This window comes from Ochotona princeps, chromosome 2 (assembly GCF_030435755.1).
Source record: "Ochotona princeps isolate mOchPri1 chromosome 2, mOchPri1.hap1, whole genome shotgun sequence".
Taxonomy (NCBI): Eukaryota; Metazoa; Chordata; class Mammalia; order Lagomorpha; family Ochotonidae; genus Ochotona; species Ochotona princeps.
Window position 1 is genome coordinate 82,548,265 of NC_080833.1, and position 1,153,433 is coordinate 83,701,697.

Consider the following 1,153,433-nt stretch of genomic DNA (forward strand, 5'->3'; position numbering starts at 1 on the left):
TGTTGACCTGAGAACTCACAGCATATTCAGAGGGAAAGCTGTATTTGATTTTAGCTCAAAAATGAGTAAACTTTTCCAATAATGCCCTATGTGGTAATTAGTTTAGGAATTTTTATATTATCTCTGTTATAGCTAAATTATGCAACTTTATTATGCACGAAAGCAGCTATGGACTACATGATTGGTAAGTGGATGTGACTGTATGCAAAACCAGAGACTGCAGTGCAATCACTGCCATTTTCTAACTCCTCGTGCCAGAGCTGACAGTTTCTAAGATTTGGACTTTTCAAAAGAAATCACTATTTTCCATCAATGTCTCCGTGTTTTCTTTTTTCTGTTATGTTTTAAACATACATTTACTTTTTTAAAAAATCATAGGTACAGTGAGAGAGAGAGAGAGAGAGAGAGAGAGAGAGAGAGAGAACTTCCCATTCACTTCTTCACTCCCCAGATGGCTGAGATGGCAAGCACTGGGCCAGGCTGAAGCCAGCAACCAGGAGCTTCATCCAGGTCTACCACATGGGTGGCAGGGGCCCAAACCATCCCCACTGCTTTCCCAGGCCATTAGTAGGGAACCAGAAGAGAAGTAGAGCAGCCTTGACATGAACGGATGTCATGGGGTGCCAGTGCATACAATTGCCAGGGCTGGGCAAGTGTTAAAGCCAATAGTTATGAACACAACCCAGATCCCCCAAGACATAGCAGAAACCCAAAAACTTGAAACATTACTGCTACTTTCAAGGGCTGTGTTGGGAGGAGTCTGGAATATGAGTTTAAGGCCCACACAGAACTCAGGCGATTAGATGTGGGGTAGTATCTTTACTGGTTGCAATCCCTGGGCCAAGCACCTGCCCCAATATTATTTTTTTACAGTCAATTTTAAGGTAATAACAGATGATTGAAACTGTATTATAATACTTTTAATGATTGTGTGACAAAAGTATAAAACAAAGATTTACAAAATTGTATTTGCAACGATAGGGGCACACAGATACCTCTCTTCTTAAAATTTTTGTTTGTTTTTAAATTTTAGCTCCCACATATTAGTGAGAACATGTGGTATTTGTAGTCTGATTCTGGATTATTTCGCTTGCTATGGTATCCTCCAGTTAGGCTAATTTTACTGCAGTTGATAGAATATCATTAATTTCAAAGCTGAATAATATTTCATTGTGTGTATATCACATTTTCTTTACCCATTCATCTGACAATGTATACATTGGTTTATTCCAAATTTTAGCTGTTGTAAGCAGTACTCATAAATATGGTGGTGGTACAATTTATTTGGCTTTTAGAGGTCTTACTCAAGAAGTCAGCCCCTACATCAACGTCTTGGAGTGTTTCCCTTACATTTTCTTCCAGCAATTTTATACTGTCTGTACTAAAATTTAGGATGTTGATCCATCTTGAGTAGATTTTATATACTAGAGATATGGATCTAATTTCATTCTTCTATATATATATATTCACTCAGTTTTACAGCATCAAGAGATTGTTTATAGCATAAATTGTTACATTATACACAGTCAAGTTCCATTTGTTATAGACTCAACTTCTACTTCTGACCATTTATTTATGTGTTCTGCAAATGCTTCTCTTGGTCCCAATGGAGAACAGACAAGTATAGAAATAGACGTATAAATATCAACTAGAGTGGAAGAAGAGAGCAAGACAATCTAAGGCAAGCTACTCTACGATAATGGATTTATAAAGTATCACCTTTAAAAAAAAGATTTACTTATTTTTTATCAGAAATTCAGATATACAGAGAAGAGGAGAGACAGAGAGGGAGATCTTCCGTCCGATGATTCACTCCCCAAGTGGCCACAACGGGCGGAGCTGAGCGGATCAGAAACCAGGAGTCAAGAGCTTCTTCTGGGTCTTCATGCCAGTGCAGGGTCCCAAGGCCTTGGGCCATTCTCCACTTTTGCTCCAGGCCACTAGCAGGGAGCTGGATGGGGAGCTGGGCTGTCAGGACATGAACCAGTGGCCATACGGGATAAGGGTGTGTGCAAGCTGAGGACTTTAGCCAATAAGCTACTGAGCCAGGCCGTCCCTCTTCCCACCCCCCCTTTTTTTTTAACATTGCCTACGGAAACAAATATTACAATCTTCCTTAACTGTCCAGGTTCAGTAGCTTGATGTTTGTTAGTGAAAATGTCAGGAACTTGAACAAAATCCCTTGTCAGTGCCCATGCCTTTCTTTCTTCCATAGCTGGGACTGAAAAATGTGCTACATAGAAATCTAGAGTTGGGGAAAGTCCCCATAACGTCCTCGTGTGCAGTGTATCTGTTTTTGTGTTGAAATTGCCATCACTGGGTGTACATAGAATGAAGGTATATGAGTAGATGAGTGTCTATGCAAGACCTTTCCATTCAACCACACCATCTCTGTTTTTTCCCTCATTCTTCAGGATCCCACATAGTTTATATATCTATATAAACTATATAGATATATCTATAGATAATATAGATATATAAACTATCTATGTATCAATAGATAGAAAGATGGATAGCAGTTATGTATATGTATATGGATATGGATATATAAAATTATTTGTAGGCAGCTTCTTTGTACCCTGAGTTTCCTCCAAAGTCACATTCATGGCAATAGATATTATCTTCAATATTATATTTGGAAAATAAATTAATCAGTGTCACACTATATTACTATAAGAGGGAGTCTTCTGAGGCCTGGGCTGAGATTCACATACCCCAGGATATGCTGACCCCAGGCTACCTGGAACCCAGGATTCTGAGCAGCCCACCTGCACTCCAGTTATTAGCATAGACCCCAAAACAGAAGCACACGCTTTCTGAAGGAAAATCAGGAGTTTCTTTCATTCACCTTAACACTTTGCACAAGGTGTCCTTGGGGCATCAGAGGTTGTTTAAAGGTGCTTTCACAAAAAGAACAGGACAAGGAAGATGTAAGCTGCAGAGGACTCTGTTGGTATTTCTGGCCTGGCCCTCCTAGCTGTATAATCATTCCAGCACATTCCTCTACAGAATGGAGTTTTTCTTCTTTTTTGACCCAAGTAGAACTGATACACCAAGAAGGGATTTGAGAACTAGCGTGGCTAGCTGGCTATGAACAGATAATGTTAATGATGAGGTGTTAACTGCAGCAGAATCCCAACTTTCAGGTGATGGAGGACAAGCGTCCCCAGGAGCCACAGACCAGGTCAAGGCAGATAGGAACTGACCCTTGGAAATGACTGAAATGTCTTTCGCTGGTGTGGGAAACTATAGAAGAGGTGTGCTGTCCAGAGAGAGCTGGCATAGGTGACTTGCAGGTGAGAAATAATTCGCTGAAACTTACCTCACGATGTTAGTATAATTACAATGGTTCACACAGTGTGACAAAGTCTTTGCGGTTCAAATGAGGTTAAAAATTCATACTGATGACAGTAGCTGCCCATCTCTATTTTTCTGAACAGATGTTGCTTAAATTCATTTCTTCTTGCAGTACTTCTCTTTAAGGAAGCTTTATAATTTTTGGATGAGTTTCACCAAGAATCTATTGTATTAGGGAGCCCCCAATCCATAATTTCCTGCTAATGAGGCCTGATAATTGGATGACAGCATTATCAAATATAAACACCACCCTCCTCTAGTCTGTAAGGGGCTTCCTAATGAGGTGCATGTTGGGGGGCAGAGTGTTGCCAGACATATTAAAGGAGTTAGTGCCCCCGATGCAGGAAGGACTTATTAATGATTTCACTCCCATAGGAAGAGAACAAAGAAAATCTTCAGAGAGCAAGAAGTGGTGATGGTGACATCCAAGCAACGCAGATGGCCTATAAACAAGCTAATTATGTGGAAGACCCAGAAACAACTCTGAAGTTTCTTCCCAGCTGCCCATGAAGTCTGCCAGGTAACCAGATGCTGTTAGCGCAGAGTCGCCATCCACAGGTCAGCAGCAAGGGGGGCGCCCCACAGAAGCAAACAATAGTTCCCCAGTCCCTTTCTTTATGGATCGAAAGAATATTTCATGTCATTAGGGTAGAACACTAGAGAATTTAGAAGCTTCCATATTATGTAATGCGTAAGAATTATAGTTATAAAGCATTGTTTTTTGTTACTGTAAAGGCATAATTACAAAACAAACCTCTATTAATAATATCAGATCAAGGAAAGGAAATGATCCCAGTACATATTGTTAATGAGTTGTACTATAGAGATACATGGCAAAATTTCAGGAACAGTGTCATTTCATGTCAATATTCATCTTGGAACTATGAAGGTCAATGTCCAGCTCAGACACTGAAACAAGATGCTATGATGGAAAACTGCTCATCTCTGTCCTCACCACAGCCTGGGAGCTCACAGTATAGGACCTCAGAGAATAATGGCAAAGGATCCAGGCACTTGGATTCACAATGCAGAGCAGGACAAAAGGGAGTGGGGAGTAAATTTGGTAATTTTCTATTTAAAACATCTATGCCCATTTAGCCATAGCTGGGAGGATGTCATTAAAGATGTTAGAAGGTATTCTGCAAAGGGGTATTCCTCAGTTCTTAATGGTTATCATGCTTATAATTTTCTTTTTTTTCAAAATGGAAGAGACTCCCTCCTTATGTCTTTTTATTGATGATTACAGTGGCTGGTGACTGCATATGAGGTAGTAAGACTAGAGCGCTCTAGAAACTCAGATGCTATGCAGGGTCACTTTATCTATACCTCAAAGGATGAGTAAATTATTACTTTTGGTAACCCTTACACTGAATGCAGAACTTAGTAGAGAATTCTAGAAGATGTTTACAGCTGCCTCACACAGTCCTCTGGGCTCAAATATTGTTATGTTTTTTGCTTTATTATGTTCCTGCATTCTGGTCTCCAGCATGGTATTTTTTTTTAAAGATTTATTTATTTTTATTGCAAAGTCAGATATACAGAGAGGAGGAGAGACAGAGAGGAAGATCTTCCGTCTGATGATTCACTCCCCAAGTGAGCCTCAACGGCCGGTGCTGCCGATCCGAAGCCAGGAACCAGGAACCTCGTCCAAGTCTCCCACACGGGTGCAGGAACCCAAAGCACTGGACCGTCCTCGACTGCTTTCCCAGGCCACGAGCAGGGAGCTGGATGGGAAGTGGAGCTGCCGGGATTAGAACCGGCATCCTTATGGGATCCCAGGGCGTTCAAGGCGCGGACTTTAGCCACTAGGCCACGCCGCCGGCCCCCAGCATGGTATTTTGAACTCCCTTAAAATAGGCACCAGGTATTAAGCAGTTTCGGTGACAATTTTATTGTAAGGGAGACTAGCCTTTTCAACAGTGGTGCCAATACAACTGAAAGTCCACACGCAGAAAAATAAAACTGAACATTCCCTCACTTCACCATTAACAAAAAAAAAAAAAAAAAATCCGAAAATGGATCAAAATCTAAATGTAGAAGCATAAAATGTAGATCTTTTGGAAGAAAGCATGGGTGCAAATTTTGTGACAATACTTACTTGATAAATTACTTCAGAATTAATACACGAAAAGGAAAAATGTCATTGTCAATATTGAAAATTTCATGTTTCAAAAGATACTATCAAGAAAGTAAAAACAACAGCAACAACACAGAATTAGAAATATTTTTGCAAATCATGTATTTGTTAAGGGACTTGTAGCTAAAATATGTCCTACTTAAAAATAAGTAAAGGTGGACCCAGCGGTGTGGCTTAGCCGCTAAAGTCCTTGCCTTGAATGCCCTGGGATCCCATATGGACACCAGTTCTAATCCCGGCAGCTCCACTTCCCATCCAGCTCCCTGCTTATGGCCTGGGAAAGCAGTCGAGGACGGCCCAAAGCCTTGGGACCCTGCACCCACATGGGAAACCTGGAAGAAGTTCCTGGCTCCTGGCTTCGGATCGGTGCAGCACCGGCCATTGTGGCCACTTGGGGAGTAAATCATTGGATGGAAGATCTTCCTCTCTGTCTCTCCTCCTCTCTGTATATCTGACTTTGCAATAAAAATAAATAAATCTTTAAAAAAATAAGTAAAGCTGTTCATTTGGTCTAGAAGTCAGGACTTTGCTTAGAATGCTTATTGCAGCATGTCAGGGTTCCAGTCCTGGCTCCATTCCCTAATCTAACCCTCCTGCTAGCTCGCCTTGTAAGGCTCTCAATAATGTCTACAATGACCAGGTCTGCCATCCACCATGGAGACTAAGTGTGAGATTAAATGCTGGCTGAGCCCTGTGGTTGTAGAAAATTTTGTGAGGGAATCAACAGGTGGGAGCTATATGTTTGCTTAAGTCTGTGTATCTCTCCCATCTGTGATTCGAATTAAAAACAATTATTAAAAATACGAATAGGTTGCAAGTAAATTTTTGACCAGAGAAGATGCTAACAGCAGCCAACACACATATGAAAAGCTGCGTAACGTCATCAGGATGTGCCAATCAAAATTGCACTTGGAGATACCACTTTGCATGTCCAGGATGGCTGGAAATCAAGAGAACAGAATGTGGCAGTGTTGGTGTAGATGTGGAAGGATTTGAGCCTTCATCCACATTTGGTGGCATTGTAAAATTGAGTGCCTGCCTTGGAAAGCAGGCTGGTATTTCTTTAAGAGCTTAAATGTTGAGTTGCCAGATTGTTTCACAATTCTTCCCTAATAAAAATTGAAAATGTACGTCCGCAGTTAAACTTGTATATAAATATTCATAGAAGCTTTATCCATAATAGCCAAAACTTGAAAATAAATCGAATGTCCATCAACTGAAGAGTGTATAAATAAAACATGTTGTATCCATACCATGGACTATGGGGCAACCATAAAAGGAAATTCAATATTGGCACATGCTACTACATGGAGAATCTTGGTAAACATATACTAAGGAAAGCAGTCAAGCCAAAGGACCACACAGTATCATACTTTGGATTGCAAAATATCCAAAATTTTCAAATCCATTTAGAAGTGTATCAATGGCTGCCTTGTTTAAGGGCACAGAAAAGAATGGGGCATAATTAATTGGAATGGATTTCATTTTTGGTGTGATAAAATTATGATGATAATCATATAACTGTGAATATATTAAAAATATACCTTAAGTGATTGTTATGCAAATTATGTCTCAATAAAGCTGTTATAAAAAATGAAGTGTTGTGTACCTAGCCTCAGAGATGCGAATGCCTGCACCTGGCTGCGGGCATGCAAAGATGAATATGATAATTGCTTGCAGCCTGGTGTACTAATAGGCAGGTGCAGGAGGAACAGTGATATTACCAGGAGGGACTGATTAATTCTTACAGTAGGGGATTTCCTCAGAAAGTATGCTTTAGCTGCCTGAGGTATTTTCTGAAGAAAGAGAAAGAAATTGCTCCAAGCTTGAGCTGAAGTGTATCACAGAGGTAGGAAACAGCACATACAGGCATTTAGCTCTTAAGATTTGGTATACTGTCTTCAATGTTTAAAGCGTGTTGGTGGGCTACTGCTCTAATTGCTGTTGAGAAGTAGCAGGGATATAAGTTTATGTCATAAATGTGGAGTGCAGTGGAAAATAGACTACAAGTAGATCCTGGGTCTGTGCCTTTCTTCATCTGCCCATTTCAGGTGAATTCTTTCCTTTTTTTTTTTTTTTTTTTTTTTTTTTTTTTTTTCATTTTAGGTTGGGCCATTTGCTTACAGATTCTGAGTTCTCAGTTGTGACTTTTATCTTGATGATGTTCTTCCAGTTTTGTGTTCTCTGTGAAACATGAAACAGCCTGTTGCTGGTCTGTGAAAAATAATCATTTACTGAATGAATCTATTCTGTCAGCTGTGAGCTCTAATATTTATTAATATTGATTTTTATATTATATTAGTATTTGTGAAGCTAATACTTTTTTAAATAAGATTTTTTATTCATTTTTATTGGAAAGGTGGATATACAGAGAGGAGGAGAGACAGAGAGGAAGAGCTTTTGCCCTATGGTTCACTCCCCAAGTGAGCGCAACGGCTGGAGCTGAGCCGATCCGAAGCCAGGAGCCAGGAGCCAGGAGCTCTTCCAGGTTTCCCACGTGGGTGCAGGGTCCCAAGGCTTTGGGCTATCCTCGACTGCTTTCCTAGGCCACAAGCAGGGAGCTGGATTGAAAGTGGGGCTGCCAGGATTAGAACCGGTGCCCATATGGGATCCCGGCGCGTTCAAGGCGAGGACTTTTACCACTACGCTATTGTGCTGGGCCCGAAGCTAATACATTTTAAACATTTTTCACAGGCAGAAACCCAGGCAAAGAACTTTATCTCCTTTGGAATTCACAGCAATAATAAGCAGTTGAGCTTTTGAGCTAGAGAAAGAGGTGCTGCAGTTGATTGTGGAGGAGGAATCACAAGGATTCATATGTAGGCTCTGCGATTGAACAAAATTGTTTACACGGCACATTTTAAATTTTATCTTGATACCTACGTTTCCTCCATCATTAGGTTGGTGTTAACATAGCACCTCCTGCATGAGATTGTTGTGATGGCTGCAAGGATCATTGGATACACAGCACTGTGTCTGACCCGTGGTGGCCCATCATTCCCTTTTTACTATGCTTACAACAGAAACCTGAGCTTTTTGATTATTAAGCACTTCCCACAGTAAGACACAGCTAAGAACCAGGCTGAGCCAGGCTTCTAAGATGGGGAGCCTGAACCAGAAGTTGTATACTGCTCAACTCCTTCGCTACTCTACGAGGCTGAAGCCCTATGGCATATATTCTCTGTGAAGCAACCGCTGTCCTTCCCAGATGGATATAAGGATGCCCGAGTTTTTATGATAATTTGTTCCAAGTTTTATGGACGAATATAACAATATATATTCCTAATATTTTCCCACCAAGTTATATGATGGATAATGTTACAATACAAGCATATATTGTTCTCATTGCTATTGCTAAAAATGTTTTCATTCCGTTCTTCCTAACTCCACAACTGCTGCCTTTTTTAGTCTAAGCACTGAAAATCTCTTGCCTGAGCAAATGTAGTAGCACTCTTAATTAGACTTTGGGCTGCCATACCCTCCCCTGGATAACGTCATAAGAAAATCTTAATCAGCCTCTGTTCTGTGTAATCAAATGAATCTACAGTTTCCCAGCTGAGAAAATTGATTCCAGGAGAAGTGTATATACATGTAGCCCAACTAATCTGATAATAGTTTAGACATCCTTGTCACCTGAAAGTCTGTAATAATTATTATTTGACAAATGTGAGTTATCTTTGCTATTTGAAGTGTGGTGATGAAGGGTGTTGCTTTATAAATACTTTTTGGATGAGTGTAAAAAGAACAGACTTCATAGTAACATGCAAACTGTGGCTTTCTTTTCTCTTGTTGAACTAAACAAGTAATCTGAAGTTTTCAATTGCATGACAAGTTCCATGCAGATCTATGTATGATTATGAGTACCTTTTTCAAAGTGCCTCATTGTAGTTAATTTATAAACAACATGAATTTGCTGATTCTGGAGACTGTGCTGTCAGTAGCATCAGTATGTGGGTAGGGTTTATTGACTGGTTCACAGATGCTGCCTCCACACTGTGTCCTCAAAGAGTGAAAGAAACTAACAAATGATCCAAGGCCTTTGTGAAAGCAATGGCACGGGTCCAGTGCCGTGGCGCAGAATGTAAAGTGGCATCCCATAAGCATGTCAGCTCTTTCACTTCCTGTCCAGGTTCCTGCTGATGTGCCTGGGAAAGCAACCTGAAAATATCTCAAGTGTATGGGTCCCTGAATCCATGTGGGAGACCGAGAAGAAGCTTCTCACTCCTGGATTCAGACTGACCCAACTCTGGCTGTTGTAGCTACTTGAAGAGTGAATCTGTGGGTGAAAGATCTATCATGTATCTATCTACCCACCTATCTATCATCTACCAATTCTCTCTCTCTGTAACTCTGCCTTTATAGAGATGTGATATGAAATATATTTTTATTTTATTTATATATAAATGTATCTATTTCTAAGAATGACACTATGGACAGATGCAGTGAAAAGGTTAAGCCACTGCTTTCAGTACTGAGATGCCATTTTCAAGTGCCAGCTTGAATCCCAACCATTCCACTTCTGATCAAGATCCCTACTAATGAGCCGGAGAAAACAGTGGAGGTACCTGATTACCTGGGCCTCTGTCCAGCATGGTCTGGTTCTACCATTGTTGTTGGGGAAGTGAACCAGTGGGTAGATCTTGCATCCTTGTTGTTGCCCCTCTCTGTGTTACCTGGCCTTGCAAATTAGTGAGTCTTTAAAAAACAAAGTGAAAATAATGACACTATTCCCATTCAGGAGTGCTCTGTATGTCCCGTGATCTAACTTTTCCCAAAGGCCTTACTTCTTACTATGGTCACATTTGTGGCTCTAAGATTTTGGCATTAGGTGTTTTAAGGAATGTGAGCATTCAGACCACACCAGAAGGTATCTGCTAAACTCTCCAACACTGATAGTTATTCATTGAATAAAACATCACTTGATGCAGAATTAATAAATTTATTTCCCTAAATAAATACATCCTTTACAATGCATAAAGAATAAGAGTACTTCATTTCTCATTTGCCTCAGCATGAAACTTGTATGCTAACTTTCGTTAACTGCTCAGTTAACACAATTTGGTTAGGGGACAGGCAGTTTCCAAATGTCCCACCTGCTTTAATCCTTTCATAGTTTTTTTATTGTATCTACAGGGGTTGCAACCTACTGAAGACACACATTATGTGATCATTGTGTTTTAGTAGTTAACCTTGATGACCAATGGAATGAATCAGCTTTTTGTACATTTGCTGATCACTTGAATGCCTTCTTTTGTTTAGTGCTTACTCATGTCATTTGCTTATTTGTTCTATTGGTGTTTTTTGTTTTTAATTGATTGGCAAGAGTTATTTTTATATTCTGGACATGAGTTGCCTTGTTGGTTATATATGACTATTTAGCAGCTGCAGACATTTGGTGCCAGTTCATGTCCTGGCTGCTCTGCTTCCCATGCAGCTCCCTGCATGTGGCCGGAGAAAGCAATCAAGGACGGCCCAAAGCCTAGGAGCCTGCACCCGTGTATTGGAGACCCAGAGGAAGCTCCTGGATTATGGCTTTAAATAAATCAGCTCAGCTCCTGCTCTTGTGGCCAAAGTCTTTGATCGTTAAGTTCTTTCCACAATAAGACACAGCTAAGAGCCAGGATGAGCCAGCCTTCTAAGATGGGTTATGGTTTCAGACCAGCTTTAGATTATTTCAGAAATGAACTAGCAGATGGTAGATCATTCCCTCTGTCTCTCCTTCTCTCTGTAAATCTGCCTTTCTTTAGAAATAAATAATTTCTTTAAAGGGGTGTAGGATAGAGTTACTAAGTTACAGAAGATTTTGGATCCATATGTGATATATGGACTTCCTCCTGCTGCTGTCATTAATGACCACAAACAAAGCTTCTAGTAGCAACACAAAAATATATATACATTTATGTTATAAATGTATACAAAATTTTACAGATCTGGAAATCAGAGAGAGAGAGAGAGAAAGAGAATGAGAATGAGAATGAGAATGAGAATGAGAATGAGAGAAAAACCCCACTGATTCACTCTGCAAATATCTGTATCCATTTGACTGAGGCCAAAACCAGGCATTAGGAACACAGGCCAAGTTTCCCATCTACCTGAACATCACATCTACCTCCCGGGGTATGAATTTTAGTAAGGAAGTTTTACTATAGAAGAGATGGGACCCAAACTCAAGTACTCTGATGTGGGACATGGGAGTCTCAAGTGGTGTCTCAAATGCTAGGCCAAATGCCTTCCTTTCTCCTTACCTTTACTTGTTTAGGATCTTTAAAAATTTTACTAACATGAATCACACATATTTTATGCATAGGTACAGTTCCAAGAAGACAACCATACTTCCCTCTCTCCTTGTCCTGTCCTCTTTACACTCCTGCCCCAATAACACAACTCCGTTAATTCAATTTAGGTTCTCCTTTGCCATATAATATAATACATTCACAGGTTTCTGGGATTAGATTTTGGTAATTTTAAGAGAGAAATGGTTACCTTATCAGCCATACAGAAAAAATTGTGATGAATGTGGAACTCTAAGAGGTCTATGTGACATCTGAAAGTAAAGCAATATATTCTAAAATAGAGATGAAGGGAAACTGAGTTCAGGTGATGACACACCTTGAAACTCAAAGTACAAGAAAAGTTTAATAATCTCTGGTCTAGGGCTATTTCATCATGCTAGGCAATAAAATAATTTTATCTTTCTAAACCAGTTTGAGTTGTGTGTTCTGTGTCTTGAAATCAGCATCCTTACTGATATAGGGCAGAAAACTAAGAGCGACGAAAAGAATCAGTGCAACTCCAGTGATCAGCCCTGAGTGAGTAGAAGGATGAAATTATTTTATAATTATTTTTTTCTGTATGATATGTGTGAAAAGGAGTGGGGGTATGCACTACAGAGGAAGCGGAGTTAACTTTAGGCAAAATTTTATATGAACTGTATTTGAATATTCACTATTATGCGTTCTGATCTTTAGGTTTGATATTTGCAGAATGAGGGATGGTAGAATAGATTTTGAATGTGTAACATTGTAACATTTTTGTATTTAATAAAGATGCTTAATCTGTGACGTTTTTTGGCTGCTAGGTGTTTAGCTTAGTATCTAGCAGAAGAGACCACAATAATACCACACTCCCTTTTAGGAAGCTTATTCTAGTTTACATTTTGGTGAATCTTTGGAGTTTAACATAAATTACTCTTGCCTAAAGAATCAAACTGTTGTTCCTATTTCTCAGAGTTTAAGGCATTGTTTGTGACAGCCACATCATTTCTCAGAGTGCTTGGATCGGAGTTATAGCTTTGCTCTTCAGTCTAACTTCTTGGTACTGTGCAGCCTAGGAAGGAGTGATGATAACCCAGTTGTGGGGTCCTTTCCCAGATGGGTGTCCTGGATGGCCTGGCTTAGCACTGGCTGTTGTGAGTATTTGGGGGTAGAAAACACAAGGAAGATCTCTGTTTTACTGTCTTTCTGTCTTTCAATGAAGCAAAAAATACATCAGAAAAAAAAGGTAAGAATGGGAGCAAGATGAAATCTCATGAATGTTGTAAAAACAGAACTGCAGGTTAAAAAATATTCATGATTAGCTTCCTTTAGTTCTGCCCCTATCCAAAACCCCTCACCCCATTTTAAAACAGGGGGAATAAGCATCTGAGATTTTCTTTTTAAAGTCATATACAGAATTAAATAATTTTATCTTCTGCTCAGATTCTTGCACTTCCAATAGTAATCTACAGACTTATTTTTTTTCTAATCTGAAACTTTCATAGCCATATGTATCTTTACACCCTCATATATGCATTTGTATGTACATGGGTACTAAATAAAGCTCATGGAAAATTGGATTGTAAAATAAGCTGATTTACATGCCAAAATACTTTGAAATTCATACATATTAGCAGTCTTCTGAAAATGCATATTACCAAAAAATGATATACAACTTTAATTTCTCATGTCAAAAATAGACTTATCTTTTAATTCCAATTTTCATGAACCTTTTGAAGCCCCTTGTGTATTTACCACTTTATCTTTGACTAAATACCTCATTTTTAAAGAGACAGATACCATAGATGGTCAGGAACGATAAATAAGCCGACACTATTAATAGGCATGTAGACTTCATATTTTGGAATAATTCATTATTACTTATCTGTTGGTGTTCAAAAGCAGAGACAAAGAACAGACAGATAGAAGAATATCCTCCATTCACTGGTTCAGTTTTTAAATTTTGACAATATCCAGTTAGGGTCAGGGCATAGCCAGTGGTTCAGAACTGAATTCAGGTCTCCCAAACAAAGAGATACAAATGTAATTGCTTGAGTCATTATCTGTTGCCTTCCTGGGTTCCTATTAGCAGGAACTAGAGTCAGAAGCAAAGCTGGGACCTGAAATCAAGGATCTCTGTACCAGAATGCCCTGCTCCTGTTTTCAATTCAAAGACATAAGCGGAAAATGCCTTGACTTGTATGTTGATTAACACAAAATCTTTGAAAACTGCCAACATCATATAAACAAATGTGAAATCATCACTGGGAAACAGAACAAAGAAGTCAGGCCATGGAAAGACAGTACAGAGAAGACTTTTGAAGCTTGCAGAACATAACATATGGAAAAGCACTGCATAAATTCTGTAAATAGATAACTGCAGTTACATAAATCTGTGTGACTCACTAGTACAGACTAGTTACCAGTGGCAAAATGATTTCAGTTGTTTTATGAGACAGTAGTTTATAGTGCATGTTAGAAGAATTATAAACATGGATAGAAGAAAGACAATTTCGGGGTTTTTAAATGCTCTAGCTAAGTTAATGAAAGGCTAACACACTAAATGGAATAGCCAGCTATATGTGTTCCCAACAGTAATAGGAGTATCCTATTTAAAGGGTGTCATCTGTAATTTAAAATATATTCTGTACTATTTCAGAAAAGAGGTACCATATTAAATAATGATGCCATAATAATTAATAAAGTAGAGAGCTACAGGCTACATAAAACTTCCAAAGTCGTTAAGGAGCTAGTCCAAAATTCCATTCAGCAGGCAATTTGCTGAGTTGTATGCATCTGTGGATAAGAGGAAACTGCTACAACTCTGAGAAGATAATAGTTTGCCTAATGGCTTTCCTGTTAATTGCATTAACTTCATAGGATAGGAGTACAGCAGATCCTGCTGGGTAATAGGCTCATTTCTAGGGGCAGCACTTTTCAGCCAATATTATTACATGATTTTGCCAGGCCATTTACTAGTAACCCAAGTCCATGCAAGAGTGAATAATGCATCTCCAAAGATCTATATTATAGCAAAATATATGCTACTCAGCAAAATGCTCTTGCAGAGAGTACTGTGTGAACATCAAGGTGACTGAAGTTCATTTCCAAGTACAGATCCAATTTAACATGCCAGTTTATGGAAGTCATTTTTCTGTTTCATCTTTTGACTTTCTTTTTTTTTTAGTAAAGAAATGAGTAAACAGTTTATAGAACTGAGAAGATAAAAATGAGATAATTTTATATTTGTTTAGATTATATATCCATAAATAAACTTGTATTTTGTATAATAAATGCATATAAGTAAATATATATTTTATTTCACTTTCTCAGTTTCATATTTGTTATGAAATTATTACTAGACTTGTTGTTTTGACAAAATAGTAGTTATTGTTTTCTTAAATTTTTTTCGGCTTTTTTACTGAATGGCGTATTTTTAGTTCAAGTTGCTATGATAGTTTGCTTAGGAACATCATCATATCATAATTTACTACTATAATCATCTGACTTGAGGCATGTCAGATGTACAATTTAGTTAGTAGCCTTATATCTTTTTTAACTGAACTTTAAATGCTCACCAATAACAGTGGCAGTAAATAGACTGATATACAACAAATATTGAACTACTATTTGCTCATGAATAAAAATATAGAGGAAAGTTTGTAGAGAAAACTGAGGCCTAGTTGTCCTGTTAATGCATTCAAGTTCACACACTTGGCAAATGTTAGATCCAGATAATATCCTGCGTATAAGTAGGATCCTGCATATTAGTAGGATGGACTAGTGGTTCAAATTATTTGTACACCCATGTTTAGTGTAGCACAATTTACAATAACTAAGATATGAAATAAACTCAGATGTCCATCACAGATGACTAAGTAAGAAAAATGTGGTATAAATACACCATGGGCTACTAACCAGCTATTAAAAAATTGTTTACAATAAAAGAGATGCAACTGGAAACCACTCTGTTTAGTGAAATAAACTATTTTGAAAAAGAAAAATATCATGCTTTCCTTCATCTGTGGTAATACACAGAGTAAAAAAATTGTATTCTATACGAGTGATACTGACATTTTGAGATTTGATGATTGTTTATGGCCTTTTTAATTTTTTTATTTTTGCTTTGTCTGTAAGATTTATTTTTTACTTATTTTTTTATTTTTATTTTTTCCCATTAATTACAATGTATTACGCGACACAATTTCATAGGTACTGGGATTCTCCCCCCTTCACCCCAAACCACCCCCCCCCGGTGGATTCCTCCATCCTGATGCATAACCACAGCTCAAGTTCCGCTGGGATTCCCTCATTGCAAGCATATACCATACATAGAGTCCAGCATCCCATTGACCAAATCCAACGTCCTCTTAGGGAGGCCCTCTCAGGTCCGAAGGCAGAGCCAGCAGAGTGTCATCCCGATCAACTAGAAGCTCCAACATATCATCAGCAACAATCCAGGTATGATGAGGCTGGTGCAGAGTCCACTGACTGATATAGACCATCATAGCGTCTCCCCTTGTCCAGTATTTCACTGCCAACATATAACTGAGGTGATTGATTGATCTATTCCATCTTCCGTCTTTTCTTGGTTAATGTTCTGATTCCTCCATTATGATTAAGGCAGTTCCCAAAGAAACTTTGAGGTGTTCCCAGACCAGGTTCCTACACGTACTAGTAAGCACAGTGCCTGCCACAATCCATCACCCCGATCAGCTGGTGGTTGCAACTGCTGGGTTGGTTCTATTCTCAGCACCGACCTCCACTGGAACCAATGAGTACTGCAGCCTATCCTGGTTCTGGCCATCACACACTCATCCTTCACTTAAACCAGTGGGAGGTATGCTGGTTGGGTGCTGCATTCCTAACCGGCACAGGCAGCCTTGCCTTGGCATTTTGTATTGTATACTTTTTTTTTATCGCAACCGAACCTGGCCAGACCCCCGCACAGCTCCAGCGCACAGACTTGCCAGTGGATAACGCGAGTTAACTCAGCCTGGTCCGCCCCCAGCCTGAGCCAATGTATGCAAGTGGGTTACTTTCCAACGCCTCTTCTGGGTTGTTTACCTCCTTGTTTCCGCGTTTATTTGTAGGGTCAGTGTCCTGTCAGAGGAACTGTTCAGGTTCCTCCCTCAGACCCCTTCCTGGTGTCAGGCTTCACGCATACCAGCAGTTCCTTGGTCCAGCTCCGCTCTTCAACCCATTCTGGTTCCTGCTGTTGGAAGTTTCAGCCCAGCCACGGCTCATTCATACCCACATATAGCTCTTATATGGCTCAGTTGGGGTTGAAACCTAGTCGAGTCCATCCCACGTCTACCCTGGTCCTCCAGAGCACCAAACTGTGCTGCGGTCTAACCTGGCACGGTGCGTCAAGTCCCAATCCATATTTATGCCAAGGGACTACAACTGTGACCCGACCAGAACTCAGCCCCCTTCCAGTTCCTGTGTTCCTTAGTGGTAGCCTCCACCCAGCCAAGACCTCCCCCAAGCTCTCCAACCAGGCCTGTTCCCAGCCAGTGTTAAGTATGCCAATGGTTGCTCTGCATCAGCTCAGCGCGCCCCGTAGACTGTCGTACCTCCTGCATTGTCTCCACCGGCACTCGTAAACCATCCAGTGGGGTCAGAATTTCCACAGAGATTGGTCCACACAGCCTGACACATTCTAACCCAGGGTATGGTTCTCGAATGCCAGTCAATGTCATGGTCTTGCCTACTGTGACCCCTCTGCTAATTCATCATCTTAATAGTCAATGGGGACATCCTGCTGGACAAGCCCGTAATTTTGCCTTTAAATGAACTGGTGATTGGCAATCTGCACTATAAAGTGAGTACAGGATCGTCAGAGGAAGATTTACTGCCATTGAGAATCTATAGGATTGATACACGTCCCCAGAGCACTGTGGGTTCAGCCTGGAGCCATTCATGCAGTACATCAAAGAACCCAAATTCCAGAACTCCCTGGCCGGGCGGCCAGCAGGCACATCCTGGCGCCAAATGGCGCACTGGCCGCCCGGGAGTCGCTCAGCCCATGTACCTGGGTGTGCCGTGCTGGAGATGGGGTGACCCGAGCACCCTAGCAGCATGGCTGCCCAGGGATTGAGGCGCTCGGATCTCAGCCCCACCCCCGCGGCTCCTCCTCCAGCTGCTGCCGCGTGGCTCGCTGGGGACATTTATGGCCTTTTTTAAAGTCTTGATTAATAAGGGAGTTTTTTTTTCCCACTTTGTACATGTTGAAACCTTTACCTAATGGAGTGTTAGGTTTATGGCTGTTCAATGAAAGTAAAAGTATGTCATTGTAAATTTTTAAAAATTGGAAAAAGACAGAAGTTAGGAGGAGAGTAGGTGGACAACATGGGCAGGAGGGAGCATAGGGTGGGAAGTATCATATGTTCCTGAACATGTGTTGTAAAATACATGGATTTTTCAGTTTACATAAGTAAGCCATAAAGATCCAAAAGCTTGATAGTTGTCAGCAAGTTTAACAATGAGGTTTTTCTTTCCTCATGTTTTTCAACCTAAGTATGATTTGGGGAAATTAAAAAAAAATGAAGTTGGGAATATGTACTGTGGAAAATGTGGTACATAAGTGGAATGTTGTGACAGAAAACTGATTTTTTTTCTCTGCAACAGATAACATAAGGCTAATTACATAATTTAAGCTTTCCTCTTCTTTTTTTTTTTCTCTATAAAATGGGGCTAATAATCCTGATCTGACACTATTCATGTGTGGTTACATGAGAAGTTTCACTTACAATTCAATTTGCCATTTTTTGAATCAACAAAGTTTTAAAACTTTATAGTATTTCACTACAAGATATTTTAAAGTAGGAAAATAAGTTAAATAACTACTCAATATGCACTACTTAGATTAACCTGTATGATCTTGTTTTATCCTCACAAAAATCTTAATAGGTACAAACTGGTAACTACCAATTTCACAGATTACAAAGTTGAGATTTGCTTGTTTCAGATCACAATAATTAAGCTATGGAAGGGCATCAAAGTTCAGCTTCTGTAGTTCTTTAGGGTATGTAAGGTCACATACAATGGGAAAGCTTAATTTAAGCCTTATAGGAGGATCTTAAATTGTGTTTTGATTGTTAACTGCAAAGAAGAATCTTGAGCGTTTATGACAGAAAATCTGATGGGATATTCATGTTGGCAAGTAATCTGTGATAGTTATTGAATGAGTGGGGGTGAGATGGATAATGGAGGAATGAGCTAAAGCTGTTTGTCATTCACACTTGGGTCATTACCAACTAGGAAGTGCTTGGCATAAGGAGGCATAATATATCTATTTTTTATATGCTTCAGTATCTGTTCAATGTTCAAATTCCCAAATGTCTCACAAATGTCAGTTTTAAAGCAGTTGCATTTTTAATCAGGAACCAAAAAATACTTGCCCATACATTGTGACTGATAGATTTTTTTTAAGCTTTGTTTAATCTGTAGATTTTCTGATTCTTTTATGGCTTTAATTGTATTTCACTGTAGAGCAACCACGTTGTTTATCCTGTAGTGTTTTCAACTTTTACAATTTTGCTGATCATATCCCTGGGGCCCTGTCTTTGCTGCATATTGGAAGTTGGTTCTGGAAGCTTGAAATGATTCTGTTCAGGAATCTGAATTCCATTCAGGTTTCTTTTCTTAAAAAGGACACTTCAGAAAGATACACTATGTTTTCTTCAGAAGGTATATAAAATCCAGTTGCTTTTCTTACTGCATGTTAACAAAAGTATTATTCATTGTTTAGACTTGTTCAATCAAAGAGATTGTAAAGACGGGATTCTGATTCTCTCACTCCTTTATTTATTAGTTGGAACACCTCTATGAAGAGAAATGTGTCCTCATTTGGTAGTTTGTTTAGAAAAGTCAGGATGGGGCCCCGGTGCCGTGGCCTAGCCGCTAAAGTCCTCGCCTTGAATGCGCTGAGATCTCATATGGGCGCCAGTTCTAATCCCAGCAGCTCCACTTCCCATCCAGCTCCCTGCTTGTGGCCTGATGGCCCAACGCCTTGGGACCCTGCACCTGCGTGGGAGACCTGGAGGAGGTTCCTGGGTCCTGGCTTCGGATCAGCGCAGCATCAGTTGTTGCGGTCACTTGGGGAGTGAATCATTGGACAGAAGATCTTCCTGTCTTTCTCTCCTCTCTGTATATCTGCCTTTCCAATAAAGATAAAATAAATCTTAAAAGAAAAGTCAGGATATTACTTGATGACTAATTCTATTGCTTCTTAAATGGCCTAGGTAAGATCCTTTTCCCACTCACTTATTCACATCAGTTATGTCTTGTTTTTCTCCAGAAATCCTTTTTTTAAAATTAGCCATATAAATGATTCCCTTTTGATTCCAGTTCTCTAAGACACTTGCCAAAGTGTGTGCACAATTTTGAGACAAATCAAAGATTACATAAAAAGGAATTGTTGTGACCTTTCTGAATATCTGTAAAACTCAGAAGAAACTAAAACTCAGGGTTAGAGAGAGGACCAGCTATCATGTGAGAACAGAGAAGACAGTATCCGAATTGATCGATCTGTTTTGTGGTCACCATTACATTGAACAGAAAATTGTAATTATAATAAGAAACTAATACTTTCACTTAGATACCAAGAAAAATTGGTATGTGTAAGAATATACACAATTCATTCTTAGCAAAAAAATTTGAAGGCATTCTTGTTTGAGCTGACTTTCTGATTTCTAATTGGGCTTTAGAAACAGCTGTAGATGGGGCCATTTTTTTGTTGTTGTTGCACTTTTTTCAACACTGCTCTTGTACCACACACTGACCAACTTGAACACTTGAGACCATTGTATAGAATATCGATTTTCTTTGTATCTATGACTAAGCAGTAGTGTCTGTGAATTTGAAATTTATGGACAGATTTTTTTAGGATTATAAATAGTTGTTTTAAATGTTTTGAAAAAGTTTCTAATGTTAACTTTTTAATTAGCTTTTAAGATTCAATATAATTAATAAATATAAGAATATGATATCCTTTCATTCATTCACCCTCTCCTTTCCTCATCATCCTTCATCCTTCTTCCCCTATTTTTTTAGTTTTTGATATATATTTTCAATTTAAATTATAATTTAAAAACTCCTTCAATGAAAAGTTAGCAAGTAAAAATTAAGAAGATTCTAGATTAATGGGAATGCAGACAATGTCTATAAACAAAATTTGAATGGAAAAACGACCATTTCACTTATATATAATAAATTTTAAAGCAATCATAGATCACTCAAACTACAGTAATATAACGTTCAATCATTGGTTTCACAATGGCATAAAACAAAGTTTTACAAAACTACAGTTGTAACAATGCTGATAATGAACAAAATGTTGACCTTGATTCATTAAGGCATTCTAATATGATCTAAACTGACCTCTTTGTTTTACTACTTTGCCTCTCATTACATCTCTTTGTCCTAGAAAATTCCAAGTTCTTGCAGTTTTCTGAACATTTCAGATGCTTCATATTTCTTCTCCTCTTTGTTTCCTTCTGCATTACATATCTTTCTCTCATTATGGAGTTAGGAAATTTTTTTGTGAGTTCAATATATGTGTTACCTGGCCAAGAGAGTATGGTTTCATTTCCTTTTCTCTTGAGGTTTTTTTTTGCCTAGTAGTCAACTCATGTTAAGTGAAAAGCTACTACATATTTGTGGATTATAAGCATTTTGAAATTAAACAGCAAGGCTTAAAAGTTTACGATTCCTTAAAATGTACATGTTGAAATTATGATGAGAAAAGATACTATAGACTAGTAGATTATAAGCACCTTGAAATTACGGAACAGCAAGGTCTAAAAGTTTGTCGTTCCTTAAAATGTACATGATGAAATTATGAGCCTTAAGTTGACGGTATCAGAAGCTAGGGAGTGGGATGGGGATGCTTGCCAGATGATTTGGTCCATGAGAGTGAAATTTATATTAATAGGGCGAAGGAACTTGTTCATCTTCCACCACAATGTGAGGATCCAGCAGGGCTTCGTCTCTCAACCAGAAAGTGGACCTCACCAGACACTGGCTCCGGTGGTAACTTGACCTATAGTGTCTCATCTAGATCACAAGATCGTCCAATTATTATGGTGTTTAATTTTCTAGCAGCTGTGACTAAGACATAAAGCATCCAGTATTTGAATCCCTATTCTGAACCTTTACTTAGTCTAGTGTTTGGTACATGGTAGTAATTCAACAAATATTTATTGGATGACTGAACAGATAGGTGAACAAAAAAGTAGAATGCCAGATAATACAATAGGCAAGTACCGCAAAAAGTAGACAGGTACTTACAAACATATCTAATTTGCTATGTGACTTAGAAGATGTTACTGAGACTCTTTAGGAACATGATTTGATTTCTTAAGTGAAAAAAAGTCAATGAAAACTCATTTGATTAGTTCACTATTCAAATGAGATAAGGTACATTGTTTTAGCAGAATTGCTCCACAGAAACAAAACTGGTGGGAGTCATTTGTTTAGTTTACTATCTTAAGGTCTGATTCACGTGACTGTGGATTTTTGTAAGTCTGAACTTGTGATAGGACTGACCAACAGGCTAGAAATTCAGGGCAGGTTTAGAGTTAAAATGCAGACTGCTATAAATCCAGAAGAACCAGTTCCATTAGGGAAACCCGAAAGCCGTATGTTTGGAGGTACCTCTTGCTTGAAGGCAGCTAGTCTTGTTGTAATAAGATCTTCCACTGTCTGAATGAGTCCCATTACATTATGGAGGGCAATTTCTTTACTCAGTGTCCACCGCATTGAATGTACAGCCTGCCTCAAAATACTGTAATAGAATCATCAAAAATAAAGCTTGACCAAGTGGTTAGATCTTACAGCCCAGCTGTGATGATGAATAAAATGTATTATACTATTTGTATAATGTTTATAGAGTTTCTTCTAGATAATAACGTGGAAACAACACACTTTCCTGCTCCCCTGATACCCGAGATAAGGTGTGCTAGGTCAATGTTTGTGATTTTCGTTTATCCTCCAGTCTGAGTTTCTATATAAGCTCCATACATAGAACTGACTTGTGCTTTCTCAGAGTGCTCTAGAGAAGTGGCATGACAGAATAAAACTTAGATGTGAGAGGCATTATTTTGGCCTAGGAGCTGAGATAACAGCCTGGGTGTCCATGTTCTACAATGGAGCATCACCTGGGTCCAATTCATGGATCTGATTGCTGATGCCAGCTTCCTGACAATAAAGACCCTGGAAGGCAGCAGTAATGGCTCAAGTAATTGGGTTCCTGCCACTTTATATGGGAGATTTGGGTTGTATTTTCAGCTTCTGGCTTTGACCCCAACACAGCCCCAGTCTGTGGCATTTTAAGAGAGTGAACATGCTGATGGGAAACTGTATCTGTCCCACATTGTTTCTTCCTTATTCTCTCAAATAAGTAAATGTGGAAACTTAAAAAATAGAAGTGTGTGTATGTGTATGTGTGTGTGTGTGTGTGTGTGTGTGTAACAAACTAGTGTAAAATCATGGATTGCCATGGACTATTCTAGGCCTTGGCCAATCATAGTTCCCCAAAGTATTTCAAGGAAAGAACTAAAGCATTGTGTCATCTTCCAGAACAGGGAATTTCCTCCTAGTAGTTCAGTGTCTTAAAGATGATGCAAACATATATGTATGAGATATCACTTATAATATTCCCAGAGGGCTGGTGAAATCCCAGCATAGAAAATTCTCATCAGAAGGAGATAGGAAGTTGCACACTATATTGGCATTCATGTTAGCCCCAGCAAATGTCTTTTCTATACAACTGCAGCTTTTTCCTAAATATTGCAAACTCCAAAACTTAAAATACAACATTATGAGTAGAGTGCAAAGGGAAGCATGTTATATGAGCTATTAATGTTGTGCAACTATAAACAGTTATATAAGCATTATGTATGCTTCTGTGGAGAGCACGATTCTTCCAAAGCGTGCAAGATGCCATCCCCATTTGTCTCTGCCCATGGGACACTGTAGAAAACTGCCTCTTCCTGGAGAAAGGTGTGCTTTGGCAGAATAAAGTCAAATTTGGTACATAAACCTGGGTAAGAAGGACAGGAAGTGAAACAGCTGAGTAACTACAATGTCATCAGACTCATTAGATTTGAACCAGCATTATATTTACATATTGATGGAACTCATGATAGAACTAAACAAAAACTGCCATACCTAAAAATCCAAATGGATGACATGGGATTACATTTGTGAATGAGGCGGCAGAAGATCATATTTACAACACTCAGTAAAACTTTATTTGATATGATTCAATTATACACATTTTGTGGTAAATATGCATTTTTCAAAAGTGCATAATTAAACATTTTATCTGTTTTAGATTTTGCATTTGTCATAGAAATACATGACAGTTGTTAGTATCTGATTTACTTTAATGAGAAGAAGACAAAAACTTTATGAAGAAAGAATTAAAGGGAAAAATCTTGTTTTGCTGCAAAACTTTTTTTGAAATCCATGCATTTCTTCATAAGACACATCCCCATGGATTTTTGAAGCTCTTTCATAGATTCATATTACAATATACCATTTACCAATTATGAAAAAGTAAGATAGAAAAACATTATTTAGTTATAATAGCAAATATATAGTTTTTATTTCAATATTTTAAAGATTAAACATAAACTATGAAATAGAAAACAAATTAATTTATACTTAACACATATTACTAGTACTAAGTTTTTCATTGTTAATAAAGAAGTACATGACTCTTTTATAATTATATATATATATAATTTTGGCTTTTTTCCAACATTAATCACTATAATCACAAAGGTGATTATTCAAAGCAGAATGTGCAGCATAAGAGTGGTTTTTAGCCAGAAATACATTCTATCATCTCATTTGGTTGGAAAATCATTGAAATATTTAAAGAATGTCAGGGTGGCCCACTGGTGGGAAGTCTGACAACTGTCACTGCCAATGAGTTGTGAGTATTTAGTTGGGAAATATTTTCACTTTCAAGGTCCAGCATCAAAAGAGGATGTTTCAGCAAAGGCACTTCAATAAAATCCTATAGATTGTCTTTGAGGCTTTATTTTCCTGTCAGAGTAAATGATTATTGGACTTTATTCAGTTTATGGAATTGATTACACCTTCTAGAAACAGCCTTAAAATAAAAGGTAAAGTTTAGTTACATTTCCATGTGGGGTGTTTTTTTTTTTTTTTGCATGCTAAAGTACACTTTGTTTCAAAATACTTAATTTCATTTACAATTAGAAATAAAAAAACGTAGCACAGCAAAGGACAATTTGGAAATGGTCTCACTAATTGCCACGGAGAGTTAATTTTTCACAATAGATGACTGATGGTGAACATCCAATTATCTGCTAACCCATTATTTAACAGCTAACCTCAGAAAAGAATGATTCTATTCTGTTACCATTAATCGAGTGGTCACTAGTATGAAACTTTTTTTGCAATTAAAAATTTGGTGAAAATCATATATTTATTTAAGAGATAAACACATCAATCATGATTTGATGAGCATAGAGTTCACAGCAACTGTTTCACAAATCACCTTAACACGCTGGACTTAAGGCTAAGGGTAAGCCTCTCTTTGGCTCATAAGGTGTTGTCCTGGAAACCATTTTGATGCAGTCGATAATAGGACAGACACTGAGACACAGCGTACAGCCTGTACAGTTGTCAGTGACGGTGGGCAGGTGGGTTTCTGGATCAAACTGTATAGCCTGCAAGGAGAAACAAAGGTTATTGAAGTCGCTTTCACACAGGTCTAGAATGTTCCCATTTTAGCATCAACGTGGTGCTCCAATGAAGTGGAGCTGCACTGTGAGGCAACTGCCTCCAGAATGTGAAGCAACTATAGGGAGAGTTGAGCCGACACAGGGGAAACAAAGAGAGAAGAAATCCTTTCAAATAGAACCATGCTGCTTAAAATTCTACCATTGTATTTTATTCATTATGTGCAGATTATTTCATAATGTAACATCCCTGCACCTTTCTTTGTTCTGATCAGTGCTCAGATCTTTCCAGTTGGATTAGGATGGGGAGTCTTCCACAGAGGGTGTCATGTGCTTCCTCACAGCCTCCTTTCCCTTGTCAACACTCCTTGTTCTTGATAGTGGAAAAGCATTACTGTCAGAGTGAGCACACCACCTACCCATCTGCATTTCAAATAATGCATGTAGTATTTAGAAGCAAGCAGTGGAAAAGAATTAGTGCAAATCCAACTTTGAGTTGAGTATTTTAAAAGTGTTTCTGGTCTGTGTCCCTGAGGGAAGGGAACAAAACTGAGTGTAGTGTCCAGGTCAGGACTTCCGGTGTCCAGACCTAAGAGTTCTAGGGCAAGGCCTCCAACTCTGAAACTGCTCAAAATGCTTGGAAAGTCAGTTGTGTGTGTGTGTGTGTGTGTGTGTGTGTGTGTGTGTGTGCTAACATATAGAGATCCTGATAACCAATAAAAACACTCCACACAAACTCTAAGGTTCAGAATTTCAGTAAAATTATAATGATGATTTGCGTGTTTGAGAGTAAAATCTCAACAGTGGAAAGAAAAGCCACAGAAATTCTCAGTGGACGCTACACGATTTTGGGGGCAGCTAGGAACAGGGCACGCAGGAGATTTTGGCTCCTGCTCTGTCAGTGTCACTTTCAGAAAGAACCACAGAGTGCTTACTCGGCCAACACCAGTGACTAGGTAGGAGCTGAGCTAAGGCAAATTTCAGAGAAATGCCTCATAGCTCCACCATTGTCACGTTGATATCTGAGCTGTAATTCAACTCAGTATTGGACTGAATTTTTTTATGGTTTGTTGTTTAAAATAAGGGTTTTCACCAATGAAGAACATGCAACTATAATTTTTTCCTTTTTTATATGCATAACTTTCTATCATCTTATATAGTAAAGTTTGGAATATATATTATCTATGTAATCTGATTTTTAAGGAAACAATCATATTGCATTTGAGAAAATATAGAGGTCTAACAAAGTTTCAACAATATATTGCCATGTCTTTTATAACAACAGCATTTGACATTTGTCCAGATGAGGAAAAAAATATTTCTCCTTTTTATTGTCGTTTTAAATAACCAGAAACCAAATGAAGTAATAGATACAAAGTAACACAATGCTTACATTTAGAATTACATGTTCAAAATTTGCAAACACACATTGCATGCAACAGATTTTAATTTTTTTAAATTTTTTGAGTCTGAGTCAAAGGAGTTTCTAAATATTTTTAAATGCACAACTAATTTTTTTCTCATGAATCTGATCCTTTTAAAAGTTGCACTAAGAATTCCAAAATGGGAGACACACTTTGTAACATTTCTCGGATTAGAATCCTGATGCTAGGATTGTCATAGCACTCCTACAAAACCAAAATGAATGTTGAATGTGACGTGATCTAAATCTAAGCAACGGCTAGAAGCAGTTCTCAGCTAAAAATAGTGTTAGACTTAATAAAAACTTGTTATAAAACCTGGGTCATATTAAGGAAGAAGGACTTTTAAAATGTTATTTATTTGAAAACAAAGCAGCACAGAGAGAAAAGGATCTCCTATCTGCTGGCTGATGACGGGCATGCGCACAGCTGCAAAGGCTGGATCAGGATGAAGTCAGGGTCCTGGAACTCCATCGGGGTTTTCAATGCGTCAGGAACCCACACACTTCAGTCATCACAGGCAGATTCCCAGGACGCTCAATAGCAAGAAGTTGTATCAGAAGTGGAGGGGGAATTGGACACAGGCACCCTAACATGGTATGCGGGCATCCCAAGTGGCTACAACGGCTGGAGCTGAGCTGATCTGAAGCCAGGAGCCGGGAGCTTCCAGGATCTCTCAAGGCTTTGGGTTGTCCTTGACTGCTTTCCCAGGCCACAAGCAGGGAGCAGGAGAAGTGGAGCAGCCAGGATAAGAATTGACACCCATATGGGATGCCGGTATGTGCAAGATGAGGATTTAGCCATTGAGCCATTATACTGTGCCCCTAACTGGCACCTTAATTCTCTGTCCACATAGCTTGCCACAAGGAGGAAGAGATTTTCAAAAGTTAAAATATGAGGCTGACATTTGGCATAGGGATCAAGATGCCTCCTGGGACATGGCCATTGTAGTTTTTAGCAATTTTACATTGCTTAACAGCTTGTGACAAATTTTACAATTTACTTTCTCTAAACTCCACATCCTAAATATAATTTTCAGTTTGTTTCACAAGAAATTAGACCTTTAGGAATAACTTAGGTGGCATTGTGGTCTAGCTGGTGGTTGTCACAACAGCAGATGGCCTGCTCCAGTTCTGATCCCTCAACCTGCTAACGTTCTGGGAAAGCTGAGGAAGATGGCTCAAATGTTGGGGCTTTTACACCTGTGTGGGAGATGAAGCTCCTGGCCTTGCCTTGCCCAGCTTTAGCTGCTGCAACCAACTGGGGAGTGAATCAGGAGATGGAAGAGCTCTGTTTCTCTGTAACTCTTAAATAAATAAAGCACTAAAAATAGAAATGAAAAACTTTTGTTTAATGATATTGCCATGAGCATTTTTTCACTCATATTTGAGAATCAACTGTCATTTATTTCTAATTCTTATAAAAGCAGTAGATTATAAATGAATACATAGGGATAAATAAAGAAGCAAATTATAAAACAGAAATTTGTAGGATACCTTTTCAAAAGCACAGTCCACTTTGAGGTATTCAAATTCTCAATTTTGTGCTTTGTTCATGACTAACCTTTTGTGAGGAGTGAAGAAGGAATATTTTCACTGGCTTTTCTTTTCCATATACAAACTACTTTCTGAGTCCCACTTGCTGATGAGAAAATGCCTTTTCTTTCTTATTGGAGTAGAAGGTCGATGAATACAGAATGAAAGGGGTTCTCTTTTGGCCAAAGGATTCAGGCATTTTTAGGGTAATAACATTAAATGGTAGTTCTTTTTCCTTTCCTCTGTATTAAAGCATAATGCTCTCCTAATATCCATAATTTTGTGTGTTTCCCTTTTCAGTTTGATTTCTCTCTTCAATTTTATGGGTGATGAAATGATATTAAAATGACACTGTGCACTGAATAATGGTATAGTTGGTATAGGTCAGGACTTTTCTTCAAGTAAAAAAAAAAAATAGCCTGTGTTACAAGGGTGAGAGGACAGAATGGCCACCGTGGCTCAACAACATCTGGTATGTAGGGCTGGATCTACCTACTTAGCAAAAGAAAATGTCACCCTCATAATTGCCAGAAGAAATGTGCCTCCCAGCTTCCCAGTTCCTGCCAAGTTCTTACCTGGTAGCCGGAGTCATTACAGGTCATGTAGCATTTACCACAATTGATACACATCTCTTCATCGATCAGAGCCACAACTTGTTCCATGTTGCTCAATTCACCGTATGTTCCGAGGTACTGCAGTGCTTTTCCAATGACATCCTAGAAGACAGGCAGTGACCTATTTATAGTGCTCATTTTAAAACATTTTCAAGAAATAACCACTATCAGCTCAATTATCTCTACGTGTCTTACATGTCATGTTAATTTAGGAGACTTGGGCATTATAGTTTTCACTGTTAAGATTGCCTTGTTAATTACGGCTTAAATATTTTTGCCTTCTGAAAGATGGACATTATGCACACCTACCATAGAAATATGAGACCTAGTTAACTGTATCCAATAAGTTTTCTATTGGGCAATCTAAAATAGTATTTTGTGGACAGAAAGAAAAAAATTAAACCTTCAAGTTGCTGCATTTTCCTTTTTCAATTTTGTCCCTGGAAGGATCTAAAGGTAAAGTAACTTGACAAAGGGTAATGCAGCTAAACTAGAAACCTTTACATCATCATGAATGAGAAAAATAAAGTTTTGAATGAAGAGAGTGTATTTGGATTCTAGCTTTTCATGCACAAAAGCACATCTGATAGCACCTTTATCTGTCATGTGTTGAAGAATGTGTCTTACTATTCTAAAAATACAATTCACATTAATTAATTAGGCTGATGCAATAGTTAAATTAGATGTGCTTTTCCTTTTCAGAATTGGAATTTCCCCCATTCACCACTGAAGACCTTTCATGCGGTTACACTCTGCTTTGTTCTTCACATTAATTGGAAGTGTGCCTCATATGTGAAGCCCAGGAGAGCTTCATCAACAATAAAAAACACTTCGTTTCATAAAACAAAATGGAAGAACGTACCAATGTTTGTCAAATTAGCATGCTTTCAGGATTCACTCCTTTTGTTTCTAATTTTTAAAATGAGGATCTTTTGTCTGAATTCAAGGTTCATGTTCAAGGAAGTTCCTTACATAAAGCCATCTTTCCATATTCTCTTTGGTATTTTATTTTCGGCTGTTCCTTTTCTGACCCTGGTTACCTTTCCTTACCTTCCTTTTTCTGCATGAGCTCTAAATGACAATACGCTCATTACCATGAGCTTTCAAACTGAGACAAGTTTACATTATTTATACAGTTCATTTGTGTGTCTCTCCAGCAGTAAGATGATAGAAAACTTCAAATACTGTCTTTCCTGTTTTCACTGTGTTGAAGTTAGAATTTCAAGTATAGTGCAGTTTGTTTGTAGGTAGATCCTTGAAGTCCAAATCAATATCTTCATTCTGAGTTCCTCTGACAAACCCAGGATATACATGTATCAGCAGCAGGATGTGTCTTCTCACTAGAAACCGGTGTTGCAAATTCGCAACTCAGGAAACTTGTCAGCAGCACAAAGCTGGATCTTCCTTCAAATTTCCTTAGTTTTCTGGGCAGCACTGGGGTCCCAGTCATGCAGGCTTTGCACGGCAGTATCAAATTTCATCCTGATTTTTTTTTCCTTCTCCTTATTTCATCTACTGCCACATGCTTGAGTCCTGGATCTGCATTCTCTCTTCGCACGGGTGCTATCATCTTTAGTCATTATAAATCAATTCCTCATTGTATAACGTGCAGGAATCAGGTTCTCCTCGATAAGTTGCAGTCTAGCACTCTCTCTTTTCCCTTCTGCCTCTTGCATTGTTGCCATGTTAATCCAGATGGTAAGGCACAACTAGAAATCCCATTACCTCAGCTAAAACTTGGTTGAATTAAGTACAGGCTTGGCTTGCATTTAAAGTGTTGTTTTGTTTTGTGTTTTTGTTTGTTTGTTGCCATTTCCTATCTTATTTCTCTGCACTTCAGATAGGTTGGGTGCCCTTTTGTATTTGTGCGTGTGTGTGTATGCGTGTCTTTCTGTGTTAGTTTATATAAGGAGATTAGTTTATATAAAGAGAATAGTTTATTTAAAAAGATTGGATTTCATGCATTTCATATATACAATTTTAAGAACAAAATACTATTGGGACTAGTTCAATAGCCCAGTGGCTAAATCCTTGCCTTGTGTGTGCTGTGATCCCAAATGGACATCAGTTTGTGTCCCAGCTGCTCCACTTCCCATCTAGTTCCCTGCTCATGGCTTGGAAACTAGTAGAGGACAGCCCAAAGCCTTGGGACCTGGAACCCATGTGGGAAACCCAGGAGAAGCGCCTGGCTCCTAGCTTTGGATTGGATTGGCTCCATCTGTTGTAGCCACTTGGGGAGTGAATCAGTTGATGGAAGAATTTTTTCCTCTGTCGCTCCTTTTCTCTGTATATCTGCCTTTCATATATATATATATATGCACACATATATATATATGTATATATATATGAAAAAATATTTATTTTAAAAGAACAAAACAGCGTTTTCCACTCTCCTTCCCTTGTCCCCACAGTTCCTTTTCCTTCCTTTCTTATTTTTCTTTTAATATTAGTGATGGTATACTTTTGGTTTACTTTATAATTACAAGCTTTGCATTCCACTAAGTAAAGACTTCAACTAGGAGCAAGTAGAAAACAAATGCTCCTCAGGAGTCCAGAGAAGGGCTATAAACAACAATCAAATGTCCAACTGTCACTTTCCCTCACATACATTACATTTTATCATGTTTTTACTATGCTATATATTAGCTCCACCACAACTCAGAGGAAAACACGGTATTTGTCTTTATGGGGACTACTAAGCACACTGGTCTCCAATTGCATCTATTATGTTGGGGGACAGAGTGTTTCACTGTTTTTATTTTTGTTATTGAAGATTTATTATTAACTGAGAGGCAGATTTTACACAAAGAGAAAGAAAAATATAGAGAGAAGGTCTTCCATCTATCGGTTCTTTCCCCAAATGGACACAACTACCAGAACTGGGCTGATCTGGAGCTGGAATGGCTCCAAGGATTACGGCGATCCTCTTTTACTTTCTCAGGCTATCAATGCAGGGCTGGATTGAAAGTGGAGTAGTAAGGAAAAGAACTGGCACCCATATGGGATACTGGTACCACAAGTGGAAGATTAGTCAGTTGTGCTGTCGTGAGGGCTCCATTTTTTTTTTTTTTTTTGTAATGCGCTCAGTATTATTCTATCCTGTATATAACCCAATCAATCCATCTAGGCCTAACTTTACATTGGTTTGTGTTTGATATACAGTTTTTTCTTCTCTTCACTTTGAAAAAACTTATGCATAATTCAAACTCATTTCAAGAACCACTACTTCAGGAGGATTTTCAGTCCTTCCTTCTTTCTTAACCCGCGTGCTAATATAAACTCTCTCTTCTTTATCTCCCTTCATCATTTCCTTTTTCTTCTCTTTTTCAACATACCTATGCATCCTCTTTTTTCTTTGTTTATTGTCCTTGATAGTTTAATTTATTTAGTCTATTTCTGCTGCTATCAGGTAATACATGAGTCCCAACTATATTTCCATACAGTGCCGTAACTCATCAATATTTTCTCACTTAAGTTTCATGCATTTAATAGACTATGAGGCAGCTGAGATATAAGTGTAAAGTTAAATAAATGATGAAGCAGATTTAGTGATGTGCTGTGACTTCCAATCCTATGATTGTAAACATTCTGCTATGTTGACTCATTTTTTATTCTGTAAACAGGTCCAATTCATGTTATAGATATTTTCTACAGTTAGGGTCCTTTTTGTAAGAAAGAGATTATTTATTCATTCGAAAGGCAGACCTACAGAGAGGGAGGAAGAAATGGAGAGAAAGTGAGAGAGATCCTCCTTTGACTGGTTCACTCCCCGTATGACCACAACAGTCAGATCTGGACCAGGCGTACATCAGGAGCCAGGAGTTCCTTGAGTGTCTGTGACAAGATTTAGGTACCCAAGCACTTAGGCCATCCTCTATCGCTGTATTGGAAGTGGAGTAGTCAGAACTCAAAGTAGTACCCACACGGAGTGCTAGCATCTCAGGCAGTGGCCTTTAACCATTACGTCACAACACTGCCATCTACATTTAAGTTTCTGTATGTAGTTTCTCAGTAAACTGTATTCATATTTATGTCTCGTGGTGTATTTTATTGCAGATCATGAATGAACACTCAAATTTCTGTTGAAATAAGTGTAGCTTCTGTATTTCTACATATTGAAACATAACAGTGGAAACATAGATGAGATAAATATTATTAAATAATAAATATTTCTTTAGTATGAATATTTAAATACAAAACAATCCCATGCAAATTATATGGGAATGTTTAATCATGCTTTAAGACACTAAATGCATGAGGTCACTACCTGGCTGGAAAGGGCTATTTATATATAACACAAAACAGTGTTTTCTGTGTACTACATAAGTCAAACAGTTGCTTCATTGAGTCAGATAATAATGGCTAAAATCACCAATAAATATTCAAAAGTTGAATAAAGGGGAAATGTACCTAGAGAGTCATCAAGCTTACACACTTCTTCAAAAGTGACGAAGTGTATGCTTAAGAGTTTTTTTTTTTGCAAGGAAGAAGCCTATATTTTGTGTACATTAAATATATTTTTTTGTTTTTTTTAGTAGAGATTTACTCTTGTCATTAAAAATGATTGTTTAATATGTAGTCAAATAAAGCATGGTTATCTGAGCTTCTACAACTTATTAACACATGGTGGTAAAAATTCACCCCTTATTCATCACAGCTCTTTAAGAAAACTGCATTTCCCACACCCTGCTACTCCACGCCTGCAGACTCTGATCTCTACAGGATAGTGCTTGGAGACCCCTCAGCACACTGGTGCCTAGGTCTCTCAAAAAAGAAACACTAACACAATGCGAAGAAATACCAGAAAAGGTAATGATCCAGATGAGAGTGCCAACACCCTACCAATAAAGGATCAAAAGCCAATGTCTATTTCGGAGATGCGAGATGAAGACATAGAAGATCTACTAGACAAGGAATTAAAAAAAATAATGTTAAAATATGTCAGAGACAATGAGAAGAATTGGGAGGACTTCAAGGAATTCAAGAACCACATAGCCTCAGAAATACAGCAAATGAAAAGTAAAATCCTTGACTTAGAGCACAAAATTGAGAGCCTAACCAACAGAACAAATACAGCAGAAGAGAGGATCTCTGAAATGGAAGACACACAAAACGAACATACCCAGTTCATTAAACAGCTGGAGACAAGTCTGAACAAAGCCAATAAGACCATACAAGAAATGAAAGACAACCTCAGAAAATCAAATATTAGGATTATTGGCCTTCCTGAAGGAGCGGAAAAAGAGTCAGGAATGCAAATGGTGCCCGACGAAATTATACAGGAAAACTTTCAAAACACTTGGAACATGAACCCAGCCCAAATCCAGGACGGTCAGAGGACTCCCAGCAGATATGACCCAAAGCGATCTTCACCCAGACATATGGTGCTCAAGTTCCACTCCAACGAAGACAAAGAAAGAATCCTAAGACAAGTACGAAGCAGAGAAAAGATCACATACCGGGGAAAACCAATCAGGATCACTGCTGACTTCTCTGAAGAGACTTTACAAGCAAGAAGAGAATGGACAAAGATCTTCCAAATCCTGAATCAGAACAACTGTCAACCAAGAATATTGTACCCAGCAAAGATCTCATTCGTATTTGAGAACGAAATCAAATACTTTCACAGCAAAGAGAAATTAGAAGAATATGCCAGCACAAAACCAGCTCTACAAAATCTCCATAGAAATGCACTAAATCCAGAAAAAAGGGAGGTGAATCATAAGCAAAGATGGCCAACAGGAAGATCTCCCCACTAAAGTCCACACAAGGAAGGGCAATTACACAGATATCAACACCCACAAAAACAAGTATGGCAGGGCAAAATCACAACCTCTCAATTTTAACTCTTAACACAAATGGCCTGAACTCACCAATCAAAAGGCATAGATTAACAGAATGGATTATCAAACAGCACCCAACTATCTGTTGCCTACAAGAGACACATCTAACCAGAAGAGATTCGAAGAAGCTGAAAGTGAAAGGTTGGAAACAGATATTTCATGCCAATGGACGAGAAAAAAAGGCTGGGGTAGCTGTCTTAATTTCAGATGATGTGGACTTCAATCTGACACACATCAAAAAGGACAGGGAAGGACATTATATATTGGTGAAGGGACTGATCCATCAGGAAGTAATTACCATTGTGAACATATATGCACCAAATTCAAACGCACCTAGCTACGTGAAGCAATTACTCACGGACTTAAGGGGAGACATAGATATGCACACAATAATAGTGGGTGATCTTAACACCCCACTAACAACTATAGACAGATCAACAAAACAAAAACTCAACAAAGAAACAACAGAGCTCATACAAACAATAGAACAACTGGACTTGGTTGACATTTATAGAATTTTTTACCCTAAGGCCACAGATTATACATTTTTTTCAGCAGTGCATGGCACCTTCTCCAGGATCGACCACATGATAGGACACAAAGCAAACCTAAATAACTTCAAAAAGATAGGAATCATACCATGTACCCTCTCAGACCACCATGGAATGAAGCTGGAAATCAGCAATTCAAAATGCCCCAGGAAATACAGAAACTCTTGGAGGCTGAACAATATGCTATTAAACGAACAATGGATCAGAGAAGAAATTAAAGATGAGATAAAAAAATTTATGGAAACCAATGAAAACTCTGACACAACATTCCAAAATTTGTGGGACACTGCCAAAGCAGTGCTACGGGGTAAACTCATCGCAATTGGAGCTCATGTCAAGGCCCAAGAGAGGCGCCAAACACAGGAACTAAACACACACCTCCAGGAATTGGAAAAACAACAGCAGAAGAGCCCCACACACAATAGAAAACAAGAAATCATCAAAACAAGGGAGGAAATCAACCAGATAGAAATAAAAAAAAAAAACACAAAATCAATGAATCAAAAAGCTGGTTTTTTGAGAAGATAAACAAGATAGACACCCCACTGGCCCGACTGACAAAGAAAAAACAAGAGAAGGCAAGAATTAACAGCATCAAAGATGAAAAAGGCAACATAACAACAGACACCGCATCCATTAAGGCCATAATTAGAAATTACTACAAAGCACTGTACTCCAACAAATCAGAAGATCACCAAGAAATGGAGAAGTTCTTAGACTTCTACCACCTGCCAAAACTTAGCCCAGAGGCAACAAACGACCTGAACAAACCCATAACTGAAGTAGAGATTGAATCAGTGATTAAAGACCTCCCAACAGAGAAAAGCCCAGGCCCAGACGGCTTCACTACAGAATTCTACAAAACATTCAGAACAGAACTGACCCCAATCCTCTACAAACTCTTCAAAACAATAGAAAAAGAGGCAACCCTTCCAAACTCATTCTATGAAGCCAACATTACCTTAATCCCAAAACCAGGCAGAGAACTAACAGAGAAGGAAAACTACAGACCTATCTCTTTGATGAACATTGATGCTAAGATTCTCAACAAAATCCTAGCCAACAGAATTCAAAAACACATCAGACAGATCGTTCATCCAGATCAAGTAGGATTCATCCCTGGAATGCAGGGATGGTTCAACATTCGCAAATCCATAAATGTGATACACCACATCCAAAAACTGAAAAACAAGAATCACATGATAGTATCAATAGATGCAGAAAAAGCTTTCGACAAAATCCAACACCACTTCCTGCTAAAATCCCTAACCAAGGTAGGCATAGATCGAAAAACCCACAACATAATTAAAGCCATATATGAAAAACCCAACGCCAGCATCATACTGAATGGAGAAAAGCTAGAACCCTTCCCACTGAGATCTGGAACAAGACAGGGATGTCCACTTTCTCCACTACTATTCAACATAGTCCTAGAGGTACTCGCTGAGGCCATAAGACAAGAAAAAGAAATCAGAGGAATCCAAATGGGAAACGAAGAAGTCAAACTCTCACTATATGCAGATGATATGATTCTTTATGTAGAAGAGCCAAGAGACTCAATACAGAGACTGCTAGAACTTGTACGAGAGTTTGGTAGAGTGGCAGGGTACAAAATTAATGAACAAAAATCAACAGCCATAGTGTATGCGAGCTGCCCCAAGATGGAAAAAGACTTAACCAGCAAGATACCATTCAAAATAACAGAGAAAAGTATGAAATATCTGGGAATAAATCTAACCAAAAATGTAGGAGACTTATTTGAAGAAAACTACAAACTACTTAAAAAAGAAATTGAACAAGACCTCAAAAGATGGAGTAACATCCCATGCTCCTGGATAGGTAAAATCAATATCATTAAAATGTCTATACTGCCAAAAGCAATATCTACATTCAACGCAATCCCAATCAAATTGCCCAAAACATTCTTCATGCAACTGGAAACAATGATCCAAAGGTTCATCTGGAAGCACAAAAAACCACGGATAGCTAGAACCATCCTGAAGAACAGGAAGTTAGCAGGGGGAATGACAGTTCCAGACCTCTGGACATACTATAGGGCAGTGGTTATCAAAACAGCATGGTACTGGCACAAAGATAGAGAGGAAGATCAATGGAGCAGAATAGAAACACCAGAAGGAAACCCACACAGATACAGCCAAATAATCTTTGACAAAAAGACAAACGACAATCCAGGCAAATGGGAAGATCTGTTCAATAAATGCTGTTGGGACAACTGGTTAATAGCCTGCAGAAACAAAAAAATAGATCCACATCTCTCACCATACACTAAGATCAGATCTAAATGGATAACAGATCTAAACCTACATCCAGAAACCTTCAAACTGTTGGAAGAAAATGTTGGAAACACACTGCAACACTTAGGGGTAGGCCCTCACTTCCTAAAAAAGACTCCAAATGCAGTAGAAATCAAGACCAAAATAAACAATTGGGACCTCATCAAACTAAGAAGCTTCTGTACAGCTAGAGAAACAATCAACAAAGTAAAAAGGCAACCCACAGAATGGGAGATCTTCGCACACGACATAGGTGATAGAGGGCTGATCTCCAGAATATACAAAGAGCTACAAAACAACCAAAATGTCAAAACAAACAAGCCACTCAAGAAATGGGCACGGGAAATGGGCAAACACTTCACAAAGGAACAAACCCAAATGGCAAATAAACATATGAAAAAATGCTCAAGTTCCCTGGCAATAAGGGAAATCCAAATTAAGACATCAATGAGGTACCACCTAACGCCAGTAAGACTGGCCCACATGAATAAAAGCACCAACAACACTTGTTGGCGAGGTTGCGGGGAAAAGGGATCCCTACTCCACTGCTGGTGGGGCTGCAGGCTGGTACAGCCTCTATGGAAATCAGTATGGAGAATATTCAAACAACTCAAATTCAACATACCGTATGATCCAGCAATAGCACTCCTAGGAATATATCCAGAACAATTGTTTTATGAGAAACCAACATGCACTCCTATGCTCATAGCAGCACAATCAGTAATTGCAAAAACATGGAAGCAACCAAAATGCCCATCAACAGAGGATTGGATAAGAAAGCTATGGTTCATCTACTCCATGGAATACTACTCAGCTATTAAAAAAAACAAAATGCAGTTCTTTGTGGCCAAATGGGCCAAACTGGAAACCATAATGCTAAGGGAAATGAGCCAATCCCAAAAGGTTAAATACCACATGTTAGCCTTAATTTAAGATGATATGATCTTATGTATAACATGTTATGTTTTGAATGTTATATGTTGTGTATAAACTAAAATTGAAATGTCAATGAGGTGGTCACAGAAGGTGGCTGGGAACTCGCATTTACTTTTAACATATTGGTTACTCATTACTATGTCAATTAATTCCATAATGATGTAAATTTTTGCTGATGGTATGTTGGAGCTTTCAATTGACTGGGATGATACTCTGCTGGCTCTGTCTTCAGGCCAGAGAGGATATACCTAAGAAGCTGTTGAACTTGACTGGACAATAAGATGCTGGACTCTATGTTTGGTATACGCTTGCAATGGGGGAATCTCAACTGAACTTGAGCTGTGGTTATGCAACAAGGTGGAGGAATCCACCATGGTGGGAGGGTATGGGGAGGGGGGGAGGACCCAAGTATCTATGTAACTGTGTCACATAATACAATGTAATTAATGAAGTTAAATAATAAATAATTAAAAAAAAAGAAAAGAAAACTGTATTTGTTTTTCATTTGGAAGAGAATAAAGAGTGACAACTATTTTTAATTGTTTCGTGAAAGAATATCAACTAAAATAAAATATCATTCTATGTGGCTGGAAATATGAACCTTTATTTAAAACTCAAAGCCTGAAGGGAGTTATGCTAGCTTATGAAGACCCTAGAGTATATAGCCTGGAATTTGGTGTTTCCTGAAAGATGTGTATAATCATTAATGCACCTATGGCTAGTCTAGTCCCTCTTAGACACACGTTTGGAGCTTAAGGAGCCTTCTTCATTCATTATTCCACACAGGGTGTGGCTATTCCAAGGTCAGACAATCTGTAGGAGCTATCCTTGGTTAGTCGAAATCTTTATGTGTGGGTGCGTGTGTGTGTGTGTGTGTGTAGAAAATGCAAAACTTTTTAAAGTATAAACGATACATTTGAGTTTGACATGGGTGTTCACAAAAATGTTATCAAGTACCACAGAATTCTAGAAGGGCAGCTTTGTACATAATTTACTTGGGATACTCAAAATATTTTGCACAAAATTCAGTCAATATTCCTGTCTGACATAAATTAAGGCCAGACTGTGAGGGTCTTGATCCCATTCATAATGTTTCTTTTTTTTATATAATGTTTCATACTGTTTGTTCAGATTAATATGAATTTGTTAGCTTGGGCCTATCTTATATTTTGTGATGGTAATTGTTATCAGGCAGGTTAAATGCTATTTCTAACTTCTTCACATTTAATTAGCAAATATTCAGCAATTCCTGTAAGGAAGTGTCCTTCTTAGACCAAGATCAAGGGCAGCATGTTATGGGCCATCACAGAGACTTCTAAATTAAAGGGATCCAACATTTCAATTATCTGGCCATAGTTGTTTAATCACTTAAATATTTGTTAATATGTACCATTATTGATGCCCCAAGCTCTTATCCTTTTGCATCATGATTTTTTCTTGTTTACTAAAATAGGAAATGAAATAATGTACTTTGTTTTCATTAAATTTATGCCAATTTCTAGCAACTTCTTCTTTACAAATGTTACCAAGTCAAAAACTGAATAATTGTTGCACAATTCCACTGCAGCAAGGTCTCAATTTTCCTAGTTTATTTCTAAGTTTTCCTCAATACCTTTACTATTCTTCTTTTATAAAGAATCAATGTCCCGGGCCCGGCATGGTGTCCTAGCCACTAAAGTCCTCACCTTGAAAACACCGGGATCCCATACAGGCGCTGGTTCTTATCCCAGCAGCCTCACTTCCCATTTAGCTTCCTGTCTGTGGCCTGGAAAAGCAGTTGAGGACAGCCCAAAGCCGTGGGACCCTGTGCCCTTGTGGGACACCCGGAAGAGGGCTCTGGGCTGTTGGCTACAGATTGGCGCAGCTCTGGTAGTTGTGGTCACTTGGGGAGTGAATAATCAGATGGAAGATATTCCTCCCTGTCATATATATATATATATATATATATATATATCTGACTGTGCAATAAAAATAAATCTTTAAAATGAATCAATGTCCCATAAACCATTTATGATTAAGTTGTATGGTTCAGTGATCTCATACAATTATACTTTCAAAAATATACAATGCAATGAAAATTTTTGATAGGTCCTTCGAGCTGAAAGACAGATGGGAAGCAAATTAATTTTAAAGGATTTCCTGAGTTTAAGTTTGGTAGAGCTCTGGTAACTGAGGAATAAACCGGTATATCCTGAGATGAGAATGCACAAACTATGATACAGAAAATGTAGTAGTTGATTGGCTACTGAGGAATAGAAAAACAAGTATGCCAAGAGATAGAATAGGAAGAAGTAAAAATCTGGGATGAACCAAGGTGAGAGAGTTTGGGTGAGACTGACAGCTGTGTGAGGACTGGCTGGGACCAAGGTTGGCTCAGAGAAGAGCTGTATTTCTGATCACTGCATTTTTTTTGTAGGTAGACATGAAAAGAATAAGTTTTTGTAAAAACACTTTGGATTCAAAATCATTTAATGGAACTAAGTGCATTTTTACGATATCGTTACCTATCGTAGACTTTCACTCTCAAGTATATTTTCCTTCCCCTTTTAATTCTACAGGTATTTTCTATGGGGATGCTGGACAGGTAACAAGTGCAAAGATTTGTCTTTAATTGTCATTTAACAGTGTGCCATCTGCTTGAAGCAGTGGGTGTGTTTTTCTGTTTTTTATTTTTAACAGGCAAGAAAACATTCCATTTTTCTAATATTTTCTCTACTATTTTGACCCATTCTTTTTTTTTTTATTCATTAATTACATTGTATTATGTGACACAGTTTCATACGTACTGGGATTCTCCCCACCCCTCCCCACTTGACCCATTCTTAAATGTGACACTATCCTTTTCTGGTTATCCTTGGTAATGAAGTATCTTCTCTTCTACGACCTCTGAATTACCAAGGTGTTTTAATGCACCCCTTTTTTTTCCTACCCCTTGGGAATCTTAGTGATTTTGACATCATAGTTTTATGGGACAGTTTCTCATTTGGTTTGGTCCATCTTCTGGTTAGACTGCTGACTACAGAATCACAGACACTGCTATATCTGATCCTGAAATTAAATTTTCCAAAGGTGGTAATCTGATATGTCTAAGTTCCCCTGGCCTAATGGATTATCAGTTACTATGGAAAGGTTATTTTTTTTTTAAGGTTCCTTCCATTGCCATTTTTCCCAAAAGAGATTTTTGTTGAGTCGGAAATAGGCCAGTGCAATGAGCCATCTCAATCCTCTGTCTTTTTTTGTGTGAGATTAAATTTCCAACATGCAATTCAATAATTTTTCAGATGTTTTGTTTTTAGCGGAGTGGGATTTTCACCAGAAGTCTGTGAAGGCTTACATCGTGACTCTGTCTTGTCTGTCCATATTAACCATCTGGTTACGGGGTCTCTGATGTAGTCCCAGGATAATGCACCTGGTTTTCTTTCATTTCACTCTCTCGCAGCTGCTTCCTCCATGCTTCACCTTCAGGTGTGTGGCTTGCCATGCATGTGCATATCTTTTTGACATACACTGCTCCTTCCCAGCCCTTCCATTTATTCCACATAAAATACACCTTCCCATTACCATATTTTGGTAAAGAATCACTTCTCAACAAGTCTTTTCAAGACTTCAGATTATTATTTTTTTTCAAATTCCGTTCAGTTTGAAAGTTTAGTTAGAGAATTATTCCTCCACCATTTGGTGACATATGGACAATTGAGACTATTCATGTTGTTGCCACACCATTTCTCTAGGATTCTGAAAATTGCTGGCCATGTCCTCTACTATTTTTCTTTTATGTGCCATCCTCTTTAAGCTCTGTGGTACCTAATATGTTCTTACAGTTTTATCTGGGTACTTTTCTCCTTCCCTTCACAATTCAATTGAAATAATAAACCACTCGATCAGGCTGACTGGTCTACTGCCAGCTCTGTCGTGCCAGTCTTATGAGATGCAGTCCATCTCCTAGGAGAGGCAGCAGGAAGAAGAGATGAAAACATCACTAGTGCCCCTAAACCATTCATTTTCCTACGCAGAAATTTAATGATGTTGGAGACACATTCATGCCTTCATAAAGAGAATAATAATTCACTCTTGCATGGATCAACAGAATTGGGGAGCTACTGGGGGTTTTTATAAAGTCTTGGCAGCTTCCCAAGTCTGTGTTGTATACTTTCCAGGAATAAAGCATGTTTCACATTTAGCTGGGCCAAATATGCACATTGTCACTTTAGTTGTCCTCAAGAAGATGAACAACCTTCTCCAGAAAGCCTTGCCCAGTTTCTTCCCTAGGGCACAGGTGGCTCAGTCAGTAGCACCTTCACCAGCTACTAGCAAAAGGACAGCCTTGTACCCTGTGCTGGCAACCAGGTCTGTTTCTTCTCCCCCTCCTTATTCTTCTTGCACTGTTTTGATTACCCTCTTCTCTCACAAACTCTACCTTTCTGTACCATTCACAGAAGCTGGAGCTCCAAAGTATGACATCCTGTGTGGTGAGTGGTGTTATTTTTATGAAAAGGAAATCAACAAGTGGTCATGAAAATGAGGAGACTGATTGGGAGCCAGGCTGTTTCCAGGACTCCTGTATTGGACAGAGAACCTGGGAGGCCATTCTTCACTGCCTGAGGGGCCAGCAGAAGCAGGAAAGCTGGTTGGCCACTGAGGACTCATCCCAGTGGAGCTCTGACATCCCAGCTGCCATCTCCTGGAGTTCATTGGTCTTCTGGATCATATGCTTAAGATGGACCAAGTATACAAAGTTATTTACCTCATGATTAACTGCTTTTCAGTTCTATCCTAACTATGAGTTATTATGGAACAACACAAAGCATTTACCACTTGGACATCACTGCCTGCTTGATCTAGGGATTGTGTACTGGATGTGTCATGGGTTATTGTAAGTATGTCTATACCTTATGTTCTGCAGACATACACTTTCCCTTTCTAGGGGACTGAAGAGTCATAACAGATAGCAAAGGACAGTGCTTTGGGGACCAGAGCCTAAGAGCCAGACTTCGGAATTGATGCTTTGCTTTGCATCCTGCTAGTTGTATGACCTTGGGAGAGTCATTTAACCTCTCAGTTTATCAATTACTTAATTACTAAAATAGGAATAACACAGGTACTTCATGGGGCTATTGTGAGGATTAAATGAGCTAATTCGTGAGCACATGGCAGTGTTTGAAACCTCATAAGTATTCAATAAATATTAGCTTTTATTATTAATTCTCTGCTTAATTAACACTCATTTATTAAACTCTATTTTAAATAATACCATCTCTGTGAAGCTTTCCACAATTACCCGAGGCAGAACTAATCCCTTTCACTCCTCTGTTTTCCCAGAGCATTTTGTACATATTTGATTGAACTGTAAATAATTTTTAACATGTGTCTTTCTCCCTTGCTAGATGATGAGCTCCATAAGGATAGATTTCTTTCTTTTTAAAATTCATGTAGTATTCCTGGTTTCCAGCACAATTCCTGGATCACAGTGAGTGCATAATAACTACATGTTAGTGCTACATTTCCACTGAGATGGCAAAAATCTCTCCGCCTTGGAGTGTGCCTTGTACGTCTTTGGAATATCCACAGTTCTTAGCACACTGCTGGCCACATAGCACACTCTCAATAAACACTTGCTGATTGACTTGATATTGAAACTGCCTACCTCTGAAGCAAGAGACCATTAAATCATATCTGAGATGTTCGTGAGGAAAAAAGAACAAAAGATGAGATCTATTGAGCATGGCTTGCTTAGAAATAATATTGTCAAATTCATAACTAAGGAAGATGGGCTAGATTAGAAACTTGGATGCATGACTGAAAAGCTTGTTCAGACAAGAGGGCTTAGTTAACTTTGTGAGGCTCTGGGGCTCTTTCTGCGGCAGATGGGGAATAATACACTGTGGTAGCTGAGAAGATCAACAAGGCAGTGTAGTGGAGTTTAAACTATTGAGCAGAGGAATCTATAAAGAGGCCAGCGGAGAGGAGGGAATAAACAAGATAAAATAAACAGATGGGTGGACAGAGAAAATATTAAGCATGAAAACAGATAACCCAGGCCTTCCAGGAAAAAGGAATGAAGAAAAAATGATATGCCAAGTACAGAAGCAGCTCTGTGGGGAAAGCACAACTGTAATAATGTGGCAGCAGAGGTAAATACTTGGTGTGCCTGGATGTGTGTGTGTGTGCTAGAAAAAGCAATGACTGGACGAGATGCAATGTGTGAAGCAAAAGCAGAGAGAAAATGATTCTTAAAGAGAGGGTGCCTGTTGATTTCCATGTGGAGTGAACTACTTCACAATATATCATCCATATAGGATAGGAAATAATGGGGAGGGGCAGGGGATTTATAGGATAATGGAAATATAATCATGGTTTCTTGCATTTGAATTCAATTGTGATGTATATAACACTCCACACATGTACCATCTTTTAAAACAATGGAATAGAAGTTTTCAGGCATTACCTAGCACTTAATTTCCCTCCAGCAAGTCTCTCTGAATTGTTACAATAGCTTTCCAACTGGTTTCCAACCTTGCCCAGCTAAGATCTTCTATGACCGCTACAGCTAGAAGAGCCTTGCTGGCTCTGTTTTCAGACCAGAGAGGGTATACCTAAGAAGCCATTGAACTTGACTGGACAATAAGATGCTGGACTCTATGTTTGGTATATGCTTGCAATGGGGGAATCTCAACTGAACTTGAGCTGTGGTTATGCAACAAGGTGGAGGAATCCACCATGGTGGGAGGGTTTGGGGAGGGGTGGGGAGAATCCAAGCACCTATGAAACTGTGTCACATAATACAATGTAATTAATGAATTAAAATAAATAAATAAATAAATAATTTTTTAAAAAGCCTCAAAAGTTTTTTACTAAAGTTTTCCACTTTTAGGATATTAATGTTTTCTGTTCTATCTGCATAAAGTGCTCTTACATTATTTGTTTCTTCACTTTTTCAGTTATTTATTTAAATGCCAAATAACCCTCAAGGTGCTTCCTAAGCAAACATATTAAAAAATATCTTCACTCAATCTGCTTGATTTCTCTATAATACTTACATGTTATGCATTCATGTATATTATGTTTGTTTGCTGTTGTCTGCTTTTCCCCACTAAAATGTAAGCTCCAGGACAGGTTGGAGTGCCGCTGACTGTACCCGTGCTGCAATGCTCTGGTCACAATGGATGTTCAGCGTTCCTACGGGGGAGTATGCTGACTGAGGCCAGGCAGAGGTTGGAATCTCGCTGAATGTTCGAAACAAATGGCAACAATGCAGAGTATTTGCCGGCAAAGCAATCTGTGCTTCCTGTGCATCATTTCTACTTCTTCAGACTTCTTCCTTTCTTCAGGCTTCCCCACACCATCATTTCCTTCTGGAGATTCTCCTTTTCTTTGATCACTTCATTCAATACTCCCTCACAGAGTATTATTTCAAGGAAGAAATAAGATGATGTATTCAGGCTTTGATTTTGTGCTTAGAACAGTGGACGCAGCTGAAATATTAGTTCTTTCTCCCTTATGTCCTCGAGCACGAGACCACATAACCCTCTCTCTTATCCATTTCTATATACTTAATCTCAATTTTTACGCCATAGCAAAATATATTCATTAATCTAAAGACACTAAAAAGATTGATCTTTTAATCTCATCTCGGTTGAATCATCAAAATCTGGTCATCTTAATCCTCTTATTCTAAACTCCTTACACCTCATACATACCTCAGTATAATGCGATTTGCTAAATCTTGGGGGAAGAATTAGCAAGATATGCCATCTTGGTCTCCAACAGCATGCCACGTAACAAATCCAGGACCAAAGCACGGAGTGTCATCTGGTGTATTCCTCATCTCCTCACCCTTCCAATACACAGCTAGTTTGTGAGCTCACCTCCTTGGAGAGGTCTTCCCTAATCTGTCAATTTATATTCAGTATTGCTATGAAAATATTTTCTAGATTATCTTCTCACCATAGCTCATACCATAATTATGACTTTGTATAATTAGTGTGATTGTAAAAAATGCCTGTCCTCTTTTCTGTCCTCCATGCTTTGTGAGAACAGAAGCTGTGTCTGTAGTGCTTATCATCCTAAAGAGGCGCAGTTCCTAGTATAGTGCTTGTCTCATAGTAGGTATGTAATGGATTACCGTCTTTAAAACTCCTAACTTGATTGGGCTCCAACCAAGCTTTTTGCATTCCTACTTTTCATTCTTCCTTTCCCTAATGTTTTGGACAAATGATAATAGACAGTCAGCTTAACATATTATCATATTCAACTTTTCCATTCCTGATGATACAATGGAAGTGACATTTATTTATGATATATTTGGTATAGGTATCAAACTAAAAGCACTTCACAATACTCTTTAACCCTAGGAAGCAAATAGTTAAAAAAATTTAACCTCCATTAGCTAAAGAATTCAACAATTAGAAAGTAAATAAATAAATAAACAAAAACAAACAAAAAGCACTGTTTCCTAAGAGTAGAAAGGCTCCAAACAATAATCAATTCTAAAAATGTCAGTATCTTTCATATAGATCATGTTTTCTGAATTCTGTATTAATTATCACAGATCAGAGAAAACATATAGTGTCTGCCTTTTGGGGAGTGGATTATTTTACTAAACATAATAGTTTCAAATGGCCAGTTCATGATTCATTACCTGTTGCTCCTTAAACTCTATATTAACAAACAAAAACAAACAAACAAGAAATAGAAACAAAGGTGTAATTGGGAGTGGAAGCAAGATTTAAACCCAGGCATTACAAAATAGGGTAAGCTCATCCCAAGAGGTCTTTACACCACTGTGGCAAATGGCTGCCCCTGAAGTAGACACTATTTTTCCATCTCCACTTCACATATTAAGTACATGAAGAAACTTCACAGAGCTATTAAATGGCAGAACCAATTTTTGGACTCAGGCAATGTGGCAGGAGTCATCTCACATTTAGTTCTGAAAACTCGTACAACAAATGTAATCTTGTTAAATCTTGTAAACTTTGTTGTGTATTTTGATGAAAGGAATAACTTCTTAAGGTACTTATATGGGCATATCATTTAAACATGGCTATAAACAAGAGCACTATTGAAGCTGAAATTCCATTTCAAGAGGTGTCCCTCCTTGAGATGGTTTGAATTTGTCCTGCGGAAGTCATGTGTTGGAAACTTAATTCCCAAATTCTTATGTTTACAGTGTTGAGAATTAGAGGTTTTGGGAAATCATTAGGGTTAGATGAACTCCTTTGGGTGGGGCTGGTAATGAAAAGGAAGAGTGATCTGAGGAACATCTGTCCTATCCCCCAACTGATACCCTCTGCCATGGTACTGTGCAGCAAGAAGGCCCTCCCCCGATGCTGAGCAGTTCTGACAGTTGCCGTGTATTTGAACTTCCCAGTAAGCATGAGCTAATAAGCTTCTACTCTTTATAAATGACCAGTTTCATACAATTGGTTATGGCAACTGAAAATGGAGGGAGAAACACCTTGTAATCCAAGATAACCTGCAGTAGTTTTTGCATCTCATCTCTTCTCCATCTGCTAAGGATGTGGCTGCCTTAGTCATGCCACTTCTGTAAGCTTCTTTTTTTGGATACAAACACACTAAAGCCTAGATAATTGTAGTTTATATAATTTTTTCATAAATATTTATTTTATGAGAGAGAGTCTTCCTTCATCTGCTTCATTATCCAAATGGACACAAAGGCCAGAGTTGAGCCAGTTTGAAGTTGGAAACCAGGACTTCGTTCTTGATTCTGCATTGGGTACAGGGGCCTAAATGCCTTGGGCCATTCTCTACTGCCTTCCCAAGCCATTAGCAGGGAGGTGGATCGGAAGTGGAGCAGTCAGGACTCAAATAGGTGCCCATACGGGATACCAGCACTGCAAGAGGAGAATTAGCTCACTATGCCAACACACTGGCTCTAGGATGATTGTAGTTTAAATAAACCAGCTTTTCCTCTCTTTTCCATTTCTTTGTCTTACCACCCTCCTCTGATCTTTCTAACTATTTTGCACTGAAGAACTGAACAACGATTTTACACACTTTGTTTTTACTTTCTCAGTCTTTGTTCATTCCTCAGTTTACTGCCTCCTGGGTTCTAGTTTTCAACACTCTACTGAAACTATTTATTCAATGAGGTAAGCTAAAGCAACACACATCTGAAAGCCATGGAGTTTATTGTAGGACCATGGCTGTAATGGGAAAATCTTAAGTAAGGAGTAAAACCATCAGGCCCCATTTTGAAAACAGCTGTACTTCAAGGATGGATGACAATGAAATTGGGAGGTCAAATAAGGAAATGAATTAGATTTCCAGGAGCGGATGTGTGAAGAACTGCAGTATGTTCTTGAGAGTATGAACAACAAAGGAGGGTGATATGTGAGCTCAGAAAAGGAGATATGGGCAACTGTTTGATGAATGCAATGAGTAATGGAATGGAATCAGAATTCCTGGCTTCAGTAAGAAAAGGAATAGCAGACTCAGGAGGACCTAGAGGCTTGGTAGGAGTGAGATTTACAGAGTTCGAAGTAAGATGCCTTTGGGGATTCTTGTTAGACAATCCAGATGGACGTCTCCAGAAGATCAGGCAGACACTGTGTGAAGCAGTGGAAAGAGGTTTGAGAGACAGAATGATTAAGTCATTGCACAGGAGAATTGTGTAAGAATCCTAAAGGAAGATAGTATGTAGAAAAGGAAGGAGAGACAGATAAACACACACACTGCCATCATGTTCTCCCTCCAACCCTTTCTACTTTTCCAGATCTGCAAGTCAGCTTCTGCTGGGCAGCCTACAGTTCACTCCCTGAGCAATATTCTCCTCCAGGTCTACCTTTCTCCCAAAATTGTTAGACAAACTGCAACCTTTGGAATTTATATTTGAAACACACTTGCCAAAGTGCAATTATATCCAACATAAAAATCAGCACAAAAATCTATTTGGCAAGAATAAATATTCCAAAAGAAAATAGTTTGAAGGCAATGAACAGTAAATTCACAAAAGAAAGCATATCAGAATTATATAAAATGCTAATCTCTTTAATAGTTAGACATTCAAATTCAAGGGGAAACACTTGTTGGGGGGCTGCATGCTGGCATGCAAGCTAATCCTCCACCTGTAGCACAAGCATCCCACATGGGTGCTGGTTCTATATCAGCTGCTTCACTTCATGATTTGATTAGCTGCTAATGGCCTTGGAAAACAATGGAGGATGGCTCAAGGACTTGGGCCCATGACCCCATGTGGGAAACCTGAACGACATTCCTGGCACCCAGCTTCAGATTGGCTCAGCCCTGGCTAGTGCTGCAATCTGGGGAGTCAACTAGTGGATGGAAGATCTATTTTTATCTTTTCTTTTCTATAAATCTGCCTTTCAAATAAAAATAAATATATTAAAAAGGAAAAATGCCTTTTTTAAGATTTAAAGAATCAATTGTTAATACATTTCTTAGAAAATGAAATATCCCTTATATTTTTGCAGGAATATGAATTCTGTACATTATTTCTGGAGTATGAGTTATCAGAATGCATTAAAAGCCCTAAAATTCCACTTTGTAAAACTTATTTATTTTTTGACAGGGAAAGTTATTTATTTATTTTACTTCTTTTTATTATTATCATTTTATGATACAGTTCCATAGGCCTTTGTAAAATTTATATTGAGAAGACAATAAGAGATCTGAGACTGTACAAGTTTTCTGCACAAGTATGCAGATATCACTATTTGCTTGAAATTGTCAAAATAAATTAAGTGTTCAACAACAGGTTAATTTAAAAAACTAAATTATTTATATATTGTAAAATACTATCAAGTCATTAAAACAATGAAAAATAAAACCATTTAAGATGAGAATTTCATATACAAAGTTTAGTATGGAGAAATACATTTTCTATGCCTGTATTACTCTAATTGAAGGGGAGACAGGCATTTGGTATAGCAGCTGATCACGGCTTGGGATGCCTCCACCCTGTAACAGAATGTTTGGTTTAAGTTCACATTATTCAGTTTCTAATCAAGCTTTCTGCTAAGGGTTACCTGGGAGGACACAGGTTGTGGCCCAGGTATTTGAGTCCTTGTATCCATGTGGGAGATCCAGAAATTTGGCAAAGTATAGAAAATGACTATAATTTAAATAATCTAAATTTTAATGATCATCTAGTTTAGGCTATTGGGTTATGGGTAAATTTTACATTAATCTTTAAAATTCAAACAAAAACTAAAAACATATGAAAAGAAGCTACAGAAAGTCAGGAAAGAGAGGAAGGAAATGGGAGAAGAAAAGTAATTTCCTTGTTAGCTTCATTTCACGGGTCTTTTATGAGATATTATCCCTAAATCAAATAATTATTGCTCCTAATTTCTTTATTAACAATCTGGTCATTGTACTATGTCAACGTCTTTATTGTCTATGTGATGTTTCATGACCTATTCCATACATTCTCTAGAAGTAATGTAACTCCATGAATGATTTTCTAGCATGTCACTCTGAATTCAATAAACCAGGAGTCTTAATCTCACCTCCATCCCCTACTTTCCATTTTATTGTGTGAAGGTTAAAATAATTATTCTTAAAATTTATTTATTTATCTTAAAAAATTATAGTTTTTTTTTTAATTTAAAAGATATACAGACAGGAGGAGAGACATAGAGGAAGATCTTCCATTTGTTGATTCATTCTCCAAGTGGCCACAATGGCTGGTGCAGCTCCGATCCAAGGCCAGGAGCCCGGAGCCTCTTCCAGGCCACCCATGGGTGCATGGTCCCCAGGGTTTGGGTCATCATCAATTGCTTTCCTAGGCCACAAGCAGGGATCTGGACGGGAAGTGAAGCTGCCAGGATAGAACTGGCTCTCATATGGGATCCCAGCATGTTCAAGGTGAGGACTTTAGCTGCTAGGCTACTGCACCAGGTCTAGATGTATTTATTTTTATTGCAAAGCTGATTCACTGAGAGGAGAGACAGTGAGAATGGCTGCAACGGCCAGGGCTGAGCCATTGTGAAACCAGGAGCCAGGATATTTTTCTGGATCTCTCATGCAAGTACACGGTCCCAAGGCTTTGGACTATATTCCACAGCTTTCCCAGGCTGTAATCAGGGAACTTTATGAGAAGTGGAGCAGCTGGGACATGAACCAGTGCCATTTGGGTTGCCAGCACTTGCATGTAGAGGATTAGCCTGTTGAACCATTGCACAGATATCTAAAATTAGTTACTCTTTCTTTGTTCCACAATTTTCCCATTTTTAAAATGAAGAATATGGTTATTCCAGGTACATGAGGATTAAATATATTATCTAGGGTGTTTAAAACTATTAGTTACCAAATGCTTCCAAGGGTGTTTGTATGAGATAAAATTTTTCTCTGGAAAAGCATATTGAAATACATATGAAAGTATATCTTGTTAGGGAAGGATTAATTAAGGAATGCAATCATGGGGACTGGTATTTTGTTGTACTGTGTTAATCCATAGCTGTGATACCATCTCCCATTTTAGAGGGTTGCTTTCGGCTCCAGCTACTCCACTTTGCTTCAGCTTCCTGATAATATACTTGGGAAGGGTGAAGCTTGTGGTACAAATTCTTGGGCTACTGATACCCATGTGTGAGGCCTGGATGGAGTTCTTAGCTCCTGGTTGTGGTCTAGCCCAGTACTGGTTGTTGTTGCCATTTGGGAATTAAGCCAGCTATTGCAAGATTTTCTTACAGTTCTTTCTTTAGCTCTGCCCTTCAAATAGATGGATAGAAGGAGAGATAGGTAAAATAGATTTTTTTCAAATACAACTCAGTCGTGTATCTCACTATTGATAGCAGCATCACGGCTTAGAGATGAGGGGCCGTGTGAAGTTACCCTGGATCCATGGACATTCTGGAGAGAAGAATACACTTGACCTTCCTTCTTCCTCTAAAAATACATGCTATTCCTACTCCACAGAAAGTGGTATAGAAAGCAAGATGCAGTAAACAGTTTAACCAATTTGATTGCTCACAATTTTTTTTAAGATGTATTTATTTTTATTGCAAAGTCAGATACACAGAGAGGAGCAGAGACAGAGAGGAAGATAATTCAAATACATCCAGTTTTTGCTTATTCTGTTTTTGCTACATTTCTGAGTTAGTAATGTATTCTTAGAAGTATTAGAATGCTAAAAGTGTTCAAAATATTATTGTACTTTTATAATAAACTTGCTCTTTTATTTCAAATATAAATAATATTTTTTGAAATGTCTACACACAAGAAAAAAATATTCCTACATATAAAGATTTTTACAGTTAATTCAAATTGGTTAAGAAACGAGATAGCAGCTAAAGTCCTCACCTTGAACATGCTGGGATCCCATACGGGCACCGGCTCTAACCCCAGTGGCCCTGTTCCCTATCCAGATCCCTGCTTGTGTCCTGGGAAAGCAATTGAGGATGGTCCAAACCCTGGGGACCCTGCACCCATATGGGAGACCTGGGAGAAACTCTGGGCTCCTGGCTTTGGATTGGCTCAGCTCTGGCTCTCTCTGTCTCTCCTCTTCTCTGTATATATCTGATTTCCAATAAAAATAAATAAATCTCTTAAAAAAGGAAGAAGCGATATAGAGACTGCAGAATTTCCACTCACCTTCATGATAATAATCATAGCCAACCGTAAGGGAGAAAAAAGCTTATGAAGGATCTTGCCTGCCTCTCCCATTAGTGTACCACACAGCAAGCTGATAAGAATAGTTCAGTAGAGTTTTTGAGGCTGTGTTGCTGTTCATCTTATTTGGAATTATGGCAGGGAAGCAGTAATGGTCAGCCATTTGTAGATTTCCTTTCAGAACTCAGCATTGCTTAAATGTGGTAACATCAAGTCTAAATTCCATTGTTTTCAGTATGTGGTCCATTTTATTCTGTTTATAGTTATAGGGAATTTTAAATGGTTTCGGTTCCCAACTAACTACCAAATTCAATTTTAGCAAGGTGTACTTCAGAGAACCTAAGAGCAAGATTTTAGTTGATGTTTCAAACTGAAAACAGTGGCAGGAGGAGACTTGCACTAGATAGAGGAGTATCAATTTCAGTAACTGCAAACCACATTTCCGTGATGGTGATTTCAGAGAAAATACTATCCAATTACACTCATTTTCCCCCTCACTGGGGATGCTTTAAAGCAATTCTGCCTCATGGGGATGTAGGGCAGGACAAAATGGGTGTGGCTATCAGCAAGCAACCTGAGGTACCCTGTTCTGTATCTTAAGCAGAATGGTGTGTGAATACACACACTGATGTATATGTAAAAGTTGCACACAATTCAACACAAACACACACAAACACTGACAGACATGAAAAAACAGGGTTACAGTTGATAAATAATATCTTTTGAAATTTGTATGTATAAGGAAATAATGATCATATAATCACCACAGCCAAACAATATTTTGGTTGTTGTAGTGTATTATACCACATTATACCAGCAGGGAGAGAGGAGTACAGGAGACTTCCGTTTAATTTCTTACAATGGCATGTCAGGCTATATTTTTCTTAAACTACAAAGGTTAAAGAAAAAAAGCAAGAAAGGTAACATACAAACAGAACTCTACCTTAAGGTAACTTTTTCTATTATCCAGAAAATAATCCATTTAGTTTTTCCAGAGGCCAAGCCAGCGAAAGCTTTCCCAAAATGTAAAATCTCATATTGATATATACATGATGTATACTGATATTTTACATTGCATGACTAATACAAGATTTCTTGGAGTTAACTATGGGTTAAAATAATTTAATTTTTTTTTTTTTTTTGCAAAGTCAGATATATAGAGAGGAGGAGAGACAGAGAGGAAGATCTTCAGTCTGATCATTCACTCCCTAAATGACCACAATGGCCTGTGCTGTGCTGATCCAAAGCCAGGAGCCAGGAACTTCCTCCAGGTCTCCCACATGGGTTTAGCATCCCAAGATTTTGAGCCACTCTTGACTGCTTTCCCAGGCCACAAGCAGGGAGGTGGATGGGAAGTGGAGCTGCCAGGATTAGAACCGGCACCCATATTGGATCCTGGCGCATTTAAGGCAAGAACTTTAGCTGCTAGGCTACTGTGCCAGACCCAAAATAATTTTAAAAGACTACAAGCTCTCAATAGTCTGATACATTGGCAACACAAGATTTTCTATAAAATTCAGGCTTGGTAGCACTCTAAAAATTATAAAATACATGATTAAAAGCATAAACACAAAATGGAAGAAAACATTTTATAATTTCAGAGAATTTTACCATAAAAGTGTTTTTTAATTTTGTTTTTTATGCTGTTTACATGGTTGATTAGGGTAGGACGGGTGGAGGATTAGGGAAAATGAATGAGACAAGTGTTTGCAAATTTTCTTTTCTTTTTCTCCTTCCTTTATCCAGGGGAAGGGTGGAGATAAGGGATGCAGCCACGGCAGCCTCCCAATAGCCTCAGTATTCAGGGCTGGGGAATGGCCACCCTTCGTCATCCAGCAACCCCGGTGTGGAGCATGCTCTAAGGGTTCTGCTCATCTGATTGCAATAGTTCTGAAATGCTGTTGATCCTGCCGATCCAAGCATGAGGAAATGCTTCCAAGGTCCATTGGTTGACATAGTTTACCTTCACTCAGATATTTGCTGCCAATACTTGGCTGGGGTAGTTGACCAACTTGTTCTGTCCTCTTTCTTCTGCTATGTTCTCTGTAGGCCCCAATGGATTGCCATACTTCCATGTACACCTGGGTATGCTGCCCACTGCTCCGTCTTAGCCACTGAGGAGCCACAGCTCTGACACACGCACTCCACGATCAGACCACAGATGCTGTGATTCTCCCCATGGTTACAGTTCTGAGTTCAGCAGTTCAGTTAGGGGGCTCCCCCAAAGAAACCTTTTCTGATTCCAGACCTGGCTCTTGTGGGTGCTTGCCAGTGAGGACTCCAGATCTGTCCATCCCCTACATCTGCCTACACACACACTAGTAGTTGCAATTGCTGGGTCAGGTCTGTCTTCAGCCTGGTCTCTTATGTAAACCAAGGGATACCATGGAGCAGCCCAACCCTGACCACCACAGATTCAGCCCTCATGTTCATCAGTGGGAACTGCAGCCTAGTCAGAGTGACCCATAATAACCCTTACTAGGTCATCCCCCGGTCCTGGTTCTCACGCCTAATAGTATGTGCAGCAGACTGCTCCAATCTGTCCCATATCCCATTCAGCTCTCATACACGTCAATGGGCGCTGAAGCCCAGCTTAATCCAACAGATCCCACCATCCAGCCCATACTCATGCTGGAGGGTGACACCACCTGTCTAGTCAGGCCCACTTCCAGTGCTCACAGTTACAACCCATCAGAGAGGTGCCCACAGTTTCACCACTGGATCCTGTACTCTTCAGATGTTTCTGAAGTCTTGCCCCAGTTCCAGCACTTGCCAGTTGATATTGCAGCAAAGCCCAACCAGCCTGCACTTACTCTGGCTCATGCATGCACCAGTGAATACAATTGGTTAGACCAACCTGGCTCTCCCTCTAACCCAGTTCACATACAGGCCAACAGTTATTGTATTGGTGTCTGGACTAGCCTGCCCCTGATTCCAGTACTCAAGCTCACCAGTGGCCCAACGGGAGAGTTCCCAGTAGCCTACCTACCTGGGCTTGCACCTCTCATTCCCCTGGTCTCACCTGTGCTAGTGGGTGCTGTGACCCAGTGTGGCATGGCCCGCCTCATTTAGGCATTTGTTGGCAGGCACTGTAGCCTGGCATGACCTGGTCCACCCCCATTTCCAGCTCATGCTGATGGAAGTTATAGCTTAGTCAGGTTCAGCCACCCTCCAGGTCTGGCCCTAATGTGAACTGGCTGGTGTTGCTGCCCGACCTGGTCGGTCCTGTGCTCTGTCCTGGTTCTCACATCTGCCAGTGGGTGTTATGAACTAGCCCACTGTGGCCCACCCCTGAACTGACCCATGCGTATGCCAGCAGGTACCATAACCTGACCTGGTTTGGGCTGCTCCGAGCCTGGGGTCTTGTGCTCACCTGCAGTGACTACACCCTGACAGAGAAGTTACCTAAGCTCCTCTATCAGGTTTCCTCCCAATGGCAGATATGGTGCACACTAAAGGATCCTTGGCCCAGCCTGACTTAGTCCACCTCTTGTCCTGGCAGAAACAGTGGCCTTCTTTGGCCCACATCCATTATGGTTCTTATGGTTTGGTGCTATCGCCCAGCCACCCTGGTCCCTGTGCAGACACAACTCACTTGTGGTTCAGTCGGTACTAAGACCTAGCCCTGCCCATCCTACACCCTCTCTGGCAGTTGTTAGAGTCTAGTCCATTATGGCACCCCCTAGACCCAGTCCACACCCATGCCGAGGGAGACTGCAGCCATGTCCAGACCAGATTGCCACCCTGCATTCCAGTTCTCACACTCACCAGTGGGAACCATAACCCAGCTGGGGTTCCCCTCAGTTCCCCCACCAAGCTTGTTTCCAGCCACAGATCTTGAGCGTGCCAGTACTGACCCAGCTCAGCATAGTCCATCAACCATTTTGGCCTTTGCCATCAGATCCCAGCCTACCATGACCCGTTCCCTGTTCCAACACTCACTTTGCCATAGAAACTTGTAAGCAGCAAGTACTCATTTATGCTATTTTCTATATTAAAAGGTAAAACAGTTATATTTATAAATTTGGCTTAATTTTTACCTTGATGGTTGGAACAGGCTTTTGGGGGATGAAATAGTTTTTCTCGAGTGGTGACAAATCTGCTTTTTGTTCTTTCAGTCTAATCTTGTTCTCAGCAATGATTTTCTTGCGCTGTTCAAGATAAGGTCCAAAACTTGGCAGTTTCTAAAAGGAAATAACACAAAGAGAAAAGCATATTAATTCATAGGAGTGACAAATGGGAGGATATAACCTCATAAATATCACCAACAAATGTGTTTTTGAGGATTTTTTTCATGTATACCACAGGAAGCTCATTATTTACCCTCAGACCCCACACCTCTAGGTTTTAGATTTTATTCCTTTTTAAAAATAAAGCAACAGCACAAGACCTTTACCAAACATGTTTTAAATATACAGACGTTAATTAAAATACATTCTAAATGGAATAATGCTCACAATGGTAAACCAAATCCACCCACTTAAAACAACAGCTATTAGTTAAACCATTTGTTTAGCTTGTATAGACAGAAGGTGAAACCTATTGATGCTTTTTCTTACCCTTCATCAGGTTTCTAGCAGCATATAGACACAGCATAGTCCCTGACAAATGTTTCTGTCAATAGCAGAGGTATTTTGCCAAAGTTCTAATCTGTATCTCTATTTTATTGTGTTCAAATTCTTACTACATCTCTTTAAAGACTGTAACTAACGTTGATTGAATAGCTGAAAAACAAAATGGCAAAAATACTGATTTCGCTGTGCAGAAAATAAATTTTATTTTGTATGAAAGAGGCAAAAACAGGAATAGAAAGCAGAAGACACATCACAAGGTGTAGGCAAACTCTATCAGCATTCTAACTCACATCATGGCTTGAAATCTCATGGTTATTCAATTGTAGCTTACAAAGTTCATTTGGAAAGATAACTGGGCGTCATGGAAAACTGCTAAGCAGTTTCAAGTTAACATAAAAATGCTCATAAAAATACCATTCATTATCCCACAATTATTTCCTCTTCAATTTGTTCTTACCCTCTTCTGGAACCTTTGAGCTTCTCTTTTACTGACATATTTTGCTGATGATAGACACCACTGAATTCCAAATGTTTTGTGTCTGCCTGGAACCTGGAACTGCTAGGTCTCTTTTAAAAGGCAGCAAAAACACACTCTGTTTCTGGCAGAAAAAAGCCCATTTATCTAGCTGATAGAGGTTTGGAAAACTGCAGCACTCCAAGGCCATCCTGATCTGTGACCTAACAAGTACTTTGGTGAAAAATCACACTTGTTTCAAAACACTGACCTCTACTTGCCAGGTTGTGTAATGAGTTCTTTAGTCCTCTAGAGATCTCAGTAGGGTAGACACACTGAATTAAAACTATGTTCCACTCAATTCACACTGCAACTGTAAATTTATATTAGTGATGAACATATTTATGCGGCAATACCTAAGACTGTTAGCGCCATTATCAATTCACTGTAATTATGTCAACAAGTCAAGTAAATGGAAACAATGTCATGAATGCCAAATTAACTTATATACAATTAGACTAGAACTGTGTACATCATCTGTATATTTTAATGCTTTACTAAATTATAATATTCAATGGTTGCCATAAAATGAGATGATACGGTAGGAGACAATATTTTGCATCTCTTACTATAAACAAGAGGTTATGATTTGTTAGAAGCCAAATAAATAAGGATACGAAACAAATGCTCAATACTTATCACACATGTCAGCCTCCATAGCATAGAAAAGATAATGCTTGTTTAAAATGTGCTCTCATAAATGATTTTTTTTTCTGGGGCAGATGAGGTATGAGGGATTACACTCAGTGCCAAAGATATGCCCTTGAGATTCAGATAACACCTCGCATGTGGTGAGTGCATGTCCACAGGATAGAAATCTTGTCAGAATGTCACCTTTCTTACACATCAAGGGCACCTAAATCCTAATCTTCTACTCTAAAAGCCTAAAAGATTATCAAGAATGGTTAAGTGTTGAAACACGTGACCTGTGGTTCTAACAGACCCTTCATGTTAGCAAGTCTGAGAACCATCTGAACCAAATCTGTTCCCTGGTTTGGTCTCATGTAACTCAATATCATTTAATTCCACTTAAGAGTTTTATAAATGCTGTATGAAAAAAAAGTCTCTGGAAATTTATAAGCTTTTTTTAGAAAAATAGGTCAAAATAGAAATTTCTTCCATATAGCTTATTTTTTTATCCTAGTAGAAGGAAAGAATGTGATAAATGTTAAGACCATTGTGATTTTAAATTGTTTCAGTTACTGTAATAATGACAATGATAATGATGATACAAATACTAACAATGGTAAATATTTGAAAGTCCCTCAATGCTGAATCGGATACAGCCTGAGTCACTATCTATAAGCTCTACATTTCCTATAGTTTTTTTGTACTAGATGATCACATTGGCCATATATAAATATGTAGTAAACACTCTATGGCCAAAAATGCTGTGATTGCAATGTGTTAATTTCTTGCAATTCATCCTAAGGCAACACTATCAACACAACATAAAGATTCTTATTGGATTTTCCTTGTGTATTGGTTGAAAGAATCAATGTTAGAAAATTTGCCAGATTTTTCTTTAAAGTGAAGGTCCACGGACACAAAATACCAGGGATTCTTCCCTCAACCTACCAGTCAGCATTGCGAAATAAATTCGTGCTCATTACTGTGTAATTCATCAGTGCCATGTGGTGATTCCAGAAGTTCAGATAGAGTACGAACATCAGGAGTATGTAGGCATTTTGTTTCTTCATTAATATAAGCAAAATTGCATCCTTTCTTAAATTGGAAACTGCATTGTTTGATTTTAAGCAGCTCTAGGATTCTGGGTACTAAACATTTTAAAGGTTATATTTTCTTAAGATGCAAAAAAAAAAAAAAAAAAAAAAAACCAACCCAAAGTTCTCTCATGAAGGAGAGGATTACTGTTACAACCACTATATTGAGGCATATATTAGTGTCTGATCTTGCCCTAACAAAACAAACTCAATACAATTGAAAGGAAAACAAAGGCAAGAAAAGGTGAAGATGAATGCATAATTAGCCACCAGGTATGTGCACAATAAGTGATGATTAATAAATCATTTTGCTCAAATCTCTGCCTGAACATATAGTTAATTGATTTCCTATTGTAGGAGGAGAAATAGCAGGGCCAGACACAGGCAACAGCAGGAGCTTTTCCTCTTCATTCATTATTTTCTTACAGAAAAAGTTGTAGTCTGCGGTAACTCAAAGAGAAGCATTTTGAACGTCATGCAATGTTTCTTAAAGAAAAAAAAGTTCTTTAGGACTTTCAAAAGCTGCTTTGTAACTGATGAACTGAACAAAGCTCAAAAATGGTGGTGTTGTTGTTGCAATAGTTTCTCTAGGGATTCATCATTGATGAATGTGTTCTCAATAGAAAAGCTAAATCCTACTCATTTAAAGATAACAGTATCTCACACTAAAACTGTCTCTATCCAGATATAAAAAGCATTACATTGCCGATAGAAAAGTGACAACAGAATGAATCAACAATGATACCTTAAGCCGGCAAAGCTTTAAGGTAAAGAAGTCTATTTGGATCATAATTTATTCATGGATCAATCTCAAGGTAATTGAGCATATTATGAAGTAGAAAGCGGTTCTTGTTTCTAATAGAAGCAGGCACTGGTGTCTTCCAGTTAAAACTGCATAATTTTTCTAAGAATAGAACTAAGCAGGCTAACAGTGCTAGTCTATAGTTCTAAAATCAATCAAGTTTGTTTCTTAATCATCATCTTTTACCTGATTGGAAACAATAACATAAGGAAAGTAATTACTTTACTATCTAAATGGTAGTAACATAAAAGATAAAAGGAGTTCATGTTTCTACTGAGTACTATTATATGCATGCAAACACACATATGTGAATGAGTATAATTATAAAATGACTTGCTTTTTGTACATATACATATACATAAAATATTCTTATATTTATATAACATAGTTTACATGTGAATGTGTGTGTACACATTGACATATTGAAGGATAAATAATACAGAGAATATGCACTTCACAACCATGTAAAAGGTGACTTCTAAAAAAAGGTATTGGGGCTGGTGTGATGGAGTAACAGATGAATCTTCCACCTGTGGTGCTGTCATCCCATATGGGTGCTGATTCATGTCCCACCTGCTCCACTTCCAGTACAGTTCACTGCTTAAGGCCTGGGAAAGCAGCAGAGGGTGGCTCACCCTGCTCCCACATGGGGTGACCCAAAAAGAAGCTGCAGGCTGCTAGCTTTGGATAGACTCAGCAATGGCCATAGTGGCCATTTGGGAATTAAACTGGTGGACAAAAGATCTCTCTCTCTCTCTTTTCTTCTTCCTCTCTTTCTCTGACTCTGTCCTCTCTCTTTAAATCTGTCTTTCAAATAAAAATGTGTAAATCTTTTAAAACTAGGTATTCGTTTATGACACTGTTAGTCTTTTGACATCTCTTCAAATATTAGAATTCCAAATATCTTCTCTGGGCCAGGATTTGTTCTGTGCTGCAGTAGAAGCTAAATAATATCCATGCATCATACATGCAGTTATCATTTTTAATCAATATAAATATATTTTATTTGTCTTCAGGACAGGTGTCAGATTGAATTCTCACTGTGGCTTGATTCTGATTTGTTTCTCTGAACTCTTACAGGAGTTTAAACCTCAAAATTTAATATAATATTCAAGGCAAAAAGTTAACTTGACTGACTTTTTAAAGAGAAGGACCTTTGGAAATTAAACATAACAGATTAAATCATCAGGGCATGCCGCCTACGATTGAATCATCATGGCTTTAGAAGGAAAGGAAAAAGCAACCCACCCAGTTGTAAGCAGGTCTATTTTGTCCCTGTCTGTTGCAATGCAATACTCTGCCCTGTCCTGGGAATCTGTAGCAAGAAGATCATCACCAGATGAGGTCCCTGGCTTCAACAGAACTGGAAGCCAAGATAAGCCCCAAACATTAGCTGCCTCAAGTACTTTATGATGGTAATGAAAAGCTGAGGAGTACCATGAAATATCAAGTTTTGCAGTATTCTCAAAGTACGATATACCAAACTTTCTGGAAAACCAAACTGAAATTGAATGGTCAGGAACTCGAGAGAAAACTGAAGAGAATTAATTTGTTAAGAGTACATTACTAAAACATTCAAGAGGAAAATCGGACTCCTTTTGTACATATGTTTTGAAAAGTGAGCGATGTGGTTGGATGGGCAGGAGCATCATTCCCTTGAGTATGTCCCATCATCTGTAAAATGGCCGTTGTGAGATGTAAATTAAATAATGCATTTTGCAGTTCCTAATGCCCCAATTCCAATCACTGTGCACTCATGGTGGCAGAGATGACAAGTCTCTTCTGCTCTCAAGTTTTGAATTTCATCATTTTTCCTCCCCTCCAAGAAATTAGAAGAAGTAACCAGCTGCATTAAACTCACATTTTTGCATCAATATGTTTATACACAGTTTAGATTAACTCAGGTTTTACCTACATTTCACTGGCATGTAATTCTTAACCACTAATAAAACAGTAATTGATCATGATGTTATAAAAGTTGAACAGTGGAAAATAATAGAGCAGTGTAAGAAAAGTGCATTGTCTCTAAATAATATGCTTTCATGGCGTCATGTGAAGCCCAGTTATACAAATTGGGACTCTGGAGTTGGACTTGCAAAACATAAAAAATATGACCATTGGTTTATCCTGATAATGTAAACATGCAACTATTGATAAAAAATCTGATGTCTAAATCAGTTAAAGCTGTGGTCTGTGTTTCATAGTGAAAGCAGAGAGTCAACATCTACTTAGTAGTGAGGGCAGTGATTTAGGAGTTATATTCGCATGAAAACTCACAGTTTTGCATTTATTAGCTATATGACTCTGAGTCAATTGTTGAATTATTCTGCTACTCGTTTTTCTTATTAATGATATAAAGATGATAATATCTAATTCATGATGTTACAATAAGCATGAAATAGGTTGTTGTTTGTAAAACACATGCCTGCCAACTTAGTCCCATAAGCCTAACTACTTATATTACACTGTGTACTGTGCTCCGTATTTCTTGCTTCCTTCTGCTAGAAATGCTCCATCCTGGTCTTTGTTACCTGGCAAACACCATGCTGGGTTTTCATTTTTAGCTCAGTCTTCATAGCACCTCTTTTGATCCTACTCCCTGTCCAGTGTTAGAGACCTCTCCCAGTTCTGCATGGTGCTCTGGGCATGTTAAACCTTTGCTTTCATTCTCTCAACTTGAGGTTTTGGCGAGGCAGTTTTTGTACCAGTACACAGAAAGTCTTCAATATATTTTTTAAAAACTTAATAAATGAATATTTTAACATATTCAAAAAGATTGCTGATTGCTCGAAAGATCAGATTATCCTCAAAATTACATTCAGAAACAAATTAAATAATGTGACTCTTGATATTAAAAATCATGCAAAATAAAAAAACAATTGTACCTATAAATAATTGTGATTCACGAATTTGAAAAATATTTCAAAGTTGAAGAGTACTTGAATTCTATGCATTCAGTCTGTGACCTTCAACAGCCTATAATTAAACTGCAATACCCTCTGTCAAGGGCTGGGGAAAGGTAACATAGGCTGTTATATAGGAAATGACAAGGTGTACCTAAGCCAGGTCGAAAGGTCAGAGATTTTCTAGGGGACGTGACATTTGAGTTAAGCTATGATGGATAAGGTGAAGGTAGGATGGCAAACAGTACAGATAGAGACGTGAGGGTCAGGCAAGTGGAAGGGGATCCTCCAGGTGAAAGAAAGCACCAAAGAGAGCAGGGTGACACTGCTGGAAGAGATGCTGGGTAACAATCTTCCTTGTGTTTAGTAAGGTGAAGGAGGGCAAGGTGCTTCCTCTGTGACAAGCTAGCAGAGCACATTTTATTGTGAAGTGACAAAGTAGGAAGGTGTATTGGGAAGAATGCCAATCAACAGAAGAAAACGCGACATCAATAGAATGTCAGTGCAATGCAACAGTGGTAAGACTTACTTTTTGCCACGCATTGTGCAAGTGCTGGGTCCTGGGACTATGGAGTGGAATAAGGAGAGAAGCAGTAGTTAGCCTTGGGAAGAAGACTGACTCACAGTCAAAACAAAAGGGTGAAAAAATTATCTTGTTGATTTTGAAATGGTGTGTAAATGATTCAGATTTATTTAAAGAAATAAATTGTCACTAACTTGAAGTGATAACTTTTAAAACAACATCTTTTTATTGGGTTCGGTAGCCCTGAGAGCATGATTTTTGAACCAAAAGAAAGGAGATGGTCCAACCCCTAAACACGGAGCCAAAGATAAGCAATTCTGAAGTAAGTAAAGGAAAGAGCAGAGCCTGATAATTGACGGCCCAGGAAATGAGAGTCAATGTTCAGGTTTAAGCTATTTGCATTTCTTTGACATAAACTCTGCTCTGTGACCTTTGTGCATTAAAGTCCGCTAAAAACTTCCATGTCTCCCTGAGCAATTTGCAAGAATGCCACGGAAGTAGTGTTGGCTTTCGTCATTAGGTTGACATCACTCCTCTATAGGCCAGGGTGAACTAGTGAACAAAATCTCCAAGAATTTTGCAGCAATCCCTAGATGGATGACACTGGGGGCCTTCAGCTGATTTATGGGTTTTACAGGAGAAGTGGGATAAGTAGCAGGAGAGATGCACAAATGATATGAAGTAACATGGGTCCAATGAGCAGCTGATTCCATCACAGAGATGGAGAGGCTCTGTGGTGAAGGGGAGATCTACACTACAATGAAAAATATCAAAGCAGGGCTGAATAATAGTATTAGGATAAAAAACAAAATGAAATGAAGAAACCAGACGAACTCACTCTTAATACAGGTAAAATACAGAAAGTGACTGTGACTAGTGGGGGATAATCTTGACAATGTTGGAGGGCTCTGGATTCTGGCCAAAGCAGTTAGGCTCTAGCAGGGCACCAGATACTGGAAAATACGTGACCAGATCTTTTGGAAGTAGACAGAAGAGTCAATTTTGGGATAGTGGCTATTACATAAAGAATAAAATGCCTCAGTGTTAGAGATGGGATTCTGGTGATAGCAGGAAAAGAACTAGATGTCCAGTAGTATTAGATTTTATGATAGGAAATAAAAAGACATTTTATGACATGATGGCAAATTTTGTAAGTCAATATAACTGAGTTAAGTGATACTCAGATAGTTGGAAACTATTATTTCTAGGTGTGTCTGTGAGGATGTTTCTAGAAGAAACCAGCATTTGAAACAGTAGACTTAGTCAAGACTGCTTTCAATGTGGATTCACATCTTGTAATCTATTGAGGGCTGGGATAGAACAAGATGTTAGAGGAAGGGCAAGTTAATTCTCTTGGAGAATGGGCTGGGGCCCTAATCCTTTGCTCCGCTGTTGTCCTTGGTCACTAAAGCTCAAGTTTATTGGGCTTGAACTCTAAACTTTGCCCTCATTTCTCAATCCTGCAGCTTTAGGTACTAAGTTACACCTTTGTTCCCCCTGGTTCTCAGCCCTTTATGCTCAGATTGGATTATACCATTAGTTCTGCTATATATGTTATTCAGAAGAAAGGGGAAAGAATCTTACTTGAGTATTATCATGTCAAGGGTCCAACATTGATCTTCACTTCCACACTATTTGCCACTGCTACATCCTTGCTCTCACAGTAACTCTTGCCCTGAAACCACTCCAAACTGAGACGTTTAGTTCTGCCCCTTTGCTGGTCATCATTCTGCAAAAGACCTCTCTATATTCATTATTCCCTGCTTATTCATAACTTCAACCATCCTTCAAAATTAGGAACCGGGTTAATTGCAATGCATAGGCTATTAGCTTTGAAAGAGTAACTTATCAGTCCAAATGAACATAAAACAATGTTAACGGGGTTTGTAGGATGGTGAAATAGAATTCATTTTTCTTTGCTTGCACTCTGGTGGGCCCTTGCTTGCATTTTGCAGTGATTATGAGGAATGGAGAGATGTTAAGGGAAATAAGCACTGTAGTGAGAGACAAGTGTAAGTTCTATGAAAGAAGGAACTGCACTATCACTGTCACCATCATTTTCTTCTTCATCTCCATCAACATTGCTACATTTATTGTGCATTGCTACATACCAGATGTTTTGCAAAACAGATGAGTATATAATTTCTTTAAATTATAATGCTATATGGTAGCATTGTTATGTCCATTTAAGGAAGACAAAACTAAAACTCAGAAAGGCTATGTACCTTGTTCCTAGTTTCACTAATAAATGATAGATCCAGAATTCAAATCTCAGGCTGACAAATACCAGATCATATGCTATGCTGTCACTCATATTTCTTTGTAGTTTTAACAAAGCTTTGTGTTGGTAAGGGGGCATAACTAATAGGTACCCATTGCTTGAAATTTATGCTTCCTCAAAGTTTAGGGAAAAATATTCCACACAGTAGAAAGCATTCAAAAACAAACAAACAAAAAAAAGTGCTGAACATATACCAAGCAAAATATTTGAATTAGTTCAGTCCTGTTTATTACTGGTCTCAAGTTTAATGAGCTCAAGTTAATACAGGTGAAAGGCCAGAGTGTTACATGCAGCAGTTAATGAAATACCATGGAGCGGCTGAGAAAATGATTAGCAGCCAAATGTGAATTTAATATACTTCATCTTCAAGAAGCAATGCCCCATGGGAGGCACACTGCTGGAAGAGGCAATGTGGTATACTGGAAATAGTATTCACGTGAGAGTTACAAGATGGGACTCTGAGCTCAGCTTTGCTAACAGCTAGTTCTGTGACCCATGGTAGAGCTGGACTCCCTCTGAATCTCAGTTTTCTCATCTTTAAAATGAGGGGTTGGAGATAATCTATATATTTTGTTTTCAAAGTCATACATAGAAATCCCTATGGTTTATGTCTAGGCAGAATCACATTGTGTATGGATAAAACATTGGATTGAGTCATAAATTTATAAGTCCCCCACCCACTTAACTACATAATATTGAGTCCATTTCAACTGTAAAGTACAGGGACCTTGGATAACATTTATCAAACTTACATGGTTGAGTGAGTTCATAAACTGCTCCAGGCCTCATAGTTGAAAGGTACAACCAAATATATCATAGCTATTGTGGCTCATTATTTAATAGCTCTCTCTCTCTCTCTCTCTCTCTTTCTCTCTCTCTCTCTATATATATATATACATATATATATATAATTAATAGAATAAAATATTTGAAATGAGCTACTATAATTTTCATGAACTATATAATTCACAGATTACAGCTAACATTACATTGTAATTAGCTTTATAAATTCAGATGTGTTATTCCAAACTCGCTTAGACACATTCCATAGAATAGCAACTGTGGTAACAAAAGACACTACCAAGCAACTAAGAATAAAATACACATATATTTGTGTTTGCTCTGGGTGTATTTTGTAATTTCAGGATGCTGGGAAAAAACAGAACCTTGCATGAGAGCAGCGTCAATACATAGGATGATCACTAATCTTTGGAAGCAGAAAAGAACGAAATGATGGAAGGAAAATCATATGCTGTTTGTGAATCTCAGTTTTCATTTCTTTAAGCAGAAATAACAACAATACTTTGCCCACTGGTTCCTCACAACAAATGTTTCAAGTAGGAAAAGCACTAATAGATTATGAGAATGCAGCTAATACTATTTTGAAAACTGTAAAGCAGTATAGCAATGAAGTATTACACTATTAAATTGAGCATAAAGTTGACTTATGCTCAATATAATAATATAACATAAAAATGAAGTGAGTACTATGAATTACAAAAATGTCACAAAATATTAACTGCATAAAAAAAGACTTCTTGAGCTATAGTTCTCTCAGTGCCCTAGGAAGACTTGGATGAAATAATTTGCTTTTGAGATCTATTTTCAAAATTTTCCTCCTTTCATGGCTAAATGCTGCACAGAACGTCAAGAGCAAAAACCACAGAGAGAAAATGGAATAAAAATTACTTCAGACCTTGGGATGGAAGCGAAGGAAAACAACAACACAAAAATGTTGTGATGAAGAAAATGGGTCTGCTATAAGTGCACACATACACAAAACCAAGACTTATGCTATCTTTGAAATAGGAATATATTAATACATTTTTTCCATATTTATTCATTTTGACGCCTGGTCTTTCCTTCACAAAACCACTGCTATGATGGCTTTGAGCATTCTTACCTGAAAGTATGCCATATGACATAAAACATTATATTTTCATTTATTCCAAAACCATATTTTGAACTATAGTTTGGGACATATTGGAATAAAATAATCATTAATTTGAAAGTCAATGTTTTAAGCCTTTATATACTAAGCAAGAGATTTATATTGTTAGAAGACAGGGAAGAATGTTCTAATTATCATATTGCAAGAAATATGTAACATGGAAAACCATCTTTTATGTGTGTGATGGAGTGCTCCATAAATAGTAGCTTATACACATAGAAGCAGAAACATTAATAAATGTCCAAAGAAGACAATTCATGTTCAATCTATACCTGTCAACTTCGAGACCAGTGGTTTTTCCTCTGCACTAACTGATTACATCCTTCTTGAGCTTTTTGATTCTGATTTTACCCAACAATATGGCAAGTGTTTTGATATTTTAGGGGGAAAATGAAGGCACATTTAATAAATAAGGTCCTTGAAAAGGCCTATTCAGAAATAATTACCGAATAGCCAATGTTTGTCTGGCACATTGAGTGTGTGAGACATTGAAAACAGAGGGCAAAACAGATATGATCCCTGTCCTTGGGAGTCTGTAGTAATTTCATTGCAAAAGGATTATAAACATAAGCAAATAATCAGATAGATACAGAAAATGCACAACAACATTTGCAGTGAAAGATACTTATCTGGCAGTATTTGCTTAAGGTCTAATCCTGTAAGGGAAAAATCTCATCCCTCTTTTTGTTATACACATAAGTAAAATCTTAGTTTTTGTCAAGGCCAGTATTTCTCGATATATATGTTAGAAATTGAATGTGGCTGGTGAATACTATCGATCCCCGTCCAAAACCACAATAATCACAAAGGGACTCTCAGCACTGCCCAATAAGCCAACATATGTTCCCAGTGTTAATTTTCTTCATTCAACTTTCCCCACCATGGAATTTTTGTATTGTCTTCTCTCTCCCAAATCTAAAGGTTATTTCTTCCAATTCTGAGTTTATGACTTTGCCTCATATTATAAGTTAGAAATACTGAAATCATTATTCCATTTTTAATATTACCAGTCCCCTTACCCACACCTCACCCTCCATCATCTCTTCTGTATGGCAGGAACTATGCTGGATCTTTTTATGTGAACTCTTGTCTCCTGCCCCCTTTGGGGCAGATCTGAAGAATCTGTGTGATTTCTCTCATTAACTATCCAAGAATTCACCCTCACTTTTTCTTGATTACTTTCATTTGTACACATCTTAAGAACACCTACAAACACTTCCAGGCATCATTTACCTATTTCCCTTCAAACTTCTTTCAAGCATTGTTAACAGCATGTCCTCAAATCCTCATCTTCCATTCTCAGTACATTGTTATCAGGGCTTTGTCCTCCATTCTAAGCCCCTCAAATGTGTCCTTAATAGAACCAACTCTTTATTTTGCAAATCCAATAGCCATTTTTCTGTGGGGGGCTAACTTTACATCCCAGCAACGTTCAACCTAAGTAATCTATCCTACTTTAAAATATGCAAGCTGGGAATTTGTAAAAGTTAGGACAACACTTGGGAAGCCTGAATCAGGATGCCTGGGTTCACATCCTAGCCCTGCTCTTGCTTGCAATTTCCTGCTGATGTGCACACTGAAGGGCAGCAAATGATGCCTCAGGTAAATAGGTCCCAGCCACTCTCTCAGAAGACATGGATTGAATTCCTGACTCTTGGCTTCTGCCTGGTGTTGGAAGGATTTGGAGAGCAAATCAGTGAATGGGAGATCATCTCTGTCTCTCTTTAAAATAAATAATACAAATAAGAATGCTTCTTTAAAAGATAAAATAAATTCAAGCATATTAAAAAAAAGGACTAGTCAAAACTGAATCCAGGATTTAGTTTTATATGTCTCAACTAACACACTGTTTCTAGGGATTTATTATCACCAATGGCTTCAATAGCATTCCCCACATGGCCAAACAATTACCGGACATAGGTTGGTGTGAAGTCAGGAGCTCTTTGCAGCTATCCCTGGAAGTGTAGGGGTCCAAGCACTTGTGCCATCCTCTATTGGTTTCCAAAGCAGGTTAGCAGGGAACTGGACTGAAAGTGGAAGTCAGTCTTGAATTTGGTCCCATATTGGATGCTAGCACTATAGGCAGTAGCTTTACCTGCTACAATACAGTGCTGGCCTCAGCATTTATGTTTACAGCTATCAAATTTCTGTTCTGCCTCTTACACTAAATTTCAGATTCACCTGTTTAATTTAAACAGGTGATTTTAGGCTAAGACTAACAAGTGTTACCATGACTGTATCTGTCGGGACAGGCATTGTAGTGTAACCAGTTAAGCCATTGCCTGTGATACCAGAATACCATATGGGCACCAGTTTGTGTCCTGGCTATTCTACTTCTAATTCAGTTCCCTGCTAATGCACTGGGAAAGCAATAGAGAGCTACTCACATGGGAAGCTGTGAGTAGCTACAAACTGTGAAGAAGCTCCTTACTTCTGGCTTCCGCTGGGCCCATCTTAGTTGTTGTGGCTATCTGGGAAATGATCCAGTGGATGGAAGATCTCTGTCTCTCCCTCCCTCTGTAACTACATTTCAAATAATGAAGTATATATAATTCAAATGTCACCTCTCAAACAAGCCTTCTCTGATTTCTCAATATAAAGAAGGACCTCTACATCAGAGTCTCCATATCTTCATTTAAAAATATTAACATTGTTTATTCATTTATATTGTATGTTCATCTCTAGAAAGAACAGGATACTGATAATTCTCCTTACCTTTGGGCAATGCCTGGTCTATTGAGGAACAATGCTCAAATCTGAACCCATTACCTTGCTACTCCATGAACATCTGGCAATCTGTCACTTTACAGGCAACATCTTCTCTAAACAGAACAGACTTGAATTCATCAGGGATTCCTATGGCACAGTATATGCTAAACTTAAGTACCTGCTTTTCAATGATTTCCATAGATTATCATATTCATGACATTGTGGAGTGAAAGCATTTTTTTCTCACTCCCTTACCAGAACATGAAAAAGAAATTAAAACATTGGCAGGCACTTTGTCTCCAGTTTGTTGGACAAGTAAGAAAAGGACTTTCCACCTGGCAATGTAAATCAAATTCTGTCAACTGAGAGCATTTAAACAAAGATGACAGCAGCCTGTCTATTAATAAATACCTGACAGGATAACAATTACAATTACAGTTGACTGCTTTTCTTTAAATAAATGTGGATCAGTGGATATTTTTAAAAGAATCCATTTAAAATAAAGCTACAAATCCCAGGAACATAAACCCCATTTCTTTTTTGTGCAAAAAGAAGCTGCCTGCACTTCTTGCCTTTTTTTATTTAAAAAAATATTATTGTGAAGAGGACAGATTATGTGTATTCCACAGGTACAATGCCAAGGTGACTATACTTATTTTCATTTCCTGACTCGCTCTCAATATTCTTCCCTCCCTTGCTTCATCAGTTTTTGAAAAGACATATTTTTAGTTGACTCAGTTTTTACAGGCTGACGTTAACATTAACCATACTATTCAACAAGTAAAAAGTAGGGAGACCACAATTCCTTGGGAGTGTAAACATGGGCTAAAATTGACCAATGTATTCCAAAGTGACCATTTCATTCACATAGATTTTAATAGTCTGTATAAGTTGCTGTACCTAAGCATAATGTTTCGAATTGCATCCATTTTGTTGCAAAAGACAGGATTTCCTTCCTTTTTATGGCTGAGTAATATTTCACAGTGTGCATATATCACATTTATTTTACCTAACCATCAGTCGCTGGAAATCTGAATGATCCTGTATCTGAACCATTGTGAAACCAGAAGCAATAAACATAAGGACACAAATAACCCTCACGTGCTGATATCTTTCCATTTGGGTAAAGTCCCAGAAGTGGAGTGGCTGAGTCATATGGTAGGTATATTTGCAGACCTTTGAGGATGTTCCACGCTTTTCTCTGTGATGGTTATGCTAGTTGCATTCTGCCAACAGTGCATTAGGGTGCGTTTGTCTGCACGTAAATGCCAACATTAATTCTTACTTTTTGGTTAGTTTTGGTTTTGGTTTTGGATGATGGTGATTCTAACTGGGGTGAAGTAAAGCATCATTATGTTGCTTAATTTGCACTTCACTGATGACTAGTGTTCCTGAGCAGTTTCTCATGTGTCTGTTAGTCATTTACATTTCATCCTTTGAAAATTGCCTGTTCATTTCATTTTCGCATTTCTTTACTTGATTGTTTCGTTGTTGAGTTTTCCAAAGCTTATTTAGAACTATTTTAGAATATCACAGCAAAAGCTCTTTAAATACACACAAACATATAATTAAATATGTGTGTGCTTTTTGTATGTACGCACATCTGAACTCCTACAATGCACAGTTATCAGACTCTAATTCCATATTTTCTATTATATAGAAATATTTAAAGTAGGATATGCTCTTTGTTATCTGGGGATGGTTATTTAGTTAAGGGATTATCTGGATATTTGTGTTACTGGTTCTATCTGACTTGGGATTTTTTTCACTTTTGACTAGCAGAAAGGAAAGATAAAGATATGTCACAAAATGAGCTATCTGGATACTTGTAAGCTTTGGGAATACCTTAGTAGAGAAGGAAGAGGTATGTTTAATAAACAGATTGAGTTTAGGGAGATTATCTGTGGAATTCGCTAGTTCCCCAAGACTAGGGCCCCATTACTTATAGGAAGTGAGTTTTAAAATAAAATTACGATGAAATTCCTGAATTTATATTTATAGAACATCTTTCCAAGTGAATGTGCTCTCTCTGCCCAGGAGGTTTTGGCAGAGGATATTTGCAGAAGTATTTGGTTGTCAATTATTCCAAAACCATGAATAATTTTACCTGAAGGCAGAACACTATATGTCATCACATTTAAGATGCAACCAAATGTTGTCTTTATTCTTGCAGTGAGGAAAGCATAAGCAAAATAAATGACTGGAAAATGACTAAAAACCTTTCTACATTCAGAATCCGATTACTTGGAAGTATTATTACTTGTAATACAGCCTGACTCAGACATATTATAGCATGGAAAAACGTGTGCCTTAGCCTGATGGTTGTTCATCATGTTGTTCAATTACTTCCTGTCTCAGTTCTAAGCTTTCTCCCTGCTGTCGGTAGTCTTCCTAATGGCACCTCACTGCCCCCAGTGCTGCTTTATGTGCATATTCCATCAGCATTCCTTAAATCCTACTTATAACTCAAAGTTCACATTTCATGAGTATAAAACTTCAAAAAATTTAATATCAAAGAAATCTGGAACAATATTACCCTATGTTTTTATTTAATTTCAAGAAACCAATGTATAAATATCTCAAAGAGCAGATGAGAAGGGCCATTACCAGATATTACTGATTTGCGTTAAACTGAAACGTGAAAAGGACCTGGCTTACTCTTAACTCCATTTTCCCTTTCAACCTTTTTTTTTTTTTTTTTTAAATATTCATTTATTCATTAATTACATTGCATTACATGACACAATTTCATAGGTACTGGGATTCCCCCCCCTTCACCCCAAACCCTTCCCCCATCATGAATTCCTTCACCTTGATGCATAACCACAGCTCAAGTTCCGTTGAGATTCCCTAATTAAAAGTTTACACTATACAGAATCCAGCATCCCACTTGTCCAGTTCAAGTTCAACCGCCTCTTAGGGAGGCCCTCTCAGGTTTGTAGGCAGAGCCAGCAGAGCGTCACCTCGATCAATTAGAAGCACCAACATATCATCAGCAACAGTCCAGGTATGATGAGGCTGGTGCAGAGTCCACTGATAGTCCGTCTTAGGGTTTCCCCTTGTCCAGTTTTCCGCTGCAAGCATAAAGCTGAGGTGGTTGATTCATCTACTCCATTTTCCATCTTTTGTTGATTAATGCTTTGATTCCTCCATTTTGTTCAGGGGAATCCCCCTAAAAAAAACTTTGAGGCATTCCCAGTCCAGGCTCCTACATGTACTACTAGTAAGCACAGTGCCCGCCACAGTCCATCACTCCGATCAGCTGATGGTTTTAACCCCTAGGTTGGTTCTCTTCTGAGCCCCGACCTCTATTGGAACCAATGAGTATTGCATCTCTCCCCGGCTCTGCCCATCACACTCTTGTCCCTCACCTAAACCAGTGGGAGGAGTGCTGGTCGGGTGTTGCATTCCCTGCTAGCACAGGCCATTTCACCTTGGCATTTTGTGTTTTGTACTGTTTTTTTGTTTTTGTTTTTGTTTGTTTTTCGCAACCAAACACGGCCAGGCCCCCACACAGTTTCAGCACTTGGGCTTGCCAGTGGATGACGTGAACTGACTCAGCCTGGTCTGCCCCAACCCGCCAACCTTTTTTTAATATTAAAGAATAAGTATTATATGTACTTGCATCATGCTTGCATCTCTATTCGCCAATGTAGTCAAGGAGAAAAAAGATATCATAAGCAACATTTGTTCCTTCAGAAAAAACCGTGATTTTTAGAGGCAGATGCTGTTGTTTTACCCCAAATGCTGACTAAGGACAGGGCAATGGTAAAATCAGAAAGAAGGTGCTCAACCCAGTATCCCCATGTGGGTGGCTGGGATCAAATTACTTGATTCTTTACTGCTGTCCCTCTGGATTCACATAAGCAGGAAGCTGTAATCAGGAACCAGCTGTGGGAATCAAGTTCAAGGAGTCTGATGTGAAATGTGGGTATTTTAACTGGGGTGTTAACTGCTAGGCCAATCACCCTTTCCATATGGTTTTCCTAGGGACATGATTTCTTTCTGTCTTCTGAATGAATGCTTTTGCATAAGCAATATGTGAACAACTGACAGATTTATTTATCTTTTGGAGAAATTTCTGTTAATTATTGTGCAGGGGCTAATACTAGCACTGATTCTTAGAGACACTTGCTCTAATGCAGAAGAAGCCACAGCAAGTTACATAGGGCAACATCAAAAAGATAGAGCATCATTACATCATTTAATGAGTGATGTACATTATGTGAACCAACAGTTCTAGGAAAGTATGTTTTCCCTGAATTAGAATAACTCAACATGATGTTCTCATATTTGATTAGCATCAATGAAATCATAGGCAATCACATCCATTAATGGAACTGTGTGTCTGTGTATATGCGTATACCACTGGATTCCAAAAATGCGTATTATTCCTAAATTCCTAAGTGAATCATCTCTCACTTCAGGAACATGGTAATCCAACTCATGTCAAAGGATATGTTGGACTTGTCCCTCTGATTTTACTGCTTCTCTGGCTTTACTGCTATTTCTTATTCATTTCTCACATTCCATAATCCTTTTGCCTCTCCTATTCAAGTTTATAATGTACACACAATGTAGTCACTACTGAAAAATAATAACAACAAAGGATTCTAGAACACACAAGATGCCTTAAAGTGAAAGTCAAAGGAGAAGCACTGATAATTCTGAGGTTCTATTACACATGACACAGTGGGCAGCCTCACCACTTGTCTTCCTCACGTGTCTTATCAACACAAAGAAACAGGGGTGGTAGCTGAATTTGGATGCCTTGCCTACTCTGATTCCCTCACTGCATTCTGGCACCATCTCAAGTTTGAAGAAAATTGTCTGAGGGGCAGAATTGACCTCCATAAGTTCATTAGTTGTCATGAGAATGGATTGTGATTTTATCACTATTTTCTTAGTTCCAAAACACAAGATTAGCTCACTTTAATTCATTCTTCAAAGTCCTAAGTGTTCAGTAAAAAAGATGATGGTGCTTTAGAGGATCATAAGAAATACATAAAATGCCTCTGTCCTATATTTTTGAGTGAAAGGAAAAGCAGAATTTGAGTCTTATAAGTTATACAATCCTAACCTATTTTAAGAAATGATTATTTATATATAAAACACACATCAGTAAATGGTATCTCTAAGGAGTAAGATTACAGACTTTTTATATTAATATATTTTTCTAATTTTCTACAGTGAGCACATATTGCATAATCAGAAAAAAGTCTTTAAAACAAATGTCTTAAAAGACACAATAATAGGAAATATTATTTTAAAAGCCCATGCAGAAATAAAATTATAATTCATGTTACGGCCAGAATCATTGTTCTATTTTGTTTTAAATATGAGGCTCAGAAATTACAATTTAGGATGGAGCTAACAAATTTATGCCATGGGAGAATTCATGTGTAATAACCAAACAGAAAGGCCCCACGCTGTAGCCTACTTGCTAAAATCCTTGCGTTGCATGTGCTGGAATCCAATATGGGCGGTGGTTTCTATCCTGAAGGTCCTGCTTCCCATCCAGTTTCCTGCTTGTGTCCTGGGAAAGCAGTCAAGAACAACCCAAATCCTTGGGCCCTTGCACCCGTGAGGGAAATGTGGAGGAGGCTCCTGGCTCCTGGCTTTGGATTGGCTCAGCTGGCTGTTGCAGCCACTTGGGGAGTGAATCAGCGAACAGAAGATCTTCATCTCCATCTTTCCTCCTCTTTGTATAACTGACTCTCCAATATAAATAAATTAATTTAAAAAACAAACAGAAATATAATAAGGAAATCATAGACCTGTTTCCAAAATACAGTTAAATACATATTTGCTAAGGAATCTTCGTTTAATTTAGGAAAGCACCAACTACAGGTGATAAAATAGATTTTTTTTGTTTTCGAGAATATAAAATTCTTAAATACTTGAATACCTCTATATTCAATACAATATACTTCTGGCAAATTAATATCCTCCAAAAAATCAGATATTATTTCAAACTTTCTACCAAAAATTCAAAATAATGTTTCCTTTCACTAAAGTAAGTCCTTTTCCATTTGCATTGCTTAAGGAAAATATTCATTGAGAAACAGATCCATATAAAATCTTTAAGCTGAAAAATAAAGAATAAAACTGTCTCTTTCCAGTCAAATTATCCTTTGCTGAATAGCCCTATGTCTAAAAATCTCCCATTGCTTGAAGAATCTTAAGTGCCAAGCATCACCTTCACTTCTTGATAGAACAGAGTAGAGAAATTCTGGGATTGAACAAATGTTAACTGATAGTCATATAGTGTTCTGTTTTGTTTATCTGCGGGCTGAAAAAGCAAAACCCTTTGATTGACTGGTCATATCTTCTGTAGGCCAGGCTTTATAATGCAAAATTGAGTGACTATAGGAGAAACTTCACTAGAAAAATGAAATTAATATATAAGAAGTTGAGGAGGACTTGTGTGCATTAGACGTAGCAGGAGTAGGCCTGTTGGCATTGAAAAATAAAGCATCAGTAAAGCTGGAGGATCTGTGACCAAGAGCTGGTGGGAGACAGTTAAGGTTGGGACTTCAGCATCCTTGAACACCCATAAAAGTAATGCCTCATCACACATTCAATGTGGGTATTCATATTATGTAAGGTTTACTTTATGTTAATATAATATATACATATTTAATATACAATACATATCACAAATGTAAACACACACAAGCACATAGGTAGAGAAGCCAATTGCCTCAAAAATTCTACCATTCTGTAGAAGTAAAAAACAAATGCATAAAAGTTAAACTATGAATCGGCACAAGATATAAAAAGGGAGTACAAGAAAATGTTATTCAGTTAATAAAATACTGATTTTTTGAACTATAAGATATTGAAGTGCAAGAAATCTCACTATAGAACTAGATGCTAAGTTAGCTGAAGAGATTTCAGGGCCTGAAAAGCTTTTCTGAATGACGCTGTTACGTTAAACTAGGGTTTACTGAGCACCTACGTATTTTCAGGCATTGTTACTGCCCTATTCTGTGTGAACATTCAAGCTGACTGTACTATGGGACTGTTCTAAAATGGCAATGGTGCCCTTCTTAGACGCAAAACTCAAGGTAGGTGCTGGTGTTTGGTGTGGTGTTTCAGATGCCATTTGTGATTCGGGTATACCATTTTGGAGGAACTGTTTCAGGAACCAATTCTGCTCCGAATTTTAGCTCGCTAATGTATACCCTGGAAGACAGCAGGTGATTATTCAAGCATCAGGGTCATGGGTCCTCACATGGGATATTTATACTGAATTTGCACAAAGCTGCTAAATTCAACCTGGCAAAGCACTGGCTGTGGTGGGCATTTGGGAAGTAGGCATTGGGAACTCTCTTTGCCTTTTAAATTAAAAATAAAATGCATCGAAAACTGAGTTTATATATATGTGGGTTTTCAAAAATTCACCGAATAACATATCACGAAAAAATACACATGGTTTTAAATTTTACCAAAACAACTTTTTTATTCCACTTCCCATGAACTTTTGAAGTTCTCATGTATACAACTGGTCTGAAATAACAAATCATGATTCTGCTATAGCAATGAAAGACTTGGGAATGGTATGATTACTCAATTAGCCAATGATCCTCTTGCAAGCGCCACCTCCCATATGGGTGCCAGGTCGTGTCCCTGCTGCTCTGCTTTCCATCCAGCTCTTTGCTTCTGGCCTGGGAAATCAACAAAGGATGGGAACCTGCTGGACCCAGAACCCCAGAAGAAGCTCATAGTTCCTGGATTTGGATAGGCTCAGATCTGGTTATTGTGGCCATCTGAGGAGTGAACTAGAAGATAGAAGATCTTTCTCTTTATTTCTCCTTCTCTCTATAAACCTGGCCTTTCCAGTAAAAATAAGTAAATCTTTTTAAAAATAAATAAGTGACATTTTCTCACACAACTTTTTATATGCACACTCTATTTCCTTCCATGTTGTATAGTGCAGACCAAGTACAAATTTTCATTAAGGATCTGATACCTACTCCAGAAGGTATCTGAACAAGCAAACCCAATCCTCTGGGGATAGAAAACATTGGGCAGGTTGAATGTAGATGAAAAATCTTATCCTTTTGCTCTCAAATAAACATGAACAATGAATAAAAAAAACTAAGAAAATTAGGGTGGGTTTTATTTGATAAGAAATTACTCCTTCTAGATTCTATTGTATAGGAATTATATCTAAAACTTTATTATTCCCCAATTCCCTCCTCCATCTGAGGTTACAGTTTAATTTTCATTCCTAACAAAATACAATTACATTTTCTTCTTTTGGGGGGTTTTATGATAATTACATGATTTATCAGACTTCTCATTTTTCTAATATCACATTTAATTTCATTCTACATCCTTAGTCTGATTACTTCCCACACGGCACTTTGCTGATGCTCCAGAGATGGGTACAGCCCCTTTAGACACAGTGTATCACTTGCCAGTCCAGATTGGCTTTGCCTCCTTGGTAATACCTGATTTTAGGTAAGTAATCTTCAGGTTCCATTGTGGAGTCTTCCACCTTCTCTTTCTCCCTGTCCCTAACAATCTGCCTGGATGCTATTTCCCTTTATTTTCCTCTTCAGCATTTTTTAAAGCCAGAAACACTGACTTCCGAATATGTAAAATCAGTTAGATATTTGTACACACATGTGAAACGTGATAGAAGAATGTAAAATAAATTCCATAATTCCTGGCTTCAGTAGGAATTGTTAGTACATCAAAAATGAGCTCTGGGTCTAGTGCTTTGGCTCGGTGGCTAAATCCTCATGTTGAGCACTTCAAGACCCCAAATTGGTGCTGGTTTGTGTCCTGGCTGATCTACTTTACATCCAGCTCCTTAATTGTGGCCTGGAAAAGCAGTAGTGGAAAGCCTTGCGACTGTGCACCTGTATGGGTGACCTGAAGACACTCGTGGCTCCTAGCTTCGGATCAGCTCAGCTCTGGCTCTTGTAGTCACTTTATGAGTGAACCAGCAGGCAGAAGATCTTTCTCTCTGTAAATCTGCCTTTCCAATAAATAGATCTTTTCTAAAATTGAGTTCTGAGGTATGCATTTGGCCCACAGGTATTTTAGATGTCCCCCTCTCACATTAGATTACCCAGGTTCAACAACCAGCTCACACTCCTGACTCTAGTTCTTACTGATTTAGGTCCTTTGAGGCAGGGGTTTTGGCTCAAGTATTTGGGTTCAACTATTTGGGAAAGAAAACATGGACTGAGCTCCTGGCTCCAAACTTTCACACTTACCCAACCTGAATTCTTTAATGACACATGTGGAGTGAACCAGGAGATGGGAGGTCCCTCTATTCATCTCTTTCTCCCCTTTTACATTCTCTCCCTTCCTCCCTGCCCCCATTCCTTTCTCCTTGTCTCTTACAGTAAAAAAACAATTAAGTCTAACAATATGAGCTGCATCACTGGATGCTTCAGCACCTGGCAAAGGCAGCATCGTTTGAATAGTACTGAGCCTGGAATCAAGAGATGAGGAGACTTACCTTCTAGGGCCTTATTTAAACATTGTTTTGCTACACTAAAAAGTCAGAGCTCTCATCTAAAGAATTGTTCACCAAATTTCTGTTCTATTATCTACTTAAAAGATTAGGGAATTATGTAGATACAAAATTGCAAAATTAATCTAAATCTTACAATCACAGATGTCTGTTTCCAAGATTTTAAAACTATGTTTTTAATAATTCCCATTTGGATGGTTTTGACCAAGTCATACAAGAATTAAAGTGAGAAATTCATTTTGCCATCTGCAAATGGAGTGGAAGTTTGGAAGTTTTATATTCCATGTTCAAAATGTTTACCTGAGCAAGGGATATAGCTCCCCTGGTGGAGGCCTTTAGTATATGAGGAAGAAGTCTCTTTATCTATAAAAATTCTCTTTAATGAAAGAGGAGAGATAATGTAACATCATTGTTTATTGCAGGCTTTGGAGATGAAAGGTTCTTGCCTTTCAGTATTAGCAACTTTGAACAAAAAGCATTCATTATATAGCATGCTAGGTTTATTGTGATTTCTAGTGGCATAATAAAGCCTAAACAGAATGGTTCTGGCAAAGAAAGCCCTATACTAGTGCATTCAGAATTTAAATTTATGAACATCAAGAAGTGGATTCTTATGCCACACACAACGTACCACAACACATCAGTGTGTCCCCAGAAGTCAGCAACAGTTCTTAGCCCTGGAAGACCAACCGTTCAAGACAATGATAGAGAAATTAACCCACTGAGCATCCTGCTTTGCTCAGTGACTTGATTTCCATGATTTGACACGAAGAGGATATCAAACGCTGCAGAATGGTGTTAAGGGATAGCTCAAATGCTGGGGTGTGTGTGTGTGTGTGTGTGTGTGTGGTGGAGCAGGTGAGCGGTTAGGATTGTGTGTCATCAGTTGACAGGAAGGGAGTGTCAGGCTACTCCGTGAGTGAACATGAGCCCTATCATAGAAAATGTGCTTTTTTGTTCAGACTCTCGGTATCTAGAGGGAGGGGTAGCCTTTCTGGCATGAATGCGTGGCTGCTGTGAGGATCCAGGAAAAGGTCTTCTCGGGGTTTGTTTAAAAAGGTCAGCTCAGGAACTACTGACCCCCATGACTTCATCCTGACAGTTTCAGCCCTTTCACAAAATCACTCTTGTCACTTCCATCCTCCTGTGCTTTTCTGAAAGCAAAACCCTCCACCACCTGCCGTCCATTATTCCATCAGTGAGCACCATGCGCTCTCTTCGGCTGATATTTCAATTTATTTGTGGTTAGATGTGCAGTAATCCTCTGACTGAAGCCGAGAGAGCAGTTTAAAGATTTAACACAAAACAAAGCCAGTGCTTCAAACATCTCTTCATGCAAAGCTTACCAGACGCAGAAATGTGGCTAATTCTCATCTGCACAAAAGCAAAATGAAGACACGCAGATGGTCAGTGCCTGCCCTCTGCAGAGGGAGAGGCAGGGTTGCCTCCAAGTAACAAATAATTATCCAGGCCCTTTGTAAATCAAGTTGTACCACTTCTCCTGTGAGCATCCACAAAGGCGGCTGCATATATTTGCTATTAGCTCTTCTTTGTCTGGGGATTTTGTTAATGCCCTTTCTTCATATAAGTTTATGTCGCCTTGTTCTCACATTTGACACTGACTGCAATAGCCTTGCGGAAGGAACCTTTGTCTCTATTTTCTTCAAAATGTGTATTCCTCAATGAGGTTTCATCTTAATCTCTTCTTTTCAAAAGGATATGAATTGAACATGCAGAGAATCAGCCTAACAGGACCGATTATCAATTTCCATTTCCTTTCAGTGCCTCTGCCACCCGTGGGCCACCTAGACAGCTTTCCTCAAAGACAAAGGGTGTCTGAAGCGGACAACTTTATTTTATACATGGGTCTCTTGGTGGACAACAGAGACTCATCGCCCGCAGTAAATCCTTCCTCTGACCCTTTCATATAATGCACAGCTGAGCTAAAAAGGAAATCAATGTTGCAATTTTAATTTAGCACTTTCATTGTGTTAATTTATCTGAAAAAAATCCTACCTCGCGATTTCCCTTGTCAAAACAGCCAATTCCTGTCAATGTGAAAATGCTTTGAATTTCTCTCCACTCCACCACCCCCTTCCCTTTTTTCTTTTTTTCATTCTATTTTGATGGTTGTAAAAACCACGGGTCACATACAAGGCCCTCCATGTTTTTCTTGCAAGTGCAAAGCTTCTTTTGAAAGCAATGTGAGCTCAGCAAGTTGGAGAAAGATACTAGCATCTCTAGGGAGAAAAGAATCCAGGGCCGGTAGCGTTTGTTAGCTGTGCTAAAGATGTTTGAGATAAGCAACTAACATGGAATACCAAGTGTCTGGAGTATATGTTTCATGGTGAAGCTTAATTGTATTGGTAAACCAGGGCTATTTCTTTACAATTGCGGTGTTGTGGTGGTGGGGGAGTTTGAAATAATGAAAATAAGTGTGCTGTTGGGGCAGTATAAAATAACATTAATGTCCCTCTTTTCCTGCTGTACATCCAAATCTGTGAGTAAGCCACAGACAGAGGCTTACTGAACTCTGAGCACAAGGCTGAAATAGAAACTCAACTGGACACCACACTGTGGTGGGGGCCATAGTAGAACCGAGCACAGGTATGGCAGCATTGAACCTTCACATTTACCCCAAATGGAAGACCTGAGTAGAGGTTACCACAGGCTGACTCACATAACACTGTGGTTGCAAAGACCTCTTGTTCTATTTCTTGGAAATAAAACCTTCATGATCTCTGTAAGATCTGAACCCAGTCCAAAAGTATCTCAACTTCAAAATCAGGCCAAGGAGTTAGCCCCAGTGTGTGCTTGTAAATAAAGTCAGATTTTTCTCTTTTGTGTGGCTGAGGTAAGTCTAGCTGGTTTTGGGTGGAAACAAGGCTTCAGCTATTGGACTAGCAGACTTTATGAAAGTCACTCAGTGTGGAAAATTATAGCCCATTCATTAAGCATTACAGAGGATCTAGAGAAATTAGCATGCTATGTTTTAAGTCCACAGGAAGATAACAGAGTGTACCTTCATGGGGAATCAGGGAGGACTTCTCCAAGAGTTGTGCTGAATTTCAAGGGATGGTGATAATTTCAGTTGCAGAGATGAGGCGGATAGCATTCAAAGAAATAGAAATGGAGTTCAGAGAAGCAATAGTTCATTTCAGTAACACCAATTAGCTTTGTGTGATCTATTAACCTTGCAGATGTTTGATGCAGAGAGGCTGAAAGGTGGGTGAATCTTTGGATTCAAAGTTGGGTTTTATATCTTGAGTAGTTGTATTGAGGAATAACCTATAGCTTTTAAGGAGATGATAGACTTCATTTAAAGGTCTTGTTTTATATTAGCACAAGATGTCACATTTTATTTTATTTTGGTGGTGGAGTTGGGAGAAAGGGTAAATATAATTAGCAAAGTAAATAAATTAGAAGTACTATACTATAAAGCCTAAAAGCTATGGAATCTATCTGATTTTTAATTTTTAGGCAATAAATGTTAATAATATATAGCAGTCAGGAATTTAGTTTTCAAAAACCTTCCAACAGAGATTTTGTTAATGTTATCATTCTTTATAATATTCTTAATTAGATGCTTAAGATGTTCTATTTTTGTCTTTCAACTTTTGTTTCAGAATATTTCAAGTACTACAGAAAGTAGAAGGAAGAATTAAATAAGCACATATAAATGTAGCGGTTTGTAACATCCTACCATATTCCTTTCATATGTAAATATTATATACATAAATGGATGCATAGTGTTTTTCTATTGAAAGGAGGCAGTCAATATGCTAATATTACAGAATGTGAGATTCATGACAAGATCATAATGTCAGGGACTACGGGCCTATGAGGAACTGGGGGATATTATTACATAAGAGGCATAATACAATTAAGACAATATTTACAGATTTCTACAAATCAAATAATACAGCATCTACCTGTTTACTATTATATATGTAACATGTATGTAATAGATATATATCATATATACACATACAAGAGAAAATATGTGCTGTTTGTCTCTGTGCGTTGGCTTATTTTATTTAACACAGTTAAATGAAGTAAGTTTCACACATTTTTTGCTGCAAATACCTGGATTTCATTGTTTTTATGCCTCGGTAGTATTTCACTATATTTAATTATATGTACATTATATCATATATAAACAAACCACACTTCATATTTTCTTTATCCAGTCATCTACTGATGCTCATCTAGGTTGATTTCATATCTTAGCTATTGTGAACAGTGCTAAGGTATCTTTTATATCTATATAGATATAGATAGATAATTTCCTTTGGATATATTCGCAGCAGTTTGACAACTGTGTCATAAGAAAGTATTAATTTCAACATTTTGAGAAATCTCCCCAGTCTTTTTCCATATGGCTGTACTTGTTTGGTTTCTCACCAATACTGTATTATGATTCCTTTTTCTCCACATTATCACCCACATTCGTGTTTTTTTGTCTTTCGGCTAATAGCCATGCTCAATAGAGTAAGATAATATGGCTAGTGACATTGGGCATTTATTTCAAGTGCTTGTTGGAAATTTTTTCTTTTGAAAAAGTCTGTTCAGATCCTTTCTCCATTTCTTCTTTGGCTTGCTTGTCTTGTTTTCCTAAATTCTTGAGTTCCTTATACTATTTTGTATGCTGAAACTTTATGAAATGCATAGTTTGCAATGTTTTTCTCCCCATTTCATGTTTTCTTGTCACTATGTCATTTATGTAATTTCAAATCAACCCTCTTATCTTAATTCAGTCAATCTTCTTATTCTTTCCTGTGTTTGTACACAGAATTCTCAAGTGACAGTACTAGAAATGGACTCTGATACATGCAAGAGTGACGGCTGAAATAATCTATTCTTAAAAATAAAAAAGCAAGGGCAGCACTGTATATATTTGGGTGAGACACCACTTGTATGCCTCACCCCACAGTAGAGTGCTGATTCAAGACCACTCTTCTGTTTGTGATTCAGCTTTCTGCTAAAGCACCTGGAAAGGGAATGGATGATGATGCCGTTCCCTGGGCTCTTTGTACCCATGTGGGAGGCCTAGCTGCAGTTCTTGACTCCAGGACTTATGGTTGGCACAGACCTGGCTGCTACAATATTTTTGGACATGACCTGGCAGGTAGAAAATCTATCTTTCTCTCTCCCACCCTGTTTTCCAAATAATAAATGTCTTTTAAAAATGATGTTTCAATATTTTCTTATATCCCTTAGCTTTATCTTTTATCATTTTAGTTTAAAAGACAACCTTTTCAATCTATCTATTTCTCTTAATATTTACAGTGAAACTATCTTTGAACCTAAGAAGCATAGGACTATTGTACAGACTAGTGGATGATCATTAAATGACTCTTTAATGCCCTTATTTTGCTTTAGTCTTCAGGTGCACTTCTCTGATTGGACAAATTGACAATAAAGTTGCCTACATCCTCAGATATTTTTCTTTTCTTTTTTTTTTAAAGATTTATTTTATTTTTTATTACAAAGTCAGATATACTGAGAGGAGGAGAGACAGAGAGGAAGTGGAGCTGCTGGGATTAGAATCAGCAGCCATATGGGATCAAGGCGAGGACCTTAGCCACTAGGCCACACTGCTGAGCCCCTCAGATATTTTTCTTCTCTACTTGAATCAGGTTAGGCTATATCATCCTCTATTATCTTCAATGTTAAGGTTAATGACCAAGTGGCTAGGCAATGACACATTTATTTAACTTTTAAAGACAAAACTCAAATTTTCAGTTGATGAAACATAGACCAAGAATTTTAATGTTAACCAAAACAGTGTAGATTCCCATTCCAGCAATGAAAAGTAGATATTTTTACCCAAAAGATGGTTATTTGCTCTGCTTGTCATTCAATATTAAGATATACATACAAAAAGTTTATCATGCTTCCCTTGACAAAATTTATTTTTTCTAATAAATTCTGCCTCTAATATTAAGGCTAGTTTCACCCGTTATAGATATTTGGTCATTTATTGTCCTTTGAAACTGGTACTATCAAATAAATTTAACAAAAACAGAAAAACTTTAGAACAGTGGATCTGATATATAGTATCTTCAATAGCCCAGAGGATTCTGTTACTTTCAATCTGATAAAGCAAATATATGAAAAAATATATGTGCCTTTTGAAATATATGAGGAAAATATATATACTTTTTGCTATCACATTTATATACCAGCTTCTTTCCTTTTCTTCTTTAACCAGCTTATTTCTGAAATTTCTCTTTGTTAGTGCTTTTATATAACAAAATCTGCAACCCAGATGCTTTAAAAACGGGTGAGGACATTTATTAACCAAGAAAATGTGCACAAATACCTGAACATATATTAACACAGACCTTTGCTTTTAATTTTCTCTTTTCTAATTTTTCTATTTTATATTATAGCTAATCTTTAGCAGGCTTATTTATGTATTTATTTTTGTGAGTCCCATTATAACACTCTGAGCATCCTATTTCCTATGTGGTTGCTGCTGTGTTTAGGCAGACACCTTTATTGAGTTATCAGAGGACTGAGCAGGTTCTGAGCCCTGCAGCATACAGAAGCAGCCTGGGTGAATCAGGTCAATGTGCAATAATGAATCTGGGGCTCTGCCAAATACGGTTTGCCATTGTGATGTTCTATGCTTGCATTGTAAATTGTGATGGAGGTGTTTGCATTTCATTTTCCTTGTATTTTGCTTTGCTAAACACCTTTGGCAGAAGTATTTTTGCACTCTCAATTTTTGTGTGAAACTCACAGACTAACTGATGGTTTTATGGTTTGCAATAAACAAAGCCTGATGTGTAGGAATGAAAAGAAAATTTCATGAAGAACTGTTTTGTTGTTACTTTACTAAAGTAAACCACCTTCTGTTCCAAAAAGTGTGGATTTTTAGAAGTATTACTGTTTTTAGTTTGAACACATTTTAATCCTTAAGAAAGTACTTTTCTTGATCTTTATGTTACTTATGTCTTCATAGTTTATCAGGAGAAAAGACAAATCGTCATGTTCACCGTATTGCAATGCGTGAACAAGATAACTTTAGTAACTTTTCTAGTGAAGGGGAATCAGAAATGTGTTCTTCCATCTGTTGGTTCACTTCCCCAAAAGTCACAGTAGTCAACATTTGGCTGGGCTGAAGCCAGGAGTCAGAGACTCCATGAAGGTTTCCCACACAGGTGACAAAGGCCCAAACACTTGGAAAACCTTCTGCTGCATTTCATTTGATTTAAAAGATCAAGTAGGTTTCAGTAAGATGTCAGACCATCTAAGTGCAGGCCCCGGTCTCCCAAGGATTAACTCCACAGCTTAGCTTGTTTCTCAGAGGGTAACAGGATGAGCAATTTTGGCCTGATACATCTAGCCACTGGCTTAACCGCAAGTTCCTGCTTCCTATTTGTCAAGTTATCTGCCAAGGGATTGGATAAAACTCAAGGGATTTAGGGTGGCCACTAGAGGATTGGATAAACACTGGGAGGAACTCAAGAGATTTAGGGTGGCCACTACTGGGAGGAACTCGAAGGATTTAGGGTGGCCACTTGAGGACTGGATAAACACTGGGAGGAGCAAGGCAGAGAATAAAAAGAAAGCCTGGAGTTTCAATCAATCAATCGATCATCGATCGGCATTCTGTGTACTGCGTGTTGTCTTGTCTCTGCATATTGTTTTCTTGTAACCCTAGTCCCTCCGCTCGGCTAGGGGTACGCGGCGACAAGGGCGTTGCCAACATCTAAGAAAATGGCAAAGACAATTTTCAGTTTTATTATTTTCTAATATTTTCCATGATTAAAATTATGAGGTAAAGTTGTACAGACCTAGGTTACAAAAGACTCAATTTACCAAGCAGGCAAGAATAAATCAAGAGAAGCAATTGCTAGGGTCTCCACGTCTAAGTACTCTCATGTAAAAATGATGTGGCTAGAGCAGGATGGTCATGAAAGTAGTGCTTCATGGATGGGTTTAAAGTTCTTTCAAAAGATACCCCCAAAAGTGTCTTCCCTCCTTCGGGAATTACAGTATTTTGCTATAGTAACCTATAGACAGAAATAAATAAATTTATGTACACATACACACACAGAATGTAGAGATATAAATGAATGAATTAAAAGGAAATACAAGAAGGAATATACTTCTTCACCTGAAAATATTCAGGGAACCATATGTGGTATTTAAGATAATACAAAAGCACACATATATTTCAGGTCTCATTTTGTTTTGCCTGGTACACAAGCTTTAAATAAAGTGTAACACTGTTGCTTCTTCTTTTTTTAAAGTCTGACTCAAAGGCTTCATATGTTTGAACTAAACAAGAGTTCTAGCTTTTTATGATTTGCACAAACAGAAGCTGAATGTGCTTAGAGTTACCCATGCCTAATATTTTAATTCCATTGTTCAATATTTCCCATTCCTTTGCATTATTTTTGCTTTATTATACTCTTATAGCATTCTCAAATATGTCTATAAAACTTTACAATCCTTTTCCAATGGCATATGGTGTGTGTTCTGAAGAGAAACATGTTTATGAGCTGAAAGATGGGAAGAAAATGTAAAGTGCCCTTGCGGGAGTTGGGGAGGGATTGCTGACTGCATATGTGGCAGGAACACTGCAGTATATCAGATGCACACAATCGAAATTGCAGTCTCTCTATTTAACAATGAATAGAATTCTGGGAATATACTATGGTCACACTGATGGTTTTGTTTGCTTATTTCTTTTCTTTTTTTTTTTCTTGAAGATTAAAGTCAGTATTTCATGAAGCCATATTTTATTCTGCATGTTATAGAGCGGTGTCAATTGGGAGTGAGGAAAGGAGAGGAATTTAGAACATAAACTGAAGAATGACAAAATGTACCGGCCATCCTTCTTTCTTACCAGAGCCCACTCAGACCACAGATAGTATCCCTGGCTATTTCATAATCATTTGCAGGAGCACACAAATACCAGTTCTCAAAGATTCTGCTATGGCCTTAAAATATCCGCTTCTTGGGTTCTAGATTCATATTTTTAGCTGCCTCAATACTTTTTCTTTTTTTCCTTGTTAAAGGACTGGCTAATCAGATACAACACAGAGTAGTGACCTTTCTATGAACTTGACTTCTTTCTCATTTGACCCCTGGCTGATCACCAAGAAATCATTTCTCCATTTCCTTTTCTTTCCTTCCCACTCTTCACCTCTACCCTTCTTTGGAAACTTGGAATTATTTCAGAAGACCAACTTCTGCAACTTGTTAGCCAAGCTCTTCTGAGTCTAGTCTTTCCCACCCAGTTTACTTTATAACACTACACTGCCAGGATCCCTGTTTCTCCTAGAAAGCCTTATACAGTGTTTTAAATAAGCAACAACCAGCAAGTCCCTGGTGATATGCTAAACAACAACATCTCACAGTCTTGATTTAATCTTTGCAACTTTTCCTGCATGGCACTGCTCCATAAAGGCCAATAGCCCTGGATGCACTTATAGTCCTCTGTATACTCAGTCTCACTTTAATACTTCCTGAACATCTCATTCTCTAAAATGTGGCCCCTCTCTCTCCTTGTATGCATTTATGAATTTCAACTATAAACAAGCCTTCCTCTTTGCTCTCTGTCTCCACGGTTATATTATCTGATTATAGCATTTTCACTGTTTTTGAATTGTAATTTTAAATTTTGTTGAAGTTAGCCACTGCAAGTTGTATTCTTTTGTCCTTTTAATCATGCACATGGCAACTTTATAGTGCTTCAATCAGATCAAGAATTGTCATTGCACAAAATGTAGACTTTATGCATGAGCATTTTCCTGGTGGTATTTCCCCACTTCGAAATGACCTATCCTTTCCAGTAGATACTTCATTTAAGAATAAAACACAAAGACATGGATCTGTCATTGGTCACCAAGATAGGAAATTTCTGATGCAGGTTGGAGAGGGCACTCTCATGCTGCCTGTCTTCCAATGCTGCTCAATCACAGATTAGAAATTAAAATATTTAAGAAGAGTTGGAAGGACCTAGTATTTTGATCTCTAAATGTAGCATCATAAAATATTTGAATAAGAACAGGATTTACTAATGAACAAATATCATAGGGATTTCTTCATGTGGAGTACAGAGGGCAGCAGTTTACACACTGAAGTATTCCAGCATTTCCAATCCAAGGAATTTTAAAGCAAGGAAAATCCCCAGAAAAATTAGTGGCTATAGATCACATACAATTAGTCACTTGAAAGAACTTTTCTTTAATGGCAAAGTTGAACACAATACTACAATACCCTTCATCATTTTTGGAAGGATTCAGCATAAATTTAGATACACAGGCAACACATGAGTTATGTTTCCCTGTGATAATCTTCACAAAAAGAATTGAAAGTGCACGTTACTTTTCATGCTTATAATAATTCTCAGGTACCACTGTATCAATAAACCATGCTAGACAACAGTGACCAAAAAAAGGCAATGTCTTTCTTAGTCTTCACTTGAGAAAGCAGAGTGCCGTGGGTTATGCATGTAAAGAAGGTCAAGGGGCATGGTTTTCTCATCCCTTCCTAGCTGAAATATCCTGAGAAGGTCAAGAGTAGTGGAGGTTTGCAAGACAACTTGTGTGTGTGTGCACGAATGCTCATAGGATCAGAAGAAATCTTACTACGAATGCCAGTTCTACATGGTGTGTGTGTGTGAATGCTCATAGAATCAGAAGAAACCCTACTATGAATGTCAGTCTTCATGGTTTCTGTATGTGTGGCTGTGAGTGTAGCTGTGAGTGTAGCTATGGGTGTGGTTGTGAATGCTCATAGGATCAGAAGAAACCTGACTTCTAATGTCAGTCTTCATGACCTGATCACACAGAACTCAATGCAGAGGTGATTTCAAGCTGTGCCCCTAGGCAGTTCAAAGTAGAGTATCCTAAAGAATCAGGCTGCAACAAGGCAAGAGATTCAGGTCCTAACAAGGAAAAAAAATATGAACAAACCTTGTTGTAGCAGGAATGAGAGGAAGTCAATTACAACTCAGTAACTGCAGTTTCTGGGTTTACTTTCTTATTTTTTTTTTTCATAAAAACTTGTTATCACTTATCTTACATGATTTTTAAATGGAGATATATGGTTGCTAAGTTGCCTATTATTTAAAGTATGCTTGAAAAGATTCCTCTGACATTCACAATGACTGAGTCATTAAAAATGAACACAACTAAATCACAAGGAAAGAAGATGAAGAAAAACTTTGGGTTTAAAAAAGAACAAAAACAAAGCAATGGTAAAATTTCAAAGACACATTAAAATATGATTCCTTTATTATCTTCATCAGACTTTTGGACACCTCAGCTTTCTTTGGGTCAATCAGTCAAATCACTGCTAAATGGTTCCTCAAAAAGAACCTCACGCCAGGTTAGCACTGTCGTGTAAGCAGCTAATAACAATAAAAAATACACGATACTAAGAAGACACTCTGTAAGTGATCTACAAATGCTCTGCCAGATAAAAAAATACACTGTATCTTTTGACTAATATCTTCGATTCCACATTCATTACTGGAAGAGAACAAGTTAGAAGAAATGACCATAGTCTTGTATTCTAATATGAAATAATAAATAAGCACAAGTAATTTTATCTTTTTGAATTACAAAGGTATGGTAACTATAGAAACTGACAAATGGGAAAATTAAACAACAGCTACTACACAAATGAAGCATCCTCAAATGCCCATCACCCTTTGGGTCCTTTCCATTGTTTCTGCATGCAAGTCATTGAGATGTGCAATGACTCCTTGCAGTATGGTTGTTCATTTTACATTTTTCATAGGGCGTGTGCTAAATCATTGCTTAAATATTAAAAACTACATTCAATGGGTACACTACAAGTTTTTCTATATAGTCTCCAATTTTTTGAACAGAGATACATTTATGTATTCAAAGGCAGAGTCCCTGAGAGGGAGAGTCTCTCTCTCTCTCAAACACACACACACACCGAGAGAGAGAGGGAGAGAGAGAAAAAGAGAGAGAGAGAGAGAGAGAGAGAGAGAGAGAGAGAGAGATACTAGATAGACAGAGATAGCTTTCACCTACTGGTCACTCTCCAGAAGATTGGGTCTCCCACGCAGGTGGCAGGGGACCTTGTATATGGACCATTCTTTGCTGATTTCCCAGGTGCATGAACAGAGAGTTAGGTGAGAGGTGGCAAAGTTAGGACTCCAATAGGTATCAGCATGAGCTGTTACTATCACAGGCTATGGCCCAACCTGCTGTACTGTGACACCAACTGCTGTCCTTGAGTTTTACTGTGACTATTATTTTAAGTACTGCTGAAATAACTTCTGTAGGTCTATTTCAGAATATTTATTAGGAATCATTCACTTAGAATTAAAACCAGGAACTTAAGCTATATTATTTCTTAAGACTTAAATTCATTTTCAAAGTCATCACTACTTATAGACTCACCATTTGAAATCGATACTTGATATTAATTTAAATAAATGCAATGTGATTTTTTTCCCTTTCTTTTTAAATAGTTTGATTTGAAAACAAAACCTAGTTTTCCTTTAGGTTTTTTTTCAAATACTAGTGAACATAAACATTTTTTGAAAAGACATAATAATAGAGAGGGGGAGAAACAGACACCCAGAGGAATCTTCAATTTGTTTGTTCAATTCCCAAACCAAACAGCACAGCAGTCAGAGCTGGACAAGGCCAAAGTCAGGAGCCAGCAGCTTTATTTCATCGTCCCCTTGGGCACAGAGGCCCCAACACTTACGACACCTCTTGCTAATTTCCCAGGTGCCTTAGCAGTGAGTTGGATTGGAAGCAGAGCATCTTGGATATGGACTGGCATCTGTCTTGGCTGCCAGCATTGCAAACGGCTGCAGCACCATGGGCTCCGAACTTGATCTTTTCTGTTTCTAAAATAGCACTTCTTTCCTTTGAATTATCTAAGTGTTAACCTTTTTACCCTAAATTTTAACTTACTCTTATAAAACAAAGATATTAGCTCTGATACACTTATGATACTTCCTTTGAAGCTAGTCTTTGGTTTTGCAAATTAAGCAGAACAAATTTCATTATTAATCTTAATTTTTGATGGTAATAACATACATGACATGCTGATTTTATCTTCTGCTACTTGTGTGGATCCGTTTTGGATACTTTGTAGATAAATTTATTGTTGGTGCCATCCTTTTTTGTTTGTATGCTTTTTTTTTTGTAAGGCTTAAAACAGTGGGGAGAGGAGAAACAGAATCAAAGTAATTATCCGTCTAAGGGTGTACTCCCCTAGTGATTGCAATAGCTGGGGCAGGAACCCAGAACTCTGTGTGGTTTCTCACAGTGGTGATAGGGGCCCATGCTCTGCTGCCTTCCCAGGTAAACTAACAGGGAGCTGGATCTGAAGCAGAACTACTTGGTCTTAATCTGGCATCCAGGCAGTAATTTAACCTTCATCACAAAGTCAGCCAATTTCTTGCTGCTTTTAAAAATCAATTATCTAGAGAGCTTTAATAAGTATTGTTTTATTTTCTTCTACATGCACTTTGGAATTTTTTAAAAATATCTTAAACTCTTTTGGAACTTGTTTTGGTATGGTATATAAACACCTTCTTATGTTTTCCCTCTGCATGATTATATATTGTCATACAAAATGTTTTTTGCTAAAACTCCTTTTCCTAGTGTAGGACAGTTTTTGTTAGATATTGAATTACCATAACAGGAAGTTCTATTTTCATTTAAATTACATTTTAATTATAACAGGCAGCGACTGTTTGCTATATGCCAAGTATGGGCAATAACATTACATTAATCACATTTTATTTTTCTCTTGAGTACTAACTTATTGCCATATTGGGACTTTTATACTTTTTCAAAAAATGGGAAGAATATCGCTTTCAACACTTAAATTGAGTTATTACTCAACTTCCAAAATGACAGCAGCACTTGCTATTAAATTTGAGTATAAATTTTTGCTTTTCTTGATATTTATTCAGCTTAAGAAGAGATTGACTTTCTTGTCATAGTACTTGTGGGCATAAATCTGAAGCCAGACTGCCTTGCTGGAAGTTTGGGAAGATTACTGAAGCTTTTTGTGTGCAACTTGTTTCAAAGGCAATAGAACAATGATCATAGCTATCATCTCGCGAGGCTGCTTTAGGATGCAATGAATGCAATTAATATTTACACTCTTTTATCTGGCTTGAGAGAAAGTGATGATGGTATGTAGACTAGACTTCTCTAAGAGGGTGACCATTAGGCTAAATCATGGAGTACAACAGATGATCACTCTTTCAGTTCCCCATTTAAGTGTGAGATTCTGAATTGGGATGTGTCTTGTTTCACAGAGAAGCTTTTTACATTTGTTCAAAGACCCAGCCCAACTATGCTGGGATATTGCTTCTTTCACCAGTTGTCCTAGGCCCAAGGATGAGGCAAGTCAGTAATTACCTTGGATGTTGACTTCCTCTCAGTGGAACCTAAGTGTAGGAAAAAAGTGTAGAACTATCCCAGAATTAAGACTTAATAGAAAAAATGCAAAACAAAGTGATTTATATAAATATGAATGATATCTAATAAAGTATTCATACCTGGAATGATTATATATAAAATATTTTAAACACTAGTGGAATCAACATGATGGGTAATTTAAATCATCATGTTTCTTTTTATGTTTTTATTAGATTTTATTAAATTTTTATTAAATTTGTAAGCTCTGGGATTTCTCTTTCCCTCTCCCCCAATCCCACTCTCAAACACTGATTTCCCCTTTTTCATTATAATAGCATAGTCCTTCATAAACAGCCATATGTCCATCATTCTGCTGTTTAAGTGTGTCCTAAAATTGTAGATATTGATAATGGTAAGCAGTCCAGCCTCCTATCATTAGGAGTCCATCTTTGATTTGGGAGTAGAGATACATACTGCATTGTATCCTCACAAGTGGATATGATAGTCTCTATTACATGATTACTAAACATCTCCTTAAATAAAAATAATAAAATAAAATCAACAACAGAAAGAAAAAATAGAAAATTAACAACAATCTGAAGTTAAAAACATGCTTCTAAATGACCAATGTGTCACTGAAGAAATGAAAAATCAGAAACCTTGAAGCAAATGATGCTACTTTGTGACCTATTAGTCAGTGAAGAAATTCAGACAAAAATGTTTTTGAAGGAATGAAAATTTTAAAAAATCAAACCCCTAAGATTTAGCTGAAGGTTGCTTTACATCAGAGGGAACATGTGATGTTTGTCCTTTTGAGATTGACTTGTTTCACTGAGCACAATGATTTCTAGTTCAGACCATCCTGCTGCAAATGGCAGAATTTCATTCTTTTTAATGGCTGAGTAATATTCTATGGGACAGATGTACCAGTTTCTTTTTCCATTCCTCTTGACAGGCATCTGGGTTGTTTCCATGTCTTTACTATTGTAGATTGTGCTGCTACAAATATAGGATTACATATGTCTTTCTTGTATGCAGATTTCATTTCCTTTGGATATATTCCCAGAAGTAGAAGAGCTGGGTCAAACATCAGATCAATTTTCAGTTCCCTTAGCACTCTCCATACTGACTTCCACAATGTTTATACTAGTCTACAGTCCCACAAACAGAGAAGGAGGGCATCTTTCTCCTCACATCCATGCCAGTAGGCGTGGTTAGTAGGGTTCTGAGTATAAACCAGTCTTATTGGAATGAGGTAGAACCTCAATTTTGTTTTCATTTCTGTTTTCTCTCTTAATTTTATTGAACATTTTAAGGACTTCCTAAATGATTCCTGAATATATATTAAATACTGTTCTAAATTTGTAACAATTTAAACCATATAAGTACACAAATGAAATATACTGTTGCCCATTTGACCTTTTGTAAGTATTTTATAAATATATTTAAAAAATAACAAAGTTTTATTTCTAAGTACATTTCAAGGTCTTTCATTAGAATGGGATTTCTTGTTTTATATTTTCTATATCTATCACATATATACGGTTCTACATAGCTAATTCAATTGATAACTTTTAAAAAAAGAATGCATGTACAGTGGATACTTAATGATGGAGTTCTTTAAATAATGATGAATTAACATTGAAAATATTTAGTTGAGAAATTGTTTTTGTTATTTTCAAATGATTTCAAAAGGGACCACAGCAGGATCAACTCAAGAAGGGACTTTGATGAAGGCCATCTTCCTCATTTCAAATTTTTTATTAGGAAGAAAAGATCAGAATCTAGGCCTCCTCATTAGGTAGCTATTTCATGCAAACCTATTCATTTTCTGCTTCTAAAAAAACTGGAATGACTTGTGTAACTTCCAAGATTTAGCTTGACCCAGAATCAGAATCTCCATTCAAAAAAGTTTAAGCTCAACAGGCTAGTCCTCTAGATGCGGCATCCCACACAGGCACCAGTTTGAGTCTCAGCTGCCCCACTGATCCAGATGTTTGTGGCCTGGGCAAACAGCGGAGGACGGCCCAGTGTCTTGGGATCCTTCATCCATGTAGGAGACCCTGGTTACTGGTTTAGGATTGGTTCCACTCCAGTCACTGCAGCCATCTGGGGTGTGAACCAGCAGATGGAATATCTTTCACTCTATCTCTTCTTCTCTATGTAAACATACCTCTTCGATTTCAAATAAATGCTCTAGGAACCATGACACCACCAACAAACTTATGAACACTTTTTTTCCCCATTACTTATGCTACACGGTTTCAAGTTTCTTTTTCACATATTCTTCAGAGTAATCATTTGAGGTAGGTAAAATTTTCATTTCTATTTTAAAAATCAGAAAAACAGAAAGGCAGGCCCTATCTTGCCACCAGCATTCAGCAGAGCTCACACACAATGTGCACTGTCTCCTAAATCTGTTAGTGTGCTCACATTTAAATAGTTTTCTTTTTGAACTATAATGGTATGCCTGTCATGGAATTCTTGATTCATATCCAAATACACTTTTTTTCTGAAACTTCCTGCCAGCAAAGCAGAAATACATATTCAGTGCTTTAGGACAGGAAAGTCACAAATGGTTGTGGAATCCAATAAAGCATGAAGTCTTTGGATAAATCATGAAGAAGAATGTGAACTCTTCAAGAAGACTGTGTTTGAAAATAGGATACATTGAATATGCACTGAAGAATGCAGGGAGGAAAACTGATGGCAGGAGAGCAAATCTAAGCAATAAGCAGCTGACATTTGCTTTTCCTGTCATCCTTTGCACTAGGGAAGGGCATTATGCTAGGAATTCTTGAACTAGAATGGTTAGCTTAACTGGATAACCACCACTGTTGGACTAAAAACGAACGTAAATCAGAGAAACTCTCTGCCAATGATTGTCTTCATGGTATTAGTGCAATATTTGAGAAAGGTGATCACCTATTGGCCTTTCTTTTAGAGTCTAGGGGGTATATGTAAACACCACGGAACTAGTTCAGTTTGAGCCAGTGTATTCCTCAGCTGCTCATGCTGTGCTACTCTGTTGTGCTTATGAGTTTTTGTAGATGTTGAGTGTGCAATCTTCTGGGAATGCTAGGAATTCGTTCTTAGTCTCTTCCTAGAGCTGGTTACATCAGTCTTGGTGATGCATATATCAACTAACACCATCCCACACAATCTCACAATCCCCCAGCATATTCAGTTATCTGCCTTGGAGAGACTAGAAATATTACTATTGATTTGTCTTGATGTTTAATGCGGTTGTTAAATTTTCGATCACTGTACAATGACCAATACTTTGGATAGTAATGTAATTCTTTCAGGTTTATCATCTCTCTTGAAACCTGACTATTCAGTATATTGTGTAGCGTTACATTCCAGACAGGGGAATAGATTTTAATAACACAAACACTTAATAAAATCACTTCTCCGTAAGTTTTGTCATAATGGTATTAACAGAATAGAACAAGCTTTCTCACTGTGCTTCTCCACAGACACACTGCCAGTTCTGTATCTCCATTAGTTTTCTTGGAACATTGTTGGCTTGAGAGCACTTTTTATCCTTGTCACCAAAAGGTGATATTTTGAGCACTGAAGATGCACTGCAAGTAAGGATGAACTGATGTATATTGAGACTTCAGTGGGCAAGTGCATTGGATCATTTACCTCTATGGAATGAGCCCTTTGGTAACAATTTCCTCTTGGCATCTCTGTTATTTTATACAATTTTATAAAGGGAATGATAATTAATATACCTGGCCTCACCTTTTAATATTTACTGCTTATAAGCAGAGGTGGATGTGAGACAGGGAAACAGGCAACAGCTGTACCACCTATAAACAACAATTTCCTATTATTATGAGACCTACAGGAAATGATTTTGGTTCTTCTTGCTCTGAGGATAAACAGACCTTGGCCTGGAACAGGCTGATACCAGGTTAGGTTTGGCGCAATGTAGACCTAGATTGAACTACAGCTCATCAAATGCTGAACGTAATACCTCAGTATGCTACATAATATATCTGCTAGCCACTATGACATGATCACATCAGTGACCACAAAGGGTGGTAGCTAGATCTGAGGAAGTCTTCACCTATTTCCAGAAGAAAACACGAATATTCCTTTCTGGTTTTATAGTGTACCACTTTCTTAGAAGGTACCTTCCCATTTAGTTAGACAATCCATATAACCTTAGACATGTTTCTGATTCAGGGCCAATCTCCTCCTAGCAAGACTTCATTCTGTGGAATGGATATGTTTGCTTTTTCAATAAAATACTGAATATACAAATTTCTCTAATACTCAATTACTGAAAAATTCCTTGCTGAAGTGAAGTCAAGGATTTGGGTACCAGCCAGCCCTTGCTGTCTGGCACTAGATGTACAGCCTACACCTAACAGAAAAAGGTGATCCTTACAGCTTTCCTTGCTATGTCATACACAGGGTGATAGCTCCATGATTCACGATATTTGTGGACACATCTGTTGTCAGCAGCAGATGTTTCAAAGAATTTGTTTCTCAGTATCCACTGACCAGTCTACACAAAAGATGTTAGCTCAGTATGTGGTTAAGCACAAACGCAATATGGATATTTAAGCTGACCTAACTGGTAGGTGCTGGATGTACATTAAACCTGGCCTTACTGAAACCTGTTCCTATGTGAGCGTGGGTGTGGAAACTGGGACAGATGGTGGGGTCAATATTAAGGAACTTGTTTGTTGTTGCTGATTGGAGGCCGTTTCTCCTGCCAGCATGATTCTACAGATTTATCCTGGCATTGGTGACCAGAGGGGAGACAAACAATGTTGTTCAACAAGTATTCTGAAAGATAGCATATGGCCAGACAGCAATCTCTGGAGAATACCAGGATGTGTTGTGTTGTGTTACACTGTGGTAGTATTGCTCCTAAGCAGTAGGGGGCATGGTGAGTTCATCTGGTTAGAAGCATAAATAGAAGTAACTGAAAACAGCAGGAAGTATAATATGTTAAGTTTGTGGGCTGCTGAACAATTGCATTAAATTCTGCTTCTAAGATTATTCATTAGATTATTAATAAAATGCATTAGTTTCATTCTTGCCGTTTACTCTCAGAAAATATTCAAATAGATTGGATTCTAGGGTGACAATATGTTGTGGATTTTTGTTGATTTAAAGAAATATGTGTATATGAACTAATGAGAAGAACATATTAATGATGTTAGTCTAATTAGGAGTCTCTGGAGGAGTCACTCAAGTTGGTGTCTGCTAATTAAGGCAACGTATTTTCCAGGGATTTTGAGAACCAAGAGCTCCTCTGGCTGCATGGCCACTTGTGGGTTTCTGTGCAGCAGCAGCGACAGCTTTTCTTGATGTAGTCACGGAGCTGGCTTCGTTAGATGCATTCCACTCTCATAACAAAGCCTTGTGGGTAGTGCATATTAATCACCAAGGTAATTTCCAATTTTGACATTCAGTTTAGTCCTCTTGAAAAATAGGAAAGCTGCAAGCATGGCATATTCTCTTAAGTTTTCTGACTTATATATAGTATTCAAAATGCACATTAATTTCCTACATTAACTCTACATTAGCAATCTCAGAATTCTGTTGATCATGTTGTAAAGCATATAAGATTAATTCTAAGAATGATATTTTGAGAAAATCCCAAAGTACTTGCCATTCTTCTGAGAAGTAAGACATAAAACTAAAAGCAAAAGTATGTTAGTCAAGTGGTTTCACAGATGAGTCATATAAGGAAAAATCAAAACATGTAAGGATGATCAAGATTCTAGATAAAATAATAACCACAATTTCTAGGAAAAGAATAAAATAGTATCAAAGCCAAAGATTTGGTTTTATTCATGGATTTAAAAAATCTTGGACTTACACTATTTTAAATTTCTCTCACCATAACATGGGTTTAACCAATAAAAATACCACCATGTTCTTAGTCTTAATGATATCACCACACTACCACTATTCCCAGCCAGAAAACATTTTTATATTTACAAACAACAGACTGAAAACAAACCTAACAGCATTATTCCAGTAGAATGTCATAGTATTTCTCTTAGTCTCAAACAAGGCCCAAAAGCTGGAAGATAGGTTGGTAAATCTCTTTGTTTGTAAAAAGTAGTGAGCAAGGGTAAACTGCAATTCAATCTTGTTCCATGGATATGTGTTTCACCACCTGCATCTAGCCTTTCTCAGAGAAGAGCCAGAGAGGAGACCAGAGAGATCATTTTGTCAGCCTAGAAAATGGGCTTTCTCTTACAGAAACTTGTTTCCCCCACTTCAATCCCAGTCACAAGTTCACTGTAACCAGAAGTAGGACAGTTGCCCGAAGAAGTGATTAATGTTTGTTTGTGTATTTTTGCTCCATGCTATATGTTGGCTTCTTGAAAAAAATAAATAATGCTTTTATGGGATAGTTGCTGACTGAAGAAAAAGCAATCTGCTTAGCATCAAAGATATGAAATGCCCCCGTAATGTTTGTGCAGGCAGCAACAGAGAGTGAAAGGAAGCAGGATAGTGTTTGGTCATTGCTTAGAAGGGGCTACTTGTTTAAAGGTTGACTATTTGGGTTCCCTAATAATTTGGATCATGGGGACATTGCAGAAACCTACTGTGGTAGAACAGCCTTCAAGATCCTTCCATGGAGATGTGCATGTGATCCCAATGCAAACAGAATTTTGCTCTGATGTCACCTTCTTCGTGAAGTGTACACTCACTGACGTCAGCTGTTAAACTGCAACCTGTACCATCACGCCCAGACTCTTGAATTCCTTGCTTGTTCCACTTTTCCTTTGCACATACACTTTACCATACTATCTTTTACCTTCACTGTTTTTCCTTCTCTCTTGTTAAATATATAAGCTGTCTCCCCTGTCTCCCCAGATACAGGGGGAAAATGGTACTAGTGTGGAAACAATGGTCTTACCCACTTTCCAGTAGCCCTTGACCCTTTGTACCCTAATCAACTATGTAAATAGTCAAAATTAAATATATATGTATATATATATATATATATATATATATATATATAAGCTGTATAAGAAAGTATTCTTTTAAAAATTACGAATGCATTTCAAAGGTCTAAAGCAGTGTCAGATTCAGGTAGGGATTTGATAGGTATCTCCAGTTAGTGAATAAATGAGGATAGATGACTGGAAGCTGCTATACCATGTTAACTGAATTCCATATGAGGCATCAGACAACACAATAGTGGGAGGTGAAGTTATTGATTCCTTTGACAACCAGCTGTTGTGCATATCCACAACTTCATACAAAGCCAAGATTCTGGGATTTCTACAGCTATCCTCAAGAGTTGAGCAGGGCTTCTCAAGCCAAGTCTCAGGTAGGAGGCCTGCTCTAGATTCCACTTGGGCTGGTTGCAGTAGGGTGTACTGATTTGGAGGCACTCAAGGTTCATACTTTAATCTCACACCCATGTATTGTAGGAAGGGTAGCAGTGTAGATACTAAAGAACACTCAAATGAATTTAAGCAGGATCAATTTAGATCTTCAAATCAACTTGCACTTAAAGAGCACTGGGCCACATTAGGCACAAATATTCATGAAGATGATGTTGCATGGTGACAATACAAAAATTTATCTTCAGGTGGAATGCACAAAATGACAGCTCTGATAAGTATTATTTTGAAGAAAAACTTCATGCAGCATTATGGAAGCCAAAGACACTAGCTTTCTCCATTAACCTTTTCCTAAGTGAGAAATACAGACACCTGAAGACCTCTCTTTCTACATACAAAGAAATATGGAACAAAAGACAAACACAAAAAAACAAGCACTTCAGGAGAATTTTCATTCTCTTCCAAACAGTTCATTCTCAGAAAATTATATCTTGACCACGTTTAACTTTTTCATTTGTTTTCCATTTCCCATATCAGTAGCAGAGAGAAAACTGCTCTATAAAATAGGCTTTTACTGGATATGAGCCATTTTTTAATCAATTTTTTGGATAACCTTATTTAATTTATTCTACAAAGCAAATAATGCCACTTATTTATACCCTTCCTAAATTTGCATTTTGATGTGAGTAGTCCAGATTGTTTCAAATTTGTTTTCCATGAAGTTATTTTAATGGAAGATTTGATCAGTGGTACTTTGGAGATGCTATGTCATTTTTCTTTTCCTTTTTTTTTAAAGATTTATTTATTTTTTATGGGAAAGGCGGATATACAGAGAGGATGAGAGATCTTCCATCTGTTGATTCACTCCCCAAGTGACTGCAACGGCCAGAGCTGATCCGATCTGAAGCCAGGATTCTGGAGCCTCTCCGAGATCTCCCATGTGGGTACAAGGGCACAAAGCCCTGGCCTTACTAGACTGCTTCTCCAGGCCACATTCAGGGAGCTGGATGGCAAGCGAGGCTGCTGGGGTTAGAACCCGCGTGTGCATATGGAATCCCTGCGTGTGCAAGGAAAGGACTTTGGCCACTAGGCTACCATGCTGGTAGCCTTCATGCCACGTTTCTAAAACTGCCTGCTGCCTTTACTTTAAGAGTATTCGCTACAGAAATGCATGAGAAAACTGAAGAAATGTAGAAAAGAGAATCATCCAAAATTTTTGCCTTCAGAAATGTCTGTTATTATACTGATATCACCACAGCTCCTTTTTCCTTTCCATGTAAACATGTTTTTGAGTAACCTAAAATTAGGTGCAGTTTGGCTCCTCTAAAATAATTTTACCTATTAAAAAATATTTCTCATGGGCCCAATGCAGCAGCCTAGTAGCTACATTCCTTGCTTTCATGTGCTGGGATCTCATATGTTTGTGTCCTGGCAACCTCGCTTCTCTTTTCGCTCCCTGCTTGTGGCCTGAGAAAGTAGTTGAGGACAGCCTAAGGCCTTGGAAACCTGCACCCACGTGGAATACCCGGAAGAAGCTCTTAGCTCCTGGCTTCATACCAGCTCAGCTCTAGCTGTTGCAGCCACTTAGGGAGAGAACCAGCGAACAGAAGATCTCTCTCTTCCTCTGTGTATATCTGACTTTCCAATAAAAATACATAAATCTTAAACAAACAAACAAACAAAAAACATTTCCTGGGGCTGGCATTGTGACCTAGCAAGCTAATCCTCCATCAATGGAGCTGGCATCCCATATAAGTCCTGGCTACTCTACTTCTGATCCAGCTCCCTGCTAATGGCCTGGAAAACAGAGGATGGCTCAAGTGCACTCACAGGTGAGAACCAGATGCAGCTTCTTGCTCCCAGCTTTGGAGCATGTCAGCTCTGGCCATAGCGGCCATTCAGGGAGTTGGCCAGCAGATGGAATAACTCTCAGTGTCACTCACCCATCTCTAATTCTGGCTTTCACATAAAAATAAATTTCCAAGGATCAGTGTACATAATTTAAAAAGATTAACATTTCTTTAAAAGAAGTTACTTTTATTGTACCAGGGATGCCTGGAATGAGATATCTGTGCTATCCTCTTGGTAGAGTAGCCATATGAGAAGTGTGATATCTCAGCACTTGCTGTAGGTACATGGAGATATCTAACAGCTGGGTATCTGGGAATGACAATGTTCAACTATTTAAAATTAGATATTAAAAGTGCAAAGTGAGCACTTGATCGTTACTACTACTAATCAGCATGTCTGAGTCACTTGTCAGTGGAAAGGAAGCATTTTTATTATCCTATGTCTACTTAGGTGTTCACTGGTACCTAGAGACTCAGTGCTAATGTCTATAAAACTAAATATAATGCTTCTTTCTCACAAGAAGCTTCTTAGAATTTAAATTTGTTCTTAGAATTTCAGATATACAGGGGACATCATACTGGTGTAGTGGGTTAACCCACTGATTGCAATGCCATCATTCAACATGGGTTCATGTTTAAGCTGCTCCACCTCATATGCGGCATCCTGCTAATTTGTTTGGAAAGCAGAGATACATAACTTAAGTATTAAGGCCTCTGTCACCCACATGGGAGACCCAAAAGAAGCTCCTGGCTCTTGGCTTCAATCTGGCCCAGTGCTGGCTCTTGCTCCCAACTGAGGAATTAGTCCTCAAATGAAAGCTTCTTTCTATCTCTCACTCTATCCTTCCCTTTCTCTCTTCCCTCTACCTCTCTAATTCTGTCTTTCAAATAAATCTTAAAGAATTTAAGATACCATACTCTACACACATACTTTTTAATCAGAAGATATGTTGAACACACCATGTTGCATAGCACTTACCTATTCACTACCTTGCGCTTTTAGGTTTTGAGTGAGCAAAGTTTGAAAGCAGAAAATATGTCAAATATTAATGTTATAGCCCATCTTTGTTACTTTGTTTCCAGTGTCATCTTGCAAACTTCATTATTCTCAATAAATGTGCAGGGATGCTTTTCTGTCATCAAGAGTTGCTCACCATCTAGAGCTCACTGATTCTTCGAGTCTGCTTTATCCTCGCTCCCAGTGACAGATCTTACTAACAGGATCATTATTATTCCTACCACAGTCCTCTGGTCATTTGTGTCCAGTGTGCACCACCACGAAACTAATGTCTCAAGAAGGATAAGTCTCAGGGCAACCCCAGAGCCACATATGGACTCTCAGATACTGAAAAAAAAAAATATTGTCTAGGTTTAAGCCTTTTGATAATTCAAATTAGTTAGTTTTTTTTTTTTTTTTTTGAGAAAGGACAACAAATGGGTACCCTTCCTTCAGGCAGACAAATAGACAAATGCATTTCTGTTAGTTCATGCAAAAATAGAAGTATCTCTCCCATTCTGGGCAACCAGCTGGAACTCTATTAACTGGTATATGAAGTAAGCTAAACTTCAAGTTCCAGATATAAGAGGGAGCAAACATATTCAATTATGAAAGATAAAATCATAGCCCCAAAAGGAAAAGGACAAGAAGCTATTCAGTGATTTTAGATGAACAGTTCACTTTGACATTTCTGTTGTATTAACAATCTGTTCCTGCTTTGGTGGCCTTGGTAAAATGAATAGCAATATTCATAATCTCTTATATAGGCTTTGTTAACATTTCACCCCTATGACTATTGTGTCTTTATTATCTCTGCAACTTTTGCTTTGTGAACTGCCTCCTTTTCCACAACAAAGAGATTAAAATTAACAGAGAAAAGTTCCCCAAAGAGACAGGACTGTTGGGGGTTTCCTTGGGATTGTTAACAGCACTTTATACTCAGGCCATTTGAGTCACAGTGAAATATCTACTATTCAGAGTGACTCATTGCATTTTGTGCTTTCAGTAGATCAGAAATGCAGAGAATTTGGACCCATGACTCTAATATGATGCAGCAAGGGGGAGATGACAACGAAGATTATCCTTAGGTGAGTTATCATTATCATTTCTTTCTTGCAAATCGCCTTCTTATCCATTTTACGAAAGTACTAACGTAGCATTAGTTCTCTCCCGATATTCAGCAAATAAAAAGATATACCTTTCAGTGTGGTGGTTAAGATTAGGTAATGTTGTGAGAAGAACGATGCATGGAAGGATGTTAGTAGGGCACAGGGTACTGTTGGTGGTGGAGGGCAAGTGTGCACCGTAATAGGAGAAGATGTCAAAAAAAATGAAGCATAATAATAGTGCAATTTATCCTTGCTAAACGTACTGCAGTGTGCTATAATTAAATATGAAAACCTAAATTTATCTCTATGTTCGGTTGTCATTAATTTAACAGGGAGTGCACATGTTCTAATCTAATGGCTGATTTTTTTCTCCATGTGCAGCATATTAAAATGTATATTAGCCTCAAGGTGCATAAACACAAAATAATAGACCAAAGGTTTTGGCCTGTGGAGAAAAAAATCCATGCTCAAAGGCCGTCAAGTAGCTGTGATGCAGGGGAGACACTCACTTAGCCTCATTAAGCCAAAGCTCTCTTTTGCTTGTCTTTTGTTCTGCATGACAGCAGCCTCTTTGTTGTATAATAATTCATTCCAAGTTCGTTCCAAGCTACCGAAACTGGTGAACTGTGGCCATTTTAATGAGAAGTATTGGTGGTATGCATAATCTGGAAGCCACGTGGGCTAGACAATCACAGAGCACCGCAGCCAGCAAAATGAGATATTGTCGAAATCACAAATTTGTCAAGTTGTTTTTGGACAGGGTATTATAATAAGCACTAAAATATGCATCCTGTTACTCTGCATCTGCCAGTCAAAGATCACTGTAATGAATGCGTGCTGCAGGGTATAACCAGGCCGTTTTCCTAACTAAAACAAACCAGAGTGCAGAAGAGAATTACGCGAGTTTCTCTCTCTGTCTTGCTCTGTCTCCTTGGCATTGTTTGACTCTTTATTTAAATCCTTGTGCACCAGGAGTCAGGTTCTCCTGGCATGGTGTCTACTACGAGCAGTGACTACACAGAGCCTGCTGGTGCCAGGGAGTTAACGTGAACACATTGTTTTTTTTAATAGGTGTGCTTACCAACTGAGAATACAAAACTCAAACTCGAGGCTTAAATTGAGTCTAATGAAGAATTCCAGGGAGAGAAAAGAAAACAAGAAAGGAAGAAAATCTCTCTCCCAATGATCCTGAGTCTTATGTTTCATCCTTTCTTTCTTCAAATGGTTTACCTTTGGGACGTGTTTTGCTGCTTGTTCTTCCTGTTTGTTTCTCTTTGCTTTTTGACTGTCTCTTGGTTTGCTTTTCAGATTAAACTGAAACTTGGGAAGAAGTGGGTGGAATAGAAATCCAACCCCCTTCCTTGCCAACTCTTTAGGAAAACAAATACAATGTAAATGTTTAAGATGAATTTGTAAATAGTCACTAGGGATAAAGACCAGGCAACAACTCCCTTGAGCATGAAAGGGGATTAACCAATAATTATAAGCATGAAAGTCAGTACTGTCACAGGTAATTGGCCTACTGATTATTCCAAATAGACTCTTCACATAAAAAAGTATTTCTTTTATTTGTGCAATGTTTATATGTGTGATGAGAGAGAGAGAGAGAGAGATGCCTTTACTAGTTTACTCTTCAAATGCCAAAAATAGGTAAGGCCAGTTCAAAGTCAGGAACCTAGACTCAATCCTGGTCTGTCATTTGTGTGGCAGAACCCAAGTATTTCAGACATTATGTTGACTCCAAGAGTCCGCCTTAGTAGGATGCTAGAATTGTTAACTGGTGGTAGGACTGAAACACAAGCATTCTGACATGGGAATGTGTGTCTTCCTTACTAGGCCGAATTCCTGCCACCAACCATAGGTTTTTAAATTGGCAAATGTGAAGGATGCTCCCTATAATCAAAGCCAGTTCAGTACATTCGGTTGCCTGTAGTAAACAGAGTGTTTTTCCTTCAGCCAATAATCCTTTTGTCAATGTCTGGCTAGAAGTGTGATTTGATTGTGAATCATAATTTCAGAATAGGGAAAAGAATTCATGTGTCTACTCTTTTATAGCCCCTCATTAAAATGTCACTAAACCTCTATTTTATGATCACTAGGAACACTGTGGGTCAGGGATATATAAAAATATGGTGCTCATGGTATTTATAATTGGGGTGGGGGTGGAAAGATGGATAACAGAGTGCTGAGATGCCTCAAAGAGGTAGGGACACAGTACATGTTACATACATATAAAGTAGATGGACCCTTAGTTCAGAGTAGACAAATACTATGTTTGGTGAGTAAAAAGCAATAGTGCTTCCCTGAGGATGGAATAATGAAACTGAAAAGAATTAAAATTTTCATAGGCAAGGAGAGTAAAAAATCAGAGGAATTCTTTGCCATGAGTAAAGACCTGAAGGCTGTTATAGGACAGGTCAGGATATGTGTGGGTACTGCTTGACTCAGAACTAGCTTATCTGAATGGAATAATCCAAGATTGATAAAATAGGATACAATGAGGCTGCAAAATGTCTGAAATGCCAGATGAAAGAATTCCTTACATTTGTTATCCAAGAAATGTCACCATAAAGGGTCTTCCCAGGAAAAACTGTTTTGGAAAGTATAAACTAGAAGTTATACATAAGAACTAGCATGGAAATGCTGGGTAGATAAAGCCTAAGGTTACGGCGCAATAGACAGATCCTAAAAGCCCAAACTATCATACAGATACTTGTGAAAGATAAAGAGCTACCTAAAGTATTCCTATCCCCCCCGAAATCTTACACACTTTTCAAGATGAATCTAATATTCTCAATGACTTCCACATCCTTGGCTGACCAAGTCTTCATATTTTCATGTCCAACATTTTGCTCTTTCTCTCAGGCTCTGTGATTAGAAAAGTGACTGCTTTTCCCAGCTTGACTGTGTGAAATGGTCAGGACCTAGGAGGTGAGGGCAAGAGTGGTTTACATATCTTGGTGTGGCCTAAGCAAACTGGATTTTTAAAATATTAATATTTAAAGTCTAAGAATGCTAAGGACACCGTGACTTTATTCCACAGGTGCATATTTCAAAAGGGAGATAAGTGGAAGGTAAGACAGAACTACAGATTTTTCTCAGGAGACATGGGATATGCTTTGCTCATGAATGAAGCCAAATCGTTCAATTGCCCTGGGATGTAAGGTCTGGGGTTGTAAAGCTATGATGTATAGCAACAAGCCTCATCTATGCCAATGGTTTCTGTCTCTGGGGCTGCGCTGCATCCATTCGCTGCCCAAGAACCTCCTCTTTGTGCACGTGCCTCTGTGTGTGTGTGTGTGTTTCCTTTGGGACAATGCTTTGTCTTATCATCAATCTAGGCTTTTCCTTGATGACAGTACAATAATCTAGAGACAGCACTTGCATTTGCCTAGAGTTTGTGTACATTTTCTGCCTTGCAACAATCAGGGCATTTTAATTTATCTTGCATCCCATTATATTTCCACATACTGGTCAGAAGTTTGGTTTGGTTTTTCAACTCTGATAATGTACACTCAGTTATCTAAGATACAGAAATATTTAATTTTGCAGGATAATTGAAAAGTTATTTTGAGATTTTTTCTCTAAAGATTTTGCTATTATTTATCTTCAAAATCAGATTGTCAAATATACCATGTTAATCTTAAGGCTTACTACATATTGAGAAAAGTCTACTATGGTAGACTTCAATATCTGATTTTAATTAAAATGAAATGTCATAATAATGTCATCTCATTTTCTTATGTCCTGATGAAAAAATATTTGGACTATTAGCAGAAACACTTGCGCAAACATCCAACGGTTTTCTGAAGTACTGGAATTTGATGTAGTGCGTTGTTTGCCACTCCTCTGTAAGTACATCGTTCCAGGCATGTCAGTCATAACTCTCTGCTAAGTGAAAGCCATTAACAGAAAACTCCAGCATCACTCTATTTTCACAGAACAGAGCCCTTGGTGTCCTTTGGGCTTGATAAATATTGGTGGAATTGGAAATTTAAATGTAGATGATTTGCATCCTTTGGAATTCATTTCTATTGTAAATACATAACATGTAGATGCACTAATAGAATATGAAAAAATCATCAATTTTTGAAAAGTAATTTTAATTATGGTTTAGATGTGGATGTATCACGCTACTGTTGTTTAAAAAATAAAATAAAATCTCCTACATAGACCAATCTGAAAGCTCATATAGGGGCAATCTGTTACTACATTCAAACTGCACTTCATTTGCAAACTAAGAATCACTTTTGTCCATCCCCAGTGTTAGAATCCTGGCCTTAAGAAATAACATCTTGCAACTGGCTTTGTATAATATAATTAGCAGTCCTGATTAAAATTTGAGGACTCAAGTGAAATATAAAATGTAAATCAACTTCCTTTATGTATCTGAGGTAAAGGGGGATATTGAGGGAGAAGCCCCACCCACCCCAGGTCCCGAATGTCGGGCATGCTCTGAGATAATTGCTCAAATGGTTTCAATAGTTCACCAGTTATGAATTGTGGCCAATCTCGCCACTCCAAGCACGATGAGGTCGTTGGATAATCCACTGATAGACATAGTCCATCACAGAGTCTCCATTTGCCCAGTATTTTGCTGCCAACATATAGTTGAGGTGGTTGATTGACTTGTTCTGTCTTCTGTCTTTTCTTGGTTAGGGTTCTGAGTCCGGCAGTTCGATTGGGGAGATCCCCAAAGAAACTTTGTCTGAGGTGTTCCCAGACCAGATTCTTGTATGTACTAGCAAGTACAGGGCCCAGCACAGTCCATCGCCACGATAGGCGGCTGGTGGTTGCAGTTGCTGGGTTGGTTCTGTTTTCAGCCCCGACTTCCACTTGAACCAGCAGGTGTTGCAGTCCAGCCTGGTTCTGCCCAGTACATACTCGGCCCTCGCATAAACCAGTGGGAGCTGCAGCCTAGTTGGAGCGACCCACAATAACTCCCACCAGGCCTGCTTCCTATCCTGCTTGCCAGTATGTGTAGCAGACTAGTCAAGTCTGTCCTACATCCCATTTGGCTCTTGTACATGTCGATGGGTATTGAAGCTTAGTTTCATCTAACCAGCTCAACTATCCAGCCCTCATGGATGTTGTTGGCTGCCTCTCTGTCTAGCCACCCCAGCCCCTGCCCTAGTTTTTTCGTGCCCTCCCATGGGAGTGGTAACCCAAGAGGGAGGAGCCCACTATTTCCCTCCCAGGTCTCTCTCACTCCCGGATTATGCACTCTCCAGGTGGTTCTGTGGTTTGACTTGACAGAATTAGCCCCCAGTGCCAGCTTCTGCCAGCTGATGCTGCGGCTAAGGCCAAACAACCCTCACCCACTCTAATTTTGCTTGCACCAGTAGGAATAATCTGCCCAGCCTGGCTTTTCCCTGATCTAATCCACATGAGGCGCACAGGTGTTGTAGCCCTGCTTAGTCAGGTCTGTCCCCATCCCAGCCCACACTCTCCAGCGGGAGTAGCTGTCCAGCAAGGGAAGCACCCCTTATTCCCCCTGCCGGCTCTGCCCCTCCCTTCCTGATTCTCACGCGTGCTGGTTGGGCACTGCAGTCACATCCGGGTACAGGTAAACTCACCCTGGCATTCCGTATTGTGGAACGGTTTTTGTGGCGACCGAACCTGGCCCGACCTATACTCTTTTCTGGTGCTTGGATTTGCCAGTGGATGACGTGAACTGATTCAGCCTGGTCTGCCCCCGACCCATGTCAAATGTATGCCAGTGGGAATCTTTCCATGGCCTGTTCTGATCTGTTTCCTATCATGCTTCTTATGCTTACCTGCAGGGTCTGTGTCCTGCCAGAGGAGTTGTCCAGGCTCCTCCATCAGAACCCCTTCCAATGCCAGATTTAGCGCATACCAAGGGGTCCATGAGCCAGCCTTACTCAGTTCAGTTCACCTCCTGTCCTAGCAGGAACAGTGGCTTTTCCTGACTGGCCTTCAACCCAAGGTGGTTCTTGCTGTTGGATGTTTCAGCCCAGACATGGCTCGTCCATACCCCTTTACCTCAGATACATGAAGGAAACAATATGGAAATAATAGTCTTACCCACTTTCCTATAGCCCTTGAACCTTTTTACCCTAATTAACTATGTAAAGATTTTAAAAAATATAATAAAAGATGAAAAAAGTAAATCAATTTATTTAAAAATTAACCATTTAAAGATGGAGTAAGGAAAATATTAATCAAGAGTAAGATTTTCTGTGAGTGAAATTTAGACAGTGATGTAATTCACATGTTATCAAGCTGACCCCGATAAAAACAACCTTATAATGAAACTGTTTATTTTATTTGGGCCAATATTTAAAATATTTTCACATTAGAGCATGATGGTATATCTAAAATAAAATTTGGATAATGTAATTGCCTCTGTGTAAAATCATTTGACAGATTTCCTTAGCACATTTAATAAAACCCCAATTCTTTACTGTCATAAGCAGCTCTCCTAAGTGATCACTGCCAACCTTTATAATCTCAATGCACTTTCAGTTTCAACCTTTTTCTATAATTTAGCCATCACCACTTCTTCAATGTATTTGATACTTTTATAGATTCTGTTCCCTCCAAGTGCAATGCTGTTCCCTGGCTCCTTCTCAAATTGCATATGCTTTTTCAAATATTCCTCTATCAGAGCACCCAATGTGGTACTTAAATAATGCAATCACATTCCCCATCATTCTGCTCATAAGTATGCTGTTCTCCTTTAAAAGAATAGCTGTTATCTTAAAAAAAAAATTGTCACTCTCCACCATTAGAATGCAATCTTCAGGTTCTGTCTCACCAAAATGCAATGAAGCTTGGCACAATTCCTAGCTGATGGTGGGTGCTAACTGAACACTGTTAGATTACAGGATAACCTAGTGAACAGAAAAACTACTCACATGCTTAATACATTTACAATTTTTTCCTATGTAGTGGAGATATAATTAGCTTGGTGAACAAAAAAATGTAACAAGTTCATCTAGATATTTCCTTGTGAGTACTAGAATTTCTTCCAGACTCACAAAGAAGCTTCTTTTCTCAGGATAATCCAGATTTATTAATATTTAGTTCTATTACACAATAGGATCTCTGAGTTGAAGCTTCTGTCTTCATGATTTTTGGGAGGATTGATGTGCATTTTTCTAGGTTCTTCTCCTTTCCTTTTTCTAGTGTTTATAAAATGAGCTGCTAATTATTCTAACGAATTATCTTGCCTTTCTTTATCTTTGCATAGAAATAAGACTTTTTAAGAAAGTACACACAAATAGAATATATTGCATCCTCCTGGAATTCTAAAATATTATGATGACAAATGTCTGTTAATTCAATATTCACTGTATTATATTGAACAGTTTTTATAGTTGTTCAGGAAATACTAGAATAGAATGACCACCTTTGATAAAATAATAAAATCAAGGGAATAAAATTATGGTAGGATTATATCTTGTTTTTAGATAAGCAGCAAAGTAAATATACATGATAACTTAATAGTGATATTAAATCTAACCATGTATTCAAAGTGAGAAACAATTGTAATATCAAAACATTCTTTATAAAATATATTCCTTTTGTAATATTACTACTATAGAAAACATTAAAATATTTTTTCGTTAATTTTTAAAACTTGTTTTCCATGATAAGATTTCGTAGGTATGGGAATTCCTGTCTTCACTTCCCCTTACTCCTTCCACATTCTCCACCCCCTCCATTGTTTCCTGCCACATTATTACATTAGTATAGCCCTTCAGCAACAGTCACAAGTCCAACATTTTGCTATTTAAATATATATGGCATTGCAGGTATAGACAATGGCAGAATTTAGTATAATGTTAGGATATATTTAACAGTTTTATTAGATATTCTCTCTCTATTTTGGAGTGGAGATGCATCCTGCAATCTATCTTCATTCCTGGCATGCTAGTCTCTAATACACACTCCACTACACAGTTCGTTTATGAGAATATCTGTACATACATGTTTACCTACATAATTGTTTTGTACTGAGACTCTGAAAGAATATCTGGTATTGTGCAATGATCTAGCAGCATTTAGTAGAACCCAGATCCTCACATCCCTATTCTTTATGTTTCTCTTCACATGTTTAAAAATACAGCACATAGAAATTACATTTTAGATTAAACACATACTAATAAGCATGCTGTATTTTTAAAGCTTTATTTATATGAAAAGTAGACTTATAGAGGTGAAGAAACACATGCACACCCCACATAGAGAGATACAGAGAGAGGGAGGGAAGGAGAAAAAGGGGGGATAGAGAGAGAGAGAGAGAAAGAAACATCTTCCATTTCCATTATACAGTTCATTTATGAGAATACCTGTGCATACATATTTACCAATATATTATTTTTATAATTTACATGAATATTGCCTTATATCAGAGAAAACGCATGAACAGAATGTAAGAAAATCTGCACACTACACAACAGATAGGGAACTAATATGTAGTGTTTAGAAAGATCTTGAGAAGCCCAATCATAGCAAAACAAACGACCCTCTTAAGAAATTGATGAAGGAAAGGAGTAGGCATTTTTCAAAGGAACAAATAAATCTTTATTTCCAGGAAATACCTTCTGCTAACTTTGTAAATCATTCACTTCACAGAAAGCAATCTAAACAATTGTGATGGGAAAATACACTATGGGATCTTAGTCAAAGTTTCATGGGATATGGCTGTTTTACTTCCTGGTTAGGCAATCTCTATATTTATTTATTATTTAAGAATTAGGAGTAAATGAATGGATGAGTTACAGAAACATGAGATGTGCAATGTTACTGTCAGCATTAATGCTAAGCAAAGAGCAAAAAGGTAGAAGAATAGAACAGTGAGATTGGGTGGGTGATAAATTCATACAAGGTACTGAGAAAAGTTTGTGTTAAGTGCTGGAGTACTGCCAACAATGAATTAAGCAGCACTTTTACTCCCAGCATCTTTTATTGGAGCACTGGTCAGAGTCCTGACTGATCCACTTCTGATCCATCCTCCTGCTAATGCATTTGGGAAGGCAGTGGGTGTCACAAGTGAGTGGGTCTCTGCCTCCTACTGGGAGATTCTGATGGGTTTCCTGGCTTCAGTCTGGCCTACCTCTGGCTGTGGGGACAACTTTGGGAATGAACCAATGGATGGTCTCCTCTCTCTGTCTCTCTGTCTCTCTGTCTCTTTTCTGTTTCTTTTTCTCTCCCTCTGTGTGTGTGTGTGTGTCTCTACCTTCAAAATAAATCAATACTAAAAAGCTGAAAAATGGGATTAAAAGGTAAATCTATTTTGCCGTAAAGCCCTTTTTTGTTTTTTCTGTATTTTGCATTTACATGAACTCCGAAATTCTCTTACATACTTAGTATCAAGTAATGTTACATACATTCACATTTAGTAAATACTAATAATGATAATACACATATTAAATATATTGCTAAAGGATAGCACACGTGCATACACTGACAAACATACTCACATGACAAATATATATGCTGTGTAGTATCATATATTTATATCATGCTAGTTGATAAGAATGGCATCAGTGCTTCATCTAGCTCTTACTCTCTCAGGTATAGCATTTCTGAGAAATACATACTTTTTCAAGTTGATGTTTAGATGGGTTTTTTGGTAATGTTTTCCTACTGATAAAGTAGAATTTTACATATAACTTGTCTTATGTTCATCTGATCTCAATTTGTGTGCATTCTAGTTCATTAAATTTAGACATCATTTTCCATTGCTCCTCTGTCCTTTTGGTTAATGATCTGTGAAACACTAAAAAACACTAGAGGAGTTCATTTTTTAAAAGGAGTCCTATGGAGAAGTTTTCTGAAATGTGAGAAAGTCTCCTATAATGAGTCATTTATTTATTTGTATTTTAAATACTAATTTTCATAGAGCAGAAGTATACTTTTAGTAGGACCAGCCTGCAGTATGTTCTCTAGCATAAGCTGAAGATAACCTAATTTTCTTTTTTTCCAACACTATTGCAGCAAGACTCATCTTGTGTTGAATAAACTGCCTTGCTTTCCAGAGGAGCCATGTTTAGCTCTAGGTGGGGGCAAAGAGAATTATAGTTACAGCTACATTGTCTTCCTTCACTATCAAGTTCCTGAGAAACCTGATGCCACATGAGAGATTTATTAGCTGGCCCCAGAAGAACATGGTAAAGTCAGTATTAAAATCATATGTTTAGTTAATTTACATAGCTAGTATTTTTTTAATCATATCATTACAAAATTGAACCAAAGTACAGTTATATTGACCGTGCTTGTCTCAATATCTGGTAGCGGGGTTAGGAGTCAGAAACATCTAATTTTTCCTGTCAAGGAATATTTCCGTGGCCTGAATATGTGAACACATAGGCATAGTTACTTCTAAATATATGAGGTGTCTATAATTACAAGATTTTCTTTAATGTTTTATTTAATTGATGCAGTTCAAATTGCATGATTCCTAAAATTAAAGTCTTTTTTTTTATTTCCTATTTCCATGTGTTGTCATGAATCTGACCTTGACTGATCATTTAAACCATTATAGTTCTGTTCATCTATGAAACTTCATAACTTGTCGCTCTCCGATCTTGTATGAAGGCTAAACATTTTGGCTTTTGTGTCCAAATATTCCTTCTTATTATTCACCTGAGATATTTAAAAAAGCTCCATTATCTGCCTATTTGTGGGGGCCACAAATTACATTCATTGGTTTTATTATTCTGACACACTAGCAGTCTTATTTTACTATAATTGGTCTTTCCTTTCATCTCAGCTCCAGGTCTTCTAATAATATCACTTATTAAACTGTGTCTATTAATTGTCTTATTAGTTTTATTGTTTTATAGATTCATATCCTACATTCTAGGTTTCATTTCTTCTTCCTTGTTTGCAGTCTCTTCAGATTGCTCTGTGAAAGTCATCATTCTCTGAGAATTAAAACTACCTCCTCCATTACAGCCAAGTGTCAAATCCCTTGGTATTCTTTCAACCTCATTTTTATTTCTATGAGATTTTATTTTACTGTACTGTATATTCCAGTGCCTCTCAAACTTTAACATACAAGTCAGCCACTTGGATAGCCAGGAGGAATGTGGTTGTGAGTCAGTAGGTCTGAACTTGGGCCTGAAAGTCTACATTTCCAGCATACTTTGAAAGATTCAGTTATTGGTTTGGACATAGAATTTTGAATAGAATTTCAGCTCATTTACCAACATAATTATGTGTTATTTCAAATAAAGTATATAGAAAACGGATGCAATTTTTATGTGTGGAAGCATTTTTTTGAAATCATGGCTGTTTGATGTAAAATTATTTGGTCTTGGATGAAAGAAAGCATCCCAGTTTAACATGAGGTAAGGGAAGATTAGAATGTGGATTTACCCTTTTCAGATTCAGGGCTACTATTCTTAAGCAGGAAAGCATTAACTGCAATCTTTCTAAAGTCCTCCTTGGTGGCAAGCAATGTTACACAGTATTTGCCCACATTCAAACACCTGTTACTTTTTCTTCCCATTCACATAATTTCAAACACTTGTATTTTTTTTCTTCTCATTCACATAATTTCATATATCCCTTTAAATGAATTATCACTATCTTGACATTTTATTATTGGAAAGACTTACCTTCATATGTGGGATTTTATTTCTCAATTAACATTTTTGGTTTTTTGATAATTTTTTTTTGCCTCCTGAAGACCATATATGCTTACTTATCTGGTTTTAGTAATTTATTATTAAATCATTTCTCCATACAGCACAACAAAGTTCTTCCCATTTCCAAGGAGACTGAATGAAAAAGCAATGAAGACAAAGCATTGGGAAGCACATATGAGAAAGAAAAAAGAAAGCTGGAAATTTCTTCAAGCTCAGGGAATATGTATTCTGTGGCACAGATTGCAGTATTGTTCTGGAATATTTCACTTTCTGTGGAAACTGCCCACACCACTTGATGGATATATTTTCAAGTTGTACAGGCATTCCCATACCTATAATATGTGTATAAGCTCTCTTTTACTTTTGACACTTTTATTTACCCTTAATGGTTCATGGAGCTACAGTGAAATATTTTCTAGACATGGCTTGATTTCAAGTGATGTATATCTCCAACTAAAGGATAATATTCTTTACAATGAGCAATGCTGAATAGGTGCTTCTGTAATAATCAGACATTACATATTTGACTTGACTGCTCAGGGTTCCCATATATATTCTTATTGAAGTCCCAGGTGCTTAAAAATGTTTTACTTCATTCCTCAGTTAACAAAAATGACCCTGAAAAGTACACTGATAGCAGGCAGTATTGCACCAATTATACCCTTCACTGCATTTGATTGTAGGGTTTTCTCTTTATTAGCTTAAAAGTGAGCAATACCAAGTCCAATTCCCCAGGGCCTTCTGTGCTTCTACAAATCATGTCAAGTTGCTCACAACCAGTGAATTCATTACTCTGATTTGGAGATGGTAGTGCACAGGATGAGAATTTAAAAACAACAACAGCAAAAAGCGTTTAGGCCTACAAATTGTACAAGTTTCCAATTTAAAAAGTTTTATCTGTAGGTGAGGACTCTTTATGTTTGTTATTTGTGACAGATGACATTTGGAGATCACCCCATCTAGTAATGGCATACTAATTCCTCTCAGGCTTTTACTGATGTGGATAACCTGTCACAAAGCATACACACCATTCTAAGGTCCTGAAGAATATACCACAAGAAGGCAGAAACAGGAGAGGAGTTGACACTTGTAAGAAGGAATGGTATCATTCTTTCTTTCTGAGGACCAGCCTGGGGGTACTAAGGAAGTCAGTGAAAACTGAGAGAAAAATTCCCACTATTTGTGATTGACAATCAGAGTTTAAGGTCATCTTATTATCTAAAAATTGGGAAAAGAGAAAGCTAACAGAAAGAGGGAATCTGGTTTGCACATGTGCTCTGCCAAAACCTTTGAATGCCTTCTGAACTACACATGTGCTTAGCAGAGGCCAAGGAGCCCTGTAAGACGAAGAGACCTAAGCAGACATTTCAGTTGCCTACAGAGTATGGAGGGCGTAGTCTGGAAGTTGTATTCAGAAAAGCTAATCATCTTCTAAAACAAAACAAAACAAAATGAGCATTCTTAGGTTTACCACATCCAGAGTTTCTCTATAGTGTATCACTCACACAGTCCACATACAATACAGGATTATTCGAAATATGAAAAAATTAGGAAGTTGTAATCATTAACAAAATAAAAGGTAATTGATGGAAGGTGGTCATAAGAACATCCAGATGTTAGAATGAGAGATCAAAGGTTTACGTCAGTTGCTATAAATAAACCTTGAATGTAAAGAAAAAATGTAATTAACAATAAGATGAGGATTGTTGCCAAGCAAAAAAAGAAATGACTTACATCAAACAAAAATAAAAACATGACATGCACAAGAAAAAGTTCATTAAGGCAGGTTTAACAGCATTTAACAGAGATGGTACAAGAAAAAATTTACAGCAAATATTAAGAGATCAGTAGAAACAATGCAATCTTAGGTGGGACATTTGGCATAGCAGATAAGATGTCACTTTGGGGGTATGACACAATGGCATACTGCCTAAATCCTTGCCTTGCAAGCACCAGAATCCCATATGGGGCTGGTTCATGTCCTGGTTGCCCCAGTTCCCGTTCAGCTCCCTGCCTGTGGCTGAGAAAGCAGTAGAGAGTGGCCCAAAGCCTTGGGAATGTGCACTCATGTAGGAGGCCTGAAAGAAGCTCCTGGCTCCTAGCTCCTGGCTTTGGGTTGACTCAGCTCTGGTCATTGAGGCCATTTGGGGAATAAACCAGCAGATGGAATCTCTCTCTCTCTCTCTCTCTCTCTCTCTTTTTCCCTTCTGTTTGTAAATCTATTTTTCTAATAAAATAAATAAATCTTAAAAAAAAAAAAACTCACTTGGGATTCACACATCCTATGCAACAGTGTCTAGATGTGAATCCCAGACCCAGTTCTTCCAGCTTTTTAGCACTGGGCATCCTGGAAGGTATCAAGTGAGGCTCAGGTAGCTGAGTCCCTGCCACCCAACTGGGAGTCCTGGAGTGAGCTCCTGACTCCTAACTTCAGTCTGGGTCAGCCCTGATAATTGTGTACATTTCAGAATTGACCCAGAGAGTGAAGATTTTCTCTCACTGCCCTTCAAGTAATTCTTAAAAACAGAAGAAATTGTCCAATTTGGAAACTGAGAAACTAAACTACCATGAAAAGAAACAACATAATTCAGAACCTCAGGAAAAGTGTGGAATAAGATCAAAAAACATAATTCATTTTTAAATACTGCCTCTGAAAATAAGAAAGCATGATACAGGAAAAAGAAAACAATTTAAAGAAATAATGAAGGAATATTTCCCAAACTTGACAAATCACCTGTATTCACAGATACAAGCAAAGATAAACTTAATCTAGGCACGTACAGACAATATTTTCAGGGTCCGGATATTTTAATCATCAATAAAGGGCAACTTAGGGAAAATGATATGAGGTATGAGGATGCTAAATCTGTAGAATGGTGAAAACTGTAGCAAAAGGGGTACTGGAAAAAGAGAAAATAATGAAAATACATTGTATTTCTTTATAATGCACTATTAGAATGTGAAATATGAGTATTCCAATACTAATTAGTTATGTGAGCTCAGTTGTGATGCTGCTAAAGCATTTCCTAAGGTTTTTGCATTTTCCTCTACCCTTTCTTTTCTGGTCTTCCTTTCATTCCACCCAGCTTCTCTTCCTGGTGGCAACATACTGAGGAGGAAATGCCATCTTACGATTTCTGTGTCAAGATATCATTATAATAATAATGAACAAAATTATAATGAATAAAATTATACTAAAATGTTCCTCTCAACAGTTTTTATTCTATGGGATGCTGAGTTTTCAAAGATAATATTAGAATGGTTTCTATTTAACAGGCATGACATTAAAGCAAAAAGTTATTTTCCACATAGGAAATAATCAAGGAAATTACAAAGGCAGCATTTCTGTTTTGCATTTATCTTTTATCCTTTAGGAATATTAGAAGACTGGAAAGTCATACTTGAAATGCAAGATGTAATGTTTTCCCTAGGTTCCTCATAATTGAATGTTAGTTATACATTCTCCACTGAACTAACATTATATATTTCCTATGAAGCTGATAAGAGAGTTGAAAAGGGATGACTCTTTAATATACCACCTGACAAATGGGAGATTACAGAGTCCAGCATAATTCTGAAGCGCAAGTGATGGGATGTCTGATTCTGAGAGATAAGCTAACTCTTTAAATAAAAGAAAGATTTCAAGAGATTTATATTCTTTTATCAGGACCCCTCTAGTTCTCAGAGTTTAAAATCAATTAAAATTTCCTAGCACTTGAATTCTCTCTTCGTAGTCACATATTTGTACTTTGAATATTTGAATTTCAAAGAGAACATAAGAGCCTTGTACAATCGAAGATACAATAAAAAGTTTGTGGGAAAATGAAATTAAAGGTATTTATTTTAGCTCAAAACAATTTTGAAATTAATGGATTTTTTCATAATGTATTTTCCACAAACAATTTGAAGACCCCTGAAGGTATGAATTTCAGATTTTGGGGCCCTAAAATTCATTTAAAAATGCTTTCCATGAATTTTTGTAATACAGAATCTATGAAAACACTGTGAAACCAAAAGACATCATGGATAATGCTATCACTTAGATTCATTAGTTATCACTGTGATATTTGAATAAAAATCTTACTTTAATCAGTACTCCCACTTTTTTCAAAGTCCAAATCCTAGTAAATTTTGAAAGCAGAAGTTCAGTGCTGGTCATCACTCTGCTAATGCTAATTCTTCAAATAGTTTCAGGATCACAATAGTTAATGAAGCAGAATGTCCTCAAAAGTGCACTAGAACATTTAAAACTTGACTATTCTGGTGAATGACATTATGGCAAAGCATGATAAACCAGTGTTTTGGATGTCTGCATTCCAAACTGAACTGCTGAGTGAGGCTTGACTGTTCTGTTCCAATCCACTTTGTTGTGACTATGCCTGAAAAGCCAGCAGATAAGGATCCATACTTCAGTTCCTGCAATCTACATGAAGTTCCTGGCTTCAGCCTAGCCTGGATTTGACTGTTGGGACCATTTGAGGAATAAGCCAGTGGATGGCAAATTCTCTCTCTTTCTCTTTCTCTTCCTCCTCCCTCACCCCATCCTTGTTCTCTCTGTCCCTCAAATAAATATATATTTTAAAAAAGGAAAATTGGCTTTTCTTTTCTTCACCCTAACCTCAAGCAATGTCTGTTTAATTTTAAGCAGGTGTCTTAGCACACAGCAAGATAAATCGCATCCTGTGTTCATTCATAACCTGAATTAGCTCATTTGGAAGCAGGCTGACTTTTTCTGCATCTCATTCAATTTAGAAACAACAGCAGATTAGTGGTTAAACTGACAGAACAGCTTCTGGCTCATACCAATTAATTTCTTCAAGGACGTTTCCTTAAATAAGGCATCTTTTCTACCCAACTGCTGGAAATGTCCTAAACAGCTCCACTATACACACCATCTTTAAATATGTTCATTAATTTTTTAAAAGATTTATTGAATGATCAAATGCAATTGTAATAAGCTAAGAAGTTATATAATAAATGTGAGGCTTTGCACAAGTGGGAAGACATTCACTTTCCTCTTCTAGTTTCTTTAATGACTGATGGTTAATCTTCATTGTCCTCTCAATTTTTGGCACCTAACCAGCCCAGCTCCCTATTCCTCAGACTCCCCTTTCTGTGAATTCAGAGGTATAAGAACTTTTATGAGCCAGAAATTATGTTTGTACTATGAATTCTCAGTCATAAGTGAGAATCATCAGATTTACCAGGCAGAATAATACTTATGCTTCAAATAAAAAAAACAGAATTTTATGAATATAAAGTATTACCTAATGCCATAATACTTGAGTGTGTTGGAAATTTTCCATATTTTATTAACACAAACGTTTTAATCACTTCAGTGGGGTTATAGCTGCAATTAGAAAATAAGCAATGGTTTTGATATCAAAAATTTAGATTTACAAAAATTGATGATTACAATTTAGATGAAGTTTTCTGTGAATAGGTTTATATCTGAAGTTTTTCTGGTGGAAAAATATCCAGAAGATGTATGATGGAAAATTTATACTTTTTCAAAAATTTTAGTACACAAAATATTTTTAAAAACACATTCAAACCATAGGAGGAGTATCATATACACTTCAGCAGAATATTTACAAAGGATTTATTTAACATGTTGGTAGTAGATTTAAAAATGAAGGCATATATCACTCCATTTCCTGTTAGTTAGCACTTCTTGACATTGCACAGTTCTTGGATATAATTACTTTGAGTCTCCAGGGTAAGATCAGTAAGCAACTAATGAAGGATACCTGGTAGAAGTAGATAGTATGAGACAATGACTATATAACAGAGATCAAGTTTTATCCATAGGGAATGTGGTGTGCTCTGTATCCTTTAGAAGTCCATAGCAAAAGCACACTAATCCCGGTGAATTATGTGATTCCAGCAAAATGTGTGAGGAATTCTTTGGAGTTGATGAAAAATCTGAATTACAGGTTATTGAAAAAAATAGACTTACAGGAACATTCATGGGAAGGATTTTCCAACAAACTCTCCTCTGGAACACCACACTCACTGTTGCTTTCCATGTGAATTTTGATAGCATACTTAAAAGCTATTAATTATCTTAAGTAGGTTAAACAGTTTTTGGAAGGTGTTTATATCAATAATTTGTGTAGCAAAGGAAGTCTTTTCATATTGTGGCACAAATGTACATTATGGCCTGAGATGACTAAGCTTACTGTATCTTTAATTTGTTATGTCTAAAATACATACCTTTCTTCATTGCTGGTTTCTAAGAAAACTCTAATCCTTTCTTTCCAAAGGTCACTATTTTCATTTAATATTTATAAATAGATCTCTTTAATACAATTGCATATATTTATAGAGTAGTGTTTTCAAGTGTGTATGTCAGCTTTATTTAGTAGATAACAAAGCTAAAGCTTCTTTTTTTTTTTCAGCTGTATATCCACAGATGTTAATTGTAACACTCCAAGGGACTCTATGAACATCACATGATTCTTCAGGTATCGATTCTCCAAGCAACATAGGCATGGTCTCTGACTTTCTGTGGTGCATATTCAAATCTCAACTCCCTACTTGGGTGTCTTGCCTGTATTTCTCTCCTGAAAAGCAGGTATATAAGGAAGAATCACTGGACAAGTACACTGAGGCGAAAATGAGCTAATCAAAAGTTTAGCCAAGGTTTTAGGCTCAGTAATGGCTTTGTGAGAGTTGGCAGTTTTATCTACTACTTACAAAACCAAAACTGAAAATATATTCATTTGGCATGTTATATTTTCACTCACCTGCTCTCACCAATGTACACAGTCTGAGACAAAACCGGTTTCCAAAGGGACACTTCCTACTCTTGGTTTCTATAGCTATAACTAATGAGTTTTGATATTTTCTAGATGACAAGATTCAACTAAACATCCCAAACTTTTTAGAATACACATGTAGTTTCTCTGGAAAACAAAATGCAACTGCAATTTTGGCTTTTCTGCCGTGTGTGATGACCCCATAGAAGTAATTAGCAGCTTTGCTTTGATCACATATTCAAGCCTTTCCGCTTTTGCTGGAATGCAATTTGCCTGAACCTGGAAACTTCAATTTAAAGGCACTAACCACTACCTGACTATACTTGCACAAAGATTTGGCTTCAATTCCCACTTAGTGGTTTTGTTCTGCTCTTTGCAAATTGAGATAATTTTTCTTGGTGGAGAAAATGGGAGAAAAGTATAAGTTGAGTAGTGCTACCAACTATGTCGTCACTTGTAAGCATTTTACAATTTTATGCTTGTATTTCTAAGGGAATGGTCTAATCACCACCATTTTCATCATGTAGTTCTAAAAAAATCAATATTTACTGATGAGATCAATGTCATTAATAATTTATTCTTTTCTTTCCAACTCAGATGCCTACCTTTCAGCATACTCCTCACATTCTCTCTCAGAAAAAAACATTCCTCTCCTCCCAAGTCAAAATACCTGGGAGAAAATGCTTTTAGCATGTTGGTGAATTTACAGATGGCTACAATAATTGTGTGTGTGTGTGTGTTTAATGAATCAGATTAATTTTAAAACACTGCCACACTTTCCTCTTCAAATACATCCTTACCAATTCAAAGCTTTTAGTCACTACTGAATTATAAATATTCTTAATTCCATATATATTTAGTAGCATATGAGAACACTTTGAAAAGAAGAAGCTCTCTGTTGGTGACCTGAGAGTGAATTTTGTTGTATGCACACTTTTCCTTCGATTTTAGTTGTTGCTTGACTTTGTATATTCAGTGCACTGAAATTCCTCAAAGGCAACCCAGACGACTACCTCACCTCACCTCACCACCCCTTTTCCAGCAGAAGGTTTGAATCCATCACAATGTTTAATTAACGACTTTATGAGTTTAAATCCCACCCGCAGTTGTAAGGAAGACCTTCCAGGAATCTTGGCAGATGTATATTGCTGTTTTCCTATTACTTGTTATAAACCAACCATTGCCTGGTAACCTAGGACAGCTATGGGTACTAGAAGTCCTTCGGAGTTTGTTTACCAAAGGGGAGTCTGATGTTCTTTCAACTCAGTTGTTGCATAGATGAGTGATTTTATAGGAAATTTAGATGACTTAAGAGAAAACAGGCAATATTCCTTTCAACAGTTTGGATGCGCATCCAGTCAGGCATCTATACACATCATACAGGCACTTGCTGATGTACAGACCCCAGGCCAAGAACAAGGCAGTTCAAGTGAAGCCTATGAAAACTTCAGGACCAACCCTCTCCCAGCTGTCTGAAGACTTTTTCCTTCTTTACTCTCTGGCTCTCATTATGTCAACAATTTTTTTTATTAATTACATTGTATTATGTGACACAGCTTTATAGGCACTGGGATTCCCCCCATCCCTCCCCAAACCCTCCCTCCCATGGTGGTTTCCTCCACCTTGTTGCATTACCATAGTTCAAATTCAGTTCACATAAATAGGAAAACCAGAAGAACTGGTTGACTGGGCAATTGGCAGGAGAAATAAATGAAGTCAGAACCCATATTGTGGAAGAGTGAAAATTTAAGTTGTCCAACACAAAGAGGAAGAAGAGAAGGCAGAAAAGACAGGTTTGTGCTTTTGCAGGCAGAGATAAAGACCCCAATAAAGATCAACCCGGTTGGCAGGATTGCAGAGCAACTGCATGCCAGTAAAGGGCCTAAGGAAGGACAGGGACATGCCCAACTAAGCAATGATTTACCCTGAGACCACCGAACACAAATGACTATCATATTTTCCATACAAAAACACTGTTGTGGATGCCAGTTTGAGACATTCAAAGTGCACTAATCTTGAGCGTGATTAATAGAACTTTCATCAGCTCTCTTCACCAGGAATCAATGCCAAGCATCACAAGCAATGGTTCTCTCTGTACAGGATTAGCTATCTCAGTAAAGTAAAGTAGGCATTGGGTAAGTTTTGTGAGCACAAAACCCAAAGCTGGAGTGCAGTGTCTGCTCTTCTTTCCAATTACTGGCATGGGATCTTGGATATTTTTCTAATCCCTCTCAGACTAAGCACTTTCAACAAGAGAAAGAGAATAGAGATTCGTAACTTGAATGGATTGTTGTCAGGATTAAACTAGAGAACATAAGAAGTCCTGACAATAAGTTAAATAATAGCCCCTTGAAGACTGCTCATTATCACCACTATGATTGCTTTGGGCAAATAATCTTGTACTCACAGCCTGATTGTGGTAGTATTACGCATTTTGTAATTTGAATCAATAATCCAGTGAATAATATAGCAGAACTAACCTGGCTGTACGCTCTGTGGATAAAGTTTAGAGGCACCCTTGTCTCTTAACAAGAAGATGATGAAACTCTGTAAGATCAAGCTCCCTAGGACAAAGAACCCTGAAGTGGGGGATGTCAGTATCTAAATGACAACAAATAACAGGGGTCACTGAGTTTACAAACGTGTTATAAGAATTAAGAAACAGCCATGTATGTGGATTTTATCTATCAGAATTTGAAGCAACTTCAGATCAGAATTGTTTGCAGATTTTTTTCATCTTTATTCATAGTCTTAATGGTCTGTGGTCAGGGTAAGAGAAGATTTAGATTTTAAAATCCCAGAAAAAAATATATTTGCTTAGATAGATACATAGATAGATAGACAGATAGATAAATTTAACACTTTCTTAGGCTGGTTATCTTTGCAGCAATAAACTACTAAAAACCCACTATATTACATTTGGATGAGCCATGAAATGCTGATAGGAGAGAAAAAGACATGAGTTCTAACAAAACATAGGAATGATTACTGCATTACAAATTTGATTTTGAAAGCCCACCATAGAACTTTTGTTAATGCTAAGAAGAAAGTCATAGCTAATAATCTAAATTCACTTAAATATCTCAGCCCTACATATTTTGATAGCAAATTAAATTTATCACTTCATTATCCTTTCCTGGCATTTTTAAGTTGTAGGTTTTCATGGAAGGTGTCAAGGTTGCTGACAGAATCTTCTCGTCACAGATGAAGGAAATGTAAGACAAAGTTCACAAAGATTTGATGGAATCTCTGCCAAAAGATCATGACACCCAAAGGTATAAACCAAGAGTGAAGCCTACATCAGGGTATGCAATTAATTATTTCACAGATGTGTAACTCTTTCTCCACCATAAATAAAAATGGAGCATTTTTCACAAGTGATCATTTAGTCACCACCACAGCTTACGGAATGGAATTGAAGCTTATACAATGCTTATTTCTCCAAACTTAGTTCATTTGTCCTTACCTAAATGCTCTTAATGTCCAAAGCTGAGTTAGACACTGTTCTTCCTCCTTCTTTAATGCTAATAGCACAGTGATAGTTAAGAGTGAGAGAGAGTTTAGGTAAGTGATCCAGGACACATTTTTTTGTAAAATAAAACAGAACAGGATTTGCATTTTGCTAAAACTGCTGATCAATTAAACCTTTTTCACCGCAGGGTTTTTTTCTCTAAAAATGAGGAGACAAATGTACAAGTCTACAAATTTAATCTGTATACTATAAGCAAGAGTACTTTCAGAAGGTTATGGAGAATTGAATTAAAAGATGAGCTTATGTTGGTTTCCCAGAGTTGAAATCCATGCACAGTATCTTCCTAAAATATATCTTCCATGAATTTTAAAAGGTCTCTAAAATAACTGATTACAAAGTTTTTTCACCAAAATGATTATATCTTTTAATTCCATTTGCATTAATTTTATGCATCCTGTGTATATGTATATTTATCTATTTATGCACACAATCATGTAAAGCATTTAAAGAGTTCAGCACTGTTTTGTTTTAAGATATCTTTATTTTTATTTGAAAGGAAGACTTTAACACAGACAGAAGGGGAGACAGAGAGAGGCCCTCCACCTGTTGTTTTCATTTCCTAAATGGCTGACAGAGCTCAGCTGATCTGAAACTGGAAGCCAGGAGCTTGTTCTGGGTCTCCCATTGGGTGCAGAATCCCAATGACTAGGGCTTTCCTCCGCTGCTTTCCAAGGCCATTAGCAGAGAGCTGGATTGGTAATGGAGTAGTTGGGACTTGGACTGGCACCCTTATGGGATGCCACACACAGGGTGTGCCACTGCGCTGGCCCCAAGCTGTTCTTGTTTTAAACATCTACCACAGTGCCTTGACATCTAACAATATTTGTTGCATGAACAGATGTATATTTAAATGATTCAAATCCAAACTCAAAGTTCCTTAGCTAGGCAGAGACATGTAAAATAAATTCTAATTAGTACAAAAAAAATCAAACTTATCACAAAAATTGTGAGAGATCAGAAATGTTTTGTGATATTCACTTTCTGCATTAATTTTCTAGGAGAAGCAGTCTAGATAACAAAGTACAAAGGCAGGAACTTGAATACAATAACAGAATAAAACTACAGTTTTTGACTCTTTGCCAATTTTTTAATACTAATGTCGCATAAAACGTACCTGCAGTGAATGGAAATTCAACCCTAAGTATTTTATGTTCAGTTCTATAAATGTCATAATTTTATCATCCATAAAAAATAATACTACTAGAAGACAGGACACAAATGTATACATTAATGTATCAGAAACATATTTGGTTTAAAATTGACTTGGTATATTTCCCACTGGGTTTGTTTATGTGAGGGAAGGCAGGGCGATAGTGTGAAAGAGTCCAGCCCTGCATGTAACACTCTATCAGCAATAAATTTAAGGTTCTGTTCTGGAAGCTTTGGCCTCAGGTAAGGCCAGCTTTTGTTAATAGAGGCTGCAGGCACTGGCTGATCCTACAAAGCAAAGCTAGTTGAAGGCTACCCAAGGACCTAATCAAATTTTTCATCTTTAAGAAGCAGCTTCTCATCTGTAGTGTGTGGCCACATCCAGCATCCCCCCCCACTCCTCTTGGAACCAGATGTGCCCTTTCCCCAGTGTCTAAGCTCCAGCCAAGCCTTCCTAATGGGAAAGGCCCAAGGTATTCCAATCCCACATCCAGCTGCGGGCAAGTTGGCAGAGGGGATCACATTTGTTTATGCCCCCAGCCATCCATTTTCTTTAAGCCGGTTTCCAGCCAAGATTTTTATCTAAGTTACCAGCTATTCTTTTCCAATGGTTAACTTCATAAGGTTTTCAGTTCCCAAAAGCTGATTAAAAGCAATTTGGACATACAAAAATGGTTTTAGTATGTCTTATATAATATATCTTATTTTGTCACTAGAACTCTTATCAAATGTTTACCTTCTAATTTTTTAAATAACGACCTGTTTGCTTTTGTTTTTGAGAAAATACTTATATCTGCTTACACAGAGTAAAATGCACAGATTATAGATAATACAGTTAGAGAAATTTAGACAAATATATACGCAGTGAAACTATTATTCTAATTAAGGCAGAGGATTAAAAACAGTTCAGAAATCATCTCCTTCACAGGTTCTACCTACTGCTTTTATGACTTATAATAACATAAATTTGTTTCTCCTATTTTTATTTTTTTTAAAGATTTTATTATTATTGGAAAGCCGGATATACACAGAGGAGGAGAGACAGAGAGGAAGATCTTCCATCCGATGTTTCACTTCCCAAGTAAGCCGCAACGGGCCGGTGCGCGCCGATCCGATGCTGGGAACCAGGAACCTCTTCCAGGTCTCCCACGCGGGTGCAGGTTCCCAATGCATTGGGCCATCCTCTCCTGCTTTCCCAGGTCACAAGCAGGGAGCTGGATGGGAAGTGGAGCTGCCGGGATTAGAACCGGCGCCCATATGGGATCCAGGGGCTTTCAAGGCGAGGACTTTTAGCCGCTAGACCACGCCGCCAGGCCCTTCTCCTATTTTTAATTGAAATTGTTTAATAAGCACTCTTTTTGTATATAATATTATTCATTCAGTATGTTTTTTGACATTTTATTGCTTCTCAGCCTTTGGGTAATATTAAGTGCAATTTGTCTATCTTAAAACCGCATACAGGAGTTGGCACAGTGTGTATCAGGTTAATCCTTCGCCTTGCTTGTGACTCTGGCATCCCATATGGGTGCTGGTTTCTGTCCCAGCTATTCACTTCCAACTCAGCTCCATGCTAGTGGCCTGGGAACGCGGCAGATTGGCCCAAGGCTTTGTGCCCATGCAGCCATAAGGGAGACATCAAAGCTCCTGGCTTCCAATTTTGGACCAGCCCATCACTAGCTGTGGTGACCATTTGGGGAGTGAACCAGTGGATGGAACATCTCTCCCTGTCTTTCAAGTCAAGTGAAATAAGATCACACACACACACACACACACACACACACACACACACACACCTGAATGGATATCTTTTTTTTTTTAATTTCTCTTGACTAAGTACATAGGAGTAGAATTTGTTGGTTTTCTAAGAAACTAACGAAATTTCCAAAGCAGTGGTGCTGTTTATACAATCATCAGCAAAGTCTAAGATTGCTTCATGTTCTTTTAACACTGGAGAATCTTCAGACTTTCATTATTATTATTATCATTATTATTTCAGTTTCTTTTTTAAGTAAAAACTGAAGTACTATCTCATTGTGGTGTTCTTTCTGATATCATCTGAACATTTTACTTCCCTCTTGCTTTCCAAGGTACTAAGTTCTTAACTAAAGCTACCCTTCCTGAGGGCAATACTATTCCTATCATGGACCAGGCTATCTGAAAAATGGTGATATGTGAAGACATGTGAGGTGGAATGTTAGCTGAGAAAGACAAAATATACATCTACTAAAGTGTATCCTAGATCTCCTCCCACTAAACTTCCTGTGGATTTGTTAGCGGTTTGGGGGGGGGCAGGGAGCAGAATGAATGTAACACAGCATCATAATTCACTAGAATCTTAGTGAATTAGCTCTACAGAAATATGTCCCATTTTGGAGCCAAAGGAGTAAAGGAACAATAGAGTCAGAGAGTAGCTCTGTGGAATGTCTGTCCTTCAACTCTGCCTCCTTTCTCTTATCTATGTGTAACATTCTCTAGGCTACACCAGGCAATATTTTCCTCTTTGCTGGACAATCATTCTTTAAGCTTATTAGAATCAAGAAGATTGCATTAACTGATTCAAAAGTGAAAATAACAGAACCATTTCATACAACTTAGGTTAAATAAAATTTTTTAAACACAATGCCTGTCTTTTCATGTTGCCTCTTTCAACAGCTGAATGTTCTATATGGCATTTCGCAGAAATGTGATTTGATTTGAGAACATCTGCAGCAGTCTGGAACACATTTTCCCCTGTACTTGACTTTTAGCTCATTATAGCTCTCAGATGTTCTCTCAGCAATCCTGTGACATATTGGAGTGTTACTGAACAAACATCAGCAGAGCCTATGTCTTGAGTAGTGTCAATCTCAGTTGAAAATGTTTCAGCTTTCTTAGCATCAACACTAGAAGAATTTAATTAACCCACCGAAACTTTCAAAATGATAGTTAATGCATGGAAGAAACGAGGAATCAGAAAAGAGGGGGTGGCGTGGATAAGTGCTTAACCTCCCACAAGCTAATCCTGCCATGCTCAGCCTGTGCAGAGGCAGATCTGGAGGAACTGTGTTACTCTGTACAACCTCCCACATTCTGCAGGGGAAACCTCTGGCTCACTCAGTTGCCCCCATGGAGATGGAGAAGGTGGAGGTGGCAACAACTGCTGTCACACTGCCCTGGCCCCCACACAAGGTCAGCTTCCAGCCTCTAATCAGTTCTCATCCAGCTGCTCTCATGTTTTTTAGTAGGTGGGGCTGGGAGACCAAGGTCAGAAAAGAGCTGTCGGCAGTGACATGGTTTTTTGCCCACTGCTGCTATTACATTAAGGAAGCAGCTGGTGAGATAATGTATGCCAAAGAGCTTTGTAAATTATAAAGTGGTTATATAATTGTCAGGGATAATCACTACTGTTGTTTTTATTCTTAGGTTCCAAAAAGAGCACTGAACTGGGCTATTAGGTGGCAAAGTCCATCAGAAAGCTGAATATGTGGGTGTGTCGGGTCCAGAGAGAGGTCCTTGGCGAGAGGATAGTTTGGCAAGATAACAAGGAGAATAAATTTGTCCTCACAGATTGAATGAACACATGTGGTCACAGAGCGCCACAGACAGGACAGGGGGATACCAATATTTACAGGACAAAATGTGTGTGTGTGTGCGTTTTGAGGTGTCCTAAAAGACTATTTTCAGAAAGAAGATAGCCTTAACATAGAAAAACATTATTTCCAAACCTTTGAAACACTTTCTGCTTTACTATATAGTATTTTTCCATTTCTACTAGACTTCATGTTTCAGACATTTATAGGGAATATTTTGAAGTCTCTGTCATCACTACTATCCTGTGCATATCTTTATATTATCATAATAATCACCGTTTGTGGTAAATAACTCTTTGTCTGCTTTGCTCACTGGTCTGTGATCCTTTGAAGGGTAGGGTTATTAACATTATTCATATTTACATTTATAGCACCTGGAACATATTAGGTGCTAGAAATTGCTTGTTTGGGAAAAAAGAAACAAAGAAACCAAAGAGTGATTAAAAATTAAGAATAAATTATGAATATGAATGAGTAGTTAGTAGTTGAGTATGACATAGTCCTAGTAAAATAACAATAGGGAGATTCTTCTTGGATTGGGTGATGATCGAATCATTGATAACTTCAGAGAACAGTTTTAGTGGTTTTGGCAGGGTTGTAGTAGGTAGAAATCTAATTTGATTGAAAAAAGAAAAGCAAGTTAAGAATGGGAGACAGTGAGTAGAGATGACGTCTTCTATAATCCAAGCTATGAAGGGAAGGAGAAATGCAGACCCTGTTCTTTATTCCACTCCACAATCCTATAAAATCAATTATTATATTAAGTTTCTGGATAAGGAAGTAGAGGCTAAAGAAAGTATGTAAGTTTCCCAAGTTTTACTGCTAAGAAAGAAACCATGAATAAGGCTTGAATTTTTTGGTTGGATTAGGCCATTTTGGGGATATTTTTCTAGTAGATTAATTAAACCAGGCTGCTTTAGTCTATTTGGGTTTCCAATCCAAAATACCACAAGCTGGATAGCTTACTATCAACAAGCACTTCTTTCTCACTATTCTGGGAAATGTGAATTTCAAGATCAAAGAGGCAGTAGATTTGGTATCCAGTGAGGGTCAGCTTTCTTCCAGATCTCCCCTTCTCATGGTATCTTCGCATCATAAAAGGGCAAGAGGTCTCTCTGGCATCTCTTTGATAAGAGCACTAACCCCCTACCACTAATCACTTCTCTCCCTGCCCTCCTGGCCAGACTGTCTCGCAAAGGTCCCTCTTACTAATAGAATCACTTTGAGAGTTAGGACTTTAAGCAATGGATATTTCACAGGACACAGACATTCAGACTGTATCACAGGCACAATGGGGCAATAAGGATTTTTGCTCTGTGGTGTGGCAATAAAGGTGATCTGACAGCTTTGGGCACTTTGCCAAGAGATCAGCCTTGGGATTTGTGATCTAGTGGGAAACTGCATTGTGACAGCAACTGCAAGCAGGTGGGAAGGGTGAAGAAAGAAAACTAGACATTAAAGATGAGTTCTTCTTTTTTAATAGTAATAATGGGGCTAAACAGCCATCAACCTCTTGGGCAGTAGCTACTCATTCTTTGGATTTCTACATATTAATGTAGTTTGGTTTTTACTGTGCTAATAACAAACCCTGAAATCTCAGTGGCTTAAGAAAATAAAACTTCACCTGCCACTCACAAAATGCCTGATGTTTCTCTTATTTAGGTATGTTTCAGTGATCCAGGTCATGCTTTTGTTTTGCCACCACTTGAACAGGAGACTTCAGTGTTCAACTTGACAAAGGAAGACGGTATGTAGAATTCACCTGTGCTTCTGCCCAAAGAGTCTGTGCACATTCCTTTGAATCTTCTGGAACACCCATGGAGCAGGGAGATTTTCTTACCCAAAGGACTAGGAAGGATCAAAGAAATGGAATTATCTGGCTTGAGCAGAGTCTGATGGCTAAGTTCACCCTATCTGTTAATGAAGCAAGTATACAGTGATATGGGACTGTTTCGCTTTATAGTACTCAATTATAACAAATGCCATATATTTCCCTTGGGAACTTACAGCAAATGGAAAAATGTTTGGAAACATCTACTGATCATATTAATAACACTGAAATGATAGGTTGCATTCTATAGCTCAGTTTTGTTAGATAAATCAAGAGAATAACCAGTAGCAGAGGACATAGCGAGGATTCTGTCATTGGAGATGAAATGGGAGAGAATTGGCAATCAAGAATTTACGCAAAATGACTTAAACACACATGGAAAAACATGTTGTGACCTTGATATGGTTTGCTAGCAAAAATCCACAGCAGAGCAGCCAGCTAGGTGGCTGCAAATCGAAAGAGACTTTCTGCTCTACCAGTCACAAGCTTGGCACAGGTTGTAGTTATTATCTTCTTAGACACATTTCTAGGTGTCACCTGCTACTGTGAAGTATAGAACTGCATAGGGTATAGATTCAGAACCTTAGTAAGATCAATTTGTTTAAAGAAGATTTATCTGGTTGGAAAGGAAGATTTACAGAGAGAAAGAGCTTCCATCCTCTTGTTTACTCCCCAAATGTCCACAAAGGGTGGAGCTGAGCCAATCCAAAGCCAGGAGCCAGAAGCTTCTTTTGGGTCTTCCATGTGAGTGCAGGATTCCAGGGCTTTGGGGCATCCTCCACTGCTTTCCCAGGCCATAAGCAGGGAGATGTATGGGAAATGGAGCGTCCAGAAAACGAACTGGCACCCATGTGTGATCCCATCACTAATAAGGTGAGGATTTAATGTGAGCCATCATGCAGGGCCAAGTGAGATCAGTTTTCAAGATCATATTTCATAAAAGAGTGATTATTTGAGAATGACGTGGTTAACTAGATTAACACAGGCAACAAAAGTAATCAGGTTTTTCCTAAAATAAACAGACAAACAACAAAAAGTAGAGCTTTGAATCTGACAGGAAAGAGCTGGCGTGGATTGGCTCATGCCTCGCTAGGTGGGACACAAAGATTAGTCACTCCTCACCATGGTGTTGGGGATATTTCTGCACACACATCCCCCAAAAAAATGTTCTGCACCTTAATTGTCTACAAATGTCTTGTTAGAGTTACAATCCAGTCTAGATTATCCTAAAATCTGCCAAGAACAGCAAAATTGTGCTTCAACACAACAAATGGCTAAATACTAAAATGAAATAGACACGAGACAGCTGAATGGTACCTTATAGCCATTTTAAGGTATATAGCAGCCGGTCCTGTATATAAACTAAAATTGAAATGTCAATGAGCTAATCAGAGGTTGTGGTTAAGAACTTGCTTTTTTTTTTTTTTAACATACTGGTTACTCAAAACCATGTCAATTCCATAATGTTGCAAATTGCTGTTGATGTTATATTGGGACTCTTAATTGACTGGGATGATATTCTACCAGCTCTAACTTCAGACCAGAAATGGTCTCCCCAAGAAACTGTTCAACCCATCTGGACAATAAGTAGCTGGATTCTATGCTTGGTATACGTTTGCAAGGAAAGAATCTTGATTGAATTTGAACTGTAATACTGCATCAAGGTGGAGGAATCCACCAGGGGGGAGGGGCGTGGGGTGGGGTGGGGGGATTCCCAGAGCCTATGAAACTGTCACATAATGAGAAATAATTAATAAAAAAATTAATAAATATACTATTTATATATAAAAAAAGAATAGGTAAGAATGAACAAGCCTGTAATTACATTATGCACAGATAGATCTATCATTTGAAATTTGAATTAAAAGGCCTGAGTAAAGGATTAGCTTTTCTGTTCAGGATCTGCTTAACTGTGCACACGCTACATTACTTTGCTTTCTAACTTGTAAAATTCAAATGGCAGCATTATCCAGGTAAATTACCTAGACTGCCTGCAGAAGGGAGACAAGAGATCAGGTGGGTAACTGGAGCCTAGAAGATAAGAAAGCACACGACTTGGATCATTGTCTGCCATGGCAACTGCAACCCTGCTTTTATCTTATAATGGGCATCTAAAAATGGTTTTAGTTTTCCTTAAAAATTATTGTTTTAAAAAAATTAAAAGGATGTTTCTGGGGGCCTTACGTGATGACTTTTTGGCTAAATACTGGCCTTGTAAGAGCCAGCAACCCGTATGGGCGCGGGTTCGTGTCCCGGCAGCTCTACTTCCCACCCAGCTCCCTGTTTGTGGCCTGGGAAAGCAGCAGAGAATAGTCCAAAGCCTTGGGAAGAGCCGGAGGAAGCTCCTGGCTCCTGGCTTAGAATCAGCTTAGCTCCATCTGTAGCCATTTGGGGAGTGAACCAGCAAATGGAAGATCTTGCTCTCTCTTTCTCTCTCCTTCTCTCTGTAAATATGATCTGCCTTTCTAAAAAAAACAAATAAATCTTTTTTTAAAAAAAAGTAATCAGGTTTTTAAAGACAAGAAAGAGGATGGATATTTCCTGTGGACACATAAGTTGATTGGGCTAACTGTGCAGGGGTCAGTTAATACTGAAATTGAAGGCATCTTAGATTGAATATTTTGAGGATTTTGGCATATTGTTCAATAGCAGTTATCATTTATATTACATTGATGTTAAAAATTTTTGTATCTGAGTTTTGGAATTCTTTTAGTAAGATGAATTGTACATTTCTTATTTCAGATAGCAGACATTTGAATCTTAATCTCACATTTCGGATTAAGGCAAATTATCAAAAAAATCAGTATAATTCAAATTTCTATTCATTCTTTACATTATTGAAATGATTCCTTTGACTCCTACAGTTACTAGAAAACTGTATTTCCAACTTAGTATTCCCTTTATTCAAGCGACTAGATGGGTTCAGCCAGAGTCATAACAAATACATGTTTTTGTTTTTCCTGAAAGTTTCAGGGGTGTAGCTCAGAATTATATAGAGACAATTCATTTTATTTGGTGAAATGATGGGAAATGATGAGTAGGAAAAAAGGTAACTATTCTGCTACAAATGTCCGCTGACACTGAAAAGTTTTGCAAGAAAGGGCAGGGGATAAGTTCAACTCTGGAATTTTAGCTATTGTAAAAATGGTTTACTTGAAAGCCCTCCACTTTTACCCAGGACAGTAAAAATACTGTTTTTAATGATTTAAAAGAGATATCAGAATTCATGTATACAAGTTGAATTGAAGATGAAAAATGTTATTTACACAAGTTCCAGGTATAAAATTAACATTAATAAAGTAAATTCTGATTAAAGTAGTTAAATTTGATGAAGTTTGAGAAATTGCACTTAACTACTTACTTTCATAAAGTACAAAAATTAATTACATTTATGCTTGGAAGTTGGTTATCAGTTACATGTGCTCATGAGAAATGAGGAATCATGATTTTTTTAAGCGTGTTATAGGAAGGAAAGGAATCAGTGGTAGACTAGCAAAGCCATGAAAATGCAATATGGTTCACATTTCATTTTAGTCATGCAACGGTGGATTGCAAAAAGATAACTGCAGTGAATATAAATTCTAAATGACATTGCTACTGAAATCTCTGGACCAGATGACCTGTCCATGCTCCATATGCAGACATGGAAATGGAAAGCCAACTTCTTCCTGTACCATCTTATCCTGTGTTCACATCCTGGCAGGAACTGACAATTGCTCACACACCTCTGATGGGCCTGCTTTGCCAAGGGCTTTTGGCAGGCACCACCAACTGATGAGACCTTTCCTGTGAAATGAACCAAACTGCCACCAGGATGGGAGAAATGAGCTGGGAATCCTTACAAGGATTTCAACCTCTTCTGGTTACACGTATTGCAAGACACTTTGTTTCTGCCTATATGAGGAGCAATGATAGACCACCGTGTATTTGATGATCAGCTCTTAATTGTAATTAAGAGCATAATTTATCAACTTCGGCTCTGTGTGGTTAGTAGTTTTTGTAGCCTGCCCGATAATTTTTTTCCTTGTGTCAAGTTTACGATGACATTTACTTCTGGTTTCTTATAAAAATGTGTATTCTTGAAGCTAGCAGAGATATGCTTTGTGTTCAGTTTTGCTGTGAACTTAGAAATTAAGAAACTAAGAAATTAGTCTTAGGTCACATTTTACTTTTCAATAGATGATATATTTGAAATTACTTTTGTGTCCTGTTCATGGTAAATCTGAGGTTTGTTTTAAAAATATGGATATCCATTCATTTCAGCAACATTTATTGAATGGACTCTCCAGTTCCCATTGGATTTCTGCTGCATCTTTCTCAAAACTCTATTGGATGTAACATGTGGGTCTATTTTGGACTTTCTGTTTCACTGATCTGTTTTTCTATGTGGACAGCAAAATATATTTGCTTGATTACTTAAGATTTATAGAAAATCTTAAAGGCAAATAGTAGACATTGCCTGTCTTCATTTTTCAAGAATGTTAATGTTTCTTTTTGAAATTTTAATCGAATCTTTTGAATAACAAACATCTTTTCTGTTCCGCATCGCAAATGCCTGCAACAGTTAGAATGGCGCCAGGCTGAGGCCAGGAACCTAGATGTCACTCCAGGTCTTCCATGTGAATGACAGGCACCCAAATATTGAACCACTCCCCTGCAGCTTCTTAGGATGCAGCCCAAGTCTTATCTGCTGTGCCAAATTTTCACCCCCACTGTAAGGCTTAGACTCAGTTTGTCAACTTTTACAAAAATGCATGCTGGGACTTTGCCTAGGGTAATGATGTACATATGATTCAATTTAGGGAGAACTGACATTTTAATATATCTCACCACTGATCTGAAATTTCTTCTTTTCTTCCCTGCAGTCCTTTGTAGTTTGCAATATGCAGGTATTACATAAGTGTATTTTTGCCTGTAAGTATTTTATAGATTTTCAGATGGTACTGTCCATGACGCTTAAGATTTTAATTTCTAGTTACTATTGCTTGCAAATTTCCATTTGTTTTCACATCCTAAATTTTTGCCAAATTCACTTAATATTTTAATAGAATGTTTACAGGCTTTATGGAATTTACTATCTAGATCATCTTATCTACTAAATGAGATTAAATCCTTCCGATTTTTATGACTTTCTTGCAATGATTAGAATCTCCTGTAGTACAACATGCAAAAAAAAAAAAAAAAATCAACCAAGTAGGCATTTTTTCCAGGGCTTGATTTTAGGAGAACATAATTTACCTTTTCTTTTCTTTGTTTAAATATTTATTTATTTTTATTGCAAAGTCAGATAAACTGAGGAGAGACAGAGAGGAAGGTCTTCCATCTGATCATTTACTCCCCAAGTGACCGCAGCGGCCGGTGCTGCGCCGATCTGAAGCCAGAAGCCAGGAACTTCCTCCAGGTCTCCCACGCAGAAGCTAAGTACAATTGCTAGGGATAGAAGTTTTGTAGATCTTTTAATTGAGAAAGTTTTCCTTTGTTAAAGGTTTGATATGAGTTATTTTACAAGTGGAGTTAGATCTTTCTCAAGCATGATTTTTTCTGAAGATTTATACTCAGGATGCATTAAAAACTTCTAAAGTTCAATTGTAAAAAAAACAATAGTTGGGTCCAGTGCCGTGGCCTAGCAACTAAAGTCCTTGCCTTGAACGCACCGGGATCCCATATCGGCGCCAAGTCTAATTCTGGCAGCCACACATCCCATCCAGCTTCCTGCTTTTGACCTGGGAAAGCAGTTGAGGATGGCCCAAAGCCTTGGGACCCTGCAGAATTACCATAACCATATGACAATAGTTTTATGAAACTGTATTAATTTTCACTTAAACTAGCAGAGTGATGCATCTGGTCATATGGATAGTTTCCTCTTCTATCATCAAAACCAAACCTTGCTTTCAGAGTTGCTGCATAAGCAGTTTGACAGATTTTCTGATTTTTTTTTTACTTTCTGATTTTGTGCTAATGAAATGCTTTTAATGAGCACAGGTAATCAACTTATTAATATCACTGGTACATATTATTTCATTTTATTTTAATACCTAACTGACAGTCATTTGGTATGTTTAGTATTTTCTTCTAAAGTGATTACTATTGTTAAAATGGCCTAGATGGAATCTTACCTCTAATTTAGCATTCATTCCTTTTTCCCTAAATAAGACACCATAGATCATGTGTATAGTGTACTTCTATAAATATACAGCATTGGATTAGATACATAAAAACTCAAAAGTGTATGAACATGGTGTCTGCTTTCAAAGCACTCATCACAAGCTGCAGCAATGGCCAAGAAGACATATAACTTAGAAGATAACATAATACTTGCAATACTAGTCATACAAGAGGACCTCAAAAATGTGGAAAAACTGAACTAAAAGCTAATTTTACTTTTGTATAAAAGCAAAATTAATAGAAATCACAGGTGGGCAGGTAGCCTACTGGGTAAGACATCAGTTGGGATACCACTTTCCCATACTGGAGTACCTACAGTTGATTCGTGGCTCTGGTTTCTGATCCCAGCTCCCTGCTGATACTGAGCACAGGAGACTTCAGGGGATGGTTCAGGCAGCTGAGTCACTGTCACCTTGTGGGATTCAGAGACTTAATTCCGAGCTTCTGGCCTCAGTGTTGTGGGCATTTGGGAAATAAAGCAGTAAACAGGAGCTCTTCCCAGTGTCTATTTCTTTGGCTATGAAATTTGAAAAAAAAATAAATGTATCCATAGAATTTTTCTCATATGCATCTCCCATGAATTTTCTGAAGTCCACGGCATGAATATAGGCTTCTAGAGAACTGGGAAAGGGATGGATCTACCTTCCTGGAGAAAAGAAAGAGAATCCTAGATGGTTGCACAGAGGAACTGGCATTTAAGATGGATATTGAAATAAACTAATGTTGATCAGTGTTTATTCAGCAACTTAGCTATTGTTCATTGTTCCTATGTGACACATATTGTGCTAAATGGTGGCTTACAGAACATGATTCGTACTCTCAAAAATTAATCAAGACAACTCAAGAAAGCATAAGTTGGCTCACCTGCTTGTCTATTTTGTTATGCATATTTGTATCTCATTTTGTTAAACTAGACACAAACATAAAAAAATTAATTTCAGAGGTTCATTCTTTCCTTCATGCCACTTTCATTTCTGACATCATGGAAAATATCACGAATGACTACTAATTCTTAATTTTACCCCTAATTTATTTTCTAACAATATTCCTCATTTCAACCATTAATTCACCATCTGTTAATCTGTTATTTGATGCCAGTGAATATCCACGGAAATGGGATAGAAACATGGATAAGACAGGTGATATTAGTATCTCACTGACGAAACAAATGTACAGTGATTCAAACTCTGTAATGCCTGTTACAGCCAAGGTTAAACAGGACAAGAAAAATTTAATTGTGGGTCAAGAGATAACTCTAAAGAAAGTTATGCAGAGGTTTTTCTTCAGAAAACTGTGAAGTGCTTTTAGACCTAAGGACACCATGTGAGAACACATGGAGAAGACACAGCATCAGGTTGTCTTCTTCCCTCTTCCTTTGATGCTTGTCAGGATTCCTGCTCTCATCCTAGGCACTGAAGGGCAAAGATATTTCCTTCTATGTTATTTTGATTTCAAAATCCATTGCTCAGATATTGGAGTATCCAATTTCTTTTACATATCTCGTGCAAATAATTCTCAATAGTTTTGCATTAACATTATAAAAATACATAATTTGCCTCCAAATCTGAAGAAGAGCTGACAGACAACACTACATATCCCGAAATTTAAAAAAAAATTAAACTAAGCTGCCTGTGCTTAGACAGCCTTATTTTCAATTTTTAAAAGACATTTTTATTTTTTATTAGAAAGTCAGACACACAGAGAAAAGGCCATGCAGACAGAAAGATCCTCTGTCTACTGATTCACTCCCCAAGCAGCCGCAACAGCCAGAGCTGAATCAATCCATAGCCAAGAGCCAGGATCCTCTTCCAGGTCTCCCATGCAAGTGCAGGGTCCCAAGGCCTTAGCTGTCCTCTACTGCTTTCCCGACCACAAGCAGAGAGCTGGATGCGGACTGTAGCAACCAGGATTAGAACTGGTGCCCATATGGGATACCAGGGCATTGAAAACAAGGACTCCAGCCTTCGGGTTACCGCACCAGACCTAGAAATATTTTTGTTTAGGCATTTTTAACACTTGGAGCTACAGAGCGGGCTTTGTGACACATCATGTTAAGCAATCCTTTGAGATGGCCACACAGTTTATTGGAATGTCTAGGATTGAGCCCCACCTTCACTTGAGATTCAGCTTCCTCCTAATGCATATTTTAGGAAGTCTGTCTAACGGGGGAGAGCTAACTGGAATGCTGGGCCCTTGACTTTGGCCAGCTACTGTGGGCATATGAGAAATGAAGCAGCAAACGGCATCTCTTTCCCGCTCTAATAAGTTGCATATCTAGAAAGCCATGAAACATGACATAAACCCAACAATCTTGCCGTGCTCCTACTCACTGTCCCACCTGCAGGTCCCTCATTGGCATATTCTCTCTTTGGCCATTCAGAACCTATCTTGTCACTTACCTAGATTTTCTTTATGGCCTTTTTCTATTTAATTTCTCCATCAGCTCAAAACAATTTGCTGCTGTCTTTGTCTATCTAGGGAAGCCTGCACTCGGATAACTTTTCAATCTCTGTCTTTTCTATTGCTATTCTCATTTCATTCTTTTTGCAATACAGATCCTTGGGAGCCACACAGCATTACAATGAAGATTCCTAGATGTGCCCCTGCTGCACTGAATCTCAAGAGCATTCCACATGGTCTTTAGCCACCACTACTTTGGCTCGGACATGGTATGGCGTAGTGGATAATCGCTATTCCCAGGGATTTACTGTCTCTTGTGAGCACAAATTTATGCAACTTACACCATTAAAATAAACCACCACCTTTCTGCCCTTAAAGGCCTCTTGAATAAACATTGCTTTGGGTAAGCTTAAGAGGATCATATAAGTATTTAACATAAAGGACTTGAGAGATAACCTAACTTGGCCAAATCCTTGTTTCCATGGCCAAAGTGTCACTTCCTCTCCATCACCAAGATTCTTAATTGATTTTGTACATCTGTCTATATATATATACACACATATACACACATGTATGTATATATACACATATATTTCATGTATATATGTCATGCAAATGTATATATCATGTGTATATACATATATATGCATACACACATATATGCATATACACATATATACATATATATTTCTACAAACACACTAATTTATTCTGTTTTATTCTACAAGTAAAACACTAAGCAGAGTAACAATGATATCAAATACAAAAATCTTGTCTAAAGAACTGAGCCATTTTATAGAGGGTCTTCTATTTTTTTAAAGATTTATTTATTTTTTATTGGAAAATCAGATATACAGAGAGGAGAGACAAAGAAGATCTGTCCACTGATTCACTCCCCAAGTGACCGCAATGGCCAAAGCTGAACCAATCTGAAACCAGGAGCCCCGAGCCTCTTCTGGATCTCCCACACGGGTGCAGGGTCCCAAGGCTTTGGAACGTCATTGACTGCTTTCCCAGGCCACAAGCAGGGAGCTGGATGGGAAGCAGGGCAGCCGGGATTAGACCTGGTGCCCATATGTGATCTCGGTTTGTGCAAGATGAGTATGTCAGCTGCTAGGCTACCACATCGGGCCCTAGAGGGCCTTTCTAAAGAGTCTGTCTCTTCTCTTCTTTTCTCTATGGCATGAGAACACTATAAGGAACACCAGACTATTCTTTTGGCTAACAAAAGCGTAACATAAACTGTTTTCAAAGACACACACACACAGCACTTAGAAAGGACAATTAGGAAGACACCTGTTCCCCAGCATTCAGCGCACTGGGACTCACTGCTATGGATTAACCTAAAGGGTATATCCACCTATTGTTTGAGTCATGTCAGTCTCCACCGGAGAATCCAGGAGCACAAATCTATTACCCGACCATCTGCTTGTTGCTCAACTTACAGCCATGAATCACTAATAAATCACATAGAGAAAATCCTTCTTCTTTTAGCACATGATAATGCTGAAAATTATACTTAAGATTTTGATGAAGGCTAGGCTCACCAAAATAAAGCTGCATCTAGATTCAAACCATTATAAAATCAACTTCCATTTATGTCATTGACAGCAGTGTCCCCATCATTACCCATCTTTTATTTGAATATGTAGTTTTGAAATGAATGTGAAAATCCTTGAAAGACAGAATGTTACAATGCAAGGCAGTTACTTCCATTTCGGCTCGCATGGCAACCACCCAAATTTGAGACAATGCTATTATAGATGATCACAAATTATCATGTCAGAAACAATCTCCCTGAGATATTTACACTGAATAAGTCTAAAGTCATTTGTGAATTTTTTAAAGTTGTACACAACTTTAAAATAGTGGTAGTCATCGATAAAGGCAAAGAACTCTGTCTAAAGAGGCAAACTCAGTTTATGATAATATGATTACTTACACTAATAATGCTGCTTAGGTACTGTCTTGCTAATTACAATATTATAAATATTAATATCACAGCCTTTCTTTTGATTGCCATTCATAGAGTCGTTCATCACAATTTCTTCCTGGAAACCGCATTGAAAGATTTTATTTCTTTCTCCTTCTTTTTCATTACTGGCCTTGTAGTTACTCACGTTTTGTCCTCAAAGAGGTTTTATTTTTAATTGTTGAGAGAAGGGACAGCATTACACTACTAAGTCAATTATGCAATGTTACTTCTATGATTTCTATGTCCCTTACTCACTCATCCTAGACAGTCTCGAGGGTTTTTGTTTTTCATTCTTTTTCATGTGACTTGTTTCAAGTTAAGATTCATTTGAATTATTAAATGCTTCCTTAAAGAATCTTTTTATACTGCTTCTCTTTTTAAAAAAAGTTAATTATTGATGTAGTGACAAGCTCAAAAGACTAAGAATTGCAATTTTTTCCTTCTCTCATTCAGGAATCAAGAAATGTCTTCTTACAATGGTGGTCTATTTAGAATAGCACAAAGGAAATACAAAGGCGAAAATCTGAATGTTGTCTTAGGAAGGGGTTGCTAAAATCACTGTATTATACAAAACGTAAATGTAGTGTATATTTCTCAGAAAATAACAGTTAGTGAGAAGGTTGGGGCATAACCTTTTGAGCCCAGATTCAACCACATGGAAGAAATAACTATAAAAGATACTGATTAGATTTTAATTTTAAAAATTTCATTATATTATTCAGGGACTCTGGTGATTTGATTGCCTTTAAAATAGAAAGGTAATATGATACTTTTCAGAGATTGATAGAGAATAAACAAATCATCAGGCTCCCGAGGGACAGAACTCTGGGCCTCAGAACATGAAGCAAGAGTTTGGAGGCGTTTCATACCACAAGCTTCAATCTTTACCTGTCATATGAGTTTGTGTTACACTGGTTTTATGAAAAGGTAATTCAAAGACCTATCCTAGAGTTATAAGCAAGCCTTCTTCAGCATGGTCCTACTGAAGTAATCACATTTAATAGGTGTTTCCTCTGTTAATGGGAAGGAAAACAAGTCCTGCAACACAATCTGAGTGAGGCAGAGTTCTCTACAGGCAAAAGAGAGGTGAACGCATACCTTGCCCATGAGTTCAGGAATGCGCAGAACTGGCTTCCCTTTTTGGTGCCTCACGGTGGCTGGACTCTGTCCATCCCAGTCTTGTAGTTCTTCAATGCTTTTCAGATAAAGCAGGGCTTTGAGGCCAGTACAGTAGTCTTCGATCACAGTGAAATCCTGATTCTGAACAGCACTGCACACCTAGAAATGATAGAGCAACCAACCAAAGTGAAAATCAACAGCCAGTTCTCCAGATACATTCAATTTTCATTAATTTAGTACATATTTATTTTACACACTTGATACTGTCCCAAGGAAGACCAATCAATCATCCCAGGGGAAATGGGGGTCTTGGGAAAGTAAGAACTTCAAAGAGTCCTGGGAATATTCAGACTCGATGGATATTGTTACACACTTGATGTGGTATTGGTATCCCAGATGTATATGCATTTCAAGGGATTGGACTTTAAAAATAAAGAATTTATTCAATGTCAATATAGTTGTTAAATTCAGTCAAATTGGGCCCGGCAGCGTGGCCTAGAGGCTAAAGTCCTCGCCTTGAATGCCCCGGGATCCCATATGGGCACCGGTTCTAATCCGGCAGCTCCACTTCCCATCCAGCTCCCTGCTTGTGGCCTGGGAAAGCAGTCAATGACGTTCCAAAGCCTTGGGACCCTGCCCCAGCGTGGGAGACCTGGAAGAGGTTCCTGGTTCCCAGCTTCGGATCGGCGCAGCACTGGCCTTTGCGGCTCACTTGGGGAGTGAATCATCGGATGGAAGATCTTCCTCTCTGTCTCTCCTCCTCTCTGTATATCCGGCTTTCCAATAATAATAAATTGTTAAAAAAAATTTCAATCAAATGGGTGGAAATTTTAAGGAGTCAAATTTAACAGAATACATGAAAGGACATTTTTACTCTCAGTTTCCCTTTATTGAGATGTGTGCCTAGAGCTGGTTCTCACGTGTGGAGATAATAAAAAGGAGGCTGGAGTGATGCTCGTTTAACTAAAGTCATCATTCACCCAATCTAAGCCTATATCCTCATCTGCCATTGTTCTCCATCAACCTTTCTCACCTAGCCTTTCCTCTCTTCTCAGATTTCTCAGTCTCTCTTTGGCAAGGGCAATTCTGTAAGATCTCACTGGCTTTCCTTCCCACACATGGTTAACCATTTACCACCTGCTCCTCATTCCCATGTTAAATGTCATTCACTCTCCAGTTAACCATACTTATTTTGGTCACAATGTTATTATCAGTGAGTAGCATATGGTTTGTCACTGATTCTTTACTCAATAAATAATGAATGATAAGAAGAGGTTTTTGAATTTCAGTGAGTGTATGCACAAAAATGAAATCTAAAAAGTATGGAATTGTGGCTGAACCACAGAAGTTAAGATCCTTTCAAGAAAAATATACTTGTGATTTGGCAAATGATGTTAGGGTATGAATTAGAGCTTCAAAAATATGGTCTTTCACAGGTACTCCTAGAAAATGTTTTCCAGAGATAAGGTCCAATTTTCATGCAACGTATAGACTCCAGAATATCATCTACAAGTATGTGCAGGACTTTTTCCCTTACAGGGCCCATTATAATCTCAAAGACAAAATTTACAAGAAAGAATTCAATATCCTCCTTGATCTATGTTTTAAATTTAACCAAATATTCAAACAAAACTAAGCAAAGTAAAATTCATTTTTAGGGGCCAGCACTGAGTATCGCTGATGGTTAGGGCACTGTCATCCCATGGGGCACTATTTTGAGTCTTAGCTCCGCTTCTGATCTAGCTCTATGCTGAGTGCCTAGGAAACCCAGCGGAACATTACTCAAGTGATTTGGCCCCTGTAAATCACATAAGAGACTGGGAGAAAAGGTCCTGGCTTCTGGCTTCAGCCTGGGGCAACCCTGGCCGTTGCGGCCATCTGTAGAGTTCTGCAACACATTGAAACTTCTCTCTCTTTTTCTTGTTTCCCTCTCCCTTTCCCTGTAACTTGTTCAAATTAATTAATTATTTAAAAACATCCTTTAAAATTTTTATCTTGTTTCCAAGATATTAAGAGCCCTGATTAAGTATTTCTCAGTATCTCTGAGGGATCAGTTCAAGTATACATACAGACATCCCTTAACGCTTTGGAGGTATCAAAATTTCCAACTGTCCATGTTCTTTATATAAAAAGGTGTGACGTTTTAATTTAATCTGTGTAAATGTTCATGTGCACTTTAATCATCTCTAGGTATCTTATAATATCAAATATACATTCTCTTTATGGACACAGATATGTACATTATTGTATCTAAATAGTGAGAAAAAATGTTTAGCATAGATATTTATATCTGCTGAATATTTCTGCCCTCTACCTGGTTGAATCCAGTGATGAAGAACTAACTCAAGAATATGCAAAGCTAACCAAATATTATCAATATGTTTGGCAAGGATAGCCAAAAAAGAAACATTACATGATAGTTGAACAACAATGAAGAAAATGTTAGGTAGAGAGATAAAACATACATACACACACACACACACACACACATGCACACACACACACACACACACACACGTCCAAAACAACAAAGTGTTGATGTCCAGAGCACAATGTTTGAAATTCTAAGAATGTCAGCATTTCAAAGGAAGCACAGGGAAGACTAGGAAAGACAACATGTAGAAGAGGTGAAACAGAGGTAATTGAAGGTTCCAGAAAGGTCAGTAATATCAGACCTAAAAAGTGATTATGAAGTTAGCAAACTGAAAGGCATTGACCAAAATTTAAATGTATAGAAGAGGAGCCCATATTCAGACATAACCTGGTTTCCTTTTTACTCTCCCTTACTTCCATTCCCTTCCCCTCTGTTTCTTTCTCCTCAGCCCCTTTCTTGGCCGGCCTTTTCTCTTTGCTCAGTTCCCTCCTTCCCCTGCACTGTCTTTTTTTCTAATCTTAATCTTCCCCTCCCTCCCACTTTTCCTCCTTCCTTCTCTCCTTCCTTCCTTCTTTTCTCTTGTTCTTTCACTCTCTGTAATCTCTAACTGCATCTGTATCTTACGTTTTCCCTTTTTCCTTTCTTCCTTTATGCTGGGATAAGGGATGAAGAATTGAAGCTATGGTAACAGACTGCCCTTGAAAAAAGTGTGGCCCCCTCTAAGCGAAGGAGAACACTGAGGGTTTAGGATACAGGATCTATTACTTCTATTATGACACCTGGCAAGTCACATAAGCAGACCACTCCTCAAAAAGGAAGATTGTGCGCTACCCTAAAGGAAAAGTGTTGTTTTTATGCGGATTAGACAGGCATAGTTACTGAAACATTAGCAGCCAGAAAACACTGCCGAAAGGAAGTCAAACACTGCCTGGATACTAATGGAGTCTCAGAAGAACTGTATTAATTCTTCTGAGGGTGCATCCTGGGTAGCCTAAAAGCTTTCTTTTAGGTCATGCCTCTTAAAAATGAGAATCAAGGCTGCAAAATATCAACCCTTTGGGTACAAACCACATCCAAACCATAGAACAGGGTTTTGTATCCTATTTTCAAGGGATGAAAATAGTTATTATTTAGAGTGTCATAGTGATTTGCCATTTCTGAATAAGAAAGGTTGACTTCTCTTTGTCAAATACTAATTAAAATTGGCTGAATGATGGCGTGAAATATAAAAACAACATAATATCTAACATGATGTTAGCTTTTATTAAGGGCCAGGTAGTCTATCGGAAATTTGCATTTATAAAAGCTATCTATTAATTTGAAGGCAGTTAAACACACACGTGTGTGTAACTGTGTGTGTATATGAGAGTTATAAAAGCTAACTATTAATTTGAAGGCAGTTAAACACACACGTGTGTGTAACTATGTGTGTGTATATATGAGAGAGAGAGAGAGTGGAGCAGCTGGCACTTGGAGCTTGGATAGGTGCTCATGTGGGATACTGGCATTGCAGGTCATGTATGAACTCCTCTGCTGCAACACTGCTCCCTGCTGAATGCTCTTTAATATGTTACATCATTTAGTCCTCAAAGTAACCCTGAACATCAACCTTAATGTTTACCCTCATTCTGCAAATGAGGAAGCTGAATGTTTGAGGTGTTAAATCTTCTAGGCCTAACACAGTAAAGAATTGGTAGAGCTAGAGTTGACAGTTACATAATCCTAATGTGACCCAGATATAGACATTGACAAAGGCAAACCTGTTCTAAAGATACTGCAATTATCTTTCCTTTAACTAATCTATACACCAAAACACATAGGCTTGCAAAAATTTGATAAAATTATCTTCAAGTCCAAATACAGCTATTACTTTGGAAATTTACACTACTTGATGTAAATTAGGAAGGTTTTTTTTATTTGCAATCTTCCTTACACAGTACGAGTGAGAGTACTAATGAATCAAACTAAAAACCAGAAACACATAACCCTTTACTTTCCATTGTTAAGTGTCTTACATTACTAAAATATCCAAAAGAGCATGAAATAAATTACTAAATGTGAACAAGAACATTTCCTATGAAGCCCATTTAGGACATTTAAAAAATTGTGTTTCTCTGGGGGAACAATCTGAGTATTAGATCTGTTACACTTTTCGTAGAGTTGAATTTTATATCAATTATAAAGAATATCACTATAACTTTCTCCACAGGATTTCATTTTTTTTTAATATGAAAGCTGAGGCTTTATTTTAACCCTTTAAGTTCAGTTGGAGATCCTAATTGTGGTAGTAAGTGCTTACAAGCATTTTTAAACATAATGTAAAAATAGTTCATGAATCTAGGGAATCAGAATTTGCAAATCACACTGTATCATGTCCTTTATGCAATGTTTATGATTGCTGATGTTTAAAATCAGCCGATGCTATGGAAGAATACTGTGTTTCCTATGGTGAGTAACACTCCCTCTCTCCTACAGCTCCTCTGCTCCTGATCCTGCAGTGTCAGTGTTGTGCAGAAAGGGTGCTTAAGCTGAATATGTAAAGGAACGCGCCATCTTAGGAATTTAGGAGAGATCACAAGAGAAAACTGGGTAAGGCTGAGATGGTGTGCAATCCTGGAAACTCAAAAGCTCACCAAGATACATAGGAACGTCATAGCCTTAATCATTCAGGAAAGTCTATACTAATACCTTCCTGAATTAAGTAATTTGCTTTCTAATTTTTTAATAAGATTGGATATATTTTGATAGAATTTCTGAGTGTAGGAACTTTGAACAATAATATTTCATTAAAAAATTATTAGGTATAATATAGTTTGGGATTATAGTGAAACATAGATTTTGGTTCTGCTGGTGTGACCTAGGAGTGGTTTCCTCACTTTGTGGCAAAGTTCCAGATGGCACAGATGTCTACAGACCCAACTTACATTAGTGAAAATTTAAGTACTGGTAAGATTGAACCCAATCTTACTGGGTAATCCTGTCTGAAAAGTCAAACTTCTCTAAATAATAATCCATTCTTAACTTCTATAATTAGATTATATCAATATTTTCATAGCCCTTTAAAAGAGGTGTTGTTTAATAAGTCTTGTGTGAAGAAATGAATACTTTCCTGATTATGTAGCAATACAACTAAACAAACAAACAACAACAAAACAGGCTGCAAGTATGCCAGTGGGAACACAGCTTTATCCAAGAGATCAGATTTCGGAAAAACGGAAAGGCTCAGAAAGGAGCCTTGTTGTTGCCTAACATTTACACTCTGTTGGGGCATTAATCTCCATCTCAAAGGTAAACGGTTCCTTTTTAAACTCTGAACATGTAGCTGCAATGCCTAAATTGGTGTATTTTATATGACATCTCCTAATTGTTTGTTTAACAGCTCTGATTAGGACTCTTAATAGCTGTTAACATATTTGCTTAGTATAATTTGTAAGTTCTTTATGGTGAAAGCTAGTTTATCTTTCCTCACAGCAGGTCGTCAGGTGCCATTAGAAGGATCGGATCATTGCCACCATTAATTATATCTAAGTGTGAACATCCCTAGAGTGAGCTGTCTGAAATGGGGACCCCAGACTCTCAGCAGGATCTGCCCTCTGTAGGTGATAAGCATGGGGTAGCCCCATGTGCAGAGAGTGATTTAAAGTGCCCTAAAGCTCCTTTTGTACACAGTTGTGTCCTCCAGAGGTCTGACACAGTGACTCGAAATTCCACGAAGGGTGCAGGCATTTGTCCTTGAGGCCTGTCTATGCAGGCAACTACAGAGGCCTGGGAGTAAGAAACCGCTGGGAGGCTGAGGGGGTGGGAGACAGGGTGCTTACCAGACAGGGTGGGAGTGAAGTACTATTATTTTCTCATGGTTTCTCTGTAAGTGAGATTAATCACATTAATAGTAAACTGCCCATTTACTGAGATTTATATTTTACAACTCTTCCTGACAAAAATTTCTTGTCATACTCAAGATAAATTTGATTTATGCACGAAACAGAGCAATATTTTTGTTCTAAAAGTGAAAGGAGTTCAAAGTTGAACTACTAGTTTTTTCTAAAATCAAAGTCAAATCTAGTGACTTCCAGGTCACATCAAAGCTGGGCAGAATCTGGTTCCAAGTTGTGTGACCACGAACAACCTTCTTCACTCAAAAACTGAAATTAAGTACTTAGCACATGGGAAATTAAAAGGAAACATGCTTGAGGGTTCAAAATAGTAGCAAGCACCCAAAATAAATTCCACAATATGAAATCATTTCAGCATAAATTAGGTGGCATATTAATTTTTAAAAAATCAAATAATTTTTAATCTAATGCTACAGAAGAATGTCAAGGCATTTTTATTTTTATTCGTAGTAAGCAATGATTAAAAAAAAGAATACCTTGCTCTTATCTGAAGCCTTATGCCTTTGATTTAGCTCTGCCCTTGAGGAGCTATGTATACTGGGGCTGAGCTACAGTCTCTTGTTCCCCAAGTCAACACAGACATATCTTACTGCGTGTATATTAAATTACACTACGAAGGGATTGTAAAGCTGTGACAAAATGGTATTAAACTTCAAATGGATTGTCAGTTAATTTAGAATTGAAAGTGCCTAGCAGAGGTCAACATGGAAAGTTTTGTTATTAAAAAACTTAGCTTCTTCTGAATTATAGAAGGCAATTGACTAGGAAATTGTCAAATAAAAGCCAATTATATTAAAGAGAGTAATTTCAGGTAAATAATTTGGCAAAAAGAGTTATACAAAAGCAGAACACCCTGACACCAGCATGAGCTTTTGTGTTCTAAAGTAGCACATTTTACAATTGCTATTTTAAATGTGACACAGTTTTAAAATAGGGAACTTGATCTATCAGACACAAATCAGATGAACCAATGACCACTATTGTTCCTTTTCATTTTTTTATTACTCAGGTAGAAAAAAAATACTCTGCATTTCCTGGAAGTATATGCCAGTAAATATATGTTTGAAACAATTAAAATTAGTCTCAGAGTTTTTTCTTTGTAAATTCATTTAAAAGCAATATTGGAGAGCAACTCTGCACAAGAAGAAAGTTTCTCCGCCATCGTTGTCATATTTCAACAGCTAATATATTCTCATATTGTGGGAAGAAGTTTAAACATAATTCCTTGACCATACCATACAGGAAACAATGTGTAAGGAATTTTATCCCACCAATTCCTAAAAATTCTCCAGTGGAAAAAATTGCCTCACCACACTAATCTATTTTGATAAACACTAATCTATTTTGATAAAAAAAAGTTAAGCTGTTTTTTGTAAAATGTGTTTAAACAGTGCTTTATAGTTTTGAAAGCAAGCCACGAAAAAGTCAGAAATATTTATGCAGTGGTGTGCAGTTTTAATAACATGCTGAGGAGTGCGATCAACGGGATCCTAGATATTTTCAGATGTTATCTGTTCACGGTGACACAGTGTAAAATGATTTCAACTATGACAGTGTCCTCTTATTTGACCTGTGGCTCAGTTCTGAGAGGAAGACAGAGAAAGTGCTATGAGTTAGTTCATGAGGAAATCAGAACTGAATCCTGAATGCCAAGTCCATGTTCAAAAGATCACGAAATGGCAAAGCCAACAGACATAGAACTTCTAAGTGCTGAAGAGTTTCTCATCTTTTCTTCTTCTTATCCTTTTTTCATAAACTTGAGAGTCTTAATAGTGATGATGAAAGGCTTCCATAAATAAATACAGACAAGTTTTCATGAGAAAAAGCATCTTGTTATGGAATGAATTCAACTTAATTAGTTAATGGGTAATGACACAAATCTAACAATTTCTGAATTTTCACATGTTGATATTTGGGTGATGCATCTGAAGGTTTCCTGCAATAAGCAATTAGCATTATCTGTGCTACCCTTGCGCAGAAAAACTGCAATTCTAAGTGTCCACAAAAAACTTACGAAAAACATTGGATTTTTTTCCCCAGAACTTCTCAGTGAATTTCCTCAGTTGTAATCAGCACTGACAAATCTGAAAAATGGCTGTATAAAATTACATTGTACTTATAAAATTGATATACAATGTATAGTGTGAAGGCAGTAATTCAGGATAACAGTATCTCCCTGTGAGCTTCTTGTACCACATAAACATAGCATTGTTTGCTAGAATTCATGAATAAAACACCAAAATTATAATTTTATAAAAATACAGGTGAAAAGGCATCCCTGGAATATATATAGTACACAAGAAACTAGATGGAGATATTTATGTATATTCACATAAAACCACAAATCTTAGTTGTTCAATCATATTAGTTTCCATTTGTTGGAGCTGTACGACATCAAAGTCATGGTGTCCCTATATATTGCATTTAACAGTAATGTAACAGACTATGTGAAGAAATCAAAGTGAGAGTTTCTAAGTACTTTCCTGGCAATTGAGACAGCAGGCTCTTTCATCTGCTGTGTAACTGTGGCAGTGCATTGATTTAAACTCCTTCTGAGATCTCAAATGCTTTTATATTCTTAGGTCTCTCTGGCGGTTTTTTTCCCCCCAAAGTGATAAAATTCCAGCATTCAGCAGAACAGCACCTTGTTTCCCTCAAAAAGAGAGGGTTTATTTCAGCTTTGGTGCTAAACTGTACAGGATCACTAAGTAAAATGGCTGTCCAGATGTCATTCTATTTAGAAATCTGATTTTGAGTTCAGTTTTATATGTTCTGGCCACAGCAAGTTTGAATGGAGTGAAGAGCAACAAATAAGCCCACAGATGTTTTCCAAAGGCTCAACTCAAAACAAATCCCAGTGGACATGTAACTGTACTTATTAAATATAATATAAGTTATCTTTTAATTTCTTTTCATTGATAAATCCTAAAGGTTGTTGGCACAATTGCCTTTTGTGCATATCATATGCTTCTTTATTAATCATGTATTTATCTGCTCATATAGCCTCTTGAATATTAGATTCTCTGATAAATCCTACATATAAGAATTTCTCCGTTTCCCTCTAATCAAGAAGTAATTTAACAAACTCACAGATCTATTTTTACATGTGATCTGTGGTCAATCTCTAATTAATTTCAGAACTTCACCTAAACACAGACTGAGGAAGATGAAGTTTTCTTCAAGGTATTTTGTACTGAAATCCAAACCACATTTTGCCAAGCAGAATATAATGATCAATTCTCCAAGTATTTCCTGAAACGCAGCCTTGGTGGTGGAGCACTCACTTAACTCCTATTCAGAAGAGCATTTATAGGATTGATCTTCTCTATTGCACTCCGTCTATGACACAACTTGAGGGAAGATGGCTGGGATGATCAGTCAAAGGCTTGTGCCCTGCAGGTGAGACTATCCCTGCCCTTGCATCTATCTTTACACTGGAAGCTCAAACTGCCTTCACATCTCAATAATGACCTGGACCAAGAAATAACAATTTAAAAGAACCATACAGAGACACAGTACCTCTATCTGCCTTTTATGTAAGGCTACAAATAAAACGGATGAGCCAGGCATAATGTGCAAGGTTCATGGAATGGTGAGTGCTCTCCTGCCTCTTCAAAGATATTGCTGTTGATGGTTCGGCCTCCCCACAGACACAAATACAAGGCTAAAAAGACAGAGGTAATAGTGGAGTCCTCTACACACCAGGCTCCTACACAGCCCATTCTTTGGTTAGGGGCTGGGCTGCAGCTTGAGGGTGGTTGGCCTTACTGCTTCAGAGACAGTGGAACTTTGTACTAAAGTCATTTCTCATCCCAGCCTATTGCTTGGTACAGCATCAACTTTAACAGTAGTTCTCAATCCTCAGTCGGGACACAGGTGGCACTGCAAGGGTTTGCATATAGCATTGTGCATATTCAGCACCTCTCACTACAAAAGTGGGGCAAGAAAAGAAAACAAAACACACAAACAATAGCTGTCAGATGACTAAAATCCATAATTTCAGGCAATCTTCCTTTTTCAACACAGTCAACACAGCTGGGAAAACTTGATTTATCCTATCATTTACGAAAATGCCACATAAGAGTTTGGATCACAGAAGGAAAATAAGTCATAATGTCTGAAGAGGAAAACTCTGTAGTGTAAATTAACTCTTGGAGCTTTTTTTGGACCCTGAAGATGAAAAACTGCATGTGGTCACTTGACACCATAAGCAGACATTCAGCGTTCCAAGGAAGCAATTTTCTACAATGAGAAAAAATTAACATAAAAATAAAATCTTCTTTTTTAACACTGGCTGCTTCTTAAAGTAGTCACAATTCAGAAGTTGGTTTGGTGGTTAATGTATTATTGATAAAGAGATGAGTTTGTGGGCATATTGTACTGTACCAGTAAGCCAAAGACCGTAACTTACTGTGTTGTCCTGTTCTACAACACAAAAGTTACCATTTAACTAATTAGGAATGAATACAGAGTTAAGAGATAAATGTTATATGAAAAAATAAAACAACCAATATTCAAGTTATTTATTGCATTCGCAATACAAAGCTAAGGAGACCCACAGAAACAAATAATCTATTTATCAAGAGCAGTTTAAAAAATATTAAAGACTCAATCTCGCTCACTAAGGGGCTTCAAAAAATTTACTAAGCGGTAAGTTTAAATTTATACAAAAACAGATTTGAAATTCATGCATAGATTTTTTTCCTGATAAACATCTTCCACAAAAGCTTTGAAAACACCTTGTAGATGGAAAACATGAAGCTCACAAAGGTTGTAATTTTCTGAAACAACAACAACAACAAAACCCAGGGAAATAAATTTGTGCTTTTGCTAATTTTAATGATTAAGAACCTAAAAATACAATGACCGATTTAGTGGAACATGGTTACGAATGCACAGAGTAACGACCAAAGAAACAGTTTCATTTGTTTCTGTGATATATTGGGTAAATCAGGAAACTACTAATGACAATACCAGGACAATTAGCATATATCAGGACCATGCCAGACAAAATGATGATCCATGATTCCCTGAATTACACAGTTTTTACCATCTTGCAGTTGGAAGCAGACTTTCACTAATCTTCATGAAATGTATTCGGAATGTTCTATAATTTGTTGTTCGGTACAACATTCTGATCTTTCAAGTACTTACGCAGGTCTCGGGAGAGTTAAGCTGGATCACATCCATAGCTTTACAACTTTGAAGGGGGCAGTTCTGTAGCCTTACAGATCAGGCTGGATAAAGACAACCTTAATTTTAAAAGGCCATTTAGGCTTCAAATATTTAACAACAGTCCTTGTTTTCAGCGCAGTTTTATGTTTGCAGAATAGTTGAGCAGATAGTACATATATCTACTCTGCATTCAGTTTCTTCACTAATAATATCTTGCATAAACTTGATGTATTTGTTATAGTGAACCAATCAATATTGGCATACCCTTGTCAACTAATGTTCAAAGTTTACTCCATCACATTATATTTATCCACTCATCCTATAAAAGGATCATCATAGTTTATTTATAATTTCAGTACTTGTATTTTAAGAAATAAAGTCATTTCACATAATAAAACTATTTTCACAGTTAGTAAATATACACATTATAATTTTCCTAATTGCTTAAAGATATTTTTACAGTTAGTTTTTTCAAACTCAGACCCAATCCAGGAATGCACATTTAGTCTCTGCCCTTTTTCCTCTGCATGTCTTATATCTAGTACTGCCCTTTGTAAACTTCAGAAGCCTCTGGCTGCTGAAATTCTCCTGCTTGGGACCACTTGTTTTGTCATAATATCTTTTATCTTTTCTTCTATCCCAAATCTCCTTGAATCCTGTTAAGACTTTATAATAAGAGCATTCACCAGGAATCTAGGCTGATAGGGCATCATAAATACTTTATAGGAGTGTGTGGCAGGGAATGATGATTATCAAAGCCATGGCACTTCTCTGGTCATGTGCATGTTTCATGTCCTACAGGACTTTAGTTTCCCAATTTATTACAAAGCACATACATTTCTAGAACAGACCAATGGAAGACTCTGCAGGATATTGTCAAAGGGAGGGGAACAGAGTGTCACGCTTTTATCACATGTCCGCTGCTCTGAAGTCATTCAGCCTAAGGAAGAATCAAAGGGGCTAGGAAGAGTGAGGACTGTCCAAATTACTAATCTTGTCTTATAAATACAACAAATCTTGAAAGGCAAAAAGTGTGATATACTTCACATACTTTACATTTTGTTTGAGTTTGTAACTGGCATTTTTTTTACATTTCATTCTTTGACACTTAAGGCACTTTTAAATTTCTTTAATGGTAATTACAGTCCAACACTTAAATTATACTCATATAAAAAGAATCAAACCTCATTCTAACTCCATGTGTAAGTGTTATTGTCATTGGTTAATGGCCCAGTAAATGGGATGAGACAGCTAAAAATTTTTTTTGGAATAGGGCAAGGACACATTTAAACAGATGGAGAAATATTAGCCAGGGTGAAACAGAGAAGGCACATTTCAGAAAATAGGAGAGGGCAGACTGATGGCAGAGAGGTACCTGGAGACTGAAGACACAGGAAAGCAGTGGAAATCCCTGGGTGGTGTTGCAGTGAACAGACATTCCAGCAGCATTCTGCCAGCAGCAATCTAAACTGCACTGGCAGCCGGAACTCCATCAGCAACCAGGTGGGAAGTGTGTTCATCAGGAACTCAGGAGGTGATCACAGACAAAAAACTGCCCATCCTGCTGGTGGTTTGACTTTACCAAGACCAGAAACAGAGCATTTGATCCCAAACAGGCAGTGTGAGAACAGGGTGGATTTCAAACCAGAAACCCTCAGTACAGCCAAATCGGGAACCATCTTGTGTAGAGGCAAAGGCTCTGGGATAGAACCGAACATGCACTTAGCTGGGAGCAAAATAATTTTGAGCTCAGCGAATTGCAATAATGTGGCATCTTACACGTTCCACCCAAAATAGATCCCATTGCCCTCAGACCTAACAGTCATCATATCAAGAACTCCAGCAGTGTCACAGGTGCCATTTTGTACAGTGTGGCAAAGGTTGAGACTGCAGGTACAACAGTAAGCTGACACATGCACTGAGCTGGGAGCAAATATTCTGAGCTCAGTGTATTTCACTGGTTCCAAATGGAAAACAATATGGAACAATATGGAACAGTGGCATCTTACAACTCAAAATAGGTCTGTGTGGCCCTCAGACTTAATGGCCAGCAGATTCCAGCAAGATCAGTACCACCAATGACTAGCTATTTAGGATACTTAGTGCCTCCCTAATCCTGGGAACTGCACTAATTGGAAGTGGGAGAAACACTGTACAGACAATGGTGTAACAACAGCTTGGGATCACAGGAGATATAGTGCTGGGCCAGGAGCTGGAGCCACTGAGACCATGGTTAAAGTCTAGTACCTGCTAGACAACCACTCCCACTGGAGAGCATGAGTTGGGATGGGGGCAGACCAAACCAGGCAGGGCTACAACACTTGTGGGCCTCATGTGAGCTAGACTGGGGAAGTGCCAGACTGGGCTGACTGTTCCAACTGGTGCAAGCAAATATTAGAGTGGGTGAGGGTTGGTTGAGCTTTGCCACATCATCAGAGGGCAGAGGCTGGTACTGGGGGCCAATTCTGTTAAGTTAAATGACAGAACCACTGGAAAGCACGAAGACCAGGATGGGGACAGGGGTGGCTAGACATGGGGGTACTGGCCGGTGTGTGTGTGGGGGCTGGATAGTAGGTTGGTTGGGTTGGGCTTGGCTTCAATGCCCATTGACAAGTATGAGAGCTGAATGGGATGTGGGAAGGACTGAGCAAGCCTGCGGTACATACTGGCATGCATGGATCCGGGGTGGGGAAGAGGCCTGTGGGGGTTATGGGGAGTCGCCCCAACTAGGCTGCAGCTCCCACTGGTTTGCGTGGGACCGAGTATGACATGGGTAGGAATGAGCTGGACTGCAATACCCATTGGTTCGTGTGGATGACAGAGCTGAAGGCAGAACCGACCAAGCGATTGCAGCAACCAGCATGTGCATAAGCTGATTGGGGCAACAGACTGTGCCAGACCCTGTACTGGCAAACTCACACAAGAATCAGGTTTGGGATCATCTCAGATGAAGTTTCTTTGGAGCTCCCTCCAAATGAACTGCTGATCTCAGAGCCCCAGCCACGGAGAGACTATGTCAGCCAGTGGATTCTGAATAGGTTCCATCGTGATTGGAACGACGAGACTGGCAGCAATTCAGACCTGTTGAACTATCAGGACTGCTTGGGCAGGACCCTTGGAGCGTGTCTCGTGTCCAGGACCTGGGATGGGTGGGAGGCTGGGTGTGGCTCTTCCCTTTGATTCTCACCTGACCCAGATACAGGGAGGGAGATAATATTAGTGTGGAAGCATTGGTGTTGCCCACCTTCCTGTAGTCCTTGTCCCTGATCAACTAAGTAAGAACATTTAAAAAAATAAATTAATTAAAAAAATCAGCTTAAATGGGGAAAAAAAAATCAAACATGTAAGTGATCTCCAACAAAGTCATAGAAAATGTATCATGAAAAAACTGCATGAATTACAGATGTTTTGCATGAAAATAAACTTATGTTTTAATTCTAAAAAAGAAAAAAAGAAAGTCTAGTATAAGAGCCCAGAGCTGAAACTTGAAGGATGGAGAGGCACATGTGACTGCAGACAAAGAGACATGTGTCCACCAAAAAGAGTAAAATTGAATTGTAGACCTGTGGGTGACACAGATTAAAACCTGCATTAAGGAGAAGAATCTGATAACCAGAAGTACAATGACCAAGAGCAAAAGAAGAGACAGAAGCATAGTGAATATTACTGAAGACTCCCCTGCAAAGGAGCAAAAGCCTTTGTGAACCTCAGAGTTCACTGAGGAATACATTGGGAAAATGGGGAAGCACATGTAGGAATTTAAGGAATATGTCACAGAACATGGCAGCACTGAAACAAAATAAAACTGAACTATTAGAAATGAAGGTTGCAACAGAGCAAATTAAAAATTCAGTGGAGAGTATCAATAATAGACTGAAGGAGGCAGAAACAAGAATCTCGGAATTGGAAGATTTTCTGTCACCAGAGGGAAGCAAACAAAAAGCTGAAAACAGAGCTGGGTCAAGCTAAAGAAAAAAGTATCGAATAATTGAAAGACACTATTAAACGGCCCAATTTAAGAGTTATGTGAGTCCCAGAAGGTGCAGAAAGAGAAGTTGGGTTTAAAAATGTATTTAATGAAATAATAAAAGGAAACTTGCCTAATCTGGAGAAAGAATTGGGAAACAACTTCCAGGAGGGACACAGAGCTCACAACAGGCCTAATCAAGGCGATTTTTACCAAGACACAAGCTCTCTTCAACTGAACACAAGGAAAAGATCCTTAAATGTGCACTTGAAAAAAATCAGTTGATATATAAAAGAATGCTAATTAAATTCACAGGAGACCTCTCACAGGAAACTCTACTGTCCAGAAGAGAATGGAGCAACATATTCCAGATTATAAAAGCAAAAAAAAAAAAAAATTGTCGGCCCAGGATAACATACTCAGCAAAGCTTCCTTTTGTCTTTGAAAATGAAATAAAATTCTGCCACAGTAAAGATAAGTTAAAAGAATATCTCTCTTCCAAACCAGCCCTACAAGCATACTTAAAGATATTCTCTTAACTGAGAAGAGGAATAGCACCCACTAAAACCAAAGACAAATGTGAAGAACATCCAAGCAAAATAACCACAGAAAACTAAATCAATGAGCAAAACCCACTGCTAAATGACATGACCAAATTACCACGCATCCGTATTAACCCTGAATGTAAATAGTTAAACTCATCAATAAATCTCATAGATTATTAGACCGTATTTAAACACAGAACCCATCTACTTTTGTTGCCTACATAGGAGACATATCACACCAACAAAGATCAGCAGAAGTTATATCTCATAGATTTTGATGTTTTGTTTTATTTTCATTTCTTCAAGACACTTTTTTTCTCATTAAATTCTTCACTACTAGATCATACAGAAACATCATTGTCTTCAAGAAGGGTCTTGATTTTCCTTTTCATTTCGTTAGTGACACATTAATCATTCAGTAGCATGTTATTTAACTTTGTGGTGCTTTTAATTTCTCTCTTTTTTTACTGTTGTTTTGTTGCTTTTCACCTAAGGGGATGTATAGCAATTGTGTAATGGAGACTATCATATCTAGTGGCATGTTATTTAACCCATGGCATTGCAAATTTCTGTTTTTCTACCTGTTGTTTTTGTTTTGGCCTTTCATTTGGGGAGATTTATGGTGACTGTGTAGTGGAAACTGACATGTCCAGATGTGAGGATATGGTGCAGTGTGCATCTTTACTTCTGGGTCGAGGATGGACTCCCAGTGAAACTGTTGGATGTGTGTGGATAATGAGACGCTGAACTCTCTTCCATTGTCCATGCCCGCAATGATGGACTTATGACTGTTTATGAAGGACTATGCTGTCGTAATGATATGGGAGAACTCAGTGTGCGTGTGTGGGGGGAGGGGTGGATTTGGCTATGGAACTGTGCCATCTGTATCATCAAATGATAATAATAATAAAAATAAGTAATAAAATGCATGCATTAATGCAATCTTCAAAAGATCACAGAAAGCACACATGATGAAAAAACAAAGCTGATTGGTTTTGGAGGTTTTTGCTACAAAATTAATTTATTTTTTAATTCCATTTTCTGATAACATTTTCAAGTTCCATTATGTGAATATTGCTTATAAACTTGTGCTCTTTAGAATGAGGTTAAATCTTCATTAGTTGAAAGTATACCAAGTAAAAAAATGCAGTTAATCAACCTGACCGCAGACTGATGGCTCAGCAACACAGCATACGGTGGGCTGTTGGCAGCTCTCTACAATTAACATTGCTGACTGGGACCTTCGGCTTGCTGCCTCCCTCCAGAATCATGAGATAGTTTCATGCTGCGTATCTAGCCCTGAAAGTTTATAATTCGAAGTTTGAAGTGGTGTGCACTGATTTTCACACAGGCACAAATAATAGGTGTATGTTGGAGACAATGTGTGCATTATATAACTATATGTGAATGTAAATATGTTGCAGGATTCTTATAAGGATCAGATCAATTAAAATATCGTAGCATCTATTTTGGTCCCTATAATAGACGCATAGTACTAGCTGGGTTTTCATTCACTAGCATTCAAGGACTATATTGATTTTGTTCATCAGTGTGTACTCAGGGCTTAGCACATAATGATCTGTGCATGGTGTATGATCTGTTTACTAAGTGATCAAATGATGCAAAATAAAAATCACGCAGTAGTATCATTCAATAACAAGCAAAATTCTCTACCATGGTGTGTCAAGAGCATTTTTCTCACCCTATAATAATACAAATTCTATAAATGCATTGTAATATAAAATTCAGATCAATCTACGATTTAGTATACTTTCCTTTCAACTTATGCTGAATTAAGAGTCTGTTTCACTAATTACACCATTTAAACAGTAAATTCCATGCAGTATCACTTAGCTATTTTTTCAGTATATCAATGTCTTTCTAGCATGCAAAGAAACAGCCCTTCTTCTTTAGCATTCTTTTTGATATTGAAAGCACTATTTGTCACAGTCAGACTCATGTATGGATTTTTGCTTATCTTGTGTTTCCTGTCTGCATACCTGAATCTTTACAGCAGTTGTCATTTAATTTTTTTTTCTCCTGGTAGTCATCTTTAATAATAGTGGGAGAATGTATAATTCAGAATTGTACAAGGATATAATTTAACAATGACTGAACTCAATATCAAGACCAATGTATGCGGTGTTCAAAAAAATGTGGTTTTCAAAAAAAAATGAAAAAAATTCACATATAGACACATATAAGGTCAAGTATTCTCATATCACAATTTTGATTCCAGCTGCAATAAACATGAAAGATCTTTTATTATTATTATTATTATTATTATTATTATTATTATTTCGTTTTATGACACAATTCCATAGGCTCTGGGATTCACCAAACCCCTTCCCAAACCCTCCCCCCATATTGATTTCCTCCATATTATTACAGCAGTATAGCTCATAACCAGTCATGATTCCTTCATTGCGGGCATGAATCATGCAGAGAGTCCAGCATCTTATTGTCCAGATAAATTCAACAGTTACATTGGGAAACCATCCTTGATCTGAAAGTAGAGCTGGCAGAATATCATCCCCTCCAATGAAAAGCCACAACACAAATTTAACAGGAAGAAACATGGACATTTGCAGCATCATGAAGTTAATTGGCATGCTACTGAGTGACCAGTGTGTGAGAAAATGCAAGTTCTTAACCACATCCTGTAACTACTTCCTTGACATCTCAATTTTAGTTTATACATAACTGAGTGCTATAAATCTGTTATAAATCTTAAAATGGTTATAAGGTACTATTCAGCTGTCTTGTGTCTTTTTTTCTTCATATTTATATTTAGCAGCTTATAGTATTCAAGCATGATTTTACTGAACTTTGTGAATTTTAGGATTGTCCAAACAGGCTTATAACTAACAAGCCATATGTTAACTACTGAGGAGCAGAACAGTTTTAGGAGGGGTGTGTTGAGGTATCTTCAATACTTTAGTGAGGAGTAACTGATCTTTGTGTCCTACCTAGTGAGGTAAATGAGAGTCCAAGCTGACCTTTTCTTGTCTGTTCTAAGCTTTCCTTATTTGTCTCTGTCTGTCTATCTGACCTAATTTGGGGGGCTCTGGAACAACCATAATGAGGATGGGGAGCCAAAGGTGGAACTAAGTAAGGAATAGAGAAAGTTCCTCTCTTAAGTCCAGAAGGAAGTTTACTATTCTTCTGTCTCTAAGGACCAAGCAGGGCTCCTGGCTGTTTTTACAATGTCATTAGACCCTGTGATAAGGGTTCTGGGCTTCTTCCATCCGTGTGGGAGCTCTGATAGGGAATGGTTGACCTCAGAGTTCTCGGCCTACGAGGGCACTCCAATTCACTGTGATCCCCTGGGCAGTTGGGATATAGTCCTTGGTGCCCTTACTGATAGCCCTTGATGAGGTATCTATTGCTAAACACGACAGATCTTAAAAACAGTCAGGAGAAGCTAAAGAAAATGTTCCCACCTTATTCTGTGCCTGATCTCTCTCCTTTAAGCTTTTGGGACATGCATCAACTAATAGCAAGGTCAATCCAATTTTCTACTGGGATTAGGACCAATATTTTTATTTTAAGAAATTATTTCTTTAATTATTCCTTTGATTATCAGCTATGACTCCATACTCCATCATGCAATAGAATACTTAAAAAAAAAAAAAAACTCTGCTAGGGTGCAGTAACCTAACAGCTAAAGTCCATGACTTGCTTGCACCTGGATTCCAGTCCTAATTCTGGTGGCCACACTTCCCATCCAGGTCCTTGCTTGTGGCTTGGGAAAGCAGTTGAGGATGGTTCAAAACCTTGGAATCCTGCATCTGCATGGGAGACCCAGAAGAGGCTCGGGGCTCCTGGCTTCGGATTGGTGCAAATCTGGCCCTTGGGGAGTGAATCAGTGGACAGAAGTTCTTCCTTTTTGTCTTTCCTCCTCTCTGTATAACTGGCTTTCCAATTTAAAAAAAAATCTAAAAACAATAAAATTTTGTGCCTAAATCACTGCTGTTTTGCTTCTTAAAGAAGTCGTGCCCAATAAACATGCAGCGCTTTCTCAATTCAGTTGTGCAAGACAAGGTGAGCTCAGTGTGTTGTATGTACGACTATAGTGACTTCACCACTGGCTAAACTGACTTCTGTTGCATCAAGTTTTTCAGGTCCAATGATGAATCAGGAAAATTTCACTTGCCCTCATACACTACATTATTGCTTTTGGTGTCATAGGTGGAATTAATATCCATGATGTAGACACTGATTTAGGAAGATGATAATGAGATTATGGCTCATGCTTTTAAAGCATGACAACTGAAATACTATCATTTTCAACATGAGGAAATATGCTAATTGCTATAATATGACATGTCTATGACCATGGGATTAGGTCAATTATAGGAAACAGGTTTGATATTTTAATCCTTATACATTAACTTCCTTGGTCATAGAGAGCAATTTAGTTGAGGATAATGAAAGCTTCTGTTTACATGTTTACATTTTAATTCCTGAAAGTTTTAGGTCCTCCTGCTTCAGATCCATCACCTTAAACAACAAACATCAGCTGCAAACATCATTCTTCTTTTCTCTATGTCAGGCAGGAACAGGAAATACAATAAAGGAGGTGATAAATAAGAAATATTCATGTTACAAGCCAGGAGAATCTGGTTCCAGAGTATTCAAAATACCCTGGATTCATAAAAATATGAAATGTGTGAAAAACATTTATACTTAAATATAGTAAAGAATATCTCCTAAATATTTGGAGAAGATGAACTATTGTTATGGAAGAATGCATTTTGATGGTTCTCCAACAACCTCCCAACCCCTCACTGGAATAAAGTGTTTTCTAGGCTTATCCTGTTTGTGAATTACAGCCAGATCTTGGGGAGCTCTTCATGTTGGCTTAATCACCACTTCCTGTGATTACCTGGATACGGTTAGACAGTTTTCACAGTAGCCAGGCACTAGAATTCCAAGTACTCTAAGAATCAGGTACTATGACAATTACAATAGGACTTCTAAATGGCCAGATTTACAGACAACTTCAGTAATATATTAACTTAGATTAATTTAAACACTGATTCGATTTACTTATTGAAATGGATCTATCTCTACAGAAAAAATAAACACTTCTTTTTCAACTATCAGTTATGGAACCATAACCACATTCTTTTCCCTTTTATTCACTCCATCTGTTTCCTTGTCTTCTTTATTTTTTGTTCAGCTGTGTATATGATTAGTGGGTCAGTGATGCTTGTCTTCAATGAATCAACACATAAAAAGAAAAAGAACAGTATTATTCCTTCTCAAGTCATTAACATGCCTACTTGTCACATACTCCCAGAAAAAAAAAATCTATATTTTCTTCAAATATCTTTCAAATGAATAACGTTAGAAGCTGCTTTTCATGCATGATAGCTAGATTTTAACATACATAACTAACTGACTTTCAGAGTATTTCCCATGTATTTCCATATATAAGTAATGTCCACTTCTTTATGCTTAGATCACTGCTGTCCTAATTTGTTTTTAAAGATTTATTTATTTTAATTGGAAAGTCGGATATACAGAGAGGAGGAGAGACAGAGAGGAAGATCTTCCGTCCGATGATTCACTCCCCAAACGGCCGCTATGACTGGAGCTGCACCAATCCGAAGCCAGCAGCCAGGAGCTCTTCTGGGTCTCCCACAAAGGTGCAAGGTCCCAAGGCTTTGAGCCATCCTCTACTGCTGTCCCATGCCACAAGCAGGGAGCTGGATGGGAAACGGGACTACTGGATTAGAACCGGTGCCCATATGGGATCTCGGCGTGTTCAAGGCGAAGATTTTAACCACTACACTATCGTGCCAGACCCCGTAATTTCTTGATTCTAGTGATTTTTGGTCTTCCCAAATGAATTCCCTAACATCAAGACAAATTTTACTTGAGATCATCCTGATTCTAGCCACTTGCAGCTCAGTCTGGGAGTAAAATGATATAGAATACGATATGGTAAAAAAATTGCTAAAAATGCATACCACTTGCATTGACATACGTTATCACTCACAGTCATGTGGATATAATGTTCAACTATTTGCAACTGATCCAGGATTAATTTTAATCTTTTTTAATGTAAGTAATAACTTAGTTGTTACTATTAATATTCAACTGAGAGCTTGTTAGCCAAGAGTGTAGGAAAGGTTAGCATACTTAAGAAAGTGCCACCTTGGGCCATGGCACAGGAAATAAGACCCTGAAGGATGAAGGTGTTAGCTACACAGAATGATGAACCAATGGGCAAGAGAAGGCAGAAATCAAGGGCAGATAATTTTTCTCTCCATTTTCTTTGTGATGAATTGTCCTGAGCCCCTGCTTTGTATCTACTCAACGTAGAGAGTCCCATATGGAACTCTGGCTGTCTATTTTTTCCTTCCTTCCTTTCTTCCTTCCTTCCTTCCTTCCTTCCTCCCTCCCTCCCTCCCTCCCTCCCTCCTTCTCTCTTTCTTTCTTTCTTTTGCAGCTCATGAAGCACTGCCTAACTCAGTAATGCATCACCTTGTATTCAAGCCTCATTTCTCTCTGTCTCATTTTCAGGCAATACTATTCTTGCAACTATAGGTTTTATCTCTCCATAAAGAATTGATACGTGTTACTTTCCTTAGTGGTCTTCTTTCTATCCACTTGAATCAAGACACATGTTGATCAAAAGCTAAATAAGAGGGCTCTATACTTAGAAATTTCATGTTGATGCGTACCTTACCTAAAAGTTCTAAAGTGGCAGATGATGATAATATAATGTTGATGGCGATGACGGTAGTAGCGGTAATGGTGGTTTATATCTAATATCTATGGCACACTTGCTTTGCATCAGTCACTGACATGCTTTATATGTATGTTATAACAATTCTCACAAGCATCCCATGTAGTACATATTCTTACCATTTCTGTTTTACAAATAACAAGACAAGTGTAGAAAGTCTACACATCTAACATGGTCATTATAATCTAAGCTGATGAGCAACAGAGCTAGGATAACAACCCCAGCAATCGTATGCCTTTTCCTTTGTGTCAGGGCAATCGTGGGGGTATTATCCTTGAAGGCTTCCTGTTCCTACTATGCAGTTCTGAACTGACATCACTGTCTGTGCAGCAGACTCCGGTAATGCCAGATGAGGCCTTGTACACATTGAGCAGAGTACATAGTTCATGGAGCTGAATGGCACTTTATTTCAAGATTTTAGATGTGCTGAGACACTCAGTCTATTTGTATTTTCATAAGGAAGAACTTATTAACATATACTCAGTGGTTTTAGAATCTACCTCTGTTTCCTTATAGGGGAGATTTCTGAAAGGTCTGCTTGAGTTCATATTTGGTTCAGGGCATCTTAGAATCATTTCTGCCTACCATCACACAGTGTGAATAACATCCACCTTGTAGACAAACAGATATGCCTGTGCTCATGTTCATTACACTCTAATATGGAACTCTTTGGGACTACAATACTGAAGTCCTCATTTATGTGGCATAAGCACTTATAAGTCAAAATGACTTATAATGTCATTTTGCCTTTCTGCTCCTCTACTTAAAATAATGACTACAGACTCTCTTTCATCAAAAGGTCACTTGTGTCAATGGACAGAACAGTGGATCAGATCACCTGCAATAATTGCAAATTAATGTTCTTCTAGTAATGCATTAACTACACACTATTGATCTACAATTGAATCATGCAGGCTGCTGAGAAGTAATCTTTACCTTACTGTGTATGTATGTTAGCGAGTATACTTTCATTGCTTTTGCATAAAGCAGTTTTGTTTCAACTGGAATTTTTTTTTAAATTGGCTCTATTTTTAATTTCCCAAGGTGAGACAATTTCTAACTCGTAATTAAAATCTCTAAAAAAATTGTGAAATTGTGTCTCTGTCTGAAAAGCCTTTTAAAAATCTGCTAAACTAACTTTGATAATACAAATGTTACATATGAAACACAGAAACATATTTTGAGAGGGTGAGCTTTCGAATGAATTGTTTTACTAAGATAAAACAGAAATTCATTTCATTCTCCATCCATATCTGTTGTGCAATCTACAATAAAACTTCGAAGAGTTTCTTATAAGCATTTTACCTGGAGAATATTCGTCATGTGATTTTTTTGTGTGTTTACCAGATAAAACCTTTTATATATAAGTAAGCAGTTTCTTTAAAGATATTTATTTTCAATCTCTGTGAGAAGAAAAGATACAAAAATCCAGCATCGTGAACAGTTACACATTTCTTTATGGAATACTTCACACAGCATCCATATTTCTCCAATTTGTCTCAAAGCTGATAATAATTCCATTTGGTCGAACTGATCATTAGATTTCATTTTAATGCCATGCTTGCTCCTGCTCCTGCTCTAGAAATGATCTACACCAAGCCTGGTTTCTCTTTGAATTGTGAATCAGAAATAACAAGAAATGTAGAACTATACAGAGAGCGATTCCTTGACCAATTTTAATGAACTTTAAACATATAACTGATGGGCTAGGATGCCTGCATCCTAAATTGGACTGTTTGGGTCCAACAGCCAGTTCTTCCCCAGATCGCAGGTTCCTGCCAATGCTGACTCTGGAAGGCAGTAAGGATGATTCAAACAAACAAACAAACAACAGCAACAACAACAAATAGGGCTTCTACCACCACTAGAGGAGTCCTGGATTGAATCTGTGAGCATTTGGAAGCACAAAGCAAAAAAATGAGAACTCTGTTTCTCTATTAAAACAAACAAAAATCAAAAACAAAGAAAAACACATGCTTTAGCAATGCTAAAGAAGCATAGACAGAACTATTCTGGCTTGATTTTATATTAACAATAGGTGACAGAATGCAGTTCTCAGAACTTAGCTATGTTACTGGGAATCCGTAGTCCAATACTCAGTACTTTCCTCCCTTTCCCCCTTTCCACTATCTCAAGTCTTCAGATACACTCTGAATAAAATTCACACGATGAACAAATAAATTCTCAGACTTTCTATTTCTAGAAGGTGATCAGAAAGTAAAGTGACAAAATCTATTAAACAATCACTTGAAACAAAATAGGGAATATGTAAATGGAACAAAAGTGCAAAGGGGAATAAAATCCTGATGCAACACATCTGCTCTGATGACAGATCTTCCCAGAAGGTCTAGCTTGTTGTGAACACACAGTAGGGCTGGTGCCCAACAACACGCTAACCATAACCATGTCTGTACAAACACAGGTGTTGGTGGTAGGAGGACAATGAGGTATGAAGTTTAGTTTGCTATTAATATTAAGATAAATCTGTCCAGAATGCAAATATGTATAAAAATCAAATGAACTACTCTAAATATCGCCTCAAAAAATCTAAATCTGTTTTGGATCCATTAGAACAAAGAAAATAATCATAAGTCAGGGAGAGAAGCAAAAAAAAAGTTAGGAAACAATAATTTATAACTTTGATCAAACATAAAGACTCTCTGATATATAAGTCAAGATATTAATAAACCGCATCTCTACATAAAATTGGGGCAAAAAAGAAACCAACCATAAAGGATTTGAATAATGAAGAAATTTGTCCCAGAATCTATTTTCTAAAAAACCAGAAATTTCCTGATTTATATCTTTAAAAACGTTGACAACTCATGGTTATTTCTAACATAATGTAGTCATCTTATTATGGCATTATTTTTTTCTGTAGTAAACTTTCAAAAATTAGACTTGCTTTCAATTAATTTCCTTTGAATCTAAATGCAGTCATTCCATCAAGTGGAGAGTATGTCATCATCTGAGGTCTAACAGGCTTCCATTTAATTTCTTTCCTTTGCTTGTAACAACATTTGTTGCACTAGAATCAAGATGCTTTTTAAAAATTAAAACCTCTTGAAAATAACCTTCCATTAATGCAATGTAAAATAATGTAATAATTAGCACAGTAATTAGAGGTTCATTGAACAGATACTAAGAGCATATTTACAATATATATTATGGTAAAAACATTGAGTTTATATTTTTTAAATGCCCACTTACATACTGTTCTTAAAAATTCACATTAAACACTCATTTAAGCTAGGAAACAAAAAGGTGCATAATGGAAAGAATAATAATGTCTATTTCAACTAGTTATGCACAAAGGTTCTGAAGTTGTTTCAACGTCAACTGCAAATATTCTAATTTTAAATATGTTATCTGTAATTTTAAAGGAATGGTAATAATAGCAGAAAAAAGAAATTATTGAATAATCCTTTTCTACTTAAACCTCCTCAAATACAGAATATGGTACATAAATTATTTATCCCCTAAAAACATCCCTCAATAAAGCTGAATCATGGAAGTATCCATGTACCTTATATGACCAAATGAGAATTTTTGTAATGCATGTGCATTTGTGTGGAAATAGTGTCATCAGGCTAACTACACTACTTCTTTTCCTCATTTTAATAAGGTAATCTACTCCCTGATCACATTAAAAATCTCACTGATCATGAACGGGCTCCATCAGATCAGCTTCATTGATTTAAATTGATTTGGGATTTGAGGCCGGTGAACGACCACCTTGTGAACACTACTCTTCACAGCAAATGTTCATTACATTTCTTCTATCTGTTGTGCTTCATCATTAATGTCAGTAACAAAACTTGACAAACCAGATGGATTTTTATTTTTAAACATCCATACAATTTCAGTAGAGGCATAGGTCATGTTACAAATTAATAAACCAGCGATTTTCTAAAATTTTTGTTTTTTTTTTTTACTTGTTTTTTTTTTAATTTTATTTTAAGTTCATTAATTACATTGTATTATGTGACACAGTTTCATAGGTACTGGGATTCTCCCCACCCCTCCCCAAACCCTCCCACCATGGTGGATTCCTCCACCTTGTTGCATAACCACAGTTCAAGTTCAGTTGAGATTCCCCCCTTGCAAGCATATACCAAACATAGAGTCCAGCATCTTATTGTCTAGTCAAGTTCAACGGCTTCTTAGGTATACCCTCTCTGGTCTGAAGACAGAGCCAGCAGAGTATCATCCCAATCAATTAAAAGCTCCAACATACCATCAGCAAAAATTTACATCATTATGGAATTAATTGACATAGTAATGAGTAACCAATATGGTAAAAGTAAATGCGATTTCTTATCCACCTTCTGTGACCACCTCATTGACATTTCAATTTTGGTTTATACTCAACATATAACATTCATAACATAACTTGTTATACATAACATCATATCAAATTAAGGCAAACATGTGGTATTTAACCTTTTGGGATTGGCTCATTTCCCTTAGCATTATGGTTTCCAGTTTGGCCCATTTGGCCACAAAGAACTGCATTTTGTTTTTTTTAATAGCTGAGTAGTATTCCATGGAGTAGATGAACCATAGCTTTCTTATCCAATCCTCTGTTGATGGGCATTTTGGCTGCTTCCATGTTTTTGCAATTACTGATTGTGCTGCTATGAACATAGGAGTGCATGTTGGTTTCTCATAAAACAAGTGTTCTGGATATATTCCTAGGAGTGCTATTGCTGGGTCATACGGTATGTTGTATTTGAGTTGTTTGAATGTTCTCCATACTGATTTCCATAGAGGCTGTACCAGCCTGCAGCCCCACCAGCAGTGGAGTAGGGTTCCCTTTTCCCCGCAACCTCGCCAACAAGTGTTGTTGGTGCTTTTATTCATGTGGGCCAGTCTTACTGGTGTTAGGTGGTACCTCATTGATGTTTTAATTTGGATTTCCCTTATTGCTAGGGAACTTGAGCATTTTTTCATATGTTTATTTGCCATTTGGGTTTGTTCCTTTGTGAAGTGTTTGCCCATTTCCCGTGCCCATTTCTTGAGTGGCTTGTTTGTTTTGACATTTTGGTTGTTTTGTAGCTCTTTGTATATTCTGGAGATCAGCCCTCTATCACCTAAGTCGTGTGCGAAGATCTTCTCCCATTCTGTGGGTTGCCTTTTTACTTTGTTGATTGTTTCTCTAGCTGTACAGAAGCTTCTTAGTTTGATGAGGTCCCACTTGTTTATTTTGGTCTTGATTTCTACTGCATTTGGAGTCTTTTTTAGGAAGTGAGGGCCTACCCCTAAGTGTTCCAGTGTGTTTCCAACATTTTCTTCCAAAAGTTTGAAGGTTTCTGGATGTAGGTTTAAATCTTTTATCCATTTGGATTTGATCTTAGTATATGGTGAGAGATGTGGGTCTATCTTTTTGTTTCTGCAGGCTATCAACCAGTTGTCCCAACAGCATTTATTGAACAGACCTTCCCATTTGCCTGGGTTGTCGTTTGTCTTTTTGTCAAAGATTATTTGGCTGTATTTGTGTGGGTTCCCATCTGGTGTTTCTATTCTGCTCCATTGATCTTCTTCTCTATTTTTTTGCCAGTACCATGCTGTTTTGATAACCACTGCCCTATAGTGATTCCCCCTGCTAACTTCCTGTTCTTGAGAATGGTTCTAGCTATTCGTGGTTTTTTGTGTTTCCAGATGAACCTTTGAATCATTGTTTCCAGATCTGTGAAGAATGTTTTGGGCAATTTGATTGGGATTGCGTTCCAAGCAAGGAGAGAATGGGGTAAAACCTATCAAATCCTGAAACAAAACAACTGCCAACCAAGAATAATGTACCCAGCAAAGCTCTCATTTATATTTGAGAATGAAATCAAATACTTCAACAGTAAAGAGAAACTCGAAGAATACATCAACACGAAACCAGCTCTGGAAAATCTCCTCAGGAAGGTGCTAAACCCAGAAAGAAAAAATACAAACCAAAATCAAAGATGGCAAATGGGAAGACCTCCCCACTAAAATCCATACAAGAAAAGTCAACCAATCAAAAACTCTAATAGTCGCAAATACACACTTGCACACTTACACTCATGGCAGCCCAAAACCAATTCCTCTCAATATTATCTCTAAACACAAATGGCTTAAACTCACCAATCAAAAGGCATAGATTAACGGAATGGATCATCAAACAGCACCCAACTATATGTTGCCTACAAGAGACACATCTAACCAGAAAAGCCTGTAAGAAATTTAAAGTGAAAGGATGGAAAAAGACATTTCATGCCAATGGACGAGAAAAAAAGGCTGGTGTAGCTGTTCTAATCTCAGATGACCTAGACTTCAAGCTGACAGACATCAAAAAGGACAGAGAAGGACATTATATATTGGTGAAGGGACTGATCCATCAAGAAGTAATTACAATCGTGAACATATATGCACCTAATTCCAATGCGCCTAGCTTCGTGAAGCAACTACTTACAGACTTAAGGGGAGACATAGATACACACACAATAATAGTGGGCAATCTTAACACCCCGCTAACAACTATAGACAGATCAACAAAACAAAAACTCAACAAAGAAACAACAGAGCTCGTACAAACATTAGAACAACTGGACTTGGTAGACATTTATAGAATTTTTTATCCTAAGACCACAGATTATACATTTTTTTCAGCAGTACATGGCACCTTCTCCAGGATCGACCACATGATAGGACACAAAGCAAATCTAAATAACTTCAAAAAGATAGGAATCATACCATGTACCCTCTCAGACCACCACGGAATGAAACTGGAAATCAGCAATTCAAAATGCCCAAGGAAATATAGAAACTCTTGGAGGCTGAACAATATGCTATTGAACGAACAATGGGTCAGGGAAGAAATTAAAGATGAGATCAAAAAATTTATGGAAACCAATGAAAACTCTGATACAACATTCCAAAACTTGTGGGACACTGCCAAAGCAGTGCTACGGGGTAAACTCATCGCAATTGGAGCTCATGTCAAGGCCCAAGAGAGGCGCCAAATACAGGAACTAACCACACACCTCCAGGAATTGGAAAAGCAGCAGCAGATGAGCCCCACACACAACAGGAAACAAGAAATCATCAAAACAAGAGAGGAAATCAACCAGATAGAAATAAAAAAAACCATACACAAAATCAACAAATCAAAAAGCTGGTTTTTTGAAAAGATTTTCTAAAATTTTTGAAGAGGGATCCTGGGACATATGATAGCTCTATTTTTCATTTTTGCTGACCCTTCATATTGTTGTTCCATTTTGTCTACATAAATTTAAACTTCTACCAATACTATGTATGGATTACACTTTCCTGTATCCTTGCCAACACTTACCAGTTTGATAACAGCCACACCAATAAGAATGATCTAAGGTCTTAACAGGCTGTCATTTGCATTTTGCTGATGATTGACAAAGTTGGACATTCATATACACATTTTCATAAGTCTGTTGTACATTTATATGCAGTGTTTTTTAAAGAAAGAGCTTCCCATAACCTATCAAGAACATAACAAGTAACTTACAGATAACAGACTCGAATCAGCATTAGACAATAGTAAAACCACAAAGACATAGGGGTATCAAGAGCGATCCTGACAATCTCTTAACAGGAGGTCATATGCACAGAGCAGGGGGGATCCCAGAGTGGAGCAGGTAGACAGGAGGAGGCTTATATCCCAACCCTGGAGACTCCCGGATCCTCACCAAAGACTATCAGTATGGGCACCAAGGACTACATCCCAACTGCCAAGGAGACCAAGGGGAATTGGAGTGCCTTCGGAGGTTAACTACTCTGAGGTCATCCACTCCCATTTGAATCTCCCACATGGGATGGAAGAAGTCCAAATCCCTCCTCGCAGAGCCCAATGTCACCGAAACAACAGCCAGGAGCCCTGAGCGGTCTACAGAAACAGAAGAACAATAAACTCCCTGAGTAGAGAGCAGAACTTTCTCTGGTCCTTACTTAGTTCCAACACTGGATCCCCACCCTCTCTTGCAATGACCATCAGGGTCGCCCCGGAGCACCCCCCCCAAAACAAAACAAACAACAACAAAAAATTAGGATAGACAGAGAACAACAATGAACACTTAGAACTAGACAGGAAACGATCAGTGGAGTCTCACACATACCTAACTAGGTAGGACACGAAAATAAATTACTCCTAATTAGGGTATGGAGGATTTCTCTTCACACCCCTCCCAACGGTGTTCTATGCCTCAACTGGTGTCATATGCCTGTTAAAGCTATAAGCCAGTTTAGACAATCCTAAAATCTGCCAAGTTCAGTAAAAAATATGATCCAACACAATAAACTGCTAAATACTAAAATGAAAATAGACAAGAAACAGCTGAATAGTATCCTATAGCCATTTCAAGGTTGATAGAAGCCAGTTGTATACAAACTATAATTGAAATGCTAATGAAGTAGTCACAGGATGTGGTTAAGAATCTGCATTTTCTAACATATCAGTCACTCAATACAATGCTAATTAACCTCATAATGTTGGAAACTGTTGTTGATGTTAAGTTATGGCTTTTAATTGGTCGGAATGATATTCTGCCAGCTATGCCATCAGACCAGAGTTGGTCTCCCCAAGAAACTGTTGAATTTATCTGGACAATAAGATGCTGGACTCTATGCATGGCACATGCTTACAATGAAAGAAACAAGACTGGATTTGAACTGTAATACTGCAATAAGGTGGAGCAATCCACCATGAGGGTAGGACACGGGGAGAGGATGGGGGAACCTCAGAGCCTATGAAATGATGTTATAAAATGAAATGCAATAAAAATATATATATTAAAAAAAGAACAAAAAAAGAAAAAATAATGAAATAGCTTCTTGGCCCATTTGCAAATTGGATTACTTGTTCAGTTTCTTTTTCTTTTTCCTGTGCTGCTTAATTGTGTGACCTTCACATATATTTGAACATTAATAATCCCTTAAGGTCCTGGGATGATAATGTAGTGGTTAAAAGTCCTCGCCTTGCATGAGCCAGGATCCCATAGCGGCACCGGTTCTAATTCCTGGCAGCCCTGCTTCCCATCCAGCTCCCTGCTTGTGGCATGGGACAGCAGTCGAGGCCCAAATCCTTGGGACCTTGCACCCGCGTGGGAGACCCAGAAGAGCTCCTGACTCCTGGCTTCAGATTGGCTCTGCTCCAGCCGTTGCGCTCACTTGGGGAGTGAACCATCAGATGGAAGATCTTCCTCTCTGTCTCTGCTCCTCTCTGTTTATCTGGCTTTCAAATGAAAGAAATAATAATAAAAAATAATCCCTTAAGAAATAAATATTTTGCAAATATATTTTTTACTCAAAAGCTACATTTCTCGTTATGTTTAGTTTTTTTTCTTTGTTGAGCAGGTTTTATTTTATTTTTTTTTTTTTTGAGGAAGTCCCATTTGATTATGTTTGCTTTTCCTGCTTATGGTTTTAAAGTGCTATCAAATAGTCATTGCCAAGTTCACGGTCTGGGATATTTTTCTATGTACTTTCATCTAGAAGTTTTATGGTTTCAGGTGATTGATTTTGGCCTGACTGTTGCATATTTTGTAAGGTAAGGATCCAAGTCCTTTCTTTTTCAGATTAATGTACAGTTTTTCTAACATTATTTATTTGAAAGATTATCCTTTCATTATTATTGCTTAGTGGAGCGAATGTAGAGAATTTGCTGATATATATGCTTTGTGTTCATTTTTGGGCTCTTTCTTTTGTTCATTGCTTTCCATTTTTATGCTAGCACCATATGGTTTTGACTAACATATCTTTGAAATGTTATTTAAAACAGGAAGTATGACATTTTCATCTTCCCCCCTACAAAAAATTTTATCAAATTTCCAAAGTCTTTTGTGGTTACAAGTGATGTTTAGAAATTTGCTTTTTCTGTTTCTCTAAAGAAAGGATTTATCTCAAGGAACTCAAAACAAAAAAGAACTAAGAAGTTGCATGGTGGTATTTTAAGGCAACAATAAAGTTTCAAGCAGAAATACAATGAAAAGAAATTAAAATATCAGTAGGGTACATCAGTGAACTGCTTCTTAGCCTTTTGGCTAAGATCAAGTGTGTCCATGAAAATAAGAATTGGGTTGAGAAAAGACAAGCAATATTGAGAAATATTTAACAAAGGTGATTAGAAAGAAAAACAAATTTAAAAAGCAGTAATGAAAAATCAGACTTACAATTTACTTCAGAAATACAAGCAGCATAAAAGACTACTATGAGAAATTAGGTAGCAAAGTAAGGTAACCTAAATGAAACACATTAATTTCTAGAAAAAAATCTAATCTATCAAGACTGAGTCCTAAAGAAATACAAGCTATGAACAAACAAATAAAAAGTGGCAAGATAGGCTTAATAATAAGAAGAAATTCTTCTGCCAAAGGAAAGCCCAGGACCTGACATAATCACTGAGGAATTCTACCTAATATTTACAGTGAACTAATATCACTTCAAACTTCTCCAAATACTTGAAGAGGAAATACCATGAAACTTTTTTTTTTAACAAATTAAACACTTCCTTGATACAATAAGAATTGAGGCAAAAAGATTAAAATGAAAGAAAATTAAAGGACTATATGCATTAAAAAGAGATACGGGGGAGAGTTCAGATGATGGAATAGGGTAAAGACACAATTACACAGATGGAGAAACATTAGCCAGGATAAAGTAGAGAGAGCACATTCCAGGAAGCAGGAGAGGACAGAAAGACAGCAGAGGGGCACCAGGAGATTGACAGACACAGGAAAGCAGTGGGCACAAAGTTGTGGCTAAATGCTGAACAAAGATCTGAACTACACTGGCAGCCCAAACTCCACCAGCAACAAAGTGGAAAGTGGTGTTCACTGGGAGTTCAGGAGGTGAACTCAAAGACCTACCGTTCATGCTGGTCTTTGATTTGATCAGGAATAGAGACATAACAGAAGGTCCCAAATGGGCGGTGCGGGAACAGGGTGGATTTCAAAATCTAGTCCACACCCTAGAATCGAATCGGGCAACATTTTGTGCAGGGAGACAAAGGCTATGATGGTAGAGGACTGCACATGCACTGAGCTGGGAGTGAATTCATTTCTGGCTCAGTGAACTACAACAATGTGGCATCCTATAGGTTCCACCCAAGATATATCTGGGTAGTCCTCAGACTTGAAGGCCAGGAGATCAAGAGCTCTAGTAGTGGCACATCAGGTGTCATTTTATAAAGTGTGGCAAAGGCTTTCAGACAGCAGGGAAAACAGTGAACTGCGCATGTGCTGAGCTGGAAGAGAACTCACTGAGTTCAATGCATTGCACTGGTCCCATCAGGAAAATAATACTGACTTTGGCATAGTAAGTAGGTCCATGCCACCCTCAAACCTAACAGCCAACAGGTTCCAGCAAGATCAGCACCACCAGCAACCTAGCTATATAGGACATCTGCCGTCTCCCAAATCTTGGAACTGCTCAAAGAGAAAGTGGAAAAAAGTTTGTATAGATAACGGTGCAGCCTCAGTACGGTATCACAGGAGGTGGAGAGTGGTAAGGCAGGAGACGGGGCTGTGGAGACCATGGTGGAAATCTAACTTAAGAACCCAGACCTGGAACTTGCAGGAGGGAATGGCGCAAGTGACTGCAATCACAGAGCCATGTACCAACTGCAATAAGTAAAATCGAACTGTAGACCTGTGGGTGATAGAGCTTAGAAACCTGACCCAAGGAGAAGAATCTGATAACCAGAAGTACAATGACCAAGAGCAAAAGAAGACAGAGGTACAATGAATATTCTGAAGACTCCCATGCAAGGAATCAAAAGCCTTTGCTAATCTCAGAGTTCACTGAGGAATACATCAAGAAAATGGGGGACATAATTCAAATCACTTGTTATAAAACTTCTTATCAACAACAAGAAGCACCTAAAGCAGACATTCAAGGAATTCAAAGAATATGTAACACTGCAAATGAATCAAACAAAATCTGATATATCAGAAATGATGAATACACTGGAGCAAATTAGAAGCACAGTGGAGAGTCTCCAAAATAAAATGAACCAAGCAGAAGAAAGAATCTCAGAATTGGCAGATATTTCCTGTCACCAGGGGGAAACAAACTAAAACTGGAAGCAGAGCTGGATCATGCCAAAAAAAAAAAGTATTCAAGAAGTGAAAGACACTATTAAAAGGCCCAATTTAAGAGTTATGTGAGTCCCAGAAGGTGCAGAAAGAGAAGTTGGGTTTTAAAATGTATTTAATGAAATAATAAAAGGAAACTTCCCTAATCTAGAGAAAGAATTGGGAAACAACTTCCAGGAGGGACACAGAACTCACAACAGGCCTGATCAAAAGCGATTTTTACCAAGACACATGGTAATCAAGCTCTCTTCAACTGAACATGAGGAAAAAGATCCTTAAATGTGCACTTGAAAAATATCAGTTGACATATAAAAGAATGCCATTTAAATTCACAGGAGACCTCTCACAGGAAACTCTACTGTCCAGAAGAGAATGGAGCAACATATTCCAGATTATAAAAGCAAAAATTGTCAGTCCAGGATAACATACTCAGCAAAGCTTTCCTTTGTCTTTGAAAATGAAATAAAATTCTGCCACAGTAAAGAAAAGTTCAAAGAATATGCCTCTTCCAAACCTGCCCTACAAATGCTACTTAAAGATGTTCTCTTGACAGAGAAAAGGAATAGCACCCACTAAAACCAAAGGCAAATGTGAAGAATATCCCAGTAAAATGACAGAAGACTACATCAATTAACAGCTCATTGCTAAAATGGATTAAACTCAACAATCAAGAGGAAGCTATAACTCATGGATTTTTATTTTATTTTTAGCTTCATCTCTTCAAACCACTTTCTTTCTCATTAAATTCTGCAGTGGCCCTATTGGTCATACAGCACATCATTTTTTTCAAGAAGATTCTTGATTTTCTTTTTCATTTCTTTAGTGACAAATGAGTCATTCAATAGCATGTTATTCAACTTCATGCTGTTTTTAATTTCTTTTTCTTCCTGTTGTTGATTTTTTTGTGGCTTATCACTTAAGGGAATGTATAGTAACTGTGTAATGGTGACTATTCTATCCATAAGCTTGCTATTTAACTCAATAGCATTATAAATTTCTATTTTTCTTCCTGTAGTTGATTTTGTATTATGATTTTTCATTAAGCTGTGTCATATAGACTATCATATCCAGATGTGAGGATACAGTACAGTAAGCATCTCTACTTCCAGATCAAAGATGGACTCCCAGTGAAACTATGAACTACATTTTGACAATAGGATGTTGGACTCTCTGCCATTGTCCATGCCTACAATGATGGACATATGACTTTTTATGAAGAAATATACTATATTAATGAAATAGGTGAACTCTCTGATGTGGGGGAGAGAACTTGGGGAGTGGGTAAGGGAAATCCCAGGGCTTATGAGACTGTATAATAAAATGATAATAATAATTATAAAGCAAAATATTTAAAAATCAGATACAAAAGGACCTGGGCATTGTAGTGTAGCAAGCTAACCATCAGCCCGTGGCTCTGCATAGCATTTGGGTGCTGGTTCATGTCCCTGCTAATTTACTCCTATTCCAGCCCCCTGCTAATCGCCTGAGAAACAAATGGAAGAATGTGTAAGGCCTTGGCCCCTGCCCCTACATGGGTGTCCTAGAATAAGCTCCTGCCTCCTAGCTTCAGACTAGTATGGGTCCGGCTCTTGTGGCTAGTTGGATAGTGATCAAGTGGATGAGATCTCTCTCTCTCCTAACTCTTTGAGATTGAAATAAAAAAATAAATATTTTAAAACATAGATATAAACACCCTCAACACATTAATGGTAAACTGAGATCAACATCACATCAAACAGATCATTCATTTTGAATAAGCAAACTTTATACCTTGAATGCAAGGACAGCTCACTCTTTGAAACCGACAATGCGATATCTCACATCAATTGCATGAAGGCCAAAACCCATAGGGCCATTGATCATATTAACAGATACAGAAAAAGCATGTGAAAAATTTCAGTCTACTTCATGATTAAAAACTCTCACTAAATTAAATGCAGAAGGAATGTGCCTTAATAGAATAAGGGTGGCATATCATCACACACAGCTGACATTGAACTTCATGGAGAAAATTTCTAACCTTTTCCTTAAGATAATGTACAAGACAAAGGTATCCATTCTTTTCACTTCTGCTAAACATAGGACTAGAAGTCCACTCTAGAGTAATTTGATTAAAAGAGAGAGAGAGAGAGAGAGAGAGAGACAGAAAGTACCAGAAGGAAGAAATTCCATGGTCTCCTTTTGTAAACTACAGAATCTTGCCTAGAGTCAATCCCAAAAATTCTGTCAAAACACAACCATAACTGATAAACATGTAGTTAACAAATACAAAATCAGCATACAGAAAATAACCAAGGAACCAATGCCATTTAACAGCAGAACTTAAAAAAAAATTTACTTATGAATATATTTGGGACTGGTAAAGTGGCCATCTGCAAAACTGGCGTTACATATTGGCACTAGGCTATGTCCCAGCTGAGCCTTTTCTAATCACAGAATTATTATAAATTACTACGACAGTGTCATGCACACAATAGTCTCAATAATATTTCCTGAATAATGAATGAATGAATGAGTGAATATGTTTCTGGGATGCTCAGTAAGTAATAATGAAAGCATACTCCAACATAATTATTCAATTATTAAAAGCCCATTGTTACTAATTTTTAAAATATTAGTGATGCATTTTGAAATTACTATTTTCAGTATAAATCTTTATTTCACTAAGGAGCTCACCTATCTACATAGGCTATGTATGTGACATGACATGTATGTTTGAAAAGCTGGTATCGAAATATTTACATTCTTTTACAAAATGTGTAAGTTTTCTTTGTTTTTGAAATTCAGAGGGCAGAAAAAGAGATACTGAGATGAAGTGAGAAGTTCTGTCCTCTGATTCATTCTCCAAATCTAGGAACCTGGCTCTGAGTCAAAGTCTTCCACGTCAGTGTCAGGGACCCAAGTACTTGAATCATGACCTGCTGCCTCCTTGGATAGCGGAGTAACCTGCACTCCAACCAGACACCTGAATATGGGATGCCAACACTTCAAATAGTGACCTATCCACTGTTCCAAATGTCTGCACCATACATTACAAATATCCAGTATGTCTATTTCTATTTTTGTGTATCAGCACCATAATTCAGATATGTAAATAAACTTCATTTGTTTGATTAACTGTTTCTTAAAATATTCAAGCATTTTTTTTCTGTTAGCATATACTTAGTTATTGAGTAGAATTTATAAGAAAAGTAGATTTCATAAAACTAGAACCAGATAAGGGTACTGAATTAGGCAACAAAAAGTCACTGAATTGAAGGCCTCAGAGAAATGGGAGGATGACAATAGGAAAGTTAAGTATTTTGAGATGTATGAAAAAAGATTTGCATTGACTGCTAGAGAAAATTTGATTGGAAGTTTGTTTAAATTTAAAAAAAGTGAATAAAAAAGATGTTGACTAGTTCCCAGGGCCGAGCTGACATTAAGCATTGTGAAATTGGAGGAAACCCAATTGGCAGAGTTACCTGAATTTTTCTAATAATATTCAGCAACCCAGAAGTACAGAAAATGAAAGGTTAGAATAACCTGGAATTACAGCATGAAACAGGGTGAAATTCCATTACAATAGAAAAGATTTAGAAATATTTCACATTCTCCACCCAACTGAAATGCTGAGCCAAAATTATAAATTTAAGTATTTTTCGGCTCATGATTACTCTAAGTTATCTTGACACTTATTTTAGCTCAAATACTTTAGCTAAGATTGGTTAATAATATTTTCTGGTTGAGTAAAAATCTGACTTAAGCTAATGGTAGACTTAATAAGCAATCTGTAATTTTGTACTAGTGAAAGTCTATGTGTAGAACTTTATATTTAAAAAAATCTATATATTTATTGTTATTTGTTTGAGAGGCAGAGTTAAAGAGGGAAAGGGAGGGAAACATCAGAGACAAAGATCTTTAAATGTCTGTAAGGCTGGACCTGAACAAGGCCAAAGCCAAGCGGCAGTCTTCATTGCTTTCCAAGACTCAACAGCAGAGAGCTGGTTAAGAAGTGGAGCTTCTGGGTCTTCAGCTGGCATTCAGGTGTGATGCAGATTGCAGTTTAACATCCTGTGCCACAGTGTGAGCCCCAGAACCTTGTCTTTTAAATAAATTCATTGTGGTGGCAGTATATTGCATAGCTAGAAAGCTATGGGCTGTTTCTAGCAAGATCTGAAGTGGCAAGGCTTTCTATACCATTTTTAATGTTCTTCACAATTCTAGTGAAAAAGTGCAGTTAATGCATATTCAATGAGCAGATTAATTCAATGAATATTTAGTATAATTCTACTACATAGCAAATGGTCAATACAAAGAGCAAACAATGGCTGAAGGTGGGGACCTGGGGCATCTGGACCAGCAGATACTAATTTAGTGACACACGTCACGTAGTGATTGACAGCTAGAAGATCACTATGTGGGGTGGGCCCCAGGGTCATGATTAGCCATGTGCTAGCAAGAAATTCAGAAGAACAAAACCAAGAAGCCACAGAAAAGAAACAGGAGACAAAACAGAGTACACAAAAAGAGAGACTTCAAAAGATTCTTCCTGAAACTACCCCTTCTGGGTTTTGAGTTTGTTCCAGTGTCCACTGATGTGCAGGATACAACAGTCTTTGATTTTTCAAATACAGTTTGGAATCATCTGAGGAGCTTGAGACTTTGAATAAGTAATTTTCTTATCTCATATTAGGAAGAGATTACACAGAAATTTGGAAGTTTGTAGGAAAAATAAAAAATATATATTTTGGTGCAAATATTTCTTGACATTCATTCTAGTGTTTTCTGTAACATGTGTTTCCCATACACATGCTGAAGGCTCGTGGTATTTGCATGGAGGGTTCACACACTGAGCATGCAGCTATACTCCAGTCACTTCTGCAGGCTTATTTATCTATATGTTCATGTGTCTTCTTTGAAACCTAACTGCAAGAAGTACATTGTAGCCTGAACATGTGAACTTTGAGTAGATCTGAAATACCTGTTGTATTGATATTCTCACCTACTATCTTGGAGGAGGTAGAGACAAACATGTCCAGGGACAGCAGTACCAGGTTTAGTGGCTAAGAACCTAAAGGCTGTACCCAGAACTGGTCATATGACTGTACCTACACCTTCATCCTTCATACCTCAGTTGATATCAGTCAAGAAAGTATGAAATGATTTCACTCTTTGGTAGGCTGTGGGGATACTCTAGCAGCTACTGCCAGCGTTGCCAGCACTGAGTAGAGTAGACTTCCACATGTGTCTTTCCCATGATCACATGTCTGGCTTCAACTGTAGTGCATTGGGAACCCACTCATGATCTCATTGTGTCTGCACATGCACACCGCTGCATGTATCCACAAATATAAATGTTAGTGATACTAATGTCTTGAATATTGTGATTTCCTCTCCATTTCTGAAGGAACAGGATACTAAGGTGACAGACCTTCTCTTTCAGCAATGGAAAATACTATCACAAGTCCTTAAGACTCCTGATGCAAAAAAATCACATCATTAGGATTATTTTTGCACTATAATTAAGATTTCATTGCTCTCTAGCTGTTTTCAATTTACTGGTCTTAGTTTTCAGAAGTTTGACTATAATGTGTTTGGGCATGAATTTTTTGAGTCTATCTTAGTTGCGGTTCCTTTAGCTTCTTTATATAGTATATCTCCTGCAAAACTTGAAAAATATCTGTTACCAGTTCATTTTCATAACCATCTCTTCTCCTCTGGGACTCTCAGAAATGCTAGATATTTGTTGCAGAAATACACTTCCCTGAGGCTTTGTTTATTCTTTTTCTGAATCTTTCTTTCCTCTCTTATACTGAGATTGGTAAATTTCTACTCTCTACCTACTTATTGATTGGTACCTTTTTCTGTTCTCTTGATTCTACTGTTGGGAACACTGAGTTTTGAATTTCCATTACTGCATTTTTCAACCTTATAATTTCCATCTTATTTTATCTTCTATTTTTATGTTGAGACTGTTTGGTTTTGAATATGTTTCTAATGGCTTGCTTATGCCATTTTGCAAAGGCAATTTAAAAATATTTCCTAATAATTCTAATTTCTTTGTCATCTTGGTGTTGGCAGTTATTGATTTTTTTTAAACATTACGTTTGCATCTTGTGACTATTGATATGACACATGGTTTTCAATTAAAAGCTTGACATTTTACATATTATAGAAAGAGACTGTTGGTTTTGTTTGAACCATCTTTGAGTGGCCTTTCCTTGACACTGGCCTGAAAGCAGGAGGGAAGGACAGGACACTATCTCCTCACTCCCAAATAGAAGTACAGTTTCCTTACTTGACTTTGACACACACAAAGGGCATGGATCAAAGTTACTGTTGGGAAAGAGTAGAGAATGTTGGCTCTCCACTAAGCCTCTGTTGATGATTCAAACAATGAGAGACACAAGAATGCTTTGGGAGTGTTCTGTACTTGACCTTCACTGACATCACAGGGAAGAGTCTGGAAGCAGACTTTTCAGCTACAGGTTTGTGACAAAAGGTCTAAGTCTCCAGCAGACCTCCTCTAACACAACCTAGGTGGGAGATGGAGGCAGTAGGAGTGGCAGTCCAATGAGAGGGCCTCATCATTGCTCAGTGGGGATAGGAGGTAACCTGGTAAGGTTTTATGTCTAAGACTTCACGTGTCTTTCCTGTACAGATGTGTGTGGGGATACTGTTTTCATCTGAGGTTTTTGGTTGCAGCAGAGCGTTTATTAGCTAAGAGTTTTGTTTTGCTAGGCTGTTCCTTTTCTGGTTCTTTGGCCAGAGAGAGCAGACTGTTTTAGTCTAAACCTACGGCTGCTTCTGGACTATTGGGCTTCTTTGCTTGAAGTGTGGGAAATAGGAAGCAAAAACAAAACAAAAATTGAGGTAACAAAACACTAGGATGTTCTCTTTGAGTTTTGAGATTCCCCTCTACCTTTCATACAATACTAGTTTGCTATGAGTATCTAGGCAGTTTTAGTGTATTTAGTGGGAAGCACTAAGAAAACTAGGGAAATTGCATCTACTCCATCCTCTAAGAAGTAGAAGTCTAACTCCATTAGCATTTTGAAACATAAGATTTCTACCTAAACATATTACATGAATTATGATAGGCAAGTTAGCATATGTGCATTCCTTGTTTTCAGCCACAGAAAATAAAACAGGATAATCTTTCTGATTTTCAGTTATCATTATGGGTTGGTAGTAAAAGTCACACTAATAGAGTAATAGCTGAGATTTCTTGGTGTAGTGATCCCATACAACATTTTATCTGGTTTGCAGGCCACCGCACCCATTGTGCATTCGCTATGGGTTCCTGAGCCAGGCCTGAGTCTCCAGGTTGCTGCCCTGTGGCATACATGCTAGATCGGGGAGACTAGCATACATCTAGATCAGGGATGCTAGTAGAAGGTCTGCTGATGGCCTTCGGCGTCAGTGAGCAGCCCTTGCCATGTTGTGGTGGCCCGAGACACATCAGGATATCCAATCTCAGGATCAGAGCCTGTGGGTGAGTGTGTGTGTCCTAGCCTTAGAGCTCACTTTGCTTGCTAGGTCACCTGCTAGGCTGACTCCTGTGCAAGAGAGAGGATCATACCCAGGTGCACACAAAAGATAAGGCAACCTACTCCTGGGGACCAACTGAAAACCTTAAACACCTTTTCAAAAGGCAAGAAAGATCGATAAATCCTTAAAAGTCTGCTGCATTTTCAGGCAAACATGTTCCTCACCTCCACCCCACCCATCTTCTCTTGATCCTTTCTGGAAGCTGCTATTGGCAGAACTCCTTAGGGAGCTTTATTTTTAATTTAATGTTGTGTAGTGTAGGTCACATGTACCTAATTTTAAAAATCTGACTATTGCTTCAAGTATTTTGGCCTACACCTGAGGCCAGTTTCTCCAGGAAGTACTGAAGTCTGTGCACACTATCTAAAGCAGTTATTGATAGCTTACAGGCCTTAGAATATACATATAAAACCTGTGGACTCTTCTCAAACAATACTACTTACACAGTAGTATCTTCACTGAAAGGGACATTGAAAGTCTTTATGCTCAAGCTGCGTGGTTTTTTTTTGTTGTTGTTGTTTTTAAGATTTATTCATTTTATTACAGCCAGATATACACAGAGGAGGAGAGATAGAGAGGAAGATCTTCCGTCCGATGATTCACTTCCCAAGTGAGCCGCAACGGGCCGGTACGCGCCAATCCGATGCCGGGAACTTGGAACCTCTTCCAGGCCTCCCATGCGGGTGCAGTGTCCCAATGCACTGGGCCGTCCTCAACTGCTTTCCCAGGCCACAAGCAGGAAGCTGGATGGAAAGTGGAGCTGCCGGGATTAGAACCGGCACCCATATGGGATCCCGGGGCTTTCAAGGCGAGGACTTTAGCCACTAGGCCACGCTGCCGGGCCCTGAGTGGTTTTAAAGTCTGCACACAGATAAGCTATTATCACCCAGTACCTGGGAAATAATGTAAGATGTCCTCCTTAAAGAGCACTCTATCTACAATTTGTCTCTTTCCAATTTTGCTCATGCTAATTGATAAACATGTTTGTTTCAGAAGTCAAAAACGTCCCAGAGTTAACAATGGCAATGCTGCGGACAGAGCCATTGGCATTGACTGCAAATTCCTGGTTGGTGAGATGGATCCACTAGATGAGAAGAGAAGAGATTTTCAAACCTGGGATATGCAAATCCTAGCAACTAATCAGCAAAATGCAGGCACAGAAAATGTGATGAAATCCATCCTCCAGCCATCCTTTAAGATTAAGGGTCATACAGGAGGAGGCTTGTATCCCAACCCTGAAGACTCCCAAAGCCTCACCAAGGACTATCAGTACTACCACCGAGGACTACATCCCTACTGCCAAGGAGACCACAGGGGAAAAGGAGTGCCTTCAGAGGCCAAGAACTCTGAGGTCACCCAACCCCATTTGGACCTACAATGTGGGATGGAAGAAGCCCAATTCCCGCCTTACAGGATCCAGGGTCATCAGAATGACAATAGGATCCCTGAGCAGTCCGCAGAAACAGAAGAACAGTAAACTTCCTTCGGAACTAGGGTGAGGAGCTTTCTCTGGCCCTTGCCTGCTTCCAACTTTGGGTCCCCACCCTCTTTTGTAAGGACCATCAGGATTGCTCCAGAAACCCCTCATAACAAACAAACATATGAACAAACAAACTAGAATAGACAGACAGAGAACAACTAGGAATGCTTGGAAACAGACAGGAAGCGGCCAGCCGGGATGCACTTATAACTCACTGGGTGGGACACAAAGATTTGTTACTCCTCTCTGGGGTGTTGAAGATTTCTCTGCACACCCCTCCCAAAAACGTTCACCTAAACTGTTGACATTGGTCCTGTTAAAGTTATAGAGTTAGACTACCCGAAAAACAACCAGGTTCAGCAAAATCATGCTTCAATGCTATAAAATACTAAATACTAACATTGAAATAGACAAGAGACAGCTGAATAGCAATCTATAGCCATTTTAAGGTATATAGAACATGGCTGAATATAAACCAAAATTGAAATGTCTATGGTGGTGGTCACAGGTAGTGGTTGAGAACATGCATTTCCCTAGTAACATATTGGTTAATCAATACCATGTTAATTAATGCCATAATATTGTAAATGGTTGTAAATATTATGTTGGGTTTTTTACTTGATTGGGATGATACTCTGCTGGTTTTACTTTCAGACCAGAGATGGTCTCACCAAGAAGACATTGAACTTACCAGGACAATAAGATGCTGGACTTTATGACTGGTCAAAACCTCCAATGAAAGAATCTCAACTGAATTTGAACTATGGAAATGCAACAAGGTGGAGCAATCCGCCGTGGGGAGGGGCGGGGGGAATTCCAGTGCATAAAAAAAATGTGTCACATAATGCAATGAAATTAATTAAAAAAAAAAAAAAGATTAAGGGTCATAAATCTCAGGGATGAATGAAGTAAGACAGGTAGACAACTGGCTTATAGCAAGAGTTGGAAACCACATCTCCTCTACTATATGGGGCACTGTCCATGTATCTTCCAAAAAAAAACCTGTTCCTCAGGATGTACTTCCCCTTGCCAGGGACCTGGGGTAGTATCATACAACCTCTCCCCTTGCCAGGCTTATATGAAGCTTGGCAATGGGGAGAGGCGCTCTCTCCCTTCACATGGGTACCCATGGTAGGTAGAAACATTTCCTCTGCCTGTCCTTCCTTCTTGGCCCACTTTATCCTTGAACATGGATTATGATTGCCTGTGATTTCCTCACCTTTTAAAATAATCTTTAAAAAAGGGATCCAGGACCAAGAAAAATTATCCATGAGCCAGGTGAGACACAAAAGCCGCATATCCAATTATGCTTACAAAGGATGAACATTTTAGGAGCATCCTATGCAGCCGTGTATAAAGATACACAAATAATTATCAAATTACCTTTCTTTAATCTATAGGAGTGCTATTAAATACAATTTGGTACCTCTCAAAGCTTCTCCTAAGACAATGAAAGAATTTCTTTTAGCATTGCACCATATGAGGATGTGGTAAAAATAATAGAATATATAAATTCTATATTTTTTCCAGTAAGTTCAGAATCAAATTTGATAATCCCTGGGCGTCTTATGGCACAGATAGTGTGTACTACCTTACCTTTGATTTAGCTACATTTTCTTTTTTCAGATTTTTCTTTTTTACCCAGATTTCCTCACACATTTGCTTTTTTATCCAATAGTATGGTTCCTGGTACTTCATGACACTTCTCTTGGAAACACATAAGTGACTAAATGCAAAAGAAAAGGGTGTCGGGTTTGTAAATATTCCTTAGGACATTTGCCTTGCTCTTAACACACAAGAGAAATTGTTTAGCTTCCCACATTGTCTTTTTTCAGGAGAACTGTAATAAATATATTTGCTGTGTTATAATTTACCTTGTTTTTATGAGAGAACTTTCTAAAGAGACAAATACAAGTAATACCTGGAGGACTGAAGCACCACTGTGGAGAAACTGAAGACCACTTTCAGCCGAGTCAATTCCACCAGTAGCCAAAATGGGGAATCCAGGCAAAGCACGAGCAATGGCAGACACTGCTCTCAAAGCAATAGGTCTGATTGCTGTTCCTGCAGAAAATGAGAACGATTCACTGTTAGAATACAGACAACTAGAGAACACTAGCTCCCATTCACTACCATGTAATGACAGTGCTGGGCACATTTCAGATTTCTTTATTTAAAATGTATAACATATAAAATGTAAAAATGTTGTCTTTTAAAGTATGAAAATTTGTCAAAGGATATGTATTTATTTTAAGGGCTCTGATGACATGATTGAATGAAGACTGATTAAATAAATGGGCTCCACAACTCTACGAGTATCATAAAATGCATGCATTTTACAATCTGATATATAGTGACATTCTGATATACAGTATACATTCAGGCTTCTGTTTTAAAAAGAACAAGGAAGAGCAGATTTTGAAAAGGAAAAACAATCACATACAGTACATAAATAGACATACAGCTCTCTTATGTTTCTGCAAAGTATAAAGCAGCTGGTGTGACTATAGATACTACAAAAACAAGCAAGGTGATGATGAACTTACACATTCCATATTGCTTCTTACATTTATTTCCCACCATCTGAAGAAACAGAGTAAGTCTAATCTAACTTTCACATATTAGAAAGCTCTAAACACGTCAAAGAAAATTTATGAGGACACAGTAATTAGAACATACGTGATTTGTTTTTCATATTTTAACTAGCTATACATTATTAGTACATAAACCCTAAAAGTCGTGAAAACTACTTGGATTGACAGAACACTTTGTGTCAATTTAAAAATGAAAACTACTTTGCAGCCTCAAGTGAAAAACATCCCTGAATAAATTAATGCTTCTTAAAAAGTCATGTAATTGTTATATTTCCAGTGTTCACTCACAAATCTTTTAAAATGATTTAAAAAGAAAAACTAAGGTTAGATAATTTTGTACAAGGATTTTCCATTGCTTTAAGCCAGAGCCCCACAAACCACACAAATAAGGATCTAGTTCAGCCTCAAGCAGTAAGTAGTTAACCATAACCTGCACCATCACCATGCATTCAAGGACGAGCTGACTTGCAGGAAGGAATCTGAGCTTTCCCTAAAATATAGTCATTTCAATCTGAAAAGGCCATAAACATGTGATTCCAACTATTAAGTCCCCTAACTGAAGACAGTTTGACTTAATGGCTTTTTACTTTACAATGATGTAAGACTGATACACATTTAGTAGAAATCATATCTAAAATCATAGCTAAAGTTTTGAATTTTGATCTTTGCCCAGATAGCAGTGTGTAGTGCCATCCTCCCTGCCCATGCTGGGTTATGGAACAGGTCATGCAAGCACACAACCAAGATGGGAGTGTACTGTGCTGCTAGGCTACCGATGGTCAGGGAGTTGAGTATTAAGCACATTTTTAATGTAAGACATTTTGAACATATTACAAAAAGTTTATCATATCACAGCTCCTTGGTAAGACATGGAGCATCTGCGCATGACTTTAGTAAAAAGACAAACTATGGAGACTATAAAAAGAGAGAAGGATGAGTAGGCAGATGATATGATAATGCATATTGCTATATTTTTATTCATACCAACAGAATCTGTAACACCAACAGTGAACTCCAATATAAAGTATTGAGTTTGTGCTGTCACAGTCATCTGTCAAAACATGCCACTTCAGTGGAACACAACAGAAAGCTATGTGTTTTGTGCAGAGTAATATAAGGGACATCCCTATATTTTCTTCATAAATTTTTTATGTGAGCTTCAAAACTGTCTTAAAAAGAAGTCTTTCAAAAGTCACTGGCATCCTCTTTGAATGTTCTTATTCATTTTGGATAAATTAAACTAATGTGTAACTAATGGTTTTGCATTCAACACCAAGAAGTTTGTGGAAATGTCTACTTGCTCCCATACCTATAAAGATCTAAAAGTTAGTATTTCATAGTCAGATATGTTCAGTGTTAACATTTCTGAGTTTCATAACAGCTATTAGAACACAAGATGATAAATTAGGGTAAATGACAACCTGCCTGTTAAGATTTTATTACTATAGCAAAATCTTTATCAATATTTCCCACATAGTTTTTATGTTTCAGCCTTGCAAAAATTAACAAAGCAGACAGGAGAATTTATACTTAATATATTCATATACATATATTTAGCTGTGTTGAAAATAAGATTTAAGTAAAAATAAAAGTAAAAGGAAGGAATTTTAAGGATATATGCAACTTCAACATTTAGGTGGACATACAGATCTTTCTGCATAAATGACTTGCTCAATACATGCTAAGCTAATGGCATTTTACATACATGTTACTTTGAAGTGATAAAGAAATGTTTGGATTCTTTCCCCTTATTTAGTTGACCCCAGAGACGAAAGGAAATTTGAGCTCAGCAGATAAATAATTTATTTCTAACTGCACTGTTAGAAGACTATCATTAACACTAAGGGGTAAAATTTCAAAGTGGTATACAGGGATTTGGCCGCACATTTCAATTGATATTAATGGACATCAAATGGCAAAAATCCCAGGACATAGCTTTGAAAATTTAACCAGTTACTCTTAAAGGGCAAGATTATTACACAGGTGTTAAAAAACATCAGCAAATCCTCACTGGCATTTGAAGATGTTCAATTAGGTCAATACGACATTTTCTATCTCACGTTTTTCTTCCTTTCCTAAAACGTCTCTAATCTTCCTAATGACCATGAACCTTCAAACTAACAAACTGTCTTTTTCTCAAAATTAAGTGTAATTATTTTCTCTGAGGAAACATGACCCAAAAATGGAGATATGAACCCTGTTTTTTTCTGGCTAAGAATACATTACATGTCTTTTTTTCACTATACATATTTTTCACTATAAATAATTAATTTTTTAAATTAAAATGTTTAAAAATAAAATATAATCTATGTTTTCTCAGCATTTATATAGAACAGGTTTTAGAAATGGCTTTCATCACCAAGAAAAATTCCTAGAAGGAAACTGGAGGTATATTTTAAAAGCTCTTTCATTACATAAAAAATTGCTTTTGGTTGTAAAATAGTAGAAAAATAAAAATACTACATCTAAAGTAAAAATAAAACTTTGACTAGAACGCAATACGTACATCAATACCATATGCCAATTAAAACACATAAAGATTTCTAGGATCAGAATTATATCAATAAAGATTTTAGAAATTCTATTACTGTTGAAGTGATTGATGGTTTTAAATCAAGACTAAGGAGGCTCAAAGAATGTGAGTGTAGACTGTATCCCTAAGAAAACAACAATTTAGTTCCTGTATTTGGCGACTCTCTTGGGCCTTGACATGAGCTCCAATTGCGATGAGTTTACCCCGTAGCACTGCTTTGGCAGTGTCCCACAAGTTTTGGAATGTTGTGTCAGAGTTTTCATTGGTTTCCATAAATTTTTTGATCTCATCTTTAATTTCTTCCCTGACCCATTGTTCGTTTAATAGCATATTGTTCAGCCTCCAAGAGTTTCTATATTTCCTGGGACATTTTGAATTGCTGATTTCCAGTTTCATTCCGTGGTGGTCTGAGAGGGTACATGGTATGACTCCTATCTTTTTGAAGTTATTTAGATTTGCTTTGTGTCCTATCATGTGGTCGATCCTGGAGAAGGTGCCATGCACTGCTGAAAAAAATGTATAATCTGTGGTCTTAGGATAAAAAATTCTATAAATGTCTACCAAGTCTAGTTGTTCTAATGTTTGTACGAGCTCTGTTGTTTCTTTGTTGAGTTTTTGTTTTGTTGATCTGTCTGTAGTTGTTAGTGGGGTGTTAAGATCACCCACTATTATTGTGTGTGTATCTATGTCTCCCCTTAAGTCTGTAAGTAGTTGCTTCACGAAGCACGACTTAGGTGATAGAGGGCTGATCTCCAGAATATACAAAGAGCTACAAAACAACCAAAATGTCAAAACAAACAAGCCACTCAAGAAATGGGCACGGGAAATGGGCAAACACTTCACAAAGGAACAAACCCAAATGGCAAATAAACATATGAAAAAATGCTCAAGTTCCCTGGCAATAAGGGAAATCCAAATTAAAACATCAATGAGGTACCACCTAACGCCAGTAAGACTGGCCCATATGAATAAAAGCACCAACAACACTTGTTGGCGAGGTTGCGGGGAAAAGGGAACCCTACTCCACTGCTGGTGGGGCTGCAGGCTGGTACAGCCTCTATGGAAATCAGTATGGAGAACATTCAAACAACTCAAATACAACATACCGTATGACCCGGCAATAGCACTCCTAGGAATATATCCAGAACACTTGTTTTATGAGAAACCAACATGCACTCCTATGCTCATAGCAGCACAATCAGTAATTGCAAAGACATGGAAGCAACCAAAATGCCCATCAACAGAGGATTGGATAAGAAAGCTATGGTTCATCTACTCCATGGAATACTACTCAGCTATTAAACAAAACAAAATGCAGTTCTTTGTGGCCAAATGGGCCAAACTGGAAACCATAATGCTAAGGGAAATGAGCCAATCCCAAAAGGTTAAATACCACATGTTTGCCTTAATTTAAGATGACACGATGTTATGTATAACAAGTTATGTTATGAATGTTATATGTTGTGTATAAACCTAAATTGAAATGTCAATGAGGTGGTCACAGAAGGTGGATAAGAAATCGCATTTACTTTTACCATATTGGTTACTCGTTACTATGTCAATTAATTCCATGGTGATGTAAATTTTTGCTGATGGTATGTTGGAGCTTTTAATTGATCGGGATGATAGTCTGCTGGTTCTGTCTTCAGACCAGAGAGTGTATACCTAAGAAGCCGTTGAACTTATCTGGACAATAAGATGCTGGACTCTATGTTTGGTATATGCTTGCAATGGGGGAATCTCGACTGAACTTGAACTGTGGTTATGCAACAAGGTGGAGGAATCCACCATGGTGGGAGGGTTTGGGGAGGGGTGGGGAGAATCCCAGTACCTATGAAACTGTGTCACATAATACAATGTAATTAATGAATTTAAAATAAAATTAAAAAAAAAAAAAAAAAAAAAAGAAAACAACAATTTAAATCTAACAACTGACATCCTATAAGCATAAACAAATTAACAAGTAACATGCAATTTAAATTTAAGCCCTCATCTACATGAGGTGACCGGAAGGAGGTGATGGGAAATTCAGTAACATCAAACTGTTCTGCATCAAACTGCATGAATTCCTCCAATAAAAAATCATCCTAACTCCTCTCATTTGAAACAAGCTGCAGTTCCAAACAAATGAATGATGAACTCTGCGTTGTGACACTGTTTTGCCAAGAATTCTAATTTGCACTAAAGTGAACCTCACGGAATTGCTGGTCGAGTAAGTGAACTAATAAGTTTTGGTGCAAAATCATTCTAAGCTTTCCATGGCACAATATGCAGCTCCATGTGCTGCATTTGCAATTCTGTTTCCGATAAACTGCATAGAACAGTTCGGCTGATTCATGTTTTAAAAACCATTTTATTAGGCCAGAGATTTTAAATTAAGGTAATCAACCTGATTCTGATGAAACCATTTTTCTTGAGAAAATGAATGGTCATTTATCAGATATTTTGAATACTGTTTCAAAACTGCTACTAGTAGGTATAGTATTATATGCTAATCTGTATGTCTGAATGGATTATGAGTTATTCAGGTTTCTCTCTCTCCACTCACCTACCCATCTGCCAAACCACAAAACATATTCATTTTTTTCCTGAATAAACAGTCTGTGGCCTAGCCATATATTGAGGACAGAAAGCTGAAGCACCAGCCTTCATGATGGCAAGATGTTGTTTCAATGTAAATTGTAACAGCCCAATTATTTGTTCAACAATCATGTGCCATTAGGAGGAAAAACACACATTTGTTTTAATAGAACATACAGTTTCTCAGGAAATTTTAGCTGGAATTTGTCTCAGAAATGTAGTATTCAGGATTCCAACTGGTACTCCAATATGTTACACAAGTGTCTTAAATGGTGGCTTAACCGGAAGAACCACAATGCATACTCCTTGAAACTGTTTTTCATATGTGAGACAAAAGTGTAATTCCTGTGATGACAGACTTACATTCATTGATACCTTCAGAAAAATGTTATAAGCTCCTTCTTTTTCTTCTTTCCTAACAGCCCTCATTTAGTAGTGACATAATTTTGATGTTTTTGATCCTGAAGGCAGAAATCTCAGGTTTATGTCAATACACTGAAGAATTTTCTTTGGCAATAAAAGTCCACACACTAAACCGCTATAAGAGGATTGATAAAGACAACATCAGAATTCAAGCTTATTTGTGAGACGGAGGCAAAGATTTACTTTGCATGACTAAATCCTTGGAGAGAAAAGGAATTTTTAATGGGCAAGATAGTGTGGAACATATGCTAATTTTGGACAACTGAAATTTTGAATAATTGAGCTTAATTCTATTTGTTTTTTCATATTCATCTGACTCCTAGGACAGCTACAGTTATATAATTAATTGTTAGAACTAAGTCCACAATAAACTCCCTGATAATAGCACTAGCTGGCAATAAAACAGAAATTGGGTTATAATACTCACTTGTGCTCACTGTGTATACAAAAAGAAAATGTAGTTTTAATTTGCTTACATTAATTAAAATATAATGAATTAAATGGATAACAAATTCATTAGAAATTGAACTTTGACTGTCTAATTGTTAATAGCTTCCATGTCATCCAGAAGAAAGAAAATATTAGCAAATTAAGAATTTCAAGAATTTGAGAGTTAAAAATTCATATTTATAAAATACTCGTAATACTTAAATCAAGCACCAACATAAATATGCTTTATTAAAATCGATTTATAGTATTAATGAAGCTAATATACTGATAAATCTAAGAAGCACAGCTATTTAAAAACAAATCTTTACACATGAATTCAGTTTCTCTGAGAATATCAGCATAAAACAACCAGAAAGTGTAGTATTAAAAGAACCTAGGGAATATACAGAGATGCAAAATCTATAGGGAAATAACAAGCTAAAAAGAATTATTTTATTTTGTTACCTTAGGCTTTTTTAAAAATCTGAAAAAAATTGTTATCAAAATGTGTTAACTTTAGTTGAACTTCCCATGATTTTTCCAGAAATCTCCATTTACATATGCTTATCTGCTTTATCATGATTTCAGTGTGTTCATAGTCCATTCATAGTCAGTGACTTAGTACCAAGAATGAACGAGGCATTTTATTTTAAAGCAAGACAATTAATAATGTACCAAGGAGGGGCCTTTTTCTTTTCTGAAAGTGTCAGCTCTCAATGAAAAAAGTGATTAACACACAGCAGACTAGGCCAGGGTTCACATCCTGTGTGTGCTTTAACCCTTTCTACTGGCTAAAGGTAGATGCTGTCACCATTACTTTGTGTATAAAGAAACGGTGTTCAAGCTGTGTGTGTCCAATGCCACATATAGTAGTTAAAAGGCTTGGACTACACTTAAAAAAATAAGTCTCTGTGATTTGAAAGTCTCTATATTTTAGTTTTTACTGAGAAGTGGCAGCTCATCACTTACAAAGAAGATCCTGCTTGTATTGTCTCTGCCTAAGAGAACCTGTATCAGTTAGGCCTATATTAACAGCCCAGATGCCAAAGTCCAACCAATTGGGCTTAAGCCTCGGCTCAGTCATTCTGTAGTATTGTAACTTTGAATTAACATCTAACTTCCTAAGCATTAATACGATAGACATGTGAACAGAATTATAATGTACATTTCATAGAAAGCATTCAGCATTGAACCTGGTTCATAATATATAATAGTTAAAATACTGGCAAAGCCCAGGATTTGACCATGGATATTCAGCTATTAACATGTGCAATAACCACTCTGTACTTCACGGTGTTAATACCTAGACACGAGTTAAGATGAAATTTTATCATTAAATTTATTAAACATAAGGACCTCAAATGTTTTCCAGTTGTCAGTTGGTCTTTTTTGAATTTTTGCATATATGGTCCTGGTGGTATGACAATAAAACAGGTATTTTAATTAAATTTTTATAAATGTATAAACCGAGACTCATCAGGAATAAAAGTAACATCTCCTAGACCAGGCGATTAAGAACTCTGTGTTCAGAATTTGGAAGAAACAAGGCTATGTTTCTTACTCTTAAAAGACTTTTTTGTTTATAAATTAATTTTCAGGAAGAAGAGTTAATAATTTTAAAACTATCAAAATATTTATCAAGCTATGATAAAACAAATAGCATTAAAATTATGGAAACTAACACTATATTAATTATTTCATAGTGCTCATGAAATTGCCATAACCAGTGTGACCATATGGTTCACTTTGCCCAGGAAAATCCCAGTTTGTTGTATCCGTACTTATTTGCGATTACATGAAGTGATTATAAAAGAAATCATCCTCTTTCTCTGAAAGTACCCTAGGTTTGATAATAAAATAAAAAAAAACATAGTACCTACAACTAATGATAACTGTATTCAGGAATGACAGCACAAAGGGAACTATAGTCGCAAAGTGGAATCTTATCAGAAAAAAATTAATCCATGGATAACTCAGAAACTCACCACATTATCTGACACTCAACAATGGAATGGAGAGTTTAATGTCCTTAAATTGGTTGCCTTCACTCAGCACCACCTATATGTTCTTTTCTATTTTCAACCTGTAGGTGGCCACCATAAGCTACACTTATTAAACAACTCATTAGTAGCATTTTCAATACTGTCATCTTCAGATAATTAGCAATTTATTTAAATAGCCAATTTCTGTAGAAATAATTGCCATGAAATGCCCTGAACCTACTTTTTATAAACTATAATAAAAGTGTTAAGATAATCCCTGACATTTGCAAATGCCATTAGTTCACCTTTCCTTTTGATAGTGTTGTGGCATTATGTTTAAACAATTACCCGATAACATAGCAGTTTAATGAAACAGTACAGTAAGCATATTCTTCAATATGGCTAGAAAGGACATTCAGTTTAGAAAGGAATCCAGTGTGCAGACATGTTTACACAGAGGGAAGACTCAGCTACAATAAAAAAGGTTTATTCAAATACATGCATTCTTACCATTTGCAAGTTGCCTTAGTTGCCATGGTAGATCAAACAATAGACATACACACATTTTCTTTGAAAATTAAAGAATATAAGCTTTTATAAATGAATTCATAATTTGTTAGTGCAAACCACAATCATATGCACTTAGGAATTACGTATAACGTATTTGATCTCAAACTTTCATACAAAAGAAAACACACACTTTTTTGTAATTAACAATGTTAACTTTTTAGTACATTGTTTATAAATTATGCACATTTTCAAAGTACAGTTCTGTGTAACGTATTTGATCTTAAACTTCTGTATAAAACATACAGAATTTTTTCTAATTAACAATGTTAGTTTTGAGTACATTGTATTTAAATTATGTGCATTTTCAAAGTAAAGTTAGAAAATTATAAGTAGCACTAAAAACAGTTGGGGGCGGCGGTTCCGGTGGGGCTTGGGTTGCATGGCTGGGTCCTTTGTCCTGCCTGGGCAGGGGGAGCTGGGCGTAGGATCCTTGAGGGCAGGAGTCTCTGGTGGGCTAGGCTGGCAAAGCCCAAGGACTGTGCAGTATCATGCTTCTAGGGGCTTGGAGGTATGTGCTGGCAGGCTGTCTGCGGGATGGCACAGGTGGGGATATGTGGGAACCTGAGAGCTCCAGTCCACTATTAGTGGACTGACTGTACAGTGCACATGTCAGATCTGGGCCTCCTTAGTGGATAAGATGCAGCAGTGGATGGCATGCCCAGATGCACACGGAGGATATGATAGCCCACTGGGGACTGCCGAGGACATCTGGTACCATAGCAGAGGAAGGAGGGCAGAACAAGTTGGACAACTACCCCACCCAAGCATTGCCAACAAATATCTGTGTGAATGGAGACTCTAAGGTGGACTATGTCAGCCAATGCACCTTGGGAGGATTTCCTCATTCTCAGATCAGAGAGATTGACACCATTTCAGAAATATTAAAACCACTTAAGCAGAGCCCTCAGGGCATGCTCCACACTGGGGACCCTGATTGATACTGGGTGGCCATTCTCCATCCCTGGGTGCTGGGGTAGTCGGGAGGCTTGATGTGGCTTCTCCGCTTGTCTTTCCCCTTCCCCCAGATACAGGAGGAAGAAACAGAAAAGTTGGAACAATGATCTCAACCACTTTCCCCTAACTCTCACTCCTTCCCACCCTGATCAACTATGTAAAAATAATAATAATAATAATAAAACTACATTACGAAAATGCAACTCATTTTATAGCTCATTCCTAACTCATTCTTTTTGTTTTCAGTTCCTTAGAACAATACGATTCAATGATGAGCAATCTTAAATACTGTTTCTGAAATGTGAGTGCTAAACCTTTTGGGACTTTGGTGATGTTTATGCAGTTGGACTTCATGGAATAAAACAAACTTAGAATTCAATGTCACCAGCAAAATATCACTTAGACAGCTAAACAAATAATCTTCAGAGCCTGTTAAATCCCAGTTGGGTAGTTGATCTGCTAAATCATTAACATATTACTTATTTCTTCACAGCATTAATACAAGTCACAAGTGTATTATCTTATTTCACAGATGAGGAAACTACGTGCATTTAAGAAAGGCAAATTTGGGGTTGGCATTTGGGATCGGGGTGAAGCCAATGCTTTGGATGCTCACACTGGAATGTCTGGGTTCAAATCCTTGCTCTGAAGCTGATAGTGGATCCCACGTAATGTGCATTCTGGGAGACAGAGATGATGGATCCAATCACCCACGTGTAACTGAGTTACTGGCTCCTGCCTTCAGTCAGTTCTAGCCTTGGCTCTTGCTTGCATTTGGGGAGTGCACCGATGGATGGGGGATTTCTGTGTGTGTGTGTGTGTGTGTGTGTGTGTGTGTGTGTGCTTTAAAAATAATCATAAAAAATTCAGTTCTTACATACAAAAAAGCAACAGTCTTTTTTTTAAAAAAAGGCTGGGTGATATTGTTAAATAATGCATTATAAAGATAAAATAATTAGAGTACAATGTCACTGTAAACTTCATTGCAGGCTTTGAGTAGGAGGGTGCTTTTAGAATTTGCAGTCTCTCCCCAATAAATATGTCTGGCTGTGTCTTTTGTCTATAAATACAAATAGTTACCTGTACACATAAATGGAAAAACTATTTTTAAAAAAGGACTATTTTCTCAGCCAAGAAGCAATGTGAACCCTACCAGAACAACAGATTTAATGGATAGACATTTCTCATATGATGTTGCTTACACATGTTCAGAGAAAATGTTATCCTACTGCACAAAAATCTTACAATTCTGTGTGTATTCAAAACTGGCTATTTAAAAGAGAGAAAGAAGAAAAGCAGGATGACAATAATAATAATAAGAGCTGAAGTGCATTATAACCTTGGGAGAACCAAGTGTAGCTCAAAGTGAGTAGTTTTCTCTTGACATACAGGGAAATGACTAAAAGAGCTTCCACATCCACTGAGACCACATTACTTCTTTCTTTGGAAATTTGTGATTTATTTTTTCTATGACATTCTGTGTCCTGTTTCCTATGAGTGGTGCCATAGCCAGGGTGTCCATGGCAGCACTTGTAGAAGCCCAGAGCCTTCCCTTTGCCTCTCAGTAAGGCATTCTCTTTTTACTTGACAAAGAATTACACATGTAAATCCCTGCACCCTGTGATAAGCCTGCGCTCTTCAGAGTCTGTGAAACTTAAGCTATCCAGCAGGCAACAATGTTTTGTTCTCTTCTTCTGGCTGGAAGCCCTTCAAATATGTTGTGTTGACAGGGACATCTCCACGTGGGCCCTTATCTAAACCTTCTAAGAACCAATGCTCTCTATAAAATTGATAGGTCACTTTGGATCACAGGGGCTTTCCTGATTCGATGCGCTCTTGGTTCGCTGACAACATAACCCGTCCTAAATTTCAACAGTGTATAAAATGAGAAGTCATTGTCATTCAGAATTATTCTTGTACCCGGCACTGTGAGAGCCGGTCAAAAGCAGCACAGCAGGTGCCTCCTCTCACCAGCTTAGGAAGCCAGTGGCTGAGAGCAGAGCACAGGTGATGTGTGTTCACATGTCCGATTCTGTGAGGCAGACAACAGGCAGCGGTGGGATCCAAAGCAGAGGAGGAGCCACCGACGGCGGCATCCAGAAAGCGTCTCAGAGCGGTGCAGAGTCTCAGCCTCACTCACAGAAGACAGGGAGGCAGGCTGGGGTGTGAAACCAGAACATAAAGGGATTTCAAAAAAATTCATCAAAAAGGGAAGTGAAAGATGTTTATTTCTGTACCCAAAATTTTGAAATATGTGTATACAAAGCCTTCCCAAAGTTCATGAAAATGCATATTAAAAAAAAAAAAACTCTGTGAATGGCTTTAGTTTTTGTTCAAAACTTAACTCATATTTACTTTTTTCTCTGAGCCTTTAAAGTACCCGTGTATTTGGGCCTCTGCTAGGGATCAGGGACTAAACAAGGAAGGATGCAGACACAGCGATGAACTAAAGTTAACACTAAAACTAGAGAAGCCTCTCAGGCTGAGAAACAGCACACAACGCACTTGAGCGGCAAGAGCTGCAGAGTGTACTTGTCACTGACCAGTGGCCAATCACCCTGTCCCCAAGTAGCAACATAAATTTCTATGTGACATTTTATTTTACAAAATCCTTACAGAAATATTTATCTGGAAGAAGCATAAGTAAGTTTTCAATTTAACTGTTTCTAAATAAAAGATAAAATAATTTTAAAATGTATTAACAGAAAATATATTTAAACAGCCATTAGTGAATATTAATAATTTAATGAATATTGCCATAATAATAATTTTAAAATTTTAGGGAAATTAATGAGGCATTTCCTTGGCTCTTGTCTTTCTAAATTGTAAGGATCTTTCCAATTGATGAAAAAAATAGTTATTAGACAAAAGAGATAAGAGTTAGAAATAGAATAACATGACATGTATATTCTTCAGAATGCAGAAAACTTAAATAAAGGCAATAAACATCTCATGTGATTTAACTATTCAATAATTACTGCCAGTCATTTGAACTTGTAATAAGTAAAAAAAAAACCTGCAGAAATCCATTAGCATGTACAAGACAGAAATTAAAAATAAAGCAATTAGGAAATAGAAAAGAATGTAACACTGTATTACCTCGGATCAGATCTCCTAAAGCATTCCTGAAGGAGCAATCCTACTACCTTGGATCAGGAAGATGCACAGTAGCCTGGCAGCCTCAACATCCCCCAACTGGGGCTCCACCAAGCTGTGCATATGAATGTGTTTCTAGGGTCCCTGATGTTTCAGTCTGGGGGCGTATGCTGATGGTTCTCCTTAGCTACACTAGTGGCTACAAACCAGCAAACATTTGTAATATTGCTGTAGGTAAGAATCTGTAACATACCTAAATCCAGAACCAGATACAATCAAACAAAATAACCATACCAAAGATGTAGCACAGTGATTACTTAATACATTATTATAGATTCTAGAAGCATTAAAAGGATAATGGGGAGGAGTGCATGTTGTGGGGCATTTGGTTAAGCCCATACTCACAATATCAACATCCCATATCAGAGTTCAGGTTCAAGTCCCAGACACTCTACTTCTGACCCAGAAACTTGCGATCGAGCCTGGGAAGGCAGTGGAATGTTTGGGCACCTGCCACCCACGTAAGAAATGAAGCTGGAGTTTCTGGTTCCTGGCTCTGGCCTGACCTATTGCTGGGTTTTGTGGTCATTTGGAGAATGAACGAGTAGATGGACTGTATCTTTTTCGGCCCCCTCCCCTTTCATTCCTCTTGACATTATCCTTTCAGTCTCTGTCTCTCTTGTTTTCCTCTCCCTTTCTCTATCACTCCTTTTTCAAATAAATATTAATTCTAGAAATTATATGTTTATATGAAGAATCTAGAGTAGACCAAGTAGTTAGTTATTCAAAAGAAAACAACTCAAGGATAACAGTTCATTTTAGGAATGCTCTAAATCACCAGCAATCAAGGAAACAGCATTGGAATATACAACACATAAAACAGAACAGTGCCATGATATACCACTCACGTGTAAGGCGAACTGAATCAGCCCAGTGGCAAAAAGAAGTTAGTCTAACATGTGACAGAATAATGGAATATTTCAAAGAAGAAAAAACAAACCAAAAACCGCTTACTTCATCTTACTTCATAAAGAAAAAAAAAAAAAAAGAGTGTAAAACTTGAAATCTAGAAGCCCCAGGAAAGCGTGGGGATGTGGGGTGTGGGGCAGGGAGAATATTTTTGTAAAATTGATTGGGCAAATATTTCTTAGAAATTATTCAAAAGGCACTATTTTGTTTTAAGTTATCATGAGACATCATTAAAAAAGAATGAATCGGGCCTGGTGGCGTGGCCTAGTGGCTAAAGGCCTCGCCTTGAAAGCCCCGGGATCCCATATGGGCGCCGGTTCTAATCCAGGCAGCTCCACTTCCCATCCAGCTTCCTGCTTGTGGCCTGGGAAAGCAGTCGAGGACAGCCCAATGCATTGGGACCCTGCACCCACGTGGGAGGCCTGGAAGGGGTTCCAGGTTCCTGGCTTCGGATTGGCGCACACCGGCCCGTTGCGGCTCACTTGGGGAGTAGAATCATCGGACGGAAGATCTTCCTCTCTGTCTCTCCTCCTCTCTATATATCTGACTTTGTAATAAAATGAATAAGTCTTTAAAAAAAAAAAAGAATGAATCAAGGGCACAGAGTGATAGCCTGGTAGGTAAATCCGTGCCTTGGACCCACAGGGATGACTGCTCCATTACCCACGGAGCTCAGTGCTTGTGGTCTGGGAAGGCAGTAGAGGATGGCCCAAGCTCTGGCTGCAGTGGCCACTTGGGGAATGAGCCAATGGATGGAAGATATTTTCTCTCTTTCTCTCTCCTTCTCTCTGTGGGTCTGCCTTTGCAATAAAAATAAAGTATTTAGAAAATGAAAGTAATAGTCAAGAAAAATAAATGTACATATATGTTTTTGAAAGAATGGTATGTAAAATATATAATGAATATTTTAAGATATTTATTTATTTAGTTATAAATATTTACTTTTATTGAAAAGTCAGACATACAGAGAGGTGGATCTTTTATCTGCAATGGCTGGAGCTGTGTCGATCCAAAGACAGAAGTCAGGAGCTTCCTCTAGGTCTCCCATGTGGGTGCAGGGTCCCAAGGCTTTGGGCCATCGTCGACTGCTTTCCCAGGCCATAGGCAGGGAGCTGGGTGGGAAGCAGGGCTGCCGGGCTTAGAACCGGTGCCCATATGGGATCCCGGGGAGTGAGAGTTGAGGGCTTTAACCGCTATGCTATCGCACCAGGCCCCCTATAATAAACTTTTATAAAGCAATAATTGAATGATGCTTAATTCAACTAATATGGGCGAAAGACTCAGATGTTTCAAAGAAAGATATTAAAATAGACAATAAGTACATGAAAAAGTGCTCTATAACTGGAAAATATTGATTAAAACTAGTATAAAACAATATTTAGCATACATAAGAGTGGATCAAATCCACAGACTGTTAATACTGTCAAAATTTTCAAATGAATAGAACTATCATAATATTGCTGCTAGGAATAAAAATGATAGGGTCATTTTGAATAATTGACAATTTCTTAAAAATTTTACACTTATATTAATTCTATGACCCAGTAATTTCATTTCTAATTATCAAAAGTATGAAAGCATGTCTATGGAATTCTATGTTCAAGAATGTTTATAATAGCCTTATTCACAGTGGCTTAAACTGCAAAGAAGCAAAAAAATCCCTCAGCAGAGAATGGTTAGACAAAATGTAGTGAATTAACACAGTGAATATTAACAACAAGGAAAAAAATGCCTACTGACAAGACAACACAGAAACATTTTTAAAAATCATCCTAAATGAATGAGACCAGATTACCTATCACCCCAACACACACATTAGCCCATGTGTGTGCATGTGTGCACACACACACATACACACACGTACAAACGAAGCTGATATTTAGGAAGAATGAGAATTCACAGAAATGTTATACCTCATTTACGATTGGGGGAATTGACTGCCCAGCAGCAAAGGGAACTTCCTGTTGTGCGGTAAATATTCTCTACTTTGTCTCTGATTATAGTTATTATAGTGTACAATTTTAATATCCAGCTACTATAGCTGGATATTGATATCTATTTTATATGTCTATGGTATATGTGTATGTGTACATACATACATATATATTTATTGCTGTTACACTTGTTTCAGAAAAATAAAACTAAAATAAATGTGTAAGTAAGACATAGCAAAATGTTCTACCCAGGAGCAGACATCTGTTATAATTTGAATCTACTTCTGGATTCTTTAAATGGCCAGAATGTTTCAAAGATTTCACCTCAATTAGTGAGCATCTTTCTGTTTACAAACAGAAAATGAATCGGCGGAGCTTCTATTGTAAGGGTGAACAGGACGAAGAATCATCATCTGAATTTCATCATGGAAAGTAAACCTATGTCAACTTGATGACCCATCAAGAGCTATTTTTACGATGCTATTGGCTTCTGTAATGTCTGTAATCTCCATGAAATTTTCTTCAAAGTAATGCTTTTAAAGAAACTGCATATATCACATGTGTGCATGTATAAATGGACATCTACTGTCAGTAATAAGTCACTACTTTCGACACACTGGATACAAAATGAGTCAAATAAAAAAGAAAATGTTATAGTTGGGATGAACTTCTAAGTAACAATTGCTAAATTAGCAGCTCATGCTAAATCCTACTCTGTTTATACAAAGACACAGCTTCAGCAAGCTATTAAAGCAGTATGGCCCGTTGCAGACCGTTGTGCTAAACAGGACCTAGAGCCAAGTCTCCAAATGACATCAGTGGATTACAAATATTGTTAAAGTATAATATGAGTTTATGTTTCTGTAGTTTTAGCCCAAATTTATATTTAAGTATGTCTCTACATCTCCAAAACAAGAAAGCAAGCCCTCCAGGGTGCTATGTCTATTAAAACCCTGTCATCATAAACTTATTGTCCCAGCTGAAGCTTTAAGAATATTTGGCTGTCAAGCCTATGATGAGCTGTAATAAACTATCCTTTCTCTTTTATTTTCCCAGAATTTTATGTTTTGTGATGAAATTTCAGAATTGTCAAATTGAGGTCATTACTTTGTAGATAGGCATGGATATTTAGGGAAATTGGCAAGTGTGCGGTCCTAGATGACTCAACTCATCGCCAAATGGCAGACAGCTAACTTCCGCTTGCATGGAAAAGAGACAGCCTATTCTTAGGTCCAACTTGGTGGCAGAGGTTATGCAGTCAGCATGCTGTGAGCATACTCACAGCATGTGATACATATGTTTTTCCTCATTCAAAAAAGCCCTCCAGTTAACACTGTTGCCAGAAATGTTTCATCATTCAAATGAGTAAATTTGTTTCACGATTCCAAACAACATTAGAACATTCAGATTTGCAGGCAGGGCATCACAGATGTGCTAAACTCAGTCACAAAGACCTGGCTAAAGCATAGCTTCCACGCCTCAAAGGGAGAGGCATTTTTGTAATCTTTGCCAAAACTGCTGTAGCTTTCTCAACAAAATTCAGAATCTTTCTAATTCTAACTAGCAGAAATTATACTGGACAATAACATTTTCAATTTTTTTCCCAAAGATGTGCAACCCTGAGTTAATAGGTGAAAGGTTACATGTGTATATTTTGTGGAACACTAATGTTTATTTCACTCTAGCGAAAGGAAATGAAATTGTGGGAAATGCCATGTTCACAGTCAATCACAGGCATGAGAAGGATCTCCTGTTTGTATTGTAGAAGATCATGTATTTATAAACCTCAGAATAGGAATCGTAACTCAGAATTTTCAGTTACCAAAATCTTTTAGTTAACTGAACTTGAAAATGCTGAAATGTTCAGAACTTTTATGGGGGAAATAGTGTTCACATACGCAGCACAAACTGAACTGAAGACATGTATTTGTGATTGTCAAAAAGGGGCTAAGGCTCTAAACATTGGAGGCAAACAAAATTCTAGCAAATTTAATTATTCACAATGGCACATTTACGAAGAGTATAATGTCAGAATCAATGATTACAAGCCCACACAAACAGCACTGCAATCATTAAACAAGGCATGTTCAGAAGTGAAATAATTTCAAATTTGAAATCAATAGCCTTTATAGACATTGGAAAATGTCAAATGGAAAACGAATGCCAGTATTTGTATTCTTTCTGGATCATTTTCATTTCTTGGATTTTAATTATTTCTTAAAAGATTTCAAACAAAACAAACGTTAGCCTTTTCATGTATTAATTAACTCCCTCAATACATTTAGATTTGTTAGGGAGCTGTTTCACACATGCAAAAATGAAGAGTGTTTGGTAAAACTGAAGTTTTTCTAATCTTATTGCCTTTCATGCTTCTTCTATTTGCTTTTCTCCCTTAGTATTTACCTTGTATCGTCTTCTCCCTTCGTCTTTGCTTGTATCACGATGTTTTTGTTTCATTCATTTTCTACTATTCTTTGTAAATCTTTCAAATTAAGATTTTTTTTAAAGATTTTATTATTATTGGAAAGCCAGATATACAGAGAGGAGGAGAGACAGAGAGGAAGATCTTCCATCCGATGTTTCACTCCCCAAGTGAGCCACAACGGGCCGGTGTGCGCCAATCCGAAGCCGGGAACCTGGAACCTCTTCCGGGTCTCCCACACGGGTGCAGTGTCCCAATGCACTGGGCCGTCCTCAACTGCTTTCCCAGGCCACAAGCAGGGAGCTGGATGGGAAGTGGAGCTGCCTGGATTAGAACCGGCGCCCATATGGGATCCCGGGGCTTTCAAGGCGAGGACTTTAGCCGCTAGGCCATGCTGCCGGGCCCTCAAATTAAGATTTTGAGACAAATATTTTCCATTACCGTGTATTACCTAGATAAATTCCTAATGCAAAATAATCCTTATAATTAAAAATAAGGGTGACTGGGAGAGATACATATTACTCTGCACTATATTTTGTCTTCTGTGTAATTCCAAAATCATTCTAAAGCAAAAGATTTGTTTTCAAAAATTTTTCTCTTATATTGCATTTGGATTCTTCCTGCTCTTATAAAAATACCAGTTTGTCTTTCATAAACGCTTGTAGACACAAGTTTGTGAATACTAGAAATAATTATTTGAAAATAAATTATATGGAATTATCACCTTGTAAGAAACAACAATAATAATAGTTTTCCTCTAGTAATGGCTTAATCTTACTACATTTAACTCTCATGAAACCATGGATTTATCATTTTTTTGTTAAAACTGGTTAAATATCTTCCTCTCCTGACAGTATACGGAAGACCTCACATCCCAATAAAAAATCAACTGACTTCCAAGTCAGTGCTCTTCTGATTCTTCCCTCCTGCACTGCCTTCAAAAACATAATATATTTTTATGTATTTACCTGCTCCAAGCTCTGTATGCTGCACCATATATATACATATATATTATATGTATATCTGTATGAGTGCTCAAAAACAAAATTCAAAATAGGTAGTTATTAATCTTAAAAGCAAAAAGAAGAGTTCTGACATTTGCTATTAAAAGCTGTCTCAGTCATGAAAGCATTCAACTGTCAACTACAATCTTCACTGACAATTTTTTAGGCTTTTAAAAAAAAGATATATTTAACCAATTGTCCATTAATGGAGCAATGTCCAATTGCCTTGTGTATCACCAAATTATCTATCAACTAGAAAAGAGAAGAAGAAAATTTAATTTCAGGTTACTCTAGAAACTATGGCAACCAGGCTGTTTGGCAGGCAAAGGGTGTAAAATCCAGATTAGATAGATGGATATATTTACATATTCACTTTTACATTAAACAGAGTGGATGACACATCCTTGTATAAAACCTATTATTTAAACACTTCAAGTGAAAAGTGTTAAAATAAATGGCTCATGACTTATGAAGTGTTAAAATAAACGTTTATTTCAACACCATACATGTCATAAGCCATTTATTTCAACACTTTCTACTTCAGAAGATGCACCCAGACAAGAAGAACAGACTTCATTTGCTAAGATTATGTCAAGAGGCCAAAACACCGAAGATTAAATACGAATTTTAATGTTAATACTCTGGTTTGGGGAGGCTTGGGTCAGAGGTGGGCTGGGGTGTTGGATGCTTAACACCTGGTAAAAGTTCTGTGAACTGTTCATTACCACTATTGAGAGTGGGCTACGTGTAGATATCACATTTATCTTCACTGATTTTTGAGATTTCAGGGCACACCTGAGCATCAAACTATGAATGAAATGTGTTTTTAAGTGTGAGGTACTTCTGCACAGGAAGCATATACTTCACTCATGTCTCTGCTTATTAGAGCAGCCTGATGGAATGCAAAGTTTTCAGAGAACAAAGCCTTCAAGATTAAAGCAGGGTTTCAGAAGCATAATAAGTACAAATGCTTCTATAGCAATTTCTAAATTCCTAGCTTGATTCTAAGTGCTATACAGTTAAGTAACGTAATCCTCACAATAATCTAAGAATCCAGCGCTTTCATTTCTCCTTTTTTTTTTTCAGATGGGAAAAATGAGGTCCAGTGTGGCTGAGTAGCCAATGGGAAGTTTATTTCCCAAACAGTGGACTGAAGAGTCCACCTGTCTCATGCCATGTCAGGCTGCTGCTCTCAACCATGTAATGCCAGGATTCTCTGTCTCGTGTGACGGAAGTTATGCAGGCTAACGAAGTTTAGCTTTTCTTTTCATGGTCAGGCAGAGCCAGCCCAAAGGGTGAAAATCTCTCTCCTTGAAAATCAGACTTCCAGATAAGAGCAATGAATGTTATGCCCACAGGAATAATCATACTGATGACAGATGGTAACTAATTATGAGTTCACTCAGTTTCCTCTAATTTCAAACTTTATTTTCCCATAAAAGCTTGAACGTTTGTGGTTGAAATGGAAATGGCTGATGAACTATTCCCTTCCATAATATCCTCTATCCTTCCCTGGTGAAAATCCTGGTAAAAATGTTTTCATTTTTAAGCAGACTCAATAATACAGAGATTCTGTAGCATCTCTGTAGCAATTTTACAGGTATCAGTGATGGAATTTCTCCCCTACTCTTTTGTTTCATCACTCTTGTTTCTCCTCCTGCCTCATTATTCCTTTCATCTCTTTATTTTTCAAGATTATTTATCAATTTGAAAGACAAGTTTACAGAATGATAAGAATAGGTGACATCTTTTTGGATGTATAGGATTGAATTTGGTTGCTAGAATCATGACGGAATTACCAGGAAAGTCCACATAGAAAGCAGATGAAGATGTCAAATTATTTTCATGAGATATGTGAGGCCATATTTTTATAAAAGAAGGCCTGAGAGTGACAGTTTATCAATGAGTACATACTTCGGGTCGCCTTTATTTGATGGGGAGATTCAAGGTGAGTGTTAAAAGATAAGCAGCATGGACCGGAACCTTGCTGGCCTGGGGACGGCTGGCTGCCCCCCAGGGCTAGGGGCAGCCCTGGGGGAGCGGCCCAGCCAGGCCGGACCCGAGAACGAGGACCCAGCATGCCAAGACTACCGCCGCAAGGCAGTGAGGGGTCCCTGGCTATTTCCCAGGCTCAAGTGCTACCGCCTCCCTCCGGAATTCATCACGTGCTCATGAAGCAGATGATGGCATCATTTTTCCCAAAAGACTTCTGTGTTTCCTTTTAATTAAGCATGTGTTGGTTACTCAGAGGCGCATTATTTTATCAGGGTGCTATACTCTGTTGTTGTTGTTGTTGTTGTAATTGATGTGGCTGTTATGAACTGATGTCAATCCAGAAAACAGTAATATTATTTCAACCCCAAACAGCCTGTATCTCATGCAATGAGACATTGTGAAGTAACCAATGAACCAACAATCGATATGAGTCAGATTGCTTATGATCTACATTAAGAAATGTAAAACCTAACAAACTTGTAAGGCCCTATGATACTTGGAAATGGGGAGGGAGAGCAGAGAAATCTTACACCACCCCAGTAGGTGTGAGGAAGACGGGAGAAGGATAACCCATCAGGATCATAACTGGTAACTCATAGACAGCAGACTCGAGTCAGCATTAGACAATAGCAAAACTACAAAGACATGTGGGTGGAATCAGAGCAATCCTAACAACCTCTTAACAGGAGGTCATACGCATAGAGCAGTGGGGGACCCCAGAGTGGAGCAGGGGGACAGGAGGAGGCTTTAAGATTAAGGGTCATACAGGAGGAGGCTTGTATCCCAACCCTGTAGACTCCCAAAGCCTCACCAAGGACTTTCAGTACTACCACCGAGGACTACATCCCTACTGCCAAGGAGACCATTGGGGAGAAGGAGTGCCTTCAGAGGCCAAGGACTCTGAGGTCACCCATCCCCATTTGGATCTACAATGTGGGATGGAAGAAGCCCAATTCCTGCGTTGCAGGATCCAGGGTCATCAGAATGACAACCAAGATCCCTGAGCAGTCCGCAGAAACAGAAGAACAGTAAACTTCCTTCGGAACTAGGGTGAGGAGCTTTCTCTGGCCCTTGCCTGCTTCCAACTTTGGGTCCCCACCCTCTTTTGTAAGGACCATCAGGATTGCTCCAGAAACCCCTCATAACAAACAAACATGTGAACAAACAAACTAGAATAGATAGACAGAGATCAATTAGGAAAGCTTAGAAACAGACAGGAAGCGGCCAGCCGGGATGCACTTATAACTCACTGGGTGGGACACAAAGATCAGTTACTCCTCTCTGGGGTGTTGAAGATTTCTCTGCACACCCCTCCCAAAAACGTTCACCTAAACTGTTGACATTGGTCCTGTTAAAGTTATAGAGTTAGACTACCCGAAAAACAACCAGGTTCAGCAAAATCATGCTTCAATGCTATAAAATGCTAAATACTAACATTGAAATAGACAAGAGACAGCTGAATAGCAATCTATAGCCATTTTAAGGTATATAGAACATGGCTGAATATAAACCAAAATTGAAATGTCTATGGTGGTGGTCACAGGTGGTGGTCGAGAACCTGCATCTCCCTAGTAACATATTGGTTAATCAATACCACGCCAATTAATGCCATGATGTTGTAAATGGTTGTAAATATTATGTTGGGTTTTTTACTTGATTGGGATGATACTCTGCTGGTTCTACCTTCAGACCAGAGATGGTCTCACCATGAAGCCATTGAACTTACCAGGACAATAAGATGCTGGACTTTATGATTGGTCAAAACCGCCAATGAAAGAATCTCAACTGAATTTGAACTATGGAAATGCAACAAGGTGGAGCAATCCGCCATGGGGGGAGGAGGGTTTGGGGAGGGGCGGGGGGAATTCCAGCGCATAAAAAAAAATGTGTCACATAATGCAATGAAATTAATAAATAAATAAATTTCAAAAAAATAATAAAAAAAAGATAAGCAGCATTTTAAAGGGTGGAGGAAGGTACAGAATGAATCACAGAGAAAGACTACTGTATGAGCAAAAGGATGAAGATGGGGAATAATTGGATCAGATCAAGAGTGCAAGTTGGATAAAGATGGCAAGGAGGGAGGCAGAGTTGCATGTAGAGTGTAACGGTATCACTTGGAAATTTCACAGCTCTCCACCCACATTCACATTTTGAATGATGCTGCTATGGTCAATTTCCTCTCAGCTCTTGTTGACTCCAAAAAAGCAGAATCCTACCTTCCGCTCTGCTAAATTCATTGTACTCTCATTGTCAGGGCCTTTGCTGACACAGCAAGAGCCTTCCAGGCTGAACATTTTAGCCACAGATATGCAGGGGTATTCATCTTTCCGGAGACAGTCTTCAAACACTAGTTGATGGACTAGTGGATAAACGCTTCAGCAGCCATCCTTCAAGGGAACAATTCTACAAAGCCTCTGTACATTCTTTTCCAGAGCTCACAATTATGATCTGAAAACAACACACTTTTAAATTGACTTTTGTTCCTTCTTTTCTCATGACCACACTTCCCTGGTGCTTATTTCCCAAGATCAGCTCACCAATAAAACACCTGCATTCAGGTCTTACTTCAGTCCTGGCTTTTGCAAGAAATCACACAAAAGAAGCGAGAGATACAGTGGGGCCTGTTTATGAAGTGTCCTGTACTCAACCTTCAGCATGTTTGACTGTTTTTTTTTTTTTTTTACAAGAGTGAGAAGGCTTCCAACAACTATCAGCAGAGCCCTTACCTGATCAGATAGGTTCTTGGATGCTATAAATGATGATGGTATTGCATAAGGATAAGAAAAAGAAGAGAGTGAAAATGAATAAGCTAGGTGAAGATCATTTAAGAATTTAATGGTAGGGGCTCGGCAGCATGGCCTGGTGGCTAAGGTCCTTGCCTTGATCCCATGTGGCTGCCGGTTCTAATCCCGGCAGCTCCACTTCCTCTCTGTCTCTCCTCCTCTCAGTATATCTGACTTTGTAATAAAAATAAAATAAATCTTTAAAAAAAAAGAAAAAAAAAAGAATTTAATGGTAAGCACAAGGACTCATGCTACGTTACGGCTGTAGGAATAGAAAACGAGGCAAACAAAATATTCATTCAGATTGAGATGGACTATTGGGAACCTTAAAACTAATCAGGTATGCAATGCAAGAGGGCAGATGGCATCAAGAGGACACAAAGGCTACAACCATTCACAATGGTCATTTTAACCATTTGTAGAAAACAATGAATCTGGATGGGATGAAATGGCCATTCAAGGTAGGAAAATGTAGCCCTGAGTAAAGAGAGGGTGATGGGAGAAAAGTAAGTGATATGTGGGGATCTGGAGGAGGAAAACAGCTGGTACATGAGCAGAGTTTGTAGGAGGCCACTGGGGAGCAGGTAGAGCTGTGTGTATGCAGAAAACCTGCTGAAAACTCCTTAGGTTGCAGCCTGCAGCCAAAAAGGGTGAGAAAAATTGAGCTACAGGAAGGCAGCCCAACCGGTGGACAGAAGTTCTGTGGATTTGGAGCTGACACAAGGAAGATTGAGCAGGCAAACTCTCACAGAAGTCCCAGAGAGAGGGAATGTGTGGCTAGAAATCACAGAAGCAAAGCACTGTCCCCAATGTCCATGAGAGCAGGCAAAACTTAAATTACCACAGGCTGCTGACACACCCAGATAAGTGCAGTCTCACCAATGGGAAGTCAGCCATCGGGCAGCATAACCAGTTGAGGGAGGAATCCCGGAGACTAAAGCAAGATTAATTCCACACTCAGAAAGTCCACATCCTAAACTCTTGAGAGATACCAAGGCTACCCAAGAGGAGGACATGGGGAAGTCTCAGGGCTGAGACTGGATCTGGATCAGCTATATGGATCATGGAGAGTAAGCCAGAACTAGAAGCCAAATATAATCACGTAGGCATACATTAGAATCCTTTTGTGCAGATTCAAGCACCTAGAATGAACACAAAGGGGGAGTGGGGAGTGAAAGCTGCCTAAGCAAAGATGAACAGTTCACAGTCCAGGCATGCAGAGCATCTAACATGAGTTGAGCAGTTGGGACCAAGGAGTAGGATGTGCCAAGCAGTTGAAGTGTGGAGCCCCATGGGAGGCAGTCAGAGAGCAGTGAGCATATTGATAAAAGGTTCAGCAGGAGAGCCTGGAAGGAGCAAAGCCACTGACCTGTACATAGTTTAGCAGTACCATGGGCCACAAGACAGAGTGAAACACATACAAGCAGGTGCGCAGATTTGTGACTCCACACCACACTGGCATCTGCCTCAATGCCTGTCCCAATGTCAGCAGCATCAAGAGGCCAGCAGCCCCACTGTGTGCCCAGCACCTTAGTGGAGGTCCCAGTCACATGGCAGGGGTTCTCTGTCATTGGATAGTAATAAAGAAAGAGAAATAAGCTTTGAAGTCCAGGAATTCCCTCCTTGTCTTTCTGACCCCTCCAGTCCCTCCCCACTCTGGCTAAAAAAAAAACAAAAGAAGCAGACTTGCCCTTAACAACTGTTTTCAAAGTCTCACTACTCATCTGAAGAAGATTAGAGGCAAAGTAGTCATGACTCATTTGTCTCTAAGAGCAACAATTACCCAATCACCATGTAGGGCAGAGTAAGAAAAAAGCAAAGACTGGTGCAGTGACCACTCAAATCATGAGTGAGATAGAGGCTGAGCAGACAAAACCATGGGTACAATCCAGCAGCACCCAGGGGAAAAGCAGGCAGCCAGGATGGTACCAGCTGGGAAGGCCAAGGTGGAAATAAAGTACAGGAGCAGTCCAAGCTCCGTGGAGCAGTCATCAAAAACAGCCAAACATCATTTCAGAATGAGAATGAATAGGATGCTGCAGACAGAGCAGGAAGAGTAAAAAGTGCCTACAAACATGGGTGACACAAGGTACAGACAGTACCTAGTTGAAGAGAAATGTGTAGATTTGAAAGGCAGTGGCTAAGGTACAGAACAGCTGCAAGCAATACAGATGAGAAAACCAGTGTTTCCCTCAAAAATGAGCAAAACACCATCTCAGTACAAGTTACAGGATGAAGACATTGAGGATCTCCTAGAGAAGGAATTAAAAAACATCATGACACAACTCTTTAGAGGCAATAAGAAACAAAAGTAAGTATGTAATGAATATATCACAAAGGAAATACAAGCTGTAAAACAGAATCCAATTGAAACACTTGAAATGAATATACAATAGAGCAAATTAAAAATACAATGGAAAACCACAACAATAGAATGAATAAAGAGAAAGATTTCAGAACTAGAAGATACCTCATTTGAGAACACACAACTAGAAATATGGAAGAGGAATTGAGTAAAGCTAACAAAACTTGCCAAGGGTTAAATGACACCATCAAAATATCAAATGTGAGTGTGATGGGACTCCTGAAGGCATGGAAAGAGAAGCAGCACGGTAAGACGTATTCAATGAAATAATCAAAGAGAACTTCCTCCACACTGGGAAACAAAAGGCATGCCAAATAAAAGGGAGATCATAGAACCCCAAACAGACCCAATGAGAAATGACCGTTGCCTCAACACATCATCATCAAGCTCCCTTCAGTTGAGCATAAAGGAAATACTCTGAAAGAGCCATGAAAGCAGAACTAATAGGGGAACACCAACCAGATTCGCTGTTGACTTTTCTGAGCAGGCCCTTCAGGCAAGAAGAGAGTAGGATGACATATTACAGATCATAACAGGAAAAACATTGTCAGCCTAGAACAATAGATCCAGCAAAGCTTACATTTGTTTTGAAAATGAAATAAGATACTTCCACAATAAGTAGAAGCCAAAAAACTTCACTGCTATCAGACCAGCTCAACAACTATTACTCAAAAATGTGCTGAAGACAAAAGGTGAAGCCAGGTATACCTAAGGATGACAACATTACAGGGTTGGTGAACTTATCAAAAAAAAGTGTAAAAGAAACCCAAATCAAAAAATGAGAAATCTAATGTGAAAATGATAGGACCAAATCACTATTAGTTGACTAACCCTGAATGCAAATGGCATAAATTTTTCAATCAAAATAATTAGTGGGCTGGATCAAAAAATAGGACCCATCTATCCACTGCCTACAAGATACACATTCCACCAAAAAAGATACATGGAAACTGAAAGTGAAAGAATAGAATGGGATCTTTCATGAGAATGAAGGAAAAATGAGCTGCTGTAGCCATTATAATATCAGATGATATAGACTCCAACGTGCAAAGCATTAAAAGAGACGAAGGACATCACATAATATAAAGGAATCCCTTCAGCAATAGGAAATAATAATAATAAATGTATACATGCCAAATAACAGGGGATCTACCTATATGAAATAATTATTGATGGATGTAAAGGGAAATAGGCACACCAATGAAATAATATTTATATTTTAACATCCTACTACCTACAATAGACAAACTGATGAAACAGAAACTCTGTAAGGAAACAAGAGAACTCATACAGACAACAGAGAAGATCGACCTAACTGATATTTACAGAACCTTTCATCCTATAGACACAGAACATATTTTTTTTTCTCATCACTACATGGAATCTTCTCTAGGATTGATCAAATTTTAGACCACAAAACAAGCCTCAGGACATTTTTTAAAAATTGAAATCATTCCAAGCATTTTCTCAGATTATCATGGAGTAAAACTGAAACCCAGAAAGTCACAATACCCCAGAAAATATCCACATACTTGGAAACTGAAAAAAATGTGCTGCTGCATTAACAATGTATTAGAGAAAAAAATCAAAGAAGAAATAAAAAAAAATCCTTGGAATGAATGAAGACAATAACACAACATATCAAATCCTGTGGGATGCAGCAAAGCATTCCATTTCAAGAAACTAGAAAGGTTCCAGATAAATGTGCATCAGGAGTTTAAAAAGCGACAGGAAAATAATCACAAAATTAACAGAATAAGAGATAATCAAAATAAGGGAGTCAAAAAACTAGAGGCCAAAATAATAATACATAAAATCAATGAATCAAAAAATTTGTTCTTTGAGAAATTAAACAAAATAGATATTCTACTAGCCTAAAAGAGGGAGAAGATATGAGTTAACAGAATCAGAGATGACAAAGGAAACATAACCATGGATACCTTGGATTTACATAGAATATTCAGAAATTACTACAAGCAACTATTTGCCAACAAATCAGATGACCTACAAGAAACGGACAGATTCCTAGATACATATTATTTACCAAAACTGAAACAACAAGTAATATAAAATTTAAATAAACTGATAACTAGGACAGAGATTAAATTAGTAGTTAAATCCTTTCAAACAAAGAAAAATCGAGGACCAGATGGCTTCGCTGCTGAATTGTACCAAACATTCCAGGAAAAATTGACTCCAGTTCTCCGTAATCCATTTTAAACAATAGAAACAGAGGCAATGCTTCCAAATTCCTTCCATGCAGCAAATATCACTTTAACATCAATTACTATCGATTTCTTTTCAAGGAGGTAAGTGTACAGAAACTTATACTAGAATATTTATATCATATTTATGTCAAATGATACATTAAAATTTATTCATCATACCTGTGTTTCATGTTTATTCTTTATAGCTATATTTAATACATTGAGTAAATCACATTGGTTGTGTTAGTCACAATCAAAAATTTAGACTGCTAAATAATGAAAATTCTAATTTTCTTGACATAAAAAGCCATATAGAGTCACAATAGAGAAACAGAACTGCAGACTGATATTTCTGATGGACAGAGATGCAAAAATCCCTAACAAAATTCTAGTCAACATAATCCAACGATACATCAGATAATTCATTTACCTGTATCAGGTGGGATTTATCTCTGGTAATCAGCAATGGTTGAATATAAACAAACTAGTAAATGTGATAAACCACAAAAACAGAATGAGGAAAAAAAAATCATATGATCATCTCAATAGATGCAGAGAAGGCGTTTGATAAAAACATTCTATAATACAATCAAAGCAATTTGTGAAAAACTCAATGTCAGCATCATATTTAACCAGGGGAAAGACTGGAAACTTTTCCAGAGATCTGAAATTGGACTAGAATTTCTGCTATCACCACTGCTGTTTCAACACAGTGCTGAAAGTCCTCACTGGAGCTGTTAGGCAAGAGAAAGAAATTAAAGGAACTTAAATTGGAAAAGAGGAAGTCAGGTAATCTCTGTCTACAAATGACATGGTTTTATACACAGGAGAACCAACAGCCTCAATAAAGAGGCTATTAGAACATGTAAAAGAATTTGGCAAACGAGCAGGGCAAAATAATCAGTGATCATAATCAATGGCCCTAGTATATACACACAGCTCCAGGTCTGAGAAAAAGCTAGTAAGAGTGGTCCCTTTAAAAATAGCTGAGAAGGGGCCCCGGCGGCGTGGCCTAGCAGCTAAAGTCCTCACCTTGAAAGCCCCGGGATCCCATATGGGCGCCAGTTCTAATCCCAGCAGCTCCACTTCCCATCCAGCTCCCTGCTTGTGGCCTGGGAAAGCAGTCGAGGACGGCCCAATGCATTGGGACCCTGCACCCGCATGGGAGACCTGGAAGAGGTTCCTGGTTCCCGGCTTCGGATCGGCGTGCACTGGCCCGTTGTGGCTCACTTGGGGAGTGAATCATCAGATGGAAGATCTTCCTCTCTGTCTCTCCTCCTCTCTGTATATCTGGCTGTAATAAAATGAATAAATCTTTAAAAAAAATAGCTGAGAGGGGCTGGTAGGATGAATCAATTGGGTAATCCTCAGCTTATAAGGAGTTGGTATCCCATAAAGGTGCTGGTTCATGTCCTGGATGCTCCACTTACCATTCAGCTCCCTGCTTATGATCTGGAGAAGCAGTGCAGGGTGGTCAAAAGCCTTGGGACTCGGTACCCACATGGGGGACCTGGAAGAAGTTCCTGGCTCCTGGCTTCAAATCAGCACAGCTCTGGCTGTTGCAGCCATTTAGGGAGTGAACCAGTGAATGGAAAATCTTTCTCTCTGTCTCTCCTATCTGTGAATCTGCCTTTCCAAAAATAATACATAAATCTTTAAAAGAAACAGTGGAGAATAATGTTAAATATCTTGCAATAAAACAAAGCAAAGAAATTGACGATCCCTAAAAGGAAAACTATAAAACCGTTAAAAAAAGATGGAGAAATTTACACTATTCCTCATTGGCAGAATCAACATCTTCAACATTTCCATTTTATCAAATGTAGTGTAAAGATTCAAATACCCCCAATGAAAATGTTAACAGTGTTCTCCTCAGAAATACAAACAATGATAAAAAAATCATCTGAAAACGAAAGAGGCCACTAATAGCCAACACTACCTTGAAGAATAAAAATAAAGCTGATGGTAATCAAAACAGTCCAGTACTAAAGGAGAGAAGATCAATGGGACAAAACAGAAACCCCACAAGCGAACCTACACATGCACAGCAAACTAAATTCAACAAGAGAACTGATAATAACACAGGCACATGTCAATTAATTCCATAATGATGTAAATTTTTGCTGATGGTATGTTGGAGCTTTTAATTGATCGGGATGATACTCGCTGGCTCTGTCTTCAGACCAGAGAGGGTATACCTAAGAAGCCGTTGAACTTGACTGGACAATAAGATGCTGGACTCTATGTTTGGTATATGCTTGCAATGGGGGAATCTCAACTGAACTTGAACTGTGGTTATGCAACAAGGTGGAGGAATCCACCAAGGTGGGAGGGTTTGGGGAAGGGTGGGGAGAATCCAAGTACCTATGAAACTGTGTCACATAATACAATGTAATTAATGAAGTTAAATAATAAATAAATTAATTAAAAAAATAACACAGGCACAAAGGTTGGTCTCTTCAACAAATGGTGTTGAGATAATTGGATATCCACATGTACAAGAAAGAAGCAATACACACTCTGTCACCCAATACAAAATCAAATCTACATGGATCAAGGACCTAATCTATAGCTAGGAACAATCAAATTATTAGAAGAAATCATCGGAAGTGCTCTACAAGATATATTCGTTAGCAAAGACTTGCTAGAAAAGTCAGCAAAAGCACAGACATTCAAAGCCAAAGCAAACAAATAGGATCACATAAAACTAAGAAGCTTCCCTACAGCAAAGAAACTGTTAACAAAGCATACAGTAACCAACAGAGAGAAAATCTTTGCACACTGAACAACAGATAGAAGCCAAAAACATCAAAACAAAGAAACTAGTTAAGAAATGGGCAAAAAAATGAACAGATATTTTTCCAAAGAACTAATTAAAATGGTTTACAGACATATGAAAAAATGCTGAGGCTTCATAGCATTATGGGAAATACAAATAAAAACCACATTGAGGTTTCCACTTACTTCTAGTGGGTATGGCCTACATTCAAAAATCTAACAGCACCAGCTGGCTATTAGATGTGTGGAAAAAAGTACCCTACTACACTGCTGATGTTTTTATCAAATGCCTTCTCTGCATCTATTGAGATGATCATATGATTTTTTTTCCTCATTCTGTTTTTGTGGTATATCACATTTACTAGTTTGTTTATATCCAACCATTGCTGATTACCAGAGATAAATCCCACCTGATACAGGTAAATGAATTATCTGATGTATCGTTGGATTATGTTGACTAGAATTTTGTTAGGGATTTTTGCATCTCTGTCCATCAGAAATTTCAGTCTGCAGTTCTGTTTCTCTATTGTGACTCTATATGGCTTCATGCAACAAAGTGGTCCCAACTAGAGACCACTCAGTGAAATAAGCCATCTCAAAAGGACAAATACAATAGGTTCTCTCTAATACAAGGCAACCTCCATGCAAAATACAAAACAAAAAGATATATAGGCAAACAACTATATGCATATACAATCTCATGAGCAAATGAAGTCATGGAGCCTAGAATACCAAGAAGCAAAGAAGCACTACAATATGTATCTCTATACTGAATACAACAAAGATCCTCCAATGAAACTGTCAAATACACCTTGACAACAAAATACTAGATTCTTTACCACTGCCTAGGGCTGCAATGTCATGACACATGTAAATAACAGAATGTCGGAACTGTGACTTCAACTGAAGAGGTATACTACTGTAAAATACAGGGGAAATGGCAGGGTGGTGAAGAGGAGGGAGGAAATGGAAGGAGATGGGTGAAGCCTTACACCTACAAAACTATAATGGAAAAACAAAACAAAACAAAAAATGTTTCCAAAAAAATTTTAAAAAGAAAACCATGAATTTGGATATGGGAATGCAATTGAGAATATTTAGTTGGAAAACAGCTCAGCTACTTATAAACAATAGCGCATTATTTATATTTTGATTGCTATTTGTAGTGTCTCCAGTGTTGCATAATCGGAATTCTGTAAATGTCTTATTCGTGAATAGTAGCTTAGAGCTAAAAGAGTTTATTATGATGTTGACTACTCAAAAGAATTTCTTAAAAAGTTGCTCAATTGAACAACTATATAAGGGCTTTAGTATTATAAGGCCTGGTATAAATTCTGTAATATTTTCCTACCAGTAATGTGAAGTAGGTTTAAATCACTTTATAAATGAGGCTAGCAAATACCCATATTTTAAGGTTGTTTTATGAACTGGATGAGATTTTGTAAAGACTTGAAACAGGAAATAGGTTAACTAATATTAGCTGCCACATCCTTTTAAGTATTCTATCATTTGGAAAATTATTGGATATATATACCAACATGGATTTTGAAGTTTCAAGTAAGGATGATGGTGATGATAAAAGCTAAATTTACCAGTCTATGTTCTATTAAGACTCTAGCATATTTTTGCTTATTTTTGTTTTTAATATAAACGTCACCTTTTTAAAGGAGTGCTGTTGAGTACTTATACATTTACAATCTCTAAATGACAGTGAAAGACATTAAGGCCAGTGACAGACTCATTCAAGATGAGTGTGTTTAATACAAGAATTTCAAAGAATTATGACTGATGGTTTACAGCAATCTGTAAAAAGCAGTGAAATAATAGAGCAATTATAGGAATATCATTACTTCCTGTTCACATTAAAATTCAGCAGGAGTTTTAATTTTCATTTTTAACTCCCATCTGTCCTTTATGCCTGTGCAAGTCAGGTTGGTCAGATTGAAATTAGAATATGCTATGAACAATGATTAATACAGAGAAATGAGTACATATATACAGTTACGTATATAACGGTATAGATGCAGTTAACCTTTCACCACTGTCTTCATGGCAGATGAAACACTACAATTATTTTACAGTTGAGTGACATATAATGCAATGAGAGGTGTTCATAGGAAAAAATATGCTTTCACCCTTTCACTTTATTTAGCAGAAATATAAAGTATCATCGCTTCTCAAAAGGTGCTGTAGGTTGTGAGATCGCTTCTGAATTTGGCAACATGTAATAAATGTGTTTTATTCCTAAGCATCAATCAGTTTCAAGAATGGCAGTTGCTTGTGGAATGATAAGAATAGTCAGCTAATAAGTACTATAGGCTTAAATTGGATGACAGATGTGAAGACTTCTTGTTATGAAAGAACACTCACTTCCATAATTATGGTTTTATAACTAGTTACTTCAGTTTCTAAATATTTAATTGTTAAGATTTATGTGGAGTTCTAATAACGAAACTTACATGACAGTATTCTTTGCTAACATTATAAATGAGATACAGGAACATATCCACAAACTACAATGAGAATATGCTGGATAGATAGTATGATTCTAGGCCTACTAATTTGAATAATTTAAATACCCCATTTAGATTACTCCACTTTAAATAATTACTAAGTATAATTTAGGGATCATTAAGAATATTTTAATTTAGTGCGAAAGTGCAGACTTCACGTAAGAATGTTTTTGATGTCTTAAAATTACCTGAAATTAGACTATTTAAGTATTTTTTAGACTCACTACTTAGGTATACTTTATCAAATATGCAGTTTGGTTAATAAAATAGCAGGTTTTATTTTTCTGTGGAGAACATCTAGGGAAATTAGGTTCCTTCCAAATGAAATACGTTTTGCTGGAAGAAGGGTCTGCAGGCTGAACAGAGCTATACAAGGTCATACAGAAACGCCAAAGCAGCAGAGCAGCTTGCTCAAAATGCATGCAGGGTTCAGATGAGTTCCAGGAGAAACCTAGAGAAGGGGATTATCAAAGGTTGAGATTCTTAGGAACTACCCAAAGCATGCAAAAGGCTAGAAATAATTTGTGAAGAGACACGGAAGAACAGGCACAATTTGGTGTAGATAATAGCTTGCGAGATTCAAGTCCAGAATATCCAACAAGTCGGACAAAAACAGAGGCCACTGGCAAAATGCCTTGACTTCTCTTCCTGTATAGCCGACTGAAGCAGATTATGAAGGGGATCATACTAGCAAGGAGAAAAGAAATCAAGAGAAGAGGAAATAATGTGTCTCTAGACACTGGGCATTGGGATGGCACCTTTGGCTTCAGGATATCTATTTTTACAATAATATATCTTTACATACAACTATTTAGAATCATGCTTTTTTATGATTATTCTAGAAATCAAATTACAAGGTTCTAAAGAAACTTAATCATCAAATGCCACTTGCTGATGGGAATGAACGTATGACTGTCATCTTTAAAAAAGAGATAGAAGAAAAATATGTATATAGTGTGAGGTGGGGATGCCTTTGTGGGTTAGCACATTAAGTTGCCACTTACGATGTTTGCATCCCATATGGGCATTGGTTAGGGACTTTGTTGTTCTACTTTTTAATCCAGCTCCTTGCTAATGTGACTGGAAAGCAGCAGCCAACAGCCCAAATTTTGGGGCCCATGAATCCATGTGGGAGAGAAGCTCCAAGACTTTTAGCTTTAGTCTGACACAGCCCTGGCCACTGTGGAGATTTCACTAACAGATAGAAGATCTCTCTCTCTCCTCTCCCCCTCTCACTCTTGCTCACTCTCTCTTTCTCTCTTCTTCCCTCTAAATTTGCCTTTCAGGATAGATAAAAATAAATCTTTGGAAGAAAAGTGAGCGAATTTGTGTCTCCGGCTAACATGACCAGGACAAAATTGAGGAGGTAACTTGTGCCAAAGAGCTGTTCTTTTTAAAGAAAGTAGATTGATAAGGTAATTCTAAAATGACTTCTGAAGATAGGGTATGGATTTACTTGGGAAGATAAAACATATACTGTCAACTGCGAACTAGGGCTGGTCAGGCATTTGTGCACCTTATCTAACAGCTCCCTCACAATGACTCTTAGAAATCTCACTTCTTGTGCTATCTACAAGTCCCAGGGAAAGCACTGAGGATATCAGCCAGTAAGTGTGCTTCTGACATTTAAATTCAGTTAAGCTTGTTTGCATCATTCACGCAGTCTCCACCTAATGAATCTTAAATATTGACCTCTATGGAGTTTCTTTACAACATCACATGGTCACAACTCTACGTCATTTATCTTGCTAGTCCAACTGCCTGGATCCTGTTCTCATGAAAAGGCCAATCTGAAATGTTATTTCATTTGGAAAACACCTTTAATCACCATGTTCCACCCTTTTTGTCATCCTGAGCACAAGCAGGAGAACCAACCTGAACGGTAGCAATATCCACTTGTCTTGTATTGAAAAATAAAGAAAAGATGGGTGATCTCTGTAAGTGAAGGAAAACTGGCTATCATCTGACTGAAGGATATCTATCTAAAAAAGTAAGGGTTACTTTAGGAAACTCTGGGCATGGCCAGGAAAGTTCCATAAGCTCCTTGATACTTAGTTTCCTTTTATTTGATTTGAGGTCAATGAAATTACCTATCATAGCAGGTTAAGTTTCTGCCTGCAGTCCTGGAATTCATGGGTAATATGTCCCAGCTACACCAATTTGGATCCGACTGAGGAAAGCAGTGGAAAATGAGCCAAGTGCTTGGACCGCTGTACCTGCTTATGAGACCTGGAAGAAATTCTTGACACTTGGCTCATAGCAGCCAAACCCTGGAATTCCTGAACTTCTGGGCAGTATATTGGCGGATGGAAGAGCTCTCCTTTTCTCCCTGTAACTGTGCTTTTTAAGAAAAATATTTTTTTTAAAGAAATAGGTTAATACAGGTTAATAAAGTCCATAGGAAGTCTGGCACAGAGAGCTCCCAAAAAGTAATAGGTTTCATCCACTTCTCCATCATCATTGCTACTAATTTTAAAAATTCATTTTGTAACATGTTGATCAGAAAGATCATATGTGGGTCTGGTGCAGTAGCCTAGTGGCGGATGTCCTCACATTTGCACATGCAGGGATCCCATACGGGCACCGGCTCTAATCCTGGTGGCCCCGCTTCCCATCCAGCTCCCTGCCTGTGGCCTGGGAAAGCAGGCGAGGACAGCCCAAAGCCTTGGGACCCTGCACCAGCATGGGAGACCTGGAAGAAGCTCTGGGCTCCTGGCTTTGGATCGGCTCAGCTCTGTCCATTGCGAATGCTTAGGGAGTGAATCAGTGGACAGATCTTCTTCTCTGTCTCTCCTCCTCTCTGCATATCTGACTTTGCAATAAGAATAAAATAAATCTTAAAAAAGATCATGTGTTCTTAAATTTTGAAGACAGTTTATTTTTATGAATTCTATTATAATTGAAAGATTGCCACTTGAGATTTAAGAGTTGTAGAGAAAAAACAGCATTTCTTTTGTGATTTATACTTTAATTTTTTTTGATTGAAGCATCGAAAGCATTAGCAATGTGTAACACATTTGCTTTTACTGGCAGATATATAAAGCACAACATTAATCTCCTTATTTCTCTTTCCCGTCTAGGAGGTAGAAATTATAAGACATTCCTGATATAGAAGATAATATCAGACTTAGGTATATAGCCAATTTCATTGTGGATTCATGCTGGGAGAGAAAACAATGAATGTTACACTTCATTTATAATTTCCACTGTGAACATGATAAGGGCTAGTATATTCCCAAATCAAATTAATCCACAGTTGCAGCATTTAAAATACAGTGAAAATCCCCAATTCAAGTGTACAGTATCACCTATAAAGCCAAAAGAAGTGGGGTAAGATAAGAGTTCTTAGTCTTAGGTTACAGTGTCAATGCAATACTCGAGCTGTGTTAATTCAACAAGCTTGATCTTGATTGCCAAAGCATGATTGTCAATATTTAGCTACCAGGGGGCATGTCAGGGGCCTTCAGAGAAACTAGCTTAAATACAAAATACTATAGCAGGATGTGTGATCTTTTTCCTAATACTCAGATTAAACTGCTGGTTTTTTTTTTTTAGCTTTTTAAAATCACAAACTTGTTTTCCATACTCCTATGGTAACAGGAGAAGAAACTGCATAGGAGAATTGTAAATGCCATTATTAGAGTTTCTTGATGCCAAGATAAAATTCTGTCACATGGAATCACTATAAGGCTTTTATCTAGGTTTGAAATACCATTTCCTTACCATAATTAAAATATAGAAAAAGCTTTGAAAAGAGGTTAATCTGTGTTCAAACGCAAATGTAATACAGGTGAGATCATGTGTAATAATTCCCATAAGCTTAAAAACAAACAGTTTGCATTTATAATAACCCTACACATGTAATCTTCTGCTATAATGGTGCTGTGAGGAATCTAGATTCTGTAGTCATTATTCTTTATTGTTTAAACTGTTAAACCATTAATGTGATTACCTTTAAGAAATTACAGTGGGGATAATTTTTATAATGATGAAGAACAATGCCTTCTGGTGATTAAGAATAAAACATAACATAAAAATTGCATTCTCCCTAAATTAATAACTTTGTATGTCTTCTCTGACTTTGTAGCATTAAAACATATGAATTAGGGACCTACAATATCTTGTTTTTATTAACTTATGCAAACATTCCATGAAATTGTATATGTTGCAATAATGAACAAAAACCAACAACGCCACCATATTAGGCATATCTTTGATATGAAAAAAATTAGCCACTTCATTTCATGATCACATTTACATATCTGTAAAGTAAAATGATCTTGATATTTTTTATCAGAATAATGAGTAAAAACATGAATCAGACCAATGCATCAATGACAAGAATCAGGTTAAACTAATCAGAACAGCCAGATTATAACATGACCAGTTTTGTCTAAGTATAGATGGACAAAATGAACACCTAATTTTTAATGCTCTAATAGAAATTTCGTCTTCTCAATTCATGAAGTTCTGAATTGCAAACTTCAATACATTGCTGCAATAAGATCAGTCTCAAACCATCAGATTTGTTTTACTAAACTAAGGCAAATGTTGAAGATTCATCCTTAAATTTTATTTGAACTTTTATGTAGAGGTAAATTTCTTATTACTGCTGCTCATTTAAGCTTCCCACAAGTTAGTTTAACTTAGTTTAAAGTTATTATGTATTATAGGCAAGAAACTAAGCTCAAATGAGCACAATACTACCCCACAGAGCTCATTTCTGTTTAGAGCAGCACTTAGACCTTGGACTGCTGATCAGATCTTTGGGACATTAAAAATACAGGGCAAAGTTTAAACAATGTGACTTGTGGTGCAAAGATGCTTCTCACTTTCAAAGTATGTGTCAACGACCTAGAGAAGAAAAAGATAATCCAGTTGTACTTGGCCTTTTCCTAGAAAACTCCTCCTCGTTTGCCAGAATAACGATACTAGAACCAGGCTTTCATCACTGCCCTTGTTACGTGTGGACACTGTTTTTATCAGACACTAGGGACTCCAATGACACATCACACACATCCGCCTCTTCTAACTGCTGTTTTTAGGAGGTCTTCAGCATGACTTTTCCCCTCCCTTCGTTGTCCTAAGTGTACATTTTATTGCATCATTGTTAAATCTATTTGCATAAATTTTATGCAAAAAGTAATCTTTCAGATCCCTTCCTGTGCTGAAATCTAAAGTCCTATCCTTCCTGCCTTTATCCCAATCTCCCAATCATGCCTCCTGGTTTTGCTCCTAATCATTACTGTTTACTGCACCACCACTATCCACTGCGTCTCTCCTCAGTGTAAAGCAGCACCTGACTTATTTTAAACATAAATAACTGAATCAAAATCTCTTCAATATCTACATTTAATATACTCTACAAAAAAGTGTTTTAGTAATAAGTTTTGATACTAGCAGCCCCTCGGCTGGGAATCTGAATGTAATCAAGTTTCACAGAATGGTGTAAAAACAGTCTTGTCACCTCTTTTCCATGATGTACTATATGGTTTTTACATAGATGCCAATTATGGAATAAATGCAATTTGAATTTGTCATTAAAATGTTAAAAACAGCTTTTCTTTCATTCTAGGCCTGTTACCTAATGTTCAACTTCAAATATACAACCTATCAACTCAGATGTCAGAACATATTTGTCTTTTCCATTTAAATGATTAATGTTGAGAAAAAAATACTCATTGCTCTATTGTAGACAAAGTCTAATTCTTCTACTCAGACTTGTATTAAATAAGTATTGTATGCAACATTTTCACTGAAAAAAAAGTTACATATTGGACTTAGGTAAAAGTTATGTTGGCATATGAACTTAGACAAATACATATTATTGGATAAAGTTATAGTAAACTATCAGACTTTTTTCAGACTAAAAACATGGAGAGATCCACAAACTAAAAAAAAAAAAATAAGCAAAATTTCACAAGAACTAGCTCACTATATTTTCAACCAAATACAAATTTCAGGCAAATCCTATGATAAACAGTCTCTGATTTCTCCCTTTTAGGCATGTAAAGGGAAACAGTAGCTGGAGAATGAAAAATAGCACTGCTGTACTTAGAATGTTCAATTGTTAGGTGGAGACAACTCTGCACCATGGACAGAATACATAGAAAGCATCAAGAGAATCTAGAACAAGCCAGATGGTTGGAAAGAGATTAGTATTGAAATTAGTATTAGTATTGAAATTAGTATTGAAATTCTCTTCTATTGAACCTCATTCAATTCACATCTTGGACAATCATCTTGGTCAGGTGATTATCAGGATTCCTCCAAAGATTAAAGGAAAGAAGAAAAATAAAAGCATGCTTTTTGGTACTTAACTGTTGAGAGGGGTTCTGGCAATTTTGGTCCCTTGAGGCTGTGGGAAAAGTTAAACAGATCTTCCAGCCATTAATTCGGTACCTACACCTTTTCAGACCCTGCTGTGAACTCAACCTGATTCTGCATTGCTCCTATACTCCCAGTTCGTTAGCTTTCATCTTGTTAAATTCCAGTTCCTTTTCTTGTCTGTGCAAAGCCTGTCTTTGTGCACATTAGGCTTCTTTGTTCCTGTTAGTTAACCCTAAAATCAGACTGTCTACTGTCTCTAACAATAGTTTTAAAAGCTGGAACCTATAGGCAGGTGTTTACATCATGAGGGCATTGGACTAATTCCATTCTCTTGGGAGTTTATTATCTTGGGAATGGGTTTGCCATTTCTACCTTTCTTTCTCTATTCTTACCCTCTCCTACATGATATCATCTGTTACGTATTAACTCAGCGAGAAGACCCTTGCCAGAAGACAACATCTTGATATCAAACTTTTCAGCTTCCAGAACTCTAAGCCAACTGAGTCCTGCTCAGTATAAATTATCTAGTCTGTGATAGCTGCAGAAAAACCAAACAAAATAGCGCCTCAAGAATATACTTGTTTGGGACTGCTGTTGCAGCATTTCAGGAAAGGCCACAGCCTGAGACAACAGGTGCTGAAACGGGCACCAGTTTGACTTCTGACTACTCCATTTTTGATCCAGCTCTGCACTAATGTGCCTGGGAAAGCAGCAGAAAGTAGCTTAAGTGCTGTGGCACATGTACTCATGTGAAAGAACCAGAAGCAGTTCTGTCTCCTGGCCTCTCTCTGGCCCAAACACTGCAGTCATTTGGGGAGTAAACCAGCAGATAGAGGGTGTAACTCTGACTTTCAAAAAGAAAAAAATAAATACATCTTTACTGAAGAAAAAGAATCAACTTGAAGAAAGTTTAATAGCAAAATACTCAGAATATAACTTGAGTGAAAACAAATGAGAATAAATTTGAATATAGATTGTTTTTAGTGATGATGACATATGTGTTGCCAAGGTATGTGAACATCTACATATATAGTCTATGCAGCACACTTCAGATGATTATTTACAAGTGATTTTTATATTCTTTCTTACACATTTGTCTGTTATCAGATTACAACCCTGTGGGTTGGACTCACTGATTCTGAGACTATCTCGATGTGGAACATCTCAGCGAGAGGGCTACGTGCTGTGTTGCTGCTGTTCCTTCCCTTTCCCAAACTCAGGTGCTAGTGATGCACGGATACGATCTCTGCCACCCAAGAATTCTGTGTCGGGAAAGACGGGGCACTTCTAAGCCTTGACATGTGTCCGCAAAAGTAGTTTTCTGGTAGAGCCTCTATAACGTGCATGTGCACTTACCCATTGTGCTAATCTGCTGCAGTTGCCGTAACCAAATTCAAAAGTCGAGTGGCTGAAATAATAGAAATATATTCCTCACAATCTGGAGGATTAGAAATCAAGGAGCAAGGTGCCAGGTGATTACTTTCTGGTGAGAATTGCCTTCTAGCTTGTAATTTATATAATGCTGCCCTTATGATGTGTCCTCACATGAGAGGAATGGCAGGGGAGGGGATGGCAGGGACGAGTGAGTGAGAGAGAGAGAGAGAGAGCGAGAGAGAGAGAGCGCGCATTTACTCTCCAGTTCTATTCAGCTCTCTCATCCATCCACTGTTACCTGCTCCATGGCCCTGTCTCCAATGAGAGTTACAGTCGGGGTTTAGAGAATCAATATTATTGATCTGTATGGGTTTTAATAAAAGTTTTCATAAAATGAACCTTAGAAATATTATTTCTAAATTAACATTCATTAGTTTACACACAGTGCAATTTTATGTCTACATGAGAAAGTACAGTACATATTAATAGGTATTTGAAAATTTTATTCACATACATAAAAGTTGGCTAAAAAATGTTTTTAATCTTGTCACAAGAGAAGGTGGGGCTAACTTATATGCAGAGGCACATTATATTTGTACTTTACCTGCCATCATCCGTCAGATTATCCACAAAAATTGTACCTAATAGGTGACCCACATACAAAACGGACTGCAAACGCTAGCAATGTTTCATTATGTGAAATGGTGTGGATAGATGCTCATCCAACTGATAGTTTTCTTCATTCCAATTAGCGTAATTAAAAACGATCTATTTCCATATTTTGGAGTTACTACTTTGCCAGATGGCAAGCATCATAAAAGCCTGTGTCACTTACACTTCCTTTACTACTTCACTTCAGTAGACTGTTTAATATAGAGAAGGCATTGAGTGCTCATTGAGGGAAGGAGGGGAAGGGGGAAGGGAGAGGTGAGGTAGCAAGCAAGGGAAGGAAGATGCAAAGTCAATAAAACCACCACACAAAATCTCTCTCAATGAGATTTAGAATAGGTTTAGTGTTCAGGAAGGAAGCATTCGTGGCTGTGATGGTGTTGAAAGGTTTCCTGGTCACACAGCGGAATATCTGTAGACTGGGTGGCCCTTAATCCTCCCTCCCTCCCAATCCTGCCTCACTGCATATCTTACCCAGGTGCTGACAAGACTTGTGTCAGCTCCTCCTCTGGGTTAAATCACATGTCTCTAGAAGAATCTAATTAAACTATACATAAATTATCTGTGGAAGTTCATTAGCTAAACCATTAGGATCACTGCTCATTAACATGGACCTAAACTAAGACAGTGATAAAGGGATGAAAATAGAACCTGCTGTGAGTTGAGGTCAGAGAATATCGGCATATAAGCAACGGTTATGAAATGGTGGGTGTGGGAGACAAATGTTCACTCAAATGAAAAAAAAGACAAAACAGACAATGGAAATTTGTCCCTGATACGAGAAATTAAAAATGAGAAATGGATATACTTTGATATGCTTTGCTGCTGCGTAGCTATGTTTTTCAAGAGCCATTCTTATCTGGATATTTTAATGGAAGTAGTTACACAATTCATCTTATAAGATCAGTATTTTCAGAAACTTTAGTTAGGATTATTTTTATTCTTCATGTTTATCTCTTATGCTTACTCTCAAAGAATTTACTGAGTACTTACTACCTATATATGAGGGCTTTTGCTAATGGAAGATTTTTTTAAAAAGACCAAGACAGCAGCAGTTCTCTGCTAAAAGAGCTTTCAGACTAAGATGTAAACAAATATCAACGACAAATAAGTCCTATAACAAATAAGTTCTTTGATGGACCCATATCAAAATATATAAAAACCCATCAAAAGGAACACGTAATGTAGCCAGAGATTTTACATAGATTGGTTTGCAAATTGAAGAAGACTAGGGTTTCTCCAGCAAAAAAGATGCAGTATAAAGGAGGCAAGTGAAGAGTAAAGAGTGGTGTCCTCTGGCCGGAGCACAGGTAAGTTAGAAGTTTGGCACAGAAAATGAAGGCAACGGAAATACTTAAGATTGATTAAGTGCATATCAATAAGAAAGGATTTGCAAGTGATTAAAAAAAAGAGATGCAGAAAATGGGCAGTGAGTAGGTCTAAAATGCAGGAAGCAAAAGCATGTGGGAGTTGATTTCAGTGTTCAAGATCAGAGGCATTCTTGTGACATAGGAGGAGGAAATGCTGCAGAAGACATTGGACAATCTGTTCAGCCTTTGCAAACCAACTAGATATGGCAGTAGCCATCATAGCCACCCCTTGTCATTTCACATGAGATAATGAGTATTGCACGTAATATTGTAATAAAAAGCAAAGAAATTGCTCTTATAAACTCTGTTTTAAGAAATCTGCATTCTCTGCAGTATGCTAGATATCACGCTTGTAACGCATTGTAAAAACATCAGTTCTATAATACAGATTAAAATAAGGCAGGGAACAAATCACCAGGGCATTAACATTTACACCGTTTTCTATGTATCCCCACTCACCACTGCTTTCTGTTTTACCACATCCAAAAATAGTAATTATCCCCTTTCTCCCTCTTGGTAAACCATTCAATCATAACATTAGAATGGAAAGACTTCAATGTGTTGAATAATGGATCTCAAGCATATTCCCTTATGATTTGACATTCACTGTGTTGTTTTTCCTGAAGTATATTTATATCAATAACCTCAGCTTTGATTGCCCTTATATCAGAGTTCTGTTTTAAGAGCAAAGAATACTCTGAGATAATTGTGAGACTTATCTTGAAAGGCTTTTCCTTTCCTCCTATAATTTGAATTTAGGGCAACAGAGTTTGTCAAAAGCAAACAACCACATCTTTCTCTCACAAAAGCCCAAGTTTTCAACACCTGTGAATGTCTCAATTGCTTTGACACTTAGGAAAGTGACAGGGAAACATATCTCACAGACTTGTTTATTTTTCTCTACTATTTCTCTAAATTCCCCTACATTTTTAAACTATTTTGCGACCCACTGAAGAAAATAAAAGCATGACAGAAGCCATATGCATGGGAACTCATTTTTAAAAGAGGCAACATGTAGATAAAATAATATTCTATTGCTTCCAGTTTGAATTTTTATTTGCACAATAATTAATCAGCTATAATCTGTCTTTTAACTTAGTAAATGACCAACAAACTCTCCTAAATATGTTAACGTGTTCATTTCCATCTGAATTCTCCTGACAAATACTAAAATAGATAACCCTAATAAGGCACTAATGAGATTATTATAACTAGTTTGTCTCTATTCAAAGTATAAATTTAAGATCTTCATTAAGGATTAACTGCTGAAAATCTTTGCCCACCCTCTTGAGTTACATTTAAATCTTTATATACTATAATTACATTTATTCATTCATAAAACTTTCCATGACATTGAACATAATTAAACTTTTAGCAAGAACAAGTAAGTTACAAGTCTCGGTTGTTTAAAAAGGTTAATCTTTAAATAAATTAATGATGCAATGATCTTCAACATTTGAAGCTTCACTTGACTGAAGAAAAGCTGCATCACTACAAGCTATTTCATATTTTTGACCAGATTGACATGGACAATTTCTTCAAAATATTTAGCAATGTATGACTATAAAACACCTCTGAGAACAAGTAGGATATAGCCTAGGACTGTGTTTTATGTTCAGCTGTGCCAAGTAAGCACAGTGCACTCTTATCAGTTGTAAAGAACAGTAGAAATTAGTTGCAAAATTATATTTGATCTGAAATAAATGTGTACAATTTACTACCTTAAAGTTGGTTGGGAAAATAGGAAAATAGGACATTTTACACGTGCTACCACAAAATCAAAGAGGAGACAGAAATGCGATATGTTTCATTTAATAAACTAATTATTACAAAAATTGACTAGCAGATGACTATTTTTATGTCATGATGTACAATTCTCAGACTTAAATTCAGTTTCAAGCTAAATTTGTTTCCAGCCAATAAATGAATTTTAGAAATGTAATTGCCAACCTACACAAGCCTTTAAAATATAGTTTCCTGTGATTCCCATCAAGGCTATTTCTAAAACCCAGCATTCAAAAACAAAAAATAAAAACAAAAACAAAAAACAAATAGCATTTTCTGACCTTGAGATCTTCACAGAAACTGATTATAAAAAATCAACATGGAACTGTAAAACCATGTTAAGGGTACAACATAGACATTTTCTATACCCTAACTTAATCCTTTGTAAGACATATAGCTTACTTCTTTTCAAAGATTTATTTATTTATTTTGAAAGAGTTACAAAAATAGAGAAGAGAAATCGAGATTTTTCTAGCTACTGGTTCATTCCGAAGATGGTTGCAGTCTAAACTATTTATAAACTGGAAGGTATTTTGCATTGTCTTAGGAGTATAGATATTGCCAATATGTACTCAAATTACTGCAACAATTTTCCTCGACAATTTGCATGCCGATATTTTTATAAGATATCCACCTCTCTCAATACCATTCTCTTTCATGCATGAATTCAAATGTATTAAAATACAAGTATCTTTCTGATCTGATATATATATCATTTGTATCTTTCGAAAACTTGCAGATAGAAAGCCTCCAGGTGTCTATACAATTCAGATACAAGATTATTCCGTAATACTATTTCAAGGATAAAGAATCATTTAATGAAATATATACACAACAAGAAGTTCACATGACATCTTAACTTTCCTGTTTAATTTTTAGAAGTAAAATGCATGGGAAGAAAACTTGCACTGTTAGGAAGCACAGCCTCTCAAAAACTATCATCAGACTGAATTATTCTTTAATATTCACTGTGCTTGCAGATTTTCGATATAATGAAGTGATGACCGATCTGTACTTTAGAAGTGTATATCCTAAAGCATAAAATACAGATAGAAAGATATGTGTGTATGAATATAAAATATATGATGAATTTGGTTCAACATAAACCAAAATACATGTTCTCATTTGCGCTGAAAAGAATCAAAACAGAAAATCCATGTAGTACTTACTATGTATTGCTACAATGGATAACTGGGAGCTCCTTTATGGAGGCAGGGTATGATCAGTGCTGGTGACCATGGTATCTTGGTAGGTGGGCTAAATGCTATTTAAATAATAAGCAGGTTCCCGCGGTCATGAAGTTTACTCTCTAAAGAGCAAGAACTTGGAGAGATGTACTGGATGCACGGACTACTTCTAAAGCCATTTAGAGAGTACAAGGAAAGTACTCGACCATGGCTTGTGAAATACAGAGAATGTATGTGTAGATGGAAATGAGCAGCTTGTTGGGAGGTGCAGCACAAGGGGGAGGTTGGCATTAGACAGAAGTGGGAGTACTTCCATATGATGGACTGTGGCCTAGAATACTTTCAGGAAATTAGAACAAATAAAGCTGAAGATATAAATTAGGGGAAATAATCATGAAAACCTTTATCTTGGAATCCTAATCAAGTTCTGGTTAAACTGGTATCTCTCCCACAAACCTTTCCTCAAGCTTTATAGTTGAAAGTGAGTTTTTTCTCATTAGAGCACTTATATAACTTTTTTGAATAACTCTGTTGGCACTCCACACATTTGCTATTGCAATAGGTGGTAGAGTAAAAAGAGTAAGAAATAGATTCAGGAAAAGGAGTCTAGCCCAGATTTTGCCACTTAGCAGTCATTAATTTTCCTTTGGGCATTATGTTAGCTTTCTTTTCCTTATCAATAAGCCTTGGATAATAATAGTAACAAAACATTTGCCTTATAGGATTATTTTAAGCATAGAGAAGTTGCTTAGAGTTTAAGTGTTAATTGAATTTCTTGAGTATATAGCATTCCTATCAAAGTGCTAAAAGGGGCAAAATTTAGACTCTAGGAGGGTTGTGTGGTATTATTCAATTCTGTATAAGCTTAAAATCTTGAAGACATATTTATGTCAATCATTTCTTCTAGGACACCTTCCTTTCATTCTTCTCCCTGGTCAGAAAGTTCCTTATCTTCTCTACATAGCATCTTGTGTACCACATCATGGCTTCAAAGCTTTCTCCTCTGTTTCCTTTGCTGATTTTTCCTGTTCTTCCTGATCATAAAATGATGCAGTTGTTCTTGAATCTCTTCACCTCTCTATCCGCATACATTTCCAAGGATCATTTCAATACTGTGCACTGTTTATTACATTAGTGCTCAATTAATGTATTTATCATTCCTTTCCCCTAAGTTTCATAATTAAATATCTAACTGGTGATCATATATATTTGCTTAGACATCTAGAAGACATCTTAACTGCAATACATTCAGAAATGAACTGTTGAGGATTTGTGATCTAGCACAGTGGTTAAGCCAATGCCTGTGATGCTGAAACCCCATGAGTGTCAGTTAGAGACCAGTTATCCACTTCTTATAACATACCTGGGGAACAGGAGAAGATAGCCTGAGTTCTTGCATCCCTGACACCCACACTGGAGACCCAAATGTAATTACTGGTTCCTGGCTATTGGCCTGGTCCAAACCTGATCACTATGGTGCCATTTGTAGACTTACCCAGCAGATGGCAGGTGGATTCTCTCTGTCTCTCTCCACTCCGCCCCCCCCACCCCTCTCCCTTCTAACTGTTCCTTTCAAATAAATATTAAAGAAAAAAAATATTTGCATTCTTCTCAATACATTCCTGCCATAAAGTCATTCCTCTCCAGGGTTTACATTAAATGGCATCATTGGTTATTCAGATGCTTGACCTAATCAACCCAAGGCATGCACAGCTTCCTCTCTACTAGAAACCCAAAGCTATTCCAACCATCTCACGGACTTTCCTATTAACCGGTATCTGGACACCACTTTCTTGGTTCCTCTCAACCTCCTTTACTACCACATTGGTTGAATCCACTATTATCTCTTGTTTGGAGTCCTGCATTTACCTTTACTCCACTTTCACCTTTTCCATTTTCACATGTTATGTACTATATGCCATACAATAGCATTGTGACTTTTCTTTAAAAATAGAGATCATATTATCAAACTATCTTAAATTAGAATCAGACGGGAAAACATACAAGGCCTGGCATATTTTCAGTAGCCCACCAAATCTCACTGCCAACTGTCCTTTTTCCTTTTCATCCTACTTCACGTTACACATCTTCATTGCTCTGAGACTTGTGTGATCTTAAATAACTGCTGATTTATGTATTTAGTTTGTGATTGCCTTGTTCACTTTCTATGACTAACTCTAATGTGTCACATGAATATTTACTATAATTTGTCTCATGACTCAGTGTGCTCCAGAAATTGTGAAGACAAAAACAAAACAAAATAGCACCTCTTTGTGGCTCATCATTTTCCTTATTTAGAGATGTTATTGTCCTGTATAAATAACATCTATCCATAATGCTCAAGAAATTTGCATACACAGATGCATCTTGCTAGATAAGAAAGTATCACAAAAACCAACATAATGTGTTAGTTTATCAGAAAGCAATGTATTTTGAGTCTGCACTTTTTAAGGTCTATTACTGAGCCTTTATCACATGATAGCTCAGGACAGGATAATCTAAAACTCTGGAAGGTTCATGTGCAAGTAAACAGGGATACCTTTTCTGATGGTACCATGGTAAATTTCTTGACTACACTGTAGAATCGGAAGTTCCTCAGTGTTCATAACTCAATGCCTCTCAGTCACTGTTCTGATTATCGTGAATTATCTGGTGATATCATTAATACCCCAACCAGTCTTCCTACTGTCGTTTTCCTTTAAAAGTTTTAAAACTGTGCAGAAGAAAAATGATGGTGACTTAATGAGGCTAATTTGATGAACATGTGGAGAAAAAAACTGCAAATTTTAAAGAACAAAACACAGGTTTATACTCTGTACTAGGGCTAGGGTAATATAAAATTTAACTTCTGGTAATATAGAGAATAATGAGTTTTTGTACACAGCAAAAATTTAAATCAATTTTAATTTTGTGTAAATGTAAACACACACTAAAACACACACATAAAAACTTGAAGAGGCTTCAAAAAGTTTGTGGGAAATATGAATTAGTTTTCATGCCTTTATGAAATTTCAGAAGGCCCTCATGTATTATATCACTAAGATAACAGTCTGTGATACCAGTAGTTTCTCCATTGCTCTTTGTGGACATTAAACTTGAGCTTAAAATGGTAGAAGCATATTTTAACATATACATTGAATCTCATGTAGTTTGAAAATTAAATTTTTCAGGAAATTGTTTCTCATTATATTAAACATAACACGTGCTGGTGAAGCACAGTAGATTCACCATTCACCACACACACCTCTTCTTAAACAACAGTAAGTGAACAATAAAAATTAGCAAGTATATTTGTATATATGTAACAAAAAAGCAGTCAATGGGATCATTTTAATCAATAACTGATAGAAGAAACTGGAATTCCTGATTAATTTTAAATCATGTAGTTATAAAATGATTAGCATAGTAGAATTATATAACTAAACTTAATAAGAAGATAAAAAATTCTTGGAATGCTTGATATATATTAAGGAGTTCTCCCTGCTCCAGGAAAAAGAAATATCACTAAGAATATGAGTAGATGGGACCCAGAAATAGAGTCTAATACAAACAACGATCTAAGGCATATCGATAAATGACATCAATTAAGCATATTGGAAATAATGTTGATCCCCCGCAGCTTATAAGAAGCTGCAAGTGGAGTATCAAATTTCGTACCTCACCACAGTTTTGAATTAAAAATTGCACTTAAAATAGCGTAACAATTTAGTACTCAAAAATTGTTCCATATTGCTACATTTTGATTCTCTGAAACTTGACTTTGAACAAGTTTTGCTTATAGTTATTGACCACTTTCTGTTCATGCTCAAAGAACTTAAAAAAATCTATCTCTAATTTAGCTTGGGCAGCATAGAGTTGTAATCGATTTACATCTTTATATTATTCTATAAAACTGCATCAAATGATGTTATAAGAAAGCAAACCCATTGTGTTAATGGGCTGACCATAAAAGTAGTATTCAGTCTTACATGGTACTCAATAATGAGGGGATGCGAACCTTAATTTTGAACAAATTGCATTATTGTATCTTATAATCACTGTTTTATTTTCACTTTCAATTCTTCATTTTTACACAGTAGTTTTAAAGAATAATATGTAGTTAGAGATATTCAAAATCCTTACTGATCTTTAATTAGTATGTTTTTTCTTTTAAAAATGTAGTATTCATATTTTCATGCTATTTTAATTATTAAATATACCTTAAGTGTACTGTATGCTTTGGATTCAATTCTAGTTTTTAATTTTTTATTTGAAATACAGAAAGACACAGGCACATATACCCTGAAGGAGAGAGAGAGAAGAGAAAAATACTTTTCCCAAATGATTTGAGTCTTGTTTTCTAATATGTTAGATTCTTGGGAATATAGAGCCTATTTCATATTTCTGTGGGTTTTTTTGGGGGGGGCGTTTCTGCTAGTTCTTGTGTCAATATACTTTGTTTATAATTTTGAAATGAGTTTAAATCTGTTATATATACTCTTTTTCATTTTTCCTCTAACTGAAAAAATCACCATTTTTATTCATGCTTATTCTTGCACATAAGCATTAAAATAATTTTATGTCTTCCCAAAAGTTCATTTCTATTTTGTGATTGCATTCTACCTATAATCTAATTTGAAATAAATGTCATATTTACTGAAATGAGAGTTTTCTTGTAATAACACATTGTTTTTAAAAATGTATTAAAATTTGCTTTGTATGAGGTTAATATACTTTCAGTTTATTTAAATCTCATGCATTGTTGGTTAAAATTAGTGCTTGATGCTTTTTATTTTGCTAGTGTAAATGCTGGTATAAAGAAAGTAAGTGTGTGCTGTACAGTGGAGCAACAGAATGTAAAAGTACAAATCTTGGAATTAGTGAAACTCGTGTCCAAATAACAAAACCTGGTACTACTGACCTCAGTTTCAAACTTTTTTTGTGGAGATTGCTTAGCTGAGTGCCTCATATTTAAGAACTGCATAATAAAAAGTAGCTGTGATAACCCTTAATATCAGCATTGTCATCTCACTGTCCTATAGCCTCAATAAGTCTGAAACTTAAAATATAATTTTCTGGATATATGTGTATATATATACATATATATGTAATATATTACTAATAATTTTATTTTCTAACACTATGCAGTTGTTTTTCATGTTACATGCATTTAATATATCCTCCAAATAAATATTAAATAATAGTGTTCATAGTATACATCCTTGGCTCATCCTTTGTTTTCATTTTTTATGGGAACATTTTACATAATGAAACATTACATAAGATTTGAGTTGTCAGTTTATGATATTCTCAGTCAAATTTACATTTATCATAAAGTAGGTTTTTCAGACTTCACCACATAATTGACACTGAAAATTGAAAAAGTCTATCAGATCACCTAATGGATATTTAATAATTTATATTGGATATGTAAGCTATGGAGTTTATTATGTTATCACTATTCATAATATTAAGCCATCTTTGCATTCTTGGAATATCCTTTTCATCAAAATGGTCGACTCTTTGAAGTTCCTAACAATTAACACATATTTAAGCTCACAATTAAAATCAACTTAAAGCTTTTATTTTATCCTTTTAAAGCCAATTTTAATATGTTAATTTCACAATGACTTTTTCACTATAGAAGTTACTTGAAAGTCTTCCACACATCAATGAAAAAGAGAAAGCATTACATAAAAATAATTATATATTAAATGTAACCTTTAGCATAATTTTCACAGAAATTCTATGGAGGAAGCACTGCTTTTATTCTTATTATGCAAATAAGGAAACTCAGACCTACACTAAGTTTCTGCAGATTTAAAATGATTCATTTCATAGTCTATGGAATTTGACTACTATTTATCAGAATCTTCATAGTTACTATTTTCAAACTTAAAAGCCACAATTCATTATATCTACCTCAACTTCTGGGTTTCATTCAACATTTCTTGAGCATCTACTTTATGCCAGTGAAGGTTCCAGGAACAGATGATCCATTTCAAAGATAATTAGCTGTCATAAATAAGTAAATTATGCTCCCATACATAGTCCTCTTTGAAATGCCACTTCAGATAGTAGCCATCCTTAAATTTTTGCAAGATCCTACTTCAATCTGTACTTTAACAATCATATTTTATTTAAAAAAATCTCATACTTATTACAAAGCATTTTGTAAACTGAATCTCCACCCTGGGTTTGTATTTCTCATTAACACTTCTTTAGTAAGATACCCTAAGGATCTTCAACTAAGTTACTACTTAAAAAATTATGTTAATATTTTGAATTTGTCTTTCAGGATTAATTTTAACACTGCAATTCCATGTAAAACTCAATTTGCAGTGATTACACAGACATCCATGTACAACTGAGTTTTACAACAGATTAATATTTGTACAATGAAATAATTCATGAATTCATTAATTCAGTGCACACAGGCTTTGTATGCACTGAAAGCCTGAGGAACTCGAAAAAACACACGGCTGGGGAAGATGGAAGAGAAAGGAAGGGAAGGGAAGGGAAGACGGAAGGGAAGGGAAGGGAAGGGGAGGGAAGGGAAGGGAAGGGAAGGGAAGGGAAGGGAAGGGAAGGGAAGGGAAGACAAGACAGAAGGGAAGGGAAGGGAAGGGGAGGGAAGGGAAGGGAAGGGGAGGGGAGGGAAGGGAAGGGAAGACGGAAGGGAAGGGAAGGGAAGGGAAGGGAGGGAAGGGAGGGGAGACGGAAGGGAAGACAAGACAGAAGGGAAGGGAAGGGAAGGGAAGGGAAGGGAAGGGAAGGGAAGGGAAGGGAAGGGAAGGGAAGGGAAGGGAAGGGAAGGGAAGACGGAAGGGAAAAATACAATAAAAAAGAAATTTAAAATAAAATAGATTAGATTAAAAAATAAACAAAACACACACACACACACACACACACACACACACACACACACAGCTGGGCCTCATACCCAATTCTAATTCAGCAGTTCTGGTGTAGGGCCTGAAAATCTGTGCTTCTAGTAAGTTCCCAGATGAGGCTGGATGATGATCCAAAAAGCATAATTTTAATTATCACAGTTACAATTTATCATTCAGTTGCTTTGCATTGTATCTTCAATAACACTTTTAGACAACAGTTATGTTATGCTTTCTGAGCTATTGTGTACCTTAGAATTTTCCTCCTAAATTAATACATGAATATCAATTTGAATTTGATTATCTTTTCTTCTGGATATATGTAACAATCCATTTTCTTCTAACATTTAATACTATGAGATTGTGGCTGGCCTAATCATGTTTAATTTTATAAAAATATTTATTTTAGTTTTATTGGAAAGTCAGATGTACAGAAAGGAGGAGATAGCAATATCTTCTGTCCCATGATTCACTCCCCAGGTAGCCGCAATGGCTGGAGCTGAGCCAATCCAAAGCCAGGATCCAGGAACTTCTTCCAGGTTTCCAACGTGGGTGCAGGGTCTCAAGGCTCTGGGCTGTCCTCAACTGCCTTGCCAGGGCACAGTCAAGGAGCTGGATGGGAAACAGTGCCACCGGGACATGAACTAGTGCCCATATGGGATTCTGGCGGCTGCAAGGAGAGGACTTCAAAAACTAGGCTACCATGCCAGGCCCGATCGTGTTTATTCTTACAAGCCTAAATATTTTTCAGAATGTGATCAAGCAGAAACCTCTTTATCAGCCCCAGTGTCATATCCTAGTGGCTAAAGTTCTTGCCTTGAATGCATAGGGTTCCCATATTGGTGCCAGCTCTAATCCTGACAGCCCCTCTTTCCATTCAGCTCCATGCTTGTGGTCTGGGAAAGCAGCTGAGGATGGTCCAGAGCCTTGGGACCCTGTACCCACGTGGGAGACCCGGAAGAATTTCCTAGCTCCTGGGTTCAGATTGGCTCAGAACCAGCTGTTGCAGCTGCTTGGGGAGTGAACCATCGGACAGAAGACATTCCTTTCTGTCTCTCCTCCTCTCTGTATACCTGCCTTTCCAATAAAAATAAATAAATCTTTAGAAAAATAAATAAATTTCTTTATTGATTTTTTTCCAGTGATTTATTTTTATTTACATGTTTCTAAAAGGTATTAATATTCAGGAAAGTTAAAAAGTGAGATACACACTTTTTTAATGATGAGTTAATATAAGGAAAGTGCTTATTATTTAAGTCAAAATTACAAAAGTGAACTTAGGACAGCAACTGGTACATGGCTAGTGCTCTGTAAATAGTTTGCTACTTACATCAAACAACCAACCAAAAACTGTCCTGGTTATCCAAACCGTTCTTGCTTCTTTCATTAATAACTCATTTTGTAATCACCTATCTGTCACCTTTTCTTCCTTGATTTTCATTTTACTGTGTTTTATTTTTTAGAAATTTTTAAGACTATCCTTCATAACACATTCAAATTCTTACTGTCTTTACTTTTTTCTATCATGAATAGGAATTGTATTTTATATATGCTACTTATGTTTGCTCCATTTTTTAAAAGATTCATTTTTTATTTGAAAGGCAGAATTAGAGAAAGAAAGAGGGACAAAGAGAAACTTTCATGAACTGTTTCACTACCCAAATGGCAAAATCAGCTGGAGCTCGGTTGCTTTGAAGCCAGAAGCTAGGAGCATCATTTGGGGCTCCCAAATGGGTGCAGGTACCTAAGGAACTTGGACATCTTCTCCTGATTTCCAGACTTTGGCAGGGAGTTGGATAGGAAATGGAGCAGCCAAGACTCCTACTCTCTCTCTCTCTAACTTCTGGCTTTAAATAAATAAACAAACAAATCTTTTTTTAAAAGAAGAGGAAGCTGAAGAACAATTTTGGAAATGATTTAATAATGTACAAGGGGCAAACACCTTGATGCATGTGTGCACACAGGCTTTCTATTTCTATAAGCATGTATTATTATACTCTTATCTTGCATAAACCTGTACTGAAACTACTGGAAGTATTATTACTGGCCCAATTCCTATTATATTTACCTTTTTTAACTGCATAACGTAGAAAGTTATGCTTCCATTTTAATGCTGCACTAAATTAAATAAAAGAATGCTTAGAACTAATGAATACAAATCTATAGAAATAATACTGTAGAAATCACTTGATTCATTAAAATTTTGGCCTCTTCTTTGAAAAACACATATGTTACTTTGTGTTATATCTCAGTATATTAATAATGAGAAATGCACAAAGCACAGAGGTTAACAGGAAAATGGAGCGGTTTATGAGCCCACTAACATTGTAATTGTGAGCTGTTATTACTGGGAAATTTCCTTTAAAATAGTGATAAATCTTAGTGTTATATCTTTAAATTATTTCGAGTGAATTTTATTATTGAAGAACTACAAAGGCAGCTTTGCATAAATTTTCATCCTATAATGTGTTTGAACATTACAAATGTGTTATATCAGAAATTAATATAATAACCAGGGAAAGAAAAGTACTTGTAGCACTGGGGTAAGGTCACAGGTTCAATAATCAGAAGATTCTAAAATATTTTTATCTCTGCCATCTAGCATTGCAGAATTTTTGGTCTCTGTGTCTCAGCTGGTTTTTCAATAAAACAATTCACTAATTGTGTCTATCAGATAAGACTGTTTTACTGATGAAATGACATGACATATAAAATGCTCACAATATTTGCTACACACTAAGATGACCTTTATTCTATTAGATTTTCTTACTAGGTTTTGAAAGTTCACCAGCAAAATCAAGGAGTCTGGCAAAGATTAACAAGCAGTCTAACGGCCAGCAGTATGGCATAGTGAATTAAGCCACTTGCTTAAAATGCTGACAACCTATATGGGCTTGGTTTGTGTCCCTGGTGTTTCACATCTGATCCAGCTCTCTGTGAATGGCTTAGGAAAGCAATACAAGATGGTCTAAGTGTCTAGAATAATGACACCTACACAGGAGAACCAAAAGAAGCTTTGGTTTGTGGCTTCTGTCTGGCCCAGCACTTGCTATTGTGGCCATTTAGGCAGTGATTTAGTAGACAGAAGTCCTGTCTTCCAGTCTATAACTCTGTCTTTCAAACAAATAAATCTCAGAAAAAGAGAATCAAGATGATGAAAGAGGGTAAGGAGACGTTTAAACAGATGGGGATATATTAGCCAGTGTGAAGCAGAGAGGGCACATTCCAGGAGATAGAAGAGGACAGAACAACAGCAGAGGGCTACCTGGAGACTGACACAGGAAAGCAGTGAAAACAACGGTGTGGTGTTGCAGTGACCAATACCCCAGCGGCATTCAGCAAGTGGCAATCCGAATTGCACCAGCAGCCAGAACTGCACCAGCAACCAAGTGAGAAGCAACTTTCACCAAGGGAGCAGCAGGTGAACCCAGACAAAAAACTAACCATCTTGCTAATCTGTTTGATTTGACCAGGAGCAGAGACAGAGTAGAAGGTCCCAGACAGGCAGTGCAGGAACAGGGTAGATTTCACAGCACAGTCAACCCCCAAGAACCAAACTGGGCACCATTTTGTTTAACAAGGCAAGGGCCATGGCCAGTACTATGCATGCACTGAGCTGGGAGTGAACTCATTTCAGCTCATTGAACTACAACTACATGGGATTCTACCCAAGATAGGTATGGATAGCCCTCAGACCTGACAGCCAGATCAAGAACTAGTAGTGGCACATCAGGCACCATTTTGAACAGTGTGGAAAAACTTTAAGACTGCAGGGACAAGAGTGAGTTACACATTTGCAAAGCTCAGCAAGAACTTGCTAAGTTCGTGCATTGCACTGGTCCCATGGGAAAATAATACCGACTATGGCATTGTACGGGTCAAAATAGGTCCGTGTGGCCCTCAGGCCTAATGGCCAACAGGTTCCAGCAAGAATACCACCACCAACAACCTAGCTATATAGGACATGTGGTGTCTCCATGACCCTGGGATCTGCTTCTAACCGGAAGTGGGAGAAAAGTTGTACAGACAACGGTACAGCCTCAGCATGGTATCACAGGAGGTGGAGGCTGGTGAGCCAGGAGTTGGGGTTATGGAGACCACAGTGGAAATCTAACATAAGAACCCAGACCTGGAACTTGCTGGAGCAAATGGCAGTGGATCAGGCCAAATGGCAGTGGATCAGACACTATTGAAAGACCCAATTTAATCGTTATGTGAGACCCAGAATGCACAGAGTAGCTGTGTTTACGAATGTGTTTAACGAAATAATAAGGGGAAATTTCCCTCATCTAGAGAAAGAATTGGGAAACAACATCGGGGGGGGGGGGGGGGGGGCCCAGAACTCACAATAGGGTTGACCAAAAGCAATCTTTACCAAGACACATGATAATCAAGCTCTCGTCAATTGAACATAAGGAAAAGATCCTCAAATGTGCACATGAAAAAAATCAGTTGACATATAAAGGAATGCCAATTAAATTCACAGGAGACTCTGACAGAAACTCTACAGGCAAGAATTGAATGGAGCAACATAGTCCAGATTCCAAAAGTAAAAATTTGTCGGCCTAGGATAATATACTTAGCAAAACTTTCCTTTGTCTTTGAAAATGAAATGAAATTCTTCCACAGTAAAGAAAAGTTCAAAAAATATGTCTCTTCCAAACCTGCCCTACCAATGATAAAGATGTTCTCTTGACAGAGAAAAGGAATAGCAGCCACCAAAACCAAAAGCAAATGTGAAGAACATCCCGGTAAAATAAGAACAGAAGACTAAAGCAATGAACAATCCATTCCTAAAATGACAAGACCAAATTACCACCCATTCATATTAACCCTGAATGTAAATGGCTTAAACTCATCAATTAAACATCATAGATAGTAGACAGGATTAAAAAATAAAACCCAACTATTTTTGTTGCCTACAGAAGATACATCACACCAACAAAGATCAGCAGACATTATATCTTATGGATTTTGATTTTTTCTACTTTCCTTTCTTCAAAACACTTTCTCCTCATTAAATTCTTCAATGATTCATAGATCATACAGTAGCATCATTTTCTTCAAGAAGGTTCTTGATTTTGTTTGTCTCTTCTGTGACACATTAGTCATTCAGTGGTATGTTATTCAGCTTCATGTTGTTGTCAATATTTGTTTTTGTTCCTGTTGTTGATTATGTTTTGTGGCTTTTGATTTAAAGGGATGTATAGTAATTGTAAAGGAGACTATCATATCTAGTGGCATGTTATTTAACTTCATGGCATTGTAAATTTCTATTTTTCTTCCTGTTCATTTTGCATTGTGACTTTTCATTTAAGGGGATGTATAGTAACTGTGTTATGGAGACTATCAAAACCAGATGTGAGGATACAACGCAGTAAGCATCTCTACTTCCAGATCAAAAAATGGACTTCCAATGAAACTGTTAACTATATCTCAACAATAGGATGCTGGACTCTCTGCCATTGTCCATGCCCGAAGAGATGACTGTATATGAAGAAGTATACTATAGTAATGATATAGGGGAACTCAGTGAGGGGGCAGGGAATTGGGGAGGGGATAAGTAAAATCCCAGGGCCTGTGGAATTGTATCATAAAATGATAACAGTAAAAAAAAAAAACAAAATTAAAAAAAAAAAAGAAAAAGAGGCAGTCTAATATCCAAACCTTCAGAAATATTTACTGATAAGTACTCAGAATTAAATGAGGTTTGTGGAGAGAACATTTAGCAAACCAGTTTATTTGCTGCCAAGGGGCCTGCATTCCAAAATCTTTGCATGAGTTTAAAGCCTGCCTCTCTTCTTGAATCCTGCTTCTTAGTACTGTGTATCACAGAAGGCAACAGTAATAGCTTAAGCCAGTACTTGGCTCCCAGCAATCTGCATGAGAAGCCTGGATTGAGTTTCTGGCTGCTGGTTTCTGCCCGGCCCTGCTTTGGCCTTTGTCATTAGGTGATGGCAGCTTTGTCTCTCAGCCTCTCAACCAAAAGAATGTATAATTTTAAAAGTAGAATTGAATTTTTTTCTTTTTGCATGTCAGTGTGTGCTTATAATGGTCCCAGGCTTTGGAGAAACTCTTAAGGAACTTATAATCCAAACAGGGAAATCATCAAAAACATGTACTAAATGAATCAAGAGCCATTTCAGAACATTCTGTGAACCTTGGCTTCCAATTCACACAATTCTTTTCAAATTAATTTCTAGTAAAATTTGTCATATCCTATCATGCCGGGTATGTGCAAACAGAGCTTATCCTTCTGTACTCATTTTAATGAATTTAATTTGCATTTTATTTTGTTTTATTTAAAAGCATTGGAATTGAAAGGTGGCTTGGATTGTTCACTTCTGAAAGAGAATAGCTTTTTTATTTTAATTTCTTTTTTATTTAAATTTTATTTTTATTGGAAAGTCAAATTCACAAAGAGACAGAGAGAAAGAGAAAAATCTTACATACGCTGGTTCACTCCCTAACTGGCTGCAAAAGCCGGAGCTAAGCTAATCTGAAGCCAGGAGCTTCCTCCGGGTCTCCCATGCAGGTGCAGGGGCCCAAGGCTTTCTCGGGCCACAAGCAGGGTGCTAGAAAGGAAGTGGAGCAGCCAGGACACAAACCGGCACCCATATGGGATCCTGGCACAAGTACGGTGAGGACTTTAACCACTAGGCTACCATGCTGGGCCCTTGGTTTTAATTTCTACAACACATCACCACCCTCTAAATTCTCTTTGCTTTCTTTCCATCTAATGAAAAAGTTAGGTGGCTGAAAGATTCACTGGTGCTTTGTTTGCCAGCTCAGTTGAAACTTACAAAGGAGATGACAGTACTGCTGAGGTAAAAGTTGGATCTATCCAAAGCGTAGACAAGGCAGTTGTAGGAATTCACATATTTGTAACTGACTAAGGATTGCAAAGAAGAGATTAAGACGGACACCCAAAGTTTGATTTCAGCAACACAGCTGGACCTAGAACTCACAGTCCTAACTCAGTAAGAAATGAGGTCATTTACTGCTGCATTGATGGCAGCTTAATTTCAGCAAAATCTGCATGCTTACATTTCAAGAAAAATATCTCAATGCTGCCTTTCACTGTTGCTTTTAGTAACAAATACAAGCAATTCCATTAATATGCATGTGTGTATAAATATAGTTTATCTGGATAAATTTATCACTATAAAAATTGAATGATACAAGTAGTAGGGAACCATCATTTTTAAAAGCATCATGAAAGAATACACTCAGATACTGTTAAACCAAGACAAAATAATAGTTTAGTAAATGACATTTGCAGCTTGTTAGCTGTTGGATTAAGTGTCTACGCTATATTGAGAAAGAGAATTATAGTAGCAGACATTGGATAAAGATACTGATTTTTAAAAAATGTGCAAGTTCATCTTTAGAGACAAATCTGAGGCTGAAGCCTGGCTAGGACAAGTCTTAGTCACATCAACTCTGCCAAGGTGGTTCATCATTAGGAGTTTGGGTTTCTATTTCTCTAAAATGGGGCCAGTGGGATCCACCGTACATGCTTACTGAAACAATAATGTGTACAACATGTCCAATAAACTTCTAGACATATAACTTTCCCATTGTTTTAAGGTCTCAGTATTTCCACGCAGCTGCTACCCACTGCAGAGATAACCAATTCTGCCGAATGCAGAAATCCAACCACTTCTACCAGTAATATGAAACTACACACAGCATATATTAACATACTGAGATCTACCAAGTTATGAATGCAAATTTTCATAAACTGCATTGTTACAGAGTTCAATCATTTTTTTTAAAGATTTATTCATTTTATTATAGCCAGATATACACAGAGGAGGAGAGGCAGAGAGGAAGATCTTCCATCTGATGATTCACTCCCCAAGTGAGCCACAACGGGCCGATGGGTGCCGATCCGAAGCCGGGAACCTGGAACCTCTTCCGGGTCTCCAACGTGGGTGCAGTGTCCCAATGCATTGGGCCGTCCTCAACTGCTTTCCCAGGCCACAAGCAGGGAGCTGGATGGGAAGTGGAGCTGCTGGGATTAGAACCGGCACCCATATGGGATCCCGGGGCTTTCAAGGCGAGGACTTTAGCCACTAGGCCATGCCGCCGGGCCTGAGTTCAATCATTTTTTTAAGATGTATTCATTATTTGAAAGGCAGAGACACCATGGTAGGAGAGGAGACACAGCAGAAGGGAATCTTCTACCTGCTTGTTCACTCCCCAAATGAATGCAATGCCCAGGGCTGGGCCAGAATGAAGCCACGAGCTTGAAGCTTTGCCAGGTCTTCCAGATTATTTCAGAAGTCCAAGAACTTGGGCCAGTTTGAACTGCCTTCCCAGGTGCATTATCAAGGAGCTGGATCAGAAGTGGAACAGTTGGCATTCAAACTGTCTAACTGTGGTCCCAGCATCACCAAGAGGCTTAAGTTTCTGTGCAACAACAGACTACCCGCACAGTTCAGTTTAAATATAAAGGAAAATCACATTGTGGTTTAGCTGTCACAAACGGTATTAAGACTAAATGAAGTAAGTAGATAGTCTTGTCATTGAAGTATTTCTACCTAGCATTACCTCTCACATGGAGGAAAGCATCAAATACCCTGATACTAAGGAACTCATTTCCAAGATACCCTATTTTCAAAACCATAATTTGCTTGGGAAAGTGGTATTGGAATGTCACACTAGTTTTCTTGTCTTTTTTAAAGATTTATTTATTTTTATTGGAAAGTCAGGTATACAGAGAAAGAGCGGAAGTTCTTCCATCTCCTGATTCACTCCCCAGGTGGCCATAATGGCCGGAGCTGAACCAATTTGAAGCCAAGAACCAGGAGTCCCTTCCGGGTATCCAATGTGGTTGCAGTGTTCCAAGGCCTTGGACTGTCCTCAACTGCTTTCCCAGTCCACAAGCAGGCAGCTGGATGGAAAGCGGGGTTGTGGGGCTTGAATCAGCATCCATATGGGATCCTGGTACATGCAAGGTGAGGACCTTAACTGGTAGACAATCATGCCCAACCCTGGTTTTCTTGTTTTTAATTCCTTTGTCTGCATAGTCTTTCCCTTATCTTCCAAGGCAGGGAATAGTGGGGAGTGGTGGAGAGTGGGAAGAGGAATAAACTTACATTTGATGATAACCTCAAATGCTGCAATGAAATACTGATAGGTATCAAACAAAATGAGAATTCAAAATGTTGGTTTTGGTTTTAAAAACACAATTAATCTAAAGCTTGTATGAGAGATATTTCAAAAAGCAGACAACTTTCAAACTATTACTTCTTAAAAATTCAAAGAAATATTTACCATGTGGCCTAATATTCTTTCAAGAATACTAGTTTTGGCTTATAATATGGAAGGAGTTCAAAGATTTTATTGAAAGGACTACAGTGAAATTCTATCTGATTTGCTTATTTAGATAACCAAAGATTTTCAGTGTTCATATCTAAAAATCAAAGTATATTAAAGCGATGTAAAATTTTACCTTTTAGGACTAATATGTTTAAAGGCACATGATCAAACTGTTTTTGCAAAATGCATTTTTTTCTACTAAGAAATTTATTTTTATTAAATTTGCCTTCAGATTGGTTAGTTATTAATGTTAATGATGGTTTGTTAGATATGGAAAGTATAGATTATTACAATACAAAAGAATATTTTAACACTGAAAAAAACAGGAATTTAAAAATAATAGATATGTTTTTAGGTATACATTTTGTCAAATAATAATTCCATAGTATGATTACAAATGATGTTCAACATAAAAACCTATGAACACATGACGATGTGTAGGGGAGCAACTGACTGGAAATGTGAATTCAAGGAGAAAAAAAGTGAGGTGGAAACTTTATACAGTTATTTAGAGCTTATGAATGTACCTTTACAGTGACAACGAAGTGAGTATGTGCTTTTAAATGGTTAATGATTACAAGCGCTATTAATAATCAAATTTATCTGAAACAATGATGAAGCAATTTCCTTGTAAGTATCCATGTTTTTAGAAGATGGGAGAATATGTTTCATTTTGCATCTTCTGATCTCATGACTAAATTTTTAAGGTTAATTTAAAATGAATGATTGTTTACAACTAACCAAATTTTATTTTTTGAAGATTTATTTATCTTTATTGGAAAGGCAGATCTAGAGAGAGAAAGTGAGACACAGAGAGAGAACTTCTATCCTGTGATTCACTTGCCAAATAGCCTCAAAGACCAGAGAGGAACCTATCTGAAGCCAGGATCAGAAGCCAGAAGTCAGGAGCCCCTTGTGGTCTCCCATACAAGTGAGGCATCCCAGGGCTTTGTGTCATCCCTCCACTACTTTTCCAGGCCACAGGAAGGGTGCTGGATCAAGTGGAGCAGCCAGGACAGGAAACAGCATCCATATAGAATGCCAGTGCTTGCAGGAGGATTAGCCAGCTGAACTATCCTACCTGCCCCAGTGATTTTTAAATTGTGCAGTAACCATGAGCATTCAAATTTTAAGATCACTGAAATAAGGTATATAAAGTTTCTGTACACCTTCTGACAATGTTTGTTCATTCAATTGAGTCAAGGTCCTGAACTTTTGAAAAAGTTAGAAATTACAGTCAAACTGGGCTCACCAGACCCCACCATATCTTCAATTGTGATTTTTATTAGTATAACATCTTGGCAGTCTCCACATTCAAACATAGGATATTGCTCTATAATTTTGGACCTCTTGAAATGAAATGCTTGGTTTCATCTAGGAATTCACATGACACTAAATTGTTGGGGTCGCACCCTGGAACTCTCTCTAATAAGAAGTAGGCTGCAGGCAGCTTCCATAGATGGTAACAGTATCATGAACAATCTAAATATGACTTTCGTAGATTCTTCGTACACTGTATAACCTTAGAAACAGAGTAACTCTGTGGGTTAAAATAATGTTTTTGTCTTAACACTGGTTATCGCCTCTCTCCTATTGGTACAAGTGACAGTATTGCATGGGAATACTAGAAACTGCATAAATTAATTGAGAAGAGCAGTAGAGTAGCAGTATTGCTGTTCCCTACATTTTAAGTGTTGGAAAAATTAACTTGGCGAATTTACACATAAGCAGCTGTCCTTGAAAAAAACTATCTCATATTTTGGCATCTGCACCAAGTCAAAAAGAAAAATAATGTTTCATAATTTTAATTTTACTCTTGCCTGCTCCTTCCATCTGTTTCCTTTTCAAAGGACTATTGTTTTTTGTAGATTATATTTGAGGTGTTCAGAACGGATGCTCTTGATACAAACAATGTTTAGCAGGTTAATAATAAATTCAGTGGCACTTTCCTCTTCTGACACTAAATATTTAGTTCTCTAACTTTTCATAGAAATGAACTCTAACCCTGTCGAGTAAATTTGTATCAGATCCTGGATTTAGGAAGAATCTTTCAGACCCATGTATTGGTACAATTGAGGAAATAACCCAGAAACCTGTGTTTTATCGAGTCTCCCAGGTCTGAAACATGCTCATCTGAAAAATATGGATCCAGTAGAATTTCTTGTCACCATCAGGATTCCATAACCAAAACTGGATCTAGTTTAGAGTTTAAACAATGATAATACCCTTTACCAACACAGAAGAATCTCAGTACATTAACTACTCATAAATATAAATCTCAAGTAAAAATAAATTAAGGATTAAACTATTTTTTTTTCTTATGTACTTAACTGTATGCTTCCAGGCTTAAAGATCTTCCAGTACTGAGAGGCAATAACATTTTGATAGTCCTCTAGATGTGAAGAATAAATGTGTTGGCATTACAGTCAGAGTAATGCTGGTGAGTTTGGTCTGATGCTTGGGGATTTAACACGGTGAACAGATCAAGATGGGGAGAAATCTCATTCTAGTCATGCCCTCCTTTCCTAATTTCCCTTTGCAGTGTTTGGTCTTCCTCCCCTTTTCCTTAGGGAGCAGAGTGATTGATAGCCTAATCCAATGACTGTATTACAGCTGCCTCAACTAGAACTCTTTTCCTTATCATTAGCAGTTAGCCTATGGTTAAATTCACAGCTCACTGCCTGGTACAGCCCCTGAGATTTAAGGTTCTGGCCTTTGGAAAATATTTAACATAAAACTGAAATCTTGACATACTGAGAACTCAGTTCTCTGCAAGGTTTCTTTAATTAATCCAGTGTACTGTACCATTGTTCTGTATGAGCCTGTGCCTCGGTGAACTGTTCCTGAAGCTCACAGAGATGTGTAGTTCTAAATTAAACAGGCACTGACGTGGACCTACACTGATTTTTTTTTTAGTACAGTAGATATGCATGAATCTGTGAATATTTAAATTCAAGCTCAAATAGTGACACAATACTCTCTAGTCTTACTTTCATAATAGAACATTTTTGATTAATTTCAAGCTTGAAATCATTCTTTATGAAAAAAAATCACACACAGTGAGGAAAGAAATTTAATAATTCATTACCACTGCTGCAAAGGTAACTTTTCTTAATATGCTTGTCAGAGTCCTTTAGTTTACAAAGTCTATCAAATATTTTCTTTGGAAATGGCACAGACAGTAATTTATTTTCCTAATTTTGAAAAAAAGAAGAATATAGATAATTTCCAGGTACTCATAAATGTGTTTGTTCTTCAATACACTTTGCTTGTGTCATGTATCTGCAGGACAATGTTTATTTCAAAAGACCTAAGCAAAGGATGTAGACCTTGATCCATGCTTTAAACCTTTGCCCTTGTGCCTGCCCGTCGATGAGCTGCAAGCGTCGATGAATATGGCAGCTGAGTCCCAGATGAAAAATTATGCATCTCATAAACTGCTATTCTGTTGAAATGTCAAGCCAAGGCAAGGCTGTACCTCAAACTCAGCACTTGGCATTTTCCTTCTGTCTGCTTTGTTGCCATGAAGCAAACATGAACAGTGAGGATTTGTGTAGGATAGGTACCAGGCAAGCTCACTGTCAAAAATCTATTATTAGGGCTCTGATCTTCCGTACAAACCAACGGTGGCTAAGCAGTGAAAACCTCAGGCTCCAGGACAGGCAATATAATGGGAAAAGGGCTATTTTTCAGTCTGTAATAAAATATACACAAATAAGAATTCTTTAAATTAGACTGTTTCTCATGGTGAGCTTCTCTCAACCAAAATGATTATTTATAATGAAAATCACAATTTAGCATCTTTATCTGCAGTACCTAGTTTCTGCTGTTTTGCAACTATTATACACATATATTACTAATAATTTGTTCTGTTAAACTTTTGCTAGTTAAAATTATTTTCATAACACATGAGAATTTTTGTGTTACTTTGATACATAAACTAAAAGGAAATTAGCAAATATTAAATGGGAGGCTTTTTTTTTTAATCGTTCTTTCTGGTATGATTTATTTCCATATTTTTGTTCATTTAAATTATATGCTTATTTATCAGAATATTTTAGGGATTTCAGAATTAAGGCCTGTTTTTTTTAATTGATAAAGATGGTTACAACAGATAGCTTAAATTTTATGACAGATAGTAGACATGTTTTCCTAAATGGATTTTATGCACCAATAAAAAATCCAGCTCATTAAAAATTACATCCTAATAAAAATGACCAATTCTGTATTTTGTGATATAATTGTATTGTGTTGTATAAGAACTTAAAGCAATACTTGCAAAGTTTTCTGTTCCTTGCATTTGTAAAAGTAGTTATTCAAAGCAAGAGGTAACTAAAATGTATATAAGCTTCTAAGCTATTAGATGGCTTGTTACACAAACATCACTCATAAATAAATACATTAAAACAAGTTTGTTCTTAGAGTGAGTTACACTAGACTTGTACTTATGTAATGTCTAGTAGCTTAGTACTTGCTGCTTTGTTAGTTAATGCTCTCAACAAGTCACACATAACTATGTTAAACTGAAAAAAATAAATTTTAAAGGTATTGTCAACAATTCTTTTTTGCTACCGTATCAAATCACATATGGGTAAGTTTGATAAAGATACAGCTTATATTCACTTTCTGTCCTACAGCAGCAATTTAGAAATTACTTGCAATATTTCTAATTCATACCTTTTTTTAAAAAAATTGGTCATTCCTATGTTGTTTTTATAGGAGGCTTATAAATATAAAGGCTCAGCACAACTCATTACTATAGACTGTGAGAGCATATATTGAGTGAATAATTGTAATTTTAAACAGAAGGATACATCAAAATTTCATTAAAAATGGGATTAAAAGACAAGTCTATATTGGTGAAAAATAGTAGGAATTCTGCACATACTTTTTTAGAAAATTCCACACTTTCCATGAATGTTTTAAGGGCACTCATCTACAATCTCAGATCTTCCACAATATCTTGTGCAATTATTAGGAATTTGGGACTGGAAAAGAATCATCCTTGATAAATTATTTAGAAGTTAATACTAAAGCAGTGTCAATATTAAATGAAATACTACATTGTTTTAGCTAAGTTTATACATAAACAATCATTTTAAAATAAGAATCTAGGATAATTTAAAATCACGTGCTAGTTTTTCCAGCTTGTAGAAAGTAAATTATACTGAACCTAAGATACCTATCGCAACTTAACGTGCATTCTGAGCCAGGCATTGTTGGCAGGTGACTCAGGCATGGCTTGGATACCCATAGCACTGAGTTTCGCCTCTGCTTCTGACCCAGATTTCTGCCAGTGAACCTGGAAAGCAGCAGATAATGGTCCAAGTACTTGCATTCCTGTCACTGACAAGAAAGTTCAGATTAAGTTTCTAGTTCTTGACTTCAACCTCACTCAACTTGGTTGTTGGGAGAGTAAATCTAAGATATCTCCCATCCTTACCACCCCTGATTTGTGTGTGTTCCTCTCTTTCTAGGTCTATCTTTCCCTCTCTGCTACATAGCTTTTCAAACTAACCAATTTTTTAATGTACCTTTTCCCTGAAGTATGTGCATGTATATATGTGTTAACATGTGCAACAAACAAAATATGTCCAGGACTAGGAAATGACATAACACTCCTAGTAAACAGGAGATCTTCCATTAATAAAAGCACAATAACCACAAAGAACAACAAAAATTCCTTTCAATGAATATGCCCCATTGAAAGATGTTTTATAACTTTCTCTTAATTCTGTTATCAATAAGTAAAGATTATCTTTGTGCACCCAGTTGCAAGGGAGATATGTCTTTAGTTTCTGTCTTGCAGCACTAATTCTTAACCTTCTTTGATGGGATCTAAACCACAGGGGGGAGTTCATGTGGAAATGTCACACCACAGCTGGATAACACCATTTAGACAGGTGGGTGAAAATAATCACAAAGTTGGGGGGTTTATTGAGATGTCCTGATTATTTGGGAACATGTTCAGATAAAAGGTCAAAATATGAAACTAAAATAAGAAAAAAGAAACTAAGCAAAAAGCAGGAAAAACAATGAATAATTGACTCAAGGATGGAGTGTATAGTTGTTACTTGTAACACTAGGGTTTCACTCAATCAATAAATAAGGTCAATAAATTTTTTTCTTCTTACATCATCAAAATGTGATAATCTATTCAACTGCATGTGATTCATGGACTAATTGCTGTTTGATATAACAGAACTTGTTTCTGCTGATTCTAGGGAATAGAAAGTTAGACAAAAACAACTGATCGGTGCTAATTCCATACTTTTAAAAGAAAGAAAGAGAATGACTGTTTTCTCCCAAGGGGCATTTGAATATTTATAGCATTGTTTATTAGACATGCAAAATTATTAACTTAAAAATTAGCCTGGGCCCAGGCGGCGTGGCCTAGTGGCTAAAGTCCTCGCCTTGAAAGCCCCGGGATCCCATATGGGCGCCGGTTCTAATCCCGGCAGCTCTACTTCCCATCCAGCTCCCTGCTTGTGGCCTGGGAAAGCAGTTGAGGATGGCCCAATGCATTGGGACCCTGCACCCGCGTGGGAGACCTGGAAGAGGTTCCAGGTTCCCGGCTTCAGATCGGCGCGTACCGGCCCGTTGAGGCTCACTTGGGGAGTGAATCATTGGACGGAAGATCTTCCTCTCTGTCTCTCCTCCTCTGTGTATATCTGGCTGTAATAAAATCAATAAATCTTTAAAAAAAAAATTAGCCTGCTATAGACTTACTGAATTTCATCTGCTGCTTGTGGTTACCTTGGACAGTCAGAAAAAAAACAAGTTAAGACTAAAACAGCCTAAAGGCTACACATTGCCCACTTCTATATGCCAGAAAACTTCATCAGCCCATCCAGTTTTCATAAAAGTATCAGTAATGACTACCAGACAACATTTTGCAATCACAACATTTTGCAAGATCACAATCTTTAACAGATTCATGGTATGAACATAATGTTACCAGGTATTTTTACTGGAACTCAAATTAATAAACCATTTTCTTATGAGCTTGGGTCATGTTTCAGGTATGACAGATTCTAACCACCTCCAGGTGATTCAGAAAAGTGCAGTGTCTGAAATAATGAAGTTGAGTATACGAACTTAGGATATGATCCCTCTCGTAACAGGCTTATAGACTGTAACACGTGGAAGTTATTTTTCTTTAAGCTTTTTGACTTCTGTCATTTCACTTCTGTCATTTGTCTTCTTAAAACAGTAGCTTTTAGACTTTTGTGAAGTCAACCAAAGTTTAAAACAAATCATTTTACACATGGCAAAGAAATGTGCATACCATGTGTGTAAGTGAAAAAGATTGACAAAACAATGCTCATCTCAATTTTGGGCGAAGCAATCTGACATTTTCTCCTTCTATTTCATTTTTTAAAGGCTGATTATAGTTCTTCAAACTTGCTTCCATTCTATATTCATTTGTTGTAATCAAACCTTGAAAAACATTGCTCTTGAATCCAGACTAATGATATCTGGAAACATTCAACTAACACTGAACTCAGGTGAAACTGAGACTCTATCTTCCAGTGCAGTCCATTGCCTTTTTCTGCCTAGCTCATATGGAGAGAAAAACTAAACTGATAGATGATCGTTTTCCTAAAGTATGCTGCCCCAAGTACCTCCATTTTTCCTATTTAAACAAATAAAACCTTTATATTTAAAATAGCTGTAGCTCTCTTGGAAGAAACAATAACAAAGATTCAGTAGAGACAGGATGTAATGATAGTGGACAATATCCTTCTCTGGCAATGGAATGTATGTGTTGTAATTCAGAAGGCTATCCAAAACTGAGAACTATTTAGATTTCATTTAAAATAAATTCCATGAATTGAGTCTCTCTTCGGAATACAAACATTCTAATAATCTTAGAAAACTCTTGGGAATATATGAACATTATGCTGTGGTATAGTTTTTTCAAAACTTATTTTTTCAAAAAACCTAGTAGGTCCAGTGGGATAGCTTAATGGCCAAAGCCTTGCCTTGCAGCCACTAGGATCCAAAATGGGTGCAGGTTTGTACCCCGGCTGCTCTGCTTTCCTTCCAGCTCCCTTTTTGTGGCCTGGGAAAGAAGCAGAGGATGGTATAAGGCCTCTACTTTTGGGACCCTGCATCCACGTGAGAGACCCCGAAGAAGATCCTGGGTTTTGGCTTCGGATCAGATCGGCCATTGCGGAAATTTTGGGGAGTGAACCAGCACATAGAAGACCTTTCTCTCTGTCTCTCCTCCTTGTATATCTGTCTATACAATAAAAAAGTCTTAAGAAAAAATATTGTTTTTATTGTTGCTATTTGTTTATTTATTTTTAATCATTTGCTATGTTTAAGCAGTATCTGATGTCCTGACAGATATATTTAATAAAACTGGCAACAGTGTTTAGCCATTTTTATACTCTCCTCACTCTAGAAATTTGAGACTGTTGTTTTGCAAGGCTAGATTTAACTAGGTTTAACTAGATAGGTTTAACTAAAAATCATTTTGAAAGTATAGAACTTACCTTTGTCCCCCAGTATGTTACCACTGCCTATTTAAACACTTTTGCATATACTAATACCTTTATACCCTAGTAAGCAACTCTTAAAAGGAGGAAAACAGTATTGATATCAATGGAGAGGGGAGTTATTTTCAAAACAGATGTTTTAATGAAAGGAACATAAAATAGAACCTATTAGAAATGAGGTACAATCCCTTAAAATGTTAGAGACTTCTGTTGTTTAAAATGAAGTTGCACCTAGGTTTAGCTAAGCTTATAAGCCAAGTGAATATTTATAGGTGAATTTGTAAACCTTAGAAATAGAGTTTTATGAAAATCCTAACAGGTTCTGAGGTACAGCTGAACTTGTTTTCAGGTAAGGCTATAATTTCCAACATGTATATGCTTAAAGGCTGCAAACACAAAAGATTTTTTTCTAATGCTATAATTTTGTAGTTTTATTATACTGAGTTATAGTATGGAGGAATATTCACAAACTGCAGCTCACATGACAAAATGTGAATGGTGTTACTCATATAAAATACTACTGCAATAGTTCTTTTATTAATTTTTAATGTTCAGTACCTTCTGTGACCTCCTTTATTCTCTCGCTGTCAACATGGCACGTTGGAAAAATTGAAATGGGCTGACAGAAAACATAGTGCATGTTACAGCCCAATTCTGGAGTCTCTTGACTCTTTCTGTGGGTCATGCCAATATGGTCCATGCTATTCTGCATTATGACAATATTTAAGGCCTTGCTTGATAGCTCCTGATAGCTATGTTTGGGTGCTAAGCGGGAGCTCTGGGTCAGCATTCTTCTTTCTGTCACTGTGGGATTGTCGTTCCACTAGAAGCAGAATACAGCTTTGTGATAGTTGTTGCTTTAACGCTCATCGACAGACATCAGACTCTCAAACGAAGCGAAACAAAAGAAAACAAAAGCCTCAGGACGGATACAGTTTTATTTGTGTCATACCAGCCTCTTCCAAATGCACATTTTCGTCTTATTCATGAATTTCCTGAACAGTGGGATACTGTTATGTTATGTATATTTACCACTTTTTTCTATCTCCAAGGAGACTAATCCCCATACCAGTCTAGTCAAGAACCTCATAGCATTGTCTGTTCAAGACCAAGTTCATGTCGTCACAGCAACAGAGTGCAAGCAAAGATACTAAAGAGGACCTTGGGATTAGAGTTTGTTTCCCAGTGAAAGGGGGTGTTCAAAAGTATGAGGCTGACATATGTCTGGTCAGCTGAAGCTTAAATATTGTTTTAATGAGTTGTTTGTGATATCTATGAAAGGAAGGTTTTTGAAGGAGGTAGACATCGAAATTCTAGGAGGGGCAGAAACTAATTCAGACTATGAACAAAAATATTCAGGGTGCTTACAATTAGCCTGTGCTAATGCATGGCAAGGACATCCTGATAATAAAAAACAGAAAAAGCAGAGATTATGAAAGAATAGAATTTGTAAAAGACCCTGTTTTGGTATTCTCTCGCAGTCATTTGTGCCTGCATATCCAACCTACTCCATCTGTCAGGACTATTAGGAATATTGACCAATAATGAGTTGTAAGAATATAAGATCAAAATGACACAACACTCTGCCTACAACATGACCTCTGGAGTTTTCAAAACTCTTCAAAGTACAATGAAAAGAGAGGGCAACACATACCTGATACTCCTCCATAAGTGGTCCGTTTTCCAGTACCCACCGCTGGCCAGGGTGTGCCATCAGCTTTTAGTCCCATCAGGCCCGAGACTGTGTTGGTGGCCGTGACACCATCTGCACCACCTGTGAGAACCACAGCAGCATTTGCCTGCAGTGCTTACAGAAACAATGGTTCAGATTCATTCAATTAAATAGACCCTTTCTGAAACCAAAAGCGTTCACAATGACAGGATCCAGGAAAATGCAGCCGGCATACTCCATTTTCCATTGAGAATATCCTCCCTTCAACTGTTTTCACTACTTTAATTCTCACAATTATATTTAAACTGGTAAGGTTTTGTGTGTTTGTTTTTGGTTTTGAGGTTTACACATTTCTTTGAAAGTCAAAGTTACAGGGATAGGGGAAACTGAAAAAGAGAGAGAGAGAGAGAGAGAGAGAGAGAGAGAGAGAAAGAGAGAGAGCTCATATGATAGTTCCCTGCCCAGATGACTGTTATTGCTTGGGATAGCCCAGGCTGAAAGCAGGAACCAGAGCCTCGTCTGGGTCTCTCTTTTGTGTGGCAGGGACCCAATTTCTTGGGTCATATTTCTCTGTTTTTCCCAGACCATCTACATGGAGCTGGATCAGCAGTGCATCAATTGGGACATGAATAGGCACCCGGATGTGATGTTGGTGCCACAGGCTCTAGTAGCTTTACCAGCTGCTTCATCATACTGGCCCTAGGTAGTTTCAAAAATGACTTTAATTAAGAATACATCATTTTTCCAATTACTTTACAGATTTTTTTCATGCCAAATGTTTGTGTTTGGTGTTATTTTCCAAGTAATTTATGATGTCTTTGTAAATCAGAAATCAATTTCCATGGGATGAAACACAAGCATATATGATTTCTGAGGCATGCACTGACCGTATGATTTAGGTACTCCACAGCTATTTACTGGCATGTGTATAAGGAAGTACACAAGACTCTATTAAACAATTAAAAAAATAAAAACCTCAGAGAAAAATATACCATTTGAAACTGATCTTTCTCTCTTTTTCCATTAATGATTCACATGTTATTGTTGAATTGTTGTATTACAAGGTCATTAAATGTGGAATAATTTGCCGTGACTAAAGTTTTGCTGCACAACTGTGTGTGAAACAAGTATTTATTCGGAAAAGTTCTGCTGTCATATTTCCTGGCCAAGTCTTGATGCCCCTTGAGTAACTTGAGCCCAGAAACGAAAGTAGCACATGTGATATAAAGTACTCAATTTATTTATTTTAAAGGTTTATTTAATTGTATTTAAAACGCATAGCTACAGAGAGAAGGAGAGACACAGAGAAAAAAAAAAAGATAACCCTTCCCTGATGGTTCTCTACCCAAATGTCTGCAATAGCTGGGGTGTGCTATTCCAAAGTCAGGAGCTTCTACCTGGTCTCCGACATGGGTGGGGATCCAAGAAATCGCACCATCATTCTCTGCTTTCCCAGGCTTTTACCAGGGAGCTGGACTGGAGTGGAGCGGGTAGATATGAACCTGCGCCCACAGGAGATGTTAGCGCCGCCTGTGGAGACTCAATCCTCTATGCTACAGTGCCTGCCCTAGCACTCAAATTAATCATTATTCTTAAAAGTCTAGTCCTTACCTTCCTTTGCAGCTCTTGCGATGCTTACAATATCAGTGACATTTGGGGTCAACTTGGCAAAAAAAGGAATCTGAACAGCTTGCCTCACCCAGCGACAGATGTTCCGCACCAGCTCTGGATCCTGTTCAAATGGGCCAGATAGATATAGAAAATAAATAATTAAAGAATTTTGATTAAAACATGTACTGGAACCACAGCAGAGCTGGAGATGTGCAAGACAAATTCAACTTGACAATGATCTACATGATACATTTCTCAATTTTTTCCTCAGTATCACACTTCAATTCATTAGGGAACTAAGGTTAACAAATTTCAGGTGAATTGAAAATTCATCACACAAAGTTTAAATTCCTCAGGAGAGCCTTATAGAAAAAAAAAACTACAAAGATAAAAAAATGAAAGGTAGCATTTTTCACTTTCAGTTAAATATTAGGAAAACAACAAACTTCTGGTGGTGGTAACCTCAAAAAACATGACAGGATTTCTAGTGACCTCACTGGTTTAAGCCTAATAAAACATAATTGAACTCTGACTCCTGGGTGACTGATAATAAATCTGAAGCCATTGTTTTCATTATTTGCAGACCTATCTTAAGCAATCAAAAAGAAAAAAATCTATCTGCAGCTTAATCATCAGTCTAAGTCTGGGCACACTGTATGCTAATATGGAATAATTTAGCCTTGGATTAGATATGAGCTGTTCAGTAACTAGATTACTTTTGTAAATGTTATCAAGATCTGTGCAGGGTTTTTCAACATTCATCTACTTGAAAGAATTGATCAAAATGACAAAAGTGAAATAAAATATCAAATACTTATTCTTTAAAGCAAGAAATAGACATTTTCCTGAGCCTATTTCCTGTGATTTTCAGGCTTTTACTTTCTCATGGGATAAGTATCATTTAGAGGGCAAACACCCATCCTTTCCATTGAAATAACAGCGTAGTGATGTCCTTTGATTTCTATGCATACAATAGTTCTTTTTTTTCCATTACTTTGAGTGCAAAATTTATTCTGACAGGTACTGATATTGTGCTTTGATAAATTACATTAAAATACGCACCACAAATTCATTATTGAACTTGGTAATATTATCTTAGCAAGGGAAAATGTTTTTTCAATAAAAAGAAAAATCCAGAATTATAGGCGGATATTTCAACTCTGAAGCTGCAGGCAAGTGCATCATTTGTAATTAATATTTTTATATGCAATAAATTGCTCTTTGCTTTTTAACCTTTCAAATTATTTCCAGATAAGATTTCTAATGTTAGCCTTTAGAAACAACCTTTTCACTTTGGTTTAATATATCTTGGTCCATCCCCTATCACTCTAAAAGTTATGTGTTTATGTGCTAAGACACCGCAATGAGGTAATTGCACCTGATGGTTATCAACTATATTCAGTAAAGTTAATAGTTTTAACAAAGAAGTACTGGTTTTGCTTGTTCCCCTCTCAATGTAGTAATTTCTTAATTAAAACTAAATAGTAAAAGGCACTATGAAGGGCTCTACGGGCACACTGTGCATTATGAATAGTAAAATCTGGAGACGTAGCTGTACAAATTCTAACTCATGAAAATGGAGATCTGCCCATGCAACGTTCATGAAATATTTATGACCACTGCATTGGCATTATGTAGGCAGTTGCATCTTTGTGACTTTCATTTCTAAGTTATGAATTTCCATGGGACTTAGCCTAGAAATGACAGTAACACTAGATGATATGAATTGCTTGTCCTTTGTGAAAGTGTTCTTTATGGTAGAATTTGACAATAATTCAAAGATCACTTGAATTGCATAATGCGTAAAAGGTAGTCTGATAAGAATTACTGAAACAAATTGAAAATATTACTTGGTTCCAAGAGAATCAACACTAATAATCTGATAAAAGTCCCTTAAATGGATTTCTTTTTTTTTAAGATTTATTTATTATTATTGGAAAGTCAGATATACAGAGAGAAGGAGAGACAGAGAGGAAGATCTTCCATCCGATGATTCACTCCCCAAGTGAGCCGCAACGGGCCTGTGCACGCCTATCCGATGCTAGGAACCAGGAGCCTCTTCCAGGTCTCCCACGCGGGTGCAGGGTCCCAAAGCTTTGGGCCGTCCTCAACTGCTTTCCCAGGCCACATGCAGGGAGCTGGATGGGAAGCGGAGCTGCCGGGATTAGAACCGGAGCCCATATGGGATCCCGGGGCTTTCAAGGCGAGGACTTTAGCCACTAGGCCATGCCGCCGGGCCCTCTTAAATGGATTTCAACGCTAGTGACCATCATGTCTTTATCATTTACTCTGAATATAGGTTAAACTTTTCCTATCAATTTACATTATTGTTGAAAAGTATCTCTTATCCCTTTCTTTTAATGATTTGGAACTTGTTCAAAGTTATTTAGCTCCTTAAAAAATTACAGTTCCTTGTTTACCTCTATTTACTTAAATCATCTCTCTATTTTTTGGATGTCATAATTTTATTCTTCTTTGGGTCTAAGAATAAAATTGATGGTGTTCAGATGTGTTTTCTTCATTTTCAGTGTTAGTTAAATCAACTAGTGATTAATTATTATCCTGATTAACTGATTAACTGGTATATGTTGTTGAGTTTATCAGAACAAATATACAGGCATATATAGGGAGTTTGCATCTGCTGTATAATTCCTAGATGCCCTCAATGTCTATAGAGCTGAGCCACACCAGTGCTGGCAACCAATATTTAATGAGGGTTTCCTCTTGGGGGCAGAGATCCATTCACCCAAACCCTCACCCTGCTCATGTTAATATGAAACTTAAATCAGGAGCGAGCCAGGACTGAAATTTATACCCTCTGATATGGCACACAGATATCCCCAAAGTATCTGACCCGCCAGGGCAACCACGTAGCCCACATTACTTGCAAATTTTAAGAAAAACTGCTCATCAACATTGTTCTGAATATAAACAAGTATTCTGCAAATTGAAAATATTTGAACAGGTGTAATAAAGTGTATTCTCATGCAATTACATTGATGGGATTGCTAGTTTTGTTTGTAACTGTATATTTTGGAGAATTAAGATGGTGCACAACTATTCACAATTTCCTGTTTGCTGCAGACTTTTTTCTTCAAAAAAAGACATGTGTTTTTATTTAAAGGCAGATTTATAGAGGAGAGACAGGGTGAGAGAGAGATATTCATTCTGCTGGCTTACTCCCCAAATGACCACAATGGCTGGAGCTCATCCAATCAGAATCCAGGAGCCAGTAATCCTTCCCAGGTCTCTCACATGGGTACAGGGTCTGAGCGACCTGAGCCATCCAACTGCTTTCCCAGGCCATAAGCAGGGAGTTGTGTGGGAAATGCAGCAACCAAGATATGAACAGGAGCCCATACAGGATGCCTGCACTGCACGACAAGCGTCAGCCTGCTGAGCCCCCTTGCTGGTCCTGTTTTGATATGAATGTTCAAGATCTAAAAGAAATTCATATGGTTTCTTCATTTGCTAGTGAAAGTATAAGATAATTTGGCTTTTCTTAAGAAGTCAGGATGTAGAATCTTTCCGAATTTGATCAATTTTTGACAATTTTAATTCCCCAAATCTTCAGGATAGGAAATACATAGTCATGATTATCTCTTAGAAAAATGTAGGCAGTATTATCATCAATACTAACAAAAATCAAGTAAAATCGTTCTATTCTTTAAAGGAATGAATGAAAATGCAACAATTTTCAATTTGCCTCTTGTGTAGCTATCAGAGTACATTTTGTCTAGATTTATGAAAAAACATTTATTATGATCGATGTCTAAAAGCAAGAAATCTAAGATTACAAATTTGGGATAATTCTGAAGAAAATTGTGAACATCTGAGAAATAATAGATTAATAACATACAGAAAGTGCCTAGAGCAGAAGAAACTTACTGTTTGTCTAGGAATGGGGGATTCTGATTCTGACCACAAATTGCAATCTCTCCATGACAGATGGTCCTTGGCATGTGTGCACACACATGCTCATGTACACAAGCACACAGTTCAGACACTGTTGACCCTCCCACTATCCATGCAAACACCACGTTAAGCTCATTGGCAATACAAGTGACAGAAGTGTGTGGCCTGAAACCCTTAAGTGAATGAATAATAAGCCTGGGGAAGAAAGGTGGCCCATGGTACTATTCGAGATGAAAGTACTGAAACACACCTCACCACTGTTGGAGAGAGAATAAAAGTTGCCTACAGGCATATTTGGTCCATTTGAAATTTTCAGTGAGGAGCAACCTTTTAAAACCCCTATCGGCAATTAGTATGCAGTGCTAGAGATTCCCATGAAGACCAAACAACAATGGCAATATCAAAATTAGAATGATGAGTAAATTACTTGCTTCGTATTTATCAGCTTGCAAAACTGGCTGTTGTTAAGTCGATTTTTAAATCTGGATCATAACATAATGGTTCATTCCGGAAACACATTTCTAGTAACTTATTAATTATGCTTCATAAATTACCCACCTTAATGCTTTTGAGGCCTGTAACACAATCCCTCCAACATATAGCAAGCTTTTCCACCAATTACTAAGGGCATCAAATGTCATATGCTTTATGCCCTCTCTGGAAGGGAACAAACACTACAGAATGAGAACTGTGAGAATTTCTTGATAAGCTAAATCACAAGTAAAATTTTCAACTTGAAGAAACATTTCTTTTCAATTTACCTAGTAATTTTCACTCTGTACAATTCTTTTCAAAATGGATTTCTTAGAAGCCAGCATTTCAATGAACCCCTGCAAGATTTCGCAATTTATAAAATGTTTTCCACTGAGGAATTCCTAAGTCTTAATTCACATGACATGACAAGAAGTGGCTAGTATTATTATGTACACTTTTCTGATGAGAGAACTAGGACCCAGCCCAACCTGAGTACCAATTTTATCTTCTTAATTTTCTGTCCCATTATCATGTCTTAAACCATCCTCTTCTTTAGCAAAATTGCTCCCTAAAGTGAAATTCAGCCATCAGTTGTAAACTAGAAGTATAAAAGGCTTCTACTTCATTTGTTCCTGTAAGACCAGATGTGGCGACAAAATAACAGGCAAATGTGAGCTCTTTATCTTCCTATGTCAGCGTAATATGACAATGTTAACTAATCCAGATAGTCAACCGCTGGCCTACAATTCTTAATGAATGCAAAGATTGTGCAAAGGGATGGAGATGCTTTAAATAAACATCGATTCATACATTTTTTTTTTCAATTCTCACACAGGTACAACCACTATGGAAAGCAGTTTGGCACTTTCCCACAAAGGCCATGAATTGATCTTGAAATTCCCTTAACTATATACCTAATGGAGATTAAATATTTTTTTCATAGCAGAACTTGCTAATAATGTTCATAGCAACTTTTCCAAAATAGCCCCATACTAATGAATCTTGCGAAAACCTGGACTTAATCTTTTCTTAAGGTTTATTTATTTTTATTGGAAAGTCAGATTTATAGAGAGGAGGAGAGACAGAACGATCTTTCATCCAGTGATTCACCCTCTAAGTGGCCAAAATGACTGGAGCTGAGCCAGTCGAATGCCAGAAACCAGGAGCCTGCTCCAGGTAGCCCACACAGGTGCAGGGTTCCAAGGCCTTGAGCCGTTCTCTACTGCTTTCCCAGGCCACATGCAGAGAGCTTTATAGCAAGCGGGGTTGACAGGACACTAACCAGCACCTATACGGGATCCTGGTGCGTGCAAAGAGAGGACTTTAGCCATTAGGCTATAATGCTGGGCCCACGGAATTAATCTTTAAAAATGTTGCATGAACGAGCTGGAACGGGGCTGCGTTCTGGTCAGGATACAGTTGTAGTCCCACTTGGCACGAGTGTGGACTGGGACAAGACACACCAGGCCGGGCCAGACTGCAACACCTCTGGTGTTCCGGAGGACCAGGGTAGATGTGGGATGGACTAGGCTAGGTCTCAACCCCAACAGAGCCATATATGAGCTATATGTGGGTATGGATGAGCCGTGGCTGGGCTGAAACATCAACAGCAAGAGCCAGATTGGGTTGAAGGCTAGTAAGGAAAAGCCACTGTTCCTGCTAAGACAGGAGGTGAACTGAGTAGGGCTGGCTCATGGACCCCCTGGTATGCACAAAATCTGGCACTCGGAGGGGTTCTGATGGAGGAGCCTGGGCAACTCCTCTGGCAGGACACAGTCCCTGCAGCTAAGCACAACAAGCATGAAAGGAAACAGCCCAGAACAGGCCATGGAAAGTATCCCGATGGCATACATTTGGCATGGGTCGGGGGCAGACCAGGCTGAATCAGTTCACATCATCCACTGGCAAATCCGAACACCTGAACAGAGTGTGGGTCGAGCCAGGTTTGGTCGTGACAAAAGCAGTACACAACACGGAATGCCAAGCTAAGGTTGCCTGTGCCAGATGTGACTGCAGTACCCAACCAGCACACATGAGAACCAGGAAGGGAGGGGGCAGAGCCAGCAGGGGAATAAGGGGTGCTTCCCTTGCTGGACAGCCACTCCCACTGGAGAACGTGAGCTGGGTTGGGGTAGACCAGACTAGGCAGGGCTACAACACCTGTGGGCCTCATGTGGACTAGATCAGGGAAAAACCAGGATGGGCGGATTATTCCTACTGGTGCAATCTACAGTTGCAGTGGGTGAGGGTTTTTGGGGCTTAACTGCAGCATCAGCTGGCAGAAGCTGGCACTGGGGGCTAGTTCTGTCAAGTTAAACCACAGAACCACCTGGAGAGTGCATAATCCGAAAGAGTGGGAGTGGCCTGGGAGGGAAATAGTGGGCTCCTCCCTCTTAGGTTACCACCCCCCAGAGAATAGCACCAAAACTAGGACAGGGGCTGGGGTGGCTAGACAGAGAGACACCCAACAATATCCATGAAAGCTGGATAGTTGAACTGGTTAGATGGAACAAGGTTTTAATAACCATTGACATGTATGAGAACAGAAGGGGTTGTGGGACAGACTGGACTAGTCTGCCACACATACTGGTAAACCAGGGTAGGGGGAGGGCCTGGTGGGGGATATTGTGCGTTGCTCTGACTAGGCTGCAGCTCCCACTGGTTTATGTGAGGGCCGAGTGTGTCCTGGGCAGAACCAGGCTAGACTGCATAGACTGCAAACATCCATTGTTTCCACTGGAAGACAGGGATGGAAACAGAACCAACCCAGCAACTGCAACCACCACCTGATGGAGGCGATGGACTGTGCCGGGCACTGCGCTTGCTAGTACATACAAGAATCTGGTCTGGGAACATCTCAGACAAAGTTTCTTTGAGGATCCCCCAAATCGAGCTTCCAGACTTAGAATCCCAACCATGAAAAGACAGAGGACAGAACAAGTCAATCAACCACCTCAGCTATATGTTGGCAGTGAAATACTGGGCAAACGGAGACTCTATGATGGACTATGTCAATCAGTGGATTATCCAACGACCTCATCGTGGTTGGAGTGGTGAGAGTGGCAGCAATTCAGAACTGCTGAACTATCAAAACCACTTGAGCAAGACCCTCGGAGCATGCCCCATATCTGGGACCTGGAGTGGGTGGGAAACTGGGTGGGGCTTCTCCCTTAAAATCCCCTTTTACATCAGATATATTAAGGAAACAATAAGGAACTAATTGTCTTGCCCATCTTCCTGTAGTGCTTAAACCTTTTTACCCTAATTATGTCAAGATTGTTAAAAAATAAATAAATAAATATTTAAAAAATGTTGCATGAGGAGTGGGAATTTAGCACAGTGACTTAAATTAATATCGGGAATACTTGCATCTAAAAGCACAGTGCCTAGTGAGAGTCCAAATATTCTGTTTTGTGGCTTCCTGCTAATGCACATCCTAAGAAACAGCAGACGATGGTTGAGATGCTTGACTCCCTGACACCTTTGTGAGATCTGGGGGGACTTCTCACCTCCCGGATTAAATTGACTCAATACTGGATGTTGTAGACATATGGTGAGTCAACTAAAGCTGGGAGATCACTCTGTCTTGCTTTCTTTCTCATTCTCTCTTTATCTCTGCATCCCAAACAAAGAATAACATTTTAAATAGTTAAAATAAGTTAAAAAATTATACAAGATTGCAATATAAAAGTGCATTTCAGTGAAACAGCACTATAATGATGGAAAGCACAAGAGTGGTGCTCGGACTGAGGACTGGAGATGGGGGAAGACTCAAGCGGATAGAGATACAAAGACAATTTTAGAGAGTAAAGGAATGTTCAATACCTTGTCCATACTCTACACAGGTGTGGATATGTGTTCATTATGTTATAAATATACTGACACAAATTTTAAAAATACTAAGATCATTCAGATATAAAAGGAAAAATCAAAGTCAATGGAACCCTAGGCAATGCTGGTTCTACCTTTTCTGCAAATATTTATTGACAATAAGGAAGTGAAATTTATCTGTGTTGGATGCTTCAATGAATGAAACAAGGAAATTAGTATATACAAACACAAGCCAGACACAAAATAAGTTACGTGTTGGGTGTTTAATGTTAAAAAACAGATCTTTGTATAGTTCTATCTTTTATATTTTAACAGTGCCATTTTCTTTTTTCCCAATTCTTACTGTATCTTTATTTTGAATTTTTAAATTTTTTGGTACAGTTTTGTATAGACTGGGATTGCCCTCAAACTCGCACCCCCTGACAGATTTTTCCCCATGTTGCTACAATAGTATAGTCCTTCAGAAGGAGTCATAATTCCACCAGTCTCTTATTTAAGTGTGCCCTGACATTGCTGGTACAGACAATATCATTTCAGAGCATGTAATGCATGACTTGACACATAGGAAGCAGTCAACCCGTATTGTTGAATTGATAAAGTGTAAACTGCACAAATTGGCAATGATCTACTTTACTTAGGAGAAAAATCATTATGAAATTATTGTTTCGGGCCTGGCACAGTAGCCTAGTGGCTAAAATCATCACTTTCCAAATGCTGGTATTCCACAGGGGCACCACTTCTTATCCCAGCTGCTCCATTTCCTTTCTATCTCCCTTTGTGGCCTGATTGTGCAGTAAAGGATGGCCCAAAGCCTTGAGACCCTGCACCCACGTTGGAGACCAAGAAGAAGCTCCTGGCTCCTGGTTTGGATTGGCTCAGCTCTGGCCATTATAGCCACCTGGAGAGTGAACCAACGAATGGAAGATCTTTCTCTGTCTCCACTTCTCTCTAAAAATCTGGGTTTCCAATAAAAATAAATAAATCTAAAAAATTATTGATTCTCTGATAAGCTACTAAACAACTGTTTTAGACATTAAGCATTATGAAAGCTAATGCACATTTAAGGATGTATGATAGGCCATCAATTTTCCTAAAAACCAAAATTCCAAATACTTGATAATCCAGAAATGGAAAATGCACATGAAATGTAGTTGGATTTCAAAATGTTATAGTATATAAACAAGGAACTACTGATTTTGAGAATTAATATATATGCTAAAATTCTCAAAAAAATACTAACAAACAGAATGCATCAAAAACATCATTCATTATGATCAAGTAGGATATATTCCTTCTCTCACAGATGAAAGGATGTTTTAGCATATGAAAAATCAATAAACATTGTAAATACTATCAACAATGAAGAATAAAAAGTGAATGCTGGGCCCGGCGCGATAGTGTAGTGGTTAAAGTCCTCATCTCTCACGCACTGGGATCTCATATGGGCGCCGATTCGTATCCCGGCAGCCCTGCTTCCCATCCAGCTCCCTGCTTGTGACCTGGGAAAGCAGTAGAGGATGATCCAAAGCTTTGGGACCCTGCACCCGCATGGGAGACCTGGAAGAGGCTCCTGGCTCCTGGCTTTGGATTGGCTCAGCTCCAGCCATTGCGGCCGCTTGGGGAGTGAATCATCGGACGGAAGATCTTGCTCTCTGTCTCTCCTCCTCTGTGTATATCCACCTTTGCAATAAAAATAAATCATAAAAAAACTGAATGCTTATCTCAATAGATACAGAAAAGCATTTGATAAGACAAACATCCCTAAAGGATAAAAACTATCAACCAATTATGTATTCAAGGGAAGTATCTCAAAAATTAAACATGCTATATATGACAAGGCAAAGGCACTATCACAGTGAATGTGGAAAGCCTCACAGTATTTCCCCTCAGCTCTGCACCAAGATAATGATGCCCATTTTATCAACTTGTAATCAACAGATTTATAATCAACATCTTTGGGAAGAGAAAGCATAAAGGGGATTGATCCCAAAGACTTGGGCCGAACTTGACTGCATTGCCAGGCCACAGGCAGGGTGCTGGACGGGAAGTGGGGCTGCTGGGATATAAACCGGCACCCATATAGGATCACGGCGCACTCAAGGCAAGGACTTTAACTACTACGGTATTGCGCTGGGCCCCAGGAACCCCATTTTGAGTCAAAGGAATGAGCTAGGCTCAACTTATAAAAGTCAGGAGAACTTTTGAAAGGTTAACTTTTTCAAGTATTGAGAAATCATCAGAACTGACTGGTAGATGTTCTAAAATAGCTTAACTAGGATCTCAAAGGTCATGGAGAATACAGGTAGAATCAGGAAACTGTAGCAGATAACGATCCATAGTTTAGACTTTTCCTTGAAAGACTCTATGTCTAAACACAAGTGTGATGATCTGACAACCCCAACTGCTCCTTCCTTCAGGGCCGCCCCAAATTTTTGGTGAAGTCATGCTTCTCTTTAGGTGGTTTTAGTCAACGACAGCAAAAATGTAGGAAATGAACTAAACATTTCAGTCCAATGTTTGACTTCTTCATTAGACACCCTTGGCCTTGAAGCTTCCTAGTGAGCTGGCAAAGATTTTTATTTTTTGGCATATCTATATTAGGGTTTGAAGGACTCCCTTATCCCACTTCATTTCTTCCCTTTTCCTTTCACAGGCATTACTCCCCAATGGAACTTGTTCCCTCCTAACTCCATATTGATGTCCTGATTTCTCAAAAATTCGGCTCCTGGTGTTGTCTGCAGCTTGCTCTTTAATGAGGCTATGCAGCATAACATGGGGAATCTTAATATATGAAAAACTACGCTAGGCACAGACTTTCCTTATACCACCAGTAGCTGTTCCAAACTATGGACCAGCTGAGCCAAACTGAACCCCAGCAGGCTTCCTAATCACCGCTTAGAACACACTAAAACACTTCAGTGGGTAATGAAGTGCAGGCAGTTGCTTGCATTACTATGTATAGATTTATTCTAGATAAGGGTTTGTATTTAAGTGTATAACAAGAAGCTTTTATTCTTTGCAGACATTAGGCAGCTTAGGATTTGTTTACTTAATGCAAAGCATTAGTGTAAACAGTGTAACAATTGATATTGTATACATCTGTTAGTCTATTCACTTAGGTTATGCTTTCCAGTGCTGGAGTTAGCAAACAAGCACTGAGTTAGCAAACAAGCACAAAGCCTCAGTATCCTTTAATCCCATATTGGGGTGAATGATTAACCAACACAGTGGGAGCGGGGCTCTGCCCTGGAGCACCCACCATGCTGATAGATACATTTAGGATGAAGACAGCCTAGGGAAGTCATGCTTCTGTCCTGGGAATTTTATGAATTCCAAGATAGAAAAAAATTTGACTGCTCAGGCACTTTTAAATAACTTAGTGCAGAAAACCTCAATCCCTTGGCAATGAATGGTTCCAGCTAAGGAGAACTCATCCATAACCAGTTGGTACAATTCCTGAAGGAATTTCTTCCTACTGATGCTGAATAGAGCTGGAGAGAACTATGTAGCCTTGTTTGTTTGCCAACTCTGTAGCGTGATTTTTGTCTTTGAGCTGAAAAGTATTTGGATATACTAAAAAATAGGACAAGGTATTTACAAATTCCTGACATAAAGGTCACACAGGCTGGATTTTACTCCAGAGTTTTGATTCATTCTGATTTTCACAATCCTTATCATTTTCTTTATTTACACTCATGCGGTAGTTTATAGATGTCCATCTTAAGACGTCTGTGTCTGTGAAGTCTATTTGAAAGTAGTGTAGGCATCAAGGGGAGGAAATGTGCCAGGGGCACTCTTTAATACTGGTATACACTAATAAGCATAAACATTCTTGTTAAAGGTGGAACCAAAGCTCTGGCTATTTTCTAGGATACAAAACAAGCAGGGCTTCTTTTCCCTAATTCTTTTAGGAGTGTGTATCTATTCCTTGAAGAATTACAATCTTGAGTGCTAATAAATTTCATTTCTAGGCATATCATTTTCTATTTTAATTCAGTTCACTTTATTCTTTTTATCCATGTTGCCTCAGGTTCTCCAATTCAATTTTCTAGTACTATAGAATCTATACACCAAGAGGGGGCTGTTTCCCTTCCCCGGGTACTGACACGATTAGGCTGCTGGGAGTGGCCCTCCACATTTCTCTCCTTCCTACCTCAAGATACAGAAACAACAAAAAAATCGGAAGCAGTTGTCTCATCCACCATCTCCCATACCTCAGCCCTCCCCACCCCAATCAGTGATCCACAGGACTATACATCCTTCTCAACAATGTAAACATGAAAAACTTAATTTATAAAGGGATTTATACATTTCAAAATCAAAGTACATAATCCAGAGACACTTCAATCTTCCTATCTGAAAAGTGTCTATAATTTCTTTCTGATGCCAGGTGGTACAAGTCCCCTGAAAGAATTCAGTCTAGGAGGCAGTGATGGACATTGTCTTTGGTAGAGGGTGCATACTGCTAGGCATTTTTTATGTCCCTTCCTTGTGTTCCTTTTGTTTTGGCCCATTTTCTAGGCCTGCTGTTGTCCTCTTGATAAACCATTTTGCTTCTGACAGTCATAGTCTGATTTGTTGCCTGCAACTAAGAGTTTTAATTGACACAGGGAGTCAGCCACTATCCAGGACAGAGTGACCTTATTTCCTGAGTTAAAGCAGCAGTTTCAAAATCTGCTGCTGACCTCCTTATTTTACTTAGTTTACAAGTGGCTGCCTTTTGCTTAGAATACGATTAATTATGCTTAAAGCAGCCAGGACACAGGTTTAAGTGATTGCTTGTTTGTCAAATTCCACATATGACCACCGTATTTTAGAAAGAATCGATTGGGCCTAGCAGGCTCTTAGATTCCTGGACTACACAGAAAATTTCTTATTTGACATCCAATAATTAACTTGAAAACTTATTGAAAATTTGGGAATTTAAAAAGAATAAGGCTTCAACTTTGTCTTCAAAGAACTTAAAATCAAGTTATAATCACTTAGGGCACTAAAAAGTCATCCCAGTCAGTAGAATACATAAATTGCATTTGGGGTTACTTTATGTCTCTGTTCTTCTCTATAAATCATTCAGCATTTGAATATAGCTCAAGAGGTCCACACAGAAAGAAGTGATATATATTAGCTGTATCCTGGAAGCCTTATTTTAAGTGTATTAAGAGTAGCTATCATTTCCTAAAAGATGGATACAGATATAGAGTGGTAATATGGCCTATAAGAAAAAATATCTTGAGGCACTGAAATTAAATTAAACTATGATCTCCCTTTCACTCTGAATACCTGCATGACCACCAGTTTGACATGGGTCTTTTATGTATCCCAACTCAACTTCACAGAAGTGCCTGAAGCCAATATTGTCGATAAAACAGTTGATGAATCTTACATGGGAGAAAAATCCACAAGAAGCTTATATACAAAGTATTGTTAGTACTAAAAACTGGTGGCTATTTATTTTACTAGTTAAGAAAAATACAGTTCTAAGAGACCGCTAATGTTGGCTTGTTTAAAACTTTGATCTTTTTCTCTTTACTTAACATGAGCAAGTGTTGGTGAATTTAGCTGGCAATATAATTAGCATTTTGATGTAGCAGCATCTAATTGGATTATTACATAAACAGGAAGGCAGCAATGAGCAAATGGAGAAGACTCTATCTTTTACTTCCTCAGTTGGTAGTTTTCCTAGACCTTAACATGTTACTGCTGAAATGATAAATGTCTTCACATATTCATATTGCCTTTCCTTTCAGTAGTAAGTGAGTAATATAGAGGGCTTCCAATACCTACTGAATCTAATGTCCTTAATTGGACACTTGCCACCACCTTGTAGCTAACCATAAAAATCTCACAAGTGTCATTTTGTATATGAAACAGACATAAAAACTATCCAGAACAAACTTCTCTACTTGAAGTATGTAGAGAGTGAAGGTGAATTTAGTAGTCAAGTGATCACTTTCATTTACTTCTACAGTATATGTGTATTAAAGGGAGGGACGATTGTGAAGGTGATTGCAGTCTGGAACCTTCACAGAATCACAGAGTGGCACTGGCTAGACAGAGGCTTGTGAAATAACACTGCAGACAGAACAGAGAGGAAAGGCTCACCATGAAAAACCAAAGAGAATTCTTGCAGTTGATTAGAGTCAGGAAGCATGACTGCATGTCTCAGGTTGAGTCAGTTCCTGTGGGGTTTTTCTGACTTGTCCTTTAGGTCACAAGAAAGCATGGGAAGTCAGGTTTTAAGATACATGTTTTAGGTCCCAGCACAAAGGTCAGTGAATAAATTTTGCCTTGCAAGCACCGGAATCCCATATGGGCATTGGTTCTTATACCAGATGTTCCACTTCCCATCCAGCTACCTGCTTGTGGCCTGGGATAAACAGTAGAAGATGGCCCAAGGCCTGGGGACCATGCAACCATGAGAGAGATCCAGGGGTGGCACATGGAGATTTAGAAATGTCAGGGAAACTACAGAACATCCCACTGAAAGAATTTGGTTGAGATTTGATAGGAACAGGAATATCAGCAAAGGAATTTTGGAAACATGACTTCAAAGTTATCACCATAAAAAGGTGACTGCATGGGCCCGGCGGCATGGCCTAGTGGCTAAAGTCCTCGCCTTGAAAGCCCCGGGATCCCATATGGGCGCTGGTTCTAGTCCCGGCAGCTCCACTTCCCATCTAGCTCCCTGCTTGTGGCCTGGGAAAGCAGTTGAGGACGGCCCAATGCATTGGGACTCTCCTCCTCTGTGTATATCTGACTGTAATAAAATGAATAGATCTTAAAAAAAAAAAGGTGATTGCATTATTATGAATAAATGAAAAGGAAATCAGAGTTAAGCCTCACGATCACTAATAGTACGTTGTAGAAATCTAGCTGTGGTCAGAAAGAAAAGTAAACAACGGGAAAAACACACAAGCAAGAAGAGCAACCTCAATAAAGCATATGTGGATGAAGGTCCTGACACAAAACATTCCAGAGATATCAGATAGGAGGAGGGCTAAAATGCGGGCAATAGATTTTACCATTTAGAGTTCCAAGAAATTTATGAGTATATGGCTAGAGTGACATAATTAGGATGCAAAGTAGATTGAAACATGGCAAGAAGTTAATATTTACAGATGCATACAGTTAGAGAACAGTCAACAATAAAATTAATTAGAACTATCAGACTCTAGGACATGGTTTGGTTGTAAAAGATGCTTACAACAAGATTTTGTAGTTGTCATAATTCGAAAGAGATCAGCTACATGTATATAAAGATAAAGGGATTATAAAGCTGAGATTCACACTAGAAGAGTCCAGGGCTGTGTTTTTATTTGGGAAACTGATACAGCAACAGATGTGGAGGTTCCAGATGTAAAAACACCTATTTCAATGAAACAATCAACCTTAACATCCCCTCTCTCCCAGAGTAGTGCAGCACCTAACATTCCTATACCACACTTACACAAAGACCTCTCTTCAAATAGCATAGATATAAACTTAATTCTCACTGATACAGTATATCATTGAAGCCCAGGTTATTCATAATAGGAGTTTTCTGAACTTCACACATCAAAGAAATCCTTTTTTAAAGAATAAGTGTAGTTACACTTATCCATAATTGTGTTTGAATAATTAAAAAACCAGAACAGCCTATGTTACTCATATTAACTCTAATATGAAGTCAAATCTAACCACTAAAATGTGTCATTTTTAACATCACTATTTACATTTAATTGATTACACCAGAATGATTGTTTCTCTGTGCATAATACACTTTCCAATTTTCAAATCACATTAAACTTAATCCAGTTCTGCAGAAATTTAATTTTTCATTTACTTTGCCTGAGAATTTTTTAAAAGAAGGCTTACTTACTTACTTTAGATTGAGGGTAGGAGAGACAAAGACAGAGACAGATGGAGACAGAAACAAAAAACTTTACTCTTTTGATTCAAAATGATCTCGGAGCGTGCCCTACATCTGGGACCTGGGGTGGGTGGGAGACTGGGTGGGGCTTCTCCCTCAATATTCCCTTTACCTCGGATATATGAAGGAAATAACAGGGAAATGGTGGTCTTACCCACTTTCCCATAGCCCTTGTACCGTTTTACCTTAATTAACAAAGTAAAGATTGCCAAAATATAATAAAAAATTAAAAAAAAACAAAACAAAAACAAAATGACAATAATCGCCTCAGGTTTTCTAGGCCATAGTTGGGAGGTTGGGAACCCAATTAGGTGTTCCAGGTAAGTGACAGGTACTCAGAGAGTTGAATCACTGCTAAAGGTCTGGCCCTCCTTAGAGTTAGATAAGTATATATGTATATATAATATAGACCCATATTGTATGTCTATTGTGATTATTAAATAGACATTTATTAAAAAGACCAATACATAGATATCACTTGTTTTAGAACTGGATAGAATAACAAAATATTTGAAAACTTTAAGTAGGGCTATATATTTTCCAAGACTCAGTCAAAAGGTAACACAACCATTTGCTATTAATAACTCAGAAATGCATGCTCAACTACATAACTGTTACCTTTATTTACTTATTTTAAGTTTTACTTGTAGTTATTTTTAATTTGAAAGGCAGAGGTACAGAGAAATTTTTTTCATGTATAGTTTACTTCCCAATCTCATGCAGTAGCTTGGGCTGGGCCAGGCTGAAATCAGGAGCTTGGCATTCAGTGTAGGTCACCCAAATGAGTGGCAGGAAACCATACACATCAGCCATCAAGTTTGCTTCCCAGATTTTGCCACAGGAGGAACTGCATCACAAATGCAGGAACAAAAGCTAAAGCCAGGCAAACCAACATGGGATGCTGGCATCTCAACTGGGAACTTAATTATTGTGCCAAATGCCCATTGCAGGTTTGCTTTTATAAATCATCCTTAAGTAAATCGCTGCTAATCATCTGAGAGCTGTGTACTTACCAACATATAATTAAATTTACTAAAAATCTACAGTGATTATGTTGCAATCAATCATGCGAGAAAAGAATCATCTATGAATTTCAATGTAAATGTTATGGTATCATTTCTTCATACTAAGGGATTTACTATTTATACCTTTGTTTTATGTCACATTGGATTAGAGCTAATTCTCTGTTTAAAATGTGGTAAAATAAATAAATATTTCCCAAAGTGAGTGAAAGACACTCCTATACTGCTTGGGCAATTTGTACCATGAAATTTTGCCAAAAAAAGGCAGCTATGAAAGAAGGGGAAAGATGATGCATAATGATAATTCTGAATTTTAAGATATCATGAATAGAAATGAGAATTACAAAAACATATTTTAGGATATGGAACTGCTAACAATTTTAATCCTCATAAATTCATTTTATGATGGTGCCATTAGTTTTGAATTATCCATATTACAGTGGAAAGAACCACTTATATTACATTCACATTCAAAATCAAATACATTTTCTTTTAGGGAATGTAATCAGGGCTACAAGTGTACACTCTCATCCTTTCTATACCTCTATTGAATTCTTTCTTAAAAATTATTCCTTTGAAAGTAAGAGAGAAGGAGATAGGGTTAGAGACATAGACAGCAGGAGTGACAGAATCATCCTTCCTGCTTTTGATTTCATAAATAATAGCACCTGCTAGGTATGGGTTAGGCTAAAGTCATGAGCTAGGAAGTATATCTGGGTTTTCCACGTGGTGACACACTCCAAGCACATGGACCATCATCTGCTGCTCCCATGCACGTTATTAAGGAGTTGGTTTGAAATTGGAACAGCTGGGACTGGAGGCTGCATGCCAGGATGGAATACTGTTGTCTCAAGCAGCTGCTAAACTATTGCAGAACAACATTAGTTCCTTTCAACCTTCTTAATTTCCTGCATTTAATAATGGATTAAGAAGATGCCTGATGAGCACTCTGCTGGTTACTAACAGGTTACAGTAAAAAAATAATTTCAAGTACTATACATGAATGGCACAGCAAATGAATGCCTCACCCAACATTGAAACAAAAATACACACACAAAAGAATAAGATAATTTTTACCATATTTTACAAATTGTGGTAAATGTTAAAATATTGAGAGATGATAAGATTTTGATATTTTATTTCTATGAATTTTCAATCACTTCAACATCTCCAGAATTTAAAATGTATTTCATTAACAGTCAACAATATATTTACATTTTCTGCCAATTTCAATTCTTTTTTTTTTTTTAAAGATTTATTCATTTTATTACAGCCAGATATACACAGAGGAGGAGAGACAGAGAGGAAGATCTTCCGTCCGATGATTCACTCCCCAAGTGAGCCTCAACGGGCCGATGCGCGCCGATCCGAAGCTGGGAACCTGGAACCTCTTCCGGGTCTCCCACGCGGGTGCAGGGTCCCAGTGCATTGGGCCGTCCTCGACTGCTTTCCCAGGCCACAAGCAGGGACCTAGATGGGAAGTGGAGCTGCCGGGACTAGAACCGGCGCCCATATGGGATCCCGGGGCTTTCAAGGCGAGGACTTTAGCCACTAGGCCATGCCGCCGGGCCCCAATTTCAATTCTTAACTTGAATAAAACGTTATTACGATGGAGGAACATAAGAGTATACAAAGAACATTTTGCTTATATTTCTTAGGTCTTAGGAAATAGCTAGATGTTGAAACATTAATTTTCCATGTAAATAAATTCTGGTTTTCCAGGATAAAAGAAGTCAAAGCATGATTCTTACTAATCAATGACAGCCCTAAAGAAATTATGAAGATGGTTGGTCTTTTCTCTACAGTTCTTTTGTTTAAAATTTTTTATTCTGGTTCAGTATATATTTGTTATTTATTGAAGACCTGAACTTGTATAAGAAGCTACCTATGTGCCTGGTAAACAATATTACATTAATCATAGCTATCTTACTTGAATACTACTAGACTGCATGTTGTTCAACTAGTCAGTCATAACCCTGACTTGATGTTTGTGAACAACTGCTAGTCTATTGGTGCTTCACAGTAAATAACAACAAAGTTACTATTCTCATAGACTTCTCATTCTAGTGGAAAGTACAAAAAGGCGCAAGACAATTTCAAGTAAAATTTGTAAGAGGAAATTGGTAGAATGTAGAATGAATAGAGGAACCTCTTGGGTCCCAGCTACAAATCAGCCCAGAACCGGCATACAGATCTTTCTCTCTCTCTCTCTCTCTTTCTCTCTCTCTCTCTCTCTCTCTCTCTTTTCAACCCTTCTCCTCTACTCTATAAGTAAGTAAACACATCTTGAAAAAGAAATTGAATGAACTCTTTTGAAGTATTATAACATTTGGGTTTTGCTACAACTTGAAGAATAGTGATTGTTCAGAGTCAGGATATTAAACTGAATGTTCACATTTTTAAGGAGATAACTGATACAAGTTTTACTGGGAGGCTATCTACATAATGCTAAGGTTAGGGCAGAAACTGAAAGAAGTAAAATTCCAAGGTACTAATCGATCTTATTTCTTTCCTATCTGTTATCTAGGAACTTTTTCATGTGATAAAGAATGGCTGATCATTTTCTTTTTAAAAGATTTTTTTTCCCCAGCTCTGGTTACTCCACACAGATGCTGCTATGTTGATCATTGTTGAATAACTTCTAACTGTATGCCCAGAAAAATGGCACATTTACTTGGCATTTCTCAGCAGCAATCTACTGTCCCAAGCCCCTCAGCTCCTTTGCCCAGGTCTGCTCTTTCAGCCATGATGTCTGAGCTGCTTCTTTAAAACAACAGAGCGTATTGCCTATGTGCGAAGTCTCTCAGCTATTTCTGCTTCCCCTTCTCAACTGACCCACTAAAAGGGGATAGAATGGTCTGCAAAAGTTCAAAATGACAAAATAAAAAATTTGCTGCATGTGCACAGCTCTTTACAATATAGATCCATACACTGATTTTTGAAATTGAAGACACAATGCATATAGGTGTATGAGGTTGTCGATATGTACATACGTACACACATATGCAGCTGTACATGTGTATAAGTGTACATAAACACACATACTGTAGTTGATATAGTAAGGCTGGTAGTAACACCAAAGTCGGAGAAATAGGACCACTATATGCATTATTTTTTGAGCTAGCAACTCTGCCTCTGTGTAGTGAGGTGTCAGCTAGTCCAATGTCATGAGCTTGGAAGTCCCTCCCCCACCGTCTAGGTGTTCCCTCCTGCTTACCTGCAACTCTCACCTATCATCTGAGAGGAGACGGTATTGCACTGTTGTGTAACCACTCCCCTCACAAGCCCCTATAAAGGCTCATGATAAGGAGGGGCTCACTCTCTTGGTCATGTGCTTCCATTGCTCTGGCACTCTGATTCTTTGCCATCCCAGGACAGGTATCCCTTGAGCATGGCCCTTGTGTGTCTGTACTCCTTATGCTCTGCTTACTGCTTGGGTGGGACAATGGAGATAGCAATGATAAGATGCTTTGTATTTCTAATGCATGAACTTCAGGGTAAAGACCATTTGTTCCTCTTCGGGTTATGATCGATTGGATTGTCATATGGACTTTTGACTTGGTATTTCTAGTAAGCCCTTTTATTACCAAGCTTGGTTAATAAAGACTCCTTAATAAATCTTAGACATGAAGAGAAATGAACCAATTCCAAAAGGTTAAATACCACATGTTTGCCTTAATCTGAGATGAAAAGATGACAACTTGGAAGATAGTACCTGTATATTGTAATATTAGTGCAATCTCTAACAACCTGTATCCAATGCAATAAGATAACGCGATATAATCTATAAACCAACAATTAATGTCAGAATACTCAAGATCTACATCGAAAAACTGTAAAACCTACTATACCCTCAATACGCTATGTTAACCTGTAATGGGGAGGGAGTGCAGGGAAATCTTTCAGGACCATAAGAAGAGTGAGGAAAAAGTACAATATAGCCTATCAAGACCAAACCTGGTAATTCATAGACAACAGACTCAAAGTGGCACTAAACAACAATAAAACTACTATACCAATGCATGAGGGGGGAATCGGGTGCGATCCTGACAACCTCTTAACAGGAGGTCATGTGCGTGGAGCAGGGGGGCACTCCAGAGTGGAGCAGGTGGTAAGGAGGAAGCTTGGATCCCAACCATGAAGACTCCCAGACCTTCACCACAAACTATTAATACGAGCAACAAGGACTATATCCCAACTGCCAAGGAGGCCACAGGGAATTGGATGCCCTCGGAGGCCGAGTACTCTGAGGTCACCCACCCCCAACCGGAGCTTCTGCAGGGGATGGAAGAAGTCCAAACACTACCGCGCAGAAACCAACGTCATCGGAAAGACAACCAGAAGCCCTGAGCGGTCTGCAGACACAGAAGAACAATAAATGTCCTTCAGGACCAGGGAGGAGAGCTTTCTCTGGTCCGAGAGCCTGGCTCCACCTCTGGACCCCCGCCCTCCCTCGCAATGACCATCGGGATCGCTTCGAAAACCCCTCACAGCAAACAAACAATCATACAAACTAAAAAAAAAAACCTAAAATAAATAGACAAACAACAGAAATTAGAGCTTGAAATCTGACAGGAAAGAGCTGGCGTGGATTGGCTCATGCCTCGCTGGGTGGGACACAAAGATTAGTTACTCCTCACCATGGTGTTGAGGATTTTCCTGCACACCCCCCCCCCCAAAATGTTCTGCACCTTAAATGTCGACAAATGTCTTGTTAGAGTTACAAGCCAGTCTAGATTATCCTAAAATCTACCAAGATCAGCAAAATTATACTTCAACACAACAAATGGCTAAATACTAAAATGAAATAGACACGAGACAGCTGAATGGTGCCTTATAGCTATTTTAAGGTATATAGCAGCCGGTCCTGTATATAAACTAAAATTGAAATGTCAATGAGCTAATCAGAGGTTGTGGTTAAGAACTTGCTTTTTTTTTTTTTTTAACATACTGGTTACTCAAAACCATGTCAATTCCATAATATTGCAAATTGCTATTGATGTTATATTGGGACTCTTAATTGACTGGGATGATATTCTACCAGCTCTAACTTCAGACCAGAAATGGTCTCCCCAAGAAACTGTTCAACCCATCTGGACAATAAGTAGCTGGACTCTATGCTTGGTATATGTTTGCAAGGAGAGAATCTTGATTGAATTCGAACTGTAATACTGCATCAAGGTGGAGGAATCTACCAGGGGGGAGGGGGGGGAGGGGGATTCCCAGAGCCTATGAAACTGTCACATAATGCAAAACAATTAATAAAAAAAATAAATTTTAGACATGTCTGGCGTGATCTTGCTTGCATCCTGCAACATCTGAAGGTCTGATTGTGTTAGGAGTCAGATGGGATAGTAGGCAGCTATGGTTTTTTGGTCCCCTATTTATTTTTTTTTTCAGAATTAATTTATTTTTATTGGAAAGTCAGAAATACAGGGAGGAGGAGATACAGAGAGGAAGATCTTCTGTCCATTGATTTACTCCCCAAACAGACCCAATGGTTAGAGCTGTGCCAATCTGGGACTCCCACTTAGGTACAGGGTCCCATGGTTTTGGGCCATCCTTGATTGCCTTCCCAGGCCCCACTTAGGGAGCTATATGGGAAGCGGGGCCACCGGGACTAGAACCGGTGCCCATATGGGATCCTGGTACGTACAAGGCGAGGACTTTAGCCACTAGACTACCATGTCAGGCCCCCCTAATTATTTTTTTTAATATAAAATTGTATTTTCTCCCCATGTCTCAATTTCATCAAGCACATTTTTCCCAAGACACAGGGGCAGAATTAACATACCAACTCACCAATTAAAGTGGCCCACTTAAGCCCTCCTTCTGGCCAGCATCAAGTACATGTTGCCCGAATGACCAGTTGATCATTAGAAAAGGACTGAGGAAGTTAACTGCACCCACCTTTCTGAGGTCTTTTGTCTCAGAGATGTTATAAGGAACAGATTCTTTCCTTTGTCTTTGGAGAAATTGCTTTGAAATGGAATTTAAACGACACCATATCCATCATTAATGGGGATTTTCTTCTTTCGTTCTTCTGTCACTATGGCAGGAGATCTGGGGTTTTTCTTCAGGACAAATGGAACCTCCTCCTGTCACCATGGCTGGAGCCCTTCCCCCTTCCTCTTTTCCCTTTTAATCCTGCTTTTCAAGCTGCAATTGTCTGTATGAAAGTACTTCCTTCATGTGAGACAAGAAACAAGGTTGCTGCTATGTTCTTCGTGGAAACTTCCTACAATATGATCACTTTCTGAGCTCTTTTCAAAAAGCTATCTTCATCAGCTCCATGCTTTTATTTTTGCTGGAGAGTGAATACAATTTAAGGCAGTGCTCAAAAATAACCTGTGACAGAGACTATTCTCCATTTTTTCCCCTGACATAATAGCATCACTAACAATAGCAACAACAACAAAACCCACAGATTCTGAGAAAAACAGTGGTAACTATAGTCAAACGAATTTGTGAATATTACTCATAGATCGCTGAAAAATACAAAAGAAGCAACAGGTAAGGAAAACTACCCTAGGTTTTTGGGACTCTTGGAAGTTTATAGGAAACATGTACAATCCCAACTACTTGCGAATGATTTCGTAGAACATGTACTAATCAGTCACTCTGAGAAATCTGAATCATGTGGAGCAGCTAGTGTGACGGAGACGGAGATGCCTGGCTAACAGGGAGCCCAATGCTCAAGAGCTTTCCAGCCTAGGAGCTTTACTGAGGTGTAATCTTGATACACCAGAATAAAATAATTTTTGATAAATATCTATTAAGGAATACTATCTTCAAAGAAAGCTTATTGCCAATTTGCATCATGGAAATTAATATATATATATTATATGTATGTATGTATGTATGTATGTATCTTATATGTATATATAAAAACATGTTTTTAAAAGTTAATGGACATTACAGAGAACAGAATTTTTGAAAAAATCTGGTGATGACTCAGAACAAAAATGAGTACACCATATGCTCTATATGTGAAGAAGAAAAAGTGATGTTTAAAAATGTTTCAGGCAGTGCTCAATTCAGAATTTATGCTAATAGCATTATAAATGACTTCAGTTCTCTTTCTATAGAATCATTAGGGGTCTACAGGGATCATTTAAATATTTCAGTCATACTTTGCTACATTTTATGAGGAAAATTATATATTATAGTGATGTGTGGGGATTTGAGCAGGTCGTGGGACATATCCCTCATGAGTATATGAGGGATATATGAGTCTCCAATGCTAGATTTTTTTTAAAATTTTTCAGTAATTGTAAAAATTCTGGCTTATTTAGCTTATTATAAAACTGTACTTTTTGAGGCTTTAGAATCTTCTTTTGTAAATTAGACTGCAGAATGTTTAGAAACTCAGGACTTAAATTGCCTAACTGCCATGTCTCTAGATATCCAAGTGCTGACTTTTTGGTTTTAAAATGTTACCTACTGCTACTGCTAATTCAACACATTGTTCTCTATACAGAGAGTAGGATTTGTAACATGTATATTACAGGTCTGTGGCCCTAAGCAGCAGACACAGTGGGAGGGAAGAACAGTCCAACTAGTCATGGTTCAAGGTGGTATGGAGTAGCAGAGGCAGTTGCATAGCATTAAAAAAATATATATGGATTGAGGATCAGTTAAACTTCTGTGTTCTTGGCTCTGTTACTTAATAGCTATATGATGGGAACCTAGAACATACAAAGAGCATAACAAATTATAAGCATCCCAAACCACCACAGAGCTTAGAGAAGTCTCATTGGTCAGCACTGGTCAGAAGACACATTTGAATCTATCCTTGCGGGAATCAAAAGGTTTGATTGGTCAAAATCTGTTTTGTTTTTAAGCATGAGTCAAATTATCCTAAAGAACAATGAAATAGGGTTCATGCCCAGAGAAATGCAGTGTCTAACTGCAGTACCAGAGAAGTTCTGTGCAGCAGGGAACGGGGGCTCAGATTCCAGGTGTTGAATTTTACAGAAAAACATTATGCCTACCCGTGTTGCTTACTTGTAGAAGTACTATTTCCTTTGTTTTCCATCATGCTTTCCTTTGCAATGTGCATGAGAACTCTGCTGTCAGTTTCTGTAGAGACTGCTTCTAAATTTCATTAGAAGATATTTCTTAACACAGAAGCAGAACCTCCCCTCTATGTCCCATGATTGCAGTTTATCTATTCAAACTCAATTTATCAAATTACCAGCTTTACTGGGTTAATCCCAACACAGGCTGTGCATCAGTCACTTGGGGTGTTAAATATAATACAACACATACACACACACACACACACACACGCACACACAACATGGGGATTAAAATTCCTAAAGAATCCCAGAGAAGATAAAGTTCTTGCATCTTTTCAAAAGATTTTCGTAGGAAATCCTAATGGTTAGAAATGATTTGGGAGAACTTTCAGTTCAAGAAGTATCTTCTTTCCTAATAAATCTTCAACCACGGACTGAAGATAACACCCACTGTGCTCTGTATCATGTTTCCTCTTGGGATCACTACTCTTTGTTGCATAAAACAAATGAAGGTATAGCTATGCATCACTGATTGTATAAGTGTCCATTCAAGCAACCTGATGCACATACCCCACTTTCTGACTCAGTCGGATGCTCATTCTTTCATTCGCCTGATTATGTGATGGAACCAAGGACAACTTCAAGTCTCTTATGTTTTAAAGTAACATACTAGGAAATAAATAGTACAGTTGCTGCATTACCTTAAGCTGACATTACCCTTTGAAAGTAGAGGCACAAGATTCAGTTTACTCTTTTTGATTTCCTTTTTCTTTCTATTCCCAGGTTCCTGCAGCTATGCAGTTTCTTCTTCCTGAAACTCTTTTGTCTGTCATGGGCTGTTCTGTTTTCTTAGTCCCCGGTGTCATGTTCTTCATATAATTTTTGCTTCCCTTTTCAAGGTAACGGGAGTCATATATTTAAGTAGTAAACTGATACACAATTTAATGTTTTCATTATAAATAATGTCCTTATTTTAGAGAACCTCAGATTTGGCATTGTAGAGCAGCCTGTTAAGCTGTCACATGCTAAGCCATCATCTCACATTGCAGCATCAATGTTCTGCCTATTCTTCCATCCAGTTCTTTTCTAATGTTCCTGGTTTCTTGTTTTGATCTGACATTGGATATGGCTATTTTGGACATGTGAGGAGTGAACCAGCAGATGGAAGCATTTCTCTCTCTCCTCTCTCTCTCTCTCACTCTCCTCTTCTCTCTCCCTCCCTCTCTTCCTCTTTGTCTCCCTCCCTCCGCCTCATCATCCTCTGCCATTTTACCTTTGAAATAAATAAGGAAGTTTTACAAATAGAGAATCCCTCCTATAACAATGCAGTAGTGTCTCCACCTCATAGAATGGCAGTACATTGGTGGATAATTCAGGTACTACGGCACAGTACATGAAAAGCTATATTAAGGATATGCTCATAGTTGAACAGTGAGGCCTTTATGTACTTGTAGGCTATTCAAGGTTGGACACTGAACAGGAAGATGTAGTGACAATGAGCCCAAGTCAAGCTTGAATGTTTTATATATGTGTTTGAAAAACACTTACAAAAATTACTTCAAAATTAGGTATAGTAGAATCAGGATCTTTAAATTTGAGGATGTATTTAGCTAGTAGGAATGCAATGAGTGCTTACAGAATCAAGATTATGCCAACACACTTAAATAATAACAAGCAAGGGAACTAAACCAGGAGCCAGGAAAGCTGAAGTTTCAGACTCAGGATCAAAATGAAAATAGGTCAGACTAGGGTAGAAACTGAAGTGATAATAAAGATGGCAATGAATGAGAAAAATAAAACTTTAAAGAGATGGGAAATATTTTCAAGGAGACCTGGTTAATAATTTCAAATCCTGGACATGATTGAGAAGACAAGAGATTGTGAAAATATTATCAGTGATATTTCTCATAGTGTTTGAACAGAGTAAAAGAAAGGTTTGAAGATCGAGTTTTGAAAGTGAGAGCAAAAGTGTTTTTTGAGACGACTGGTGTGGCAGCAGAACAAGGTTCATTTTTATATTTTTATACTGCACACAGGAGAATGGAAAAGAACCACAAGGAGGGAAAATGAAAAAGAAGACAGAGAGGGAGAGACAAAGAGAGAGATAGAAAGAGAATTTAAACGTGAAGGAGGCTGCAGCGAAGCACAGGAGCAGTGAGATTTGCCTGGAAGGATTTTTTCTATTGATCCTGAGGTTGAAGTAGATAGCTGACAAGATATTAAGATTGCCAGGAGCCTGAGAAAATGGAGGAAGCATAATGCCTCAGGATTCTGTCAGATACTTTTCATTGTACTTCTTGTCCAAACAGGAGTTAAATGCTTTCAGGTAAGTCAACACCTACATAAACCAACTGGTGTTTCTGAAGATTTGGGATTTCCCAGAGAACAAAGTAAGCATGATGCTCCATTCTCCAGGAAGAGGGCATAAAAACAGAATTCCCAGCAGGTCTGAGGTCAGTGCAACAGTTTCCACAGCCATTAAGGAGAGTCCAGCCACACTTGCCAGTGGAAGGAAGTACCATGCAAAGAAGTGCACACCACTAGGGTTTCATGCGGTCCTTTTGGACACAGCCTCTTCCTGCTGGATACATGGTCCAGAGAGGTCTCACAGTTGGTGAAGAGGGAGAATAAATTATTACAAGTATTTCTGTTTTGGAATGAATTAACATTGCTCACTTGCACATACAGAGTTGCAGAAATCTGATCTCATATTCTTACGAATGAAGGGCTCAAGCATGCCAGTACATATTGACTAGGCCACTGGACAAAACCACCACAGCATCTACAACTTTCCTGGTTACCATCACTTAGCAGAACCTCACTTCCCAGCTGCTATTTTTTAACAAAACTGTTAAGACAGGAAAGTCAAGGGAAAAAGCTACCTATTTCATGGACTCTGTAACTTGTGGGAGGGAGGTCAAACTGAATAGGTACCTAAAATTATGGAAGAGCTAATGAATAGGAGAAGAGAATGTTAATTTAAATGTAATGAGTATTCTCAGATGCAATTAGAAAATAAAAATAATAATTACTTGAACTAACAATAATGATTTTCAGAGTTCCAAAATCAAATAATGGTAGCCACTTGCTGAGAATAGAATTAGTTTTCTGAATAATCAAATCAAAGAGAAAAAGAAGGAAATTAGCGACCAAAATGGGAGAATTAGAGAAAAGACCAGGTGAAACAATATGTGAAAGAAAGGAATTCCAGACTGGGAAAAAGTGAGTATGGAATAAAGATCATGGAAATAATAAACATTCTCTGAATTGAAGAAAAAAAGTGTGCCTTTGGACACAGTGAACTAAAACTCAACAAGGATTAAATTTACTAAAAGTCACACACTTATATATAATTGGGAGATCTGACTTCTAATTTTAACTAAAAAGTTTTTTTTTTCTCCTCAGGAAAAAAAAACATAGTTTTCTCACAAAAGGATGATTGTCTGTGGTAATATAAGTAGAAGACCGTAACTTTCTATCAGCTAAAAGAATACTCAAATATGAAGGAAAAAGTACAACTATTTTCAACATTCAAAAATTCAGAAACATGCCACCAGGTTCAGAAATCTTATCTGAAGAAAATATCCAAGGAATCATGTCTAAATCTCATCAAAATCTCATCAGAAACAAATCTCTTCTTTCAGGAAGAGGAAAGTGCACTCCTACATACAGTGATAAACACATTAATTTATATGATGATAGTTGTGCAGCTCTGAGTTAGACGTTATGAGGAAGTTCTTGAAATTGATACACACATAGAATGTGCATGTATGTTTGTGCTTTTACTACAAAAAATTAAAATAAAAAATCAGAAATGACAAATCACCATTTGAAAGGAAACTAAGCCAAAAGCACCACTGCAAACAGAGAAAGCTATTATAAAATGACAGCAGGTATGATTTCAAATTATGTATAATTATATGTCAAGCACAATAATATATAACTATAACTCCAAGGTTTAAGAGTTAGCAGAAAGAAAAAATTTGAAAAACAATATAAAGCAGAACATTAACAGGTGGTTCCAACACACCCTTTTCAGATTTATTTAGTTAGTTCTTATAAGTGTTTATCTAAATAGGACTAAAATATAGGTTTTCATAATACATGCTTTTCATGATACTTCAACACCCGCTTCTACTCTAAGTCCTATAGTTTGACTCTGTGACTGAACATTTTCCTGCATTCAGTTTAGGCTAGTGTGTCTTCTTTCTATACTTTCATTCAAAAATGACTTTATTAATGCAGAATCTCCTTTTCTCTTCTTGTCTTTCCATCTTTTCTTCTTCCTGCCCCTCTCACTTCATCTTTCCCTCAATTATTTCCATTTTTATTTCTCCCTTTCTCTCTCTCTTTTTTTTCCCTCTCCCTTTCCATATACAGGTATATTTGTACAATGTATACATACAAATTTCACCAATTATATAATAATGAATTGCAAAAACCCTAAGTTATTTCAATTTAGGTCAGGTTTATATTATCACACCCAGGACTTAACAAACTATATTTTCCTCATGACCTCTTCTACTCTGTCTTTTTATTTTTAAATAATTCATTTAAGAGGGCCTGGCGGCATGGCCTAGCAGCTAAAGTCCTCGCCTTGAATGCTCCGGGATCCCATATGGGCGCCGGTTCTAATCCCGGCAGCTCCACTTCCCATCCAGCTCACTGCTTGTGGCCTGGGAAGGCAGTTGAGGACGGCCCAAAGCTTTGGGACACTGCACCCGCGTGGGAGACCAGGAAGAGGTTCCTGGTTCCCGGCATCGGATCGGCGCGCACCGGCTGTTGCGGCTCACTTGGGGAGTGAATCATCGGACGGAAGATCTTCCTCTCTGTCTCTCCTCCTCTCTATGTACATCTGACTTTGTAATAAAAATAAATCTTAAAAAAATAATTCATTTACTTTTAAGTGAACAATAATTGATAAATTTTCAGAAAGAGAGAGGAACAGAGAGCATAAGAGAGAATCTTCAACCCCCTAGTTCCTTGCCTAAATGATAATAGCCAGAGCTGGGTCAGTGCAAAGCTAGGAGCCAGGAGCTCCACTAGGTCTCCCATGGGTCTGCTGCTTTTCCCGGCCATAAGCATGGATCTGTGTCAGAAGTGGAATGGCCACGACTGGAACCAGAAATCCACTGATATGTGAGTAGTTTGGGTAGAGGCTTAACCTATTATACAAAGGCACTGTCCCCCATACTCTTTCTTCAAATAGTACAATTTAAGAACTTTTGAATATAGGAACATGCCAATAGGAAACGATGGAATTCTTACAACTCAAATTATTTCTTAAGAAACAGACGAATATTAAACATGAATATTTGATTTCTCTAATTTAGCATTTAAAAATGGTAAAAACTTACCGTAAGGGCTTTTTAAGTTTTCCTACACAAAATCAGAAAATGATGTTCTGATAAGGTCCATCATGTCATCACTGCTTATCTCCTTAAGAAAGATTGGTACATCCTTTTCTAATTTTGGTATTCTTGCACTGCTAATGAAACTAGGAAACTAAATCTTTCATAAATTACACCCAATTTCCACTGCTGAACAGGAGCAGATTAGTGTTTACAGAAATCAGCTTAGTTGTTGGAAACTAGCTATGTTATTCCCATGTAAACCACAAAAACAAACAAACAAACAGAAACAGAAAATGCTAGACATTAGTGATCTGTTCTTGGTTGCACTACTTTACAGCATAGGACTTGTTTTTGACTCAGGTAATTGATTTGACAAAGGTTAGAATTTCACACTCTAGTGAGGAGAAATTACCTAGAAAAAGACCCATTACAAATTGATTATGCTCCTGAGTCAATGTTTTTTCTTCTTTTCAGAAAAGTAGAACGTTTTAAACTAATAATTTAGAAAATGTTAAGTGTGAAAAATCAGTACCAAATTATGAGTGCAGAAAAATACTTCTATAGCTTAAGGCAAGTTAAAAACATGAATGTATCTACTTTCCTCATTTTAATCTCCTACACTCTTATAGTATTGAAACTTTCTAGCTTCTACTTACAAGAACAACTAATGCAATTTTCAAAGGATGGCCAAAATGGCATTTTAGTGAATAAGAATATTCCATGTTAAGCCTTCATAAAATTTGGAGCCTTGTTACTGTTTTAGCGGAAAAAAAATTTCCAAGGCTTCTCTTTTCTGATGAGGCACTGAAACATTTTTATTATTTCATGTAACTTCACAAGACTAAGCAAAATCAACTATTGTTTTTAGTGGAATTAATCAATGTCTAACTAGTTATGACCCATCCGGGGTTAACTGAAAAACATGCATATCAAAGACATATAGAAGATCTTGATCTGAAATTCCTTAATTTTCATCTCAAAATGTCAAAAAGAGAGAAAGCAAAAAAGAAAGCAAGAAGGAAGGAAGTAAGGGAGGAAGGGGAAAAGGAAGGGAGGAAGTAAGGGAGGAAGGGAGAAAGTAAGGGAGGAAGGGAGGAAGGAAGGAAGGGAGGAAGTAAGGGAGGAAGGGAGGAAGGAAGGAAGGAAGGGAGGAAGGAAGGAAGGAAGGAAGGGAGGAAGTAAGGGAGGAAGGAAGGAAGGAAGGAAGGAAGGAAGGAAGGAAGGAAGGAAGGAAAGAAGGAAGGAAGGAAGGAAGCAGACATCCACCGATGAATGTGCAGAAGTCTGCAAAATGGATTTGTGCTAGGAATAAAAGTCATGATAAGAGAGCTGTGGGTAGCATGCAGTGCTCTAGCTTTAGGGATTTGAGCTGTTTTTCTTTAGTGGCCTTTGCAATTATTGGCCTTGTCTGCTCCTGAAGGAGCTTATCATCAGCTCCCACCCACACATTCCCCACCTACTATCACCACTACTCTGGGAAGGACAATTCAATTTATTTTTATGACAGAGCTCGGGTGTTGAAGCCTGAGAAGTCTGCAGTCTCTTTTGTGTTTAACTTACAGTTTCAGCTATTTTAAGAATCATTGTTAAAACAAACAATTTAGAAACAAATAAACCCTCTCACCTCACCCCCTCAAAAAATTTTGATGAAAACAATACTGAGTCCCTACATACCCTTGATGTTATAAAAGTCTTTTGAGATTTCTGTGTGTGTGTGTGTGTGTGTGTGTGTGTGTGTGTGTGTTTAATTGTCTCAGCTATCTTCTATGAACTGAGAAAAGCCTTCTTTTGTTTGAATGTGACAGATCAGTTAGAACTGTGGCAACTACCATTTACAGCTATTGATTTCAATGTGACATTAAAGGCCCCAAATTCAACCATTATTCTCTTCAATTGTCACAAACAAAGGTTAATAATAGTTGAGTTTGGACTGAAGGAATCAAGTAAAAATTGCCAACTGAAATTAGCAGTTGTTTCTCTCTGAGGCACAAGTCAGTAGAAGAGTCTCTGCTTTCCAGTTTCCCTGCTTATTATTATCATTTGTAAAACTGTGCCCTTTTCCAAATTTAATATTTAAAATACAGACCATGGAAATTCAAGCCATTTAAAATAATAAATAATTTAAAAATGTATTTCTCCTCCCATAGAGCATTTTGTTTTGTTGCTTCTCTCGCAGTAAAACAATGTTTCTCATAACAGTAAAAAGTGGTATATAGCATGATTAAGCAATATTTCAACCCTTTAGTTCATGCAGAGGTTACCAGCTGGAGGGGAGAAAGATTTGATTAGGTTCATGTCTTCCATGAGGAATTTTAAAGGAAAGCATACAACTCCTTTAAAATATGAGTGCTAAAGGTACAAATGTCTTTTTTCCTTGGTTAGATATGGAAAACCAAAGTCCCCTTACTATAATAGGTAGCTAGAAAATGGCTGGTGAGGTATTACGAATTTTCTTAAAAGGAATGACAAGTGTAAATGGTCTGTTGGTCTTTAAAGCTTCAACTGTTCATATTTGTATTGTAATTTTTTACCTATTTACTGCAATGGAAAATGGTAATTCAACTTTCATGTGCTTTGTTCACTAAAACATTTTTTTAAGCAAGCATCTTATTTTTAGAATTACTCCAATAATTTTAATTACTACTGAATCACATTTAACATTAAATCATCTAATATTTAAAGATGATTATAAAAAATGCTTCTCATGAGATGGAATAGCCCTAAGTGGATTATATCATTGAAAAATGACCTCTAGATTAACTAAATGAATTTAGGATAATTTAGTGTTGGTCATGACTCCTAAAACAAAATGAAAGATACTCTTTCAAGAGATTATCTGTACTTAGGAGGAAACATTCTAAAATGTTTTGTAAGTGCGCAACATGATTCCAAATAAACATGGTTTAATCTTTGAATAGGCAGTAATATTTACTAAGATTTCATGACTTTTAACATAATTATTATAATACACATAAATGTAGTCTTAGAATTTCACTTATTTGTAATAGTTGTAATTTAAGACACACAAGAATTATGAATTGTTGAAATAGACTATTGTATAGAGAAATTTCCTATTTTTAATTCCAGAATCTTCAAGCACTCATGATGAAATCTATTCTTTTCCTTTTTTACCCTATAATTATAAAAGTACATCTGTATATACTTGTATCAATTAGTTTCTTACAAAAAATCTATCAGATTTTCATTCTATATGTCAAACTCGACATATGTGAAAAAGATTGACATATGTGACTATGCTATACATGAAACTTATTTTCCCTTTTCTTGATTAAGACACAGAAGTACCTCACTCTTATGAATAGTGGTAGAACATATCAAATGGATGTACCATAATTAAATCAATCATTTCTTAATAACCTTAACTACTTCCAACAATTCCTACAAAGCTTGGTACTTCTTAGGATTGTGGTTTTGGTACACAGTTATAAAAAGTTGAACGAAGCCATAAAACTCATAGAAATACCTACATATAAATGGAAACTTCATTTATACTGCAGCTGTATTGCACGACAATGGAAAATGCTGCTAAAGTCATCATTATCTTTACAAATAATTACTAGCAAGTAGGGTATGTATGCAATATTGGGAAACACCTTATTGGCATTATAATCTTTAAAAATGTCTTCAATAGGCAGAAAATGCACAAATCAAAAAGGAAAAATCTAATTAATTTATCAATCAAAAGTATCATAAGGAGAACAAAATAAGAAGTATAATTTGGAATAAATTAGGAGCAGGTATTTGACCTAACAGGTAAGACTTTGGTTAGGATAGCCACATGCCACATAGGGTAGCTAAGTTTCTGTTCTCACTCTGGCTTCAAACTCCAGATTCCTGACTATGTATATTGTGACAGGAAAGTAATAGCCCGAGTGACTGGGTTCCTGGAACCCACAAGGAAGTCCTGGATGGGATACAAAACGTTTTCTTCATCTCAATCTTCCTTGCAAAGAAAAATTTTAAAAAGGAAACATCAAAACTATACTATGTATTTACTGAAACCCACTTTAAGAAATTTTGAAATATTTGAGGAAAATGGTCTTGAAGGAATTAAAAAAAAATTCTCATCAAGACAGAGATTCCAGAAGTAGACTACTGGATTCAGACTCTATACACATTATGTATTATCATAGCAAGTCACAGGAGGCAGGCTCTCAGATGACAGCTCTTACAAGCAAATGGGTAGAAATCGAGTTTGTGCACAGTCTCTCTTTTTGATTCTCTGTTTTCTTCAGTAATCTTTTCTTTCATGTGGGCTATGTTATTCCTCCTTTACCAGTTGCCAAACCAATAGAGCCATCTGATCTTGAACTTGAAAGTACAAAACTGTGATATAGGTAGGTTATTATTAGTTGCTTTGGGTATTTTGTCCTAGTAATGAAAAGCTGATGACCACAACTGGTTAGTGGTATGATTTATATTAATTGATTTTATTTTGTTGTTACACCAACCTGACTTTACTGATAAGCATGATGTAATTAAGCCATAATCACCTTTTGTTATGTGTTGCTGTATACAACATGTATGAGTGCGGCTGGCCAGTGATTTCCTTTTTATCAATGAGCTATGGATATTGACATTATGCTGGTTTAGAAGTTGTTTCAGTTTGTCGGCTTATATTTTACTTTAGCTACAGTTATCAATGGTTTAAAATCCTTCCTTTAGGACTTGGGGAAAAAGGGCCTCCATTTTCCTGAGCAGTAAAAATCAATGTGCCTGGTACGTTGGTCAGTTCCTCTAATTTAAACGGAAATTAGGAATCTTTTTGGAATAATTAGGTTTCAAAAGGGCTTTGCTTGTAGGGTACATTCATGGATGTTTAGAAGACATTGTCACAATTAAGGTTTTTGAAAAAATCCTTTCCAAGAGGATGTTTTCCATCAACAAACAGAAGCAAAATTAAATGCCCGATTAACAAACATAATGTCGCCTTTCACAAGCCTCAGCACTCTGGTAATTCTGTTAATGTTGCTATGCTATCTACAATGCTTTCCTTTTGTTTCATGTTCTGAATAATTCAATTAAAAGTCTGACAAAGCAATAACAAGGGATTAAATATTGTTGAATTGTAATTTGGAATAAAAACATAAGCTCTTTGGGAACATTTATTAAAAATTCTACAAAACCTTCTCAAGTATCTGAGGTGCTTGAATCCTACAAAATAAGCAGTTAATTATTTTTCAAGTAAACCTGCTTTCTTTTTTTGTACCCAATTCCACTGTGCAAGGCCAATAAAACCATACAAGTCCAAACAAAATACCTGTAAAATAGACCACCTGGGAACAACCCAAGTTGTGTCGAAGGAAGTGATGAACTGACTTCTCTTCTCCTGTATCATAAGGGAAACTTGCTAGCATTGCTTGAGCAGAGAACAAAAAGCACCTACCAGGCTCATGTATAAGGTTCTATAGTGTTTGCCATTCATCTGGAAAAGGGGTACTTACAAAACAAAGTGAATGACATGAAAAACAACATGTAGAAACTTGCCCTTGGAAAGCTTTTCTCAAGGAACCAGGCAAGAAGTACTAGCCTCACTGACACAGTGTCAGGTGGTTCACAGCCAGAAGGGAATTCAAGAGGGCATCCAGGCAAGATGCTAACACCGTGAGAATCACCTCCCTCTCTGCTCCTCATAAATACATTGTGTTTTAATTCCTCAAGCTCTCCTGAGGTTTCATCACAAGGAAACGTACATGAGATCACTAATTCCTCAATCAGAAATGGAGGCATATACTTTCATCTAGAGTAATTTTACAGAGAAGCTATGGGGTTGTAATCAAATGAGCAACACTATACCACACTAAGTCAGAGTTAATTATTTAACGTGTTGCTGGATTTTAGCCAGATTACATAACTTTACCATGTTTCTTTATCTTCAAACATAAAGAATAATATTAGTACTCGTTCAGAAGTTTGGTTTAGTGCAAAGTAATATTATCTACTTAAAATTTTAACATATTTCTTGTCATTTAATAAGTTCACAAAAAGTGAAAGCCATTTGTTCTTGGCAATAAAGGCAATCCTGCAAGTTATAAAATAGTAGTGGCGATTCAAAAAAAGAATCAAAATAATCTTGAGACATTTTCAAACAAGGCAAGTGATAAGTTAAAGGCAAACACAAGTGAAATTACATCAAAAAATTTACCTATGTGGAAATAGTTTCACAATTCAATAAAATAAATTTGGCTCAGCTGGTGCCCACCACTCTCACAGGACAGAAATAAGAGGCAAAAACAACAGGGATTGTGGCTAAAGAAAAATAAAGAAGGCTTTGGGAGCTGGAAATCTTTTAAATTAAATACAACCAAATTTTATTGTACTATTGGCTGTTTGTAGGAGGTAAATCAGAAAAACATACTTAACTGGTAATCTTTAATGTAAATGACTCATTAAATTGGCTTCCTAAGTTGAAGCTTTGCCCTGTACATAGACAGCTTTTAAAAATAATCTAGTACCACAATCATATGTTCTTGAGTGAAATGACACAGGGTTCATTTACTCCTGCACAGGAATGGACATTATGTATAGGCTGCTATACCATTTGACAAATTCAATATCAACTAATACTTTAGGTAAAAGATTTCACTAAAGAAAATTTATCAATTAATGCCAGATTATTGAAGAGATAGTTTTTTAAAATGATAGGTTTTGTGAGTAAGATGTTTAATGTTAATCATTAGGTATTTACAAGTCACAAAAACAGAAGGAAAACACAACAAAACCAAAACATGACAGCTATTTAGGGTTGTTTTGCACATGAAGACTTTAGTACAATCACAATATTTACATTATATTATTTACTCTAACATGGTTGTTAAAACATACAAAAAGAAATTCAAAATACAAATTAGTATGCTGCGTAGGCACTTGGTGCTTGGTGTAACACTTTAAACACTAGTTGGGAATTCTGAGAGCCAAAACCACCCCGCAAGGTGGTGGACGAGCCTTCAGTCTTCTCCACGCCCATGGAGCAACGATCCCTCCGGTAAGCGGACCCCCGTACGTTCACAAACCATGAGGGCAATTTGGGAGCTGGACTAATCCAGCTCCGTCCTGCCGCCATGGCTTCGGGTGGCCAGTGCACCAATTGGTGCCAGGCTCTGCCTGCTGGCCACCCAGCAGCAAGCTCTGGGGCTTTTATTATTTGTAATAGCTGCTCAGGGACACTCATGAATTATGCCAACTTTAGTATAGGTGAAACATGAATTCCTGGCAACTGCCAGTGATAGGGACATGTAACTCTTTGCTCTTGCACCTGCAGGTCTACTTTAATCGGGGATGCTGGGCCACTGTGTCTCTGGTAGAGGCCAAGACAGGAGAGGTCCTGAGACAAGCTGAGTCAGAACAGTCACTATCGGGTGCGTGATCTGCAGCTAGGAGCAGGCCAAGTTGGTTGGGGGGGGGACACCCTAGCTGGGTTGAGGTTCCCACCAAGGGACACGAGTGCTGGAATGGGGGCTGCGTTCTAGCTAGGAAACAGTTGTGGTCTCTCATGACACTAGTATGGCTGGGATTGGATGCACCGGGCTGGGCCAGACCCCAGCACCATCTGGTGTCCTGGGGAACCAGGGTGGATGTGGGACTGACTTGGCTAGGTCTCAATCCCCTACTGAGCCATATGTGAGCTATACATGGGTATGGATGAGCCATGGATGGGCTGAGTCATCCAGCAACAGGAACCAGAGTGGGGTGAAAGCCAGCCATGAAAAGCCACTGTTCCTGCTAGGACAGAAAGTGAACTGAGAAGGGCTGGCTCATGGACCCCCTGGTATGCGCAAAATAAGCGCAAGAAGTATGATAGGAAACAGCCCCGAATGGGCCATGGAAAGTTTCCCACTGGCATACATTTGGCATGGGTCAGGGGCGGACCAGGCTGAATTAGTTCATGTCATCCACTGGCAAACCCGGGCACCGGAGGAGAGTGTGGGTCTGGCCAGGTTCGGTCGCGACTAAAACTAGTGCATGATATGGAATTCCAGGGTGAGATTACCTGTACTGGATTAGAATGCAGCACCCAACCAACATGCGTGAGAACCAGGAAGGGAGAGGGCAGAGCAGCGGGGGGATGGAGGGGCTGGTCCCCTCGCTGGACAGCTACTCTCACTGGATAGTGTGGGATGGGATGGGGACAGACCAGACTGGGCAGGGCTGCAAGACCTGAGCACCGCACGTGGACCAGAACAGGGAAAAGCCAGGTTGGGCTGACTATTCCTGCCGGTTCTAGCATAAATTGGAGTGGGTGAACGTTGTTTGGGCTTAACCGCAGACAGCTGGCAGAAGCTGGCACTGGGAGCAAACTCTGTCAAGTCAAACCACAGAACCACCCAAAGAGATCATAAACCGGGGCTGAGAGAGACCCAAGAGGGAAGTGGTGGGGTTCCCCCTCTTGGGTCACTACTCCCGCGAGAGGGCATGAAAACTAGGAGGGGGGCTGGGGTGGCTAGAAGGAGAGGCACTCAGCAATATCCGTGAGGGCTGGAGAGTTGAGCTGGTTGGAGGGAACTAAGCTTCAATGCCCATTGACAGGTATTGGAACCATATGGGAAGCGGGACAGACTGGACTAGTCTTCTATGTATACTGGCAGGCCAGGGTGAGGGGCGGGCCTGGTGGCGGTTATTGTGGGTCACTCCGACTGGGCTGCAGACCCCACTGGTTGATGAAAGAGTCGAGTGCATGCTGGACAGAACCAGGATGGACTGCAACACCCTTGGTTCCAGTGCAAGTCGGGACTGAGAACGGAGCCAGCCCAGCAATTGCAACCACCAACTGATTGTGGCGATGGACTGTGCCGGAACCGATACTAGCTGGAACATGCGGGAATCTGTTCTGGGAATACCTCTAAGTCTCTTTGGTGATCTCCCCAATCGAACTGCTGGACTCAGAGCCCTGGCTAAGAGAGGATGGAGGAAGGAACAGGTCAATCAACCACCTCAGCTAAACTTTGGGCAGCGAAATACTGGGCAAACGAAGACTCCATGATGGACTGTGACAATCAGTGGCTTCTTCAATGACCTAATCGAGCTGGGAGGGATGTGACTGGCAGCGATCCATAACTGGAAGACTATTAAGACTACTTGAGCAAGTATCTCAGCATGCCCCACATCTGGGACCTTGGGCGGGTGGGAGACTGGGTGGGGATTCTCCCTCAATATCCCCCTTCACCTCAGAGACATAAATAATATAATAAAAATATATATTAAAAAAAACACTAGTTGGGAATTCTGTATCCAATACCAGAGTGTTTGGTTTCAAGTCCCAGTTTGTACTCAATTCTAGCAACTGCTAAAAGGCACACTGGAGGCAACAGGTAATGGGTCACTAATGTGGAAGGTTTGGATTGCACTCCCAGCCCCCAGCTTTGGCCTGGTCCATTTCCAGACAACACACCAGTGTATGGGAGCTCTAGCTGCCTGCCTCCCTCTCAAATAAGAGAATTGGTTAAGCAAGAAGATATAATCAACCTGAATATTTATGTACCAACACAAAAGTGATATATAAAGCAAATATTATTAGATGTAAAAGGAGGGACAGACTCACATACAATGAGAGTAGAAGTGTTCAACAACAAACCCTCATTATCAGGACAGATAGTCAAAGAGTCCATGATTACAGATATATCAGTTATAGAATAGTATTGGCCAAATGGATTGAATAGTCGCTTATAGAATGAATATTTCCCCTAACAGAGCAGAATATACAGTCTTCTCATGAGCACATAAATGTTTTCTAGAACAGAATATACCTTAAATTGCAAATCAAGTTTCAGTAAATTTAGAAATACTGAAATCACACTATCTATATTCTTTGACCATAGAGGAATAAAGTTAGATATCTAGTATAAGAAAAGATAGAAAATTTATAAGTAACATGGAAATTGAACGTTACTGAATAATAAATGGATCATTAACGAAATGTAAAAAGAAATTTTAAAATATTCTTGAAAGAGATGAAAATATAGTATATCAAACCCTATGGGATATAGCAAAATAAGCACTAAGGGGGGAGTTTATAACAATAAATGTTACATTTTAAAGAAATAAAAAGTTTTGAAACAGGCTAATGACGTATCTCAAGGACTTAGAAAAGGAAGATCAAACCAAACCCCAGGTAAGTAAGATGTTAGAAATAATAATGAGAGTACAAATAAATAAAATTGACACCACAAAAATGAAGAGACAAAGAAAATGAAAAGTTAGTCTTTTGATAAGATCAACAAAAAAGAAAAGTAGCTAGACTAACAATAAAGATCCCCCCATGTCCCCCAAAAAACTAATACAATTAAAATTAGAGTTGACCTAGGAGACATTACAAATAATACCACTGAAATATAAAAAATTTTAAAAAGCTGCAATCGTTGAATATATGCTGAACACTTCAATACATACTAAAGTACATGAAACAAACAGATAAATCTTTGAGCATTTACACTTCATTAAGTCAAGAAGACATAGAACATCTGAAAAAAAAAAACCCTCATAAAAAGCAGACAGAAGCAGTAATTGAAAGTGTCACTTACAATAAAACTTAGGGTTTAATGGCATTACCACTGATTTCTACAAAACTCTTAAAAGAGAAAATAATTTCAAGAACTTTCAAAGTGTTTCAAAACACTGAAAAGGAAGGAACTCTAACACTTTTCATGAAGCTAGCATTATTCTAATATCAAAACCAAACAAAGGCAAAACACAAATTACAAACCAAGATCTTTGATGCAATAGATGCAAATGTTCTCAGCAAAATATTGGCAAACATTATCCAAGATGATACAACGTAACCAAAATGGAATTTATCCCAGAGATATACGGGTTGCTCAACATTTACAAATCAATAAATGTCATAGATTGCATCCACAGAATGAAGAACAAAACTGTATTATACTTTAATAGGTGCAGAGAAAGCACTTGATATTATTCAACATCTGTTCATTGTAAAAACTCTCAACAAATTAGGTAGTAAGGAATATAATTCAAATCAATAAAGGCCACATATGACAGATCCACAGCCACTATTATACTGAATGGAGGAAAAGCTAAAAGCATTTTCCTTCAGATCTGAATTCAACAAGAATGCTCAGTTTCACCACTCTTACTCAACACAGTAATAAAACTGTTAGTAAGAACAACTGGGAAACAGAAATACACAAAGAGCATCAATGCTGGAAATGAGGAAGTCAAAAGGATAGGATTACATGGAAACAACAGTTGAGTAAAGTTGTGGGACACAAAATCAACATACAAAAGGATGGTATCATTTTTATAAACCAATAATGGTCTTTCTGAAAGAGAAATCAAGAAGAAAATCCCAAGCACAATTGCGACCAACAAATAAAATCTTCAAGATGAATTTAATCCTTGAGGCCATGAAAAACTATAAAGATATTCCTTTTCCATGAAGTATTAGAAGGAATATCATGAAAATAATTAAATGTAGATGAAGGGTAATGAGAAAACTAGATGTATATATGTAGAAAAATGGAGTTAGATCCCTGCCTCTCAACATATACAAAAACCAAATCAACATGGACCAAATGCTTGAAACAAAAAGTAGGAGATGACAGTGTGGTTCAATAGTTGTGACAAAGCTAGTAACTGAGGTATTAATAATAAAGGATGTATAGTGAGGGGGTATATGATTGCTCTCTGTTTTATTACCTCACATCATCAGTTTTGTAAATTTAAGCCTACTGTAAACAAAATGTTATAAAATAAAATAAAATTTATCAAAATTAGATAAAAAATGTACACTGTCGAAGTTATATAAAATAGGATCTTTGCCTCACCAAGGAAGTCATTTGTTAATAAAGTGGATGAGATCTCCCAGGTAGAACCTATAAAAAAATATTTTATTTAGCGTGATCAGCTATATAAAGTCCAGATCTTCAGGAGCAAATCTTGGAGAACTTCTGAACTTTTCATCTTCCCTTCTAGCACCATATTTTCCCTAAGATACCTTTTGATTATGTGAATGCCCTAATATACTTATTTGCAGTTTATTATTTCCTATTCACTTTTAAAACTATCTTTTGATAAGATCGTTATATCTGCTCCTCCTTCTTCCCCAAAGTGAAGAGGAACTAGTTAAAAATTGGGAATATGGGCCTTGGGTAGTGGCCTAGTGGCTAAAGTTCTCACTTTGCATGCCCCGGGATCTCATATGGGTGCTGGTTCGGGTTCCAGTTGATCCACTTCCCATCCAGCTCACTGCTTGGGGTTTGGAAAGCAGTAGAAGATGGCCCAAAGCTTTGGGACCCTGTACCCATGTGGGAGGCCTGGAGGAAGCTCCTGACTTTGGATCAGCTCAGTTCTGGCCATTGCAGCCACCTGGGGAGTGAACAAGCAAATGGAAGACCTTTCTCTCTATCTCTGCTCTCTCTGGAAGTCTGACTTTCCAATGAAAATAAAGAATTTTTTTTTTTTTACAATTGGAAGCATGAAATATGTGAGTCTAACAGGCATTTTACTGCAATTGGAAGCTAACAAGATAGTTTGCTTCTATGAATGCTTGGAATTAATTATATTGCAAGTTTGAAAGATACTCTGAAAGGCCGTTAATAAAAATAAAATAGGAGACTTTATTCCCCTGGTTTTCGCAAAGTGGTGTTAAAGGCACCAGTATTTCTTTGGAAAATAAACTATATAGGAAAAAGTTAAGGTAGAATTCAAAGTGATAACGTAGGTAAAAAGAAATCTTGAAACAAGGAAATATTCAACTAGAAATTTGGAGAGATGAGGGAGAGTGAAGAGATGAAAATATGAAGAAAAGGAGCAGATATTTATCTCAGAGATGAAGATACTGCAAACTTATGCCAGAATGTTTCTGAGGCTGGCAAGGAGATAGTGCCCAATGAGAAGCTCAGGGCACTAAACATTTCTTTTCTGCTAGCCCTGTCTGTTTTGCTGAATCCTACCTCGCTAGTAGTGTAAAAGACCACTGTTTGTATGAACAAACTGCCCAGAACCAAATATAGTCAACATGGCCACTGACTGCTTCTCCATGATGACCTATAGCAAACTGTAATATTTAAAATAAAGTTGCAAAGACTGAAACAACTATTTCTGTCATGCACCTAACACCACCGTTCTTCTGAGAATTCCCTATGGGACAATTAAATGAAGAGTACTCAACCCTTGCCACAAGCCTGGTACCTTATACAGATTCAAATAAATCCTACCATATGCTTCCAGATCATATGAAGAACTGGCCCCAACCTTACTGAAGACAGCTCACTGTCAGCCGCATTCACATTTGCTTCCGTGTGTGTACTTTCACTTTGAACTTAAATGAATCTTATTCCTTCATCTGTAACTGTTCCTTTAACTCCTTCTTGTGTCAGAGACAAGAACCTAGAGCCAGCCATCCCATGATATGTCTGGTGAGCCAGCCAGGAGAGAAATGAAAGCACACACAGAAGCTGGCTGATGGATCTTTCTCCTTCAGAATTTGATTTCAATCTGCTTGTCTCTCCTTTACCTCATGCTCACTTGCTATGTTCTAACTCTTCTTGGCCCAAATGTATCAGAAACCCCTAGTGATTGGTGTTGGAAGTGGCAAGGCTGATGGATGATACCTTGTAGAGTAAACATCACTGAGTCATTCCTGAAAAATGCATGTAAGAGTGGTTGGGGCATGCACTGAAGCCGGGCTGCCTACAGTCTTTGAGTTTTTATTACAATCAGGCCATGACACATTGCCTGATTTTTCTTTTGCTTTTGTTCTGCCTTCTAAGCCCTCAGTCTTTGTTTTCTCATTGGGGATGACTGCCCAATTGCATATTTTACCACTACTATTGAGATATTTGGTCCCCATGCAACAAGCTTCTGCCTAAATATGGCAAATAAATTCTGTCATCTTCTGACTCGTGTGGAAATCTACTGCATATGGTCACTTTCACACTCCTGGCTCCTTATATCTAGGCCTTCATGACACACTTCTAAAACTTTACCTTTCAATGGAGTTTTGGTTCTGTTATTCCCATTCCCTTCCAGAGATGTCACATTCAGAAAAGCAGATATGAATATTCAGAGACCACGGCTTCCTGGGTTCGCGGCAGACGGACAGGGCAGACGCTTTCCTGGCATGAAGAGCTGTGTATAACCCACAGGTCGACCCTCGGATTCCCCTGGACACCCAGCCATTTGGGCTAATCATCTTCGGCAGAGCTGGGAAGTGACGCTTTCCTGGCACAAAGAGCTCCTGTGACTGACCTTGTAGCCGACCAGGGACTCGCCAGCCTTCGGAACCGCAGGCTCCGGTGATCCGGGCTCCAGCAACCCGTTTCCAGTGCCAGCCAGACATCCGGCGGTGGCCTCCACACGGATGCTGTGACCGCCAGGTTAGAGCCTGGGTCTGTGTGGGGAGCTGGGAAGGCGAGTGTGGTCCGAGACCTGACAATCTGAGTTGGGTGTTTGGGACCAGCTGCAGGCAGAGAGTCGGGGACTCAGGGAGCCACCTTGTGTGGAGAGGCGCAAAGCGAAGTTGACAGAACACACAGGCCCCTTTCTGACTGTTCATACGGATCTGATCTAGGGGTGGAGGGGAGAACCGGCTCTGCTCCCTGCGAGGTCGGTGTGGTCCCTGGAACTGAAAACTAGCAACTGCAGTTCTCCACCTGGAGCCATATCAGGTGGCACGTCAGCAGGTGTGAACCCTAAGTGGAGATCCAGATTGGGCGTGTTGTTGGTTAATTGCGCGGAGCTGAGCCCACGGCAATAGTCTTGCAGCCTGGGGGGTCTGTGTAGTCCCTGGAGCTGACTGCGACAGCCCCCTGATCTTTCTGACCACCAAGTCGGCCCAGGGTGACCTCAGGAGGTACTTAGACGAGTTGGCTAACAGGCGGCGACAAGCTCGGTGCTGCCTATAAAATCAGTGCCACGGACAAAGCAATTATTCAGGACAGCTGTGTTTCCTAAACTCAGGGTACTGATTGAACATTAAAGTCAACTTATACACCTGAGGTAACAGACCATAGAGATGTCGTCAAACAGATTGGCAATTACAAAAGGTAAAAGACAAGGAAAAAACAGTACGAATGTTACTGAAGTCTCTCCAACAAAGGAGCAAAAGCTTCGCCCATTCTCAGAGTTAACTGAGGAAGACATTGAGAAAATGGGGGACAAAGAACTCAGAAAACTCATTGCAAAGCTGCTGGTCAACAATGAGAAATACAAATAAGAGTTCAAAGAAGAAATAGCAGTAATACATCAAATTAAGGCTGATATATCAGAAATGAAGAACACAGCAGAGCAAATTAAAAATACAGTGGAGAGTCTCAAAAACAGAATGAATGAGGCAGAAGAAAGAATTTCAGAATTAGAAGATATTTCCTGCCAGCACGAAGAAACAAAAAAAAGCTGGAAGCAGAGCTAGGTCAAGCTAAAAATCCAAAAATTAAAAGATATGATTAAAAGGTCTAACATAAGAGTTATGGGTGTTCCAGAAGGTGCAGAAAGAGAAGCTGGGATTAGAGGTGTATTCAATGAAATAATACAGGAAAACTTCCCTAAGCTGAGCAAAGAATTAGAAAATAATATACAGGAGGGCTACAGAATTCCCAACAGAGTTGATCAAAAACGAACTTCATCATGACACATGATAATCAAGCTCTCTTCAATTGAACAAAAAGAAAAAATCCTCAAATGTGCACGAGAAAAAAATCAAGTATCATATAGGGGAACCCCAATTAAACTCACAGCTGACTTTTCAGAGGAAACGTTACAGGCCAGAAGAGACTGCAGTGACACATTCCAGATTCTAAAAGAGAAAAATTTCCAGCCCAGAATAATTTACCCTGTAAAGTTCTCCTTTGTCTTTGAAAATGAAATACAATTCTTCCACAATAAAGAAAAACTTCAAGATTTTGTCTCATCTAAACCTGCCCTACAAATGATATTCAAGGAAGTTCCTATGAAAGAAAAAAGAAATAGCAGCCATCAGAAACAAAGGCAAATGTGGAGAACATCCAACTAAAACGCTAACACAAGACCTAATTTAGAACAACACATCGCCAAAATGACAGGACCAAACTGTCCCTTATCTATAATAACGCTGAATGTAAATGGCTTAAACTCATCAATCAAACACCATAAATTGGAGGATTGGATCAACAAACAAAACCCAACTATCTGCTACTTACAGGAGATGCATCTTACCAACAAAGATCAGAAAATATTGAAAGTGAAAGGATGGAAAAAGATATTTCAAGCAAATGGTAAGGTAAGACAAGCAGGAGTAGCCATTCTTATATCAGATAACATAGACTTTGATGTGAAGAGCATCAAAAGAGATAAAGAAGGATACCACATAATGATCAAAGGATACCTCCAGCAAGAAGAGATCAGCATAATAAATGTTTATGCTCCAAATGCCAAAGCATCTAACTACGTGAAACGAATATTAATGGGATTAAAGGGAGAAATAGACTCCAATACGATCATAGTGGGGGACCTTAATACCCCATTAACACAAATGGACAGGTCAAAAAACCAGAAACTCAGCAAAGAAACAACAGAACTCATTCAAACTCTAGAGCGAATGGACTTAGTTGACATCTATCGAACCTTTCATCCTACTGACAGTGAATACACGTTTTTTTCATCAGTACATGGAACTTTCTCCAGAATTGATCAAATTATATGCCATAAAACAAGCCTTAGCAAATTTAAAAAAGTGGAAATCATACCATGCATGTTCTCAGACCACCAAGGAGTGAAGCTTGAGACCAGGAATTCGAAACACCAAGGAAGACTCACAAACATATGGAGGCTGAACAATATATTACTAAATGAGTAATGGGTTAGATAGGAAACCAAAGCGGAAATTAAAAAATTGCTTGAAACAAATGAAGGCATCAACACAACTTATCAGAACTTATGGGACACAATCAAGGTGGTGCTGAGAGGAAAGTTCATTTCAATTAATGGTTATCTCAAGAAACAAGAAAAGCACCAAGTAAATCAGCTAATCTTACAGTTGAAGGAACTAGAAACACAACAACAAAGCAATCCTAAGACTAGTAGGAAAAAAGAAATCATCAAAATAAGGGAGGAAATAAACCAAATAGAGAGCAAGAGGACTATACACAAGATTAATCAATCAAAGAGTTGGTTCTTTGAGAAAATCAACAAAATAGACTCCCCACTAGCTCGACTCATTAAAAAAAGGAGGGAGAAGATACACATCAATAGTATTAGAAATGAGAATGGAGATATAACAACAGATACCTTAGAACTACAAAGAATCATCAGAAACTATTATAAGCAACTATATGTGAACAAATCAGAAAACCTAGAGGAAATGGACAGATTTTTGAACATATACAATCCACCAAAACTGAATCAAGAAGCAATTAACAATCTAAATAGCCCAATAACATGCACTGAGATTGAATCAACAATTAAAGCCCTCCCAACCAAGAAAAGCCCGGGACCAGATGGCTTCACTGCTGAATTCTACCAAACGTTCAAGGAGGAACTAACCCCAATCTTACACAAGCTTTTTCAAACAATAGAAAAAGAGGCAATTCTTCCAAACTCGTTCTGTGAAGCTAATATCACTTTAATATCAAAGCCAGAGAGAGAAACAACAGAAAAAGATCTTCAATAAAATACTAGCCAACAGGATCCAACAACACATTAGGCAGATTATTCACCCGGACCAGGTGGGATTCATCCCAGGCATGCAGGGATGGTTCAACATTCGTAAAACAATAAATGTGATACATCACATCAACAAGTTGACTCATAAAAACCATATGATCCTCTCAATAGATGTAGAGAAGGCATTTGATAAAATCCAACACCACTTCATATTAAAAACCCTAAATAAGATAGGCATAGAAGGAACATTCTACAACATAATCAAAGCAATTTACGATAAACCCAATGCCAGTATCATATTAAATGGGGAAAGACTGGAAGCCTTCCCGCTAAAATCTGGAACTAGACAGGGATGTCCACTCCCACCGCTACTCTTCAATATAGTTTTGGAAGTCCTTGCCAGAGCTATTAGACAAGAAAAAGCAATTAAAGGAATACAAACTGGAAATGAGGAATTGAAATTATCGCTATTCACAGATGACATGATTCTCTACATAAGAGAACCAAAAGACTCAGTCAAAAGACTATTGGAACTCATAAGAGACTTTGGCAAAGTAGCAGGATACAAAATTAATGAACACAAATCAAGGGCACTAGTGTATACAAATAATTCCACTGCTGAGAAAGAAATTATAAGTACAGTTCCCTTTAAAATAGAGGAAAGGAATCTTAAATACCTAGGAATTAAGTTAACTAAAGATGTGAAAGACCTCTATGATGAAAACTATAAATCATTTAAAAAAGAAATAGAAGAAGACCTTAAAAAATGGAGAACCTTACCATGTTCTTGGATTGGCAGGACCAACATTATCAAAATGGCCATATTGCCGAAAGCAATATATAGATTCAACGCAATCCCAATCAAAATCCCAGCAACATTCTTCTCAGAAATAGAAAAGATGATACAAAAGTTCATCTGGAATCACAAAAGACCACGAATAGCTAAAGCTGTCTTGAAAAATAGAAATCAAACCAGAGGAATCACAATTCCAGACCTCAAGACATACTATAGAGCAGTGGTTATCAAAACAGTCTGGTACTGGTACAGAAACAGAGAAGAAGATCAGTGGAACAGAATAGAAACACCAGAAAGGAATTCACACATGTATAGTCAACTAATCTTTGACAAGAAAACAGAAAACAATCCAGGTAAAAAAACCTGGTCTATTCAATAAAAGCTGTTGGGACAACTGGATAGCAGCTTGCAGAATAAAGAAGCAGGACCCGCACCTGTCGCACTATACAAAAATCAGCTCTAATTGGCTCAAGGACCTAAACCTACACCCAGAAACCATTAAACTACTAAAGGAAAACATAGGAAGCACACTCCAAGATATAGGAACAGGGAAAGACTTTTTAGAAAAGACGCCTAAAGCAATGGCGATCAAATCCAAAATGAACAAATGGGACTATATCAAACTAAAAAGTTTCTGTACAGCAAAGGAAACAATTAAAAAAGTGAAGAAGCAACCAACAGAATGGGAGAAAATTTTTGCATTCTACACAAGTGACAGGGGCCTAATATTTAGGATCTACAAAGAGCTTCAGAAACCCAGGGATAGTGAAAAAACAAACCCTGTGGCAAAATGGGCAAAGGAAATGAACAGACATTTCTCAAAAGAACAGATTCAAATGGCTAACAAACATATGAAAAGATGCTCAGGCTCTCTAGCCATCAGAGAGATACAAATGAAAACCACCTTGAGGTACCACCTAACTCCTGTGAGACTGGCCTACATTCAGAATTCGAAAAACAACACATGCTGGCGTGGATGTGGGGAGAAAGGTACCCTCCTTCACTGCTGGTGGGAGTGTAGGCTAGTACAATCATTGTGGAAATCCATATGGAGAGTGCTTGGAAAATTGCAAATAAACCTACCATATGACCCAGCAATCCCGCTCTTAGGAATATACCCAACAGAAGTAAAATCTGCATATGAGAAGGGAATCTGTAATCCTATATTTACAGCAGCACAATCTACAATAACAATGACATGGAAACAAACCAGATGTGCGTCTAAGGAAGAATGGTTAAAAAAAACTGTGGTACATCTACCCAATGGAATATTATTCAGCTGTCAAGAAGAACGATATTATTCTATTTAAAACCAGGTGGTCCCAACTAGAAACCAGTATGCTCAGCGAAATGAGTCAATCACAAAAGAATAAATACCATATATTCTCTCTCATATAAGGAAGCCAACATGGAAAGGGTAACTCCAATAGTCCATTGAGCGTTTGTTGGCTGTTTTGGCTGTGTCTCAGATGTTTTGATGTTTTTATGTAGGTTTGTTTGCTTCCAAATAATTTCTTTTCTCTAGTGGAGTTCATCAAGTGCCCATGGAGTACGCAATGGCAACATAGTTCCTAAGAGACTTCTGTGTTTCCTTTTAGTTAAGCATGTGCTGCCTACTCAGTGGCACATTACTTAATCAAGGTGCTACAATTTGTTGTTGATGTTGTTGCTGTTGTTATTCATGCTGTGATTGATGTGGCTGTTATGAAATGATGTCAATCCGAAAAATAGATAAAAAAAATGTTCTAGATATGAGAAAAAAAATGTCTTTGGTATTTTGAGCTTGCAATAAGCTTGTAAATTGCTTTAAGTACGATGGGTATTTTGATGATATTAATACTTTCAATAAGGAATTTGATTTTAACAGATAATTTTGTACTATGAATGTTTACTGTTAGTACCAGGTGTGAATGGCTTTTTGTTATTGTTATACTTTTGTTTTCAAAAGATTAATTTTTCTGGCCGAAAGTCTTAATTATTTTAGAGGTAATCTGTGACTACTTCGCCATGTGTGTGTTTTTCCTTTCTTCCTGCGTGTTCCATGAGGAAGATATTCTGACTTTGTAGATGAAACATGCTTATGCTTTATTGTACAAGAAGTCTTATGTTTTTAAAGCAAATAAAGGTGTTTAAAAAAAAGAAAAAGAAAAGCAGATATATATGGTGGGTGACATATGATTAATCTTCCATCACCACAGGACTCAACTACTTCAAGTTCAGCTTATTACCAGGAACATTCCTGGGAGTGATGAACCCTTCTCTTCCAGCGGCCCTAATTCTTGTGCATTTCCTATAAGTCCACAATCACTACCATGCAACATGAACTATCCACTTGTACTGGGCTTGGGATCAGGCCATGTTAAAACCAGTGTAGGAATAATGAATAATAATCCAGGACCTCTGGGTCACTATTAAGCTTATCATTCTATCCCATCTATTTTATCAAATTCCTATACTAACTCGGTCCTGGTGTCTGAATGCACTACCACATGAAGGATATATTCTATTGTCTACACTTACACCCAGAATTCCATTATCTGCCTGCCATTGGATGGTGTAGTCCATCCTGGAATATAACTAAGTAATAAACATTGACTGTCCTATTTCAAGTCTTCAGAGATGCTCAATTGTTTAGTAAACTGTTTAACTTGAATATAGCTCATGTTAAAGCTAGGATCCATTCTACAATATGCAGTCCCTCTAATGGGGACTTGGATGAAAACAACATTTAAGTCTTACACTCTTCAGAGGAAGAGGAAAATATTATTTCTCAATGAAAGTCCAGCTCTCCAAATTGGAACTAGCCTACCAGAGATGTAATACAGTCATAGGATACTTTCTGTTTGAGGGAAAGGAAACCATATTGTGGGAAGAAACATAGATAAATAAACAGTAAAAGACACTACTAATAATGACAGGAGATTGTTCAGCATTTGGTGTCTAATATTTGGGTTGATAGCCAATGGGTTCTGATAATAACATATTTGGTTAGAAAGGAAAATAATATGAGGCCTTTCAAAATATTAAGGGTCTGCTGGCAATTGTCCTTCACTAAGGACAGATAAGGTAAACAATCTCTTCAATCAGTTTTAAACACAAAGATAAAAAATAGCCTTGGGAATACTCAGCCCCAAATTGGTTCTACCTACTTGACCAGTCTTCTAGTTTTCCAAATCAGCTGGGCTCTATCGCCAAGGATGATCTGGATTTTGAGGGAAACTGCTGCTACCACATTTTTGACAGAGGAAACCACTAGATTGAATTTCAGATCAACCTCATGCAGTTCAATCTCCACATCAGTAATAGTGCTTCTGCAGAACGACATCTTACTAAATTCCAGCCTCTCCTTTTAGATCAGCCATGGATAACTACTCTTCTGATATCTGAATACCGGAAACTTGGATCACTCTTCTGTATATAGTACAGGGCAGGACTATTCCAGTTGAAATTATCTACAAGATTAACTCTGGATATCAAATGGTTCAGGAATATCTAGCGTTTCATGAGGGAAGAATGTGGAGGCTCAGAAATTACCACTCAGCACTTGAGTGCGAAAGGCTGAACTTACAACCTTCATTAGAGCTTTAAGGCTTGAGAGGGTTCAGAGTGCAAGTGTCACCAAAAGATTCAATCAAGAGATTATTAGAACTCATAAAGAATTTGGCAGAGTAGCAGGATACAAAATTAATGGACATAAATTGATGGCACTAATATACACAAATAAACTTATGGGTGAGAATGAAATTGTACATACAGTTCCCTTTAAAACAGCAGAGAGGAATCGTAAATACCCTGGAATTAAACTAACCAAAGAGGTGGAAAGCCTCTATGATGAAAATTATAAAACATTCAAAAATAAACAGAAGAAAACATTAAAAGAGGGAGAAACTTACCATGTTCCTGGATCAGAAGAATCAGCATCATAAAAATGCCCATTTTACCAAAAATAATATAAAGACATACAATCCCAATTAAATCCCAGCAATATTCTCCTTAGAAATTGAAAAAATGATACACAATTTGTCTGAAAACACAAGAGACCATGAAGAGCCAAAGCTATCCTGAAGAATAAAAATCAGGCTGGAGGAATCATAATTCCAGACCTCAAGATATACTATAAGGTAGTGGCCATCAAAACAGTCTGGTACTGGTACCCAAACAGAGACAGATGAATTGAACAGAATAGAAATCCCAGAAGAGGACCCACAGATGTACCGGCAACTAATCTTCTGTGGGGCTTAGGGGCAAAGAGGTCACTAAGTCAATAAGAGTCAATAAGATGGCGACTAACAGTCGAGATCACCGGATTATACGTGGCGGGCAAGATTGCAGCCAAGGACAGAGCCCTGGGTGTGAACCAGTGCAGGGGTCACATTGTTTCAAAGAAAGACTGACTGGCCAGTGCCATTTCACTCACCTACCCCTGGTCTATGGGAAGTGGCTTATGCAGTCATGCTCCTAACATGGCTCCTAGTTTCTCCCATCCTGGAATTCCTGAAATTCCTGGCCTGAGGCTATCCCTTACCCTATATAAGAATTTGAATTTCCCCAATAAATCGGAATGGCTTAGATAGAACCCCTGTCCGTCTGTTTGTCTGTCATGGGTTGGGAGGCTGGGTGGCGGGCAGCAGGCTCATCCCCTCCGGCAACGGGGTACTAAAGGAATCTGTGCGGGAGACCCCGCATTTTCGAGAAGAGAGCTGAAAACGATCTAGGGAAAAGGCTGGTCTCTTCAAGAAACACTGTTGGGACAAATGGATTGCAGCCTGCAGAGATAAGAAGCAAGACCACCACCTGTCACCTTATGCTAAAAGCAACTCTAAATGGATCAGGACCAAAATCTTCAGCCAGAAACCAACAAATGACTAGTGAGAAACAGGAAGTACTCCACAAAATACAGGAATTAGGAAAGACTTAGAGAAGTCATCTAAAGCACAGACAAAGCCAAAATAAATCATTGAGACTATACAAACTAAAAAGCTTCTTAAAAGCAAAGGAAATAATCAACAAAGTGAAAAAGAAACAAACAAAATGGGAAAATATCTTTGCAGACCATACAACTGAGAGAGAACTAATATCTGGGATTTACAAAGAGCTTTAGAAGCTCAATGAGAGCAAAACAAACAATCCTGTGAAGAAATGAAGGGCAAAAGGAATGAACAGACATTTTCAAGAGAACAAAGGCAAATGGCTAATAGACACATGGAACAACGCTCAGGTTTGTGAGCTTCCAAGGAAATGCAAGTGAAAACCACAGAGGTTCTACCTAACTCCAGTGAGATTGTTGGCCTACATTCAGAAATCCTCTAACTCCACCAACAAATCCTGGTGGCATTGGACGTAGGCAAAAAGGTACTGTCCTTCACTGATAAAAAGGGGTGTGGGCTAGTACAACCACTAAGGAAGCCAGTATGGACAGTGCTAAGAGAACTGAAAACTGACCTGCTGTATGACTCAACTATCCCATTTCTGGAAATTTATCAACAGGAAATGAAATCTGCACTTGAGAAAGGAATCTGCAATCCTCTATTTACCACAGCATAGTCTACACAGCAAAATCATAGAAACAACACAGATGCCCATCAAAAGAGCAGTGGATAAAATAACTGTGGCACAACTATTCCATGGAATACTACTGAGCCATCAAAAGAGTGAAACTCTATCATTGGCAGACAAATGGTACTAACTAGTGACTATTATGCTCAGTGAAATAAGTGAATTCCCAAAGGACAAATATTACATGTTGTTTCTGATATAAGGCAGCCTTCATGCAAATACAAGACCAATAGTTCTGTCAATACAGTTTTTACTATATCTCAGGGGTTTTGTTATCCTTAGTCTTTACAAGCAGATCCATAGGATAATTCTGAATACTCCTGTGATCCAATTCAGGACCACAATTTACCTCTTTTCAAAAGATTTACTACAGGGGCCTGGCGGTGAGGCCTAGCGGCTAAAGTCCTCGCCTTGAAAGCCCCTGGATCCCATATGGGCGCCGGTTCTAATCCCGGCAGCTCCACTTCCCATCCAGCTCCCTGCTTGTGGCCTGGGAAGGCAGTCGAGGACGGCCCAGTGCATTGGGACACTGCGCCCGCGTGGGAGACCTGGAAGAGGTTCCTGGTTCCTGGTTCCTGGCTTCGGATCGGCACGTACCGGCCTGTTGCGGCTCACTTGGGGAGTGAATCATCGGATGGAAGATCTTCCTCTCTGTCTCTCCTCCTCTGTGTATATCTGACTTTGTAATAAAAATAAATCTTTAAAAAAAAAAAAGATTTACTACATCTATTTGAAAGGCAAATTAAAAGACACAGAGGGAGAAGCAGATCTTTTAACCACTTGGTCACTCCATATGTGGCCATAATAGACAGAGTTGGGCCAGGCAAAAACCCAGAACTCAACTCAATCTTCCAAGTAGCAGACAATAGCCCAATCACTTGGATCATCTTCTGTAGCTTTCACTGATACATTATCAGGGAGTTTGATCAGAAGTGAAACGTCCAGAGCTCAAACCAACACTCTAGTGATATGGAATGCCAGCATTTTAGGCAATAACTTACTCAACTATGCCACAATGTATGCCCCTCAAATTTATGTTAAAATATTGAAAGACAAGTACATTTTTTTTGTTTTTGATGTAAAATTCTCCCAAAGAGGTATGAAGGCCATTGCACTTCCCAGACAACTAGCTATAGATTATCTACTTGAGGAAACATGGCAAAATATGTACTGTGATAAATACAATCTGCCACACATACATTAACAACTGGAAGAAGAAACCCAAAGGATTAATGATCAAACTGAATGGCTCCTTGATTTTGATAAAAGAAGTTCATCAGTTTGCACTATTAGAGAATTGTAAAACATGCTCTCCTTTTTTTGATATGGTTCTAAACCTGGCTCTTTTTGGCCCATCAATGTTTTCTCTTTTTAAAAAAATCAACAGTTTTATATAAAGTCAGTATTCACCAAGGACCCTAGTCATTACTTCAACCGTGGTGAACCTCTAAATCCTTCCATGGAAGCTTAGATCAAGTAGCAAGTATATTTTGTTTTCTGGTTAGGCAAGGATGATGTCCTAACACAGCACAGAAAAGTTACAGAGGATGTACCTGCCTCCTTTAGTTGAAAATTAAGGGACATATATGCATAAGGAGGAAAGGGGATTATGTGGGCAAGAGTTAGCTAGAAAGAAGGAGTTGAGGTTTTTGGTTCTTCCTTGCATGCCCACCTGTTCCACTCAAACCCCTCACTTATTTCATGCTTCAGAAAATCAGCTTCCACAAAACTTTTGCATAGAAATGGTGCCAGTTACAAATAATCAACATGGCTGCTGACTACATTCATATAATGACGTACAATCAATGTTATATAATTATAACATAATCAACTTTGCTGACTCTGACTCCTATGAAACACCTGATACCATGAAACACTTGTTAGTTATAGAGAAAGAAAAGAGAGAAAGAGAAGAAGGAAAGAGAAGGAAAGAAAAAAAGAAAAGAAAAGAAAAGAAAAGAAGAGGAAAAGAAAAGAAAAGTAAGAAGAAAAGGGAAACAAAAGAGTTCAATCTTTCTTAGTTCAATTCTATTATACTGTTCTGGGTCACCCTATATGGTGGCCCAGTGGACACAGTCTACTCTTAGTTATGTCACCTTCCCTTTTGAGTGTGTACCTTCAGTTTTCATGAAAATAAATCTGATTCCACTGTTAATCTTTACCTACATCTCATCTTCCATTTCTGGTGTTGGAGACAAAAACCCAGACCCAGCCCTCCAATATCAAGGTACAGTTCCTCACTGCTGACTCTTGAGTCCCATCAGTTACAAGCACAACCAGGCAGCAGGAATGGATCAGGTCGCTGTGCTTGTGCCTCCCATGATGGAAATCTGGATTATATTCTCTGCCATCTGACTCCAGTAGCAAGCAGACCAAGCCTTTTCAGACTTTGGGGATGGACTAACAACAGCAGCCTTGTCTGGATATGTGCCTGCCTTTCCTTTCCCTATCTCTCTGCCCATGAATAAATAAGACAATAATGCTAAAATAAAAGGGAATACAGTGGCAGAAGATATTAAAGTAGCAGATAACAGGGCTCTTTCGTGAGTTACCATCATAATTTTAATTTTTATTAATAGCTGTAAGAAAAGTAAAAACAGCAATACTTTTTGTAAGGAAGAAAAGAAAAAATAAAGGAAAGTAAAAAATGCAAGAGGAACAGAATTGAAAAATCATGAGAAGAGCAGAAGAAAAGATGTAAACAGAATAAGAAAAACATTTGAAAGAAACAACTAAATACTATGAAAGGAAGAGTTCAATGACAGATTTTTTAATGTTACTCATTGATATTTAACACACACACACATCTAATTAAATTCAACTACTTAAAACTACAAAAATCCACAACTGCAGGAGAGGTAGTGTTACTGTTTTTGTTTCTTCTTAGCAACTCAAAAATGAAGTTGAAGAATTTGGCACATTTGCAGATGGTAAATGCACAAGTTATGTGATCTTTCTTGTGTGATGTAGTGAATTCATGTGGAAAGTTGCAGAAATTGGAAGTCTTTCTTTTAATAACTCCAAAATATAAAAAGAAGTTCAGTATATGTGTTGTGAAGCAGTAGGTTAAGCTGCCACTTTGGACAATCGCATCGCATATCAGAGTTCTGGTTCAAAGTCTTAGCGCCTCCATTTCCAAACCAGCCTCCTGCAGGCACATCCACAGCAGCTGACAGCTGCAGTTACTGTGTCCCTGCCAATCTTGTGAGGCACCTGTAAACAGACCCCCACTCCTAGCTTCAGCCTGTTCCCATCCAGAATGCCGCAGACCTTTGGGAACAAATCTGCAGGAAGAAAGATTTCTATACCTCCTCCTTTTGCTGTTCTGTCCTTCAAATCAACCAACATTTCATTTTTTAAAAAGTGTAATTCTAAGTCCAAAGGGATCAAGAAAGAGAAATTGGGAGAGGCAGAACAACAGAGAAGAATGTGATGTGTCTACAGCAAGAAGAAAGGAAATGTGGACCAGGCATTGAACTAAGGAGCACAAAACACACACACACACAAACAAACAAACAAAAAATCCCAGAACAAAACTGCTGGCAGCCAGTGTCCTCAACAGTCATGCTCTCCTTACCACTTAATAGTTACTCGATTAAATACTGGTAAAGGACCTGGATCTACGTGTGTTTTACCAAATGGTGATGAATTTCAGGCTGTAAATCACTAATCAAAAATAAAGGGACATTTGGTTGAATTTTCAAGGAACAGCGTCAAAACATTGCCACTTTTGAACAGACTACCCATGGAAAACAGAATAACATGCAGAATAATCTGAAATTATTCATAGCAACATACACATTCTTTGTGAACTGATCTACAGGGGAAAAAAGAGGCTTGCACTACTCAAAAAAAAAAAAAAAATGACACAACTCTTCCACTGGTTGTTTTGATTGCTTCCTATTGCCACCAGCCTTGGCACTACTCCGGACATGTGTTTGGTATTCTTGGAACCAGAATGAATGGGACACAGAGTAAAGTGCATCTATCCTGAAGGGAAAATGACAAGTACATAACACCATGTAAAAGAATGCAGACAAAAACAGAATTTGTTTTTCTGTATTATAGGAGACAATAAGGCAGAAAAAGAAAGAAAAGTACGGCCAACAACTGCCTGCTGGGAAAGGGGATGGAGGCTTAGAACACACAAGATCAAGAAAGGGGGTTGGGGGAGCCCACAAAGGCAGAAACAAGGCAACAAAAAAGGACAAAACCGACAGTAGAAAAGAGCTGTCAGACACAAAACCCTCAAAACAATAGATAGGAAAAAAAGGAACAAGATGACAGGAAAAGAGCAGCATGAAATCTAGTAAGAAAAAGAAACAAAAATTTCAAATAATGGATTTTCTAACACCCCTGCTGTTCCTCCAGTGTGCTGTGTCACAGTCTCACGGAGCAGTGCATAATTTATTATGGTCACTCGCTGCCAGGCAGCTCTAAAGGGCAACAGCTATATGAAAATACTCCCCACTGCCTGGATGGCTTAATGATCTCCTCTTTGTAGAAGGGAAGGGCTGTGCAATGGTGGGCAAGGGTAGAAGCAGCACTTAGCGGGCTGGATGGCAGGCTGCATAGTTATTGCTTCCCACCATTTAAAGAAAGGGTGAGACAACTCTCAGGGCACCTCTGTGGGGGTTCTTGCCCCTTTCCCATGTCCTAAACAATATCTATTTGCTCACTGTTTCTTAGTGCCTGGTACCACATCTATTGCCTTTTTTAGAAGGGCTGATGCCTAATTTGAAGAATAAAATACTGGTTTTTAAAATACAATCTTATGCTTGATAACTAACACTTATAACTGGAAAATTGCATTATATTTTAATTGAAACTTGAAATATGTTTTACTGCTACAGTTTCCATTTAGAATGAATTCGGGTGCAAGAAAAGCTTACTTCAAAATAAAGATAATTGAAATATTGTTTACCCAAGCATTCTTTTTTGTTGTTGTTTAAGGAAATCAGACTGTCCCACAGTATTTATATGGAGGTACTATCATAACTTTTCCAAATACATTAGCACGGTCTTCAAACAGAAAGACATCAACAAGTTGAAAATCAATAATGTCTCGGGTTGAGAGGCATTAAAGCATGTGGGCAGAAACATGGGATCTTGAGCCCCTTGGCCAGGGTTTGAATCTTTTATTTTATTCAAGTATTATTTAATTGAAAGATAGTTTTACAGAGAGACAGTGCAAAACAGTAAGCCTTTGTCTATTAGTTCCTCTACAACTGGAACAAACAAAACAAAACAAACAAACAAAAACAAAACAAAAAACATGCTGGGCCTTACTGAAACTAGGAACTAGGAGCTTTTTCCAAGTCTCACACATATCAGGTGCCCAAGTATACGGACCATCTTCTGCTGTTTTGCCAGGAACATTACCATGGAGCTGGGCTGGAAGCAGGGCAGCTGGCACAGGCACTGGAGTTCATATGGTATGATGGCTTAATCTGCTGAACCACAACTCCATTCCCAGCATCTGCATCTTGATGCTTCCATATAATCCATTTAATCATTGCGCAGCCCTGCCATTATTGATACTTTCTGAGTTCCTTCCTCATCCAATGAAGAAAACATTAAGAAAAACATGAGAGAAACTGTGAAGATTACTTGTCCCAACCCTTGAGTCAAAGCTTAATCAGAAGCAAAGGCATGCGGCTATCTGCTGTGATCCCCACTCTGCAACAATGCAGGAGGCACCAGGGCTATTTGGAATCCACAACCATTCTTGCCTTGGTAATGAGCGTGGCACAACTGAACAGTGCATGTTAATCCTACTGAAGGCCAGAAAGGGCAGTATATTTTCTTTCTTCTTCCCTCAACTCTGGGTACAAACTTTGTTTATATGGGATTATTTAGCCACTTTGATGACTTCCACAATCTGTTATCCTATAACATCATGCGAAAAGATCCTCACTCTTTCTACTCTTTTAAAAGATTGATTCATTTCTATTTTGAGAGGTAGATTCACAGAGAGAAAAGGAGTGACAGAGAGAGATCTTCCATCTGCAGATTCACTCTCCAAATGGCTGCGATGGCTAGAGATAAACTGATCCAAAGCTAGGACTAGGAACATTCTCCAGTTCCTCACACGAGCACAGGGACTTGTGCCATCCTTCACTGTCTTCCCAGGAGAAGTAGGGAGCTGAATCAAAAGTGGAGCAGGCAGGTCATGAACCGGCATCCATATGGGATGTTAGCAAAGCAGTCAGAGGATTATCTTGCTAAGCCACCATGCTGGTCCCAGGATGCTCATATCTTAAGCAAAAAAGAAACAATCTCTGAGTTCTAAAGATGGAATTTTGGAAAAGAGATGCACAGGGAATTAAGAATAATGTAATATGTACATAAGGGATATTTAGTCTGGAAAAATATACTGAGGTTCTATTCAAGAAACAGACTGGTGAAACCAGACATCTGAAACTTAATTAGAAGAGGTGGAAAGATACATTATCTCCCGACGCCCCCGTACCTTCCATAAAGAAACAGGCCAAGATTGATTACAGAAGGAAGAAAAGAGAAAGAAGAAAAGTAATTTGAAACAGAGGTTCCAACTCACAACAGATCAAGATTGCTGTACTGTCCTCAACACGATGGCACAAAAAATATTCTTTTTTCTTAAAAGTTTAATTCATTCAATTATTCACTTCACTCGCTTATTTTGTATTTCATGTATTAGTTGGTCCAAAAATCATTTACTGTTTGTCACATGCAGATTCACATCAGTCTCTGTGAATTGGATGGGGATTAAGTCACATTTGCCTCAGTTTCTGTATTAGTAATATAAATAATCTGCTCTCACAGTCACGGTGGAAGAGTTAATGTAATCCTACGCATCAAGACCTACCACACTGCCTAAGATAATATAGAAACTGACTGCATAAACTCAATTTTTCTTCATTATGAAATATCATCTGAACTTTTCAGCTTAAAATATATTTATATTATCATAATTATATTGTCATTCTAGCCATTTCAGAAAGTACTTCCTTATTATTATCTACTGGGAAAATTCTATTTTATTTTATTCTAAAGACACAATGGATCCCTAATATGAGTAATACTTAAAATCTATTTTTAATGTTTTAATTATAAATTTTAAAATTATAGTAAGATATTTTATAGTGTGCATAATTTATGAATACATTGTGGGAATTTAAAACAAGCGGTTAACATATCCATCAAATCAAATAATTATTTTTATAGTGTGAAATGTTGAAATGTACTGTCTTATAGACTTTGCAATATACACTATATTATTATTATTACAATCCTAAATCACATTATGCAATATAGTTCAAGGAGAAGACTTCCTTTTGTTTAATTCAGGATTGTTCTTCTGACTATCATATCATCATTAGCGAAACCCAATCTCTAGTAGCCAACATTCTAGCATGTCTTCTTCAAGTTTACTTGTTTGTAATTCTACACATATGTGAAAACCTACATTTGTGTCTCTGTGGTGATCTTACTTCATTTGTTATAATTCTGTATAATTTCATCCACATTTTCTCAATGGCATTTCCCTTTAAAACTGAAAACTCAGTAGCAGAAATAGGGTGAAAAGGTTAAGCATTCAGGCTATCAGCCTTAGCAAGTAAAAAGCAATAGCAAGTAAAATGAGGAAGGGATCAAAGGCAATTGAGATATCTTGGAAGGATAAGAATTCATATTTCAAATCTACTAACGCTCTTTAAATGCAACTTTTTGTAAACACAAACATACATATACATATTTATTAATTATACTGTATTCTTAAGAGTGAGCTTCTTTAGTGCTATAGTCAATCCAGTTAATGTCAAGGCTGATTTCATGTTCTGTAAAGTCTGAGAGAGCCCATGAGCACTACCTCATGTTTACCTGAGAGGGCTGTTACCGGTTCTGAGAATGTGCTGACTGCAATTCAACAAAATCTTTGATCATCAAATAACATTTGTAAACTGTAAAAAGGCTTTGATTTTGATAAAAGCTGTTTGTTTGGACTTATGTTTCTTTTGTCCCAATACCTTTTTTTCTAATCAGGCAAATTCATACATGTATGTTCTTCCTGAAAGCTCCCCTAGGTCAGCTGAAAGCATCAAAGTAAATGTATTATGGAAGACTGGCTCATGCATCCAGCAGTGGCCTCCTCAGCTCATTGTGATTATTCTAAATAAACATGCTGAAGTTGGTATCTCTTTGATAGAATGGTTTCAAGTCTTTGGATATACAACCAGTAGAAGGATTGGTCCACAGGGGAGTGTTTTGTTTTTAAGAATCTTCGTAGCCTTTTGTCCAGTGGTTGTATTAACTTACACTCCACCAACAGTATGTTTCCCTTCCTCTACACCTTTATTATCATTTATTAATTTCTTTTTCTACAAGTACATTTTTAAAAAATTTTTGTTATTAATTATTTTGCATTATGTGACAGTTTCATAGGCTCTGGAAATCCCCCCACCACTCCCCACGCCCCTCCCCCCTGGTGGATTCCTCCACCTTGATGCAGCATTACAGTTCAAATTCAATCAAGATTCTTTCCTTGCAAACGTATACCAAGCATAGAGTCCAGCTACTTATTGTCCAGATGGGTTGAACAGTTTCTTGGGGAGACCATTTCTGGTCTGAAGTTAGAGCTGGTAGAATATCATCCCAGTCAATTAAGAGTCCCAATATAACATCAACAGCAGTTTGCAACATTATGGAATTGACATGGTTTTGAGTAACCAGTATTTCTACAAGCACATTTGAAGTTGTGATTGATTTTATCCATTGAAAGGCAGAGACAGAGAGTGAGAAAGAGATGAGGAGAGAGTGAGAGGAGAGAAATTCCCTCAGTATCTGGGATTAGAATAGGACAAAGGCAATAGCCAGGAATTCCATCCGTTTTCTCCCACATGGGTGGCTTGAGCTGCCATCTGTGGCCTCCAGAGAGCACATGAGCAGAAGCTGGATCAGAAGCAAAGCTAAGGCTCAGATCCAAGACTTTTGTTATAAAATGTGGAATTCTGAGTTGCATCTTAATCTCTGGGCCCAATATCCCCTTCCTTTTTCTGTCTTTTTGACAACTGCCATTCTAACAGTTGTAACTGATACATATCTCATTGTAGTTTTGATCCATATTTCCCTGATGGCTAGTGATACTATTTTACTATCTATTAGCCGGGCAGTTTAGAGTGACGCCCATTCTAGGCCTCTGCTCATTTCTCAAGCGCATCAGTTGTCTTTGCTGTTGAGATTTCTTAGTTCGTTAAGTATTCTGAGTATTAATCCTTCGTTGTTTAAGTGGCTTAAAAACATTTTCTCCCATTCTTCAGATGCCTCTTCATGGTGTCATTTTTGTTGCTATGCAGAGAGTTCTGAATTTTTAGTAACCCCATGTGCTCTATTCTGCCTTTATTTCCTGAGTTTTGGAGATTTTATAAAAGAAAAAAAATCATGCCTACACCAAGGCCTTGAAGTGCTTTATTCTAAAGTTTCATAGTTTCAGGTCTTACATTTGGGTTCTGGATCTCTTTGACCCACATTTTATATATCATGAGTGGTAGGAATCTAATCTCATTATCTACAAATGTGTATCCAGTTTTTCCAGCAACAACTTTTGAAATACTATTCTATCTCTAATGCATGTTCTTGGCCCCTTTGTCAAAATCAGTGAGTTTTAACTAATTGCATTATTTTTGAGTTCTCTGTTCTCATCCATTGTTTCATGTGTTGGCTTTTGTACCACTTCCAAACTGCTTTCATACTGCAAACATGTAGCATGTGTAATGGAATATTATTCAGCTACAGAAAAATTGAAATCTTGCCATGTATCATAAATGGATGAAATTGGAGGACTTCATGTTAAATGGAATAACATACACAGAAACTCAAAAACAAGCTAACAAAAAAGCCTTAGTTGGAGCACAGAAAAGTATTTAGTAACCGGGGAATGGCTAGAGGAGTTAAAGCTCTGATACCAGGTACAAACTCAGAGGTAGACTGAAGAAATAAGTACCCAGTGTTATTCACCACAGTGGGGCTAGGATAGCATATGGTAACCTACTGATATTTTAGGAGAAAACAGAAAAAAAATGCTTCAGAATCCTGAGGGAAATACTGATTAGTTTGATTTGATCTGTACACATGGCAGATATGTATTTAAATATCCCATAAATGCACTTAATTATTTTCATAAAATTACACACATATACATGTACATACACACAGTTTCCCCAGCAGGAAGTATGTAAGAATTTTATTTTATTCTTCATTTTTTAAAATTTAGTTTTATTGGAAAGGCAGATCTACACAGAAGAAAGAAAGAGAAAGATCTTCCAACCACTGTTTCACCCGTTAAGTGACCACAACAGTTGGAGCTGAACCAATCCAATGTCAGGAGCCAGCAGCTTTTCCCAAGTCTCCAAGGGGGTTGCAGGGTCAGAAGTCTTTGGGCCATCCTCTACCGCTTTCCCAAGCAGACAGTTGGATAGGAAGTGGAACAGCTGGATGTTAACCAGTACCCATAGAGGATCCTGGTGCTTGCAAGGTGATGATTAGCTAATTGAGCCACGCCAGGCCCAGAACTTTCTATCTGGCGTAGTAATATTTTAATGTTAAGATCTTAAAAACTGTGCCCTTTCCTTCCTCCTTGGATTTGCTACATTATTCCTCCTCTGGTCTTATCTTGAATTCCTTTCTCTGCCTCATTGCTGCTGCTTATTTACAAGCATCTGGTGCAATACTGCCTTTTAGCCTAACCTGCAATTTCCTTTACTCTGGAGTCCTAACACATAGTTTGGTCTTGTCTGCCTGTTCATCCAATATTGTAGACTGGTTGAGTTCCACTTTTATATTTTGCATTTTATTGACGATATTACATCCTAGTCATCTTGTTTTCCCAGCTTGTCTCTCCCTGGTGATACCTATTATCCTAGCACAACATTATAGTATATGAACTCTTCGTGATATTGCAAATTAAGCTCATAATCACCTTCTCACCTCACTCTCTCTTTTTTGTCAATGTTATTCTTATTTCATGTTTATATCTTTGGCCAGGCCAAAACCAGGAGACAAGAACTCGCTGCCTTAACTCACTAGGCCACAACACCTGCCACTTGAGGGTGAATTTTCAAACATATAAATATTACATATAGATAATTATACAAATTAGTATGACATAAATCACAATACATAATAATGAATTATATAAATAAATGACTATTATATGCTATATATAATAAGTTGTACATTTAATACATTTCAATCTATTGAGTCACTCACCAAATGGTTACAATGGCTATGTCTTGGTCAGTCCAAAATCAGGAGCCAGGAGTCCCAACCTAATCTCCCATATGGGTGGGAGGGCCCAAACATTGAGCAACCTTTTCTTTCCCAGATGCATTAGTAGGGAGCTGGATTTGAAGAAAATCAGCTCAGATTGAAACCTATGCTCAAATAATGGGTGCAGGGGTCCCAGGTGAAGGCTTAACTTGATGCACCACAGCATGGCCACTCCCTCACCCCTAAGATCCATTTTTAAGGGCTTTCACGGGACCAGCTTTGTAACCAAGCAAGTTAAACCTCGGCATGAGATCTCAGTATCCCACATGGGTGCCAATTTATATCCTTGCTGCTGCTGTTTTTGGATTCAGCTGCCTGTTAATGTCCTTAGGAAATCAGCAGAAGATGGCACAAGTACTTGGGCCCCTGCCTCCCAAGTGCGAAACAAAAATAGATTTGTAGGCTCCTGGTTTCCTCCTAGTCCAACCCCGGGCATTGTGACCATTTGGGAGTGAAACAACAGGTGAAAGATCTTTCTCTTGCTCTCTCTCTCTCCCTCTGTCTCTCTCGCTCGCTGTAACACTGCTTTTCAAATCAATCAATTGATGCATTTTAAAGAGTTGTCTCTGCTTATACATAGAATGTAACAAATTAGGAGTATAACACAAACTATATCAAATTAAAAAACATGCATTTACTCATTTTGCCTGCAAATATTCTCCACTAGGTGATCTGCATATATTGTTTTTATTGGCACATGGTGTTTCTCATGAACAAAAGGCATGTCATTCCCTAATACAAAACTGATCCTTCGATCAGACATAAATTATGTTGTTTTCTACTAAAAACTAAGATTTTTCAGAGATGAAATGATTTTTATATCGTTAACCAACCAACATTAGTAACTGCAATTGAAAAGATCATACAGAAACAACTTTAGGCAAAATATTGGCAGTTACATGCTTTTTACAGATCTCCTATAGTTATCTACTTAGAATAATATCCAAGTCTTTGCAAATGACTGAAAATTAAAATCAAATAAAAACCTAGGCACTGTAATATCACATAAAGCAAATATTTTTTCTGATTAGAGACATTTTCTCATAAATAAGTGGATAATCTACCCTAAGCACTTTCATAATTGTAATACCACAAGAAAAATAAGAAAAAGAGTAAAATCAGTATATATGGATAATTCATTATTTTTCACATTTATAGAGGCTCATATCACACAGTCATTTCCCAGGATTCTTTACAAGAAGATGTACAATATTTTTTTCAGTACAGTAATTTCCAAACCAATGAATGCTATGTTCAACCCACTGATGATAACCTAGTGTATTCCAATTTTATGTAGTTGACTCTTACACCTCAAATTCCAATGTGTAAGCCAAATCTGTGTTGATTAGAGTATGATTAAACACGATTTTCATAAGCCACATTGAATGATGTTGCCTCAATATATAGATCTAAAATTTTCCTCCCCAAAGATTATCTCTTAATTCCATTTGCCATGCACTTCATGAAGTTGCTTCATACATACAACACAGGGACTAAATTCAGAAGGCCTGACAAAAATCAGAAAAAGTAAATCTCACAGACACATATCCTCCCAGTGTCAAGAAGCAAAGGGAATTCATCAGTGATCCTCACTTTACTTTTCACAAGAAAGGCTAGGAAGGCTGACATGGCTTTAGTTTGCCATATTTTACTACCAGCAGGGTGCTCACATTCCTCGCTCTAACCTTGGAGATTTATCATATTCTTTAGTTCCCAAGTTTCAGCTGACGGGGAAATACAGGAAATACTGTGATTCAGTTAATATTTGAGTTTTAAGGCAGTATGTCTTTGGAGTGCCCCCTCCACGAACGGTGTCAAAGGAGAGCGTGATTTCTACAGGGCCGCACCGTCACTCCCCAGGCAACATACTGTGTGTGAGATAGAGCCCATGCTAACGCAGCTGCTGGAGGAAGACTTTATTTCCCAGAGGAATTTCCACCACATCTGGGGCAATGTGGTTCTCGCATTTGGTTTTGGATTCTCTTTCCAGTGACAGACATCTGCTCTCTGGCAAGTGTTAAGAGTAATAATCTGTGGTTAATGCCTTACGAAAAAAGGTTGGCATGCTGAAACAGAAACAGGGCCTCTCTGTTTCTCCATATTATTTTTAATAAAGATACAGTTTGTTCAAATTAAGTTTGGACACAGAACAGATCATGAGGGAAATATCAAACTATTGCTCTGAGTGATCTTACTTGGAACAATACCCATCCAAGATTATGGAATACTTTATATTTAAGACTTTTAAACTTTTTTTCCCTTCTTTAGTTAAATTATTATGAAAACAGGAACTATACATGTCTTTTTTTTCTTTACTCTTTTCTTCTCTTTTTTTTTGTTTTTAATCTTCACATAGTTGATTAGGGCACAAAGAGTCAAGGGCTACAAAAAAGTGGGTAAGACCATTATTTTCACATTAATATTATTTGATTTTTTTCTGTATCGAGATAAAGGGAAAAGCTCTACCCAGCCTCCCACCCATCCCAGGTCCCCGATGTGGGGCATGCTTCAAGAATCCTGCTCATGCAGGTTTTTTTTTTTTTTTATTGGAAAGGCGGATATACAGAGAGGAAGATCTTCCGTCCGATGGTTCACTCCCCAAGTAAGCGCAACGGCTGGAGCTGAGCCAATCTGAAGTCAGGAGCCAGGAGCCAGGAGCTCTTCCGGGTCTCCCATGCAGGTACAGGGTCCCAAGGCTTTGGGCTGTCCTCGACTGCTTTCCCAGGCCACAAGCAGGGAGCTGGATGGGAAGCAGTGCTGCCGGGCTTAGAACCAGCGACCATATGGGATCCCAGTGCGTGCAAGGCGAGGACTTAACCACTACAGTATCGAGCCGGACCCATCTCATGAAGGTTTGATAGTTCAACAGTTCTGAATTGCTGCCAATCTCGCCATTCCAAGCACGATGAAAACTATTTAGAATCCACTGGCTGACATACTCTTCATAGTTGGGGTTCTGAGATCAGCAATTCAGTTGGAGGAATCTCCAAAGAAACTTTCTCTGAAGTAATCCCACATCTGATTCTTCTGTGTGCTTGCCAGTACAGGGTCCAGCATAGACTGTCATCCCAATCAGCTTATTACTATGCTAGTGTTTGCCATTACTGGGTCAGTTCTGTTTCCAGCCCTGTCTTCCATGAGAACCAATGGGTGTTGCAGTCCAGCCCTATCCTGCCCACTTTATACTCGGCCCTCACGCAAAGCAGTGGAAGCTGCAGCCTAGCTGGGGCAACTTCTAATAACCCCACCAGGCCTGCCCCCTCCCCTGGTTCTCATGCTTGCCAGTATGTACTGTAGACTTGTTCAGTCTGTCCCATATCCCATTTAGCTCTCATACATGTCATTGGGCACTGAAATCTAGTGCAACCCAACCTGCCCTATTACCCAGCCCACACACATACTGGAGGGAGCTGTTCTGTCTAGCTACTCCTGCCCCAATCCTGGTTTTCATGCTTTCCAGTGGGAGTGGTAACCCAAGGGGGGGCACCCACTATTTCCCGACTAGGCCACTCCCATGCCCGGATCACGTACCCTCCAGGTGGTTCTGCGGTTTAACTTGACGGAATTAACCCCCATTGCCAGCCTCTGCCAGCTGATGCTGCCGCAAAGCCCAACCAACCCTCACCCATTCTAATTTATGCTTGGACAAGTAGGAACAGTCAGCCCAGGCTGAGTTTTCCCTGATCTACCTCACATGAGACCCACAGGTATTGTAGCCTTGGCTGGTCTGTTCTGTCCCATTCCAGCTCACCCTCTCCAGTGGGAGTGGCTGTCCAGCAGGGGAGCCCTCCAGATTCCCCCTACCAGCTTAGCTCCCTCCCTCTTGGTTCTCAAGTGTGCTGGTTGGGTACAGTGGCCCAGTCTGGTACAGCCCACCTCACCTTGGCATTTGCCAGTGGGTGTTGTAGCCTGACCTGGCCAGGGCCAACCCCAATTCCAGCTGATGCTGGTGAGGGTTATAGCCTAGCCCAGCCCACCAGGCATCCAATCCCAGTTGTAATGTGCACTGACATGTGTTTTGACCATACCTGGCCCAACCCACAATCTGTAGTGGTGCTCAGATGTGCCAGCGGGTGTTGTTAACTGGTTCAGCCTGGTTTGCCCCCCGACCTATGCCAAATACATGCTAGTGGGTTCCTTTCCCTGGCCTGGTCTGGGCTACTCCCTATTGTGGTATACATGTCTTGTTAATTAAAAGTCTATGTTGAGACTTTTCCAGAATTTAGAAATTCTGTCCAGAGGATATATACATAGAAAGGAAGTAGCTGTCAGACATAAAGATAATAACAATAACAGAGGTGTCTCCACTGATGCTCTGCTCCTTGCGCAGGCGGTGCAGCCAAAGCAGTCTTCTCTTAGCATTGTTTTGGAACTTCTAATCATGAGGAAAATTTACTGAAATAGTAAACGTTCTGGGAAGACTTGATCTCTGTATTTAAAGGTTGAATCTGAATGACACATATTGACTAAATCCACTTCCGGAGGTCAGAAACAATGTCACATGAGGCTAAGTAAGCTCTAATTCCTTTCAATTCCTGGCATGGAAGGCCACGTTCTTCCTTTCTTACAAGAGAAAGAAGAAAGATAGAAAGAAGATTTTTCTATCAACCCCAACTACCATGGGTAATAATTAAAAAAAAAAAAAACAACACACCAGCTGTTCTCAGCCTGTTCAGCACTGCTCTAACCTTGGGTAAAAAAGTTCTGTAGAATAGCAGTAAAGAAACCCATTATAATTTTAAATGGACAGAAGAGGAATTCAATCAATGTGGTAAAGACTCAACTTTTAGGAAGAAGAGAACATCTTAAAGTGGTGCCCTGTTGGATTAAATAGAGGTCATTATAACTCTATTATAAAGCCATATACTGTTACAGGAGAGAAATAAATATACATGATACAAAGACAATATTAAATCAGAAGGACAAGACATCAGAGAAGTTTCCTTAGTTTCAAGAGACAGAAATTAAGTAGCAGCCTTGAGTTTGCTTGCCTTTTTACACATTTAGACAAATTAGGAGTTAGAAATACAAATAGCTTCAGAGTTGTCCTCATCCAGCATTTAGTTTTTAGTTAATAATAATAGTTAAGATTGATACTTAGTACTTAACTAGTCAGTAGGAACTGTCCTTGACATCTTCCCTATATTCAGGCTAACATGCTAATTATAGGGATGGTCCTTCAGCCACTGACCAAATTTTGTGTTGGGCCTCAGTTTAACAAAAAAAGAGAGATACTGAACACTACCAATTTTGCAAGAATGTTATAAAGAAACAGAAGGTGTTTGTTTATTTGTTTGTTTTGTTTTTTGCACTGTTAAAATGTAGCTTTCACTCTTCGTAGTGACAGAACCAAAACTAGACCACATTTCCATCTTTACTAGAATATCAAGATTACTGGGGATCCAGTATATAAAATGTAAAAGTGGGCAGGCTAAGGTATTCAGCCACTTTAAACACAGTATGTCTACTTCACTAATCTTAGCTTTTCTAAACGGCTGCTACTTAGGCATCAGTAAAATGTATCAATAAGTGAGTGGCAATGATTGATGTGAAAACAGGTAGGAAAAAGATAAATAAAACATTGAGTTTATGCAGGCTATGGAAAGGAGGGAGTGTTTTTAGGAAGAGCAATAAGCTTGTTTCTTTAAGCTTTATCAATATTCCTTAAGAATAGTTAAAAATAATACATTAGCTGCTACCTTTACCATTGACATTTGTGGAATATTAAAGCTCAGAGGGAATCAAGAAATCATTTATTACCTATTGCATACTTTGGGGATAGAAACATGTTTAAGTAAAATGGGTGATGTGAGCAAAATGACTTGGAGGTTTAACGGAAAGAACACAGACTGGGGCCATCTTTAAACATGTAACAGTCTAAAATGTTTAAGGCTTGACATGAAGTTACACTTTTCAAGAATTATGAAATTCAAATTCCCAGATATTCTTGAGATTTTATTTATTTCCACAAATTTCATAAATAAAATGCCAATGGAGATACATGGGGGAATTTTATAGCCTTCTTCATTCAAAAATTTCATGGTTTTAGTAACTTATTTTACTGTTTAATCACATAATTTATATGTACACTTATAAATGCAACTAAGCTTATTATGCATAGATAAATTAATTTAGGTATAAGGCAATATTCTTATACAAGAAAGTAAAGATCTTAGATAAATATTCTAGTTATGGGACTAATGGTAGCTTCTCATTCATGAACTAAAATTTACCCAACTATGATAATGCCATGCTTGACAGCCTGGAGGCTGTTAACAACTGCAACACTGACAGGAAAGGAGGAGCAGGAATGGCTCCTCTGTTTCCTACCACAGTACAGACATCCCATCCAATGAGCTAGCAAGTGGTCAATATTTTGGAAATCAAGGAAGAAAAAAACTAACTAATGGGAAGAGCATGTAGAGAAAGGGAAAAGGGAAGTAGAATAATTGCCACATGTGTCTGTGTGTGCCCACTCCAAAAGTCAGAGCCACAGGACAGGAACTCTTAGAAATATACTAATATTCTTCATTCCTTCATTCAAAATAAGGTCAGTCACATGTCAAGAGGCATAGGAATCATTTAAAACATGTCAGAATAAAAATGCTTAAATTTGACTTATTTTTCAATTATATAATTTTAAAAAACTATATTCAAAATAAAATTTTGAAATGTGGTTGATAGATTCAGTTTACTTTTTGGATATCATAGCTAAGAAGTAAGACAGCAATGTTCTGAAGTTGTCTTCAGTCAAGGGAACAAGATTTTGGGGGCATCTGTGTGATATTTTATCACGTAATATTCTCATCCAGTCACATGCTATGCAAAAATTTATATGACTAAGTAACTCTGCACTTAACAACTGGGTAAACTCATATATAGTTACGGAACAAATACCTATGCTACCAAATAAATTCAGGTGGGACCTGAAGAATGCTTTCAAAATAATTGTGTTTGTTACGAGACCAAAAGTTAAAATATGTCAGTCCCCAACAAGCTTGTCTTTAGATGTACACGCATTTAACCAGGCTTGTTCAGGTTGTGGGGCCCGGGGACTAAGCAACAGACAGGGAAAACCTTGGGTTTTCCATCTCAAACAGAGATGGGACAACTGGGGCCAGGTGTCCTTTAGGTCATCCTCCTTTGAACCATGTTACAAATCTTGACACACAGATTATTATATCAAGGTGTGACTCCTAACAGTTACGATCTGATACAAAGGTATTTCCTCTCGTTAGGTAGTTGAGTTGCTTCTGTCACCCCATTTACTGATCTCCTGGAGAAACTATTGTGAATTACATACAGACTACACTTGAAATACTTGGCTTCTCCTCTCCTATGACTACATAGCAATGGTTTCTTCCTAAGTCTATTCTGAATACTAATTAAATATTTACAAATACTTCAAAATCCTTGGTAAATATTAATATAAAAACAGCAATCTATGTTCATTTGAGTAAATGGAAATTTTTGCCCTCACGTATCGAGGGCCTTTAAGTTAAATTCAAATCAATTCCAATGACTGGAGAACAAAAAAAATAAAGTCAGGTGCCTACCATGTACAAAGTCTTGTGCTAGATGTGAAGATAAAAGTAAATTTTTCCAGGACTATAAGATGTATCAGAAATTAAAATATTTCATATTATTTAATTCACATCAATTTTCTGGGGGTTGAAAAGTGAAAGTAGGTGGAAAACTCTCACCTTTTTAGTGCTAGGCATTTGCATTGCTCCTTAATACAGGAAGGTCTGTCTGGTTGCACAGAGATGTGGTATTTTCTATAACTCACACATTATTTCACATTTTTTCACGAGATGTTTTAAAGTATTTTAGCATGAAGTTTCCATTTATTGTATCCAAAAATAAAAATAGCATCAAAGTCTTTTTGCAACTCCCAAAACACAGTTAGGGAATAATGATCATATGCTAAAAAATGTGAAATGCAATTTGTGCTGTGCCCCATTTACTACAAAATCACTACGAACAATGCATTTTGTACAGTATATTGCTCCAGGGAAACTGGATCAGCATCAAGAATGAATAAAGAACGTTGCATTTGAAATCAGCTAATTCTGCTTCAGTGCTTTTAAAAACTATTTGTTACGATATTACTTCCTGTCAAGCACATAATGTGAGATTTTCCTCAATAAAGCTGAACAGTTGCTGTAATTTCAGCTTCCCTCATTTTCCACTTTTTAAGCACTAAATATTTAAACAATGCAGACCTGGAAGTCTCAAGCCAGTCATCTGCTCCATGCATCTCCCTGCCTAAAGGTGCAATAAGGACCATGCAGAAGGTTGCTGTCACGCTGACATACACGCTGCAGCTGTCCAGATTCTTACCTGACCACAGGCCAGACCCATTCCTCTCTCTCCCATGCCATGGGGACAGGACAAATTTAACTCCAGGGCATCTGCTCCAGAAGCCTGTAAAACAAGGGAGAAAAGTGAAAGAAAAGGCAAAACTGTTAAGGTACCAGTAGGCCTTCACCACTGATGATGGAAGTCAACATTTTCAAGTTTTAACTGTTATGTTTCCTGCATCAAAGCTATCTGGTAAGGTGTTTTCTGACTCTCAAATTACGGTCAAAACAACAATAACATCAACTACAAAATATTTACTGAGTGCAAGTGAAGTGCCACCCACCGCTCTCCATGCTTTGTATTTATTATCTCTGATTCTCATGTTTTTGCATTATTAGCTGAAAAATGGAAAGGTTAACAGAAGCCTGCGACACAAGGGAAACTTTAACTTACCAGACTGATAGCCCATTTATTCTTTTCTTAACATTTCTTTTTTTCTTTTCAATAGAAATAAACCTTACTAATTCTGGTTCACTGACGCTAGGTGTGGACAGACGAACAAACAAAAACCGTAGTTGGCTAGCTAAAAGTCAATTTTACCATATTTAAAAATAGCCCATGCTATGACACATGAAGTATTAATAGCTCTGTATAACCTTAATAATTAAATAGAAATCTTTATTTGAATAATTGATTCCTTAATAAACAAATGAATCATGTCAAAATGAACAAAACAGTTTACCCTAAGTATTCTTAGGATACTTGGAGAATAGTAAACTTTTTCAGGAGTCTTTTGAAAAAAAAATGCTTTTTAAGAATAAACAAAACACATTTTTATCTGTGTAGAAAAATGAGCTATTCCATATACACTGAACAATTCAAGATTCAAGTTTTATATTCATTTATCTGAGGTTCACCTATCTTTGACTATTTCACCAATACCATAATTTCCTTCTAAGTCAGATGAGCTAGACACTTGTATCAATTTCAGTAATATTTTAACAAGTCTATCACCTCACACAAAGGCATAAAAATGTTCACCCTTCTCCGAGGGTACCAGATCTTTCATCAGGCCAACAGTTGTTTCCAAACCGTCTGGTTCCTTCTTCATTGTTCAAGATTCTGGCCTAGTTTTCTTTCCCCCTGCTTTTTGAATTTTAAGTAGTACCTCATGCATTGTAAGGACTCATGGTAGCTTTTCTCCATTGCCTTTTTTGCCCATCTCTCTTCACTAATGAGTCGGCACATTCATCTGCATATTTGTGAAAGTCCATTTGATCATTCAGACTGTTTTCTAACAAGGTCTCACTATGGTTTCTGCTTCTCTAGTCCAATTTTAAAATGCTTCATGTTATTTGAAAATTACTGTAACTCATGCTACCTTTTTTTTCCCCTGTAGATTTGATGGAAAGCAGAAACAAAGCACAGATTGCTGAGCTCTGAATTCTGATCTCAGATCTCTGCAAAAGAACTGGGTCTTCGAGCAAGTGAGTTATTGGAATCTAACCACTCATTTGTAAACTGCAGATGACCTGTCTTGTCATGTGGGCTTTGATAACTTGATTTAAGATTATGCATTCCACTATATGAAATACTGTCCTTCTCATATTATTTCTAAGCTGTGTTAAATATGTCCTTTAGTTTCAGACATTATGGTACAATGTGTTAAGTCACTTGATGCTGAAGACATCTGTATCCTATATTGAAAGTGAGCCTTGTTTTAGTCCTGTCTTTTGTACTTCAATTTCAACTTCCTGCAAACGGACTGTGAGGCAGTGGATGATGGTGCAAGAACTTGGGCTCCTTGCCACTCACAAGAAAGGCTAAAGTGGAGTTCCTACCTCCTAGATTTTTCCTGGCTCATTGGTGCCAGTTGCAGTCATCTGGGGAGTGAATTAGTAGATAGAAAAACTCCCTTTGTCTCTCCCTTTTTCTCCATGCCTTTATATGAATAAATGAACCTAAAAATTTTATTTTAGACTTCTTCATGCAGTTGAAATGAAGCAATTAGTAGCCAATATGATCAATGATGCCATTTTACATATGTATCTGCATTATGCATATTTCACTGCAAACCAGAAGTTTACTAATGGTGGATAATAATAGTTAACAATAATTGAGCACTTATAATATGCCAGATATTAAGGCACTATGTATATTATTATCTTTACTCTAAGAAGTTAGATTTGGGATGATTTCTTTTAGCAGTCGATGAAACCAAGGCATTGAGTCCAAGTGACTTACTCAGCATCCTAAGTGTTACAATTGAGAATTGGGTCTTGAGCCAAACAATCTTTCTCCAGAAAATGAATTCATTTCAACTATTATAATTTATTGGAAATAACTTTTTCCAGGGACTTTTTACAGTATGTTAAGAAGACCCCAACAGGTTGACATTCTTACAGCTTGTAACATTGAAATAAAAATTAAATTCTGAGGGCCAGTGTTGTCTCATAGCCATTTAAGACAGTATGTGTGATGCGGGGATTCCACATCAGGGTGCTGGGTTTGAGTCTTGGCTACTCATCTCTCAATCCACTTAACTTGTTAATGTGCCTGGGAAGGCAGTGGAGGGTTGTACAAGTACTCAGGCCCGTTCAATCCACACTGGAATCTAGAATAGAGTTCCTGGCTCCCTGGTGTTAGTCTAGCCCAGACATTGTTGCTAAAGGTCATTTGAGAGGAGAACACACACAACACACACACACACATCCTCATTCTCGCTCTCTCTTTCCTACCCTGCCTCTTTTTGTCTCTTACCCTCTCTACACTCCGCCTCTCAAAATAATTAATCAAAGTATTTTCAAACTACCTATTGAATACAAAGTGTCACCAGTGACTAAATATTAAAATTTCCCCTCTGTAACACAAATGGCAACACCCACTAAAGGGTATACCTGGAGAGGCTTTGAAATGGGCCTGTAGTCTTAGGGCACTGAAATAACGGTGTTCAAGTTTACACTAAGAAACCAGAAGGGCTAAGATGGGCACCACTTAAGTGGTGTCTACTTGAATATTCCTGTCACAGAATCCACCACATCAAAAGGCAGTTAATTCCATTTCCAAGCAATTCTATCCATTCAAAGAGAATTAAGTGCTGAATTAGCATGAAATGCTAAATTAACTGAAACTGGGCATGCATTTTGACTCCTGTTCATCGCAAGCTTTTTAGTTTAACAATTTAGCTGAGAATTTCCTCTACCTCATTTAAATGTCCAAAATATAACAACCCAGTGAAGGCAGTGACCTATCAAAATGCTGTTTTTAACTTACTACGATATTTATTTATCATCCTTCTATGTGTAAGACGTCCTGTGTATATGTGAAGCATGAGTTCTATCACCAGATTATATGGGCTTCCATGCTACCTTGACTACTGGCTATATGAACTTGATAGCTGATTTTACTACTTGTCTGTTTCCACCTCTCAAAGAATGTGCAAAACAATAGCACTAATTGATCAAGTTGAACTAAGGTTAAATAAAATCAATAAAAAGAAATGACTTGGAGCAATGCTTGGAACGTATAGTTAATGCCGTATAACTAAATACTGTCTAGCAAATATATCTAGCTATCTACCTACCAATGTGATGATCTCAATCACAAACTTATTCTTCCCCCACCTACAGTAGAAGAGGATTTAAAGTGTCCCACATTGCATTACATTATCTATACCTATGTTTGGTGATGAGGGAGACACAAAAACAAAACTATTCCTAGCTAAACTGTCTAGATAGCTACATAAAAACTCACACAAAACTCTGGGAAAACCACAAACACTTGTGCAATATGTATGCAGGTACTAAAAAGAAAATGAGTTCATGTATAATGAAATTAAAGGATTAGTTCAGTTCAAATAATTTTGAAACCTACGCACAAATTGTTCATAATATGTATTTTTATGTACAATAAAATTAACTATAAAGCTGATCCTTTTTCCTCCCCCTACTTACTCCCTCCTCTGCTTCCTTCCCTTCCTGATTAAAGTAGATCTGAAACATTGTTGGGTAGGACACAGCAAAGTTGGTGAACACAAGCTTGAGGTCCCAGTGAGACAAGAACCTGGCTTCCAAACGTTTTACTTTGACTCTGCTAGGAAGAGGATGACCATTTGGTTGTGGTGTTCATGCCTCTCCATTGGATCTTATTGTCATCAAACTAAGGAGGGTCAGATTCTTGGTAATCCATCATCAATGAGGTCCCTGGTTTAAAACGTTGAGCCCTAGGTCCTTACCACCACAAAATCCTTGATGATAATAAAATGCCATTTTGTCTCTAATGGTTTCCTGTGTGTGTCAAACTGAGCTCTGGTTTTGTTATTGTTACTTTTGCTTCATTTGACATATTTTTGTAGGTTGGCAAAGAAAGCCATGTCTTTGAATGTAGGGTTAAGCAGTGAATCAGACAGAGATCTCCACTTGCATGGAGCTTGCTATGTAACAAGCAGAACAAAGTAAGTATGAGATTAGCAATGTTATTATTGCTAATCACTGCGATTTGTTAATCAAGTGCTATCAAGTAAAAGCACAGGAGAGATGTAGATCCAGATCTTGAGGAACCTGAAGATTAATAATCTTGAGAACTCGTATTAAGTAAAAAGAAATTTAAAATTAAAAACTGAAGACTAGGTAAAAGAGTTTGGAAGTGGGGTGTATTAACAAGGGAGTGAAGTTTACACTTTATTCCTTTTATGGTAAACAGGCCGTTGGATCCAGGATCTTTTTTGAGAGAGGGAGGTAGGAAGGTTAAAGTTACCTAGTCAGAGGGTTCCAGATTGAGGCACAGAGAACATCTGAGAATAAGGAACAGTCTTTCACCAAGAAATTTCTTGGAATCTTTTTTTTAAAGGATGTGGGAGCTGAGATGAAGGTAGAGAAACTCAAGTTAGCACTGGGGAGGTGGGGGTAGGAGAGAGCTCACAGACAACTTGCTGGTCAAATTAAGGGTTTTTAACTTAGAAAACATGGAACAGTTTTGGAATGGTTGAGAACAAGAGAATTATTAATTTCTGAAATAACCTTGGGTTTAAAATGTTAGTGATGCATATTGGATTACATCCAATTTATGAGTTTCTTAGGATTAAATGGTCTCATCCGTCACCCTAGCTTTTCCCATTAGCTTCAAAGGAGAGCACTAGTCCATGCTGCTATTTTTATGCCTCCTATAGTCGTGAGTTCTCATGGCCTTTTTCAAGGTAAAAGCTGGGCTTTGTCACAGACAGAAGATCCAAGACAACCAACTTCCAAGTGTAGCCATGAAGGTCTTACCTCTTCATTCTCTCTTAGTTTACATAAGGCATCACATCCCATGGTATGGGATCAGCACCAGTGCAAAGCGGATCAGACACACAGCGCAAAAGTTCAGGGAGATGGGAAGGAGTCAGAAGACACTCCTTACCTGTCCTTTCCATGAAACTGCTATAAGAAAGGACATTTCCCTTTGCAAGCTCTGTTCACAAGGCTAAGCCACTCACTCCATAGCCTAGTGAAGTTGTGGCCAGTTCTGTAATTCACCAGAGTTCATTTGCTTCCTCCTCTTTTATTTTCATTTTTCCTCTATCCCATGGATTTGTCATTGCATTCTTTGATAAGGCTTTTGCCCAATAACTGATGCTTGTTTTTTCTAGGCTAATACACAATAAAAAAGAAATGGATTTAAAGACTGTTAACATGTTTTTAAGAGTCTTTTAAGCGTTAATACTGTGAGCCGTCAACAATGACTCAGTTTGGTATATGAATAAATTTCACAAGTTTAATAGAAAATAGGAATGAGACATACATTTATTTTGGCTACCAGAATTTCAGAATCCTTACAAAATTCTCCTGTTATGCATTTTCCCATGACACATCTGATGAGCTCTTTAGTGAACATATCTTTATCATTGAGGCTATATCTTACTCATCTTTGTTTTGGTAGGTCAGGGACTTTAAACATAGTAGGTATCATATAACTTTTTCGCATGGGACTGGAATAGGCTATTAACGTCCCTGAAATGTAGGAAATCCTATAGCCAAACACCTGGGCTAGGAAAGTTGAGCAAGGCCTAATGATGTGACTAATTCAAAAACATGCTGTGACAAACTCTTCTGGAAGCTGTTTCTTTTTAATGGTACTCAGAAAACATGACAAGATCACACCAGGTTGAATAGTACATAAGAAGACATCACAATCATGTGCATTCTAAGATTAGACTAAAAATTAAGGTGTGACTCAGTAAGCTTTTATTTCTAGGTGAAAACATAGTTTTCATGGAAATACGTCTATAGCAAAGCAGACATAGCGGACACACATTAACTTTTATAAGCAGCCTTTAGTTGTTTCCTGCCGTTTAATGCAGCTTCCAAGGGGATGTGAAGGCCTAGGGATATTTCCTTCCTGTGATGTTCCTGGACTAGTCCAGATTTAAGATTATAGGAAAGATTTCGTTTTAATTGACATCATCTGTAGATTGACCTTTTTTACACGTAAATTGCTCTCCTGTGGAGTGTTTTCAGTGACTATTTTCACTGAGTGGAAGGTAGCACTTGGTTCTCTTTTCTTTTTAGTTTTTTGCTCTAGAGTATGTAGAAGCTGGTATTTTTCAAACTAATTAAAGAGATATATGGAATGAGAAAATGTTTGTTAAATAGTATGTTTACATTTAAAGACTTTTTTTTTTGCTATTTGAAAATTAATGTCCATTACTGAAGAAACTAATTTTCTAAAGCATCTTATTCTTGCAGAAAGGCAGGGAAGCAAGCAGCATGATAAAGCCATTTATCATAGTCAGCTTAAAATTGGCAAAGCTCATGCCAAGCATAGGCTCTGGGGAAGATTTCATGGTCAATTAGGTAAATACATGTACAAAATGGACCCAACAACGAAGATCACGAAGCCAATTACTGATCACGTTTAATTTCACCCCTCCATGTCCCAGAAGTCATTTTTTTCCTCACAGTTTAGAAACATTCAAATAAAATATCCAACAAACATTCTAACTTAGAGCTTTATAATGTTTTATAATGTCGAGTCAATTAGTTTCTAAGCCTTGTTTCAAATAGTCTCCTATACAACAGATAGGTTTTCAAGAATTCTCAGCGAGGGCTGTGTAATACTGTCCATGACAACATGAAGGACAAAGTGTACATATGTGTATATTTCTATCTGACATAGAAATTTGAGGAACATAATGTTTGCATTTGAGCAAGATTCCATTTTCACTGAGGAAAACCTGCTGACTAGTGTTCTATTCAGGTGTTTTGACCAACCATTTTATGCACGGCTGTACTCAAACTGAAATAGTATTAAATGAACCTTTTACATTTTAAATATTCAAGAGTTTTATATTCAAAATTTCTTCACTAACTGTCAAACTAGTTTGCCTAAAGGCAAGGTAAGATCAAGTTAGACTCTCAAAGGTAGAATTAAATTTTATCATGGCATCCATCATAATATACATTTGCTTAATATGCAAATAGAACATATGAATTCAGAGAATAAAGGACTTTTGAGAGTGTATGAAATCCAAGGGACTGCTTTTATACAGCAGATTCCTTTTATATTTACATTTCCATCATCTTAATGAAAACACAGGATAAACAAATTATAATAAAAATGTTTTAAGCTACACTTTCAATTCAATTTTCCTTCAACTGTATTAGTTTTCATGGTAGCTCTTTATTTAAAACTAATAAAAATAGGAGAAAAGACATAAAATAAATAAATGCACACTGAAGAAAACATTACCTCAGCCTTTTTGGAGAGTTCCATCCAGTCATTTTTGTTGTAACTGCACATGATGCTGGCAATCACAATCTTAGGAAAGAAATGAAAGAACAGAGGTTCAAGCAGTTACGCTATAGTGCACGAAGATAACAGGTTACATTCTAATCAAGAGCCACATGATAAAAATTTATTTTAAATTTGTTGAAAAATGAATCGTTAAACAATAGCAACATGTAATAGTAAAGCACAGAGCCAACACTGGAGACTTCAGACACGTTGTAAACGTTCATTAAGTATCCCTGAACACTTGAGCAAGACAGTTACCTTTTTCTAATCCTTAGCACTCACAACCTTTAAATGGAAATAATAGTAACACTGTCTTTACTCTCCTAAGAGACAGGGAGGCCGAGGGAGACATTGAACTACCTGGACGTAATAATTCCCATATCACAAGACCTACAGGTTATCAGTTTCCTATTTTTGATTTGAATATAAAGCAATCCCCTGCCTAGACCAGGTCCATATCAGTTTAAGCTGAACTAGACTGACCTCTGGTCCATTATATACACATTGTAATATCTTAGGATGTTAAATGACATACCTACAAGCCATCATGATGGGACATATCTGGTCATAAATGGAGCACCAAAAGGCTATTGCTAGAGTCCAGGAAATGTCTACCAACTTCCTAGAAAAACCAATATTCTTTCCCTTTAGTAGCATATACTTTCCTTTTATTACATCATATCTCCCTTTTCATTAAATAACATGTACCATGTTAAAACACTTCAGCAATGGGCCCATGTTCTATAGTATGTGTGTCTTCGCTTTCTCAATCAAACGCTTGCTGATTGCCGCTTGCCATCCTCTTATACACTTACAATTCTTTTCTTGAGGCCATCATTTTTAAAAAGTTTTATTTTATTTTTATTGCAAAGTCAGATATACAGAGAGAAGGAGAGACAGAGAGAAAGATCTTCCATCTGATAATTCACTCCCCAAGCGGCCGCAATGGCCGAAGCTGTGCTGATCCAAAGCCAGGAGTCCTGAGTCTCTTTCGGGTTTCCCATGTGGGTGCAGGGTCCCAAGACTTTGGGCCATCCTTGACTGCTTTCACATACCACAAGCAGAAAACTAGCTGGGAAGCGGGGCTGCCAGGATTCGAACCAGTGCCCATATGGGATACTGGTGCGTGCAAGGCAAGGACTTTAGTTGCTAGGTTACTGTACTGGGCCCAGCTCTCAATATTTAACATAAACTATATACTTTATGCATTTAGAAGAGTTGTCTAAATTCTTCAATTCCACAGCAACATGTATGAACACAATTACTGATGTAGCTGAAATGTTTCAAGCTATGCAAAATTAAAAAAATAAACACAGTGTCTCCTTTAAGACAAATTAATAAACAAATTTAGATAACAATTCTTTACAAATACATAATGTATTATGACTTCACATTTTATTAAACTGTATTATGAAGTACAAATTTACAGTAATCCTTGTGAAGCAATAGTTACTCCTACCTCCTACCTGCTCTATGCCAGTATGTCCAGTTTAGACCCCTGATTCTACTACTTAACTGTGTGATAGTAGGCAAAATATATAGGTTCTGGACAATTATAGATCATGCTATGATGTACTTAGGAAAATAATAGAAAATAAGTAAATAGAGAACTTTTTAAGTTATTTGTATGTACTAGGCACTGCTTTAAAGCTTTAGGGTTTTTGTGTTATTAATTTGGTTAACCATTTCATATATACATATAACCACACATACAAACACACACACATAAATACATAAATATATATATGTATATAATTCCCTATACAATATTCCAAATCTTATTCCTGGGAATTGATATTTAAAAAAGATTGTAATGTAATTGAAAGCTGAGGTCAAACTTTGGAGTGTGACTGAGGGTGAGGGTAAGTATAATGTTTAGCTATTGCAAAATGAGTACTAAACACATGTTAGTCATTATGTTTTTTTTTTTTTTAGATTTTTTTTTATTATTATTGGAAAGCCGGATATACAGAGAGGAGGAGAGACAGAGAGGAAGATCTTCCATCCGATGTTTCACTCCCCAAGTGAGCCGCAACGGACCGGTACGCGCCAATCCGATGCCGGGACCAGGAACCTCTTCCAGGTCTCCCACGCAGGTGCAGGGTCCCAAAGCTTTGGGCCGTCCTCGACTGCTTTCCCAGGCCACAAGCAGGGAGGTGGATGGGAAGTGGAGCTGCCGGGATTAGAACCGGCGCCCATATGGGATCCCGGAGCTTTCAAGGCGAGGACTTTAGCCGCTAGGCCATGCCGCCGGGCCCAGTCATTATGTTTTTTATTAGCATTTTTCCGCATTTAAAAATATTTTATTTTGTTTTATGATATAGTTCCATAGGCTCTGGGATTGCCCATGCCCTTCCCCACAGTCCCTCCCTTCTCCCCATTGATTTCCCTTCTAGTTTTACAACAGATGTCCTTCATGGTCAGTCATGAGATTGAGGAGACACAGTCTGAGCCAGGCTGAAAGTCAATGAAATTAATGACAGCTCCTTTAAAATACATCTTGCTTGGGTTGGGCATTGGTATCCATATTCCATAATGGAGTGCCAGTGTAAGTCCTAAGTACTCTGCTTCTGATTCAGCGTCCTATTAATCCATCATGAGTGACAAGATGATGACTCAAGTGCTTGTGCCACTTGAACCACTGTGCCGAGAGTTAAACACTCAGACGGGGTTTTGGGTTCTCAATTTCGGTCTGTCCCGATCCTGGATGCAGTAAGCATTTGGGGAGTGTACTGGCAGATGGAAAAGTATCTGTCTGTCACTCTTGCTCTACCTTTCAAGCAGACCCATCATACTCTTACCACATGACTTTTCTGTGTCTTCACATAGGGAAAATGAAAACCAAAGTTATTTTGCAAAAGTCATTGAGTGTTTTCATCCTTGACAGAAGAAAAGTTGTGATTGTATCAGAAAAAGCTCTGAAAATCAGAGAACCAAGCCTGTCTTCAATGTTGGGCTAATTTTCTCTCTTGAGGGGCAATAAACCCAGGCACTGGGACTATTGTATTTCACTCATCAATTTACAGAGGATAACTACACTGGCATACAGCATAGAGGTTGGCAAAAGCTCTGTAGAAAAAGATCATCCAAGGTTTAGGAGCAGGAGTTGCCTATAAACTTCACTTTCAAAGGGTCAAGCATAAATGAACATCATGAGTTAGAGAATGGAAAAATAATTTGTGAAAACTACTGGCAAGTTACTGGATGAGCTGGAGAGATGAATAATCAAAGGCATTAATCTTTGATGATGGGAAATAAGACTCAGCTGTCAAAACAGAGAGGGTTGCAACTGGAAGGTGGAATCAAACGATCCAACAGGTCTGGAGAGCATTAGTCAGATAAAGAAAGAATGACAATCAGAAACACAGAAGCCAGCAGAAGTGGCAGTCTAGGATAGAGGTTTTGCACAGAGGAAAGTAAGTGCAGACAACACAATGAGAAGAAAAATCATGCATGCCTAATAACTGTTGGTTGGGTTTAGTATTCAACTTCTGTCTAGTGAGGCTGCTGCTTTTGAGAACTGGGGAGAAAATACTATGAAATGGTTTATTCTGTGGCCTTTTCTCTAGGGGCAAAAAGAAAGTGAAAATTCACAATAGAAACCTCATTTGTAAGCAGAAAAGGGTCATTGGTATAATTATTACGCTCATGCAAGAGATGCTCTTTTTGCTTCTTACATGGGACCTAAGAATTAAGAGATATTCACTCCCATGCTGCAGCTAGAAAATGAATTGGGAAGAAACATCAATCAATGAGGACATCAGCTCTTCCAAGACTGCAACAGCTTTCTACTAGTGTAGGTATGGACTCCTTGCACGGAAAAAAGGTAAACATACAAAGGAAAAATCCAATGAAGCCTGGGGAACACAAGGCAGATTCCTATGGCCTTTGTTGGCTTCAAGGCATAAATCAAGCAATGAAGAAAGGTAGTCAATCTAAGGAATCAGGGAATGGGTAAAGTCCTGTTAGTTGCTGAAAGAAACAAAAAGGAGAGTGAGAGGTACAAACATACAGATGGATAAACTGAATTTGGCCATGAAACACTAGTTCTGACTGACAAGGGATAGAAGTAGCTTTTATGTATTTCTTTTTAAATTTTATATACTTATTTTTCGTACGGCATTTTTGCTGTTTAAGCAAAAGATACAAAACAAAAGCAGTAGCATGCATTGTGGAACAGTGAGGTATCTTTCCATGTCAGAGTGCCTGGGACTTCTGTACTGATCCAGCTCCAAGGGAGTTAGTAGGGTCTCTGACATCCATGTGGGAATCTCAGATGGAAATCCCGGATCCTGACATTGGTTTGGGTTTAGCACTGGTTGATTCAGGCACTGAGTGTGATCTGGTATATGAAAGATCTCTCATGCTCTCTCTCCATTTTTTGTCCCTCTGCCTTTCAGATGAATGAAGCTTAAGCACACACACACACTCCTCAATTTGCATGCATTGGGATCCCATCTAGTGGGTCATGTCCTGCCTGCTCCACTTCCCATCCAGCTCCCTGCTTGTGGCCTGGAAAAGCAGTTGAGAAAAGGACCCTGCATTTACGTGGAAGGCCCAGAAGCTCCTGGTTCTAGGCTTCAGTCCAGCTGAGCCCCGTCCATTGTGGACCTTTGGGGAGTGAACCAGTAGACAGAAGATCTTTTCTCTCTCTTTCTCCTTCTCTCTGCAAATCTTCCTTTCCAATAAAACTAAATAAAATCTTGATCAATTTGTTCTGTCTTCCATCCTCTGTTATGGTACCAGGTGTCCTCTGCAGACTCCAACGCACTCCCATATCCTCAATGTCCGCAGCTCCATCTAAGCCATTGAAGAGGCCCAGCTCTGACAAATGCACTCCATGGTCAGACCATGGAAAATGCAATTCTCTCCATGGTTGGGGTTCTGAGTCCAGCTGTTCATTTCAGGGAATTCCCAAAGTGTTGGCAGTGAATATCTGGTCAAACAGACTCTAAGGTGTACGATATCAACCAGTGCATTCTGGAGAGATTTCATCATGCGTGGAGTGGTGAGATCAGCAGTAATTTAGAACCGTTGAACTGTGAAAACCTCTTGAGCAGGGCCCTCAGAACATGCTGATTCTAGAATAGTGTCAGGTGACTATCCTACATCCCAGGGTACAGAGATGTTTAGGAGGCTGGGTGTGGCTTCTCCCCTTACTGCCCCCTTTTCCCCCCCAGATACAGGAAGGAAAAAAAGAAAATGTGGAAATAATGATCTCATCCACCTTCCTGTAGCCCATGACCCTTATCACACTAATTAACTATGTAAAAATCATGTAAAAAACCCAAACACACAAAATATATAAAATAAAAATGTAAAAAATAAATAAAATCTTGAAAATAAAAATTGCTCCTTAAGCCTGACTAGCTATTCCTCAAAATCACATCCTGCTACAAACATGTAGCAGATAGTCCTTCAGTACAGCCATAGCTCTTGTAACTTCCACTGCAATTCTTTTCAGGCCACTGTGAGAACAAGAGAGTCCTTTTCCGGGAGCCAGCCCTCCACGGCGTATGAACTGACCGGATAAATCCACTGGCAAAGAAAGGCACTGACGGTGGGATGTGATATATGCTCTTCACTAGGGACCCACATGGCTCCTATTTTCTAAATGGCAATTTTAATTTTGATAAAACTGTTTTTGCTTCAAATTTATATTGATCGTGCCAGTAATGGTTAAAATCATCATTTGCCCTATTGGTTGCAGTGAGTCATGAGGCACTACAATTGGACTTGATGAGGAGAAAGAAATATCATCTGGAGAATTGTCCAGGACAGGAGAGCATGGAGGTCTGTGGATTCAGGAGCTGCATGCCATTGCGGCAGCCTGTCTTCATGAGGGATAGCCATGGTTAGAGAGATACATTCTGTCAGGTTAAGCAAATGCACTCTGAAAAGCCAAGCACTGTTCTGATCGGCTTTTCCCATCTGTTGAAGGTGGGAAGGTATTGCAGGCCAGGTTAATCAGAGTGATTGTTTACTCTGCCTTCCTTCCATCGGAGTTCTTTGGAACAGAGAGAGTGAAAGCTCTTTTCCTCATTCATCCACAGCTGCAATACATTGTGTTCAGAAGTAGACCGTGCCCTCACGTAACCACCTCCCTACCTTGCTCAGAAGAACTGCAGCAGGACAGAGTAAAGCAGAGACAGAGGAAAGGAAAGCTGAGAGATGGAGGAGTTAAAGGTATAGTTTCTTGCCTATCACAGTTGAATAATCACTATTATATAAAAACTGAAGACTCATGCTTGAAATAGCTTTTTTTGGCTAAATCAAGTAAAGGTAAAGAAAAAACTAACTTTATATACCATTTTAAAAACACTAAATGGTCTGTGCCCACTAAATGTCTTTGTCTAGAACCCACGGATGGTGTGAAAATATATGATGGCATATTACTTCATTGTATTGTCTATTGAAAGAGATTTGGGAGTTTCCAAAGTCAGGCTAAAAGATGCTTACACTCTGAGAACAGTGCCACATTTTCATCTTTCTTTGATGATTAGAAAGCCCTTCAATGTCTTTCTATGTACAGATTTTAATCAGGCTGCAAAGGACGGGTTATTTTTCACCTTATACAGAGAGGAAATTGATAGACATATTGTGAAATATCATGCAATGTTTCTAGAAATAAATACCAAATTGAATTTATTTTATATCAAAGTAATCACTTGTTATATTAATATTACAATTAATCTATGCCATTTTTAGTTTTCCATTCTTGATGGCTCATATTTTAAGACATTATTGAATGATGTAATATGTAAAAGTCAAAAGCCACATGAAATTTTAACTTTGTCTCCACCCTTTGTTTCATGTTATACAGTTTGGTGCTGCCTTAAAATAATATTATTTAAAAATTAATAGAGTTTGTACAACTCCTATGGCAAGAACTAAATGGCACAAATCAGAGTTTAACACAATGACTAAAAGATTACATTTGTGAGCCACGTGTGGTAGCTTAGTGCCTAAAGTCCTCGCCTTGCATGCACCAGGATCCTATATGAGTGCAGGTTTGTATCCGGGCTGCTCCACTTCCCTTCCAACTCCCTGCCTGTAGCCTGGGAAAACAACAGAGGATGGCTCAAAGCCTTGGGACCCTGCACCTGTATGGGATCTCTGGAGGAGGTTCCTGACTCCTGGCTTCGGATCGGTTCAGCACCAGCCATTGAGGCCACCTGGGGAGTGAACCAGTGGATGGGAGGTCTTTGAATCTCCTTCTCTATGTAAATCTTACAAAAATAAAATAAATCTAAAAAAGAAGAGGCCATATTTGTTCAACAATCACCAACACAACTGAAGTAATGAACACAAAAGAACACTTGCACTCCCAAGACTGACATCCTACAGAAGTAAATGGTTGCAGTAAGTAAAAAGAAAAAAAAACAACTTTGGATATCTTCATGTCAAGATTATTATTATAAAGATAATAGAGACTCATTTGATTATACAGTGCTATACCAGATGGAAAAGAGATACATTCTGTTAGGTTAAGCAAATCTTTGTATATATCTTTTCTATTGAGAACTTCAGAATGAAAGGTGCTCTGCACTGGAATATAGACTGTGTAGATGAATGAAAACTGGCATTTTACACAGAATGCACAAGGAGAAGGAGGTGGGAATGAGTCACGATGATGTCCAAAATAAAGAGAAGGTCTGTGTGTTTGTAGTTTCACACACAAAAAATCAGAGACAGTATGAGATAGTTGAAAAAGTAAACGAGAAAATGGAATGCAAGAATGAGGAAATTTTAATACGATTTGTTTTCACACTATGCTGAAAATGCACATTCTCAGAAACAAATCCCAGATGGATTTTAAAGGTTTTTTTTTTTTTTTTGCACTGGGATAAGCTCACTTTTTATTCTACTTTGACACACTTTGAAATACTCTTATGTGACAGAAAATTGGAGAGGTAGACATTAGCCTCAGCTCTGGAATCTTTGAACCCTGTGAGGGCTTGGACTTTTATTTCAGGTATAATGTAAGGCCGCCGAAAGATTTAAAGGAAGCTAATAAGATGATTAACATTTTCTAAAGATGCTTTTGCTACTTTTTTCAGGAATGAACAAGGAGATTAAAGTAAAAGCAAGGAATCCAGTTAGGTTGAAATGGTTTACGTAATATCCATAGAGATGTAGAAAAGTGGATCTTTCCGAGTAAAACCCAATGGTTTGGGAAAATGTAGAGAAAGAATTTAAGAGTGAATTCTTTGTTTCTAACATCAAACTACTTTGGATTACTGGCAATTTACAGAAATGGTAGAAAGCCTATTGAAGAAATGATGGGGTGCATGTGAAGAAGTTCAGTTTTAATAGATGACAGATACAAGACTGCCCATTAGTGAAGACATCAACTGTGCCATGGGATATATGAGTCTAAAGTTCTAGAAACTTCATATAATGACATTTAAAGTAGTCTGTCTAGGTGACATCACAAAGGGTAGGAAATGGGAGACAAACGGAGTCACAGAAGAATGTGGGTTCAGCCAACGAAATGAAGTGCTAAAAGCATAGAAACCACTTCTCATGAAAACTTGAGAGTTTGTGTAAAATGATGGAGAAATGACAGCTGGATTTGACAGTACAGCAACCACAAGTAACCTTTCTAACAGGGCTTCAGCGAAGTTTCAAGACAAAGACTTAGTGGTGAACGACCATGAAGTACAGGTGACACACAGATCCCTTTACAGGAGTAAACGGACTAGCTAAAAGAGAAACGAAGCAGGGCCCCGCGCAGTGGCCTAGCAGCTAAAGTCCTTGCCTTGAATGCACCTGGATCCCATATGGGCACTGGTTCGAATCCCCTTAGTCCCGCTTCCCATCCAGCTCCCTGCTTGTGGCCTGGGAAAGCAGTCGAGGATGGCCCAAAGCCTTGGGACACTGAACCTCCGTGGGAGACCTGGAAGAAATTCCTAGCTCCTGGCTTTGGATCTATGCAGCACCGGCCATTGAGGCTCACTTGGGAGTGAATCATCGAACAGAAGATCTTCCTTTCTGTCTCTCTTCCTCTCTGTATAACTGACTTTGTAATAAAAATAAATAAATCTTGGGCCATGCATGATAGCATAGTGGTTAAAGTTTTCACCTTGCACGCACCAGGATCCCATATGGGCACCAGTTCTAATCCTGGCAGCCCTGCTTCCCATCCAGCTCCCTGCTTGTTCCCTGGGAAAGCAGTAGAGGATGGCCCAAAGTCTTGGGACCCTGCACCCCTAATAGGAGACCCAGAAGAGCTCCTGGCTCCTGGTTTCGGACTGGCTCAGCTCTAGCCATTGAGGCCGCTTGGGGAGTGAACCATTGGATGGATGATCTTTCTCTCTGTCTCTCCTCTTCTCTGTAATTCCGCCTTTCCAATAATAATAGATAAATCTTTAAAATAACTAACTAGATAAGGATGGCCCAATGCTTTGGGACCCTGCGCCCATGTGGGAGACCCGGAAGAGGTTCCAGGTTCCAGGTTCCCGGCATCGGATCGGCGCGCACCGGCTGTTGCGGCTCACTTGGGGGGTGAATCATCGGACGGAAGATCTTCCTCTCTGTCTCTCCTCCTCCTCTGTACATCTGACTGTAATAAAATAAATAAATCTTAAAAAAAAAAAGAAAAGAAAAGTTGGGGAAGTCTAGTGACTGATATATTTTAAAAAATCATATTTGACTATGTGCTTACGCTGGTGGAAGCGATCAAGAATTGACTGTCGGAAAGATAAGAGGGAATGACAAAACCATAGCACAAGTAGAAGGGCCTCTGAAGAGGGAATGATTTCTCATCAGACCGGGTGAAAAAGTAGTGAGAACAAACAGGTACAGACAGTTAGGTTTATAGCTATGGTACAGAAAAGGTGAAATTCTTCTCCAGTGTTTACATTTTCTTTATGAGTTAGGTACTGAGTCTTCTTACAGAAAAGAAGATGAGGTATGGAAATTTCCAATTAAAAAGAATAACAGTAAAAAATAGTTATCAAAGGAAATGGGAAAGCAAATTTATTACATTACAGGACAATTAGTAGAGCAAAAAAATTATAGATGGTAGCTTATTGGTATGGAAAATATTATGGGGAAATGGGATTAATGAAAACCAAAAGAACAGTTTACAAAATTGGACCCATAGACTGTAATCTCCTTTATATGGGGAACATACATAAAAAACTCCATGCATTGTTTTATAGTCAAGAGACATCTCATCAAGATGCTATGACGCTTTTTGGTACTTAAGTTTTTAAAATTTGCCATGCAGTATGAAAGGGCCATGCTTGTGCTGAAATCTGATTTGCAGATAATGCAGTTGAACTGTAGTTTTTCATAGTCTCGATGTTCATCTCGACTAATGAACACAACAAGGAAATATAAACTCTGTAAACATGTAGTTTCCATGAGATATTAAAATTGCGAGGCCCTTAAAATGTTAATTATAATAATTTTTGAACAAAATTTTAATTATTTTCCCTCCCTGGAAATATTTTAAAGCTTAAAATTATAGAGGGGCACTCACTCTGAAATCAAATACATAATAAAACAGGGATCAATGGCTTCTTTTGTCACCATAGTAAATTTTCAAATAAAAAAATGCTTAACCTGAGGATTACATTTTCTTATGAAATTATTTTATTAAGCCGATTTTAAAACTTGATAATAATAAAGTTGACATACTGGGAACTAAAGTAAAGAACAGTCTAAAACCTCCAGTTGGTTTTAAAAACAGTAATGCTTCAGAATACTTGTTGGTGCTGTGTTCGTGCTCTGGAACTGTATCATGCCATACGTTGAAAATCCAGTCAACAATTCAGCTACAACACAATGTAAATTTTTTTAGTAGGGAAAAACTGCAAAGTGACAAAGGTGAACAACTACAAATTACAAGTAGCTGTGTTAGGTTTTGTTAAACAAATTTAACAATATCATCCCCAACACCACTGGGATTATATTGAGGAGGATAGATAGCTTGGGGCATGTGATTTTCAAAAGTATTTAAACTAAGTATATATATTTATTAAATATTAATTAACTGTACAACATTCAAATTTTAAATGCACTTTATGCTTCATTCAACCACAGGGAAAGCAAGAATGATGAGATTTTCCCTGAAATGAATACTTTGTGGGACATTTAAAGTGAAAATTACAAGCTTTTCAAATTTTATTTTCTTCTTGCTTATTTAATGGTTCTAAATGAGAGTATGAACCTTACAAGGTGTCTTTTTAGATAAGTTTAAAACATAACACTAAACATTTATTTGGGGGCTCTCACTGTCTTTTTTTATACTATTTCTAGCACAAAGAAGTCATATTCAGAGTTAAATATGTTTCCATAAAATGTATTTTCCAACAAAAGAAAAAAAAAAAGCACGACCGAAGGCCACTCCAGAAACACAGGAGCTTCAGCCTTTTCTAGTGCTTTCGATCAATCCTGAATACGTTTTTATCTAGTTCGTTTTTGCTATGTTTGGAGACTGCTATCCCCACGGTTACCAGTGACCTTGCCAAATGTATTAGAGACTTTTCATCCCAGATCATTACTGGAATTCTCCCCTGCACTTAAGGCTGTTAAATAGCTCTAGCTTCTAGAACTTCTCATCTGTGCTGGAAAGATTTCACTTTTCTTATGTTTCCTATTTTTACCGTAGCTTTTCCAACCTCTGCCACCTCTCACAAGCTGACACTCCAGGGTTGAATCATCACCCTCTTGAAGTCTCCCTTAACACTCATCCCTTCCATAATAGTTTTGCAATGAATTCCTAGAATATCTGTATGCAAAAAATTTATAATGTGTCCACTTTCAATCTGTATGTTTCACTTGGGAACAACCACCTTCCAGCCACTGAATTCAACTAGTTAAAAACCAAGTTTAAATTTCTCCCTTTTATGTTTATTGATTTCTTCACCATATGCTTAAGTTCTACACTTTATTCCAGGTTAGAACAAAGCAAGACATCTCCTTTCTTTATCCCTCCCTCATTACCCACATCCAATTATTCACCAAGTACTCTTTAGTCCATTGGTTCCCAAACTTGGCTGAGCATCAAAATTACCTACAGAGTTAAAAAAAATAAATAAAAGGACTTGGAGTTACTTTTTATGGAGCAAAGCACAGGGATTGCAGCTTTACAAGGATATTTAGGTGATCCAATGTGCACACAAGTTTCAGAAGTACTGTTCCAGTTTATTTCCCAGGTATCTCTTGTTAAGTGTTCTTGGATTTTCACCATAACTGTATCAGTTAAGACGCTCACCCTTACTTCCCTGGTTTACTGCATTATCTTGTTTTTTTCTTTCTTTTTTTCATTGCCCACTTTCTGATTGCAGCCTTAGCCATGTGCCAGATATTTCTAACAAAAACAAACCTCCTCATATCACACTTCTGCTTCAAATTCAACTTCAGGACAAAATGCAATTGTTTAACAGACTATGCAAGAACACAATGCAACTTTTGCTCTGTCCATAATGAGTCACTTTGCTTCCTCATTCTGCATTTTCTTGACCATATGTCTATTCCTTTTATATAAATGAATTGGGAATGGTCCCTGTGCTCTGGCAGCATATGGTATAATAAAGGAGACACGTGTCAATTGATATGAAAATAATTACAGTTATACAAACCAGAATATGATGAGAGTACAAAAAAAAAAAACCTGGTTATTTGTACTTCTGTGAATCAAGGAAGGTAAAATACAAAAAACAACAGCTAACTGATTTTGAAATAATTTAAAATAACCTATTGGAAATCAATTAGAAAAAAAATGAAGTGGAGGAGACTTTCATTTAGAGTGAACAACATGAGCAAGCGCACAAGATGCTGTTTCAGAAACCTCAGGCTCTGCAATCTGGCTGGCCTCATCAAACAGAATGACAATACTCTGTAGGAAATGATAATACTCTGTATGGTCAGGAGCCCGGAGCATGCAGGCAAGGGGTTAACCCCATGATTTCTAATCAGCTGAGCATCTGAGTTTGACTTTTGATTAGTTCCTTTTAGTAAATTCCTGCTCCTCATTTAAACCCTGACTTTTAATGCTCTGGCCCCATTCCTCCCCTAACTGCCACAGGATCGCTCTAGATCGTCTGCATTTCTCTCCTACAAGATTTGTTACACTGAAGTATACTACTATTTGTTTTCTTAGAAGATGAGAGAAGTTGGGGGCAACAAGGTTCTTTTTCTCATTTCTACATTTCCAGCACCCAATATTTTTATCCTATACATAACTAGGACTTGAAAGAGAATTTGCCTCGAAAAAAACTGAAATATTAAAAGTCTAGCTAATAAACATTTTTATTACAACTTTCATATTCAAATGTAAGTAAATTGCTACAATCTGGAGAAAGAACAGGAAGCAAAGGTGATTCAGGGCATGGGGTCTAGAGAATTTTTGTAAAGTTTATTTATGTCAAATAATCCAGTATTTTATTTTTTATATTGATGTTGTAACCATATTTTCACATATGTTATACACATTATTTGATCCATTCCTCAAAACTACCTTGACTTCAACAATCTTTGTTAACAATAAAGAGGCAGAGATCATTTAAATTACTTTAGCACCGTCGGCTAATTAATAGCCGATGAAAGGATTAAGCTCAAGTCATTTGACTCATCTCTAGCACTACATCAAGACCACACCATATTGATTTCCTATCTCTTCAGTTCACATTAGATATGCTCGTTGATTTTTACATCCTCAAACCATCTTGTGGTAGACTTTTTAGAAATAAAAAAGTGAACCTGTCTGTATCCATGACCCTTCGTAACTACTCTTGTTAAGTAGAATTTATCCATCCATTGGCTTTGTGTTGACTTTGCAACTTGATTAATGAATGCAACATGGCAGAAGGATCTTCTTGCCAGCCCAAAGCAAAGATTAAAGAGGCCTGGTATTTTAAATCCTGCCTAGCCATGTAAACATGCTAGTCTCATCTACTCAAGAGTGAGAAACCTCACAGATTCAATGAAGGGAACGGAACTAGAGACTTGAGGTTGTTATAGCCAGTTTCTAGTCCACCTGGAATTAACCAACCAAAGTGAGAGCACCTGAGAACAGAGGAAACACAAGGTTTGGGCCTGTTAAGAAAATTGCTAAAATACAAGATTATCAATTGCTATTTCCTTCGTAAATGTGGAATGTTCCACCATGTAGCAAGAGTTTTAATCAGCACAGCAATAAAGGCCATCACCTGTTACATCCGTCAATGTGCCATGCTCTACAATTAGCATTTCATATATATTATCAGTAATCCTTAAAATAATACAACTTAGAATGTATCAGTTCAATTTTATAAAAGATTTCATAAGAGGTTAAGTCAATACACATGCTTGTGTAAATATTAAGAGTAGATATGGGGCCCGGCAGTCCTTGCCTTGAACGCACTGAGATCCCATATGGGCGCTGGTTCTAATCCCAGCAGCTCCACTTCCCATCCACCTCCCTGCTTGTGGCCTGGGAAAGCAGTCGAGGACGGCCCAATGCTTTGGGACCCTGCACCCGTGTGGGAGACCCGGAAGAGTTTCCAGGTTCCCAGCTTTGGATTGGTGCAGCACTGGCTGTTGCGCTCACTTGGGGAGTGAATCATCAGACAGAAGATCTTCCTCTCTGTCTCTCCTCTCCGTATATCTGACTTTGTAATAAAAATAAATAAATCTTTTAAAAAAAGAGTAGATATGAAATTTGAACAGTCTGGTTGGAAAATTTTTGTTCAGAGGAATTTTCTAGGCTCCACAGTCACATAAACAGGAAACTTGTGGGTTCAATTTAGAATAGCACTTTTATTCAATGTGTGCAACCTATGCTGAGTTATACTACTTTCACTCTCATAAGTTAAACTTATTTCTATGTTCTTACCCAATGGTTAGTTTCACTCTAGATCCCTGAATACCACCCAAGTTAGACAAGCAGGTGCAATTGCGTAGGAAATCAGAGAATGAGAGGGAAGAACAAGTGAGCAAGGCTGGCAGCATGGTGTAGCAAGAAAAGCTGCTTTTTGCAGTGCCCGTGTTCCATATGGGCACTGGTTTGAATCCCAGCTGCTTCACTTCTGATCCAGCACCTTTTTATTGGCCTGGGGAAGATGCAGATGATGTTTCAGTACTTGAGTGCCTGCACCATCATTAGAAAGACCTGTAAGAAGCTCTTGATCCAGTCCCAGCCTTTGTGGACATTTGGGTGGTAAACCAGTAGATGGAATTTCTACCTCTCTATCTCTTTTTCTGCAACTCTACTTTAAAATAGAAAGATAAATAGACAAAACTGATACGAAAGAACAAGTGAGCAAGTAGTAATGATTTTTTTTCTGACCACTTAAACGCATTAAGGGTTGAAAACAGGGCAATGTTTGCCCCCAAATTGCTTGCTGTCTATAATCTTGACACACCAAACCAAACGTCTAACATATTGCCTGCCACGTGTACTTTTAGACAATCGTTTCTTTTCCATTCTGTTCCTTTGCCACTGCTCTGCCACTTCATCATCTGACTATTCGAGACATAACTCAGACCAAATCTCAGCCATATAACCTTCAATACACGCACATCGAGCAGTATGTTGTTGCTTAAAAGTTTGGCAATGAACAGGTCTTATTAGCAGAGTTAACGTGTTTTCAGATCTTTTGAGTATATACAAAAAAGTGGGATTGCTGAATCATACATTCTTTTGAAAAATGCATATTCAGTTTCTTCACCCATTTCTTAACAGGGTTGTTCGATTTGCTATTGTGTCTGAAGGTCTTTCTAAACCGTGGATATTAGTCCCCTATTGATTGTGTAGTATGCAAAGATTTTCTCCCATTCCTCTGGTTGCTTTATCTCTTTGTTGATTATCTCCTTTGCTGTACAGAAACTTCTCAGCTTGATGTAATCCCATTTGTTCTTTTTGGCCTTGTCTGTCTGTATTTTTGATGACTTTTCTAAGTTTTTCCCAGGTCCTATATCTTGAAGAGTGCTTCTTATATTTATACTCTAATATTTTGAAGAGACCAGGATTTTCCCCTGAATTATTTTCAGTTTCCTTGTTGAAGATCAGTTGTCAGTGCATGTGTGGGCTCCCTTCTGGGGTTTCTCTTCTGTTCCATTGATCTTTTCTCTGTTTGGGTACCAGTACCAGACTGTTTTGATGACCATTATCTTGTAAGTATGTGTTGAAGTCTGGAATTGTGACTCCTTCAGCTTGATTTTTGTTCTTCATATCAGCTTTGGCTATTCATGGTCTCTTGTGTTTTCAGGTAAACTTTTGTATCATCTTTTGTATTTATAAGAAGAATGTTGTTGGGATTTTGATTGGGATCACATTGAATCTGTATACTGCTTTCAGTAATATGGGCATTTGGATGATAGATATATAGACACATGGAATAATAGACACATGGAAAAATGCTCAGGTTTGCGAGCTGTCAGGGAAATAAAAATGTTACCCGCACTGAAGTTTCACCTAAGTCCAGTGAGATTGGCCTACTTTCAGAACTGTAATAATAACATCTGCTGGTGTGGATGCAGGCAGAAAGGTACTGTCCTTCACTGTTGGAGGGAGTGATGGCTAGTACAACCACTATGGAAGTCAGTATGGACAGTACTGAGAGAACTGAAAATTCATCTGCTGTATGACCCACTTCTGAGAATATATCCAAAGAAAATGGAATCTGCATATGAGAAAGGGATCTGCAGTCCTCTATTTACCACAGCACAATCTACAATAGCAAAGACATGGAAACAACCCAGATGCCTGTCAAATGATGAGTGGATAAAGAAACTGTGGTGCATCTACTCCATTGAATACTACTCAGGTATTAGAAAGAATGAAATTGTACCATTGGCAGCCTAATGGTCTGAAGTAGAGACCATTATGCTCAGTGAAATAAGTGAATCCCTAACCGACAAATATCATATGTTCTCTCTGATATAAGGCAACCATCATGTAAAATAAAAGATCAGTAGCCCTTTCAATACTGTTTGTGCTACATCTCAGGGGTTTTGATATTTTAATTTTTATTCTCATTCATATAAAAGATTTTCTAATTGATTTCCTCACTGAATCATAGGACACACAGTAGCATCATTTGCTTCAAGGTTTTTGATTTTCTTTTTTCATTTCCTTACTGACATATTGGTCATTCAGTATTATGTTATTTAACTTCATGTTGTTGTTAATTTTCTATATTTTCTTTTTTTCAAGGTTTTATTTATTTTTATTGGAAAGTCAGATACACAGAGAGGAGGAGAGACAGAGAGAAATGTCTTCTGTCCGATGATTCACTCCCCAAGTGAGCCTCAATGGCCGGTGATGTATGGATCCAAAGCCAGGAGCCAGGAACTTCTTCCAGGTATCCCACACGGGTGCAGGATCCCAATGCATTGGGCTGTCCTAGACTGCTTTCCCAGGCCACAAGCAGGGAGATGGATAGGAAGTGGAGCGGCTGGGATTAGAACTAGCGCCCATATGGGATCTCAGTGCGTTCAAGGCGAGGACTTTAGCCACTAGGCCACACCGGGCCCATTTTCTGTATGTTTTTTAATGGGATGCATGGTAACAAAATTGTAAGAACGATAATGTGGAGAATGTTGTCCTCCTATCCACCAGTGTGTGATATCGCTACTTATCTAGTTCTTTTTTTATTTCATTTTCGTTATTTGATAGTAATCATCATAGACGATGTCATACTTTATTTTAATTGTCAATTATTTTGCTTTTGGATTTGTTAATATGAGTAATATTGTGTTCTTAATTTCAATGTTCACTTGTTCATTGCATGTACATAGAGAAATGGTTGATCCTTTAATTTCAACTTTGTACATCACAACAATATTATAAACACTTGCCAATTCCAGAGGATTTCTGTTAGTTCTTTCAGAGAATTTTTATACATATTTTCACATCTTCTGCAAACTAAGATAATTTTTTTTCCTTCTTAATTTTTGTTAACTGTTTATTCTTGTCTTATACAATTAAGTAAAGCCTTCAGTATGATTCTGAAAAATGATTGTTGAAAGAAAATAACATGGCCAGGTTCCTGATACTAGTGAGAAAACTTCTTGTTTCTCACCACTAAATATTATTCTTAGCTGAAGTTTTTTTTTTTAACAGAATTATCAACTTTAGGAATTGTATTGTATTTTTACTTTACCAAGAGTTCTAGTCATGAATGGTGTTATTTTGACTTTTTTTTTTTTACTGTATCCATTAGTATTGTCACATTATTTATTCATTGTTTAGTTCTATGGTGTGATGAACTAAATGAGTTTTGAATCTAGAAGCACCTTTGCATGACTGGAAAAATCCCACTTCTTTCATTTTATATATTGCAGGATTCAACTTATTTTGTCAGCGATTCTTGTGCCTATGTTCATGATGAATTTTATATCGCTGTTTCTTGTAACATCTTTGTGTTATTGGGAGGGCAATGTGGCTCTCAAACAGAAGTTAAGAAATATACTTCTCAGCTGGCATGATGGCTCAACTGGCTAGTCCTCTACCTGCAAGTGCTGGCATGCCTTATGGGTATGGGTTCATGTCCCAGCTGCTCCACTTCCAATTAAATTCCCTGCTTATAATCTGGAAAAAACTCGGTTGCCTAAACCCACATGGGAGACATGGAGGAGGCTCCTGGCTTCAGATGTCCTTAGTTCTGGCTGCTGCTATTTGAGAAGTGAACCAGTGGATGGAAGATATTTCTCTCTCTTTATCTCTGTAGATCTGCCTTTCCAATAAAAGTAAAGTTTTAAAAATACATATTTATACTTCTACTTCTGAAATGATAATGATATAATTTCTTTCTTAAATATTTGGTAAAATTCAGCAGTAAAACCATCTGAGCTATTTATATTTAGTTTTTTTCTGCTTTTTATGTTTTTAACAGCATTTCATATGGTTCAAGTTTCTTTGGTTCTTTAGAGTATTGATTGTACTTATCTTCACGTTTTGTTTTTAGGTTTTACTTATTTTTACTGGAAAAGTAGATATACAGAGAGAAGAACAGAGAGAGAGAGAGAGATCTTCCATCCACCAATTTGCTCCCCAAATGGCTATAGTGGTCAACGCTGAACTGATGTGAAGACAGGAGCCAGGAGCCAGGAGCCTCCTCTGGCTTTTTCCATGCAGAGGCAGGGCCCCAAGGCTTTGGGCCATCCTCTACTGCTTTCCCAGATCACAAGCAAGGGTCTGGATTGGAAGTGGATCAGCTGGGACACAAAACAGTGCCCAAATGTGATCCCAGTACCTGGAAGTGGAGGATTAGCCAATGAGATATATCCATAATCTCAGAGAAATTCTTTCCCTTGTTACGAAACCAGTTGACTAATAATCTGACCAAAGGCATTCTTCATTTGTGTTGATTTTGATCTCTAGCACTTTATTTATTTATTTATTTAGGATTCACTGTTCTGTTGTCTATGCACTTTATCTGTCAGATCCGTTAACGTTCCAGACTGATAGATCCAGTATCCTTTTCATGTCAGGTATGATACTTGCCCTGTCCTTTCAAATTCTGTTCTATTTAGACTTTATATCAGGTAAAAGCAATGACTGTAAATAGTCCTTTGGTAAGGCGGTGGTGAGATGGCAGTGGAAAACAGCATTCTGTCCTTGGAAGAGGCATTGGTCTTTTGGTGCACCTAGGTCTCTGGACTGTGACTGTCACAAGTTTTCCTCGGTTTATTTCTCCCAACTTGTGTCCCACAAGATGGAAGTCAGTGTTTCCCTTCTTTTGCATAGAAAGCCACTGCTGCTTGGAGTTGGGCATTTCCTTTTGCCCAGATCAACTCAGGCTCCAGTCTAAGTCCAGTAAACTTAGGCTCAGGCTTCTGAATTTGTCCTACAGGAGAAACTCCTTTGTAAAGAAGCAAAGAATGCACTAGTGTCTTTCAGAATCTTTTTTAAAAGATTTATTTATTTTTATTGGAATGGCAGATTTACAGAGAGAATCAAAGACAGATCCTCCATCCACTGGTTCACTCCGCAAGTGGCCACAACCACCAGAGCTGAACTGAGCCAAGAGCGTCCAACTTCCTTTGTACCGCCTGTGCGGGTGCAGGGTCCCAAGGGCTTGGACTGTCCTCCACTGCTTTCCCAAGGCACAAGCAGAGGGCTGGATGGGAAGTGGAGCAGTGGCGACATGAAACACCAGCCATATGTGATTCCAGTACATGTAAGGCGAGAATTTAGTGACTAGGCATTGCATCAGGTCCTCAGAATGATTCTTTGCTCATATCACTGACAGAATCAGGGGAGCAGAGAGAGGATTTTTTCATGCAGTATTTGCTATGGAAAATTGATGAGTGTATGGGTGTAAACTTTACAATACTGTGGGATCATTTAGTACTGGGTAACTCTGGGTATTTTAACTCTGATTTGTCTATACTCACCTTCCAAAAACTCATTGATACAGTTCAGGCTACCCATTTATTACTTCCAGTATTCCCCTTGTGTCCTTTCAGTCTGGGAGGTAACAGTTTTCTCCTGTGTCATATATTCTCTTTCAGATTTAAGGAGCACTGGTAATGTTCCATCCGTTCAGTTTCTTACTTGTTTGCAAACAGAGGCCATTTCCAGGCTTTTTACATGTACAACTGGAAATCACCAACACACATTTTTAATCCATTTCCTGCTTTCATTTCATAAGTTTGTAAATGGTTTTAATCTATAATGTGCAGTTGGATTTGAGCCGTTGTTTAGCTTTTCATGGAGTTACTGTAAGTCAACTGAACTTATGAGATTTGAACTCCTGAAGCACACAACAAAGATTGTTTCCACAGTTGAAATCGGTGTATGAGATATTATTTTCATTTAAAAAGACACAATATATTTCTTGTATTGATATAGTTGATTCAAAAACGTGCTTTTATTTGTACATAAAGGGGTTGATTTAAATATACATTATAATGGGGCCAGCAATGTGGATCAAAAGATTGAGATGATACTTGTGATGCCACTAACCCAAATAGGACTATTGTTCTAATCCTGGCTGCTCTGCTTCCAACCAAGCTCCTGCTAATGTTCTTGGAAAGCAGTGAAGTTCAAGTGCTTGAACTCTTGCCATCCATCTGGGAGACTTGAATGGAGCTTCTGGCATCAGCTTGAACCACACTTTGCTGTTACAGTCAGTCCATGAGCCAGCAGGTGCAAAGGATATGTCTTTCCCTTTTTCTATTTCTCTCTGTCATCGTTTCTTAATGAAGTTAATTAACTAACTCGTTAAAATATGTATCTATTTCTTATTTTAAATTCTTCTATTTAGAGGTTGCAATGAATAATCATTTAACGAATTAGATTTTAAATTAGTAGGGTTAATAACTGATATAATATTAAAATATAGGAATTAAGAAAAAACAAAAAAAAATAATGAAAGCTCTCAATTACATGGAATGATGCACCACACCAAATCTTTTGGATACTACTTTCAGTATTATGCAAAAAGCACATGAGTCTTATAAAGATTATTGAAGCATTTTCTGAAAATATTTTAAATTCCCTAATGAAAACTTTAAGTAAACCATTAGTAACATTATAATTATTCTACGAAACATAGCTCTCTTGTTCTCATGAATGATGACTGAATATTTAATGCACATTCAGCAGGATAACATTAGTATTTCTTAAGCATTTCCTAGTAAGTCCTGGAGGATATTCACTATATCTTCTAGATCAGGATGTCACTGTGGACTACAACTCACTGCCCCATGGGTCATTATTACTGGGTACATAGCAGAAGTTCAGAACGAAGAAATAAATAGAACAGTTGAAATGTGATCAGTGTTTTGTTAAATGAAGTATTTTAAGAAATCTAGTAATTCTAGGGGCACAGCACAATGGCTCAATGACTAAATCCTCTTCTTGCAAGCACCAGCATCCCATAAGATACTGGTTCATGTCCCGGCTGATCCAGTTCCCATCTAGCTCCTGCTTGTGGTCTGGGAAAGCAGTGGAGGACGGCCCAAAGCCTTGGGATCCTATAACTGCATTCGAGACCTAGGAGAGCTCCTGGCTTCAGATGGGCTCAGCTCTGACTGTTGCGGCCATTTGGGGAGTAAGGCAGCAGATAGAAGATGTTTCTGTTTCTTCTTGTCTTTGTTAATCTATCCGTCTTTCCAATAAAAATAAAACCTTAAAATAATTTAAAAAGAATAAATCTAAGACTTCCAAAAATGTACAACTTACCCCTTTTGAACAATGCCTTTATTACAACATAGAAATGAACTGAGGGTTCAAATTGAATTCACTGCCAATGGAAGGCATCCCTTCTCTGGAGAGATGGCCCTGCAGACTTCCTCAGCTTTGTAAGTATTTTCTTGAATGCATTTGCTCTCTGATATGTCCTTTAAATGTCTGCTCAGAGTGGAACAGAAATTGGGAATCATATCATTTATGCAATTCATGCACTTTGTGCCACAAAGCCACATGTTTCACTGCACCTATCTTGCCTCTGTGCACTTCTGAAATCCCAGACTGATGCACGTAACAATAAGGATAACGAGTGGATTATTGGTTGATATCATTATTTTATGAACATCGCAAATATTTACTAAAACCTAGATGACATCGCATACTACACATCAAGAGCATATGTTATACATATTGCATACTCCATAGTTCCTTGGCCAATGATGAAATTAACTAAAGCACATGGTGATGTGATCAAGAGATACATATGACGCTGCTGGTGGTGTGATACAGCACTCTGTCAAGCTTTAAAGTTTTTATGAGAATTAGTATACTCCACACTAATGATAAAAGTACAACACAGTAAATACATAAACCAGAAATCTAGTTGTATATTACATTACCAAGTTTTATGTACTATGCATTACTTTATATATACTTACATATATGTATATACATACACACTTATGTATGCACTATATATTATACATTAAATGCGACTGACACCACCACAACAAACATACATGTGATGCATTTCATTACAACATAATGATGATTAAATGTTACGAGGTGGTGGGTACCCTTCAGCTCTATTTGACTCCTTTGCTAGGTACCATAATCATATATGCAGAGCAGAGCTGACTGCAATTTTCTTCTGTAGCACATGAATGTGGTCCTCCCTCATCTCTCTTCCTGTGAATCTGTCTGCTCCAACACTGCGTCTTTAGCATCTGACCATGAGTTAGGCACAGGATAGAACTGGAATAAAAGCTAGATGAGTAAAATTTTGATCCTGTGCTTTCTGCACAATAATCCCAACTGCACTTTTCTATTACTTTTATTTCCCCTTCGTCTTGCCCCATTACCACCAGAATTTCCCTTGTCTTCATCAGCCCTTGCCATTCAAGGAGGTATTCCTATGTTTCAAATCATGTGATCTCCCTTTAATTCAAGTCACCAGTTCTGTCAATGGTGGAGACATTAGCAACAGCAATAGAGACAACACTTGTAACACACTTTCTATTTAGGGAAATAATAATACTAAAATAGTAAAGCATGGATTGTATTGAATATTAATAAATATTTCTCTTGTCCTAATATACTGCTGACACTTAGGAATCAATAGTAGTTTTTTCCTACATTTTGCAAACATCTTAGAGCTTCATCTTTTTGCAAACATCTTAGAGCTTCATCTTAATGACAAGTTTCAACCTGAAAATGCTTCTTCTGAGCAGCTCTGCAAAGTGATTTACAACAGAAATAATGACAGGACCTTTTTCAAAATGATTGGGATCTTTCTGGTATAAACTATACAGCATAATGAATGTGCTGGCATTTGTTCCTTATTTGCATACTATAAAAATAAAACAGCGTGTACAGCAAGTCCCTGTTAAATTCACATTACCTGTTAAATGAAAAGCAGTGTAATCTAATTTAAATCAAGAAATGGTATTTAAGCCATACTTACATGTTGCTAAGATTATACATATAAACTAATATTTACTATGCACTTCAAAGGGCATACACCTCATTAAGCATACCGAGAAAAAAATTCCCAAATTTCCTTGGTCTATTTAGCCATTTCATAAAATTTTCTTAGTTTTTTAAGTGTGGGACTAATGTTACATTGGACTATAATCTATGCATTAGCAGTAATAATCCAATGCAAACTCTGAAGGACCTTCTCCAAGTTCAAAACTCAATGTCTTTTCACAGTAATATAGTTAAACCTTGGACATTTTAAAAAATGGGCTTTTTTCTCCCTCTTGAATATGCCTCTTCTCCACTGTTCATACTTTCTGGCTTGCCAACCAAAGCCCAGATGTTGACATCAATGCTGTTTTCAAGGAACAACAATGAGGCATTTGTTTTGTAATTCTTTTCTCTCCCTTCTCCCACACATAATTGCATGATCTCTTTAACTTTCAAAACAAATAGGAGAAAAGTAGCCTTTCAAAATGAAGTAATTGTATGGCTGGGATGAGTAGTTCTCTAAATTAAGAATAGATTTTTTTTTCCTTCTACATAAGAAATTCCTATTTAAAAGCATGCTTTAAAAAACAAATCTCTTGCCTTACGAATTATTAGAGAAATGCACATTAAGAAGTATGGGAGAAGTACAGATGCGATTTTGGGTTACTAAGCTTCCTCTGTTGATAATTGTAACATATTTTCAAAGAGTATTGTAAAATCTATAGTGCTGACTATTTAAATTAATTAGAATAAGGCAAGGAACAGCCGTGAGAATAATTTTATTTAAAAGGCAAATTTTTGTTTCAGAATCTTTTGAATTATTTACAACCACTTCCAATTGGTCTTTTACCAAAAAGAACAGAGAGGTACTTCCCTTACTGCACCCTGAACAAGTCATTGTAGGACAATACCATAAAAGCCATGATGAGGTTTTAGTCTCAGATGCAGCCTATGTCCCCACATGTCTCATAAATTCTTGTAATGCATTTTCACATGCATGATAGTGAATGCCTATTGAGTAAAAAGGCTTACCATATGCTACATTTTTCAACTACCAAGAACAAAGGACAAGTGGTCTCCAGCCTTGTATTTGGAACAAAATGAATAAAAACAAACAAAACCTCTTATGCTTTTACTAAATAAAAGAATGAATGCTGATAAAGGCCGAGTGGAATCTTTTTAGGAACCACGCGGTTCTTTTTTGTAGAAAAAAAAATGTGGAATGAGGGACAGATAGTAATAAAAAAGATAGAGACATAGCGGTAGACCTCATGTATCACCCAAACCACCTTCCTCTGACAAAGAAATTCTCACCCCAGCATAGTGTTTAATGTTCCCATCACTATTCTAAGAGCAATACAGTCTTTTGCTATTTATTCAAAGTTCACTACATAATAGGTAGTTATTGTCAAGAGTTTTGCTTTCATTTCTCCCCCAAGATACTCTTAGTTATGCCTCTTTTCTTCACAAATATTTTAATGACTTGGAATATTATGTCTCATTAGGTAGTGTTAAGGCAAGTCACAGATTTACTGATTTTTTAAAATGCATAAAACACCTCAAACTGCATGTAAATGGTATACGCAGAATTATATACAGAGATTTATTTTTATTTTCCATACAGGTTACTTACGTACATACAATATTGAACATTTTACCTCAACAAAATTTCTAGTAAGTATTCTTGCAAGTAGCCACTTAGGAAGGAAGGAAGGAAGGAAGACAAAAACAACACAATACCAAAAAAAGTAGTCCCATTCATGCCAAATAAGCTATAGGTCTTGTAATGTTCATTACATATAAGGTTATCCCCATCTTACATATACTGTTTTGAAAAAAAAATCCAGGAAACTTTTCATTCAAAGCAAATCAGTGTCTACATTTTAGATATAAAACATTTTCATGGTTGTGAGTTTTCTAGGCATAAATATTTTAGTTTATAACCTGTATGTTACTAATCTTCCTAGAAGTAACATTAAAACATTTCCATTACCTGGGTTTGCTTTTGTTCTGTTGTGAAAGATAGTCAGTTTCCACTGATCTATTTGTCCCAAAAATCTTTCTCATGGAATAAATATTAGACAACACTGAAGAATGTTTACTCAGCTAAGGCTATATTTTTTAGCTATAATTTCCATCTCTCAAATTCAGACTTCTGTGCTACTATAGCAGCATGCAAATTTCTACTTCACATGAAGCTCTTCTTTCTAAAGACATAAAAATGAAGAAAACCTTACTTAGGAAGAAAGTAAACAAACAGAACTTTAGGAGACTTACAGAATGACAAGTAGGGGGAAAAGACTAACTCCTCATATAATTAGCAATTTGATTTACACAGTGTTCTTGCTGAGTCATCATTTCTACCTAAATAAATCAGATGATCTTTCCCACAATTTTCAAGCATAATGAAGTAACATTTCATTCACAATTGACAAAAACTACTGTGATTCCTGAGTCGCACATATTTAAACAAAATGTTCATTAGGAACAAACCTCAGCCATGCCTTGTTACCAAGTTTTTCCTGATTTCTCAGCTTCATCATCCATTCTATTATATTAGTGATTAACTATTTTGTCTTTAATTTGGGTGTTGGTTACGAATGTGATTGGATATTCTTTCTTTGTGTGCATACTGTATCTCAATAAAAAGTTTAAAAGTTACAATATATTTACAATAACACGTATGCTATAAAGTATGACTTCATGAAACAGTGTTTTGTACATATTCTCAATAATCAAAAAAATGTATACATGTTGGATGGTGAGGACTTTTTCTTCAATGCTTTATTGTCCTTGTATGGAGCTGTATATATGTATTCCTTATCCTGTTGATTGGTAGAGAGAGCAACCACATGATGACACGTGGTCTAAGCCTCAGAAGACAAAGGTAATTATTAGGAGATTAGTCTAGCAAGATCAAATTACATTGACACTAAAAGACCAAGGACTCTTTCACCTCCCATTTTGTCAGAATTTGGCATTAAATCACTTTTTATCAAGAATCTGAAAAATGCATCACAATGTAGAATCCTTATAAACAAGGCAATCTAATTCCTCACAGCTCTAAAAGAATGTGAAACTATGTCATTTCACTTATGTATAAGAAATGAATGCACAAGGATTAGCTTCTCACTCTTGGGATGTGGCACTGAAACATAGAGCCTTGTCAAACATCCCCAGACAGCTATCATTTGGGATAAGTGAAAGAAACACATCTAGTTCCTAAGCAGGGTGCTAGAAGATTCTAGAAAAGAACTGAGAGAATGTTTTACTCTATGATTTTTCCTAAGCCATTAAATGTCAAATGATTGAAATGCCTTCATTATTAACTTTGAAACTACTACTACACTATTTCCGAAATATGCGGTTATATCTCTCCATCATAAATACACCCTAAAATATGTTGTGAAATCTGACATATCACTTTCCTTGAAGTTATCAGAAGTTGGCATTTTCTGTGTTGGAAGAGCTCCTCATTATTCTTGGTGAAACAGAAAAGAAAAAAAAGTTTTTTTGGGAATCATAAGGGACCAATGACTTTCAAAGCTATCTGCAAGGACAACACAATTTTATCTATTTTTTTTATTTTTCAATTTTTATTGGAAAGTCGGATATACAGAGAGAAGAGAGAAAGAAAGAAGGCACTTCTATCCACTAATTCATTCCTCAAGTGACTGCAACAGCCAGATCTGAGCCGATCTGAAGCCAGGAGTCAGCAGCTTCTTCTGGGTCTCCCACAGACACAATACAATTTTTTTAAAAAAGGTGAAAGTATAGCTGCACTCATCACTGGGACAACAGGATTAATCCACTCTCTTGGAAGTATACTGAACTCATGGTTGCTCATCTAACTCCCCTGAAATAAGATCCTTACCTCATCTCCAGCCTAAAGGACTTCTCACTGGTTTGTACTCTCCTATCATTTTTTTTAAGCATCTACTCTCAAATATAATACAGTCAGCTAAATATTAATCTTAATTTTAAATTTCTAAAGGATACATGGACAGATTTGGAGTCATTCACTTGACCTCTAAACCCCACATCCTTGAAAGGAGGCAGGGGGCTACATGATGTAATGAAAGAGCATAAACTTCCACATTTCCTAGTTGTGGAGCTCAGGTAAGCTTCAAACTATTTTTCTTTGAGATTCTGTTTCTTACCTGTAACATAGGGTTAATAATGGTTATCACATTGTTAGTTTTCTAATCACTATCTTTATTTGGTTTTGATTTATTTGAAAGGCAAAGAAAACAGAGTGAGAGTAAGAGAAAGACACAGAGAGGGAGAATGAGAGAAAGAGAATGTGTGCTATCATCCATTTACATGTTCATCCCTGAAATGCCCAAAACAGCCATGGATGGATCAGGTCCAAACCAGAAGCCAGAGACTCCACTAGTGTTGGCCACAGTGGGTGATAGGGACCTCAAGCTCTTGGGCCATTACCTACTGCTTTCCAAGGTATGTATTCACATGGATGTGGAATTAGAAGTGGAGTTGGTTGTCAAATCCAGGCACTGTGATAAGAAGCATTTGAAGCCCTAGGCCAAATGCTTACCACTGTTGCTTTTTTAAGGTTTATTTTATCAATGTATTTGCAATGCATATTGACAATATAGAGACAGAGCCAGAGAAATCCATCTTGCATCCTTGGGTTCACTCCCCAGATGGCTGTAATAGCGAGGGATAAATTGATCCAAAGCCAGGAGAAAGGTGCTTCTTCAAGGTTTTCCATGTGGGTACAGAGGTCCTATGGCTTGTGCCATCCTCTATTTCCCAGAGCATAAGCAGGGAACTGGATTGGAAGTAGAGCAGCTGGGACTCAAACTGATTTTAATATTGGCTGTCAGCACTAACAGGTAGCAGCCTGCTGAGCTATTAATCAGCCTTGCTTTTTTAAAAGGCATTTCTTGTTTTTAAAGAAATATTTATTTTAATTGGAAAGTCAGATATACAGAGAGGAAGATCTTCTCTCTGTTGATTCACTCCACAAGCAGCCACAATGGCTGGAGCTTCACCAGCTGAAGCCAGGAGGCTGTAGCCTCTTCCGGGTCTCCCATGAGAGGTGCAGAGTCCCAAGGCTTTGGGCCATCCTCAACTGCTTTCAGAGGCTACAGGCAGGGAGCTGGATGGCAAGCAGCGCTGCTGGGATTAGAACTGGTGCCCATATGGGATCCAGGTGCGTGCAAGGTGAGGATATAGCCCATAGGCCACCATGCCAGAAGCAAAGGCACTTCTTTTTACCTGAAATTTTACATAATATAACTCTCTCAGTTGATATTGCTAACCCTATCTGCACCACCACCTTTGTATCTTTTTTTAAAATTCTAATCATAAAGTACTCATAAATATGAACTGTCTCCTCTACCTCTGTCATTACCTAAATCATATATTTACTTCATTAAGATAATAAACCAACATGTACTGCAATTCAAACAGTAGATTACAGGAAAGAAGTATATTTCTTTTAAGCAAACCTTAGTCTCTAAACAACCACATTGTGTGATCTAGTATATTTGATTTTATTTTACTGTGTTGTTTCACTTCAATATTTTCAATATTGAAATATTAACGTGCTTCTTATTAAAAACTACCTAGAACATCAAATCCCATGCAATAAGAGTGTTAACCATTGTAAAGCCTGTCATGGGGGCCCGGCGGCGTGGCCTAGCGGCTAAAGTCCTCGCCTTGAAAGCCCCGGGATCCCATATGGTCGCCGGTTCTAATCCCGGCAGCTCCACTTCCCATCCAGCTCCCTGCTTGTGGCCTGGGAAGGCAGTTGAGGACGGCCCAATGCATTGGGACACTGCACCCGCATGGGAGACCCGGAAGAGGTTCCAGGTTCCCGGCATCGGATCGGCGCGCATCGGCCCGTTGCGGCTCACTTGGGGAGTGAAACATCGGATGGAGGATCTTCCTCTCTGTCTCTCCTCCTCTCTGTATATCTGGCTGTAATAAAATCAATAAATCTTTAAAAAAAAAAAAAAAAAAAAAAAAAAAAAAAAAAAAAAAAAAAAAAGCCTGTCATGTCTCTGAGAAGCAGAGGAATTATCTTGTTATCAATTTAATAATGGAACATTGCAGTAAATGATGCCATCCACTGACATCAGTAACACTGTGTCCCTGGGGAAATTCATGTCTGTGAGAACTGTCAATATACATGGTGTGGACATATTAAACATACTCTCTTCAACTCATAAATCTATCTTTTCTGAGATGCCTTAATGAAAAGACTCCTTATTTTGATAAAGACAAGTTATGTAAAAATATCTTGACACCACAGATATATAATCCTTTCATTTAAAAGAAATATTTTGTGGAAAGATTTAGTAAATAATTTAACAAATTTTCTTCTCTGTTTCTTCCCTTAGCATGGTTTATATGTAAATATGTTCCTGAGGCTTCAAATGAATAGAGTATTAATAACTAGGTGGAGATCATGAGACGTGGAGACAATGCATTTATTTACACTATTTGCTTTGGAAAGCTTTTGGCAAAGCTCCACTTGCTTTTATGATTTTATATTAAATTGCCCTCTATTTCAATTTCAGTTGAATTTAAGATTATTTTCTACATCAAAAGTATTATTTTTCCATGAGAAAATATGACAAGAAAAATAATAAGTAGAAGTATGTCATCAGATACACTATAGCAGAAAATAATGAAAATCTTCTCAGTGCAAAAAGTACATCCCAGAAAAAACAAAAAGCATAAAGCAGGGTCCTGTGTAAAGGTGTAGCAGGTCAAGCTGCCCGCAACAGATGACATTCTAAATGGATGCCATTTTGTTTCCTGTGCTGGATGTTCCATATTAGATCCACCTACTTTTTCATGGCCTAGAAAAGTAGTTGACAGCTAGATGAAGCTCCTGGATCACGTCATTGCCCTGACCCAGCCTAAGCCATTGTGGACATGTTGATGGAAGATTCTCTCTCTCTCTCTCTCTCTCTCTCTATATATATATATATATCATATGTATGTGTGTGTTAATGTGTGTGTGTATACTCTATGTATTTTACAGCCTCTAGGAGTGTTTAGCATGGCAGGTGACAATGAATACATGTCTAAAACACACATGCACATTAGGTCAGGACATAAATTGCTTACTCTTAGGGACCACTGCTGGGCCTTACACATGGTGTAGGCCCCATGTCTCAGTAACAGGGAGCAACCATTACAACTCCTCTGGAAGTGGAAAGACACCATTCAGAGCCTGCCAACATGATTAAATATCACTGTTTGTTGACAAGGATTCCCTCAGCTTTGAAGGACTCCTGATATGACTAGTAGGAAGAAAAGTTTGCAAAATCAGAAGCACAGACAACTGGTGGCAGAAGTGAGGTTCCGAGACAGTAAAAGTGAAAGGGTAATCATGTAAAGGATCAACCATTGAAGGTAAGAGCCAAAAAAAAAGATACAGAGGATAGTTCTCTATGAATCCTGAACTTTGGTTCTGAATCAACTATCGATGAAATCATCATTCATTTTCAATCTTGTATTTTTGCTGGGGAAAGCAAGAGACCTGGAATTATTCTCCTCAATAATTGTTAGTGATATTACAAAATAAGCAACAACAAAGCAAAAATATGAGAATCTCAGTCACTAAACTTGAATGTGGAAGATGTTTCAAAATGAACTTGTTATGAAATTAACAGAAGTATCAGTAACTGAACCAGGGAGTGTTTGTGGTTTAGAAAATGTACATTTCTACAAAGTAATATGTCTGTCCAGGGGAACTTCCACAATTAAAGAGAAAGAGGCTTTCACGCTTTGTTTATTTCATTCAATGTCAAGAAGCTATGGGACAGCCTAACCTGTGGATATGTTTATGTTACCGCCTTTCCTACCTCCGCGATGCTGCTGAGTCAGTGGCATCCCCATGGAATCTGCAGGTCACAGCCGAGGTCCTCAGCACATGACACAGTAATAGGCTCTGCATTACCGAGCACCTCCTCTGTGCCAGAAACTGGAGGAGGGTCTTGGTATAGAGTATTCAAGAAGAAAGACAGGATACCTGTGTAATTCAAGATTACAGTGTAATGGATAAAAGAAGCATTGAAGGAACATAGAGTGGGTCACTACAAAATGTGGTTAGTTCCCTGAATAGCTTGGCAGACAAAAGAAATGAATGAATAGGTAAATAAATAAATGAGCAAAAACTGTGTTGCCTATCTTTTTGGATGATGCCTCTACATAGAAGTGACCAGAATTGGACAGCTGACAGGTGGGATCAAATGTGCTGGCTGAAGATTGGCTTAGTTCACGTAAGGCAATTACCACGCATCAAGGCCCAGACACAGTGAGAACTAGGCACATATAAATGCATTTTTAAAAGGTCGTATTTATGGGTGCTAATAACTGAGCAGGAAGCGGAAGGAAGCAGACAGTAGGCACACTCATATGTTGGTCCTAGCAAGAGAAAGCTTATTGTGGTGATTTTACTAAGAATGAGGTAAAACTATACAGTTCTCCCATGCTGCCCATATGGCCACTTATTCAACTTGAGGATACAGTTGCATAGCACTGAATTCTTGATTTTATTCAAGTCTGTGAGCAACTACATATCCTCTACAGTCATTCTCTGTCTGGCTCATAATCTGGCCAAGTGGAAGAAGGAGGTGTGATTATGGCTAAGTGGGGTGGGTGGAAGGAAAGCAGCAACATCTTTTGTTCGCTCCCTTTCAGGCCTAATATTATTCTAAAGAAGAGAGTACAAAATGACATGGCATCCCTCCTGCTGGGGAGAGTGCAGAATTGGTCACAGGCAATTGTGAGCTCTGTGCTGACATAGTACCCTGGTGACCCGAATGAGTTAATGCATTGTCCAGAAGCTCTAATTTACAACCAGGAAGAATTTGGGGCATTGAGAAGCAGATTGAATAGGTCCATTTTTACCAATTGTGATTTCAATGACAGGTCCAGTGTGCTCTAGTCTAAACTGACTCACCAAATCATGCATTCAGACAATTGAATCACCAACCCTTTGACATATTGTAAAATCTCGGCAACGCAACATAGCCCTGTCACTTCAAATTCCAGCTTCATGTGCTTTTTACATTCTAGTGCTCTTTTTACACTTTTTTTCACTGAAAAGCTTCTATGACACCGATTTAAAATAAGAAATTAATATTGTTACTTCTTTTTCCACTAGCTCATGAGTATAAAATCTTGCCAACAAGCTCATAATAAAACCTAAAGTCCATGGAAAAACAGTCACCACAGAGTGTGGGATTTGCATCTCTGTAACTACTAACACAGTGTTTTATCTATTTACAATTTGTACAGCACTTTCTTAGTAAAGGTTAATCAATATATTTATTTTTATTTACTAAGCTAAATAAAAAAAATCATTAAAAATACTTTCATAGCTGTTCATAAAATTAACAATGGTGATTAATTCAGGGTTTGTTACATCATATGCTATGTGGTTAAGTGGTCCCTATTGCAAAGAAAGCTCAGTGGTCACATGGTGCGAATCCAGAACTGCAGGTGAGGGGTGGTATGCAGGAACAGCCAAGCTGCAGCATGGAAACAGGAAGGAAACGTCTCCCTCACCATGGGAGTTGAAAAGACAGCTGAGAGCAGTAGTCAGAGCACTAATGACTAACCAAACACTAACCAGACAAGAGAGAAATGCAGTGTTGAAACAACATATGCCAGAATATGAAAGCAGGCACTTTGGGTTGCATAGATTAAAGCACATAACCAGCAGCATGATAACAGGAATTAGAAATAGTTGCAACACTATGTGTCTTAATTCTATCTCATAAAAATATTGACAGTGACATTCTCTGAGTCAGTTTGACCTAGAAATCTCATAGCATACAAGGGCTATGCTTACTGAATTGCACTATAAAATTGACAAAAATTTTTGGAATGCGTTCAATAATCTGAAATCCCCAAATGATAAATGGGGGTATATCTGGCATAAATAATTTTAAAGTATAGATGATAACTAGCATAACCAAATGAAAGCAGGCATAATGAGATAAAAACTAGCAGTATACTTAAGAGGTTATTAAAATGCTTTAGCTCAAGAAAAACAAATGCAAAATATCTAGCACTGGCCAACTTCTTACAAGAATATAACATAATGGATTATTAAACTTATCTTTTTAACAAACTGGAAATTTCCTACTCAGAGCTTTTTAAATAGAATATGATTAGGCAAATCAATTTTATATAGAATTTTAAAAATACCATAATTATCAAAGTTGGTGGCAGAGTTATAATACTGCTCTGTTAACTATAGCTATGAATATTTTGTTACAAAAGCATAAAAATTAGAGAAAGGGGCTGGCACCATAGTATGACTGGTAAAGCTGCAGCCTGCAACAGCAGCATCCCACATGGGTGCCAGTTTAAAATCTCGGCTGCTCCAGTTCCATGTAGCCTCCTGCTAATGCACCTGGGAAAGCATCAAAGGACAGCCAGATTGTTGGGTTTCTGCACCTGCATAGGAGACCCCAGGGAAGCTCGTAGCTCATGGCTAAAGAGGGGCCTAGCTGCAGCTATTGCCATAATTTGGGGGAGTGGACCAGCAGATGGAAGGTGCATCTCTCACAACCCCTGTGACTGCCTTTTCTTAAATTCCAACGTTAACCACTAAAATTCGACCGACAGAAAGTGTACAGGGCAATTTTCAGAAGACAGTAACGTTATCCTGCGATTTCATCTGCATCTTCCAAAGCCATGCTTTCTGCATAGCATTTTTTGAAAGGTTTCATGTTAACCTTGACGAAATCATTTGTTTTTTTTCACAAGTGTAACTTCTTTTTGCACTGCACACAATTATTTACAGACTATACATAATAGCTTAAGTCTAACTTCTTTGCGTCTCACAAATGTAACCAACAATCTAGCAAAATTAAAAATAGAGCACATCTTAACATTTCTTAATTCTCCATGCATATTCAAATTCTTCTCTTGTATTATTTTCTCAGAATTAAAACAAAAACAGGGTAAGTGCCATTAGAATTGAAAAGAACAGAAAGGTGTTAACAGGCAGGAGATTATGAAAGTGTGGAAAATAACATGTAGCTAGAGATATCAAAGATGTGGGCTTTTGTTCAGATAACCAAATCTGAGGCCTCAAGACTATTCAAATGCTATAATTCTTTTAAAAAAAAATTCAGAGCTGTCGACAGAAGAAAGACAGCGACAGGAGGATAAAATAAATGGGGAATAAAACATTAAGATACAGTAACAAAAATCAGTAGTAGTTTTCTTTTTACATTGTGAGCAATATGCCCAATTTCTCATTTTCTGAGAGTGAGGGTGAAGAAGACAAGGGGATACAGAGTAAGAATCCAGCAGTTGTAGAAGAGTGTGCTTTAGGCTTTTAAAGTATGGTTCTTGATTTGTCACTTATAAGTAGCAATGGAAACTCAAAATGGTGCTTCACGTAACCAATGGCCTCACTTCCATTGATGCAAAGTGAGTGGTACAGAGCAGGAACAGGGAAGAACAAACTTGAACTCTTAGACTTCTGAGGAGTGCTTATCTTTTTCAGGAGGAACAGACCTTTTTAGATATGGCAGAAATGTAAACACAAAAGTGTATTAGGATATACCAAGAGAATGAGTTTCACAGGGCAGATTAAGTAGAAGGAAGCGGCACTAGGAAGAAAACTAAATTAAATCCCACTGGGATAATAATCAATTGTAGAACTCTGACGAGAACAGAGAGGAACTAAATTATAAGCCATATTAGAATTTTGTTTTGTACGATGCTTCTCTACATTCCTATGGCATGCAAGAGTTAAAATTTAGAGTTGACAGAAATGCTTTTTCATTGCTGCAGTGTGTTAAATGTGAGTGAATTTGCTTTGAGCCTGTAGTAGCATTTAGTTAACCCTTAAATATGGCGTCTCAGAAAATCCCAATCAACAACTGATTTGGGATTACAGCTCAGCAAAAGCAGCATATGGCTAAAGCTTTTATTTGTTTGTGAACTTAATTATCTACTTACTGATAAACTGCACCCAAAATATGCTTTCTGATATCTTGAAGATCAGATAAAATAGTCCTCCTTCCTATTTCCCTAAAAATCATCACACAAGTCAACATAAACCTAGTCCCATTTCTACCTGGCCAAATGACTGATATTTTTTGTGTACCCAAAGATCTATGCCTTTATCACATACAGGCAATAAGACAAAACTCCTGTTTGTCTATTTCAGAAAATTGCTAAGAAAACATAACCCCAATCCTCCACTCTACACTAGGTACCAAAATAATTTCACAGATGATTTGAAACTCTTACCCTCATCTTCATGCCCCAAGTGCAATGTGACCTATCTAGCCAAGAAACTAACAGAGCATTCTCTCCCTTCCTCTGCTTGCCTTGTGTTCCCGGCTCCCAGCAGTAGTCTGTTCCCATAGTTAACCTCACAGAACAAGATAAAGCTTTCTTGCCCAATGAAGCAAGAAGAAAAATCTCTCCCTGAAAATGTACCTCCATCTCAATTTTTTTTTCCTCAGCAATAGAAATTAATCCTGCCCCCTTTGCCCACGCAGCCAGTAGTCAAAGAACCTTGGAATATAAAAATTCTCAGTAATTTTCTCTGTTGCTCCCATCAAACCATTTCATTACATATGAGTAAAATGGAGTAGGGAATAGAAAACAGTATATATTCACCTCTGGAATGATCTCATATATTTTCTGAGCTTGAGATCCCACTGGCTTCTCTCATGTACAGTTCAAAGATGTCTAAAAAATAGCTATATATTTATGGGTCAGTCTTTCTTGCCATTCAATATACATTGTAATAATACAATCAAAGCTATATGATACAAAAGTCATTTCATAACTTCAATGAGAGATGTGTTTAATCAAATCATTTTCAGAATGTAGTGTGTTTAGGGCAGTGATAACCATGTTCAATCTTTGTTTATAGTTGAAATGATGAGTTACGGAAATCCACACATGTGAATAGAAAACTTCAAAAGACTAGTTTTCCCATTTCAATAAACTTGTTTTTTTTTAATTTATGGAATTTCTTCATGATCCCATTTGCAAACTACAGTCTCCCTAATCTTCCATGTGCCTAAATCTATTTTTGACAACAAACGTATTTTGGTAAAATCTAAACATGAAAAATGTAGTAATAATAAAATGTTAATAGTCAAGGAAAACTCATTTGGGTAATTACAATGTTTCAGGCATAGTGAGACAAAACGAAAAATGGAGAAGCTGCCTAGGTGGGAAGGCAGCGGATGCTGTTCCTGTGGAGGTTTCACAGTCTGAGCCCCTTAGTTAGCAGTAACAACAAGATCATGCACTGGTTACGGGGAGAACTGAAAAGTCCAATCAGTCCTCAAAAAAACTCAACAACTACAGGCAGATACAAATGTAGCTGTCTCTATCTTAAAAATAACCTGATAATAATTCTTACAAAAAAAAAAAAAACGACCCATACCTTCTGCAAGTAAGCATGTAAAAGTACTGCCAGTCCTGAATTTTTCTATTGATGTATAGGAACTTTCATGATTGTTTATATGAATATCAGAAAAAATAAATCTTTTCCAAAGTGATTACAGCTATGAATAATCTGTAGCATTATTTCAGATTGAGAAAACAAAGTTTTTACTTCTTAATAGATTATTTGGACAGATGGGGTATTAAATGTATCAAATTTTGTAAAATTGCAAATATAAAATTCTAAACACAGGAACATTTAAGAGTCTAAGTATTAAAGTAATAAATGTCTTAAATGTGACTTTCATAAGCGGACAAAAATTTAAATATTTGTCTCTAGCTGTTAATCAGTATCACATCATATACATCTGGGTAAATTTGCGTCAATGAAGGATTTTAAATGGAACAGAATGGTGTGTTCTATGTATTTGATTAAAAATATACTGTTTTATAATTTGTTTTTCTCTTTTACCATGTGATTTTATAATTTGCCCAATCAATATGCTTGCTCCCTAAATTTACACAAATTTTAAAACATTCTTTCTGTAAGACATTGTTAACACATATTTGCTGTAATTCTACACAGATATATCTACCATAATAGCAATTTTTTTCTTTTCAAAACTTTTATTACTTATTCATTTGTTTTAGAGATGGTTCAGAGAGAAAAAGAGAGCAAACAAAGGAGATAGAAAGAGAGGAAAAAGAATTTCATCGACTGGTTCCTTTCGACAAATGCCCACAGCAACCAGGGCTAGACCAGGGCTGATGCTGGGAGCTGGGATACCAATAGAGATATTCCACACAGTGGTAGAAAATCAACACAATCTCCAATGGTATTTAGGGTTTATGTTAGCAGGAAGTTTGAGTCAGGACGCAGGACTGAGGAGTCAACCCAGGCTGTTAGGGGAAGCAGGTTCTTTAACTACCAGGCCAAATGTCAACCCCTTCAATATATTTTGTTTTTCTTCTTCCTTCTCTCAGCAACTAATATGATAAATAGATACTATAGCAATTATGTGAATTTTGGAAAGACTGAATTATTCAGAGTTCAGTTCTTAACTGTATTGCTTTCCAGTACTTTATTTATCTTCAGTATTTTGGATTTACCTTTTAGAATTTACCTGTATCTTATGAAGGAGATGTTTTAACACTTCCTGTCTAAAACTTTACTTAGAACTAGTGATGAAGAATGTCTGCTACTTAGCAAAGCAGATGAAGTATAATGGATAGTTATAATGAGTTTAACCATTAATTAAGATATATTTTAGGGGGGAGGGCACGGGGAGGGGATGGGGGATCCTCAGAGCCTATGAAACGTTGTTACAAAATGAAATGCAATAAAAAGTATATATTAAAAAAGATATATTTTAATATTCTGATAGATGCTAGCAACATATAACTTCTAAAATTTATTTTATTTAATTTTTAATATTGTTTACATAGTTGAGAGGGATGTATAACCATGCGGACCTCTAATTAGGGTGGGGTAAGTTAAGGTTTTGTATCTTTTCTTCCTTCCTTCCTTCCTTCCTTCCTTCCTTCCTTCCTTCCTTCCTTCCTTCCTTCCTTCCTTCCTTCCTTTCCTTCCTCCTCTCCTTTCCTCTCCTTTCTTTTCCTTTCCTCTCCTTTCTCCGCCCTTCTCCCTCCCCACTTCTCTCTCTCTCTCTCTCCTCTCTCTCTCTCTGTCTCTCATTCTTTCTTTTTCTCCTGGGTCTTCAGGGGAGAAGCGGAAGTGGGCCACTCCTTGCTGTCAAACTACATCACTACATCAGCCCCCAGGGATGGAGGACAGTCAGTTAATGATGTCTTAGAGACTCCAATACGGAGTCTAACATCTTCAGTAACATCTCTGAAGATGTTGCTGGAGTAGTTTTGATAGTTCTGAGATTTGGTCAGCTGAGAAAATCTTGTCTACCAAGGTCTACTGGTTGATAAAGTGCACCCATAGCCCCAGGAACTGAAAGGTTGGCCAAAAGAATCCTCCAACCTGATCTGCTTTCCATTCTCTGATGAGGCAGTTGACATCCACTGCTGGCCTGGATGAGCTGACTGTTATAGCCCCTATGTGCATATCAGCATGCTGCCCACTACACAGGCATCAGTAAGTGAGGAGGCCCAGTCCTAATACAGGCACTCCAAGCTCAGATTACACATCCTTTGATTATCCCTGGGGTCAGGGTCTGAGTCCAGCAGTCAATTTGGGTAGTTCCCCAAGAAACCTCACCTGGGTAACCTCAGGTTTGATTTGTATGTGTGAGTCACTGCAGAGTCAGGTTTATGTGTGCTGTCACCTGCACCACCCAATGCACATACTGGTGGATGTGGTTGCCAGGTCAGCTCCATTCCACCCCATATCTCATGCAAGTCGATGGATGCTGAGGCCTAGCCAAGCCAGCCCACCACAGACTTAGGTGCCACAGCCTAAATGAGATTGACCTAATAACCTCCACCAGGCCCACGCCAAGCTCTAGTTATTGCATGTGTCAACCTCTGTTATAACCTAGACCAGCCCAGCTCTCATGCATACCTCTGGTGCACAGCCCAAGCCACCCCAAACCTGGCCCTCACATATACAACAGGTGCCTTGTCCAGCCCCCCGCCCCCCCCAGCCATATTTCTTGTGCTTATCAGCAATAGGACAGCCTAGCAGGGGAGTGGCCGCAGTTCCCCTGCCAGGTATGTTCCTAGCCCAGATCTTGTGCCTGCTACTGCATACTGCAGTCCAGCCTGAATAGATTCATACCCAGTCATCATACTTGCCAGCTGTCCTTGTGGCTTAATCCTGCTGGCTTGCACCAATTCTGGCTCTACTATGAGATAAAAGTAGGCTTCCGATGAAACTTCTAATTATACCTAGACAGCAAAATACTAGACTTTATAACACTGCCTGTACCAGCAGTGTCATGACTCATGTAAAGAACAGAAAGTTGGAGTCATTTCTTTTTCATCTCTAATTTTAATTAGTTGTTCCCTTGTGCTGCTCTTTGTTAATATGGCTGAAAGTTTGCTTTGCTAATCTTCTTCAAAAATGGCTCTTTTTTATTTGAATCTGTAGTTTCTTAATTTCAAATCCATCTATTTTTGCTGTGAATTTTACACGCTCATACTTCCTATTCATTTTTTATGAGTCCTTGAGATACTTTAATAGATCATTATGAGACATTTTGATTGTAACCACCTGATAATATAAATGTCCCTTTTGATACTGTTTTTGCTACATCTCATGGGCATTAATATTTTTATTTTCATTGTCATTTCTTCAAAATGTTTATTTTTTCTTTCTCTCATTAATTTCTTCAGTGACACACAAGTCATGCAGTAGCATTGGTTGTTTCAATAAGGTTTTTTATTCTCCTTTTCATTTCTTTAGTGACACATTGGTCATTTTGCAGCATGTTATTTAACTTCCTGCTGTAAATTTTCTATCTTTCATCCTGCTGTCAACTTCACTTTATGGCTTTGTATTTTAAGTGATGTATACTAACTATGTAATAGAGACTATCACATCCAGATGCAAGGATGCAGTGTAGTATGCATCTCTACTTGAAAATCAAAGATGGAATCCCAGGGAAACTGTGAACTATATCTTGACAATAGGATGCTGGACTCTGCCATTGTCCATACCTACAATGTGAGGATACAGTTAAATGGCAGAATGATGGGCTTATGAATGTTCATAAAGGACTATGCATTGTGATAACAGAAGGGAAGTCAGTGGGGGAGACAGTACTGGGGTGGAAGAGGAATCAGAGAGCCAATGGAATTATGTCATAAAATAATAATTAAAAATATTAAAGAAAAAAGAGCCTTCCCTTTTAGGACTTAGAACCTGAGCCCTATAAGGAGCCAGGGTCTGCTTATTATTAGCGTAGCCACCAACCAGCTTTTCAAACCCTACAAGGTCCCTTGATGAAGTTCTCTTTGCTTTAAAGTCCCATTCTGATTTCCTGTACATCTTCCATCATTTGCATGATTCTCCCTTCTTCCAATTTTCCAAGAACCCCTGCAATGTGACTAGTGAAGGCCGCAAACACATTGGAATGGTTTTTCTTGGAACATTTTTTTCCTCTGACCATACTTCTATAACCCTTTCTTTTATCTGGAGAAGGTCCTTCTTTGTCTTCTGGGAGGAATTCTCAGCTTCATTGTCCTGGCTCTGCATTTGGTTGGCCAAGCCAATGCAGTTTTTTTTACAAACCTTGATTTTGTAGTTAATTTGTTCACATTCTTAGAATAGCAGTAGTAACAGTAGTAGCAGTAGCAGTAATAGCAATAACCACTTCTGCTTCTCTACACCCTATCTTGAAACAGAAGTTCTGCTTATATTTTTGAATTACATGGCTTCTGCCCTTGCAGATTAATGTGTAAACTGGGCAGCCTTTGGAAAGTCTTATGAAGATACTAGGGAACAATTACGAGTAACAAAACATATCATAAAATCCAGAAGTTGAATAGTATGAGTGAATACATATGAAATGTAAATCATCTAGGTTTTAATTAGAGCCTAGCAATAATCATTATCATGTGCTGTTGTGATATTCATCATGCTGATTTCTGTTTCCAGCAATTTATTTACGCTGTGCACATATAGTTTTCCCAGCATAAAATGGTGAATTCTGTTCATTTCCTATATAAAAATTTCCCACTACCCTATTTTGAACCCAAGAGCCATAAGTAGATTTACAATTTAAACTAAATCAGGAACAAAACAGCCAGTGATCATTTTAATATTGGGAGTTTTAAAGAGCACATTATGAAAAAATTAAAATGCAAAAAGCAGCACAAAGTTAAATTAAATTATTTATTATGGAAAGATTAGTCAATCTAGTTACTTCTCTAAATTTTGCATGAATAAAATATTACAGAAAATTTCCTTATGGGTGATCAGTATATAGATCAGAAAATCCCCAAGAAGCTATATTAATAAAGTTAACTCATTCCTTATTAATGCTTCAGGCATTTTTAACAACTACAAAGTGAAATATCTACCTCAGAAATGACTTTAATGATAAGTTATTTCTTTGCTTCATGTACACAATGGATAATTAGTTCAGGAAAAAAATCTCTAAGGGAGAAATAAATAGCCAACTGTGAAATTCACAAATACTTTCTTGGATTGGGTACAAATGCTATTCAGGCCAATGTCAGAGATAAATTCTTTCTATCCTATTTACAATCTAGTCTTGATTAGTTAAGAGCTCATTTTCCAGTGTGTGGATTATCTAGGTCTTTGATTCTTGTCTTCCCTCTGGGTGATTACCTTTCTCACTGTTGTGCTCATTAGCACCTCCAGCAGAAAGGTAAGAAAATCCAGGTGAAAAGAACCCAGTGAATTACACAAGGCTATCTTGGATATTCTGGTACAATGCTTTACAAAAATCATCATTCCACTATTGTAAATGAGTGTATCTCTTTCTGTTTTAGGCAACATAGCTTCTTAGCATAGGGTGGCTCTGTTGTCAGATGTTGTGCTATTTGACTAAAATTCTACTGCCTAACGAGTATAAAATATCCTTAGGAAATAACTCATCTTTATCTAAACATGATATTCTTATCACAAAATCAGCATGATATTAATAATTTCTACATAATTCCAAGATCAGCTAAGAAAAATACTAGCTTGCACACCTTCTATGACTATACAAAATTTAAACCATGTTGGATCTGAATCTGTGAAAATATCTCTGTCAAAACCTGTTTCTTCTACTCCCATTACCAATGCATAGTTGATCTGGAAAAGTCTCACCATTCAAATATTTATTTTTCAAAAATCTACTCTTCCTTCTCTCACCTTCAGTCCCTTCCCCTGCCCTTCCCTCCTCTTCCCTTCCTTTTCCCTCCTCTTGGTTTTATTTACTTATTGAGAGGCAGAGCAACTTAAAGAGAGGCACAGAACCAGTGACAAAGTGCAAGCATTCATTTGCTGATTCATGCCCTGAATAACCGCAGCAGTCAGGGGTGGGCCAAGCAGCAGGCCTGCCAAGAAGTCCATCCCTGTTTCCACATGGGTAGCAAGGGACCAAGTACTTGGGCCATCACAAGGTGCCTTCCGAAGTACATTAGCAAGAGGCAAAACTGAAAGAACAGCTGAAACTCAAGCTGACACTCTGAAATGGGTTGCCAGCAATTGAAAGGAACATTAAAAAAGATTGATTTTTAATTTTTATTGGAAAGTCAGATATAAAGAGAAAAGGAGAGACAGAGAGGAAGATCCATTCGATGATTCACTCCCCAAGCTGCCACAATGGCCAGAGCTGTGCTAATCTGAAGCCAGGAGCCAGGAGTATCTTCTGGGTCTGCCACAGGGATGCAGGAGTCCTAGGATATGAACTGTCCTGCTTTGCTTTCCTGGGGCCATAAGTAGGGAGCTAGGTTAGAATTGGAGCACTGTGGACATGACCAGGGCCTCAATGGAATACTGGCACTGCAGGCGAAAGCCTAAACTGCTATGCTGTATTGCTGGGTCTTCAAATCCCTTTTATTGTGTAATTTGTCAGGCTGTCATGTAATTGAAACACAATTTTTCTGATTTGAAAGTAGAGCATCTAAACCACTGAGTTCTGTGAAAGAGCGTATGGAAATAGTAGCATCGGATTGAATGTAAACCCTTTGTTGATATAAACTACTTCATAGAAGAGCAATGGAAAATTTAATTATAGCTATCATGTGCTGGGCCCGGCACAATAGCCTAGCTACTAAAGTCCTCACCTTGCACGCACCAGGATCCCATATGGGTGCCAATTCTAATCCCAGCAGTCCTGCTTCCCATCCAACTCCCTGCTTGTGGCCTGGGAAAGCAGTGGAGGACAGCACAAAGCTTCAGGACCCTGCACTTACATGCAAAACCCGGAAGCGGTTCCTGGCTCCTGGATTCATATTGGCTCTGCTCTGGCCATTGCAGTTATCTGGGGTGTGAAAGAATAAATGAAAATCTATCTCTTTCTCTCTCTGCCTTTCAAATAAAAATAAATCTTTAAAGGGGTAATTTGAAAAGATAGAATATCATGTCCAGTTCAGTCCTATATCATAATTTAAAAGGTTTGATGGATTTTAAAGTTTTTATTTTACCGAATGACATGAGTCACCATTTTAATCTGTAATGCAATCAAAGTTTATAAAAACCCAACCAGCATTTTTTTCTCTCTTAAAACCATTTAGGTAATTTTAAAGTTCATGTTAATTGCTAAGACTCTGTACATATTTGAGGCCATTTCAACTACTACAAACTTCATGGAAGATATTTAATAAGTGATTGCTGGCTTAGGGGGTGAGGAAGGGATGGCAAAGTTGAGAGTTGGGGTTTTAGCCATTCAACTAAATCTAGAAGCAATTCCCAGGAGTCAGCCTATGAAACGTTGAAGTTCTATTTTAAGTGTATATAGTATAGTTACAGAAATATGTAATCACTTGCACATATTTAAAATACCCAGTTTAATGTTTGACATGCATACAGCAGGAGGTCATCATGAAAATCACGATGATGAAAAACTATTTAACCAGAGAGTTTCCATATCACTCCTTTCTATTTCTTTGTACAACCCCTCTCCTCTTTGGTCCATGAGGCAACCACAAAACACACATTCTCTGTCTCTCCATGGTTTAGCTTCATTAATATGTAATTAGTTACATATTAACATTCAGTTATATGTTAATTGTTTTATTGCTGAGTAGTAATAGATAATATATAATTGATTATATATATGTATAAATCATACCACAATTTGCTTTTCTATTCAACTCTTGACTGACAGAAATTTGGGTTGATTCCAGGGTTTTTGTAATCACCAATAAAGGTCATATGAACATTCCTGTCCATGTTTTTGTTTAGAAACATTTTCTTTTTTCTTGGGTAAAAGTAGAATACCTGGGTCATTTGGCAGTTATTATCTACTTTTTAAAGGAATTTCTCAAATATAAGGGCAATCTTAGTTTGAGACCTCCTTTAGCTTCATGTCCTTGATAGTATTTGGCATAAATAGTTTTTTAAACTTTAGGCATTCCAATAGGTAAACAGTAGTTTTGTTGTGTGTGTACCTCACATTTCTGCAGAGATCAAAGACTAAGATCGTTTTGTGCATTTATTTATCATCCATAAACTCATTCGGTGAAGTGTCTGTGCAATTTTTTTAGTCAAAACAGTGAAGGTTATTGTGCTTTTTTTTTTTTTTTACTACATTTTGAAAGTTGTTTAAATATACTCTGTGGTTGTCTACTATTGCATATTTGATTTGCAAATATTATCTCTTAGTCTGTGATTTATATTTTATATTTTCTTAACAGTTTTTTGAAAGCAAGTTATTTCCATCTATTGGTCATTTTGGTAAATTATCTATGAAATAATTCTACATCATAGGGTCCTAAGATTTTTCTTCTATGTTTTACTCAAGACTTTTAGCTCCTTCATATAAGAACTGTTTGAGATAGTTTTTATGTATCATGAGATATATGAGCCCAGGCTTACTTTTTTTTGTTGTACGTGAATACTCACTTTCCCAGGGTCATTTTTTGAAAGACTATATATATAGTCTGAATTGCTTTTTTGCAACTTTGCAAGTCAGCTATTTAAACAGCTAATTCGGGGTTTTTTTTGCAGGACTGTTCTACTTATTAATACACTTGTTCTTCATTATGCTGATACACATTATCTTAATTAGAATAATTTTAAATTTCATCTTGAAATCAGAGAGTTTTGGGCTTCAAATTGTGTTCTTTGTGAGTTATTTTTTAAGTTCTTCGTAATTCTGTGTGATTTTTAGACCCAGCTTGTCAAACTCTCCAAAAATAGCTTCTAATATTTTTATTTCTTTTTTTTTTTAAAGATTTATTCATTTTATTACAGCCAGATAAACACAGAGAAGGAGAGACAGAGAGGAAGATCTTCCGTCCGATGATTCACTCCCCAAGTGAGCTGCAACGGGTCGGTGCGCGCCGATCCGAAGCCAGGAACCTGGAACCTCTTCCAGGTCTCCCACGCGGGTGCAGTGTCCCAATGCATTGGGCCGTCCTCAACTGCTTTCCCAGGCCACAAGCATGCAGCTGGATGGGAAGTGGAGCTGCTGGGAATAGAACCGGCACCCATATGGGCCCGGGGCTTTCAAGGCGAGGACTTCAGCCACTAGGCCACGCGCCGGGCCCTAATATTTTGATTTCAACCTCAAGTGTATGTACAGATAAATACGGACAACCTGGCATAATATCAGTATTCACTTTCCTGCTTCATGGAAATATCTATCCTTCCATTTCTTTGGTTTATCTTCAATTTATCACAGTAATGTGTTAAAGTTTTCAGTGTTCTGTGTTTCACATATTTTGGGAGATTTTTTTCCTAACTATTCATACTTTTGCTGCTATTGTAAATACTCACTTCCATCTCCAGTTGTCTAATACTGGAATATAGGAAAGCAAAACTGGTTTCTGTGATTCGACTTGACTTCCCACATCTTTTCTAAACTCTCATTATTTAGAGTAGTATTTAGGCAGGGCCACTAAAGGGTGAGGTAAGTTACACATTTATTTTAGGTGCCAACATTAAGATGCTAGCAAATCTCTCAGCAACAAAGACAATTAGTATTTGAAAATATATATTTTAATTCGAAATCAACAGACTGTGCTAGCTGTCTGATTCTGTAAATCAAGCAAATTCTCTCTGTGAGTTTATACCACAGGATTTTTCTTTTTCACTATTATTATTTTTTAAAGATTTATTTATTTTATTACAAAGTCAGATATACAGAGAGGAGGAGAGACAGAGAGGAAGATCTTCCATCCGATGATTCACTCTCCAAGTAAGCACAACGGGCCGGTGCTGCACCAATCCAAAGCTGGGAACCAGGAACCTCTTCCGGGTCTCCCACGAGGGTGCAGGGTCCCAAAGCTTTGGGCCGTCCTCGACTGCTTTCCCAGGCCACAAGTAGGGAGCTGGATGGAAAGTGGAGCTGCCGGGATTAAAACTGGCGCCCATATGGAATTCTGGGTCGTTCAAGGCGAGGACTTGAGCCACCAGGCCATGCCGCCGGGCCTGGGATTTTTCTACAAGATGATCATCTCATCTATCAAAGAAAACATCTTACTTTTTCCTTTATAACATATATATTTTAAATGCCATTCTTTCATTAGAGAGATGACAAGACAGACTCTTTGGACATATGAGTCAGTGAAATCAGATATCCATATCTGGTAAGTCTTTAGCCATGAGGTGAGTTATTAATTATAGCTTTATGTATATCTTCTCTATCAGGTAGAGTAATTTCCCTTCTACCTCTCTACTGGTTTGATGAGGTTTCTTTCTTTTCAATTAGGTACTGATGATGGGTTTCTTCAAATATATTTTTCTGTTGGACATACCAATATGGTCATATCATCCATGAAATTATTATTAGTTATAACTTCTGTGAATAATTCCTAAATATTAAATTGTCTGGAACTCCTACAATGGACCTCATGTGTCATGATGCATTGTCTTTTTCATTTATTATTAGATTTGTTAAAATCATTTAGGATTTTTGCATCTACGCTCATGAGGATTAAGGTCCTTGATTTCTTTTGCTTGGCACCAGAGGTTACTGGCCCTACAGAATTAGAAAGTATTCCCACGAGTTTACTTTCGTTATGTGTATGTATATTTATTACTCTTTCATTAATGGTTTGTAGAATTAGCTGTGTATAACAATCTGGACCCAAACATGGACATCCTTTCAACTAGTAGTTCAGTTTCATTCATTTGACTTACTGCATTTTTAGTAAGCTTATATATCTGGTATCAATCAAGTAATTTACATGAAGTAGTTTCATAATATTGTATCATTTTCCCTAACTATCTGTAAAATCTGCAACAGTGTTAACCTGTCTCACATTCTATACTAGTGATGTATAGTTCTTTTTTTTTTTTTTTCCTATTCAATTCAGCTGAGTTTTATCACTTCTATTTGGCCTCCCATGGGGGCGGGGGGAGGAACTAAAACAATGTCACTGAGTTTTCTTCTTTTTTCCTGTTTCTATTTCACTTATAACTCCTCTGATATTTTTATTTTTACTTTTAAACGAAAGATACTTAAAATGTTTATTATTTTTACCCACTTGAAAGGCAGGTGACACACAGAGAGAGAATTTCAATCCTAACACTGTGACCCCTACCTGGGAGAAAGCTAGGGATGAGAAACTGTTCAGGTGCCCCAGGTGGTTGACAAGAAAGGAATCAACTCAACTACTTGCCCCATCACTGCTGTCTTCAGAGTCATTAGACAGGAAACGGTCAGCGTGGACTCACACATACCTTACCAGGTAGGACACAAAGATTAGTTACTCTTCAATAAGGTACTGAAGATTTCTCTGCACACCCCTCCTAAAACTGTTCTGCACTTCAATTGTTGACATATGCCTTGTTAGAGTTATAAGCCAGTTTTGACTATCTTAAAATCTGCCAAGTTCAGCAACACTGTAAACTGCTAAATATTAAAATGAAAATAGACACGAGACAGCTGAATAGTACCCTACAGCCATTTTAAGGTGTATAGAAGTCGGTAGCATATAAACTAAAATTGAAATGTCAATGAAGTAGTCAGACGATGTGGTTAAGAACTTGCATTTTTTTTTAACATATTGATTACTCAATACCATGTCAATTAATTCCATAATGTTGTAAATTGTTGTTGATGTTATGTGGCCTTAAATTGATTGGAATGGAGGAATAGGGTAAGGACACGCTTAAACGGACTATAAAACATCTAATCAGGATGAAGCAGAGAGGACACATTCCAGGAAATAGGAAAGGACAGAACAACAGCAGAGGGTTCCTGGAGACTGACAGACGCAGGAAAGCAGCAGACACAATGGTGTGGTGTTGCAGAGACTGATACTCTAGCAGCATTCAGCTAACGGTGATCTGAACTCCGCCAGCAGCTAGAACTCCACCAGCAACCAGGTGGGAAGGGACTTTCACTGGGAGCTTGGGTGGTGAACCCAGACAAAGAATTGTCCGTCCTACTGGTCCAGTTGATTTGACCAGGAGCATAGACAGAGCAGCAGATCCCAGATGGGCAGTGTGAGAACAGGGGGGATTTCATAGCCCAGTCAGCCCCCTAGAGCTGAATTGGGCACCATTTTGCATAAGGAGGCAAAGGCAAGGGAAAGGAATGAGCATACGCTGAGCTGGGAGTGAACTCATTTCTGACTCAGTGAACTGCAGTAACGTGGCATTCTACAGATTCCATCCAAGGCAGGTCTGGGTAGCCCTCAGACCTGATGGCCAGCAGATCAAGAATTCTAGTAGTGGTACATCAGGCGCCATTTTGCACACTGTGGCAATAGCTTTAGGACTATAGGGGATAACAGTGAACTACGCACGTGCTGAGATCAGCGAATTGCACTGGTCCCACAGGAAAATAATACCGACTGTGGCATCGTATGGGTCAAAATACGTCCATGTGGCACCCAGACCTAACGTCCAACAGGTTCCGACAAGATCAGCACCACCAACCACCTAACTATATAAAACACCTGGTGTCTCTAATCCTGGGACTTACTCCAACCAGAAGTGGGAGAAAGGTTGAAAAGACCACGGTGCAGGCTTAGCACGGTATCAAAGGAGGTGGAGAGTGGTGAGCCAGAACCTGGGACTGTGGAGACCATGATGGAAACCTAACATAAGAATCCAGACCCGGAACTCGCTGGAGGGAGTTGGTTGCAAGCAAAGAGTTGTGTACCAACTGCAATAAATAAAATCGCATTGTAGACCTGTGGGTGACAGAGCTTAGAAACCTGCCCCAAGGAGAAGATTCTGCTAACCAGAAGTACAATGAACAAGAGCAAAAGAAAAGACAATGGCACAATGAATATTACTGAAAACTCCCCTGCAAAGGAGCAAAACCCTATGCCAACCTCAGAGTTAACTGAGGAAGACATCGAGAAAACGGGGCACACAGAATTTATAAAACTCATTTTAAAGCTTCTGATCAACAATGAGAAGCACATACAAGAGTTCAAAGAATTTAAGGAAGCAATAAAGCAAATCAAGGCTGATATATCCGAAATTAAGAACACAGTACAGCAAATTAAAACTACAATGGAGAGTCTCCAAAATAGAATGAAGCAAGCAGAAGAAAGAATCTCAGAATTGGCAGATATTTCCTGTCACCAGGGGAAGCAAACAAAAAGCTGGAAGCAGAGCTGGATCAGGCCAAAAAAAGTATTCAAGAATTGAAAGACACTATTAAGGGACCAAATATAAGAGTGATGGGAGTTGCAGAAGGTGCAAAAAGAGAAGCTGAATTCGCAAATGTATTTAATGAAATAATAAAGGAAAATTTCCCTAATCTAGAGGAAGAATTGGGAAACAAGATCCAGGAGGGTCACAGAACTCCGAACAGGATTGATCAAAAGCGATCTTCACCAACACACATGATCATCAAACTCTCTTCAATTGAACATAAGGAAAAGATCCTTAAATGTGCACGTGAAAAAATCAACTGACATAAAAAGGAATGCCAATTAAACTCACAGGAGATCTCTCACAGGAAACTCTACAGGCAAGAAGAGAATGGAGTGACATATTCCAGATTCTAAAAGAAAAAAATTGTCGGCCTAGGATAACATATCCAGCAAAGCTTTCTTTTGTCTTTGAAAATGAAATAAAATTCTTCCACAATCAAGAAAAGTTGAAAGAATTTGCCTCTTCCAAACCTGCCCTACAAATGATACTTCAAGATGTTCTCTTGACAGAGAAGAGGAATAGCACCAAACAAAACCAAAGGCAAATGGGAAGAACATCTATGTAAAATGACAACAGAAGACTAAACCAATGAACAACCCATTCCTAAAATGACAGGACCAAAGTACCATCCATACATATTAAACTCTGAATGTAAATGGCTTAAGCTCAATCAAACATCATAGATTAGTAGACTGGATTAAAAAACAAAACAACATCTATTTATTGTCTAGAAGAGACACACTTCACCAACAATAATCAGCGGAAACTGTATCACATGGGTTTTGTTGTTTTCTGTTAGTTTCATCTCTTCAAAACACTTTCTTCTGATTAAATCATTCAATGACTCCTAGATCATACAGTAGCATCATTTTCTGCAAGAAGGTTCTTGATTTTCATTTCTTCAGCTACATGTTAGTCATTTAGTAGCATGTTATTTAACTTCATCGTGTTGTTAACTTCTTTTTCTTCCTGTTGACTTTGTTTTGTGGCTTTTCATTTAAGGGGATGTATAGTAGCTGTGTAATGGAGACCGTCATATCTAGTAACGTCATTTAACTTCATGGCATTGTAAATTACTATTTTTCTTTCTATTGTTGATTTTGTATTACGACTTTTCATTTAAGGGGATGTACAGTAGCTGTGAAATGGAGACTAACATCTAGAAGTGAGGATACAATGTAGCATGCATTTCTACTTCCAGACAAAGATGGACTTACAATGAAACTGTTCACTATATCTTGACAATAGGATTCTGGATTCTCTGCCATTGTCCATGCCCGCAATGATGGACATATGACTGTGTATGAAGAACTATATTTTAGCAATGATATAGGGGAACTAGGTGGAGGGGGAGGGAATTGGGGAGGGGATAAGGGAAATGCCGGGAGCCTATGGAACTGTATCATAATAATAATAATAATAATAAAATGTGAAAAAGATAAATAAGTTGATCAGGATGATATTCTGCTAGCTCTGCCTTCAGACCAGAGATGATCTCCCCAAGAAACCGTTGAATTTATCTGGAGAATAAGATGCTGGACTCTACGCTTGGTATACACTTGCAATGAAAGAATTTTGACTGAGTTTGAAATGCGATACGGCAACAAGGTGGAGGAATCCATCATGGGGGGAGGGTATAGAGAGGGGTTGGGGGAATCCCAGAGCCTATGAAACTGTGTCATATATATATATATATATATATATATATATATATATATATATATATATATATATAAGATTCTGGTATAGATGGTAGAATCTTTTATATATATATATATATGTATATATATATATATATATATATATAAGAAAAAATGGTTTAGGCTAATATAGGATCCAGGCATCTTAACATTGGGCCAACTCTAAACCATTTCCTCCATCATGATTACATTATTTTACTTACTTTAGGTTAGGTGTACTCTTCTTTGTTTTACTCTTCTTCGTTTTTTTAAAGGTAGAAATTGAGGTAATTAATATCTTTTTCATTTCTAATATATGATAGAAACTTTTTTCAATCTTAAAAGTATAGGAGATCCTCAAAATGTTGACGGAAACCAGAGTTAAGGTGTAATATGCTTTTTAAGTTATTCAAGTTTTTCTATTGATTTCTATTACTGAAGTAAGTTCTTTCGAAAGTATGCATGACTACTTTTACAAAGTTTGAAAATACTTCTTTTAATAAAAAGTATTTGGACCACTTAACATTTTAATATCATCATAAAATAGATAACACTTAACTCTATAAGCTTATTATATGGTTTCTAATTGTCTCATCTCTTACTTCATTTTCTTCTTTCTTCTCTTTTTATTTTTTTAATTTTTATTGGAAAGTCAGGTTTACAGACAGGAGGAGAGACAGAGAAAGATCTTCATCCACCGGTTTACTCCCCAAGTGGCCACAATGGCCGGAGATGAGCTGATCTGAAGTCTGGATTCTGGAGCTTCTTCTGGGTCTCCCATGTGAGTGCAGTGTCCCAAGGCTTTGGGCCGTCCTCAACTACTTTCCCAGGCCACAAGCAGGAAGCTGGATGGGAAGCAGGGCCTCTGGGACATGAACCGGAACCCCTAAGGGATCCTGGTGCATGGGAGGCAAGAACATATGCCACTAGGCTACTGCTCTGGGCCCTGCTCTCTTTCTTTTACATTGAATATATTTTAAGTTTTATTCATATTGGCTGTTTTAGCATTTTTAGGATCTGTTAGTTTACTTCATATAGATGGTAGAATCTTTTTTTTTAAAGATTTTATTTTATTTTTTTTAAAGATTTATTCATTTTATTACAGCCAGATAAACATAGAGGAGGAGAGACAGAGAGGAAGATCTTCCATCCGATGATTCACTCCCCAAGTGAGCTGCAACGGGCTGGTGCACGCCTATCTGAAGCCGGGAACCTGGAACCTCTTCCAGGTCTCCCACGAGGGTGCAGTGTCCCAATGCATTGGGCCGTACTCTCCTGCTTTCCCAGGCCACAAGCAGGGAGCTGGATGGGAAGTGGAGCTGCTGGGATTAGAACCGGCGCCCATATGGGATCCCGGGGCGTTCAGGGCGAGGACTTTAGCCACTAGGCCAAGCCGCCGGGCCCAGATGGTAGAATCTTATAGTAGCATAGATCCATTCCTTCCTTCACAGCTTTAGTAATATTTTTGTCCCCCATTTTACTTTTATATACAATATAGTCCCATGCCATGTATTACAATGTATCTTTACTTACAATTTTGAATTATGTTGTTTATGAAAAAGGAACAAATTTCATTTATTTCATGTATACAGTTTTAACAGCATTATACTTTCTGCCCTACTCTTTCCCTGTCTCTCATTCCCACGTTCCCTCCATCTTTTATATGTCTTTTAATTTTTACAATAACACAGTTTTCATTTTCTTTATAATCACAAGGGTAACCCTCCACTAAATAGTCAAGGTAATACATAGGACAATCAGTGTTCCTCAAGTGTTAAGACACGGGCGATAAGCAATATTCAAACCTCGAAATGCTAAATCCACTAATATACACTACATTGCTTTCTAAATTAGATAAGAGGAAAACATATTTCCTATGTAATAACAAGTATTCCAACGCTATTCATTCCCTTGTCTAGGTCCAGATTTTGACTGGAACAATTTTGCTTCTGTCTCAAAAATTTTAACATTTTTGTGTAGTGTGTATCACTACATTTGAATCTTTGAAAGATGTGTTGCTGGTTTTTTAAATCTGAGTTATTCATTGTTCTTTTCCCTTCAACATTTTATTTTTTCAGATGCACAACTGAAATGTACTTACTGTATTTACTTGAGAGGTAGAGAGGGACGGAGACAGAGATGAACTCCCACCTATAGTTACTCAGATCAGATGTCTGCAATTAATCAGGACTGGGTTTGGTTGCTATAAACAGAAGCTGGTAATAAAATCCATGACTCCCAGGTGGAGGGCAGGAGCCCAACTATCTGAGTGATCACCTCTGCCTGGCAGGGTCCAGCAGGATGCTAGAGTCAGGAGGTGAAACCAGGAAATGAATGCAGGTATCTGACCGTGGATACAGACATTTTGTCCAGTGTCTTAAACATCTGGCTAAATTCATGGATCTCTTTCAGCCCTTTAAGATGTTCTTCCCCTGCCTTTTGCCTGGGTCGTTTCTGGCAAGCAAACCCAGCACTAATCCTTACATTTGTTCACTTGTATAGGACATCTGTATTGCTTTTAAAATTTTATCTGGCTGCTTTTACCATTTTCCCCCCGATCATCGGTTTCTTTGTTTTGGGTACACTAAACTGCTTTAGTATAGTTGTATATTCATGTTTCTTTTTTGTCTATTTTTTTCAAAAAAGTTTCAAACAATACAGAAAAAATATAAGAAAATCAATGAATGCACAGAAATTTTACAGTTTATAACAGTTGTTTCATACATATAAACATACATGCATGAATATATTATTTGGAAAGCAGAGATGAATATATGAACATCAAATAGTGAAGGATCTACAGCAAAGAATATGAAATGAAGGAAGAAGCGGATAGTGTCATATAATGAATATATTCAGTGAAAAAAACACTTTCAAATACCTGTATACCAAATAATATGGCATCGCATATTTTCTTCATTTTGATATGAAGTTTGTTAAATTACTTCGCTTTTATTGGAAAGAGAGAGGATGGAAGGCAGTTGTAGTTTTAAGCAAAACTGGGAAATCTGAGTCACATTTCCTTCAAATATTTGTGTTCTGTATCTTTCCTTGGAAACTGCAATTAAACATATTTTATTCCTCAGTTGTCTCCATATCACCACAGCTTGATTGTATTCTCTCTCTCTCTGTCTCTCTCTTTCCCCTTTCTCTCTCTCTCTCTCCTCCTCCCCTCCTTTATTTGGGGTGGTGAAATCACAATGTCTTTAAGTTAACTGATACTGACTTCTGCGATGCCTTATGTGAGCCTCATAATTTCCAGCATATTTTTCAGTTCACTGCTACCATCTCTGGAAATTTGATTTCATTTTTCAAGCTATTTGCCATGTTTTAGCTTTTTGAACAGATGGGATATAGATGTAAAAACCGTTTTCCTGTACTTGTCTGCTATTTCTAACAATGTGTCAGTTCTGGGATGATTTTAATTGACTTTTTTTAAATTTCAGATTATGTGTTCCTCTTTACACGTTAGTAATTTCTGATTGCATGCAAGACACTGAATATTGCCCTGTTTTGCAAGATATATATTCGCATTCCTACAAATATTGAGTTTTATTCTAGGTTGTAGGTGTTATTTACCACTTAATGTGTTATGCCTTAGTTTGAAAGCTTGCTGGGCATAACCAGAGCAATGTTTAATTTAGGTTTTACTTTTTTCCCAAAAATAAAATATGAGTCTTATTTGTACCCTACCCAAGTGCTTGTGGTCATGAAGTTTTCTAATCTTCCTGAAAAGAACAGCCAGTATGTGTAAGTCTATGGAAGAACAAAGCATTAGTCCTTCCAACCCATGTCGACAGAGCTTTTCTTTATTCTCTCATCATTTAGTCACACGTACAAGCTAAGCTGTACGTAGATCCCAGGAAGAACTCAGGGTTTTCTGGATGTGGAGTTCCTCCCCTTCCAATACCCTGATCTTGTAAATCCTAGTCACTTTGGTTATGGAACCCTGCCTGTATCTCCTCAGTTCAGGGCCTGGAGACTTTCTGGGGCACTGGCAGAGCTCATAACCTTTCTTTTCCACCTTTCAAACACCACTGCCCTTTACTGTCTGATGTTCAAGTTCTTAAAATGGATACTTTGTGCTCAGGTTCTCTAGCAATGAGGGAAATGCAAATTTCCAGGAGAGCAGTCAACAGACAAGAAGGCAAGGGAGATGCTGAAATTCAATCCTTTCTGACTCAGGCCTTTTCCTTTAACTCCTACAATACAGCTTGTGAAAATGAAACAGATTTATTTTAATAACTGGGCAGACAGTATTTTGATCCCACTTAATCTCACCTTTTGAATTTGTTATTATGGTCTAGTTTATTTATTTATTTATTTATTTACTTACTTATTATTGCAAACTACATGGATCACGTAATAAGTCAATAACTGTCACTAGATATTCTACATTAAGATCTGCCCTCATTTTGGCAACAAAAATAGAGTTGGAAACTGGTATCTATGCACTCTAGGTTCCATAAATTGTATCTGAAAATCACAATAAGGAAATGCTTCCAGGGGATATGCTAACCATCCCCTCAGTAACTGCTCCAGCAACTTCCCAGGTTATTTAAAACATGTAGAAACTGGCAGAAACACACGAACAAACAAAAAATTCCAGAGAGAGCAAAGGAAAGATTTTTTTTTTCAATAGTGGATCACCTAATTTCCTTTTAGAAATATCTTCTTTGGGATATGAGGAAAATATTAACATGATGTTGGTACTCTGCCAATTCTGTGATTAGAAAGTAGAAGTATCAACCTGGCAACAGATATAGATACATCTGCAACAAAATCTTGTTTTTAAGAAGGTAGAAAACAAAACTGCCCCTATTCCTTTCTGTTGTAAGATTTGTTTTATTTTTATTTGAAATACAGCATTACAGAGAGATCATCTCTGATCTCAACTGATTCACTCCCTCAGTAGCTGTGCTGGCTAGAGCTGAGCAGATCTGAAGCCGGGAGCTAGGACCTGCTTTCATGACTTCCATGTGGGTGCAGAGTCCCAAGGACTTGAGCCATACTCTGCTGCTCTTCCCAGACAATAAAGAGTGACCTACACTGGAACTGAAGCAGCCAGGACTTGAACCAATGCATGCATGGGGGATGCTAGTGCGGAAGATGGAGGTTTAACTTGCTACACCATGGTTCTGGCCCCTCAATGTTCCTACTTCTAACGAATAAAACTTAATCATAAACATTTAAAGAAGAGTCAGCCTTCCTGGTAGCTTAAAGAACACTGTGCAGGGACTACTATGTAATAAAATCCACTAATCAAGCAACACACATCTTTCTTAGAAGATACCTAGAGTTGATCTGTTTCTTCAATTTTCCTAAGAGATTTTCCACCCACTGATTAGATGCAATGGTCAGAATAGCCAGGCCGGTTTGACCCAAAGCTGGTAGACAGGGGGCTTCTCCCACGTGGCTTCAGAGTTCACAGGACTCGGGTCATCCTCCACTACTTTCCTAGGGCATTAGCAGAGGGCTAGATCAAAGGGAGCACCTGGGACTAGAACTGGCACCCACATGGCATGCTGGCACTGCAAGGACAGGATTATCTCATGTATGTCTTGATGCTGGCTCATCATTCTTCCCATTTTTAAGTACAGAATTTAAGATAACAATTGAAAGCTAAGTCCAAAGTGAGTTTTTGACATTGTTTCTATAAACAACTCTATCCCTCCAAAATAAGGGCTGGGATATAAAAAGTCCTAGAGAGGCTAGAGAAAAAAATAATCATTGGTTGGTGACAAAACTTTCTTTGTCAAATAAAAAGGCTAAATTATTTTTTTGAACATCTGTGAATACTTGAGGGTGCCTGTTGAAAGCGAATAAGGAAGATCAGAATGTACATTAACTGTCCTGGTACTTTGGGCAAATGGGATGAACACCTCTTTGCAATATAATGTCAAAGTCTCCAAGCCTATCTAACAATCAATAGTTCCAAATACCAGCTTCCTACTTTGTAAAATGGGAAAAATCCCTGCTTCACAAATATACAAATCCATAAGGCATAATGTGTGGAATACAAAATGTTCTGGGATTTTTATCTACAGTTAGCATTATATATGAAGGAACATAATGTTGGTTATGAGTACAACAGGATCAATTGATGAGCTTTATAAAAATGCACAGAAATACACACTTACACACACATGAAAATGTACCATACTCATACCAAAATTTATGAAGTGACTGAAACAGGGTAAGACCTAACCATGAATTTTATGAAGCTCTCAAGAAGACTCTAATATGCATCCAAAATTAATGGCCAAGGACAAAAATTTGTAAGCTGGTGTCCACAGGACCTTCTATAGAACACAGAAAATCCATGAACTGAGCTGGGGAAAAGATTAGAACTTTATTTTGTGCCAAAATTCCATGAAAATATCATTCCTCAATCATCAAAGCAGTAAGTCATATTAGTATCCTGGATCGCCCATAATGGCAAACAGGAATAACAGAGAATCATAGCATTGTTGTTTGAGATAGCTGAAGCATGTATGCTCGTCAGTATAACGACATCGTCTGCTACTAGACAATGTCATTCAGTGGCCAAACTAAAGGAACACATAATATTATACTATATCTGTTTAACATTTTTCCAAAACTTTGGAGGAGGCTCTTGAGCTTGGCCTAAAAGTCTGAAGAGTCGCAGGAACAGACAAGAGGTTATAAATTCTGTCTTTACAGGAGGTTGGTTAATAAAATACCCTGAAGAATCCTGCTGAAGATCAACTTCTCCAGCCAATCTGAACTTAGTGTATTGAGTGTTGATCTCTCATCAATTAAGAAAGTTTCAACTGAAATGAGAGATGTCTTAATGAAAATATATTTACAGATCCACTGCTCCTCCCTTATTCGTTTCCCTTGTGCAGCTGTCATTCCCATTTCTCTTGTAAGCTGGGTCACTGCTGAATCTCTACCTCTGCCCAACTCTTCCTTCAGCTGCCACAAATGACAGGAAATGTCAATGCTTGCTCACTAATTCAGTGCACTCAAAGTACAGTGTGTGCTTTTATGGTAAAAAAAAAATCACAAAACCTAAAATACATAACTTGTAAGGCTTTTTGCAGTAAGAATGAAAGGCTTCACTTAAAATTGATTTCTGGAAGCACTAATTATACAGTATAATTCATGCTATGCTTTGCAACATCTTAGCTTACTCACAAAACTGTTCAGTATTAAATTTTCACTACAATGATCATGTTCCAAATAAAATTCACAAATAAAACCTTGAAAACCAAGCAGAAGTCTAGTACAAATATAGGAATTTGCATAAATATATGATAGCTAAGAGAAAAACACATTATATTTAGGTAATCTTGTGACCTTTGTATCCAAAATACTATTTTGTCTAATGGGCAAAATGTCACATTTCATATCAGAGTACCCTGGTTACATACTTTATTCAAGCACCTGATTCCAAGTTCCTGCTAACCTAGACCCTGAAGGTAGTGGTAACAAGGAAGTACTTGCTGCCACCCACATGGAGATCTATACTGAGTTCCTGGCTGCTACCCACCTGAACCCTGCCATTTTGTGACCTTTTGGGTATTGAAGTAGGGTATGAGAGCTCCCTGTCTCTGTTTCCTGTTTGTCTGCCAGCCTCGTACTGTCTCTCAAATAAAATGAAACATATTAAAAATTAAACAATGTTTAGCTAGTTCTGCTTCATGGTCAACTAGTACCTACACTCTTCAGAAACACAGACATTAACAGCCGATATCAGCTTGCCTAAATGTCCCTCGACACATTTCTTTTTAAGAAGTCTTGGCCCTTGCTTATAAGCTGCCACAGTGGGTTGAATTATCCAATCCCTGTCATTAAAGGTGGCAGCCATGTACTTGAGAATGATGTGGGAAAACTCCAGTGAGAGTGATAATTAAACTTCGAAAATGAAGGGTCACCTACTTTCATTCAGCTCATTGGGTTTGGCGTCAGAATAATTCCAAAACAGTGGGGGATATTCTCCTCTCAGCATGGCAATATCTAGGTGCACACACATTATTTCCTCAGGTTCAAACGGGAATGCCATTTTAATTGTATTTAAAATGTTACCTTTTATACAGAGTAAATGTTAGAAATTAGTTCTAAGAATATACAAAAGATTAGTAATTATAATCTAAACAGAGAAGAAAAAAGAAATCACACATTGTTTCTCAGAAGAACAACCATTATAAGAGAAGGAAATTAGAGCCAGGGAAATTGAAAAGCACATTAAAATGTGTCTCTTGTTTCTACTTGACTGTCTACTCACAAAGCAAGGTGTTTCATTTCAGCTTTTCTGTCTACTTCCTGTCATTTCTTGGTGGCCATTATTGGTCAAGAGAGGTCAGGGAGCATCAAGTGGGTTTCAATAAACCATTGTTGGGTTAAAAGATGTTTTTCACACATGGACTTATCTAATTACTACTATTGAGGCAATATTTTGAAAATTACATTCCATAAAATTTTCAGGCTGCCTTAAATAGTCATATTGAATACAGTCAACAAAGAAATGTGCAAAACAAAACACTATTGAGTCAGGATCATGGGCTAAGAGCAAATTTCAAGTCCAGATCCCAGTTTTGCCATATACAAGAAGTAGAATTGTATAATCTTTTTAAAAAAGATTTATTTTCCATTCTCTGATTCACTCCCCAAGTGGCCACAACAGCTGGAATTGAGCCAATCAGAAGCCAGGGGCCAGGAGCTTCTTCTGGGCCTCTGATGTGGGTGCAGTGTCCCAAGGTTTGGTGCTGTCCTTGATTGATTTCACAGGACACAAGCAGCTAGCTGAAAGGGAAGTGAAGCACCCGGGAAGGGAACAGGCACCCATATGGGATCCAGGCACAGACAAGGCGAGGACTTTAGCCACTAGGCTACTGTGCTAGGTCAGAATTGTATAATCTTGCATATGTTGTCTAACTTCTGTGAGCTTCAGTTTCCACATCTATGAAACTGAGAACTTTGTACTGCATATCTAGTAACATGCATAGATCAAAAGTACATATATACATATCTTGTATGACAGTGTCTACTAGGAGTACCTACAATATTACTATGTTCAGCACCTAGCATGGCTTTCAACAGTACAGTCCCAGTTAACATGCATAACAGTAACTCTTTTTATGCTTGGCCATTTCAACCTTATCATTGTGTGAAAACTTTCTCAGAGGATGTGGATCTGTTACCAACAGCCCAAGGCCCAGTGTGATAGTCTAGTAGTTAATGTCTTTGCCTTGCACATGCCAGAAACCCCTATGGGTGCCAGTTCTAATCCTGGAGGCTCTGATTCCCATATACTTCCCTGCTTGCCACTTGGGAAAGCAGTCGAGGGTGGGACCCTGTACCCATGCGGGAGACCTGGAAGGAGCTCCTGGCTCCTAGCTTTGGATTTGTTCAGTTCCAGCCGTTTCAGCCACTTGGGGAGTGAATCATTGAACAGAAGATCTCCCTCTCTGTCTCTCCTCCTCTCAGTATAACTGACTTTCCAATGAAAATAAATACATCTTAAAAAACAAAAAACAAAAAACAAAAAGCCCAGCATTACAGTTACACTGCATTAATTGTATTAGTTCATAATAATGATGATTGCAAAATAATGTTTAGAAACACTGCAAATAAGCACAAGCTATTAATTTTAGGTGAGTACTGATAGCTGCCTTCCCATTTTATGGAATGGTTGAGGGGTATAAGTTGAATGTGTTCTATGTGATTGCATTTTTTTAAGATATGAGTCAATTAGAGCTGTTTACAGGAGAACAGACTTAATGAATAAGGCAGCGGTGTGTTACCTACATTTATCTGCTTATAGGCAATCATACATGCTTTTTATTCTATTTAAAACTCATAATTTCTATTCTCTTTTAAATTTGTTTATATTTATTTGAAAGAGGTAGGCAGGCAGTTAAAAACAGACAGACTGACGGAGCTTTCATCTACTGGTTCACACTTCAAACTGAGGTTAAAAGCCCAGCACTTAATCTGGGTCTCCTAGATGGATGGCAGCCATGGATGTACTTGAGATGTTATGAACTGCCTAGCAAGGGTATTCATTAATATGAATCTGGAATCACAGCTTGATATGGGACTTGACACAGGAACTTTTTTTAACTGTTCTTCCAAAAGCACGCTCTATTTTGTCTTTGATGGACACGTGTACAAGACTCTTTTTCATAACATAAACATACACTGCCCTTGAACTACAGTCTCCAGTCATTTGCAGTTCATAGACAAGTGGAGGAAGAAGGAGAGGTAGACTATGTAGAGGGAGAAAAGAGAAGATGAAGGAGGGGAAATGAATGAATCCCATTAACAATAACCAGACCACTGAAGTGAAAATAATATCTATTATATATAAGCCTGATTTTATCACAGCATTTGTTCATGGTTCTTCAACAGGAAAAAAAAGATTTTATAAAAGATTGTTGACTTATTTAGTATGTGTGTTAAATTATTTGGTAACTTATTTCCCAACCCCCAAATATAAATAAACTATCTAAGAAGAGATTCTGCTTCCATCTTCGGTTTATATCTAAAATGATTTATTGTCTGCAATTTCATCCTAAGGTCATCACCTTCATAAATACCAGCCACATAGAGTGAAAACCAACTCAATCAAATGAGCCTTTCATTTCTCTTCCTTCTGCTTATGTAGATACTTCTTCCATCTACAAGGCATTCATTTATAACAAAGCCTCACATTGTGCGAATTTTTATGAGTTCTTGAGCTTTTCTTTCTTTTTTATCTCTCCATGCATCAGCAAAGCAACTGGCAGAGTCTTTAATAAAATATATTATACACATTAATATTTATGAGCCTACGAATTGGATGTTTAAATAAACATTCACCAACTTATGCCGATTCTCTTGTTTTAGATGTTAAATCACACTTACATTGTGTGGGAAGTCAGCCTTTAGTTCAGTAACACTTTGACACCAATAGGCAGCGGTTTTTTCACTGATGAGCTCGATATTCAGGAAGGAGCTTTGTCCAGGGCCATACACAGGACCAGAGGTGCTCCCCCGAATGATTCTGGGAGAAACATTCGTCACAATGTCCTGGTGAGAGAGGAAAGATCATGGGTGTTCTTTTCAAAGAAAAACCTGTCATCTTTATTGTATGTTCATTTCTACATGATAATATTTTACCAAATCCCTGCTCGTATTTCCATGGAAGAATTTTTAAAATACTCTAGGTTACAGTGGGATATATACAACTTGGAAATGAAGGACTAAAATAAAATATTAGAAAAAAAAAAGCATTTGGGGCATATATACTTTAATTATTTTGCAATTAAATAATGAAAACATAACAGGTAAAATGTGATACCACCATTTCAAGTTTATTTATTCTAAGTATCACCAATCTTTGCTTATCTGTGAGTTAATGTTTATAAAAAAATTATGATACATTCTTCCTAACAACCAACTGCAATGCAAATTACTAAGAAATTTGTATTATTCTTACCAGTTCATCAAATCTCAGCACATATTTTAACAAACTAACTGGGTCAAATTACCTGTAAAACTATGCAGTCACATTCAATGAGAAAAAAAAGTCACCTTTTCAAAGACTGAAATGAGGATATCAATAACTTCCTTATAATTATAAACACTAAACAGTGAAATTAACTTAAGTGTAATTAACAATTTACAACTGCTTCTAAAATTGTATTAACAAAGCAGAGTAACATTCTTCCATTACTTAAAAGAGACAAAGAACAACAAAAAAATGTTTCTTTTGCCAACTTCCAATTAAAATTAATTTTGAATAAAGGTCATTTAGTTAAGGATTTATCAGAATTAGTCTTTTAAGTACCCCTCCTCACCATCTTGTCACTTTTAGTGAGATAACATGAACCCCCATTAGTATATAGCAATTAAGGTCAATTTACATATTTTAATTAAGAACCACCCCATATAAAACAATTAGCGTAATAGGCATACTAACTGGATTTCATAACATTTGGACGTTTTTCCAACTAGATAGACAGGAAACCTTAATTAGCATTAATTAGTGCTGATCTGCATATGTTTGATAAGGCATACCCTTGCTACAAAAGATTATTTATTCCTGAATCTGCCAAATGCTACAGTTGCAAAGGATAAAAGGACTTTCTTCACATTGCATGTTAATTTCTGGTAATTTACATTCACTTTTACATTCGAATTAGTATATTATAAAATAAGGGTATAAATGTTACAATAAGCCTCCTTAAATATGTACATTTTAACTTATAGGATCCATGCCAGTTAATTTTTTACTAATTAAGCCATTCTACTTCTATTATAATAGTGCACAACATCACCAGTCTTACTTTGATTTGCTGTGGTGAAACCATGTTAGAGGTAAAATGACAGAATGGTATTGGAAAGCTCAAGCATAATTTGTCAAGTTTTGTTATTGAAAAATGCTTAAACGTGTGAACTGTATCTGGACAACTGACTCTATGCAACTCACCTGCTACATACTCAGGTGTTGCCTCAGTTTGAGAAGGTAACTCGAGAAGTATTTCCTTTGAATGTGATTGCATTTCATCTACAATGTTACTTCGAAGAGTTCTTCAAGAGGCAATCAAAAGTGGCTTATTTTGATGCCCAAAAAAATTGACATTCATCTACATAGAGGTCTTTAAAGTTTTTGGAGGTGATGGTGCTGAGGCACAGAAGGTGAAGCTGTTGCCTGCAATGCCAGCATTCCAAATGGGCATCAGTTCAAGCCCTGGCTACTCCAGTTACAAATCCAGCTCACTGCCAATGCTCTTGGGAAAGCAGCAGTAGATAGCCCAAGTATTTGCGGCCCTGCACTCACATGAGTGCCCTGAAAGAAACTCTTCCTGGCTTTGGTCAGACCCTGCCCTGCCCACTGTAGCCATTTGAGAGTGAATCAGTAGATGGAAGATCTCTCTCTCTCTCTCTTCCTCTCTCTGTGTCTCTCAAACAAATCAATTAATTTGGGAGGTAGGGGGTGGCTGGCACCTTAGTGTGCTAGACTAAGATTCTGCTGCAACAACAGCATCGTTTACAGACGTCAATTTGTGTGCCAGCTCCTCTATTCTGACTTGGCTCCCTTTTTAATGGTCTGTGAAAGAAGCAGAGCATGGCTCAAGTGCTTGGACCCTGCAAGCTCACATAGGAGAAACAGAAGAGTCTCCTAGCTTCTGATTTGTAGCTCTGGATCGGTCCATTTCCAGCCATCGGCAGCCATTTGGGGAAAGAACCAGTGGATGAAAAATCTCTTGCTCTGTCTCTTGCAATCTTTCAAATAAAAATAAAATAAATCTTTGGAAAAATTAATTGGAGACAGCACGATGGTTCAAATGGCTACTCCTCAGTCTACATGCAAGACATATGGGTGCTGCTCCATTTCCCGGGTGCTCCATTTCCCATCTAGCTTCCTTCCCATGGCTCAGGAAAGAAGCAGAGGTTGGTCCAAAGCCTTAAGATCCTGCACCCATGTGGGAGATCCAGAAAGTTCATGGCTCAGATTGGCTCAGCTCTGACCACTGCAGCCATTCACAGAGTGTACCAGAAGATGGAAGATATATCTTTGTCTCTGATTCTAATCTTTGTCTAAGATTTCAAGGGAGGAAACTGTATCCCGGGGCTCTTGACTGCACCGTTGCAAGTGGCCCCTGCTGCTGCTGGCCCGCAGCGCTGCGCCGCGGCGCAACTCTGAGAGGCAAAATGAATTCGTTTGGAACGACCTCGGGCTTTGGAAGCAGTGGGACCAGCATGTTTGGCAGCACGACCACAGATAATCACAACCCCATGAAGGACACTGAAGTGACCTCTTCTCCAGATGACAGCATCGGCTGTCTTTCAGCCCGCCCACCTTACCAGGGAACTTCCTCATCGCAGGGTGGTGGGCAAATGATGTGTGCTGCTGGAAGTTCAAGACAGTTCCCAAAGCCTAACAGATGCACACCGGGCCTGTGCTTTGTGTCTGCTGGAGTGACGACGGGAGCAAAGTGTTTACTGCATCTTGTTATAAAACTGCCAAGATGTGGGACCTTAACAGCAATCAGGCGATCCAGATCGCACAGCACGATGCTCCTGTTAAAACCATACACTGGATCAAAGCCCCCAACTACAGCTGTGTGATGACCTGGAACTGGGATAAGACTCTGAAGTTCTGGGACATCAGGTCGTCAAACCCCATGATATTTTGCAACTCCCTGAGAGGTGTTACTGTGCTGACGTGATATACCCGATTGCCGTGGTGGCGACAGCAGAGAGGGGCCTGATTGTCTATTAGTTGGAGAACCAGCCGTACGGGTTCAGGAGGACAGAATCCATGCTGAAACATCAGCATCCGTGTGTGGCTATTTTTAAAGACAAACAGAACAAACCAACTGGATTTGCTCTCGGAAGTATTGAGGGGAGAGTTGCTATTCACTACATCAATCCTCCAAATCCTGCCAAAGATAACTTCACCTTTAAATGCCATCGATCCAATGGGACCAACACTTCTGTCCCTCAAGACATCTATGCGGTCAACGGCATCGCCTTCCACCCCGTTCACGGCACCCTGACCACCATGGGATCTGATGGCCGCCTCAGCTTCTGGGACAAAGATGCCAGAACAAAACTCAAAACTTCAGAGCAGTTAGATCAGCCGATAGCAGCCTGCTGCTTCAACCACAACGGGAACATATTTGCATATGCTTCCAGCTACGACTAGTCCAAGGGACATGAGTTTTACAATCCTCAAAAGAAAAAAATACATTTTCCTGCGGAATGCAGCTGAAGAACTAAAGCCCAGGAATAAGAAGTAGCAGCCGGAGGCATCAGGCCGTCCGTCCTCTGCCTCGCCTCGGCATGTGTGTGTGCCCCAACGGCGGTGGGGCGTCAGCACGGACAGGAGTGTCACTCCCCGGAGAAAATGATGGCATTGTTGAGCAGCCTTGAGCACGGCCCCTGTGGCACTCGCCAACTCCCTTCCACTGCCTGCCAGGGTTTCCCTGTCACACCGAGGAGACTGCCCTTCTGTAGAAGTTAGCACCAGGGACACTGCAGTGTGTCCTCCAGCCCCACGGGTGCTCAAGAGAGTGGGAAGCAGCCTGAGCCCTGTATTGTATTTGTAATAAACCATTTTGGAGATTGCCAAAAACAACAACAACAACAACAACAACAACAACAAAACCCAACGTTTTAGACTATGTTTTACACTGTGTTGAGAGTTCTGTAATTCCAGTGTTTGGTACGCTAAAAACTTCCATTTTAAAGTAGCACAGAGTATATATTACATTTCAGCCTTTTACTGCACTGAACAGATGAATAGATAGCCTATGAAAGTAGAATAAGATAATGGAAGACATGGAAAGTAAAAAAAAAATAGCAGAAAATGTAGTTTTCTAGAACAAAGAATAAAACAATTTATTCCCTGTTTCAATTATGATGGGAGCAGTGGATGAAAACTGAGTGCATTAAATACTATGTTTGAGGAAGGTGTTTCATTCAAGTGATCTCCAGAACCCAATCTGAGCCAAATGCTCTTCAACTCTGACGGAAGGCCAAATAGAAGATGAGATTGTGTCTCACACTACAGAAATATGGAGACTGATTTATAAATTTTTTTTATGTACGTATGATTAGTAAAATATTAGGTCTTAGCTTTTTTTAGATTTTGCAAACAATATGTGAAAGCTGATTTGTTTTGGTCTTTGGCCTCAGTTTTCAAATTGGGTAATCATCATTAGAATCACAATACAAAGAAGCTGTAGAATATTAAATGAAATAAAATTACACATGCCTGATATGCAGTATTCCAGAAATAAGCATTTACTCATCCATCAACTCACCAGCATCAGAAACAGCCAAAGCAGGTACTTTGGGAGTTCAGGTGCCTGGCTTTATTTGGCCAAGGACTGAGGCTGGCAAAGCAACAGGAAAGGAGGATGGCAAGACGGCACAGAGTCAGGTCAGCTATAGAAAAACTTGCATGAGGGTTTTAAGGAGTTCGAACTTTTTTTTTCCTGCAGGCTTGGATAATCCATTGTGCTCTGTCTCCTATTGAAGTTATTAATACCAATAGCTCACAGCAGCTGTGCATTCACAGAGATAAGTTTTACAAGAAACAGATGAAGAGCTTTTTCAGTGCTGATATCAGATGGATTAGAATGTGATTAATCAACAGACAGGCTGATTAAATTATTGGGTTCACTGTTTAGATAAGAGGTTTTGGATATAGTCAGCCAAACTGTAATTAACTTAGAAATTTCTGTTGGGCTGCTTATGAGATGTTCATGTGATAGGCTTTGAAGGACTGTGTTAAGGCCAAGAATGGCAGCTGGGAAGGTGTATGAATAAGTCAATCCTAAAAATTATCAATTACCTTTATGATTCAGAGAACATTTTCATTGAAAATTATTTTGTTTTAAAACTATTTATTTTATAAAACATAAATCCTCTGGTTTGACTCTAGAAACTACTATAAAATAAAATGTGTATGACTTTTGGGGGCAACTAACAGAATCAGACAGGGGTTTTCCATTTCTGCAATATGGTGAACAAAATTGAGTGAAATCTCTTGTAATATAGCACATATAAAAATATTTAAGCAAATATGAAAAAAGAATCACAGACTACAGTGGGGCTATAATAACAAAAAAAAAAATAAAAGCTCGTGCTAGATAAAACAAATCACCAAACATACATGCAAACCTGCTGCAAGCTGGTTTCTCCTCAACATTTTCTGTCAATCCCTAGTGACATAGACACTGAATGCTCACCACTTCCACACATCTGGGACAGCAGACAGAGATGAAGCATGAGTGTAGGTAGAGTAGAAACCTCAACATGAATATAGCATCAATGGGGATGGCTCTTGGCCTAGAAGTTGAGACACCAGGTAGGACTTCTGTGGACCACACTGGAGCATCTAGGATTCAGTCCTGGCTCTGATTCCTGACTTCACCTTCCTGCTAATGCACACCAAGAAAGGCAGTAACGATAATTCAAGTAAGTGAGTTTTTGCCACTCATGTAGTAACCTGGATTGAGTTCTTGGCTCTCAGTTTGGTCTAGGTTAGCCTGGCTGTTGTAAGAGTTTGGGGAGACGTTTTTCCTTCACTCTTTGTCTCTCTGTTTCTCTTTCCTCCACCATTTTTGCTAATTGAATAAATTAATAAGGTAGTTTTAAAAGGGACAATTTGTGAAATAGCAAATAGCTGTAGGATAATGGTGGGGTATTTACTCATTTCAGCTTTACTTATGTAATCATAAGTAAGTCTTCTGTCCTATTTAAATCTGTGTGTCTTATTAAAAATCTGATTTGAAAGTGGTTGCGGTATATCAGGTCAAACTATTGTTTGTGATGCCAGAGTCGCTCATCAGAGTGATGGTTCCAGTCTTAAATTTCTGCTTCCTATCCTGTTCCTTGTTGGGATGTGCAGGAGTGCTGTGCCTTATTCCCTGATGTACATATGGGAGACTTGTAAGAAGCTCCAGGGTCCTGGATTCTGCTGCCTGAGATGTGGTTATTGTGGTTTGGGGCTTAGGCTGGCACATGGAGACTATTTCTTTGTCTGTCTCTCTCTCTCTCTCTCTCTCTCTCTCTCTCTCTCTCTCTCTCTCTCTCTTTGTGTCACTCGGTCTTTGAAATGAAAAGAAAAGAAAAAACAAAGAAAAGTGACTCCCAGTCATGATGTTAATTATAGTAAAAGCAATCTCAACAAATGCCCAAGAAATATTAGCACACAATATTGGTAGAAGAAAATTACTAAAGATAAATGAAAGGAGATATAACAGATGAGATTCAGTAGGAAAAATCAGAGCCATAAAAATACATATACTAGGATTATGAGATATAGAATATAAAATAAATGCTTAATATGCTTAAGGAAGACAAATTCAATGATAAAATAAGAACATACAAATTGCAAATGTTACCATTAAGACTTCTGTTTTCTTTTCAAAGTTTTATTTCTTTTTATTGAAAGGCACATTTACAGAGAGAAGGAGAGACAGAAAGATCTTTTATCCACTGGTTAACTTCCATAATGGTCGCAAAGACCATAGATGAGCTGATCCAAAGCCAGGAGCCAAGAGCTTTTCCACATTTCCTACATGCGTAGAGGATCCTAGGCTTTTAGGACATACTTTGCTGCTTTGCTAGGTCATGAGCAGGGAGCTGGATGGGAAGTGGAACAGCTGGGACAAGAACTGGTACCCATAAACGATGTTGATGCTTGCAGGCAGAGGATCCACCAATTGTACCACAACAACAGGCTGACATGGAAACAACCCAGATGTCCATCCAAAGAGGAGTGGATAAAGAAAATGTGGTACACCTACTCCATGGAATACTACTCAGCCATTAAATAGAATTTTTGCACAAAGATTACATCTCAGCTGATTATTGTGCTTCTTGCAAAATCATAATTCAGGAATGAGCAGAAAAGACATAAAAAAGGATGGTGAGTAAATAGCAAAAATAAATGAACTTATTAAGATTCTTCAACTGGGAAAAATAGGAAGAGATCAGAGAATAATAATAGGAATGACCAATGTTGCATCACAGTATAAATCTATGACTGACCTTTAGTGTAGCAGCAGATTAAGCTGCCACTTTGGACATTGGTGTCACAGACTGCTTGCTCAAGTTATGGCTGCTCCACTTTCCATCCAGCTCTCCACTAACATATTTTGGAAAGCAGTGGAAGGTGGTCCAATTATATTCTCCTGCCCTAAACTGTGAGGCACTGATAGCGTTCCTGGTTTCCTGGCCTTAGTCTGGCTTAGAACTGGCTTTGCTGGGCATCTGAAAAGTGAACCCAGTGACTGGAGGATCTTACTCCAATTTTTCCTTTTCTTGCTCTTTGTTTCTCTCTCTCAAACACACACATATACACTATCTTTTAAGTAAAATGATTCTATTTGCATACATACATAAATGATTATATTAAGTATAAAACTAGAAAAAACTGAACATTATAACATTTGAGGTACACATGTGGTAAAGAGATACAAAAATAAGAAAGTATTATCACAAAATCTAAAATTCTTCTCCATCTTGGAGGAAGAGAAAATATTATAATTAATGTAATTGAGGAAGGAAGATACAGAGAATCCACAATTCAAGAACAGTTTATGTTCTATATCATGTGTCATGAAATGAGGAAAAGAATATTCCTTTCACCTTATATCAAACTCTAGGGCTATATCATATATACTACTTTGGAGGCAAAGTACAATTCATAATATGAAACAAGTACACAAACATAAAACAAACCTTCAAATTGATCATTCACAAACAATAGGCTACAATCCTGAAAGAGGCTGTATCTGAGTAAGAAGTCCAGGATTCCAAGTAAAATTCATGTTTCGCATTGCAAAATTATTGTCTCTGTTGCTATATTGTTCTGAGTGAGGTGTAAGAAAGGGTCTTGATTCTAACCATTGATCTAACAACATGATGAGATTATAGCACATGATTCCTGGCATCATTTCCAAACAGCAATTAAGACAGAAAAAGGACTTTGTTGTGCAACTTTAAAACATACAACACAGAAAGACTTAAGACTGAAGAAGCTGTGATCTGAAACTTGAACATGAATTTAAGTTTTAAGGGTAATTTCAAACTCATTAAAATCCCTTTAGGCAATACACACTGTCATTTACCAATAGGGGAATGCTTCCTTCCACCCTGCCCCCAAACTCTGGCTGTCAATATCCCAAGTAAAGTGAGAAGATACAGTATGAAAGAGAAAAAAGTTGAACCAAATCAAAAATAAACAAACAAAAAAAACCCCCTTTATTTTCTGTAAAACTATTCAGCTAATGAAAAATAATTCATTTGAACATATATAAACTCTAAATGTAAGTTGAATAGCTATGGAATTTAATAATTAAAATAATAGAGTTTAAATTTTGTTTTCTCATAATTCTAACATCTCTACTAAATAGCATTCATTCATATATTAGGTCATAAAGATGCTTACAATATAATTACAAAACACAATTTTTAAAATGCATTACGTCCTACAGCAGTTAGCCTTGACAAACAATTACTGGATCACATTCAACTGAATACAAAAAGCAATCTTTACCACAAGGTTAAAATTAGCCTTGGAACAATAAATGCTTTCAAAGCTATTCTAAACTCCAAACTGCTCTGCACCAGTCTCTTTTGAGGAAATGCAAACAAATAAAATGAAGGGCATTTGAAAAACTTCTTGTAACCGTCCTTTAAATTTTTTCAAATGTTTTCAGTTTCATAAAGGGATGATCACACTGCACCCGAAAAGTGATCAATATGCATTCATTGTGAATGTTTTACAAATTAAAATCCAAACAAGGCAAGAACACATAATGAAGATTCTGATAAATTCAGAGTATAATAAAGATTTAATTTTAGTTGTTTATGCAACTTTTAAGTATTGTTGTAAAAAAATCTGAATGACAACTTGCTTCATGAAGGAAGGACTTGGTGGCTAGCTGATTTTTGCTAGTCAATTCAAACTTACTATCCTGAATATATTTTCTTGTTTACCTATTGCTTAGAAGAAAATCTAAAGGTAGAATTTCATCATTTGGGTTATGCAACAAAATGACCACAGTATCTAATATTTATGAAAAAGGCAAAATCAGAATCTCAACAAAGAGAGACAGGAAAATGGAAAAGCTGGAGTAAAATAAAACATCTTTCTAGGGCCCAGCGGCGTGGCCTAGCAGATAAAGTCCTCGCCTTGAAAGCACCAGGATCCAATATGGGCGCTGGTTCTAATCCCAGCAGCTCCACTTCCCATCCAGCTCCATGCTTGTGGCCTGGAAAGCAGTTGAGGACGGCCCAATGCATTGGGACACTGCACCCACGTGGGAGACCCGGAAGAGGTTCCAGGTTCCCAGCATTGGATTGGCGCGCACCGGCCCGTTGCGGCTCACTTGGGGAGTGAATCATCGGATGGAAGATCTTCCTCTCTGTCTCTCCTCCTCTGTGTATATCTGGCTGTAATAAAATGAATAAATCTTTAAAAAAAAAAACATCTTTCTAGATTGATCTCAAAATAGATTGATTCCTTCTAGATACTATGCAGTCATAATCTTCCCATTACTTTGTTTAAAACACTAGTTTTCATTTTATTAACTTTTAGTAATTCTAATATATTTTAAAATTTTACTTTATTGTAGCTTTAAGATTAAAAACAGAAATCATGGGCAGTATAAAGGGGTCTCATATTTCACACACCCCACTCGCCATATAATTAATATCTCATATTAATTCGATATATATGTGGTAAATAATGCACCGTACCCAGTGGTCCTTATTTTTTTTTCCTCCAAACTCCTCTATTCCTTCCTTCATTCCCAGCCTCTAGTAATGAACTTTGTGTTCAAATTCAGCTGTTTTTAGTTTGTTAATCTCCCACATATAAGAAAATAGAGCCACTCAACATGATGACCATCAGTTCCAGTTATGTTGCTTCAAATGACAAGATTCCATTCTTTTTATGACTGAGAAGTATTCCATTGTGAATATATCCTACATTTTCTTTATCCATTCATTTGATGATAGATACCATAACAGATTCTATATTTTGGCTAATGTTAAGAGTGCTTCTTTAGCATGATGGAACAGGTATTTCTTTAAACGAATTCATGCTATGGGTAGGTACCCATTACTAAGATGCCTGGATTATTGGCAGATATATTTCTAGTTTAAGGAGTCTCCAAAGTGCTTTCCACAATGCACTAACATATATTCATATAAAACAGTGTAAAAATTCTCCTTTTTCTACAACCATGTCCAAATTTATTATTTTCTGTAATTTGGATAATAGTTATTCTGACCAAAATGAGATGAAATCTCACTGCATTTTTAATTTGTACTCCCATGACAGCATGATGGTCAGTGACACTGAGCACTTTGTCATTATTCATTGGCCATTTGTATTTCTTCCTTTGAGAACTATCTATACAAGCTGTTTATTTTTTAGCTGGATTTTTTTATCAAGTTGCTAAATGTGTGAGTGCTTGCTATATTCTGGATACTATTGATTTGTCAGATAAGTAATCTGAAAATAGAATGTCTGATCACTCAATGGCTCATTCATTTCCACTGCTGTACAGAACCTTCAAAGTTTGGTATAATCCCATTTTATTTTGTTGTCTGAATTTTTGAAGTTTCATTCAATAATTCATTTCCTACATCAAAGTTTTCCCTGTGACTTTTTTCTAAATGACTGCATATTTTCAGATCTTACATTTAGGTAATTGATTGATTTTGATTTTGTTTACATGAGACATAAGTACCTAATTTCAACTTCAAGGTATATAAGTTAAGTTTTGACAGCACAATTTGTCAAAAAGTTCATCCTTTTGCTAATGATATCCTTGATATCTTTGTGAAGACACAGCTGCCAATATTTACATGGCTTAATTTCTGGGGTCTCTGTTACATTCTATGGATTTATATGTCAGTTTTCATGTGAGTTCCATAGTGTTTTAATTGTTATTATTTTATAGTATCATTTGAGGTCATTTATTTTGATACTTCTATCACAATTTCTTTCATATTTAAACTTTGGATATTGAGTATTTGTGTTTCCATATGAATTTTATAATTTTTTTCCTAATTCTGCAGAGAATGTCATAGGTATTTTGTTTGGGACTGCAATGGAAATTGTAATGTATTTTGGGTAGTTTGGACACATTAGCAAAATTACTTCTACCTGTTTGTCAGCAAGTAAGAACCTTGCAGTTTCTGGTACACCTGATAATTTCTTTCATCAATGATTCATAATTTTCATGGCAGTGATTGATCCTCTCATCCTTTTAAAAAAATTACTTATATACTTATCTGAAACGCAGAATGACAGATGCAGAACCAGAGGGAGGTGGAGAGACAGCTTCCATTTACTGATTCACTCTCTAATTGATCACAATAGTTGGTTCTGGGCCACTCTGCTGACAGGAGCCAATATTTCCTCTTGGTCTTCCATAGGAGTCTCAGGTTCCCAAGTACATGGGCCACCCTTCCTGACTTCCCAGACCATTAGCAGAAGGTCCCATCTGAAGTGGAACAGATGCGACTCATACAGACACTGTGATATGGGATGTCTGTTCTGAGTGGCAGCTTAGTCCACTCAGCCAATGCTACACCCTTTTCTCTACCATGGTTAAATTTTTATTCCTAAAATACACATGTGCTACAAGTTTTGAACACTAGTTTTTAGTACTTTAATAAATTGGTCAATGTGTTTTGAGAATCTAACAGAGTACTGAAGCAGCTTTGCGGATTGTCAGATGGTTACAAGGAATAAGCATAGCTGTAAGTTTTCCTTTGAGTTTTATGGAAAATTTGACTTTATTTAAAATTAATCAACTACAAAGCAACAGGAAACAACCATCTCTCTCTATATTATATATAATATTAAATATTCAACTACACAGCAACAGGCAACAACCATCTCTCTATATATTATATATAATATTAAATATATATAACATTTGAAAGATTATGGCACTTTTGACAAGATTTCAGAAACATTCCAAGATTAGTTGAAGCTGGCCCCACCGTCTTTATGACCTTCTGAGGATAAACAGTGGAAAATGTTTCTGCATAAATGTTATAAAGAAGCTGCTTCATTTATTTATTTTTAGAAATATTGTATTTAAAGATTTATTTCTTTTTATTGGGAAGTCAGATTTACAGAGGGAAAGAGAGACAGAAAGATGTTCCATTTGAGGTTCTGATGCAGGAGCCTGGGCAACTCCTCTGGCAAGACACAGACCCGGCAGGTAAGCGCAAGAAACATGATAGGAAACAGCCCAGAACAGGCCATGGAAAGTGTCCCAATGGCATACATTTGGCATGGGTCGGGGGCAGACCAGGTTGAATCAGTTCACATCATCCTCTGGCAAATTCAAGCACCAGAACAGTGTGGGTCGAGCCGGGTTCGGTCGCAACAAAAACTAATGCACAATATGGAATGCCAAGGTGAGGTTGCCTATACTGGATGTGACTGCAGCGCCCAATCATCACGTTTGAGAACCAGGAAGGGAGGGGGTGGAGCCGGCAGGAGGAATATGGGGTACTTCCCTTGCTGGACAGCCACTCCCACTGGAGAGCGTGGGCTGGGATGGGGACAGACCAGACTAGGCAGGGTTACAGCACCTGTGTGCCTCATGTGGCCTAGATCAGGGAAAAGCCAGGCTGGGCAGATTATTCCTACTGGTGTAAACAAAATTAGAGTGGGTGAGGGTTGTTTGGGCTTAGCCGCAGCATCAGCTGGCAGAAGCTGGTACTGGGGGCTAATTCTGTCAAGTTAAACCACAGAACTACCTGGAGAGTGCATAATCTGGGAGAGAGTGGAAGAGGCCTGGGAGGGAAACAGTGGGCTCCTCCCTCTTGGGTTCCACCCCCACGGCAGGGCACCAAAACTAGGACAGGGGCTGGGGTGGCTAGACAGACACCCAACAGCATCTGTGCGTGCTGCATAGTTGAGCTGGTTAGAGAGAACAAAGCTTTAATACCCACTGACATGTATGAGAACCGAATGGGGTGTGGGACAGACTGGATTACTGCTACACATACTGGAAAACCAGGGTAGGAGGCGGGCCTGGTGGGGGTTATTGTGGGTCGCTGCAACAAGGCTGCAGCTCCTACTGGTTTGAGTGAGGGCCGAGTATCTGCTGGGCAGAACCAGGCTGGACTGCAACACCCATTGGTTCAAGTGGAAGACAGGGCTGAAAACAGAACCAACCCAGCAAGTGCAACCACCAGCTGATCAGGGTGATGGACTGTGCCGGGCCCTGTACTTGCTAGTACATACAAGAATCTGGTCTGAGAACTACTCAGACAAAGTTTCCTTGGGGATCTCCCCAATCGAAATGCTGGACTCAGAACCCTAACCAAGAAAAGACAGAAGACAGAACAAGTCAAGCAACCATCTCAACTATATGCTGGCAGTGAAATACTATGAACTATGTCAATTAGTGGGTTCTTCGACAACCTCATCGTGCTTGGAGTGGCAAGATTGGCAGCGACTCATAACTGGTGAACTATCAAAACCACTTGAGCAAGAACCTCTGAGGATGCCCTACATCTGGGACCTGGGGTGGGTGGGAAACTGGGTGGGTCTTCTCCCTTAATACCCCCCTTTAAACATGAAGGAAACAATATGGAAATAATAGTCTTACCCACTTTCCTATAGCCCTTGAACCTTTTTTTTTTTAAGATTTATTTTTTTATTACAAAATCAGATATACACAGAGGAGGAGAGACAGAGAGGAAGATCTTCCATCCGATGTTTCACTCCCCAAGTGAGCCGCAACGGCCGGTGCGCGCCAATCTGAAGCCGGGAACCAGGAACCTCTTCCGGATCTCCCACGCGGGTGCGGGGTCCCAATGCATTGGGCCGTCCTCAACTGCTTTCTCAGGCCACAAGCAGGGAGCTGGATGGGAAGTGGAGCTGCCGGGATCAGAACCGGCGCCCATATGGGATCCTGGTGCGTTCATGGCGAGGACTTTTGCCACTAGGCCACGCCGCCAGGCCCCTAGCCCTTGAACCTTTTTTACCCTAATTAGCTATGTAGAGATTGTCAAAAATATAATAATAAAAAAATATTTTCCATTTGCAGGTTTACTCCTCACATGGTTGCAAAGGCTAAAGCTGAGGCCAGTCCAAAGCCAGAAGACCAGAGCCCCTTCCAGATCTATCACGCGGGTGCAGGGTCCCAAGGCCGTCCTCTACTGCTATCCCAAGCCACAAGCAGGGAGCTGGAAGGGAAGTGGAGCAGCCAGGGTATGAACTGGCACCTACATGGGATCCCAGTACATGCCAGGAAAGGATTTTAGCCAGTAGGCTACCATGCCAGGTCCAACAAACTGCTTTTCAATGTATCAGTCTCATTAGGAACAAAATAGCAGTGCTAATATCTGTACCGTCTGGCAACCCTTCATGCAAATATCTTCAAATTTAGGTGATGGTTACACAAACACCATATTTCTTCAGAAGCCTTTCGTTCAACAAGTCTAAATGTAAGTCTGACTATCAAAAGCTAAAGAATTAGTAATATATACATGGAGGGCCTGCAGATATACAACTTGCCTATTAAAATAGCCCTAAGGGAAGTTAAAATTGAAAAGAGAAAGTACCAATAAATAAAATGCTATTGTTTCCTCAGAAATTTTTGGGCTTAAAAAAACAGCATTTTTATTACTGATTTTGCTGATAGGAAAACTAAAGTACATTTAGAAGCACCGATGTTAAATTCTCATAGTAGTTTGCAGATGAAGATGCTGAGATGCATTCATTAGCATATTGGGAAGTTTCTGCTTCTCTAATAAAATTAGATTCTACTAAGAGTTCACAACTTGGACTGTAGATACTAACCATAGCACCATATTATGATCTTTTGATTGGCTTAAAATGTTTTGGATCAATTTTGTAATGGCAGTAATTTCAGACTGATCTTATTTTAAAAAATGGTCACAAATCTAACACAGGGAAAAATGAAGAAGATCTCAGGTACTTGATCCACAGCAAGCAGGGGATCTGATTGTATTGATAAGAGAAAAAATTATGGGAGCGCTTGCTTATTTTGTAGAAAAGAGGTTCTAACGTTAAATTTTCTCTGCTCTCACTCTGTCGTTTATCATTGTTACAAATAACCCGACATTGTTGCACGGACCTGACAACAGATGCGGGATTATCATGCTTAATTAATGTGTTGACCTTACTGAGAAGAATTAGAAAATGGTCCGATGGAATGAGCAGTCATAGACACAGACATGGAGATTTTATTCTAAATGTATGTTTTCATTTCCTAGGCATTTTTAGAATTATTTTGATATGAAGAGGCAGTACTGTATAGTGATTTTAAAAGAACAAAGTCAAATTTGCCAGCTTCACGTTCACTTTATCACGCAAACAGTTCCAGCAAGACAGGTAACAACCTGTTTCTATTTTGCTTTTCTCATTGGAAAAAAAAAAAAAAAAGATGGCCAGAGATAACATCTCAAAAATTATTGTAGTAAGCATTGATCTATAAAAAGACATGTATTTAACTTGGATAATGCAAATCTGACATATAAAGTGCATAGCACAGCATGCAGCACAATACAAATTTTCACTGGGATTTATTTTTTTTAAGTTTTTAATGCCTTAACATTCTTTGCCTTCTCTTCAGTAATATGCATGATACAGTATCCACGTGTACTTTATATTTAGCAAATTAGCACTGGGTATTGTGAAAGTTGCATATAGCTCTGAGTAGTATGCCTCCAAAAAGAAACTAGGGACTTTTTGTTTTCAGGAGGGATTCCAAGATTCAGTTGTAGATATCAGTGATAGAGTTGGTTCCACAAATGTGCTGTAAGACTTATGAATTATCACTGAAAGCACACCTATATTTCAATCTGTGTAATCCAGAAAAGTGGGATGGATTTGACATGGAGATTATAATGCTATATTACAGAAAATATCCACGCTATACATTTTTGAAACTTAAAGGAAAAACAGAGATTAAGCTACTTACATCGCTGACCCAAGAGTATTTAATAAAATCAATCAAGTTCTCCGAAAGTTGACAGTTGCACAGTTTATATCTTTGATGTTTACAGATGTTTATGGAAGAGACCAGAAAGATAATAGAGGGGAGTAAACAAATACTTTGGATGTAGAATCAAGATCTAAAGAAATACTGAAGGACCAGAGGAACAGAGTTATTCTAACAAAATGATACATAATAAGTAATTACATTTGAGTCTAAAGTTGAAACAGGAAATGCACAAGGGAAAACAATTTATCTGCTGAAAGTCTTAATGAAACACAATGGTGCTCTTGTTTTAATACTGCTCAGAGAGTAAAGAGAATGACACATAAAACATAAAAACATTAAGAACTTAATAATATTCATAAAAGGAACTGTCCAAGACACTTCCTTTAGTTTGAGACAAGATTACAACATTTTCAGTGAAGACATGGAGAAAAAAGGTGTAGAGATTTAAAGTTATGCCATATTGAATAAGAAGATTCAGCTTGGATAAGGTAGAGCAGGGGTCATAAAAGACTATTTTAGTCTTGAAATACAGTCACATGGAAGAGTTCATAGTTTTCTGAATTGCTTGGTGATGGCATACTCAGCACAATAATTAGGAGTTACTCAAAAGTACTTCAATTGTATTTCCTAACATGGAGAGCTCTTTAAGGAGCTTATTGTTTAATTGTTCATCTTAACTGAAGCATCTAGGGTGGTACAGTAAACACCTACTGGATTATCTCCCAGTACTCCTGGACAGAATTGCCTTTTGTCAGAAAGACAGAACTTGGTCCCAAGGCACCCTCCCCACAATCTCCTTATACAAACGATGGTTCCTTCAGGGATTGATAACCTCAGACGGAGCCCAGCTCAGGTTCTTTTATTACACTTCTTCCTTGGGGAACCTGCTTTCTTGTCTTTCTGATCTAAGAGACTTCTATATTTTTCTGCTTTATTTACACATTATGTGTGCAATTTATTTTTCTGCATTTACTTGCATGCACTTTTTTGCACATTTATTGCATAAAAGCAGAACTAGCATATACACTGGCTAGTTCCTATTTAACAGACATTGAGCAATGGCAGAAACAGATGGTGGCTAATAAGTGTATAAGTCCTATTAAAATGAGCATCTTGTATCTGTGTGATTACTTCAATAAATATATCTTTGTAAAGGCAGCATTTAGGGATTTGACCACAAAACCTGAAACTTTCTGTCTTTCAAACTGAAAAAACTTAGGTAACCTCTTGTGTCCCCTGAAAAAGAAAAAGAAAATTGGATAAATTTTTTCTCAAATAATCTTGGGTTTAATAGACTTATCGTTGCTCTATGAGCTATAATTATCCAATAAAATTATATAAATTTTAGCTGTACTATGTATTGATTGGATATATACACACATTACATGGTTTGATATGTATATATGTATGTGCTTATGGTGAAATTATTAACACAATCAAGCTAATTGACATCCATTTCCTTTTTGTGGATTCCTTTCACAAATTTTAATGATTTGGTTTATGAAAATATACCAAAGATATATTTATAATCAGATCTAGACCAAGAATTTTGTCATTGCATGTTTCACATTTTAAAATTTTAGACTCTAACAGTTATTAAAATTATTGAATTAGAAAGTTCAGTTTTTAAATGACCTATTCTTAAAGGAAACAGATTAATGTTTGTAATAAGGATATACTGAGATACATTTTAATAGAATTAGTCCTTCTGTTAATAGTTATGTAGAGGGCAACTATTCTGTACCAGCTAAAATCTGCAAAGATTAATAAGCAAATGCAAAATGAAGAACTAAGCATATGATTTATTTACTAGTCATGTGAGTATTCAGGTTCTAAATGACATAGTGGTATATAACACGGAAAACACTGACAAGGAAAGATGCCCATTATGTGCCTGGGTACAATATTCTGCTAAACATTTTGATTCCAGCTTCTGCTACACTAGATTCTAAGAGGCAACTGTGATCACTCAACCACAGGAGAGAGTATTGGATTCAATTCCTGGCTCCCAGTGTCAGCTATAACCAATGAGGACATTTGTGGGGTGCACTAGAAGATGGCTGTGCTCTCTCTCCCACTTTGAATCATTCTCTCTTCCTCTCTATTTCTCTCTTCTATGCTTCTGTCACTAAAATGCATAGATATTTTTTTAAAAAAACTTTGATACCCTTTTATCATTAAACTTTCCATAAGTACAGAGCACAACAGCACTCTGTCTTTCAAATGAATAAGGACAGAGTGATAGAGGAAGAGACAGAAAGAAAAGAATTTCCCACTGATAATTAACTCCTCAAATGACTGACACAGAGAGCTGGGATAGGCTGGAGCAAGGGTTTGGAATGTCATATTAGTGTCCAATATGGTTAACAGGGACAAAAGTAACTGGGAAATTTTCCACTGCCTCCCCAGGCATAATAACAGGAAGATATATAGAAACAGAAGCAGCCAGGCTCATCAAACCCTCTGACATGCAATTGGACATCCGAAGCTGTAGCGGATCCAGCTACAGCACAACATTTACCTGCTAAATGAATTTTGAAAAGGTAAAAATAAGCAAATGATCAAGAAACCGTACAAGAAATATACTTATATCTGTCTTAATTAAAGTGCTGGGATTTATTCCAAATAAAAAAGCAATGACAATGAAAGAAATGAACAAATGAGTGAATCAATAAATAAGAAAAAAACGGATGGATAGAAATTGTACAAATTACATTAAACCTCCAAGCTTCTATTTCTAAACCATATAATCAGAAAAAAAAAAAAGAAACACTGGGAAACATTGACAAAATGGCCAGCATGGATTAATATCCTTGATATCTGGGAAGAGAAGGATTGATAGCTGAGCTGTGTCTTATTCTCTAGCTCCAGCGTCTACAAACTTTTTCTTTTTTTTTTTTAAAGATTTATTATTATTGGAAAGCCGGATATACAGAGAGGAGGAGAGACAGAGAGGAAGATCTTCCATCCGATGTTTCAGTCCCCAAGTGAGCCGCAACGGGCTGGTGCGCTCAGATCCGATCCGATGCTGGGAACCTGGAACCTCTTCCGGGTCTCCCACGCGGTGCAGGGTCCCAAAGCTTTGGGCCGTCCTCAACTGCTTTCCCAGGCCACAAGCAGGGAGCTGGATGGGAAGTGGAGCGGCTGGGATTAGAACCGGCGCCCATATGGGATCCCAGGGCTTTCAAGGCGAGGACTTTAGCCGCTAGGCCACGCCGCTGGGCCCTACAAACTTTTTCATAAAGAGCAGTCTAGAAAATAGTCTACTCTTTGTGGATCAGTAACTTTCACAATGAATCCGCAATCGGAGCAAGGCAGTCCTCTACAGACAGTATTATCCAGTGGATATGTTTACAGAGTGGAGACGCCAGAATACAAACCAGCTCCCATATGGGATCTTGGTGGAGTGCAAGGCGAGGATTTAGCCAGTAGGTTATCGCAACAGGCCCAGCATTTAGATATCATTTAAGGGATAATACCCCTTAACAATCCTTGAGACTTGCCTCTATAAATACTCCTCTATCCGGACAGGCCACTTGATATAATCTGACTACTGAGAAATCATGTGCAAACTCGTTTAACATCTCTTCCATTATTATAGACCTTGTGCCTTCTTGATTTTCTTTTGTTTCTGCTTGGAAACATTTCTCACAAGCAGCATTAAATGAATAAGTAGAAATGTAGTCAGATTTTTGCAGCAAAATCATTCTTCACATAAAAATGAATCTGTAAAGATTTAGAAAATACACTTACGACACACTCTTTCAAATCAGTCTTTCAGGGACATCCTTTAGGATATTGAAAGATCAAGTTAATAAAAAACAAGACTTTGTGTAAAGGAAATATGAAGATTGACACAAAATAACTAGAGCACTCAGAAACAAAGTGAGTCCAGCCTGAAACAGGAAATACTGGTCTTCAGAAAAGAGAATGCAACAGTAAATTGTGCTTGGAAAACATATTTATATGCTCATGTGAAAAATATTTTAAAGGGAATAGAAACAAAATCATCACAAACGCTCTCCATCAAAGTCAGCAGGAAACAATCATTTATTACACAGAGTCATGGAGTTAAAAATCTCAACTATGATGGGCCCAGCAGCCTGGCCTATGGCAAAAGTCCTCGCCTTGAACGCACTGGGATCCCATATGGGTGCCAGTTCTAATCCCAGCAGCTCCACTTCCCATCCAGCTCCCTGCTTGTGGCCTGGGAAAGCAGTTGAGGACGGCCCAATGCATTGGGACCCCACACCCGCGTGGGAGACCCGGAAGAGGTTCCTGGTTCCCGGCTTCGGATCGGCGCGTACCGGCCCGTTGCGGCTCACTTGGGGAGTGAAACATCGGATGGAAGATCTCTTCCTCTCTATCTCTCCTCCTCTCTGTATATCTGACTTCGTAATAAAATCAATAAATCTTAAAAAAAAAAATCTCAACTATGGGGGCCTGGTGTGGTAGCCTAGCAGCATAAATTCTCTCCTTGAACGTGCCGGGATCCCACATGGGTGCCAGTTCTAAACCAGGCAGTCCCACTTCCCATCCATTTCACAGCCTGTGGCCTGGGAAAGCAGTGTAGGATGGCCCAAAGCCTTGGGATCCTGCACCCATGTGGGAGACCCGGAAGAGGCTCTAGGCTCTTGGCTTTGGTTTGGCTCAGCTCTGACCATTGCAGCTGCTTGGGGAGTCAATCAATGGATGGAAGATCTTCTCTGTATCTCCTCCTCTTCCTATATACCTGATTTTCCAATAAAAATATATCAATTAAAAAAATTTCAACTATGTAAGAAGTGAAAATATTGCTCTGAAAAGCAAGCAGGAAGGGTATGACAAAGTGAGGCAGAAACAACTGAATTTCACCAAAATATTTTTTTGGTTATTTAATGTTTAAACTTGTGTACACATTACTCTGCTACAACTGTAGTTTTTTAATGATAGAAGAAGTAAGCTAAAGTAAATATTTGAATAGTCACTCAGTTAAAGGTTATCATCTTCTGTGTACAAAAAATTCTCTCTGATATGGTAGGGAAAATAGCAGAAAAAAATGAAAAAAAAACATACACAGTCATTCTCTCAAGAATGAGGCAAATTCAACAATGCGAAGATGCTCCAATCTGAATCTAGGAATCTGCATTCAATTTATGTGTCTCATGGGGTGGTAGGGCCCCAGTCATCATTTACTGGCTCCAAAGTGTGTACATTTAGGAACTTGGACCAAATGCATGTTTAGAGCACCCAGGACAGTGGCCAGGTATAGTGGTATGGGATGTGAACACATCATCTGATGATGTAAACATTTTAATGAGTATTTATCTGATATGATACTTTTTGATTACATGATTTTTGCTAATGTGGCAACAAATTGGTAAAATTGAAACATTTCAATGCCTAAAACTGGACTTCGGGGAGAAAGGGATTATATAGGTTGCTCTCTTACATAATTACTTTTATGAACTGTTAGTTCATGTTCAGAAAAAATTTTCAGTGTTTTTATATATACATGTAAGAAAACATATACTTTGAATCTTCAACTCCATTTTTAGCAATTTATCCTAAAGAAATAATAGCAGAAAACACTATACTTGAACATTATATAGGGGCAACAATTTACACATTCAATATGTTCTTTCAGTTGTATCTGTGAAATACACTGATTCTGTCATCTTTGTACTAATATCACATTAACAGAGTGTTCATGAGAATTTTATTGTAGTTATCTAATATTGTTTAAGATTTATTTATTTTTATTGGAAAGGTGGATATACAGAGATGAGGAGAGACAGAGGGGAAGATCTTCCATTAAAAGGTTCACTCCCCAAGTGGCCACAACGGTTGGAGCTGAGCCAATCCGAAGCCAGGAGCCAGGAGCTCATGCGGGTCTCTCATGCGGGTGCAGAGTCCCGAGTCTTTGGGCCATCCTCGACTGCTTTTCCAGGCCACAGGCAGGGAGCTTGATGGGAAGCTGAACTGCTGGGATTAGAACCGGCGACCATATGGGATTCCGGCACATTCAGGCGAGGACTTGAATTACTATGCTATAGCACCGGGCCCATAGTTATCTAATAATAACATTTCATATTATTGATCCTCATAGAAAAGAAGATGAAGGATATATATATGTACATATATATATATATATGTATATATATATATATACTTTGATGTATGAATGGTTACAATAGATCCGTGAATTATAGTTATTTAATGTGTGAATGTTTCCAGTAGTTCTCACTGTGTGAAGCTGCCTTACTCCTCTTTAAACTGGTGTTATCCAACAGAAATCAAACTCAGTTACATAGCCCACTGAAGATGAACTGCTGAAATCAATGTAAATATCATTGACACCTGTATTTTTCTTCCTGCACTGGAAATTAAGATTTTTATAATTCTGTAAGTATTGATTGTCACTATGAGATTATTTAGGGTTAAGAACTGGAGGCAAATAGGCCATTTTCTTGTGAATGTTATACTAGAAAATATATAACTAAATTTTACATTCTTTAAGCACACAGTGAGTCAGATTCAGGCACATAAGGATAAAGAATTGGTTTGGATAAGGGATATGTGCAGGCCATTTGTATTCCTGATAATAAACTTACATTATTATATTAGGAATCAAAGGTAGCAAATTGAGCTCTCATAAGGAGTAACCATCGAAGAGAAACCTTAGTGCTTTCTGCAGTGACTGCATACCGAGAAGAGACCTATTATCTTCGCACATAGAAGCTATTTGCCCTCTCTGATGTCACTCCTAACTTCCAATTATGGAAGATAAAATTTTAGCCCTTTTTAAAACCTCGCAAAACCTCATTCTCCTCCGACCTTCTAACATTTTAAACACATTTTAGTGAAACCTAGAATCGGTGCTTTCTTTTTTCAAAGACTTATATCTTTTTATCAGAAACTCAGATTTACAAAGATAAGCAGGGGGCAGACAGATCTTCTATCTGCTGGTTCACTCCTCAACAGCTGAAGCTGAGTTGATCTGAAATGAGAAGCCTCTTGCAGATCTTCCACTCGGGTGCAGGGACCAAGGCTTTTGGCCTTCCTCAACTGCCTTCCTAGATCACAAGCAGGGAGATGGAAGGGAAGCAGAGCAACCAGGACACAAACTGGCTCCGGTATGGACCCTGGAGCATGCAAGGTGCAGGCTTTAGCCACTAGGCTACTGTGCTGGGCCAAAAATCAATACTTTTATGTATGTAAGTGTAAATGTTGATCACCACAGAACTTGGAGCAGGCCACACTTTATTTTCTTCTGTTCTACGCTTTTCTATTCCCAGCCCAGGTTAAACAGTCCTTCAAATACATGCCTGAATCACACATGGTATGAGCCTTTCCTCACGTCACAGTAACTCTATAAGATGGTTCATAACCTGCCAAAATTGAAAGGTAACAGACAACTGAGCATTTTCCATTTTATGAGAAATTCTCCCAAATGCTCAAAGCCATTCACCCCCTTATGCTCCCACGACCTACTGCATACTTCATAGCCTATCATTTCTCTTGCACACCTACCAGAGCCCCTTTAGCTTTCAGTACACTGTCAGTTTGTTTGATTTATTGGTAAAACTTATTTTGATCTAGCATATTCTGTGGTTTCATTCAGGAAAAGCGAATCTACTTGAATTTGTTCTTTGCTTGTCTTCCATATTTACTCTGCAAAATTCAGATACGGTCAGAGTGCTAGTAGTGCTTTTAAGAGACTATTTGTCATGTGGGATCCTTCCTCACTATTGAGACTGAGATCCTTGCGGGATGGGCTTCTCACGTTAGACAATGTCCTGCCGTCTTGCACGTGAAGACTCAGTGGAAAGGTTTTACCAAATGAGATGCTGGCATCTTGACCGGGATGTCCGTTCAGAATCACGAGAAATCACACACCACACACACACACACACACACACACACTGCAAATGCCATCAATAAAAATGATATTGGCAAACCATCATAAAACTGGTAAATTGTATCAATGCCAGTGTAGACTTACTCTAGGACAGAGCAGACTTCAGCTGAGGTCACTGCCCTCGTTGGCGCTCTCCCCAAACATTGACAATTAGTAATATTCAGCAAAAAAAAGGGTACCATAACAATATTCTGCTAAAGTTTCACATTTATTAAAATTATGAGATACTTAATATATAATGAATTCAATACTTTAAAATTAGTAACTCCGGGGCCAGCATAGCAGCTCAACAGGCTAATTGTCCCCCGGCAGCACCTGCATCCCACTTGGGCACCAGTTCAAGTACCAGCTGCTCCACTTCTGCTCAAGCTCTCTATGTATAGACTAGAAATGTAGCAGAGAATGACTCAAGTTTGTTCCCCTGCACTCACAATGGAGACCTGAAAGAAGCTTCAAACTCTTAGCTTTGGATCAGTTCAGCTCTGGTCTTTATGGCCATTAGGGGAGTGAAATAGTGGACAGAATATGTCTTTCTCTATGTTGGCTTCTCTGTGAATCTGGCTTCCAAGTAGAAATACATATATATGTGAAAATGATGGCTTTATTTTTATTAATATTTCATTGTAACAGTTTTACAAAGAAACAGAGTTTAAATCAAAACCCATCAAAAGCATGTGGTAGAGCAAGACTTTATTCATTAGTTCATTCATTGAACAAATACTTGATTTTTATTCAGAATATGCCCTTTAGCAATAAAGTCTTTAGGGGCTAGCACAATGGCTCAAGGAGTTAATACTCCACCTCCAAGTACCAGCATCCCTTATAGGCATCATGTCCTGGCCACTCTACTTCCCATCCAGCTTCCTGCTTGTGGCCTGGGAAAACAGCATAGGATGGCCCAATGCCTTGGAACCTGCAATGGTGTAGGAGTTCTTGGCTCCAGATCAGCTCAGTTCCTGCCTTTATGGCCAGTTGGAGTGTGAACTAGCATATGCAGGATCTTTCTCTCTATCTCTCTTTCTCTATATAAATCTGCATTCCCAATGAAAATAAGTCTTTAAAAATAATAATGTCTATATAATTTTGAGGGTTTACTAGATGCCAAGATATGTATTTAGTATAATCATCAGTACACCAAATCAACTAACTGCAATACTGAGTGGACAACCAATTTGCCCTTCTATGACTCAACTTCCTTCCTCCAAAGTGTATTTAAAAAGTATAAGAAGATAGTACATAAAGATGTTTTGAAAACTCTGTAACACATTAAGTACTCCACAAGCTGTCATCATCATCATTATCATCATCACTATCATCCTCATCTTCATCTCAGTGAATGTTCACAATATCTCCTCATGGTACATTTTATCTTTTGCGCTCTTCCATTTATTAATGATTTAGCAAAGATGAACAACTTGTTCCCTTATAAACTCACTCACTATATGGGAACAGTAGTTATATATACTGCATAGGGTTATTGCAAATATTCAGCAAATTAATACATGTGCATTTTGTGGTACAGAAATATACAGTTAGTTTCAAATCTGGTAAGCACTCCCACGGAGGGAGGAGAGGAATATACATACAGGTAACAATACCTTTGTATTCCGTAAACAAATTTCATTTTCATTAAGTAACTGGGGGAGGGGGCTCAAAACCCTCTTCTGTGCCTGTTATTTTTAAGCTATTTAACACCAATTTAATTTATTTTTGTAAATAAGAAGAGACAGAGTTGCGTTGCATAAAATCCTTGACTTTGGAACTAAGCCAAAGTAAGAACCCTGGCTTCACCATTTATTTCTCTATTGCTAAGATTTATTTATTTTTATTTGAAAGAAAGATTTTACAGAGAAAGAAAGTCTTACATCACTGGTTCACTACCCAAATGGCTGCTACACCAGAGATGAGCTGATCTGAAGCCAGGAGTGAGAAACTTCTTCCAGGTTTCCCACAGGGGAAACCTGGGGTTCAGGAGCCCATGGATTTGAACTACTTATTCTCTGCTTTTTCAGAACTGGAGCAGCACAGATTCAAACCAACACCTTTATGGAATGCTGGAACCACAGGGTGAAAGATTAGTCTACTGTGCCACTGTGCCAACCACATCTGGCTTTACCATTTCATCTTTGTGTGACCCTAAAGAGTTTACTCAGTTTCTTTAGCTTTGAGATAATATAATATTAAAGCTTTAAAACTTTCATTTCTAAAAGTTAACATGAATATTAAATACACCACAATAATACACAAATGATTTACTGATTTTGTCCATTGAACAACATTTTTAGAAGAAAACCAACGCATGCTCCACAATAGGTCTTGATTCTGGAGTTTTATACCCTCATACTTAACATTTCCCATATAGTAAATATATCGGCAGAATTCTCAATCAAGTCATAGTAGCACTGCCAATGGCAGGACTTTTTTTCATTGCTTTAAATATCTATAGGAATTATTGTGGATATATCTCATGTATTCAGTGTCAGACTTCCTTTCTTACCCTAAAGCCTCAAAAAGATCTGTTCTGATACTGTATTTTTAATTCATTTCCACTTGTCAAGGGAGGATATTAGGTATTATTTCAAATGTTTCATCCCCTTTCTGTGTGATTCTTGACATTGCAAAATATGATGCAACTCTCCACATATTAAGCTCAGTACAGTCATAAATTTGCACTCCAAGTCCTCATTGATTTCAACAGAGATGCAATGTAGAATGATTGCAGATCAAGCCATTTTGATATGATGTAATTTTTAAGTACCTTTTTTCTGTGAGTAGAAACATGCTGGGAATAGCAAGCTACCTGCACAACATACACCCAGCAGTCAGTAACCCAGCTCCTTGTCAAAACATTTTCTGTTCATATGCAAGTGTTGACTGTGCTGAGAGATTTTAAAAGACTTTAAGGAAAACCTCTGTGGCCATACTCTACTCCCTATTAGCATAACACAATTTGAGAAGCTTCATTAGATTTTTTTCTTAGAGAATCATACCTTGCATACTTTATTATGCACAATGCACTAGCGATCAATTGCACCACTGGCTTCCCATGAATGTAAATCATAGAATATTTTCCTTCATTTAAAAATCAGCATTTGTTTCCAAATGATGATTTATTTTGTTGGTTGATCATGATCTGAGCTTGTGCCATAAATCATGAAGAGCATTTGCAAATACATGTTTCATGTCCAAGTAGCAATGATCTGCTACTTATAATCCTGAAGATAAAGATAATAAACATTTTATCCAATCAACCAGAGTCTAAAGAAATCCAAAGAATCAAAACTCTGAACTATACAGGCTTTTGGATATCAAATTACCTTTGAAACCCCCAACCAGAAGTATCTCTAACAAAATCCATCTGAAATACTGCTTCAATATTCTAAAAAATCAATAATTTAAACCACAGGTTGAACATTTTTACTGCTTCCACTGCAGACTGTCATTTTTTGAAATGAAAATGCTAATGATACCGAAGGGGAAAGCACTAAGCAAAAGAGATGCATGAATGAAATCTTGGATTTGCTAGACTTGCTGGTTTGATCTTGCTCCCTCACTCATCTGTGACAAAATTTCTTTTAAAATCAACAACTTTCATTTCACTGTTTCTAAAAAATGTACTTTTCTTCTACATTGCATCTTTCTCTATAGGAAGTTAAGGAATATGCTGTAGCAAGATGTTTTATAGTAAATATGAAAATAGAATGTAAGGCCAAGTAGGCTACATTATTTCAGTGTAATCCATAATGTTGGGACACCTTTCAAATACTGCACAGATGATAATTCCCCTATACTAACAATTTTGATTTTCTTGCCTTAGTACTAAAATATAACCAAGGAAGGAAGCCATGGAAACCCAGGGGCCAGAGGAGTTCAATTGAGAAGAAACTTTTTCATGCCCTCTGATTTTTATTTGTAGTGTTTAAAGATTTAAGAATTGAAGGTGGAAGATGAGGGTCATTTCTTTTCCTGTAGGGGTCCTGGCTTTGTATCTGCTCTACCTAACACTTGACCTTACTGATAAACCCAGGGAATGCAGGGGAAAATAATTTTTGTCTCAAAACTGAAAAAAAGTGATTCATGGGATGTACAACACTTGCAGAAGATCAGGAAATAAATCCAACATAAGAACGATTAACAATGAATAGTCACTCATGATCCTATGAACTGTGGGACTCTTTAGGGAGGAAGTTGATCTTATAACAGAGTTAACAATAAGTGCACAGTAGATATCTTAACCAATTTTTAATTTCTTTTGTAAAGATATATTGCAATCTAAATTTTACTGGAAGCAAAATAATAGCATAAAACAATTATCGATTGCTTTATATTATATGATAAAGCCCAGTAGGCTTCTATCTGAAAGGACAAATCTCCTAATATGAGGAACAGCATGTGATGAACACCTGATGTCTTAAGGCACTGAGCTATGATTAAAGGGAACACACAGAACAGGGGTCTCAGGAATGACAGCCTCAGTTACACATGCAGTGGAGATTTAGACATTTACCAAGGTGAATTGCTGGACGTAACATAGAAATCATAAATTATGCAGTTTGCAGAAAGCCTGGCAAATAATATATCCACAATATACATCAAATGATAGTTTTTTAGAGGGAGATGGATCTTGTACACAAAAATCTCTAAAGAAATACAGAAATATTTGAATTTAAATGCATCATAGTAGAGCACAGAGAAGCTAATACCTGGCTTGCTAACCCACTCCATGTTATAAGGCTATACAGTAGATTATTGGCAGGTTGGTTTGCAATCCCCTTGTAATCTTGTCTTCTTTTCATTAAAACATGTAGTTGCAGTACTCAAAAGACTACTTGAATATATTCAAGTATATATATGTGTGTGTATATACATATATATGTATGTATGTATGTATGTAGTTAGATACCCATACATACACAAACACACACAGAGAGAATTTTGTTTCTATTACTGCTGATTCACTCCCCAAATGGTCACACTGGCTAGAGCTGAGCAAGTCTGAGGTTGGCAGCCAGGAAATTTTTACAGGTCTCCCAGGTGGGTTTTCAGGGCCCAAAGACTTGTGTAGGGTTCTTCAGATGGGAACATCCCTCATGCAGGCAGGTGAGCAAGGCCATATTTGATCACTGTGAAGGGACCTCAGGCCCACGTAGTGATTGATCTGCACATTAAGTGGGCTGAACAATAAGCCAAACACATGGAATGTGTGCAAGATGGCTACAAGAGTGTAGTTGTATTTTTAAAAAATCTCAGTCTTTTTATATAGAGCTTTATGTTTTGTAAAGTATGGCTAAGAGAAAGCTGAGAGGACAACATTGTTCAGACACTCTTGAGGAATACAAACTTTTTCTGTTAAATAGGAGAGAGATGTCCAAATACTCTTATGGGCGATGTACACCTGGTTAATAAGAAGTATATTATTTCTGTCACAAGATATTGTGAAAACAAGACTTTTTTGAGGGGGTTCTGAAATGTCCTAAGTGATGACAAAAGAGATATCAACAATGATATTCACTATGGGAATGAGAAATGCATATTTGGTAAGCAATTCTAAGAAAACGGGAGTGCTCCATTTAAAAAAGGGATAATGAAGTTGGGGAGAAGAGGTGAAGGAAAAAGACTGGGAAGGAAGCCAGAGAAAATGCTCTCTTGACATTGTGCTTCCTCTTCATTTCACTGAAAGTTAAACATCAAGAAGTAAACATGAACTTCAAAGGATAAATGGTTCTGTTTGGTATATTATTTATATATGACCTGAACATTTTGATAACATTCCCTTTCTGAACCGCATCAAAACGTTTTGTCCCATTGTTGATGTTATTATTATTTATTATATTTTTCATTACATTAATATTTGAAACTGTTAAATGTTGTGAGACAGTTTGTTAACAATTTGTCACCGCACCTCTGCTGGGTGGACGATGAAACACATCGTTATCAGTATTATTAAGATTTTCTTTTACAGCTGGTTCCATGATAAATGGTTTACAGATACACATAGCAATATGCAAGTTATTTATACCAAGCTAATTAATCATATTGATTTAACATCCTGTTCTGTTATTTAACTTTTCCTCCTTAGATGTTAGTTTTGGGTCTAATTTTAGAATAATTTAATTGAGTTCAAATTTCAGAACTCTACATTAGTACCTGTATCTCATCTGGAAAATTAACATTTCCAGTTCAGTTTTAATAACTGCACTTGCTCTATTAGGGTGACCTTTTCTTTCCAAATATTTGAACTAATTAAAGTTGGAGAACAAAAAGTACCTATTGACAATTTCCTTTTGATATTGAGAAGTCCTGCTTGTCTGAATACAAAAAAACACAGTACCCATATTTCTCTCATCTTAAATTCACTTTGATTGCAATAGAAGAATAAACATCCCCATTTAGTGATATCAGAACCTTCAACTTCTTTTTCCTCATATCTAGTCTTACACAATCACAAAGACTGCTATTCTAGTGCCCTTTATAAATTTCAAATAGATTAATCATATTCTAGGTATAACGTTGGGTTGATATAATTTCTTACCCGCTGCATTACACTTTAGAATCTGCAGATTAGGGCCTTACAATATTCCTTCCCTTAATCATCAGCATCCAAACAGAGGATAAAAGAAAGTGGCTCATCATAAATCACCTTTACAATGAACATACTGATCATCTCTCACTCTTTGGCTATTTTCTAAATACTTTCATTCTCTGGATATTGTTTGGGTGTACACAAGGGTTTAGGTTTGCTTTCTAGGGTGACATCATTGGGAAATGATGGAACATTTAAGAGGATCTAATGAGTGGTCCTTGGATCACTGGGGATATAATGTGCTTCTGGCAGGACCCTTTGGCAGTTCTCATCAGAGAGAATTCTTTTTTTAAGTAGAAGACTGACACATCTGGTAATCTTTGCCTCTTGAATTCAGATATAACTGCTTGCTCAACATTCATTTCAACCATGGACATTTAATCTTCACCATGCGGTACACACCAGAACTGAATCAATGGTGGGACCAAGTCCTTTGATGTACAAAAACATGAGCTAAACTGTTATTTCTTCATAAATAGCTTGCATCAGCTACTTCTGTTATCACAGAAAACTGGCAGCATGGAATGGGAACATTGCTTTAAATATAGCTTTTGAAATGTTTAAGTAACTTTTGAATAGGTTTTCTAGTAGATGCAGGAAATATTTGGAAGAGCAGGCTAGAAAATATCTATAATGCTGCTAATATATCATTAAGGGTGATTTTTTTGAGGCTTGGAAGAAGAGCAGAATGTTGACAAAAATATAGACAGTGAAGCCCATTCTGAAAAGATTGCAAATTTAAATGAGGATTTCATTGTATATATGAATAAAGGCCATCTTTCTTCCACCAATGGCAATGAGTGCCGTCTTGTGTTTATATCCTGAGACTTTGAAACAATGGAATTAAGAATGATGGGCTAGATACATTGCAGCATGCATCTCTACTCCTGTATAAAAAGAGAACTGTCAATGAAGAGAGTTAAGTGTACCTTGACAACAGGATATTAGACAACCTACCATTGTTTATACCTACAGTGCCATGACACACTAAATAGCAGAACACTGAACTTGTGACCATTGCTGAATGACTACATTATTATAATAATAGAGGGGAGAACATATTATAACAGTATGGGGGGTAGGAGGGGAATCGGAGAATCCCTATGCTTATGGAACTATATCATGAAAATAATAATAATAGGGCCCGGCAGCATGGCCTAGCGGCTAAAGTCCTCGCCTTGAAAGCCCCGGAATCACATATGGGCGCCGGTTCTAATCCCCTTAGTCCCACTTCCCATCCAGCTCCCTGCTTGTGGCCTGGAAAAGCAGTTGAGGACGGCCCAATGCTTTGGGACACTGCACCCGCGTGGGAGACCCGGAAGAGGTTCCAGGTTCCCGGCTTCGGATTGGTGCGCATCGGCCCGTTGTGGCTCACTTGGGGAGTGAATCATTGGACGGAAGATCTTCCTCTCTGTCTCTCCTCCTCTGTGTATATCTGGCTGTAATAAAATAAATAAATCTTTAAAAAAAGAAAATAATAATAATAATAATAATAATAATAATAGAATGATGGGATGGTGGTGGGCATTTATCATAATTCTAAAGAACCTATTTTCAACTCTTCTGTCTCAGATTAAAGTATTTACATTCATTCAATGTCTCTGCTTCCTAACTTTCTCTTATGCATGGTAGCAGGTGATGGTTCAAGTGGTTGGATTCCTGCTACCCATGTGGGAGACCTGGATTGAGTTCTGTGTTCCCAGATTCATTTCCACATCAATCTTGGCTGCTAACGGTATTTGGAAATAAATTTGACAATTGGGGCTAGGCTTTACTGTGTCTGCCTTTATCTCTCTACCCCTTGGACTAAAACAAAATAAAAAAAGAAGAGTGGATTAATTTATTTCAGTGGAGGATACTGCAAAACAACATAGCATTTTGAAATACAGATATTATTGGCCATTTTTAGTCAGCTGCATAGTGAGGATCAGAAGAAAGATTATTTTAATCAGAAAGATGTGGAACATTCGAGTGCTACTAAACACTGTGCAACCACTAAGCAACAGTTTGATAAGGAGATAAGTAAGGATAGAGGCTCAAATGATATGGGCTCTAGAACTCATGCAGAAGACTCATGGCAAACCTTGCTCTTGGTACAGACTTTCGGAAAGCGGACCAATGGATACAGTATATCAGATTTCACATTGCTTCCTTTCTCTCTCTCCCCTCCCCACCCCTTCTCTCTCTCAAATAAGTAAATAAAAAGTAAACATTAGGAAAATTGAAACAAAAAAGTTAGGAGCTTTAAATTAGGATAACTATGAAGGGTCTAAATGAATTTTAGAACTCTTCAGCTGTTCTTCCTATCACAGGTCCAGAAGCTTGAAAGTATACACTTGCTTTAGAACCCCTTAGAGAAATCTTTCAATTCCTAATGTGCCTTTCATGCCCATGATCAACTCAAACTTCTGTCTTATTGGCACCTTTTCTATTGCCAAAGCAGCCACAGTTCAAGCGGACCCAAGAATAGCCCATGATGGTGACAAACAATGCTGAAAAGTTTTGCAGGTTGGCAGAATGTAGAAGTTATGGGATCGTAGTAGCTTCCACAGATTCCAGGGACAGGCCTTGAAGGCCAAGGAGTGTTGACCTCTAAGATTGCAGTTCCTGTAGAAAGCCCACTATGGGGCAATGCCTTGTGAAACTATGAGAAAGACACCAAAGTGGAGACCTCAGGAAAGTGGAGGCACCAGCAACATGGAACATACAATTGGAAAAGCTGCAGGTAGCGTGTTCAAAACTAATCATCCCTGAGTAGTAAAGTTACTGGAATAAGTCTGTCCAAAACTCTAGGGGAGCTACCCTCTTCCATAATGCACCCCTTGATAGTTGCAGATGTAAGATTTTTATGTTTAACCTCTAGACTTCTACCTTATTTTAGGCATATTACCCCTTTCTACTAACCTATTTCTCTTTTATAGAATAGGGATGTTGGGCTCAGCAAAATGGCTCCATTGGCTAATCCTTTCCTTGCAAGTGTCAGGATCCCTTATGGGTGCCAGTTAATGTCTCAAATGCTCCACTTCCCATCCAATTGCCAGCTTGTGGCATTGCAGAACAGTAGAGAATGGCCCAAAGCCTTGTGGTCCTGCATCCATATGGGAAGCCCAGAGGAGGCTCCCAACTCCTGGCTTTGGATCAGCTCAGTTCTGGCTGTGGTGGCCACTTGGGGAATAAACCAGCAAATTTAAGATCTTTCTTTCTGTTTCTCCTTCTTTCTGTAGATCTGCCTTTCCAGTAAAAATAAATAAATCTCAAAAAAAGAACATGGATGTTTATTTTTTCCTTTCCTGATATTTTATCTTGGAAGTATGTGATCTGATTGTTTATTTTACAGGGTTCACAGACTAAATGGTTCATCTTGAATCACAGATGACATTTATGGATGGTATCTTTTGAGAGATACAGGACATGACTGTTGGGATGGAGTGAATGCATTTTACATTGTGAGGAGAAGGAGATGCCCTGGAGGGCAGGTGCTAAATGTCATGGTTTTACTGATCCCCATGGGTCCATGGCATTGGAGGCTTCTATACCAGGTGGTGCTACTGGTAGGTGAGGAATAGCAGTGGACTAGCAGAAAATCTTTACATCACTGGCAACATGAAGCAGTTCTTAATCTGCGATAGGAACAAACAATGCTATCTGTCATGTAACATCCAACATGGGCCTTAACCAGAACTGAGCCGACCTAGACATCCTACCATGGAACTCCTAAAAATGTCAGCTAAAGTAAGTCTATTTGGATTCATAAACAGACAGTGTGAGTTGCATCATTATGGAGCTGAAACTGAACATAAGTATACAATTTTACACATTCCAAATTCCATTCCAAATTCATGTCTTAACACTGTGTGCTCATCCGAATGCACTCCCTGCTCCTCTGTCAGGCAGGAGTCAGAATCACACTTGAGTGTATTTTCTCCAGGAACACCCCCGGGCCTTCAGCTTTGCCTGGTGCTTCCTTTGGATTTTTTTAAACCTCCTTGTTTCTACCTCTCTCATAGTAGGTTTCACAAAACATGCGAGCTGAATACTCTGCAGCTAACCTCCGGGTTTTAGATTCCCCAAGATCCAAGACTGTGCCTTAATGTAATGCATACAATATTGACAAAAATGAACCAAAGAACTACAGAATGCAGAAAGTGCTAGAAATAGAAAAAAGGCATAAAGATGCCAAATGTATGATTAGAAAGCCCCGTATCACTACCCAAAGAAACATGAATGGATCAATTAAGTAATGCCAGACTAATTCTCATCACCTGTAGTGTAAGCACATGGACTATGGCTAGAGCTAAGGTAAGACTTTCTTACCTCCACTGCCTGTGCTACTTGATCTAAGATAATTAAATACACACATTTCTACACAGTTACACACATTGTATCTAATGCTTACTTTATGATTAAAGTGTTTAAAAGCCTTTATGTTTAAAATTAAGTTAGCACCAAATACGGGCAGGGATGGTGGCTCAATAGGCCTGTCCTCCACCTGCAAGTACTGAGATACTAAAATGGGGGCCAGTTCCTGTCTCAATTGCTCCACTTCCTGTCTAGCACCCAGCTTATGGCCTGTGAAATCAGTAGAGGATAGCCCAAAGTCTTGGGATCCTGCACCTGTCTGGGAGACCCGGAAGACCCTTCTGGCTTCTGGCTTTGCATCAGCTTACTTTTAGCCACTGAGGCCACTTTGGAAGTGAGCCAGCAAACAGAAGAACTTTCTCTCTGAATCTCCTTATCTCTATAAATCTGCCTTCCCAATAAAAACATTTTGTAAATGTTATCAGCAGGCGAGTAGATATACTAACGATAAAAAGAATCCATTGCTGCAAGCAATATATTAATGGAAGCTATCCAGACTTTAAAGAAAAACATTACTAAAATTATTTGTAGCAGACACTCAGATATAGTGCCCCACAAAGGAGTGATTTTTCTTAAGAGTTATATTTTTTAAAAGTTCTTTAAACTCTAATTGCCACAGTAGACGGAGCTACTAGATACTTCTTTTTTGCAAATATATCACTTACAGTAAATAAGAATGAAAATGAAAAATTGAGTGGATCAAAATAAATACAGATTGCAATAATGACCTCTATTTGATTTTGTTCCCTCAGGAGATATATGTGCAAATAAGTAATTTCAATATTTAGCCTTATATTCTTTCTGTTAAATCCATTTTTCTCCTATCTTGCATAATTTCTTTATAAAATCTTCAAGACTATATCACTTAGGACTTCATATGGAATGACTACAAACTTCTATATTTTTAAAATAACTTTTATTTTGTCTATTTTTATGCTTGTATCATATAAAAGCTGAAAAATATCATTTGCTTCAACAGCAAATATTTTCATGGCCATGAATGCATGTCTAAGAGTAACGTTAATTCAAAGACATTGTAGAGAGCACGTGATGTGCCCTCATTTCTCTCTCAGTGTTAAACACTTTTTGCAAATCCTGGGAACTGCAAAAAATGATGTACACATATCTAATTACATGAAGACACACACTTCATCTGATAAGAAATCAACATATTTTGTTCTGCAATTTAATTAAGGCTTTCTTATTGGCTGTGAGATGCCTAAACATTTTTCCTGTTTTCAGAATTCACTGTGTCCTTGTGACTTTTTATTTCAACTAACACATAATATTTTATTCCAAATTTTATTTATAAGTCCTCAAAATATGGTAGAATCTGAAACGATGTGTGCAAGTAGCGGTGGAAGCAATCATTTCCATGAGGGATCGTATGAAGGTGCACTGTATGTGTATCTAACTTCATCTCAAAAGGACGCACATTCCTTGGTGGCTGATTTAATTACAGCACAACTCCTCTTCCTTGTATTTCAACCACACATGACTTTTTGAAATAAAAGTTAAGCTTCCTCAACTAAAACAGTAACAAAAATAACTTATAGGTTTGATATTTTTAAATGCATCATTGTTACAGCTAGTTTATCCAATATTACTCTAATTTACCTTAAAGTGAAATGTATTTAATTACATATATTATTTTCTTACATTTGTAAGCAAATGTCAATTGCATGATAAAATTGCATAAGTGGTGAAAATTAAATTTTCATTATAAACATAATTTTTATTCATTTAAAATATTGCCCAAATTGCTATCTGTATTGTATCTAATATCTTATGGCTCACAGTGATACAGAAATTGATCATTAAGTAATAAATTTAGAAATTCTTATTTCAAGTGTCTTTTATCAGGCAGATTTGTTATCTTCTCATATTTTCCGATAAGGCATTTTTTCCTTAGATATGTGGGAGTGTCCTATGTTTTGCATTTGAATGCCAAATAACATATGTTAAAAGGAGGAACTGCAGAAACACACAATATGCAGATTAATATCATGTGAGATAGTGTATCAGAGGCAATACGTGACAGGCAAGCAGCCTATTTTAACACTGTGATGTACATTTTAAGCCTTCTTTTACTTACATAATTTAGGCTTCAGATGTATTTCTCAATTGCTCACTGTAGAATAGCTGCAGAACTGAAACAAAACCTTCAGTATAAAAATGACAACCCTTTTGTTTCCACTAAACCTGTATTCTGTCATCCACTGGCAGGGAGCTTTCCAGTCATGTTCTCTGCCAGTCCTTACCAGTTTGCCAATTATACAAGCTGCTTCCCAGACATCAGACACAAATTCCACAAGACTGCTGTGCAAGCGTACCCTAATTAACCATCAGCTTAATTAGACAATTTACTGTGTAATTAGCAGGCAATTAGTCAACACCTCTCAGATCTTATTGAGTGCTGTGACAGCCCTTCCGTCTCTGTGCATTCCAGCATTCCAACACACAACAGCGACCACGCTTCTAACACTCACACCCTGTGTGGCATGCCTCTGGATGGAAAAGTGGGTAATATTATATAACAAAGGAAAAAAATCAATATGGAGTCTGTCCAATTATTGAACTGTTTATAAACGTGTCTTTTACTTCAAAACGAACTTTCAGTAGTACAGATACCCTAGAACCTCCTCCAAAAAATGGCCATAGAGCCAACTTTTTAATAGTTCTATTCATGTTTTAGTGTAAAACACTATACGTTGCATTTACTGTAAATTATGTCCCATACTTATTATTCCTGTAGTGATTTCACTGCATTTTCTCATCCCTGTTCAGGAGAGCTACTCCCACAAAATCCCATTAAACATAGCAGTGACAGACACAGACTCCACAGGCAGTAATGGAAGGTGCTCTTGCAAAGGCAAGCATTTGCAGACTATGAAGAGGTTAAAAGACAGGAATCACAATTTGGCATATTTACATTTATGTTAAAACTTACAATTTTTAACAGGAAAAGCACTGCTAAACATGTTTTTCTCTGAGTGCATGTGGATGTTTTGTAACATCCTCAGCCAACTTTCTGACACCCTGTAATACCCTTTCCACGTTCTGATGCTATTCTAACAGTTTGAAGGAAAACAAGAAAGATCCCTTCTCCTAAAAAAATTAAATAAGATGAATTTTATTCAATGATTTAAATGTCATTCAATCTTTTTTAAATGGACAGAACAGAATGGAAGAATAGTTGATCAATTATTCATAGTTCTACCAGTGAAACATCAGTTTCTAATATCTCATAGGCTTTACTAAATATACTACGTATGACAACTGAGTGATTCTTGTATAAACTTTAGCAATAGCAGCAATTTTCTTTTTCCTGTTTTGGATGTCAACTGGTGAAAATTCCAGGCAAGGAAAAGAGAGAAAGGGCTTAATCTGGCTGTCTAAAGAAGTCCTTTATGGCTGCGGCTTAACTGGTATAAGGTTGTAGTAGAAGTGAGGTGATGAGGTCAAGAGAAAGAAAGGACCTCTATAGCAAATCATCTACACAAGAGATTTTATTTTAAGGGCCTCGCGAATCCACTGGAATGTGTTGGGGTAGGCAGGGCATAATTCGACAGGTTGTAAGATTCCGTACTGGACAAGAAGACTGTACTAGGAGTCTGATACAGTATTCAGTGAGCCACAGCAGGCTTTGATACAGGTGGTAGCAGTGATGAAGAGAGATGATTTTAAAATTATTACCTATTAATGTTTTATAATCATTAATGACTATGGATCATTAGATGATTATACAACTATCACTGTTCAGTGCAAGAGTTTGGCCTTGCACGTTACAGGTTCGAACATGGTCATTTCATATTAGAGTTCCTGGATTTGAGTTTCACTTCAGATTCTTGCTAATGTGTAGCCCTGCTTAAAAGAAACGAACTACACCAGAGGAACAGCTAATTTAAGCTCAAGACTTTTGGCATTTTGATGTAGAATTTGGCAATGAATTCATGCTAGTAGAATTCCAAGGTGGCTTGGAGTACTGATAATACATTGACAGTTATCATGACTGGATCACTGGGGCAGTTTCTCTAACTACTATCACGTTTCTTTTTCATTTCTCAAAGGCCCCATATATACAGATGGTAATCGGGCTTTTCTGGGCACTTCACATAATATCCAAACTACAGTAAGATTCAAATTAGCATACCAATGCTGACTTACTCCTCATTTAGTGATCACATACTAAAAGGCTGGCTATCTTATGTTGAGTATCATAGACAATCCAACTACTGAGAGTGTAATTGAGCAAGAAATCTGGTTGTTGTGCAGTGAAATTCATCACAGCACTTGATTCACTACTCTGCTTCCTTCCCATGGCTCATCAATGACTAAGACACCAAGCAGGACCATTGCTGAGAGACCAAGATTCACCCACAGCACTGTATGCCTCCTTGAACAATGCCCATTCACCTTCTTTTCTTTGCTCTTTCACTTGGGACCACTTTGAGCCACATAGCTCTGCCAGCCTTTCTTGCCTCCATCCACTAAATTTTACTAATAATAACCATCTATGTTTCATCTCATATTGGTAACTTTTTTTTAGAAAAAAGATAGACTGAACAAAAAACTGCTGTTGTACATAAAAGTCATGATAACTAAAAACAACAGCAAATCAAATTTAGAATAACAGAATTTATTAAATGTAAGATTTTTTTCAAATGTGTATGTATGTAACTAATGTCAGTAGTTTAAAATGATTAATGATATTAAAGGAATATTAAAATGTAAACTGGCCAAAACCTTGTGAGGCATTGAAATAAATTATAAAAACAAATTTCCTTTTTACAGAAACGCCAAGGTACGATAAAAATCTGCTTAGGAAACTTCCATACTCTGCACTCCAAAAGTATACAAGTACTTCAAGGAAGGGAAACTATGAAATGCATTGTATGGAGCGTGGTATGTTCTCAGTCCTATTATCATTTCCAGGTGCCATACCATACACAGTTGCAACCGAGGGGTAAAAAGAGAAGTCAGGACAGTTCATATGTGTTCGCTATATATACATTTTTAAAGATTTATTAATTTTTTAATTGGAAAGTGAAATATAGAGAAAGGAAGAGAGACAGGAAGATCCACCCCACCTGGATGATTCGCTCCCCAAGTGGCCACAATGGCTGGAGCTGAGCTGATCTGAAGCCAGGAGCCAGGAGTTTCCTCCGGGTCTCCCATGCGGGTGCAGAGTCCCTAATCTTTGGGCCGTCCTTGACTGCTTTCCCATTTGGGAAGCAGGGCTGCAGGAATTAGAACCAGTGCCTATATGGGAAACAGGCGAGTGCAAAGCAAGGACTTTAGCCTCTAGGCTACCGTGCCAGGTCCTGTATGCTATGGTTCAGAGGGGTGCCCAGTGCGCTCCAATCTACTTTGCCTGATAAACAAGGGTCTTACAAAGTTCAGGGAAAACACATATCTTTTTTGTGATTGTATGTACAACTATTCACATGTTTCAAACATTTTTACAACCAAATCAACCTATATTGATTTCAATTTTCCATGAAATAGTTCAAGTACTCTTTGTTCTCAAGAGTGAAATGTGAATCTTCTGCTGCTAAAGGGTAAGTTAAAAGGGAAGCAATGGTGTGGCACTCAATCTGCATTCCTAGGAACTGTTAGAGCAAAGGGAAGTTAAGACTTTCCTGTGAATTGGTTAAGGCATTTTTAAAAGATTACTGAGAAGTGACGGAAGCTGTGTTAAATAATGGATCCTGGAAAGGCAAACAGTGTTCACCAGACAGCAGCTAGACAACTGAATAGGTTTCTGGAGCCTGTGTACTGTGAATGAGTTATGCCTCAAAATTCAAAAGAGCTGAAGAGGCCCAGCTCTGTAGCCTAGCAGCTAAAGTCCTTGCCTTGCACGTGCCAAGATCCTATGTGGGCGCCAGTTCTAATCCCGACAGACCCACTTCCCATTCAGCTCCTTGCTTGTGGCCTGGGAAAGCAGTCAATAGCCCAATGCCTGGGGACTCTGCACCTGAATGGGAGACCTGGAGGAAGCTCCTGGCTCTTGGCTTCGGATCAGCCCAGCTCCATCCGTGCAGCCGCTTAAGGAGTGATTAATGGGATGGAAAATTTTCCTCTCTGTCTCTTCTCCTCTCTGTATACCTGACTTTCTAATAAAAAAGTGTTGTTTTTTTTTTTTTTTTAAAAGAGCTAAAGGGGAAACTTCCCAAGCAATGGAAATTATTTTTGGTACATGATTTAAAGTATCTGAGAGAAAAGAGGTAGTAAAAAAATTACATTTCCTAAGGAAGAATCTAATTGCTTTAAAATGCCTAAAAAAGTAAATATAATTCTTTATGAGATAGCACCTTTTACCAGTTTAATATTCATAATATTTCTGAACAATGAATTGCAGTTGCTGATTGGAAAAGGGAATTAAGTCGAAAGGTACTTGCTGACTTGTTCATTCACAATACTTAAGAAACAAGCTTATTTAAAGAATGTATTGTGTCTTATGTGAAGTACAATTATATAAAATCTCATATGAATCTAACCACTTGGTAATACTTCCATAGACAGTATTTATGACAACTGACATTTACGATGTGCAAAGCAAAAAAAAAAGGATCTTCTTATGAGTGAATAATGGTAAGATTAAAGGTTTAAATTATGCAAACATAAAACTTGCAATTAAACTGGGTTAATCAGAAAAGAAAGTATGCATGAGGAAAGAAACAGAAAATTACTACTGAAATGGTTAGTGGAGGTTATATTGTGCTCAACAGGGACTTGCCAATTGAATTATGTTGTTCCTCTGCTTAAATCTTTTTCAGCTCTCCTGTTGTTTCTATAATAACAGTTACACTGCTAGTCTAACAACACTCTCCTATTGTATCCTCGGTTACTCATACATTTTATATGACATTTTATGCAAAGTCTTAAACATGCAGGCACTCCCATGACCACAGTGTCCACATGCATCCCTTTGGCGTAGTCTAAAGGCAAAGTTCAAATGTGAAGTTCTATTTCATTTAAACATTATTGAGAAACGCTATGTATTAGGCAATACATTAGGGATTCCTGATATGTCAGCATTTGGTTATCCTGTGGTAACTGAAGTACATGCTATTTGAAGCACACCTGAAGTTTTCTTAACACTCAGAAACACATGTGTTATGTGTTACGGTCAGTGACATAAAGATAATGTATGTAGGGGGCATCATTGTAGCTCAGTGAGTTAATAAGCCATTCGGATGACAGCATCCCGTAACAGGTTGCCAAAATTCAAGTCCTGGCTACTCTGCTACTGGGCAGGCAGCAACAAATGAGCAGAGTACTTGGGTCCTACGGCAAATGTGGGAGACTTTGGAGAAGTTCATGCCTTCTTAATTTGACTGAAAAGACCTGGCTGAAAAGGCCATTCAGGGATGAATTACCTGATGGAAGACATTTTCTCTCCGATGTTGCAATTTTTAATAAATAAATCTTTTTTTTTTAAAGAGTAAACTAAGGTAAAGGAAATTAGTATGAGTTCTCATAGCACATAAGTGTATTCTTTATATTTTTAAAAAGTATCTATGGCATTGTTAGATAAATTTTAACTTTAATAGAGAGTGAATTTCGTCTGAGAAACTATTTCAAACATGAGGTTTTTCAGAAAACATGCAAATGATTAAACATATCAGAATGAAAAGGCAGTGGCTTTAAGAAGCAGATGCAAAGGGGAGTGTGAAAAGGTAAGTGAGCACAAGCATTTTGCATGGTGGTTAACAGGTCCCTCCTTATGCAATATGGATTGTGTTCCATACTTGCCGCCAACTCCTGACTCCAGCTCCTTTTTAATGCAGAGTCTGGGAGGCAGCAACTCATATGAGAAACTTGGTTTGACCTTCTGCCCTAAGCTTCACCCTCAGCTCTCAGCACAGCTGCAGCTGTGACTAGGCATTTGAAGAGTGAACCAGCGAATTAGAGTGCTCCCATGCTTTCTCTCTCTGTCTCTTTCTCTCAGACACACAGACACACAATAAATAAATAAGTAAATAAATAAAATTAAAAGGGTTCTTGATGTATAAAAGGAAACATTACTTGGACTCTTATCTAAAATGCCAGTAATTTCCTTAAGTCAACGACACCTGATCCTCTCTCTACACTGAATATGAAGCCCATTACCTGCCCTCTTAAAAAAACATGGGTAAGAACTGCGATTTTATGAACACTGAATAAGTCTCACAACAAAATATCCAACATAGGTATATCTTCAATCAAAAATGTAACTGTAATATAACTGCTTTTTAACTGTAATATAGCTGCTTTATATTTAAAAATTTTTAACACAAAAAATATGTTAATATAGTAATAACAAGACTCATAAACAAAACAAAGAAAGAAAATATAAAGGCAAAGTAAATATCACGGGATTTAGTTCATGTTAATTTCAACCAAATATGGTATTATAAAAATATGTTTAAAAAATGTGAAGTATTAACTTGTTGAATTTAAAATCCACAGAAGAAACATGTGGGACAGAGTAAGGGTAAAATCAATTTCTCAAACAGTAGGACTGGGCTTTAACAAAATTTCCATTAGCCACAATTAGGAGAATTTTCCATTAACCTTGACACCATTTTCTTAAAGAAAAAAAAAAAGGAGTTGGATAACAGGTATTTTCCATTACATTTCAGGTTTCTCAACCAGCTCACCCAGATCAAAACCGTACACACCAATTTTTATCAGTAAAAAGTCTATTTGAATCTCACCTTGTCCACTCTACCAAAATGATTAACTAATTAACAAGTGTGAAATCACAGCCTGAAATGGAAAAGAGGTGAAGATGTAATTATATTGGAAAATTGATTAATCGGCTACATAGTCAACTTCACTAAATTTAAAATAAAATGTAAAAAATGATTTGAAGGCCTTTAAGTAACTTGTATAATGTATATGGTCAAAAATACTATTTAAACATTGATACTTTTTAAAATTTAATGTTAGAACTATATGTTTTAACTGATTTTAATCTGTATTTTCTTTTTAATAAACAATGACTGGCAAACATACATGACCACAAACCACAATTAATTTAAAATTTTGGGCAGTGACAATGGTACCTTTATTACCTCCTAACTTTCAAGATTTAGCTTCCATGTTTACATGTAAACACATTGTTGTTAAAGAGATAAAGGCTGTTTCACAGAAGAGGCTACTAAATAAGTCTTGAAGTGAACACTTGGAAGAATTGTCTCAAAAGGCTTTGTAAGCTATAGCTTTTTAATAAACTCATTCCTTATAATTTGAGGATGAGTTAGTTTCATGAATTTCAACAAAATTAATCTAAATAATAATTAAAGAGGCTAGCCAGGTAACAAATTATTAGTACAAAACAACCATTTCAGGTTTTGGCATGTTTAAAGTCTCCCAGATGAGAAGTTTATATTGAGTTTATTTAAATAATTACAGCTCTTTAGTTAATGTACAATTATGTATAAAGAGACTAATATCACACGATAAATAGAATTCAATTACATTCAAAATTTGAAGCTACAACTATAGCAGAAAAACCATGCACTGGCCTGCTGTTCATTTATCATTTCATACACTGTCCCAAGATACTGTAGAAATTCATAATAAAAATAAATGAATTGTGTTTAACTTCTCAAAAATCTAGGTTTCAATTTCTAATAAGACCTTCCAAGTGAGTTACAAAAGTAAATTGTCATGTTCTGATTTGTGTCCCAAAGAGAATTAAATATGTTGTAAACTATTATTATATATTTGTAAAATTCTCAAGGTTAAGTATTATTTTTGGCATCTGTAGTCTTGACAATGTTATTTCTCAGTTCTTTTCTGGTTGATAGGTGCTAGCAATTTGTGCAATTTGTGCAAATGTAGGCACAACTTCCTCTCAATTAAGATAATGTGGATTGAAACAAGTTTCTTGAAATGCACATGGGAGTACAGACAACCTACATGGTGAAAAGTCTGCAAACCTTATTATGGCAAGGAAAACAGGACCATTTAGAAAGCAAAAGAAAAGGCTTATGGATAGGACATGAGAGCTGTCTCCAAGTAACTGAAGAGCTGTCATGTGGAATTGTGGTTCAAATTAGAATCCTATAATTATACATTCATCTAGCAAGCATGTATTGAGTCCTTCTATCTGCCAGACATTGTCCTTGGCACTGCGCAAGCAGTAGTGATCATGAAAGACAATATTGCTCTTATGGAGCTTGCGTCAAGTGGCTGAAACAGAAAATAAATGAGAAAAAAAAAATGATAATTTCATGTGGTGCTTAGCACAATAAGGAAAAAACAACATGGGTGGTTGACACAGAAAACTGAGTTTTGAAGTCAGCAGAGGCTTCTGCTAGATGGTAACATTTGAGAATTGAATAAGAGCACACAGCAATCTTATAAATATCTAAGAGCAGTGCATTACAGACACTGCAAATATAAGCAAAATGGTTCTGAAATAGGAAAGGGACTGCCTGCTTGGAGAACAGTAAAAAAGCAGCCAACGTAACTGTGGAGAAGCGGTATGGGAAAGCTCGCACCAGATGACAGTGAGTTCACAATACTTTGGGGCTGGCTCAATGGCTCAGCTGGCTCATCCTTCGCCTGCAAACACAGGCATTCCCTGTGGTCACTGGTTCACGTCCTGGACGCTCTGCTTCCTGCCCAACTCCCTGCTAATGGTCTGGGAAAGCAGTAGAGGATGGCCAAAGCCTTGGGACACCACATCCGCATGGGAAACATGAACAAAGCTCCTGTTTCAAATGGCTCAGCTCTGGCCTTCACAGCCATTTGGGAAGTTAACTGGCAGTCTCTTCTCTATGTAAAGTTGCCTTTACATTAAGATAAAGTTTTTTTAAAAAGTCAAAGTGCTTGCTTTCTCTCTCACACATCTTTTTCTTTGTAATTTATATCTTGCAATCTGAATACAAACATAGGTGCCATCCTGCTAGAAGCAGCAGATGTAAAATTTCTCAGTGAACCTCTTCAGCTGAACTGTGGAACCTCAGTCAAAATTTCTGTAGTCTAGGTACAAAGTAATCAAGTTCAGAAAGGATAAAGGACCAAAAAGTATGATATAATGAGAAAAGCCATGATTTATTTTCTAGACCTTGGTTCAAATCCTGACATAGCAGAATTAAGTCTTTAAAAGGATTCACCTATTTCCTCGTTCTTTCACTCTGGAACTAGCCTGTGATTTTGTTTAATAAGTAAAATACAATTACATGGTATAAATGCTGAGCCTCAATCCCTAGGGAGCCTGTAATTTCTCCTTCTGCCTTTTTCTAACACTGCCACCTTGTGAACAAGCCCTGTAGTCTCTTGAAAGGTGGGACCATACAGAGACAAAGGCCAAAGCAATACCAACTCATGCCCTAAGTTTGTAAATGAAGGCATCAAAGGCCAGTCACCAGCCAGTTTCTAATTTATTTTATCAACTGACTACAAATTCACGAGACCAACTAATATCACACGGAGGAAATGCAATCCAACCCAACTGAGCTCTGATTGTTGGCAAAAGTACAGAAACAGGAGCAGAATTTTCTGTGAGTCAATACATTTTAAAGTGATTATTCAACAACAGATGAATGATACAGAAACTGGTTACTGTAACTAGCATAACAAAGTACAAAACTAACCTTGAGACTATGAAATAGGAAGAGGCTCGAAGAATGAACAATTAAAGAACAGCAGTGTGCTTCCACTGCAGGTTGGTAGAATGGTATAAGAACTGCTAGTAGAGATTTAAGATGTGGTGTTAAAATTATTTTGAAGGCTAAAAAAGGACAGCCTGCATTACAGAATGACAGAACAGTTGGCAAGAACAACCCTGATGATAATTCAGAAGGTAGAAAACATACATAGAGTGTTGCTGAATTTGACTAAGGAAATCTCCAAACAGAATAATGAAAATGTCACTGAAGTGTTAATTCCCAAGTATAATAAGATATTGTAGATGAGAAAAAAATCTAAATGAAATAAAATGATATATTAAAACTTTCATGGAAAAACAGAATTCAAAGAAAAATTATTTTGGTTCCATTTTTTAATTTCAGTGTATGTTTTTCATCATTTTTTTCTATAAACTTGTTGAAGACTTACACAGTGTGTTCAGCAAAACTCAGAACAAAGAAAAAGTTCTAAGCTCTACTGAATCAGAAAACATATATTATTTTTCTTATGCAAAAAATGTGAAGATTCAGCCAGATAAATAACAACAACAACAAAACCCTTTACATTGGGCTCGGCAGCGTGGCCTAGTGGCTAAGGTCCTTGCCTTGATCCCATATGGCCGCTGGTTCTAATCCCGGCAGCTCCACTTCCTCTCTATCTCTCCTCCTCTCAGTATATCTGGCTTTGTAATAAAAATAAAATAAATCTTTAAAAAAAAAAAAAAAAAAAAACCCTTTACATTATAAGCACTTGACAGATGTTCCTTAACGCAAAGAATGAGTACCTGTTACAATTGCAATCTACAATACTAGACGGCGTGTCCACAGAAGTGACTTAGAAGCAGCATTTGGTGGAGATGGGAGTCCGCATACAAAAACTGTTTTCCTTACACTGTTGTCTCTTCATACTTGTTAACTGCTTTCTAGTACATTTATTTGGTAGGAAAAAAAACACTAAAATATATTTTTAAATCACCGAGTTATTGAAGTAAAGAAGCTCTACTAATTTATTCTATCATGACTTATAAAGCATTTCTGCATGTAGAACATGAATTGCACTTAAGGAAAGACTGAAGTGGGATCAATAAAGTGAACATAGTTCTGAACTAAATCTTTACACAGTTTATGATAAGACACTTTGCCTTAAAGATCTAGCAGGTTCTTTGTCACTGCTAGCTTTCAAGAATACATAAAATTTCTTCCATAAGGACGACTGACACGTGAGCTTAAACACTTCTGCCAGATGACAATTATGTCTTTTCCTAGAATTGTATGCTACTTATTCTGCTTTCTCAAAAATTTTGTTTCAGTGACTGATAATTCAACAACCCAAGACTTAAAACATTGTATTTCATTTAGTAATTACACGGGCATTTCCAATTTTAGACATAGATAAGTGTGATACAGAAACCAGCAGAGGATATGAAAAAAATTTAAATGGCCTGTTATGTTTTGAGATCAATACACAGAACAATCAATTGTTGTATCTGTTCGTTGTTTGTTTATGTGGGTGTGGAAAAAATCTCAATATGCTGTTTCTGAATAAAATATTTGTTTTTCAACTCATTTATTCACCAAATATTTATTAAACTCATATATATGTATCGATATATACATATATATATATGTATATCGATATATACATATATATATATATATATATATATACACGTGGGACTTTTCTAAAAGGGGTTCAATTTGGGGGAGAATTTTTATACAAGCAGCTGCAGTTAACACCTTAATTTCATCGAAATAATGAGGAACTTTAGTCTGTAGTTTTTAATATTTTACATTGAGAAAAATCTATTATACATTCAGCTATATACCTAATTATCTGATACTTCTTAATACAAAACATGTGAAATTGTTTTCATTCTAAAAATCAATCACAACTTTATTATGAATGGTAATTATATATACATACAGATGAGTATGTACAACTTATAAATGAAGTGAACTGTTACTTAGGTTTGAATTAGGTTTAGAGTTGCAACATGCATTTTAGTTTATTTGTAAGAAATATGCAACTTGCACTTAAATATGATACATTTGAAATATCTAATATGCAGTTGTCAGACAACAAAATCTATGGAGATGATTAGCACAAACAATATGTTTTCATCTATTTCCTACAAATTCAACATGAACAGAAGTCCAGGGGTTAGATTATGTATAATCCAAACAATTTTTAATATGCACAGTTAAACAGAGTGTTTCTCTGTTTCCTCATGATATTTAGATTTAATCAATTCTGTCAGATTGATTTCTTTCCCACTTTCCTTTTTATTTGAAGTTGACTCTAATATGTATTTGCATAAAAAACTAATTTTATAATTATATTTAAAATAATTTGTCATATTTATAAAACCTAAATATCAAAAAACCAATTTAGTTATTTTGAAATATTCTGGGAAAGACTGTTGTCTTGGAAAGATGGAGAATACAGTTAATAAAAGCCATTTTTCATGTGATTTAAAGCAAAAGCACAGATCTTCTTATATTTACCATCAAAAATCTGATCATTTGCCTCCTTAAAGAAAGCATATACAGCTTTTATACAGACTAAAAAGTAAAGAATAATAATTTTTCTGTTTACTGAGAAATCTACTGGCATTTCACTGTACGTCAATGGTCTATCGTTGCTACAGTGAATTAGACCTCATCTGGCATCTACAAATGTCAAAAGCATAAAAAAAATATATAGAATGAAAATCAAAAGCATTTTCTGAATTGCCCCAAAAACAAAAGAAAAGGAAACAAAGTTCACCTAAACATATTTGCTGCAGAAATCAGTGCAATATTCAGCTGTCAATCTAGAAAAACAAGGGAGCCCCACTGTCAGTAGGACAGGATAATAACATTTCTAGCAGATGTTCAGGCAGGGCTCTAATTTTTACTGAACTCCCTTGGTAAGCATTTAATTTCTTTATCATATGCAGGCTCTGCAAATTGTACTTCATCAAAACTGCTTTGTGAAATATTAATATTTCATATGATAACAAAACTCCATAGAATAACCTTTGTCATATTAAGAGGATCCAAATTTCAAATGTCAGGATTCTGAATTTTAATACATTTTAAACAGTGGCTTGCATTGCATAATAAATTATAATAAAGCTAATCTAAGTTCGTATGCTACAATGTCCCACAAATGTATATTATATACAATATTTTAATAGACCCCGTTAGTAAGCAATATTAGGAAAATGAGTGCTTATCTTACTGAATTGCATACTAAAGTATTTCATCAATAAGAAAGCACAGAAATTCATAAGACATAATTGTATATTCACAAACTGTTTAATCACTAATTAAGGAAAATACAGAAAAGCAAAAACTATCTCTCAATGAGGCAGACTAGTTTGCAAAATCATGTATGGGAAATAATATTTTTTGAAAATGGCATTATATATGTGCCAGGTGGTATTATTATTTTTGCCATAATCAGCAAAAATATGCTTAAAGTAGTTTTTGAGGAATATTTTGGTGTACCTACCACCAAAACACACAAAATAGGGTTTCCAAAATGCCACCATTATTGTTTTTTGTGCCAAACTTAATTTACATTTGTTCATATTTATTCTTTTGAAAAAGTATCACAGAGTTCTTAGTTGACAGATGAAATTTAAATTAGACGTTTAGAAGGAAGTTAGCTTCCACATTCATTTCTGCTGTCGATATTCACAAAGGAAACTGTTCCTAGCTTACTGAAAAACAGTGTCACAAATCAATGAATGACACCAATAAAGACTGATGTTTTTGATTGAACATAATTCAATTTTTGGAGGCAAATAAAACAGCAAATTTAAAGCAGATATCTGCTTGTTTGTTTTTTCTTTTAACCACACTTTTTCAATTGTTACTGGGTGGACACTTATTTCTGTTTACACACACACACACACACAAACACACTTAAATAGCATAACTACTGTAGCTACTGAACGTTATCAGAGACTTTTCCCAACAGAGTAAACATCTGATCTGATTATGGATTCCCAGTAATACTTCAAGGATTGAAAAAAAGACAAATACAATGCCAATTTTCTACAAGGTCTTGAGCAACTGACTCACAATACTGTAAAACTCTATCCAGTATGTTCTGTTCATTTTTATACCCCTTAGTGGAAGTATGTATAAATTTGTCAGTTTGAAAAAATACAATATCCCTCTTGATATTTAAATATAAAAATCTTTCAAAAGTGTTCTCTTTCTGCATTTTTTTAACTTTTGATTGTTATCTATAATTTTTAGACTACACTAACACACAGCATCTTGTGAAGCTGTCACAATCAGACAGCTATAATGTTTTACCCACAGTAATGCCAGCTATTGATCCAACTAGCAGGAGAAAGAAAGCAAGAATGTGCTTAATGGAGCATGTTTGCTCTCTTATTATTTTCTTTGCCTAAGGATAAGGCTGATTTAAATAATGACATTCTTTTCTTAGTCACTGGATTCCCAGATTCTTATACATTAATTATTATTAACCACCAGTTAACACTAAATACATGAAGAAATTCACCACTAAAAATTTCTCAATAAATGGTATAGAAGCTGTTACAATATGACACTCTTTTCTAATCCTATGTCAGGTAATAATGTAATCCCAGGTTTTACAATCCATCATGTATTAAAATATGGCTTTATAATTTTTAGGTACTCTAAAGAATCAATCTCAACTTCAATATGTAGTATATTCCTCTCAAAATTCAAGGCATATAGTTTGGGGGAAAGGTACAGCATTCAAAAATTCACAAGAAATCTTATAACACTTTTAAAAGACAGTAAAATACTCTTTTTTACATGAACAAGATCTCAGGACCTTGCGCAAAAACAAATCTGCTGTTTAACTTTTAGTTGAGCTATATGACCTCATTCACATACAACCAAAAAATAGCAAACAATCATGGCAAAATAAGAACTCACGAGTTTATAACTATTAAAGGAGTTACTTTCATATTTTTCCAGTTTATAGTAAATATTTAAGTATAAACGACATCAATCTCCAGGATACTAAGCCATTGGGCTTAGTTTTCATAATTTTTACACTTGCATTTTATATGTCCCACAAACAACATAAAATAAGAAATGCATGTTTCTCCCTGCTTCTGTGGGACAGAAGAAATGGAAGAAATTTAATGAATACTGTATAATGTTAGTTCTTTTCAAGTAATAATAGCTATTTTTTTGGTCAAAATCATCTTTACAACATGTATGCTTTAATAAAAACTTGTGTTAGTAATTTCAACAAGGCTTCAAAAATATTTCCTTACCTTATCAAGAGAGAAAGTTTTGGTCAAGGCAAAACCCCATCCAGCTTCAAAAGCTCTTCGAATCATTGATGTGCTAGTAGCTGGAGTTGCACTCGCAAGACCAAAAGGATTTATAAACTTCAATCCAGCCATTTCCACACTAATGTCCACCAGATCAATAGGAGTATAAAAGAGGGGTAGCTCAGGTTTGGCAGAAACTGAAGCTCCAAATTGAGACTGAAAAAAACAAACAAACAAACAATAAGTGCCCTCATGTCACATCCAAACTGTGCTTATAATCTTTTACAAAAATCACCTTACTGAAGAATTTGAACTAATACAAAACATATTGGTCTGTGCATAAAGATGAAAACACAAAATATCAGCAACAAACTACATTCAAGTAATGCCATTTGTTTACAATTTAGTAGTACAGAGTATTAACAGAACATAATCAATTACTTACACAAAAAAACTGCCTAAAACATAAAGCTCAAACACAAGAGAAAAATTTTATAATTTCTGATCCCTTTAATCCAGCATCTTTATCTTAATTTGTAAAAATATCCTTACTGTTCAGAATTCTGCACTAGAGCAAGGCAGGAGGCCTAAAATCAGCTTCTGGTAATTTTACTACACTTTATGTCATTTTAGGAAAGCCACCTCAAATTTCCCTGTATTTTCTCTATAGTTTCTAGCATAGTACTAGGAATGCTAGTTAGCTAATTTCCTGGAAAATGCTGAAAACTCTTAAACAACTGAGGAACATCTGCTTTGGAAAGTGGATAACATACACATGTGCATGAGCAGAGTTTTGCTTTGCTTTGTTTTTGCAGAACTCCAACAGATATCATTAATGTATGTTGAAAGCTTCAGTTGGCATTCAAACACACACATTTATTATTGTGAAATGTTCTGTGTACCTTTTAGGATTGTTGAAGCGATTTAACAAAAATCTTATGAATAGTGGGTACTGGCTGGATAGTCTTCTCTTTTTTTCTGTCTGGAGAAGTTATTAGAGAGGGATATCATTGAGTCTTTGCTTTTGAAGTCAATCTCTCTCTCTTCCCCCACAATGTTCTTTCTGCTTCCCCCTCCTTTTTTGTTTATCTCTAGAAGGCAAATAATCCTGGAAACTATGAAAAGGATGGAGTCTTCCAGTGAAAGTGAATGAGCAGGGCTAGTTAACTGAAAGGTAGAAACCCCTTTGGTTGTGAAACATCACTCAAAAGAAGTTATTTTGGCAGAATTTTAATTTTAAGGGGCACGTCTTGTGTAGAGAAAGATTACCATGACTTGCACAGACATTATTTCTGTCACTTTGTGATGTCAAACAAAATACACTCAATATGTAAACATTGATTGAACCTGTCCATTGAAAGACGTGTGTCTGGTACTACAAAGGACATCTGATGGACCAGGTAGAGCAACGGCAGACGCTGCTGCCCGGGATGTTTGGGCTTCTAGGTACATTTCTGAATAGTCATCAGTCTGGTTCTGAAAACAATTTGTTCAAACTTCACATGAGACTGCAACAATAATAAAAAGATTACCAGCAAAGACAAAAGCTCTAATGTACAATGTAGGGGAATGGGACATAATTTAGCGTGTGTATGTGCGTGTGTGTGTGCGTGTGTGTGTGTGTTTGAAAGCTTGTTCCTCCTATGCTTTGGGAAACTGAGTATCTCAAGTGTCAGCTCCACTCCTTCCAAAACGCAAGTGCAACGCCTCAACTCTCAGTTTGCAGACACTAAAGGCCTCTGGACTGGTGAACTTAGCCTTTATTTCACACTCAACTCCTTTAAGATGCATGGCATCTTGACACTTCAACTTTTGAGAATGATATTGTACCAATTACTTGATAGTGTGAGCAATTAAATGATAGAAGAAATCAACTGAGAAGCTGAAAAGCAAGTCCATAATGAGTCAACAATAGAAAGCTAGCATGAGAAATTATATTGAAGAATGTACTGAAATCAGACTAAAATCAAAAACACTGAATAACAGCAGAGTAAATATAAAGCCAAAGCTTTAGGTATGTATTCATAACGCACAATTATTTTGGAATACATTATTATTCATCCATTGATCACAATATTACAAGCCAGAAGGATGTCCTAGCATCAGTTTTAAATGAACTTTAACTCAGTTGCTTATTTTACTATTCATATTTAAATAATAAATCCTAATTAGTGCAAAACAGATTTAAATTTATACTAAAGCCAATTTACTTTTATATGTTAGTAAATATTTATAATTGCATATAATTATGGCAAATATAAAATAATGTTTTTAAATATTTGAAAACTCATTAAATGAAGAACAAAGGAGAATTTAGATGGCAGAACAGAGTAAGGACACAGTTATACAGATGGAGAGTCATTAGCCAGCGTGAAGCAGAGAGGGCAAATTCCAGAAAATAGGAGAGGAACGGCCAATGGCAGAGGGGCAGCTGGAGAATGACAGACATGAGAACACAGTGGAGACAACAATGCTTTATTGCAGTGACTAGATACCCCAGTGGCAGTCAGCTAGTGGTGATCTGAGATCCAGTGTCTGCCAGAGCTCTACCAATATTCAGGTGGGTTGGAGAGTTCACCCGGAGCTCAGGAGGTGAACCTAGGCAATGAACTGCCCATCCCATTGATCTGATTGATTCAACCAGGAGCACAGAGACAACAGAGGATCCCATAGAGGCAGTGTGGGAACGGGTGGAATTGATAGCCCAAACCATTTGTTCAAATTTTTTTTTAATTTATTAAATTCTTCACTGAGTCATAGATCATACAGTAGCACCATTTTTCTTCAAGAAGGTTGTTTATTTTTTTTCATTTCTTTGGTGATACATAAGTCATTCAGTAGCCTATTATTTAACTTCATGGGATCATAAATTTCTGGTTTTCTTCCTGAAGTTGATTTTGTTTTGTGGCTTTTCATTTAAGGGGATGTACAGTAACTGTGTAATGGAGAGGGTCATATCCAGGAAGATGATATAATGCAGCATGCATCTCTACTTCTAGGCCAAACATGGACTCCCAATGAAACTGTAAAATATATATTGAAAACAGGATGCTGGCCTCTCTGCCATTGGAGTTATGACTGTTCATAAAGAACTATACTACTGTAACAATATAGGGGAAGTCAATCGGGAGGGGTGGAAAGGAGAGGGGTAAAGGAAATTCTAGAGCCTATGGAACTGTCTAATAAAATAATGATAATTTTAAAAATGGAAAAAAAATAAATGAAGATCAAAGTAGATAGCTTCCACAGCAATATCTTTCACTGACAACACTAAATCTAATCTTTAAATTCTAATTATTATACACAAAATATTAAAAAAAATTAGAGAACGGTAGTCCAGCAACTAAAGTCCTTGTCTTGAACGTGCCAGGATCCCATATGGGTGCCGGTTCTAATCCCTGTGGCCCTGCTTCCCATCCCGCTCCATGTTTGTGGCCTGGCAAAGCAACCGAGGACAGCTTAAAGCCTTGAGAAACTGCACCCAAGTGGGAGACCCAGCTCCTGGTTTCAGATCGACTCAGCTCCAACCATTGTGGCCAGTTGGGGAGTGAACCAATGAACGGAATATCTTCCCTTCTGTCTCATCCTTTCTATATATCTCACTTTATAAAACAGACAAATAAATCTTAAAGAAGAATCTAGAGAGCTAGAACAAGTAAATGTATGATCTAGCTGGTAAGCTCTATTTCATAAAGAGACTTAGGTCAAAAAAGTCTAAATAAATTCCATTATTCCATTAGAACTGTTTTAAAGAATAACTATATACGTCTCATAAATAAACACAAAATTATTTTTCCACATGATAGCTGTACTTTGTTAAATAGTTCATTTATCTAAATGTTGCTGCTAACCTGCTAAGACAAGAGAAGTTGAAAAGGTTAGAGGTAAGAATTTGAATTGTTATTATTCCCAACCCCCGTCCCTTTTCTGCAGTGTGAACCATGTTATAATGTTGAAATTGCTACAACCTCTCTGGTAGTTCAAAACACACATAAGAGATAAACTTTATAAAAAGCAGAATTCATAAAGAACTAAGATTTAGATGGTTAAAATAAAGCCAGATGTCCAGTTTTTACAATGTAAAGAGTAGCATTGCCTTTTTAAAGTCATGGCCAGACTTATGAGATCTTGAAAACGAAAACTATAACTTATGACTGTTTGCTTAAACTCAAACACCAAATACGTCTTTACTAATTTGTCACATATGATGCCAGGGAAAAAAAGGATGTATTTATTTTTTAAAAATTCCCAATGAGCTGTGACCACCATGGTATCTAACAGTGAACAAAATGTCTTTGAAATTACATATACAGCATCTATAGGCATTCTTTTCATTCATTTAAAGAATTTTTTAAGCACACTTTTTTTTCTAACTTGGAATGGTTTTAAAAAGTGAATGATGAGTTTAGCAACTTTTAATTAAAATTATAATTACAAATTTTAAAGATTTTCCCCAAATGATTGCAATGCGCATCTAATACTTAGAATCACGTGTCTAGTCAAATAGGCATTCTCCCAAATTCTGACTTCCCCATTGCAAGATTTCTGTTTAGCCATGGTAGGGTTATTACTCATTCAATAACAGGAACTGTTTAATGCATTCTCTATTTTAAAATCACAACTATTCTGGGTAGGTTTTATTCAACTGAACATGGAAAGTAAGACTCAAAGAAAGTAAACAGTGAGTCTAAACTAATGATAAGGGATAGAAAAAGACCTGATTCAAAGCATACACTCCACTACATCAAAGCTAGTTGCCCAATCATATATGAACATTATTTTTCAAAACCACTAATGTTCCCCAAATTGAAAAAAAGGTGAAAGTCTGATGTCAACATTTTTCCCCATCATTAGTTATTTCCATTTTGTCTGACGTGGAAAGGGGTCAGGAGACAAAGTGAAGATATATCCCCCAACTGGTTCACTCCACAAATGCCAACAACATCCAGTACTGGGCCAGGCTGAAGCCAGAAGCTTGATCAAAGAGAAGAAAACCACCATCATTATGTTCTATTCAATTTTAGAACCACCAAACATCTTTCATTTTCTTGCTTTATTTATATTTTATTGTAAGCAGTTCCCTATCTGTGGGGAACAATTGCTTTCAGAAGCATCATTTCTAAAATTAATTTAAGGCAAAGAGTAAATAATATCTCATTGCCACTCATGGCTAAATTAATTCACGAGGTGAAGAGTACACGAACCAGTCCCATTTCAGTTAACATCCCCTTTGAAAAAAATTCTTCCTCAGGCAAAAAAAAAAAAAAATAGCAACTAATTTTGGCATGCTGTTTCCATGACTGAGAATCTAGCAATTATAATTACAACATAAAAATTTGATTTCATGTGTACATTTTGAGAAATTACTATTTGCATTAAAGACTTCAGAAAAGATACAAGACTACAGAAGATTGTCTACAAAATAATGAGCTAACTTTATTTACTTCTTTAAAGTATTATTCCCAAATTTCTCTTAGAACAAGCATACAATAAGTCTAGAGTGCTTTGAAAATTAAAATTTAGGTGATATTTCTCCACCTAAAGCATACCCCTTTTTCCAATTCAATTACTACTTGTCTAACAACTTGAGGCTTTATTCCTGAAAATTTTCTCAGCTTTCAACAATAAAAAGCCCTATTCCTCCCTTAATTTTTTCCCATTAATTTTATGACGCTGTATTCATCCAACATTGTTGTGGGCTAAGGAGTTGATTAGCGCTTGTTGGGATGGACAGGAATAGGAACTGGGCTTGTAGCTAACAACACCTAGACTAATTGGACTCATCTGTATCCAACTTCCTGGCTAATATAGACTTGGGGGAAAGAGTATATAAGGAGAGATGAAGGCGCAATAGAGACTTCGCAGAGACTTCAACCATTACTGGTCTCCTGTCGGTGCTTCATCCCCAGACCCTCTCCCTGTCCACGTTACTGGCTCTGCTGGTCGGAACACAATATAAATCAAAACTGTATTTTCCTTGATTTCTCTTCTCTCATTTTCCTTTCCTATCCTACCAGAAATTTAATTACTCCCTCATTTTAATCACCATCATTATCTTCTGCTAGTATATTTCTTATTGACCTCACCATTATCTTTGTCCCCTACTTGAATCTTCTCAGTTCTAAGTTTTTAAAACCATGAATTTTACTGGTTATACTCAGCCCCCCAAAAAACTTCTCACTAGTTTGTCATTGGATTTTTTTTAATATTCAAACTATTGCCTATAATTCAAAAAAATCCTTCATAGTCTTAGGCTGTCTGCCTATGCAAATTTATTATTATTATGTCACTGCCACTCCACCTGTAAAGATACATATCATATATGCTTATGAGGAGAGTCATCTAAATATTCATAGGAATGCTTGCTATTAAAAAATACTGCAGATGGGTTTAAAAATATTCTAGTACCAAAAAAACTCATTTTAATTCCATGTGCATAAATTTTTGAAGTAAGGAAAAGTGCTGATAGTTAAAAAGATACAAATCACATGTCACATGACTGTCTCCAAAGTTTATCTTCGCCCAAGTATTTCACATACTGTTCTTTCTAGCTATCTCTCTCTATTTATATATATATATATATATATATATATCGCCAGATGTCCCTACACAGTTTAATAGAAAATTCAGTATTTCCCTCCTGATTCTAGATAACAATTTTATCATATGCCAAGTTCATCCGTATGCATGTGTCTCAGCACCGCAGTCAGTCCATCTAGTTCCCAAAACAAAAAAATTTCAATTATTTTGGTTTCATTATAGCACAGGCTCTCATATGACAGGATAAATGTCATCTTCCAATCCATAAGACTGTTTCTTTTATATATTTTTTTTATTTTATGATACAATCCTATAGGCTCGGGGGTGCTCTTTTTCATGCTTCTATTTCCATTTAAACTCTTCTCCATCAGCCACATATCAAAATACCCACATTTTTTTATACTCAGGCACTAAAATATTTTTTGAAACATGCCTCATGTATCTCATGATTAAAAACATTAACATGACACATTCAATTTTGTACAATATTTAAAGTGCCTACTATAGGGCTGGCTTTGTGTTGAAGTACAAGAAACATAGCAATAAACAGGAAACACTTATTTTTCTTTAAACAGACATTGCTTATTAATGATTCAAAATTGCAGCATTTAAATTGCTAGACTCAGTCGTGTTGTGTTATTAATTACTAACATATTAATACGCTGAAAGCAATGTTATTATACCTGTTTTTCTCCCATAGCTTTATTGAGGTATGACTGGTACACAAAAACATAATTAATTAATGTGCATCATTTGGAGAGTAATGTAATTTATCTGTACCAAAATGCCGGCTAAGATTTTATTTTTCAGCATGCCAGTGCCAGATCAGGAGAACCAGTGCAGGGTATTTGGGTCATGACACCAGAGTCCTCATGAACAAAAGATTGCCAAGTTGCAAGAGTAGATGTCTGCTCTCCTCGGGTAGCACTAGTTTTCCCAGTGGACTGTCTTCCACAAGCATCTCCCTGTCTTTGAGCTTCTCCACAGGCATAAGGCACACTGAGGGCCCACAACAGAAGGTGAGTAGATACAGCTCCAAGATCTTGGACTTGCACTGTCCACAACTGTGAGCTAAAAAAAGTTCTTTTTATTACAGCTAGTTAGTTAGTTAGTTAGTTAGCTAGCTATACTATATTAGCCAACACCACAAGCTAGATAATACATATAAAGCATCAAAAATTTTCTTCTACTCCTTGGTTATTATGACTCCTTCCTTCCTTGCATTCATCCATCCCTTTTTTGGTGATAATAAAATTTAATCTAAGATCTATAATATTTAAAATGGGTAAGTATATAATACTTTATTGTTAATCATGGACACTGTAAAACATAGCAAGGCATGACAACTCATTCATTGGTATTACTGTAACATTATGCCTCATACTCCCTACATTAGGAAATGTATTTGCTGGTACTATTTGCTGGTAAACCATTATTCTATCACCTATTTCTATACCTTTCAATACTTTAATGTTTCATTTCAAAAGAATCATAAAATATGTATCCTTAAGAAACTGGCTTATTTCATTATTATGTTCTTCCTATCTATCTAAGCTGTGGAAAATGGCAGCTTCTTTCTCCATTTCCCTACTCATATTTACTCTGCTTCCATAACTGCACTGTTTTAACACTGTAATAAATAGAAGAATACAGATGATAATTGGAGACACTGGGTTCAATTCTCTTGAATATAATCAGAAATGGTATTTGTGGATTATATGGTGGTTGGTTATATTTTTAAATTTTGGCAGATATCCGTATGCTTTTTTCATACAAGCTACATTTTTAACAATTATCTCCAACATTGTACAATGTATCAATCTCTCTAAAATGCTGACAAGATCTTGGTACAAAATTCAAGATTACTTTCACATGATATGGATTTTCATGAACTTTTTAAAGATCCTTTGTATACATGGCTTTTTAAAAGATGACATGAAAATAAATATCCTTGAAATATCCATTTTCCACAAATAATTAGAGACACACTCATATCTCTTGACCATTCGTATGTCTTTGGAGAACTACCTACTCAAGTCTTTTGCCTACTTCTAACGTAAACCATGATTTTGCTATTAAATTTTAGGAGTTACATATATTTTGGAGCTCAATCACTTGGCAGATACAACTTACAAAAATTTTCTATCATTCTGAAAGTCTTACTTTCCCTCTATGGATCACTCCCTCTGCTAATCAAAAGCATTTAGTTTGATTAGTTCACATCTAGTTTTGCTTATGATGACTGCTTTTGGTGTCACATTCAGAACATTGTCAAAATTAATGTGATGTAGTTGTCACACCTGGATTACTCTCGATTTGGTTTCTGGATCATATTTTGTTAATATATATAAATACAAAAAATTGTGTACATTAATTTGAATCCTGCAGCACAACTGAATTTCATTTTCAGTTTCAACTCATGTTTTTGTATGTGGAGGATTTTTTAATTCTGAAAGACGATGTGAAAATGTGATTAATTTTTCTTCCTGTTTTCCAATTTGGATACCTCTTATTTATTATGTGACTGAATTAGTGTCTAGTACTGCTTCTACTATGTCATACAGAAGTGGTTCAAGTGGGCATCCTTGCTCAGTACAGACCTTCAGCTAAATATTAATCTGATGGTTGATGTGAGATTTCATACATGAATTTCATTGTTCCTAACTAAAATTCCATGAATTTTAAATTACTGAAATTTGTTCAAGTCTCTCATTTGTTAGATTCTGTCATTTTAATTGTATCGAGATGATCAGACCATTTTTTTCCTTCATTCTGTGAATGTGTAATACTGGATTACATTTACTGACTTACACATACTGAATCAAACATTCCAGTGATATGTCTCACTTTATTAGCATTCACCAGTAATGGTACAAGGTCTTTTCAATGTGCTATTTAAATTATCTTAATATGTTGTAAGAATTTTAGCATTCATGTTCATCAAGAATATCAATTAGAATTTACTTATATTGGGGCTGGTGCCATGGCCAACAGGCTACTCCTCCCCCTTCAAGCACCAGCATCCCATATGGATGTCAATTTGTGTCACAGCTACTCAACTTCCTATCAGTACCCTACTTATGGCCTGGGAAGGCAATGGGGTCCTTGGACTCCTGTACCTACCTGGGAGACCTTGAAGAAGCTCCTGGTTCCTGTCCTCTCATAAACTTAGCTACAGCCACTGAGGACATTTGGAAAGTGAATCAGTGGCTGGAAGATCTTTCCCTCTTTGTTTCTCCTCTTCTCTGTAAATCTGCCTTAAAAGTAAAACTAAATGAGGTTTTATTTATTTTTACTTGATAGACTACTGTTACTCAATTCTTCCTTTGCTGCCTTTCTCTGTACATTGAAGGGCTGATATCCTTTGATTATTGTTTTGCTTTTCCTATCTACTATGACTTAAGTAGACACTCCCATGATTATTAAATTTAATTTTAAGCTAATAACAACCTATATTACAAATAAAAGCTCTGCACTTTTGCTCCCTAGTACACTCTTTGTTAGGAATGTCTAAATGCATTTCTTCGTATATTGTATACTCATTCATGCTTGTATTTATGGTTATTTTTAAAGAATTTATATTTTAATCTTCATGCTGAGTTAAAAGCTATTTATGTCTGGATTTTAAATATCACAGTAATCTATGCTCATCTATACATTTACCTTCACCAATGAGATTTGTTTTGTCTTATCAATCTATGGTGTTGTTCAGTGATTATTTGCTTCAGCCTGAAGAATTCCCTTCTGCACTTGTTACAGGTAGTGAGGACAAACTCTCTTAGTTTTTGTTTATTTGGGAAGTTTTTTCTCTTCTATTTAGAAATACACTTTTTCTCTTCTATTTTGGAAGGCACTTTTTCTATGTATAGTATTTTTGACAGACAGGGATTTTTTTTTCTTTTCAAACTGAATATATAACCCTACTCTCTCCTGAGCTACAAAGCTTTTTTTCCTTCTTCTTCTTCTTTTTTTTTTTTTTTTTTTTGGTTCTGTTCTGTTTTGTTGTATGTTTTCCCTGGCACTTCTAGGGAAGTGTTCTTTACACGAGGAATTGCTTTTCTCTATTCCTTTCAAAAATTCAATTCGTCTTTGATTTCTGACAACTACAAAGCGTCTTGTGTATTTTTCTAAATTCAGTCTATTTTGAAAGCATTAGACTTCATAAAATTGGATGTCTATATTTCTCCCCAATTTGGGAAATTTTCAGCAATTATTTCTTTAAATATACTTTCTATTTTCTTATCTCTTCTTGAGCAACATCACAATGCTTTGATGCTTAGCTTGAGGGTTTCACAAATACCATAGATCTTTAAATGTTTTACTCAATTTTAATTGATTATTCTTTGCTATAATAATTTAATAGTTTCAAGTAAGCTGCTTTTCAATTTTATCAGTCTTTGTTTTGCCCATTTGACTTTACTCTTGAATGTCTCCTTTGCGTTTTCCACTTCAGTTATTGTAGTCTTCATCTCTATCCATTATTTAAGATTTACATATTTATTTTAAAGGGACTGGGGAGAGAGAGAGAGAGAGAGAGAGAGAGAGAGCGCTAATCAATCGTTTCACCCTCTATATGCAAACAGAAAGCCTGGAGTGAGGTCTGAAAGCAGGAGATGGAAACTCAATTCATTCCTCCACATAGATAAATTAAGCAGTCACAGGAAGCTGGAATCAGGAATATGGACAGGTATAAAACTAGCTATTTCAACATGAAAATCTTACTTTCTAGAAAAAAATGTAAGTCTCATATTTCCGTTTTTAATTGTTTGTTTCCTCACTAAAGTTTTAATTTTATTAATGCACTATTTTTTCCTAATATCATGTAGCTGGATATCTGAAAATTTATCAAACTTTCTTAAAACTATTTTCCAGAATTCTTTGTTGGGAAGTTCACAAGCCCCCATTCTGGAGGGTCTTTTGGACCTTGTTGCATTACCTTCTATTAAATGATATTTCCATGATTTCCCATTAAGTTTACTTCAGTGTCTAAACGTTTTAGGAAGTGTCAATTACTTTTTGCAAGATGGCTTTGGAAGGGAGCAATCTTCAAAGGGAACTTATTTGAACAGACTAACCTATAGAGTTTCTCAGTTACAGGATCTATAGGTCTTCCTGCAGATTCAAGGAGGCAGGGTGTAGCTGACATGGAGGACTTCAAATCTAAGCAAAGCTGTCAAGCAGGGTTTCTTGCCAGACAGAATCCATGATGAGAGTCTATGGTTGGGTAGGAACTCTTACTCCAAAGTTGGGCAAGATTGATTCAGTTGATTTCTTGTTTCAATGAAGCTACTGGTCAAGTTCCATGGTTGTATAAGGTTACAGTGCACACATGAGTTTACAATCAAGATATATGTGCCAGCTACTGTGATCTCCCGGCCCTTTTTTTTTTTTATACCCCACTGTCCCTTGGTCTCTGACATTGTTGAATTGCCTGTGAAGTAAGCAGAAGGGGATCATGCAGGCAGAGCTCCATGATGCTGGGTAAGTTAGATATCTTCTTGGCCTCATTTTCCCTCCCATGAGAAATTGTGTGCTGAAGTGATCCCTCTTGGCACAATGCTATGCCAGTATAGGGAATGAGAGATGGGTAGAAAGTGAAAATATTACTTTTACCCTTCTTAATATGGATTTTCTCAAGTTTCTCCTCAATTGGGATACCAATTTTAGTATATGTACTGTCAAACAAGCACCTCCATTGGGATTCCATAACCTGCCCCATATGTTTCAAGATTCTTACAAAAGCAGATATATTTATATATCTGTCCTGTAAAAGTTCTAAAAATCCAAAGAGGACTAGTGTCTGTGACCTCCTATTCTGCCATCCTGCTGGTACTATCCACAAATTACATCTTTTAGTATCATGATTTTTACATTAAAGTATGATGATGGGGTAATAATGGAGTTAGACAGATGAATGTATAAGTGTTCATTTATGCTTTTTATGCATATGTATGTGTGTTTATAACTTTCCTCCAGAAACAGAAGGCAGATTGTGTAGGTTGGGAAGCAGTGTGCCTCGGAACAAGAGATTCTACTACTTTATCTGGCCATGGAAGACCTCTTTAATAAAATGACATCTGAAATATTGCAGAAGGAGGTGAGCAGAGAGGCACTATATCTGCTTACAAATGGTGTACTAAAATAACAGATACAATTTCTTTACCTATTAACTGTAATCATAATACAGTTTTGTCTTACATTCTACATCTATTAAGAAAATAGTATGTCGACTACTGTTATAGGCTTCAAATTGATACAATGTTTCTGCTAAAAGAATAGTAGATTAACCTTAAGAAAAAGCTTGAAGTTGGACAGAAGTTATTCAAAAATAATAAATAAGATGCTGACAAATTCTCAAAAGCATCAATCATGGAGTAACAGTTGCCATATTCACAGGCTCAGGAGCAGAGGTGGTGACACTGCTGACAAGATGTCAATGGCTAGAGCAAGAAAACAGTGGTGACCAGCACAGGGAGATACCTGACAGCAAATCCATGTAACACGAAGCAGTCAGGGTGATCAAGGTGAGAGTGACAAAGGCAAATAAAAGAAACTGACATTTAAGAAGGATGACAGACTGATATTAAATATTAAGACTTGGAATAAAAAGGTTCAAAATTATAAGTCAACAACATACCCACCAATATCTGCTCTTGTGTTGACCTTTTAATTTATTATTTCTGGAAACGTGCAAAGGTGAGAATATGCAGCGAGAAAACCTGTATGGTCACTCAGAGGTCATTTTAAAATAGACATAGCAATACCTATAGTGAAAACTAGATGGCAGGATCAAATGAAAAACATTACAAAGCACTGGAATTTTCACCTTATTCTTTCTGCTTCCATATGAATCCCATGTCTCCATCAAATAGCAGATATCTTAGCTGTCTAACATAGAATCCATCACAAATGAACAAATTAGACATGTCAAATAGGTTTCTTACACTCCAGGTCCCCCTAATTGAAAGCATTTTTAAAATATACCCAGTCTTTCAATAATATTCATCAACTGTCTACTTATGGCAGGCATTTTGTTGACCTCCACCAACTATGAGGTAATCACTGTTCCAAGCACTGGAAATACCTCAGAAAAGGAAACTGACAAATAAGTGATTTAAAGGTTAAACATCCATACAATGTTTCCAGGCATCTACCCAATGACTGTGCAGTGTGTGAAAAGGGGTCTCAAAGGAAATACAAAAAAGTTTGAGAACCAGTTGTATGAATTACATAGAGCACATAATTATGCATCCCTACCCTGGAGCAGAGTTCTCTGATGATTGCTAGAGAGTAGCAGTCAAGGACTGCTAGTCCTTGTGTCCTCCAATTGCGTAGCTACAGTTCAAAGAGCACGCAATGAAGAAGACGTGAAATGGAGTGAAAAAAAAATAGTGGGACAGAGAATAACAATTAAAAAAAAAAAAGCTTGGTTCCCAGTGTCAATTTTCTAACAGAGCTGTTGCCTAGGACTAATACCCTAAAAAGCCTTAGCAACATCACCTGTTATGTTTTGTTTTGTTTTAATGGATGTCATTCCTACCTTTATGAGCACCTTAAAGTCTGTTCTTCAGCTTCCTAACCCATAAAATATGGTTGGATCACATTATCTTCATAGTGAAACCCATCTCAACTAAATTCAGCATATTTTTTTAATTTTTAAAATGGGAATAAATTGGCCTGTAAATAATTTTTAGTAAAATATGAAAGTAAAATCCCTAAAAAAAACATGTATGGATAACCTCAGACTCAACCTTACTAAATCACTGAATAAGAAACACAATTTCAGCCACAATTTCTAATTAGAATGATGCATCTGAATTTCCCCCATAATCTAAAGTCTTTCAGACCTTTGTTTTATTGTGAAATTGTCATTCACTTTAAACAGTTCCAGACATCAGTGGGTACTACATTTGATGCAGAATCCTTAATATTTACAATCCACTTGGACTATGTTGCACTGCAATGGCTAGCCTCTTTGACTCTCCAGCAACATACTCTAGTGTTGGGTTTCTTGTAACATGGGATCAGATGGATTCAAGTTTCATACCATATCATCCTATTTTTTTTTTTGCCTATTCTTCTCTTTAGTTACCCTGCATGAAGTGGGAATCTGTTGCTGTTCTAGCAAGAAAACATTCTGTCTTTATAGAGTCAATTTCATTTTAAATTACCTTTAAGGCCAAGTACTTTCATTTAATAAAAGTTTGGGACCCTATATAAAGTCAAGAAAAGGCAATAAAATTACGTATTAGCTATGGTATAGTCTTTCTCTATAACCGACCATATATCTTTGTTTTGACAGCTCCATTGGGAATAGGCTAAACTTCACTTTCTCTCTATCCTTCCTGTAACAATATACAGCCATTTCATAGAGCTATACACTATTAGGAATATAATTCTTAAAAAAAACTATTAAATTCTGGTACATTAATTATTTAGAAATACTATCTAGGAAACAAATCACAAATTAAATGGAATATACCACTAAAGAGGTAAATTTTTAAAAGTTAGTATAGCTTTTATTGCATGTTTTTCTACAAGCAGTTGAAACGGAATTAACTTTCCAGACACTGTAAGAAAATCTGATGCTTCCGCTCCCAATCATAAGAAATAAAAATGAGATCGCATGCATTTTTGATACTCATTAAATCTAAAAGCTCAGTTTCCCAGACTAGCTGGACTTATCTCAATTCTGTGATTCCAGCAAGTGGAAAAACTTGGCATGGAAACTACATTTAGCCATGACATACTTCAATATTATTTTTTGGAAGCTATCAGTATCTAAAACCAAATCCATTATGATTTAAAACTGTCTTTTTATTGATATTCATTGTTTTCATCCTGACAATGCCCAACGATTTATATCAATCTTCTCTTAACATGGGAATTAAAGACTCTGTAATATATCTTAAACTGAAGGACACTTTTTCAATAAGTCCCAAGATTTTAATACAGCTGTCATTTCAAAAGCTTTACTTCCTCTCAGTTGGAAAGGGTTTTAAAGAAGAGGAAGGCAGCTCTGTTGATAAGATTTTTTTATCTGAAGCAATAGAGGATTCCAAAATTAGTATGACATATCGATGATGCCTTTTTTAAAATAGCATTTCTATTCTTTAAGTGCAGGAACACTGTTGTTGGCTGTCAATCATTAAGCCACAAACAGAAGTCCAAGGCCTGGACAGAGGATTTGCAACTCCACCAGGGCTGGTAAACTAACCACCAAATTACAGTCTTTTCTCCTGCCTCACCCAGATTTCACAGGGGCTGCACACCCAAATAAATGCCTCTTGGCTACCCATTCATCTAACAGCTGGAAAGATGACACTTGACATTTGGAAACTTTCCTGTGAAGATTGCTGCAAGGCTTTCCCATTAGCTTCCTGGTGAGACTGTAAGGTCGAATAAGCTGCCTCAAAACCTGCAAAGGGTAACGGAAATGCTCTAATATTAAGCCAGTGCAATTTAAATTTCTAATTCTAAAATCATAGTTCTTCAGATATCAGGAAAATCATGGGTATATTTCCAGGGTAAAAGAACGCCTTTGAAGATGTGAAATTAAAATGATTCCCTTTTAAGGAATGGTAATGGATAACAAGTGTCTTTTACTTAAAGACTGACTGTCTTTTAAGCGCTATGATCAGTTCATGTAAGTTTGTTTTTAAAGATCTGTGACTCACATTTTCAGTAAGTGTTCATCTTTATCCAGATCAGAAATCTTTAACAAAGTCACAGTTGCTATAATTTCCAGATATTATGTTCACCTCTCCAAAGTTAACAGAAATAGCTCTGAAATTCATACAGCCAAAGTTATCAGAAATAGATCTTAAATTCATAAAACCTATATGGGTTCATTTAGAAAATTACTGAGCCTGATATAAAATATAATCATAAATACGCTGTAATTAATAAAATGCTGTGATCTTTTAAACTTTTATACAGAAATGCATCTCTGTATTTTCCTCTTCAGAAAAATAATTTTATTCAAGCGATTCTAAATTTTAAAAGTTTTAATAATTTGATTATATTGAAGACGTAGAAAGGACAAAATACTTCACATAATCTCAAACTCTAAAAATGGCAAAGGTAAAAGATTTCACATATTTATATGAATGCATATAATTCAATTAGATCTGATAACAATGATCATTTGGCTTCATATTCAATTTTGAATTCTCCATCTTTACAGTTTGTCTATACTTGTGTTTTCCTTTTTGTTAACAAAGTAAAACAGTAACAAGAAGGAACAGATCTTCCTATTTATTCATATGTTCAATGTAGATGAAGTTAATACGAGTCAAAAGGAAATGAAACATTTGAATATATATGCAGAAGCACTCTAAAGAAACAAGACATGAATGATGAAACTTTAAATTTTGAATTAATCACCATCTGTGAATTAAATAACTACCTTTGTAAATGTTAAGTAATGTTTAACAATGGTAATAACATTTCATATGAATGTGCATCTCATGACCCCAAAACACAAAACAATAAAGGTATAAACCTAATTTTCCACCTCATTCCATCAACAAATCTATCTAAAAGAGGTGTAGCTCAGAGAAAGAAAATTTAATACTTAGCAATTACCTGAGTTCTTTTCCTTTCAACTAAAATCACAACTATCACTATGAGCCATTTTATATTCTATGTCTGTGGCATGAATTTTTATCTGCGAGGTACCAGAATCACAGATTCCTTTTACAAACCCCATTGAACTGCCATCAGATGATAATGACTTTATGTCACTTTTGACCTGGGGCAGATTTGAACCAGCGACCAAGAGGTTAAAGGCTCTGAATCTCATTACCAATCCCCTGAGACATCTAGTTCATGCAACAGATAGTGATGCTTTTGTAACTCCAACGAATAAGAACAAAATATACAAACACCTTAAGGAACAGAAAAGTAGGTCAACACTGCTGATCATTATGAAGAATGTTGCAACTTTATATTTAAACAGACTTACAAACTAATACAATTGAATATTATACAACTAATACTAAAATATTGTTTTCTAAACAGATTTATAAGCTAATACAACTACTAAAGAACTTTCTTATAGTATTATATAAGCTTCCTTGTTAGGCTCAGCAAAATTCTGGAAAACAATACCTATAGACACCTAGGGCCTGTGAGCTTACATAGGGAAGAAATATACTTGAGGTCTAGTATGATGCCACAACATATAAGTAGGTATCCTGTCTGTCTGTTTTAGTAGACGGTAGTCCCAATAATTAGTTTCAGGAAAGACTAAGAAAACAAAAGGAATAATACATATGCATGAATGAAGTAGTAAAAGCAAAAGCAGCTATGAATGTGAGCACTCAATACATTAACACAACATATTTTAATAAATGAGTAAGTTCACAGAAACAAAAGAATATCACTTAGGACCACACATTTAGACAAGCTCATGTACAAAATAATTAGCTTCTGGTTGTTTAAAGTTGGCATCAAAAACAATAATTTATAATTAGTCAACTTCAATTATAATTAAACATTTGAGAACTTCTAAAGTTATTTATAACCATGGTATACCAAAACCTTTTCATGTTTAATGTCACTATGATTTCTTCCTTAAACACTGCAGTTATCTATAAGTATGTGAGCTTTCTTGTCTTTTTCATTCCCTGCCCATTTTAAACAAGCTCTACACAAACAATTCCATTATTTAAGTATCTATGTCTACCTCTGGATTTCATATTTATTCTTACAGCTATAACTCCTGCCTTTTACCTGTCAACATTTACATTTCTGCTACTACAACTGATTTCACAACAATATCATGTAGATTTGGTTGACTCTTTCCACTACTAGTACTACATATTGTATGTGTGTTTTTAACATTCCATCTAATAGATGGTTTATTTAAAACAAAACCAAAAAAAAAATAGATGGAGTAATGATATGATCAAAGGATCACTATAATGATGACACCAAGCCAGTGGCTTTTAAGATTATAATTCCATACAGACTGACTTTACGTAACAAGCTCCTTCTCAATTATACCTCATCTCTGTCAAAGAAAATGAGCTTCTGGATGAACTAAGCCATGTATCCTAGCTTCAAGTTCATTCTTGGTGGAAGGACATAACACAATGAGCTACATACAGCCTTTTTATATCAGAACAAAGTTGTCCATCTTCTGATGTTTTTATAAACTCATAATATTTGAGTCTTCTCTTTAGGTACTTTTGTAAAAGAAGAACTTGGCATCCCTTGTAGCCCATAAATTGGCTGAATTACCGGGCTAATTCCTTTCTTCATTTTCTTCTATGAGGACACAAAGGACACTCAAGGAATGCTGAACTTGTTCAGCTAATAGGGTAACACTGGGTGCCTATAAAATTTCTATTCTCGTCAGATGAGCTGTGTTCTTACCAGGAATCAAATGTTCTTCACTGGCTCATTCCTTGTTGGTTACAGATGTACATAAATACTGCATAAATTAATGAGTTATATGAATGTAGCACAAGCAGGAGTTGATTCTATGAAACTTAAGTTGAATGTTTCCAAATACATGATAAAGGTGAGTTACTAACAGAAAAAATCTTGTCAAAACAGTTGTGAATTAAACAACTAAAATAACTGCAGGGAAACCACAAGGAAACATTTTGAATGTTTCTTGCAGGTATTGGTGCTGTTCCAGAAACAAAAATAGAAAATGTTGACAGTGTATTTTAGATTGGTTTAGACAAAATACATGAAACTTTTAAATATTTTCTTCAAAGAGCTTTCACCCTTTTTCTTTCTTTATAAAGGAGGAAAATGAGAAGAAAATATATATGTTTTTAATTAAAAAGAGAAGCTAATGTATGTATATTTTTATAATCAGCTATTTTAAAGTTTTTAATAAATAAAGTAATTGTCAATTTTGGTATCAAAAGATAAATTAGTTTTTCTGAACTTCCTTCTTTAAAATGAACATTCTGGACTTATGCAATTTTTGTTGCTGTTAAATTACTGGATTTACATACATAATTAAAGTATTTCATTTTTATCTTAATTAACAGATTTACATCTTTAATCATACAGCTGATATTTCCCTGTACTATTTTATGAAAATAAGGAGATGTCACACATTTACTTTACATATACTTTTAACCAGAACAAAATTATAAACAAAATACAATCGCCAATCACTGACTTCTAATTTCTCCAGAAAACAATCAGGAAAAGTTTAAAATGTTACTATGTTTTTAAATTTTAATACATAGAAATTGCATGAGAAAGTGTCAAGGACTGCCGACAGTTGGGGAGAAGAGTAACAATTCATAGTTGAAAAACACCAGGGAAACAGTTTAGAACAGGGGATAATAGAATAATATGTGTGAGTTCCATTCCTGGCTTCTTTTATGACAAAATATTGACCTTGAATACGTTTAATCATTCTAGCCTTTGTAGTTCAAGGCTGTGAAATACAGATAATGATACCCACTACACAAGGTCATTGTAACAAAAATAAAGTACAACATATAATAGATGCTAAACAAATAGTCACTATTATTACAGTGTGACTGGCAAGCAAATATACAAGGTTATATTCTGAGGAGGATAAAATCAGGGCATTTCTTTCATAAGTCTCTCCAATTATTCCAGTGAGCACTGATCTCTGCTCTGTGATTACTTTAGCATTCATTGGTTATAATAAATTTAAGCTTTCATTGTGTCATAGATATGCACTTTTCCATTATTACTTCAAAAGGGTAATTATTGAATTCTGCCCTCATGTCAAACTTTTTAAGAGAATAAAAAATGACTGATAGATTGAATGACTATTTTTTTTTAAATTTTCCTGGTACAAAACATTTACTCAAATACAGGTATGCACACACACACACACAAGAACACATAGTGATCTTATAAATAATCGAAGAAATCCTATTATTTGGATACAGTTATTCTTTCAGGTATGTACTCTTCATTTGGGTACATTTTCAAAATTATCTTTGGTGCTCAGTCATTTCATTTTTTTTTTAGTTTCATTTGACACATAATACTTCTATGAATTTACGAAGTACAGTGTGATATTTTGAATATCTGCATGTGATATATGCTGACCACATCATGACAATCTGCATGTCATTACCTCAATCATATCATTTGTTTGTGGTGAAATACTATAAACCCTCCAGCATTCTGAAATACAAGCTAAGCTGTTATAAACCACATTCACCCCATGCTGCTATAAAATTGTAACTTTTTCTTTCCTTCTAAATGTATGTTGGTATCCATTATCCAAACTCCAACCTCCACTCTCTGTTAATTACTTTTTCTACTCTCTACTTCTATGAGATTAACTTCCTTAGTTTCCACAAGCAAGTAAAAACATGAGGGTTTTTTTTTCTATGTTTGACTGCTTTCATTTAACCTGACAGCCTCTATGCTTATTTTGTGACCAATTGTTTGTATGTAGCTGAACAGATAAACAGAATGTAGAAAAAAAGCTCAAAAATGCCTGAATTACACTAACATGATAATATTATCAACGTGATACCACAAAGTCATCAAGTTATTTAAAGAAAACTAAGCTTAATACTACAAATGAGGACTCTTACAAAAGGAAATGTTATTCTGAGCTCTTCAGACCATTTCTATAAATACACAAAGATCATGATATCATTACATACTTAAAACTATAACCAAGGCCAGGTATTCTCGGCACGCTATGACCCAGTATAAAACGCAACTTTTATCTCATTGTTGCCCATATATTCTCCATGTTCAAGGTCTCCAGTAGTCTAGACTATGCTTTGGAGAAATAAAATGAAACCCTACCCTGGTATAAAACTTATGGCGCAAGCAGAGAACCTCTCTGTGAATGTTCAAGGGAGGCACTCCTTCCTCTGAACAGAGGTTGTGCAAAGAAGCTTCCATTGTGTAGTGAATAGAGTCTATTCTGAATTTCAGCAAGCAGGTGCCCTTGTCCCAGTACCGTGACTGCACATAGCAGCCTATATAAATTTTTCTCAGTGGCCTGCAAGTTTCATCACTTCTATGTTACGGCCTATATTTGTATCTTGACTTTTGAGAAGCCTCTGCTGATTCCATATCCTGATGCACACAGTTAGACTTAATCAGTCATTCTCTCTTTCATACTAGCTCTGTAGCTCTACATTTTAAATCGTTATACTAATTAGAATGTGTTAGACTTACAGCCACAGAACTGACATCCTTATTAGACCATCCCTTACTAAGACTCCTGCAAGCCAAGTTTCTTGTTTTAATTCACTTTTACCACCTAGTAATTATGAAAGACAGCAATATTTTTATTGATTGAATAATGTAATGAATTATCAAATCATGGATAATTTCATAGCAAGATAAATGAATGTTTATATGTGAAAAAAATGAGTGCTTTAATAGTACATTTTTATAATTACCTAAAATAGCCTACTTTAATTTTTATCTCTTAAAATCCTGAATTTCAAACTTATACTCACGCATCCTAGTTTATATTTTACAAAATCTTATTATAATAATTCAAACGATTGACAAAAATACAGCTACATTTATAGAGCAGACTATATACTAGAAGATTTTTAATAAATTCTCTCACATAATCTTCTCCACAACACAATACTATAGTAATTCTAATTAGCATCGTTTATTTTTTTTCAACAGATACTTTATTTATTGCTGAGAATATCACAGGCTGATTATAGAGCTTGAAAGTGTTGAAATTGGGTCCAAAATCTGCCCTTTAATGCAAAGCCCAATTTGTAACTACCATTTTACACCTCTTCTCATTTATTCATTTTGATATCTTCCCAATATCAAGTGTTGTACCCAGCAGCTGGTACTCAATAAGTGATAATTGAGCAAATTAACTAATGGAATTTAAGTGACACTCTTTTCAGACTACTGCGGGACTTACTGAAATCCTAATATGAATATCTAAAACATTCCTACTTATGTAAGACTTTATCATAAAGGAATTCTAAATACTAAGTTTCATTTATCCCATACACTAATTCATACTATTATGCAGCTACTAAATCACCATCAATATGTTTAATATTCTCCCAAAGGGACTAATGTGAAATGTAAAGCAAAAGAATATAATCATCCATTCACAAATACATCGCACATGTCATAGAATTTTTTAACAATTTATATATTTGTAAGGAAACACTAGTTTAAATGTTACTTAGATTGCCACATAATAATCCCATACATTTTCCTTCCTGAAGATTTCATTTGTTTGCTTACTTATTGACTTGAAAGGCAGAGTAACACAGAGCGAGAGAAACGCACACATACAGGTCAGGATGCGAAAATGAATGCGGGAAGACAGAGTGAGGGAGAGAGAAACAATGGTCAGGACTGCACCAGGCTGAAGCAGAGAACCAGCATCTCCATGTGGGTATTCCACAAACATGAGAGAAACTCACATACTAAGGTCATCATCTACTGCTTTTTGATCACATTAGCCAGAAACTGGATAGAAGGCAGAATAACCCCAAAACCGTACTCTGATATAAGATGGCATCATGGCAAGCAGCAGCTTAAACCACTGCGCCAAAATGCTATCCATGCACCACTCCCGATTTATTTCCTTAATGCCTCTTTAAATTCATTTAGGTATTTATCCTGTTCATCAGATGATTGCATTCTTTACCTTAGGTGGAAAGAGTAGACAAGCATGGTCACTGTCTTGTGTAGAGACAGATTAAGAAACAGGCTTTAAACATATCAAGGGGCCGGTATTGTTACACCATGGGGTTACATGTTGCCTGTGATGCTGAAATCATATTTGGGTGCTAGTTCAAGACTGGGCTTCAACTTCCAATCGATTATCTTGCTAATGCTCCGGAGAAAGCAGTGGAAGTTGGTCCACCCCTTGCGCCCTTGCACCATGTGAGAGATCCAGATGAAGTGCATCATCCTGGCTCCTGGCTTTGATCTAAACTAACCCCAGAGGCTGCTGCCACTGGGGGAATGAACCAGCAGAAGCAAGACTTCACTCTTTTTCTATCTCTCTTTCAACTTCTTCCTCTGTGTGTTACTTTGCATTAAAAATAATAAATAAATAAATCATGTTATAAAGAAAAACACACCAGGAAAAGGATGAGAGGGGAAACCTGGAAGGGCAAGTGGGATCCAACCCAAGAAAGCGGGTGGGATACAGGGAAAATATTGATACAAAAGAATTCTTGTGTATTGGTTACAATCAAATCGATGTCACAGGAGATAAAGCTTCAGCTGAAGTGCAAAGAAAAGCCACTGAGGATTTGAAGTAAGGAAATTAGCCAAACTTCATTCTAGCAAGATGGCTCTGGCTGAGCAGGGCAGGACATAACAGAGAAAGTAGAGGTAATTTCAAGAAAAGAAATACAGAAGAGAATGGAGTTAATGACAATGTGGAGAGAGAAAAACCTCACTTTGTCCATGTATTCCTTTTTACTCTTACCACTGCTTAGCACTTTCACTTCCACACCCTGGTAGACAGGTAGACACACCAAATTCATTTGACAGAAATTTTAACCTACCTTCCATCTCTTTCTTTATTTTAAAATGTAATTCAGCACTTAGTTTGACAAGTCTGAAATCCTTCAACCAAATCCAAAACTCTTACTGCGCACAGATTTTTTATTTTATATTCCAGACACTGTCATTCCTAGAGTTATGTATTTCTTAACACATGCAAGTTTTACTTCATCAGAAAGGTCTGTTTCTCTCCTTTCAAAATAAGAAAAGCTAAATAAAATGATAGCTAACTTTTTTTTTCAGGAGACATGGATCAGATTTAGGGAAGTTAAAATAAAATAGGCAGGAATTTGAAAGGAAAACACGATTAAGAATCCTTCAGGAGAGGGGACTTAGTAATATCTGATAAGATAGCATATCCAACATGGGAGTCCTTGGGCCCCACCGCTGAATCTGGCTCCTGACTCCAGCTGCAGGTGAATTTAGGCCCTGGAGCCAACAATGACTCAGGGAACTGGGTCATGCTACTCCCGTGGCAGACATGCACTGCATCTACACTCTTGCTTTGACCCCCAGTTGGGCTATTATAAGCATTTCGATAATGAACCAACAGATGGGAGGGTTCTCTCTCCCTCTCAGCAACCTGAAACTTTTAAAGGAATATTTAGGATGATAATTGTGAAACACAAAAGAAGTTTAAACATTTCATGTATTTTAACTCAAAACCTATAAGATTTAAATGTTTAAAGAAAGAAAATATTTTTTCACTGACCCTGTCCAATTTTATCTATTCAAATCTCTCCAGCATCTGTGTCATCCACCATTTTCACTCCTGCAAACTGAATTCACACATGCACTGGGTTTCATCCGGACTTGACAGAAGAGATTCCTTTTCTATACATGATTCCACTTTGATTTCTTCAAGGAGCTAACAGGCTGCTTGGTAAGATGTCAGGCCAACAAAAATTGTAATGCCACACAAAAGAGAGGCAAATTGAAACAAATACATTAAAACATGTCTAGAAGAAACAGAATTTATCAGAAATATATGAGAGGCAAGAATAAAACAAAGCACAGATAATTTGTACATGTACCTGCATGCATTTATGTTGTTTTATGAGAAAAAAGCACATGTTTGTGCGTGTGTGAGTGCATATGTATATGCTGTGCACACAAACTGTTGTGATCCTGTTAACTGCATTTTTCTGAAAAGCATCTAATTTATGACATTGTATCCTTTCCTACTTTTTTTTTTTTTTTACAAAATTTCCCTATGAATATATTCTAGCAACGCTACAGTCTCCTTCGCTTGTGTGTTTATTTAATGTTGATTCTAGGTAAAACAGCCATTAGCTCTCACAGTTGGCATTTGGCCTAACAGCTAAGATGACACTTGGGAGCTAACATACAATATCAGAGTGTCCAGGTTTAATTCCCACCTCCACACCTGATTTTACATTCGTGATAATGTGCACCCTGATATGCAGATGGTAAAGGTGCAAGCAGTTGTGTCCCTGCCAAGTACCTGAGAGATTTGGATTGAGTGCCTCACTTGTGGCTTTTGCCTAGCCTACCATTATCTGTTGTGTAATTTTGATCTGTGAAACAGCAGAGAGAGACATCTCCATACACCTGTCTTTGTATATCTCTTTCAAATAAAAAAAAAATGTAAAAGTAGGCATCAATCAAATATTGATTCCAAACTTTATTTTGAAAACTGTATCAGTTAGTATAATCTAAATGTGAAGGATACTATTATAGTGTACTTGAATTTGAGAATCGGAAATGTTAAACGCTGTATGTGGAGTAGGTTTATCACATTTGGTTTAAAAGTAGTGATTGTGAAAGACGTTCATATGAACATGTCAGTGTGTTGGAAAAGTAGGTTAAGCAGTATGTGGGATATCTACAAGACACCTGGATCATGAGTGGATTAAAATGACACACAGAAGAAAACAAGATTTGGAACTTATGGTTCACACCCCTGATGGCCACAACAGACAGATCTGGGCCAACAGACATCACGAACTAGGAATTCTGCCTGGATTTCTCAGGTACACGGCAAGAAACCAGGCACAACTTAGGGATTTGGGTCATTTCCCAATGCTTTCCCAAGGACAGTGGCAGAGAGCTGGTTGCAAAAAAGAGTAGCCAGGACTTGAACAGTACTTCAATACAGAATGCTGGCATAGCAAATGGTGGCTTAAGCTGCATAACCACAATGCGAGGTCCTGGAATTTTTGTTTATTAATCTGGAGTCTTCCTAGCTGTTTTGTACATCACAACTTTGCTCTATATAAAACCCATAGGTTGCTGACATTCTGTTTTAGGATCCTACACTTCTGTGAGATAATATCCTGGCCTAGACTCAACAGCAGCTTCATACTCAGAGATGCCAGGGAGAGATGAAAGTAGGTAAGGCAGTCAAACACAGAAAAGACATTGCAATCAACAGCCCTATGTAACAGATAACGACTTGATCATCAATTGCAAACACAATAGAACAATAATTAAAATACAACAAAGGTGAAAAATTCAAGGTAATGCTAAAGAGAGAGTTTTGTTAGTACAGTGGAATAAAAAAGGTAAATTGACAGAGGGAACATAGGGAAGAATATTGTGAGTAGAGTCTTCCCGGAATCAGAAAGAGAAAATAAGAATCTCAATACCAAGAGGAAACTGCTTCAGAAGCATTTTCCACTTAAAAAGGCAACTTTGACTGAATATAATTAAGTTGTTGAACAAGACAAAAATTACCCATTTATTTGGTCAAAAAGTAAAACTACTAATTGTAAAGTATGGCTCCCTTCGTCAAGACTACCCAGTTTCTGCATGTACAAGAATAAGTTCAACATTGGATTTTATCATTTTTTATTTTGAAATTATAAAAAGCAAACAGCAAAAATTATATTAATTACACATTTGTTTGCACTTAAGGTAAGGTGCATAAAATTGCAGAAATGTAAAAGACTTCATTTGGTCCAAATGTATGCAGTTTGAACTATGTAATATGAGTATCAATTCTGTCTCCCATCAGATATCATAAATACATCATTTCGTTTTATAAATACATTTCTCTGTGTATTTCAGCTACCATTGAATCTACTGAAGGCAGCAGAAATGATGTATGCATTCACTGCACTGATAGAAATGTATACCAAATTCAGTCGATGAAAGAATCCTCTTCTTAGCAGCCAATATTTTAAAAATACAATCTAAATAAGTAAGTATACTTATTATAAACTCTAGGAAAATATTACTATTATTATGCCTAAAAATAAGTTAAGCATGTACTCACTGTGAAAAATGAAATGCAATTCATGATAAATGCCTACCTGTATGTATTTGTGAATGTACCAAGAAGCTTGCTTTCCATCATTCACTGATTCCACTGTAGTGTTAGCCACACCAACAATATCACCACCTGCAAACACCCATGGTTCACTTGTTTGCATAGTTTCTGGATCTACTTCTGGGAGACCCCATCTGTTGAATTTTATAGGACTCAAGGCTTCTTTTACTGGGGAAAAAAAAAAGTAAAAGAATAGGCAATGACTAATCTGTGTACCACATAATAATAATCTGGAAATTTAGAAAAAATATGAATTGATTAATATTCCAGGAATTCAAGTAACTGTTTTCAGTGAACCATAACAAATGAATGTTAACAGAATATTAGAGTTAATATTTTGAAGATACACTAACTTATTTGAAATAAATACCACAGATTTAGCCATGATCAAGCCAGATATTTATAGCAAATAATATTGGATCTCTGAAAGAAGGAAAGTACAGCCATTTAAAGATATATTAAATATATTTTCTAGAACTTCACTTACATCTCATTATTTTCACAGCTTTTTTATCACTCATACGATTCCAAACTTATCCACATTTATTTCAGGCATGACTTCTATCACAGCCTCATGGGAACGACCAATTTCTTAATTTTACAGGATTTTTTATGAAAAAAATAAGATAGAGAAACAAAGCACTCTGCATTTTCACCAAATTGTTTACAGCTTCTTTTAAACAATCTAATGGGCTCACTAATACAGTTACATTTAGCCAGCAATTGCAGCTTTGTTTATTTTGTAAAAACCCATAAATAAAAAACGGTTTCATGAATTTCTTGTGGAAACCACTATGTAAAATAGTTTTGTAATTATTTGCTAAATATGTCATGCAACAATGAATCTAAAAGTTAATCTCTTTAAGAAAAAATCTATCTAAGGAAATTCTCATTACAAACATAAAACTGAGATTGGAAAGAATTACATACTTTAACTTAGAGAAAGTGTTGTGTAAGAGAAGAAATAAAAAGAATATGGAAAATAATACCACATATAATGGATCAAACTCTGCCACTGTGTAGAAAAAATATTATCTACAGTTATTTGTATCATATTTTTAAAGAACAGCACCCCAGAACAGACTAGGAAACCAGTCTATTACTCCAACTCCAAAGAGAAAACAAAAATTTCAATGGGAAGAAATTGGTTTGGTTATTCTGGAACCAAATAGCTAGTTGGTGAATGTATCAACTTGTCTAGTGCAAAATAAAATCATCAAATACAGGAGCTTGCTTTGGCTTATCCCGCTGTTTGTAATATCTACATTCTATATTAGTGCACCTGTTCAAAATTTTGAATCCTGGCTGTTCTGCTTTAAAGGGGGTATCCGCTAGTGCGTCTGAAAAGTAGTAGATGATAGCCCAATTGTGTGTGAATGACAGAGGTGCCATTCACGTAAACAATACCAAATGTAAAAATACATTGTTTTAACACCTACACTTATCAGTCATAAAAGTAAACCTTAGTATGTGAGAGACAATTGTTGCCTGTGTTTTTCACGCAAGGCTGTAGATTCCATGAGAGGAAGGTGCTCACAGAGCATACTTCGCTGCAACAGTCCCTGGCACAGAGCTTGGAGAAAAAGAAGATGCTACACCGGATTGATGGATGTGTGAATGAGTGAACAGAGAGCTCCTTGCTATCGCACTCAGACTTTTATTACAAAAATCTTCTGCTATTTGTATTTCTTATGCAATTTCACCTTTCATCGAGAGTAAAATTAAATATTCATGTAATTATTTTCAAAGTAGAATGGCATTTTGAAAAGATTTTTCTAATATATTTAAAGGTCACATGAAGAGAGACCTTCATCATTATTGCCAATTGCATAACAGATCATCACTACCATCTGTCGACAGTTACTTGAGTTGCAAGGAAGTCAACAGTGACTATAATCAATCCAACCTGTTTGAATGACAGCCAATGAAAGCCACTATCCTCATGAAATCATGCATGCCATGAGATGGCTAAACAGAGGCATTTCTATTCTGCAAGAAATAAATGTTTCTATCCAAAACTTTGACCTAAGTTGGAACAACATAGAAACCTGAAATAATGATTTTTAAATAAGAAGGAATTAAAATTATTTCATCAATAGATCAAAGTCCCTTTATGGATTTATCTAACTTTCACAGGAGTATCCTTGAAAATCAAGTATAAATTTCACGCCAGGCTTGAGAAAAGTAACGATTAAGCCTTAGGTATTCCTATGCTTTTTAGATTTTTTTTTTTTTTAAGAAAGGCAGATATACAGAGAGAAGGAGAGACAGAGAGAAAGACCTTCCACCTGCAGGTTTACTCCCCAAGTGGCCACAACAGCCAGAGCTGAGCCAATCCGACGTCAGAAGCCAGGAACTTCTAGTTTCCCCACGCAGGTGCAGGGTCCCAAGGCTTTGGGCCATCTTCTGCTTCTCCAGACCTCAAGCAGGGAGCTGGAGGGGAAGCGGAACAGCCGGGAACCGGAAGCAGCAGTGGCACATGTAAGGCAAGGATGTAGCCACTAGTCTATTGTGTGGAGCTCTCAGTCTTACATATGTTAATGTCTCAGGACATTGGTTGGAGTGAAAGCATGTATACTAGGAGTTTACTGACACCTAAACCTAATGATTCAGTTGCATGGCTTTCTTTCAGGGCCCTGTGCCTAACACAGAATTTGCAAATTTCTCGTTCTCAAAAACCTTCAAGTTTTATAATATTCAGGTTTAACAAGCTTAAATGTTTGCTTGAACACAGGACATTAGAAACAGTAGATGAATTTAAGTTCCTAAAGTGCAAATTAAATTTCACAAACAATGCACCTTTTCATTATGGTGCAAAAAAATGTACATTTCTTAAAGTATGAAAAAAAAAAACACCATAAGCCATCCATGGAATAGTTACATCAAAATTCAAAAATACTCTTTTATTGCATACCCATATTATTTTGCATGACTCTAAACATTCATATATATTCCTTTACAGTTTTAAAAAATCAAGATGGGGCCTGGTGCAATGGCCTCGAAGCTAAAATCCTTGCCTTGATTGCGCTGGGATCCCATATGCATGTCTGTTCTAAACCCTGAGGCCCTGCTTCCCATCCAGCTCCCTGCTTGCAGCCTGGGAAAGCACTCAAAGATGGCCCAAAGCCTTGGGTTCCTGCACCCACGTGGGAGATCCAGATGAAGCTCCTGGCTCCTGGCTTCAGATTGGCTCAGCTCCAGCAGTTGTGGCCGCTTGGGGAGTGAATTACCAGATGGAAGATCTTCCTTTTTGTCTCTCTGCCTCTCTTTATATCTGACTTTGTAATAAAAACAAAATAAATCTTTTTTAAAAAATCAAGCTGTTTGCTTCAATATTTAATTCTTTCATCTTTTGCAGCATAAATTTGCATAACAAGGCTTTTTAAAAAGTAATTATTAATTTGAACTATATAGCTAACATCACTAAAATCAAACAATTCTTTCTTTGATACTGTATTCAAAAATTTAAAAAAGCAATTTTTCATATTAAAAATGACCTCAATCTCTTTTGAAAATGTACTGAATTTCTACCTGTCCATTTAAAAAAGTTTTCAAGTGAATAATTTCTCATTTTCATTCCAACAATTAAAAATAAACAATTAGGATTTATATAACATTATGATACTCTTGATGTAGATCAAATTAGACATCAGTTCCAAGAATTTTAAGATCTAATATTTTACTTTTCAATATCCCCAAAAAGAACACTACACAAATATAACATAAACAAACAATGAATTGCAGCAATGCTACAGGAAGTTAGAAATGCTTTGAACTAGTTTCCGCAAAAATGTTTATCACAACTTGAACATCAAATGGTTGAGGTCACTTCCTTGTAGGTATACCAGTCTCTATTTAGGTATAGATGCAATATGCTTATGGTAATCATTCCAACTTTTTAAATCTATAATGGATCACAATAGTACCTCTCTGAATTTCAGTTGTTTAATTATTGAAATTGTTTTTAAACTTCCAAAGTATTTAAATGGGAACTCAAAGATTCATTGAAAAAAATCATTAATGTTGTTTTCATAACATGTGAGAAAGAAGGTCACGTCTTGAGCTGGTTCTTCTGAGGAAGACATCCATCCTCCTCGTCACTGTACCCATTCTGCAACGAACTCCTTCACAAGCAACCCTCTTCCATCCCTGCTATTACATTTTACTTGGAACCCAGTGAACCTGAACTTTGGTAGCTCATCCTCATTTCTGCCTTTACCATGTTTGGAAGAAGTAAAAGCATACATGGATGAAAAATGTATATTACCATTCGCAAACCAAATAATTGTTTGCTGCTTCCTATGAAGTGTTAAATGAATATTAATAGAAGAACTTTTTTTGTTTCATAAAATAAGGTGGGAAGGAGGAAGCAATTATATGATACATCAGGTGCAGTTTTCTCACAGACCTGTGAGACTAGTTTTTGACAGACACTGCCACCATATTCTAGCAGGTATGTAGTTGAGCTGAAAAAGAACTGGAGAAGGTCCTGAAAGACTTCCTGCATTCCCCCCCATCACGGATTAACATAGCGTATTGAGGGTATAGTAGATGTTACCGATTTTCAATGCAGATCTTAAGTGTTTTGACATTAATTGTTCGTTTATAGTTTACATTGCATTATCTTATTACATTGGATACAGGTTGTTATAGATTGCACTATTTTTACAATATACAGGTACTATCTTCCAAGTTGTCATCTTTTCATCTCAGATTAAGGCAAACATGTGGTATTTAACCTTTTGGGATTGGTTCATTTCTCTTAGCATGATGGATTCCAGTCGGGCCCATTTGTCCACAAAGAACTGCATTTCGTTTTTTTTAATAGCTGAGTAGCATTCCATAGAGTAGATGAACCATAGCTTTCTTATCCAGTCAAAAGAGTGAGGAAAAAGTACAATATAGCCTATCAAGATCAAATCTGGTAATTCATAGACAACAGACTCAAAGCGGCACTAAACAATAGCAAAACTACTATACCAATGCATGAGGGGGGAACCGGCTGCGATCCTGACAACCTCTTAACAGGAGGTCATGTGCGTGGAGCAGGGGGGCACTCCAGGGTGGAGCAGGTGGTAAGGAGGAAGCTTGGATCCCAACCATGAAGACTCCCAGACCTTCACCACAAACTATTAATACGAGTAACAAGGACTACATCCCAACTGCCTAGGAGAACACAGGGAATTGGATGCCCTTGGAGGCCGAGTACTCTGAGGTCACCCACCCTCAACCAGAGCTTCCACAGGGGATGGAAGAAGTCCAAACACTACCGTGCGGAGGCCAACGTCATCGGAAAGACAACCAGAAGCCCTGAGCGGTTCGCAGAAACAAAAGAACGATAAACGTCCTTCGGGACCAGGGAGGAGAGCTTTCTGTGGTCTGAACCTGGCTCCACCTCTGGACCCCCACCCTCTCTCGCGATGACCATCGGGATCGCTCCGAAAACCCCGCATAGCAAACAAACAATCATACAAACTAAAAAAACCTAAAATAAATAGACAAACAACAAAAAGCAGAGCCTGGAATCTAACAGGAAAGAGCTGGCGTGGATTGGCTCATGCCTCGCTGGGTGGGACACAAAGATTAGTCACTCCTCACAATGGTGTTGGGGATTTCCCTGCACACCCCCCCAAAAACAAACAAACAAAAACATGTTCAGCACCTTAATTGTCGACAAATGTCTTGTTAGAGTTATAAGTCAGTCTAGATTACCCTAAAATCTGCCAAGATCAGCAAAATTATACTTCAACACAACAAATGGCTAAATACAAAAATGAAATAGACACGAGACAGCTGAATGGTACCTTATAGCCATTTTAAGGTATATAGCAGTCGGTTCTGTATATAAAACTAAAACTGAAATGTCAATGGGCTAATCATAGGTTGTGGTTAAGAACTTGCTTTCTTTTTTTTTTTTTTTTGTAACACACTGGTTACTCACAACCATGTCAATTCCATAATGTTGCAAATTGCTGTTGATGTTATGTCGGGACTCTTGGTTGAATGGGATGATATTCTGCCAACTCTAACATCGGACCAGAAATGGTCTCCCCAAGAGACTGTTCAACCCATCTGGACAATAAGTAGCTGGACTCTATGCTTGGTAAATGTTTGCAAGGAAAGAATCTTGATTGAATTTGAACTGTAATACTGCATCAAGGTGGAGGAATCCACTGGGGGGAGGGGAGAGGGAGGGGCGTGGGGGGGATTCCCAGAGCCTATGAAACTGTACCATAATGCAAAATAATTAAAAAAAAAAAAAGAACTGGAGAAGGAATCCTAAAGTCTCCTGATTCAGTCTGTACTGCTGTGCGAATGAGAAAGAAATCTGCTAAATGATATGCTGTCTAGAATTTTATGAAGTCTTTAAAGAGAACCAAAACATCCTTAATTCATACCAAACGTTCAAGATTTATGTTAATTTTCTGCTTTAATTACTACTATGTTCAAATGAGCTTATTTAAAAAACAAAGATACTCTGAGGTAGCTTTATAACAAGAAATGATTTTGAAATAGCAACTTTTAGTCAATTTAATGTTATGCATGAAATGATTTTTTTATATAGACTTAATTGTATTGTGACACACAAGTTCTTCAATAAGCCACAGCTTAAAACTGCACAAACCATTCCTCAGAGACACATGACTAGCAGATGCAGATTGCCAAGGTCAATTAAACTGATGTAGCTCTGCTGTCATATATGTAGAAGAGAAACCCACAAGCATGTGACAAGTGTATTTCTCAGTATTTATAAAAGATGTCAAGAATGTTACATTCTAGTATATAAATATAAATTAAATACCAGCAAACAATAAAACAATGAAACACAGATCATATTGAAGAAGGATTATTAGTATTCTTGGGAGACTTTGATGTGTTTTAAAATAATGCTGGCGCTAAAACACTTTCAAAATTTGTAATTTTGAATTTTGCTTGTTACTTGATTTTACATTTTATTTGGTGAGCCAAAGTACAATGAAAAAAAGGGGCAGGTTTAGTTAATTATCTCAGTAATCCCGAGCTGAGAAAAGATGAGTCCAGATGACAAACTTTGTCTTCATACCTTCTCTCTGCCTCTCAGTATTTTAAGTAATATACTATCTCTCAAATACAACAAAGACCACAACAAACATTCACCATTTTCTTTCTGTAAATTCCTGAAAAGATACCTTAATTCTTCACTTTTCCTATTTCTCCACCACTTCAAATGTCATCTCTTATTCTCTGTGGCATTTTATACCGTTTCCTGTTTTGAAAAATCTTGCTTTTAGCACAATTGTCTTTTCTCATGCTAATTCTTAATTTCTCCTATTACCAAGCCCTCAAGAGTATTTTATGCTGTTCACTTTTCTGAATACCCAATTTTTCCTTGCAGTTTGTCTTGCTAATCTTTAGCTCCCATGGTTACCAAAATCTGTGACCTCAGTCTCCTTCTACAGCATCCAATAGCTGAATCAAAGTAGCTGTGATCTGCTTTTTAGATGGGTAAGTGCCAATCTATCCCAGCTCTCCTTATCTTAATCTGTGGGGTTCAGCTCCTCCCCAACTCTTCCTTCAGCTTAGCTCCAAGGTATTCATTCTAGGGCAGAAATAGGAGGAAGTGAGCAAGGCAAATGAAGACCCAAATATGAGGTCCTTACTCTTAGTGTCATACAAGGGCAAGGTTATGCAGCTGCCTTACTTTCCTCACTCTGGTTATTGAGCTCCTTCCTGCATTTATCTGCACCTTACAAAAGGTGCTCATGAGTCACAGAACTACTGACACCAAAATTTTGGTTTTCCAAGTGCCTCCATGATAGTTTTTAAACCTTCATTGTTGCTTTTTCTTATTCGTTCCTATTCAAATGACACAGAAGCATACTTTAAAACTCTGAAAATTCTTGCAGGTGTGGATATTTCACAGAGAGGGTTAAGATACCACTTACAGGGCTTATATTCAGTATCAGAATTATGATTGGCAAAAACAGTTTCAATTAGTAGAAAAGCAGACAGACACTGAGAGGTACAGTAAGAGATCCCAGCTACTGTTTCACCCTCAAATGCCCACAGGGGTGGACCAAGCTGAAGCCTAGAGCCGGGAACACAATTCAAATCTACATGGGTGTCAGGGTCTCCAAATCAATGATCACTGACAATCTGTGTGAGCACACAGTAGCAGAAATCTGGAGTCAAGAGCAGAGCCAGGGCTTTAACTCAGAACTCCTAACCACTATGCCACTCCCATCCCAAATCATTGAATCTATTGTTTCCAACTATCTCAGCACTCAATCAGACACATTTTGTCTGTCCATCCAATTAATTATTTTCTGGTTACTTCGTACAATTTATTCACATCTTTCTCAGATAATGAACAATAAATATTAGGAAAATCAATCAGAATTTACTGGCCCCTTCCGATTGGCAAGCTTAATACTAGATGAATATATGTATATATACTATTTCTTATATACTATCTCATTCAGATAATAAAATAAATCTTATGTATAGTTATCATCCTACTCCAGGATGCTAACAGGTGATGGAGCCATTATTTAAATCCAGTTATTTCTGACTCCAAAGCTGTCCTTAATATTAACTCTTTGGTCTGGGGATAAAAAAGAAAGGGCCAGCTATTGTCTCTTAAGGCATCAGAACCCTGAGGACTAATGAATAACAAACAAAGCAGGTGGGGCTTTGAAGAATGCAAAGAATTCTAGTCCTGACCATTTCATTTACTCAATATTAGGGTTGTCTTTTCCTATGGAAGTTTTTCCATTTCCCTTTTTGTTAAATTACTAACTACTTTCTGTTCAACTGGCACTGTATAACTGTTTTTCTTCTAGTAGAATCATGGAAACCATATCTAAGTCAGCTATATCCCCAGCTTTTAGGCAATACCTAGCATATAAGAGAAATCTAACAAATATTTTAGGTCAAGGCAGGCAATAGTACATTCTATTTACTTAATACAAATTTTATCATGCCTTAATATTTTCCTTGTGGCTTTTATTTTCATAATCCATGATAGAGAGGAAACCTACATGTTATATCTATATTTATAGATATCTTCTATGGTAACAAACACACGAAGAAAAAAATAGGCACATATGTCATGTTTTTGATTCATTGATCTATTTGATTCTTCTGTTAAACAATTTTTGATTGAGAAATGCATATAAAATTTCTCCATGTTCAGGATAAACGTGGTCTTTACAAGTTAATTAGAAAGGATGGATCTCAACTACAGCTTGCAGAATTTTTTTTTTCACTTGCACTCCATTGAGGCTTTCACTTCATTTCCTAAACTGACCACAACTAATAAATTCAAAATTAAAATCATCCAAGCACTTCACCTTGATTTGCTTATTGCTCTGCAATAATTCTATCTATTTAAGACTCTGCATTCCTTGAAGATTTGATTTCATTTTATCTGGAAGAGATTTCAAGGAGGTCAGTGTTGTTTCAGTAAATGTATAGGGAGTGTTTGCAATCCTCTGTTGGATTTCCAAATGCTGCACACTTATTTGCTTATTTGTATTCAATGATGCCATCTACTTAAGACTACAAGCTCCTTGAAGAAATACATCATCCTTTAATCTGATTTGGACCATAATCATCATAATTCTATGCACATTTGGGTGCTTAATACTTCTTGATAATTATGAGACTGTGAAAAAAAGTAGCAAGGAGACTGAAATACTTCATATGTAATTCTCAGTAAAATAAATATTTTAAATTATGAATGATGTCATCAAATAACAATTTCAAAAAGGGGTAGAGAAAAATATGTAAATCAAAAATCCCATTTGCTGAATTAGAGCGTAAATAAAATCACATAGAAAGCCAGCAGTAAATTACACTACTTGCAAAAACAATATTATTAAAATATAAGTGAATACTGAAAAATATTTTAATTAACAAAATAAATCAAATGGAAAAGATTCCCTAAATAGAGCTTTAAAAGTAAGTCTATGTGTGTTTGACTGCCATGACTAATTATGTATCCATGTAATGTGTGTTCAATTTGGGCTTATTTAAATAGCAGAAATGCTCATTAGCTGCAGTATATCTGTGAAGCTTCAGTAAACAGTTTAATGGTTTTTATGTTTAACCAATTTCATAAGTTCCTGTAATTTTAGCTTTAGCAGCTCATTAATGTTATTTTTGATATCCATCTTACGGCTTTTTTTTCCCCTTGTCAATCGTCAGTAGGCATACTTCAATGCAAACTTAAAACACACACTAGAATTGTGTTTAAACACTTTTAATACGTAAGTAAATGTACAATTCAAAATATATCATCTTAAAGATAGCACCAGCCCTGGCAGCGATTCATGACTGGTGAAGTATCAAAACCACTTGAGCAAGACCCTTGGAGCATGCCCCACATCAGGGACCTGGGGTGGGTGGGAGACTGGGTGGGGTTTCTCCCTTTACCTCCCCCTTTACCTCAGACACATGAAGCAAACAATACGGAAATAATAGTCTTACCCACTTTCCTGTATCCCGTGAACCTTTTTACCCTAATTAACTATGTAAAGATTGTAAAAAATATAATAAAAAATGGAAAAAGTAAAAAAAAAAAAAGATAGCACCAGTCCACCATCAGGCAACCAAGAAATATCTGTGGTAATGGGAGTATTTTCAACAGAATTACTAATGATAAAAATGAGAAAAACTTATCGAGTGTTTTCATAAATATGTGACCTGTTCTGGGGTAGGCACTGCATACACTGTCTCTGGATTGTCACAGTATCAGCATTATCTTGGTTTTATACTGCAGGAATGTGGGGCTGAGATAAGTTGCCCAAGTCACACCCTCAGGATTTGATCCTAATTGCAAGTCAACTAAATATGCACCAACCGTAACGCCTCAAGATCTCCAGGGGGAGTGGAGAGACATACCTAGACATCCAGAGATCAGATATCCCCACAAGGGTAGTTTAAGTTCTAGCAGAACAGAAATATGGAAATACAGGTGAAAAATAAAGCCAAATAGTTATTTTCAAAGTTGAACTAAGCAGAACCTCAACACAGCTCATCAGAGAATCATGATATTTCTAAACTAGGCAGACATACAGAGAGGTAATTTTAAGAAATGTCAACTACAAGAGAAATATGATGAGGTAACTGAACCTTATGATCTGGGCAGCCAAGGAGTGGTAAAAAAAACGGGGGGAGGCACCCAGAGCTAAACAGGAAAACACAAAATAAATAAGATAAAGACACAGAACCTATCAAGGACATTGTGTACTGCATTTAGGTTATTCTTTCAACAATTTAATAATGACTGTACAGAAAAAAAATAACACAATAGCTCATGTTTATTCATCCGATTAGCAAATATTCCTTCTCTACCATATGCTGAATTTGGCTGTAAAAATTACAGATTAAGGACCCTGCCTTGCATGTTGTCAGTTGGCAGAAGATAGAAAACAAAAACTACATAATTGTGAAAATGGCTATGAGGAGGGTTACATACAAGAGACTGTTATAAGATGGAGTGGGGCACTGTTACAAGACCAGTGCTTTAGATCACATCAGAGAACAACGGTCTGAGACTCAATCAAGGCTAATGTACAAAGGCACGAAGCATAACAAAGATCCAGGCACGGCCAGACAACAGAGCATCGCAGGAAGCGGAACAGTGGCAAGGTCCTTGAGGATGAGGGGAGATTTGAACATGTGAGCAGAAGGGAAACTTCAGGTGTTTTGGGGGTGCAAATAAGCCAGATGGAAGGAGAGAAAGAGGCAGAGGCTGGGGGGGTGCAGATTAATGAGCTGTGGAAAGAACTTTATTCTCAATAAAGTGGGAAATTACTGGGAATCACAGCATAATTCTGTGTATAAAGGTAGTTCTTGTGAGATCACGAGTGAGATCACAGAGCAAGATCAACAGCTTTAAGAGGCTGCTCCCAATGTAAGTGGAAGTACCAAGCACCTGACCATTTTTTCAGCAGATAAAGGGCTTGCTGCCCTTCACAAGACAATGGTCACAAGCCTGACAATCACACACTCCTGTCTATTCTGTGGGTTTTCTGCAGGGACAGCTGAAATAAGCAATTATTCAACTCTTCTCTTTTAAATGTTGATCCATCTCTTCATTCACCTATCCATTAACTGAACACACACTTATCAAGATAGAATCTGACTATTTTAGATCAAAATATAAATAAAATCCCTGCCATTGTATTATAAATATAATTTAGAATACATAAGATATTTAGAGGGAAGCCAAAGAACAGGAGCCCAAAAGAAGATCTAGTTATATGCTCAGGGGAAAATAATTTCTAAAAACATTTGCTTAAAGTATTATTAATTCAAATGATTGGGGGGGGGGGTGACAGAAAGAGAAGGAGAGACCTAGAGCCATCTCCTGGTTCATTCAGCAAATGTGCACACTGGCCAGGGCTGGCCAGGTCAAAGCCAGGAGTCCTGAATTGCATCTGGGTTTCTTATGTGGCTCTCTGGAGCCACAGCATTTGCAGCATCCTCCACTGTTAATCCAAGTGCATTATCAGAGAACCAGATTAGAAGCAGAGCAGCCCTGACTGGAACATGTGTACTGATACTGATGCCAGTGTGACAGGCAGTAGCTTAACCCACTATGTCACAATCCCCGTCCCTGGGGAAGATAACTGTAAACACAGAGTTGTGAGAGATACAGAGAGATATGGATGATGCAGAAGCACATTTGGCAGCAGTTTGGAAACGCAGGGTAAAACAACGGGTCATGTGAAAGCAAGTGAATTATCAATCTACACCACTAAGGGCTTGGAAAACCTTTTGGTATTGATAGTATTTTTGACTCTATTTCATATTTTTTCAGAAAAATAGATATGTAAATACTTCCAAATAAAAATCCTTTGAAACATATTAAAGAGCTTCACAATTATAAGAATTTTCTAAGAAATAACAATGTTGGCACTACATAGCATTAACCCTTATACAGTCGAGACAGAATTCCTGAATTGATGTTTAGATGAACATTTCTGTATTCTTCCAGCAAGAACAGGATGTTATAACTGAATGAGAAGCTTCCATAGTTTGAAGGTATTCCATGATTCAAATAATTTTTTAAACTTATACAGCAATGCCTTTATATATAATACCGCCCTTTTCATATTGTCTTTGAGCCACAAAGGCAAGAAAATGAACACCGATACTTTCATTTTGCCACACAAAATACAGAATACCAACATGCAGGTACGACTGATATCATAACTCTGTAATTTAATCAAATCTTGCATATTGAAATTTCATCTCGTAGTAGCTTAGTACAGTTTACTGTGGTTCTTTACAAGATAACTAGCAACTAAAAGACAAACATTAATAATCCATGGTCATCAAGTTCAGAGTATCTATCGCATTCATTCTATGTTGAAAACTATTGGTTATGCTTTATGATTTCTTCTCTGAAAAAGTTACGTTATTTTTCCATTTTCTACCTTTTTTCTCTGACAAAACTTGTTACATGCCTCTGATCTACTTCTTGTATATAATCTTTGATTTGATGGAAAACTACTTTGATTTGATTTATCCACTGTCTCCCTATAAAAATGCATATGATATCAACCACTAGTGAGACCTGGAAAATAAAGATAAGGAAGGGCTCTGAGCGGAGCTATTCACTGGGGAAACAAACCTATTCCTATGCAGTTGTTAGAGGAAAGCAAAATCATTACAGAAACATCATGTTTTGCTTCAAACTGATGTCTAAGGCAGTTGTAAGTGATGTGATGTTGATTCCAGATCACTTTCAACACTGTTGTCAGTTTGACCTCCCTCCTCATCACCTCCACCATATAAAGTAATTCTAACAAAAAAAAAACCTGTGCATTATTTTGAATAGTTATACTGTAAAAAGAAAAAAAGAAAGAAAGAAAGAAAGAAAGAAAATGCCAGTACTTATTAGATTCCACATCAACCTCACTCTGCAGAACATTTTTTAAGAAAAAAACAAATCTTTCAGCTGGAAAATGTTTCTGATAATGAGAGTAATTTTAAGTTAGCATAGACACTTTGACTATCACTACTATGTATTATCCCTGCTGTTATTTTAATAAAGCTTGTTCCCTCCCAAACTCAGGTTAAATCTTCCTTCCTCCATAGGATTGCCTGGGAAGATGGAGCTTAACAAGGTTTGTTTGGATTAAGGGGGCAGAGACCTCATGAGTAGATTAATATCTTTCTAATGATAAACTATCATTCTCAAGGGACTTGACTATTTACCATGAGAGTGGAGTGCAGCAATGCAAGGCTGTCTCTCATATTTGGATTCTTCTGCCTATAGGCATTTGCCCTTTTTTCCTTTCCACAATGCTTAGAGCAGCAAGAGACCTTCGCCAGAAACTGAGCAGATGTTAGTATTCAATGCTTAACACTTTCCCACCTCCTGAAGCATGAGCCCAAACTAACTCTCCTCTATCAACCACGCATTTGCAGATATTCTCTTACGGCAACAGAAAGCACATTAACACTGTTTCTGAGAATACATTTTTCTGTAAAATATACTTCAAAGCAATGGAAAATGCACATAAGACTAAGTGCTCATTCTTACCACTGAAACAATCAATAAAGAAAATATATCATTACCGTATTATTCGGACTTTATAAAATGAAACAATAGTAAGGGAAATAATACAGGTTAGTATAATCAAATGTGCAGCTCAATGGAATAAAACTATGCGTGATGCCACCTACATCCCACAGGCATTTATTATCAGAAAACATGGATTCTTCATGAAATCAAATCTTTGGTCATCAGAAACCAAATCTTCACAATACAATGAGATGATCCTAACTTTACAGAACAATGCCACATAAATTTTATTATGCTTTTAACAAGTTGTTATCTCAACTATCAGTTCTAACAGCTTTCATCCAATAATAAAATCAACAAATATATAATACTAAAGGCAATAAGATAGAGCAAACAAAGCAAAATTAATAATTCCCAATGTCTGGTTCCAATCATTTTCTATGCTCTAGTTCTTCTTTTCTGCTTCAGTTGTTAAATGGATTAATGAATCGATAGAACTCAGCACCACTTCTTTCAGATCTGTTTACCTGCTACAACTTGTGAGTTCTCTCAGCATTATAGACACCTGATTGCGTTCCAACTTTGATACTTACTTCAATTCCCTCTGATTAAACAGGTAAACAAATCCTGAATACTTGAGAAAAATATTTTGATTTTGAGTCTTCTTCTGAATTTCCACGTCTTCTACCTTAAACATTGAACTATTTAAGAATCCATTTTAATTGGCTTCATAATAATGTCTGTCTTAATTCCAGAGCATCTTTTCAACATAAATGCCGCCGGCTGCTGGCTAACAGTGTGACTGTTCAAAAGCTTCCTTCCACATGGAAGCTGTTCCTCAAAATGCTGAAATTAGTAATTTTAATTAGTGAACTTGGAGGTAGAAATTAGGCATGTCTAACTCATACTTCTTAAGCCCACAACCTGGGAGATGCCCATTTGGGCACAGATTTTGTTTCTCCACTTACATCTTACTGGAACAGCTTTACAAAAGGGCCTTTGCTAGACAGTGCCTTATGATTGAGCGAGCAATTTCTTCCCATTGAGGTACTCATGTCAAAATACAATTGCCTACAATATGCACACCCTAAGAGATGATTTTATGGTTTCTAACTCCAAATGACTTGAAGAATATTACAAATAGTTCAAAATCTATCTGCCAAGATTACTTTTCCTTCAAGATACAGATCAATCCTATAACTTACCTGGATGTCTATTAAACAAAATTCCAAATCACTAGCTTAATATACTATCTTTTGACTTCACGTACAATTTGTAGCCAAATTTCTTAACATGGTGTCTTAGCTGGTAAGTCTCCAGCTTTACATAATCTCTCACCATGTGTTCCAGATATTCATTGGCCACAAGAGCCCTATTTGACAAGCCATACTTTATTTGTTATTTATCCATTTACTTTTAAAGATTTATTTAATTATTTGAAAAGCAGAGTTAAACAGAGAGAGGGAGAAACTAGTCTTCTGCCCTCTAGGTCACTCTCTAACTTACTGCAATGGTCAGGGCTGTGCAAGGCCAAAGCCAGGGGCCAACAGCTTCTTCTAGGTCTCCCACATGGGTGGCAGGTTGAGTCCCAAGAACTTGAGCCACTGTCCAGTGATTTCCCAGGTATATTATCAGGCAGATGATTCAGAACTGGAAGAACTGGGACATGAACTGGTATCCACATAGGATGTTGGCCACTGCAGGCATGGCTTAACATGCTATGTTATAATGCCATACTCTGCTCATACTTTTGTATATAGGATACTTTTGTATATAGTATATAGTCTCTCTTATACAAACTCCTATTCAAATGTTAAAACCAACCTCAAAAGTCACCTCAGATTAGCACAGTACCTTGTTATTTATATGACTGTTTCTCCAATTAGCACATAGATTCCTGCCATAATACAAAAAGTTTAAATTTGGAAAGAACATGAAAAATCAAGGCCTTCTTTTCAGAAGATGAGAAAACAAGAAAATGAGAAGTAAGTAGGAAGACTGCAACCTTCTGAAGACAACCATTTGTTTCTAATAACTCATTTAAATGGCTATTTAATCTAACAGTGTGATACTGAGCAAACTGCAAAATATCTTTGAACTTCCTGCTTTCAACCCCATTCCACCTCAACACATGCAGACTTCATCTTAAAATACTTCCTGCAGGAAACATTCTTGCATTCTCAGGTTTTGTTGCATGCTCCTTTAGAACTCGAAATTTCACCCGGCACAATTTATTATGAGTCTCCCCTTTAATCCACGCAACTCATGGAGATATAATTTGCTTTTGTCATTTGCCACTTTTCCCCACCCCACCCCCGGCACGTAGTTCTTATCCTAGAAGAGCAGTCCATCCACAGTTACTAAACAGATAAACCAGTGAAATGAGAGGTCTACAGTGTATGGCCTGGTAGGCCCCACCCAGAGCATTCAGAACTATAAACAAGGGAAAATCCGAAGCAAGTTCCTAAAGCATATCATATCAAAATATTGCACTCAACTGATCATGCTGTTTCTCAACCCTATCTCACACATTGTCAGATACATTAATAAGTTCCTTCTTATAAACTTATGATCTCATAAAGTTCACTTACCTAACAATAAAATACAATATTTTTTAATCTTCTTTGAAACTATTACAAATATTTTTGTTAATAAGAATACATACAACAGTAAAAGTTTAACAAATTATGACAATTTCTCTACTTGACACTCCATTCCTTCTCCTTCCACTTTATTTTTGGGCAGTAAGAGAAATTATGCAAGCTGAAGGTCATAAAGAAGCTAAAATTATTCACAGAAAGATGTTACTGAGTCTGTAAGTGCCAACACCACCACACAGGACTGAGGTTTTATTGCTTGAAAACTAAAACACGTATAAAACAGTATAACAAAAAAAAGGAATTATTATTAAACGTATTGGTGTTCTCAGTACCATCAGTAATATTTTACTAAAGGTTGTCCACATTAAACAGTAAAACATCAACTGCTAATTTTTCTCACAACAGATGACTGAGGAAAAAGGGGACACATCTGTAAAATTCCTCAATCTCTGCATTGTCAAAGTCTTAGGGATGTCATTTCTTTCCTGTTTCAGTTTCCAGGCGGAAACTAATTGATGCCAGAAAAAAGCCAAATTAAACAATGGCCTGCAACTTTTCTCAACGTGAAGGCAAAAAAACCAACACCACTATCAAAGCTGATACTGACATTAGTTTTCATTTGTACCACGAAGCTTTCAAAACCTTTTCTAAGAGTCTTTAAAGATTAGTTTATTTTTATTGGAAAGGCGGACACAGAGAGAGGAGGAGAGACAGAGAGGAAGATCTTCTGTCCGATGGTTCACTCCCCAAGCAGCCACAACGGCTGGAGCTCAGCCAATCCGAAGACAGGAGCCAGGAGCTCTTCCGGGCCTCCCATGAGGGGTGCAGGGTACAAAGGCTTTGGGCCGTCCTCCTCTGCTTTTCCAGGCCACAAGCAAGGAGCTGGATGGGAAGCAGGGTCACCGGGAATAGAACTTGCGGCCATATGGGATCCTGGCACGTGCAAGGCAAGGACTTCAACCACTATGCTATCACGCCAGGCCCTTCAAAGAGTCTTTAAATAAGAGGGGTACATGTGTGCTTTTAAAATTTGTCTTTCCGTTTTTCTATTAACATACTCATTCATGGAGCTAATTACAATTAATGCTGCTGAACAAGTTTATTTCTGAGGAACACACTAAAAATTAAGAAAGATCTGGAGTTTGGGCTTCCTTGTTATCTTTGGTTTCTGGTAAGGTGAGCAGAAAGAACTATACAAATCCTTTACTGGGGAAAAGGTCTCACATTCCCTGGCTGTACTCTGTGAGCTCAATCACTTCCTCATTTGCTCTTTTGAGCAGCATTGTGTTGCCTTAAGCTGAATCAGTTTTATTGTCATCATTTACCTTAATCTCTTTCTCCCCAAAATACAGATTTTTAATCTTGACTGCATTACCCCACATTTGTCAAGTGCTTTAAAACCCTTAGTCTTCTCATATGTGCTTATTCTTTTCTAGAAACAAAAATAAGAAAATGGGAATGGGTAGACAAGGTGGCGTGCAGAGGTCACTTGGGACACCTACTCTTCAGATCTCAGTGCTTGGGTTCAAGTCCCAGCTTCAGTATGAGTCCAGCTCGCCTGGCACTGCATACCTTGGAAAAGACAGACAATAGACAAAATATTGGAGTCCTTGGAACCCATCAGGGAGACCCAGATTGAGTTCTGGGATTCTGGCCTTACCCTGGTTATTGTGACACTGGGAGAGTAGACCAGTGAATAGAGCTTCTCTCTGTCTCAATCTCCATTGCTTTAAAAACAATTAAATAGCAATCATCTTAGATCAAACAAAAATCTGGTCCACTCTTATCATTTTGGGATGGAGAAATCAAACTCAGCCAAAAATATTTTGCTGTTTAAACACTTGTTTTGTTTTGTGGAAACTCAAAATGGACATTTGTAACAGTGAAAATTTAGTTAAACAAAATTCATTTGCATGATAGAAAAAAACATCAGGATTGATAATAAAATGTTTTAATAAATGGACCATTACAACTGTGCAAAGTAACACATATATTGTTTTCTCACTTTAAAAAAATAATAAACATAATTGCACCTGCTTCACTTATTTAAAAAGACACATGGAGCCACCATGATTACTGATGAAGTGATGATTTTTTAAAAACACTTATTTTTATTGGAAAGGCAGATTTACAGAGAGAAGGAGAGACAGAGAGAAACATCTTCTGTCCACTGGTTCACTCCCCAAGTAGCAACAGTGGCCAGAGACGAGCCGATCCAAAGCAGAGAGTCAGGAGCTTCTTCTGGGTCCCCAATACAGGCTTTTAGGTAACCTCTAATGCTTTCCCAGGCTACAAGCATGGAGTTGGAAGGGAAGTGGAGCAGCTCAGACATGAACTTGTGTCCATATAGTATCCCAGTGTGTGCAAGGCGAGAATATAGCCGCTGAGCTATTGCACTGGTCCCAAGTCCTGATTTTTGAATGTTGTTTTCCAAGATCACCCTCAGAGAATCAGGAGGGCATGATATAACAAGCTAATTACTATAATAAGATTTCATTACACAACAATAACATCTAAAATTTGTGAGAGTCTAAATATATACTAAGGCTATGTTTAAACGTTTTAAATACAATTTTCACTTACTATTGAAGCAAATCTAGGAAGATACTAGAATCACCCACTTAAATGACGAAGAGTATGAAATACAAAGAGCCTGAATAACTCAGGAAAAGGATAAATTGGAAATAAAAAAGCCATGTCTCCAGCTGTGCAGAGAGGCTCCAGAGCTCTTACTTAGAGCTGATGCACCAGACAGATTCTTAGTAGTTTAACATTCAGTGCATTATAAAGAATCACAAGCAGTGGAATTGTTACTCTTTCATATTTTTGAAGAAGATAAACAAACTGACCTGATAGTTTGAAAAAAATAGCTACTAAGTATAATAAAATTAATATGCTGAAAAAGAACCATCAGGACAAACACATACATACATTTGTCCGTATATTATTGACACATCGACTTATCAGTTGTTATTGAAATTACAACTGAAATGTTTTTGGGGGTCCATAGTTCTAACTTACAGGTCGATTTCAATAGCTTGTGCAACACTGAAGGATATAGATTTTTTTTACAGTGAACCTTTTGAAAAATGAGAGTCTTATGTACACAGAACATGAAAAAAGTTCAGAGGTTATGGCAAACACATGAACTCTGTTGTCTGAAAGTATAAAGACCCTTAAGATTATGTCATATGAATTTCTGAGGACTTACAGGAAAAGGCCAACCTTACTGCCACTGCTGGAAAATAAACTTACAGAAAAGACACATACACTTCACAAATGATTGATTTGAAGCAAGAAGAGGAGAGTATAAATTAGAAGATAAGCAGGAAGTCTTTCAGATTTGACACTTTAAAAATAACAAAGACAACACTGAGTTTAAAAAAATACTGACAACGGTGTCTAGCAGTAAAAACTTTCTATGTTTGGAAATGTATACTTTCATAATAAATAAATGTTTAGAATTTCCAGAGGAGTTTTTGTGAAATAGAAATGAATTTAAAGGTAGTCTCTGCTTAACTTCTTCAGTCTTTTCAAAGATTGATATTTCACAAGCAACTTACAGAAAGGGAGAAGCGCGTGCACACACACACACACACACACACACACGCACACACAGGAAAACAGAGAGTGACACAGAGAGAAAGAGAGAGAAATCAAGAAACTACCTTCCATCTGCTGGTTCACACTGCAAATGCCCAAAACAGCCAGGGATTAGCCAGGCCAAAGAGAGACGTCTTGAGCTCCATCCAAATTTTCCACGTGTTTGGCAGGGCCCTAAACACTAGGGCCATTTTCTACATCTTTCCCAGGAACATTATCTGAGAGCTTGATATGAAATGGAGCAGCTCGGATCTGAAGCAAAGCTCCTATGAGACACTAGTGTTGCAGCAAGTGTCTTAAACAGCTTCCACATGTCTTTATACACAGTATAAATGGCACTGGAGCAAAATTAACAAATTCCTGTGCTGGACTACACACCTCCCATATCACAGTGCCCGATTTCAGTATTGGCTACTCTAATGCCAATCCAACTCCTTAATACACAGCCTGGGAGACAGCAGGTACTTGGGTGCCTGCTACCCTTGTGGGAGAAAGATAGAATTCTAGGTCCCTTACTCAAATATTGTCAGCCCTGAACGTTTCATGTATTAGGGGAGTAAATCAGCTGACAGAAAGTTTTTTTTTCTCTATCTCCATCCTGCCTCCTTTATCCTTTCCAAATAAATAAAAATAAACATTTAAGAATCATTTAAAAACAATAAAATCCCAATTTAATATGATATGGAATCTTAAATACTTAGATGGAGTGTAGAAGTTTTAAAAGGTGCAGCTATTTGAATTCTTCATAGGAAAATATTAAATATGGCCAAGATTAAAGTTTCAGTTAAATTAAAAATGGACAATATTGCTATAAGAATTTGAAAAAGTAATCAACAGAGGTTCCAATAAATTGTTCACAAACATGCATATATTTTACATACAGGGATGTAAAACATTCAGCTTTTTGTTCCAATTTCGCATCCACTGCTACAATTCAAAAAAGTTAGAAATAAGAACAAAATTGGACAAATATGAATATTTATTATTGATATTAGTCTTAGAAGCAATGAGTTTATTAGCAATCATAATCCAAGAATATTATCCACATTATTGCATAAAAGTACTGTACCTCTCTCTTTTGTAAGCTACTGAATCACATATGATTCAATCACCTGTTACTTATTTTGTCCAATCAGAGGTATGATGGACACATGATAATAGATAATGTTAATATTTTTCATTGTGAAACAGAATATTTCATGGGCTTTTAAACAACATTCACTAAATCAGAAAATAAAATGAATTTCCTTTAATGTTTTCAACACAGATTACCTTTTAAAAATCTTATGATTAATTTCTAACATATGTTCACTTAAAACATGACCAGAAACTGTCAAGAGTACAAATTGCTACAGTACTTTATGTGTTCTTTTCATTCCTTGAATTCATCAGTACATGCTGAGTATTGCATTCACTAAAGTTTTTCATAGTCTGCCATGTACTAGATACTATAAGGAATAATTACACACTGTATGGTGGAAAGTATATCTGGGTACATAATACCTAAATCTTTCACTAAAGGTCTCAGTAATTCAAGACAAGATGTCTTACCTATAGTGTAAATAATTAAGCTGAGTTTAATAAAAAGGAAAAACTGGAATTAAACTTTTGAATCAAAGATATCTGGAGTTGGTAGTAAATAAGTGGCTTCTGTTTCAGGGAAATCAGATTTGGTGAACATTCCTGATTTTGTACCTATCCTCCCAATATTTTCCTCACTTTAAAATACAAATTATTGTTCAGAGATCTGCCACTCAAAACACAATTTGGAACTTAGCATTCACCAGACATTGTGTAACTATGTATTACGTGTGTGAACTCAAACATGGGATGAAAGAACTTCTGAGGCACAGAAACTAGAGAACGAGATTTCAAGATCATTTTATACAGAAATGAAATCAATCTACCATAAAGCGGACATTGTCCAACACCAAGAAAATGTTCATCCATATTTTTCAAACAATGAATGCATTTGTGAATGAAAGAATGAGACATTCAATTATTTGAAAAAATAAATATACTTAAAACAACAGCAATATCTAAACTCAAGTGTTTATAATGAATTGGATTAAGTAAAGAAGTCAGTGGTAAGTTTGGAATGAAACAGCTTATAAAAAAAATGGAAGGAAAAAGTGTCAGAAATAACAATACAGCTCAGACATTTCATTTCCCGAATTGTAATTCTGAGACTTATCCTGAAGGATAGGAAGAAAAGATAGCCCACTGTAGGGCAGGGGAGGGAAAGGAGGGGATGGGCGAGGAGGGGAGGGAACCGAGGAAAGGAGAGGGGAAGACATGACAAGGCTGAGTTTCAAAAAGGTTAGAGGGCTTGGAAGAAAGCATTTCAAACAGAAAGAAATATTTAGCACTGTCAAACACGGAAAACTGCTAAAAGGACTGGAAATAAGTCAGTGTGCATGGCATGCAGTTCCCTGAGCAAATGCAAAGTTAGTTTTGAGAGAAGGGAAGGGGAGGGGAGAGGTCAGTACTTTAAGGAATTACAGGTAAATATAATAAAAGACGTATCACATATGTTTTGAACACACATGTATCACACAGTAATTATACTGCATATTTACTGGGGAAAACAAAATTTGGAGTAGAATGATAACACAAATATTGTCCCTTCTTCCCAAAACTGCTTTCAATAAAGCAGTTCTCAGAGTAAAATAAATAAAAGTGTGCATGGGAAAGTTTTCAAACTGTCAAAGTATTATTTTAATATTTTAAGAGTTTAAAAGTCATCTGAGAGAGATACTAATTCCTCCTCGCTGTTTGTTTTATCTTATCCATCCAAGCACACATCACTGAAAATGTGTGGATGGGAATAGAGACATGAGTGCCACTTAACATTTTAGTTGTTCTTGTTACCTTCTCATTTGAAATGTATCATGTTATTAACAAAAATAGTAAAAGATCCTCATGAAACAGGTAATACTATTTAAGGGGAATTTCTCTAGTTTGTCATTTCAAATCTGGGGAGAGTAAAAAAAATACAGTGTTTTGTCTTCCTAAACTCCACACACAGAACATTGAAACACACAAGTAGATGTGGAATAAAATATACAAATTCCATAATAACTTTCCAAATAAATGCAAATTAATGCAAATATTTAGATTTAAATAGAAAGTTAGATCCCTTATGCTTCACAGATATACTAAAGTTCACACACACATACACTTAGCATCTGAATTTGCTAAAACAATATTCTATTATCTTCTGAGTCATATATTCATAGATTTGTTTATATACAGATATATTTTCCTTAATATTAGGATTGTAAGTTGCAAACCATAAATTTAGATAGGTAAGCTAAATTACTATGTTTTCAATTTTTTAAAAAAAATTATCCATTTTCATTGGAAAGGCAGATTTACAGGGTAAAGGAGAGACAGAGAAAGGTCCTACACTTCCTAAAGGGGCTCAATGGCCACTCTGAAACCAAGAGTCAGGAACTTCTTCCAGGTCTTGCACATGGGTGAAGGTTCCCAAACAACTGGGCCATGCTCAATTGCTGTCCCAGGCCACAAGCAAGGAGCTGGGTGAGAAGTGGTGCATCTGAGACATAAACTGGTGCCCAGATGGGATGCTGGCACTTGAAGGCGGAGTATTAGACAGTTGAGCCACTGCACCAGTCCCTAAATTATTTTCTTGATAGGTGAAACATCACCAGAATTGCTAATTAAATATGATTCAGTTTGCTCAGTTTATGGTAATGTGCAGTGTATTTAAGTACAACACAATATTTTAGATAACAATGTAATTTATGCATTACTCTCTTTTCCTTCTGGAACCTAGTTAATAAATACAGACAATTTTGTGAGTGTATCTACATATACCATAAACATCTAGATGAAAATTGACAAATTCTGGCCATCAGCCAGCTATTTGAAAGAATTTATCTTGAAAACATTAAACATCTGGATGTTTCCAAATACTAAGATACTTGATGTCCTGCAGAAAAACTACCCTGATGACTGGCTGGATTGTTCTACTTATCTGCTGCATATAAACCCACATTTGCATACATATATATCACTTTTTATTTCAGTGACTTAATGTAATTTTAGCACAGGTATAGGAGGAAGTCATATAAGAATCAACATTTAGGATTGCTTTATTGTAATTGATTTTCTTAATTCATCTTAGAGCAAGTGAATGTGTTTTATTTTCCTTTCAGTAAATAAGATGTAGTTGTCATTTCAACAGTTTAAGTCAAGAATTTTAACTATGTTGGTTATCAAGCTCCAATCCACTAAGGCACACAGCAACCCTGTATATAGGAAGAGCACAGCACAGCTGACGGTATATACTAACTATTCAGGTGCAATGTTATACAAAATTTTTCCTTCTCTCATGTTTAAAGTGTTGAGTTTCTCCCTAACCATATCCTTTTATACTCGCCAGTGATGGCTTGTCCTGAGGATAATAATAAACATGAATTCCATGTTTTAGCTGTTGATTTGATCTACTGGCCATTCCTTAGTCACTAACACACATTCTTATTTGAGTTTAACCAAAGAAAAAAGTCATTCTTGTTTAGGAAACAAGACAAACATTATCAGAAACTAGAATATCTATTTTTGATATCAGCTCAAAAAAGGATTAATGTTATTGTCAACAATTACCTTTATGAAAATAATTCTACATAAGCAATAATTACCATTTCCTAGCCTTTTAAAATAAAAATTGCTTGCACTTCATATTATAAGAAAGCAATGAATGTCACAAGTAAAAATAATTCCCTGAATGCTGGAAACTATCAAGGTAATAATACAACTGACAATTCCACCAGTACATCTCAGCTCCTAAGCACTCTACCTTGAGGACTGCTCAGAACTGAACCAAAGGCACTGATGACCACGTCAGCTTTCAGACGGACTATCTGATCTTCATCCTCACGCCATTGTCCAGTTTCATCTTGCTCTGTCCGAACGAATTGCATGGCAACAATTCTTCCACCTTTTACTATCACTTTCCGTGGGGAAAGGAAAGGCAAAAATTCACATTTTTCTTCTTTAGCAAGCTCCATCTAAAACAGAACAGAGGAAAAATCTAAAGAGAATGTTTATGAATCCATTTTTAAATATTGGGAATATAACTCAACTTTACGTACCAAAGTTTAAATCAACAAGAAGGCTTTTCTTTTACCAAAGCTGAGTTTCAGTTTTCAACTACAGGCATTTTGTAACTCACTGGTCCTGAAGTTCTTAAATTGGAAAGGAACATGGAAATCTATCCATCATGGCATCACAGGATATTTCTTACATTTTAAGCATCACATATACTGCAATTGGTAATGTGCTAGGTCTCTGACAATAGGACTTTTTCTTTATTTTCTTTTATAAAAATTAATAAATCATTTATTTCATTATTCCATGATACAGTTGCATAGGCTCTGGGATGTCCTTTCCCCCACCTTGCCAGGTCCCTGCACCTTCTCTTCTCTAATTTCTGCCATGTCATTACAATAGTACAATCCTTCACAATCATAAGTCCATTATTCCGTTATCCAAGTACATACTGACATTGTAGTAATGAACAATAGCAGAGAGTACAGCATCCTATAGTCAAAACACATTCAACAGTTTCATTGGAGTCCATCATCGATTTATAAGTAGAAATGCAAACTGCATCACATCTACATATCTGTAGGTGATAGTCTCTACTGCACAGTTACTACACATCCCCTTAAATAAAAGTCATAAAACTAAATCAACAACAGAGAGAAAAATAGAAAATATACAGCAATCTAAATTTAAATAACATGCTACTAAATGACAAATGTGGTGGTGAAGAAATGAAAAAATCAAAGACATTCCTGAAGCAAATGGCTATTGTGTGATCTGTGAGTCAGTGAAAAAATTAATAAGAAAAACAAAATATTTTCTTTGAATGAATTAAAATAAAAACAAAAATAATTCAATGAATCTGTTAAGTATACCTTGAGAGTATTATATTGGATTTTCTACCTTTGCTTAGACCTTCAATGCCATTATATACTTAAGTAACAGAATTCTGAAGTTGTAACTTACTAAGCAACAATATTACCGTGATAATATGGGGAGATGCTGTGGGAGAGGAAATAGGGAGGGAGATGAGGGAGGAAGTAATCCCTATACCTACAAAACTATTTCATGGAAAATAACAACAACAATATAAAAAGAAAAGATACAGAATGCAATGTTTATAGGGGAATTTGACATTTTTGAGATTCAATAATGTTTATAGCTACTGTATATACTCTTGAGAAACAGTGGTTTTCCTATATGGTACTTATTGAGTGCTTAATTTAGTAGAGAGTTAAGGTTTTGATTTTAAAAAATCAAAATATGTTACTGCAAAAATTTAAAAGAAAATGAGCAAAGGAGGAGAAAGTCTGGAAATAAAGTAGGCAGGGGGATGAGGGGGGAATTTCGAATTGTTCCTATATTTTTGAAATCCATGAATTATGCTACTCTTATAAGCAAAAAAAAAAAAGTAAAAATAGAGAAACAAATGGTATAAACACTTCTGTGGGGCAAGGACCAAATGAGTGTTTAGGAAACATTGCTGTATTCTATATTAGCATGAAGTTAGTCTCTCTCTTATTTAGTATTGTTAGGATTATTACTCTTTAAAGCCTAAAAATTAGACTACAAAAAAGATTGTCCTTTCATTATAAAATAAGAGGTTAGCAGTATATGAACAATGGAAATGTGGGATATTCTGTATGGTAACAATACAAAATGGGTAAGGCCAGAGCTGTGGCATGGTGCAAAAAGCTATCATCAACTGTAGAAGCACCCACCGAGGGTGCCTATTGAAGTCTCGCTGTTCCACTTCTAATCCAGCTCCCCACTAATGTGCCTCAGAAAGCAGATAATGGCCCAGTGCTTGGGCCCCTGCACAGCCTCACTGTTTACACAGGGAGATTACAGATGTGTATAATTCAATCAAACTTAAAGTTTGCTTTTAGCATTTTTAGGATTCTCACCTTATATAAAAAATTAAGTGGTATGTTATACCTTGTAGGAAAAGCTGACATTTCTAAAGCAAAATCCAGTCTATGGAAGACACAAATAAATGCTGTCCATTCACAATCACTCTCTTCTGAATATACTCTTCTGCCTCCCTCATCAATTTTAACTAGTCCATACTCCTTAATATTGAGACTAATTTCAAGTAAGATGTGGTCCAAAAACAAAGATAAAGAAAGGATGGACAAAGATGAATCTTGGATCCAACTTTAATTTCCCAATAAGTAAAAATGTCTCATTAAACTAGTGCTTGAAAAAACTCAAAGTTCAAAATAAATGTGGCTCCATCATGTAGGATATGTTTTGTATATCAATTTTGTTGCATTTGTGTAATAAAACGCCTTACAATTTATCAATATAAACAAGTTTGTTGAGCTTCCAAAATGTCAAGTAATGCTGAATTATAGTGATAATGCCATACTTGATTGAATAACAATGCCAAATGTTTATGGTTTGAATAAATCAATGCATAATATATTTGTAAAAGTACTATTTTCCATGGAAGGCAAAAATAAAAAACTGAACTATATTTCCACATACTGCAAGTACTCCTCACAGATGTATTAAATCTCATTCTACCTTTCTTGCATACTAATACTTAGACAAAATCTTTTATTACACATTAACAATTTGTTAGACTTCTAATTTTGAAACAAATTCAACTCTGTTAATAAATTTAAAATATATAAGCAAAATATTATCCATGATTTGAACATACTTTACTGGTATTTTCACCATGGTCTAGGCTTTGAAGTGACTAGAAACCATGCATACTTATAAAGCTACTGGATTTTAATGGATGCTCAACTCACATAATTTTCTAATGCAATAGGACAGATGAATTGGGTTCAAATGCTTAGCATTCCTGCCAAACCTCCAATATCACAGAGAAGTCAAGCAGGATGAATACTGGTTCCCACAGAATTACTCTGGATTCCTGGCTATGAACTTTCGAATTAATTACTTTCTAAAATATGTAAAATTTGACTGTTGGGCAGTAGACATAAATCATACCACTTCTGGCTGTTTTGTTACTAAATAAGTAATTTTTTTTCTATTTTACCTAAGAGAGGGGGAATGTGAAAACAAACAGGAATATATCATTTGAAAGTTCATATTCATCTGGGAAATCCTGCTACTGGGAAAAAAGGAACTGAAATCATGATAAGATTTATCTCGCATATTGACTGCTAGAGGCAGAGAAAGACTGGGGAAGGGAAAGTGGGGGGAGGATAACACACACTAAATCACAGTTTAAAGGGAAAAACAAGTTCAAGTGCTCACCAGTACACTGTAGTAGCTACAGATTTCAAAAATATTCTGTATTATATACAGGTAACATGCAGAGAATAGCATCAAACTTCAAACATAAGGAAAAGGTAGAGAAATGGGAATACTGATAACCTAATTTGTTCAATTTACAGTAAACCTGTGCTGTATTATTATACTGTATCCCATAAAAACATATAATATTGCATAATAAACTGCTTTAAAGATTTCTCATGGAAAATATAAAAATATCCAGATATGAAAATACAGAGTAAGGGAATTCATATATGAAGTAAAATAAATCTTCTAAATTATTTGCAGAGTATAAGAATTTACTTTTACTACTTAACAAGTCTAACAAGAATTGCATAAGCAGATACTCTTTTAACTGCTTAACATGTAATTCATTTTAGTCTTCACACAGAAGATGCACTATAACAGCAATATATTACTAACTACAACTTTTTATCTTCAAAGCCTTTCTCCGTTTTGTAGCCCAAAATCCATATCATCCTGAGCATCAATATGATTTTACAGACAAAGCACCCACCCCTAGGCACTCTGTTGTTTCCCATCCTCGCAATAAATCATGTGTGTGAAAAAAAAAAATCACTGCCTTCCAACAGAAGAAAAACCAAGGCTCAGAGAAACCAAATATGTAATGAGGATGGCAAACTTTAGCTACAATCCTGACTTAGTTGAACCTGAGTCCAACACAGACTTTATCATACCCAAGAATAGCAACTGTGGTGTACAGTATTGGAAATAGCTAGATGAGTATTAGTTGTTTAATTTCTAACATGACAAAATGGAATAAGAAAGGATCTGCTCCAAGTTTAAGCACTTGACTTAACAAAAGCTACCTTCTTTGAAAGAAAGATCCAAGTTTTCCAGTTTGCATGAATTCACAGGTACCATAAAAACCAAAAACCACAAGAATCAAATGAAGGTCGTATCAACCGACTATCGTAAATGAGTTAACAAAAACTTCTCAATCCAAAAAAAGGTAAGTTATACCTAATGAGCTACTATTCTGAAAATAGCAGAGATGCAGAACATATCTATTTCAAGTTATGAATGTGGGAAATTAGATAACAATGCAAATAAGTAAAAGAGGTGCCTTCTTAAAGCTTACAATAATTATATGAAGAAATTACGCATTAATTTCAAGATTTTTAGCACCAAAATATTCATTTTTCATTGAAATTAAATTTTAAACTTAAGTTTTGAAGCGTTCTTTTTGTTTGTTTAATAGCACAATCCTTCACAGAACACTTACAGTACGAACATAATGTCTTACTGAACATTTTATCCCCAATTGCTACAGTGATATTAAAATAGTTAATAATCCAGAATGCTATCCAAGCAATGAGCATATACACCTGTCAACATTCCACAGGAAAGAATATCAACATAGAGCTGCATCTATCAAAACTATGGGCACACAGTATTCCTTGAATAACATTTATTTTTTAAAAATCAGTATGAATAGGAAATTATGAGAGCTTAAGGACATTAAAATTAACAAGCAAAAATTAGGTTGCTTAGTCAATACTTATAAGCACTCATCATAATGCAAGTCACATGAGGCTCACAGAAGAACTGTTACCTGACCACTTCATCCTACGTTGTGAGGTTGAAACTAAAAAGCAAATTCCTTCTTGGTAGCAGTAACACTACCACTAGAAAATGAAGATTTCTAACTACCTGCCATGGGTCTTTGTATGTGTCCCTGTTGAAATGAAATGGACTTCTGTGCTAAGTAAGTCACAAATGTTGGTGGTAATGCTTTTTAGGACTTGGTACTTGTTAACAGTCATGATAACAAGCAAGTGTGTGATCTTAATGATTCTTACATTGATGGCACACATACTTGTTTCTATCTCTTTAATGAAATATACTCTTACAAGAGACAACCGGTACAGCAAGCCAACACGCAAACTTCTCTTGCGCTTATCCACAGCAGTAGTATTTCAAGGAATAATGTGGCAAGTATTAATTTCCATTTCTAAGATTTAATAAGTCAGATTGTCACTTTCTTCTCACGTAATATAAAAGAAGTTTTGGGGGCCCAGCAGCATGGCCTAGTGGCTAAAGTCCTCGCCTTGAATGCACCGGGATCCCATATGGGCGCCGGTTCTAATCCCAGCAGCTCCACTTCCCATCCAGCTCCCTGCTTGTGGCCTGGGAAAGCAGTTGAGGACGGCCCAATGCATTGGGACACTGCACCTGCGTGGGAGACCTGGAAGAGGTTCAAGGTTCCCAGCTTCGGATCGGCGCGCACCGGCCCGTTGCGGCTCACTTGGGGAGTGAATCATCGGACGGAAGATCTTCCTCTCTGTCTCTCCTCCTCTGTGTATATCTGGCTGTAATAAAATGAATAAATCTTTAAAAAAAAAAGAAGTTTTTGAATCCTTCTTAGCTATGATTTTTACCTCTGTACTCAGAAAGACACATGGTTGATGTTGAGTGAAATAAAAATAGGGTGCTATGGCATGCAATAATGATAATCATCTTAATGATTAACTTTATGTAATGTGATGATTTGGTCTGATTACTATTACAGGCATCATACTGAAGAAATTATGAAACAACTTAATTTACTATAATTAAAAGCATGATGTCAACTCATTTTTAGATTGCATATATAGGCAAAGTAAGCATAGATTATAATGAGCAGAACTCAAAATGAGCATACATTAAATTCTGAAATAACTTCTAATATGCCACAGTTTGGAGAAGCAATATGAAGTAACAATGTTCTTAAATAATATCCTTTAGTAGCAAGGCATTCAGCAATTAATATATGAGAAAGCAAAAATCTCAAAATTATAATTTGAAATCAAAGTGATAATTATAAAGAATGGCTTTCCATTTCATCACTGTCGAATTATTAGCTATGCTAACAACATTCACAGATATTTATTTTTTGATAATATTTATTAAGCACCTAGCATTAGAAATGTTATGCTAGTTCTATGATCAATCAGCAATAATACTTAGTATAATTTTTCTGACAAATATTTTTTCTTAATCAAACTTCAGTCAGTGTCTTGCACTTTCTAGGTCCATTTGTGTACTTTCCTGTTAAGTCCACTGGTAACTAAACCTGGAAACAATTTATGTAGTATAGGAGTCTTTACAGAGTCATATAAACTGGTGATGTTTTGTAAGTCAAACAGCATTTTCTTCTGTAGCAACAGTTACTTTTGTTAAGGGTTTAAAAAGTATCTCAGTGCAGGCAAGTGGCCCTGCATTTCTTGCTTACAGGAAATTTCGGGTTTATTAGAGTATTCAAAATAATCAATGAGGGTCATTGTAGATAATAGTTTTAACTCATGTGGGAATGATTTCACAATTCAATACTCTAGTTCTCTTATTAGCAGAGAGAGAGAAAGGAAGATACAAAACAGAGAATTCTGCTCATCTACAATGGATCTCTAATTTATAAATTTATTCTGCAAGTTTTCACTTTTTTGGTCAAAATTATTTGCTGAAAATGTAAGCTGAAAGTTCTTTTAGACCAGCTTAGTGATACAGCTCATCTACTGTCTTTACAGCTTAAGCTCCACAAAATTAAAGAATATTAAATACAAAGATAGAGTTATCCAACTTTATCTCATAACTATTGAGTTACAAAACATGTAAATGCAATGTAAGGCATTGTATAGAAGCATGAATGGTTTTACACAGGTATCATGAAACATGTCTCTTTGAATAAGAAAATGCTTTAAACACTATTCACTTGTGATGGATGACATTTTCTGAAACTTGACGAGCTCCTATCACTCCCAGCCTTACACATCGTTACCATGCAACATTCAGCACGCTGATTATCGTGCAGAGTTAAGTTCGGCATAACTTGGTGCCTCGTAGTATCCTCTTGAGTCTTGAAATGCCTCCATTTACATATTTTGTACAAATTACGATTCTCCGGATTTTTCTGATACTTGCAAATCATCTCTGGTTGGAAAAAAGCCTTATTCATTTTTCCATTTTATACTCACATTCATAGATCTCAATATTTTTGCACTAAAAAAGCCATGATTTAATTCAATTTCTCATGAAAATTTGAAGTACCATCATATATTGCTTAGTCCCATTTCCTGTTTTTCAGTTCTCATCCAAGTTAGAAGAGTCTAGAGGTCAGGGCAGAATCGTCTTTCTTCAGTCTACTTGGTATTGTGATAAAATATAAATAGATTTTTTAAAATCATTTAAAGTTATTAGAAACTATTTTGAGTTAAATTTGTGTATTTGTGAAAAAACACATATTTTGAATATTCATTTAAAATCTCTCAATTAGATTCCAATATCATTAAAAATCCTGGCTTATTTAAAATTCTTACTGATCTACCTACTCTATCAAAGTAGAGTAAGCCAATCCAGTGAGGAAGCTTGCATTTTAGTTTGTGGGATAGAGACAAAATAATAGCTACAATAATGGTCAGCACCAAAAAGACAAAGTTAATTAACAAAAACTAGGGAAGCCTTCCATCCCAGACAAAATGGCATTTGAAGCAGACTTTGAAGGGTAAAATTCACCTTTACTAAAAGAAAAAAAAAAAAAAACCTCTTAAGAGGAATGATCATTCCTTGCTTTTACGTTACAGCATGTATACTCTTCATTCATCTTTCTCTTCTGAATGGTACATGTTAATATTTTACAAATGTTAAAGTTTGAAGCTGGCACCATTGCACAGTGGGCTAAGACCTGTCTGTAGCACTAACATCCCAAATGGACAATAGATCATGTAATGAATGCTTAGCTTCCACTTCCAGTTTCTCACTTAGGAGCAATCCAGGAAGCAAAGGCTCATGGCTAAACTCTCAGGCCCCATATCAGCCACATGGACTACCCACCATGAATTTGGAGAGTGACATCACCCTGCCAAAGTATCCTGAGGCCTTGCAAAGGAAAACAAAAAAATGGAAGATCGCTCTTTCTGTTTCTTTCTCTCTGTGTCTCAAATTAGATGAATCAATAAATAAGAAAAGCAAAATTTTGTTACAAAAGTTTTCAAATGTGTGAAAAGAGAAGGGTCCTATTGGTCATGTCACGTGAATGATTTATTTTGGGTTACGGTAAAGAGTACCAGAAGGATTCAATCAGAAAGCAAATTCTTCCATATAAGGATCTATTGTTTCAGAGTTGCCATGATCCATAAAATAAAACAAAACAAAACAAAACAAACAAACAAAAAACATTTTGACTAATAGACCATGCAGTCTGGTTTTGCTACCTTTATACTTCACATAATAAAATATAATTAATTTTTAACTTGGCCCTACTGCAATATGTAGAAACAGGAATGTCACAGTTAAATCAGTTACCATCTTGACAAAGTGGGGGAAAAAAGCTAAGGGACATAGAGATCCAACAGAAACATGGCAGTATTAAAGATACATTATGTTGTGCCTGCTATTCTTTGTGTGTGGAATTGTGCTATTAAATTTTTTGTGCCATTCTCTTCTCAGTAATAATTGATAAGAACTAGAAAGTCCTTCTTCAACCTTATCCTTTAAATTTACCAACTGAATCGGGTCTATGGAGTCCTGACCTTCATACCTCCTTTTAGGGATTCCCAACTGCCTAAAGCATTCTTGCAGTTCTATCTGATCTGTCAACAGCTTTTAATACCAGCATTTTGGGGGATTCTGTTATCCTGTGAAATTTAATCTCACCTATTTAAGCTTGCAGAAAGTACTGGAGGGAATTATTAACAGATTTTTCCCTCATCTTCTTGGAGGATAGTGCCGAGTGATTGGCTGGTTTCCCTAAGGACCCATGGTGGAGAAGCACTAGTTTGTCAGTAGCATCCTATTTAGCATGTGTGTGAGGCCACAAGGGAGCCTGGAAGACATTTAGAATCCGAATTACATCAATATGCTGATGATGCCTTCGTTTCATCAAACCTATATCCTTTAGCATGAATGCTTTCTTAACTAAGAACGAAAGTGCCTCCAACAGCACACTGCTTACAGCTCTAATTATACAGCTAGAAACTATGTGCAGGATGCAGTACAGCAGTGGACCAGCAGCCTCAGAGCAACCCCAGGGAACTTGTTAAAAATGCAAATTCTCAGGCCCACCCAGACGTACTGAGTCATGAATCCTGAGAATAAGGTCCAGCAGACTGTGCTTAACAAGCTGTGCAGGTAATATAACTGTATGCTGAACTTCAACAACTTCTACGTGAGTGACAAGTGATGTGCTTGTCATTGAGGAATCTCCTGGATAGTGCCTTCTTGTGCTTTTTGGGATTAAAATATATTATTCTGGCTTACTAATCATGTAATATACATAGACCCAATTTCACGATAAATGTAACTAGCTTCTCTAATATTTAATATTTGTCATTGAAGGAAGAGATGGCCATTATATTGCTCTGTATTTCCCTCCCCTGAATACTGGAAATCAGATTATAGCGTTAGATGTATTAGTGCTGACATGCTGAACAATATGGCATTTTACTCACAGAAAAAATAATATTATGCCCAAAATTTACCAAATCTCAAGAGTTTTAAATAATACTTATACATTTATCTCAGAAAAAATTCCACTTTTTCTGTTCCTCAATCTTGATTGACTTAAAAAGTCAATGAGGATGAAGTATGTGTACACTGGAGGTAAAAAGCCCTGGAGAAATCAGAAAAACACAAAACTGAGATACAATATTAAATTTTTCACATTAGTATAAATGTGTGCTAGAACATAATCTTTCAAAACAATTATCTTCATATAACTTGAACCTTCATAATCACAGCTTTCCAATTATGTGACTATTAACACCACAATATCTTGGCATTTTTTAGATATACATAAAAGCAACTAATGAATATGACAGATCAATATTGAACATTTCCAAATAATGGAGGGCTTCAACTTAAAAATACACATATAAGCCCTGGTCAGTGATCCAAGCTTGGAATCCTCATGCATTGCAATAACATACTACCAGAAGAACTTTCCAAAAGCTTCCTACTGCTCCAGCAGTAGACAACTGTCTAGGTTGCCTTGTACCTAGGCAAGTGTTAAACTGCTGGGAGAAAGACATTCAGGAGCTGATGGGCATTCTGAGCCTGGTTAATGCTAAATTCCTATTAAGAGTATCTGTGCACCAGTATGTCAGCATTGTGCCACCACAGCCCCCAGGCGGTGGGGGTGGGGGGGTGGGAAGGCTGCAGTTTGCCCAGGGAAGGGAGTGTTGGAATTTATTCCAGTGAAAGCAGCTTAGGGCATGTTTGACAACAGTGGAGTGAATTCCATTGTCTTCCATGGACCAGGCCACTGCACTTGCAGGTAGGTGAGGTAGCTGAGAAGCAGCAGTTTAAAGGGGGTAAAAAGAGGGCATGTCTGGGTCAGGCCAAGGCACCCTCCTACATGAGACCTGGGCTACATTAAATAGCATCACCGCTTGTCTGCTGGTGTATGCAAAAGCTAGGGCTGGGGGATATGCCTGGCTGGCCTAGGCTGTGGCACACACCCACAAGTATCAACACAGGGAGGTGGGCCACAGTACCAACCAGAACACTGGAGAACTGGATCTGGGAACAGATTCTGAAAGGGAATTGTGGGCTCACCTCTGTGGGACTGCAGCACCAGCTGCCTGTTTGCAGCAGAGAGCTGGGAGTGGTGACTGGCTGAACCAGGCTAGACTACAAAGTCACCTGACACTCACGAGAGCTGGTGCTGGGAGGAGGATGGGCTGAGCCAGGCTGTAGCATCTGTCAGCACATGCAAAGGTCAAGACTGACAGTAGAACATGTCAAGCAGGGCTGTGGCAAATGCCAACATGCATGAGATCTGAGGCTGGGAGCTGGTCTGGCAGGAGAACTTGGGTAATTGAAACTGCCCTGCTAGGCCACAGATCCTGTTGGGGAACATAATAGCTGGGGCTGAGTACGAGCATGACAGGAAGGGCTGCAGCACCATCAGCATTTCTGTGGGCCAGGTCTGGGGACAGGCCAGCACCCACTGGAACATACAATAGATAGGACAGAATGAGAGCTGCACACGGCTGGTCTAGGCTGCAACACACTCCAACAAGAGCTGAGACTGTAATTGGGCCATGCCAGGATAAGTTGAAGCACCCAAAAGTACTCATAAGATCTGGGGGTGGGAACGGACTTGGTAGAGGAACCCTGCTAGGCTGCAGCTCCCACTAGCGAGTGCAAGATCTGGGACTGGGGGCAGGTTGGTCTAGGCATGGGCCATTCTCGATGAGGCTGCCATACCTTCTGGCATGCATGAGCACCATAATGATCTGGGCCACGTAGGCTAGGCTGCAACACCTGAAGCAAGTGTCACTGCTGAGTGCAAGTCATGTCAGGTAGGAACACAGTGCTCCCTTGCGGATGCAACACTCAGTCTGGGAGCAGGCCTGGTAGGAGAACTGTGGTCACTCCCCTTCTGGGCTACAGCTCCCACCACTTCTCATGAGCCAGAGCTAGAAGTGGGCAAAACTGGTCAGGGCAATAGCAACCATCAGCATACATGTGGGTCGAGTCTGGGGGCAGACTGGGTTGAGCTAAGCAGCAGCACCCATGGGTGTGCACAAGAGCCAGATGAGATTCAGGACAGACTGGGCTGCATTGTATCAAATGCTGAAACATGTGAAAATCATGACTGGCAGCAGTCCTGGCGGGGATTTGGGGGGTTGCCCCAACTAGGCTGCAGCTCCTGCTGGTATATGTGAGAACTGGGCCTGTGGAGGGCTGGGCTAAGCTAGGCTGGGCCATAGCACCCATCAGTTTGCATGAGAGATGGAGCTAGGGGCAGAACTGACCTGGCAGCTGCATCCACTAGTATGTGCATTAGCTGGTGCAGGTGACAGACTGAACCTGACACTGCACTTGCTGGCACACACGAGTCAAGTCTGAGGTCACCGCAGGTGATGTTTCTTGGGAGACTACCCAAATAGATGGCTAGACTCCAACCCCAGGAACAGGAAAATTTATAACATATATGATATGATCTTGCAGTGTATATATTGGGTCCTGGATCCTATGTAGTAGACGGCATGCCCAGATGCACATGTGGGACATGACAGCCAGCTTATCTAGGTCAACAGAGGATGTCAAGTGCCTTGTCAGAGAATGGAAAACAGAACAGGTTAGACCACTCTCTTGGCCAAGCTTTGCAACATGTTCCTGGGCCTGGGAATGCACTAAGGTGGACCTGGTCAGTCAACAGACCTTGGGGAGATTTTCTCAACCCTGCTGCAATAAAGTTGCATAAACAACTCGGGTAACATCCTTGAGATACTCTTCTCCACAGACGGGTCTCTAATTAGTCATAAAATGACTGTCTCCTATCTCTGGATGCCAAAATAGTTTTGACAGTAAGAACTGGCTTCCTCCCTTTCCAACCCTGTGAACACAAGAGCAAAAAAAGGAAACATTTGTCCCAACTACCTTCCTACATCCTCCTCACCCTAATCAGAGACTAACATGGACATACATCCCTCTTAACTATGTAAACAATATTAAAAATTCAAGTCAAATTAAATTAAAAAGAGCCCTCTACTATAATATTTTTCTAACTAAAATGATGACTACTAAAAAAACCTGGCTGTGTATTTCTCGCTAAAAGCATTTACTTAATAATTGTTCAAAAAAATATTTCTTATGTGGTTCTCATTGCACAAGGCAGAGGGAGCAAAACAGTAAACAACAGAGATGATCTTGGACTTTGGTGTCACAGAAATCAGGCTCTGCTGGTTTTAAAATCATGTAGAAAATCTGGTTTCTTATGAACAAAAAATAAATATCCAAATACTAGCTCTTCTAAACTGAATAACGCCCTGAATTCAACTCAGTTCCTTTTGCAAGTATTGATTGATTTGCTTATTTAAAAGAGAGAAAAGAAGAAGAAGAAAAGAGAAAGAGAGAAAGAGAAAGAAAGAAAGAAAGAAAGAAAGAAAGAAAGAAAGAAAGAAAGAAAGAAAGAAAGAAGGAAAAAGAAAGGAGGAAAAAAAGAAAAGAAAGGAAAAGAAAAGAAAAGAAAAAAGAAGGAAGGAAAGAGAGAATGACTCTTCCATCCACTGGTCCATTCTCCAAATACCCACAACAATGGGGTTAGGCCAGGTGAAAGTCTTCCACTCTGGAGGTAAGAACTTAAGTATTTTGACAGTCTTCTGTTGCCTCCTGGGTACATTAACAGGAAGGTGGAAAGAGACAGAGATAAGACTCCATTCCAAGCACTCTGCTGTGGGAAATAGCTTAAGCAACTGCATGACAATGTTCCCCATTCTGCACCCACCACATACCTGACTTCCACTAAGGTCTTTTGTAAGCATCTAGTATATTATCCCAAGAACCTACTGTTTCCTTTCCACAATCTGGTGGCCATGACTGCCCACTGAGCTTTGGTCTTCTAAGCCATACCTAGACCCTGGTCTTTTCTTCCTTATAATCCTATCATACAACTCACTATGGTTTACTAGGCCTTGACTTGTCTCCTTCATTCTAATTTCTAGCCCCATCAACACACTAGTCATCCAATACTATAACTCAAAATTCTGATACTTCTCCACTCAAAACTATCCAATGTTTCCTTCTGTCATTGAGAATAAATGTTAAGGCACTGAGAATGCCTTCAAACATCCATGATGTGTGACCTGCTCCCTGCCCCTTATTTTATTCCGTCCTCATAGGCCTTTTATTCATTTATTTTTCCCTAAATCCTCAAAAGCTTCTCAACTAAAGGTGACACAACTTAACTTAGCCTGGGAAGTTTTTTCCCAAGATGCCTATCTTCCCATCACTTTCCACTCTATGATCCAAAATCACCTACTCAGAAAGACCGCACAGGGTCACACTGCGTGACCTGGGCAAACATATCCTTACGCTGTGTATGTGTCCACTAAGAAATTTACATTCAACATACTATTGATGTACAATTTATTTGTTTATTGAGCCTATTCCTTGGCTGGATACAAACTCCCTCAGGGCATGAAGTTTTTTCTGGTTATTTCGTTCTGGATTCAAACTGCCAAGAGCAATACATTGTACATGATGGGTCTTCAACAAATATAAGTTGAATAAATCGCTAACTTTCTTCCTGTGTCTACTAAGCAATTTTTGTGTGTTCCACTTAGGTGAGAACAAACAGCCATTATTCACTATTAGTCTCCAACACTAATGAAATTGGCCACAACACAGAATGTGAAGCAACCTGATATTGATCTTCAGGATCATCTTCCACTTCTAACCCTAAAAGCAGTCTTCTGTACTAAAAAGGGGCGCGTGGCCTGGAATGGGGGCTGCATTCTGGTCAGGATACAGCTGTATTCTCCCTTGGCATAAGTATGGACTGGGACTGGACTCACCAGGCCGGGCCAGACTGCAACACCTGGTGTTCTGGAAGACCAGGGTAGATGTGGGATGGACTAGGCTAGGTCTCAACCTCAACAGAGCCATGTATGAGCTGTATGTGGGTATGGACGAGCCATGGCTGGGCTGAAACATCCAACAGCAAGAACCAGAATGGTTGATGGCCAGTTAGGAAAAGCCACTGTTCCTGCTAGGACAGGAGGTGAACTGAGTAGGGCTGGCTCATGGACCCCCTGGTATGCGCAAAATCTGGCATTCGGAGGGGTTCTGATGGAGGAGCCTGGGCAACTCCTCTGGCAGGACACAGACCCTGTAGGTAAGTGCAAGAAGCATGAAAGGAAACAGCCCAGAACAGGCCATGGAAAGTATCCCAATGGCATACATTTGGCATGGGTCGGGGGCAGACCAGGCTGAATCAATTCACGTCATCCACTGGCAAATCCGAGCACCAGAAAAGAGTATGGGTCGAGCCAGGTTTGGTCACGACAAAAGCAGTACACAATACAGAATGCCAAGGTAAGGTTGCCTGTGCCAGATGTGACTGCAGTGCCCGACAGCACATGTGAGAATCAGGAAGGGAAGGGGCAGAGCCAGCAGGGGGAATAAGGGGTGGTTCCCTTGCTGGACAGCTACTCCCACTGGACAGTGTGAGCTGGGATGGGGACACATCAGACTAGGCAGGGCTACAACACCTGTGGGCCTCATGTGGACCAGATCAGGAAAAAGCCAGGCTGGGCTGATTGATCCTCCTGGTACAATCTACAATTAGAGTGGGTGAGGGTTGTTTGGGCTTAACTGCAGCATCAGCCAGAGCAGAAGCTGGCACTGGGGGCTAATTCTGTCAAGTTAAACCACAGAACTATCTGGAGAGTGCATAATCCGAAAGAGTGGGAGTGGCCTGGGAGGGAAATAATGAGTTCCTCCCTCTTGGGTTACCACCCCCACGGCAGGGCACCAAAACTAGGAGGGGCAGGGGTGGCTAGACAGACAGACACTCAACAACATCCGTCAGGGCTGGATAGTTGAGCTGGTTAGATGAAACTAAGCTTTAATACCCATTGACATGTATGAGAGCAGAAAGGGATGTGGGACAGACTGGACTAGTCTGCTGCACATACTGGAAAACCAGGGTAGGGGGTGGGCATGCTGGGGGTTATTGTGGGTTGCTCTGACTAGGCTGCAGCTCCCACTGGTTTGTGTGAGGGCCGAGTATGTGCTGGGCAGAACCAGAGTGGTCTGCAAACACCCATTGATCCCAGTGGAAGACAGGGCTGGAAACAGAACCAACCCAGCAATTGCAACCACCACCTGATGGAGGCGATGGACTGTGCCAGGCCCTGTGCTTGCTGGTGCATACAAGAATCTGGTCTGGGAACACCTCAGACAAAGTTTCTTTGGGGATCCCCCAAATCGAGCTTCCAGACTTAGAACCCTAACCATGAAGAGACAGAGGACAGAACAAGTCAATCAACCACCTCAGCTATACGTTGGCGGTGAAAAACTGGGCAAATGGAGACTCTATGATGGACTATGTCAATCAGTGGATTCTTCAATGACCTCATCATGCTTGGAGTGGCAAGACTGGCAGCAATTCATAACTGTTGAACTATCAAAACCATTTGAGCAAGATCCTCGGAGCATGCCCCACATCAGGGACCTGTGGTGGGTGGGAGACTGGGTGGGACTTCTCCCTAAAAATCCCCTTCTACCTCAGATATATGAAGGAAACAATAAGGAACTAATTGTCTTACCCATTTTCCTGTAGCACTTGAACCTTTTTACCCTAATTATGTAAATATTGTCAAAAAAATAAATGGATATGCTTGAAAAAAATAGAAGTCTTCTGTAATAAAAATGTCTCTGACATTGAAATTAGTAGAAAAAGATCGAAAATGATCTACACAAAACACATATTCCAAGTAGTACTATTTCCATAGCCTGTGACATGGACATGGATATTATCAAGAATAAAATTAATTCTCATCTCCTTTAACTTCAACAAATCACTTAATTCCAATTTTCTTTCTTTATCTCTCTCCCTCTTCTCTCTCTCTCTCTCTCTCTTCTCTCTCTTTCTCTCTCTCTCTCTCTCTGTTTCCCTCTCTCCCTCCCCCAACTTTTCTTTCATTTTGTTTTTGTTTTTGGTAAAATTATGTGATTGTACTGATACCTAAGATTACACATAGAAGAAACTTGTATGATTACAGAACCATTTTGGGAATTTGGAAAAAAGTCTAGAAAAGCAGATTGTATAGAAGGAAGTCCAGAAAATAAATGCAAAAAATGAAGCCCAGTCACATTAGTGCTGACTCCAATAATTTAGTCAGATTATTTGTAATGTGGTTAATCTAGACGTGACAAATTACCTACAATTGTAATTCCAGAGTAACACAGAAATGCCAAACAAGTTCAGGTGATCTAAGGTAAATCAAATTCACAATACTAATTTGAGTATGATGAGTCATTTGTCATTCTACAAATATGCTTAGTTCTTGTCTTCAGAACTAATATCCTTTACTAAGCATTTACCATTCTCTAACAGCATTCAAATCCAAGCGATTTCTAGTACATGAAACCAGTTTATACCGTCTCACCCAAAACAGGTCACCATTTACCTGTAGGAATACAATTAATGTAATTCTAACATTTTTAGTAAGCTCATTATTATTAATTACAGAGTGCTAATACTGGAGCACTATCAAAAATATACAAAAGTTTATTCTTTTTGTTTATCCTCACACGGGAATTAACTGACTGAAAGTATGACCAAACTATGTGTACAGTGCACATTTGTGTGTGTGTTTGTCTTCAAATGTTGTTTGGAAACTTTTCTTGTAGATAATTCCAACAGTCTTTAATAACCATATTCCTTTATAAAAAGAAAGATACCTAGTTATTTGAAACATGAAGACTGAGTGAGAGAGGGAGAGACAGACAAAGAGATCAGTCAGCCATGGGTCACTCTCTAAACGGCTCCAACAGCTAAGAGATGCCTGAATGAAGCTATAAAGCGGGAGCTCCAGCCACATCTCTTAGCAGGAACTCACGAACTTGTGTCATTGCCTGCTGTGTCCCAGGCACATGCGAGCTGATTGGAAAGTGGAACAGCTAGGACTCAAAAGGTCCCTCTGAGCTGAGATGGAGGCCACCCCAATCAGCAGTTTACCTCACAAGCTACCCACCCCAATTTTCTAATCACAAATTTTGTGAAGAATATCTTTGTTCAGGAGGTGGAAGATGTAGCACATTCCACCATCACTACTTAGGATAATATCAAAGGTAAAACACTAACAAGAATCTTTTTCAACTGTCAGAGATGAACTTCTTGGTTTTTTTCCAAATCACTCTCAAGAATTTTCTTTCAGCAGACATGTCTGAATTAGAAACAAAGAATTATGCACTGGCCAAAATTTGTGCATATGCATTTGACAATTACAACTACATTCTACTGATTTAAATTAGTGGACTGAACACTAGCAGCTTCATCTCCTAAAATATGTCAGATTGCAGCTCCATATTTTCTGATGGTTCCATTTTACCTCCTCAGGGACAGCTCTTATATTAACAAAGCCTTTTCTGAAGACGACGAACACGCGGCGGGCTCCACAGCGCAAAGCCGACGTGGCACAGTCAAAGGCAGTATCTCCAGCGCCGAGGACAATCACGGCTCCCCGTATCGATGGCAATGGAGAGTGACAGGCGCACATTCCTGAATGATGAAAGGAAAACCCCATTTTCAAGTAGAGAAACCATTTCTGCATGACAGCTCAAAAGATACTTGTACTCAAAGCAGTGTAAAATTGCATCATGCAGTTTCCGAGGATGGAGTGTCACTATCAAATTATTCTGCTTCATTGAGAGACAGTTTTATTCCCATTTTAAAAATATGCTCATCTATGTAATTTCATAGTCAGTACCTTTAGCTTTTTTTTTTTTTTACTTCTAGAGGAATTGCTACAACAAATTCTGAAGAATTTAGGTCATAACGAACTAGAATGAACCAATTAAAACTGTCAAAGTTGTGGTATGTATTATTAACTTGGCATCATTAAATTTCTTCCTGTGGGAAGCAAAATGTGATACCTAAGATCTGCATTAATAATTTGCAGCATGTCATTTAAAGTGCTTTATATATGTTATCCAATTTCTAACATGTAGGTCTGCTGCATGTTACAGTTAGGAAACTTTTAGAAATTGACAAGCTGAATAAGTGCCATTTAGATAAATCAAGAGGTCTGAGAGAATTCTTGAAATAACTTAAATAAAATTGGCTCCTAATTATTGATTTCTCACTTGGTTTATAAAATTAGCCCCAAAAGGAAAGAAACATGACTTTCTAATTTGATGTTCATATGAAAAAGTAAAATGCAGGTGTTCTCTATGTGTTAACTACCAATATATTATCAGATTAAATAAGACTGTTGCTAAGATAAATTACTATAATTTTTGAAACAGTAGCATGGATAGAACAGACCTATAATCTCAATAAGTGTAATCGTTTGGCTTCAAAGACTTGGTATTTAGGATTACACAATGTGCACACTGCAGTCCCCAAATACAGGCTAGGAGCTCCAGGAGCCTCACGGAGAGGGGTGCAGACACCCAAGCACCTTGCTGCCAGGAGAGGAGTTGCCGTTTGCCTTTTGTTTTAAACATCTACAGGATGATTTGATGTTGGAAGTTTCTTCTTTAAATTTTGGAAGAAAAGCATATGTTCTTATCATTTCCACATGTAATTAGATATGGGAATAGTTGCAGCTGAGATTTCTTCAAAAATACATGTTTAAAGAATCCAGAGTTTCTGGATTGGCAGAATTTATTACACTTTCTTTATGACTAACACAATGCTGTTACTCAAACTGAAGCATGGCGCAGTAAGTTTCACGTCAGCCTCCTGAGAGAGTATGGAGAGATGGGGTGTCGATCATAGTGTTTTACTTTAACTTCATAAAATTACTGTTGAAGAAGAAGAGACCTTGAATTTTTCTGCCTGAATTGATATAAATCATCTAAGACATGTGGTGATCTGTTCTATTTTAAAATAGATCCCCAAACTGAAGCTGTGTTGTTTCTTTCAAGAACATGTTCCAGTGTTTAGTAAGGACTCCTTATTTTGAACCAATTCTTCATGACGCAGCTTTAACCTATCTGTAATCAAGCAAAAATGTTGTTGATCATACTTTAGCAAGTGAATACACAAGGAGACACCCTGCAAAATTGTTACATCAGGTTTTCCTTTTATTTTTTCCTCCTTAAATTGACATTATTCAGGGACTGGTATTAGATATGTGCAATTACTCACTGAACTGGAAGGTAATATAAATTTATAATGCAGAAAACAACACGACAACCTGAAGAGCAGAAGACAGCATGTTGTACCTGCTTTACTGGCTTTGGCTACAAGTGGTAAGAAGTCTTTGGAAGTATAAAATCCCTGGTCCTGTGTCAGGCCTTCGAAGATGTGGTCCTTGTTGGGTTCTGGCAAACCTAATAAAGTTTATAGAAATGCTGTTAGTACAAATGAGATGTTTCTGCTTTGCTACTGAAATGAAGTTGAAAGTTATAATCACTGAAATAATATGGTTCTAGGGTCCGACGCAGTAGCTTGGCAGTTCAAGTCCTTGTCTTGCACATGCCGGGATCCAATATGGGTGCTGGTTCTAATCCCGGCGGCCCTGCTTCCCATCCAGCTCCCTGCCTGTATCCTGGGAATGCAGTCGAGGACAACCCAAAGCTTTGGGACCCTGCACCTGCGTGGGAGACCCAGAAAAATTTCCAGGCTCCTAGCTTCAGAATGGCTCAGCACCAGCAGTTGCGGTAGCTTGGGGAGTGAACCATTGGACGGAAGATCTTCTTCTCTGTCTCTCCTCCTCTCTGTATATCTTTCTTTCCAATAAAAATAAATAAATCTTGCACAAAAAAAGAAACAATATGGTTCTTAGAGGAAAAAAAGTTGTATATGCAAATTAGCATTAAAAATGTAACTAACAATAACTGAACAGGTCTCAAAAAAAAAATCTTAAACTTGTAACTCAACACATAACATCAATCACCCATAAAGTTGCTCATGCAAATATGCAAAAGAATACTACGCCTATACACAGAGAGACATATACAGTGGCGATTAGCGAGATACATTTACAGTCTTTTCCTACATGATATAAAGAAAAATAAGTTTCAGCTGTACTAAATTAACATAAACAAATAACAATATTATTTATTTATATAATTATATAAATTACTATGTGTAATTATAATATGTGTACTATATAATTATTATATATTATTTATATCTATGAAACCACTATTAAAGTAAGGAAGTTGGAATATTTATTTATCTACCATCTTCTGAATAAGGACTCTCATTCTTGGGGAAAAAAGAATGGAAGACAATACCACAAACGGAAAAAAATACCTCAAAGGAGGAAACAACACAAACATTTAACCACATATACAATTCAAAGTATACTAAATTAACTAACAGCAAAATGAAAGGTAGATATCCGGCTAACTAGTTAAAGTATTTGGGGGAACACCCATCTCCTGTAATGCAGTGCTTGGTTCAATTTTCCTCTCCATTCCTGAATCAGGTGCTTGGGTCGCTGTGCTCATATGAGAGACAGACTGGGCTCATGGCTTTGGCCACGCTCAGTTCTCATTGTTGCCGGCATTTGGAGAATGAATGAGGAGATGGTAGATTACTCTGTCTCTCTCAGCCTTTCAAATAAACTTAAAAAGTAATTTTCAAAATGTTAGAGGCAACCGATTACCAGGAAAACATACCAGCAAATGTCTTTAGTTTATAAAGAAATCTTTCACTATCGATAAGAAATACTAACTTTCCAACAGAAATTAATAAACCTCAGGGAAAAAATAGCTTAGAAATACTAAAATATTAGCCCCTTTAGGAATTAAATCAATGTGTATGAAACAATGAGATACTAAATGTGATTAAAGAATAATAAACTACAAAGTTAAAATGGAACTTGTCACTTTGTTTTAGTACAAATGCACATTGGTGCTCAATACTCAAAATAATTTTTACTCTATCCTAAGGAAATATTTAGTCAAATGTAAATTTTATGTACACAATGCAACCAATAAAAAGGATGCAAAAAAGAGCAGGTAGCAAGGAGATGAGGAGGAAGGAATCCCTGTACCTAAAAAACTGTCATGGAAATCATGGAATATAAAAATTTTTAAAAGGAAGGATGAAAACGAAAATACCAGAACATTAACTGTGTAAAATTAAAAAACCAAAGACAACAGAGTAAATTTAAGCCATAAAGGTGACTGCATGGTATCAAGCACAGTAAAAACACAGTGGTGAGGGGACCAGTGCTGAGGCACTGCAGGTTACACTGTTACTTGATACGCTGGAATCACCTAAACCCATCAGTTTGAATACCAGCTCCTCCATTTTCGACCCTGCTGACTGACAATCAACCAGGGAAAACAGCAGAAGGGAGTTTTCCTGCTTGGGTCCGTGCAACCCACATGTAGGCCTGGATAAAACACGTAGCTCCTGGCTTTAGGCTGGCCTGCCGGGCCACTGTGTCCATCTGGGGAGCCAAACAACAGATATAAGATCTCTCTCTCTCCCTCTGTTTCTCCTGTTCTCTGTAACACTAAATTTCAAATAAATTGAGTCATTTTAAAAAAACCTATGTTGCTGACTAAATCTCCAGAATATGAAATTCTGTGTATGGTTCAAATTTTGTATAAATGAATGCATAAATTTTATAATAAATTTGGCCAGTTCACTTCACTTTCCTTTACCTTGATGGCTACATAGATGAAGTGAGGATGAAACTACATTTTCTAACAGAGAGATATATTCCCTGGGTATGGAGTAACATAGAGGTTATCACAAGTGTATAACTGTAGAATGATTGATGATTTTATTACACAACTTGATATAAAGAGTCATATATTTACTAAAGACTTCAACAATAAAAATTTTCTCCTGCAAGCTATTTTAAAAATGTCTATAGGCTATGCTTGAATAATCAAATACACATGGAAAAATGGCACTGAGAAAGAGAAAATATGTATCAAGACTTAATTAAAATCCTAAGTCTCCCTTTGCACCCCAATATACTGTGGAGATAACAAATGTTCTATACCACTTCATCTGCACATTAAAAAATCAAACAAAAACAACTGAAATGCTCTGCTAGTTTAAGATGACATCATCAGCAAAAACCCGGAAGGCAGATAAAAAATTAGGCACAAACAATATAAGTAATGGATAAGAGTTCCACAGACACTGGCAACAAGGTCTAAAATCCTTCCTTTCACCAAATCTTCATGTGAATGCCTACTCTACCTGCAACAGTTAAAGCCGAGCGAACACTATACATTGATTACTATTTTCCATTCCTAACGCTAAAATAACACCTAAAGAGGTGCAAGGCATTCTGCTTATTAAAAACAGTTTTGGGTATATACAGATATCCTTTCCTCTCCTGCAAGGATTATTTCATGAGAAAAATGCTGGGTATACAATTTAAATTTCATTTTTACACTTGGATCCAGACCCCAAAAGGGTGAGTTTCCTGTACTTTTAATATACTGCATAGTTATCACTCCAATGGGTTTAAAATGTGTTGGGTGAGGTTCTCTCTGTAAGTGTCCTAGAGCGCATCAATTAAATGTTCTGACCTCACGAAGACTGGCTTCACAAGAAGAACGAGCCTAGAAGAAGATGGGATCATTATTGCAAGGTTATCATTGCAGCTTGCTTAGCCACAGTGTGAATCAAAAACACACACGGAGCCCCAAGTTCTTTGCAAGTTATGCATTTTTCTAGGGTGAGCAAAAATAGGGTCTTAGTCATACAGAGATTATAATATGAAGCCTTCATCCGATATTTTACCAGCTCCTGTATCTAATTCAATGTTCTGTAACAGTTAGCTTCATCTATAAACTTGGCCAAGTTACAGTATACACTTCTTTAAGGAAACACTAATCTAGATGTTGCTCTGAAGGATTAATGTCTACCATTTGTTGACTTAATGTGCTGATTACTCCAGTGCCATGAGTGTGGCTTACCTAACAGTCAAAAGAATTAAACTGAAGTTTCCTTGAGGAACTGGAAAATTCTGTTTAAAAACCGTGAAACAGAAAAATACATCCTGATAATTGGATGCTAGACTTTCTATCACTGTATCTACCTACAATGTAATGGCAGAATGATGAATTTACAACTGTTTTTGAAGGACTATACCATTTTTTCCCCAGTTTTAAAAGGAAAATTTATTTAACAAGTTTCACTTAGTATAATATATCTAAACGAAAATCACAGTGCAAGGAAAGATTTAAATCAAAGCCTCAGAATCTCATACGAACAACACGACCAAACTTCTGAGGTATTGGTTTTACATCTCAAAATCGTCCCAGATCTTTAAAAAAAAAAAGTGTACACTCACGTGCCTTACAGCATATTAAACCAAAAAGCTAGAATTAACAAACATGCCAATCTTTTCACTTTGAATCATAGACACAGCTCCTATATTTGAGTTTTACAGAAAAGCATGTTTCTCAACATGCATCTGAAATTTTCAATGCATGGTGGTATAAGAGCAACATTTAACATACGCGAAACTGCTGCAACCTAAATATGCTTCCTGCTTTAGGTACACTCCTACAGCATAACTAACTCAAGGAAAGCTGAAAATTGTTTGAACCGTTATGGTCAATATCGAACTTTGTTATTAGGTCCTAGCTGAAGGTTTCATTGTTTAAAATGACTGAACATAAAGTGTTGAAACAATTTTGACTTTCACTTTACAGTAAGCAGGAATCAGAAGCCTGTAATGCAAAACTGTTAAATTTAATCTTTGTTTTCTTTAAAAAGAAGAAAGATAAAAAGAAAAAAAGGAAACTGATCAAAAGTCGTCAGAATCAAGTATATTTCCCATTTGAGCCAATCATACTAGACACACTAAACATCCCTACCACACTATTCCACTCCCATAAATGCACAGCTTTTATTTCTGTAGTAGCAGCTGTTAAATGCTTTCTCTCTACCTAAGCAAGGTTTGACTGATAATCACTGGAGTTTTCCTGCAGAACTTGATCATATCCACTCATGCTGCTCTGACCGCCATAACCGCCTCCATAATCGCCACTCAGCTGCTGGCTAGCGGGATCCCCGTACTGGACTGGTTGGATAAGCCCATTCCTCCCATCATTTGGCTACCACAAACACCATCACTTGCCCACGCTGTAGAATTCAGGAAGAGTTCTATATAGCTATGATCATAGGCTCTCCCACTTGTTCCTGCTGTGTTGCATATTAGCTTTATCTTTTGCCATGCTGCCACTGCATCTTCATGAGTAGCAAATTCAACATCTGCCTCACCAGTAACCCTGCCATCCAGTTCAATTTCAATATGGACTCTCATGGGATCAAGAGGCAAGAAAAAAACTTATAAATATCATTCTCAGTGGATCTGTAAGGCAACCCCCTCATGTGCACACAGCTCCCTGTGGTGCTCTGGAAACTGGACAACCATCTGCATATCTATGATCAGACATTCCTGAGAAACAGTAACTGAGGTCTCTCCCAAATCTATCAGACCCAAAACCATACACATTATAACCACCATAGTCATCATAATCTCCATAGCCTCCACCATAGGCACCCCGCCTCATCCTTTCAAACCCAGCTCCTCTGCCAAGGCTATTATATCCCCTGCCTGCACCTGGCCTGTCATAGGGACCTGGCTGCCGCATGACCATGAGCTTCCGAAGGGGATCATAGTGGTTTCGGACTTCAGCTCAGCTACTCTTGAAGATTTCAATGTACCTGTGTCCTCTTCTTCCCTTGCGTTTCTTGAAGGCTTGTTCAGCTATCTCCTGTGAGGCAAACTGCACAAATGCCTCCCCTGTGCTCTGCCCCTGGAAGTTCACTGGCAAAGTCATCCCATTTGGCACAATTTCCAACCCTGAAAAGAACTGAACGATCTCTTCCTTGCTACAGCCAAATGGGAGTCCTCTAAGCCGGACGAAGCCGTCGTTGGCACTATCAGGACTATTCGGACCTGTATGCTTCAACACCCAATCTATTTCAACACTGTTGGACTTGAACACTTCAACATATCTGTGTCCCACGGTTTCTCTGTCCTTCGAAGCCAATTTCACTTCGTCTTTGTGTTTGAGTTCAACAAATGGTTCTCCACTTGGTCTGCCTTCTCTAATGTAGATGAAATGAATACCTGATGTGCCATTCTGGATTTTGCAATCAGAGAAGAAGCGCATAACTTCATCAGCTGAGCAGGACCATGGTAGGCCCCTGACATTCACCATGAACCCCTCCCTGCCATCCATGCTCAGCATCATGGTGACTGTTGGGCTCTTGGTGGCAAGCCTGGCTCAATGTAATTTAAATGTGGCTCTAACGATACCAGGTACTTTTCCTTCTTCTTCCCTCACACAGCTATAGCGACGAGAATAGATGACGACCAGAACCACTTCTGCTCACAAAAGCAGGACTATACCATTTCAATAATATAGGAGAAATCAGAGGGGGGAAGGGAAATTGGGAAGGAGGAGAGGGGAAATCCTGGAGCCTAAGGAACTGTAATAAATAAATTTTTTTTAAAAAGTGCAACATCAACTTCTTCCTTTGAGTTTTCAACCTCCTGGCTTGCCACATATATTGGACTTATTTTCTCACACAATGTTATTTCCAAATTCCTTAAAGTCAGTCTCTCTCTCTCTCTCACCTCCCTCTCAACTCCCTTTCCCCACTACCTGCTCACCGCCTACCAACATATCCATTTGTCTGTCCAGTCTTTAATCCAGAGAACTCTGAAACTGAGTTCCTTACTTTTTGTAATTTTCACTATTTCATTTTCTTAAATTATTTTTTAAAGATTTATTTGTTCAAAAATTCAGAGTTGTAGTGAGAAAGGAAGGGATGCAGAGAAAAGGAGAACTTCCATCTGCAAGTTCATTCTCCAGATGGCCACAGTGGCTGGTCTGAACTAAGTCAAAGGCAGGAGTCAGGGCTTCTTCTTGGTTTCCCAAGCGAGTGGTGACTCACGTGCCTGGGTCATGTATTGCTGAATTTCCCAGGCCATTATAAGACAACTGTCTCAGAAGTAGAGTGGCCAGGATTGAACCAGCATTCAATAACAATGCCAGCATTGCAGGTGGCAACCTGCCACAATATAATACACGCCCCCACTATTTCATTTCTAAAATAGAAGTAATAAGTATACTTCCCTCACAGATGTGAGATTCAACAATTAATTAGTATTATACTTATTATTACACTTAAGTAATATTTCACTTATAAACCTTGAATGAACTCAAGATGTTCACAGAAAATTCAGATTATGAAAAAAATCATGCATGGGGTTCAAAGCTTGTTGTATCAAACAAATTTATCTTTTTATTCCATTTTCCCACAAAATTTAAGTTCCTTCATGTGACTATGTATGTTATGTATATTCATACATATGTATGAATATATATGTATGAATATATATGTATTTTCATACATATATATTCTACATAATTGAATAATTGAAGCCAGATATATACTGAATGATCAACAAACACTATCTGCTAATACAACAGTTGTTTTACACTCTAGTTTATTAATTCTTTCCGACTTCACATCTTATGGAAAGAAAAGAATAAATTTAAAATAAAACCAAAGCATTAAACCTTAGCAAGTTTAAAGAGGGTTATACAAAGAAGAAATATGAGACAACCTTAAGTGAAATGTGAAAGATAATGAAACTTGCAAATATCCATCTATCAAAGAAAGGTTTCCCTGAGAGTATGTGGCATATTAATAAATAAGGCATGTGTCTATATCAATATCATATCAAAATGACACTGAAATAACTTTTTAATCCACCTTGCAGTGGGAAAAAGAAACTTTATTAAATAAAGAACTGACAAAAATGTGATCAACCAGCTGAGTGATGCTCTCTACTACATATATATAGCTTTTCAGATTAGTTACTTAAGTTTGTGGTTTCAGAATACATTTATACAAAGGAATATCTCTTTAAGAATTATTGATAATGTTCCAGTTCTCTAACTATGAAAGAAAAGGCTGCTTAAGCTACAGAAAATTTAATTTTACATTCATTGACCATAGGCACCACTTTAAATGTCCGGAATACAGGTTATTTGTATATATTAGTTCAGCTTAATTTTCAAAATACCTCTATCAAACAACTCATGTTGTTATTAGCTACATTTTAAGTGTGAGGAAATTAGATAATATTGCTGAAGGTCACAGGACAAGTAAATGATAACGGCAATTCCTAACCTGCACAGTCTAGCTAGGGTCCATGCTGTAACTTCAAAAGCAGATGGTTATTAATGAAGCTTTTTTATAATGCTTTGCTACATAACCAGTGACATTTGAATTAGTTATTCAAAATACATGTATGAAGTTTTACTAGAAGGTGTATAACAGGATGCGGCTGTGGCCAGGCTCCAATTGAGTGGTAGAGGCAAGACTGGCTGCATCTCTTGGCTACAGTTGTGCTTTGAATGATTTATTTTTCATGTAAATTACTTTTCTGAAATGTTTTGCTTCTTAAGTGAATTCCACTCGAATTTCTGCTGGTTGTTTTTTAATATTTGATATACTTTATATGAAAGCACCACACCCTGTAACGATTTTTGAATAAATAACTCATGCATACAGTAAACTCTTTCCTTCTTTTATACCAAATTTCACATAGCCTCCTTTAAGAAGACGCTACATAATTTGTTGCATGCTATCATCTGTTACGTAACTCTATTAAGTAACTCTAGGGCTGGGTACAATGACTCAATGATTAAATCCACACCATGCAAGCGCCGGGATCCCATCTGGGTACCTGTTTGCTTCCCCCTTGCTCCACTTCCATCTAGCTCCCTGCTTGTGACCTGAGAAAGTAGCAGAGAATGGTCCAAAGCTTAGGGACCCTGGACCCACTTTGGAGATTCTGAAGAAGCCCTGGCCCTTAGCTTTGGATCAGCTAGGCTCCAGCAGTTGCAATCATTTTGGAAGTGAACCAGTGGATGGAAAATCTTTCTGTCTCTCCTCTCCATAAATCTGATCTACCTTTCCAGTAAAAATAAATAAATCTTATTTAAAAAATAACAAAACCTCTAAATGCATATGTTTCATATTAAAATTTTAGTACTATCTAGCATGATGTTGGTCATGAAAATCATTATTTGTGCATGATAACAGTCTTGTTATAGGACTGTTGGGAGAACAACATGAAATACAATGGTATGTAAAGCTCCTTGAATAGATGTGAAATGTTTCTTTTTGTTTTAATTCTCTTGCTAAAAGCCTTTTTAATTAATAGAGTGATACATCTGGGCAGCCATCAACATTCATCTAATCTACTATATACACAGTTCAGGCTATTATGCATTATAGTAGAAAGGGTTGAATAATGGCAACAATGTCCACCAGATTTAGCATCTTGAGCCAGAATGAAAGGTTGCATCTAAACAACAACATTCTTGTAACTACATTCATCATATGAACTACAATGGATTAAAAGCATAGGTACAATCAAGACTAGGAAAGTAACAAGATCTGTCATGTTGAATGCCTTGTGCAAACTGAGTACTAAGTGTAACATTATTACTCACAGAGCAGTGTGCAGATTCTGGCAAATGGGCCTCCAGGTTTTATTTTCCAGTTGTATTGGAATAAAATTGATTAATAGTGTAATTATCAAATTCCATTTTTAAAGTAAAGTTTATTGATCCATTTATTTACTTAATTTAAAAGCATAGAGATAAAGAGTATGTGCATAAAAGACAGTTCTTTCAAACCCCACTGCCCACAACAGCTGGAGCTGGGTCAGGCTGCACCTTGGTTTTTACTTTGTGTTTCACGATCCAAATGCCTGACTCATCATCTGCGTCCTCTCAGGCTGCTAACCATCAAGAAGCTGGAGAGGAGGAGAATTCCACTGCAGGCACTTGTATATACAAAAGGAGAGCCCCAAACCACAGCTGAACCCACTGTAGTACAAGGGTCATTCCACAAATTTTAAGTTAAGAATGAACCCAATCCTACATGCTGCACAATAATGTTCTGAATATTATATTAAAAAGTACACATAAAGTACCTTGACAAATCTGAAAAAGCATGTATATAGAAGTCATTATTGCTTGACCTGGGTAAAATATGAAATCTACAGAATATACTTGTTATACACATTATATGAAGCATTCTGATCACAGAAGATATTGAAATTAATACTAAGAACCCAATCATGTCTAAATATAGAATGCATAAATGTAGGTATTCACAAAACTATAAATATAGGTATCTATGTGCATATGTGCTTACATATGCAATAGAAATGACAAATCATCCCTACCCTAAGCTTGAGCAGTAGAGATTACAATAGGGAAACAAAATACTGTTTTCACGGACCTACACAATCCACAATTCCACTATGGATTATAAAGTTCTTCATTTGTCAATTAATAATCACTTGTGAGACTAGGGAGTTGTATCTCACTTCCTAGAGACTTTACACCATATGGATTATGAACCTCGGATCAACACACTGATTAGAGAGAGAACAGATCTATGATGCTCTATTGTGTTCTGCTTCACAATCTCTCCTCCCTCATTCTTCTAATGGATGCCTCACTGTACTGCATGTAGATCTTAATAACTAGAGTGAATTCAGAAAGAATAGAGTGATTCTGATCCAAAATTAGATCATGCAAAATTAGATCTCCATGCATCACAACAGTATTCATTTCATTGATTTTTCAAATTCCTATTAAACATCTGCTTCATTTAACCAGGTCTTGTCTCTCAATGTGATCTCATGTTAATTGTGTTTGTCACACAACTGGATAGAGCATAACAAGATGAAGATACAACAATTGTTAGAAATGGAATCCCCATTTCAAATCGTCATATTTCCCATGAGTCATTTTTTTTTTGGACAGAAATATGTAAAAATTATAAAGTCAAGCATCAGCTGGAGTATGGAGCATTCTAACACATGTTCTCAAGTCTCATAAATGATAAGCTCTTCTTTATGTATTTATTTTATAAAACTAACACCTAACTAGCACTAAAAATGAAATAACTGAATATCATAATTCCTGAAAACTGCTACTGTTACCCAAGCATACACATTAGCTCTTACATTTTGTATAGAAAAATGCACATAAATTCTTCAAATCCATATGATCAGTTTACATAAATTCATATTTGAACTTGCTCTGATGCTCGTTCTTTTTGCAGTCAGATAAAAAGAATGTGACTGGGCATGTCCGGGACCCACCCAACACCCTCATTGGGTGGTGGGTGAACGGGATTGGGGAGGGGCGCAACCTTGGGCCTGCAGGATTTAACCTCCGGCTGCCAGAGGCGAGCCGAGGGCTGCGGGAGAGGACGTCTAGCTTGGATCCCGAACCCAGTCCGCCATGTGCCCATGGCTCATGGCGGGCTGGGCCAGGGCGGCCATTGCGCCATTTGGCGCCAGGCTGTGCCTGCTGGCCGCCCGGCCGGGGAGCTCTGGGGTATTGGACATCTGAATCGCTGCTGAGATAGCTCTAGAGTGACCCCACTGTTTCTGGGACCTGAGTCAATCCTAAAGATTCCCAATGCCAGTAACTCTTCCTTTGAAGAACTTCCAATCCCTTAATAATGCTGAGCTTTGAACACCTATCAAGTAAAAGATAAGCTCCGGCTTGTGTAGCAGGCTGGCACCTAATGGTCCTCGGAGCAACCATGTGCAGGTGCGTGATTTACGGCTAGGAACGGTCCCAATCTGGGATGCCACAGCTGGGATGAGGTTCCCACCAAGGGGTGTATGTGCTGGAATGGGGGCTGCGTTCTATCTAGGAAACAGTTGCAGTCACCCGAGGCACTAGTGTGGGCTGGGATTGGATGCACCAGGCCGGTTCAGATCCCAGCACCATCTGGTGTTATGGAGAAACAGGGTAGATGTGGGACTGACTAGGCTGGGTCTCAATCCCCTTCTGAGCCATGTGTGAGCTGTATGTGGGTATGGACGAGCCATGGCTGGGCTGAAACATCCAACAACAAGAGTCAGAATGGGGTGAAAGCCAGCCAGGAAAAGCCACTGTTCCTGCTAGGACAGGAGGTGAACTGAGTAGGGTTGGCTCAAGAACCCCCTGGCAAGCGCAAAATCTGGCATTGGGAGGGGTTCTGATGGAGGAGCCTGGGCAACTCCTCTGGCAGGACACAGTCCCTGCAGGTAAGCGCGAGAAGCATGATTGGAAACAGCCCAGAATAGGCCATGGAAAGTTTCCCACTGGCATGCATTCGGCATGGGTCAGGAGCAGACCAGGCTGAATCAGTTCATGTCATCCTCTGGCAAATCCGATCACCAGAACAGAGTGTGGAATGGGCCGGGTTTGGTTGCGACAAAACCAGTACACATTATGGAACGCCAGGGCGTGGTTGCCTGTACTGGATATGAATGCAGCACCCATCCAGCACACGTGAGATCCAGGAAGGGAGGGGCAGAGCTGGCGGGGGGGTTAAGGGGCTGGTCCCCTCGCTGGACAACCACTCCCACTGGAGAGTGTTGGCTGGGATAGAGACAGACACGACTAAGCAAGGCTACAACACCTGTGCACTGCATGTGGACAAGATCAGGGCCACAGCATCAGCTGGCAGAAGCTGGCACTGGGGACTAATTCTGTCGAGTCAAATCACAGGACCACCTAAAGAGTGCATAAACCGGGACAGAGAGACCTGGGAGGGAAAAAGTGGGTTCCCCCTTCTTGGGTCACTATTCCCGTGGGAGGGCATGAAAACTAGGACGGGGGCTGGGATGGCTAGAGAGGCACTCAACAACATCCGTGAGGGCTGGATGGTTGAGTTGGTTAGATAGAACTAAGCTTTAATACCCATTGACAAGTACCAGAGCCAAATGGGATAGGGGACAGACTGGTCTTCTGCTACACATACTGGCAAACCAGGGTAGGGGGCGGGCTTGGTGGGGGTTATTGTGGGTCGCCCCGACTAGGCTGCAGCTCCCACTGGTTGATGTAAGGGCCGAACCAGACTGGACTGCAACACCCATTGGTTCCAGTGCAACTCGGGACTGAAAACAGAACCAAACCAGCAATTGCAACCACCAGCTGATCGGGGTGATGGACTGTGCCGGGCCCTGTGCTTGCTAGAACATACAAGAATCTGGTCTGGGAATACCTCAAAGTATCTTTGGAGATCTCCCCACTTGAACCGCTGGACTCAGAATTCAAACCAAGAAAAGACAGAAGACAGAATAGGACAATCATTCATCTCAGCTACATGTTGGCAGCGAAATATGGGACAAATGGAGACTTCATGATGGACCATATCAATCAGTGGACCACCTCATCGAGCGAAACTGGCAGTGACTCATAACTGGAGAACTATTAACTCCACTTGAGCACATATCTCAGAGCATGCCCCACATCCGGGACTTGGGGTGAGCGGGAAACCGGGTGGGGCTTCTCCCTCAATATCCCCTTTTACCTCAGATACATGATGGAAACAATATGGACATAATAGCATTGCCCACCTCCCTATCCCCCTGAACCTTTTTTTTTTTTTTTCTTCTCTTTCTTGATTTTCCTTCAACTATAGTTAACTATGTAAAGATTGTCAACAACAATACAATAAAATGGATTATAAAAAAAAAAAAAAAGAAAGAAAAAAACTGAACCTTCATGATTAAAAGCCTCTAGAAGATTTTTTTTCTTTTGGGATATGCAAGAAACATTGAAAAATGTCATGTAACAAAGTGAGAATGTGGCTCATTAGGCATTTTTGGTATTATAAATTTAACCCTATTTATACATTTGAAAAAAACAGAAAGGGTCTCTGGTTTCCATTAATCAAATAATGGCGAAGCCTTAAAAATGAGCAAAATGTTCTTGAGTATATTTTTCTTACCTGAAAAAAAATTTGTTCTATCAGGATAAATATCATCAGTTACTTCAGCTTTCCTTTATTTGACATAAACAAACAATAAAAATCTTGTGCAAATGAAAATGAAATATTTAGTCATTATACTTTTGTAATAATCTGATTCTTACTAGTAAAGCAATTTTTAATAATTAAAATTTAATTTTCATATAAATGTAAGGTTTAGTCAAAATTCCTTATCTAGAAAAGAAATAGTGTAATTTCTTGTTTAGGTTAGAAAGTTCTATCTCTTTCTTTGATGTGGGTGTGTTCTGTCTCTGGAGCCTTTCCTCTTTTCTTCTTTCTTTATTTTCTCTTTTATCTTCCTCATTTCTTTTTCTCATTTGGCATTGGCATAAAACAATTTCCTTAAATTTTAATCCCCAAATTTGGAAGCAAGGGTAGGCAGAAAAACTAAAACGAAATATGCCTCAAGCAAAGATTTTTTTTTTCCTAATGACTGGAGTTCTTGGATGGTGTTAGGAAATCACTATTTACTACTGTGTAAGTATACCATATTCCAAAGTAAAGAAATCATTAATAATAAAATACAAAAAAGAGCAGTTATATTATGAAATAAATCTACCAGGCTTACAAAGAAAACAAATTTGCAACAGCCACCTGCTGGGAGATGAGGCAGTAATCTCAACAGCAGGAAATAAAAGGGAAGAGAGGAGAAAAATACAAAAGCACAGACATTAAAAAAGTAATTAAAACACTTATCTCCATCGACATACATAACGGGAAAAATCCTCTACCAACCACCTAAAAAGACACTCTATTGAACTGCACAGCAGGAAACAATATTAAAGCTGCCACCATAAACACACATTCTGTAAAAGGGAGAAGACCCCTTTAAAAATGAAATCTTAAAAGTATTACTAATGTGTTAATCACCAGTAAATGCACTGCACATTCATTTATTATATTAGTTACAATCTCAAAGGTTTTATTAATTGCACTTCCGTATTTGTATTCAAATAAATTCTTAAATACAGACACTGGCAGTCCCTTTGTTTTTTAACTCTTCTAGTGAATTTGACAATCATTTGGTGAGACTGAAGGTTCTGCGTATCAAGAACATTCTGTGTGTTAATTTGTAACAGCCATTTGTAAATGCGTTTGAATGGTTTCTTTTCATGCCAAACATAGCTGCAGTACTGGAAAGCAATGAGGTGAAACACAATGTAAGAGTAAGGGTCATGGATTAAACTAAAATGAAAACTAAGAATCATTCTGAATTACCCAAGTAAGCTCTGGCCTTCAGAACTCTGAAACAATGTAAACCTAAGCAATCCAGTGGAAGACATTAACATAAAGACCCTGCACCAAATGTGCTTGGTGACTCTCAGCTACAGGAACTTGTTTTCTACATCTGTGTGAATCTCCCTAGGCATGTCTGTGAAACAGTACAGAGAAGTACAATTCAACATGAGACGGGTCTCTATGTAGCTGTAAATCAAAGCCCAGGTCATTAAACTTTAAACCTCAGTTTCCTCCATTTGGAACTGAAAGAGTTGCAAAACTCCATTTCATTCTACAATTGTGATGTAGTGTCTCCCTCTACAATTATGATGTGGACAATATAATATAGCTCTACTGTGTTGGAACAGATTAATCTTACAGGTAGAAAATATCCTGTGATATGATTCACAGCATAGTGTCATTTCATTTTAATTATGCATTTTCCTATTATATATTAAATGAAAGTTTTTCATATTTTTTATCCTGATCTCATAATTTTATGGATTTGTTAAGAAAATACCTCAGGACTTTGTATTAAGTATGTATTAAAAACATTAAATTATTTCTGCACTTAAATACACTCAAAATGTGTTTGGTGTTATGGATTTGCTGATGAGTGACTTGAACTTAGAGTGTCCAGGAATTCCAAAAGCTGCAATACCACCTTCTAAAAGACATTCTTGAATGTCTTAATGAATGCACATGGTCAAAAATTCCAGATATATGTAGTTAATTTATTGAAGTCGTCTGCTGCTTCAAAGAACTTGAGAGATTATCTAGAAATTTAACTTTGCCTTTTTTCTTTTTTTTTTTTCAGAGACTCTAATGCTGAAAATATGCACTTGTAAAAGTTTGCATTTTATGGAAAAGGTCCTTATCTTTCATTGTACACTGCAAGAAACTCCTGACTCAAAATGGTTACATAAACAAATTCTCAACTTTGCAATTAAATCAATTACACTACCATAGAACAAATGTCATTCCAAGCGCACAGAATGTAGTCATCAATTTCAAAATATTATGTGATCATTCACATCTGACAATCAAGGCATACCACAGATGAATAGCAGTTTGTGCAAAAATTTTCAAGCCTAATTTAAGGAGAAGCCTCATTTTTTTAACATCACACACAAACCTACTTCTATCACTTCTCCATTAAATACAAGCTCTGCTACCTTTCCTGACCAGTTACCTAAATTTTAAGCTTCAATTTCCTTATCTATAAAACCTGCCTTCCAGGAATATTAATTGAGATAATATATCTCAATAACACAATAACTTAGCACAGTGACTGGCATATAAAAACGTTAATAAAGGAACTGAGTTCTATGCATTTTAAACTTTCAAAACCCTAACATTTTCATGTTTAAAACTATAGACACTCTTAAAAACAGTCCTATTTGAACATTCCTTAAATATTAGTAGCTAACCATTGAAATTTGGCAGGATCAATGTATAATCATTATTCATCTGGATCTGACAGTCTTGTTATAAAAGTCAAACAAAAATACAGTGTCTCATGCTCAACTTCTACATTTGGCTACCAACCATGAATATTCTAAGAATTGTGATGAAAGTCAGATAAAAAAGGGAAATCATACATGTTTAATATATTTATCCAGCTATTCGTTGACATTCATAGAAGGATTACTACTTGCACTAGAATATGCATATATGGATAAGCATAGTATAGTATAGTCAGACAAGGATTCATAATCCAAAATCTACAATTGAACAGGACATGTGTTTTGGGAGATGGATGCACAGGTTGTTACAGCAACAGTAATAAGGGGCAATTCCTCCTGTCCTGAAAGATGAGACTTTCCGGAGCAGCCTGTGCAAAGGCAGCAAGCCGACAAAGTGCAATCTGACTGTCTTCAGGGTCTAAACTCAGAAAACGGAAAAGAATAGACAGAGGGTAGAAAAACTCCACAGATCAGCAGGGCATTCAAGTAACACTAGGGATCTGCTCTGTTTATGGGCCAAGAAAAATCTGTAGTAGTATCTAGAGGGAAATCCCAGCAGTGAGGACAGAAGAGGGTAGGTCATATCTGGGGGTGGTGTGTGAGTCCAGGCTGGAAAGCAGATCTTACTTTGCACTTCTCAGACTGCAATACTAGTTACCTCCACTAGCATAGCTTTGCCAGGGGTGCCCAAAGCCTGTATGTTATCCTCCTGAAGCAACACCTGTACTCTATGATGAGTCATTTAAATTATGGTGTTAATGTTAAGAGAAAAATGGAGGGACTGAGGAATGAAATGACATTTTGAATGAAATTTTAACACCTCAAATAAATTCTTAATGTAGCCAGTGAAGTGCCTGCAGATTTCCCTTGAGGGTGTTTTCTATATCCTCCTCTAGTACAGAATCACTTCCAACCTGCGACTTCTCTGAGAAACTTGGTCTTAAAATCAGCAGTCAAAAGATAGTAACAAAAGGCAAGCTTGATAAAGAATTCATCCAGGGAAAATGAATGCAGTAGATAGAAGCAGGACTGAGAAGGACCAAGATAATACACCAGTCTAAAGAAGAATTAAACACATATTGAGGACCAGTCACGAAGGGGAGTAGGAGAAAGCAGGTGCTGAAAGCCAAGGGAAGAGTGTCTCCAGTTCCAGTTTTGTAGTGTCTAGAAGGAAGTCAGAGACAAAACTATTTTTTTAAACCAGCAGTGTATAGAAATATATGTTATTAATCAGAAGAAAAGATGTTGAAAGAAATATGTTTGATTTTAGACGTCATCTTTCTTGATTTTAAAGTCTACTAAACTACAGTGCATTTTAGAAATAATTCAATCAAAGGAGACTCATTTAAAGATAACATAAAGCACACAAAAGCATCAAAAGATACAGACACTTCTCGTGGGTACGCTGCATCTGTGGATTCTACATCCAAGAGTCAACTGACTACACACTGAAGATATGTATTTTTTTTTTTAAATCTTTATTCAATTTGCGTAGACCTTCCTCCATGTCATTATTCCCTAATCATTACATTACAAACTATTTTAAAGCATTGTGTATTACATATTATGGAGAAAGGTTTTTAAGTATAAAGGAAGAAGTGTATGGATATATGCAAATACTAAGTTACTTTATGTGGGGCTCAAAGGGCGAATGGGTCACTGATTCAACAAGATGGTGACTAACAGTCATGGTCACTGTGTAGCAGGGCAGGATCAAGCTGTTTCAAAGAAAGACTGATTGGCCAGGGCCATTTTGCTCACCTGCCCTTGGCCTATGGGGGGGTGGCTTCCACAGTCTTGCTGATGACAACCGGCTACTACTTTCGTTCTCCCCTCCTGGAATTCCTGGCCTGAGGCTATTCACTACCTTATATAAGAGCCTGAATTTCCCAAATAAAACGGAACTGCTTAGATGGAAACCCTGTCTAACTTTCAAGCACCTGGAGGCTGGATGGTAGGCAGCAGGCTCACCCTCTCCAGCAACCGGGTACTGGGAAGAATCTGTGGGGGAGACTCAGCAACTTTACCTAAGGGACTTGAGTATACGCAGAGGAGGTGGAAGTCCTAAGATCAGGACTGTGTCAGAGTACCAACTGAAATGAGGCCAATCAGACAGGAAACAGGAAAAATTCTATAAAGGATACACAGCCACACTGCGAGCTGTTAATGTGCTAACAACAGCTAAAGCAGGGAAAGATTTTGCTGTAGATGGAAAACCATTGGCCTTCCTGGGAATCAGCATTGATGAAGATATATTTAAACTAAGGATTTTCTTGTGACATAATAATTAGTCAGAGATGACAATTCCACACTAAGTAAATTCTGAGTTAATAATACAAAATGGGTGTAAGTAGCCTGTGTAATACTAATTTGATTTAAAGCAGTCATTCTAAGATCTTCCCTTAAACTCAACCAATGTATCATAACTGAGGTTTTGAGAATGGAAGTATGTGCCTCATCTATTGGTTTTATAAATTGAAGAAGGGAATGTTCATTGCATGCTATAAATACCCTGACCTTTGAAAAACAAAACCAAATATAAACTGCGAGACAGCAGAAAGATATAGTTGAAGTAGTGGCACCCATGTTTGCTCTCACTTTCCTCACCCACTGACTATGAAATACGCATCAAATTAGCCTACTTCTCCGAATCTTAGTTTCCTTATTTACAAAAAGGAAACCTTCAGCATAGTCATGCATGCGAGTTGCTTGCAGGCTCTCAAATTATAACGTATCTACACAGATATGAGAAACTTAATTAATATTAATGGAAATTATTTTCATTTTCACACAGCACATTACATAAGCAAACAGCCTGGTCTATTCATTTCCCATTACTAGGGAAGAAACTACAGTAAACAGGGCAGTGGATCATTCAGGGAGGTCCAACTGAGACTGGTTATTTGAAAACATTTACATTTTCTATGAGCTATGTAAAGATGCACATTGATGGTTATGCTGCATTGAGGAGCACTTAAACCATGTTAACTATACTATAGGAGTATATATTTTGACAGAATCAACAAAATCTCACATTTTTAAGTCAATATAAAATAATTAATAAAGAAATGGTTTTTCATACATTTATTTCAGTTTTTGAAAGCCATAATAGGTGATTTATATTATGAAAAAAAATTTTAGGGGAATTTTTATGTTTTTAATATTTTCATATTTTTTGAGTAAATAAATCCTTAAAAATAAACAAAAACAAAGCAGTTACATTCCAATGCTAAGATGTTTGAGTTCTGCTTCTTAGAGCATCTTAAATGGATGGCCAATATTAGCAAGTTAATCCAGTCCAATTTGCTTACATTCCAACCACAAACCAGATTTTTGAATCTCAAATTTGCTGTCTACAGATCATAAGATAAAAAAGAAAAACCTTAGTTCATAAGTTATTTCCACCCTAAATTTCTCAAATGAAGGGTCAACCTCTTATAAATTAAGTAGTAATAAATATCTGCCTTTCAAATAAAATAAGTAAAGCTTTAAAATATATATATATATACACATATATGCATATACTTTCTAAAATTGTCATAGCTCATAAATGGCAAGGCCATAAATACGTCTTTCTTCCAGCAACCCATTAAACATATTTTAGGGTAGTATGCAATCTTTATTATTAACAAGAAAAATATGGAACCCTAACTTAGTGTTTGAATATCTTTTCAGTGGATTGCTGTGCCTTAAATTTTGTGAACATTACACTAGCAATTTTAAAGACAAGAAAGGAAACAAAACCTCATTTTTTAAATATTAAGAGGTAATTATTCATATATCCCTCCTATGCTTCATTTTCAAATGACTTTAGGTAAACTATGCCTACTTACATTTAAATGATGTAAAAGGACACTCTAAGCACTGTTCCTTCCTTTAAAACATGGATCTACGATGACAAAGCCATCATCAATTCATTTTGATGAAAGGATAATAATTAAAGCGTTATTTTTCTTCTTTCACTGCAAGTCATTTGACCTTTGTTAAATCAACTATCAAATTTCCATTCATTATTTTTACATGAAGGATTTTGCTGGCTCAAAAAAGTATATATTTTCATTTGTCAAATGTAAACTATACCTGTCCCATTTGCTCTCCGGGCTCATAGCTCTTATCCCTTGAAAACAGGGAAATATTGTCAAGTCATACAACCTCCCACAGCCTCCAATGACCCCTGGAATCAATAATATTTGTAAGTTGTAAGTGCACAGTTAAGGAGTACAGAAGGCAAGCGCTGTCCTCGTTAACCACATTGAGCTGTGATACTACAGCTGACTCCCTTGTGTGGTCTGTGATCAATTCTAATCTCCTGACCAAAATAAAAGAGTACAGGCCCCTGATTCTGGATTCATCTTGAAAGGAGCTTATAGATTTGTAAGATCTCAACGGGAATGAAAGATATAATTTAAGTGGCATTCCAGGAAAGCATGTATCTAAATCATCATTCTTCCTCATTACCGTTACTGCTCCCAAGTCCTGTACTAATAGAAGTAAATGTTGAAAAATACATGCAGAATGGGTTAAAAACCCAAGCTGAGTCTGTGAACACATGATCAACTAACCACAGAAACAGGTTCCATGGAGGCTTATCTTACTGTTTGAAGTAGAATTAGTTTTTGCATCTCAAAAATTTCCAAAAAAGATTTCAATATTATGTCAAACTTCTTCATGTAAAAAAACCTTAATTTTGAAACAATTAAAGAATGAAGCATCTATTAAAATCAGTTAGCTGTTTTCAAATGGTATTTAGCTCAGAAGGCTGATACATTTGGAGAGCTTTGAAATGCTAATTGACTGGAATATCAGAAAGAGAAAAGATATCACCAGCTTAAGTGTTGGTTTTATATCACCATTTGTAGCTAAATGCATGCGTAGGTAAATGCAGATACATATTTATGATAATATACATAGAAATATACACACAGATACTGTTTTTTTCTACAAACAAAAATAAAATGATTATTGTTAAAAATATAGTGAATATAAGGTGTGTTATAGGAATTTATAGTAAAAATCCTTGAACAATTTGAAATTTCTGTAATTCATATTAAATAGTTTTTTGAATAGACCAGACAAAATTTACCATTCCATGGTAAATCTAGAATTGTTTGTGGTATTTGATGGTCACTAAATAGTTAAAACATCTTCTGACTCATTATTCTTTCATTCAAGCCTTAGGAATCATTCATTAAATACTTCCCATGGAAAAGAACCTAAAAATGAGAGAACCACCCTAAACAACCTGATTTGGCCAGTTCTTTATCTTCTACAATATAAGTCATCTCATTCGCGAAATTAACATAATATTTATTTTGTAAGACTCAGATGAAAATCAAATGAATGAATAAGAGATTAAAGAATTAAATGAGAGAATATATGCTAGGCTTTATATTAGAGGGAAAGGTAAATCAGGTATTAGCTTAAAATACATAAAAAGCATAGTTAAAACTCAAATATTACTAAATTTGAATTAGTAAAATAGAAACTCCTGGCAAAAAGTATATTTGTCTCGTTTATTTCAGTCTGATGTTGAAAATGAAAAGAATATATTGCTGTTTTTTTAGATTTATTCATTTTTTAGCTGAAAGGCAGATTTTTAGAGAGAGGGGTGAGACAGAGAGTCTTCTATTCACTGATTAACACAGAAAACAATGGCAACAGCCACAGCTAATCTGAATGCAGAAACAAGGAGCCAAGGTTTGGCCCATCTTCTGCTGCCTCACAAGACGATATAGGGTGATGGATTGGAAGTGGAGCAGCTGGGACACTAACTGTTGCCCATATGCCACAACATCAACAGTTCAACTAATATTCTGAAATCAGTAAGATAAGTTATGGGGCTATTTCATATGCAGGGATGATTTATATTATCACTTGACTTAAAAACACTTAATGTAATGCTCCAAAAATTGATTTACTGGAAAAGTCTCTGAAAACACAGAAGTGCAAATGATTATAAAATTTTTGTCCAAAGAAAATGACTTCCTCAGACTGCAGAAGTAAAGTGTTAATGGGATGCACTTCTCTATGCAAATTTTAGTCATTCAAAATAATATTTATTCAATATCAAAATGAATATGAGTGTCCATCAGGTAGTTTTAAAAAAGTACACTGATTTGAAAGGACAGCAGTAATTTTAACTATTTTAATATTTAAAATATTTAAAATATTTAATTATTTATATTTATAATTAATATTTTAAATAGCACACTAGACTCATCCAATTCTGTTCAATGAACACCCAGTATTGATAACTCTGAATAGTTGTTGCTGATGAGGTAATATCATCAACCATTCATTTTTTTCATAGATAATGCTATACTAAATTAAGAGAAAAAAGGAGAAAGAAACTAAAAGTGTGCCAATATCGTAGATGATATTTTGTGTATATGGTGTAGTGATATGCTTAGTAGAAAAGGAAAATCTAACTACCATGTGCTCGATAGCAAGACATCTGGAGCCAAGTAAAGTAAAGTGGCATTCAGATTGCACAGTGGTACAGATTTAAAAGACAGAAGGAACAGGAAAAGAATGGAGCTCACAGCCCAACAAAGTAGCCCTCGTCATTACACTGATTTGCTTGGAGAATTTCTTATGGTTCTGAAACATTTATTTTATGTAAACAACACAATATCTGATCATAATTTATCCTACAAATTTACTAAGCTAAATTCTAAATCATGTAGGAATCTTGGGAAACTATACTGTTTTGTCTTAACTGAGGACAGACTCCGTCCTTATATGTGTGTATAACAGAGTAAATGTTTGATATGTATCAGTACAGCCAATTACAACCATGGGTACAAAAAGCAAGATCCTCATCATCATCTATCTTTCCTACTATGTATGTATAAGTATATATGTATGTATGCTCCAGAAATAATTTGTCAATGATAGAAATACCATATCTTTTTCAGAATGTAAACCAATTGTTTGGCTTTTCTGCATAGAACATCTCAAAATCACAGGAGACTCTGCTGATGCTGATGAAGGTGCAATGGATTCCTTCTACCCCATCCTTACCTGACTGCCTCTTCATATTTTGCAGGCCATGATTTAGCCAGTCAAGTAGTCAAGTTGTTCATCACCAACTTGTTCAGAACTGATGTACCTACTAAATGGTTGGTGTCCCTTCCCTGCTTGTTATTCAATCAATATTTGACTGTCCATCCTTGGATCTATGTAAATTATAGTAAGCATCAGAACAAGAGGTCAGGTCTTGGTAACAGAGCAAGAGGGTAGGGGTGGAAGACACAAAGAAACAAAGAGAAGTGTTATCCCTTTCCTCTTTTTGAAATATCAGACAAGATTTCAGAGTAGACTTATTTTTCACTGACTCTGAATCTTCATCTAACAAACAGAAGTAAATGTTATCATGGTTATTTTTAATATGACCTTCAAGTATTAGTTTATGCCTAAAATAAGCATGAGTTGTCCACCTCTGAGTCATAATGCCAATTTTTAGGATATATCCTATTTCTATGGATCTATTTCCTGCAAAAACCTGTGTTTATATAAAGCAGTACTAAAGGATAAAAGGAGAAGTAGAGCAACTTAATATGATTCCACATTTTTAAAATTCAGCATTTTAACACAATATATTGTCTCTGTGCCGTTTCATTATACATGTAAAAGAAACAAGAAGCATGTGATCAATAAACAGAAAATCAAGAAAATCAGTAACATTACTGATGTTCCTGCTAGGTTGCTCTAACAAGGATTAAGCTCAGAAATGTTGAAGCATGCCTTAAGTTGTGCCTTTTAGCCCTCACACCAGTGAGTATAAAACATTTGCTATTAGCACTAATGTAGAAAGAAACAGTATTTTACATATTGCTATGCACTCTACTCAAATGAAGGGGTTAACGGCAAAAGAAGCCTTTAAAGATGTAAATGATTCCTCCCACGTGGCTTGAAGATAGCTCAAGTGTTTTTCATTTAAAATTATCACATATAGAAACATTATCTTTGCAGTTAATATGTGCCTCATTGAAAATCTCATGGTTTATAGCAATTAAGGAAGGTAGTAACCCTAATGAAGTTATAAAACATGTATCATTTACTAAGTGGCAGATTATATCTTCAATTTTAGCATTAATATATCCTTAATTATTTGCTATTGCGACTATATTCAAAATGACTTCCAAAACCCCAGGACAAATTACACTTGGCAAGTGGGCTTGTCTCTTCACCTGTCCTCTATTCTGCCCCAAGTGCTGAGCAAACACAGTGATCTTATCCAAACTGTCTCCCTCTGAGCACGCGCTGCTCTAAAATATTGAGACAATCAAGACATCGGTTACATCATGTGTCTATTTTTCCACTGAAATTCGTGTATGTAATCTTGACGATTTCTTATTGATTACTGTAGAAGATTGAATAATTTAGAGTGAATGATATGGATTAGATTTCATTGCCACCTTACATTATGAAATAATGGAATAAAAGTATTGAAACCCAGTCAGGTAAATTTTTTTTCTCCTTCCTCTCTTCACCCACTTCTTGCTTTCTCTCCCTGGATTTTTCCCCTCTTTTCAACAAATAATTATTAAGCAACCTTGATATGACAGGCAATGTTTTCTATGCAAGAAAAAGTTATCTAAATTTGTTAAAATCCTATACTAATTCAATAAAGAGGCAATTTGTACAGTAAAGAAACAACTTCAGTTGTGTACTGTAGAGTAAAGTCTGAAAGCCCCTTTCCTGGGAAAATATTTCATGTCTTGAAAATACAAGGAGACAAACTCTATATTCACTGGCTCAAAGAAATCAATCATACTTCAGTGAAAATGATTAGGGAAAAGCAGGTATGTCAATAGAATCTTTAATAAATTATTTGTCATTACTCTCTGTTAACACAATACTTACTTCCTGTTTCATCTAAACCACTACATGACTTCAACATTTACACTGTTTAGATGCAATGTCATAAATTTGGCCTGCATACTGTGTCAATTCTTTTTGGCTGCTATCACAAAATACATTAGTTTGTGTTATTTACAAACACTATAATACTATTTCTTACTGTTCTACCATCTGGGAACTAAAATCAAGGCACTACCAGATTCAATCTCTGATGAAGGCTCATTGCTAATGTCTGGTGCCTTCTGTGTGTGTTCAGTGTGGAACAGGTGAAGAATAAGCATCTTACCTAATCCCATCTTGCCAGGGTCCGTGCAGTAGGTGTGAATGACACAAAGGTGTGAAGAGAACAGCTCCCTGCATGGCAGGGCCCAGGGAGCTTCCAGCTACTTGGCAGAGCCTAGCGGATTCATCTCTGACCACCTTGACGCAGTTTTCACTCCCTTTCGCATGGGCACTCAACCACCCCACTAAGAATTTTGTATTGAGGCATTGTCTGCCCCTGTGAGATGGCTTTTACAACCAACGTGAGCTTAAGAGTTAATGTTACTGATAATGTCCTGGTGAGTGGGCCTTTAACTGTACACAGGAGTACAATCAAGCCAATGCTGTTTCCAGACACCTTATTGTGTACCTACCCATTGCCATAAAATCTGGCCCGGACATTTAGCATGCTTTCTGGGAAATGGCTTGATAAGAATTTTACAAACTAATGGAAATGATGGGAGTATGGGTTAAAACTACCATGACAAAAAATATAACTACTGGGACCCTAAAAGCTATCTTGTTACTGGGACCCTAAAAGTTATCTTGTTACTGTGACCCTAAAGGCTATCGTGTTACTGGGACCCTAAAGGCTATCCTGCTAAGGCAAAAAATATAGTTACTGTGACCTTAAGGGTTAGCCTGTCCTTGCAACTCTTTAGAACATAGAAAATGTAGTTGCTTTAGCTGCTTTCATAATTTCTAACTAGAGGAAATATAGGCTGATTTCACTAACATCACAAAGATATACTTTTGATTATTGTTTGATCACTTATGAGGTTGTAGAACCTGCAGTTGTAGAGGAACTTAATGTTTGGAACCTTTTGTCTTAGATCTTTGTTTTTTCTCTTTTGATGTATTTCTCCCATTAAGTGATGGATAAGTTGTAGAATAAGAATTGTAGTAAGAGTGTATTACTGAATAAGATGTGTTGTCTACTGAGAAATTCTTGGCTGCAACGTTGGAATGGATAATACCCTGTCTTGAGGTGAAACAATTTGTAGAATTGTCTTTGGAAACACTCACTTGTCAATTGCAGAATTGAAACTTAAATGGAGTAAACTTGGCTCATTGCTAATTACAATTCTTTCCGCCGTTATAACTCTTGCTTTACTTGTTCAGATAACAAACTGTGTGAGCTTGCTGACCTAATGGCCTTTAGTGCCAATGCCCCTTAATCCCCATACACCAAGACCCTGGACTTACTAACCCATACATAATTCAAGGTAGGGACCTGGTTGTCACAGGTGGCACCAAGGTTAGAGCCCAGGCCTGAGGAGAGCGGATGAAGACTGGAAAACCAAGATAAGCAAGGAATGCGGAATCCTTCCTCAATCATTTCTCAAGAAGTTGTAAATTGTGCCCCCCTGAAGCTATGTCAAAATGCCCCTAAAAGAAAACCTTGTACTGCTTCTGTATAAATAAAGCCGACAGCTTTCTCACAAGGTCCACAATCATCAAGGAATCCTAGTGGTCCGTCTCTCCTTTCTTTCTCTCTTCTTCTTTCTACGCCTATCTCACGCACCCTTTTCGAGCTCCGAACTCTCGGCTGGAGCTGGACTTCGGCACCATCTCCAGAAATCAACTTCTTTTTTTGTAATTTTTATTTTTTTAAAATAGATATTCATTTTATTTGAAAGTGTTATACAGGGGGACATAGAAGAAAGCAGAGAGAGAGGTCTTCGATTTGCTGGTTCCATCCACGAATGGTTGCCAAAAGCGAGAGCTAAGCCAATCTGAAGCTTCGAGGCAGGAGCTTCTTCTGGGTTTTCCCAGGCATATTAGCAAACAGCTGGGTTGGAAGTGGAGGAGCCAGAACATGAACCAGTACCCAGACGGGATGCTGGCACCATAGGTGCCACACTATGCCACAGTACTGTAACTATGACCCTATTACTTATCACAATTACATTGGGGTTTAGGTTTCAAACTACTAGTTTTGGAGGGAACAAATATTCAGAACATATCATAAAGTATTTCTCATAGAACAAGCAAAGGTAAATATAATCAACATTTTCACAGGGAGTAGGTTGAAGTGAGAATTTGAGGCCAGGATGAGGTAGAGAGAAGGGCATGCTATTGTTAGCTAATGAGATTTCAAAACAACTATCTCCAATACCTGATCTGCCTGTGGTTGTGCAAGCCTGTTTATCTAATATATATTTACTAAGGCTGGGAACGCAGCCTAGCAGCAGCAAAACTCACGTCATATTGGAATGATTTGCTTTGACTCCTGACTCAGGCACCTGACTCTAATTTTCTCCTAGCATAGACTCTAAGAGGTAGCAGTGATGCTTCAAGTAACTGAGTTCCTACCTCTGTATGGGAGATACAAATTGAGTTTCTGGGTCCCAGCTTTGGCCCAGCCTAGTTGTAGCCATTGGGGGCATCAGACAGCAAACCAACAGACTGGTATTTCTGTCAATCTCTCTCTCCTACCTGTATAATCCTACCTGTATTTCTCAAGGAGTTGATATTCAAAAAAATTGACAAATGTTATTTATGGTACTTTAAAACAGCTACTTAAAATTAGAATGCTGATAAATCAGGCAACTCTTTAAAGTTCACTTAAGTATAAGGAAGTTTTAGGGTTCTCAGTTGTGCCACAAATTAAGCCACTGCTTGAGATGTTGACATACCATGCTGGATTCCTGATTCAAGTCCTGGCTGCTTTATTTCTAGCCCAGTTTAATTTTACTATGCTTGGGGGAAACAGTGGAATATGATCTAAGCACTTAGACCAAAGCCATCCCTGGGAGAGATTCCAATAGTGTTCCTGTCTCCTGGCTTTGGCCTGGCCCAACTCCAGGTGTTGTGGCTTCTGGGGAATAAACCAGTGGATTGAAGAACTCTCTCTCTCTCTCTGTTCCTCTTTTTATCTCTCTTTCTTTGTGTGTGTTTGTGTATGTGTGTAAATGTGCCTTTCAAATAAATAAATATTTTGAAGTGTAGTAACAGGGTGTATCAAACAACATGGTCAATATTCCACAAGAAATCAGTTTCACACTAAGTTAAATATAACACCTACAAAAGGAGGAATGTCAGTGATATGGGCTGGATATCAAGGAACTACGATGAGTGATAGACTTGGAGCCAAAAGAAGCAACCATGTGGGGATTTTTCTGCTGGATAACCTAAATATGTTTATTCTGTGTTTTGAATATTTCTGCTAGTCATACTACAAGTTAACACACATTTAAAGACATGTGTAACAGTGTTCTGCTGGATTAAAACGTGAAGATAAAGACATGATTTTTGTGTAATAAACAAAAGGCTAGGTATAGTTTCATGGTGGGTTAAGTCACCACTTAGTATGCTTGCACATGCTATCAGAGATGAGACTCAGTCCTGGCTACTCTGCTTCTAATCCATCCCTCTGCTGATGTTCCTGAGGCACAGCCTGTCACCCATGTGGAAAAGCAGGACAGAATTCATGGTTCCTGGCTGCAGCCTGCTCCAGCCCCACCTCTTAAGGTCATTGAGAAGTGAACCAATAAATACAATATCTATCCCCATCTCCCTCCCTCGCAAATAAATCTTTAAAAGAAATAAATCCTTATATCTCAATGTCCAACAACTTCCTAAATATCTCCCAATTATATCAAATGCATGACACCCATGATTTGATCCTTCATGTTTCTATCCAAATGTATTCTTGCTCCTATATTTCTTTGTGAACAGTAAGAGTGCCATATATCCAAACTGCACATATGCAGTTGAGTGTATAAACCTGAATTCAATCCCTAAAGACAGTACCTGATTTCAAGTCCCTGTAAATGAAGATGCTGGCAGATGGCAGCAAACATTTATGCAATTAGATCGCTGTACCCCCCACCCCCGACACACACATGGGAGACTTTGACTGAGTTCCTGGAATCCAGTTTTTGATCAGCCTGGTGCTAGTTCCCTCATTTCAGGGAACTAGAAAATGAGTGCATCAGAGCTTGTCTCTCTCTTTTCCCTACTTCGTGTCTATTTGCCTCCAAAACAGATAAATGATATGATTCCTGCCTCCTTGTTTTCACATGAAACACACACACACTCACACGAAAAGAAGAGAAAAGAAAAGAAAAGAAGAAGGTTCAGTAAGATAGTATCAAATATCCACACTGCCAAACACAAACTAGGAAGCATCCTACATCCTACATTGAACCATTTAAGCAAACCATCAAGCCATTCTGTTGTCACATAACAAGGTCTCAAATTCAGCTCTTCAAACTCACTATTGTAGGTCAGGTCTATCTTTCCTACTTTTCTATCCTGATTAGCAAAAAGCAAACAAAAAGAAACTTACAAAACCTATCTTCCTGATTGTAACCTTCGTTTGTGGGAACCCTTCCCCAACAGGCTAGCAGGGAATTTTTTCTAAAACGTCGCATTTGTCATAGCACTGACAGGGTTTCCACCAGTGTTTAATTTCTCAGTATAGTCTTTCCTTACTCGAACCCTAGTTTAACCTCTCCCACTCCTTTAACCATGATCCTTCACATATCACAGACCCATTTGAACTCCGTTTTAGAGTTACAACATTCCTTCTCATTTTCCTGCAACTGAAATGCTTGGCCCACTCTCTTTTGCTTGCCTACAGCTGTTAAGAGACAAGTAATAAATCAACTCGTTTAAGAAGATTGACAGGAGTCACTACCTTTGCCCCTACTGAGACTGAAAATCCCGACTCCGTGTTCCTCCTCTTCATCATCCTTATTCTAATATTTTTTTTAAAGATAAATTTTATTTTTATTACAAAGTCAGACACACAGAGAGGAGGAGAGATAGAGAAGAAGTGGAGCTGCCGGGATTAGAACCAGCGACCATATGGGATCCCAGCACATTCAAGGCGAGGACCTTAGCCACTAGGCCACGCCACCGGGCCCTATTCTAATATTTTGAGCCCATTTTACTAGTCTTTGCAAAGTATTTGAATCCAAATAGCTTTTTATCTATTTATTTATCAATTTTTTGATCTGTGAACACTGCAAGGACAGGTCCAGGTCAGTGCTGTGTTCTGCATATTCTCTGGGCCTCATACATAGTAGCTGTTCAGTCAGTATTCCCCAAATGAACAAAATGTAAATTGGGTTTCTATTTGTTCATTTGTTTTTCATTCATTCACATACTTTTTCAACATCATGAAAGGATGGCTTCGTAAATACGTGCATGAATCATCCTCTTTTAATTTTAATATCCAAGGATCCAAACATAATTTTAGGATAATGAGATTGAAAATTATTCTGAGCAAAGGAGAAAATTCTTATTCTGTATATTATCTTTCTGAGACAGATAGGATTACATGCAAAAGACCAGAGGGATAGTAGAGAGATGCTGGATAGTTACCTATTATTCATTTAATTATTCGTATAAACTCCTTGAATGCTATACTAAAACCCAAGTTGCTAAGAATGTTGATATATAAATCTAAGGAATACAAATATTAATAACCATTTCTACTCACATATCAGCTCAAATTACTCAAGTGCTTACATAATTGTGACAACTCAAAAAAATAGAGAACTAGATCACACAAGAATAAAACTTTGTGTTCTTTGTGAATGATTAGTACAATGCTACACAGGGTAAATTTTCTGTCAATTATAGCATTATTTACAAAAAAACAAAGGGAATGAATATTTCATTACTGTGCTAAAATGCACATATTTATTAAAGTTTAAGTCCAGGGTCCTCCACCTCCCAGCCAACACTTTGATCATGTTTCTGAGAAAACAGCAGAAGATGCCCAGCACCATGTGGAAGACCCAGATGAAGCTTCTGGCCCCTGGTTTAGCTGGCCCAGCACCAACCATTTTGATGATTTGGGGAGTGAACCAGTGGTTCAAAGACATCTCTGTCTCTGTAACCACCTTTCAAATAAATAAAATAAACCTTTTTTTAAAAAGCCACTGATGAGTATGAAGCCAGACTGAACAGAAAAATATGTCCCTTGTCCTAGGGAGCGCTACAGAGCATATTCAAGAAGAATCTGAGTCAAAGTTGTGTGTCCGCTGCCCAGCACTAGTTTGGATGCGCATACTCAACACACAGGATAATAAACTTTCCCTGCCTCTGACAAAGTCCACAAATCTTAGAACCTGCACAATGAAGGAGCTTGTTAGAACCAGACCCCACCTTGTGCCCACCGAATCAGCTCTGAATCACAGCTCTAGGGGACACAGGCAAACTAAAGTTTCAGTTCTCTCAAGGAGAGACTTCTAAAAGACAGGCAAGTCTCAAGCTGTATTTGCTTTTGTAAAACTCTTACGCCTCCAAAAGATGGGTCTCACTAGGGTAAGATCTGTTACAGCTTTGATAACTTGATAACTACTGAGAAACCAAGCAGGCAATACACAGACAAAGAGCTCTTTCTGGGGTACAATATACCACGGACCTCCTCAAATGCTGTCAACTGAATGGTATAAACCATGGCCTTGTCTTACTTTTTGGTCTTCTTTTTACCAGTAAGGATATTGAAGCATCATGTTAGTACTACTCCAGGCCAGTAATTTTTAAGTTCTTCATGGAAAATGACCAGTATCCTATAATTTCAATCCATTTTGAAAAAAAAATCTTTGCAAAACAGCATAATTAACTACTACAAACATGAATTAGAAAAGAAACAATAACCATAAAAATATAGACTCTGATATTTTGCAGTTTGATTCACAAGGCATGAAATCACCTCTTCATTTTCCTATAAAAACTTCTAAGTACACACTGTGTGCTTATTTCATGACAAACCATCATCAACCACTTCAGAAACTACAGCAGCACTGGCTCCACTACCAGCTGCACTGCTGTGGATCATACCGAACTCGAAAGATGTTGGCTACACTGCAGAATTAAATGCAGGATTTGATTATAGCCAATCAAGGTTTCAGCTCTACGTTTTCAAACATGGTATGGTTTCTGATGTATCATGGGGACAGATAAGCCTTGAGTATGAGGCTGATTGCCTACAGCCTAAAACATTTTTGTCGTTTAATCAGATCGAATCAGAGGCAAAGCATGTAGAAGAAATAACGGGCCAAATACAACCTGGATGGGATTTTGTGTTTCAATTTTGTAGTACCAATAAGATCCCTCAATGAAGATGCTTCCCTTCATCATTAATTCTCACGATCTTTTTTGTTTGTTTGTTTGCTTGTTTAGTTGTGTGATACACTCCAGGCGGCAACTGGGGATGTTATAGCAAATCACTGTGTTGTGATAAAGATTTTGTACTTAGAGAAAATCAAATTTTATTTTACAGATTGTAATTCTAAAAGATTTAATGTTTTGTAGAAATCTAGTACATTAGTTTCAAAACAATTAGGTAGTCAGAACAAATTTTCTTTTACAATTGCTCAAGATGCTTAATACCATTACTCCTACTTTAAACAATTTACAATTTAAATCAAGCTGGCAGCTACCAGTTTTGCAAGCTAAAACACAGGATTCTGTTTGATGCAGTTGTCTTTACCATGTAAGAAGTTACCCACTTTCAATGAAATCAGAAACAGAGCATATTTTTATACTTAATAATTCAGAATGTCATGTGAATATACAGAAATAATTTTATTTTGCATAAATGTATTGCATAAATTCAATCCCACTTATGTTTTAATCAGCAGAAGAGGAGCTACCCAATGTTCAGCAGCAGCTGTTGTATTTTTTCTAATATCGACTAGTATCAACAGTATAGCAGCTTTGTTTCCCAACAGCTTTGGAAAGTTTTTATTTTCTTCCTCATCTTAGTATCTTTTATGCCTTAACTACCTATCTACCTACCTATCGATCGATCTATCCATAGATATAGATATGGATACAGATTGGTATACTCTCAAATTTCACTTATTTTCTAGGAAATTTGAAGGAATGGTTTTTTAATGGATGTTTTCAATATGTCAACATCATTTTCTAGGCATAAAGCCTTAAAAATCACTGTCAGTGGCATTTGTGCCTATACTATCTGACAGGTTTTCTCATGTTGAAAAATAAGTTTGGAAAGTTAAACCAAATTCAAACATCTGTGATTGCCATACCTGATTCTAAATACAAAAAAAATTAAAATCTTAAAAACCCAAAACTGTAAGATCAATTTTCACTATATTTTTCTATTTTATTTAACTTAAAATTTGGCAAAATCTCCAAGTATAAGTAAATTCTAAAAAGCACATACTGGGTCCAGCACAGTAGCCTAGTGGCTAGGGTCTTCTCCTTACACATGCAGAAATCCCACATGGGTTCCAGTTTGTCCCTGAGGCCTAGTTTCCCATGCAGTTCTCTGCTTGTGGCCTGGGAAAGTAGTCGAGGATGTCCCAAAACCTTGCAACACTGCACCACTGTGGGAAACCAGGAAGAGGCTCCTGGCTCCTGGCTCCTGGCTCCTGGCTCCTGGCTCTGGACAGACCCAGCTTCGGCCACTGCGGCCACTGGGAGTCACTACTTTAAGCAATGCATACATTTCTGACATTTATTTTTTTCCACACTCATTTTGAATGCTTTCAGATTTTTACTGACAATATTTCCTAGACTATGGAAAAATCATTTAATCTTAAAATTAGGTCAGCTTACTTGTTCCAAAGTTATTTCATTGAAGCTACAAACAGCTTAGAATTTCAGATAGTTAAACATAAATCCACATTTGGTTTTGATACATAAACAACAGGAAATAGTCTGTCCCACTGTAATTCTTTCCCAGTAGATCTTTCAATTATGTGTTTTTATCTTATTTTAAGCCTAAACACCTACATCTATTGTCTGTGCCTAATGCTCTGATTCCTTGGTAGTAACTAAAGTTCATACATGCAGATTTATTTCCTGTAAGTGCACAGTGGATGGTCTCCACTCTACACTGAACATCTCCACTTGCCTGAACATGCTGCCTTTAACAAAGAAAACACTACCATCTCCTCTGTGGGTGAAACCACCAGGAATATTTGATCCCCACTTCTCAATTAATGTGGCCTGGCTGCCTGGATGCACTGACTTCTTTCCAAACAGTATAGGATGAAACTAGATGAAAAAAAGGTACTTTAAAAACCAGTCACTTTGCTCAGTAAAGTGTCATCCAGACCTTCCAGCAGTAAGGAACCATCTGCCTAGGACATGAATGAATCTACTACACATGGCAGAAAAGAGATGATGGCTCAGAGCGTTATCCAGATTGGTCAAGATGCAGAATCAACATAAGTGCCCATCAGTGGATGAGAGGATAAAGCAAATGGTATGGATAAAGTGGAGCACCATTCAGTCTTTGAACAAAGTAAATCCTGCTACTCCTGGCCAAATGGATGCATGAGGAGGACACCCACATGAACATGACCACTCAGGGAAGCAGACCTTTTTCAAACATTGGACTGATGAAGACCTGGGGTTCAGTGTGAAAGATGATCACAGGAAATTTATAAGGAAGGAACATGGATGTTACTTAATTGATTTTTAAAGGCAAATACTCTCACTGTTCTCTTTATGAAACATTCTTTCTTGAATTGTAAAATCCAAAGAGTTTCTCTTCGATGGATTTTCTGTAACACAGTTAATTTACACAAGGCAAAGAAAATATGAATAATGAATAAAGTACCAGAGGATACTACTTTTGTGAAACAATGTGAGGTGTAATCAGTATCCAATATTAGGTTTCTAAACTATTCCTTAGGTTTACATTTTCTGTATAGATATATTCTCAGTAAAGTTTTTTTATTGGAAGACATTTTTTAATTGACAACATATTTATTTATACAATGTGAAAGTTATTTAACTGTAAATGTACTAAACATAGATCGATTAAATAGATTGTCCCTCTCTCTCTGAATTCTGCAGTGTCTCACAATTCTACTATGGTCCTTTCAAGCATTCACTATTTTTATTCTTTGACAATGTAATTTTTGGCCAATTTCTTTGTGCCACCTTATACTTATTATTGAGATAAATGGAGAAAGACCATTTAAATAGAATTCTTTCCTGCTACAATTAGAGCTAAAGCCTAATGGTACCTATGTTAAACAGAGCCAAGGATACATTGTTATAATAGGGCTATACCCAACCACTGCTTCAGCTCATGGGAAGTAAAGCTGCTTCCTTTCATGACTACCTCATCTTCTGTCACCTCTCATTCTCAAAGGACTGCAGATGATCTGCAGTATTACAGAGACAATTTAAGGTCTCCCACACAGATGCAGAATCCCAAGTCTTTGGGCTGTCCTCTACAGATTTCCCAGGCCACAAGCTTGGAGTTGGATGGGAAGTGGAGCAGCCAGGACATAAACTGCTGTCCGTATGGGATGTTGGTGCATGCAAGGCAAGGATTTAGCCACTGAGTCATTGTGCCAGGTCTAAGATTTAAAAACTTTAAACATTCATTTTATGTACCTGAGAGATAGTCAGAGAGATCCCTTGCTCTCTTTACTAGTTTACTCCCCCAAATTCAGCAAAGAGCAAGGCTGGCCGGCCCATGCACTGTTTATGAGCCAATCAATCCAGAATCCTGCATGCACGGCAGAGATCTAGCTACTTCCTGTACATTCCCAGGGCACTGAATGTGGGTGTCCTAAGTCCTAAGGAGTGTCTTAATTGCTAGGCCAAATGCCAGTCTCTATTGGAAGACATTTTTAAAAAGTGCTTTGTTATTCAAAAAAGGGCTAAAAAAAACCTCTATAGCCATTTACATTTGTTTTAAAAGACTGAGAACATATTCCTGGAATAACATATTAGAGTTCCTTTTAAAAAAAGTTGGCCATCTTGTTTTATTAAAATCATGTAGAATCAAAGAGCTCTTCCTGAGCAAAAGAATGTTCTATGTACTACATGATATATGTGTTTGACACTTAAAATTTATAATAAATGCACATTTATAGTTTCAAAAATGAATAACGTTATAATGGACACCTGACATGCACTACTATGCCCTGGTGAGTAACCTTAGCACCAACCACCATGAGGTTTACTGGTAGTATATAGCTTTCATGTAACACACATAAAAAAATGATACCTTTCCTCTGCTCCTGTAGTCCCTTATAATCTCATTCTAATCATGAGCAAAACAACAGATATATTTCAACTGGGGCATATTCTAAAAACAATTCCTGACTGAAATGATGAAAACTGACAAGGCCAGCAAAGCAAGAAAAATCCAAGATATTTTAAGAATCAAGAGAGAACACAAGAAACTATGCCTACCAAATATAATATGGGATCCTGAATGGGAATCTAGAATACCAAGTGGACACAAGACATAAACTAAGATAATAGTTGGACATTAGTCAACAATAATGTATCGATATATTCCCATTTATTAAAATAATTATAATATGCTAATTTAATATATTAACAGGAACTACTATGAATTACATGAAAATCCTACAGTATCTTTGTAGTGATTCTATGAATTTAAAGCTTTTACAACAGTGTTTATTTATAAGGGGGAAGGAATGATGAAGCTGAGGAAGAGTAAGCATATAAGTGTACAAATAGATATTAAAGTACAGCATACATAGTGTGATGAAGTGGAGAAGAAACACAGCAAGGTAAGATTGAAAGCATCGAAGGAATGATTCATGAAGGGATGCTATTTACATGGAATTAGAAAATGAACCAAGATTTGCACAGGTGATTTTGAAACAGGAAGATCAGGTTGTAAAACCAAAGCAAGAGCCAAGAGTCCAAGACAGAAACCTTAAAAATCACTTCCTTGGAAAGTAGGAAGTAGATAAGATCCTCTGCAGTCTAGTATTCACCAAGATGGGAAAAGAGGAACCGGAATGGCCTGTGACAGCAAGGAGTCCTGGTGGTTTCACCCACAGAGGAGCTGGCAGTGTTTTCTTTGTTAAAGGCAGTATGTTCAGGCAAGTGGAGATGTTCAATGTAGAGTGGAGACCATCCACTGTGCACTTACAGTAAATAAATCTGCATGTGTGAACTTTAGTTACTACCAAGGAATCAGAGCATTAGGCACAGACAATAGATGTAGGTGTTTAGACTTAAAATAAGATAAAAACACATAATTGAAAGATCTACTGGGAAAGAATTACAGTGGGACAGACTTTCCTACTGTTGTAAGAGTATGCAAGACTTTGCAGCTTATAAGGCAGTTTATTTCTAACTCATGAATCCAAAAGGAAGAAGTTAAAAAAAAAAAAACAGTACTGGCAACTGTTGGGCTACTTGGGAATGCCTCATGTTGCACTGCAACAGTGCCTATGAACAGAGGGTAAAGTGAACACGTGTTAGTAGAATATTCACTTTACATCAATCTACTTAATCTCATGAGAATAACTCACTGCTATGAGGAAGCCATTAATCCATTCAGGAGGGCTCTGTCTTCATGAAACAGAAGCCTCTGGAACACCCCACTTTTTGTCTTTACTGTAATATAGGCAATTAACTTATGTGAACACATTCAAATCACAGCAAGGATGAAATAAAAGAGGACATTGTACAAGAGAGGCTGTCTCTAAGAGAACACCGATATTATAAGCTCAATATGCTCAGGATTGTAATAGCAAAGGCAAGAGTATTAAAATACATTCATATATATATATATATATATATATATATATATATATATATATAATGGTAGATTACATATGATGGACAAGAGGATAATTATTAGCTATCAAGTTGCATTTCCTAAAGTTCAAATGTGGTAGTTGTAACTCCCAGTACCTCAGAATGTGACTATATTTGGAGACAGCATTTTTGAAGATATAATTAAGTTAAAATTAAGGTTATTAGGAGAGTCCCTGACCCAATAATAATGGTGTTCTGAAATGAAAACTAATTTAGGACAGAGAGTAGCCTGTGTGAACACCCAGAAAGAAGATGGCTGTCCCTAACCTAAACTGGAAAAACAGTGCTGCCGTCACCTTCATCTGAGACTGGAAGTCTCTGCAGCTCTAAGAAAATAAATCCCTATTGTTTAAGCCATCTGGTCTGTGGTGTTTTGTTATGGCAGTTCATAATAAAGTGACAAAAACACTTCTGCAACCTCACAGAGTAACTGACATCACTGGAAGTGAACCGGAAATTGGATGGGGCGTTCAGTGTCTATAGTAAAGATCCATACCAAAATCACTGCCCGCATCACATCATTTCACAGATACAGGATAGGAAAGATTATTCTCTTACTTTTATCACTGCTCAAACATGGTCAAGGAAAGCTAGTATCTATTCCTGTTAGAAACCCTATGTGTAATGCCAAAAAATTAGTAAATATTTATTGAATAGGTAGAATTTCATCTCCACAGCACCAAATGCTGAGTCTTTAGATGTTAACAGTATTTCACTAATGTTTGTTGAAGCAAATCAATGGGAAAATATGTTTTAAACTCATCAGAATTGCGATTATTTTTAAATGTCAATGATGTCAACGTAACTTAGAAAACAACTATTAAAGTAATGGCAAATTCATGTAAATAACCAGTCATTTCAAGTATTTGTTTTAAGAATATTTTATTCCAATTAAACTTGAAAAATACCTCAAAAGACTACAGTTTGCTACTCCAAATGAAAGAGGATAAAAAAACAATGTCTTTTAAACTCTTCCAAGTATCTCTACCTAAGCAAAAAATCAGTTCGTATTCTCTCTCATATTTCTTTTTCCAGTTGGTTTCCAAATGTGATTCACATATTTTCTATTCCAACACAAATACCTGTCTCCTAAAATAACATTAAAGCAATATCAGTTATTTGCTTTAATTTGATGTTCCCAGGTGAAAAGGATCAAGCTTTACTTAGTATGCCTCCTTTCTGTTAGGTTGAAAAATATCAAACTGAAATGACATATAGAAGGAACAGAAGGTAACTTTACTTACTGAGCTACATATTATGCACCAGGAATTTTTTGGTGACTTACATTCAATCAGTAAACAATTATTTTCAGGAAATATGTTCCTTTGCTAGTTTCTTTAAAAAGAAACTGGAGGTTAAATGATGTTGAAGTACACTTCCAATGTCTTTTTAATTGCTTATTTTTTACTTAATGAAAGAAGCAGATTTCATGCATTTCACAAATATAATTCTAAGAATATAATGATGCTTTCCTCCTTTCTCCTTCCTTGTAGTGTGCTATTTTTTTATTTACTTTATATTCACAGTCTTGATCTCCACTAAACAAAGAGCTCAATAAGTAGAAGGATCACTGTTCTACAGAACATGTCTCTCTTTTAGTTTTAAATACTTGTTTGAAAGGCAGAGTTAATGAGAAGGAGATAGCGATAAAGACAAAGAGAGCTTCCATCTCTTGCTTTACTCCTTAAATGGACAGAACAGCTGAACTGTGGATAGGCTGAATCTAGAAATAGAGAATTCCTTCCTCTTCTCCAACAGGGGTGACAAGGGCCCAGGTACATAGGCCTTCTTGAGCTGCCTTCCCAGGCACATTAGCAAGCAGCTGGATAAGAACTGGAGTAACCAGAACTGAAACTCATTCCCAGCTGCTGCAGAAGAGGCTTAACTTGCTTGTTGCACTGCAATGCTGACCCCTGTAACATGTCTTAGTGGACATGGACATGACAAAGTACATTGATTTAAAAACAACAGGATGATATCCATGAAACCTTGATTATATTCACATATCAAATCTTCAAGAGAACCTGTTGCTTTAATCCACCCTATTTCCCTTGGTCTCCAGTGCCCTCTACATGGACTCTAGAATCCAAGAGGAGTTTTGCTTTACAAATCTGTTTCCACACTCTCCTTTTGTCTATTCCCCCTGCTTCCTCACCACTCTGCCTAATACTGTGATTTCAAAGCAACTCAGCTTTGATTAATACTTATTTCTTCCCCAGACACCACCCATTATGCACAGTGATTCTCTTATTGTATATGCAAACGAGAAAATATTCCCAGACACTATCAGTTAAATTGTCATTTTGAAATCAACTAGTAATAACAGAAGATGCCTTTGGCATCATACATGTTTTGCCTGCTGTTTAAGGTCCTGCAATCAAGCATGTAGTAATATTCTCAAACAATTATATCAAGTAACTGTTAATTATAGGAAATTCACCACCACTTAGAAATCTTGCCAATAATAATGACGATAATATTACCTCTTCATAAGTTTCATAAAATGAGAAGAACCATGAGTTGTGAAGTGACAGCCAAGTTCCAGTTAGACTTACAATGTGCTTTGCACAACCATGCACACATGATGAAAAAAAAAACATGGCTTTAAAAAGAAAAACTCAGGACCAAAACCTCATTATAAGCAGACAATACTAGTAACTGTCAGTATATTGCCTATTCTGCCAATATATGCCTATTCTACAGAATCGTAGTGTTTCTACTTTCTGCTTGGTAAGCTCTTTGTTCAGTATAGTGATCAAAATTGTAAATACAAAGTAAATTAAAAATAAGCACAATAAAAGGAAAGAGCAGTGAAGGAAAAATGTAGAGAGGAAAATATCACTATATTCTTAGAATTTTATGTTGCAGAAGAGCAAGTTATGTGCTCAGATTTTGAATGAGATACCTGAGTTCAAAACCCAGCCTGAGGGCTAACACCATGGCTTTGAAGACTAAGCCTTCACCTTCCAGCACCAGCATTCAGTATGAGCACCAGTTAAAGCCCTGGCTACTCCACATTCAGCTCCCTGCCTATGGCCTGAGAAGGCAGTGAAGGATGCTTCAAGTCCTTAGGATCCTTCAGTCCATGGGAGACCTGAAAGAGGCTTGTGACTTCTGGCTTCATATTGGCCCAGATCAAGCCATTGCAGCCATTTAAGAGTGAGCCAGTGGGTGGAAGATTCTTTCTCTCTCTCTCCCTTTCTCTTTGTCTTTCTGGTTTTCCTCTTTGTGACTCAGCCTTTCAAATGGAAAAAAGAAGAGGAAGAATAAAGAAAAAAAAAGAGGAGGAGGAGAAAGAGAAGGAAGATACTAAGAAGAGAAAACCTTAAAAAACAAAACAACAAAAACAAATCAAATCAACAACAACAAAACAGAAAACCCAGCCTCTATCTGCTGATTAAAGGAACTGTGCCTCACAAAGAACTGGAGGAGGGATAGATACTCCGTTGGATGGAAGACATAATAGCATTACGTTTCCTCATGCCTGGTAAACATTCACAGAAGTTAGATGTGCTTATTGTCCCTTTTAATAGCTATCTTTTTTAAAAAAGCAAATGACCCATTTCTCTAATTTTCTGGGTTCTTTTTCCCCTTCTCACTTCGAATCTACAAGTAAATGCTACTAGTGCTAAATGGCCTGCTGAATGAGTTAAATTTTTGCCACTTACATGGCCATCATTTTGGTTTGAATTGTCCTAAGAGTAGAAAACAAGATAACAAACTAAGGGCAAGTGGGCAAGTACTTGCTTAGAAACCCAGACAAAAACCTCTGGGTATAGGAAAGGCAAAGAGGGGAAGGAAAAAAAAGTCATCCTATATTCCTGCTAAGGATTCCCTGGGCCTGAAAGACATAAGTGTCAGAGCCATCCCTTCTCAGGAATCAGGTGAATGGTAGATGTATCAGGTATCAGTCATTGTTTCAAGGCTGCTCACAGTGGTACTAATTCATTCAGTACCTTCTCATAACATGCTGGCTCCTTACGTAGTTTGTTCCAGCATAGTTGCTCAAATTGAGTATATCCAAGCATGTCAGACATTCCCACATAATTCAGTTACTCAAATGACCCTATTCAGAGCACCATTTCTAAAATCCATTTAAACAATGCTTAAAAAAAAAAAAGTTAGCAATCTTTCTCCTATACAGTAATATATTCAACAACAACTTTTTTTTTTTTTAAGATTTTATTACTATTGGAAAGCCGGATATATAGAGAGGAGGAGAGACAGAGAAGAAGATCTTCCATCCAATGTTTCACTCCCCAAGAGAATCACAACGGGCCGGTACGTGCCAATCCGATGCTGGGAACCTGGAACCTCTTCTGGGTCTCCCACGCGGGTGCAGTGTCCCAATGCTTTGGGCCATCCTCGACTGTTTTCCCAGGCCACAAGCAGGGAGCTGGATGGGAAGTGGAGCTGCCGGGATAAGAACTGGCGCCCATATGGGATCCCGGGGTGTTCAAGGCGAGGACTTTAACCACTAGGCCATCGTGCCGGGCCCTATTCAACAACTTCTATGCATAGGTTTAGAAATTAGGAATTAAAAGTCACTAAATTTTATGTAAATGATTTTTAATCTGATGACTTGCTTATAAAATTAGGATAATAACATCTGTACCCATAATTGTGAAAGTTGAGTAAAATTTATAAATATTCATATCAAGTATAGAAATGCAATACAAACATGATGGTAATTCTGAACTTAAAATTTTATAGATTTTGTTAGAAAGTTTTTCATGAACTTATTTATGTATTGAATTTCCCATTTTTCCCATCTTAACCCTTTATTTTTGTTCACTTTGGTTTGTTTCTTCCTATATTCCGTTACCTACTTGGTATGCCTCACACTTCCCAGTGTCTAATTTGGTATTACTCTGTTTCTTCTTGACTTTTCAGCCATGCTATTTCTATCTTCCTTCACATCCCCCTCTTGGGGGGCTCATCCTTCCTCTGAGCCTTCTGCCAGTGTTGTCTCTCCTGCAGCTCAAAGTTAACAAGACTCTGAACCGCCGCTTCTCTAGGACCTCAGGGCTTAGTGTTTTGTCAGCTTCAAGCTGTTCTGGAGAAAGTGTTGGCTTATTTCTCCACTGTAGCATTGACTTAGCAAGTCTTTCTTCTAAAACTGTAAATAATTCATTTCGGGTCAGGTTTTTGCTTCCAGAAACTTTCCCCAGTAAACAACAAGTTTCTTTATCTTCAGTAAGAAAGTATGGTTTAGTGGTAATAGTGGTAAGCAACTTATTAATAAAATATAAGTTTTATAATAGGAAGCAATTTCTACTTTGGTACAACTCTGATTTTGCTACTCAGAGAACAAAGTAAAGAATTATAGTGACAATACAGCTTCCTGGCTTTACAAAGCCTGCCAATAGACAATATTATCAAAACTTTGAAGATAAGCCTAGTCTCTGCAGCACATTAATACTCCACTTGTCTCAGCATGTTTCATTTCAAGTCCTCTCATAACTTAAACAATTGAAGAAATGGACGTAGTAGAAGCAACAACAGAGTAAGAATAAAGCAGGATGCTGAATTCAGGTTTCACTGATTTTCATTTTACAGACAACGCATCTAATGTGAGTTATGGGCGTCACAGTAGGATTTCCCAGTCACTTCAAACTGTCATAGTCTGAGCTGTCACAACAATAGGATTGGAATCAAGAGTTTTGGACATTCTATATTGGTCTCAAGGCCCAAAGGAGTTGTGACTTCAAGGCACAAAAAGGATAGAAATTCCCTATGTACTGGTAAAATGGGAAGCCCAGCCAGCCACAATCAAACAGGCTCAAAGAATGGTTTATTTTCTCTTGTCAGTCTCCGCAAGCGTATTTGTTGTTGGCATTTCAACAAGCAAGATTTATTAAGGGTAAAATGTCAATCTTGGGACCCACTCCACCTTGTCCCAGTTCAGTAGGCAACCAAAGTGGTCATTCTAGCAAGCGGCATTTGCAATCACAAGCAGTTATGTGAAATCAAACTGAGAGACGGTTTATGCTGACAGAATAATTAAGCAGATACATTAAGCAACAAAGTGACAGACAAAAGATACTTCAGAGAAACATTCCTTTCAGAATGAAGTGCAAGGATTTTTGGGGTGTGTGTGTGTGTAAAGATATAAATCAATAATTGCTCTATGTTACTGTGTTACATACTCAGGAAAAGACACATACACCTATACCACTAAAATGCAAAAGGGAACAGAAAGCAGAAATTCTGGAAATTAATGTATCCATAAATTTCAACAAATTTCTTAAAGGTGTGATGTGGGAAGAGCTTCATAAAATGGAGGCAACAAAAACATGAGAGAAACTATAACAATTAAAAAGATGCATAATCAGAATATTAGAGTATAATACGGATAACACAGTAATCGTTTTTTAAAAATGAATTGTAAAGATACCTTTGAAATTGAGATTTGAATCAAACATAAATATACACACAGGGCTGGGCTTCAAAAAGTCCATACCACCACTCGATTATAATCTGAAAGTCATGCAAAGAATGCATAAGCCCAAGTACATGTAACTTCTTCCACAGCAAAAATAACTAATATAACAGGGAGTGAAATGAAAAGAGCCTGGCAATGCATTTCCCCCCCAGCATATCAAGCAGGTTTTCATAAGGAAGCTGTGGTCATCAATCACTACCTCATTACCAGCCCGTCATCTGGGCTTAAGCTAAATGTATTCTGGCTGGCTGCCATACTAAATGTTCAATGAAACATCCTTAAGGCTCTCTACAAGTTCAACTGAAGTCACACATGCTATAGATCAAAGAGGAACATTAGCGTTATCATAGCTTAATAAATAGTGCCGTTCTGGCAATGTAATCCTGTGTTCTAGAGTTATCTACCATCCTCTGTATTGTGCTGCTTAAGTAAACAATCTTTCTGTCTTCTGTAAGGTTTATTTAATGACAAATGCATGTAGAGATAATTAGTCACGCTCTTCAGATACACAAACATACTTTAAAACTTTCTCAAAATTTGAACATGAATGACATTATTTATGCTATTTATGACTGGGATTTTGAACTGGATTGTAAACTTTTAAATATATATATAAAATGAGCAACTTTCACATATTTTATGTAAAAATATATCTTTACACCAACTTAGGAGCATTGTGATATTCCGCATCCCACCCTTACCCATGTTCCCCACCCACCTTTCCCCTTCCTTATTTCTTTATTAACATTTACAATTGCATACTTTCATTTCACTTAGCAATCACAGACTAAACATTCCATTGGGTAAGGATTTCAAGGAATGAAATTAAATTGCTGTTCCTCGAGAGGACAGAAACAGGATGTAAACAGTAATTAAAACTCAGTATGTTGGGTTGGAAATTATTAAGCCAAACAATGGTCACAGTTCTGCTTGAGATTTTGACAAGTTCAACTGAAAAGGATATACAGATCTAGTATGATCCAGTCCTTATTTAAAAAGCTGCTGAAAGATTGTAGCGAAACCAACAGTCTCAGGATCTGCAACATGCTTAAGGTCTGTGTTATTTTCATTTGTATAAACTATATCCTGAGATAACTGGCTTGAAGGATGAGCATTTTTTTTGTGTGTGTGGGAGGAAAAGACACAAAACTGTTACAGAGAATTCAACAGTTTGCAATCGCTGGTTAATTTTAAATTGGTCCATACGGCCTAAGGGAATAAACAGCAGGCGCATTACTAAGAAAAATGTTCCTGGCTGCTCTCCAGGTTGGAAAACCACAGTAGTTCTAACACAAAATAGTGAAGGATGAGTTTAATTCTATGATGTTTGTTCAAGCCAAAAGGCCTTATTTGCTTATTTGGAGCTCTTGTTAATTATACATTTATATATATATATATATACACACACACACACACACACATACATATACATACATATGTAGCCTAATTATTTTATATTTAAATATATATCTATATTGCTATTTGCATGTTTGAATTTGACAGATCTGAAAGGCAAACCTTAAATGTGAGGACAAACTCATTATAAAGATTTTGATTCAAGACAGAATATGCCAGCACTGAGTTCTATTAAACAGAAAATAAAAACAAAATATTTATAGTAAAACATAAGAAAAATATTATTTGGGGCCAGAAAATGAGACAAATAAAAAGTACAAAAGAGGAAGACCCAATGACTAACTCTAGGCATTTCTCCTCTTTGGCTTTCATTTTCACTTTGCAAATTATCTTATTTGCTGACAACTACTTCCCAGCTTCGAGCTTCCACACTGAACTGAGGAAAGAACCCACAGAGCTTCACGGAGTCTTGACCTTGGCCCAGCCCTGCTCATCTCAGTCTTTAGAGAAATGAACCAACAGATGATAGATCTTGCTACTGCTTCTCTCTCTCTTCTCTCCCAAATGCTCTACTCCTTTCCTCCCCTCCTCCCTCCCATCTCCTTCCTTCCTCTTGCATTCAGAAAATAAATAAATAAATAAATAAATAAATAAATAAATAAATAAATAAGGCTGAAAAACCACTTAAATCATGTAAAGGACTCTAATGCTAAAAAGAAAACCAACTAAGTTAATTTGTAAAACATGACATTATAGAAATTGACATTTATATAGTGCTAACAAAAACTTTAAAATAAGTATGTCTGTTTCAAACGGAAAATGACACTTTTTTCCTAAAACAAAGCAACAACTTATGAAACGAAAAGAGTTAATTAAATATGAAACGACAAATTGAAAAAATATAAGCAATATGTGGCAATAGAACTAAAATATAGTTATCCAAAGACTAATTTTAAAAAAACCTGACAAGTTAATTCTTCACAGGAAGATCTCAAATGAATAATCAGAGACAATACTAAAGAATTCATCTACACAACAGAGGAAAAAGCCACTAAACAGCAGGTTAAGAAAAAGAAGAAATACCAACAGATAAATTTGAATTTCCAAAGAATAAAATGAAAGGGTAGAGGAGCATTTTAGTCTTTAGCAGTGGTGGCCACAGTGGGCACACATGTTTCACAAGGCCTGAAGAATACTGTCAGAACAATATTCCTGTCTACGTCTAGTGCAACTGACAATACCACAAAGTTTAGGGACAAAGAATAGCCCCTCAGGACCAAATCTAATCTCATCCATCTAGCAGCAATTGCTTGAAATTCCTTTAACTGGAGACAAAGCGTTTCCATCTATAGCTAGAGATAAAAGGCTTAAAATGAAAATAACCAGAGAGGAAGGATGTGCTGAGCCCCTGCTCTCCTTACTTGTGTGTAGGAAACAAACAAGAAGCACCAAACACCAGCAGACACTGGTGAAAGATTGCAGCTGACTCCAAGGTGAAGAGAGCTGCACTCAGGCCCAGACTCCTTAGGGTCCTAGCTCCAGCATTGGGGGGGGCACTGGATTCCAGGAGCTGCAGCCCCTGCTTGGCTCCTCTTGGACTACATTCGTCAACGTGGGAAGAGTTAACACCATTGCCACTCCCATTACTGCAGGAATTGTCATCTCTGTTCCCCGCATCCCTGCCTTCCCCCTAATGCCCGCAAGACCTGAGGGTTTCCAGTACTTCTGGGAGGGTAAGTCCCCTCTTCTTCTGCACTCTCCTCCATCTCCATGGTTTCAAAAACAGACTTACTTATAATATGCCTTGAAATGATTCTCTAGGTATTAAAAGGATGACTATGTTTCTTAATCAGCAAGCTCAGAATTCCTTGAGGGGAAGAATGTCTGTTACAGCTGAAGCATCCTCAATGTCCATAATATTCACTTAGTGCTTATTAAAAATTTAACATCAAACCATTTTATAAAGAGATATTGATTTACCATTAACTCAACTTATCATTCCTGACGTTGAAAAAATAGTGATCTTTCCTACACAGTAAATCCTCCTGCTTCTCAGAATTTCTATAAGGCTTCCTTAACATAATTCTACCTTTATTACAACCTCACTCCAAACATTCATTAGTCACTAACCCATCATCAGAGCAATATCCTCTATGTAGCATATAACATAGTATCAATTTCAATGTAATAATAATGTTACTTGAATAAATTATAGCAATCAAGTTATGGTATTGGTCTTTTTTACTCTTTTTCCATTCACTTTTCTACTGGGTCCACACTTCTCCATGGCCTAAGTGGGACCAAGAGTCATCAAGTAGTTCTGAACTCAACCTTGCCTCCCACTTACAGCTATGTAACATTAGGCAAGCAACAATCTTTCTAACACGTGGACTCAGAGTTCTAGCAAAGAAGGCAGGGACAGTTGAAGAATAATTTGCCTAAAGTTTCTGGTGAATGACAATCATACTTTGAGTGTTACTTGAATTTTTTCATTTTATACAAAACAAAACACACAAAAATGTAGATTTGTAATACAAAATTTTCTTTTAAAGATTTATTTATTTTGGTGCCCAGAACAATGGCTTAATTAGCTATTCCTCCTCTTGCAAGTGCTGGGATTCCATATGGGTGCCAGTTCATGTCCTGGTTGCTCCACTTCCACTACAGCTTCCTGCTTGTGGCCTGGAAAAGCAGTGGAAGATGGTCCAAAGCCTCAGGCCCCTGTATCCACATGGGAGATCAAGAGGAAGCTCCAGGATCCTGGCGTCAGATGAACTCAGCTCAACTGATGTGGCCATTTGGGAAATGAACCAGCACATGGAGTATCTTTGTTTCTGTCTCTTCTTCTCTCTGTAAATCAGTATTACCAATAAAAATGATACTGCTTTTCAAGTTTTCTGTTTGTTTCCTAACCAAAAAGTCTCCAGTAACTCCTCAGTGAAAAGCCATTAGAAATATTTGCTTATTTTGTTATCACCACACCAAAAATGATCGCATTGTCTTTCCTGTATAACACACTGACAAACTACAAAGGGTCATTAAGAAATCTTGCTAGTGTGGTTGAACAACCCACTATTTTTGTAAATTGACCAGGGACCACAGTTCACACTGTGAGGACCCTCTGAGAACAAAAGAATTGATATCAAAACTGCCTTAATTTAGAGTTATTTGAGATTCAACAGTCACACAAAGAAACCCTGTGAGAGCTAAATTAACAAAAGGCAGGAGCTTCTGGGAAATGAGGATGGCTTACATTCCAGCTTCAAGATGCCTATTACTGGAAAGAAGACAAGGAATAAAGCCATCAGAAACACCCTCTCCAAAGGGCGTTTCACAGCCCTGGAGGAGGAAAGCGCAGTCACCTGTAGAACATTCTCCTTTGCTCTCTTGAATAGACATTTGTCTTTTCTAAGCAAACTTGTGTTCCTTCAACAGTATGTGTGTGTTTATTTAATTTCATATAATTGCTACACAAACAGGATTCTCAGATGTGACACTGATTACAATTATCTCATCGGTAATGTAATAAACTCACTGGAAGCTTAAGCTCTATTATTAGAACGACGAAATTAGAACCACAAACATATATGGACATCAACAGGTGACATACTGCATTCCTACTCAAGACAACACTGTTCTGAGTGATTCTGAAAAGGTCAACACCATTTTGTGAAAGCTAGCATTTTTCTACCAAAGTTGAAAAACACAGGGGCAGAAACTGTACCATTTACCACATCTCAGATAAGAAGTTAGCTATCAGAATGGATTAACTGAGTTAACCAATGTATCTAGTGTGTATATAAAACTAAGAAATCTTCAAAATATTTAAATATATATTAGGTCAAGTTACACACTAACATTTTAAAAAGCATAAATTCTTGAATTCATTTTTCGGAAAAACATTTTAACCAAGAACAAAGGAATTTTCCAAGCCTGCTTGTTGCATTTTCAACTCATACTTTTACATATAGATGATCAATTTAATGATTAAGATGCCCACATCCCATTTCAGACATTGTATTTGATTTAGTAGTTGATTCCAACATTTAACTTGAGTTTCCTGGTGACAAAGATCCTTGTAAGCAGCAGAAATTGTTCCAGTAGTTGCTTTCTGTCACCCATGTGGGAGCCCTGGATTGAATTCCTAAAGCTTGTCTTTAGCCTGACGAAATCCACTTCGGACATTTGCAGAATTACCTGTTGATTGGTGGTCTCTGCTATTTGTCTCTGTATCTGTCTATCTCTCTGAGTTAATGCGTGTACGTGTGTGTCTTTGCCTCCTAACTAACTCAGAAAATATTTTTAACTTTGTCTTTAGAAATGCTCCCAGGATTTAATGCAAACATTTTTATTTACAAATTTACTTTCCTATTAAAGATCAACAGATTCTGTATTTAACAGCTTAGAAACTGCAGCATGGTTTGACCAGCATAAGGGCTTCCTTAGTAGCTGTAGAAAAGTTATCACAACAAGTGAGTGAAAAAAGGGTCACTTGTACCCAAAAGTGGTGGAGGCCAATAAAAAAATAGAAGAAAACATGTGGTTCATGTTTGATCCTGTTGCTTAAGGCTCTTAACTGGAACTTAGTTTAATATCGTATTTGTTATTGCCTGAAATAACTTAAGGAATGGATCTTCTAGGATAAAATGTTGAGCAGGTTTTGCACACTTCAGACAGATCTATTTAATTTCAAAAGTGCCTCTAAGTTCCACTGTTTTAGATGAAGGGTATGAGTTTCCAACCGTAAGAGATATAACGTACCACTTAAGCCTTTCTGTCCCAGGGTTGCACTGGTGATAAATCAAATGATCATTCCTTTAGACACAGTTCCCTGTATGGATAAGAAATGACTATTCTAGGTCCTGATTTGTAAACAATTCAAACACAATGTACAATGAGACATAGAAAACTTGATTGGAATCTGGTACAAAGCCATCCAACTGAAGACTTCACTGAGAAATATGCAACAGCAGAAACAAAAAGACCAGATATGAAAGATTACTGATTATTAAGCAATAAAAAACTTTACTTATACTTCTAATATTTTCCAGGTCGCATAAAGCCTGGCAACATTTCATTTCTCTATTTTCTGAGTCATCCTTCGCAGTGGCATTTTGCAGAGGAGTTTGTTGCTGGTAACAGAAAATATAATTGCTAGATACTTACTCATCCTCTATATCTCTAAAGGGGAGAGGACTGGAAAAGGAAACATATATATGTATACATATACATAAATAAAATAACATGAAATTTTATATAACTTTTAAAAAGTTATGTTAAAAATATTTATACTTCTCTAATCACCACTTGTGACAACTGTTTCAGATGGAAATATATTACAAAGTGAGGTCTACAAGCTGTGTTTAAAGGCAAATATTTTAAAATTACTTTTTGGAATATGTCATATTTCACATACTTCAAAAGTAGCATAAAAAGGTTGCAATGTGGCAATTTCCTTTCATTGTTGCATCTGCTACTTAAAAATTTTTTTAATTAAAACTTATTATTATGTGAAATAGTAAGCCTTTTTAAAAAACAAAATGCAAATCTAAAATATGTTGCCTTTAAAACTAAAAACAGGGAGCTAGGCTAGTGACTATAGTCCTCTCCTTGGACATGCCAGGATCCCATATGGGTGGGGGTTCATGTTCGCATCCAACTCCTGGCTTGTGACCTGGAAAAGCAGTTGAGGACAACTTTGCAATCTCCATTATTATGCCTCTACTGCTTTGTCCTTATTTTAGTTGCTATAATGTAACCAAAAGACTACATCCTTCTCATGTTCTGTCAAATTAATTTCTACTTTCTACTGTCTCTGGCATTATTCTGGAACTTCACCTTGGTGGTTTGTGATGATGTTACACTAAAGTTGCTATTTTGTTAAAATAAATTTTCTTATTATAAATGAAAATCAAAATGGTGATCATTATTTTTATATTGCTCATTGCTATATTTTTTTTTCTTGGAGTGTGCCATTTTTGCTGCCACAACATAGGTTGCTTTCCTGCAAATACGGCTTATTTTTGTTGAATCCCCTGAATACTTCCAAATAAACTGTTCTTTCTACACAAAATCAAATTCAGAAAAATTGGTGGTTTTGTTTATTCTTACCAACCAGGACTGCTCATCTGAGTTCTAACACTCATTCCTTTGAAAAAAAAGAACAAAGTATTGTATAACCGGAGATGTGCCACTTCCTGGGGCTCTACTTCACTTGTTCTCTGCAGCTTCTGGCATCTCTTAAACTACCTTGGAATGCACTAGTTATATGGATATCTTGACTTTACCAAAAATGAATTGGACTTTTTTTGATATTTTTGTTCTTGTGTTCAATGAGTAAAGAAACCTGACTTCTAAACATTTACAAAATGTCAATGTCCTTTTCACAAAGAAAATTAAGGTCACATGTATTATTCTTAATTCTATGACAACTAATACATTTTTTCCTAAATATTGTTATATTTGATGTTAAACAATGACAACAAATTATACTTGGTGAGTAAACTTAGGGAGTTAAGTATGTCATTCAAATATTTATGCATTATAAATGAAAGGGAAATTTCTTAGACCTAAGATACCACTTGAACAGGGATGATGAAAATTTTTAAAGTTAAAACTGATAAAATGTTCTAATCCAAATAATATGTATTCATACTGCATGGATGTCTTATTAAAAGCAAATAACTTTTCTTCCTCAATCACACATTTTAAAACATTGGACACTATAGGCCCAACATTGTAGCCTAGTGGCTAAAATCCTAGCCAGGATCCCATATGGGCACAGGTTCTAATTCCAATGGCCCTGCTTCACATCCAGCTCCTTCCTTGCTGCCTGGGAAGGCAGTACAGGACAGCACAGAGCCTTGGGACCCTGGATCTGCATGGGAGACCCAGAGGAGGCTCCGGGATTCTGGCTTTGGATTGGCACAGCCCTGGCAGTTGCAGCCATTTGGGGAGTGAATCATCAGATGAAAGATACTCCTCTGTCTCTCTTTCTGTCTGTATATCTTGCTTTTCAATAAAAATAAATAAATCTTTTAAAAATTGCACATTACAAAATGGAATAAAACAACATTGGCCATAATTTCATTAAACAATGCCACATCTTTATAATTATTTTGATCTAGCTAAGACTCAGCTAGGAACAAGTTCTCTCCAACTACTCTGGCTTGTTATCAGAATCTCTTACGTAATTTTATTTTTAAGTACTTATGGGAAGAATAAACATTCAAATTCCTCTAAGAATTAAGATGCATAAAATTATTATGTATTTGAAGTTCTTCTTTATATACCCAATGTTTTGCCAATTATTGATGACTAAATTATTTCCTCTCAGCCATATTCTTATTTCCAATCTGGTGGTTACCAACAAATCAGGTGTTTCTTCCATATTGACTAAAGCCTTATAGAAACACAGAGAGTTTCCATTAAGAAGAATGCTGTAGTCAAGATTAGGTCTTTGAATATCGGGTCTCTAATTTACAGGTATTAGAAAGTGACAGTTTGAAACTATCAGTATATTCTGTTGTGAGAGACCAAAGTCATATTGTCTGCCAGACTAACAATGCACAAATTGCTTCACTATCTCCGTGGCAAAGGATTTAGAAAGTGATATGCAACCTGAATCCAATCAAGGAGCAAGGATCATCCGCAAAAAACTAATCTTCGTAGGACTGGAAATCAGTCTGGAGCTGAGAAAGTACCTGCAGCACCATAGTCAAACTGATTTAAAACTGAGGCAAAAGTAAACCCAGTACTGTCAACTATGTCATCATAAGAGGAAAAGAAATTAGAGAGCTGTAACATCCAGGCAATTTGTTATTTCTGGGAGGAATACTTCAAGAGAGATTGTGTCATATGTTTGATTGAAGCCAGATATTTTGGGAATAAATTACTTTTCATTATATCATTAAGGTCATAATTAGTATTTTGAGGATGAGTTAGAATGCAATTACTGGAAGGGATCCCTTTATAAATAAATAAAATAACAGAAAACAGGTAGAAATGGGATAAGAGCTAAGGATGACACAGGTTTTTTATCATAAAGGGATACTCTATTATTTATTATTAAATGTTGAAGATAAGTTATAATAAGATCTAGCATATGTTAAACATTTGTTTGATGCCACAAGCTACTACACTAATTTTCTCTGTTCCAATTCATTTAATGTTTTCAATGATCCCATGAGGAAAGCTTCATTATTATTCGGTTTTAAAATTAAAAAGACACAGAATTACAAAGCTACTTGCTTACTGACACACTGAATTCAGGCTCAGGCATGGCACTGTGGCTTCAGAATTATTTTCTTCATTATTTGTTTAAAATGTATGTATTTTTAGTTTTACTGGAAAGTCAGAATTAGAGAAACAAGGAGAGAAGGAAAGACAGAAAGATCTCCCATCAACTGGTTTACTCTCATGTGTCCTTGATGGCTGGACCTGCTCCAAATCAGATCAAGAGCTTCCTGCAACAATGTAAGAGAAATCACCTGGAAAAAAATCTGCATTTTTCTCAGACCTTAAGATGAAGTGTAATCTGCACAGCAGATGGCTTACAAATACAGGCAACAAAATCCCTGACATCTTATGATAAATGCCCCTCTGAAGAAGACTTTGCTATTCCTCTCTTTAAGATATAGACTCTATTATGTTTAATAAGTGTGGGATTGCTCTGTGCCTTGTTTTAGTCAACAAAATGAGATCAGAATAACACAGTGTGACTTTCAAGTCTTGGGTGCAATATTTATCGGTGTTATTCATTCATGGAACACCTTGTGAACAGCCTGGGGCTAACTTTCCTGAGGATGAGGAACTCAGACTTCAAGTGACAAAAGTGAAGAAAGAGATCAGAGAGGAAAGCAAGAGAAGAGAGAGGTGGGGCAGGGGAGAATGAATGTTTTTGCTCTTGAGTTCTAAGTTAACCAAGAAGTCCATCTTGGGCACATCAGTGCACACTAAGCCATCAACTGACTTACTGCATGTAAGTCCAGTTCATTATATGTGCGGCACAACTACAGAACCACCCAGAACAAACTAATATGAAGCTCTAAAAAGTAATGATGGGTGATCCTCTTACTTTTAGGCCATGAACACTCTGGGATAAAATGAAGAAATTAAAAACTAATGAAAGGTTGAGATAAAAGATGAGGCAGACACCTATTTAACTCAGTGGAGTAGTAGCTGTATCATCATTCCTTGCCCTTAACAATCTTCCTTCTATTTCTATTATTACCTTCACTGAGATGATAGTGGCTGCTTTGATAGCTTAGCTACCCAGCTCTCTAGTCACTGCCTAGTCTTTGTTCCCTATAGTCTCAGCTTGGACAATATGTCCTCTCTCTTCCATGCAGGGGAGAAACCCCCAGAATGCAGACTTAAAGCACTGCACACCTCTGCTTCCGATAACTTTTCGAAACATTTCCTTGTAAAAGGTATGATATATGTAAGATATCTTTCTCTCTGTGTCTCCGTCTCTCTCCTCTCTATCTTTCTCTCTCTCTCTCCTGGCAGTTCCTTGAGACCAGGGACAAAATCTATTCTCTTTACCATTTACCATTTATTTCCACATGCAGCCAGGCACCAGTACTCTAAGTCTCAGTTAGATGAACAAATTCAATCACTATAAGCAATATTACCTTTCTTAATCTCTTAATTCATTAATTCATTCAACAAGTCATTTCTTAGGTCTAACTGTATGTTTAGTCCTAATGCCACAATAGTAAAAAGTAATGTAATCCTTGATAATGCATTTTCTAATTTATTAGCAGGTATGTACGCAATGATAATGTCTCATATTTTGAAAATTAACATATAATTTATGATAGTGGCATCTATCATTAAATATTCTTGATCTAAAGAGCAGCATGCTAATCTTTAACATCCCATACTGCAAAAGTGTCTTTCAAAGATGAGTTAAACATGTAGCAGTATCCCACAAACCATAAAAGAAGGGACTAGCACTCCTTGTGGCACAAAGCTCCTGCGAATTGCTCTGTGTGGATCTCCACATTGTTTCCCATATCCATTGTGAAAATTATCAGGATACTGGTAATTTGAAAGAGTTTTGATAGTTCTCTTTTCCTGCCACTGGTTATCTAAAATTTCCGGGAAAATGTGTGTTAACCAAAATTCTGCACGGATTTCAAAATTTATGTTCCAAAATTTAAATTTTTTTTTAAATTCAATGTTGTACAAACTTTGGAAAATGCATGACAATTACCTTTATTTATAATGTATGATTTTTGCCGATCATAGTGGAAAATTCAAGGTATACATGCACACATGAATAGTACCACATAAAACAGCACTGCTGTCACTCACTATATTCCATCCCATGTAACACACCATCTTATTGAAAATTACTCAGACATTATGCAATAATATGCAAATATCTGGCCATAATATTTGCAGTGTAAAGACATCCCTGCACATTTGATGAGTGTTCAATTAAGACCTCAAATCTTTTTTTTCCCCATTTGGGCACTGTTGTTTTAAGTATCTACAATTTATTCATCTTTATACATAAAACATATGTGCAATTTTAATAGTTGTATATGACACAAAATTTGAGCATTTAAGAGATGTTACACCACATTAAGTTTAACCCTCATTTATGTCTTGGATGATAGATGTAAGAATTCCAACTGAGGCGATTTTATGAACCAGCTAAATGATTTGTATTCAGAACAGCATTAAAAATCCCCATGACAAAGTGTACTTGCACAAAAATACCCTGCATGTGACACATCCTTTACAAGTAATGTGTTTTCATTTTTCACATGTTGCATCTCATTTATTTTGTTCAGGCACACATACTTAAATCGGTAAGATACCACAAGCTTCCAATACCTTTGAAATAATAAATCACTTCTTGCAGATGTTTTCACCTGCTGCAAGGCTGCCGTTCATTAATCAAACATTATCAGTTTCTATCAGTGCCCAGTGTTAAACAGAAAAGGCATTTCATTTTGAGTTCTGACTTTCATTCACTGGTTGGTCCCTGACCCCACAGCACTTATTGCTTGTATTTTAGAAATGTGAAACTTTCTGTGGTGTAATGCATCCAGCAGCAAAAATTCCTAAGTGGTGTTATATTTTCTGAGTTCCAGATTATTGTATCCCAGGTTAAGTAAAGCAATAATCCTGGAATACCAAATAAATCCAGACCTAATAGCCACTCAAAATTAGATCCACAACTATAATAAATTTATAATGTAACACTGTTCCCATGAATTTATCTAACCCATCAAATTCTAGAACACAGATGCAAAAACATATTTTAAAACTTTGACTTAAGGTATTAATATCATTTCAAATGGCTGCGTAAGATAATGTATGCCCCTGCTGTGTTTTTAAGCCCGTTCTCTTTAGCGAAGAAAATGGGATAAAATTAGAAAAAACTGTAAAGTGTTTCTCAGTCACTACTCAAAGAAAATCTGAAAACAATAGATCAACTTCTACAGATTATTAGTCATCAAGATCACCTCTAAATATCCTGAAGACAACTGAAACAAAGTGGATTTTTCTTAAGATTTATTTATTTTTATTGCAAAATCAAATATACTGAGAGGAGGAGAGACAGAGAGAAAGATCTTCAGTCCAATGATTCACTTCCAAGTGACCGCCATGGCCGGTGCTGTGTGGATCCGAAGCCAGGATCCAGGAACTTCCTCCAGGTCTCCCACGTGGGTACAGGGTCCCAAGGCTTTGGGCCATCCTCGACTGCTTTCCCAGGCCACAATCAGGGAGCAGGATGGGAAGTGGAGTTGTCAGGATTACAACCAGCACCCATATGGGATCCTGGCGCGTTCAAGGCCAGGACTTTAGCTGCTAGGACATTGCACTGGGCCCGATTAAGTAGATTCTTACACTGCTTTAAAAACAGCTCAATGAAATAAATGCTGAAAAACATAATTTCAGCCAGCACTGACATTCTCTTCAAAGATGCAATCTCTTATTGTTCATCCTTTTTGACTAACAAATCCTGAACTATAGGAACTCAGAGTCAATATTCACTTCAAAATTTGACCTGTCAATGAATTAATGAACTGCAGATCATCATGCCATTGAACAAAAGGGAAATGCTTTATAAATATTTTATGTCATCATTATGAATTAATATCATCAGTGATTAGAAAAAGAAAGTTCTCCCATTAAGGTGTAGTACTAACAGCTGCACATATGGAAATGACCTCTTCTCAGAATATTGATAATAAAAATTATTTGAAGTTTTCAAAGAGACTTTTTCTCTCAAGATCTGAGGAATGTGGAGCAAATAAGAAATGCTAAATGAGCAGCACTGTGAGATAATTCCATTCAGGTCTTAGAAGGGACAAAGAAAGAGCATGCTATGGTTTTGTGTTGGTGATGTTCAATCTCAAGGTAGCACACTGATGGTGAATCTTGCCTCTCCACTGCCACTGGGACAGATCTAAACTCCACAAACTTAACCTCACAGATGTAACACACAACAATTTACTTGTCTTCTATGTTCATGAACAATCTACTATTACCTTTAAGCATGCATCCTAGGCATATGTCATACCATAATGGACTGGAATTCTGAAACCCATTCTCTTCTTTCAAATCTCTGTATTGCAATGGACACCATCTTATCTACTATTACTAAACTCAAATTGGAAATGAAAAACTCAAGTTTTCACTTTTCGCAGATGACATGATCCTTTACATAGAAGAACCAAGAGACTCAATACAGAGACTCCTAGAACTCATACGAGAATTTGGTAGAGTGGCAGGGTACAAAATTAATGAACAAAAATCAACAGACATAGTATATGCAAACAGCCCCAAGATGGAAGAAGATCTAACCAGCAAGTTACCATTCAAAATAACAGAGAAAAGTATGAAGTATCTAGGAATAAATTTAACCAAAAGAGTAGGAGACCTTTTTGAAGAAAATTACAAAACACTTAAAAAAGAAATTGAACAAGACCTCAAAAGATGGAGCTACATCCCATGCTCCTGGATAGGCAAAATTAATATCATTAAAATGTCTATACTACCAAAAGCAATTTATACATTCAATGCAATCCCAATCAAGTTACCCAAAACATTCTTCATTGATCTGGAAAAAATGATACAAAGGCTCATCTGAAAACACAAAAAAACACGAATAGCCAGAACCATTCTGAAGAATAGGAACTTAACAGGGGAAATCACAGTCCCGGAACTCTAGACATACTATAGGGCAGTGGTTATTAAAACAGTCTGGTACTGGCACAAAGATAGAGAGGAGGATCAATGGAACAGAACAGAAACAACAGAAGAAAACCCACATAGATACAGCCAATTAATCTTTGACAAAAAGACAGACGACAATCCAAGCAAATGGGAAGCTCTCTTCAATAAATGCTGTTGGGACACCTGGATAATAGCCTGTAGAAACAAGAAGATAGACCCATACCTCTCACCATACACTAAGATCAAATCTAAATGGATAAAAGACTTAAACCTACATCCAGAAACTTTCAAACTTTTGGAAGAAAATGTTGGAAATACACTGCAAGATTTAGGTGTAGGCCCTGACTTCCTAAAAAGGACACCAAAAGCACTAGCAATCAAGACCAAAATAAACAAATGGGATCTTATCAAACTAAGAAGCTTCTGCACAGCAAGAGAAACAATCAACAAAGCAAAAAAGCAACCTACAGAATGGGAGAAGATCTTTGCACACTATGTAGGTGATAGAGGGCTAATCTCCAGAATATACAAAGATCTCCAGAACAACCAAAACACCAAAACAAACAAACTACTCAAGAAACGGGCACAGGAAATGGGCAGAGGTTTCACAAAGGAACAAACCCAAATGGCAAACAAACATATGAAAAAATGCTCAAGTTCCTTGGCAATAAGGGAAATCCAAATGAAGACAACAATGAGATACCACCTAACGCCAGCAAGGATGGCTCACATACAAAAAAACCACCAACAACACTTGCTGGCAAGGATGTGGGGAAAAGGGAACCCTACTCCACTGCTGGTGGGGCTGCAGGTTGGTACAGCCTCTATGGAAATCACTATGGAGAATACTCAAACAACTGAAAATCAGCATACCATATGATCCAGCAATAGCACTCCTAGGAATATATCCAAAACACCTGCTACACAAGAAACCAACATGCACCCCTATGTTTATAGCAGCACCCAAAAACTTGGAAGCAACTGAAATGCCCATCAACAGAAGACTGGATAAGAAAGCTATGGTTCATCTACTCCATGGAATACTACTCAGCTATTAAAAAAAAACGAAATGCAGTTTTTTTGTGGCCAATGGGCCCAACTGGAATCCATTATGCTAAGAGAAATGAACCAATCCCAAAAGGTTAAATACCACATGTTTGCCTTAATTTGAGATGAAAAGAGATCAATCTGGAAAATAATACCTGTATATTGTAATATTGTTGCAATCTCTAACAGCCTGTATCCAATGCAATAAGATAATGCAATATAATCTATAAATCAACATTTATTGTCAGACTGCTTATGATCTACATGAAAGAACTGTAAAACCCCAAACACTCTTAATCCCCTATGTTACTCCGTAATGGGGAGGGAATGCAAAGAAATCTTCCATCTCCCTAAAAAGTGTGAGGAAGACATGAAATATACCCTGTCAGGATCAAATCTGGAAACTCATAGAGAACAGACTTGAGTTGGCTCTAGACAATAGTAAAACTACAAAGGCATAAGAGGGGAATCGGGAGCGATCCTGACAGCCTCTTAACAGGAGGTCATGTGCATGGGGAAGGGAGGGTACTGCAGAGTGGAGCAGGTGGACAGGAGGAGGCTCGTATCCCAACCCTGAAGACTCCCAGATCCTCACCACCGACTGTCAACACGAGCAACTAGGACTATATCCCAACTGCCAAGGAGACCACGGGGAACTGGAGTGCCTTTGGAGGCTGAGAACTCTGAGGTCACCCCACTAACATCTGGAGCTTCCACAGGGGATGGAAGAAGTCCAAACTCTGCCGTGCAGGAACCAGCGTCATCGGAATGAAAACCAGGAGCCCTGAGCGGTCCACAGAAACAGAAGAATAATAAACTTCCTCCGGGACCAGGGTGGGGAGCTTTCTCTGGTCCTTGCCTGGTTCCAGCTCTGGGTCCCCACCCTCTCTCAAAATGACCATCGGGATCACTACAGGAACCCCTCAAAACAAATAAGCAAACATACAAACAAAAAAAAAATCTAGAATAGATAAACAACAACAAGGAAAGCACAGAATCAGACAGGAAATGGCCAGCGTGGATTTACTCATACCTCACCAGGTGGGACACAAAGATTAGTTACTCCTCACTGGGGTATTGGGGATTTCTCTGCACACCCCTCCTAAAAATGTTCTGCACCTAAACTGTTGACACATGTCTTGTTAGAGCTATAAGCCAGTTCAGACCACCCAAAAAAACAACTAAGTTCAGCAAAATCATGCTTAAACACTATAAACAGCTAAATACTAAAAAAAAAAAAAAAAAGGACACAAGACAGCTGAATAGCAATCTATAGCCATTTTAAGGTGTTTAGAACCCGGTTGAATATAAACCAAAATGGAAATGTCTATCAAGAAGTCACAGGATGTAGTTGAGAACCTGCATTTTCCTATTAACATATTGGTTAATCAATACCATGTCAATTAATACCATAATGTTGTAAACTGTTGTAAATATTATGTTGGGGCTTTTAATTGATTGGGATGATACTCTGCCGGCTCTACCTTCAGACCAGAGATGGTCTCACCAAGAAACCATTGAACTTACCAGGACAAGATGCCGAACTTTATGCTTGGTAAATATCTCCAATGAAAGAATCTCAACTGAATTGGAACTATGGTAATGCAGCAAGGTGGAGGAATTCACCATGGGGGGAGGGTTTGCGGAGGGGTGGGGAGAATCCCAGTGCCTATAAAAATGTGTCACATAATGCAATGTAATCAATAAAAAAAAATAAAAAATAAACTCGCCTGAACTTTCCTATTTAAATGTCTTTCCTTGCCTGATTATAGACTCAGTCCAATTTATCCTCATTTAGATTTAGATGGAATTCCTCCATCTATTTGCGAATATACAAAGACTCTTAATTCCATTTTCCATGAACTTTTTGAAGTTCCCTCACAGTCAAACAACTAAAATGAAATAAAATGTAATCTTGGCAATTTCTGATACATCATTTTGAATATAAACAAAATGCTATTTAATCCCACAATGAAGTATTTGGCATTTGATTTTCAAAATTACAGCACTGATTTTTTTTTTCACAGAAATAAATATGCATTTCTTTTCTTTAGGCTAACACATGATGTACTGAAGCTTAACTCTGCCACTCAGTTAAGTTTCAAATAGAGCAAGGCACATTTGTGACTGCTGTCTCAGCCCACAGATGCTTCTGCAAGTTTCCTCAGTACCTGCTGAAACACATCCAGTGCCCCAGATCCAAAGTGCTACAAGTTGTCTCTCATGCAATTTTATAGCTTTCTTTTGTTTCATTTTTGCCTCATCAAGTTGATTTTTAAAATTTATCTTCGACAGGAAAAATAAAATTATGGTGACTTTGTATTAGAAATCAAAATATTTAAAAAGAGTCTCTTTGACGCACAAGCAACTTAGCATAAATTAAAACAAAACCATACAAAATACTGGCATACTCATTCTCCCTCAAAAACAGGTTTAAAAATTCACAAAAGTGGTATAAATCACTTGATATAAAATTTTTGTGAGCTCATTATTGGTGATAATGACTTCAAGTTCTGTGTATTTTATTCTTTCCCCCATCAGGTAGTTATCACTGGGTTAAAAATAAGGATAAGAAGAAATCATCATGCCTGGGACATTAAAATGAAACATGGGTTCTTCATTTCATTATTTATGAAGCAATTATTTAAAAACATCATCGTTTCCTCCACAAGAATGAAGGCTAAGATTATAAGGACTATTCCAAAAGCAGGATCCCTTGTGTTCTGAATTTGTCAAATTTCCACTTTTATTATAAACCTAAATGCACCATTTTCTAGTAGCTATTGATTCTTTTACAAGTCTTAAAAAAATATGCAGTAAATGACCATGCCCAACTGTCATACTGTCCTATCTACCTATATAGCAGTTGTTCTGGAACCAAGTGAGAAAAGCCGCATAAAAGAATTTGTAGTATGCAAAAACACACTTTATCTCCTGCTATTCAACAGAGTTTTCTACCACCATGTATCCTCCCTTACAGAAACTGGATTCTTTCTCTGCATTGAGCAAGGGTCCCCACATTATCCGAGGTCACTCAGAAAGGCAGGTGATCCAGCTGCGTTTCAGCAGACACTTGAGGGTTGCTCACGTTTCAGCCTTGTCTTCCCTCCTGGTCCTCTGAAGGCTGACACTTGAAGCAGGTCCAGCAGCACACAGTCTGTACTTTCCTGGTCTGCTTCAGCATGCTGGGACCATCTGCTTTCCAGGTTTGCAGATTTTAGTGTTGTTTCCACTCTTTTTTCTTGTTCTTTTTTCTTTGGCTTGTGACATTTAACAAATTCTGTTGCTTTTGGGTTTCTGGCAATCCAACATATACCACAAGCATAAGTTTGCCTTAGGACTGGCATTCTGAAAAAGAAAGCCTTAATAAACTAATTTTAAAAATAACCTTAGGCTGTAGGCCCAAGTGGTGGCCATGGAAATACACAAGTTCATGAAACCCAAAAAGGTGGTGTTCATTGTAACCAGATGTGACAGAGGAAACCAAGTTATCCTCATGAATAATACCAATGATGGCATCTCAGATTGCCCCTACAGCCATGCTATGGTGGCTGGCATTGACCACTAACCCCGAAAACTGACGACCGCCATGGGCAAGATCACCTCGCAGTCCACGGTCACGTCGTTTGTGAAGGTTTATAACTACAACCACCTCACACCCACAAGGTCCTCTGCGGATATTCTCTTGGACAAAACTATGCTCAACAGGGATGCTTTCAGAGACCCTGCTCTGTAAAGCATGGCCTGGCTCAAGGCAAGGTCAAACCTGAGGAGAGGTACAAGACCCACAAGAATAAGTGGTTCTTCCAGAAGCTGCCGTTTTCAATATTTTCTGCTTCACTCATTAAAGACTTTAAAAAACAACAAAACAAGCAAAAATAACCTTAAGACTTAGGACATTTCTGTTTTTTTCTCACTACTTGATAAAAACTAGAAATTAATTTCTAGGTGTTTCTTTCTTTGGTTTACTTCCTCCAGAATTATATTCTTCAGTTCCTTCACTGTTTAAATTGAAAATTCTAAATAAAATTTAAGGCAAAGTCTTTTTTTTTATTTTAATTTTCCATGATACAGTTCCGTAGGCTCAGGGATTTCCCCTCCCACCTTCCCTGTTCCCTATTCCTCACTGTTTTTCCCATATTATTACAATAGTGCCTTTAGCAAGTCTTTCAGTCTTTCCTTTCAGGTTAAATCTCCAAATGCAACCATATACAGCTTTGCCCATCAGCAACTTCACTCCAGAGAACTTAACAATCATCATTTTTTTTTTTAGGATTTCTTTGACTTGAAAGTCAGGGTTACAGATAGAGAGAAACAGAGATGTTGCATCCACTGGTTCAATCCCCCAGATGACTGCAATGGTTAGATCTGAGTTGCCCTGAAGCTGGTAGCCAGGAGTTTCTTCCAGGTCTGCCATGTGTGCACAAGAGCCCCAGACCACAGGCCATTCTCCGCTGCATTCCCAGGCCCTTAGCAAAAAGCTACACTGAACATAAGATGGAACTATAGCAGCTGGGAATAGATCTGGCACCCGGGATGTTGACACAGGATTAGCCCACTTCACCACCAAACTGGCTTATCTTCTGGTAGATACAAATAAACATGGTTCCCTAATAAAGGAAACATAGGTGTCCAGAAAAATCAGTTCAATTTGCAATTTTCATTTTAAGAATCAGATCTTAAAACTGGGTATCACTGCATGATCTACGAGTCATTGAATTATTTAATCAGAAGAAAGTGCTTTGAAGAGATGAAACCAACAGAAAACAACAAAACCCATGCAATAGTTTCTGCTGATCTTTGTTGGTGAAGTGTGTCTCCTCCAGACAATAAACAGATGGGTTTTGTTTTTAATCCAGTCTACTAATCTATGGCGTTTGATTGAGCTTAATCCATTTACATTCAGAGTTTAATATGTATGGGTGGTACTTTGGTCCTGCCATTTTAGGAATGGGTTATTCATTGGTTTAGTTTTCTGTTGTCATTTTACTGGGATGGTCTTGCCATGCAGTGGCATCATTTTCTTCAAGAAGGTTCTTGATTTTCATTTCTTCAGCTACATGTTAGTCATTTAGTAGCATGTTATTTAACTTCTTGGTGTTTTTCTCCCTGCTGTTGATTTTGTTTTGGGGCTCTTCATTTAAGAGGAAGTATAGTAGCTGTGTAATGGAGACTGTCATACCTAGCAATACATCATTTAACTTCATGGCATTGTAAATTTCTATTTTTCTTTCTATTGTTGATTTTGTATTATGACTTTTCATTTAAGTGGATGTACAGTAGCTGTGAAATGGAGACTAACATCCAGATGTGAGGATGCAGTGTAGTATGCATTTCTGCTTCCAGACAAAGATGGACTTACAATGAAACTGTTTACTATATCTTGACAATAGGATTCTGGACTCTCTGCTATTGTCCATGCCCGCAATGATGGACATATGACTGTGTATGAAGAACTATATTTTAGTGATGATATAGAGGAACTGGGGGGGGAGAGAACTGGGGAGGGGATAAGGGAACTGTATCATAAAATGATAATAATAATAATAATAAAATGCAAAAAAAGGTTGAGACCTTGAAAAAAACTGGGTATCAATTTGTAAATCCTTCTCAAAGACCATATTTCAGATTATCTAGCAAAAATTTGACTAGTTACAATTATTTCTGAATAATCATTGAGCCAAATAACAGTTTGTGTTTTTGAATGTTACATGAAAATTGAAATATTTTTGAAACCAACTTATGACTGAAACATACTTACAAGGCCATCTACACAGAAACTAAAAATTATTCATTTGCTTATTTCTCCTCAAAAGATTTTACTAGCTCAGATCTTATATGATGTTTTTAGCAAATAAATCAGAAGATTAAAACATTCTGTTTGGTTACACCAGAATCCAATTCTTGTTAATGCTCTATTAAGCACTCCAATTAGTTGTTATGTTTACTTTTAGATTTATAAATTAATCTTCCTTACATATCTAAATATACACTTCCTAATTAGCTTTAATATTCAAGGAGATAAATATGAGAAAATGCTTTGAAACCAATTATGGAAATAATCTTATGTAACCTACAAATGCTCATCAAGGTTTATCATTTCAAAAAGTGTTAATGCTGAAATAATATATCTTCATTTGCAAAATAATATTTTAATAAAATGATGAGGTTAAATTCTAAGTAATGCACAAACTTATACAGTTTTGAAGGTACTATGTCATAAAAATTTTAAAGACTGTGTAGTTATAATATCCACTAATCAAGTGATCATTTATCTTTCAAAATTCTCCTTGAAGTTTCTGACACTGTATTTTGAGGAAAAAATACTGAATCACTTAGATTTGTGTATTAATTCAACGTCTGCTAAGTTCAAGCTTTAATCACCTCTCACATGGATGATGTAACAGTTACTCAGTTTGTGTCACCATGTTCAGAATCTGCATCAACAAATTAATTTGGAAACCAGAAAGCCTGTTGTACTTAGTCTCACATGATAACTTTTCATATTCAATAAAAATAAAAACTCAAGTTCCTCACTACACCGCCATCTATGGCCTACTCCTTGCCTAACTCTGCTGATTGAAGATTCAACAAGCAGAGTCAAACTACAGCAACACCAAACCACTTCAGATTCATAGTAGTACTCCACCTAGCATCTACCTACTAGAACCTCTGCATGGAAAAATACTCTAAATTTCACTTTTGTCATTATAGTCAATCCTAATCATCTTTTTAAGAAAATAAGGAAATAACTTTCGCCTGAAATCTCTACTGTTCTAACCATTTCCTTTTCAATAGATATCTCACACTTTAAGTTATTCTAGTACTGGTGGAATTCCTACTGTGCACCTACAAACGATAAGCAATAGCCTACATAATCACAACTGTGTCCATTTGCACTCTAGAATGTTTTCATTACAAAATCTAGGAAACTGTCTTACCCATTATCCAACACTTAATCAGCAGGTAACTTCTTCAAAATGTTTATAAAAAGATGAAATGAAAAGATCAGTATATTTTGCTGTGAGAATTTTGTAAATCATGTATGATTTTCCACAATTCACATTTTCAAGGATTTTTTGGAGTCCCTTCTACCTGGTCCAGATCAAGGCAAAGCTCTACACCATAAAGCAATCTTTAAATTTGATGTAATTAGATATACCCAAGCAGGTTGTTCGTAAATTGGCACACTACAAGTTAGGCAGAAAGATTCTAATGACCTTTTTTACATTATGGGGTACATTTCTCTGCACAGGTATGAACTGGTACCTCCTCCACATATACAGTGATGAAAATTCCTTTATTATCTGCATTAGTTTGAATAGGTTTAGCTTAACAAATCACTCCAAATATGAAGAATTTTTCCCACATTATGTATATTGAAATATGGTTCTTTAACATATGGCTATTTAAGATTTTGACAGAAATCAGAACTCATTTTTTTTTCTTCACCTGATTTTGGCCAGAAGGCTGAGTTTAAAATGAATTCTTTATTCTTCAAAGCAGTATGTAAGCTTTTTCAATTTGCTATTTTTCTTCTACATTTTAATGTTCTGCAGTTGATCTAGAATATTAAAAGGTGCTAAGGATGAACAGGTTTTTGAATGAACAGTAAATCACATTGTCATTCACTATATTTTATACACATTTCTTCCCCCCTTTTCTTCTACATTTGCCTTCAACCCAGCTGTATGCATCTCACTACATATAACTATATATATGTTGAGATGGCCATTTAATTTTCAAATAAGCTCAGTCTACAAAGCTCTGATAACATACCATGAAATACTTTAAGATAAATCTATCTTCAACTTTTAACTTATAAAATACCCCACATTTTCTGTACCTAACAGTAATATTCTGTAATGGCATGGTGCCTGATCGTATCACATACTTAAGCAATACACAAGGTGTTGCTAAGGACTGATAAGTTGCTAAAATGCTGCTGCTCCTGTATTTTAGTGAATATTCTGATCATCATAATAATACACTAAACAGTGCTATTTAAAGATGAGATGGAATTAATTCTTCTATAGCAAGTAACTATAACCTGATTATAATTTGTACCTGAATAAAACAGCCTGAAGCCAGCTTTGTGGGGTATTTTTGTTTTTATATGTTTAAAGTAATACCAACTTGAAAAGTTTCTTGAAAGACTCATTTGGTAACTGACCATTAATTTCACTGTAGTAAGCACAAAATAAGCGCCAGAGCTATTTCAGGCTAAGCCTCTGCCTGTACCACTTCTGATTCAGTTCCCTGCTTACATTCTGGGAAAACAGTAGAGGATGACTCGAGTTCTTGTGCCTGTAAACATGTGCAAGACCTGGAAGAAGCTCCTAGCTTTGGACTAGCCTAGCTCTGATCACTGTGGCCACTTGCGGAAGTGACCCAGTAGACATGAGAGCTCTCTGTAAACCTGTATTTCCAATAAAAATAAATAAATCTTAAGAAAGTACAAAAGATATTTTTGTTTTGTTTATAAATAACGATAAGTCTAATGTTCCAAACACATTATTCCTACCTCTTCCTTGCATTAAAAAATGTTTTAGTCCAATCTTTGCTTCCTTATACATAATAAATATAAAGGTGAAATAAGATCAACCTTAAATAAGCATAAAAATAGGTAAATAACAACTTACTGCTCTTGAGTACATTTTTCTATCTTACTGTGCAATGTCTTTTCCTCCCATAACATTTCCCATTCTCTCTTCTCTTCTTAGCTATCTTTTCTCCATCCTCAGCCTTGTTTATTCCTTCCTCCCCACCAATGTCTAAGCTTTAGTCAAGACTCCATCCTGAAAATAAAACAGTTTTACTATTTCACTAAGAGAAAGCTAACAAACAATCAATTTGATTGGCCAACATGTTGCATTTTAGAGGTGTGATGGGATATACATCTTTTTTATATTCTCCAAATTATTTCTTCATTCGTGAAGGAAAAGTATCCTTCCACTTTTCTGTTTAACTTTTCAAATATTTATTCATTTTTATTAGAAAGATACACAGAGAGGAAGACCTTCTGTCCAATGATTCACTTCCTAAGTGACCACAATGGTTAGAGCTGAGCCAATCCAAACCAGGAGCCAGGAACCTCTTCTGGATCTCCCACATGGGTGCAGGGTCCCAAGGCTTTAGGCTGTACTCAATTGCCTTCCCAGGCCACAAGCAGGGAGCTGGATGGGAAGCAGGTTCGCCGGGACATGAACCAGTGCCCATATGGGATGTTGGTGCATGCAAGATGAAGACCCTAGCAGTTAGGCTACTTCACCGGACCCAGATTTATTTATATTATTGGAAAGTCAGATACACAGAGAGAAAGAGAGACAGAGAGGAAGATCTTTCATCAGATGATTCATTCTCTAAGTGGCCACAACAGCCAGAGCTGTGATCCAAAGCCAGGAGCCTCCTCCAGGTTTCCCAAGCGGGTTCAGGGTCCCAAAGCTTTGGGCAGTCTTGGACTGGTTTCTCAGGCCACAAGTAGGGAGCTGGATGGTAAGTGGGGCCTCTGTGATAGGAACCGGCGCCCATATGGGATCCCAGTGTGTGCAAGGAGACGACTTTAGCCACTAACCTACCATGCTGGGCCCCTTCCAACTTCCAAAGGCCAACACCTCTGAATATGCTATTCCCTTATATTTTTCCATGATATCTGCATCTCATAAATATCATCTCCAATTTGCTTTTATCCACTTCTTTACCGTGCCACAGAATGTGTTAAGATATCTCAATCTCAAACAACACACAAAATCTCCAATCTCATTTCCTCCCTGAAGTTATTAGGCCTGAAGTTATTATTTGCCTGTGCACAAAATCTGTGCACAAAATCTCCAATCTCATTTCCTCCCTGAAGTTATTATTTGCCTGTGCACACTCACTCTACAGAAGTTTGGACGTTGTTGGAAAAACTATAGGTTCTTGATTTCAGGGAACTGAAAAAGTCAACTTGAAGAAAATACTGTAGGTTATTTTTCAGCCTTAAAGCCAAGGTAGCAAGAGCAGATATGAGTACTTACAGGGTACTCTTTTAAACATAAGTTTTTAAAATAAATTTGATGCAATTTTTAAAAAAGCACATTTAGTAAATGGCATTAGCTAAATTACTATATATTACTACAAGTATTCTAGAAATTTTTAGTGTTGGGGAGGAAAAGATTGACTAGAATAATACTTATCAAGTTTAAAGAGATCTACTTATTTGATTTAGCATATATTTATATACTTGGTAATGAATATGAAGTAGAGTTATAATGTAAATCATTATTATGAATTTTAAAAGGGCAAACATAAACCATAGAATCAAACACTTTGTTATAATTTTCTAATCCCTGTTTTCTTTCCCACATCAAGCTACAATAGCAGAGAATATATAATCACTTTCTGTTACATTATGGAAATTTATTGAGTCTTCGATGATTGATTTTGTTTCCATAATGCATAATTACTTACTCTAAATAGGATATAATATTTAACTTTCAGTTAAGCAAATGTTAAATTTATAGACCTATTCCATATTAAGAAAAAATAAAGGAACTTTTAAATGTATTAAAACATGTATAATGGCCCTATTTTTGTTTGTCTTATTTTTTTAAAGATTTATTTTTATTATAAACCGAGGGAAGGAGAGATAGAGAGGAAGATCTTCTGTCTGATGATTCACTCCCCAAGTGAGCGCAATGGTTGGTGCTGCGCTAATCCGAAGCCAGGAGTCTCCCACGCAGGTGCAGGGTCCCAAGGCTTTGGGCCATCCTTGACTGCTTTCCCAGGCCACAAGCAGGGAGCAGGATGAGAAGCGGGGCTGCCGGGTTAGAACTGGCATCCATATGGGATCCCAGCGCGTGCAAGGCGAGGACTTTGGCTGCTAGGCCATGGTGCCGGGCCCAGGGTCACGTTTTGATAAAGTATGAAATACAGAAATGAAGCAACAGAATTGTTGCAAATAATTATAGCAAATGATGAAGCAGTTTTTGCTGCAGAAGAACTTTACTGTTTAACAAAAATGAAGGGTAAATTTACCTATAATTTATGTAATAAAAATCTCTCTATGAAATAAATATTAGCTTTATAAAATACTTCATTTATAAACATGCATATATATTTTTTCTCTAAAGACATATATTTTATGTATAACTAATATAGAGTATTTCTAACACAACTTTTTAGCAAACCAGTATCAATGATAACCCAAGCTGTTCCCTCTTTATGAACACCAGCTGATTTTAAATCCTAGGATTTGGAGCCAGCACACAGAACAAAGTGTTAAGTCGTTGCCTACAGTGCTGGCATTCACTCGAGTGCTTACTGGAGTCTCCACTGCCCCACTTCCAGTCCAACTCTCTACGGGTGTGCCTGGAAAAGCAGTGGAAGACAGATGAATAGATGGCAACCCTACAACCCTCCTGGGAGATCCAGAAGGAGTTCCAGGTTTAAGGCTTTGGCCTGACGCAGCCATGGTCACTGTTGCCATCTGTAGAGTGAACTAGTAGCGGGAAAATCACTCTCCTGCATGTGTACAAATGTGTGTGTATTTTTCATCTCTCTCTCACTTTCTTTAACTTTGCCTTTAGAATAAAGAAATAAATCTTTTTTTTTTTATTATTTAACTTCATTAATTACATTGTATTATGTGACACAGTTACATAGATACTTGGGTTCTCCCACCCCTGCCCAAACCCTCCCACCATGGTGGATTCCTCCACCTTGTTGCATAACCACAGCTCAAGTTCAGTTGAGATTCCCCCATTGCAAGCATACACCAAACATAGAGTCCAGCATCTTATTGTCCAGTCAAGTTCAACGTCTTCTTAGGTATACCCTCTCTGGTCTGAAGACAGAGCTAGCAGAGTATAAATCTTGAGAAAATAACAGCATTAATTAAATTCAACCCTCTTAGGCTAAACTTTACTTTTTTCTCTGATCAGAAAAATCCTTCTACCTGCAGTTAGGTAGTTGATATATACAATGCTAAAAAAATAAAGATGAAATTAAAAAACACTGAATTTGTTCATAAATGAATCATGATAAAAGAATAACCTTCAACATGCAAATAGAACATACTTATTGCACCATGTTTGAATAACACACAATTTCACTGAACTTTAATTTTCTCATTCAGCCTAAGACAGAAAGACCAAACAAAATCTCATCAAGACCCTTGATTCAAACAAGAAGGTTTTGGTGATAATGACAATGATTTTTTTCAAATCCCATTACATGTCAATGTCTATTAAAAAGTAATTTTACTCAATTATTTTGCTCCTGAAAACTATAAGTCATTGCTTTGCTGACTGAATTTAAGTTTCAAGACCTAAACTAAATGATTACTCTATCCTTTCAGCAGGATGATACATACAAACTTCAACATTTGTGATAAAAGACAGATAGAAAAATAACTCATGATCTTCCCTGCTTTGTGATTGGTAAGCTGGTACCACCATCTGTCTACCTGTGTTTTGAAGACATCCTTGGCTTGGACCCATTCCAAACTGCCCTGCCCGTTGTGCTCTATCCTACACTACCATATATAACTACTACTCTGAAAAACCATTGTATTTTCTTTTATTTGGTTATCATTCTCAGTTCCCTCCAAGTCTTACTTTTTATCCTTGAGTAGTCCTTTACATTATCTTGCATGAAATATTACAAAACCACAAAATAAATCTGGCAGTGTCCAATCCTGTCCTTGATCCATAACATGGTTCCATTCTTTCAGTTAATTTCATGTTGCAACTAATCATTGTAGCTACTCCCTTTTTTGGTCAAAATTTTTCATCCTCCACACTAAAAAAAATAAAACTGAAAAACCACCTAAGTACACTTGCATACCATAAAAAATAATTTCAAAACTCGCACTTTTAAACAAACTGATTTTAAGTTGCCAGGTATGTATCTGGCAGTATCTTCAGCAACAAAAGAAAGCTCTCCTGTAAATATCTCCTATATTTGAATACACAGATCACTGCTATCCAATGTTCCCTAATTTGTCCTTCTCCTACACAGGTTTATTGCTCTAGACGAAAACTTAGGAGTATGTATAAGTAATAGAAGAAAATGTTTCATGTTCTGTCATTTTGTATTAAATGTTGTGGTGAAGAAACGCTGAACTGAGAAACCAATCAGGATATGTTTGCAGTTCAGTCCTTCCTCAAGATTGTAACCTTCTTAAAATAACAAGTGTTGATTTACAACATGAAAGAAGCTTGGCCCTGAAGGAATGAATGTAATAAAACAATCAGCCAGTGCAATGGCTCAGTGGCTAAATCCTTGCATAACACGCCCTGGGGTCCCATATTGGTGGTGGTGCATATCCCAGCTGCTCCACTTCCCATACAGTTTCCTCCCCATGGCCTGTGGAAGCACTAGAGGAGGACCCAAGAATCTCCTGGCTCCTGGCTTACACTGGCTCACTTCTTACCATTGCTGCCACCTGGGGAGTGACCCAGCAGACGAAGATCTTTCTCTCTGTCTCGCTCTCTGTAAATCTGCCTTTCCAATAAAAATCAAATAAATCTTTTTTTTTAGTCAGAAAACTTACACATTTTATTTTTTTTAAGATTTATTTTTTTTATTACAAAGTCACATATACAGAAAGGAGGAGAAACAGAGAGGTAGATCTTCTGTTCCATGATTCACTCCCCAAGTGAGCGCAACAGCCGGTGCTGTGCTGATCCAAAGCCAGGAGCCAGGAACTTCCTCCAGGTCTCCCACACGGGGGCAGGATCCCAAAAGCTTTGGGCCGTCCTCAACTGCTTTCCCAGGCCACGAGCTGGGAGCTGGATGGGAAGTGGAGCTGCCGGGATTAGAACCGGTGCCCATATGGGATCCTAAAGTGTTCAAGCAAAGACTTTGGCCGTTAGGCCATGCTGCCAGGCCCTACTCATTTTATTGATACATTGCAATTGCTCTACATTTTACCATATTATGTAGAAAATACTAAAAATACAATCTACTTTATAAAACCAAAGACAAACATTGAATCCAAAGATAAACTATGTTTTACACAATGGACCCTTTCCCGTAATTAATATTAAACTTTAAATATCTATTTTTTTGTTAAAATGATTAAAAATACAAGGAAAACAATCAACAATGAAGATGAAAGCTTTAGTAATACCAGAGTATACAAATGAAGGTCTTATGTCAGTGTGGTAGCACAGTGGGTAAAGCCACAGCCTATGAAGACACATTTCATCTTCAAGCTGCTTCACTTCATATCCAGTCCATTTACTTGCTAATGTCCTCAGAAGAGCAGGAGAATACAGCCTAAGTGCTTTGGCCCCTGCCATTCACATGGAACACCTGAATGAAACTCCTGGCTCCTGGTTTTGGCTGGTGTTGTGGCTATCTGAGTTGTGGAACAACAGATAGAATATCTCTCTCTCTCTCTCTCTCTGCCCATTTTTTTTTCGTATTTCTGACCTTCAAATAAATAAATCTACATTAAGAAAGAATGAAGGTCATTTGTTATCATACATTAAAAAATGTTTTCCAAGGATAACTTACAAGTATTAGCTTTTCAAATAGCACTTTAAGATTGCAAAGAAAAGATTGAAAATGCAATTACATGTGCAAAGCAATTCAAGATGAATATATTTCATTTTATTTTGTGTCAAAATTCTGCTTTAATTTACTTCCTCTTCTTAAAGTATTAAAAGCAGAAAACTTAAATTTATATGGGAGTTTTGCTTCTTGCAAAACTTTGATTTTAGACTGTTCTCTGTACCTCCTACAGAAATTGAAAAGGGGGACGAGTGTGATAGCCTAGTGGTTAAAGTCCTTGCCTCGAACACGCTGGGATACCATAAGGTCGCCAGTTCTAATCCCGGCAGCCCTGCTTCCCGTCCAGCTCCCTGCCTGTGGCCTGGGAATCCAGTCGAGGATGGCCCAAAGCCTTGGAAGATCCAGAAGAAGCTCCTGGCTTCTGGGTTCGGATTGGCTCAGCTCCAGCCATTGTGACCACTTGGGGAGTGAACCATCAAATGGAAGATCTTCTTCTCTGTCTCTTCTCCTCTCTGTGTATCTGATTTTTCAATAAAAATAAATAAATCTTAAATAAAAGAAATGGAAATAGGGAGAACTCTCCCAAACCCCTTTGATGAATTCAATATTAACTTAATTCCCAAATCAGAAAAAGATAAAAACAGAAAAGAGAACTTTAGGACAATATCCCTGATTAGCATAGATATAAAAGTCATCAACAAAATACTAGCAAAGCCTACCCAAAAATACATCAGAACGATCATTTTCCCAGACCAGGTGGGATCTATTCCTGGTTCAGAGATATTTCACCATACACAAGCTAATAACTGTGACCTATCACATCAGCAATCTGAGGAATAAAAATCATACAATTATCTTAATAGGCACAAGAAAGCATTTGAACAAATATAACATCCTTACATAAAAAAAATATGTAAATTGGATATAGACATAACATTCCTCAGTAAAATCAAGGAAAATATTACAAAACTATAGCCAGCATCACATAAAATGGGGTCATTTCCATTAAGATTTGAAACCACACAAGGATGTTCATTCTCAATACTGCTCTTCCAAATAGTCCTGGAAGTTTTCGCAAGAGCCATTGGTTAAGGAAAAGAAATCAAAGAGACAGAAATTGGAAAGAAGGAGTGATGTTACCCTTACTTTAGGATGACATTCTTCCCTATATAGGCAGAAGCAAAAGTGTGTAAGAGAATACTGGAAGTCAGAAGACACTTTGGGATAGTTGCAGGATATAAAATGAACAAACAAAAATCCAAATTTTGGGGTGGTATGGAACTTGTAAGATTAGTTCCTTTCACAAAAATAGCAAAAAAGAATATTTGAAATAAATTTTACCAAGCATATGAAGGATCTCTACAATGATGTAGCAAACAATTAAAGAAACAAACAAAAAAACATAAAGATGAAACAATTTGCTATGTTTATGCACTGTAAGAATTAATATTAACAAAATGTACATACTGCTGAAAGCAATTTACAATCAATGCAAATCCAATCAGAATACCAAAGACTTTCTTTGTAATTCTTTTTTAAAAATGCTAAAATTCATATGGAAACACAAGAGACCCTGAATAACTAAATCAATCTTAGGTTAAAAAAAAAAAAAAAAAAAAAAAAAAACCTGGAGGCATCACAATACCAGAATTCAAGATACACTACAGGGCAATTGTAATTGAAATAGCCTGGGACTGGCAAAAAAAAAAAAAAAGGCATGTAAATCAATGAAAACAGAACAGAAGCCCCAGAATGAACTCACACGTCTGTAGCCAAGTAATTTTTGATACGCAAACACAAATCAACCAAGGGAGAAAGGATCATCTTTTCAACAAACTGTGCTGAGAAAATTGGATCTATGTGTGCAGAACTATGAAACAAACCCCTCACTTGCACAGTTAATCAATGCCAAGTGATCAAGGATCTCAATCCATGACCTGATACCATCAGGGGTAATCTGCAACACATAGGCATAGCCAAAGACTTCCAGGAAAAGAAGTCTATGGACATGAAGAGAAATGAAAACACATCACTGCCAATCTCAGGGGAAGAACGAGGAAGACAGAGAAGGTGGGTACTTGCAAGATGCAGGAATGAATATGTTAAATGTGTTTACTGTACATAAATAAAGATCAAAGAGTGAAAATTATGTTTTACTGATTTTACACATCTTAATGTTTCCTTATGCTATCCAGCAAGCTTCTGTTTTTTAAAAATATATATATATATATTTATTTGCAAGACGGGCAGGATGAGGGAAGGGAAGCTAAGCATCTCATCTGCTGGCTCACTCTCAGATGGAAGACGCTGCATCACTCCAAAACAAGGAGCAGAGATTCTATCCTGCTACTCATGTGTGTGGGAAGGGCTCAAGTATTTGGGTCAATTTCAACTCCCCTCCCAAATGCATTAGCAAGAACACTGTATGGACACCAGGGCAGCGGTCTCTAAACAGATGTCTTATATGGGACACCAAAGTCCAGAATGGTGGCTTAACTCATGCCATGAAAGGGTCCCAACAAGTTTCTACTTGTAAGAAATGTGACAATATATTACACAATGCTGAAAGGACACATACACACATAAAAACACACACGTATGATGGAAAAGAATGTAATTAACTACAGTGGAAAGCAATTGGAAAGGAATATGAGAACTCTTTACTACCAAAAATCTAGTATGTTACACTCTGTAGCACCATGACAGGTAACATGGAGTTAAACAAATCACTAAGCACCCATTTTATCTTCTCTAAACTCTGTATGACCTTGTAACATGAGCAGAATTTCTCCACCGGAAATTCTAGTGCTACAACTACTAGAATCTTGTTGGAAGAAAAAAAAAAGGCACAAGAATAACATTGATTCCGTTTTCCTCAGAGTGTTCTTTTTTTTTTTCATTTTTTATTATTTATTATTTAACTTCATTAATTACATTGTATTATGTGACACAGTTTCTTAGGTACTTGGGTTCTCCCACCCCTCCCCAAACCCTCCCACCATGATGGATTCCTCCACCTTGTTGCATAACCACAGTTCAAGTTCAGTTGAGATTCCCCCATTGCAAGCATATACCAAACATAGAGTCCAGCATCCTATTGTCCAGTCAAGTTCAACGGCTTCTTAGGTAAACCCTCTCTGGTCTGAAGACAGAGCCAGCAGACCATCATCCCGATCAATTAAAAGCTCCAACATACCATCAGCAAAAATTTACATCACCATGGAATTAATTGACATAGTAATGAGTAACCAATATGTTAAAAGTAAATGCGAGTTCCCAGCCACCTTCTGTGACCACCTCATTGACACTTCAATTTTAGTTTATACACAACATATAACATACATAACATAACATGTTATACATAACATCATATCATCTTAAATTAAGGCAAACATGTGGTATTTAACCTTTTGGGATTGGCTCATTTCCCTTAGCATTATGGTTTCCAGTTTGGCCCATTTGGCCACAAAGAACTGCATTTTGTTTTTTTTAATAGCTGAGTAGTATTCCATGGAGTAGATGAACCGTAGCTTTCTTATCCAATCCTCTGCTGATGGGCATTTTGGCTGCTTCCATGTTTTTGCAGTTACTGATTTTACCCAAATATTTCTACAGTCAATAGTCAATAGCAGGGTAAAACAAACAAACACACAAGGTCAAATAATGTAGTTCCTTGAGTGTAACCAAATGATGTTCCTCAGAAAAAAAATGTAAATAACCTAATACTGAAAAATATTCATTTTACAAATTGCAAAAAGATAATAAAATAAACGGCTCATCTTCTAAAATATGACAATAGTTTTTTCTTTACTATTATTAACCTTTTCTTGTATCCTGATTTATGTGTATTCGCACTCCTCTCTTTTTCTTTAAAGAGCACAAAGGCAAACAAATTAAATTTAAAGAAAAAAATTAAATTAGCCAGTCTTCAATTTAATACAGTTTTACAGTAGATCAAACTGATACTGAACTAAGACATACTTCTATATATCACTTGACATACAAAGAATACTTTTCTAACTAATCACATTAACTTCAGAATTTTTATTTAAAAAAATCACAAATTCTATTCACCATTCAGTTCTCACTTTCTTATTTAGCATTCAGATGAGTCTAACTTATCAGTAGTGGGTTTCGTTTGTTCTTTAATTTGCTACATAAAATACATGCTCTCGCTTAGGCTTAATATGGAGAAGACAGATGTGCTTGTGTAAAAAGTTAAGGTCATTTAAAAAAAAGGACATTTTCTTTTAAAATCCCCACTTAGGTTCTCTAAGGCTAGAAATAAGAGACACTGTAGAATGGGTGGCTTTCATTCCTGCTTGGTTGAAGGTGGCAGGTGCTAATTATCAGACTGCATAGTGAGGATCTGAGGGAGAGATCAGGAAAACAGAAAGCAAAACTAATTTGATTTTTTGGATCAAAGCTTAGCCTCAATCGACAGAGAATCTGTGTATCTGTGTGTATGTGTTTTTTTCTTATTAAAATTGAAAAAAAACTATGAAGTAATCACAATTTTTCTAACATACACCTCTAGAATCATTAACTTCTTCAAAGAAAACTGATTAGGTACAAGTTTCATTGATTATATAACTTTAATTTTATGGATCTGTTTTTTCTCATTCTTTGACAATGAAATGAAGCAAACACTTTTTTTCATTGAAAATTGAATCTAATAGGATAAAATATCATAACTGAGAAACAAAACTAGTTGTTTTACACGTTAATAATGTTTTTATTAATTATACTAGCATGAGGAAAAAGACATTTTTATATATATCTTTCAAAAAAGTTATTTGCTAACATTGTAATAATGACAACCAAGGTGTTTTGTGAAAAATAAAAATGTGGAGACCCACCTACAGTTAGCTATTTTAAAGTGGCAGTAGAAGATAACAATGGAAACATCTTGTGCTTGAAAGACAGGATCTATACTGGCTTTCTTAAATGCATTGTTTACATGTATGCATCTTTAAGCACATTTTTGCTTTTGTGAAAGATACAAGAAAAAATATAAGCAACAAATGTACTCATGTAAACAATATTTGTATTTATTTTACATGAAAGAGTTCCACAGAGAGAGGAGAGACTGTTATACTAGATCTTTCTCTGGGTATCTCATGAGGGTGCAAGGGCCCTAGACTGTGGCCATCTTGCACTTTTCTTCCAGGCACATTAGCAGTGAGCTGACTCAGAAGTGGAGCACCCAGGATTCCAAACAATGTCCATATGAGATGCTGCACTGCGGGTGTCAGCTTAACCAGCTATGCCATAGCAGTTCTCCACTCCCTGCAATTAATTTTCTTAAGTAATTCTTTGCAAAGCTTATTACTACACTCTGACTTTGTCCTCACACTACAAATGTACAGTACAGTAGTTGCAAAAGGACCATATAGCCTTGTAAGACGGAAATATTTTCCATTTGTTCATCTATTTTAAAAAAGCTTGTGGATAAGTCATTTAAACTTTTTCATTGGTGAGAAAATTAAATAGAAATAATTAAATTCTATTCCTTATTATTTTCCTCTAATTTGTCCCTTTGAAAATAATATTCCTATTTTATTTAGACTTCTCTCTATATCTTGCTGCTATAAAACCCAACTGAGACCCTTATAAATATCACTATAGATAAACCGCATTTTATTTTTGGGAAAGGGCTCTTACTGCTCATATAACCTACTGAACAATTCTACATTCAATTTACTTTAGATCTTTATACTACCACTGCAAGTTTCTGTTGGTAACAGGCAGGATGTGAAACCTACAATAATCATTGCATCATAACATAATGCCATACACCCACTGGGTAGCTAATATTTTTAAAAAGGCAGCCAAAACTAACCAATTTTAGAAATGAAAGTACCATGTTAGTAAAAGTGTAAAATGGTACAGCTACTACGGAAAATAATACGATTGTTCCGCAAAAAAGCAAACATTAACCTAACAAAAGATGCGGCAATTCTAATTCTGCACATACTCACAAAATAAATGGAAGCAGGAACTGTTCGCATGCTCACGGCAGCACTATTTGTGATATTTAAAAGTGGAAGCAATCCCAATGTTCACTGAAGGATACAGAGATTAACTGAATACAATATGAATGTAGAATGGAATATTGTACGGCCTTAAAAATAAAATCATTCTGGCACAAGCTAACATGTAGATGAACTTTGAGAACAGTATGCTAAGTGAAGTTGACCAGTCACAAAGGACAAACACTGCATGGTGTCATTTCTATGAGGTCACTGGAAGTCTGCAAATAGAAAGAATTGTATTTTAATAGGTACAGACTTTCAGTTCTGTAAGTTTATCAGTAAAAAAAATACATGTATGCATAGCAGGTTTAACAAACAAAGCTATTACATGTATTTTAGAAGGAATAGAAATATGAAATGCACAAGAAAGACATTAATCAATTAAATAGCATTTCTTTTCCCAGAACTTGGGTATATCAACATGTTTTTGCATGATTAACACAAATGTCAATATCCTGTCCTCCAAATTTAACTTATTAATTGACTTAGATGCAAAACTGATCCAAGTAATGTAAGCAAAATGAAAATCTGTGAACTTTATGTCATGCGAGTTGGTGTGTGTCAGGGATGGGTATGAACAGAACCTTATGATGTGTGGTATCCTTCCATCTGCACACAAGCACAGTTAATCAGAAAATGATCAAAAGATCCCTTATACATTTGAGGTAATAAACAAATCCAAATTTTGTTTCATGAGCTTAAAAATCTATCTATTGTGCCCGGCATGGTAAACTAGTGGCTAAAGTCCTCGCCTTGCACGTGTCAGGATCCCATATGGGTGCTGGTTCATGCTCAGGCTGCCTCACTTCCCATCCAGCTCCCTGCTTGTGGCCTAGGAAAGCAGTTGAGTATAGTCCAAAGCCTTGGGACCCTGTACCTGCTTGGGAGACCCAGAAAGAGGCTCCAGGTTCCTGGCTTCAGATTGGCTCAGCTCCAGGCACCACAGCCACTTGGGGAATGAATCAGTGGATGGAAGATCTTCCTTTCTGTCTCTCCTCTCAGTTTATCTGACTTTCCATAAAACAACTACAACTTTAATAAAACTCTATCTATCTATCTATCTATCTATCTATCTATCTATCTATCTATCTATCTATCATAATCCAAACAGCCTTGGGGCTAGGACAGGCTGAGGCCAACAACCTGGTACTCCAGCTGAGTCTCCCACATAGGTGACTGGAGTCTAAGCACTCAAGGTGTTATCTGTTGCCTCCCACGACGCAATAGCAGAAAGTTGGATAGGAAGAAGAAAACCTAGCCTGGAACCAATATTCAAATATAGGATGCAACTTTCCCAAATGTGGCGGTGTTAGCTCACTGTACACCTGCCCGCAATAAAGTTGACTACAAAGGATTATACGGAGTTTGTACCATAAGTTAATTGGCTTTGGTTTTCTATATATTAATTCCTAACACAACATAATCTATCTAGGTAGTATAAATTAACAAAAGTAATAACATCAACATAGGTTCTGTTTAGGGCTTAGGAGTGTAAGTGTGCTGGACTTGCCTTAAACAATTCCTAGACAAAATTCTGGAGACAATTGATACAATTTAAATTACACTGTTCCTACAAAAGATTTGTTTTCAAAAACAAATGGCTCTGTGAAGTCTAGAGGTGGCGCTGCTTCATGACAGCATCTTTTAAACATTCCAACTCAAAGAATGTTTGTCCATTTTTATCTAATCCTGCTAAACAAATATAGTTAGCAGAATGTGAATAAACAGGATATAAGTAAAAAAAAAAAAAAAGACAAGTTAGCCTGTAAAGTTTCTCATTTTCATAGTTAGGAAAGACTTCCTAAAACAAAATATAAAGAATATGTATAGATACACTTAGTTTATTCCAACTTACATCGATCTCTTCTACTTCACTTCCATATCATGTTTACATCTTTATTAGCCCCGTTTTCCTTGTTTAAACAAATTTCACATAGTAGTGATTCATAAACTTTTAAATAAGCATTATTGTGTGACTGTGTGAAAATAATAATCTACTAGGATATATACAAGGTATAACTGAAAATCATTATATGTTATATCTATGGACATGTGTCTTTAATTTAATCCTCACATTCCGTACACAACTCTATGCAATTAGAGTAGAACTCTATGCTATGGTATTACTTATCTCATCTATGAAAATACTTGCTATTTCAAGTGATTCCTAATCCTGTTAACTATCTTAAAACTTACTCTTCAATATCATCGTATTACCTCAGGGCAATCCAAAACTACAGTGTGATTTTAACATGAAAAGAAAATCATTAAGGAATATTCATACCTTTAAAATTCATCACCCCAACATGACAGTATATAAACCTGAGGTTTTTTTGGAGGTTTTGTGGAGATAATTTCATTTTGTTAAAGTTATGAGGATGGAGTCTCCATGGTTGAATTGTTGCCGTAATAAGAAGAGGAACAGAAACAAGAGTTCCTCACTCTCCACACCTGGGAACCTGCTAGACAGCTGTCCTGTATGAAATGTGGAGAAGGTGGCCTTCTACAAAGGGAGAAGGTTTACCCCAGCTGTGCTGGCACCTTGAGCACAGACTTCAGCTCCCAGGACTGTGACAAACAAAACGCTAACGTTTCACAGTAGGTGGTATTTTGTTATTTCACCTTCCCTGAGCACTATCTGCTCAGCAATATCCTCTTCCAAGTTCAAATGATCATAGACTTTCACAAAAATTTTAACTGACAGTAATAAGCAGCAGTTGACAGAAAACATATTGCTTAGTTCAATAATTTCCCAACTCTCTAATCAACTGCTTTTAAAGTCAATTAAATCATAGGAAACTACTAAAATAAAACTGCTGCTTGAAGAATGAAAAGATCAAAAGAATTTTATTCTCTTTAATTTAGAAAACTAGCATAAATGGAGAGAATTTTTATTCTATAAAATGCATATGCTGAAACAGAACAGGAACTTCTCTTTGCCTCCATTCAAAAAATTCAAAGAAAGTAAATGCAGTGTATTTGATATCTAGTTTATATTTTCTTATAAAAGTTGTTGTTAAATAAAAATGGGGCCTGGAATATTTTAAAATGACTGTTGAATCAATTACTCCCTTTTCACTAATATTGAATGAAATGGGTCTATATTAATTCATTAAACAATTGAACAGATATTTATTGATCACCCATGAGATGTTAAGCGCTTATTATAGAAAGCCATACAACTCTTAAAATAATTTTTTTCATTATAAAATTACATTAAACGCTATCAAGCAAATAAGAATACCTTTAAAAACTACTCAATAATCAAAGAAGATAACTTAATACTTAGCAGCACTTAAAGGTTAATGTACTAATAAGGCAAAAAATGATTAACCATAATCAGTAAACATGAACTTAGCTTTGCATATCACTAACAAAAGATAAAAGATGATGCTTGGGAAGAATTGTGAATATAAAAAAGCTAAACCAGCACAACTATGGTTTCAAAACTTCTCACAAAAGTGAGAAGTGGGATGCTGGACTCTGTATGGTGTGAGCTTTTAATTAGGGAATCTCAACGGAACTTGAGCTGTGGTTATGCATCAAGGTGAAAGAACTCACCATGGGGGAGGGGTTTGGGGTGAAGGGGGGAGAATCCCAGTACCTATGAAATTGTGTCTTGTAATACAATGTAATTAATGAATAAATGAAAAGAAAAAAAAATTTTTTAAATTAAAAAATAAAAAAAGTATTATATTGTTGTTAATCCACTGTTTCTCTTTTCACATTTTTCTTCTAATTAATTTGCTCTGAAGATTTTCAGGTTGTCTTATGTGTCAAGAAATGTGTGGAAATTGTGGAAAAGAAAGATAAGTACAAATCTTAGCAACCATTGATTTCTAATAAGATGATTCTGTGTGAGGAACGGGGGAAGGGATACATGCACAAACCTAAAATAATACAAGGAATATTATATTCACTCCTGTACAGCATGTATAAAACACGTCGTTTTGTCAGAACAGATGATAAATGCATCTAAATTAGTACAATCTCATGAAAGAAGTGGAATCCGAGACGCATATTCAAGTGTTCATTTCAGCATATAGGGACAGATTTAACAATTTTTTTCAATAAACTAAAGAATATAAGCAAAGGTTTGATTATGGGAATGTATCTTATTTGAAGATTGCTAGATAGTTAAAGGGGTAGATTCAGTTACTTTGTGTTGTGAACATGCTGGTAAGACAAACAGACAATGGGAATGTAATGAGTGGCTACTAGAGATATTTGAAGCATTCTCTAGGAGAATCAGAATGGATAGACAACAAAAATATTCATCATAGGGGCCAGTATTACTCTGATTGGCATAACTGCAACTGTCCCTGTAGTCAAAGTATTTAGGAATCAATGCCAGCTCTTCTGGTTAGGAATCAGAACAAGCATATCTACAGAGATTTATGAAGTGGACTAATTCGTGTACCTACAACACCGGCTCCAAGAACTCCAGTACTTCACTCAGCTACCTTCAAAGAAACCCTGGCCAACATTGCCTCCAATTATTTTCTTCATGTTTTTTTTTATTGTGTTTTCATGTTTTTAATTTCTTTTTATTTTGTCTTAAGTTTTCTTTTTTACTTTGTTATTATATTTTGTTTTGTTTTCTTTTCTTTCTGTTTCTGTTTTGGTTTTTTTGTCCTCTTCCATACTTCTGAAGATGGTCATTCCCTATTATATGTTTCTATAGAATAGCATACATTTTCTATACTTATGTTAATATAATCAAAGGATAATTGCCCTACATCAATTTTACTCTTTCTAGCATTTTACACGAACTCATTAAGTGATGATTTAATTAACTCTCAGCTGGAAGTTTATTTCTCTCATTTCTGAATTCTTAGCAGCCTCACAATCATACATGAGGACTTACAAATGACACTAAATTAAACAATACTCTAAATTTCTAAAAAGTGGATGAGCAAAATACTCATGATTTTTTTTTGCTTACCATTAAGTCATTTTTAAAAATAATATTTTTGCAACTGAATATTGATCAAAATGTCAGTTTTTTATATGGAGATCAAAGTCACGAGGGTAGATTACAAATTTATTGCGTTTTCTTCTAAATAAATAAAACATATATATGATTATGTACAATTTAGAAGCCCTTCTTTAGCTAATTAAGAACATTATTTTATGGAGGAAAATTCTAGCTCCAAGAAGGCACTAGTGATTTAAGTAACGGCCACACTGTTGTAAATTTAATACCATAATCTCTCAACGAGTTTTCGGCATTGTGACTATCTCTTCTTTTGCTGATATAATATTTGGGAAACTTCACATTTAGAGAACATACTTCTCCGGTACTCGAGAAAAAGTCAATTGGTGGCAATAATGTTAAAACTAACAGTGAGTAGAAGGCTAATTTCTTTAACAGAGTATAAGCTAACTATTCAAGAATGTTCAACGGGATGCTATGATATAGGCAGGACTCATCAGTTCTCACGTTGGTTTTCTGTTACTGTCTCTGTAATAGATCCAGAAGAGGCTCATTTCCCTGGTTTTGGTAATCATTTAGTAGCGTTGTCTTAATTTTCATACTTACGGAGTGTGTCAATGATGCCTACCTAAAGGATCATTTTAAGAGTTAATAGGGTAGAGTACATTATTGAGCATGAAATAATATTACCTATGCCTACTATCACAACCATCATAAAGCCGCATGTATCCAGAATCAAAGATAAAGTTAGGAAGGATTATTCCTATGAGAATTACACTGATACAGAAAAGATGACTACTCATCTCCACAAAATCCCCTAGCAGTCATGGAAGCACAGTGCCTACTAGGGCTGTCACTGAGGATTCCACACTGGATCCACTTGCAGCCCTTTAGCACTTCATGCTGTTAAAATTAAGCAAAAAGAATCAAAACAAACAAAATCATGTAAGAAGAATACACAAAATCTTATCAGTTACTTTTGTGTGTCTTTGTGAATGCTCTTTTCCAATATTTTACTAACCTTTTTAGCTCTACCATGTATTGTGAGAACAGCAATAAAATATTACCAACCAAAAATAACCAGAAAAAGAAAATTAGTTCCTTTGAAGCAAAGCTTAAGGTTCTAGCTGTTTAGTCATCTAAAATACTGATCTGCAAATGCATCCCTTGCATAAAATCATCCAAAGAATTTAAAACAACTACAACTACACTCAGCACACTCTTATTACAATTTATCTGTCCAATTGTGCAATACACTCATTCTTTCAGGATCTTCCATGATATCTGTGATTCAATCTAAAAGTCTAAAAATAAATTCTCATTTCTTCATATTTTTAAATCATTTGAAATTACCTAAAACAGTGGTTATGTCAAATAGACTTAACAACTGACATATGATGGACACACTATGGGAAATAGCTCATTGGTACTTTGGGGTCGATAAAATATAAATCCATGGACAATGACTTTTTTACATGAATGCAAATTTTCTCTTATGTAGTAGAATGTAATAGTCTTGTGTAAATATCTATTTTATATCAGATTTATGTGGCATGCATATTCGCATTCTTTTTTAATTTTTCATTATATGCTTATATAGGCATAAAGATTTCCCATTCCATCCCCAAGCCAATATTATTCCCCATATCATTACAATGGTATAGTCCTCCACCAACAGTCTCAAGTCCACCATTCTGTTATTTCAGTGTATCATGACATTGTAGTTACAGACAATGATAGAGTCCACCTTTAAAGTATATATTTATTTATTTATTTTATTTTTATAAGAAAGGTAGATATCAAGAGAGAGGGAGATATAGAGAATTAGATCTTGCATTCTCTGGTTCACTCTCCAAGTGGCCACAACAGCCAGTATTGAGCTGATCTGAAACTAGGAGCTAGGAGCTTCTTCTGGGTCTCCCACACGGGAGATGGCTCTGGGCCATCCTCTATTACTTTGCCAGGCCACAGGGAGGGAGCTTTTGGGTGGAGCACCAATACAAAAATCATTGCCTGAATGGGATCCCAGCACATGCAAGGCCAAGGTTTAGCCCCTGAGCCATTGCTCCAGACTCTAAACTATATTTTAAATGAATATTGTATTGAGGCCAACTCCATGGCTTGACAGGGTAAGCCTCCATCTTCAAGTGCAGGCACACCTGGTTCGAGACCTGTCTGATCCACTGCTTATAGCTTGGGAAAGCAGCAGAGTATGGGCCAAGCCCGAGGAAACCTGTAATCAAGTGGGAAATCCAAAAGAGGCTCATGGCCTTTGGCTTCACTGCCTCAACTTTGTCCACTGAAGTGGGGAGTGAACCAGCCATTCGGTCACTTGAGGAGTGAATCAGCAGGAAGAAGATATTTCCCTTTCTGTGTCTCTTTCTTTCTATAAATCCTTCCTTGAAATAATAAATACATCTTTTTTAAAAAGTATATATCATGCATAATACAGAATGGGCAAATACGCATACACATCAAAAATACAATTGGATAAAAATTTTTTTAAATATCTTACTTCAATCACTTGAATACATATTGGTATTTTCAATTTTTTTATTATGTTTGTAAAACTGAAAGAAAAGCAGTGGTCAAATCACATTAATTGGAAAACCAAGCAGAAAATCATCTAATATTCTGATAAAGCCTGGATGTTAGATGTCCTAATTCTCCTTCTGAACACTGTTAGCAATACACTGTGCAGGTGTATATATCCAGGAAAAAAGCCAATGTTTTTAGAGTCATTAAAATAATTCCCATTATCACAGAGATAAACTCCAACTTTGAATACGATGTTAGGTTTTATCTCACTACAGAAAAGAAGTAAACCTTTCATGGGTAAAGAGATGTAACTCATTAAGGCCCAGTGATGTACACATAATAAGATAATTCCCTCACAAACTCTGTTAGAACCAGTTACAGAAAGACCTAAAAGTGACATATGTTTTCTCAGCAAAATCACTATATTAAAAATCAGAAATATGAGTGGACTCTTAGATGAACACAATCAGTTTACTGAGTTATCCTAAGACATATGAAATAAAATTTTGTTAGAAAAACACAGAGTAAGATAATAATTTAATTAAAATATCTATAACTATTATATCCAACTACAGAAAATAAAAATATTCCCAATTTTATTATACTAAGTGACCAACATGTAAGCTGTAAGTCCAAAGCAGGTTTTGTTTTTTTTTTTTGCTGTAAATCAAATACCACAAATGACACACTCGTGAGGCAGAAACCTTTGTCTTTTCTAAATACATCTAAATTCCTCTGGAACTCAACAGTTGTTTCTTTATCAGCAATTGCAACTTTTTCTTTCTCTGTAATCTAGAAGTGACTTGGCACTATGTCCACATAACTGAATGTTACTATCCCAAGCATTCTTTCTGCTTAAGGATGTTTATTTAACCAGGACATAGTCAATGGGAAGAAATAAGATATCACATGTGCAACTTCTGCTTCTGAATAAGATACCAGGAGAACCCTTGCCTCTTCCTTGCTCCCTGTTAGTAGAAATACAGTTATAGTGGAGAATACCACAGATCAAAGAGATCAACGATTAAAATCAGGTACCAAAGAGATTTCCTATAGTTCTTATCACTATATGAGACAACTAGATACATTTACTGTTTCAAACTCTATTTTTTGTGACAATAGTAAAATTTATATCCTGAATAAAATTGTTAGTGTATAATTTACTCTTCCAGGTGCAGCAAAAATACATGCTTTATAAAATAAGTAACGAGTGAAGTCTAATTATATTACAGAAGAAAGGTTAATGAACAAAAGCTTGCAAGGATGTAAGGCTACCTTAGAACATATGGCAATAGAAAGGTCATAAATTCCCAAATCAATAATCAAGACTGTCAAACATATTTTCTAGAGAATGAGATACTGGTTTTACATACAATGAATCTTTTGACAACAAAAATTTTTCTACATATTGCATTAAGAATTTTGAAATAGAACTATATTCCTCATTATACTACACCAAACATCAAACGATCCATTTTTTCAGCTAAGTGGGCTCCTCCCTCTTGGGTTACCACTCCCATGGAAAAGCATGAAAACTAGGACAGGGGTTGGGGTGGCTAGACAGACAGACACTCAACAACATCCATGAGGGCTGGATAGTTGAGCTGGTTAGATGGAACTAGGCTTTAATACTCATTGACATGTATGAGAGCAGAAGGGAATGTGGGACAGACTGGACTAGTCTGCTACACATACTGGCAAACCAGGGTAGGGGGCGGGCCTGGTGGGGGTTTTTGCAGCTCCCACTGGTTTGTGTGAGGGCCGAGTATGTGCTGGGCAGAACCAGGCTGGACTACAACATCCATTGGTTCCAGTGGAAGACAGGGATGGAAACAGAACCAACCCAGCAATTGCAACCACCACCTGATGGAGGCGATGGACTGTGCCGGGTCCTGTGCTTGCTGGTGCATACAAGAATCTGGTCTGGGAACACCTCAGACAAAGTTTCTTTGAGGACCCCCCCAGTCAAACTGCCAGACTCAGAACCCTAACCATGAAGAGACAGAGGACAGAACAAGTCAATCAACCACCTCAGCTATATGTTGGCGGTGAAAAACTGTGCAAATGGAGACTCTATGATGGACTATGTCAATCAGTGGATTTTTCAGCCACCTCATCGTGCTTGGAGTGGTGAGACTGACAGCAATTCTTAACTGTTGAACTATCAAAACCACTTGAGCAAGACCCTCGGAGCATGCCCCACATCAGGGACCTGGGGTGGGTGGGAGACTGGGTGGGACTTCTGCCTTAAAATTCCCCTTTACCTCAGACGTATGAAGGAAACAATATGGAACTAATAGTCTTATCCATTTCCCTATAGTGCTTGAACCTTTTCACCTTAATTAACTATGTAAAGATTGTCAAAAATATAATAAAAAATGGAAAAAAAAAGAAAATGCACATCAGGGAGGTTGCCAAAATAGCTGAACAGGGAAAAATTATGTTAATCTTGACTTGAGTTAACTAGTAAAAGAAAAGCAGATGAAGTCCATTCCCAAGGGGAACTGAAGAGAAGACTGCATTGAGAATCCTGCAGAAAATACAGAGACACCATAGAAAAGTGTGTGCAGTGTAATCAAGTAGCAAGCAGAGATATCACACTGGGACCAGAAAAGCATCAGATCCAAAGACAAAGGTGGGAACAGACCATCACAACCAGAGGCACTGGCAACACTGACTGGCATGGGATCTGGTGGACCACAGGGACTCCAGGTTTATATTAGACACAGAGCATATCACTGGAGGAGAGGAGCACATGTCTTCCCTGAATCTCCCAAAAAAGTGTCTGGAATAGTGGGGAGAAAATGTCATTTTGAAGGGGATGTGGACCAAATGGAAAGACCATCATATTAACATCAGAAAGGTGACACAAACTACAGTGAGTATAATGCAAAACTGACTGGCATGGATGTATGAGATTAGGTGATTCTACTTAAAGGATAAATCTGAATTCCCCATGACTTGATTGAGATAAAACTAGTGGCCTGGCAGGGTGTTGCACACGTCCCTCCAACTATGAGGTGCATACATATTTCTATCCACCAAAGGCTTTGAGGCACAACAAAGAAAATTCAAAACAAACAATGGGAATAGTTAAGAATCATGAATGCAAATGGCCTAAACTCTCCAATCAAATTGAATTAAAAAAAATCTATTTGCTGCTTACAAGATGTACACAGACTGAAAGTGAAAGGATATAAAAGATACTCTACCCAAATGGAAAGGGAAAATGAGCAGGTTTAGCCAAAATATACTTTAACACAAAAGCTGTTAAAAGAGAAAAAGAATGACATTACATAATGATTAAGGGATCAATTCAACAGAAAGTGTGACCGTAGTAAATGTTTATAACCCAACATCAGGGCATGTGCTATTTAAAATAATTGTCAATGGATTAAATGGCGACACAGACTGCAATACAATAAGGGGGAACTTCAACATCTCACTTGCACTAGCAGGATGACGAACTTGACAGAAAATCAAGGAAAAAACAACAGAGCTAATCTATAGTATGGATCAATTGGGCCTAATTGATTTCTACGTAGCAGTCCATCCCACATTTGCAGAACATACTTTCTTTCATCAGAGAATGGCTATAAAACTCTCAAAAATTTTGATATCATTACTCTCTCTGACCACCATGGAATGAAGCTAAAAATGAATAACTTAAAACATTTAGGAAATATACAAACAAATGTATTTCAATGCATTTGAAAGATCTAGGGAAAACCTCAAAGTTAACAGAAAGAGAGAATTAACATTTCATGAGAAATAAATAACATTAAAACAAATTATACATAAATCAGCCAACTGAAGAGCTGGTTTCTAAAAACAAACAAACAAATAAACAAAATTGACATACCATTGGCTCAACTAACAACAACAAAAGCAAAAAACAGAGGGAGAAGACCCTAACAAATAAAATCAGAGATGAAAAAAAAATGGACACCACAAATATTCAAGATATACAGGAATCACTAAAGGCATGTGCCAACAAACTAGAAGAAATTCAATCAAAATGTGAAGGTTGCCTACAATGCAAATTACAAAATATTAAGAAAATAAAAAAGAAAGAAATGCAAGAATTCCATGTGTGTGCCTTGGAAAAATTAATATCAATAAAATGCACACACTATTATATGCAATTTACATACAATGCAATACAAATCAAAATACCTATTACATTCCCCTAGAGATGCTAAAGTTTATTTGGAAGTGCAAGAGATTCAAAATAGCTAAAGAAATGTAAACAACAAAGCAATCCCAGAGACATTACAATACCAGATACACTACAGGGCAGTTGTGAAGAAAATGCATGCAAACTGGCACAACAAAAGACACGAAGATCAATGGAATGGAATATTAATCCCATAAGTTAATACACAAATCCAGTCAACGAATTTTTGAAAAGTAAGAAGAAATTAATCAAGGGAGAAAGAGCAGAGTCTTAAACAAATAGTGCTGGGAAAACTTAATCTAGGTATGCATAAGTATGAAACAAGACAACTGCCTTAAAACTTATGCAATAATTAACTAACTGGTCAGGGATCTAAATCAATGGCTTGATACCTTCAAACTACTAGGTGATGACATCAGAGATCCTCCGCAAGACTCATAGGCAAGATCTAATGGAAAAAGACCCCCAAGCACACAGAATTAAAGCATTTCTTCAAAATGGGCTTACATGAAGTCAGGAAACTTCTATGCTAAAAAGGAAACCATCAACAAAGTGAAAAAGCAGCCAGTAGAATGGAGAAAATATTTGCAGACTATGCAACAGATAGAGAATTAACATTCAGGATCTCTAAAGAATTCAGGAATATCACCACCATCAATAGCCAAAAATCCAATCAACAAATGGGTGAAAAACATGAACAAGCAATTTGCAAAGAATGATAACACAAATGGCCAACAGACACATGAAGAAATGCTCAGATCCACTAGCCATCAGGGAAAAGCAAGTAAAAACCACAGTTTCACACCACTCAGTTTGAACAGCTACCATCTGTACTCAAAAAATAATAGGTAATGGTGAGAATGTGGGGAAAAGATCCCCTATCCACTGTTGGTGGGAATGTAAACTGGCAGAACGTCGGAGAAGTGAAAATTGATTTAATATATGATCTCACCATCTTTCCTCAGGGAATTTACCAAAATGAAAGAAAATGAGCAGATGAGAAGGTTATTTGCATACTCATATCTACTGTAGCTCAAGTCACAACAGCTAAGATATGGGATCAACCCAGATGTCAATGAATGATGACTGGATAAAGAAAATAATACATATATTGCGATGTATAATTTTATTTTATATAAATGTATAACATATAAATACATTGTATGTTAATAACATATAAATACACACATACAAATATATTATATACCATATACACATAATATATAAATACACACATACAGATACTTATGAAATGCTACTAAGCCACAAGAAAAAAATGAAATCCTGTGTTTTGCAATCAAATCTTATTATACTTATCTTATTACACTTAGTGAAATAAGCCATGCCAAAAAAAGGCAAGCATCATATGATTTATCTGATCAGTGATAACTAATATCCAGAGTAGAAAAATGTAATCTATATAAATGAGATAACATCTTGAAATTGATTATTTTAATAGCCTTTCTCTAAACACTTGAGGAATGGGAGGGTTCTTTTCTGTTTGCTTTTTGTTTTTTTCTACTCACTTTTTGTTTAGTTTTTTACCTAATGCAGCATTAATCCTGTCATTGTAAAATGAACTGAGAATATGTCATTGAAAAAAATAAGGAAGGAAGAAGGACCAATGGAGAACTCAGCTAGGAGGGAATGTAGGCTGGGAGTATTAATATGCTCCTAAATCACCACTGTGAAGTATGTGTATGATTTACACAAATATAAAATTTAGATCTAAAAAAAATGCACACCAACATAAATATGATAGAGATTCGCATTTTGAATGTTAGATTTACATCTCACTGCAGAGTCAAATGGAGATTAACATACTGTGAATTGATGTAGCATCTTCCAGTAACTTAACATAAAGAGGGTTTTTATTATTGTTTTTTTTTTTTTTTTGATGTTGTTCATATAGTTGATCAGGGTGGGAAGGATCCAGGGTTAGAAAAAGTGAGTATGATCACTGTTTACAAATTTTCTTTTTTCTTCTTCCTGTTTCTGAGGGAAGGGAAGGGATAAAAGGAGGAGCCATACCTATGCTCCCAAATTCCCCAGCACCCAGGGATGGGGAACAGCCATCCGATACCAACCCAGGGTACATCCTAAGGGTTCTGCCTAGTTGGTTTCATTAGTTCCGAAATGCTCTCAATCTCGCCAATGAATGGATGAGGAAATCCTTCCAATGTCCATTAGTTGACATAGTCAACTTTACAGTCTCTATTCGACCATATTTTTGCTGTCATCATTTGGCTGGGGTAGTGGTCCACTTTGTTCTGCTTTCCTTCCTCTGCTATAGTACAAGATGTCCTCTGCAGGCCCCTTTAGGTTGCCATATCTTCCAAGTGCATCAGGACCTAACATCTACTGCTCCGTCTTTTCCACTGAGAAAAACCAGTTCTCGCAGTTGGATCCAAGGGCCTGGATCAGGTGACCTGGTCCCAAGAGACTGCCCAATCCCCAGGGCTCATGGGCTTGGCACCAATTGCACATGCAAGCCCAAGGACTCAAGCTAGGAGACCTGGACCCTGCTGGAAAGCCCTGCCCCTGGGGCTCACAAACCCAGCACTCACCATGTATACAGAGCCAAGGACCCAGTCCCCACTAGACACCTCTGGCCTGAGGCCTTAAAGGGTTTTAATGGGTCAAAATAACAGAAAAGAGTTGCATTAATTTTTTCCAGATGGAAAAGTGTCTCATATGGAATCACACACAAAAGTATAAATAATTTAAGTGTCTAATAATTTCTTATAGAGTTAATTTGGGGTACTTAAATGTACAGCTTACCTGTCACCTAAAATTTAGCAATATAGGGTTTATATATAAATGAAGTATGTAAGAATATACTATTGCACTAAAAGAAAGCATTTCTTTTAGGTATTGTTTGCCACAGAAAAACAAAACATTGAAGAATAAATTCTAGTTATTTGATAACGTTACCATTATTTCAGACTGAACGGCTGACAATTTTTAAAATTTATTTAATTTTATTGGAAAGGCAGATTCACAGAGAGGAGAGACAGAGAAAAAGATCTTCCATCAACTGGTTCGCTCGCCAAGTGGCTGATCTGACAAAAATTTAAATTATAATTGACCATGTTTTTTGTTCATATGTATTTGAGTGCAACAAAAATGTATTGATCCAACACTAAAGTTATTAATAGAAATAGTTGTCCCATTTTATTGCATTAATTCCAACACTGAGAAAAGCCACATATAGTACCTTTACACATGAAAACTAAGGAAAATATCACACATTTCTCCCCCCTCATCTTGATGTAATTTAAAATAGAAACTCTAATGACAATGGTATTCTCCAGTTTCTAAAAGGAAGCTCACTTAATATACTTAGAAGCTGGAAGACCATTCAAATGCATTTCATTTTCATCTAAATGCAGGGGTTAGAAGAGATTTACTAGGCATCAATATCTAATAAGACAATGCATGACATTATCAAAAGAAAAATTTAGTCAACAAAATAAGAAAAACTCTTAAAAATTTTGAAACATGAATTGCAAGGAGAAAGAGCCAGGTCTGTCCCTTATTACCAATTCACAGTCTGAGTTTCCACAGTATGACTTAAAAACTTCTTGATTCTAACAGAAGTTCACAATGATTGTGATGTGGAAGGAATGAAGAGAAAAACAATTATTTTATCAAAATGAACCACACTGAAGATGAAGCAGCACAACTTCTTACAAAGTCAAAAAGCATTTACTTGGTTAACTATTTTTGTCTGTTATTCCTGGTTATCAATAGCTTACACATTGAAATATCTGAAGACAGTAATTCTTACAAAACTGTCTAGGATTTTGTAGGCATCAAAAAAAAAAAAATGTTAAAGGTCGGTTACTCACCTATTCCAATGAAAGCAGCTTTGTAACCAGCTTCCTTCAGAGTGCAAAGAGTCATTTCATTCACACGAAGGCTTTTGCCACAAACTATCTGTAAGAAACAGCATTGTGAATAACAATTATTTTGGCATTTAGTTAACTGAAATCTTAATATTTAGCATTAAACAGAATAAAGAATAAAGAGTAAGTCCTAAACTCCACGTAAGATCTTAAATAAACTTAAAACTGTGTATGTATATGGAAATTCAGAACATGGAGAAATTGATGTCAACAAAGAGCATAAGGATGAGAACACAGGAGAAAGTGGGATTTCAATGGGGCTTTTACAAGGAATAGATAGGGCTTTGATTGGGAGCACTGTCCCAAGAACATGAACAAGTCTGGGGACAGAGAAGAGTCACCTCGATTAAAAGTCACAATACTTTACACAGCTTGCAGACAAGAGCAGATTTTCAGCACCAGTCTCTGCAGAATGAGTAAGTGACCAACTGCCTAAGAAAAGTGACCCTGCATCACCTCAGCATGAGAATACTGTGAGGACTGCCCTGACCCCCAAAGGGAACTAGAGTGAAATACCCAGGCAACTTAGTCCTGGGCAAAGAGAAATAATCAGACATTTCAAATACTGTTGCAACATGTCCTCCATGGACACTGATACACAAAAACAAGATTGGGAACTAAACAAATGTGCAAAGAAAAAACAATCAGGCCCAACTGAAGTCTGATTCATAGTGGACACAATGAGGCCAATGAATCAGTCAGTGATAATCACTCTTACAATTCACAGACAAATTATATTTAGTTTTAGTTAAAGTAATCCCCACACTGAACTCCTGGTGTGTGAAGCAAAAAGGTTAATAGGCAAAACAGTTAGGAAGGACAACCGAAAACCTGGCCAAGAGGATAAATAAAACACCATGCAATATTGTGGGTTTATGTGGGATGGGGAGATCTAGGAGTGGTCTTGGCCGTTAATCTTTCAATTCATCAAGGTGATTTCGGATGAGACTAGATGATTTCTGGATGACGAATGATAAACTCAACAATATCTCTGATTTCATATGACAGATGTGGTATAACTGCTGGAGCAGAATTAAAACGCCATGGGGTTCACTGCATGAGAGCAATGCTTTAGATAAAGTATGCTCTTTCAATTTCAATTAAAACAAATTATCAACATCAGTTCCCTGTCACCGAGTACCAATAACAATATTCATATACAATTCAACCTCAGGGAGAGGTCAAGGCTAGAAACTTTATTTATCTGATGTGGTCCAGAGTTCCCACAGCATGTCACAATGAATTGCTCTATTGATGCTTATGCAGATCCACCTGCACAAGTAAAGAGCTAAGTGGAAAGTCTGCTAAGACATGCATTCATAGGGTAGAAGATGAACCTGTGATCAGGAAACAGTCATTTGCATGAAGTTGAGAAATCAATCATTAGGCATGGATCAGTATATCCCCTGTAATGTAAAAAAAAAAAATCTAATGCATCTTGCATTTTCTGTCTGGAAATTTTTGGATTCTAAAGGCACAACCCTTAAGCTGAATCAGAGAGTAGGAACAGCATACCCCAGAAGCAATAATGACTGCAGCATACCTATCCAGGATACTTAATCCCTTGCAAAGACACTCAGTATAGACTGACCCACTCAATCATCACAACAGCACTTTGGAGTGCTAGCATTGGCCTCTTCTTACAGTTGATACTCAAAGATGAGACAGATTATCAGTCTCACTTCAGAATGCACCTGTATAACAACTGCGCTCTTACTGAGGTTAAAGGGTAAGTCAAAGGCCAAAATGACATCACTCTCGAGGGCAAGAACAGATATTCTAGATAGACTTCTACTGAAAAAATATTCATTAATGGATACCTACTAGTGTTGTTACAAGTATTAGGAAATAAAATTATCTAATAGGCTCTCACGTTTTCATTAATTGAGACAGGATGAATTATTTGTTAGAAAAGTGGCTAATTTTGTGTTTATTTTATGATGTAGTATAACTTTAGTACCAACATATAATAAAAGTTACATATGAAAGACAACATAAGGTACAAAGCGTATTGTAAGTTAATGCATCTGACATCACAGAAAAAAATAAATCCTGAATTTCTATCATACAGTAGGATGATTACAGCTAACAATACTAGATTATACATTTCAAAATAGTCCCAAGAGGATGATCTTGTGATCACTAAGTACATAATGTCTACATGTATCAAGACACCACTTTGTATCACACATTTCTACATAATTATAACATGTCAATTTTAAAACTAAAAAGAAATATTAGCAAATTGCATAAGAGAAAAATACAAGAACTAGAATGCCCAACAATAGTTAGGCATATTTAGACAACAATTGTAGGTTATTTATTGCTTCAGCAGTGATTCAAGAAGGATCTCTCATCTCTATTGAGATGATGTGTGTATGTACTTATGTGTCTGTGTGTTTAGTTTAATTTGGAAATATTTATCATTTATCAAAAGTGACTGACAATGTCTCAGTTCTTCTACCATATAAATTGAACAATATTGTATGAGTTACTAACATACAGGAAATATCCACAAACAGTCTTTCCACCATAGCAAGAAATGATATGCAGGCAGAGGACAGGAGCATGCATGCAACTTTTCCTTTTGTACACAGAATTCTTAGAAACATACTGCACCTTAGTGTTAGCTAACTAAGAGCAGCATGCTTTTGACTTTACTGGGGACTGACACCGTGGAAAGACAGAGGCTAATAATGATCACCATGCAGAAACTCCTTGATTGAAACGAGAACCAGAACAGAATTCAAGGAGTAATGAGCACCATCTCACTTTCCTCTCTAAAGTCTCAGCTCCCAAGCAATTGGCATGAAATAAAAACCTACTCTTATTCAGAAAGAAGAGCACTAGGAGCAAGATCTTTGACAAAGAGTATTTTGAAACAATAAGATGCCTTGGAAAATTATACTGAGATTTATTTAAAAAAAAACTATAGCAAGTATCACAATATACCAGCAACCAACATAAAATGTATAATAATCTGTGAAATGCTAACATTATTCCCTAAGTACATGATATTAGATGTCCACAGATCACAGTGAACATACTTTTACATTTTTACAAGAATTTGGTTAAACATACATAACTTTATATTTGTCCAATATTTTCCATGATAATGGGAATTCTTGCTTCAAATTAGCACTGTTTAAAACAAAACTATATAGAGATATTACTAGAAGGCATTTAAGATATTTTGTTTCAATTCATGCAGCAACACAAATGCATCACTATCAAATTACTCTTATTCAAAGAAGAATTTTATTAAAATGTTTTGGGAAAAAGCAAATATTTTTAGAATGTAATGAAAGAAATTAAATAACCTTTTGCAGACTTAAGCATTTCAGTGCTGAAAATTTGAAAATATCATAAAACCGATTAAACAAAAATATGCAAGTTGCAAATTTATAAATTTCAACTAAATTCTGAATTGCAAAAGAAGAGAGAAGCATTTAATAGAATTGATTACTATATGCTCAGACACAAATACAATGAGAGATTCTATTAAAGTCCACACTGGATAGCAAATACTTGCCAGGAGCTATATTAGAATTTTACCACAACATTTAAGGCTTTTATAAAAATACAACTAAGTCAATTTAACCTAAAGAACAATTTTATTGCACTATCAAAGATTATTTCAACTAAAAATATATTATGAGAATATATTTAATTAACTTCAAATTGTATATCTTATCTAAACATGCAAAAGAAATATTTGGTGTCCAGCATCATGGTAGTTAAACTACCACCTGCCAACCCAGCATACTGTATTAATTCAGGTTCTAGGCCTGGCTGCTTCATTTCCAACCTAGCTCCTGGCTAATGTGCTTGGGAAAGCAGCAGAAGATGCTTAAGACCCTGTCAGCCAAGTAAAAGGCAGAGATATCACCCCAGCTTCCTAGGTTTGGCCTGGCCCACTGCAGCCATTTGGGAAGTGAACTGGCAAACTAAAGACATCTCTGTCACTCTCGCTCTCACTCTCACTCTCGCTCTCGTTCTCATTCTCTGTCTCTCAATTCCTCTCCGCAGCTCTGCAATTCAAATAAGCAAATTTAAAACAAATAGGCAAAAATTCAGAATCTACCATAAAAAATGGAAGCAAATTTTTACAATTCCATGAAACTGTTACAACTATAACAGGGAAATAATAACTATAATTATTCCAGAAAATAATACTACACAAGGAAAATGCATAGATGCTCACAAAATTACAGAAAATTATGATCTTAAATAATTTATTGTGACAAAAATGTATCACCTTAAATACTTTCATTACCCAACACGCAAAAAAAATGAACATTCAGTAAGAATATAACTGAAGCAAGTAAATGTGGAAGGGTTAATTAAATAATAAGGAGAATAAAAATAGAGACAACAATGAATGGTTAGGAAACATAAAACTTGGAGAAGTCTTAAAGTGCATTAAGTAAAGGAACTACTACCCACTGTTCTGACTGAAAACATTAGAAAACTAAAGGAAGAGGCCTCATGGGACACCTGTGACCTAATCACAATGACTGCAGCCAATTCCTTGCTTCCTGTTTCTTGACAAGACAGACTATAGCAGACTTTTGGTTCTTCAGTGGGATTCCTGCACTTACGTAGGAGTTCTAAATTGACCTCTGGAATCCAGACTCCAGATCCACTCCAGCTTGGCCACTGGCATTTGGAGAGTGAATAAGCAGGTAGGAACTCCTTCTATATATCTTTCTCTACTTCTCAAAGATATCAATTAACTTATTAATAAAGAAAAACACTAATTTTACAGTCAAGAAATCAAAAGAAAAGAGCAGGTAATTGATGATGTATTAGAATAATGCTGAATTATATGCTAATAAACCAAAAAAAAAGTCTCAAAAGTAGAAGTAATCTAGGAAAATTTACACTGACAAAATTCAGGTGGGGAATAAGGAAAACTAATCATCAAATACAAAGAAGTGATCAAAGTGCTACCTATTTAAAAAGGATCTGAAGACAACAGAATTTCCAAATTTAATGAAAATTATCAAGAAATACTTTTGTCAATATGATTTCAAAAATAACGAAAAGGTTAGAAGTTTATAAAGTCAGTATAAATATATCAATAAAAATCACAAAAGCAACAAGAAAATGGACTAAAACAAAATATTAAAGAAGCTTTGTAGATTTAAAACTGTGAGAGCAGGGGTGTTGGCTCAACTGGTTCCATCTCCAAGAAACAGCATCCTATATTGGTACAGTTTCCTGCGTTGGCGCCAATTCTCAGCCAGCTCACTGTTTGTGGTCTGGGAAAGCAGTAGAACTGACCCAAGTCTTGAAACCCTGCACCCACTTGGGAGGCCCAGAAAAGCTTCTGGCTCCTGGCTTTGGATGGGCTCAGATCTGGCTATTGTACCCATTTGGGGAGTAAACCAGCAAATGGAACATCTTTCTCTCAGTTTCTACTTTTCTCTATAAATCTGCCTTTCCAATAAAAATAAATACTTTTTTTTAAAAGTAAGAAAAACAAGAAAAGATGCAAGTGTAGCAACAATATTAAAATATTCCTTGCTCTTTTTCCATCTTTAATATACTTTACATTAATTACACATAATGAAATTTTAAGATACATAGTTCTACATGTGTACAAGAAATAAAATATGGTGCAAAAAGTGATCCAGAAACGAAAATATTAAAGTATTTCAACATATAATGTGAAAATGTACATGGTTATTTGAAAAAATAAATATATTTTATTGTATGAAAAAGCTTATACTATTTTGCTAACTTAAGAGTAGAAAATGATAATATTTAACTGATACAATTGAAAATGATATCTCAAAGATAAAGATTCCATATGTTTTCACGTTTTCAATAAATCAGAGATCCCATCCATTGATATCATGCAAGAAAAAGGTATGGAAATGAAATAGAACATATAAGATTAACATTATATTCAAGCTTCACAATTTTTTAGTTAAAAAATAAGAACTCACAGAAATGAATCAGGCATTAGATATGAAATTAACTAAATTATTCAACAAATAAATTAGTGAACAAAAATAGCCCAGAGTAAAGACGCTGAAATGAACTTGGTTCTGGACATGGTGTGCTATTTAGGTGAACAGATATGCCTATTAAACCACGAAGAATACAGCATTGGAGTTCATCAGAAGGACAGTTCTAATCTGATTAACTGGTAAATGTGAATATTAAATAGTTAATCACAGACTGGGTGAAGCAAACCTGCTGTATATATATATAAAAAAACAGAGGAATAAGTAAAATAGCAACAGCATAAAATCCCCAAATAAAGACAAATATAAGACAAATTATAGACCAATTCTTTCTAAATCTATGGAAAAGGTCGTTTCATTGTTAAAAAATTATTCTTAACCTTATAAATATAAAATGTCTGTAGAAAGGGACAAGTGTTACATTACAAGGAGAATATAGATGATGAGAAATTATAGGTAACCAATGTGGACCTTAAAATGAAGTCGAACAATCGCCTGGAGCAATAGCCTGTGGCTAAATCATTCTCTCCTTCCCTATGCCAGGATACCGTGTGGGATCTGGTTCATGTCCCAGCTGCTTTACTTCCCATCCAGCTCCCTGCTTGTGGCCTGGGAAAGCAGTCGAGGACGGCCCAAAGCCTTGGGACCCTGCACCCACGTGGGAGACCCGAAGAAGCTCCTGGCTCCTGGCTTTGGATAGGTTCAGTTCAGACTGTTGTGGCCACTTTGGAAGGAACCAGCAGATGGAGGATCTTTTTCTTTGTATCTCCTTCTCTCTTTGGATCTGCCACTCTAATGGAAATGAATACATTTAAAAAAAAACAAGGTCTAACAGCTAACATTGATAGGCCATAAAAAGCCTACAAGATTTCTCATCCATGAATTCAATTCCCCAAAGTGAAATATCTTCTCTTATCAGAATTGTATATTCAATTTCCTATTTATATAGCAAATTTGAATATTCTGTCTCCTTTGCACCTTAATTGAAACAACCAGAGATTGGGAATGACAATGCTGTCAACTTTCTCTTTAATCTACTTTCTACTTTTTCTTCAAAAATAAGTTCAGCGTCTTAAAATTCAAATGGACAAAATGGTGATAAATTCACTCTATATTTTCCTCCAAAGCATCCTGTGCTACCAAATTCTTACGCTTTCCAAAGATAATCTACACATATGTAAACATATTAATTTTACATAATCATACTGGTATACGTTTGTTACTAACAGGTACTGACCAAGACAAGGGAAACTGAGTACCTTTTCCCCACAGCTATTTCACTGCAAAATTAGGAAGTAGCATCACTGCAGCCAAAAATCTATATGTATATTTAAAAGATTTATTTATTTTTACTGGAAAGTTAGGTTTATAGATAAAAAGAAAAGACAGAGAGAAAGATCATCCATTCGAAGATTCACTCCCTATGTGGCCACAACAGCCAGAGCTGAGCCGATCAGAAGTCAGTAGCCAGGAGCCTCTTCTGGGTCTCCCATGTCAGTGCAGACACCAAAGACATTGGGCTGTTCTCTACTGCTTTCCCAGGCCACAAGTAGGGAGCTGGATGGTAAGTGGAGGAGCTAGGATATGAATTGGTACCCATATGGGATCCCGGCACATGCAAGGCAAGAACGTTATCAACTAGGCAACTATACCACTCTTGAAAATGTATATATTTTGTGCTCAATACATTATCTATTATGTTCTGGTGAGTTTTTAAATATGAGTGATGGGTATGCTTTAAGCTATACAATATAGTTGGTCTTGTGAAAATTGAATACAGTTGAGATATGGTAACTTAAGTTCAGGCTTCAGGTGATTTTGGATTAAGCCGTAATTGGGAAAGGCACCAAACATTTTAGTTTGAAACTTCAGGAAATAATTATTTCCTTATTTAATTATGTAATAATTAAACTGAAAATGCAAGACATTTGAATAACTTTTCAACCATCCCCAAATTATCTATGTTGAATATTGTAATTTGGACATCGAAGTTTCATAAAGTCATTTACAACTATGCTGTGTTTTTACAATTAGACTGTTTTCTTTAGTGTTATGTGGATTCATTTCATCATCCACTGTCAAATAAAATGTAACAAGAAGTACAAATGTGTAGACTGCAATTCATGTGGTTTCCTTCTTACTGATTGGTTTTAAATTTTACTGATAGATTCATATGCTAAAGCATTTTAAGCACTTTTGAAAATACACTGTACATTTCCTTACAGTGTTTCTACATGAATCACGGTATATTACTGTTTTATAAATTATGGAAAATTAATATTTTTGAAGCAAAAATTACAATAAGTTCAGGTGTGAAGTAAAAATCCAGTAGTCTTACTACCAAAAACTAGAAACATTCAGAGCTATATCTTGAAAGTATAACACATCACCTTTTACCCATATTTAAAAGAACTGCAGTTTTTATTTTGTTTAACAATGAAAAATTCGCTGTTGCTTTATACCTCTCTGATTTAGTACTTGTGCTAAGGAAGCATTAACATATCCACATTATGACATGATGCATACAATAAATAAAACAAACCTTTGCTACAAATTGTGTTTCAAATTGTGAAATACTAATGTTTCATAGTACACACAACTTGCATGACAAAACGTGAATTAAGAAACCAAATCCTTCTATTAGCTGCACTGAACCCCTAAAGCAATTTAGGAATTTGTTTCTTACAGACAATTAATCACATGCAGGCGTGCCAGATGAGAACTATTGATTGCCCTTTTCCAAGCTAGTGGCATTCAGACAGTAGACAGACAAATGCCCTAAGCAAGGGAAAGCATCTTCCTGCTTCTGCCTGCTGTAGCTTTTAATTGTTCTCCGCTAAGATGCATGACATTTGCTGTGAAGCTTGAGTACAGAGCTTACTTGTTTTTTGAGCAATACACACAGAAGCGTTATGTTTTTCATATACCTTTACACCGAGGTCCTTCATGAGCTCAATCTCAAAATTCACCACATCATATGGCAGCCGGAACTGAGGGATTTCAGAGGCACTACAAAAAAAAGAAAAAGAATCACCAGTGGGAAGAGTAATGAAAAAAATTTCTGTTTCTAATCAGTTTTATCAAAGTAACTATCTCTTCTAGGTGCATTAAAAATTTGTATGATACACACCCTCATTTTTCAGATCAGCATGGTAAAACATTACATGGACTAAAGCAAGAGCAGAAAGGGATATGAAAAGAAATTAAAAACAACGAGAAATAACATAGATAAAATTGGGCAACAGAAATTCCAATATTTCTAAGTCAATAAACTGTTTAGTTAATACCCATTCTATGATTTCTGATATGCATCTTAAAATTATTTGAAACTACATAGAGGAAAATATGCATACCCGTATATATGTACATTTTGGAAATACACTTGCACCTTCTTCAAATATCAGTGTGAAACTCTGCATTACCATGCTGTTCAAAACCACATGGAATAGGTTCTATAGGCTCTATAAAACATTTTTACAATAAACAAGATGTCTATGACAGCAAGCAGTGTGTTCAAAGGACACAGTCACCAAAAACATACATTTTTAATATCATGGTCACTGTCTGCATTTAAAAGAAACATAATACTTGTAGTACAATTATTTTATAATTATAAAAGCGTGCAAAGAAAGCTCAATTTCAATGCTTCAAATGATAAAAAGATAAAAGTATTTTTTCATTCCTCTGTTCAAGTAACAGACACACACAGAGTAAGATGCAGCATTAATCATAGTGATTTGACAAAAATTTTTCTTAAATTTTTACTTTTATTAAGCTCTTTTTCTTGTGAGCAAAGACACACAGATAATCGTAGTAAGAATTAGTACATGTAGTGAATGACATATCTATGTGTACAGAACGAACTTGAAAAGTAGCAGCTGCTGAAGAAGATTCTTCTGAATCATATAATATAAGACACTCCAAAGGAACTATGCAATTTTTGGTAAGACTTAAGAACTTGATTATTTAATTAATTTATACATATCAAACAATCAGGAAGCAGCACTCACAAAATGTTATAAAAACTCAATGTTATAACAGTATGAAATTAAGGCCTCAGACTAAATTATCTTTCTATTCACTCAGAAATATATATCACATAACAATAAATCTGAGCCTAGGTCAAATGTAAGACTGACTTGTGAATCACGGCCATTCTATCTCACAGGCCTTCAGATCACTCTGGACAACACAGAAAGCTTTGCTTTCACAAGCTAACCAAAGAGATTTCTAGGCGTTGTAGACTGTACACAGCAGCAGAACCTTCATAGGCACGAAGTTCAGCAGAAAAGCACCAAGTCCACATATTTACAGTTTCTGGAACTAAAACTGGCATCTGAGTCATGTCCTCAAATATCTCAATGGGACGCTAAAACAATGTGCCAGCAATGAAGAATTCTAAACCAAAACCAACCAATTATATCACAGTGATTATCTATCTTAAACATATCAAAACACACTGTGAGGTTGTTCATTACTCTGGGATTCCTATGGCTACATCTAAGAAACATATGAAATACAATGGGGAAATGCTGCAAGTGCAGGACAGTGTCTCCCAATTAAGAAGTAACTCTGACACATGAAGCTTACAAAAGGCAGAAGCAACTTCTTTGCTCCCAGAAACAAGGTAAGAGAACACACTCCATCAACCAGGAAGAAAGACATGCCAGGAGGAAAGAGTCTGCCATTCCATGGCAATGCAACCCTGAACACTGAAGTTCAACATACACAAAACTTCTGCTGAGCAGGTCTGCTAACAAGCATTATTGCCCTGAAACTGCTCCAGGTATCATTTAGCAAAGCGATTGTTAAAAGTCATTATATGAATAAAATGAATAAAACCTTGACAGAAACACATTTTCCAGGTTGCCCTAGGGGACATAAGTTCCATGTGAGCTAGTGAAAACAGTTGGTTAGTTTTAGTCACATCAAAGTGAGCAGAGGGTGGGAAAGTGATTACTGATTATTCCAATATATCATATTTATATTCACTAATATAAGAGGTCAGCAAACAGATGGGAGTTAGATCCACATGTACTGCAGGACATGACAAGGGTAAAATATCAAGTGCAAGCAGGAATGTTTGAAATGTGATGAGATGATCAAGCTGGTAAAACACCTTGGACCCCTAACTGTCGTAATAAAATAATTCCCACATTTCTCTCCTTGGATATAAATTATAGATCTTAATTTCTACCAGGTTGGAATAAGGCACCCTAAAGTGATCAAGCTGAAAACTAAACTTGTTCCTCCTCCCTCAACACTGGTCCTGTAATGAGCTGTTCAAGTTCCAAATTTCACCTTCGCCCAATTGCTTCACTAGATCCCAAGCCCAGTTGCAAACACTAGGAAGGATGGAGCATTGCTTTTAGTTGATTCAACTGCAATCCTAAAATCTACCTAAAGGATTCATGTTCTTTCCTTTCTAGGTCTCATAATTTTAAACAATGTCAATGACATTATGAACTAGGTCTCGTTGTCCCAAAGAAACAATAACACTCAATTCTGAGGAATGATCGAAATGAATTATTTTTTCTGACTGCTTCTTTCACATTATACTCTAATGGGATGTGGATAGAAAATTCCCTGTAAACACTGGCCATCAGCACACACTGAATGAGTTACAGTCATTCCTTATTCCATCTTCCCATGGGTAATAGGTGGTGCAACCTCCATGAAATGATACATTCTGATATTTGACCAGTTGAATTGGCATTCAAAAAATGATAGTGAATATAGTAATATAAATTGCCTCAATTTTGTCACTGAGCGATCATACAAATTTTTTATGGTGCTTAAGATTTAACATAGTGACAGTATATATTATATTTTTAATTTTAACAAGACTGAATTAAGATTATGATCACTCATTACTGAGTAATTCATATTGAAAATAATGTTATCATAAAGACTGGAAGATCAGCAAATTAAATTTGATACATCTTTGGTATGCAATAAAATACGTTTAAGACTAAACAGTCATTTTTCTTGCTTACATCTCTACAAGCAAACACATATTTTACGAATTGGCTTTGTGATATACTTCTAAAAACAGAGCTTTAATTGGGCCTATGATGTGGCACAGCAGCTTAAACCACTGCCTTCAGTGACAGCACCTCATAGTGGAGCTCTGCTTTCAATCCAGCTGCCTGTAACACACATGGGAAAGCAGCAGAAATTGGTCTAAGTGCTCGGATCCCTGTACCCATATGGAGACCCAGATGGAGTTGCAGGCTCCTGGCTTCAGTCTGGCGCAGCCCCAGCTGTTGTAGACATTTGGGGAGTGGATCCCGCAAAGGAACATTCTGAAACTCTCTCTTCCCTACTCTCCTTCTTTCCCAACCTCTCCCTTTCTCTTCTTCCCACTCTCCTTCTCTGCTTTCCTCTCTATTGTGTCATTTGCTACCATTTTGCCAGGCAAATTAACAGAGATGGACTGGAACTGGAGCAGTCAGGACTCAAAACAGCACTCATATGTGACACTGCCATCCAAGGTAGAAGCTTAACATACACAACGCTGAACCCCAGATAACAAATTAAAAGCAAAGTGAATCCATGAGAGTAAATTAGAATTCACATTTGCATTATACCATGCATATAGTCAAATATTTCATATTACAACAATAAGTAATAATTTTAGAAAGTTCTTAGAAAAATTATAAACAAATCATAATTCCAAATTCATCCTGGCATCTAAACAACTAAGCATCAAATTTTAATTCCATTTTCCATTAACAGGCTGAAGTGCCCACCTGTTTCAGATACCATTATTCCTTATCACTCAATATGAAATGAAATAAAAATAATGAAAACACTAGAATATCAAGAAGAATAAAGGACAGTATTATTCCTAACTCTCCAAGTAACAAAGTATTTTTTTTTTAAAGATTTATTCATTTTATTACAGCCAGATATACACAGAGGAGGAGAGACAGAGTGGAAGATCTTCCGTCCAATGATTCACTCCCCAAGTGAGCCGCAACGGGCCGATGCGCGCCGATCCGAAGCCGGGAACCAGGAACCTCTTCCAGGTCTCCCACGCGGGTGCAGGGTCCCAATGCATTGGGCCGTCCTCCACTGCTTTCCCAGGCCACAAGCAGGGAGCTGGATGGGAAGTGGAGCTGCCGGGATTAGAACCGGCACCCATATGGGATCCCGGGGCCCTCAAGGCGAGGACTTTAGCCGCTAGGCCACGCCGCCGGGCCCAACAAAGTATTTTTAACTCATGTATATTCATCATAAAAATAATAATCATGAAGTGCATAAGGGTATGGCGGATATGTAGTATCCTTTAACACAGAACGGGCAAGGTGGCCTAGTAAGTTAATCCTCTTCCTGCAGCACAAGCATCCCATATGAGCACTGGTTCCTGTCCCAGCTGGTTCACTTCTGATCCAGTTCTCTGCTTATACCCTGGAAAAGAAGCTGAAGGTGGGCTTGGCAGCGTGGCCTAGTGGCTAAGGTCCTCGCCTTGATCCCATATGGCTGCTGGTTCTGATCCCGGTAGCTCCACTTCCTCTATGTCTCTCCTCCTCTCAGTATATCTGACTTTGTAATGAAAATAAAATAAATAAATCTTTAAAAAAAAAAAAAAAAGAAGCTGAAGGTGTCCTCTGGAAGAAGCTCCTCACTCTTGATTTTAGAGCATTTCAAGGCTCACTCATTGTGCCATTTTGGTAGTGAACCACCATATGGATGATTTCTCTCTGTGTGTCTCTCCTTTTCTCTGTAAATCTGACTTACAAATAAAAGTAAATAAATCTTAAAAAAAATAATAAGGATGCTTTAACACTACTCTATCCTGATTATCAGAATATCAAGCTCCTCCAACACCTTTAAAATCACAAAAATCCACAAAAAAAGGAAGTCACATTTGAAGGAGAGCAAACCATCCAATGTTTCATAAACTTTTTCAGCATTAAAAACAATCAATTGGTGCTGATATGGTGGCATTGCAAGCTAATCTACTGCCTGTTAGTGTCAGCATCCCACTGGGTACTGGTGGACACTGAGACTACTCTGCTTCCCATCCAGCTCCCTGCTAAAGGCCTGGGAAAGCAGAAGAAGGCCCAAGCACTTGGGACTCTGCATCCACATGAGAGACTGAGAAAAATCTCTGGGCTCCTAGCTGTGGATCAGCTCAGTTCCAGCAACTGCAGTTATTGCGGAATGCACCAGGAAGTGGAAGTGCTCTCCCTCGCGCTCTTTCCCCCTCTCTCTCTCACACTCTCACTTTTTCTCTCATCTCTCTCCCTCACTCTGTAAAATCTAGCTTTCAAGTAAAAATAAATACATCTTTAAAAAACAATAAGCAATAATGTTAAATAAAATTAGATGTCTTACACCAAATCTACCGCTTTTTAAAATGTAGCTGTGATACTAATTCACCAGGCAAAAAAGATCCTGTTTGGACGCAGGGAGGAGAAATGTAAAACTTGACAACATCTCCTCAAAAAACTGATTTCAAATATAAAGCTAAATTATTCTTTTTTTAGCCATTTTAAAGATACAAGAGAATGAGAAGCATCCATAGCTGAGAAAAATGAACGAGAAAGTTTGGTGGATGCAAGCCTGCTTAAATTCAAGTTTCAGTTTTTATAATCCTGATCAGTGACACAGAATGCCTCTACAAAGGAACAATAAACATAAGCCTGATAGAATACTTCATATTGTTTCTAGGCATGGGCAAGATTTGAAAGTAAAGGAAAAGAGAAAAAAAAAAACCTTTCTAAAGATATAATGGGTCATGAATGCACAAGAATGTGTCCCCTTAGAAAATCTAAAAAATAGGACCCAGTGTGGTAGCCTAGCGGCTAAAGTCCTCACCTTGCACTTGTTGGGACCCCATATGGGCACCGGTTCTAATCCCTGCACCCACAAGGGAGACACAGAACAAGCTCTTGGCTCCTGGCTTCAGATCGGCTTGGATGGAAGATCTTACTCTCCATCTCTCCTCTTCCTTGTATATCTATCTGACTTTCCAATAAAAATAAATAAATCTTAATTTTTTTAATTGAAAAAAGAAAATATAAAAAATAAAATAAATTTAAAACAAGTTTAGTGCTTATTTTATGTGAATTAGAAATTCTCCACTACATTTAGATAAGAAAGAAAAGGACAGAAATGCCACCTACCATAATCTTCTATCAAATTTAGCAAAAATTCACAAAAAAGGCTAGTTTTATTTTAAGGAACAGAGAGATATTTCCTATTTTACCTAGTGTACAAAATACAGTTCCTGTTTTTAAAATTAGCTCACATAATCTGATAGGCATAATTTAAAAAAATTGTATGATGTTTACACACATGCTGTTAGTAGACCACGTTATGATGGCTACACATCTGTGTTGGTACATTATGTTTTTCCTAATTAGTAAAGCTCTCATAAGATGCTATTTTAAAAAACAGTATAAATCCTTTTAGCAAAATTATATATGAAAAAAATTATACAATTTGCATAATGCGCTAAAAATAATATTGGAGAAACACTAGCATAAAAAAATAACTATTTTTTGACACTTGGATGATTTTTACTTCATATTCTGTGCAAAGGGTTTCATAATCTATGACATATCTGACAATTCAATTAGGTTAATGTAACGAACAAGTTATATGTCAATATGTATATTGATAAACATAGCAAAACATGCCATTAATAATTTTATATTTTCTTGGGTTTTTAAAGTCAATTAACCAGGATTAAAATGTATACATCTACAAAGATACTTTAGAGGTGACCCAAATATTTTTGCTAGCATAACAAATTTTAGTCATAAACTGACTATTTTCTGTGTATGTTTAGCTGTGATAAATCCATCATTCAAAAATATAGTCCCGTAGCTTTAAAAATTTCAATGCTTAAAGACAAACATGTTTTTCATATGTTTGTATTTTATAATACACAATCTTTCAAGATAGTATATTTAAGAAAGAATAAATTGAATGTATATTTAGTGCAAGAATATATTTATTTTACATAAAGTAAACTTCATTTGTTATGCTTGGTACAAACGTCTGGAAATCACTAACATAAAGAGAAATTTCCCATATCAGTGTAAGAATCTTCAGGGGAATAAAATAATTATGCAATTAATATTGATTACTGATAAGGTACTAATTGTATAATCAGGAAGAAATATATGTTTAAATAAACATATCTAGTAGACTCTGGAAAATGTAATCAAACACAAGAGACTGTAGACTCGAAAGAGGTGAGCAGAATGACATCCACATATCCAAGCACAGCAAAGTCCAACAGACTGCATGCCTCGCTCTTCCTCTTCTCTAGTATCTCCGACCTGATTCAGCCACGTGTGTTATGGATTCATAGGAACGACACAATTTTTTACAATTGCTCCTATAATGAACAAGTATTCTGTGGATACTGACCTTGTATTCTTAAAACTACGCAGAGGGCATTTTAAATAAATATTGCTTAAAGCCAACTATAAAATTTTAAGTGAATAACGTAATAAAATTTCAGGGTTTGGAAAAAACAAAGTAAGTACCACATGTGATCCAGAATTTCCTGTATCACCACACACCAATCACATTCACCCCATGATTTCTGGCAACAAAAATTAAAATACAGAACAAAAACATGCATTACCTTAAACCACCAACATAGTCTTGTTTCTCAAATATGGTGATGTCGGAGTATCCTAATCGAGCCAGAAAAGAAGCACAACTTATACTTGCAGGTCCTGCACCAAAAAGAGCAATCTTTGCAGAATAAGCTTCCGACATTCTTTCTGGGGGAGGCAGGGAAGGATTTCTGATCTGTGGGATATTCATTGCTTTGAAGACCTATGGAGAAATCAATTACTATGGTTAAAAACATCAATGAACTTTTACATTCTAAGCATATCTTCCACATTTTAAATCCATTAAACAACTTCCTTTCAGTATTACTAAGTATGCTTAGAAGTTGCATTGTGTTAAGTCAGTGAGGACTTGAAACTGCCTTCCCATCTTTGAAATTCATCCACAATGTCACAGTTCCTCTAGGAAGCATTCTAACTCACCTGCTGGCTCCCTTCTCTGGGCCAAGATATGTGCACACTGTTTTAGCTCTTAGAGTATCCTTTGTATATTTTTCAGATTTTCTCTCACCAACCTGTTTCCCAGTATTGTTTTCATGTCAACCTTCCTCCACCTTTCTTTCTTTTTTTGTCTTTAAAAAATATTTACAATAGCATATTTTGAATTCATTTCAATCACAGGTTTGAAACTCCATTAGGTAGTTTAAGTCAAGAACTAGCAAGTAGAAATAAAAGCTACTGTTTCTCAAGAATATAGAAAAACACCGTAAACAATATCAAACCTGAAAAATGTGAATCTCACTCATATGAACATTAGAATCTTGAGTCTGAAAAAGCATCTTATGTAAACAAATTACCAATATACTATCAACAGTTAGCTCCTGACACTGCAGACACTAATAAATAATTTCTAGAAATCTATTTCTGCTTAGGATATATTCACTTTTGATGCGTAAAATGTAAAAATCTGGTTAAAATATCAGAAAGTTAATGAAGCCAGTCGGATTTGAAAAGGATAAGATCTTAGAGGAAATAGAACAAGAAGCAAGCTAATGGCATAGGCATCTCTTTACCCCTGAAAGCAAACTGACATTTTCCAGGAGAGAGGAGCAACTGAAGAATCCTTAAGAGAATCACAGCTCGGACCAAACAGCAAGAGAAATACGAAAATCTTATAGAACCAGAAGGACACCATTTTGGAAAGGAAGGGTGGCAGTAATGTGGTGCGGCAGGTAGTAGATTTACAAATAAAATGGATGGAAACAGGAAACACGGCACGTGAAATAAGTGGATACAGAAGGAAAAATTCCACTTGTTTTCTCTTACACGAGGAAGTATATATATATATATATATTAGAAAATGCATAGATGCCATGCTGCTTGGTATATATACATATTTATTAATGCTATCTTAACTGAATTCTGCCCCTTACTTAATAACATTTTATCTTTGTCATGAGTTCTGCAATGTTTTATATTAGTATACCCTCCTCTACTTTAAAAAACAGTATGTAAGTGCCTAAGCATGTAAATATGAAAAATATTTTACGTATTCTCATTGAAATCCTATTTAGACTTTTCTCTATTATTTGAAATATATTAATTTTTTAAAAAGACAAAAAATAAACAAGTGTTATTATACAGCAGTTTGTATAAAAATCAGTATGCTTGAAGAGAGATTAGAAAAACTGCCTTTGACAAAGCCTGGAAAACAGATAGGTCATAAACTGTAGAAGATACACAGAAGTCAGTGAAGCCTGAGGACAGAGACATGGGGGAAAGAGAAGAGAAACACGACAAGAATCCCCTCAGATGGGCAGAGCAAACCAAAACTAAGATTCTAGAAATCCATAGCTACAATTTAAAGTTTTACAAATTGTGAATTTCTGATACCCCTTCCATGTACTATATAAATAGTGCAATTTTCTTATCAGTTTCAAATTTAGGAAGATTTTTATTTTTATTTAATTCAAAGCAATGTGCACAGATAGTAAATAATTTTATTATTATTTTAATAAATTATTTCACCCCATTGTTCATAGAAACACAAAATCTATCATATTTCCAAGTCACATTTCATATGTTTTTCATTGATAATTAAAGTACATACTTAGCAGAATCATATAAAGATTTTAGATATGAAATATATCTGGACACAAATTCTAGCTAATGGAATACAAGTAGTAGTGCTCTAATAAAATGCAATATGAATAAGCTGAATGATGCTCTTAAGTATTCTTTTTTAAAGCTACCAGTGAAAAATACTGAATCTCTAATATTACATCTATTGAGTCCATACTGGCACTCAAAAGACTAGGAGGCTCTCACGGGGTTGGGAGGAAATCAAACACACTTTACAAACTGTAAAGCATCATAAACATACACCATAATGCAACCTCGCCCTAATCCATACAACCTAACCCTCCACAGATTATAAATTGTTAAACATATTCACTGCACTATCCTGCTCAAAACAACAACGGAATAATTGATATTTCTTTGCCTAATTTTCGTTTTTATAATTTCTTGGTTACACTGGATTTCCATCTTCCTTTTTTAAAAATTGTGGTTTGGATCAACCATGGTGGTATTTCTGATATAACGTATATTTATACAACGTTCTCATAAATTTGAGCACAAAAGATATAAATTAAGGGGCTGATGTTGAAACCAGACTGTTCACAACTGAGTTCTGACTTGCATCTTTTTCCTGGTATGTGCTGTTGAACATAACATTAACATTCCCATCTCATTGCCTCTTCAAAGCATAAGTGAATTTCAGAATATTTCCCAGTAAAATAGTTAAATATGACGTTGCAGGAGGATACTAGGTGTCCTATCTTTGCTCATATCTACAATACCATGAAACAGTTCAGAAGCAGAAAGTTAAGGTTGTAGCGAAGGACTATACTGCTGTGTTAATAGGGGCCAAAATGGTAGGAGGGAAAAATTGGGAGGTAGGGAGGAATGAGCCCCTATATCTATGAAACTGAATCATGGAAAATAATAATAAATAAAATCAAAAAGGGATTATCTCATGATGAATGCTGGGGATATTACACAAATATATTTACAGTTATTTTAGAAAAGGCTTGAGGTCAGGCGGCAATGTTACTTCTACATTAGCTGACATTCAAATTCTGTAAACAGGCTGTCTAAACTCACACAGTCTCCAACATCAGAGAAACCAGCCACGTGGGAATTTTTACAAAATAACTAGTGCAGTAATATTACCACATGTCCAGTGTTTAACAGTTAGGTGTAGCTAATGGCTAACAGAACATTTATATTACCACAGAAATTAGAATTCCTAAAATATGCCACAATATGTATAAATAACTTTCAGAGGGAGTTGGCATCCTGGCACAGTAGGTAAAGCATCTCCAGCAGCTCAAACATTATCGTGTACACACTGGTTTGAGTTCCACTGCTCTACCATTTCGCTGTTAATACTACAGAGAAAGCAGCAGGAGATGGGCCCAAGTACTTGGGTCTTGCCTCTCCTTTAGGAAACCCCACCCAGTTCCAACTACTGTAGATACTTGGGAAGCAAACCAGCAATAGAAGATTCTCTCTCAAAGTTTCCTACTCTCTTTCTCACTCATTCAATCGCTCTTCCCCTCCCAATCCTCTCTCTATAATTCTACTTTTCAAATACACATAATTTACTAAAAATCCTCAAGAACAAACTTATGGGAAACTGAGATACATAGGAAGCAATGTGTTTAGTATTTTCCACATCCACCTTTAATATAATTCTTATGATTATATACTTAACAATCACCACAACTGTCATATTTAGAACTAGAAAAAATTACTAAGTACACAAGAGCTCATATAAACTTACTATAGCTATCATGTCATACCTACTTTGTTTTATAACCACAGATACTCACATTACAACCCCAAACTTGGTGGGAAAAAAAAAGTTGCATTTTCTTCTTTAATAAAGACTTGAAGAAAAGAAGCTGCTCTCTACCTCTGTAAATCAATAGTTCTTTTTCAACAGATGGATAATCCCACACATACAAAATATACTTCTATGGATATAGCTTAATTCTGACAAAATGGGGTAAGGGTAAATCCACCAGGAAGTCAAACTAGAATCACAAACATTCTGTGTGAGACACCGTGGAGGAATAAGAAGGCATGGGTAGGCAAATACTTTATATACTATATGCTTTTTATACATCTGAGGTTAGCATTTTATGGAAGGAGGTAAATTAAAATAAGAAACACTAAACCATGTTTTAAATATTTCTTGAGGTGTTTCATATTTATGTAATAAGCAGCATATTGTTCATTCTTTTTAGAATAATTTATCTTCAGATATAAACACAATAAAAGCTAAAAATAAATCATACTTAAAAGACATTTTGGTCTCATTAATTATAATATCAAAATGGGGATGTTTTCTTACATATTTTCTTGCAATAAAGTTTCCTAGTCTCATAACATAACAAAAATAATTCACAGTAATTTACATCTTTAGGTGAGGAAGACTTCATTTTTCTTTTAAGCAATTTTTAGCTCTCTACCCACATTTCCGCAATTTAACTTTCTGAGCTGAAGATTCAACTTCCAAAAATACGTAATAGTGCAACAAACTGGCTAAGCCACATCCCAAGACAGTGATTCAAATATTTTTAAAAGCACAGAAAGTACACCGAGGACATATTTATTTACATTAAGAAATTTAATATTCACTGAAAACATACATAATGCCAAGTTTTATGTTAAATTCCTACCATTTAGTCTTCAAATGTAAAATTATCGTGATCATTTCTTACATGAAAAAACCTGTGACCAAGTTTACAAACTGAGGAATTTTATCCTACAACTGCTTGACTCCAAATCCAAAACTTCAAATTTCTACAGTTGACTTTCACAAGAAATTCATTACATGCCTTAAACAGTGCATCAAGAAATATTTAGTATTAAACATACTACATAAATATTACAAATACACTTACAATATTCTACTACATTATATATACAAGCCAAACTGCCAGGAACAATTGGTTGTTACATTTAAATTACAATTAAATTTAAAATTAAACTGGAGAACTCTAAGATAACAGAGAAAAGGTGTACTGATTTTGAAAAGGGGCAATTTAGAAAAAAAAAGTGAATGAAATGCATTCCTAGAAGAAAACTAGAGAGAATTAGCAGTGGAAGTTCTATGGTTCCCCGGAGAAGCACAGTGTAATAACGTAGAAGCAAATGGGGACATCGGGCTGGGAGAAGGAGATGCCAGCTCCAAAGGCAAGAGCAAGGTGAGAGCAGACCACAGCAGACAAAATCACTGCTAACACTGCCTGGCATGCATTCTTACAGACCACACAATTCTGTGTTCGGCCTGGAGACATAGCAGGGAAAGGAAACCGAGAAATCATTAAAAATAAATAACCCACTTCTTTTCTCCCACCACTGTACCCCACCAGCAGGGACACACAGAACAGCCAGGAGATGGTGTACCACCTTAAGATCAGAAAAAGTTACAGCAGTTGTAGTGTGTGCTGGCACTGGGCACATGCAACTAGGTGATATATCAAGGGGATAAATCCTCATTCTCCACTGATTTTTTAGTTTAGTCTATTGAGATGGCAGAAAATCATGCACCTGTGTAGGACTGTGAGGTGTGCACACACACACTACTCTCACTCTATTACTGGTACCACGGCACAAGCTGCGAAGGCAGAACATTCATAGGTCAGCGGAACTGGGAATGCCTCTGCTCATCTATCTACAGGGCTGAGCAGAACCCTGGCACATGTGCCTGTAGGTGTCTTGTACATGGACTGCAAGAATTCTGTGACTTCATGATAATGTGCACCATGTAGCTGGATCTCTGGGCTTTCAACATGCTTGAAAGCAGAGGCTAAAAGAACCTGTTTGTCCCAAGTGGATCACTGCAGAGTTCTGTGCTACCACCAGAGACTGCACAGATCTTTGAAGTGCTATGTGCCATTGTGGGAGAGGGTGGCAGCTTCTGTAAGCTATAGAGGAAATAACTATAACAAATATGGAATCACTAATAAAGTCCCTCCCAACAAAGAAAAGCCAAGGACCTGATGGTTTCACTGCTGTGTTAAGCCTAGCTTTTCAAGAAAGACTAATTCTAATTCTGCTTAAGCAATTTAAAACCATTGGCATGGAGGCAATCCTCCCAAGCTCCTTCTATGAAGCCAGCATCACCTTAATTTCAAAAGAAGAAAATGATACAACAAAGAAAAAGAAGTACTGCCCACTATCCCTGATGAACAGTGACAAAAATCCTCAACAAAGTGCCAGGTAATCAAATCCAACACTACATCACAAAGTGGGTTTCACCGCTAGTAATCAGGGATGATTCAACATACACAAATCAATAAATGTAATGCATCACATTAACAACAAAAATTATGATTATCTCAATAAATACAGAGAAAGCATCTGAAAAAACACAACATTCTTTCATAATGGAAGTCATAAATAAACTGGCTACAGAAGGAACATTTCTCAACACAACCAAGGCACACATAAAAAACCCACAATCAGGATCGTATGGAATGGGGAAAAGTTGAAAGCATTTCTACTAAGAGATAAAGAAAAATCAAGAAACAAACAAACAAAAAAACCAAACAATTAATCAAATTAAGAAACAGGCTAAGGACATTAGTAGACTATTTTTCAAAAATAAAATACAAATGGCCAACAGAAACATGAAAAAATGCTCAAGATCATTAGCCAACAATGAATTGCAACTAACAATCACAAGGAGGTACCGCCTTACCCCAGTAAGAATAATTATCACTCAGTAATAATAATAATAATAATAATAATAATAATAATAAAAACAAACAATAAATGCTGGAGAGGATTTATAGGAAAAGGCACTCTGTTCACGCTTAGTGGAAATGTAAACTAGTAATGCAAGACATTATGGAGGTTGCTCACATACCAGAAAATAGATTTACCTTATCACACAGCCATCCCACTACTGGGAATTTACCCAATGAAATGTATTCGGTACATTAGAGAGTGATTTGTACTCCCCTATTTCAAGCAGCTTAAATCACAATAGCTAAGATAGAGAATCAATCAGATGTGCACCAACAAAGAAAATGTGGTAAATATACATTATGGAATAATACTTGGCAACAAAGAAAAATGAAATCCTGCCCTTGCAACAAAATGGATGCAACTGGAACCCATGAAGCTAAGTGAAATAAACCAGGCTCAAAAAAATAAATATCATAAGTTTTCTCTGATACGTGGCACTTAACACAGAACACACAGAAGTATAGAAATGACGTGCTCACTTTCAGATACTATTGTCATTTAGGGGCTATGTTTATACTCCAGAGGAAATGTGGGCTGGTGGTCTTTTTACATTTTACTTGTTTAATATTATGATTAGTGAATAATGAAACATCTGCATAGAGAATGAATTATGACTATGCAAATAGTGTTGAAGAGAGGGAAGGGAGGGAATGGTAATGATGGGGGGCAGGGAATAAGGGAAGCAGAACTGTACGTATAGAACTGTACGTATAGAACTGTACGTATAGAACTGTACGTATAGAACTGTACATATAGAATGCATAAAATCTACCCTCTTCATGTTGATAAAGATGCAAAAATTTCAAGTCTACAAATTAAAAATTATTCATGAAGAATCGGAAAAATATATCAGCATAATGCTTAATTTCCACAATTTTATCTAACCACCAACAGAAGGACTGACCTTAGGGTGTTTGTTGTGACACTGTTGATTATATCCCAACTTGGGGCCTAGGAATTCAGTATCAGAATGGCTGGGGTTGAGTCCAGCCTCTGCCCCATCGATGACCCAGCATCCCCCACCAGAGAGCCAGCTCAAGCCCTGGTTATGCTCCAGCTCCTCACTAAGACATCTGGGAAAGCAGCGGAAGATGGACCAAGTATTTGGAATCCTGGCACCTACGTGGGACAGATTCCAGGCATCTGGCTGTCCCAAACACTACAGCCATTTGATAAAAGAACCAACAGATTGAACATCTCTAACTTACCGTCTCACTTTCTCCTTGTGATATGCTGCCTTTCCAATAGATAATATAAATCGTTACCCTTCAAAATGGGAAGAATCGACACACGGATCACAGATTTCCCAACTGGAACAGGGAATATGGTTCCATTTATTTAGCTCTTTGCTTTTTTGGCTCCTCCTAGAGCCCGTTATTATGCTAGATTTATATCTAAATATTGATTTTCTGAGGATAATATAATCATTAGAATATGTTTAGTTTTGAGATCTGATTTTAAAATGATACGTAGAAAAGGGTTTAGGATCTTGTATTATTCTTATATCCTATACTCATTTATCTTTTGTTTTTGGCATTATTTTCTGTTTATTATTTTTCATGATACGGTTTTGCAGGAACAGGGGATTGGTCCCTTTCTTGTCCCATTTTCTCCCCACTTTCACTTCCCAGTTTCCCCCCACATTCAGTATCGTAGTCCTTTTAATGGTTATATGTTTAACTTTCCATTATTGAAATGTATACTCTTACGATCATTTATTAGCTCCAGGAAGACTTTTTTAAGAATGGCTCTTCAAGATCTTCTATATCAACAATGTCATCTATGAATGGAGTTTTATTCTTTCATTGTAGATATTTTATTGCATTATATTTATACCCTTTTATGTACTTGGTTATATAGAAATATGGTAGCATTTGAACTGTTCTACATTTTGACAGTAATATTTAATAAACATTTAGAAAAAATGTTAGAAAAATACTTAATAAACGTTTAGAAAAAATGGAGCATTAGATTATAGAAAACATTGGAAAAGTACTACAGTGCTAGAATTAGGCCCAAAAGAGCTGGCTGGGGGTTTACTACACATTTATTGCACTAACGTATGTCCACATATCAAGAACTTATCACTGATTCTTTCCTTCTTACATGCTAATGCTCACTTACTTTCAACACTCTATGAATTCCTCAGTTTTTCTTCCCAATCCATACTACTAGGGCACAGCGGAGCTCTTCAACATGGTAGGCACTCAACTAGATTTTATGGAATTCAAACTTCCTAACTCCAGCAATAGAACTTCAACAAATGAGTGAACATAACCAAGGGAAATAGTTCCACCTTACCGATAATGGAACACAGCTATTTATAAGCCAATATTCTTTGAGAGAAGCATATTAAAATAAACTTCCTTGCATAATCACACTGTGATTTCTGACCATTCACTCAACTGGAACAGTCAGCAATTTATTTCATCACTCCAAATTGACTTCACTACCATTTTCGTCATAATTTTCCCATTACTTGGAGGCAAGGGAGAGATTATCCTGATTTTTAAAATGGGAAGATTGAGATGCAAAGAGGAGCCATGGGATTTTACCCGAAGCCTTATCTCAATCTAAAGACAGAAACAGTATAATTTTCTAATCATTATATAGAGCACTATAAATGAATCAGGACATAACATTGCAAAGGCAAAGACACTGACCAATTCTAATTTGATGGTAACTCTTTTACCTTAATCTTTCTCACTTTCTAAAATAGCATATAATGAAAATAAACATCAATGCTTGGAGGCTATAATTCTTTCTCAATTATTCTGATTGGCAAATTAACCAAGCAACAGCAAAAGTAAACTCTAGGGAAATCATGGCAAGCAAAATATTCATACAATTTCCAAAACATATACACTAAAGGATGCGCTGTAAAAAAAAAAAAAAAAGGTTGCAATCTATGCATCTCATAGGAGGTTTATATTTGGCAACTACTACTTGATTTATTCTAGAAGCTAACTTCTGAACATTTTTAAAGACACATAGAGTTTCAAGCTCCTGGCTTTGGTCTGGCCAAACCGTGGTCACAGTGGCCATTTGGGGAGTATGCTAGAGAATGAAAGATATTTTCTCATTCTTATTCTCTCTCGTCTCTTGCCACAATCTTTTGTGTCCTCTTCCTTCTTTGTAATTCTAAAACAATGTAACTCTTTAAAAAAACCTGAAAACTCATTCTTAAATAGTGTGTTTAGTTTCATTTTTAAAAAATGGACACTATTCAGATAAATTTTGTGGATTTTGAGATCAGAGTATTTTGTTTGACTCAAGTTGCACTTCAATTTAGAAAGTCTTTTTACATAACCTCTAGCTTATAGATAAGGATATAAACTTAGGCTCTCAAGTTAACAAAAAGCCCATTGGGAAAGGAAGGGTTCATAGGTCTCAAAAACAGGGATATTACTACACCGCAATATGTTTGTGCAGGGTATAATTTTACAAATCATTCTTTAAGGGCAGACGAGAAACAAAATCTACCTAGAAAAGAGGAAAAACTGACAACTGAGTCAGAGAGTAAAATGCACACTCATACACACTCATCTGTAATTTTGGTAGGTGCTTCTCCTCTCTAGATAACAACCATCAAATTAAAAGATTAATAACTGTCAGAAATTTATCATGAAACTGGATGAGCCAAACAAAGATGATAACACGATCTCTAAGGTGCTCTCTGGGGAAATTAACACTCATATAACTAATCCTAACTGGTTTTTTTTTTAAAAGATTTATTTTATTTTTATTACAAAGTCAGATATACTGAGAGAGGAGAGATAGAGAGGAAGTGGAGCTGCCGGGATTAGAACCAGCGGCCATATGGGATCAAGGCGAGGACCTTAGCCACTAGGCCACGCTGCCAAGCCCAATCCTAACTGTTTTTGAAAGTTAAGTATAATTATGCATTTCATTGCAAAGAAACTAATTCATACGCAGTTATTATTACATAATACTCCATAATCTTATTATACTACATGTTATATTTGGGATTTGAGGCTGCAATATTAAGTGATTTAAACCAACCACAAGTGTCTTGAAAATATGTTGTATTTCAGTTATGAGAAGTCTTACTCATCCAAAATCATATGAAGGTACAAATCAACCAATGCAAACACAATCTTCTCATTAAGATTTGCCCACGTTATTTACCATTCCTTGAATATTATCTCCTTCCACACTTTGCTATACAGTTCATGAACACTTTCCATGACTCATTTTACAGTGCACTTCCTCAATTAAACCTCCTGACTGCTCAGGTATCTACCAGATTTCCTAGCCATGAGATTCCATTTTATTGTCTCACACTCCCTTTCTCAGTACTTGCAATCATATTTGTTTTCTTAGTTGTCTTTATTTCTATTTTGTTCAGTACCAAATCCTTTACCACTGAAACACTGCCTAAATATTAATAATATAACTATGTATTCAATGCTGACATCAAACACTAGAAAAAGCAGAAGACAAATAGTTACATCTATTGGAAACAAGAAGATAGCAGACAGAGAACACGAAGTGACGATGGCAGGTAGACTAGACTAATTATCTTTTATCCTATCAGCTTCTTCTGCAATTAAAGATTCTCTGGAAACAACAGTAATCATTAACAACTGAGTTAATGTCACATACAACTACATTAATCAAATAATATGAGAATAATACTTAGAAAACAGACACAACTCAATTTATTATTTTTATATAATATACTATAAAATTATTTAGCAAACCCTTTCATTTTTCATTTTTTTGCTTTTATGAATTAGCTCACTATTTTTATTATTATTTTCATCTTTTTCCTAATTTCTGTTTTACAAATTACATGAGGTAGAGAATCAAGATGGTAGAATAGGATAAGGACATGTTTAAACGGACGGAAAAAAATTTAATCAGGATGAAGTAGAGAGGACATATTCCAGGAAACAGGAGAGGACAGAACAACAGCAGAGGGGTACCTGGAGACTGACAGACACGGGAAAGCAGCAAAAACAATGCTGTGGTGTTGCAGTGACTGATACTCCAGCGGCATTCAGAGTGGCAATACGAATTGCACCTGCAGCCAGAACTCCACCAGCAACCAGATGGGAAGGGACTTTCACTGGTAGCTTGGGAGGTAAACCCAGACAAAGAACTGTTTGTCCTGCTGGTCCGGTTGATTTGACCAGGAGCAGAGACAGAGCATTAGATCCCAGACGGGCAGTGCAAGAACAGGGTGGATTTCACAGCCCAGTCAGCCCCCTAGAGCTGAATTGGGCACCATTTTGCATAAGGAGGCAAAGGCAAGGGAAAGGACTGAGCATACGCTGAGCTGGGGGTGAACTCATTTCTGACTCAGTGAACTGCAGCAACGTGGCATTCTACAGTACCACCCAAGACAGGTCTGGGTAGCCCTCAGACCTGACTGCCAGCAGATCAAGAACTCTAGTAGTGGTAACTCAGGCACCATTTTGTACACTGTGGCAATAGCTTTAGGACTGCAGGGACAACAGTGAACTGTGCATGTGCTGAGCTCCTGAGAACGCACTGAGTTCTGCGGATTGCACTGGTCCCACAGGAAAATAATACCGACTGTGGCATCTTACCGGTCAAAATAGGTCCATGTGGCACCCAGACCTAATGTCCAACAGGTTCCAGCAAGATCAGCACCACCAACCACCTAACTAGATAGGACACCTGGAGTGTCCCTAATCCTGGGTCCTGCTCCAACTGAAAGTGGGAGAAAGGTTGCAGAGACAACGGTGCAGCCTCAGCATGGTATCAAAGGAGGTGGAGAGTAGTGAGCCAGAACCTGGGGCTTTGGAGACTACGGTAGAAATCTAACATAAGAAGCCAGACCTGGAACTCGCTGGAGGGAGTAGCACAATTTGCTGCAAGCAAAGAGTTGTGTACCAACTGCAATAAGTAAAATCACACTGTAGACCTGTGGGTGACACAGGTTAGAAACCTGCCCCAACGAGAAGACTCTGCTAACCCGAAGTGCAATGAACAAGAGCAAAAGAAAAGACAATGGCACAATGAATATTACCAAAAACTCCCTTGCAAAGGAGCAAAAAACTATGCCAACCTCAGAGTTAACTGAGCAAGGCATCGAGAAAATGGGGCATACAGAATTCATAAAACTCATTTTAAAGCTTCTGATCAACATTGAGAAGCACATACAAGAGTTCAAAGAATTTAAGGAAGCAATAAAGCAAATCAAGGCTGATATATCAGAAATTAAGAACACAGTACAGCAAACTAAAACTACAATGGAGAGTCTCCAAAGCAGAATGAACCAATTAGAAGAAAGAATCTCAGAATTGGCAGGTATTTCCTGTCATCAGGGGGAAGCAAACAAAAAGCTGGAAGCAGAGCAGGATCAGGCCAAAAAAAGTATTCAAGAATTGAAAGACACTATTAAGAGGCCAAATATAAGAGTTACAGGATTTGCAGAAGGTGCAGAAAGAGAAGCTGAGTTTGCAAATGTATTTAATGAAATAATAAAGGAAAATTTCCCTAATCTAGAGAAAGAATTGGGAAACAACAAACAGGAGGGGCACAGAACTCCCAACAGGATTGATCAAAAGCGATCTTCACCAACACACATGATCATCAAGCTCTCTTCAATTGAACATAAGGAAAAGATCCTTAAATGTGCACGTGAAAAAAATCAATTGACATATAAAGGAATGCCAATTAAACTCACAGGAGATCTCTCACAGGAAACTCTACAGGCAAGAAGAGAATGGAGGGATATATTTCAGATTCTAAAAGAAAAAAATTGTCAGCCTAGGATAACATATCCAGCAAAGCTTTCTTTTGTCTTTGAAAATGAAATAAAATTCTTCCACAGTCAAGAAAAGTTGAAAGAATTTGCCTCTTCCAAACCTGCTCTACAAATGATACTTCAAGATGTTCTCTTGACAGAGAAGAGGAATAGCACCAAACAAAACCAAAGGCAAATGGGAAGAACATCCCAGTGAAATGACAACAGAAGAGTAAACCAATGGACAACCCATTCCTAAAATGACAGGACCAAAGTACCATCCATACATATTAAACTCTGAATGTAAATGGTTTAAGCTTAATCAAACCTCACAGATTAGTAGCCTGGATTAAAAAACAAAACCCACGGGTTTTGTTGTTTTCTGTTAGTTTCATCTCCTCAAAACACTTTCTTCTGATTAAATCATTCAATGACTCCTAGATCATACAGTAGCATCATTTTCTTCAAGAAGGTTCTTGATTTTCATTTCTTCAGCTACACATTAGTCATTTAGTAGCATGTTATTTAACATCATGGTGTTGTTAATTTCTTTTTTCTCCCTGATGCTGATTTTGTTTTGTGGCTTTTCATTTAAGGGGATGTATAGTAGCTGTGTAATGGAGACTGTCATATCTAGTATTATGTCATTTAACTTCGTGGCATTGTAAATTTCTATTTTTCTTTCTATTGTTGATTTTGTATTACCATTTTTCATTTAAGGGGATGCACAGTAGCTGTGAAATGGAGACTAACATCCAGATGTGAGGAATGTGAGGATGCAGTGTAGTATGCATTTCTACTTTCAGGCAAAGATGAACTTACAATGAAACTGTTCACTATATCTTGACAATAGGATTCTGGACTCTCTGCCATTGTCCATGCCCACAATTATGGACATATGACTGTGTATGAAGAACTATATTTTAGTAATGATATAGAGGAACTAGGTGGGGGGAGGGAATTGGGGAGGGGATAAGGGAATGTGGAACTGTATCATAAAATGATAATAATAATAATAATAATAATAAGACGTAAAAAAATACAAAAAAATTACATGAGGTAAACACTACCCAATTAAAGAATATTTTGATTCTTTTCTGTAAAATGCACTTAACACTCTTTGTTTCCATGTAAAAATACTTTGGGGCACATACCACAAGGCAACTGGACATTGTCAGTCATGACTATATATTATGTAACTTCTATTGTAATAATTTCTTTAATGCAAAACACATTTTTAAATGAGTTTTGTAAGTTTTAGAAATACAAGTTTGTTGGTATTTTCACTTCAACATCATTTTTAAGTTTAATTTCTAATTTAGTTGCTTTATAGATAAAAAATTCACTTATAAAGTATACACACTTTAGATTGTACCCTTTTATTTATGCACACATATTTGTAATTAATTACATCACACATACTTTGAATGAAAATATTATAAATTTAACTTTAGATAGAAATATTATAATTGCATATATATTGGCAAATATATTTATAACATATGCATTTATCCTGTTTTCTTGGAAAGAGGTTAGTTTTAGCTAATGTTCAAGTAGCGCAGGAAAATCATGCATTCACTCTACACTGGTTTAGTTCAGAAAACTACATATTGCTCAAATTAAGTTACTAATTTTGAATAATATTGTGCTCTTAATAGATAAGTAAGCTTATTAAGCCGTTGCCTGGAATGCTTGCATGCCATAGAAGCTGTGTTCCAGAACCAGCTGCTCCTCTTCTGATCCAACTCCCTGCTAATGTGCATGGGAGGCAAGAGAAGGCAAGTGAAACAGAGACCTGGATGGAGACCCAGGCTCCTGGCTTCAGTGCGGCTCAGCATTGGCTTTTACTGCCATTTGGGAAATGGACCAGCAGATGGAAGATCCTTTCTCTCTGCCTCTCTCTTTCTCATTCTTCTCTCTATATAACTCTTTCAAATAAATTCCTTTATAAAACTTTCATTAATTTTCTATTTATTCTATACAGAACTAATTTCATGAAACTGATGATACAATCGCAGGAATAAAACATTTGCCATTTCTGCCACTTTCTTCTTTTGTGTGTGTGTGTGTGTGTGTGTGTGTGTGTAGTAACAAAGGTTACATTCAACAGTCAAATCGCAAGATGTCAGTTTAACTTGACATACATCAAGCTTTTGTTTGCATTTATGTATTAGCTAAAACCAAAGAAAGCATATTATATGCATCTTCAAAATATATACAAGCTTATATGAATGATACATGTTTTTAAAATTTATGTTGGAAGACAAAAAAAAAACAGATATCTCCCACTGAGAATTTCAGTCCTCAACTGCCTGCAACAGCTGGGATTTGGACAGATTAAACAGCAACCTGGAACTTAATTCATGTCCTCTACATGAGTAGAAGGAACCCCAAGTATCACCTGCTTTACTCTCAGGGTATTCAGGAGCAGAAAACTGAAATGAGAAATGGAGCCAGAAACCAAAACCAAGCATTCCAACATGAGCTGTGGGTATTCCAAAAAGCATCTCAATGGCTGTGCCACAATCCCACCTTCGGTACCTTCCTCCTAAAGAATCATTCATTGTTCTTACCAGACATGCTAGCAAACAGTAAAATTAAAGTATCTGATCATACATTTATTAACGCCCTTACTACCAAAGGAGAAATACAGTTGTTTATTGTAGATCGCTAACTGCATTGTGCTTTTGGCCTCTGACTTCTGTTGATGCTGATGAGAAATCTGGGTTCTGTGTAATTGTCATTTTATTTTTTAATTAATCTGAACTATTTTTCTCTGCAGGCTTTGGTCTTCTCATTACAGTCAGTATTTCAGAATATGAATAACTTCAGTGTTTCCTTTCCTCAGAAACTCTCCACTAAAGCCATCTAAGGCAACTCTGCAGTTAGTGCTCCTTGCATGCATGCACTGGGACTTTCCAAGCCTCTCACGGTCTCCATCAGATTTGCTTCTCTGGATGTGTTTTGTTGTTGCTGTTGTTGTTTGTTTGTTTGTTTTTGTATTCTAGTTGAATTTTTATACCCATGTTATGATTTGAACATGCCCTGCAAGATTCACGCGCTCCAGACATACTCTGAATGGTATTTGAGAAGTTAGCCCTTTGGGTGATCGCTGGGTCATGACAACTCTCAATGGAACACATGCTTTCTCTGTTCATGATGCCTTTGAACCTCATCAGGACACAGTAAGAAGGCCTTCCCCACCCCCCACACTGGGCATGTTCTTGGAATTCCCAACTTCTACATTTATGAGAAATACATTTCATTTATTTACAAATTATGTTGTTTGAAATACCCAGCTATAGCAACAGATAAGGAACTACAACTGCTTATTTATTTTAAAATTCTGATGATTTTATTAGTGTTTCAACGGAAGTATCACTCCTCGGAAGTCATCATATCAGTAGAGTCTTCTGATTGTCATCTACCAAATGTAGTTTCTCTGTTTCACATTTTAGTTGAATAAAATTTTACTTTCTTTGTATCTACTCTCTAGCTTCTGATCAAATGCCTCCAGCCAAACATGACATTACTACTATGCCGTAAAAAAGAATCAGGTCTCTTACTGAAAGACCAAGATTCCAGCCCTGGGCTGATATAAAAGATATTGCATTCTCAGCATTCAAAATTTGAACTTTGAGTTGCTTAGCAAATCATTTACAAATGCTTAATTACTATTTAAAACTTACTGAGAGTCATTCAAGAATCAACTTTACTTACAAAAGTGAAAAAAGAGGAATATTTGTTTGCCTTATAGTCATCCTGTATCTAACTGTGTGATAGCAAAAGGTCAATATTACATTGATATTGGTGCAGCGTTGTATTTGGAAAAAAACTGCAAAATGATACAAGGGAATCTTTAAGGAATTTTGAAAAGTTTTCAAGTTATATTGTGGTACAGGCTGCACAATTCTGTAAATTTACTAAAAATCATTGGATTTTTTTAACCTAAAATGGATGAATTTTATACAATATAAAATTGCTAAATTACAAAGCCAAATTATTTTTCCTCTATTCACATATCAAAACACTGGATGCACATCTTTCTCTTTCCTCTATGTCTATCTCAACCTTAGACCCAGCTATTAGGATTTACACTTTTTTCATGTGAAATCAAGTATTTTTCTATTGCAAAGTAAGGTTTACAGAGAGGAAGATCTGTCCAATGATTCACTCCCCAAGTGACCTGCATGACCAGTGCTGTGCCAATCTGAAGCCAGGAGCCAGGAACTTCCTCCAGATCTCCGACATGAGTGCAGGGTCCCAAAGCTTTGGGCTTTACCAGGCGACAAACAGGGAGCTGGATGGGAACGAGCGCTGCCAGGATTAGAACCGACGCCCACATGGGATCCTGGCGCATTCAAGGTCAGATCTTTAGCTGCTAGGCCACTGTGCTGGGCCCAGGTTTTAACTTTCTAACAGATGTAGTTGAGACTAACATCTACAGTACCTGGATGTTTTTTTGCTCTTACTAGCTCATACCACTCATAAGCACCTTCAGCCTTTTCAAGCTGGGACTAATAGAGATCCACCCCAAAACCCTTCTTTATATTCAAATATTCCCATATGATTTTTGCCTGAAAAAGATATCTCCCTGTGGAATTTCATTTTTAATTTCAAACATACGGACCATGCACAGTAGCCTAGTGACTAAAGTCCCCACCTTGCATACACTGGGATCTCATATGGGCACCGGTTTTATTCCCGGTGGGTCCAACCAGCTTCCTGCAATGCAGTCAAGGGTGGCCCAAAGCCTTTGGATTCTGCACCTACATGGGAGACCAGGAAGAATTTCCAGGTTCCTGGCTTTGGATCAGAACAGCTTCGGCCACTTGGGTAATGAATCAACAGATGAAAGATCTTTTTCTCTGTCTCTCCTCCCCTCTGTATCTGACCTTCAATATAATAAATCTTTTAAAAAATTCACACATATGTCATTATATTTCTTTCATCATTACTCTTTGGTACCAATTGGATGGTTTATATCTTAACCTATAGCAAAAGCCTTTACAAACAAGTTAGGATGACACTATATTATTGCTTTTTTTTAATTTACAAAAATAATTTTAACAAAAGATAACTATCCAAACTGCTCTACCTATCATCTTAAAAGCTCAAGGTATGGGAGAATCAAGATGGTGTAATAAGGTAAGGACACATTTAAACAGATGAATGAAATAAAATTTTTCCACAATAAAGACTAGCATAAAGAATATGCCTCTTGGGCCCGGCGCCGTGGCCTACTGGCTAAAGTCCTTGCCTTTTTGCACCAGGATCCCATATGGGCGTCTGTTCTAATTCCGGCAGCTCCACTTCCCATCCAGCTCCCTGCTTGTGGCCTGGGAAAGCAGTTGAGGATGGCCCAAAGCCTTGGGACCCTGCACCCCTGTGGGAGACCTGGAAGAAGTTCCTGGCTCCTGGCTTCAGATCGGCGCAGCAACAGCCATTGCGCTCACTTGGGGAGTGAATCATCGGAAGGAAGATCTTCCTCTCTGTTTCACCTCCAATCTGTATATCAGACTTTGTAATAAAAATAAAATAAATCTTAAAAAAAGAATATTCCTCTTCTAAGCCTGCCCTACAAATGATATTCAAAGATGTTCTCTTGACAGAGAAAAGGAATAGCACCCACCAAAACCAAAGGTAAAGGTGAAGAACATTCCAGTAAAATAACAGCAGACTGAATCAATGAACAACCCATTGCTATATGACAGAACCAAACTACCACCTAGTTATATTAATCCTGAATATAAATGGCTTAAACTCATCAATCAGGCATCATAGGTTAGTAAACTGGATTTAAAATAAACCCCATCTCTGTGTTGCCTACAGGAGACACATATCACCAAGAAAGAACAGCAGAAGCTATATCTCATAGATTTTGATGTTTTTAGCTTCATTTCTTCAAAACATTTTCTCATTAAATTCTTCACTAATTTGTAGAGTTTACACTAGCACTGTTTTATTCAAGAAGGTTCTTGATTTCCTTTTTCATTTCTTCAGCAACTCATTAGTCATTCAGTAGCAAGTATTTTAACTTCATGTTTTTAATTTCTATTTTTCTTCCTGCTGTTGATTTTGTTTTGCGGTTTTTCATTAAACAGGATGTACAGTAACGTACAATAACTGTGTAATGGAGAACATCATATCATGTGGCATGTTGTTTAACTTCATGGCATTCTAAATTTCTATTTTTCTTCCTGTTGTTGGTTTTGCTTTATAGAATTTTACTTGGCGGAATGCAGTATGCCTGTGTAGTGGAGACTGACATGTCCAGATGTGAGGGTATGGCGCAGTGTGTATCTACTTCCGGATCGAGGATGGAGTCCCAGTGAAACTGTTGGTTCGTTCTTCATTATTACATTCTTATTTAGATACTATCTCATTGAAAATCTACTAAATGTGCTTGTGACATGTGAAAGGTGTTCACAAGCTACTGATACTGCTATTTGAATAAGAGAAAACAAAAAAAGTCATATTCAAATTGATATGTTTGGAAAATAGGGTGAATCAACAATTATTTTCTACTCCATAAACTATCAACCTGAAAAAGACATTATCTATAAATATTTGCTTAGTATTCATTATCATGTTAATTTGTCTTAGTTTCAGATTAGGAATATGAACTGATAGATTTTTATTGACCATTTTAACAAACTGCACCATAAATGTGCTAAACTCATTCCCAAATTTATTTCTATAAAAGCTATAAAAAAAAATCTCAGACTTTAGGATTTCAAATTAAATTATGCCTTAAGGGTTATTCATCAACATTTTAGAGTGGAATATTATAAATTGCATTGAAATGCTTTTCATGCGCTGTGCATTGCAATTCTATATCTTACCCTACAGTGACACTTTCTTTTCTACTTACGGTTTAATTTCCTCCAAAATCAAGGGACAAAAACTAATGAAGAGTGGATTGCCATTTTAATAATGTGAATATATATGCCTTCTTAATTTTATTTTGTGTGTTCACTTATCCATTAATTTTAACATACAGTCAATCTGCTACTTCTTAAGTTCACTAAAGTTTATAATAAAATTCGAAGTATTTGTTTTCATTAGTTTCATAAAACTGACTGGCTTCAGCAATTATTCTGTATTTTATCTATAATACAAGTTTAATGTGAAGCAAATAAGATAAAATAAATATTATTAATTACATGAAAAAAAGTTTTTCACTACTGCAATGGAATATATTAATAGGACAAGAACTCAGTATATCAAACGAGATGATATTTTAAAATCTTCTAAGAAATAAAATCCCAGTCAAAAGAGTCACTTGATTCAGTCTGGAATTTCATCAGTTCCACTTTCATTTTTTTTAAGGATTCATTTTATTTTTTTATTGGAAAGTCAGATATATACAGAGAAGAGACAGAGAGGAAGATCCTCTACCCACTGATTCACTCCCCAAGCAGCTGAAATGGCCAGAGCTGAGCCAATCCTAAGCCAGGAGCCCAGAGCCTCTTCCAGGTCACCCACGAGGGTTTAGGGTCCCAAGGGTTTGGGTCGTCCTCAAATGCTATTCTAGGTCACAAGCAGGGAGCTGGATGGGAAGCGGGGCTGCTAGGATTAGAACCGGTGCCCCTATGGGATCCTGAAACTTGCAAGGTGAGAACTTTAGCCACTAGGCTATCATGCTGGGCTCTATCAATAGCAGTTTTGAAGAGTTTTGAATCTTCTACTTCTTTTTCTCACAATTATTCACTTAATACATTACTCATGTTTTATATAGTTACTCATGTTTATATATAAATGAAAGTTAACCATACTGTCATTAAAAAAAAAAAAGTGGGGATCTTATCCTAACTGACAAATTTGAAAATATGAGTATAAATTCTTATAAGAGTTATAATGTGGACAGTTTTAATTATTATTTAATATAAAATGATAGCCACATAGAGGCAAAAATTGAAGAGGAAGATATACTTCTATTATAGATCCATTGATTTAATGAAACACATTTGTCCTACTTTTTACTAACTTCATAAACGGAAGCTTATGAAAATTCATTAATATCACTATTCTAAAATGCAGTGAGTTCATGCTGTATCCTACCTAAGTGAAATTAAGCAGAAATTAGAACAGACACACTTTAATTACAAAAAAAAAAAAAATACAGAATTACAGGAAGGGTGGTTTCTCTCTTTCTCTTTAACTCTCTATCTCCATCCCTTACTCCCGCTCCATCTTTTTGTTCATTAACAAAACTAGCCATACAACTTTAACTATCTTGTTTTGAAAATGTAGTGCTATATATTATACATACTGTGTGACTTCTCATTGCATCCTACACAGGCTTCATCCAGTTCGATAAAGAGGCAACGAGTCCCCAAAGGAAGATAGAGAGGAACTCAAGTGTATCTTATCCATCAAATAAGGATTTTCCTGGGCTGTAAAGATCATACCTTTAACTGCTCAGCTAAGCCTAATGCAATTTCATATTTGGGAAGAAAGGAAATTAAATCCAAGAATTTATTGCAACAACTATAACCTCCAATTGTTTCTATTTTTTTATTCCCATGAGTCCATTCTTAGAATTAACCTGTCAGAAAGCAGGAAAAGAATAATCCTGATTTATTACTAAAAGAAAAGTAAGACTTAAGCTTGAGGAATATGATGGTTTGAGTCCTAAGAGGAAAACTACACTGTGTTTAGGTTGACATAACCATATAGATAAGTCATTCAGTAAAAACATAGTGTTGACAGGCACTTAATTTGGATTTCTAGACAACTAATCCCTACAAGTTATATAATTTAAAATAATCTCCATATAAAAAGATCATTTAAGTCATACAAAGGGAAACGCCTTACAAGACGACCTCAAATGGGAGCCCACAGAGTGCTCAAGGGTGCCCCAAAACTTAAACGCGCTTTTACAAAGTGCTTTGAAGTGCTTTTAATAAAAGAAAAAGGATTTGGTTGATGAGATAATGAAAAATAAGCTTTTGATTCTATTTCTTTACTATTTTTACAAATAATACTTATAAATGTTTAAGTTTCATACTGTAAGTGCCTAAAATATAAAATCAAATTTTCTTAATTATGTTACAGAACATTATGCAGTTTGAGGGTATCAGAACATTTTCTGAAGAATAGTACAATATCCTGCTGATGTATTATTTCCTTGCGCAGGAGCCATGCTAATCTTCTGTATATCGTTCCAATTTTAGTATATGTGCTGCTGAAGCGAGCACTGATGCATTATTTCAAATTAAAAATATAAAGGACTATCCCAGGAAACAAACCAAAAAAAAAAAAAAAACCTGGCTGGGAAAGATTAATTTTTAAATAAAAATTTTTTTTATTTTATTACTTTATAATATAGTTCCATACGTTCTGGGATTTCCCTCCCCAATCCCTAAGTATGCCCTGACCTCAACACACACTGATTTCCCCTATGTCATTACAATAGTATTGTTTTTCATGCAGTGAAAAGTCCATCATTTTGTTATTATGGTGTATCCTGACATTGTAGGCATGGACAAAGGCAGAAAGTCCAGCATCCTATTGTGAACTTATCTGTTACATTGGGAGTCCATCTTTAATTTGGAAGTAGAGATATATGCTGCATTTTTGTATCTTCACATCTGCATATTTTTTGCTGATTCAAAAAAGGGTTTTTTGCTTATTAATTTCGTCTCTCACTTACGGTCACACGGTATCATCATTTGTTTCAAGAAGGTTTTTGGTTTTCTTCTTATATTTATTCAGCAATACATTGGTCATTCAGTAGCATATTATTTAATTTCATGGCATTGTAATTTTCTAGTTTTTCTTCCTGTGGTTGATTTTGTTTTATGGATTTTCATTTCAGGGGATGTACAGTAACTGTTTAGTACAGACTATCATATCCAGGAAAGACTTCTAATAATAAAATCTACTTAATAAATTCACTGAGAATTTAAAGAGGAAGTTCTATTTTCAGATCATCCAATCGATACACTATTCTCAGTTAAAGCATTTTAATAAGCCACTGATACTGCATGTAATCTGACATGTGGCAAGTAATCTGACACATAAGCTTTAATTTTTGTAGCCAATTTGTTAAATAAATACATATTGCTTCTTGCACAAAATAATTACACCTTAGCTATGCATTATACTAAAAATGTTGCTTATCAAAAGCCTCAAGGTTTAAAGTTATCTTAAAATCCTTAAAGGGCAGTGCACACGATACACATTACATACCTCAGCAGCAAATTGCTGCAATCCACCAATATTAATCGGTCCCTCTTCAGTGGCACATAAGTTGCATCCACCTACACAAAGATCAGAGGTTGGACACACCATTCCGCAAGTCAGACCAAGTGGGTTGTCAGAAAAAATTATCTTGGCAGCTCCATAATAGTTCTGAAAAAATAAAATAAAGCATTATGTAGTGTTGCACCTTAGACATTGAGACCAAGTCCTAAATGTAAAGCAATAACATTACAATTTATATTTTATTACTGTATTGAAATATTTTTACCATGAATCATCAACTAACAATACAGTATCTAACACAAAGCAATTCAATATATCGTATGCTGATACATAAACAGGGAATTAATATTAAAAATAAAAATATAGGGCCCAGCACAGTTGCCTAGCAGTTAAAGTCCTCGTCTTTTTCGGGCCAGGATCCCATATGGGTACCGGTTCTAATCACAGCAGTCCTGCTTCCCAACCAGCTCCCTGCTTGTGGCCTGGGAAAGCAGTCAAGGATGGCCCAAAGCTTTGGGACCCTAAACCCACATGGGAGACCTAGAAGAGGCTCTGGGCTCCTGGCTTAGGATTGGCTCAGCTCCAGTCATTGCAGCCGCTTGGGGAGTGAATCATCAGAAGGAAGATCTTCCTCTGTCTCTCCTCCTCTCTGTATTTCTGACTTTGTAATAAAAATAAATAAATCGGTTTTTTTTTTGGTAGTACTTCTTTTTTTTATTAATTTTTTTTTGCATTATGTGACAGTTTCATAGGCTCTGGGAATCCCCCCACCCCTCCCCACGAAATAAATCGTTTTTTAAAAATCAAAATTTAAATGTAAATAATATGTCAATAGTTTTGATTCACAAGGCGTCTAATTCTACCTTGTCAAAAATCTCTATTTTCATTTTTAACAAAGAAAGTTAGGCAGCATTGCTTGAAGAGGCATCAAGGATAATTCTTAAAACAACAAAAAAGTTATATTCAGGGCCCGGCGGCGTGGCCTAGCGGCTAAAGTCCTTGCCTTCAACACGCCAGGATCCCATATGGGCACCTGTTCTAATCCTGGCAGCTCCACTTCCCATACAGCTCCCTGCTTGTGGCCTGGGAAAGCAGTAGAGGACAGCCCAAAGCTTTGGGACACTGCACCTGTGTGAGAGACCTGGTTCCCGGCCTTGGATCAGCATAGCACCAGCCGTTGTGGTCACTTGGGGAGTGAATCATCGGACAGAAGATCTTCCTCTCTGTCTCTCCTCTTCTCTGTATATCTGACTTTGTAATAAAATAAATAAATCTTTTTTAAAAAATTATATTCAGGTTATCCCTTACTATATAGATTAAAGCAGTTACAATTCGCTGTCTTCTCTCTTCATTTCACCTAACTTGTCCAAGGCTATGATGTTCATGACAACCTATGTTGGTTAACATCCTTCAATGTCAATCCATTAATTAAAAAAAAAAAAAAGCACATTTCAAAGAAACTGTTGGCCCAAATACCAGATTCATTTTCCATTACTTCCTTTTGCACACTTCACACCTACAGAATAGCATAGAACACCACTAAATTTTATAAACAGTTTTTGGGACCTAGTGTGCTTTTAAACTGAAAAAAAAAAAAAAACTACGTCCTATTTCTTGAACAGAGTGAATAGCAAAATTTATATTTATAACATTTCCTCTTCTCTTCAAAAAAGAAACAATAAACTCTGACCACTATTCTTCAGAACAGTCAAGTATACCAGTAAGAAGGAAAAGTCTGAGAAAACACTGAAATCAAAAGAAATTTTGAAAAATCTGCCCTAAATAAAATACGGTATCTGGGATAGATTACTGCAGCAGAAAAATAAATGGTATTAGTGAAAAATTGAGAAAATTGCAATACACTAGTAACACTGGGGAGTTGTTTCCTTAACTTTAACAAGTGATCTATACCAATATAAGATGCTAATAAGGGCCTGACGCCATAGCGTAGCGGTTTAAGTGCTCACCTTGAATGTGCCAGGATCCCATATGGGCACTGGTTCTAATCCCAGCGGCCACAGTTCCTGCTCCCTGCTTGTGGCCTGGGAAAGCAGTCAAGGATGGCCCAATGCCTTGGAACACTACACCCGTGTGGGAGACCTGAAGAAGTTCCTAAATCCTGGCTTTGGATTGGCTGAGCTCCAGCCGTTGCGGCTGCTTGGGGAGTGAACCATTGGATGGAAGATCTTCCTCTCTATCTCTCCTCCTATCTGTATATCCACCTTTCCAATAAAAACAAATAAATCTTTTGAAAAATATGCTGATAATAGGAGAAAATATATGTAAGTACAAATGATAATCCCAGTACAATTACCCTATTTTTCTGCAAAACTACAACTGCTCCAAAAAAACATTTTGAGATAAGTAAATCAACTCAACAATGTATTCATCTGAAATCAACCCAAATTTTGCTTTGGTTTTGTTTACTATACTTTTGAAAATCTTTAAAAACATATACATTGCTTTCATGTAAAGCATAAAATATAAAAGAAGATTGTTGACTTCAGACTATTGAGTGATGGTATAAAACACAATGGCTTTATTTTTTATTTATTTATGTTTTAATTAATTACATTGCATTATGTGACACTGTTTCATAAGCTCTGGGATTCCCCCAACCCTAAACAAACCCTCCTCCCATGCTGGATGCCTCCACCTTATTGCAGTATTGAAGTTCAAATTCAGTCAAGATTCTTTCATTGCAAGCATAGAGTCCAGCATCTTATTGTCCAGATAAATTCAATGGTTTCTTGGGAAGACCATCTCTGGTCTGAACACAATGGCTTTAAATATTCACTGACTCTAGTTTTTATTTAATCACATCATCAATTACATCTCATTATTTAGGATAGCTATCAATCCTGGAATTGAATGTATTCATATCTTTTGGATATATAACCAATAGTGGGATCATAAAGCAATTCTATTTCTAATTTTCAAACAAATCTCCCCACTGATTTTCATTGCACTTGTGTGAATTCATAGTCCCATCAACACTACCAGAATTCTCTTATCCCACATCATCACAAGCATTTTTCACTTTTTGTCTTTTTTCTAATAGCCATTCTAACAAGAGTGAGGTGATACATTATGTGGGCTTTCTTTTAAAGATTGCTTTGCTTCAAAGGCAGCATTACAGAGAGGGAGAGACACACAGAGAGATGTGCACACATTTTCTAGCTGAAGGAAACTCAATCTGAATGTAAAGTCATGATTACTATGGACTGGAAGTGCTAAAAGAAGGAGGAATTTGGGTAATGAGTGCCAAATAAGAGTTAGAACAAAAAAAATGAGTTTCTAATGTTAGCATAGTGTAGAGACTGTAGTTCAGAATAATCTAGTACATGTTATACAAACAAACAGTAGGATGGCGCACTAAGTCTTCAGCCATAAAATAACATCACATACAGGGAAATGTTGATTGCTTTGATCAGCACATGATGTATACACACACTGAAATGTCACACTGTCCACTGGCCCACTCCCCATTCCTACTGCAGCCCATAAACATGTGCATCAGAGTGAAGAGTAATATTAAAAAGATTTCCATCAATCCAAAATTTATTGATGCAAGAAGAGACAGAACTAAACATCTCAAAATCAAGAGAAAATAGATTTTTTAGTAAAAATACCCCTTAAAGATGATTCAGAAATTAAAGATAGCAGGATGGGCTTTGGGATCATCTTGAGACAAATTGGCACATTGGGTTTAGGTGGCACTTTAAATGCCAGAATCCCATATGAGTGCTGGCTCATGTCCCAGCTGCTCTAATTCCAATCCAGATCCCTCCTAATGTGCCTGGAAATCACCAGAAGACAGTCCAAGTACTTGCAGTGCTGCCATGCACCCCAGAGACCTGGATGCAATTCCAACCCTGGCTTTATTCTGCCCCCGCCATAGCTGTTGTGGTCCCTGGAGAGTGAATAAAAGATGGGAGATCTCTGTCCTTCTCTCTGAAATTCTCTCTGAAATCCAAATAAATGGATAAATCCTCAATTTTTTTCTTTAAAAAAGGCAATTTGAAAACTCAGGAAAAATAACATGAAATAGGTTAACCATTTAAAAAATGTCCAGAATATTGGAACATGCTTTAAAGGCTGAGACATTCCAAAACTGGACAAATTATTTTAAAATAGAACTTTAAAATATCAAATAAACTTAAAAATTTTTAAATGGTTTTAACAGTATTCATTGATCTATAAAAGTATTTGGTTGGGGTCAGCAATGTGGTATAGCAGGATATTCTCCACCTGAACCACTGACATACCATATGGGCATAAGTTTGTGTCCTGTTACACCTCTGATCCAGCTCCCTACTTAGAGCGTGATAATTCAGCAGAGGGTGGTTTCAGTCTTTATGACCCTGTACCCATATGGGGAACCCAGAAGAGGTTTCTGGCTCCTGCTTTCAGATGAGCTGAGCTCCGACAATTGTGGATGTTTGGGGAGTGGACCAAGGAAGACATTCTCTCTTTCTCTCTCTCTCTGTAAAATCTGCCTTTTAAATAGAAATAAATAAATCTTTTCTTTAAAAAAGTATTTAGTTAAGTGTGAATCCTCAGTAGCCAACAGTTACGTCTGATGTGCAACAGTATATTTTCTGAATTCATACTAGAATATGACATGGAATTCAATTCACGAATAATGAAACTAAGACAGGTATCTAACAGCACAAATACAGAAGATCCAGATTCATCATTTCATGCATCAATAGATGATAAAATCTAGTCACAGTGCTTTTATTCAACTAGTTTGTTTCTTCTAATAAGTTCAAAAGCCCATTACTAGCACTTTATATTCAGCATGCTTTCTGGTTTATTATAGTTTTTACTCAATGTTCCTTGAACCGTGTTCTGTAACCAGTCTAACAAAAAGTCGTAAGACAAAGGTTATCTTCTTTTTTGCATAAAAATTTGTGTATTTAGCTTAAAAGAGCTACAGAGAGAGGGCAAGACAGTGAGTGACATATTTTCCAATTGCTTGATTACTACTCAGATGGCCTCAATAGCCAGGATTGGGACAGGTTGAAATCAGAGACCAAGAGCTTCAACAACATTCTCCCAGGTGGACTGCAGAGACCCAAATACTTGGTTTATCTTCCACTGCTTTCCCAGACCAATAGCAAAGAGCTGGCTCACCTGTGCAGCAGTTGAAGAACTGGTGCCATATGGTATGCTGGCATCCCACGTGGCAGCTTTACCATTACACCACAATGTAAGCCCGTAGTCATCTTCTATTTCTAATTCTATATTGCCACAATTTGCAATATACACATATGCGATATTTATTATAAGAAATAAGCTTACATAGCTAGAAAGTTGAAAATTCGTGACATCTGAGTCACGTAGAGACACACAGAGATCAAAGTTTTAGCTCAAATAGAGACAGAGGGGCACATAACGAGGAAAGCACCTTAGAGCTGAGCAGTTAATCCCTCGGAGATAATCTCAAAGTCATTGGTCAGGATTATTTCCTGCCCTTCTTTGGCATCTTGAGAATATCTAATATGATAAATTGTATATATTTATTAATGATTCACTAAAATTATTTTCTGCAATAATAAATCTCCTTAGATAAAACAGCATAATGGGGGAAATGGGATCAGTGCTTAGTAGGCCACCTGTAAGGACTTTTTAATATGACATGAAGAATATAACTGGATTGTGTATCTCAAAATTTTTTCTGGTTATTTTAAATGGCTCAAAATGATTTTAACACTGCATATTAAATGACAGCATAGAAAGCAGAAACATATTTAAACAACTGCACTAAATAAAATGGTTAAGATTACACTCAAAGCTCATGATTTTCTAGAACTCTGAGTGTACCAGAGACTGAAAGTCAGTGCATGTCACTGACCATGAAACTGTCTACCAGGTTTGATTCTGTCTCAACACCCTTCACCAAAATAAAATCTACAGAGGGACTTTAAAGCTTAAAAGTTAATAAGGATTTATTTAGTGAGTTTTAAATAAAATCATTATGAATATTAAGTAAGAAACAAATCCATGTTTCCACACATACAGATACTTCAGTGTCAGAGATATGGTCCTCAGCTTTAAATGAGTGGCAGTCAAAAATTTTCTGGGTTACATAGGAATAACAGATGGGAACAAAGGGACATCCAAATCATGCTGCATTTATATCACTAAATATTCAAGTTCAGAACTCTTCCTGGTGTTAGAAACTGCAAATTTGCTTGGAATCATCCATTCTCTTGCAAAAAGATAAGAAAAAGCTACCCTCAAACAATGTGTTTGGACAAAAAGTTTCAACTTAATACAAGACTGTTAATAGGAAGTGGCTAGTTTAAAAGGACTATATTTTATAAATACATGATGTGGAAAAGCTCAGAATTGGAATGGTGAGAGGAGAAAGTGGGAAAATACGAATTAAACAAAGACATGTACCAAAAGAAATGCTCTTGTATGTGTAACAGAATACAGAAGCATGATTTGGACCATGAGCTGAAACAACAATGAAGTCATATTTACAATCCCTCCATCATACATAACTATGAGGATGCCCTATGTACTCCTCTGTTAGGATTCTGGACCCTGAGACTCAAAGCTATTCAGAAATCTACTCAAAGGGAACACCTCCTCTACTTTTCCCACAGAGGGTGACAAGATCAATATCAATTTTTGTCTCAGACCTTAAGTGGAGAGATTTGTTGAGTCTTTCTTCTACACAAGAGGTCTGACTTCTATTCTGTGAGCTCTTCAACCTTTTTTGCAGGATAGAAAATTTAAATTTAGAAGTATCCTTTATAAACACCCTAGCAGTTTCCTTTTAAAACAAACAAACCACTTCAACTGCGGGTTTCAAGTGATTCAATCACACAAAATCCCTGCAGTTTTCCATACTGGGAAGAACAGTGGGCAGCGTTGTGTTAGAAGAGACATAAGATAAAATATCTTATCTTTTTTGAAATGGTGTTAGAATGTAAGGCATGAGGGTTTTCAGTATTTTTAAAAAATAATTGAAATTATTTGAAAGGTGTTGTTTTCAATTAAACACAAAATTATAGAAATGAATGCTTACCAGCCCATTAATTTTACCATGACTTGAATGTGCTGAGTTTTTCAAAAGTTCCTGGGGTTTTTACAGTATGTTCTTAGCCAATACACATGTTACTTAGGTGAGTTATTTTAAAATAATTTAAACTCTTATCCTTTGCTTTTCATTTTAAAATTGTAAAGTAAAAGTGAATCAATGTCATTTCTCCACAATTTGATGATTTTTAAAGTCATTATGAGGAACAGCAAAACTGACAAGCCAGCTATTCTGTCATACGGTATAACTAATTTAACAAATAGTCCTATCATATTCAGGCCTTTATATCACTTCAAGATCATCAATACAGCTGGTGCATTTATTTTAAAGTGTTCTTCCTTCTTCCAGTGACAGTTTTCACAGATGGAAACAGCCTTCTAGGATAAATTCCAATCTGTTGCATTTAAAAAGCGCTTGAGATAAACTTAAGTTTGCATGTGAGAAAGGTGAATTAACATTACTTATCGCTCTGGTCTGAGCTATCTAATCATAAATGAATTGACATTAATTGAATAGAACATGCCTGGTAGAACATACAGACAGCACAGGTACAAGGAACACCATGGCAAGTTTTCACCACTCCTCATCAAAGAACCTGTCAGTCTACAGATATCTGACAAAGAAATTTGAAGAATGCTACAAGAGAAAAACCCCTGCCCTTGCAAAAACAGGGAGAGGCCAAAAAATGTAGCTAATGTTATTCAGAAAAAGAAATTCTAATTTTAACCTTAAATATTCTCAATTTCAAGGAAGTTTTACACACTATGATTTCACTTTGGGAACTACGAATTCAGTTTAACTTGTCTCATCAAAAACCAAAACTGCAAGACAATGAATAATCATTTCTTTGAAAAATAGTTATTTTCCTGACAGTAATCTAGAGGATTGTGCACATTCATGGCACACTGAGACACATGCACCAACATGGCAGTTACAGTCTCCTGGATTTGAATCCCACCCACAACATGCACAGGCAATATGACTGTGGAGAACTGTAGGAAATGTTTAGTGTTTGATCACTAAAAATTTAGATCAAAATTCCTTCTTTATTAGTTATATGATTTATCAAAACTCTGGGAAAAGATGCCTAAACTATAATGTAGCAAACAGATTCGATTTAGACCCATTAACTACTTTCAAAAATAAAACCAGCAATGGTTATAATGATTTATTTAAATTATTCAATGTGTCAGAGTAGTTTTCAACAAACTGAATTCAGACTGCACAGGTTAAGACATAGCCTGAAATGTTCGCACCCCACATTGGCACAGAATAACATTCGGGGAGCTCCAATTCATATCCATCTCCCTGATAATATATATGGGAAAGCAGCACAAGCTAATGTAAAATCTTGGGCCCCTGAAATCACAATTCAGGGGTCAATTATAGCTCCATTCTCATGTATTTAGCGTGGTCCAGCCTTGGCCACTGACATTTTTTGAATACTACAGCAATGTATGGAAGATCTGTCTGTCTCCTCTTCTGTGTAAATACCTTTCAAATAAAACAGATAAATCTTCTTAATTTTTTTATTAGAAAGTCAGATTTTACAGAAAGAGGAAGAGAAAGAAAGATCTCACATCCTCTGGCCACTCAGAAGCCAGAAGCCAAGAAAGTCTTCCACATTTCCCCCACAGGTGCAGAGTCACAAAACCAATGGCAGTCCTGTACTGCTTTCCCAGGCTACAAGCAGGGAGCTGGATGGGATGTAGGGCAGCCGGGATATGAACTGGCACTCATATAGGATCCCAATGCTTGCAAGGCAAGGACTTCAGGCACTAGGCTACCATGCAGGACCTTGGATAATCTTTTTAAAACACATTAAAAAAAAAACTGACCAGAGATTCAAGATGGTGGAGTAGGGTAAAGACATGTTAAAACAGACGAAAAAACATTAGCCAGGGTGAAGCACAGAGGGCACATTCCAAGAAATGGGAGGGGACAGACTTATAGCAGAGGGACAGCAGGAGATTGACCAACACAGGAAAGCAGCGGAGACAACAGTGTGCTGTTGCACTGAACAGATACCCCAGCGGCATTCAGCAAGCAGTGATCTAAAATCCACTGGTGGCTGGAACTTCACCAGCAACAAGGTGGGAAGCGAAGTTCATCTGGAGCTCAGGAGGTGAACGCAGACAAAGAGATGCCCATCCTGTTGGTTTGTTTGATTTGACCAGGAGCAGAGACAGAGCATCAGATCCAAAACAGGTGGTGCAGGAATAGGGTGGATTTCACAGTCCCGCACCCCTAGAGCTGAATCAAGTGCCATTTTGTGTAGGATGGCAAAGCCTATGGGACAGGAATGCACAAGCACTAAGCTGGGAGCCAATTCATTTTGGGTTCAGTGAATTGCAACAATGTGGCATCCTTCAGGAACCACCCCAAATAGGTCCAGGTATCCCGCAGACCTGACGGCCAGCAGATCTAAAGTCTAGAAGAGAATGGAGTGAAATATTCCAGATTCTGTAAGAAAAAGTGTAAGCCCAGAATACCCAGCAAACCTTCCCTTTGTCTTTGAAAATGAAATAAAATTCTTCCACAGTAAAGAAAAGTTAAAAGAATATGCCTCTTCTAAACCTGCCTACAGATGAAACTCAAAGATGTTCCCTTGACAGAGAAAATGAATAGCACCCACCAAAACCAAAGACAAATATGAAGTATATCCCAGTAAAATAACAACAGAAGACTAAATCAGTGAGCAACTGACTGCTAGAATAACAGGACCAAATTACCACCTATTTATATTAACCCTGCATATATATGGCTTAGGTCATCAATCAAATGTCATGGATTTGTAGACTGGATTAAAAAACAAACCCTATATCTGTGTAGCCTACAGGAGATGCATTTCACAAGGTTCAATGGAAACTATATTTCATGGAATTTGATTTTTTTAGTTTCATTTCTTCAAATCTCATTAAATTCTTCACTAATTTATAAATCATACATTAGCATCATTTTCTTCAAGAAGGTTCTTGACTTTCTTTTTAATTTCTTTAGTGACACAATGGTCATTGATTAGCATGCTATTTAACCTCATGGCATTGTAAATTACTATTTTTCTTCCTGTTGTTGATTTTGTTGTGTGACTTTTCACTTAAGGGAATGTATAGTAACTGTGTAATGGAGACTATCATTTCCAGATATAAGGATACAATGCAATATGCATCTCTACTTCCAAATCAAAGATGGGCTCCCAATAAAACTCTTAAGTATATCTTGACAATAGAATGCTGGACTCTCTGTCATTGTCTATGTCCATAATGACAAACTTATGACTGTTCATGAAGAACTATACTATAGTAATAATACAAGGAAACTCAGTGGGGCTGAGATATTTTGGAAGGGGAGAAAGAGAAAAATAACTGGGCCTATGAAACTGTACAATAAAATTTAAAAATGTTAAAAATAGAAAAAAGCTAACCAAAATTTCAATATTTATTGCATTATTTTCTAATTGAACAATCACATATTAGTTGAAATTATCATATACTGCCAAGGTATCAGTATGTTTAATATTTAACCCTTCACATTTTATTTTTTTCAAGATCACATTTTTCTTAGGAAGGAAGATTTACAGAGACAATAGGAAACAGGGAGTGATCTTCCATCAGCTGGTTCATTACCCAAATGGCAAAAACACTTGGAACTGCATTGGTACAAACCTAGGAGCCAGTAGCCTCCTCTGAGTCTCTCACGTGGGTACAGGGGCCCAAGAAGTTGGGCTATCTTTTGTCATTATCAGGAAGCCGGATCAGGAGAGGAACAGACAAAAATCAAAGCATCTCCATGTGGAATTGTGATGTAGGCAAAAGTTGAGCTACGATGCCATGGTTACAAACCCTCTTTTTATTTTACATTGACACATTATTTGCTCCTAGAGACAGTTCAGTGGGAAGAAAGAAAAAAAAAACATTAAACAAGAATTCTAGAAATCTTTGTACACTATTAAGCAAATGTGTTATCTTGGAAAAATTATTTGCCTGACAGGGTTACAAATTTTTTTCTGTAAGATGAGATAACATTAAGCTAAAACTACATTTTTGATTTATATACTTTCAGACTAATTTGTACTTAATACTATTAGAAACAATTCCATTTAGATACACTTTTCTTTGAATTGGTGATACTGAAGAAAAACAATACTAGTTTAACTAGTACTTCATAGATATACATTTTATCATAATTTTATACTTTAAATTAAAATCATTTAAATTTAATAAGTTAAAATATTTACAGGCCCATTGCAAATACAACAATATTGTGTTACTTATGTATTAAAAGAGCTATAAGATGTACAAAGAAAGTACTTTCTCATATAAATTGGCATTGCTCTTAGATGTTTGATTGCTTATACTTTGTACATTTATTTTAAATTACACAAGGTTGTGAAATGTATTATTATTATTATTATTATTATTTTACTGTGATTATCTTTAAACAGTTGTCTATGGCACAAAGGATCAAGGACTACTAGAAAATGGGTGAGATCGCTGTTTCCACAATTTTTTCTGTATTTGGGGTAAAGGAGGAGACAAAGGGAAAAGTCCCACCCAGCCTCCCAACCATTCCAGGGTCAGCTCAGCTCTGGTTGTTGTGGTCACTTGGGAAGTAAACCAGTGGACAGAAGATCTTTGGAAAAAGTTCCAAACCTTTGTCATAACACCAGTAAATTTAGTATGTTCCCAGTAGCTAGGTTCAATATTAGGAAATTATACTTTAAAATAAAACAGATTCAGAAAAACAGTTAACAGTATCCTCAACTGATAAATGCATGCAAGAGGCAATGTGGACATATATTACACTAATTATCTGATTATCTGAAATTAACACTGTTTAATCAGGCTCAATTAGTGATCAATAGAACTTGGGTATTCTGAAAATGCATGTAAATGCAGAGGATGATTTTAGTCAATGAAAAAACATATTTCATACAATAACTAGAAAAACCTGGTCTGTTTAAATAGACTAAAATTAAGCAGGTTAGATAAAATGAAAGACGGATGGCAGATGGAGCTGGCAAGAAGCTGAAAAACGATCTAAATTTATACGGAATTAGGTATCAGAAAAAGGAGATATTTAGGAATAACGGGTGAAAATATACCCCACAAACACCTTTGAAACTATTAGCCATTTGAATTATTTTCTCACTCTTTTTTTTTTGCTTTTAAATACGTCTTTATTTTTATTTGAAAGGTAAAGAGAGAAAGGTAAAGACAGAAAAAGATCTTCCAGCCACTGAGTTATCCCCCAAATGGCTGAAACGATTGCAGCTGGGCTAATCTGATGCCGGGCACCAAGAGCTTCTTTCAGGTCTCCCACATGGTCATAGGCCATCAGGACTTGGCCACCTACCACTGCTTTCCCAGGCCACTGGCAAGCAGCTAGATTTGTAGTGAAGCAACCACGACTCAAACCAGTGCCAAAAAGGACACTGTCACCACGGGCACAGGCTTAGCATGCTACAAAGCACCAGCTCCAATTTTCTCACTCCTTACAGCAAAATAAAAACTTAGCTTTTACAATTTATTAATAGTTCATAATAGTTTTATACTATCTCATGGTATAAATACAAAAATATTTTAAACTATTTATATCATTCAATGATTCTATACCATTTACTATGATAAATATAACTCATATTTATTGAACTCTTATTATAATTCTATAAAACTCATCTCAATAAGTTAGATAACATGGGGTTTTTTTTAAGATGCACGTTTTATTTATTTGAAAGGCAGAAGATACACCTCTGTCAGCGGGTTCATTCCCGAAATTGCTGCAGTGGCTAAGGACTGGCAGACAGAAGCCAAGAGCCACGAGTTTCATCCAGGGCCTCCATGTGGGTGACGGGGGCCATCCTCCATTGCTTTCCCAAATACATTAGCAGGGAGCTGTATGAGAAGTGGAGTAGCTAGGGTTAAAATTGTGCCTCTATGGGATACCTGCATTACAAGTAGAAGCTTAATCCATTATGTCACAACCCCAGCCCCAAATGAAGATCTTCAAGAAAAGTTTAATAATTTCACTTCCTCCTATACTAATCAAAACTTATATACTCTAAAGCCATGTTCAGCTATAATGTTAACTGAGGTTTTTTTCTAGAGATATATCATGTTGTTTATATGGATATCAACTTGTCCTTTTTCATTAAAAAGAATACTATTGCAGAATAATTATAATAATATGTTTTTGAGAATAGTTTTATACCATCCTACAATATAAATATTACCTAGCCTTTACAAAATATCAATGCCTGTTTACATGGTAGCATTTTCTCTATGTAGAATGGATTAATAAAGCATATTGAATAAAACAGTGTGTGGATTAATATTTATGTAACTATATGCAACAAATATATATTTGTACTTGGAATGTATAAGTACATATACACCATAGGAGAACTCTCCTTTTCTTCCTGGCCTCCCTTTAGTAGAAAGCCACTAAACTTCCTAATTCCAACAATGAATAAAACAAAACAGGTGGCTTTTGATTTTTTCATCTTTTGATTTAAACATTTCTGACTGATATGTAACTAGGACATCTTTAATATGGTAATTAATCATTTATATTACTTTTGCTGTAGTGCTCATGATGTTTTCCCATACCTAGTCTGACTTGCCATTCCCATAACAAATTTTTAAAATCTAATAGTGATGTTGACATTTGGCAAGAAAAAAAATGCATGGCAATTTTTTATGTTTCAGGTTTTGTTCTATTTTACTTTAATATTTTAAAACATATACAGTTAAATTGCCTGTCATTTAGGCTGTAGTTTATAGAATCCAAGATTATCCAAACTTGTAAAATATGCAGCTGCTCAGTATATCTGAAATGCACTCCAAATGAAATGACAAAAGTTCTAGTAGTTAAGATCATCCCACCAAAAAATCCACCACTGTTATATGAATTAATGGCCTCTTGATGGTCATATATATATATTTGCTTGGTTATACTTATCAATTCACATTTATGCCATAGTGTGTATTTCTACACCAAAATTATATTGTTTAGAAAATATGTGTAAAAAGCAAATATAGTATCTATATGGAAAATCTTCCTTAAGTTTCTTTTTTGCACGTAATTTCAAATCAATATTAGAATGCTTTTCATGTTTCACTAAATTTGGATTACCATTAGTTTTACATATTTTTCACTTTTCCACACATATTATAACATTATGACACTTTATTAAAAAGCTAATCGGTAAAATATTTTTTCAAACAACATCATGAATGGGACCATTCTTGGAAATGCAAATTACAAAATGCTAAGTATGACAGACTAGTATGCAGAATTATCTTAAAAAGCCTTATCAAGCCAAGTGAATAGGTCTCCACTTTCAAGATTTCTGAGAACATAAGTTTCAGAAGAAACTCAAGATACATGAGATATTTATACCTAAAAATAATTTCTTCCATAACGTTAGGAATGCCTAAGCCTGAATCATCAGAAAGATGGATTAAAATTACTCATAACTCCTTCCTTCAATCAAAAAATTAAGATGGATATTACAAAGTATGGTGGGAGTTAATCAGGGTTAAAGTTTATGAGACAGGGAGGCCATGTCCTTAGAAAATTCATGATACTTTCCCTCAGCATATTTGTGGTTTGATTCCTAATACCTGGGCAACTCAAAAAAACAGAAAAGATTCAGTTAATGTATACAGGGCTGCTGATGATACTAAAGTCAAACAGAAGCAAATGTAAAATGCCTCCTACGAACTCATACATTGGTCATAGCCCCTAAAATTTCCAATTGTAAAGCTTCAAAACTGAGCAATGTTTAAAAAACTTACAACTTACTAAACATATAAATAAACACAGTAGTACGAAAGGAAACAGTGGACAACAAAAATAGCATAATCAGACTCACAAAAAATCTGAATAAAATTCCATAGCATAAAATAAGCATTTATATAAGAAACAATAGATAAGTGTGAAACGATTAATAAGACCCAGAAGATTAGAAAGAAAAACAAAGGATTCACAGAATCCAAGGATAATTGTCCCCAGAACTCAATGGACTACTCAAACGTGTCTGAAACTGCTGACACTACTAATAGGTTTGAAAGGTAAATTTAAAGAACTTATCTAGAAAGTAACTGCCAAAAACCAGCTTGAAACATAAGAGTAGCAGGGACAAATAAAAAAAGATTTCACATACATATATTAAGAATCCCATAAGAGAAAACAGACCCAATGAAATATTCTCCAAACTAATGAAAGGCATAATACACAGATTCAAGAATTCCAAAGCAAACTAAGTAGGATAAATAAAATAGAAATACAGACTTAGATAAATTATTGTAAATTTTGCAACATCAAATGTTTCAAAAAATTTTAGTCACTTTCCAAAACTATAGTACCTCCACATGTGCAGTAATTAAGAAATGAGGTAATTTTGAGTAACAGCAATGGAACACAAAGTACGTTGAAATGACATCTCCCATAACATAAAAACTGTTGTGAATTTTATCCATTAAAAACATTTTTTAAATGTATTTAAAAAAAAAAAAAACAGGGGGCCCGGCGGCATGGCCTAGTGGATAAAGTCCTCGCCTTGAAAGCCCCGGGATCCCATATGGGCGCCGGTTCTAATCCCGGCAGCTCCACTTCCCATCCAGCTCCCTGCTTGTGGCCTGGGAAAGCACTCGAGGACGGCCCAATGCATTGGGACACTGCACCCGCGTGGGAGACCCGGAGGAGGTTCCAGGTTCCCGGCTTCGGATCGGCGCGCATCGGCCCGTTGCGGCTCACTTGGGGAGTGAATCATCGGATGGAAGATCATCCTCTCTGTCTCTCCTCTGTGTATATCTGGCTGTAATAAAATGAATAAATCTTTAAAAAAAAAAAAAACAGGGGGCAGCAATGTTGCACAGCAGGTTAAATCTCTGTCTTTGGTGCTGGAATTCCATACGACTGCTGGTTTGGGTCTCAGCTGCTCCACTTTCCATACAGATCCCTGCCAATGAACTTGGGAAAGCAGTGGAGGAAGGCCCAAGTCCTTGGGTCCCTGCCCACATGTGAGGGGCTCAAAGAAGCTCCAGCCTCCTAGATTTGGACCAGCCCAGCTCTGGTCATGGAGGCCATTTGGGAAGTGAACCAGAGGATGGAAGATCTGCATCTGTATCTTCTTACACTATAACTCTGCTTTTCAATTAGAAGTAATTTTTTTTAAATAAGATAAAAAAAAACAGAATAGTTTCAAAGCAGCTTGGCAGCAACATTTGATTTCTGATTAAAATATCAATTATCTGTTCTCGGAAGAGGTATATAACCAACAAGAAGAAACTCAAAGATAAAAGAAAAAAAATTTAAAGGAGTAAAAATCTGAATGAAGTTAACATTGGTTAAACAGCATTAATAACATTCTCACTGGGTTTTAAAGGGAAAATATCCATAAAACATCATCTTAATGGAAAGAAATAATTAGATTTAAACTACTTACTCTATGCCCATATTAACAGCCTAAATGACTAAAATCCATAACATAATCTCAAATATTGACAGATCATCCATAAAGGACACTGTTACAAGAGTTCAGACTTATGATTTAAACTTAACGGCACAGTCTACTGGGGGGTCATAGCTCATGTGCACTCTAGGGTAGAACAAAGATAAAGTTTTTTTTTTTTTAAGAAAGAACAAGTTTTGTTCTTCAAAACAAAAACCATCTTAGAACAAACTAAGTAAATTTATGAGACTACTCTTGAAATGCATAGAGGTGCTTATAAATCATGTAGTGATAATACACACAAGAAGAGGAATCGGTCTTTTATAAAAAAGTAAATTTTCTCACTTTTTTGTCTTATAGATCTAAAATAAATACACTTTAAAAACTATTCTGTGTGCTGGGGCTTCCAATTCAATGGGTTGATATTCTGCCATCTCTGCCTTCAGACCAGAGAAGGTCTCACCAAGAAACTGTTGAATTTATCTGGACAATAAGATGCTGGACTCTATGCTTGGCATATGGTTGCAACAAAAGAATCTTGACTTAATTTGAACTGTAATGCTGCAACTAGGTGGAGGAATCCACCATGGGGGGAGGTCACGGGGAGGGGATGGGGGAATCCCAGAACCTATGAAACTGTCACATAATGCAACGTAATTAATAATAAAAAAAAACTATTCTGTGGCCTTCCTAACATTTTATCATTTACTCACTTCACACTTGACACAGAATCTCAGTAATGAGATATGTGGATATTAGTTTACAGAAATGGAGTACCGCTAATTTTTGTGCAACTGGAGTTATGCTTTCAGGAAACTGTTCTAGAAATGAGCAACGTTTTGACTGGTAAAAATCATAAACCATTAATGAAACTGGAAAGCAAATTGAAAAAGAAAATGTACCAGCATTATATACTGAATTTCTACTTTTTATTTTCTAACACTCAAATACTATATGTATACATCTACATCCACGTCAATAAAGAGAAGCTCTTTCAAAATTATAAGTGATCTGGTAAAGACATCCAAGTGCCACATGAGTGCCTGGTTTGACTCCTTGTCTAGGTTTGATTCTTTCTTTGATTGCTAGCTCCATTCCCCAACTTCTGTTTCCCATCATTGCAGACTTTGAGAGGTAACAAAGATGGCTTAGGCTGTTTGATTTTGATCTCTTATCAGGTTAGGTCTTGAGTGAATGGTTGTATGCTAATTAAAACCTAAATTTTAAATTAGCACTGAAATTCAAAATATCTTGGGAACACCTGCTGTGCATGCATCTTCCAAGACTGTCTGTCATAACACCCATTACCCATACTGAAGGCCTGGAATGAATAACTGGATTCAAGCCTTTCACCCCGCATAATGAAGCCACTGAAAGCACATGGGGGTGTGAACCACTAAATGGGAGGGTATGCTCACTTGTCTGCTCTATCTCTTCCTTTCTCAATACCTCACCACAGAAAAATAATAAAAAATACAAATATTATTCATGATATTAATCTATTTTGTTGATTAGATTTTGCTATTTTTCAATAGAGATCTCTCAAAGCAAAAACCCATTCTCCATTGAGTATTATTAAATATCTCTCTCTCTCTCTCTCTCTCCCTCTCTCTCTCTCTCTATATATATATATATATATAATATATATTAAATGAATGCTTTGCAATTTAATGAGATAGTTTTTAAAATGAATTTATCCCTACTTCTTAAGGGATTATGAAGTCAGGGAAGAAGTTCAGTCAATTTCTTCACTACACTTATAGATTGATCTTGTGTATTGTTATATCAAGCAGTGCTTTTTTTTTTTAAGAAGAACTATCAAGTAGTACAACTCAGCATTCACAGTTTGAAGCTTCTAAAATGTGTACTTCCAATTGAGAGACACAATTGCAAGCAACAGCCTACACAGGCGAAACAGAAAAACTGACGGAGGAAGTACAATAGAATTGAGTGTAACATTCGAATCCCAACCTATAATCCAGTTTGTAAGAAGATAAAGAATGGAAGTACCAGTCTAAACACCATTGAATCATAGACACTGGTCATAATACAACACAAGGTGACATCTTTTTCTCAAAGGGACACAAGACTCATTGAGTCAGGTGATTGAATTACCCTCTCAACCTGGAAAGATGTTGCCTCCCGTCTGGACGTCCGTGGGCAGAGCAACATGGGACAGTCAATATCGACAAAGCTGCAGGCTTCAAAGAACATGAATGCCTGACCTTTTGTGACTGCTACAGCGATTCTTCAACAAAACATTGCCTTATTATTTCTAAAATGTCTGACGACCAAACATCTTCAAAATATGCATACTGCTTCATTAAGCAGTAAAGAATATGGGAAAATTAATGAAGTGGAAGAAGTTTTCCTAAAGTAGAGAGGATTGTGATTGGCTCAGGCATTTTCTAAACTTTTTGAAGAAATAGCATTAGTAGCTATTTGGTTTCTGTTTAAATAAATGTGCCTAGGTCTTGAATAAATGGATTGTGTCCTAATTAAAACCTAAAACTGTAAGGTTGTCTATCATCACTCTCATAGTTTCTAATGTTTGAGTCCCAGTGTGCTAATTTAAATAAATTTAATATTCAGATATTTTGCTTCACTGCTTGTTGATGAGACCATTATTAAATAAGTAACATTTCACATACATTTCTCATAAAATTTCATACCAAGTTACATGTGATGATAAATATTTGGGATACTAGGAAGTTTATAAATGAGAGTACTTCCTGAATTCATTTTCTTAATTATGAGCTACATACAAGCATTGAGAAATTTCTGCTCCCCACAGGATGAAGTCCCACATAATGAGCATAGTTTTAAATATGTACTCACTTTAACCTAAGTCTATTTATCTAGTTTATTTCCCACCAATCCTTTGCTTATAGCATTGTTTTCATTCTAGTTATCCTAAATTTATAACATTTCTTGAAACCTGCCATGAACAAGCATTGTGCATTCCTGATTTTTTTTTACCTTCTGAGACTGTGGTACCAGCAATACCAAATTATACTTTTAAACTAGGTTTAACTTTTAATTTCTTCTTGCTCCTGATTATGAACTTTTGTTTTACAAAAGATTATTGATCTGAAAGGCAGAATAACACAGAGAGAGAGAGACAGAGAAGTACAAAGAGAGATAGAGATCTTTCATTGCCGGTTCACTTACCAAATAGCTGTAATGGCCAGGACTGGACAGAAAGAACTTAAGTGCCAGGAAATTTAGCAAGGTCCCACAACCCTTGGGTCTCATTCCAATGCTTCACCAAGCACATTAGCATTAATTATTAGTGGAACAGCTGAAGTGCATCTGGGATGCGGGCTTTGCATTTAGTGAATTGACCCTATAAGCTACAACACCAGACTCAGATTATGACCTTTGCAAACTCCTAAATCACAATAGGGACCTCGCCCTTCCCAGGCACCCAACACTGCATTTCACAGATTCTAGTTTTGGATGAGGAATTGCAGCACAAACACAGCAATCACTTCTACAGCATCTACCATATTGAACAATCAGGAAAACTAATCCTTTCATTTAAACAAAAAGAGTAATTATTATGTTAGACATTTTCATATATAAGTACTCATATTACTCAACTTACAGAGCAATATCATAAGACAAATGATATCTGTCCTTCCTAAGTGAAAGTAAGGACATGACTAATTTTCCCTGGGTTCACAGTGAGTGGTCAAACTGAAAATTAAACACAGACTTCAAATCCTCATAAATCTGACCATATAGATTAAAGCCTTGCTTCTATACCTAAATAGTAACTGTCAAACCTCTTGGAATCCTAACACAATATAAATTTACTGTTTATCACTGAAAGTCATTTTAACTAATTGACATGTTTAGAAATTATTATTTTTACATTAAAAAACCTGGTTATTGAAGCAGGACCTACTGGATCATTACAATATTTTACAATATGGATGTCAAGCTTTGCTAAAAGAAAAACTGTCTATCTGGACATCAAAGGAGATCTTATTGGATCTTAACGACATTTTAGATCATTTAGATCATTTTAGATCAATTTAGATCATTGAGCTTTGTGAAACTAAACATTCTTTAAAAACCTGTGGGAGGTCATCAGGTTTTATTCATTTGTTAAAGTCTAAGACATTCAGCCAAGAGCTCTCAATGCTCCTTTCATAAAAACAATGTATAATATTAATCTATCAATCAGGCAAACACATTCATTTAGGGACTAAAAACTGGACTTAGCCTCATACTAGCTAAAAATAACAAAGATCAAATTTTTTGTTGTTCTGCTCATGGTCATAAAGCTTGCTTGCTATTTTTTTGCTACTTTTAATTGCAGTTATAACAGTGTCTATTCATTATTTTAAATACTGAATACATTAATTTCAATCGGAGCAAAAAGTTCATTCCACCATGAATTTCAGTGTTCTAGATTTAATACAAAGGCATACTTTAAACAAGGATATTTCACAAATTTTAAATGTGTTGTAATAATCAGTGACAATCCCATCTATAACTACTGAGCAAGCTTACGAAACAGTGTAAAATTTTCAATCAGTATCTTTTACATAACAACCATGAAATTAAAAATAAACTAATATTTCAAACAGAACACATTCATTTCCACAACAAGCAAATCTCAAATTGGAAGAGTTAAGTTAATAAATTATGTTCTATTTCCAAATTCCAATAGAATCATATCTTTACTAATTTCATTGCATTTACTAACATAAGCTTTATGTTTTAACCACTGGTAATAAAAACTATAGATCAAAATCAAATGCTATTATTAATTTCATGTGCAGCGTTAAATCTGAATTTACCTTGTTTGCAATACTTGTGATGAAAGATTTAATGTCTAGATTAGTTGGACAGCTCTTCTGACAGGGGGCATCTGCACATTTCAGACATCTAGGAAAAAAAATAACCACATATAATTAACACAAAATAACGAAAGTAATCTATGAGGCAATTTGCATATTCCCTATCTTATCTACATACTCATATATACTCATACTTGTTGAGCAAGTATAAGTAAATTTTTAGGTACAAAATGCTTTGTCCTACTTGAGAAACTGATAGACACACAGGGAGAGACAGAGAAAAAGTTTCCGTTCTCCAAAATACCTGCAACAGCCAGAGCTGAACTCAGGGGTTGGAACTCAATCCAGTCTCCCCTTTGATGCAAGAGCTCATTTACATGACCCATGACCCATAGCCTCCCATGGTGTGCATTGACAGGAAGGTGGGGTTAGGATCCAAAGCCAGGAACTGAAACTGAGAGAGATATCTTCAATGATAGGCTTAGCACTTACTCCCTTATACAATGTTTTGCTTTGTTCCTGCATACTAATATCCAAGTTTCAACTTTTTCATATCCTTCAAAGGGCATAATATAGCATCGTTTTAGATAATATCTAACCCCCTAAGAGTTACAACTGAATTTTAATACAATCACACCTATTTAAGATTATCAGCCTTGTCTTGATCCCTCACTATGATAACACTGTTTTGTCTTTTTACAAGTTTGTATTTACTGTAAAATCATTATTACAGAAATGCAAAAATAAAGTCTCTTATTTAACCACTTATAATATCCCGTTTTCTTACACCATTTGTTGCTCTCACCTTCCTTCACTACCTCTTTGCTTCCCAACCTCTCTTCTTTCAACTTGCTGATGTGTTTATCTTTTTTAAAGATTTATTTATTTTTAGCGGAAAGGCAGATTTACAAGAGAGGAGAGACAGAGCGAAAGATCCTTCATGCATTGGCTCCCTCCCAAAATGTCCACAAAAGCTGGAGCTGAGCTGATCCGAAGCCAGGAGTTTCTTCCAGGACTCCCACTCAGGTGAGAGTCCTGAGGACTTGGGCCAAACTTTCCTGCTTTTCCAGGACATAAGCAGGGAGCTGGATGGGAAGGGAAGCAGCTTGACACAAACAGCATCCATATGAGATCCTGGCACTTGCAAGGGCAGGATTAGTCAATTAAATCATCTTGCTGGACCCAGTGTCTTTGAACCTACCTACCATTTGCCATGCATCTGCAGAAGATGCCTAAGAAACATTCCTTTAGGACAGAAGTCCTTACTCAGTTGCCTTATCTCACTGAAGGAGACATGGACCCTTTGTCATGGCAGCCTATATCTAACCACAAGTAAATAAGGGGCTGAAATCTCTCTCCATCTTTGGGGGAACTAGTTTACAGAAATCCAATGAAGCCTTCATGATGACTATCTACCTAATTTGGCTTGCTTCACCCTTCAATTAAATGATCTGTCTGCTAACCTCATCTTAGAATATGGTTCCTAAAGAACTGAGGAGAGACAAGCTCAAGTTTCCCTGTGCATAAGAATCATATAGGAGCAGGAAAAATGTCAAAATTCACTGAGGAACCCATGGTGAGACTGAGCTGTTGCCTAGGAAGCTACAGTCGGGGGAGCATCTGATGTAAAGCCATACAGCAAAAACCAACAACATTCTATAAATAATTACTTCTGAAAACCTGAGGCTACTGGCTAGAATAGCCCATTGTGGGTACAATTTGTTAATTTAGTCATATGCTAACAGTTAATAAGCCCTTGTCACATGGCTCAGCCTCAAATGCATATACAAAAGGGAGAACAGCATTGCAATGCTCTGGGACTCAGTAAACTAGAAGTTTGGAGGATGTGTGGATATATAAAACACTGCAGGGATTAATTTAGTCAATGTGAGTTTGGGCGACAACATACAAAGAATCACATAGGAAAATATGGTGCTACAGGGAATGATTCAGAGAAAGCCTTTCATGATTGGGGGAAATCATTCTTCAACAGGAGAATGAAGAATGAGTTGATCATAACAAAGCAAATGACAGCAAGTGGAGAGCACACAGTCACCCAATAGAATGATTCTAAAACAGAAAAATGTGCTCCAGGGCCTAGAAAGGAATATGACAGAGTGGGTGAATCACCGAAATCTGATCTGACATAAAGCAAGAGTAGGAGTGGAAAAAAAGTAGGCTGGAAGTATACAACTGAAGACAATATACCACAGTTATTGTATTCGAAGCCAAAATTCTCTAAGTCACCAAGAAAGAATCCTACACTACTGCACAACAAAGGTGATGAGCGAGCTCATTTTCTTTCCACTTCCACGTGAAAAGTATAATTCGCCAAGAAAATAATTCCAGTCTGCTTGTCATTCTTTATGAGAGTCCTCTTCATTGTCTGAGGCAATTTCGCAGTACCTAATTAATATCTTGTTTTTAAATCTGATCTCTTTTCACTAGTTTGTGCCCTCAGCCTTCCTTCTAAATTAAATTTTACACAATGAGTACAGAAGGCTTTTCATAATCAATTGTCCTCCCTGAAATGTAGTCATTAAACCTCTCTCCTATCATTTCTCTAAATGCCATTGTGAGATTCACATCTATCATTTACCTGAGTTCCTTTCTGCTCATATTTATCCCCCCCAACACATTGTCACTGAGTAAAAAACGAGTTTCTTCAACGTGTAATCTATAGTACCTACTGTAAAACAATGCAAAAAAAAAAAAAAAAGATGGTCTAATTGGTCCTTGCTGCTGTCAAGTGAATAACATGTGCAGCATTAGTAGCAGTTTCAAAGCAATTTCTGTTACACATTAACACAAAATCCCTAAAAATTTGGAAAATAATATGACTTCCTGTTTTCTCATTTGCAAGAAAGTTATTTCAACAGTTTAAAAATATCTACTATTATATAGGATAAGATTCTGCTTATCCCCAAAGAAGTCATAAGTTTTCTGCTTTTCTTTAACACCTAACTTGAATAATAATGTAATTAGAAATAATGCCAGTAGGTATCAATGAACCAAATTAATGTGTACTGCATTTTTCTGTTCTTCCAGACAAATCTTAAATTCAACATAAACAGATTCACTTAAGAGCACTGACAATGTAAGGATTTTTAGTTGTAGTTATTAAGCCTCTTTACCAAATAATTCTCCTTTTATTATCGAGCTAGTTCACAAATAACAGCTGTTGGAAATGTCAGCTGTTAATGAGGCAGGGCAATGCAAACCTGAATTGTAGCATTCTTTTTTCTTTGGTGCCATGAATATGCCAGAATGGGCAGACTCTGATAATAATACCATCTTGCAATTCTCTAAGCGCTCTGCAGACTAAAGTGCATCAGGCTGCCATTAATCCCACTTATCACTCTGACAGCTCAGTAATTACACTACTGCTATAGCCAGGTAGTCCTAATAAAATATCAGCCACTGTACTGGAATGTATACTGGTGAGATGTTTTATTAAACTTGGGGGGGGAGGGTTGATCATCAAGTGACATTATTGTTGACCTATTTTTCTATTTGACAATAAATTATCCTTTGACCATGCCATAATAGATATTACAGAATGCATTCACTGTACCAAACCAGAAAGGCACTGCATTACAATGATGTAGGCAAATGGTGTAAATAAAATAACAAAACTATGTATAAGAATGTTATCACCTAAATTGCTTTAAATGATTGATGCCAGGAAAAATCACAGACACAGTACTTAGGAGAATATGTCAACAATTATTGTAAACTACAATTGTACATAATTTTTTCCTTAGAAGTAATATTTCAATTACACCTGTTTTTATCTCCACTCATTTAATTCCCCTTTTACCTTTCAAAGCCATTCTGTCATAATGCAGATTATTTTTAAATGCAATCTAACGAATAATAAGTTAATTCAGATAAACAATCATGTGATATTTTTAATCTCCAAATAATTGCATTTACACAGAGAAATTTAGTTTTGAAGCTAATAAAACACATTTTTTACTTCTGATAATTTTTATCATTTCCATATTTAACAGGACTATATAATAGAGTTCACTAAAAGTAAATCCCTAATAAATACTAGTCTTCCATGATTTAACATGACAATTAAAAATGCTACATGTACATAACAGTATTGCTACTTACACAACAAAAACGATCAAAGATCTGTTCCCCAGAATGTTTCTCTAGAGACATGATTCCTCATCCCAACTATAAGTGAGACTGGGTAATTTTATCCCATAGTAAAATATCTAAAAAAATGACAGCCAGAAATGACCTAAGTGGCATTTCACTCCTGACTTGTGAGAACAGATTTCTCAATATTATATTGGTAAATTTACAATCCCCTGAGTTTAAGTGACTCAGTTAATTTCTTTTGTTGTTCAAACATAAACTCACAAATACATATACTCACATGTATCAATTTGAAAACCTAAAAACTCAATTTCTTTTTTTTTTCATTTGCTTAGCTAGACTTCAGTTAAATCAACTCAGAACTGTCTTATCGGTCTATGTATAATCTACATTAATTTTTATGTAATGGAATTAACAAGTTAGTAATTATACTATTTATTAATCCTGACACTGCCTTCAGAATTTTGGGTGTTAAGTACCATCATTTAGAAAGTCCATGTAGTTGGTATGTAGGAGATGGAGAGAGGGCCTAGCTTTCATGTCTTTTAATGATCAACATAAGCAAACTATCCTCAACTGAGAAATACTGCTACTGAAAACTGGGAAGAGCTGACTTTCGGGTTAAAATGGAAAGAGTATGAATCAAGAAATGGAGGTTGAAAGCATCATACATGTATCTGACTTCAGAGTTTTCATCTCATTCACCCAGCCAGATCAAGCATAACAACTGAATCCAAGAAAGACAATATCTATCTTTGAAACAAAATGGGAGTAATGACATGTTCTGAACCATTAAACAGAGCATTCTAAAGTAACCCTTAGTGTCCAACAATTCTCTGGCTATTTGAACACCTCAGCATGTTCAATATTCCATTAACAACCCTTCACACATATACCTTCTGACTACATTTGATCACGCTTCAGTGTCATACCAGCTTAAGTATATATGGCACCAATCTTGGATATTCTTAATACGCATTTTGGCCAAGCTTCTATATTCCTTTGAGTTTCAAGATGCAATGACATAATTAAAAGTTACTGAATTCTTAATTCTTTGTTTCATTCTGCCTTCTAACCACACCTATTACATCAGGTTTTAAGGCTTACAACGTTTATCTATATGTTAAGCTGATATCAAACTTTATTCTTAAATAGGGCTATCTAACTACAAGAAATTTCCACTTGCATGTGGGTGCTTCATAACCACTCAAGAACTGAAAATTTGAATTGTACATAATTCATATAACTAGTTCTCAAAGTAATTTGTTGGATGATGATGAGGACGAAGAGGACCAGAAAACGTAGACAACACCCTGCGACATTATCAGAGAACTGCTGGTTTCCCCAAATGCCAACAGCTTAAACATGCAAGGTTTATGCTTTTTCTATGATTTGAATTAAATGAAAGTACTGATGTTAAATATAATTATTATTGTTTACCTTCTCATATAACAGACATCTAAAATTAATAAAAAACTAATTTTGTCTCCACTGAACATGAAAGCACCAAGGCTCCAATAACTTCCCAGAGTTCTAGAGGGACAGTAATCAAGCAGCCAAGGAAACGACCTAGAACACCAGTAGCAGCTCACACTCACAGTTTCCATCCATAAAGGAGCACATATACAAACTCCAAAGATTTTTACTTTTTCAAGAGGCTGAGAAAGTGAGTGACAGATCTCTCACACAGCAGCAGGTCATGAAAACTTGTGCCATCACTTACTATGCTGGCAAGAAGACAAAATCACAAGCAGACTTGGGAGCAAAACCCAAGTACACCAATATGGGTTACTGGCAGTCCACATGGCATGTGAACCAGATCATGTGCCCCCTCAGACTACAAATTTAAGAAGCAGTATTTTCCTGAGACCTTTTCTTGGAGACCTCAGTAACAGAAAAAAGGCTCCAGTACTCTGTCTAAAGGAGTTCAACTACAATTTAAGAACAAAAGGTGAAAGACAGTCTTCATGGACATTAAATATGATATAAAAAAATTGACAGCATAGGAAATGAGAAACTAATGGGTATTTTATTTTCTTATAAATGAATACAATATTTCTTTAAAATTATTATTATGTATCACCTTTGAACAATGTTCAAAATGGTTCTATTACATTAAACAGAAAAAATATCAACATGAGTAAAGAACATGTTCACAAATCTACATTCTTCTAATTAATACTCATAAAAGATATTTGGGAAGAGACCTGAAAAGAAGTTTATGGTGCGCAGTGGTGAAACAGAAACTGTGTGATCAAATCAGTGCACACTGATAAAGACAGGAAGATGTTTTGGGAGAAAAGGCACATACATCATGAACATAGGCATAGTGAGAAATACGAAAAATCAAATATAACAAGAAAAGAGAATCCATATAAATACAGTAGTGTCAGACATTAAAGCTTACTAAATTTACTGAGACTCTCAAACATTAAAAAAAAACACTATAATAAGATGTCTTAAATATCAAATGCGAAAGAATAGTTCTAAAAATTATTCTGATAATTTGGAGAGGAACTGATATGCCTCCAGTTATTTTAAAAGATTGATTCATTTATTTATTATTTATTTTGAAAGTCAACATTATTGATAAACAAGGAGAGTCAGTGAGAGAAAGGAAAAAAATCTTCCATTCATGGTTTCACTTCTTAGATGTGGGCACAATGGCCAGTGCTGGGCCAGCTGAAGCAAGGAGCCAGGAACTTCAAACATGTATCCCACATGGATGGCAGGGGCCCAAACACTTTTGTCACCTTCCACTGCTTTTCCCAGATGCATTAGCAGGGAACTGGATTGGAAGTGGAGAAGCTGGGACACAAGCCAGCACCCATACAAGACTTCTAGTATGGTTTCTTTCACCAGGCACAATGTCAACCCAAGGTCCTTGTAGCCAAAACAGTGAAGATAATGTATCTCTGTTTCTTACTTTTGGCAAACATTTACCTCAAGTGTGCAAGATACTGACACGCTGAATTGTTTAATTTAGTAAATGCTACAAATACTGGCGGTGACCAAACGTTAAGTATTCACCAGTGTTTTACATATCAGTAACACAGGAATAGTTACTATAAAGTTAATGCATACAGAAGAAAAACAAACATTTATGAAGTGGTTTTTGGCTCAAAACACAATGAGTAGCTGAGTTACCTGAAAAAAACGTAAACCCTGACACCTACAATTACTCCAGAGGTATGCTTTCTGCCAGCTCTACCTTCAGACCAGAGATGGTCTCACCAAGAAACTGTTCAACTTATCTGGACAATAAGATGCTGGACTCTATGCTTGGTATATGTCTGCAAAGAAAGAATCTTGATTGAATTTGAACTGTAATACTACAACAAAGTGGAAGAATCCACCATGGGGGAAGGGCATGGGCAGGGGTTGGGGGAAACCCATAGCCTATGAAACTGTCACATAATGCAATGTAATTAATAAAAAAAAAAAGACTACAAAAAAAAAAGATACTCAGACAATACAAGGTGAAAACTCTGGTTTAGACCCTAGAAGGATAATCTTGCTGGGAATATTATTCTTAGAAGTCACTCTTCATTCACCGGAAAGATGGCAGAGATTTAGAGTGCTTAAAGGACTGAGCAAGATTCCAGATTCAACATAATGATAATACTTTCTTCTGTCCAACAGACTCGAATCAGCATTAGACAATAGTAAAACTACAAAGACATACGGGGGAATCAAGAGCGATGCTGACAATCCCTTAACAGGAAGTTATATGCACCGAGCAGGGGTGGAGGGACCCCAGAATGGAGCAGAAGGACAGGAGGAGGCTTGTATCCCAACCCTGGAGACTCCCAGATCCTCATCAATGACTATCAATATCGGCACCAACAACTACATCCCAACTGCCAAGGAGACCACGGGGAACTGGAGTGCCTTCAGAGGTCGAGAACTTTGAGGTCACCCACTCCCATTTGAATCTCCCACAGGGGATGGAAGAAGCCCAAATCCTTCTTCACAGGGTCCAATGTCATCGGAACAATAGCTAGGAGCCCTGAGCATTCGGCAGAAACAGAATAACAGTAAACTCCCTTTGGGACTAGAGAGGAGCTTTCTCTGGTCCTTACTTAGCTCCAACTTTGGATCCCCACCCTCTCTTGCAATGACCATCAGGGTCGCCCCGGAGCCCCCACCTAAAAACAAAACAAAAAAACAACCAAAAAATTAGAATAGATAGACAGAGAACAAGGAAAGCTTAGAACCAGACAGGAAACGGTCAGCGTGGATTCACATATACCTTACTAGGTAGGACACGAAAATAAGTTTCTCCAAAAAAAAGAAAAAAAAAGGAAAGAAAGAAAATAAGTTACTCCTCACTGGGGTATTGAAGATTTCTCTGCACGCCTCTCCTGAAACTGTTCTGCACCTCAACTGTTGACATACGCCTTGTTAAAGTTATAAGCCAGTTTGGACTGTCCTAAAATCTGCCAAGTTCAGTAAAAATTATGCTTCAATACAATAAACTGCTACATACAAAAATGAAAATAGACACGAGACAGATGAATAGTATCCTATAGCCATTTAAAGGTGTACAGAAGCCAGTTGTATATAAACTAAAGTTGAAATGTCAATGAAGTAGTCACAGGATGTGTTTAAGAACTTACTTACATTTTCTAACATATCAGTCACTCAATACCATGTCAATTAACTCCATAATGTTGTAAACTGTTGTTGATGTTATGTTATGGCTTTTAATTGGTTGGGACGATATTCTGTCAGCTCTGTTTTTAGAGCAGAGATGGTCTCCCCAAGAAACTGTTGAATTTATCTGGACAATAAGATGCTGGACTCTATGCTTGGTACATGCTTGCAATGAAAGAAGCGTGACTGGATTTGAACTGTAATATTGCAACAAGGTGGAGTAATCCACCATGGACTGAGGGCGTGGGGAGGGGTTGGGGGAACCTCAGAGCCTATGAAACAATGTCATAAAATGAAAAGCAATAAAAAAAGGAAAAAAAGAGTCTCTGTCTTGCAATAAGAAGATAAATATTGATAAGCCATGTAGTTATAGTCATGTTGTTTATAAGATCCACCAGTACGAGCACTTTAGGTAATACATAGCATGTATGTATGTGTATATATATATATACATGAACACACACATATGTATGTATACTCACACTTACGTTATACTAACATGAATTGAGTGTTCAAATGTGCTTATTTGTTCTAAGCCTTTAAATGTGCTAACTCAGCACAGCATAGACATTAAGGGTACAGGTTCTGGCACTTGATTGCTCATATCTAATTCTTGACTTTACTTCACCGCTCTTTAAGAACTAAGCCAAATGAACTAACCATTTGGGGCACGAATTTCGTCATATGCAATTAGGAATGTTACTTTTAACTCCAGATTCATTATGTGTTAATTTCCAAAGATTACATACATGTCTATACCTAATCACACAGACTTTTTTGGTAATCTTAAATCATTATAATCCTCAAAATTTAAAAAGAATGTGTATTGTTTTCTCATTTTTAAGTGGAAAGGATTAGCAAATATATTCAGAATAATTTTCTACATGTATACACTCAACATAATAGACATCTCATAAATGCATGGTCTAAGTGCCTGTTATTGTCACATGGAATTTCAGAAGAAATAAAATTTATTGTCATTTAAGGTGAATCAGAGATGTGCTTTACAGAATTACTTAGGCTGGAAGTTGAAGGACAACCATGGGAAGATAAGCATATTAAGCTTAATACTGACAGCAGGCTCCCAATGTTTTTAAAGATTTATTTTTATTACAAAGTCAGATATACAGAGAGGAGGAGAGACAGAGAGGAAGATCTTCCGTCTGATGATTCACTCCCCAAGTGAGCCGCAACGGGCAGGTGCGCGCCAATCCGACCCCGGGAACCTGGAACCTCTTCCAGGTCTCCCACGCAGGTGCAGTGTCCCAATGCATTGGGCCGTCCTCAACTGCTTTCCCGGGCCACAAGCAGGGAGCTGGATGGGAAGTGGAGCCACCGGGATTGGAACCGGCGCCCATATGGGATCCCGGGACTTTCAAGGCGAGGACTTTAGCCGCTAGGCCACGCTGCCGGGCCCGGCTCCCAATGTTTTTAGTACTCTTCATTACACAGCAACTGTAACAGTACTATGCATATTTTATCTGCACAATTATATGGAATGAATGAAAGAAATGAAAAGAAACAGAAACAGTATTACCTAATGCAATCACCTAAGGAAGGGAGGGAGGGAGGATAGGAAAGGAGGAGGTCATGATCTCAACTAGGAAAAATACTAACATACATCCTTATTTCTCAGTAGTTATACTAGTAGTTGGCACATCAATGTTAGAGAAAATCCCCTTTCCTACAACATCCACCTCATCAGTGATCCAAAGCAATCTATATGGAAACCTTTCTTCATGAAATTCCTGTTGTTACTCCCCATACCGATGATATTAAAGCATATTCTAATAATCAATAAATGAATGATGATATTTTAGTCTACTCAGTGTATTCTACAGTTTTTCTGAAAATGGTACATCACACTTACAGGTCTACCTGACCTTTATTATAGACGCATGTGGTTGGCCAAGTACCTGAAGGATACATCTGGCAAATGAAAATGCAGGTGATAAAGCAGCTACCTCTCACTCTTTCTCTACACATTATCCCCTGGATCCTCTGTCATTTCAATGCCCAAGTTATAATTTCCCTTCATTCTTTCTGTTGCTGTGAACTGGCATGATAGCAGCACAGTATTCTTCCCTCTAAAGTAGGCTAGCAATTTATTTTGAAAACAATAATGCAATATGATCAACCTTGTCACTATTTACAAATACGGAAATGTCTATATTGTCAGCACTTTACTCTGATTAAGCTCACAAACATACAATCATAGATATAACAGAAAATCAGTTACACATGTAGCTAGCATATAGCCATATTCAAAAGTCTAAGTTGTACAACACATTGTAAAACCCACTCTACCATTTTAAATGAAAGTCATATCTATTGTTTCAAGCCACTATTTTATTGCTCACAATTGCATCCCCATCATATTCCAGAAAGCTGATACATGATGTACAATACAACTTTGATTCGTTATAGACCTGAGGAAACTGGGTGATGGTACTGACAGTGTTTATGTTAGCTTTCCACCAACTCAATCATTTTAATTCACATAGACTATCTTCCCAGTAGTGTAATAAACTCTTTGATTTTCAGGCTTCATAAAGAAAAGATACTGTAATATATACATAAGTAAATTATCTTTTCAAATTTTCTAACACCTGTTATATGTTTATTTTAATGGCAATGGCCATGAAACCCTTTACAAAGAGTAATTAAAAACGTACATTAGTCACAAATAATCCAAAATAAACTTTCTGTCAATTTTCAAAATGGAAAAAATTTATAATTTAATGCGTAGCAATTTCAGAAACACTTGAGAGTGATATTGAAACACTATGATATCCAGTCTCTGCCAAACGTGAAAAAGAAATATTTCAACCCAAATATAAGCTGTTAGTTATAATAGAATGTTTATACATTTGCAATATTTTGATTAAGAAAAATAATACTTATTATTATGTGAATCTAGTTAAGGTCATTTGAGCTAAGACTAAAGCCGGATTTCACATTCTACAATATTTTGTTACAGAGCAAATACAGCATGTAATTGAAAACAATATATAACTATTGCTTGACCTTGGCCTTCTGTATCCCTGACATTCACAAACATCTGAGGGATGAATCAGCAGATGACAGATCTCTGCCGATTTGTTCTTCAAATAAAATGCAAGTTCAAAAAATATGAAGCCAAGAAAACTACTTCTACTTAAGTTTTGTGTTTAGCAAAGGAAAGAATTTACTGAAACTTACTTGGAAGATCGTGATGGGGAAGCATACTGAACTTATTTCACGTGAAGGGCTCTCAACGCAGATATGGCTGTATAACTTATCTTTAGGCTTATAACAGTGACTACAACTCTTTCGTAGCTACAATAATACAAGTAGACAGTCATAAGCAGACTAGATTTCTGCCTCTTGCAATTACGAGATTCATGCATGGCTTACACACACAGCTTTATCACAAAATTTCACTTTTTAAAAATGTACTTTTAAGGACCAAGAGCAGCAGCATACTGGCTAAACTCACCTTATACACTCTGGGAACCCATGTGGATGCCAATTCGTGTCCCAGCTGCTCAAGTTCCCCTCCAGCTCCTACTTGTGGCCTGGCAAAGTAGTCGAGCATGGTCCAAAGCCTTGGGACCCTGCACCCGTGTGGGAAACCCAGAAGAATATCCTGGATCCTGGCTTTGGATTGGTTCAACTCCAGTTGCTGTGGCAACTTGGGGAGTAAACTAGAAGATGGCAGATCCTTCTCTGTCTCTTCTCTCTGTAAATCTGACTTTCCAATATAATTAATTAATTAATAACTTTTAAATGTATTTTTAAAAGTAAAAAGGATGGACTAGTGATGTGATATAGTATATAAAATTGCACCCTCAGAATCCCATATCAACACAATGTTGAGTCCTGGCTGCTCCACTTCTGATTCAGCTACATATTACTGGTCTGAAAAAGCATTAGACGCTGGCCGAAGCACTTGGACCCTATCACCACCTGGGGAATTGGGTAAAGCTCTAGGATTCTAGATTTCGACTGGCCCAACTCTGGCTGTTCATAGTGAACCAATGAACGGAGGCTAGCAAGTTCACTCCCTCTGCAATTAAAAAATACACATATTTATTTTTTATTTGAAAGGCAAATGTACAGAGAGCAGGAAAGACAGAAAGAGAGATCTTCCATCCACTGTTATACTACCCAAATAGCCACAGTGATAGGAGTGGAGCCATTCTGAAGCCAGGGGCCAGGAGCTTCTTTCTGGGTGTCTTACATAGGTATAGGGTCCCAAGAACTTGTACCATCACCCACTATTTTCGCAGGCCATAAGAAGGGAGCTGGATAAGTGGAATATCCAGGACACAAACTGGAACCCCTGGGGGATACTAGCAGAGGGCGTGAAATTAGCCAGGCTCCTGCAATTCTTTCAAAAAAGTACACCTTAAATTTAAAAAAAATTAAAAGCTCCTTTCATATGTACACTTACTGCAAGTGAACTAAAATGTAAATAGTTACTTTGCTTAGACAATTCTACGGGAATTATCCCAAAGTAAATGGGGCAAGGGATACAGTAAATTTTAAACTGTTTTTCTTTTCTTTTTAAAATTCTTTTATTTGAATTGCAGAATCAGAGCAGGATAGCGAGAGAGGGAGATGAAAAGAGAAAGAGAAAGAGGGGAAAAAATAGAGAGAAATATTCCATCTACTGGATCACCCCCAAAATGGACACAATGGTCTGCAGTGGGCCATGCCAAAGCCAGGAGCCTGGCACTTCATCCAGATCTTCCACAAGGATGGCAGTGGCCTGAGCTCTTGGGCCATCATCTGCTGCCTCACAGAAGCATCAACACACAGTGTGATCTCAAATAGAGCAGCTAGGAATAAAACAGACCCCATGGGGAGACTGGTGTCACTTTCAGCAGTTGATCCCAGTGTATCATAATACTAACTCTTTCCCACTGTTTCACAATGTTACGAACATTCCCAGTGATCTTTTTAAACACTTATAGGATTCTGCTACGATGTCCATTAAAGGAGAATTCTGGCACAAAATAATCTCCAAGTCTTGCCTATTCCATTTTTAGCCCTCTGGCTGCAACCCCTATTCAATTATACAAGACTGTTCGGGGCCCGGCACGATGGCCTAGCGGCTAAAGTCCTCGCATAGAAAGCCCCGGGATCCCATCCAGCTCCCTGCTTGTGGCCTGGGAGAGCAGTCGAGGACGGCCCAAGGCTTTGGGACACTGCACCCGCGTGGGAGACCCGGAAGAGGTTCCTGGTCCCGGTGTCTGATTGGCGCGTACCGGCCCATTGTGGCTCACTTGGGGAGTGAAACATTGGATAGAGGATCTTCCTCTCTGTCTCTCCTTCTCTCTGTATATCCGGCTTTCCAATAATAATAAAATCTTTTAAAAAAAAATTATACAACACTGTTCATGTTGCAATTCTCTGTGCATGGTCTTTTCAACCCCCGTGCATTCAACATGCTTTTTCTTATTTAACAGCCATATTTCTGGCCTCTAGAAACTCACACTGGAGGGTTAGACAAATTCTCCCTCTTAAGTAACACACTTCAGGTCTGCTTTAGTACAACTTAGGTGTCATCCTGGAGACCCATTGCTGTATCGCAGAAAGGCATTTTGATCTTTCGTACAGCACCTGGGATTCTTTAATCAAAGCAATTATCATATTGGATAGCACAACTTATTTTTTTCCTATTCCATCTTGTATTTCCTTCTTAAGAAAATCATCAGATCCTTTTCAGTTTTGGGGTTAGTCTACATGGAAATGGAATAATATGAAATCTGATGAAAAAGAGGCAAAAATGTGTGCAATGCGCCTATCATTATTTTAATGCTTAGGGAAAAAATCATTTACATTTTTTCTTCAGCATTATGCACACATTTTAATGAAACTACTGTATTTTAAAAATTTATGAGTAAACATACAGTGAGTGACTATATGTTAGTAATACTCTCTTTTGTATAAATATGAGCCACTTAAATGCTTTTACACAAATTGAATTAGAAGATCAGCTTAGAGGCCCAGCATGGTAGCCTAGTGGCAAAAGTCGTCGCCTTGCACCTGCCAGGATTCCATATGGCTGCCGATGCATGTTCAGGCTGCCCGCTTCCCATCCAGCTCCGTGCTTGTGGCCCGGGAAAGCAGTCGAGGATGCGCCAATGCTTTGGGACCCTGCATCCGCGTGAGAGACCCAGGAGAGACTCCTGGCTCCTGGCTTTGGGTAGGTTCAGCTGCGGCCATTGTGGCCACTTGCGGAGTGAATCATCAAAAGGAAAATCTTCCTCTCTGTCTCTCCTCCTCTCTGTATATCTGCCTTTCAATAAGAATAAATAAATCTTAAAAAAAAGGTAAGCTTACTGCAGTGCCAAAATGGTCATGCATGTTTTATTATTTTGTGAGCTTTATGTAGGTCCCTTTTATTAATCTATTTACTTACCATTTACTGGTCAATAAGCTACTCCTAATAGGAACTCACTATTACTTTGCACAAGGCTGCTGAGGCAAATACTTCTTTTTTTCTCATTTTAAATAAAAGGATACCAAATCATAAAATTGTCTTTCTTGAAATTTTTGAAATATTTTACTGTCTGTTTTTCTGATCTGGTGATTTCCAGAAGTTAACAAAGGTAGGGTCTACAATTCCCTTCTTTTTCTTGCCGTTTCTCATTTGTTCTAAAATCCTAACAATTTAGTTGACATCAGAGCTACCTCAGGTTTGGGAAGCCAGACGCTAGCTTCTCACGCTAGTTCTACTTCCTCAGGAACTCAGCCTGGAATTATCTTCAGTTCATTTCTGTAATAGTTTCATTCCCATTAAAGTTGTTGAGATAATTATTATTTCACACATTTTTCGAAATGGCCAAGATGTTGTTCCTGTTCTGAGAAAAGCAATGTGTCATCTTCAGTGATGACACTGCACATAAACCAGACACAGAAATCTCAGGAAACTAATGAATGGGGTAAAAGGTAAGAATATATGTATTTACTCTTCTCAATTTAATTCATATCTTAAGGTAGACCACGAATTCAAGCTACAATATGGAGATCATTAACACATTTTAAAAGTAGCCTAGAAGCTAAAGGAATTAATGTTCAGAAACATCTTGAATATAATCATTATAATTAGCTGCCTATAGTTTACTATGATTTAAACCATAAGAATAGAAAAATAAAAAACTTGTTACATGTATTTATACAAATGGTATATTCCATCAACTGTGCTCCTAATGTAAGGCATTAGAACACTGACAATGCTGTCACTATATGTTACACACTCCATTAGATTTAAGAAAGCTGAATGAGGAACTTGAATGAAGGTAATAGAACTTAAATGTGTTCCTGGTCTGTGGAATCTTAACATATTTTTCCATGGTTACTTCATTCTCTTCATTCCTTCTTTGCTTCAATTAACAAACATTTAGAAACCACTTTCTCCTCTCTGGACTGTCTGCCAGATGCTGGAGATGCTAAGTTGAATAAGATGCAGGTCTGATCTCTAGGAGCAAACACTGGCAGATGAGACTAACAGATGATCAACCTCAAATTACAGAGGGGAGTGACAATGGAGAAATTCATAATACAGAATGTGCTAATGCTACCCAAGTTTAGTGATGAACTCATCTTTCCATTTCTCTATCTTTAATGCGTGGTATACTTAAAAAAAAAAAAAAGATGAATTTACTTTCCTTGGAAAAGCAGATTTACAGAGAGAAGGAGACAGAGAAAGATCTCGTATCCACTGGTGCACTCCCCAAGTAGCCATGATGGCTGGAGCTGAGCTGATCCAAAGCCAGGAGCTTGGTGCTTCTGCATCTCCTAGGTGGGTGCAGGGTCCCAAGATTTTGGGTCCATCCTCTCTTGCTTTCCCAAGCTGTAAATAGCGGGAGTGCTGAATCAGAACTGGAGTAGCCCAGGACACGGACTGGCACCCACATCGGATCCTGGTGAGGGGTTTAGCTATTTTGTTTACATTGTTTGTGTGTGCACACGTGTGATTCTTGGACAAACCAGGTAATACTGACTTGAGGAATATCCAGGATATGAGAACTAAATGCATATTTTCCTGAAAATGTTTGCAGGACATCTCTCTTGATTATTGTGAGCCAATCCAGTTCTCTTTGTAGTTCTCAAGAATAACTGTAGTATGTGTAGGAAATGCAACATTCTGAGTGTGAAGGGAGACTGGTTGGAACAGCCCAGGTCCTGTTATGTTCCTCTTCCCTTTTAGCCCCATGTGAAAGAATGTCTGTCCATAATTAAATGTAGCAATTCCAATGAATCTGAAGTATAAAACTTGAGACAGTCTTACTCTAGGTGTACTTGAGCTATGGTTCAAGTGGGACACAACAGCAAAGACACCCACCCCTCTTGCCACTCCAACTATAAACCAGTCATCTGTTCTTTCAACACACTCCCTTGTTGTATTCAAACATTACCCATTAAGCATCCAACAAAACACAGTTTCATAAGTGGCAATATTGTTTAATTGGATTTAATTTGGATTACTTTATGATCTTGGGAAACTTATCTGAACACTTTGTGTTCCAGTTTCCTCTTAGTTACTACTTGTGGTTTAGCTATCACATCATTCTTGGCAGAATAAATAACATAACACATGTGAAATATTCAGCAAAGTGCCTGCCAGCAGTAACTGCCCAGTAATTTAAATCTCCTTTGTAAATAGTATTTACTATTGTCAAGAAAAGATGGAGAATACAATGCAGAAAAAGAAGAGCTGCTTCCTAGTAGCTCCTTTGAAATACACTGCTATGATGCAAACTAAAAATATATATATTACATGTTACAGTGAAAACAAATACTATAATTCCATTAAGCACCAAAGTCATCTTCATAGTATCTACTCAATAAATGATCACTAGATAGCATGATGAAAATACCTTAATTATCCACACCAATGCATGTGAGTTCCGGGAATACAGAAATAAAATGATATCATTTTACACAAAATAAAATGAGTAACTATGAGAGACCATAGGGAAGAAAACAGGTAAGTCTCTTACATATCACAAGATGAATAATGAAATCCACACCACACAGTCAAACCTAAATTCATCTCCACAGACACCCGTCTACCAAGATGAGTTACCTTAAGCAATGATTCATCAGTCATTATCTCATATATCTAAGTGACTTCTTGCTTAGTTCATTACGGTTTTGATGGGTCTGCTTCAGTAACCAATTCTGTTTGGTTAGTAAGGCAAATTTACACATCAATAATAAAAAGAGCTACTTAAGGTTCAGGGTGTTGGAAGTGCATAGGAAAGCAAATGAGTCTTCCATACTATAGGAAGTTCAATGGTACAGGTATGATAAATTGACTCCTTTATTCACCACAGCTGAAATACATATTTTTCCAATGCAAAAATACATTTTAAGATGACATAAAATCTGAATTTTTTAATCTAACTGAAAAGAAATGCCACGAGAATATTATGTAAAAATAATCTTATGGAATACATTTTTATATATGCTATCATTTTATTCAAGCTGTGAAATTTCTTACTTGCTCCTTCTTGATTTTTTTTTCTAAGGTGAACTTCTAAGAACAATCCCACTGAGAGGAAATTGCTTTGCAAGCCAGGAAGATGTTAATCGGTTCTCCCAACATAGTGGGTACACAAATCCTATTTTATTGAAAATGTATTATTGCTGAAGTTCTATATATAAGATGACAGTCCAAGTTAGTTTTGGTGATGCCAATACAAAAGCAGTATTATTAGTTAAGCACATTATACACTTTCAATTTTCTTGCACATTTCTTTTCTCCACATAAAATGTGTGACTCTTCATTCTCACTCCTTCCTTAGTTGCACCCTTCAAGATTAGCCGCTTTTCCCACTTGCTAGTCCTTCCTCAACTTCCCTACCTCTTTAAAAAGTCACTTAAGTCACTTCCTATTTCACAAACTTCAACCTACAATACATTTATTTACCAGCTAACTGTATTCCTAGCCTAGTCTGACAGGTCTCAGAGGATATTTATGCATTCAACAAATAATCTTTGAATGCTTGCTAGGAACAAGGCCATGGGGAAACAATAGCTAGTAAAATAAACTAACATATTCATCAGCTCATGGATAAACAAATACATGAAAAAGAAAACATCACAGTCTAAATAAAGATAAAATGATAACAATAAAGAACAGTAAGACCTAGGGATCAAGGCAGTCTTTCTGAATCTCAAGGATAAGCAGGATTGATCTTGAGTGAACATGCAAGTGGAGGGCAAAGAGATACGCAATTGCCATGAGGTAAAAGAAGACCCAGCAGGTTGGACATTTATAGCGAAAGTCATTGTGAGAAAAACAAGAAATAGTATTTGATTTTCAGCAATCTGCCATTGTTGATACTCAACAAATGCTTGGTCAAATCAATAAATGAACAAAACAATTACTAAATTTTAAATGATTGGGTAAGTTGCTTGGTGTGTGAACTTTTGTTACTTTTTGGGAAAACAAAAATTTTGGAAAGTATTTATTACCCATTAAAAAATGGGAATGCTTTCACTTTGTTTAGACTTTCCTCTTTTCTTACATTTAAAAGTGATTTAGAAAGGTATGATTCAGAATTAAATTGGTCCGGCAAGATGGCTCAGTGGCTAAGTCCTCTCCTTGAATGTGCCGAAATCCCCTATGAGCATCAGTTCATTTACTGACTGCAGCATTTCCCATCTAACTCTTTGCTGATAGCCTGGGAAAGCAGTAGAGAATGGCCCAAAATCTTGGGACCCTACAGTCAAATGGGAGACCCGAAGAAGCTCCTGATTTAAAATTGGTTCAGCTCCATACAATGCAGCCTCTTAGGTAGTGAACCAGTGGATACAAGATACTTCTCTCTATCTCCCCTTCTCTATGTGAATCTGTCTTTCCAATATAAATAACTAAATCTTGTAAAAGTATAATTCAGAATTAAATATAGGATATAAAATTTATATGATGTAGTAAACTTGGAAAACAGGCATTTTACAAATATCTGCTTCCAGAAGTATTTGTAACATTTAGAAGTTCTGCAGATACAAGTGGACATAGACTGCTTGATCTGTTTGGGGAAAAAATAATCATTATTTCCCACATGTGGTAGCAAATGAATGCCAAAAAGCCACTTTGGCACTAACCATTTCTTCATACTACTGAATTCTCACAATACACATTGTCAGAGCAAAAGGAATGTAAGCCTCTGATTGATTTATCTCAATTACAGACATCTCCCATCACAAAGTTACTGAGCCATTAGGCCATAAAACATAACCCAAAATAAACTCCCAGGGAAAAACAAATTAGAGAATGTAATACATAACTACCCCCTACATTGAAATAGCACTCGACAAAGTGTGCTTTCCGGCTTTCATTCTGTCATCACCAAATTATAAACCTAATGCTGAACAAATTATTTAACCTCAGGAAAACTCTGAGTCTCAAGTGATTAAAGCCTTGGTTTTCTCATCAGTGAGAACTGATACTCAAAGGCCATGGACTCATATCCACTTCACACATGTTACCAATATCATAAGAGTTTTAAAAATTAACTTACGGGAAAATTAATGAGGAACTACCAAACTCTTAGGCTCTGAACATTTTATAAATGAAACAAATCACCTAATTTTATTTGCTTAGTAGATACTGTGTTCTTTTTACAAACTCAAAATCTGCATACATTGAAGAAGCCCATTGGTGATATTTTTTTCCAACAGTACATGTTGTATTTCGGAAATTCTATGAATATTTAAAAATTCATCATTATTATTAATAATAAATGTTTTGATAATCTAGGACTACTGAACTTTCATGTTAATATTGTAATGGTTTGGGGACATTTAAACCATTCTCCTATGTGACAGCCGACTTAATTGGTAAACAGTATGTGTGTTCTGACCGCTCCACCAACTAGCACATCCAAGTCTCTCTGTTCACAGTTCTTATCAACTGAGAGATAATAATATCAAAACTAGGCCTATCAGTAATCTTACAATGGTCTCTAAATATTCAAGTAAATGAAAGATCACATTTCCACTTTAAACCAAATTTCTGAACTAAATAAATTTGCTGAAGAAAGTATGTTGGAACCCAAATTAACCAAAAGCTAGGACTCTAGGATGAGAAGGGTTCATGAAGAGAAAAATCAGCGCAACAAATATTGAAGGCACTTAAACACACAAAATTTCCAAAATCAGACAAGGCAAGAATAACACTGAAAAGACCCCCAGTAAACAACAAGGAGGCTGATTTCACAGTAAACATAATGGTGGGCTTGAAACTTTCTTTGAAATCATTTAAAGAAGTAAACAACATGCCTTTAAACAACTAAGTCGGTGCTGTGGCACAGTAAATTACTTTGCTGACTGTAATGTCAGCATCCCATGTGAGCACCATTTCCAGGCCCAAGTGTTCCAACACTAGTCCAGCTCCCAACCTGCGTCCCTGACACCCTGGCAGTAGATGCAGATGAAGTTCCTGATTCCCCAGTTCAGCCTACCCTACTCTTGGTCACTGTGCACACTTCACTTCCTCTTACTTTCTCTCTGTCCCTTTCTCTCTCTCTCTCTGTCTCTTGCACACACACACACACACACACACGCACACGCACACGCACACACACACACACACTTTATCTCTGTCTCCTAGCCTTTCCTTGTCTTTTTGTAACTCTGCCTTTAAAAGAAACCATAACAAAAGTGTATGAAACAGGACTTGCATTATGTTACAGCACATTAGGCTGCTGTCTACAACTCCAGCATTCCAAACAGGTGTCACTCAGTGTCAAGGATGCTTCACTTGCAATCCAGCTCCCATTTAGTAGCCTGGGAAAAGTAGGGGAAGATGGCCCAAGTATTTACACACTTCCACCTAGAAGGGAGACCGGCATAAAGCTCTCATTCCTGGCTTTGGCATGTTTCAACCTGGCTATTAGAAGCATTTAATGAGTGAACTATTAAATAGAAGACTTCTGGCTCTCTCCCTCCCTGTAACACTTTCAAATAATTTTTCAGAAAATCTTTGGGGTAGGGGGAAGGGAAATCCCAGATCCTAAGGAACAGTATCATAAAATAATAAAATAAATAATTTTTAAATTTAAAAAATAATAAACCACATTGAGGTTCCACCTAACTTCATTGAGACTGACCTACATTTAGAACTCTACTAACAATACCTGCTGGCATGGATTTGGGAAGAAAGGTACACTCCTTCACCATTGTACTAGTAAACCACAATAGAAGTCAGTATGGAGAGTTCTAAGAGAACTGAAAATTAACCTGCCCTATGACCAAGTTATCCCACTTCAGGGAATATATTCAAAAAAAAGAAATCTTCATATGAGAAAAGGATCTACAATCCTGTATTTACAGCAGTACAATCTACAATAGCAAAGACATGGAAACAACCCAGATGCCCATCAAAAGAGGAGTAAGTAAAGAAATTGTGGAACATTTATTTCATGGAATATTACATAGCCACTACAAAGAATGAAATTCTCCCATTTGCTACCAATGACCCCAATCAGAGACCATTATGCTCAATGAAGCAAGTCAATAACACAAATATCATATGCTGTCTCTGATATAATGCAGGCTTCATGCAAAATACAAGATCAACAGCCCTCGCAATACTGTTTTTGCTACATCTCAGAGGGCTTGCTATTTTTGTTTTTATTTTCATTCATTCAAAAATATTTTTTCTTATTAATTTCCTGACTTGCAGGTCACACAATGGTATCTTTTGCTTCAGGAAGATTTTTGATGTTTTTATTTCTTCAGCAATACTGTGATCATTCAAAAGCATGTTATTTAACTTCATGTTGTTGTAAACTTTCTATTTTTCTCACAGTTGCTGCTTTTGTTTTATGCTTGTTCATTTAAGGGGATGTATAGTAACTCTGTAATAGCAACTATCATATCCAGATGTGAAGATACAATGCAATATGCATCTCTACTTCTAAATCAAAGATGGACTCCCAATGAAACTGTTGAATGCATGTTGATGGACTTCTCACTGACTGTTGAGGGTAATGCTGCTGTAGTGATATTGGGTAAATCCGTATGGGGATGGATTTTAGGGAGGAGCAGAAGGGAAATCCAAAAAACCTATGGAACTGTATCATGAAATAGTAAAATAAATTAATAAATTTTTAAAATATAATATATGAAACATATCCCAGCAAAAAATGGAAGAGAAATGAGAGGCTATTAAAAAGAATCAAGCAGGGCCCGGCAGCGTGGCCTAGCGGCTAAAGTCCTTGCCTTGAACGCCCCGGGATCCCATATGGGCGCCGGTTCTAATCCCGGCAGCTCCACTTCCCATCCAGCTCCCTGCTTGTGGCCTGGGAGAGCAATTGAGGACGGCCCAAAGCCTTGGGACCCTGCACCAGCGTGGGAGACCTGAAAGAGGTTCCTGGTTCCCGGCCTTGGATTGGCGCACACTGGCCCGTTGCGGCTCACTTGGGGAGTGAATCATCGGACGGAAGATCTTCCTCTCTGTCTCTCCTCCTCTCTGTATATCTGACTTTGTAATAAAATAAATAAATCTTTTAAAAAAAAAGAATCAAGCAGAGATTCTGTAATAGTAAAGTTTATTATTAAGATGAGAAATTAACAGATGAAATATATTCAATATAGAATTTAGTGGACTGTAATGTGTTAGAGAATACATGTAAAATGTGGTACACAGTGCTGGAGATTAACATTCAAGGAGTTTTAACATTGTGATATAGTCAGAATGCAGTCATCAGATTCAGTAAATGCTATAAAAATATAATACTTATTGCCGAGTAAGAAATAGACAGGTGATCCCCATGCCTTTGGCATCAAATATTGAAACATAAATGACAGAAGAAAAGGAACATTACTTACTCATCTTCTGTTTCTGATCTTATTAAATTGGTTCTCATATTTAAATGGTGCTTGGATTAATAGAATATCACCAAGTATTCTCTTGATCTTCCCCTTAACCTCTGATTCCCCCCCCCACCACCACCACATTTATTCCCATCTTTGTATTTTCATTACAATCCAGCTAGCAGAGTATTCATTTTTCCTTCCTAGAATTGTTTTTCTTTTTCAAAATAACTGTGCATTATAGCAGGCATAATAGTTTCTAAAAACTGTAAAAATCAAGTTTAAACCCCTGAAATGTGATACATTTAGAAGAAATAGCCTGGTCTTAAAAGTCAAACAGACTTAGTTTCAAGTATCCATTCCACTTACTAACTGTGTGACAAGTCACAGCTATGGTAAACCTCACATTGTAAATTTGTATAAGTGAAATAAAAAGCTGTCATTTCATTGTCTTATGATGAATATCAAAGCAGAGTAAACATCTACAGTGTATAGAAAAGTGTTTGTATTGTGCCACAGTCTGATAAATACTTCCCCATTATCCTTAATACAAAGATGGAAAGGCTAATTATTCCATTATTTCTTATTCAAGTTAAGCTAATTATTTACACATGTATTAACACTATGGATCTATAAAATCCTTTTAGAGCAATGACCGTATTGTATTTCTTTCTGTGTCACTCTATGTCTAGTTAAAAGTACATGTGTGCTAAACAGTAGATAAATAAATTAATGTAGCAACAATATAATTTATCTTCTACCCATCATCCCTACAAGACCACCATCCTTTCTTAATCTGCACAGTACCAACTCACCAAGTCATCTTTACCTTTCCTTCCTCCTTTGTTCTGATTCTATCATTCCTTTATGACTTCCTTCTCTTGGCAAATGAATGCCCAATCTCCATTCATTATCTCCACTGAAAATGACTTATTCCTTCTCTCAACTCCACCATAAGAAAACATTTTGACTATCTTATCCAGTAATAAAAGGCTTGTTTCCTAGCTTAGTTTCTCATACACAGTAGGAGCTCAAATTTGGTAAGCTGAGTTAAATAATACTGTCTATTAATTGAAATAGTTTTTATATGAAAGTAAAATGTACCATATAAAAGTTAATGCATGCGCTGGTGAGGTGGTATAAGAGGCTGATATTCCTTCAGCAGTGCCAGCATCCCATATGGTTATTGGTTCATATCCTTGCAGCTCCACTTTCTGCTTATGGCCTGGAAAAGCAGGATAGGATATCTCAAGTCCTTGGTCCCTCAACCAACAGGGGAGACCAAGACAAGATCCTGGCTCCTGGCTTCAGAGCAGCTTAGCTCCAGCCACTGTGTTCATTTGAGGAGTGAGTCAACAGAATTAAGATCTTTCTTTGTCTCTTCTCTCTCTGTAAATCATGCCTTTCAAATAAAACAAAACTTTAAACAAAAAAAAGGTGATACATCTTTAGAGCTTCTGTGATTTATTAATTTGATTACTTTGATTTACACCAGGGAAATAAAAATAAAGATTTAAAAATCCAAAAGAGATATTAAGATTCTCCACATTCATCCAAACATCCATTATGATTCTCTTCTTTTCTGAAAGTAAAACTTCTTAGCAGACTAATTAGCATGCATTTGTTGTGCTGAAAAACGTCCTCAAGGATTTTCCTTTTTCCCCACTCAGCCTATAACTGTTTGTACTAATTAGCTACTGCATATTTTATTAATTCAGAATGAACATAAAGTATGATATAATCAACTATATTCAAACATAATAAGGAGCCCTTCTGACAATCTTTTGAGGTAAAGAGGAAAACAGGAGGAAGAGCGTGGAAAGGGCAGAGAGAGACTGGAAGGAAGGGGCAACAATGTTTAGATAAAGGCCAAGAAGAACTGCCTAAGAAATGAAAGAAATGACAAATGTGTAAACATACAACATGTAATACTGACAAAAGTACAAAGAGAACAAAAACAAGTAAGGAGTATTAAAGAATATTAAAGAATGATGAGTAAAACAACCTTTCAGTGTCAAAAATATTAATTCTATACCCCCATAATGACTTCTAACATTAGAAATTTAAATGCAGTATGAGGTAAAATGACTCACTACTCCCAAGACAGAGAAATTTCAAACATTTTCTCTCTTTCCTACCCAAAAATTCTTACGCAACTCCAAAACACTTAAAAGGAGAATGTGATTTAAACTGAAACAATCTATTTTGGTTTAGTGGAAAGCTAATATTACACAAGCATCACCTGTTCAAGTTAATAATAGTTAAGATTCTTTAGTGTTTGTCATTGAATTCCAAATCAAATAATAAACTTAGAATTTTACTGTTTGATGCAGCATTATCAGTTTTCATAGTTTATATTAAAATATAAAAAATAGTTGTATTCATAATTAACAGCAGCTCACAATAGTTTTTAAACTCTAGGGTTATGCTATTTGGTAGGAATAAATATTTATGAAACTATTCTATTTACAATGCTGATTAGCCTTCACATATTTTATGCATCATATTTATTTTAGAGGTTCATTACATAATTCAACTTATAGACTGAAAATTCTTTTTTCTTTTTTTAAAGATTTTATTGTTATTGGAAAGCCGGATATACAGAGAGGAAGAGAGACAGAGAGGAAGATCTTCCATCCGCTGCTTCACTCCCCAAGTGAGCTTCAACGGGCCAGTGCGCGCCGATCCAAGGCCGGGAACCAGGAACCTCTTCCAGGTCTCCCATGCGGGTGCAGGGTCCCAAAGCATTGGGCCGTCCTCGACTGCTCTCCCAGGCCACAAGCAGGGAGCTGGATGGGAAGTGGAGCTGCGGGGATTAGAACCGGCGCCCATATGGGATCCCGGGGCTTTCAAGGCGAGGACTTTATCCACTAGGCCACGCTGCCGGGCCCTAGACTGAAAATTCTTTTGAAGCAATATTTATTTCAGTTTATATCATTTGAATAGTCAACAACAGCTTACATAGTTAACAAATGTTCGTTGAATGAATTAATGAATACATTAATGACACATTATAGCTTTTGTTTTAAAAAAAAGATTTACAATGCTGGCACTATGGCATAGTAAGTAAAATCGATGCCTACATGCTGGCATCCCATTTGAGCACTGGCTCTAGTTTTTCCATTCTGCTTTCCAGCTTCCTGTGGAAGCCCCTGGGTAGTAGCAGAGATGTTCCAAGTGTTAGCACCATTTCACCCACACACAGGAAGACAAGAAAGAAATTCCTGGCTCCTGGGCTTTAGCGATGGTCCAGTTACAGCCACTGCAACCATCTGGGGAGTGGACTAGCATATAGTAGATCTCTCTGCTTCTCCCTCTCTCTGTAACTCTACCTTTTAAATGAAGAAATATTCAAAACAAGATTTACTTATTGATTAGAAAAAATGACAGAGAGAGATCTTCCATGTACTAGAGAAAATAAAGACAGGAGTCATGAGCTTCATTTGTGTCCCCAACATTGGTGGCAGGACCTCAAACTTGGCCAATCCTCTGCTGCTTTTTGAAGGTCATTAGCAGAAAGCTGCATCAGAAGTATAGCACTCGGGATATGAAGCAACAAAGGATTTCAGCACTGCAGGAGCAGCCTTACCTGGTATATCACAGATACACACCCCACCATTAAGTACTCAGTAGTTGTTTTCTTTTTTATTTGAAAGGAAGAGATCAAGGGGGTGGGGGTGATTGTCCCTCTACTAACTCATGCCTTAAATGCCTTCAGCAGCCAGGCCATGCCAGTTACAGGAGTATCAGGTAATCCATGTAGATAGCACAGACCAACAACTTTAAATACCCCCTGCCACTTCCCAGGATTCACAACAGAGAGAAACGGGACTGGAAGCAGAAAAAGCAGGTTCAAATCAAGCACTGTGATATTATTTGCATGAATCTCATGCAGCAACTTAACCACTACACCAAATGCCAAACCTATTTTTTTCTATGTGAATTAATCTTTACTTGTTTGACACATTTGTTTGTGCTTATTATATTTTAATACACCTATAATTACCTACCTAATATTTTTTAATACATATTTCTTAAAGCATTTTTCTTATTCAAAATATTAAGAATACCCATCCTTTCTAAAGTTCAAATTCTAATGCTCTGGTTTTGTTGTCCAAATCATACCCCTATTTTTTTTAAGATTAAGCTACTTATCTGAAAGTGATACAGAGAGACGAACAAAAACGGAAATCATCAATCCACTGATCCATTCTCAAAACAGCTGCAAAGGCCATGTACGGATGAGGCTAAAACGAGGAGACCAGAGCTTCTTCCTGGTCTCCATTATAGGTTTAAGAACCCAAGTTCTTAACCCCATCTCTGTTGCCCCTCCCAGGTACATCAGCAGGGACAGAAAATAGAGCAACCAGAACTCAAACTGGTACCCAAATGAAATGCCAGAGTCACAGGCCAGCCCCACTGGGCTTTCATGATTCAAACTCTTTCATGACTGAGAGTGCCTCAAAAACAGAATGATGTAACAACTCAGAACTGATAGGATACATAAGTAAATTCATTAGCAAAAACAGGCATTAATGTCTTAGTATTGACTATGTTTGTGTATTATTTTTAAAATTCCTATTCTAAAGGCAGAGTTACCTGAAGTGGAAGAGAGACAGAGACAATGAGATATATGAGAGACTTTTCCATTCACTAGTCCACTCCCAAAATTGTTGCAATAGCCAAGGCTCACCAGAACCCCAAAGCTTCTTCTGACATGCATACAGTAAACCAAGAACTTGGGCCATCTTCCACTGCTTTCCCAGGCACATTACTACAGAATTAGACAAGAACTAGGTGACACCCACATTGAATGCCAGTATAGCAAGGGGAGGCTTAACTTGGAAGACCACAACACCAGCCTCTGGGATAACTTTTTGCATCTCAGTTTCTAACTAATACATGCAGTGATCCTCCACAGAAGTTGAATTCAGATTAAGGAACATTAAATGCCTGTAATTAATTTGGAATACCATTCTTTTTAAATAAAGCCAAAATTAGGTACTCATTTTGAGTTCTTTCAAATTAAAAGACTATTTTTTCCTAACAACATTCTAGAGAAATGATGAGATTTGACAAATTCATGAGCAAAAACAGATATTATTGTTTCAGTATTCACTATGTGTTGGGATTATTTTTAAAATTCTTATTCTAAAGGTAGAGTTACCTAGAGAGGAGGAGAGACAGATCATGAGATTTGACAAAGTAAAACATACTGCTAGAATATCCTGAGAAGTCTTTTAGTCTTCTGCCCTAAATAAGGTCACATGTTTCAATTTGGTGAAGAGATAACTCAGAAAAACTGCAATCAACTCCCTAGCAATTGGGAGAGTCTGAGAAATATTCTCTCAAATATTTACTGTCACTTATGGAATTTCTTGAGCAAGCAGTCTTTATGTTCAAACAGTTCTAGATTTTCTAATGCCAGTAGACATATGATGTCCAGCCTTTTAAAGTTTTTCTTTGTCTTACTAGGTGAGAATTAATAATGAAGCCTCTCACTATACTGAAACCATCTGCTTGGGACTGAGAAAACTATGAACTCATCCTGAATATCCTTTTACAAGCGCTTATATCAACAATAGCTGGTTTAATTCTTTTATTTCCTGAAAGCACTGCCAAGCACCATTATGCAAGCAAAATGTCAGAAAAATCACAGATTGACAGGAAAGGAAATTCACTTATCCTTTTGTTATTTTAAAACATATATTAAGATCCGATAATAATGAAAAAATTTCAAATATTCTTTCACAATCTAAACTCAGTCATTTCCTTTGTAATCCGGGTGGTTGAAAAATTACAGTGATGTGAAAATTGAAATTACTCTATTACGAAAGTTAAACTCACGCTATGAGATTGATAGATGCTCAACATTTTTCACTGTAAGTATAAAACTATCTCTTATGCACACATGATTTCTCATCCACAAATATTTATATGAAAAAAAGCATCTTTTTCCGAATAAGGAAAACATTCCCAGTCTTCTACATAGCAGAAGGTTAAAAGAAAGCTGTTTGAAATCAGACATGTACATTTTTTAAAACACAATTTTCAGGCACAATAAAATAGTAAGAGATGAAAAGTAAAAATGACATGTACAACATGAATGATATAATCACATAAGAATTGAATTTCAAATTTTAAAAGTCAAAACTATTCTGTTTTAAATCTTAAATTACAAAAAGAAAAACATTTACTCAGACACAGCGTATTAAAGTCCTTTCCATTTTAATTGTTCTCACTGTAATGGCAGAATGTTCCAAATTCTTACAATGTGGACTTTACCTTGACTCAAATTTATTATTTCCAGTATCTGCAAGAAGGAGGACTTTGGGGCAAGAAATAAAGCAAACTCTAGTACAACAGGTTTCATTATCAAAGAATGCGAAAGCTGGATACTCTTACACAACATTTTCTAAAGTAAGAGAAAAATTGATTTTCAACAAACTGTGGTAGGTTTCCTCACCCAGAAAATTCAAAAGCCTTCACACTTTACTAGTACAGAATAATCTCCATGTCATGCTAGCAAACATTTGTCTTCAGTTAAGTTCTTTTTCTAAGAAGCTATGTATGGAAGCTAAAGCACTCCATTTTTTTTTTTTTTTTTTTTTTTTACATTGAGAATTTTTTATCCCCCAGCTGTAGCCAACTACCTTGGTTTCCTTTCATCTAGGCAAGTGTTACACTGCTGGGAGAAAAGTAGCCAATAGCTGCAGGCATTCTGGGCCTGGGCCTGGTTAATGCCAAATTTTTATTAACTATACCAGCATGCCAGCACACATATGTGAGGAAGGTGGGGAATGCCAGAACAGGACATGCCACCCAGGTCCCCAGGCTGGGGGACGACAGACTGCCTGGGGAAGGGAGCCTGTGAACGGACTGGAGTGGAAGAAGCTGGTGGCATGTTTGACGAGGGTAGAATGACTTCCGAGGTTTTCCACAGATGGGGCCACTGCACTCCCTGGTAGGTGAAGAAGCTGAAACAGAGTGGTTAAGAGGGGACCTGCATCTGGTGAAGGTAGCCACCCACGTAGGACACCTGGGTTGGGATAAACAGCATTGCCCTCTGCCCCTTGAAACAAGCAAAAGCTGGAGCTGGGGGACATGTGTGTCTGGGTGAGATCACAGTGCCTAGCAGGGAGTGGGACACATCAGGTTGGCCTGTGGAACCAGATCTGGAGGCAAATTCTGTAGAATTGTGGACTAGCCTCTATGAGACTGCAGCACCCACAGGTTTGCAAGAAAGGCTGGGGGTGGCGATAGGCCAAGCCCGGCTGGACCACAGAACTCACTTTGACAGGAATCCACTTGACATTCCCTGCAACTGGGAAGGTGAGGCCAGGCTGCAGTACCCTCAGGCATGCAAAGGCTGGGACTGAGGGCAGACTATACCTAGCAGGACCATGGCACCCACCAGCACACATGAGATCTAGGACTGGGAATAGGTCTGGTAGGAGACTTCAAAGATTCCCCTACTGGGTTGCAGTTCCCACTGGTGAATATGGGAGATGTGGAAGGAGATTGAGCAAGGCTGCAGCACCCAAGGCATGCATGTCGGCTGGGTCTGGGGGCTGGACAGACTGGGATACACTCCCGTACCTGCTGGCACTCATGAAAGTCTAGAATGGATATGAGACATGCCAGCTAATCACTAGCACCCAACAGTTCACATAAAAGCCAGGTTTTGGAGCAGTGGGCTAGTCTATAAAACCCATTGGCAAGAGCCTGAATGGTCATTTGGACCAGATCACAGTACTCGTTAGCAGTGCCAGGACTGGGACCACCACATCAGTCTAGGTAGCAGCACCCCAGGGATACGCAAAATCCATTGTCCAAAGCAGGCCTGGTAGAGGAGCTTGAGGAACTCCCCTAGTAGGCTACAGCTCCGATCAGTGAGCCAAACAGCCAGGGCTGGGAGCAGGCTAGACCAACCTGGGCTGCATCCCTCATTGGCATACTTGTGAACCAGGTCTGGGGTTGGCTGGGCAGTGTCAGTCAACAGCACAGACTGGCATGAATGACAGCCAGGACATGGTGCTGGCTAGGCCGGGTTGGACCATAAAACCTACCAGTTCACATAAGGGCTGGTGGTGGGAAGGGTTCTGGCTGGACTAGACTGCTATACCAGCCAGCGAAAGCTGAGCTGGCTGAGCCAGGCTGCAACACCTGCTGGGAAATGTTAGACGGGGAGCAAACCATCTCAGACTGGGCCACAGAACACTCTGGCACACAAAAAACTCAGAGATGGGAGCAGGAGTAGTAGAGGAACCTCCAGGACTACCCTGCTTGGTGGCTGCCTCCATGGCTGAATGTGAGAGCTGGGATTGGGGGCAGCCCAGTTCAGGAAGGGCTAGAAGCAACCATTAGCCTGCATTTGGGCTAGATCTGGGGCAGACCATACTAGGATAAACTGTCATATCCACTGGCACACACAAGAGTCAACATGGGTGCAGGTCTGCTAGGCTAGACCACAGCACCTGCTGGCTGGCAAGTGTCAGAACTGGATGCAACTCAGTTCTTCCACTAGGGCTGGGAGCAGGCCTTGTGGGGGTTTTGGTGGTTGGCCCAACTAGGCTATGGCATCTGCTGGTATGCATGAGGACTGGGTCTGTGGTAGGCTGGCTAAGCTGGGCTGCAAAACCCAAAGGTGTGCATGAGATATGGGGCTGTGGCAGAACTGACAGGCAGCTGCATCCACAGGTACATGCATTGGCTGGTGCAGGCAACAGACAGAACCTCACCCTGCATTTACTGAAACATACAAAGTCAAATCTGAGGTCACCCCAGGTGAGGTTTCATAGGGGACTCCTCAACTAGATCTCTGGACTCAAATCCTGCTCACAATCATTAACCACAAGGTGTGGTCTGACCTTGAAGTGCATGTTTTGGGACTGGGCCTCTTTAGTTGCTGATGCCTGTGCAGTGACAGCATGCCCAGATGCACATGGCTCAATGGGGGACAGTGACAGCCAGGTCATCTAGGCCATTAGGGGAAGTCATCAGAAGATGGTTGGCCCACTCTCCTGACCAAGTTTCACAGTTTGTTCCTGGGTCTGTGGATACACTAAGCTGGAATCATACATCTTGGAAGATTTTCTTGATCCTGGCACAATGGAGCTGTCAACAAGTCAGAACCATCAAAACCACTCAAGTAACACTCTCAGAACATTATTGCCCACATTGGGGGTCTCTTCAGCATTATCAAATGACTGTCCCCCTCCACAGGTGCTGATGTCGTTCGACAACATAGAGCACTCTTTCCATGTCCCAGTGGACATAGGAGGGGGAAAAAATAAAACCCGAGACATTAGTTCCACCCATCTTCTTCCATACTTGACCCTCCCCATGCTAATGAGAGGCCCACATGGACATGCATCCCTCTCAACTACATAAAACTTATCATAGAGCAATTTTTTAAATTTAATTTCTTTAAATTTTATTTTCCAATAAAAATGAATAAATCCTTTTTAAAAAGTCATGGAAATTCTCATCTGGAAGAAAAAACACAGAGATTGCAAAATTGTACCAAAATAAACTAACATACTCAATCCAGGTCTCACGGGTGAGCAGCAGGTCCTCAAGCACAGGAGCCAGCACATGCTGTCTCCCAGGGTGCAGGGAAACAGTAAGTTAGAGGTGGACAAGGGGCTAAGACTCACATCCAGGCACTCAGGCCTGGGATGCAGGTTTGCCAGTACATGAACTACTGAGCCAACACCCACCTTTACACTGCGCTTTACATTTTCCACAAATCTTTTACGCATGCACACACACACGAACTTATGTCACAAAGTAGCAAAATATATTAATAAAGCAGTGTTATTTTCTTCATAATGCAGTACATATTTAAAATGTCTTAAAATCAAGAAAGCTAAAATAATAATTTTCTTTTACGAAGTATTATGTGATAGTATAGAATATGATCTATGTACCTCTTTTACCTTCAAACTGTGTAGATTTATTACAATGGGAGAAAGACTATAAAAAATCAACTGAACAGAAAAAAAATATAATTATTTTTGTTTTCATTCCTGTTTTGCTTAACCTCCCACAGAAAAATAACCATTTATTTATTAATGTCCTCCCCGCTTTTCTGTCCATTTTTCATCACACTTGTACCAGTGAATAGAAACCAAAAAGCATTATGAAGCAACACTTCCTTAAAAAAATGCATTTTCCATAAATGCACTTCATATTTATACATGTATGTGTACCTATTTGCAAGTTTATATGCATTCATAATGCGTATATATATAGACAATATATTTATTTATGGATGCATTCCAAGCAAACAAAAGCTTTTCAAAAGCAAGAGAGCGAGAGAGAGAAAGCAAGAAAGAGAATCACAAGAAGTCTTCAATTTTCGTACTCAGTTGTCCTCTGTACTTAAGAATTGTTTCTTGAGGATCTTTCATGTTTACAAGCCCTAGACAAGGACCTGGCGACACAGCAATAGACAAGAAAATCCATGCTTAATACTCCAGAATTTCTGAAATTGCACTTCTTCCCTACCTCATCAGGGAACAATTTAGTAACCCAATCAATTCAGAGTGTACACCAATAGTGTTCTATCTCCTGTATTACCTTCCTCTCTGGGCAACCATAAAGAAAGCTTCTGCATTTGGGAAAACCTGTGGAGATCCTCAAAATTGTAAGTGCAGTGGAGCATTTTAGATTTTACTGGTCTGAATTAAGCACTCGATGAGAAAGTATAAGTAGTGTTTGTACCTTCAGATGATTTATAGCAGTCAAACTTACGGAACAAAGATAATAAATAGGAACATAACTGAGAGGACAGCAACATCAAGTTGCGGCATTTACAGTAGATATGTTATTGAATGAAGGCAAACTGGCGGGTGAAGGAGAAAAGATAACAATCACATGCAAAAAAAAAAATATCTATAAGGCAACCAGGAGCTACTGCAGGTCAAATGAGGCCACTGAAGGCACAGTCACCAAGTAAACACAGAGAAGAAGAAACAGTTCTACTACAAATATAATAAAGGTCTGAGGACATATTTCTGAGGAAGATGGATGGTCCCTGGAGGAAGGCGCTCAGGGCAGACATTTTTCATGACCTCCACAGCAGACTCATCTGGAGCATGAGCACACTTCTCCTGAGGGAGGAGAAAATCCATAGTGTAAATAATTAACTAGCTCAGAAGGTTAAAATCTGTTAAACTAACTCTTTTGAGCCCAAAGGAGGAATACTGAGAAGTTTTATAACTGAGGGAGTTCGTTAAGACAGTCAGCTCTGAAATCAACATTGAGTGTGTAGTATGCATCTCGGCCCTGGTAGGTTCTTTCAAAGAGCACCTTATGCGTTCTTTCTTCAATGCTGGGAGGATGATGCCACCATAAACACCTTGTACAGATGAGACACTTGAACCAGCAAGAGATGGAAACGAAATCTAAATCAAGCAAGTTTCATTCGGCAAGTCAGGCTTTTGATCATGAATAGATAACTCCTCAGGGTTTATTTCTGTAAGACACATAGCTATATCAAAAACTAATGTAAACATACTCTTGTAACATTAAAACTAATAATGTTATGTATTAAAAGGTATTTTGATACTCAAAAGTAGAAAGAAAAAAGATCTGTAATAAGCAAAACAGCTAATAACTGCCAATGACTCCTGGTTCATATATATCTAATTTTTAATGTTTTTAAGGATACACACAGACATATACATCACAAAAGAGATCATTTTATCTGTTTCATAAGCTGCCTTCTATTTTGCAACATATTAAAACACTTTGCTAAGGCAATAAATATAAACATATATTATAATTTTTAGTGGTTGTTTATAATTACATTGTATAGCATTGTAAAGCCATTCAGTCTCCTACAATGAATGGGTATATGGATTCTTTTTTATTTTGCTATAACTAATAATTGCATGAGATAACCTTTGGGGTCAGCACAGTGGCTCAACAGGCTAACCCTCCAACCTATGGCACTGGCATCCCATATACACACCGGTTCATGTCCCAGCTACTTTGCTTTGGACCCAGCACTCTGCTTATGGCCTGAGAAAGCAGTGGATGGTCAAAACCTTGGGCCCCTGACCCATTTGGGAGACTTGAAAAGGTTCAAAGGAATTGGGCCACCCTCCCCTGTTTTCTCAAGTCATACACAGAGAGCTAGATCAGAAGTGGAGCAGCTGGAATACGAAACGGTGCCCTATAGGATGCAATGATAGCCAGTTGAGCCTCTGCACCAGCCCAATCTTCTCAAGATCTTTATTATAAAGTACACATATTGCTGTTAAGTCTTCATGTGCTTTATGTAAATACCAAAATTACTTAGCGTTTCGATGGTCCTATAAAAGTAGAATTGTACTTTTTAGAAAATGACTAATTGGATGAATGACTGATTGGCTGGAAAACAGTGACAGAAAGGGGGGAGGGGTTGGATTAAAAACAATCTTTTATACACCTGTTAACTCCCCAAATGGCCACAAAAGTCAAGTATGGGCAAAACTGCAGCAAGGTGTCAGGAAGTCGACCATCCTGGTCTGCCATGTGGGTTGCAGGAGACAACTACTTGGACCATCTTTGAAGTACTACTTTCCTAAGCACATAAGCAAGAAGCTGCATCCAAATCAGAGAAGCCAGGACAGAAAATGGCACTCCAACAGGAGCCGCTGGCATCGCAAGGAGCAGCTTAACCGGCTATGCCATGAGCTAGTTCCTGGAATTATACATTTTTACATTGATGCAAGGAATTGAGAATATTTTAATCTTTCTTCATTTCTCTACTCCATAATACTCATTATTCATCATTATAGTCACAGCTTTCACCTGCAGTTTTCCATTACTATATTCTCATGTTTATAATATATTCTTTCAATATTTCTATATCACATGGATTCAAGGACCCAAGGACTTGAGTCACCCTCTGCTGCTTTCCCAGGCCAGAAACAGGGAGCTGGATCGGAAGCAGAGCAGCCATGACATCTACTGAAGCCTACATGGATGCAAGCACTGCAGGGAGAGGCTTAGCCTACTATGCCACAATGATAGCCATATTTAAGATTTCAATAAATTACTACTATTCAGGTTTGACTTGTGAGCGTATATTCTACAGTAAATTAGCTAAAATGCCATGCTATGTGCAGATATTATTTACCATAACCAAACCAATATCAGCAATTAATGACTATCTGTAATTTTTCATTAATATTTTTGTTTGCCATCCCGAAACTAGGAATGAAAATTTTAAATTTTACCAGATACTTTAAAACAATATTTTGCATTTAAAATATTCCAATGATTTTAATGGCTATATAAGTACACTTAGAAAGATTACAATATAGGGGAATACTAAGTCATAAGAATGATTATCATTTTTTGCTGAAAATCTTCCAAATACCAAAACACATATAATTTATTTCCTCTTTGAAAATATATTAGAAGTTCTATTACTAACATGCAGGTTAGTGCTTGGTTATTTGCAAATTCAAGGTATGAAATACTTGTATTCTCAGGATACAAATGCTAGAAGGGATATTATATGTTATCAAGTTTCATTGTACATGAGAGAATAGGAGCATGAACACTTACTCAAGGCTGCAAAGCTAAGTAAGGGCAGCTCTTTTCAGTGCCTTTTTGCTAAATGAGACAGCATTTACGTTCTGAGTTCATGTCCCTGGTGTCCTGGTATCTTACCACATATATACAACAACTGATGAAGGTAAAAAAACAAAACAAAACAAAACAAAACAAAACAAAAAAAACAAAAAAATGCTTAGTTGTTGATATGCAATTGATAATGTACAAGATGTGCTTTGGGGTTTTTGCTGTTGTTTTCTAGCTGGGCTGGTAATTAAGTAGTAACTACATATCAAGTCAATAAAACCAGGTAAATATATGCAACAAACTTAAAATGATTCTCTCAGAATGAGGTCATATTAGAAAATACTCTGAAATATGGGGCTAGTCTTGCTGTGCAGCAGGTTGAGCTCCAGGTATAACATGAGCATGAGTTCAAATCCAGGCTATTCCACTTACGATCTTACTCCTGACAACGCATCTGGGGAAAGCAGCAGGGATGTCTCAGGCACCCAGACCACTGCTGCCCACATGCAAGATCAAATGACGTCCAAGGCTTCTGGTCTCAGTTGGCCCAGGCCTGACTGCTGTGAGGAGTGGATCAGCGGAAGGAAGAGCTCTCTTTCTTTCAAAATTACTCTGGAATAACATAAATCTTCTATTCCGTTTTAATAATAACTTAAAAGGCAACTCAAAGTCAAGGCACCACACCCTTAAACATTAGCTCATCAAATCCTTCAATGGCCCTACTTGTTAAGTACAATATTATTGCCAATGTATTAATAAGGAATTCCAGAGGTAAAGCAAGTAAGGTTGTAAAACTATTAAGCATGACAGCATAAAATTACTTTATCCATTTAAGAATTCAAATTCTATCACTTCACCACAAACTAATGATGTATATTAAATAATGCCTAAATATTCCTGAATTCAATATAACCAAAACGATGTTTCACAAACATCATTTGGAAACATTTCTCTTTTTTTTTTTGGTGGGGAGGATGGGTGCATCACATGGCAGATTAATTTACAGATTTTGGAATCTCCATACTGTTTACCAAAATGGTTGCACTACTTTACATTTTCATTAACAGTGGATTAAGACAGTTTGTCAGAATTTTTAACTTTTTTTAATTTGACTTCTTTTTATTATTATAATTATATGATACAGCTCCATAGGCCCTGGAATTTCCCTTATCCCCTCCCCAATTCCCTCCCCCTTCACAGAGTTCCCCTATATCATTACTATATTATAGTTCTCCATACACAGTCATGTGTTCATTTTTTTTTTAAAGATTCATTCATTTTATTACAGCCAGATATACACAGAGGAGGAGAGACAGGGAGGAAGATCTTCCATCCGATGATTCACTCCCCAAGTGAGCCGCAATGGGCCAGTGCGCGCCGGTCCGATGCCGAGAACCTGGAACCTCTTCCAGGTCTACCACAAGGGTGCAAGGTCCCAATGCTTTGGGCCGTCCTCAAATGCTTTCCCAGGCCACAAGCAGGAAGCTGGATGGGAAGTGGAGCTGCCGGGATTAGAACCAGCGCCCATATGGGATCCCGGGGCTTTCAAGGCGAGGATTTTAGCCGCTAGGCCACGCCGCCAGGCCCCAGTCATGTGTTCATTTTTGTGGGCATGGACAATGGCAGAATCTAGCATCCTATTGTCAAGAAACAGTTAACAGTTTCAGTGAGAGTCCATCCTTGTCTGGAAGTAGAGATGCATACTGCAATTTATCCTCACATCAGGATATGACACTCTCCATGACACAGTTACTGCACATCCCCTTACATGAAAAGTTACAGTACAAAATCACTAACAGGAAGAAACATAGAAATTTACAATGCCATGAAGTTAAATAGCATGCTACTGGATATGATAGTCTCCATTACACAGTTACTATACACCCCTTAAATGAAAAGACACAAAACATAATCAACAACAGGAAGAAAAAAAGAAATTGACAACACCATGAAGTTAAATACATGCTACTGAATGACTAATGTGCCACTGAAGAAATGAAAAACAAAATCAAGAACCTTCCTGAAGAAAACGATGCTTCTGTATGATCTATTTGTCATTGAAGAATTTAATCAGAAGAAAGTGTTTTGAATATATGAAACAAAAACATAAAAAAATATGTGATATAGTTTCTGCTGATCATTGTTGGTGATATGTGTCTCCTGTAGGCAACAAATAGATGGGTTTTGTTTTTTAATCCAGTGTACTAATCTATAACATTTGATTGATGAGTTTAAGCCGTTTACATTCAGGGTTAATACAAATAGGTAGTAATTTGGTCCTGTCATTTTAGCAATGGGCTGCTCATTGATTTAGTCTCCTGTTGCCATTTTACTGGGATGTTCTTCGCACTTGACTTTGGTTTTGATGGACGCTATTCCTCTTCTGTCTCAAGAGAACATCTTCAAATATCATTTGTAGGGCAGGTTTGGAAGAAGCATATTCTTTTAACTTTACTGTGGAAGAATTTTTTTTTTCATTTTCAAACACAAAGGAAAGTTTTGCGGGGTACGTTATTGTGGGCCAACAATTTTTCGCTTTTGAATCTGGAATATGCCACTCCATTTTTTTCTGGTCTGAAGAGTTTCCTGTGAGAGGTCTCCTGTGAGTTTAACTGGCATTCCTTTATTTGTCAGCTGATATTTTTCATTTATGTTTCATTTATGTTTCATTTGTGTTCAACTGAAGGGAGCTTTATTATCATGTGTCTTGGTGAAGATCGCTTTTGGTCAAGCCTGTTGGGAGTTCTGTGCCCCTTCTGGATCTTGTTTCCCAATTCTTTCTCTAGATTAGGGAAATTTCCCCTTATTATTTCATTAAATACATTTTTAAACCCAACTTATCTTTCTCTCTGCACCTTCTGCGACTCCCATAACTCTTACATTTGGCTTTTTAATAGCGTCTTTCAATTCTTGAATACTTTTGTTGGCCTGATCCAGCTCTGCTTCCAGCTTTTTGTTTGTTTCCCCTGGTGACAAGAAATATCTTCCAATTCTGAAATTCTTTCTTCTGCCTCCTCCAATCTATTTTGGAGATTGTCCACTGTACTTTTAATTTGCTCCACTGTATTCTTCATTTCTGATATATCAGCTTTCATTTGATTCATTTCCAGCGTGACGTACTCCTTGAATTCCTTGAAAGTCTCCTTTATGTGCTTCTCATTATTGATAACAAGTTTTACAATACTAGTTTTGAATTCTGTATCCCCATTTTCTCGATGTCTTCTTCAATGAACTCTGAGGTTGGCAATGCGTTTTGCTTCTTTGCAAGGAAGTCTTCAATAATATTCATTGTGCCCCTGTCTCTTCTTTTGCTCTTGGTCATTGTGCTTCTGGTTATCAGATTCTTCTCCTTGGGGCAGGTTTCTAAGCTGTTTCACCCACAGGTCTACAGTTTGATTTTACTTATTGCAGTTGGAACACGGTTGTTTGCAGTCAGTTGTGCCCCCTCCAGCGAGTTCCAGGTCTGGGTTCTTATGTTAGATTTCCAGCTCAGTGTACATGCAGTCCTGCATAGCCCTTGTTTCCTTAACCAAAATGGCTCTTGATACAGCTCTAGGTGGTGGACTGGGTTGTGAAATCCACCCTGTTTTTGCGCTGCTCGTCTGGGACCTGCCGCTCTGTCTCTGCTCCTGGTCAAATCAAACAGACCAGCAAGATAGGCAGTTATTTGTCTGGGTTCATCACCTGAGTTCCTGATAAACGTCCCTTCCCTCATTGTTACTGGTGAGCTCTGGCTGCCAGTAGAATTCAAATCACCATTCACTGAATGCTGCTGGAGTATTTAGTAACTGCAACACCACACCACTGTTTTTGCTGCTTTCCTGTGTCTGTCAGCCTCCAGGTACCCCCTGTTGTTGTTCCGTCCTTTCCCAATTCCTGGAATGTGCCCTCTCTGCTTCACACTGGCTAATATTTCTCTGTTTAAATGTGTCCCTACCCTATTCTGCCATCTTAATTCTCCTGGAAGCATTTCTTAAAGATGTGAACTTGTCTAGCCCTTTCAGTGAAACATACGAATTAGTGTAAGAAAAAAACTTTTCTTTTTAAGATTTATTTTTCTTTAAAGGCAGATTAATAGAGAGAAGGAGAGAAAGAAAGATATTCTGTTCACTGGTGCACTGCTCAGGTGGCTGCAAAGACCAGAGTTAAACTGATCCGAAGCCAGGAGCTTCTTCCAGGTCTCCCCCATTGGTGCAGGGTCCAAAAGCTTTGGGCCATCCTCCACTGCTTTTCCATGCCACAAGCAGGGAACTGGAAGGGAAGTGGAACTGCCAGGACATGAACTGGTGCCCACAGGGGATTTTGGTGCATACAAGGTGAGAATTTAACCACTGAGCCATTGTGTTGAGTCCAAGGAAAAAAGATTTCTTTGCTCTGCTGACACTGTATGCTGGCTCTGATTGTGCATAAGAAAAGCTTTTTCTTATGTACCAGCATATATTTACTATCTTTTCTCAGCATATTTCAAAGTAGCAGGCATAAAAACAAAAATTAAATTTGATATTTTGCACAGATATCCCAAGATATAGTTCCTCATTTTTCCTCAAAAAAAACAGCAACCAAAGCAATTTTTGATGCAATGCTCAACACTGGCTAAAGAACCACTTGGTATAACAAGCTCTCGTTCTATACTGATGGTTATCATTGAAACACACTGCCACCTTATGACAATTCTTTTTATGCTTTAATTTTCAGAATATTCTATTGTAAAAATTAACCATTGCCAGGTATACAACCATATGCCTAGAATTTTTTTTTGAAGTTTATGTACAGAGAAGTTTACCAGCTCTATTAAAGTTAGTCTGAGAAACAAAACACTGTACTAAAAGATTATTTTTAGCTTTGGAATAATACAATATATCTGATGACATGATATAAGCATTTTTAAATCCAAGAAACAAAAAGTTAACCATTACATAACAACGAACCTAGAATTTTGAAAGCATTTTCCAATTTCTGTTTTGGAAATTATATTCAAAGTATTTGTCCTTTGCTATATCTGCAATCTTTTCATATGCCACACATACTACATTTTCAATGTCTTAGCTTGAAAAGAATTAGAGAACAGTTCTAAAATTAATATTGTGCATTTGAATGAATCTATTATAGTGAGAAATTTATAATAATGTCATATAAAACACTACTACTTCCACAAAGTAGCAGCTTCCATCTACAAATTTCTTTTTGAATATCCACGGTAGAAATGTCAATTCAGCCAAGAAATATAGAGCTTTTGCCCAGAAACTGGCTGATTTTTCATCTTCAGATGTGGTGATTCAAGTTCCTAGTATGTTCTGTTGTTCATTTTGAATTTTTGCTGCAATATTACTGAATTTGTGATTAACACTTTACAAATGTACAGGCAGTCATTGCAGGGAGAGGTGTGTGTTCTAAAGGCTAATACTCTGGTTAAGAAGCACAGATCCCACATCGGAGCACATGGATTCAATTACCAGATTTGCCTCCAAAACCCAGTTCCTGTTAATTAATATCCTTAGGAGCCCTGCGCTTTGCAATGGCTCAGTGGTTAAATCCTTGCCTTGCACGTGCCAGCATCCTAAACGGGCACCAGTCTGTGTCCCAACTGCTCCACTTCCCTTCCAGCTCACTGCTGGTAGTCTGGGAAAGCAGTCAAAGGCTGAAACCTTTGGGACTCTGCACTGACATGGAGATCTGGAAAAAGCTCCTGGTTCAGCTCTGACTATTGCAGTCACTTGGGGAGTGAAAAGGCAGATAGAAGATCTCTGTCTCTTCTTCCCTCTATAAACCTGCATTTATAATAATAATAATAATACCCTTGGAACAGGTATGATAGTTTAGTAATTGGGTTCCTGCCAATCACATGGGAGACCTGGGGTGCATTCCTAACTTCTGGTTCAGGTATTAGACCATGCCAGCCACTAATAGGAATATGAAAAAAAGAACCAGCAAGCAGATTGGAGCTCTAGCTTTAATTCTCAAATAAAAACTACACTTAAAGAAGTTATCCTATGTATATTTACATTATTATCACCATATTTTGTTTTCATCATGGCCTGATAAGAGCCCTGTGTTTCTTATTGTATGAATTTACTTGGTACCGCAAAAAGAACATATAGATTATAAACTGATCAAATTCAGCTGTAACTCTTAATAGTTGGAGAACTATTTGTTTTTCTTTACTTGTAAGATAAACCAAAAATTTCTCATTTATAATTTGAGATAAAACATTTGAGAGATATTTAACATTTATGCATTGGTTAAGTCGCATGTAGTGGGCATAACGGTTTTATATGGCTTGATTTAAATTAAACTTTTGAAATTTTAAATACTTTTGCAATTATATTTAAAGCAGTAACATTCTACCCTTGCACAAAAGCAGGTCTTAAACAATTAATCTTTCAGTTGTGGAAAAACTAGATGAAACTATAGTATACTTTCAAAATAACTCACCATTTAAATTTTATTTATTTATTTGAAAGGCAGAGTGATAGAGGGAGAGATCAGGAGAGACAAAGACAGAAAGAGATCTTCCATCTGCTGTTTCATTCCCCAGGTGGCACATCTGCTAGGGATGGGACAGGCTGAAACCAGCAGCCAGGAGTTCCACAAATGTCTCCCAGACAGGAAGCAGCAACTCAAGCATCCGGGCCATCTTCCATTGCCCTCACAGGCACATTAGCTCGGAGCTGGATCAGAGGCAGAGCAGCCAGGAGAGAAGCTGCTGCCCCAGGCAGAAACTGTAGCCACAACCTTGGCCCTCTCAGGTTTGTTTCCTTTTTAACTAAGTGAATTTATAAGGGTGAAAATGCTTAATAAAATGCTTAGCAAAGGCTGAATAGTGAATTAGGAAAAAATAGAAATGGGTGAACTAATAAAAGATATTAAAAGGACTTTGGCATCACAGTGTTGAGAAAAAAACTTTACAATTCATAAAGATTTGTTAAAATTTCATAAGCAAGGGAACATACAAAAAGATTATATGCAAAATAACATATTGCTTAGTTTAATTACTGATTTACTGTTTGACAAATTTTGAATCAAGAGATTTCTTACATGCGAATAACAATGGTGACATCTGTAAAAGTTAGTGCCACGTTTAACTCCTCCAGGCACTGCAGCACCTGGTGACACCACAGGGAAGAAATCCTGGATACTTCTTGAACATACTGCAACAGCTGTCAACTCCGAAGGAGGTACAGTCTACGTTCTACCAAGCAAGTAGTACTCTGCAAAGACTCATCTTGTCCCTTTTTTTAACTGAAAGAAAGCCAGATGGAAACATGCAACTTGTCAAATTGCAGATGAAGAATGACTACAAATCATATCATGTGGATCTCTGGATCTTCAGCATTAAGTGTTTGCTTAATGTTCACAATAATTTCACTGACTTCAAGAAAACTAAAGATATTCTACGCTAACCATGGAAAGATAAAAATCTTTTATTTAAGAAAATACAATAAAGGCAATGGAATATGATTCTATTTTAACATACCAGAAGGAAGAAGCAAGAGGCATAATATTACAAGTTTCATAACGTTCAGAATGACAACAGCTGAAGCAAAACTGACCATCCGTTACAACAGTTAATTGTGTCACCTCTTGATGCACATGACCAGAGAAAACGAAGCATTCCTAACTGTACTGCTATGGCCAAAACACACCTGCATCTCCATTACAGCCTTCTAGTTCTATCCACTGTATCAAATTATCATAATCATTTTAAACATACTGTGAGCAGATTTAATTACGAATATGTACAAAGATCAAGACAAGTTACTTTGTTCTGTATTTTTGGTACAGAAATTACTGAGAGTTTTATTACAACCAACAGGCTTTTCTTCAAGCCATACACAGATAATTAGTTCATATTTAGAATGCTGGCTTTACTGTTTCTGAGCTGCTGCTGGGGACATGCTGATTTGCTCATCCATTCTTGCAGGTCTGCACAGAGATATGCTGGATACCTGCTATGTAATACATATCATTTTTAGATACATGGAATCACTCCTTCAACATCATTAAACGTTTCTTTAACGGGTAAAGTCTAGTTTGGAGCAGGAAAACTACCTTACAAACTTGAGAGTTATGATTTGTATCAAGAAATTCAATCAAATGATAAATAGTTTTCTTTTAGTGATGATACAAAGATCACTGAATTTATGAGAGTTTTCACTAACATTTATCACCAAACACTGGTTCAAACAATTTATTTATGGGCTATAGTGCAGTAATTCAATACACGCATACAACTGTAATGAGCAAGTCAAAGTAATTAGCATCTGTATGGCCCCAAACATTAATCATTCCCCTTTGTTGTTTTCTTGAGACTCTTTTAGTGATTTTGGAATATATCACAGACTTTTGTTGATGACAGTTATTGAACTAACGGACACCAGACCTGACTCTCAATGTCTAACACTATCTTCATGCCTTCCCCAGTCTGCCCACCCATATCTCCCTCCTCAGACTCTGGTGACCCACTGTCCACTTTTTTTCATGAGATCAGTTTCTTTAGTTTTTTGGGACAATTACTTCAAAATTTCAGAAGGATATAAATTATTTACTTCTCTAAATGAAGTCTGAAAATTATATAAACTTTTTTTAACAAGTAAACTCTCATTTCAGTGCCAATTATACATTTGAATATGGTAATCAAAACCAAATAATGTTTTTAAATGCTCATAAATTTATATTCAGGTTAGCACAATGACCAAAACACTCATGAGTGACATTGTGTATGAGAAAGCTGAAAATTACAGAGGCTAAGAAAACAGTTTAGAATCACACAAAACCCAAACAGTGCTGGCCCATCTCATTCCAAGCCCTTATTATGTAACATCAGTTTTAGGCAAAAAGGGTAAATCCTTAAGGGTGTTTTTTTATACAAAGTGTAAGAAAATCAATAAGAAACAGATGAATTGTAAATGGTTGATTATTTAAATCAAGTTACTATTTCCCAGCACCTTTCCTATTTCTCACCTTCTTACATTGAAAGATGCACAGTACGACAGCTGAAGAACAAGGCCTAATGTAGCATACAATGCCCATACTGCCTGGTTTCTATGAGTTACAGAAATCAGACTGCAAAAGTACTGGCATTCTCTACCAGTCATTTTCTAGTACCCTTGTGTTGAAACCTATCATTCCTTTTCCTTCATGACAAGAAACAGCTGCCACAGCTAATGGTGTAGCAGCAGCAGCCTGGTCCTTGGAAAGTCTTTGTGCCCACCAGCTGCCTCTCTCCTGTATAATGAAAACCAGCACACTTTATTCCTGATTATCTGCAGATAAAATACCTGCACTAGGAATCACTGATTGGCTGGGAGAAGTGGGGTGATACCACCCTCCATACTCACTGCCTTCTTGCTACTAAGTTGTTGTATAATATTATCAGTTATTTAATAACTACAATTTCCTGCAAAAGTCTGGGAAGTAAAAGTGGTATAAAAGCAAGGTAGGAGTAGGGGATAAGGTAAAAAATCCACAGCATCACTATACAGCCATACCTACTCTACAGGTAACAGATTAAACAAATTCATCAAAGATGAACTTTCTATTACTATATTTGACAGAAGAAATATGCTAGTGCCTTTTCTACATTACCTATATAACACAAAAATAAGAAATTATTGCCTAAACATCAGTTATCATCAGGATCATCAGGATGTCACTATAGTTTCTTTTGAATGAAAAGGAAATATGAGCCTACATTACAAAGACACAATCCTGAAAGCTATGTAACGGTGTGGTAGGTGCCAGAGAATTCTGAAAGTACAAAGAGGGGCATGATGTGGAGAAACACATGCTAATTTACAATAACTGTTTTTTAAAAGATTTATTTATTTTTATTGAAAAGTCAGATATATAGAGAGAGGAGGAGAGACAAAGAGAAACATCCTCCATCCGATGATTCACTACCTGAGTGACCACAACAGCCAGTGCTGTGCCAATCCGAAGCCAGGAGCCTAGAGTTTCTTCCGGGTCTCCCATGTGGGTGCAGGGTTCCAAGGCCTTCGGCCATCCTTGACTGCTTTCCCAGGCCACAAATGGAGCTGAATGGGAAGCGAGGCAGCCAGGATTAGAACTGGCGCCCATATGGTATCTCTATGCATCCAAAGCGAGAACTTCAGGTGCTAGGCCACGGCGCCGGGCCCAATTTACAGTAACTGTTACACAACTCTTCCCTCTGGAGTTGGTGTTTTCCAGTGATTAGGACACCCTCACCCTGGAGTGTCTGGGTTCAACTCCCAACTCTGGATCCGAACCCTAGACTCCCACTAATATTAATGCAGAGTCTGGGAGACTTCTGGACTACGGTGATAGTCCAGATAGTTGGATGTAACCACAGTGGGAGACCCAGATTGAGTTTCCAGCACCCATAATGATTGCTTGTGCACTGAACTAGCAGATGGGAGTAGCCTTTCCCTCCTCCCTTCAGTTTTCCCTCCCTCAGTTCCTCTCAAATCATTTTGCTTTTAGCCCCCTTTGTAGTTCTTACAGAGTCAAGGCTATTGAGTATGAAGACATAAGATAATTTTTGGGTTTAGAACAAAATAATTATTTGAATGGTATGACTCTGCTATAAAATGAAAAGAACTCCACGGCTTACTTTAACATAGATACATATTGACCATAATATTAAAAAAAAATGGGGGAGCTGGCATGGTGGTTAGAAGGCTGATCCTCCACCCATAGCACCAGCATCCCAAATGGGAGCCAGTTCATATCTTAGCTGCTGCACTTCCAACCAGCTCCCTACTTATGGCCTAGGAAAGCAGAAGAGAATGGTTCAAATCCTAGACACCTTGGACCCATGTGGGAGACCAAGAAGGGGCTCCTGGCATCTGGCTTCAGATTGGTTCAGCTCCAGTGGTCAGAAGATCTTTTTCCTTCTCTCTGTAAATCTGCCTTTGAAATAACACTAATACTAAAATAGCATTTTTACATTAATTAAGACCATAAGAAATCAGGTATACTTTCTTCATTGAATGTATGTGTAGGATTGCTGCTGGAGGCAGTGAGAGATTTGCTCTGCCAGGTTAGGGTGTTTATTAATGAAGGAAGACTCCAGATTATAATTATATTGTAAATCAAGGACAAGAAGGCAACATTTACTCGCGTCTACAAGTCTAGAAAAAAGAAATTAAAAAAAGAAAAGAAAAGAGCAGATTCAGAAAACAACTTTGTGAAAGGCCACTACTCTCTTATGAACAGTATCTTATTCTAAAGTCCAAGTCTGAATCAACATCACAGTAACAAAAAGAATAGGCTTTGCTCTTCAATCCTTGTTGCTTATGATAAAATCATGGTTTCCATGACAATAAACAGGAGAGATAAGTTCAGAGTAAAAACAACAAGCTTTAAGGTTCAGGACAGCTATTACAATAAAAAATAGTATTCATGTCTTTTTTTTTCCAGTAATGGTAGTAAGAGTTTACAAAAACATAAACCACATACGGCATAGCCAATCTAATGTGCACTGTTTGACCTTATTTGAATTTCTATCCCAAAGAGACTAAGGGTGTTCACTATGGGAGAAATACTAATAAAAACACTGGGGACACATCTCAAGCCCTGTTGACCATTTTTCTCAAACAGTAACACTTCCTTAGGTATAAGTCATTTCTTTTCTTTTTTGCATTGCTCCTACAGTGTAAATAAAACTGCTTCCTTAGCTCTTCATGCCAAGAATGGAGAATATGGGTATTTATTTAGCAACTAACTTTCTTTGGCAACTCTAGGGAATATATCAAATAGACCTTTAGAGGAAAAAAACACACAGAATAAAACAACAGATGAACACAAGTATCAAATTGTTTTAGGAAGAAAATATATGTATGTCTAAAAGGCTGACCCTGTTTCTTCAAGGAATATGGAACAAAGTGTATTCTGAGTGGTAAAACTTAAATCAAATAGATTAATAATTTCCTGGGGAAAGTACACCAGATTCTCTTGCCTATGACTCATGCAGAATTGGGAAGCACTCTCGCTATAGAGGTCTGTGTTAAAATCTGCTCTCCGCCCTTTGCTTTTCTTTTAGACTATTTCTACCTACAATAGAAAACCTGAGAGTTTCTACAGCCAGAATGACCAGAGAGAGGTATGATTTCTACTGTGACAATGTGAGGAAACTGTGTGATTTTCATAGCCTTCTGTGTCTTTTTAACGGTTCCAGCTTCTGTGCTGTCAAATATGCAGTGATAAATGTAGTCACTATATTAAAAGGTTTCCCCAGAAGTATTTTCAGAATAAACAGAATCTAGGAGAACAGTCCCCATGTTGGTTACATTCCTCTCAGCAAACGATGCAAAATTGTGCTTAAAAGTAAGAAAGGCAATAAGCTTTTTATAAAATATTTTACAATTTCATGGCATTCTGACTTTAATAAACTCAAATATATTTATTTAGTTTTTCTTGTTTAATGAAAACTAGATATACAATTTGCTCCTGAGTAAAAGCATTAAATGAGAATGCAGCTAATTCAGACATCAATTTGTAGAAAAAATAAATAGCAGCAAAGCAAAAACATGCTCTATTTAAAAAAAAAAGTCCAAACACGATGAAATCCATCTAACAGTTAACATAATGTATATGTATATTCCATTGGTCATTTTGATCCCATTTAAAAAAACCTTAAAGGCCTTTAACCGCATATGAGAAAGGTCACAAGCTATCTTTTCATGGATACACAGATAGTAACATATTCATCTCCTCCACTGTGCATCATACCAAGCAGTCTGAAGCATTGTTCTACAGTCTATGCATTGCTCAATTTGATTATATATTTAGGACAGCATTTTACAAATAGAAAAAATAACTACTGACACATTTATGACTTAAAGCTTTCAATTAGGCAGTGACACCCATCTATCAATACTCTTTCACACCATATGTTTTTATAGCCCATCTTGAAACACAAAGGGAAGCTAAATATGCAGTGAGTTGCAAGCACATCAAATGTCTTTGTGTTTATTAACAGACCTTTACACTGGCCAAAAGAGAAAGATGACCTTTTCTTATAGTCCACTGATTCCTGACTGTAATGAAATGTGCCCAATTTGGATTTTAACTGTGAGGTCAACAATACGCCTCAAATTAAACACACACACACAAAATTTCAGCTTCTCACTCAAAACATTCAATATAAGACAATCAGAGAAAATGAATTATTTTTCAATTGTATTACCCTAAAAGAACAAAGGCAATTTTTAGAAAATTATTCCTCTTTTTTAACGTTTATTAGTAACATCACATACTGAATAATGTTACCAGTGAAATTCTCAGATTCTCTTAATGCATGAACAAAAAATAAGGTGATATTTGCAAATGTGGACATTTCTGACTTACAATTGTCCTTAATTTCTACAGAGAACACTTCACTTTTGTGCGTATTTCTTAAGCACAAATTAAAATGTACTCAGTCCACTATTGTAAAGTTCCCATTTAAAACTACCTGTGAAAAATTATCTTATTTTATGCCAAGGAAATATCCATTACATATCAGTCGTCCTCATCCTTCAAATAAGCTCACACAGAAAATTAGGATGATACCTGAAAAGATACTAGTTCTAGTCCTTTCACCAGCTGAAATCTCAATGAAACTCAAAGCAGACACCCAAAAGTTATACCTGTATAAGCACTCTTTTAAGCCAAAGAATGTGACTTTTGAGGCCTGACACTAATGTACACATTTTGATATCAGGGAGTTAACTTACACTATCCAGGCAACAAGCAGTTATCTTTTATTTTGGCAAAAATTTGCACACAGAAATCTTGTTAAATATAGCATATACCTGTCAGTCTTTGAGTGGAAAAAAAAATGCTAATGCTAGCCTAACTATTTTTTTAAAGATTTACTTATTTTTATTGGAAAGGCAGATATACAGAGAGGAGGAGAGACAGAGAAGATCTTCCGTCCGATGATTCACTCCCCAAGTGACCACAACGGCCGGAGCTGAACTGACCCAAAGTCAGGAGCCCGAAGCCTCTTCCAGGTCTCCCACATGGGTGCCCCAAGGCTTTGGGCCGTCCTCGGCTGCTTTCCCAGGCTACAAGCAGGGAGCTGGATGGGAAATGGAGCTGCCAGAATTAGAACCGGAGCCCAAACGGGATTTCGGAGCATTCAAGACGAGGACTTTAACTGCTCCACTATCGCGCTGGGCCTGCTAGCTTAACTATTGAGGGAGAATATTGGGTACTTTGCACACTATTTGCAACGCAAGTTCCTGACTTCAGGTCAACTTAAACACTGCTTCATATTCTATGTTTTATTTCCCTGGGTTTAAAAAAACAACATAGGTCACTATAACTAAGAGCAGTCTTTAAAATATTCATGCAGATTTTTATCCTTCCCCCAATGGTAACTAGAACACTGAAAATTTTATTTAATTACAAAAAAAGACTCTAAAAATTTGAAGTAATACAAACACATGAAATACCTATATTTTGGAAGAAAATAAAGTTCACCCAATCTTCCAGCAGCATTCTTCATAACAGCAAAGAAAACACTTAAAAGTATAACTTTATAAGCCATAATTGCATTTATACCTAAAATAAATACAGCCAGTGAGACTCTTACCCTAAACAGTAAAATAGATCATAATGACAAACCTTTGGAAAGAAAGAACTTGCAAGATGTTACTTCATATTGCTGGCTTAAATTGTTCACTTGCATTTCTAGTCTGTAAAATGACAGCAGTCATCTATGGCAAGCTAGCAATACAGCACTTTTTTAAATATAATTAATTATTCTCAAAATGGTCTTTACAGTTGTCCAGAGCAGGCCATGGGTTACACAACAGGCCCAAAATGAAATGTAAAATTAACTGACAGTCTAATATCAAAAAAGTACCATCTATAGCCTGTATAATTTCAAAAGTGAACATGACAGAACTGTATATGCTGGTCCTCCCCAGGAACAGCTTAGATGTACTGCAGCCAAGGGGCTTTTGATAGTATAAGAGACATCAACCGCATAACAGTATTTACTTAATCTAAACACAAGATATTTTTTACAAGTTCAACTGATCATCAGTAGGATACAAAAATGTATAAGGTAAGTTCTGATAATTTGTTTTTTGAAAGATTAGGTTGGATTATGAATTTTTGTTTTCTTCTCCAGAACAGAAATGATATCACTTACTATAAAGGTCATATGAAATCGGAAATAAGCCATTTTTTCGCTTAACTTTTTTCTCACCTCCCACACGTGACACCTAGCCCATGGGATCTCATGCTGTCCTGAGTTTTACTCATTATCTCACAAGATAATATTTGCATTACAAAATTAATTGTAACATCAATATGTCTTCTCAGATATTCCTCTCAAGAGTTCTGTGCCTGAAAATCTGTGAAACCCATTCTCTAAATCAACACTCTCACACTCTGAGTAGAGCCCATGTCAGCTAGTTACCAGCAAGAAAGCTATGACATAGCTTATTCCCATGTAGTGCAGATTAATTCACATAGGGACAAACATTTTTTGTAGTTTTAAAGACCAATGGTTTTGAGAAATGAAGGACACATTCAAGAGGCCAAGACAGAGAATCAAGTCAAACAGAACAGTCGAGAATGCAGGAGGGTGTGTGCCGGAGCTGCTGGGCGGCATGGAGAAGGAATAATGCAGAGTCCATATTAATCAGGAACATTTCCAGCCACTGCCCTAAGGAAATCCTGGGTATCTTGCACTGATTACTCACAATTACTACAAGGCAGCTCATTCTGGAGATGGCAAAGTGGTCTCAAAGTTAGTCTAGTCCCAGCAGACACTACACAGACCTCAGCATTACAACCTTTTTAAACAGGAAAGTTACGGCTGGAAGAGTTTGCTTTTCCTACTTAAGAAAGAGCGTAGTAACTAATCTATGTGTCTTAACTAGTAAGGTATGTGTGAGTCCATGCTGATTGTTTCCTGTCCATTCTAAGTTTTCCTTATTGGTCTCTATCTGATCTAATTTTTTTGGCGGGGGCGGTGTTCTGGAGTGACCCTGATGGTCATTGCAAGAGAGGGTGAGGATTCAAAGTTGGAACTAAGTAAGGACCAGAGATAGCTCCTCTCCTGAGTCCCGAAGGAAGTTTACTGTTCTTCTGTTTCTGAGGACTGCTCAGGCCTGTTGTTCTGATGACATTAGATCCTGTGAGGAAGGATCTGGGCTTCTTCCATCCCCTGTGGGAGATCCGAAAGCGATTAGATGACCTCAGAGTTCTTGGCCTAGGAGGGTACTCCAATTCCCCGTGGTCTCCTTGGCAGTTTAGGATATAGTCCTTGGTGCCCGTACTGATTGTCCTTGGTGAGGATCCGGGAATCTCCAGAGTTGGGATACCAGCCTTCTCCTGTCCTCCTGCTCCATTCTGGGGTTCCCCTGGCTCTGTGCGTATGACCTCCTAGTAAGAGGCTGTCAGGATAGCTCTTGGATCCCACTGCATGTCTTTATAGAATCTAATGCAGATTTGAGTCTGCTATCTGTAAGTTACCTGTTATAATATTGATAGATTATACTTAACTTCTTCACACATTCATTTCTCCACACACCGCTCTCCTGAAACTGTTCTGCACCTCAATTGTTAACATATGCCTTGTTAGAGTTATAAGCCTGTTTGGACTATCCTAAAATTCACCAAGTTCAGTAAAAATCATGCTTCAATAATATAAGCTGCTAAATACAAAAATGGAAATAGACATGAGATAGCTGAATAGTACCCTATAACCATTTTAAGATGTGTAACAGCTGGTTGTGTATAAACTAAAATTGAAATGTCAACGAAGTAGTCACAGAATGCGGTTAAGAACTTGCATTTTGTAACATATCAGTCACTCAATACCATGTCAATTAACTCCAGGATGTTGTAAATTGTTGTTGATGTTATGTTGTGGCTTTTGATTGGAGGGGATGATATTCTGCCAGCTGCACTTTCAGAACAGGGATGGTCTTCCAAGGAAACTGTTGAATTTATCCAGACAATAAGATGCTGGACTCTATGCATGCTCCATGCCCGCAATGAAGGAATCATGACTGGATCATATGAACTGTAATACTGCAACAATGTGGAGGAATCCAACATAAGGGGGAGGACATGGGGATGTGTTGGGGAGATCTCAGAGCCTATGAAACTGCATCATAAAATGAAAACAAACAAAAAAAAGAAACATAATGAATTATAAACCAAAAAAAGAACAACATACAAAACATCTTTATTAAAAAAAGAAAGAAAGAGAGCAGTGATGCCAGTATTCAGCGTCTAAAAGTTCTCTCTTAACTGTATTAAACAGAATGGTATAAATCCGGGAAGGATTCTGCACTTGAGGACCATAGAGAAAACTGATTTTCAATAGAATTAATGCATTTCCAATGAAAGCACAGGATTTTCAGCAACAATGTGATTTATATGGCCCCCTTGCTTTTCTGACATTATTTCAGAGAAACTATATGAATATGATCTATTTTTCTGCAAAACGTGGATAACAGTGTATGTTTGAAAAGTTAAAAGTGTAGTTATTTTCTATGTTCTAATACTATTTGATATTTCTTATTCTCTTCCTAGCTATTCTTTAATCTTCTCTAGAGTTCTTCAAAAAACTAGGCTCAAGCTAGTTCATACACTGCAAAAATAGTAGGCCTACTAAAACGATATTCTGTCAAGCTCCAAAGAGTCAATCAATTAGAAAAATAACAATAGAGAATTCTATTGTATTTGTAGGCATAACTAAACATTGTCTGCAATTATCACATGATAACATGTTATATTTCTTCCATTTACTTCAGCTCTAACTAAAAATAATTTCTGGTTATGTAAACTTTTGAAAAATATTTTAGGAAGATACTACTCTCTTGTGCTTACAGTTCTTCATCAATGCTTCAACATTTAGTTGACCAGCAATTGCATCATTCAAAGCATTTCTAAACTGCAGTGTAATATACAATGTAAATACATACTGATATCTCTAATGAGAATAGGATTCCCCATACTTTCTCAAAAAGCATATTCATATTTTGTGAGAAGTAATGAATTCTTCAGTTTTATGAAGTACTTTCCACATAACCTTGTGAGATGTCTTATGTTACTGATGCCCTCCTGTCAAATTTCAGACCCACAATTGTGGCAGTCAAAATGCCTCCACAAATGGTCACATCCCACTCCAGGGTAGCAATAGCCAACCCAAGGTTAAATAGTGCTAGACTCACTTTGTGTTAAAAAAAAACATCCAAACAAAATTAAAACCACTGAAACCTCTACTTTATTTGGAATTCACAATTATTTGCTTTTGAAACTGTAGCAGTAGAATGTTGGAACAAACTGTACAGCCTAGTGTGCCATTCTTGTAGAGCTGTGCTAATCAGTGGGAAGGAATGAGAAGGTTGCATTTATCACATGACAGAAAGATTCTGGGGAAATCATGCCTCAGTCTGGTGATCTCTCCAAGGATCAGTCTGCTTCAGGTATATTTCTTTCTAACTACTTGAAGATATCTTTTATTTTAAGCAAAGGATTACCTAAATAATAATGGATATACTACTCTAAATTATCCCATTCAGCACCCTATATTGTGAACAGAAGAAAAAATGTTGTACAGATCTGCCTCAAGTGGTTCTTATCTCTGAGAGTTGGCACTAAACTATTCCATAGGTTGATCTCTTTTGTTTGTGTTTTTGTTGTTCATTTTAGGGAAAGTTAAGAAAATACAAGAGAAGAGTTCATTCTATAGGAAGAAAATAAATTCAAAATCTTCTCAATTACATATTACCCTGAGAACAATAGTATCTAAAATTTGGTTCTTAGCGTGGTGGTAAGTACATCCGTATTCCACATCAAAAGTGCTTGGCTTTGATTTCTGGTTCTAGCTCATGACTCAGCTTCCTGCCAAGTAAACGGTGAAAAGCAAGAGAAACGACTTCCATAATCTGGAGTTCTGTCACTCACCTGAGAGACCTAGGTTGAGTTCTCAGATACTGGCTACAGTCTTGGCCCAGCTCTGGCCACTGATGATACTTAGGGAGTGAACCAGTGGGTAAAGCTTTCTGTCCAACTTTGAATTTGTGTACATTTGCCTTTCAAATTAGAAAATAAAGAAACCAATTCCAGAATATTACAAATATAAGATATACTCTAAGCATATTCTTGCTATCTCTGCTTTTTTTAAAAAAAAAATCTTTACCCATTCATTGATTTGAAAGAGAGAAGAAGAAATATAGAGGCAGACCGACGTTCTATTTGCTGGTTTACTTTCCCAGCTTGCCACAATTATAAGAACTAGATCAAGTTGAGTCAGGAGGTCCATCTGGGTGTCCCACATAGCTGGCAGAGGCCCAGTAACTTGGACCATTTACATCAGGAAGATGTATCCACATTGGAGCAGTTGGAACATAAATCAGCATGTGCCAGATTTACAGAAGGGATTAACTGCTAACCACAAATACAGCCCGAGTTTTGTTTCATTTTTGTAAAAATATTTTATTTTCAATTGAAACTCAGAGTTACATAGAAATGCAGAGGTGGAAAGAAACAAAGAGTCTCAATCTGCTGGTTCACTCCCCAAAGGCCTAAACAGCAAGAGCTGATCTTAACCAAGCCAGGAATCAAGAAATTCTTTTGGGTCTGTTATGTGGGTGCGGTTGTCCAAAAAGTTGGGCCTTCCTCTGCTGTTTCCTCAGGTGACAAGTGGGGAGCTGGATGGAAAGTGGAACACCAGAGACAAGAACCAGCACCCAAATGGGATATCAGCACTATAGGGAGAGAATTAGCTTACAATACCACAGAACAGGCCACAAAGTTTTGTTTCTTATTAGTCAAATCTTCTATCTGCCAAACTCTTGTTTTCATAATTATAGTACAGCACAGACCGAAGACACTTAAGGAACAACTGTTTGTTGTGTGTCTACTGGGCACAACAAAGAGTGATGTTGGAAGCAGACCTTAACCACAGACGCAGCAGTGATAACCACTTAGAAATAATCTCATTCATCTTCCAAAAAGAAAGATAAAAATACTGCTGCTGAGTTCTTGTGTCTATACTACCTTCCTCACACAAATGTAATGTATGCATATTTTCTTTCAGTCTTTACTGCATGCCAGTATCATTATCACCACTTTACAGATGATGGAACCAACCTTCAATAACATAACATCACTCATTACTGTCACTAAATTAAACAGTCACATTAGTGAGGTAAACTGAAACTTCACCTAAAGACATAAAAGTTACAATCACCGGTTAATTTTAAAATGCACAATAGAAAAATGTAGAGGAAATTTTTATTTTTGATTTCCAAGTCTGTAAAGACATTGAGCAATGAAAGGAAGATTACTATAAATTCAACACAATTCATTAATTACTTCACTTAACAGAAATGTCTATTTAAAATAAGTTTTATCTAGTTATCTTACATCATCATACATTGATTTTCATAATGCTAAACATGCAATTTATAGTGTCAGAATGACAAATATGCAATCAAAAACTGGATTTCTAGTGACAAGTTTAATGTGGAGTCACACTGATTCTATTGCAACTGAATATATAAAAATCTAAGCGCAAATTAATGCAGAATAGACAATAAAGATGAATACTATAGTAAAGAAATAATCAGAACCTTCTTGTGTTAACTCTCACTTATACATTTTTACATTTACCTTCATTTAACTTTTTCACATAGTAAATCATCAAAATTTTAGGGCTGTCATCATTCTAGGTGTCACTTTTTAAACAAGTACACTACAAAATTCCTTTTCAAAGCTTAAATTTTTAGCAAAATACATAGTCAATAAATAGTATAAATATTAGTTTCACTGAAAAGTTATTATTTTAATTATTGCCATAGGTCCTATTTTGTTGTGCCATGGATATCAAACAATACAATTTCACATTCTAATAAAAAGAAGATAGAACAATTCCTCTTCTAGTTACTACTGTTATATTGATATTCTCATATAAATTTTTCAATAAGAGATGCTGCCATTAAGAACACATTAGTGAGGATAATGTCTTTAAGGACTCCTTGTCTAGTACAGGTTAAAATTTACCTCCACTAACATGTCTTTTGACTCACATAATAGTTATGTTAAGCAGATATTAGTAGCAACAGTAATAATACCATTTTATAGCTAGAAATATTGAAGATTTTTTCCATTTCTCCAAGTGACACAACTAATTAAGAAAGGTATTCTACTCATTTTTCTCCAGTTATGTTAACTACACTAAAGTAGTCTCTCTATTCACTATATAGACTTAATTTTCTATTAAAACAAAATTGCTTTCCCATTCTACATGGGTCACAGATTAAATATACCCTTTCAGCATACGAGAAACATCCATGTTTAATTCTTTCCAGTCTTTGAAGTAAATGTGCACCCTTATCATGGACATGAGTTACATACACATGCATCTTCACTCAATTGCAACGTAACCCTTTCTTTTCTAATTTTAATTATTCTTACTTTTTATTATTTTTACATAGTTGATTAGGGTGATAAGGGTCAAGGGCTACAGAAAGTGGGTGAGATCACCATTTCCACATTCTCTTTTTTTCCTTTCTCTAACTGGGGGAAGGAGAGAGATAAGAGGAGAAGCCACACCCAGCCTCCCAACCATCCCAGGGCCCCTGATGTGGGGCATGCTCTGAGGGTCCTGCTCAAGAAGTTTCTATAGCTCAGCAGTTCTGAATTACTGCTGATCTTGCCACTCCAACCACGATAAAATCTCTCCAGAATCCACTGGTTGACGTAGTCCACCTTAGCGTCTCTGTTTGCCCAGATATTCACTGCCAACACTTGGCTGAGTAGTTGATCATTTTTTTTTTTCTGTTCCCCATCCTCTGTTGTGGTACCAGGTGTCTTCTGCAGGCTCCAGCATATAAACCTTTTATGCCCAGCAAAGAAAACACTCTACATGGGTTCTTCTTAAAATGGGGTCAGGGAGATTCTGAGCCAACAAAGGAAAGGAAAGGAAAGGAAAGGAAGTAAGAGGACATAGAAAGAAACAGAGAGCAAGAAACAGGAAGAACAAACCTCCAGGAGTGTGATGTGTATTATTTGCTTAGCTACCACAAAGTAGTAATTATATTGTAACTCCATGGGAACAATGGTAATTTCACAGCCGCTCACATTATTGTTATCACCTTACATCCTGATAACTGTGAAATTAATTTGTGGCACTACTGTATGTATCGGCCATAAGCTGTTCCCTTGGTAACAGCATTGTACTGCCATAGGAAAGGCATGTTTGAGAGTAAAATAGGTGGTAGCAAGTTGATTATGCAGTGAAAAGCTTCTATCTAAATACACATAGCATGGAAATCACCCTTGGAAATATTGCATGGCTTATCCAAAAGAAGCTATCTATTCATTCTCCATTATCTCTTGACTTAAGTGGTTCAAATGAGTAGTAAATAGTAAACCACTCATTTATATTTACCAACAGAACCTTCTTATCTTTAAAAAAAACTGCAAGGAGAAATTACAAAAGTATTCTGCATTTCTGTTGCTCCCCTTTCTATTCCCGAGTTATTAGCATGCTATTAAAAGTTATACAAATATGCACACGCACACATGCTCATAAATACAGTCATGTTTCAATGGAAAGTATGTATTCAGCTGATAGCCAGGACACCCTGAGGTATAAACAAGCATCCCAGATACACCTTTTAGACAACTATGCTCAAGGAAATTTATTTAAGAATGAAAATCAGTTACTCTTTGGTCTATTAACCACAATGACACGGAGGAAAAGGTAAAGTTTGGCCAAAAGGAAAATAGCTTACATTTCTTCATTTTCAACTTAAAATTTTGAAGTGAGTGCATACTGAACAGAACATAACACCATGACATCCTAAGAAATCCTGAGAGATGTACATTTAAAAGCTCAAGTATCCCAAGCCACTGATGACTTAACAACCAGAGGCAGATGTCAGTTTTGCCAGCTCTTACCCTCTACTTATGTTTCCATATACTAACATGAACATAGTTGGAGAATGATAATCATTTGGCCAAGCGGACTTCTTACATTAGCTAACATTCATGTGTCTTTGCTGAAGCAAAAAACAGCATTAAAACTGACACCAAGTGCCACATTTCAGATAAAAAATACAAGCCTTTCCAAAAACAGTCAATCTTTAATGAACTTCTACTTTTGCTTCAGAAATGATCAAAACATGTCCAAACATATGACTATATTCTAAGATTTATGATATGTATTTGCTGAGTAATATTTTCCTTATATGTACAATACAAAGCTAATAGCTTCTAAAAGTCTTTCAATTGGCATGTTCCAAGTGTCTGTCACACAACCTAACTTCAGGAAATACTAGGTTCTAAGAAATTCTAAGAGTTAAGTCATGAAAAAAGCTTGCTGACTCTTAGTTGCATTCCTGCCTTTTTCATGTAGCTACAGCATGGCAAAATTTTAAAATTTGTTGAAAAATTGAATAAATATCTTCAAAACTTTTATTTATCCATATTTTCTTCTCAATATGAGCATTAGTCCAATATGAGTTCCAGAACGTGCAGCTAATTCAGATTTCTAGGTAATATCATCTCAAGTATTTAAGAAAAATATCAAGAATATAGACTTTAGGATTTATTTTAATTCCAACTAACTATGAATATAGTATCACAAACTTGGCTTTTAAATCATTTTAGGAATTCCCTGTAACCAGCAAAAAAATGAAAATGTTTTGCTGCTATGAATCTACTATGTGTATGACCATGTGCAAATATCCTGTCCCATTCAAATCTTTATCTCTACACACATAAAATTAGTATAATAATAAATACTTAAGATTGTTATCAGAATAAGCTTAATCTATTTGAATAGTGTAGTATTAATATGCTGAATGACCATACTAACTATTCACATTATTTCCATAGGTTTTAGTAAAAAACGCTTGAAGAACCTCAAATTATATTCACTTCAGAAATTAAAATTTTCATCTGCAGTATCATAGAGCCAATATGTGCTCAAAATCATTTTTAAATATCTACAATATATCAAGTACTTAAGGGTGTTACAAAAGAGCCAGCTTTCATTTCAGTTAGAGAGAGGTACAAGTTGACTTTCTGCTATTCACGAAAGTCCCTATCTGTAAATTATCAAAACCTTTCTGAATATTAATTTCCTTTCTAGAAATAAGAGGTGGTGGAGGGCCCGGCGGCCGTGGCCTAGCGGCTAAAGTCCTCGCCTTGAAAGCCCCGGGATCCCATATGGGCGCCGGTTCTAATCCCGGCAGCTCCACTTCCCATCCAGCTCCCTGCTTGTGGCCTGGGAAAGCAGTCGAGGACGGCCCAATGCATTGGGACCCTGCACCCGCGTGGGAGACCTGGAAGAGGTTCCTGGTTCCCGGCATCGGATCGGCGCGCACTGGCCCGTTGCGGCTCACTTGGGGAGTGAATCATCGGACGGAAGATCTTCCTCTCTGTCTCTCCTCCTCTGTGTATATCTGGCTGTAATAAAACGAATAAATCTTTAAAAAAAAAAAAAATAAGAGGTGGTGGAAATGAAGAGCCTTGATTTTTTTCTTGTCCTCTAAATAAAAATCATACTACTTTCCATGTTAAGGAAATGATTCCTGATTATTTATTATTCCACATCTCACTTTCTTCCACCCAGTTTTACATACACTACTTTTTGTTGGTTTCTCAAACATACCTAATCTTGTACTCATACAAAGGAGGGCCTAGAAGCCAAAACACTTCAATGAGAACAGTGTCTCTCCTGTACTCCTGTAAGTCAACACAAGGCACAGAGACACTGTGCAATGAATAGTCTGCAAAGTAAGAATAAGTGACTCCAATGATGTTTTCACTTTTTTTTAAGAAAAAAGACTTATCTATTTTTATTAGAAAAGCAGATTTACAGAGAAAGAGACAGAGAGAAAGATCTTCCATCCACTGATTCACTCCCCAGGTGGCCACAATAGCCAGAGCTGAGCCAGTCTGAAGCCAGGAGCTTCTTCAGGGTCTCTCAGGTGGGTGCAGAATTCGAAGGCTTTGGGCCATCCTTGACTGCTTTCCCAGGCCACAAGCAGAGAGTGGGAAAAGAAGTGGGGAGGCCGGGATGCAAACCGGTGCCCATATGGGATCCTGGCGCACGCAAGGTGAGGACTTTACATACTAGGCAACCGTGTTGGGACCGATGTTTATACTTTTTAATAACTTTAGTATTTCTTAGGAAGCACTAATGATTAAATTAGTCTTGAATTTAATGTTGCTCTGATGTTGTGACCAATTAATGCAATTTCAGAGACATTACTAAATACATATCTATGATTTCCAGAGGCAAAGATCTTTACATGCATACATTTTCATCATGAAAAAAATCATGCTAGATACATGAAATAACATGAGTGCAGTATGAATTATGTCATCCACTATGACCCAAAATAAACATGTACTATCACTCTGTGATTTCAGTTTTTATCTCAGTCTGACGCATTTCTTGAGATTGACACCTCCAGGTGCTCTCCCACAGAGCCGGCACTGAGAATACTTTAATCCATTTCCTTAAAAATCCATAACAAAATTACTAGGGTCTCAATGGCTTATCAAAACTCTTTTGTTTCAAAATGATACATGAGAAAAATAATCTTTGGCAGGTGTGACTAAAGTATTTTATACCTGCAGTGTTGAATTGTTCCATTGGAAGTTATCAGAAAGAAAAGTTCACATTGCTAAGCGTAGAACCTTGTTGTAACCTTAGAGCATGTTCACAATTTGTTCATTCAAACACACCATTCCCTGCAACATACATCTTCCAAGTCTTTCATTTGGCTTGCTCAGTTTCTCTCACAGTAAAGGCATTAACAGTCTTAAACACATACGGTACCCTCCATGCAGCATAATGGCCACAGTGAAGACACGACAAATAATCAACTGAAGGATTTAAATTTCATCTTTGACACTTGTTTTCTGCATGCTTTTAGACATTGCAGCAATTTCCAGGGTAAAATTTAGGTAAGAATACCACTTTAAAGAATGGACATTGACACAAGAGTTAGGGTGCTTCTTGGGATGCTCACAACAGAGAGACTGAATTCAAGATCTGTTTTTCTTAATTTTGATGCCAGTCCTTTTCCATTCCTTCATTCTCATCATATTCTCATTCTTTCAAAATCCCATGTAATTAAAACCCTTTAGGTGGGCCTCTCGAAAAGTGCAATCACCAGTTATCTAGCCTAGGATAACAATTACCGCCTATCTTTAGCCCCTTATTACAACAGCTCCCCTAACTATGGGGAATCCCCACAAATGCTGGATTCCATCTGCTTGCATCCTCTCCAGGGTTACATAGTTTTTGCATTTTCCACTTCTAGTATTTCCTAAAACAATTTAACTAGTTTTGATTCTTGCAATCGGATAATATTTCTTCCAGTATTCTAAATCTCCTTCCTATTCTATTAACCAACAGTGGGGAAAAGCTGTTTTTTAAATGGACAATCTCCATTTGCTTGCTTCTCACTCATTCTGCACTCTATATCAAATTCTTATATTAAAACCTTAATCCCAACAAGATCATATCTGGCATTTTAGGCATCTGGTTGGATGATTAGCTCATAAGGATGGAGCCACAAAAGCAGGATTTGTGTCATTCTAAGAGGCCAGAGAGCAATTAGCTGTTTCTGCCATGAGAGCACAAGAAGACAGGTCTCTAAAACGAGGCAAACATTGGGCAAGCAGGGAAGGTGATGGGAATACTGCTACACTCCTAAATCTGTACTGTGAAATTTACTCAACTTACAAAAAGATAACAAGTTTAAAAAAAAGACAAAGAGAAAAATTAGGATATCTCCAGGTAAATAAAAACTGAGGGAAATTTTTACCATAATACTTATCCTGTAGTAAATGCTGCAGGGAGCCTTGTAGGTTGAAATGAAAGAAAATGAGACAGTGACTCAATGATGCAGGCAGGGTAAAAGCTATCCAGTAACAGTGAATGCATGGTCAGTTGTAAGGGACAAAAGTAACAAAACAAACAAACAAAAAACTGAGGCCAGCCCCCTCAGCACTAGAAAAAAGGTACCAATAATGTCTGCTTGTAATGGATGTTGAACTTTCGATCTATAGTGAGAAACAAATGTTTATTATGCCTCTTAATTTATGCCATATTTTTTATACCAGCAGAGCTGATTCAGACACCAGTCTATCTTCTAGCCTTACTTTCCCAGGAATGTAGCTCTTGCCTTTAATAAATCACTCAAGTAGGAGAATAATGTTTAGGTTTCTGATTAGATCTTTCAGAAATATTCAATCTGGGTAGCCACACTCTCCATTTGATATATTCTCATTTCTAATTTCAAAACACTATATTTACTCACTATTTTCTGGCCACCCCTATGTGTCTATCTTTCTCTGCTTTTTAAACCATTATTTTCCTAAACGATTATTAAATACTAGGATTCTTTGTGGTTGTGATTTTGCCCTTATGTCTACTGTAGTTCCGATGTTGCCTTTGCTACTATCTGTGTTGTTTTGGTATTCGTTATGAAATTTCCCTCTATCTCTCACTCTCCACCCCTTAATTTTCCTTTTTCCCTAATAGTTTTTTCCCTTATAGTTTTCCCTTATAGTTTGCCTCTTATCTTCTGGATTGAATTTTCAGATATATACAATAGCCATTTGTCACTTGGAACTTTTTAAACATCTCTATAACTCTTTTATTATTTACTTGCTTTGCAATAAATAATAAGTAGTATTTATAATGTAACTAATGGAGTCTAATTTTCATAAAAAATAATCTAATAGATTTTCTTCAATTGTCAGAAGCAAGATATAACAATAAATAAAACTGAAATACATCAATTTTGAGTTTTTCTTTTCTTCAGGACATTATGCCTATTAGCAAAAAGATACAAACATGCCAGATTACAAGGGATGAGGCATGACTCAGAGGTAAAGACATGAAGTCACGCTGCCTGGAGTATATATTCTTAAAGCTTGGCAGTGAAACACCTGCCAGATAAATCTGTGCTGGATAAAGCACAATTCTGACAGCTGGCCCTAGTAAATTCTTTCAGGTTTTAAAAACTATTTCATGATAAACACATGAGCATAAGCCTTAATTAAAGCAAATCGTTCCTCTGCTTGAATAAGAGCTGCCAAGCTGTCAGAGGGCAAAACTATAAGTTTTTGTCTGAACTCATTTTATAATTCACACATTTGCAGACTGTATAAATCCTCTATGTTGCCAGAAGTCACCAAGCACATTTTCAATGGATTTAAGGTCATCAGTTTACAGCAAGAACTATGAACTTATCCGAGACATAGACAAGGAACCACTAAGGCCAACGCAGCGACTAGAACTTATGGCTTCACTATCCTAGTGTCTCAGATCCTACCCCTCAGACACTTGCACTCCTTTCCAAGTCGCTGTCCTGGACATCTGGTGTTCACAATCTCATTCTCCTTAGTGTACATGGCCAGGTCCCTTCTGACTGTAGCTGACATTTCTGAAACCTAGACTTGCTGCCATAAAAAGTGTTTCAACTGTTCACAAAATCACAGAGTCAACACTTTGACCTCATTCAAGAAATGACCCTGAAGTGATTTCATTTTATTTCTCAAAAAAATCTATGACTCTCAGATCACATGTTTTTTGGTGTTGTTTGTTATTTTTAAATAGAACTGAGATCCTTGTGAAGAGAGTCAAGTTAGTAGACACCTAAAACAAAACAAACAAAAAACAGAGGCAAAAGGAGCATTTACATGCTTTACAGTTTAGTTCCTACAAGACTTACAACATAAAAACATTAATCTTTTCAAATACACACATTATTTTCTGAAACTGAAGGCATGAAAATATTACAATAAAATCAAATTAAATATATTAAATGCTGAATAATTATCTCATTTATATGAGTAGGTTATTAGCTTATATAGGATGTCTTTACAATAATTTCTATTTGCAGTTACACTTCAAACTGAAGATTTGATGCATCAGCCAGGTGGAATGCCGTAATTCCTGCTGTGCTAAACTTACTGAAACAAATAGGAAAAAAATATGTTATTGTGTTTTGTTCCTTTTGCGATTTTGTAATTGGGCGACCCTACAGGAAATATTTTTCTTTATAAGTTTTCACTGAATTCCTGTAACAATTTTATTTCATGCTATCCATTTATATATAGAATACGTTTTCTGACTTATCGTATATCAAGGGTAAGAATGGTAAAGTAGGAATTTTTTTAAATTTTCCTCAAAAATGTATTTAGTTCCACTTATAATGCTAATTATTACTCAGATTACAATTGAATATATATTATTAAGAGGAATATGAGCACCTATACTTATATTCGAGAGCTATAAAATGACACTATACAAAAATTGAATTAACTGTTCTTTAAATTATACTGTCCAATGTTTTAAAATATTAATAAGAGATTATTTTTCCAAAATACAAAATTGTTTTTTCTAGTTTGATAATTAAAGGAAAAACAACAAAATCTCCTTGTTTATAAAGTACCTCTGATTTTTATTTCTGAAAACTGTAATTTAATGTTATACTGCATGATTTCTAAACTTTTGTTCCTTTATTTGGAAGGCCGAGAGAGAGACAAACAGATTTCTCATTCACCAGTTTAACTTCCCAAATGCCTGCAGCAGCAGGTGCTTTGTCAGAAGCAATGCAGCAAGTCAGACTCAATCCAGGTCTCCCATGGGAACGGTGGGAATTTAGTGCTGTTTTCCAGATTTCCATTAGCAGAAAGCTGGAACTGTGGGCAGAGCCAGGACTAAAATCCAGGCACTATGTCTCAAGCTCTGGGTCAAACCTATGTCTTCCATAATTCTAGTGTGTTCCACATTAAGCATTACCAAATAAATGTTATTTATGAAAGTGGTAATGTAGTTATCAATTAACGTAAGTTCTACCTCATGTCTCCAAGGATTTCATATACTCAGATCATTTTTAAAGTCAAAATAAATTTTAATAAAATTATTTTGTCACTGAAGTAATAAAATTCATCTCAATGGTCTTAAAATTGAAGGAGATTTTTGAACAATTTTCTGAATATAAATGAAATTTCATATTTAGTAATGAAAAGTCCTATCATAGTCTATTGAGAAAAATTATATTAAATGCTATTTTTCTTAACCTTAATTCTCATTTAATGTAAGTATTTTTGCAGAGGGAAGATGAGCATATGTAATAGGATATAACATCCAAGTAGGAGGCTACATACATTGTGCATGTTCCTCAAGTACCATGAGTATTTACTAAAGACCTGACTTAAGAACACTGCAAGATCATACTTTATATATAAACATACATCACTTCCTCAGTAAATGTAACAGGAAAAAATAGTTCTGCTAATTACACCCCATAGTATGATGTTCTTAGAACAATTATTTATTAAGTCCAGGGATTTTTTTTTCAAGGTCTATCCATCCATCATCTATCTATCTATCATCTATCTACTTTTCTACCTATCACCTATATCTATCTATCTATCTATCTATCTATCTATCTATTATTTATTTCTTTTAAAGTCACAGTTACAAAGAAAGAGGAACAGACAGATGGAGAGAAGTCAGTCTCCCATCTGCAGGTTTATTCCCTTGATGGCTGCAACATCCAGGGCTGGGCCAAGCATTGTTGCCTAGTGAGTAAAGCTAATGCATATCACACTAACATTCTATATGGGCTACAATTCAGGTCCCAGTTGCTCCACTTCTGCCCTGGCTCTCTGTTAATATGCTGGGAAAGCAGCAGAATATGGCTTAAGTCTTTGGGCCCCTACACTCATACAGGACACCTGAAAGAAGCTCCTGGATCCTGTCTTCAGACTGGCCCAGCTCTAGCCAATGGTGGCCATCTGGGGAATGAATCACTGGATAGAAGATATGGAAGATCTTTCTGTATGTCTCTCTCTCTCTAATTCTTTCAAGTAATATAAATAAATGTGTTTTTTAAATTGCTCCAGGACCTTTTAGAGAATATTAAAAATTTGAAAGTATAAAAATATAAGACCAATTAGGCATGATGGATATGTATATACATACATATATATTTATACACAAATGTGGATATGTGTGTGTATGTGTGACACAGATCACTGACAATACAGCTAGAAAAGGAACAGAGGCTAGCAAATACTTGGACCCCTGTAATCTCATGAGAGATGTGGAAGAAGTTCCTGGTTCCTTGGACCATCCCAGCTCCAGTTGTTGCAGCCACTTCAGGAGTGAACCACTGAATGCAAGATTTCTCTCTCTCTCTCTCTCTCTCTCTTTTCTCCTCTCTCCTCTTCCACCCCGCCCCCATCATCTCTCCTCTCTCCATGCTCTTTTCTTCTCTCTAACTTTGTCTTCCAAATGAATACATCTTGGGAGGAAAATAAAGTTAGAAGCTTCACCCACATTTGGGCAGCAGCCCAAACATTTGGGCCATGTTCCACTGCTTCTCCTAGACAATTAGCAGGAAGTTGAATCAGAAGTGGAGCAGCTGTGATGTGATTTGGCATTCATATGGGATTCTGGCATCACAGGAGGGGACTTTGAATCTGCTAAGTTCCAATATAAGCCACAAGTCTGGATATTTTAAGACATTATACAAATTAAGAAAAATGAAAGAATGCATGTATTTCATGTAGCTAATTACACATCTCCCACAATGTTCCTTTGACTTTATCTGTCCCTAGAAAATCCCATTTTAAATGTTTTGTTTTGTTTTGCTTTGTTTTGTTTTTATTGGAAAGGCAGATTTAAAGAGAGGAGAGAAAGATCTTCTATCTACTGGTTCACTCCCAAAATGGATGCAAAGACCAGAGCTGAACTGAGCTGAGCTGAGCTTCCTCCAGGAACTAGAGCTTCCTCCAGGTATTCCAAACAAGCACAAGGTTCTAAGGACTTGGGCTATTCTCCACTGCTTTGCCAGGCCATAAGCAAGGAGCTGGATAGGATGTGGAGCATAGCCAGGACATGAATTGCTGCCCATTTCAGATGCTAGCACTTGCAAATTGAGGATTAGCCAGTTGAGCCATTGCACTAGCCCCAGAATCTCATTGATATTTATCTTCCTACAATAAAGTCAAAGTCATTTGATTGTGTTCAACCAGGTGTAGCTCCCTCAAATAATACAAAATTCTCTCTAGAGAAAAGAAGAGGGAATTAAAGAAATTAGAAGATAACAGGTTGCATAGTCTAGCTGTAAAAACAGACACTTTAGGAGAGGTAACTGCTTAAGTGGTCATATAAAAAGCCCAATTAAAACTAATTTAACTTTTTCTCTTAGGATTTGTAAACCTATGCTTTAGAGCACTGAATCGAGCTGACAGGAGCAAGTTATCCTTAAGTATTCCTTATTTAACTAGACCAATTAATAATTAATTCTTACCAAAGTACTGAACCTTTTTCAAATTAATATATGAAATAACAAATATTAACTATTATGATTTTGAGTTTGGCACTCAATAACTGTTTTGTTAAATTGAGCAATGATTCACATATATTTTGACTCATTTAAGAGAAATAGCAAGCGAAACAGATCCTGAAAGAAGCTAAAAGGCTCTGAAAACATTAGTCTTGAGAATGCAGTATACATTTGATAGGTAAAACAAATTTCATTATTAAAACACCCAGTTTAAAGTTCCAGAGAGAGCATTCAAATATCAAATAAGTGCTTAAAATTGTGGATCTGGTGTCCTGAATGTTGATCAGTGAGGATAATATGGATCCAGAAAACACTGAAACATAAAGTCTGTGCATAAAGTCTGTGCATAAAGGAAAATAGGAATATTGAGATCACTCCATCCTAAATACACAGAAATAACCCAGGACGAAACTTCCTTGCATTCTATGTAAGAATGTACAGCAGGTAAAATACCTTGTTTGTAAAGAACAAAATATCAAAATCAATTACAAAAACAAGTGCAGTTTTGTTTACCTTTTAACTTAAAGTGATATTTAACTGCTTCTATTTAACCAATAAATGTCTTTGATAACCAAAACAATGCCTAAGGGTAACACAGAGAGATACTACAACTTCTGGGAAAAATGCAAAGGTCACAGGAACCACTCAGGACTCTCAATGCCAAAGCCCAAAAGTGGACAGATTCACATTCCATTCTCAGAAAGCAAGGAGAATTACTAAGAAAATGAGCAAAGCTTTTAGTGATGACAGGCATGCAGAGAGAGATGCTAAAACTTGAAAATTGGGAGCACGTGAAATTAACTGCCCAGAGAACACGATAAATGCACTACCGTGGTATGTGGGAGGCTAAAAACTGAGGCTTAAAGTTTGTAAACACAGACAAAAACAAAATTCTTAGGATGAATAAATAACCAAAGGTATGCGCAGATATATGTGAGAAGATCTAGATAATACTACCACTCACTTCAACCTAATCGATGTGTACAGAAAACACCCAGCAATCACAAAGTAAAGATACTTGTCTAGTTTACACAAGAACATTCACCAAAAACAGACCACATGCTGACCCAAAATCAGTGCCAAAATAATTGAAACCTTACAAATTTCATTTTTGTGGGCAAAGTGAAAGCAAATTAGAAGTCAATTAACAAAATGAAAAATTGTATCAACAACATCACACAGATTCAAGAGCTTCACATCCCCATCTCACCCCCAATGTTTTTTTACTTTTCTAAATACTCATTCAAGTGAGAAGGAATAGTACTATATCATTTTAATTTTTATTTTCCTGACAGCATTATCATGTGTCTATTGGATATGTATAGATCATCTGTTAAGATATTTTTATTCAAATACTCTAGTTATTTTTAAAACATTTGTTTTTTAGGGCAGTTTTTAGTTCAGAACAAGATGCAATGGAAAGTACAGTTCCCACACATCTCTTACAACAACTCATTCAAAGGCTGGCTCATCATCAACATGTTGAAACAGGGCACAACTTTTGTTTCAACCATGAGCCTACATTGTCACATCTTTATAACAAGTTAAAATCACAGGTCACTCTTGCTATACAGTCTATAGCTTTGGACAAATGTATGAGAGCAGCACTGAATCAGAATTCCTGTTACTCAACATATGCATCAGAAGCTACTGCTGTCAATATTCTCAGTTTCACTAATTCTGATAATCTAAGGCTATCTTACTGTTATTTTAACTAGCTTTTTAAAAACAGTTTATAACACTCAGTATCTTTTCACATACCTTCAAGGCGCCTCTAATCTTGTCTGTAGGTGATGCTTTCACTGCATCTGAGTTTTCATGTATTTTCATTATTGCTCAGACATTCCCTTATGCTATCTAACCTCAATTAGAATTATTTTTAAAAATGTTAAATTATAACTGTTTCATCAACATGGATGAACAAAGAGAAACTGGCTCCTCAAAACAAAACAAAAAAAAAAAAAAAACAGAGGGATAGAATAGAGGATCCAGATCATATATGACACTTTCAGAATTTTCTCATTTATTTAAAAATGAGATATGATGTCACTGAGGGGTTCTTAACAGACGAGAAGCATAAGCTGGTCAAATTTAAAAGATCACACCTAACACTATACTTGGGAAGATCAACCATATAAGTAAGCTCTAACCTTGTCTGCCAAACACACAAGCATTTCACGTCCAATGTATCTACAGATGTGTCCATACACTAGGACTTTATTAACCATCCCCACGTATCCCCCAACCCATGATTGTTCTGCCCAAATCCAGAATTGACAGCAACTAGTTTTCAGTTACTGTAATAGCCAACGAAAAACAATGACTTGGATGAATGTAAAAGACATGGAAGTTTTCAGTGTTTCAGCATTCTGGATATTCATTTAGCGAATCAACACTAGTTTCTAAGTGAGTGTTTACAGTGACAGAAAAACAAAGTGAAAAGTCAATGATAACTGAAGGCTTTTGGCTAGGGTAAACCCTATTGAACCAGATAAACAAGTGGCAATGCGGAAGCCTCCAATATCTGAAGTAACATGCAGTATGCCCTGCATAAGAGTTTTGAGAGTAGTTGACTGAATGAAGATGGAAAACAAAACAAATCATTGGAGGAAGGAAAATTAGGAATTGAGGACAGGTACCAAATATCTTTATTTTGCTGGATACTAAACTCACAAAGAATAAGGACATGGCCTGGTGTATTAGCCTAGCGGCTAAAGTCCTTGCCTTGCATGTGCCGGGATCCCATATGGACGCCGGTTCTAATTCTGGCAGGCCTGCTTCCCATCCAGCTCCCTGCTTGTGCCCTGGGAAAGCAGTCGAAGATGGACCAAAGCTTTGGGACCCCGCAACTATGTGGGAGACGCGGAAGAAACTCCTTGCTCCTGGGTTTGGACTGGCTCAGCTCCAGCTGTGGCGGCCAATTGGGTTTGAACCACTGGATGGAAGATCTTCCTCTTTGCCTCTCCTCCTCTCTGTATATTTGCCTTACCAATTAAAAAAATAAATAAATCTTTAAAAAGATAATAAGGACATCACAGTAAGTAATCCAAGAGTAAGACAGAGTAATTCAAAAGTTTTACTTTAAGGAATAAGTAGGGCCCAGTGCCGTGGCCTAGCGGCTAAAGTCCTCGCCTTGAACGCCCCGGGATCCCATATGGGCGTCGGTTCTAATCCCGGCAGCTCCACTTCCCATCCAGCTCCCTGCTTGTGGCCTGGGAAAGCAGGCGAGAATGGCCCAAGGCTTTGGGACCCTGCACCCGCATGGGAGACCCGAAGGAGGGTCCTGGTTCCCGGCGTTGGCTCGGCGTAGCACCGGCTGCTGCGGCTCACTTGGGGAGTGAAGTAGCGGATGGAAGATCTTCCTCTCTGTCTCTCCTCCTCTCTGTATATCCAGCTTTCCAATAATAATAAATCTTAAAAAAAAAAAAAGGAATAAGTAGTAGAAACTAAAGATCTTTAAGTGACCACAGGGAAAAAAACAAACAAAAACAGGAAGCAAGTGATTTAATAGAGTAGCACACTGGATGGATAGTAAGAGGATAAGAATAAAACTGAAAAGTACCAATAGCAAACATCAAGGGCACTTGGGCACCTCAACTGGTACAATGGGTCTGGGGCAGATGACAGTCATCCAGTATTAAATAACTTCTTAGGACAAAAATCTACATGCAGGATTAAAGATGAAAGGGAATAAGCAAGCAAATGTGATAATGTCAAGTAATTCTTGGAAGAAAGTTGCACCAAAGTACATCCTTACCAGTAGTATTCCTTATCTGCTCAATTAGATAAAAGACATTTTGTCCTACCCACCTCATGTGTTGCATCCTGATTACCCCTCTAGTTCCTGAACATTACTTGGGACTCCATCTCCCCTCTTTTCCTCAGTCAACACAATATGAGAAACTGCCATTTGAATTCTCTCTATCCATCATACACTTAATCAAACTTTCTTTTTACTTGGACTAAAATGATTACTTTTTCTTTTAATTTCACAGTTACAGCCATACATGATTAAGTTTGTATGCTTACTGCTGCTTATGATATAGATACTTTCTGGATAGGTCTTTTGAAGTTTGGCTTTATCTTAAGCCTTATCACACATAAGCATCTTCTGTCTCTCAAATTACCTGTCACATTGATCTTCAGCTCTTTGCATTTATCGTACATTCACAAGAATTTTACCGTTCAAATATGTCACCCATGTCTTATCTTTGTCCCTACCACTGCCTAGTTCTTCCTCCTTCAGATTTCAGATAAATAGACTCTCTGGGAAAGGCTTCCCTATCAAATTTTCCCTTAAGTTACACTCCGAGAAAATAGTTGCCTTTTGGAATTGTCTTACACACACACATACACACACGTGGTTATTTGATCAATGACTACCATAATTCCAATCTGACTATATGGATAAATCTCATGAAAATTTTGCCCATCATTGTATCACTTTGCTTATTAAAAAATTCCAATAAATATTTTACAGAATGAAGCAGGTATAACAGTAACTCCACAGAACCAAAATACTATACACTGTAGCATAACTGATACTTTTAATTTTACCTGGTTCACATATAAGTGACTGAAGTTCTGTTAAAATTTATAATTTTGCTGAAAATGCATTAAATTTGTACTTCTATAAAGAAAGCAATTATGATGTATTTCATATATAGTTAGTTTTTAAAATGTATAGATTCTTTTACCTATTCCTCCCTCCCTCCATTACTCCCATCTTTATTCCTCATACCTTTCTTGAATTTTCCTTTTAATTTTTCCAATGACATACATTTTAATGAACTTTATAAGCACAAGATTAACCCTCCTCTAAATAAGAACTCAAGAAATAGTAAATAGAAAAAAATCTGTTATTCAGGAGTATAAGCAAGGGAATATAAACAATAATCAAATCTCAAAACATCAAGTTTGCTCATATATATTGCATTTATTGGACTCTGAATATTACCACAAATTAGAAAAACATTATATCCATCTTTTGGGACAGGCTTATTTCATTAAGCATAATGGTTTCCTACTGTATGCGTTATAGCTTTTAAAACATTACAACCTCCAAACTTAAAGGTTGAAATTTACAGTTTATGCAAAGGCATACTGTAATTCTCAGAGCAAATAGTACTTACACATCCTGATATCCTTTAATTTCCAATCTCATATAAACAGCCTGAGGTCACTAGCTTAAAGAAACTAATTAAAACTACCAGTAGAAACTTGACACATGTATATTTGAAGGACATCAATCAACACCAAAATATCATGGAGTATAAACAAAAATCTGAGAAATACAATGCAGTCACTCCTTCCTAACAATACCTCCTTTGATTTCTTATTAATGCCCACATAACTGAATGTTTTCATATTTTCAGTTTAATCCAATGCTCCTTTGCAACTTATTTCATTTTTATTTTAATCTTACATGACTTAACAATAAATATATGCACACCAAGGTCTTACAACATTTTGTGCCCATCACTGGCTCCCATCTTAACACTTTGAAAAACCTCTGTTTCACCAGTAAACCCACCCTTGCATATTGAGCTACAAAATCAGAAATCGAGGGCGGCTCCCCCTTTTTACTCCAGAGTTCCAGCTTTGCACTTAGCATTTGGCAGTCCAATAATGAACTGATTTTCATCATCACCAACAGAAAACACTTTACGTCGTATTGTCCTAGTAAACTTACATGGTAACTGAAATCCCTTTTTGTTAACTAATGATAAACTTTGATTGAGATTGAAACATAATTTCAACTGAGCCACAGGAATGTGTACATGCATGTGTTGGCGTAAAATATATGCTTCCTGCATGTGTGTGTATAATATTAATATTTTATTTCAAAAACTATGACATGTTTTTTCAAAGTGCATTTCCAAAACTGAGATCCCTAACACAAACTGAATCAAGTGAAATAAATCTGCTTTATATTTCAAAGAGCATTAAAATACATAAAATGTTCTCTGAGAAAATATATTCATGGTACTAAATTCACTATTTGACAATCTGCTGAAGTATTCTAACACCAGATAGCATCAGATTTAAATGTATTTGTTGAGGTAGCAGGGGAACTTAACGGCTTAATATACTCAGACCCCACATTAACATGTCCACTTCCCAGTTCTGACTCATGACCTCAGCTTCCTGAAAATCTGCAACTGAGAGGCAGCAAACATGGTTCAATCACTTTGGTCCTCACCACAACTGCAACACAACTGGACTGAGTTTCTGGCTTCTAAATTGAACTTGGTGCTGCTCTTATTATAGCATGCTTTTGGCGAATAAACACTAAAGGTCAGCTCTCCAAGTCTGTCTCTTGTTTCTCCCAAATAAATAAATTTAAGATTAAATATAATGCATTTTCCAATTACAGAGAAGCATACACAAGCAAAATATAGGCACGTAATATTTCAGATATGCCTAAAAATTCTTAGTTTTATCGTACACTTGTAGTTTTCAGAGAAAATGTTGGCATTGGTATAGTCAAGTTGTCTTTCTAGCATAGTTATATCCTCTACAGAATACACTATCAGACAGATAACAGCTGATGTTGTGGCAAAGCAAAGAGTCACCACCTGTGTCACTGGCATCCCATATGGGCACCAGTTCAAGTTACAGATGTTCTGCTTTCCATTCAGCTTCCTATTAATGCACCTGGAAAGCTGTGAAAGATGATCCGACTTGGGCCCCTGCACTGACTCAGGAGATCTGGATGAAATTCCTGAATCACGGCTTCAGTTTGGCCAGAGTCTGGTCATTATAAAAGCAAGGAGCCATTTGGAGTGTGACCTAGTACTTAGAAACAATCTCCTTATTCATTCATTCATTCATTCATTCATTCTCTGTCTCTTTCTCTCCCTCTCTCTTCCTTCTACTCTTTCTGCCTCTCCCTGTCTCTTCTTTCCTCTATTTCTGTAACTCTGCCTTTCAAATAAATTAAATCTATAAAACACTTCAATTTCATATAGTTCCATAACAGCTGAATATAATCTGAAGCGAATATGAGTTGCACAATTCATACACCTCATCCTAACAGCAAATAATGACACACTTTCCTTATGCTGGAATGATCCAGCTCCAAGCCACCATTTTCAAGCAGCAACTACTTGGAGTGTCTGGTTCAATCTGGCCCCTCAGTGTTTTTGTTTTAAATTTTAATATATTCTTTAATATATGCAATCCTTTATTTTTAATTGCTTGTCAAAACTAGTAATTTTTATCGAAAAACTATTTTTGTTCAGTATTTAAAAGGAAAATACATGATTTCTTAAAGCTTTTTCACCTATGCTGTTCAAATTTCAACTCAATTCTAACCCTGGGTGAGAAATGTTTCAAGAAATAGTCCATCACAAAACATGAAATTTTACACAACATCTAAGGGGATGAAGGAAGAAATGAAATATGAAGAAAAAATATGACAATGATAAATACAATACCAGCAAGCAATTTAACTTTATTGTAAATCATTTTTCTCTACCACCTTCATGAAAAAGTTACTCTAAATTTCCCTGAAAGATGAAGGGAGATACAGACAAGATAACTGATTTGTAAACACAAAGTAGATATTAACTATAAGGATTACTTCTGTGATCCAATGACAAACATCTGTTTCTACTAAAAAATGCTATGGCTGATCCCTAAATAAAATCACCCTTTTTTCTCTTTTTGCTTCCTTATGTATAAAATGAGTCTGGCTGCCTTGTTTCCAACTTGAGTATTCTCTGATGTCTACTTAAAGTCATCAAATACACTGGGCAAAATTCTTAAAAACAGATGAGCCAACAGCAGGTTGGCTATCATTAAATGTGAATGGGGAACTCAGCTTTCACAGAGTTCAGGTATTGAATTTCAGAATGGCCTTAAAACTAATGTTCTGGGTCTAACACAAGGGTTCAATTGGCCAATCCTCCCCTTACAAGTGCCAGGATCCCATATGGGTCCCAATTCATGCCCTGGCTGCTCCGCTTTCCAGGCAGTTTCCTGCATATGGCCTGGGAAAGCAGTGGAAGCTGGCCCAAAGCAACGGGACCCTGCGTTAGCGTGGAGACCAGAAAGAAGCTCCTGGTACCTGGCTTTAAATCAACTCATCATGTGTCATTGTGAACCATGTCCCTGACTCGTGAGCCTTTGTGGGACACTGCAACCACATTCAAACCGTAGTGGGAGGTTTTGATTCTTAGATGTACTATATGGAGGCAGGAACATTTCTGATAAGACTAACAAAAGAGGATCCAGGTCACAAATGAACCGACTAGCCTCTGATAGGAGCATGGCCTCTTCAACCATCACAAGGAGAAGCCACTGAAAGCAAAACTAACATATTCCCAGATTAATGGATGTCTGGAAATATCAGCAAAGCTGTCACCGAACAGTAATTTACGTCAACAGCATATCAAGGACATTTTTAAAGACTATCTTATCATTTTTCAAAGACTTATCTAACCCTGTTATTTCATCTCCCTACACAATAATTTTTAAATCCATTATTTGTGAACCACAAGAAGAAACATCCATTATGCACCAATTTACTAAATAAATACTGATTGATTAAGTATGTTGGATGAAAGTAATTCTTTAGATAGTCTCATATTATAATTTTTATAAATGAGTAAGAAGTAACATATAGGATACATTAGAATATTTTCCAGTCAATATCAGAAACCATATATACACTTTCTTAACTATTTATAATAGTAATGAATAAACTAATTTGGAAACTATAAGACCAAACTGAGGTAAACTAATGTAGAATTACATTATACTGTTTTATTATGTAGATGGTTCTTCAGCAATTATTACATAAGAAACCAATGCTAATAAATTCATTAGCATTAATATCTGCACCTCATGTTGGTTGCAGATTGGTAATGTTGTAGGCTAGATTATCTAATTTTTAATCATTATTATTAATCTGATTGAGTAATCTTTGAAATGTAACGTAGCCAATCGCAGGGAACAAACCTTATTTACCGATTTGCTCATAAAATTGGAAGACCTTAATAATATTGTTGAGCTGTACTCCATTAGAGAGAAACACAAATTCATTCTTCCTCACAATCATTCTCTTTTCCAATTAAATAAAAAATATTTAAGAAGAAAAAGGCATTTTATGGGAGTACAAACACCGACCCAATCACATATTATTTGTTGGAGCTTGTTACCACATTAGTTATAAGACACATGCGCCAGAAAATAGGAAATGCATGCCTTCCAGACATACTCATGGACAATGGGACTAGCCATTTGGCAAAGCAGTAGGGACATGGCTTCAGACTCCCAGGTCCAATCTCAGAGTGCCTAAATATCAGTCTTGGTTCTGCTCACAGTTCCAATTTTCTGTTACTGTTCACCTCAGAAGGCATCAAGTAACGCTTTAGGTACTGGGCCCAGCCATCCACACGGTAGTCTTGGGGAGACAATTTCTCAGCTCTAGGTCATTTGGAGAGTGAGTGAGCAGATGGAAGCTGTCTCTCAAATAAATGAAATAAATGTTATAAATATGTCTGCTTACCTCTGCTTTAGATCATCAAATTATCATGCTTTGTAACTCAAATTAAAGAGCAACTTTTAGTAGCTATCATTACCAACTGCCAAAATTGGACATATTTTCCCTAAAAGTGGAATAAACCCATACACTTCAGGTGGACAAAAGGCAGTACAAATCATAATAACCTAGAGGAATACTGGATAAGAAAAGGTAACAACAATTTCATCTAAATAAATCATACTGATATAGGAAAAATGTAAAGTATCTTATCTAAATATATATCTTTCAGAGGAAATGATATACAAAAATTGAACTGCTAAAGTATTTTGGTATGTTGTAGAATATGCCTAAATTAATTATAATGAACAATAACAAATGTACAATGGGCCAATGTATTTATAAACAATAATCTTTATCTATAAATCTATTCGATTAATCTTCTTAAGTTGTAGAAAACACCAAATATAATTACAAAATGCGTATTCAAACCATGTAAACCACTAATTTTCCACTTGTAAAAGCCTGATTCAAAAAGCAATTTACTTTATGGTTTACTTAAGCTTTGCAACTACATTAAAATATGATAGTATATACACAACAGCTTGTTAACAAGATTATCATAACATTAAAATCATAATGTGGCACTTCAATTATGGATACTTAAAATTAAAGCTAATCCTCACAGTACCAATTTTTATCTCCTAAATAATTTCAGCTATTAGCTGCTCATTCAAAGTCTGTATCTAAAATGATAAGCATTCCTGAGTAAAAAAAAAAGTAAACACTGCACTTTTTTTTTATTAGCAAAAACAAAAGCTGTACCCATTCTACTCTAGTCTTTGCATAAAAGCTTTTGATACCAAGAAAAAAGAATGCAATTTTTCATGATCTTGGCTCTGTGCTTCTGTTTTTTTTTTTTTTTTTTTTTTTTTTTTGGGCAAAAGCACAACACATACCAATGGCATACATCAGTCATTGTCACTGCAAATGTATTAACTATTTCAAAAATCGCAATTGCAATATAAATGAATTGTGTGTACAAATATTGTTCTTCTAGACACTAGTACATGATAAAAACTAGGTTGAACAAACCAATGATTACATATGTAAACATTTTTTTGACAGAAAATGAGCTTACACATGACTTCAGATTTTAAGAGATGCCTCTCACAAAATTTATCAATTGTGTAATCAATTGTACACACATTCATATATCTAATTAAAGTTTTAAAAATATTCTTAAATAACACAGCTCCAAATACCTATGGGCCAGGTGCCGGTACTGTGGTACAATGAGTTAAGCCCCAGTTTGCAATGCCTGCAACCCTTATCATAGCCCCAGTTTGAATTCCACATTATCAGTCCCTCCTGGAAAGGCAGCAGAAGATGACTAATGAGGTTGAGTCCTTACTGTTCATGCATGAGAGCTGAATGGAGGTCCTGGCTTCTGTCTTCTGCCTAGCACAGTCCTGAGTGTTGTATTCTTTTAGGGAGTGAACCAGGAGATAGAGGACATGTCTCTTTGTATCTCTCTCTCTCTGTCACTCCTTCAAGTAAAGAAATCTTCAAAAACAATAGTAAATATATATTGGCCAACTGCTCTCTAATCCACAAACAATCCAGGAGTATCATTACTGAATATGTTTGATTTTATTAAATATTAGTGACAATTAATAAAAATTAAAAATAAAACAATTAATAAAAATTTTAAAAACTTAAAAATATATAATTAAGATCAAGAAATCTGGTTAAAATTTAAAAGAATTAACACATTGCTTCTGATTCAAGTTTTAGCTCTCAAAATTTTCATGTGGCAAAAATACATATATATACAAATGGAAATTTCTAATTATTTTATGTTCATCTTTAAAAGCTTGAAAATACAAAAAGTTACAATGTTAAATCACTTGTAATCATCAATGCTTAACAAATTCAAAATTCAGAAAAATGTTTTATTTTCCACAGTGTAAGACAAGTTACCAATTTGACGGTAAGTATTTTATGTATAGTTTCTCATTTTATCTGTCACATTCTTCAATATCACTTTAATTTTCCTTATACCACTGTATTTGTGCTATAAATTACTTAACCAATTCACTAGTCTAAAATATCTTCCCTGCTTCCCTTTTCTGAAATTTTCATAAGACCATTTTATGGAACCTCAAGCCTTGTAATCATAGTGAATGAAGAATAAAAAAATTGTGGGAACTCCAAAATGTAAATTTCTTCAAATGAGAAGTACAGAATGTGTATGTGTGTATGTCCAATTTTATATGTATATACACAAAGAAGTACATATTACAAATACTTATCTCTTAAAATAAGACAAAGTAGTAATAGGTGAACAATAATATTCCTCTATTGGACCCATTCAGATGAAAAAATTTCAAAAAAACAATCGTTTGCTTCAATTCTTCTTTAAGTATCAGTTCAAGAAATACCAGTGTAATTTAACTATTCTGCTTTAGTAAGACATACAATATCAACATAAGTAAAACAAATAATAGCTAAAATAATGCCTACGTACCTCAGCAACACAACCCATAATTCAGTACCCAGAAAAACTGGATAATAAGAGAGAGGAATTAAAGAGGTGGTTTAAATCATGTAAAAAAGATACACTTGGTTCTTCCGGTGGTGGAGCGACGGCTCTACCTGTACCGGGCACAATGGAGCTCGAGGTCAGGAGCAGATACACCAGCCTGGTGAACCCAGCCGTCTTCCCCGACTTGACTGTGGTGCTGTTGGCCATCGGCATGTTCTTCACTGCCTGGTTCTTCGTCCACGAAGTCACCTCCACCAAGCACACCAAGTACACCTACAAAGAGCTCCTCATCTCCTTGGTGGCCTCACTCTTCATGGGCTTTGGGATCCTCTTCCTCCTGCTCTGGGTCGGCATCTATGTGTGAGCTCCAAGGGTACCAGCCACGGAGTCCCCACTTTTATAGATTCATCTTTTTTGTTTTCTGTTTTTTTTACTATTGCTAGAAGTGTATCACCTGCTCTCACAATAAAAGCAGATGTGTGACAGTTTTTTAAAAAAAAGGCTACACTTGAAAAGCTGGAAAAGGCATCTTAAACATGCTAAAATACCTCTTTGGATATCACCTTCTAACAAAAAAAGTTTATATTACTATTTATATTCCTTTTACCTCTAAAATTGAGTTGAAAGAAGCACACATGTTAAAACATTAGGGGCTCAAATAACATTTAGAATTGTCATATCTCTTAAAACATATTTTATAAGTTTAAAGGGTTATAACTCTAAAAGTTACCTCTGTATAAATAACTGGATTGAAGACACACCTACAACTACTATTACACACACCAGAAAAAAAGCCAGCAAATATAAACTATGTGACTCAACATCACCATCTAGTGACAAAATTCTTAACACGTGATAACATCAAGAGTAAAGGAAAAATAGACTTTACAAATATTATGGCCTGATTATTCACCTGCATAACAATAAACAGATCTCACCAGGCAGATTTTACTGTGCAAATAAAGGAATAATCCCCTCACTAGTGACGTGGCGAGTCCCAAACTGCATAAACATAAGAAGTTTATATTTCTGTTTTAATTAAGTCACTGTCAAAATAGTATGCTTTTTGTTCGTTAATGAATATATTCTACATGCACCTCTTCATCAAAATTCAGCATCTTGCTCTCTCAAGCTATTCAAACACCTTGTAATTCCATATAAACACTATTGCATGCAAGTGGGTTACTTTCCTAGATTGTTGTTGATGATATGTTGGAGCTTCTAGTTGATCGGGATGACACTCTTGCTGGCTCTGCCTTTGGACCTGAGAGGGCCTCCCTAAGAGGTCACTGATTTTGGACAATGGGATGCTGGACTCTATGTATGGTATATGCTTGCAATGAGGGAATCCCAGCGGAACTTGAGCTGTGGCTATGCATCAGGATGGAGGAATCCACTGGGTGGGGGAGGGTTTGGGGTGAAGGGGGGAGAATCCCAGTAAGTATGAAATTGTGTCGCGTAATACATTGTAATTAATGGGAAAAAATAATAAAATTAAAAAATAAGAAAAAAACACTATTGCCACTGGGAGTGAAATTGGACAAAGAAATGAGGTTAAAAATCAGTCCATACAAGAAACAAGTTCTGGTGTTCTATTGCACAGTAGGATGAATGCAACAACAAACACCAAGTATTTTTCTTCAAAAAAGCTTAGCTAAAGGATTGTGAATGTTTTTATCATAAAGAAATAACAAATGTTTACCATAATTTGGACAATGTACAACCTATAGAAACATCAAATGAATACAAATATGAATATGAATAGTTCATGCATCAAAAACAAAACAACTTTAAAATATTCTAAAATTGTATCCTCTTTTCTTTAGAATGTATTACAGTTAAGGCAGGAGCAAAAACATAACAGCACAAAAATAAAACACTTTGGCATTATACAGGTTTGTATGTGTTAGGATTAGGAGAAAATGTGAAGAAAAGGAATTGAGAATTTTACTTCCATTCATCATCATAGTATCCAATGTATTTTTGTGACCTTAAAATACTTTATATTTGTGTACAGGATTTTTTACATCACTGTGGAACAGCAATAAACTGTTAAAAGTTTGAAAAAATTAGAAGCTATTCTATATTCCCCAAGACTTTAATATTTTCCAGTAAATTTAATTAATGACATGACATTTACAATTTAAATTCCATTAATTACATGACATGTAATTTCCTTTAAATAACTACTGCATATCATGAAAAGAAAATCATCAAAAGTAACATAGTATTTTATAATTGTGATTAATTTATAGAAATTATGAAAAATTCTCCCATAATGTCTTTAGTCCTCCTAGAAAATCCCCTGAAGTTTTTAATTCTTTTTATACATAAAAAACTAAACAACAAAAAAAAACTAAAACTAGATTACCTGTAATTTCTGTTGCAACATACAAATTCATATGAACATGGGTGCTCAGACTCTTAGTGCTTGATTCCCTCCAATGTAGCTCTGATTTGCAGCCTCCTGAGCCCTGAGCATCTGAGAACGGCTGCCTGACCATTTCTCCTCTAGTGCACAATTATACGTATACAGCTTATTTGCTGTTAGAGTCAAACATGTTCAAGCATTTCTTAACATTATTCACGGAACTTATTTCTTTTAAATATGTCACTCACTTGGCCATACAGCACATCAATGTCTCATAAAACGTCCTCCTTTTCAGAAGTCTATAAACAAAATATATCAACTATTTTTCAGTTTATCCTATTTTCCCTATCTAAAGCTCAAGGAATAGTCACTTCCACAATCTACTTGAATCTGGCTGTTTCGATAACCTCACTTGGCTTTTTAATATATCTAAAATTTCCTTTTGCCTCCTTGAGGTAAAAACAAAATGTTTCTAAATTGAATTAATTTATTTGGAAGTCAGAGTTAGAGAGAGAGAGAGAGAGATTTTGTATTTGCTGATTCATTCCCCAAATGACTGGAATAGCCAGAGCTGGACCAGTCTGAAGCTGGCAGCAATGGACTTCTTCCAGGTCCTCCATGCGGGTGCAGATCACAAGTGGAGCAGATGGGACGGGAACTACTGCATATATGGGATGACAGTGTCACAGGCAGCAGTTTTACCTACTACATGATACCACTGGCCCAAAGTTTAGTTGCTTTTTTATTTTGTTTTCAAATAAATAAACATTTATTGAGTGATCCAGCAGCTACTGAATTGTTTGGGGTCCTTTACCATATAATGACTATATCGGATCATTACAGGATATTCTATCAATTACAGTCATGGATTATAATTAACATACAGAAAATTTCATGAAATTCTATCTCCACTTTTAGTATCATCATATTATTAAATTATATTACTAATTCTTTTGATACTTTTGTTGTTGATCCTCATAGATTTCAAGATATCAATCATATCTTTAAAGAATAATAATCATGCTGTCCCCTTCATACAAACTGACATTAGTTCATGTTGGTTTACATCATTATTTTATTACAGATCTCACTATCACCCTTAGCTTTCTAAGAGAACATATAAATGTGTGCTATTGTAAGCATTGGCTTCCGTTTTGAGGAGCACTCCATCTGCAAGAGGCAGGCAAGTGTCACTTCAGAAACACAAAATCAAACTGGACAACTACTCCAGCCAAAAGATAACAACAAAAAAATCTCGGTGAATGGAGACTTGAAGTTCATATGTCAGCCAAGGAACATTGGGGGCGCTGCATATGCTTGGATTGGTGAAATCAACATCATTTCAGTACTATCCAAACCATTTGGGCAGAACCCTCAGAATATGCACAAATTGGGACCCTGGGTTATATCAGGTGGTGGATCCTCATCCCTGGCTACTGGGACATTTGAAAAGTCATATGTGGCTTCCCCCTTTTTCTCTCCCCTTCCCCCAGAATCAAGAACAAATAGCAAATGTGTGGAAATAATGAGTTCACCCAATTTTCCCTAAACTTGGATCCTTCCCACCTCAATCAACCATGTAATCATTATTTTAAAAAATATTTTTTAAAATGCTGTTAATTTCTTTTTTCTTTCTGTTATTGATTTTGTTTTGCGGCTTTTCATTTAAAGGGATGTACAGTAATGGAGAGGGTAATGGAGAGGGTCATATCCAGATGTGAGGATACTATGTAGCATGCATCTCTACTTCCAGATCAAAGATGGACTCCCAATGAAACTGTTTATTATGACTATCTGACATTGTCCATGCCCGCAATAATGGACAAATGACTGTGTATGAAGAACTATACTGTAAGAATGATATAGGTGAACTCAGTGGGTTGCGGAGGGAATTGGGAAGGGGATAAGGGAAATCCCAGGGCCTATGGAACTGTATCATAAAGTGATAATTATAATGATAATAATAAGAAGAAGAAGTAAAATTTAAAAAAGAAAGAAACACAAAATCATTCCTCAAGGGCAGCACAATCTAAAACACAGCCTCAAAAATGCATGTGAGCATTCACATTTAATAAACATAAAATAACTTTAGCAGCAAGTTCTCCAGTCCAACCAGTCAGATTTCCAGTGTTCAGCAGCCACATGCTGCTAATAGCTATCAACCAGAATGGCACAGAAAAGTTTGGGGAATGCTTTATTCTAGGGTCACCAAGGGCTAACATAAAATAGGAAGAGACTCCCTACTATGATTACTTCTCAGGTTCACCATATTACACTTCAGTTTTTCTCTGTTGACAAAGGGTACTTACATTTTTTAACCTAACCCATTTTTTTCTCTGACATACATTATCCTAAACCCAGTATTTGCATAGACATTTGGCTGCACTCTCATTACTGACTAAAAATCACATAGCTACAATAGCCATCAAAATCCTAAAAAGTCCCAAAGGAGTATATCAATTCCCAGTATTTTTATGAGTCATAGAATTATATTTTCATCTGTCCACTGCCTATATATACAGGAGTATAACTTAGCCATCTCCAATTAATTTGAAGATAAAGATCTTATTTATTGATAAAAAAAATCGTATTTTTAACCCTCTTCTTTTTTTTCACTCCCTATCTCAGTTAATGTGCTTAATCAATGTTTCGGCTAGTATTTACTTAGCACCCCTTGTACTCTTAGTATAGTAGGGTTATATTCGTGGAGCATTTGCACCTCTAGGATCAGAGGGAAGCACAGGAGTCTAAATTGATTCAAGCATTATGAAAATGATGAGAACAGGTTCAAGGCTGAAAGGTGAATACCAGCCAGGAATAAGACTGAACAAGTTTAACAGAGAACTGACCAAGGGTAGTATCATTTATTTTTGCTCTATGTTTGTATAACTGATAGAACGTTGATAAACAAGAAGACATTCAGTTTAGCGAAAGAACAAATCCAGGAGGCACTACACAATACCGCAGATTCAGTCCAGTTCTCTCGAGCTTTTTTTAGACAAAAATGCTCAAAAGAATAGCACTGTGCACACCAGGAGCCACCTAAGGGCTCCCAAGGGGATTAACCTTGTGACAGAAGGGGCGCTACCTGCTATGGCATGCAGATGGTGCAAGAGAGTAGCCACAATGAAAGGTTTGGGAAAGAAGAGAACAGTCATGTCCTCCTCAGCCTATGGGTCTTCACATGACGCAGCTGCTTTTCCCATCAGTCCCACATGCTAAATATTAGCTCTCTGTGACCATTTATAACTCTCTATACCCCCATACGGAAACTGAATAAACGAGTGATTGCATCTATTCCTACATTGTATCTTCTTGCTGTACAACTCTACAGAACTATGGTATTAACTTTGTAGTTCTTAACAGTTAACACTGCCATTTCCACACTTAGATAACCCTATTAATAACATAAAGTTATTCATGACAATCACAATCAGCTAGCCTCTATGTAGCCAGCCTTTAGAGTACAGTTAAACACATACACACACACACACACACACAAATTTCCCGCCAGCTTCCTGAGACCAGTGCCTGCACTAACAGGCTTTCAGACAATTATTCATTCCTATCTTCCACTGTCCTACCCTACCATAGCCCTGCTTATACAACATTATTTCTACTTACAGAATATAAGATACACTATTAATAGAAAATTCTGGCTTGGAGTTTTGTGGTAAAACATATGTTCAAAAAGGCTTTGAAAAAACTTGCTTCCCAATACATCAGCCCATATTCTCTTTCTGAAATAATTGCTTATATCTTCCGGCCACCTTACCTCGGCAATACACTGTTCCCTTTATGTGAAATTATTTTTTTAAAAAACTCAGATGAAATTCTTTATCCTATCTGGATCTTTTTTGTAGAGATAATTTCCCTATAAGGCAAAACTGGTCAAACATGAAAGAACAACTAAATTTTACTTCTTCATGGATTTTCCTCTGATTAATCCCTTTGCTTTTAACTTCTCAACCTAGTTCAAAATTCTAAATAAAACAGAATGATTTCCATGTTCATTTTCCAAAGGATACACCAATAGAATTTAAAAAGCAAAGTCTGTTCCACAATAAACTGCCTTATGCTCTTTGTTGTTATCTCACTATCAATGATACATGTGCACTGGTGACTGCATATTTGTATAAAATCAGCAATTTATGAAACCAAGCACATTTCATAGCTGAATAATTAAATCCTTATTTAAATTACATGGGATACTGCCTTCTCCTATATCAGCAATGGTTAAGAGGCTACTCTAGCAAGTTAATGTTGATTTTCTCATAAGTTCATCTCTACTTCAGGAAAAAAAAAAAAAAGGAATCCTAGCATCTTCCAAAATGGTAGTACTGCAAAATTTGGAAGTATTTAAAAATCTCATCACATGCAATTCTGCCCTAATTCAATTGAATGGAAACAACAGCTTCTACAAAATTAACTTCCTCGATGACAAATTCCTACGTGGATTAATACACCCTTTCCTAGTTAGTGGCATTCCCCACAGTCACATCCATTTTCATATATCTCCTCTTTTCAATTCCATCTACATTTTGGCCTTCGGTTCCATTCAAAGCTTGTGAGCTGACATCCTCTTTGTCTCTCTGTCTGTCTACCTATTTCCTTCAAAATGAACAGATAAAAAACGTGTAGATTGAGTACAGTTTTCTAGGTAAATACTGTATGCAAGTTAAAATTCTGAAGGTGTATGTACAAGTGATGTGTTAAATATACATGTAGTAGCTTTAGACAGAGAATAAAGGTGGTATCATAAAACAGGTTCATTCATATTTTCTGTATTCGTTTTTTCCACAGTATATTTTATATCTTATTTTAAGCTTACTACTATTTTCAATAACAAACTTCCCAATGCTGACTGCAGTTTATACAGATGTAAATTCTCTATTGTATACTCAGTTTTATTTTTCCTTCTTTTTTTTATTAGTAAAGACATTAACAATAAAATAGGCTCCCTTGCTCCAGCTGGTAATTTCTCAGTACTAGTAATATATTATTCCTCTTTTTGTGACATCATAATCATCTATACAGAAGTACCATGTATCTTTGTGTAGAAGCTACTGTTTCCATTAAATTTAATTACCTCCCCCTGTGGTTTTAAATAGAAGTGGCTTCAAAATGAGGGCAGCTTCTATTAAATTTAATTACTTTCTCCTGCTGCTTGCATGGTAAAAAGGAGGTTACTAAATAGGAGCAGCTTCTAAACTAAAGTATATGGTAACTGTGTGCTAGCAATAACAAAACTCAATCTGAACTACCATTCCAGAAAGCCCTTTCTCCTTTGTCTTACATTAATTATTCAGCCCTAAGATTTTAAAATAAAATGAACATTAATACTGAGGAAAAACATTTGTTAAAACAAACTTAAGTTTCACAGTATACCAGCACATAATTATTTTTACAAACACACTGGAAATTGTGTGACTCAAACACTGAAGCTCAGAACTTTTAAGACTAGTACCATTTGTTATTTTGTCTCTAAGGATGATGGGATTTATTCCCTGCACATTTTTCATGTCCAGTAAAAAGCCTTTCATGATTCTGATCAAATGGAATTAAAGGACGCTTCACTAAAAGTTATTAAAAAGGCATAAAATCTGGAATATTTTCAGAGAAAGAGTAAAAATAGTAAGAATGAAACAAGAAAAAAGTTTCATAGACTGCTGTCTTTAAAAAGAAGTTAATTACATGCTTTGTAATGATGTGAAAATGCAAATCACTTTAAAAATATCACCATACATCCCTATAAAATCTAATAGAAGTTGAAATTTTCAGCACCTCTTTTTAAATTAAATATTAATTAACAGAAAATATCACTTGGCTAAACCAGCAGTGTACAATGTTTATTTTTATATACATGCAGAATTTAGATGAACAATATTTCCATTCAATCACACAGTTTAGTATAAATATAAAACAAGACACCCCTTAAGCATTTTAAGTAACAAATTAAACATTTACATTTTTTACTGTGCACTGAGGCTTAACATTTATGCAGCTTCAAAACCAAAGTACAGCCTCAAGGGAAGTCCCTCCACTGACAAATTAATACCTTAGAGAACAGAGCTGAATGGTGGCAATGAACTCATTTGTTCCCCCAATAATGAAGAATGACTTTTTCTTTACCACATCTGTGACTGTTGCTATGGTGACCCAGACTTACCTCACTGCTTCTCGGAGAGCTCCTCGCTCACCAAGTGTGGTGTGCTTGATGTCATCAAAATTATTCTCCAGCTTTTCACAATTCTGCAACATATTTTTTTAAATAGCATTAATCCCACGACATCCTGAGGAAAATCATGTGTATGCAATTATGTGAAATTGTAATTGGTTATATTGATTATGGACTCAAAAATATGCACACTACTTTAATTGGATAGAATTCATTAAAATTGACAGTTGAATTCAACATTAGCAAACTAAAAAGATCTTAGGATACAGCTGTCAAAGAAGTCTTTTTATCAATTTTTCAAAATGAGTAAATAGAAGAAATGAATAAGTGTATAAAATAGTAAAACTTCTATAGTGTTGAGGAATTAAAATATCTCAGGAACAATCAAGTGCACCAAAGTCAAATTAAATGCTAAAGGAAAAATGAGGCAAGTTTTAAGTCATAATAAATAATAATTAGTTAACAATTACTAAAATAGATGAAGCCCAGATATAAGTTCCTAAAGTTAAATAGCCACAAACTTTTATAGCCACATATTTAAAAAACAATTATATACTATATATGAATATAGTCCTTAAAATTTTATATTATTCTGAGAGGCATGATAACATTCAGTAGATGTGACATAAATCCATTCAATATTACAAGTGATTATTTTACTATCAAACATTATAATAGCACTTCTGGACTGAATTCTAGTGTGTTTGTAAATTTGACTACAACTATAAAGAAGAGTATATTATAAATCTAAAACTGTTTAATATTGTATGTCTTTAGAAGGAAAATGTCATATTTAAGACTTAGCAAATATAACTATATAAATCTTTTGGCACATTAAATGTATTGCAAATTTCACTTGTATTTAGAAAATAGAATTAAATATTTTAAATTGCACATAGAAAAATCAAATAATAAAATATATCTGTTCTATGTTTTCCTATTTCTCAAATTGGAAATAAATATGCTACGTTTTTGAAAAAGTATAGAACTAAGGTTAATAATTTTTAATGTACAAGATCATTTCACACAAAATATATTAGGACATAGACCATAATTTTACCTTATATTTTTAAGCCAAATTAAAGCAAACTTTTTTTAACCCAATACATATGCTTGTACAACAAAAATCTTAAAGGTTACCAAAATAGATCTGCTGGATGCTAGCAGCATAAATATTCCGCTATTGCTCTGTCTTTTCACTTTTTAACTATTGTTTTTTCTTGAAGAATCTTATATTTAATGAAGCTCAAACTGTCATGCTATTTTAAAATTACTGCATTTGTTACCCTGCTTAAGAAGATTAGAAATTCCTCAAAATCATAAAAATATTTTTCTGTATTCTTTCAGAAAGCTCCATTATTTTACATTTCCAATGTAGATGCACAATCTGGGATGATATTCACATATGATGTACAGGCATAAAATCATACCATGTAGGTAAGCAATTAAATAATTGTATTTATTGAAAAAATTACCTGTAATTCAAAATATTTTTTCATAAATTAAGTCACAACACACATAGGGTCTATTTCTGAGGTCTATTCTGTTTAAATGTTCAACTTTTTATACTGGATCCAGTCTTATTCTATTTTAATTACTTCTGTCCACCATGCAGTATCCATAAATAAATATGAGAAAAACAGGTAACTCAATAGGAAATAGGCAAAATAATTATGTAAACAGTATATAAAAGAGAATATCCAAGTAGCCAATTGTAAAAAAAAAAAAACATTCAGCATCACTAGTCATTAGTAAGATGACAATATTCAAGTTATGTTTTGTATTTCAACAGCAGTGCAACAGAAAGGGGAAAAAAGAAGGCATGGAGGGAAGGAGGAAGACAGAGGTGGAGATTGCCCATCTTTTGGCTCACCGTACAAATGCACACAGAACCTGGCCAGGGCCAGAATGAAATCAGAAGCCAAGAACTCCACTGGCTTCCTCCCAAGGTGTGAGCCAGCAGGACGCTAGACAAGCAGGAAGAGAAAGGAGTCAAACCCAGTTGCTCCTACATGGCTTAACCTACTTCATCAAAAATGCTAGCCAGTAAATGCTAAGCAAGCCATAAAGAAACACCACTGCATATTTTGAAAATGTATGAATGTCAAAAAACAGCTACGCAAGTATTTATTTTTTTAAGTATTAGAAAATAACTGAAACACTGTTAGCGAAACTGCTAATTATTACTAAGTTATATAAATTTACTTGAGAGTTCCTTATGGGTCTGCCTGGAAGAAATACAGTCTATGTTTACCAGAACTCACAGTTATACTTTTCAAACTAGCCAAAAGGTGAATATAAGCCCACCAAAACTTAAGACAGAACACAGGAATAAAGCATGTTATTTATTCACACAATAGAAACCTGAAAAGCACTGATATTATACATTCTGTCACTACAAGGAGTACAACAAATACATCTCATGACACAGACACTGTATTAAGAAAAAGAAGTAAGCCACAAAGAGAGCAGTGAAAATTAATCTACTCATATTTAGTTCAAAAACAGGAGGCTTCGATGAATAATTCAAAAAAGTATTACACCTTCATTTGAAAAAACACTATAAAAAGAGTGTTTATTAATAAGTGTAACAAACCAAACATAATACTTAGGCATGGAAAATTACAAAATATTAAAAGAAAGAACACTTAAACAAAGGAAAGACACCCTTAGCTGATGAGTTTTGAAGATTTGTCATTATTAAAATAGCACTACTCTCTAAAGTAACCTACAGGTTTGATGCACTTCTTATCAAAATCCTTGCCAGCTTCAGATTTTGACAAAGCAACCCCAATGTCTCAAGCAAATGTAAGGAACCCAGAATAGCAAAATCATTACTGAAATCAAAACAAATGAAGCTATAAGAATTATACTCCCTGTCCCATAATTTAATAAAAAGTTATATGGTCAAGATAATGGAAGAACATAGGGCTTTGCACAATGGCTCAGTACCTAAAATTCTTTCCTTGAACGCACTGGGTCCCCATATCGGCGGCACCAGTTCGTACCCTGGCTGCTCCACTTCCCATCCAGCTCCCTGCTGTGGCCTGGGAAAACAATAGAAGATGGCCCAAAGCTTGGGACCCTGCCCTGCCCTCCCTTGGGAGACCCAAAAGAGGCTACTGGGTACTGGCTTTGATTAGCTCAGCTCCAGCCATTAGGACCACTTGGGGAGTGAACCAGCAGATTAAAGATGTTTCTCTCTGTCTCTCCTTTTCTCCTTAAATCTGCCTTTCCAATAAAAATAAATCAATCTTCGGGCCCGGCAGCGTGGCCTAGCGGCTAAAGTCCTCGCCTTGAAAGCCCCGGGATCCCATATGGTTGCCGGTTCTAATCCCGGCAGCTCCACTTCCCATCCAGCTCCTTGCTTGTGGCCTGGGAAAGCAGGAGAGGACGGCCCAAAGCTTTGGGACCCTGCACCCGTGTGGGAGACCTGGAAGAGGTTCCTGGTCCCGGCATCGGATTGGCGCGTACCGGTCCATTGCGGCTCACTTGGGGAGTGAAACATCAGATGGAAGATCTTCCTCTCTGTCTCTCCTTCTCTCTGTATATCCGGCTTTCCAATAATAATAAAATCTTTAAAAAATAAATAAATAAATAAATAAATAACTCTTCAAGAAAAAAAAAGAAATAAAAATACAAACCAATGGAACAGAATTGAGAACTAAACATTTATACTCTTTGTCATTGTAGTTCCAACAAGGGTGCCAAGATAGTTCAAAGAGGGAAACAACAAACGGTTTTGCAACAGTTGGAAAATGACATAGACCCTAATAGAGTCAGATGCTTCCTTCACACAAGACACAGAATCAACTCAAAATGAATCACTGACCTAAACGTAAGAACGGAAAGTTAAAAAATATTTTTAAAAAAAGGAATAAACATTCATGACGTTGCAACAGGCAAAGATTTTATGTGTGATCAAAAGTGTAAATATCAAAAATAATGAAAACTGAATTTCAGCACACTTTCAAATATTTGTGACTCATAGGACACTATTTTAAAAAATGAAAAGACAACCTAAAAATATAAAAAAGTATGAGTAAGTCATACATCTCATAAGGGTTTTTATCTGGATATACAAGGAGTTCTTACAATTCAATAATAAAAACAATTTTTAGAAGAACAATGGTTCTGAATGAATAGTTCCTGACTCCCATTATCCTCCAGGTCTACTACCAGTGAATCCAGACACCTGGAATAAACCAGTAGATAGGAGATCTCTCTCTCTCTCCTCCCATATACATACAAATATGTATACGCATATATGAATATATATGTATACATACCTATAAACATATGTAAGAAAACAAACAAAATGTTTACAATAAAAAAATTCTCACAAAAATATGAATGCTGGCCTATCATGGTAACCTACTAGCTAAAGTCCAAGCCTTAAATGCTCAGGACCCATATAGAAGCCAGTTGGTATCCCGGTTGCTCCACTTCTCATCGAGCCCCCAACTCTTGGCCTGGGACAGCAGTAGAAGAAGGACGAAAGCCTTGGGATACTGCAGCTATGTTGGAGACCCAGAAAAAGCTCTTGGCTCCTGGCTTTGGAATGGCTGAACGCTGGCCATTGCAGTCAATTGGAGAGTGAACCAGCGGATAGAAGATCTTTCTCTCTGTCTCTCATTCGCTCTGTAATTCTGACTTTCCAATAAAAGTAAATAAATCCTGGGCCTGGCACAGTAACCTAGTGGCTAAAGTCCTAGCCCTGCACATGCCAGGATCCCATATGTGTAGCGATTCTAAATCCCGCCTGCCCTGCTTCCCATCCAGCTCCCTGCTTGTGGCCTGGGAAAGCAGTCCAGGACGGCCCAAGGCCTTGGGACCCTGCACCTGCGTGGGAGACCCAGAGGAAACTCCTGGCTCCTGACTTTGGACTGGCTCAGCTCCAGTCATTGTGGCCACTTGTGGAGTGAATCAGTGCATGGAAGATTCTCCTTTCTGTCTGTCCTCCTCTTTGTATATCACACTCTCCAATAATATAAATAAATCTTTAAAAATAAATAAATCTTTTTAAAAGTATGTAAATGTGTGCAGAAGCATCATTCATTATATTAACAAAACAACCCAAAAGTCATTCAAGTGACAAATGGAGTAACAAATGTACTGACGTAACAGAAAGTGAAATTATGATAAATTGATACATATAACAATGTTTTTTTAAAGATTTATTTATTTTTATTACAAAGTAAGACATACAGACAGAAGGAGAGACAGAGAGGAAGATCTTCCATCCAATGATTCACTCCCCAAGTGAGCCGCAACGACCGGTGCTGCACCAATCCAAAGCCAGGAACCTGGAACCTCTTCTCGGTCTCCCACACAGGTGCAGGGTCCCAAAGCTTTGGGCCGTCCTCGACTGCTTCCCAGGCCACAAACAGGGAGCTGGATGGGAAGTGGAGCTGCCGGGAGTAGAACCGACGCCCATATGGGATCCCGGGGCGTTCAAGGAGAGGACTTTAGCAGCTAGGCCATGCCGCTGGGCCCCAGCAACACGTGAAGGAACTGAAACATCATACTAATAAAGGGAGAGCAGGGTTCAGACCTGTGGTCATATTATAATTATGCAGTGTAGATTAACAAAAAGTAAAAAAATTCATGGTTGTTGAATTGTACCATTTTTTAAGGTTTATTTATCTTAAAATTTCAGTTCCTTGAAAGCAAGTGAGTGAGAAATAGTGATTCAATTCTCAAATGCTAGCAACAATCAGGGCTGGTTCTAGCTGAAGCAAAAATGCCGGAAGTCTAGTCTTACAAGGGTTGTAGGGGTCCTCAGCACATGGCCATCTTCTACTAATTTCCCAGTCTTACAAGCAAGAAGTAGGGATCCCAGAATGATGGCCTATTGGTTAAATCCCTGCTTCACATGTTCCAGGATGCCATACAGGTGCCTGTTCCCATCCCGGGTGCTCCCCTTCCCTTTCAATCCTTCCCTTTCAGTCCCCATGCTTGTTGGCTGGGAAGGAGCAGAGGATGGCCAAAGACATGGTAACCTGCCTTTAACCTGCATACAAGACCCAGAAGCTCCTGGCTCCAGATAGGTTCAGCTCTGACTATTGAGGCCACTTAGGGAAAGATCTTTCTGTCTCTACTTCTCTCTGTAAATCTGCCTTTTTAATAAAAACTAAAAATAAATCTTAAAAAAAAAACCAGGAAGCTGGATTGAAAGCAGAGTAGCTGGCACTCAAACCAGAATGCTAATTCGGACTTCCAGTACCTAAAAGTGCAGGTACTGTCCTTGAATTTTAGTGTGTGAACACTATGGTATGTAAAGTACATCTCAATAAAGAGTTTTTTCTTTTGTTTTGCGTTGTCTGTCTTAACTAACCAACCCAATCCATGATGTTGCAAGTTGGCAGAGAGTAATTACAGGGGCACAGGAGGGTCTTCTGTTTAATTCATACTGTGAAAATTCATTAAAAAGTTGTCTAAGATTTATTTTTCAACATGTGATTATAATGCAATGCGATTTTGAGGGATAATTTCAATTATGGTTAAAAATCAAAATGCGATCACATCTCATTGAAGTTAAATTGAAAGCATGCACATAAAACACTTCAAAATGTCCAATATAGTACATATCAGCTATCAGCTGTTGTATTAATTGCTGTGATTTACTGACATCCTGTCCTAAATACATAATTCCTGTAAGTTTAACTTATACGGGTAAGATTTTTGAACTCCTAAACTTATTTTCTCCACAATGAATAGCTTTAAAAGATGGAAAATCACAAAAATGAATATCTAAATTATCAGAACTAGAAGGCCCTTTCCAGAACACTTTTCTAGTTAAGTTCAGACAGGTTCCAGAACAGGAAAATGGAAATGAGAGCTATGCTTTTTCTTTTGTCTTCATAACGGCAGTCAGACAAAGGAAGGAAAAGAAAAAGAACAAAGGAAAAGACAAAGGAAGACACGTGCAAACTTTGCACTTTAAAATTATATGGTCAATTATTTTAGCACAGGTTGAGCCACTACACGCAGTACCAGCATCCTACACAGACAAAACTGCAGTCTAACTATTCTACTTCTGAATCAGCTCCCTGTAAATGTGCCACTGAACAAAATGGAAAAAAGTTGGAGAAACAATCTTGAATTTCTTTATTTTTATTTTTTTAATGAGAACTTTTTTTATTAATTACATTTCATTATGTGGCACATTTTTATATGCACTGGGATTCCCCCCGCCTCTACCAAACCCTCCCCCCACACGGTGGACTGCTCCACCTTATTGTATTTCCATAGTTCAAATTCAGTTGAGATTCTTTCATTGGAGGTATTTACCAAGCATAAAGTCCGGCATCTTATTGTCCTGGTAAGTTCAATGGTTTCTTGGTGAGACCATCTCTGGTCTGAAGGTAGAGCCAGCAGAGTATCATCCCAATCAATTAAAAGCCCCAACATAATATTTACAACCAATTACAACATTATGGCATTAATTGACATGGTATTGATTACCCAATATGTTAATAGGAAAATGCAGGTTCTGAACCACAACCTGTGGCTTCTTCATAGACATTTCCATTTTGGTTTGTATTCAGCCGTGTTCCATACACCTTAAAATGGCTATAGATTGCCATTCAGCTGTCTCATGTCTATTTTGGGAGGATTTTTCATAATTTTTTTTAAGATTTATTTGTTTTTATTGGAAAATCAGATTTACAGAGAAGAAGACACAGAAAGCAAGATCTCCCATCCACTGCTTTGCTGGTTGCAACAGCCAGAGCAGAGCAGCTCTGAAGCCAAGAACCAGGAACCTCCCCTGGATCTCCCACGCGGGTGCAGGGTCCCAAAGCTTTGGCCATCCACGACTGCTTTCCCAGGCCACAAGTAAGGAGCTGGATGGGAAGCAGGGCCACTCGGAAAGGAACAGGCACCCACATGGGATCCTGGGCGAATGCATGGTGAGTACTTCAGCCACTAGGCTATGGCCCTGGGCCCAAAATCCTGAATTTCATTAGACGGCTAACTAGTTAAATGGGGAACTTTAAATTTCCAAGCTTTTATACTTACATTTAAAACGCCATTTTGTGGGTTTTCAACAAACCAATATTCATATGAGAGTACACAATTTTTTAAGAGACACTATAAAATAGATGTTATATGATCATAGTTAGGGAAAAATGCCAAGCCAGTTGAAATTACAAATGAACTAGTGACTCAGTTGCTCACTGTTGAATATCTAAAATTTTCTCTATGCATAGACATGTCATTCCAAATAATGAAATACGAGTTTTCTTTCATTTTTTTCCTATAGGATCCTGGTGCCTACAAGGCATGGACTTAGCTGCTAGGCTGCTGTGCTGGGTCCTAGACCTTATTATTATTTTTTTAAAGATTTTTTAAAATATTCATTTATTTTTATTACAAAGTAAGACATACAGACAGAAGGAGAGACAGAGAGGAAGATCTTCCATCCAATGATTCACTCCCCAAGTGAGCCGCAACGACCGGTGCTGCACCAATCCAAAGCCAGGAACCTGGAACCTCTTCTCGGTCTCCCACATGGGTGCAGTGTCCCAATGCATTGGGCCGTCCTCGCCTGCTTCCCAGGCCACAAACAGGGAGCTGGATGGGAAGTGGAGCTGCCGGGAGTAGAACCGACGCCCATATGGGATCCCAGGGCGTTCAAGGCGAGGACTTTAGCAGCTAGGCCATGCCACCGGGCCCGACCTTATTATTTTTAAACTGTGTTACAGGACTAGTATTTTTAAAACAATATTCTGAGGTGGAATCTGTAGATTCTAAGCAGTTATTGCAATATAATTTTTAAAGCTGCATAATATTTTACCATGTCCAACAGCCATTCTCTTTCTGCCTTTGTGGGTGATGTTATTACGGATACAAGTTATAAACACATGACTAAAAAATGAATTCAAAGCATAAAAAATCTTCAAAAACAGTTACTGGCTACAATTACTCATTCAACTTAAATTGCCACTTAACTCAAATTGCGTTACCTAAAATATATTCAAATATGTTACTACCATCAGTAATGGTTCAGTCAAAATCAGCCAAAATTGTGGATCCAAAACCTCATTTTTTTGGCTTCCCAATTTAATTATTGAAAGAAAGCAATGTGGTTCTTTCAGATTCGATTATCTTTTCCTGAGCCACTTCACCAATTTAACTGAACTACTGACATGTACTTTTCACTTAAACCTTACTGCATATGAATGCTTCACAGGCTACTTTTCAAAAAAATAAACAATTAGGTTATTGATTCTTTTTTTATTTTTTTATTTTTAAAATTTATATATATATATATATATATATTTATTACATTTCATTTTATAACATCGTTTCATAGGCTCTGAGGTTCCCCCATCTCCTCCCCATGCCCACCCCCCATAGTGGATTGTTCCACCTTACTGCAGTATTACAGTTCAAATCCAGTCTTGTTTCTTTTATTGCAAGCATGTACCATGCATAGAGTCCAGCATCTTATTGTCCAGCTCTATTCCACAGTTTCTTAGGGAGACCAACTCTGGTCTGAAGGCATAGCTGGCAGAATATCGTTCCGACCAATTAAAAGCCATAACATAACATCAACAACAGTTTCCAACATTATGGGGTTAATTAACATTGTATTGAGTGACTGATATGTTAGAAAATGCGGGTTCTTAACCACATCCTGTGACTACTTCATTAACATTTCAGTTATAGTTTGTATACAACTGGCATCTATCTACCTTAAAATGGCCATAGGATACTATTCAGTTTACTGATTCTTAACAGTAAAACCGAAATCATTAATTGTTGTTTACTGAAAGTGTTTATAAGTCAGATATATAAAAATTGATATTTACTTTCCATGTGTACATTTTAAAAATATTCAGTCTTGTACACATATTTACACAGCAAATGTTTCATTTGTGCATATTTTTGCCGTCTAATAAAAATTAATATGTACCTCTGAGAAAATATTTTTGCTTTTTAACATTTATGTTTATCAACATGAAAAGAAGAATGATAGGGAGAAAAGGAGAAAAAGAGTAAACAGAGAGATCTTTCTCATTTACTAGTTTACACCCCAAATAGAATAGCTAGGGCTGAGCTAGGCCAAAGCCAGGAAGTCAAACTCCATGAGAGCCTGGCACGTCAGTGGCAGTGGCCCAACACTGGAGCCACTGTCTGCTGTTTCGTTCAACACTGGCATCCTGCAATATCGGATTAGCTGCCATCTGAACTAGTAACTCTGAGGTAGAATATGTGGACCCAAAGGATAGCTTCATCTACTAGGTCACAAGACTTTCCCCTAATTTGGTTGGTATTTAAGAAAGTCATGTCATTTACCAACAGGAATTCATACATTAAGTAATACTATATCTGAATCTTTTTTATTTGAAAATAGTTTTTCTATTTGGAAATGGCCTATTTTCTTTGGCTGGCAATGCTATAGGATATGTGTGGATTAATCATAAATTCCAACGGAAAGCAGGAATTTTAAGATCTCAGTTTAGACATTACAGTTACTTTCTTTTTTAAAAAAATTAATTTTATTTTTTTTTAAAGTCAAATATACAGAGAGGAAAAGAGACAGAGAGGAGACTTCCCTCCGATGATTCACTCCCCAAGCGATCACAACGGCCACAGCTACGCTGAGCATAAGCCAGGAGCCAGAAGTCTCTTCCGGGTCTCCCATGCAGGTGCAGGGTCCCAAGGCCTTGGTCTGTCCTCGACTGCTTTCCCAGGCCACAGGCAGGGAGCTGGATGGGAAGCAGGGCTTCCAGGATTAGCACAGGCGCCTGTATGGGATCCTGGAATATGCAAGGTGAGGACTTTAGCCACTAGGGCCAGTATTTGGTTACTGTGCTGGGCCCTACAGTTTCTTTGTGTAAGTTACAGCAATTGTGTCCTAGGTAAAAGAGTCTAGGTAACAGTCTAGCTCTCACCATGGGACATAGTTACTTCTTGTCAAAAGGAAACACATACAAATGCATAAAACTTGTCTTATCAATATCAATACATCAATATCAATACATACTGAATATGAAATAAAATTGGTAATGGAGAAAATTTGTTGGTAGCCTAATTTATAAATGCTCACAAAATTGAATGTCAATATAATCAAGTTTTTTAAAAGATCATCTTATATTAACATCCATGTGTGAGCAAACATTTCAAAAGCATAATCATTGAAGACTCTTCTGTTTTCAGATTTATAGCTGTAAAAATGATACAGAGGTTACCACACACAAAAAAACAATTCATCTCCTTTCCTATCATAGTACATGAATGAAGAACATAAGGAAAAAATACACACAGATTTTGCTTGCTCAGAGCTGAAATTCTTATCATTTCCTCTTTTCTGCCAACCCCACTGCAATATCAAATTCTGTCTTTGCTTCTACCATGGTAGGGGTACAGGTTCACCAAAGAATCAACAAGGGGGCAGGGGGCCAACATTATGGCAGAGAAGGTTAAGTAGCCAATTACAACTACTCCAATTCCAAAGCAGGTGCCTGCTAATGCACCTGGGGAGACAGAGCAAAATGGCCCAAGTACTTATGTCCCTTTGATGCACATGAGAGACAGGGATGGAGTTTCAAGCCTATGGCTTCAGTTTAGTCCAGTTCTGATCATTGTGATCATTTGGTGAGTAAATCAAGACTGGGAATCTCTTCATTGTTCCCTTCTCTTCTCCTTTCATTCCCTCTCACTTTCCATCCAACTCTGCCATTCAGATAAATTAATTAAAAAGAGGGCAGGGAGGAAGGTGAAGAAGGGGCCAGTATTTGGTTGCTGTCAACTTGAGTCACTGCTTAGATGCCCTCATCCAGTATGTGAGTTCCACCTACTTGGCTTCCAAATCAGGTTTCTGTTAATGTGCACCAATGGAGGCAGCAGGTTTTGACTCAAAACCTGAGTTTCTGCCTCCCATATGAAAGACCTGGGTAAGCTTTCACACTACTGGCTTTGTCCTGGCATTGGGGAGCTCTGTTTGTTAATAAGGGACTATTCCAGAATGAAATTTCAGGTGTAAGTAAGATGTAAACGAGTTATTCTAGGATAAAATGTTGACTCTTATTGTCCTTTGATCAATATAACACCATTAGAAAGCCACAAGCAGTGTAACAAAAGGTGGGCTATGCTTTTTTAAGGAAGAAAGGGAAACACAAAGGGCAAATACAAAGGAAAATGACAAAGAGAATAAATGAATGAAATCTTATTTAAATTAATATGGACACAACAAGAAAAATCTGCAATTAGCAAAAAATACTGAAATAAGAAGTAGACTTTTGTCAACATGGAATGGAGCTTGAAAGTAAGTACCAACACATGGGAGAAATGGAAGGCTATAAAAAATTAGAATTTAGTGCTAACTAGATATTCCTTTTGCTATGACAGGCAAGTTACTCCTACTTAATTTTTAGTATTCATATCTGAGAAGCTTCATATCTGAGAAGCTTCAAAGACATTCATATCTGAGAAGCTTCACAGACATTTGGGGGGGAATGGGTACTCAAGGGTAAATTACAGTAAACAAGTTAATACTGGAAAATTTCTTCCTGCTGGCTCTATTGAGGGGAACTTTATCCAACTTATCTGCACAACAACCACATGAGTTTCTGTTTTGTAAGTAAGAAAACAGGCACAATGAGAAGATTAAAGCAACCTAGGTCATAAACTAGGAAGGGATAAAGCAGTAATTTGAGCCAAGTGGCTTGGCCTGAAAAGCCAAACTCAACACTACATAAGATGTCTCTTAAAGTGTTAGCTTCTATATAGTGAATATAATTTGTAAAATGTCCTCCTGGTAATATTAATTTTAGAAGCTGGACCAAGCCATAGCAGTCTAGTACTAGAGTCAAATGGAGCCCAAACACATGTGAGATTCTCTCTTACTTCTGTGTGGATTTGCTTTACTTATAAAATGTAGAAAAACAAGAAATCTATATATACATAGTTAAGCCAAATTAATACCCATAAATATTTGCATGCAACAGTCTTTATTTGAGCCTGTGACACCACCGTAAAAAATATAATGAGCAATTAAATTCCCAAGTGTTCAGATTTTGGCAGCAATTAAAGTAGAAACTAGAAACTAAGCATCAAAAAGAACTGGTTTTGATGGCATACTGCCAAATAAATCCCCATGGGGGGAGTGAAGGTCTCAAGTTTCAACTGTGATAGATTTTTATGGTATTTTAGATCTCATCTATGTTAGGAATTGTATAAAAATATAATAAACTATTATAATACCATCAACCTGAGAGAATATTACATAAATTTCTGAAGCCTGAGATATTTAACAAATATTGCCATTGAATTCTCCATTTAAACTACACAAAATTATAAGGAAATTCAAGCAAATATCTACTGATTCATATACTTGTTAGTTATTTAAAAAGATTGCAGAGTTCTAGTTCATACGATATTACGATATTACTATATTATTACGATATTATTACGCGCAGCTAATTCCCACAACCTGGTTCTTTACCGTGAGCTGAAACACACCAGACACAACGAGGTATCTTAGGAGGTTTATTCCAACGGAGCAGGAACAGGGTAGAGGTGGTGAAGATCAGAAAAGAAGGGGAGAGAAGAGAGGGAGAGAAGAGAGAGAGAGAAGAGAGAGAGAGGAGAGACAGAAACCAGAGAAGGAGGGATAAGAGAGCGAGCCGCACCTGGGGGGGGGGGGGGCCTTTTTGTCTGCCAGGTGTAGGGGGTGGGGATTGGGAGGGATTGGGGGCAGGCCCCAGGGGATTAGTGCCTGGGGATGATTGGTGAGTGGGCGGGGTTGGGGAGGGGGCTGGAAGATTGGGGTGGGATTCAGGTGGAATGCCAGGTTACATCCGATTGGTGGATAGCTAGGCCGGCGGGAATTTCGTGAGCTGTGAGGAAGAAGGACTGGCGCCGGGTCCAGGGAGGGATATTGGAATAACTCCTTACATTCCTCCCTTTTGTTACATATAAAGGAAGAGCGTCCCTCCATCTCCCATTCTTCCCGCCAGGCTGCAACCACTACCAAGAGAAACCAGCTCCTAGAAGCCATAGAGAACAATGCCCCTCTTCCTTTATATATAACAAAAGGGAGGAATGTAAGGAGTTATTCCAATATCCCTCCCTGGACCCGGCGCCAGTCCTTCTTCCTCACAGCTCACGAAATTCCCGCCGGCCTAGCTATCCACCAATCGGATGTAACCTGGCATTCCACCTGAATCCCACCCCAATCTTCCAGCCCCCTCCCCAACCCCGCCCACTCACCAATCATCCCCAGGCACTAATCCCCTGGGGCCTGCCCCCAATCCCTCCCAATCCCCACCCCCTACACCTGGCAGACAAAAAGGCCCCCCCCCCCCCCAGGTGCGGCTCGCTCTCTTATCCCTCCTTCTCTGGTTTCTGTCTCTCCTCTCTCTCTCTTCTCTCTCTCTCTTCTCTCCCTCTCTTCTCTCCCCTTCTTTTCTGATCTTCACCACCTCTACCCTGTTCCTGCTCCGTTGGAATAAACCTCCTAAGATACCTCGTTGTGTCTGGTGTGTTTCAGCTCACGGTAAAGAACCAGGTTGTGGGAATTAGCTGCGCGTAATAATATCGTAATAATATAGTAATATCGTATGAACTAGAACTCTACCAATCTTTTTAAATAACTAACAATACTGAATAGAAATGGAAAGAAAAACACAGAAAAACTATCAAATTGCAATATTAAATAAAATATTTCAGTGATATGTCCAATGAAACTAATTTCCATAAATAGCAGACTGATGGAATTGTAACTCCTTATGAAGAGTTGTGACATTATAGAAAAATCAGTCAGGAAAATGGAGGGGAGGGGAATCCCAGACTATACAGAATTGTACGATCAATTTCAAAATAAAATTTAAAAATAAAAAAAATTAATTTCTAAAGGACTGCATTTCTTTTATAAAATAAACACAATAGCTGAAAACTATATTAACATTTAAATCTTCAAATTTAATTCATAAAATTTCAGAAAGCATTCCTGAAAATCTACTAAGTCAGTTGTTTTACTAGGCACAGAAACAAAAAGCTAAATAAGACTTGAAGTTGCTCATAATATGGTACAAATATACAAAGTGAGAGTGGGTTTACTTCTGGTTCGTCCCTTACAAATACGTAACTTCAAGTCAACCAGGTAAGGAAGGTGAACATACATGACCCAGCTTGGGGGAGGGGAGCCAGGGAAAAGGGGAAGGAGAACCAGGGAGGGGAACACACTCAGTGCCATGTAACAGTGATGCATGAGAGACCACTGCAAACCTCACAAGTTTGGAAGCTTGCTGCACATTATTTGAGAAGACAAAATATGTTCACAGAAAATGCAATTAAAAGCACTTTTTGTGTGTAGGAAATTGTTTAAACCCATACAGTTTTCTTTCATAATATGAATTTTCCACAAGCTTTTGAAGACTCCTCACATTTTGAGGGACCCTCAGGGAATCATCAACTGTTCTTATGGAAAAATAATAAAATTCCTGTTTTAAAATATGTAGAAGATTTAAATAAAATGACACACTCCAAGTTATGGTACTGCTAATCTATGGCAGGCGGACATTAGTTAATATACTGGGTTGTTTTTTTTTTTAACGCCATAAGCCAAATTGAGAAAAGATAATAGACGTGCATATGTTTCTCATGTATTTAGAATTTCCTAAGCCCTAGATCTCTCAAAAGGATGAATCAATTAAGTGAACTTACCTCTTTAATGAAATTGTATATTTTAATTTGGGCACATATCAAAAAGCCTCAAAGCTTTGATGAAGTTCCTCCATATAAGTCTGAGGAAGAAATAACCAGTGTATTGAGATTTTTTTTTAATTCTAGATGAACATTCTAATACGAATATATGATTTCCAGTTCAAATCAAGGGATTCATATTTCAACAGATAATTGGTTTTCCCTTCAGTGTGTCTTAGCTAGTTTAATCCTTTCAGAGAACATTAAGAGGTAATCATATTTAACTAATGTCATTTCACTAATGGTGGGCCAGCTTACAATCAGCTTTTGTCTTGCAGTCTTCCGCGAGTTACAGTGAATGAGATGCAACATAATGTAGCAGCACAGGAATTAAGAATACAGGAAGCCTGTTTGGATGAACAGACTGTTTCTGAGCTCTGGCTTTGCAACTAAAACTGTCTTCATTCTTAAGAAGATTCCTAAAATCTCAATCTGCAAAAAATTCTTTAAAAAAAAAAAAAGCATCCATGATATGATCACAATTGACAGCTCTTTCAAAGGTTAGAGTGAGAATTAAATAAAATCATGTAAGTAAAAATCCATTCTAAGGGGAAAAATGCTCTATTTAAATACATTTTTATGTATCTATTTGAGAGAGAGTGTGCTTGCTCAACTTCTTATCTGCTGGTTCATTCCCCAAATGCCTACAAAGGCTCAAGGCCAAATTCAAAACTAGAAATTCAATCCAGGTCTCCCATAATTGGCTGACGGGACCCCAATGACTTCATCTGCACTAGCAGAAAACCTCAGTCAGCAGCTAGAGTTAGTCATTAAGGCCAGTAAACTTGTAACATGAAATTCAGGAGTCCTAACAATTACAACACGCACCCCTTACGCATTTTTAAAGGATAGAATAAGTCTCCTTTCAGGGTTCATAATCAATTAAAACAGTTTTAGTTATGTATGAAGTATTCAATATTCTATCTCTCATGTACTGTAAGAACTCAGGAATATTTCAGTATTCAACACAAACAAAAATAAAAACAGTTCAGTTATATAATTCTACCTGCTGACCACTAGTTTCTGTATCTTTGGGAAGACAATATAATTTAAGATTAAGTGTTCACTTTTTTTTTTTAAAGATTTATTTTATTTTTATTACAAAGTCAGACATACAGAGAGGAGGAGAGACAGAGAGGAAGATCCTCCATCCGATGATTCACTCCCCAAGCGAGCACAACAGCCAGTGCTGCACCGAGCCGAAGCCGGGATCCAGGAACTTCCTCCAGGTCTCCCATGCGGGTGCAGGGTCCCAAGGCTCCTGGCCGTCCTCGACCGCCCTCCCAGGCCACAAGCAGGGAGCTGGATGGAAAGCGGAGCCGCCAGGATTAGAACCAGTGCCCACATGGGATCCTGGCGCGTTGAAGGCGAAGACTTAAGCCGCTAGGCCACGGCGCCAGGTCCAAGTGTTCACTTTTAATTTGGATTTCACATCCCAGTATTACAACAGCTTTTCACAGTATGGCTATGTCTTGACAGCACTTTACATGGTTTGTGCAATAATCAAAGGTTATAAAGTAGCATTATGTTGACCTTTGTCACATCACTATATAAATACTAGTGTGTTTTTTGTTTGTTTTGAAATTGCCATTACATACTTACTGAATCTCGACCACTGAGAAACCTTTCAAAGACAATTTCAATGAAGAAAACTTCCTGTTTGGACCACAGAAGCTTTTTCATTTTCAGGCTCTGTATGTTCACATCAGTCTCACTTCCTACAAGGATGCTGTGCTCTGTATGTTTAACTGGCAGTGACACTTCACTGCTTCTGGTCCACAGACACTGATTTTTTTTCTTCAGGGCATTTACACTTGCTAGTGAATTGCTAGAAATTATTGCAAATATTCACGTCTGTGTTTCAATATCATTTCTTTAGAAACACATTCCCTTCACATTTCCTATATAAACAATCCCACCCTGACATTACTGTCCTACTTAACTATTTTCAGAACATTTGTTATAATTGACATTACATGTTATAGTATATTTAAGTCAAACTATTAAGTTTTATGAAGGCAACACATGATTTCCTATATTGACTGCAGAACTGGAGTCAATCATTAAAGATTTATTGAGTGGATATTATGGGAACTTTGATGCATTAAGTATATTAAAAATGAATGAGATGCTATCAGCATATTACAAGTGCAAATGAAGGCAGTAAAGGCAGCCAGCTATTTTTCCTCTAAAACATCATTTTAGGCTTATCTTAATGAATACCTCATGATCCAAATTTGATTCTTCAGTTTTGCACACTAAGTCAGTAACAATGAATCTCTTTCCTAATGTCTCTCAGTAACCAAGTTAATATAAAGAAATAAACAAAACTAGAGTGCCAAAGTATACAGTCATTGCACAAGTATGCTACGTAGACTAGACTATCACAAGGACATGATTAATAAATTTGACTTCTAGATACTCATAACAGAATGGCTTGGTCCTTAGCCACATGCCATAATAACAGAAAACCAGAAGCCTTTAAAGTTTTTGGCTTTGCTACCTGCAACACCAGCATCACATATCAAAGCACTGTCCCAGGCCCAGCTGCTCAGCTTCTTATCTAGGTTTCTACTGGTGTAAAAGAAAGCAGCAAAAGGTGGCCCAAATGCCAGGGATATTGCCAACCACACTGGAAAATCTGTGGGAGTCCCAGGTTCCTGGCTTTAGCCTGCCCAAGTGGACCTTTGTGACCATGTAGAGTGACCACAGATGGAAGATACTCTCTGTGTGTCTCTGTGTATCTCTGGCTCCCTTTCAATGTAACTCTGCTTTTCAAATAAATATTTTTTAATGAAAGGATTTCTTTCACAAAGCCCTGCATGAAATATTACATTTCATGAAAACTTCACTACCAGTGATACTACCAAATTTGACACTACCCCTTCACTGAGTTTTATAACTAATCTTTGGATTGTGGAGGTAAGCCCTCTTGAAAACATTTTTGTGGAATAAACCACGTAAGTTTTTCACTGCCAGGTGACTCTTGCAAATTCTTTAATTTTGTATGTATGTGATGTATATTCATAAATCATAATGCTTTTTCTGTTTTCAAACAAAACGAACAAAATTATGGAAGACAGACGATAAAAGGACTATTTATGTAATTCCTTTCTTTCTCTCTCTGTATAAGCTCCTCCCTCTTTACTTCCTCCCTCTCTCTGACTCTTTCTCTCTCTCTCTGCTTTCCTCTCTGTCTCCTTCGTTTCCTCCCTCCCTCTGTAAATCCTTAAAACATTATTTGAAGTTATATATAAAAATAACAAGGACTTTCACCACAATACTAACAGATGGGTGAAATTTAAAAAAAAATCAACCCCCCCACAAAGAAAAACAGAAGATGCCAGAAACTGACAATGTTTATAAAATCTTTATAGATTAAACGAACAACAACAACAACAAAAACAAGATAATGTTGTGGAAATGAGCCAGTATATACCACAATCTACTTCTGCATAATTTTTTCAAGACTTTGTTTGAATTCTGAGTTCATTTCCAGCACTCATCATCCATTTCATTCATATAACACTAAACACATGATTTTATACACATATGAGTAGCAAAAACAACAGCCCTTTCGATACTGTTTTTAGTACATCTCAGGGGTTTTGATATTTTTGTTTTTGTTTTCATGTCTTCAAAAATTTTTTTTTTAATTAATTTCTTCACTGACCCATAGGTCATACAGACGCATCGTTAGCTTCAAAAAGGTTTTTGATTTTCTTTTTCATCTCTTCAGCAACACACTGCTCATTCAGCAGCATATTATTTAACTTCATTTGTAAATTTTCTATTGTTCTTACTGTTGTTAATCTTGTTTTATGGCTTTTCATTTTTAAGGGGATGTATAGTAACTCTGCAATGGAGACTATCATATCCAGATGTGAAGATACAATGCAGTATGCATATCTACTTCCATATCAAAGATGGATTTCCAATGAAACTGTTAAATATATCTTGACAAAAGGATCCTGGACTCTGCCATTGTCCATACCTACAATGTAAGGATATGCTTAAATAACAGAATGATAGACTTATGGCTGTTGATGAAGGACTATACTATTATAAAATATAGAGGAAATCGGTGTGGGGATGGGATTTGGGGAGGGAGAAGGGAAATCCCAGAACCTACGGAACTGTATCATAAAATAATAAAATTAAAACAAAAAACTATTGGTTTTCTTCTTGCCTTCCTCTGTCCCAATGTAGTGGAAGCTGGACAGGAATCCAAGGAAGGAAAAGAAGAAGTATCCATCCACCTCCTTCATATGTTGTTGTGCTCACAAAAGTCACATTTCAATAAGCCCTTAGCTCTGGTTAACATCATGGTCACTGTCTCGCTGGAAGTCCCTTCTAGTGGATATTCTGAGGCCTACTGTGCTCCATGAGACCTGCAGGGAAAACTTAACACCGAGAAGATCAGAATATTCCCAAATGACAAGTCTCCAGGTATCACTTATTTATGAATATTTCCTAAGTATTTTTTTACCAAAAGACATATTAAATTAATCTTCATAATAATAGTGAGATCACAGCCATACACACTTCATACACTGGCTGATTTGGAGGAACTGAGCAATGTCTATCAAAGTACTCATCAGCCACATGACACCCCCCTAAGTTATTTGCCTTTGTCATGCAGAACTTAAATAAGAGCAACTAATCATAAAGTTTTTACTAACAACAGACGTGCACTAAAATAAGCCCAGGAAATAGTTAGATACATCATTTGGTCTATCGAAAACATTACAAGGTTAAGAAATCTGATTAAATCTAGAGACTTAAAAACAAATTTTGTCATTGGGAAGTTATTCTCTTAAAAAAAATTATGAATAGTTAAGATTTAGGTGTGAAGTAGACACTTAGATATCTAAGCACCTGGATTTGTGAACTTCCTAGCTCTGCTTCCCACGCCAGCTTGCTGGTAATACCCACTCTGAGAAGCAGCACATGGCCGTTCAAGTAGGTGGGCGTGTCCCACCACCTAAGAGACCAGGATTCAGTTCCCAGCTCCTGGCTTTGTCCTTGAAGAACCTCAGTATTAAAATCCCAAGCATTTGTTCATGGCACATTGCTACTAAGAACCTGTATAAGCTTGCAGGCTAAACAGCCTATGTGACCTTTAGCAGCCTATGTGACCTTTAGCACTAATGGGTCCCAATTTTTATGAATCAAGTCCCACCTAAGTCTGGTTATCTCACAGGTGGCTCCAAGTAATTAAGTGGGTGCTTCCCTTAGTTGCTGTAGGCATGCACTGTCCAGCCTAGATAGGTAGAGAATGTGTGGTATTTCCCCTCACCTTGCAAACTACTGTGAATTGCCCCTTTTCAAGCTATTGTGGACTGTCCCTATAAAAACCCTATGAATGTTCTGTTCCTGTTCGGGGCCACATTCCCGGTATGGAGTGTTGGTCCCGGTATGCCAGCTGGCCGGCCAGTCTGCCAGCTGCCTGCTCTCAACCAAGAACCCAGGCTCGGATGTGCTGAGCTTCAATAAACCATCCTTGTGCACTTGGATCAACTTCAGACTCCTGGTGATTTCGGGGGATCACAAAATCTGGGCACAACAAATGAGGCTCGTCCAGGATCCCCAAGATAATCAGGACTCACCTCGAGGATGTTGCAACATCCTGGCATCACCCTGGATGCTGAGGGCACTGGGGAGAAAGCAGCAAATTCCAGAGCTCTCATTGCTTACCTCTGCCTCTCCAGATCAATCTGCTATTCAAATAACATTAACACCAAAAATAAAGGTCTTTTAACCCCCATTCAGAAGATTTACCATTAAGTCTGTTATATATTTAGAAAGTAAACCAGGCTAGCACCATGGCTCAACAGTCTACTCTTCCTTCTGTCGGCACAAGCAACCTGTATGGGGGCTGGTTCATACCCCAGCTGCTCCACTTTACATCCAGCTCCCTGCTTGTAACATGGAGTGGCTGGCCTAAAGCCTCGGACCCTGCACTGTCACAGGAGACTTCTCACGAAGCTTCTGGTTCCATTTTGGGAGTGAACCAGCGGACACAAGATTCTCTCTCTTCCTCTCTCTCTATATATATCTGCATTAAAAAAAAAAAAAACTACTACAAGCACAGGGAGGGATAGGTAGCCTAGTAGTCAAGGCAATAGTTAGGATGTGCATCCCTATAAAAAAAACTTGTTTTTTTAAAAAAGAAAGTAAAATAAATGTTTAATTTACTAAATTAAATAGGTTTGTTTATATGCTTTCTCATGACAGAAAAAAATTTAAGTGTTTGCAACTGATTTTAATATGCTTAATTTCATCAAAATCTGAACAGGTACACATGGCTCACACTGCTCTACTGCAAAGCATGAACTAAAATAACATCATTGACCACGCATAAGACATAATGTCACACACCATCTTAACTCACAGATATAACCATATTCTCTTCTCTAGTATTAAGAAGGACCATTTGTTCTTACGTTCTTTTTTACAAAACATAATTAACAACTGACATTACTATTTTAAGCCATCTCAACACTCTTGTTCAGAGTCAGTCCCTTACATTCACGATTAAGTAAGTCATTTCAAAAAGAGACATGTAGTAGGTGGTAGTCCTAAAAATTTAAAATTCTCAATGCAATATTGATTTTAAATATATATGACTCAGAAAAATAGGCAAGCCTATTTGGCATAAGTGAGAACAAACAGTTGCTTTACTAATAAACTGATTTTTGCTCATAAAGGCAAAACATGCCTAAAATATTCCTATATAAACTTATTGAATGCTTGGTGCAAGATAGATATCAAACAAACAAAAAAACTGTAATAGTATATATATTCATTTATCTTTAAAAAACATGTGCATTTTAAATAGCTGAGGAAAGACTGATAGAACTATTTAAGTTCTTTTTTTTCAGAAAAGCAATCGTTTTTAAGTCACAAAAGATAAAGTCTTCTAATATCCTTTTGGTTTTGGAGGAAAAACAGGCTTTGACTTGACAGTTACTTACATGAATTTGTATCAAAAATAATTTGGCAAAGACTTCTAAATTCATAACAATTGTGTATTAGTCTGTTTTTAATAATTTTTCTTTGGCATGTAATCCTCTTTAATTAGATTCCACTCTCTGTTGTTTCAAGACTCCATAAACTGGTGTCTTATATACCAGCTGCTAAAGCAGGAGTTACTGTCTAAATGATATTCACAATGAGTATTTAGAAGGTTTACAATTATACCCTTGCTAATAAATTGTGCTATTTTCCCCAACAATTTTAAGTGCTAATCTTCAGAAGGCATTTTAAAATTAGCTAAAATTCTGTCAAGAGATTTACAAAAATTGTTAGCATGAAGATAATTATGTCACAGTCCTTGGACTCCATCTCTGATTGTGTGCATAAATCAGAAAATGTCAGCTGTGTTTTCCCTTAATAATTATGCTCGCAGCAATATATTATAGTCTAAACTCCTATTATAATTTTTGTTTCTGGTTTCTGAAATACCAGACAGTTATTTCAAAAATTTGGAACTGATAAATTATCACTTACCATTCTAGATATATAAATTTTCAGTTCTAAAATTATAAGCATCATCAATAAAGAGATTAACCTAAAAGAGATAAAGTCAGTTTCCATATATCCTCTCTACTAAGGAATCAAATACTTCAATATGATAATGATTTTTAAAATATAAATTTGTTAAAATCTAATACACTAGATAACAGGCAAATGAAGTACATGAGTAGAAGCTTCAGACATACACTTCATACTGAGCAACAAAGACACATAAGTATTGAAATATACATCAAGTTACTTATCATTTGTTGATAAATGATTTCTGATGTTATATTACAGAACATTTATTCTCTATGAAATGTCTTCATAAAAGTAAAATAAACTGACCTTCATCCTAGAAGGTATAAAAGAAATTCTCTCTTTCATCTACTAATAATAAATTACAAGTATGTTTTGATATTATTCTGATCAAACAGATTAAAGATAGAATTTCTAAGTAAGTTCTGTAGTCATGATAAAAAATAAAAGTCTTAGAGATCTTTATATTCAGATAGCTACACAAAAAAGTATTTTATTTGCTGCTCTTCATGATATCAGGCATTTCAGGATCAAAAAGATAAAAATCTCAGTTCTCGATTTCTTTGACGCCATAACTTAAAAAACTCATTGGTCATTAACAGTAAGGATTTACAGTTGTTATCTTTCAAAGCAAATTTTACGAAAAACAGAATATATTTTCTTAGAACATTATTTTCATTAAAGATATTTGCAAAAATTTATTTTGCCTGTTCACTACAATCAGTAGCCACACTTTCCCTGTTACCCAATATGTTTTCTCAATAAAATCTTAGAGTGGAAAAAGTGATGTGCACCAAGACACTGAAAAATAATGGAAATTGGGAATTGTTGCTGAAGTGGAAAGGAGAGAGATCTTTCACTTGCTAGTTCACTCCACAAACGGCAGCCAAGACCAGGATTGCACCAGGCCAAATCCAGGAGCCTGCAACTTCATTAGGGTCTCCCACACAGGTCTCAGAGACGCAACAGCTTTGACCACCTTTGCTGCCATACCAGACACATTACCAGGGAAATCAATAAGGGAAGTATCTGGGACTGGAATCACCAGTCACCTGCGATGCCAGTTTAATAGATGGAAGCCTAACCACAATGCTGGCCCCTAAATTTAATGATTAAACTTCAAATTTTAGATATTGATTACATCGTCAATGTATGCATCGGCACATACCATCATTAAATATAAAAGTGCAAAGCTATGTAATAATTCATTATGTACAATACCCAGTCTATTTCTGTTTCTCTGAGCTGACTAGTTTAAGCAAAAGTACTATATTTTTGTAGAGTTTTCCATATTTACATAACTTGTTTAATGTTGTGGATCTCTGTGTGCATCATTTGGCTTTCACCAAGATCCATCATTTAAAAAAAATCTGCAATTTTTTTCATATAACATAGGCAGAGATTATCAAATGAATAAATTACTCTAAAATGCTAAAAACTTTTCAAAACCACTTATTTAAAAAGATACGAATAACATAAATTTCTTGTCACATGTTATTGTTATGATTAGGGCTCTAATACATGCCATTGTATACATGTGATGATGATAACATTTTGTGGAATGAATCCTTCATAGCAGAAGTTTAAAATGTTTTTTTTTCATTTTTATATGCTTTCATAGAAAATTCACAAAAAGTCTGCAGCAACTTGGAATATGCTAACATTGTGTGAAAATGCTTTGTTGCCTGCATTTCTCACCCACATATTTGCCAACTGGAGACTGAAAATCCTTTTAAAAATTCCTGAAGCATGAGATTCAGCATCTTTTCCATCTTTTACTAACTCTATGTTTACATACCAACTATTCATATCACTTCGTCATTATTCTGATTTTTTATGCTATAAATACATTTCCAAGTAATTATATCATTTCAACATATTTAGGATAACCTTTGAACATGATTCTTCTTTTCTGCGTTTGTTTTCATGTTTATTTTTGAACAATATTAAAACCACAACAACAACTGACATCAAAATCTTGGAAAGGAAGCTAAATGTGGATTCTTAGAGAAGAATCTAAAGCAATAAAAGATATAATTTAACGATCCTGCATTGTGATGTAACAAGTCAAGCTGCTGCCCTCTACACTAGGTTTTCATACGCATCTTGATTCACGTCCTGGCTGCTCAACTTTCCATCCAGCTCGCTGTGAATAAACATGGAGAAAGCAGCAGAGGATGGGCCAGTACTTGGAGACCTGGAGAAGCTCTTGGTTATGGCTTCAGGTAAGTCCAGAAAGACTACTGATGTCATACAGCAGTGAACCAATGGATGAAAGATCCCTCTCTATTGAACTCAGCCTTTCAAATATACAAATCTTTTAAAAAAATATATGATTGAGAACATCACTGTGACTTAATAGGTACAGATTACACCCATAGTTCTAGCATCACATACAGGCATCAATTCATGTCCCACCTGCCCCACTTTCAATCCTGCTCTCTGCTAAGGAGCCTAAGAACATAGAAGATGACACAAAGTCTTAAGTCCCTGCACTCCTCCCTTCCGGCTTCAGGCTGACTGCTCTTCAGTCATTGTAGCCATTTGGGGAGTAAACCAGATGATCGAAGAACTCTCTTTTTTTTTTTTAAGAATTATTCATGTATTATTGGAAAGGCAGATGTACAGAGAGGAGGACAGACAGAGAGGAAGATCTGCCCTCCAAAGATTCACTCCCCAAGTGGCCACAATGGCTGGAGTTGAGCTAATTCAAAGCCAGGAGCCCAGAGTCTCTTCGGGGTCTCCCACATGAATATAGTGTCCGAAGGCTTTGGGCCGTCCTTGACTGCTTTTAAAAAGATATAATTTATGGGAAAAATATAATAGTGTTCAAAATTATAAAGTGTTTCTAAAAAGCACAATAAGGGTGAGCATTTCGCGTAGTAATCTGGGTTGAATATCTGGTTTCAAATCTTAACTACACCTTTCTCCTCAAGCAGCCCCTGCCAGAGAGCACATGATGAGTGAAGTTTTTGCCACTGATCTGAGAGACCCCAATTGAGGTCCAGGCTTCCAACTTCAACCAGATTCAGTTGCCGCCATTGTTGGTGTTTAGAGAATACCCCCTTGGGGGAGGAGGGAAGCTCTGTCTTTGTCACTCGGCCGCTCTGTCTCCTCTTTCTCTTTGTATATGTCTTTCTATCTCTCAAATAAAAATAAAAATGTATAACAAAGAATAAACAAGAGAACACTTCTCTCTTCCCCAACAAACAAAAGCCTCTTGCTGAAATCAGAGGTTATACTATTTTGGTTGATGTTGCTTTGGAACAAAAAGCAGTATCCAAGTGGGGCTCTTACATATGTTTTACACATATTTAATACATTCAAATGATACATGAATCACTGCTTGAGAATCAAGATTAACCAGATACTGTACTTTTCTGGGATAAATACATAAACAACAACATTTCTCCTTTTCTCCTTTTTTTGTCGTATTCACAAATTCATCAATTTTAATAATTCATTTATCTCCAAATAACTAAAGTTAAATGCTCAGATACGATCATTTCAGCATGTATGTGGGTTTTTCCTTTTATTGTTTTTTTAAATGCTGTATCAATAGTAACAGTGAAAAGCAAATGCATAAAATGACGCCAAGTTAATAAAAACCAAAAGTACAAGAAGATTCCAGTATATCTGATCTAAGTCACATTCGAATTTTTAAGAATTAGAATCTCACGCTCAAGTTATTCCTTATCTGACAGGTGAAAAGATGGTAAAATAGTTAAACATTTTGGTTTTTATTTTGAATTTTAATAATTATGTATTTATAATTTTTGATCACCTACACGCAAACATGGATAGCTTCCTGTACTCAATTTTGAGGAAAGTACTGAAAAATGATGATCTTCCAGAGGTTAAAAGTTGAATTAAAGCAAATATTTTAAGCTCTTTACTCAACCTAACATGAAGATTTGTAAATTTGGTCTATTTAAACATTCCTACAAGTTTGAGCATGATTCATTAAAAAATACATTAAAAACAGCATATTTATTCACAGCACATGACCAAAATGCTACGATGAAAATAAAATTTGAAAATTGAATGGAGAGTTGATTATGTAGATTGCAAGGCTCAGATAATTTACATGTGATGAAAATTATAGTATCAGTTTTTAAATTAACAGCATTATCAGTCATCATTATCCCCTGAACTGGTCCTCTTGTGAGATTATCACAGAGACAAGTGAAGATTGACTGAAAGATCAGTGACCCTTTCATCCCATCATAGACCAAGAGTGTCTTAACTAGTCATTGAAAACACTCTCATCACAATTTCCACAAAACACTCTGAATTATTGCACTGTGTTGCTTCTTTGACTCAATGCGGATTATTCTCATTAGTGATCATCTTGATGTACTTTGCAAGCAGAGAAAAGAGAAGATGATGGCACCTCTCTGTTCATCTCCTGTGGTGGGAAGGCCAAAAAATGGTACCCATCTTTTTGCTAAAATGACTGTGTGACATAAGTACTTAAATTAATTTCCCAAATCTGATTTGAGACTTGAAACATCATTTCACCACTAGGCAAAAGGAGTTAGCAGGGAAAAATTTGCTCCTGGAAATAACAAGCAAATTCAAAATTATCATTCTAACCTTAAAGTAAAAAATTATTATACTCGTCTTACACACTATATTCTACATTTACTAATTTTGCCTGTTATCATTTTTAGCAAACCAGGATATATACTCTTACACAGCAGGAATTTTCCTCTATTTTGTTCATATCAGTACACTTTAGGCTTTAAATAATACCTGGCAGATACTAGATTATCTAGAAATGAATAAAAGTTATGTTATAAATATAATGTAAATTTACATTAATATTTATATTTTAAAAAGAAAGACTTTACAGAGAATGTCTGTTATAGACTACCTGCCGTGACTTTCTCTTCTAAGTAGTACTTCCCTTTTACCACAATATTTCACTGGAAATTTTGGCAAGCAGAATGTAACTGATATGATTCTTTAAAATTGACTAAGTGCCTAAAGGGCAGACATAAACATATCATAAAACAATAAAAAAGTAAAAAGATCTTCATTTTATTTTAGTGACCATTAGTAATACATAAAGTAATATTTTTTATGAAACATTAAAGGTGTCAATTTAGTAAACTGAATAGTTATCTTGTCATCCTTGTTAGAGTAATTAAATGCTGGCCAGAATGAATAGATTAGCAAGTATAATACAATTACCTGCTGTCAATGCGTAACTTAAAATTTCAAAAAGGAAAAAAATACTAGTAAGACCCAATTTTCAGATGGACATTTTTAAGGAACCAAAAATCAAGATGAATTCCTTTGTAATTTAGTGCTTATTCATTTCTTTCAGAAGACAGTTAGCAGTTATTTGAGTAGTCAAATTATCTTAATGCTACCTATCATTCATATAAAACCTTTGATTTCCTGACGATGTTCTACTCAATGTAATAATTTCATGTATATTATTTATTTTAGCAATTTCAATAAATTATTTTAATAATTAGTATCACAATGAGTATTTGCATTCTCAATAGCCTTAAGTGTTGGCTCCTCCTATAAAGAGCTCAGTGCTCTCTTCACCAATGGATTACTGAAATCACTGAATTGGAAACGGCCTTATGAGCACAATAACTGTTTCATGAAATGAAATGGAACTACTGCCTATTAATAAGGTTTGGAAGGGAAAATCCATATTGTTTAAAAAGATTTCCCAAAAACAGAATTCACAACCCCTCAAGGAATTAATGTTCTCACTCTAACAGGGTTCTTCAGCTCTCATCTAAAACCCTTGTTTCCCATGCTCCCCATCCTCTTGTTCTGCCCTCAGTTGACGTGAAAAACAGTCATCTTTCTCCAGTAAGAACCCTTCATCCTTAAAGACTGTTATTAACTCCCCACTCGCCTAGTCTCAGGCCTGAACGATCCAATCTTGTAGCCTTGCCTCATCATCCTCATTTGTTTTTAAATCTCAGTGTATAAGCATCCCTCTTTCAGAAACCCTCTCCAGCTTTTTGACTTCCCTTCTTACTAATGGAGAATAAAACTGTACAACTTACCCTAGACATTAACCAATTTCAAACATGATTAACAAAACATCACTTTACAGCTTCTCAGCATACCTCTAACTCCCCCCGAATGCAAGCTAAGTGATAATAGGCATAAAAATGACACTTTAACTCACTAGAAGACAGATTTAGTAGCATTAATGTTTCCCTTAAGTATATTCAGAAGGACTTAATCATAAGTTTCTTAAGGAAAATGCTACATACAAACCCAATACAATTGTAAAACAAAATAGGTTCAAATATACACATATGTACATTATATGATGGCTTGGAAAAAGTACATTGTCTGGCTCAAATCCTTTCATCAAGCATTCTGGGTAACTTACAACAAACACTGCAATACTTATGGCGTCAGAACTCTTATTTTCCTGGCAAAACTGGAAATGTAAACTTACTGATTATATCAAATTAACCATATCTTATATAATAAGTGAATAGTACCCCTGTCTTTCTCTTTATGAAATCAGATAAACATCAACCATACTGTAATTGTTGGCATAGATAAACTGTCTGAATTGACTCTACATGGTCATCCCAGAAAGAAAATTTAAACTACTTTCAGAGTTGTTTCTAAATATCCTAGCCCTGTGTGCTCATAAAGCATGCATTGCAGTGGAAAGAGCTGATGCTAATATAAACCAAAAAATAGTCTTATCAGAGGGCACAAAACAACAACAAAATGCTGTTAAGACACACACCTCACATTTTATTGTGAAAGGCAGGCAGTGGGGTACAAATATAGTGAGGAAATAGAGACCTAGTTCTTAAGATGGTGAGAGAAGACATTTCCAAGATACTGACAAATAAAATTTCAAATCACCAAGAGTGGCTTTGACCTTGCAAAATAAGAAAATATGTGGGAAATGTGGTAAATAAGGTACATAAAAACTCAAATGGGAGAATACACAAAGTTTACATCTTGCAAAACCCACTACACAACATCTTGCAAAACCCACTGTAATACTGTGATGTAATATGAAATATTCTTTTGGCATGAATTCCTGTTTTCTAGTAAATGGCTTCTAAAATCTTGGAATCTCTGATGTAAAAAAATTATTATTCTTAGTAAGATTTCTTTTTATTAATTTGATTGGCTGAGTGACAAGAAGAGGGAGAAGAAGAGAGGGAGAGAGAGAGAGCAAGAAATTATTTTTCAACTATTGGTTCACTCCCCACATGGCCACACAGGCTGGAGATAGGGAGGGAAGATCCAGGAAGACAAAATTTCATCTGGATATCTCACATGGCTGGCAGAGGCCGAAGCACTGAACCATCTTCAGATATTTACCCAGGAAAATCAACAGGAAACTAGATCAAAAGAAGAGCAGCTGCAGCTCTACAGTCATGGAAAGCAGAGGTTTAACCAGCTGCAATATAATGCTAACACTCATTATCAGCCCCTTGCTTGCTAATGAGATGACTTATTAGCATAAGTGCAGGTTCAAAATAGTGCAAGCTACAGGGAAATCAACCTAGTGACTTACTCCACCTGGCTGTTCCAGAATTATCTTCTTATACTCAACTGGAAATCCAATATATACACTACATTCCTAAGTTCTGTGAGGCATTGTAGCAAATGACTGTACTCAAGACAGTGTCTTGGAATAAACAATTTATAGCTGGTTAGGCAGTGGCACAGGTGACAGTTTTTGAATAGCATGTAAACTGGAGGCAGTCTTATGGAACTGAGCCCTTTGACCTGTAGGATTTGATTTTAAGTCCAGGTAAGTGGTGTGAGAATTGAGTTACATTGCAGTGCAACCAGTTGGTGTTCCCAGAAAATTGGAGAGTGCCTTGATGCTCGGAAAAGCCTTGTCAGAAGCAGGAGAGTGACAGTGGTTTACAGAGAAGAGAAAATGTGTTTTTCTTCTTCAATCATAACAAGTTTGCAATTCATTAAAGTTACAACATGAGGTTTATATAGAGAAATAACTAATCCACATCCTCTTAAAAGCATCAAAGTAACAATACATAATACTTTTATTTCTATTTTTAAGCACTACTGCTTTTAATCAAATGCTTAAATTCCTAAAATATTAGTTTGTTCTCCTTTCATAACATATATATATACATATGACTATATATGTGTGTGTGTGTATATATATATATATAGTCATCAATAAGTACAGATTCCTATATTTTAGAAAAAGGCAAGAGGTCAAATACACAGAGATGGAGAATGAAACAGGGATTGCATGAGTGGGCAAGAAACAAAATATAAGTCAGATGTTACAAAGTTGATTTGTAGGGTTAAGCAAATTATCTTACTATGGAAACAACAATATTTTTGGAATACAGATACTGCTGAAACCTAAAAATCCACAGCCAATAAAATCTCATGTAATTATCCAAGCTAAAATTTCCACATTTAGTTTATTCCCTAATATAAGAAGTATAGAAAAGGGTATGCATGAGTAATAAAATATTACACATTTAAGCCAATATTAATATAATGATTATCAAAATAATTATGAGGCTGGGTGAAAACTTTTAAAGTTACTCATAAATGAAAATTTATACAGTGCCAAAATAAAAGTAAAGTATATTTCAAGCACAACTAATTGTATCAAACAACAAAGGTATTATGCATGAAATAAAAGAATGCTAGATTTGTAAGTGTAAGTGAAGTCAATATAGCCTTTTTATTGATTATGGTAATTACTGACTACAATAGACAAGTCAATTATTTCAACTACATTTAAAAATGCAATACTAAATCCTTACAGAACCAAAATATATGACTTACTCATTTAGAGAAATTTGAAAATACCATCAAAATCAAGAGAAACAAGTATTACCATATACATGATGGAGATGAGGTTGAGAATAAGACACCATTTGAATGCAAACCCAAATATATAAACACAAATGTAAAATGGTTGATCTTTGCTAAGAATCAAAAATAGTCATATGAAAGATAATCTGTTATATATAAGATACATTTCCACATCAAATAGCAGAAATTTATAACATTGGAATGGGCCAGGTAAATGCAAAGCACTAAGTAGTTTTACACTGATACGTAAATGTTAAAATTCACAAGAAAAATATAACAGGAAGGACAAAACAAAACACTTAAAATGTTTTTGAATATTCAACCTCAATGAAAAACTCACACGCTTACCTAGTTAACAGTGAAAGACACATTTCTGTTTAAAACCTCTAAACAGATCTGAAGTGACTGTTCTTTAAAATATGGTAAATATTGTAAAAATGTCACTTCACAGAAAACTGATATGTGACTATACTTCATATTATTAAGGCATGGATATTTCACATATTTTTTATTTTATGTGTGCATATATAGTAATTGTTCAAGCATCATTATATGAAATTTGAGAACACACATACAATGTATAACATATATACATTTAATTCATGTGTTATATACACATTATACACATGTCATAATGCATGTATGTTACACATACATACACATATAAATGTGTAACAAACTCAAACATTTTTATTCTCTACATTAATGTTAATGTAAATCTATGATGCATAAATTGACTAACTTACATAATCATGTATTGCTATATATGAGCCCATATTATGTCACTGTTTTAAGACGAACAACTCTGTCGTATAATTTACATTAAGATGAACCTCATTCTCCATTGATCAGCATCATGGGTGCTAGCTTGCCTAAGAGAACCTCAAATACCACAGAATTTTCCAAAAAATACAATGAAAAAAGGCTAAGGAATTTTTCTGTTTTTTATAGACATTAGGAGCCATGTATTTCCAAACATTTGAAATGCAATTATTTTCAGTTTGTTGAACTCCAACTATGAAGTTACTATAACTTATGCTACAAAGAAACTTCTTACATATCTAAAGGAAATCTTAAATATGTACACTGAGGGCATCACAATGATATGAAGTGAGGCATTGTCAGTGTGGCAGAAAACATGTATGAAAATTTAATGTTTAGCTCCAGGACATTGGTTAACTAAAGTTATCATATTATGATAACTGAAGGTATTTTAAAAGTATATAAAATACATAATTGTATAGAAAATCTGCATATTTTGAGCCCAGCACGATAGTGGTTAAAGTCCTCGCCTTGAACGCACCGGGATACCATATGGGCGCCAGTTCTAATCCTGGCAGCTCCGCTTCCCATCCAGCTCCCTGCTTGTGGCCTGGGAAAGCAGTCGAGGACAGCCCAAAGCCTTGGGACCCTGCACCCATGTGGGAGACCCGGAAGAGCTCCTGGTTCCTGGCTTTGGATCGGCGCAGTTCCAGCCATAGTGATCACCTGGGGAGTGAATCATCTGATGTAAGATCTTTCTCTCTGTTTCTCCTCCACTCTGTATATCCGCCTTTCCAATAAAACAATAAATACATCTTTAAAAAATTTGCATATTTTAGGTGAACAAAATGAACTTAAAACTCATATTTCATAATCCTGTTTTTAATGAAAATAGATACATAATGTTGTACATTTTAATAAAAATAGAATAAGTTGTTGTTGTTGTTTTTTAATCTTAGGAAGTTTTATTCCAGCAGGGCAGGAATGGGACAGGATGGTGGTAGAGCAGCCAGGAAAAAGGGGGAGGAAGAGGGCGCAGGAAGGAGAAGAGAGTGAGAGGGCTGCACCTGGGGGCCTTTATGTCAAAAATAGAATAAGATGAGCCCGGCCGCATGGCCTAGCGGCAAAAGCCCTTGCCTTGAACGCGCCAGGATCCCATATGGGCACCGGTTCTAATCCGGCAGCTCCACTTCCCATCCAGCTCCCTGCTTGTGGCCTGGGAAAGCAGTCGAGGATGGCCCAAAGCCTTGGGACCCTGCACCTGTGTGGAAGACTTGGAAGAGCTCCTGGCTCCCAGCTTCAGATTGGCGCAGTATCGGCCGTTGTGGTCACTTGGGGAGTGAATCATTGGACAGAAGATATTTCTCTCTGTCTCTCTTTCTCTCTGTATATCTGACTTTTCAATAAAAATAAAATCAATCTTTTACAAAAATAGAATAAGATTTAAATAGCACACTTCAAAATATCTGATTCATTTCTATGTCACTGGGTTGCAATCATATGTATTCCATACATATTTTCTAAATTCTCCACAGATCTTAATGACCTCTAACTTGGTGCTTGACATTGTTTTAGTTGATTTATGTGTCCTAAGCTTTTTACCTCTGATACAGCTCACCAAGACATTCATTAGTACATTTTTCCACATGAGGAAACTGAAGCAAAGAATTTACATTATTTGTCTAGTTTTTCTTGAACAGAAACTAACACACTTGAATTTAACTCTTAGTACTGGACCAAACTCTCCACAAGTAAGAACTGAAACTGTTTCCTAAATTTCTGAAGAACTATGCTAATAATAATAGTAACACATACAGAAACAAATAAGGATTGCCATCCACCCACGGCAATCCTCAAACTGAGATTAGTTCTACCTCCTTTCCCACATATGAACTTAAAAAACGCACAAGCATGCTCAGTAATGGTTCCATAACGATTTGTAAAGATATATGCCTCTTCCAAACTTAGTTTTATGATTTTTTTTTAAACAACAATAAACATGTTGGTGAAGTCATCAGGGGCACGAACAGATTTCCTGCCTGAGAAATAAATGACTGAATGGAAACAATTATAGACCATTATGGCATGCTAATCATCCATATTAGATACATGCACACAAGCAATGGAAAGAAAGAGCAAACAGATTCAATGGAGAATGGTGACACAGAGCAATGGACGGCTCTTTCCCCACAGCCAGAACTGCACAAACTGAGCTATCCAAGGAAAATGAGCCATCTGGTTCTCAAGTTGTAAGAGAGTCTTACAGAATATTCTGAGTTCAAATAGCCAACAATGCAAGAAAATAAAATAGATTTTCAAATTAAAACTGGTATAGAATACTTTTTGTCACTTTATACGTGACAAAACGGAAGCTAAATTTCTAGAGTTTTTATTTTTTGATACTTAACTTGTAAAGGAAGTACTAATTAAGGAAGTAAATTAGGATGCTTAGCTAAATTTTAAGATACGAAAATGAAGTCTAAAACTACTAGGACATTATTCACATTCACAATGCTTCTTAATGAACTATTTTGTTCTTTGATTTAACACTCATTTAATTTCACATGAAATTTTTTAACATAAATGGCTTTTCAGCAACAGAATGCTATTTTTAATCTAAAAAAAAGTTATCCTTGAGTATGGGAGTGACAGATCAGAAAGAAAAATGAGAACAGGAATAACATGAGGAGTGCGATGTAATCACACCAGTAAAGAAACACAGAAGATCTCAGAGAAAATAAAACTACCAAATAAAGTCATCAATAGAATTAGGTTTCTCATTTTTTCCAAATGAATTGGATCATACAAATTGATTACAAAAAGCCATCAGACTAGATGATTTTTGTATTGAATTACTTATAACTCTATCATCTGTTTTTCTATAACTGATATATTAATACCAAATCTTTGGTGATCTTTAAAACATTTGGTTGTTTTTTAGATAAGATAAGTCATCTACTCTAATACTTTACCAATTTGTCCTTGAAAAGGAGAACAACACTGCTCCATTTGCCCAATTAGTCTATGTTTAAAAAAATGCAACAAAACTGAGTAAAACAGAATTCTACCTAACAACTCTCAGAAATATAGAGTGTTTTATTTCTTGATAAAGAAATCAAGTTTATTGAGATAAGATTTGTAAGGCAGTACATATTCATTTAAAATTCTATACAATGAATCAAACCTCTAACAAATTATAATTTTGAATATAAACTGCATTTGTTTACTTATCATCTTTTATTTAATATCCATTTTCAAAAAAGTTGAAGAAAACATGGGTTGAAATGAGATAATAATATATAACTTAATCTGTTACGTTATATATTATGAGGCATATTATATATAACATTGTATATAATATTATATATAATTATGAGGTATCTGATCATCCAAATAGCACATAAAAAGTCAATGTCAATGGCAAACAAAAAATGAAAACCATGTACTATTATGGATATTCAGTAAAGTATAGCTATAATGTAAACATTCAGGGAATCTGTGTTTTCGATAAGCAGTGTTTCAAAACTATGACTTCCATATACTTTATAGTATTTTATAGAAAGTTCTTAACAGAAGTCAAAATAAGAAATGTCAGTCCAAATCCAAACAATCCTACGATACCAAATAGACAATGCTTCTTACCAGAATTTCCACAGTGACCAACAGTGAGAGTAGTGAATAAAGGAAACAAAAAATGGAGTTGGGCTCTGAAAAAATCCACACTGTTAAATTTTCTGCAAATGTCAAAGCACTACAACCAAAATTTGTGTGTGTGTAATTCAAGTGAACTAAGATTGTGAGTCAGAAAGAACTTTTTCAAAGTCAATATCCATGAACCAGTAAAGAACTACATTTGGCAGCTGCTCAAGGTTGCGCATTTCAGAATTCCAATCACCTACACTTTTATTGCCTGGATTTTTAAAGCCAAAACTCTTACATTACAAACAAATAAAATGACTTAAATTTGACTACTCTTATCTCTGAATCCTAAGAAAAATACCAAATGAGTGCTATTGTGATTTACCTAGTATACATTAGGTTCCAGATACAGCTCTCTGGCACACTAGTGGGAGCTATAGCCTAGTGGGGCAACCCTGAAGAATCCCTACCAGATCCACCATCATCCTCAGTTTGCACACACACACCGGCAGGTGCTGCCGCCTAGCCCAGCTCATCTCTAGCCCCAGTTCCAGCACCAACTTCTGCCAGTAACACCTACACTTCTTAAAAGCCCATTTTAATTGTTAAACTGATTTGTATAATGCCAACTTTCTTCTAACTTAGGTGCTACTTATCTGATACACAGCAACTTCTTATCACACCTTATTTTGAGTAGATGTTCTTTTTCAGTCATCATAATTTTCAGGCTCTATTAACAACATATCTCAAAGGATAATTAGAAAGCCCCTTTTGTTCAAAAACACACAGCAAATGACAGTTGTTGGCAGTTAAAACATTCTAGTACATTGAAGAGTTACTTTCCTTTTTATACATCAATAAGCTAATGATTGGAACCTATTTCAGAAAGGTCTTGTCAGATATATTTTCCTCAGAAATACTTTAATGTATCAGTAAAAATCAATTGACTGTCAATACCCAATGCTAGTATTGCAGTGTCCACACCTTGATAAGAACTGTCTCCTGACATCCACTAACACCATCCTGAGTGATTATTCCATAAAGAGTTCCTGAAAATCTGGCAGCAACTCAAAATCCACATTCCCTTCAGCATATTTGTCTTCTTCAATAGACCAAACACTGTGAATGCTACAACTATGTTCTATGTGTAAATGACTGACGTCTAACTCAGTGTTGTTTTATACTAGCTGCTCCACATTTGTTAACTAAACCAAAATGACTAATTTAAAATATCGCCAAGTTTTCAGGAACTTCTGTTTCTTTAGCTATTCACAGGCTTTAGACGTTTTATTCTATGAACCCTTTGGGAATCGTCATACCTAAAATTTTTAAACTAGTTGAGCCACTCACAGAAGAATGATTGAGATTCTGCCACAGAGGCATTTCTGCTCAGCAGCAACCTTCCCCAAACTGCCAAGCAAAACCTCTAGGCTGACCATTTCCTAAACAAGTACAATGTGGACCATACTTCATGTAGCTGGTCTAGAGGTTATACCTAAAACATTACTCAAATACAAGATATTATAAATGTATCAAGCTGTATAAATACACTGATAGGTACAGTTTATCGAACACGTAATTTTCAAAATGTTTTAACAGATGATCTTCATGACCTTCACAGTAACACTTTTATTAGGAAGTAGACAGTTATCAGATAATAACACATCAGCAAATGACCAAGGCATGTCAAAATGATTTGTCCAACGCTGGGTAATTAACATAAATTGTATCTTTCCTTTTTTTGAGAATTGTTTTGCCTTTATGAAACCACTCTCTGAAAATTGAAAGAAGAGTCATAACAATAAATCAGTCGACATGGAGAACTGTTTGATCTTTGCAAGAATATTTATCCTTGCAAATCTGTTTTATCCTTGCAAGAATATTTAGTAGCAGAGAAGAATCAAACAAGAAATAAGATGAAAAGATATTTCTGATTGCAAAACTATTACTTTGTGTCATTCTCCTATCTGCTGCTCACACATTTCTTCAGAATAAAAAGGAGATATAACTCCTTTGAACTTTGTAATTTGTATTATCTGGAGTATTTATACATTAAAAGGAAGACATTTATAGTATTTAATTATTTGCTTTTTTCCTTGATTTTCTTAGCTGTTATGTCAATAAGTTTTGGAGCAAAGAGACAGATACGCAATGCTACCTGACAAAATTTATAAACAAAAAGACTTAATGTGCAGAGATTCATGCAAATATCTGTAGTCACAGATACAGCCTTTTAATAATAGACATGAATTTTAAATTTTTATTTGGCTCACTGCATATTCTTCAGTCTGATAACCAATTTAAGCTAAACATTAAGAACACAACACCTTTATAGAAAACACAGTTCCAGTTCCAGGGCCCATTATCCACACTGAGAAGCAAGCTCAAACAGCCTAGCAACCCTCCACCTGAGTAAAGTTCTATTTACTATCAAACAGCCCGAAAGTTAAGATTCTGAACAATGGCACAAGCAAGAGATTTCTGTGTCATAAGACACTGTACAAGACTCAGGAAGACTTTGAAAACCATAATTGCTTTCCATTGGCTTGCACATTTGTAAAAGTGATATTTTTAGTGTGGAAAATTGAAAGCCTCAGCACAGCCTTCCATATTTATTCCATACTCTCCTACTCCTGAACAATTAAGGAAACCAGACCTACACTAAAGGCAGCACCAACCAGGGAGACCCTATGTCCTTTGTGAGCAGCAGGAGGCCCCTATGGCCACAGATGGAAAGTTCATATTCAAAAGAAGCAGCCATGGCCAAAGGTAGCAGCTGCAAATTTTAAAAAGTTAAGGTCCCCAACAGAGAACCCATGAATTCTTTTTTTTTTAATGTGGCATTTCATAAAGTTTATGGAAAATGAAATCAGAATATAAGTTTATTTCAGTGTAAAAAATTTTTGAAATCCATGCATAGTTGTTTCGTGACCTTTTTGGATGCTCCATAAAGCTTGGACAACTACACTACCAAATAAAACTTAAGCAGGTCTACCATTGCGAGACAGAAAAAAGAGAGAGAGAGAGAGAGAGAGAGAGAGAGAGAATGGTTAATGGTTATTGGGGTGTAATTAGCATTTTTCCACAACTCAGATTCAGGAAGCCATGAAACAGAATTTATAACCTTGATACCATTGATATTAAGATGGCAGTTGACAAAGGAATTACAGTGCTAACGTTTCACCACTTGAAAGATGTTTCAAAGCTAACCCGATAGTCTACGTCATAATTTCAGTGGTTTAAATGAAATGCATACACTTTTGCTCTTCTATAATTACAAAGGTTACAATGTTCCATTTCTCTGCCAGTGTTTCACTTTCTTAAAATGTTCATGTATACTCCATATTTTCATACTAACATTTCAGTGGTTCATAAGAAGAGATATGGCATTCATAACAACACTGAACAAGTCAGCAACAACAGTGATGAAATCACTAATACAGAGTTAGAGTATTGCATGCTGCCTATGAGAAGGCCTGTGCAGTTATGACTCCAATGGCCAGACTGACCCTTCACCACTGTGCTATATTGAACCTAATTATATTCTGCCTGGGCCATTCTTCCTACCATGTTTCAGTGTACCCTAGGGTTTATTTTGGTTTGGACTAGGCATTTCGTTGTGTTTCTTAACTCTTCACAGTGATTTGAATTCTACTACTTGCAGTATGAACTGGAGTTAACATTTCACTTGATAAAATGAAACAATCTGTAAAGCTCCATGAAAACAAAAATAAATGTTACAAACTGAATGGAATTTAGTATCAAAGCTCTGAAGTGTTCAGGGCACCCAGTCTGGTCATACATATGAAAATACCCCCCCCAAACTGTCCAGACCCCTCTAAAGGGAGAACCTGAAACAAGAGTTTTGGTGGCATTTGCCTGAGTGCTGGTGCTGCTTTGGGGAAGCCAAGAGCATTGTCATACCAATGACTCAGTTGACTTGCTCTTTCTATTCAGTTACTGCTAGAGCATAATAGGCCATGCAGACGTGGTGGACTTTCAAAGGCTAGTATTACATATATTTGGATTAAAGATAGCATTCGTCTTTTAATGCCTTTCAGAAGAAAGAGATTTGGGGGACTAATAAAACCAAGCATGAATTAAGATAAAAGAGCATAAATATCAAAGTGAATAAAAAATCCTTCAAAGTAGGTACCCCTAGTCAGTGGGAAACTGCTTTTTTGTGAAATTGATTGGAGAACCCATGAATTCTTGATGAAGATAATAAGATTCTGATTCCTTTATTTGTCAATATAGGAAGTCAGATCCTGTAGAAACCAGAGTTCTAGGTCACGTTAAACTAGTCTCCTGTGTACTATCTGAGATCAATGTAGATCTTATTTTTATTGTCTTTGAGTGACAGGAAAAAAAGGAGACATGAAGGACTATTCTTTCTACACTTCTTCTCCCTTCTTAACTTCCACCTAGGCTGAAGGTGGGTTTCTGAGAGGTTGCCCACCCCATGTTTTGATTCTGAGTGGGATGTTATTTAGGATTTCTATTGTGATTGGCAGATAGCACAGCAAAGGCCTAAGCGTAAGATCTGAGAGAGCCATGAAGCTCAGAGTCAAGTTGGTCCTGAACTTGTAATGTGGCAGTACTGCTGTTAATCAAAGTGTCGGTCACTGCAGATTAAGAGAAAAACAGTGACAGTCATTCCAGGATTTTTTTTTAATTACTACAGAGTCTACTGTATATAAGTAGAGAAAAACAAAGGGCTTCAGGAATAGTTGTCTTTCTGGAGCAAAGAACATATTCATCAGATTAGCCTCACTTAAAAAAAAAATCTGAAAAGCTTTAAAATGACTTTAAGGAGAAGACAGATAAGTGAAAATTATTACATAAACACAATCTTGAATAAAGTATTTTAAAGCTCCAATTCTTGACATGAGTTTATAATAAAGACTTTTATAAACATCAAAAAAACAAAATCTAAATGTTTAGAACAAGCCAAGCTGATGGTTTAAGACAGAATAAACTGTTTTAAAAGGCAAAACAGAACACCATATTTTATGTCACTGCAATTAGCAGCACTCAATGTATCACTAAAAATGAAAGACAATGCCACATAACGCTAGAAGAAACTGTGGATAAAAATTCTGATTTTCTGGGAAGCCCAAAGCTGCTTTCAAAAGAAGATGACGAACAGAAATAGGAAAGGGAGTAAACTTACTAAGAAGAATAATATTTGGAAATGCTAAAGTGTCTACACAACAAATTTTAAAAGATAAAATGAATCACATCGCTATGAGAATATTAGCTGAAGACTGAACTAGGAGCCTCTGTTCTGCGTGAAGAAAATACACATGGTGAACACAGAGTGTATTAGGAAATGGAAACTTCTAAGAAGATAAATCAACTTTGAAGATAATAATGGATGAAGATGTTACTTATTTTAAAACGCCTTTAAAAATAGCATCAACTGCTTTATCTGAAAAAAGATAAAAATAATATAATTAAATATCATATAACAGTCTCACTTGGGACTCTTACATGCCATATTAGAGTGCCCAGATTCAAGTTGTAGGTTTGTTTGAATCTCAGCTTCCTGTTACTGTGAACCCTGGGAGCAGCAGTGATGGCTGAAGTATCTGGGTCCCTACCAAGCAAATGTCAACTCCAGACTGTGTTGCTGGCTCCTGGTTTCAGCCAGTCCCATCCTGACACTGAGCATCTGTGGAGCGCAGGAGATCCCTGGAAGACTGATCTATCTACCTACCTGCTTTGCACATCCATAAAATAAATAAACTCTTTTTAAAAATCATATAAAAATCTTTCCAAACTGAGAAAGATACTGCATTGAAGTCAGTAGAAATAGGAAAAATGAAGTTTTTCCCAAAATTGCTATAGAAATTTCAAGTCTTCCCTGAAATGAATCAAAGAAATTAAATTCACCCAATAAAAAAAATTGAATTCACCCAATAAAGGAGGATCTTACTAAATAATACAAAAAAAGTCACGCATTTTGAGACACAGACTCTAATAAAACATAAATTCAAAGTATTTAGAAAAGTATTTCCTAAAAATCCCTGGCTTATTATCATAGGAAGCTTTTTTACCCAGACAGAAAAGCAATAGGTTGAGAAGTTTGTTGGCTGAGTGAAACACTGACAGCCAACACAAAACAACACTCCGTACAACACACAAAATTTAAAATGTTAAATATTTTTAAAATATCCTAACATTGTTGATTTTTTCCTGAGGGAAACGCGTCGAGAAGAGCAGCCAAGAAATGAGGTATATATTAAACGATGACAAGGCAGTTCAAGCAAAGCCTTAATAGATTTTAATTCATCAGATGATGACCTGCAATTTCAGATTACTTAAGTATGAATCTTATAACTAATTTGCTTTTATTTGATTTTATTTGTAAGCAATGAGCTACAGTATTTTTGTCAAGCAGGCTAAGATAATCCAGAAACACATAAAGCAATTTTTGTCTCTCTTCAAATATAATTCCAATTCTTTCTTCTTTATGTTGGTTTTGGGTTATTTATGTGATTATGGAAATTTTTCAGGACTGTGATTCCATAATACTGCATTACAAACAGTTAAAAAGTAAACTTCATGATAAATTATTCTCTTCTAGTCTTATATGAAGACATTGTTTGGTTTTGATTAATTTTTTTTTATTTCATTTATTTAAAAGACCCAGTGAAAGAGAGACAGAGATCTATCTCCTGCTTCACTTCCCAAATAGCTGCAATAGCAGGGTTGGCCACACTGAAGCCAGCAGCCAGGAACTTCATCTTGATTTCCCACATGGGTCTCAGGGGCCCAGACATTAGAGCACCCTTTTGCTTCCTTCAAAAACAGATTATCATGGCCCGGCATGGTAGCCTAGTAGCTAAAGTCCTCGCCTTGCATGCCCCAGGATCCCATATGGGCACCAGTTCTAATGCTGGTGGCCCTGTTTCCCATCCAGCTCCCTGTTTGAGACCTGGGAAAGCAGTTGAGGATAGCCCCAAGCCTTGGGACCCTGCACCGTGTGGGAGAACCAGAAGAGGCTCCTGGCTCCTGGCTCAGATCAGCTCAGCTCTGGCCGTTGAGGCTACTTGGGGAGTAAATCAGCAGACAGAAGCTCTTCCTCTCTCTCTGTCCTCCTCTCTGTATATCTGACTTTCAATAAAAATAAAAATAAATCTTTTTAAAAAATAAACCTTATCAGGCAACTGGGTTGAATGAAGAATTGAGCCAAGACTGGAACCAGCACTCACATGGGATGCCAGCATCACCGGAAGCAGAATAACCCACTGTGTTACAACACCAGCACCATTGGGTTTTTGCTGTTCATCTATTAGCAGTTTATCAGAAAAATTTTACAGATGAGCCCTTGAAAATCAACCTGAATCTCTGTATACTGTACACAGACTATTGAATCAAATAGATGCAATAATAATATGCTTTTCAAATAAATTCAATTTATTTTTTTAATTGCCTAAAGCTAACAGGCTCTGGTGGGGATAAAGGAGAATGCACATCACTATCCAGAACTTCATTTAAGTAGAATAAAATTAATACCACTCTCAAAACAACTTTAGCATTCACCCTAACACATGATTTAGAGGGGTGTGTGGGGGGGGTATTCTGCACAATACATATATATAATCTTCAAGTCCAAATGAGAAATGCACTTAAATATATTGAAATACTTTTAATTCAATAGAACACACCATCATATAATTCAAAAAATGTATAATTTTCTATACCTAATAAATAATTTTACTTTCCTAATTTTTTCATGTATCTCCTTTGTATATTTTCTCCTTTTATCTACTTACTTATTTTCATTCTAGAATGAGACAGAGATCTGTCTGCTGGTTGACTCCCCAGTGTCCACAAAAGCCCTGGCTCTATCAGGCCAGAATCAGGAGCTAAGAACTCAATGTAGGTATCCCACGGGTGGCAGGCAGCAAGGACTTTGGCCATCATGCTACCTCTCAGGGCACAACACTAATAGGAAGAAGGATTGGAAATCTAGAACCCATGACTTGAACCTACTTACTCTAACATAGTGTATAGATATCACAAGCTGCATTAATCTACCGTGCCAAATGACTGCTGCACCTCTATTTTCCTATAAATGTAATTTTTAATAGTGTCTCATTTCTGGATCATATTCATCTTTATTTTTAAAATCATCAGTATGTCATACATATATACATATTTACTAAATATTTATTTACTTCATTTGAAATGACAGCAAGAGAGATCTTCTACCACTAGTTCACCCTTCAAAGGGTCGCAACAGAGTTTCACTGCTTAAAAGCCAGGAACTCCTTCTAGGTCTCCTACATGGGCACAGGACCCCACGGGCTTGATCCATCCTGTGCTGCTTTCCCAGACCATAAGCAGGGAGCTGAGTCAGAAGTGGAGCAGCCAAGAATAGAACCAGCTCCCATTTGGGATGCCAGCACTGACAGGCAGAGGATTAGCCTGTTCAGACACTTCACCATCCCTATATTAATTCAAATATTCATTTTCAGGTGTATATCTTCCCTCCCATTATCAAATTCAAAAGTGATTTTAAACTAAGAATTTTAAAAGCTTAAAATAATATTATATCACCTATAGTATATTCTATAAAAACACCATTTACCACTCTGTTCAACAGGAGAGACTGGAGTCCTTTGTCTTTCCATGTATGGAAACCATTTCTTTTATCATGTATGTATTGATTGTAAAAGATGTAAATGACTATGAATGCTATTCTGTGGTTACAATATTTCTAATAATGTAATCTTTTATCCATATTTCTCTCTGGTATATCACATAACATAGTCAAAGAATTTTATAGGTATGACAGCAATAATTGTAAATATATTTGAGATCATGCTCAAAAAAAACACCTTACTTGGGGCCAGCATTATTGCATAGCAGGTAAACCTGCAATAATGATGCTGGCATCCAACACAGATGCCAGATATTGTCCCAGCCACAACATTTGAAATTCAACTTCCCACTAATGACCTAGGACAGAAAGATACATGGTTCATGGATTTGGGACCCTGCCACCCTTGTGAAAAAGCCCAATGAAACCACTGGCTCTGGCTATGGCCTTGATCGGCCTTCAATCTGGGAGTCAGCTGGAGAGTAGACTAATCTCACTGTATCTCTATATCTCTCTGGAGAGCTATATATATATCTCTAGAGAATTATATCTCTATAACTCTTGAATCTTTAAAAAAAATATCTTATTTAACTCTAAAAATCTAATTCACTAGATACATAAGTACTTGCAGGCAAAACTAGGGAAGAAAGCAACATAAACAAAAATAACTTACTTTGACATCTAAGGCACTACTACTTTTTCTAAATCAATAAAATAAAATTTACCTATTGTAAAAATCAACATATGCATGGGGATTTTACAAATTTAAAGACATAAACTACAGCAGATATGAGTCATCTGAAAACAGGACAGATTTTTCAGTTAAAAATAAAATATAACCACTGACATTCTCAATGCAAAACAGTCATTCCATGCACATCACAAAGCAGAAAATTAAACTCATAACTGAAATAGATAGAAAGCCAGTTCACAAATAATGGACATGCATTTTTAGAAAGACCATTCTTTATAAAAGTTTCTCTAAACATGGAACCAAGACATACACGAAAATAATTTTAACATAAAAATGTTATGTATGAGGTTGCCTCAAAAAGTTCATGGGAGGAGCCAACATTTTGGCAGGGCAGGTAAAGCTGCTACCCATGATGACGACATCCCATATGGGCATCACGCCTTGTCCCAGCTGATCCATTTCCAATCAAGCTCCACACATATGGCTTGGAAAAAGTGTAAAAGATGGCTCAAGTGTTTGGGCCCCTGCCACCAATGTAGGAGACCCAGAAGAAATTCCCAGCTACTAGCTACAGCCTGGCCCAGTCCAGGCTATTATGGCCATTTGTGTAGTGGATCAGTGGTGGATATCACAAACCCCTCTAACTTTTCCATATCCCTCCTATAATTCTGAATTTCAAACAAACAATTAATTCTCCTTTAAAAGTTCATAGGAAATATTCCCAGATCAGATTCCCGCACGCTGGTGATCTCCCCAATCGAACTGCTGGACTCAGAGCCCTAGCCAGGAGAGGACGGAGGACGGAACAGGTCAATCAACCACTTCAGCTAAATGTTGGGCAATGAAATACTGGGCAAATGAAGACTCTATAATGGACTGTGACAATCAGTGGATTCTTCAATGACCTAATCGAGCTGGGAGTGGTGAGACTGGAAGCGATCCATAACTGGAGGACTATTAAGACCACTTGAGCAAGTATCTCAGAGCATGCCCCACATCCGGGACTTTGGGCAGGTGGGAGACTGGGTGGGGATTCTCCCTCAATATCTCCCTTCACCTCAGATACATAAATAGTATAATAAAAATATATATTAAAAAAAAGTTCATAGGAAAAAGGAAGTTAAAAGCTAAATTGACTTTGGTGAAAAATCTGAAATTCAGGATTGGCGGGTAGATTAATCAGGTTAATCCTCCACCTGCAACACCAGTATCCCACACAGACACCAGTTCATGTTTCAGCTGCTCCACTTCCAATCCAGCACCCTATTTGTAGCCTAGGAGGATAGCACAAGTGCCTGGGTCTCTGTACTCATGTGGGAAACCCAGAAAGGTTTCCTGGATCCTGGTTTCAATCAGCTCATCTCTAGCCATTGTGGACATTAGGGGAGAGAACCAAGACATGAAAAGCATCTCTCTCTCTCTCTCTCCCTCCTTCCCTCCCTCTTCCTGTGTGTGTGTGTGTGTGTGTGTGTGTGTGTGTGTGTTTGTGATTCTGTCTTTCAAATAAAAATAATTTAATACATTTTTAAAAATTTTTAATTTCATTTGTAGCTTTTTTATCATTTATATTTGGATGGATTTTCTGAAGCATTCTAATCAAATTTTCAATAAAGTTTCACCTTTAAAAATGTAATAATATAAACAGAAAATACTGCTTTCTCTAAGTACAGAAACTTAAAGGTAAACTAAAAGGAATTTAAAAGTTATAAGTGAGGGGTTAACATTTTGGCACACATACTTAAGCCATCTCTTGAGATGTCAGAATCCCATAACAGAAAACTCATTTGAGTCTCAGCTGTTACGCATTTTTTTACCTTGAAATATATGTATACACAAATATATATGAATTAGAAAAAACAAGCTAAATAAGATGCAGAAATAAAATTAAAGAAAAAAAATATGGACAAAAACATATTAAATAAGCAAAGAATAAGAGGCCACAATTATTCCACAGGGACCCTGACAACTGTGCAGCATAAATATGGACACTGGAACAAGAATACCACTCTGCTCTATTTAACATCTATTAAATAAAACTACAGCAATAAAAATAATCTTGTTCTTAGAAAATAAGTAAAATGATGAATTGGCACAGTGTTAGCTAGGCATTTTGCCTAATCCTCTGCCTGCCTGCAGCAACAGTATCCCATATGGGCACAGGTCTGAGAACCAGTTTCTTCACTTTGATCCAGCTCCTGAAAATGCCTGAGAAAGCAGCAGAGGAAGCAGCAGCCCTTGGAACGATATCAGAAACCCAGAAGAACCTAACTTCATACCAGTGTGGCAGTAGCAGACATCTGGGGAGTAAGCCATCAGATGGAAGATCTCTCTCTCCTTCTCTCTCTCTCTCTCTCTTCTCTCCTCCAGTCCCTTTTTCCTTCTCTCCCCGTAACTTTGACTTTCAAGTACAATAAAATAAATACATCTGTAAAAAAAGTAGTTACAGAATAAAAGTTGGGGATCTTCCAACACCATCTGGTGTCATGGAGAACCAGAGGGTAGATGTGGGACTGACTAGGCTGGGTCTCAACCCCCTACTGAGCCATGCGTGAGCTGTATGTGGGTATGGACTAGCCATGGCCGGGCTGAAACATCCGACAACAAGAACCAGAATGGGGTGAAAGCCAGCCGGGAAAAGCCACTGTTCCTGCTAGGACAGGAGGTGAACTGAGTAGGGTTGGCTCAAGGATCCCCTGGTATGCGCAAAATCTGCCATTGGGAGGGGTTCTGATGGAGGAGCCTGGGCAACTCCTCTGGCAGGACACAGTCCCTGCAGGTAAGCGCAAGAAGCATGATAGGAAACAGTGCAGAATAGGCCATGGAAAGGTTCCCACTGGCACACATTCAGCATGGGTCAGGAGCAGACCAGGCTGAATAAGTTCATGTCACCCACTGGCAAATCCAATCATCAGATCAGAGTGTGGGATGAGCCGGGCTTGGTCGCGACAAAACCAGTACACATTATGGAATGCCAGGGCGTGGTTGCCTGTACTGGATATGAATGCAGCACCCAACCAGCACACGTGAGATCCAGGAAGGAAGGGAGGGGCAGAACTGGCGGGGGGATTAAGGGGCTGGTTCCCTCGCCGGACAGCTACTCCCAATGGAGAGCGTGGGCTGGGATAGAGACAGACTAGACTATGCAAGGCTACAACACCTGTGCGCTGCATGTGGACTGGATGGGGAAAAGCCAGGCTGGGCTGATTATTCCTGCTGGTGCAAGCATAAATTAGAGTGGGTGAGGGATGTTTGGGCATAGCCGCAGAAGCTGGCACTGGGGACTAATTCTGTCAAGTCAAATCACAGAACCACCTAAAGAGTGCATAAACTGGGACAGAGAGACCTGGGAGGGAAAAAGTGGGTTCCCCCTTCTTGGGTCACTATTCCCGTGGGAGGGCATGAAAACTAGGACGGGGGCTGGGATGGCTAGATAGAGAGGCACTCAACAACACCCGTGAGGGCTGGATGGTTGAGTTGGTTAGATGGAACTAAGCTTTAATACCCACTGACAAGTACAAGAGCCAAATGGGATGGGGGACAGACTGGTCTTCTGCTACACATACTGGCAAACCAGGGTAGGGGGCAGGCCTGGTGGGGGTTATTGTGGGTCGCCCCAACTAGGCTGCAGCTCCCACTGGTTTGTGTGAGGGCCGAGTACGTGCTGGGCAGAACCAGACTGGACTGCAACACCCACTGGTTCCAGTGCAACTCGGGACCTAAAACAGAACCAACCCAGCAATTGCAACCACCAGCTGATCGGGGTGATGGACTGTGCCGGGCCCTGTGCTTGCTAGAACATACAAGAAACTAGTCTGGGAATACCTCAAAGTTTCTTTGGAGATCTCCCCAATCGAACTGCTGGACTCAGAACTCTAATCAAGAAAAGACAGAAGACAGAGCAGATCAATCATTCATCTCAGCTATATGTTAGCAGCGAAAAATGGGGCAAACGGAGACTTTATGATGGACCATATCAATCAGTAGACGACCTCATCGAGCGAAACTGGCAGCGATTCATAACTGGAGAACTATTAACACCACTTGAGCACATATCTCAGAGCATGCCCCACATCTGGGACTCGGGGTGGGCGGGAAACCGGGTGGGGCTTCTCCCTCAATATCCCCCTTTACCTCAGATACATGATGGAAACAATATGGACATAATAGTATTACCCACTTCCCTATCCCCCTGAACCTTTTTTTTTTCTTTTTCTTTCTTTAACTGTAATTAACTATGTAAAGATTGTCAACAACAACACAATAAAATAGATTAAAAAAAAAAGTTGGGGATCTTATACCATCAAGTTGTGAGTGCAAGCAGTGAACACATAAGAATTGTTTTTGAAGGAAGGAAGAGTACTACCCTAAAAAGCAAATGAAGAATTAGAAAGTAAAATATCCTTATGGCTATTATGTTCAAAGTTCTACTGATCTGGAGAGAAGACCTAACTAGTTACAACATTCCATAAACCAAGTACCTAATCCAAAACAAAAACCTAATTATTATTCTCAATTTGAAGAATGTGAAGTGAGGAAGCTATCAAAGAATGTTTAAAGCTATCAGAGTTTGGTTCATAAGATTTGAGGACAGAAGCTATCTCCATAAAACAAATGAGCATAGTGAGGTAGCAAGCGCTGATATAGAAACTGCAATTTATCTAGGAGACATAGCTAAGACCATGTATGAAACTGGCTATCCCAACAGATGTTTATTGTAGACAAAACAGCCCTCCATTCAAAGAGCCATCTAAGACTTCACAGTGAATGAGAAGTGAGAGACTTCACAGCTTCAAACCAGAAGTGATTCTTGTCAGAGGACAATACAGCCAGCAGCTTCAAAATGGAGTCAATACTCACTTTGACGTCTGAAAAGCATAAAACCCTTAAATAATTACACCTAATCTATCTGATTATGCCCTACCAGTGTACTGACTAAGCCTAGATGACAGCATACCTGTATACAACATGATTTGCTGAATATTTTAAACATGGAGTGGAGACTTACGACTCAGAAGATTCCTTTAGAAATATTACTGTGCTTTGTTACCCAAGAATTCTCACAGACATATGAGACTGTTGTTATGCCTGCTAACACAACACTCACTCTGCAACCGATGTATCTACACCTTTGACAAGGATTCCTTGGACACATGTGGACAAAGAAATTTAAAAATTTTCTGGAAAGGATTCACCTTTCCAAATCTTGTAAGAATACTTTTGATTCGGAAGAGATAGCCACATTTTCAGTATTAACAATTGTTTGGAAGAAGCTGATGCCAAGTCTTAAATGACTTTGAGGCTTTCAAGACTTGAATGAGGAATTAACTGTAGATGTGATGCAAACAGCAAGAAAATTAGAATGAAAAGTGGTGCCTGGTGGTGGAGCTAAATTGCTACAATCTCATGACAAAACTTCAATGTACAGTAGTTTCCTGAGTATTGGTAAAGAGGCTCCTGAAAGGAAACCTATTTCTACTAAAGATTCTACAGACATCACTGAAATGACAACAAAGGATTTATGTAAACTTGTCTGATGAAGCTAGTGGCAGAGTTTGAGAGGACTAATTCCAATTTAAAAAAAAAATTCTACTGTGGGTAATCTATTCTCAAAGAGCAGCTCAAGCTACAGAGAAATATGTCAGAAAGTTTACACATACAGCACACCTCACTGATATCTTAATCTAACAAATGGCCACAGCCACCCCAAAATTTTAGCAATCACCAGGCCAACCAGACACATCCTACCAACAGTGATGCAAAACAGTGAAACAAAAAATCAACAAAATACTACAATTCCCAGAAGGCTCAGTCATTAACATTTCTTACTAGTAAAAATTTTCCTTTTAAATTAAGGTACATACATTGTTTTTCAGATATAATGTTATTACACACTTGGTAGATTACAATCTAGCATAGACATAGCATTTCAGCACATTAGACACTCAAAAATCATGTGACTTGCTTTATTGCAACATTAATTTTATTCTAATAAACTGAAACCAATACGAAAGTATCTCAAGGCATGTACATGAGAAGTTATATACAAGAAATTGTAGCACACCATGGTTAGTAATACCAAAGTTGTAAAAGTAAAGCATTTTTGAAAAGGATGATTAAACATATGATTAGATATGTTGCAGAATAATGTACAATCATTAAAATTAATGAAATAGAGATGTATTAGGATCATTTACATTTTCCTTTGCATATAGAAGCTACAACTTGACACTTTTCGAAATGTATAATTTGATAAGCAATTAATTATACCACTAAATTATAATGTTATAATTCTATATTGCTTCAAGAGAGCAAGTGATAAAAAAAACCTCCCAACTGGAATATAAAGCTAAAAATGAATGCACGTAACATAGAAACCTACATCTGTCTATTGGCAACTTCTTTTTTAGGACTACTATTGGACAGTAAGAAAGTGGCATTAGACTATAGCTTGTACAAAATCCTGGGAAATGCGAACAGAGATCAAGCTGATTTGGCAGAGACTTTCCAATTAAGAAGACAGGCAGACTCCAGAGTCAATCAATATTTTTTTGAACAGGTAAAAAATTCCAGGTGCTTTGCAGGTAAAGTAACTATATTCTTGGGCAGAAAAGCAAGTAAACGAGCAATATTAAAACAATATAAGTTCTACTTTAAACAGCTTCAACATAATTTTCTAAGTTCTTGCTGTCTTTCCCTAAATAGAGTAAGTTCCAGAAAGTGACGATTTTGTCTGTTCTGCTTTATTTTAAAAGTTTTCAGCAGCACCAATCACTTCACATTGTCAGTAGGAAATCAATTACCAAAGAAAGCAGAAAAGCAGGGGAGTGGTTTATACCAGAGGTAGGCTCAAGGCTCTGGGAGCTATGGAGGAAAGCACAAAGTTTTCCAAAAGAAAAGAAGTCTCAGCTAAGACCTGCAGGACAAAAACAGACTTAATGATTACATTGGAATGGCAAATAACTGTTTCAAGGTCTGAGTCAAGTGGAGAACTACCAAGACAGAGGGTGCCATGCAATGGAAAGCGAAACTGACCTGAATGGGATTTTTCTTTTTTTTTTTTTTTTTTTTTTTATCAAGTAATGTGTCTGTGTGGTTTCAAATATATGTAAGTGCAATAAGTATGTGAATATATATATATATATATATATATATATGCATATATATTTTTTCATCTAAAGATAGATGGATAGATAGATGGACAGACAGGTGACAGATGGACCATCCCAGAATACAGTACATAAACCCTGTCAAGAGAAACATTATCATCAGATAAAAAACGACAACAAGCCGGAGATGAGAGAAGGTAAGGATGGTGGTTTGAAGATGGCCTTCTGATATGGAAGAGTACTTCAGGAAGGAAGGTATTCACAGTGTCAAGTCATGCAAAGTCCTAGTAAGAAAATGCCCATAAATACATTTATTGGATTTGGCAACACAGAAGCCATTTGTGATGTTGAAACAGAAGTTTTACTGAAGCACAGATTAGATGAAATCAGATTGTCGGGTTTAAAAGAAAACAGAGCTGAAACTTCCGTACTTTTAGAAAACAGACAGTGTTTACGTGGCCTGAACCTATTTAAGAAAACAGACCTGAGTGTTTGTAAATGGGTCTACTTAACTGCTACCTTAACTGGCTTTCGGAAGTAATAACCTTATGTTAGGTGTTGGTTTGTACAAGACTGAATGGTGCTACAGATGCTGAATAGAAAACTGTGTATCACCATTCCCATTGGTTCTGGATACGTTCACTTAGGGCTCTAAAATCAGGCAGTGTAAGGTAACTCTAGACAGAAGTTGAAATAGAGAAAACCTTACTGCCAAATACTTGAAGGGAAAGGAAGAATCGCCAGTGCTAATAAGCCTAGTAAGCTTGCTCACTGAACTGCATGAAATGCATTTAACTTTCTAACCATAGGCTGAGCTCAAGCCCCTGATTTACTCTGTGCTTTTGGTTGTTTCAACAAAATACTCGTGAACATATATAGGTATTTCTGAGAATATCTAAAAATAATTTACTATTGTGCATATGAAATTTTGAGAGCAAAATCATATGAATGCTGGATATTCATTCATGTAATAAAAAACTTATTCTGTTAACATTTAAATCTTTCCAAAAGTCATCCAGAAATATAGAATATAAATAGATATAATAGAATATTAAACCATTGTTTTTACTTGTAAAATTGTTTTAACATTTAAACCAAGGATCTGATATTCTCATAAAATAAGGCATAGGAATCAATACAGCTATCTGGCAACAAACGAAAATTTCCTTATCTAAAACTAGCAAAAATCCTGAATAAGTGTTTCCCAATTTATACCTATAGTTAATTCTTCACTTTCCATTCATTGTGCTAAACACTTTGCATAATCTTTGACACGAAAGACTGTTGATTCAGTTAAGAAATCTCACACATATTTTGTGAATTTTAATTAAAGTAGGACCCAAAAATGGCAATTCTTTATTGGTCTTCTGTGAATGGCTAGAGCTGTGACAGAAGACTTAAATGAAATAATTGCAACGTTTCTTACAATCATAAAAAGTACTGAATGACTTTTATACCCATATTATTTTAGAGTAATTGAAAATATTTCAACACTATTTGTATAGAGCTTCATATTCACTTCTTTTTAAAAATTTATTCAACAGGAACAGGGAATGAAAGAATAGAAATGGAAAGGAGAGAGGAAGAAAAGAAGGAATGAAAAAAATTTTTTTTAAATCTAGAAACCACTGTACTAGAAATACCCCAACTTATAATACTGAGGGAAAGCTACAAGTATTGTCATCAAATAGATTGTCCTGTTTTGGAAATTTTAATCTATAATCAATGGTACAAATTACGCACAGAAGAACCCCACAAGTTTAAAAAACGTTGATCCCTGAAGTGTATCAGGATAAGAAACATGATTTCAGTTTTATATGTGCATATTAGGAAAAGCATGAACTACCCCCCAATGTCCTTTATACAAAAACCCAGAAAAAATAAAAACCTGTCATTATCAGTGTGCCATACTGTAAACTATCCAACATTTTTCTTTTTGTAACCTAACATTGCCATTTTACTACAACTCAGAATGCTGACTTCATTCTATTTTTTACTTGTAGAACGTGAACGTAATTTTCCTCATTAAAAGGTAATGTCAAATAGTATCTTGGAAGGGCAATTCAGGCATTTTACTATGGACCTTTTTTTTTTTTTTACTATGGATCTCTTTTCTGTGACCACCATCAGTGAACTTGTTTCTAATTTCCAATCCACTTTTTTAATCAATTATATTCCAGGAAGTAACATGGTCTTTGCTTAAAAACCTTTGTCTTACTGGTTAGAGCAACTATTATCTTTCAGGAAATTGGTCTAAACTCTGACAGTATGTACTTGGGAACAAAACTGAGGAAGCTATTTCCATTCAATAGAGAAAAACAAAATGTAAATTGGGTAGGTAATAAGGGATGCTGGTATGTGGTATGTTACTATACGAAATTGAGTATGAGGTGAAACAATGTTAATCAGCCTATGAGACAAAATGTAAAAGGACACAGAATGTCCTTTCATATATCTGGAGAAGAGTTTTAGAAGCATATGGAAAAGTACAAATGCCTTGAGGCCAAAGGTTCTAGGATATATTCAAGAAAAATCAGGCAGGCTATGAGATGGTGAACTACCAAGAGAAATATACATGCTAAAGTAACAGGTGGAGCAGGAGATGATGTGGGGTCTTTGGAGGAACAGATGGTATACTGGGTGGCTTGGAAAAATAACAGGAAGACCTACCTTAGCTTTCAGAATAATACTAATAGTTTAAAAATATTGGAAGACAAGGACAGAAGCAAAGTGACCAGACAGTTGAATACCAAAATGAGTACAGACCTTACACCTGAGTGAAAGTGCCACTTTGGAAAATCATCAAATCACAAACAAATACCATGAACTTATTAAACAAGCACCTGTGTCTGCCATTCTGACACTGGTACTAAGAGTCGACAGTTGGCAGTTCTAGATTCTCACACTCTGGAGTGTACTCCCAAAAGTAACCAAGCGGGTTCCAATAGGCTCTTTGCTGCATCTGCTGTCTTATGTCAGAGAGACAAATAGGACAACGGCAAAGGAATTATGGGTTATTCCACTGCTGACATACGACACAAAAACCATTTGGAGATATCTGGAGGGTCTTAGTTGCAAAAGCCTTAAAAAATAAAAAGCAGGGCCTGGCGGCGTGGCCTAACGGCTGCTAAAGTCCTCACCTTGAATGCGCCAGGATCCCATATGGGCACCAGTTCTAATCCTGGCAGCTCCGCTTCCCATCCAGTTCCCTGCTTGTGGCCTGGGAAAGCAGGCGAGGACGGCCCAAAGCTTTGGGACCCTGCATCCACGTGGGAGACCTGCAAGAGGTTCCAGGATCCTGGCTTCAAATCAGCATAGTACCGACCGTTGCACTTACTTGGGGAATGCATCATCGGATGGAAGACCTTTCTCTCTTGTCTCTCCTCCTCTCTGTATATCTCACTTTCCAATAAAAATAAATAAAGTCTTCAAAAAAAAATAAAAAGCAAAATTAACTACTTAACATATAAGCAAACTGAGTTTAATAGTACATTAAAAAGACCATTCACCATGATGGAACAGGATTTATTTCCATGATACAAAGCTGGCTTAACACACACACATCAACAAATATTATATCTCACATTAAAAGAATGCAGGAAAAAACTTATGATGATTTCCATACATGCAGAAAAAAACTTGAAAAATTCAACATCATTTCATAGCAAAAACTCGTAACAAATTTGTCACCATGAGGAATGTACTTCAGCAAAATAAAAGCCATACTTCAGAAGCCTAGAGTTAACAATCATATACCATAGTGAAAAGCTGAAAGCTTTTGTTCTTGATATGGAACCACACAGAGTTATTTACTCCCACCACTTATATAATATAAGAAGACCTAGCAATTGGCCATCAGGCAACAGCAATAGAAAAAGAAGTATCCAAATCTTAAAGGAAGAAGTTACAGGTTTGTTTTATTATTATTATTATTATTATTATTATTATTATTGGAAAGCCGGATATACAGAGAGGAGGAGAAACAGAGAGGAAGATCTTCCCTCCGATGATGCACTCCCCAAGTGAGCTGCTATGGCTGGTGTGTGCCAATCTGAAGCCGGGAACCAGGAACCTCTTCCAAGTCTCCCACGCGGGTGCAGTGTCCCAAAGCTTCGGGCAGTCCTCAACTGCTTTCCCAGGCCACAAGCAGGGAGCTGGATGGGAAGTGGAGCTGCCGGGATTAGAACCGGCGCACATATGGGATCCCGGGGCGTTCATGGCAAGGACTTTAGCTGCTAGGCCATGCCGCCGGGCCCAGGTTTGTTTTTTTTTAAAGATGATATGATCTTAACTCATTAAAATCCTAAAAGATCTATCCAAAACTGTTAGAACCAGTAAATTAATTCAGTAAAGATATAGGACATAATATCAGCATAAAAAAATAGTAGTATCTCTATAAATTAATAAAACTATTCAAAGAAAAAATAAAATCTCAACCATAATAGACCCCAAAGAAAAGAAAACAGTTGGGTACACATTTAACAGAGTAGGTGAACGATCTATATAATGAGAATTATCACATCATTGATTTCAAAGTATACCATAAAGAGATGCCCTGACAGTACAGTGGGTGAAGCTGCCACCTGAAACCAACATCCCTCACCCAGCTGCAGATGCAAGTTCTGATTGCTATGCTTCTGAATCAGCTCCCTACTGCACATAGGAAAACAGCAGATGACAGCCCAAGTACATGGGGCCTGTACCCAACTGGTAGGAGATGTGCTGGAGCTCTTGGGCCTTGGTTTCAGTCTGGCCCAGTTTAAGCCTTTGAGAACATTTGGGGAGTTAATTAGCAGCTACTTAGATAAAAGAAATAATTTAAAGACATTTCTGTGATTATGAGTAAGAAAAAGATTATACACTTGAAAACTGTTGTCACCACAGAAAATAGTATCTAAATGATTTAGCCACTGAACAACACATGCACACACAAATATAATAAGACCATTTTGTTTGTTCAGCATAAAGATAACTTAATTTAAGAAACAAAGTTAAAATAGATAAATGAAACTTAAAAAACCCTGAAATATAAACTTTATACATAGCATAAATAAAATACTATCGATATAATTTTTGCAGTAGAGTCAAAAGTCTAACGTTTTGCTTTTCCCCATTTTTAATTCAACAAATAACTCACATGTATTATTACACTCAGAAAATTCAACATAGCAGAAAGACAATAATTCTCAATGTTTCACAATTTCTACTGCTTTTCAATGTGGTTAGATATAAATATAACATATGAAATATAATTTTCTACATTGCTATATAGGTAAAAATAAACCAGATATTCAGATTAGTTTATTTTTTACTATTTAACAACATGTACTAAAAAGTTCAATTGCAGCACTGTAAGAATAAGACTGTACCAAAACAGTGCGACCAGACAGATAATAAAACCCGGCTTTATGGAGGTCTGCTCTTGGGCGAGGTTCAGCAGTCCACAAGGGAACGGTCCAGAAAGTCGGACTGAGGCACACACTGCTTAAGCAGTGGTGATGCCGGGCTCAAGGCAGAGGTATGTGTTGTGATCTGGTTGGCTGACTCCATTTGAATGAGTTCCTGCAGTTATTCTCAGTGGAAAAGGCGCCACCTAGGGACTTTCTGCCTGCCCCAGGGCCCTCCAAGCTAACAAGCACTGTTTAAATATTCAGACAGAATTACAAGAGGAAGAAGAGACAGAGGAGCAGAGATCTTCCAGCTGCTGGTTCTTTCCCCAAATGGTTTCAAAAGCTGGGATGGGGCAGAATGAAAACAGTGGGATGAACCTTTGGATCGTTGCTAGAACCATCCTGAAGAACAGGAAGTTAGCAGGGGGAATCACAGTTCCGGACCTCTGGACATACTATAGGGCAGTGGTTATCAAAACAGCGTGGTACTGGCACAAAGATAGAGAGGAAGATCAATGGAGCAGAATAGAAACACCAGAAGGAAACCCACACAGATACAGCCAAATAATCTTTGACAAAAAGACAAACGACAACCCAGGCAAATGGGAAGGTCTGTTCAATAAATGCTGTTGGGACAACTGGTTGATAGCCTGCAGAAACAAAAAGATAGATCCACATCTCTCACCATACACTAAGATCAGATCTAAATGGATAACAGATCTAAACCTACATCCAGAAACCTTCAAACTTTTGGAAGAAAATGTTGGAAACACACTGGAACACTTAGGGGTAGGCCCTCACTTCCTAAAAAAGACTCCAAATGCAGTAGAAATCAAGACCAAAATAAACAATTGGGACCTCATCAAACTAAGAAGCTTCTGTACAGCTAGAGAAACAATCAACAAAGTAAAAAGGCAACCCACAGAATGGGAAAAGATCTTCGCACACGACATAGGTGATAGAGGGCTGATCTCCAGAATATACAGAGCTACAAAACAACCAAAATGTCAAAACAAACAAGCCACTCAAGAAATGGGCACGGGAAATGGGCAAACACTTCACAAAGGAACAAACCCAAATGGCAAATAAACACATGAAAAAATGCTCAAGTTCCCTGGCAATAAGGGAAATCCAAATTAAAACATCAATGAGGTACCACCTAATGCCAGTAAGACTGGCCCACATGAATAAAAGCACCAACAACACTTGTTGGCGAGGTTGCGGGGAAAAAGGATCCCTACTCCACTGCTGGTGGGGCTGCAGGCTGGTACAGCCTCTATGGAAATCAGTATGGAGAATATTCAAACAACTCAAATTCAACATACCGTATGATCCAGCAATAGCACTCCTAGGAATATATCCAGAACAATTGTTTTATGAGAAACCAACATGCACTCCTATGCTCATAGCAGCACAATCAGTAATTGCAAAAACATGGAAGCAACCAAAATGCCCATCAATAGAGGATTGGATAAGAAAGCTATGGTTCATCTACTCCATGGAATACTACTCAGCTATTAAAAAAAACAAAATGCAGTTCTTTGTGGCCAAATGGGCCAAACTGGAAACCATAATGCTAAGGGAAATGAGCCAATCCCAAAAGGTTAAATACCACATGTTTGTCTTAATTTAAGATGATATGATGTTATGTATAACATGTTATGTTTTGAATGTTATAGGTTGTGTATAAACTAAAATTGAAGTATAGGTGAGGTGGTCACAGAAGGTGACTGGGAACTCGCATTTACTTTTAACATATTGGTTACTCATTACTATGTCAATTAATTCCATAATGATGTAAATTTTTGCTGATGGTATGTTGGAGCTTTCAATTGACTGGGATGATACTCTGCTGGCTCTGTCTTCAGACCAGAGAGGGTATACCTAAGAAGCCGTTGAACTTGACTGGACAATAAGATGCTGGACTCTATGTTTGGTATACGCTTGCAATGGGGGAATCTCAACTGAACTTGAGCTGTGGTTATGCAACTAGGTGGAGGAATCCACCATGGTGGGAGGGTTTGGGGAGGGGTGGGGAGAACCCAAGTATCTATGTAATTGTGTCACATAATACAATGTAATTATTGAAGTTAAATAATAAATAATTAAAAAAAAAAAAGAAAATAGTGGGAGATTGTTCGGTCTTCCATGGGGTTGTAGGGGTCCAAAACTTGGGTACTGTTGTTTTCCCAGGTGGATCGGAAGTGGAACAGCCAGGACAAATAGGATGCCGGACTCACAGGCCACAGATTAACCAAATATACCACAACACTGGTCTATCATTTATATTTTAATAAAAATGTATCAGACTTTTGTCAATTTCAAATAAATTGCAATTATACTTTAATTATTTAAAACATTATTGACACTGGAAAACAAAGTAAACATCAACGATTAATTCCTGCAACAATTTGTAATTCTGAAGAAAAATTTGTGATTCTGAGGGAAATAATCATCTTCGTAATTGTGTCTATATTCTAACACCTAATATATTCATTAAACCATCAATATTGTGATTTATTTCCAATCTTTTATGTCAGAAGTGCTATTCCTTCTAAATAATTTTCATAACATCTGAGGAACATGCAATCCCATTCATTCTGTTGTTATATCTCCCCTCTTTACTGATGTTTTAAAGATTTATTTTAGTTTTATTAGAAAGGTGGAGTTAAGAGTGATAACAGATCTTCCATCCACTGGTTCACTCCCTAAATGGCCACAATGGCCAGAGCTGGACCAATCAGAAACCAGGAGCTTCTTTCAGGCCTGCCAAGTGGACAAAGGGGTCCAAGGACTTGAACCATCTTCTGCTGCTTTTCCAGGCCATAAGCAAAAATTTGAATTGCAAGTGGAAGAGCCGTAAAATGAGCCTGTGCCCATATGGGATGCCCGAGCTTCAGGCAGATGTTAAGCATACTCTGCACAGTAAGGGCCCTTAAAATTTATTTCTTTTTTTTAATGATGCCAGTAACACAAGTCAAAATCATGAAACAAGTTTCCTGCCATAAGCATCCAAAATCCCTAAGTAACTTTAATTGTTTTTATAACCTGAATTCAGTTTTCTTTTCTAGACATCACCATTCATCTTTCAAAATCTTTTCTTACATTGCTTTCACATATATCCAACCTATCCATACTTTGTCTCTCAAATACATACATATTCCACACTGAAATCTTTGTTCTCAATGCTGCACCTTTTGACCATCTTTTATATCTACCCTCTTAAAACCTTCCTTTTGAATCAAGAATTACCAAGAGCCTGCAATGATAGAGAAGTTTTTCTAACTATGTACAAGAAAAACACCAGTATTATCAAGGTTTCTTTGGTTGTGTTATTGGGGAAATGATCTGGTCAGATTACTCATTAACTTGTTGTTTACAGAGATGGTGACTTTAATGCAGAAAGTATAACCAAAGAAAGGAAAAAAAATGAGGAATTAGGTATAGATGTGGGGAGACTAGAGGAGACAGAAGATTGATTTAAATCCTGAAAAACATACGAAAAGTGATTTAAAAGAAAGTACAATAGTAAAATATGATGCCAAGCAAAAACAGGTTGGACCAAAAGACTTTGGCACAAGGAGAAACAGATGGGAGGAATCCAAAATAAACTACAGTTACTTAATATAACAGAAATGAAAACACTAAAACTGTATAAGCCTTATCTCGTAGAGAGAGGGTTTATACAAAGGAATCTATTAAATTATGAAAGGCATCTTTCAACTTAGATTTATTCACCAGATACTAAAATTGAAATGACATTTGAAAAAAGTCAAGGAAGAAACTGGAATAGCACTTTATACAGTTGTTAGCATTTATAACTTTTAATATCACTAAAAGATACAATGCTCTTCAAAGAAATCCAAGATAAATTTTCACCATCTGAAACAAGTGATCTTCCATATTTATGTAAGAATAATATAAAGCCACCGTATCTTGAACAATTATTCTGTGGAAAGCCTTGTATTACATCCTTTCTAAATTCCTCAGTCCATGCCACTAAAGTAATTTAATCAGATTGCTACAATGCTCAGTAATTCTATTTGACTGTGAAGGAAACTGCCCATGCTAACTCTAAGATTTTAGAGGAAGATTTTCCTTCTCCCCTACACATATTGCATATGTATGTTCATTAATATAATCTTGTAGCTACTGATAACTGAAACACTTCAAATATTAATGAAATACCAATCAATAATCCAATCTGCAAATGTTATATAGATATTAGTATTTAAAGGATCAATCATGTGAAACATTCTTGGGAATAGGTTACAACTGAGAGAAAAGAAAAAAAATCATGTCTTAAACTACTGAATCAAAAACATGATTATGCAAATAGGGTATTAACTTGTTTTTCAATAAGCAACTCAAGATAGGTAATGTTAAAAATAAACAACTTTAGGAAAATAAAAAATGCAATGCCTATCTTCAGTTACATGAAAACTCAAATATTTCAAAATTCATAAAGTTCAATAATGATGGGCTTTGACAGCAGAATTCTACATTTCTGTTCATGTTCCATTGTGAGTCTATGACTGCAGGAAGATCTTTTTCATGCTATTTCTCTATGGTCTCTGATATTCAGAGTAGCGCATGCAATATTAATGTTGTCAGTTTTGTGAGTATACAGCATACCCCACATCTTCACCGAAAGAAAAGCTCCTCAATTCCTAATCATTTCAATAGGCTTTAATGCAATATTTCCTACACTGGAAATCACGGCACTTTATTTAAGGAAATCAGTTTGGCCAAGTGAGCTCCATGGAGTGCAGCCTGCACAGACGTCAGTTCAAAGGATCAGATGTCAAAGTGCTCCCTCTAATGTCCCTTAATCATCACTCCGATTAGTGCTTGAATAGGACTGTGATTAAAAATGCTGCTGCCATTGTCTACCTATTCAGGCTTCTAGCATTCTATGTGGGTACCACCATTAGTGTTTGAATAGGGGAGCGATTAGAAAGACAGCTGCCATTGTATGCCCATTCAGGGAAAACAGCAAAACTCGCATATTTATTTGCTATGAGCACCAAATAAATGTTTTGCAAAGGTAAAATATACCATTAGGCTCTACAGACAATTTAGCTGATTTCTTTTGTTCAGAGCAGGATATGTTCCCATATGCAAAGATATTTCGTATTTGCAAATACAGTAATATGCTTCATTAATATCTTTTAAAATATACATATTCTGTTTTACAGACAGTCTTAACACACATCTGCTTTATTATATAGTGTTTATTGACCTACAATACATCATACAATTCCAGCTTAATATTTATGATTATGCAAATAATTCTTGTATAAACAAACTAAATCAATTTGGTGCCAGATCTTTTGGAACCTTCTCAATACTCCTGGACTAATATGTAGTCTATAGGAACAACTTTATTTCCCAGAGAAATTTTCCTTGTTAGACACTGAAAGTAAATATCTTATTCTCAGGCAATTGTAAGAGAACATTTCAGCTTAGCACTTCATATCCCTACAAGAGTTCACACAAGTCAGCTTCAAGGTGGGACTCCCCATGACAGGGCACAGCTCGAGCATGCAATGCAACAAAGCCAGAACCAGGCCACTGAGGTGAGGCTTCCTGGACAAGAAGGAAGGACAGCCAAGGAATGTACAGCAAAAAGATTCATGTGCAAGAGGAGGAGTGCTAAAAAATAAAGCAAAAACAAATAACAAAGAAAGGGTGGGGGAGGGGACTCTACCTCTGTGACTGTGTGTGTGTGTGTGTGTGTGAGAGAGAGAGAGAGAAAGAGGCAGACAGACATTTGGTTGCCAGGATATTTCTCGGTCATAAAGAAAAAGCCCCAATTTCCAGGAACACTGTTAGCATCTTTATATTTAATATCCTTCCATGCCCCATCCGTATTTTGTTATGCTGTTCTGCATTCACTGCAGTAACCGAAACAGACCTGGGAGCATCCCTTCTACCAATGCTGACAAGGAAAAGCCATAAACAGTAACAGGTGCAGAGGGTTTTGTGAATGGCCAGACACTGTTTTACATATTCACATTAACTTATTTAATCTACCCAGTAAATCTGATTATTATCCTCACTTACAGACGAAGAGCTGGAAAAAGGAAAAGATTAATGAATTACCTCAAAGTGATACCTGGACCTATCCAGTTTACCTGTCAAGTTTACAGTCTTAAATAAATCGTTTTAGTTCTACTACCTTGATTTTTAAAATCGTACCCTCAAAGGTAAGTGATGATACAAAAACAAAGTCTACTTCACTTTGAAAATAAAACTAATTAAAACACACCTTCCTGAGGATAAAGCTTTTTCCAGTTCAATTTAAGCCGCGACTTGATAACTATAATTCATCCTAATTAACAATAGTTCATTAGAAAAAAAAAGAAAGAGCAATTGCTTAACCATTCTAAGAATTTCAAGCTAGAACAAAGTAAAAATAACGGGGCTCATGGCTGACTATTACAAACGATTTTAATTTGTGTGTCACCTGAATGTGGAGAAAGTTGCGATCAGGATGAAATAAATAATTTAAACAAAGCATTTTTGTGACTGCCTCAGGAAATCAAGAGTTAACACTTTTTCTTCTTTTGAGTCAATTACCATTTTATTACACATTTCTGCCTGGAGAATAAATCTCTGACAGTATTATTCTATATGTGAAGTGAAACACCAAGAATACACACTTTCAAAGACAGAATCTAATATAAAACTTTACATTACAACAAGTACCAGAGTGTGTTCTGTATTCCCTCATAATGAAAGACCCATACTCTACAACCTGTCAGTGCAGATCAGCATGGCTTCCAGTACTACTTCCTGGCCTCATCTCTCAGCACCTTCCATCATACTCCACCACTCAGCACCTTACATTCAACAGACCTCCCAGGTATCTCCTAAATTGAGGCAGAAGACTGAATGCAAAGTTTCCATTCAGGAGGCACTCCCTTTTCTTCCTTCATTTATCTTTACTTTTAAATAAAATTCTGTATGGTGACATTGTGGTTTAGTAGGTAAAGCCACCACCTGCAACTTGGGCATCCCATAAGGGCACAGCAGGTCTTATGCTTACTGTTCCACTTTAATTCCACACAACTCACTTATCTTCTCCAAGCTTCATATGCCTCATTAATAAAAATAAAATAACCATAACAACAATGCTCATCTACCAGTAGAACATAAATCAGTGTTCGGGCTACTACACTTAATCCAGCTCCACACTGTTGGCTTAGAAATGCGACAGAAACACTCCAAGCACTCAGGTTCCTGCCATTCAAGTGAGAGGTCTAGAAGAAGCTCTGTATTCCAGACCTGGCCCAACCCAGGCTGCTGTGGGCATTTTGGAAGTAAACTAGCAAAGAAGATATTTCTCCTCCTATCTCTCTCTCTCCCACTCTCTCTTCTCTCTCACACACACAGACACACACTCACTCTTAATCTCTTTCAAATACATAAATAAATCTTAAAGAAATTTATATCTAGGCATCAAGGTTAATCTATTTTCATATATAACTTTATATATATATATAGTGTATATAAGTATACATATGTATAACATGGAGATGTATAATTTATATTTTTATGTGGAGATATATATTATACATATATATGTATAATAAAATATATGTTATATGGCTCCATATATTATATATAACCATATTATATAGAATATATATATCCGTAACACAGAGAAAATAAACAGTGTTATTACCAGGCTTAGAATTTCAGGGTTTTTGTTTTAAGATTTTTAAAATTTTTATTGGAAAGTCAGATATACAAAGAGGAGGAGAGACAGACAGGAAGATCTTCTCTGTGATGATTCACTCCTCAAGTGACCGCAACAGCTGGAGCTGAGCCAATTTGAAGCCAGGAGCCAGGAGCTTCTTCTAGGTCTCCCACGCTGGTGAAGGATCTCAAGGCTTTGGGCCATCCTTTGCTTTCCCAGGCCACAAGTAGGGAGCTGGATGGGAAGCTGGGAAGCAGGGCCGCCAGGATAAGAACCAGCACCCATTTGGGATCCTGGCACATGCAAGGCGAGGACTTTAGCCATTAGGCCACGGCGCTGGGCCTGAATTTCAGGTTTTGTTCACACTTTCACAAAACTAAAACAAGCCAGTGCTATGACATTGGACTTACGAAGAAAGATGTAATGAGAAAAAGTAATTTTTAAAAATCTTCTTCCACTCTTCTCACACAAACTACAGAAATAATTTAAAGGATTCAGAGATAAAGTGAGGACTAAAATGAAAAGGAAGGGCCCAGAAATATCTGTACATTCTAGAAAAAAAAAAAAAGAACCAGTACCCTCCTCCTCAGCATATGTACACTGAGCTAGCAAATAACAGTTGGATATGTGGAAATCAGAGGATGTGGAATCTGACTCCCTCCCTAGATGAAGCCTAATAAAAATGACTGAATGATGAGGCTTCCTGGTGTGTGAACATTAGAATGGTTACTACATGTCCAAGAGTACTTTCAAAGTAGTAGAGATGTAGGACACTGAATGGGATCTGGTGAGTGGGAACGAAGAATGATCCCACACACCCACGACTGTTCTGAAGGGAAAGGCAACACGATGAACTAGCTAGGCTCATCTCTCTCCTACACACTTGCCACCAGCCGCTCTGTCAAATATCAGCCCAGAATAAAAAGAGACAGTGATGACAAACAACAACAACAACAATAAAAAAATAAACTCTTAAAGTGGCTAAGAAAAACACCAAGTTTCTACTCTCACAGACTAAACAAGACACAAATGAAGTTCTGTTAGTGGAAAAAGAAAAGTTCATTACGTGCATGCCTGAGTTTCCGCTTGTACAAAAACACTGCCTTTCTCACCTGCTGAAGAAGGCACTAAATTAAAGACTTTTGTTTTTATTTCAGAAACACACTGAGCCTACTTTTAGAACAAAGTTATTGTCAGCAATCAGGAAACCAAGCTCAAGGTTAAGAAACTGCTTTAAAATACAGCTTAAAGAGAGGTGAGGGTAAAACAGGCATTGTTTTCATACTGTGAATCTGGTCAAAAGTTCATGCAACTTGAGAACTTGAATCTAGAATTCCACAGTGTGAACTGGATCTACCAATAATGGAAAATGAAAGTTAAGTAGTTATCTATCCACACAAGATTGAACAAAATTAGGTGGTACACCTGTTTATTGATTAACTGAACTTCAATCTTTAATAGTTGTCCAGATTTGAGGCAAACAAACACATGCAACAGACAAAGCCAATCTAAAGGATCATTTCCAAAAGCACAAAAACTAACTACGTTGGTAATACAACCAAATCACATATTATCAGGAAAACAAACTGACCTCTTTTTCCCTGAACAAACTTACCCACTGTGCCCTCCTGGCTCTCATCATGTTTCTTTGCTAAAGCCTCATCTCTGCCTGCCCTTTCCATTGTAGGTCCGGTGTCATGCTGAGCCATATTAGAGCCCAAGGGAAAGGAAAGTAGGATGCCCTGCATATCAATTTTTTTTATTGTTTACCTTGATGATTGAGTCTTTTGGTAATACCTTATATTTTATACCTGAGAAGAGTTCCTTATCTGCCTTCTTCTAATTACTGACTAATCCTAGTGCTGTACCCTCTCCCATCTCCCCTCTGAACATACTCTACACACAGGCTTCTCATCACACATACATACCATACTGATTCTTCATTTGCATCACTGATCCTTAAATAACATGCAAGTTTTTTTGAAAGGTTTATTTACTTGAAAGTTTTATAGAACAAAAAGACAGAGAAAGATTTTTTATCTGCTGGGTCACTTAACAAATGGTCATAATAGCCAGAGCTGAGTTAATCCAAAGCCAGGAGTCAGGAGCTTGTTCAGGGTCTGCCTCATGGGTGATGAAGCCCAAGCACTTGAGCCATCATCCACCGCTCTCCCAGGCCATTAGCACAGAGCTGGATCACAGGTGGAGCAGTCAGGACTAGAACAAGTGACCACACAGGATGTGGTCACCACAAATAGAGGATTAGCATGACAAGCCACCAGACTCATGCCAAGCTACATGTTTTAAAATGGCACAAGATAACCACTCTACAAATAATGCCACAATGCATACAGAAGAGCTGGTTACCTTATTCAGATTCCAATTTCACTCAGATACATGCCCAGAAATGGAATGGAAAGCTGAATCTGAGATAGATCTCTTTCAGTGTTTTGAGAGCCATCTATGCTCTTCTCCACATTAGCTGTACCACTATGCATTCCACCAATAGGACAAAATTTTTTTTGTCCATATCTCATCAGTATTTGTAACTGTCTTTCTTATAATATTCATCCATTCTAACTGGAATGAGATGTTTCTTCAGGGCGATTTTGTTTGTACTTTCCTGATGACTAGGAATATTGTGTATTTTTAAGTGCATTTGTTAGCAACTTCTCTTTTGAGAATATCTATTTAGATCATTTGCCCATTTCTTACCAAGATTTTGCTGTGGTTGAGGGTTTTTTAGTTATTTGTACAATTCCAAATATTAATCATGTGTCAGATAAACATACTTCAATTTTTTCTCCAACTGTACTTCCTAAGATGATTCTGGGATTAAAAATGAAATAAAACTTCAGAAAAATAACATTGTAAAGATAAATTTCATATACATTTAGGCTTATACTATTCTTTTAAAAAATGTGTCTATCCATTTTATTTGAAAGGCAAAGTTACAAAGAGAGGAGATAAAGAAAGAGAGAGATCTTCTACCCACTGAATCAGTCCCCCAAATAGCAGCTATGACCAGTTCTGGGCCAGTCCAAAGCCAGGAACCAATAGCTTCTTCCAGGTCTCACATATGGAGGCAGGATCCAAAGGACTTGGGCTATCCTCTACTTGTTTTCCAGGTCATAAAGAGGGAACTGGATCAGAAATGGAGCAGCCAGGGCATGAACCAGCACCCATATGAGATGCTGGCACCAGAGGAAAAGGCTCAGCCTGATACACTACCACACCAGCCTCCATGCTATTCTTTTTTACTGCAAGTAAACAGTATGGGTTAGAGATGTGAACAAAATGGCTAAAAATCTTAAAACACATTTAATACTTATTGGTTTTTAGCTGTCTTTTATTTTCACCAAGGATAAGTTTCTGATTTGCAACATTCTCAAGTTTTAGAAATTGCTTATGGAAAATGAGGGCAAAATAGGTAATCGGGACAGTTCAACATTTTCAGAAAATGGCAAAAATAAACAGCAGTTATTGAACACCTGTTTAAAAGAACCTGGAAACAACCTGCTTCATGCTCCATTAACCAGTATAAACATACTAGCCAGTTTGAATCCCCGACTGAATTCAGAATTTTCAGCAAGTACCAGACCTGCATTTAATGGCCAATCAAATAAATTCCTGAGGAAAAACTTCAAAATTGCCATTGCTAGGGCAATTTTACAGGTCAAGCAGAAGCGTATTTTCTATGATGCCTATCATTTATCTACTAAAACTAAATTTATATCTAGCAAACCATTTCAAACAACTTATTTCATTATTTTTTTTTTATTTTGGGGAACAATACATAGAGTGTTTGAACTATAGGTACTTAAAACAACAAAGAAATAGAGAAGAAAAATCTCTCCTCTGTTACTTCAAACACAACAAAGAGTAGAAGCAAGAAATTATCTAAATCTAATCACAAAAAAAAGTAAAGTCAAATCAAAATAGCTCCAAAAACAAACAAAATAAAATTAAGAAAATAAAAGCTTTACATATGGCGGTCAGTAAATTGGTAGAAACTTCAATTCTTTGTCTATCTTCACAAATGATGTAAAATTATAGGTTTCAAAGGTGACAACTACAATCTGTATTCAAGCTAATAATCTGAGTAATTGTGACTTCCAAAAAACACCTTTATTTATTTGAAAGAATCACGGGGCGGTGATGGGAAAGACACAGAGAGCGAGCGAGAGAGGGTCTTCCACTCACTTGTTCACTTCTGACATGGTCACTAGCTAAGCCAGTGATGTGGCTTCAGTTAAACTTACTGCCTCTGGTGCGAGGATCCCATACGGCTGCTGTTTTCAATCCTGGGTACTCATTTTCTGATCCAGCTTTTCAGACAGTCAATATGGGATGAGTGAAATGAGTAGAAATAGGTAAAGTCTAAGCAACAACACAGTCAATTTATATTGCACAGCACAATTGCACAGAGAAGGCAGTTCCAGCTTGGGCCAAGCCATAGGGTTGCACTTTGTCTTTGATTCCTGAAAATTTAATCACAATGTACATTTTGATGGATATCTTTAAGTTTCATTCAAATTTTAGAATCTATTGGTTCATGTTCCTTGTCAAAGTTGGGAGGATTTCATCCATTATTTCCTTTTGAACATTTGTTTCACTCTTGTCTTCTTTCTCACTTTTTCTGGATGGTAACTGTCAGGTGTAATTACTCAGGTAACGCTAGGTAAACGTCAAGTGCCCTTTCCACCAACACTACTGAGGGTAGGTTTTGAACAGGGCCATTTTTTAAGAGCAAGTTTTTATGATGAATCTAACATTTTATTAATTCAAATGTTCATCAGTTACTTATGTTGGTCTTGCCTATGAAATCTACTATGAATCTGCATGGCCTATGTTTAATTTTTCTTTTTGTATAAATTTCAAATTTAATAATTTTTTACATATTTGATTAGAGAGCAAAGGGTCAAGGACTAGAGGAAAGTAGATGAGACCACTCTTTTCACATTCTCTTCTTTCCTTCCTGTATCTTGAGAGATAAGGGGAGAAGCCACACCCAGCCTCCCAACCATCCCAGGGTCTTCTGTGTGGGGCATGCTCCAAGGGTCCTGTTCAAGTGGTTCTGATAGTCCAACAGTTCTGTATTGTTGCCTGTCTTGCCACTTCAATCATGATGAAATCTCTCCAGACTCCACTGGCTAACATGGTCCACCTTAGATATCCCACTTGCCCAGGTAGTCACTGACAACACTTGGCTGGGGCAGTTGATTGATTTATTCTGTCCTCCATCCTCTGTTATGGTACTATCCTCTGCAGGCTCCAGTTGTACTGCCATATCATCCATGTGCTTCTGGATATGCCTTCCACTGCTCTGTCTAAACCACTGAGGAGGCCCAGTTCTGACACATGCACTCCATGGTCAGACAGTGGAAACTAATTTTCTCCATGGTTTCAGTTCTGAGTCCAGAAGTTCTGTTGCGGGGACTCCCAAAAAAACCTCATCTGAGGTGATCCCTGACCTGATTCTTGTATGTGAATGCCAATACAGAGTCTGGCATAATCCATCACCCAAATCGGCCTTCATGCACAGTGTTGTTAACTTGCAATTGCTGGGTCACTTGTCTCCATCCCTGTCTTCTATGCAAACTAATACATGTTGCAGTCCAGTCCGATCCTGCCCACCACACACTTGCGCCCCCCCCCCAAGCAAACCAATGGGAGTTGTAGCCTAGTAGGAGCAACCCGCAATAACCCTCACCAGCCCCACCCCCTGCCCTGGTTCCCGTGCTTGCCAAAATGTACAACAGACTGCTCCAGTGTGTCCCACATCCCATTCAGCTCTCATATGTGTCAACAGACATTGAAGCCTAGTTCAACCCAGCCATCCCCACTACCCAGCCCACACATATTCTACACATGTACTGGCAGGTGCCACTCACTATCCAGCCATGCCTGTTCCAGTCCTGGTTCTCATGCTCACCAGTTAGAGTGGCAACCCAAAAGGGAGGTGCCCACTGTTTCCCTAATGGGCTCACTCCAACTCCTGGATCTTGCACTGTCTGGGTGGTACTGCAATTTAGCTCAACAGAGTTGGAACAGGGCCATTTTTGTTACTGGCAAGCAGACACAAAACAGAAGTGAAAAGTCTTGGCTTCCTACTTAACCTGTGACATCACCATAGATGGCATGTTAGGTTATCTCATTAATCTTATTTCAGGCTGGAAGCAAAGTCCCCACATGTTAATGGGGTCACATTACGACTGCTGCTACTACTACTTCAACTGTTACTATTATAGTATCTGGCTGGAGTAGGCACTTAACGTCCAGAGATTTTCTGGCTTATCAAGGTTTCTTTTTCCTGGTTCTTTGGTTGTAGGAAGTAGGCTTTCACTGGCATTTGTGTGTGCACTTGCTGGTGTTTGTAACTTCATGGCTACTTCAAGTCTAACTCACGTATATACACAGAAACAGAATCCCCATGGAAGTGCACTATCCCCAAGCCTATGTCCCCAGTGAGCATGTCTTCTCAGTACTTTTCAGAGTCTTCTTACATTTGTTTTATCTGTGAATCTTTGAGTCACTATAAAACAAGTATATCATTTATAAATTTGAAGTCGTTGACATATTTTAATGATGCTACCATTCATTCTTCATGCAAGCACAAAAACGTTAACAGCAAAAAGGAAAGGAAGACTGTTCTTTAACTACACTGAAGATATTTTCCTTTTGTCAGTGAGCCTCACTGCTCTGGTCAACCTGGTTGTGTCATGGAATAACTTAATGCAATACATTACAAGTTGAGAATGTTATTTAAAAGTGTCCATTATTTTCATTTCATTTAAAAGGCAGAGCGAGACAATAAGAGAGACACCTTCCATCTACTGTTTCACTTTCCAAATGTCATAATAATCAGAGCTGAGCCAAACCTAAGTCACACGCTGAAATCTTACACTGGTCTCCCACATGCGTGGCATGCATATAAGCATTTTAGCCTCAGCTGCTGCCTCCCAGGATGCACAATAGTAGTAGACTAGATTGGAAACCAAAAACTGGGGGCTTGACCAGGCATATGGGTTGCAGGGATTCAAACACAGACAGAATCACTGTTTCAAATGGTAACATATAAATTACTACCTGGTGGGGTTTCTCCCTCAATATCCCCCTTTACCTCAGAAACATGATGGAAACAATATGGACATAATAGTATTACCCACTTCCCTATACCCGCCCCCCGAGCCTTTTTTTTTTTAACCGCAATTAACTATGTAAAGATTGTCAACAACAATACAATAAAATAAAAGAAAAACTAAAAAAAAAAAAAAAAACAAAAAAATACTTATACATTTTAAAGTAAAAATAATAAACCCCCCCAAAAAAATTACTACCTGAACACAGACTTACAGGTTTTCATTTTGTTTTTCTGCTAGTACTAGATAAAATATATAAAAGTGCCATGAAAAAGATCAGCGCTGTTAATATTTCACTTTCCTTTATTCTGTTGATATGAGGACAAAGATATAATTACGTATATGTATATACAATCACTATTAAATATTTTGATATTTCATGTATTTCCATGCACTTAGAACATAAGCTTCCATTAAGATTACCAATTATTTGAAAAACAATCTTTAATAATTGCATCTTTTTATCTAGCAATTTTTTCTACTTTACTAATCTATGATCCCATGGTTTTCTTCCACTGAATAAATAATGCATGGAATAATCCTCTTTCCAGTTAATTCCTTACCTACAGTTTTAATTCTTTCCTTAGGATATATTACTAGAAATTAAATTACTGGGTGAAAATGTTGATAATTTAAGGGTACTGTCATGGGCTGAATTATATAGGGGCACTTCAAAAAGTTCACATAAAACAGGATTAAAGGTTTACTTGGGTAAAAAAAAATCACAATCCATGCAAAATGTTTCATAATATGCATTTTTGGGATATTTCTGACAACTTCTCACACGCATATATTTCAATTTTTCTACAAATTTTCTAAAATACCTTTACATTTTCTCAAAAGTCATACACTGATGTTCTAACCACTTACTACCCCTACCTCAAGATACGACTCTATTTGAATAATGTCATTAAAGAAGTAACTGATGCTCTTAAAAGAAGAATAAATTTAGGGACCAAGATGTAGTTCAGCAATTGAGAGGGAGCCTGATATCTGCACATCACATGTCAGAGGACAGGTTCCTGGATCCCAGCTTCCCATCTTTTCACTGACATTCCTACTAATGTGCACCCTGGAAGGCACTATGACTGCACAAGTGCATTTGTCTCTAACAGTTATGTAGAAACCTTGCAAGAATTCCTGGCTTCTTGTTTTAGCCTGTGAGACCTGGGTGCTGGAGGCATTTGAGACATGAGTCTAACAACAGAAGATTTATCTGTCAATCTGCATTTTAAATAGCAAAAAAAAAGTTATATGAAAGGAACATATCTCCATGCAACAAAGGCAATTATTACAAAGTCATATGGTTTGGAATTTTAGCCAAAGCCATTAGGATACAAAAAGGGGTTTTAATTATTAGAAGGAAAAAGTCAAATTACCCTTGTTTGCAGACCCTTTTTAAAGGACAGAAGAATTACTTCACAACAAAGAAACTACTAGGATTACTAAGAAAATTCAGCAAAGTTGCAGCATATAAAATCAATATACAAAAATAAATAACATTTCTATACAAGAGTAATGTCTGGTGGACAAAACTTATACAATCAGTCTCATTCACAATAACTACAAAAAAATCTAAAATTACCCAAGGATGTGAAAAAGCTCTATAATGAAAATTATAAAATGTCAGTGAAAGAAAAGAATAATAACCAAAAATAGAAAAATATGTCATGTTTATGGAGTGGAAAAAGGTCCACATTAGCCAAAACAAATTAGAACCTAAATGCAACCCCAGAAATTTTCCAATGACATTCTTCATAGAACTAGAAAAAGAATCCTTAAGTTCGGATGGAAACACAAGAGACCACGAAAAACCAAAGCAATATTAGAACAATAAAAATAAAGCTAGAACCATCACAATACCAGATTTGAAGATATACTATAAGGTTATTATCATCAAAACAGTTTGGAACTGGCATGAAACAGACACACTTAACAACAGAACAAAAACCCCATAAAGTAACTCACCCATCTACAACCAAATAATCTTTGACCAAATGAACTAAAATTTTTCCCTGAAGAAAATACAGTTATCTTCAGCAAATGGTGTTTGGAGATAAATTTTCTACATACGGAAGTTTAACAACACTCCTGTCACATACCCTATACAAAAATAAACTCACAATGAATTTGGGATCTAAATGTAACAACTGAAACCTTATCAAATTACCAGAAGAAAACATGACGGAAACAATAAAAGATGTTATGCTAAGCAAAGACTTCCAAGAAGTCTCCGGAAGCTCCAGCAAAAAAGCGAAAGTCAACAAATGGGATGACATCAAACAAGCTTCTGCACAAGAAAGGAAACAATGAAGTGAAAGGTAACTGACAAGATGGGGGAGGGAAGAATATGTGTAAGCTACGCATCCAATAAAGGATTAGTATTACAAATGCATAGTAAGCACATGGGACTGAACAACAAAACAAATAACTCAGTTAAGAAATGGGCAAAGGATATTAACAATTTTCAGTGTATGCTAACGCAAATGACCAATAGACACATGAAATAATGTTTAGGATCCCTAGTAAACAGGGAACCTCAAATAAAAACCACAGTAATATATCATATCACTCCAGTTAGAACAGCTTTTATCCAAAATTTTTAAAAATAACAAAGGTGATGGGTTGTTGAGAAAAAGGGACCCTACCACATGATTGAAACTAAATGTAAACTGGTCTAAATTTTAAGAAAAACAGTATGTAGACTCTTCAAAATCTGAAAAAAAAAAAAAAAAAAAAAGATTTACCACAGGACCCAGCTATCCCATTCCTGGGAATAAAAGTAAAAAAAAAAAAAAGAAATCAGTAAATGGAACATGTACCCCTATGTTTGCACCAACTCAATTCACAATAGCAAAAACATGGAATCAACCAGAGGTCAAGTAGCTGATGGCTAAGGAAAATGTGGCATATCTACACAACACACCATTACACAGCAATAAAAACAATGAAATCTTGACACATCAGTGAAATGAAGGCAACTGGCAATCATTATGCTGTGAAATAAGCCAGACAAAAAATGATATCACAGTTTCTCTTAACTGCAGAAGTTAACATATACAGAATACAAAAATCAAGTGGTTAGTGTATCACTAGGTATTTAGTTATAATGCTGCTTCACTGAATCATGTCACCTAAGTTATAACAGATTCTTCTTTTCCACATTTTGACCATTTGTTACAAACCCCTCACTCTTTGATATTAATTTGTCTTCAAGGAAATAATAGGATATAATGTGTATATGTAATGGAACATATACACAAAATGCTAAAAAGTATAAAACCATAACTTTTTAAAATGCAAGAGGGTAAAAATTATACAGAAATAAAATCATAATATGATCCTTTCTATTACAAAAATAAGGTTTTCTTGGAACACCAGTTACTTCTAAGAAATACTGAAAGGAATTTATTTATTTTTAGGTTTAAATTATATTTTATCAAAATAATTTCATGTACTGCATGTTGTCTTTATTAAAATTTTTGCTTAGAAAAAACAGTCATCTGTTAAAATGTTAAATGTTTTTTTCTCTTTAACTATGTAGCCTTCTGTATTTGCCTTTAAAAGTTTGGGGTATGTTGGTTAAATAGATTACTACTATTTCACAGTAAAATTTTCTTTAAAAAATAAAAAAGTAACAAACAAGCAAATAAAGCAGTCATGATAAAAAAGCCTACAAAACACTAAAAAAATTGATTCAGGCACATAATATGGCAAAACCACATGGGAGAATGTTCCACCTTCACACCAGGGAGGGAGTTCTTACAAGAAGTCAGCCATGCTCACACATCAATCTCAGACTACTCCTGTCCAGAACTGTGAAAAGCAAACTTGTGATGTGTGAGCGTCCTGATTGCAGTATTTTGGTGTAACAGTGAAATAAGTCATTGCAAACAAACACAAATACTAATGACTGGTGTTAGGTACTGTCAGATTGCTTTTTAAAAACTTTGTGCCAATATGCAAGGTGTGGAATGGTATCATATCAAACACGAAACCATGTATTGTGGTACTTACAAAGCAGTTCTTATCAGGATTTCTTTTCCAATGTTTCTTGTCTAATTTCTTGTCTGAAGTTGAACGCAGGGTGGCATGAGTTTGTTTTCGAGGATTTAAGGCCAGGATGCTCTGAATACAGAATAAACAATGAGTAAGCATATGTATGTTAAAAATCTAAATTTTATGGAATATCTTTTCTCTCTCTGTCAGGCATATACACACACATATACACACAAACAAATGATCCTAAAGACTAGAGTCTTACGATATACAAGAGATTATATATGATCTAAAATAATGAGAATGAAAGTTACCAAGATTAGGAAAACTAATGGATTCGGTATTTGGTGTAGCAATTAAAATGCAATTTAAATGCTCACATCTCATTATCTGAGGGTGTAAGTTCAAGTGCAAACTTCACTTTGAATCCAGATTCTTACAAAACTGCAACTGGAAAGGCAGTGAGGGATGGTGAAATTTGGGCCCTTGCCTCCAATGTGTAAGACTCTGACTCAATTTCTGGTTCCAGGCTTTGGACCAGTACAGCCCTGACTGTTGCAGGCATTTTGGAGAATGAACCAGTAAACTTAAAAAGGACATCTTGATCTTGATTTTTTTTTTCTCTCTCTCTTCCTTTGAAATTAAAAAAGGAAGGAAACTGAGAACTTTCATTTTTGAATGTAACAAGGATAGCAGCTAGAGGAATCACAACATCAAATTTCAAGACATAATACAATGCGTCAATCATCAAAATAATCTGGTACTGAAACCAAAAATTGACATGAAGGCCAAGGTATTATAATAGAAACCCCAGAAATTAATCCATATAATTACAACCAACTGAGATTTGGAAATTAGGTTAAAATCAATCCCTGGGAAAAGAATTATTTCTTCAAAAAATGGTGCTAGCAAAATTGGATCCACAAGTGCAGAAGTTTTAAACAAGATCCCTACCTTACACCTTATATAAAAATCAACTCAAAATGGCTCAAGGATCTAAATCTATGACGTGCTACATTCAGATTAGAGGAAATCTTTGGAGAAACACAGCAAAACAATGGAATATGCAAAGACCTCCTAGGATAGATCCAAGAAGCACAGGCAATATAAGCAAAAACAGGCAAACGAAATTATATCAAAATACCCTCAAGAAAGTGAAGAGGCAACCAACACAATGGAAAAATGTTAACAAATTGTGAAACTAATAAAGAATTAATATACAGAATCCGTAAAGAGCTCAAAAAACTCTACAACAAAACAAAAATCCAATAAAGAAATAGGCAAAGGACACAAACAGGTAGTCTTCAAATGATTACTCAAATGTCCATCAAACACAAGAAGAAAAGACGCAGACATCTAGCTATCAAGGAAATGTAATTAAAATTACAGTATGGTTTTACCTCACTCCTGTTGCAATGACCATCAATCAAAAATCAAAAAAAAAAAACATAAATATTGGAGAAGATGTGGGAAAATGGTGTCCTAATTTACTTTTGGTGGGAATGTCAATTAGAGCATCAATATGAAAGCCAGTATGGAGTTTCCTCAGATATCTGACAATAGATCTACTATTTAACCTCAGCCATCCCAGTTCTTGGAATTTACACAAAAGAAATGGAATCAGTATATCTAAGAGTTATCCGTACCCATATGATTATTACAGGTCAATTCACTACACCTAAGATGTAATCAGTGATATCTATCACCTGATGGCCAATTAAAGAAAACCTATAATACATACATGATGGACTACTATTAGCTATAAAAAAGAAAAATTCTATGGCAACACAGCAGTTGAACCATTATGCCTTGTGAAATAAACAAGTGTCAAAACACAAACATTATGCTTTTTCTGATGTGGCAGTTAATACAGAATACAAAAAAAAAAAGCACACGAGCAAACAGGCACTTCATGCAATTATTGTTGTTTTTAACCCATTTTATACTCCTGTGAAACTGCTTTCTTCCAATTTTTTTTTTACTTCTTGATGGTTAGTGATGAATTAAACCTGTGATTAAAGAGGGTTTGGAAATTATCTCTTCACAGAAATTTTAAAAAGAAAGAAGGATTGAGGGAGGAAAATGATGAGGGATTTAAGTTTTACAATCATCTTAGATCTGCATCTATCAAATGTATGAAATATATTGTTTATAGTAATAAAAATTCCACTAAATTCCCCACTTCGTAGATTAAGCTATGACTTTTTAAAGATTTATATATTTATTTGTTTATTTATTTACTTACTTACTTATTTACTTATTTATTTATTGGAAAGTCAGATATATAGAGAGGAGAAACAGAGAGCAAGATCTTCTGTCCAATGATTCACTCCGCAAGTGGCCCCAACAGCCAGAGCTGAGCCAATCCCAAGCCAGGATCCAGGAGCCTCTTCCACTCCCACCCAAGTGCATGGTCCCGAGGCTTTGGGCCATCCTCGACTGCTTTTCCAGGTCAAAAACAGGGAGCTGAACGGGAAGTGGGGCTGCTGGGATTATAACTGGCACCCTTATGGGATCCTGGGGCATGTAAGGCGAGGATTCTATCTGCTAGGCTATCACGCCGGGCCCAAGCCATATTGACTTTACAAGCATCAATAGTTCTTGCTTTTCTGGCCCAATGTAATGGTGGTAACATTATTTTTAGCTTTTTCTGTATAGGACCAACATGGTAAAAACTCACTCTCACAGCTAGATTGCTGTCTTTTGGATACCAGACAGACAATAACGTGCTTACTCTTCATGATGGTTGAATGTGCTGATAATAGACCAAAAACTAAAGCCAATTTCCAAAAATCCAAGTAATCTTATTTTAAAGCAAAATTTTAAAGCACTAACTTAAAATATTTTACTTTTATATTCAAGCTTGAAGCATTGCTAATCTCAATTTAATAATACAAACTACATCCTTTTTAAGGGAAGTTACTCTAGTCAACATTATAAGAAAGCAAACAGGCATCACACAAGAAAGATAACTGCATTTATTTTAGTATTTACTTCCACAGTCCATGCTTTGATAAATAAGCATGTTTATCTATGTCAGCATAGTAATGTAACTTATAAGAATAAAACATTCCGAATGTAATTTATTGGCTGCTTATCAGAGCAACTTTTCTTTCACATAGCATAAGTAGAAAGTCTAACAATATGAAATATTGAGTTAACCTTTTGCAAAAAGGCAGCGAGCTGAATTCTATGGATCTTGGGTAAAAATAAATTGAATTTTGGGAAATGGTTACTAAGGATTTGACTTCATAATATCCCAAATGAGAAGTGATATAAAATAAAAATACAGGACATGAGTGGTTGAGACCTGTTATTTCCAAGACTTTTTAAAACTAAAAGTCAGTATCATCAATAACTAAGCAGCTAACAGAACAATGCAGGGGAATTCTAAATTGCATTCTTCCTCCGAAACGACCAAAACCTGTCCTTCACAAGGTCACAGGGTCTCCTCTCTGGATAAATTGAGCACTTGAACAGACCCATTAACCCTTCAAGATAAAAAGTATACAACTTGTAGAAGGAGATGTTTTGCTCATCAAATAATTCGGCCTTTGGGTTTCCCAATCATTATCAGCAGCATAATAACAATGTAACGGTGATTCAAGAGACAGAAGAAGAACAAAATTTGAAAAAAAATTTAACTGCACTGACTTTATTTTGTTTAAGGAAAGACAGAATATAATAAAATGTACATGAGATTAAATTAGAGCTATGTGTTACTACTGATTTGTCAATTAACACTATACTGGGAGGTTGCTAAAAAGACTAAAACAAAAACTGGAATTCTGCATTTGAAGGTGCTTTGCATTATGCTAGAGAGCAAAAGAGCAACCCATGCTGATTTTAGTCAGAGACCTTCAATTCATAAATAAAAGCATTGACCCTGGGCCCTAATATACTGAAACTTGGCTATTTGAGTTTGAATTCAACCACAGTAAACCACGTGATCAGTATGGACTCCTTCTAAAAATGTGGCTTTATACTAGGACAATATTGGTTATCCAAATGTAATCATGAACAATAAAAATTTAAAAAATTAAAAAGATACTAAGAATGTTTATATATACTCACAAATTATGTAATATTGTCATAATTTTAATAATCTGCAATTACTTTGAAATGTACTATATATGTATGAAATGGTCATTCTTCCATTTAATTTTATGCCCATTGCTGGTATTCCAACTAAACTATGGTCTTCTTGTTCACAACAACAACAACCAAAAAAAATAAAGCTCTGCCTTTTATATGTATTACTATTCCCGCGATAGTTTTCCGGGTGTAGGGATTTTTTTCTCCCTCTCACTCATTTTCCCTCTCTTTTTCCCCCTCCTGACATTTTCCCCCAAGTTGTAACAGTAGTATTATCCCTTAGTAACAATTACAAGTTTAACATTCTGCTGCTTAAATACAGCATGGAACTGTAGGTCTACACACAGACAGAAAATCTAATATCATATCTGTCAAGGTATATTTTACTGTTTCACTGGGAGTCCACTTTTTATTAGGAAGTAGAGATGTGTACTGCAACATATCTTCACTTCCAGCTATGCTAGTTTCCATTATACAGTTCATCATGAGAATATGTGTACATACCTTTTCACCTGTACATCTATTTGTTTTATATTTTGCATTATATTTATTTCATATTTCGAATGTTGTTTTATATCAGAAAGAACATGTATTTGTCCTTTTGGAATTAGCTTATTTCACAGAGCATACTGGTCACTCATAAAAACCATTTTTTTTTTTTTGCAAATGGCAGGATTTCATTCTTTGTAGTGGCTGTCTAGTACTCCATAAACAGTTGTACCACAACTTTTTTATCCACTCCTCTTTCGATGGGCATCTGAAATGTTTCCATGTCTCTGCTGTTGTGACCTGCCAACTATAAATATAGGGCTGTAGGTCACTTTCTCAGCGCGCATTTGACTTAATAAAATCTAACACCACTTTAAATTAAAAGCCCTAAACAAGATAGGCATAGAAAGAAATTCTACAACACAATCAATGCAATGTATGAAAAACCCGATGCCAGCATCATACTGAATAAAGAAAAATTCGCAACTTTCCCGCAAAGATCTGGAACTAGAAAAGGATGTCCACTTTCACCACTACTATTCAACATATTATTGGAAGTCCTTGCTAGATAGTTTAGGAAAGAAAAAGAAATTAAAGGAATTCAAATTTGAAATGAAGAACTGAAAATTACCCCTGTTTACAGATGATATAATTATACATATAAGAGAACCAAAAGACTCAAATAAAGAGATTATTGGAACTCATGAAATAGTTTGGCAAAGTACCAAGGTACAAAATCACTGAACATAAATCAATTGTCTTGTATACAAACAACTTTAAAACATTAAACAAAAAACATTCAAAAAAAGAAATAGAAGAAAATATTAACAGATGGAGAAAATTACCATGTTGCAGGATCAGCAGAATCAACATCATCAAACATGTCCATATTACATTAAGTAATGCATGGACACAGTGTGATCCCAATCAAAATCCCAACAATATTCTCCTCAGAAAGAGAAAAGGTGATACAAAAATCATCTGGAAACACAAGAGATCATAAATACCCAAAACTGTATTGAAGAAGAAAAAGGAGGAATTACAATTCCAGATCTCAATATATATGACAGGGCAGTGATAATCAAAACATTCTGGTACTGGTCCATAAACATAGAAGATCAACAGATCAGCACAAAAACTGCAAAACTGAACCTACACATGTACATCCAACTAATCATCATTAAACAACAACAACAACAAAAAGGTTTAATTATTTACTTGAAAGGTGCAGTTACAGAAAGAAATGGAGCAGGGAAGAACCAAAGACAGCACAGACCTTCCATATGTTGGTTCACTCCTCAGATTGCTACAATGGCCAGGGCTAGGCCAGGCTAGGCCAGGCAAAAGCCAGGAGCTGGGAACTCCATCCAGGTCTCCCACATGGGTGGCATGGCCCAAGACATGGGTCATTAAAACTAGATGCACTGAAGATGCATTGAAACTAGAGCAGCTGGGACTCAAAATGATAATCTCATGGAATAACAGTATCACAGGCAGCGGCTTAACTCACTGCACCACAACGCTAGCCTCTTTATAAAGATACACTTTCATTACTTTTTCAGGTACAGTATTCTGTTCCCATATGTTGGCCTGTCTTTCCAAACAATTTACCTTCTACTTGTTATTATTAATATTAAGCTAGCTCTATACAGATGTCTACTTTCCCATGGTGTGCAGATTAACTCATTGTACTCAGTAAATAACTAATGAGGGAAGGAATTCTGATAGGCCTACAACGTTACAGCTTTCATTTCTATGTAACAATATGCAAAGTGGATGAAGTTGACTTGGGACTTAAACCATAATTATACTGTTTTTTTCTGCTCATTAAAACTCTCAATCTACTTTTCAACTACAAAATGGTGATTAGTCAGTGTACTTCCCAGATGTGACTGTTCCGCATTTAAGTAAGATGATACATAAAACTATTATCCACCATGGTGCTTGCAGCCCGTGTTTCTACATGTTGTCTATTAGTACGTTATAGATGCAGGTTTAGTAATGATTCACAAAAAGTATATTTAAATTCTTTTCTTTTCAATTTTAAATATAAAGATGGAAATAATTTTTTAAAAACTACAAAAATGCAGAAAAACATGAAGGCAAGAGGCAAAAAGGTAACTATAAATAAGACAGAATCACAAACAGTGTGTTTCAGATGAATCCTAATCATTGCCTGAGTCATGAATGTCAGGACTTACCATGCCCTATGGCCTGCAATTTCAAAGGAAAGCTGCCTGAAAATGTAATATACTCTTCACAAAGTAACAATGAAATTCAAATGCAGTTTAACATTCATTTCAGACATACAACGCTGCAGGTATCATTCAATAGTGCACAAAACAGGATAAACATTGTGAACCACTGGGTCCAACTTATTTAGGTGAATTTACATTGCATTTATTTCCCAGAAAATAGAGGTCAGAAGAAAAATGATGACTTTATATATAACATCAAGAAACTCATCAACGGGTAATAAATACTTTCAGAATGCTAGCTGTAACATCTGGGAAATTCCATTCATTTTATCAAACACTTAACAAAAATAAAACAATTTATGTATCTAGAAACAACACATCTGCCACACCACTCTTCTACTCAACAATATAAGGTCGGCCACCTGAACCTCGGGCCTTGGTTTTACAAGGCCCAGTATAAGATTCACCTACAGTCACCTAAATGCCCTCTTAAAAAAAAATCATTTCATTATCTTTCAGGAAAGGTTGAGAGCTCAAACACACAAAGCAAACATTGGATGTTAACCACACACCTCACTTCACACATCACAGTCTCTGGATTCAGATTCCCAGCGCTGGTCCCTGACTCCTACTCCCTGATAATGAATAACATAAATGGTGGTTGTGATGATTCTATTGTAAGACCTGTATGGCATTCCAGGTTTTCAGTTTGGGGCACAAAGTACTTGGGGAGTAAAATGGCATATGGTAATGTACATTTCCTTTCTCCTTTCCTTTCTTTCCCCCTTCTTTCCATCGCTCCTCATCAAACAAACAAATTTTAAAAAATAAAATCACCAGTTCACTTCATTTACTAAAATTTATACTTTTCCATTCAGGGAAAATAGAACATTTTACCACAAAAGTTACTTTATAGAGAATGTAAAATGGACCTTAGAGAGCCTTTTTCAATATAATGAAAACTATTATGAGTTTCCTTTAATCTATTAGATTCTGTGTACACGACATTGTGGTTTACAAAACAGCCTGTTCACAAGACCAAGGGTCACTTTAATTTAAAACAGGTTAAGTGTACAGCAGCCAGCTAAAAATACAGAACCAGCAGCCAACAAACAGGAAGTCTAGAAAGGAAGTCTGAAGAAGAAAGGCAGGAGCAAGACCCAAGCTAAAGTAATTAAGTCCAGAGTTCTTAAAAATTAAAAATATTAGATAACTATTTCGATTTCCAAGTTTATAAAACTAAAATAAACTGTAGGGTGATAACTGGTTACCTTTCATCTATATGGTTACAGTATAAAGGATACCTATTTGAGTTAGAAAGCAATTTATCGAAAAAGAATTTAAATGATCAAAAAAATGACATTTTTTTGTTTGGATGATTCTAATACAGGCATTATTTTAAGCTATTCTTTCAAGAAATTTAAGAGTGAGATGCTAAAGGAATTAGGGAATAGGGAGTTTGGTTGAAATGGTAAGTCGGCCTATTTAAACTTGAGAGAATGAAATATACGAAAACAATGTGTTATTAAGTTGTAACTGGCAGTATAAATCTTCATTCTCCACAATATTTATGCAGTACTCCATACTGAGGTTTCACCTTCCTAATCATAAAATCAAACCTTTCTTTGCCATCCCTCATAGCTTTTAAGACCTCTCTTTGGAACCACTAACTTTTGTGACTTCCACAGCCCGTCCCATCTCATGGAGGAGGGTTTTTTTTGTTTGTTTGTTTTTTGACTTATCCCTTAGGCCACGGGCTTCTTTTTCCTGGAAAATGTCAGAATTAACATGAATGACTGTTTTTCGAAGTCAAATTTGTATGCATAGTCCAAACTCTAAGATACTTGTCTTTATCTACATTCAGCCATTTTACTGAAGGTCAAAACCACTTATATTCCATTATGACCCAAATTTCTTCACATCAAAAATTAATGCACTGTCTTTTTACTCCCAACATTTTAACTTCCCTCAACTTTTGCCGAAAACACCACTTCTCCTGTAAGTGGAACTTCATATTGGAGTACATCTATAAGTTTTGCTTCCTTTTTGCTCCTTAAATTCTCATGTCAGTGGATTAGAACTGGAGCAGCTGGAATATGAACAGGTATCTATACAGGATGCTGGCACAAAAGAATAGAGGATTAGCCTGCAGTGCCACCATGCTGGCCCACATACAGATAATACTTTTTCAAAAAAGATTTATTTGTTTCTATAAGAAAGGCAGATTTACAGAAAGAGAGACAGAAAGATCCTCCATCTTCCAGCCCACTCCCCAAGTGGCCACAATGGACACAGCTGAGCTGATCCGAACTCAGAAGCCAGGAACTTCTTCTGGTCTCTCACGAGTGCAGGGTCCCAAGGCCTTTGGCCATACTCAACTGCTTTCCCAGGTCACAAGCAGAGAGCTGGATGGGAAGTGGAGTACCTACGATATGAATCGGAGCCCATATGGGATCCCAGTGCATGCAATGCAAGGATGCAGCCACTAGGCCATCACAAGGGTCCACATAAAAACATTATTAATGAAAACCATCACCTGTTAGTTCAGTCTAGTGTTGTCCAACACTTCCATTCTAGCCAGGTTACTGCTTATATATAATCTTTACCTTACATTTGCTTACATCATTCCTGATGTCTAGGGTGCAGTCACTTTATGTTAAATCTAAATGTTAACTTTCTAAGTTTTGAGAAGTAACTTCATTCAAAAGTTAAGAAATGTCCAAACCTCCAGGTTATTTTGGGCCCATGAGCTTCCAGAAATTCCTGCCACTTACCATCTGACACATAGGATTTTTGTGAAGTCAACTAGTTACAAAAATGCATACCCTGTTCAACTGGTCAGTAAAACAATAAAATGCAAAGAGTTTTGTTGTTGTTATTGTCTGTCTGTTTGTTTGTTTTAGGAAGGGAAATATTTTATTCTTCCTTTATCTTTAGGAGACAAAACACATCATTTAATGAAATAATAAAACAGACTAAAACCCTTAAGAAAGTTTTCATTTCAAGTATTATTGTGAACATCTGCACCTAAAATGCACAACTTTGGCAAAAGCTATGGTTCAGTCAGTAACTACTATATATACGGAATATCATAAAATGAAGTATAGAAAAAAAGAAATATTCTATTAAAATATTAGCAAATAGCTCATTTTAATGGCTACTAAACATTTCTGAATGATACCAAGTGCAAAACACAAAATTTGAGAAAGTATTCATGTAACTTGCAAAATAAAGAAAAAAAGACTTTACGCTTAAAAATATTATGATAATCAGGAAATCAATAACACAAATGCAAAGAGTTTTTTTAAAAATCTTCCTGTCCTCACTATCAAGAACAGAGCTTCATTACAGAATATGACACAAGGAAAATATTATACAAAAAATTTTGAAATTTTAGAATACAAAAATAGTATGCAAGGAAAAATGTTTCATGAGAAAAATGTCTTTGCCAAACAGTTTCAAAATAGCAACAAACTGGAGAGTAGCGGGACTTTAATAGCAGAACAAACAAAAATATTTTTTTTCTTGAGGTTCCTTCTAGCTGAGAGCACCAAGGAAACACCATTCAGTCCTTGTCAGCAGTTACAAAGACTTCAAGCCACTGAATCATTAACCACTTCAAAATCGGAGGTCAATGTCTTTCCTCAGTTTCATTTGTAGGTTTAATCACCAAACCCACTTGCTGAAGCTGCAACAATACACTCTGAACTGCACCTTGCAACCTGGGGCAACAGAATGTCAGCAACAAATTCTGGCAAGTAAACAAAAGAATCACTTCTGCTATTTGCTTTTCAACTGTTCAAAGGTCAAAATTTTGGGTTCATAATACCTCCACCCTATGAAACCTCCTCATATCAAGGAAGGTTTTCAAGAGCAGAAATCAAATCTATCTAGAAACAGTGGTTTTAGAAATATATAACTAATGTATTACATAAATAAAATAAAATTGATGTAAATAATTACTGCTGAAATCATTTTCACTTAATTAACATACTTTACATACTGAACACATTTTATCTGAATGTCTAGAGAACAGCATCCACTTTTTAAAGATCTGTTTATTTTACTTGAAAGTCAAAGTTATAGAAAGAGATGAAGAGATAGTGTGAGATCTTCCTTCTTGTGGCTCACTCCCTAAATGGTCACAACAGCCAGAGAAGAGTCATTCTAAAGCGAGGAGGCAGAAGCTTCTTCCGTGTCTCCCATTTGAGTGAGGAGACCCAAAGACCCAAGCTGTTCACCACTACCTTCCCAGGTCACAAGCAGGGGGCTGCATTAGAAGTGGCACAGCCAGGACTAGAACCAGCACCCATATAGGATGCCAGTACCACAGGTAGAGGATTAGCTTGCTACAATACTGCACAGGCCTCAATATTCTCCATTTAAAAATAGTATTATCTTCCAGAAAATATGCAATATGAGATCACACTGAATATCCCAATTACTTAACCTGACCCTGCGCTGGCGGGTACACACAAGAGTCAAGTCAGGTCACCCCAGGCAAGGTTTCTTGCGGAACACCTCAACTAGACACCACTCTGCTGTCTCTATTGCTTCCCCGTGTCCATGGGGCTCTAGCTGTTCCCTCTGCCTTCAGCCTGTCCTTTCCTGTTTCCTGGGATTACAGCCTCTCTGCTTCACCATGGCTAATGATTCTCCATCTGCTTAAACATGTTCTTACACTATACCACCATGTTGCTTCTCTTAATTTATCTATATATTTAAAAATTAAAATATTTAAAATTTTTAAAAAATTAAACAAATTTAAAATTAAATTTAAAAACCATGAATGTACTTTAAGGTAAATAAGAAAAATGCATGAGCAATTCACGGAAGAATGCATGCAGGCCTACATTTCAAGCGAAGAAAGGAGAAATGGTAAGTTAGCCACTGAAGTTCTGCTTCTGTAAGCATCATTACTGGAAAACATGCTGTACAGTCTCTGATGATGATCACAAAGCCCAATTCTGAGCAATTAGCATATACTTCACTGTCTCCCTCATGTTTAGTACCTTGGTGTTTTCTCCATCATTACTCTTAATAATAACTTTATCGACATATAAGCCACTCACCATTCACTCATTTATTCATAGTTTTTACATATATTCACAGATAATCATCATAGTCAATACTAGAATATTTCATTCACTCTTCCACAGGGGGAAAAAATTAACTATTTGCAGTCATTTCCCATCTCCTTACATCCCCAAATGTAAGCAAGCGTTCATTTTGTTTCTGACTCTGTGTCTATTCTAACACATCATACAAGTGAAACCACACAATATGTAGTCTTTTCTAAATAGTTATTACTTAGCATAATGTTGTACCATTGCATGTTGCATTTTTTCACAAATGTTATAAATCCCACCATGTATATTTTATTTAAGCATTCAATTCTTTTTTTTTTTAAAGATTTATTTATTTTATTACAAAGGCAGATATAGAGAGGAGGAGAGACAGAGAGGAAGATCTTCCCTCCGATGTTTCACTCCCCAAGTGAGCCACAACGGGCCAGTGCGCGCCAATCCGACCCCGGGAACCTGGAACCTCCTCCGGGTCTCCCACACGGGTGCAGGGTCCCAAAGCTTTGGGCCGTCCTCTACTGCTTTCCTAGGCCACAAAGAGGGAGCTGGATGGGAAGTGGAGCTGCCGGGATTAGAACCGGCGCCCATATGGGATCCCGGGGCGTTCAAGGCAAGGACCTCAGCTGCTAGGCCACGGCGCCGGGCCCAAGCATTCAATTCTTTTGATGAGATTTGAGTAAAAAGTAGAAATTATATATTTACCTGTGTAGTTAAAAGTTTTTGCAACTCTAAACTGCCTGAAATCAATTCATATTTCCACCCAGTATCATTTCCTTCTGCTTGAAGGACATGATTTTCCTTAGCATATCTTAGAGTGCAGGGACACTACTTATAAACTCTTTCCATTTTTGTATGTCTGAAAAAAAATTAATTTCACCTTAGTTTTTGAGTGCTAATGTCAGTAGGTGTAGAATTTTATTTTTGATTATTTCCTCTCCCCCACCCCCTTTTTTAAAGATGCATTTCAATTTTATTTGAAAGAAGAAGGCTCACATAGGGAAAGAAAAGCAAATAGACACAGAGAGCTCTTCCACCTGCTGTCTCACCTCTCTAGTGTCCGCAAGCCAGGGGTGTGAAAGGCTAAGGATAGCATAGCTGTTTCATTGGCTAGTGCCTTCCAGGACTTCTACTCACAGAAAACTGGATCAGAAGCAGGGCACCTAGGACTCGAATCACTCTGATTTAGAACGAGGGGATCCCAAGTGGGGATTCATCACTACACCAGACATCTGCCATATCCTAGGGTTTTACAAATAGCATTCTTGCTATCCTCTTACACCATGTCCAGTCAGAAAGCTGCTGCTGAGCTGCTGTTTGTTTCTCTGTGTCACTGGGCCATGCTTCTCTGTCTGCTCGTATGATTTTCTGCTACTAATTTTGGCTAATTTGATACTTTTGTGTATTGATTTGATATTTCTGATTTTTTAAAAATTTTTTCCCATTTCTTATTACTCTAACAACCTATTCTTTCCAAGTATTATTTCTTTCCTTCCACCTTACCTTTCCTCCTTTGATACATTATATTTTCAGATAATGAGGCCACCTGAAGATGTCCCACACAGATACTTGATACTTCATTTTACATACTTATTGTGTGTGCTTCATTTTGCATGGTTACTATTTTATGTCCTCAAATTTACTATCTTTCCTTCTGCAATATCTAATCTGACACTAAGTCAGTGTATTTTTCAGCTCCATCTTTCTAAAAGTTCAGTATGGGTCTCTTATCTTCCATCCCTCTACTTAACATTTAAAGCACACAGAATATGCATTAAGTGGTTTAATTTCCTTTTCTGTTAATTGTAATGTCTATTTCAGTTTCATTTGATTAATTTTTATCCTCATTATAGGTCAAATTTCCTTACCTCTTTCCATATCTGCTTATTTTTAATCGGATGATGAGCGTTACGAATTTCACCCTATTGAGTCCAGCATGTCTTTTTTTTTTTTAAGATTTTATTATTATTGGAAAGCCTGATATACAGAGAGGAGGAGAGACAGAGAGGAAGATCTTCCATCCAATGTTTCACTCCCCAAGTGAGCCGCAACGGGCCGGTGTGTGCCAATCAGAAACCGGAAACCAGGAACCTCTTCCGGGTCTCCCACGCAGGTGCAGGGTCCCAAAGCTTTGGGCCGTCCTCGACTGCTTTCCCAGGCCACAAGCAGGGAGCTGGATGGGAAGTGGAGCTGCTGGGATTAGAACTGGTGCCCATATGGGATCCCGGGGCTTTCAAGGCGAGGACTTTAGCCGCTAGGCCACGGCGCCGGGCCCCAGCATGTCTTTTGATAAATCAATATTCATGAGATTTCTCCTAAGACGCAGTGGAATTCTTGGCAACAATTTTATCTTTTCAGGTATTGATTTTTAGGTTAGGATGTGGGACTTGCATGGTATTTAGTTTGGGATGATTATTTCCCACCACTAAGTAAGGAAATGTCTGAGTCTCTGTTCTTTTTTTTTAACTCATGAAGTTATCCAGGTATGGCTGCTAAGAGAAGCACTACTTCCAAACTCACATGCATACTGTGTTCTGTGTTGAGCTTCTGAGTGTCTTCTTCTAGCCATGGTTTATTTTATCATGTTTGCACTGATGACTATTTTTTAAGTGACACAAGGGGGGCGGGGCCCTCTCTAAGCCACAAAGCTTGTGTTTCAAGAGATTATTCATTCTAGCTGCTCTTTTCTACAAAACATGGGCCTCAAGATTTCCATCTGTCCTCACCTTGAACGCCCCGGGATCCCATAAGGGCGCCGGTTCTAATCTTGGCAGCTCTACTTCCCATCCAGCTCCCTGCTTGTGGCCTGGGAAAGCAAGCGAGGACAACCCAAAGCTTTGGGACCCTGCACCTGCGTGGGAGACCCGGAAGAGGTTCCTGGTTCCTGGCTTTGGATCGGCATAGCACCGGCTGTTGCGCTCACTTGGGGAGTGAATCACTGGATGAAGATCTTCCTCTCTGTCTCTCCTCCTCTCTGTATATCTGACTTTGTAATAAAAATAAATAAATCTTAAAAAAAAAAAAAGATTTCCACCTGTGAGTTTTCAGCTGTCCTTGGTTGAGGGAATCTGCCAGTGTAGGTACAGGTTAAACCTGCTTGCCAGTAAGCTGGGAACATTGTGGGGCTCTCCTTCATTGTTCCCCATCATTCAAGAGTCACCTCTTTTCTTGTTCTGAAAGTCAAATGTCTTGAGAAAAATCTCATGTACTCTAAATCTTTTTTATTGCTTCAGGTAGAAATGCATGCAGAAAAGGGTAAACCAGACAGGTTCCTACATTCAAATCCTACATGTTTCCCAGAAGTCCTATTTTCCAAAGTTGCCCATGGCCCACTGTTGGCAGCCAATCTGGGAATATGCAGGCAGAGCAGCAAAGTAAATTTTTAGGTTAAAACCTCAGGCTACATCTGTATGTTTGCCTAGTTGATACTAATAATGTGATTAATGATAAATATCTGGTTTTTTTTTTCCCCCTCTGGTGATTTGGAGCTTGAGTAACTGAAGTCAGTCACAGCCCACTGCACAACCGCAAAACTAAAGCACAAGACCCCCAAGCTGAGGTGAGCTTCCCTGGTTGGCAACTCTTCACACTGTGTCACACATCATTGATGAGGAAATGAAGTGTGTCTTGTATAATTCCATTGTGAGAAGACAACTGGAAGCTTGTGGCTGGTTTCTTCCAGCCTTTGATCAATGTGCCTTTCCCCTTTGCTGATTCTAAACATTTCTTTGAACTTAATAAGCTGTGTCCATGGAAAAACACTCTATGTCCTGAGAGTACACAGAATAAATCAATGAGTGGAAGAAAGGTCTTGGCATCCTCACTACAAAATAAAAACACACTCTATACTGTTCCACTTTGAGTGATGTAAAAGAATCCTATTGTAACGGCCATGCTCTCCCAAGCAGCTTGATTTTGTAAGGGACCTTGACCAAATAATAATAATAATAATAATAATAATAATAATAATATTCAAAATCATAAAAAGTGTTTTCTCAACTCCCACATATATAGGAATCTTAGGTGAAGATATTAAGTATTTGTATTAATTATGGAATCATGAAGCTTAAAATAGAAAAAGTAAACCTATCACAGATACTCCTGATGAATCCACTCTACTCAAATATCCCAAAGCTACTAAATCTCTATGGTCGCTGTATAATTAAGTTTGGCAGAGATGATCTCCATTCTCAGCAGCCATTAGCAAACTACACAACCATTTTGGAAGACACACGAGAATATTTCAGAAACTTAGTGGAAAGTTTATTTTGGTGCCAAAAATTTTTACATCTACACATACTTGTACATCTCAGCTAAAGATGATAAATCCCAGCTTTTCTCACAGCTAAGACACATCATTCAACTAAGACCAAGATTATAAGATATATATTTGGAAATGCAGATCTTTTACAGAATATCATTAAAGGGAAGAATGTCATTTTCTTTTCCCTTCTTCCTTCCGTCTGAGGTTCTGGTTTCCACTTTGAATGAGGATGTGAACATGAGGATACTGGAGTACTAAAACAGAATCCTGTATTCTCTGTAGAATATTTCTCTGGACTTCCTTGCTGTTTCAGTTACTTTTACCAAATTTCTTCTCTATTACACCTTTCAACATGGTCATTATAGTATTGGAGTTGACAGGGTAACCAAGTACATATGCCAAGTGCTGATGGCTTAATCAAAAACGTAAAATATTCAGAATCAAGGTGTACATAAGCTTCAAAATAAAAGCATTTGACTTATGTACTTCAAGACAAATGGGAAATAACATCAGCATAAGTTAGTATTTCTTCTTGAAATCCATCAAGATGTCAAAAATCCTAAACCAAAAATTACTCATTTCATAAAATGATCAATGGGAACTTTGTTGTGCCAGCAAGAAAAAAATGATTCATTTTAATCATCATTGATTGCCTGCTAATAGGTTTCTCCATTTTAACTGACATAAATTTTTTACAATACAGCACAATGATGTGAATAAAAATTTTTTACTATGCTCCTTTCTAAAGTCTTTTTTTTTTTTTTTTGCTTTAGTAAGTCTTCCTTAGCCATCTCCAACACCTAATTCTCCTCTCCCACAATCTACATGTCCAGTCTTTATTTTAAACCCTTCCTCCTAGGCTGTGGCAAACAACTCAATTCTGTGCTCTGAAGATGTCATGCCAAACCTCCTGTCTCTATCAATATCCTTACTTTCTGGATATGTTCTCTAATATCTATCTTAATAAGAAAATAGTTTCATTCTATTTCCTCAAAATTCTATAATGTCTTACTTGAAAACCATAGACACATTTTATTTTTCCTAACGTTCTTATACTTACAGCATATGAGGTTACTAACAGTTTCTCCAGATGATCCCCACAAGAATTCTATTATATCACTGACATTAATGCTTTCAATTTACAGATGAGGAAACAACATCACAAGGTTAAGTAACTTGCACAGAAAGTGATAGATTCTGACACCAGTTTTGGTTTCAGATGCAATGGTGTTAAACACTGTTCTGAACTTCAATAATGTTAGTTTCATATTTATGTTTATGTATATAATTCAAAGAGTGCTAGTATATTCATTGTAAATATTAAAGCCAGTTTTGTGTTGGTGAAGACAGCTATAAATAAAAATTAAAATAAGCCAGAAATAAAGAAAAGTCTATCAACTGCTTGTTAGCTGCAATTTTTTTAAAAATCTAATTGCACTGATTATATTTTCTTGATTGAAATGACAAGGAAGAGGCAAACCCAAGACACATGGTTGGGAAGTCTTGCAGGACATCGTGACAATGAATAATAAGCTTGTGAACTGAAAAATAAATGTGCCTCATGTCAACAATTTGTGATTATAAGGGGAATGGTAACCACGGAGAATGAACTAGAAAGGAAAAATATTCATTTAGCTTTGGAATATTGCTTGAATGTTGGTGTTATCTTACAAATGACATACAGAGTTAAAAAAAAAACTGACAGTGAAATATAGCATTTTCCAACACTTTTAAATTGGTGAATTTGAACTAAGTCCAGACATTTATCTGAAAAGCTATGATTTTATCCCTTAATTGTGAAAAAAACAAGTTTCACAGATGCCGTGGTATCAAAAATAAAGCTTACAACTCAAAAATGTCAAGTATCGCTTTTTATAACAGAAATTTCATGTTTAACATTTATCAATTATAAAAGTCTGAACATATGTTATTAGACCCTCAAATTCACGCATTTCAACTGGAATCCACTGTATAAACTTGTTTAAATGTTTGTTCCTTAAGATTTTGAACTTTCAAAATACAATGACTAGCTGTTACTCATCGAATATATCCAGGAATTTTCATGAGGCATAATACGAAGGATGTTCACACTGAACTACGATGTACTTCCTTACAGTGTCGAGCCATAGAGACCTGTATTTGCATATAGTCCCAGTAGGTTGAAAGGACAACCCAAGCTAAAGGCACATTCAAGAGTAGGACCAAGTATGACGACACAACCATGACAATCAGAACAAAACTAGCACTACAGAGAAGGCCCCACATGCCTTGATGTTAGCACCATCTTACACTTCCTTGTGACCCCAATCCTGATAGAAGTCAGCAGTAAAACTACAGTAAGAATCAGAGGTCATGTGAATAATAAAGACTAATGAGAGAGGTAACAGGTCCAAAGTGTAATGTTTCAAATGTACTGAGTAAAACTAGATTTATTTTAGTTTCCACAAGAAAGATTACATGATGACTATCCTGAAACAATTATTTGAGCATTAGAATTTTGCCATTGCCACTGAAGTGTTTTTTATTTCAAAGCTGAGTTAAATTATCACTCTTACTTCCAACACAAAGCTTTTTATACTTTGTCACTATTTAGATTAATTCTGAAAATATATTTAAAGCACATTCATGTTGTTATGTAATAAATAACTTCACCAAATAAGTATCATATATTCTAGGAATTTTTTTGTTATTTTATTTACATAATATTTTGTAAAAGAAGCATACTAAACAGACTAAATTTTAGGACTTTTCTTAAAAGGAATATAGCACCAGGAAATAATCAGCTATTATTCTCATTTCAATCTAGATAATACTAGTAACTTCCACTTTGCTTAAGAACACTTTGTTATCTGCACATGGTCCATATTTTCTTTAAATCTTCTTGATACTTTGATTTACTGAAACCTAAAAACATGGGGCCAGCAAGCACAGTAGTACAGCAGACTAACCCCACATGGATGCCACTTTACTTCCTGGTTGCTCTACTTCCAACGCCTACTTATGGCCTGGGAGAGCAGCAGAAAATGACTCAAATCTTGGGACCCTGCACCTATAGGGGAGAGGCAAAAGTGACTCCTGGCTTCTGGCTTCAGTAAGCTCAGCTCTGACCTTTGAAGCCATTTGAGGAGTGGACTAGCACATGCAACATCTTTCCCTCTCTCTCTTTCTCTCTAAAATCTGTTTTTCAAATAAAAATAAATAAATAAAATCTTAAAAAGATAAAAACATCTTTCCAAAAGAAGACTGATACTATGTTGTAATTAAGGTTGCTATATTGCCATTAGGAGAGAACTTGTTAGAAGAATTTTTTGTGACAAAAATGAGTAAGAATGCCAACTAAAACCTTAAAAGACTTGCCTATGAATAACATTTATGCTATTTAACATTTTAAGATTTAAAGCAGAGGCGAGAAAATATATCTCTTATGGTACATACGTAGCATAAAACCAGTACTAGAAAAAAAATCCACATTTAGCAACATTACATAGAATGTAATATCTCAATTTTATTTGCCTTAAAATTTGTTAAACTGAATATATCATTTTATTGGAAGGAGTATAATTCAAAAAATATAAATTCCCCAAGAACGTTGGCCCTGGAGACGGATGATCACTCCTTTAAAGAAAAATATGTAGATTGATGATTTGTTTAATTTGTGCATCGATCATGCCTATCAATTCCAAAGCAGAATGTACACCATAACTAGAATCTTGAAATCCACAGAACTTGTTAGTCTATAAAGGTTATACTGCCATACGTTAAGTGTGTATATTTTTTATTAAGGTATACTTCAACATAGCATTATGTTTAGCATTAGCTGTATCTTCAAAATTATTCCTCAGAAAATTCTTCTTGCTAGTATTTAAAAAATTTTTTTGTCACGGTCAAACCGATGACATGATCATTTTAAATTAGTATAAATTATACTCAAGGAATCTAGAAAGACAAATATGCAGTGCTTTTTAGAAATTAATTTAAAAGTTAGCCAGTTAAATTAAAAAAAAAACTATACTTTTCTAAGACTTCTAGGCAAATGGCCAAAAACAAAATTAAAAATGCCCCAGAATTTGACAGTTGAATAGAAATTTGAATCTTACAGGCAGCTGAATTAAAAAGAAACAGCAGAAAGTGTTGCTTCTAGAAAGGGAATTCAGAGGAGATAGAAAGGCGAAAGTGAGAAATTGGCTCCCAAGGGCGCTGGCACGATGATGATTAACATCTCTTTAGAATTCCTCATCCTTAAGGCTTCAAACATAATGGAGAACGCACTGATCTCTTGGCAGTCAGCAACTCCAAGGCACAGGGCTTGCCTCTCCCATGAACCTTCCTAACTCACTGTTTACTAACAAGTCACAAGGAAGAACAGATAAGCACATCGCTGCTTGTCCTGGTTCTTCATTTAATTTCAATGTTTATTATAGGATTCCATCATATTGAAAAACTAAAGTACATTTAAAGATGCCATTATTCCAATAATGAGATATTTCAAAGATTATTCCATAGGATCCACAGGGAAATAAACAATCATAATATTCCATGTAACAGTAGCTTAAAAATAATGGAATCATAGAAGAACAAAGAATGGATGATCCAAATTAAGAAAGACATGGATGAGAGCTCTTCTCCCTCTATTTAAGGGCAAAATATCCAAAACATGCGGTTTCTCTATGAACTTTTTCAATATCTCTCATATGTATGGATTTCAAAATTACTAGCCACAGAATAAAGTTATTTTAAATTCCATTCATCGTGAAATTTATAAAGTGTCTTCACATGTTTACATAGACAATAGTTACCATGCTCCTTCTCAACCATGGAAATCGAAGACAGCAAGACCCTCATCAGCCTGACAAGGACACCAGAGGAATTGATGTTCATTTTACTAACATTTCTCTTTTTTTCCCTTTCTCAAACTGCCAGACATATTCAAAGTTCCTTTACTTTGTCTTTCCACTCTTCCAAAAATTTGGGTTTTTTTTTTTTTGTTGAAGATAGTATATAAGCTAGAATCCAAAGACAATACTTGAAAAACTACTTATTCTGTACGTCTACTATGTATACAATGTATATACGTGAAAATATGCTAATGAACTAACATTAAGATTTTTATCTTGTTATCTTTCTTTGTCTTTCACAACGTAATGGGGTCCATTCCAACCTATTGGAATGTTATTACCACTACCCTACAATTAGAATGCAACATTCCATGTCATCCCAAAACGGATGTCATGAATATTAAAATGTGTTAATGTTCTTGTGTAATAGCATGACAACTTGCATAGGCAGCATAATTTAATTTCTCCAAGAAAGTCGGCTCAAATTTAAAATTATTAAATATATTCTGTGCTTATTCTTAAACCATAACTTTTACATAAATACATTATTTATAATTGATAATAGATTCTGAATTATTTTACTTTTAGTTACATAACTAGATGTATATTTTTTATTTTGAACTCTCAAGTGAAAATTGAAATTAACCATTATGTACCTCTACATGTTTCTCGTTATAGCATAATTAATTCACAATTGTATAGTACTAAAGACACAAAAGTAGCTCAGGTTAGGCTAATATCAATTAACCTTAGATCACAGCCTTGTAATTACATTTTTTAAGTCGTCAAGTATTAACTGGGTCTCTTGACTGTGATACTGCCATTGCCATAAAGTAGAATATATTTTTAAAAGTGAATCAAAGTTTTATATCTTATGTATAAATATATTCGCACTCAGTTCAGTTACATTTTGCCTATTTCTTTTCCCCGATTTTTCCAGCAACAATTATGTCTGTCAGAGGTCAAAAGAGCCTGGCAAAGGGCAAAACTGGTCAGTTGACTTTTGTTGAGAAGTGATTGATGATATCTCATCAGCTCCCTCCCCTGCAACCATCTGGCCTGTGGATGAAAAAACCCTTCCTACCTTGTCATTTACACATGTGAAGGACTCCTTGAAGAACTGAATATTAAACATGTTACTCAGGAATTGTGTGAATGCTTACAGATGGGAAAAAATAAGGTAACTTCTAAAGGACTTCCCACTCCTAATATTTCTCTGACTCTGAATTTTCATGCCATGTATTTTAATGTCTGAATAAACAGGAATGTAAAGCTGAGCTTGTTTTAATATGTTTTAGCTTCTAGTTCACTACCAAATTTAATCAAATTATTTAACCTCTGTGTATCCTTAACTGCACCATGTCTGAAATAAAAGCATCCTTCTAAGACAGAAAATAAGTTATTAATTTGAGCACCAAGAAACAAAGTGTGAGTACACAGAACCACAGACATTCTGTATAACTAACTCTGCCAGAACCTCTACCTCCACTTGATTTGCATCTGACCCACTATATCCAGGACTGTTCTCAAGCCCCTATTACCAAAAAAAAATGATCATCTAATTCCTCTTTTGGCCCCTGAATTATTGGAGGGTGAAGTGAAGGTTGAAGAAGACTACTAAAACTTACATTGATTTCTTTGTTACTATTTTAAAATATGATCAAAATAATTATGCAAAACCAAACCATTAAGCTGTGCAAATGTGAATGTACAAAAAAATGGATTTATACCTTAATTCCTAAATAATTCTGAACCATCACCTCTAAGCACTGAACACTTTTTGTCTTCATTTATAATTTTTTTGCAAATGACATTCATCTGTTATGTATCCTAAACCCATATAGGATAAATACATCTATCGTTCTAGTCCCTACCCACATGGTACTTACTGCAGTGTCAAAGAAATAACAAGTATCTTACAATTACTTATGAAAATACAGTAAAATACAGTAAAAATACATTTTGTTGGTTATTTTAATTTTTGAAAAAATATATTTATTTAATATCTAGTGCAAATTTCATGTTATCTACTTGGTTTGTTTCATATTTCACAATAAGCATATTTTCATTCATATAAGAACTGAACACCACTGTAAATTTAAAAATTCCTAACAGTAACAGACTGCATTTGCATTTGTTGTTAATGCATTTGTTCCAAACAACAGCAGTATGACTTACAGAGCATAGGGATTATTTAGCAGAGAAATGAGCTGAATTCACAAAGCTAGGAAGTGTGAAAATTAGGAATTTAGCAGCATATTTAGCTTTTAAAATATTGCTGGTATTTAACCCTAACCAGTTTCTTGAACTATGAATTCGATTACGGGAAGAACCGTCTCCTACTCAATGTAACATGTCCTGAGTGTACTCCTTTCTCTAAGTTTCCAGCATTTTCTCTGCTTCTTCTCTCCTTTACAGTCTTCTTTCCTTCCTTCCTAAGATATCCCAGGTCCTCTGATGTTCATAGCAAAATCTGTACTGATTCATTATGGCTGTTTAAAGCTCCAACTGAGTAACATGAAACAACAGAATTCTACTGCTTCACTGTTGTGGAGGCCAGAAATGTCAGGAGGTCACACGAGCATTGAAGCCAGAGTTCTCTGTTACATCCTCCAGCTTCTGGCGTTTTCTGACCATCCCTGGTATTGCTCAGCTTGAGAAAGCGTCACTGCAATCAGTACCTGTACCATAATACAACTCTGTCTTCATGCTCTTTCACCTGTACTCTTCTGCCTGAATAACTCTGTGTTCCTGTCTCCCACCACCACTGGCTCAGCACAGCTCCTCTTCTCTTAATTCCATATCCCATTCCCAGTCTAGTTTTATGCCCAGGCAAACCTCAATTCAAGGCTACCCCTTTTATTCCTATTTGCCTGAATTCAAGTAGTTAAAAATCGCTGAAGAAAAACCCACAGGGCCCAGCACAATAGCGTAATGGTTGAAGTCCTCGCCTTGAACGCACCAGGATCCCATACGGGCTCCAGTTCTAATCCCTGCGGCCCTGCTTCCCATCCAGCTCCTTGCTTGTGGCCTGCGAAAGCAGCCAAGGACGGCCCAAAGCCTTGGGACACTGCATCCGTGTGGGAGACCTGGAGAAAGTTCCTGGCTCCTGGCTTCGAATCGGCACAGCACCAGCTGTTGCAGTCACTTTGGGAGTGAATCATTGGATGGAAGATCTTCCTCTTCGTCTCTCCTCTCTGTATATCTGACTTTGCAATAAAAATAAAAATAAATCTAAAAAAAAAAAGAAAAATCCACAATAATGCTCACAGCTAATTTCTGACCATGAATATTCAGCAGAAAAGAATGCCTAACCATCCTAAATAACAATCTTAAATAAATTATTTTTAAATCTCACACTTTTCAAAAATTCCTATACTCTAAATTCCTATACTCTCATCTGTTCTTCAAATATTCTAAATATTCTCATTTTATTATTCTAAAACATTCTAAATATTCTCAATTAATAAACATGCCTTATATTGTTTTTGAGAAAACAAAGACTGTCAGATGAGATTTCTACCAAAGTTGCCACCTCCTCCATTTTCCCTCCTGTGCTAGTGGTTACGCTACCTTATTCCCCAGACCAAGAGAATCATTTTACATAAGAGATCATCCTTTCTCTCTCCTTCAGCACTCTTCCATGCATATGTATATACCTTAACATATAAACATATAAATGGTCTCTTATCCCCCTCCAGTCCCCTATTTTTGTAGAGAAACTTCCTAAAGGTTTTAATGTCACCGTGTCACTCCCTTATATTCTTCTATGTTCGTACCAATCCATTCTTGTGGGACACCTTTCCACAACAGTTATTGTCAAACTCAATTTTTCCATGTGATGAAATCAAAAGACATATTTGAGGTCCTCATCTTATCCTGCAAACGTCAGTAAAGACGCTGATTGCAGCAGTGCACATTTGTCCTCGTTCCGTGGGCTCATGTGCCAGATTCCTTCACTGCCTCTTCCTTTGCACACCTCAAGACTCTGCTCCTTTTCTAACTACACTGATCCTACATGATCCCCACAGGCCTGGAACTTGAAGCATTATTTTTAAACATTCTTCATCTGAACTCCGGCTACGGCTATTTCAGTGACTTCCACAGCTTATCTCCAATTTCCTATCTTTATTTTGGCATTTAGCAGGTATTTTAAACTTTGTGTTATTAAATACCACACTTGTATCCCTCTCAACACCCTCGTTATCTATGACTGTTCTTCATACAAAATTGAATCTCACCTGTATGATATGTTTTTATTTGTTGTTTTCTTTTCCTTGAAAGCCCTGGCATACTCCTTATGACCTTTAGCTTTACAGTTTAAAGGTCCATTCCTCAGGGACACCTCCTCTGACTTCCAAGTCAAGAGAAGGATCTACTTACTCATTCTGCATGACATTATTTTGCTTTATATATTTACTAAATCTCATAATACTAAAGTGTCACATATATTTTAAACACTACTGCAGACTGTTCCTCTAACCTAATGAGATTCTATTGCACATATGAAACCAATAACACCTTAAGAATGAACAAAAAGCCTAAAATAAACATGTTTTTAGAATATCATCACCGAGACTGAACGTCATTGGAAATGTTATTAGTCAAGGTCAGTACTATTAAGCAGAAGGGCTACGGCATGAACATTAATGGCATCACAACCATTAACTCTATGCCACTCTTCCAATTTAATTAGAACAATGTTTCATTGCTTACAAAATATTACAATTGATCAAGTACACCAGCATATTAGTATTTCTGAATTTAGCTAAATTTTATCTTTCCTAGATTATATGTTATCAAAAATAGCATTGTTTGTTATGATTTTTATTCAGATAAAGGCCAGGATGCTTCAAAAAATTTTAACATTTCCACCCAAACTATTTTAAAACTTAGTAATAATAACAGCATATACTTTTTAAATGTTTTTATTTATTTAAAAGTCAGTTAGAGAGAGGGTGGGGAGTGTGGAATCTTTCACCTACTGCTAAGTAACTTCCCCAATGATTGCAATAACAAAACCTAGCCCAGGCTGAAGCCAGGAACCAGGAGCTTTCTCCCTGTCTCCCACATGGCTTTCTTTGTCAAGAGCTTGAGTACTTGAACCAGCTTTTCCCACTCCATCAGCAAGGAGTTAAATCACAAGCGGAACAGCCGGAATTTCAAGCAACACTTACATGGGATGCTGGTGTCTCAAATAGGGGCTTTACAGGCTACACCACAATTCCAGATCTGAAAATACCTCTGACAAAACAAAAAAGCAAATACCAAACAGTACATGCATATTTAAGAAAAAAGCAATGCATGCATTAGGAAAGCAAAGTACTTCATTGATGGCATGGTTACATGTTAAGTGTCATCTTTTAGCTTATTGGTATCTTTTACATTTTCTGTAATGACTGTGGAAAAATAAAACCATGAAAATGAAAAAGTTTAACAAAAGTTAATCTGTAAAATGTGTACTTATTGTAAAAAATACCAGGTTTTGGCCCTTGGGAAGGGTTAACACAACTTACTGCTTTTCTTCAAATTTTTTACCCCAGCCTTCCTTGATACTTGGTACAGATGAATACCTGAAAGAAGGCACCCAATACTTTCAGATCAGTGAGGAACAACGTATCAGAGAAACAGAACTTGAATTCCTCCAAGGACTGCACTGTTGCTGCTCTAGCTTCCATTGACCGTCACTAGTAAACACAGAAACTAGAGAGGCTCTCTAGCAGTAACCTATTTCCATTTCAGCAACCCAGCTTCTATTTTTTTTTTAGCCAAGACAGCTTGATCTAGGAAACAAAATATATTAAATCCAGATGATTCTCATAAAGAACTTCATCAGCATAAATTAGGATTGAATTTCCTGTGTGTTCTTAGATAAACTTCAGACTTTCACTTATTTGATTTAAAAAAAGAAAGAATGAAGAGTTTCAAAAAAGTTGAAAACCCAAGTGAATTAATCTATCAAATGTGTGTAGATGGTATGAATGTCTTACCTACTCCTACCTAGCACATACATGAGCAGCTAGGACAACAACACTTCTGTATTCCCTTAGTTTGATCACAGAGCAGGTTCCATTTAAAAAAAATCCAACATGACCATACTTTACTATCAAATGCCCTTTTAAGATAGATCGGTAGCCAATTCATCGAAGAATTAACACATCACAGAAGTGGAAATGCTACAAGGTCAGACAGCAAAAGATCAAACCGTACAGAAGTATCCCAGCCTACCCTTTATCTTGGGAGGATAATTTTAATTAACAAATAGCAAATAAACATTTTTTTCACTGCTTTGCACAGATTATCACATGATTTTTTCATCAGACACAATAACATCTTCAAATCTTTAAGATACTACTACAGTCAGTAATTAATATCACTCTTTAATACACAAAGATTAAGATCTAGTTATTCAGTGCTAGGCAAGCCACAATCAAGTTGAAAATGGGGGGGATAAAGTTTCTAGAAAGTGTGTGTGTGTATGTGTGTGCATGTACAGTGTACCAGCTGATTGTGGGGTGGGGGGTGCAGGTAGGGCTTCCTTCATGCTCGCCATCTGTATAAATCAGGCCTGCAGTTGACATGTAATTTTGTGTGGGTCCCCTGAGAAGTGGCCCTCAGGGCTTAATTATTGATGAAGAGATTTTTCTTCAAAGTGGCCCAGTCAGGAATGCCTCAAGGGGACATTCATAAGCACTCATAATATCAATTTCCAAACACCTGGGAGGTAGGGACACAGATTGTCTCTTTAATTATTATGCTAGAGGTAGAGGAGATGAGAATGCTATTTACAACCATGCCGAAACACTCCAAAAAATTACTATAAGTAGTCTAAAAAGTGTACCATCTGAGCCTTCCTTCAGAAAGGACATCCTTTCCCTTTTCCTGGTGAAAACAACTAGACTTCACACACACTCCTTCCTCCAAATTAAAAGTTATTGGTAAACAAATACTATATGGTCAGAGATGCTTAAAAATTTTATTAAAAGAAAATTTTTCTTCAAAACTGTACTTTTTTCTTAGAATATTAAGCATGTTCTAGTTAGTATAAAGAGGTATCTGTTTTAACTGTTTCCAGAGAGTAACAACTTCCTAGTCAATGCCAATAAGAAAGCGCCCAATAATGTGCACCTATGCCTTAGCCCTGCTCTTTTCTCAAAAATACTCAGAAGAACACTGAAAAACACACTTCTACAGATGTGACATTGTAGCATCTGCAGGTCAGCCCTGGATTTAAATCTCACTCCCTATGTAACAGATAAGGATGTTCCTGGCAGTTTACAGCAGAAGGCTGACAGTACAATGAATACCAAAAAATCTTTTAATAGAAACAAAATGTCTCTTTAATTTGACCAAAATTTCAGAAATTCTTCTGTTATCTGTGATACTGACATGTGTATTCAAAACACATTATCAGTCATATTTACAAAACCAGTCATGCATCTTCATAATTCTTTTAACTTCAAAAACTTCACCTTCTTTCAGATTCTAACACGCCAATACTACTAATGAATTCCTGATCTGAACAAATTCCAGTCAATTTGCATTTACACAACGCCCATATTGTACGCATTAACAATATTTAAAATAAATACTTCATTTTTAAAGGCATATATTTTATAGCAGATGCTATCTGAATCATTTTTTATAAATAACACCAATTAATCTCAACAGCCATTGCAGGAAATATATAGGATTAAAACTAATTTACAAAGAAACAGATGAATGTTGAGGAAAGAAAAACCATAACATAAATTGAAAAATAATACAGCCATGATTTTAATACAGCACTGTTTTAACAAAATAGATAAATTCTGTGAAAAATAATTTCGTACCAAAATACTTAGCTCCTATCGTCAATGATCAGATATCTGTAGTGAGCTAAAACAAATGTTATATGCTGGGTTAACAGACGTTCCCTCCCTATTAGTACAACATTTTAATTAAAAGCAATGGAAGCAAAAAAAAAAAAGCAATGGAAGTGGCAATAATTATAAACCATAAGAAAGACATAATCCTATTAAAACTTATTGTAGTAGTCTGGTTCCAGGATATCTGTGAACACCCACGCTATTGATGTATGAGGCTGAAAAAATACAATATGCCTTCATACGGACAATCATAAGCAAATCAAATATAGAATGTAAATAAGTCACATGTGAAAATCAAAGTCCTGATTACAGATAAATATATAATCTTACATTACTTTAAGTATTTAATGATACATTTCTGAATTAACATAAAATGTAAATTAAATAAAATTTTCTGTACAGTTTTAAAGGCTGAAGTTCTCTGCTATACATTTGTTTTTGTATCCACAGAATTACTGGTAAAAAAAAAAAAAATAAAATGTCTAAGACCTTCCACTCTCCTCTAGCTCTGCTGACGCTTCACTTCCATACAATGTCACACCCCATTTTGTCTGTTGTGAGATCTTACAACCATTCTGGCAGAGTCCCATTGTCTTTCTATTCTGAAGTTCCAAAATTTTGGAACTGAAGTCTATTTTTTTATTTGTTTGTTTGTTTTAAATTTTATTTTTAAATAATGATTACATGGTTGATCAGATTGGGAAGGAGTGAGGTATAGAGAAAACTGGGTGTACTCATTGATTCCAAATTTGCTCTTTCTTCTTGTTGTTCCTGGGGGAAGAAGAAAGACAAAGGGGAAAACCAATCATGACTTTCCACATGGCCCAGTACCCAGGGATGAGGAACCGAAACCTCATATCAACCCAGAGTCTCAATGTGTACATATTCTGACGGTTCTGTCCAAATGGCTTGGATACTTCTGAAATGCTGTCAATTTCACCGATCTGAGGATGATGTCACCCTCCCATTGTCCATTGGTTCCATTCACTGAGATTTTTGCTGTCATTGTTTGCTTGGGGTAGTTGTCTAGTTACTTCTGTTCTTCTATAGCACCAAATGTGTTGCCATATTCTCCTTTTACAACAGGGCTTGTGTCCACTGCTCCACCTTTCTCATTAAATGGGGTCTGTTCTTGCTGGAGAGTCCAAGTCTATTCTGTTAGAATTCTCCCACAGTAAACAGATATCTCAGTCCTCCTGGGAGGTCTAGTTTTCAGCCTTGTCATACCGTCTACTCAGTTCAAAATATCTGGGACAGAATTGTGGCACAGATGACAAAGCCACTGCTTACGATGTCAGCATCCAATGTGAGTGCCACTTCCTGGCCTTGCTACTCCACTTCCAATAAAGCTGCCTACTACGTGTCTGGGAAAGCAGTAGAAGAAAACACAGCTGCTTGGACCCCTGCTATCCATGTGAGGGATCTGGAAGAAACTACTGGCCCCGGCTTTGGCCTGGCCTAAACCTGGCCATTGTGGTTATCTGGGGAGTGAACCAACAAAAGATTTCCTGTTTTCTTTTTCTGAAAATATTTCTTGTGACTTGGTTCTTGAAACAAATTTTTGTTTCCTATAAAATTCTGGGTTGACAGCTTTTTTCCCTTCAGTATTTCAAAGATGCTATGCCACTCTCTTCTCAACATAGTTTCTGATACCATCTTTATTTTCGTTACTTTCGTTTCTCTGTATGAGTTTTTCCCCCATGAGTCTAAATTTAAGGTTTTATTATTAAGCTTAGAGGCTTTGGAGGATGATGTATCTTACTTTCTTTTTTTCTTTTCTCTCTCTCTCTCTGTAACTCTTTCAAATGAAAATTAACAACAATAAAGAGGAGATGATGCTTAAAGATCATTTAATTCTCCCAATCCTAACTCCAGATCTTAACATTCTTATTAATTTCTTCACGTTAATATTCAGCTTTTCACATGTGGATATATTATCTCTCAAAAGCAAGATAGGTGGCTACTGAATTCTGACACAGTATACAATTAAAAACTCAGCACAACTATTTGCTATCAACAAGATTAAGGAGACCCAATCTAAAAAACTCATTTGTACATACACTGTTACTGATAGAGTTTTGAATTAAATACATGTTAAAAATCGTATGAATCATACAAGCGGGGTAGAATATAAAAAGAAAACTACACAGGCTGGTGTGGTGGTGCAGCATCTTAATACTCCACCTGTGGCACTGGCTGCTCCACTAGGGATCCAGCTCCCTGCTCAGGACCTAGGAAAGCAGCAGAGAATGGCTCAAGCCCTTGGATGCCTGCACTCAACAGGGAAGACCCGAAAGAAGTTCCTGGCTTCCAGCATTGGACCAGCTGGGGGAGTGAACCAGCAAATATAAGATTTCTCTCTCTCTTTCTCTCTCTCTCTCACTCTCTAATTCTGTCAAGTAAAATAAACAACTCTTTAAAAAAAAAAGGAAAAGTAAAACTACAATGTATACATCCTCAATCATAGGAATGTACAGCAGTTTCAAACCAAAAGAGGTCTTCAACAGAATCAGTGACCCTTCGATCATGTGACCAGATACTGTTTTTACTGCATGGCTCAACTCTTTAGAAAGAGAGAATACTTCTTTTTTTTAGCTATAATTAAATATTTTATTTATTCTTTAGTTCTTTATTATTATTATTAATTATACTGCATTATGTGACACAGTTTCATAGGCTCTGGGATTCCTCCCACCCCTCCCCATGCCCTGCCCCCAAGAGGGAATACTTCTAAGTCATACTGAGTATGAAAAAAAAAATCCTTAAAAAAATCTTAACTGGATTGCCTTTGCACAAGCTTTCTGCTGCCCAGTGAGTAAGAAGAAAGAGAAAAAAGGACTGTCATTAATAAAACATTCAGTAAAAAGACAAGTATTATTAAATAAACCATGGCTTCAGTAAAGTTGAATCTTACCCTCTCCTTTGGATCCAAGAGCTTTTTCCTTCCCAGGGGTAAAAGACTCAGGGGAAAGTGTGTCAGAAACTGTTTTTGTCCAGTTCTTCCAATTCTTAAGTATGAATTCATAATTATTCATAAAATTAATAACTATGGCTTTCCCTTTTTCAAAATTTCCTCAATATCCAGTTTCTCCAATTCACTTCCATTATACTCCCATGTTCCAGACTAACCACTTCCCTTTCAATTATAATACAAAAAATTCTTCATTATCCGTTCAAAGGAACAGAAGTTTTAGCATCAATAATTCAGAGGTCATTTGTATATAACTCAAAATATGTTTGTTTTTATGGACAATGGACTAAAATCCCTTTTTAAATTCAAGGTAAATATGAAAAATATTTATAACCACTTAATACAAGTTAGTGAATAAGTCACAGTGTAGATTTCCACTTGTGATTGCAGAAGCAGTACAGGTGGTAAGCAATTCACTTTGGTAGTAAACACTTACCAAATTCCTAGTATACAAGTCATCAAAAGCCGATCACACTTATGTGCAATTCTTCAAAAACATTTGTTTTTAAATGTGCACATAATGACATCATACTGACCATGAACTCCTTGCAGAGGACAAAGTCAGCGAAGTTACTGCTGAGGTCAAGGAAAGTGGCTAATGTCCAATAGTTACCTTCTAGAAACCTTCCAGGGACAGTTCAGTTCCAAAAGTCCCCATTAACAAAATCCAGGTTGTATTCAACAAATAAGCTGCATAACATTGAAAAGTATGTAACTACTGTTAATTAATTTTAGAGCACTAAATATTTCACTGGTTATGGTTTTCCTGAAAATAAACTACTTTCTCCGTAAATACTTTTTAAATATTTTTCTTATTTTTCCTGACAAGAAGCCAGCTAACTTCCCCAAGATTACACAAATTAAGAGGGGGGTGGGAAAGGGGAAACTAAATATTAATCCAAACTCTGAACCACATTAATGCACCACGAAAAAAAATATTGCCATATATCTCTACCATGATTATAAGGACAATATTATAAGTATTTATAAGCTAGGTCCTACCAAGTAACACATTTTTTCTATGCCCATCCTCCAGCCCAGAGGTATTTTAGCTTTGGAGCTTGATGATCTGACTATTTTCAACATTTCCACCCCTTCCGTCTCTGATGGGATGTTGGACTGGAACCAGAAATTTTGGAAAAATAGACAAAGCATCTTCAGATGCCTCAATTAATTTTTCACCAGAAATCAAGATATTCCTTATTTGTTTACACCAAAATCCAAGGCTCTGAAACTTACAAGGGAAATTACATCACTGTCAGTGAGATGTCACCATTATCCTCTGTGCTTTTCACATTTATCAAGTACTACTTCCCTGTATCAATGTACTCTTATCATACGTTCGTACCAGTAATTTCTTAGGAGATGACTGCCTTCCCCATGTCTTGGAGGCTAAAGCAGTGATCATAATCCAATCAGTTTTTTGATAATGCTGTTAATAAATGTATTCAAGCAAAGCGTTCAAATCTGATAGAAAACAGCATAGCTCAATCTGATTGTTAAACAGGAAAATGAACTTAGCTAAGTCAACGGGAACAACTGAGACATCTATGCTTGAATGTGTTCCCCTAGGCTTAATGTATTTTTCCTCACTGCATTATATTTTAATGATTAATTTCATGCTCTTTCATGGTATTTTAACTCATGAATCACGGGTATTACTTTGAGGGGAAGGAAAGACTCTGTGTGTGAAGAGAGATGTTACTGATTAAAATGTGCTGCACACAGAAACTATAAAAGCTAAAGGAGTCTGATTACCACCCTCCAGATTATAAATTATTTCAGACAAACCGGCCACATAGATTTACTCTGGGTGTAGCAAGAAACCTTGGCTTCTTACATGCATTTGGTCAAAACAGTTTTGTGCATGAGACTAAGCCACACATTTTATGTTTCTTCCCATCTTTTCCCTAAGAATCAAGGTTAAGAACTGATTTCAAAGACAACTACAACAGAAACAGGAAAAGCATGTAACAACACTCTCAACTTCAGCAGCCCAAACTCAACCACCATCCTTCCTCTGAGATTCTGGTCTGTGAAATCAGTGCTTCCTGAAAGCTGTAGAATGTTTGGTATTTGGTTTCATTTCAAAGAAAAGAGAATGCAAAGTTAAGTCAAAACAACAAGGACTAAAAACGACTAAGACCTACATGAAACATTAAAAAGCACAAATCATACCATTTACCTTGTGCACACACGAGTACTGTATCACTTTTGTCTTGATCAGTATCAGAAAGTAATTTATCCGTAAGAGAAGTCACAACTAACCAGAAACTCACTAGATGTCCATATGATGTATCTAATATACCAATAGGGATTTTTCAAGTCAAGAGTGTGGAGTTTGGACAAAAGAGAACACAAAGTTCCCAGAACAGTACAAACAGAACATCTTCCCATTACTAGGGGGCAAAGTTTATCCAATCAATGCCAGGGGCAAAAATGCAGCAGGAGCAGCAGGTGGTTTTAAACTTATTTTCATTACCAGAAGGACAGAAGGGAACAAAAACTTGCGATTTGTAAAGCGCGCGCAGGCACACACACACACACACACACACACACACACACACGTTTGCCAGAGCAGAAAACTCATACAAAGAAAATCCTCCAACAAAACAACCTTTTTGCCTTGTCTCTTAGGCAAGGAGTGCTGACAGCGGCTTAGGGCGTCTAAGTCCCTATTGACAGTTCAGTCCTACTCACAGCACGGATTAAGGAAACAAGGAGAAAGCAAAAGAAACAGTCTTGGTTCAGGTGGGCCTTATTCAGACAAAGATTCTTATAATTTTTCCAAAAAGTGCAAGACAGAATCAAAAAGTGCTGAGAGAAGAGAAAAACGTAATTTACTTCTGGATTCCCCCTTGCAGACACTGTCTTTAAAAAAAAATAAATAATTGTTTTTTCTTGTATTTTCGTGAGACTTTGATCCTTGTTCCCTTAGGGGCAATTACTTCACAAGCAATACTCTGGCCCTTGGTGTTCACTGCGGCAAACCGAGGCCTCCCCCTAAAGACTACTCTCCACATTCCACCGACCCTGGGGACCGGGCAGGTTCCTAAAACAAACAGGGTCCATTGGGTGGCAAAGGGGCACTTTGTCCCCTCAGAGTCCAGCCCCGCAACTCTGCGCTCTGGAGCTGTTGCCACTCCGGGAAGGACAAGGAGACAGGCTTCCACCATCCCCTCAGAAGTAAACAGACGAGTCCCGGTACAATGAGACACCCGCCGCGGGTCTCCGGCCGTCCTAGGGCTCTGCCCCGCAAGTCTCCGGCGGACACAAACTTTCCCGTGTGCCCCACTTCTTCTCCCACGCCCCCCTCCCCGACCGTGCCGCGGCCCCCGGCCCAGTCAGAGCCGGCCGCAGCGCAGTGGGTACCTCGATATCCTCCGTGTCCTTGCTAAGCACCCGGGCCATGGCAGTCCCTACAGCGGGAGACCCTCCCTCGTCGGCGGGCTCCAACCAGACGGAAGTGACAGCGCGCCCAAGCGCGAGTGGAAATAGGGGAGTCGGGCGCGCCGGGCGGCGCGGGGCGGCGCGGGGCGGAGCTGCGACGCCCCCGGGGCGGGGCTGCGCGCTCGGGCGGCTCGGGGCGCCCGGGAGCGGGAGCGCCGGAGCTGGCCTTCGCGGCCCAGCGCCCGCGGCCCAGGAGGGAGGCGGGTGTTTTGTCCTGCGGACGGAAGGAGAGCAGGCGTGCGGACTTTAGCTGGGAGTCTCCACTGGGAGAAGTCGAGGTGGGCCGGGAGAGGACCTTAGTGCCGGGCTCCCCGGGAGGCAAGGCAAGGGCGTTCTGCGCCCCAGGCTGTTCTCAGGCTGTTCTGGTCCTCTCCGGCGCTTGATACTCGTCAGGAACAGAAACAGTGTCTCCCGGGCAACCGCCTCTTCAGGAACTCCCGTGGGTGAGGTGGCAGATGCCCCTCCACGCATTCTAGGAAGAGACTAGCCGCCGAGGAGAGGGCGGGAGCGCAGGTCGTCACGAGGATGCCAGTCTGGGGGTCGCGGGCATGAGGCAAGCGAAAACAGGCCCCCCCACCCTCCGCAGCCGCTGAAGTAAGTTGAACGTTGGCAGGAGAATCCATTCAGCTGCTGTTTTAAAAATGTGTGTAGAACTGTGAACTGTGAAGCCCTTTTGAAGAGTTAGTCTTTATGTTTCCCTCCTAAACTTGCCCGGAGTAAGGAAGCAAATTCATGTAAAGAAGTTTCCAATGTGGAAAATAATCTCCCCTTTTTCCCCTAATGAGATGCACTGCCTTATCTTACAAAACTTTCTATTTAATTCTACTGCATTATTTATCTTGACATCAAGTATCATTCCCTGTATCTTTTTTTCCCCTCAGTTCATTCATCGTCTTGGTCAACAAGCCTCTGCTGAGTGTCCTCAGGGTACAGGTAATGTGAGTTTTTCTAATACTGCTTTTCCAGAAGACTCTGCACTCATACTGAAGGTCAGCAGTGTGTGCTAGCCTGACCAGTAAGAGCAACTGGTCAGAATAACAGGTATGGTTTCCCCCTGAGTGTTTGAGGAAGTCATCTCAGAACACCTCATGGGCTCCTTTTCAAGAAACTGGAAATTACTATGCAGCAGAAACAAATATTCATTTGTCTATTTGGAAGCCGGAGTTACAAAGAGAGAGAGAGATCTTCCTTCTGCTGGTTCATTCCACAAATGGTCACAGTGGCCTTGAGTGGGCCAGGCAGAAGCCAGTAGCCAGAAGCCCCTGGGAGTGCCATGTGGGAGGCAGGAGCACAAGCACCTGGGCCATCTTTGACGTGCTTCCCGGGCACATTCACAGAACCTGGGTGGCAAGTGGAGCTGGGACTGGCATCCCAGGCAGAAGCATAACCTACTGCACCACAGTGTCGGCACCACCATTTTTCTTCAGTCAAGTGTTATTTAATCAGAGAGACTAGAAAGTTGAATAGCAATCACCTTGACTCACTTTCCCTCACTCCATCATTTAATGTACCCCAAAACTCTAAAGATTCAGCCTCCTACACAGAAAGACCTTGAATCATGCTGCATTGCCTGCATTTCTCCATCATGCATCTAACATGCCTGTGCACCCACCACGGCTCCAGACACCCACTCTGATTCCACATTCCACTCTTACCTACTCTCTACTCCAGACTGAGCTGGAAATTATTAAGTGATTCACAGTATACATACATCCATTGGGGTCAGAATATAATACAGACCCCTTAATGATCTCTTTCTCTCCAACCCTAACTTACGCTAACTCATAATGTTTCAAACAAACTAAATTTCTCATACTCCTTTCTCTACTGGAGCACCTTGTCCATCCCCTTAGGAGCTCTTTCACCCATTTTTTAATTCTTTCAGGCCTCAGAGAAGCCTTCACTGATGTTTCCCATCTCCAGCAAATTAGACCCAACCCTACCCTTGTTGATCTGATTCATAACCCTTGTTTGTTCTGTGACAAACATGTCAGATTTTGTTTGTATGTTATTTGTGACATGTCTTCTGTTTAGAATACTTAATTATTTCTTCTGTCTAGACTGTGAGCTCTGAAAACAGTGGGCCCAATGACTGCCAGGATTCTCCCCTGGATACTCAGGTGCACTCCCAGGACAGAAACATTTTTAAGAATACTTGGTAGTGGGGTGAACAGGGTACACCCTCAGCTTGTTTTATGCACTGAACAGTTCGGGCTAGATACCTTACTGTTCACCATTTCTTCTCAGCATTCCATATATTGTTGATACATACATCACAGTGTCTACCAGTGGATTGCTGTTTTAATTGCATCAACTACTTTTCTTTTCATGGAATCATGTTCCAGAATCAGTTGTTCCTCATCTCCCAGCAAACGCAATTTACCTGCCTGTTAGCCTTCTGCATCCTGTTAGTTATAGATTAATAAAATGTTGCACTTTATATTTGGTCACTGACTATAATCAACAAAAGTTTGGAATTCTGATTCATTTTTTCATAATACATATTATCAGTGAACTTTCTGTAAATGCTACATACACATCGATTTCAAAAATTATGTTATAACCAAAAAATATATCTTAGTTCCATGTTCCTTGAACTTTTTGAAATATTGCCATGTATATGTATACACACAAATACATAGAAGTGCACATAAATCTTCCTATATATACATACACCTGAATTAAGATTGGTTATAAACAAGTATACATATATACAATATGTGAATAATATGATACTTATACAGCTACAATACATTTGATTCATTCCCAATTTAGTCAGTAAGGTTTTATGTTGACTTCCTAACTTCCAGGAATATGTATTGTATGCTTTTAGATTATACGACAGCACAAATTGGACCAATTACTAATCAATACTTTGCTTTATGCGTACAAGTATCCAAGTTACCTTAAGTGTTATATACCACATTTATGTATTTGTTTTTTGTTTTCATATTGTTCTCCTAATCCACACTAGAGGGTTATTCCATATATTCGTTTACAAAGTAAGAGCTTATCAACGATTAGATACCAAAAATAAACTGTAAATCCTATTTAACTTTGCCTCAACTTCACCAAGCAGGTGTAGTCTGTTCTGAAATGTTTGTTTAAGGCATTTAATCACATTGCTCAATGCTACATCTATACTCTGTGATCAGTGATTGCATCTAATAATACGTTAAGTCCATTGAAATTCCACACTGAACACATTTGTACCTGTAAATAATCCAAGCTGTTTAAGCCTACTGCAAATGCATTCACACCACACTTTTTTTTTCTTAAAGTTGTAAATTATGATGGCATTTGTCAAGCTGTCCCTCCATCTGGAAGCACAGTCAAATATCAGGTGTTCCACATTATTTTTTTGGTATGCTTTGGAGAGACAGCTCATCTTTCAACCTAATGTTTACAGTACATGAATGAATAACATTATTATTACCACAGTCAGAAGCCAGGCTTATGAGTCATCATTCATTTGACTTCCAAAATGTATTAAAAATTATAGATTTAGAGACAATAAAAAATCTGATATTCAAATAACCCTTTTCTCCCCCTACCTCATAGTGTAGAATTAACTATAAAATATGGACATTTTTTGGATGATAATTTTATTGCAAAAAGTCACATACTTTGACCATTCCCCTCCCCCAATCCTATCCAAGCGTACAAGGAAGTTAGCTTCTAAGAGTACAGAAGTCTAAGGAAAGATGAAAAGGAGGCTCTCATGACCGAGATTTGGGCAATAAATGGGAGAGTGACCCAAGGTTAGGCTTCAGAATTAAAGAGTGCCATTTGTTTTTGAGTCTTTTGGATAGGGCTATGGACTTTATCCTGTAAGAAATGGGGACCTAGGAAGTTTTACAAGAGAGGAATGGTTTGATCAAATATGAATTTTGAAGTAGCACCTGATTGCAATATGTACCTCATTGCATATTCATATACTCACTTGGGTAAATGTGTGAACCTCAGTGAAGATAACTGATTTCTAGGCAGAGCCTCAGTCATTTCCTCCACATGGTAGCCTGACTAGTAATCATAATTGGAATTAGAAACCAATATGATTGATTTTACTATTATCAATGCCATTATTTTTAAACACGATGAAACATTTAGAAATTAGATTTTTTTGTTTTGTTTGTTTTTTCAAATTTTGTTTACTTACCTCCCATCTGCTATTTCGCTTAATGCCCACAATGGCCTACAATCAAGCAAGTATGGGCACTCCATCCAGCTCTCCTTCCTGGTGGCAGAAAGTCAGTTATTGGAGCCATTACCACTGCCTCCATGGGTGTGCATTAAAAGAAGCTCCTGAATCAGGAGTCAAGTCCAGGCACTTTGAATTGTGGTGTGGGTGTCTTATTGTTTGAGGCAAATACCTACTCCCAGATCTCTGATCTCTGTTTTTTAATCAGATTGGGAAGAAAATTTATACCCCAGAAGGATTTCTGGGTCAGTCAATGGCTATCTTTCTGTTTTACAAACTAAAGCTGTGATCACCCGTTTTTAGTCATCTGAATAATGAGCAACAAACTGTCCTTTTCTGCCGTTTGTCTTAATGATTGCCACTGCTCCCAGGTCCTTGATGGCTTTGAGTAGGCCTTCTCTTTTTATCCCTGCTTCACACAGCACCTAGTACAAAGTAGGCGCATAAATATTTATGAATAATTATTACCTTCTCATAAAACTTCATTGCAGATAAATATTATTACTATCTAGACATGATAGCAGAACTAGAAAGCAGAAATAGTATGGAGATCCAGTAATACACAAATAGACAAAGGACTTTATGAGTGAAACACAAAAAAGAAAAACAAGTTATTGATAAAATGTGAAAATCACATCAACAAATTAACCATTTAAGCAATGCCAAAAATGACAGTGACATGATTTTTCACTTATCACTTTGACAAATGTTTTTTGTAGCATGAACAAGATAACAGGATTTTAAGACTCTGTAATGTATAATAACATGGTTTAATATCTAAGCAGAACAGTTTAGCAATACAGAGCTGTCTTAGTCCATTCATGCTGCTGTAATGAAATGCCATAACCTGGGTTGGTTATTAACAGCAGAGATTCATTTCTCACTGTATTGGAGGCTGCCAAGGCTAAGGCCATTACATCGGAATATCAGCTGCCTGTTGAAGGCCCTACTTGCTAGCTCATAGATGGTGCCTTCCGACAGTCATCTGGTTGGGCCTCTTGATTTGCTCATTTTTCCCATTCCCCAGAGCTCTGCCTTCATGATCTGCCCCTCTTCCATAGGCATCGCCTCATAATTACATTGGACTTGATTAAGTTTCCACATGTAAATTGGAGAGGTAGGGACACAAGCATTCAGACCAGAGAGATAGCCAAGCCTTAAATATATGTTTGATGTTTTTATTTTAGTTGTATTTATTCCAAATACTTGTTTTTCTCTTGTCGAAATCGTTGCTGGCTCATGTATAACACGGTGGCATCATGTTTCCCAAGAGACTTTTTGTCACCCATGTGTTGGTTACTCAGTGGTACATTTTTTTCATGGTACTTTAATTTGTTGTTGTTGTTGTTGTTGTTGTTGTTGTTGTGGCTGTTGTTTTAATTCATACCAATTGTTGGGCTTATTTCTGGGTTCTCATTTATGGAAATGTATAGTGATAGAGTACCGGGGACTACCATATCCACATGTGGAGATATAATGCAGCATTCATCCCTGCTTCCAAACAAAAGATGGACTGCCAATTAAACTGTTGGAAATGTGAAGACAATGGGATGCTGGACTGTCTGACATTGTACCAGCAGTGTCGGGACACACTTAAATAACAGACTGATGGAATTATGATTCTTTATGAAGGACTATACTATTTGTATCAACATGGGGGAAATCCGTTGGGGGTGGGAGATTGGGGGAGAATCCCAGTCTATACGAAATTGTGCCACAAAATTAAAAAACTCAAAGTGAAAATATAACATACATATATTTATATATTCATATATATTTATATATTTATATAATATATAATATATTTAAATATTTAAATATATTTAAAGATATGAAATATATATAAATATATTTAAATCCATAAAATATATATTTGTATTTATATATTATATAATATATTTAAATATATGAATATATTTATATATTTATGTGTGTATATATTTATATATGCATATATATGCTCTTACATTCAGCAACCTAACTCTTGAGATTTACATTTTAACAGAATAATTATTCTTGTCTATAAAATTCACCTGAAAACATGATTCTTCCCAAAATTAATTTTAAAAATTTAAAAACATATTTTACAAAGAGGAGAGATAGAGAGAGAGCTTCCATCCACTGATTTACTCTCCAAATGATTGCAACAGCCAGAGCCAGTACAGTCTGAAACCCAGAGCCAGGAGCTTCTTACAGGTCTCCCACGAGGGTACAGGGGTCCAAGCACTTGACCCATCCTTGGCTGCTTTGCCAGGCCATAAACAGAGAGCTAGGTCAGAACTGGAGCAACCATGACACAAACCGGTGACCATATGTGCCACTGGTGCCTTAGCACAGAGGGTTAGCCTGATGCACCACTGTGCTGCACTACCGCCACATCATGTACACAAAAATTAAACGGAGCAACACATATCTACTACAGAAGTGACATATTGGTAACAGTGATGAAGCTGTATAATTCAGCTTTGTGCAGTCTTTATAGATGAAGTTGGAGAAAAATATTCACAACATTGAAATACATATATATCTTATATATATCAACAATATATATTAAAGAGCAGGCAGCTGCCCTCATGTTAAGAGGCACACCCCGTATCAGAGTACCTTGGTTCAATTTCCAGATCTGACTACTGACTCCAACTTTCTGCCAGTGTAGATGCCAGGAGGCATCAGCAATGGTCCCACACCTGGTTTCAGCCCTGGCCATGGTAAGCATTTGAAGAATAAACCAGCAGATTGCAGCTTTCTCTCAAAAAAATTTTTGAAAAAGGGAAGAAAAAGTATAAATGTTGCACCATGATGCTTTAGGGACTTAAGTATACATGAACAAATAAAGAAATACATTAACTATAGGAAGCAGTAAAAATAATCTTAAAAACTCCATTGTTTTATGAGCAAATAACAAAACACACGTGTTTTATAAGTATCTTTTTATTTTCTTTATTTGATAGGCAGATGCAGACAGACAGACATGCAGTTAGGTATAGAGGTGGAATTTTCATCCAAGTGTTCACTCCTGCAATGTATAGGCCAATGCTAGTGCAAGGAGCCAGGAACATGATGTGGTTCTTGCATGTGGGTAGTGAAAACTCAACTATGTCAGCTGTTATACTGCAGAAATTCATATTGTAATGGCCCAGGGCATGAATGATTTTAAGAGTTACATAAAAACCATAAATTAGGGAGAGCTACTTACTAGACAAAATAATTTGACTGTTTGGATAATGTTCTATTACAAGATACTTACTTAGCTTGTAAATTCGTTTCATCTACGGAGCAATAATATGGTAATCTCCCCAAACCAGTTAAGTCTTCCCATCTTTCTCTAGGAAAGGGTCCTTACAGTGACCCCTAAGTCACATACAATCTAGTGACTTGCTTTTTACTTCCCTCCAGTTATGAGTATTCTTACTCCAAGCCCACCCCCACAGGTTTCCTGCTTGCTCTTACCTCTGCCTACAAAGATATTTCACTAGATATCCCAACAGCTGGTCCTTTAGCAGACGCAAGCATTGTAGAAAGGTCACTTTCTGCCTAAGATCTTCTCTGTTCACCATATTTAGAACTTCAGCTCTCATTTCTCACACTCGCTGCTTTAATTTTTGCTGCAGTATGTACCAAATGACATCCACTCCTCATCTACCTTCTACTAGAATTCAGGATACTCAGTTGTTTTGCTCACTGAAGTGTCACTAGTACTGAAATGGTGCCTTTTATGGTATATATACTCAATAAATAGTATTGATAAATGTATGCAACAGATAATAAACTATAGCCTCTTATTATCATTACATTTACCTGCATAAGCATTTTATGTTTAATAATTGAACATTTATTATCTCACACGATAAGAAGAGTTCAAGGAAAGGATGATATGTTATTAATCTTTGACTCCTTCAGCTTCCAGTATCTGGAATTAAGCAAATGTGCTTTACATGTAACTTGAGTGAAAAATATGAAGTCAACATACATGTATACTTTTCCAGTAGCAGTCATCCCAGACGATCTTTAAGCATTTAAAATGAAACTGATCATATGTCAGAGAAACTCTAAGTTAAAATGTTATTCTGAAATAAGTTTGCTCTTATGATTTTTAACAGTGCACTTGATATTAGTTGAAAAACAGACCATCGATGCAAAGTATTTTAGTTTCAGTAGATTTGAAGATGTCTTGTCTTCAACACAGGTTTATGTGTATGTTCTTTTCATATATTCTAAGAAGTCTCTTAGTTTATTGAAAATGTTATCAAATGATTTTTTAAATATTTGGATCCATTTAGCTCCAGGGAGAGTTTATTTGATACTTGACATTTTATGTAGCATATTTACTTATAAATTATTTTAGCATTCTTTTAGAACTGATGTGTTACATGTGTATACATTTTATGTGGGTGTGTATAGGCATATATACACGTTTGTATGAAGATTCTTCAAAAACTAATGAAAATCTAACTGAAAAATAAAATATTTTTGAAATAAAAATGTGAAATCTGGGACTGGTGCTGCGATTGCAGTAGATTAGGCCTCTACCCGGGACTCCAGCATCCCATCTGTGTGCCAGTTCATGTCCCAGCTGTTCCAATTCTGATCCAGCCTCCCTGCTTATGGCCTGATAAAGTAGCACAGGATGGCTCAAGTCCTTGGGACCCTGCACCCACACGGGTGATCCAGAGGCAGCTGAACATCTTGGCTCCTGGCTTCATATTGGCTCAGCTCCGGCCTTTGTAGCCATTTGGGGAACGAACCAGTGGATAGAAGATCTCACTTTGTCTCTCTCAGTCTCTTTGTAACTGTGCCATTCAGATTAAAAATAAAAATAACTAAAAAAAAATGTGAAATCCATGCACCCAAGCGATCATAGGAAGTCTGTATTATGAAAAATTATGTATAAATTTTAAAATCTTGGCATTGAAAGAATCTTTCCTATCCTACTTCATGCTCCAAATGCCAACAACTGCCAAATCTAGGAGCCAGAAACTCATCTGCAGGAAATTGGTTGGATTGTTAAGTGGAGGTGGGATTCAAACTCAGGGTCTCAGATATGGGATGCAGTATTCCAAATAGAATTGGAATCCCACTGCACCACAATGTCCACCCCTAAACCTACCTTTTAAATCTATTTCCACAAACTGTCTGAAGTGCCCTCAGTATGTTTTTAAACCACAGTACATACTTTTTGCTTTAAATGATTTGTCACAGAACTCATAAATGTAATTATCTTGTTTTAGAATTTGATTGAAAGATCTCAATTTTTTTTCCATATATATATTTAGAGGGGGCAGTTTGGGGGAATATTGATTACAATAACTCTTCCAAGTACATTTCATAATGTGATCTTTGATACATGTCCAAATGGATTTTAAAACTTAGTAAATTGAGCTGCTTTTTGAGTACCATAATTTATTCCAGCCATCTGTATCACACACAAATTTCTTTCTTAAGGGCTTTGTGATTTTTTTGTGTATGTGTGCCTACCTCCAACACAGGACCACCTTTAGTATGTAACAGCATTAGCATATTTCAGGATTGACTTTGGCCCCCTGAAGAACATAACACATCTTTCCATTGAAACATTTTTCGACCTAACTATTTGCAACATGAAGATTAAAAAATATGCAACCAAAAACACTCTTTGGCATCGTATTTTCTATTTAAAGGCCACCAAATGTTTCTTTCTGAGAGATTGTATTGAGTGGTTAGGATCTTGGCATCCACTATTGTTCTAGGGAAAGATTTTCCTGGCTCACGCTTGTTATTCCTGGATAATGAATGAGGAGAGGACATGGACAGAGCCACCTTCCCATCTGTACTAGCCTTAACCACTATCTGCTGCTGCCTTGCATCCTCTACTGAACTATGCATGCTTAATCATTCACTTAACTTAGCTGTAATAAAATAGCTACTTCATTGATGGTGAACTACTTGCCCAGGACATTATATATAATCTCTGATTTATTGATCAAAAGATTCTGAATTCAAAGATAAAACATAGTGAAATTGCTGACACTTAAATTATTTATTATTTGGAGGGAAAATGTAGAATTTATTAAAATAATAACATTTGTGGATTTTGTTTCAAATGCCGTATAAATTATACAATGTTTTTTCGGTTTTCTAATGCTAACTTTTAATGTCCCTATTTTGCTAAGCAATTCATTAGATTCTTTTTTTATTACAAAGCCAGTTATACAGAGAGGAGGAGAGACAGAGAGGAAATTCATTAGACTCTTGATATTATCATACATTTAGGAAAAGTGAGGCTTTGTAATATTAATACTGTCCATTCAGAATGCTGATTGGTTGGCAGGAATCAAATAAGGGAATAAGTGTAAAAACTGTGTAATGCTGCCACTTGTAGCACCAGCATCCCCGTGACCGCTCATATCCTCGCTGCCCCACTTCCAGTTCAGCTCCCTGCTAATGTGCCTGGAAAAAAGCAGCAGAAGGTGGCCCAAGGACGTGGAACCCTGCATCTGAGTGAAAGACCCAGATGAAGCACTTGGCTTCAGTTGGGTCCTTCTCTGGCCATTGTAGCTATTTGAGGAGTGAACCAGCAGAGGAAAGATTTCTCTCTCCCTCTCTGTCTCTTTCACACACATGTACACACACACTCTCTCTCTCACTCTTTCTTCTTTTCTCTGTTTGTAACTCTGCCTTTCAAATAAATAAATATATTAAACAAACATAGATGTCTCTGTGTGGAAAACCAAATATCAGCATGACCTCTTGAGGAAGATGTGAAATCTTCATACCAGGAAATACACACAAAGAACATACACAACCGTTTGTCACAGTCCATCCCACTGCGCCCCCAAACACAAGTTGCTGGACTGCTTGGTTGAGCTTACATAGTCTTCTTATAATTCTTCTTTCTTTTCTTCCCTTCTTTCCTTCATAACAATGTCTTAAAGTTTCATAATTTCTAACCTTAGATTTTCAACACATAAGATTATTAATTGCGTTTGATTATGAAGTGAAAGCAGTGGTGTATCAGCCTGGTTGTGCAGAAATGCAGATTCCAACAGCAATCTCATCTATAACTTGTTTCTTAAGAGATAGCAGCTGGGCCTGGCGGCGTGGCCTAGTGGCTAAGGTCCTCACCAGGATCCCATATGGTCGCCGGTTCTAATCCCGGCAGCTCCACTTCCTCTCTGTCTCTCCTCCTCTCCGTATATCTGATTTTGTAATAAAAGTAAAATGAAAATCTAAAAAAAAAAAGAGAGATAGCAGCTGCATTGATGGTTGAAAACATGTCTAAATAACACCTCTCCTCAGTTTAAAACGTGTCAGTGATTCATCTTTGAAATTAAAGCAAAACTCACATTCCTTAAATGGTTTGAACTGCGTACTACCTCTAATTGCACTTTCTCCCTTTTCTCCTGTAGATCACACTACATTCATCATGGTAGCTACTCTTTATCCGACATGACAATTTCTAACCTCTCTGTGGTTTGCCATTGGGTTAACACTTACACTGTGATATAACGCAGGCAGTCATTCACTGATGAAGGATCAAGATATTCCAAAATAGGGAACTACACATTACAAAGGCTTGCACTTCATGCTTATCATTGTTTTCCCAGAACTGGGTAGGCACATGTACACATCATCTTCCATCTGTTTTTGCCTGATCATTTCCTCCCTTTTTAGCTACTGATACTATCAAATATTTGTAGGCCTCTTTAATATTATCTTCTTTTATACCATGAGTCGTGTGCATTCTCTAAAATATTGCCTATACTTGAAACAGTGTATGGTACATGATACACATTTAATAAATCAGCTTTTTACTTCCTTTTCAATTTAAGGATGGATATTATTTCTACTGTGCCAAAATATAATTAAATAAGAATATTGTTCATGGTGTGGCAAAGTCCAAATTCAGTATATGTGTGGCTGAGGATGGTGGTGTCTGTCCATACAGTGCATGGAAAGAGAGCTGTAGGAAGAAGGTAAAGTGGTAAGGGCAATTCATAGAAAGCATAACACTTGTTCTTTCTAACACCAAATCAAGGTTTATTGTCTTGTAGTAAACATTTTTTTAAATCTCCGGTGAAGTTTTATCTATATAGAAAAATGTTTTCTGTTTTCTTATTATAAATGTAACTCTGTCTCTGAAGCTAGAAGAATTTATTCCATTCGCTGAGAATTTCAATGCTATTTGCATGTTGCCTGGAATACAAATTGTACTTAGTAATCAATCAGTGTTTAATTGCCGCTCAAGTAAACCCTTGTAATCAGACTTGCTGTAAAAATGTTAAGGTGTGCAAGAAGCATAAGGTGGCATTTTCGCCTCCTTCTTATTATGCCTGTGTAACTTCCATTAATACTAATAGGAGGCACAGCTGGTCGTCAACAGGAGATTACAGGTTGCTGCTTAAATCATGTTTTATTTTTATACCTTGGCACGAGTTATGTATTGAAATCAGGTGGTCAGATTTTTACTGTTAAGAAATCTTTCTCTGAAAGAATGAGATGGGGGAGGCGGAAATTGAGTCTCATTTTTTTTTAATTTTGTGAATATAAAGACCCAAAATCCAAGCAGCAGCTTGTTCTCATACAGAAAGTCTGTCTTATTTTCTAGCACCAGCTGGAGTCTCATTTCTAATTTGCTGTGAAGAATTAAGTGATTTGAGACCCATACCCTGGAGTATTTGACCTGCAATGTCAACCAGCTAGCTTGCAATTCCCTTGGCTAGAAAGTTTCTCCAGAATTGATTTGAACTAACACCAGTTAAAATACTGTGCAATATAGTAGTAGATATCATTGTAAATATGAATATGACTTTATAGACATGAAAATGAATACACTGTAGAATATTAAAGAATTTAGAAACTTGGAGAGCCTTGGAGATCAGAAATGCTGTGATCATAGATACTGTTACCTCCAGGTCATCAGTTAGAGTCTGGCATACTAGGGTGGCTTTCCTCTCTGAAGGTAGTTGTAGCGTTTGTGAACTATGCCGGTTTTCTCAAGTTCATTTCTTTGTGACCAAGCCCATTCGTTGCGAAGTATCCACTGCTGTTATTCTTAATTATCACACTGTTGACAGAGCTGGAGGAGGGAAAAAGGACTACCTAGGACAAAGTTAGTGCAGTATTCTCAGTACCTCAAGTACAAGTCATCCTCTCATCCTGTTACCCTTGTCTGGCATCCTGTTACCCTTGTCTGGATTGTCTCCATCTTTCAATCTCTCTACCTAACCTAGTAGTTCAAATTACTTAACTCATTCTTTCCCCCTCTCCATAAAATTCCTTCCAGTAATTCCTGCTAGCAGATTTCGCTTTCTCCTAAACAACCTTGGTACCAATAACCTGAAATCAGATATAAGTAACACTAGTGTGAGTGACAGGGCCAGTAGTGCCAGATGCATTAGTATATAGATCACTATTTTGAATGGGAAATAAAATTCTCCAAAACTCTCCTAAACTCTTCTATTCTTGTTTCCTATTCATTTTTTCTTATATATTTTGAGTTTCAATCATGTCCCCTGAAGCCATATCCCATACCTGATTGTAAAATCTCAACAGACTCATTCCCCTGGAAATGTCACCCACTGACAAACTGTAGTTTGGGCACCTGTTTTTCATCACTGAGAACAAAACTTAGCAGAGCAGAATCACTTAATGTAAGGATTCAGTCAGACTTACAGCAGGGAAGGCCTCATCCACAGGACATTACAGAATGTGTGGAAGAACTTGGAGAAGGGCCAAGCATGAGTTGAGAAGTTTGAGAATTCCTGGTTGGAAAATCACATAGTAATTACTATCCTCATAACCCACTTTTCCACATACTCTGTTTTATAAATTTTGGGGGTGCTTGGTACATTTCATGTTCTTGTCAAATATATTATGATTTAATTTAGCACTGCAATGTAGATCAGTTCCCAATCTTGCACTTCTCTGCTTTTACGTATGAGTTAAAAAAAAAAAAAAACTGCATGCCACCTTATATTGAGAAACTACAGTATGCCACACAACACTGTGAGTGTGTTACATATATTATCCCATCCCACATTTAATCAGTTCCATAAAAGTGATCAGAACATGGTATGCTCTTAATACAGAAGAGAAAAGGTTTTTCAGGAACTTAAATTTCTCTACCTAAGTCACACTGCCAGAAATCTGAAATTTAAAGTTGTTATTTTCAACTCCACATTCTACTTCCTTAACAAACATTAGCAAGATTCAAATCCTAACTTTCTACAAAATGATCATCCTTTTTGGCATAAGAAGATCAAACCCGAGATTTTACCACAATATGTAAATTTTGTTGTGAGAAAAGCTATTCTGTACAAACCATATAGTAGTTTCATCATACTTTATTTAACATGCACAGTGGAATCAGAGAAAGCGATGTTGTTATGCTATCATATAGGGGCTCTTCAAAAGATTTTTGAAAATGAAATGAAATTAATAAACTTATTGCAGTGCTTCAATTTTTGAAATGCAGGAATCTATATTCATAATATAAATTTGCTTTTTGGTGTAATCTTCTGTAATTGACTTACATATCTCTTTTTATCATTGACATCATATAACACATTATCAAGTACTCAATAAATGCTCTGTAAAAGCATGTAACTTGGAGTTTATGTTCCAGTAAAAATATGAGAGCAAGTCATAGGAATTCAGAGATTTGTACCTTTACAAATTTTGTTGTGGGGGCCCGGCGGCGTGGTCTAGCGGCTAAAGTCCTCGCCTTGAAAGCCCCGGGATCCCATATGGGCGCCGGTTCTAATCCCGGCAGCTCCACTTCCCATCCAGCTCCCTGCTTGTGGCCTGGGAAAGCAGTTGAGGACAGCCCAATGCTTTGGGACACTGCACCAGCGTGGGAGACCTGGAAGAGGTTCCAGGTTCCCGGCATCGGATCGGCGCGCACCGGCCTGTTGCGGCTCACTTGGGGAGTGAATCATCGGACGGAAGATCTTCCTCTCTGTCTCTCCTCCTCTCTGTATATCTGGCTGTAATAAAATGAATAAATCTTTAAAAAAAAAAAAAAAAAAAAAAAAAAAAAAAACAAATTTTGTTGTGGGCCTGGTGCTGTAGCCTAGAAGCTAAAATCCTCGCCTTGAACGTGCCAGGATCCCATATGGATGCTGGTTCTAATCCTGGCAGCCCCACTTCCCATCCAGCTCCCTGCTTGTGGCCTGGGAAAGCAGTTGAGGATGCCTCAAAGCCTTGGGACCCTGCACCCATGTGGGAGACCTGGAAGAGGCTTCAGGCTCCTGGCTTTGGATTGGCTCAGCTCTAGCCATTGGGGCCACTTGGGAGTGAATCATCGGACGTAAAATCTCTCTGTCTCTCCTCCTCTCTGTATATCTGACTTTCCAATAAAAATAAATTTTTAAAAATTTGCTTTTAATTTGAGGGAAAAACAATATGCTACCTCAAATTACAGTAGCCAAAACCATGTATAGGTCATGTCCTGGTTTCCTCTTGTTCAAAGTTTGAGGAATATGTGTTCATTATTTGTTCACTTTATTCTTTCTGCATATTTTAATAATAACATAACAAAAATGGGAGAAAATTTATTATACTTAGAATTTCACCACAATTGTTTTAACTCTTTCAGTTTACACAATTGTTCGATGCAATTGCCATGAATTTAATAACCATGATTTGTAATCTGACTTTTTTTTTTACCTGAAATACACTTACTGTATTCTAAATTTTGAATACTGTGAGTATGTTAGGTTTATGCTGCAGTCTCAGTATGAATACCTTCTGGGGCTCTATTACACAAAAATGTATGCCAAGCTTATGAACATAATCCACACAGCTTGATAGAAGCCTTATACAGTTATCAGGACCTAGGAAACCAGAGCTTCCCTCTATGTAAATGAACCTGCTGGAACATGAGGTCTCCTTAGTCACTGCAGCAGATTAAAACGATTTAGGAATTTCTCACTTCTAAATGAAATACTTGAGCCAGAAATGACAAATATCACTTCTACTCAATCCTATGACCAAAATAAGCTCCATTATCCTGCCAAAATTTTCAGTGGGCTGAAAATCATAACAGAAAACAGGGAATATTTTAGATAGATAATGCTCTTCAATTTTCCAATCTTGTTCCTCTAGTTTCTTATAAAATAAAGATTTCTGCAAGTTGAGCTATCTGGAAGGGCACCCTTTTTCTTTTTCAAATCCTGATAAACATGGTAGTTAGTTAACTTACAGATATAGATTTACGAGAAATATAACCTTGTTTGTTGACAAAGAAATCACTTTCCGTTTTAGATCCTTAATCAGTTACATGACTCAAACACAATCTCAGCCAATCCAGTGTTGCCTTTTCCTTTCACTGGAGTTGAAACTGAACTTAGGCAGTTGGTTAAGTCCCTGTTTCACAGTAAGAAGGGTGAGGCACCTAATCTATGAATTTCATGGTCCTGTGTGATGACAGATGAAATGAGAATTATCCATTCTTTTTATGGTTCATTCTGGAAAGCACAGTCACCTTCTAACTCCTGAAGACAGGATTTCAAAAGCCCCCTGTTGTTGCTATGCACCTGTGGGCAATATGTAGCATGCTATTATGCTCCTTCAATCATAGAGGTCTGTGTCATGGATGGGCTGCTGTGACAGGAGATATAAAACAGGCAAGGTTCAGATCTTTCTTGCAGAGACCCACTATTAATGAGCATTCCATTTTTCTGGGAAATATGGCAAATGCAGAAAGTGATTATTGTTTCCCAGATCGTGATGCAGCTAAAATGTTACTTTATTTTTACTCAAGTTCCATTTTAACAACCCTTAACTTCATGAAGCTATAAACGTGGTAAATAAAAAGCAAAATGGGAAAAGGAAATGAGAAAAATACATTACTATTTGCCAAAGTATTCTGTAACAGCTTTTCCTTAAAGATATGTGTTGTTTTTCACACTTGAAGAAATAATGCTACCTAAGAAAATAAAAAGTCACTTCTAGGACAAATATCAAAACTCGGAATACCTGTTCAAGTACTCTTGACTGGTTTCTTGTGTGCAAAATATTCTTTGTCTCCAGCCAATGGAACCTGCCACTAGTAAGCATCCCAATCATGGTATGAACCTTGTAATTTTTTTTTATTAATTGCTTTTTGATACATTTTAGTTAGCACTTGATTCTCCCTTCCCCCTCCCCCAATTTCCCTCTCCTCCCTTCTACTCTTCCCTGCAGGTTCACAATGTGTGTCTTTCGTGAATTTTCCCAAGTGCATCTTGCTGCCACTGGAGTGTCTCCCAACCGTGTAGGAGACTGTCAGTCATTTCGTTGAGGGTTCATTCTTGTATCCTGAGGCCCTGATGTAGGTACAATGAGGATTCAAACTTCTTTATTTATGGGCAATTCCAATAACAGTGATAAAGGGGATATAGACCACCTCAGGTAATTTTACTTATGTATTTAGATGTCCCAGAAATAGAGGTATTTCAGCGTGTTTTTCAAGTTTGGTAGTGAGTGAAGAGCATCCATTTGACACACTGGATGAAGTCACGGCTTGGGATCCACACATCCTACATCGGAGTGCCTGGAATTCAGGTTTACCTCTGCTTCTATTCTGTCTCAAGAGGCAGCAGATGATGGCTGAAGTGTCTGCATCTAAGCCACACTCAGGGTGACATGGGAGTTCATGGCTTCTGCCTTTAGTCTAGCTCCGCCCTCACTGTTGTGGGCTCTGTAGGAGTGAATCAGCTCTACCTTTCAAATATGTTTTTTTTTTACAGAAGTAATGGCAGTGATGAAGTATTAATTGCTGTTATTTCTCTGTTCATTAGTTGCTTAGAAGCACCAGTTTGTCCAGCACTGGGAGAAGCTCACAGACTACCTATGTAATTTCCTTCTTTTTTCTACCTGGTTCCTGGGAAGGAAACTCTACTATTGTATTTCTAAGGAATCATTTCACAATCCTCCTACACATTAAACAAAAGAAAAAAATAATTTCATTTTAATGGAGAATATTTCAGAAGTACTTGTTATTTTTCCAAGGGGCCCACTGTGGTAGCCTAGTGGCTTTGCATGCACTGGGATCCCATATGGGTGCTGGTTCATATCCGGACTGCTTCACATCCCTTCCAGCTCCCTGCTTGTGGCCTGGGAAAGCAGTCGAGGACAGCCCAAAGCCTTGGGACCCTGCACCCATGTGGAAGACCTGGAAGAAGCTTCTGGCTCCTGGTTTTAGATTGGCTCAGCTACTGCCATTGCAGCTGTTGTGGCTACTTGGGCAGTGAACCAGCAGACAGAAGATCTTTCTCTGTCTCTTCTCTCTGTAAATCTGACTTTCCAATAATAATAACTAAATCTTTTTAAGAAAGAGATTTTTCCTTGTTTTAAAAAGGAGCCATCTAGTTAGTGGAAGGATTGTGTTCTGGAAGCAAGGTGACAGGAGACAGGGTCCTCAGCCCTGAACTGGCGATGGGAGGGAACAAAGAGAAGATACTCAGGTCCCGTGAAGTACTTGTCCTATGAGAAGCCTCTAGAATCATTGAAAAGATTAAGAACTATGTTCTACTGATTTGAGGTTCTTGGGAAGTTTCTATCGCAACAAATGCAGAAAAGGAGGAAGGTGATGTTCTACTGTTGCCAAAGCCACTACCTTTTTTCTATTACAAGAACTGTAATAGACAGCATGTGGTGGAAAATCAAAGTCTAATAGTGACATTGCGTGGTCTCTTCATTTCTTTAGAGACTTTCAGTCTTAGAAGAATTCCTATGCACCTCACATCTACCTCCCATCAATATAATATCTTATCATTTCACATATGTTAAAATAATGAATCATGGGGCTAGTGCTGTGTATCAGCACATTGAGTCACCTGTTGTGTTGCTGGCATCTCATATAAACAGCAGTGCATATGACATAGTTTATAAGACACAGTTACTCCACTTCCAATCCAGTTTCTTGCTGAAGTGCCTGGGGAGCAGCAAAAGATGAGTGGCTTGGACACCTACCACCCAGAGAGATCAGGGCAGAATTCCAGACTCCTGGTTTTGCCCTGGCCACTCCCAGCCATTATCACCATTGGAGAAATGACCATCTCGTTTTTAAATACATTTTAAAATTTTTAAAAACGAGAACTTAAGGAATTGGTGCCCATTGTCATTAACTGGAGCTGTACTATACTCTAGTTTCCTTAGTTCATACTTCACATTTATATTGTTGCGTAGATACCATCAGTATATCATATTACATTTTGCTAGTGTTTCTCTGTAGATTCTCATTGAGTGTGGCAGTTTCTCAGATTGTCCTTGTTTGGGATCGTCATTGGGAAGCACATATTTGAAATTTATTGAAGTGGGCTGGCTTCCGTACGTTTCTTGACTAGAATGTCATGTATTGGACATGATTGGACTCAGGATTTTGAAGACTACAGAGGTGAATCTTTGTCCTAGTTGCATCATATCAAGAGTATGTGTCCATCCTGACTGCTCATTGATGATACTAACCTTGATCACTTAGTTAAGAAAGTGTTAGATTTCTTTCCTGATAATTTACCCTCCACCACCACTATATTTTTTCAGAATGAAGTCACTATGAAAACCCAGACCAGATCTTTGAGGCAGATCTGTGGTATATCAAGTTAAGCCAACACCTGCAGTGCTGGCATCCTATGTGAGTACCAATTAGTGTCCTGGATGCTATATTTCTGATCCAGCTCACTGGTATCGTCCCTGGGAAAGCAGTCGACAGCTTGGGCCCCTGCACACACCTGGACAACCTGGAAAAACTTTCTGGCTCCTGGTTTCATAGTAACCCAGCCACAAGCATTAAAGTCGTTTGAGGAGTGAGAGATATGCTTTGTGTAAGCAGAAGAACAAAGGTTGGGGGGATATTCACTCCTTCTGGAAGGACAGAATCTGTACCTGAAATATTCTTAACTTTTCTGCGTGAAAATTTTGTTTATTCTTTTTCACTTTATTCCCCTCATTCAATAACATATTTATTCAAATGGATTGAGGACTATTTTATACAATAGGCTATAATCCATGCTACATTATTTTTTTTGCTCAGTTTTTCTAGCATATACTTTGGAAACGCTTTCGCTTGGCCCCTGTGCCTCTTGGACAAACCCCAGCTTTTCAAGCTGGTTTCTTTAAACAATATACATGCATGATTTTGAATGACTTATAGCTCACTTCTTTTTTTTAATCACTGAATAGTATTCTATAGTATCTGTCTTCTTTAAGTTACAATAAATTTTTCCACATTTATCCACACTGAAGTCTGTATCTATCAATGTCCATTGTTCTTTCCATTTGAATATTGCTACATTATATAAATACGTAACTCTTTGTTTATGCTTTTATCGATTGGTAGACATTTGTGTCCACATTGGAGCTATCGAGAATAATACTGCCACAAGCATTTACATACATATTTTTGTGTGAACAGGTTTTTCATTTTTGTTGAAATTACTGGATCACCTAATGACTCATGTTGAACCTTTTGAATCTCTGCTGAAGTGTTTTCTAAAATATCTGGACACCTGTACAACCCTACCAGCAATGTGTGAAAGTTTTGATCTTTCTGTTTCTTTACCAATTCTTGATGCTATCAATTTTATAGCCATTTTTGATTTTAACTAATATCTCTATAATGGATAATAACTTTGAGAATCTTTTCATGTATATAACATGTAGATTTTTAAAAAAGATTTATTTATTTTTATTGCAAAGTCAGACATACAGAGAAGAGGAGAGACAGAGACAGAGAGGAAGCTCTTCCGTCTGATGATTCACTCCCCAGGTGGCCCCAACAGCTGGAACTGCACCAGTCTGAAGCCAGGAGCCAGGAACTTCCTGCAGATGGCTTTGGGCCATCCTTAACTGCCTTCCCAGACCACAAACAGGGAGCTAGATGGGAAACAAGGCCATTGGGATTAGAACCAGCGCCCATATGGGATCCTGGCGTGGGCAAGCTGAGGACTTCAGCTGCAAGGCCACTGTGCCAGGCCCATAAAATGTAGAGTTTTATACAGACATGTTTTTAATAAATTCAGTTTGTTGGTTTCTTAGAAGCACCACTGTTGGATTAAGTATGAAGTGTTAAGGCTTTTGTTGGGCATTGTGGTGCAACAGCTCAAGCCACCACATGGGATGCCTGTGAGAAGCAAGAGTCTTTCTGTTTCTGATAGTTTCCTGCTGATGTGCACCGTGGAAAGCATTGTGAATCATGAATTAGCAGGAGCACTATAGTCAACAAGTGGAAAGCAGGAAGAACACAGTTCCCTGCACATATAAAAAGAACAAGGACAACAGCCCTTTTGGAATAGATCCATTTTGCAAGTATGAAAAGACTGTTGACTGACAACTTTCTAGGATAAGAAGCAATAATATCTAGGGCCATTGCAAGAGAATGGTAGGCTGATCATCTGCTTGTGGTGCCACCATTCCATATGAGCTCCAGCTAGTATCCTGGCTACCCAGTTTCTGAACCAGCTTCCTGCTAATGTCCTGGGAAAGCAGCAGAGGGTTATCCAAATCCTTGGAACCCTGAACCCATAGGTGACACATGAAGGAAACTCCTGCCTCACAGCTTTCGACCAGCACAATTCTGGCTCCGGTGGCCACTTTGGGAGTGAACTAGAGAATTAAAAATCTCTCTCTCTCTCTCTCTCTCTCTCTCTCTCTCTCTCTCTCTCTCTTGTTTTCAAGTTAAATAAGTAAATATTTTTTAAAATGAGATTGTTGAGTTTTAAATCATCTCTGAGCCCAACTTGTGTTGTAACCTCTGCATGACAAGCCATAGGCCTTTGAGCTTCTTGTTGTCTTTGTTGTATTTAATGTCTTCATTCTGGGTATTTATTGCTTAGATTACCCAAGTGTGTGTTTGGTCTTTGCAATCAAAAGATGCTACTCACCACATTTTTTCCCTAAAAATATAAACAGTAGAATTTGAAGAAGATATTAAAGGAGATATATTACAGTGGAAAAAGTCTTCTTTTTTATATGAAGTTATTTATTTGAGGCTTTTGCACTAATATTTGCATTGTGGCTAAAAATGATAAGTCATTATGGCATCTGCAAATATTAACCTGACAAGCTCATTACTTGATATGTGCTTATTATTTTTCCATGTAACACTAACAAATTGCTGTCCAGAATCACACAAAATTATGAAGTTAAAGTCAACTTCAAATCAGACATTTTGTCAGAGGAAACACACCAATACTATGCATATTTATTACAGATACGTGGGATATTATTCTAAATATTATTAAACATTGTGAATCAGGAATTGGCATCAAAAGAAAGTGAAAACTTCTCAAATTACCTTCCGTTTGTAAGAATTATAGCTTCATTTCGGGTGAGATGAAACTTTGGCTTAAGAATAACCAAGTAGCACTTTGCACATACCAATACATTTAATTCCCATTTACTTGAATTTTGCACATTGCTAAACAGTTTAATTCATTCCCCACCCCACCTCCATCCCCAGCAACTGGAGATTAGAATGCATTATTTTATGTTACTGGCAGCCAATTCAGTAAGTAATAATTAAACCCTGTGGAAGTTTGTTCCATTGGTGGCCCCTAGTGGAGAGATTTCCTTGTATGCACCTCTTAGACGACACTCTTGCTTTGATTCTGGACCAGCCCAGTGATGTGCTTAATCATGAGTATGTCAGAATGCCGTTATGCTATCTGCAAACCTCTACTTGTCTCAAAGGAACCCTGTGCTTCCATGCAAGAAGCTCAGCTATGCTTCTAGAAAGACCACCTTGGGAAGAGCATCAAGGAGAATGACAGGCCTTGAGAATCAGTAGAAACACAGAAATGCCTTACTTTCTCAAGCTCCCTATTGCGCACAGGTGATTATCAGCTGAATTCTCTTACATAGCAGCACAAAAAAGAATGAGAAGGTGGGTCAAACCTAAACTGCAAAATTATAAACAAGCTAAATATTTGTCACATAGCAGCTATGGAAGTCACTGTGAAGAGGGCTCAGAGAATTGAAAATTGATCTACTGTATGCTACATCTATCCCACTCCTAGGAATATATCCAAGAGAAGTGAAATCTGCATGTAAGAAAGTGACCTGCAACGCTATATTTACGTCATCATAATCCCCAATAGTGAAGACACGAATACTAACCAAATGCCCTTCAAAAGAGGAATGGATAAAGAAACTATGGTACGTCTATTCCATGAAATACGACTCAGCCTTTAAAAAGAATTGTCCCAATAGGACACCATTGTGTTCAGTGAAATAATCCAATCTCAGAAGACCAAATATCATATGCTTTCTCTGATATGATAACCTTCATGCAAGATGGAAGATAAATACATATACATATACGTATATTCTCATAGATGAACTGTATGATGGAGACTAGCATAGTGGGAAGTGAAGATACCTTTTAGTATACATTTCTACTCCTGAATAAAATGAGGACTCTCAATGAAGCAGTTAAATATGCCTTAACAATATGATGCTAGATTTTCTATCATTGCCAGTACTTGGAATGCCATGATACACTTAAATAGCAGAATGTTGGGCTTGTGAATATTGCTGAAGAACCATGCTATTGTAATAATACAGGGGAAATGGTGGTGGTGAGGAGAATGGGGAGGGAGTAAGGGGAGGTAAAGAGGGGATCCCTACACCTGAAAAAACTGTATCATGGAAAATAATAACAATAAAAATAAAAAAGGATGGTGTTTGGCTTTTAAATGGTGACTAACTAAAAAACACCTACTACATATATAGTGCTATACAATTTGCCAGGATTATACAAAAAATAGAAGGTGAAGGTGCATTTCTGACTTCCGGATTAGCCTAGAGCCGTGTGTGTGTGTGTGTTTGCATGTGTGTATTAATAGAAATTTTAGAAATTGCCTTTTATCAAAAGTATCTCTCAGGTTGCACAAAGCAAGGCATGATATATTAACTGTATTTAGCATTTTGTGTACTAATGCTTTTTCAACTTTGAACTAGTAACTTAAAAATGAACTTCTTGAGGTGTAGCCTATTGTAATAGTATTAGGGGGATCAGTTGGAGCGGAAGAAGAATGAGGAGGGTGGAAGGGAAAAATCCCTGAGCCTATGGAACTGTATCATAAAATTTTTTAAAAAAATGTAAATAAGTTTCTACACACATACACACACTCTGAATTTCTTGAACACATTAATTTGCTGGCTATTGCTAATATTATCACGTGCCAATTCAACAAGGCATAATTTTAGTGTTTGTGGTAATTAAGGAAAGATATAAATTTGGATTAACTTGAATCACTCAAAAAGGACTGATGAGGCACTCAGTATAGTCAATGATAAGGAGGAAAGAGAATGATCTTAGTACAAAGACCAAGACAGACATGTTAAACAAGGTGTGGCCTATTATGAGACAAGACAGTAGATGGGAAACCACCATGTTAGGATACATAGGGATTTGCTCTTTAATCACCTTGGATGTGTTAGAATTTTAAAAAACTTACCAACAGGTGAATTAAGAAAAAACTTAGATGACAATGCCATAATATACAATTACGAAGTTGGCATAATTTGTAACAAAATCATTAAAACAATCAATAATCAGTACTTTCAGTAGCTTTTTCTAATATTCAGAAGAGATTTTAAAATTCACATTTTGTTTCAGATATCTAATAATTACAGTAAATACTTTTTCCATTTATTCAAATTCTTTAACATAAATAACATTAAATATCTTTGATGCCCCCATTCATTGTCATATGTTTCCACAATCCTGAACTCATCCATGATATGTGTTAAGTAGAGAAATACATGGATTCTGCAAACTTGGACTTTGGAATTCTAGAAAAAAAAAGTTTGCAGTAGTTTTCCTGTATATTTTTTGTGAATGTATATTGTGTTTTCAATCTTTGATTCATTGTTCTGGACATGATTTTTCATATTTTGATTTGGTCTTAAATAGTAGAATATTTTCCTTTGTATTTAAATGTGCCTGATTGTGATGAGTAAAGCTGTTGAAGAAAAATATTCTTAAATAACAGAAGCAACTGAGTCAGAATGAAAAAGAAAAAGAATAATTGCCCCAATTCTTATTTTAGTCCCTATTTTTGCTTGAAGTATTCTATGCTAAGGCACTTCATATTGTGGTCTGCATTTCATATAGAATATCACAGGAAGTTAGAAGTAAATAGCTTGTTGTAATTGACTATTATAAGATTTATAAACAAAGCTGACATAGTGGTACATCAGATAAGATCACTGTCTAGGACATTGGAATCCCATGTTGGAGCACTGGTTCAAGTACTGAATAGTCCACTTCAGATTCAGCTCGCTACTAACGCATCTGGAAAAACAGTGGAAGATGGCCCAAGTGCTTGGGACCCTGCCATCCCTGTGGCAAACCAGGGTGGAGTTTTTGGTTTTTATGTTTGATCTGGACCAGTCCCAGCTTTTGCATCCATTTGGGGAAGTAAACAAGGAAGTGGGATATCTCTCTCTCTCTCTCTCTCTCTTTCTCTCTCTCTCTCTCTTTCTCTCTCTTTCTCTCTCTCTCTCTCTTTCTCTCTCTCTCTCTTTCTCTCTCTTTCTCTCTCTCTCTCTCTCTCTCTTTCTGCCTCCCTCGCTCTCCCTGTGTGTGTATGTGTGCCTCTCTATGTAGCTTCTTTTCAAATAGGTGCTTTAACCAACTAAGCCACAAAGCCAACCACTGGAATACATAAATCTTTAAACAATTACAGTAAATGGACAGACTTTGTACTAATCGGTAGTTTTCGTCAAAATCAGTGCTTAGAGGAGCAGATCCACAGGTTTTCAACTTGCATTTCCAGGTTGCCCAGTTAGAATGTGTTCTAGCACACAATGTAAATTCTGTATCTGTGTAACTGTGTAGACCTTCATGGGCGCCTTCCAAATTAAGTTTTTGGAGGACTTTGCATTTAGTTAAATTGTCTGAATTGTTCTCAGTGGTAATTTAGGGTACCGTGGCAAGTAATATCAACATGTGGCCAGAATTAATTTAACATGTGCTACTAGGATTTGTGTTGGTATAATCTTGCAGTGAGTTACAAGTGGGTCACAATCTGCTCCCCCTTACAATATGTAGGCATAAACTAACGTGATGTAAAAATAATCAACTGAGGTACTAGCACAGTGATTGCACAATATTGCCCTGCTCGTAGCACCAGCATCTCATATGAGTGCCGATTTGATTCTGTCTGCTCCACTCCCAATGTAGCTCCCCACTAATGGCCTGGGAAAGTAGCAGAGGATAGGCTAAATCAATGGAATCCCAAAAGTACTTGAGATTCTTGGAGGAAGCTCCTGGCTCCTAGCTTCAAAACAGGCCAGCTCTGGCCATAGAAGCCGTTAGGGGAGTGAACCAGTGGACTGAAAATTTCTCTGTCTCTCCCTCTTCCTTAGTAATGCTGACTTTGAAGAGAAATAATTTTTTAAAAAATCAATTGAAAATATGCTAAATATTTCTAAAATACAAAATCTATGTATATTATTATATTGCCTACAATAGAGTCTATCTCGTAAAAGATGGAAATTGGGCCGAGCGCAATCCTCCACCTCCAAGTGCCCATATGGGTGCTGGTTCATGTCCCGGCTGCTCCACTTCCCACCCAGCTTCCTATTTGTGGCTTGGGAAAGCAGTGGAAGATGGCCCACATCTTTGGGATCCTGCAACCATATGGGAGACCCAAAGGAGGCTTTGAATTGATTTGAATTGCTACCATCTGGAAAGGAAACCAGTGGGTAGTAGATCTTTGTCTCTATCTCTCCATTTCTCTGTAAATCTGCCTTTCCAATAAAATCTTTTAAAAATAAATACATAAAATTAATAAAATATGAAAACTTTTTATTTCATTTTATGACAGTTTCATAGACTCTGGGATTCCCCCAACCCCTTCCAGTGCCCTCTCCTCATGTTGGGTTCCTCCACATTGTTGCAGTAGTACAGTTCATATCCAGTCATGATCCCTTCATTACGAGCATCTTCCATGCATGGAGTCCAGCATCCTATTGTCCAGAGTGCGCGGTACTTACATGACATTGCAGACAGAGTGAAATTTTTTTAAAAATCCATGAAAAGTACACCTTAAAGATGTGAACATAATTTAGGTTTTCAGTAGTGTTTGTGGTAATATGTTAAAGGTAGCTTTGGATTTGAGACACTTAAAATTAGAGATACCCATGGATTAATTTCAAAATTAAAACCCATAATCAAATGTTAATTCTAATTATTTTGCTTGTCTGATAAGTGTAAAATTGTATTTTTGTCTCTAAGGTAACATAATGAACCATGAATCTGAGATTGAAAAAAATCATATACTAATGAACTTGTAATTCCCTTGTGCGTTATATTGGAGGGGTTTTTTGAGAGGCACATCTGAAATTATGAAGAAAATCTTTTCTAGTATTTGATTAGCAGCAAAATTAGTGAGCTTAAAACATTATTTATAACACATTAGAGATGTAGGAAAGTTGAAAACTCGCTAATTGAGTATTTGGGAACAGTGACAACTTAATTGTTCTGAGGCTAAGAGACAGACCATGGATTATGTTTCCTAAATAAAGTATTGTCTTTAAAACTAAAACTGAATTTTTTTTTTTGCTGAGCAAATTTTCTTCGGGCACATAATGCTTGGTACAAAGCAGGTGCTTAATTTTTTTTAATTAATTTTAAGTGCAAATATGTTATTAGTTCTAAATTTATTGGGCTTGCTGTTCTTTAAACATAATGGATACCAGAGGCTTTTTTTTTAATCTTCTAGATTAGACAGAAAATTTGAATGTTGCTATTTTTGGTGATTTCATTAAGCAAATTTTTAATCTGATATTTTAACCCAACATTATCACTTCTAGTATAAAATAGTATCTGACTTCTAGAATGCACTCTAGGTAATTTATTAAGTATCAATTGTTTATCTTTCTCTGTGTATCTCCTTCTCTTTGTTTATCTGTCTTTTCAATAAAAATAAATTAATAAATAAGATAAATCTTGAAAAATAGAAAGATATTTAAAAATCATAAATAGCATCTGTGTGTGTAAATGGATGCATATTTGTGTTAGGGAAAATAGATAATACTTCTTGTATCTGAAAATGTCTGTGTCCCTAGTTGTGCATGTATTAGATGAGAGAATGCTTTAGATATTCAAATCCATAATATGGTTGCATGAATTAAAGAACTTCTTTCATGGGTCATGAGAAGCATGCTTACATTAAGCCTGGAGTAGGGAGGGGAGAAAAAGGATCAATGATTAAAGGGTGTAAGGAAGGATAGCCATGAACTAACTCAAAATGTAAAAATACTTTTATTACTCAGTAGACAAGAAAAATCACAGAATCAGGAATACAGATAACCCACACATTTGGCATGTGTCATATACTTTCTATTTGAAATATACTTCTGAGTAGAGACAGAGAAATAAATTCAGACATTGCCGAATGATACTTGCAATAGGAAGAATTAGCAGACATGCCAGGTTTTATAATCTACCACTGGGTCTATCTGATCCCATCGTCAATGAAAATTTATTTATAACATAATGTTATGTGTGAACAATACTACTTTAACTGAAAAAGAAGTGAAAAATCCTTAAACATCATATTTTGAAATGTGTAGTCTTAATTAGGAAGACAGAAAGCTTATTTTAAAAGTAAGACCTGCATTCATCTGCCCTGTTCCACATATATCTAACTAGTACTCAGTGATCTATTTACATAATATTAAAAGCAAGTAGTATAAAGCATGCAGATGAGGAAATTAAAATTGGTGGAAAAGAAGTAGAATTGTAATAGGTTGAGATTTCACATTGAAGAAGTTATCTAGCAAAGGTACTGTTATTGGAAATATGGAGCAAGATGCTGGGATTGTCCTGACTGAACATGACAACACATACAGAGACATCAAAGTTTAAGAGTAAATTGAATATGGTGTAAGGCCAAGAGGTACTAATTGTCATGCATTTTAAGGTTTACCAAAAGTGGCCCGTCATAGTGACTCAATTGGCTAATCCTCCATCTTCAAGAGCTGGCATCCCATACTGACGCTTTGTGTTCCAGCTGCTGCACTTCTCATCCAGCTCCCTACTTGTGATCTGGTAAAGCAGTGGAGCCCAAAGCCTTGGGGCTCTGCACCCACGTGGGAGATCTGGAAGAAGCTCCTGGTTTTGGATCAGCACATGGTTCAGTGGTTGCAGCCATTTGGGGAGTGAATCAGCAGATGGAAGATATTTCTCCTCCTCTCTGTAAATCTGTGTTTACAATAAAAATAAATAAGTTTTAACAACAAAACAAATCATCAAAAATCTTAATAAATGCTCAAATCCTGTGATAATATGATGAGGCACTGGAAGCTGATGGAGGGGAATCAAACGAGTAGAGTGAAGGTATGGAGACAAGTTGGAAAGTTATAATTACAGTAATGATAGGTGTGAAGAACCTGAAAACAGACAAGAACAGTGTATGTGGGAAGCAACACCCAGATAATGTAGAAATTGACATAAACATATAGTACAATCAAGCGGATGGTAGGACAGATAAAATAAATAAAAATATTAGCAACTACCAGTTGTTACAGTGTTTACATTGATGAATGGAGTCAGGGTTGTGGCACTGTGCCCAAAGCTACTACCTGAGATACCAACATCTTGTATGGAGGCCAGTTCAAGTCCTGGTTGTTCCACTTCCAATGCAGCTCCTGGCTAATGGACTGAGAAAATCAATGGAATGTGGCCCAATTGTTTGGTCACCTGCTACCTGCATAGGAGGACTAGATGAAGCTCCTGGCTCCTGTTTTCTCCTGCTCCAGTCTGGCCGTTGCAGGCCATTTGGGTAGTGAACCAGTGGATGGAAGGATTCTCTCTACTCTCTCTCTCTCTCTCTCTCTCTCTTTCCCTCTCTCCTCCTGTAACTTTTAACATAAAAATAATAATTTTGATAAGTGTTATGGTCTGCAAACTATGACATTCTGTGGTATGCATATTTGCAATGTCAGCCTAATAAGCTAAACTTATTTCCCTATTTCTAATACTGAAAACATTATTCTGTATAATTAGCTGGTGAAGCAATAGACTAAATTTTCTAATATAGAGACTGTTCATTCTCTCTTAAGTGAGATTTGGGGGGTTGTGTCTGTAAAGGAATCATCCCATCTCATTGAATGTATCAAAATGATTGGCTAACATTCTCATAGGAATTTCACTATGGTGAAATGGTTCCTTTAGTTTATGACACTGATAATTTAGTCTCCATTTTTATTGTTGCTGATGATCAGTTTGAGAAGAGGTTCAGAAAGTTTAGGAGTCTTACCAAACAATCAACTTTTGGTTTTGTTAGTTTTCATTTCTATATTTTGTTTTCCATTCACTGGTTTATAGCTTTACTAGTTCCTTTCTTCTGCATGCGTTGAGCCTAAATTGTACTTTTTTATATGAGATGTGTGAATATTTCAAAATGTTCAGGGAAATATGTATCTTGAAGAAACTTTGAACAAATTTAGAAACATTTTTTGCATGAACTTTTTGGAGTACACTTATATTCTTTGTGCTTTTTAAAAGATTAAGATATCTTAATTCAAAAGGAATAATTAGGAAAAATGGTGAGAATGGGAGAAAGATCTTCCTTGTGATGGTTTCCTGGTGACTGCAGTGGTGCCTCATCTTGAGCCAGGAGCCTGAAATTCCATCCCTGTCTCACACCAGGGGACAAAAGCTCCCCCGGACTGGGCCATCCTCCACTCCATTCCCAGTTGCATTAGCAGGAAGCTGGAATGAAAATGGAGCAGCCTTGAAGCAGATTCCATGTGGGATGATGGCGTTAAAAACACTGGCTTTACCACCTAAGCCACAGTGCAAGTTCTAAAGTGCATTTATATACTTAAGGTAGAAATTCATATCATTCATTTGAGACCTTTTTTTGTTGCTTTTGTTAAGTAAACACAGTCGTTACTTTAATTCCCACCTAACCATGGCTTCAGTTCCAAATTTAATATAGGTTTTCTGCCTCTAGTGCCAGCATCCCATATGAGTGCTGGTGAAAAACCTGGCAGCAGCATTTGTGATCCAGTTCCCCCTACTAATGGCCCAGCAGCGGAGGACCCGAGTCCCCGGGCTCTTACACCCATGTGGGAGACCTAAAAGAAGCTCCTTCACCATTGCTGTCAATGGGTAGCGAACCAGCAAATAGATCTCTCTCCTGTTTCTCCCTCTCTCCCTGTAACTCTACCTTTCAAATGAAGATGCAATCAATATTGAAAAAGAATAAGAATGAAGTTTATAATTTCAGTTCTGTTTCTGTGCTTATGCAGTCACCATGAAACTATTTCGCACTTCCAGGGAAGATTTGATTGTAACACATTATAAATGAAGACTGAGGCATGGAATACTCAGATGTGAGGTTTTGAAATCAGATTGTTGGTTTCTAACTTGAGGCATGGAATACTCAGATGTGAGTTTTCGAAATCAGATTGTTGGTTTCTAACTGCCTTGCTCTTCATACTGTATCATGTGTCTTCGGGATATATTTGCTGAGTTATCATGTGTGAAAAATGAAAGAAAATTATAATATCAACCAACATTTTGAATACAGGAAAAGAAACAAAATTTTTTTAGAGGCGAGGTTATAACCTGAATTGGACCTTTTGGTGTGAGAAATAAAGGAATATCTTCCTAAATTAGTCACTCTATGAAATGCCTTGAAGTCGGTACCTAGAAACTAATTTCATCCAGCAGAAAAAGCATTTTTAACTCCTCAGTCATTGTAAGCTTAACTAGATAAAATATTGTTTTATTTGCTTCATACCTAAACTTTTTAGAATGCAGGTTAGAAACCTCTGATTCAAGAAAACAGTTGGGAACAGATGGAAGAAGGCTCTTAGCAATGTCCCGGAGGTTCTCAGAGGTATAAAGCTCCCAGTACATCTTAGAAGACAGTGGGGAAATCCAGAAAATTGCTGGTGCCTATGCATTCGGATTGTCCATATTTTGTAAAAGTTTATTTTCATTGTTTAGGAGTGTAAGAATATCTAACTGGGAGTGTAAGCCTATCTGTCATAGGAATAAAAAGATATTCTCTCACATGAATGGAGCAATAGTGGGCGAAACTGATAGAAGCAGTAAAATGTATGGGAAACAAGTGTAAAGCCGATTCAGAAATCACTATTGGAAAAATGGCTGAAACAAGAAATTTTGCCAATTACCAATATCATCTGAATTGACACTCTGAAGTGTGGCTTAATACTGTATTATTTAAGAAAGACAAAAATAAAAAAATACAACCCCATTATGTAAAATAGTATTACAAAACAATAAAAAGGAAGCAGCATCTGAAAGACCTAGCAGAGAGCTTTATTTCTGAAAATAATTTGTTGCAGGAACCAGAAGAACATATTGGAAGATAATTAACATTCACAAAAGGAATTCAAGAAAAGATTACTTATTATAAAACAAGATGAAAAAATTGATGGACAATATTTGGACAGAATACTAAAGGATGACTTAAAAGAATGGATTTCAAGGAAATTCAAAATCATGGTAATAGGTTGAATGTCTAGTCACACCTGAAACAGGCGTATGTACAGGGTAAACGTGAAGATAATCTTTCTGGAAGATAAGAACAGAGCACTGTAACAGAAGAGACTTCTGCAGCATACTTTCCATATTTGATATTTTAGTTAAACATAAATATATACTAGTAGATGTTTTAGTCTACAGCCAAACCACCCTGATTGTGCCCAATCTCATCTGATCTAGAAGCTAAGCAGGGTCAGGCCTGGTTAGTGCTTGGATGGGAGACCAGCAGATGTTTTAGAGTAACATAAACTCCTAGACCTTTGGAGCAAAAATATGTGCAAATGCATCTACACACAGAACTCATATTGATTTCAAGGGGTTCAAAGACCTCTTCAGATGACTTTGTTTTTTAGAGTTCAGGGTACCTGTAAAGTTTAGATCAGCATTTCCCAAATCAATATTCAATGAAGTTGATTTTCTTCCTCAAACTGATACTGAGCAGTAAGAGCATTGTTACTCCATTAAAATGGCAATATTAACCAGGTTTTATTAATTTATTACTTGTCAAAGTTTCTTGAATGCAATGAGATAATGTGCATATGTCTAAAAAATATTTTTCCTCTGGCAGACACTGTTGTAGTTGTTTAATGTGGCCATATATTCATTTTAGAAAATTCCTAATTCCCCGTGAAGTAGCACTATTATTGCTCCCAGTAACATGGAGATGAAAGAAAAATGAGATTAAATAAATTGCCTAAATTCAAATAGCTTGTAAACTTGGAGAATCTGAGTTTCAAAAAATCTGGTCCAGATTTTTAGTTATTGCCTCTACAAGAAAAACAGGAAGCAGAAGACCTAAGGATCATTAAACTTTTTATTTGAAGCTAATTCATTCATAATTTATAGAAACAGAATTTCACGAAACATGTTAGGGAAAGTGATAGTATGATAAACCAGGTAAACTGAATAACAGAAATACTATACATCCTTACACAATTATGTAATTGAAAATAAAACAATATAGGAAATATTTACAAAGCTTAATTATTTACTAGGCAACTAAAAATGTATTAATATGCTCCAGGCAGAGACAATGCAATCTATATTGTTGATGACAATACAATCAAGCTAAAAATTATTAAACTATAACAGTTATGATACAAATATGACTGCCAGTGCATAGCCTCCAAACAAAAGCTCTTCAATGAGACAGAAATCCTCTCACTAAGCATTCCTTCATAAACTGTCAAGGAAAAACAGGGAAGTTCCTTGGTTCCAGTATCCAGCATGCTCCTGTTGCTTGCGCCACACATCTCCACCTGCCATTTCCACCTGGGGTAATGGATCCATCTCTTTATTTTTGGTGGTAAGAAAAGGAAGATGCACACTTTTCCTTTCTAAGCTCACTTCTCTTCCACATTCTGTCACTGTCACTCTCATAAAACTTAGTTCTATGGTAACACCTTGCTATAAGAAAAAGTCCTCTTTGGTGTGGGATGATGTGCTCAGATAAAGATTTATTTCTGTGTAAGATGATGACAACAGATATTAGGGTTCTGAAGCATCAGTAACTTTAGCTATTCTAAAAATAAAAATTCTCCGTACATATGAAAGATGAAATCAGAATTATAATTACAAAGTGTTTCAAGCTGGTGGGATGCTGCCAAACCTATATTCAGAAGAAAATTTAATGCTTAACCGATTCTATATTAAACAAGAAAGAATGAAAATAAATGAATTAATCATCTAAATCTAGAAGCTAGAAATAATTCTTTGAAATGAGTATAAGAGAAGCAGGGGAGAATTAACATTGAATTGTAGATTAATAATTTATAAGTTGAGGAAAAAGACAGTTGAGCAAAAAATAAATTTGGATGCTGTCTCATCAAAAGACCATTAAAAGAGATAAACTACAGTAAATGCAAGTCATAAAAAACAGGATACAAATCTTTAACATTATATACAAAGGAAAGAACACAACCACAGATACAAAGGAAGACTAACATTTATCAGGTGTATGCCAGCACCTAGCATAGTGCCTACCTGGAACAGCACCTAAAAAAGTATCTGAGCCTTAATTATCAGTTAACCAGCTCACAGACCCTGGTCTACAAAAGACATTTGTCTACAAAGTAATTAATACATACATATAGGATCAGAATCAACTAACAATGCTGGAAGGGTGAATTGCAAAAAGTAGACAAAGAAGACAGTGTTTTCCAGCATCCAGGGCAGCAGTTGCTTTGTATATCATTTCTTACTCATGGAAGCTTTTTGACCCTCCAAGCTCTTCCACAGCTGAGGAAACTGAGGTTCAGATAGACGGGTAATTTCACGCTCATGATGTAAATCACCGACTTGTTGCCTATAGCTTTTTGTCAAACCTAAAGCTTCATTTTGTTTTCACACTCTGTAGTTTATAATTTTTTTGTTAAGGCCTCTTTGCTTAGAAAAATGTACGAAGTATATCTGAGCAGATAGATGTATTTCACCCATTTTATTGATTTAAATACTGGGAATTTGTGTAAAAGTCTTTTGGGAAAGATTTCCACTCAGTTTGAAAAACCATTGTCTCTAGGTAAGAAGGAACTCACTGACATCAGAAATCTCTCAGATCTCAAATAGACCTTATTGCTTCTGATGGACTGATTTATTTCATCTTTCAGACATCTGTGGACATTATCATTGACTGTGCTTCTGTCTTGGAAGGTTAAAAACAAGAGGACAGTTCATAAAAGCATAGTAACACAATTTTTTATACTTTTTAAATACTAGCATCATATTTGATTTCTTTTTCCAACATTTTTTGAGGTTTTGTTTGGTTCTTATTTTATTCATGATTGTAATGATCATAATAACAAAATGTTAAAAATATTATTGCGTGTAACCCATCTCCTTAAAATGTGAAGTGTGTGGAATATTAATGTATAAAATGCGACGCTAACCTGTGTGTGAGATATATGAGACATTAATTGATGTGTAATGCTTTTTTTAACTTGTGTGTAACTTCTCCCTCTTAAGAGTAAGTAGCAGTATTTACTGACATGTCAGGACTTGTCTATGACTTAGGGCTTGCTTAATGACTCTGTAGTTAGGAGTGTGTGTGAACACACATCCTCCCAGCAGTCTTTCAGGAGGAAATACAAGAAAGAAGCCGAAGGCCACCAATCCAAAAGTCCTGGGGAGACTGAGGCCAGAAAATGGGTATAAAAAGGGTCCCGGACGCACACACAGGTTGCTCTCAACCAGCTCGTAGAAGAAGGATCTTTATCTTACTGTACCCGGACCAGGAGCAGAGAGTGTCTGTAGCTCTCTAACGCCACCCTTGCCTCAGAGACCACTGCTTCTCCTCTTTCATGATTCATCCAGGAGCCAAAGAGAAAATAAGCATGATGACCTTGGGACGCATTTTCCCTGCTAAGACTACCTGGCTCATGAAGCCTTGTAATAGAGGAGTAAGACTTAGGATTGGCTGCGTGTGATTAAGACAGTTCAGTTGAAGTTAGGTACTTAGCAGAATTTAAGCTAGTTTATTATGTTAATAGGACTAAAGCATTGAAGGCATAATCCTGTAGTCACCTAATTTTGCTTGAAGACAGTAGAACCACTGGTGACAATGATGTGAAAAGTATTTTTATAATGCATTTAAAATACTGTGCTTCGGGCCCAGCGCCGGGGCCTAGCAGCTGAAGTCCTCACCTTGACGTGCCAGGTTCCCATATGGGTGCCGGTTCTAATCCCGGTGACCCCACTTCCCATCCAGCTCCCTGCTTGTGGCCTGGGAAAGCAGTCGAGGATGGCCCAAAGCCTTGGGACCCTGTACCCGTGTGGGAGACCTGGAAGAAGCTTCTGGATCCTGGCTTTGGATTGGCTCAGCTCCAGCTGTTGCAGCCACTTGGGAAGTAAATCACTGAAAGGAAGATGTTCTTCTCTGTCTCTCCTCTCTGTAAATCTGACTTTCCACTGAAACTAAAATAAGTCTTAAAAAAGAAATTAATAATTTCCCTTGTTATTTTCTTTTTTAAAATCAGTTGCTTTCAGTATTTTTTTTTTTGTTTTCGTAACATAATTTGCTGCTTTCCTCTAGTATTCACAATATTTCAGGTTATCAGTTTTCTCCCACCACGGCCTATATATATGATCTGTGTATGTTTATATTAAAAATAATCAGGCATGTACGAAGAAAGGGGGAAAATCAATAATGAGTACAAAAAGCAAAAGGAAATTCTTGTTATTAAAATGTAAACGCGAAAAAGGCTGATGAGAAGCCACATCCCTGCGGTAGTAGAGGCTAGAGAAGCAGAAGCTTGCTTTCTTCTGACAGTAATCTAGAACTTCAAGGTGAAGGACTGAAACAAAGAAGCATTTCCGAAGTAGCGGTCATGTTTGTGACCAGGCAGACAAGAACACCAGGACTCAAGGCACTGCTTCTCGCTGTAAAGCAGACCCAGCTCACTACTATCATTCAAGACAGAGTCCAGTATCTCAAAACTCATATCGAGCAGCTACTACAACTAACTCGAGGAGGAAAGTTGAAAGTTGGACATTTTTCATAAATTCATCATCAGCCTAGATATTCCTGCTTGTTCATCTGATTAATTCTTACTTATTTCATCTAGCTTCTTAAGACTTCAGTGAATTTTATCCAGCTATTAAAATATTCTCAGCTTAATTATCTATGAACTCTGTATAATATGCATGATTCCTTTTTTGTTTTTTTTTTTGTTTGTTTGCTAGAAAGTTGTGTCTTATTTAAACATATGAAGAAACTTTACAAACTGGAGCAATTGGCTGCCTATTTTCAGTGTTTCCTCTTTCATATAGCAATCAATTCAATATCGCTTCTAATGTGATTTCCATTGTTGGTAGGGTTAGCATGCAACAAAGCGACCTTTTTCTAATGCCATTAACGTGTTCCATTGAGACAGGTTTCTAGCCTGAATTACTTGTTTCAAACAAGGAAAAGAGCTGGTAATCAACCTGAGTTTCTATCTCAAGTAGCTAATCAAAGAAACTGTGCATCAAAACAAAAGGTAGATTAGGCAAAAGAATAAGAGCAGAAATCAATCAATTAGAAATCTGTTCATTACAGAAAAATACAAAAAAGTGCGAAGTGTTTTTTTTTTAATAATAGAATTGTTCACCACCTACAGGGTTGATCAAGTAAAATATAAAAAAAAAATCCGTTTACCAACATCAGGGACATTGGTTCAAAATAATAATAATAATATAAGATTCTCACCATAGTTGTTACTGATATTAAAAAGATAAAGAGCATTTTGAATAACTATAAAAATGCCTTTGACAACTTAGATGAAATGCATAAATTCATGGAAAAAGTTGCCAGATTAATAAAGAGAATATTGGATAATTCTTTAGCTATTTTAAAAAATGATTCGAGTTTTTTCAAAAAGCAGCATGTCTCAAGTTAATTTTATAACTGAATATTCAGTTAATACAATGCAGCAACTGTTTTACAAAATTTTCCAAATAGATTAAAATTGGAGAAACAATGTTCATTCTTTTCATGAGGCTTGCATAAGCTTTTGAAATCTCGCAATATTCAAACAATGAAAGTTACTTTTCCACTACTTTAATGAGCAAATGAACTTGTTTTAGTGAAAAAAACTCCTGAATAAAATGTCAGCAAAAATATCAGCAAAGTGTCAGCAGAACAACAAATCAATATGTTAAAATGGGTCTGCTTCAGTCCGTGAAAAAAACAAATTTAAATCAATATAATGGATATTCATAGAAAAAAAACCCCACACTAACATAAATCATATCAATGGATTTTAAAAATGAAATGCCATATAATCAAAAACTTTCAGTAATCTGGGAATGGATAGGAAACCCTTGAGCCTGTGTAACCATATCACAAAAAATGAAAATTAAAAAAAAGAAATATTCATTTCAACAAAAAAGAATATATTTGGTATGTATTAATAAGATAGAAAAGTTGGCAACAGACTTGAATATACAAGTCCCAAAAGAGACTATCCGAATGATCAGTGCATAAAAGGTGCTCAGTTTCACTGGTAAATAACTTGAAACAAAATAAACTAAATGAAAATCAAAATACTGGACATCTGCTATCGCACCAGAATGGGTATGAAGAAAAGCACAGATAATTTTGGTATTACTGAGGTTGTAGTACAACTGAAACCTTCCTACAAAGTTACTGAGACTGTGAAGTGGTATAGGGCTTGATTATCTTTATGATTTTATTACATATTTTATTTGATAACAGAGTGCAGGTTTCATAAACTGCACAGATATGATTCTAGGGACACAATGATAGCATCCTCCTTCCTTTCAGTTTTTGATACAAGATCTTTAGATGAGAATTAGTGCCTCTTAAAGCTGCATATGTACATTACCAGTAAATCTGTTTTGCATTACATATCCATCAGAAAATACATAGATTCACACACAAATATGTATGTGTGTGTGTATATATATATATATATATATATATATATATATATTTATTTATTTATTTATTTATCACAACACAATTCATTTTGGCCAACAGTTGTAGAATTGATAAATCCATTGTGATCCATTATATTAATTATAGGGGTATAATTTAACAATATAAAGTGACAAAAGTGAAATCACTGCTACCTTCGCCAACATGAGTTCTGCCAATAGACACAATGTAATGGAAAGTGACAAGAGAAAATCGTAGATGATTCACAATTATATCCCATAAATTTTTAAAAACACAAGTAAATTGTGTCTATGGTTTCAGAAGCTGAGACCGTTCTCTGTGGGCTGCTAACACCATGGAGAAAACATGACAGATGCTCTGAGATGACAGTCACGGTCTAGTTCTTGATCTGGAAGTCATCAGCTGAACATGTAAAGTTTGTGAAACTTCTTCAAGAGTGGTCTTTATAACTGTGTATGTATATGTATATGTTTACATTCAATAAAAGACAATATTCCAGAAAGTTACCTCATAACTTACTTGAGAGCATCTTGCATCCCATAAGGTTTAAATAATTACATTAATTCTTTCAGTATTTTCTCTATATATTATGTGAATTTAAACTGTTATCTAGTTGCTGCATTGCTATCATTATAACACTGAGATGTCAAAATGTAAACGCTATGGGTTCAGCAAAGAAGATGAGACTACAAATTAGGATTTGGATGATATCAGGATAGGATGCATGGATAAAATAATGTCACTGGAATTACTTCTTGCAGTAGAAAATAGTCTTTTTTGAAAAGTGAGGATTTGAGTGGAATATCAACTGGCTGCCGTTTACAGGATTCAGGTCAATTACCTTTGGGTGATGACTTCAGAAATGCTCACCAGAGCTCTTGACTACTGCAGACTTCCGATATCTTACCTTGGGCCTGATTTCAGCATTTCTGCCCTTAGGTGGATGATGTGTTGGCAGCTTCTTTGAGGGGTTTCCTGGATTGCCCTTGGATTCTGAATTTTGAATCTTTATTCTATATTTTGCAGCCTGAATAAATTTCTTCCTATTACTCCAGGCCAGGAATAGTTCTCAGAGCTCATCCTTAGCCTGCAAGGAAATCCTGAAGTGTTAGGGATGCATGTAGAAAACCCAGCGAGACATATTGATCATAGGGCTACTGTTTTCCCAAGTGTCCTATGACTTCTGCATCTCTAATAATTTGTCCCACATTGGTGAAAAGTAATTCTACATATAGGAGTTATATTACAGCTTTACTGGCATCCTTCCAGACACACATATCTTGCCAATATAATATGCATGATTTCAGACACTCAGGGAGAAAGTTCAGGTTCTTTGACTTTAGATCTTGACTTTGTGGTTGTTTTGCAATGCTTATCAGGATAGCGCCTTGAAAATCCTTTCAAAAATCCTCCAGTGATTTTTCTGTTGTCTTCTTCCCCTAATTTCCCTTTTTCTTGGCTTCCTTCCTATGGTTTCAGGACTTGTACGTGTTTGTATCTTCATGACCTACAATGCTATTTTCAACTCTTTCCCCTAAGTCCATTTAAAAATACATTTACTCTTCTTGCTTTGATTGATACACATTTTTTTGGAATTGAAGATTAAAATTTTACAAATATCTCTCAAAATTTCACAATTATATTGAGTATATACATTCAATATACACTTTTATGGAGTTTAAAGCAATAAGCTTTCTGACCATTTCTCTTTTCTATATTTTGAAGTGTTTTAACTTGCAGTCCCTACAGAGTTTCAAGTAGAACTGTGAAAATCTTTATAATTTTATTGCATTTTGCTGAATGATGTACCACAAATAAGAGGAATCAGTTTGTAAAATTACACAAGAAATCTCTTCTTGCTGCATTTAAGAGAGGTTAAAAAATATACATCTCATTCTAAAAGTATCCTTGAAGGGATAAATGTTTAAAAGATCAATTTCATAATAAGCAGGAAATGTCTGACATATGGTTAGTGGGAGGAGGGATGAAAGAAAAAATTAGATTATTTAAATTATGAATCCTTACAAATTTAAAATATCTTAAACCTATTATAATGCTATTCTCTCTCCCTCTCTTTTCTCTCATTGTGTGTATATGTATACTTTTATCATTTGCCTCTGTCTTTCACTGTATTTTTAGTTCTTAAATCCTTTAATTAGAGGCCTAGTTCAGCGGTAGCAATGAGGGCTGTGTCTATTATTCTCCAGCGCTCTCCTGGGTCTTTAATTTTCCATAACTGGCTACCATTGAAAAAGATTGCTCTTAGACCCCAGCTCTTAGAGGAAAATGAGGGAGAATGTATTCATTTGCGATTGAGGGTAAGCAGATTTAGCCAGTGTTGGAATGGAGTATGCTGAGCTGTTTATGCACTACTTGTGCTTGCAACTACCCACATTCCCAGCCACTTGCCTTTCTGGTAATAAAATAGAAGGAGAAATGTTTTAGCAAAGATTCACACCTGCACAGTAGTGCCGCCCTAGATACTGCCATTGACACTGCCACTTCTATGACCTCAAATTTAACAACCCCTATACACAGTCAAAAACTGGCCTAAGTTTTCTATTTGGGATGATGTCTGTGCTGAATACGTGGAGGCTTTGGCTTCCCCAGCCTTTGCCTAGTGGTGGACAGCAGATACAATCCAAAAATTCAGGCAGTTAATGCCACACGGAGAGACTATGACCACTATAAGATAGGAAACACAAAGAACCTGCAAATAGATCCTTTGCATTTGATTCTCCTTAATGGGCTTGTCCATGTTGCAATCATTGCATAAGACTTTTCTGGAGACTTCCTGTGATGGTCAGCAAACAGCTGTGTAACAAAGTTATGCAAAAGTCAGACACATACTTCTTGGTTTCGGTTTTTGCTTCTTTGCTTCTCTAGCATTGCATACCAAGAAAACTAAAGTAAATATATTTTTTTCATGAGATCTGTTTTCTACAAAAGTTCATGCAAGACATAGATCATACAGCAAAAAGACATGATAATTTCAGACTGACTGATCTAAATGACTACAGCTTTGCTTTCTAGCAGAAGGTTGGCCTGTTGAGCCACTGCACTGGCCCCTACAATAAATGGATCTTTCCAAAAATAGTAACTTTATTCTTTGATAGGGAGGGAAAAAGAAGAAGAAAGGAGAGGAAGATAGAAAGAGGCAGAGAGGGAGCTTCCATATACTGCTTCGCTCTGCAAATGTGTGCAATGCCTGGAGTGAGCCAAAAATGAAGCCGGAAGCAGACGGGTCCCACAGTTGTGGCAGGGATCTAATGACTGGGCTATCATTGCTGTTTGCAAAGTCTGCATTAGCAACAAGCTATAATTGGCAGTAGAGCAAGATTTAAACCCAAGCACTTCTACATGAAACTGAAACAGCATCTCAGTCACCAGGCCAAATGTCTGATCCCAAATACAGTGGCTGTTCTTGCTGTGTGGGCAGTCATTTGGCTTTTTGGTTAACATGTCACTTACTCTTTGTTAGAGTACCTGGATTTGATACCAAGCTCTGCTTCTGATGGCAGCAGTGTTGATGACTCCAGTTCCTACCTCTCTGTAAGAGACTCACACTCAGTTCTGAGACCACAGTTCCAGCACTCAAGGAGGAGGGAAGAGGGTCTAATAAACATTTGTGGAATGAACCCATGGATGATTTTCCTCTGTGTAGCAAGTAATAGTAAGGGTTTGACATTGTGGCATAAAGGGATAAGCTGCTGCCTGTAACATCAGCATTCCATGTGAACACTTGTTAGTGTCCCAACAGCTTCACTTCTGATTCAGCTCCCTGCTAATGTGCCTGGCACAGCAACAGAAGATGGTCTAAATGCTTGGGCCTCTGTGACCAAATGGAAAATTCATATGAGCCTCCTGGGTCCTGATTTCATCCTGGTCATGTCATAGCTGTTGTGGTCATTTGGAGAATGAACCAATAGATGTAAACACTCTCTCTCTCTCTCTTTCTCTCTGTAATTCTGCTTTTTAAAGTATTGGTTTTTTAAAATACAAATATAATAGGCATTAGTAAATAAAAAACGAAGTAGTAAGATGAATAAAATCTAGTTATAAATCATAAATATTTAATAATTCTTAACATGTCTGGGACAAGTAGAATTGCCTCAATATATACCTAGCAAAAAAATGATGGAAACAATAATGACAAAATGACAGATCTATGATCATAGAGATTTCCCTAAATTTCTTGCAACTATTGATACATTTACCAAAAAGAAAATTAAAAATACAGATAACTCAAAGACATCATCAGCATATTTTAACAGCAATTTGTTTTAATGAATAAAAATCTGTTGACAGATGACTGAAAGTAAAGTTGTATAGTCACTGTGGAATATTATGAATCCATGAAAAGGAAAAATAAAGTTGTGTGCAGCAAATAACAAACACAACCTTGACTTAGAAGACTATTGCATACTATCTACACTAGCACCAAATATCAAAACTCAAAATCTATGATAAAAGCATTTATAATGAAAATTGTTTTTAAAAAACAAGGAACTATAAACCCCACATCCAACATGCTGTTTACTCTGTGGGGTTAGTAGCTAACTAGAATTTGGAGGGAGTTATGGGATTAGCCGCAGTAATATTGGTAGAATTCTGTCTCAGTTGACTGAAGATATCATTACTAATTTATTTTCATGTTTCATTGCTTTTATGTTATTTATAAATATCATTTTATGCATCAAATATCCTGTAATAAAATAGCATGTAAAATTTAAAAATTGGTTTTAAAAAATTAATCTAAAAATTTATCTAGCAAGTAGAGCAAGATGTATCATCAGTGAAAATTTTATTTAGAAAAATGAATGTGAACAGTTTTACTTCCCAGCATAATTTATCATAGTTTTTAAGTTTTGTGTAAGGATAGTGTTTTGAGGGGCCTTTAAAAATGCCATGGGAATGCATATAATGAAAAGAAATGATGAATTTGAAGTTTTTTGCATGAAAATAAATGTAATGCTTAATTCCTTTCTCCATGTAGTTTTTAAGTACTTTTGTATTATTCTCAGTATCCCAGATACCAGTTAAGAAAATAGTAGGGGCAGATGTGTGCAACTGCACATTAAGCCACTGTCTTGCACACCCATACTCAAATCAGAATCCCTAGTTCCAGTCCTGGCTCTTCTACTTTGTATCCAGGTCCCTAGCATACATTCTTGGAGGCACCAGATAGCTCAAGTGCTTGACACACTGCCACCCCCAGGGGGAACCTAGATGCAATTCTGCATTCCTGCTTTTACTCTGGTCCAGCCTCAGGCATTGCAAACATTTGGGGAATCAACAAGTAGACAGAAATTTTTCTCTTTTTGCCACTCTCATTTCAAATAAATAGTAATTTATAAAAAGAGAACAATAACATTTAAGATCATAAAGCTCAATTCAATTTAATGGCATTTCTCCCCAATTTTACATCATTTTTTCAGAATAAAGATCTGTATAGAAATGCCCAAGGAAACTCAGTATGGTTTACCTGTTGTGTTCAGTAGTCTAACTATGGTTTTTAAGCTACTGGTGATTATGTGGTGAAGAATTACTCAGTGTTAAAGAATACCAGCAGTATTGGATGTCATTGAAATATTTTTCCTTGAAATGCCATACACCATTTGTATAGTGCTACATTCCCTCACTCTTATACCTGCCTAGGATTGGCATAGACACTACACAGAGTTGCGATACAAATGACAAGCTTAGAGAACATGAAGAGGTACCGTTGTCCTCAAATGAATCAAGCAGTTGAAAGTCCATATATGGCCCATAATATATACATGTGATAAGATATAACATATGGATTGCTTACCTGGTTCCAAAGAGACCTTGAAATAGCTTATTTAGCTATGTTACCTTATAGCTATGTTACCTTATTAGCTATGTTACCTTGGTAAGTTTTGTTATTATTTCTCTACTGCATTCTCAAAAAATAAATACAGTGTAACACCCAGCTTGGAGGTTTGTTGTGATGATTAAATAGTATTTGTAAAGTTCATAACGAGATGTAGTTTTAATTTGTTATAAGCACTATAATTCTTCAGTTTTGTCATTATTACTATATGGTTCAGGGTGCTGACATCTGTTAACAACCTTTATCTCATAAAAAAATATTGCTGTGCTAAACAACCTCTAGCTCATTAAAAAAAAACACAAACATTGCTGTGCAATGTACTCTTATCTAAGACTTTGGACTAGGGAAACTTCCCAAGAAGATAGCGTTCCAGTATATAGACATTAGAAATAAAGAAATGAAGAATGCACTAGTTTCATCTACAAGAAACAAGAACAGTAGCTTAACAATAAGGAACATTTATTATGTTACATATCATGAATTCCTTTATACAGACAGGGTAATATGAAACTGGACAATTTGGAAGTAGATAAATTTCACCAGAAGTCCAGGTTTTTTCACTCTTTTGTTTATGCTGTACCATCATGTCAATAACTATCTTGAGCCATGCAAGGTGGCTTACAGCAGCTTCAGGAACTTCACTCAAGACTATTCAAAAGCTGTATGAAAAGGCACCACTTCCTTTTGAACGTTAAGTATGGAAAAAATCTTCCTGAAAGATGCTGTCTCCTGTCTCAGTGACCGCAACAACATCACATGTCTATTAGCAAAAATGTGGGGGTAGGGCCCAGCATGATAGAGTAGCAGTTAAGGTCCTTGCCTTGAACGTGCTGGAATCCCATATGGGCGCTGGTTCTAATCCCGGCAGCCCCGCTTCCCATCCAGCTCCCTGCTTGTGGCCTGGGAAAGTAGTCGAGGACCCTGCACCCTGCACCCACATAGGAGACCAGGAATGAAGTTCCTGGCTTCTGGCTTCGGATTGGCACAGCACCAGTCGTTGCAGCCACTTGGGGAGTGAATCATCAGACGGAAGAACTTCCTCTCTGTCTCCTCCTCTCTGTACATCTGCCTTTCCAATAAAAAATAAATAAATCTTAAAAAAAAGAAATGTGGGGGGAAGCAGTTAAGAGAAATCAATGATGGTATCTGCCACACTGGGAGTAGAAGGGAGGTGTTGGAAGCAACAGTGAAAATGTTAATTAATCATACAAAATCTCGCACAGAGAACCATTCCATGAGTATTTGGTGAAATTACAAAAAAAAAGATGGCAATATGGCATTAAGAAGTCAGTAACTTTTATGAAAATGTAAAAATACTATAAAAATACTAAGAGACATAGAATTCAGCAAAATAAGATAAATGTGCAGAATTATAAAACACTGTGATCCCTGTATTATTATATAATAAACAAATGTCATTATTTTGTGTACATCTCCCTTTTATCTTTAATCAAATTGCCCTCAAGAGAACTAACACTACTTTTTCAGCAGGTGTTGGGTGGGGGTGGGAGGATGGTATTAATGTGTCACATGGATCAAAGAATTGTTTCTTTTTTTTTAGTTGTTACCTGAACAATAACATTTTACACAAGAGAACCCTAGCAAAGTTACACAATTTGCAATTCAAGGGAAAAATTATGATAAACTAAGCACTTAGCATGCACATAGAACATTGTACTTGGATTCTTAAGCTTACTTACAACTGATAAACATAAAAATACTTACCCAAATAAGGAAGTAAATCATACTTTAGTTCAAAGCCATCAGAGAAGCTATAAAATTCCTTCCTGTGCATTTTTGAATTTGAAAATATTGATGATGATTTATATATATCTTGCATCGCATCAAAATGGTCACCAACAGAGTGACCAGTAAATATTTAATGGATTTGTGAACATTAGGCCTATTATTTTTAACTTGTTTCCATTATAGGTAAAAGGAATATCGAAAAAAAATTGTAGTGGTGTTTTCTGCTGAAGACACCATGTTTTTAAAGGCTCTGGACTCATAAAAATTTTAAACCTGATAGCAATATTATAAATTATTTCATCCTGCCTCCTAATTTTACTAATGATATCCATGAAGGGCAAGGTTAAGTGCCTTTTCCTAGTTCATGCAGCTGACTGGCAGGCTGCTTGCTAGACTTGGGTATCACCTTTCTTCTTCTTCTTCTTCTTCTTCTTTTTTAATGCCTGCACTTGGGCCTTTGGCACAAAAATCATTGTGTGTTCTCCTCTAGCGTGTTATTATTCTTTTTTCTATTTTTGACTCTTCATTAATGAGACACACAAAAATCATAAACCCAGATTTTAAATAGGCAAATAGTATATCTTATTGAAATTTAAACAACTTTTTCAGGAAAATATTTATGGAGAATGGAATCTGTTATGAATCAGTTGCTATTTTGTTATTCCAAGTTGAGACAGTAGTATTTGGGAGACCTACTGCCTTGATTTCTAGATAAACTTCACACCTGCTCAGTCCCTTATAAGCACCTGCACTCAAGATAGTTCAAAAATTGAAGAATTACCATGTAATTATTTTATATTATAGAACAGAAATTCAAAGCAGTATCAAGTCCCTTCCCCAGAGCTACATCTGTTCTTTACACAAAGATTGGTCTGAATGAGGCTTTTATCTCCTTTGCCCTGCACTAAAACCAATCACCATTTTCCTCAACACTCCTCCAGTTTCAAATGCCGAAACAGGATGTACTCCAACAATACCTTCAGAATATACATTGGGTTTGTAATGTTTATTGCAGTCTCTCCTTGACATAAACAAATACTTTAGGCAGTTTACAACTGGTCTCATTGCTGTAAAAGCCCATGTCTTACCTGGTTTCAGCCAATCAGCGATTTTCAACTTGGTGATTCATTTCTTTGGCAAATACTTGTTCATCACTATGTATATCTGGTGTTCTAAAAGCTTCGAAGATACACTGTGGTGAGTAAGAATAATTTCTACCCTTACAGGACATTTAGTTCAATAACTAAACTCACTGAGCTACCCACTCTGATTCAGAAACTGTGAGAAAAGATGAGAGTAACTTAATAGGAACACCTACCACAATTAGAGAAAGAACATCTTTTTTCAAATGGACACTGAGATTGAGTATGGCATTTCATGGGTAAAACAGGCCAACTAAATTTTTACAGCTGTGTCTGAGAATTCTACCTTATTTTTCAACAAAATTGTTGTAAAACAGTATTTAAAGCTAGCTTAGAGCTCTTTATTTGGAAACTTTAACTTCAGTGTTTTGCTTTATGATTAATCTGCCACATCTAAAATTTTGCAGTCCCTGAAACTGAGTCAATATTTTCTGGATTTAATTTCTGTTGTGGCTCTTGTTTCTCAAAGACAAGTGGGCATCTGAGGGTATTTAGGACTGTATTTAATGATGATATATCAAGAATCTCTACCAGTCCATCTTTGGGAACATGGAGAGTGTACACACATGTGAATATTTAACGTATTTCTTTTATACAAACTAAATTGTGATGAGTTTACCTTCACAACATAACTAAAATCTTCACCAAATTTCCTTGTGACTCCCTCAGAATGAAGCATATGTGTCTTTTTGAGAAGAAAACTATTGCTAGCTGTCCACCTGCCAAACACTCACCTTGATTACTTCTCTATTACATTACCCAGGGCACTCTGTTGGTATATAAGCATTTCCTGGAACTAAAATGACACATGCCTACGGCAATGACCAGTTACTGCAGCCTTCTTACTGGGCAGAAATAGGAATTAGAAAGGTCAGTGTTCAAAATTCCTGCTTCTTCCATCTTGAGTTTTGTATGTTTTTATCTAGGGAATGAAAATCACCATTACTGTAAGTGACTAGCCTCTGGCCAACTCAGAAAATTGGGGCAAAGTTTATCAAGGTACCCTGGGGTTTTTGACCAGCAATCCAATATTTTACCAAATAAAGCATTTTGGTACTAAGCATATTGTATATATATCTATTGTGGTAGAATAAAACCATCCTGCTGTTAAAACTGACAATGATTGATAATTCAGTGACGTAAGGAAGATTCACATTTATTTTTCTTTCTTAATAACAGTTCAAAATAGGGTTTTAAGTTGTGGGAAGTCTCTGCTCCATGTGAGTGAAAAGTGAACCAAGTTGCTTGTATATTCCCCTTTTCTCTTTTAACTTGTTTAAATGGTGAACTGGGTTGTTATAGGTTCTAGTTAGCATGAAAAGATGAAAATAGCGAAATCCCAAGAAATGCATTCTTCCGTTCATACTGCAGAAAGAAAAACCAGGACTCACATAACAGAAATTCAATCCTTCATTGTTGCCTACATACCTAACTTGCAAGTGTGTTACTATGAGAAAAGGGAAGAAAGAAACTAGAGGATAATTAGAAGTGTCCCTATCTGTACTTAAGAAATGCGAAGAAAAGGTGATGGACTATGAAATAAATCCTGTATTTACTCATTTAGTAATTATTTACTAATTTATCCAGAAATTAGACGTAAGTTAATGTTATCCATTAAAGCAGGTAACAAATCATCCTGGTTCCTAATGACTTCAAGCAAGGCTCATCAAACTATTCTTGAAAGGGAATGATGACAAATATTGCATGCTTTTCAAGCCACGTATTGTGTGTTGCTGCAGTTCAGTTCTGCATTGTACTGTGTGGGCAGCTTAAAACACTGTATAAACATGAGTGTGGCTGTGTTCTAGCAAAGTCTTATTTTCAAGAAGGGAAGTATTAGTTAAGTCCCTAAATCTGTATTGTATATTGCAATACAAAGTAAACTTTGCACACTCTATATAAATAAATATTTTTTAAAAACTTACTTTCAAAAACATGTGGAATTCTGAACTGAATTCATGTACCTTCGGTCACAAACTCCCTGGTTTAAAGCAACTATATCATTTTTATTCATGAGTTTGTGGATGATAAATTAAATGTGCAGGTCTTCTAAGGCTGAAAGGTCCTACATATCCTTATTCCTGTGCCTGGTGTCCGGTGTGGGGCTTAAGCAGGTAAGACTGTGGAAAGTGGTCTCTTCTCCCAGTGACCATCCCAAGTTTTTCATGTGGTAGTTGCAGGGAATAAGAGGCAACAAGTCCTAGTGTGCATGTGTCTTGAAACCTCTGCTTTCATCAGGCCTGCACATGCCACAATGCCAAAGCAAATCACTGAGCAAAGCCAGATGGATGTAGGGGACAAGTTCACTTTTAGCTCCTGATAAAAAGAGAACAAAGTCCTGTCATTTCAGTCATCTTTGTAGAACGATCTGCCATAAAGTCTTTGAAGTACTAAAAGATTTACAATTCAGCTAAACTCCAGTAACTTCATTCCCTATCATAAAATTAAGTGGATCTAAATTTTTTTTTAAATAGAATGATCTTCACACTTTGTAAACTGTAGCAGAAGATGTACATGTATGTCAGAATTGTATTCTAAAGCCAGAAATGAACTGATAGTTTTAGGAACAAATAATTCATGCTGTAGATTGTCTCAATGAGAGAGTTTTTAGCTAGACAACTAAACAGGGTTTTCTACAGACTGTTTGAACTTTGGTTAAATTCCTTAGTTTCTACAGTGCCTACTTTAAAAAGATTCAAGTTATGCATCCTGCCTGTCATCATGATAAACACAGTGGCCACTGGCTCAGAATTTTCTATTGGAGTTTTCAGAAAGATGTGGCAAATAACTAGTTTCAGTCATTATATCAGCTTATCAAGAAATTTTGAACACTGAAACTATGGATTTAATCTAATTTGGGGCCGTGAATTAAAGCCCCAGAAGGTACCCTTTAGCTTAGAAGTCAGTGTAATCACACAGAAGGAATTATTAGTAATATTTTAAGGAAATATTAGTAATTATTTTCTCCTTTTTAAAAAGCCAAACAATACTTATGAGAAACCATTTCACCAGATAAAGTTAATAAGATCATTTTTTTACCAATCCTTTGCTTCAAAATTTTGATTAGTTAATTAAAATGCCTTCCAGTATCATAGAGATGCAAAGCTTCTCTATTAAACAGAATGTTTAAATTGCTAGAGTACTATCATTATTGAGTTCACTATGTACCCAAAATATTTGTGAAATATATCCTTCATTTAAAAGTTTATAGAGTCCTACGGAAGACCTGTGATACTTAGTTTTTCTTAGTATGAAAAAAAAGCTAACACTCATAAAGGTTAGTTAACTTGTTAACAGTTCAATTATGTGCTGATAAACTGACACACAAGAAATAAAGCAGTCATTTGTTTGACAGTGTTGGATAATATGGAGAGCATAAAAAATCACATTGTATGGTTTCAGCTGCCAGTGTGATGTCAGTGAGCATGATGTTGGGAAGAGATGCCCAAAATCAAGTATTGCAAGCAAGTCAAAGGTGGTTCTGATCCACTACTGCCAAAATCACAAGCCTGACAGGAAATAGGAAAGCCAGAATATCAGCTCCCGCTTTTCAAAAAAATCCATCCTCTAATGAATACCCAATTAAATCTTCCCGATTACTCATCTGACAAATCATAAAAATTATATATATCAATAATATCGTTAATTTCAAAAGTACAGTTGTCTTTTTATATTAAAATTAATGTATGAAATTACTGTTAGAGATCAAGAAAAACATTTATGCTTGTTTGGTTATTTCCATTATTTCTCCTTTTCTCCTTCCCTTAGGTTTTCACACGTTTTCTTAGTGCTGTTTCTACTCATTTTTCATTGTAACATTTCATATTGAAGTGTTTTTGCTGGGGGGGGGGGGTGGGAAACAAATTCCTTAGCTGTTCCAGAGTATTTGCTACTGCTTTTCTCTCTTTTTTTCACTCCTGTAACATATTTGGATTTTTTTTTTCTTACCTTATAGAATCAATGTCACAATTTCATTCTTCCTTCGGATTCAGCTTTGAACAAATAAGTAGAGTAGAATTACTGCTAAGGAAATAACATAGGTTCACATTTTAAAAGTGATCTGCCCTGTTTGTAACAAAGCTTTTCTTATCTGTAATAATATAGTACCTACCCTGTGTTGTCTGGGTGGTTGGTTGATCAATTAAAAGTATACATAAACCATTGAAGAAACAACTACGAATGGCTGAATGTGGATGATGCCTTGAGGCTGATGGGAGTCAGGATTGCTTGGTGAAGATGGAAAACATCATTAGCCAGTTGATGGGAGCACAGCTGAATGATTTTGAAACAAGTTTGAAAGCTGTGAATTTTCACAACACAAAATGAAATTGTATTTGGGTACTCCATATTGCAAGACATTTTGCAGTAAAAATATCCTTTTTGTCAACCATAATTAAGACACTCATGAGTACTATTTATCTTGCCATGGATGGAAGGAATAACAAATAAGTAAATCTATTTTTCCTAAGTAATTTGTGTATGGTACGTATTAAAAAATAAGGAAAACAATTTTATAACGTGATGTATTTTTTAATCTATTTTTTCAGGTGAAGTTCATGAGAGGAAATTTACTATGATAAGTAAATATATGGTTGTACTATGCCAGAGTAATTGAAGAGGCTATTCTAAAATCATCACAACTCTTCAAGTTTTTTAAAGTGGCGTGAGCAAGTAGATACTCAGAACATTTTTCTGATATACTTCTGCAGCAAAAGAAATTATATTGACTTTACAAAATGGATCCAGTTGCATATTTTTTCCATATAAAGGTTGAACAAGGGTATTTTGTAATGGATAATTATCGTTGCGAGAAAAAAAACTTACCTTTTTGATGTGTTGTTTTTATAGCTACATGGAAAAACGGTGACATCTTGATTTTCTGCGAAGTTATTACTTCTTACTTTGAGTGTTGATGTATTGTACAGAATGGTGAATAGAAAACATTTTTAAAAATTTTATGCATTTCAAATACATCCAGACAAATAAAAAGAAATAGATAGAAAGCAGAGCTTATTTAAAGATTCTGGCTCAACTCAGCAATAGAAAAATATGGAGTTTCAAATCAGTAAATGAGACCAGGAATGAATTCTATTTTAAACAGTCATTTATAATTAAACTTCAAACATAATTTATAAACCACACAATAGATCACTAAATGGAGTAAACTACAAAGTTCGTGTTTTGTGTTTATTAGCGTTTCTTCCCTCGACTCTTTCCATACATCTCTGCTGTACTATAGAGGATAGGTTAAAAAGAAATCTTGGGCAGATAAATCACTGGCTCAAAGCTTTACCAGCATCTAATAAAGAGAAAATGGTGATGATGCCATAACTGCTGCTTCAGTGAAAAGAAAATAAATCTATTGAATACCTCCATCCTTTCCAAAGCCCAATGTTTTAATTTACTACCTTAATGCATTGCTAGTTTAATTTCATAACTTAGAAGTTGATAACTACAACCTGGCAATTATTGCATTTTCTTTTTTTTCTTTTTCCAAAACAGCACACTGGATATTTTTCCTCCCGTAAAGCGTATTTCCAAGATTCATTTATTAAATTATGATCACTGAAAGCTTTTCTGTTCATTGAGATGAAATATGAGGAGGATCTGTTTTTGCATAAAACTCTGGACTGAAGTAAATCCCGTTCTTTCATAATTCTGGGTTAAACATTTATTGACCTGTAAAACAGCATGACATTTCAGAAGCTTATGATGATTTACCTTATATGTAAGAAAATGTATCATGGATGAATGCTAAATCTAAACATAGTCTACTTTAAACAGATTGTAAAACAGAAGTGGTGAGAAAGCTAAATAAATAATAAATAAACAAGAGGAGTCAGAATTAGCCACAATGTGAAAATGAAGGCTCTAATAATGACAGGGTTGTGAACAAAACATTTAAAGAAAAATGAAGAATGCTTAGCTTGGATAGCTAACTTGCCCATTTATTCTCATTTTGGGGAGATTTTAGTTTATCATTACATTATGAAATCTAGCATAATGAATATAAAATATGCTAAATTGATGAAGAGTGATGTCAGAATTATCCTGCAACATAAACATCAATTCTGTAGGTCCTGAATACATGCCCTACATTTTCATGATATTATATTAAATCATTTTACTTCCTTAATGTAAAACATGGTAATTTTCCCCCAGATTAATTTTATTTGATTATATAAGCAACCGGTTTCATTTTTAGGTTGTGTTTTTTATCTTGAGCATTTTATTTTTGTGGTGATTTTAATTTCCATAGAACAGTTGAGAACGTTTAAATTGATCATTTGGATGGAATACATGGTTTGTCATGAGCAACACAAATAAATACATTAATTGCCTTATCATACTTTTATCTGACAGATGGGTCCCCCAGGCACAGAGCCTAACCTTTTATTGTGACACCTGCCACATTTTACCAGCCCTGACCCTTCTTCTTTGCCAGTGTTACTGTGCTGTTCACCAGGGTTGCGCTAATCTCTAGCTTTTAAAAGGCGTAATATTGGAACCCTTGTGAGAATCACTGCTATCAATCAGCTGATACCACAACACAGGGTTTTTCACAGAATCATCCAACATCGTGTCTCTCCTGTGATTCAAGCACATTTTCTCTTATTGCTATGACCTACTGCCTCAATAAGATTACATGGAGCTTGCATTAATCTAAAGTCCCATATTGTTAACATCTGATACAAACCACATAATTTACCTGTAATTTAAAATTTAGAGGTTACTGGAGAATAAAAAAGTAAACTGCTTACATTTTGGTACTGAAAGGCAATTTTTACTACAAAGTGAGCATGTATTTTAATAGTGAGGAGTGAAAAACAACCTGAACACTTAAAAAATGCATCAAGGCAATAAAATGTGTTTGAAGATCAGTGTGCATTCAATCTCATACCTGCAGCTTTGATTTCTGGAGTGACTCCAGAAACCACTAACGCATGATATGTGACTGGGTTAGCGCAAGTAAAAGCACATGTCTGGTCCATTAATGAATGGGGTTTGGTTCTAATGAGCTCTGCAAATCAGAGAATATACAGAGGGCAGAATAATTGTGCAAACTCATTTATTACTGAGATAATTTGGCATAAATTTTAAGGGAATCCTTCCTCAAGCAAAATAAGGCTGTAATTATATTTGTAAAATATTGTAATCAATCCTTTTGGGGAGTAAGCTGGAAACAAAGAAGTAGGCAAGTAGACAAGAAGGTGGGAAGGTAGGTGGGGGAAATATTTTTAGTAACAAAACCAGTAGTTCCAGCCAACCAGTCCAATTGGGTGTACAATTTTATTGCAGAAATGTTCATACCAATAACTTGTTTTTCAAATATGGCATCTATTAATTCTGAAATAAGCTCATTTTGTAGAAGGAGGAAAGCTTGTGACTGTGTCTTGTTTAAGCCAAGGTTCTTGAATAATTCAGAGACCCATTTATGCCAGTTAGAATATATTTGTACATTGCAAGAAGTATAGGATCTGTATCTTAGGACATTGAAAGAAAATGCTGTTTCATGCCTGGGGCTAGCAGATATTGTTGTCGGAGGTAATTCTAGAGTTATGTCAGCTTTATGTATGTACCTCTGCATTAATCTTTAGTGATCCACTCACTAAATGACTCAACCACATTACACATATTCCTCTTTCTGCCCAGCCCCTATTCAGCATTCACAGATTACCCAGACTGCGAACTCATGTTTTAATCAAATACAAAACTTTGGAATGCTATAGGAAATCCTTTCTTCATACATAAAATAAGAATCCAGAGAGGAAAAGCTGAGGGGCTCAGCTCCACACATCTAGCCTAGTTTCAAATATTTTTTTGCACCAAGACAAATATTTTTCAGTTCCATTAAATTTTGAACTATCCTCACATTAGTAAAAGACATTGGTTGGCAACATACTAGGAATGGGTGGGAAATGAATCTACAGACAACTTGAGAGACACTGAATTAGAAGACAAACTCAGGGTGATGCCTCACCACAATCAAGTAAGTAAGTAATAATAAAATCTCTATGGGAAAATTACCTGCTAAAACAAACAGGGTCTGTGATAGGAATCTCTGCCTTCCCCAAGTTGTTAACTGTCCATGGGAAGATGTAGTGGAATGAATTTGAAACGTAATAGGTAATCAATTTAAGTTATTAAATTTCACTATTATTTAAAGGACTTTCATTATGCCAATAAATAGGAGCATACATGAGGGGTCTCAGATAGTTCATGGAAAATGAGCATTATGAAGAACTACATGGGCCTGGCACAATGGCTCAGTGGCTAAATACTTTCCTTGCATAAGCCAGGATCTAATATGGATGCCAGGTTCATGTCCCGACTGCTGCATTTCCCATTTGGCTCCCTTCATGTGGCCTGAAGGAGCAGTGGAGGATGGCCCAAAGCTTTGGGACCCTGCATCCGCACAGGAGACTCAGAGAAAGCTCCTGGCTCCTGGCTTCAGGTTGGCTTGGATCCGGCCATTGTGGCCACTTGGGAAGTGAACCAAAAGATGAAAACTCGTACTCTCTGTAGCTCCTTCTCTCTGCAAAATTTGCAATTCCAATAAAAATAAATAAATCTTTTAAAAAAAGGACTACTCATGAATTTCATAATTGCTCACACCAAAATAGATTTTTTTCTTAATTCCATCTGTACATACATATTTTTAATACTCTCATATATATAGGCAGATGGAATTATAAACTCAACATTTTCTCAATAAATATATTTATTTTAAACCTTGCTATTTTTTCATATTAAATGTAGAATATGGCAGTGTGGGTCTGATTGCTTCTTTTCATTGTATTTACTAGTTTCTACAAGAGGAAATTAGAAATAACGTTAAAATATTTACTCAAGAAATATTCTATTCTCAATAAATTTTAAGTTTAGTTGACTGTATGTGAAAGTAAGTTGAAAATTTATGCATATAATACTCCAAAAACTATCATAGGAAGTATGTATTTAGCAAATTATACTGAAATTTAAAAATTTTACTCAAGGAGAGTTTTATACTATGGTAATCAGAGTAGATTTACTTCATAAGTAGAATTTGTACAATATTTTGAAAAATGGATATCAATGGGAATGGATGAATTAGGTTATTCTGGACAAGAAAAAAACCAAGTCAAATGGTAGAATCAGGTCATCTATGTGCCAAAAATAGAAGTAAGCGCTTGTTTACGATATATAATTATCCATAGAGAAAGTCCAGAAAACAAATGTAATTATTAAGAAAGTCTAAATTAAATTTAAAGCTCTGAAACTCAAATTACAGAATAAAACCATAATTTTTTTGTGGAGTTTGCTACCTGTCACTTGATATTCAGTTGTTAAATAGGTAAGTTGTAACATAATTGCATTTTCAGGTATCAATTACAGTCATGTAAATTGAAGTCAAAATAATTCCAAAAATTCCTTGGAGAAAATAATTTCCCCAAGTAAAAAAGAATATATTATGTTAATTGATAAATATCTGAAAATCTCTAATGATTGCTAGAGAATGACTGTAACTCAGAAAATACGGGTTTATTTTCTACAACCATCTGGCATCTCAGTCAAACACAAAGAACAAACACACTAAATGAAATGGCAACTGTTTCTCCCAACAGGCAACATTATAACCTTGACAGTGCTCTTAGTCCACAGCAGGGCGATATGGATTGCACTCCTGCAGATCCTGAGCATTATGTAAATGTGAACCATTCTACATATTCTGCCTCACATGGAAAAGTCTGCATAGTAAAAATGTTCTTCATGTCATTCAAAAAAATTTTACTTGAAAAGAAGTTAGAGAAAGAAAGGAGAAGGAGAGAAAGAGAATCTCCTGTCTACTGGTCACTCGCCAAATGACAACTAAAGACTAGCTGGAGCTTGGCCTGTTCAATGCCAGGAGTCAGGAGCTTCACTGGGGTATCCCACATCAGCACGTGGGTCATCCTATGATGCTTTCCCAGATGAATTGGTTGGAAGACAGATTGGAAGTGGAGCAGCAGGGACTGGAACCAGCTGTTGGCACCATAAGTGGCAGCTTTACCTACCCTGCCCAGATGTTATTAATAATGACTGATGATAATGCTAATCATTTAATTTGGTGATTTCAATGCAGGTTTTATATCAAACCTTTCTGCAAACTGGTATTGCAAGAATATTTCTACTCTGTTCATTAAACTCTGCATGGGGATTTTCAAGTACACAAATTAACAATAAACACAGATCTATAAACAAAATATTTCAACAAAATACATACAATTGGACACTATAGGGTTAATATAAAAGATGAATCTATAGTTCCTGAAAAGAAAACCTGTTCATAAATGAGTAACAGTTAGCAAGCAAGGGGTCAGTGCAACAGCTCAATTGTCTAATCCTCCACCTGCAAGCACTAGCATCCCATATAGGCACTAGTTCATGTCTAAGCAGCTCCACTTCCAATCCAGCCTTGGGTCTGTGTATCCACTTGGAAGATTCAGACGATTCTCCTGGTTCTTGACTTCATATCAGTTCAGCTCTGGCCATTGTGGCCATTTGGGGACTGAAACAACTTTCCCTCTCTGTAAATTGTATTTTCTAATAAAATCAACAAATCTTTAAAAAATCAGTTATCAAACAAGACTTAGAATTATTTGAAGATGAAAACTCCTAGGGGAATACATAGAAATAACTTACAGCATGAACAGAACTTTGGTGATGAGTGTAGATGTGAAAAGAGCCTTTTGAGTAGTAAAAACATTGCAACAAAATTAATTCAGTGAAGTAATTTCTTTAGGTCACAAAGATGACAAATGAATAATACTGTCTTCAATTGTCTTACACAATTAAATTCTTTTTTATGTGGTGTTTTGATATTAACATTACCATATCAATTGAATCTACAAAGTATTTTTTTGAGAATAATGCCTAAATCTAATTTCTATAATTTTTGCGTTTTGGTTGTTCACATTTCATTTGTTATCTTTTGTGAATGCTTGTGTTCAAACTATGTGGAATATTTAGTTTTGCCCTTTATTTCCTCCAAAATGTATCAGTAGTATTCAAATAAACTACCAGAGTCAACTAGATATGCCATCAATCCTAAAGTTTTATCTTGCAAATTACCTGCCCAGTTATTCAGTATCAACCAAACTATGCTAGATTGTTTCCTCTATGAATTATTGCAAAGAAAAGGTCTGGTGAGAAGACCATGCTACTCCACTGAATTAGCTAGCCAAATTCTCATGCCTTTTCCTTAGTCCTGTATGGCTTCATTCCACAAGTTCCTCCACAAAGAAGCCATCCATTTTATCCCTACCATTTAACAAGTGTAACCCCACTGAGTTACTATTTTACATACTTTGTTTTTTAATCTTTCAAAAGCTTCCTCAAAGAACAGTCAGTACTCACCTCACATCTTTCAGTTTGGCTCCCTGTACGCAAACTGTCCCATTAAATGAAGTGACCATTTTATATATGGTGTTTTCACAGAATCAGTTCAGTTTCTCCATTGCTTTTGGACATTAAGGATAACTCATCTTAAAAGTCTTGGCCGCATTGATTTCTCTGAACTCTGACAGTTTTCCTACTCAGCCTCCTTTTTGTGCAAGAATCCACACATTTGTTTCTGAAGGATTGCCTCTTCTGACATTCTGAAAGGCAGCCCCTGCGTCTCCCTACTTCAGTCCCAGGAAGATTTCCCAAAAGCACACTACCCCACACCAAACTGCCTGCTGGGAAGCAACCAGCCCTTCTGCAGATGCATCTCTGCTCACACAACTTCCAGTTCTTGACTGTCGGGATCATGGTCATAGTAAAAGAGATACACGCTAGGCAGCTAGTTCAGCATCACTAGTTTGGAAGACACAAAGACGTATCTCTTCCCCTCAACTCCCTGCGGCTTTATAAGTAATCTGTTCTGCCCTCTTGTAAGCCAAATGACGCTCACCGATCATTACCTGGAACCTGAGGGGGGCAGTGTTGGATTATTGCATGACCACTCCCCTCCAAGCCTCACGCCTCCTTGCAGGTTCATTGTTTTCTTGCTTCCCGCTAGCAGATTCCGAGGACTTTACCACTTGCTTAAGCTTTATCGGTGCCTGTGCTTAAAATACTTTTGAAGTCGGAGCAGAACCTAGGAAATAAATATTTGGCCCAAACCTTTAGACCACAATAAAATCTGGCTTGACTATCAGGCTCAGGTCTGCACTCATCTCTCCAAGTCATGAGTTTACAAAATCTGGGAATTTTGCTTCCACAGTATTCTGCATTCTTCCCTTGGCTGTTATCTCTCAATTAGCTTTGGCTTAAATTATCAAAATAATTTTATATCCTGTCTCTCCAAATCTACTTCCTACTTGGAACACAGAACTGCGATCCTGTCCAAATACACTTCTCTAGTCTTACTTTTTTTTTTTAGATTTATTTATTTTGATTCAAAAGACAGATCTATAGAGAGAAGGAGAGACAGAGAAAGATCCTTCATCCACTGATATCATGCCTCAAGTGGCTGCAACAGGCCAGCTGAACTGATCAAATCTGAAGCTGGAAGCCAGGAACTTCTCACAGGTGGGTGATGTGCATGCAGGGTCTCATGACTTTGAGCCATCCTCTGCTGCCTCCCCAGGCCACAAGCAGGAAGATGGATGTGAAGTAGAGCAGCCAGGACAAACCAGCACCCAAATGAGATGCTGCTGCTTCATGGGGGAGGATCACCCAATTGAACTATCATATCAGGCCCTAGTTTTACAATCTAACTCCAAGCCTTTCAAACCACCTTTTCTTCTTTTCTTCTTCTTCTCCTTTTTTAAACCCCCTTTATACTGCGTTCTTAGTTTCTAGACAACTGGAGCTTTGGGTTATTTGTCAGGGTGCACCATACTTTAGCATACCACTTTACTCCCGAATCTTAAAATAGATGATTTCATGCTGATTGTTTTTATTAAGCATGCATTCATTCCTGACATCCTGATATCTGGACTAAAATTAGAATTCCATGAGATCAAAGCTAATAAAAAGCCGGAAGTTATGGTGCCCAGTCCTGGATGCACACTGGAATCTATGGGAATATTTGAAAAGAACTCATGCTCCACCCAGACACATTCAGATTTAGTTGCCCTGGGTGGGATTCAGTAAATGGTATTTTTAAATGTTCCCCAGACAATCTGAAATGCACCCGAAGTTAAAAACTTTTCAGCTCAAGAGCAAGTGTAGGCTGGGGAAACTAGAATTTTACATTTAATTCTCATGTACTATATTTACTCCAACAATCAAATCCACCCAAACGAATCCTTTCACTATCTCTCTGTAGCAGAATTTGATACTTAGCAGATCTACAGTTAATGGAAAATATATGTAGAAAAAACTTAATACAAAATTAAGCTTTAAAACTCTATATGAAATTATCTGAGGACTAGAATATTCCAGAAGGGTATGCAACCAGACCAGAAAGCAAAACATCACCATTTATACATGAGTCTTTTCTTCTATCTACACAGTCGTCTATTTGTTTAACCAGAATTAATATCAAATTCTGTCTTAGTTCATTATAATTACAACTTTAATTAGTACAGAAAGGATTCAAAATCAGATTATTTTAATTTTAGAGTTTATTGATCGTTAACACATCTTATGTGATCATTAGCAGCATTGATTACCTCTGAGGCGCTAGCACCCTGCGAGCCTTCCTAGCTCATTAAGAGTGTTGAATCCTCTAAGCCTTAAAGAACATGGAAAAGTTCTAAACAAAGTAAATGTTTCTAAGTTTTTGATCCACCTATTATTTTCTTTCTGTCTTTGAACTCAAATAAAACATATCTTTGGAAATACTTCAAGCATTTTAAATCTCACCCAACAGCCAGTCAGTGTAGTTTAACACTTCTTATTTTAGAACACAATTGACAGTTTTTAATACCTGCTGACTCAGAAATCCATTAACTAGTTTTGAAACGTTAACCAATTTCTCTCTTCAGCACTTTCTCTCTACTGCCTCTGTTACTCTAACTCTGCCCTGAAATTATCAATAGTGCAGGCTAATATAGAGGTGAAAGAAGAAAGCATTTTTTTTCTTAAACTGACTACAGAAACCTGAAGTGTCATGGGAATGGGAAGTTCTCAGAGTATAGATAAATATTTGAAGAGATATGACTTAAAAGCTGAACATACACCATTCATTCCCCAACACTTGATGAATATGGAGGAAACAAAGAAAATGAGATAAACCAGTCATCTCCTTGCAGAAACATCCATGGGGTGTATATAAAGTGGGCCACCTGAAAGAATAAAGCAAATGAGAATAAGGAGCATGTAATATGAACCTTAGAATCAAACTGAATGGGTTCAAACCTTAGTTCTCATATTCAAAAAGCTGTGTGACCTGAGGAAATTTGTTAGTGCTGCCTAATTTTTCGAAACAACAACAACAAAAGGTGATATATTGACTTCCTGCTTCATAAAAGTGTTGCACGGATTAACTGATGAAGATGCTGGAGACAGCAGGTTCTTACCCAAATGCACCATCTGTGCATATCCATCATAACGTTATTTTATGCTCAGCTTTTAGAAAACTGAATTAACCCTTGTTCCCTTCGAGTAGTTTGACTGTTGTCTTTAATTTCAGCTCTGGTGAATGAGACCACTGTCTTTCTGCCTTCTGGCCAGCCTTCAAGGTCCAAGATGTGCTGTGATGTCCCTGCTGTGTTAGATGGACTAAGAAGTAGTTAGTATCAGGTGAGGAAAGGGGAGCACTTCCATTTTTTTCCATTTTTTTCTTATAGTTTTGACAATCTTTACATAGTTAATTAGGGCACAAAGGTTCAAGGGCTACAGGAAGGTGGGTAAGACTATCATTTCCACACATTTTTTTCCTCTATCTGGGGTAAAGGGAGAAGCCCCACCCAGTCTCCCCCCCATCTCAGGTCCCGATGTGGGGCATGCTCCAAGGCTTTTGCTCAAGTGGTTTTGATAGTTCAACAGTTACGAATTGCTGCCAATCTTGCCATGCCAAGCATGAAAAAATCGCTGCAGAATCCACTGGTTACATGCTTCTACCCGGAAGCTGCCTTTGAAAAACAATACTAATCCTACTCCTTAGTTTTATCATGGGCATAGCAAGGAATCAGTGAGTCTACCCTTCTGGGGCCTTCCATTTTCATCATGAGAACAGAAAGAGGTTACCTATCCTGTTCTTTTGGTGGCTTTTTGTTTTATCCTGGACAAGATATACAGGATTGCAGTCCAGGTCCTCTGAAAGATTTTGCCTCCACCCTCTGATTGACTCTTCCTTGAATTGTGCTGAAAAGACTCCACTCCATCCTCTTGTCTTCCTCTCTTGGAGCTCCCCACCCCCCACCCCGGCGACTGTTGGCTACAGAAGGTTTCTGATTTGAATAAATCTCGTTTTGCCCACTGGCTTGTCTATTTGGAAATTCTTTTACATGAGATAAGAACCGAAGCCACCTTCTTTATCATCATTTCCCAGTAACACTACTTTGGGAGATCACCCCTGGATCTCTGCGTGCTTAGCCCATGTGGGAGGCCGTAGACAAATGGTGCATGTGTCCCCGGGGGAACCCCTGACAGAAGTCTCAGCTGACACCCCAATCTGGCCTCTTCACTGGGCATGCAAGAAGAGCAGTCTCTCTTCTCTGTCTCCCGGAGGAAGTTCCTGGTTCCTGGCTTCTGACCCACACAGCACCGGCCATTGCAGTTGCTTAGGGAGTGAATCATCAGACGGAAGATCTTCCTCTCTGTCTCTCCTCCTCTCTGTGTATCTGACTTTACAGTAAAAATAAAATAAATCTCTGTCTCTTGAAACAGTTGTGCCCTGGTCTCAGGTCTAGAGATCTCCTGTTCTTCCTTAGGGTAATTTCACAGCCTCTAAAGTAGAATTTTCTCTAACAATCACCTCCCATTCAGTAAACACCATGCTTTGTGCAAGGTACTTGGGATAATAGTTTTGACTGTGAACATCTAATACCCTGTGCCAACAGAAAAATATGTTGCTATGTGACCTAGTGAATTCTAAAGCAGTGTAAGCAGAGTATTCTGATATTCATGATTCAAGAAGAAGAAATTTGGGGAATAAGTCAAAATTTATTATTGAAAAGTTCAGATGTATTAGCACTGGTTCATACTATTCTCTCTGCTTATCTACCTTCTTTTGTTTGGCTCAATAGAAAACCCTATTTAAAATTTGTATCTACATGAGTAAAAAGAGAGAGAGAGGATATCCTGTCTGCTTGACTCCCAGATGCCTGTAACAATGGAGAATGGGTTACACAGAAGTTGAGTGCCAGAAAAATCCAGGTCTCTGATGATAGTGGTAGATTCTCAGTCACTTGAGCCTTGTCAGCTACCAGTAGGATCCACATTAGCAGGAAGCTGAGCTAGAAGCCACGGGGCTGGACACTGAATCCTGCCACTCTGATATAGAATGTGAGTATCTCTACTACTAGGCTATATGCCAGCTTGCTGGAAAGTTCATTGTTACTCTCAGTTTGAGACTGCCTCCAGAGGAGTCTCAGCCACAGCGACCAACTGCCTTATCCTCAGTCTTTTGCTTCTTTTTGACTGTAGCCTCGTGAGAGTAAATATTATCTACTCACCTTGATTATTTACATAGTAATAGTCCTTTGAATCTGTTTATAAGTGAGTTGTGGATTTATTCAATAAAATCGTAATGTTATGTTAATCCAGTGAATTAACAGATATTCTACCTGTATATAGCAAATTGTGCTGGATGATCTCAGAAATACACTATGATTGAAAAATAAATTTATATCTAAAGAATGTATTCATCAATAAAATTGTATAAATAGGCATAGAATGACTTCAAAGTATTTATTTTAGTATAAATGGAATAGGAATAAGACTTCTTTTTTTTATTTAGTGGTTCTTTACAGTTAATTAATTATTAGTCGCACCATGAATAACCTATGTATTGCCACATAATAGTATAAATCAAAACACAGCAATGTTTAGTTGTTCTTAATAAATTACTTACGCCTATTCTCTTCTTCGAACATGTGAGTATTCCTTCCTTGTTTTCTAGGTGCTAAACACTGTAAAGCTTGATATACATTGGTTGCTTATCCTGAGTTCATACAACATCATCATGCCTTCTGGAAAAGGTGCTGAATTAGCTTGAGATCTCATCACAAATCACCATGAACCAAGAGCCTTAAATCTATTTCCTCAAAGTCATGGAGTCTGGAAGTTTGAGCTCAGGGTATCAGCAGGGTAAGTTTTAGATAAAGATTCTCTTCTTGATTTGCAATCTTCTTCCTGTTTCATTGCATCACATACCCACTTCCTATCTCCAAATGCCATCACGTTGGATGTTATAGCTTCAACACATATGAATTTAGTGTAGGATGCAATTTAGTCCGCAGCATCCAGCCAGGCTGTCAATCAAATAGGAGTATCCTATCTTTTTGGCTTTGTAATTTGTCTTGCCTTCAAAGTTCTACCATGTTTCAGTCCAAAGAGTGGTTATAGCCCCAAAACTCCGAAAAGAGACTCCGGATTGTTGAAACTGCAGCTACAGCTCTGGTTAGCTTCAAATTGCCTTGGGGGTCATTTTTCTATTTTCTGAATAATGGTGTGTGTTCACAATCAAAGAGCTGTATCTTCTCATTATGTCAAATAAAGATGCCGAGTAATTTTCTCTCATTTCAACCCATCATCATTCCTTTCGGTCCCAACTGGAAGAATTTCTGGTCCTAAAATAGTATAAACTGCTTATCCAATTGTTCAACCAAACCTTTACTTTTCAGACAATTAATTTTTATTTTTTATAATATGGAAAAACTGAGAATTTTCATAGCAAGTTCTGGATTCTTCAGCTTAATAATTTTTTCTTTAATTCATCTTTCTTTTTTTGCATTTTTCCCATGAGCAGTCAGGAGGAACCATGCTATTCCTCCAACACATTGCTTAGAAATTTCTTCAACTAAATGTTCTGTTTCACTAATCACAGGTTCTACCTTTCATAAAACAGTAAAACACAGAGCAACCAACATCGTTGCCATGTTATAACAAGGATTTTCTTTTCTTTAATTTTCAGTAACATGTTCGTTAATTCTGAGTCCTCCCTATGCACCTCAGAATTCTATTAGCTCCTCCCTTTCATCTAGTTCCAAATCTCCAGATGTTCAGTTACTTGCTTTAGCAACGACTCACTACTTGGTATCAAAATATGTCTTAATATGCTGGGATTGTCATGACAAAATATCATACTCTGTATGGCTTACCTAAGTAGAAAATTATTTTGTTACAGTTTTCACGGCGAGAAGTCCAAGACTGATATGCTAGCAAGAGAGCTTTGATATTGAAGTCTCCTCTTGTCCCATATGGTGTTTGCTATCTCACTGTGTATTTGCATGCTTTCTCTGAGCATGCATGAAATGAGAAACAAAGCAAGCTGTTTGCTGACTCTTCTTTTAAGTGTACTGATCTTATCATGAGGATCCCACTGTAATGTCTGATAAATCTAATTATTTCCCAAGGATTCCAACATTTGGAAATTATGGCTCTAACATGATTTTTGAAAGGATACCCATCAGTCCAAAAATACCATCTTTACTCAAGACCCTTTATGTTCAACTGTAGGCAATTTATCATAATTTCTTTACAATAGACATTCTATAAACACCTGCTAGCAAACTGTTGCAATAAATAGTTAAATCAGTAAAATCAACAAAGTAAATGCTCATTTAGGACTATAATGTAGCAATCAGCATAACCATTTATGATTATGGCTCAGCTGTCTATTCTTATCTGTAATTAAGAGTTATCACACTCAATATGTTTCCAAAAAATTGAGTTATAAAGAGTGATTATTTTTATTGCTTATGACTGCAATTATAATTAGAAAAATTGATTCTCTAATAAAAAACAGTTGAGAGCCCATTATGGTAGCCTAGTGAATAAAGTCCTTGCCTTGTATGCACTGGGATCCTGTATGGACGCCGGTTCAAGTCCCAGCTGTTCTACTTCCTATCTAGGTCCCTGGTTGTGGCCTGGGAAAACAGTAGAAGACGGCCCAAAATGTTGGAACCCTGCACCAGCATGGGAGACCTGGAGGAAGCCCCTGGCTCCTAGCTTCAGATTGGCTTAGCTACAGCTGTTAGAGCCACTTGGGGAGTAAACCAGCAGATGGAAGGCCTTCTGTCTGTATATCCTTCTCTCTGTATATCTGCCTTTCCAATAAAATAAATCTTTGTAAATACAATTGATAATGTACCAAATATAAAAATACTGATTTGAAATTCACCCAAAAGTCCACAGTTTAAAATCCTGTTTTAAGAAAGAACTATTTTTTGAACCAAATGAGTAACTATTACTTTTTATTTATTTATTTTTACTTATTTGAGAGGAAGAAAGAGAGAGAGACAGATGGACAGAAAGACAAAGAGCATTTCCATCCATTTGTTCATTCTCCTAACCTCCAAGAGCTGGGGCTGGGCCAGGGTCATAACTAAGATCCAGGACCTGAGATCATGCATGCCACATGAATGGCAAGAAAGCAATTAATGAAGTTGTCACTGCTGCCTTCCGAGCTCTGCATCTTCAGGAAGTTGGTGTAAGCAGTCAGAGCCAGAAACTGAACCCAGCTAACCACTGAGTGTTATAGGCCTCAACAGCTGGGCTTTTTCCTTCCAGTCCTTTCAAGTGGAAATGAGCAATTCATGATTTTTAAAAATAGTTATTGTACTTAACTTAAATATACAGTAATCAAAATTTAAGTCATTATTTGCTATTCCCTCAGTGTAACCATGAACATCACAGAAAATATGAAGTGCCTCAGATGTGGTAGAAACTTTGTCAGTGGTAAAGATTTATAAATCATGCAGAACTTATTAATTCACTGAGAATACGTTTTAAGCCTTCTGTGTTTTGGCAAGTTAAACTTTAAACTCCTTTACAGAAAGTATATAGAAATAATAGATAATTATAGGATCTGAATATTTCTCTTTAAGTTAAAATATAAATATGTCTCTTTGAAAGAGAAAGAATGAGCACCCATGTGCTGGTGTAGTCATCAACTGCTTGCAATAGGCAGGCCTGGGGTAGGTTGAAGCCACAAAATTGGAAATCAATAGCCTCTTAGGTGGGTGACAGGAACCCAATTACTTGAGTCATCACTAGAGTTTCCCAGGGTCTGCATTAGCAGGAGGCTGGGGTCAGGAGGTGGTTACAGAGCCAGGAATAAGCTCAAGTATTCCAGTGTGGTTGGGGAGCATCTCAGCTGTGAGATGTCCACCTCTGAGCTTTCCCTTTTAAAATACACACATTGTAAACACCATTATTTTTAAATCTAACTTGCTTTTTAAGTTTTGTGCTAATTGCTAATAACAGGGAATGCTTCTGTTTGACAAGCTGAGCCATCACATTAAAAGGAACCAAGCAGTGTCTTCTTTATCACCACAGGCTACTGTTATCGCTTGCTTGTTTTTTATGTTTTCTGAAGCTTTAATTCAGATTCTTTCCTTTGTAATAGATTACCTTAAACATATTAAACGACTTATTCCGAGGACTGAATATAGTGCTTATGTCTACATTATAACACTTTTTATTCAGTTTTGTACAGCCATGTTAAAAGTAGATTCTTTTTTTTAATTAAATTTTTTAATTTTTATTTTTGTTAAAAAGTTAGATTTATGGAAAGAAGGAAAGACAAAGAGAAAAATCTCCATCCACTGGTTCACTCCCCTGATAGCTGAAATGGCTGGAGCTGGGCCAATCCAAGGCCAGGAGCCAGGAGCATCTTCCTAGTCATGCACACAGGTACAGGGTCCCAAGGCTTAGGTCATCCTCCACTGCTTTCCCAGACCATATGGAGGGAGCTGGATGGAAGCAGAGCACCTGAGACCTGAACTGGGACCCATATGGGATCCTGGCATGCGCAAGGTGAAGTTTAGCCACATGGCCATCACACTGGACCCTGGATTTTCGTTTTATCTTGAACAACCCAGACAGGATTACCATTCTGGCCTCCTGATGGTCTTTGTCCACACCCTCTTGTTGACTGCTGTTCGCTGTTATTCAGCTCACTGGAATTGTGCTTATAACTTTCATCATTTTCTTGGGTCTTTGCTCTTGTGGAGTCTTCTTACCGAGGCTGTAGCAAGAAGTTTCTATCTTTAACACATTTTGCATTGCTCACTGAGATTGTCTGCATGAAAAATGTTTTGTTTTTTTTTAAGGTTTATTTTTTATTTTTATTAGAAAGAACAATTTAGATTTATGGAGAGAAGGAGAGACAGAAAGATCTTCCATCCACGGGTTCACTACCCATTTGACTGCAAGAACTGAGCAGTTCTGAAGCTAGGAGCTAGCAGCAAGGAGCTTCCTCCAGATCTCCCACTTGGGTGCAGGTTCCCAAGGCTTTGGACCATCCTTCACTGCTTTTCCAGTCTACAAACAGAGTACTGGATGGAAAGTAGAGCAGCCAGGACATGAATTGGCACTTATAATGGATCCCAGCACTTGCAAGGTTAGGCCATTGAGCCATCATGCTGGGCCCAAAAATTATTCTTTCAAGTGAGACCAAAAAAAAAAAAAAAAAAACAAACATGGTCAGCTTCATGTTTTCATGTGAAATTTGCTGCATATTTTTATTTTTAAAAAGTGTATGTAAAGGAAACATTTCATGTATTTCATGTATCGAGTTTTAGTAGCAAAATGATACTTCTTACCTAATCCTTCCTCAAAAGGGCCTTCAATTGCATATAGAAAGCTGCATAAAACAAAACTGTACAACATTTTAAAAACTGACCAGTCTCTATTAGGGTAAGTAAGATTTGCTTTCATAACTGTAAGACTTAATTTGTATTAAATAGATCATGTATGAGAGTAATAAACTGATTTTTATTATACATTTCATGCTAATCCAAGTGCTTCTTCATATTTTCCCAAATTAGTGTAAGCTGTAAAATAGCTTTTTGATAATCTAGTTTTAGGAATCTCTTGTAATCAAGATTTTGGGGGCTGGCCTTGTGGTGTGTTGGGTAAAGCTTGTGCTTACCCGTAAGAGTGCTGGTTTGAGTTCCAGATGCTCCACTTAGCACTCTTCTAAGAGCCATGGAAAAGCCGTGGAAACTGACCCAACTGTTTGGGAGACCTTAGTAAAGCTTCTGGCTTCTTGCTTCAGCCTGCTTTTGTACCAGGTGTTGCAGCCATCCAGGGAGTTTGCCAGTAGATGGAAAATGTCTTTTTCTCTCTCTCTTTCTCCTCCTCTCTCTTCATTTCTCCCTCTTTCTCTGTAAATTAAATCTCCAAGAAAACAATTTTCTTGTCTATAATTTAGTTTTAGCTTTTACACAAAAAACACATATATACAGGTGTCATTTATACCGAAAACTTATCATTTATAGTATATTCTACTAATTTTCTCTTAATTTTACCTCTTAGAGTAAGTCTTTCTAAAATTGTTAAATTGGTTACACTTGATTTCTTTTATAAATTTAATTTTAACAATCGCTATGGAAATGTAAGTCATCTAGTAAAGTCCCTCTGGTCTATACATTTTATACAAAGCTGTTTTCACATCTTGGTTTCTTTAAGTTTCAGGCAAGCAAATTTCAGGAAACTAAATTACCATCCTTTATGTATGGGACTCCAACAACTATGATGAATAGAAATTATTTTCTGAAGTGATATGCCTTTCTTACTACTATGGTTCCTATGGTAGGAAAAGATTAGCAGTCACATTGAACAAAAGAAGGACTTGTCCCCAGCAGCCTTCAGGTTAGCTTTGTTTACAATTTGCTCCTCCTTACAGACATTTTCTCAATAAACTTGAACAAACTTATGGATAATGATCAACTTCCACAACACAGCTATCAAGAGGACCACTTTCACAGCAAATATGTCAAATTTTATCAATTTCCTAAAGTGCTTGTTATGCATATATGTAAGATCTTGTAAAGCAATGAAATAATAGAGATTTTTGAAAGAAACACAAACGACATCCTAGATTTAACAAATGCAAGGATTTTTCAAATGAAAACAATAGCCTTACAGTGTTGGCTTCAAATTTTTGTTAATAAAAGAGTACAAATAAAATTTAAAAATAGTATTAATGGGTAGATGTTTATATAGCACATAAGAAACCACTTGGAAACCTTGCATTCCGTATGAGTGCTTGGGTTTCAGTCCTGTTTTCTGTTCTGATTTCAGCTCCTTAGAATGTGCACCCTTGGAGAAAGCAGGAGACGACGCATGGAGTTGGGTCACTGCCACCACCTGGGTGAATTGGAATGAGTTCCCAGCTCTTGGCTCCCAGTTGACCTACGTCTGTTGTGGGAGCTTGGAGAGTCAATCAGCAGGCAAGAGTGTTCTGTCTACATCTCTATTACTTCCAGATCTCTCCATTATCACTAACATCTCAATCTCTCTCTGTATCTCTCTGCTCCTCAAAATAAACAACAGTATCAAAAAGAAAGGTGGTTTTATGTTTATCAGACATTTTATCTTACAGTGAATAAATTTAGGCAACAATCACATCATTTTCTCCCTCAACAATTGCAATAATAGATTAGGCTTAGGCAAACGCAGGAATGAATTTATATGGGTCACAGATACTTCAGGGAAGAGAGTGCCTTAGAATTCCCTAATTTTAATACTTTCTTGAGTGATATCAATTACCTAACTAATGCTATACAGTTTATTAAACATTCTTTGGTTGCATCCTTTTCACAAATGCTTAACACTATTCTCTCAGAGGGAAAAAATGTAAATTGTACTGAGTGGACTAAGGATAGAAATCAACTTACAATTACTTAAAGTGGAAATGAGGTTTAAGCTTTTTCAACACCAGTGGAATTTTCCTAGTCAGAACTCATCCCAAAGGTTCTGCATGTCTGGGAACAGAGGTAAGAGGCTTAAAAAAAAAAAAAAAAAAAAAAGAGGTAAAAGTTCGTCTCAAATACGAACTTTATTAGCTTCGTATTCTTGAAGGGCCAGCATGCAACAATTCCTGAGAATTCAAGGAAAGTAAATTCCTTTCAGCTTCTGTCATGGGCTCTAGGGGTGGCTCTTGCTGCTTTTGAGTAATAATTCTATTTCATCTATACATGATTAAATGGAACTTTCTTCTATAAAATTTGTACCTAGATGAACTAAAGATGTATTTTCAAGAATTCAAAGTATGTAGCAAGCAATCATGTCTACTAATGGATACAAACATGGATCATACTCTCTGATAACATTGTGTGATTTTTTTTATCTTGCTTTTTACCATTCTTTTATTTATTCAATAAGCAATCATTGCGTATCAGAACTGTGTGATATGCTGGTGCCATAGACAAAAAGATGCAGCTTTTGCCCTTGTGAGGCTCATAGATCACAGGAGTTCAGAGGCAAAGCATTTAAGCCAAACTGCTGCTCCTTTTTCAAATGATTGCTTTACAAACTTACACCTCAGCGGTTGAATCTATGTAAGTATGTACGTTTGTTCTTTTTGGTTATGACTTCATTTATAAATAAAATGGTGTTCTAAAGCATCTTCAAGCAGAGACACTTCATATAAAATTGCTAATTAGGTATGATGTGATTGGTCTTTGAACTTGTGGATTAATCCAAAAGATATTCAATCCTTTGCAGTTATCTTGACAAGCCATTTTGAGAATGAAGTTCTTAAATGTCTTCGGAGAGAAAGGGTTGAGGAGAGGTTGATTAGCAGGTACTAGTTATAGAGTTTCACAAGTAGTTCTTGTGTTTTACTGCACAGCATGGTGACTATATCATGAAAATATACTGTATATTTTTCTATAAACAACCAAAAAAAGGGATTTTTAGTGTGTTAACCGCAAAGGACAAATGTTAGCTTACCCTGATTCAGCCATTATATGTTGTATACATGTGTCAAAATATAACATGTGATTGATTCCATAACTATATGTAATTTTTACGGCAATTATAAATATTTTATAACATAATGAAAGAAATTATTAAACCCTAATAGATATTTATATTGTGAGTTATGACCATCCATTTTCCACGAGGATTTATTACTTTTTTATTTGAAAGGCAGATTTTACAGGGGGAGAGGGATAAGTGGAGAGAGATGTCTTCCATCCATTGGTTCACTTACTCAAAGGCCACAATGACCAGAGCAGGGCCTGTCTGAAGCTGAGAACAAGGAGCTTTTCCTAGGTTCAACATGGGTGCAGGGGTCCCAGGAGTTGGGTCATCCTCTGCTGCTTCCCTATTTCAAAAGCAGAGAGCTAGACCAAAAATGGAGTTGAGAAGACATGAATTGGTGCCCATACAGGATTTTGGCACTAGCGGGCAGAAGACAGCCTGATAACATTACCAGGCAGTTCCCTATAACTATCTCTTAGAATGTTTGATTCTCTAGAAATCTACAGCCATATATGGATTCATAAAAGTTCTAGCAATATTTTCAATATTGAGAGGCAGAGAGAAAGAAACAAAAAAACTTAGATTTTTATCTGCTGCTTCATTCCCAAATAGCTGTGAAGTTTAGGGCCGAATCAAGTCCATATTACTTGAGTTATATTCACTGTATCCCAGGATATGCATTGGTATATGAAACTGAAGTCAAGAGTTGGCGGTAAAAATTCTGCCCTGCAGCTCCAGTGTCAGATGTAGGTGCTTCAAGTGCTACACAAAGTCTCCTCTTTGGTTTTTGTTATAATTGTTAGCATCTAACTTAAATATACACTCCCTTAGCAGTGTCTTCAAGGTAAAGCCTAAATATCAGAAAATAGAATATTTCTGTTAATATGACCTGTATATACAAAACTGAGTCACAAATTGTGTATAAAATTTAGTCACAAATTAAGGCCAGATGAAAATCTGTGTTATTCTCTCTGAGCTTTTAGCTTAACCAGTTGTAGCAACTTATATTATTACTTAAATAAGATGAATTGTTTATAAAAGTTATATAATGTTATATAATATGCATTGTATATGATAGAAATATATAATGGTGTATATTATATCAATCTATATATCATATGTTGTGATTATATATAACTTATTGTATCATGTATATTATATATAACATATAACTTATATGCTATATGTTATATATAAAATGTAAGATTAACTACTTTCTAGTTAAATAGCTTTACTATTCTTTTACCTTTGTTTCATATATGTATTTTTTTAAAGGTTTAGTTATTTTTATTGAAAAGGAAAATTAGATTTACAGAGAGAAGGAGAGACAGAGTGAAAGATCTTCCATCCTCTGGCTCACTCTTCAAATGGCCTCAACGGCCAGAGCTGAACCAATTGGAAGCTAGGAAACAGGAATTTCTTCCAGGTCTCCCACCCAGGTGCACAGTCCCAAGGCTTTGGGCTGTCGTTGACTGCTTTCCTAGGTCATAAGCTGGGAGCTGGATGAGAAGTGCAGTAGCAAGGATACAAATAAGTGACCATATATGATCTCTGCTTGTAAGGTGAGGATTTAGTCATTCAGCCATTGCAGCTTTACTTTAAATTTAAAAAAAAAAGTCATAGAAACCAGTGTTAATCTTTTATCTAAACCCTAAAGCTTTTTAAAAATATTTGATCTTGGTAATTTTTTTTAATTACAAGATTTAGAAAATTATCTAGAAAATAGAAGTATTTCATAGTTCTACTGTTAGAATCAAGTCTTAAGTATTCTTTGAGGAAATCACATATTACCCAGAAAGGACATAGCTTTTGTGGTTCTTCCTGATTTGCAATGAACCATTTCATGCATCATGCTTTAATCACTTAATTGATTTTATTTTGAGAAGTGGGTGTAAGGGAAGAAGAGAGAGAAAGAGCTTTCATACTCTGCTTCATTCCCCAGATGTCTGCCATGGCTAGGTAGGGCTGGTCTAAAACTGGAAGCCAGGAACTCAATTCAGATTTCCTATGTGGGTGGCATGAACCCAAAAATTTGGGCCTTCACTTGCATTCAAAGGTATGCATTAGCAGGAATCTGGAGTCAGGAGGATAGCTGGGATTCAAATTTAAGTATTCTAGTATGGGGTTTCATATCCTAACTAATGTTTGAAAGATTAGGCTGTAAATAATGTTCCCAATTTAAAAAAATATTTAAAACACTTCACAAAATTGCAGCAGAAATTCAGTTAAAAAAATTCAGTGGTTCCTGTACAGTCAATTTACTTTGTGCAGATATCAAAGTCAACTCCCAGCTATCAGATTGGTCTTTGAGAGCCAATCAATCAAAGTTTTATTCAGACTTTTTCCAATGAATAAGGATTGAGATTTACCAAGCCATTTGCCTCTTATTTTCTCATGGTTACAGTAACAAGTGATGTCTCACATTCTATTTATAATGCACATGTTGTAAGCAGTACATTTAGCAGAAATTGGGAGCAATTTTTGTAATTCATCAAGGTATAACATCTTTTTTAAATAACCGAATCAAATATAGATGTGTTATTTGACATCACATGGGTAGCTCAGTTGGCCCCAGCTTGGTGCTAATGAGTCAGATATGAGGATTCTGTTTCCCTCATACACTAATTACAACCTGATTGACTTTTCACATGTTGAATTTTTGTTTTATTTTAGAATGACTGCAGCTGTAGCTTCAACTTGCCAATGTACACCATTGCTCACAAGAGGGCCGGTTGAGAGCATCTGAATGAATTAATTGCCACCCTTTTCCTTTTCCTAAAACAAAGCAATTTTGTAGACTTGCTACTGATCAATCAGAAAATCATCTTCATATACACAGGACAGCATTTCATATGGCACCAACACCAGTGTAAATAACCAAGATCAAGAGAAGACAGTGCAAATTATCTTTGGCCATTGTCTTATTTGTAAATTAGAGCACAATTATGTTTTCCACTGATTTACATTCTGATTTGCTAGTTAATTATGTTATTTGCTTCTTTTATGCTCATTCTCCTCTCCCATTAGCTCTCGCTGACTATTCTTTTCTTTAGTACTCTTTCCCTTGTTAGACTGTTTATTTTCTCTAAGGGCCGGAATACCTTTATTATTATTATTTTGAGAATGCTAAGCATTTACCTAATTATGCTTCAGAGAACATTGGAAGACAGAGCACTTGAACAAATAGATGAATACTGGGAGAAACATACTGGATAATTATTTCTAGGTGTCTCAGTGACGGATTTGTTTTCTTCTTGCCTTCACATATTTTCCTCTAGGTTGCTTTTGTATGACAAGTTTTTCAGCTTATAATAGATAACTTTTTCTACCTGTTTGAAAAAATATTATGGGATGTGCATATGTTCAGAGAAATGTTATCTAATAGACACTCAGTGATTTAAGAATGTTTAAATTTAATTTTTTACTGATTTGAGAGAGAACATATCTAATACAGTGTTTATTTTATATGTCTTGGCTTTAGTTAATATGTAAAGTTAAAGAAGATTACCAAATCAAATCTATGCCATTCCAAAAACTGAATAGCTAATCTAAATAGAAGACAATAGGCCTGGCAAAGAAGAATGAATTCATTAAGACAGTCAGTCAGTCATCCATCCTGTGATTATTGAAAAACTATACTGTACCAGGAGTTACTCTGGATACAAAGGAAAAATAAGCAAGCAAACAAACAAACAAACAAAAAAACCCCAGAGTGCATTCTCTCTAAGAATAGATATGGTGATGCAATGGACGTGGGATCAAATAATATCATTACAATAGGATCAACCCTTTTGAAAACACATGTAGTGACAGAAACGATCCAGCCCAATGGAATCCAATCTGGCAGTCTATTTAAATCTTGAAGTCATTCTGATGGTTTCCAGGCAAATTTCTAACTTTTCTGCTGGGTTGGCTAATCTTAATTGATTTAGTTACTATTATTATTTATTTAGAAAGGCAGATAAAAAGAGAGAAGACAAGAAAGAAAGATCTTCCATGCACTGCTTTACGCTCCAAGTGGCTGTAACAGCAAAAGCTGAATTGATCCCCAAGTTAAGGGCCAGAAACCCTCTCCGGACCTCCCATGTGGGTTCAGGGTTCCCAGGTTTTGGGCTATCCTCCACTGATTTCACAGTCCACAGCAGGAAACTGGATGGGAAGTGGTACATCCAGGAGGACACAAACCAGCACCCACATAGGATTGCAGTGCTTACAGTCAGAGGATTAACTAATTGAGCATTGCACCAGTCCCATGTTGGTTTAATTCTTTATGTATTTATTGTCTAGACATGGACTGATAAATTATGGCACATGAAAGAAGAAAGCCATCACAGGGGATTGACATTTATAAAACATTGATTTGAAATGTAGAATTCAATCCTAAAATGGAAAAGAAACTGCAGAATTAAAAACAGGTTCATGGAAGCTCAGTCGGATAGCATTGACAGCCCGATTCATAAATTGTTTCTGTTTATTTTCACATTGTTCCTTTGAAGGGAAATTTGACAACATGTCTCACAAATTTGTTGCCACTTTCAAATTTGTTGCCAGTATTTTAGCAAAGTAGAAGACAGTTCTGGCGTTTTGGATAAATGTTCCTAAATCTTCCCTGCTCGTCATCTCAATTTATAGGAAGCCTCAACAGAGTAAGTAAAAGTTTGATTTACAAACATGGTGTATTGTATATATAATACTTGTAAGGTCTTTTATACTTTTTTTGTGGATTTAACTTTTGAGGCTTGAGTTCTATGTCTTGTCTTCTACAACAAATTACATTTCTCTGATATCCCTCAGTCCATTTCAAAGAAAATGTGCAATAAATAGATGAAACCTAACATAATTTTCACAAAACTGTAATAAGAAATGACTTCCAATTCAGAATATCTTAAGCATCAAATGTACTTTTCTCTCTAATGCAATAGTACTTTTAAAAAGTTACATTAGCAAACGGAGACTTTATGATGGACCATATCAATCAGTGGACGACCTCATCAAGCGAAACTGGCAGCAATTCATAACTGGAGAACTATTAACACCACTCGAGCACATATCTCAGAGCATGCCCCACATCCGGGACTCGGGGTGGGCGGGAAACCGGGTGGGGCTTCTCCCTCAATATCCCCCTTTACCTCAGATACATGATGGAAACAATATGGACATAATAGTATTACCCACTTCCCTATCCCCCTGAACCTTTTTTTTTTTTCTTTTTCTTTCTTTAACTGTAATTAACTATGTAAAGATTGTCAACAACAACACAATAAAATAGATTTTAAAAAAAAGTTACATTAGCACATTTCCTTAAAAAGTCATTATAATAAATTATCAAATGTCTAATTATGTGGCTAAACATGGACCCCTGAAACTTGGGTCTGTACCTTATTCACTGTATGTTTTTGAATCTCTGGTCAGCAAGTTTGATGAACATTTTTGAAGAAATAAACATTATGACTTAGCAATGTTTGATAATTGCTGCTCTCTACTGATGTTCTGATGTCTTTCAATCTCTCAAACTCTTTTTTTTTTTTTTTTTTTTTTTGGAAATGGATGGAAATAGTACTGTGCGATCTTCTTGTTCAATTCCATTGTCTTGGCCAGATCAAAGAAAGAGCCCTCTTACTAGTTACAGGACAGCAGTCAATTTCATCCTCCTGCAGGGCCTGACTCCATTCCCAGACAAATCTATTCCAACATGAAAATCAGATTATGTCACACTTAAGTGCAGAATTATTCAATGGCTGCCATTCATTTCTCCATGAAATGACAGTCCAAAGCTATTTTTATCTAGACATAGTTAGAAAAGTATATGACAAGTTGCACCTTCTCTGTTCCTCTACGTACCTCATATATGGTGTTTTTTAATATTATGAAATAAATGCTTCAGTAAGTGATTTCGTGATTGAGTAAGTGAGGATGGCTATTACACTCTGCTTATACCAGAGTTTGGGCAGGAGTGTTAGTTCAGAGAAGGTTTGAATGGAGATCTGAAATAGAGATGGTTATCTTTAAAAAGCCTTTCTCATACTTGCTCTATTTATAAGAATTACCTGAATTATTTTTATATGATTTTTAAAAAGTATATTTATTTGACAAGCAGAGAGAAAGAAAGCCTGCCAGATATAATTTATCCATTGCTTCACTCAAATTCTTTCAACAGGCAGAACACCGAAACTGACAGCTGGGCTCTCTCACATGATTGGCAGGCACTCATGTACTGTGGCTGTCACCTCCTGCCTCCCAGGCTCTATATTAGCAGGAAGCTGGAATCAGAAGTGAAGAAGAGACTCCAATTGAGGCACTTGGAATGTGGGCAGGCCAGGTAATTTCTTAATTTCTGCACCAAAAGCCAAGTCCATGACAGAGTCATGTTTTTGAAGTAAAGACTTGTAGAGTCATAGTTTTGTTTTCTAAGATAATTGTTCTTGTTGATTTTTATCTTTAGATATGTTTGGGAATGGTGTCTGATAGCAGTAGTTAAAAATCTGAAGACAGGATGGCTGCTCACTGTGGAGGTTGGATCATGAGATCCTAAATCTCCTTTCATGCACTTTGCACACTAGTATTTTAGTGAAGGTCAAAGATTATGGAGGGACAGAAGCACGTGAATGACTTGTGAATTTTCTGTGTGGACATAGGAAGGACTGCGGATCACCAGATCTGCAGAGTTATATATCATTTTTATGGAATTCTCTTCTAATTCCCAAGTTCTTTTCTGCATTTAACTACTGAGTACTTAATATTTGCCAGATTTAACCTCTAAGTGTTGTGCATGAAGTAACAATAAAATATATATAATGTCTGTGTTTGTTCCCTTGGCTTGTTACAACTCCCCATGCTGGCCTCTGATACTCTCCAGTGCTTCACAGTTATTTTTTAAAATCACCTGCTGTTTATGCAAACTGAAAAAATTACTTTTCTCAGAGATCCACCATTTACCTTACTAAGAAGAAATGTACAGGCTTCTTTAGTACAATGAAAACTCTGAATAGGGTTCCCATGTCTTCTGAAGGTATGACAGGTAGGTTTTGGTTATCAGAAATTGTCACCTTGGGGGATGTATTTTTGTCCTTGACTGAGAAGTTTACTCCTGACCTACCCTGAGTCAGGAACTAAGACATTGTGACACAGAAGGCTAAGCCGCTATTACAGTGCTGACATCTTGTGCCAAAGTCCCTGGGATCAAAATCTGCCGCTGCCTCTGTTCTCCCTCATGCTAATACACATCCTGAGAGGCAGGAAATGGTGACTCCAAGTACCTGAGATCCTGGCTTCCACTTGCAAGGTCCCATTGCAGTACCAAGCTCCTGACTGCAACCTGGCTGTTGGAGGCATTTCAGGAGTGAGCCAGCAGACAAAAGATTTCTGTCTCTCTTCCTTTCAAAAAAATTATAAATAAAGGGCCTGGCACAGTAGCCTAGTGGCTAAAGTCCTCACCTCCCACACACCGGGATACCATATGGGCACCGGTTCTAATTCCGGTGGCCCCAATCCCCATCCAGCTCCCTGCTTGTGATCTGAGAAAGCAGTAGAGGACAGCCCAAAGCCTTGGGATGCTGCACCCGCGTGGGAGACCCAAAGGGGGCTGTGGGCTCCTATCTTTGGATCAGCTTCACCCTTGCCACTGTGACCACTTTGGGAGTGAATCACTGGACAGAAGATCTTCCTCTCTCTCGTCCTCTCTGTATGTCTGACTTAAAAAAAAATAAATCTTTAAAAAATATAAACACAAATAAATAAATATCCAATTATTTTAAGTTGAAATACATTGTACTTCTTATTTTTTACCTTTTGAAATGGGCATTTCTTTGTTTAATTTGGTAATTCTACACATATTTCAAATTGTGAAGGGAGGATAGTCAAGTGGAAAAAGCAAGAGCATCAGAAATAAGATGAACCAAGTTTGACATCAACTGTTAGTGGTTAACAAATAGAAAATTATCTCACCAGGATACTAGTGGTTAAATTATAGTGTTTCATCAGATGCAAAATTGGGTTAAATTTTCTCAAAATGTAAAATATTAAATTATATATAGCATCATAGTACTTGGCACTTAATATTTATATATGAAAAGTATGTTAAAATATTCTGATGTTTATATATTAAAAGTGCTGTGTAAATTATCTTTCTTATAACACAGACAACTGTTTAGAAAACCTAATTTTTTTTTGCAAGTTGTACTTATTCATTTGAAAGTCAGAGTTACAAAGAAAAGTAGAGAGAGAGGAAGTGAATTGTCCGTCTGCTGATTCACTTCCCAAGCGGAGGCAAAGTCCTGGGATGGGTCAAGTCAACATCGGGAGCCAGGAGCTTTATTCGTCTCTCGCATCGGTGCCAAGGGCCCACCATTCAGGCCATCTTCTCAGACTCTTTCCAAGCCACTGACAGAGTGGATCGGCAGGGACATGGATTGACACCCATATGTGATGCTAACCTTGAAAAGCCTCCTCTGCTATGTTACATATTAGCCTTTAGGAAGCAATCTTTCTAATGACCCCAGGTGAGTATCTGACCTGGAAGTGAAGACTCCTAGTCCAAGTTCTGGTCTTTGTAGGAATCTGAGAGAATAGCACATACAGGTTCTCCCTGTCCACCTTTCTATCTGAGGCCTGTCTGATAATCTTTTTAAGTGATGACCTTGAGGCAAGCATATTTTCTCACCCCCCCTTTTTTTTGATCTTACATGGTACTCCAGTCTTAGAGTTCTTCGTATTTTATGTCTGTTCAACACCATTCCTACTTTAAACAGATTTTGTTGCTTACATATAATCATATTTGGTGCACTTTCACAAGCAAATCCTTTTTTTATGAAAAATAATAATTTATTTGGGGCCCGGTGATGTAGCCTAGTAGTTAAAGTCCTCGCCTTGCATGCAACAGGATCCCATATGGGTACCGATTTGTGCCCTGGAGCTCAGCTTTCTATCCAGCTCCTTGCTTGTGACCTGGGAAAGCAGTCAAGGACAGCCCAAAGCTGTGGGACCCTGCACCCAAGTGGGAGATCAGGAGGAGGCTCCTGGCTCCTGGCTTCAGCTCCTGGCTTGGGGTTGGCTCAGCTCCGGCTATTGTGGCCACTTGGGGAGTGAATCAACAGATGTTAGACCTTTCTATATCTTCTTCTCTGTGTATACTTCCTTCTGTAACTGCCTTTCCAATGAAAACAAGTGAATCTTTTTTTAAAAAAGATTTATTTATTTTTATTACAAAGTCAGATATACAGAGAAGAGAGACAGAGAGGAAGATCTTCCATCTGATGATTCACTCCCCAAGTGACCACAACGTTCGGTGCTGCATGGGTCCAAACCGGGAACCAGGAGCCTCTTCCGGGTCTCCCACACGGGTGCAGGGTCCCAAAGCCTTGGGCCATCCTCAACTGCCTTCCCAGGCCAGAAGCAGAGAGCTGGATGGGAAATGGAGCTGCTGGGATTAGAACCGGCGCCCATATGGGATCCAGGCGCGTTGAAGGCGAGGACTTTAGCCGCTAGGCCACGCCGCCAGGCCCTGAAAATAAGTGAATCTGTAAAAAAAATGATTTATGTGAAACTCTCTCTCTTGCACACACACAGTGAGAGCGAGAGTGAGAGCAAGTGAGCAAAAGAAACAGATTGGTGGAATTAAAGATTCCTTCTACTGGTTCTCTCTCCAAATGCCTACAGAGGTCTTTACTGGGACCAGCTGAAACAAAGAGCCAGGAGTTCAATCCACACCTGCATGTGCACAGCAGGAGCCAGTGACTTGTGTCATCACGTTACCTCCCAGGGTCTTCATCAGAAAGGACTCAAACTCAGGTACTCTCAGATCATATATGCAAGGTCTTAATGCCACGTCAAAGGCTCCTGTCAGGAAATATTTTTGAAGAAAAAATTGTTAGATTCAAGTACACTACAAGGCCATTTTGAAATCATTCCACTTAAAGATTAGAATTCTCTGTGACAGGTGCAGGGGGCACAGCAAGCTGCTAATCCTCTACCAGGTGGTGCCAGCATCCCATACAGGTTCCACTTTGTGTCCTGGCTTCTCTATTTTTGATTTAGTTTTCTGTTTATGACAGGGAAAACAGTGGAGGATGTCCCAAGTCCTCAGGACCTGGCACCCAATGTGGGAGAACCAATAATAAACTCCTGGATCCTGCTTCGGATCATCTCATTTCTGACTGGCAGCCACTTGGAAAGTGAGCCAGTACTAGTCTCAGTAAAATCTGTCAAATGAAAATAAATAAATAAATAAAAGATTTAAGGCCCAGCACAGTAGCCTAGTGGCTAAAATCCTTGCCTCGTACACACCAGGATCCCATATGGTCACCAGTTCTAATCCCGGTAGCCTCACTTCCCATCCAGCTCCCTGCTTGTGACCTGGAAAAGCGAGGTCAGCCCAAAGTCTTTGGACCCTGTACCCACATGGGAGACCCGGAGGGGGCTGTGGGCTCCTGGCTTCAGATCGGCATAGCTCCGGTCGCTGCAGCTTCTTAGGGAGTGAATCACTTGACAGAAGATCTTCCTCTCTGTATATCTGACTTTCTAATAAAAATAAGTATTTTAAAAAATAAAAAAGAATTAGAATTCTGCATATAAAAAATTGAAGTCTTTTCATGCAACTAAGCTCTCTTCAAGATAGATTTGCCACAATAAGCCAAAATACCAGAGGCAGGGAGGCACCTAGGAGGCCCTTTATTCCAGTAGGATAGGGACAGGGACAGAGGCAAAGGGAGGGAGAAAGGGGGATGTCTCCTGCCATGATGGCTGGAGGGGGCTGCAGCAGAAGGGGAGACAGGACAATGGGGACAAGATGGAGGAACTCGGGACAAGAGCCAGGAAGGGACACTATGCCAAGGGGACGCATGGTGGAATGCGCCTTCCTTTGTGCCTGGGGGTGGGCGGCACAGAGCCCTGAGGATTGTTGGATAGGATTGTCATGGCCACAGGGGATTAGTAAATGGGCGGAGAGTAGGGAATGGGACCCCTAGGGATTGGTGGCTGGGGTTGTCAGGTATACATCATGAGATTACAGCGTATGTTTTGAGGGGTTTGTGTGTATGTGCTTTAATAAAACAGCGTAGATACTTTAGAATATGAAGACTCTTCAAGAGCCCAGAAGTCATGATGAATCTTGTGAGTATCTTTCTAAAGACCAAAAGAAAGATACTGGCCAGTAAACATGAATTCAGACACAAAGATTTTTACATACTATGGTTCCTCAAAGAGTTCACGGAAAACATGCGTTATGAAAACACTGTTCATGGCTTTTTTTTTCCACTAAAATAAATTTAACTTAATTTTTCATGACCATTTAAAATAATTTCTTATACAACATCTCCAGAGAAAAATGAATAAACTACTTTACTTTTTATTTCAAATTTTCTCATATCTATTATTCAAAAAATAAGAGAAAAATGATCTTTATTAGCAATGGTTCAACTAAGTGTTGAAAACAAAAAGTCATGATACCAAAATGAATGTTGTATTTCTCATGTTTATCAGTATGACGTAGATTCTCTACGATGACTGTGATGTAGACCTAAGAGATGTGAAGTGCTGTAATGGTTTTCTTTCCTGGTCACATTTCCCTAGGACTTGCGGAATATAATTACACCAAATACAAATGCATTCTTACAGCTGGCAGAGTAAAATTAAAAGCTGTATCTCTTTTTCTAGAGGTTTTTAAGAATCACAGATATGTATTTATCATTGTAATTTGGATACGTCCCAGAACTATCATCAGCACCTCCACTTACCATACATTGCCCAGCAGGGTTTCTTAAATTTTTCCATTACGGTACTCTTTGAAAATAACATAGTGCAGCAAATAAGGATACAAAGAGAATATTCCTTTATCAGAGGCTGAATACTAGGGCAAGTTCTAGTCCCAACCAAGAAAGAAAGACAATCTGAAGGGCACTGCTGGGCAAGCAGCCGTCAGTTTGCACACACTAGAGTGTGTCAGTATTATGACCGAACAGTTCTGTGCTTGATTTAACAGAAATCATAATATTAAAAACACATATTCTTTGCAACTTAATTTCTTAATTCCTCTGAGCCTATATTTAACAAACCATATTTTCATATTTTGTGTTTTAGTTTTCTATTTAAACAGATGGCTTTCTATGTTGTGTCACCAGTGGTAAGAGGCAATTATTTAAACTTTAGTTCTCAAGTAAAGATAATTGTCAAATGTGAATCTATTTATACCAAATTGAGCTTTTCTTTTTTTTTTCTGAAATTGTCAATTAAACTTTGGGGCTCAATGTAGCAGACTGACATCCTGGATTGTTTGATCTAAGTAAAGTAGTAATTAAATGGTTTGGGCAGAAAAAGAACAAGATGTCATGCCTATCTCTTATTGATACAATTTATCGTAACATGCATTCTTTTTGAATTAAAACTAAAAGCTTTACTGTTTCATAACTAATCTGAACATAATAACAGAACTTTCTAAACTAGAAGGCAAAAGGCCAATCAATTTAAATTTAGAAATATACATTTTGAGAGGCGTTAGAAAGGCAAATAGGAATACACGTAACAATTCTTTATGTCTAGAAATCGTTATATGTAGCTTCAATCTTGTCTAGTACAATGTACCTCCATTTTCTCTTTTCATGTTTTGGAGAACAGAGTGCCCCAAGAGTGTAAGACTCACAGAATAAGCAGCTCCACAAACGTGATTGGGTAGGGCTGATTCAACTATAAAATCAAAGCTGGTCCACATGTTCTATCACCATTGAGTTTTGGAAATAGTATCCTATAGTGGAAAATTAGGGGGGAAAAGTCTGCTTTGTTTTCCAGAAAAAGAGAATTATGTGTCTGTCTTTCCATGATAGATTAGCTCAATTGTGTTTCTTTCAAAAGCTTTAAACCCAAGCTGCAAGAGAAGTTGTATGTCATGATTGTGGTGTCAGCAACCTGTGACACTTAAGCAATTGATTTCTGTGTTCAATTTGTTCTATTAATAATCCTTTGTATATTTGTGACACATTATCTTGCTAGTGGTTACATAATAATCACTTCAATTTTGAAGATAGTCTCATTGTAACACGTACTGGTTGAGGGCTGGTCTCATCTGTTGGAGACTGAGATTAAGTATCAAGAATGCCCTTTGAGCTTTGGTGACCTTAAAACCAGTGTAAAATTGGAATACAGTTACAGGGGGAAAAAAGCAGGCTGTAACTGCTCAGCCTGCTCAGTGTCAGCTCTTGCACGGGAAGTGGTTTAGAGAAGACTGTTTTATGAACAGATTTTTCTACGTAACTTAGTGAGATACACCTGAAGTTTAACAGTCTCTGAAATGTTACCGGTCATTTTAGAGAAATTACTGACTCCACCATTTGTGGCCCTTGCTTCTACCTTTTGCTTTTGTGCTCTCAATTGCAAAAACACATGCATTACTCTCATTCCTGTATGACAGATTGCCCTATCATTGTGAGATGCAAAGGACTTGAAATTGTTTACGGTCTCTAATATACTGCTACTTTTCTGATAATCTTCGTAGTTACAGATATATTTTCAGTGTATTCATTACATATGACAGTTTTGTTAATAACACCAAATAATCATGATAAAAGGTCAGCCCCAGCTGATGCTAACAGCAGGACCCAGTGTTGCAGTTCCTCCCCAGGCACCTTTTGGCTATGGCAATACTGCCCCACCCTATGGGCAGCCGCAGCCTGGCTTTGGCTACAGCATGTAAGCTGGAAAGCTGATTGTGTAGTCACCTATTTTGGAATGAAACATAGTTTAGCCACTTCTCAGTTTATAATGGAGGAAGACTAGGCAATGTGTTCTCGTAACCTTTATTTCACAAAGGACTGTTTTTTATTTCTAACAATAAACTGGGGTTATCTATGTTATAACTTTATCTCACATTCCTCATCATTTTAGAATTTATTTTCAAAGGGGAATAGTTTCAGTGTTTTATTCACTTGGGGGTTTTTAGCCCTTTGCATTTTTTCAAGAATTGCTTAATCAATGTGTTGTGAAGAACCTGATTTGCACTCTAGTGTTTAAAGAAACAAAGAAACTCTAATACTGAATCTCTTAAATTTAGTGTATGTAACAGCTTACAATATGTAATGTCTAAATGCATTTAAGTCTTTTATTCAAAGAAAAGCGACATCAAAAATACTGCTATGTGACCATGCAAGACTGTCAGTGCCGACAAAGACAACACTAATCAGCAGATCCATGTTGGATTGCAGTGCTCTCCACATTATTGGAAAAATGCGTACAACTTGCCTGATGTTAAAAGGAGCATGAAAGGCCCTCTAACCTATGCAGGTTTCCCTGTTACGCATATAGAAACTGCTAGTGTGTTTTGCTCACCTCATATGTAACAGGTGCCCTCATGTGCTGTATCCTGTGCTTTTTCTGTGGGACCATTCCATTCAAGAACAAAGAGCACCATGATTCCAATCTTGTGTGTATTTACTAATCCTTCCCTGAGACTTGTGTATGTTGGATATTGTGGTGTTTTAGATCACTGAGTGTACAGAAGAGAATTCAAACAAAATATTGCTGTTATCCAGTTTTGTTTGTGGAATTTGAAATTGCTCCAATTTAAAATAAATTACTGGACTGTGGAAATACCATGCAGAATGACAGTTTCAATAAAATACTTCTTGAACCAGAAGAATCATAACTTTGGTAGTTTCTAATTGTATACAAGGCAGCACAGAGTCATGAGTGAACATTGGGACGTTGGAAGACACTGTATTATGTCACCTGCATTCCTATAGTTAATGAGGAACATAAAATAGTCTGAAGAACCAGTCACTACTATAGTGGATTACTTTTCCTCTATCTCAAATAACATTTTAACCCGGTGACATTTTAGGTTTTTATCAAACCATTTCACTCTAAATGAGCAAATCATGGGTGTTAAGTTGTGTTAACTTGAAATAAAAGTATATGTAAACATGTAGAAAGAGAAATTATTAAGTACATAGGAAATGCACATTGCCAGTATTCTATAATGTTTAGGAAAATAAATACGAATTATGCAATCTAACTTGTTACTTGAAAATAATTCTTATATTTTTCCAAACTGGTAATTAAATAAATCTTGTTCAACAGGAGATATTAAGGTAAATGCCTTTCTATGTGTAGCCTCAGAATGTCTGTCCAGAAAAATTTTCAGGAGCCCGATAAGAAAATTTCACTCATGAATAAGTTTATGATATTTAATTTCTAGAACATTTCCAAATAATATTTCCTATTCAGTCAGTTTTGAAATTTGAATTGATATAAATGACATCAGTTGTGAAATTCTCCTTTACCAAGTGCTAAAACTGTCAAATGGACTTTGATAATTTTCTGTATTCTTGATTTGTATTATTGGCTGACTACAGTACTATTTTTTAAAAAAGATTTGTTTTGGGGCTGTCATGGTGGCATGGTGTTAAAGCCACTAAGTGCAGTGCCAGCCTCTGTGTTCTGGTTGCCCTACTTCCTAACTAGCCCTTGTTAATGGCTCGGGAACAGCACCCAATGGCCCAAGTGTTTGGGTCCCTCTCGTCCTTATAGGAAGCTTGGACGAATCAGGCCATAATGGCCATCCGGAGGTGAGCCAGTAAATGGATGATATCTCTTAATATGTATCATTGACTTTCAAATTAAAAATGAATATATCTCCAAAATGTAAACAGACAAATAAAAATAAAAGGTGTGCTGCATTTTTTGGAAAAGCAGATGCAGAGAGAGGGAAAGACAGGGAAAAAGATCTTCACTCCACAAATAGGGGCAACAGATGGGGCTAGGTCAGGCCAAAGTCAGGAATCTGAAACTTTATCCTGGTCTCTTCCATGTGTGGCAGCAGCCATCTTCCGCTGTCTTCTCAAATGCATTTGCAGACAGCTGTGTCGGTAACCTATGTCACCATAACTGTGGCTCCAAGTATTATCTGCTCTGTGAACCTTGTGGACTCAAGGCTTTCTCTATAGTTTGATAACCATTTCGAGTTAATCTATGTTGGCTTCATGTGGAGTTTCCCTAAATAATCTTTCATTAAGGTGAGATCAGTTTAAAGTACAGCACTTTTTCAGAAATATAGCTTCTTTTACCTGTATAATTTATAGATGCTGTTAACATATGCACCAATAAATAAATGATAGCCCATTAGAAAGTAAAAAGTCAAATAATTTCCTTACTTGATTACTAGTTCTGCTGTTACCTGTTATATAATTAAGTTGCATAAAGCAAAGTACAGACTAGCTCTTTTCCCGCATTTTTAACAACCAGGAAATTTCCTCCAAATAAAAACCATTTTGGTTGAATATCATTTTGCAAAGGTAATTATCACGATTTCACCTAAAAGTTATTTTTAAGAGTATGAAGGAATTACTTTGTGTCTTCAGTGATGGAGACATTTTGTGCATCTAGAAAGCAGTATAATATGAAATCTGCATTTTCCAGGCATGGAAAGAAAGAGACTTTGGAGCCGGCACGTTGGTGCAGGTGGCTGAGTGGCTGTTCCTGATGTTTGCATCCCATTTCAGAATGCTGATTCAAGTAATGGCTGCTTGACTTCAAATTCAGATGCCTGCTAATGTGCGGAGAAATGAGCAATGGCAGTCCGAGTGCTTTGTTCTCTGCCATCCCCACGGGGAACTTGGTTGTAGTTCCTGGTTTTGGCTAGGAATGTTGTAGCCATTTGGGGAGTGATCGGTAGATGTAAAATCTCTCCCCTGCTTCTCTCTCTCTCACACACAAACACACTTTCTCTAAAAAATCAAATAAATACATAAATCTTTTTAAAGAAACATTAAAAGCGGATCGTGGGTATTTTTCTCACTACACTATGAGAGTTCCTTTTTTGAAAAATAGATCCCAAGCAAACACTGTGCAAAAATTATAAGAAATTGTCTGGCTCAGAGCTGCAGCTGGAAGTCTGACTGGGCCCAGCATGGTGGCCTAGTGGCTAAAGTCATCGCCATGTGAACGCACCGGGATCCCAAACGGGCGCCGGTTCTAATCCCGGCAGCTCCACTTCCCATCTAGCTCCCTGCTTGTGGCCTGGGAAAGCAGTCGAGGACAGCCCAAAGCTTTGGGATCCTGCACCCTTGAGGGAGACCCAGAGGAAGTTCTTGGCTCCTGGCTCCTGGCTCCGAATCAGCACAGCACTGGCCATTGTGGTCACTTGGGGAGTGAATCATCGGACGGAAGATCTTCCTCTCTATATCTCCTTCTCTGTGTATATCTGACTTTGTAATAAAAATAAATAAATCTTTTAAAAAAATACAAATCTACAAAGAGTCATATGTTTCTATATATTAATATGCATACCATTTCTATTTCTGTCTTTCTAAAACCCATGGCATTCTTCAAAGAAATATAATGAGTGGACCATTCTTTTCAACTGCTTTACATTTTCAAGGATTTTCAAAATTGCATAAAATTAGATAAAACTATATTTACAATTATGAAACTTAGAAAAAATTAGATTATTCCTTAGTAGTGAAATAAAGATGGTTCTTCATTAGTTAATGTGTCTGCTGTTCTTAAGATATGCCATCATATTGTCCCCACTCATGGAGAATTCCATCACTTACTTCTTTGTGACAAACTGGAATATATTGGATAAATTAATACGTATAACTATTGCCAATTATTGAAGTACTTGTCCTAATGTATAATTTCTATTACTTCATTTTCATCAAGGGTAAATGTTAAAGCCAAGTGGGGAGTTTAAGAATCTCAGAGGTATTAAAATAGCAATTAAGAAATAAGGAACTCACGCAGAACATGATTTTGATAATTTAGCAAATATAACATTTATTTTATTATTTTCCTGTGAAGATTTTTTCAACATATAAGTACTTAATTTGCTTAAAACATAGTGAAGGTACATTGCAGTATGCGTCTCCACTCTATAAAAGGAGGATTCCCAATGAAATTGTTAAATGCACCTTGTCAATACGATACTAGATTTTCAACAATTGCCAATACCTACTAAGCCACGAGACATTTAAATAGCAGAATGTTGGACTTGTGAATGTTGCTGAAGGACTACACTATGCTAACAATAGGGGAGGAAATGGTGGTAATGGGGAGAAACGAGTAGGAGGAAAGAGAGGTGGAGGGGGGAATCCCTATACATGCAAAACCGTATAATGGAAAATAAAAAACAATAAAAATCTTTCATAAAAATACTCACTCTGGAGAACTTGAATCTGTAATTTTGGAAAATCAATGTGAGTTACTTTAAAAAATACTTTAAAAAAAGATTTACTTATTTATTTGAAAGCAACAATTATAGACAAAGAGGGAGAGACTGAGAGATCTTCCATCTGCTGGTTCACCCCTACTTCACCAAATGGTTGCAGCAGCCTGGGCTGGGCCAGGCTGAAGTCAGGAACCAAGAGTTTCATCCAGGTCTCTCACACTAGTACAGGGGCACAGGCACTTGGGCCATGTGCTACTTTCCAAGACAGTTAGTAGAGTAGAACGAAAGTGAAACAGCCAGGACTCCATTTGGCACCATATGGAGTGCTGGCCCGACAGGCAGTGGCTTTACCTCTATGCCACAATACCAACCCTAAGTTTATTACTTTCATTTAGGATGTTTCAAAGTCAGATTTTAGAGTTGTTGAAAGATCTTTACCTTTGTACAGTTATTTTTTTTTCTATATTGCCACCAAGCACATAACTACAAAGATAGAAGAATGTTATCAGAGCAACGACCATTGGACAGACATAACTGTTCCACTTCCCCCAAAGGAGGTTTGTGAAGGAAAATTGTCTTATGAGGTAATTTCTTTTCATGATAAAACTGAACTAGGAATTCATTCTGCAAACAGGGAAATTTGACTTTTTCATTTTCTGTTTGAATTTTTAAATTTCTTCTTATCTAGTACCTCTAGCAAGGACTTCCAATAATATGTTGAATAGTAGTGGTGAAAATGGATATCCCTGTCTAGTTCCAAATTTTTGTGGGAAAGCTGCCAGTCTTTCCCCATTCAGTGCGATGCTGGCATTGGGTTTTTCATATATTGCATTGTGTTGTAGAATGTTCCTTCTATGCTTACCTTGCTTAGGGTTTTTAGCATGAAATGGTTGTGGTTTTTATCAAGTGAAAGCTGCAAATGAGTAAGTAAACTGCAACCCTATGTTTATAGTAGCAAAGCAAAAACAAAGGCATGGAAACATTTCAGATGCCCATCGAAAGAGGAATGGATAAAGAAGTGATGGTACAACTATTCCGTGGAATACTAGACAGCCACTGCAAAGAATGATATCTTACCAATTACAACTAAATGGTCCCAAGTAGAGATCATTATGCTCTGTCAAGTAACCTAATCCAAAAGGACAGATATCCTATGTTTTCTCTAATATAAGGCCACATTCATGCAAACTATAAAACAAATTGTCATATAGGTGAATAAATTATATACATATATACTCATAACTGGACTATATAATTAAGACTAGTCTCCTGGGAAGTGAAGATATGTTGCCATAAGCATCTCTACTCCCTAATAAAAAGTGGAAACCCCGTGACAGTAAAATATACCTTGGCAAATATGATACTGCATTTTCTGTATTTGGATATATCTACAATTCCATGATGTACCTAAATAGCAGAATATTAAACTTGTAGCTGTTACTAAAGGACTGTATAGCTGTAACCACCCGGGGGGAAATGGGGAAGGAGATAAAGGGAAGGCCAAGGTGACAATCCCTATACCTAACAAAATGTACGATGAAAAATTAAAAAAAAAATTATTTTAAAACACTTGTCGAGTTTTTAATTGAATGAATATAAATATGAAACCTTTTTCAATAAATAGTACTGAGTTCATATTTATGAAATGTGCCACATATTAGTATGAAATGAAACTGTCCTGCAAGCACACACACACACAGTGTTTATAAATGTTCAATGAATTAATACAAGAAAAACATTTAAAAACCCTGATTTATTCCCTTTTTATCCATGTTCTAGCCTAAACCTATAGTTATATCAAAAATTAAATTCTGCGTGTGGCCAGAAAATTTCATGTTAAAAAGTGCAAAATAAACAAAATTTTAATTAATTTCATTCAACATAATTTTAAAATGTAAAATAAAAGTTAGTATGCAAAATTCTTTAGAATTAATTAAATCCAGACATCTTGGAAATGGAAAGCCTTACATGTGTGTAACTAACGAGTCTGTAATATATATATTTGTAACTACAATAGGTTCCTGTAGTTGCATTGCTGGGAAGTGTTATCACAATGAATTTGCATGAAGAATGCAAATTTTGCTTTTTCCAGAACGATGTGACTTTAATCATATGTAGCCACTACATTTTAATGAATGTTTAATGACTAAATCAATAGCTATTGTTTAGTAATGTCTATTTTAGGAAAAGAAGCACATTCAAAAGGAGTTTAAAAGTGGTTTTTGTAGTGACTGATGCACATTATCTTTCTCAAGATATTTAGACATTCTATGAGATCAGTTTCTGAACAAATGATTTGCAAAATTAAAAGAAATTAAAGCATAATTGGTGGCATGTAGCAAATACTTACAATTTGATATGTATATGCACATTATGAACAAAAGAAACTGAACAATACATTGAATTATTATTATAACTATACTACATTTATCTTCATGTAGAATTTTTGCCAGTATGCTATGTAAGAAATAAGATCTTCCTATCTTTGCTCAGACTAATGATGATGTTGTATTTATTTAAAAACATTTCTTAAAGAATATTACTCTACAGTGTGGATTTTATTTAAAATTACATACTGAGCTTAAGCAGTGATTTTTTAGAAAAAGAAATAATAGGACAAAAATAAGAAATAGTTTTATTTCTCAGTCAATATGCCATGGCTAAAGAAAGAAAAAGATAAAAGATTCCATTGTATAGCACAAAGAAGAATATCAAAGTGTCCTCTTGGTCACAAGCTAGCTACATAAACCATAAAAAAGAGAACTGCATTAAAAATACAACACAGTAATTTTTCGCTGCTATGTAAATACTATGGGCATTTTAAATTCACAGATAAGCAGAATCAGCAGATAGTGACAGTTTTAAATGTGCCAAAAATCAATAGAAGAGCAGTAAAAGGCAATTTTCCTAAAGCAGGCTGTAACTTCAAGTGAGCTGAACCATGCTTGATGCAACTGAGAGACTTTTTAATAGATCTTAGGAAAATGGATTTAGCATTGTGTCATCGTATTAGTGGTTGAGCATCATGATTGTGAAATGCTCAGAAGTATTCTACATCCACATTAACTTCAAATTATCTATATGCATATTTTATGTTCTTTTTAGATGCTTAAATAGTATTATATTCTAATTATTATTTGCAGCTGATATTTATTTTTCTTCTAGTGACCAGTCAGATTAGTGCTTTGAGTTTTGTGAAAAAGAACCATCTGATGCTGAGTAGCACTTACTCAGTATGCATTCTAGCTTTGGGGGTCTCAGAGGGGAAGATTTAAATAATGTATGTTGGTTTTGTTTGTAATGAGGCACGTTTTTAGGATTTTGTAGTGATTTTATTACTTCACAGAAAATGTCACTAGTTAAAGGGTCACAAATCATTAAGGATTTTATCAGTGTCATATAACTCATCTATAATATCTTTCAGTGGTTGAATAACTGTCATTCAAGGCTCTTGGACATTTAACACAGATATTATACGTAGAACTGAGAGCATACTGATGAGTTAGAAAAAGTCATACAGTTGAGTACATAAAACAAGACCAGAATGAACATTTATCTTCTTTCTTTTCCCTCTTTTTTCCTCCTTTCCTTCCTTCCTCCCTCGTTCCTTCACTCCCTCCCTCTCTTTCCCTTCTTCCCTTCCTTCCCTTCTTTGTTTTTCTTTTCCTTCTTTCTCTTTCTTTCTCTCTCCCTCCATCCCTGCCTCTCTTCCTTTCTTTTTTCCCTCTCCTTCCCTCTTTTTCTTTCTTTCTCTTTCCTTCTCTTCCTTCCTTCCTTCTTTTCTTTCTTTCTTTTTTCTTTTCTTTCTCTTTCTCTTCCTTCATCCCTTCCTCCATTTCTCAATCTCTCTCCCTTCCTCCTCTCTCTCTCTCTCTCTCTCTCTCTCTCTCTCCCTCCCTCCCTCCCTTCCTGGATCTTTCCTTACTTTTCATTAAAATTTAATTCAAACATGTTTTTGATGGAGACTTACTAATAGCCAAGTCACTTCTATTCCCAGGGTGGTAATAAAGAAATCAGTCAATAAAACACAATTTTCTTATCCTCTTGTGTTCAGCATTCTCTTTCTGCTCCATTGCAGCTAGCTGTTCCCTAAACTTCTCTCAAATGTGAACATTGACTATGAATTTTTTTTAAGAAATGAGAAACTTTATGGTGACCTGGTAACTTTTTAAGCATTGAAGTCCTGAAAGAGCAAACATAAAAATTATAATTTTAGCAAATTTTAACAAGAAGATATTTCCTAACGCTATTCAGTATTCTGTCATCTCTCTTTTTAAATATTTCCTCTATGTGTCACCTCCAGCACACAAAATTTGCTCAGGTATTGGCATTCATTTTGTACATTTCTTTTATTCTCTACTTATTGGCTATTATGCCATGTCAAGCCCTTCTGTAAACTGACAGCATGTGCAGCACTGTATTTGGAATACATTTCTAGGAGGCACACTAAGCAATACACAGAGTGCAAGCCAGCCACCTCTTGGTGTTGGGGAAAATAGTTTACTAAAGTTCTGTGATATTCTTTTAAATTAAAAGACAAGCATGTTAGTTTTACTTGTTTTCAAGAGCATGCCATTATTACTGATATGTTTTTGGTTTTGCCTTCCCAGAATGCATGAATTGTTAGTATTGCTTAACATTTTTAAACCCCTAGCTCATTGTTCCTCAGCTATACTTCCTATTAGTTATTATGAGTTTTAAGAATATATGATTGTTGACCAATGATTGCACGGTAATTCAGAGCTGTCAATTTCTCTGTGGATTAAAAAAATGCTTGACTATGGCTGGACCTGATAATACAGTATCTCCGACTCTAAAACACTTTTTAAGTAGGTAGCTGATGCCTAAATATTATGCTGTGTGATTTTTTTGAAAAAAACTACACTTACTTTTCTGCTGTATTTTTTTTAAGGATTTATTTTATTTTTATTACAAAGTCAGATATACTGAGAGGAGGAGAGACAGAGAGGAAGTGGAGCTGCCGGGACCAGAACCAGCGGCCATATGGGATTAAGGCGAGGACCTTAGCCACTAGGCCACGCCGCCAAGCCCTTCTGCTGTATTTTTAAAGCAACAAAATAATATTGGAAGAAAAGTATGTATTAGATCTTAACACCTTTCTTTGAAAGCATTACAATGAAATATTATAGCAGCATTATATCATGCATAACTAAATGTTTGAATGTTTTTTTTGTTTGTTTTTGTTTTTTTAAAAAAGATTTATTTTTATTACAAAGTCAGATATACAGAGAGAGGAGGAGAGACAGAGAGGAAGATCTTCCATCCGATGATTCACTCCCCAAGTGAGCCACAAGGGCCGGTGCACGCCGATCCGATGCCGGGAACCAGGAACCTCTTCCGGGTCTCCCACACGGGTGCAGGGTCCCAATGCTTTGGGCCATCCTCAACTCCTTTCCCAGGCCACAAGCAGGGAGCTGGATGGGAAGTGGAGCTGCCGGGATTAGAACCGGCACCCATATGGGATCCCGGGGCTTTCAAGGCGAGGACTTTAGCCACTAGGCCACGCCGCCAGGCCCTTGAATGTTTGTTATAGAGTTTATCAATTAGGAAAATAATAAATTTGCAAAAAATTATATGTTTTTAATTTCTTAGGAACAATATGATAGTTGATATCACTCTGAATTTTTAACTGGTTGATTGACATGAAAAGATATCTGCATTTGATGTGACTAAAAGTAAAAACAAAAATATAAGAGGAATCTTTTAAAATAATATTTATGTCTGTATTTAAATTTATATTTTAAGTATGAGGAACTATTACTAAAAGATTTAAAATGTTTAAACAAATGAGTGCATTCTCAGATATACCTTTGGAGTTTTTAATTGTTGGAAATGAATGTTTCAGTTTTTCTACTTTAATGCACATTAATTCTATTTTTTCAACAGGAAGCTCTGTGGTGAAGAAATCTGTAGTGAAGCTCAGCAGAATACTTTCCTGCTAGACTGTTACATTAGATCTGCACCACCAGTTCTGTTGAAGAGTTGAGAGTTTTGAGGTTTGTCTCATCCAATTTAACTCTTGACTCATTAAAGGATGCCTCCCCAAATCCTGGTGATTAACTTCAGTGATTGGCTTAAAATACGAAGCACGCTTTCAGAGTTCTCGTTTTGCCAAACTGAAGGACTGGCTTTAATCCCTTGTCCCCAATGAGCTGTGAACATATTTCTACCAGAAGCCCATTCACCATGTCTTGAGAAGCTTTTTTCCTTTGGCTTTCATGCTTATTGTTCTGTTCTCATTCCATCTGTTAAAAAAAAAAATTCTTCACAACATTTTTCCTGGGTTCCTCTCCTTTTCCCATTCTTTAGATTTTGCTTTTTCATTTACTTACCCAAACATTTACAAAGTATCTTCTATGTGTAAGCAACTCTGGGCAATTTCTAAGACGTGCAACAAGGGAATGTCTGGAGGACCGTAATCTGGTGCACAGAGGCATGTAAACATATTCCAACTGGGCATCGCTGCTTCTTGTCTGTGTGATTTCCATGGTCCTCGGGACTTCACATACAATAAGAACTGATGATTCTTGACACTTTTACATACACTATATTTCCGAGTCTTTATGAAACTCTGCTGGATGTCTTCTAAACACTTAAAGCTGTGCATAAATTCTCCTTGTACCAGTGCACCTTAATTTTTTCAAGAACTCTTGTTCATATAGTTAAGTCATAGGCATCAACATACCATTTATGTTCGTACTTTTTCTTCCTTACAGTCTCTAACCTATCCTTAGTCAGTACTTTCTATTTCTTTTTTTGATACTGTTACAGAAGATGGCTACTTTCCCATTAATAATGGTTGACAGATGTCAGTCCCTATATGCACTTTTTATCTCAGTCACGTATAAACACATGTTATCCTTATCCAGAATACCAGGTTAGTGTAGATTCCTTTGAGGATAAAATAGCAATACAAAAAATGCCGTCATCAGAGACATACATGTGGCTAATGGATTCTCTGATACTTTTATGAACACACCCTTCCTAACATCACATTTTTTATTCAATAATCTGAAGAATCATCCTATGAAACATTTTGCCTTTAAATAAAATCCCCATTTCAAATGAAAACCTTTAGTTATCCCCATAATATGGCCTCAAACAAAGGTCAGACCCTTTAGATTCCAGGTAAGAAAATTCAAGAATCATTGGGTTATGTTAGTAATATATTCAGTTTCTCAGAAAATGTTTATTTCTATGTTATAAGAGAGCAAGCATTTTTTTAAACTGCACCTGACTTACTATACTAACTTCTCATCTGATTTTTAAAGGTGTACTTACAAAATCTTTTTTCTGGGTAGGTGCTGGACACTGACAAGGACATTGGTTATGTCCAGGCTCCCCACTTCCCATGTATCCTGGGAAAACTGTAGAAGATGGCCCAAAACCCTTGCACCATACATTTCTGTGGGAGGCCTGGAAAAGGCTCTCTGCTCCTGGTTCCAGATTGGTCAGTTCTGGCGATTGTGGCCATGTAGAGAGTGGACCAGTGGATGGGAGATGTTTGTCCCGTCTTCTCTCTGTAAGTCTGCCTTTCAAATAAAAATAAATCTTAAAAAAAAAAAAAAAAACCCTGGGCCCCACATGATAGCCTATTTGTTAAAGTCCCCTCCGTGTGCACCGGGATCCCATATGGGTACCGGTTCATTATCCTGGCTGCTCCACTTCCCATCCAGCTCCCTGATGAGGCATGGGAAAGCAGTCAAGAATGACCTAAAACCTCTGCACCTGTCTGGGAGACCTGGAAGAAGCTCCTGTTTCCTGGCTTGGGATTGACTCAGCTCTGACCATTGTGGTCACTTGGGGAGTGAACCAGTGGATGGAAGATCTTTATCTCTGTCTCTCCTTCTCTCTTAAATCTCACTTTGCAATAAAAAAAAAAAAAAAACTAAAAAAAAACCAGACAAAATCTTTATCTGATTTTGATTGAGATTATGAAGGACTTGAATTGTCCTAAAATATAAATTCTCAATTTATCAGAGGATAAAATGAAGAAAGTGAAATTATGCAGTTGGATAGTAGAGATTGCAAATTGGCTGCCAGTGGATTGAATTTAGCCCACACATTTAGTGTGTGACTAGCATAATATTTTTTAAAAATTCATGACTATCTTAAAACATCAGGATACCTGAATCTGTAGGTTTCCAACTTCTCTTGAAAATTTGGAAGGCCTTACAATTCTGGGCTCATGTTCTCATGTGGCAACAATTGGCTGGTGTAAGAAGTAGTTGCTGCTCCTACACAGGACATTTATGCTCTGGTTCAGCAGAACTCCAAGTAGACCAGCTTCACACATTCACTGTACCTGCCTGTCCTTTCTTGGCAGCTGTGACTCTGGAAAACTAACCAGGGAAATGATGAGTTTGTAGGAAACTGCTGTTTTGAATAACACATCATTATTTGTGACAGGGCAGAAAATCTCTAAATCTAGAATGTGGATTAGTTACACACATTTACAAGAAGTAACTGAGGTTTCTTTGACTCTCAGAAAATGATTAAAATAGAAAATCTCCACCTTTATTAATTTGGGCTCATCATTTTGATATGAAACAAAGAGCTGGACTTCTAGCTTACTGGTCAGAGGCAAATCAAGTCTTCAGATACATAGGAAACAATGTGAAACCCAGGTAGTCCATGATATAAACTTGTGAAAGCAAGATCAGAATGTTGATAAAAGCCTATCAGTGAGTAAGGTACTCGCAATTAAATACAATTTTAATATTTATTATGTGTAAAAAAGGCAGAAGCATGAGGCTAAGGTTTGGCTTGACTTTCTTATTTTCTTTACCATGATATTACTAAATTCACATTTCACCTTATATGTAGTGAGTATAATGTTGATAATAAAAATATAAAGAGACAATCATTTTTCAGTTCTTCATTTCCTAGTCGTTTCTATCAGGCAATGATAATCATAATTTTATTTAAATTTTTTATATATTTTTTAAAGATTTGGTTTTTTTTATTGCAAAGTCAGATATACAGAGAGGAGGAGAGACAGAGAGGAAGATCTTCCGTCCGATGGTTCACTCCCCAAGTGATCACAACAGCAAGTACTGCACCAATCCGAACCCAGGAGCCAAGAGCTCTTCTGGGTCTCCCACATGGGTGCAGCGTCCCAAGGCTTGGGGTCATCCTCGACTGCTTTCCCAGGCCACAGGCAGGGAGCTAGATGGGGAGTGGGGCCGCCGGGATTAGAACCGGTGCCCATATGGGATTCCAGTGCATCACGGCGAGGACTTCAGGCACTAGGCCACGACACTGGACTCAAAATGTTTTTATATTTATGGAATCCCACACCATTCTAAATCCCTTCAGTTCAACAGAGCCTTGAAAGAAATTTCCTCCAAGGAAGAAAAGTTAAGTATATTATATTTTAATTGTTTGTGTTGTATAATAACTATCACAGTAAATTTCTGTTCCTAGTGCTTTATTGAACCTTAGACCAGAGTAAATATTCAAAAGCTGATTTGATTTATTAAGAACCTGAACTCCTTAAGTTGTTGGAAAACAGCTTACATTTCTCTGTGTGTCTCACTCATTGCTCAACAGTGCTGGTACTATCAGAACACTCTGCTGTCTCACAATGCACTTCCACACGCTGCCAACCTGCCTTTAGCTATTGAAATTAAACCGGCTTTAGGATATTTAGTCTAATGAAAACATGAACAATCTCATTCAAAAATAAGGGCAACTGGTCTTGGTGTTTCTCTCCAATTCAGCAATTTTTAAGGCCGATAGATTTAGCAACTTGGTAAGGAGGTAACAAGAGACAGCATTTATGAACAGCCCAGAAATATAAAAGCTTTCACTTATATAGAACTTTGTCATTATGAACTTACAATATGAAAGTTGTCTAACATACGTGATGTTTGGAAACTGATGATTTTTGGAAGTCGAACTTTGCAGCTTTTCTTTTTAACTCAGATATTTTTGAGAAAGTTAATCTAACAAGTCTGGCCAGTCACTGAACATAATGTCAGTGCTGTTGCTTTGCAATCCATCTCTACCCACAAAACATCGTCCTTAGAATGGCTTAATCCACACACATGACTTTTTTGTGGAAAGAAAGTGAGCTGCAAATGACAAGCAGAAAGACAAAACAGTAGTGATTTAACTTGTGGTGAAAAAGGCCAATACTGCAGCAGCATTTTTATGTTTGTAATCTTGAAAATATAAGATTTTAAAAATTGAAAATGTCAAGATGCTGCTACATTTTGGATGGATCTTTATTATGTACTAATTATTTTATACTTTGGCAATGGACAGCACTGTGTGTGTTAAAATGCAAATTTAATAGTCACTTGATCAAAAAATTCATGTAGTGTTCAATTGTAAAGATGAAGGGATTAGCAGAGATTAAAGCAAACATTGCTAAAAACACAGTTCCTTCCAGAACTACTTCGTCCTCTCTAGATTGAAACACTTCTCCAATCGTCGAGTGCTTTTCCACTAGGTTCCTTTTCTTTCTACCATCTATTTACATATGTCATTTCTTCACCCTGGAATGGTGTTCTATACCTAAGTGCTATTTTCATTTCAGACTCAGCTCAGAAAGTACTTTATCCAGGCAACTCTGCCAAGAAGAGCTGGGTGTTTTCATTGAGGGTACTACAACCTTCTGTACAAGCTCTCCATGATACTTTCTTTCATACAGATATCTGCTTATGCATTTTATCCATATCAATGCTTCTATCACAGGAAGTTCAGATAATGGAGGGATAGCCACAGTTTTCCTCCATCTGTGGGTTACCCTAATGAATACCAAAACACGTGGAAGAAAAAAAATGTACTTAGTTTCTGTTAAAGCTCAGAATTAGATACAGGAAAAAGTTGGGGACAATGGTTTGATGCAATGAAGATGGACACTGCGTTCTAAAAGGAAAAAGAGTTTGCGAAGTAGCATACTTCAGTATGTATGGACCATCAGTGTGTGGTTGAAAACAGAGAGTACAACGTCTGGCCCAGGGGTAGTGTGGTGATTTGTTTAGTGATTGCATTACTAGGTTTGATTCAGGACATGATAGTCACAATGTTCTAATGAAATGTGTTTCAGATTCAGTGAGAGAAAACAGTTAACAACTCTAATAGTTCAAGCTTTAAAAATGCGAAGAAAATACTTTGTGAGATACATACATTTTAAAATCCAACCATTTATATTTATCATTTTAGTTTCAGAAGTATTATCAAAAGAGAAACTGCATGCCACTAACTTATCTTTGTAATAATTATAATGCTCTTACATACTTTCTTATAACATTAAACAGTATAGCTGTCAGAAAGTATTTCTTCCATTAATAATTATTCTAATTAAAAAATATGATGAAGCAGAAATGTGAATCTGGATTAGCTTCTTTTGACTTTCCTCTAAAAGATTTAAATTTTGCATTATTGTAGGGCTCGCCACCTTCTGATGAGAAATAAATGCTTTTAGTTTCTAATGAATTAAATATTTAATATACTGGGGACAGTGTTGTGGCTTAGTGAGCACGGGTATTGCCCATAACACAGCATCCCATTGGGCAATGGTTCGTTGTTTTCCCTGTTCCACTTCAGGTCCCTGCTAACAGTTTGAGGAAAGAAGAAAATGATCCAAGTATTTTGGCTCCTGCCATCCCCGTGGGAGATACAGATGAAGCTCCTGGCTCCCGCGGTTGACATGACCTAACTCTGGCTGTGGCAGCCGTTTGGAGAATGAGCCAGCGGGAAGATCTCTCTCTGTCTCTGTCTCTCTCTCTCTCTCTGTCTCTCTCTCTCTCTCTCTCTCTCTCTCTCTCTGAGGCTTTGAAGAGGAAAGTGCGATTATCTTCTTAGAATTGTACCTGTGAAATACGTGAAATTTTTTCTTTACGTTAATACAAATAAGAGATAAAAAGTATATCTATAAAAGAATTTATAATATTTATTTACATACCAAAGTTTATCAAATGTTGTCTAAACTGCTTTCACATGTTTTACAAATGAAGTTTCCAGAAAAGTGCTGATTTTAAAGACAGAGAAATCTATTTCAGTGACCACATTCCAATCTCAAACCCAGTATATTTGCCTTTGCTGGAATATCCGTCTTAAGTCTAGATTTCCCAATCAAAATCTGAGGAATTAGAAGCTGGTTGAATAACATGATTTCTTAACCAAGTGAAGCTCATGATGAAGGTCAATGGCATTCTCAGCACAGAGCACGCTATCCGGTAACAGCCGCAACTAATTAGAGAAAGCTGCTCTTTATGAAGAGCTGTTAGCCAAGGGGAAATCTAGAAACAAGCAACAACAATAAGAATACTAGTCTGGGGGAGAAATTAGCTAAATGATAGAACAAGCGCAGTGCGTGCAGACACGGGGATTGACTCCTGTTAGAGGGATTGCTGAACATGTGTTCTGCGTGAAGGCAAGGTTTAAGGATTAACAATCGAGGGAAAGAAGTGGGGAAGAGAGTTTCAGGTTAGGAAGCCAAGAGACATCATGACTCATGGTTGGGGCCTAGCACAATAGCCTAGTGGCTAATTTCTCACCTTGCATGCGCTTTTATTTTCTTAAAGTCTCATGGTTGAGGTGAATGAAATGAGCGAACATGGTCCACCAGGTTCCTATCTCAAGGATTTTGCAAATGTGGTCGTTCCTTCTGGAATGCTCTTTCCCTAGACAGCCAAATGGTTTACTGTCCCATTTTTGTCACCTTCCTGGTCAAATTTCTTTTACTAGTCCCTAACTTGTATACCATCTCTTATTTTTAAAATTGTCTAACTACTTATGCACATTTAAATTTCATAAGGATCTAAACTTTGATTATACAAAATTAGATTGAACTTCCTAAAACAAGCACTTGCTGAATAAAAGAATAAAGATATGACTGTCAATAGTAAGTTTAAACATTTGAGATATGAGTTTGCCTCCTTGAGTATTTCAACACATAAACAAATTTTGACAGGAAATACGCTGAACAATTCCGGACTTGAGCGCCAAAGTAGGGACCATGGCAGTGAGAAACACTCTTCACAAGCTTTTCTGGAAATAAGACTGTTTCTGCAGGCAATTAAAGGTTTCCTGAGGAGACCAGAAGCCACAAAGGCAAAACAAACCAATTTTAAAATGGGCTATCGGATTTTAATATTCCTCCAAAGAATACGTGCCAATTGTCAAAAGGTTTACAAAAAACTGCTCAATATTACTAAATGACAAGGAAAAAAAGACTTCATGTGAACCTGTTTGAATGGCTAATATTTGAAGGCAAGGGAAGCTAAGAAGCAAAGAACGGAAGAAGCAAAGGAAGATGAGCAGGAATGAAGTGAGAGAAGAAAAAGAAAGGACGAGGGGTGTGGGCTGGCACAATGGCTCAGTAGCTAAATCCTCACCTTGCAAGTGCCAGGATCCCATATGGGTGTTAGTTCATGTCCCAACTGCTCCAATTTCCATCCAGCTCCCTGCTTGTGGCCTTTGAAAACATTAGAGGGTTTCCCAAAGCCTTGGGACACAGCACCCATGTGGGAGACGAGGAGGAAACTCCTGGCTTTTGGATTCAGATTGGCTCAGCTCTGGCTGTTGTGGCCACTTGGGGAGTGAGCTAGTGTTTGGAAGATCTTTCTCTCTGTACCTCCTTCTCTCTAAAAAGCTGCCTTTCTAATAAAAATAAATCTAAAAACAAAGGGGGGAAGGAAAGGAAAAATAAAGAAGGGGAAGAAAGAGAGGGAAGAAGAATAAAAAGGAAAGGGAAGAAGGACCGCGCGAGAGAGAAGATGAAAGAAAGGGTAATTATTTCTTCCGCTGTTAAGATGACAACCAGAACATATCCGCAATCTGAGTGTTTGAGTTGGAGTCCCAGCTCTGCATCTGATTCCAGCTTCCAGCTAACATGTCATGTGAGGCAGCAAATGAAGGCTTCAGTAGTTGGGTTCCTGCCACCCGTGTGGAGGCCTAGATTGAATTCCTAGAGCCGGGCTGTAGCCTGGGAGACCCTGAGCGGTGGTGGGCATGTGGGTAGTGAGCCATCAGATACAAACTGTGTGTCTGGCTCTGGCTCTGTATGTCTGGCTGTCAAATAAGTAAAACAGATAATAAGTTTCCTAAGAAGACAACACGTGTTGACAGGAGTGTGGGAAAATTGGTTCCCTGCGAATGGTTGCTAGGAATGGAATGCAACCTGCAGCAGCTGGTATGGAAAACAACATGGATTTTCTTAAAATAAAGCAAAACAAAACAAAAGTCTATCTTTTAATCCAGAAATTCTTCTTGTTAATTAGTCAAAAGAACTGAAATTATAGCACGCTGGTATTCATTGGACATAACCCATGTCCATTAAGATATAAAAATTAAAACAGAAAAACAACATATACTTACAAAGAAGACACAGTTCAGCCTTAAAAACAAAACAAAAAAAATCTGAAATATGTAATTTCATGGTTCAATCCTGAGAACAATTTTCTAAGTGAAGTAAACCCACCACACAGCATACACATTGTGTGGGTCTACTTACATGAGGCATCCAGAAGAGTTAAACTCATAGAAGCAAGAGAGGGGAGTGGAGGTTGCCAGAGGTTTGGGGGAGGAAGAAGGGACAAGTTGCCAATCAATAAGCATAAAGTTTTATGCTATGCAAGATAAACTTCTAGTGATCTACAGTAAAACATTCTGCCTATATTTAAAAATAGTGTGTTACACTTACATTTTTTGAAAGAGTAGAACTTATGTTAAGAATTATTTGCACACTAAAAATAATACACACACACATGCACAAACTCTCAGATAAATATTTGTAAAAATCCCCACATCTTGTTTTATTTTGCACTGAAAAATAAATTTCACTATTAGAAATACTCTATTCATTTTAAATCAACAGTATAGCAGGAAACCAAATAACAAACTTTTTTAATAAACTAAAAATCTGAAATAGCTATTGAACTTGAACTACTGAGGGAAAATATGTAATTAAAGCAATTTGGGAAAGTCATCAAAATTGAATTTATATATAGAGAGAGTTTGTAGCATTGTAGAGTATATCTACACGAGGCCAGCAGATGTTAGCTCTGTGTATGTGCTCATGTTCTTTACAAGAAGTGTAACTAGCAAATGCTTGGCTTTATATGCAATCTTACAAAGCAGTCAAGCATCAAAAAGACATTTATTTATTAATCATTGATGGAAGTGGTTGCCAAGAATAATTTATAGCATATTATTTATGTCGTTAATCTTGAAATAAGGAAGTAGAAAAAACTTTGGCTAGGAAAACAAGCTTTTCAAGGGCTAGGGAAACAGAACTGTTAATAAAGAAACAGAACATGTGATATTTTCTACTCCATGCAATTTTGGAAAATATTTTTTTGCTGAATAATAGAGGCTCTAAAAGGGAGAAAGAAAATAAGAAAAGACCTAAACGCACCCATGGCATGCATGTTGAAAGCAGGTTGGCTGTGAGGTTGAGTTATTCAAAAATGACAACTGAAAGTACATAAGTTAAAAATTGAGAAGTATAATATATTAGGCCTCTTTCAGCAGTTTTTTGACTTGTTAAGGTAGATTCTGTAAGGGAAAAAGCGTTAATTCTTCATGGTTGAAGCTTATAAGTGGATTTTTCAGTTCATCAGTATAATAATATTGCACCAGCAGAGAATATTAATTTTCCTAAAACCAATCCACATCTTCATTCCTCATTCATACCTAGGATTCAGCTCTCCAGGTGAAAGGGAGGATTTAATATTTAAATAAGTAAGTTCAATCATTTAAACTCACATTTAATTTTTACATACTCATGATTGCCAATATTTTGATTAATTTTTATGGCTTCAGCTGTTTCTCATGCTTGACTAGGTCCTCTAGACTTTTCACATAAGTTATTCATGGATATCTGGGATTATATCAATATTTCTCCTGTAATGATAGGCTTCACTGGAAGAATAAAATATCTTAGAATTATACTGATTATTATAAAAGCAGAAATAACTCGAAAGTTAGCTTTCATTAATTTAACAAATAGATTACATATATCAATATATCACGTGATAATGTTGAACAAATACTTAGAAAAAACTCATTACTTGTGTAAAATTTCATCCAGAAGCAACTAAATCTTCATGTCATTCATGAAAAAGAGAAATGGCTCCTGGTAAATATTGTATTTTCTTCAACGGTCTAAGTAATTAGAGTGTAGTATTGTGCTACAGTGAGTTAAGCCATCCCCCACCCAGTCACTCTGCTTTCAGTTTAATTTTCTGTGAATGCACTTGGGAAAGCAACACAGAATAATCTTCCAAATACTATGGACCCAGCCACTCATTGCAGAGACGAGGATGGAACTCTGCATTCCTGGCTTTGGCCTGGCTAGGTCCTCATTGTTGGGAGCATGCAGGTGTCCTGTTTCTTTCTACTGCTGCTCTGCCTTTCAAATAAATAAATACATTTTTAAAAAATAGCATAGCAGGGCCAAGTACGATAGTCTAGATGGTAAAGTCTTTGCTTAACGTGTACCAGGATCCCATGTGGACACTAGGTTCATGTCCCGGCAGCTCCACTTCCCATCCAGCTCCTTGCTTTGTGGCCTGGGAAAGCAATCGAGGATAGCCCAAAGCCTTGGGACTGTGCACCCACATAGCAGACATGGAAAAAGCTCCTGGCTCCTGGGTTTGGATCAGCTTAACTTTGGCTGTTTTGGCCACTGGGAGAGTGAATCAGTGGATAGAAGATCCTTCTCTCTTTCTCTCCTTCTCTCTGTGAATCTGCCTTTCCAACAAAAATTAATAAAATCATAAAGGAAAAAAAAAGAAATAGTTCTATCATGTTTTGATAGCCATATAGCATAACGATCCGAGTTCAAAATGACCGCTCAGGGAGATGGACTTTAAAACCCATGCTCTGGCAATGCTAACATTTTTTCTTAGGTCTGTTTCACGGTAATCAAATGGGAAAAAAAAGAGCAGTGCTTACTTCATAGCGTGGTGGTGAGGATGAAATAATCCATGTAAGCAAAGCCTTGTGCCTGACACAAAAATTTTGTATATTGTGATTTTATAATAACTCCTTTATATAATTAAAGCATGTCAGTTAAAAATAGTACATTTTAAAACTAAGGGGCTTGAAAGCTTTACTTACAATTGGATTTGGGCACTGACTTAAAAACAAAATGACAATATATTGGTAGATAATTTATTACTGAATACTTTCTTCCTGGAAAATTTAAACATGAAAGTTCAAATGTATGCACAGCATTTGAACTACCATTTGTACATGTTTCTGAGATACTATCTGTGAAAACTATCCCTAGAAGTCTCTTATCTCTTTCCTGTAGCTTGTATTCTGTACAAATGTAGATGAGATAAGTATAGCATTGCATGCTAAAACATTCTACCAGAGTCAGCATGGGCTTAAACAGCTTGATCTGTTCAATTGCCTTGGGAGTTATCACTATGTAACATCAATAGTAAACACTGTAAGCAGCTTCATAATAAAATTTTTCATAGGAAAATGTAACTAGCATAAGTAACACAGATAAAGAAAAAATCAAAACCTACTACTGAAACTTCTTTTATTCCTACATTTACTATACAGTAGGTCACATACCTACTGCAACAGAGTCATGTTGTTTTGGCTAAGCTTTGTGATATTTGTATAAAGTATGCTGTTAGTGAGTTGGTGCTGATGCACTCTTCAGGGAGAAAAGTCATGCAACACTGTAGCTCAACAGATCCCCTTATTTTGGCTGAGGTTGCATAAGACATTTTGTGATTAGCAGAAAATAATTGATTTTCTACATTTTTCATAGTTTTCCCAAATGGAAAAAAACAAAGACTATCCCATAGGCTTCAGTTAGATCTGAATTTTTTCCGAAAGACAGGGAAAAATGTGTATCACTTCATATTATAAACCAAATAATTTTATCTATTAGGCCTGTATTAATTATTTACTTTAAAACATCTTATCTCATTGAAAATTTTTTTTAAATTTTTTTATTGTATTTTTGTTGACAATATTTACATAGTTAATTACGGTTAAAAAAAAAAGGTTCAGGGGGTATAGGGAAGTGGGTAATAGTATTATGTCCATATTGTTTCCATCATGTATCTGAGGTAAAGGGGGGTATTGACGAAGAAGCCCCACCCAGTTTCCCACCCACCCCAAGTCCCGGATGTGGGGTATGCTCTGAGATCCTTGTTCAAATGGTTTTAATAGTTTTAATAGCTCTCAAATAGTGTAGTTAAGGGATCTACCAATAAAGGAGACTACACCTGAAAGAGTATTTGCATTTTCATTAGGTTTTATCTAAAAAAAATAACTAGTAGAAATGAGTAGTTTCTTTCAATAAATTTTCTAAGTTACTTTTATTCTCTTTTGTCGATGATGTACTAGAATATTATCATGAATATAAGTCCAAATTAAACAATTTTAGATAATAGAATGGACCACAGTTTAAACAAGCAATGTCTTGTCAATTCAAAGCAATTCTCAGTGCAATAACTTATTCCCTGTTTTCTCTCTTAAAAAATAGGTGTCCCTCAAATATCCGCATGTGTCTGTGTCCATATGGTTTTGAACAAGTGGTAAAAGTATTCACTGTTTGCTGTGTACCCACACTTGCATAGTTCAGCTGCAATACCATCTGGTGTACTACTCTTCCCATTTTCCTCATTTTGATTGCTTTCTCAGTCTGGAAAATGGTAGCTTGATCATTCAGTGGGTCTGCAGATGGCCGCAGGATCATTTTATAGAGTATCCATCAACAATATTTGATGGGTTATTTAAAGTTCATCCAAGGTGTTTGCAAGTTAATCATTTGCTCATAAAATATCAGTAATTTTATTTGGAGGGAAATATTATAATCCAGTGAATTCTTTGAAATAAGTTTGAGAAAAAAAACACATTTATAATTTCTGAGAAACAGATGTCTACTGTTACAGAATAGTTACCCAAAATTGTTTTTATTTTTTTTTTAAAGATTTATTCATTTTTATTACAGCCAGATATACACAGAGGAGGAGAGACAGAGAGGAAGATCTTCCGTCCGATGATTCACTCCCCAGGTGAGCTGCAACAGGCCGGTGCACGCCGATCCAAAGCCAGGAACCTGGAACCTCCTCCGGGTCTCCCACGCGGGTGCAGTGTCCCAATGCATTGGGCCGTCCTCAACTGCTTTCCCAGGCCACAAGCAGGGAGCTGGATGGGAAGTGGAGCTGCCGGGATTAGAACCGGCGCCCATATGGGATCCGGGCGCATTCAAGACGATGACTTTAGCCGCTAGGCCATGCCGCCGGGCCCAATTGTTTTTATTTTTACCCATATATATATATATATATATATATGGGTAAAAATATATATATATATTGACCAAGACGATGTTTTAGTGGAAACAGCATGCTTACATGTTGAGTTTCTTGATGGACAATTGTTAAAATAAGAAAACAGATGAAAACCAAGAGACCAACGCAGGTATAAGGAACAATGAGTGATTAAAGTAACATAAAGATAGATGTGACAGGAGATATAAGACAATTTGCAATATGTATCCTTAACTAAATATGAAGACATCAATGGTTCATCACCCTCCATTCCTACTATACTTCCCAAACACATCAATACTTTCCTGAATTTTGAGCTGAAGAAAGTTATAGCTTCCTAATTTACCTTTTAAAGCTTATCCATTTATCCATGTTTTGATGAAGGTAATGGGAGAAGTTTCCTTTGCTCTATCAGATTCCTGTTTTATGTATAACTGATTTAATTGTGATTACAGTTGCCCTTCTCTCTTCTTAATCATTCATTTATCCTTTCACTTCAGAAGTACAAAGTCCCTTCCAGACATTTAAGAGCGATGATAGACAATTTAGAGGGGATTATTGCATCCAGGAAGCTCTTAGTGCAGAAAAAGGAAGTGTATGAGGTAACGGATGCAATATAACCTGATGGATACCATAATCTATGCAGAAGGAAATTGAAACTAAAGAAAGATGCCTGCTCTGTCAGGGTAGGAGGTATATATTAATATCTATCATTTTTCTGAGCCACACTGTGCTGATAGAAAGTTGCTGTGTTTTTCACAGGACACTTACTGAAGCATTTTCAATCATACCACTTGTTATATGCTGCAAAGGACTTCTAGATGACTCGAAACCTTAGCAAATAAACTCTCCCAGAACTGGAACACTTATCTCACAAATGTAGTACCTATGTCTAAAGTTTCCATGTAAAATATATTTTTTTCGGTACTGTGTAAAAATGGAAACGTTGTTCATAATTCGTATGTGGCATCTATTCCTTACTGACTAAATACATATTTAACAACCTCCAGAGGATGAGAATTTAGCCTTGATTTTCAAGTTTCCTCACCATGTTAGATTACCATCTCTCTGATTTTATGAGCTTCCTGAAAATTTGTTGTATATCCAACTTTTGGCAAATGCCTTCTCTAAAATTTATCTGCTTAAAAGTGAATTTGAATTGTGTTGCTTTTTATCTCAGAAGACAGGTTTTATTTCCTATTAGGATTTTAATTTATTTTAAAATTTATCAAAGTAATGTTAAACTGATATTTGCGGTTTGAAGTTGCACTTAAATGAAAATTGCAGTTGTCAGATTAAACGGTATCTATTTCAAGTTCTAGGCAAAAGTTTGAGTCTACTAGCTTTAATATCTCCTAGCATTATTGCTTATTATTAGAGAAATGTAAAGTTAGTAAGCTACTTCAATTTTTAGTCAATTCGAAGATTTTTGGACTGAATACAATTTTCGAGTATCCATTTAAAAAAATGGATGGGCTTATGATTTCTGGCCAAGTCAAGTTGCAGTGACTCTCTCCCATATCAGGGTACCTGGGTGTAAAATCCAGCAGAGGAACCTGACCTCAGCTTTCCAACTGGCAGGATCCAGGAGGAAGGGGTGAGGGCTGAAGTAACTGAGGTGCTGCTGTTCATGTAGGAGATTTGAATTGCCTTCCCAGCTTCTGGATTTGAGCTGGTTGCCGTAGGAAGAATTTAGGGATCAATCCACTGGACAGAGGCCTGTTTTTCTCTTCCCTTGGCCTCTCAGATGAATAAATCAAGTATTTTAAAGAGCAATTAAAAAGAAAATCACAACTTAGTATCTTATGTGCAGAAGATCAGCTGAATGCCTTCTTTTTTAAATTTGTTATGATGTTATAAAGGTTGTTATGCCATTATCATACAATTTTGTGTCAAGTTGATTAATGTTCATTTTTCAAGAAATATATGACAGTTTTAGAAATTATTATTTAACTTATTTTGTGGTATAAATACTTGAATGCAAAGTAAGGCATTAACTTGCACCCATGAGTAATATGCTTACTGCAACATTAATATAACTCATTGTTTTATTTAAAATGGAATATTAGTAAGAATATATCATTAAATGTTTTGATTAAAAGTTTCTAATTTTTCTTTGGAAAGGTAGTCATTCTGTAGTCTATATTTTTGGATACGTAGTGACTGTGAATTAGAAAAAGTAAATAACAAGCAATCACTTCTTGTAAGATTGAAGCTTTTCAGAATAAATTTTATATTTTATTTTAAAATCTTGATTTTTCTCACAGACTATTACAAATACAGGGCATCCAAGCATATATCATTGCTCTAAGAAACAGCAGTTTCTTAAAAACATAATATCCAAGGATGAGTTATATTTTAACTATTAAATATTTCTCCCATTTCTATGTTTAGGTTTTTTCTCAAGGATCATTTTGCTTTTTTTTTTTTTCTAAGTTATTCTGACCTTCCTAAAATGCCTGCTATCTCTTAAGCAGATCTTTAAGTAAACCACTGTGAGTTTAGAGACAAAACTGTGGCATAGCAAGGTATGCTTCCCCAGCAATGTTGGTATTCCATATGGCCACCGATGGCCTGAGCTGTCCGTTAAAGCCATTTGGGAAGTGAACCGATGTAAGGAAATGTGCAGTCATTGTCTCCTTCTCTTGTCTATCTATGTAATACTGCCTTTAAAATAAATAAATCCTTTAAAATAATAATAATAAGAGAGAGTGGGAGTTGGGATTTTCCCAGGAATTATGCCAATGAATAGAACTGAAAGACAAAAGAATGTACTCCCAAAATATTTTGATCTGTTTTAAGATGCAGTCCTTGGTGTTTTGGTTTGGAACAGTTTTCATCCAGCATTTGTGTCACTTTTGTCTCTCAGGATCTCAAAGAGACCCCGTTCTAACTTCTCTAAACTGGTCTCCCCAGTAATATCAAGATCCTTAAGGTATTAATTTACTCTTTGGGGGTTTTGGCAGTTTCTAATTATTTTTTCTCTTTACTGCCTTTATTGCTTTGTGTTCTCTCTGACTGATCTCATTGTAATCTTCATGTAGGTATCACTCCCTTTTTATTGCAAGGGATTCAATGCCATACTCAATGCTGGTGCATAGCAGAGTTCATAAATACTTTTTGAATAAACAAATGAGTAAAATCAAACGTAATCATACTTTTTGCCACGATTTTTCTTGCTCACAATGACCTTCAGCCACATATTTTTTGTGTGTATTGAAAACACTATATTACAAGGAAGACTTTTAGGTGTTTATAAATTATGTGGTAACAATGATCTGCTATTATTTCTGAAATATAAAACAAAATATAAAACAAATATAAAACAAATATAAAACAAATATAAAACATGAGAGAGGTGATCCTTCTTTTAACTTTGCCATCATTTACATTTTTGTCAGCTCTATAAAAGGAGAAAATGGTGAGATAAAATCTATAGATTCAAAAGAATATTTCACATCTTATTATACCATATTTTGTTGTTAATAAAAATATTACAGAATTGACATGGTATGCAATGGTGTTTGATGCTATATGAAAAATAAATGTGCTTAGGTGAGTATATGTGAGAACTTGGAGAACTATACAATGAACTGCCAACATTTCCACCTATTGTGCCCCAAATTCTTGTGCTATAATTAATTTATATTCTATTTTAAAGGATCACTCATTCATCTTTTTAGATAATTTCCACAGCTCAGCATAAATTCCTACTGCTGCTATGATTGTCAATACATTTACACAAATAGTATAAAAATGAATTTATACAGTTAAGCATAATGTTTTCTATCTAATCCTAAGGTATTTCATATGAATATATGTAATATTTTGCTTTTCAAGGGAAGGAAATGTATTTTATGCTTCATCACACATACTACAAATATCATCTATGCTTATAGTATTTTCTCACCTTGCTTCACATCACTCATTTATTTTTTATATATTCAGCATAATCAATTCATGTTGATGAATTCAAACTTTGTAAGTCTGACCTACAATAAGTGAATTTGATCTTTCTCTGTGCTTCACTGATCTAGTTAGAATACAGACTTCTTTTTATATCAACAGGATTTTGTTCTTTGAAACCATGAAATAGGATTAAGAACATGGGAAATATCTAAAAAATGTTGCTCAATGATATTATTACTAGTAATAATGATTTAAATCATACAGTGTTAGAGGTGTTTCTGTCACCTAAGTCCATAGATGAGTGAAATAAGATCCAAAGCCGTGGTCTAGGGTTATGTTTCCCCTATTCGTGAAAACAGAGCTAACGCTTAATTCTACTAATATCCTAAATTCTTCCGAAGCATGATTCACCCTTGCTGGTTGCTTTAAGATACAAAAATGGGGGGCCCCCCCGGCAGCATGGCCTAGCAGCTAAAGTCATCGTCCTGAATGCGCCCGGATCCCATATGGGCACTGGTTCTAATCCCGGCAGCTCCACTTCCCATCCAGCTCCCTGCTTGTGGCCTGGGAAAGCACTCGAGGATGGCCCAAGGCTTTGGGACCCTGCACCCACGTGGAAGACCCGGAAGAGGTTCCAGGTTCCCGGCTTTGGATTGGCGTGCACCGGCCTGTTGCAGCTCACTTGGGGAGTGAATCATCGGAGGGAAGATCTTCCTCTCTGTCTCTCCTCCCCTCTGTATATCTGACTTTGTAATAAAATAAATAAACCTTTAAAAAAAAGATACAAAAATGGGAGCTTACTAGGGGCTTCTGAACAAGGGCTTCGATAGAACAGAGCCTTACGCGCTTGCATTTATTAGCTGTGTGACTTTGGGGACATGACATTCCCTGTGAAACCCATTTTTCTTATTTATAAAATGTCAATGATAATGGCTGATGTAAGATTGTTTTCAAAAGGATAGGAAATGAGACAACAAATCCTGCACACAATGCTCGCCACGTGAGAGGCATGCAATACATTGTAAGTAGCACTAGTATAAGTATTTGCAATTAGCAGTATCATAAGCATGAGTAATCTTACAGCACTACCATGTGAGACAATCACCGTGCAAGCAGAGCTCACCTAGCATTGGAGTAATTCAGCATTGTTTTGGCGGACCCTGGCTGCACTCAGTTTTGAAATAATTAATCCTACTCAACCAAGGTAATCTGGAAATTGTTTCTCAGACCATATTTGCAATTTTGTGTTGAGAGACATGATTCAATATTCAGTAATGGTTAGATACTTTCAGTGTTCAACCCTGATGTCCTTGTGTAAATAGGATCGTAGTTGAAATGGAATGGAAGTTTTGCGTGTAAAACAACAGCAGAAGCAGCCCCTTAATCAGATTTACACAGAAAAGGAGGGGACTGTGCCTTCTGACGAATCCCAATGAGTAAATATTGGTGTGAAATGAGCATTCATAACTAGACATAGAGCATTTATAAGTTCTTTTCATAAAGAATCCAACATTTGTCATGTGATGTTTCAACAGTATTTTTACTCTAAATAAAACCATTAACATAGTTATGAACTAAATACATTTTCAAGGATTATCCTGTAATTCAGTAAAGAGCAGTAAAATTAGGGAAGTGAGAAAGAAATATTTTCATGTTAATGATCACTGTTCCAATAACAAGAATGAAGATCATGTAAATGCTTGATGGATCTAACTACATGTATACTGCAGCAAATGTGGTCCACGACTTTCAAGTTACTATTACCAGTAAGAGTTTTACTAAAGAAAATACTTTCATATTAAGACTGGAAACTGTAGTATCCCAAAATCTTCATTTCTCATCTTTAAAATAAGAAGGATTGTACCAAATAACCACTTAAGTCTTTTCCAGCACAAAACTCTGAAAACAATTCTATCGTTGATTCAAAGCCATCAATTCAAAGACAGTATTTTTTCCTACGTACGAAGCTATATCTATCATGACTTACAGTAAAGGGCAGATATTCCACACTATGAGATTCTATTTCAGATCAAATCTACTCCTAGTGCAGTTTGAGGGTTCTGAAGTGAACGAGAAATAATGTTTCTGCAATCACAACCTCTTTTGCTCCTCACCTTTCTGGATAGCATAAACCCAGTTTTGACTTTAGCAGAAAACTACAAATTCAGGACATAAACAGAACTGCACTGCTTTTGCAGAATAGGAAATCAGTGTCAGTGCGCTCACCCGTTCCCTTGGGAGCAGCGGCAAAAGCGACATCATAGAAACAGCTTCCTGTTTCAAATTGCTCACAAACCTTGAAACTTATAGTTTCTTACAGCACAAATTATTCTGCCCATTCATCATCGGAAAACTGCCCAGATGGTAGTTAATGGTCTTCAAACCACAAGATTCTAATTTTGAAGTTTTAGAAGGAACCCCCATTGCAAATTTCCCTCGTTTAACCAACTTCAGAAAGGGAGTTCCTCTAAGCATAAAGGACAAGATAATAGAATGCAGTCTTCTTTGCCATGAATATTATACCTTTGTCTTGCACAGTGGAGATCAAATTGCTTCACTTCAGGCTGATGGGGGCAGTTTCAGAGTTTTTCTTCCTCCCTCAGTTAAAACATGATCACTTGCAAGAAGAAGTGAAGGGAATAAGTGAGGGTGAAATTCGCAGATATTAAGACCATATTAAACACAAAGTAAGTATATTTATCATCTGCATCTCTGTAGATGAAGTCTTAAATTTCTGCACATTGGAATTCACAATATCTTTGGTTAGTTATCATCAGAGGAAATATGGTAATCATGATGAAAACAAATTGGAAATGTAATAATTAACATAAAGCAATATGCATAAATAAAATGAATTTGTAATATTTAAAATATACAAATATATGTTAAAATGCAGTACTTAAGAATTTTAAAATGCTTTAAAAGAATTTTCAAAAGATTTATTTTTATCAGAAAGGCAGAGTTACATAGGAGAAAGAGAGACAGAGAGATCTTTCATCTACTGATCCACTCCCCAAATGGCCACAATAGCTGGAGCCAAGTTAAGCTGACTGGATGCCAGAAGCTTTCTCTTGGTTTCTTACAAGGGTTCAGGGTCCCAAGGACTTGATCCATCCTTTGCTGCTCTCCCAGGCCAAAACCAAAGAGCTGCATTGGAAGTAGAGTAGTCATGACACTAACCAGTGCCTGTGCCTCAGACAGAGGACTAACTTGCAACTCCCCTACCAACTTGGTGTCACTAAAAACATTTCTATTGGGGCCAATTCTATGGAGTATCATGTGAGGTTGCTTTCCGTAACACAGGCTTCCTATGTGGTTACCAGTAAGTGTCCCAGCTATTGCACATCCCATCCAGCTCTGCTAATGTGCCTGAAAAAGCATCAGGAGATGGCCCACGTGACTGAGACCTTGCACTCACGTGAGAAACTTCCTGGTTTCAGCTGGTTGCAGCCTTTCATGGAAGATTTCTCTGTTTGCCTCTCCCTTTCTGTAACTCTGCCTTCCAAATAAGTAAATTAAATGTTGGAAAAAAGGACTATTTTTTTAATATGAGAATTAGGAGAGAGAAAAACTTCCATTCTTGGTTTACTTTCGAAATGCCCACCAATATCTGGGGTTAGATGAGATGAAGTTAGAGGTAGGAGTCCAGTTCCATGAGCCCTCCTTGCTATTTCCTGGCTTTATATTAGCAGAAAGCAAGAGTTAGAAGTTAATGTCAAATATAGAACTCAATCAAATGTGGGCATCTTTCCACCTACACTGAACAATTTTTTTCCAAAATAATTTCTTTACCTACTACTTTACCTTAAAAAGTTAATTATTATGCATATGGTAAAATAAAATAGAATAAAATAAATGCCTTTGTGAATATGAAATTTATTATTAAATTTAGTATAATTTTATATTATAATAAGTGTTTTAAATTCATATAATCCTTCCCACTAAAAATGTACAGAAATTTTTTAAAAAAATTGTTTGGGAACAAATTGCTGTAAAAAATGATAGAGTTTTACCATTTCCCCACCACCTCTAATAAACAACACATACACTTAGCAAGAGAAAAATAAGAATATCATCATATACCAAGTATCATTCTGGGAAATCATTTTAGGATCACTTGTCAGATTGGATTTTGATCTCTAGATTGAAAAATAGTGACATTTTTGACATAAAAGACTTTATCTTCCAAGTAAACCAACATATTAAACAGATAAGAATTATTCTAAATATTTGCATGTACCTAAATAAACATAACCAAAGTGTATGTTATTCCTTTGATATGTGTGGTTCCATTTTAAAGATTAGAAAATTGAGACAAAGTTAATGTTATATGTCTAAACAAAATTTCACATTTTACCTTAAAGTTTCTATTAAGTAAAACAGAATACAGTATAAAAAGGATGTCGATGATAGCTCATTGTATTTTACAATTGTTGTAACACAAAGACAAAGCCATCATCAGCCTAAGAACCTGCTAGAAGTGGTCACATTGTTCCAAGAGACGTAAGACCACCATGTGTTCTTTGTCACAGTACAGCAGAATTTATCACATTTAACTCACATTCATATAGCTATTAAAATACTATGGATTGTATTTATACATCATGTCATTTCATGTTACATTAGTAGTAGAAACGATTAGTACTATTTGAATACCTGGTTTTATCATCTTGTGGAAAAGCAGTGTGATTAGTCTTCCTGTTTTATTAGCACTACTTGGAATTCTTGGCCCTAAAATGTCAGCCCCGTAGTTTCATGAATCATTGCAAAAACATCAGGGAGTATCATTTATAATGTACGGTAATCCATTTTGATCCAAGAAAATAGACTTTGCTGCAACGTGCCATTTTTGGAGTCTATTTTCATGTAATTTGAGTCAAATGCCAAAATTATGATCTTGCCTGATACCAGTGATCCAGTTGTGGCATCGAAATTGATGCAGAGCAAAGATAAAGGGAAAAAGAACGGTGACAGAAATGTGTTGATTTAATAAAAAGGTTAAGTTTAATATGCAAGAATTTCCATTTTCTTAAGCTAATTGTAACAGTTTAGTAACTGACAGAAGGTGCTTTCATTTTTGCTTCTTGCTGTCTTCTTTTTCCAAGTATTTCCTGTATGGTCAAATCATTCTGGTTTTCATTTTTAAGGATAATGTACATTATATAAATACTACTTGTGAGTTCTAGGATTATAAAAATAGAACCCAGAATTCAAGAGTAGGAAATATCATGCCAGAAATAAATATCTAAAAAAAGTTATGTTTAGTCTTAGCAATCATTTTATAAATGTATTGATTCACCATATAATTGTAGCAGTTTTGATTATAAATAAAAATTGAAATCAAGTCTTTTTGAATGATACTGCATTTTAAAACAGGTTAACTGTTTAATTTTTGTCATTGTAAAACTCCACTTACTATAAACTTTAAAAATTAGAGAAACTTTCTATTTTGTAACTTTCTAAACTTTAAAAAATTATAGAATAGAGCACTTGAAGGTGAATAATTTTTCATGACATATCTACCTTTATAATCATCTTTAGAACTTTTATAAATAGAATAAACAGAAGTAGCATTTCAGGAAGGGTGGCCATTTTAACTGAGCCACTAGAATGCCTGTTAAGATGCCTGCTTACAACCTGCATCAGATAACCAGGGCTCTCTTTTCTTGGTGGGGGGATTCCAGTGTCTGACTCTAGCTTCCTGTTAACATAGATCCTGACAAATAATGGTGATGTGATTGGGATCTTGCCACCTTTGTGAAAGTCCCAAATAGAATGGCCTGGCCCAACCCTGGTGAATGAGAGCATTTGGGACATTAAAGCTATACATTGGAGCACTTTCTCTCAAATACACACACGCACGCATGCTCACATAAATAAAAATGATCACAAAGTGTGATTAAATCAGTTTTGCAACATATCTTACGTTCTCCACAAGAGATATTAAGTCATTGATGTTTTTCTTAATAATTAATAAACTTACAGCTGTGAAATTATCATAATTTGTATGAAATATAAACTAACAATTATGTGAGTATCAGTAACATAAATTTAGTGTAAAGCAAAAGACGACATGGCTACAAAATAAAATCTCTATAATTACTTGAAAGACCATTTACAGACTTGTGATATTAACAAACTTTTTTCGAACTGATTGTTCCAGTATAAAACGTTTAAAATAACATTTAACGTAACAATATGTGAACCATTCAAAACAAAGCAATAGTTGAATACACTGTACTGTTCAGCATAAGACCAGTAAACAGAAACATTTAATAGAAATTCAAGCTAAGAATAAATTGTTTCTGACACTTCTGAATTTTATTTGTTTTCTCTGCCTAATTATAAGCTTGCTTAAATTGCATCAATTTACACCCCAAATTCTCTTTGCTTAAAGGACTGAATGACTAGCTTTTAAGTTAGTTGTCCACTTAATATAATAATGAAACCCATCAAACTAGAATTGTGCTGAAATAATTTCACTTCCTTTATGGCTAATCTGAAGTACTTAATCATAGAACGTTAACTGTCAAAATAATAGAGTTTTACTTCCATGAGAATAACTTGGATTTTTTTTAAACATATCTCTTGTCAATCATTTTATTTAAACTGTGTGTATATAAATCATTCTACCACTGTGGCACTCTCAAAGTCCATGTTAGTTTTGACAGTGTTGTTCATCTTTTTTGTGAAAAGAAAATAAAATCATACTCTATAATGGATGAATATTCCTATGTTTACAGTGTCATGATCTGTTATTCAGTCACAAAGTGAACAACTTTGAAAAGACTATGCTTCAGAAACAAAATATTACATAATACATCAATGTGTTCAAATGCTACATTTTATTATTGAATTTTACACATAATCCATTTTTGGGCAATATTTTGCCAATCAGATCATCACTTTTCTTTCCACAAATTAGTAAAATTTGAATTTTTGTTCAAACATATCATTAATTCTTTGTTGTGTATCCCGGAATTCCACCAGGTATGTGATTAAGTTGATACATTAACATAGACAAGCTCAGGGTAACATGAATAAAATAGAGTTTGAGCTGAGAGTAATCGCTGTGACACTGCCAATCAGTTACTTTAATATTAAGTCCAGATGGCCTGTGATTAGGTTTTAATGTGAGTCACAAAAGCCAACACTACGGAGCAGAGAACTAGAATAGGCCTTCCAGTCCAGAGGCCCGTCTGTGGTTCTAATAATTGTTCTTTTTAACTTTAACACATGAAGCAAAAAGCAATTCATTTTATTTTTATGTAACAGCTTTAATCTAATGCATTAAGCAAAAAAAACAATCTAAGAAATCCCTGAACCTATGGAAATGTATAATGAAAAATAAAAACTTTCTAAAAAAGAATTGCATTTTAAACAGCCTTATCTTTACATTTCTACCATTTCCATGACAGCTTAAATAAAATCTGTGTTCTGAAGAACAGAATTATATGCTATGAAACAATTTCCAATTGACATAGATTGACATAGTGATAATCCATGTAACTGGTCAACCAATAGCATTCATTTTTACTGTTATATAGTAACCTATGTCCTACGTAGAATTTCACCAAATACTTTTAATAAAAACTCTTAGGAAATTTATTTTATATTGCTGCGGTATTAAAACGTTTTGGAAAGCATCAAAGATTTTTATCTGGGTATTTACCAAATGCCAGAATTTAAATCTCTGCCACAGATGAATTAAGAAATAATAATGATCCAAGAGACAATCTCACATATATATGTGTAATCTAAGCTTCTTATTCAAAGCTATATGACAAAATAAAACTGATTTTCTTAGTTTTTTCAAACTAGACAAACATGAGAGTAAAATCTAAGAGATGGAGTTTCAAATATAACAAGTGAAATCAAACAAAGGATTTATTTTAAATTTTAGTTCTAATTTTTGATTATTTTTTTTTATTATTTTTACGTAGTTGATTAGAGTCATTAGGGTCAAGGGTTACAGGAAGGTGGGAGAGATTATAATTTCCACATTCTCTTCTTTTTTTTCCTTCTTATCAAACAAAGAATTTAAAATTCTTTCAGCTTTTCACTAGATTGAAATATTTAATTCAGTGGTTATCATAATTGTAGAGAGTAGTAGTGAAAGAACCACATAATACTAATAATGAATGTTTTGTAAGTGATACATAAATAGAATTAAAAATAGAAAAGAATATTTAGGAAATTATTTCTCCATTTCCCAAATGTAGAATTTGCCAATTAAATATCATCATGATTTTAAAGTAGTATGCAAGAGTGAACATTTGGTGCTGTGGTGAGGTGATGTCACATATCTGAGGGCCTTGTTTAGACTGCTTCCAACCCATCTACCCGCTAAGAATCACTATGGGAAACAGCAGGTCATTGCCAACCCACGGGGGAGCCTGGGATTGAATTCCAGGCTCCCAGTGTCATCGCAGCCTGTTATGGGTGCATTTAGAGTGAACCCGCAGGAGTGTACCTGTGTCTCACTGTGTCTTTCGTGTAAATAAAAATATTTTTTTTAAAGTTAAAATGTATTATAAATAGTAATATAAGTATAGTTATAACTCTACAGCACAGCTTAAATGATTGGGTGAGTGTTGCGTAATCTGACTTCTACTGTGATTTCTGAAAAAATCTTTGAAAAGCAGTGGTTCTCAAACTTTTAAGAGTTTGAGAGAGATTAAGAGTTCCTGCCTGTGGAGTATGGGAGTCTATAGGCCTGACGGGGTCTGGGCATCTTCATTTGTAACAAGTCACTCCCAGGTGATACTCAGGTTGCTTATCAGAGAACTTCATTTGGAAAACTGCTGATCCAAAATGTAGCAGAAGGTTTTAATCATCATCTTTCATAAAATCTATCATCATGCTCATAAAAGACTTACTGAGCCTGGGGCCTAATCTTATCAATGAATGTGGAAATTACACGCATGCAATATTTGCTGAACATCCACTAAAACATATTTTCTGGTAATCAAATATTATAATTATTCCTAGTTATAAATGTTATTATCAGGGTTGACATTCTGGTGTAGCAGGTTGAGCCACCATTTGTGATTCCAATTGGTCTTACTCGACTTTTGGACTGGCTTCCTGCTGATGCATCTAGGAAAGCAGGGGAAGGTGATCCAAGTGCTTGGACCCCTGCACCTACCTGGCAGACCCAGATGAAGCTACAAGCTTCTCAGCCACAAATACTTCAATGGCCAAGTCTATCAATTATTCTTCCAAAAGCCACTGTACAGGTAGAAGAATGCCAGCTGTATAGCAGGTTCTTAACAAATGTTGATAGATTTGAACACACAGCCTCGTGAATACATGAATACAATACATATTTATTCTAAAAGACATTCTGGATCTTCTGAATTTGCAAACTGCTTTATTTCATATTCCTTGGTGTCTATAAAATGAAAGATGGGCTAGTCCAAGAGTATTTGCAATAAGGCAGATAATTCCATCAGTGTAAAATTGCTTTCAGACTAATTTTGCCCATGTCTACTCTACAGAAATTTCAATAAACTGTTTCTACATTTTAAAAGTTTTCTTGTGTGCTTTTTAATAAGGTGGATGTGATTTTGTACACATAAAACATATTTTTAGAATATGCGCATCATCATTGTTCCTTGTAATGCAAGCTGCAGGTTTAATGAGGATGGTGGGAGACAGATTTTGTTCTGTTTATGGCTGTGAGAAGGAGCTTTATAACTTGGTACTAGGACTTACGAGGCTTAAATAGGCCTGAGTATTGCATCAAAAGTATTAATCCAATTTCTGATCCGAAAGCACATTAACTCAGATTTTATCTGTGTTTTTCATCAGTTGTAATTGAGAATTATACCACAAAGTATACAGGGAGAATTAGCCACATCCAGTGAAGGATAAGAACGTCATTACGAAAAGAGAACGAGCATGAATCTCAGTTATCAAAAAGTTTTGAAAAGGTTCCTGCCTTCTCTTACTGATTGACATTCTAAATTCTCCAGGGAAACCAATTTTGCACATGGGATGTGTGACAGGGAGAAATTTAAATAACCCCATAAACTCAAATGTCTTAACAAAGCTGAATTAATATTTTTTCTAACATAATATGGAAAAGCAGCAAATACAGAAGTCACTTACGGTCCTTTGAAAAGAATAAAAGGAAGGAAGGAAGGAAGGAAAGAAGAGAGGGAATGAGAGAGTGAGAATGAGAGAAGGAAGGAAGGGAAAAAGGAAGAAAGCGTACAGGCAGCCAGACTAGTGAGCGGGTCCAGCTCTGCACCTGTTCCTGATGTTGGGACCCAGTTAACAGGAATGTGTGAGACATCATCTATATCCCTGGTGGTGGTGATTTTTTTCTTTGACTCCATTAAGAAGGTGCAGCCCCCACATATAATGTAGCAGCAGGCCAACTTAACTGCACTGTCAAATATTCTTTACCAGTTTCAAAGAAAGAACAGGGCAAGGGGTGGGAGACTGAGGATGCTTAACACCAAACACTGCCTTTCTGCTTCCTTCTCCCTTTCCTCATAAACTAAATGAACTGTTGTTATGAGACAACATACTGCTGAGTTAATGTAACTTAAAATTTTACAGCAGGTTGTATGCCTGGAGGCACATTATGGGGCCACCTGTAGGCATCTAATTCCTTTGAAAATACTAAATAATTGTGGAGAATTCCTCTGCTTCTACAGGAAAGTGGTTAAGAATCGTGTTACTTGTTCACTCCAACACGAATTCTGGTGAGGAGGAGGATTAGAAAGCTGCACTCTCTCCAACAAATACGAGTAATCCTCCCCACAAAGGAATCTGCTAAATGCTACACTAGACACCTGGGTGCCAGATCTACACAGCCACTTTTTTTTGTTTCACTTTTGATAATCCACCTGCAGAAATTACCACACAGCAATTACTTAATGTAACACATTGATCCATTTGAGAACTTTTTTTGTTACAGTAGAGAAAGCTATTTTGCTTGTCTCTATCCTGTTTGTCACTTTGAAGCCTCTTCCTCAGAGTTTAGCAAAAATAGAGAAGGATGGTAAGAATATTTCTGATGTGAATACAAGAACTTTCTTGGAAAATTAATAGGCGCATTTTAGTGATACTTAGCAAGCTTTCCCGGTTTGGGCCTGGAAGTCCCAATTAACTTACTAAAGAATGCCTAAAACCTAAAGATTGTTATCCCTTTCCGCAAAATGGTTAGATCAGAACTTATCCCATAACTACTCAGAGAGTCTGCACTTTATATTTCAGATCATACGAAACATAAGATCAGTGAAATTTTACATGAACTAACACAATTTCAAAAAGTCTATAGAAAATTAAGTTAATGCATAGTTGATGAACTTTTTGAAGGCTCTTCTGAAATTTATGTATCTTTGAGTAAATGAACTTTCATTGATTTCACTAGCTAGTTTAAGTTTTTGTTCAGTTGGTTTATAAATTACCTATCTGTTTTATTAATGAAGTCCTCATCTTAAGAAATACTGCAAACACTATTGAATTTTAAGAATTTGATAACCTTTCTCTGCAATAATCACATGGAATTGAAAACCAGTTTTAAATTATCACTGAAGTATGAAGATTGGATTCTCAGTAGTATTTAGGTTGACATTTCATGTCTGTTTGTACTACATGAAGGGTTAATAAGGTCTGCCTAACCTTATTCTTTGATGTTTTTTTGGTAGAGTATTTCAGGATGGCTGGCCAAACAGAGTTTTAACCGTCTATCCATACTGTTAATAACCACACCATGTACAGTTCAGAGAATACTGCATGTAAGGCCACATGGCTTTCTCTGAACATAGTTTTACCTGTTAGCCAATCAAAACAGGTTTCACAGGTTGCTATGGTGAATTTCATATTTTGTGGAAGCTACTGCTAGATGTCTTAAAATAGACCTTTGCCAAGAAAAACATTGGTCCAGTGGCATATGCTGGCAGAGCAGTGCAAGGTTGCTCAAATTCCCTTCTTTTGTTTTTCCTGTTCCCCCTGGGGCAACTGCTCCAAGCCTCAGCCCACTAGTCTGGCAGCCTGAGAATCCAGAAACTTGCTGCTAATTACAATGTTGACAATTCCCAACCTGTTTGCTGGCGCCAGCAATCAAACTGCATCCTCTCAAGTGAACCAAAAAACACTCGCTGGCTTTAGCTTCCCGAGGTTCCAAGCTGGCTATATTAATTACTGCTAACTTAAAACTGTATGTTTTCCACAGGGAGCTTAATGAACTGGTTTGAGGATTAAAATCTATCCTTTACAAAATTTAAAGCATCCTTTTCCTGACTAAATCATGTGAACCCATAAAACATCTTTCCTTGGACAAAAACATAGATTTTAGATGTTATTTCTCACCGTCTGCTTTGCCACAGTGTTTCCTTCACTCAGCACCAAAACAGATCTGAAAAAATAGTATCTATTTACCAAGGTATCTATTGATCTTAGAGTTACATCTGCACTTTGTCTTTTTAACCTACAGTTTATAGTTCATGAAAAGGGAAAATATTTTTACAGGGAAAAAATGGCTATTAGAATATCATTTTCCCATGTTGGTGAATTGCAAAACTAAGATAGTTACAGGTTTTTTTTCCTCCCTAATGAAATCTTACTGCAATAATGGAAATTTGATTTGGCAGCAATAGGTTTTTAAACTCCAGTACTGTCCGGATATCCTTGATTGGCAAGTTAGGCAACCATACTCAGAAATTACTCTCTTGGCCCTTTAAATGGTTAACAACAGGTAACGCAGATGGGTCAGTGACAAATTGCCATGCAGTTCTCATAAACAGCACAATGGAATTGGGCAAGATTGCAAAACAAGCAATTCTGTTGAAGCTAACCCGAAAACTAATCTGTCCTAATTTGAGTATTCAAAAGCTGAAATACAAGAGGTTGGATTTTTTTGCTTTTTGGTGTGAGAACATTATTAAGTCAGTGTTACATACTAATATTTTGACAATTTTCCATTGCATTTACTACATAAAAAAATGCTTCAGTCCAACCATTTAGAGAGAGTTTTCATTTGAAAGCATATTAGATTGAATTGATGCAACTATGATTAGTTTTAACAGGTGCAAATAATGCAAAAGATTAAGTTATGCCTTGGCTTTTTTTTGTTTATTTCTACATTATTATTATTAACCTTATAACAGTTTTCCGTATTTTCAAAATAGCAGCACACTATAGAACTTGGAAATCTATTTATACATTCATATATGTGTATATACTATGTGAGCTTTTAAATGGTTAAAATGGATGTATTTGGTTAAAAGAACACTAGCACAATAATATTAGAATTCTCAGACATTATGAAGAGTAAACTTGTAAGAAAAATTGTAATTTGTGGTTTTATTGAGACTATGGGAAAGACATCCATTGAAGACTTAAACATTTTCCATTCCAAATATTTATCTAGGTTTCGAATGTGATCAGATTATCTGGAAGCTAAAAAGTACAGGTTGTATTATATAGCAAGAACTGGAACAATGGCAGAAATGTATCATAACTAAATATTACATTAGTTAATTTTGGGCTTGTGAAATTTTGTGTTCCATGTGAATATGGACTGGAAAATAATTATATCCAAATAAAAGAAATGATCATGTGGAAACACGGTATCTTTGGAAAAATAAATGTGATATAATTTTAATTGTATTGCCTTTTATAACCTTACCATGGTTAATAAACAAACATCCTACCTCCCTAAAATCTGAATCAATCACACCAAATAGGAAAAACTAAACTCCTAGGAAGAAGTATCTGCATTTTCTATTAGTAAAAAATGCTAAAGCAGCCTTAAACAAATTATCCTAGGTTATTTGGTTTCTGAGGAATAGATTCAAATCTTTTTAAAAGATTTATTTGTTTTTATTGGAGAGTCAGAACTCTCCACAACGGCCAGAGCTAAGCCAATCCCAAGCCAGGAGCCTGGTGCACACACGATGGGGACTTTAACCACTAGGCTACCGCATCAGCCAGATTCGCAAATATCTTTTCTACTAGAGAAAAATGCATAGGATCTGTCACAATAACTTAGTGGCTAGAGTCCTTGCCTTTGATCCACTGTGATGGCATATGGGCACCGGCTTGAATCCCAGCTGCTCCACTTCCCATCAAGTCTCATGCTTGCGGCCTGGGAAAGCTGAGGAGGACTGCCTGAAGTCTTGGGACCCTGCATACACTGGGAAGTACTGGAAGAAGCTCCTGGCTGCTGGCTTGGGATCAGCTCAGCTCTCTAGCTGTTGTGGCTACCTGGGCAGTGAATCAGCAGAAGGAAGATCTTTCTGTATCTTCTCTCTGTAGCTCTGCCTCTTTCCAATAAAAATAAAAAATCTTTTTTTTAAAAAAGTGGATAATAAAAGGTGTTCCTTAAACCACATCCTCCTTTGGCTTAATTTTCATAAGCTGACTTTTCAGAGTATTTGGGAGAAATCCAGGTTTCCTGCCTGCCTCAATTATCCACGTATTAGGCCCATTTTACTCACGGATTATTTCTGTTTTAGTTGATTCATGGTTCTATAACAGAACACGACTTTGTAGCTAAATAAAAATCAAGAACTTTTATTTCAAAACTTTTTGCATTAAAAACATCAGTACTGGCAATGGTGCATCACATTTTGGAAAGGGCACTATAGGCAGTAGAACATCTGAGTTTCCTGAAAGTGCTTTTTCAAAGTGTATTTGCATCAGCTATTAGGACTATCAGTAGAATAGCCACCAAGAATCTCATTATTTCTTTAACACATCAAGAAAAACTGCACATTTCTCTGTACAGTCCATATCCTTCATGTTGTAAACTGCTGTCATTGTCCCTTGTCACAACTCATTTTTATCTGCACGAATCACCAGCTCCAAATGTATAACTGTGTCAAAAGTATAACATTGGGCAGGATTTTTTTAAAAAAACCGTAGTATCCACAACTAACATTAGCCTGTTTGGGGGCAAAACCTCCTCACTATGTTCATTTTTAAATGATGGATGTATGCATTTGAGGTCAAGAGGCTAAATGATATTTACTGTGGATATGCAGCCCTGAAGAGTCAGACATTCAAACCTTTCAGATAAGATCATAATTTTGTTTTCCTAGTAAGTTAGGAAAACATATATTCCACAGATCCATCTACATAGTAATTATATTAAAGTGCATTTTGATTACTTACTAAAAACTTATGGATGCTTACAAGTGTTTACAGTTTTAACATGAAATAAAATATATTAGGTAATAGTCAGCAGGAAAGACACTATTTTAAGACCAGATTGAATAGTTACTTTTACTTTCAAATGGACTATCCGTTTGGAAAAAAGTGTTCTCATAGATTTCAATTATTTAAGAATTATACCCGAGAATCAGAGAAAATGATTTTCTCATTTTCGCAAATAGCTGCACTATTAGCAGATAATTTTGAGAGTTAGAATTTAACATTAAATTTAACTTAAATATATGCAGTGTAACCGCTGTTTTATATAATAGCCACTTTCAAAAGGCCACTGATTATGAAAAAATGTAAAATTCTGTGTTAACACATGTGTTAAAGGGTATCAATGCTTTTGCTAACCTAATAAATATTTTCATAATCTAATAAATATTTTCGAAGTCTAACCTACCTAACACAATTAAATATCTTAGGTACATATTGGTCCTTAAGAACACCATGGTTTAAAGAAAAAAGGCAGTAATTTCTCCACTTTTCTAAAAATCAAAATTAAATTTAGTAGAATAAACATTTCAACACAAAGTATACACATTAAAATGTCAAATGTTTATTCTTCAGTCACTGCAATCTTCTATTTGACTTCTAAGGAAAATTGTCTTTGATTTGGTCCCATTGGACCAAAGTGTTTCTAAGTGAGAATCTATGATTTGAGGGATTTCAGATTTTTTTATGCAGATTTACACACACAGGAACCATCGTGAAAACACACGAGGGTGACTCTGAGTCATTCTTTGGGGACTTTTCTATCAAAACTCCAAAAGGAGAAATGAAAGGTGAAAGGTGACAAAAATGTTTCTTTGCATTTAACTTTCAAAATTTTCAGTAAAAGCCATGAAGCCCATCTTAGGGAGATTTACGTCTTTTTAAAAGGTTCTTTCTTCATTATGTTATCAAATTGCACAACATCTTGAAGGAAAGAAAAAAGGCTTTTTGCAATATAATCCTAAGGAGGTGACAAGGCTTTGGAAGAATTAAAATCCAACATTTCTTGTAGACAGCTGAGGACTCCAGAAAACCAGTCCACTGCAAATTCACAGTAGAACCTATGCTGAGCCTCAGATGGTCTTGTTTCTGTTCCACAATTCTTCCCACCACGGAACATATTTTCTTCACTTGCTTATCATGTAAATGAGAAAAACTTAAATCTGATGTTTGCCATAGAGTTGTCCCAATTTTCCAATCGGCTTTTTCTTTGTAAACATCAATTCTTGTTTAAATAATAGCTATGAAACTAATTGTGCATGAAACTGGGCCTTTATTGTAATCATTCTGTAACTTGAGTTCTTCGGTAGTTATGTCTAACAATCCAGGAAACTTGTGAATCTTATTTTCACAACTGTTTAAAAAAAAAAGATTTTGTCTCATGTCAACTTCAGATAAAACATTAGACATGATATTCATATATTAATTTTTCTTGGAGTGCAAAAACAAATGCAATATTTGGTAGATATATAGAAACTATTTTAAATAAGGAGCTTTCAGTTCATTTTTGAAACCTCTTTGAACCAGTTCTAGAAACTGACCATATCTGCTCAATACAGATAAAAATTGATTTCTCACTCATATACCAGATACACATGTAAGAAAGAAAATGATAAGAAATACCAGTTTTCAACTAATTGCCAATCGTACAAAAATAATGTTTAAGAAGCATTTACTAAAGTACACATCTTCCTCAGGTTTATAGATATCACTTATGTATTATGTCTTTAATGTAATATAATCTATCAACTTTTTAAAAAAGTATATTCTGATGTAAGTTGTATTTGAACAAAGAAAAATATTAGTAAACAGATTACAGCAATTTCATCATATTTGAAATAAAATTGAGTGAGATTCAGTATTGATTTTAAGCTAATAAAATAAATACAGCAATCCTTAGTCAAAGTCCTTTAAACTGAATGCTTTAGAGTTCATTATATATTTTAAGCTTAAAAAAAAAAACCCTTTGGTTTACCTAAATCTGACAAGTGTGCATATTTACATAACGTTAATTATTACTGAGTCTTGAAGTTTATATCCATAAAAAAGCAAATTAAAAGGGTTCTTCTTACACTCCTATACATATTAGAATCCCTTTTTTGATTTTGAAGATCAGATTATCTTTCTTAACTCTACTGTCTTTAATCAAAATCTTAAAAACTCAGAACTGGAAATTTTAGACAAAAATGCGTAATTTGAACAACACAAACATTTGAGACCATTTTACTGTTAGGCCGAATTCAACAAATTCAGCTCATCACTAGGTATTAAACGCATTTTGAGAAACCTAAACAACTTGTAACATCCCTTTTTCAACTTACAATTTTTTCAGTGAACTTTATTTTTTCTGAGGTTTTTAAATACTCATAAAAAACATATTGCAGACCAAAAATGGAATATTTCACAATAAAATGCATGTCGTGATTATGTGACTGAAAATATAAACACCAAGGGAAAAATTTATAAACATTTTAGAAACAAATTGTCCTGCAAACTTATTTGCTTAAAATCTACTTAGTATTAGTATTTATGGCTATGTAGCTATCAGTAATTAAATATAACTGCTAAAGGAAATAATTAAAGGTCTTCTAGTGTACTGACGTCATTAAAATTACTTTGTCTTTTTACTGAAACTCTCTCCAAAGCAGATTTACTTTCAGATAGTAGATCTCATATGCAATGTACAATATTCTCAAACATGGTTAGAACATTATTCTGTCACTTCTGAAATGCAATTATGGGTGCATCTATACAGTACTAAAAACATAGTGGTACTGCGGTCTTAAACTTTTTTCTTCTCTTTTCAGGTTCTATACATGACACAGTATTTCCCAATATACTCATTCTCCACTTTTGTTTTCTATTGTTATCTGAAAATATACCACTATTAATGTGGAATATGACAATGAACATGAGAACACGGTTTGTGGAATTTTCCATCCATCAAAATGCTGTCTTCTGCCTGTCTTTTCTCGGGAGCTCTGCTCTGGTTCTAGACTGACACTGCTGTAACACCAAGAACCACATCAATCTATGGCTCACAGCGACTTCAGGGAAATGATGATCTATTAACCAGCACTGTTGGTCACAGTCATCAGTCCACTTATGATGATGATGATTCACATGAGAGTTGTCGACGTACTCTATGGATCTTCAACCGTAACTACATTCCAAGCCAAAAACATGAAAACACAGTTCACAAACATAAAGAATAAATTGGTTATTTGTAAAATGAAATCTCTGTCAGACTCCTTACCTGGGACTCAGTAGCAAACCATGAATCAAGATGATATTTTTTATACCTACTAATGACTATCATAGTAAAAAATTGAATATTCATTGGTGTTGTATAAATTTCCAAAGGAAACCTAAAGTCTTCCATCTAAAAGCCATAATGGAGTTTACAAAATCTGAATATTTGGTCATGCTTGATTAAAGTACAACCAGTAAGTAAAAGCAGTGTTCCAAGTTTTCTCCTCCTGCTTCCCTATGCCATAAGTATTATTGTTAAATGAATAATCTAAGCTGTATCCATTTATGTTTTAGAGGGAGAAGTTCTATCACCTTTGGAAGACAAAACAAATTTTACTGGAGAGATGGTTCCTGTTCTAGTATTTGATGCCAACTTTTAAATAATCCAGCAATTATGACTAGTTATCAATACTTGGCTCTAGCTTGAAAAGCACAAACAAGCACTTTGCACTTCTTTAATCTGGGTACGGACACTGACAAGGCAGAAGCAATAATTGGCTAGTAGTGATGTCATCTAAAATTCTATTTTCTGAGGAGAAAAAAAAAAGCTGTCTTTTAATGAGAACAATTAACTGCAGTAGTTTCAATTTAATAGTTTTGATTTTTCTTTCCTCTCTGAGGTATCTTAAAACAGGCCTGGGCAGATGACCACTGCCTGAGCCCTCTCCCCTACCTTGAAGAGGAATCAGCTTAGAGAGACTGACACCTAATGTAAACTTTGATAAGAAAACCATTTTGTAAAGAAAGCAAACGACTAAGCAGTTAAACAACCTGAACACACACACATGCGCGCAATTAAAATTATTGCGTGTTGACCACGAGTAAAGCGTTCCTCTGGAATTCACCACTAGTATTTACAATTTTTTCACTCTAAAAATCGCTATCATCTGTAGAACAACTGAAGTCATAAGCAGAAGTGCCTCTACCAAGGAACACAAAGAAATAGCTGCTTTTTCAGTTCTTCAATCTTTCAACAAATGTTGGAAGACTATACCTTACAATTTTCACACATCCCATCAAGAGGCCGCAGTTCTCGGTCTGCCCTCAAACATCCTACATTTACTACGATTTCGCCAAAGAGGCCAACTTTGCAACGAGCACCTAAGAACCCCGTTGTGAAGCTTCCCTCACTTTTCCCATTTCTCAGGGAAACAACACCCCCAGTAACATACTGCATCTAGTCAATACCTAACAAGCACACATTTAAAAGCCTTTAATCAACAACTGGTGGGTCTCTGGAGAAAGAAGAAAATGCATGGGACAATGGAAGACTAGTAGTTACATCTTGCTAGTGGTTGGTAGAATATCAAGTGCAAAGATAGCATCTGTGTTTTCTTTCAGACTTCAGCTCACTCGTAAAATGAACTCACCCCCTTACCCCCAGCTTCAGAGAAGGGCCCCACCCGTTTTCTCTTGTAGACAAAGTCCCCTATGCGCTCAAGCTGCAAGTGTAGACACCAGGGGAGGCACAGTGGGATCTCACCTGCTGGGGTGAGAACAGGGATGGAGGAAGGAGGGGCGTGGAGGATCCCTCCCTGGGAATCCGAAGCTGGAAGACAGGTGAGACCCCCAAGCGGTATTGCACCAGGTGTGTGGCTCCCAGCTTCTCCAGGATCCAAATTGCTCCTTATGGGCAAGAACCCACTGGGTAGCTGCCAACTCCAGGGTCCCAAAGGCTCATTCTCCAGAGGGGAGGGGCTGGGGTGTGTGCCTCTAGGTTTAGACTGGGTTCTGGAGCACCGCGAGGGAGAGCTTCGCAGGCTTCTACTCCTATTCTTCGTGCAGCTTCCACTTCTCAGAAATTCAGTCCTCACTGCTCCTGCACAACCAAGCCAAGGCCACCATTCAGGGAGGAAGCCTCTGGAGGCTTCTGGTGCGCTCTTGTCAGCAATCTCTCCTCCCACCCTCGAAGCGCCACAGGAGATGTTGTGTTGGAGCCTGGCTCCGGGGAAGGCGACGTGACAGTGGGCGCCCGCGAGAGCCGAGTGCTGGAGCCCCGAGCCTCACGCTGCGCCTTCCGCCCTGGACAATCACCATCCCCAGCTCCACCTCAGGCATTTCAGCCCCGACGTGTCCGGTGGCCCCAGGAGGTGCCTGGCGAGCCGGAGGGACTCAGTGGGCAGTTACTTGCTCTTCGATAGGACGGGACAAATCCGGATTTTTTTTTTAAATCGTCCATTAATATTTGAAACAAAACCTGGAAGCAGAAGGAAGCAAAGGCTTTCTTTTCCTCCCATCCCTTCACAGCGGACCTGAGATAGGAAACGTGCCTTGGACGTGTTGATGTTTGACACCCATCCTAAATTAAGCCAGAGGCTGGGAAGACAGCGCTGAAGAGGTGTCCCAAAAGAAACTGGACGTCTGAACAGTCACTGCCTGCCCCAACCTCTTTCAGGAAGGTTCCAGCTCCGCGCCACACTGCGACCAATCCGGCTCCCATTCTGTTGTTCCACCCCTTCGCGGAATATCCGAAAATGGAAAAGAGGGGCTTCGGCGAGAACCGCCACACTTGGCAGGCGGGAAGTGCCACAGGGACCTGGTTCCCGGGCCCCCACCCCCTCCCCAGCCGGGGCCGTCTGGCTGTGGAGTGGTGCGGCCGGGGGTGGGGCTCCGGCGCCGCCCCGGGTCCGGGATTCGCGAAATCACCAGCCAGCCTCGGCGAGGGAGCGGGGGGCACCTGCGCCCACGGACACGCCCTTCCTGCGGAGGCAGCCCCCAGCGACCCTCTGCGGAGCTCAGGATCCTCGCTCGCTACACTGCCAAACTGCTTAGGGCCTTTCAATCATTTCCAACTTCAGAGGTTCGCCCAGTGCGCACCTCTCCCGCAGCCGCACCGCCCCATCGCCCCCGCACTCCCCGAGAGGAGATCAGCCCGCGGGGGTGCGGCAGTGCCCCGCAGGCGCGGCGGAGCAGACCCCGGCCTTTTCCACGCCCATCCCCTCCGCCCGCCCCCGCGCGCACCCATTTTACAGTCCGAGTCACCAGAAGTGCAGGCGCACAGCCTTTCTGGTGGCCCCAGCGCGAACACCACCCAGGAAAGGAAAGGATCAAAAAGTGCTACCTTGGCAACCACGGGCGCTGAGTGGCCAGCTGGTGGGCTGAGGAGGGGCGGCCGCTGCCCGCCTGCTGCTGGTACTCTCCTCGACTACGCGTATTCTTAAGCAATAACAACGTAATCCGTATTATCCACCCAAGAATACCCGTCACCGAAGAGAGTCAGGACCAAGCTGCCGCTGCCGCCGCTGCCGCTGTGGGCGCCGCCGCCACCAGAACTCGTGCCGCTGAGCCCGCCCCTGGCTGGGGCTGGGCTGAGCTTGACCGGGACCATAAATCCATAACTCGATTTCCCTAAAGAAGGATCCAAAGCTGTGCTCTGCTGCTTCCTGCTCAAGTCCAAATGGCTGCTCAATTTCCAATTCTGAAAGACAAATCACAAAACCAAGCACTTAACAAACAGGGAAAGGAGTGCTCTCTTCCCAGCCAGAAGGAAGGGACTTTGTGGCAGCGCTCCTAGGGCACAGGGTGGGGGTGACAAGCAGCCTTCAGTTTACCTGGGGCACTCCCAGTGCTTTCCTCTGTACTCGCTCTGCTGGCATCCACTCTGGTCTCAGCCAGCCCACCTAAGGGCTTTGATTGAGTGTCATGGCAGCGAGAGAACCCTGTAAGAGACATGCATAGTTAAGCACACAAATATTAGAAATGTATTTGCTTAGACGACTTCAGGAAGAACTAAGGATCAAATAAAGATAAGGTCATGCATGGGTGAAATTTTCAGCAGTGTGCTTTAGAAACGCATTTTCTCAAGCCCAAGATCACAGAAAATAAACACTCATTCAATTTACTATTTGAAATCAAATACTTATAGATCTACCAAACTAGACATCTCTCCTTTGAAGGCCTTAGAGCTACATACAATATAATGATTTTTTTTTTAAAAAAAAGCTTCAAGGTACAAAATAATTAAACTAATTTTCCATAGCATCAGAACTTACTGAGTTGACAAGCTGGCAATGTTTCTATTATTTAAGCATCATTTTGTAGTGCCACAATGTTTAATTGCACAGTCCGCCTTTTAAACATACAGTGTAATGCATTGCTGTTTAGCTGTTGTGAGCACTTCTACAGAAAACCTTTGAAGCTGTTTCCTCACAAAAAATATTTTCAAGAAGACAAATAACAATAAAAACTCGTTTCAAAGTGACTGTAATTTTGTTATTTAAGAAAGAGAATCTGTGCAGCTCTTTGATGCTCAATATGGCTCTTGCTGGAAAAGCTTTGTTTTAAGACCCTGCAGTGTGTCTTCTGATAATAGGGGTTTATTGTCCACTAAATAAAAGGGACAAGTTCAACGTCACTACCCAAGACATGCTGTAGCTCCATTAGAAAGTTCTCAATTTGCTTTCCCCTTTACTCTCCAAAAGACGTAAGTACATCCCTGTGAGTGGAGTAGGGAGGGAATATGGAAAGATGGCACAAGACATTATGATTTCTCAAATTATGTAAGTGCAAATAGCTCTTCATCAAGAAGTAATTATATAATACAATCTCTCCCACTACCACAACTCATCTCTAACTGACCTGGTTGTAATTTAAGGCACTCAGCCTGTGCTTGTTCTTACATTAAAAAAAAATAACACTTCTCCATGCACACAACTCATCATTTTTTGACATGTAACTTGCAAATAAGAGAATAATCATGAAATCTAGGTTTTGTGAACTGATGCTTAGTATATAATATCCCAAACCTAAAATAACTCAAAGAAAAACAGTATCACCCAATGACTTTAGTCTATTTTACATTGTTTTTAGATAACTCTTAAACACACCATTTACAAAAAGACAGATGCCAACTAAATAAATTAATATGGACTATTTTCTGTCATTACCTAACATTGCTATAAATTGAAGCTTTTCTCTGGTGCTACAGCCAAAAAAAAAAAAAAAATTAGAAAGCTGACAGGTTCTCTTCAGCTTGAACTCTTAGAAACAAAAGCCCTTAGGGAAAGTAATGCAATAGTCTATGAGCAAAGTGTGCATTTGCTTGTGAACTCTTCCATTTAAATCTCAACTAACATTAAAAAGGAAAATAGGAAACATTATACAGATAGGCTTTGGTTTACCAAAAGGAACATTTCTAATTCAAAAGGGTGGACACACACAAACCTACATACACACACAGAGCAATACACAGTACATCAGAATCATAGTATAAATATCCACACGGTGCATCAGAATCATAGAAAAAAAATACCCACATGCTTTTCAATGCTTTCTGAGTAGTCTCCTTTAGTTTTGCTTCCTTACAAGCAAAATAAAATACACATACACACATACACTCTGACCCACAGACGCACATGCTTTAGAAACTAGAACAACGCAGTTGATATGTGTGTGTTTTTTCCCCTACCCAAGTAGCACTGCCAACCCTTTCCCTACCTACCCAAATGTTCCGCCAGCTTCAGCACCTGGACCAGTGGACAGCTCATCCCCGCTGACTGCCGGCAGCACTTGCAGCAGAACTGACGCTCTGAGCTCTAACCAAAGCTCTCTCGTGCTTCAGCGGGGCAGCCTGACTTACGAGAACCCACTGCCGCTGGGTGCATATTCAATTCAAACCTCCTTAAGCTGTCGGATTTCTCCCACCCATCTACCCTCCCCCCTTCTCCACCCTCCACACAAAAACAGAAAAGGGAAAAAAGCCCAGTACCATCAGGGCGTTTGTTGATCAACTTACACTTTGCTTTTGAATATTTAGATACCGCTAGCGGAGCAATATCAGCGGAGGATTAGGATCGCATTAAGTACCTTTGTTCATCGACTCCTGCAAGCCATGTTTATTAGAATCTACAATTCTCTCGTGCCCCAATAACTAGAGGTGTGTTTTTCGGGCAGGGGGCTTTCAGCACCTTTTGATCTCTCAAGCCCACCGCGGCTGACTGCTGGTCCCCCACTACTTTCCTACCCTATCCCCCACACTTCAACATCCATCCTAGTTAAATGCTTAGTAATTTGCAACCAAATATGCATAAAGAAACGCGACAAAGCAATGGGTTTGAGGAAATAAGCCAATTAAGCTAAGGCAGAAATGCCTCTCTCCTCTCTCTCTCTCTCTCCCTCTCTCTCTCTCTCTCTCTCTCTCTCTCTCTCTCTCTCCTTCCCTCTCTCCCTCCCTCTCTCCCTCTCTCCCTCTCCCTCTTTCCCTCTCAAGTAGAAAGGGGGAAACACCAAGGAGAGGGGAAAAAAATCAAGAGGAGGGTGGCAGTCGACTCTTAACAATCAATTGGAAAAACACCATACACATTTTTACTGAATAATAGTCTGATTCTCAGACAAAAAGAAACGCATTTATCGATGTAAACATAGTCTCTCTCTCCCACACATCCTACATCCTTTTCGTTTGCTGAGATTTGTCTTGCAGTATAGCAAAGTAACTGTCACAAATCCATCTCGATTGAAGTGCTTACCCTCTAAATCCAGGTTTCAAGCGGAACTCCAACTGTGTGTAGAAGCCAGGAGGGAGTCATCTGATGTGCGGTGAGGTAGGCTGTGGGCAGTGGGAGCTGCTTCCCTCCGAGTGCCGGGTTACAACGTTAACAAGCCCTGGGAAGGCACCTCGGCGCCTCACGCTGGCTGTGCCCCAGTGCCTTCCCGTGGTGGCGGCTTGCTCATGCTTCGGAGGAGTCCCAGGCGATAGCCTTCAGCTGATGCGAGCTTCCAGAAAGGAGTGGGGAAGGGGGAAAAAAATCATCTAATGCAATCAAATCGATCTGATCTACACCATCTGTCGCCTGCCACTATACACAAACGTTAAAATAGGAAAACGGAAAACACTGACAGCCCGAGAGGGTTGGTCTGCAAAGAGTTCATTTTTAGCAGAGCATAATTGGGCATGGTCGGCGTACAGTTACAAAAGCTGCTGTTAACCATCCAGTAGTGGATCCCAAACATGCTAATGGTGGATTAATTGAGGAAGATCTGACGTGCAAGCTTCATAGTCTCTTATTCATGACTTCCCAATGGGAAGGGACCAATGCCTTGTGGGACTTGGTAACATACAGTCAAAAAGCTGCTAAGAAAATGGCTGTGTGTTCACAGCACCTCTCTCTGATAACAAACATATGTCGACTAAAACGGTTTAGTAGAATGAGAGGGGGGTGTTGGAGAATAAATTTTTCTTTTCCTATGTAAGCAATCCTCATCTACTTAAAGAAAAGCAAAAAATAGATGTCACATCTACCATGGTGGGGGGAAAAGGATATTTTAAAAGTTTTTTTTTAAAATCAAGATCAAACTCTGCCATATTAAAAAAAAAAAAAGAATGCTGCCATGAAGCATTCTTTTAATCTACTATCATTTTTTCTTGCTATGATCTATGTGGATCCCTAGCATGTGCAGAGTATAGAAACTCAGCCCAGTTCATCCCGCCAGGATCGACTCAAGGTTGTGTAATGCAGGGTACCCTTTTGACTTCTGGAAATCAGAATGCTTTTTGGGCAAGGCATTTTGTATCATTTAAAATTGACATAATGAACATTAAATGTGATTGGAGTGAGGAGATGGGGATTTTTTTTTTTTTAATTCCACAGTTACTCCCTCCAGCCAAAACTCCTTTTGGTCTGTGTCCAGTCTTTCCTGGTCAGTTGTCTGGAGAGACTTATGCTGGGGGAGCGAGTGGGAATACTGAAGGGAAGGGGATGTGGACCATCAGCAGCCAATAAGTTCAATTTCTTCTGTAACAGGAAATTATTCAGCAATAAAAGAGAGATCATTTACTAATTGTCAATCATGATATGTAAATGCAAACTAGTTTTTAAGATTGAAGTTTCCTATGTAGGAAGAAAATAAATTACAAACAATAGACTGACTACTTCTTACCTATTTGCAACTGTAAGATATCAAAAACTGAACATGGAAATTTTAACATTAAGACATGTGACACTCTTTTATAACTGATCCTAAATATTTCACCTTTACTCTGATTTTACCATCCACTTAAACATAGAAAAATATGTTCACTTTTATTTTCTTACCTTTTTCTGAAAACATGCATTACACAAATTCTATAACAATTAGTGTTCAAGATAATTTTTGAGATCACTGAATGTATCTCTTGAAACTTTACTAATCTCTTTAAGAAAAAATACTCCTAGCTGTTATGAATCAGATTAGTCTAAAAATACAGCTTGAAGACAAATAAAATAATTTACCTGATCTTTTGTTTCAATATACATTAATTAAGCACTCTTTCCAACCTACACAACATTCCAGGGTCAAAGCCTGAAATCCAAGTGTAATAGCTCAGCAGGCGTTGTTGTCATTTGTGTCAAGCTATTGCCCCCTGCAGGTTAGGTTGGATGTGCAGGCACAATTCGGCCAAGGCCTCAGAAAATATGCCACAGTCATGTTACTCAGCCTCTCCAAAATACTTAAATGGAAATAACTTTTAAAGTTTGCTTTCATCATGATCTAGACAATTTATTATTGAAATAGCTAACAAGCCCAGCAAAGGTTGAGCATTAAGGATATGTGATTTCAATTTTTTCTTATGAGATTTTAGATGATGCAGAACACTTATTGTGATCCTTAGAGCACCTTGATGCATTCCATACAGTTTTCTTTAACTTATCTTGTCCTACTTTCTCAGTATCCAGTAGAATTCAAAGACAAATGTAATAAAATTGGAATTATTTTTCAGTAATAAAGATGTAGTGCTAGGCAATTTACCATTTGCTGCCAGCATGCTAGTGCTACACTCAATGAAATGCATTAATTCAGACTCTCAGGTTCTTCTGACTGATGATCTGATGGTGACAACTGCATTATTTTTTTTTCAGGATTATAAGATGAAGCATTATTTCAAGCTCCTTGGCACTGCTATGCCATCACTGTTTCCAAATAAGACATCTTGCCAAGATGAAATAAATTTATAATTGACAGAATAGAAATTAGCAATCAGCTTTTCCACAGTATTAGCAAGTGGAACAGGTTTCTGGGAGCAATTTCGTTTTATGGGATGATTCTTTTATATTTTGGAAGTAATGCTGTGGCTATTCACAATGTGTAATGCAATGGTATTTCCCTATTATAAACATACATCTCCTTGAGCAGGGGGAATATCATTATGTAAGCTATCATCAACTCTAATGCCAAATTATCAACCATTAAGGTTTTCACCCAGTCAAATGTTAGGAGTATTATTTTCACATTGTGGGTTAGTAGAGAAAAGCAGGAATTTCATTTTCCTGTCTTAAAGCTATCCTGCTATTCTGCAATGCTCACTAAAAGCTTAAATAAAATTAGTGGCAAAACTTAAGGGTTTTTTCCTTTTTAAGGATTCTTTGCACTAAACCACCAATGTTTTTTCCAGATATTTCAGAAAGGACACTTTTCCAACCTGGAGTTGGGGTAACTGTGCAACAGCATTTCAAGCAATACTAAAAACAAATTGACAGACATGTTTTAAACCACGAGTGCCTATTCCTGCTTTATAACATTTTAAAAGTATGCTGTTAAATTCCAAGAGTACACTAGCTCTACAAATTAAGTTCTTGACCGCTACCGTTCATGAACATTCTTCTTCCAAGTAAATCGTGGCCTTGAACTAGGCTGTTGGCCCATAATAACACAAACACCTTGTAGCCAGAAGAGTAACTGGCTTCCCACAGCTGACATTCCTGGTTATCTTTGAGTGGGTGTTATTAAAGGAAAGAAAACTCAGTTTCCCTTCAGAATCATGCATCAGATATGTGATAAAATTATACATGATTGTCATCGTCTCTTCAAAATCACATATATGATACGATTATGTTTGATTGTATCTATAAACACATTGTTACTGAACCAAAAAACTTTAACTATCTTGATTTAAATGTCTGTCAAGTATCTACACACGGAGTGGCTTTCAATTAGCTTCCAGAAAAGAAAGATGGTGTCATTTGACCTGTGCAGTGCATCAGGGTGGATATTTTTATGTTTTTCCTTAAAGGACATAGTAGAGTGCTTGCAAGGTCTTAAAACACACAGACCTACCCCTTTTAAGGTCACCATTACTTTCATGATTGTTTCTAAAGAATAAAAACAGGATTTCAAAAACCTTGCTGTGATTGCTGGAGTCCTAGGGTATTAAGCATGCTTATCCTTAGAAGCCAAAGGCCATTTAATGCTTTTAAAATACAGGTTATGAGTCATTTTCCACGTGTGTGCATGTGTGAGTGTGTGTGTGAGTGTGTGAGTGTGTGTGACAGTATGTAAAGGTGTATATGTCATTGTGGTGCCTGTATGAGTGAAGTATGTGTGTGAGGTGTATGTATGCGAATGCATGAGTGACACTTTGTGAAGGGTGTGTTATGTGAGAGAGAGAGCCAGGAGAGAGCCCTGGAAAGAAAAAAGCAAGAAAGAGGGAAGGAGAAAGTTCATTCTGAAAGGCTTATGATTCCAGAGGTTTTCAAATGCAAATAGGGTGGGAGTGGTGGCTGCGTTGGAGCGCAGTGTGTGGGTGTGGGGGATTTGGGAGAGGGTGTCGTGGGCAGTAACTTTATACAAATACAAGGCCATCACTCCCACTTGCAGCGCACAGCAACTTAGGTCCAAGAAGCTCCTTAGAGAGACACCATGCTTGCTTCGTCTAAACCGTTGTGAGCCAAACGCAGGTCCCGGAACTCGCACAGTTTGAGAGGACTCAGAAAACCGCCAGCGGCCAGTGCGCGAGGGCGGGCCCTGGGGCTGAACTCTCGGCCCCGGCTCCTTCTCCCCCTCAGACGCCCCGAGCCGGCCAGGCTCCTCTTCGCTCCCCGCCAGCGCCTGCTCCGGGACGCAGGCCTACTCCGGGAGAATCAGGGAGCCACAACCCAGTCTGCAACCGGGATCGCAGATGGAGGAGAGAAAGCCAAAGCGAAGGTCTGGTTGCACAGGGCGCCACCGAGCCACCCAGGGAGGCCTGCACCTCGAAGCCTCGGCTGCGGCGGCTGCGAACGCTGGGGGCGCAGGCCGGGGCCGTCGCTCCTCTCCTGGGGTCCTCCGTGGACAGGGGGCAGCTTCCTAACGCCCTGGCCAGCAGGGCCGCCCGTCGAGGCCCAAGGCGACTAAGGGCTGCAGGCCGGAGCCAGACGGCGCCGTGGGACTCGGGAGCCGGGGTAAGGCGGAAGTTCGACCCGTGCTTAGGAAAACGCCCGAGTCCTCCAAACTCGCCACATCTAAAGCAGCCACGGGAAGGCTCCGCGGAAGGAAGGGTGCTCGCTCCAGGGGCCTGCGCCCTTGTCCTCAGCGCTGCCGCCCCAGCCGCCCCGGCTGAGCCCGTGGAGCCCGGAGAAGAGCGAAGGAGGAAGGAGCCCCCTGCTGGCCAGAGGCGGCAGGCACGGCCACCGCTCCGGCTCGCCTCCTCCGCCCGCGGTGCGGCCCCGCCCGGGCGCACCTCGACCGGCCCGTGAAAGACACAGAAAACAAAACAAACACACACAAAGCGCCACCGCCCACTCTCACCTCGTCGTCTGCTCCAAGGTAAGTGTGAGTTCAGCTTCGCCCACGCTCCACTCAGACTCTCCTCGAGTTGAGGTCTAGGGGAGCAGAAGGTAGACCTCCTAAATGAGAAATCACAGCTGGGTTTGGAAAACACGTCTTGCAAGCACCACGCTCACCCACACAGGCAAACACACAAACACACACCCCACTCATCCAAACCCACACTTACCGGTCCGCAAGAGGGCTGCTGATGTGTCTGTCTCTGCACTTCCTTAGCCATTGGAGGAAATGTTTACTAGTGTTTCAGATTGTAGGGAGCCGCAACAGTCATTTGGCAAAGTAGAGAGGCAGAGAGTCCTTTGAGTTTAGCTCTCCCTCCCCTACCTGGGCGAGAGTACTACTTTAAGTCATAAACCTTGACAAGGGCAGCAAAGTTTTATCCTGTTAGTGAGAAGGGAATGGGGGAGAGAGAGAGAGAGAGAGAGAGAGAGTTTAGTGTACCACTCATCCATCATGTGTAGCTCACCTCTAGCTAGGGAAGTGGGGAAGGGGTTGTTTTGTGTATCTAGACAATTCTTGAGTTAGCTTCATTTGGCATTTGAAAATTGGTTTAAGCTTGAGCTGGGCTCAGGTTTTTCTGTTAGTAGGAACACACGGTTAGAAACAGTGTTTCTGTTGAAGCGCCCTCCAGTCAGAGATGGGCTGGTTATCTTGTTACTGAGACTTGCAGCAAGGTCTGTTGACCCCGAACCTCTAGTCTGGGTAGAGGTAGTTACAGGTTTCTCTGAAAGTTCAGGGTGTCGGTATGGATTGCTTCAGCCAAGGATCAGTACTGTTGCCGGCTACTTTTCTTTGCATACCCTTTTGAGGATGTAAACTGGGAGATTTTGACTGCATCCGAAATTAGCTTGTAATAGGCAAGATCTAGGAGAGAATCGTCTAGAATGACATCTGTTTTCCTGTTTGGCATTTTCAAGTGGATGTCTTAATCTTTGACCTGCTATTAAGGAGGGGGATGAGGGTGATATGAAGATGGCTCTGGTATCTGTCCTTCACATGCAGCAAACAAGGAGAGCTGAGCAGGTCATCAAGAATGACAGCGTCTCTTGAGGATAAAACGGCGACTATAATAATAAAAACTAACATATGCAGAGTGTTTCCTCATCGCCAAGTGCTATGCCATGGTCTTTTATTTCATCACTTCATCTGTTTCCCACTGTAGACCAATGGAGTAGTTACTGTTATAGTTTCTCATTTTACAGGGAAGGTTTGCTTATCTTACCAAGGTTACCCTTGGTAAGCAGAATAACAGGAATGTCATGAAAAATCAGATGTATTGCATTTAATGGACTGGTAATGAACTAACCTAATCTTTTAGTTTGGACATAGTCTTTCATAGAAAAAAAAAAAAAGACATGATTTTTTCCCCTGGAAAGCTAGCGTTTAATATAAGGGAAATAATTTCACCGTTGAAGGCTGTTCGTGAATTCTCTATTCCCGTTTCACAGATGAGAAAACTCTGAGAATGAATCACCTTAGCCACCGTGGTACACTGCGCAGTCAGGCCTGAAAAGGAAGTGTACTGATTCCAGTTTCTCTGTATTTCCACGTAGTCACATGGGAGAAACACAGGGCGATCTTGTGTTTCTCTCAAGATACTAAGTGGGTCGCAAAGAGCTCAGAGGCCGTATTTCTCAGCAGAGATTTCTCTCACCTTGATTGTGAGCAGCCCATTTCTACTGAAAGGATGCAATGGAAACACTGCTATTCTCAGCAGTGAATCAAATGACAGGAAAATGGCAGGGACTAAAATAAGTACATCAACTTTGCTTAAAAATTGGTTAAAGCAGGTACAAAGGTATCTGAGAGACCCATCCTACCTACTCCAGCCAAATCAGTTTCACCTTATGTTACTGCCGCCTTTTGTTCACTACGGAGTTTAATACTTACAAGGTTTGCATGCTATTCATCTCCATATACATTTGTTACAGTGCATGATTACAGCAAAAATGTCCAAACAAACCTTTGGCAGTGATCACATTAATGAAAAATATATATATAAGTTGGTGAAAGGTTTTTGGCTGGTATCCTTGTTTTAATGCATGTTTTTGATGCACTGAAGTCTGTGCTACAAGTGGGCTTATCCTGTGTATACAGTTAGCTCAGGTCTGGAATGTGCTTCATAAGATGGTCTTAGAGTCCCTTTATTTCCGGGAGGGCTCAAAGTATCAGAGAAAACCAGATGAACTGCCTTAAGTCACTGATTGGACTGCAGCCCATATGTCTCAGCTTTCTTTCTCAGTCATTTGTGTGCAAATTATTTGGCCACATGGCCTCCTGTCATGTTGGGGATCTGTGATTTTTCCAAAGGTTTAATTTAGTTGAATATGATTGTGAATGTCAAGTTGGGAATTTTCTCCCTCCCACCTCTCATTAAAAACCCTTCATCTCACTATCAGTTTGGAACTATTGTGTTATATAATGAAGCTTGCATGTCTGTGTGAATTTATACCATAAAGGCTTTCATAGATTTTTAGGCCTAGAGGGCCTTTTGAAATGATCCTAGTCTAACCTTTTTATTTTGCTGATGTGTAAGCTGATGTTCTGAGAGGTAAAACACAGTTTTCAAGGATGCTTATCTAGTCAGGAAGACAATGAGAACTGGATCCCAGATTTTCTATGTTGAGACTCTACAGCCACTGTTTAGCCTAGCATTGTGTCCATTATTTGGCTGTTAAGATTCAAACACTTATTCAACAACTAGGTATTGCCATGAATTTGGCAACTGTCCTAGCTGTTGGGAATTCAGCAGGGAGACAAATAAAACTTGAAAATGGCCTTCATGTGTTGAAGTTTAATGGTGGCAGGAGAGGAGAAAATCAAGTGCCAGTATGAACGAAGGCTGTAAGAAATATTTTCCTTAAAAACTACTTCTCATGTGCCATAGTCTGCAAAGAAGTAAAAAATGATGGCAACATTCTGTAATTTCTGTTGAAGAAACTTTAGGGGAACCTTTATTGCAGGTACTGAAATCATGGAGTAGACTTTAATTTCATAAAGATAGCAAATCTTAATTAGGCAAGTCGTGCTCTTATAGACGGTCCATTCATGAATCAAAGATGAGTTTTTCATAGGCTTTGAGTGAACTGGGGTGTAACTGTGTATGCAAAAATATGTATTAGTGTAAGAGTCCGGATAAGGAAACAATAAAAGATCAAAGAGGAAATTACTCACCAAGATGTTTCTCAAAATGATACATTTTCAAATGTATATTAGATTGTCCTGGCAGATGAAACCAAAGGCCAAGAGAGGAACAGCACCAGAGTTGAGGGCAGAAGCTGCACTTTGTGTTAGGATCAGTTTTTATCATTACTCTGCTTTACCCTTCCGTGGAATAATGGGGAAGCGAGAGGTGTAAAAATCAACCATATAGAATCCTGGATTTAATTTTTGGAAGATTCATCAAAAATAGTGTTTTTCAGAGAAAAGAACTAGCTGATCACAACCAATGAAGCACACTAGACATTGAAATGAAAAGTTACTGAATGACTAGGGAACAGTAACTTTCTAAAATCCTTCATTTTCCTGTTCCACACTATAACATTAGCCTGTCATTTTGAATTATGGGGACAATAGACAATTGTCTTGAATTTGTAATTAAAAGTAGTAAGGGATACTTCTTACAATGCAGGTTTTACTGTTTTCTTCAAGTGATGAAATGAAGCTCCCTGTTGGCAGATGTGCAGAATGGAACTTTTGGTTAATGTTGCAATAGTACAGAATGAAAGGTGCCACTGAAGTTTCCTTTATATCCCGTTTTCATACATTCCATTAATCTTCTGAGTTCTAACAAAGGAATGAGATCACAGCTTATTATTAGGGAATACAACATAAATTAAGAGTTGACAATTCCCAGAGAGCAATTGATTATTTCACACATATATATGTTAGAAAGGCTTTTACATGTTAGTCATATGGTAAGTAAAACTGATTGAAAGAAAATGTTGGATGACAGTCCTGTTGTGAGAGGCCACCCAAATGCAATTCCCTGTATCTGAAGTTTTCAGGAACTTTTGCAGAAGTCCTCTTTCATGTTGTCTGGATATCGTGTGGTTGTTATCATCCAAGGAAATAGTGAGGTTAGATCCCTGGGACAGTCACACATGTAGTTCCTGCTTCCAAGAGTAACTGAAACCAAACGACAGTTATAATAAGTGTTGAATTTCAGAAAATGGTTGGATTGTTATCTCTACTATCTGTATTACTGAGCTTAGAAGTTTAAAGTAATCTGGGTTTGCTTCCAATTTTTCTGCCCTTAGGCCAGTAGCAGAAGCAAGGGTATGCTTTGGTTCCATGATCACTGAGAAAAGGAACAAAGCTTAAATAAAGGAAAACATGAGATCTGAGATCTTTTTGATCTCCCTTATGATTGGAGTGAGCTTATGGAACAATTATATTGGAGCACTCAAGTGATGTGACTGAGGGTTATCTTTCTGGAGGGGTTGAAAAGGTCTGGGTGAACCACATTGCTTTTGGAGCCAACTCTATAGAGAAAAAGGCAGACAGATAGGAAATAAGAAATTCTCATGTGAGGTGGGGGTTGAATGAAGAAAGAAACTGTTGGACTTCAGTTTATTATCTGTCTTCTACATAGCTAATCATATAGCTTTTGAATCTCTCAATCTGTTTTTAGCCATTCATTGAACTTTAGGAATAATCTGTTTATAGAAAATATAGCCATTTATATTTGAAAACAAATGGAAAAAATATTATTTCTCCACAAATACGTACCCTTTTAATTGATCAAATGCATCCAAGAAATTTTGCCGGCAATTTAAACACTCTGTAGGTGCTGATGCTGCTCTAAATTTATCTGCAAGAGGAATTGTAAATGGTATTTACCTTTTGATTAAACAAAGCATCTTGCAAATTAAACACATGTTCTTGCACATCAAAATTTAGTTAACATCCTTTTCATTGTTCATGCTGCTGACACTCCGACAGCATCAACAGTCCATACACGATATAGAATCACACCGCTCCCCCTCCCTTGCACTTTGCATTCTGCAGAGTAGATGGTATCACATGCCAGGGTACACTCTGTAACTGACTTCTAATAACTCAGCAGCTTTTTCCATTTAATATACTTAATATTTTGTAAAATATGGGACTGCGTTGCCGTGTCCAGAACCTAGAAAGCTTTGGACACTGATCTGACATATGTCTTATAATCTTACACTGGAAATTTGACAGTGAGTGACAGAACACCTTAGAGGAATATAAGGAGCTGATAAAGGCAGAAGCACTGCACATGAATGTCGGGTCTGCGTTCTAATAGCTACACACTTTTTTACATGCATACCAGTAATTTGACATTTATAATTCACCGTGGAGTTGAATTTCTGTCATTTTCTTACTGTCAAGTTCTCCACGTTTTGAAATAAATGTCCCTTCTAATTATTATATGAATTTGAACTCCAACATTCAATTTTCCCCCCGTCCCTTATAATGGAGTACTACATTTGGCTGAAGTCTGATTTACAAGATAATTTAGGAAATGTGACCATTTCAAATGTATTCCCACAAACTGTATGTGGAAACCCTTTTCTTGATTGTACTCTGCCTCGCTTGTGAAAGTGCAGTTTAAAACCCATCCATCAATACTTTTTCTAAGAAAACAAGATTATTAATGGCAGAATGAAACTGAGATAATTAGGATACAGTTTTAATGGAACAAAAGTCAGAGAGAGGTTCCCCAATAAAGCAGAATTATAGTTAATGACTGTCACTCAATTGTACTGGTGCTCATTAATCTCTTTTATTTCTGTTTATTTATGGTTTGTATAATTGAAATAAAGTCATTTGCTTAGAACATTGCTAAAGGAGAAGTGTTTTCAGCTTTGAATAGATGCATCTCAGAATAAAAGTTAGATAAAATGCAGAATGAGGTCTTTCTCAGCATTAGGGTCCCCTTGGAAACATTTCTTTGTAAAAAAAAAAAATGAGGCATTATCCTTTCACTGTGAGTGTGTGGTTTCAAGGTTCAGGCAGCTATCATGTTGAAGAGCTACTGCTCCTGTAAGGAGCTGCTTTGAGGTCCAGAGATGACGGGTGTGGGTGTGGGTGGAAGAGACATAGGGGAACTGCTGTCGTCGGATGATAAAAGCTTCTACTTGGAAGAATGAAACCTCATCCTAGCAAGTGTAAAAGAACCAGAATAAAAGTTAAAAATTGTGCCCTTTTTTACAATCATACTTTATTGCCTAAAATAGATCTTTGTAAAATTTTCGATGAAATGATGGGTGTTTGCTGATTAAAATAAGCCTTTACTTCTAAAATATAGAATGTCCTTGATTTCCAGGAAAAGGATGGGATTTTAATATTGAAATGTTCAAATAGAGCTTACAATGACAAAACTAATTTCCCTAGATTTGAATGAGCCCAAAGATTAGGGACTTTCATTAGTTACAAAGTTTAGAAAAAATTATTTGCTTTTACAACAGTATAATTTCTGTCTCCTTGTTTAAATATTTCACAATTTAACTGCATACAGTTTCCAAGTATAAAGAAAATCTATGATATCCAACAAGTTTTAGAGACATTGATTGGAACTTTCACTCATGTGTGAAATGTGCCTGAGCTATAGACATAAGATTTTCCATCTGAAAAATAACAACAACCCCCCCCCCCATAAAGCCCTTGGAAGTTTGAAATTCATGCTTGTGCTACTAGATTTACACCAGACTTGCTGATCTAAGATAAAGCATTGTTTTAACTTTTCCAACTGATATATGACTCCTTTTAGAGTAATTTTAATAATATATTTTAAAATGTGCTCCTGAAATATTTTAGTCTTTGTTTTCTAAAAAGGTAAGTGGAACATTTTAAGGAGCACATAAGCCTGGAACTCAACCCTGGTCTCCCCGGTGGGGGCAGGGAGCCCTGGTACTAGGGCCACTATCTGCTGCCTCTGAGGATACATGTTAGCAGGAAGCTGGATCCGGAGTTAAGGAGCTGGGACTCAGTCAGGCACTCTGAAAAAGGTGACGGGTGTACCAAAGGGTGACTTTAGAGGTGCCCCAAACGCCCACTCCTTCATTTTAGAGTATAACCGGATATGAAGTGCATCCCAGACATCTTGTAGTTCAAGGAAGGAAAATTGGAATCCCTGCAAAATCTCTGAAAATAGAATCCCCAGTTGTGTTTTTTCCCTACATGTTTTATCTCAAAAGTAGAATTTGGATACACTTCGCTGAAGCATAGGTTGCCCGATACACTAAAGCCCCCCACCATATTTACTATACTTGTTGTTTCACAAATTCACTTCTTGGTTCCCCATGTGATTTTTTGAACGTTGTTTTAAAGATTAACTTATTTTTATTGGAAAGGCAGATATACACAAAGGAGGAGACATAGAGAGGAAGATCTTCTGTCCCATTATTCACTCCCCAAGTGGTTGCAATGACCAGAGCTGAGCCGATTAGTCAGAAGCCAGGAGCTTCCTCTGGGTCTCCCACACAGGTGCAGGATCCTGAGGCTTTGGGCCGTCCTCAACTGCTTTCCCAGGTCACAAGCAGGGAGCTGGATAGGAAGTAGGGCTGCCGGGATTAGAACCAGCACCCATATGTGATCCTGGCATGTTTAAGGTGAGGAGTTTAGCCACTAGGCCACCACGCTGGGCCTTAATTTAAAAAATTTTTAAAACAATTTATTTTTAGTTAATGTATAACTGATTAGATGCAGTTCTGAGAACACAATAACATTTTCCTTCCTCTCTTCCTCCTTCCTCTATTATCTCTGCTCACCACCGCTTTTTTTTTTTAAATTTTGAGATACCATAATGTTGACTTACACTGCATTAAAAGACTTACTATTGCACCAGGTAAGCTTAACAAGTAAAAGTAAAAAAGACCTTAGTTTGTTGGGAATACAGATAATGACTACAAATGATAATTGAATAGAAAAATCATCATTTCACCTATATACAGCAAGTAAAACTAGTCACACACTATTTTAATTATAGTAGCATAACCTCTTTAACCATTGGTTTGGCAATTATAAAACCAAGTTTTACAAAACAGTATTTGCTGTGAGACTGACGCACAAAACATTTCTTCTTTTTTTGGTAATGGGTTACTGGTTTGTTTTGTAAAATTTTGGCTCACATCTATAGGGGAGAACATGGGATATTTTGAACTTTTAACTGTGTTGGAGACAGTCCAACATAGAAAGTTTCTGAAAAGATGCACTCCAAGTAAGTTGCAGTATCATCCTCCCAACCCCCGAAGACTATGTCTCCTGTTTCTTTCCAACAGCTAGGCCAGTGTTTAGTGCATAGGAAGCTCAATAAATAGTTATTGAATGAGTGAGGCAAACTTGAAATTAGAGCACAAATGTTACATTTTGTCACTTAATCTTCAGAAAAATGGGACAACATTTACACTTCTGCATGTAGAAAATTTGACTCGCTCTTGTGGTACACAATTTTTCTTTCTCTGCCTAAATCAAATGAGGCCTAAACTAAAAGCAATTCATCCAAAGGAGATTTATTTAAAGGTTGGTTTCAAATTGAAATCATGTAAACAACACAACTAAATGTACAATACTTTCCAGAAGACCTAGAAAATCACATTTGCTTGCAATAAAGTCATGGTTATTGATGTAGTACACTGTCTTGATCCCCGTGAGTGGAAAGGGACCAAGAAGCATCAGACAGAGTGAATATCCCTGGCAGGCTGGTTGAGCACATTTCAGGAGCTCACAAAAACCTTTTGACTGAGCCGATTTTGTATCCAAGCAGTCAGATTGAAAAAACTAAATAACTGAGCTGTTTTATCTGTCTTTATGATTAATCCCTGTGATATCAATTTCTGATTATTTAGACAACGCTTGATTCCTTTATTGAACACATCTGTCTTTGTGTTGATTATGCTTTTCATGTCATAGCATGCCCTCCGTTTGATTGCTCCAGAGGATCTTGGGTTGCCCAGTAAGGCTCATTTCAAGCATGTTCCAAGCATTCTCTTGCCAGTTAGACTTCTTCCTCTTCTTCTTTTTTTCTTTTCTTTTTTTTTTTTTTTTTTAAGATTTATTTGATTGTAAAGACAGATTTACAGAGAGAAGCAGATATAGAGAAAAAAAATCTTACATGTTCACTGGTTCACTTCTCAAGGGTCCACAATGATCAGAGCTTTACTGATCTGAAGCCAGGAGACAGGAGTTTCTTCCAGGTCCCCTATATGGGTGCAGGGTCACAAGTAACATGCAGGGAGCTGGATGTGAAGTGGAGCAGCTGGGACACAAACGTTTTTCCATGTAGGATCCCAGCTTGTACGAGGATTTAGTCACGGAGAGGTTGCACTAGGCCCCAGTTAGACTACTTCTATTGCTGTTGCTGAGCATCGTCTGAAAATGACTAAGGCACTGTCCTCTCTCCAGTATGTGCTTTCTCTCCTGGCAATATACTTTAGACATTTATCAGTTTTCTTTCTTTTTTTTTAAGATTCATTTATTTATTGGAAAGTCAGATTCACAGAGAGAAAGGAGATACAGAGAAGGAAGACCTTCCATCCACTGGTTCATTCCCCAAGTGACTGCAATAGATGGCTGGAGCTGAGCCAATTCAAAATCAGAAGCGAGGCACTTCCTCCAGATCTCCCATATGGGTGCACTGTCCCAAGGCTTTGGACCTTTCTCCGCTGCTTTCCCAGGCCACAAACAGGGAGCTGGATGGGAAGGGGAGCAGCCAGGACATGAACCGGCACTCCTATGGGATCCCAGTGCAGGAAAGATGAGGATTTAGCCACTAGGCTATTTCACCAGGCCGTGGACTTTGTCTAAACAGCTAGTTTTGTAGCTGTTAAGCATGTGCCATATTACTTGTCTGTATTAGGTGCATACCTATATTGCTGATATTGTAGTTACTAGGCACATTTGAAGGAGGAATGTATTTATTATTTATCTTTAAAAGACTTGTTAATTTATTTCAAAGGCAGCATTACAGAGAAATAAGGGAGATAATCCATTCTCTCATTCTCACCCTCCATGGTCGCAATGGCCAGGGTTTGGCCAGGTTGAAACCAAGAGCTGTGAACTAGGAGATTCTTTCAAATCTCTCTCATGGGTGCAAGAGCCTAAGCACTTGGGCCAGTTTCTGCTACTTTCTTGAGCCATTAGCAGGAAACCTGATTACAAGTGCAACAGGCAGGACTAGAATTGGCACTTGCATGGGACACTAGCACCACAAGTCACAAACCCAGTATGCCACAATGTTAGTCCTGGAAATGCATTTCTTAAACATTGGGTCCTATGTTAATCTTGCATTAAATTTGGAGTCAACAGATCAGTCAGCTTATCACATGAGCACATTCGGATGATAATGTAGCAACAAAACAAAAAAGCTGAAAGCAGCAGGATCTTTTACAATATATTCATAGTCGTACCAATTTTTCTTTTTCTTTAAAGCCTGCAAAGTACTGCCATGTCTCTTCTTTTCTGTTCTTTTACTGAAAGCATCTTTTTAAAAAGTAATATGAAATTGGCACAGGTAATATTATCTTACCTTTCAAGATGATCGCATCACATTGTGATATGTGATCACACATGTTGTGATCACATGTTTTTGTGTTATTCTTTCCTGGATCTGTTTTAAAAATCATTCTCAATATATTATTGCCAGAATTTGATTTTTAGTATGATTTAGTCTTATTAATTAGTTCGCTAAAAAATTCAATTCACATTGGAAATTGGAGGAGTTACAAATTCTATCAGATGGGTTACTGATTAGAAAAAATGTAACAATTCTTACAAAGAATACTATGCAACCATTAAAATAGTAACATTGTGATAGTAAATAATTTGCTTTTTCATTGATATTGATTTTCTGTTTTTATTATAAAGATAAAGGCTTTAAAGAAAGTGGAAGAATAATTCAGTAGACACTTGCATATGCTTCACCTCGGTTCTTCAATGTTATACACATTCAAAAAATGTGGTTTCATGTTTCCTTTCTGTTCTGATTTTTAGGGAGAGATGAGTGTGTGTATAGGATAGAGAATTTGACTTCACTAGTTTAATCCAAAGTCTAAAAGCACTAGGTTTATTAGAATTTGTCTGAGCTTGTTTTTCCAGGTGCTTAATTACATTTTTCTCCTGGAAATCAGGTGTATTTTTTAAAACCCATAATTTTTTCTGATTGTAGTTTAATAGGTAAAATTATCTATTAATTCTTTTCTAGAACTTTATTTTTCATCTTTTCAGAGTATCAAATTATTTAAATTTAGATGTTCTATATTAAGTAGAATTTCCTCATTTTTACCTATTTTGTTTTCATTAGCGAAGTATCATGCCTATATTTCTTCAGTATTCTCACTTCATTCTTGTGAAAGTTATTCTCTTTTGAGCATCTTAAAAATTAGTTTTTATTTTCAAGGTGGTTGTCTTTTCAAGTGTTCTTTATTTCCTCATAAAATGTAATTTGTTTATTTTTGTTTGTTTTGTTTATCGTTTAAGAGAAGGAGACAGATGGAGATAGATATTCCATTTACTGGTTCACTCCCTAAGTGCTCACAGGAGCCAGCGAGGGGTCAAACTGCATCCAGGAGCTTGGGACTCCTTTGGTTTTCCAGACAGGTAGCAGGAAAGCAAGTACTCGAGTCCTTGTTATCACCTACCTCTCATGCTTTACATTTGCAGGAGATTACTGGAAGTGGATAGGCCGCATGCCCATCACCAGTTTTTTTTTTTTTTTTCTTAAATTTATTAGATAGGAAGTGGGAGGGAGAGACCTCATTAATTTAGTCTGGGAAGCTGTAACTAGATTGCATTTGGTTGCCCCACATGAATGGAAGGAACCTAATCATTTGAGCCCTGACTACTGTCTGAATTAGCAGGAAGCTGAAGTCAGGAGGCTGTACTCACTACTATATTTTGATGTAATTTGGAATGCAGACATTTGATGGGCCAAATACCCATTATGGTTTCTCATGTTTTAGAATGACATTTGTGGAGCAGGTATTGTGGTGCAATGGGTTGGGTTGCAGCTTGGGACGAGAACATTTCCTATGGAAGTTATGGCTTCTTCTGCTTCTGATGCTAACATCTCTGGAAAGGCAACAGATTATGGACCAAATACTTGTGTCGCTATCATCCACTTGGGAGATTCCAATGGAGTTCCGGGCCATTTGCTTTGGCCTGGCCTATCCCCAGCTGCTGTGGAGAGTAAACCAGTGGTTGAAAAATCTCTCTTCTCTCCTTCTCTCTCTCTTGCATACACACTCCCTCCGTGTTTTGATATATAAAACTAAGAAACACACACACACACACACACATATATATACATATATATAATGCCATTTTCTGAATTTGTGCTCTCATTTCGTATCTTTTTATAATTTTTGCCCGTTTCTGCCTTAAAGTTTATAACTAATGATGTAAGTTGTAAAAAGTCTACAATTCATTTTCAATTCTGTTTAACTATTTTTCTCCATTATGATAGTTGTATTAAGGAGAATATAAGCAGTGATATTTTCCCACAAAGTACTTTTATATGAATGTGTCTGATACTATCTTTAAAAGGTTTTAAAATTTTCTGTGGCCACTTTGGTGGCACAGCAGGTTAAGTCACTTCCAGTAATACTGGCATTCTATCTGAGTGTCAGTCAGATCTCATTGCTTTCACTCCTTCTTTTTCTTCTGTTTTTTAAAAGATTTATTTATTTTAGGGCCTGGCAGCATGGCCTAGCAGCTAAAGTCCTCGCCTTGAACATGCCAGGATCCCGCCAGCTCCACTTCCCATCCAGCTCCCTGCTTGTGACCTGGGAAAGCAGTCCAGGACAACCCAATGCTTTGGGACCCTGCACCCGTGTGGGAGACCTGGAGGAAGTTTCTGGCTCCTGGCTTCAGATTGACTCAGCACTAGCTGTTGCGCTCACTTGGGGAGTGAATCATCAGACAGAAGATCTTCCTCTCTGTTTGTCCTCCTCTCTGTATATCTGACTTTGTAATTTTTTTTAGTAGTTTTTTTAAATCAATTTTTTAAATCAATTTTATGCAACATTTATAACACCACACATTTACCAAAAAAATCAAAATATTTAAAATAAATGATCTAATAATGCGTTTCAAGGACTTATTAAAGAGGAAAAAATGAACAGGAAGCAAGGAATGATAAAGTCATAGCAAAAATAAACATAACTAATAAACTACAAATTACAGCAAGAAAGAATCGTATGTTAAGCAGATGAGCAGAGCAAGCTTTTAGCAAGATTAGCAAAGAAAAGCAAGAGAGAAAAAACAAGTAAAATTAGAGATAAAAAAGGAAACATCTAGAAAACTAGTCAACAGAGGGAAGATCTTCTGTATCTCTTATTCCTATCTGTGTCTCCTACTCTGTGTAGCTGCCTTTCCAGTCCTGGCTGCTCAGTTTTCCATCCAGCTCCATATCTGTGGCCTGGAAAGACAGGGGAGGATGGCCCACGGCCTTGAGACCCTGTGCCCACATGAGAGACCTGGAGAATAATCCTGGCCCCCGGCTTCAGATTGGCTCAGCTCTGGCTGTCGTGGCCACTTGGGCAGTGAACCAATGGATAGAAGTGGAGCCCATAGGAAACAAGATAGTGGAATAGGGTAAGGACAAGTTTACACAGATGGAGACTTGTTAGGGTGAAGAAACTGTCTCTGGTGCCTCCCCGTGTCCATGAGTCTCCAAGTATCTGCCATTGGCCTGTCCTTTCCTATTTCCTGGGATCATGGCCTTTACCCTGGCTTCAGTTCTGATCCAGTTACCTGCTCATGCACCTGGAAAAATTTCAGAAGCTGGACCAAATGTCTGGGCCCCTGCATCCACATGGGAGATCCAGTTTGAGTTCCATGCTCCTGCTTTGTTGCTGAGAGATGGGAAGACAGATGGAAGATCTGTCTCTCTGTGTAACTCTGCTTTTTAATAAATAAATCCTTAAAAATGCATATTACAATAAAATCCTTATTTTTGTTAGATCTGAAATAAGTTATACACAGACAAAGGTGTGTTTGCGTGCCTTATTTGGGTCATTGGGTCAAGAATAGTTTCTTCTTTTGGCATGAGCATGCCACTGACTTTCTTTGATTGCATTTATTTTTCTTAGATGGTGTGTGGTAGTTTTTAATCTTAATTTTATAACCTTCTCTTTAAACTGGCTCATTGACTTCTGTGTTTCCAAAATTATTTTTAAAAATGTTTATTTTCCTATTTATTTGAAAGACAGGAAAAGAGGAAGAGAAAAATTTTCCATCTGCTGGTTCACTCCCTAAATGGCTACAAGGAAGTCAGGAGCCTGGAATTTCATCTGAATTAAATCCCTCCTCCCCAACTTCTCAAACCTCCTGCCTTGCAAATTAAATTAGCAGGAAACTGGATATGAATCAGAGTAACCAAGGCTCAAGCCTGTGTTCTCATAGGAGAGGTTGGTGCATGAAGATGTGCTGTGTCACAACACTGTGTCATTTCCTTCTTTCTGCTTCCACACAGGAATACAAGGGTGTCCTCTGCCCGCTGGCCGTGACTCCCCAGAAGCAATGTTGTTTGAGGGTTGCTTCCTTATTCTCTTGACAATTAATCTCTGTCGGATGTGAATTGAGGGGCTGCTTCTGTTAGATTAGGACATTTCTTTCTGGACACAGAGTTTGAAACTTGGAACGTTCCTTCTGTCCTAATTATTTTGGAGGCCCAGATAATCACTGTTTTACTTATTCTTTGTTGATTTGTATTGTGCTTTGAACATAGCTAGGAGTAATTAAGGGAGCAAAAGCATGAAACAAGGAAAAAGAGAATTTTAAAGAAATAACTGGGTTGAAGGTAGATAGTAATACATTAAAATTGTGCAATAAAATGTTTAAAATATTAAGATATTGACCACTATAAACTTGTTATAGACATTTGTTTTCTGGAAAGAGCACAATGGAGATATATCAAAAGAAAATGAAACAACCAGTGTATTCTGGGTGGTTTTCAACTTTTATTTGAAGAGCGCTAGAAAGTAAGTTAAATATAAGCAGTTAAATATAATTGATTTAAATTGTTACCAACCAAGATTTTATATATATATGTGTGTGTGGTATGGTAGAGATGTTATTCTTGAGAATTAACTGGAACTGTCCAGGATTTAGTTCTGAAGGATCATCTTTATGATGTGATTGGAATCTGTCTGTCCTTCATTTTCTTCTCTCATTTATCCTTCCCTGCATCCTGCAGCCATGTAGGCAAAAAAAATTTTAACAAGCACATTATTTCTGCAAATATGGATTTGGGGAATTTCATACTACATACATATTTTGTTGTAACTTAATATATATATTATATATGATGTATATGTAACTACACATACATACCCATAATAGTTAATTTTCTCAGACATATTAATATAACTTCTTCCCTTGGAGTTTTCACAGTATCAGTTACCTTTTGCTGAGTCCTGTCCTCGCACATTTACAAGGTTGACAATGAGTCACTGTTCCAGTTTCTGTTAGGTTGCTGTCTTCCCTGACAACCATATTTTAGTAGATTGAGATCCAAGCCATACTGTTTGGCACTTGTAATTATATATTTACTGCCTATTACATTTTTTGTTCACATGCTTTAGTCTGTACACTGCATGAATTGAGAACTACTGTGTAAACTTTGTAGGGAAAATGATTGTTTTAAATAGGTATTAAGCAAAAGACCATTTTAGTAAATGGACATGGGACAACTGTCACTTTGGTCACACAGTGTTTCATATATGGTTGTGAATTTATGTAGCATTTTTTCAAGTGCATCACTTCTTTTTAGGACACTGTAGACGGTATAGTCATTGCGAGAGGGAAGGTTTCTTTTTCATTCAACAGGAGCTAACCCTGAATCTGCTTCTCCTCTTCCCCTTTTCTTCCTTTCTTTCTCTGCTTTATTGAAGACTTACTATTCTCAACAGCAAGATGTGATCACATACTTATCATTGTAAAGCGCTAGTGGAATGTATTATTAATATTATGTAAATGTTAATTAACAAGTCTGCCCGTGATTATGCAGGATATCCAGTGCACTTTCAATTCAGCTTGACACCGTACATCTAGGTAAAATAAAAATCTGCTTAATAACAATACATTTTAGTAAAAGAGCTCTATGAACATGTACTAACTTTTTTACAGTTTGAAAGAATTTTATATTTTTTAACAAAAATTCATATTTCTTTTTTTGCTTATATATTATTATTGTTTTCCATAATATGGTTTTGAAGTTATAGGGATTTTCTCCTCCCTGTCTCTTTCCTTCCTTTCCATTTTTTCCTCTCACCACAATCACCCCTATTATTAAAGTCAGTGCATGGGGATGGAGTCGATCATTTGATGTTGCCTTGGAGAGTCTGATGTGGGAAAGAATATTTTGAGGGTGTTTTTTGAGTGGTCTTGATAGTTCTGAGATGCCAGCTTCACTGTACCAGGGTTGGAAAAAATCCCTATGCCTAAAACATGGTATCATGGAAAATAATAATAGCAATAAAAATGCAAAAAAGAGAAAATCTTCTGATTAGGTACTTGATGTCTTCTGTTGGCTCATATGAGATGGTACTCATATCTTTCATGTGTGCCTGGGTATATTCTCCATTGCACAGGTGTCAGCAACTGAAGAGGCACAGTCCAAGCTAGGACCACATATCTTATGATTATCCCTGAAGCTGGGGTTTGAGTCCAGTGGTCTAGTTGGAGTTTCCTCACAAAACCTTGCCTGTCTTGTGTGTGCCAGGTAGTCCAGGATAACGTTCAGTCCACCATCTGCACCAGCCAAAGCATTAGTGATCGATGTATCTGCTTGGTCATTTATGCCCTCAGCCCCATCTCACGTGAATTGAAGGGTGCCTTGTTCAAGCCCAACCCAGCATGCCACAGACCTGACCCTCACACACACTGGATGGCACTGTGGCCTCGCTGGGTGACTCCTAATAATCTCTCTCAGGCCCAATCCTGACCCAGGTTTTGCATATGCTGGTATGTGCTGCGGACTAGTTTGGCTCCTCCACATCTTGTCCTGCTCTTGTGTGCACTCATGGGTGTTGTGGCATAACTCAGTCTGTCATCAGCTTCAGCCCAAGTGCATGCTGATGGGTGCTGCAGCTTTGTCCAGCATTGTCTGCCCCATCGCTTGTCCTCGTGATCATCAGCAGAATCTGCAGCCTAGCAAGGGAGTTCCCAAAGTTCCCCTACCAGGCTTTCTTCTACCCTGGATCTTATATGGACATGGCTGGTCCACAGTTGTTTGCAGTCATGGCACTTGCCTGTGGATGCTGGCATGCACCTATTCTTGGCTCTCACTGGTGGGTGCTACAGTCTAGCCCAGTTTGGCCTGCCCCCAGAACTGGCTCTCATGTGAAGTGATGAGTGCTACAATCTAGCTTGACCCATCCTGGACAGTTCTGATTCTCGTGTACACCAGCTGGTGCTGCCGCTAAGCCAGGCCCAACTCTACCCCAGCCCCAGCCCCACATACATGCCAATGGGTGATGCAGGCCTGCCTGACCCACGCTGCCCCCAGCCTCAGCTCTCATGCTCACCTGTGGGAGCTGTGGCCTAGTAGGGGTTTTCAAATTCTTAAAATTATTTAGTGTTAACAGAATTGACTTCCTTGAGGCTGCGGTGTTACTTTTTAAAAATAAGGAACATAAATGCATTTAGTCAAAAGGATTTAGAGTGTAGTTGATGTGACTATAAATCTTTAGCAACACTTGAAAAGAAGTTGTACTGTCAATATGTCAGTGATTCCCTATTATCAAAATAATGACATACAAAGAATGTGATTGAAAAACGATTTCTGGAAAAAAAAACAGCCTTGGATTTGGAGATGAAATACTTGGGGGAGAATAAGCCTTTTTGTATAGTCAGAATAATATTAATTTCCAATAATTTATAGAATAGGCTAAAATTCTTGACATAAATATTCTGATGCAATAATGTACACACACACACACAACACACACCCACACACCATTCTAGATAGTTTAGGCAAAGACTACCAGAGAATATGGGTAGATCACAGAAGTTTTGCAGGAATGAAAAAAAAAAACAACAAAAAAACAGTGTCTGGTCGGTGCATTCAACAATGACTCCAAACCACTGCATAACCATGGGTCTGTGAGTTTCAGGAATCTGCAGGATTAAGAAGCTGTTTTTGTGGCTGCTGCTTCTTGTACCTCAAGCTACTCTCCTGATGCATGTAAATATCTGATATGTGTCTTGCACCCTAAGTCTCTGTTTCTCTCCTTATATAACTTTCTGTCAAATCAAAGAGGAATCCAGATTACATCTGGAGCCCAAGCTAAATGGAGGCATGGAATAGGTCATTTTTAAGACTGTGCTGGAGGAGATTGGGATTAATAGTGAAAGAACCTGTCCAAATCTTATAAAGGTTTAGGATTATAGCATAAGACAGGTTTGCATTTTGTGTTGTTGCAATTTAAATGATATCATAGTAATTTCTCATATAACTACATATGTTGTGATATCACGTAATAATGGCATGTATTAAAACAATACTGACAAATTTGGTTTGAGCCATAGCCACATATGAAAACTCAAAATACGTATTTGAATTAATTATTATAATTTGAGGGCTGAACTTGACAACAGTTGTGCCGTTATGCAATGATCAGAGGCCATCATTATCTATACCCATGGGAAAGAAGTATCTGGAAGGTTTTTGGGTCATATTAATAGGCCAGGCTTGGGAGTAACATAACATACACAGCCAACAACTTGGCATGGCATAGCATTTTTCATATTCCATTGGAGAGAATGGTTACAAAGCTATAACTTTTAAAAAACATTTATTTATTTCTATCAGAAAGGCAGATTGACTGAGAGAAGAAAGCCTCTTATGTGCTGCCCACACAGATGTATGACCCAATCTTTTGGGCCATTCCTCCACTGGTTTTCCAGGCTGTAAGCAGGGGAGCAGCAGGACATGGATGTGTTCCCATATGAGATGCTGGAGCTTGCAAGGTGAGGATTTAGCCAATTGAGCCATTGTGCTGGCCCCCAAAAGCCATCTCTAAAGACAGTGGTTGTGATAAACTGAAGAAAAGTGTAGGTGAACCTACCTACAGCTCTGTTATTGGAACGATTTTGTAGGGCAACACTCATAATGGGTGAAAAAGTACTTTTATGCTTATTTAGATTGCCCTGTGCACAAATGCACAATTTTCATCATTCAATATTATTTTTTGAACTGTAAATTATTTACGATGTGTGCTACAGTTTTCACTATTACTGTTTTAGAAGTAAAGCAACGGAAACAGAGAGGGGAAAAGGGAGAAAGAGAGTTTCCACCTGATGGTTCATTTTTCAGATGCCAGCAATTGCTGTGGCTGGGTCAGGGTGAAAGTCAAGACCTAAGAATTCAGTCTAGGTTGTGGCACATTTGTGGCAGGAACCCAATTGCTTGAGCAGCCACCACTACTTTCAGGCATCTGCTTGAGCTGGAAACTGGAGTCAGTAGGCAGATTCAGTATTGAAATTATCTACTCTTACATGGGATGCAAATGTCTTTGTAAAAACATTTAAAAATTTATTTTTGGAGATCTTATTTGAAAAGAACAATGAAAGAACATGCAAATTTCTCTGTCGTTTTCCATTTGCAGTTTTATTTCCTGTATTCCTGTAATAACAGAAGTTTCCTCAGGCTGAAGTGAGCAGCTCAGTGTGCAGCAGTGACCCAAGTACTTAAGCCATAACTTGCTGCTTCATAGAATGTGCATTGGCAGTAAGTTGGAGTGGAAGTGGAGTAGCTGGAACTCGAACCAGGAACTTGCTACAGGATGCAGGCATCCTCAGCACTGACTTAGCTGCTCTGCCAACTGTCTGCCCTGGGATGTGAGTGTCTTAACTAGTCCAAACACCCGACCTTGTATACTATTATTTTTCAATTTAACCTAAACAACATATTTTCTCTCAGATGAATGAATAAACATTAAGTTGGGACATGATGCATTTGAAATATTTTCCTTACAGCAGTTGATTACACATTTTAACTAAAAATGATTTTGAATCATCATGATATACGTTTTCTAGCCAATACGCAGTTCTGTTAAGACAGCTGAAAAAAGGCTAGCTTTATGAACATCCAGAATTTCCCCATTCTCTTCTGTATATGGAATCCAAGTAGAAATTTTCTAAGTTTCCTATAAGGAGTCTGCTAAAATATAACTGATTTGTTTCATGGTCCACTTGTTTCACTTACCTTACAATTTGATTCAGATTGCATTGCTAGCTGCTGGAAGCACAGCTTACCGAGCTATTGTCTTTCTACTTCTTTCTAAGATACAGGAATGCCTCCTTCCCTGTTGTTTTATAGCCTATATCATCTATTGTTAGGAAGATTGCATGTTCTGTTTAGTACATCACTAACTACATTATTGTCCAACGAATGACTCATATTTCTCTGCCTCTGAAATCCACACATAAAATAAGGCAAGATAGGTTAGCTTGACAAATGTCGATTTTGACTAGAAAGAGTTTGTTCAGATTGCATTGGCTGAGATAAGTTAGATTTAATCACACTTATCATCATCATTAATTTCTCCCTAAATTTCCAAATGATAGCAAATCAGTTAATATATGTATTCACCATAGATAATCGTCTCAGTCTTGGTTTGTTTTGTTGCTGAAGGAGTAGACTTTTCAAATGATTAATTTTTAAGAATAAAGAGCAGATCATAAAGAAATGTGTGTCTATGGAATCCACAAAATGGGCAAAGTGACTCATCTTAGCAAATTGACAGCAGATTTGGATAATTGAGTATTTGCTTAGTTATTATCAAAATTGGTTGTCCAAATAATCTAATGGATTAATTTGTAGCCAATCTGTCATAGATTATAATATTTTGGAAGACTAGAAAGTATTTATATGTAATTTTTTGGTAAATGATCTAAGCAAAATTAGGCTCCTTTTTTTTAACGGTAATAAGGCAAATCTTCATTACTTTCATTATCAGTTGCTTTAGGAAGATGCTTGTTCGTGATCTGAGAAATAAATACGAAGATTAATAATAGTCTTTACCATGTATTCACTATGTTCTAAGTGCCATGCTAGGTCAGTTTTCAACAAGTATTTCTCCATTGTCTGACCGGCACTGAGGACCCAGCAGTGTAGACAGAGATGTAAGTCTCTAGAGCTCATATGCTGGCAGGGGGAGACAGACATTAATTATAATAAATATGTAAATTACATTGCATGCTCCAAATGTGATAAGTGATACAAGGAATATAGAGCTGATAGACTCAGGGGAATCAGGAATGTCTGGAATGGGACTGGAATTTTCTAATTGACTTATTAGGATTCCACTGAACCTTCAGGAATATGAGTGCATTATAGGTTCACAGGCTCACTCCATCTTTCCTGGGTTGTCCTTTCCTTTGCTCCCCAGTATTTGACATTAGTAGGTTTGATTCTTGTGTTTTCCTGCTAGCTTGACTCTGAGCACCTGTTTTTTTTCTCAGCATGGAATGAGGGCTTTCAATGTCCTTTCAGTCCAAGTTGAAGCCATTCTTCTGAAAATCCACAGTCTCAATTCAGCCATTGTCTCCTACCTTTTGCTCAGAGAAATTCTCACCTAGAATTTTTCTGCTCAGGCCACACAGCTGAAACGACAGTCCCTAGCTTCCTTTAATGTTGCAAGTGTATGGGATTTACATATAAAGAATGGGGATTAAGTAAATGGCCTTTGTTGAAAAATATTGTGTATAAAACATTATGCTGAATAGTTTATATCTCTTCATGTAAAAAATCCAAAGGAACAGGTGTTATTATTCCTGTGCAAGGATTAGAAGAATGAGGTCTGCTAAGACACTGGTTCAAGGCTAACGCTAGTCAGACTTTTGAGGAAAAATATTGGAAAGAGTTATTTTTATCTGATCTCCTCTCCCAATCTTATCATTCCATTTTCCAGACACCATTTTACCTTTGCCACTTTTTGAGATAATAAATAAATCAGGTAAGGAGATGTGCATTATTTTCGTCCTTTCATTTCCTGGTTAGATTTGATATGTGTAACAAAATGCACTTGAATGTAGAATTGAAATTTTAAAAGAATAGAAAAATTTCTCTCACACTTGCATTTTCATATTTTATCATTTCAACATTATTGTAATGATGCCATTTTTATCTCCATTTTCATGGGAAGGAAAGTCAGATTCATGATAGTTACATATAATGCCTATAATGCTGACATGTCTAGAAATGGTGATACTTAAATAATACAAAATCAAAGTTGGTCAACTCTTGAACAAAACATTATTTTAATCATAACTTAGCCCCCCTCATTAGCATACAGAAGATATTACTATCTGATGTTTGATAAAACATAAGTATTAAGACTAAAGATGAAACAAAGAAGAATCAAACTATTGCATATCTAATTTCTTTTTTTTTAAATTTGGAACACCGATGTGTTTGTACTGCTTCAAATGACGCAAAATTTTAAAAAGTTAACCATCTTATAACCACATTTCTTAATTTTCTGTGCCCCTTATATTCCATGTTTTTAATTTTACACTTAAATATTATTTTTGGCAAGCACACAGGCACAAACACAGACACAACATATGTCAAAAAAGAAACAGCTTTCAAATTAAACTCAAAATTAAAAATCTGCCCTGATGTAATGGAAAATGAAGTGATGCATTTTTCAAAACTCTTATTTTAATTTTTAAAAATATAGGGTTTGGGCACCAATGTTGCTTTAAGAAAAGTACTCATGCGATTACAAAAATAGAACTTGTGCCTGTGATGCTTCAGTTACCATGGTTACTACAAATTTGTTACTTAAAAGCAGAGCAAATAGATTCATAAACATGCTAATTATATCTGATACATTTTTCAAACTGTTTTATATGAATATGCATATATTTTGCATAAAAATGAATGCCCCCATCCAATAATTCTGCAAGTTTGGGAAGGTCTTGCTGTGTTCTGTATGATGTAGTGTGTGGCCATCTCAGCAGAAGGAGAAAAAAAATCAGGCAAATGATTTTATAATGTCGTAGGCAGGCAATAGTTGTTAATGTAAATAAAGACAGAATTTCAAAATGCTAAATACTTTAATATTCAATTAGTTTATGGAAAGGTTAAAATTTGGGATTTATACTAAAGCTCTTGCGCTGTGAAGACATTTAAGGCAATGTAAAGAAAGACGCTGACATGACAAAGGAATGAATACAGTGCTGAGTTTTTTGACATGAATCAGCATGCTGCAAAATCTGTACATGAAGATGAACAAATGATTTTCTAACTAAAATGTTTTCCCTTCTATGCCTTAAGTGTTTGAGAAAATTGAATGCACATTGAACAACATAACAACTCAAGGACTCGGCTCGATCTTTCTCTCAAAAGCAAAGCCATCAACAGAATGAGAACAGAGCCCTGTGCAGTTATAACACCACAAGGAGGAGGAAATGGTGGCCCAGGTTAGCTATTTACCAGGCTTATGAGACAACTCACACGAGATCCGGAAAAGAAGCTTTGGCTACTCCTGAGAAAGAAGATTTGCTTGGCAGGTTTTTGACATAAGGCAAGGCCTTATCTAACTGTCTGATGAAAGAGTGGGGCTGTATGCCTCTAGAGAATTACTCCAGGAGGGTTATTTGCCTTAATCTTGTAATTGAGGATGTTGTTACTCTGTGCTTAAGTCACTCTACTTTGTCTGGTTTTGACTTTCACTTTTCTCTCCGATGAAATACTGGGTAAGAATACTAGGTTCAAGTCAGAAACCAAAAAGTATTTAGCATCATGTATGATATTAGCAATCAACTCCTTTTTTGTTTACGCCATTTTTTCCAAGTTAGCACTTGTAAGCATGCATGGAAGTTAGATGCAATATTTCAGAAGTTTGAATGTGTCAGGGATGCCGATGGAAAAATCTGCAGCTCACTGTCACTTAGTGATTGATATCAGTTGCAGCAAGATAAATTGTTATGGCATCATAATTCTGTTTGATACAAGGTAATCTTTGATCTCTTACTATGAACAGAAGATTGTAATATATACTTAGTGTGATAAATAATATCCTTTCACTGATGTCAGAGAAACAGCAAGTTAAATTGCTAATGGTTCCAAAGGCTGTCATTTTGTTTGCAATTTTTTTGAAGATTGAATGCCTTGTAAATAGAAAGATTAGACTCCTAAAATATGTTATTGTTGTCAGTACAACTTTTATTCATTATTAATTAATCATTAATTATTCTCTTTCAATCTGAACTGTAGGGTACATTTCAGGAATTGTTAAATGCGTAGCCTTGAGGCATATTTTCATTGGAGGACACCATGCACCAAGGCAGCAGTAAGAGCATTTAATTGGCCAAAGGATTATGCAAATGAAAAAAAAATCAAAAACTAAATATATGATATATAAAATATTCTAAAGAGTATGAAAAATGTCTCTTCCTTTTTAAAATACAGGTTACAAAACTTGTTTTTTGTCACGTGTGACATGCTTAGTAGATATTTGTTTTAATATTGTTAATTTTGTCATTATATAATTTTTAAAGATTTTTATTATCTGAAAGTCAGATATACAGAGAGGAAGATCTTTCGTCTGATGATTCGTTTCCCAAGTGGCCGCAATGGCGGATGCCAAGCTGGTCCAAAGCCAGGAGCCAGGAACCTCTTCCAGGTCTCCCATGCAGGTGCAGGGTCCCAAGGCTTTGGGCCATCCTCAACTGCTTTCCCAGGCCACAAGCAGGGAGCTGGATGGGAAGTGGGGCTGACAGGATCAGAACTCACGTCCATATGGGATCTTGGTGAATGCTAGGCAATGATTTCAGTTGCTAAGCTACCATGTCGGGCCTAATTTTGTCATTATTAATCGAAATTCTTTGTATACCCTCTAACAATGGTTCACTTCAGAGGTCCTCTGCTGAGAAAAAACTTTCATTCTTCAAGATGCAGCTTAAATGCCACCACCTCCCTTCAGAACCAATCCAGTGGGCTGTTTGTGGTTCCCTCAGTAATGAGTTATGCCTCCTTCCTGCTCCCTCAGTGCTTTGGCAGTAGTTTCTTGTTGCTGTTTCTCCTTTTTTTTTTTTTTTTTTGGTAACAGATGGCTTTAAGGCATTTCTACTGCAGTTCTGCGGGTCCAGGACTAGTCTTGTATGTCCTCCTCATTCCCTCAAAACTCAGAAAATGTTCGTTGGATGAATTCTTGAACATCTGAAGAGGCCACATAAAGTAAAGGCCCTGCAAAAGAGAAAACGAGGTTGCTGGGTACTGTGGTGCAGTGAGTTAAGCTGCTGTGGTGAATGTTTGCATCTCACCCTATTGGAGTGTTTGGGATCCAGTCCTGCTTCTGTTTCTGAACTGGCTTGCTCAGACCATTGCCACCTAGATGGAGTTCCTGTCTTCATTTAGAGCTGCAGATATGTATAACTGTACAGTGGACTAATAAATGGAAGACCTTTCTCTTAATGTCCTACTGCTCTCCATCATTCTACCTCTCAAATAAATGAATAAAAATCAATAAATCAAAAGAAATAGCTGAGAAGAATCCTTGGCAAAAGAAAATAATCATAAAAAGAAAGAAACTTCAGCAACAAAAAAACAATCAAGCTTGTGTTCATGTCTGGGGTATATACTCAGCAATGGGATGCTTATTCATATGACAGTTCCATTTCTGATTTGTAAATAAGTCAGCATCTTATTTAACACAAAGGTTGCACTAATTTTCATTCCACAAATTTCATTCCACAAATAAAGGTTTCCTCTTTATTCACATCCTTGTGACTTTGATTTGCATTTCTCTGATAGCTGTGATAGTGAGAATTTTTTCATTTTTATTTCTTCTTTTGGGAATTTCCAGTGAAATCTTGAAATGAATAAAACTAATTGTTGAACAACATGTTGGATGAAGTAGACCTGGCACAGGAAGACAAGTACCATATATTCTACCGTATAGGTGGGACTAAGATTAGGAAAGAAGAACCATCAATCTTAACACAAGGTGTTGTGTAGTAGCTGCTGACATGGATGGTGAAGATAAAAGGAATTTGGACAAAAGGAGAAAGAAATCTGGATGTGGTTATTGTGAAAAATGTAGTAATAAGAGCTATTAATAGGAGAAATAGGGTGAGGAGCATAAGGGGATTTTGTAACACTGAGTCACACTTTTTGTGTTTAAAATTTTAAACTATTCTGAAATAAAGTGTTAAAAAAAAGGAAAGGCAAAGTCTGTCGCTGACATTAAACATTTCCATCACAAACCAGATAGTTTTATGGACATACAGCCAACATTCAGGCCTTACAGTGGGTTGAGAGTTTTCTGGACTCTCTTATTTTTCATTTCTTCTACAAAGTCAGGTATTAGCACAACTTTTTGATTAAGTCTGCCAGTTTGGTTCAAACAGTGTCCTTGCAAATAGGTCAAGTACCACCATCCCTGTTTTTATAGGGCAGCAATCTGCAGCTCAGAGACATACACATTTGCACAGCCAAATACCAGGTTGTAAGCTCTCTGGCCTCCTGACTCCAGTAAAGAGCCCTCACACTGATGCCATCAGTCTTTCCTAAAGCTGATTATGAATAATTCGTCCTTCCAGGAATTTTTTTTTTTCATTCAGAATCCTTGGGTTAACATTTGGCCAACTACAAAACAAGATTTTAAAATGTCTGTGACAGAGTTAACTATTGGGTAACCTACGTTGTTTTTAGCTGTTATTACCTAAAATGATGCCAGAAAGGTAGATGAAAACTCTGAAATCTAGGTATAGCACTTCAGTATGTGTGTATGCATCTTCTTAATACTAAGTAGAATTCATCTTGATGGCCTGATAATTTGTACAAACCAGTTTGTTTCAAATAAGGAAATGCTTTTTTTTTTTTTTAAATTTTATTTTAAATTCATTAATTACATTGTATTGTGTGACACAGTTTCATAGGTACTGGGATTCTCCCCACCCCTCCCCAAACCCTCCCACCATGGTGGATTCCTCCACCTTGTTGCATAACCACAGTTCAAGTTCAGTTGAGATTCCCCCATTGCAAGCATATACCAAACATAGAGTCCAGCATCTTATTGTCTAGTCAAGTTCAACGGCTTCTTAGGTATACCCTCTCTGGTCTGAAGACAGAGCCAGCAGAGTATCATCCCAGTCAATTAAAAGCTCCAACATACCATCAGCAAAAATTTTTAAGACTCTCTGAGTTTGTCTTCACTGTCAGGCTTGTGCGTGCAGGCCAGTCTGATTCACCTGATCATGTTATATTGATTCAGTTTAAAAAGGAAAATGTCTTCAAAAATAGCAGCTTCCCTTTTACATTTTGCAGAATCATTGTTCTGAGAAAGAAGAAAGGTGTCATCTTTTAATAAACAGGTGAGAATATGGGCTTTTAGGCAATCACATGTAATGTTCCAAAGTCACATCTTCAGTCAAACCAGGTCTACAATTAGTGTCAGCTCTAGTACTTTTTTTAGAAGAGTAAACAAGTTGATGTGACTTAAAGGTTTATTTCTGGGATGTTTTGTTTACAGCAGTCATTGTTGGTGTCCCATAGATATGAGTAATTTTTATGTGTCAGCTAAAGAGGTTAAGAGATGCATCTATTTTTGCATGGTGAAAGATTATATTGTGAAGTCAGTATTTGAACTGATACTACTTTATTCCCTTTCAATATTTTTTTCCACTGAAATTTGCTGACTTCCTTTTGCTGTATAATAAATCCCTCCAATTGGTAGTGACTTGGGGAAACTGTGGCCATTGCTGTGGGGGCTATGGTTGTGATTCTGTTGCATCATGGTGCGTATTTATATGTCTAAGAAACAGGCTTTTAGTCAATATTGATAAAACCTCTGTTCTAGCTACCTGCCTGTCACTAATATATCAGCCGACATGTATATAGAACAATGATATAAGTAAGACATGATTGTTCAATTTCAATTTCCATTTCACCACATGTAGTTGAATATCAGGTAAGGGTAGTGGCATATCAAATAAGCTTACTTAAACATAAAATACTCCTGTCCCCAAGAGTTTGATGTTTATTAGAGGAAAACAAATTTTAGAGACAAGGACTATGGATTTTCCTACACAAGTTGCCGTATTTTACTCCCTTCTGGCAGAGCAGTTATTTAGAATTGAAGGAGTCGAAAGTGTCTTCTAGACCCCCGATTTCAGGGTCTTCACAAGTGAAAGTGAAGGTGTGCACTGACATTAAGTGAAGCCAGATATTGATGCAATGACTTTGCTCCTCCCACCTCCCCCCCCCTTTTTTTTTACATCTGGCATGTCCCTAACTAGCATTCTCTCTTGTTTGCTTTTAAAAAGATTTATTTATTTATTTTGAAAGGTTAAGGAGAGAGGAGACAGAGTTTTTCCATCTGCTGATTCACTCATCAGATGGCCATATTATTTAGGGCAGGGCAGGGCTGAAACTTGTAGATGAGGTGAGGGGCTGGGTTTCACTCAAGTGTCTCATGTAGGTGGCAGGGCCCCAAACACTTGTGCAATCTTTTGCTGCCTTCCCAGGCTTTTATTAGGGACCTGGATCAGACGTGGAACAGCTGGGACATGAGCCAGCATCCATATGGGGTTCTAGTGCCGAAATCGGCAGCTTTACTTGTTTTGCTACAATGTTAGCCCCTTCTCCCTGGTTTCTGAAGCAGCATCTTTGGAAGAAGCAGAACCCAGGAATTAAAACACCTAAGCAGCAAAGTTATGGCAGCAATAAGAAATACTAAGAACCAGAACATGGCTAGGTTTATGAAAGGAGAAATTATATACTGAGAAACTGAGGACAATGTGGTACAGCTGAAATGCCAAGGTTCTTTTCTAGCTTCGCTTGTCCAATCATTTTTTGTAAAAAAAAAAAAAATGGAGTTCAAAATGTGCTGCTGCAGAAGTAGAATGTGTAGGCACAAATGAATCAGAAGAAAAGAGAAGCCAACTCATCTTGCTGTGACCTGTGTTTTGTTTGGGTTCAACAGCTGAAATTTCTGATCATACTTGTAAAACTTTTATTATTAATCCTGTAGATAGCTCTATTGAGGCTAACTACGTGTGTGTGTGTGTGTGTATGTGTGTGTGTGTGTGTGTGTGTGTGTGTGTGTGTGTTTTAAACCTACCTTAAGCAGCTTAAAATAGTAGTTCTAAATATACTTTGGTTTGGACCAGCTGGGTGGTTTTCCTGGAGGTCTTTCTTGAAGTCACACACTTGAAGGGAGAATCCTTAAAGATTTTAATGGACTACACGATTTAAAATGGCCTCCTTCACAAATCTGGCTGTTGGTAAGCATCCTCATCTCTTGCCAACACAGTTGCTAGGAAGGCTGGCTTGGGCTTCTCCACCTGCTGTTATTTCGTTAGCATAGGGGCCACGGGTGAAGCTCCAAGGCTTAGGAGAGACTGCGTTGGCTCTTCCATAATGTTTGTCATGTTCTGCTTGTCCAGGTGTGTTATAAGGCTGATCCAAACCTAGTTAGAGAAACTGACTCTGCCCCCTTACAGAAACAAAATAGTAATGTCACATTGGAAATAACTGTGCACTCAGACATACAAGGCATTTGATTTCTTAGCCATCATTTTATTTATTTATGCTTCTATTTATTTATTTTTACCTTTTGGCAGTATTGTAAGGGTGATTCAGAGATTTCATGGAGAAAAGAAATTCAAAGATCCGTTATTTGTCATTATTTTTTACTTTACTTTTAATTGTCATTCTTTTCCGTGACACATTTTTTAAAATATAGGGATTCCCCTGACCTCCTTCCCTTGCTCCCTCTGTGTTTTCCCTTCCCATTAACCCCCATAGTATTACAGCAGTATTATTATACAGCTTTTTAGGTCTAGTGTTTGCCCTCTTTATGTGTCTCATGACATTGTAGGAACAGGCAATGATACAGAATCTAGTGTCTTGTTGTCAAGCCATACTTAACAGTTTTATTGGGGCGTCTTCTTTTATTAGGGAGTAGAAAAGCATACTGCAGTTTTGGTTTCCTGGTATCTAGTCTCCATTACAAAGCTCATTTATGAGAATATGAGAATATACTTTGATACCTAAATATCTTTTTGTTTTGTGTTTTGAAAGAAGGTGGTCTTATATCAGAGAGAACATATGATATTTATCTTTTGGGTATTGGTTTATTTAACTGAGCATAATGGTCTCCAGTTGGGTCTATTTTGGTCACAAATGGTAGAATTTCATTCCTTTAATGGGTGAGTAGTATTCCATAGAGTAGATCCACATTGCAGGTCCACTTAACTCCAGTGAGAATGGTCTACATACAACTTTGTTTTAATAACATCTCTTGGTGAGAATGTGGGGAAAGAGGGACACTACTGTACTGTTAGTGAGATTGTAGACTTGTGGATCCACTATGAAAGACAGTATGGGGAGTGCTCAGACAACTGAAAAATTCATCTACCCTATGAGCCAGCAATTCCATCCCTGGGAATATATCCAAAAGAAGTAACAGTTACAAGTTTAAGATTTGGCTGTTTAAATGTGTCATGACATTGTAGGTATAGGCAATGGTAGAAAATCTAGTATTAAATTGTCAAGGTATATTTAAACATTTCATTGGGAGTCCTCCTTTTATTCAGGAGTAGAGATGTGCCCTGCAATATATCTTCACTTGTTATTATCTGCTTGCCAGGTGTGGATGTATTTGCTTAACAGAAAAACTTGTGATTTAAGTGAGATGAACGTACACCATTGTAAAAGCTAAGGAAAAAAAAAAGAAATGAGGAAAGAGGTGCGTGGGGAATGTGGGCAGGAGGAGGGTGGGTAGACTGAGAAGTATCAATCAGCTCTTAAATCTGCATTGTGTTACATGTGAAATTTGTTCACTTTCTATCAATTAAAAAAAGAAGAAATTTACTTTGGTACAAAAAAACCTCACTTTGAAATCCACGCACAGCTTTCATATAATACACACATCCATGAACATTTTGAAGGCTCCTTGTATGTTAGAAGCAGTGGTAGAAGTTCTTGCCATTATGCTGGAGGTAACGTTTAAGGTTACATACCACAGAAAGCACCCTTTTCCAAGTTCAAAGAATGATAATATTGATATTTTAAAGTTTTTTTATTGTTCTATATAAATTAAGAGGTTGGGTTGATAATTGTATGAATACAGATGTGTGTATTTCTTATTTTCCCAGAAAGAGGTAGAGGGCAAAACTGGTTCTCTAGTAATGCTTGTATTTTGGTTTCTGTTAAATGATGATCTGTAATTGATTTGTGTGCCAACTGGAACTGCCTCAGACTGTTTTCAACTATCTTGTTCTCAATTCAATACAGAACATTATTTACAAAAAACATTACCGACTCTTTCCCAGATAATCAATTGTAAGCTACAGAGAAAAAAATGGAATATTGAATAAAGAGGAAGTGACTAAATAACTTGGGTGCAGGGCTGTAATGTTAGTAATGACACTTGCAGAGCTGTATGCAGTAGGTCCCACTTTCTCAGTATTTGCTTGTTACTTAATTTTGTCCAGGTAAAGATAAGGAAATATAACATAGAGGAGGTTGGGGACAAACCTTAAGGTATCAAATGGGCAATATGCTATGGAACAATCACAAAATTCTATCAAGTCATCCTAATGTACCCATTTTGCATATAGGAAGCTGAGTTTTGGGAAGCTTATCATTTTATACAAATTCATACCAACATTAAATATAGAGGTGGAATAAAAAACACAGAAAACATGAATTCAATTTCTTTTTGTCTTATTATATGCAGTTTTTAATTTGGGAATCTTAGCCTCATTATCCCTGTTTTCTCTGCATAGTGTTAAACAGGTACAATAATTGTTAACAACTTTTATGGAAGATATGGCACATTCTAACTGATAATTGCTGTATTAGAAACACTTATCAATAAACATTACCCAAGGAAGCTATGAAAATATGTGCCCTTCTTTTCAGGGAAAATACAATTTAAGCTGGCATATTTCACTGTTTTAGAACAATAATTGGGAGGAAAGTGAGTTGGATTGTATTTGTGTTATAGTAAATCTTTTATGTGGCCTTAAAAATAATATAGAGGGGCAAAGAGACCTCTCCCGCCCAGGTCAGGTGGCTGCTTTTGGCCACCCGACGGCATGCTCTGGGGGTTTGGGAGTGTGTTTTTGCACGAGAACTGGGGGATCGTACAGGTGGGGATGAGTGATGACCTGAGGGTTTATGCTCAGGTAAGGTATTACTGCTGAGGGACTTCCATGGACAAGGTTGGGCCACAACACCAGCCAGTTCACATTAGGACTGCGGTAAGGATCTGGCTGGACTAGTATAGGATGTAGTACCCAACAGCAAGAGCTGGGATTGGGGGCAGGCTGGACTGAGCCAGACTGCACAGCATGATTGTGGATGCTGAGGTGAAGTGAGCCATACCAGCTTCCTGGTTCGTGGGTGCCAGGTTTGTGAGCCCCAAGGGTGGTGGATCTGGCAGGGCTCAGGTCGCTTGACCTGGGTCCTGAGGCCTGCCTGTGAGGTAGGTGCCGGGTTGGTGAGGCCCAGGCATGGGGGTTCTGGTGGGGATCGTGGTACCTGGCCCAGGGCCTGGGGTCTGTCTGCGAGGGGGCTGCTGGGTTGGTGAGTCCCAATATGGGGGATCTGGTGGGGCTCAGGTCATCTGGCCTTGGTCCTGGGGCCTACCAACGAGGTGGGTACTGGCTTCTTGAGCCTCAGGGATAGGGGATCTGGTGGGACTTGTGTCACCTGGCCCTGGTCCTGGGGCCCACCTGTGAGTGAAAAAGGTGGAGCAGTGAATGCAGACACTGATGCATATGGAGAACACGGCAGCTCACTGGGTACCATAGCAGAGGAAGGAGAACTGAACAAATTGGACAACTACTCCAGCCAAATGAAGACAGCAAAAATCTGAGTGTACGGAGACTGGAGGTTGACTATGTCAGCCAGTGGACAGTGGGAGGGCTGTCTCACCCTTGGGTTGGCAAGATCGATAGCTTTTCGGAACTATCCAAACCACTTGGACAGAATCCTCAGAACATGCACCGTATCAGGACCCTAGGTAGTTACCCAGCAATAGGTACTAGGACATTTGGGAGGCTGTGTGTGGCTTCCCTGTTTATCTCTCCCCTTTCCCCAGAGACAAAAAGAAGAAACAGAAAATTTGAAGATGATTTTACCCGCTTTTTCTTAGCCTTCTATCCTTTCTTCCCTGATCAACCATGTAACCTTCATAAACAAACAAACAAATATATATAGACACCTTAGGTTCCATGGAGCCAACTAATTCAATAGCAATCAAATCTAACATATCTATCTATCTATCTATCTATCTACATAATCTAACATATATATACACACACGTGTATGTGTTTGTGTATGTATTTTATATTACAACATCTCTTGAAATTCAAGACAACCTTTTGCTTTTACATTTTTGCTATTGCATGGTTTTCAAAACAATAAAAATAATGAAATAAAATACTGAACTCAAGAAGGTGGCATCCCTAGTTTCTCTCTTTTCTAGATGAAGTAATTGAAGGATATTTAAATAGGTATTCAGGGCCAAGTGCGATTGAAGTGGTGGAATTAGGATTTGAACCAAAGAAGTCTGGGCAGCAAGAAAGCCTTCACAACACAAAATATAAGAAATGGAGAAACTGAGAGCGTGGAAAACTTGTTATGAATGACATCTTATTGCTTTTCCACATCTTTAATTACAGTATATTGTAATATATTTGCATTTTTTGTCAATTTGTTAATAAGAAATAACAGGGGAGGAACTCTCATGTGTTTAAATTCCTGTTACTAAGAACTATTCACATCCTTTGCCTCATTTGTTACTATATTGCTAGTCTTCTTTATATCATGCAGCGTTTTGGTTAGTAGTTCAACTGTATGTTTTTGACGTGTGCTGACATTTCTCTACACTTTTACCAAACTATTGGCATTTATTTTTTTTTCTTGTGGATTTTAAGAAGTGTACTATAGTTTATAAATCCCCATCCCTCGTTTATGGATTGTCTGAGTTATATTTAGAGAGAATTTAGTCCCCCAAAGTGCTAAAAATATTTGTCTTTATTTTTTTGAATATCTTTATGGTTCTATGTTTGCATTGACATTCTTGATTGCTTATAATGTGCTTAGCAGAGAAACTTGCCTAGTAGGGATCAATATTTGTCTTTTCAATGTTAATTGATTTGCTATAGTATCATATATTTATTATGATACAATTCATTATAAATTTAATCTTTGTTCCATTGATTGCAATTGCTACCCTAGAATATAATAAATTAACTTCTATATTTGAAGCTATTGGTTCATTTAATTCTTCTGTCTATTCGTGTGCCAATACTCAGTGTTTCAGTTATTAGAATTGAACTGACCAATACAGTAAGCTATTGGGTAATCGATAAATTGCTACATGAAATTGGAGGCACTGTCATTGGAATGGGGGTTTTAGAAAACAGTTGAAACAATGAATCTTAACAACTCTATCAATAACTTTTGTATTGATCACATATTGAATTGACATTAATCTGGAATAAATTGTTTTAAATGCAATATTTTGAAAATTATTTTCCAATTTTTGGCTTTTTAAGTTGTTCTTACTGTTTTAAATGTATATATTTTTATTATATATACACATACATGTATATATATTAAAATTCATTTATTTTACTTCTAAGTCTGAGAGAGAAAGAGAGAGAGAGAGAGAGAGAGAGAGAGAGAGAGAGAGAGAGATCGAGATCTTCCATTCACTTTTTCACTCTCTAAAGAGCTGTTGCAGCTGGAATTAGACTAGTCTGAAGCAGGGAGCCAGGAGCTTCTTCTGGCTCTTCCATGTGGGTTCAGGGGCCCAGGATTTTGGGCCATCTTCTCTTGCCTTCCCAGGCCAGTCGCCCAGAGCTTGGTCGGAAGTGAAGCATTTGGAACTCAAACTGGTGCCACAGGTAGAAGATTAGCCTGATAGGCCAACCCACTGGCCCTTCATATTTTCATTATATATATACATATATATATATATATATATCAATCATACATATTTATTAATCTGGTATAGTTAGCCCCATCTCTGTCCTTTTGGGAAGTTTTCATGATTATTTATCCTTAGAATGAGTTTATATATTTGTATAATAAATGTCATGATGTTTTTATTGGAATTGTGTGTAAAGTATAAATAAACTTCAGGGGTTTGTATTTTCATTTTTTTGAGCATTCCTATATATGTGTATAAGTAGCAATGCTTTTTATTTACTAAATGTTTAGTATACTTTAGAAGTGTTAAGTTTGACCTGCACAGTTTGGAACTGTTTTGTTTATTCCAAGGTATTTTGTCTTTCAATAGCAATCCTAAATGTAAATATTTTTCCATTTATCTCCTTACTTGTGTAAATACTATTAACTTCTGCAAATTAGTTACATTCCTTGCTACTTTAATTGACTCCCTTGTGTTTGTAGCATTTTCCCCATCTTATTCTTTCTGTGTTTTCCAAGAATAAAAGTATTTGTTTTTTAGCAAGGAGAGCTTTGTCATTATCTTTAAATTGTCACATCTGTAATTTTCCCCTCATATTGGTGAAAAATTAGGTAGTAGTGAGGAGTGTGGCTATGCTTTTCTTGCTTGAATATGAGCAGAAATGTCACTATTATATGGGGCCCTCTCTCTCCCCATCACACACACACACACACACACACACCCACTCTCACATTCATCATTAAGACAGTATTCACATGTTATTTTGGCGAAAGTTTTAAATAGCCTGGAATGGTTGTTTAGTGTTGCCATGTCTTTTGAAATGTTGGAAGGACTAGTTTTCCCCTACTTATGAAATAAATTAGATTCATATATTTGATAATGCTCCTTATTGCAGTATGCTACAATTTTTAAGCTCTTTTAATTTTCTTCTTATTCACACACTTAGGATGTTTCTTTTGAAACACATAAGATTTGTCCATAGAGGCTTTTGAATATTTCTTCCATGTTCTGCTATGAATGTTTTCATTGTTCCATAATTTTAAAAATGTGTCTTTACTGTTTTCATAGAAAGCAGGTATGACTGCATTGGCATAAGCAATTGTTTACGTCAAGTATTTTCATCATATCAATATTTAGAAGGATCTTCTTAAAGCAACCGATTCTTCTTTTGTCACAGGCCTCATCCCTTCCTGGACTTTGAGCTGTTGGTTATGCAGCACCTTCAGGATTTCAGTTTTCTTGCTCCTCCATACTGTGGCTCTTTCTTCCTGAATTTAAACATATGACTAATTCTTAAATTTAAAACATAGCAAAACTCTTTAAGAAAGTATTGATTTAAGAGAAATATGCCTTGTTAAAGCCACACTCTTTCTCTGGTGGCTTTGTTATCATTACCTGCTTTGCTAATCAGATTTTTAAGAGTCCCAAAAGTCATTGATCATGGGCCCAGCACGATAGCTTAGTGGTTAAAGTTCTCGCCTTGCACGCACTGGGATCCCATATGGGCACCGGTTCTAATCCCAGCGGCTCTGCTTCCCATCCAGCTCTCTGCTTGTGGCCTGGGAAAGCAGTCAAGGACAGCCCAAAGCCTTGCGACCCTGCACCCGTGTGGGAGACTGGAAGAGTTCCTGGCTCCTGGCTTCAGATTGGCTCAGCTGCAGCCGTTGCGGTCTCTTGGGGAGTGAATCATCGGACGGAAGATCTTCCTCTCTGTCTCAAATCCTCTCTGTATATCTGCCTTTCAATAAAAATGAGTAAATCTTAAAAAATATATTGTGTATCTTTAGGTTTAAAAAAAATCATCGATCATTTTCCCCTTTGGATTCATTGCTCAGCACACGCATCTGGCTTTCCTTCTAGGTCACCAATAACAAGGTTACAAATCCAGTAGATTCCTTCAGCATACTGTACCTTTTCTCCTACTTGAAGTATTCTGTTCGTTTGGCATTTGGGGCTATTCCTGACTCAGTTCTTTGTTTCCTAATATCCATTCACTCAGAGTCATCTTATTTTTCAGAAACACCAATCTTAACTTATACAAAAGTTCATTGACTCTGACATCACCGTTTGACAACACAGAAAATAGAGTTTCTCATACTGCTGTCTTCCTTAGCAAATTATGCTTCTAGCCACCATTTTTTCAAAACCAGAAATGTGGGATTTTGTGATATCATCTCCTTCCTTATATTTACCGTTTTCCCAAGTACTATTGACTCTTAAGTCTTACTTTTTTGTCTTCTATTCACTTCCCTTAACCCAAGCCATTCAGGTGGCATTGACTTTTTAAGGTAGTCATCTCTCAGTTGCCTTTCTTGATTTGAGTTTTGCTTTCTGCTTCTTATTTTACTGCTGAAATAGTCTTTGTTTAAATAAAGTGTATATATATGAAATATAAGGATAAAGCTGTATACATATATCTATACCTGCTTAGGTATGTGTATATAAATATATACATGAATACCCCCCCCACACACACACACCGTAGTTATTAGGTGAGTGTGTGTGAGAGAGAGAGAGAGAGAGAGAGAGAGAGAGAGTGATCCCTCATGTGCTATAATGGGCGCAGTTGGCACAAGGAGAAACAGGAGCCTGAAACGCCACTGGTGTCTCTCTGGTGGCAGGGGCCCAAGCCCTCAGGATCATATTCTGATTCTTTCACAAATGCATTAGCATGCAGTTGGTACAATTTTGAAATCTGTGCATAGAGCTGTCTTCAATTATTTCATGAAAAATGCATGCTATGAAAAAAAACCAATGTGGATTTCAATACTTTTTTTTTCAAATGTCAATTTATTTCTATTTCATGTTTATGTGAGTATTTTAAAGCCTTGCATTGTGAAAGCCGTGATAGTTTTCATTTTGTTTTGAAAAAGTTCAAACTAGTTAGCCTGTGTTTTTTTCAAAGGGTTTATTTGTTTTTATTAGAAAGGCAGATTTACAGAGAGAAGGGAAGACCGAGAGAAAAATCTGTCTACTGGTTCACTACTCAAATGGCTGCAATGGCCAGGACTGAGCTGATCCAAAACCGAGCTTCCCCCAAGTTTCCCACATGGGTGCAGGGTCCCAAAGCTTTGGGCCATCCTGCACTGCTTTCACAGGCCACAAACAGGGTGCTAGAAGGAAAGTGGACCACCAGGGTCACAAACTGCCTCCTATACTGGATCTCGGCATTTGCAAGGTGAGGATTTAGCACTGAGTCATTGTCCTGGGACCATTAGCCTGTATTTTTAAGGTCAGTGTGGCCCTGCTTCACTTGTATTTTGGTGTTCTCCTTACAAATTATCCTTCTTAAAAAGGTCAAGCTGTTTCCACATGTCAGTAAATTAGTAAATCTTCAAAATGGAGAAAGGGCCAGAAAAAGCTGTGTATGATTAGAGAAATATTATTACTGAAGTTACTCACTCTGAGAGACTATCTTTGACAAGTAACCTTGGGTAGATTGAACAACCTACTACTTTTCCTACCTTCAGATTGATTGCACTTAATTGTATATGCCTTGTCTTTTTTGCTGGGGTGAAAATTGGAGTAGTTAGGAACTATCAGTTCCTCCAACCTAATGCTTAGATATTGAATATTTGCTAATTATGTGATGGGATGAGGGAAAGAGGGGAGGAAATCAAGAAGTGAGAAAGGATTTTTTAAAGCACACATTTTATAGAATTTTGGATTTTAAAGGTCATGGGAAGAATTTCAATTGTTTATGATCTGATATTGAAGGAAAACATTCAAAATTCTCAATTGGGAAGTGTCATTAAAGTAGTGTTTTTGAAAGATCAACTGGACATTTTTTGGTTATAGCAGATGAAAGACAAATAAAATGGAGGTTTGTAGTTTTGAGAACATAGAGAAGTGACGTGACATAATCACCCTATGATCTCTAAAAATGTCCAACTTCCAAGCTATATTCATGATTAATTAAATATACTGTTTAGGAGGGAAACTAGGATTTGTACATGTTTTTTCAAAGCTCTCGCCCCACTTAGGATTTTGTACAGTTAAATTAGTCGTAGCGTTATTAGCATGGATTAAATGTAGTCTTCCTAAGGAAGACTGAATATGGATATAGGTGTTCAGCTATAGTCGAACTGAGCATCTGCTATATGATAAGCTGGCGAAGTAGAAGGGCAGAAAAAGAGTAAGTTTTAGATATCCTGAATTTAATGCTACAACTTAAAACTTAAATTTTTGTAAGAAATTTTCTGTGCTCAGAAATTTAGAAATTTTACTGTTATGTTTTTAGTTCCCTTAAAATCACCTGTGTATTGTTTCTGCTTCCTGGAATGTGCATACACACACACACACACACACAATATGTATACATAATCACAATATTACATAATCCATAGATGCATGCATGTGTATATGTTTAAACATCTGTCTCCTAGACTTTTATTACTCAGATGCCCCCTTCTCTGCTGGGCCCCTGACCCTAGTGATACCTCAATTAAGTCTTTGCTTTTGTTTTTGTGTTTTCCTTACCTCAGTTCTAAACACCTTGATACTAACAGCGCCACCTTGTTCATCACTGACACCTCAGTGCATTGGACAATGGTATACATACAATGCACACTGTTTGTAGAGTGAATCAGTGAAGACAAGATATGAGACTGGATAACTTCTCTCCAAGAGTAAATGGTGGGGTGTGGCGGTGTGGCCTAGCGGCTGAAGTCCTCACCTTGAACGCGCTGGGATCCCATATGGGCGCCGGTTCTAACCCAGCAGCTCCACTTCCCATCCAGCTCCCTGCTTGTGGCCTGGGAAAGCAGTCAAGGACGGCCCAATGCTTTGGGACCCAGCACCCATGTGGGAGACCCAGAAGAGGTTCCTGGTTCCTGGCTTTGGATCGGCACAGCACCGGCCCGTTGCGGCCGCTTGGGGAGTGAATCATCGGATGGAAGATCTTCCTCTCTGTCTCAAATCCTCTCTGTATATCTGCCTTTCAATAAAAATGAGTAAATCTTAAAAAAAGAGTAAATGCTGGTGAGTGGGGGAAGAGGAAAGGCTGAATTGGAGCAGGCATCTGCAAGTGGGTAAAGCTAGGGAAAAATGAGCAGCTAAAGTAACTTTAAATGAGAATTCCAAAAGGTCAGAATGAAGGCCAAGGGTGTTGGTATTATAAAAGAAAATGAACTGCCTGGGTTGAAGAGTTGAGAAATGTACAAAAGATATGTGGCTTGCATGGAAAACTGAATGATGAGAAGCAAATGAGATGTTTCAAAGACTGCTACATTGATTTAATGAAATCAACCAGAATGAAACTTGTCTAGTGTTGAATATACTCATGAATTAATGACATGCTGGTCAATTTTGTTAGCTTTCATCATCCAGAATGAAATGGAAGTGATTCTTATGAAAATTTGTGGGAGGGAATATATGAATAGGTTGAAAGGATTAGAAAGGTCAAATAAAATGATTTTTTTTTCTTTTAACTAAGAAGATTCATACATATTTAGAGATACAAGGTAAGGGTCCAAGGAGAGATTCAAGATGTAGGAAGATGGGATGAATATTCACTCAAAATCCCTTGGCAGGTGAAGAGGGAGCGTTAGGGACTCAGGAGGAAGGAATGACTTGTTGCATGTGGGCAACACCTCTCTCTGGAGCCTCATTAAACTGCATGATTCATAGTGGAATAGTGCTCAATAAACTTTACTACACTGATTATTTAAGCCCTGTCTACATTTCATCACCAACACTGTTTCTGACTTACTGTTTGAGACGCAGTGTAAGAGAGATAGACAGTTTGGAAGTGTAGTTGACCATAATTAAAGTTTTGTCTGGGATTTTCATGATCCATGCCTGTGTATGTGTTTTTGTGTTATAAAAGCAAAGCTCTGGGACTGAACTTTATTTTGTTGGATTACTTTGGAACATGTAAGCATGCAGATATCAAACTTGTTTAAATATTTAAATTATTTGATTCTGTACTAGAGATTAATAACTCTAAAGAAGCCACCTATTGGATTAAAGTCCATGTAGTGTATCCTTCCATTTCAGAGTACAAAGTGTGATAGCACATTTGTCTGACAAATATATATTTATGTCAGATAATATCAGTTTCGTTATCACCATCTGCACTCTGCTATATATTTAACAACAATATGAACAGAGATATTCATACAGAGTTGTGGATTTCCAAGAGATATCATCATTAATTTCCACATAACTAAATGCTTTTGTTAGTTTAAAAAATTTTAGAGCATTAAAGTTAAATAGCAACTGTAGTCCTATTTTATGTTATTGCTAGTTTTATATTTTATAGAGGATTTTATTAAAGGACAAATAAAATGATGGCAAATTAAAGATAGTTCAAATGATAACATGAAGGCAAAAAGTTTTGATATGAAAGTAAATTATTATATGATATTGTGGTTACTTTTTATGAATTATTGAAAATTATATAGTATGTGGCCTACAATTCATTTTAGGGTTGTCAAATCATACTGAGGCAATTTCTGTAACAACGTATGTAGTAGTTGTATTTATATTATGATTTCTACATTTATTATTTTATTTTCAAAATAAGAGCATCACAAAATGACTATTATTCAGCATCATATTTATGTATTCTTTATATAAGTGTATTTATATGAGATTTAAAAAATGATATTTTCTTGCTATGTCTAAGCTATGTTAATGTTATAATCATAGAAGATAATAAGTAGAAGAAATCTTAAAAAGAAATCAATTTTTAGGATTACAACATGTAAACATTTAAATTTCTTAACCATTTGTAATTATAATCTGGAAAAATTTATTAATGTATGAGAATAATTTTCCAAATGGCCACATAGTCTTCATAATGCACATTAGAATAAATTCATACTGTTCAATCAAGTTAACAGACCATGGTTATTTAAACCTTATGTTAATGAGGCATGTTGTCTACAATTTTCTCCACTGTAGATATTGTTGAAATGCACTTGTTTGTCATTTTTGCTTTCTTTTAGGTTAGCTTTTAGCCTCGACTTAATCTCAGTCTCTACCACTAACAGTAGTTTTGACAAATTATATAGCTTATCAGACTTGGTGCCCTCATTTGTAAAATGCAGTCACTGTTTATTTTCTTGCAAGGTTTTGTGAGACTTGAATCCAATCAATATTCTTGTCATTTCATTCATTGGAATATTTTGTTGGACTCATTATCTATGACAGAATCTGTCTTACATTCTGGGGATACTTCAGTGGAGAAAACAGTATTTATTGATACACCATCATATTGCTTACAAAGTTAAGTACACAATTCTTCTATGATAAAAATGTGGTGTAAAGGGGAGAGAGAGTTTTGGAAACAGGGATAATAGTTTTTGTATTAAAATTCCAGAGTCTTAATGCACCCGATCCCTGGGCCAGTGGAATGAGAATAAAGAACATTGTATGAAGGGAGGATAGCAAGGGTGGGGGCCTTAGTTTGCTGTGTGGAGTAGTAAGATCAGCGAGAAAGAAAAAAAGTAGATGAGAGTAGGAAGAAATGGATTAGAAATCAGTGGTTATGAAACAGTGGCCACCAGAGTCCTACAGATAACTGAATTTGGATTTTGCTCTAAGTAGGATTGGAATTACTGCAGGAATCTGAGCAGAGAGTAAACTGAATATAATTTTGTAAGACTCATTTTGTAGCTATACTGAGAACATATGCTAGACAGGCAGAGTTGGAAGAAGGGGAATCATTAAAGAGGCTGTTGTAGACATTGATCTCTAGAAACGGTGGTCGCTTAAAATAAGGTCATGTGAAGAAGTGATAAGTGGTTGCATTCTGGATTAATTAATTAATTTTTACTTTTAAAAGATTTATTTATTTTTTGTTGGAAGCTCAAATATACAAAAAGGAGGAGAAACAAAGGGGAAGATCTTCTGTCCCCAAGTGAGTGCAATGGCTGAAGTTGAGCTGGTCCAAAGCCAGGAACCAGGAGCTTCTTTCGGTTTTCCCATGAGGGTGCAGGGTTTCAAGACTTTGGGCTGTGTGGCACTCCTTTCCCAGGCCGCAAGCAGGGAGCTGGATGGGGAGCATGGCCATTGGGATTAGAACTGGCACCCATATGGGATCCCAATATGTGCAAGTTGAAGACTTTAACCACTATGCTATCATGCTGGGCCCGCATTTTGGATTAATTTAAAAAGTAGGGCAGGTTATGTCATTGCCTGAGACACAGGCACCCCATATTCGAATACCAGTTCCATTTCCTGGTTGCTCTGCTTCTGATACAGCCCCTGCTAATGTACCTGGCAAGACAGGGGAATATGACCTAGGTACTCAGGCTCCTGATAGTACATATTGGAGGCCTACATGGAGTTCTGGAATCCTATCTTTGGCTTTGTTCATTCCAGCGCCTGAAAATCATTTGGGGAATGAACCAGTGGGTCGAAGATCTTTTTCTTTGTATGCCTTACTTTCATTCTGCCTTTCAAGCAAATAAAATAAATAAAAAAATAAATAGGGCTCATGGATGGATTCTTAGTTTATAAAAAGTTGAAGCTGACCCTAATTGGGTCTGGTGTTGTTGGCAAAGCACATAAAGCTACTGCCTGCAATGCCAGCATCCAAATTGGGTGCCTGTTTTTGTCCTGTTTCACTTGTGGCTCTGTTCCCTGTTAACAGCTTGGGAAAAGCAGCAGAAGATGGCCCAAGTGTTTGGGCTCCTGTCACCTACTTTGGAGACCTTCTTAGCCCTTGACTTCTTCCTAGTCCAACTTTGGCTATTGTGGCCATTTGGGGTGACTGAACCAATTGGTGAAAGATTTCTCTCTCTGTCTCTCCCTCTTTCTCTCTGCAACTTAACTTTCAAAATAAATAAGTAAGTAATAAATAATATTTTGGCTAGGCATAATAGTTTTGGCATAGGCACTATCCATTTGTGATAGGTGAATTATTCACATGTGCAAGTAGAATTTAATTTTGGAAATGTTATATCTGTATTGGATATAATTCTCTGGTATTCAGTGGGCAGTTGGATACGTGAATGCAGAAAGGAATTTTAAAGTGTTAGTGTATAGATGTTTTCAAAATCCACAAGCCTGCATGCTCAGTTATGGGGTGGTTAGGCTACGGAAGAAAACAGTTCCCAAACTAAGCTGTGGGTGTGCCAACAGCTGAACACTGAGCTATAGAAAGGAGAGAGAAACATTAGTCTTAAGAGAACTGTCTTCTGAAAACCTAGCAAATAGCGTTTTTCAGTAGGAGTGACAATGACAAAACTGTTATTTCTCATACAAAATGTTGGAGAGCAATGTAACAATAACTGTAAAACTTTAAATGCATCTGCCTTAGTTTGATGGTTCACTTTCCAAATGTTCTCAATGGCAGGGTTGGGCTAGGCTGAAGTCAGTACCAGGAACTTCTTCTGGGTCTTCCACATAGGTGCAGGGACCCAAGCACTTTGGCTATCTTCCACTGCTTCACAGGCTCACCAGCAGGGAGCCAGACTAGAATTGGAGCAGAACGCAGCCAGGTCTGGAACCTGCACCCATATGGGATGTTAGCATTGCAGGTGGCAATACAAGCCTATTGCGTTTTGAAAGAAATTCAGCAAATGATGGTGGTAAAAAGAGAAGTTATAACAAGTGCTATGTACAAGTAGAAACAAAATTGTATACTGAAGGAATAAGCTGTAAATAAAAACACTTTGGGATACAAGCAACACAGGATAGACTAATCAATTTTGATTCACAAAGAATCAAAAAATGTAAGTAATAAAGTATATGGGAATTCTATTAAAGATCACAGAAAGAGATATTTAATTATCCCACTTGTCAGGACTGAAAAAAATTTCATGATACTAAGTATCATAATCACCATTTATCTTATTCTTAAAAATTTAACTCCTACCATTTTAAAATACAATCATTATAGTAGAAAACATGAAAATAAAACACAATCATCTGTAAGTTAGTGATCACTCAAGAGTTTCATGAAAAAAATATAGTCTTTAATTTTTAAAATCATTTTGTGTGTTGCACTGGAGAAAACGGCATGGAAATAAATAGTAAATTTATAAATACCGAGTAGACTACATTTAACTTGATTGACAATAATAGACAATATCAGACAAAGTACAAATCACAATGACAAAATGCAAGAAATGTGGAGACAGAAAATTGAAGGAAAGATAATAAGAAATGTCAGTGAATTATTTTTTACAGGCTTTGAAAAAATTGTCATTACATGCAGAAAGTGTCAGTAATTTTATGTTTCTCACTCTGTGCTTTGTCTTAATGTCATGAGAACTATAAAGAATAACATGTGGTTTCTAAGAACTTACCTTGTTTAAGATATGATACAATTACTCTTTTCCAATTTAATCAGAAACTGGAATACTCTTCTCTGAGATTTGAGATGGATACTGCGTATATGTTTAGTTCAGGAAGAGCAAGAAAAACTATCTGGACATTGTCCAGGGATGGAAAGAAGGCAAAGCTTCGTTAGTTCAGAAAACACCTTCTTTCGGTTGAAGATCTGGTCATGCGAAAATGCTTCACTGGTTCCTTGACATCTGCAGGACATAGACTCCACCTACCAAGATACACAACACATTTCATCTCATCTGATCATTGCTACCTTCAAAACTCATTCCCTGCCCTCATCATTTTAAAACTTGCTCAAATTCTGAGACTCCCCAGGCCTTTTCTTAGTCTTTGACTCATACAATTTCTGGGACGCCGGTTTGCCCTCTTTGCCTGATTAATTCTTACTTGTCAAGAAGACTCAGATGCAACTGTTGCCTCTCATGACCTGTTTCTTTCCTGGTGAAGCAAATCATCTCTGCCTCTCTGTTCCTATCATGCATTTCTTAATAAACTGTCTCCATTCCTGTATGCAGAGTCCTAAAAGGTCCAATCATCCTAGAATCACTGCTCAGAACTTATTCTACTTGATGTTTAATAAATACATGCTTAATGAGCATTTTGGTGTCAGTGTAGTGGAGGTGGTAAAGACAGACATCAAAGAGTAAGTGGGTCCTGAAGAGGTGTTTTGCACAACACATCAAGCTGCTGCTCTGGACACAGCATCCCATATCGGGTCCTGGAATGAGTCCCAGCTATTCCACCACCAGTCTGATTCCTGCTAATTTACAACCTAGGAAGGAACAGATGATGGTTCAAGTATTTGAGTCCCTTTGTAGGTGATATGGGTTGAGTTCCAAGCCCTTAGCTTTGGCATGGCCCAGCCCTGGCTATCGTGGTTCTAGGAGAGTGAAGAAGTTGAGATCTTTCTGTGCCTTACTCACTCCACCTTTCAAATGAAATGAAACAGTACTTTTTTTTTTTTTAATTTAAGCATCTACGGCCACAAACTTTGAGATTTATCATTCATATTTGTTGCTACTGTTGAAGGACAAAAGAGACAGATCAAGCAAATAAAAAGGGGAAGAGAAGTGAAGCCAGAGTTGGACAAATTTTGAAATAACTGCATTTCATATGTTCCCAGCATTCATTTCTAAAGGGCATTGCTTCAAGAGCATTTCACTGGAGTGTAGTTTTAATAAAGTGTAGAGCCATTTGCTTGTCCTCAAGATGTTACTTGTAACTCCAAGGCTATATCTAAATTAAAGCTAATGACTGAACAGAGATTTTTCCCCCCTGTTAATGTCTAGCAGAAGAAACCATTAGTAAATTTATGAATTAAAATATGTTTATAAGTTGTTGAGAAGAATCATTCTGTATTCCCTTAAGCAATTCCTCTATCTTAAAAAGTAAGTACAATTGATAGGTTCACTGAGCAGGACTCGGGGGATGTAGTCAAAACAAACTTCATCTCCCAATATTCTAATGAAATTTATTCTGTGAGGAGACGTTCCCCTTCTGACCCTGGATACAAACTCAGGCAAGCCAAGGGTCTGTTCATTCTTAGATAATAAAAAGGCTTACAGCCATTTTAAGTCACAAAGTCTCCATCGAATAATTAGAAGTGCCTGGAGTCCCATGTGTTAATCAAAACTTCACCTTCATTCGTGTTTGAAGAGTCTGTGCTCCTTGTTCTAGTGTGGACTGAATGCATACTTGTTTTTTTCCTTCTGCCTGGCTCGACATTCTGTTTAACCCTGACAAGCCTGGGTTTCTAGAAGGGAAGGTAGAAAGGATATTGACAATTCGATGACACTGCTGAAGGGTGGCATTGGACTCTTCAACTTGATTTTACCATTTTTGGATTTTGAAAAAAAAGTTTACTCAGACTAGACAAATAAAATTTGCATGCATTTATTAATTGCAGTGTGATGTGCTGATATTTGTATAGATTATAGCGATTCAACCAAGCTACCTAATGTATCCATCATCTCATCAATCTACTGTTTTTCTGTAGAGTGAGAATATTTAAAACCTGTTTCAGTGATTTTGAAATAGCACATTATAATTAACTTTGGTCACCATATGCATGGATCAGTGAATTTTATTTCTTCACTTGATCTGAAACTGTATATACTTTGATGAACATCTTTCCCTTTTTTCTCCTGCCGGCCTGACACACCATCCCTTGGTAACCACATAGCTACTTCCTGTCTCTTTGAGGCTGCCTTTGAAAGAGTCTACTCATATAAGTAATGTTTGTCCTTCTGTGCCTCACTTATCTCACTTTAGTATTATGCATCCCATTTCCATCCATGTGTTCACAAATGACAAAATGTATGTCTCTGTGGGTCCTATCATATTTTGTTGGAAGTTGCTGACCCCATTTCCAAGAGGTAGGGAACTGGGACTCAGACGTTGCAATTTCTTCTGTCGAGGTATTCCCTCATTAACTTCTTTCTCACAGAAATTAGGATATAACCACACTGGTGTGCCCTGTCCAGCTCTTTCACTGCTGGAGCTCCTGCCAACAGCTCAGCCCCTTCCCTTTATATTCTGCATGTGAGAGTCTAATAAACATACAGTGTGTCCCCAGGCTCCAGGTGACTTACACTTGGCACACACTTAGCACTGGCTTTGAACAAAGAAAGGCATCACTTTCCCAACCATCTCACAACGCAGTGATAGCTATCCTAGAATGGCCCCCGTCACAATCCTTTCAGGCTTTGAAAACTTGACTCTTTTCTCTTGTTAAAAGTCATACAGATTTTTTGGGCCCTGCGGCGTGGCCTAGCGGCAAAAGTCCTCGCCTTGAAAGCCCCGGGATCCCATATGGGCGCCGGTTCTAATCCCGGCAGCTCCACTTCCCATCCAGCTCCCTGCTTGTGGCCTGGGAAAGCAGTCGAGGACGGCCCAAAGCTTTGGGACACTGCACCTGTGTGGGAGACCCGGAAGAGGTTCCTGGTTCCTGGCTTTGGATCGGCGCGCACCGGCCATTGCAGCTCACTTGGGGAGTGAAACAGTGGATGGAAGATCTTCCTCTCTGTCTCTCCTCCTCTTTGTATATCCGGCTTTCCAATAACAATAAAATCTTTAAAAAAAAAAGTCATACAGATTTTCAAGAGTTGAACAGCTCTGTTTTAATTCTGCCATTGAGCAGACATACTCATTTGGCATGAATTCCTCATGGCATCTTGGTATCTAGAGGAAACTTCCAGTTTGCACAGTTGGGTATCCCTTATCTATAATTCCTGGGATCAGAAGTATTTCAACTTGGGGAAATTTGTATATGTATAATGAGGTATGTTGGGGATATGGCCCAAGTATAAGCAAAACATGTCTAATATTTTAGACATGTTTTTTGCACATAGCCTGAAAATAATTAAACAATTGTTTTCTTCCATTTGAGAGAGAGAGAGAGAGAGAGAGAGAGAGAGAAGAGAATGAAACAACTCTAATTTGCTGATTCAATCTGAAAATGCACTTAGTGGCCAGGACCACAGCTACAAACCAAGATCACAACTGATGTTTTACTGATGGGAGGCAGAAGCCTAATTACTTGAGCTATCACTGCTGTTTCCCAGTGTCTGTGTTGACAGGCAGCTGAAGTCTGTACTCCAGTGTAGGATGTGGGTCTCATGACTGCTAAGCTAAACGGCCACTTCCCTTAGAAGGTAATTCTGTAGTGCCGTGTGTTGTGCACTTACATTTTTACTACAACCAGGCATGTGAGGTGAGATGTAGGTTTTCCATTTGTTGCATCACTTGTGTGCTCCAAAAGCTTAGATATTGGAGCATTTCAGTTTTAGATATTTGGTTTAGAGCTCCTTGTCATATTTCAAAAAAGTAATACTTACAAATTTGAATGATTTTTCCTTTACCTAGGGACATTATTGCTTGTTATATATGAAGTTAAGATTAATGTATAGAGGGCCTCTGATAACAAATGAATTCACTCTTCTTTGTGCCATTAATAGTGATGTGGCACTGATGCATCCATGGATGAAGAGGGATTTTGTAAACTTAATCTGCAAATACTCCGTATCTACTAGGTGTATTTATTTATTTACTTCAATTTATTTTTATTGGAAAAGGCATATCAGATTTACGGAGAAAAGAGAGGGACAGAGAGAATGATCTTCTATCTGCTGTTTCACTCCTCAAATGGCCACGATGATTGGAGCTGAGCCAATCTGAAGCAGGAGACAGGATCTTCCCCCGAATCTCTCACATGAATGCAGGGTCCCAAGGCTTCTGACTATCCTCTGTTGATTTCCCGGAAAAACCAAGAAGCTGGACAGGAAATGGAGCAGCTGGGATAAGCACTGGCACTGATATGGGACCCAAGTGCTTCCAAGGCGAGGATTAGTCAATTGGACCATTATACCGGGCTCCTGGGTTGGCCTTCCTTCCTTCCTTCCTTCCTTCCTTCCTTCCTTCCTTCCTTCCTTCCTTCCTTCCTTCATGATTTCTTTATTTTTAATGTGTACATATTGTTGGAACCTACCAGAAACCACCAGGCTGCTGGAAGTTTTAACCTCAAGACCCCAAGGTCGCCCCTTCCCAATCCTATCCTCCGCATGTTTCCCCTCTCAGTGTACTTGTCAGCAAGGGAGCAGCCTCTGGAGCAGGGGCAGGCCCGGGGACAGTTCCCTTTCTGATTTCTTTTTTTTTTCTTTTTTCTTTTCTTTTCTTTCTTTTTTTGCAGACAGAAGGAGAGACAGAAAGATCTATCTACTAGTTGTCTACTAGTTTACTCCCCAAGTAGCTGAGCAGTTGCAGCTGAGCTGACCTGAAACCATGACCTTCTTCCAGGTCTCCCATATGGATTCAGGTTCCCAAGGCTTTGGAACATCTTCTGCCACCTTCCCAGTGCACAGGCAGGGAGCAGGTTGGGAAGTGACATACCTGGGATGCAAATTGACACCCATGTAGAGTCTTGGCAAATGCAAGGTGATTGTGCTGGGCCCGGGTCCCTGGATTCTAATACTTATGCATACATATTTGTTTGGAATGAGGAAGATGTGTTCTCATAGGGTGTTAGAGTAAATGCATGATGAATTTATAAAATCATGGTAAGGTACCCCTAGGCTGACGTTAGAAGCTCTGAGTTTTATTCTCATGGTATCAGACTACTATGTGAACTCTAATAGCATGAAGACATGTAGGATATTGGTAGGACAAGACAGGAACTTTTTCTTATATTGAGTTGGATAAATATTTAAATAGTCATTTTAGTAAATTTTGTGTGTCCAAAATCCTTCCATTTCTACTAGGTCTTCTGATTTATTGGCATATAGCTGTTTATAATAGTTCCTAATAATTCTATGGATGTCCAAGCTGTCTCCTATTATATTTCCTTTCTTGTCTCTGATTCTATTGATTCATATCTTTTCACTCCTGTTTTAGATTTGTTGGGCTAGTGGGAAATCTATTTTTTTGATTTAGTCAAACAACCACCTCTTTGATTCATTTTTCAGTTTGTTGATGTGGTGAATCATGTTTATTGATTTGCGAATGTTAAACCATCCCTGCATGCCAGGGATGAATCCTACCTGGCCCGGGTGACTGAGCCCCCATATTATTAAAGTAGGATAGTTCTTTAGTAACAGTTACAAGCTTAACATTCTGCTATTTAAGTACATCATGGAATTTTAGGTATAGACAAATATAGAAAATCTAGTATCATATTATCAAAATATATTGAAGTGTTTCACTGGGAGTCCTCCTTTTATTTGGGGGTGGAGTTGCTTACTGTGATATATTTTCACTTTCTGGTATTTTAGTCTTCATTATACGATACATCTTTGAGAATATGTGTATATATTTATTCACCTATATAACTATTCTGTATTTTGCATGAAGCTTACTTTATATCGCAGAGAACATACAATATTTGTCTTTGGGATTGGCTTATTTCACTGAACATAATGGTCTCCAGCTAGGATCATTTTGTTGCAAACGGTAAGATTACATTGTTTTTAATGACTATGTTGTAATCCATGGAATAATTGTACCATAGTTTCTTTATGCATTCCCTTTTCCATGGGCAATTGGGTTGTTTCTATGTCTTGACTGTTGTGGATTTTGCTGCTATAGTTATAGAGCTACATATTCTTTTCTCATGTGCAGATTTCACTTATTTTGGATGTATTTTCAGGAATGGGATAGCTGGGTCATATGGCAGATTCGTTTTTAGTTTTCTGAGTGCTCTTCATATTGACATCCATGGTGGCTGCACTAGCCTACACTCCCACCAACAGTGGAGTAGGGTAGCTTTTCCCCACATCCAGACCAGCAGGTGTTGTTAGTACATTTCTGAAGGTAAGCCATTCTCACTGGAGTTAGGTGGAGCCACAATGTGTTTTTTTTTTTTAAGATTTATTTATTTTTACTACAAAGTCAGATATACAGAGAGCCGAGGAGAGATAGAGAGGAAGATCTTCCATCCGATGATTCACTCCCCAAGTGAGCGCAATGGACAGTACTGCGCTAATCCAAAGCCAGGAGCCAGGAACTTCCTTCTGGATCTCCCACGTGGGTGCAGTGTCCCAAGGCTTTGGGCCATCCTCAACTGCTTTCCCAGGCCACAAGCAGGGAGCTGGATGGGAAGTGCAGCAGCTGGGTTTAGAACCGGCACCCATATGGGATCCCAGCACGTTCAAGGCGAGGACTTTAGCTGTTAGGCCACGCCGCCGGGCCCCACAATGTGGTTTTATCTACATTTTCCTAGTAGCTATGGAGCCTGAGCACTTTTTTATATGTCTGTTAGCCATTTGAATTTGTTCTTTTGAAAAATGTCTGATCATTTTCTTTCACCCATTTCTTCACAAGGTTATTTTTTGTTGCACTGAGTTTCTGAAGCTTTTTGTAAACACTAGTTATCAGTCCCCTATCTGTTGGGTAGTGTGCAAAGATTTTTTTTTCCAATTCTGTCAGTTGTCTCTTCACTTTGTTGATCGTTTACTTTGCTTTACAGCAGCTTCTTCATTTGATGTAGTCCCATTTGATTATTTTGGCATTGACTGTTGCTTTCTTTTTTTTGAAGATTTATTTATTTTTATTGGAAAGGCGAATATACGGAGAGGAGGACAAACAGAGAGGAAGATCTTCTGTCAAGTGGTTCACTCCCCAAGTGACTGCAACAGCTGGAGCTGAGCCAATCCAAAGCCAGGAGCTTTTCCGGGTCTCCCACACGGGTGCAGGGTCCCAAGGCTTTAGGCTGTCCTTGACTGCTTTCCCAGGCCACAAGCAGGGAGCTGGATGGGAAGCGGGGCCGCTGGGATTAGAACCAGTGCCCATATGGGATCCTGGCACGTGCAAAGCGAGGACTTTAACCACTACACTATTGCGCCGGGCCCTTTTATAACTTTTCCAAGAAGTCTTTACCAATGCCTATAACTTGCTGAGTGCTTCCTATGTTTTCCTCTTAACAGTTTTATAGTTTATGGGTGCAGATTTAGGAACTTGATCCATTTAGATCTGATTCTGTATGACAGGTGGGAGTCTTGCTTCTTACTTCTGTAGGTTACTATCTGATTTTCCCAATAGCATTTGTTGAGGAGACCAAACTTTTTCCCTGAATTATTTTCAGTTCTCTAGTCAAAGATTAGGTGCCTATACATGTGTGGGCTCCTTTCTGGAGTTTATATTTTTCCATTTATCTCCTTCACAGTTTCTGTACCAGATTATTTTGATTTCCACTGCCTGTAGTAGGTCATAAGATCTGGAGTTGTAGGCCCAGTGCAGTGGTCTAGCGACTAAAGTCCTCGCCTAGAACATGCCGGGATCCCATATGTGCTGGTTCTAATCCCGGCTGCCCCACGTCCATCCAGCTCCCTAATTGTGGCCTGGGAAAGCAGTCGAGGATGGCCCAAAGCCTTAGGACTATGCACTCGTTTGGGAGACCTAAAAGAAGCTCCTGGATCCTGGCTTTGGATCGGTGCAGCATCGGTCATTGCAGTCACTTGGGGAGTGAATCATTTGATGGAAGATCTTCCTCTCTGTCTCTCCCCTTCTCTGTATACCTGACTTTACAATAAAAATAAAATAAATCTTAAAAAAGATCTGAAGTTGTGATTCTTCCACCTTTTTTTTTTCATTCTTCAGAATAGCAGTGGCTACTTGGGGTTTGTTTTGTTTCTAGATGAACTTTTGTATGATCTTTTCTGTTTCTGAGAATGTTAAAATTTGGTTGAGGTCACATTGAATCTGGATATTACTTTCTGTAATATGAGCAGTTTGATAGTGTTGAGTCCATTGATCGAGGAACATGGTCAACTTGGCGATGTTTAATGTCTTTTCTTTTCTTTTCTTTTCTTTTCTTTTCTTTTCTTTTCTTTTCTTTTCTTTTCTTTTCTCTTCTCTTCTCTTCTCTTCTTTCCTTTCCTTTCCTTTTCTTTTTTTCTTTATTTTCTTTGTGGTATGACATTGGTTAGGTTTATTCCAAGATACTTAAGATTCTTCCTTGTGACAATGGCCAGATATTCCAGTGGCAGTCAGGAAGTGATGATCTGAGGTCCGCCAGTGCCCAGAGCTGCACTAGCAGCCAGGTGTGAAGGGGCGTTCATCAGGAGCTCAGCAGGTTAACATAGGCAAAAAAACTGCCCATCGTCCTGATTTGTTTGATTTGATCATGAGCAGAGACAGAGCATCAGAACCCAAACAGGTGGTTCAGGAACAAAGTGGATTTCACATCCAAGACAACCACCAGAGCTGCATTTGACATCTTTTTTGTAGTGAGGCAAAGGCTGTGGGATGGGAATGCATATGTACTACGCTGGTAACAAATGCATTTCTGCCTCAGTGAATTGCACTGATGTGGTATCCTATAGGTTCCACCCAAAATGGGTCTGGTTGCCCCCAGACATAATGGCCAGCAGATCAAGAACTCCACCATTGCCATGTCAGGAGCTATTTTGTACAGTGTGGCAGAGGATATGGGAATAGAGAGATAATAGTGAGTTGTCCTTGTGCTGAGCTGAGAGTGAACTCACTTCCAGTTCGGTGCATCGTACTGGTCACAAAGGAAAAATAATACTGATTTTGGCATCCTACAGGTTAAAATTAGTCCTCGTGTCTGTCAGGCCTTAACAGCAAGCAGGTTGCAACAAGATCAGCACCAACAACAAGCTATGTATTTAGGACACTTGGTATCTCCCTAATCCTTGGAACTGCTGAATCAGAAGTGGGAGGAAGGTTGTAGAGAGAATAGTTCAGCCTCAGCATGGAATCACAGTAGGTGGAGAATGGTGAGCCAGGAGCTGGGGCTAAGGAGATTGTGTTGGGAGCCTACCACAAGAATCCAGACCTGAAACTATCTGGAGGGAGTGGCAAAAGTGACTGCAAATAAAGAACTGGGTACCAAATGAAATAAGTAAAATCAAATTGTAGACCTGCGGATGACACAACTTAAAAACCTGCCCTAAGGAGAAAAATCCGCAAAACAGAAGTACAGTGAACAAGAGTAAAACAAGAAACAGAAGCACAATGAATATTGTTGAAGACCTCTCTGCAAGAGAGCAAAAGCCTTTGCCAATCTCAAAGTTAACTGAGGATACATCAAGGAAATGGGGCAGAGAACTTAAAGAAAAAAACTTGTTATAAAGCTTTTTATCAACAATGAAAAGCACATACAGGAATTTAAGGAATATGTTACACAGAAGACAGCAACACTGAAACAAAATCAAGCAGATTTATTAGAAATAAAGGACACAATGGAGCGAATTAAAAATTCAGTAGAAAATCTCAATAATAGAATTAATGTGGCAGAGGAAAATCTCAGAATTGGAAAATAATTTTTATCACAAGGGTAAAACAATCAAGACATTGGAAGAGAAATGAGTCAAACTAAAAAAAAAACCATTCAAAAGTTAAGGGACACTATTAAAGATCAAATGTAAGAGTTATGGGAGTTCCAGAAAACACAGAAAGAGAAACTGAGTTTAACATATTCAATGAAATAATAAATGAAAAATTCCCTAATCTTGGAAAATAATTGGGAAGCGACATTTAGGAGGCGTACAATACTCTGATTAGGATTGACCAAAAGTGATCTTCACCACGGCATGTAATAATCAAGCTCTCTTCAGTCAAACATATGAAAAGATCCTTAAATGTGCACATAAGAAACATTAATTGACATACAGAGGAATGGCAATCAGACTCATAGCTGACCTCTCACAGAATACTCTATAGGCCAGAAGAGATTAGAGCGACATATTCCAGATTCTAAAAGGGAAATAATTGTTGGCTCAGAATAACATACCCAGAAAGCTTCTCTTTGTCTTTGAAAATAAAATTCTTCCACAGTACACAAGAAATTTATTGATTTTATTTTTTATTTCTTCAGTAACACATTGGTCATTCAATAACATATTTAACTTCATGGTATTCTAAATTTCTATTTTTTTTCCTGTTGTTGATTTTGTATTGTGGTTCTTCATTTTAGGGGATGTACAGTAGTACAGTAGTGGAGTTTATCATATCCAGATATGAAGATGCAATGCAGTGTGCTTCTTTACTTCCAAAGCAAAGATAGACTCCCAGTAAAACTGTTAAATGTATTTTGACAATAGAATTTTGGACTCTCTTCCATTGTCCATGCCTGCAATGATGAACTTACAACTGTTTATGAAGAATTTTGCTATCATAATGATACGAGAGAACTCAGTGGGAATCGAAGGAATTTGGGGATGGGGTAAGGGAAATCTCAGAGCTTATAGAACTGTGTCAGAAAGTAATAATAATAATATAACAATAACAATAAAATGAAAATTATGTGCATTGATTTTGTACCATGCTACCTTGCCAAACTCTCCTATGAGTTCTAATAACGTCTTCTGGTTCTCCTATGTATAGAATCACATCATCTGTGAACAGGGATAATTTGAAGACTTCAGTCCAATTTGAATTCTGTCATTTTCTTTTTGTTTCTTAGTAGCTCTAGTGAGGACTACCAATACTATTGCAGGCCGCAGTCTCCCAAGGATTAACTCCACAGCTTAGCTTGTTTCTCAGAGGGTAACAGGATGAGCAATTTTGGCCTGATACATCTAGCCACTGGCTTAACCGCAAGTTCCTGCTTCCTATTTGTCAAGTTATCTGCCAAGGGATCTAGGAGTTTATGCACAGATATGTCCCTAATTTTGTGACCCCTACCGCTCCTCCTGAGGAGGAAGCCACGGGCCATTCACCCAATATTTACCCCACACGGCCATGGAGTAACGGCCTCACTGATCAGCCGGTGGGTGGGGTTCGATGCTTCCCTGTAATAGAGGTCCCAGTTCGAGGAGGTCCCCCTCGCCAGGAGCATCAGCCCCTTCAATTTAAAGACCTCAAAAATGTAAAGCAGGCTGTTAAAGATTATGGTGCCCAGGCACCCTTTACTCTTGCACTCATAGAATCCTTTTCGAGTTTGAATCTTACTCCTAGTGATTGGATACGATTGTGCCGCTCTGCTCTCGATGGTGGCAACTTTCTCCTATGGAGAGGGGACTTTCAAGTTAGGTGCAGATTTTTTGCTGAGCAGAACGCGGCTGGGGGACATGCAGATCGAAGCCTTGAAATGCTTACTGGCACTGGACCTTTTGAGGGCATCCAACAACAAGTTAATTATGATCTAGGAGTTTATGCACAGATAGCAAATGCAGCCCTTGGAGCCTCGAAGACCTTACCTAATGCTAATACAGGAGACCAGCTTTCCAAGGTCTTGCAAGGCCCTACAGAACCTTTTCAAGAATTTGTGGACCGTATTATGCAGGTTGCTACTAAGATCTTTGGTAATGTGGAACCAGCTATTCCAGTAATTAAGCATATAGCCTTTGAGAATGCTAATAAATATTGCCAGGATCCTCTCAGGTCCCACAGAGATAAGTCTCTGCATGATTATCTTAAAATTTGCAGACATATTGACTCCACCCATGCCCTTGGGCAAGTGATAGCAGCTGCTGTTCAACACCCTCAGCCCCACCCTAGGGCACCTCCCAAAACCTGTTTCAGATGTGGACAGCCTGGACATTTTAAAAAACAGTGCCCCAAAATTTCGCGACAAGGAAGATCACCCCTGCAATCCTTGCAGGCCCCAGATCTTTGTCCAAGATGCCGTAAAGGCTATCATTGGAGCAGTGATTGTAGGTCCAGATATGATGCCCAAGGCAATCCCTTATCGGGAAATGGGGTCAGGGGCCCGCTCTGGGCCCCCCAACCTCAGGTGTACGGAGCCCAGCAGACACCTGTAACCTCTGGACCAGCGCAGACTCCTTCCAGAGTCCCTCTCCCACGGCGAGGAACACTGACATTTCAACCCTCCTCAGAGCAACACCAGGTAGCGCAGGACTAGACCTCTGTGCCACCTCTGGAGAGGTATTGACCCCGCTCCTGGGGCCCCAACGGATAAAAACAGGAGTCAGGGGCCCCTTGCCTAAGAATACCTTGGGCCTGATCCTAGGAAGAAGTAGTGCTACTATGCATGGAATCAGAGTACTCCCAGGAGTGGTAGATGAGGATACCCCTGCAGAAATAGAAGTCATGGCAGAATCAGCCAAAGGCACTATAATCATTCCACCTGGAGCTAGATTTGCCCAGCTGATCTTGATCCCCAAGGTTCCAACTGACAACCCCATTCTTAAGAGAGATAGACAAGGAGGATTTGGAGATTCTGGCCCCTTGGCATGTTGGGTCTCTGACATGCAAACCCGACCCACCTTACAGTTAGAGATAGAAGGAAAAAAATTCACAGGTTTACTTAATACCGGGGCTGATAGTACAGTTATATCCCAGGCACAGTGGCCAAGTTCCTGGCCATTAGAGGCCACCCCAACCGTTCTCCAAGGGATAGGAACTTCTCAGCCACAGAAAAGCTCCAGGTTGTTAAGGTGGAAGGATCAAGAGGGGCATTCAGGAGTTTTCCAGCCGTATGTCTTACCACATATTCCTATCAATCTGTGGGGACGAGATTTGTTGAGTGCCATGAATGTTGTATTGACCTCTCAGCCTGTGCCAAATATGCTTAATAGACAGGGATACTTTCCTGGAAAAGGTTTGGGCAGACATCTTCAAAGGCCAAGTAAAATGGAAAGATCTGGCTACAAATAAATGGCGAGGACCAGATCCAGTACTAACGTGGGGACGAGGCTCCGTTTGTGTTTTTCCCCAGGATGAAGAAACACCTGGATAGGTTCCTGAGAGACTTACACGGCAAAGCTCCTTGGCTCCAACTCAGCATGATCCCACTCCTAATGATGTTCTTGCAGGATAGGAGACCCTGACAGCAGTGGTGCAACTTCCTGGTATCCTGCCATGGGAAACGCAGATCTCCAGCTGCTCCCCGATTTACCATTATATATGTGTTACCCCTGTGAAATGGCATTTAACTGGCAGCATGGATGTTTTAGGAACAAAGCGGAATCTTGGCCATGGGGCTGATGGTCATAGCCATGATTGCAGTACTGTTTACTCTTCTTTGCCGCCTATGCAGGCAACAAGCCTGGGAGCAGGTCATTATTTGACAAACCATGATGACGTTAGCTGTGGAAAATCCTAGCGCTCAAGTTTGGTTGAACATGGTGTGATGGGCAGCCAGAGACGGGTAAGATCTGGCAGCGCTGATGACCAACCTAAGACAGGGATTTCCCAGGTGGGGCTCCCCATGACGGGTAAGGCGTCAACTGACTGCTGGACAACCTAAGACAGGCGTCCATTAAAAAAACAAAAAAGGGGGACATGCAGGCCCCGGTCTCCCAAGGATTAACTCCACAGCTTAGCTTGTTTCTCAGAGGGTAACAGGATGAGCAATTTTGGCCTGATACATCTAGCCACTGGCTTAACCGCAAGTTCCTGCTTCCTATTTGTCAAGTTATCTGCCAAGGGATTGGAGAAAACTCAAGGGATTTAGGGTGGCCACTAGAGGATTGGATAAACACTGGGCAGAACTCAAGGGATTTAGGGTGGCCACTACTGGGAGGAACTCAAGGATTTAGGGTGGCCACTTGAGGACTAGATAAACACTGGGAGGAGCTAGGCAGAGTATAAAAGAAAGCCTGGTGTTTCAATAAAGATCAATCTATCATCGATCGGCATTCGGTGTACTGCGTGTTGTCTTGTGTTGTTTCACTGCGTTGTCTTTTTTGTAACCCTTGTCCCTCCACTTGGCTCGGGGTACGTGGCGACGCGGGCGTTGCCAACATACTATGTTGAATAACAGTGGTGAAAATGGAAATCTTTGTCTAACTCCAGATCTTAGTGGAAAAATTTCCAGTCTCCCAATTTAGTGCGATGCTGTATCTAGCATGATGTATGTTGCACTGATTATGTTTTAGAATACTCTTTGTATGCCTATCTTGCTCAAGACTTTTAGTGCGAAGGGGTGTTGGATTTATCAGCTGCTTTCTCTCCATGTATTGAGATGATCATATGGTTTTTATTTTTTGTTTTGTCTATGTGGTGTATCACATTGTTTTGCATGTTTTAAACCATCCCTGTGTGCCAGGGATGATCTGGGTGAATGATCTGTCTGATTTATTTTTGGAATCTGTTGGCTAGTACATTGCTAAAGATTTTTGTGTGTGTGTTCATCAGGTTATCTATCTATAGTTCCCTTTCTCTATTGTATCTCTGTTTGATTTTAGTATCAGGTGATGTTGGCTTCATAGAAAGAATTAAGAAGGATTGCTTCCCTTTGTATTGAATAACTTGTGGAGGATTTGGATAAGTTCTTAGAACATTGTTAGAGTTTCAGAGTAAAGCTATTAGTCCTGGGCTTTCTTTGTTGGTGTGTGGGACTTATTTAATGATTTAATCTCTGTCTAGATTATAGGTCTCTTGAGGTTTTTAATTAACTCATGATTCAGTTTTGGTAAATTGTATGTGCCCAGAAATATATCCATTTCTTCTAGGTCTTCTGATTTGCTGATGTTTAGTTGCCTGCATTCATTCCTGATTATTCTATGAATGTATATCTGTTATGATATTTCCTTTTTATGCTATAATTTTATTTTTTCACATTTTCTCTTTCCTTTTTGGTTGGTTGGCCTAGTGGGGAATCTATTTTGTTGATCTTCTAAAAAAACCCCAGCTTTCTGACTTCTTAATTTTATGATTTTTTTTTTTTTTGGTCTCTATTTGGTTTTTTTCCTCCCTAATTTTGGTTATTTCTTTTTTCTGTTAATCTTGGGATTACTTTGTTGTAATGCAGCTCCTTCAAATATATGGTTAGCCCATTAACCTGGGATCTTTCTAGTTTTTTGAAATAAGCATCAGTTGAACTTTTCTCTTAAGACTGCCTTGACTGGACCTGGTGTCATGGCCTAGTGGCTAAAGTCCTTGCCTTGAATGTGTCAAGATCCCATATGATGCCGGTTCTAATCCCCGTGGCCCTGTTTCCTATCCATCTCCCTGCTTGTGGCCTGGGAAAGAAGTAGAGGGCGCCCCAGAGCCTTGGGACTCTGGACCCATGTGGGAGATCTGGAAGAAGCTCCTGGCTTTGGATCAGGTTAGCTCCGGCCGTTGCAGTTACTTGGGGACTAAATCATTGGATAGAAGATCTTCCTCGCTTTCTCTCCTCCTCTCTGTATATTTGACTTTCTAATAATAATAAATCTTTAAAAAAAGACTGCTTTGATTGTTGCATAAGATTTGATATGTTGTGTTTATGCCTTCATTCATTTCAAGCAACTTATAAAATTTTTTCTTTGATTTTTTTTTCTATCAGCCATTGTTTATTTAGCAGCATGTTGTTCAGCCCTCCAACTATTTCCTTATCTTTTGGGGTATTTTCATTTGTTGTTTTCCAGTTTTACTCTATGAGAATCTGAGAAGACTTTGGTGTGATTTTGATTTTTTAAAAAATTTTTGAGGCTTGTTTTGTGGTGTATAATGTGAAAGTTCCATGTACTGATGAAAATGAAATGTATTCTGAGTCTGTAGGTAAAGGGTTCTTTAGATACCAGTTAAGTCTGTTCTGTTGTTTGGGTAAGCTCTGCTTCCTTTCTGAGTTTCTGTCTAATCAATTTGTTCATTGATACTAGTGGGATGTTAAAGTCCTCACTATTATTGCATTGGAGTCTATTTCTTACTTTAAATCCAATAATATTTGTTTCCAGTAGCTATAAGTCCTGGCATTTGGTGCATAAACATTTATTATCATGATTTTTCTTACTGAATGCATCTCTTGATGATTATATGATGTCTTTCTTCGTTTTTAATGCCTTTTTTCATCTCTTTTAATGCCTTTCATATTGAAGACTATATTATCTGCTATTAGAATGGCTACACCAGATTGCTTTTCCTTTCCATTAGCCTGGAATATACTTTTCTTTTTCATCCTTTCACTTTTGGTTTCCATGTATCTTTGTTGATCAGGTGTGCTTCTTGTAGATAACAGATAGATGGGTTTGCTTTTTTGATCTGGTAAGCTAATCTCTGTTTGATTGATGAGTTTAAGCCACTTACATTGAGGGCCAATAGTCACAGGTAGTGATTTGGCCCTGTCATTTTAACATTTTGTTTCTCATTGTTTGACTTAGGTTCCTTTTGTGGGTTATTGCGAAGTTCTCCACATTTGCCTATGGGTTTTGTAGGCATTTTTCCCTGTCTGTAGCACATCATTAAGCAGCATTTTATTGCATTAAGAAATATTATTTTATTTCATTTTCAAAGACAAAGAATAGCTTTCATGGATATGATACTCTAGGTTGACAATCTTTTTCTTTTAGGATCTGGAATATGCCACTCCATTTTCTTCTGGCCTCTAGGGTTTCTTCTGAGAGGTTGTTGTGTGTCTGATTGGGTTACTTTAAGTTAATTGGCTTTTCTAACATAATATTTACATATCTTCTCTTTATATTCAACCGTAGAGACCTTGAGTATTTTGTGATGTTGACACTGTTTGGAGTTCTGTGCCCTTCCTGTATTTTGTTTCCCAATTTTTCTCTGTTAGGGTAGTTGTATATTATTTTTTCATTGAATATCTTTTTTTTAAGATTTATTAATGCTTATTGGAAAAGCAGATTTGCAGAGAGATGGAAAGACAGAAATATTTAATGTTGACTTGTTCACTCCCTAAGTGGCTATAATGGTCAGAGCTGAGCAGATCTGAAGCCAGGAGCTGGGAGACAAGAGCCTTTTTTGATCTCCCATGCAAGTGCAGAGTCCCCAGACTTTGGGCCACCTTCTCTGTTTTCCTAGGGCACAAGCAGGGACCTGGATGGGAAGTGGAGCAGCTTGGACATGAACTGGTGCCCATATGGGATCCTGACATAGTCAAGGTCAGGATTTAGCCACTGAACTATCATGCTGGGTCCCTCACTCTGATTTTTAAGCTGTGTGGTCCACACGTCTACAGGTCACCTTTACTGGTCCATCCAGTGTTCAGTTCTTTGTTGGCACTACTGCCACTTCAGTGAGTTTCAGTGATATGAATCTGCCATGACCTTTGCAGCTGGGGCTTCTGGGTCACCACTCTTCCCCCCCATCCCCCTGCGATCCCATGCTGTAGCACACTATTTTCTGTTCTGCCTTTCTCCTGCCCTTGAGTCTAGTAGCACTACCTGGGATTAGGAAGACACAAACCATGACTTTGAATTAGATCACACAGCTGTCAGTGGTGCCTGTTGCAGATTTTTTTTCCTGGCAATTAGGTTTGGGGTAACCTGGACCTATTTTGGATGGAATGCATGGGACACCTAGTCAGTATTATTTTTCTGGAGGGACCAGTGCAATGTGTTAAACTGGAAGTGTATTCTCACTTGGCTTGTCCTATGTGCAATTTGCAGTTGTTCTCCTCCCCACTACCTGACATTTGCCACAGAACTCAAAATGATGCCTGATGTGCCATTGGTGGGAGTCTGAGCCTGGAAGTCCACTGTGCTGCCACACCCATTTACTAGGTCTCCAACTCCTTCTCATGATCAGGACCTGAGATTTTAGTGAGCTGCCTTCCCTCCTATCTGCAAGTGGTGCTCTGATTTCCACTAGCATATCTGATCACTGCAGCACTGCTTCACTATCTCTCCTATTTCCTTGTGCTCACAGGTTTCCAGGTATCCCTTTGCCCTCAGCCTGTCCTCTCCTCATTCCCAGGATCTGACTTTCCCTTCTTCTCCTTGTAGATCCTTCATCTGTTTTAATGTGTCCTTAATGTATTTCACCATCTTGCTCTCAGGTTTTTAACAGTGTTTCCTGTACCAGCTTGAGGCAGGTATATTCTTTTTTTTTTTTTAAGATTTATTTATTTTATTGGAAAGGCAGATGTTCAGAGAGGAGCAGAGACAGAGAGGAAGATCCTCCATCCGATGATTCACTCCCCAAATGGCCGCAACGGCCCAAGGCGTTGGGCTGTCTTCGACTGCTTTCCCAGGACACAAGTAGGGAGCTGGATGGGAAGTGGAGCAGCCGGAATTAGAACCGGTGCCTACATGGGATCCCAGCATGTTCAAGGCGAGGACCGTAACCATTACGCTATCGTGCCGGGCCCCAGACAGGTGTATTCTTAATGTACTCTACTATTGCTGTCTCCTTGCACATATTCCCCATATCCCAGTCTGGGGAGAATGTTAAGCAGTTTTTGGAAACTACTGGAAACTATTAACAATGACAATGAAGACCTGTTAACCTATGCACAATGGAATTTGAAGACCCTCCTGTTCATGCTATCATCCAGCTTATCTCCAGTTTACTCATGATTTTTTCCCAATGTACAGGGCATGACAGCCTTCAAGCACTTGTATATCCTCATGACCCAGAGGTTGCACTGCTTTTCACTGTGCATTCACTTCTGCATTTTTACCATAAAAATTTGAAACCAGCTCAGGAGCAGTGCTCAATTACCCTACCACTGGTGCTGGTGAGGAAGCCCTGTCTCTTGTGCATGCATAATTGTACTCCAGTGGCTTTGCCCCTTGGCCCTTGACTCAAAAGGGACTGTTCTTGAAGTTCTTTCTAAACTTTTACACTGTGTATACTAGGGTCATGGACTTATGTTAATTGATTTTGTACCCTGTGATCTTGCCAAACTCTTATGAGTTTGTTATGAGTTTGGCAAATTTGGAACTTATGAATTCGATAGTGTCTTTATTGAGTCTTTTGGCTTTTCTATGTATAAAATCACATCATCTGTGAACAGGGATAATTTGAAGGCTTCAGTCCAATTTGACTTCTGTTATTTTCTTTTTGTTGCTTAGTAGCTCTAGTGAGGACTACCAATCCTATGTTGAACAACAGTAGTAAAAGTGGATATTTTGTCTAACTCCAGATCTTAGTGGAAAAGTTTTCAGTCTTTCCCCATTTAGTATGATGCGGATATAAGTATATATATATGTGTGTGTGTGTGTGTGTGTGTGTATATATATATATATATATGTATATATATATATAGTATATTGCACTGATTGTGTTGTAGAATGTTCTTTGTTTTCCTACATTGCTCAAGACGTTTAGTGTGAAGGGATGTTGGATTGAGCAGCTGTCTTCTCTGCATCTATTGAGATTATCATATGATTTTTATTCTTCATTTTGTTCATATACCATGTTAACAAAATCGTTTTAAATGAATAAATCAATATCCATTTTTCCTTTATGATTTTGCCTGTCCCCTTTGAGAGGATTTTATTTTGAGATATAGAAAGACTTACAAGATAGAGAGAGAGAGAGAGAGAGAGAGAGAGAGAGAGAGAGAGCACTCTCACCCATTGGTTCACTTCCTGGCCAAAGCCAAGATCCATGAACCCCAACTGGGTCTCCCATGTGGGGGGCAGGGACTTTATCATTTGAGCCATCATCACTGCCTCTTTGAATCTGCATCAGCAGGAAATTGGAGTCGATAATGGAACCTGTTTTCTAGTCTAACTACTGTTATGCATGACACAGATTTTTAATTAATATCTTAAGTGTTCGTTAACTGACTAGGCCAAATGCCTGCCTTCACTTCTGTTTTATTTATATTATTTGACTGTCTCCTATCTCTTTATGCTCAGACACCTAATCACATTGTATCTGATATTTCCTCAATCACATCCAAGTCTTCTTTCAGAGTTTTCTGTGTCCCTAGTTTAACTTGCTTTTCACATAGTCCATATCAGCACCACTGACCTAAGACAAAGAGAGCAGGAACTGTTCTGATGGAATTTATTCACACTAGTTTTACGGTGGTTTGTGGCTAGTTTATCACTGCCTGTTATTCAATATTCATATCTTTTAAGGGAGATTTAAAGTTACAAAACAATTTAGTCTGGGAAAGCATAAAACTACTTTTGTGGGGCCTGGCATATATTTTAGCTTTTATTATTATTTGCTAAATTAATAAGTGAATTTGTGCTTTCAGGCATTTTCAAAAAGAAAGTGTGTATTTTGTACCATTTAGGGAAGACATTTCTAGATAAGAATGGCACCTCGGCCCGGCGTGATAAAGTAGTGGTTAAAGTCCTCACCTTGCACACCCGGGATCCCATATCGATGCCGGTTCTAATCCCGGCAGCCCCGCTTCCCATCCAGCTCCCTATTTGTGACCTGGGAAGGCAGTCGAGGATGGCTCAAGGCCTTGGGACCCTGCACCCACATGGGAGACCTGGAGGAGGTTCCTGGCTCCTTGCTTCAGATCAGCATAGCACTGGCCATTGTGGTCACTTGGGGAGTGAATCATCAGACGGAAGATTTTCCTCTCTGTCTCTCCTCCTCTCGTATATATCCGCCTTTCCAATAAAAATAAACAAATCGTAAAAAAAAGAATGACACCTTTGTAGGCATGGTGGTTTTACCTTCAGAGTCAGCATTTCAGGCTGTTACCATTTTGTTTTATTAGAACATGAATATTTAAAACTCTAAAGTCTTTCATAACTCTGTGCCTAGAAGAGGAAAAAAATAGTCAGTTGGAGATGGGAGAGTTAGAAGTCGGGATGGAGAATGCAATGGTTTAGACACTGCAAAGATATGAAGACTGAATATTTCAATATCTATAGTGAAATACAATATGGGTAGAGTGTAAAAATCAAATTTTACTTCAGGGCTACTTGGTCCCAAAGATTATGACACTTCTATTAAATGAGCTTCTGTTTTTGTCTTCTCCCTCCCTCTACCCCAAAGGTTATTTTGCTATTCTAAACAAACCAAACTACGGCAAAGGCTTGGTCCAATGAATGACTTAAGAAATAAAATTAAGAAGTCTGAAGAGACTAATGAACTTGCTTGAGCTACACCCTAAGTTGTGAATAATTGCCAGTGATTTCGAACTGCATTTCTCAAATAATAAGCAATCGGGGCTTCAAGACAGTAAGGAAGACAATATTGAATAATGTGTACACATATAGTAGTCATGTATAAACTAGTCATTTGTTACCGTAAGTGGGCATATCTGAACTGGAACGTTTACTAAATAAATAGTGATATTAAACATGAGGAGGAATAAGGAATTGACAAATTCAGTATATGTTCACACCGGGAGAAAGTAACTTTAGGATTAAAAATGTGTGTGTGCACCTATATTTGTTTGTGTACCAACGTGTGTATGTGTGCGTGCAAGCATGTGTGTGTATGTGCATGCACATATATACTCAGTATGGTGTTGCAGTGAGCTAAGCCACTATCTGCCTGCAAAATGTTGCTCCGTACTAGAGAGCCAGTTTGAGTTCTGGCTGTTCTTCCACCTTAGCTTCCTGCTAATGAGTTTCGGAAAGCAGCAGAAGATGGCGTCAGTGCTTGGGGCTCTGCCTCACGCTTGGGAAACCCTGATGGAGTTCTGAGCTTCTGACACTGGTTTGGACCAGCCTTGGCTGTTGCAGTCATTTCAATAGTAAAACAGCGACTGGGAGTCTCTTTTAAATAAAATGAATAAATAATTAGAACAGTTTGAAGGGAAAGGTGAAAATAAACCACCCATCTGCAAATAATTAGGAACTTGTTGGGCTTCTTAGAAGAGTGGAGTCTGGGAACCTGCATGATCTTTAAGAGCAATGAATTTTGAGCCTTTAAAACTGCACATTCAAAATTTTTGCATGCACTTAAACAGATCATGGTAACTTTGAATGCAGCTGCAGAATTATTGCAGTAAATCTTGCACAGACAGTAATCTTTGAGTCTCAGATAAGAACCAGGGTTAACTTTGCAAATCTGTCTGCAGAAAAAAAGGAAGATTTCATTTTTGAAAACGCCTATTATGTTTTCATATTGCTATACATCTGCTCTTGGCTAAGAACATCAAGGAAAGGGATTTGTTTTGTGGTAGGGTGCTGTCCTGTAAAGGAAGATCTTCTTTTGAATTAATTGACCATCTCAAGACTGACCTATATTTGTATCCGCAAATTAATCTAATTAAGGTTTGCTTGGGTTAAAATTTCTGCTTAACCCTTGTGGATGCCTAATAGCTTTCTTATTCCTTCACTATTCATCAGGGTCAGCAACTACCAACACAGGTGCAATGTAATTGGTAGATATAAAATTGAAATACGGTATAAACAAGCAGGGAATTAGTATTCAGTGAACATGGAACATAGTTTGCATATATCATGCATAATACTCTTATTATACATACCTTCGCAATGATATCAAAGATTCAGAAGGTGAGTACAGAGAACTAGATAAGTTGCCTAAGATGTCTCAGCCTGGATACCAGGCAAACCAGTTTCAAACTAGATCTGTTCAATTCTGAAACTCAGGATATTCTTCTGTATACCCTGGTTCTCTCAACGGACCTTCTGAATGCAGGAAAAACAAGACTTATTAACAAAATTTATCCTGGAATAGTAAGTATGCATGCCGGAGGGGAGAGCAAAGCAGCTTTCTGGACAATTCATCTGGAGAAAGCAACAAATTTGACAACTTTCGCTGGGTGCACTTTGTGTTTCAAAGTTTTCTGTTCATGAACGTTTCAGTGTGCTTCAACTCAGGCCTCTATTTTTAATTTTGTTTCACCCTACAGTACCTAGCAAAGTATTTCTAACAAAGAGAAGGGTACTGTTAACATACTGCTGTACGTTGAAAGGAACAAAGGGGTTCATCTAGAACCCCTTCTTTATCATAAAGGTGAGGCATTCATTTTATTATCTTGTAGAAGTTTTATTTATTGGGAAGGCAGAGTGACAGACAGATAAGGGAAACCAAAGAGAAAAGAGATTTTTTGTCCCCTGGTTTACCCCTCAAATGGCAAAAATGTTGAGAATTGGGCTAGGTTGAATACAGGAGTTTGGAACTCTGATTTTCCATATGGGGGGCAGGCCCAAGCACATGGACCTCTCTCTTCTGTTTTCACAGATGCTCTAGCTGGTAGCTAGACTGAAAGTAGAGCAGCTGTGATGTGAAGCAGCACTCCTGTGTGGAATATCAGCATTGTGGGTGGTAGCTTAGCCCTCCTTAATATACTTTATAGTTATACATTTTGATGTCTTCAAATCACATATGTATCATGTTGTCTTTCTGACAGTGAATTGTAAGTACTGTGATAAAGTAGGCATTTACCTAAGAAGCCCCCTTCTGTATTGAAATAGCAAAGGGCTAGAGATTAAATTTTCTTAGGGCATGGTCAATGTCAAGATGCTGTGATTGCTTAATAAATAGCAGGTGATATCAATTAATCCTCCATGGGCTTTTTGGGATTTCATAACAGGCCCCACATACCAGCAACTCAAGTGATATTGACATTCTGTCTGTGATTAAGGCAAACACTGTGGAGACCAGTTTATGAACGCAGTGATAGTATTTGGGAAAGCTAATCAGATTTGGAGAATGGCCACTGAATATTCTCAGTACTGTGTTTTTCTTTTTAGAAGATCTATAGAACTTTATTGAAAGGTTAAGAAAAATGAAGCTCTCAAACACAGAAAGGATATTAAGTGATTTACTAAAGAGAAGATAGTGCTGGAGCAAATCCAGGACTCTGTCCTGTTTCCTTCCACTTGATGGACACCAAACACTTTAGTAACTGATGTATTCTGGAATGAAATGAAAATGGCAGAGGTACTACTGAACGTAACTGTGTGACTGGGATGGGTGGAGACGAGACCCTGGAATGTGAGCTTGGACAGGGTCTTCAGCCCTGCCTCAGTCAAAGCCTGTGTTGTCATCCAAAAAATCTTTCAGCTTTTCTCTCTTCCTAAGCAATTACCCAGACAATGGAAAAAGTAACACTTTCCTCTGCCTACCTTAGGTTACTGTAAATATCAAAAAGGAATTGATGCATGTTAGTAGCAACAGGTATATCATTACAAAGTATATAGTATTATCATTCAGAGACAGAAGGATCAGAATGAAGATATAATTTGATGTATCTAAGAAAAGCTAAACAACAGAATTTTCCTCGGCTGGACTACAGCAGTGTCTTTTGTTTTGCTTTGACAGCAGAATATATGAGCATGATTGGCTCTACAACCAACAGTTTCCTAACATTTCCCAAGGAACCTTCCCTTTCAACCCCCACCACCAGGCAAAAATTAAGCTGTAGAAAAAAATCTGTTATTATGACATTTAACAACCAGACACCTACTTTACCGTTTCACCACTTTCCTTTTTATTTTCCCTGGTGGTAAATTCACTGGAGGCAGAAGCACTGGCATCTTGCAGGTTGGACCTTCAGATTTCCAGCAGCAATAATTACCTAACTACTTGAATGTCAGTGATTGGTGTTCAAAGAGATTCCACTAACTGAAATTTATAAGTTTCCCCCTTTGATATTGCATTAAAGATATTGCCAATGGAAAATGTGCTTTGAAAAATTGTTAGGAAAATCTGTGAGGGAGGGTTCTAGAGCTCTACTGCATGTAATTGTAGGCTCAACAATGAAGCATGGTGCAGGGAAATGGATGTGAAGTCCAGGAGCGGATTAGCACGTTAAGTTATTTAACTGTGTCTTGAGCACTTGCCAGTTGCCACATGGCAGATATATTTGTTGGATTTGGAGGATCCAGTAATCACCGCACATGCTCATGCAGGATTTACTTTTAGTAGAAAGTCAGAAAAGGAAGATATTGACTGGTGTACAAATAAGACAATATATAATTAAATGATAAAGTGTATATGAACAGAAAAGAGAGCTGAAGAAGTATAGTTAGATAAGCGTATAAAAGAGCATTTGTAGCCATCAGTGCATGCAATCATAGGAAAAATATGGATAGTAACTTATGTACAGCATACTATCCTGTGGCTTACGCATGTAAATAGTAGCTCCCTTTTTCCATTTGCAGACCAGTGAGGTAATTATTAGCATTGTCTCCTTTTACTGAGAAGAAAATTGAAGCTGAGAGGGGTTAAGGGACAGTCTCAGTCCATACAACTAGAGTGAGCCGTGAAATCAAAGTCTGATCCCAGGTGTTTCAATTCTAAACACTCAAGTACTTAGCACCATGCTGACCATTGTTCCAAAAAAAAAAAAAAAAAAAAAAAATCTGGAAATGTTACCTAAATATCTTCTCCCTTAACATTCCATTTGCCCTTACCTCGTACACACAAAAGAAGCTTCTACAATTGAGAAAATGTGACACAGGGAGAAATTTCATATTCAGATTTAAATATCTGCTCTTCTCTTGGGATTTCCAACTTTCACAGCATAAAGTTCCTAACTAATATATTTTTCTCTGACAAATAAAATAAATGAATGTGTTGTTCTACCTGGAAATCTTTAAATTATCTCTTTAGACTTTCAGCACACAATTTACAAGTGACAGGCAACATATTTCATTATCTTTATGTTTGAAATAACTTAAAAGAGAGAGAGGAGAGGGGCATTTGACATTATTGTAATCAATTCTGTCAGAAATATTATTGGATTTACTTGATTTTGTGAACATGATCATTTTTCATGGTTATTCTGAATTTTCTCAGATGTTTTACTGGAGGCTAACATAAGTAGTAAAATATGCTTTACGAAGACATCTGTTGAAAAAGTAATGAAGAGGTGCTCTTCTGTGCGGAGGCCCTGTGTAAGCTGCCGTGGGTTATTTTTAAAGCACAAAGGCACATATGGAGGTATCCTTGAACTCGCACAAACTCCACCGTTATCTCCCAGGATCCTCGATGCAAGGTGGATGAGGTTATGTTTAACACAGACAACTGTGTGAAGGCCCAAGCCCTGAAGAGTTGATGAATCAGTCTCTTTGGGCACCTCTCCAAAGAGCCTTACCCAGATTTAGTGCATTGTTGGACTGCACATCATTGTGTGAAGGCTCACTTTTTTGTTTGGTTACCATGCATATGTTTATGTTTTGCAATGAAGAGCAAAAAGCTAGGGAACACTCAAGGCAGGAGTCCATGTGGCTGGACCCTTTCTAACCCCTGTGTAACAATCATTTATAATCTTCTCAGGCTAACTCTAACTCATGTCTCCTTTTATGTGGATAAGGAAACCTGCTTTTGTTCCTGGGCACAATTTGAAGACTGGAGTAGATTATGTACTTTAAGCGAAAACTTAAAATTTAAAAATTATCATTGTATGTCCTTAGTTGACTCCTAACTGCTAATAACTTGTTGTCTTAGTTCCTTAAATAGGAAATTCATTGGTCTTAAATGTAGGATCTACTAACGTCTGGCAGAGGGTCTTTGATGTAAATCCAGGAAGGCATTATTATCCTCATTTGACACAGGAGGGATCTGTGTCTGAGAACCTAATGAAACTGTTTAAAGACTCTTAGCAATTAATGGCAAAGTGGAAGGTGCTTATACAATAAAAGCTTTACCTGCAGTATAAAACATTACATTAAAAATATTTTTATCGTAAGTTTTTAGTAGAGATGATAGCCTTGGTTTTGTTTGTTTCACCTTTCCACCCCCAGTTAACTGGTTTCTGAGTTAACTGGTTTTTGATGTATGTGTGTCTTGCATGTACCTCCATGGTGAGTGTGTATTTATATTAGTTGTGGAATAGTGGGCAGAAGTTTGTGTTTGTGGTTAACATGGTGTGTCCCACATGAGAACGTTTGGGTTCTATTTCCTGCTTTGGCTCCTAACTCAAATGAAGATTCTGGGAAGCAGCAGGGATGGCTGAAGTAACTAATTTTCTGTCGCCCATGTGGAATACCTAGGTTGCAATCTATGCTTTTGGCTTTCGCTCCTGCCAAACCCAGACATAACTGGAGAAAAACGTTGCTATTTTTACCCCTCAATTAATGTTGTTTTATCAAAGAAATAAAATGATGGCACTATCAAGCATGTATTCTGTGAGAAGGGTCATAAGGCAGGGTCTTTCCTACTTCTGTATTCCAAGGGTGTTGGAGAGCAGCACATAGTTTAAACTCAGTAGAAAAACTACTGAATGTTTAAAAGTTTGAGGCTTAGAACTCTTCTGAGGAAAAGTAAAGTAGTTTGGTACCTTTCAAATATATCTAGCAAGCTAAATTTAGCTAACATAAGGTAAAATTATCTGAAAAGTTTTCTAAAATGGTCTGTTGATGACTGTAACTGAGCATACTTTAGAGCTAGCACATTATATATTGGAATTTAAATGGATACGTCTAAACCATTGGAAAAGCATATTCTCTAGTTTTATTATTTGTTTTTAACGAGTCAAACTTAAGTATCAGGTGAAAACAATTTGGCTCAATATGTGTCTTCTCACTTTTAAGGATTCATTTTATTTATTTGAAAGGCAGAATTACAGAGAGGGAGAGAGTTTTCTCTCTTTTTAAAGAGAGGGGGAGAGGTGAGGAAGAGAGATGAGGCTCACCCTCCAAATGGCTTCAATGGTTGGACCTGAGCCAGGCTGAAGTCAGAAAATAGGAACTTCTGGGTCTCCCAGAGGAATGCATGGGACCAAGAACTTAAACCATTTTCTGCTGCTTTCCCAGGTGTATTAGCAAGAAGCTGGATTAGGAAGTGGAGCAGCCAGAACTTGGCACCTATATAGAATGCTGGTACTTCAGGTAGCAGCTTAAGTTGGTACACCACAATTCTAGCCCCTAGTTTGTACCCTATAACTGCGTACAAAGTCATTGAATACAGAATTTGCCCTAACTTTATTTTAGAAATATTTTGAGAGGAAGGCTGTTGGATCTTGCCCTCCAGAGGCTCGTGGGCTGATTGGGGAAGGCAAGACTTACAGTTCTGAACTGCCTTGGAGAATGACGACAGCAACAGGAATAAAATGAAGTGCTAATGGACAAGGGCATTTCATGGAAAGTGCATACTGTTTGCTATACAGTATCCCAATGGATGAGACTGAAGCAGTCTAGCCTGTGGTAGTTTCAGTCACTTACAATATCAAGCCTTCTGACAATGAAGGCTTAAAACAACATTAACATAGGAAAATAGAAAAAAGAATAGTCGCAATGCAAAGATAAAATAAGGAAACTTTCTGATCAAAGTGGAGTTTGAACTGTTCTGTTAAAGATCTGGGAAAGCACAGACAATGGAGGCTAGGCCTAGTCTGCACAAAGAGCAAGATGGAAAGTGCCAAATGGACACAAGAATGAAGTTTCCAAAAGGTTCACCAGCAATAGTCAAGGGGACCTGTATGATTACAATACAGCTTACATGTGAAAGGTAATTCAGCCCGGGGTTTGCTGCCCAATCTTTCACAAAATTGCATTCAAAATGATAAAATTATACTGCACGTGGTCTTTAGTCTGTTGTAAATTTCCATCTTTGTATTTGTCAAACATCATTCTCTCACAAGAAACTAAGGAGGATAATACATTGTGCAGAGGAGAGAGAACCTGGTCCTCTGCACATCCCTGCTGTGTTGCAGCATGGTCTGATGGCCAAGGGCACAGGATCCTATTTCTAGGATTAACCAGAAAGGAATGAGCACATGTCTCTAGACTTTTACTTCAATATTATATTTTAGATGGTTCAGTCAGAGCTGTTACATTTGGCAGCCTTCCTTGTTAGCATTTGATAAACAATTATTGCCAAATGTTAGCAAGGAAACCTGCCAAATGTTACAGCTCAGATTTAACTGCTTGGGAAAAAAAAAGCCCACAGTTCGAAAAAGCCTTTTGCTACAGAGCTGTTGCCTGGTGTGCCAGTTCTGAAGCTGCAGGGGACCCCGGGTGGGACAAATTGTGAGTCTAAAGGTATAGGGCCTTTTGCCAGCAGTTCTGGATTCCCCTCTGGAATTACGGATTAGTTGACACCTGTTGGTTTTCAAAGCAATAATTTTGGGGTAAATCAATTCTGGAGAACATTTTGCTCTGGGGTGCTTACCCACATTTTGTATTTAACACATCCGCTTTTGTGGCAGATCACACAGATAGAGACAGTGGTACATCATCAGATCATATAGTATCTTCTTGCTTGTCTGTTGGTGGATCTAATTTTTCTCAATGCCTGGTGTGCCTTAGTTTTAAATTGATGTGTTTTCCTTATTTTAAAGTAAGGAGGAAAATGTGGAAATGTCTCCTGGGGGAAGTGGGACAGGGAAGAGTCTGAAGAGTCCCAAAGTGGACCTTTTATTTTTTTTGACTATTTTGGCATTTTACGAAATCAAAATGATAGTGTAAGCATGGTCTAGCTAGATTTGATTGAACACTGTGTCACTGATGTTCTATATGCTTGATTATGATTAGTAATGAGGTGAGAAACCAGAGAACGAGGCAACAGCACAGACAGGAATGTTCACATTCCACTGAAGAGCTGTCTCAGTGAGAGTCGATTAACTTCAAACTTGAGAGTCTTTCCCTTGGTGTTTCACATGGCTTTGATCTTGTCCTTGTCCCATACATTTTTGCCACAGGCTTGTGCTATGGTAGGCATTTTTATTTAATGTGTGGGTAGTTCAAAGCTTGGGTGAAATAATTGAAATCTTGGGACATATTTAAGGTTAAGAAAGATTAAAAAGGTCAAAATTGGGGATAAAAGATAGGAAAATATGCTTAATAAGAATATCTAGAAAAGTTTGTCTTTATGTTAAAAATCTGTGCCAACAGTATAAGTCATATCTGTATTTCTCCTCCAGGAGCTAGTTACTTTAATACTTGCTTTCTTGACCAGGGTTTCCAAGCAGCTGAAAAGCAGGTATATGACCTTGTCTTCGCCAAGCACACATGCAAGTACAAGCCTTTGCATCTGAAATTAACGAGTAAGCAAGCACAGACAGAACAGCATTTAACCTGTTGGGGGTATTGGCAACTGGGACAGTTGCCATCAGTGATTCCAGGAGGGGGTGCTATATAGTATTAATATCTATGAGGAATTTCTTTTCTAATGATTTTGTTATGCCATTGATATCTTTAGGATCCACTATTTTCACCTACTGTCTAGTTCATATACTCAGGATCTCCTTCTTGAGCCTATATAAAGTTCTCTTGCTTCTATCCCTGTATATTTATAGCAGTTCTGTTTATAGCTTTCAGACTATTAAGTGACAGAAAAAAGAAACACGAGGAAAGAGAAATAAGGAGATGAGATGTTAGTTGATGATGCAAAATTTGTACTGACATTTGGGCATATTAAGAGCATAGTAAAAATATTTATTTGCTTCGATGTCAGAGTTAACGAGAGAGAGAGAGAGAGAGAGAAGAGAGAGAGAGAGAGAGAGAGAGAGAGAGAGAGAGAGAGAGAGAGAGAGAGAGTTCTTCTTGGTTGGATTAATCCCCAAGCAGCTGCAGTGGCCAGGACTGAACCAGGTTGAAGCCAGGAACCAGGAGCTTCTTTCAGGTCTCCCACATAGATGACAGGTGTCCAAACACTTGGCTGTCTTCTGCTGCTTTTCATAGGCCATTAGCAGGGAACTGGATCAGAAGTGGGGCAGCTGGGAGGCACATTGAAGCTGAAGCCCAAATAGAATGCTGGTGTTGTGAATGGCAGCTTTACCTGGTATACCATAATGTAGGCGCAAAGAACTTAATTTATTGTAAAAATAAAAGGGTAAATTTAGTCAGAAATGTAACCATAAGGCTGAATGATAGGGTAAGAAAATGAGGGGTACTGGGTACTCATTCTCACATTTTTTCTTGTTAAGTGTAAGGCAAGGAGATCTGTTAGAATTTTAAATACAGTCTTGAAGAGATAGAAAGTTTGAAATATCCAGTGAGGGAAATAGGAGTTGCACATGGAAAATTGAATAACTACCATAAGGAGACTCGGCTAATCTGGAAAGCTGAGTAAGTATTACATCTTGAATTGATTTTGCTATGAAGAGGAACTCTTTCAGACAATATGGGAAGCCACATTTAGGACTAATGGAGACTTTACCAAATTGGTTTCATTGAAAGGACAGTTTTGCCAACTTACTGAAGATGGGGGTGAGCAGAAACTATAGTTTTGAAAATGTGGAATATTTGGCTAAGGCAATATTCACAGGATTGAAATTGTGATGTAATGAGTTAAACTACAACTTGCAGTAGTGGTATCTTATATCTAAGCACTGGTTGCAATCTTTGCTGTTCCACTTCAACCCAACTCTCAGCTAATGCATCTACGGAGGTAGTGGATGATGCATAAGTACATAGGCCCCTGCCACCCATGTGGGAGACCCAGATGGAGTCTGTGGCTCCTCATTTCACCTGACCCGGTCCTGGATGTCATGGGCATTTAGATCCAAACAGGAAGATGGAAGATATCTTTCTCTTCTCTCTCTCTCATTCTCTCTTTCTGTGTCTCTGTTACCTTGCTTTTCAGATAAGTAGAGTAAATCTTAACAAAGAAGGAGAGCAAATCAAACTGAACTAGCAAAAATTGAAGAGAATACGGGAACTTGTACTTTGTAGTAGTAGAAGAAATCATGATCAAATACCAATTTATGGATTTTTGTTTTGTAAAATTTAAAGTATAATTATGGAAGTTAACGAAATAGGAATTGTTTTCAAAGAATGATGAAGATGAAAAATTTGCTGGAGTGAGATTTGATCTAAAACTCTGATGGGAAACTTGTATTCATTCTGTGTTTAAGTGAGACCAAGTTTAAGTTTCACTGGCTGCAACTTTTGTCTCAGCTTTCTTCAGAGTGCCAGTGTACAGTAGCTTTCTGCTTAGAAGCTTACTGTCTAAGAACATAAGTCAACAGCAAAACAAATGCAGAAAAAACAGTACGAACCTCATAAGTAATATACATTTTAAGTCATATCATCTAATTCCTACCCTGTTAACTCAATTTGTGAATTTCTGCATCAAAAGGCACCCCAATCCACTGTTGGTGGGAATGTAAGCTAGTGCAACCATTATGGAAGACGCTATACAGAGATTCCTCAGACATTTGCAAAATAAATCTGCCATATGATCTAGCTATGTATTCTATATGAGTGAAATTGACATTATGGGACATGGTTATTTTTTCAGCCTTTGTCTATACTCCCGAAAAATAACAGGTTTTGTTTTTCTTCCACTTGCTGTGTGTTGAAAGGTTTATATAATTGAGTCTTAAGCTTGTGATTGAGAAGTGGAAGGAAAGTATTCCATTGTAAATATTAAGGGGAAAAAATAAATAAAGAAAGAGAGGGATAGGTAGGAAATGTGGGCAGGAGAGTGGGTAGGGTGAGTGGTATCAGTATGCTGCTAAATCCATATTGTGAAATACGTGAAATTGGTCCACTTTATATAAATTAGTTAATTAATTTTAAAATTCTGAACCAGAATATTGAATTGAATAATGCTGCAAATGACAGAGAACTTATTTTCTTTACAAAACATCTTATTCCACTGTGTATCTCATCAAACCTTTGGTAATTTCATCCTGAATTGTGTAAATATGTAGGCTAGAAGACAGTACATCTGTACTTTCAAAATACAGTTATTTATCACTGCACGGTGATGTTTTGTGTTCAGGGTTTGACTTGGAGACTTGTCCTTTGTGGTTAGGTACCCTCCTTCCTTTAGGATACTTTAGGATACTTTAGTCTTCTTAGTGCTATATTTAAAGCTATCTGTAATCTCAGTGTCCTCTGAGTATCACGCAGTCTGCCATGAGTGACCATTTTTTTTCATTGTTCTTCTGGTACTTTCTCTTTTAGAACACAAAGTGACTAATCTTGTTCCTCAAGGAAACTTTGGCTATACTGCTGTTGTGCCACCAGGACTTCTTCTCTACATGTAGCACTTAAATGTATCATTTCTGCCACAGCAAGTATCAAAAGATTGGAAATCTTATTCATCCCACTGCTTCTATGACTCTTCACACTGAATCCAAACATTTCAAAAACTCATGTTGGTGTCTTCAGATGTGGTACCCTAAATTGCCTTCCTAACTCCTTTGCAGAGTGGCGATAATCATTAGTTGATGTGAGTGCTGTGTCTCTCACTGCAGGGGTTTATGGATTTGCCTCATCATTTGCTTGCTTGGTTATGCACCAATTCCTGTTTACTCATATTGTCTTCATCCACAATTGTGTTTCTGTTAGACTGTAGTTCATCGGATCTCCTTCATTCACAGATCCTAGTAACACAAAGCGACTGGTTAATTTAGTCACAAAATAAAGCAATTGCTAAAAGATTTTGTATAGCTCACAGATACAACTAGAACTGTAGAATTTAGACAACAGTCATGAGCAGGGGGAGACAAGACAGCTAGAAGCACAGCCAAAACCATAGGGGACATTGACATTTAAATGGCAGATGGAAGCAAAAAGCCCAGGAAGGAAAACTGAGAAGGGGCCATCAAAAACGCATAAGGAGAACCACAGCCATTTCAAAACCACAGACACTGAGAGACTTAGGAGAATTCCAAGAAGTGGCTGAGATTTAGTGAGCTAATGATTGTAAAATGTCCATTAGTCCTTGGTGTGCTTGGTGAGAGCGTGTTCTGAAAAGTGGTAATGTTGGTAGGTAGCTTCTGGCAGGGAGATAAGACAGTAGGCAGCGTGGACCAAATTTGAAAGAGTGAAAAAACAGTGAAGAAAATGGTTAAGAAAGGAGTATGTCCTGGGAAAACCAGAGTTGGTTGAGTCATTTTATAACCTACTGGGGAAAGTTTGAAAGAGAGAGAGGGAAAGTGAGTTCAGTGTGCTTCAGAAGAGATAAAGGTGGTGACTGGGTACAGATGTTAGGACTACTTCATGATGTTTTTGGTGCAGCTTCCTGTTGAGGTAGGAGGAGGGTGGGTCACTGAGATGAACCCGATGATGAGAATCTCAGTGTGGTGATAAAAACGTGGAACTCAACTTTAATTTTCTGGATTGTTTTAAATGACGTATAGAGACAGTAACGTATTAACAATGGAGTCAGATTCTTGGCATTGCCTTTTTCTGCGTTGTTTCCGTTGTCTTTTTCCACTGTCTTAAACTGTCTTACTTGAATCACCTATCCTAGTCTTGCAGTTTCCTTCATGATAGCATGTGGCATATATTGTGAACAAATAGGCCTTTGCCTCCTCTAGCAGACAATAAACTTGCAGAAAGTACCTATATCTTATTACCATTTGTAACCTATAAATATTCTGTGATCAGTACTGGCAGAATGAAGAAAATTTTGCTTGTTTGCATCTGTGCACTTTGGATTACCTGGATGGGTACTATAATTGATGTATTGAGAGTACACAGAAAATAGAGGTGGAAATGGGTATGAGTTTTCACAATAATTCAGTCTGGAATGTTTACAAAAATCCAACTATGTCCTATCCATTTCAGTATTCATCAATAGGCTTCTATACTGGTGTATTTTATGTGTCATAAGTTGGTGTGCACATCCGGTAGCATGAGTACATAGATATTTGAGTGATTCTGTTGTGAAAAAGACTGAGTATACTTCTTCCTATACATACATTCTTCCTACACATCAGCATCTGAGCTCATGTGAAGCTGATTTGTGGAGAGGCAGGTGGCTCAACACCTTCATGCCTGTTCAAGTTGGTGGGAAGGCTTCATCCTCTAAGTGGTTGCTTTGTTGGTGTGATTCACCAAAGCAGCACAGGACAAGGCACTGTTATGACTTTGGCTCAGCATGGGGTGGTGACCATTAACTCTCTGTTTTATCATTTCTCTTCTCATTGATCAGAGAAATGCTGCAGTCGGCAGCTCTGTGTGGGCTGTTCGCTGTGACTTGGCAGTTCTGAGTTAGAACTGGCCATAATTCATGGGCACACAGACCTGAGGAGGAGATATGCCTCCTTGGCTGGCAGGCTTTGTGAAACAATTAGCTAGCACACTCATGGGGTTGCAAAGAGGCTGTGGGACTGAGTGCTTCCTGTATATTTAGATTCCTTATTGCTGGTCCTTACTAAAAAGAACCTTACTTCTAGTCAGAAAGGAGTGGAAAAATACCAAGAGTAGCAGCAAACTCTTTTGATGCATGGATTTTTGTTTCCTCCCTGCTTTGTTTTCTGTTTGAATTTTGGAGCACAAAGGATTGCATCTGTAAAGACAGTGCTACTGTTGAGTAGGTTTGTTCAGAGAGCTGTCTGGAGGCCAGTGCCTATTCTGAATTTTCAGTGCCTGTACTGTCTCTGGATGTTGCATATTATAACTGTCACTGCTGGGTAAAAATAATCTCTAGGGAGTGAAATGCGTTGCTTAACCATTCTAAAACAATCAATAGTTGTTTTCACTTAACTATTATGTCCCATGCATGGTGTGAACATTTCCAGAAATAAGCATTATTCACTTTTAGCAGATATTTTCTGAGCTTCCAAATGCTTCAGTGAAGTGTGTAAAGTCACTGTATTAGTAAGCAAATAGAGCAATGATTCAGTCCAGTTAATTCTTAAGCTCCCTCTTTTCCCACAGACAGAGCCCTATGACTAGCTTCAGAGTATAGAATTGGCACTAGGAATCCTGAAGATTGGGTTGTTGGATGAAAAGGCCTGTTTTCTTTGCAAGCCTTGTCCCCACACCTCTTTCCCACAGATAGGTGTTGGTTTGGTGGCTATATGAAGCGAGACAGAGAGAAGATGGGAGTCATAAGTGGATATTCACATTAATTTCTCAGTCTCATTGATTAAGCTGGGGAGGGGCTCATTTTATTTATTTTCCATTTTATCCCACGTTTGGCTTGCCAAACTTCTTATATTTTGATCACAGATATTTTTTGAATCTTCATGCCTTAGGGGTTGTCTTAGCAAAAATTTAAAGTCATGAAACATGAGCATAGAGAAAGAATAAGAGAAGCAATAAAACAGACCGAAGTGGAAAAGGAACAAAAGGCATTTCACCTCAGCCATTTTTTTATCCCTTTATGAAATTGTCCATTAGCTGCCAAGTATCTTCTGAATGTAACAACTGTGATATTCTTGAATATATGCGAAGAAATTTGGAAAGCCTACTTTTTTTCAAACTGGATGAGCTGCTTATAAAAGTGCTGATACAGTGAAGTGTCTGGGATTTATTTAAACTAATATACACACCAAGAGCCAGAACCCTAAGCTGATGAGGAACAGAACAACTGGTTTTCATTCTACAGCCACATGCATTGTCATGCATTGTCCTTATCATTGCTGTCAGTGCTATAAATCAGAATAGGTCCATAATGAAGTCATTGCAACAAAGAGTAGATCCATGTTGAAGAGCTTTTCACATGTATCTCTTACCAGTTGTTGAAATCAGAGCATAGCTACTGGGGCTCATTGTATCTTGGTTTATTCACCTGCACAGTGTTCATAAGAACATTTTAAGTGAGCTGACATCAACAGTTCATGGGTAACTGTGCCTAGCAAATAAGTAACCCTATTTGAAAACTATTTATTATTTTTGTTATACCAAAATAAACAAAATTCTATAGAGGCGGGGAGGGTGTGGGGAGGTGCGGGGAGAATCCCAATTTCTACGAAATTACAACACAATGTAATTAATGAATAAAATTAATAAAAAAATTCTATAGAAGCGTCCTGTATTTTACAAAGGAAATTCAATGGTAACTCTAAATCTCCCCCAAAGAAGAACTTGAAAAGGAGAATTTCTTGAGGGGGCAAGTGGTGTGGTCCATGGCTGTAATGCTTTTGCTTTGAGAGTCACCTTGTCTTTGAAATTCTCCCTGACTGAACATACTGTATCATTCCATTGGCCTTAGGAGACACTGCTTTCTTGGTGGAACTATTCTAATTAGGGAGTGGGAGCAGGTGAGGGTACTATTCCCTTATAATTGAAACAAAGATAAGGCTCCATCACAGTTCAAACTAGTTACATTCTGTTAGAGGTCTTTGGCAGCAGGAAAAAATGGGCAAGAGAGCATATATTATCTATTTCCTAACTGCCCAGTATGAAGTCCGCTAGACATCTGTAAGTTATGAGCAATTGAAATGTGACTATTCTGAATTGAGATCTGTTGTGAGACAGACTGAATTTCAAAGACATAGTATATCATGAAATTTCTTCGTAATAATTATATTTGGGTAGAAATGATGATATTTTAGATCTGTTGGCTTAAATAAAGCTATTATTGAAATTATGGAGATTTGTTTCACTTTTTCTTTTTTACATATGGCTACTAAAATTTCAGTTAACAATTCACATTTAATATGTGTTGATTTCCTTTGGATGACACTGAGATTTATAACTTGTCCCCCAAAATAGCTTGTTCTTACAGTAGGTAAGACAATTTGTCGTATAGCCCACCCCCAAATCCACCCTGTTTTAAATTTCTCCCTAAGTAATTTCCCTGAAAAATTCAGGACTCAGCACAGACCTCCATTCCAACCACCCGCATTTTGCTTTTTTGCCTCATTAATCATTCTTTTGCAGTATCTAAGTCAGAGCACTCATTCATTCCCTTCAAAACCCTTGAGAAAGATGTCACATGAGACTGTTAGTTCTTAGTTACATCAGGCTAAGGGATAGCTCTCTAAACGATCAAGAATCTTTGGACTTGAAACATGATAAAAATCTAATGTAATGATATACATTTTTCTTCTATTGAAGTATAAAGAAAGAAGCTTATTCACTAGCACTGTGAAGTGATGAGCAGGCTTCTTCTGATGTAGCACCTTAGATTGGAAAAGTGGAAAGAACAGGAGTCCTTGGATGGTTAATGTGGATTTGGTGGTACACAATGGATTTGGAGGTAGTCTGAATGAAAACATATGACTCTGATTCTTAAGGGTATTGGGATCTTAGTCTTGCTACATTTCCTCCACAACTGTAGGTTCATTTGGCAAGTGGCATTAGTAATTGCATGTGCACATGAGCTCACATGATTAAGTCAGGTGATACATATAGAACTTGTTCAATAAATATAACCTTGGATTTTCATAATTCCTCATGCATTACTATGAACTGTGACAACTCTAAAAGAACGATTTGCAGGTATTTCAGTCCTTACAAATGTAGTCTGTGTGTAACTCATTTTTCAGCCCAGGGAAATTATTTAATTTTGATGGGAAAATTGTTAAAGTGTTCATATTCTCCAGAAAGGAGTGAAGTGCTTGGCTGCCTGTATCCAGCATTTTTATGAAACGTGGAGACACAGCACATTCCCAGTGGTTCTCTCCAAGCAGCCTAGAAATTTGTCAGCTCGAACCAGCTGTTTTGGTTGTTGACTTCAGGAAAAAATTCCTACTGTCTCATTAAGGAGGCAACCTTCATTTGTTTCACCTTTCTTTCTGACATTTCTGATTCCCTGATGTGCAGAAATAGGAAGGGATTTGGAGCTCAAAAGTATGTAGGGTACGTTTCTATAAGGTGATAATTGATTATTTCATGGCACAATTTCACTTTAATTGTGTTCACTTAGTAAACCTGAATCATATAAATATATGCCATGGTTTTTAATGTATCCACAATGTATGCAAAATCAAAGATATTATTCCATTATGGGTTCTGCTGCTAATACATAAGCTATTTAAGCTTTGCTCGGGCAGTTTGTAGCATTGCTAGAATGCCTTGATGGAATTATAGCATTATCCACATACAGCTGGGGTATATGATTCCTTTTAGATAATATAATGCCCTATAACATAATGAGTATCATTAATAAAGTGACAAAATAAAACTTGAATTACCACTTCAGGATGTGCTTTATTCAAGCAGCAATACACTCTCTAGTCCTTTGTAGTTTCTCTGCTTTGAATTCATGACTTACTGCATTCAAACTGTGATATTAACACACCAACCAAGCATACCCTATTGTGTCATAAAGCTGTGGTACTAAGGTGGCAAAGGGGAAAAAACAAACATTATTCTAAAGCAGAAACTGGGGAATGTTACTGAGATGCCTTAAAAGAAGATATAGCTCTCATGAATAAAAAACTTATTAACTACATTTCTGTTCTTATTTCGCTGGAAGGTAGTTGTTTTTGCTCAAAAAAAGTCTGTAAATTCCGTATTTCAAAAGCAGAGTTGGAAAGCAAACACAGGAGTTAGTATTAACCAAGTCTAGATATTAAAGAGCTGCACAGAATGCTGAGAGTATGCAGAAATGTGGTAGACATAAAAAAAAAACCCTTTGATTCATTTTTCTTTGGTCCCACTTGATACTACCAGTTCATTAGCCCAGGGTGATTTTGTAAAAACAAAACAAAACAAACAAAATCATGAGGCATGAGGCATTTTCTCTAGATAACTCAGTTATCCCTAAAGCATAGAGGGCTTAAGCAGTTGATTTTGGGTCAAGGATATCCATTACAAAGGGAAGTTTTCTTGCAGGTACAGTGAAGCTGAGCACAAATGCTCACAGGTCACAGTGACATATAATCAGAAGATGCTCAGAATCTTAAAAACTGATTTCTAACTCTAGAGAACAGAAAGCATATATAGCTGTGTGTGATAGGTATGAAGATTGGAGATTCCTTGATGTTCTCTAGGAGGAGGAAATACGTAAGTAAGATGGAAAGAATTGCTAGTTAAGAGATTTCTTCCAAAAAGATCATAAATGTGTGAAAAACATGGGCAGTTACAGAAAGCTTGTAATCTCTATTCCAAGAATTCTGTTTATCTGTGTTTCCTGGTTAATATATTAAATTAAAAAAATGTCACTTCAGATTCCTTGATTACCTCTGGAAAGAATTTTTTGTGGCTCCTGGTAGGGCAATCTGTAAGAGATATATGATTAAGTGTAGTGAAGAGCAAGAATATGAATAAAATAATTGAAAGATAAGAAATAAATAAAATATCACAATCAGTCTGAGAAGCAAATATTTACATTAAGTCAAAAACTAATCCCAATGGCCCCGCTTCCCATCCAGTTCCCTGCTTGTGGCCTGGGAATGTAGTGGAGGACAGCCCAAAGCCTTGGGACCCTGCACCCGAGTGGGAGACCCGGAAGATCTCCTCGCTCCTGGCTTCGGATTGGCTCAACTTTAATAGTTGCATCCAGTTGGGGAATGTATCATCAGACAGAAGATCTTCCTCTCTGTCTCTCCTCCTCTCTGTATATCTGACTTTATAATCAAAATAAATAAATCTTAAAAAAAAATGGTTGACTTCTGTGCTTTTATCCACTAAGTCGACAGTGTTCTCTCACCTGAATTCCTTTGTGGTCATGTATCTTTAAATTGAGTGACTGGTATTGGCATGTAGCTCTAGAATACATCTTTTCCTTGTGTTACATCAGTGACCCAGATGAGAAATCAAAGTTACATATTTGTTCTTAGTAGCACCATATGCCAACTGTCCCAAAATAAATCTGTGTTTTCTGCTGTGTGGTTCACATGCTGGCAGGTCTGGGAGGACCCAGCACTAAGTTATTATATTTTAATTGTTATAATCGTGTAAATGGAATATTTAGTCAGTGTTTTTCTCTTTTAAAAATGTAAATACAATTAAACTTAGATTCTATTGTTGACCATATTACCATGAGTTTCAGAGTACATAGCAGATGGTATGCGAGTGAATGTATACAATATAAATTTCTCTTATGTTGAGTTCAACTTTGGACTCTGAACTTTTTAAACAATTGATGACCAGTATATCAGTATACTGAAACATACTTTTGGTTTCTTTTTTTCACTTTGCAAAATGGTGTCAAAGCTGTCCTATTATAGCCTGTTTGGCAATTTTTATTGAAAATAGGACATAGGACCCGGCACAATAATGTAACAGTTCAAGTCCTCGCCTTGCACGTGCCAGGATCCCATATGGGTGCTGGTTCTGATCCTGGTGGCCCCACTTCCCATCCAACTCCCTGACTGTGGCCTGGGAAAGCAGTTGAGGATGGCTCAAAGCTTTGGGATCCTGCACCCACGTGGGAGACCTGAAAGAGGCTCCTGGCTTCGGATTGGCTCAGCTCCAGTAGTTGTGGTCACTTGGAGTGAACCATCGGATGGAAGATCTTTCTCTCTATCTCTCCTCCTTTCTGAATATCTGCCTTTCCAATAAAAAAAAAATCTGTAAAAAAAATAAAAGATATAAACATTTATGCATAACCTGTGACTATCATTTTCCACATAGAGCATACAAAGGAGATTATGATGTGGATTGCTTAAAGGGGTGTAATTATTCCTTTTGTTCTAACTTCTCATTCATCCATTGCTTGAAAGAAATTAGTTGCTCGAAATATAACAATGCAAAAGTAATGCAAGTTTTGTATAGTTTACCGCTGTGTGTCATGGTAGAACTGGATGGAAATGCTCACACCTACTTTTAATAAGCTGTTTCTTAGTTCAGTGGGGTTTTAACACTGCACCTCTAGAATTTTAAAAATATACTCCGTTTTCCTAAAACAAATGAACAAACAAACAAATGACAAAAAAACACACAACCCCTCTTGGGTGGAAAATGATTATCATTTTAAGTCTTTCTGACAAAAAATGGTAAATTAGAAAGTCTGGACTGTCAGCCATTGTCCATGCCCGCAATGATGGACATATGACTGAGTATGAAGAACTATATGTTAGTAATGATATAGAGGAACTAGGTGGGGGAGAGGGAATTGGGAAGGGGATAAGGGAATATGGAACTGTGTCATAAAATGATAATAATAAAATGTTAAAAAAACAACAAAAACCCCAAAGTGAATTATAACAAAATTTGCACCTAAAAACTAATTTGTCTTCCCAAAGTTTTCTAGGAATACTCATGCTGATGTGCCTCTGCAGTGTTGGTGGTGACATTGCCAGTCTAGACAGAATCTACAGCCTTCTTGCAGGTGGTCCAGCTTGTTCCAGTTTAGGAAGGATTGTATAACTCTGAAGATGTTAGATGTAGGCTAGGGCAAAGGGGTAGGGATAGCCCACTTCATGTGACCCCTTGCCTCCTAAGCCATTTCCCTGTCTTAATTGTGATAAACAGGTTGCCAAATCTCCAAAAAGTTAATTGATATAATGCAAAGAAATTATCTTGCTTTTATTCTAGCATGAATAAATTGTTTTAAGAAATTTTAATTAGCTGAAATAAATGTATAATTGATATTAGAATAAAATTGCATAATTGATGAAGGTAACCAAAGAAAGCTGTTATTATTAGAATATTAACACAGCATAACATTTTCAGATAGTTATTTCTGTTTATAAAGCTTATACACATGACTTTTTTGGCACATTCAGAAATGCAGAGATAAAGGACAGACTGTAAAAACAATACTCTTGTGATTGAAGTTGGACTTTTAGAGGTCCATTCATATGCACTATTTGTTACTTAACTATATAAGACATTATTTTAAAAGTGTGTAAAAGTATAGGTAGTGCATTTTGCACAAGGTTTGTGAGTGTTTCTTCAGATTGATGAACTCTCCCATATCTTACAATGTCCATGCTCTATTGTGGATATAATCTGTGCCACCAAAAGCGGCCAGCAAACCAATGCAGTTCTCATAAGCTCCTGAAGGATTTTTCTAATCATAGTCCATCTTGTGCATGTCACCTAAGTGGATTTGAATAAGTGTTCAATGCAATTTGTTCTGAAATGCTCTGTGGAAAGATCTTACTGAATTGATACATACATTAGAAATTTAGTTATTTTAATTAGAAGTTGCTTTTTGGAAGAGCAAAAATATCTCAACTAAAACTGCCTTTCTTTGGTGTTAGAGTTTTATTCCTTGAGAAATTAAGTCAGTCTCTCTTTTCTTAATTATTCTACCTTATAAAATAATATGGGAATGAAAAATATTATACAAATACCCGCATGACCAAAAACCCTGCTTTCCAGAATCTCAATTTAGAGTTAGCAAACATTGTTAGCATTACTCTTTGCCCTGCTGGGACCACTACTGCAAGTCACTAGCTATTGCAATCTGAATGGACACAAAACTTCTAAGAAAAACATTTTTGGAGGGCAGAATATGTGTTGCAGAGAAGAGTGCTACTTTGCAACTTGGGCTGGGCAACTGTCCAGAGGTCTGAACCATCTATGCTTTAATGCAATGTGCTTTTACCTTGAACTTGAGACCTCAAGTAACATCTGTCCAGATACTTGCAAGTTTTATGTTTGTTATGCATATTGCTATGACATTGAACTTTTTTTTTTGCTTTTCTGGAATAAACAGATCTTTTCATTTTTGATTATAATAAGAATAATACTATTCTTGCAATATTTATATCTCTTTTCCTTTACTCTCCTTACTTTTACTCAAAGTGGGAAAGGTTATACACACTTCCATACTGCATTTATGACCATATAGATTCTGAAAAATAAAAAAGGATCCAGCATTAATTCTAACATTAAAGACTGTTCAGTGTCTACAGTTAGGGTCTTCCAGTGATCTACTTTCCATACAATCTCTTCAAGATTTGTTCACTGTTTTTGACAAAGCTCAGTGGGTTCTTTCCTCAGCTTAGGATAGAAATAAAAGGCAGAGAAATGGTTGCAGACAGAAGACAAGTTTTATTTGTGAAATGAACAAGTGAACATGAAAAGAAGAAAGAGGAGCAACTCCTGGGTGAGGTTTGGGCAATAATATGTCTCCAGAAAGAAGAGAGTGAATAAGAGAGAGAGAGATGAGGTTTCTTTAAGTGTCTTGGAGCTTTAAGGGTTCCTTTTCTGGGCAGAACTTGCTGAAGATTTTCTTTATTGGTGGTCTCTAACCCATTAGGAAATATGTTGCAATTTCTCTGTTGCCTCCTTAAAGGCATTATTTGGCAACTGAAATACGATACATCTCCAAATAAACAGTGATGTGCAAACATGGGGCAGTGCGGTGGTGGCTCAGGGAGAATGGCCTCATAAGGTTTGCCCCTTGATATCACACAAGATTTTAGCAGGCTTGGATGGTCTGACTCCCTCTTGGAATCCTACAACCTACTGCTGAAGGTGATTGGGGTGAACACATCTTCTAGTTACATCCTGCTGACACGGGCCATCATTAGGGTAGTGGGGTCTTTTGAGGCTGGAGATTCACAGAGTAATGGTCTGGATAATGCAAATTACTGCTACAGAAGGTGATTGCCACAGGAGTTTCCATGTTAAAGATTATCTACAGCTTGAATACATCTGGTCACCAGGAAACAAAGGACTCAAGACGGTTGAGAATACAAGATCCTAATGTAGCAGAGTTATCAAATACCAAGCACTCAACAGGTATTTTTGAGATTTATACAGGGCTCTTAGGGCATCTGCTGTAACCAGCGCATGTTGTTCTGAGGTATGAAGGGCATTTTGGATTGTGATATATACATTGAAGGAGCAGCCACAGAAAAATACCAGTCTTCTAAGTCTTTATGTAAGGACATTTCATCAGTTGAGTTGAATCTCTAAAATCTGGAGGGAGAACAACACAAGTTAATTGTCATCCCCCTACCCTTGGGTCTTCAAATACAAACAAGGGTTGACTTTGGGAATGTATAGGAATGCAGAAAAAAACACCTTTTAGATTGAGTAGAGAATAATACTTTGCATTACCAGCAACTCGGGTTGAGAGTCCACAGGAATGGGGAACCATAAGGTGTGAAAGAATAATTGCCTCATTTATGACCCTCAGATGCTGAACTAACCTCCACTTGACAGCCCCTTTCCTTACCCAAAACATAGGAATATTCTAGCAGCAATCCCATTTCTGCTCACCAAGACACAATAGATTTTAATCATTTCAAGGCATCTGGTCCCTGAGGATGTTGTTTTTGCCTAGGAAAAACTGAGCGATCCTTGAGGAAAATAGCCACCAGTTCTTCTGAAAGGGTTCAATCCACCATTTTTTCCACCTGTCCACATTGTAACATCAATGTTTACATTAGAAAATAGAAAATAACATCAGACTAAGCCTGTATGTCCCTTTACCAATATATCTTATTCCAAATAAAGGGGAAGGTGTCTTGGGAATAACAAAAGAGAAGTAGTGGAAATGGAGATTCCCCTAAGAACAAGCCAATGGTTCGGTGAAATAGTGTTTTAGAAGCTGATCTCTGCCCAGGTGAAAAATGCAACACAAAAAATAGGGCACCTGTATCTAGCAACAGATTGGTCTTCTGAGATCCCATGGTCAGGGAATCCTGAGACTCCTCAATATGAACCCATGTGTTTTTGAATGTGTGTTTGTAAGAATGATGGTGTATTTGTGTCTTGTATGCAACAGAGGGAAAAATAGACACAAAGATTGTTTAGAGATATGGGGAAGGAATTAACAGGTGTGGGAGAAAATAAAAAAATTATGCAAGAAGCAATCATAAGTTGAATACAAGGTGCTAGGGGAATTCATAATGTGTTGAATTCTCTATCTCAGGCCTACGGTTTCTATGAGAAACATTTGTAAGTAGTTGTAAGAGATCCACTTTGCCTGTGGAGTGGGTAAAATCCTAATGCTATTTCAGAGCCTAACAGATATTTTACTATTTGCCTTTATGCATACAGTGTTACATATGAAAATCAATGATTGAAGGTATTTACAATCCTTTGAAAAGTTTCAGAATTATTTATTCAGCCCAATATATCTTTTTGCTAGAAAACATAATATAATTATGAAACAAAGTCTTTTTTTAAAATAAGTCTGTTGTTATAGCAATAGAAGTGTACTTGCACTATAAAGACAGATCCAGAAAATGAAAGTGTGGAAAAAAATGTAACATGCTGTAATGGGAGGTTAGATTTCATGAAAAATTTAAAGCAATTAAACCTAAAGAATAGGGTAAATTCGTGACTGCAGAGACAGCACAGGACGAGTTTCACATTGGATATTTGATAATAGTTGATCTTACTCTTACGTTCTTTGGACATCTTGAGCACACGGGTAAGATTTCCATGGGTGTTCTTGCAGTTTTATTTCAGTTCTTTCTTGGTCCTTTACATTTAATATTTCCATTTCCATAATCAATGAGATATCACCAAGGCAGAAGTAAATTAAGGCTTTTCTTTATAGTGTCATTGTGGTGTGCCACTTCAGCTCCAGGTGTCTCTTCCTTCTCTAGTCCTGTGGAAGCTCATCTTTTGGAACATATATTTATGACAGGAAGCCATCTATAAGGCACATAAAGACAAAAATATTTGAGTTCTTCCTAAGATAAAATTATATACATATGCATATAGTTATATATGTATACATAATTAAATATGTATGTATATAATCACAGATTATTGTTTTGCTATTTCACGTCAGTATTTTCTTGGAAATTTCTAAGGTTTTGAGTAGATATTTATTGCAGGACTGTTTGGTGCATTAGGCTATGATTAATGATAACGCAGTGGGAATATCCTAGTGAGGGTACATAGATCTCTGGAGTCTAGAAGAAATCTGAACTATCTCTCTGTTTGGGGTGGTGAAGCTTTTCAGGGGAGTTGGTCTTTGAGTTGCACATTGAAGAAAATAAATATTGGACTATTTTGGTAATGTTTGTGTTTTATAATACTAACATGTGTGTATAGTGCTTAGCATATCACAGGCAATCAATAAATCATTATTGACAGAATAAGTGCATAAACAAATATGTGAATGGGGCTTGTAGCATGCTAATTTTATCTGTCAATTATATTCATTTGTTATTGAACTAAAATAAAAACATTAATAACTTTTCTTAGTTTTTGTGTTTTCCGCTCTTCCTCCCCATGAAGTTTGCCAAGATGGAATTTCTCCATCAGCTGTGATCAGATAAAAAATGTGATTGAAAGAAACATTTTACCATTACTAGTAACATGTTTATGGTCACGTAACGCATGTAGCCCACTACTGGGAGCACTGTTGAGAGAAATAAGCACAAGAGCCCAATAAGTGACTGCACATTGTGCACAAAGCTGCATATGCTCAGGACTGCTTCATTATAAAACCTCACCTTTGACATTTCAGTATATTTTAGAATGTTAGTTGGTTATCTGTGTCTTATCATTTCATCGAAAATTATTGGCAGTCTTAACTTCATCTTAAATATACACCCTTAAAACACACAATGTGTTAATTCCTTTTCTAAGTGGAAAACAAAGTTTTACTGAGAGTTTTAATGTGCCTCCCAGCCTTAACTAAAACCACTTTGTTGTTAGATGTTAAGAATTACTTCTCGTCCTATCCTTACCATTCAGTGTCTCCTACTAGAACTTTAATAATAATTATGTTGCTTTATAAGGAACCAAGGGCTATAGATAGCTTTTGAATCTATTCTGTTTTAATTTTTATCAGGACTCAATGCAATCACAGGAGGATATAATCATTTAGATTTTTCTGCTTGTCTTGATGATAACAGAATCTGAGACAGGTGCGAGTCTGTCATATGTGGCTTTCCCTGCTTGTGATCTATTATCTGATCCTACACATTTTAAGGTCATTCAATTATGGTACTGTTGAAAATAATAAACATTCAAAAATCCAAAACAATGAATTTATAATGATGGGCTTCAGACTATACAGCTAATGTTGATTGTGAAAAATAAACTGGAAATTAATCACAGGAGAAATATAGGGAAGACACTTACAAGCTAATTAAGGAGAAATCAAGTGAAAAAGAGAATGAAAGTCAATAAAAAAATAGAATGGATGATAGCAAAAATAAAGGAAAAGAGAGCAATTTTAAATACTAGAAAACAATTTCAATTAACAGAGGTGGCCAGAGCTTAGTACAACCATTCCTGACTTTGAGTGATATGTGTCAAAATATTATTAAACAGAAAACCAGTTTTGCTTTTTGTAATCATATCTTTACCTATTTCTTTATGTGCATTTCTCTGTTATCTAACTATATCATTGTCATCAATCACCATCACCATCATCATCATCATTATGTATCCATGTAACAAAATTATTAAACTGTATACCCTGAAGTATCTACCATCACTAGTGCTAGTGCAAGCATCTAGCACTATAGCAGTAATATTAGAGAATCTTTAATTTTTCTCAATGTAATGAATTTGAACTGCAACCAGGAACAAAATCAAACGACAAAACCAGAGAAAACATGTAGTGAAACCTGGTAGTCACTAGCCAAAATACTTTCAATTGAGAAATTTCAGCATTCCCAAGATAGTATTAGAAGGCAATTATACAGTAAATTTGAGGAGAAAGATTTTCAAATAAATGTAGCTGACGAAAGAACTGTGGACCATGAGCTGGGAGATAACTTATATTATCTTTCCTTGTGTTTTTGACAAAAAAAAAAAGGTCATCAGGAAAAGATGTGGGACAGAGGATTCAAGGATTTCCAATGCCAACAATGAAATAAGATTATTAGATTAAGGAGTAGAGCTGGTACTAGTTGTCAGAAACAGTAAGTCATGTATTTCCATCCAGGAAGCAAGAAGATTGTGGGCAGGGTTGTGTACAACAGGTTAAGCCACAGCCTTTCAAACAATGAAGGCATCCCATATGAGGGAGCCTGAGACTTGGCTGTTCTGTTTCTGATCTAGCTACCTGCTGATGCACCAGGAGAAACAACGGCAGATGGCCCAAATATGTGGGACCTGGCCACCCATGTGTGAGACCTAACTGAAGTTCACGATGCCTGGATTTGACCTGGCCTAACCCCAGCTATGGTAGCTAATCGTAGCTATTCAGAGAGGGAATTAGCAGTTGGATGATCTCTCTCTCTCTTTCTCTCTCTCTCTATCTCTCTCTCTCTATGTGTATATATTTACAAACATGTATTTTCTTTCTATATATTTATCACCACCATCACCCTGCTTTTAAAATCAACGAAGTAGAGTCTTCCAAAAGTTTCTGCTGCCCAACTAAGATTTATGCTACTTCTAGAGACTGAAACTTCATCATTTGGGAAGAGGCTTAACTCTAGATTGAGCCATCACAATTAAAAGATGTGATAAAGTTATATGGTAAAGGCTTTGATCTATCCAATAATAACTCTGATACGTTGCTATCTTCATCTTCAAAATCAGACTGTACTGGTACTAACCAAATATGCACAAAAGGCATATGAAGTAGAGGCAGGATCAAAACAAAGTGGTAAAGGTGAATGTGAACCACAGAAGTAACCAGAAGTGCTATCAGTTTCAAGAGAAGATTCATCTATGTAGTTTTTATTTGAAGGTGATGATCAAAATAGATGCTAAAAAAGTATTAAATGTGAGAATTGCCACATTCAGGCTGTGCATTAGGACTTTAGTGTTAAAATGAGGACGTACTGTATCCCAGAGGCCCACTGTGCATTAGTGAGCATGATATAATGAGAGCAAGACACATGGAAGGCGAGTATTTTTGATATCTGCTCCAACGTGACTAATTTCCAAGCATTCTGGATGTGAGTTATTTTATTTTAAGTCTTCGTTTTAGCTTATTTGAGAACACATATGCTTCCTCTTGCAAAAAATGTCAATAATACCAGTGATCTCTTATCATATATTTTCATAATGGAAGACTCAAATAAGAAGTGTCAAAAGACACTAACTTCAAAGACAGAGGTGATCAGTATATTAAACAATGAATATCCACTATTCAGGAAAAGATGCATAATTTTACTAGTGGGAAATGTTAGATATAAATAGTCAGTAGATTCCTGCCAGAAAAATGCTCCTTGGCATGAGAAATAATCAAGTAAAATTCTTGAAAGATGAATTACATTCTTGATTTGCATAACTTGGATTCAGTGCATTTATACAATATTTGCATTGGAAACATATCTAAAGCCAACCAATGGAAAGAATACATGATTTTACCAACATGCTTATACATTAATAACATTACTTGGCAATCTGATGTTTCAAGACCCAGGGTGAATTACTTATTAAAAACCCATATACTGTTATCTGTCTTTATCTTTCTTTCTGTATGAGCCATAATGGCTCTGATTGTTTTCAAAATTATATTTGGACAGGATATGACTGTTACATGAGACCTCTCAAACCAATATCATTTCCCTCACTCATAAAATACATTATACTGATGTGTGCATTGAGCCAAATCATTAATGAAGGAAGCATAGCCTAACCTTTGTGCTTCTGATTTGACCAGCAGTTACATCGGAGCAAGCTAACATCTTGGAAATTGTTTAAAGAGTGAAGCTAACATGATTATGAATATTTATGGTAGATTCACTTTTTCTTGAAAATTCTTCCTGCCATCCGAACCATTTCATTATTCGTAACTGTTTTCTAAGAGGCTTAACTTTGAGATAGAAAAGCAGTCTCTGGATCTTACATTATATATGAAATTAAATAACTGTATGTGATAGCTTCAAAAAGTTCATGAGAAATAGAATTTAAAGATTATTTTGGTGCAGAAAAGTCTAAAATTCATGTGTATATGTCTTTCTGAAATACAAACTATATCTTTTCTTTGTATTTATCAAAGCATGCAATAGCTACAAAGCAAGTTAAAAATCTATGAAATGTGCAAATTAGAAAGTACATTAGCAAAATCCTCACCTTTTTCAGCTTTAAAAAATATTTATAAGGCAGCCATCAACTTGCCATTACTTCCTTAAGAGTACTGAAGTTTTCATTAGACAGCTGAAACCTGGACTAGGAGACACCTGCTTTATCTGTAGTGTTATTTGTATTTTCTGGAAGAGACAGACATCTGATTTTGTCAGTGATTAGACTTTTCATCTGCTTGCAGAATGAAGGAGTTCAGATTTCACACTGCTAATAACGAATGGAATTGAATTAAAAAGCAGCTATGCATGGTTATATTTCATTGTTATTTTTAAGCCATTTTCTCCAGTGTTATAAAAATATGAATAAAATATGACTTCTACCATATAGTTGTAGACAAATGAACTTAGATTATTATTTAGTGAATATCTGTATTTTGGAAGTGAATATAAGTCAGAAGTTGCAAAATAATATGATAGACCTTGGCATGTGCCTGTGGGATACAGAAGAGGCCCAGTAGGCCAGAAACAGATCCAAGGTGCAGCCTATAGATCTGTACTTTCTGTATTTCCATGAATCTATTTATTCACTTTTCTAACACACTGCAAAAGAGTAAATATGCACAGGGTTCTATTTGAGTTGTTACAGTGTTTTCTTTTGTTTTCAGTCATTTGTGATACTGATTTGTTTGCCAGTTAGAACAAAGATACCCACTTTAATGTTAACATGTCTTAAAGCATCCCAGGATATATGATTACTGTTTCTTTGTTCAGGAAATAAAGGCATCGATGCTAAGAACTGCTTCGATGGTGAGAAAAATTACCTTGTTTCACTTATTTAATAAAAATTCCAACAACTCCATTCCAGAAAATATTCTGTTTCAGATATCTAACATAATCCTGAATGGTTAAAGCCATGATGTCAGGCATCTTCCCAGTTATCACTTCATCCTACATATGACATTGTTTGCAATTGAGATTGCTTTAAAGTATACCAATGTGTACTTAGTAACATAACAGTCATTTGTAGGGTGCTTAAAAATGTTTCCAAGTTGGAGCCTGATCTTCACAGCCCACTCAGGAAATACTCAAGTATCCATCACATGAAATTATGGAATTTAGACTGTATTGAAGGTGATTCACTCATGAGTAAATGACACATGAGTGCAGTCCGTTCTTCTGCGGTATGAATTCCTGCAGTTCTACAGCCAGGATTCATTAGGAGTAAGGAAACAGACCAGCACGAAGCAGTGATTCAGTCAAAGGGATGTCTGTTTAACAGTTCCAGCTGTGACCTTTTGGTGCCAACACAAGCATTAACATACCTGAGCTATTTTTGGAAGGAAGTGCCTGCTTGAAAGGAGAAAATGGGAGAGTCTTAGATTGGTTTCTCTTTAGCTATCTTCTCCATTGTTTCCTTTTGCTAAAGTGAACTTACTAAATGTTTTTAACCATGATGTGCCATTGGAGAATGAAATGAGTGTCTAGTGATATCACAGCTGATCCCAACGCCTGAAGTGCAATGATATATGTGACAGCAATACAAAGATTTAAAGAGGATTTTTTGTGCAAAAATTTTAGGGTCTTAGAGACAGGAAGATGCACAGGCCAGAGAGGTTGTCCCCTATTCCACCTTCTCCCCAGTGGATTCAGGTTAATGAGCTGAGCCCTTAGCTAACTAAAATATTGGTTTCCTAGTGGTATCATGACAAGGAAGAATGACGGTAGTTCAATGCTATTTACTATCATCAGGATTTTGCTGGACTTTTGGAAAACATTGGAACCTCTTCATGAGAAGGACTGCAGAGAAGTGCTTTCCCACAGAGAACATCAGAGATTTTTATTTATCAACAAGGTGACTGCTTGGAGCAAGCATGACCATGGAAAAATGTAAAGAAGATTGATACATGTGTGTGCATTAAGTATCATTAGACTCACAGAAACAACCGTGATGGCGGTTGAATTTGGGACTCTGAACCAACTTGTTTGGTGTTTATAATGTAATCCCCTGTGGATCCACCCATTGGTAGGCAAATTCCCAGAACATTTGAGTTTTTCTTGTATCTAATAGTAGCGTTTAGGTTTCATTATTTACTTTGGCTGTGATGTGAAACAAAAAGCATTGTACAACAAGGTAAACTGCAAAAAGTGCATTTACATGATGCTGAGATCCTATCTAGCACTGCAAGAATGCTGAGCAGAAAGGTGAAAATCTGCACAGTTTGTAGTAGATAAACCATTAGTGTCGGCTAGGTACATGACTACCCACAGTATTGCACATGCAAAATGTGAACTCCCAAGATTGTGGAGAGCTTGTCATACAGCAGAGCTTTGCCTTTTAGAAAGTCTGGATAAGCTACTGTTTTCAGAGAAACAGATATGATTTTTGGAGGTTGCTAGTCTTTTGAGAAATTGTGGTTTAGAGGCATAAAATGTATTGGGTTGGTTAATTAAAAGCCAGTTCATGCCCTCCATTGTATATATCAACAAATAGCCTAAAACTAGCCATCTATACGCATTTGCAAATGATTGTGATTCTCAAGGCTTGGGATGGAGAATTTTAACAGCTAACATGGTTTCACTAGAAATTTAATTGGGCTATATCACACCAAGATATCCACTGACATGGAAACTGATGTGGAAAATCAGCTTCTATATAAAATTAGAAAATGGGCTAACTGTATTGATTATTTCAGGGAAAACAGGGAAAGAAAAGCTTTAAATCAAATCAAGGAGAGTCTGTCTTATGTCAAGATTAAACCAGAAACAGAAAACTCCAATATAAATTAAACCAGTGCTTTGTGAGCCCTTAGGAAAAATAAGAACACTAAGACCCAGACTGTACTTTTAAAGAACAATTCAGTTAAACCATTTCCTTAGTTTTCTAAAGAATCATTAAAATAATAAATTTGGACACAACCTCTACTGACTTGTTTAGCATCTGTCAAATTTCTTGAAATACCATTGCAGATAAGATGCAAAATTATAGATGTGGACATTTTTATTGATTTGTAATTGGTTGAACAACAATATGCCTGAAGACTGTGAATCAAACAACAAGGTTAATGTGGAAGCAGATCTGAGTGACGTGTTATCAAGCTCTCTTCCCAAGGTACCAAGATAGGGCACTGTCTGAGGAATGTACTGGTTACCATGGCGATAAGAGAATTTACTGATCACACTTCATCAGGGCTCATTGACCAGTGCAAATCACTGATTGTCTGGTCCACAGGGGCACAGAGAAGCAACTTTGTATTAATCCACAAGGATTGAAAACAGTATTGCCCAAAGAAAATGACTCAAAAGGTAACCAACATGCCAATGTAATTATTTTAAAAAACAAGCAAAATAAGACAAAACAAAAAATCAAGTCATTAGAGGTAAATGATTAACAGATTTCAGATAGCAAGGAAGAATTTTGAGGGACTTAGACCCTCACTTTACTTATTTTGGAAAACAGGATTGCTAATTATTAGATTTCAAGTTAGAAAATCCATTTAATAATTAGAAATACATTTGAGAAGATTAGCCAGGAAAAAATATTTCTACCCTGAATTTTGAAATGCCATAAGTGAAAATACCTGAATTGTGAAAATAAAGGTGATTCCAATTATTTTGTCTATTTGAGGAACCATTAAGAGGATATGACTTTGGATGGAGAAACTGCCAAGGCAGATACTGAAGAGGAGATGTGAGCTTCTATAAGGACTTAAAAACGATTGTTTCAATTTCTGAGGGAGGCATGACTGTTTGAGTTCCCAATTATCAAGTATATATAAATGTATATATACACTAAATGATAGGTGTTTTGAGTGAGAACTTCTCCAAAATATGTTCACTTTTATGTTAGAAGTTTGAAAATCCTGCTAAGGTTCACTTGTGCTTGCATAAAGAAGCAATCAACTTGGTATATTTCCAGGGAATGTCTTTTTTTGGGGGGGAACAGTTGTGATAAGAACACAGATAAATATTGGTGCCCGACTTATGAAGTGGCAGAAGTCAAAGGCTGTACCTTAGAAAATAAACTGACACAGAGAGTTAGATATTGATGGTGCAGGACAAAGTGACTTCCTTGTTTTATGATGTATACCCGTCATCTACTACCATGTCTGTGAAATAAGTAGGCATTCAGTAATTGATTCAAAAAGTTCAATTAATGTCAGGATTTGGGGTAGGTAGAAAAACGCAAATGAGGCTAGGTAGGTAGTGGTGTTTTTGTATTTTTTACAGCAGTCATTGCAATACTCTACTATTTTTACCTTTATTATTTTCTTGGCAGATATATTTGTTATTACAATTTCATAAGAAAAACTAGTGCTTGGAGGAATTATAATTTTTTCTGTAACTCTTATTTTTGGTAGGAATTGGCATTACAATTTTAAACTAGATCTGTTGGACACAAAACTCCAGACCCCAACACTCTAGGTTTTGAAAGAACTCAGTGTCTTTAAAAAAGAAACGACTTCTTCAAACTGCAGCTAACTTTCTGACTGGAAGTTATATTATGTTAGAGTTGAAAGGCTATGTCAGGTAGCCTTTATTTCTGTAATAATTAGGCTTCAAACACTTATTTAGGTTTTTAGATTCAAATAAACTGAATAAAATTGAAATAATACAACTCATTTATGTAATAGATGAAGAACTGAAGTCTTGATAAGTAAGTATACATGCTGAACTTCTCAGAGAGAAATTGGTATACAAGGCTGTATTTACATAAGTCTCCACGCACTTTTGAATGATTGGCAAGATATCTTCCTTTCCCTTCACATAATTATTTTTATCCTTTAGGATAGTGACCCTGACTTATTTCATATTCCAGGCCTAGACCACATAATAAGATTTCAAACAGGGCTTGAACCCAAGTTTTCAAGTTTGCAACATTTAAACAGAAGGTTTGTGACAATATTACTGTCTTTGCATATTATGAATGAGTTGTGCCTGATAGCTGTCATGGTTCCTTTCCAGTAGTAACATATATGAAAATCAAATGCCTCAAGGGGTCTCAGTGTCTATCCTTGTTCATCTTATTCAGATTTCTATTTTTGAACAAAGTGAAATTTACTGACATCAGTTTATGTCCCTGATTTCTCACCAGAGTAATATTACCTGAGGGTTCAGACCGTGCCCAACATTTAGCATAAGGTTCTCATTCTTAAAATTATTACTTAGTAAATGTTGACCTGATTTACAAAAACTTTATGATTTATTTTCATGAAGTATTTAGATACCCATCACATTGCTTTCCGTGCTGGATGCTTCTGTTTGAAGAGCTCTCTGTAAGAAAACGCTTACTGAATTGATTGCTTTTCCAGCTGTTCGTTTTTTACTTAAATAGAATTAGATAGCAAGTAAGATAGGGCGTTACAAAAGAATCTCTGATCTCCTTAGCCTGTCTGACACAGGTTGTCCACAGACCCACGTCTCTTGATGAATTCAGTGCAATTTCTTTTACTTATTTCTTTCTTTATTATTATTTTTAATTACATTGCATTATGTGACACAGTTTTATAGGTACTGGGATTCCCCCCACCCCTCCCCAAACCTTCCCCCTATGGTGGATTCCTTCACCTTGTTGCATTATAGAAAGATGCGGTCGTTAGGGTTAGCTTCATTAGGCAGTCAGACTTCAACAGAGGTGGCAGGAGTTCAGGAGGGACTCTTTTAGGAATGAGAACAGAAAGATGTGGTGTGCAAAGATGAATTTTCCTTTAAATAAAAACTGAGTCAGATTTTAGAATGAAATTCTGTAGTGCTGTCAAACTGTTTGAAACTGGAGTTGGCAGTTGTCCTTTCAAACTGTTATTTCAGAGCACGTGTCCCAGAAGGGACAGCTAAGAATGTTTGTCATATTTGAACTCTTTCCAGAGCCATTCAGCAGGATACTGGCAGTCCACTTTCTTGTGTTAATTATTTCTGCCCTGATTGCCTGGCAACACATAACATGGGAAGTATTATATTTTGCTATTTGTGAATGCTTCCAGCTGAATGCAGGAAGAAAATGGAATACAAAGTCAGCTGGAGATGCAACTTAATAAGTTAGGTGTGTTTTTTGATTGAAAATTTGTTATGGATGAAGAGGTTTGTAATCCTATGATTGTGTGTGTTAGCCACAAATCCGTAGAGCTTGAGAGTGTCACAGTGGGTCGTGGTGGACAGAAAATGCCAACTGATCGTAATGGCCTGCAGATAGAATTTGTGAACATGAATCTTCTCCCACAAAGCACAATGACTTTGTCGTAAGCCTACGTTATTTCATCATCCAAGAATTTCTCTTTCCCTTCCTCCCCTCCTTCCCTCCTTTCTTCCCTCCCTCCTTCCTTCTTCCCTTCCTTTCTTCCTCCTTTCTTTCTTCCTCTCTTGCTGTCCTTGCGCTAATCTAGAAATTTGAGTGCAGCCATAGACACCTGGGAGTCAAGTTACAGTGGCGCTGATGCCATTGGTACAACAACAGCAGCAACATTGAAGACTGCTGTGAATGGTTGAGCAATAAAGGTTTTCATCAGTGACTCATGCATAATAGTTTCTTAATACACCACTATAAAGATTTGCCTGTGGCTGAGGTTCAGTTAAAGACTACTATGTAGAACTGAGAGTAATATATACTTACAGCATTGGAAAGCAAAAATGCATAATTAAAACATTTGTATGATTTCAATAATTAAAAAATTCTCTGAGATATTTCTTGTCGCTGTGTTAATGAAAGCTATCTCTGGATGTCATCAAAGATTGCTATGTTAGATTCTGGGCTGCTAGCTAACATGAGGTGTTGATGGATATCAGCTACAAAATTTAATCATAAAATGTAATTTTTTGTTTAGAGATAAATTTTTGTTGGTGTTAAGTACTGAATTGTAAGGGATTCATTATCACCCCATATTTTGATAGCACAATTCAAAAGCTGAATGTAATCTTGAAGATAATTTTTCTATAATAATTAAGCTTCAAACATTTATTTAGAATTTTAGGTTGTTGCTTTCTCAAGTAAACTAGATAAAAATGAAATAACACATGAAAATGAAATTCCAAAGCACACATATATCCTTGGGTCAGATACACTGATTTCCAGAAATGAAAATTCCTGTAATGCAAAGCAAATTGAACAAAACCACAAAAAGTGAGTTATGGATAAGAAGGAGGATGAGAGAACGCATTCACTTCACAAAATGCTGTTGTTTCCTTTAAGCCTGCCTACTCTGAGGATTAGCTTCAAATGAAAAAAAAAAAGATGGAGAACACCATCTTCATATGAGTACTGTAAATATTAAACTAAGTGAGGAACTTGTTAGTTTCTTTATGCAAGTTTGGGTTAGACTATGAAGCTTTTGAGGTGATAGGCTCACTTTGTTTTCTTGCTGTTTTTCTTTTAGAGGTGTATCAATAGACAACTCCAATGACTTACCTGTCAAGCATCATGACTTTCCCCTTCACGTTCCAGGGCAGCTGTACTCTTTGTGAAGTCCTCACACATGCTTGTCTGCTCATTGGAAATCTCCATTTCTAGCTAGCAACAGGGTCTTTCCTTTTGTTTCTCGTTTGCTATCCTGCTATGTCCTGCCTCGTGTCATACCCCACACATTGAATTCTCCTGACTTGCCTGGGCAACAGCAATGTCACAGCTAATATGGAGTTCTAAGCTGCTAAAGGTGACACGTGGTTTGTGGAAAGTGGAGGACACTGCTTTTTCACTTTACCAGATAACACTGTCAGGCAGTAGAGCAAAGCTGTGTCTGTTCTAATGCCCAATGAAGCCCACAGAGGAAGGGAAAGCTCTTTTACACATTTAAATCTAAGTTTTTCATGAACATTTGGGCACAAATTTTTGAATGTGGGCCTCTAAGGTTAATTGTTACGAATGATATTATTTTGAAATTAGAATTTCACTTCTCTCTAAGAACAAGCTTGCCTGTCAAATTATTTTTGTTCTTTAAAATAAATTCCTTTTTTATAAGGTTCCTCAATACTTCATGTAAATGGGTTCTGGAAGGCTAACCTCATCTCATCTCACCAGAATTTTTGGAAATATATCAACTACAAAGGTAAATGCAGCATAGAAAACGAGCAACAATTGCAGCCAGTTTTTATATATCTAGCCAACTAAGATGATGTTTATATCATCAAATGGTTGAAAAATTATCAAAAGAAGAATGGTTTGCAAAATTGGTGCCCACTCCTAAAATGTGACTATAACACAACTATGCTTAATTACTTACAAGTTGTCTATGGTTGCTGTTCACAACAGCAGGATTGTGTAGTAATGCCGCTGAGAGGCCTGTCTTCCTACATTGTTTATCGTTCAGCGTTTCGCAGAAAATGTTTGCTTATCTCTGGCAGAGCAATGAGAACCACTGCTGTACATAATGGCTATATTGCAAACCTTGGTCTTCAGGAGGTGCTCAGGAAGTGTTGTACTTCTCTGTTTCCCAAGTCTCTTAAGTGTGGAGATTTGTAGTCCTTCCTCTCTTCCCTCGCCAAGTCGCTCTCCTCTCTCCCTACCTTCCTTTGCTGGTAGTCTCCTTCCTTCATACTTGAGCCATTCTTCCTTCTTTCTCTTATTTTTACTTGAAATAGCTTCTAACGATTCCCCACATTTTCAATATATAACAAAGAAGCACTTTTAAAGTATTTAGGCCAGATTAGAATCTTTTAAGGATCACTCCATAAAGTGCATTTTAATAGACTATAATAGTTGGCAAAACATATAAAGATATTCTGATTTTTCTCAAATGTTAAGCATGGTTGTTTCATTTATTTTAGACAAAATGTGCTAGACAAAACATGACTTATGAACAAATGCATTTAGGAATGTTGACTTTATCATCAGAAATAGATTGTGTATATTGAAATTTAACATATGAATATTTTTAGTGAATTCGTGCTTAATGATTTTGTATTTTGCATTTAAAATATATTTATACAGTTTCATTATTCCATATGATATTTATATAAATGTGTTTTACATAAAATTAAATATTTCATGTAACATATATGATTTACTCTTATGTAATTTACATTTGTGCTTTCTGAAAAACAAAATAAATGAGGGTACTGCAAATCTCTATTTGCAACCACTTTAATAAAAATAGCACTTCTTGTGTGAACAGAACCTTTCTTTGGAATAAAGGAAAGACCAAACCAAATTGTCAGAATTACATTTTCCTTTTTTTTTTTTTGTTAAAGATTTATTTATTTTATTTCAAAGTCAGATATACAGAGAGGAGGAGAGACAGAGAGGAAGATCTTCCATCCGATGTTTCACTCCCCAAGTGAGCTGCAACGGGCCGGTGCGTGCCATTCCGAAGCCAGGAGCCAGGAACCTCCTCCGGGTCTCCCACGCAGGTGCAGTGTCCCAATGCATTGGGCCGTCCTCGACTGCTTTCCCAGGCCACAAGCAAGGAGCTGGATGGGAAGTGGAGCAGCCGGGATTAGAACCGGCACCCATATGGGATCCCCGGGCATTCAAGGTGAGGACTTTAGCTGCTAGGCCATGCCGCCGGGCCCTACATTTTCCTTTTAATTTTATTTCTAAAGAAATAAGTGCATCTTATTACTTAAATTTTTGAGGTGAATGAATCTCATTGGCCTGGGGAAGTACCACCTTTATTTCCATCCTGAAACCTAGAAAAATACGTATATTTTGGATGAGTTGAATAATGGATGGATGAACAAAAAAATTTTCTCTCCACTAGATGTTGCCTGAATTTCCAGCTAACAGAACTATCCCAATTTTTTAATCCATGAAATGTTTTACTTTTTACAACCTGTATTCAATGCCCCACTTCCTGGTTTGATTGTTCTTACTTTACATGGAGGAAGATAATGCTTCTTCTTTTTTTTTTTTTTTTAAAGATTTATTCATTTTATTACAGCCAGATATACACAGAGGAGAGACAGAGAGGAAGATCTTCCGTCCGATGATTCACTCCCCAAGTGAGCCGCAACGGGCCGATGCGCCCCGATCCGAAGCCGGGAACCTGGAACCTCTTCCGGGTATCCCACGAGGGTGCAGGGTCCCAATGCATTGGGCCGTCCTCAACTGCTTTCCCAGGCCACAAGCAGGGAGCTGGATGGGAAGTGGAGCTGCCGGGATTAGAACCGGCGCCCATATGGGATCCCGGGGCTTTCAAGGCGAGGACTTTAGCCGCTAGGCCACGCCGCCGGGCCCAATGCTGCTGCTTATAAAAATAATTTCTAGTAGTGGTTGCTGCCTTAATCTTGAAGTGAGGAAAATGCATTCCATCACTTAGTTTGAAAGACCAACATGACATCAGAAGATGGAACCAACTTGTGCAGTATGTTCTCTGTGCCAGCAGTCAGGCGTGTTGACTGTTTGCCTCATGCATGCATCTTTTAGAAATAGCTTAATAGAAGAATAAATCTTGGGAGATGGGTGAAGATGAATTTGTACAAATAAACTTAGATAACTGTATAAATAAGTAACCTTCAATTTGGGAAACTCTTAAAGACATTGCTTCAAATAGCCAGTATCCACACATATAGTGTTCATGTGTTCTCTCCATTTTATTTTTGGTCATTGTGAACATATGCTACAGGAGACCTTGTAACCCAAAACTCTATAAATGCAGAAAATCACAATATGCTGAGCGTTAACAAATGTTGGAACACTTCGTGCCATGCATATATTTGATGCTAATGACTTAGGGTCCTAGGATGAGTGCCAATGTCCAGATGTAGAATTACATATTATTTAAAATTGTATTTCTATATTTTATATAAAAAGTATAAATAGAATTTCTAGTATGCTATTTTTCAGTAAAACAGAATGTGTCCTGCATCTTTCCTGAGTAACAGTGGCTCATTTCTGGCAATTACTCTTGTACATCTGGAAATTATTATTTTGTTGACCATTTTTCAGAGCATTAGATCTATTCCTTGCACTGAGTTGGAAACTGGGTATTAATCCCCATGGATTTTTATGCCACAGGACAAATATGATGCAAGATACTGCCTTTAAACTTTTGTCTGCCCTGTCACCTATCACAATTTCTGGCTGAATACTTTCACAGTTCCTCCGGAACAATTACCCCCTTCATTTGGAACATGATTGGAAAGGCTAAAAAGTAACATTCCCTAAGAACTCAACTGTGACTTCTGATAGTGCATTACCCTTCCTCCTCAGAGGCAATAGTCTTTCCTGCAAATAGAGCACATTATTTATATGTTTTTTTAATAAAGGTTTGTTTCATTTTGGTATGAAAGGCAGAGTAACAAAGAGAGGACATTGGAAGAGAAGGCTTCCATCAGTTGCTTCACTCTCCATGTGGCTGCAGTGGATGGAGCTGGTCCAATCCAAAGTCAGGTATCTGTAGCTTCTGCACAGTCCTCCCCCGTGGGTGCAAGACCCAAGAGCTTGAGCCATCCGTTGTTGCCTTCCCAGGCCATAATCAGGGAGTTGCGTTGAAGTGGAGTGGCTGTGATAGGAACAGGTGCTCACATGGTATGTGGCACTGCAGGTGACTACACACATGGCATTGGACCGGGAACACATTTAATCCTTTATTCAGACATTGTGTTTGCATCGGTTTTGTGACTTAGAGTTTCTTTATTATTGCAAATATCCTAATAACATTTCTGATGTTTCATTCTGGCCAGGTGGGAGCAATCTTGAGCACATTTTGTGCCACTTGCTGCTTTCTGCTACTTTGTGACAGTTTACTCAGATACAGGATATATGGAAAGGGTTGGGACATGGTCAAGCTTATAGGGATGATTTGATGTTCACATTGACACTAAACTCCACATTCAAGGACCATAATCTGTACAGGGAAAAAGAGTAACTACCATGGTTCCTACCAGTCTGCCACATAGGTATGCGTTCCTATCATTCTTTTTTTTAAGATTTATTTATTTTTATTGGAAAGGTAGATGTACAGAGGAGGAGAGACAGAGAGGAAGATTTTCCACCCAATGATTCACTCCCCAAGTGAGCACAACAGCTGGTGCTGCACCAATCCGAAGCCGGGAACCAGGAACTTCCTTTCGGGTCTCCCACACGCGGGTGCAGGGTCCCAAGGCTTTGGGCCATCCTCAACTGCCTTCCCAGGCCACAGCAGGGAGCTGGATGGGAAGTGGAGCAGTCGGGATTAGAACCGGCGCCCATATGAGATCCGGGCACGCTCAAGGCAAGGACTTTAACCACTACCCTATCGCGCTGAGCCCCTTATCATTCTTTTTGGATAACGTACTCATTACACGAGAGTTGTGATAGAAGGACTAAACTTAGAAGAAAAACACATTAATGTACTTATTTATTCAGAAATATCTCTTTGGCAACTACTATCTATTGAGTATTCGGTCTGAAAATAAAAACTGAGCAATGTGAGAAAGGGAAATGCTAGAATTTTTAAGTTCGTAGATTGGATGTTTCACTTATGCAATGTGTTCAGTGTTGTACAGGAACAAAACACTTAAAAGAGGATCACAAGACGTATTATTTTTGCATTAGCAGGACCTAAAAGAAAATACTTATTTCCCAACAGATATATTGTTTATTTTACTTTTGGGAACATCCATGAGAAAAGTTGGAATAATGGCTTCGTTAGTTGTAAAGTTTTAGTTCATTTTGGCTGATAAATATCTATATAAGAGACATTTTTTTTGTTTTTTGGGGGGTTTTGACTGCCATCAGTGAAACACATAATTACTCTCATGCTCATATATTGGATAAATTCTACTCAGTAAATACTGACTGATTCTCATTAAGGCAAAGTAATAGGATTCTGTGCTAACAAATACCATTTTCTCAAGTTGTATTTGTTCCTACAAGATCAAAACCCTGCTTCTGAGAAGAGCTGCCAGTGACATGCTTAAAAGATTCATTTTAACAGGAAAAGTTACAAAGCCAAGTAAGTTTAATTGCATGTCACCTCTTGATTTTGACAAAATATAATGGCACAAGTTGCTAGTAAACTTAATTATGTAGATTTATTTTAGCTTAACAAAATATATGCTATATGGAGTAAGTAGTTAGCTATGAGCCAAGTGTTAGCTTAATTTTTTCTGTGAAAATGCTCATGAAAGAATGATTTAAATTAATGAAATTAGCAGTGTAGTTATTGTCAAAGCAGTTTTATATTGGAAAACATCTCTTTCCATTGTTCAATGATAAATATAGCCAGGAATTTGCTAAGGACATTACAATTTCATTTTTGGCCTTTCACCTCAGCCAAGACTTGCCAGAATCTGCATAATTATGTTCTAAGTATTATAGTTCAACTTTTTCCAGGCCTTTCTTATAATGATAAGTAGGGCCTAGAAAGGGAGAGTTTCAGCTGCGATGTTTTGGGATTGCTCCCATGACCAATCCCTGCCTCCTCATACAAATCATTCCATTTTCTCATTGTCATAGCTTTTCTTTCATGGATCTAAAATGAAAACCTTGAAGGCATTTCTGGATCTTCCTTCTCATTTAGTACCTGTCAGTCACCCACCAGATCCTGTTTATTCTTTGAAAAATATTTTTTATTTGGACAGCAAGACCATGCTGGTTTCTGTCACCTTAGTAAAAGGCGTTTTGTCAGGACAAAGACAATCATCTTTTCATTCATCTCCTGGACTTTTTATTCTATATCCCACTCGTTACACATATTGAATATTCATAAAATGGGGATTTTATCACTACCCTACTAAAAAAATCACCAATGTTTCAGTTCAGTCTACAGAAAAAGTTTAAATGCTCATTGTAGACTCTAACTTCTACTTGCTGTTAGCCTTCTTTATCCGTCCACATTTGTTTGGAGACTAGCAAAGCTTGGGGCTATCTCATGGTCATGGGGGATTTTTCTCTTTGATTTCCAGATTTTGTTCATACTAGTGCAATTTTCTGTTATTCTTTCAACCTAATTACGTCTTTTCCAATTTTTATGACCCATGAAATCCTGACTCCTTTGCACAGCTGCTCTAGGTTTTCTACATTGGTCAAGTTCAAAGGAACTTCAGAGAGTATTTTTACCTTCTTCCACATTGACAACAAGAAGAAATTGAATTCTGTATCGGTTAACTATTTAGAGGAAAACCATGGTTTATGCCTCTCCACTTCCTTCCCTTTCATACTGTGGTAACCACGATCATTAAGAAAAATTGCCTTGTGTCACTGTCGTATCGCATCGATATTTGCTTGTTTGGCCTCTTTTATAATCTCTGAGAAATAAGAGAATCTGCATCACACAAACTTCATTGCTAGCATTTGTGTATACTTTTCAAAAGAATTAAAATTGTCCTTTAAAATTATACAAAATTTCAATACAGTCCCCTTTCTGCTAACTTTTACTAGCTGAATATAAAGGGATACAAGGTAGAATTCAGACATTAATATTAAGAAATGTAGCATAATATCGCACTGTATATTATAAACTGAAAAGCGACTTTCAAAATGACATTAAGAAGAAATGTTTTGTTTTAACCACTGGGTCTTATCAAAGTAGTTTTATTATATTTGATTATATATTGCTGGATTAAGGCTAAATACTATTATATGCATTGTTATGTCATTATTCCCATGGTAAATAAAAGGAATTTCCTTTTTATTTCTATGAAGCCAGTCTGCAGTCTATAATGTCTGGACAATTACCATAACATGACTATCTAAGCAAATTTTGAGTGAGTGAAAGATATACTAGAAACTTAATTTTTTCTGAAATTGAAGAAATTCTTTTTTTTTTTTAAACCTACATTCATTATATCATCTTATTGCCTCTCTTTTGGAGGCATGCTAAAATTAATCTTAATAATTTTAAATTTAGGGGCCCGGCAGCGTGGCCTAGTGGCTGAAGTCCTCCCCTTGAACGCGCCAGGATCCCTTATGGGCGCTGGTTCTAATCCCGGCTGCTCCACTTCCCATCCAGCTCGCTGCTTGTGGCCTGGGAAGGCAGTTGAGGACGGCCCAAAGCCTTGGGACCCTGCACCCGCGTGGGAGACCTGGAAGAGGTTCCTGGTTCCCGGCTTCGGATTGGCACAGCACCGGCTGTTGCGCTCACTTGGGGAGTGAATCATCAGACGGAAGATCTTCCTCTCTGTCTCTCCTCTCTGTATATCTGACTTTGTAATAAACTGAATAAATCTTTAAAAAAATAATTTTGAATTTAGAGCAGAAAAAAATATATTCTTTCCATTATGAGTCACCTTGTTGATGATCAACAGTGATGATCAGTAAGAGTTAATTCAAAGTCAATGAAACAGAGTTAAGTTTTACAAAATGTCATTTACCATCCTGAAAAAGTCTGCATGCAACATTATACATTTCTCACTTTTTGTAACTCTTGGAAAGACATGATATTTTTCTGGTTTCGTCAGCAGTGAAAACGCCTTCACACAGGCCTATAGCTGATGACATTGTAGTGAAAGCTCTCCAAACACTAATTGGAAATTAAATAAAAAAAGGCTTGACAACACCTCACTGCATCATAGTTAGGTTTCATCACCTAAGACATGCATTATCACTCAACACATACACATATGGTAATGGAGAATATTATTTAGAATTGACTTATCTTGCAGAGTCAAGCCATTTTTCTCTTAAATCTTGCTGAATTATTTTCGGATGTCTAACAACTTGTGTTATCAAGTTTAATTTTACACATAGCTTATTGTACAAAATGATATGGAAGCCCCATATTTTTGGAGGAATTTCTCTAGGAAATATTTTCCTTAAGGGAGAAAGAATGAAAAGTATTGATCTCTTCACATCATTATGAAAAAATGTTGGATCTTTTCAGATTTGTGTAATTTATCAGAAGATTAACTGTAGATTAACTTTCCTACCATCGAAAAAATGGAAGTAGTAATACACATTGCAGTAGTTGTAGGATAATTCATGATAAAATCTTGAAAGAGATTCATAGGCTGCATTTCAAGAGTTGAATATAAAAGAGGAACTAAAGGGAAAAATTACCTTTTTAGCACTAGGGACCACGGTCTTTTAGAATATCAGATGAAGATTTGGTAACTAGAGATTACTATAGGTATTTTTCCCTTGTGACTCACAGAACTGGTTTAATTTTCTAAAATGTTCTTACAAAACTAAAAAAAAAAAGATTTCATTGTATCTGCTCCATAGAATGAAATTTACATATGTAAAGATAGACAATATATAAATACAGACAATACATTTGGCCACGCTGTTTATTCTTGGCTGTAGCTTTGGCTGTGGCTTTGCAGAAACCTTTGGTTTAGACATATTTAAACAGCCACTGTGGGCAGGGAAATGTTCTGGAGGAAATCACTTCCCTGCTCTCCACTTAAAGTGCATGCAGAGAATATTGCCTAAACAAAGCTTATTACATGTGCTAATCCATGATGC

The 1,153,433-nt window shown here is 37.2% G+C and overlaps 2 protein-coding genes, 1 non-coding gene and 3 pseudogenes across 4 annotated transcripts; 3 read left to right on the forward strand and 3 right to left on the reverse strand.

Annotated features, from left to right (window-relative positions):
* Positions 1 to 23,982: 23,982 nt before the first annotated feature.
* On the reverse strand, positions 23,983 to 897,715 carry DPYD (dihydropyrimidine dehydrogenase). The gene is made up of 23 exons (XM_004582023.3): positions 897,563 to 897,715; positions 862,408 to 862,518; positions 785,236 to 785,318; positions 695,158 to 695,245; positions 673,818 to 673,979; positions 650,125 to 650,321; positions 642,443 to 642,524; positions 633,484 to 633,571; positions 537,465 to 537,572; positions 535,625 to 535,794; positions 517,282 to 517,492; positions 491,719 to 491,903; positions 464,414 to 464,629; positions 412,059 to 412,223; positions 349,016 to 349,084; positions 341,330 to 341,413; positions 267,189 to 267,309; positions 265,560 to 265,679; positions 192,278 to 192,420; positions 146,517 to 146,696; positions 57,299 to 57,442; positions 29,001 to 29,141; positions 23,983 to 25,457 (listed from the first exon to the last, which is right to left on the reverse strand). The coding sequence occupies exons 1-23, from the start codon at positions 897,599 to 897,601 to the stop codon at positions 25,287 to 25,289; spliced, it is 3,078 nt and encodes a 1,025-aa protein (XP_004582080.3). The 5' UTR covers positions 897,602 to 897,715; the 3' UTR covers positions 23,983 to 25,286.
* LOC101517058 (mRNA export factor-like) lies at positions 414,785 to 415,942 on the forward strand (annotated as a pseudogene). Its single transcript, XR_192094.2, has one exon. The product of XR_192094.2 is annotated as an mRNA export factor-like (transcript).
* Positions 542,118 to 543,545, reverse strand: LOC101517305 (heterogeneous nuclear ribonucleoprotein H2-like; annotated as a pseudogene).
* LOC131479603 (large ribosomal subunit protein eL27-like) lies at positions 600,875 to 601,329 on the forward strand (annotated as a pseudogene).
* LOC118758686 (U6 spliceosomal RNA) lies at positions 672,717 to 672,823 on the reverse strand. Its single transcript, XR_004995784.2, has one exon. It is a non-coding gene; the product is annotated as a U6 spliceosomal RNA (small nuclear RNA).
* Positions 776,778 to 777,178, forward strand: LOC101517552 (transmembrane protein 258-like). Its single transcript, XM_036494670.2, has one exon. The coding sequence runs from the start codon at positions 776,820 to 776,822 to the stop codon at positions 777,057 to 777,059; it is 240 nt and encodes a 79-aa protein (XP_036350563.1). The 5' UTR covers positions 776,778 to 776,819; the 3' UTR covers positions 777,060 to 777,178.
* Positions 897,716 to 1,153,433: the final 255,718 nt, after the last annotated feature.

Bases quoted from the DNA above. Each gene is read 5' to 3' on its own strand.
- LOC101517552 (XM_036494670.2), top strand. From the start codon at position 776,820: ATGGAGCTCGAGGTCAGGAGCAGATACACCAGCCTGGTGAACCCAGCC.
- DPYD (XM_004582023.3), bottom strand. From the start codon at position 897,601: ATGGCCCGGGTGCTTAGCAAGGACACGGAGGATATCGAG. The intron at 412,224-464,413 runs GTAAGGAAATAT...CTCTCTCACCAG, and splicing joins AAACTTTCTCTCTTGATAAG to GACATTGTGACGAATGTTTC. The intron at 146,697-192,277 runs GTATTACTTGTA...TATCATTTCTAG, and splicing joins GTGGTGCTTCAGTCCTCCAG to GTGTGCAGTGCTGTTCAGAA.